The 1,144,465-nt window shown below is 45.2% G+C and overlaps 3 protein-coding genes across 5 annotated transcripts; 2 read left to right on the forward strand and 1 right to left on the reverse strand.

Annotated features, from left to right (window-relative positions):
- Positions 1–111,241: 111,241 nt before the first annotated feature.
- Positions 111,242–136,727, reverse strand: TM4SF4 (transmembrane 4 L six family member 4). Its single transcript, XM_086944089.1, has 5 exons — positions 136,346–136,727; positions 130,168–130,257; positions 123,158–123,291; positions 113,892–114,081; positions 111,242–111,628 (listed from the first exon to the last, which is right to left on the reverse strand). Exons 1-5 carry the CDS (start codon positions 136,517–136,519, stop codon positions 111,611–111,613), a joined length of 606 nt encoding a protein of 201 aa, XP_086800215.1. The 5' UTR covers positions 136,520–136,727; the 3' UTR covers positions 111,242–111,610.
- Positions 136,728–183,513: 46,786 nt separating this feature from the next.
- On the forward strand, positions 183,514–849,254 carry LOC147683718 (uncharacterized). Of its 3 annotated transcripts, none has more exons than XM_086944090.1 (12): positions 183,514–183,624; positions 380,760–380,906; positions 466,565–466,718; positions 469,098–469,251; positions 481,083–481,289; positions 592,410–592,562; positions 628,065–628,152; positions 649,021–649,192; positions 797,410–797,572; positions 808,220–808,390; positions 815,816–815,900; positions 847,982–849,254. In XM_086944090.1, the coding sequence occupies exons 2-12, from the start codon at positions 380,807–380,809 to the stop codon at positions 848,230–848,232; spliced, it is 1,698 nt and encodes a 565-aa protein (XP_086800216.1). In that variant the 5' UTR covers positions 183,514–183,624; positions 380,760–380,806; the 3' UTR covers positions 848,233–849,254. The 3 variants fall into 3 exon arrangements, with proteins under 3 accessions (XP_086800216.1, XP_086800218.1, XP_086800217.1); XM_086944091.1 differs by lacking the exon at positions 183,514–183,624 and adding an exon at positions 376,438–376,490; XM_086944092.1 differs by lacking the exon at positions 808,220–808,390.
- Positions 849,255–976,883: 127,629 nt separating this feature from the next.
- On the forward strand, positions 976,884–990,356 carry TM4SF1 (transmembrane 4 L six family member 1). The gene is made up of 5 exons (XM_086944093.1): positions 976,884–977,195; positions 982,767–982,856; positions 982,948–983,093; positions 985,824–986,010; positions 989,236–990,356. The coding sequence occupies exons 1-5, from the start codon at positions 977,019–977,021 to the stop codon at positions 989,248–989,250; spliced, it is 615 nt and encodes a 204-aa protein (XP_086800219.1). The 5' UTR covers positions 976,884–977,018; the 3' UTR covers positions 989,251–990,356.
- Positions 990,357–1,144,465: the final 154,109 nt, after the last annotated feature.

Consider the following 1,144,465-nt stretch of genomic DNA (forward strand, 5'->3'; position numbering starts at 1 on the left):
AGATGCCATAGCTTCTGAAAAAGAAATAATACGAAATTGCTGGAATAATTGATGCACCCATATGACACCACGACTTCTCCAAGACTTAAAAAAAATGGTTTATTATTAATTAAAATCGATGAGTTATGCCAAATAGGTTGTTCAAAAAAGGAAGAAATTAACAGAGATGGCAGGATTTTATAAGTGTATTTGAGAATCGGAGTGGAAATAGACTGCGGTGGACGAGAGAAAAGAAAGTAAAAAGAAAAGGGAGAGATATATGCCAATTCTAGCGTTGTCCACAAGGGAGAGAATGTGGAAGAATCTTCAATCCATCTAGAAGCCTGATGTAATTGAAAGGACTTGTGATACAAAGAATAATTCGGGAAGTTCACCCCACCCTCTGCTTTTGGGCGCGTTAATTTAGATACGGACATGCGGGCCTTTTTGCGTCCCCACAAGAATGAAGAGAAGATGGAATTAATTTTCTTGAAATAAGATAAAGGAATAGAGAATGGAATGTTGGAAATTGTGAATAAAACCAAGGGGGAAAGCATCATTTTGATAGTATCCAATCTGCCCCACCAAGATAAATATAAAGGGTGCCATTTTGTGGTAAGGTCCGTCAATTTTTTTAAGCAATCTTCCATGCAACGCGAAACCGTACCTGAGAGAGTGGTGGTAAAGTGGAGACCTAAATATTTGATACAGTTAGGGTTCCATGTGAAGCCCGAAGAAATTAAATCTGATTTATAAGTGAATTCAGTCAAGGGTAAAATCTCGCACTTATCTTTATTAAATTTATAGCCAGAGACAGAGGCAAATGAAATAACTTCAGTTAGAAAAGCAGGTAACGAAGTCGTGGGTTCAGATAAGAATAGTAGAACATCATCTGCATACGCCGCCAATTTAATTGTGGACTGCTGAAACGTAAAGCCCTTTATAGCAATATTTTGGCGAATACGCAAAAGGAATGGTTCCAAGGCAAGATTGAATAAGAAAGGCGAAAGGGGACACCCCTGGTGAACCCGTCTACCAAGAGAAAAATAGGAAGAAATACCACCATTCGCCGCAATAGCGGCTCTAGGAAGTGAATATAGAAGAGAAATGAGGTTAAAAATTTTTGGGCCAAAGCCAAACCACTTCAACGTCTGAAAAAGATACGACCACTCAACTCTGTCGAAAGCCTTTTCCGCGTCCAAGGCAATTGCAGCAATAGAATGAGAAGAATGTGAAGTCTTAGAGAGAATATCGAAAAACAGTCTAGTGTTATCGGATAGCAGCCTGCCCTTGACGAAACCAGACTGCTCTTTCCCCAATAAATCTGGTAAAAAGGATTCTAAACGGAGAGCCAAGGTTTTGGAAAAAATGTTGTAATCAATATTCACTAGAGAAATGGGTCGATAATTTTTACAGTACTGTGGGTCTTTACCTGGTTTGGGAAGAATGCAAATGAGAGCATCAGAAAAGGAACCTGAGGAAGAACCGGAATCTAGAAAATTGGAAATTAATGTACACAATTTTGGGAGAAGTAATGCCAAAAAATGGAGAAAAAATTCCACTGTGAAACCATCTGGTCCCGGGGCCTTATCTTTTTTAAGAGATGACAAAGCACGAAGAAGTTCTTTCTGAGTAATATCTAATTCTAATGGGGAAAGGTCAGGAGGATTAACGAAAGGCGATTCAATATCGGAAAAGTATTGGCAGATATCCTAGGTCGTAGAAGTTGATTCAGAAGAATATAATGTTTTGTAAAATTGAAGAAATTCCTTTAAGATGTCTTCATCCTTGTGTCTCAAAACAGAGTCTTAACTATAAATATTATCTATAATAGACTTATTCTTTTAACTTTCAAATAATTTGCCAGTAATTTGCCGGCCTTATTTTGACCCCCGTAAAATTTGGCACTAGAACGCAATAAATAATTGGAAGCATTATTTGTGGTGTCCTTATTAAATTGCAGTTTAGTAGCAATGAGCTCATTTAAACATTCTTTAGATTTGGAAGTAAGAATGTTCCAAACTCTTAATCTTGGAGAAAAGGTCACTAGTGATTTGTTCTGCCTTCTTTCGTTTGCGGGAGACATAGCCAATAATAGAATCTCTAGTAGATGCCTTGAAGGCATCCCACACTACAGGAAAGGGTACCCCGTTGGATTCATTACGTAAGAAAAAGTCATGAAAAAAGGCAGTGAAGAATGAAACAAAATTAGAATCAAAAAGCAGAGAATTATTAAAGCGCCATTTCCTACTGAGGGGCGATTTCTGCAAAATGTCAAGGTGAATGGAAACTGGAGCGTGATCACAGATCAAAATAGAACCAATATCAGAGGCGAACAGAGACTGAGAAAGATGATGTCAGATGAATAATCTAAACGAGATTGAGTCTGGTGAGGCGGAGATAAAAAAGAGTATTCTCTTAAAGTGGGATTACATAACCTCCAAGCGTCAATAAATTTAACCTGATGAATGAGTTGTTTGAAAACTTTATATGACTTATGGGGAATGTATGTGCTGGTAGAGTGGCTATCTAAAAAAGGGTCAAAAACTTCATTACAGTCTCCTGCCAGGATGAAATTGTCCTCATAATGTTGGGTAATGTGAGGAGATAAAGAAGACCAAAAAGAGGCATCCCCTGCAGTTGGAGCGTATATGTTTAGAAGTGAAACTGGAGTGTTATCCACGACAAATTTAACAAATGCCCATCTACCAAGCTGATCTGCTGAGTCATCAACTATCTTGACTGAGAGGGATTTATGGAATAATATAAGAACCCCATTACGCTTTCCGTCACCTGGGAAAAAGAAGACCTCCCCAAACCAACCTCTTTTGAGTTTGACAGATTCTTCAGGTGAAATGTGTGACTCTTGTAAACATGCAATGTCTGTTTTAAGCTTGGATAAGTGCGTTAGGACTCTCTGCCTCTTTATGGGGGAGTGCAAACCTCTAACGTTCCATGAAACAATTTTTAAAGGCATTCAACAAGGCAAAAGAAAATATATATTAAGCTGATTAAGGCAAGGCAGTAATATAAGGAGATCAAAAATGAATGCATAACAATCAACGCAAGTAATAAGAATAAATGGCGAAAAACTCTTAAAGTGAGAATACATGAAAAATTCAAAGTACTACAATTTTGTATGCAAAAAAGAATAAGATTAAATGGACAATAGCATTCAATATAGTAACCTATGGAAAAAAACTGTAAGCAATAACAATTAAAACAAATGAAAGAGCAAGTGATGAAGGATACAAGAATATAAGGAAAACAGGAGAAAAAAGAAGAGAACAGGAAATCGTCCCGGAAGAAAGAAGAGAAGGGAAAAAAGCCGAAAATAGACTAGGTTCCAAGGGACGTGAAGAAGAAAGAAGGAAATAAAGAAAGAGATAAAGAAAAAAGATATGAAGGTAGAAGAATGACTTACAGAACATCCAGGACATGTACGGGTAGGGAGGATGGAGACCACATAGGACAATGACGGGTTCGTAACTCGTAAGGGAAGGCGGGAAGGAGAGACGACTCAGCAGACTCCAGGAATAAATGAGGAAAGAAGGAACGCACGGGGTAATGATCTATAAAAATGGAGACAAAAGAACATATGAAAAACATTAACAACTAGAGAATGGAAATATAAACCAAGATAAACAGTATGTAAGAGCTAACAATCAAAAGCAGTAAATGCATGTGGAAAAATCCTTAAATCAACAATAATAAACATCAAGTAAAATGAGATGCAGATGTGACCTCCATCGCAGTAGAGCTATGGGAATAGAGAAAACTCTTCAGCTTCAATGGGTCCTCATAGGTGGTGGTTTTGTTGTTGAGCGTTACCCTAAAGAGACAAGGATGAAACAAACCAAAACGCGCTCCAAGCGAGCGCAGTTGCGGACGTAGGGACAAGAACTCCTTGCGCCTGTCAGCGGTAGCCTTGGCATAGTCCTGGGAGAAAAACAGAGGATTGCCCAACCATACAACACGTTTCATGGCTCTTGCAGCTGAGATAATTTTGAGAAAATAAGTATATTCAAGGAAGTAGATAATAACTCCCCTTGGTTTCCTGGCAACCGGAGTTGACATCGTGTTAGGAGGAGGGCCTAAACGGTGTGCCCTCTGTATATTGAGATTAGTGCTATCGGGTAATGAAAGAACCTTTGGTAGGAAAGTTTTGAAAAACACCAGGGGGTCCGACCCCTCTGACCCCTCCGGAAGACCATAAATTCGTAGGTTGTTCCTTCTATTTTGATTTTCCAAATTTTCAATTTGTTTTATGCATGACAGAAACCTGTGCGCATAGCGGGTCCACCTTACAGACGGACGAAGTCAGGGAAGTGACATCTTGTTCCAATTGGGTAACACAACCATCTACAGTTAGCAATTTATCTGTGATCGTTTGGAGTGTAGCTCCAGTCTCATCGATGAAAGGACACAACGCCCTTATTTCCTGCAATAGGATATCCATGGTGGCTGAGTTGGGCTGCTTTTTTGGGGAGAAGGAGGATCTTTTTTTAACCTTTTCATAGGGCCTTTAGTGGCTAAGGACATGGATGGATTTGATGATGGCGATGAATGCTTAGAAGATGACTCCAGCGAATCCTCCATTGCAAGGCACTGAAATCTGGAACTCGTATGGATTAGAAATTTACGTGAGGAAGATGATGGTTTACGCAAATCCTTAGATAGCCTTCCCATTAAGGAAAGAACGATTTAAAAAAAAAAAAAAAGCACAAGTTGGAAGCAAAAGAAAGCAGAGTGAAACCAATACTGCTGCAAGATACTAAAGACTTAGGGCCCGATGTAGGTGGCAAATACCGGTCGGAAACGGCCGAATTCGTCCGTTTCCGACCGGTATTTGGCATCTTGAGATATAGGGGGCCAGGTTTTACAGATTCTGTAAAATACCGAATCGGTAAATCCCAGATGTAGGTGGGACTCTTCTGAGTCCCAAAGGCCCTAAAAAATTCGGTATTTTACCACCCAATCCAATTGGGTGTTAAAATACCGAATTCAGGTGTGCATGCACAGGTGTGCATGCACACCTAGCCATGTGACAGAGAGACATGCCCTTAGGGCATGTCTGTGTGCCACATGGCGCACATGCCTATTTTTGGGGTGCCAGAGGGTGTTAAAGTGACACCCCCTGCACCCTTGCAAAATTTGGTATTTACCAATTCTGTAATTACAGAATCGGTATTGCCCATTGATTCCTATGGGCTTTAAGGCCCATAGGAATCAATGGGCAATACCGATTCAGTATTTACAGATTCGGTAAATACCGAATCTTAACGATTCGGTATTTACAGAATCTGTAATACCTACATCTCCCCCCTTCATATTTACAGACTCTTAAATACTGAATCGGTAAAATTCGGTATTTAAGATTCGGTAAATATGAATTACCTACATCTGGCCCAAAGAGATGTAACACCAGTAAATTTGTTTAAAGAGATATGCGAAGCATGTAATGAGAAAACAATAAATTAGAATAAATATAAAAGTGCCACTAATGCAGAAATAGTAAATTCAATATCCTAATATGCAGTTAGTACTGACATATCGAAACATAGGATAAAGTGATACTGAGGCAAATTTCAAACAATTACTACAGAATCAGCGGTTGCGTAATATAAAAGGAGGCCAGGAAAAACATGCACATAGAAAACATTTTATAAGAAATCTCAGTGAAAAAAATAATGCATATAGAACCTGTAAGGAAAAGTATGAAGGTTCGCTAATCTCAAAGTCAATGTAGCATGTAAAAATATGCAAGCGCCATCTTGAGTGAATATAAGATATAAGGTACCAAAATCCAGGTAGAAAGGTGAGGCTTAGAATGCAGGCTGCATGCACAATTTTTTTTTTTTTTAATTTTTAAAACCTTTATTTGAAAAAAGTGCACACAGCTATTTAGCATGACATCCCGGCGGCAAGGCAGCATAAAGAAACAGGAGAACAATAGTGCAAGAATCAGTGTCACAGTGCAATGAAGGTTGATTTTATTGTTTTTGTTTCATAAGGAACATAAAGAAAGAGAAAGAAAAAGGGGCGCCAGAAAGGCGCAAAGAGAGTGGCAATGGAGTATAAGAAATCAGCGAGGCGTCGATAGAGGGGCAGGGGGGGAGCATAGGGAACACAAGCATGGAAACAGGAGAATAGACCAGGAGAGAGGAGGGGGGACAGGAAAAAACAGGATAATATTTACAACGTGGTACAGTTGGCGTCACAGGCTATGGCGACAAATGTTCCTCCAATGAGACAGGTTCCGGGGGCACACAAATGTCTCCCCTGTACGCGTTCCAGGCCCCCCACACCTTCAGCCACTTTTTGGGCTTACCCCAGGCAACATAGACCGTCTTCTCCCTGAACATGCACCAATCCATGTTGGCTTTCCATTGCACCACCATGGGAGCTACTGAAGACCCCACTTCTGAGCGATATCGCGTTTAGCCACCATGTTGCCAAGGGTCACCCACTGCGTCTGAGCCACATTGTGGTCCGTCGGTCCCCATATGTTCAGGAGGCATCTCCTAGCTTCCGCATTCACCACCACCCCAGTCACCTCATCCATAATCAGGTGCACTCGTCTCCAGTAGGAGGCTATGGCGGGGCATTCCCAAAGAATGTGCATAAAAGTGGCAAGGGCACCGCAGCCGCTGCGACAAAGTCCATCGACCGAATAGCCCATATGCACAAGCCGGGGGCCAGTTACGTACACCCTATGCAGGATCTTGAGCTGCACCAGTCTGAGACGGGAAGAGATGGCAACCTCCTTAGGGGAAGAGACCGCACTCTGCCAGTCCTCATCATCGATTTCCAACCCGTCACGCACCCACTGATCCCGCACACCCAGAAGGAGGTCAGTGCGAACATTAATAAGTTTCTTGTAGGACAGTGAAATGGCGCTGTCTGGCATATGGCCGTCCAGCACCCTGTCCTCCAGCGGGGAGCTTTCCGGGATCGCACCCTCCTCTGGTTTAGCAGAAAGCAATGCGTGTCGCAACTGGGCATATCGGAAGAATTCCGAGGTACCTAGCTGATATTCAGCCTGCAGCTGGGAGAAGGTCTTAATCTCACCTCTCGACAACATGTCATCTACCCTGGAGATACCTATGAGGTCCCACTTATCGAAACCTTTGGTGTGCCATAACTTGCCCAGGATGTCTGAATCGTATAGTGGGGTGAATCTAGTCAGCCTGCCTTGCCAGCCCTGCGCCTTGGTGATAGCCCTCCAAATGTGGACCGTCGTTTTCGTTGGGCCCGACATCCGCCTGTCTAGAGACCTCGAGTAAAGCGCCCTATAGTAATTGCCACCACTCAAGAGCCACTTATCCATTGCGTATCCAGGGTTATTTTCCGGTCCATAGAAACCGTGATTGATGGCCGCCAATTGGGAGGCCCAGTAGTATCTACGCACGTCCGGTAGCGCTATACCCCCATCGTACCACGGGAGCGTAAGCTTTGTGATAGCGATGCGGGGCCGGCCATCCCAAAGCAGGGCAGTTTAAGGCCTTCGATCTCCCGGAAGTATCGGGCAGGAACCGGATCTTGGGTATTCTGCAGGGCATACAAGAACCTGGGCAAGGACATCATCTTAAATAATGCCGCGCGCCCGAGTAAGGAAAGCGGAAGTTTGCGCCAACCCTCCACATCTCGCCGGAGGCGGAGAAGAGGGGGAAGCAGGTTGTGTCCATAGCGCGCCTTTGCATTGCAAGAAATACAAGAACAAGAGAGGCGACAAGGGGCAGCCCTGCCTGGTGCCCCTATGGAGAGCAAACGTCGCTGAGACACGGCCATTGACGGCAACGTTAGCCAGCGGGTCAGCGTACAAGAGCTTCACCCAACCCACAAACACCGGGCCAAAACCGAGCTTCGCCAACACCGCCCAAAGGTAACTCCATTCGAGAGAGTCAAAAGCCATCGTGGCGTCTAAGGACGCGAGGACAGCCGGCTCCTCAAGGGTATGGGCCCTGGCCAGGGCGCCGTGAAGTCTACGCAAGTTAAGGGCGGTGTTGCGGTGTGGAATAAAGCCCGACTGGTCCGGATGCACTAAGTCGCCGATAACACCAACCAGGCGATTGGCGAATATCTTGGCGAGAATCTTAGGCACAGCATTCAGGAGGGAGATGGGACGGTATGACCGGCACAAATCTCTCGGCTTCCCTTCCTTATGGATGACCACGATGGTGGCCAGCCTCTGGTCAAGGGGAAGTAGGCCATTCTCCTGCGCCTCCAGGAACATATTGCGCAGGTGTGGGGAAACCACATCCGGCCTGATCTTATACAACTCAACCGGGATACCATTGGGACCAGGTGCCTTGCCCGATCGCAGGGAGCAGATCGCAAGTGCGACCTCATCCACAGAGATGTCCCTGTCCAGGTCATCGCGCTCTTCGTCCGACAGGCACGGAAGATCGACAGCTGAAAGGAATACTGTCGAATCGGTCTCAGACCGGTCCGAGACAGAAGTGTAGACGCCTCGAAAGTAGTCAGTGAAGGACTCAGCAATGGCACTTGGATCAGTGACAACAACTCCGTCTTCCCCCAGTATCTCGGGTACAACACGGCTAGCCACCTCTCTTCTGTCCAGCCAGGCCAGCAACTTCCCGGCCTTGTCGCCAACGTCGTATATCCGACCCTGCTGTTCTTTAGCTAGGGCAAGGGCAGCGTTAGTAGCGAGATCACGGTACTCCGACTGCTTGAGTGAGAGATCATGTAGGAGAGCGGGATCCGGCTCAGCCTCCAACTGAGAATCAATCGCCATGATCTCCGCTTCAATGCGTACCAAATCAGCATCTCTAACTCTGCGGGCTTCCGCTATAAGAGCAAAAGCCTCGCCCCTCAAGACTGTCTTAAATGCCTCCCATAAAGTCGCGGCCGACGCAACCGATCCCTCGTTTTCAGTGAAATAGAGATCGATGGCCTTGGCTAGGAGATTACGAGTCTTGGGATTACGGAAGTACCACGGGTTAACAACCGCCGGCCGTTCCGACATGATAATATCAAAGTCAAAGGAGACCCACAGCGGGGAATGATCAGAAATACCCCGTGCCAGAAAACGAGCCTCAGAAACAGCAGGCGCGTGAGCCGCCAGCGTAAGAACGTAGTCGATTCTAGAAAGACTACCATGGGCGCCAGAGTGGAAGGAATAGTGGGGCATATTATCAAGCCTGTGCGCTAAAATTATCGCCGCTTTATCGCCCGAAAACGGCCGATAAAGCGGCGATAATGGGCTTGATAATATGCTCTATGGAATTCCAATCGAAGCACATGTTAGATGTGAAGACATCTAACATGGGCTTCGATTGGAATTCCACAGAGCATATTATCAAGCCCATTATCGCCGCTTTATCGGCCGTTTTCGGGCGATAAAGCGGTGATAATTTTAGCGCACAGGCTTGATAATATGCCCCAGTGACATTGTGTGGGATGCAAGAACCGCCAACTATCCACCAACCCCAGCGTCTCGAGGAAAGTTGGTAGCCAGATTTGGGAGCTACGGAGGTCTCTAGGCGGATGGCGGTCCAAGGAGCCGGAGCAAACCGAATTGAAATCACCCCCCACAATCAACAACCCGGCAGGCAAATTTAAAATGGCGCCACCAAGGTCCCAGAAAGTGCTAGACTGCAGGCCCGGGGGAACGTAAACTGAAAGTAATGTCAGGGCACGCCCTTCCCATCGTCCCGCCACGGCGGCGTACTGCCCCCTCTCATCGAGCACAGTTGTGTCAATCTCAAGCGGAAGGGACGTACGAACAAGGACACCCGCCCCCCGAGATCCCGAAGAGAACCCTGAATGAGCCACCATTTTGTACCCTTTACGATTAAGCGCTTTACATGTATTCCCAACCAGGTGTGTCTCCTGCAGGAGAACAACATCTGGCATATGTCGTTTAATCAATTGAAGCACAACCCCTCTCTTGATGCGGTCACCCAACCCGTTAACATTCCAACTGATAACTCGTAGTTTCCTACCCCCCGTCATCGTGACCCAGGCCCCGCCCGACCCCAGTAAGCCTCAACAACAAGTGAAACAGATCAGTACACTCAACCCATTGCCTAAGAGATAGAAAGAAAGAAGAAAGAAAGAACAAACAAACTTCCCCACCACCACCCCCCACCCTGCACCCCTGCAGCAGACTAAAAAGCCCCCCCAACCAGCAGTGTGCCCCTATCGCCCCATAAACTAATTTACAAAAAGACCCTAGAGGAGTAAGGAATCCCCGCAATCCCCTCCCGCCACCCTCCATGTAAAAACAGAAGAAACATCAAGAGCGTAAAAGCATTGGTATTAACAGTCACAGACATCAGGGACACCAACTGCCATAATCGGCACAGCAGAACCTAGTACTAGAGATCAGGGCCACCAGCTGTGCCACCGGAGTGCTCGTCGTGCTCTTCTCGACGTTGCGGCAAAGTGTCCAGCCAATCGCTCGCATTCTCTGGCACATCGAAGAACAGGGCTCGGCCCTCGTACTCAATCCGTAGTTTAGCAGGGAATAGCATAGAGTACTTAAAACCCATGTCCCTAAGGTGCCGTTTCACCCCTGCAAAGCTCTGACGTTGCCTCTGAACGGCCCTAGTGAAGTCCGGGTAGAAGTGCACCTCAGAGTTCTGAAATTTAAGTGGTCCATGTCTCCTAGAAGCTTGAAGGATCACATCCCGATCTCTAAAGTTGAAGAGCCGGGCAATGATGGGTCTAGGTGCGACACCCGACTTCGGAGGGCCGCCAGGTATCCTATGGGCCCGTTCCACAGAAAAGAAGTTGCTCAGTCCAGATGGTGCGAGATGTGTCTGTATCAAATCTTCCACAAAAAGGTCCACCGCCGCCTCCTCCGCACCCTCCGGTATACCAATGATGCGAACGTTCTGTCGCCTCGCACGCCCTTCGAAATCCTCCAGCCGTTTGGAAAATTGGTCATTGACCGATCGTAGGGTCCGGACCTCCGCTTGCAAGTCCGAGACATCGGTAGTCAAACTGGAGGTCTTGATATCAAGGGATTTCACCCGATCATTGGTCTTTCCCAGGTCGGCCCTAATCAAGTTGAGATCTATGGCCAGGGTGACCACCTTATGAGTCAGGACCTCATGTTGCTTTTGCATATCAGTCCTAATGCCAGCAATGGCCCCCATAATATCGCTCAAAGTGGGCTCAGAGCCATCAGGCGAGCCCGCGCGTTGCGAGTCTTTAGAAGAGGCCACCGCAGAGGGCGAGGTCCGCTGCTGGGCATAACGGTCGATCTTGTTCAACTGCGTCTGAGTCGTCCTTCGAACGCCTCTGTTCGTCGTCTTGTCGGGGTCTCCTCTGCCGGCCATGATGGACCCAAGGAGAACAAAGGGCTGCACCGCCCGGACAAGGAAAGCAGATGTGCAGAACAGAGGCGAAGTCAGCAAAGAAACCAGGCCGACAACAGGCGACTTCGCAGCTACACTCACTCCGCCAGCAGGGATCGGAGATTTCCACTTCCCATTCCAATCATGCGGAGCGTCGGTACGATCATCAGCCACCCATGAGACAATGGTGCATCCCTGGCACGAAGTTCAGCTCGACATAGCTTCGCCGAGGAGCAACGGATTTGAAAGCGGAAAGCAGTTCCTGCGTCTGCGACCTCTCACCAATCGAAATCCACTGACGTGGAGCAGGATAGTCAGCAGGATATTTGCGGAGGGTCGGAGGGTCCGCGGAGCTCCGAGCTTACGCGGCCATCTTGTTCGCCCGCGAAGCTCCTCCCCCTGCTGCATGCACAATTAAACATCAAGGCTGTAGCAGCAGTAATGAACATTAGTATAAAACCAGCTGAGGCCTGAAGCAGCTCCGAGGAAATTAAAAGTCATGAATAAAAGGATTCCTCATGCATAATACAGAAACTGTGCTATGAAACAGGTTGTGTTGCTGGGGAGATAAGGAATGACGTCATCTGATTAGTTAGGCGATGCACAGTGAAGGAGAATAAACGTGTGGCAGCCAAAAACAACATAAGGGACCATGTTTCTGAAAAGCAGCAGCAGAATTGAGGCGGAATTGACAAAGTGCGCTGCCTTCCACAAGGAAACCGATCTACCGCTAGGAGCCGAGCTCCGTCAGCGAGGCTCGTGAAAATGGCGGCTGCGTCACCTCAGAGGCACACTAAATGCGTATCAGGGCAATTGTAACGCTACGCACACAGAGCTAGTCAATTTGACCAGAGAAAGAAGGACCCCAGAGCACTTGGGTAGGAGGTAGGCAAACCAGAAGAAGCTGCTCTCGACAAGCGTATACAAACCGGAGTGCCGCTCGGAGCAAGGCTCTGTCAGCGGGTTCCGGATAATGGCCTCAACCTCACCAGGCTCCGTCGGACATTTGGAGTGAGAAAGCAGTCCTTCCTGGCCCCGCAAATTCCATCCAAAGTGTTGCTCCGATGCCTCAGTCCTTCCCTCGGCTAGACCGGCATTCTTGACACCGCAGCCACAAGTAGGAGTCACGCCATGCCCTCCTTCACCGCCGCTGCCCGGGAGAGTCACAGAAACGCCGCCATCTCCTGCGGGCGCTAGCCACGCCCCCCCAGCTGACACCTTTCTAATTTCACCCTTTTCCAATGCTTCTTATTTGAAGGTTGTCCCTTTAGGACAGTGCAGAGAGAGATATAAAGATTATAAGAGAAGGAGCACCAAATGGTTAGCTAGTTTATCATAGAAAGATCTTTTGATTAAATCACATTGCCTCAATGCCTATACATAGATAAACATTCAAATGATTAAAAATAACAGAGCATTATCCCAAAGAAGAGCATCAGATTGTCATATATGTTCTTTACAGCTTTTCTTTTATTGCTTTTTTTCATATATATATAATGCATGAAGAGACAGCCAACGTGTTTCATTCCACAAAATAGGGACTTCTTCAGGGCTACTAAAAAAATACAAGACACAACCTTAAAAAAACATATAGACAACATAGTTGTAGTAAGATTTCTACATTCCTTAATAGAAAAAAACATCCTACAAAACACTTTTTAACAATACATATTCTCAATAACAATTAAGACACAATTAAAAACAACATCTAATACTACAAAAAGTTAACAGTCGGTCTACACGGACTGAAAGAGAAGGAGGAAAACATAAAAAACACTTAATACAAATGCTATGCCCAGGAACTATAGACTTAAATCTAGGTTTTAAATTGAATCTCTTTTTCCAAATTTAGCCAAAACATTTTTAACTATTTAAATCTGAGTTGATGCTCAAATAGGGGATAATCTAATTCCAAATCTCATTATTCACCTCGAATGTAACATAAGCACTTATATTTCGAAGTAAGTCTGGCTTACACTCCCATCTTGGCAATCTTATGTGGTTTAAAAAAAACACAATAAATTCTTCACAATAAGGTATAAGTGTAATTTACCCCCCCCCCCCCCCCCAAAAAAAATACTTTTTCACGCAGAGCATTAGTTGCTAGGTAGTAAAATACAGGGAGTCTTCAGTATTCAATATTGCAAGTGCTTTCTAAAAGAGAAAGAGCAACAGTCTACTGAGTGGCTTCCTAAACAGTAAAGTGTTGGAGTATACCTCTACATCTTCACTTGATCGCATCGTACCTTTTTACTTACCAGGATTAGATTTGTGCATCTGCGGTCTATGCGTCTGCTTATGCGATTTTATGCTACGTGACCTATGGGTGGAGTGCCTTCAACTGAAGACTCCGAAAGCTGACACCTTTCTAATTTCACCCTTTTCCAGTGCTTCTTAGTTGAAGGCTGTCCATTTAAGGGAGTGTAGGGAGAGATAGCTTGCCCATGCCTACCATTGAGAATCATTTGATGCATTTTAAAGCTCAATTCTTTTTCTTGATTATGTGCCTTGTCATCATAGAGTTAGTGGTCTGTTTTGTGTTATATAGGGTGAATCTCCTTAGGAGATTCAGACTCTTTTTGTTTGTTCTGTATTTCTATATAATGTTGAGGTTGGTCTATGTCGATTTGTTTTTAAATTGATATTTAAATCTTTCTAATCTCAGATTTAGTCGAGTGAGTTATTGTGAGACCAAATTGGTTACACTGTTTTAAAATTCAAATGATTCTCCCTCTTAACTCTCAAGCTGCTATCAAGACCATTGGATTGGAGATAAATGTTTAAGTGGGCCCAAGCTCTACACAGGACTGAGTGTCATAAATTGTAATTTTGCAATCTAAATTAGGGGAGATGAGTCTGAGAAGTCCACCCTTAGCTCTACTAATCAGGACTAGGGTTGGTGAGAAATAAGGAATAAAACACATGAGAAAATTAGATTTGTACACTGCCCAAATTATATGATAACAAATAATTGTAAATTAATAAACTCAAGCCATAAAATGTCATTACTTTTAATGCCCAGTCCTGATTTTTTTTACAGGAAAACACATTCGACAAATTGGTATCCTTGGTAGAAACTACCCCGATGTACTCCACCTGCATGGGACAAATTCTGACACAGGAAATGTGATCCTACAAGGTATGCTGACAATCATTTGTATCAAATCTATTTGGGGTTGGGCTATTAAAGGACAATTAGTCTTGACTAGGGGCAAGAAAGTTGGGCAACTTATTGGTTTGGTGCAGGGCACATGATCCTGACTGGAGGCAATGAAATGTGGGTGCCTAGTATTCCGTGAATTTAATGGTGCAATAAAAGAAACTGAGGGCAGTCGAAGTTGGATCATAGAGGGTTATCTCCTCAGACAGCTAGACATTGTAAGCAACTTCACTGCAACCCTTGACTGATTAGAATTAATGACCACACAATCGCAATCAATGGGTTTGGAGCACATTACTACGCAGTCAACACGCCTGACCATAATTATATGGTCAAATAAGGAAGGTTCACTTCCAATGCGTTCACTACGTCAGGGAGCAACCTTATTTTTTAACTGCTCAGCACTTTCTTTGCACCCCTCCTTAAGAGGGGGACCTTTACCATAACGGGAACATAGGGGGTCGCCAATAACTTGGGATGTGAGTTCCCTCTTGGGTAATTTAAGTGTGTCCGTTCTCCTCTTTTAGAATGGGCCCTATTCCTGCTTCCCAAATGGCTTTGGGCACCTAAGAGAATGAGAATCAGGGCTGTTCAGAAAGGTCATTAGTAACAAAGTTTACCTCTACCCTACAGGATTAGGAAATTGGGATGAAGTGCCTCCCACTGTCACATGGAATCCTTCCACTCCTTTCACCACAAGTATCTGGTCAGAGTCTGAACTTAACACCATGGGTAAGCATGGGCGAATTTTGCGAATCTCGCGTTCGCGAATTTTGCGGATTTGCGAACTCGCAATCCGCAAAATCCGCGAATTCCCACGAATTTGCGTTTTTTTTTTTTTTGTGTTCGCGCGTGTTTCTGCCAGTTCGCGAGGGTTTTTACAATTTCGCAATTTGCGAACTTACCTGTCGGGTCGCAAGTTTTGCGAACTTGTTGTTTCTACGTGTCCAGCCTGTTTGGGGCACTCTTCTTCATCACTGCCACTCTCTGTCACCACTGCCACTCTCTGACTACTCATGCCACCCTCTGGCCCACCCATGCCACCCTCTGTTTCATCACCACACCCTCTGGTTGTCCAGTGTACATTATTTTCGGCAAAGCAAAGCACACCTTCCCTGCCTCAAGTGACCTGAATTAATTTGGGGCTGATTAATGTGTCACAGAATATGTTTTTAGCTGGCACCTGCTTCCTTAGTGCTTCCTGATTAGTGATCTTTTGCACTTGCTAAGTGCTTTCATTGTTGCAAAATTAGTTACAACACCTGCCCTGCCCCAACTGACAATAATGAATTAGGGGCTGATTAATGGATTTTAACTTCCAGCCTGGCTCCTGCTTGTCTCCCTTAGCTGTAATTCAGGACCTTTGTGGCATATCTGTAACTATTCTGAGGTTCAGAGCAGGGTCACATAATAGTTGCAACTGGCAACTGAACTCTGGAGGGGCCCCTCAGGAAGCACTACAGGAAATGGCTACTAATGATGAGCCTGAACTTTTGAACCTGGTAAGTAGTTTCAGTTTTGCTAAAATCGTATTTCTGCAATTTAGCACTTACTCGCGGGGTGCGAAGTTGTACTGGCAAGCCGCGAACTCACGCGAACAGTGCGAGCAAGCCATAAAATCCGCTGCTCGCGGATTTGCGGATTTTGCGGGAGATTCGCGGATCTCGCGGATTGCGAATTTACCGAAAATCCGCAAAATCCGCGAGCGAAACGGATTTTCCGCCCATGCTTAACCATGGGCAGAATTGTGCCATGGGCACGATTAGAGCAGCAAACTGAACCAGTTTTGTGTAAGTCAGCAATGGTGTTTTCTATCTACAGCAATCCACTAGCAACAGCATTAAAAAAGTTCTTCAAAAGCAGTTCGATACTGTTGTTTTGCAGATTCACAAACGATTCCAACAAATTACGGTCTAGACTAGTAAGGTTCTCAAAACCCCCGGTGCTAGCTACCGGTCTTTGTGGTCCCCTTCTGTCCTCAAGCAAGTGGCGGACTGCAATCGACTGGATACTTTCTTCAAATTGGTTTCTTTTTTTTCCTGTTGCGAGCTGGCGCTTTATAACCAACTTCCCCGCTTGGTGCACATGAACTCTAAGGGTCATGAGCCAGAACCACCAGAGGTACTTCCAGGACCAGCCCTTTCCAGGCAAGAGGGTGCCTCTAGGCCCTGTAGAGTCTTCAAACTGTGGGGCGTGCCCCCCTGGAGGGGCACAGATGGGTTCCCAGGGGGGCGCAAATCACTCTGCAAATACATGTAAATGAAGATGGGGTGTGTATTTGCTGCATTTCCAGGCTGTCTTCATTTATTCCGAGCCCTCGTAGTGAAAGTGAGAACTGAGGAGGGGGCAAGGGTCAGTCCGCTGTGCTCTCTACCATTCCTATGTGACTCTTAGAGTATATCCATGTGTATCCCCTCCCTATGTAGATAGAGATATCACCAGTATATGCCTAGAGTATATCCATTTGTATCTCCTCTTTATGTGACTTTACCTCTTGTACATTTGCAATTTTTTTCTGTTTGTATCCTTTATGTAACGCATGTATTCCTAAGTCCTTATGTTTTCAACTGGTTCTTATGTAAAGCGCTCTGACACTTTCGGATAAAGTTCGGGCTATATAAAATTGCACAAATAAATAGCAAATCGGAAAAGTTTAATTGCTCGAGGTGATGTGAATCTAGCAAATTAACTGAGGAGAAAATACATATCATAGAAATGTTCTGTTCAATGTAGTTACATACTCTGGGAAAGCTGTATGTTTCTTTGAAATAGAGGCGAGCCAGAGCGAGGGTCTGGCGCGCATCCTAGAGCCTGTGCAGGTGCCAAGCACTGAAAATATTTCCTAAGTAAATCATACAACAAACATCAAATAAAATATGATAGGGCCTCCTCAAAATTCCGAAAAGTGTATTTCTTTAACCTGTCGAAGCTCTGACATTAATAAGGCACACTAGATTCCGCAGTGAAAAGTACTTATTAAAAGTGATAGTTTTGTAAAACTAGTCAACTGAACTCACATTTAAAAGTGCTTTCCTACGCGATAACGAAGAAAACAGTTTTAGTGAAATAACATATTTGCCTAAGATCACACAATTTGATAAGCGAGGAGCCCCCGATTTATCCAGGTTTTCTGGTTAAATTTTTTACAAATCAGCAGAAAATGCTTATCTATTTGCCTTGCCTTATGTTAAGGGTTTGTTTTTACCTCTTACTTCATTTTTCTGCAGTTTTTAAATATAGCGTGAACTCAACCAGGGATGGCCGAGCGCTTTACATGAGCACCAGTTACATTACACAAGGTTACATTATTGGTTTTAGGCACGAGGATATTAAGTGATTTGCCCAGAATCACAGGGTGTTGAGCCAACGCCGAGACTCGGACCTGGATCCCCACCTCGGCATTATGCGGCTCTGTCCCTAATGCCAGATCCTGGGTAAAGGGAGGGAGGCAGGTAGAAGCCACATGTAAAGCTCTGCTCCATATGGGCTTGAGCTTCCAATAGGATCTCGAGCTGAGCCAGAGCACAGATTCAGACTTGCGCCTTCAGTGGCTCGCCCAACTATACTTTCAACTCAACAAACTTGTGGGATTTGTGATGCCATATTAGATCACACTGTTCAAGTCGATTAAATATTCTTCTGCTTTTTTGTGCACATATTTTGCACGATTCACAACTCTTTTATGCATCTATGCCCAACCTCGCTGCAAAAAAACAAAAATAAATATCTGTTGTTTAAGTCCAAGTCTTTGTTTCGTATATTGAGAATGTGCTGACAACAGGGCGGCCATAAGAGATGTTTCTAATTTCAGACTTTTTGGTTCTGAAATGACCTAGTGCTTTGTGGCCCTCTGCAAATAACACTAAACATCTTTTCTATGTACGGCATACTTTTTAATTGGACATGAGCTGCATGTTTCAACATACTGTTAATTCAAACCTCTATGTCCACTTTCATGTGTGTAATCCATCACCTCCCCAGGATTATTTTTCAGTAATCTCCCAAATTGTTCCTTTTATCACACCCCCCTTTACCTCTTGTCATCATGTTATCCTTCTAAGACCTATACCTTTTAAATCTGTCACACAAAGAACTCGTTGGAAACTGAGTCATAAACATATTGAGGGGAATTAAGGAACTAGGGGGCATATTTACAATAAAGTGGAGTGGCGGAGTGTGTCGTTAAGCCAAGAAGGCTAACAACACGCTCCTTCACTTTAGAAATGCAGGGCTGCGCCATATTTACAAGAATATGGTGCAACCCTGCGTTTCCCCCTGCTCTGGTGCAAATGTAACTGTCTAGCGCCTACACAGGCACCATAGTGCTAGGTTATCTGCGTTGAGGGTAAGATTGTTTATATCAGAGAACTTCAAACTGTGGGGCGTGGTCTCTCCGGGGGCGTGGATGGGTTCCCAGGGGGGGGAGCAAATGCCTCTGCAAATACATGTAAAAGAAGATGGCCTGGAAGTACAGTGTATTTGCTGCATTTCCAGGCTTCATAATGGGCCATTCATCAGTGCAGCAGGTACTGCTGCCAGGTGTGTAAGTGGCCACTGTTATTTATTATTAATGAAGCATATGCAGCAGGGCTGGGACCCTGGGGTTTGAGGGGCCCACTGCTTCACAATTATGACAGTCTACCTTTAAAAAAGGGGCATGGGACCTTATTTTTCTTTCCAGCATAATGACCAAGGGCACCTTTGCAGAAAAAAAGGGATACAACATGTTGGAGCTCTTTTTTTTTAACAGGACAGAGAGCCTGTTTCAAGATTGGAGTGATGGTCAGGCATGATGGGGAAGAGTTAAAATATGCAGAGGAGATAGCCTGCAACTCAGGGCTGCAGTTATCATTAGTGCAGTAGGTGTAGTTGCATTGGGGCCCAAGAGTGTGAGGGGCTCACAAACACCCCAATTATGGGAGCGGTATTTTTGGGGCAATACATGTTTTTGTTTGATTAATTTGCTGTTTTATAAGTCTCATATGTAGTGTGATTCATGAACTATAGAAAAAGTACTCCTGAAATCATCTCATAAGCCCCGCTCTCCCAATCCTTGCCATAAAGTTTTGGAGGGGGGCCCGACCTCAAACACATTTTGCTTAGGGGGCTCAGAGCAAAAAAGTTTGAAGACCTCTGCTCTAGGGTCTTAGGAGGGTCCACAAGTTTAACCCCTTCAGCGTGGCGCGAATTCTCGCGCTGTGCTGAAGGTTCTATTGAGCCAACGAACTCATGACGGAACGGTTCCGTCATGAGCACAGGCCAACCGACGCTCATGGCGGAACCGTTCCGTCATGAGCACCGAAGGAGTTAATAGGCTTAGGTCCAGGGCACGCTCGTCGCTCCTTGCCACCAAACCTAGCTCTTGCTCTACTAACCATATGTCCTCTGAGAGCACACCAACTGCAGAAGCTAAGTAAGAAATAATGGGGGACTTGACTGTGCTCCCTTTGGATTAGAACTGATGTTACATGTGGACTTTTTCTGCTTAGCCATAGTGAGACAGCGGGCTAGATTTATCATTGTGTTGCTTCGCTTTTGTGCCAAGCGACACAACACTAAAGTCAGATTTATCAAGCCACACAAGGCCATCTTGTGTGGCCCTGCATGGCATGATAAAGGAGAGGTGTAACGAGAAGTAATATCTTTATAATCATTCTGCAGCACACATAGAAAGAAGAAAATGCCTCTGAGGATTAGTTTTGTTTAGGAAGTTGTCCCTTACTGCACAAAAACAATCCTGCTTGCAATGCTGGCACCCTTGCACCATGATGCAAGGGTGCCTGTGGTGATACTAGGAAGCCAAAAGTGCACTCCTGCAAGTAAAGAACTGGAATGCACCATATAATGTTAACTACTGTGCATTCCGGACCTTTACCTCTCACACAGCGCAGTATTGTGGCTTGCTGCGCTACGTGAAAGTTTGATAAATATTACTTTTAATGTGTAAATGAGATAAAAGGGGCGTGAACCAGCTTTGCCTTGTTCAGACGCTGATAGGCCCATCTTGGCCCGGTCTTCATCCAGGCATGCATCTGGGCACGTCCCACAATGCGGGATTCCAAAAGCACATCAGAGCATAATGTTGACCTCTCATGCCCACTCCCCCACCTGGCAGCTCAGAGGATTGTTGGTTACGAAGTCCTGCACAATGTCCTTCAGCTCCAAACAGCTATCTCAATGCAGTGATGTAATCTGGTGTTTTAAGATAAAAAGCTTCCTCTTGTTAAAGAAATATGCTTTTTGGTATTTTTATGACACCTATGGGCTCTTCCTGCTAATTTGTTGGCTTACCAACCTCTATATACTATAAATTTCACCTCTTCTCACCCCCACTTAGCAACCATTGTAGGACGAAGCACGTAATCGCTCTGGACTCAATAGCTGGCAGGGCGTGCTTGCCATACTGCAATAGTTGACATACAATCTGTCGAGATTCAGATAGCTGACAAAATATACTTTCTTCACTGACAGTAAGTGGCAGGCAGATCAATCTGTTGGGACTTCAGCTGCTGGCTTGTTGCCTTTGTTCCATTATAAATTCATTGTCGGGAGAACAATCAATTACGGACTGAACAGCTAACAAACTGCACTTTTCTGGCTTCCAGTTGTAGGCTTGTGTTACCATGTATGGAGCTCCAAACAGCCTCGGTTCAAACAGCTGACAGACTGCACTTCTGTTACTAGCAGTAGTTTACCAAGAATACGATCTGTCAGGACTTGTTATGAATAGAGGGGTCCCAGTGAGGGAGAGCAAGTTATTTAAGAATCATTAGAATGAATCTCATCAACAAAAATTACCTCTATAATGTTTTATTCACACTATAGGAAAACGAGCAATATTAAGCATTCATAAAGCATACACAATTGTAATGGTACAGGTGCCCCTGGGGATGGAGGGGAAGTGATATAGTGAAGGTAAGGTGGGGGAGTACTTTGTGACAATAAAAAACACGATATTGATCCAGTGATATTAGGATACCAATGTTAAATAATAAGCAAAGCAAATGGTTAATCAATGTCAAAGTTACAAAAAACATGCCCCAATGTCCATCATGAACACGAATGGTGGGTTGAACGGGGCTGTTGAGGGGACGTATGTCGACGTTTCGACCCTAAGAAAGCAGGATGGGTAAGATTCCTTGCAAGTGGGTCTTCTTCAGGACGGGCGGTATGGTAGGGGCAGCCAACCTGTTGTTAAAAAGGGATTGGTAAATTAATTATATGGTGGACAAGTCTTGATCTGATCTAGGCGGGTAGGGTAGACAAAGGACGTACCTGAGTACATCGGTTAGGGGATGAAGTTAATCCAGGAAAGGGTCCATGACATTGGTTCAAAACCTTTGGAGAGAATCATATTTGTAACCATTAGAATTATAATTAGACGATCAAATCTACCAAATTAATAAAGGAAAAGGCCAGGGACTTACTAATGAAGTAAAGTCCGGATTTCCCGGGGTGGATCCAGTTGCTGGACGGGGAGCCACTCGAACAATCTATCCAGAAGGGGAACAACATTTAGATACAGGCCGTATAGAGCCGAGACTCGATTACAGAATTATACGCGGGCGGAGCTTACCGAGTAGGTTAGAAGTCCGCTGGAGTATTCTACTATTGAGGAGAGTCGCTGATTAAATCAGGCGTGGTTTCTGCGGGGTAAATAAAATGGAAGGGCGTCATTGTCGTTAGTGGACGCGGGATGATGGTTAAATCTCATTTAGTAATTTGTAAAACAAGTGGGTAGACGGGCTTACCGGTCGGCAAGCAGCTCGGCGTCTAACTCGGGTTCCTCGAGGCAACCAAGGGACTTCCTGGTGTTATAGTCGTTATGGTAACCGAGGTCACGTGAGATAGACCTGGAAGACAGACTACCCGGAGTAATCCGTTACCAGGGTAACCAGATAGGTATCGTAGAAAAGCAAAACTAATTCTACGATGTGGATAATTCAAAAGCATTCAATTAAGGGACTGGAAGTTTAGAAGGGTTAACCAGGTGGATTGGATACGTTGAGGTAACCGCAGTGAGGGTTACGAACATATCATTTAGTAAGTCAGTTAATAATTCAATAGTCGAGGCCGTAACAATATCAATGATATATCAATGATATAATACTGCGTACCTATCAGAAAGTAAGTATCATTAGTTACGTGATAGTTGTAAAGACAAGGCATACAGAACAATAACGGTGACTCCCTGGCCTGATCGTTGAGGGCCGATTGATTCATATGTCAGAATTAACATTTAGGGGGCAGTAAGTCAATTGATAAATCAATGGTGAAGCAGTAATAATATCAATGATACAATACTGCGTACCTATCACAAGATGGTAAAGGCAGTTTGTATCATTAATTTGGTGATAGGCAGTTTGTATCATTAATTTGGTGATAATTATACAGACATGCCGTGCACATCAACAAGAGTGACGTCCCAACCTGTTCGTTGGGGGCCGATCGATTCATCAACATTATACCGCGTACCTGTCACATGACGGTATAGGCAGTTACATTCTGTATATATATCTACATTTAGTCTCAAGTTGGAAAGAGAAAAATAACACAGTAGATGATTACACTAGAGGGTCAATAAATAGTAATATCACCGTTGATGATTATCCTAGAGGGTCAATAAACATCATATGGAAATTAGTGGTTCACTTTAAACTAAGGTGGCAAGCTGTGAGAAGGAACTGTCATGTTCATTCAAGCCTGAATGAATGGAGTCGAAATAGAACATCCACTTCAGTTCCCTGATGTTCAGTATATTGGAGATGTTTCCCCCCCTGGGACCTAGATTGATTTTCTCAATCACGGCCCATTTGAGACTCTCAGGTAGGTGTTGGGCTGATCTGAAGTGGTCGACTAATGGTGCACCTACCACTTCACATCTAATACGGCTCATATGTTGTAGGACCCGTTGTTTGATTTTTTGTTGAGTTTGCCCAATATAGATAAGATTGCAGGGGCAAACAATCGCATAAATCACAGTGGATGTATTGCAGTTGGTTAAAGATTTCAATTGGATTTTGTTCAGGTTATGCAAAAACTCTTTTGTCTGTATGCAACTATCACAGGCTTTGCATTAACCGCATTTGAAGTGGCCAGTAACTGGCTCAAGATTCCAGAGTGATCTGATGGTCGGCTCCTCCCTGGTTGTAAGGAGCGAACGTACCACATAGTCCTTTACACTTTTAGATTTCTTGAAGGCATGTAGTGGGGTGCCTGGATGTTTGATGTCATCTGCCACCAATTGCCAGTGGTGATTAATAATCTTTTTAATTAAGTTGCTTTTGGTTGAGAAGGTCGTCACACATACAATACGATCTTCCTGGGTGTTGGTGGGATCTTTGGTCTTTAAAAGTTCCTCTCGTGGGTAGAACCATGCTCTTTTTCGTGCTTTGGTCACGAGTCTTTTAGGGTAGCCACGGGCTTTCAAGCGGTCAGATAGGTCTTCAGACTGTTGAAAGTAATGTTCCTTGGTGGAGCAGTTTCTACGGACACGCAAAAACTGGCCAAATGGGAGGTTGTCTCGTAGGGCCCGAGGGTGGTGACTGTTGTATTGAAGTAGGGAGTTCCTCTCAGATGGTTTCCTGTACAGTGTAGTCAAAAGTTGCCCCTGATGTTGGTAAATGGTGATGTCCAGGAAGTTTATACTCTGGTTGTCAGATTGGATGGTAAATTGTAGGTGCGGTGATTGTTGGTTCAGCCAGTGGTGAAATTCATTAAGTGTGGCAGAGTCACCCTTCCAGATTATTAGAATGTCATCTATATAACGAACCCAGATGCGGAGATGGTTGTGGAAGGGATTGTTGGTGTTCAGTATGTTATTATCCTCGAAGGCTGTCATATATAGAATGGCTACGTCTGGGGCAAAAGGAGCCCCCATTGCCACACCCTGAGTTTGTAAAAAGAAATCATTCTTGAAGGTGAAGAAATTCTTTGTCATTGCGATCCGGAGTAGGGATATAATGAATTCAGATGGTACTCGCATGGGTGCTGGTCTGGATTCCAAGTATCTCATAATGACTGTTAAGGCTTCCTCTTGTGGGATGCTTGTATATAAAGATACTACGTCACAGGTAACCAATAGTTGTTCCACAGGGTCAAAGGGTAAGGTTTCAACTAGGTTTATTGTTTGTAGAGTATCCCTTAGGTACGTTCTGGTGGCTTCTGCCAAAGGTTTTAGGAAAAAATCAATATATCTTCCAAGTGGTTCTAATATGGAACCACAACCCGAAACTTTGACATTGATTAACCATTTGCTTTGCTTATTATTTAACATTGGTATCCTAATATCACTGGATCAATATCGTGTTTTTTATTGTCACAAAGTACTCCCCCACCTTACCTTCACTATATCACTTCCCCTCCATCCCCAGGGGCACCTGTACCATTACAATTGTGTATGCTTTATGAATGCTTAATATTGCTCGTTTTCCTATAGTGTGAATAAAACATTATAGAGGTAATTTTTGTTGATGAGATTCATTCTAATGATTCTTAAATAACTTGCTCTCCCTCACTGGGACCCCTCTATTCATAACAATAGCTACCCAGGTCCCAGCGACTTTTTTGGGTTAACCCTTGTCTTATATAACTGTCAGGACTTGATCAGCTGACAGACTGTGCTTCTCTTGCTAGTAATACTTGACTAATAACCTAATCTGTCAGAGCTGAACGCCTGGGAGGTTTGTGACCAGTATTTTTAAACCAGTGTGGAATTTACCAATAGGTCAGTTCTCAAAATATAGATTCCTACCGATCACAATTGACCTACCTGATGAATATTAATGAGGCAGGTTGCAATTTGCGACCCACTAGGAATTGCAGCCACCACAGGGCTGGTGGCCTGCCTGGGCCAGCAGACCACCATGTCTACGATTGCCTTTCAATAAACCATTTTTACCAAATACCACCAGTAGAGGCTGGCATGTAAGGAGGGTGGGGGGATAAAGATAAAAGTAAAGAAAATAAAAATAATCCCACTTACATTCTTAGCGCAATGTCCTCCCCCTTGCTCGGGTCTTTTCCAGGCAGGCTCCAGGAAACTGCAGTAGCCAACACTGGTGCTGCTCTCATGCAAAGAGAGCAGTGCCAGGATTGGAGGTGGCCTGGCAATTTGGGCTGGACTTTTCCCATTGGGAGCCGGGTCAAACTGATTTGCATATGGCTAGGTCCAAACTGGGTGGCATGGTGTGGAAACCCACATCTGAGACTGCGGGTGAATGGTTGATAATGTTCAGCATTCTGTCTGTCATCTTTTTGTCTTGCTATGGTCGCCTTAAGTGGGAAGGGTATGCCAAGACGTGGATCCAGTGCTCACTGTGCCACTGGATTCAAGCTGGCTTGGGTGATCCCTGAAACCAATCTCAGGATGCTTGTTTCTGGTCCAGGGAGGACCTCGCCTGGCAATTCGGGCTGGACTGTTCCCATGAGGCACAGGGTCAAGACTGATTTGCATATGGCTGGGTCAAAACTGGGGTGGCATGGTGCACAAACAATACTATAGATTTAACCCACATTTGTGGCTTGGGTTGAATGCTTGACAATGTTCAGCAGTCTGTCTGTCATCTTTCTGTGTTGCTATAGTGCATAACACAATGGCAGCAAACTTTTAACGTCTTCAGACTATCAGTGGACACGTCTTTGGGTCATCAGACATTACTGCACATAAGGTGGAACCATGCTCAGCCCTTCCTCCCGGAGGTAGCAGTAGTCAGAGCTTACCAATCTCCCTATTCCCATTTCTTGTGCAAGCACCAGCACCTGCAGTGAAAACATCATTAAACATCATTAAACCCCAGGAATGGCAGGCTAAGCAGCTGCAACTAATCTAGGATACTTCCTGTGTCCACCAATGGTTTACAGAGCCCACTCCCTACAGAACAAGGATACATTAACTCTGCAATTTACCCGACACCACATTTGCTCACCACTCATTCTCTCCTTTCTCTTTTCTTTAATTTCTCTCATCTCCAAACCCTTTGCAACTCTCCCCAGCTCACTGGTTCTGCCCTACCCTGCTACTTCTCAAATTTGTCTCTTACCCTCATCTCTTTCCTTTTCCTCTGTTCTTTAAATACTTTTGTTCTCCCTGGCTCTGTCCTTTTTCATGTTTTCAACCATCTCCCCCTTTCCTTTCGACTATCCTCTTCTCCCTTCCTCTTTCCTCAACTCTACCCTTCTCCATTCCTCTCTTTTTTCTTTCACCCTCCCCTCTCTATACTCTTGCTTCCCTGTCACATCTCCTCCCTTCTTATTTTTTCATTTCCTCTGTCCTCACTTCTTCTATTCTTTTTTGGCCTCTTTTATCGTTTCCCCAATCTCTCTCTCTTCTTCATCCTTCTACCTCTTTCTACTCTCCTCTTTGCATTCTTCCTACCTCTCCACTCCCTTCTCAACTCGTCAGTCCTCTTTACTCTTGTTTCTACCTCTTGATTATTCCTTCGTATCTCTATGACCTCGCTCCCGATCTCTCTACTCTCCTTTCTTCTCTACCTTCCTGCATGTATGGTTCCTTACTGCCTCTCTACTCCTCTTTTCTGCCTCTCTACTTTTCCTTCCACTGCACCCTTCATTCCTCTGTTAATCTCCACTGTATATCCTACTTTTCTTCTTTCTCCCTAGCCTCTCTTCTCTCCTCTTCACCCTGCAGAGAGCAGCAGGTTCAAAATGTAGGTGCAAAGTATAGGGGGGGGACCTTGCATGCCACACTCACTGCCCTTGTGGTGGCCAATGGATGACCCGAGTATCAGCAGAGAAACATCTAGCCTGGAACAGGTAAGTCAAAGTCAGACAGCAGCAGTGTGAGCTTTCCTCACACATCCACACATGGTCCCCATGTGCAGCGCAGCATTCGCAGTCCAAAAGTCTCTTAAGAAATAAGACTTCCACAGCACAGGAAATCACCCCTCTGGTATAGGGGACTGATGGTTTGAGCCTTCTCATCAACAATCACTAGAGACCTGTCAAGCAGGGAAACACAACCACACCAAGAGTTGGTACAAGAAGTGGCTGGCATTGACCAAAGGTAGGAATTATGGGACATTTCCTCACAAGTAGAGCAGTATAGGGTCACAGCAAAACCATCTTTCTTTGGCAGTGAAGGGGGCAGCCATTCCTGGCCCACAAAAAGTGCTAGGTGTAGTGCCTGGGCCCTGGGCAGGGGATAGTCTTGCATGTCACACTTCCTACCTTTGCAGATGCCTGAGGTGGAGCAAGGATCACTAAAAAACAGCCTGGCCAGAGCCCTATGCACACTGATGGAGAGGGTTTGGGGGCCACCATGAGCCGCAATGTTTCAGGATTGCCAGTGATGATGCGGACTTTTAAGATAAATTCAGTTTCAGTCCGCTGATTAAAATTCCAATAATTTTTAATTCCCTAACGAGTGTTGCATGTTTTTGTACTGACTCAACTTAGAATAATGTGCACCTATATGAACTCATGGGTTTAATCATATGTGCTCTTGTCATGTTTGTCGTTTCGTTTCAAATAATATATTTACCTTGTCTTTTGTTTTGTCAAACATTAATCGCGGCTGTTTCAAATAAATGCATGTGCATTCTTTTAAATGTGCTTTTGTTTTTGTCGTGTCTTTTTATGTGACTATGCTATGTTTATCTTTTGTATGCAAAGCTAGGTGACATAGACTAATGGGTTAACATTAGTCAGGGGGGTGGGTAACAGAATAATTATCATTTCTTGAATTAATTATTGTCTTGTGTTTCCTTGCATACTAGACTCATGCTAAAAGAGGCCTGTGGCCTATTTCTAAAATGGATGTCTGAAGTCCTGTCAAAGTTGGGCCTTGCACAGCAGCGATTGAAAAAGAAAATATTTTCTTCATTAATTCTTTGAAAGTCGCTTGTAAAAGCAGAGCTGTGTGGAGCATTGAAATCGTTTCTGATTAAACTTTCATGGCCAAGGACAGGATGTTTAGCGGCAGAAAAGCTTGGACGAAGGAAGCAAAGGACATTTTGCTCAATGTTGCGACTCTCGGAAGAGCCTCTGTCATTCATAATAAATGAACAATGCCGCTCTTGAGGAAACGTGATCTTTGCTAGGCGAAAGGCAAATGACTTCATCGAACGATTTTATTGACCAATCGTGCTTCGTGTCTCACAGATATTTGTATTCTTTTAGTTAGTTTTAGATAGGAAAAAGGTATAAAAATTACCCCCTTAGAAAGAGCACTGTCGACTCGTTCCTGTGCTCGGGAGATGCTGCCGGATTTTTGACCCACGTAAGATCTTTTCTAACTTGTGTTTTTCCCTTTAGGTTTCTTAGTTAAGTGAGGGAATTAGGGATATAGGGAATTAGTTCTATTACGTTTTAAACATTTCTCATGCTGTTTTGATTTAAACTGACAGTCTAATGTGCATTTCCTAATAAAGAAAGCTGCTAAATAAAATGCTAATAAAGATTTAAGTTCTTTAAATGTTCTTTGCTCGAAAAATAAAGTTAATAAAATAGTTTTTGAAATGACAAGCTGGTCTTGTTTGTTTCTTTAAGTTACCATCAGTTAATCCATTGCCGATGATTTTGACTTAATTAAATTGCTTATTATGGTTTTTGATTAATTAGGTCATATGATTCAGTTGGTCAATTCACGTCTCAGACATCTATGGGCCTAATGATAGTTTTTGAATAATGGTGAATATTGTGGTGTAGAGTTGTACATATGAGACTGAATTTCCTTTGGCCCGCTGGATCACGAGAAATTACACAACTTAGGCAGATCTACTTATAGAATAAACTCTCCTCCCAAAAAAATCCACACAAGAACAGTGGAGGAGAGGAACTGGATAGCCTTAATAAGTGAACTGTTCAACTACCCTTAAGGAAAGAGTGGAGATGCTCATTCCACAAATCAATGTGTAAGCAATTAAAAGTGCATAACAGAGTTTCTCTTTATAGTTTGCTTTGGTCTCCTTGCCTCTGCTGCTCTCCACATCGCACTCGCCCTGACTCTTTCATTCACTGTCTCTGATTTCATCCTCTCACATCATCTTTCTCTCTGTTCCTTTGTGTTTTCCTGTCTTTTCTTATCTCTCCTTGTATCTCTTCAAATCTCCGTGTTTTACCTGTCTCTCACTGTCTTACTCTTTCTCCGGTTGTTGCTCTCCCCACCCCTTTCTCGCCATTCACTTTCTGTTTTTCCAGCTCTCTCTTTCCCCGTCTTTCGATTTTTATTCCTTGCCTATAATGCCTCTGTCCCTTCCTTCCTCCGATTTGCTTCATGTATCTTCTTCTGTTTGTTTCTCTTTTCTCTTGCTGTCCCACTCCTTCTTTCTCACCCTGTATTTCTCCTTGTAGTTATCTGGCTCTGTCTCCCTGCCTCTCTCTCAATCTGTCTTCCTGAATTTGTATGTTTCTATTGCACTTCCTCTCTCACTCTCTGTGGTCCTGTCTGCCTATCACTCTGTCTCTCAGTGTCTATTTCTTTACCTGCCATTGTTTCTCCCTAATTTACTGTGTGTCTCCTTGGCTTTCATTCTTTCTCCCCTTGCTTTCTTTCTTGGTTTCTCCATGACTGTCTCTCCATGTATTCTCTTTGCTACCTGCTGTTCCTGATTTCCAATCGCTTCTTTTTGCCCTCTCTCACTCTGTCTTTCCCTCTCTCCCTTGCGCTGTCTTTCGCAGTCTCTCTGCTACGTTCTCTTTCTGACTTCCTCTTTCCCTGTCCATCTTTCTCTTTGTCTAAATGCCACAATCTGGGAGAGAGGATGTGGTCTGACGGCTTTATTGCCGACTTTGAAGCTGGGACACCAATGTTCGAGCCTCGGGGGCACTTCGACATCCTGTGATTCTGGGCAAATCACTTAATCTCCCCATGCCTACCCAAAAAATTAATACATCCTTGTGTAGCGTAACCGGTGCTCATGTAAAGCACTCCAATACCTTCGGGCCAAGTTTGAGCCATGTAAATCTACAAAACATTTTTTTTTAAAAATCTGCTCCACCATCTGCAGGTCACAGACGTGTTTAGGTTGAGAGGCAGCGCAAATACCCTGCTCTGCATGGCATGCTGTAATCTCTGTGGAGTTTGAACACCCATCACACGCCCACAGCTTTTCACTGGTTGCTTGGTCCGCCTTTATAAATTACAAGCTTACCCATCGCGCGTTGCTACGATCTCAGAGGAAATGAAATTCAAGGAAACTCGTTATGATAAAATTAAATTTACATTGTGTCATTGTTATTGAAACTTATTCATTTTATTTTTCAAAACATTTCTAAGTGTGGCTTGAGCGGCTAACCTACACGAAGGAATAGTAACTAACCTACACGAAGGAATGAAAGAAGTTGCCGAATGGATGAAACAAAGCCGTCTTAAACTGAACTCTGACAAAACAGAAGTCCTCATCTTAGGTACATCCCCCTCTGCATGGGACGACTCCTGGTGTCCGGAAGCCCTCGGAAAAGCACCCATCCCGACAGACCACGCACGGAACCTAGGCGTCATCCTGGATTCTTCACTTTCGATGAACAGACAAGTCAGCGCCGTATCCTCTTCCTGCTTCAACATTCTTCGCATGCTCAGAAAAACATTTCGCTGGATCCCCACCGAAACAAGGAAAACAGTCACCCATGCTCTGGTCACGAGCCGACTGGACTACGGAAACACTCTCTACGCAGGCACTACCGCTAAACTCCAGAAGAAACTCCAACGTATCCAAAACGCCTCAGCCAGGATCATATTAGACATCCCACGCAACGAACACATCTCTGGTCACCTTAAAGACCTCCACTGGCTACCCGTCAATAAGAGGATCACTTTCCGACTGCTAACCCACGCACACAAATCACTCTACGACATCGGACCAGAATGCCTCAACTCACGACTGTCCTTCTACACCCCCTCCCGCCAACTACGTTCCTCCAGCCAAGCCCTCGCCACTGTACCTCGCATCAACAAGACCACCATGGGAGGCAGATCCTTCTCATACCTGGCTGCTAAAACATGGAATTCACTCCCCGCTTACCTTCGCCTTACCCAGAACCACCTAGCATTCAGAAAGCAACTTAAAACATGGATATTTGACAAGTAATACTCCTCCCCTTTCTAAGCGCCTTGAGACCCTCTGGGTATGTAGTGCGCTATATAAATTCTCTGACTTGACTTGACTTGACTTGACGATGCTCGGAGCCGGCAGTGGTTCCATTAGGCATCTATCTTTTTCAAGCAGCGAGGTGGAGGTATGGGCCCATCCATTCGTGGAACCTGCACCTTTTAGTTGGTCATGGTGCACTGGAGACAGCTAGGGGTTTACTGCGTGGGAGGGATGGAGGGGGTCGGGCGACGGGTTCCTGTCAGAGTTTGTAGGTGGCGCTGTGCAGGGTATACGGGACAAGGGTGAGGGACTGCCAGCACGGCACGAGGCCCGGTGGTGCTTGGGCTCACCTGGTTGTGGCGACCCGGTGGGGGCGAACCAAGGCCGGTGGTCGAGCCCGGCAGTAGGTGTGCTGCCAGCGGGGCGCACAACAGCGTCCGAGCCCTGGCCAGAAGCAGTAGGGGGTACGCAGTGGCCTGCTCTCTGTCGGGGGATCGCGCAGCGACCAATACAGCTTTCTTAGTCGGACAATGTTACGAATATAATGCGTGAGAGATGGCATGGATGTTGAGGGAAAAGTGGGGGTCGGCTGGCGTAGTTGTGAAGGGCGAAGTGGGCTCTGGGTTGGTGTATGATGGGGATGTCGTGGGGAATGGAAGTTGTAGTGAGAAGGGCTGGGGCTGAGTGGGTTGCTGCGGGGTAGGGGGGGTGCATGGTAACTAGACTTTTTCCTTATTGTTGCTGGGGTCAAGTGCGGCCATGAAATGACCTGCGGGTACGGCCACTGTGGGCACGGCAGCTATAAACAAACGGAAGATGTACTGGTTTAACCCTCAGGTACGCGATTACGGCTGAGGCCTGGGGAAGCAGAAAGCTTTTGCGGGGACACCGGCAGTTCAGCTGTGGTGCGCTATGAGTGTGGGGGATTGTTGTGGGGATACAAGTGCTGCTGCCGCAAGAGACATGGTGGGAACACAATGTTGGGTGGTATAAGTCAGAGAGGATAATATGGCAACGGGTAGCAAGGGTGGCCGGTCGGCTCACAAGCAGTCATTTGGTGGCGAGGCATTGGCATTCATATGATGGTGGGGCTCAGGGGTTGGACACTTACTCTGGTGGCGGGGAGGTGTTTACGCAAGATGCGGACACTACCCACAGCATGGCATGCTGGCGAGCTTGGCAGCATTACGTGGGCTCAATGCAGTAGCGGAGAAGGGGACAGGGCAGATTGGGGGAGGGGGGTAGGTTTCCGCAGAAGGTAATATGCCGGACAGGTGCCTCGGGGTCAAAGGGGATAGATTCAAAGGACGTGACGCAGGCGAGGGGGGAGGCTGGGGGCCTGAGGGGTCCTTCCTGGCTAACTGGGGGTCAGGGGGTCGTGGCGCTCGATGTCTCCTGGGAGGAAGCCAGGTTTTTGGTGTACGATGTGGGGGGCGATGTGCTTCACATCATGGCTCATTGAATGCGCGGGGTAGGGGCTTGTCATATGGGCTATCCACACCAGGGTGGGGACCAGTTTGTGACGGGCTATAACGGATGGTAAAAGGTTTTAGTATCCAGGATTTGTTGCATTGCAGTTTTCTGGGGGCGGGGGGGGGGGTGGTCATGTGAGCCGAGTGCAAGATGGAAGGCACAGTCTGCGACAGCGAACACAGGTATGATGGTGCTACGCGAGGGTTTCGTGGGGTGAAAGTATTAAAGTGACTGCCGATTGACACGTCGGCATGGGCAGGGTATTTTGGCGGGATTGTAGGGGGAGGTGTGGAGATTCTGAAGGCGAGGCATGTGTGCAGAGGTGCAGGTGGCGGCTCGGGTGGCCATTGTTTGGATAAGTGCGCAGGATCTGACAAGGGCGCATACCGTGGGGTTTTGTGCGGGGTTGGCCGAGGTCGGGCAGGAAGATGGAACGCTGTGGTAGAGGTATAGAGCCGCTGTGTTATATTGTCTATGAGTTTTTTTGTTGAACTGGGTGCATAGTACTGCACACCCTGGAGTCGGGAGTTTATGGTTCAGAGGGAGCTGCGGATAAAAGGGGGTTGTAGGGGGGAGAGGTTGGGTTGCGCTGGGCGGTTGGTGGTGCCAAAATGGGGCACAGGCATTTCGAGCAGAGCAGCGGCAGTGCAGTACAGATGTGACAGTGGTGTGCCCGGACATTGGGGCAGTTGGGGCAGTGGGGGCCAGGTGTAGCGGCATTATTGGTGTCGGTTTGTTCGGGGGCAAGGGGGTGTGTGTCAAAATAACAAATATTGAGAGTGGAGGACGTTGGGATCGGTGGGGACTTTATTTTTTCTAAAGGGGAGTGGCATTTCTCCTGGTCTTTATTGGCCTTGTGCGTAGGCTGTTTTGTGGTGGGGTTATCTTACGGAGGCGTATGGGTCTTGGGTGCTCGTGGCGGCAACAGCTGTGGTGTCTTAGGGAGGGTCCTGGGGGGGCTCCTGACTTGGGGCGACAGGAGTAAAGTTCGCTGTCTGTGTCGGCGTAGGCACTGGGGGCATGGGTTTTTTGCAGAGGTGTTTAGGACGACGGCTGTAAGAGGGCTGGGGATCACAATGCATTTCTTGAAGGACTAATTTTTATTTTTCTACCATAGGATCTGGAAGTAGAACCGGAGCCAGGGCAGTCGCCTGGATGGGGGTGGCCTTTCTCTCGACATTTGGACAGCACAGGAGGCACACTAGCGGGTGTGCAGACATCACTGGGGCAGGGACCACAATCATCAGGCTGTGAGGTGATGGGGGAAACAGTCAAATGAAATTTGTGGGGGATCTTTGTTGCCAGTACGGTTGACATTGGGTCGTAGGGAATATGAGGTTGCCCCGATCTGAGGATACATGCAGGGGAGAAGTTTACTGAGATATGTCAGGGCTGGCGTTATCCTGGGATGCTTGGCCAGGGATGTGTTTCAAGTGAACGGAGCATGGGGCTCCTGGTCACACGCATGGATTGTGCTCGGTAGAGGACGGGTTGGGGGGTTATGGATTTGGAGGTCCAGGCCATGGCGCACTGGTGATGAGACTGTTTGAAGTGAAATTGAGGGGGGGGGGGCTTTTTTCAAGGGGGGGCACCTGTCATGGTACAAGAATAGTCGGGGACTGTTACTCACTTACATTACAACACAGGGCAGGTGGTGGATGGTCGTCCATGGGGGGCGCCTCTCATGGACGAAGTTTGGCCCGACAATGTTCTGTGTACGGGATGCAGGCACAGGTGGTGAATAGTCGTTCACTGCGTGTGGTGGGATCCAAGGGTAAATATCCAAAGCACAAAGATATAAGAGACAAATTAAAGATTAACATGCAGAAGTTTGATTCTTAACAAAGACCAAAGTTTGTTCACATTGCAATCCTATGATTATCTGAAGATCACAGCATGCTCTAGAATACTTCTGTGTCATCAGGAACTTCTAAGGTTCAACATTCCTTAAAGATGCGATGAGATTATATATTGAAGGGAAACAAACTTACATGCTACACAGCGTTGGGGGAGCACCTTTTCATGGACAAGGAGCGGTCTAAAATCTTATTGTTTATCAAGGGACGCAAAGGACGGATGTACAAGGGGTGGATGGTCGTTCACCTCGAAAGGGGGGGGGGCACCTTGGCTGACCAATAGATTGGTCCGGAAAGGTTGCTTGTTTTGCTGGGCACAGGTACGAGTGGTGAACGGACGTTCGCCGCGAGGGGGGCAATTGTCTCTGGGTCGAGGATTGGGCCCGACAAAGGTTGCATGTACATGGGACATAGGTCCAGGTGGTGACTGGTTGTTCACGGCGTGGGAGGTGTCTGTTTGCGGACAAGGATTGGCCCTGCAAGGTTACTAGTTCCACGGGATGCAGGCCAGGTGGTGGATGGCCGTTCACCATGAGAGGGGGCACCTTTTTTCGGTCAAATGATTGGCCCCGGACATGTTGCTGGTTTATACGGGCATTGGTCCAGGTGGTGAATGGTCGTTCACCATGTTGGGGGGCACCGTTTACGGCAGGGAGTGGCCCCATAGGATGTTATTTGCTGACCCGGCATGCAGGGACAGCTGGAGTGATGGACTATCACCTCGTTGAGAGCATCTTTCTTGTCGGGGTTTGTCCTGGAAACGTTCCTGACTTGCAGGGGACTCATGTTTAGGTGGATGGTTGTTCACCAGGTGCTGCGGAGTGGGTCACACAGGACTGAAGGGCACGTGGGGCCCCTTTGGATGGGCACCTTTCGCGATTCACGTTTGTACCAAGAATGGTACTTTGCTGCAGGACACTGGGTGAGGTGGTGGATGGTCGTCCACTAGGAGGCCGCAGGGTTGGCTGGCAGGAGGAAAAAGGTGCACAGGACAGTGGGTGGGGGGGTCGGGCAGGTAACCGCCCTACGGGGGTTCCCTGGTTGGTGGTACGTTGGAGGGGTGGGGAGTCACATACGGGTGGATCCACCCCTCAGGTGGGGGGAGAACGGTACACAGGTGACTGATAGCGGGGGCACAGGAGGCAATGAACAATGAAGGCAAAGTCAACAGAGGATGCTTGGAGGGCAAGTGAAGGTGAGAATGGGGAAAGGAAGAAGGTTATCGAGTGAATGGGGAAGGGTCAAACAGGTGACATGGTTTTGAGAAGGCAGAATGGAGAATGCGTGGGTATGGGATGGGAACGTATATTTCTTGCATTGATGTACTGTTAATAAGTCTAAATGATTGCAACCTTGTCCTAATAAAATGGCCTTTTACGCTTCAAGTAACAGGGTGGAGTTTAGTTATTGCACGAAGGCCATATGTTGAGTCTGCCATATGGACATATTTAGCGAGCTGTAACAACTTACTTCTTGTGATGTGCACAAGAAGCCTTTGGGGCAAGGACGGCAGGCACTATAATCCAGTTGGCCAGAAGAGACAGTGCTGCATGTTGAGACTGCTGGGCGGGCATAATCAATCATCTGTAACAGCCCACTGAACAGGGCAAGTGCCTAGGTGAAAACTGGCCCAAGGCCGGGCCCATCTTCGTCCATAAGAGAGCGGGCGTGGGCATCCCTCATTGTAGCTCAATCTGCTGGCCATCTGCTTTATTAAGGTAAATCCCTTTTGTATTTTAACTGTTATATGGACCACCTGTGTCCTGATTATTGTGCCTTGTCAATTAAGTGCTTGTGGTAGTAGGGATGATACCTTGGCTTGTTTTGTAACTTTCCTATTTGTGTTTCACTTTGCACCCGCCCCCCTCCTGTTGTCTGAGGTAACTTTGTTCCCACCCCCTCATGTTGCCCGTGTTCACTTTAATACCAACCCCTTCCACCGTAGTTTGCGTTTCTTTCTTCCTGTCCCCCTCTCGTGTTGTCTCTCTTACTACCCCCTCCTGCCGTACTTTGTGTTGACAAGCAATATCACTGCATTTTGTGGCATACATATTGCTTGTATTCATGTTCGTTATCAGTATTGAAAATTTACCACTTTTCAGATGGAATGGTGTGTCTCACGGTACATAAGGTATACAAAGTATATACCTTTCAGTGACCTGCACGCAGTGTAAATAACAATGCCTTTTTATGTGTTTTGAAAACCTGCAAGAAGCTTAAATAAACACACACTTTGTACTTATAGTCCTTGCTCACGAGAAGCAAGGCTGACAGTAAAAGAGGCGACCTTGCTTCTCGTAGGCAATGACTATAAGTTTAAATTGTGTGTTAACGCAGGGCTTGCAGGTTTTCAAAACACATAAATAAAAGGCATTGTAATTTACAATGGTAATAGCTCATACTCTTGTAAATGCGAGACCTATTGCATTGCAAATGCTTGTTTTTAACATAATCTTGTTCAGCATCTGCTGAGATGATGTTGGGTTCATAATCTTTTCCAGCATCTGCAGTGACAGTGTATGTTGTGGGCAGAGGTGTAGCTTAGTCAGTGAGATTCAGCGGAGGTGTGAATAGTAAATTTGTGTGCTAAAAAACAGTATGGCAAGAGGTGGAGGGATGATCAAGGTTTGTGATGCACTGTTCCTATGAGGTTCAATACTGATTTGCAGTAAATGGGCCCCTGTCTATGTTCCCAATAAAAAATAATAATAACAATAACTGGTTAAAACCTTTTAGTCAAAAAAGGACCAACAAAAGCTTGGTAGACCCGACTGAGGGGCCCCAGACCCAACTATCAAGCCAAGCCATTTATTTGGGTTGGAGGGGGGTCACACCGCAGACACCCCCTCTAGGCTTCGCCACTGGTTGTGGGCCCATTCTGACCCAGCATTTTTAAGGTAAGCAGTGCTTTTTAACCACAATCAGTCCCAGCATGTGTGCGAACAGAAGTGTACCAATTCACGTGGGCCAATTTACTTCGGCATCTGTGGACAAAAGTGCTTTTTAGGGGTAATCTGTCTGGGCGATTGTGGCAACAGAAGGGCCCCAGCACCTTGGAAGATTTAAGTGTATTGCAGACCCAACACTTCAGCATTTGATAAAACAGATGTATGTTGACGTCCAGTTTTTCCTGGAACACCTGAAATGTCTTTTTAATTGCAATCAGTCCTAATATCTGGGACAGAAGAACAGTGTGGTCATAATCTGTCGCTGCTTCAAGGGAAACAGAAGTGCATTGCCGGCCCAACCTGCCCCAGCACCTACGAGGTCAGGAGTGCTCTGTGGACCAAATTTGCTCCTACATCTGTTGGGTAAGAAGTGCATTGTAGTCACAATCTGTTCCAGCATATTAGGGGACAGAAGTACATTGTGACCGCAACTTGTTCCACCATCTGCAGAGACAGAAGTGCATTGTGAGTCCATTCTATCCTATAATTCTCTGTCCCAGCAGCTGCAGAGACACAAAAGTGGTGTGGGCCCAATCTATGCCAGCAACTGCTGTGTGTGCTCATTCTGTTCTAGAATCTGTGAGGACGGAAGTTTGTTGTGTGCCCATTCTGTCCCAGAATTTGCAGAGATAGTTGTTTCATCCTTTTTACTTAGCAGTGTACATGTAACACCGGACAAAATGAAGTATTCAATCGGCTTTTGTTGAGTGGGGTGTGAGTCCTTCAAAAGCAACAGCCACAGTCTTTCTCAGAGTGTACCACAAAAAGTCACTAAAATAATCTGTGCTTAGCCCTTTTGCAGCAATGTGTAAAGTATGTATGCAGCACACAAACAGTAATAAAGTGAAAAATTCACACCAGTGCCAACTATGGTAATCTGGTCGCACCGGACCAGTTCAAAGTCATAAGTTCAGGTCAACATCAATGTGACACAGGTCGGATACAGCAACAGGTTAGGCCCGCTGAGAAATTTTACCTTAAGTCCTTGATGCAAAGCGTTGCACCACACAATAGTGGTTCTAAGGAGCGATGAGGGGTCCTGCATCAAGATGCGTAACTCAGAGTCGGTTCCAATCAGCGATGCAAAGTCCTGTGTCAAGCTGTGTCTGGTTGCATTGGTTCCAAAGAGGAATTACGAGGGCCGCGTCGGGTTGCGTCACACTGTGTCAGTTGTGATAGGGACCACAGTTAGGCTGGCAGAGCACCTTTACACCCACTTCCAAGGGTCCAGCACTGGGGAGGTACCACGGGTCGGTTTAGACTCACAGCAGGCAGAGCCCAGGTAAAGGTCCGCAGGTGTTGGAGCTTGTTAGGCCCCTATCGCTCAGAACAGGAGGCCAGCCAGCCAACTAACCCTTGGGTTTATCCTGGTGTTCTTGGGGTGAAGGTGCTGGTCCTGTCCTTCTTTCTTGGGTAAAAGGACAGAAGAGAATCTCTCTTGCAAGATGAGCAATAGAGCAGCAGAGATGCAGAGCAGTGGAGCCGCAGGGGGCTCGTTCTTGCAGCTGAGCAGTCCTTCTTTTGAGCCTTCCACTGGTCCAGAAGTGATCTGAAGAGTGGGTCTGTGGGTCCCTTGTTATACCTGGTGCCCACTTTAAAAGGGAAAAGCCTTTGGAGTTTCTCCCCTACAGAGGTGTCTGGAATTTCATGCCTGCCTGCCTCTGTCTAAGTCTGTCTGGGTGCACAATAGGCAAGTGTGAAGTCCTTTGTGTGTGAGATGGGCCAGTGCCTTTGACATGCAAGTGCGGTAGGTAACAGCTCTGCCCAATCCTACCAGAGAAGGTCCATCATGCCAACAACCAGACCCTCTATTGTGATACTGTCTCGGAGGAATCCAAAAATGACAACTGCCAACTACACCTGGTCATGTGTCCTAGGAACAGGCTTCAGGCACCAAATGCTTAGGACGAGAAAATGCCAACTTTCTAAAACTGGTATTTTCAGAATTGGGACTTAAATCCAACTTTACCATTAAAGATGGTTTTGAATTACAATTCCTCAGATATCAAACATGTATTTCCTACATACTCCCAATCAAAAGTTATCACTTACTAAATATAATAAAGTAACCCAATGTTATGCTATGGGAGAGGTAGGCCTCACAGTAGTATGAATTTGTGAGCTTTTCACTACCAGGACATGTAAAACTTAAACGTACATGGCCTCATTTTTTATTATCATGCACCCTACCCTATGGGCTGTTTAGGGCCTACAGTAGGAGTAACATATGTAGTGGTAGTAGATAAGCTTTATTCGATAAAAGGTTTATCATAAAAGCAATACATGTGTAAAAACAAAAAATAATCACAGGATTAAAATTCCCACATTTAGAAGGAACACATATATCATAATATCCATATAAATTAAAAACCATTAAAAAAAACCACAGTATATACAAATTAAAATTAATTATTAATTTCATAAATCCATTATCGCGAATGCATAAAAAGAAGGGAATAAGAGCCCAATGTTTTCCAACATTAAGGTGCTACAGCAAATCAGTCGCCCCATGTCTTCCAAATTTAAGGTCCCACTACGTTCTTTCCTACAGCTTTTATTCGTATTAACCAAGCACACCCCAGGTATTTGGCTACTCCACAAACTAATGTCAGAGAGGAGGTGTCAGTTTTCAAGATGCGCAGGACAGCGACGTGGCTCATAAAGCCCAATGACGTACAAACTGGCTTAAGCCACTTTTCTCTAGCATTTTTGTAAGCCGGACCTGCCAGAAAAAAGTGAGCAATAGACTCCTCAGGGTATGCACAGCTTGGGCAAGGTGAAGGAACTGAGTTTGACCCTTTCCATAATGATGTCAGAGTATTGACTTGCAGGGTTCCAAATCTCATCATCATATATAGGGACCTGTCCCTAGGGACCTGGATGAAGTTGAGATAGGGTTCCATTCTACAGGTGTTTTTGTGTTCAAAGAACCCCTCAGTGAGTTTCCCTGTCTGTTGGATGGATAGGTCACATTTCGACACCCAGTCCCAGTAGGCACGCTTTAAGTCCTGTTTAGATGGAGTAATCTGGCTAGCCCAAGCCTCACTTAATCCAATAAGGCCAGTAAGATGCCTAAGGCCAGCCAGCCTTTTTATCCTGCGTCCAGTGTCAATTGACAACTCATCAAAAGCCGCAGCATAAGTAGACAGCTCAGTAGACCTCTTCAGGCAGGCCCAGAAAAGCAAGGGGTGAAGCCTAGCAATATCCTGAATATGCCTCCTTCCCGTATCGTAAAACAAAGGCTTCAAGGGGGTAGAGGTAGGAAGCGAAGTTAGGTCTCTTAAAAAAAAAATTCGGACCTGGATAGTTCTCCAAGATTCTCCATACCCCAGAGTTTAGCCCCGTAGAGGGCCGAGCGTAATGCTTTCCCTTCATAAATAGCAAGCGCCGGGGCGACCGGCCTGCTCACCGAGAGATCCTGCTCTCTAAGAATAGCCCCGGACACTCGCTTATGGTTTAAAAGCATCTTATCTAAATGGGAGGACCACTTCATACTTTTCGAGATTCTGATCCCCAGATAATCAAAGGACTCAACCACATCTAGTGGGACATTGTTTAGGGTGATATTATTCCTAAAGCGTTTGGAGGGGTTGATGGTCATCAACTTGGTTTTACTGGTGTTGATAGTTAACCCCTGCTCCTTACAAAATGAATCAAATCTATTCAGCAGTTTCTGTAGACCACCCGGTGACTTGGAAATTAAGAGAGTATTGTCTGCAAACAAGAGGGTAGGTGTCTTCTCGCCTGCCAAAACTGGAGCGTCTGTTGGTTCCTCATTGAGGTAGCCCACCACCCCATTGATGAACAGTGAAAATAGGGTGGGGACCAGCACGCATCCTTGGCGTACTCCTCTGTTCACCACGATCCTCTCTGTCACTTCCCCTTGGGTTCCCCATCTAATTCTTGCATAGTTACCTGTATGCAATCTTTTCAAGAAGTCAAGAATATAAGATGGCATACCCAGGTGCTGAACCACCTTCCAGAGCTCGTCCCGAGGGACCAGGTCAAAAGCGGTCTTCAGATCTATGAAAGCCAGGTATAAACTCCCTTTCCCCAAAAGGACTGACTCAATAGATCATGAAGAATCTGAGGACCTGGTCCATTGTTCCCACCTTCTGCCTGAAACCTGCTTGGAAATGTGACAGGATGTTTCCATCCTCTATCCAGGTTCTAATCCTCGAGAGAAGAACCCTGCCAACCACCTTCTGTATCACGTCAATTAGACTGATTGTCCGGTAGTTGGCATAGTCCCCCCTATTGCCCTTTTTAAATATTGGGACCACCTCGGCTCCTTTCCTGGAGTCCGGGACGGCAAATCCTCTTGCTATCAAATTCATAACCAGGAGGATAAGTTGGCCCCTTGGCATGGGATCATACAGGAGCAGGTCCCCGGGGAGACCATCCGGGCCTGCTGCCTTCCCTGGGGCAATGCTATGTATTGCTTGCTCTACCTCATGGAGATCAAACCTGTCCATTATTTCATAGTCTTCTCGAATGAATGGAGCGGTTTCCATGGATAGGAGCTCTGAACAATCTTCCCCTGAGTAGAGATTCGAGAAGTGCTCCTGCCATTATAGGCATGTAATGTGATTGGGTATTGGGTCCACTATTTTCCTATCCCTACGGTTAATTATGTTCCAGAATAGAGTGGGATCCCTCTGCATCTATGCCTCCTTTAATTCCTGCCAATAAGCCTCCTCCCAGATTTGTTTGGCCTCCACCAAGGCCCTCGCATATGGGTGACATATGTAATAAAAGGGAGTATTAGGCTTGGCAAAGAGGTTATTTTGCAAGTCGAATTGGCAGTTTAAAACTGCCATCAGGCTGTAGTGGCATACCTGGGACATATTTTAAGGGGCTCGTTAAGTGGGGAGCACAATAAGTGCTGCAGGCCCACTAGTAGCATTAAATGTACCAGCCCTGGGTATATGGGTTACCACTTTACTAGAGACGTATTATTGAATTAAATATGGCAATCTGGTTTAAACCAATTTTACCATATTGAAGGGAGTGAGCACATGCACGTTAGCACTGGTGAGCCGTGCTATAGCGCACAGAGTTCTAATCCCAAAACTGATGGAGGCAGGTAATAAGTGATTGGTACAATTTCTCTGTAGTCAGCATGGGCAGGATGACATGCCCTGCAAAAAGGTCAATGTTGAATGTTATGTTAGTTCTATGAGTACATCATAGAAGTTCAAAATATGATACATCATTTTTTTGGTTACATATAATACAATCGTATACAAAACATGATATAGAACCAATATCAGTCCTAAAATATTCAACTTCCTTTGCCCTGGCAGAGTGGCAGCAGGTCTAGGACAAGTAGGAGTAAGCATACGGCAGCAGTACAGGCTGCACCCTCAGCACTCTGCTCTCCAGGATGCTCTCTGCAGGCCCTGTTGTATATCATATTTTGAATGTGTGCTACTAAATTATGCCCAGACCAAGCGCCATGATTGTGTAATGTATTATATGGAAATCCTCCCAACTGGACTGAACTCTCATTCATTCTCATCTAACAGTACATCTGTTTTTGATCTTAACATTTTAATGAAAATTAACAAATCAGAAGAAGTTTTTCATAAGTATTGGAATCTTATCCAAAAACATCAGTCATATATAGGAAAGCTCCTGCCCTCAAAGACACAGCGGTACAAAGCCATTTTGAGAATTTATAGAACTATGCTAATTAGTTACATAAAAAGCAAAAGGGATTCATCAAATGTAATGCATGCAAAACAGGCAAAAATGTAATCAACACAAATTTTGTTACAGAGAAGGCAGAATCATCCTTATCAAGGAAAAGATTACCTGAGGTTAATAACAGTGCCACATGTGCAAAGGTATATATTCGCTTGAAAATGTATAAGTTGCACTAACTGCCAGTTGTGTAAAAACAAATGTGGAGCATGTTTGGACCATAATTAACAAACACCAGTATTATGTACTCTTAATTAAGGTTTTGTAGATGCCTTTTACCATTACAGCTATTATCTCACGATCATGTCTTATCCAACACTAAGCAGTGTTTGGGGGCATAAATACATAGTGCAGGAGGTAAACAGCCTTTACAACGCGGGCATTACTCTGCACTGCTATTACAATGCTGCTTTTACAACGCAGGTCCTTACAACGACTTGCGCTGGAGGGCGGTGTTGGATAGGGAATAATTAATTTTCTATTCCAGCACCTTCCCTACTGTAACGTGGGCTGGAGTTGGAATAGAAAATTAAACTATTCCACTATCCAGCTCTTACAGCGCAAGTCGTTGTAACGACTTGCGTTGTAAAAACAGCGTTGTAATGGCACGCGGGGTAAAAGCCCGTGTTGTAATGCCATACAACCGTGCAGGATGAAGCAAAAGGCACATCTCTGCACTCTGAACCCTCTTTGCATTACTGAAGGCCTTGCCCTTGGAGCTGTTGATTTATGGAGCATGAGAACATCTAATCCTCACTGGAGTAGCATAATTAAAGGTTCCACCCTATCACTAACTATATGTTAATCAATAATCTAATATGTAAATCTATGTGTGAACGTCCGACAGCATAATGGTATAATTAGGCCACAATCAGGTGTTCCATCTATTTCAATGCAGAGGCATAGCTAGCTTTTGTGCCGCCCGTGGCATTCACTGCTTTTGCCGAATGGGGCAGCCACGTGAAAGAACCTGGGGGGGGGGTTGCTCGTGGTTCTATGTCGCCGCCTGTGGCGGCCGCATTAAAAAGTGGGGAGTGGATTCTGCCGCACCCAAAACCGTGTTGTGACAGCCCAGGCAGGGCCGAACCGGCCCTGGCAAACTGCTTGGCTGGCACCCTCTGGGGTGAGGGGGGTACATCCGAGCAGTTTGCGAGGGCGGTTTCGGACGATTTTGTTACAGGTGGCCGATATTTCCGTCCCCCAGTAACAAAAGCGCACCCCAGGGGCCCAAAACCGGCCCCCACCCTAGCGGTCCACCAGGGAAACGCTCCGTGCCCGCTATGGCCAGTCCGGCCCTGCACTCAGGAAGGACCCCCCCAAACCACCCCTTGCTACGTCACTGTTTCATTAGTTAGAATACCTTTTTGCTCATACTGTAGAACTGTTAGATAGGGAACATTAATTGAACCTTGTCTGTTGGCATGCAGTGCGTAGGGATGGCAGAGAGCCTCTTGTACAAAGCAAACCGAACCATCAATACTTTCCAAGGTTGAGCAGCTGTTTGCTTCTTTGTTTGGTGATAGGAACATGGATAGCTTATCTGCTTCCAGGAGACGGTGTATCCTGATTGGTCCATCCAGAAAGAATTGCTGGGTGAAGTAACCAGAACCTTCCATTTCCCATTAATTGTGTGTTTCTTAGATTAGTTTATAGATACTGACCTTACTTCAGTGAGGAAAGACCTTTTAGTAACTCTATTGATTTCCCCTACCTGTGGTGTTGCTCAACATGCTGGAACACATGGACCTATTTTCCCCTCAACCTTAACTTGGTTTGACAGATGCTGACACCTTCCTCTTATAATTTCCCCTTGCCACTTTCAATGCCTTACTTAGGGTAGGGAAGTTCCTTTAAGGATCCCATCTGTTTCCTGTTTTGTACTCTTTATGTAGTTATATGTTGCATGATTTATAATATACAAATTTAAATTGCATGCCTGAATGGACATAAATGCTTAGTTGATAACATTATTTACTAATCGATCCGAATTGGTTTCACTATAATGCAAATTTTGTGCTGATGCTAACTCTTTTAATTTGCTTCCAGTCGATAATCAACGGTACATACGACCAGTGGCACAACTTGATAGATGACTACACTAACTCTTTTGGTCGGCTGTGACAGAAATGCATAGAATAAACTTAACTGTGAGTCCAACTAGCTGTCATATTCCCAGTGAGTCTTGGGAGGCCATGTTCTCTGAAATGTGTGCACCATCGCCTACCGATATTGAGTCCTCTCTGGTTGTTAACAATTGCTCAGGCATTCAGGTAAGTCTGAGAGAAGTAGAGGATGGCATTAGCCAGAGTTTGTGCGGTAAGGTCCCTGGTCCAGATGGGGTACCTATTGATCTCATATCAGGTTTGGGAAGGCAGCAATCGGACTACATTTATCCCCCTCCAGTGGGGGGTGCCACAGGGCTCCTCCCTTAGCCCTACATTGTTTAATGTATATATGGCCCCCCTGGAGGATGTAGTGGCCCCTTATAACATCAAGATCATCAGCTATGCTGATGATACTCAGTTAGTGGTCGCCCTTTCACAACTGGTAGAGAATCCCGATTTGCTGCACTCATGCCTGTCGAAAGTCCTCACCTGGATGGACTAATCAGCTCTCAAGCTGAATGGCTCTAAGACAGAGATAATGCTGCTAGGGAATAAAGCCCCCTCACTCCCATTGACCAGCTGGCCTAGTTGTATGGGCGATCTCCCCAGTATGAAAGAGGAGATTAAGAGCTTGGGGGTCTGGTTGGAACAAGATCTTTCGTTCAGGACCCAAGCTAAAAAAACGGCAGGAGTTTGTTTCGCCCTGTTACGTTCAGCCCCCAAAATCTTCCCTCTTCTTCCTTTCCCATCTAGGAAGTTGTTGATTCAGAGGCTGATAACATCGCGACTCGATTATAGCAATGCCCTCTTTCTGGGTGCCCCTGAATCCACCTTTAACAAACTGCAGTAGGTCCAAAATGCGGCGGCCAGACTGCTCATGGGCACTCCCAGAACCGAGTCAGCTAGACCTGCCCTAAAGGCATTGCACTGGCTCCCAGTGCGGGAAAGAGTAAAATTTAAGGCACTCTGTACAGCCCACAAAATTCTCCAGGGGACAGGCCCCCCTATTTTGAGAAATCTAGCAGTGCCATACAAAGCGAACAGAATGTTGCGTTCTGACCAGAAACATCTCCTCCTAGTCCCCAGAGTAAAGAGATTTACAAAAGGGGGTGGTGATGAACAGAGTGTCTGAATTGAGCAGACCACTCTTACCCAGTCCAAAGATCAGGGCTTGATCCATCACCGTTATTTATCTCACTGCCCCATCCCAGCTCAGAACCTGGCTATATGCAAATCAGTCTGTCCCTGGCCCAGTGCATCATGGGAACAGGGCAGACTAAACTACCAAGCCAATTCTTTACCAGAAAGGAGACAAGCTACCGGGGACCGGTTTCTGGCATTTCAGCCTCTTCGGCCCGGCTTGCTTGAATCCTGATGGAGCAGTGAGAAAGGGACTCATGTCTGAGTATACCCTGCCACACCTATAGTGGCCAAAATCGATTTACAAAAGGGGGTGGTGATGAACAGAGTGTCTGAATTGAGCAGACCACTCTTACCCAGTCCAAAGATCAGGGCTTGATCCATCACCGTTATTTATCTCACTGCCCCATCCCAGCTCAGAACCTGGCTATATGCAAATCAGTCTGTCCCTGGCCCAGTGCATCATGGGAACAGGGCAGACTAAACTACCAAGCCAATTCTTTACCAGAAAGGAGACAAGCTACCGGGGACCGGTTTCTGGCATTTCAGCCTCTTCGGCCCGGCTTGCTTGAATCCTGATGGAGCAGTGAGAAAGGGACTCATGTCTGAGTATACCCTGCCACACCTATAGTGGCCAAAATCGATTTACAAAAGGGGGTGGTGATGAACAGAGTGTCTGAATTGAGCAGACCACTCTTACCCAGTCCAAAGATCAGGGCTTGATCCATCACCGTTATTTATCTCACTGCCCCATCCCAGCTCAGAACCTGGCTATATGCAAATCAGTCTGTCCCTGGCCCAGTGCATCATGGGAACAGGGCAGACTAAACTACCAAACCAATTCTTTACCAGAAAGGAGACAAGCTACCGGGGACCGGTTTCTGGCATTTCAGCCTCTTCGGCCCGGCTTGCTTGAATCCTGATGGAGCAGTGAGAAAGGGACTCATGTCTGAGTATACCCTGCCACACCTATAGTGGCCAAAATCGATTTACAAAAGGGGGTGTTGATGAACAGAGTGTCTGAATTGAGCAGACCACTCTTACCCAGTCCAAAGATCAGGGCTTGATCCATCACCGTTATTTATCTCACTGCCCCATCCCAGCTCAGAACCTGGCTATATGCAAATCAGTCTGTCCCTGGCCCAGTGCATCATGGGAACAGGGCAGACTAAACTACCAAGCCAATTCTTTACCAGAAAGGAGACCCTTGCTCATTGCACCATCAGGATTCAAGCAAACCGGGCCGAAGACGGCTGTAATGCCAGAAACCGGTCCCCGGGAGCTTGTTTCCTTCCCAGTGTAAGAATTGGCTTTTGTAGTTTGGTTTGCCCTGTTCCCATCATGCACTGGGACAGGAACAGACTAATTTGCATACAGCCAGGTTCTGAAACTGGGATGGTGCAGTGAGCTAAAAAACGGTGTTGGATCTAGCCCTGATCTCTTGACTGGGTGAGAGCTTTCTGCTTAATTCAGAGACTCTGTCCCTCACCACCCCTTGTTGTAAATATTTTTGTCCACCCTAAGCGTGGAAGGGTATTCTCAGATGTGAGACCCTTGCTCATTGCACCATCAGGATTCAAGCAAACCGGGCCGAAGACGGCTGTAATGCCAGAAACCGGTCCCCGGGAGCTTGTTTCCTTCCCAGTGTAAGAATTGGCTTTTGTAGTTTGGTTTGCCCTGTTCCCATCATGCACTGGGACAGGAACAGACTAATTTGCATACAGCCAGGTTCTGAAACTGGGATGGTGCAGTGAGCTAAAAAACGGTGTTGGATCTAGCCCTGATCTCTTGACTGGGTGAGAGCTTTCTGCTTAATTCAGAGACTCTGTCCCTCACCACCCCTTGTTGTAAATATTGCAGAGTAAAGAGGGCACGCACGGGCGGGAGAAGATTCTCGGTGAACACAGCGAGGCTTTGGAATTCCCTACCTTTAAAACTGCGCGCTGAGACCTGCACTTTGCGCTTTCGCAAATGTCTGAAAACACATCTGTTCCCTGTTTGATTGCACCTGACTGACTGTTTTTATCTGTTGGTGTCCTGTTAAGCGCTGGGATGCCCTAGGGTAACTGCGCGCTATATAACATTTTAAATAATAATAATAATAATAATCTTATAAAATGCTACCCAGAACTTTGAGCACCACTATTAATGAATGTTTTTAACAACTTTGTCTACTCCCCACTACCGGAGTCCAGGAAAACCTTTATTATTGTACCCATCTTTGAGAAGGAAGATTACTTTCAACCGGGATGCTACAGGCCCATTTCCGTAATAGACACATCTGTTAAAAGTTTAGGGAGGGTGTTGTAAAACAGGATTAACAAATAGATAGAGGAAATCAGGCAGGGACTGTTGAGCAATGTCTTAATTTGTCACTGATTATTGGAAAATATACAGTTGCAAGTCTTTCCTCTTTATTCTTGGCATTTATGGACCTGTCTCAATCGTTTGACTGTGCCAGTTGCTCCAAGTTATGAGAAACTCTTCTCTCTTATTGGATGGACGAAGCACTCACGTCTTTATGGCATATTTGCACAGAGATATGAAGGCTAGAGCAGTGGTGTAGTAAGGGGGATGCGGTGGGTGCAGGCCACCTCGGATGTCATCACTGAGGGGGGGTGACAAAATGGCAAAAATATGTGTTTTAAACACATATTCTTGCCATTTTATCAAGCCGCGGGTGACAAATGTCATCACTGAGGGGGGTGACAAAACGGCAAAAATATGTGTTTTAAACACATATTTTTGCCATTTTGTCAAGCCGGGGGTGACAAATGTCATCACTGAGGGGGGTGACAAAATGGCAAAAATATGTGTTCTAAACACATATTTTTGCCATTTTGTCAAGCCGGGGAGACAAGGAATTTTCTGCACCGGGTTCCACCTGACCTTGCTACGCCACTGGGCTAGAGTTAGAATAAGTATGGATGGAAAGGTGCCCAGTGATATAAGTATGTTACGGGGTGTGAGACAGCAGAACAAGAATTATGTGGGCTCTCTCCTTTGGGAGCTGTTCTCAGGAAAGCGTAGGGACAGGCTCCTGACACTGAATGAGGATATTAGTAGGGGGGTTGTACCCAGATAAAGTTACGGGGACCTGGGTTATCAATTGAAGTATTGGAAGGGGTCCCAGTAAAGTGAGAACAATAACCAAAAATATATAAACAATCAAACAGACATAGCTTCAAAACACATTGTTTTATTCACAATGTGGTGATATGTTGCATATATTATGCTAATTCACATTCATTAGTCTGTGACTATTTACAGTGCCCCAAGGGTGGGAGAAGGGGGAGGAGGTGTGGTTGTGTTGGGAGTTAAGTGAAGGAGAAGGGTTCTTAGGTGACAGTAAAATCAACGAATAAGACTTATTTCACAAAGTTACATATTAATGTACAAAAAACCGGACCAACAGGTTCATATGAATTATTTTACACACAAATCATACTCCAGATGTACAGTAAATGAGAACAATGGGGTATGGAGTTGACAGCGAAGAACAATCTGTTGTCGACGTTTCGACCCTCGTGCTCGCAGATATAAGTATTAATCTTGCTGTGGGGTCTTCCTCAGGACGGGGGAGTAGGGGACACGTGACCTATTTGGTGTACAAATGTATATGTATTACCACAATGGGAAAGAAATTCACCCTAAATTACTCGAAAATGGCAGTGCACACCATCCTTATACTGGGAATGGCTGCAGATAAAAATGTTTCCCGCCAAGTGGGATGCGACTGAGTCGTAATAATCAACTTATGCACGTATTTGATTACCTAAAGCGCAATTAATGCGTCCAATTAATGTTTTAGCATTTCTTACTGGATCACTACACAGTGGAGAGAAGGAGCGGTCAGAAGATAGGTCAAAACACACAGGGGTGGACCATCAGTGATAGAATGAGAGCTACTGATAAATTCAACACAAATACTAACAGTCCCGGACTAGGTATACAGGTCGGGGGTGGTGGGAAACTCGCATAGCAGATTCATGCTTATTAGTACTGTTGATAAATTATGTCAAGAAAAGGGAAAATTAAGACTTACCACATCTGTGGTGTACACCGGACCCGAGTGGATGGGGGTTCAGGGTAGGTATCGAGAATGAATCTGTAATTAAATTATACAGTTCTTGTTGTTCAGAGAGTGCTAAGGAGTTTGATGAAAGACTAGCCACATAGTGAACAACTCACCGAGATATCACTTGAAAGCGTGGTATATTTTGATTCTACTGGGTCCGATATGTCGTCATTGGTATGGTTGCTCTAAACAAATGAAGAGCACGGGCAAGCATTAGAGACTCATTTAAACGCTAAGAAAGTTGAAACCATGCGCGGGATAGCAGGGGGTGGACTTACCCGTCAGCCGTGATCAAATAACGTCCGGCGTGGGGTAGCATTCAATAGCGTTATGGCAGTGTGTTGATTGAAGGGCTGTGTCGGGGGACAAGAGATTGCATCGGCGTTAAAAACCCGGTAGTCAGAGGTGCTAGGAACGTACAATCGGGTTCAGACATGTTATCGTGCTTACCGATCGTGGATTGAATCCTGTGCCGATCTCTGCTCGCAGACGCAATGGCGAAGCAGAGTTCCGCTTACTCAGATATCGCCTAGACAACAAGTCACATGGTTGAGTGACATAGTAGAAAGACTAACTTGGTTGCTAAGTAACATGAGGCCAGGCATCAAGTCAGAATACGAGACGCATTGAATAAAAAGCCTTCGACAATTTCGAATGATTACAAATGCCAGTGTGAAAAGTCGGCACACCTCGTGTGAGTGCACATTTTGTTAAAGCTGAGCCAATAGGGGTGCCAGAGATGACATGTATGTACAAATACAAAACAATGACGATACAATGGCTGAGCCAATTAAGGTACCTATTTGAACGCCTGGATGTCAGTTAATAGGTCCCCACAATGCCTACTGTCACACTTTTGATTGAAATTAAAATGAATTGAGATTGACTGTTGGTGCCCGTAGGAGGCAGCATTTACAGGTCCGCATTGGCTGTTATGTACGTATACACAGCGGATAATATGGACAAAAAAAAACCAGTAAGGATATCATAGTTTAGAAGACAGCCATCAAGTTGAAACAGTACTACAATCGATGGCGTACCTCACACATGTGGGTAAAAGCCAATGGTACTCATAATGTGACAGACTTACAAACCGGAGTATACATCTATCTTAATGTGACATGAAGTGAAGAATGTTAAGGGAGTTAACTGCACAGGGTCACAGGGTGGGTGATTAGAGTGATTACTCCTTATAGACTGTCAGGGATATCCACTCTGTAACTGAATTTACTGCAACATTATAATAATGGCGTACCTCACACATGCGGGTAAAGGCCATATGCATTCGGAATGAACCAAACTTCAGGGCAGGGTGGCCAATTGGGAGAATGAACTATCATGCTCATTAAGCCCAGATTCAATCGAGTTAAAGGTGAATATCCACTTTAGCTCCCGGGTGTTCAGGATGCTGGAGATGTTTCCCCCCCGGGGGCCCAGTGTGGCTTTCTCAATGATTACCCATTTTAAGCTCTCTGGTGCATGGCCTGCTGTGGAGAAGTGATCAACCAGAGGTGCGCCCTGTGTCTTGCATCGGATTCTACTCATATGCTGGAGTATCCTTACTTTTGCTTTTTGTTGAGTCTGGCCAATATAAATCAATTGACAGGGGCACAAGATGGCGTAGATGATGTTTACACAGTTGCAGTTGGTGTGTGACTTGATTAGGATTTTGTGATGTCGGTATGCAAATTCCTTTGTTTGAATTGTGCTGGCACAAGCTTTGCAACAACCACATCTGAAGTGGCCCACGATTGGAGATAAGTTCCACAGAGTAGTAATGGTTGGATCATCCGGTGTTTTTAGAAAAGAGCGTACCACGTGATCTTTGATACTTCTCGCTTTTTTGAACGCATGTAGTGGCAGGTCAATTTGTTGGATGTCGTCCGAGATAAGTTGCCAATGATGGTTAATTATCCTTTTTATTTTATTGCTTGCCGTGTTGAATGTGGTGACACAGACGATTTTTTGTTCTGATTGATCTTTATCAGTTTTGGGGACCAATAGTTCTTCTCTGGGATAAAACCAGGCTCTTTTCCGTGCGCGCTTAATCAGTTGCTTGGGATAACCTCTAGTTAAAAGTCTCTGTTTGAGTTCTTCAGATTCGGTATAATAGTGGTCTTTGTTGGAGCAATTCCGACGGATGCGTAGGAATTGCCCGAAGGGCAGGTTGTCTCGGAGGGCACATGGATGGTGACTTTCGTAGTGCAGAAGTGAATTTCTTTCAGCCGGTTTTCGATACAGTGTGGTAAGTAATTGACCTGAGTTCTCATAAATGGTGAGATCCAAGAAATTGATCTGATGGTTGTCTGATTGGATCGTGAACTTTAGGAATTGGGACTGTTCGTTAAGCCAACCGAAGAATGCCGTTAATTCTTGCAAATCGCCATGCCATATCAAGAGGATGTCGTCTATATAGCGCATCCAGAGACTGAGATGGTCTCTGAATGGGTTGATCTGATTAAGTACGGTGTCTTGCTCAAAGGCTGCCATATACAGGATGGCTACATCAGGAGCAAAGGGAGCCCCCATGGCTACTCCTGACGTTTGAATGTAAAATTTGTCCTTGAAAATGAAGAAATTCTGGGTCATAGCTATACGAAGTAGTGCCACAATAAATTCGGTGGGTACTTGGACAGGGGCAGGTCGCTTTTGCAGACAACGTGTAACAACCATTAGGGCTTCCTGCTGGGGGATGCACGTATACAACGATACAACGTCGCAGGTAGCTAACCGTTGTCGATCCGCATCAAAGTTGAGGCCTTCCACAACATTTATGGTGTGCATGGTGTCACGCAGGTAGGCTGGAGTGGCCTCTGCAATAGGTTTTAAGAAGAAATCAATGTATTTGCCCAGGGGCTCAAGGATAGAGCCACATCCAGATACTATGGGGCGGCCAGGGGGATTAGTCATCGATGTATGAATCTTTGGTATCGTGTAAATGGTTGCTAAACGTGGGTGTGGTTTATTCAGGAAATTAAACTCCAATTCCGATAAAAACCCTTGATCAAGACCCATTTGAGTTATTTCTAGAATGTCCCGTGCAATGGCTTGTGTGGGATCCGATCGTAATAGTTGATAGCTCGTAGCATCATTCAATTGACGGAGAATTTCTGATTCATAAGAGGTGACATCCTGCACCACGATGGCACCACCCTTATCTGCCGGTTTGATAACGAGTTGGTCATTTTGAGCCAAAGTTTGGAGGGCCAATTTCTCTTTTTTGCTAGTGTTGAATCTGGTATAGCTTCTTGTTCCCAGAAGTTGTAATATGTCTCTTAATACAACCCATTCATAAGCCAAGATCTTGTGTGACATGGCGTTGTTGAAAGGGACAAACGTAGATGGAAGTCTCAGTCCAGTAATCGATGATTGGATACTTGGTTCGCTGTTTCGGAAAAAATATTTTAGCCTTATTTTGCGAAAAAATTTACACAGTTCAGTGCGGATGATGAAGGGGTCGGGTTGACTGGTGGGGACATATGATAATCCTTTTCCCAAGACCTGAATTTCCTCCTTGTTCAAGGTGTGTTTCGAAATGTTCACAACCGGGCTATCAGACCCAGGGGGGGCTCCTCCCAGGAGTCTCAACCCAGGGTGGGTTCCAGAATTTGTTCCAGTCTGTGAGTTTGTAGGGTGTGTTACCATCTGTAGGTTTTGTTGCGGGTGACACGTTCCCCGTGTTGTGGTTCGGGCTGGAAATGTACCTGCTTCTGAGGTTGGCCACGTCCTCCATTCCAATTGCCGGTGTTTTGTTGAGATCCACGTTGTTGGCCGCGTGGCCAAGTGTTGCCTCTGCCTCGGGGTGGACGCCATGTGCCCTGGCGTTGCCCTAAAAAAGGGTTGTATTGGAATTGTTGGTTATAACCAAAGTCAGGATAATTCTGCTGGTAGTTGGGACCCGATTGGTCTTGCTCACCCTCTGAGCTATAGGAAGAATCAGAGAAAGTATAGTAGTTATTGCGTCTGCCTCTCGATGTTCCTCGACCACGGTTGGTAAATCTGCCCTGGTTGTCTTGACGATAATAATCTTCTTGTAGATAAGGGTACGTTTTCTTCTTATCGTACAGTCTGATGTCGGGTGCCAGTTTTTCGAGTTTGCGATTTTGAGTGGTCAAGTCAAAATCCTTGAGTGTGGCCTCTAGGTTGGTGATAGTTTCTTTAGCACTGGCGAAGTTGGCGTCCGCCGAGATTTCTGCCTTTAAAGTTTTAATTTCTGCAGTAATGACTTGGATTTGTTCAGCAGCTGTTTCCACGCCAAGGACCATCCAGTGACGGCTGCAATTATTTGCAACGTGGCTGAAGCCTTCCCTGAATTTTGGTACCTCCACAAAGATGGCTGGTTCGATTTTTATTTGTAATCCAATAGGGATGATGTTTTCTTTGAGGTACTTAGTGAGAAGATGGCCGTGCCACCGTGTGCGGATCAACTTTTTCTCCAGACGCTCCAGACGAGAGATCTTGTCCTTCAGCGAGAAATCAATGGTGGGAATGTCAGATGAGATAAACACATTGTTAGGATCCTCTAATAATTTATCGATATAATCCTCGGAGTAGGATAAGAGTTCAGCCATGGTGTGCTCGGTTCAAATGAATTGAACATAGAGAGAGACCTCGCAGACTAGTGTCTGCTCGAAGTAGGATATTAGTAGGGGGGTTGTACCCAGATAAAGTTACGGGGACCTGGGTTATCAATTGAAGTATTGGAAGGGGTCCCAGTAAAGTGAGAACAATAACCAAAAATATATAAACAATCAAACAGACATAGCTTCAAAACACATTGTTTTATTCACAATGTGGTGATATGTTGCATATATTATGCTAATTCACATTCATTAGTCTGTGACTATTTACAGTGCCCCAAGGGTGGGAGAAGGGGGAGGAGGTGTGGTTGTGTTGGGAGTTAAGTGAAGGAGAAGGGTTCTTAGGTGACAGTAAAATCAACGAATAAGACTTATTTCACAAAGTTACATATTAATGTACAAAAAACCGGACCAACAGGTTCATATGAATTATTTTACACACAAATCATACTCCAGATGTACAGTAAATGAGAACAATGGGGTATGGAGTTGACAGCGAAGAACAATCTGTTGTCGACGTTTCGACCCTCGTGCTCGCAGATATAAGTATTAATCTTGCTGTGGGGTCTTCCTCAGGACGGGGGAGTAGGGGACACGTGACCTATTTGGTGTACAAATGTATATGTATTACCACAATGGGAAAGAAATTCACCCTAAATTACTCGAAAATGGCAGTGCACACCATCCTTATACTGGGAATGGCTGAAGATAAAAATGTTTCCGGCCAAGTGGGATGCGACTGAGTCGTAATAATCAACTTATGCACGTATTTGATTACCTAAAGCGCAATTAATGCGTCCAATTAATGTTTTAGCATTTCTTACTGCAGAAATTAAAACTTTAAAGGCAGAAATCTCGGCGGACGCCAACTTCGCCAGTGCTAAAGAAACTATCACCAACCTAGAGGCCACACTCAAGGATTTTGACTTGACCACTCAAAATCGCAAACTCGAAAAACTGGCACGCGACATCAGACTGTACGATAAGAAGAAAACGTACCCTTATCTACAAGAAGATTATTATCGTCAAGACAACCAGGGCAGATTTACCAACCGTGGTCGAGGAACATCGAGAGGCAGACGCAATAACTACTATACTTTCTCTGATTCTTCCTATAGCTCAGAGGGTGAGCAAGACCAATCGGGTCCCAACTACCAGCAGAATTATCCTGACTTTGGTTATAACCAACAATTCCAATACAACCCTTTTTTAGGGCAACGCCAGGGCACATGGCGTCCACCCCGAGGCAGAGGCAACACTTGGCCACGCGGCCAACAACGTGGATCTCAACAAAACACCGGCAATTGGAATGGAGGACGTGGCCAACCTCAGAAGCAGGTACATTTCCAGCCCGAACCACAACACGGGGAACGTGTCACCCGCAACAAAACCTACAGATGGTAACACACCCTACAAACTCACAGACTGGAACAAATTCTGGAACCCACCCTGGGTTGAGACTCCTGGGAGGAGCCCCCCCTGGGTCTGATAGCCCGGTTGTGAACATTTCGAAACACACCTTGAACAAGGAGGAAATTCAGGTCTTGGGAAAAGGATTATTATATGTCCCCACCAGTCAACCCGACCCCTTCATCATCCGCACTGAACTGTGTAAATTTTTTCGCAAAATAAGGCTAAAATATTTTTTCCGAAACAGCGAACCAAGTATCCAATCATCGATTACTGGACTGAGACTTCCATCTACGTTTGTCCCTTTCAACAACGCCATGTCACACAAGATCTTGGCTTATGAATGGGTTGTATTAAGAGACATATTACAACTTCTGGGAACAAGAAGCTATACCAGATTCAACACTAGCAAAAAAGAGAAATTGGCCCTCCAAACTTTGGCTCAAAATGACCAACTCGTTATCAAACCGGCAGATAAGGGTGGTGCCATCGTGGTGCAGGATGTCACCTCTTATGAATCAGAAATTCTCCGTCAATTGAATGATGCTACGAGCTATCAACTATTACGATCGGATCCCACACAAGCCATTGCACGGGACATTCTAGAAATAACTCAAATGGGTCTTGATCAAGGGTTTTTATCGGAATTGGAGTTTAATTTCCTGAATAAACCACACCCACGTTTAGCAACCATTTACACGATACCAAAGATTCATAAATCGATGACTAATCCCCCTGGCCGCCCCATAGTATCTGGATGTGGCTCTATCCTTGAGCCCCTGGGCAAATACATTGATTTCTTCTTAAAACCTATTGCAGAGGCCACTCCAGCCTACCTGCGTGACACCATGCACACCATAAATGTTGTGGAAGGCCTCAACTTTGATGCGGATCGACAACGGTTAGCTACCTGCGACGTTGTATCGTTGTATACGTGCATCCCCCAGCAGGAAGCCCTAATGGTTGTTACACGTTGTCTGCAAAAGCGACCTGCCCCTGTCCAAGTACCCACCGAATTTATTGTGGCACTACTTCGTATAGCTATGACCCAGAATTTCTTCATTTTCAAGGACAAATTTTACATTCAAACGTCAGGAGTAGCCATGGGGGCTCCCTTTGCTCCTGATGTAGCCATCCTGTATATGGCAGCCTTTGAGCAAGACACCGTACTTAATCAGATCAACCCATTCAGAGACCATCTCAGTCTCTGGATGCGCTATATAGACGACATCCTCTTGATATGGCATGGCGATTTGCAAGAATTAACGGCATTCTTCGGTTGGCTTAACGAACAGTCCCAATTCCTAAAGTTCACGATCCAATCAGACAACCATCAGATCAATTTCTTGGATCTCACCATTTATGAGAACTCAGGTCAATTACTTACCACACTGTATCGAAATTTATGAAAGAAATTCACTTCTGCACTACGAAAGTCACCATCCACGTGCCCTCCGAGACAACCTGCCCTTCGGGCAATTCCTACGCATCCGTCGGAATTGCTCCAACAAAGACCACTATTATACCGAATCTGAAGAACTCAAACAGAGACTTTTAACTAGAGGTTATCCCAAGCAACTGATTAAGCGCGCACGGAAAAGAGCCTGGTTTTATCCCAGAGAAGAACTATTGGTCCCCAAAACTGATAAAGATCAATCAGAACAAAAAATCGTCTGTGTCACCACATTCAACACGGCAAGCAATAAAATAAAAAGCATAATTAACCATCATTGGCAACTTATCTTGGACGACATCCAACAAATTGACCTGCCACTACATGCGTTCAAAAAAGCGAGAAGTATCAAAGATCACGTGGTACGCTCTTTTCTAAAAACACCGGATGATCCAACCATTACTACTCTGTGGAACTTATCTCCAATCGTGGGCCACTTCAGATGTGGTTGTTGCAAAGCTTGTGCCAGCACAATTCAAACAAAGGAATTTGCATACCGACATCACAAAATCTTAATCAAGTCACACACCAACTGCAACTCTGTAAACATCATCTACGCCATCTTGTGCCCCTGTCAATTGATTTATATTGGCCAGACTCAACAAAAAGCAAAAGTAAGGATACTCCAGCATATGAGTAGAATCCGATGCAAGACACAGGGCGCACCTCTGGTTGATCACTTCTCCACAGCAGGCCATGCACCAGAGAGCTTAAAATGGGTAATCATTGAGAAAGCCACACTGGGCCCCCGGGGGGGAAACATCTCCAGCATCCTGAACACCCGGGAGCTAAAGTGGATATTCACCTTTAACTCGATTGAATCTGGGCTTAATGAGCATGATAGTTCATTCTCCCAATTGGCCACCCTGCCCTGAAGTTTGGTTCATTCCGAATGCATATGGCCTTTACCCGCATGTGTGAGGTACGCCATTATTATAATGTTGCAGTAAATTCAGTTACAGAGTGGATATCCCTGACAGTCTATAAGGAGTAATCACTCTAATCACCCACCCTGTGACCCTGTGCAGTTAACTCCCTTAACATTCTTCACTTCATGTCACATTAAGATAGATGTATACTCCGGTTTGTAAGTCTGTCACATTATGAGTACCATTGGCTTTTACCCACATGTGTGAGGTACGCCATCGATTGTAGTACTGTTTCAACTTGATGGCTGTCTTCTAAACTATGATATCCTTACTGGTTTTTTTTGTCCATATTATCCGCTGTGTATACGTACATAACAGCCAATGCGGACCTGTAGATGCTGCCTCCTACGGGCACCAACAGTCAATCTCAATTCATTTTAATTTCAATCAAAAGTGTGACAGTAGGCATTGTGGGGACCTATTAACTGACATCCAGGCGTTCAAATAGGTACCTTAATTGGCTCAGCCATTGTATCGTCATTGTTTTGTATTTGTACATACATGTCATCTCTGGCACCCCTATTGGCTCAGCTTTAACAAAATGTGCACTCACACGAGGTGTGCCGACTTTTCAAACTGGCATTTGTAATCATTCGAAATTGTCGAAGGCTTTTTATTCAATGCGTCTCGTATTCTGACTTGATGCCTGGCCTCATGTTACTTAGCAACCAAGTTAGTCTTTCTACTATGTCACTCAACCATGTGACTTGTTGTCTAGGCGATATCTGAGTAAGCGGAACTCTGCTTCGCCATTGCGTCTGCGAGCAGAGATCGGCACAGGATTCAATCCACGATCGGTAAGCACGATAACACGTCTGAACCCGATTGTACGCTCCTAGCACCTCTGACTACCGGGTTTTTAACGCCGATGCAATCTCTTGTCCCCCGACACAGCCCTTCAATCAACACACTGCCATAACGCTATTGAATGCTACCCCACGCCGGACGTTATTTGATCACGGCTGACGGGTAAGTCCACCCCCTGCTATCCCGCGCATGGTTTCAACTTTCTTAGCGTTTAAATGAGTCTCTAATGCTTGCCCGTGCTCTTCATTTGTTTAGAGCAACCATACCAATGACGACATATCGGACCCAGTAGAATCAAAATATACCACGCTTTCAAGTGATATCTCGGTGAGTTGTTCACTATGTGGCTAGTCTTTCATCAAACTCCTTAGCACTCTTTGAACAACAAGAACTGTATAATTTAATTACAGATTCATTCTCGATACCTACCCTGAACCCCCATCCACTCGGGTCCGGTGTACACCACAGATGTGGTAAGTCTTAATTTTCCCTTTTCTTGACATAATTTATCAACAGTACTAATAAGCACGAATCTGCTATGCGAGTTTCCCACCACCCCCGACCTGTATACCTAGTCCGGGACTGTTAGTATTTGTGTTGAATTTATCAGTAGCTCTCATTCTATCACTGATGGTCCACCCCTGTGTGTTTTGACCTATCTTCTGACCGCTCCTTCTCTCCACTGTGTAGTGATCCAGTAAGAAATGCTAAAACATTAATTGGACGCATTAATTGCGCTTTAGGTAATCAAATACGTGCATAAGTTGATTATTACGACTCAGTCGCATCCCACTTGGCGGGAAACATTTTTATCTTCAGCCATTCCCAGTATAAGGATGGTGTGCACTGCCATTTTCGAGTAATTTAGGGTGAATTTCTTTCCCATTGTGGTAATACATATACATTTGTACACCAAATAGGTCACGTGTCCCCTACTCCCCCGTCCTGAGGAAGACCCCACAGCAAGATTAATACTTATATCTGCGAGCACGAGGGTCGAAACGTCGACAACAGATTGTTCTTCGCTGTCAACTCCATACCCCATTGTTCTCATTTACTGTACATCTGGAGTATGATTTGTGTGTAAAATAATTCATATGAACCTGTTGGTCCGGTTTTTTGTACAGTAATATGTAGCTTTGTGAAATAAGTCTTATTCGTTGATTTTACTGTCACCTAAGAACCCTTCTCCTTCACTTAACTCCCAACACAACCACACCTCCTCCCCCTTCTCCCACCCTTGGGGCACTGTAAATAGTCACAGACTAATGAATGTGAATTAGCATAATATATGCAACATATCACCACATTGTGAATAAAACAATGTGTTTTGAAGCTATGTCTGTTTGATTGTTTATATATTTTTGGTTATTGTTCTCACTTTACTCTGACACTGAATGAGGCAGATGCTGAGTCCTATGACCTCATGAATGACACCCCGATTGAAGGCTATGGACTCATCACTGAGGAGTACAGGATGAGGTTCAGGGACACTCAGAAAACACTGAGTCAGTCCTGGATTGATGTTGTAGACTTTCCAGTAAAAACACTAGGTGGTGGGTTAAAAAATAGCAATGTGCATGATTATGATGTGCTTTATAATTTAATTAATTAAACATAGCATCTGCATCAATACCTGGTGGACACGGGGCTAGTCCCTCTCCAAGAGCTGGGGAAGAAAGCTGATCATTGACTAGAAGAGTGTCCTTAACTAGGCCTGGTGGAGGTGACCAAAAGAAAGAGATCAAAAAGTCCCCCCCACAAGAGAAGAAGGTGGACTCTTTTCAAAATATATCTGGTTCTTGATATAGCACATAAAGAGCCAGGTTCCTACACTAGGACTACGTAATACATGTCTGCATTCTAAAGTCTGAATGTTAGTTTTGATAAGAGATTACATTATTACTGTGTACTCGATGAATGCTAACAAGCGTTTCTGAAGGATTTCTGAAAAAAGGTTTCTGAAAAAAAGACTGCCTTAGAGTTTTGTGATTAGGAAAGTTTCAGTTTTGTGGAGGAAGTGTTAAACCACCTTCTAAACCCAATTGGAATTAATTTCACTAGGAGATTTAGCTCTAAATTAGCACCTCTCCAGATATTGCAGATTTTTTTATTACCAACGGTCGCTAGTAGGTAGTTATAGTTAGGACCAAAGCTTCCATAGTAAAAGCGTTTTTGTTTTGTGAATAACTTTGGCACCGCTTGATGAATCTTCACGAAATTATCAAATAACCTTCCCCTTTTTGTGTTGAACGTTTTGGGGGTGATCCATCAAGCAGGGGGCAAGAAAAAAGTGTGGTCCCAAAACACGTTTTCCCCATGTTATGTCTATGGGGATTTTTCATTTTTTTATCACAACTACAGCCCGAACTGCTGAAAAGAATTACACCAAATTAGGCAAAAAGCTAGACGTTGGTCCAGCAAGCGTTCTTTTCATGTTTTTGTGTAAATCCATTCAGTAGTTTCAAAGATATTTAAGTATACAAAATATAGATATCTGGGAGCCCAACAGCTTACTGAGGACCTACTGAAATTTGATTGGCTGCCAACACTTCCACCAGGAAATGTTGGCAGCCATCTTGGGACTCGGTTGAACACAGTCCCACAAATAAAGTTAAAAAAAGAAAAGGGGCAGGGTAGGCATACCCACTGAATGTGAGAGTAGCTGAATGGAGGAGTGTGTGCTTGTATCAGTGATGGTATAGGTGAGTGAGTACGTGTTAGTATCTGTATGAGTACGTTTGTGGGTGTGTGCAAATCTGTATGAATGAGTAAGTGGCTGTGTGATTGACTGTATGGACGAGTGGCTAGGTGTGTGAGTAGCTCTATGGGTGACTTTCTCAGTGTGTGAGTGGCTATATGGGTGTAGGAGTGGATATGTCAGTGGCTGTATTAGTGACTGAGTGGGTGTATGAGTATCTGTATGCATGAGTGAGTGGGCCAGTATGCCCTCTGAGAGTTTTGGAGAGAGCCAGGTCCAATGGGGAGTCCTATCACGAGGACTCCCTGAGTGAGGTGTGAAGAGAACGGCTGTGCACCTCTCAGGTAGCTGGCCATATGTAGGAATGGTTCGGTGACCCTTGTATGCCAGGAGAGGGCAGCTGTGATCTGAGCCATGAAAGTGGAAGCACCAGGCCCGCACTGCCTCGCCTCTGTGACGCTGTATGCCAGAGGGGACCGTGATTGCACTTTTTTGGGACAAGGACGTCAGACTTGTGCCTGCTCAAATCTGCAAGCCAATATGCCAGGAGGGGCTACCATAGTGAGGGCAATTGCACCAGAAGAGTCTGGTCACTGATCGTGTGTAATGCGGCAACCCCAAATGCCAAGATGGACTGCCAGTAGCACTGTTGCCAAGGGTTCAGGTGGATGTATGACATTACAACGCAGGCTATTACAACGCCTGCCTTTACAACGCGGTTTTTACATCGCATACCTTTACAACGCATAGCGCTTAGAGGTGCTGGATAGTGAAAAGTTAAATTTTCTATTCCAACTCCAGTCCCCGTGGACACTAGGGAAGGTGTTGGATAGAAAATGAAACTTATTCCCTATCCTAGAGCACCCCCCAGCGCAATGAGTTGTAATGGTTTGCGTTGTAATGACCGCTTTGTAACGGTAGTGCGTTGTAAAAGTTTCGTTGTAAAGGGTGTTTACTGTTCAGGTCATTGCTTGACGGGAGGATTACAGCTGTGACCGGCGGATCAAGCCTGCACACTGTTATCTACAACTGACTTAATCCCTGAGGATGCTGATGAAGATGTTGTCCACTCACTGGGGCTCCAGTCAGGAGTCAGAGAATCCCCCCCACCCAGTTATGTGAAGAGTGACTTACCTTGTGCTTGCCGAGCAGGAGCTAACTGGCAGCGCTGCTCGGAGGAGACAGCTTTCACCTGCCGGGTGTTGCCACATGAATTGTGTACAGCTACAGTGCACCAACCAGGATTTGTACTCAGGAGTGTGTTCAGATCACTTCCATACTGCTGAAGCTGTAAAACTGGAACTGGGCCTGTGGGGTCTCAGTTGGAATTGCTGCTGACTGTGCTGCGGCACCATAGACACTTTTGATTAATAACTAAGAATTCAAAGAGGAACTATTGAGTACCGCCTACAAGTAAGCATTCCTGGATGTGAGCACCAGTGAATGGGGAATAACCCCAACCATGTTATGAGAAAGAGGGTGCCACCAGAATTTGCCTGCAATCTACTAGAGTCCTGACCTCAAGGAGATTGTGTTATTGCTAATGAAGGCTATTCTTCCTTTTGAATGGGTAGAGTTAGAAAAAAAAGACTTAATTTTCTTATAAAAGTTAGTTTTGGACTGGACACTGATGTATTGTTTGTACTGTGTGCAGTTTAAATTATAAGTCGTGCTCATTTACCTGTATCTACACTGCTCATCCACAGCTAAGACTGATAGTCAAGTACAGTAGGGGTACTTGGCCCGGTTGCTCATGCATGATCCATTGTCGGTTAGACCCCAGCACATCAGGAGTAAAAAGCCTCAACCACCATGATTGAACCCAGTATCCCCTGCGTGCCACATGGCCCTCTGAAAGGGATTCGGACATATGGTATAGGAAATTGTGAACTTTAAATATAGTAACTTAATTATGTTAGTCAATCAAGTCTATATTTTGTCATTATTCCAACAAACGCAAAAGATTTGTATTATTTCTCCTCGGATTTAGCGCAGATAATTTTTTAACAAATATATTTTTGTTTTTGTGATTTTCTGCTTGTTATGTTTGAATTGTGACTCCTTTTTATCTTTAATTGAAAATAAAAAAAGCTTTTCAAAGAGGAGACAAGAGATGAAGGAAATAGACTTAGCAGTATATCTCTTCCTCAGTTATTCATTAATTTAAGTATTGATTCTCTAACTGCTAATTCTGTCCTAATATCTTCAAACAGGTTTTTCTGATATCTAAGGAGATAATGTGCACTGTGCAGCATTGCTGCACGCATGTGTAACTTCAAAGAACTATGTGCCAATGACCTTCATGTCATTGACCTTTTCTTCAATGTTCTTCTAAAATATTGATGAAAACAATCCTGAAAAGAGGAGCTAGCCTTTTTAAAAAGAACTCTCCGTAGATGGTGGTCGATTCTTTTTAATTCACCTATCTGTTAAGAAATACATTTAGATTTTAGCTTGTGGTATGGAGTTTAACAATTAACTAAAGTATTTAGTAAATCTCTCAAGCTATTCAAAGTGGATTTGTGTGGCTTGGTAAATGCCAAAAATTATTTTTCATCTGGGATTACTGGCCAAGGAAATAAATGGATGAAGGCTTTTAAAAACATCAGAACAGTACGGGACTGATTCACAAAGGTTAACTTAGCCCTGAAGTCTAAATTTGGACCTGAAGTCTAACTTTATAAGTGAAGTCTATGTTTAGACCTGACATCTAAATATAGATCTGAAGTCTAACTTTAGACTTAAAGTCTAAGGGGGTCATTAGGATGGCGGGTGGACTTTGCCGGCTCGCCATCCTCGTGGTAATAGGGACTGCCCGCCATAAGGGCGGGGGTCCTGTGGGTAGTATTAGGATGTACCCGCCACAGTGGCAGGCACATCCTGTATTTTTAGCATGGCGGCATCGCCGCCGCGAAAGGCACCTAAAGACACACATCATAATATGGCTGGCGGTGTCTGGTAGACACCGCCACCATATTATTCCTTTTCCGCCCCGGCCGCAAGGCGACCGGGGCGGAAAAGCGGCGGACGGTCTCTCTGTCCGCCGAGGTCCCCCCGCCATACTAATATGGTGGGGGGAATACTAGTGTGGATGTCGGGCGGATTGTCTCTGCCAGGCCGGCGGTGGCTACCGCCAGCCTGGCGGAGGCAATCCGCCCGACATCGTAATGACCCCCTAAATTTATTCCTGAAGTCTAACTTTATACGTGAAGTCTAAGTTTAGACATGACGTCTAAATATAGATCTGGAGTCTAACTGTAGACCTAAAGTCTAAGTTTAAAACTGAATTCTGACTTTAGACCTGCAGTCTAAACTTAGACTTCGGGTCTATAGTTGGACTTCAGGTCTTAACTTAGACTTCAGGTCTAAGTTTACCTTCGTGAATTGGGGCCCTGAAGTTTTCTAATGCACCAAAAATGGCCACTAGGCGTTTCCTACATTTTTGTTAGGTTTCAGTATTATTTGCATCATGTCAACAACTCCACAAGTTTCGGAATTGGTTCTCTTTTGTACTCCAAATACTAACCTTCATGTTTTTTTATACTCCCTTAATTGGAGACCTGGGGCCATATAATCAAGCCCCAGCGATAATTATCGCTAAGCGTACTTAGCGCTAGGATAATTATCGCCGGGTAGCGTGAATTTTTATCACTGAGATAGCGTGCTATTGGCAACGCTTATCTCAGAAGTGATAAAAATCATCACGCTAACTGCCAAATGAGAGATTATCGCTGGAAAACCAACAATAATCTCTCGAAGTTTGGCGTTAGCTTGAGGGTAGGAGCTTACAAACTTAGCCATGATATCCACCTTCCATAGGATATCATGGCTAAGTCAGGAAAATACCAAGTGTAAAAAAAGCAGCGCTAACCGCGGTTAGCGCTGCTTTTTTCATCACTAACAGGGTTAGCGATATCCTTGATAATAGGAGAAATGTCGCTTAACAACATTTCTCCTCTTATTTTTCTCCGGAACACCCCCTTTGCATCTCATTAGAGATGCAAGGGGAAGCGTAGAGAAAAAGGGTGCTAACATGCAAATTTGCGTGTTAGCACCCTGTTGCCGATAGGGAGATAATTCTATCTCTGCTTTCTTGGCTTTTAAAGCCAAAAAAGCAGAGATAAATCCCTTGATAATATGCCCCCTGGTACTTAGTTTCAAGAAACCAATCGATTGCATTTATCCATATACAGAACTCTCTGGCATCCCAGGTTTCTGCATAAGTATGTCAGCCAATCTTCATCCTCCTTGCTATTGTGATAATTGTAGTCCTATTTTTGTAATTGAATTTGCAAAATAAACTGGACTTGAAGAGTTATTCAACCTTGAAAACGTAAAGGATCTGCCAGAAAGTTCAAAGTGCCTATTAAAAAGATGGATTACTGGAAACTTTGAAAAAGCAGCTCTGAAAAAGAGGACTTCTTGACCGGCCTTTTGTTATATTACATAACCTCTGGGAGTAAAAAAAAGGTACCACAAAGTCACCTTTTTGTCAAAATAATGCTCGTTTTAATCCATGAACACAGTTTGCTACTACAGAGTGATTTCCTACCTGAATTTTCTCCGAACACCACGTCTCTTGGAGACAGATCACGCTGGCTTCTAAAGATAAGAGGAATTGAATTTTTTCGGGACTATTCTTCAACCCAGCAGCATTCCAAGATAATATCGATATATTGCCGCTAAAGTTGAGAATGAGGCGCGTAATTATTTGTCAATTTCCTCGAGAGAACACCAGGTAACCAGTTCCATCGGAGACTTTCATCCACAACATTGTCCTGGGGAGGGGGCATAATAGGGTTAGTGTATGACACTAAGCGAAGATCATTAGATATACAGATTTTTAAATCAACAAAACCACCAGACTGTATTGTATTACCAGAGGCTGCCTGCAAAAGTGAAAAAGAAGAGCCTAAGGATTTTGAGGACTTAAAAGGTCTACCAGAGAGGATATTCCCCCAAAAGGGGATTTCAATTAATTTCAAATTTGCGGATTCCTGAAAATATTTAAGGAGTAATGATCTACAAATACAGTCAGCGTCAAATAGGGGGAAGAGATCGAGAGTAAGGGTGTCAATACTTTCCTCTTTGGGCATTTCAGGCAGTTTCTTACAGACCACTGATCCTTTGCTCTTGTCAGAATAAGGTTTGGCCAGAGGATTGAGAACTGTTAAAGCAGGGCCAGTAAATTTAATCTCATTCCCCTGTGGTGCTAAGCTAGAAAAAAACCCTTTGTCAATATTGTGCTCTCCAAATGAGCAAGGAGGGTTAGTAAGGGATATGACGGGACTAGATGGTAAGGGGACCGGCCTTTGTACTAAGGAGATTGAGGTGTCTACATCTCCTTTTACATCCCCGCTTTCATCTTTTAATACCAACAGGGAAACCTGATATGGCTCTTTTTTAGAGGGCGTATCCAAATGTTCTCCAAAAAAGGATTTTTCTCCGCCTATTTTTTTCAGTTCTTCTAATTAATTTAATCTTTTTCCTCCCATTCTTTTTAACTTTCCCTGATTTGCCCTTTTTCTATTGTCTTCTGGTTCTAAAACCTCCTTATCTCCCTCACCCCGCTGCTTATTAAAAATCGGGAAGAGTTCCTTGCCTACCTTTGAAACAGTTTCGTGAAGGACCTCTATTGCTGGGTCAAAGTCAACTATACAGTTTGAGGTCGGAGCTCTCAATGGGGGATCTGGTTTTTCCCTATCATAAAATGGTTGGGAAATATTAGGAGCCCCATTCTCTGTCTTGGGGTCTTTCTGCAATGAAAGAACATTCTGCACTACAGGATCTTGCCCATTTGCCTCTAAAATAGGACTAATTTCTTTCTCATGTCGGTTGCTCAATAAGACCTTCAGTATTTGAGTTACTGTTTCCAGTACACAATCAGAGCCCCCAACAAATTTTTCTAATACTAACAAAATGGAGGAAAGTAAATGTTCAAGACAGGAGAGGGAGTCAGAGACAGGTTTATCTAATCTAGACGGGTGGATGGCATCTATGCCTGTTATATTAAGGTTAGGGCTCATCGAAGTATTTGACTGAGAGATATTTGAGGGGGTACTGCTATAAAGATGGAGGCCAGGGGGAACAGATACTGCTGGAGTTTTTATAAGATCCCGAGCCTTACCAGTATCGTCCCCAATATAACTCCTGCAAAGCTCCATATCTAAATCAGAAGAGATTAAATCATTATTTTGCACTCCTCTAGAAAGAGAAGAGCTAAATGAATGATGTTTAGGTGGAAACTCGCTTGGATTAGAGAATGGAACATGTTCTATCGCCCCCACTACTTTTGGAATGGCTTCAGGCGGGGTTTGAAAAGGAAGGAAGGTTTGTACATTTTTATCCCTAGAAGTAAACAAGGGGGAAGACACACAATTGGCTAAAGAGGCCGAACCTTCCGTTACTGCAACTAATGTAGTAACTCCCTTTTTCTTGTTGTTCTGATCCACCAAACCCTCAGTACTCAATCCCAGAGTAATGTGGTCTTTTACCACAAGGCCTTTTACATCCATGTCGTCAGGAGTGGGCTCTACAATTGAAGCTCTATTCTTTCCCCTTTCCCAAAGGTTGAATAACTGGCAGGTGCCCTTGAGTTGTACAATATGGCTATCCTTATTTCGAAGGAGATTCGATTTAGTTTTGGAGCACGACCTTCCCACTAATGATCTCCCAGACCTTAATTTTTTGGCCGTCATTTCGAAGAACCAGAGGGGAGCACAAAAGATCACTAATAACTATAACAAGTCACTATAATACGCACAATTACGACTACAAACCAACTAAAAATAGTAATTAGGAAAAAAAAGAAAACATTTTTTTTAAAAGGGATTGGCGCAGAACAGCCTGCTTCAGCCTCTGAGGGCCTGCCGCACTCCCGCGCGCTCCCGCGCTGCGGGATAAATGAGCGTCTAAAGTAAGGAGGAGGATGGGCGTCTAAAGTAAGGAGGAGGATGGGCGGTGGCGTGTCCTGCAGGGAGAGCGGCCCAGGTGGAGGAGATTGGGCACACAGGGACTCCTGGGAGATGGAGTCCCTACTACAGTACTCGCAGCCCTGCTCCGCCGCAGCACTGGTTTCACAATGTGACTTACAGCGCAAACATAATTGGATTTTGATTGGTGCTAAATCATTAAACAGAATATACCTTTCAGTGATAAGGTTTTTAGCTTTGATGATTTCAGTTGTAACTTAATTTGAATATATTGCAGTGTCTTTTATCGTGAGTTAGGCCAGCAAGAACTGTCAGGCCATAACTGATTTTAATTCATTCAATGTGTATGCTGTGTGTTCAACAATGTACACAGTGTTTGTTGTTTGAAGTGTATGTGACACTATCATGCTACACATATTTGTGGCAACAAATGGTGATGGTTAACAGTTTTTTTTTTTAAATGGCGTGTCTTTGTGCTGCCGTTTGTTTTGTCATCTTTGTTTTATGTGTGTCAAGTTTTGTATTTTGATTGTCATATATTTTTCAATTTGTTTTCAGCCCTGAGGAAGCTCTCTGTATGGGAGCGAAACGAGTTGGCTGATAAATGAATATGGAATGTTCTTAAAGTTAAACAATTACTAAATAAAGAAGTGACTTTTTCATCTACTCTGACTTACTGGACTGTGTGAGCTGCTAACCCCCATTTGATCTAAGAGTAAATATATACTTCACATCGTGAAAATAAACACAATGAGGCCGATTCACAGAGCTAATCTGAGATAAAATCCTAAACTTACTACTTTTGATATTCACAGGAGGCATTTAGTAGTAGTAAAGTTAGGACTCCTAACTGGGCAAAATGGTGCACCTACCCAACAGAGGCGTAACAAGGAAAAAGAACTTTATTTTTCGGCATTAGTTCTGCTTTCAATGCACGCATAGATAGAGAAATACTCCTCTGTGGATTGTTTTTGTGCCAGAAGTTGGTCCTTCACGCACAAAAATATTCTTGTCTGTAACACAGGCTCTCTTGTACTGTGGTATGCAGCACACTGCATGGTGCAGAGAGAGAGAGAAGAAATTCTCCATAACTATGTAACTATAGAGCCTTTCTGCGCGCTCGCAACACAACGCAACACAACGCAACACAACAAGTTCCCATGCTGCAACACAGCGCAACGCAACACAACAAGTTCCCTTGCTGCAACACTTTGCGTGAATTAATATAAATGTGCCCCCTGAAATTTTGGTACTGCACCCAGTGGTGACCGACACAATGAAAAGGTGGTTGGGAAGCTGGAGGGAGCACGGGGGAACGTGGGGGGGATCTGGATTAATAATTAAAAAAAGCACTTACCTGAAGCTGCTGGCCACATGGCTCCTTGTGCCCCGGTGTTCTGCTGCTTCCAGCAGAGACTCCCTGTGTAGTCCCCGCAAGATCAACGAGGGGATAGGCCTGAGGGTCTGGTTTGAAGCTCTGTCCAGTACAGGAAGTTTGTGCTGTTTCTCCAAACCGTCTGTTCAATACAGCCCGGTGTAGAAACCTAAGTGCGCATGTGTGTTTGGCCAGCCTGAGACAGCCGGCCAAACAAACATGTGCACTAATAAGTTCACCAACCAGTCCTCCCCCCCTCTCATGGCCCTGGCCCGCCCCTCTCTGCACACAGCTGGCAAATGAAGAATAAAACTATTATAGTACATCATTTTATTTTTCACCTGCCGGCTCTTAGCCAATGGGGTGACGCTAGTCCACCATAGCGGAGGAGCTGCCCCTGAGTGCACCTTTGCAGGAGAGTACGGACAGACACTGACTGATGGGGATATCACCACCTCTGTATACCGTAAATGTAATGATCATGATACAGTTTTGTTTCATATGTACGTAATGTGCCATTGCTTTATATATTTTACATGAATAAATGCATATTTACCCTTGGTACACAGAAACAAAATTAAAGTTATCCTCTTCATTATGTTGAGACGCGTGCTGCCGTAAACTGCACCGCCTCCACTCTTTTTATGTTGTAAATAGGGCACGAAGGGAAACCCTACACTGTAAATCAGACTATAAATTTAGTTTGAGAAAACTAACTGCTAAAACAGAGTCTGATGACCAGTGTTTGGGGGTTTATTTATGGATGCTGAAAAGGATTAATCACACATTCATGAAATATGATACATCATTAAAACATTTATGCGGTTGAAACTACTGTTTACGTGCATTTTTTTTGCTACATGTTTGCAAATGCAGAAAAAGGACGAATCAATACAAAAAATGACACCAAAGCCACATCATAGGTTAACATGAACATATCCACAGAGCGAGTGATATAGAATGAAACGTTGAAGCTACAAATTGGATTTTATTAATCAATATGAATATTGAAGTAATATTTGATGAGTTGTGAGTTGTGACCATCCATCAGCTGGCCATAGACAGGGCTGGAGCAACCCAGTACTACTATGTATGCTCATCTTTAAATATGACAATCCTTTAGTATCAATGTTCCTAAATCTTATTACAGGAATTCATTTTTTGGTCTGGCCAGGGAGACAGCTTTATCTTTCTGGACAAAAATATTTTTCTCAAAAAGAATCTTTAATAACATTCATGCACATGAGGGCTTTTGAATAGAGGGCCTTGCCCATTGGTCTTTAAAGAGCCAGGCCCATATGTTCTAGGTCTATTCTAGAGTCACTATCTGATAGTTCTTTTTCGCAGCATGAAAGTGTAAAGGGGAGAAAATTCATTACATCACAGCCAATTAGTCAATATTTTGCTGGATACATAATAACTCACGAACAACTACATTGGGTTAGTCAATTTATTACATAGCAACAAATAACTGGACATAGCAATACCTCAAAATTAGTGTGTAAAAATACAAAGGAATTAGCATGAGGCCAAATCTGAATATCCAATTCAAACGGTACAACATAAACAACACTATTAATTCAAGAAGTTAAATACAGAGAATCAGGAAACATGAGTCCAAATTTCCCTGCATCCTGGGTCGGTGAGTAGAAGGTGTTGAATCTATCCCTACTCTACCACTAATGTGATACACCTACATAGCATTCCCAGTAGAAAGAATAAAAGGTGTCAATGAGTGGAGTCTTCCTAAGAAGTCTCTCGACCATCAAATGGGTCAAGCAGCATAAAGCCACTATCGCAGAAGAAGAGCTTGTTCTGTGAGACTCTCTCTCTCAAGGCAAAGAAGAAGTGGGCTACTTTCTCTAACTTCAATATCCAATTATTAGCAGGTAACCCTCCCATAATGTACAGTGCATATCTTGTTTCACAATAGACACAGCCGTAATAAGCCTTCCATAGTGCTCTTCTCCTTCGGTCTTTACAACATTTGTCCTTGGTTCTTAGTCTTAGAGGCCATGTGAAACCGTCTCCACCTCTATCACCTTCGAGGTGTATAACTGTAACTTCTTTCCCACCTTCTAAGACATAGACATTACTTTTCCCTGACAAAATAACTTTTCCACAATGAAGCTAAACAGGAGAAAGAACAGATTTCACAGCGTACATGAAATTCACAGTGCTAATTCTAATGGGAGAGTTTTCAGGGACTTGCACTTCAGGCCTACAATTTAAGATAACATATGAAAAACATCATACAAGCTGGGCAAATCAGATAACATTAATGCAAACCTCAGCTAATACATGGGCCTACGTATGAAATAATGAAAGCAATAAGCACAGGTAATACGTAAAAAAGTGTGAATGGCACAATATGAGTTCTTCATGTCATTAAGACTGTGCTAGTTACATTCATTTTCTACGTCTATTCTTCATGGTGTTTGCAAATGGCCTAAAGCACCCCACGTTTTACGTTAACACATTTAAAATTCAAACACTTCACACTAATATGGTTTCAGAATGATATGCAGGGCAATCAATCATATCACTTGTAAAGCGCACTACTTACCCGTGAGGGTCTCAAGGCGCTGGGGGTGGGAAAGGCTTCTACTGTTCAAAGTACCAAGTCTTGAGGAGTCTTCTGAAGGTCAACAGGTCTTGGGTCTGACGTAGGTGGGTGGGGAGGGTGTTCCAGTTCTTGGCGGCGAGGTGGGAGAAAGATCTACAGCCGGAGGTCGCTGTTCGGATGTGAGGGACTGTGGCGAGGGAGAGGCCGGCTGAGTGGAGCTGGCGGTGTAGAAGCTGAGTCGTCTGTTGAGTTATGCTGATCCGGTGTTGTGGAGTGCCTTGTGTGCGTGGGTGAGGAGCTTGAAGGTTATCCTCTTGATGACTGGGAGCCAGTGCGGGTCTCTCAGGTGGGGTGTGCTGTGGCTGTGGCGAGGGATGTCGAGGATCAGGCGAGCCAAGGCGTTCTGGATGCGTTGCAGCCGTCTCAGGAGTTTGGCCAAGGCTCCTGTGTAGAGGGCGTTTCCATAGTCCAGCCTGCTGCTGACGAGGGCCTGGGTGACCATTTTTCTCGTTTTGGTGGGGATCCACTTGTAGATCCTGCGGAGCATGTGGAGGATGTTGAAGCAGGAGGATGAGACTGCGTTGACCTACTTAGTCATGGAGAGGGTGGAGTCGAGGATGACCCCTAGGTTGCGTGCTTGGTCGGTGGGTGTTGGAGCTGTTCCCAGTGTGGTCGGCCACCAGGAGTCATCCCAGGCTGAAGGGGTAGAATCGAGGATGAGGACCTCCGTCTTGCCTGAGTTCAGCTTCAGTCGGCTGTTCCTCATCCATTCGGCGAAGCCTTCATTCCTTCGTGGAGGTTGGTTTTTGCTGTGTGGGGGTCTTTGGTGAGGGAGAGGATCAGCTGGGTGTCATCGGCATAGCTGATAATGTTGAGGTCGCGCAGTCGGGCGACATGGGCTAGAGGAGCGATGTAGATTTTAAACAGCGTAGGGCTGAGCAATGAGCCCTGAGGTACGCCGCAGATGATCTCGGTGGCTTCGGGGTGGAAGGGGGGGGAGGTGGACGCTCTGTGTTCTGCCGGAAAGGAAGGAGGTGGCCCAGTCCAGGGGCTTTTCTTGGATCCCGGCGTCGTGGAGGCGTGATCTTAGTATGCGGTGGCAGACCTTGTCGAAGGCGTCTGACAGGTCCAGGAGGATGAGGGACGCTGTTTCTCCATTGTCTAGTAGGGTCCTGATGTCATCGGTGGCGGCGATGAGGGCAGTTTCGGTGCAGTGGTTGCTGCGGAACACGGACTGGGATGGGTCCAGGATGCTGTTCTCCTTGAGGTAGCGGGTCAGTTGTTTGTTGACGGTCTTCTTGATGACCTTCGCCGGGAACGGGAGCAGGGAGATGGGCCGGAAGTTCTTGAGGTCCTTGGGGTCCACCTTGGGTTTCCTGAGTAAGGCGTTGTGCTTCCAGCTCTCTGGGAAGGTTGCTGTCTCGAAGGAGATGTTGATGATTTTCCGGAGATGGGGTGCGATGTTTGTGCTGGCTTTGTTGAAGATGTGGTGTGGGCGTGGGTCTGAAGGCGATCCGGAGTGGATGGTGTTCATGATCTTGAGGTTGTCGTCATCGTTGATGTTGGTCCAGGAGAGCAGGCGGTCGGTGCAGATGGTGGTCTTGGGGGCGGGGTCTCAGTGGTTGTCGGGGCAGTCGTGGCGTTGAAACTGTCGTAGATGTCTGCGATCTTGCGGTGGAAGAAGGTGGCCAGCGAGTCGCACAGGTCTTGCGAAGGTGGGATGTCGTTGGTGTTGGAGCTGGAGTTGGAGAGTTTCTTCATGATGTTGAAGAGCTCTTTGCTGTTGTGTGCGTTGTTGTCTAGGCGGTCTTTGAAGGAGGCCCTTTTGGCGAATCTGATGAGGTGATGGTGTCTGCGGGTGGCGTTCTTGTGGGCTGCGTAGCTGTCCGGTGTTCGTTCACGGAGCCAGTTCTTCTCCAGTTTTCGGCAGGTTTGCTTAGAGGCCTGGAGGTCTTCAGTGAACCAGCTGGCTTACTTGCTGGTTTGAGTGTTGGAGGGTTTCTTGAGTGGGGCGAGGGTGTTGGCGCAGTCGTCGATCCATTGTCTGAGGGTGTCGGGGTTTGTGGGGTTGGCGGGTGGGCTCTGGGCGAGGGTGGTGGTTAGCTGGTCTTCGGCGACTTTGCTCCAGCAGCGGCGAGGCGTCTGTTAGGTGCGGTGGTGCGTGATGGGCTTTTTGAAGGTGAAGTGGATGCTGCGATGGTCGGTCCAGTGGAGTTCAGTGGTGTGGTTGAAGGAGACGTGGGGGCTTGCGGAGAAGATGGGGTCAAGCGTGTGGCTGGCGGCATGGGTGGGTGTTGTGACGAGTTGTCGAAGTCCGAGGTTGGCTAGGTTGTCGATCAGGGTAGTGGAGTTGCATTCTACACATGATGATAATGTATACCTACAATTTAAATGATATTTCCGCTACATCAGGTCCTCCCTCTGATGATGTTCAGTCATCACAAACACTTCAAATCTTCCCTGCAGAACAGATCAATCTAAACAGATGACCTAGCTAGTGTTCTCTGTCTGAACTCCTCCATTCGCTTTAAATTCTCATAATGACTGTCCTGCAGTCTTTTCATCCTTCTTGCTCTCTTTCTTAAGGAGTTCTTCAACTGTTTTGCTGTATGCCACTTATAGCCTCTTTCCATCCCTAGCAAGACAATGATACAGATCACTACTACACTATTGGTTTAAGGATATCTCCAAAGAGTCCGCTTCCCAAATTTGCGAACCATTCTCCAACCTTACCAAATCGTCTCGCAACCTTGTCCCATATTCCCTCAGCCGATAAGCCCTTTATTTCCTGATGTATGTCAGTGATGTTGCTGATATATCCCCTCAGATCTTTACTTTTATCTGGGATATAAGAAAAACACTGTTAGACCTTCAGCATCCGACAGACTCTACCCTCTTTTACAAGAAGTACATCTAATGCAAGCCGATTCTGCATCACCATTGCCCTTATCGAACCCATCTCTCCATATCTGTTACTGTGCAGGTTAAATTGTGTCTATGCGCATAAGTGGTATCTAGAGTTACTTTTGGTGCAACATAGCTTTCCATGGTTTTATAATAATCGTAGTTTTTCAGGTGTTTATATACAGGAATTTCTGAGAGTACCACATCATAATTTGAGAAGTAGTACTCGTAATGACCCTTTCCATGGAACGTGCTAAGCATTAAACTACAACTAATACCATAAGTCAAGGGCAGGTGGTGGTATCTGATACCCTCTTCTACTAAAGCTGGCAATTGCATACACACATAGCAATCTCTAACTTCCATAGTGTCTGCATACTCATAAAGCAATTTAGGGCCATATGTATCATAGTTCCGTTTTGCGATTCCTAAATAGCGATTTTTAAGGAATAGCTATTTAGGAATCGCAAAATGGTATGTATGAAGAAAATCGCTTTTAATTAGTGATTCCTTAATCTTCCTTAATTGCGAATTCGCATTTTGTGAATTCGCAATTAAGGAATAATTTCCAATGCATTCCTATGGGGCCGGCCCATAGGAATGATTTCCAATAATTCTCAAATTGCGAAAATTTGCTAATCGCAATTTGAGAATAATTTCAAGGGTGCAGGGGTGTCTCAAGGACACCCTGCTGCACCCCTGTAAATTACATGTGTGCGCATATGGTGCACATACATGCCCAATGGGCATGTATGTGCGTCATATGCCACCCTCACAAATGCACAATTGTGCATATTAACAAGAAATCGCAAATTACCACCAACTACAAGTTGATGGTAATTTGCGATTTCTAAACTTGAAATCGCAATTTGGAAAAGCTTCATACATAGCATTTAAGGAATCGCAAATTTGCTATTCCTTAAATGCTTAAGCAAAATAAGGAATCGCAATTTTTTGCGATTCCTTATTTTGCTATTTTTTTCATACATTAGAAAATCGGTAAAAAGGCAGTTTGCGATTCGCTAACGAATCGCAAAAGGCTTGATACATATGGCCCCTAGCATGAGCATTCAATGTATATTCTCCTTTGGACAAATCTACATGCAAAAAGTGACTAATTCTTTTGAGGCAGCAGTGGTCGGTGTAGATTTCCCATGTACCATAACTCCATGTACCTAATCTGATTTCCAGGTGGGTTTTCATGCCAATATTAGTTCCCTGGACCAGGTCTTTCAATTTCTCTGCATTTTCTGGAAAGAAGTTCTTGTTAAAGGGGGGAAGTTGTATGTAGCCTTTGACCTGGTCCCATGAAGCAAACTCTGGAAGTGTTGGGAGGGATGGGCATCCCACCCAATCTATTTGACATTTTGATGCAGCTACATTCAGCAAATATGGCCCAAGTCATGTGGGGAGAGTAGGGACAACTAACTGAGGGGCATATTATCAAGGGGGTTTATCTCCGCTTTTTTGGCTTTAAAAGCCAAGAAAGCGGAGATAAAATTATCTCCCTATTACCAAGCTGTCGCTAACACCAGTTAGTGACAGCTAATAGGAGATAGCGACCATCTTGGGCCCCGCTTTGCATGTCAGTGATATTTATCACTAATGACATGCAAAGTGGGCGTGTCAAGATGTTAGCTACTGGAAACAGTCCCTAACATCGCTATCTCCTATTACCAACTTTTGGAGATATTCGCGCTAAGCGCGAATATCTCCAAAAGCTAACACCTGCCCTGAGCAGTTCTTAGCCATGTTATCCAATGGGAGGTGGATAACATGTCTAAGAGCATTTGCTCGATAATGCATCAATATCGCTGACTTTTCAGCGATATTCATGCATTGCGGCCGTTTTTTATCGCATTTGCGATAAACCTTGCTAATAGCAAGGTTTATCTGCGATAAAAATCGCCGATGTGCTGCGATAATTTTTGTCTCTAAACAAGTTAGAGACAAAAATTATCGCTAGTTGTTGGTAATATGCCCCTGAGTCCTTTACGATTAAACCTGTTTAGCTATTTATTAAAGGGGTTGTAGGGTTTCTCGACAGGAAATCGCGCTAAAATTGTGTAATATTTGCATCAGATCAGTCAGGGATAAATCCACATCCCACAGATAAATCAGGGCATCATCAGTATATAATGAGATGACGTGGTGCATATCAAGCTCTCGTATGCCCCATTAGACAGCACGCTGGTGGAGCTGGCAGGCCAGAGGCTCCATGACGAGGGCAAAGGAGGAACGGGGGCAACCCTGTCGGATGCCCCTGCAGGGAATTTGTCTGAGATCACCTGTCCGGTTTTAACATGTGCCTCAGGCTTGGCTTAAAGAGTGTGCACAAGGCTGAGAAACACCGGGCTGAACCCCATGTTGGTAAGGGCTGAGAACAAATATTCCCAGCTCAGGGTATCAAAAGCTTTTTCTATGTCTAACAACACCGCAACCCAGTCAGGTGCGCCTTCCATTGTACTGTGCAAGAGGGGTAAGAGGCGACGTTCATTTAGGAAAGTGCTGCGACCTGGGATAAACCCAGATTCATCTGGGAGTACCAGCATCTGGACCAGAGGAAGGAGGTGATTCGCCAGGACCTTGACAGGAATCTTACAGTCTAAGTTGAGCAAGGATAAGGGGCAATATGAGCAAACATCCAAAGGATCCCTGCTGGGCTTAGGCAGGACTACTGTAAGTGATTTGTGGAGTGTGTCCGGCATGCAACCCCGTTCCCTGGCTTCATTACAGACGTCCAAAAGACGTTGTGTGGTCAGAGTGGGGAGGATGGCATAGTATTCAACAGGCAAACCATCCGTGCCCGGGGTCTTCGTGTGAGCAATCTGGGATATAGCAGTGACCACCTCTTCCAATTGCAAAGATACGTCCAGTTCCACCCGCTGCAGGGAATATCAAATGCGTCCAATGTAAGTTCTCTAAGTAGTCCTGTGTGATGTGATTTGGCTCGATGAGGGGAGCAGAGAGGAGGAGAGTAGAGCTCACAATAGTAGCCTTGAAAGGCTCCATTAATATTGAGTTGCATGGTCAGCAGAGCACTATCAGGCAAGTGTATCGCACCTATGGAAGTGCACTCCTGATCATTGAGCGTCAGTCACACCAACAATTTCCCCACTCGATCCCCTTAGGAATGTTGCAGGGCTGAGCATCGCCTAAAGTTGTGCTTTCTCAGGATGTGCTACACCTCTGAGTGCTGCCTGCGCAGCCGTTGGAGTTGCTCAGTAGTGGCTGTCTGAGTGACAGCCCGAGTCTCTAGAGCATTAAGGTCATGTTCAATGATCAAGAGGTCGTTTGTAAGCCTCCGATGCACCCCCCAGGATGTTGATAACTAGTGGCCGTGCACCACCACCTTGTGAGCATGCCATTCGATGGCTCGAGAGGAAATAGTACCTGCATTAAGCATAAAATAATTGTCAGTGCATTGGGCAAGTTCCGTCCGAAAGGAGAGGTCAATGAATGTCTCCGTTTGGAGGCGTCATGTGGGTCTAAGCATTCGTGAGCACTCCCACCCAATAATCAACAATACTGGGGAATGGTCAGATAGGGTGCACACTAAGTATTCTACCCGGACAACTGTGGGCTAAGGTGCAGTGTGCAGAGTAGAAGATAAATTCTGGTGTGAAAATCATGCATGAGAGAATAAAAGGAGTATTCGTGGGGGCGTGGCCAAGATGGCAGAGCGGTTGGACAGTTTTCCCGTCTCTCTGCTTCCGCTGGGCTGTTATAGGCATTTATTAGCGCTCCGAGGGGGCATTGCAGCCTAAGCCTCTCAGAAACACTGTAGAAGGGTGAGAACCCCTCCTGCATCGCTTTTCCTGGGTCCTGGGACCGCCGTGGGGTCTGCGAGGAGAAGAGCACCCTGGGGAGGGAGTGAGGCGCCGAGTACCCGATCCTGGCCACCTGCGGAGGAGGGCACTGAGCAGCGACGGCTCCGGGGACTCTGGAGTGAGGAGGCGACGCTCGGGGGTGGACCTCTCCCCCCTCGTCATCTGGAGGCGCCCCTGGAGAGCTCGCCCGAGGCAGAGCTATGCAGTGGGAGATGCCAGACCTGGGCCTAGGTAAGGGGCGATGGAGCCCTCACGTGATTGCGGCTCAGCTGTGGATGACCCGGGGACGGTCGTCCCTCGTCCAAGTGACTTCCAGCAGCACTTCCCACGTGGTGCTGAGGCCGGGCCAAGAACTGGGGTTCGCAGCAGTGGAGGTTGGTGCTGTTGTGACATCCCCTTCTCCCTCCCACCCTGGGGGTGCCATCGTAAGTTGGAGGACAGCAGCGGAGACCAGAGGGCTGGCTCATGGCTGTGATCCCTTGGTAGTCCGGAGCAGCAAGCACGGAAGCCCTAGGGGGCTGACACAGAGTGTGGGCCCCAGGTGCTGCGGCGACGGACCGGTTAGACCGGGTGAGGTTTGTAGCTTCCCGGGTGTGCCCCCGCTTGTCTGCCCGTGCATCTTCAGTGGCCCCCTCCTACAGAATTGTGTTCGACAGCTAATTGCGTGCCGCCTTCCCAGGGCCTAGCGGTGGACGGGTCCCATCTTCCACTCCTGGTCACCCTTCCGGCTGAGATCCGAGGAGGTCACCCTAAAGAGGCACCAACGTTGACGCTGCCCAGAACACGGAGAGCGGGCACTATCACGCATTGCGCCGCTGACTCAGCGACCAAGCAAGGTGGTGGGAGTGTGGCAACAGCCTAACATATAGTGGATTCTCCCCTCCTAATTCAAACCCCCCTTTGACGTATATTTCTTAGTGAAATATATTAAATCTAGTATGGGTTCATACAAAATACATAATCAAGACTTCATAGTTGTAAGATTCCAATTAAATAATTTATTTTTACTTTTGTTTTTTACTTATTATACATGATTACTTATTTTCCATGTAAATTGCTATGGGGCAACCCAGTATCCCTCAGAACCTGGGCAGTAAGGTTTAATATAAACAATGGTTCTGTTGGGTATGCAACCTGATTACTTCAAAGTGGGAATAAATCATTCCAAGTTTTGATTAGTCATAGGTTACTTCAAACATTACTCCACTTAAAACAAAATAAACTGCAAATCAAAACCAAGAGGACAGGGTGAAAGTAGATTTAATCTATGAATTATTTTCATTCATACGCACCCTTTTATAATACATGAGGACTAATCAAGAATCAGACTTATTATTTCAAATTTGTGTCTTATATACAAGTGAATAAAGTAGGGGAGGGGAAAGAAGGGGAACAGTCTTTCGGCCAGATTCGGTATTGAATTGTAATTAATTCAGTGTGCCACTTCAGTTGGCTTGTGTTAACTGAATGCTCTGTGCTGGTCCGGTGGCTTTAATATCATCGACGTTTCGACCCTATGGACGCCTTAATTATGGGTCTGATGCGGGTCTTCTTCAGGACAAGGGGAAGGATTGGGTAGTGAGATGGCGCCTGTGGATTAAATAGGTAGGCCATCAGGAAAGGATTTGCCTGTAGTTAATAAAAGATTTAAAAAATAACCACCTATAGTGAGCGCCAATGGTTATTTCTGCACTCACCTAGGGGTCCTATGTGGATTGGACCCAAGAAAGGTTATGCAGAACAATCACCAGTTCTTTTGAGCACTCAGGCTCTTAGGAGTTGAATCTGTTAAATAAAAAGCGTGAGCGTTTGGTAAGGTAACCTGAGGCTCATTTAAAGAAAACAATGGTACTGATGTTGGCCAGCCTTTTGAACAGCGGATAAGATTGCACGGGGGCCCACAAGTTTTATTATTAGGGTGAGTGGTATACTATGGCCTAGTGATTGGATTGGGTTAATTGAGAAAATCCAACTTCAATGAATTTATTGGTTTGCAATGATATAACATGCAAAGCGGTATTGAATATGGTTTACCTTACCATACGCTCACGTTTATTATTTAACAGATTCAACTCTTAAGAGCCTGAGTGCTCAAAAGAACTGTTGATTTTTCCGCATAACCTTTCTTGGGTCTAATCCACATAGGACCCCTAGGTGAGTGCAGAAATAACCATTGGCGCTCACTATGGGTGGTTATTTTTTAAATCTTTTATTAACTACATGCAAATCCTTTGCTGATGGCCTATCTATTTTATCCACAGGCGCCTTCTCACTACCCCATCCTTCCCCTTATCCTGAAGAAGACCCGCATGAGACCCATAATTAAGGCGTCCATAGGGTCGAAACGTTGACGATATTAAAGCCACCGGACCAGCACAGAGTATTCAGTTAACACAAGCCAACTGAAGTGGCACACTGAATTAACTACAATTCAATACTGAATCTGGCTGAAAGACTGTTCCCCTTCTTTCCCCTCCCCCTACTTTATTCACTTGTATATAAGTCACAAATTTCATGTCACTAGTGCACTATATGTCACAACACACTCACTTTGTTTAATGCGCCGTTTAATATAAAGTATATCTGATTCTTGATTATTCCTCATCCATACTAATATAATAAAGAGAGAGCCCAAACCTTTGAGGCGGGTAATCTCCGGAACCACAGCACCAATCACAACACCCAATACAGCGTTGGAAAGGGCAGTTGCAGCAGAAGGACATAGGCTATGCAGACGCCCACCATATACATTTAAAATGTAAAAGAACTGTGCCAGCAAAGTAGTCACTTGTGGGTGTGTCTGCGTTGTGCTGGGGGCGTGACAAACGCTGGGGGCGTGTGGTACGTTCCGCCCTTCATGCCATGTCTCATATCGTGTGCTAATCCCACCTTGCTCCCTTTAAATACCCCTGCACCCCATAATCATAAGCCACCCGTACTCCTTAAAATACCCCAACACCCTTAAATACTAACCCATCTTAACCCTATAAATATACCGTGTACCCCAAAACCCAAACCTATCCCTAAACCCTAAAAATACCCCTGTACCCCAAACCTAGCCCTGAACCCTATAAATACCCCTGTACCTCAAAACCCAAACCTACCCCAAAACCCTAAAAATACCCCTGTACCCCAAAACCCAAACCTAGCCCTGAACCCTAAAAATACTACTGTACCCCAAAACCCAAACCTACCCCTGAACCCTAAAATAACCCTGTACCCACAAACCCAAACCTAGCCCTAAACCCTTAAAATACCCCTGTATCCCAAAACCCAAACCTACCCCTGAACCCTAAAAATACCCCTGTACCCCAAAACCCAAACCTAGCCCTGAACCCTAAAAATAACCCTGTACCCCAAAACCCAAACCTACCCCTGAACCCTAAAATACCCCTATACCCCAAAACCCAAACCTAGCCCTGAACCCTAAAAATACCCCTGCACCCCAAAGCCCAAACCTAGCCCTGAACCCTTAAAATACCCATGTACCCCAAAACCCAAACCTACCCCTGAACCCTAAAATACCCCTATACCCCAAAACCCAAACCTAGCCCTGAACCCTAAAAATACCCCTGTACCCAAAACCCATACGTATCCCTAAACCCTAACACTACCCCTGTACCCCATAACCCAAAACTATATCTGAACACTTAAAATACCCAAACACCCCAAAACATATACCTCAGTACCCCAACACATATACCCCTATACCCATACTTACCTTATCCAAACATTAAAAAAATAACATGCTTTTACCATTCATGCATTCACAACGAATTTCGTTGTAAATGTATGCGTGGTAAAAGCATATAAAATGTAATGATATGCGTTATAATGGCATTGCGTAGTCATGATACTTTCGTAATGAAAGTATGCGGAGTGATGGTATGCGGAAAGAAAGTTGCGGAATAATGGGTGTTTACCCTCCCCCGGTAAGTACATTGGTGGCACGGCAGCCCACATCTCCAGCAACATACTCACATTTTTTCACCACCCATTTGAAAAATGCACAGGTCTCTCTCATTGATTGCAAGCACCGACATAAACTTTTAGGCACACCTCCCACCACAAGTTTTAGAATTGCGAAACTTTAGAGCTGGGGCGCTACGTTCGTATCTCGGCATCAGCTCAACATCCTGGGATTCCAGGCAAATCGCTTTGTCTCCCCGTGCCTACCACAAATGAATGTGTTCTTCTGTAATGTAAATTGTGCTCATGCCATGTTGTCGAGTTCGCGCTATATAATATTGCAAGGAAAAATAAAGTTGGGAAACTCGAGTTCACAAACTACTTAACACGCACTCTTAAGTGCATCAGCAGTGCACTGTGAATCGGAGCAATTCACAGGCCTGTCACAGATAAGAAATGTTATTAAAACGAAATCCTACAAAACAATATACTACTGGCCGGCAGCAATTCATACCCGGGCAACGTCTGGACGGGCTGCTAATGTATTATAAAAGGGTGCGTATGAATGAAAATAATTCATACATTAAATCTACTTTCACCCTGTCCTCTTGGTTTGGATTTGCAGTTTATTTTATTTTAAGTGGAGTAATGTTTGAAGTAACCTATGACTAATCAAAACTTGGAAGGATTTATTCCCACTTTGAAGTAATCAGGTTGCATACCCAACAGAACCATTGTTTATATTATCCTTTTTTTCCGTGACATATATCAGCGTAGCTTGATTATTTGTTGAAACAAAGCACAATTGTATTTTTGGGAATTGTTCTTTTTTCTACAAACATTGTTGTTTCTTTAAAAAGCAAAGATATGCAAGGCATATATTCTGTAATGACAGTACTTAAACTCTGGACCCGTACTGAAATCTGAATGTACACAAGACTTATGTCATAAGCAATCTCACTCAATCATGCTAAGCAGGCAAACACAGACAGTCCAAAACACTATACACATCTGGGTGTGAAGGAGAAACAAAGATATTAAAATTCTCCAAGAATAGGACAGATGACAGTATACTACAAGATCTAGAAAAATGAGGTTGACACGCGTTTCGGTGGCATGAAGCACGATAAGAACCACCTTCTTCAGGACCTTTCCCAAATAGGATGGATTTTCACACAGACAAGAAAGAAGAGGGTTACAGATAGTACTGTTCACAAACTTGTTTTACGATGGGTCAAGCCCAGATACAGGTAGGGCGGAGCATAAGACGGCAGTGCAAATTTCATGTGTTATACTAGTCCACTTGGTGTGCCTACACCCTTCTATGTATTTCTGTAGCTCATGTTTCTTTTCTATATTTAACAATGAGGTCACACAATTTGGGCACATTTTAAAAAATCTGTAAAGTTAGGAATATGCATCTATGTTGTAATCGGATAGCACAACGGTCAAGGTGCTCTTTTCAGAGTGAGGGAACTAGCTCCCGCCAAATTTCAGCAGAATTTGAATATAGCTTCATCAACTTGATTAATGTTCCTAAATTTACGGTGAAGACGTTCTGCAACTCACAGTAGCGTTTGGCCCTTGCCCATGACACCCAAGAGATCAAAGAAGGACAGAACGGTCAAGGACATGCTCCTGAAAATGCCCCATTCCGAGACTTTGTCTTCTCTGGGGTCCACGACAGAGGCGGAGAGAGTCGGTGATGTGGAGGGGCCGGTGAGTAGCTCCTTTCTGGAGGCCCTCTTCTCCTCCCTGAGAGAGGACCTGTCCACCATGAAAAGGGAGCTGTCTGCGAGAGGTACGGCGCAATATTGACTCCCTGTGAGAGAGGGTCGGTTTCCTGGAGGACCATGAGTCGAGGACTGCGGAGGACCTGGAGGGCCTCTAACAGAAAGTTTTCTGCCTAAGGGAGTGGAACCTGGACCTCCAAGCGCACATGGAGGACCTGGAAAACAGGTCCCGTCACTACAACATCAGAATACACGGTGTTGCATCCAGGATTGAGGCCACAGACATCGAAGTTATGGTGGCGGACATGTTCCACACACTCCTTGGAGAGCCCAAAGGGTTCCCTATCAGGTTGGACCGCACGCAAAGGGTGGGTCCTCATAGAAGCAACAAGGCCTTTCTGGTGGATATCTTAACCTGTGTCCACGACTTCCAGTTGAAGGATCAGATCCTGCATGCAGCCAAAGACGCCCCCACATGCCAATGCAAAGACCAGAGACCTATATTCTACCACGATCTGGCTGCCTCCACCCTCCTCAAAAGGAAGGTTTTTGGTCCCATCACCGTGCATCTGCGTTCTATCAGAGTGGCGTACTCGTGGGGTCTCCCATTCCGACTGATCTTCTCTCATAACAGCTGCGCTAGGTCGCAAAGACCAGCAAACTCCTGTGCATCGCAGATCCCGCCCAAGAGGAGACCCAACCCAGAAAGCCGACCAGGAACAAGAAAAGCGGCCATGGACGGACCCGGATCAAGTCCCCTTCTGGCTCACTAAAGCCAGACCCGGCCACCAATACCAAGCAGCGCCAGGCATTCTGAATAGCGGCAGGCGGCACATGGACTCTGCATGCCCACCTCTGTATGATCCACACACACTGACGCCTGATTCGTCTGGGGAGAGCCGAGAGGGTCTGGCCACTGACACCTCGCCCAACCCCCTTTCCCTACCAGGGGCCGCGACACAGGCCCCGAACTGTATAATTTCCATGATGTGAAACTTTTGTCTTCCATGACTTTGTTACAGGGGTTACTTTGATGGGGTTCTCTTTCTTTTCTTTCTTACCCCTGCTTTCTCTCCTGAGTCGGGGCTTTTTATGACCCTTCCTGAAGCATTTGGCACCAGGGGTGGTTCTGCACTGGACACTGTAGGTGGCATCAGATCGGTACACACGAGGGCTCACCCGCTCCTCCGAGGGACTTTTCAGGGCGCTATGGGCACGTTTGACAAGCTGAAAGTCCTTTCCCCGAATGTGAAGGGTTTAAGTGGCCTGATCAAAAGGAAGGCTGTTCTGTCTTACTTAGAACACTCAGCAGCGCAGATTTGCTTATTACAAGAAACACACCTCCTAGCTAAGGACACCCACAGACTTAGGCCACGGGCATTCCCCTATCAGTATTTTTCCTCACACATTTTACTCTCACGCTCTTTTAGGGGCAAAGTGGGGGCAAAACAGGCTGAAGTAAAGGGTAGGTTCCTAGCCTATACGATCTCTGTCAATGACTGCGATTACACACTTGGTACCATATACAGGCCCAACGACAGTCAAGAGGCATTCTTAAGACGGGCAGTGTCGGATCCTCCTGCCTCTCCTGACTGCCTGCTCCTACTCGGAGGGGATATCAATCTAGTGTTTGACAACCAGCTAGACCGGTCAGCGTAGCACAGCACCATGAGGCAACTGGGGTTCTTTCAGGACCGGGGCAGGAGTGGCCCCAGACCTTAGGCTTAGTTGACATGCGACGTTCCGTGCACCCTACCGACCGTGATTACACCTTCTACTCCCATGCACATAAAACGTACGCTAGGATTGACTACTTTCTTGGTTCACACTCTGCTTCCCACAACACTCTCCTTGTACATCGAGCCACAATCCCACTCCGACAGCGAAGCGCTGACCCTTGCATTTCAGATCCCCCCGGACAGACCATCATTCACCTGGCGCTTGCTCGACACCCTGCTACATCATCCGAAGGTGGTGCAGCGCCTGGACAAGGCCCTAAAGGAATTCCACACATTCAATGACACACCTGACATCTCAATCATCACATTAAGGGAAACGTTTAAGGTGTACAGTAGAGGGGAAATTATAGCCATCTCCGCAGCTGACAATAGAATTAGGAAGGAGAAGAGGAGGGACCTCACCAATTGGGTACTGGAGCTAGAACGCATCCATAAGCGGACTGGAGCCCCACAAGTGTGGCGGCAACTAGAGGTGGCCCACCGACAGCTAGCAGGCATCGACTTGGATGGAGCGGAATATGCTGCAGGGGGTAATCGGTGTGGGCGCCTATTGGCTAACAAGCTCCGTGTGCGACGCCAGTTGACAGCTGTCCACACGATTTGCGATGGGGGGGGAGGCGAGTGTACAGACGACAAAGCTATAGCCCGGGCGTTTAGAGACTACTATGCCAATTTGTACTCCGCACAACACCAGTTCGAACAGGATTCGCCCTTCAACTAACAGGGTGCTGACCTCGCGAGACTCACCCGAAATCAGGCAGCTAGTCTGGACGAACCCATCCGTTTAGAGAAGGTAATCTTGGCCATCTCCCGCCTCCAGTTGCACAAATCCCGTGGCCCAGATGGCTTCTCTAACATTTTCTACATAACCTTTTGCATATCACTGGCACCCATCCTCACCAGATTAGTCAACATAGTAGGGGACTCGAGGGTTCTCCCTCCCACCATGCTTGGGGCTTCTATTGTGGTAATCCCGAAACCGGGAAAGGACGCTAGGTCCTGTGCTTCGTATAGACCAATATCCCTCTTAAACGCCGACCTGAAGCTCCTCACAGGCTTATTGGCAGCACTTCTCGACCCGATGATGCCAGGGTTGATAGACCCAGACCAGTCCGAGATTGTAGCTACTAGACAGTGTAGCGACAATATGAGAAAGATACTTAATCTCTTAGATAAAGGGCAGTGCCAGACACAAAACAGGTTATGGTCTCGATTGAGGCTGAAAAGGATTTCTATTAGGTGGACTGGGGCTATCTGAGGATGGTCCTGACACGGTTCAGGGTGGGAGACTGCTTTCAGAGGTGTATATTCAGTGGCTACTGCCGGCCAACAGCCACGATGCGGGTCAACAGATGCTCTTCCGAGGCCTTCCAGATCTCCAATGGCACCAGACAAGGGTGCCCGCTTTCCCCGCTGCTCTTCACGTTCTATATTGAGCAGATGGCTCAGCGAGTGAGACAGAACCCACAGATATCTGTGGTGCATTTTGGGGAGACGCCCATGCCATTAGCCAGTACGCTGACAATGTGGTCACCAGGTTAGAGGGCCACCAGATTTCGATCCCCGCTATCTTCGCAGAGTTGGGGCGGTTCGCAGTCGCTTCTGGTTTTGCAATCAACTTGGTGAAGACCCAGGACATGGGGTTCTCACTCTGGCCATCCACCACAGAGACCCTGACACGTTCAGTCCCGATCTCGTGGGGCACAGGTCCTATCCCGTCCTTGGGGATTCAACTTGCTAGATTGACCCATACAGTAGCCATGAACTACAAACGGCTCCTGTCTCAGGTGCGTAGAGAGCTGTGCAGATGGGGCCTTTCGGTTTCTCCTGGCTGGTAAGAGTGGCAACGATCAAAATGAACATCTTGCCTAAAATCCTGTACATCTTTCAGGCTCTTCCAGTAGAGCCCACCATGCCCCCCCCTCCGGGTCCTAAACAACTGCAGAAGGAGATCTGCTCATTTGTTTGGGCTAATAAGATGCCCGGATGAGTAGGGAGCTGAGTTATAGACTGCCCCGGGAGTCGGGACTGGGGGTCCCTAATCTGACATGCTACTTTCGGGCCACTCAGCTGTTGGTCCTTCTGGAGTGGTCGTGTAGTGAGTCAGAGAAACACTGGCTCTTCATGAAACGGGCGCTGGTGGGCCGGGCATTGTGGGGGATCCCCTTCTTACCTAAAACAGAAAGCTTATACAACTCGCCCATCATAGCGATTATCTATCATGACCACTTTAAAAATCAGCTTAAAACGATTTCTACTCTTCCAGCGGACGCATAGGATTTCAGCATCAAATTAAACAACTTTCAGACCTTCCAGGGGATATTGATCTACCGTCTGCCAGGAACTAGAGCAGCTTTTTCTCAAGCTCTCTTGACGCTCCTGGAACTTTATACTGACCCGCTCCCTCTTACGATTCTTAGTGACTTTAACTACCACCTTGAAGTAAATAGCAATGTAGATACTGCTAGGCTGTTAGATAATCTTGAGGCTTTCAATCTTAGACAATTAATAAGTGGATTTACCCATCTGGCAGGTCATACGCTGGATGGGATTTTCACAAGTGACCCCGACATCACGGTTTCTGACCTACAAATCTTACCATGGACAGACCACAAGGCCATTCATTTTAAACCCAAACTCATCCAGACACAACCAGGAGTTCAAGCCAAAGTCTCAAAGGCATTGATTAGACTATGGGACAAAACCAAGGATCGGGACTTTGAGTCAGCGCTAAACTCCTCTCTGAATATCTTAGATTCTGACAACAACAAGGCAGTTCAGCAGTTTAATGACTGACTAACACTAGCGAAGAACCCTTGCACACTCACTTGTCACTGATTGTATATAGCACCTGCACCAAGTGTCACCGGGTTGTCACAAGATCCACTCTGTACAGTGCTGCTTTAACTGTATTGACCGTTGAAAGTTTTTTCCTATTATTTATGCAAATAAGACTACCCTCTCTGAAAATCCTTTGACTCCTTGGTTTTCCTTTTCTTGTAATGCATATTGCATACATTTTCAAAATTGTCTCCGCATAATACCAGTTGGGAACTGTTTTTACTTACATGATACACCCATCCCAACGTGGTTTATGGGTCCTCTCCTGTTGTTCTCATACACTGACTAACACTAGCAGCGGATAAAGTCGTGCCCAAGAAGTTAGAGACAATAAAAAGAGTCAAAATGTCATCAGCTTGGTATACCCCTGAACTTAAAAGTTTTAAAGTCAACTGTAGGAGAGCAGAGCGCCAATGGCGACAAAATTACAATAGTGACATGAAAGCCCTTTATGACCACACCATTCTAATATACAAAGAAGCAATCACCGCTACAAAAAACTGTTCTTTACAGTAAAATAAAAATAAAGGAGGTGGGCAATTCGACCAGGGAACTGTTCAAAACAGTTAACATGCTGGCTAAACCACAGAAAGATAAAGGGTTTAAACCAGATCAGCTTCTATGTAACAAAGTGGCAAACTACTTCCTAGAGAAGGTGAGAGAAATATACAACAATTTCACAAGTCCTGCCAGATCACTGGACCCGATAACGTCCGACTTTAGTTCACAATGTAAATTGACCTGTTTTCAGCCAATTAACAACGAAACGGTCGAAAAACTCTTACTCTCTATAAAGTCAGGTGCACCTCATGACCCGTGCCCCCCATCTATCATGCATCAAGCAGCTCTTAAGATCTGCAAAAATCTAACCCGTATTATGAGCCAAATACTAGCCACAGGCTGTTATCCTGCAACATGGAAAATGGCAGCGATCACGCCCCTTCTAAAAAAAAGAAATCTAGATCCTAGTGAACCTAAGCCGGTCTCCCTAATACCGGAAATGTAATAGAAAAACAACTTAACAGAGTGCTTACAGAATATCTCGATGAAAACAATCTGCTGGATCCATCACAGCATGGCATTCTTCCGCGCCACTCTACGGAATCGGCATTATTTGTCGCTGTTGAGGAGATCCGCAGAACTGTAGACGCAGGGGGAAGGGCGGTCCTCGTACTCCTTGATCCTTGACCTATCTGCCGCTTTTGATACCATTAACCATGCAGTTTTGGTACAGAGGCTGAGGGATATAGGAGTCAAAGGGACCACCCTGTCCCTACCATCCTCCTTTTTGGAGGCAAGGGAGCACCAGCTGTTCTGGGACGGCATGCAGTCTAAAAGTTTTCATCTTCCCTGTGGAGGTCCGCAGGGATATGCGTTATCTCCGACCCTATTTAATCTTTACGTCACCCCTTTGGCCAAAGTAGTAAGGAGACATGGCTTTGGATTGGTCTCGTATGCTGATGACTCTCAGCTCATCATTTCCATCACCAACCAACCAGAGACCACAGCAATGAGGTTCCATGCCTGCCTTACCGACATTATGGCCTGGACGTGTTAGAACTATCTAAAAATCAAAACAGAGAAGACAGAGGTGATTGAATTTGGACCAGGCACACCTCTGTGAAACCAGACCTGGTGGCCAGAGAATGTCCTCGTCCTGTGGAAAAGGTCAGAAATTTGGGGATCATGTTCGACAACAAGCTGAATTTTGGTGCGCAGGTGAATAATCTCATCTCTTCATGTTTCCTTCTTTTAAAGACTGAGAAAAATATTCCCATTTATACCCAAAGAGCTTCAAAAAACAGTGACTGTAGCTTTACTCCTGTCAAAACGGGACTACTCAAATTCACTGATATTAGGAATCGACAAATTCCAACTGCAAAAATTGCAGTCTTTGCAAAACGCGGCAGCCAGACTCCTCCTGGGGTTATAACAGAGAACAGCCAACCTCAGCAGGAATTAGATCACTTCACTGGCTGCCCATTAGACAGCGCATTGAATTTAAATCTTTAATCTTAGTGTATAAGGCAATAAACGGAGGGAGCGCCGTGGACCTTCAAAAACTGTTCACACCATAAGATCCCTCTCGGGCCCTCAGGTCGGCTAGCCAAGGCCTTATTGAAACTGTGAAGTACAAACAAGCTAGATGGGGTGGCCGAACTATTACGTACTGCACGGCCAAGCTTTGGAACAAACTACCTGTATCCCTGATCCCTGAGACATCAGCCAAATCTTCAGTGTTTTAGAAAGAACTTAAAAACCTGGCTTTTTACAACTACATAGGCTATGCTCCCACTATGTTCCCAGTTTCTCTTCTATCTACCCCCACACCTCAGCGCCAAGAGGCCTGGGCATTCAAGCGCTTTACAAACATCTAAACATAAACATAAACATCACTCGCACAACTTTGAGGGCATGGGATTCCACGGCGGTCGAGTACGGCCTAACCTCATTTCCGTCACCCCTTACTCCCTTAGTTGGGAATGGGGACTTCTCCGTAGTATCAGACTGGAGGGTGTTCTACCATTGGGAGTCCCGGGGTTGCCGGTCCATCGGACATATGTTCAATGTTGAGGGCCCCCTGACATTTTAAGACCTCAAATCTGCATTTGACTTGCCAGAGACTGAACTAAATGGCTTCTACCAAGTGAGACACTGGGTACTACAGCCTCAGGTATGCTCAGAGACGGCTCACCCCCTACGAGAGGTGGCTTCATACAAAGACATCTAACGCACACCTTATCACTGAGCTCTACCGCATGCTGTGACCCCCAGACCCCACACCAGGGCAGCGACGTTGGGAGGCCGAACTCAGCCGAACACTCCCGAAAGAAGAATGGGGCGTCATCTACTAATGCGAGCACCACACAGCACAGAATGTCTCCAGCATCGAAACCGCAACTAAAATAGTTACCTACCGGTGTCTTACCCCCTCAGACTGCATCGATGCAACCCCAATCACTCCGTGCATGTCTGGCGACAGTGTGGGGAGGAGGGCACCCTCACCCATTTACTATGGGGTTGCGCACTCCTCTCCGAGTATTGGGAGGCTGGCCATTCCGATATTGATAATCACTTTCATTCGCAAATTCCACGCTTCCCAGCATATATATTACTTGGCCTACACAATAAGCTCACTTTCCCTCTTAAATCTTGTAGGGGGGCAGATGGGTCTTGCACTAGGGGATGCACTCCAAAACATACTGACCCACTGGGGCTCACACGGGGCAACACCAAGGCTGGTTGGGTAGGTTATGGATCGTGCTGGGCATGGAGCGCAATACACTCATGCTACAGGGGGAGGGGGCCTCGTTTACAGGCTGCTGGCGGCCATTCTTATCTTTTCTTAGCATAGAGATGAGGGTGCTTACTTGCCCCAAGTACTTGCACCTGCTGCGACTGGCAGAGTCCGGTCAAGACCCTGCTCTGACTTCCGCCCCGGGCACTGGGGTAGAGAGGCTGCCAACTATCCTCTGAGCATCTACAACAGGCAGATGGATGTGTATCAGTGGGGGAGAGGTGATGACGATACGCATCAGACTAGAACCCGGGAGACCTTTCTTTTTCCTCTCCCCTTCTTCTCTCTCTTTCCCTCTCTTCTTCCTTTTCTTTCCCCTTGCCTTTTTCTCTCATTGTTAGCGGGGTGAGTGGGTGGGTGTTGGGTTTCTTGCTGCAAAATGTGCTTGGATACTTCGTGTCGTGCCATGCATTGTCCCATTGCTGCTACTGCTTTGTTTTCAATGTCACTATTTGTTTCTAATAACCTTAATAAAAACGATTCAAACTTAAGGAGTATTCACGACCCTTCGGATGTGAAAGCGCTAAGCATCTTGAAGACGCATGTGGGCCAACCATTGGCACAGGTGCCGAGCAGTATGTGCGGGTGGTGCTGTCTGAAGAGGGGGTATAGAGTGATCTAATACCACGTCAGGAAGGCAGTATAAGTTACCGCTTCAGAAAGCATGGACGGATGGGTACTGAATTAGCACTGCGGTGAGGATATAAAAAAACTCACATTTGCGGGTGTTGGAAGCTAGCAGCAGAGGTGAGCTGTTGAGTAGGCCCATCAGTACCACAATTCTGCCCCCACATCTATACCCTGAGAGGTCACCGCTATGGCACTCCCGGTGCAATCCATATAAGGACCCTTTGGGCAAAGGAGAAGACAACCATACCATGGACTTGACCACGCCACTTAGTGCGCAATTTACATAGTTCGGGAGCAGTGAGATTAGTTTCTTGGAGCATTTTAATGTTGACACCAGTCTTCTAAGGTATGTGTAGATGCGATAACGTTTCGGTGCAGTGGCTATACCTCGCATGTACCATGACATTACGCAATAATGAGGAACCTGTCTGTTGGTCTATGAGTTAGTCATTGTGGTCATGTCGTATCATGAGGGGAGAGAGTGCCCAGTACACATTCCCACCCTGTCCTTCCCAAGGGGAGACGAACAATGTTGGGTGGTCCAGTGGTTAAATAGTACACACCAAGCATCATCCTGGATTGTTACAGAGAAACACATAAAATCATAACAGGTAAAAAATACAGACCCCCCCCCCCCCCCCCCCCCCCCAGGACAGTTGCCCTCCCAGGCCCCGTCCAGAAAAAACTCCCCCCAACTTGTACCAGCATTGGCAAAATGGGAACGAAAAGGCAAACAATAAAGCAGGAGAGCTTAAAGTCCACTTAGGAGTTTGTGGGTGGCGTGGCATCTGATTTGGAGGCTAAGTACAGGATTTGAGTAAAAGTAGCAGAGTCCAGGGAGCCCTACACTAAACAACTTCCTCACAACCACATATCAATGCAGCCTTACCTTCAGGGCAGCAACACCCGCGTCTATATGTAATTTCTTGAGGATCACTATACGAAGGCTTGTGCCCCAGATAAGATCTGATAGTATGGTGTCGAGGGTGTTAAAAATAATTGGGGGCACTATAATTGGCAGATTAGTAAAATAATAAAGGAGCCGTGGTAACAACACCATCTTAGACACAGCCACCTGACCCATTGCAGATATGGGCAACATGGTCCAGAAAGCCACGTGCGAGCATATTCCGCTGATGGCCTTATTAAGATTTCCTTCCAACATGTCCGCATGGGAGCGATATATATTGATACCCAAATATTTAAATATATGTTGTGCAACGGGTAGAGAGAGCAAACTGAGATTGATTCTGTCGGGCATGCTTGATCTTGGAAAAATAAGACAGGCGATTTTGATTAATTTATGGCTAAGCCAGGGATCCGTCCAAAGTCGGTGAGTATTCCTGGTATTGGGCCTCGGCCTCCCAGAAGATCCCTCGCATAAATAATATCATCCACATACGCGGAGATCAAATGCGTGGTTTTGCCTATTGGTGTTCCACATTGTATAGCGTACTGTCGCAGTTGGAGAGCCAACGGCTCCAGGCCAGTAAGAACAAGAGTGGGGACAGGGGGCCGTCCTGTATCATGCCCCTGTGTATTTGATATTCCCAGGAGATGTGCTTGCCAGTCCTAACCCTCACCGTCGGGGTATCATAGAGTAAGCGTTGCCATCTAGTTAGTGGGTACCCACATTTTTCAATTGCCTTAAACATTGAATCCCAGGATAGCATGTCAAACGCCTGTCTCAGGTCCAGTGCAAAACAACCAGAATGGTGGAACCTCTCTGTATCTAATGCCATTATCTGATTTAACCTCCTTATATTTAATGATGTGCTGTGTGCACGTAGAAAATCACACTGGTCAGTATGTGTTAACCTGTTTAAGTAAGGTTACCAAAATTATACTCAATATTTTGTACTCGGTTGCCAACAACGATAATGGATGGTAACCCAACATATCGTTCATATCCCTCCCTAGTTTTGGCAGCGATGCTACTAATGCTTGGGCAGTGGTGCAGGGGAGGTAACCCAGGTCCAGTGACTTGTTGTAAAGTTCCTCCAGTTGGGGCAGTAGAATCTCCGAGTATGTGTCTAAGAATTCCACCGGCAGGCCATCTAGACCCGGTGCCTTATTACGCGGGAACCCATTATTAGCTGCCTTTATTTCAGCCCTGGTGATGGGGCCCACCAAGGCGCCCTCCATGTCTGCTGGGGCTTGTGAGTAAGGTCGATTTTCAAGGAATACATCTATTAGAGCTTCGTCTAGGTCCAGCGGTTTGCTATAGAGTGTTTCATAGTACGAGCTGAAGGCCTCATTAATATCATGTTGCGTGCACACCACGTTATCCCCAGGCGTGTTAATCTGGCTTATGACAGTGGGCCGGTGGATCATCTCTGATAATCTTAGCCAACAGTGCCCCCGATTTGTCTGCCTCAGAATGTGTTAACTGGGTGTAGGTCCTGTGATTGATTATTCTGAGGGTTTCTAACAGCTATGCATGTTGTATGCATGCCTCCTGCAATGCAGCCTGTTTAGTGGGGTCTTTTACGACTTCTTGTTCAAGCCCCCCATTGTATCCTCCACTGTTTTAGGTTCTTAGGTACCTCCTGCCTTGCTACTACTGTGGTGCTGATTTCCATCCCTCTAATTACTGTTTTAGTGCATCCCATTCAATCAGAATTGTGGATGCAGTGTTTCTATTTTCTGAGAAGTAACTGGTGATTGTAGTTGACAGTGTGCTACGGAACACTGTGTCCTCCAGTAGTTCGGGATAGAGCTTCCACATGGGCCTCAGGGTGGGGATTCTGCCCCAGCTAAGGGATATCCCCAGTGGGTTATGATCTGAGAATGTTTTTTTTAAATATGTGGTGTGGGTCACCTGATCAGCTATGGCGAGAGAGGATCTATGACAGAATTTCGACAGACAGAATTTCGACCTACACAAATATCGGCGTAATTATATCGATAGCAAAAATATCGACGCCCTATGTACAACATGGTAAGTACCAAAATATCGAAAAAATAATATCGATGTTAAAAATATCGTCGTTAAATATATCGATTTTTTTAAAATTTAAAATAACATAAAAAAACCTGCAAATAATACTTATTAATTACTTAAACATATTTAAATATATGTAATAATGGTTAAAAAAAATAATAATACATATTTAATAAAAAAATAAAATGATAAATCATATATAATATATAATTACTTAACAATAATTACTATTCCCACTCCAGTGGGTGCAACAGTAGGGAAAACTGACCCTGAACCCTAAAAATACCCCTTTACCCAAAAACCTAAAACTGACCCTGAACCCAAAAAATACCCCTTTACCCATAAACTGAAAACTGACCCTGAACCCTAAAAATACCCCTTTACCAAAGAACTCAAAACTGACCCTGAACCCAAAAAATACCCCTTTACCCAAAAACTGAAAACTGACCCTGAACCCTAAAAATACCCCTTTACCCAAAAACTGAAAACTGACCCTGAACCCTAAAAATACCCCTTTACCCAAAAACTGAAAACTGACCCTGAACCCTAAAAATACCCCTTTACCAAAGAACTGAAAACTGACCCTGAACCCTAAAAATACCCCTTTACCCAAAAACTGAAAACTGACCCTGAACCCTAAAAATACCCCTTTACCCAAAAACTGAAAACTGACCCTGAACCCTAAAAATACCCCTTTACCCAAAAACTGAAAACTGACCCTGAACCCTAAAAATACCCCTTTACCCAAAAACTGAAAACTGACCCTGAACCCTAAAAATACCCCTTTACCCAAAATTAATTAATATTACAATTAAATTACTTCCCACCCTATTCCCCTATAAACCCACAACCCGCTCCAGTAGTAAAACATATAATTTAGTTAAAAATATACATAAATTATCAATTAATTATTCTATTAATCAATTAAAATAAATCATTGCTAATTAATATTTCATGGCAAAATAAATTAATCATTAAAAATTATTTTTTTCATTACAAATAAATTACTTCCCACCCTATTCCCCTATAAACCCACAACCCGCTCCAGTAGTACAACATATAATTTAGTTAAAAATATACATAAATTATCAATTAATTAATCAATTAATCAATTAAAATAATTCATTGCCAATTAATATTTAATTGCAAAATAAATTAATCATTGAAAAATAATTATTTAATTACAAATAAATTACTTCCCACCCTATTCCCCTATAAACCCACAACCCGCTCTGGTAGTAAAACATATTATTTACTTTTATATATTTTTAAATTATAAAAACATATTAAACACATATTATAACAATTAATTTAAATACTTAACTAATATTTCTAACACATATTAGTAAATCGAAATTACTTACATCGATATATATGCTATCGATATAAGTAATTTCGATATTACTTACCTTAGGGTCGATATTCTGGCCATCGATATTCTGGACATCGATATTCTGTCCCATCGATATTAGCAACTCGATATAAGTGTAGGTCGAAATAAAAAACTCGATATTTTGACTGTTTACCGGCGAGAGATCATAGGATTCTGTCAATCCTGGTATTCAACTGGTGCACCGCGGAGTAAAAAGAATATTCTTTGTTCGATTGATTGTTTTGTCTCCACACATCGCATTGGGACCACCGCTCTACCCAACTGCATAGCGATGCCGCTTGTTAACTAGCCACCGTGCCATGGAGAGGCGGATGTGACCGGTCAAGCCCAATATCCATGAGCGCATTGCAATCTCCTCCCAAGATCCATGGGTATGTCTCCGAGCCTGCCAATATCATGTTAAGCCCCAATAAATATTTGTCCTGATCAAAATTTGGAGCGTATATAGACCCCAACACTATGGGTGCTCGGTCCAGTGTGCCACGTAAAAACATGTACCTAGCCTGCACATCTATCCTCTTATCCAGTACTATAAACGGGACACCATATCTAACCCATATTGTTATGCCCCTAGCAAATGCAGAGTAATTAGTAATAAAGATCTGACCCCTCCATTTCTTTCACATCTTTGCAGCTTCCGTGTCCATCAAATGGTACCCCTGTATGAAGACGATTTGTGCCTGCCGCCGCAGTAATTGCGCGTGCACCCTGTGTCGTTTCTGTACTGAGCCCAGGCCCCAGACATTCCAAGTGATTAGGTTATACTTGTCTAGCTTGTGCATTGCGTGTGAAGCGCGGTGTATGCGTCTGGGTCGGGGGGATACTGAACATAAACAAGACATATCAACTGCTTCCTGCCGGATCCCTTTAATTCCCATTGAAACCTTAATACAAGGCCCTGTTTGGGAACTAAACAAAGCCAAACCAAAAACAGAACACATTGAAATTTGATATTGTAAACTGTAGCATTCCCAAGTAGGGGATTAGCTTCCACGCCAACCATGTAAAAGCAATCACATGTAGTAGCTCCTCCGAGCCCGAGCTAAAACGTTGTCATTAGCGTATAAAATTTTCAAATAATGAAAGGATATAAGTATCCCTGAGTTTTCGTGCCAGCACCATTGCACACCATGCCTCAGGCATGAGCAGGATAATCGATTTTTCCGTTCACAGACCCAACAGATCGTCTGCAGTTTGTGGTGTTACTGTGGGAAATAACGTCAAGCTGTTTTCAGAGTCAGATCGCACTGTGCTGCTCTCCGATGATTCCGAGTCCCGTCGGATGTCTTGGTCTCTGAACGCAGTCGCAGCCGTCAGCTCCACATCCTTGCTTTTCTGTACCTGCTCTTGAGTGGGACCAGGGATTGGTGGGTTGCCAGGAGCCTTTGTTTTACGACGTGATCATCATCCTTGTGACGGTTTGGGGCTGCTGGGCGGTTTCCGTGTGACCTTATCAGACAGTGGATCCGGATCCATGACTTCGATCCACTCCTTTCCATCTTCCTGACTTTCAAAGAAGTATGTTTTTTGGCCATAAATTATTTTCAGGTAGGCAGGGAACAAGATTGCATATTTTACGTTCACGTCTCATAGTTTCTTTTTTAGCGCTTGATAAGAGGATCTACGGCGTTGGACCATCACTGTGTAGTCAGGATACAGTGAGATCTGGCTGTTTTTGAATTGGATATGGGACGGCTCACTTGCTTTTTGGAGGAGGACATCTCAATCCCTGTAATTTAGAATCTTGACGATGAGTGGTGTAGGCGGAGCTCCCACCTTCGGTAATCCAGTAGGGATTCTGTGGGCTTTCTCGATGCAGAGAAAATCAGATAGGCCATTAGGGGCTACATGTGTGCGGAACCATCCTTCCATGAAGGCAGTGGCGTCCAACCCCTCACTTTGTTCTGGTAGCCCAATCATGCGTATGTTATTCCTTCTAGCTCTGCCCTCCGCGTCTTCAACCCAATCCAGGAGGCCTGTGACTTGTCTCTGTAGCGTTTGGATTTGCCACGTATATTCTCTGTGTTGAGGTAGTATTTCTTCCAGCGCTAGGCCGTTATCTTTTGCTGTGGCTGCCAGCTTGGCATGGTCTGCTTTGAGCAGGATAAAGCCAGTCGTTAATGTACCAAGTTGCTGCTCTATCGCCTTTCTAGATTCCCGGACCTCGTACAATATCAAGTCCAGTTTGTCCTGGGCTTTCATTTCGTTCGTGAGCGGCACGCAGGTAAGTGATTGTAGGTTAGTATTGGGCTCTTGGTCATCTATGGTTTGCGAGCTAGTGGCCGTCGCTTCCTGTAGCTTGGTTCTTGGGGGCCCCATGTCCTTCCATGGATAGCCGCAGCAGTCTGCTATCCCACAGTGCATAGGGGACTGTGTGCCTTAAGTAAAGGGTGCACCGTAGCAGGCTTCGTACAAGGGGTGACAAAGCGATATGGCTGTATCCGCAGTAATTGCCCAGGTATGAAGCTCACAGTATCTCAAGGGTGCCGTACCATGAGTAAACGTCTATGCGGCGCATCAGGTGTACACCCCTGTGAGAAACTGAGCTCTGAGCGGGCGTCCAATGAGATTTGGTGTCCCCCAGACCTGTTGTCAGAACAGCAGTTGCTCACACAGTGCGTTTCACGCACTGTGAACGGTCGTTTTCGGAGACCGTACACTTGGCTTCACTGTTCAGTATGCGTATCTCCTCAGGTGTGCCGGGGGCAGAAAAGCTGGAGATATGTCTAACCACCAGCCCTTTTTGTGTCCTGGGTGGCTTGCGCAGATGGGCCCCACCTGGCAGAGAATTTGCTCTGTGTTTAGGGCCTGCAGCACATTGTACAGCAGCCCTGCACTGGATCCCGGGGTGGCAGCAGGGGTTCTCATAGAGGTTGAGACAGCTCTTCTTCTTGTGCCCCCAGTCCGCGTTCTGCATCACACCGGGCCTCCGCAGCGCTGAGTGTGCCCGGCCTCAATTAGTGTTACTTTTTACTTTATCCATCGCACAGGCTGTGCACCTTCCAGCACGGCCACCTCCACACACCCCCGGGGTCTCCGGTTCACTTGGTGAAAGGGGGGAGATGAAAGGAGAAAAGAGATGGGTCACCGATCACTCTGCATCCAGTGTGGGACACTTAAGTGTTCTCAGCCGCTCCCGTTCTGGAAGGGTACTGTCGGGACTTGAGGCCTATAGCGTGCCCCTCACCCCGTATGCAGCAGAGTTGGGAGTGGCAGGGCCTCCAGAGGGAGCAAGCTTCATGGCCACTCGAACCACGGGGGCCCGGCGCAGGACTCACCAGGGAAGCTCTGTGATGCGCAATTGCCGGTGTGGACGCTCTACTGTCGTTGGTTCTACACCTGGGTTACAACGCCACCGCCGACACTCACAGTGGTAGGATCGGCCATTCACGTGCGCCGCACCAGGACACTGCCGAGTAGTCTAGGAACAGCGGGGGCCCATGCGGTAGCTGCTATGAGCGTCCAACTGGCTCCACAGGGCACAGCGCAGTCAACACTGTACAGCCACGGTGCCGCACACGGCACAGCCTCCGCTCCTCCGTAACGGGCAGCCGGCGGGAGGGGCGCGTTAAGATTTTCACTGTGTAACGTTAGTGCCACAGCCTCCCAGTGTCAGAGCATGTTGTTTGCTGTTTGCCCTTTGCCCTGGTCACACGGCATGGCTCGATGGACCTGGCACGCAGTGATTTAGGAGGATTTCTGTGCCCGGGCTCCGGAGCTCTCCTAATCTGCAGCCGCCATGAACGGCGGTTAGCCACGCCCCCTACGAGAATGATTGTAAGTGTTGTTCTAATGGTCTACACCATTCTGCTCATTTCGAGAATATGAGTTAGGTATTTTTACAAACATGCCTTATGGGTTACTAAAACATAAATATGGGTTGACACAGAATTCTATGTCAGAGTGGACATATAACAGGTATATTTTATCAAGGTAAATAATGACCAATCACTCTTTTGAAGGCTATTTAATGTTTAATAAATTGCTGACTGCATTAATGTCTACAGTGACATTACATTTCTTAAACCCATGAACACCAGTAAACATCAAGAGCACAATCTCTGCTAATTGTGGCTACTTCCACAGATATGCTTTATGTCTTGCATGTTGCAAAAGGTTTTGACCATTAGCACTCTAGTGGTAGTAGAAAATTGGACCTAGGTTTAGCTCACTGGCACTTTTCAGTATGAAAGATTTACAGCAAACTGTCACATTCATTGGATGATGTCATGAGTGATGTCACCAATAATGTCATTTTACATGTCATGATTATTTTTTTATTAAAACTTTGAATTGTCCTCACTGTAAGAAAAGGAGGTTTCATAAAACCCCTACTGGGACTTTAGTTTGAAAATGTTCTTTTGTAGGCATGATTTTCTGGGCTCAAAATATTTGTCCCCTTGGAACTCCAGTGTGGCTCCATTTTCCATGGCCCCATGCCGTGGTAGAAAGAGGTGCACTCAATGACAGACTAATTAATAAACCGGTCCTAGTACCAGCACAGCAGAACAACAGGGTTGAGGTACTGTGCTGCTAATCCAAAGTACAGCGCCTCTTCTTGTCAAGAACTTACCAGCCTGAACAGCTTCTTTCCCCTCCTACAACACCTGCATTGGCTACTGATACGTAAGCGGATTAGATTCAAGATATGCTGTATTGTGCACAAAACGTTAAATGGCAAAGGACCTGGGCGCATATTATCAAGGACCGGTGTTAAAATTATCGCCGTTTTATCGGCAGGAAACTGCCGATAAAACGGCGATAATGGGCTTGATAATACGCCCCTGTTAATTCCCATAGAAGCCCATGTTCTGATGTTAACATGGGCTTCTACGGGAATTAACAAGGGCGTATTATCAAGCCCATTATCGCCGTTTTTTCACAGTTTACTGCCGATAAAACGGCGATAATTTTAACACCGGTCTTTGATAATATGCCCCCTGGGTATTTAGCTGAAAAGCTCATCCAATATCATCTAACTATGCCCCTCTAATCAGGAGAGAAATCTTTGCTCCTCATTCCCCGTTTTAAGAAATCCCGCATGGGTGGGAAAGCTTTTTTCTATTTTCGCTCCCTACTACTAGAATCTGCTCCCGATTCATCTCCGGAAATGCCCTAAATAATTTTCATTTAGAAAACTTCTTAAGACTGAGCTCTTCTAAATTATCTGCATCCGGTCTGCTCTGACTGCTGCACACCCCACTGCACGGTGATACCCCTTCGGGGGTGATTCGGACGCTTTACAAGTAAATAAATAGTAATAATGCCTGGCAATTTGCTTGTAGATTGTCAACCTGCCAGTACATCAGAGGATCAAAGATGGTGCCAGCAATCTATTGGCTCAGTCAAGGTGGGAGCTCTGCATAGATCTTTGAGATCCTCCTGCAAAGAACTTTAAGAGGGATATTGCTGACAGAGAGAGCCAGAAGGAGGTTGACTGGAGCCGCCTTTCTTCTCCCTGTTGGTGGATGTGACCATGGAGAAGATTGCATTGGAAGGAGGGCCTGAGTGGAGACCTGCCCGCTCCATAACTGGCAGGACAGACCATTTCTTAGGCTCAAGTAGAAGCCTGAGGCGGGCTCGGACTGTGGACTGCAAGTTTGGGTTTCTAATAGACAAGGAAAACAGCCTCCAAAAGAAGAAAAGTGTTAAACCAGATGGGGGAGATCCCACTTTTGTGGTCCATGGGTCTCCTCACAATTGAACTGGTAAGTACAGTCCCAGATGTTCACCAATGGCAGATGATCCGTTGCTCCAAGGCAACATGCAGTTTGTTTTTTAGATGCAGTGATTTTTCTCAGTTGACTCCCCCTCGCAGGCCACAGTCTGCAAAGCCTATAGGCTGCCAGTGAGAAGCCCATGGAAAGGTGAAGGAACCTTTGGAAACAGTGATTGTTTTTCTGGGTAGTGCATCTGAAAGAAAGGTGTTTCTGATTACACTATTGGGTAAAAGAGACAAAACTGGTGAACTGAAAAATCCTAATATTTATGATTACGGCAAATCCTCGCGGCAAAGAAGATCTGCAGTTGCAGCAGATTTAAGGAAAACCAAGTTTGTGACTACACTATTGCACCTGCCATACTGAAAGTTGTCCATCAAGGTAGACCACAAGCCTGTACTCTAGCTGAGCCAGTGGGTGCATTTCTAGATAAGGTTCATGTGGGCCTGTTTGGGGACTAAAGCAGAGTAATACAAGGGGTGGTTAATATTTTACCAGCACAAGTAGTTGTGGTTTCCTGTTACAAACTGTTATGTCCCAACTACAGGCCAAGCACAAGCTTAGGGGTTTTCTGATACTTTTCTTATATTGTTAGACTGTGTACTTTTAAGTCCTATAATTATTTCAGAGTATTTGTGTTTCCTTCACTGACATATTTGAAGCAGAGGCAATTTTAGGAATAAGACAACTAAAATAAATCAATCTTTGGCTTAAAAAACCAGGAGCATGTGCTGGGACAATAGAGGGCAGGGTAGGGGGGGAGGGGCAGGGACAGCAAGCCCACTTCTCTCTTGCCTGATTGTTTTGCTGGGGTGGTTTGATCACAATTTGTCTAATGGTGTAAATATCCGAGATGGTGATATCGAAAGGGTTTATTTTCAAGTTCTAACTGTTCTGACTTTGTTAATACATATTACTGAAGACGTTGTGAGCTATGCAAATTAGTCAAATACATTTGCTGTGCAAGTCAATTTGCTGGTATTGCAGTATGATGTCATATGATAGGGACATCTGAAGGATTTTGGGGCCTTGGGTCAAACGTATTTTGGGGCGCCTATTCAGAACCTATTTTGGGGCGCCTATTCAGAACAGCTTGAATTTAGGATCCTGTTTCAGCTTTGTTATGCCATCTTTTGGCCAGGTCACTAACAGTGCAGAGGCAAACTAGTTAAAATTCGAAATGTGTTTACATCTAATATTCAGGGATAGTGACGTGTTTTGAATATCTTAAAACATCAGGTCCTCCCTCATATTACTGCAAACAACCTCTGCGACACCCTCCCATTTCTCACATGTGAGGTCATGTTTTGATTTAAAAGAAACTTTTTTTGTGGAGGTTGCATGAAGCATAAACACAACCTTTCTCTGCCAAATGTCTGTAATAGACTGTCACATTAAACATAAACTAAAGGGAAACAGTATTTAAAATCTGCTTAAGAATTATTGCTGCAAGACTTTCTGCAGAACAGAGCTGGCTCTATAAGGGAGGCCCCTAAAGGTTGAGACCCCCAGGTCCGAGCCCACTTTGCAAATGCCTTAAAACGCATCTGCCTTCCAAAGCAGCAGCCAACCCTTGGACACTCTCCTTTTGATTAGCTGGTACTGCATTTCTTCATTGCATGACAAATAGTCCTACGGATCCCGCGGCCGGACGACAGGTGTTTCAGCGGTTCAGGAGACCATAGCAAAGTGCATAGAGTCCCGACCTACCGGCAGGAGATCCTTCCTGGGAGTTTGTCCCCTGTAGATAGGAGTACGAACTGAGAGGAAACACCTCTCCCCAGAGTGAAGGAGAATGGGGGGGGTGCACACGGGGGGGTACCTGTGGTACCCCCCCCACATTTACATAATCAAAGCAGCAGGCACCGAGCGGTGCCTGACGCTTTGGTTATGCAAATGCTGCATGTCATTTTCAGTATTGTGGCGGGCGGTGCAGAGAGCACCGCCCGCCACAATACTGAAAATACAGGATGTGCCCGCCACTGTGGCGGGCACATCCTAATTCCCCCTCTGGGACCCCCGCACTTATGGCGGGCGGTCCCGTTCTCCATTAGGGTGGCGGGCGGACAAAGTCCACCCGCCATCCTAATGAGCCCCATAGTACGCAAACATTACCCTAATAGTTAGTTCTTGTTGTTTACTCAAATAGTCCTAAACAACAGGCTTTATGGCCACCTAGCACTCTATTGTTTACATAATATGAGTAACTGTTTTGAATAAAGGACGTTTAGCTCTAGGTAGTGCTCTCTTTCTGTGCAAGTCAAGAGGGTATCACAAAATGAACACTCCACTGCATGTTCTAATCCATGCCACTGAACAAATGATGAGTGAGATTAATAAATGTGTTGATTTTGTTTTGAATTACAATATTAAAACAGTGAATAAAATGTTGATACCTCCACCAAGTGTACTGCGTTGGCGGGAAGATGTAATCTAATGAGGAAGGACAGAAAGTCAAACAACAAAAGAGAGGGACGGGTGGCTTGTTTCCCACTCAAGAGGGAGTGGGGAGGTCCAGCATAAAGGAGGCCTCAAAGAATGTACTTCAAAAGTGGGATTATGCCGTTCCTCTATCAGAGGTGCTGGTTGGAGTCACAAGTGACTTGGTCCCACTATAACCTGGAGAGGGCAAAGGTGGGGATCCATATGTTGGATCATAATGCCCTCACACACCCTTTCAGGTGTCATGCTTCATCATCTGGGCTGCTCCTCATTGGGTCGGCGGTGCAATACCCAACGGGCTCCCTAAAAAGGTGCTCTTTGTCGGAGATCTTCTATCCAACTGCCGTGTGATGACGTGCAGGTATGGGGCCTGGACTGTGTAGACGCAATGTAGTGATATAAAATAGGACTGGGAGTACCTAGAAGGGCAAATTTTAAACAGTGTGCAAGGCACTCGCCCGAGGGATTTCCTCGAGTGGTGGTGTCCTTGCTATTCTTCAGGACCTTAGGAAAAGCTGTCTACAATTTATGGTAAGCGGCATACAGAGTTGCGCACTCAGGTGATGTCTTAACCTAAAATTACCTTTAACCTGCCTGGATCTACCCAATAGTTATGGTCCCCAGGCTTCAACAGTGCCCGGTGGATTCACGCACAAGGCTTTACTCCTGTGAAGGACAGAAAGTGACACATTCCACAGGGAGGAGTACAGGGGATTGCAGAAGATGCAAATATCAATGGAATAGGACATACTACTGGAATCCTTTAAGGTTCAAGGTACACCAATAGCCTGAACGATATTCACCCAGCCCCTAACCCAATAATGCAGACTGCGAACACCAGGTCGGCACTTTTAGCTAACACTGCAGTTAGAAGATGGCGACTAAGCATTGCAACAATATTTTTGATATTTTTTCAAGAAACGGTACCCGGACTCTTCCTCATGATTACCCAAAATAAAGACACAGACGTTAGCGGATCCATTGGAAAACCATTAAACTTGCAATTGAAACTACCTACATCTTGTGTACAGTAAGCAACAGAGCACTAAGTAAGGGGGATTGGGAACTATTCATGAGTTCACATATAACACATAAGATGTCATGCTTGAATGACATTTGGTATAACTAATGCATGTAGAAGTGACACATTTTCATGGAAATACCTCTAGTTATGAGAAATGGAATATATGTTGCCAATGAATATATGACTAACAAAAACGTTATATGATACCACATGTACTGAGCATAATACAAAACCAATAAAGTTTGTGGAAAAAATAGAAATAAAATAAGGATACCATGATCCATGTCAAACAAAAAGCAGACAGCAGTGACTCATATTTCATTACATTTTTCACTGATAAATGAATGAAAAGACTTCAACAACTGTCACCTTTTCCGTCCCCTCTGTTTTAAATATGCTCCCCTCTACCAGCACTGAAAAGATATCTTTTTTAAAAGGTCCAACGGTAGACATTTGATACACCTTCATGCTAGCCCCAAAAATGTATACGACCAATGGTTTTAAAATGGTGATGAATTTTATATCCCTATTAACTTCAGCCATACAGGCGCCATTTGTGAGACTTTCTGGAGAGTATAGATGGACTTGTTCCAAAGGTTGGAGATGAAAAGGTTTTACATATGGTGATTATTTAATCATTCTACACGCTATCTGCAAGAATATTAAAATGGTGAATCACCTATAGATAAATTCATCTAAAACCAAGATTATGCCACTTGGTTCCTCACAACCACTTTTTAAAGGATGGTTGATGCTTTTCCTACTGAATACGTAGCTACCTATCCATATGTAAGGGTCATCATTGATCATAAACTTAACTGGAGAATTCATGCTGCCAAACTAGTTTCGAGAAGTATGAATATCTTCAATGCCATCAAATCTTTTTCCAACAGCTATGGAGGGCATGCCCTTTCTGGAATCAATTGTAAATTCATTTCAAAACTGTTATATGAACCAATAATTTAACTCTGTAAACCAATGCAGTGCATATGAATGTATTTTTTTTAACTTGAGATCCTCAACACCTTACTGTGAACTAGGGCTAGAATTGAGTCAACCCTTATTAACAGCTTTAGATGTTTATTACAGATATTCAGTACAATTACAAGTTATATTTAGAAATACACTGTAAAGAGTATTTTTTTTAACTAAAATACCTAAGATTGTCTTTTACATATAAAACCTTCATTCAGCGCGCCTGTAGTATAAAGAGACAGTCGTACCTAAATTTGAATCTTTCAGCAGCAACTAACAGGGCCTTTTTATGATTGAGATTACTTTATATTGGAGGCTTACAAATTAAGGGTGCAAGTTCAAGGTTAGCGACGGATAATAGAATTTGTCTCTGATGCTCTACAACAGTGAAATCGATAGAAAGCATTGTATAGGAACTGTTTACATCCACAGTTCAGGGACTCTGGTTGTAGAAAAATGCATGAGAGAACTGAGCATTTATGTTGAGAGTGATTCAAGCAAATCTATTGGTTGTACAGTAAAAAAAAAATTGCCAAACGATTTATTGATTTTGAAAGAGCTATGAATGGAGAACATGATGTTGGTACTGATTGACAGTCAATGTTGCACATTTTAAGATGTATACTGTTCTCGTATTGTAAATTATTTTCCTGTATGAAGTGGAATTGTGATTTTTATCTTTTTACTATATGGATAGAAGGCTAGCCAATATTCATTCATATATGCAGTCAAATTGAGTATTTGATTTCAAATGTATTTTATTTTTTCCCTTTACTCTACTTTATTTATTGTAATTATTTTTCAATCAGTCCAATAAACTTACATTTATATATATAGGTGATATAATAATGAGAAACTGTCCATTTGGCCTAATAATGTCATCAATGGGTTATGTTGACATGATAAACCTTATGTCTGAATGCAAGATCTTTTGTAAATGTTATCAGACACCAGAGATGCCTTGATGGAAAATAAAACACCAGTTGTCACTATATATTTATTATATTAGAGGTTTTATTTGGTTCAGTTTTCTGGAAAAGATACTCTTTCACACAAGAAAAGGTTGATTGATAAAAAAAACAGCTTAAGTTAAACTATATTTGTTGTCTGTAGAAAAAAGAGAACATTAATGGAAGGTGGCTAGTGAAACCATTTCGCAATGTTAAAATACATAGTTTGTCAATAAAAATAAGACCTTTTTGAAGGTTTGGCCTTTCAATATATTCAGGCAACAATGGCTACTAATTGGAATAGGTACACTCAGGCTTTGTTTACCTTTCATGAAGAGGATTCTGATTTAAAGCAGGTTCCTGGTGAAGTTCTACGGAGTGGTTTGGTGCTTTCATGACCTAAATTCAATGTTACTCTTATAGTCTCTTTTGCTGATGGGAAGGCATTCATAACGAGTCAATAATTCACAGCAATATTGTAATTTTTGTGAATTAGAGAAAATAATTCTGTGGTATGATATAATCCCAGTCAAAAAAATACAAGTTCCCTTTTCTTATGGTTTAGGAGAAAGAGACTTACGTCTCTGGGCGGTTGTAGAAAGGGGGGTTTAGGGTGAGCCAATCAGCGTAACAAAGCTGTCCTGAAGAAGGTGACGACATAAATATCACCGAAACGCCGCGTCGACAATCTCTTTGTGTGATAAATTTGTTGTTTTGAAAATAATATTTTAACTTGTTTAAGTGTTTCTTTGATACTGTGATATAAAAATGCTTTATCAATTGTTTTTAACATGTTTTTTATGAATAAATGTATGGAATGGTGCTACATGATGGTATGAACAGAAAATAATATAAAAATAAATAAAAAATCTTTTTTATTCAATTCACATTAGAGTGGTTACATCCTTATTAAATTCAGAGTCACAAAACGACGGGCATTGATGTATATTGGATTTGTTGTAAATTTGTTGATTCTTTCACAACTTTGTTACGCTGATTGGCTCACCCTAAACCCCCCTTTCTACAACCGCCCAGAGACGTAAGTCTCTTTCTCCTAAACCATAAGAAAAGGGAACTTGTATTTTTTTGACTACGTATAACCCCTTCCCTTTTCATATAAGGGTTTCTCCTTCTTAATTGGAAATTATATAATCCCTGACATCATCTCATTGACATCATCCCTGTGAAATATTTGTTTCAAAACTACTGCTTGTTGTTCACTTAAAGTAAGCAACGGTGTAATATACACACACAAACACACACATATATATATATATACACACACACACATCCAATATTATTTTCATGTATAGAAATTCACACACATGCATAATGAACAAATAGAAATATTTATGCATGTGTAAAAATATGCAAATAAAGTATACATTAGCTCTCATAGCTGATACTGACAATTCATTATCGAGGTTCTTTATAAATTGTACATTTCTTCTATTAATCATTCTTTGAAAAGAATTTGTTTTATTACAAAAATAAATATACATTTCACGTTCCACTCATGACCTTGCTGAAGTTGCTTAGTGAGGAAAAATGTCAGCCCTCTGTGGGGAGGCTTCATTCATAATCCCCATCATTCCGGAGGTCAGTCATCCATGGAGTAGCATCTTTCCGTCATTTTTCTGTCCTGAGTGCATATGAGGTGACTGGGCTTTGTCTTGGTCAAACTTGCCTTGAGTCATCTGAATTAGATAGGTCCATCCCCCTATTAAAATGAAAAAAAGTATGGAGCTGTTGAAAAAGGGATGCATGGTATACATACTGAAACCAATTCTGCTTAGACAAGGATAGTTCAGAAACAGTGATTATTAGAAACAATTCTTACTGTTCTCTGTGAACCTTTATTGGTTTTAACTTTTTACATGTATTTGAAAGATTCTCTGTTTTTCTCCCCATCACATATCCACATTACCTTATTTTATTTTCTAAAGCTATGCTATGGGCATAACATGTTTTGTCATTAGAGCTAGAAGAGGTAGAGGTGGAATAGTAAAAGCAAAGGAAGAAATCTGTATTTAAAAAAACAAAAAAACAGAAGTCCAATGAAACATAATCAGGAACTGATAATTGTTTGTCATTTATGGATGCTAATATTGGAGCACACACAAATGCCTTAAAAATGCTCTATAACTAAGGGAAGATCCCCTGAGAAATACTTGTTCCCAGGAATGTTTGTGACTCCTTAAATGATCGGAGTTTTAATAAATAGGTTCACATTATTTGAAGTCCCAAATGAAACAATGTAGAAATCACTGTCTTGGAAAGACATTTAACAACTATAAGACATATAACTGGAATTTAAGCTGTCCCACCTGTATACTACATTAACCAGAATATAGGAACTTAAACACACAGAGAAAGGGGTGTTCTTATTGGTGAGTTACTGCACTGTTCATCAGTGTAATTGCTAAGGATGAAATGTTGTTTGATCAAAGGTTCTAGGTATGTGACTATGCAGGATTATCCTAGGGCATGTTAGCAGATGGTGTAGCCGAAATAATACTCACTAATGTTGTCCCTTCCTAGAGTCTTTCTTCAGTTTTGTGCATCATAGGCAAGGTAATGAAGCTCTAGTAGAGCTGGTTGGCTCATATTGTGGCTTATTGTTGGCCACTGTAATCATATATGTCCTCCTATTGCAATAATTTAAAATTAGTCCTACACTTCTGGTCTAATGTTCATCCAGACTCTGGTTGTGCTGCCTGAAACTGATTATTAATATTAAGAAATATATTGGCAAAGTACTAGCACAGACCAAATTGTCCATAAGCTGGTGGAGAACCTACCATGTAGCACAATTATCTCTAGTTACACACCTAGACATAAATTTGCAGGTCAAAAGAGACCAATGTTATATGGGAATAATGACATAAAAGTTCTTAGTCTGTTGAACTTTATGTCAGATTATGTTTCCCATTGAAAGGTAGAAAGAAACAGCCAACGTGTTCTGGCTTGGGTAGTAATGAAATGGTGAAATCATATAGCGTGTTCAAAAAAAGTAATTCCAGACATCAAATTTCCTATGTAGAGCATGATTTGCATTAAGTAACTGGAGTGTAAATCAAAGCTGGAATGGTAACATATCCTTAGGCATCTAGAAGATGCTTTTAGTTAATGGTGTATGTTGAATAATATATATGTATATCCATATAAATTCATATATATGCTCTACAAAGATATCACGCTTACATATATCCCACTAACATCCCTCAAACCTTGCCTGGACAAGCTTCAACAGCTATTCTAAACCACCTTAGAGGTCACTTTGCTTGTCCTGACTTCATGATAGTTTCCTTACCTGGGTGCGCAAATTTGCTTACACAGGGCCAAGCCAGCATTTCTAGTCTGCCCATATCTAGATGTCTATAATCGCCATGGTGCAGATCTTGCTCATCCCTGTTAGCCGTATTGGGCTTGGTGCCTTATTCTAGTTCCGCTGATATGGCATTACTAAACGTATATGGCACCCAGAAACCAGCCACTCTGGTAAGAAGCAGTCTGAGAGCCCCTAAGGCAGGAGACCTGACTTCTTCCTTGCTAATTAGCAATGATGCATGCATTTGGTACCAATAAAATACATTCCGCTCTGTTTCTGAGCAAACCTGCTATGTCTGGTGAGTTTCATTCATTTGATCCTGGGAGGGTGCCGGTATTCCCCCATCAGATTATGTCAAAGTATCATGGTCGATAATATAAACCCGAAACTTACATTGACTACACAATAACAACTGGTGTTATGCCATCAAACTAAGCACGTATAATGATGTATAGAATTACTATTCCTAACTCCACAGCTACGCACCTTGACAATATGTTGGTGGGTGATATTGTGCATTCCACGTATGTTAATAACAAACTTGATATTTTTCTAAAACACCAAGTTAATATGTTCAGGTTGAGTGTGACAACTCTAAAACGAGTGTGGAGGCTTTATGCCAAAGTTATTAGGATCGGAATGGTAAACCTACCCCGCAACATCCACAGCACTTGCAATCGCCACAGATTGTCCCAATGAGTCCATTGATGGCTTGAATGCCGCACAGCACAGCTTGTACAGTACTCATTATCAAGAGGATGCTGAATAGAGTCAAATTCCAGGGGATCACATTTTCAGGGACTTTACATAGGTCCCACAGTGTATGGTTACCTAGATAGTTCCTGAAGGAAACAAAAATATATTACATAAATTAGTGGGTAATGTACTACACTGAAACAGGCATGTTTTTAACAATTTCGTATGAATGCAAACTCACAGCCCAACATCAGTCTAAGCTTTGGTGCAAGAAAGCAACTGCTATTAGGAATGTGAGGATTTGGGCCTTTTTCACTCGTCTGTATTTCAGGTGGAAAAATAAAAATCAGCAGATTGTACACCGTGCAGAAGTCTATTTCTCAGCCAGGTTAGCCCAGGTTGCCAACAATATGCACAAAAAATGATGCTCTTAATAAATTCCCTGCTATTTATAGTAGGAATCTCTCAAATAAAAATCAGTAACTGGGATTTTGTCCGCAGCATGGGCTTCAGCAAAACAAATGTTCACATTTTGTGGTCCAAGAAAGTCCAGCTTAATTACTAATATGTACAAACCCGCTCCCCCCTCTCAACAAAATTCCTGTGGATGCTTTTCTTTGCATGGCAACTATATGCCCATGGCTATTTATACAGGACTGGATTGTGAACGTATTGTCTGGAAGTTCCTCAGAAAAATCGACTTTTCTTGAACTATTGTGGTGGATAGAAGCGTGTTTTCCTGTTCAGAAAAACTGTAGTAGGGCCGATATCGGTGGAATCATAGAGCGTTTGTGAAAGGATGTAAATCTAATTTTTGGTCAGTCCAAGGGCACGTTACATAACATGCCTTATAGGCAACAAATCTTTGCAAAATAGCAACGAAATACAAACAGAAATCTGGCTCACACTAAGCATGCTGTATGATTATTAAGGCAGCTTGAAAATCATCAATAAGATATTCATTAAAATTATTTTATATATGTATAGCAGCCAGTGGTGGCTGGTGACATTTGAAAGTAGTGGGGCGTAAAAGTTCGGGATGAGTGCCCATTGGCGGGGGAGCGTAGCGAACGAGGCTAACAGTCGTAAGAGGCACATGGAGCATCAGCCTCAGGTAGCTCCTTCTCTGCCCCTCAAAGCTCCTGGTGATGGAAGACTATGCTAAAGGTAGTGGAGAGGGATAAATAACAGTAAGGTAAAAGGTAAATCATGCTAACGGCAGCTGTAACAGAAAAGACACAGTATGGTGGTGGAAGTCCATGCAAAAATGTAGTTTTATGCGATAAGGCACAGTATAGTGATGAAGACCATGCTTAAGGCAGCTGTGAGAGATACAGCACAGTATAGGCTCCCTCCCTCTCCTGTCCCTTCTCTGTCTGCAGCCCCCGGCTGCCTCAGGTCAATCAGAGGCACAGCGGGCGATGGATGTACCAATGCTTGCCAACCATAGATTACAGTCAGGCCTGTTTCCGTTCTCTCCCTGCCTTTCTTTCTCCATTCGGCAGTCTCTCCCCCTCGCTTCTTTGCCCCTCTATGTTGCTTGCCGTTTGCCTCTCTCTCTTCCAACCAGTCTCTGTCACCCCCTGGCTTTTGGAGCCCCCTCCGTGCCCCCCCTCCTCCCCCCAAGTAAGCAGTCTGTCCTGCCTGCTTATAATCCGTCAGGAGAGGCAGGCCTGCCTCCCCACCTACGCAGCTGCCTACACAGAGTCAGTATTATTAAAACACTCAAATGCTTAGTCTACTGAAACTGGGGCCTGCTTGGGCGAAGCAGAATGAGTGTCTGGTGCCACGGAAGTGATTCTTCGCTGAAATATGATGAATTCTCTAATTTTCCCCACGATTTATTTTCAAAAATGGGCTCATTATTTTTTAGAGTATATTTACATAATACATTCGTTGGATATATATGCAACAACATAAAGCTGTTTGCCCCTAAAGAGATTCCAGCTTCCACTGTTTGGTTCTAGAGCCTGCGTGAGCCAGCTGTTCTAGTGACCTGCAGGCCACTGCCCACCACCCCACCTCTAATTCCAAGGATTGAATCTGCCCGCCCTCGTCATGGAGTACTGCGCCCCTCCCCAGTGGCGCAGAAAGGGTGCCTTGGGCCTTGGTGCAGGCAAGGCAAGCGGGCCGTCTGTCTGCTGGGCGACTAGTAAACGACACCAAAACACAGGGTTCATTCTGTCCCTAAAGCCTCTGCACCCTCTGCAACCATAGATTACAGTCAGGCCTGTTTCCGTTCCGTTTTCAAGCTCCGTGCTCCAGAGTAATGCAGGCCCCCCTGCCTTCGTCACAGCTTACAGCAGATGTTGACCATTGCACCTGGCTTTGGTCATTACACATAGTTCCTGTGTTAGTCACTAGGAGGTAAGGTAGCATTGCTCCATGGCTTGGCACGGGGACACAGCACTCCATCTTTCCACCCGTCGGACTCGTCCTGAGAGGCACACACGTACAGACCCACCCTGAGCTAGAGCTCTGTGCAAACCCACATTTTTTTTACCCCAATAATGGGTTCGCCTGGCCCTGGTGAGCTGGAGACCCCGGCCTCTTCTGTAATACCCAGGACTCGACACAGTTGCGGCCAGCAATACGGGCGGGTGAGAGGGGGGGGGGGGGGGGGGCAGGTCCAGGAGTGTTGCACAGGGGACGAAGGGTAATAAAATAAAGAGAAAACTTACCTTCCTCCGGATTCGAGTCGGACCTCGTCCTCGGCTCCTTCTCCACACCAGGGGCCGAATCACGCGCCGTGCCGCCGCCTCAGAGACTCGAGCGTTTTTTTAAATGCACCCAGGCTGCGCAGTGGAGTCTCAGCCAATAATGGCGCTGCATTAGCAGCACCACTGCGCCAGGATTGGCTGAGAGGCAGGGTTAGTGTCTGCCCTTATGAGACCCCGGGGGCACGGGTCCCTAGCACGCTGATTCGCTGTTGGGGAGGGAGGGGAAGGTAAAGTGCCAAGAGCGCATGCGCGGGCAAGTCCAGAAAACGAGTATCCAGACATTGGCATGCGCAGACTGCAACTGCACTGTTTGTGCACACTGCTGTACTGTGCTGTCAATCACTGCCACAGGCAGCCCCGCCCCCACACCTTCCGCGATGTCAGCCAGCCTTGTCCCGGTAATTGAGGCTTGAGGGTTACCGGCTGCCGTTTCGTGCACGCAATATGAACATTTTTAATCCTGCCAGTGCCTCAGCGTGACGGTCGTCCATGGGGGCTAGTGGGGCAACGCCCCAACGCCCCCAATGGACGCACCGCCACTGATAGCAGCAGCAATTCCGATCCCATGAGGCACAACACCAAGGCATTACGGGACCTGTAGTTCCACAACGAGGAGCTACAAAGGAGTGCCGGTCGTCACCAAGGGGGCGGAGCAAGATTTTGCAAACAGCAGCGTGGCAGATTTACAAACACCGTAGCACTGGTAGCAGTTGGAGAGGGGCGCTGAAGAAGGCTGGTATTGCCGAAATGCATTCGCCTGGGACATTCAACCAATAAAGTGCTGCTTTGTTTCTCCCTTTGGGTCACAGCTTCTTTCTTTGGGAGGAGGAGTATCTACAGACATTTTTGCTACAAGCCAGTACGCAATTCTGTGCACCCCCGCCGCACAAGCGGTCTGGACTTCCTGGCAGGCTCCCTCGGGAGCAATTTTTCGTTGGATTGCGGTAGCAGTCAAGTCCAGCACCCACCCTGACACCTGGCTGATATTGCGGGCAGGGGATATTCATATCCCCTCTTTGGGAACTGGGATTCCTGTGCTAGCCACCGTAAAGTATTCCGGGTGTTGAGGTGACGGCGTGAAAAGAAGGGGGACTCGAGGTGGCGCCGAATTGACTATTTGCCCCACCTCCCAGTGTACTTCCAATGCTGTGCCTCCCACGGACATCTACTCTGAGAATATCACCCCGAGCAGCAATTCCGATCCCATGAGGCACAACATCAAGGCATTATGGGACCTGTAGTTCCACAACACGGAGCTACAAAGGAGTGCCGGTCGTCACCAAGGGGGCGGAGCAAGATTTTGCAAACAGCAGCGTGGCAGATTTACAAACACCGCAGCACTGGTAGCAGTTGGAGAGGGGCGCTGAAGAAGGCTGGTATTGCCGAAATGCATTCGCCTGGGACATTCAACCAATAAAGTGCTGCTTTGTTTCTCCCTTTGGGTCACAGCTTCTTTCTTTGGGAGGAGGAGTATCTACAGACATTTTTGCTACAAGCCAGTACGCAATTCTGTGCACCCCCGCCGCACAAGCGGTCTGGACTTCCTGGCAGGCTCCCTCGGGAGCAATTTTTCGTTGGATTGCGGTAGCAGTCAAGTCCAGCACCCACCCTGACACCTGGCTGATATTGCGGGCAGGGGATATTCATAACCCCTCTTTGGGCAACCGGGATTCCTGTGCTAGCCACCGTAAAGTATTCCGGGTGTTGAGGTGACGGCGTGAAAAGAAGGGGGACTCGAGGTGGCGCCGAATTGACTGTTTGCCCCACCTCCCAGTGTACTTCCAATGCTGTGCCTCCCACGGACATCTACTCTGAGATTATCACCCCGAGCAGCAATTCCGATCCCATGAGGCACAACACCAAGGCATTATGGGACCTGTAGTTCCACAACGCGGAGCTACAAAGGAGTGCCGGTCGTCACCAAGGGGGCGGAGCAAGATTTTGCAAATAGCAGCGTGGCAGATTTACAAACACCGCAGCACTGGTAGCAGTTGGAGAGGGGCGCTGAAGAAGGCTGGTATTGCCGAAATGCATTCGCCTGGGACATTCAACCAATAAAGTGCTGCTTTGTTTCTCCCTTTGGGTCACAGCTTCTTTCTTTGGGAGGAGGAGTATCTACAGACATTTTTGCTACAAGCCAGTATGCAATTCTGTGCACCCCCGCCGCACAAGCGGTCTGGACTTCCTGGCAGGCTCCCTCGGGAGCAATTTTTCGTTGGATTGCGGTAGCAGTCAAGTCCAGCACCCACCCTGACACCTGGCTGATATTGCGGGCAGGGGATATTCATATCCCCTCTTTGGGCAACCGGGATTCCTGTGCTAGCCATCGTAAAGTATTCCGGGTGTTGAGGTAACGGCGTGAAAAGAAGGGGGACTCGAGGTGGCGATGAATTGACTGTTTGCCCCACCTCCCAGTGTACTTCCAATGCTGTGCCTCCCACGGACATCTACTCTGAGAATATCACCCGGAGCAGCAATTCCGATCCCATGAGGCACAACACCAAGGCATTATGGGACCTGTAGTTCCACAACGCGGAGCTACAAAGGAGTGCCGGTCGTCACCAAGGGGGCGGAGCAAGATTTTGCAAACAGCAGCGTGGCAGATTTACAAACACCGCAGCACTGGTAGCAGTTGGAGAGGGGCGCTGAAGAAGGCTGGTATTGCCGAAATGCATTCGCCTGGGACATTCAACCAATAAAGTGCTGCTTTGTTTCTCCCTTTGGGTCACAGCTTCTTTCTTTGGGAGGAGGAGTATCTACAGACATTTTTGCCACAAGCCAGTACGCAATTCTGTGCACCCCCGCCGCACAAGCGGTCTGGACTTCCTGGCAGGCTCCCTCAGGAGCAATTTTTTGTTGGATTGCGGTAGCAGTCAAGTCCAGCACCCACCCTGACACCTGGCTGATATTGCGGGCAGGGGATATTCATATCCCCTCTTTGGGCAACCGGGATTCCTCTGCTAGCCACCGTAAAGTATTCCGGGTGTTGAGGTGACGGCGTGAAAAGAAGGGGGACTCGAGGTGGCGCCGAATTGACTGTTTGCCCCACCTCCCAGTGTACTTCCAATGCTGTGCCTCCCACGGACATCTACTCTGAGAATATCACCCCGAGCAGCAATTCCGATCCCATGAGGCACAACACCAAGGCATTATGGGACCTGTAGTTCCACAACGCGGAGCTACAAAGGAGTGCCGGTCGTCACCAAGGGGGCGGAGCAAGATTTTGCAAACAGCTGCCTGGCAGATTTACAAACACCGCAGCACTGGTAGCAGTTGGAGAGGGGCGCTGAAGAAGGCTGGTATTGCCGAAATGCATTCGCCTGGGACATTCAACCAATAAAGTGCTGCTTTGTTTCTCCCTTTGGGTCACAGCTTCTTTCTTTGGGAGGAGGAGTATCTACATATATATGTATATATATATAAGCCACACATGGAATCTTTCCTATCAAAGGCATAACTTACAAGGCTGTCGGCTGATCTGAAGTGATAATTTTGCCAAGGACTACATTGAAGGACTACACTGACAAAGAGTCACAGCAAGGGTGCATTCTGGATACTGTGGTTTAATCAACACAGAGTAAAACATTATTTGAGATAGCACAATGTCGGAACACAGGTATTATGGAAATACTTCATTTTCATGGAACTGTCCTGATGTAACTGCTGGTACTTACCGACATTGTGATGCATAACGAATTATGAAAACCTTGCTGTCCCCTTAAAATTCGAACTGTTGGACACTAGTCCCTCTTCAATGTTTAAAGCTACGTTTACTTTAAAAAACTAAATGAACCCATCCCCTGCAATGCTGCATATGATTAAGCCTCGTGGAGGCGAAACGCGTAATGCTCTGCTTTGCTGTCTCCATTAAAAGAAACTGAAACAGTACGTTTGAAGTGGCCCTTCGTGAGTTACTTACTGTAGCTTATGGTTGGTGAATATATATATATATATAGTGTTCAACCTTTAATATAATGACCATCCCTGCATAATAGATGACGAGTAAAACTGATTTAGCGATGACAAACTCATTACAGTTGAATAATTGGGAACACTATGGTTGCCTAATTCTTATACCATTGGCCACATTTGTGGGATCACCCCATGTAAGGTATTCAAGTTCGAGGTATTAGGGTAAACACATTTCATAGCAAGTACCAAGGGGTACGGTTTATATATGGAATTATATCTCGATCTATATCTTTTTGTCTGATTTAATTTATAGACAATTATTGCCAATAAATTTATTGTCTTAAGAATAAATGTAGACATATTTGGCTTTCGAGTTTCCAAACGTATTTGTACGGACATTGCCCTCTCGTCTTTAATTTTAATAACATGCAGTGGCATTCACACAGTGCATCGAGCAAATTGACTTAAACAGGACATGAGATTATCGCCTTGTCGTACAGTCATAGCATGAGGAGACAAAAAACAACAATGAATTGTTCAGTTGCAATTGGTATACTGTGAGGCACTCATAAAATTGCTGAACTAACGTGTATTTGAGCAAAAACTTCACATAGCATGTCCACACGCATTTGTGTAATGTGCCACAATGCCCTCCTCTTGTTTGTATATATGTCAAAAATCATTCATTCATTTTTATGACATGTTTTCATTTTATTATACTCGATGTAACCACAATAATGCAAATTATTTATGCATGTGATGGTCTGAGCACGCATTTATATTCCACCGAATACCATTACAAAATGGCGCCCATCATTTAGGGCTTGGTATATGACTTCACATGTGAGTCCACCAACTAGGTTTAGCTTTTTGGTTCAGGCGCGAAATGCAAATGTGTACTAACTCTGTATATATGGTTGACCTCCATTTCACTTGCTCATCAGTGAGCAAGGACGTAAGTCCGAAACGCGTCTGATGACTGGCGCCACCTTTACCATTTGATCGGTAATAAATTTCTTTGTAACAGAAGCCTGGTTTGCGGTAATTATTGAAGCAGTCTGTGTACGTGTGTGCTGGCTGACGGCTGCCGCCGGCAACAGGTTCGATTCCATATATATATATATATATATATATATATATATATATATATATATATATATATATATCGCAGCTTCTTGTCGCCTGTACAGTGCACTCACAGTAGGTGCTACAACTGTGGGGGTGCTACAACTACAACTGTGGGGGTGCATCCGCATCTGTACGCAAGCTCAGAACTTCCAAAAGGGTAATCATACCCAGAAATAAAGAAGCACTTGCGGGGGTGAGTTCCGTCATTTTAATCGGACTCGTACACAGACAGACGAGTATGATCGAGGAAGGCATTAGCCGAAACGCGTCATTTCTGGGTACAATTACCCTTTTGAAAGTTCTGACCTTGTGTATATATATATATATATACACGTGATCAAGGGCTTACGGGCTTGAAACGCGTTGTGTTGGGTCACTGAATAAAATATTGCCCACTTGAAAAAGCTCCGGAGGTCTGCGTCTCTTTCCTCGCCTGACTGCCGCTGGGAGAACTCAGGAAGTGGTTTGAGGGTTTCCAGATATATATATATATATATATCCTCGCTCCACCTGCACCAAACTCACGCACTCCCGAACAGGTGCTGTCGTGCGGGGGGTGCTCCCGCCAATTTACCACTGCTCGCCTCCTCTCTTCGTTTAGAAAAGACACAGCACTTGTGGGGGAGAGTCAGTAGATTTTATTTTGACCCCAAAATGCACCAGATGCGTTTCGGCAGTCGCCTTCCTCGATGGTACCATCGAGGAAGGCGACTGCCGAAACGCGTCTGGTGCGTATATATATATATATATAGGCTTTTCACAGTTGTTGTGTAATTTGGGTTTTCTTCCACCTACTACAGCATGCATCATGGTGCAATGGGTCAGACCATTTCTGCTATTTACTAACTCCTCAGCGTGAGTGACTGCATTCTGTCATTTCATAAAGAACACATCCGCAAACAAAGCAGTTCCCTTCAATGTCAAGACTACTGAGAGAGATAAAAAATATTTGTGCTAGAGATCAAAAGACATATTATTGCCTTTATCTATTGTTTGTTAACAATTGGCAAGGCTTCTCAGCTCTCACAGCAATTGGTTTTATAGAAAGCATGGCAAAACTAAGCAAGCATTGACAAAGCAAAATAAAGCTTGAATCCAACGCCACTGATTGGCCTCCACATAGAAGGTAGTTCCTTCAGCGACAGATACAGAAATGTGTGCTTTCATCAAAAAAAGTTTTGCTTTTGGCCAATGATATTGTATGTATTGCTGATGATCTGGCAGCTCCCTTGGCAATACATTCCTGCAAAAACCATGACAAACAAAACAAGCATTGGTAAAGGCGAAAACTGCCAGCCAAAGCCAGACCCATTTGCTTTGCCAATGCTTATTTATTGCTTTTCTCAATCATTCCACAAAAATGAAAATGCTCTTTTATGAAATAGGTTCCGTACATATACTATTTGCAATAAGTGACCAACTGTATTTATTGTTTCCTCTTAGATGCACAGCTGTTTCTTACCCATCAACGAAAGGATAGGTCCAGTTTCCATTAGTTTCACATTTTGGACCTTTGTGTATTGCCACAGCAGACACGATAAAGCAGTAAACAGCTCCTACAACCCCAATGGCAGCAAATATAATGGAGGAGAACATCTAATGGAAAGGGAAAAATAGGACATTGAGTTTTGGTTTTTGTTTAGGTAAAGACGGCTATTCTACATGCATACTCAAGTTCATACGTATTAGATTGTAAAGTAAATAGTGCATATGTACTAGAAGAATATGAGAGGAAACCAGGAAGGAGAACTGAAAAAACAACTTGAATATCTGAGAAATTTGGACAAAATATTATCCTCAAGATTGTTAATTATATGTCCACTTCAATTCCCCTTCCGAGTTACTGGATTCAACTGTTGATAGTCTTGCTGACTGGTATCTTTGATAAGGAATCAGAAAAAATGTAGAACACATAATGAGCTCAGTACTAATACTTGCATTTAATTAGGTGAGGTGTATTATGTAAGTCCTTTTCTCTAGGTTACGACATGTTTGTTGGTCAACTTAGATATTGTTAGCGACTGGCCCCATGGGTATCTAAATTGACCAATCAGTTTTTATCCGGGAGGTTGTAGGAGACTTAGAACTCGTATAAAGTTTGACACTATAATCTCAGATAATAAGCACGTTATGCATGCGATTTCTTTCTGATCCTAATTTTCTTATACATTCAGGACAGGTACAATTATTAACACAAACATACACATGGTATTGACAATAATCTAGCACTGAGTTGTGGCTCCAAGTCCATCTGTTGCAGAAATGTGCGTGCCAGTTGAGTCTATGGAACAGTATTACACCGTGTGCTAAAGATCGCAGTGTCCGCAGAAACTATTGAGACATTTGGGTATCATGCTCTTTTTTGTTTTGCTATGTACAGTGTCTCAATGACCAAAGGCACCGGACAAAACATTACCATTATATCAACTATCTCTAGTCTGTCTGCGGCATTTTGTTGCAACGGAGAACATCTCAATGGGGTTGATTCAGGGGCGTAACAAAGGCCTCTCCAGCCACCATGGCACAGGGGGTCTCCAGAATTCTTGTTTTGGATGGGCCCCCCTCACATTCTAAGCCATACCATTGCATATGTTGCACAATGCCTCCAAGGCATGCAATGGCATGGAATAAGAAACAGTAAAATGCTCTGGAAAGCCACTCTGCTTTACAGAGCAAGCCCCTTCAGAGTAGGAGGGCCCAACCATTCAGGGGGACCCAAGTGAACCCATTCTGCAGGGGGCATCATTTTGCATTTATGCCACTGGGTCGAGTCCTGGCAGCTAGGAATATACTACACTTCATCAAAAAAACACCACTTAAAAGTAAAGTGGTATTTCCAGTTCTCAAAAGGAGTGTTTTGATTGTCAAATCAAACTGGAGGGGATCTGATAGTGGGATAATAAGCTCCAAGGTCACAGATCATGTGTCCTGGTAACGGGGCACAAAGGGCAGCTGATGACTGGTGAGCTAGTTTGTGGGGGCCAATTACAGATCTCTCTGATCCCATATCAAGGTTCCAATCTTGGGACAACTGGACCAGAATTACTAGAAAGGCGCACTTTCCCTATTTGCACCACTGCGTACCTTTAAGCAGGTGCACCGGGTGCTAACAGGGAAAGTGCACCCTATTATGAAGAATGCACTACCCCCAGGGCAGCCGCAAACTGGTGCTTTCCCCAGGGCAGAGCATTCAAGTGAAATATGGAGCTGCTGTTTAAAAGCTGATCCATGTTTCTCTGTGCAGGGGTCACACTGCCTGCACTTTCAAAAGGAATTAGAGATCCCCATGCAGGCGGGTGTAATGAGTGACTGCATCCGCCTTCAGGAAGTTGTCTGGGGAGTCCATTGGACCTCTTTTTCACCCATGGGAAGGGCTACCCTCAGGGAGATCAAGAAAGGAGGTGTAATGCATGCAAATGGGTTTCCCCTACTTTGTGTGTGTTGATACAACATTTTCAAGTGCTTGGGCAAAGTGACAGATCCTAAAATATTTATATTTATGTGCCTGTAAGTATGATTTTGAGAACTGAGGGCCTCATTTATAAAAAGTGTTCCATCGCTAGTTGAAAACAGCGATGTAGCACTTTTCAGTGCACCCTCCTTCCGACACCATGGATGCGCTACATTCAGTATGGCACTCCATGTAGCAAGGATTAACCAGATATTTCAGAAATCCTGATGTATCTGGTGGAGCAGTAATGACACATTGCTGGAGTGTGCCGCAAAACAGACGCAACTCCAGCAATGTGTCCTTATACATGGGTGAGTCCCCTGTAAAAGGGCCTGTGTCAGTACTTATGCCTTCTGTGAAGAAGGTGTAAGGATTTGACGCAGTGAACTCGTAGAAGTGGCACTATAAAATCTCATAAATTTCACTGCGCCACTTCTACAAGCCTTTTTTCGGGGGTACGCCGACCCTACATACATTATAACCACGCAGGTATAATGTAGCGAAAGGGTTTACAAAGTGATGCATCTGCCTAGATGCGTCACTTTTTAAATATAGCGCAGTGTGGTGCATGGGAAAAATCCAAAATCATGGAAGGGGAGTATAGTGATTCCCATCTTTTAGAAGGGCACTCGCTTACGTCCCAGTAACTACTGACAGATTGCCTTATTGGATGCAACAGGGAAAATCTTTGCGGCTAGCGTATTGATTCATCTCAAAGACTGGGCCTTTTCCACTGGAGTAACCCCCTTTAATCAGGCTGGGCTTTGCCCAAAACATGCTGTTACTGACAACATCGCAGTATTACAGACAATCATGGATAAATATGTGGTTACAAAATCTCAAGTTGTTTATGCTGTCTTTGTCGATTTTACAACAGCATTCGACAGAGTGGACAGATCCACACTTTGGAATAAGCTCAGAAACCAGGGAATTCCGACAAATCTCCTTTAAATAATTATATCACTCCATACCAAAACTTGGTGTCAAGTTCAAATGGGATAAGAGAAGGTTCTTACACAACCAATAGACACATCTAATGGACTATGGCAAGGTTGCCTGTTGCCCCCCCCCTCTTTTCGTTATACCTTAGTGACCTACCGGCACGTTTTTCGCAGGTCACTAATTTTACTCCAAAGATAGCTTCTTGTAAAATTTATATCATGATGTATGCTGATGATGTTGTAATATTTGACCTTACCCCAATTGGACTTCAAAGGAATCTTGAAGCTCTCACCAAATATACAAAGGAAAATGTCTTGATTCCTAATACAACAAAAAGGAAAATGTTGCCGTTTCAAGGGAGAAAGCACTACACAAAGTTCAACTGGACATTGGGGGGAGAATCACTGGAAGTGGAAAAAGAGTACACATATCTGGGCCAAATATTTACTCAAGCATTACAAAACTCCCCCTTTCTGCAGCACATTAGCCGAAAAGCAGACGTCCACGTTGGGGCACTCCAACGCTTATATTCCTCTTCAGGAGAAAGGCATTTTCTCCCACTATTACAGGTCTATTGTTCTAAGATCCCGCCAATTTTATCATACGCTTTGGAATATATCCCAATACAACACTGGCATCAAGTGCAAATTAAGGAAGGGAAAATTCTTCGCAAAATGATTAAAGTCCATCAAGCCGTCCTGGTACAAGCCCTACGTCTAGAACTTTCCTTAGTTAGTTCTAATTACCGAGCCATCACTAACATGTTAAGATGGGCTTATAATCTCTTACACTCTGATACAGGTACCCTAAGAGCATTACTAAAATTTGAGACATTCGAACTGTACAATTGCACTTTTGAAATCATCGACTCCTGCACAACTAAAGCTTTATTTAAAACATCTAACGCCGAGGCTTAGTTTTGACTTGGACATTCACCATTATTCTAAACTCCACCATTACGGACTTTATGCTGCGTCTATTGAACACAAACAATTACAACATTATATTAATTTCACCCTAAGGCATGGAGTTCGGCATTGCATTATACTTTTACGTCTAGGGATACTCCCTCTTAAATCGTTGACATCTAAATGGAACTATAAAGAAAATTTTACCAGTAAATGTGATTTATGTAAAGGAGGAATCCAAGATCTAAAGCATGTTCTATCTATACGCAACGTCATCAATCTCTCCCTTGAGACCACGACCTTCCCAGAGAGCTGGAAACACGCTGAGATCAACGCCCTACTCAAAAAACCCAAGGCAGACCCAAAAGACCTCAAGAACTTCCGACCCATCTCTCTGCTCCCCTTCCCGGAAAAGGTCATCGAGAAAATCGTTATTAGACATCTAACCCGATAACTCAAAGAGAACAGAATCCTGGACCCTTCCCAGTCAGGGTTCCGCAGTAACCACAGCACCAAGACCGCCCTCATCGCTGCCACTGACGACATCAGGACCCTGCTAGACAAAGGGGAGACTGCAGCACTAATCCTCCTAGACCTCTCCGCCGCCTTGGACACCATCTGCCACCGCACACTACGCTCATGCCTCCATGCTGCAGGGATCCGAGGCAAGGCTCTGGAATGGACCGCCTCCTTCCTCTACGGCAGAACGCAGAGCGTCCGCCTCCCCCGTTCCATTCCGAAGCCCCCGAGATCATCTGCAGCGTACCCCAAGGATCCTCCCTCAGCCCGACACTGTTCCACATTTACATGGCCCCGCTCGCACACGTTGCCCAGCAGCACAACCTCAACATAATCTCCTACGCCGATGACACTCAACTGATCCTCTCCCTTACCAAGGACCTCATCACCGCCAAAGCCAACCTCCATGAAGGAATGAAGGCCGTCGCCGACTGGATGAAGATCAGCCGTCTGAAGCTGAACTCGGACAAGACGGAGGTCCTCATCCTCGGCTCCAGCCCGTCAGCCTGGGACGACTCCTGGTGGCCAACAGCACTGGGGACAGCCCCGACCCCCACCGACCACGCACGCAACCTGGGAATCATCCTCGACTCAACTCTCTCAATGACCAAGGAAGTGAACACCGTCTCCCCCTCCTGCTTCAACACCCTCCGCATGCTCCGCAAGATCTACAGATGGATTCAGACAGATACAGGAAAGACAGTCACCCAGGCCCTCGTCAGCAGCAGACTCGACTATGGAAACGCCCTATACGCGGGAGCCCCGACCAAGCTCATCAATCGACTACAACGCATCCAAAACGCCTCGGCATGAATGATCCTCGATGTACTACGACACGGCCACATCACCCCCCACCTGAGAAACCTGCATTGGCTCCCTGTCAACAAGAGGATATGCTTGAAGCTCCTCATCTACGCACACAAGGCACTCCACAAGACCGACACCGCCTACCTCAACAGACGGCTCTCCTTCTACACCCCCAACTGCCAGCTCCGCTCCGCTGACCTCTCCCTCGCCACCGTCCCGTGCATCCGAAGAACAACCACCGGCGGGGGATCCTTCTCCAACCTCACGGCCAAGACATGGAACACCCTCCCACTGAGCCTATGACAGACCCAAGACTTGCTGACCTTCAGGAGGATACTAAAGACCTGGCTGTTCGATCAGTAGCGGCCCCCACCTCGCCCGCCCCCCAGCACCTTGAGACCCTCACGGGTATGTAGTGCACTTAACAAATGACTGATTGATTGATTATATGTCCAAATCCTACAGTAGTTGAGGCCAGAAAGCGCTATTTAAGATTGATTCAATTTAGATACAATAGTTCATCAGTGGAAAGATTGAGTATGTTATGTAAATCTCCACCAAACGAATTTGTCACAATCTGTTTACATTTTTTAAATCATTTTTAAAATTATATTGAAAAATACATTTTATACTAAATATTTTAACTGTTTTATAAGAAAATTGGTTGTTCTCAGTAGAGAACTTAACCAAATAAACTTGAACTTGAACTTGTGTGGTGTATGGCTTCCACTGCCGCAGTGTCACAAAAAAATGACGCAAAGGGTGCGCAAGGCCTCATAAATAAGGCCCTAAGTATTGCTTGTGTAGAATTTTGCTTTGAGATATGAGGCACCCCATATGTAAAGAAAAGGGTAATCTCAAATGGAGGTTGGTGTGCTACTGTTCCAAAGAAAACGGTATAAATGTATGTCATTGAGTGGAAAACGCCTGACATGCAAGTAACTCACTTATCCCAAATTAAAAAACAGTTCAATTGCCTGGGAAAAGAAAGCTGCCTTTCGCCTACCAATGTGCCTAACGGTATGAAGGAATTGTGGGGAAGGTTCAGGAGGGCACGTCGGAGTGAACATCATGAGCAAACAGGAACACGAACAAAGGTCAGTATGATAACAGGCGCTCTGCCAAGGCAAGAGAAAGCATGGGCAGGCGGGAAAGTGGGCTTATGGAACTTTCGCAAATTCCAAAATATTTTACTTTGAGTATCCTAATGAAAAAAAGAATATTTACTGTAACTAATCAGCCATTTTTTGTTTTGCAACACAAATATTTCTGCCTTTTTCATTTCACACAAATCCGGCTACGTCATGTCACAAAAACAATGCTTACCTAGAATATTAAAAATGAAACAAGATGGCACAGGACACAAGTTAATTTATGCCAGCACTTAGCTGGTAAACTAAAAGGAACCTTTTGTTTTATGAATCCTAGAAGCAGAATGGTTGATTTAAAAAATACTACTTCAGGTAATCAAAACATGGAAGCTGTATCATTTTCCAAGGTCGATAATCGATCCCTCACAACAGTTCCGGCGCGCTCTACCTCTCGTAGGAGTGCGGTTAAAAATTACCCAGGCCCATTAAGAAATCTTCTCTAGCCTGGGCTGCTAAAAATTATGCTGCAATCGGTTGCCAAATTATGTGGCCGGGAAGACTTAATTAAGCAGCAAGAAAAGGCAAATTATGTGGCGCAATGTAACACATTTTGTGGCAGGATTATTGCACTATTTTGTCATTTTAATACGTTAATGGTTACTAGGCAAAGGTTTCACCTCATTAGACTGATTGTAACAGCGGAATAGAGTTTGGACGGTCTCTTTCAGCCAATTCCATTTTTTTTTTTACTTACTGCAAACCTCTTCCCACAGCTTTCATTGCCACAGCATCCACAGCAGTCATTGTTCTTAAGACCCAGGAAAACCAAGGCGGGAAAGATCATCTGCCAAAAATAAAGCCGATGTCAGTGAAAAAGTTGTTCAAAGACAAGCATCATCTGTTGCTTTACAAATTCTATTGCATTACAAAGTCATGTGTCATCTATTGTGTTACAAAGTCATGTATCATCTATTGCGTTACAAAGTCATGTGTCATCTATTGCGATAAAAAGTCATGTATCATCTATTGCGTTAAAAAGTCATGTTTTATCTATTGCGTTACAAATTCATCTGTCATCTATTACGTTACAAAGTCATGTGCCATCTATTGCGATAAAAAGTCATGTGTCATCTTTTGCGTTACAAAGTCATGTGTCATCTACTGCGTTACAAAGTCATGTGTAATCTATTGCGTTACAAAGTCATGTGTCATCTATTGCGTTACAAAGTCATGTGTCATCTACTGCGTTACAAAGCCATGTATCATCTACTGCGTTACAAAGTCATGTGTCATCTATTGCGTTACAAAGTCATGTATCATCTATTGCGTTACAAAGTCATGTATCATCTCTTGCGTTACAAAGTCATGTGTCATCTATTGCTTTACATATTCATGTGTCATCTATTACGTTACAAAGTCATGTGTGATCTATTGCGTTACAAAGTCATGTGTGATCTATTGCGTTACAAAGTCATGTGTGATCTATTGCGTTACAAAGTCATGTGTGAACTATTGCGTTACAAAGTCATGTGTCATCTATTGCGTTACAAAGCCATGTATCATCTACTGCGTTACAAAGTCATGTGTCATCTATTGCGTTACAAAGTCATGTATCATCTATTGCGTTACAAAGTCATGTATCATCTCTTGCGTTACAAAGTCATGTGTCATCTATAGCTTTACATATTCATGTGTCATCTATTACGTTACAAAGTCATGTGTCATCTATTGCATTACAAAGTCATGTATCATCTATTGCGTTACAAAGTCATGTATCATCTCTTGCATTACAAAGTCATGTGTCATCTATTGCGTTAAAAATTCATGTGTCATCTATTGCGTTACAAAGTCATGTGTCATCTATTGCATTACAAAGTCATGTATCAACTCTTCCATTACAAATTCATGTATCATCTACTGCATTACAAAGTCATGTGTCATCTATTGCGTTACAAATTCATGTGTCATCTATTGCGTTACAAAGTCATGTGTCATCTATTGCATTACAAAGTCATGTATCATCTCTTCCATTACAAATTCATGTATCATCTACTGCATTACAAAGTCATGTGTCATCTATTGCGTTACAAATTCATGTGTAATCTATTGCGTTACAAAGTCATGTGTCATCTATTGCATTACAAAGTCATGTGTCATCTACTGCGTTACAAAGTCATGTGTCATCTACTGCGTTACAAAGTCATGTATCATCTCTTGCGTTACAAAGTCATGTGTCATCTATTGCTTTACATATTCATGTGTCATCTATTGCATTACAATGTCATGTGTCATCTACTGCATTACAAAGTCATGTATCATCTCTTCCATTACAAATTCATGTATCATATACTGCATTACAAAGTCATGTGTCATCTATTGCGTTACAAAGTCATGTGTCATCTATTGCATTACAAAGTCATGTATCATCTCTTCCAATACAAATTCATGTGTCATCTATTGCGTTACAAAGTCATGTGTCATCTATTGCGTTACAAAGTCATGTGTCATCTATTGTGTTACAAAGTCATGTGTCATCTAGCATTGTATTGAGAAATTGCGTTTTATTGCTCAATGGAGGACAACCCCTGGGTATCCAATTTGTTGGATATAATGGCCTCACACACCCTTGCGAGTGTCATGCTTCATCATCGGCAATGCTCCTCGTTGGGCAGGCGGTGCAGTTGGATAAAAGATCTCCGATAAAGAGCCCCTCTTTGAGGTGAGCCCGTTGGGCATTGCACCGCCTGCCCAACGAGGAGCATTGCCGATGATGAAGCATGACACTCGCAAGGGTGTGTGAGGCCATTATATCCAACAAATTGGATACCCAGGGGTTGTCCTCCATTGAGCACTAACCCTTCTTCCCTAGTGACCCTTTCCTTCTTCCTTTCCTAAGGAACAGCCCAGTCATCTCTTTTGTTGTCTTCATATCTGGGGCTGCGACTGTGGCCGGACCTTCCATTCCCTTCTCTTGTGAATGGTAATCAAAGCCCTACTGGATCACAATTGATCCTTGTCTTCCCCTACCTATTGTTACAAAATTGCGATTTATTCCATGTCCGGGATGAGTAGTTCACCCAATCCTGTTTTTTTTCTTTATATTCTTGTACTTATACTTATGCCTTTTTGTACTGCAAAAGAGAAACTGCTAGTACCAGTATGAGAAAGGAAAAAAAGAAATAAACAAAATACTCATGCCCGGCATAGGACAACTTGAGAGTTATATGCAAGTTAGAGAAGAAGATGTTTAGGGCAATAAGTCAAGCTTGTTTTTCTGAATCGTTTCCCTCTTGTGAATCATAACTTCCACTATTCCATTTTTTCAGAATTTGTACTCTTTCGCTTAAATAAAATATATATCAACACTATGCAAGGTAGTTGTGGCAGGAGGCAAATTGAATTCAACTTAAATGTACATTTAACATTCGAAAGAAAACCCTTGTTACTACTCAATAGATCGGGGACTTCAATATAGGTCCAGGATGGCAGATCTATGCCAAATTATCAGGCTAATCACTGACTAGGAAAGGACTACCCACTTAGATGCAATATATAGAAATGGATCTGTTGTGGATACAGTGAAAATATGGCATGGATCTAGTCATACTGGATCTATGTTTGGTACTTCTACGGTAGAGAAATGCCTTGGGAGGGTTGAATCGAAGGACACCATGGAAACTATTCCACACCGCCCAATTCTGCTCCAGCTTTTACCTTAAATCCGGATTCCTTATAGAGTACATGCAACTGCAGACTCCTAATGCCAGGTCCGCCACTGGGGCCTTCAGCGTTCAATGGAAAATCATTGGGTGCAGGTGTGAATTCCAGTGGGTATCAAGCATTTGCTCTCATTGTCGGAACCGCTACACACCGGCACATGGACATCAATATACAAAATAGTCGGGAATAGTGCCAGCGTCATCATTCACCCATGACCTAGTACTAAGTAGGCCATTCTTCCCATCCCTAACATCCTCAACAGTGCACTATTTGCTGCTGATAGTCCAGGGATGAGTAAGTAGTAAAACATACAGTAAGTAAGCAGGATTTCTAGAACCCTGGTTACGCCATGCTCCTGCCTGCATGACCCCTGAGAAAAGGAGTGACTAGAACTTTGTCAGGTTGGCCAAAGTAGTGGCAGCAGCTCTTCCTGGCTACCCTTTATTGAAGTTCACACACTGATATCATATACCGCCCTTTCTCGAAAAAACTGCTATAATAACATAGAAAGGTTTTCAAAGTACTTTTCTCCTTAAAAGAGCTAGTCTCATTGTGCCTCACTTACAAGCCCATGGTGCCACCAGTGCATCACTTATTTTAACGCACGGGCGGCGCAATGTGCGTGCCCCTATTTACAAGGCCACCTAAAGTCACCCTGCCTGCCTTTTCATGGCTTTGTAAATATGGACCCCTTTCACGCATTATTCTGCGTGAATGGGGCATTCCATGGGTGTTCCCACGCAACATCCATGGAACCTGACACATTCTTAGATTTACAACGTTTTGTGAAGCTGCGAATGTGTCATAATCCTACACTTTCCCAAGGAAGGCGTAGAAGTGGCGTAATGAGGAAAAATACTTTTATTGTTTCTTGTTTTCCCTCTTTCTGTGCTTGCTGCATTCCGCAGCACGTATAGAAAGAGGAAAATGCCATCAATTATTGTTTTTGTGCAGGAAAGTGTTCCTTCCTGCACAAAAACAATCATCATGACAATGCAGGCACCCTTGCAATATAACACAAGGGTGCCTGTCTGGCTCATGGCAGGCAATTGTGCGCCATCGCAGGGGAAAGCACCAGAATGCGTCATATTGTTAATATAACGCATCCCTGCGCTTTTAAAAAGATGCAGCTCTGCGCAGCAAAATGTCTTGCAACACTGCGCTGAGTCATTTTGTAGTAAATGAGGCCCATTATTTTTATGTACAATTAGTATTTCTTGTAGGGCAAGGCTCAAAGGAATGTGGTAGGCAGCAGCAAAACGAGACCAAAAAACAGGGGGAACTGAGAGATTAAGAAATCAATTATTTAGAGTGTACACTATCATGTACAACCACGGTTTTATGAAAAACCCAAAGTTCGCTCATGGACTGCTGGAGCTTTAATTACACTTTTTTGTATGTGTGCTCTGAACTAGTTGACCCACACCATGTTCTGCCCTCACTTAACTGCACCCAAAAGAACTTCTTTTTTATCAGAGGTGGTAGTTTACCACTAGTAAACAACAGGGCTGGAGAGTAAATAGTTTAACAGATCTGCCAGATGTGCATTAACATTCAAAGTCTGCAATGTATAAGGTGCCTGACAGGTTAACATGCAAATTAAGCATGTACTGCTGTTTACCCGGATTCATTTACCTATTTACAATTTATTGTTTGAGGATCAGAGAACTATAGATGCTTCAAATGAGAAAGAGGGTTTTAAGTCTGACTTTTTTATTTTACAATTTGAAAGGTCGTTTCCAAGGAAATCTGAAACATTCCAGAGTCTTATTAGCACACACCAATCATAGTGATAGTTCTCAGAAACCTTATTTGAATAGGCTGTTGATTCAATAAATGACAAAGGCCTGATTTAGACTTGGGTGATAACAGAAAAACCACAGCTTTGTGGAGGACCTGGTAAATACTCTGTTGAGGGACTTTCCGCGGTTGCAGATTCCTCCACCAGAATAACCTCCCCTGTACTATTCCTTGTGGAGGTAATTTCACCAGTGGATTTTCCACCAGTGGAGATACCACCCATACAAGATTCACCTCAACCTTGACAAATCGGAGAAAGGACCAATACCACCCACCTCTGAAACAGGCGCAAAATCTCATTATTTTGGGTGTCAAGTTTATCACTCTCAATCAATACATGTGCTTTCTGTTACGTGCACGCCCCTTTTCTGGTGAACACACATTAGAGCAGGGGTCTCCAAACCGGTCCTGGAGGGCCGTATCCATGCCAGATTTTTTGGATATCCCCATTGAGATACATGTAGTAATTTAAAAAATATGGCATGGATCCGGCCCTCCAGGACCGGTTTGGAGACCCCTGCATTAGAGGCTGGTTATCATTCAGTTGTACTCCTGCACATAGGCTAGGAGGGCTTCTATTCATGGAGCAGCAGTTGTCGCTTTTTAATTCTAAACTGCGGTGTCCATATCTGTGTAAAATGGCGGATTAGTGCATCTGCTATAGACAGGATAATGTCTCCTAAAACACGTGCACCGGTTCCTTCCATACTTGACGATGTGGACACTGTGCAGGATCCCTTAGTTTGCACCTGTGCCAGTCCAATTTTCCACAACATTTCTGAGTTAAATTGATTGCACTGGGCCAATTTGGCACAGACATCTGCACCAACATTTGAACAGGCAATCAAAATGGTGCAAATGCTGGTTCAAAAATGTACCAACACTGGTGATATTCCTGTGATCTGACCACAGGTGACCCCTCTGTGGTCCTCACTATGAGTCGCATTGTGGGGGAGTATGTGGTTAATCAGGTTATTTAGATTAGATGGAGCAGTGTGACTCCTGAAGTTGGTCCTATACAAATTCACCTGGATAATCCTGATCAAATGTGCATCAATAAAATCGCCCAGTGATGAGGAAAAATATGCAGAAATTGGTGCAGAAAATTGAATTCCCCTGTTATTCCACTTTCTATACATTAAAACTCACAATCTAAAGCAGAAATCCTGCTTAGGTGAATTCCAACACAAATACAGGTCCATTGATAATGAGTGCCTTTGGATTAGTTAATATTAAAAAATGTGAATGCCTGACCCAACAGTGAGCAGTTGGCCATAGGTAGGGCTTCCTAAGGCATTGGATTGGTTATGTGAGCGTACGTCAATGGCTACCATACCATCACAATGCAAAATAACAAATCAGCCTATTTGAAGGAAATGATGAAATAAAATAGAAGTAAAAGGTATACTCACCAAGACGCCTGATCCTATTAGTCCTCCAAAAAACCACACCTCGTCTGTGATGTGGTCATTGCTGTTGACAGTTTTCCCTCCAGGGAAAAACAGCAAAATGTTTGCCAGGACACTCAGCACTGCCAAAGGAATGAGAGTGATCCCAAGGCATTTAGCACATCCCCCAGAGCACATGTTTGCAGGAGTCAAAGAATAAATAAATAAATTGAAAAAAACGAAATTTCAGATTATCTTCACCAAGCTCCCCGATGTTTTTGACCAAATCCTGTCCTGCCGGTGTAGTCGACACTGGCTACCTTGCATGCGTTTCAATAGGAGTGTGGTTCGCGAAGAGATCTGGGTATTTATATGTCCTTGTGGCTCGCTGCGTCAGTTTCGGACCACCCACACAGCTAAAATGTCATTCTGTGCAGATCAACTTCTCATTTTGCCATGACAACTAATGACCCCAGTTAATGTTCTACTAACTTGGACAAGATAGACAGCCCTGGAGCCACAGGTTCAATAACTCTGCACCAGTCCTAGATTATTTCTAGCTCAGCCTATCAGCCCTCTGCACCCTAGACCCTGACCCGTCACTAAGGGTGATAAGAACTCCCAACTGAAAGATCATTGTTTGCGGTGAGTAGGCGTCTTGCATCGAGGCTCCTCAACAAGCTCACCGTCTGTTAATGCCTTCACTGCTCTGCATCTCTAACATGCAACACAGAAAAAACTTACTACCAGAGGTGTGGAACTCCTTAGGTGGCACAAACCCTGCAATTGACTAAATGTGCATGCTTGTGACCGCTAAAACGTTTTTACCTATGCACAAAAAACATTTACCAAATCACAAAAGTATGTGCAATTGCTGAATTGCAAATATATTTGCAAATACTGAATCACAAAAGAATTTAGTACTCAGTAAATGAGTTTAGAAATGGGTTATGCATCACTATTTGGTAGGGCCCGCGTTGTGGGCATGCCTTCCAAATAGCAGTTCTGTACCATAGGTATCAATTGTTTGCAAACTTAAATCTGGACGCAAACCATAAAAAAATGACTGACTTCTTATAGGAGGTGGTAACCCATTTGCAAACAGGAAGGGCTCCACTTTGTAAGTACATACATCTGGCCCTAGTTTACAGTGCCGGATTAAACCCTGTGGAGGCCCCTGGGTAGTAAACGTTTCGGGGGGCCCCCCTCAGAAATGATCTACTAATACCCAATGCACTAGATTTGTTTACAAATTGACATCTGCCAGAAGATGAGCTTGTAAGAGACAAATTATGTGAATCTGATGTCTCTGGTTTATGTACTTTAAGTTGTTAATGGGTACGTTACATTAATTAAGTATTTTCTCTGTCGATTTTTTAATGTAAAGTTTCAGTTTCTTTTGAGTTGATTAATTTTACTCTGTCTTTTGGAAACAATATTTAATAAAATCTTGATTGTAATTTTTTTTCAAGATCAATTGACTATTATTTTGATCCGTTGTCACAAGACCCCTAAAAGGAGTGGGGCCCTTGGGCCAGTTCCTGCTTCACCTATTTAGTAATTCGGAACTGCTAGCCTATACCGTTTTGTATCACTAGATAAGCAATGCACCACCACAGAGAAGCAATGTTTCTTGGATTTACATGGTGAGAGTTTTGTGTTTGGAGAAGCGAGCTTCAGATGGGTTGAGGTTAAATGATTGTATTGAAGGTGCCATGGATTTGATATGCCAGTCAGTGGGAGAGCATGCCCACAAATAAATCATGTGTAACTTCAACAAATGATGAACGGAATGCTGAATGATTCAAACATCCTCCCACAGTCAAGAGATCTGGGTTAAATCCATTGTTCTTTTGCCCACTACGCCACCCCAGTTTGGACCCAGCCATAACTGGAAAGGCATGGTGAGCAAATAAACGATGGAATTCGGCCCAGATCTCTGTACTGGGGTGAATGTTTGACATTGTTCTGCATTCTGTCCATCAATAGTTCTTTTTGCACAAATAAATCATAGCATTGCGACTGACAAATTATTATAATAATGTTTAACAATATTGTTTTCTTGTTTGTAGCGACCTGTTGTTAGGAATGCACACACCAGTGGTAGCGTTGTGGCAGAGTTGGTGCTCAGTGTGTCGAATAGATTTATCATGCCATAACCCTAGTGAGACTCGGCCAAGCTCTTGCCTAGCACTGAAAACTGGTGCCAGGACCAGCTATAGCTGTGGTGGCGCCCGGTGCAACAATCATCTTTGGCACCCCCACACCACATGACCGCCTCCTCGGTTTCTCTCTCTACCACTTGGCAAAATTTGCCCCCATCTCTCCAACCACAGGAATAGCACAAGAGCTGGAATGAGGTTTAAAGAAAGGGACCAGCTCATATAATGCATCCTCCTACGTACACCAGCAATGACATGTATGGCAATCTGTAATCCTGCCAATGTACATTCCTTTAATCAAAGGTGGTTTGCCTCGGTACTCTAGTCAAAGATGTATACCTCACCAAATAGTTTGAATGTCAGTCAAATGTCGTTTTCAAACACTCCATATTTTAAGAACGTATAATCGTTACATGTGGATTCAAAATTTTTTTTTTGTTAAATTGAAGATTATCTAGTTTTTTTCTCACAGTCTAATTTTAAGGGAGTTTGCACTTTCCAAAATTAATTTGAATATTAGTTCATCTATTTGAACAACAAGCCATATTGCGAGTGCTCGGAATGTATATTACTTCTTTTAGGCCTATGCTCGTAATGAAGATCAACAAAAGACTATGCAGTTCTGTTTGAAGAGCTACTTATCCCCCAGAGAGACCTATTAAGACTTTTACAAAACCAACATTTGCGTTTATTAAAGTAATGCAGGGTAATAATTGAATGTGTTCATTGAGTCTATGTTTTAATTTATTAACTACTAACAGCCCGTCCCGACGTTGTCCGGGTATGAAATAGAATGTGTGTAATGTGTGTATTTGGCAAGGGCAATTTATTTTAAAATCTCGCGGTAGACAACATTTTTTGTTTCATTAGAACAGGGACAGAGAAGGGCCAGCTGCAGCCCTGGTTGATGTTAGCAGGCGCGTGTAATTGGTGGAGTGATCAGCCGCCTGAGCCCGGCTACAGCCCTGGTTGATGTTAGCAGGCGCGTGTAATGTCGTTGAATGAGAGAGTTATCAGCCGCGGGTAAATCCGTTTAATGAGAGAGTTCAGTGACAGTGAGTAGGAGAGGCTGCAGTAATTGTCCCCGCAGACACGCTCATTTGCGTGTTCCCCCACTTGAGGCCCAGATGCAGGCCTGTTTGATGTCAGCAGGCGTGTGTTCCCCCGCTTGAGGCCCAGCTGCAGCCCTTGTTGATGTTATTAGGTGCATGTAATTAGTGTACTGATCCGCCGCCTGAGCCCGGCTAGAGCCCTGGCTGATGGTAGCAGGCGCATCTAATTTCGTTGAATGAGAGAGTTCAGTAACAGCGCGCAGGAGAGGCTGCAGTAATGTTACTTACCAGGCCTCCAGCTGAATACATTTGTCATGCCCCCAGCATTTCTCACGCCCCACAATCTTCTGATTAATGTATGACCCACATGGCATGAAGGGCGGAACGTAGCACATGCCCCCAGCGTTTCTCACGCCCCCAGCGTGCACCTTGATGCGGCGCAATTGCGTTCACGTGGCATGAATCCCGGACACGCGCACCCAGTGTTTCTCACGCCCCCAGCGTGCCCCTTGATGCTGCGCAGCAACGTAATTGGCGCTTGTATGTACGACTCACATGGCATGAAGGGCAGACACATGTCCGCAGCATTTGTCATGCCCCCAGCATTTGTCACGCCCCCAGCACACGCCCACAGCCCACGATGTGATGGCCGTACCACACGCCCCCAGCGTTAGTCACGCCCCCAGCCCATGCACACAGCACAACGCAGACACGCCCACAAGGGACTACTTTGCTGGCACGGTTCTTTTACCTTTTAAATGTATACGGTGTCCTACGGTACAATTGAATGTCTTGCACTGTATGATTGTGATGAACACCACGGTTTCTTGAAAAGTTAATAAAAACAATTAAAAAAAATGTATATGGTGGGCGTCTGCATAGCCTATGTCCTTCTGCTGCAACTGCCCTTTCCAACGCTGGATTGGGTGTTGTGATTGGTGCTGTGGTTACTGAGATTACCCGCCTCAAAGGTTTGGGCTCTCTCTTTATAATACTAGTATGGATTTTCTATGTAGCCTAGTGAAGCTCTCAACTAGTATCTCCATATTAGTTTGGTGTAAAATCATTAAAACAATACCACAATAATCAATGGAAAGCTTTGAGTTATTTTCAAATGTAACCATGCAAGAAGCATTTCATTGTGCTTAGCTACTATGCGCCTCATGAAGATTAGCATGCATTATCTTAATGCGGGACAAGCATAAAGTAATACTATTGATAACACAGCGATAAGTCGAAGACTATGGGCCTGATTACAGTATAGGTGCTATTTATTGCACCTGGTAAATAACTATGCCACAGGTAAATAATGATGCCACAGGGATCGTTATTTATCGAGTGCGATAAATATCACCTATTATGAGTTTCTGGGGAATAACATTCGGAATTAGGTGTTTAACGCCCCACATTCCGCATGGTTACAATAATTACTCCTGTTAAATTTCAGCAGGTTTGACCTGCCCAATTGTAATGAAGTTTGACAAATGTAGCTCATTTATTAATTATCGGGTGCGTTAAATAACACTCAACTCATAAGTCCACCTCGTGCGCAAACAGGGGTTTACGCATGGGTCCGAAAAAAATGACCAACACGTAACCAGGCCTTACGTGATGACATAAAACACAAAATACAAACATGAGAACTCTACCTATGTGATTGGGCTATTCTATGCATCAATTGATATGTGTACCCACTCTAAATGTCCTTAAATAACCATGCTCCTTGAGTCAAAAATTTAATATCAACATAACATTTATTTTTGTAGTTTTCTGTATACAATTTTTTATATATATTTAATAGAAGAATGATTCATCACATTAGGACAGCATAAGAAAAACAATATCTACAAGAAACAATTCCAAGGAAAGACAGATTCCATGTATTCATTCATCACTCACAGCATACATAGAGTATCAGACTCAGACAAACACGCTCATACGTAAAACGTGAAGCAAAATAGAAATGTTAGAGATGTGCTAAAAAGCATTCACGTTCCAGTATACGGAGATAGAAATGAGTAAAGCAGTTTTTAACGGGAACTTTTATTCAAGTGCCGACGCGCATTTCGGTGAGAAACCCATACACTGGGTATCACCTTCCTCAGGGCACAAATGATGGGAAAGAAAAAGGATAGCCAATGTGGACCTGTCAAAATCGGAATATGATGGTAGATGAGCTGAATTACGCTGTTTAGAATGTATTGGAAAATCAGAATGGAGCTCACACATGGGAACCCAGATTCATCAAAGTCCTGTTTTGCGAGTCCTTAATAGCGATTGTTAAGGAATCGCTATTAAAGACTCGCAAAACGGGATGCATGTAGAAATCGCAATATTTTTAGCGATTTCTACAGCTTCCTTATTTGCGATTTGCTAATTGCTAATCGCAAATAAGGAATGGCTGTCCCATTCATTCCTTTGGACCTAAAGGCCCATAGGAATGAATGGGGAGTCATTCCTTATTTGCGATTAGCAAATAGCGATTTGCAAATAAGGAAGCGATTTCAAGGGTGCCAGGGTGTCCAAAGGACACCCTGTAGCACCCCTGAAATGGTAATGTACACTGGTGTTGCGCACACACATGTCCAAAGAACATGTGTGTGTGTAACATACAACTTAGAAAAATGCACTAAAGTGCATTTTTCTAAGTTTTTGCTATTTACCATGTAGTTAGACATCGCGGTAAATAGCGTCCCAAATTACGAATTCGCAATTTTAAAATTGTTCATGAATTGCATTTAAGGACTCTCAAATAGAGATTCCTTAAATGCAATTATTCGCATTTTAGCGATGTTTAGATTTTCAATTTTTGCATTTGGGATGATGAATCCCAAATGCAAAAATAGCGCTCACAAAGGGCCAGATTCTCAGAATCTGGCCCTTTGCGAACCGATTTCGGCTTCATGAATCTGGCTGTAAGTTGCCTATCTGCAGAGTAGTGATAATGCTCGATGTCCAAACATCAGAATCCTTTTGTTGTCCTAAGTAATGGTGTACAGATCATCGCAGGGGCTAGTCGGTAGACGGTTGGAAATTACCAAAAACCCGCTAGTATGGTAGCTTCTAAATGTAAGAAGTCGAATTACAAACAGCGTGACCAAAGCAGATGGCCTAGGTACGTCGTGCTCGTGATTGGGTCCAAAACACTTTGCGGAAATACATGCTTAGTTGATTTAAAATAAGTATTTCTTTATGCTCAATGTACCGCTACCTGAGCTTTGGAACTTTTTTGTTCATGTGCTTTTATGTTCACTGATTTGGACTTTTGCTTTCCTTTATTGTCTTTCCTATACGTGCTCTGCCACATGGATACCTGATCATATAGCTACAACATAACATATCATGAGTTATGAAATGGTTGAGTTTAATGTGTTCTCCATTTGTTGGGTGGTAGACGACAGGGCCCATGGTCAGATTCATGCAGTATATGCAATTTTGGTAAATTGTATTCTTTTGGTGGGCATATCTGATTTTATTTTCATGCCATAATGTTTTGATGTCTTCTATAAAGAGAAACACGTTTTTTCAGTTCCAGGTCAGATTCAATGGGAATCTAATGTTTTATATTATATTTGACACTTCCTTACTTTTTAGTTTTTTCATACATATATTGTTTTTTTTTAAATGTTATTACATGGCTTTAAGTAATATTAGTTACTACATAACCTTCTAGTTCATACTGATTCATTTGGTGAGCAGTCTGGTATTTTTCTGCATGATGCCCAGAGCTGACAAACACTTACTGTGACAGCCTGTACCTGTGACACACAAGGTGTTGCAAAGATGGAAGTGGTATTTGTACCTGGCTTTGCTTAGTTGCTCTGTAAATGCTGTAGGCCACTTCAACCAGAGACAAGATGTTCAAGTTCTGCATAAATCTCCACTACAAGGGTCTCTGAAATTGAGGGTCTCGTTTATGAAAAGTGTTGCTTCGCTGGGGGAAACCAGCAATGCAACACTTTTCATAGCGTCATCCTTGTGACACCATGGATGCGTTGTATCTGCTGTACGGCACTCCATGTCGCAAGGATTTACAGATATGCCAGTGGCATCCTAGAAGTGGCGTAGTGAAATCTGATAGATTTCACTGCGTTACTTCTATGACCCTTTGTTGCGGGGGAACGCCCACTCTGCATACATTATGCCTGACGCAGAAATAATGTAGTACAGGGGTTTGCAAAGTGACGCATCTGCTTGGATGCGTCACTTTGTAAATATGTTGCAGGGTGGCGCATATTTTATGCCGCCAGTGCGTCGCAAAAAGTGACACACCGGCAGCGCCAGGAGCTCATAAATACGCCCCTGAGTTCTTTGAAGTAAACTATGGATTATGAAAAGCCTAGGTGTTTCATTTTCATGGTGTATTAAAGCAACAAGAGAGAACTTCAAACGTAAAACCAACCTAGTGAAGTTTTACAAAGTATGGGATGGTAACTTGGACATGTAAGATAATACAAAATTATAACAGGATGAATGATATTAATATAATTAGGACCTCCAGCCCATTTTCCACCCTGCTTCAATATAGTTGTTTTATTTCTAAATACATAGTTTGTAAGCTGGTATCATGCTATATTGGACGTGTTAACATTCTTTTTCAAAGGTCCATTATATTGTACTTCTGACACTACATGCAGTGTAATTGGAAAAGGTACCTTAATATTATCTGTACATTTAAGCTAAATTGAACGTATTTAAAGATATACATTGTATTACTCTACACGTTTTTGATGTTACTCAATGTATGGAAATACTCTGTTTCGAGCACTGATGTTTATTACCATCAAAGTGTGTGCGGGGGCAAAGTAAAGTGAAGTAAAGTAAAACTTTATTTGATCCAGACCTCTACTGAGGTCAACAAATACAAAATTAAAATAATTCCAAATACTCATAAAAATGCTTAGCTTCACTACAAGATGGTACAGTGGTAATGTTCAACCACCAACTCAGACAACATTAGAGTGAATTTGTTAGGATAGAATAAAATCTTTGGATTATAATTCTTGTTTAAAACAGCTTCAAAAAGCTTTTTAAAAACTTAAACAGGTTATGACAAACATATTCATTGACCGGAGAGTTACATAATGGGGGCAAGCTTAAGCAACAAATGCCGTGGGTCTTGAATGCCCACTGGCCTGGGACCAGCAACACCCGCCAGCACTATAAGAAAAGCCCGCCTATTGCGCAGTACAGAACATGCATGCGTTGCTCTTGGGACAAACCCAGGCCAATGGTAGGTCTAGCTGCGGCCTATCAGAGGTCATCCTGGTGCCCCTTTACATTTTTCCTTGATTTTCTTGTATCAAACATGGGCAAAAAGAAGGATCCTGCTATCCACCCCTCTTATAGGGAGCGGCAATCCACTCCCTCTATCTTCTTCAGCTTTTTTGCATGAGCTACAGGTGCCATCAATGAGAGAACAAGCGAAGAAACCTATAAATTGTTCCTAAAATATGACTGTGGCTACTAAGTGCCATCGAGCCTTTAGCCCTACCAATACATATGCTAATAATACTAGTACTAACCACAGGCCAATAATAAGATACACTCCTTTAAAATGTGTACTCAGGTGAAAGTAAAATATTCTAGCGACATCAATGTATCCAGTCAGTGGCGTAACAAGGCCCCAGCAGCCCCGGCAGTGCAGGAGGGCCCCTGAACTCCAGGGGGTCCCCTCAGCACTGTACCCAAGCCTGTGAGCTCTTAAGTGAGTCTGGAGGGGCCCCTCCTTGTAGTTCACAGGGGGTCCCTCAAGTTTCGTTACGCCACTTCATCCAATTTGTAACCTTTCCAATTTCTGATAGACAATCTCCTTGCCAATATTCAATCTATGTTTATGCCTTTATTTAACAAAATTAATGATAGATTATCATCCCTGGCATAGCTGTTTCTGCTATTTCCACCAATCTTCAGGAACCAGGGTGGGTGATAATCTTCCAAGGAACCTGTCCAATGTCTTTATGTGATTTCCCACGCATCCGGCACCATCTTAAATTCCTGTTTCTGACCTTACCACCTGAGATGGCAAGTAACCAGTTTACATCTGTATAACTAGTCCTTGCACAACTAAAGTAGTCTTCAAGTTGTTTATATACAATATGAAAAGAACTGGTGTTAAGACACAGTCTGACGCACACCTCTAGGCAGGCTAACATATTAAGAGCATTCGCCACTAGGACGTACCTAATTTTAACTGAAAGTCCCAAATGAAGAAGGCGCGTGAATTGAAGAGTTTTTAATTGACTCTAAATTCTCACAAGTATAGGCCATGCTTTTTTCCTGTTGCGATGATCAAAGGCTGAAGTGAGGTTCACAGAGGATATGTGCAGTGACCCTTGAGTGAAAGTAGTTTATTTGCATAAAGTGTGCCACCCTGCTCAACTGTCCCCAGTCCAGCCCTAAAATCATACTGAATGTCGGTCATTATATTGTTTTCATTCTTCCAATTCAGTATCCTTTCAAGAAGCGCTCTATCGCCTCCTTGACAATTGAGTCAGGAAGCAAAGTGAGGCGGCAACAACAAGGATCACCCTTGTCACTCTTTTTGAAAACAGCGAAAATAATTGCCTGAAACAATGAAGCTTATAGCACCAAACTACTAGTCACATTAAGAACATTAGTAAGAACTGGAGCCCACAAGTCTATATTCCTTTTATGCAGATTCATGGGGACACTGTTGGGCCTGGGATTTTTCCAGATAGACTGTTGTTATTGGCGTCAATTACTTAATGTAAGGACCATTTCAAATATGATGTAAAATGTAAATTCATATTGTGTGAGAATACCTCCAAAGACTATTTCTCACAATAAATAGAAGCAAAATGAGAAACACATACATCTGGTTGAATATGAACGTCTGAAATAGATTTAAGAGCATGTCTGAAATAAGAAGCGTTCACAGCTTCTAAAAAGCCCTAGTGTCTTTCAGAGCCCTAGCAACTAAAAAATGTTTCAAAACCTCTGCCATAATAACAGCTTTCCCTTTTTTCCATTGTTTTCGCATACTGCTGTATAATGCAACAACTTATCCCTGTCATGAAGCAACCTTTTCAATGCTTGTTGTAAATTATGATTTGTCTAGACCAGCAAGAGTCAGACCATTTATGCAATTTGTTAGAGTTTTTGGATTGCATGGCAAAGAAAAACATCCTCAGAACAGGATAATATCACATTTCTGTAAATGAAATCAAGATCTATGGAGGCCCATTTATATCTTATGCCCTTATCCTTGAGTGTTTCATCTCTAGAGATAACGGTATGTGACTCTTCGCCTAACTTGCAAAAGCAAGGGTTAAAACAGAGGATTATGGTCACTGAAACCATTAACAATAAGCTACTTTGCAAGTATTAAATCAACCAGGTCACAGGAGACAAAAATGTAGTCAATGATGCAGGAATTACCTCTACCAGCATTGGTCAGGAACCTCAGAGAATCTGGCTAACTTAATTATGATCAGTTATCAAAACAGATAATGATATCCCTTCTCACACTTTAAAAGCAAGTCCTCAGTAACTGGCGAACTGATAATGATATGTGTAACAATACAACCTAGTGAATCTGCAACCCAAGCTAGCTAGCTCTCTAGCCTTCCCTGAGGAGGAATGAGTGGCAGGAACTGCAAATATTGAATATCTAAATAGATAAGGAGCTGAAATGGCCTAAGTTTCCTGAATGAGAATTATGTTCAACTATTTGACAATTCTGACCCAGTTATTATTATTTGAGGATACCTGCAATATTCCGTGAGAGAATTCTTCCTTCTTTGATGTGGGCTACTTCTAAACCGTTACACCGTCCTGATGAAGAAGCATGGCTAAAATCAATGAGGACGGCAAATACTCATTAGTTCTGGAAACAGAGTTTGAACAAGGAAGTCAGTCATTGGTATCCAGCAACTCCATTGCAGCAAACCTGTTAACAGTAGGATTTAGGGACACATAGCTGACTCATTTTGGTCCTACTATATGTTGACAATAATGTTCATATTGCTCATATCGCTAAAGGCCGGAAAAACACATGTTAAATCTTTTGTGTCCTTTATGGATGACCATGACCTAAATACCAATTTTTCAGAAACATTTTTCATGACTAATGGCTGTAAGTCTACAAAATCTCATTCGTACCCCATTGATAATCCTACCATTTCGAAAGTTCTGACTTTTTCAATCTTATGTATCATTTATGATATCAATGATTGTTGGTCGCATTTATTGTCCTCTAAGAGGAAATCCTTTGTTCAGTCTTTAACCTCAGGCTTTGACTCCACCTCAAGATTGAGGGTTAAGTCATACACCTGCTATTTCATCGGCATCTGCGGATTTCAGAATTGCAACCCAGATCAATTGGAAGAGAACAGATTTTGTAGAGAGGCCCTCACGGCTCCAATTTCATCTTCTACTTACATTTGCCATAGAGAAACATACTTCGAGATTTCATAAAGTGCCGACCGTTGTTATTAAGGCTTTGAAAAAGCTTAACCAGGAACATCATTAAGAATTGCTCAGGTATGAGAAGGGTATTGAAATTCCATGGCTAGCTAGTGTAAGATCCATAAATATGCTCCGTCAATCTGGAACAGATTTTTGATGATCCACTTAACAACTTAAATATTAATAAAGAACAGTTACAGCAGGCACTACATGGCCAGGCAATTTCCAATAAACTGCGAAAGGAATCCGTGAAGGAGAGCATGTCAAAATACATGTTACTTGCCCCCTCATATAACATGGTAATGGACTTAACTAGTGTAAGAGTGTGGTGGGAACAAAGCCTTCTATATTGGTATAGGGCTGGTACAGCGAAAAAAAGTTAGGTTTTCCGCTGGGTTCTAATATTAATTTGGGCTTTACCCCATGTCCCATCTAATGTAGTTAAACATTTAATAGAGGCACTTGAATTCTTTCTTAAATTGAATGATGCAGCTGAGACAATTTGTTTGGGTGCCTTTTTGAAGGCTGCTGTAAGAGCACGTTGCTCCATGAATACTGTTTAGCTCTGATAAACGATTTTGCACATTATGTACTTTTGAGGGAACTTGAGCTCTAAAGTTTTTTATTCATTAAACCTCATAATTATGTATGTTTATGGTTTTTGTTGTAATGAATTGGATGTATTTGTATTTGTGCACTTTTTTGGATACATGTATTCGAATAAAGTTATATTGAATTGAAAATTGCTATTTCATATATTCAGTCCACTGGTTTGCTCTGCTGTTCGTTGTGGTTTTCATGCTGCTGTTCAATGTAGAGAAAAGCTAATTACTTAGGCAAGCTTTAATCTTAGCAACTGAGATCAATTTGTTATTATTGCTTTATGGTTATAACTAACTGAATAAAGATTGTATATGTTGGAGCTGCACAATTTAAGCTCCACCCTTACACGTCACAATTATGCAGTCATATACTCATATTTGACATTATTTTTACTTTGTGCCTTAACTTAATTAACATAGGTGAAGCATTTAAATGCATTAATGGCATTCAATCATTGTAGAGATTAGAGATTTATGCATGTATACACTAATGTTAATTTGAAACGTATAAGCATGTACTCGTTTCCTTATGTTTTACATTTATTCTTTCACTTACACGTGCACATGTATAACCATGGATTTGAAGTGCATAATAAATGCTCCGTTAAAATGTAGCCTGATTACAGGTCTTAGCTAAAATGCAGTTTGCTTTGCCTACATGTTTTCTCTTCCTTTACAGGTATATTATTATGATTTGTGTTAGTTAGACAAAGGCTTATTGTTTGAATTAGACTGCTATTAGTGAGGCCTCGAGGAATGAACTGAATAATCAAACAAAACAATTGCCAGTGCTGAGAACCTCAATTGTAGGCTGACAAGCTGTAAGAAATGGTTGTTATGATTGTAACATAAACACCTACTTTAAGAATTGCAACATATGAGTTTTTAATATTTCTTTTTGAATTCTTCCAATGTTTTTAACACAAACTTGTTTGGTGCATGGGAATACAAAAACATTTATATACATTATATATACAACATGATTACCACAATGAAAATTTACAATTAGAACAATTCAGACACTCTTGGCCAATTCATTCATACAAAAACCATTCAAACAAACAAACATACAAAGATTAGTCTCGGTGACAAAATAACTTTTAGACATATGTTAAGGGAAGGAATCCTGGTCGAATTCAAACAATGTCAAAGTTTTTTGCAAAATGCAAATCAGAGGAGAAAAAATTCTCTTGCTATTCACAAACATCCGTTTGTAAAGAAGATGTTTTAAATGACCCGAGACCGGGTTGGTCGACGCGTTTCAAACCCCGCCGAATACCGGGGTTCTCCTCAGGACCAATATTGAAACTGAAACAATAGAAAAACATGACTTTAGGACTAAGATCTGTACTCAGACACTCTCCCCTGTACTACACATTAGCAGACTCACCCTACCTTGTTTTTTTCGATCACAGGTCCATTTTAAGAAGGGTAGTATCCCAAATGAAAGTGCGCGCGGGGGCTGAGGAAAAGGAAAAGAACACATGCATGCTGCATTTAGTCATTACACTCAGCCACTCTGTGTGTTTCAGAAAACAGCAGTCTGTGCGGATAAGCTTACCCGCTTCGGGGAAGACACCTCAGTCCCCGTGAATCTTTTAAAGCCAGCGGCTGAATCTGTTGTCTCCGCTGCGGGAGAGAGACGGGGGAAATGTTACAAACTAAAATTGCGGTGGAAATTGACTTCCCTGTCTCCGCTGGTAGAAAAACGAACGGAACATACCGTGAAAATCAGTTTAGGCACTTCTGACTTGGAGGCTCAATGTATCTCCCTCAATCACTCGAACGTAGTGAATGACCCGGCAGTCACTTCCTGGATGGTTAAAGAGTCCCAAATGGGAGTTCTGGGAAATGTAGTTCGGCTCAGCAAATTAAGAGATGGTGCGTTTCTCATTACCCCTGAGGCTGTTGGCAAACTCTGGAGATGATTTTGAACAGATTTAGCAGTGGGGAGGGGTCCTCCTTAAGGGATAGAATGTTCTAGCTGCTGGGTTTATAAATCTCTGAGATTTCATTAAGACCTCTTAAAGCAGTGTTGAATTTCATTATTAACAGCGCTTCACGCTGACTTAACATTGCCTCCAAGTCCCCACCTCGTGGGTCTTTTTCGATTTTGGAAAGAACTGTCCATCTCAGGTCAGTCTGCTCGTGCTTTTTGCTCATCCAATGGTTGACTAATGGGGCATTCTCAATTCCTCTCCGAATCCTCGATTTGTGCTGCGTTATACGGTGTCTAACTTCTTGTGTTGTCTTCCCAATGTATACCATCGGGCAAGGACAGACAATTGCATAGACCACATTTCGGGTCTTACAATTGGTAAACACTTCGTGTTTCCAGTGGATGTTGTCAAATGTGAAAACCGAATCTTCCAATGTCGCCTCACAGCACATACAAGTTCCGCACTTATGATGTCCTTTGGTTGGAGGTAATCCGAATAGGCTTCTCAATGTGGGGGCTTTGTCAATAGGAAGGGCAGCCCTTACAATATGGTTGGCCACGCTTTTTTCTTTTTTGTAAGCAAATAATGGAGGTGCTAAGAAATCCTCATAAAGATCTTTCAGCAGGTGCCAGTTAGACATTATCAGTTTTTTGTGTTGATAAGCTGCTGGGCAAAAAGTGGTGACACATACCAATCTTTTCACATCTGGTTTGACCTTCTTCTCCAGCAGTGTCTCTCGTGGTGTCCACCATGCTCTTTTGAGAGAGTTTTTTAACAGTTTTTTTGGGTAACCTCTCTGGATGAGGCGATCTTTTAGTTGGCCGGAATGTTCAAAATAATCCTCTTTGCCTGAAAAATTTCTGCGGATCCTGAGAAATTGTCTGAACGGGAGGTTCTGTCTCAGACTACGGGGGTGGTTGCTGGTGAAGTGTAAAGCTTTATTTCTGTCTGTAGGTTTGCGAAATAAGGTGGTACTTAAGCCTCCTTCATGAGGCTCCAACTTGACATCCAAAAATGTAATAGATTTGTTAGAAGCCGTGCACGTGAACTTAATGTCATTAGTCCTTGAGTCAAGCCAATCAACAATTTTTTTGAGTTCTTCATGCCCTTCCGTCCAGATGAGGAACACATCATCTATATATCGCATATAACTAGACAGACCCCCCAGGATATAGCGGCATGGATTAGCAAATTTAGCGGCACAAAAATGGAAATTTAGCGGCACAAATATGGAAATTTAGCGGCAATTTTGCGGCATTTTATGTGGCCATTTTTCCTACAACAAACACAGATATCTTAGTTTTTTTAGTTACTTAACAACATGAAGCTATGTATATTTGGTTTCTTTACAATGTAGACACTTTGGGGCAGATTTACAAGCCCCTTGCGCTGCTTTTACGCCACCGTTGCGCCACTTTTGTGACGCAGCGGCGGCGCAAAAGATGCACCATGGTGCAGGGTATTTACTACGTGACGCATCTCCCAGATGCGTCACGTTGCAAAGCCTTGCGCCAGAAGAGGCGTACCATTGCAGGTCAGTTTGTGTCTTGCAATAGCCTTAGAGCTTAGTGCCACTGTACCTGCTGCACTAATGATGGCTATACCCATCGCCCCTTTTATTAGTAAGCACGTTAAATAGTACAGTGTATTTTGAACACGACCTGATATCCCACCGGATGCCCGTTCGACAGACCTAAACACTAGAGAAAGAGCAGTCAAAACCGCCAAGTGGTCACTTGTTAAACAGTAGCGAACTGCATGTTGGTACTTGTAGTTTTGTTGCAAAATGTCAGCCTGCAAATCGTCTCAGATTTAAAAGCGGGGACTGATTGAAGTTGACACCCATGACATGGGGCCACTTGACGCCCGTGTTAAATGTCTCCCCTCTAGGATTTTTCCCATGGCTCACTCCCAGGGGGAAATGGTCTGCAATAGGTGAGCTCAACCCTCTGACTTCATCCCTTGTCCAGCGCGCCTCTGCAGATACCCCGTCCCGTGTGCGCCTCAGCTCTCTCGGCTGAGTGGTTCTGTCTGTTTATCTTGAGGGACAGACATCTCTGCACGGCGCTCCGTCTCCAAGACAGCGAATAGGGTGACCAACTGGCATTGGTGCAAATTCAGGACGGTGAGTGTAAAAATTCAGGACAAAGGGTCAAAATTCAGCACACAAATTCAGGACAGGAGCTCAAAATTCAGGACAAAACTTCAGGACAATAAGTACGTTTTACCATCAGAGGTCGCGCAATAGTATATAAGTAAGCCCAGCCATTTCCAAACATATTCAACCGTTTGCAAACCTATCCATCATGTATCCTTCCATCTATCATTTCACTCATCCATCCCTTAATCCATCCCCTCATCCATCCTTTCACTCATCTCCATTATCCATCCACCCTTTCACCCTATCCATCTGTACACTTATCCATCCACTCTTCATCCCATCCATCCATTCACTCATCCATTCAGCCATTTACCCTTTCACCAATCCAGCCATCCTTTCACTTACTAATCCTTCCAATCATCCACTATTTTAGTCATCCATCCATCCTCCCTTTCTCTCTCCATCGACCCTTTCACTTAGCCATCCTTCCTTCCATCCATCCTTTCACCCACCCATCATCCATCCATCCATCCATCCATCTGTCCTTCCCCTCATCATCCATCCTTCCCCTCATCACCCATCAATCCTTCTCCTCATCCATCCATCCTTCCCCTCCATCCATCCATCCATCCTTCTCTTCATCCATCCATCCCCTCCATCCATCCATCCTTCTCCTCATCCATCCATCCTTCCCCTCCATCCATCCATCCATCCATCCTTCACCTCATCCATCATCCTTCCCCTCATCCATCTTTCCCCTCATCCATCATCCAGCTACCCTTCCATTTCTTTATTTTCTTAAATTATAGACTGCATGTTTGAAAAACCGAGGTTTGCTTACAATTTAGTGACATTAATTACGCTCTGTGAAGAGAACCACGTGCTGCCTCGGTGTTATCAGGGGTGTAATCTGGCCGAGTCTCGGATGTTTGGGGCTCTGGGTAGAAATGGAATGTGTGAACCCCCCTCTAAATAGCAGAGACATGACACATTGCCTCGTACAGGAATTCACAGACGCAGGGCGCTTGCCGCCCCAGAGCTCGAGAGACAACCCTCCAACCTCACCTCTCCCCAGCCCCTCTTCCACCTGCTGGCGCGTGCTGCCCTCCTGGGACCCTGTGACCTCTGCGGCTGGCCCCTCTCGGGCTCTCCGTGGCTGGATAGCTGAACCTGTCTGATAATTAGCATCAACTTGGAGACAAGTTGATTGTTGGCTCGGGGTAACAAGAGGGAAATGGCAGTCGCGGATTCCACCATCAGGCAGGGCTGTTTGCATGTGAATAGATGTCCCTGCTCCTGAACCTGCAGCCCCTCCCTCTCAGTCACCTTCGAAGCACCTCTTAACAGGTCATCAAGGGCTGGAGGTGTGAGGGTTGCAATCCCGCTGTGCCTCTCCAATGCTGCTGATAAAGCAGACCCCCCAGGATATAGCGAAAAATGCCGCGATTTCTACAAAAATGCCGATTTCGCGGGCATTTTTGTAAAAATCGCGGCATTTTTTAAAAAGTGCCGATTTCGCGGCAAATCGCGAAATCGCGAAATCGCGATATCCTGGAGGGTCTGACTAGATATGCAATTACTGTAAGGGTTGTTATTGTATAGGAATTTTTCTTCGAATAGTCCCATGAACATCACTGCCAATTCCGGTGCGAAAGGGCATCCCATCGCTACCCCCTTTATTTGATAAAAAAACTCAGAGTCGAAGGTGAAAAAGTTTTTTTGTAAAGCAAAGCTTGCCAATCCTAGGATGAAGTCCGTTGGTACTCTCATTGGTCTCTCCCTAGCCTCCAGGAAAACTGTCAGTGTCTCCAGAGCTTGCTCTTGCGGAATCTGGGTATAAAGTGAGACAACGTCTAGTGTGACTAGAAGTTGTTTGTTGCATTCAAACTGGGTTGTTGCTATTTTATTAAGAAAGGCTGTGGTGTCTTTGAGATGTGCTGGGATGGTTTCTATAAAAGGTTTCAAAAAGAAATCAATGTACTTCGCCACCGGCTCCATGAGCGACTGGCAGCCCGATACTATGGGGCGGCCTGGCGGGTTGGATTCATCTTTGTGCATTTTAGGCAGCACATAGAACACCGGAGTTCTAGGGTTTTTATTTTGTAAAAATGCCAGTTCCTTTGGCCCGACAAAGCCTTGATCGAAGCCTTTTTGGATCATGTCAAAAAGCGTATTCTTTAAATCCATGGTGGGGTCCTTTCCGATGCGTCTATAGCAATTGTTGTCATTTAATTGCCGGTGAACTTCAGTTTTATATTTATTGATGTCCCAAATCACGACTGCTCCTCCCTTGTCGGCCTGCTTGACTACCACTGTTTTGTCATTCTTAATAGTCAATAAGGCATCTTTTTCGGCTTTCGGTAGATTGTATTTAACATAACATTTCTTTTTCTCTATTGCAGAAATTCCTGATAGAACAGTGCGTTCAAACGTAAGTACTTCCTTAGGGATTTTGGATCCTGTCGGGCAGAACGTAGATTTTCTCTTGAGGCCAGTTGCCTCCGCTAGTTGTTCATCTTGTATATCTTGGAAAAATGTTTTTAACCGAATTTTACGACAAAACTCCAGTGTCTCCAGCTTCATTTTAACAAAATCTGTTGGCCTTGATGGAACAAAATTGAGACCTTTGGTCAGAATGGCTGTTTCTGCTGTTGTCAGGATCCTGTCAGATAAGTTAAAAATGGGTGATTTGTTTAGTTCTTGTAAAATTGCCGTCGGGTCCTCATCTCCCATGGTTGGGCAAAGCGAACCCTGCCCCTGCCTCTCTGTTGGCCTCGCCCTAAAAAAGGCGTTTGATTTTGTTGTTGTTGCTGCTGTTCTGGTTGATTGCCCTTTCTAGTCTGAAGGGCCCTGGCAGTGCTGTCAGATTCACTCCCCGACAATGAAGATGTATCCGAAAATGTCAAGAATTTCCAGCGGGAGCGGCCTTGGTTGTCTTGTAGGAATCTTCGTGACTCAGAGCGTATATAAAAATCCTTATTCAAGTAGGGATAGACGGACGCCAAAGAAAAGTTTTTTTGTCTGAATCAAACTTGTTATTTTTTTGTGTTACTGTGTAATCTTTGAATTCCAAGATTTCTTTTTCTATTTTCTCCAATAGTGTTTTCGAGTCAGTGATCAATTGATTGTTCTCAATTTCTCTTTGCAGAATTGCTATCTCCTCCAGTTCTTTTAAGGATATTCTATGTGCAGTATCAATGGTAAGGACCATCAGATCCCTACGGCATTTGGTCTCAATTCCGCTAAAACCTTTTTTGTAATCCGGATCATCAGTGAACACTACTGGGATGTTGCGAATTTGGAGTCCTGATGTAATGGTACCTGACCGTAAATGCTGTAGTAGAAAGTGACCGTGGAGGTCAGTCCTGATTTGTTTTTTACGTAACCGAATCAGTTTGTCCGACTCGTTTTGGGTGTTGGCTGTAAGACTGAGAGCTGCCGATGCAAACACAGGGGGGTCTCTTATCAGATTCTGAATGTGTTCCTCGCTATACGCAAGTGTGTCTTTTTCAGCCATCACACAATTGTGTGTCGAGGAATGAACTGGGCAGTTAACATGGAGAATTAATGGACGAAAGAGGCCTTCTATTCATCATCACCTAGAAAGGATAGATGTTCAAGGATGAGAACTGCAGATCCATTTCAATGTGATGGAAAGCTGAAGGGATGTTGCAGATGCACTCAAGTAATGATTTGGCTAGTTCCTGGTGGTGTGAAAGGAGATAAGTACATTTCTGAATCTCCTGTTACTTGCATAGTGGTGTTTATACAGTTGAAAGACATGAGGTTCCCTTTAGTCTTCAAGAGGTACAGACCTCTCTGCTCGCCCTATTCTTGGAAGTGTAAAGCATTTTGCTAACACTTATTTTCTTTTTCCAAGACCTCTATTGAAGTCTGATCATGCTGACACCTTCTATGTGCCTGAAATAGAGACCCTTATTAGATAACCCTATATCTGACCTAGGTTTAGAAAGAAGAAGGGAAGATTCTTTATGAAATACCTGTTTGCTCTCATTGTTTCTTTATGGTTGTGGCTATCACAATTCTGTATCTCATCTTATTGCGATTTAACCTACTGAGATACTTTAGCTAATCTGCTGTATTGCTGTACTTAATTTATTATTTGTTTGCATATATACTGGGTTGATTGAAAAACTAAAATAAAACCCTTTAGTCATATTAGTTGTTATTGTGGAGTTACACTGGCTTCACAAGTTAGAAATGTATTGTTGATGTCTTCTCCCTTTCAATGCTTCCCGTCAACCAGCAAGTGTGCATACAACCACTCTATAACAACTTGACTGAGAGATTGTGAGGCCCAGCACTCGTTCACTGTCTACTCGCTAGATGTACAGTGTCTTGTTTTGTACAAAATACGATTTTATTATTGTTTATCAGAAATAACCTGTTAACAAAGTAAAAAAAGATAAAAATGCCAGAAAATCCAGAAACTAGATTCTCTGTGCAGTGTCTTTTTAAAAGAGACTAATTAAAATATGTATACCTTGGTAGAGCCCACAATTCATGAAATGATTCAAGCACCTCTCATAATGGCTTCCTGAAACATAAAGAAACATGTTGCTACAGGCTCTAGTACCAGGCTGCCTGAATTTTTTTTGGGGTTAGGTGGGTCAAGGGTGAGCACATCACAACCTCTTGGTTGACTAGGGCACATCCAAAGGGTTGCGGTCTCAAATATCGAGTAAGCAAAACATGGAGGACAGAAATATGGAAAGGTAAGTGCATAGAGGGAAGTACAGGTTTATTATTCTGAACTCCACATCTACACACCTTGGAGTTGTACATATCAGCAATGGACATATACGAGGAGTTAGGTATAGAAAATCTAGACATACTTGTCAGTATTTTAGTCCTAGACGATTTCAGCTTTGATATTAGGGTATAACGATATTCCTTCTCGATATTCAGACCCATATCCATCCAAAGAAGTGGAAAATGCTTGCACGCTCATGAAAAATAGTCTATGTTATGATGCACAGTTCAAGAACAGGACCGGTTCAAGAACTGTGGGTCCTGTTAAAAAATCACCATGTAAATGTTAAGGGCAACATTCATTGGCAGACAAATTGATGGACTTACATTATTGCAAAATTGCCAAAAGGCACTGAAGAAATGTAATTTGAGGTAGCTATGGTTAACTTGCAAATCTGCTGTTCCTAATACAACGATCATATCATTTCGCCACCCAAATAATTCATGACATCAGTGAAGCAAGTAGTTTTCCGGGCATAGGGCAATTATACCATCTAAAATAACACCTTTTCTGTATGCCTGTTCTAGGATATTCTGTATTTTGAAAGAGGAACTGCACTAACAACTTCATAAAAGGGTATTATTTGTGAGTGCATCAGTGCCACCCTTTCTAACAAAGACTTCGTGAGCTTTGCATTGAGTGTGATATATGGGGATGTATGACGGTACAACGCGTACCGTTACAACGCGTCCCTTTACGACGCAGTTTTAACAACACAAGTCGTTACAACGACTTGCGTTGGGGGGACGCTGATAGTGAATAGTTTAATTTACTATTACAACACCAGTCCCCGTGGATAGTAGGGAAGGTGTTGGATAGTAAATTAAACTATCTCCTATCCTAGAGCGCCCTCCAGCGAAAGTCGTTGTAACGACTCTCGTTGTTAAAGCTGCGTCGTAACGGTACCGCGTTGTACCAGTTACATTGTAAAGGATGTTTCCCTATATGGTTGCCTTGGTTAACATTACTGGGAAAATTCAGTACTTTATTGTTTTGAACACTTTCACACTAAACCTACATGGAAGGACGCTTTGGTTGAAATCTTTTACCGGCTGTGGGTTGGACATCAATCTACAGTACCCCCAAACTAGGTTTCTTTCCGTTGAAGTGTGATTGTGGACATATGATAGTTTCTGTGGTGCCAATAGCTGTAACTGGTCAGTTTTACCTTTTTAAGGATTTTAAGTAGATTGCAGTCATAATCAGTGGTGGTTGGTGAACTTTGAAAGTGGCGTGGACAGGACTAAGAAAGAGAGCACTGCAAGTGAACCTGACTACTTTCTGGGGCTTTAACATAGGTCTTCCCTAAATAAAATTTTGAAAAAAGAGGATGTAATGGTACATTTTGTAGCACATTTTTTAAATAAATTTAATAAAAATCCAGAGGTTACGAATGAACTGTTACAATAAATTTTTGATGTGCCAGGTACAACAATTTTGAAAAAATGGATGCAAAATAATGGATATTTCTGCACAATTTTCCTTAGGTGAAAGTGCTCTATGGATTGTGAAGCACCTGGATGTTTTAATCCGCTGTCTCTCTTGGGCTATGTTATACGCAACCAGAAACATATTGCCACTGTACCTGTTTCTTCAGAGGGCAGATTACATTTTTTTCCACAGTATTTCTTTATTTAGTTTTATTTAATCATTTTACATCAATCAGATCACCTACTAAATCCTATGCGTATGAGTGAGAAAATGGCTTTTTGCAGGTTCACCCCAACTTTTTGACTATTAGGTGCTGGTGTAGTGACTATGTAGTGCACTGTGCCATGCTGTCCAGGCTTCAGTACATGTGCTCTAACCCAATAAAGGTGTAGGTTTCATTGGCACATCTCCAATTGGCATAAGTTAACTTATTTATAAGCCCAGAGTATATGGTATCCAGGGTACCCATGGCCTGGAAATTAAATTGTCCCTCATGGACTGCAGCACTTTTTTACACTGCTAACTCAACATTGGCATTTAAAATAATGGCAAAGTCCAACCCTTCATTTTTAATATTTATAAGTCACCCACAGGCAGGCCTGTTGAGCCTTAAAGGCAGGGTGCATTATATTAAAACGTTTGACATGTGGTTTAGTAACTTTACATGTCATGGCAGTAAAAACCTTGCATTGTCGTTCAACCTATGGAAAGGCTAGAAGCCCCATTGGCAAACACAGGGTTACACACTGAACATTCAGCAGCGCTAACTTTTGGATTGGATTACTAATGGTGATACATCAAGTTATCAAAGAATTTGTTGAATCAAACCTGAATTCTTACTCAATTTGAATGTAATATAATATTTTTACAAATGCAACTTTATAAGTTGCCACTTTGTTGCCCAAAGTCTCCAGTGACTGTATAAAGTTGCACACAAGCTGCTGACTTGAGACAGCCTTTTGCCCTTCTGGGGGGAGGTGTGAATGACTCTCAGGAAGGGACACAAAGGGCTTGCTGTTGGAAGAGGTATAACCTCATCCTGGGAGGATGGCCATACTGGGGCCGGAGCCTGAAAAGTGAGCTTCAAAGGGGAAGTGGCCTGTATAAGGCGATTGGTAGTCACACAAAACAGGGTCTGCTCTATTGTTAGCTGCTGTTTTTTAGCAGACAAGCTGGCACCTCAGACAGAGAGGGAGAAGCCGTTGCCAAACCAGTCTTTCTGTCTGTGTGTAGCCCACAGGTAGTCACACATCTGAGATGGGCTAAGAAGCTCTACACACCAAGAGAAGAGTTTCACTATGTTGGGAGTGGGCAGAATTATGCATTCTGGGCTAGTCTGATGCCAGGCTTCACAGAAAGTCATCACTAGGAGGGAGAGGACCTGGTAGCCTATTGGCAAGTAGTTGCCACAACCCCCTCGCTCTACGCTTTGGCCGGAGTGGTCGCTCCCAGTGCCCCTGGCGCCTCACTGGTATCGTTGGCAGCGCTTTTGTCGAATTTACATCCTGATTATAGCCTACAGCTGTGCCTGGCTGCCGCTTTGCTTTGTATGCGCTTTGGCCTTTGATTGTACTTTTATCTGCTGTATTAGCGCGTTCTCCCCAAGCGCTCTGTTGTGCTCCCCCCTCCTCCATTTTGTTTATTGTTGTCGTCTTGCGCAGCCCGCCCCGCCTCCCAGCTGAGCCGCCCTCCCACAGACTACAAACAGCGCTTCCCTACCTGGAAGCGCTGTGACTCGCTCTACGCTTTGGCCGGAGTGGTCGCTCCCAGTGCCCCTGGCGCCTCACTGGTATCGTTGGCAGCGCTTTTGTCGAATTTACATCCTGATTATAGCCTACAGCTGTGCCTGGCTGCCGCTTTGCTTTGTATGCGCTTTGGCCTTTGATTGTACTTTTATCTGCTGTATTAGCGCGTTCTCCCCAAGCGCTCTGTTGTGCTCCCCCCTCCTCCATTTTGTTTATTGTTGTCGTCTTGCGCAGCCCGCCCCGCCTCCCAGCTGAGCCGCCCTCCCACAGACTACAAACAGCGCTTCCCTACCTGGAAGCGCTGTGACTCGCTCTACGCTTTGGCCGGAGTGGTTGCTCCCAGTGCCCCTGGCGCCTCACTGGTATCGTTGGCAGCGCTTTTGTCGAATTTACATCCTGATTATAGCCTACAGCTGTGCCTGGCTGCCGCTTTGCTTTGTATGCGCTTTGGCCTTTGATTGTACTTTTATCTGCTGTATTAGCGCGTTCTCCCCAAGCGCTCTGTTGTGCTCCCCCCTCCTCCATTTTGTTTATTGTTGTCGTCTTGCGCAGCCCGCCCCGCCTCCCAGCTGAGCCGCCCTCGCCCCTCCCCCTTCACTATCCATATATGACAGGTGTTTTCGCGCGCAGCGTTCACGCGCAGCGACCGCGCCCAATCCGCGCCGAAGGTGCGCCAAAGGTAAGCCCGTCTACGCCCGTCCGCGCCTGGACCGCGCCCAGCGCCAGACCCCCTGCCCCTCGCGCTGCCCAGCCCTCCCGCATTACCTACGATGCCACCACCCTCCTAGCCCTTAACCCCGGTCGCGCCCCCAACTGCGTCCAAGCCGCTCCTGGACACACCCATGGACCTTTCTCTTGCTACTCCTGCAAATTCATCGGCACCGACAACATCCCCGCTACGACCACACCACAGACTCCCGACCCCAACCACCTACAATGCATCCTTCTCAACAGCACCCGATTGGTCCACAGACACGCCATTGACCTATGGAATCTACTAAACACCATCTCTCCAGACGTCGCCTTCCTAACAGAAACATGGATGAACGCTTCCTCCGCCCCAGACATCACCATTGCCATCCCTGAAGATTATAAGATCACACGCAAGGACCGTACCGGCCACACAGGAGGAGGAATCGCTATCGTCCATAAAAAATCAATCCACATCTCAACCAGCTCTGACGTCAACCTCGCCAACTCTGAACACCTTCACTTCCAGATCCACATCCACCCCAAGACCACACTCAGAGGCACCCTCCTCTATAGACCACCAGGACCTCGCGCAAAATTCAGTGAAGACATCACGGACTTCATCACTCCACACGCGCTCCCCTCCAAAGATTACATCCTTCTGGGAGACCTCAACTTTCACCTTGAAAAGAACAACGACCGCAACACCACCACCCTTTTGGACAACCTCGCCAACCTCGGAGTTAAACAACTGGTCACTTCCCCCACCCACATCGCAGGTCACACACTCGACCCCATCTTCACCTCCAGCAATCATGTCTCCTTCAGCCACACTACGGATCTCCTCTGGACTGATCACAGCTGCGTTCACTTCACCTACAACAAGCCGAAACCCACCAACCACCTCCAACCAACTCTGCAAAGAAACTGGAACAAAATCACCATCGACCAGATCTCCTCATCGCTCCTTTTAAACACACCAGCCCACTCTTCTAACCCAGACCAAGCCGCCGCCAACTTCACCCTATGGTTATCCAACACCGCCGACATCCTAGCACCACTGAAAAAACGTCAAAGCAAACCTGGCAGCAAGAAGGCCTCATGGTTCAACGATGATCTTAAGAAATCCAAGAAACTCTGCCGCTCCCTTGAGAAGGCCTGGAAAAAAGACCCAACAACCAGCACCAAGGACGCCTTCAAAAACGCCACCCGCATACACCACCAACTGATCCGAAATGCCAAGAAAACAGCATTCAAGGATCGACTAGACAACAACGCCCACAACAGCAAGGAACTTTTCAACATCGTCAAGGAATTCACCAACCCCTCGGCCAACTCCAACGACATCACCCCCTCTCAAGCCCTCTGCGACTCCCTGGCTCTATTCTTCCACAACAAAATCGCAGACATCCACAACAGCTTCGACAACCAACCCGGAGAACAACCCACCCAACCATATGCTGAACATTCTTCCCCCTCGAACACCCTTAACGACTGGAACCCAATCTCCACTGAGGACACCATCCGCCTGATGAACTCCATCCACTCAGGATCCCCCACAGACCCATGCCCTCACCACATCTTCAACAAAGCAGACTCCATCATAGCACCGCACCTCCGAGACGTTATCAACTGCTCCTTCAACTCCGCCACCTTCCCGGAAAGCTGGAAACACGCTGAACTTACCGCCCTTCTGAAAAAACCCACAGCGGACCCCACCGAACTCAAAAATTACCGCCCCATATCGCTCCTTCCTTTCCCGGCCAAAGTCATCGAGAAAGCTGTCAACAACCAGCTCGCCGCTTTCCTCGAAGCCAACAAATCCCTCGACTCCTCACAATCTGGCTTCCGAGCAAAACACAGCACTGAGACCGCCCTCATCGCAGCAACAGACGACATTCGAACTCTACTGGACAATGGAGACACAGTCGCCCTCATCCTCCTCGACCTCTCTGCAGCCTTCGACACAGTCTGCCACAGCACCCTTTTACAACACCTCAGAAACATCGGAATACAAGGAAAAGCACTTGAATGGATCACCTCGTTCCTCACCGGAAGAACCCAGAGAGTCCGCCTTCCACCATTCAAGTCCGAGGCCACTGAAGTCATCTGTGGCGGACCACAAGGATCCTCACTCAGTCCCACCCTCTTCAACGTCTACATGAGCCCCCTTGCGGCCATCGCTCGCCAACACAACCTCAACATCATCTCCTACGCGGATGACACTCAACTGATCCTTTCTCTCACCAATGACCCCAGCACCGCCAAAACTAACCTACACGAAGGAATGAAAGAAGTTGCCGAATGGATGAAACACAGCCGTCTGAAACTTAACTCAGATAAAACAGAAGTCCTCATCTTAGGTACATCCCCCTCTGCATGGGACGACTCTTGGTGGCCGGAAGCCCTTGGAAAAGCACCCATCCCGACAGACCACGCACGGAACCTAGGCGTTATCCTGGATTCTTCACTCTCAATGAACAGACAAGTCAGCGCCGTATCCTCATCCTGCTTCAACATTCTTTGCATGCTCAAAAAAACATTTCGCTGGATCCCCACCGAAACCAGAAAAACAGTCACCCATGCTCTGGTCACGAGCCGACTGGACTACGGTAACACCCTCTACGCAGGTACTACCGCTAAACTCCAGAAGAAACTCCAACGAATCCAAAACGCCTCAGCCAGGATCATATTAGACATCCCGCGTAACGAACACATCTCTGGCCACCTGAAAGACCTCCACTGGCTACCCGTCAATAAGAGGATCACTTTCCGACTGCTAACCCACGCACACAAATCACTCTACGACATCGGACCAGAATGCCTCAACTCACGACTGTCCTTTTACACCCCCCCCCGCCAACTACGTTCTTCCAACCAAGCCCTCGCCACTGTACCTCGCATCAACAAGACCACCATGAGAGGCAGATCCTTCTCATACCTGGCAGCTAAAACATGGAACTCACTCCCCACTTACCTTCGCCTTACCCAGAACCACCAAGCATTCAGAAAGCAACTTAAAACATGGATATTTGACAAGTAATCCTCCTCCCCTCCCTAAGCGCCTTGAGACCCTATGGGTATGTAGTGCGCTATACAAATTCTTTACTTGACTTGACTTGAAGAAATGGGCATAAAAGTGAGATCCCTGGCACCCAGACCATATATCATGCTGTTCCGGAGAAAAGACCAATAAAGGAACAGGGGCTGCTCCTCTTCTATGACAGAGGAGCGTCGCCCTACTGCTTTTAAGCAGTGAGAAACATAAAATTATAGTAACTTAGAATTTTGGTCATTTTATGTTTCATGTCCTGCTGCTTTAGGGCAGGCTGCTCTGCTCTCTGAGCAGGGCAGAGAAAGAGTGGTGTGCCCACTCCTGACTGTGCAATGACTGTTTGGCTGGCCCTCTCGGGCTGCCCAACCCAGTCATGTGCACGTTCCCCTTCTCCATGCAGGTTGCATTTCAGCTTGCATGGAGAACATACCCACCCCTCCAGCCTCTGGTTGAGCGCTGTGTCACCGTGCTCAGATCAATCACAGCACTGCTTTGCAGTGTTGTGATTGGTCAGGGGAGGGAGCCTGGCTGCCTGCTTCATGTTCCTGTCCGAGACAGGAGAGCAGGAGTGGAGAAGATGCGGGACCCGGCTCAAGGTAAGAAGGTTTTTTAAATTTAATTCCAACCCCCCCCCCCGTGCGATCCCCTGCGATTCCTCCTGCGGGTGCCCTCCCACCTGTGAGCCATGCCAGCCACGACTGTGAAGGAATGCCATGCTGTTCCCTGCACCCAGCAAAGAAAGGCTGCATCAAAGACGTGACTGCATCGGCTGCATCTTGGGCTAGCAAAGAAAGGACTGTGCCTGTGGTGTACCGCTGAAGGAAAAGTCGTCCCTGAGCCTCAGACAAAGAAGGTGACTCCAAGAGTCAATCAATCAATGTAAACTTTATTCAGCTTTTAGAACAAAAACCATAAAACTAAGACAGACAATGAAGTACACAGCAAGTAAAACCCTCCTCGAAACAATCACAATAAAAAACATACAGGGTATAAAAATACATTGATAGAACCACAAAACATATTAATAAAGGCACCATTAACCGCATCACTGCTGCGGTGATTTTTGAGCTGTGCGGCATTTTTTAAATTACCGCGATACATGACGAGCTCAGCTCGTCATCAGCACACGCCACCCGCGGGTGATGACGAGCTGAGCTCGTCATCAGCATCGAAGGGGTTAAAAATCTCAATGGCAATGCATCTTAGATGATAGCAACATTTTTTTAATCACAGCTATTTCACAACCTAACAGTAACTTATAAAAAGCTAAGGACATTAAGGATAATATCCACTGAAAGCATTTGAAGGTAAATGAGGGCAGAAGATATCCAAGAGTCAGATGACTGACTCCCTGTTACAGTCTTTGGGCCATAAAAGCTGAAGATGCCTGCCTTGGTGTGTTGGTAGCCAAGAATGCCTGACTGCTGCTAACCACTGAAGTGCAGCCTGGGAGACCAAGTCCCGACCCTCTAAATTTGCACCCACGCCTGTGGACCCTGGAGATTCGTCGGAGTGCAGTTTGGTCACCCAGCAAGAAGTTACTGCCAGCTAAAGGAAACTGCTGGTTCTGCTGTAGCAGGAGACCGTAGACCTGTTGGCAAATGGATTTTGGCTGGACTTTACTGGACATCGAGGGGTATTGATCCCTGAGGCCAAAGTTGCCATACTATGTTTGTGGACCGGTGGCCACAGGAAGACACTGGCTCAGCATCCTTGAGCATATTCAGCATCCTGCATCTCTTGCATCTGGACCAGTCCATTGATTCCTACAGCTGTTGCCCATAGTCCCTGGAACCAGGGCTGGACTAGCCATAGCGGGCATGGGCGTTTCCCCAGTAGGCCACTAGGGTGGGGGCCGATTTTTGGCCTCTGGGGGGCCGTTTCTGTTACTGGGGGTCGGCAATATCGGCCCCCTGTAACAAACTTGGCCGATACCGGCCCTGGCAATCTGCTCAGCTGCACTCCCCCTCACCCCAGGTGGGTCAGCTGAGCAGTTTGCCAGGGCCGGTTTCTGTTCCCAGTCCGGCCCTCCCTGGAACTGGACTGCAAACTGCTTCAACTGTGAGGTAACTGATCAAATGGATCTTATTGGTCCCTGTGACTAGCTCCCTGCGGAGTTGGTCGCCACAAGAGTGCCCTTACAGATGTTTTTCAGTAACATGTACACATTGCAGTAGATTACAATGATTTATTGCCATAAGTGAAAAGCTGTGATGTATTGCTTGTTTTGAAAATTCATATTTCCGGGACCCTCAGGTTGATTTTTGTCATTGAAATGTCTACTTAAAGATAAAAATAAAAAAAATTGAAAATGGTATTGGATTTTCATTGTGTGTGTTTTCTTCTTATTCAACAGTTTTGGTAGTTGATAAAGCTTTACACTCATTTCTTTGACAGAGTCTGACTGCTCTGAGCCACAGCTACTGTGACCTTATTACGTGGTGGGGTGGCACACCGCACCACATAATAAGCTACTTTCCTCTAAGTATGTGTTGCTTTGTCAGTGCTCATTAACATATCATATTGTAGCATGTACGCAAATCTACCAATGTCTTTTATTCAAGTCCATGTGTCTTCCCTATGGGAATTGAATTACATATGCACAACAATTACATGTGTGCACCAGTAGATTCCAGTATACCCACAGACAACAGAGTAGATAAAACTAATAACAAGAAAAACATCAATCACAAACATACCATAGAGTAAATGAATATCTGTTCTGTATATGTATAGAGCAATAGACCCACATCTTATTACCTTACATTAGTGAGAGTGACCCATGTAAGTGGCAAAAATCAGTGTTACTCGAGGGAGGAAGGCAATCGCATATCGCATTGCTAGTCGGGAATGCATCTCAAGTCTGTCTCCATGTCATTAAAAGTGGTTTATCATCCAACTTGGCTAAAAGTTTATCCAAGTAAATGTTGGAACTGGCCCTTTTGCAGGGTTATCCCCAAACGTTTTGCTTCTTCCTCCCTTATTTTTCCTGACCTGTGGCTGTTGGCAATAGGACTGCGCTCTTTACCACTGCTGATCAGTACTAAAGTGCATATGCTCTCTGTGTAAATTGTTATGGTAATTGGTTATCCATGATTGGCATATTTGTATCCCCCAGAAGTCCCTAGTAAAGTACACTGAGTGTGCCAGGGCTGGTGATACAAATGCTACTAGTGGGCTTGCAGCACTGGTGTGCCACCCACATGAGTAGCCCTAAAATGGTGACTTAGGCCTGTGTGCAGTCTGTGAACTGCCATGTCCTCTGGGTCAGTGTCCCCACTGACCAGGCCTAAACCTTCCCTTTCTGTGCACATTGGTCACCCCTATGGAAGGCCCAAGGTACCCCCTTGGGCAGGGTGCGGTGTATGTGAAAGGTAGAGCAGGTACTGGTGCAGGTGACATGCTCTGGTAGTGAATTACAGCCATTTTCATTTTTCACTATTGTAAGGCTATCTTGCCCTTAGGCTATCATGGGGAATGCTGGATATAGTGGCTACCAGCATATCTTCCCATAGGAGCAAGATAGGACATAAAAGCCTGGTATCCCTGAACTCAGAATTTAATAACACATCTTTTAGGAAAGGTGTTTTTTAAATCCTGTGTTTGAGAACAGCACTTTTAGAAAGTAGCTGTTCTCTTGTCTGACCTTTCTGTGTGCCTTGGCTGGTTTTGTGAATTGACTCTCTGGTTTGTGAGTGACAGGGCTGGGGGATTGCAGGAGACAGAATGAGTCCGCCCAGTGGTGAATAGAGAGATTTGCATCTAGATGGGAGGGAGGAGTTGCACCTGGGACCTGAATAGGACTGTGCCCGCCCCACACAGTGCTGGCTCCACCCCCTGTGGTGCGTCTCTGCCCTGCACTGTGAAAGGAGAGAAGGAATCATGTCAACAAAGTGCTCCAGGGCTGTGCTTTATCGCCACAATGCTGGCTCCACCTCCTGCTGGGCAGCTGACGACCCTGCCCCTCTCTGTGAAAGGAAGGGAGAGGCCAGGAAAACAAAGTGCTCAAGGAACACCCAGAACTGGTTCAGACCGGGCTCAGAGCCCTCCTGCACAAAGGGAACAAAGACTTTTAGGGGTATAAGTACAGGACTACAGAAAATTAGATCATCCTGGAATCAAGAAGGAACCTTTGCCAAGGAGAAAGCTGAAACTGAGGAAGGAAGACTGTCCTGCTGTGTGATGCTGGGTTGCCCTGCTGTTGCTTTGCTGCCAAGGAGAGGGGAAGGACTTTCCTTTGTGCTATGTCCCCTTGCTTGAAGGAATCTCCAAGGGCCTGAGAAGAGCTGGCTCCCTGTTTTTGAAGTCCCAGGAACAAAAGGACTTCACCCCCAGCTTCCCTGGGCTCTGCTGCGAGAGCTCTCTCCTTCCTGGATTGCTTGGCCCATGTGTGGTGCCTCTGGTAGTTGTACCTGTGTTGGGGAGCTGGAAACCAAGCTTTGAAAGACTTTGCTACAGAAAATGTATTGCAATCCCGGCCGAGCGAGAAAATTCCCGCCGCTACGAATACCGAGATCGTCGCAGCGCCTGTTGCCGCTTCCTGAAGATGTCACACCCTTCGTTAGTGGGAAGATTTCCGCCGCTGCGAACATCGTCACAGAGCCTGTCATCGCTGGGTTGAATCATCGCATCCCGTTGCTGCGACCATCGTCGCAGAGCCTGTCATCACTGGGTTAAATCATCGCATCACGTCGCTGCGAACATCGTCGCAAAGCCATCGCATCGAGGAGCTGCAAGAGAAAGATCGCCGCTGGACCGCGTGTCGTCGCCCCGGAGATCGTCGCAACACCCGAGAATCATCACATCGTGCCTTTGCGGGAGAAAAATCCCTACAGAACCTACGCAACAGAATCCATACAAGTGGCCTTCCTCCCCATACAGACCAGATTCGTCGCAACACGCCCGCTGCTGCAGTGGGAACGCCTCCCCAGGGTCTCAGGAGCAACTCATCGCTTGTTTTCCATCGCTACAGCTTCTGTGCTTGGAACTTTTTATCGCTAACAAAGGTACCGTGGCTAAAACGTGACGCAACTGTGGATAATTTTATCGCTAACCTTAAGAACATTAGGAACTCTTTTGCAACCATATTCTTGAACTGTGTATGTTGGATTTTTGTCATTTTGGTCTTGTGTAGTTTAGATTAAATACCTTTATTTTTCTAAACTGTTGTGGAGACTGATTGTGGTGTTTTCACTGTGTTACTGTGAGTGTTGGTACAAATACTTTACACATTGCTTTTGGATAAGCCTGACTGCTTGCACCAAACTACCAAGGGGGTGAGCAGAGGTTATCTAAAGAGTGTTTCCTCCTTACCCTGACTAGAAGCAAGGGTCCCTATTTGGACAGTGATACCTACCTCTGCCAACTAGAGACCCCCAGTTCTAACATTGTTGGTCAGCGGTGGGATTTGAACTTGTATTTGTACTAGACCCACAGTGATTGGTGTGCATCACTTGTGAGTGCAGACCACTGCGCCACCGCATACTAGTGTTTTTTATTTTTGGTTCTATTTTTGAGTAACTCTTCAAAGCATCATGTCTGTGAATGGAAAGGTACTCAGTGAGGAGGCAGAAGTAGAATTGGAGAATTGGAGTTTGTCATTGAGGATTTGTATTCCTACAATAAAGATCTTAATAGATTCTGCCAAGAGTTTGAGTGCCCCATAAAGAGCAACGCCAGGAAAGAGGAGTTGCAGAGATATTTGGTTTTCAAATCACAGATCTGCCAGTGAACAGAGTAGGCTCAAGGGCTGGCAGTCACCATTCCAGTAGGGGTTTCACTCAAGAAGAGTTAGAAGAAAACCAAAGAGCAAGGGACCATGACTTAGAGGTCCTGAAATTCAAAATGAAGCAATTGGAAATGGAAAAAGAAAGAGAAAGAGTGGAAAGAGGAAGGGCGGCGGAGGAGAGCAAAAATTCCCGTGCCCTGGAGGAATTGAAATTGACCTTGGCCCATGAATTAAGAATGAGGAAGCTTGAGTTGGAGCTCAAGAGGCGTGAGGCCATGATGGTCTCAGCTGAAGAAGAAACATGGGTAGCTCAAGAGGTGAACTTTGCTGAGTGGGAGGTGGAGTCCAGCTCAGATGGTGGCAGCAAGATTATAGTTTCCAGTGCTGAAGGAGAAAGGTACAAACACCCAGAGATGTGGTGCCTGACTTGAGGGAGGGGGTCGACATACACCAGGGGGTTCAGGTTTATGATGTAGTTCCAGTGGAGTGCAGTGTCCCTGAAGTAGATTGGGGGACTGGCACAGGGGACCATATTCCTAATGGTGGGAGGGACACTCTACTGGCTCTAGATGAGAGGTACAGGGAGAGGGGTTCCCCCATGGTAGAAACTTTGGAGTGTGTGTGTGAAGACCAGCCAGAAGAGTATGGGTTGTGTGACAGAGACAGTCAGATACTGTCTTGCCAGTCTCAGGAGAGTGGTGTGGGGTACTTGTGTGAGGCACTGGAGGGGGAGGCAAAGGGTTGCTTGGTTAACAACTGTGGTGGGCTGTGTGATTCATTTGTTGGAGAGCATATTTTAAGTCCCTGGTTCCCAGAGCTATGCCATCACCCGGTGGTGTGCGAGTCCTCTGATTCCAGGGGGCTTGCGTTGGAGACAGATCTCTTGGTGGATTCCAGAGAGGCTGAGGAGGCATTGGGGAGTGATCCCAAAAGGAGTGGCTCAGATATCATCCAGACCTGTGAGGTGGAAGAGGTTCAGTGTAGCCCGGTTGGGTCCCAGTATAGTGGGAGGGGTGTAGGGGCTCATGTCCAGTCTCAGTGGAGAAGGAGTGAGTATGGGACGGTGTGCGGAGATCGCCGCAACACCAGAGAATCATCGCATCGTGCCCTTGCTGGAGAAATCTTCCTACAGAACCTACGCACCTGAATCCATACAAGTGGCCTTAGTCCCCAAGCAGATCGGATTAATCGCAACACGCCTCCGCAGGCTGTTGATAACGCCTCCCCAGGGTCTCAGGAGCAATGCATCACTTGTTTTCCACCGCTACAGCTTCTGTGCTTGGAGCTTTTTATCTCTAGCAAAGGTACTGTGGCTAAAACGTGACGCAACTGTGGAAAATGTTATCGCTAACCTTAAGAACATTAAGAACTCTTTTGCAAACATATTCTTGAACTGTGTATGTTGGATTTTTGTCGTTTTGGTCTTGTATAGTTTAGATTAAATACCTTTATTTTTCTAAACCGTTGTTGAGTCAGTTTGTGGTGTTTTCACTGTGTTACTGTGAGTGTTGGTACAAATACTTTACACATTGCTTTTGGATAAGCCTGCTTGAGCCAAGCTACCAAGGGGGTGCGCAGAGGTTATCTAAAGAGTGTTTCCTCCTTACCCTGACTAGAAGCAAGGGTCCCTATTTGGACAGTGGTACCTACCTCTGCCAACTAGAGACCCCCAGTTCTAACAGTGAGCATCTCAGTTTTTAAACCTTGATTCCCCCATGCTATCAATCTGAGTTCTAGACAATATTGTAATTTTAACCTACACTTTGCCAGCCATGCCCCTCCAATGGTGGCACGAAGGGGGGATTTCCAGTGCATGACACCAAAGCGAGCAAACACCAAACACCAAAGCGAGATCTATGAACTTACAAACATGTTTTGTTTTTTTAGATTGTGTTATCCTTCCTAGTCCATGTTGCATAGGTCCCCAGGTACCACTACTAATGACACTTGTCATGCACGCAAGAACCTCATCTCGATAATTGTAAATCACTGGACAGTGCCATATCATGTGGTAAAAATCTGCCACCTCTATCTCTACCCTACACTTAGAGCAGGTTTTCACTGCACCGTTCACTGCACCAGGGTATATTTGTCCCAGGGGTCAGGTAAGTGTGATGTATATAATTGAATTGGGTGAACTTTAACCTTGTGTTTCTTGAGATTACCATCATACTACTAGCATACTTCACCCAATCCTACTCTGAGAGCTCCTGGCCTAACGAGTTTCCCACCATTTTTTGAGCATGGAGAGAAGCACTCCCTCATGGTTTTATATTGCACTTTATAGTCTAGCAATTGGCTCTCTGTTGTGTCCATGTGGAGCAGTGAAAAAAACGTTTAGGAGCTTTTCACTACCAGGACATGCAAAACTCAAAAACACATGTCCTATTATTTAAATACAATGCACCCTGTTTAGAGAGCTGTTTAGAGACTACCTTAGATGTGACTTATATTTCTTTTAAAGGAAGGTTTAGGCCTGGCAAAAGTTTATTTTTGCCATTCAATATGGGCAGTTTAAAACTGCACTACAGAATGCAATATCAGGCCTGAGTCATGTTTTAAAGTGCAACTGGAGTGGGTGGCACAATGACACTGCAGGCCCACTAGTAGCATTATATTTTTTAGGACCTGGTTACCATGCAGTACCATATACCAGGGACCTGCAGGTAAATTAAATGTGACAATCTGGGGTTGGCCATTATTACATGTTTTAAGAAGAAACCACAAGCACTTAATAACTAATTATCAGAGGTAAAGTGCACAGAGTCCTAAAGTCGACAGAAACGAAATTCAGAACACAGGAGTGATCAAGGCAAAAGGTTTGGGGAAAGACCACACCAAGGATGTCAGATCCAACATCCTGGTATTAAGTGGAATGGCATGATGAGCAAATAAACGATGGATTTAGGCCCAGATCTCTGTACTGGGGTGAATGTATGACATTGTTCTGCATTCTGTCCATCACCTGTTGTTTTTTGCATTTGTCACCCCGAGTGAGACGGTTATGCTCAGACGTGAGTCCCATGCTCTCCATGCCACTGGAATCAAGCTATCCAGGCTGATGAGGGCTGAAAGCCCGAAACCGGTCCTTGGATGCTTGTTTCCAGTCCAGGGAGGACCTGGCATGGCAGTTCGGGCTGGACTGTTCCCATGGGGCACAGGGTCAAGACTGATTTGCATATGGCTGGGTTCCAACTGGAATGGCATGGTGAGCAAAAAAACGATGGATTTAGGCCCAGATCTCTGTACTGAGGTGAATGTATGACATTGTTCTGCATTCTGTCCATCACCTGTTGTTTTTTGCATTAAGTGAAGATGCACACACTTTTTGTCGACACTTATATGGCTTTAATTTCAAAGTTGTGAAGGAACACAAACCCCTAACTCCATTGTTCAGAGGACTACCCGATTCGATTCGATTTGAAAGCTTTTATTCGGTTAAATAAATCAACCATATAAGCAATGAAGTCATAAACGATCTACAATAAAATCAGAAAGAGAAAAATATAAAACAGTGGGATTGAAGTGCAAATACAGCAAGTTTATCAACATAATAGTACAGATACAAAAGTGCAAGTGCATAATTCACATGGGGGCCCGGACATTTACTGGGGCATATATTGGCCTATCAAAAAGTGCAAATGCATACAATTTCATTATGCCCTAGAGGTGTCAATGATCATAGATTTCCTTATGCTAATAGATTTCAGGAGAAATGTAGCCAAATAGAAACACAATTGTGGGTCATCCAGTCTAAAGAGCAAATTCATAGCATCTGTAGTAGATCTAATATTATAATATAAAAAGAAAGGTTTTAAATTTCCTAAAATGGGAATAAAATGTGCAAAATAATAACATATGGCTGCAACTTTGTCGAGAGACTCCATCACATGGGTAGGCGTGGGCAAAACTCTGTTTTATAACAGGGAAATTAACAAGATGGTGTAAAATGCCCAATCTTAAACGTGTCAGCACAATTCGGTACGAAGGTCTTGTTACAACTGACAGGTAAGATTAGAAACCCTGTTTAAGGTCCAATTGTAAATAAAAGAGGAAAGTAGATTGATTCTTAATAACACTGGAACGGGCCTCTATTTTGTTGGCTAGCAAAGTTATTTTTATCTCAGCTCTAGCAATAGAGGCAATACACCCGGGATCCGATTGAATATCACAATTAAATAAGAGTTTAAACCAATAGGCAATGTAATTAAGCCAGGGTATTCTCAGACCGTGCTCCATTTTAAGGCAGTCCCTTATTATAGATTGAGTAAATAGTGTTTCCTCTTTTGACCATATAGAGTTCCATAAAAAGAAAGGTCGTATTGAGGCCAAATCTGAAATATAATTAATGCCCACCTCACAGTGTATCAATTCCGTGGAGGCAGATGAGGGGACACAGAGCAAATGTTTTAAAAAAGAATTTTCAGTTTGTTGTAATAAATTACTCTGAATGTGGCCCCAAACACCTGCCCCGTAAAGAGCGGCAGTGACGCATCGTATCTCATAGATTGTCAGCATGTCTTTGATACGTCCATTGCCCAATTTGGCCGAGAATCTAAAAATAACATTTATGTTTCTAAGCATCTTAGCACAGGCATTTTCCTGTTCCTGGGCCCATGACATGTTCCCTTCAAACGAAATGCCCAAGTAACAGAAGGTCTTAACTGTCTGGACCGTAGATCCTTCAATATAATATAATAAGAACTGGATGATATAGGGTTCCTACTGCACGCCATTACAAAGGTTATTGATTTATTAATTAAAAGTTTTCTTTTAGCGATAAAAGCAGTAAAATTATCAATAAGACGCTGTAACCCAATAGGGGTGCGAGAAAGTAAAACCGCATCATCAGCGTATAAAAGTATTGGGACAGACTTCCCATCCACCCTAGGGGCATCCGACTCGAACAGTTTTAGGGCTGCGTCGAATTCATTAATAAATAATGAAAAAAGTAGTGGAGCTAGGATGCAGCCCTGTCGGATGCGTCTTTTGACTTGGGCGGAGTATATTCGCCAAGATGACCATACCGCACCTTGCTTGACAATTCCTCATATAATCTAGCCAAAAAGTATATTATCTCTTTGGGGGCACCCATATCTAACAGTAAGGGCCATAAAATAGAATGGTCTACCAAGTCAAAAGCACTGTTAAGGTCAGCGAAACATAAATATATATTTCCCTCCTTAGCTAGTGTATACTTGCCAATCAAGAGGTGCAGATTGACACACTGTTCTAGTGTGCCAACTCCCTTTCTGAATCCATATTGCACTTGCATGAGGACTGACTTCTCTTGGACCCAGGGTTCTAATCTGGATAACATGACCCTACTCATGATCTTAATAGACGAGTCCATTAGGGAGATTGGACGATAGTTACAAACATCAGTCTTAACTTCCTTCTTATGAATCGGTATTATAATTGACTTTCCCCATGATAATGGAAATTGGGTCTCAACGGCGGTATTAAAACTCTGGTTAAAAATGGCGACCATAAAGCCATTTCATTTTTATAAAGGTTAACCGGACCCCGTCGGGGCCCGGTGCCTTACCCCACTTACTACTAGTTATGCCCGCAAATACTTCCTCTATACTAATCGACATAGGCATTATGGGCCATTCGTCGGCATTTTGATCGGTCAAGGAGGATGAGGCGTCTTTAGCAGTTGGATTAAAAATATTTGAAAAATTATCTACCCAAGTATTACAATTAATATAGTAATTAAGTTCCAGGATATGATCATCCTTCAAAAAGCTACAATTAATGGTGTCCCAGAAGAGTTTACTATTTTTAGTTTCGGCTGCCTGGCTTAAATCTTCCCAGGCTATTTTTTGAAGTTTGGATTTTTTAGTTTTTAGGGCTAAAACATATTCTGCACGTGAGGCCTTAATTATATTCTGGTTTCTTGGCTTACACCCCAGGGCTCGTTTAAGTCGACCCAGGGCCGCTACGCAGTTATCATCAAACCAGCCGCCTTAGGTTTATTATTTCTACGTACTGGTTTCAACAGAAGTTTCTCTACAATATTATTGATCTTCGCAAAATTATCAAGCAACAGTACTGGATCGACCTCTTCCCCTAAACAGACTTGGATTTCATTCTGGGATTGTGTAATGACATCATGCTGGATTTTCAATGGGTCCTGACCGGCCCATTTTATCAGAACGCCATTTGGTCTAATGGGGGCGATACATGGGCTGTGAGGGACACCACACCAGTAACATTTTGTGGACCCCAACATAATAAATACAGAGAAATACTGTTATGATCACTAGTTGGTTGATCCGTTATCCAGGGTGGTGAGAATAAGTGTACACTATTACTGGAAATAATAATATGATCGATATTAGACATTGCGTTCCTGCCCGTAAATGTAGGACATTTCATATTATACTGTGGTGGTGTGGTGTGGCTCACTGGTTAGAGGCGGCAGACCCGGAAGCAGAGGACGGCCCGAGACCAGGGTTCAATTCCCGATGCGGCAGGGTCATGAACCAGGGTCAGCGGACTCGATAATTCTCGCCTCGGTGCCTACTCTAACCAGGGATCACACTCGGCAACTCTGGGCATTAGCTTGCCTCATCTCCACAACGGCCCACCACCAACGCCGGGGATGCCTGATTTCACCTTGGAGATACCCAGGAGGGAACATCTCACAGGGAAAGCCAGGATGGGTTCCCCAGCGGTCTATAGCACCAGGACGCCTCCGGGTAGCAGTGCGCTTTACAAGACACACACATTTACATTGACATACTTATCAGTAGCACAATACAGTAATTCTAAATCCAGCTTAGCGATAGCGCCATTTAGGGCCCTACCATATTCACAATGGGGGAAATGCATATAACAATCATCTTCAGATTCCCCCTTCCTGGGCCCACAGACTTTAGTCGAAGATAATGGGCATATTTGAACATTTAAGTCTCCAACCCAGAGAATAATAATCGGTTTCCTAATGGTACTTGTCAACTTCTCAAGTTCCCTTTCCAAGATATGGACAATTGAACCACGTAGGGAATTAAACACATTGTTATAAAAGTTGATCAAGATGACATCTTTACCCTCAGTAGATCCCAGCCACATGATCTGTGCATGAGTGCCCACAGTAATACAACCCTTAATTTTGCATTTGTTCAGGTTGGTGGAAATTAAAATCAGAAGGCCACCCTTAGCTCTACCCGAATTGGAAGCCTGGGATGGCAGCCAATGTGAGGTAAAACCCTCTACATATATTCGATCAATACACCATGTCTCCTGTAAGCATATAATATCACGTTGGGCCAAGATAAATCAGACCATGATGGAGTGCCAATTTTGCTTTTAAACCCAGCAATGTTCCAGGTGGTGACTTGATACCCTTTGCCCATGTTCATTTCATGAAGTTCCTGAGGGGGTACATCATGTGGAAATTAATTCTACTGAAATACATTCTGGAATGCTACGGGTACTAGATGTCCATATGGCGTTGGTCAAAGACAGCCTGCCCTGCTCTATCAAACATAGATCAGCCTTACTAGTTATGGTCTTGACATTTGAATTTTTAGAGTTTTCCATTGTTGTACTTTTAGGTGAATAACTTTCCCATACAACCTCACTAGACTGTATTGCTCCGTCGCATCAATCATTGGTATCCAAATTACTCAGAGCCTGATACATGTTAGTTACTGGGATAGCAAAATTTGGCAGGGTAGAAGACCGAGTGGAAGCTGGCAAGAATCCATTTATAGGCCAGCTTACATTCCCATGCATCACCCGCGCATGTCGGTAAAAGTACCCTAGAGGGAGAAAAGTGGTATTAACTTTAGCACTAATTAGCAGAGGTAAAGTGCACAGAGTCCTAAAGTTAACAAAAACGAAATTCAGAACAAAGGAGGGATCAAAGCAAAAGGTTTGGGGTAAGACCACACCAAGGATGTCAAATCCAACATCCTGGCATTAAGTGAATATGCACACACTTTTTGTCGACACTTATATGGCTTTCATTTGAAAGTTGGGAAGGATCACAAACCCCTAACTCCCTTGTTCAGAGGACTACCCAACATCTGGTTCCCAGAACTGAGAGACAGCTTTTGCAACTTAAAAAATATAACTTCACACTCTCCAACAGGCTGGGTGGAGACAATTTAGAGGATTGCTTGTCTTGTCACAATGTGGCATGTGGAGATCAAGAAGAGATACAATTTAGAAACACAGAAGAATGCATACAACTGGTGACAGGACGTACTTTCCCCAAACCACCAACAATCCCTTAACAACTCCAACAGTCAGTCGATGATGAATGTTTACAACTAGCAATGGCGGCCATGAAGTTCAACAGATGGAAAACATTTCTCTATGGACTTCAAAATAAAGACTCATATACTATACAAACCCTCAGACAACTGTGGAGAGTGTGAAATGACCCAAGTTTCTCCAAAGAGAGCCTGCAGCTGGGAGGTGAGAGGATGGTCATAGTGAAGAGCCTTCAAGATCGCACAATGCAACTGGTAAACCAGGGCCATCAAGGCCCGCAATGAAGAAATGTACCTCAGGGACTAGTTATGGGGTCCAAAACTAGGATATTAAAATAGATGACGTGAGAGAATATCAACCCCTGTCAAGAGATGGAGATAGGAACCAAGGCGGTTTCCATAAGCACAGAAGAGACCTGCACCATACCTTCGCTGAAAATATGTGTAGACGTCTGCCTTCTACCTGGTGGACAACAAGTACTAGTATTCCTTGATGCATGCTCTTAATACACCTTGGTGGAGATAGCACCGTACACTGCATTTGGACACATCAAGCCCAAGCTTGAAAAAGTCATAGATGCATGCATACAGGCTGAGGAAAAACCTGAAAATAGACAATGGTAGCTGAGTTCCTAGAATATCTCAAAATGCTGCAAATAGACAACCATAATGTCACCCCGTGGTGGCCTTAAGCAAATAGAGAGGGTGGGCATTTTATGCCCAAACTGATTAAGACACTTTTGCATAAATGTGGTACAAGATGGAAAACAGCCACAACCTTTTAAGTCTACCTACATACACACACCACTGCACCAGAGAGTGCACACCAGCACCCATCCAGTTGGAAAGTGCCTTACAAGACAACACCCAACAGAATCACACTAGGCAGATGAAGGAACACTGAACAAGCAAGTTCGAAGGGAAGATCCAGACAATCTTATATCGCCAGGGATATAGTGCTTGTTGGAGAGAGCCCACCCTTTGAGTGCATTCCCTGGATGGGGAAAGAGGCACGTGACCACCAAGGAAAGAGGAAGTGAGAAAGAATCGCAGAATGCATCCATGTTAAAGAAAAGGAACCCATGTCAATTACCACTGGGAACCTCAGAGAGGAAACCAGATTCCCTGTGGTCACCTGAGATGAAAATGAGTGGGTTCAATGGAGCCCCGAATCAATAGACTCACGACCAAGGCTTGAAACTCGGGATTCATTGAAGGCAGGAGATTATTTATATGCTGGATCCCTCGTCAGCCCGGCTAGAAAATGTATCCAGAGCAAGGAGGACAGAGTACACATTGCCGGACATGCCTGTGCCCTCCCAAAGACTGAAGAAGGCCAACATTAGACTGATAGCTGACATATATGTGAAACAGTCAGGTCAGGCAGGTATAATATGTGATTGTTTATCTCCATTTTGGAAAGGCATGTAGTGTGCCACCTGGGACAAGGGTCTCCAGCGACACGCATCCATGGTGACGACAGGTGCCTTTTCACCCACGAAATACCTACAGGATCTGTTGAGCGTGAGCCCACTCTCCAAACCGAGTAGGAGTGACCTGGTGGGAGGCAGTCGCCCTATGTTCAGGGCCGCTTGAATTCTGGAATTCTGCAGCATTTTCCGCACAGTTCTGGATTCGCCGCATTTGCCACATAATCCATCATTTGCTGCATAATTTGCAGATTTTAACAACATACATATTTTTTTTTAGCTCAAGTGGAACGAAATTTACGAACAATGTGGTCACTTATGTTGCTGTGCAGCGCAAGGCACTGTGGAAATGTTGGCTGTTCACCCTTCTGTGGCACAGTGCTGTATTTAGGTGCTAAACTAGTTCTAAAAAGGTGAAACCAGATAGAGTTAACGTGCAAACATGGCAAAATAATGAACAGATACTAGCACAAAATGTACCGAATTATGCCGCATGATTAGTATTCTCTTGCTTCTTAATTCATTCAAACTTGCCGCATAATTTGTTACTCATTTGCCCAATTATTCCAGTGGCCCTCCTTAGGTGTGACATCTCAGTCAGCCTGCGTCGTCTGCCGTATTGCAGCCGGGGCTCTATGACTGTCGCATGAATGGGTGTCTGTAGACATGTCGATCTGTGTGCACGTGATCCGATGTGTCGTATCCCCCTATACCAGTGCTTTAAATGGGAAAAAATAAGTGCAGGTACTCATTAATATGAGCTAGAGGTGTGGAAAGTGGGCGGGGCTAGGGGCGGGGCCAAGAGCAACATATGATGATACATAATGAATTCTGTACCAGTTGCAGCCACTATAAAAACACATGAAAAATATGTGTACGTAAACGAAACAGGTTAACTCGTTACACAAAGTGAAATCCAAACAGGTTGATATGTGAACAGTTCCTCGTTTTGTAATATTTGCTGCTTTTTAATGCCATACTGCTTTTTTGTTGTTGTGTGGCACAATACTATCTACTCTCAGGCATACATACACACACACACACACGCACACACACACACACACACGCACATACACACGCACACTCACTCTCACTCACTCACACACACTCACACACACTCACTCCCTCTAAAATCTCCCGAGTATCCTGATTCTCTCCCTCTTTCCCTCACTTTTCTCTCACAGAAAAACAGGCACACACAAGTCGACAAGCACACAGACATAAGCAAACACTCACAAAAAGTCTCAGGTGGGATTAAAGCCATTTTAAACTCCTTACCTCCCATGACTTTCTAAATTGCTGCTGTCCATGTTCTGCCTCCATACCTGTGTTTGCCCAAATGCACACAATAGTGGGGATGTGATTAGCAGCACAGGGCCTGAATGGGCCCTCCACTGTCAATACTGTGTGATGGTGAACACAGCGACATCATGCAAATGATCCCAATCTGAATAGTTCAACAGCGGTTCTGCTCAGGACTATAGAAGCGCCGTGGCTGTCAAATAGGTTCCAACCATGGCAGCTTCGTGCTCACCAGCACTAGCAGCCAGTGAGCCTACCTTTCATGAGTATTGGTACTCTCCTCAGCAGTAGAGACGTGCTACTACACACATTTAAAACAATGCCACTGCCCTTTTCCCTACGACCAGGCTCTTCCTGGTTCCATGCCTTTACATAGGCATGTCCTCTCCATTCGCCTCTCATCTTTACCCAGCCTCTAAGCTTATCTCCCTAGTTCTGCTTCTCTTCTTCCCACCTTTTGCTTACTCTCTCCACAAGTCTTCAATTTCCTCACTGTTTATTTCCCTACTTGTCTCCTTTTCTCCCCTCCATTCTGTACTCATCCCCTAAGTTTGCCATCTGGCCAGTATTTTGTTCTGCAGTGTGTGTGTGTCTGTGTACATCTGTCTGTGTGCGTCTGGGTGTGTGTGTGGGTGTGCGTGTGTCTGGGTGTGCGTGTGTCTGTGTGTGTTGGTGTGTCTGTCCGTCTGTATCTATCTGTGTGTATGGGTGGATCACAGCACGACATGATGACGTCACTGAATTATACCAATTACTTTATAACCGGGATCACATTTAAAACTATTAGCCATGGGAGATGGGATGCGCAAACATGGAAGATGACAGCACGACATGATGACGTCACGGAATTATTCAAATTACTTTATTGACAAGACGTATCCACGGGACGGCCCAAACGGGATAAACATTTCAACTGTAGATAATTATCATGGGAGGGCACGAACACGGAAGAAGGCACTTGGATTATGCAAATAGAATGCAAATTTGAAAATATTAGCCATGGGAGATGGGATGCTAGAACACGGAAGATGACAGCACGACATGATGACGTCACGGAATCATGCCAATTACTTTATAACCGGGATCACATTTAAAACTATTAGCCATGGGAGATGGGATGCGCAAACATGGAAGATGACAGCACGACATGATGAGGTCACTGAATCATTCAAATGACATATTAACAAGATGTATCCACGGGATGGGGCCAAACGGGATAACAATTTCAACTGTAGATAATAATCATGGGGGGGCACGAACACGGAAGAAGGCACTTGGATTATGCTAATTACTTTATTAACAAGACGTATCCACGGGACGTGCCAGACATCATATGCATATGCAAACGGAATAAAAAAATGTAAACTATAGATGATTATCATGGGGGGGCACAGACACGGAAGAAGGCACTTGGATTATGCAAATTACTTTATTAACACGGTGATTAATGTTGGAGGGGCTCACAAAGAGAAGCAGCTCCTGTCCTGAACAAAAAAAATGCAAAGAAAACCGGCTTTGGCTGTCTTCTGAACCCATTTACACACCTGATTGAGAGGGGCGGGGGTGAGGCTAAAGCACTTTCAGCTGAACTGTCGTTGCGCATGTGATCAACAGGGAAGGGTCTGTCTAGATCCTGCACTGTTAATCACAGCGTGACGCAAGGCAGGCCCTATTAGATCCCTGCTGTCTCAGGCCATTCACATGGACCCTGCTGGAATCACTCTGTAAGAGGCTTGGTGCCTTTACAAGCTCCTGAGAGCGTCATCTATTCTGTCAACAGGAGAGACATAACTGGAGTCTGCAGTCCATTTTAACAGGGTACCGGTACTCTCTCTGACTAATGAAAAAGTGCCGGTACTGAGGGCCTGAAAATTCAGAAGTGCCGGTACTCAGTACCGGTGAGTACCGGCCCATTTAAAGCACTGCCCTATACATACACACCTTTTTTGTCAATGCTTGCTCTAAATTGAATACCCATCTGCAAGATAGCCATTTGTTTCAATAGGTTCCAACATTCATCCTTTATATCCAATATTTCATGCGCGTGAGCAGGGTTTAATATAACGTTTGCTGTTTGGCAAAGCAGAAGGAGTGTCACTTGGAAACAGTCTTCTCCAGAGAGCTGATGTGCACCAGAGTGGTGGATTGTGGGAATGTTTAGTTTAAATAAAAAACACGTTTTAAACGTCACATTAAAGCATAAATATTTATTTTAAACATTATAAGGAAAAGACGTCACATTTGGCCAACGTACGCAAGTAATTGGAAATAACGTCTTTGTTTCTTTCGTTTCTCCGTCATGCTTAGCTCCCTTGATTTCATGCGTGCCTTTCGACACACGTGATCGTTCAAATTTTAAAAGCGGAGTCCACCCGCGCACCCCCCGAAATCGGCGAGTTGCAATTCAGATTTGTCCTGCTAAGGAGATTTTGCTAAGGATTCAACTCAACCAACACACGGATTTGAATTTGTAATAATTAATTGCAGAAAAATAAAAAAGCTTCAGTAACGCTCTGGACTCTGAACTGCTTTCATCTTCCCCCCTTGTCTGAATCTAACCACTCAGTGAATAGCCGTGAGGAGGAGCACGTGCGGGATACCGGACACGCCAGCGCTGTTTTCGCATTTACTAGGTAAGTTGGACTACTTTTGTTACTTGGCCCCTCCCCCACAGCGCCCGCTATTAATAATGTGAATTGGAATTTAAATGTTCGGTGTTTGGAGTGTAAGGATTTCTGCATTGGGTTCTGACAATGCCATAAATTCTTTGTACATTGACATTAATAAAGCCAGGGTTTTAAATGGGATGAAAATACTGGTGGGGTCCTCTCAAAGGGGCGCGGCCAATGTAATTAAGGGCGTGGCTTAAAACACGTAAGCTTAAATCTGTGTTTAGCATAGTGTGCCGCCCGACTAGTATTTTGCTGTTTCTGTCATTGCATCACGATACAACAAGGAAGATCATACCTACAAGGCAGGGCTGTTGGCTTTGTCAATGGTTGTTAGTTGCATAAAATAAATAAGCTGCTACTATTGCTTGTATATAATCTTGAAAAAGCTTCCACTTAAAGCCCTGGTGACACCGCGACAATGTTGCGGCTCCTGAGTTTCAAAAAGAGAAGGGAAATCCGGAGAGAAAATGACTCTCTTTAAAGGATTTCCCTTCGTCTACAACGCTCACCTGGCATGACGTCATGCCTTAACTTCTCCACTTTGTGAGTAGCCTACATCGATGTGCCTGCTGTCACTGCAGTCCGGGAAAAAACGGACCGCCAGGGCACAAAACAGCCCGTTAGGGCCCGTTTCCAGACCCCCTTTAATAAACTGCCGGAGTCAGTACTGGTGAGACCCGGCCCACTTAAAGCCCTGAATAAAGTGCTTCTATAGAGGCTTCTTGGCACTAGGTTGTATGACGTGCAGAAGCCTAAAATATTGACATTTCCTTTTGGAAAATTGGGATGGAGAAGCCAGAGAATTCATTGGAAGGGTGAACCCAGGAGTGTAGCCTACTCTGAGAGCCGAAGCCGAGCCATGAAAGATGTTACATGAATGTTCCATTGTCTGTCTCATTTTTCTTTTCCACCCACTTTCCTTCGCTCCTCTTTCCCTCCCCTGACATTGTCTTAGTTTATCTCTCTTTCTTCTTTTACCTCTTACTTCCTCCTCTGTCTAAAAAGGTTGACATTCTCCCTTCGCTCTCTTTTTCTCCCTCCCCATCTCTCGTTTCACCTTTCTTCTCTTTTACTTTCACTCTTTAGCTCCATTACATCTCTATTATCCTATGCGTTCTCTCCCTCTTTTTCTTTGTTTCTCATATTTTTCTTGCTCTACTTTCTCTCTCCTTCCCACAAACTCGGTTAAAACTTTGCTGTGCTTAATGTGTAAACAAATAACTGTCAGACTTCAGTATTTTGCTCTGAAGCTCAAGAATGCAGGCTTGATTTCAACTTGTGCCTCTTTAATCAACCACCAGACAGTCCCTCTTCTTGATCTCACTCTTGCAGGTTCTTTCTCAGGTTCTTTCTGACCCTAGCTGTGTCCCTTTGTCACTGTTTTTAGTTCTTCCTCTTCCCACTCATTAACCCTTTCGCGTGATTTCTCTTTCTCACGCCCGCCAGGCACAGCTCGTTTACGATGTAATTGCAGATCTTGCAGCTATGTTATCAATGATGTTATAGAACATGTCATGGGGGATGTGTTTCACCTGTTGCTGTTTTCATTTTGTGGCTGAGATTTTGCCTGTCAACCAGGGTTGGATTGGGGATTAAAAATCGGCCCGGGCGCAGTAAAAAAAAGTGGCCCACATTTGCATATTGCCTTTCCGCAAAACACTGCTACGCCAAATTTTTATAAAAAAAGGGAGGGAGGGGGGATTTTAAAAAAATGCACGGATTAGTGTACACTGGTGAAACACACCTGAAAATAAGTGAGGCCACTTTTGCTCAGGCCCCCTGCCCTGCTCAATACGCACACATTAATGGGCCGGCACAGCGAGAGAAAGGGAGTGACACCTCTGCCATTAATAAAAGGGAGGTAATGGACGCCCATCTACCTCCTGAAAGGCCACTCAGGCACCCACTGGGCTGCTGGCGGCATCTAACAACCCAGAATCCGCCCACATTGGTCCCCCAGCAGCCCACAGCTGGAATTCGGAACCGACCCCTCGGGCATGGCCTGAGTGCCCGTATAACCAATCCGACGCTGCTGTCAACACTGTGGTGTTACGTGCTGCCCGCTGCTCCAAAGCGGCTCAGAGGTGAGCGGCTGCGTTCTATGTCATCGCCGCTGGGGACTCAGAATCCCACAACTCCCTCTGGCTCTCACCTGTGCCTCATCTCAACAACATAAAATGTGTGCTGCAGTCTCTTGCAGGGGGGCTCTGTTTCACCTGTTGCTGTTTTCATTTTGGGGCTGAGATTTTGCCTGCCAACACTGGGGATCCATGCTGCCCCGCTGGTTCAAAGCCGCTATGGACTATGCCGCCACCACTGGGGGTAACAAAGATTGTAGGTGGGACTTGCACCGCTCATTTGAAAGATGGTGATCCGTATAATGGTTTGTGGCGAGCTGATGAGGTATCGATGTCTGTGCCTTACAGCGTGTTATGTATCAAAGTCTATTACAATGCTGCCCCAACAAGGGGTAAGACTCCTCCTCGCACTGCAAGAAAGACTGGACCGGTCTTATTCATCTGTACATGCTTAATAACGATTTTTTTTAATGCTAAATGATTCACTTTTGTTTCTCAAGTTCATAGTTTCAATTATAACACTTTGTTTTCATAGTGGCAAGAATCTTTGACATAAATATCCAATGCATAAATCGTCAAGTTATATATCCCAATGCATTTCGGGCTTTACTTCAGCCCTTCGTCAGGGGATTGCTCTACAGGAAAAAGAAAGAGGTGGCTGTCAGCGAGTGTACTTAGGATGTTACGTGCTAAATAATCATCATGCAAGGTGTGTTGGTAACTGCTAATAGCGAACTGGCTGTGGTTTCTAGTAACTTACATGCGTGTTATAAGAAGTGAAGGAACAGTGGAAAAATCGTGACTAACTTCGGTATGCGAGTGTTTAAAAGTATTGTGATAGTGTTAAGAAACGTGTATCCCGGATATAAGAAACTTAGTGCTCGAATTTACAAACAAACGAGTGCAATGAACGCCATGCTTCCCAGTATTGTGCCAACGTGCTAGTTATTTGTTCGGTAACTCACTGTTACGATGACATTATCCGTTCGTGAACCTAAAAGGTTGCAAAAGTGTGCGCAAATGATTAGCGCTAATTCGTTCAAACTCGGTTGATTTACAAAAGAATGTCCTCATTTCGAGGTACTTACGAAGATATAATAAAAGGCCCCGCATCGATATCCGTGAGTGAACCCGTTTGGAGAAACTCCGTGTAACTACAGATATAGACATATAGGATGGACTGGACCCGTGATAACGGGCGCCATCTTAGAGTGGTGAAAGTGCTCATTAGTATGACTGCTACCTAGATGTTAACAGGAAGCGTAAATACAGAGCAGATGGGTGACCATAGACTTTTGTGGATTTTGTATGTTGTGTATAAGTGAGAAAAACATCAGAGTTACAAAAAATGTGGAAAATATTTGTAAATAATACCATTAAGTTAACAAAAATACATTAAAAAAATAAATGTATTGTTCATCTATTCCCTAAAGCATGTATAATCACAGGAAATATGAGAAATCACAAGTAACATAGGAATTCCATCCTATCATTCAATCCATGTGGTTGCATTGTCGCCATGTAGCGGATCCAGTAGTTTTCACGTTTCAACAATATGTTTTTGTTATGTCTGGTGGGTTGGATTTGTTCCAAAATCAAGTATTTCAATTGGGCCACCGTGTGATTTTTTTTCCATAAAATGCGTTGCCACTGTAGATTTCACATTTTTTGTCCGAATATTGCTTTTGTGCTCCAAAATACGTGTTCGGATCTTTCTCTCCGTGTGGCCTATGTAGCAGGAACCACAGGGACACTTGAGCATGCAAATTACATTAGAAGAGTTACATGTGGCATTGACTTTCAGTTTTACTTTGTGTCCTTTCATGGGGTGATTGGTATAGTTCCCTGGTATGATGTTGTTGCAGTTGCTGCAGTTATAACAAGGCAAAAGTCCCTTGTATGCTTGTTGCTCTGTGTGATCCCTTGGTCTTCTTAGTATTTCTTTGAGGTTGCGTCCTCTAGTGTAGGCAAATATGGGTGTTTGCGCAAAAATGTTTCGGAATTCCGGTTCTGTGCTCAAAAGTGGCCAATGTTTCAGGATCATTTCACGAAATTGATTGCTGGTGATAGTGTATTTAGACACAACTACCATGCGTGTGTTCTCAGTTTTAGGTTTAATACGTAGTAATTCGCTACGATTCGCCTTCTTGCATCGGGCGGCTGCCTTTTCTAGGATTTCCTGAGGGTACCCTCGTGCTTGAAATCTTTCCAATGTGAGTCGTTGCTGATTTTCACTCTCTGCTGTGGAAGACACGATGCGTTTAACTCTTAATAACTGAGAATTTGGCAGATTGAGTCTGAGACCAGATCGGTGAAAGCTTTTGAAATGCAATATTGAGTTGCGATCAGTGGGTTTTTGAAAAATCGTGGTTGAGATTTTGCCATCTTGTCTGTGTACTGCTACAACCAGGAAATGGATGGTTTTGTCATCATAATCCCAAGTGAATTGGATACGATCATTGATATGATTCCAGTTATTCAAAAAGTCCAGAAGACTATTGCTGGTGCCTGCCCAAAGTATAAAAATATCGTCAATGAACCTGAGATATAATTTGCCATGTCTCTTCAAGGGGTGACTGTCTAGAATGTGTCTCTTCAAATACTTTCAGAAACGTATTGGCATAAGATGGAGCCGCACAATTGCCCATGGAAGTACAGCATAGTTGGTGAAACCAGTTGCCATCAACGGTAAAATAACTGTGATAGAGTGTAAATACAAGTAATTCCATTAAGAACACTTGAAGATCTGCGTCCAATGAAGATTTTGTGAGGACTTTTTCCACTGCTTCTATACCCAAGTCTTGAGGTATGGATGTGTACAATGAACGTACATCTACTGTGCATAATAGCAATTCCTGTTCTTCCAACTGTTCAGTGCAGGTGTTCAATTTTACCAAAAAATCGGCGGTGTCACGTATGTATGATCCTGAGTCAAGAACAAAGGGCTGAAGATATTTGTCGATAAATTTACCGATGGTTTCGTGTATACTTCCTTTTGTCGACACTATAGGTCGAAATGGAGGCTTTGTTGGATGCTTATGTATTTTTGGCACCATGTACATGATTGGTGCTGTTGGATTATTTGGAGCCAGCTATCGTTTTACTTTCTCCTTGATGGTGCCATTGTCGAATGCTTATTGAATGATTTGGTTTAAAATATCAGTGTATTCACGGGTAGGATCCATTTGGAGAGGAGCATACGTATTGATGTCTGATGTGTGTTCCAAAATTTGTTCATGGTAGTATGTTGCATCCATGATAACTAAGGCTCCCCCTTTGTCGGCCGTTTGACACACTATGGATGTGTTGTTCGCCAATTTTTGTAGAATGTTTTTCTCTTTTTTAGAGAGATTGCTTCGTTTGATGGTAGATTGAAACGGAAGAGTCAATATTTCGTGTTTGATTAGGTTTTCAAAAGTATCTATGATTTTATGACTTTGTGAAGCCAAAAATGTACTTTTGGGGCGAAGACCTCTCAAGATATCTACTTCTGTTGTGGACGTAGACACAATGTTTTGAAAATAATGACGTAACCGTATGTTACGTATCAATTTGAAGGCACTGACCTCCAGTTCCAAACTGTTTGTGCGTGTGGTGGGAACAAATGATTGGCCTTTCTGAAGGGTGAGGGTCTCCTCTCGAGTTAACTGATATGATGAAACATGGATAACCAAATTATTTGGATCCATTACTTCTTGCGTGAGCCTTTCTTCTTCTCTGGTTCGACTGGTGTTTTTTCCACCTCCTGGTATTTTTTCCACCTCTGCGGGTTTTGCCCCGCCTGGGTCGGACTGTTGTCCTGGGCCTCGTTCCAATAAATGAACCGCGGAGCTGGATGGACCGACTTGTTGTTGCTGCTGGTCTGTACGGGTTGTTCCCTGTTTTGCCTGGGTCCTGGTGTCTCCTTCCGATGATGAGGTCTCATTTTCTGAGTATGGATTGTATGATCTATTGGGGCGTCGGCGGGCGTACACTTCAGCCCACGTGTACACCTCGCCGAGCTTATAGTCAATCGTATCACGTTTAAATATCCGTATTTTACGTTCTTGTGTTTCTCGGGTGTGTTTCTCCAGCTGCACATTGATATCTTCCAACATTTTAGTTAGTTCTGCGGCTTCCATGGCATTGGTCAATTCTGTATTGATATTCTTGATTTCTGTAGCCAATTCTTCCAGGGATTTGGAAAGTTCCTCTATAATGAGGAGAATTAAATCTAACGAGAATTTGTTGAGGATGGCATACCATCGCTCAACAAACCTCGTGTTGTTTTTACATAACAAGGGTTTCAATGGGACCCTCAGGCCTCTAGGGATCCGCTGGGCCCGATGATACCGCACAAGTGTGCTTGCATGAAGTTTTTGGTTAGACTCTTTCTTCAACAAGTAGAGTAGTTATTTTATATTGCTTTCTACGCTACGTGCATTAGCAGTTGGTGCGATGTCTTCTTGAATCATGCCATAGATCTTACTGGCGTCCTCAGTTGTAAAAGCGAAAGTGTCCGCTTTAAGATCTGTCATGTTAGATACAGTTTCGTAATTCATTTTTATTCTAGTGGCGTGCACAGTCCCGTGGACAGAAGAAGTGTACTAGCAAAGATTGTAGGTGGGACTTGCACCGCTCAGTTGAAAGATGGTGATCCGTATAATGGTTTGTGGCGTACTGATGAGGTATCGCTGTCTGTGCCTTACAGCGTGTTATGTATCAAAGTCTATTACAATGCTGCCCCAACAAGGGGGAAGACTCCTCCTCGCACTGCAAGAAAGACTGGACCGGTCTTATTCATCTGTACATGTTTAATAAAGTTTTTTTTTAATGCAAAATGATTCACTTTTGTTTCTCAAGTTCATAGTTTCAATTATAACACTTTGTTTTCATAGTTGCAAGAATCCTTGACATAAATATCCAATGCATATATCGTCAAGTTATATATCCCAATGCATTTCGGGCTTTACTTCAGCCCTTCGTCAGGGGATTGCTCTACAGGAAAAAGAAAGAGGTGGCTGTCAGCCAGTGTACTTAGGATGTTACGTGCTAAATAATCATCAGGCAAGGTGTGTTGGTAACTGCTAATAGCGAACTGGCTGTGGTTTCTAGTAACTTACATGCGTGTTATAAGAAGTGAAGGAACAGTGGAAAAATCGTGACTAACTTCGTTATTCGAGTGTTTAAAAGTATTGTGATAGTGTTAAGAAACGTGTATCCCGGATATAAGAAACTTAGTGCTTGAATTTACAAACAAAACAAGTGCAATGAACGCCATTCTTCCCAGTATTGTGCCAACGTGCTAGTTATTTGTTCGGTAACTCACTGTTACGATGACATTATCCGTTCGTGAACCTAAAAGGTTGCAAAAGTGTGCGCATATGATTATCGCTAATTCGTTCAAACTCGGTTGATTTACAAAAGAATGCCCTCATTTCGAGGTACTTACCAGACTCTCCAGGATTTCGCGATTTCGCGATTTGCCGCGAAATCGGCACTTTTATAAAAATGCCGCGATTTTTACACAAGTGCCCGCGAAATCGGCACTTTTGTAGAAATCGCGCGGCATTTTTACAAAAGCCGCTATATCCTGGGGTGTCTGATTGAATAGGATCTGTCAACACTTCTCTCCTTCTCTCACTGCCGCCCCCCCTCCCCCTCTTAAAACATCAGAGGGCCACAAACAGAATAAAAACACTATACGTCCTGCTGTTAGATTCCCTTCAAGAAGAAAAGAAACCCGTTATCAGCAGAAGCCGAGATAAGGGAGAGTTAATATCGAACATGCATCCCAGCGAGCCCCCACTAAAAGGCAAAGAGCTGGGGCGTGGCGCCCCTGACCCTTATCACTGCTCTTGTGCTTAGCAGTCAAACCGAGCGCTTCCTGGCACCCCCCAGGGAGCCCCTGCCAGAGGATATATTGCCTCTGAAGAGGGGCGCCGGGGGGGCATTTTCAGTGTGTGTTAAGCAGGCTTGACCGCTTAGGCTTGCAGTGGCTTCCACGGTCACGGAGTATGACGTTCAAACACACCTTTCTGATTGGGTCACCTACAACAGACAACGTTTGTGACAAGCCATGCAGAAGTCGCAGCAGGCCCGGTTCTAGCCAAACAGGAGCCTTGGCCCTCAGCAGTGTGGCCTGGAAGGCAGGCGCGCAACGCGCAGGTCGTGTATGTCAGCCCGGGCCGAGGCAGCTTTCCCGGGCGCACACACACACACACAGTTTTAGAGATTATCGCAGCCCCCCACCGGAGTACTTCACAGGTCTTTAAAGACCATTAACATTTAACGAGGCTTGGTTTACTTTTTTCACTCCTTCATCTCGGCATGGCGAAAGGTGACAAATCCTTTCTTTGACACTGGTAACCTTTGGTAACCTTTGCCTACTGTCCTGCTGCGTTGATATTTCTTTTTCTATGCAGCTCAGGCGAAAAGAAGTTTGTTTATTCTTAGTCACCTTTCCTAACCCTTGCAGTGGCTTATCACATCAGGCTGTGACACAATGCTTGACTAATAGAGTACGTAAGAGAATGTGTTACTACATTTTTTGCTTTTTAAAATCTGCACAGGCCCTGCAGGACACATACTTCGTGTTAGCTTCATTTAAACAGTTTTTATCTTTATCATGGCCGATGCAGGACAGCAATAAGATAATGCAAAATGCCCAGATAACGCTGGTGATTAATGATCCTTCTGGAGAGCAATCATTTGTTTGTTAGTAGTTTTTAAATGCAGATGAACTGTATTGTATCTGGATAGCTCAGTGGGTTACTGCCTTTGTCACAGAGATCCTTGTGTTACTTGGAGTTCAGAAGTTACAATCGTATCATAGGACAGTGACCTATGAACTGTCATCGATGAGCTGCCTACAAACATGAATGTATAGTTAGAACTTCGCTTTTTTTGTTTTGTGATATAGTTAGAACTCCCCCAGTCTTTCATTATTCTAATGTTGTTTTGACAAATATACATTTTCATCAGTAAACCTGACCCCCATAGAATAGTCTTTAAATCCTAAGGTTGTGTTTCCCTATGCCAAACCCTTTTAAAATATACTGCCCACCAGTATGGATGACATGTGATTCATACACCTTGTAATCCTCATTGGCTTATGTGACATTCCCTATAGGCTGATTTACATACTTGTATGATTCATCGTCTCTGTATAATGTGTGTGTGATGTAAAGTACTGACGCACACTACACTGATATGAGCAGCGCTATACAAAAAATGAAATGCATATGAGAGAGGGGCTACGTAAAGATGAGGGGCACTGTTGGACTGGGAAGGGTACAGGATGCTGTTCTCCTCGAGGTAGCAGGTCAGTTGTTTGTTGACGATCTTCTCGATGATCTTCACCGGGAACGGGAGCAGGGGGATGTGCCGGAAGTTCTTGAGGTCCTTGGGATCCGCCTTGGGTTTCTTGAGTAAGGCGCTGAGCTCAGCGTGCTTCCAGCTCTCCGGGAAGGTTGCTGTCTCGAAGGAGATGTTGATGACTTTCCGGAGATGGGGTGTGATGGTTGCGCTGGCTTTCTTGAAGATGTGGTGTGGGCATGGGTCTGACGGAGATCCGGAGTGGATGGTGTTCATGAACGTGATGGTGTCGTTGTCGTTGATGTTGGTCCAGGAGAGTGTGCGGTTGGTGCTGCTGGTGGTCGTGGGGGCAGAGGTCTCTGTGTTTGTTGGGGCGGTCGTGGCGTTGAAGCTGTTGTGGATGTTTGCTATCTTGCGGGCAGTCTTGCTTTTCGAGGGACAAAAACACATTGTTGAAACGTGAAAACTACTGGATCCGCTACATGGCGACGATGCAACCACATGGGTTGAATGATAGGATGGAATTCATATGTTACTTGTGATTTCTCATATTACCTGTGATTATACATGCTTGAGGGAATAGATGAACAATACATTTGGTTTTTTAATGTATTTTTGTTAACTTAATGGTATTATTTACAAATATTTTCCTCATTTTTTGTAACTCTGATGTTTTTCTCACTTATAAACAACATACAACAGCCACAAAAGTCTATGGTCACCCATCTGCTCTGTATTTACGCTTCCTGTTAACATCTAGGTAGCAGTCAAACTAATGAGCACTTTCACCACTCTAAGATGGCGCCCGTTATCACGGGTCCAGTCCATCCTTTATGTCTATATCTGTAGTTACACAGAGTTTCTCCAAACGGGTTCACTCACGGATGCAGCACGGATATCTATGTGGAGCCTTTCTTATATCTTCGTAAGTACCTCGAAATGAGGACATTCTTTTGTAAATCAACCGAGTTTGAACGAATTAGCGCTAATCATTTGCGCACACTTTTGCAACCTTTTAGGTTCACGAATGGATAATGTCATCGTAACAGTGAGTTACCGAACAAATAACTAGCATGTTGGCACAATACTGGGAAGCATGGCATTCATTGCACTCGTTTTGTTTGTAAATTCGAGCACTAAGTTTCTTATATCTGGGATACACGTTTCTTAACACTATCACAATACTTTTAAACACTCGAATACCGAAGTTAGTCACGATTTTTCCACTGTTCCTTCACTTCTTATAAAACGCATGTAAGTTACTAGAAACCACAGCCAGTTCGCTATTAGCAGTTACCAACACACCTTGCATGATGATTATTTAGCACGTAACATCCTAAGTACACTGGCTGACAGCCACCTCTTTCTTTTTCCTGTAGAGCAATCCCCTGACGAAGGGCTGAAGTAAAGCCCGAAATGCATTGGGATATATAACTTGATGAAATATGCATTGGATATTTATGTCAAAGATTCTTGCAACTATGAAAACAAAGTGTTATAATTGAAACTATGAACTTGAGAAACAAAAGTGAATAATTTTGCATTAAAAAAAACTTTATTAAACATGTACAGATGAATAAGACCGGTCCAGTCTTTCTTGCAGTACGAGGAGGAGTCTTCCCCCTTGTTGGGGCGGCATTGTAATAGACTTTGCCACCACTGGGGGCTCAGAATCCCACAACTACCTCTAGCTGTCACCTGTGCCTCATCTCAGCAGCGCAAGACCTGCCCGGGCGAAGCCCAGACAAAAGGTTGGCCCATCTGTGCCTGTCTGCAGCCAAAGGAGGCTGGGCTGGTCCCTAACTGGTTCTATTCAGAGTAAGACTATATAGACTCAGTGCACAAGTCCTAAAAAAAGAAGTGGTGGGACTTACCTAGTTAATCAGTATGCAAGTGACATCACGGCGCATGACATCACAGGAAGTGGCATCGTAAGAAGTGACATCAGATCTTAAGCCCTCCCATATATGTTTAACATGTCTATCATGAGTAAATTGGAGCACATTTCGGGTATACAGGGAAACCCTCCTGAATTAGACAGAAGATTCTCAATTTTGTAAGGTACTCATAAAACATTGTTGCCTTTTGATAGCGTAAACTTCCTCTACATATAGTGCTTTACAAGAAAAAATTGTGATATTTAAATTATTACAATGCCTCCTCAGGGGAAGTAAGCACTATATAAATGCTATTTTTTGTGTGTAAATACTCGGAAAGACCAACACATCTGACATTCTTACAGGGCATGCATATCTCCTAAACAGAGCCTGAACACAGTGAGAAGCTGCCTTTCTTAAGTATGTGTGAAGTGCTAACAAGGTGTGAGCATTTGTTTCCCCTCTGCTGCATTTGCATCTAGGTGTGAGGCGTTGACTGCTCCCGGCCAGGAGACTCGAACAAAAGGAGACCTGATGACTCCTCAGATTCGGCCTTTGTCATGGGCCCAGCAGGAGTCTTAAATAGGAAAGCCCCTGTAATATAGTTGACAGTCTAGTAGCTGGGGTGGGCGGAGCTAGGTGGGCTGAGGGGAAGAGGAGGAATCAGGACAGAATGAGGGCAGTTAGAGTAGGGACAGGGTTGAGACAAGTTGCATAGAAATAAAGCTCTGAGATATAAGAACCTCTGTCTGTGGTTCTTTGTAGCAGGATGCTACAACTGGCGACGAGGATGGGATGGGCATGTCCAATGCCCACAGAACCCTATTAAGAGCACCCTGTCCTGTGCAGTATTCAAAGAAGAAGAGCGCTGCTGTGTGGAGCCGTACTGCCGCCTAAAGAAGAAAGGCCAGCAGTGAGTGACCCTCTCCCCAGAGCCAGGGGATTGACAGGGGCCCGAAGGAACCGGAGAAACGAGCGCCAGAGCTTCGGGAAAAAGAAACGCTTAATCGCGCGAAAACGAGACTCACGCTTGATGCGTGTAATTTGGCATGCCCCAACGAAACAGAAGTCGGGAGCCCACTCCGACTCTGCCAATCCCCAAAGGTGGAAGGAAAGTGCCTCAGGGTGAAGGGCATCGCCCCCACGAAGGTCTACTGCCCCCACGAAGGTCTCCTGCCAAGCGCTGCTGAGCGCAGTGAAATTGGAGCCCGAGTGAGCTCCGACGTCGGAAAACCTCACGCCGGATGCGTGGGTTTTGGCACGCCTCCGCCGAAGGACCCTGCAAAGTAAGGCGGGAGCCCACCCCAACCTCACCTGACTGTAGCAGTGACCAGAGGGAGCCAAATCTGGAGTATGCTGACCCTGGAAGCAACTGGCGGTGAGTTCTGTGTGAAGAATCGGGTCGAGTGCAGAGAGAGAAAGTAGTGCCTGCAGACAACTACGGCGGCCATCTTTGAGTCAGGCAACTTTTGGGACATCCTCCCTGTGCAAACTGTAGGTGGCCATTTTGAGGTCAGGCGAGCTGAGTTTAGCAACAAGCATTGGCGAACATAATAGAAACAAGCATAGGCGAAGACCAAACAAGCATTGGCGAAGACCAATCAAGCATTGGCGAAGACCAAACAAGCATTGGCGAAGAACAAACAAGCACTGTCAAGAGCCAACAAACAAGCATTGGCGAGTAGAAACCAACCAGCAGTGGCGAGTAGAAACCAACAAGCAGTGGCGAAAAGAAACAAACAAGCATTGGAAAAGCGAATAAACAAACATTGGCGAGAAACAGCAAACCAGCACTAGCACCTACAAAGGTGATGCAACAAACATTGGCCAACGCAAGTGAGGAAAAGAAACGAGCACAGATGCATGCAAGAGCCAGGTAAAAACGACAAGTGGACATCAATAATCACGAGCAAATGCAAGGAGTATAATAAGAAAACAAGCACAAGCAAACGCAAACAACGGGTAAAGGTGATGGTGAACACACACCGAAGAGCGTAAAAGAGAGGAGCTGCTGGACAGAATCGCACGAAGTTCAGAAGAGGGCAAGACTGCGAAAGACAGTCCCAGAAACAAGCACAACACTCACTGAAGTGACTGGAGGACTTGCGCCAGTGCACAGGGAACGCCCGAACGAACAAAGATGTCAAACGTGCCCAGCATCACCGCAGAAAAGTTGATAACCACCTGCCACTAGCATGCGACTCGACAGAAAAGGAACCTTGTGTCTAGCACAGTGCAGCTGGGTGGTGGACACTTCGGAACGCACAAAATCTAAGTGATTCACTGGCACATACTGTGATGATTGCAAAGATTATCAACGTCCCAGCACATGACCAGACCGCAGGTTTCGACTAAAGAGGATCAGCTAAGAAGACGAGATGACGAGTGAACAGCCCGTGCCCTGCAAATATATTCCATCAAAATCCTCCTCTCATGGCGGGGGAAGAAGTAGCACAATGGTTCAATCCCTGCATTGAAGTACCACCCCCAGGGGTGCGATGGATACCTGGAGTCTGTGTCTCAAATGGGACCAATGGCTGGCAACATTGGGTGACTTCCTGGACGCCAATGGTGAACAAAGAGAGAGGAAATGTCTAATGCTGCTCCTCCATTTGGTGGGTCCTGAGGGCCGATGCCCAATCAAAACATTTTCCAAAGAAGACACAGAAATCTATGAAAGACTCCAAGAGAAGCTATGTGCCCGTCTCTCCGCACAAGCGGAAGTGGATCATGAGCGCATCGCTTTCAACACAGCTCGGCAGGAACCAGGCGAACCATTGCCAACTTTCATCATTCAGTTGCAAAACCTGGTACAAGGCTGCCACTATAACACCTTTACGAATGAGGACGCAGTTCGATTCTGGATAATTGAAGGCTGCGCAAACCCCGACACAAAGCTCAAGATCCTGCGAGGAAATTGGTCATTAGAAGAAATCATTAGGAAGGCTGAAATTGGAATACACGTCAAGGCAAGAGACAGATCAAAGGACCTGCCTCTGAAGGCAACATATCAAGATGCCTGGACGGATGAAACTCGGAAAATGCACAAAACAAAAAGGAGAGAGAGGGAAGGCAGACCAGTGAAAAGACAACGAGAGAGACAAAGTGATAAGGAGCACTCCGAGTCAATCAGTCAAAGGACAACCTCAAGGAGTTCTTCACCCTCAAGGTGTCATTCAAAGTCTGACGAGGAGGGAGCGTCAAGTGGGACAGATCGCACTCCTGGACAAGAAGGCAACCTGCACAACAAGAGAGTAAGGAAGACAAACTATAGAAGAAGAAATCAAAATGGTCAAAACTGGAAGTTGGCGCAGGAACATTCTTCGCCAAGTTGTGAAGATGAGTCTGAAGGAACATCCAGCCGGAGAACACATCACACCCATATCATGGGAGTCCGAGCACCAAATAAGTGGGAAGAAGAAATAGGTTGCATAAGACGAACTGACCCTCCCCAACAACGAACAGGAAAAGACCAACGCATCAATGGTACCTGGGACAAGGAAGAAACTGAGAAGAAGTCGTTGACATGTGAGAAAGGCAAAGATGGAAAACCTCAAGATCAAACACAAAGAACAAGCACGTGGTTGTTGAACAACTTCTCAAATGAAACAACGCCAAAGACAAGTCGACGAAGGCGCCCGGAGAAGCGTCTTAAAGACAACCCTGAGTCAAAGAACAACGTGTCACGGCCTACTCATTTCAGACATCCGTTACTCGATACACTCTCAAAGGAACGCTTTAAAAGGAGTATGGCCAGGAACTCCTCTGATTCAGAGAGCGCGTCCGTCCGATCCTGGAAGTCGACAAAAGACTTCTCTGACCCAGAAAGCACGTCTATGGCCAGGAACTCCTCTGGTTCAGAGAGCGCGTCTGTCCGATCCTGGAAGTCGACAAGAGACTTCTCTGACCTAGAGAGCACGTCTGTTCAATCCCGTGAGTCGACCGAGTCATGGTCCTGACAACAGCCATGGCGTCAACCACCCGAACGCACCATGGAACCAAAGGACATCCTTCCCGTCAAGAGCAACATGTCACACACTAAGGTCTCTGAATACTCAGTCACGCCACAAGACAACCTGTCATGTCAGTCACAAGTATATCCAGACATAGATCAGACACCGTCACCCCTGAAGGGGTCCGCGAGGCTGACTCAAAGGACCTACAAAAGGAAAACAGAGACAGTGGACCTTAGTCACCGGATGGGAAGGGACCAGCCAGTCACTCCGCAAAGAAAGCTGGACGTGTCAGTAGAGAGAGATCATCATCGGATGAGAGAGATACATGCCTATGCACAGATGGCCCACGAGTTCGCCAGACAACCCGAGGCCGCGAATGAGTTATCGAACCAAACCAAGACAGTCTCGTCAGATAGTACCGTACTGTCTGGTATACATGACCCTGAATTGGAGGACAGTGTTGCCCTCGACCGGACAAGACAAAAGGAAGTAAAAGTAGATGCGGGTGCTCAGAAGAGGACCAGAACATTATCCACTCATGAAAGAGACCGAGCATCTGAACCAACAGCAGTTACACCACAGGAAGGAAACATGATGACTGCGGAGTGTGAGAGTAAACAGTTCACACGCAACGTGGTCAATAATGCCCTGATTAAGACAACGGAAAGATTGACCAAAACCAAGCCCACCACTGATTCGACACTACTGAGGCTTGAAGAACAGGCTGTCCGCCGACCCGCGTGGTGGATTGAAGAATTGCGAACACTGAAGACGTTAAGCTCATTTTGTTAAGAAGGGGGGAGATGTGATATAGTTGACAGTCTAGTAGCTGGGGTGGGCGGAGCTAGGTGGGCTGAGGGGAAGAGGAGGAATCAGGACAGAATGAGGGCAGTTAGAGTAGGGACAGGGTTGAGACAAGTTGCATAGAAATAAAGCTCTGAGATATAAGAACCTGTGTCTGTGGTTCTTTGTAGCAGGATGCTACAGCCCCCTCAGTGCCAGCACGTTATTGCGGATTGAAAGCAGACTACAGCGTGCAGGCGCTGCTGAATGTGTCCCAGTGTTTGCAAATTACACCAGTACGAATTTACCCTATTTTTCAATGGGCCCAACTTCTTGGCAGGGTAGAGGTCCTCCACCCTGTGAAAATAGTGGGTGTACACCGTACACCGTACACCTACGTTTACCCCCGACTTGTGCCCTGTATAGACTGGTACCTTTGTGCTAGGGAAGGTTTTTGGTTTTCATGTAAATCGTGTATGTGATTTTTCATACTGGGGCTTTGTGTATATAAGCATTCCTAGCCTCTTGTAGCCTACGCAATAATTTGGGGCAAAGAAGGATAATGGGGGTTACACATGCTCAGTGCCCCGTGGTCAAAAATACTGCGATTGGTAGCATGTTAGAGAGGGAGACTGGGGAGGTAAATGCTGAGATAGATTTGACTAAAAGAAGGCTCTCACTAGGCCTTTCTTCTGCCCCTCTGGTTGCTCTTCTAGAGAAACAAAAATTCAACCTTATCTCCCATATTATGCCAAGAGATCCAGCCCCTAGTCATGAAACTTTGGAGGCCATGAGATCTCTGGAGCTTGATTCTGATGTAAGTCCACCTAAGAGTAAAAAAATCCAGGAGTACTACTAGAGCTAAAATTAAGGCTCAGCCTGCCATACCTCATAAATCCATCATAAAATCATCTACTCCCACCGTACGCCAATTCAATCCTGTTACTGAGAATATGGCCTCTTGTCCCTCTTCTTACGCGTCCATAGATGAGCTTTTAGAGGGTAGTAAAGAAATATTTAGGGACATAAATAGGCAGGAAATTGCCCAAATTCTGTTACGTTAGGACACCATGACTTCCAAAATAACAGCCACTAAAGGCATATTAAATGAAAGACCGGGTTTGTAAAATGCGAACCTCGTGGCCCCTCCCCCGAAAATTCTGACAACTGAGTCAAACATAGAACATGTGGGGGTTCGGCACACCCTGAGACATCAGAATAAAGAAGTAGCCCCAATACATAATCATTTAGTGCCACAGATTTTTGATCTCCCAACAGGTCTAGTAAATAATACAAATCATAGTAACATAGGTCCACAAGGAAAAACAAATGGGAAGTACCAATGCGATGTTATGGTATGTTATGTTAATAAAACATCTAAAGCCCACTGTTACCCTAGGGTGTCCTGGCGCTGAGCACTGCCTACATGGTTACAAGGAATTACAAAACTGTTCAGGAGAAGAGCCAGGTTTTTAGCCCCTTCCTGATGGTAAGGAGCTCGGTAGAGTTTCTGAAGTACAAGGGTAAGCTGTTCCAAGCCTGTGCCACACAATTGAAAAAACTCCCGCCACCCCAACTGACCTTTTTAACATGGGGAACAATCACTTGATTTGCCTCCTAGGAGCGCAATGCTCTTCCGGGAACGTACCATTGTAGGCGTTGTTTCAGATAAACAGGACTGATGCCCTTAAGGGCCTTAAAGATGGTGCAAAGGGTCTTGAATTGTGCACGTTGTTTCACAGGGAGTCAATGAAGATCTCGAAGTCCCTTCCTCACCGAGACAAACCTGGGTGTGCCCATTAGCAGCCTGGCTGCCGCATTTTGTACGATCTGGAGCCTGTTCAGGTGTCTCTTTTGGATGTTCAAATAGAGACTATTACAGTAATCCAATTGTGACAAAATAAACACTGTAACTACTGTCCTCAGGCTACCTTCTGGAAGGAGGAGTTTTATTTTCCTCAAGATCCTGAGGAGGTAGAAGCTAGTTGAGACAACCCTGTTTATCTGGTCGCCAACAGAGAGTCTAGAAACCACAATCACCCCCAGATTCTTTGCCTTCTCAGTGGGGGCCGGAGGCATGTGCATTACATTTGGCCACCAATCAGGCATCCAAAGATTACTGTTGTTACCAAATATGATAACCTCCGTTTTGCCTGCATTAAGTTTCAGGCAGTTTGAAGACATCCAGCCCGCAATGGCTTGCTTGCCATCATGGCCTATTTGTTGTGCCTCTAGCAGTCCAGGGTTTTCCTTGGGCTCATATTTATTCAGTTGATACCGATTAGGGAGCAGGGCACGCACCCTTATTACTAGAGAGCACGCTAAACTTCACAAAGGTGTAAAAATATTGAACAAACTTATCTGAACACAGGTGTGCAGATCCACCCTCTCCAATAATTGCTTGCCATCATGGCATCTTAATCCAGTCTCAGCTTTTTTACCACACTGAAAGGACAGCACAATTTGCGTGTCATCTGCATACAAAGTCAGTTTGTACCCCCGCAGCACCCCAAATGGAAGGCAAAAAGGCCTAGATCTGTCTTTGCCCAGGTCCACTGTTTGAGTCCTATCGACGAGAAAGGATTTCAAGAGATCCCAGGCCTTGCCTTGAAGACCACTTACGGATAAACGGTCCATCAGAACTTCATGATGGACCATGTCGAAGGCAGCCAAGAGATCCAGCATGATCCACATCGCAGAGCCTCCCTGGTCCAAGGCCTCTCTAATCTCCTCTGTGGATTTATTTAGGGCCAGCTCAGTGCTGTGTTCAACGCGGAAGCCAAATTGCATAGGGTCCAACAGACCATTAGTCTGAAGAAATTTACTAAATTGTTAATTTGTGGCTAAGGGATACCTCAGTCTTCCACCAGAATGTACCCCATACACAGTTATATTAAAGGGTGTGCCAAGGGTTCCTAAAGAGGATACCAAGGAGTATATGGATTTACAAAATAAGTTGGGGCACTGGCTGAAACTAAACTCTGGATGGATGGGGGATTTGTCTCGAGAAGTGGTACATGTAAAGAGAACGCCATGGGTGGAAATTCACCCTAAACGAAATTCACGTTACTGTATCATTATGAATTTTCCCAGACCATATATTATTGGAAAATGATTACAATTCCTGGTGCAAAGGACCATTTGCAGGAGTACATTTGAAGCCCTCCCTTTAGGCTACTTTTATAGACCTTTTAGATATAGTAGACCCACCTCATATGTTACAGAGCCCTGTAGATTTTCTGGTAGGATTAAACTCCTGGGAGAAAGACATCAGGGCAATTAACAGGTCTTAAATGGTATATCTCCTCTTCCTATTGCCACAGCAAATAGATATGCCCCTCTATCCCAGTTAGTCGATCAGGATCGACATGATCAGACCATGGACCTTTCTAGAGGGGTCAAAGGCATAGGCACACAGACATTAAAAGTTCAAGAGAAGAGTAGCCAGGGGAAAGGCCTCAATGTAGGTAATCTGAATGATTCATTGAAAATTAAGAGCTGGAATGTGGCGGGGGTAAAATAAAAAACTAAACAACCCAGATTGGCTAAGTATAATTAAATCTACCCATATTATATGTTTGCAGGAAACTTGGGCTAGGGAATATTTCCATATCAGCGGTTATTTTTCTATTCAAACTCCAGCTATACCCTGGGTAAATGGGTGAGCCAGAGGGGGTTTGACTATACTCATTTCAGATTTACTTCCCATTAATGTTAAAACAACATGACTAAATCCCCTTATTATCAAATGGTGTATTTCTTAATTGACCAAAGGTATGAGGTGATTTTAATTAATTTTTACAATTGTTTTAGAATTAGGAAAAGACATAGACGTGTTTCCAAACAGGATAGGTTCAAATCATATGTACATTTGGGCAGGATATTTAAACATAAACAAATATCAGAACAAAAGTAGTTGCGGTTATATAGATTGTTTTGGGTTTGACCAACCCCACTTTCCACATGACCCTTATGGACAATCATTAAATGAATGGTAAATAAACAACCGCAAAGGTGCACCACAAAGTTCTTCAAGTAGCAATATTATTAATGAGTCCCGGAAAGGTGATGTTTTTCTTGTTTTTCAAAAATCTTTATTTCAATCGTTAACACCATTCAACCGACGCGTTTCGTCCCAAGGGGACTTCTTCAGGGTTGTTAATACAAACATATTTACAGTGAGATTTATTTATAAAAAACGAGGATTACACACAATAATTTACATACCATACACATACTCAGTATTTGACCGAGACAGATATGCTGCACAGACATCGTTAAAAATAGGCCTGCATCTAAAAACCAACCTATACAAACATGGACAACAGCAGGCCCAAATTCACATTTAATAAAAACATTGCTGAAAAGACAGCCGAAAAATGACAACAGGTGAAGGGGTTTCTTAAACCACCTGAAATGCGTTTTTCTAATGTCTCCAACACTAAAGTCAACATATTAAGATTTTGGTATAAAACATTTCAGCTGGATGAATTGGGAAGAGAAGGGAGACAGCAAATGGAAAACAATTGAGGCTCATGTCGCACCTTACTAATTGTCAGGACATTCTGCAACGAATGAAGGTAAATGCTATAGTCGAGACAGAATTTGTATTAGGATACTGGGCCACAGGCTATCTTTTTTGACTTGCAACCCCTCATTGCGCTTGACCACTTTGGTCTATATGCCTCTTGCCTGTTTCAGCCAGCTTGTCTTTCTTTTTCTCCAGGCCTACTGGCTTCCAGTGCCCACATCCTCGCCCAAGTGGTTTACATAATTTTATATCCAGAGGACAATAGAAACCGATACAGGTAATAGTTCTGGAGAACGATAAGAATAGACCTTTCTTTGGGTCTTGTTTTTCTACCTTGATATGATCCTCGGCAACCTTTTCATGGACACAATGGTACTATGGCCCCCGTGCTACGCTTTTTTGGCTTTTTAACTTTTTACATTTTTACCCTCTGCCTTACACTTTTTTCATGGACTTATATTTTACAGATTACCTTGGTTGTTTATAAACTCATCTCCATTACGTGGCAGAGCTGATATAAAACTACACGAAATCCGTATCACCCACATAGAAAGTACGTTTCATTTATGAATTGTCTCTGGCTCGCCATCTGGGGTTTATAGTATCATTCTCATAAGACCTTTATGTCCCCCAGAAACAATTTAGGGATATCCAATCAGCCTCTCTCCTCATGTTTTCTTTTTCTGGTACTTTATTGTATATTTTCTTCTCTCTTCTCCTACTTATATTAGAATTCTATTGAATCGGAATAGAGGACTTAGTCCAGGCCTTCGTCAATTTTTTACAAAGACATTGACATTGGGAAAGGCGCTACACAGAATTTCTACTTTGAGGATCTACTTGGAAGCACTGTTTTCCATCTAACAAGGTACTTAGTCTCAAAAAATTTAAGACTTGTCTTTTAATGTTCCCTCAGCTCTAGCTTTTCTGCTTCTCTTTCCCCTCTTTCTCCTATATTATGTAACTAATACTCCTGAGATTGACTCAGAATTTAAATGTAGGCACTTCCACACGAGCCTCAATTGTTTTCCATTTGCTGTCCCCCTTCTCTTCCCAATTCATCCAGCTGAAATGTTTTATATCAAAATCTTAATTATTGTGTGTAATCCTCGTTTTTTTTTATAAATAAATCTCACTGTAAATATGTTTGTATTAACAACCCTGAAGAAGTCCCCTTGGGACGAAACGTGTCGGCTGTATGGTGTTAACGATTGAAAATAAAGATTTTTGAAAAACAAGAAAAACATCATTTCTCCGCGACTCATTAATAATATTGCTACTTGAAGAACTTTGTGGTGCACCTTTGCGGTTGTTTATTTGTATTTGATTCCCTAGGTAATAGGCACAGTAACAGTGGGTGCCAGACAGTGTGCACACAAACTCCATTTGTAATTTGAGGGGAAGATACATTTGTTTGGGGAGAAAGGAGGTCAGGTGCTGTTAGTAGGAAGGGTCCATCGTTATGCTTCAGTTTTCATTAAATGAATGGTTATATAAATACAACTTAGAAATAATTGATCAGGAACTAGGGGAAATGGGTTCTTTAATACCTACGTTTTTTGGTAATTGGTATTTTTCCATTATTGATCACATAATGATTTCAGTCAAAGATATAAAATTAATTAAAAGCTTTGAAATAGAAATGGCTTGCCCCTACATTACCTGTCCCCTAAAATAGAGTAGAGGCCCTGGAAATAGTAGCACCTATTAAAACTTCGGCAGAAAATGGAGTTAAAATTACATGGGCCGGCATATATGAACTCAAATCTATTATCCTGGAGCAATGGGACTCCTCTGTTACTTGTATGGGGGGGAGATCATTATAAATTGGTGGAATCTTTTTGTAACATAAAAACAAGTATTTCCAATAAACTTCATAGACCGGCCAAAATGCGGGGAAGAGATCAATTGATCCAGGGTGGTTTAACCCCTACTGTACAGGAGCAAACCAGCCATTAAGAAAGGCCCTCCAAGAAACTCCTAGAAATAAGGAAAAATATGAGTATTGAGAGCAAAATATAGGACAGCGTTAGATGCATGGAAGAAGAAACTCCAGGAACTGGCATGGATAGATCTGGATCAGGCAGCTGAAACTGTTGATAATATTCTATTCTGGAAAATTGTAAATTCACGTTTTCTAAAAAAGAGTTCCTCACCAACGCTTGAGGTCTCTGTCCTGCCAGATGCCTGGAATACTCATTTTAGCGCCATTTGTAACTCAGGCAATGTGGTAATTAATACACCACTGGATACTTTTAGTAAATTTTACTTTGAGCTCTTGAAGTTATTCACTATATTGGAAACTAATTCAGCTGTAAAAATTGTGTCCAAGGAAAAGTCTGGGGTATGAAGGAGTTCATGAGGATGCCTTTAAGCCATTTCCCTGATCTTAACACACATTTTCAACACAGCGGTAAATTGGCATTTCCCAAAAATTTCAGCTGAAAGTGTGATTGTTCCCATTTTCCAAAAAAGGGGACAGAGGCGATGTTAGGTGCTCTCAGCCTATATCGCTTTTAGACTCTTTGGTGAAAACTATGAGTAGAGTGATCCTTACAAGGTTGAAAAATTGGGCCCAGCAAAAGGATATCATGATGAAGTCACAATTCGGATTCAGGAAGGAAATTGGCCCAGTGAAAGAGGGAATTAATCTGTACCTAATAATAAGTAAATATACCCTGGCAAGGGAGGGGCATATACATCTGTGTGTTGAAGACCTGTTCAGTGCCTTCGATCTTGCGAACCATGCCACTGGCTGCCGGTGCGCAAACGGATAAAATTAAAAGTTTGCTGCATCGTCCATAAAGCGGTGTGGGGCAATGGTCCAACATACCTTGTGAAGAAATTCCATCAATACCCTCCACTTAGGGACCTACGATCCAGCTCTGAAACTCTCCTCAAAGTGCCCCGGATTAACAAGGCTAGGACAGGGGGTAAGCCTTTTCGCATCTAGACCCCGGCACTGGAACTCGCGTCTTATTACACTGAGACAGTGTCCGGACCATCTTAAGTTTAGAAAGTCACTAAAAACACACTTTTTTAAAGCATTTCCCAGAGTGTCAGTACTCCTACGCCAGCCCACAAGTGCAGAGATACCCCCTCGGGGGTGATTCAGGCACTATATAAGCCCGCAAATAATAATAAATAATAAAATATGGCAGATTCTAACAGACATGGGAGAACCAAACAATATTTTTATCACCTCTCCCAGCTGTATGCCTCTTTAACGTCATCTGTGCGTTTTGGTAAAAACGGGGAATGTACAAAGAACTATCGGTTGACCCGCAGTATTAGGCAGGAATGTGTGCTTGTACCACTATTGTTTTCATTATATATAAACGCGGTGGATCGATTTTTGCAGAATGTGAAAGCTGATGCCCCTAGGGTGGGTTTTCTCTTCTAACCTATCGTGCTCTATGCGGATGATGTGGTACTCATATCCAGGACGGCAAATGGCCTGCAATGTTTGATAGATTTTTGTACATTTTATGGAAAGGTGAGATATCAAATTGAATTTAACTAAGACATATATCATGGTATGCGGGAACATGCTGTGAACAGGGAAGAGACATTATGCTCAGGGCCAAAAATTAGAAGAATGAAAAGCAATAAGCTATTTATGCATTATCTTCTCATAGAAAGGTGATTGCTATCTCAACTGGAAATCGCCAAACTAAAATGTATAAGGGATATTGCTGCAGTGTCTAGGTTCGCTAAGAAAATAGGAAGCAAGACCATGAGAGAATTCACTTAACTGCACAGAAGTAAATGTCTCCCGGTAGCTTTGTATGGTTCCCCGGTATGGAGTAGGGAAAAGCGTAAACAATTTCAGGGGTAAGAAGATATTTTCCTACATAGGCTTTTGGCACAGCCAAATTCGACTCCTGCTTTTAAGTGACGCAAAGAACTTGGAATTGAGTACTTAGAGGATACTATCCATCTCAATATTCTGATAAGGTGGCATAGCATCTGGTCAAAGCGAGATACCAAGTTTACCAGGGAGATTATTGGGGACTGTCTGGGCATGGACCCTTTTGATAAAATTCCTTGATTCCAGTACGTAGATACCCTATTACATGAACTAAGGGGCTTACAGGCACATGCATCATCAATATTGCATTTTGCGATTCCTTAATTGCGAAAAATAAGGAATCGCAATTAAGGAATTGCAAACTGCAATACATCAAGAAATCGCTATAAAAATAGCGATTTCTTAAAATTCCTTAATTGCGATTCTCTAATTGAGAATCGCAATTAAAGAATACTTCTCCATCCATTCCTATGGGCCTAGAGGCCCATAGGAATGAATGGAAAGACATTCTTAATTTGCAATTCACCATTAAAAATTCGCAAATTAAGAATGCAATTTCAAGGGTGCAGGGGTGTCCAAAGGACACCCTGTTGCACCCCTGAAATCTGCTTAGGAGTAGATTTTGCACACTCACATGCCCCAAGGGCATGTGTGTGTGTAAAATGGAACTTTGAAAAATGCACTTTAGTGCATTTTTCAAAGTTTTCGCAAATTACCAGGAAGGTCAACTTCATGGTAATTTGCTCCCCTTACTTGGGAATTCGCACATTTTTAAAGTTTGATGCATTGCATTTAAGGAATCTCAATTTGAGATTCCTTAAATACAATCGCAATTTAAAAAATCGCAATTTTGCGATTTCTTAAATTGCGAAAATAACAAAAATGTTAATGCATCCCAAAAATGGGAATTGCATTCGCAACCGGCCGAATTTTGCGATTCGCACTGTTTGCGAATGCAATTTCCTTTGATACATGTGGCTGTTTATCCTTTAGTACTTCACAGTATCCTGCAGTTTTGTAAAAGGAAATTAAATTCATCCTTTTGGGAAAAAGAGACCAGTGTAGAGAACACCAGGAAATATTACAACCTACAATTAATAGGTACTGTATGGGCCTATCTGAACAGAGTATACAAGGCTACTTGGTCGATGTAAAAACCGCTTATGACAGATTTTGTTGACTAGATTACTCCTAGAGCAGATTCAACATCTAGTGGCCTTTCCAAAACAGATCTGTGGCCCTGAAATCTACAAAGATGCCTGTGTGATGGAAAGGCAGTACAGTCTCCACTCATTTTATTTTATTTTGTACATTTTATAGCGATTAGATGTTCTATTTCACGACCCCTTTTTCTGTCGTAATCCTTAATTCACTTAGGCAGTTTACACTATGAAGAAAACTGAAATGGCAGCAACGATGTGTTCATTTTTAGGAAGTTAAACATATGAATGGCTGTGGTATATTTTATTTTTGCTCCTTGTACAGTGCTAAAAAATACTTGGTGTTAAATAGGCAACACTCGTCCATTAATGTATATAAATAACCTTTTACAAGCACATTAAAACTTTTGTGATTGTAATTTGTACTAGTCCCTGATCAACTTTGAACTTTTTATTGTTAATATTTTACTTGTTAATAAATTGATTAGCATATTTAGTTTTATCTGAAAGTATGTGGATTTTATATATCAAATCTTTTATAACTGATCTTTGTCTTATTTATTAATTTGAATATAAATACGAATAAAGATTGATTTGAAGTGCCAGAGGTCAGAATTTTGCTCATAAGCCCTAGATTCTGGTGCTGATTATCAAGAATGCTCTGAATGGATGGGGATTTGTCTCGAGAGGTGGTACATGTAAAGAGAATGCCATGGGTGCCTCTTTAATCAAACACCAGACAGTCCCTGTCTCATCGTCTCACTCTTGCAGGTTCTTTCTCATCCCAGCTGTGTCCCTTTGGTGGTGTTTTAGGTCTCAGCTGGGTGTAGGCAGTGAAGCTGCCACGCCTCTCCGATAGATCTTGTAAAGACAAGATTTCTAAAAGGGTCTGAAAGCCCAGCCCCTCCTTTTCACTGGTTAGCGTAAGCGTTTAGGGTAAACGCTGGCTTCCCATTGAAAAGGAAGGTTTTTAGTTGCCGCCCTGTCCGCTTTTTAGAACGTCCCTCTGGACAAGGAGCTTGCTTTCCTTTTGACGTAAAACCTGTGTGGACAGATCACTCTGCGCCTCTGTTTATGAGGAGAGAGCCGCTGCGGTGAGATCACCGCCTGCCCCTCCTCCTCCCCCGACCACCCGAGCTCTGCTGCCTCCTGGGCTCGGTACACTGCTTCTTCTCCATTCCTTCAGCGGTGAACACTCTGCCCTTCGCATGCTCTTCCATGCACCCCCTTCCTCCCCCAGTGGAAGCTGGGGCTGTCTAAGTGCTGTTAGCCTGAAGCTGCGGCGCATACGTTCCAGCCCCTGCTGTAAACTTAAGAATGGGTCATTGCTAACGGAGCGCGCTGCTGGGGGAGTAGAGCAACACATTTCTGTGCTGAACATTTCATTGTGTTTTTTCCGTGCATTTCACTTCTGTAGCCACACTCATAGACAAGAACTTCGAACTGTCCCCTACTTGGGAGGTATTAATATAGCGCTTACTACCCTGGACGCTACTTGTACCATCCTTGTGTGCATTGCAACCATTGCAGAAGGGTTTTCACTTTCACTCAGGTGTGCTTGGCTGAATCAGAAGAAGCCTAAAGTGCAGAGCATTCTTCTCTTCTGTTGTGCAGAACTTTGGTCTGTTTCGAAATGTTCAGAGTTCTAATCCCTTTAGATGTGCAGAATTTTCATCTCATCTGGTGTGCAATTTTCATCTCTTTTGAATGTGCAGAGTTTTAATCTCACTTGATGTGAAGAATTTTTGTTTTCGGATGTGTCGGGTTTTTATCTCTTCCCATTTTAAGGGATTTCATCTTTTCTACAATGCAAAGTTTCATCTCTTCCAGTTTGCAGAAATTGGGTTGTAATCCTGAATATCGAGTAGGAAACGTTGATTTACTAGAATATCATAGGCAAAATATCGAGGAGCAACATTGAATGTATGTCTTTCATCCAGGTACATATATGTGGAATTAAGTGTAATACGGGGGTAACCACCTATATATCCTTATTTTTTTAAGCACTTATCCAGAGTACATGTTTTTAGGTCTCGGCCTAGCATACACTGCGCAGCAGTGTCGCGCAGCCAGAGTCCTTTTATCTGGGTTTTGAAAATGGACCTGGAAATGTGTTATTTCCCAGGTCCATTTTCATTGGCCTTTGTGTGCGTGTATTTTTAAAACAGAACACGCAATAGGCCATAGGCGGTCGCGTAGCTCCGCCCATGGCCTATTGGTGTCTGTTACGCGCACCAAAGGCCATATATCTTCAATTGTCGCGGCTAGACACGGCCACGATATTTGAAGACATATGCTTCGCAGTGGCGCGCGCACCACTCGTGGGCGTGTTTTTTTTTACAATAGGATCGCTTTCATGATCGCTTGAATTGCCGCTTTTTTTCCCAATATGATCGCTTTCGAGATCACTTGTTTTAATTGTTCATGGGCCTCCAGACCCCTTCATAGAAATTGTGAGAGAGGTTACGGCTTGTTTTTTAAAGGCGCGTGTTTTTCTTCTCCGAATTTTTGCATTAATACCTCAGCCTTCCTAGTTTGCTATCTGGGAAGATTAGCGTGCGCCTTCTGCTTGCCTTCTTCACAGTAGAATGACAGGCCTGCCTAAATGCTGTACTTAATTGCAAAAAAAATCTTTAAATTAAGGTATCTTCTGTTATGTTGCTTTATAGCTGGAGAGTGGTAAGGGCAATGATAGCAGGTTGTATGAAGATCATGCAGAGCCAAGAGCTCTACGCAGAGCACAGAAAACATCTTCTGAACGTGACCTACTGCTGAGCACTGGTATTCACAGAGGGGAGCAATGTTCCTGTATTGGTCCCGGCTCGACAAACACTGACTCTGGATCAGCCGCTCGTCAGGAAGGCAAGATCCTGTGTAGGGCCCGGCTGCTGCTGAGAGCCACCCTCATCAGGACAATGGCCTTGAACCTGTGGAAGGAAATAAAGGGAGCTTATAGCTTTTCAGGTGTGTTTTCCATAGGCGCCTTTGGCATGACTTCTTAGCATTGTAGTGTTGAAATTCCACCCGATTTTTGTGCTTGCCTCCATAGTCTACGCCCCGGGAACATTTCAACTACGCCGGCATCATTCATTTAATTTTGAGAAATGTGTGTTATGCGAGAGTCTCTAAACTGTGCCGCGTATCAGAATGGTGCGTTCCTGGCAAAACGAAAGCTTGGGAGCAACTTTAATGACCAGAACGTGGGCAGCTGCTGTTCGTGCCACATGTTAATTTATTTTTACATTGTTTGTTTAATCTTTAGCATGGAATGTGTCCACACGTCCAAAATAGACATGACTGCACATTTCATGCTATCATATAGTGCTAAATGTAAGATTTGCATTTAGCTTATTGCAGCTAATTTCACATACGTTTAACGTATTTACACAAATTTCACACATCCCCAAATCAATAGGTATTTTTTCACCACCACTCAACTGTTTTTGCTAGCTCACTGATGCATGATAAGGACCAGAAGAGTGCCAAACTGTTCGATGTGACGTTTAAAAAAACATGTTGAGACAAAGAATTATTGTGTGTTTGTCATGGACTTGGAAAGGGGGGACATTTTTAATCTAGAATTGGAATCAGAACTCTAGAATCCCGTCACAGGTCGATTGGACCTTTTTACCTGTCATAGAGTGTAGAAGGAAATCCTTCCCAACATATCAATTTGAACTACCTCCATTGCCTTCCCCAAAGAACCACTGACAAAAAGTCAAGTTTGAAAATGTATTATAAAGCCAAAAGCAGTTGTGTATATAAACACCTCAGTGAAGGTTCAGCAAATATACAGGTACTAATACAAACATAATCCTACGGAAAAGCCTCAATCGACTTAGAAACAATACCAAAATGATTTCCAAAACTACAAGACGTGCAAGGATTGCTATTATTTGGGTCTTGGTAGGCATTGAAGAAAAGAAGAAATACATCAGGATAAATCTGCCCCTATGCTATACTAAATGACATCCCTACACCGCAAGTTCTCTCCTAACAAAAGGTGTCAGCTGTGGTGACTTCCAAAGAAGTTCACTCACTTCGTTCGAACTTAGACTATGAACCCATCTTCGCATAGCATCGCTCTCTGCCTACCCAGCATCTCTCTTGGTCCTCGTGCGCTTCTACTCTGCTCTCCTCCCCAGGGTGCTGTCCCTAATACGAAACCCACAATGCAGATGACACGCCCTAAGGGACGCCCCTCTCAAGGTATTAATTTTCAAATGGCTTCATGGCGATATCTTCATCCTTGTTCGTTGAAAAACGGCCTTGGGTCCCACAGCCGTGTTCTCTTGAAGTTGCTTCCCTAAAATTCCACAGCCACTCCTCCAGGTCTGGAACTACCATCCTAACTCTCATACACAATGGGCCCTTCTCTACTATCTTTGGTTAACCTTGCACCTGCAAAGGAACGTACATAAATCGGTTCGCATTAACATGCTACTTGCAATTAATTCTCTAAGGCAACCTTCTAGGAAAAGGCAGTTTCGTGATTTAATGTTAAGAATAACATTCCTAGCTCGGCCTACACAATCCTCTCTCCCCACCTGGGCCTCTGCACATTTCGAGATGTCACCCCCTAACATTGGCAAACAGCTTTGTTCATTAGGCCTATATCATTATAGCAAAAGAAAGAATACATTGTCGTTACATGAATACAATAATGAATTTCTAAACATGCATTTAGATACATCAATGCCTATTCAAGCATCCTTTAACTAAATTAGTATTACTTCAAAAATACATTTCTAGGTTAACATGACATTAGTATTTTGAAAGCACTTTACGTTACAGCTATGTAAATTTTGATACATGAGTTCATAGCCTTGTGTCACAAGTTAAACATGATTATAAACCTCTATATATGCGGGTGCGGATTACTTGTGAATATGATGCATCCCTTCAATTTCTAACACAGTTTTGCGCTCTCTCAGTCCCCCCTTTGATGACCTGTGTCATCACCACCATCCCACATTCCTTAGGGTAGGGACCGAGCTACACAGCACTTGTTGCGACGTTCCCTCGCCGGAGCATTTCCAGCTCTCTTAAACTCCTGTATTGATTGTCCTGCAACTCTTCCATTCTTTGTGCCTGTACCCTCACTGATCTAGCCAATCTATTGGACCTATAGCATTTGTACAATCTCAACAAACCCCATATTCCAATCACACAGGCCACTATGATGAGGAGGGGCTCCAGTATGTATTCAAGAAAACTCCGTCCCAGGTTTGCAAACCAACCTCCAACACTGCTAAATCCCTTGCCAACCTTTTCCCCAAGTATTTTCCTGTGTTAAATCATTACTCTCATAGTGGATTGCAGTAATGTTACGTATATATTTCTTCAGATCTTTAGAATTATCTGGAATATACGTGCAACATTCCTGGACCTTCAAGAGTTTACAGACTCCGCCCTCTTTTGCTAACAGGACGTCTAAGGCAAGGCGGTTTTGTAAAACCATCGCCCGTATCGACAACATCTCACCATGGATCAACACCAGTGACTTTGCCGTACTCATCGATAGCTCATCCGCCACTGTTGCTAATCTTCGTATCTTTACATCATTTAAAATCACTCCCAACATTGGCATGGCAGCTCCAAACACATCTCCCACTATTGCGGCAGCACTTTCTCCTCTCTTCACTCTTGTCAACTTGCCACCTTCCACCTGAGCAAAAATCCTCCGTGTGATATAGCTTAGGAAAGATAATCGCCAGGTAACATGTCCCATACCACTTATCCGGCAACCTCACGTATGCATTTCTTCCACAAACAAAATACACCGTAGAGATCACTTGCACCACGCTCTTCAGAAAGTCCTTGGTATAATATTCTAATTTGAAAGTGTGTTCACACGTTGTCTCACCCACGTATACGTTTTCATAATATGTTTTTGGTCTATGCAAACACAACTTCCCCTTCTGTACTATGTCTAAGGTTATCGGGCCATAACTTACCTTTGACTTATGACCAAGCCCTTCATCCGTCCAATCTACCTTACCCTGGCCTGACGTCTGTAACTGCTTCTGTTTTTGGTATCTGTCCTCAACCTGTTCTACGAACTTCTTTTCTACCTTTGTCAATGAGCAGGTCAAGTTGTGTCGGTGTGCATATGAGGTATCTATGGTTTTCGTTGGAATGAAAAAGTATCTAAGTCTATCTTCTGATTTATAATAATCCCACTTGTTCAGGTGCTTATAATTTGGGTCTTCCGGTAACACAGCATCATAATTTGAAAATAAATATTCAAAATGAGATCTCCCATAAAATATGCTAAGCAGCAAACTACATGAAATTCCATACGTTAATGGCAGGTGATGGTATCTAATACCCTCGTCTACTGAAGCTGGCAATTGCATACACACATAACAATCTTTCGCATCCATCGCATCAATATACTCATACAACAATTTAGCATAAGCATTCTTCCCAAAGTTTCCTTTGGACAAATCAGCATGTAATCTACGGCTCTCTTCTACTAGCAAAGCTTTCTCGGCTCCTATGTTTACCTCTTTGTGGCTAGGAGGGGTAGGTGTAGGTGTTCCCTTAACCTCCGCTTCCTGCTCTTGTGGTGCTAAATAAGAAACTAAAACTACAACAAACATAAAGAAAATCACTAATCCTAATAGTGTACTTATAATACATTTTGTCCACGAGTCGGGTTCCCAGCCTCCATGGTCTCAGACAGTATGATTCGAATCTGGCAGCAACACAAAGTCTCAGCAGTACAAAATCTCTTGCTTGGCTTTATGAATTTCTCGAACCACCTCTAGAAGCAGGGATTCCCTTTCAACTCTTTATTTCCATTTTGCATTCAGGTTACCCTACCCTTCTCCGTCCTCTAAAGGATGTCCCTAAATTTCTTCTTCTTCCACTCGGCTCTAAGTGACCTCAGCAGTTATTTACAAAGTCTTTACTGCGCATCAATGATCAGATTCTCTCCAAGCGCACAAAGTGCGTAGTCCAAGAGTTCCAAATGAAGGACTATTGATTCATAGGCAGGTATTTCAGGGCCAAATGTAGGAAAAGTCAATCTGTTTAAGATCAAGTCATTTATCTTACTTAGGAGAGGGGGATTAGGAACAGTGATTGTCAGTAAACCTTCGATTTCCAGTCCAGGCACCAACAGTATCACTTCCAACTTATAATTAGGAGCCGTATCGGTCACCAGCACCGACCTCACCCTCCCGGATCTCAGTACACCTGGCATTTGTCAAAGGGTAGGTCCACTCTGGAGTGGCGTATCTTATGCAAGGTACTCTCACCCTCCTTGATCTCCTCGGACCCTTTTCCTCTGACTCTTGGCCTTCTATTTCCGGGTCTGATTCTTCAGGTACAGGTGCAAGATCTCTTTCAGAGGTCAGCCTCACATTCAGCCCCCTCCGCCTTTCAGGCCAGATGGCCTCAGTGCCCTTCACTCCTCTGCTCCTCATCAGCACAACCTGCTCATCCCGACCTTCAGCTTCTTCAGTGTTGGGATCACCCTCACAGCAGCTTTCCCATTCTGAGGCAGATTCAGTGTCATTGCAGTTGTGATCTCCCTCAGCTCGGTCGGATGAGTTACCAACTTCTTCAGACACCCCCACAGCTTGACTTGTCCCCTCTTGTGGATCTTCCTTCACAGCTGGATTTTCTTCTACGAGAGGAGCTGTTTCTTCCAGGGGCGCTGGAACTCTTCGGGTGTGAGAAGCGTGGATCCAGTTTGGCAGTCCACCACACTTCACAGCAGTGTTCGTCACCAGGATGACTTGGAATGGCCCTCTCCAGTGGACGTCCAGGCAGCTCTTCCTCACGTGCTTCCGCACTAGGACCCAGTCTCCGGGACACAGGTCGTGACAGAGGTCTCTAGAAGTTGGGATTTCTGCCGTCTGCACCTGAAGGGACACAGAATGGATGACGTCAGATAGTCCTTTGCAGTAATCAAGAATCAGATCATCTGTGATATTCAGCAAGGCCGCTGAGGGGACGGATGGCAACCTCATAGCTCTTCCCATCAGCACCTCATGAGGTGAAAGTCCCGTTCTCCTCTCTGGTGTACTACGCATGCTCATTAACACCAAGGGTAAAGCATCTGGCCATTTCAGGGATGTAGATGAACACACGTTCGCCATTCGTGCCTTGAGCGTTCTATTTATTTGCTCCACTATGCCAGAAGCCTCTGGTCGATAGCTACAATGCAGTCTCTGATCTATGTTTAATGCAGAGCAGAGCATCTTCAAAACTTCACTGTTAAAATGTGTTCCTCTGTCCGATTCCAAAGAGGTCGGGACCCCGAATCTAGGTACTAATTCCCTCAACAATAAATTGGCTACTGTGAGTGTATCGCACCTACGAGTAGGATATGCCTCGACCCATCTAGAGAACACACATACAATTACCAAGACATATCTGAGGCTGTTACACTTTGGCATCTCAATGAAATCCAATTGCATTCTGTTGAAAGGCCCACCAGACCTCCCCACATGACTTAACGTAACCGGTGTCCTCTTTCCAACATTCATCTGTTGACAGGTAACACACCTCTGACACACCGCTTCTGCAGCCGTTCTGAACTTTGGGTTATACCAAGTCTGCCTGAACACTCGTATCATTGCATCTCTTCCCAAGTGTACAGAACCATGTATCTGACGAGCCATCGGGCTCACCAGTTCATTCGGCAACACAGCTCTCCCATCTGCTGAGATCCATAAATCCAGATCCCCTTTAATACAGCCAGAAGTCACCCACACTCTTTTCTCGAAATCTGACGCCTGCTCCCGCATCTTTCTCAATTCATCCCAAGTGTCTGCCACTTCAAGTATCATGTTTAGCTCGGTCTCGGTCCCTCTATGCATCCCCTCAATAATCTGATCCGTGAATGAGTAAGCTTGATCAGCACAATAACGTGCCACCTCATCTGCATATCTGTTTCCTAGTGACACAAAATCAGCACCCTTACTATGTGCGGTGCATTTCACTACAGCGATTTCTGCTGGTCCCTGCAGAGCTTCCAGCAGTAGCCTGACAAATTCTCCATTCCTGATAGGGGAACCTGATGATGTCATGTAACCCCTTTGAGACCATAACTGACCGAAGTCATGAACCACACCGAACCCGTATCTGCTGTCGGTGTATATCATGACTCGAATCTTGTTGGCTGCCAAACAGGCACGCGTCAACGCAACTATCTCAGCCACCTGAGTGGAGTGTACCCCTTCTAAGCAGGCAGCTTCGATTATTCCATGAATCGTGCAAACAGCAAAAGCCGCCCTTAGCTGTCCAGCATTGTCTCTTATACATGAGCCATCTACAAAGAGAATTTCATCTGGGTCTTCTAAAGGCTCATCGACAATGTCTGGTCTCGGTTTGGTGCACAGTTCAGTCACTTCAAGGCAGTCATGGTCTTCACAATCGTCATCTAGAACATTTGGCAATGGCATCAGAGTAGCAGGGTTCAAAACTGAGCACCTTCTTAGGGTCACATTCTCTGCAGCAAGTATAACCTGCTCATAACGTGTGAGCCTGTTGTTAGTCAGGTTCTGCGTTTTGGTCCTTGCCGTTAACAATTCTACTGAATGTGGAACGTGTACCACCAATGGATGCCCCATCACAATGCTCTCACATCGCTCAATGCTGACACCTGTTGCAGCAACGGATTTGAGACATCCGGGCAACGCTGCGGCTACTGGGTCTAAAGTAGCTGAGAAATAAGCAACTGGTCTACGGACTCCTCCGTGATCTTGGGTCAAAACTGCAAACGCGCAACCTTCTCTCTCGCAGCAGAACAATGAAAACAATTTAGTGTAGTCAGGCATTCCCAGGGCCGGAGCACGACATAAGTCCTCTCGCAACGTAAGTAACGCCATCATACAGTCTGTGTCCCATGGTACCGGATCACTCACGTCCTTGAGCGTCAGTTTCTGTAAGGGCTTCGCCTCTAAAGAAAAATTTGCAATCCACTGGCGACAATAGCCAACCATTCCCAGGAACATTCTAACCTCTCTTTGTGTGGTAGGCACCATCATTTTCATTATTGCCTCTATTCTGTCTGGGGACACTTTTCTTATTCCTTTCTCTATTCTGTGCCCCAAATACTGTACTTCAGGAAGACAGTATTGTAGCTTGCTGGGAGATACCTTATGACCATTTTCTGCCAGATGGTTCAACAAAGCAATGGTGTCTATTCTACAGGCATCTTCGGTCTCTGACGCAACAAGGAGGTCGTCTATGTACTGTACAAGAACCGAGTTCTGGGGCAGTACTAGACTTTCAAGGTTCTTCTTCAATAATTGATTAAAGATCGATGGACTTTCTGTATACCCCTGTGGGATACAACACCATGTTAATACACGGGTTTCCAGCTTAAAAGCGAAAAGAAATTGGCACTCCCCATGTAACGGTATTGAGAAAAATGCCTGACATAGATCAATCACGGTGAACCATTCAGCCTGAGCTGGAATTTGAAACAATATTACTGATGGATTCGGTACCACTGGACAGCATGGAACAACAATGTCGTTCACTTTTCGTAAATCCTGCACAATCCTGAACTTCCCGCTAGGCTTCTGCAAACCCATAATCGGAGAGTTACACGGACTGCCCATTATCTCTTTTAGGATTCCCTGTTTAATCATGGATTCAATCACAGGTTTTATTCCCGCAATTGTTTCTGGGGTCAGTTTGTACTGGGGTGTTCTTGGAAATTCTGCATCACGTCTTACTTGTATTCTGACTGGCTCAACGGCTTTGATCAGTCCAATCTCTTCTCCTGTGAAATCCCAAATTTCCTGTCTGACTGTTTCCCTCAAGTCCCAGGGGAGTTCCTCCACTGTTAGTGCAGGATACAATTCTATGCACAGGCGTGTGTTTGCGACCTTAAAGGCAGCGTCATCATCATTTGTCTCCAACTCTACTCCCTTGGGTGTACAATAGATGGTACAGTTGAGTTTACACAACAAGTCCCTTCCTAGCAGACACATAGGACTAGAATCACATACCACAAATTGATGGTTGTCACTGAAGTTTCTTATTTTCACTGGAACTGGCTTAGTCAGTGGATTCGTCATTTTCCTATTTGCTACACCCACAACTTGAATGGTCTGTCCTGACAGAGGCAGGTTAGGGACCACTGCGGACCGTACAGTAGAACGAGTCGCACCCGTATCCACCAGAAAGGTAGTGGGGTGTCCGGCTACCTTTGCATCTACAAAGGGTCCTCTCTGATCTATCTCTAACGCTGCTCCCAAGGTGCACTCTTCCTCCCCGTCCAGACTCCTTCCTGTCACAGGATTAAAGGCATAGTACTCGTCTCCGTCTATCAGGAGAGGCATCTGCTGGTATACCTTATTCCCTGTTCCAATCTTCGGTGGCTGGGGAACGGGTGCTCTAGGAGCGGAAGTCCCCCCTTTTGCCACCTTGAGCTTGACTACTGTTGATCTCGGAGCTTGGGGAGCCTGAATCTCCTCTTCCTCCTCCTGTACTTGATTCTCTTGGTTGTGGGGACACTCGTGCCTCCAGTGTCCGATCTCGTGACACTGATGGCACCTTGTCATCTTTTTCAGAGTCGCTAGGTCTATTCTTGGCCTTGGACCATCCTCACTGTCCCTTTTCTGGCTGCTCGACCTTCTCCCCAATGTTCTATTTCCCGACTGACCCTGTCCTCCCGATTGCATTTGGACTAGCATCAGTTTATCCTTGAGCTTCTTATTCTTAGAATCTATCCCATCACTGCAGTACCTCGCGTACCTCAGGATCTCGTCTAGAGGTTTGTTCTGCCAACAGATCAGATGTTGTTGTATCATTAGACAGATCTCGGGTCTCAAGCCCAAAACAAATTTCGACACAAACTGTCCCATATCCTTTGGATCCATCACATCCAGACCACTGCACTGCTTGAATATATGTAACAGTCCCTCATAGTATTCATGAACGGTCTATTTCGGTTCCTGTCTAGTTCGGTCTATTTTTACCCAATCTATGTCTTGTGGTGGCACCTTGGTTTTCAACCACGTAATCACTTGCTCGTACTTTATCATGACTCGTGACGAGGGTCCATTTGTGAGTGCATCTCGTTCTGGCTCCTCCGTGGGCCATTCGACACTGATCTTACATGCTACCCACAAATCTCCCGGAACCACAATGTCAAACAGTGTGTTCAGATCAACCCACAGCACCTTTGAAATTTTAACAAATCTCTCTACTTGCTTGTACCATTCTACTGGGCTTTCTCTCAATTTTGGAAATGTGTTCGTAAAAGCAGCCAAATCTCCCCTACTCCAGGGTACGTGCACATATCCCCCATGGGCTACTTCTCTCAAGGGGTATGCTTCTGCATGCATTAGCCCCGCTCCTGGAGACTTCTCTATAGTGCTCCGTCTAACATTTTTTTTTGACCACTTTTCCTCCCATTTGTCCAGCTGAACCCATATCCGGATTCCCACTACTAGTTCTCTGAAGTGAGTTTTTAATCCGATCACTCTCTTCTCGTCAAGATCTTGGTCTGTATACTGCAACCTATGGCCACCCTGAAACGCCTTTGTCATGGTCAGATCCAATGAATATCTGTTCCCTAATTCCGTTAGTTTCTCGTGAGCTGCCCTAGCTCGGCGAGTAAAATCTTTCGCTACAAACAGCTGTTCATCTGGTTCGTATAGTTCTATTCTTTCTAGAGGTATTGTACCCTCCACGATTTCCTCCACCTCTGATTTTAGTCTCAGCACATCTATTCTCCTTGCCTTTATCACTGCTCTCAGTGTGCCATGACTAGAGGTTTCACTAGAGTCTTTCCCTTTACATTCCTGACTCACTCTTCTGTCTTCCTCAGGGGTGTTATGAGGAACACTTCCTCGCTCCCATCTTTCACAGTCCCAATCTTGCCTTCTCTCTGTAGTTCCATGTGTATATGTACCCCTACTTTCCTCGCTCCCTCGGTCCCCTTCCTGTCTGCTTTCATTAGACCTGCAATGGGACACCTCCCTATTCTCTGAACTCCAGTGCCTACAATCGTCTCTTGCCCTGTCGCTCTGGGTATCCGCGACTGTTTCCCAAGTTCGCAGATCTGGTCTTAGTTCTCTAATCGACCGGGGCCGTGGTCCTCTCAGATCCATCGGTCCTCTTAAGCCCCCCTGTTCCCTAGAGGAATCTGCTGATGCTGCCAAAGGGGTACTCCTCTCTACAGGTCGGGACCATTGGTTCCACTCCTCCGCCACATTACTCCTATTTTCGCTGACGTTCCTCTCTCTCTCTAATTGTGGCAAACTCCCAATCTGCATCTGTTCGGGGTTGTTTACTGATACTATCGGACCTATGGTAACAGGTACCGTAAGGGCATCTGGTAGCCTCTGAGCATTTGCCCCCTCTTCACAGTGTACTTGCTGTACGGTGAATCTTCCCACTACTCTTGCTTCCGGGGCCCGTTGAGGTACCCCCTCACCTTCTACCGTACCAGCCCTGTTCCCTACCGGGCACAAGTCACTCTCTCTTAAAACTCCACCATCCACTGTCGATGTCTCTCTCTCTGTTGGTGGTGGTGATCTCCCCTCTATTTCTGGATTATATGGGGGTGGTCTGTCTGACAACAGCCTCTCTATCAGACTGTCTTCTGTTTCACTGTCATCATCTTCTGTACTCTTCTTCTGTGTTTCCCTCTCACTGACCAACAGTGGGTACAACCTATCTCCTTCTATAGTCTGTACTCTCTATCTCTTGGCTAGTGCGTCCCACCTCGCGTCCTGTACCGCCCTAACTGATCTGTTCACTCTTTCCTGTCTCCTATCCCTGTTTTTTTCGTGAGCTGCCCTGATCCATGCATCCAATGCTTCGAACTGTGTTGGCCTAGGCAAAGGTCGCAACGAAGACATAATCGCTTTTAGCTGATACAACACTTCTAATCTGAATGTCCCGTACTTAGGAAACGTCAATTCCTCATTCCCCTCGGTCATCTTACACCAGTTCTCAAGCCACAATATAGTATGTAACCCAACATTCGTAGACATATAATGAGCTGGCGTATCTTCAGGTGGAGCCTCTTCCCTACCCCGAGGTTCTAATTTCTTTTCTCCCGAGAAACAACTTTGCAACCCTTTTAGACATTTCATAGTGAAATCCGCAACAATTCCTTGTTTACTACGTTTGTTCACTTCACAATAACAATCCACCAATCCCAGCGCGGCTTTACTCTAACCGCCCTATCCCAGTGAGGCGCTTCCTGACGTCACTCGCCTCCGCTTTGCAGCTGTTCCCCTCCTTTCTCCGCTCGCTTCTTGGTCATGCATGCGTCCCAATCATACAATTTGAAATGATCACTTCCGACCAAGTAACCACTTCTCTGACTGTACGTCCACAGTCTGACTGTAATTGTCACCGACTGGCAAATGTCTGTTCACTTAATGAGCAGACAATCGCCTTTCCAGCGTCCGTTACCCACACATTCGCACATTCATTCCCCCTATCTCGGTCCTGCGGGCGATCAATGGTACCTCATGATCCCCTTTCAATGGTCGACAATTACTGTAGGAGTTCGATACACCCGAACCACTTAAGCTCTCCTCTTGAGCTTAAGATTTTAACCGGTTGCGCGCGCTCACAACCTGTTCTCCTTTCACACTACAGGCACTCAACTCCACTAGACAATACAATTTCAACAACACAATACACACCGCAATCTAACACGCATGATCCTTTTCATACTCACTCTCCTACGACCTGCTGCTTTCTGCCGCACCGTCACTCTCCGTCATCTTCCGTGGATCGCCATCCTCCGTCCGCTGCTCTATGGACGCACATCTTCAGATCTCTATGGGCCTTGGGGAAATCTTAGCCTATCTGGATTACCTTCACTCCAGAAGATAAACCATCCTACTCTGCTACCAACTGGAAAGGCGGGAAATTTTTAATCTAGAATTGGAATCCGAACTCTAGAATCCCGTCACAGGTCGATTGGACCTTTTTACCTGTCATAGAGTGTAGAAGGAAATCCTTCCCAACATATCAATTTGAACTACCTCCATTGCCTTCCCCAAAGGACCACTGACAAAAAGTCAAGTTTGAAAATGTATTATAAAGCCAAAAGCAGTTGTGTATATAAACACCTCAGTAAAAGGTTCAGAAAATATACAGGTACTAATACAAACATAATCCTACGGAAAAGCCTCAATCGACTTAGAAAGAATACCAAAATGATTTCCAAAACTACAAGACTTGCAAGGATTGCTATAATTTGAGTCTTGGTAGGCATTGAAGAAAAGAAGAAATACATCAGGATAAATCTGCCCCTACGCTATACTAAATGACATCCCTACACCGCAAGTTCTCTCCTAACAAAAGGTGTCAGCTGTGGTGACTTCCAAAGAAGTTCACTCACTTCGTTCGAACTTAGACTATAAACCCATCTTCGCATAGCATCGCTCTCTGCCTACCCAGCATCTCTCTTGGTCCTCGTGCGCTTTTACTCTGCTTTCCTCCCCGGGGTGCTGTCCCTAATACGAAACCCACAATGCAGATGACACGCCCTAAGCGACGCCCCTCTCAAGGTATTAATTTTCAAATGGCTTCATGGCGATATCTTCATCCTTGTTCGTTGAAAAACGGCCTTGGGTCCCGCAGCCGTCCTCTCTTGAAGTTGCATCCCTAAAATTCCACAGCCACTCCTCCAGGTCTGGAACTACCATCCTAACTCTTATACACAATTGGCCCTTTTCTACTATCTTTGGTTAACCTTGCACCTGCAAAGGAACGCACATAAATCGGTTCGCATTAACATGCTACTTGCAATTAATTCTCTAAGGCAACCTTCTAGGAAAAGGCAGTTTCGTGATTTAATGTTAAGAATAACATTCCTAGCTCGGCCTACACAATCCTCTCTCCCCACCTGGGCCTCTGCACATTTCGAGATGTCACCCCCTAACATTGGCAAACAGCTTTGTTCATTAGGCCTACATCATTATAGGCAAAAGAAAGAATACATTTTCCAACTAAACACTTCTATGTCGTTACATGAATACAATAATGAATTTCTAAACATGCATTTAGATACATCAATGCCTATTCAAGCATCCTTTAACTAAATTAGTATTACTTCAAAAATACATTTCTAGGTTAACATGACATTAGTATTTTGAAAGCACTTTACGTTACAGCTATGTAAATTTTGATACATGAGTTCATAGCCTTGTGTCACACGTTAAACATGATTATAAATCTCTATATATGCGGGTGCGGATTACTTGTGAATATGATGCACCCCTACAATTTCTAACACAGTTTTGCGCTCTCTCAGACTGTAATTCGAGCAATACATGCAAGCCTACTGTATTTCATACACAGAAGAAACAACGCAATAGGATACAGGGTCATACATTGTAACTTTATTTGTTATATAGTAAAGATGTCTGATAAGGTTACAAGTGCAATAGTAAACAGTGTAATGTGAGGGCACGTTGCTCGTGAACAATGAGAACAAAGGGAATCACTGAGAACATTTTGGCTAAGGCAGTTGAAAGTCGACTGTACAATTCCTTATGGACAATAGAAGGAGTAACAATAAGGGACCTGCATCTAGTTTTACCCTAAAGTAAATCAGTTAAACAGAGATGAATGCCACACAGACTTCTAAAATTCCCAGTCCTATCCCTAGCCGAATGCCACACAGACTTCTAAAATTCCCAGTCCTATCCCTAGCCGAATGCCACACAGACTTCTAAAATTCCCAGTCCTATCCCTAGCCCAGAATCTGTGACAAACCTTGATTTTGTCAAAGGACTCACACACAGAATTATGTGGCATGCTTCACCATAAAGTCCTTGCTCGGCTTGCTAATCATAGTTGGGTGCCTCTACACCCCTTTTGGAAGGGCACTTTTTGGTGATAGATGTTCTTTGAAATTAAGAAAAGATAAAATGGCTTATGTTAACCTCCAGAGCTTTTACTACTGAGGTTCACTTAGTAATCTCGCTGATCACTTAAGGTAGAAAACAATCTCGCGAAGGTAAGTTCAGTAGTATAGGTTCTGAGTTCAGAAGGATGTCTACTTGTTTATTATCCAAGACCAAACCTAATACGACCAAGATTGTTGGTATGTTTTAAGATTTTCTGTTATGGTTTTTATTGCGCCATCTACAAAAAAATGCTTGAACTTGCATTGCATAGATCGATTGTTAGATGAAGTCCAGTGTTGTTGTTGGTAGTAAAATATGTGCAGAGGCTAATGTGACTCAAAAAATGTTTCAAGGCATAGTGGAATCTGTTTACTGCACTGTTGTGAGGTTTTGGATTCAGTTCATAACTCATAGGAGGCACCCTGCAAAATGTTTTCTCTTCGAAATGAAGGGTGTTATTGATGTTATGTGTGAGGGAAGCTTGCACTGGTTCCACCTATGCTATACCTGCAATGAGTGCAAATGGAGCGTGCACTGCTGCTGTCGCCGATGCTATGCTTGTTATGTTTGAGGGAAGCTTGCAATGCAACTGACACTGGTGATGCCTATGTACCCATATTATGTGTGTGGGAAGCTTGCACCTATGTTATACCTTTCTTAAGTATGAATGGCGCTTGCACTGCTCTTGTCACCTATAGTATACTTGTTTATAAATGCAAATGGGGATGCACATGGGTCATGCACTGCTGATGTCACCTATGCTATGCTTGTTATGTGTGAGGGAAGCTCGACTGTCCCCTCACAGTCCGGCTTCCGAGCCAACCACAGCACCGAGACCGCCCTCATCGCCGCCACCGACGACATCCGAGCCCTGATGGACAATGGAGAAACAGCGGCCCTCATCCTCCTAGACCTCTCCGCGGCATTCGACACGGTCTGCCACCGCACCCTAGTACGGCGCCTCAGCAACGTCGGAATCCAGGACAAGGCGCTGGAGTGGATCACCTCCTTCCTCGACGGGAGAACACAGAGAGTCCGCCTACCACCGTACAAGTCAGAGGCCACCGAAGTCATCTGCGGCGTCCCCCAAGGATCATCTCTGAGCCCCACCCTCTTCAACGTCTACATGAGCCCCCTCGCGGCCATCGTACGCAAACACAACCTCAGCATAATCTCCTACGCCGACGACACCCAGCTGATCCTCTCCCTGACCAACGACCCCGCCGCCGCCAGAGCCAACCTGCACGAAGGGATGAAAGAGGTAGCCGAGTGGATGACGACCAGCCGCCTGAAACTGAACTCGGACAAGACGGAGGTCCTCATCCTGGGCTCCTCTCCCTCCGCCTGGGACGACTCCTGGTGGCCTCCCGCCCTGGGCACCGCACCCAAACCGACAGACCATGCACGCAACCTGGGCTTCATCCTGGACTCCTCCCTCTCCATGACCAGGCAAGTCAACAACGTCTCCTCGGCATGCTTCAACATCCTACGCATGCTACGGAAGATCTTCTGGTGGATCCCCACCGAGACCAGGAAGACCGTCACCCAGGCCCTCGTCACCAGCCGACTGGACTACGGCAACGCCCTCTACGCCGGGACCACCGCCAAGCTCCAGAAGAGACTCCAGCGGATCCAGAACGCCTCAGCCAGACTCATCCTCGACATCCCACGAACCAGCCACATCTCCGGACATCTGCGAGACCTTCACTGGCTCCCCGTCAACAAAAGAATCACCTTCCGCCTCCTCACCCACGCACACAAAGCCCTACACGACCAAGGCCCGAGCTACCTCAACAGCCGAGTCAACTTCTACGCTCCCAAACGCCACCTCCGATCAGCCAACCACGCCCTCGCCGCCGTCCCCCGCATCCGAAGAGCGACTACAGGAGGAAGGTCCTTCTCCCACCTGGCCGCCAAGACCTGGAACTCCCTCCCGACCGACCTGCGCCTGACCCAAGACCACCTCTCCTTCAGGAAGAAGCTGAAGACCTGGCTGTTCGAGCAGTAGCGGCTCCCCCCCCCCAGCGCCTTGAGACCCCACGGGTATGTAGCGCGCTTTATAAGTGTCACTGATTGATTGATTGACTGCTGCTGTCACCTAACCCATCCACACACACACAGCCACACACACAGCCACACACACACAGCCACAAACACACAACCACACACACAACCACAACCACACACACACACAACCACACACACACACAACCACACACACACACCACACACAACTACACACACAACCACCACACACACAAACACACACACACAACCACCACCACACACACAATCACACACACAAACACAACCGCACACACACAACCACACACACACACACACAACCACACACACACACAACCACACACACACAACCACACAGCATCAGTGCACAATTTCTAAAGGCACACACACCACCAGCCACCAGTGCACACATCAATTTTTAACACATCCACAATTAACTAGTGTAGCAATCGCAGTATGGCGCACTTTACTTTTAAACATATTCATCTAAAGCGCAGCATGCCACCTTTGCTACAAAAATAAATAAACATTTTTTTGGCCTACAATTTATAGACTTTTGTTGCAGCTTCACAGCAGGTGACCGTCAATGTTCCCCCATGGATGACATAGTGATGGAGGGAGGAAGGTGTGTGACATCAGCAGGTGCTATGACCAGTCATATAAACAAGCAAAATATTAAAACTACTGAACCCCTTTTGGGGGTATCTCTGGGATCTCTCCATAGACATTTGAAGGAATGTGATATCTATTTCTAGTTATATATACAAGGAGTGGTGGTTGAAGTTGCATGATAAGGAGACCAAAAGTTTTCAAATGTTACAAGAATCTCACAAGCCTTTAGTGTGTAATTTGCTAAGCAGAGGGCTGCCATGTAGATACGATTTGATTTTTGCATGATACTATTTTGCTGCAGTCTTTAATTCTGGCTTTTGTGATTTTGCTAGTGGATTTATGCAGGCACCAGCCTTTCTGTGGCAGCCTTCTTGAAATAGCTTCTCTCTGGTAGGTGGGACCATCTGCCTCTTCCTTTAGTGCTAACTCTTGCAATACTTTCTCTCCTCTGGTTGGTGGCACCTTTTCCCTCCATCGCTACTCCAACCTGGCCATGAACGTGATGACAAGAAGCCCTATAAGGGCACCAGTTGTGTGTCCTGATATCTGTTTTTCTTTTTTTAACCTCAAAAGACACAGATTTGGAGATGAGCTCCTACCTAATGTTTTTTTGTCACCAAAAAGGCAAAGCTATCCACACAGCTCCATTGCTACACAATTCAACTCCACACATTTCCAATCCACTCCACATAATTTAACATCAATCCACATAATTCAACTCAACAACACAATAACACAACACACCACATACATCTAATCCACACTACAGAATTCCACATCATGCCACAAAATTCTACAGCACACCACATAATTAAACTCCACCATATACCATTCCACAACACAAAATACCATTACACATAATTACACTCAATAACACACAATCCCACTCCACACAATTCCAGTAAACTCAATACCACATAATTACTACCCACAACATTCTACCATGCCACATCATTTCACTACACAAATACACTCCACACCACACAATTTCACGCCACACAATTCCACAACTAACAATTCCAATCCAACCCACATAATTCCACTACACACCACATGCACACACTCCATAACACATGGCTAAAAGACATTGCCATTTACAATGCCATTCGCTCTAACTCAAATAAATCCGAGACCTATTGCATTTCCAATGCTTGTTTTGTAATTCCAGCAGACTCCTTTGTGTACTCCTTGCCCTGGGTGCGTGCTTCTATCCTTCCTCCTGCATGTTGCCCTCCCATCTGTGCGGTTCTCCCTCCTAGGCCCCCAGTTCAGGAGTGTCAACGCCCGCTCTTTATCACTTACAGCGTGGATGGCGTCCTCGATGGACCTCAGTAGACAAAAGCTCATAATTAATGTAAGGGGGTGTAAGGATGAAAGGTGTGAGTGAAAGGATGGATGAGTGAAAGGGAAGAGGAGTGGATGGAAGAGTGAAAGGGTGAATGGTTGGATGTGTGAAATGCTGGATGTGTGAAATGCTGGATGTGTGAAATTATGAATGGAAGAATGGAAGAGTGAAAGGGAGTGTAGATGGATGTATGGCTGGATGATGGGTAGACAGATGGGCGAGTGAAAGGGTGAATGGATGGATAGATGAGTGAAAGGGGTATGTATGGGCTAGAGAAAGGGGTATGGATGGGTGAGTGAAATGATGGCTGGGTGAGTGAAAGGGTAAATAGATGGATGTGTGAGTAAAATGGTTGATGGGTGACTGAAAGGTTGGATGGACAGATGCATGGTTTAATGAGTGACAGGATGGATGTAAGGATAAATGGGTGAAATGGAAGAATTGTAGATGGATGTGTAGTGAAAGGGTGAATGGATGAGTGGTAGGATGTTGAAGAGTGGATGGGTGTACAAGAGCTTCCCTTTGCAAGCCTGTCTGCGCTAACCTGTTTATTTACCTGGTGTACTTATTATCCCACTTGCTGCTTTCACAGAGAATCAGGCACCTCTTATGAGCAGAGCAAACACTCGTCCTGGCTGCTGCTCTTACTTAACACATACAGTTGTATTTTATTTCATGTTTAATTGTTCAGCAATGCTGGCACTGATTTATAATTGTCTATCAAGCTCTCCTTGTGCTTCCACCTATGGACAGTGCTGCAGTATTATTGATCGCTGCTTTCATTATTTCAAAGTGTTAGCACGTAACGCAGTAAGAAGTTTAAGTGCCCTCCATGAGTCCGTGTGTCGACAAAAAGTGGGTGTGTCAGCGTATGTGTAAGCATGAGTCAGTGTGTGTGAAGTTGTGGGTGCATGCATGAGTGTGTCGGTGTGTGTGTATGTGCAAGTGATGCAGCGCTCCTCAGGAAATAATTTCTAAAACTATATCACTTTTTCGCTGAAGTATATTTTCTAACATATTCTCAATCAGTGGGCCCATAACACTGTCAATCATCCAATATTTACTTACACTCTACTTCATGGATCAGTGAAATTCAAAGAAGAGCGGCTGTATCATAGTGGAGTATCTAAAACTAATTTGCATATTTTTATACTATTTACACCTGCAGTTTAGACGCGTTTACCATGGTTTTCATAAATACAACATTTATTTAGACACACCACCATTGAAGTCAATGGATCTGCTAGTAAAAAATTAGGCGTAGGAAAACTCAAGACCAGCTTGATTCTCTATTTATCTAATTTTTATTAATAGCAACTTCAGCATGTCTAAGAATATTCATCTTAATTTATTTATTTCAGAAAAAGCGACAATTAAACATAAGGATTTAAATTCAGGACAACGGACATCAGTTATTTACGAAAAACTCCAAGATAGATATTTCATTATTTTATATATCAAGTATTAGCAAAAGACAGATAGTTCCCGAACTAATCATCTATTTCCCATACATCCCTAACTAGACTCTCAGATAAAGTGCATTCCCTGTAAAAAGAAACAGAGTTAAGCAGGTTCTTATATATCAGGAAAATCAGCATTCCAGCAGCATCTCTGGATGAAATTGAAGAGAGGCGCGACCCTCAGTAAAAACAGCACTTTTTATACCTTTTTCACTAGCTCTATCTGTCTAAAAACTGTAACTCTTAACCTAAATGCGAGTTCTGATTGGACAATTTTGGGGTGGATGAGCATCATTTCGTCATCGAAAATTAAAATTTCCTTCCGTTCCGTTTTCTAATGGGTCCATTGTTCTAATATGAGTCCGGTCTAGTCCTGTTCCCTAGTTGTAACTTTAATTTTCTTTCTCACGTTCTGTACCTCTGTGCTCATCATTTTGGCAGCCATCTGTACTTCCATGTTAACATGTCCTTGAACTTTAGTCACTCCAGGCATAAGCAGTTCACATTCAGTTTGGCACATGCGTTTTTCTTTTGTGGCCACAATAATCGAGTGACTCCATTTTCTTTTAGTTAAAGAATGGGGGAGTCAGGTCCTGGGACGTGTGGCTGGCTGGACCATTGGTTATACTTAGAAAAAACAGAATGCCAACTACACAATTACTCTAAGTCCTCTATTTTTGAGGAGAAAAACCAAGTGAAACTTCTTGATTAATCCGGGTATATTGCTATTACCCTTTTATTATTTGATATTTTCAATTTTTTACTGTTTCATGTATGAAAAGGACACCTTTTCGTATTTTTTATGGTTCATACTTACTGACAGTTATTTACAACACAAAACATCTTCAAACCATACAAACAACAAGTCGTATATACAAAAATTACTTGCTTTGATATATACACAATAAAACATTCATTTTCTTACAAAGACAAGAGTCACGATATGGACTCAAAGTTAGAATAGACAGTTAATTGCAGTCGAGAATTAATAAGCTACAACTTAATGTGATTAACTATGCACAAAATAGACTCTAAATGAATTCCTTTAGTCTATTGACAAACTAATGTCTCTCTTTTACACCAGATGTCTTTCAATATTACTTCATTAAATCTATGTGCATTCAAAGCAAAATACCTTGCCTTTTTTCAGCATAACGGTTGCCGACTGTAACATATTCGGTACTTTACCAATTGTAGGGACTTCAGAAGGTTCCTCATACACTCTCCATTTCTAATGGGGGTACCAGAGGATGTCATGAAAGCACGCTGTGTCCGTAATTGCCCGGAGCCATGTATGACTCCAAAGCCATACTGAATATCGGTATAAATTGTAACTCAGAGCTGTTCTGAAATGGTCTATGATTGTGTCAGAGATATAAGCTCTGCAACTTGTGCAGAAAACACCCCTTCCAACCATGAAACTTCCACAACACCTCCAACTGTACACATCGCATAAGCAGCGTTCATATTTCCTTCATTGTCTCGCAAACATGAACCATCAACAAACAACACATGATCGGATTCAGTTAATTGCTTGTCACAAATATCAGGCCTCTGCTTTATACACAATTCAGTCACATCCAAACAATCATGTTCGATTTCATGAACCACGTTTTCATTTCGAGGCAATGGCATCAGAGTAACCGATTTCAATACTGTACATCTCTTAAGTTACGTTCTCTGCACCCCAACAAAATTTGCTCATACTTAGTCAAACAATTTTTGGTCAGATACTATGTTTGCATACAAGTCAACAGTATCTCTACTGAATGGGGCACAAATACTGTCAGTGGATGACCCATGGCAATAGTTTCATAGCGCTCAAGACTCACACAAGTAGATACAACAGATTTCACGCAGCCCCGCAATGCAGCTACAACAGGGTCATGTGTTGCCGAAAAGTAAGCAATAGGCCTGCGATTGGTTCTATGCAATTGTGTAAAAACTAAAAGAGCGCAGCCTTCTCGTTCACTGGAAAATAACACAAACCACATGTTGTAATCAGGCATTCCCAAAGGTGGTGTCTTGCAAAGGCATTCTCGCAGCTCTGTGAAGGCTGTCATGCAACTGTCATCCCAGGCTACCAAGTCAGACATGTCTTTGTGTGTCAACCTCTGGAGAGGTTTTGCTGTTAAGGAAAGATTTGGAATCCACTGTCAGCTATAACCCACCTTTCCTAAGAACATGCAGACTTCTTTTTGGGTAGCTGGAGAATTCATGTTAAGAATCTCTGAGATTTTTCCTATGACACATTTTAGCACTTTTCTCAATGTGATGACCTTTTCAGGACTTCAGTTTTGCAAAACATTAACTTAGTGGAGGATACTTTATGTCCATTCTCTGCCAGATGGTTCAACAAAAAAATAGTGTGAATTTTGCAAGCCTCTTTCGTAGTTGATGCCACCAATAGGTTGTCAAAGTACTGGACTAACACTGAATGATTTGGCATTTTCAGGGTCTTGAGATTCTTTTTGATTATTTTATAAAAAATCAAGGGGCTTTCTGTATACCCCTGTGGGACTCGGCAGCATGCCTAAACAAGACTACCGAAATGGAAAGCAAATGAAAACTGGCTATCCTCATGCAATGGAATTCAGAAGAAGGCTTGGCATAAGTCAATGACTGAAAACCATTCAGCCTCACATGGAATCTGAAATAAAATCACAGCTGGATTCGGACCACAGGACAACATGGAACAACGATGGCATTCACCTTGCACATATCCTGCACACTGCCATACTTTCCTTTTGACTTCTGTAAGCCCATAATAGGAGAGTTACATGCACTTCCCCACATCTCCTTCTGGATTTCTTGCTCAATCATTGAGTCAATCACAGGAGAAATTCCAGCAATAGTATCAGGAGACAAATTGTAATTCAGGATTCTTCGGAACTCTACATTTGGTTTAAATGCAATTAGACAGAGTCAACCCTTTTGATTAGTCCGATATCTTTACCTGTAAACTCCCAGACTTCAGGTAGCACTGTCTCTCTCAGTTCTTCAGGCAAGTCGTCACCCATCAGGAGAGGAAAAATCCCCATATCCGATTTCTGTTGTGTTAGTTTAAAAAAAAATCCTCATCATTTGTATGGAATTCTCTAGGTGTTCAATAAATTGAACAATTTAGTTTGCATAGTAAATCACATCCAGGCAGATTCCCTAGACTTGTGTCACACACCACAAATCGATTTTGATCCTCAAAGATCCCTATTTTAATAGTAACTGGTTCTGAAATTGGGTTAGGGAACTTTTTATTAGTAACTCCTACAACTTGAATACTTTCTCCAAAGAGGGGTAGCTTAGGAACCTTTGCTGTTATTACGGTGGAGTGGGTAGCAACAGTGTCTACATGGAATGAGACATGATTCCCATACATTTCTGCATCCACATAGGGAACACTGTTGTCTACATCTAAGGCTGCGCCAAGAAAGCAGTCTTCCTCCGCCCTCAGGCACCATCATGCTCACAGGTTCTGGTCACTGTCATCCAATTAGATCAAACACTGCTGAGCTGCATTCAGATTCTGCAAAGAATTTCTATTAATCTGCTGATTTTGATTTGCATTGTAACTTTGAATCTGAAAATTCTGCTGTGGTATGGGAGCTTGAGGCATTTGCATTTGCTGGGATGCATTAGAATTCTGCATTCTCTGTCTTTGCAGCTGTTCAGTCTGTCCCATGTTATTCCCATGAGACTGTGCATAATCCACGTTCTGTATCTGATTCCCTGTATTATTCATAATAGACCTATTCTTACGTCTCCAATATAAAAAAAATTCCTCAAGCTTGACATGGATTTCTCTTTTTCAAAAGAGACACATCAACACCAGTTTGAGGATCTACAGGATTACCACGACCTCTACCTTGAGATGGAAAATTCTGTTGCTGAAAACTGTGAACACCTTGCATCATCAAAGCTCCCTGTACTGAGTTATCATTATCCATCTGATTTTTACCTTTCTGCATCGCTTTTATCTGGGCAATCATTAATTTCTCATTATGCTTCTTGTGCCTCATCTGAATCTTTTTGCCATAATATTCAGTATGATGCAAAATTTTGTACTCGGATTTACTCTGCCAACACAGTAATTGCGGTCAAATAATGTTGGAAATCTCAGGTCTCAGGCCAAACACAAACCTGTAAATGAAATGTCTCACATCCTTGTCTGCAATAGTATCTGATCCACTGTACTGTTTGAAAACATATACTAATCTCTCATAAAAGACATGTGCTGATTCATTCAATTTCAATTCAATCTGCAACCAATCAATCCCCTCTGGGGAAATTGTAGTCTATTATATGCTGGTATTTCCTTATTACCACTGGAGATAGTGCTCCAGTACTAAGATCCCTTTCTAGTCTGACTCAGGTCATTCCACAGTAACATTACATTTGTCCCACAAATCTCCTGGAACCACCATTTCAAATAAAGTATTCAATCTTCACAAATTGTTCAACTTGTCTGTACCATTCCTCAGGATTTTCTGTCAATTTTGGGAAATTGTAAACAACAAAATGTCCTGTCTTGTCCATGGTATATGAACATAACCTCCTCCAGGCACTTCTCTCATAGGGAGCATTTGAACCTCTCCTACACTGCCACCAAAAATGCAGGTGGTGACTGCACTCTAACTCGCTTTGTTTCCTTTTTTTCCGACCATTTGCCTTGCCACTTTTTTCTTTCCTCCCACTTTCTAATTAGTATCATTGTCTTCTTTATCTGTAATTTCTTTCCTGGTGCTCTCATGTTCTCAATGTCTTTGGCAGTAAAGTCTACCCTGTACAAATTTCGAATATACATACCATACATACATGCATTCCGGTTTGCATCACAGCATTAGATTTTGGAAAAACCCATCAAGTGAACAAGATAATCTCCAGAAACGTACTGTTTGTTCTTACATTATGTAATAAAAAATGAAATCATTGGCCTAGGCAACTAGCCATGACTTACTGTGAGCGATCAAGGTTCAGAATCGGTTCAACAGCAGCTTGGTGTTACCTTGCTGTTGCATCGTTCCTCCAGCTTTTATTTTGTTTTTCTTACTTCCATTTCATTTATTTATATGCAGCACAATACTAAATTCCTTGACGAACGAGGCAAACCCTGCTCACTGTATTGCAATATTGAAAGGAGTTAACTATGGATGGAGAGATGATGATAAATTGAGGTTTAAGACTGTGCTTTGAGAATGCGTAGGGTGTGAACAAAGGAGGGGGAGGAATTTTGGCTGCAATTTCCACGAGCCACATCCTGCGCTGCGGCGCGGTGCACCTGGCTTTCCATCACGGTACACCAGGGTTCCATGGCGCACACTTTGGGGACCACTGAAATGGAATACAAAGAAAACAAGCATTGATAAGTGCAAAAGGTTTCGCTTATGTGATTAATAAGAAGCTGATTTGTGTTGCATGTTGTAGCATGGTGAGTAATTGTGCAATGTAAGTTACTGAAACTCCATCAAGGTGTTATGACTTGCATATTGAGAAAGGCAATATATTGTGCTGCTACTGGTGATATTATACAGCACGAGATTAGGCAAATGGGAAACGACAAAGAAATGAAAAACATGTACCCAATAAGTACAGTGTGGATGCACATGAGGCTGGGGATCGAGATTAGATGAGACTGCGCCTGTGTCACTGACTGCGTCTTGCTCTGACTGGAAAGACATCTTACAGCGATAAATGCTGAGTCATGCTACAGAGATCCCTTGTGTGCCTCTGGACAGAGGTCTTAATGGTCATCCCTGTAGTCTAAAGGGCAACAATTTAATACTGCCCAGAGATTCGTTTATTGGATAAGTAGTGTCGGTTGGTGACATTTGAAAGCGGTAAGGCGTAAAATTATTGTCTTCCTGCACTGCGGCAAGCGAGCATAGCGAGCGAGCCAGAACAATATTTTGAAAAAAGAGTTGGCAAATGGTGCATTTTCTAGCAAATTTGAGAAAGCAGGAAGGTTAATAAAGCAATATGATTGAATTATTTATCATTTAAGAAATTGCCAATTTTTATGAGCTATAAAGGACAATGTTTGCAAATGCTGATGTTATCATTTGCCCATATTAACTTTTGAACACACTGATACGCTTGTAATGGTTTTAACTATACAATAAATGCATTTGTTGACTGTGCAGTGCTGTCCATCAATTTGATGACCTTATTTCCTTAAATTAATTTTCTGTTTTCAAGCAAGAAACACCAAAAATAGGAATATATTTCAGGTAGGACTCTGTGTAAAAAATGCCTGCATGTAACAGCAAAGGATTCCTATGCTATTGTTCCTACTGGTGGAGTTAGCACACACGGAAACAACACACGTCCTAATGCAGTCCCTGCACCCTTATAAACTTTACATCTACTGACCTCCCACTAAACTCTGGCATTGCTGCTGCATTCACAAGTTAGCACACGCTGACCACTCACACACCAGCCACTCCTCTGGCCACACACCCACCGCCTACATAGTGCCCTGAAGACGCTGCTGGTTAGGGAGAACATTTCAGTGCACCCAGTGACGTGTTCTGCAAGAAAGCACTGCTAAGCTCGTATATTCATGTTTATTTAAGGGAGTTTTGGCCTGGGGTGCAATCGGTGATGCACACAAACTGCATGTTCCTGCCAAGGTATATAAATACACTCGCTTAGGTCCCTCCCATGTAACAAGCAATGCTTATATGCGGGCACATACAGTTCATATACCGAGGGCCCTCAAAGGGAACTGGGTAATTGGTGATAAATGTACGACCTCGCCATGTGAGTCAGGGCGCTTTCGTGTTAGGTCATGTGTAAAACGAAGGCCTTGTTAGCATGACACACACGTTCTACATCCCTCCTCACTTCAGGTTTCCAGATTCTACTCAGATGTTGTAGGCCCAGTTGGGGCTGGCATGACGAGCGGGTGGGGTGGTCACATGGGTTTGAAGCGGGACAGGTTAAATATACAATAAAAAAAACGTACCTTCCCCCGGGTCACTTGCCGTCCTAGCTCCTGGCTGGGTCTGCATTTTCCACAGGCAGCCTCCCTCCCCTAAGACAATCACAATGCTGCAATGGCAGCTTTATGAGTGGTGGGGACGACGCCCAGCCAGGCGCCTATGGGGAGGCCATTTTCTCTATTTACACTGCATGCAGCCTACATAGAGAAAAAGGAGAGTGCACATTGACTGGTTTGGTTGGCCTCAGAGTGCCGACCAAATAGTCAGGGCCCACAGCATTGGGCTAGCCATGCCTCCCCTGCTTTCCAGCAGACCCGCCTGCTCCCAACCAGGCACTTCTTCTTTCTTGCAGTGCGAGAAGCAGAAACATAAAATGGTAGTTTTAACATTTTATGTTTCTGCCTCCCGCACTGCGAGAAAGCAGTGGGGTGACGCCCCTCCGCCCTAATGGAGGAGCCGCCGCTGGCTTCAGGTTTCCAGATTCTCCTCGGATGTTGTAGGCACAGTCGCGGCCGGCATAATGGGTGCGGGGGGTCATGCGGTTTGCGTGAAGGAAAGGGGGACGGGTGTAATTACAATAAATAAACGTACCTTCCCCCGGATCACGCGCCTTCTCAGCTCCTGGTCGGGTCCTGCATTTCTCTGCTGCTCCTGGCCGGGTCTGCGTTTTCCACTGGCAGCCTCCCTCCCTAAAACCAATCACAACACTGCAATTGCAGTGTTGTGATTGGTGGGGACGACGCCCAGCCGGGCGCCTATGGGAAGGCCATTTTCTCTATGTAGGCTGCATGCAGCCTACATAGAGAAAAGGGAGAGTGTGCATTGACTGGTTTGGTTGGCCCCCAAGGGCATACCAAACAGTCAGGGCCCACAGCATTGGGCTAGCCATGCCTCTCCTGCTTTCCAGAAGACCCGCCCGCTCCAACCAGGCACTTCTTCTTTCTCACAGTGCAAGTAGCGGAAACATAAAATGGTAGTTTTACCATTTTATGTTTCTGCTTCTCGCACTGCGAGAAAGCAGTGGAGCGACACCCCTCCGCCCTAATGGATGAGCCACCGCTGTGGTTAGCGGCGAATGATGTCAAAAGAATGGGAGATGTATCTGTGGAAACAGAAATAAATAAAGGGAGAGTGGGAAGAAAAGAGGTGCGACCCCGGAGGAGGTTGCAAGAAACAGTTAGGAGGGAGACGGCCTGCAGATGCACTTGTAAGGAGTGCTTGTTAGGAAATTCAAAGAAGCAACACAAGCGAAGAGGCTAAGTGAGTTTCTGGAGGGAATTATGTGCTCTTGACTCTGTCCCAGACAACAGACTAAAGAGATAAGTGGGTGCGGTGTAGCAGTCAGAGCTGCTGACTTCGTAGCTGGCGACTACAGTTCAAGTCTCTGCATCGGCTCAGCATCCTATGATTCGGGGCAAGGCATTTAAGCTCCCTGCGACTAAAAAAATGAATGTGTAATGTAACTGTTGATTATTTAAAGTGCAAAGTACATTTTACTGAACTGAAAACATGAGAATTTAACTCATTATAAAAGCATAACAATTCCCCTCTCTCACATGACAAACCACAGAAAATGTGGTGAAATCAAACTACTTGCTGCAGGCTGTAAATTGTGTGTATTTTTTCTAAATAACTACATGCTTTTTGTGGAGTATTGCAGTGGTATATCTTGGGTATTAGTGCTGTTTACCAACTCGAGTGAACTGGGTAAACAGTTTGAAAGAGGTGGGATTTGCTTCAAAGGAGTCCTGCATAATACAGGTGGAAAGCAGCCTTCCTTGGCACTCGCAGCACGATCCTGCCGCTGCTGAAAGCAAATCTGTCTAAAGGGTTGAGTTCTGTCTTGGAAGGAGGGGGAGCAGAGGGCATTGAGAGGTGAGACTGAAAGGAGAGCTAGCACCAATGACGAGGAAGCAAGAAGACTACGCATTGGTAAATGCAATAGGTTTTGCCTATGTGATTAATAATACACTGTTTTTTTAATGTAAGTTGTAGCTTGGTGAGTAGTTGTACAATATAAGTTACTGAATCTCTGGTAAAGTGTTGTGACCTTTATATTGAGAAAGGCAATATATTGTGCTGTTACTGGTGGTAGTATAAAGCAGGGGGATTAGATAAATGGGGGAGGAAAAAGAAGAAAAAAAACCTGCTAAGTACAGTATGAATGCAGAGGAAGCTGGGGACCAAAATTAGGTGAGACTGTGAAGTGTGTCGCTGGCTGCGCTTTGCTCTGACTGGAAAGAAATCTTGTTACGATAAATGCTGAGTCATACCATAGAGTCCCTTGTGTGCCTCTGCACAGAAGACTTAGGGCTTCAGTACGATGTCGGTCGGAAACTAAACCGCCCAACTCCTTGTTGGATTTGGTTCCTACCAACTCATGGTTGGTGGTTCTGCTCAACCAATTATGATGCTTCCGAACCTCGTTTAGAAGGACTCTAATTAACTTCAATGTGAGTCTGTGTTCCAACCGACAACACATGCTCCTATGGGTAAAATAGGTGTCTGCGGAAAATCTTGCACTCTGGCACGGGCACACCATGGTGCAAGCTGTCCTGTGTCCAACCTCAAGACCCATATACTGCAGGAGCTGTGATAATCCCCACTCTTCCTCAATCGGGCTAGCCATCAACACAATCAAAAGATCACAATGCTGGTAGACCAGTACAACAGAAGATGGTGGGGGAATTGGAACCCAAAACAAGGTGTGGATATCACTGGACCTCACTCAAGGACAGGTAACCCCAGGATTCTAGAACAGATAAGAAAAAGAGAAAATGGAGAGATTAATATAATCATGTGTTCATACGTGCTTGATGGTGACAGGCTATCTCCATATAATTACGTTCTTACCCTTTTGAAAGGGATCGAGTATTCTTTGATGCTTTTAAACCATTGCTTCCTTGAACTCCATGTGAAGGAGGGTCTTGAATCTCATATTAATCCTCTGAGTTTTATCGCACATGTCCAATAATCCTTTCTCATTGTGTGATATCCTGAGATAATACTCTTTTGTTCCCCCTATCACAGGAGCAAAAACAAACTCATAACTAACCACAAAAAAGGGGGAAAAAAACACTAAAAATAGGTAAAAAATTCCCCACGGATTATAAGAGCAACGTAATGCTCTTTTCTGATATTAGTGCACTTATTTTACAGCCATCATAAATATATAATGTGGCAAAAATCAAACAAAATACCCAATAGGAAACCTTTTGTGTCCCTCAGGCACGCAGCGCGTAGCCTGAAAAACAAACTTCCAGTAGGAGCCCCTACTGAGGTATCCGATAGTAGTTAGCACACAAAAGAAAAAAGACGGGACTCGAAAAAAACTATACCTGTACTGTCCAACTAATGCTCCAAATAGCTTTCCAAACGACAGAGCAGGAGATTTTCAAAGGATTCCCAGCAAAGCTTGGTCCTGGTAATCGATGACACGTCGTCTTCATGGAGAAAAAACGCAAACTTTCAAAAAACCGGAAGTCAGGCACGGAGCAACAGGAAGAACTAAGACATCCGGAAGAAGGACAACAGGGATTGACCTTCCAGGTCACAGGACTGGGAAATAAACCAAGCGCTGGCTACGCTATACCAGCGCCTTATATTGACAGAGGACCCGCCCCCACCAAGCATGCAGTACTTTCATAGGAAAGAAAGGAGAAAGCAGAAACAATATGGTAAGGTGATCGCATTCCCCCTAACCCAGATGGGCAACGATTATGCAGATAGGGGGCTGATTCCCAACAGCACCTCCCCCCAAACGCCCTCCCACTGGTCTGGGATGACGCAGATGGAACAAACTAACCAACCTAGGTGCATGGACTTCCATTGCTGGTTCCCAAGTGTGATCCTCAGGGCCATAACCCTTCCGGTCAATGAGATAATGAAGTCTTCCCCTTCTCCTGCGAGAATCTAAAACAGCCTGAACCTCAAACTCCTCATGATCATCCACTACTATAGAAGGTGGAGGGGGCAGAGTTACAGATGTAGGGACATAAGGTTTTAACAAAGAATTATGAAACACAGGGTGTATGCGGTATTCATCCGGCAAAACCAGCCTCATAGCCACAGGATTAATTACTTTGGCTATTTCAAAAGGACCCACGTATCTAGACTGTAACTTTCTTGACCCACCCATCCTCATATTCTTTGTAGCCAACCATACCCGATCTCCTACCACATATAAAGGGGCCATTGTTCTATGCCTGTCTGCCTGTTGTTTCATGTTCTCTTTGGCTGACAATAGATATTCTTGTGCTTTTTCCCAAGTAACCACCAAAGACTGACTAAACGTATCTATAGCAGGAACCCACCCAGATGGTTGAATCGCCATTACTCTCGGGTGAAAATCTGAAGTACAGAAAAAAGGGGTCATGCCCAAAGCAGAGTGCAAACTGTTGTTATATGCAAACTCGGCCAAGGGCATGGCTAACCACCAATCACAAGATGAGGATGTTATCAAACAAGGAATATACTGTTCCATCGTTTGATTTGTGCGTTCTGTTTGTCCATCCGATTGAGGATGGTACGCAGAGGACAAACGCAATTCCATCTTCAAGGAGGAACATAACTCCACCCAAAAATGAGACACAAACTAGGGACCCCTATCCGACACTATAGCCGAAGGCAAACCATGTAACTTCACAATATGATAGATGAATACTTCTGCGAGGACACGGGCATCAGGTATCCTTAGTAATGGAATAAAATGTGCAATTTTCGTAAATAAATCTACTACCACTAGTAAGGCAGTGTAACCTCATACTTCTGGGAGATCTGTAACGAAATCCATACTTATAGTATGCCAGGGAAAAGGAGGCACTGGCAAGGGATTCAACAACCCCGCTGGTCGCGTATGTGATGCTTTACTGACAGCACATACAGTACACGGCCCTACAAACAACTGCACATCATGACTCAAAGATTCACACCAGAACCAACGCAAACAGATCTCTTTGGTCTTATGTATGCCAGGATGACCAACTAAAGCAGATGAATGACACCACAAAAGTACCTTCTTCCGCAATTCAGGAGAAATAAACAGGTTCTTATCATGGTACAACAACCCTGGCTGCAACTCGAACAAAGGATCTTTCAACCAGGAGGTGAGATCTATCTTTCCCAACTTCGTCTGCATTTGCTCAGTAAACTCCACCTCAGAGGTACCCCCTATAATGCTCTCTGCAGGAATTATTGTTCACTCCTCCAGTTCTAAACCATCTTCACTGGATATTCCATAAATGCGAGAGGGGGCATCTGATTTTGCCTGTTTTGCTGCGGTCTGTATGTTATAACGAAATCAAAGTCACTGAAAAACAATACCCACCGCATTTGTGTAGGGGTCAAAGCACGTGCAGAGCGAAAGAATTGTAATTTCTTACGGTCTGTATATATAGTAACTGGATGTCTATCTCCACACAGATGATGCCGCCATTCCTCAAAAGAAAACCTAATGGCCAAAAGCTCTCTTTCTGCAATCGTACAATTGTGTTCGGCTGGTAACAGTGGCTTAGACAAAAATGCTATAGGATGCATAAAACCAGTTTCAACATCCTCTGTGATAAGACGCCCCCTACCGCGTACATAGAGGCATCAGCTTCCACAAAATAAGGCAGCGCAGGATCCCGATGCACCAAAACAGGTGCAGTCGTGAAGCAGTTGGTCAGCATAGTCAAGGCAGCCTGAGCCTCAGATGACCACACAAAGGGAATACCCTTCCACAACAAAGCAGTCAAAGGAGATACAATGTCGTAAAAATACTTTAACAACGCATACCATTACAACACAATTTTTACAACGCAGCATCCTTTACAACGAATGCCTTTACAATGCATGACATTACATCGCAGATGCTATTACAACGCATGCCATTACAACGTAAGTATAGGTAAGTATATAATTTTATTTTTAAAAAGTAAATAATAAATATGTAATTAATTTTATTTATAATGTTTTTTTATGTATTTGTAAATATATAAATATATTTTTGTAAATAGTGTAGGTGTTTAAAAATAATATTCTAACTCAAGGGGGGAGTAATAGTAAGGTAAGTGCTGGATAATGTAGGTGTAAAAATTACTATTCTAACTCCAGGGGGGTGTAATAGTAGGGTAAGTGCTGGATAGAGTAGGGTTAAAAATTACTATTCTAACTCCAGGGGGGTGTAATAGTAGGGTAAGTGTTGGATAGAGTAGGGTTAAAAATTACTATTCTAACTCCAGGGCGGTGTAATAGTAGGGTAAGTGTTGGATAGTGTAGGGGTAAAAATTACTATTCTAACTCCAGTGGGGTGTAATAGTAGGGTAAGTGCTGGATAGTGTAGGGGTAAAAATTATTATTCTAACTCCAGGGGGGTGTAATAGTAGGGTAAGTGCTGGATAGTGTAGGGGTAAAAATTACTATTCTAACTCCAGGTGGGTGTAATAGTAGGGTAAGTGTTGGATAGTGTAGGGGTAAATTTATTATTTTATTTACTTTTTTAATAAATATTAAAATTACATAAATTAATATATTTAATTTAATTTATTTAAAGTACTTTTTTAAATTATTATTTGTATTTTTAATATTTATTAAATTATTAATATTAAATTAATTAAATTTTTTTTTTTAATTAAATAAAAGTTTTAATTAAATGATATACTTACCTATACTCACGTTGTAATGGCATGCGTTGTAATAGCATCTGCGATGTAATATCATGCGTTGTAAAGGCATTTGTTGTGAAGGATCCTGCGTTGTAGTGGTTGCGTTGTAAAAGTAGTCTGTTGTAATAGTTGCGTTGTAATGGTTGTTTACAGACCGCGAGCATCGTAATTGGTTGGTCGGTGTTGTTTCCGACCGACTGTCGGTCGGAGGCTTTCCGACCGACATCGTAATCAGGCCCTTAATGTTCATCCCTGTAGTCTGAAGGAAAATAATTAAAAAGAATGAGAAAGTAGTTTATTGGATGGAGGCAAATATTGTCAAAAAGATGGGAGTGGTATCTGTATAAAGACGAAAATAAAACCAGGGGGGAAGCAATGAGGTGTGACCCGAGAGGAGGCCACAAGACATGGGGAGGAAAGACATGGCCTGCAGGTGCACTCATTAGGAGTGCTTGTTAGGAAATACAAAACAGCAACAGCAACACAAGTGAAGAGGTTAAGCGAGCTTCTGGGGGGTATTCTGTGCTCTTGGCTCCGTCCCAGAAAACACCCTAAAGAGACAATAAAAGGATGTAATGTAGCAGTCAGAGCTGCCGACTTCGGAACTAGGGACCACAGTTCACGTCTCTGCATCGGCTCGCCATCCTATGACTCCGGGAAAATCATTTAATCTCCCTCTGGCTACAAAAAATGATTGTGTAATATAACTGTTGCTCATGTAAAGTGCAAAGTACATTTGACAAAACTGTAAGTATGAGAATTTAAGTCATTATAAATGCAAAACAATTACCCTTCCCTCACACGACAAACCACAGAAAACGTGGTGAAATCAAACCACTTGCTGCAGGCTGTTAATTCTGTTTTTTTAAAAGAATGAATGGCTGTTTATGGAGTTTGCAGTGGTATTTCGTGTTTTTTTTAGCGCTGTGCGACAGCTCCTGTGTACTGGGTAAACAGTAAACAGTTTGAAAGATGTGTGATTTGGTTTGAAGGAGCACTGCATATTAGAGGTGTGAAGCAGCCTTCCTCGGCACTCGCAGCAAGATCCTACTGTTGCTGAAAGTAAATCTGCCAAAAGGATTGGGTTCCGTCTTGGAAGAAAGGGTAGCAGAGGCCATGTTTTTCAAATGAGCCATTGCGCAATCTCTTCCATGCTTTGTCAACCACCCAAGAGTGGGGTCAGGCTTCTCTGCTGTTACAGCACATGCAGATTTAATGAAAAATGGGCCTTTTGTATCCAACAGATATGAATTCTAATATTTAGTAAATTCTCCTAGCGCACGCAGTAGATTTTAAACTTAGCCAGGATATCACCATACAACCTTACAGAGAACCCATTCACACCACTAAATTCTTTACAAATCATAATGTTAATGGCTGTCCCCGGAACACACTGAAGCCCCAGTCTGGTTGTACTGGTGCTACACAAAAACAATAAATACAATAGAAATGAAAGAAAATACTTAAAATCATAACCCTGGTTGTATTGCAAGCTCCGAAATGTTGTTTTATATGAGTCCCCTTGGCTTGTCTGACATTACACAGCATTTACCAGACCCCATGGTTCGCCATGTTTACAGAGTGCAGTGATTACCTGTTTCTTTGATCAATTGGCAGCTCATGTCAGCCCCTGGCTCCTTAGTGTGACTGTACATGAAGACGGGGACAGAGATTAGATGAGACTGCGCCGCGTGTCGCTGGCTAGGTCTTGCTCTGAATGGAAAGACATCTTTCAGTGATAAATGTTGAGTCGTGCCAAGGGGGCCACCTGTATGACCACCGTGATTTGCAACATCCAAATTGTGATTTAAAGCAACTTTCAAATTGCGAGTCGCGAAACCTGATGTACAACAGTGTCTCAGACACTGTTTTTGATTCTCAAATGGGTCTCAAGGTACCGGCCTCAATAATATTCGTGAAGCCGGTCGTAATTTGTGAACCGTTAGGAATGGCCGGCACTCATAGGGATGGTGGCCTGCTGGGATCTGGGACTACTTTTTTTTTAATAAAAGCAGCTTTTTTTAATGCAGCCTGTTTTTCTTAGATGGAAACAAGATGCATTTACAAAAAAAATGAAAAGTTTTCTTAATTTTTTTTACAGTGGACAGTGGTCCGTGGGGCCACTGCCTGCTCTGAAAAAATGTTGACACCCCCATTCACAAAGGGGACCCCCTGTTGTTTGTGAATCACTTACCACCAATTTGAAATTGGTGGTAAACTGAGAATTTTTTGCCACCGCATTCCTGGTCTCAAAACATTCATACATACCAGTGTGACTTGCTATTAGGAAGGGACACCCTTTACACGCCCCTTCCTAATAGTGACTCACAATCCCCGTTTTGTGAGTCGGTAATAGGTTACCGACTCCCAAAATAGAGGTGGTACATTGGAAAATGCATTTTACCAGTCGCAAATGGACCAATGGGCCGTTTGTGACCGGTAAAAGGCATTGTACATCTGGTTCTGTATGTTCATCCCTGTAGCTTGAAGGGAAACGATTTAAAAGACCCCAAGATTACTTTATTGGATGGGGGCGAATTATGTCAAAAAGATGGGAGCTGTGTCTGTGGAAACAGAAATAAATAAAATGAGGGGGAAGCAATGGGGTGTGACCCAGGAGGAGGCTGCAAGACACGGGTAGGAGAAAGGCCTGCAGATGCACTCGTGAGGAGTGCTTGTAAGGAAATGCAAGCAAGCTGTACAAGTGAAGCGGTTAAGTGCTCGGTGAGCTTCTGGAGGTAATTCTGTGCTCTTAGCTCTGTCCCAAAAATCACAAGAACAAGACGAAAAGAGGAAGTTGTGTAACAGTCAGAGCTGCTGACTTCAGATCTAGGGACCACGGTGCAAGTCGTGGCGTTGGCTCAACATTCTGTGATTCGGGGCAAGCCATTTAACCTCCCAGCGTCCATAAAAAAATGAATGTTTAATGCACCTGGTGTTTATGTAAAGTACAAAGTGCATTTTACTAAACTGCAAGCATGAGAATTGAACTCATTATAAGTGCATACGAATTACCTCTCCCTCACACTACAAAGCACAGAAAATGTGGTGACATCAAACTACTTGTTGCAGACTGTAAATTGTTATTTTAAAAAGAAATGCTTTTTGTGGAGTTTTGCAGTGGTATCTCTTGGTTTTTAGTGTTGGGTGAACTGGGTAAACATTAAACAGTTTGAAAGAGGTATGATTTTTGTTGTAATATCCTTCAGTTAATTCACTATGAGTTATGGTATGTCCCACTCACCCCTTCCCCAGCGTATTGTTAAACTGACCCATGGAATGTTGGTGGGGCGTTCGTGTTAGAACGTTGTGTGAGGCTGTCAGCGCAGAGACCAAGACGTGAATAAAACTGCTCTTATCCAAGCTCCAGTGTGGCAGTGATTATTCCAACAAATTGGCGACGGGGCTGCACGGGGGGCAGGTCCTGGTTTTCCCCCGTTTCTACACTGCTGCCGACAAGCTGAGACACCGTTTGTGAAGAAAAGCCGTGAGTCATTCTGAACTTGACAGCGCTTGATTTAACTGGCACCAGCGCTTACAGTGATAGACGAAGTGTGAGGACGCTGTGCGTATATTTAAACAGGTCTGCATTGCGCTTTTCGTCTCGTTTTGTGGAGTGTCAGCCTGTGAGACACTAACGAGTAGTGGCTGCGAAGGCGAGGTACCCAGCTGGGAAAGTCGGCGAACCTGAGTCCGACGTTAATCACTGCTTTTGGTTATATCAGTGACAAGCGGCATCTAAGTACTTTGGAAGCCGTTCAGTTTTTCCCATAAAGAGAGCCCGCTGTAGTTGAAATAAAGCTTAATGAGGGAAATTGCTTGAATGAAAATTCGTGTGAAGTCTGTCAGCGTTTGACAGCCAGGCGAGGCGCGCTCCTCGGTGTTTCCGTCAGCTGCTCATATCGAGGCGAAGGAGCGTGCGCGTGTGCATTCCAGCCAGGAGAGGGCATAACCAAGGATCTCGGCGCAAGGATAGTAATGCGCATGTAAAGAAGGAAGCATCCGATGAGGAGAGAGCAACGGCACATATTGAGGAGGAGGCCACGTGTAATCGTATATGGTTGGCATCACGCTGAGGGGCACAGCTGAGTTAAAACGGGAAGCCTGTTGGTGTTGTGAAAAAAAAAACACGCTGACAGGCACAGCTAATAAGACTCAGGAAGCCTGTCAGGATCTACATACCTGCTAGTTCACGCTGATAGGCACAGCTTGTTGGAGAACTAATAAGACAAAGTGTGTTTTGACATTGACATTGGATACAGAGGCGCTGACAGGCCCAGAAGTTATTTCAAAAGTATACATTTTCAGCATGTGTATTTGTAATCCTGTGAAGGGTTGGGTAAATGTATAAAAGAGCTAGGGGCGATTAGGCTTAATTTTACTTGTTCACTCACAGTTATGCGTATTGATTAAAGGTTATTATATGTAAGTATTGGAGTGGTAAAAGCTTAGGAAGCCGTACCACCACTGTCCCTACTCTAATACATATACTTCAGCGCTTACCACAAGCTTAATTTAATCCATGGCAACTGCGATGTCAATGTCCCAACCACCTCCTTTTCTAAATGAGGATGGGGAACCCCTCACTCCCTGGAAGAAGTGGGTAAGGATATTTGAGTCCTATTTAATAGCTATTGGTGGCAATAGGTTCTCATCTGTGAGAAAGCTACACATATTGCTACATAATTTAGGGAAGCATGCTAGAGAGATATATGACAATTTACCTGACGTTGCTAGCGATAGCAGTAGTGGAGGTGTGGATGGTGATGCTCCACCTGATGTATATCAAGTTGCTTTGAGAAAATTAGATGCACAGTTTGGGAAGAAAATTAATGTGGTGTTGGAGCGACACAAATTCTTCTCCAGGTCTCAAGGGAAGTATGAGAGAGTGGTGAATTATATAGCAGTACTTAGAGGCCTATCTTCCACTTGTGATTTTGGAAACCTTACCGATTCTCTGATCAGAGACCAATTGGTTAGATGTACATCACATATAAAGATACAAGAACAGTTGTTAGCAGATGCCCCAGATTTGAAACAGGCTGTGGATATAGCCAAGAGCATTGAGCACACAGCCTTCTGCATGAGTGAGATGCTGTTGAAGTAAAACAAGTGTGTGAAGAAGAAATACTGAAAGTATCAACAAGGCATGATAAAAGTAAAAGTGTACCAATGGGAAGTTCTGTTCAAAGGACTGAAACCCAAAAGTTAGAATGTTTTCGGTGTGGCAATCCTAACCATCTAGCAAATAATGTGAAGTGTCCAGCAAGGGGTGTTATATGTAGAAAGTGTAACAAACGGGGGCATTTTACCAAAGTGTGTCATGAAATGAAGAAGGATGTGGCCCATGTTATTTTGATGAGGAAGTACCTAGAGGTGACATCGTATTCCAGGTGAATGAACTTCTTGAGAGCTCTGATTGTAATTACCCTGAGTGCGAGATTTGGCTTGACAATGTACCTTATAATGTATATGCTGATTCTTGTTCACCTTATACACTCATAAATGAAACCATATTTAAGGCAAGGTCTGTTGACAAAGAATATGAGTTATTACCTCCAGACATCAACCCAGGAGGATACAACCGTGACACCATACCCCTTGTAGGAATGGTCATTATGCACATCAAATTCAAGGATAGAGTCACCGTGGGAAAAGTATATTTAACCAAGAAGGGATTGTGCTTACTGGGGTGGAAACATCAGAAAGACCTTGGCATCAAGTTAGATCCCAATGCCTCTGAGCCAGTGTACTTAGTGGAGCAACCAAGCATAGGTACAGAAGTGTGTGAGGAGTTCCCCGAGGTATTTTCTAATGAGTTAGGACTGCTGAAGGGTTTCCTCCATAAGATAAAATTGAAGAAGCATTGCAAGCCCACTGTACATAAAGCAAGATCTGTACCGTTAGTGGTGAGAGATTCTCTGAAAAATGAACTGGAGAAGTTGGAATCCATTGGGGTAATTGAAAAAATCGAGAACTCGGAGTGGCTCGCCCCCATTGTGGTAGCTTCAAAAGGAGGTGGCAAAGGGATTCGTTTGTGTGTGGATCTCAGGGACCTCAAGGCTAACATCTGGGTAGAGAGGCATCCTCTCCCAATAATAAATGAGATGCTCAGCGTGTTAAAAGGTGCAACATACTTCAGTGTTTTAGACCTCTCGGCGGCATACCACCAGGTTGCCCTTCATCCGGAGTCTAAAAGCCTGACTTCTTTTATTACGCCCTTTGGGGCATACCAATACAACCGGATGCCATTTGGGTTGGCATCTGCGGCTGCTGTATTCCAACTCATTATGCAGCATATTTTAGATGGTCTTGGAAAAGTCTTGTGCTTCCAGGACGATATACTAATTTATGGAGACTCAGAGAGTGAGCATAACATGAACCTGAGAGAGGTTTTGAGCAAGTTGAGTAAAGCAGGCTTTACTACCCAAAAGGACAAGTGCAAAATAGGGGTGAGGTCTGTGACTTACTTAGGGCACACCATTTCAGGAGAGGGAATTAAGCCGAAAACTAGCCTGGTGGATGCAGTGATATTAGCTCATGCCCCCTCTAATAAAGATGAGCTTAGATACTTCCTGGGTTTGGTGGAGTACATGACCAAATTCATTGAAATTTTTTCAAAACACACATGCTCAATGAGGGAACTCTTGAAGAAGGGTAGCACCTTTGTGTGGAGTTCTGAGTGCCAAGAGGAATTCAAATATGTCAAGTCAGCCATTGCCAAGGCACCCACCTTAGGCATGTTTGATCCTAATGAAAAAACCACACTGACTACAGACGCAAGCAGTAAAGGCCTGGGGGCATCCCTCACTCAAATGGTTGGTGGGTGTGAGAGAATAATTGCTTTTGCTTATAGGGCGTTGAAAGACCCAGAGTCAAATTACTCCACCATTGAAAGAGAAGCCTTAGCGTGCTATTGGGCAATAAATCATTTTAAATTCCTTCTGTGGGGAATCCCCTTTACCCTGAGGACCGACCACCAGCCACTAATTCCATTATTCCCTACAAAGAACATTGAGAGGGCCACTCCACGCATTTCTAAATGGGTTTTGGCGTTGCAAGGTTACAATTTCACCATGTGTTATGTGGCCGGTGAGAAAAACACTATAGCAGACTGCATATCAAGATTGCCGGTACATGGTGAGGACAACTTGTGCAGTCCACCAGAAGAGGTTATTCTCGCAGTAGAACACCCGGCCATTAGTAAGGAGGAGTGGGAGAAAGAATCTCAAGATGACCAGGTGTTAAGAGAGTTGAGGATATTAATTGAGAAAGGGTGGCCTGAGCATAACAATGAGCTGACAGAAAACCTCAAACCATATTGGGCAGTAAGAAATGAGTTATCCAACATGAATGGTCAGGTGTGCAGAGGAAATAAAGTCATTCCTCCCGGTAACATGAAGGACAGGATTATAGCATTAGCACATGAAGGTCATCCAGGAAGAAGCACGACCAAGAGTAAGATCAGACAGCATTATTGGTTCCCTAAGATGGATGGGTTGGTGGAGATCACTGTAAAGGACTGTGAGGCATGTGGAAGGTGTGACAAATCCAAGGTAATACACAAAGCACCACTCATTCCGGTGGGGGTACTGAGTAAACCATGGGACAAGCTGGGAATTGATATTATAGGCCCTTTGAACCTACTTAACACCAACCAAAGGTTTATGTTCATAATCATTGATTATCACTCTCATTGGATCAGTACCAAATTTGTACCTTCAATAACTACACAGGTTTTAATTGAGTTTTTGCAAGAGGTGTTCGCTATTGAAGGAATACCGAGCACCCCGGTGACAGATAACGGGGTTCAGTTTACGTCAGATGTAATGAAAGAATTCTTATCTGAGTTGGCCATTTCACAAATCAGAACTCCTTTTTACTGTCCAAAGCCAAATAGAATGTTGAAGAACTCTATTCAAATGGCTGTTACAATGCATGAACCAGTAGAGGAAGCAATAAGGAAGACACTATGGTCTTATCATTCTTCCCCTAATGCTGTGACAGGAGTATCTCCTTTCGTATCCCTTAAAGGGAGGAATCCAGGATCTAAGCTCAACCCAAACTGGTTAAATGGAGGTGTTCCGGTGTGGATGGATGGAGATTCTGTGAGAGAAAAGGTAGATCTACATCAAGCTGATTACAAAACCAAATATGACCAGAAGTGGGGCACCACTAGCAGGAAGTTCCATGTCGGACAGTGGGTAGTAATCAAAAGACCTGTTATAGGACGTGCAAAAGTGTCCATCTTCTCCAAACCAGCGAGAATACAGCGTGTGAACAATAACTCTGTGGTTCTGGAAGATGGAAGCACATGGAGCATAGACAATGTAAGTTGCTGCCCCGATGTGTGTGTTCCAACGGCTGGCTGTAAGGAGAACCAAGATGATGTTCTCCCGGATGTTCAAGCAGCCAGAGAAACCAGGGTGCGTCAGCCACCATGTTGGCAAAAGGACTACGTGAAATAGATCTATTTTTAGTATACTGTGCCTCCCTCGGAGGTCTTGTTCTGCATCTTTTGTTAAATTCCTTACAGAGGGAGATGTGTTGTAATATCCTTCAGTTAATTCACTATGAGTTATGGTATGTCCCACTCACCCCTTCCCCAGCGTATTGGTAAACTGACCCATGGAATGTTGGTGGGGCGTTCGTGTTAGAACGTTGTGTGAGGCTGGCAGCGCAGAGACCAAGACATGAATAAAACTGCTCTTATCCAAGCTCCACTGTGGCAGTGATTATTCCTACAATTTGGTTCAAAGGAGCGCTGCATAATGCACTGCATAAAGGAGCCCTTGCTGTTAAGTCCTGCTATTCATGTACGTGGCATGGTCAAAAAATCCCGGGTTGCGAAAGTGCAATGTTTAAGGTAGCTATTACACCTAATTTCACCCTGTCGGGGCTACTGATTTATCGGCCCCCAGGGAGTGAAGTGGCTTTTAGAGCGGCGCTACCTGACGCCATCAGTGAACTGGCTGCGGGGTGCTCCAATTTCTCCATCATTGGAGATTTAAACCTGCACTTTGACAACATAGCCAGCCCCACGGTGTCCAGTTTTATGGCCGATCTTGAGGCGCTCCAGCTGATTCAGCTGGTGGCACAGCCCACTCATTCAGGGGGTCACACCCTCGATCCGTTTTTCACCAATCTTACGGAAGCCTGCATTTCCAGCTACACACCTCTAGCATGGACTGATCATTATTTGATACAGATCCATTGCCCTACACCGGCTATACAACCTAAGCCAGTGGTGTGTTCTATTCCAAGACGACGTTGGAATAAACTTAAGCTGGACGAGTTTTTCCACCTCCTATCGGCCGACTCATTTGACATCACTGGGTCGGCTGATCAGGTCTATGACAGGTTTTGTAATTGGGTATCTAGGGCTTTAGACACACTTATTCCCATGGTATGCTGTAAAACTGGATCCGGCAAAGCCAGCCCTTGGTACGATGACTCGCTGAGGGCACTGAAGGTCTCTTGTAGGCGTGCAGAGCGGGCCTGGTGCAAATCTTATAACAGCATGAAGAAAGTTCTCTACCTGTCTACGGTGAAACTGTATCACCGGGCAGTGTGCAGAACTCGTGCCGCCTTCTATGCTGCTCAATTTAGGACTAGTTCGAAACCGTCTAAGGCTATTTTCAAGGTGCTGAAAGACCTCACTGCCAAAAAGGCAACTACGACGCACCAGAGCTCTGTGGAGCACTGTGAAAAATTGGCAGAGTTCTTTCTGGAAAAGGTTAATGCCATTTATCGGGCCTTTCCGTTGGCCACTCCCTCGGCTAATCCACCTTTTAAGCCGTTATCATCTGAGGGGTTGCATTCCTTTCCTATCTTAACACCTGATAGTCTCGACATACTGGCTCGTCAAGTGAAGTCTGGGTCCCCAGAGGATCCGCTTTGCCCAGCTGTGTTCAAAGACCTAGCGGCACATGATATCTCGCCGCTATGTTCTCTGATCAACTCGTCACTTACATCAGGCGATGTCCCACTGAAGTGGAAGCGAGCCATGGTTCGTCCTATCCTCAAGAAACCTAGCTTGGACGGTAGCAAGCCTGAGAGCTATCGGCCAATTTCACTCTTGCCGTGGCCGGCCAAGGTGACTGAGGCGCATGTCAACGCAGTCCTCTCGGAACATCTTTGCCATGCAGACATCCTTGATGCGACGCAGAATGGGTTTAGGGCCGGTCATACCACTGAGACGGCTCTGCTCTATATGGTGGAGCATCTTCGCTCCGTGCTTGACGCGGGACAAACGGCAGCGCTGGTGCTATTAGACCTGAGCGCTGCCTTTGACACCGTCTCGCACCCGATCCTTATGCGTCGCCTAGAGGAGGCTGGTGTCACCGGCATTGCTCTCCAGTGGTTCCGGTCGTTTTTAGCCAATCGGGCCTTTAGCGTGACCGTCCCACCTTACCAGTCCAGATTCCATCCGTTGAACCTGGGGGTCCCCCAAGGCTCCTCGCTGAGTCCTACATTGTTTAATCTTTACGTAAGGCCGCTGGCTGAGGTTGTCAGGCAATGGGGTATGACGATGGTGTCATACGCCGATGACACCCAGCTAGCGGTTACGATCAGCGGGGATGCCGAAGTCGATGCCCCCAGGTTTCAACAAGGACTGCGGGCGGTCGCCAGCTGGATGACGTCCAACTGTCTCCAGCTGAACGCTAGTAAGACCGAGGTCATGGTTTTTGGCAGACAACCGGAACTTTGGGGAGAGAGATGGTGGCCAGGGGACCTGGGTCCTGCTCCCATCCCGGTTGCCGAGCTTAAGAACCTCGGGGTCTGGCTGGACCCTACCCTTACGTTTGTGTGTCATACCAAACGTACGGCGGCCTGTTGCTTTGGTATCCTGCGCGGGCTTCGTCCAGTGCTTAAGTTCTTTGATGCCCCCACTAGGCAGCTCATGATCCAAGCCACTGTCATCTCTAGGCTGGATTATGCGAGTTCCCTACTGGTTGGCCTGAATCAGGCAGAGATTGGGCGTTTACAACGGATCCAGAACGCCACAGCAAGATCGGTGGTAGGCTTACCAAGATTCTGTCCTACCTCTAGCACTTTGCGTTCACTGCACTGCCTCCCGGTGGCCCAGCGGATCCAGTTTAAGGTCCTCTGTGTCGCCTACAGGATCCTGAAGGGGTCCCCAGCAACGATTCTTATGGCTCTTCTAGCCCATTACACCCCAGACCGAGCCTTAAGATCTGCGGACTTAGAACTGGCTGTTGTGCCACTCTTTAAGCGGAGTAGGGCAGGAGGGCGTTCGTTTCAAGTTCGCGCGGCGGTCCTGTGGAACTCCCTGCCCCCGGCGATTCGTGCTGAGAGGGATCTGCTCTCCTTTCGCCGTGCGGTGAAAACTTTTTTATTCCCTTAGTTTTTAACACTGTTTGATTATTGTTTCGTTGTGTTGTGCTGCTGCCTTGTCGGGCGCCAGGACGCTCCTTAGCTGGAGCATCTGTGCGCCAAATAAAAACGCATAACATAACATAACATAACATAATAGAGGTGTAATGCAGCCTTCCTTGGCACTCGCAGCAAGATCTGATGCTGCTGAAAGCAAATCTGCCAAAAGGGTTGAGTTCCGCCTTGGAAGGAGGGGGAAAGGAGGCCATGGATGGGTTAGGGTGAGAGGAGTGCACGCGCCAATGACGAGGAAGCAAAGACAATGGGGGAAGCAAGAAGAAAAAGGCCTTGCTAATGGATGTTGCTCACACAAAGTGCATTTCGAAAGGGGACAAAGCTGTAAATTCATTTTCTCAAATGCACATGAAGCCATGGTCTGAAAGCCGCCAGCTGTAGCAATTGTAGAAGCCATTGTAGAAGTCTTGTCTTGGGGATAGACATGATAAATGCCTTAAAGTCATTAAAAAAATATAATGTTTACTTTTTAGGCAATTGGTTTGGTAATTTGCAAATCCACTGAAAAAATGGGCATCCTATGATGCAGTCAAACGGTGTGTATTTAGGGCTTATGGCTTCCTTGCTACTGCTCTTCTTGATTTGCTGAAAGCACTCCATTCAAATAGTTGAAGAAGGCAGGGCTTAGTGAGAGGGGAGAGGATCTGGCGTTGCAGTCAGAGCTGCTGACTTTAGAGCTAGGCCAGAGCTGCTGACTTTAGAAATGTGGAACCAGGTTCGAGTCTTGGCATCATCTCAACATCCTGTAAGCAAATCGCTTAATCTTACCAAATATAAAAATATGCGAAAAACTCACACAAAATAAAATAAATGTTAAATATTAATTCTGTAAGCAGCACAGTCACCAAGAAGTAGATCGAAAAAAGCAGCATAATAAAGGTGTGAAGCAGCCTTCCTTGGCACTTGCAGCAAGATCCTGCATCTGCTGAAAGTAAATCTGCCAAAAGGATTGAGGTCGCTCGTAATTAAAATAACAGAGACGATCAAGTGGATAGAAAGGAGTACTTCATCCTAGGGACACTGATAAGAAGAAGACCTACAGAACAACAGGAAATGGTATGCTACAACCAATAGAAAAGGAGAAAAAGTAAGTGGAAAGCACACAAACTAATGAAAAGAAAAGGCGGGACGTAAGCCACTTTTAAGATTGATATTTAATACAATAGATTTCACAAGTACAGCACAAGCGCTGTGAAGGCGAAACCGAAATGGCATTTTCTATAGACTTTTAGACAGATGTAATTACACAATGACTGAATGGAGTTACTTGAAATTTGGCGGAAATATATATTATGGTGTGGAAAGGGTATTTTTTGTTTTATGATCTGAATTGGTTCAGTAGTTTTTAAGTTATAAGGGACAAAAATCTAGTGATATAGTGGCCCAAGGTATACTGTGGTACCTTCGCGGTACACCACGGTACATGACAATAATGAAACACAATATTATTGGTTAATGAAAGCCTTTACAAAATAAAAAGGAAGCCATGTTTTTTAGACCACACTTTGTCTTTGTTCTGGGTTTTAATGTTAAATATAGATTATTAATGTTCTTCAAATGTATAGGAAGACATGAGCCAGTTTATGCCAGTAGAGGTAGTGAAAATTATTTTATTGATTTATATATATATATATATATTTATAAAGTGTACGTAGTACCACAACACTTTCTTGAAAGTATTGAGAAAGTTCCACAATGCTTTTGAATTGTTACAAAAGATTAGAGCAACAAGTTGTAACAACACACTACATCACTGTACTCTACACAACTGCACTCTACACCACTCTGCTCTTCTCTGCACCACTCTACTCTGCCATTGTATTCTACACCACTCTTCTGTACTGTGGACCACTACACTGAATACCACAGCACTCTGTGCCACCCTACTCTGTACCACTTCATTCTCTTCCCCACTCTACTCTTTACCACTGCACTCTTTATGTCACTCTAATCTACTCTACACGGATTTATGTCATTACATCGCATACTAATACTACGTATGCCATTACAACGCCGGTATTACTCCACGATGTCAATGACAACGACATGCCATTACATTGCATACTTTTACCACAACTATGCCTTTATCACGCATGCCATTACATTGCAAAGGCATGCGTGGTAAAGCTATACTTGTGGTTAAAGTTTGCAAGGTAAGTGACTACCCTACCCTTACACAACCCTCCCCCGACCTCCAGTCCTCTACCTACAATAACACTAAACTACCCTGCATGACCCCCCTGACTCTACCGTAAAACACTACACTACACAAACACTACAACACTACCCTAAACCCTAATGCACTACACAACACAAACACTACAACAGTATCCTAAACCCTAAAACACTACACTAAACAAACACTACAACACTAACCTAAACCCAAAAACACTACACAAACACTACAACACTACCCTAAACCCTAAAACACTACACTAGTGGAAATGCCAAGACGAAAGTCTCATCAAACAAACGGAAGCGACCTGTGGGCATTCAGAAAACACCCATGGTCACGTGCTCCCGCGCCACTAATCCCACAGTTGATTCTGTAGTTACCTCTTTTAACGTTAACGTGAATACTATGGGTACTCAGACCGATATAATCTATGATCAACAAGAGAATACAACCGATACAAACATTACTCTGGAAACCATGCTTGTAAATGTTGTTGAAAACATTTTGGACTCTGCTCTTTCTCAACTTAAGGAGGCGATTGATAGAATTTTGACTCATTATGGGGAAGGTTACAAAGAATGGATTCTATTATGGACAATCTCAGTGGTATTAAAGAGAATTGTATCCCGATTATGCGGGGAGGGGTAGCTTGTTAGTATCGACCCTTATAAATCATGGGCCTAATATGCTATTGCCAAGCTCCACTGTGTATAATGATCCTATAGCACTTAACTTATCAGACCCTCCAGAGTTTCGCGATTTCGCGATTCACGAAAAAATCGCGAAATCGGCCGACCAGCGCGATAGCCGCGATAATTACAATTATCACCGCGATATTTGCTAGAAAGTGTCTGCAAAACAAACAAAGCCCGTTAATTGGCTGTGCGCGCAAACGTCACTGCGTGATCCCGGCCAGCCGTCCAATACCTGCTTCCTCATGACCAGTTTCTCCTGTTTGTTTAGGCTAATACACGTTTTCACAACCCCCCACTTTGGCAAAACCCACCGTTTCTATTTTGTCACGTCCTCTCTGCTCTAGAGTTCCAGCGCCTGTATCCCTGATCCTCTGCAGGCGGGCCTGTATGTCCATATGCGTGCTGAGGCCAGGATTCATTAATGAAATACCGGAAACATTCGGAAACACCGCTGCATGGCTGGCTTTGACACGCAGGCAGAAGGCACGAGCGCCCGGACCAGCTGGGTCCACGTGTCTCTTCTGCCATTGAACAGGCCTTCTCCAGCCTCCCAAGTTCTCTGTGGAAGCGCAGGATCATTAATCACCGGATATAGGCCCGGCGCTTGGCGGAGCTTCCATTCCACATTCGTAGGTGGGGGTCTGTAGAATGACGTGTCAGGGGAGATTGTAAAAGTTCAGCGTCCGCAGTGAGGTCAAATCCTTCATCTCACCTGCTTTTGGAAAGAGCGCTTTCCTACCGGTGGTCCCAGAGGAATGCAAGACACCTCATTCTATGAATGAATTAAGTTTTTGTAGGATTAAGTTTCCAGCCGTGGCTCCGGGCACTAAATCAGCAATCACATGGGAGCACTAAAACATGTACTTGGCAGTTTTATCTGTTGTAGTAAGAGTTGGTGTGCGGCAGTGTCTCTCCACTGCTATTAAAATACATTATGTTTTAACACGTACTCAGAGGTAGGCGAGAGAAGCAAAAAGTATTCAACCTCTTTGTCCTGGATCAAAATACAATATATTTAAAACATTTCAAGAATATACTTGTTTCCCCTTCAACCTAGGACGAGACACCTGCCACTGACTGTAGTTGTCAGTTATACTACATAAATATACCCTCAGTTATATGTTTTTCCAGATTTACCAGTCCAGTGCTGCATCAGTCATTCATATTTCTTTCCAAAGGACCTGGATAGGTAAACATCTCGCTTTGCCAAATCCTCTGTCTGTGTTCCACTGGCACCACACTCATTGAGCCAATCACATCATCCCACATCAGGAGGCAATTCTTTTTTTAGTTGCTGTTGGGGTTACCAATCGTACAGAACCATTGCATGCTAAGTGTCAGATGCTTTTTAACAAAGGACATTTTCATTTTGATACTAGCAAGCACACGTCATATGTGCTAACAACGCAGCCATGCTTCGTTGTAACTAACTTCGCCAGACTGTACAACAGACTTCAAGCTCAGTGATATGTAATACAATAGGGCCGAGGATTATTATGCCTGCTACAAAGTACGTGAATGTTATGTTATGTTATAACAATTTATTATGCGCACAGCGACTCCAGCGAAGGAGCATCCCGGCGCAGAGACACGGAGCAGTCATAACACAACAAGGCAAGATGCTACAAAAAAGTGCTGAAACAGGGGAGCTAAAATAGGAAAGTTTTTATGGCTCTACGAAACGACAGCAAGTCCTCTATCAGCCGAATTTCAACAGGGAGGGTGTTCCAGATTGACGCGGCTCTCACCCTGAAAGAACGGCCCCCCATCCTGCTGAGCCTAAATCTGGGGACAACAGCAAGGGCCTGACCTTGCGATCGAAGGTTGCGGGTAGGGACATAGAAAGAAATAGAGTTGGCCAAGATCTCAGGGCCTATGCCTCTAAGGATTTTGAAGGTCAGACACAGGACCTTGAAGAGAATACGCTTCCTAACCGGGAGCCAGTGCAGGGAGCGGATGACATGAGACACCGGGGAGAACTTAGGAAGTCCAACAATGGCTCTCGCCGCGGCGTTCTGCACCCGCTGCAGGCGTGTTAACTCAGCCTGGCTAGCCCCCGCCAGCAAAGAGCTGGCGTAGTCCAGACGAGAGATGATGGTTGCCTGGACCACAAGCTGTCTGGTCGGGGCGTCGAAGAACTTAAGCACCGGCCTTAACCCTCTTAGGAGACCGAAACAACAGGCTGCGATTTTTTTGGTGTGCCCTATAAATGTGAGACCAGCGTCTAGCCAGACCCCAAGGTTCTTCACCTCCGACACTGGGGTCGGAGTGGGGCCAAGCTCCGAAGGCCACCACTGATCGCCCCAGAGCTCCACTCCCTTCCCGACAACCATCACCTCTGTTTTTGTGGCATTAAGCTGGAGACAGTTACCTGTCAGCCAGCTGGCCACCGCCTTCAGTCCGGACTGAAACCTGGGGGCATCCTGTTCCGCATCCCCGCTGAGAGTAACCGCCAGCTGTGTGTCGTCGGCATATGAGACCATGGTTAGGCCCCACTGCCTTGCGACATCAGCCAGCGGTCTCACGTAGAGATTGAACAGCGTGGGACTCAGCGAGGATCCCTGCGGAACCCCCATGGCCAGAGGCTGGAACCCGGACTTGAAGGGAGAGATGGCAACACAGAAGGAGCGGTTGTCTAGGAAGGAGCGGAACCATTGCAGCGCCTGGCCGCCGATACCAGTCTCCTCGAGCCGCCCAAGGAGGTTGCTGTGCGATACAGTATCGAATGCGGCGCTGAGATCTAACAAGATCAGCGCCGACGTCTGTCCAGCATCCAGCCTTGCGCGGAGATGTTCCACCATCACCAGAAGGGCAGTCTCCGTGCTGTGGCCAGCACGGAATCCATTCTGAGTGGGATCGAGGGCATTGGACCGGGCTAAGTGTTCAGACAGGGCCAGATTGACATGGGCCTCTGTCAACTTAGCTGGCCAGGGCAGCAGCGAGATGGGACGGTAGCTTTCCGGCTTAGACGGGTCAAGAGATGGCTTTTTAATAATCGGAGACACCACCGCCTGTTTCCAGCTGATGGGAACAACCCCAGTCTCTAGGGAGAGATTGACAAGAGAGCGTATAGCCACACGCCCCACAAAGGTCTGATCTCGAAAGAGGGCAGGCCTCACTGGATCGGATGGAGACCCAGATTTAACTTGCATAGCAAGTTTGTCAAACCCTTCCAGGGTGAGAGGGGGAAGAGTAAGCAGAGCGGGCTGGTAGGGTGTCCCCTTAGGGCTACCCAGCGCTATACCCGTACTCGGGAAAGTCCGATAAATAGACTGGACTTTACCCAAGAAGTAGGAAGCGAGGGACTCACAATGTGTGACAGAACTCTCAGCCGTAGAAATAGGCCGCTTAGACATAAGATCTTTCACCGCCTTGAAGATAGCCTTCGACGGGTTAGTGCTGTTCCGGAATTCCTCGGCATAAAATGCCGCTCGAGCCCAACAAATGGCCCGGTGATAGAGCTTGACGGACGCGACATAAGTAGCTTTTAGCTCAGCCCCATATGTCTTCCGCCAGGCCCTCTCCGCCCGCCTACAGGCTCCCTTCAGAGCGCGCAAAGCGTCGTCATACCAGGGGCTTGACACTCGAGGGTTGATCTTCGTTGTTGCAACAGGTATCAAAACATCCAGAGCCCTAGTGAGCCAAGAGCAGAAGAGATCATACCCCTCCTCTACGTTGTTAAATGGGCCCAAAGGTTCCACTGACAGAAGATGGTAAAAGTCATCCAGCCTGAGTTTACTCCAGGGTCTCCTGGGTACCTGCTTGGCTGAAGAGGTGGAAAAGTTGGAAGTCATAGGGCAGTAGATGGATACCAAAGAATGGTCAGACCACTCTACAGGAGCCACCGACGTGACTTTAGCCTCGGTCAAGTTGGTAAAAAAAGGATCAAGAATATGTCCCCCGGAATGAGTAGGCTGGGAGACCAGCTGTAAGAGTTGAAAGGCCTCTAAGTCCGTAAGAATACTACGCGCTGTCAGACAGGATGGGGCATCAAAATGCAGATTTAGATCGCCCAGAATGGAAAAATTGGCACAGTCAGTGACCAAGGTGGCAACAGTGTCCGGGAAAGCATTCCTGAACGCTACATCACTGCCCGGCGGACGATACACCACCATCCCAGAGAATGTAAATTCTGGGCTGACAGAGACTTTAAAAGAGGCGCTTTCACAGCCAGCGATCTTAAGAATAGTCCACACACAGGAAAAACTAGATCTCACTATCAGGGCTATACCCCCGCCTCTAGATAGCCTATTCGCAATATACATAGAGTAGCCGGGAGGGCAGACAAGATTGGGAATGGCAGTGTCGGCTTCCTGAAGCCATGTTTCGGTTAAGGCTAAAATATCCGGGGCTTCATTTTCAATCAGGTCGTACACATTCTGTTGATGTTTAAGGATCGACCTGACGTTAAGATTCAGAATCCGCAAAGAGGGCGGTAGCCCCCTATTGTGCCGAACGGCAGAGGGACGAAGCCGAGAAAGACGCAGCGGTGGGTCAAGCGCTAAACCATTACAGGGACAGCGGTAAGGGCCGCATAAAGGATGAACGGGCTGTAGAGTGCAATGACCGCTCACCTTGCCGATGGAATACAAGCGCTCCCTGGAATAAGTAAGCATGGCAACAATGCTGGATAGACGAGAGCAGGCCAGGGCCGCCACGTCCCGCGCGTCCTTAGCGCGGACGGGCGCAGACGGGCAGGACTCTGGCACGACTCCGGCCACGCGAGGACACGCCCGCTGCGCGATCCCGCTGCGCTAGGGGAGGAGCATTAAATACGCGTTCCCCCGCTGGCGCATGCGCAATGCAGCGCTGTCCGATGTGATGGGCCACTCACCCCAGAGCAAGATGTCCGCCACCCCAGGAACCAACCCGCCAAGCGGCGGTGCGGGACACAATTATTGTGCAGGTAAGGGGCTGGAGTAGAGCGAGGGTCAAGCGACCTTAAAACAATTCAAAATAACAGGTTCAAACAATTTAAAAGTAGCAGAGCAGCAAGCGCCGTCACGCTCCTGTCTGCAATGAGCTCCGTGTCAGGGGAGAGAGAACGGGGACTCGCGTTAAATACGCGTTCCCCCGCTGGCGCATGCGCAATGCAGCGCTGTCCGATGTGATGGGCCACTCACCCCAGAGCAAGATGTCCGCCACCCCAGGAACCAACCCGCCAAGCGGCGGTGCGGGACACAATTATTGTGCAGGTAAGGGGCTGGAGTAGAGCGAGGGTCAAGCGACCTTAAAACAATTCAAAATAACAGGTTCAAACAATTTAAAAGTAGCAGAGCAGCAAGCGCCGTCACGCTCCTGTCTGCAATGAGCTCCGTGTCAGGGGAGAGAGAACGGGGACTCGCGTTAAATACGCGTTCCCCCGCTGGCGCATGCGCAATGCAGCGCTGTCCGATGTGATGGGCCACTCACCCCAGAGCAAGATGTCCGCCACCCCAGGAACCAACCCGCCAAGCGGCGGTGCGGGACACAATTATTGTGCAGGTAAGGGGCTGGAGTAGAGCGAGGGTCAAGCGACCTTAAAACAATTCAGGTTACAAAGGCACTACGCTAGTGTCCTTCCATTTCTGGTACATTGCTGCAGTTTCAAGATATTCTTAGAGTTTCGAATTGCTCAAATTGGGGTAATTTCTGATATTTATCTGTTTCCCTAACTTCATTGCTTGATTTTGTTCCGGAGAAAGTGTCACTCATAGTCATTGAAAGTCACTCATTTTTACAGTGAATTTAAGGAAATGGCACACATAAGCAATCTGAAACCCTGGCAGTTATGTACCCTGCCGCAGCGCTTCCGAACTGCTGGGGATATTTTAAGGCCCCTTTTAGATGATTGGGTTTCAGAAAAGAGGATAGTTTTTTTAAATGCATTGCCTTGTCTTTGTCCACTCACAGAGTGGCACTTAAATTGCCACCCTTAATTCGCTGCATTACTTTTTAGTAAAGCGCTCTAGCAGCAAAGCAAGACTTCCTCTATGGGTCATATTTGTATTCACAATATATTTTCAATGTAAAAAAGGGTGATAGAAATTACCGTTGTTTAAAATGGGCGGGTCTAGGAAGCAGTGGTGCCCCGGCAGGGGTGCATACATGAGTGCTAGAACAACCCAAGGAGAAATGGGGCCCCCTCTCACGAGGTGCAGATTGGAGCTGTGCTTCCGTAGAGCCGCAGACACTTTAAACATGCCAGTTTTACAGTGGAATACCCTGTTAAATCAGTTTACATTGATTTAAGGCTGAAAAGGAATGATTACGAAAAAAATAAGGTGCCGCAATAATGCCGCTAAATTTCCACTTTAGTGCCGCTAAATTTCAAATATTGTGCCGCTAAATTTGCAAAGCTATGCCGCTATATCCTGGGGGGTCTGACTTATGTACTACATGTGGAGACCGAATCAACCCTTCTGTTCCACAGCTTAATTATGATCAAAGGATTACACAAGATATATCCAGAGCTCCTGATGTTAACACCACAATTTCAGGCAATAGATGTGAGAAGTTGGCCCGATATGCAGTGCTCACTATTCTAGTGATCACTATGTATCAGTCCAAATGACCCTTATGGTGATTGGTTGTAAGTCAACCTTAGACCAGCTATCCTAGTAGCGTGGATACGAGCAGTCTTCGGGCTAAACTCTAGAGGGCGTGTTAAGCCAGCTGTTATACCACTACATACCCCTTGAACACCAAGTGAAAGGACACCACACAAGTGTTATGAAAATAAACAGTGTATTTATTTAAAGTCACAACAGCCCGGTACTCTTTATGAGGACAGGGTACTAAGCACACAACAAAACTCTTAGGAAAATATTTCAAGTGCACAATCTACACAAATGCCCGAGGGCACGGAAAGTTTAGTGTTCTCGGGCGAACCCGATAAGGTAAGTCGGAAGCGACAGTGACTCTGGACCCTTAGATAAGGAGGCTATGCGGGCACCGAAATGCCAAAGTTACCTAGCCCAGGGGCTGCGGCTGCATAAGTCTTGTACAGACGTCGGGAGTCCTCGCTGACGAACCAGGAGCCGGAAGGAAGGAGTTGCTGGCCGGCGACCAGTGGAGATAGTTCGTAGAGATCCAAGCCTGGATCAGAGATGGATGACACCTGAAAGCAGAGGGGACCAAGTTCGTAACTACTAGCTAGTAGTCAGAGGGTACCAGGAGGGCACCGGATGATCGTCACCTCGGCCAGGTGAGTGGGCGACGCTAGGCTCTGCAGTCTCACGGACCAGGAGGCGTTGTCGGCGACCAGGATGGAGGTGCGAGCTGTCCCACGAAGGTTGATGCTGTCGGCGTCGCTGGGCCCAGGATTGGGGCAACAAGCCTTGGCAAATTCAGGGCCACGTGGTGGACCTAAAATGGCGTCTTGAGTGGACCAGGAGGGTCCGGGGTGCTCCTCTCTCAGAAGGGAGCAAAGGCCAGTCTGGAGCAACCAGACTAGCAGTGTTGTTGTCGGGTGTCGTCGAGAAGGCCACAAGCCAGCGGGCTAGTAGCCAGACAACGTGATGAGCAGCAAAAAGCAGAAGGGCCCCACGCAGATCGTGGAGATGCTGGGAGGCTGCACTTCGGTGCTGGAGCTGCTCAGGGTCGGGGCTTCTCGGACCCCAGAGCACTAACCAGAGGATCCCTCGGTGGTCGTGCTGGTGTAGAAATCGTGCAGGTTCTGATGATGGCCGGTCCCTCGAGGTCTCGTCGCACCCACGGTTCTCAGCTGAGCTGACGATGTGGGTAGAGGTCAGAGGTGCCAGGGAAGCCGGTTCTCGTCGAGCTGGGCAGTCGGATTCTTGAGGAAGGACGTGCAGCAAACCGCAGAGTTCTTAGATGGTGCCTGCGGATGCAGGGTGACTACTCCTTAGTCACAAGGGAGAAATCTTGAGAAGAAGTCTTGATTTCCTTTCGTAGAAAGTAGTTTCAGGATTCAAAGATGATCTAATTTGGAACGGTCCCCGCTCCTGCCTTTATCCTAAAGAAAGGGGCGGGTACGCGACTAGGTCCTGCCCTAGGGGTGGGACAAGGAAGGGGGGTGGTTAAACCCCACTCCCATGCCGGACTTTCCCCAGGTCAGGGGCTGGGGTGCCCCTGGAACTGGTTCTATCCAGCAGATGCGTAGTGAGCACCGGGGTGCCACTCCGCAGTCACCTTCCTGTAAAGCCCTGCCTACCCAGGATACGCAAAACCCTGTCTGGGATGGTGCGAGCCCCGCCCCGGACAGGAAACCCTTTGTCCAAGCTCTCCTCGCTGGAAGGACTCCCAGCAGCAGGAGGTCAGACTCGTGTCTGTGGTGGCAGCATCCATTTTGTGGAGCTGAGGCTTCAGTTAACTTTAACCGGGGTTCACAGTTACGTACATGTCGTGTCCCTCTAGAAGGGTGGAATGCTAACCCTGTCGCCAGCATTGGTGAGGGGTCAGTATCCCGATTCGTATGACACCTTACTCGACATGTCTTGATAACGAGATACCGAAGTTATCAATATGGTACGCGTTATCATGGAACAGCCATTGGGTCTTGGTTCCGCAAGCTGCAACCGGGCTCGGCTCGTGCCAGAGCCCAATTCACACGATTCCACGCACTCTGTCTTCAGGATTGTCAAGGCCTGCCATAGGAGTGGCTGATAGGAATTCGGGTGTCCATTTGAGGGTTAGATATAGGTATACTATATCTAAAGCAAAGGGCGAGTACGCCACGTTGCCCCAGCTGTCACGCAGCCAGTTGTGTCAGATTTAGATGGCCATCCAGGGGTGGCATAATACATGCTTCAGCCCCTGGTAGACCCTGGGTACACCGATGCCCTGAGTTACAGGGTCTGACAAGGTGGCCCAGTTCCAATTGGGTAATGCACCTAAGGTACACATATCAATTTAGCGAGAGAACAGCTAGGCTGTGATTCTGATTGGCAGGCCCACAGCCAGAGAAAGTCGTAAACCAGTGAAACAAAAGCAAAAAATCTGGGTGATCATAGGATTGCAGACCCTACTCTCCTACATGACCCCCCCCAAACGTTGGGACAATAAACTAACCTTGACCAGGTGAGTCTTCTTGTTCTAAGTGGAAATACCTGGAGAGCCCATCTGCATTGCCATGATCAGTGCCAGGTCTATGTCCCACTGTGAAGTCCATCCACTGTAGGGAAATGGACCACCTAAGCAGTTTGGGGTTTTCACCCTTCATCTGATTTAGCCATAAGAGGGGCTTATGGTCGGTCTGAATCTTGAAATGAGTGCCAAACAAGTATGGCCTCAGTTTCTTCAGGGCCCAAACCACAGCAAAGGCCTCCCTCTCAATAGCTGACCAATTTTTCTCTCTGGGGGTCAGCCGTCTGCTTATAAAAACAATGGGCTGGTCATTACCATCAAAATTCAGTTGAGATAGAACAGCTCCCACACCCAACTCAGAACCATCTGTTTGGACAATGAATGGTTTGGAGTAGTCTGGACTCTTGAGGATAGGTGCCGTGCACATGGCCTGTTTAGGTCATCGAATGCTTTTTGACAGCTCGCTGTCCACTGAACCTTTTTTGGCATTTTCTTACTTGTCAGTTCATTAAGTGGAGTCACAATCGACCCATAATTTCTGACAAACTTTCGGTAGTAACCAGTCAGGCCCAAGAAAGCTCGAACCTGAGTCTGGGTGGTTGGAGTAGCCCAGTCCCTGATTGACTGTATTTTGCTCTCCAGTGGTTGAACTTGGCCTCCACCTATAAGGTGGCCCAAGTATACAACCTGTGTCTGCCCTATATGGCACTTGGTGGCCTTGATCGTGAGACCTGCTGCTTGCAGAGCCTCTAACACTTTCCTCAGGTGGACCAGGTGATCCTCCCAGGTGGAGCTAAAGACAGCAATATCATCAAGATACGCCGCACAGAAGTCATCCAGCCCAGTGAGAACGTGATTCACCAGCCTTTGGAAGGTGGCAGGTGCATTTTTCAAACCAAAGGGCATTACCACAAATTGATAATGCCCACCAGGGGTAGAAAATGCTGTCTTGGGCTTGGCATCCTCAGCTAACCTGATTTGCCAATACCCAGCTGTCAGGTCAAATGTACTTAAGTAGTTGGCAGAAGCCAATCTATCTATAAGTTCATCTGCCCTTGGTATTGGATAGGCATCAGTCTTAGTGACTGCATTGAGACCTCTGTAGTCTACGCAAAACCTCATCTCTTTCTTACCACCCTGGGTGTGAGGCTTTGGCACCAGAACTACTGGACTAGCCCAAGGGCTATCCGAGGGTTCAATGACTCCCAACTCCAACATTTTCTGCACTTCAGTTTTGATGCAGTCTCTAACATGATCAGGCTGCCTGTAGATTTTACTCTTGACTGGCAAGCTGTCACCAGTGTCAACCTCATGGGTACACCAATTGGTCTGACTGGGTGTTAGAGAGAACATATGTCTGAAGGATTGAAGAACTTGTTTACAATCCTTCTGTTGATGTTCGGAGAGGCTGCCACAAAAGACAACACCATCTACTGACCCATCATCAGGATTCTGAGTGAGCAGGTCTGGGAGAGGGTCGCTCTCTTCCTCCTGTCCCTCATCTATGGCCATGAGCAAGCTCATGTCCTTCCTGTCGACATATGCTTTGAGCCTGTTGACATGGAGCACCCTGTGGGGGCTCCTGGGAGTTCCAAGGTCCACCAGGTAGGTGACCTTTCCCTTTTTCTCAAGAATGGTGTAGGGCCCAGACCATTTGTCTTTGAGTGCTGCTGGGGCCACTGGCTCCAACACCCACACCTTCTGTCCAGGCTGATAAACAGTCAGGACAGCCTTTTGGTCATGCCAAGCTTTTTGGAGTTCTTGGCTGGCCTTAAGGTTTTCGGATGCCTTTTCCATGTACTCAGCCATCCGGGAGCGGAGGCCAAGCACATAGTCCACTATGCTGGTTGCAGGCTTTTTGAGAGGTCTCTCCCATCCTTCCTTCACCAAACACAGGGGTCCTCTTACAGGATGTCCGTACAAAAGTTCAAAAGGGCTGTAGCCAACCCCCTTCTGTGGGACTTCTCTATAAGCGAATAAAAGGCAGGGAATCAGGACGTCCCATCTACGCCGGAGCTTTTCAGGTAGTCCATGAATCATCCCTTTTAGGGTCCTGTTGAACCTTTCAACAAGCCCATTGCATTGTGGGTGATAGGGTGTAGTGAACTTGTAGTTGACACCACATTCCTTCCACATAGCAGTCAAGTAGCTCGACATGAAGTTTGCACCTCTGTCAGAGACAACCTCCTTAGGGAAGCCCACTCTGGAGAACACTCCAACTAGGGCTCTTGCCACAACAGGTGCTGTCGTGGTCCTAAGGGGAATAGCTTCAGGATACCTGGTGGCATGATCCACTACCACCAGTATAAACTTGTGCCCTGATGCTGTTTGGGGTTCCATTGGACCGACAATGTCAATCCCCACGCTTTCAAAGGGCACCCCCACCACAGGCATTGGTATAAGGGGGGCCTTTGTTGTGCCACCTGACTTACCACTGGCTTGGCAAGTGACACAGGAGCGACAAAACTCCTTGGTATCCTCGTTCATGTGAGGCCAGTGAAAGTGTGAGACAAGCCTGTCCCAAGTCTTCATCTGGCCTCAGTGTCCTGCTAAGGGAATCTCGTGGGCCAAGGTAAGAAGGAAACCACGCTGAGACAAGGGGATAACCAGCCTCCTGGTCATGCCAGGCTTGGGGTTTCTTGCCTCAGTGTACAGGAGTCCATCCTCCCAGTATACCTTGTGGGTACCTGTGGCGTTCCCAGCAGCCTCAGCAGCAGCCTGCTGTCTGAGGGGTTCAAGGGAAGGGCAGTCTAACTGGTCCTTCCCCAGGTCTTCTCGTGAGGGTCCCCCTGAGCCCAGAAACTCAACTTGATCAAGTTCGAGTTCTTTAGGTTCAGTTTCCCGCAATTCCTGGAGGTCAGCCTCCTCTGAGACTTGATCCTCGACCTGGGGCAAGGGGGAAGGCGCTGCCTTAACCCTACTGCTCTTCTTCTTGGGAGGTGTCTGGTCCATTGTTCCAGGATCCAGCACCTGTTCAGTGGGGCATCGTCTGACCTGTGACCTAGTCACAGCAAGCACATGTGCTGGGAAGCCTAACATTTCCATGTGAGTCCTCTGCTCCACTTCTGACCATTGTGATGACTCCAAATCATTGCCCAACAAACAATACACTGGGAGGTCTGAACTAACAACAACCTTTTTCTGGCCATTTACCCCTCCCCAGCAGAAAGCAACAATCGCCATACTATGACTGGTAGTGACGTTGCTGGCATTGGTCACCAGGAAATCTGTACCTGGCATGATCTGTCCATGGTCCACAAAGTTAGGTGTCACCATGGTGACACTGGCACAAGTGTCCCTGTAGGCCTGAGCCATTCTTCCATTTATTAAAGGCGTCTGTCGGTATTTGCCCAAAGTATCGGGACTGACATCAGGGGACATATCCACATCCCCCGTACAGACAAGGACAGCCTGAGTGAGTGTGCCAACTAAGTTGTCACATCCCTCAGAACCCAAGGCTAACCCAACTAATCCCTTGGGAGGTGCACTACTACTGCTGGCTGTACTAGGGGGCACAGGTCCTTAGGGGCTGCAGTAGCAGGAGTCTGCCCTCCTTTCTTGGTGCACTCACTAAACTAGTGAGTTTTACTTTTACAGTATTGGCACCACCTTTTTGATTGGCCTTCTTGATTCTTTTTTTTCTGGGAAGCCTGACCCCCACCCTCTTTGGGTTGTTGGGGACCTGTCGAAGACTTCTGGTCATTTTGTTCACCCTTAGAATCTTTACCCTTCTGGTCTGCTTTCTTTTGACCACCCTGGTTCTGGCCCTGGTTTTGCTTAACCCTTGTTCTGACCCATCTGTCTGCCTTCTTTCCCAATTCTTGGGGAGAGGTCAGATCCGAGTCGACAAGGTGCTGATGCAACAACTGGTTCTGACAATTGTTTAAAATCTGTTCTCGCATGATCAAATTATACAATCCTGTGTAATCAGTAACCTTACTGCCCAGCAACCAGCCCTCCAAAGCCTTAGTGGCACAATTGACAAAATCAGACCAGTCCTGAGACTGAGTTTTCTGGGTATCCCTGAACAGCAACCTGTACTGCTCAGTGGTTAGGCCGAACCCATCAATCAGTGTGTTCTTCAGGACCTGGTAATTGTTAGCATCCTCCACTCTAGTAGTGAGGAGCTTATCTCTACCTTTACCTTCAAAGGAGAGCCACAAGATAGCTGCCCACTGACTCTGGGGGACACACTGTACAGTGCAGGCCCTCTCCAAAGCAGTAATCCATTTGTGGATATCGTCCCCTTGCTTAAAGGGGGGCACTATCTTACTCAGGTGCCTACTGTCTAAACTCCTGTTTTCCCTTGGGGGAATGCTGCCACCAGTGGGGTTTGTCCCACTCAATTCTTGCTCTCTAGCAAAGGCGAGTCTTTCTTTGGCCAGGGCAAGTTCTTCCCTTTCAATCCTCAGATTGACTTCCCTCACTTTAGCTTCGTATACTCTCCTCTGAGGGGATGTCATCCCTCTTTGAGAAGAGCCTCGAGAGCCATTGCTTCGAACGGATCTATTAGAGCCTCTATACATAGACTTAACTCGTCCATTCCCAATGTTAAGCTGGCCCGAGAGGGGCCCCAGGGGTCTCCTAGTACCATTCTCGTGCCGGCTTAAGTTGTCCCTAGTTAGCTGGCTAACTACTACTGGATCTTTGTCTGCCTCGTCCTCAGATGGCTCTAGATCCTCATCCTCCTCTTCACTTTCTGCGGAGAGATGGATAAGGTCAGGGTCGCCTAAGGTTCCCTCGAGGGGGGGCATATTCCCTTCTGGATGAGAAGGGTCTGTGTTACCAGCCCTCCTAGCATCATAAGTCTCTAAGAGACCAATCAGAAATGGAATGGTAGGGTTTGCACCCTGTTTTAGCTTCCGAGATGTACAGATCTGTTGCATCTCTTGGAAGCTAAGTGCAGCATATCTGGACATGACCTGTGGAGGGTCGACTGACACAAGGGGAGACTCAGAGTTTCCTCCTTTGTCTGACATGCTGCTTCTAGTGTGGTGTAAGTGATGCCCCTACCTACACTATATGTTTACCTACTGATCCCTTGCTAAGAGTTGTAGCCAAGGTGTGCTAAGCCTTGAGGAGCTACAACAGCTGGTTCAGTAGAACTCAGAGTATTCTAAGCTAAGTTATATGTACCTGGAGTACTTATGCGATCTTTCACAAGATATTCCTAGGATACGCGTGGTAAAACAACAGCAAGCTCAAATCCCAACCGCTGCTCACCAATGTGAGAAGTTGGCCCGATATGCAGTGCTCACTATTCTAGTGATCACTATGTATCAGTCCAAACGACCCTTATGGTGATTGGTTGTAAGTCAACCTTAGACCAGCTATCCTAGTAGCGTGGATACGAGCAGTCTTCAGGCTAAACTCTAGAGGGCGTGTTAAGCCAGCTGTTATACCACCACATACCCCTTGAACACCAAGTGAAAGGACACCACACAAGTGTTATGAAAATAAACAGTGTATTTATTTAAAGTCACAACAGCCCGGTACTCTTTATGAGGACAGGGTACTAAGCACACAACAAAACTCTTAGGAAAATACTTCAAGTGCACAATCTACACAAATGCCCGAGGGCACGGAAAGTTTAGTGTTCTCGGGCGAACCCGATAAGGTAAGTCGGAAGCGACAGTGACTCTGGACCCTTAGATAAGGAGGCTATGCGGGCACCGAAATGCCGAAGTTACCTAGTCCAGGGGCTGCGGCTGCATAAGTCTTGTACAGACGTCGGGAGTCCTCGCTGACGAACCAGGAGCCGGAAGGAAGGAGTTGCTGGCCGGCGACCAGTGGAGATAGTTCGTAGAGATCCAAGCCTGGATCAGAGATGGATGACACCTGAAAGCAAAGGGGACCAAGTTCGTAACTACTAGCCAGTAGTCAGAGGGTACCAGGAGGGCACCGGATGATCGTCACCTCGGCCAGGTGAGTGGGCGACGCTAGGCTCTGCAGTCTCACAGACCAGGAGGCGTTGTCGGCGACCAGGATGGAGGTGCGAGCTGTCCCACGAAGGTTGATGCTGTCGGCGTCGCTGGGCCCAGGATTGGGGCAACAAGCCTTGGCAAATTCAGGGCCACGTGGTGGACCTAAAATGGCGTCTTGAGTGGACCAGGAGGGTCCGGGGTGCTCCTCTCTCAGAAGGGAGCAAAGGCCAGTCTGGAGCAACCAGACTAGCAGCGTTGTTGTTGGGTGTCGTCGAGAAGGCCACAAGCCAGCGGGCTAGTAGCCAGACAACGTGATGAGTAGCAAAAAGCAGAAGGGCCCCACGCAGATCGTGGGGATGCTGGGAGGCTGCACTTCGGTGCTGGAGCTGCTCAGGGTCGGGGCTTCTCGGACCCCAGAGCACTCACCAGAGGATCCCTCGGTGGTCGTGCTGGTGTAGAAATCGTGCAGGCTCTGATGATGTCCGGTCCCTCGAGGTCTCGTCGCACCCACAGTTCTCAGCTGAGCTGACGATGTGAGTAGAGGTCAGAGGTGCCAGGGAAGCCGGTTCTCGTCGAGCTGGGCAGTCGGATTCTTGAGGAAGGATGTGCAGCAAACCGCAGAGTTCTTAGATGGTGCCTGCGGATGCAGGGTGACTACTCCTTAGTCACAAGGGAGAAATCTTGAGAAGAAGTCTTGATTTCCTTTCGTAGAAAGTAGTTTCAGGATTCAAAGATGATCTAATTTGGAAGGGTCCCCGCTCCTGCCTTTATCCTAAAGAAAGGGGCGGGTACGCGACTAGGTCCTGCCCTAGGGGTGGGACCAGGAAGGGGGGTGGTTACACCCCTCTCCCATGCCGGACTTTCCCCAGGTCAGGGGCTGGGGTACCCCTGGAACTGGTTCTAGCCGGCAGATGCGTAGTGAGCACCGGGTGCCACTCCGCAGTCAGCTTCCTGTAAAGCCCTGCCTACCCAGGATACACAAAACCCTGTCTGGGATGGTGCGAGCACCGCCCCGGACAGGAAACCCTTTGTCCAAGCTCTCCTCGCTGGAAGGACTCCCAGCAGCAGGAGGTCAGACTCGTGTCTGTGGTGGCAGCATCCATTTTGTGGAGCTGAGGCTTCAGTTAACTTTAACCGGGGTTCACAGTTACGTACATGTCGTGTCCCTCTAGAAGGGTGGAATGCTAACCCCGTCGCCAGCATTGGTGAGGGGTCAGTATCCCGATTCGTATGACACCTTACTCGACATGTCTTGATAACGCGATACCGAAGTTATCAATATGGTACGCGTTATCATGGAACAGCCATTGGGTCTTGGTTCCGCAAGCTGCAACCGGGCTCGGCTCGTGCCAGAGCCCAATTCACACGATTCCACGCACTCTGCCTTCAGGATTGTCAAGGCCTGCCATAAGAGTGGCTGATAGGAATTCAGGTGTCCATTTGAGGGTTAGATATAGGTATACTATATCTAAAGCAAAGGGCGAGTATGCCACGTTGCCCCAGCTGTCGCGCAGCCAGTTGTGTCAGATTTAGATGGCCATCCAGGGGTGGCATAATACATGCTTCAGCCCCTGGTAGACCCTGGGTACACCGATGCCCTGAGTTACAGGGTCTGACAAGGTGGCCCAGTTCCAATTGGGTAATGCACCTAAGGTACACATATCAATTTAGCGAGAGAACAGCTAGGCTGTGGGTCTGATTGGCAGGCCCACAGCCAGAGAAAGTTGTAAACCAGTGAAACAAAAGCAAAAAATCTGGGTGATCATAGGATTGCAGACCCTACTCTCCTACAATAGTCATTCTAGGCACCCACCCCCTGGTATTAATCCTGGTTCTGACGCAAGCAACGTTTAAGTCTAAAGAAAGTTCCCTTTGGGGTATTCTAATAGCATTCAACTTTCACACTAAACACCTCAAAGTACATTCACATATTAGTAATGTTCAACATACACTGGGTCAAAGTATTCAGTTGCCAGAAAGTCAGAGGATAAGTATGATTTTAACAATATTTTCCATAAAAAGTTTTATTAGACTAGTTCATATAAAAACATTTAAGTCAGTTAAAAACAAGATTATACACATTAAAAATAGTGAGAAAACAAAGTCACAAACTGAGTGAATCGATGGTTGTAGCAAGAATCACACATTGACATAATTATTTGCATGAATACAGCACATAAAATATTATAGGAACATATTTTCTAAAGGAACATATTTTCTAAAAAGGCGACGCGTTTTGGAGGGCTAACACTGGTCCAACCTCCTTCTTCAGGCTTGCTATAAATGTTCCAACACTCTTTATCATGAAATATACAGGTCAAGCGACTATACTTGAAGATTCTCTTGATGTCTCTTCTCAATATTCAATGGGATAAAAACAAACAAACAAACAACTATTGCATTAGAGGTTTGTTGCGAAGACACTTCTCAGATTTCTAAGTGTCCAAAACCAATTGTGATTCTGGCGGTTTCAAAGGAATTTTCAAGTTCCACCAGTTGCAGACAATAAGTCCTGAATATATTTGGTGCCGCACAAACCGTCTTGCTTTCTATTTCTCGTAATTATTTATAAATGGCACAGCCGGGATTAAAGAATCTCCTGCCAAAACCGCCACAGTCATCTCCATATATGCAGAGCTCCTGATGTTAACACCATAATTTCAGGCAATAGTCTTTCTAGGCCCCCACCCCCTGTTATTAATCCTGGTTCTGAGGCAAGCAACACAAGTATGGGCCTAACGGCCACAGACCGCATTAAGACCAACTGTATGAGATCCAATGATGATGTTTTGAGCCTACCCCCAGATGCTTGTCCCTATGTGTTGGACCTAGCTGGCGTTCCTAATCTCACTGGCGATCGGAGGGAGTCTTGGGTAGATCTACGTAACAAGTCAGTAGATTGGTTGGTAAAACATAAAAGATTCCATGCCTCAGATATGAATGAAATTCTTATGGTTAGACGAGCAGGGTAGGTTTGCCACTCGTCCAAAAATATTAGCGGCGATGGCATTGTTATTAATTTCCGCAAACCCCAAATGGTCCGACGATTATTAAGTGTTCAAGAGCAATCACTAACACTAAATACTAGCATCAGCGTACTCCCGTTGGGTTATTTTTACAGGCCCCAAAATACATTTGCTAGGAGTGTTCATGTCTTTCCGTTGGGAACTAATAGGTTTCAGGCCCTCTCCAATTTAGACGCCCAAGATTGACAACCACCTTGCCTGGTTGGTCATTCTGATTTTGTTGAAAATACATCAGGCCCTATATCAGTCACCCACACGAATAAGCCGGTCGATCGGCAAACAAAGAATATCCAAACAACTGTATTGACTGATCATCTACAGGTAGAAAATCCTATAGGTCCTATATTCGTAGTTCCCTCTGATATGCTTGACATCTTGCAAATTCCAACCAAGATTAAAGCTGATACTGACTTGAATGTCCTGAGTTGGAACGTAGCGGATTTACAGTCAAGGCTAGGTGATGAGGACTGGCTGCGTGTAGTATCTGACCAAGATGTAGTAATGTTTCAAGAAACATGGGCAACCCATGAATTACATATTAAAGGGTTTCATTGTTTCAGTATAGTTGTACCCAAGCCCAAATTTGGCCGTGCATCGGGGGGCTTGTTCATTGGATTAGCGTTGCTGCTGGAGGGAGCGCTATGGTCATACCAACTAATAGTCGTAATCTCCAAATATTGAGATATAAAAGGAGAGTTCCTTTCTATTTGATGAATTTTTATAGTAATGATTTTTATTTTACTCCAAATAGGAATTTTATTGAGCTTTTTAATCATATCTCTAATTTAGACAGTCAGCAAGGTTCTGATGGGGCTATTGGGATCCTTTTGGGTGGAGATTTTAATGCAAATTTTTCATTTAAGTCATATGGTATGGATACACCCCCCCCTAGACCCTGTTTTGAGCAGGGGTGCAGTGCTGGACACTTTCCTGAGCCAACATAATCTTATCAACGTCATGGACGTTGTGGGTGTCTCATCTGTTACTAACCACCAAGTACCTACTTTTAGAGGAAGGAATTGTTCCTCAATTATTGATTTTATTTTTATCTCCCCTTGCCTCGTGGATCGTTTAATGGCTGCTGAGGTCACCGCTATGGATTATGGGGACAGTATTTCACTAAACTTGGTTAGGCAAATAAAACTCTTTTGTAAAAATCAATCTCCCGGGAAGAAAATGATCCGAGGTGGTTCAGCCATGAGTGTTCGGAGGCTAACAGGATTCTACGTAAGGTTTTAACATCCAACCCAAGGTGCATAGCAGATGTATGAATAGCTAGGCTGAGGTATAATATAGCGATTAGTGAGCTGAAGGGCGCCCTCCTTAATAGCCGTTGGGAAGCCGTATCTAAGGCTGCCAGCATAAAAAAGGGCAACATATTCTGGTCTGCTGTTAGGGACTTGCATTCTCTGGGTCATCTATTAACACCTCTTAGCTGCACCATTTCGAGCGAGTCGTGGGAGAGCCATTTCTCTAATATTATGCTACGCCCTTACAAGGATCAGATCAGTATGAACCCGGCCAACTGTCTAGCTTACAAATTACTCTGTCAGAGTTGGACAATGCTATTTATCAGAGCCTTGGGAATAAGGCTCCTGGCCCGCATGGGTTGCCCATAGATTTAATCAAATGGAAACCAGAGTTCTGGGCCCCACTTCTGAATGTTTTTAACAATTTACTGTATGCCCCGATGCCGAACACTTGGGCCATGAGTACTATTGTTTCAATCTTTTAAAAAGGGGAAAGATCTGAACCCATTAACTACAAGACTATTTCCTTGCTCGATAATACTTTAAAGATATTGGGAAGAGTCTTATATAATAAGATTCTAAAGTGGACAGAGTAAAGTAACATTTTAGAGCCATGCCAACTGGGTTTTCGTAATAAGGTTGGGACCAATGAACAGTGTTTAAATCTTAACCTGGTCATTGGGAAATATACTATTGCTCAATCCTCTCCAGTCTATTTGACCTTTATGGACCCATCGTCCTCTTTTGATTTAGTTAATAGGTCAAAGCTTTGTACTATCTTATTGGCCTATGGACTGGATGAGCCACTGGTACACTTTTTGGCCCATCTCCATAAAGATCTTAAAGCCCAGGTCAGGATCGGCAGAGGGGGTGAGGTCTCTTGAGCTATTGGGGTGGGCAGGGGAGTCAGACAGGGAAGTGTTTTGGCACCCCTGCTTTTTATTATTTATATTAATGGACTGAATAATTCCCTGAAACCCACGACCCCAGACGTTCCAAGAATTAATGGAAAACCACTACCGGTACTATTATATGCAGATAATTCGGTCCTCATCGGCAGCACTCCAAATTCTCTGCGTATTTTAGTAAAGACCTTTGTAAATTACATGGGCAGCCTAGATCTATGTATTAACTTTAAAAAATCTTTTATTATGTCCTGCGGGCCCGGAAAGTGCCAGCTTAATTCTATCACTGTAGGTAATCAAAAATTGACGTCCACTGGTACCTTTCCCTATCTTGGGATGGTCTTTGCTGCGAAAGGCTCATGCACTGAGCATTTGGCTCACTCCAGGAGCAAGCTCTCAAAGGCCATCAATTCTATCCTTAGTCTCCCCCAGCCAAAGAAAACAGGTGCTATTTCAGCTATTTAAAACATTTTTTAATTGCAATGTGTTCCAGTAGCAACATATGGGGCTGAGATCTGGATTATTGCGAACAGTCACTGCATCCAGCAGGAAGAAATTAGGTTTTGTAGAAAGCTGCTGGGTCTCCCAATTTCTAATTCTCAATACCTCTGCCATAGGAAACTTAACTTAAATTACATCAATGATTTTATTAATGCTCACCCTGCTCCTTTCTGGTTATCAGTCTGGAGTAACCAATCTGCGTCCCTAGCTAGAGAAGTTATCAGTGACTGTGTTAAATGTGAGAGAGGAATGGATATCCCTTGGCGTCAGGAGTCTATCAGAGTCTTTGCAGTATTCACAAAGGTAGCCTTTTTTTACACCCGAGCACAGCTGAAATATTCCATAAAAATGAGTTAAAAAGCGCACTCTACGGGGCGTGGCTTGGCGGGCGAAGATGGCGGTCGCAGCCTTGTAGAGCTCCCGCCGGCCCGGACTAACTTCGATCATTTATCCTGACCCCCGAGCCCACTGTTGGTGCCCAGTGCCTGTACTCGATCTAGTGAAGTCTCCAGTCTGCATTGGTGTGTAGATCCTGTGATTCCTCCCTTCCTGTGATCGAGGGGAGTCGGCGGCAGAGTGCGGCCTGGTGGCCGGCCGGAGACCGGGGTCCTCGAGTTTCGCGACGCCTGGTGGCGGCTGTGACCTGGCGGGTGCGGGTGGCATCCGCTACGCCGTCCTGGGCTCATCTCTCCGCCCGCGATCGCCTGGAGTTTGAGGCGGAACCAGCGACTCCTACCTATCGGCTCTTCCCCTGCACGACTGGCGAGTGGTGGCGGCGTGGCCGGGCCCTGCGACAGTCTGGTGGCGGGACTCCTTGTGCCCGGAGGCGACCGGGGCTGGACTGGTGGTCGGCTGGCCCCCCTGATCCGCCTCCCCTGGCTAAGCCCGCTGGATACGGCGACCCATAGACCGCGGACCCGCTGATTCTTCCTGATATATCCTGGACGGCTGCCTGTGGGGACGAGTGTGCGGCCTGTCCTGCTGGGGTGACGCCGGGGCCTCGATTTTCGCGACATCCGATCGCAGCGTCCCTCCCTGGGGCCTCCTCTGGGCCGCCCCGTTCCAGTTCTTGCGACAGTGCCCGAGAGTGGTGTTGGCCCTGCCCGGCGTTTGCCATGACCAGGGACAGAGGAGGTGGCCCGCCCAAGCATGGACCCATAGATAAATTCACAGGGCCGAGTGGTGGCGCTGGGGCGACCGGTGGCAGCGGCGGCCCCGGGCCAGACAATGCAGCTATCCTAGCGGCCATAACCCAGTCTCGGGACATGCTCGATGCCAAGATAGGAGCGGTCGGGGCGGATGTCACGCTCTTACGCCAGGACCTTCGCAATGCAGTGGAGCGGATTGCTGGGGTCGAAACCCGTATCACGGAGACTGAGGCGGACATTAGTGGCCTAAAGAAGCGCCTTGCGGAGGTGGAAAGCGTCCAGAAGACACTGGCGGCCCGCGTGGAGGATGCAGAGGGGCGCGCGCGGCGCAACAACCTCCGCTTCATTGGTTTTCCGGAGCGGTGCGAGAAGGACAGCATGGAGAGGTTCCTGACCGGGTGGCTGGAGAGCTGGCTCCCTGAAGGGGCGTTATCTAAGTGTTTCGTGATCGAGAGGGCCCACAGGGCCCTGACCCAGCGGCCGCCGGAGGGTGAGCGCCCGCGGCCGGTTATAGCCCGCCTGCTGAACTATCATGACCGTGATGTTATCCTGCGGGAGGCGAGGAACAAGGGCTCCCTCGCCTTTGAGAATCATACCATTATGATTTTCCCGGACTACACAAAAATGGTGCAACAACAGCGGCACTCCTTCATGGACGCTAAGGCCAAGCTCCGGGGCCTCAAGCTCCAGTACTCGCTCCTGTATCCGGCTCGCCTGCGGGTCATATACCAGTCTCGTACCCACTTCTTTGACTCGCCAGAGGAGGTGTTTCGCTGGACGGATGAGGCGGTGCGGCTACGTCCCCACGCCCAACCGGGACTGGACCCGGGCAGGTCTCCAGGTTCGTCGCCGGAGCGGACACAACGCCAGCCCAAGAAGGGCCGACATCGGAGGTCTCGCTCCAAGAAAAGATCAGCTTCTGCCTGTGCGTCGCAATCGGGTGGCACCAGGGACTCTGAACACTCCGATGCGGGCAGCTGAACACTGTTGGGCCTCCGCACATTCTGTCTGCTGCATATGGACTTGCTCTGCCCTGGCTGGTGAGACTGTTTTATTTTGTCCTTGATATACCAGCCGGCTCCCATGTGGAGACTTCAGCTATAGACACGGGGACACTGTGTGGCTCGGAGGGTACCGTATACGGGCCTCAGACCCTCACGGATGTGAGTGTTGTTGGGGGGGTGGTGAGTGTGCGTCTTGGTGGGGTATTGGGGATCCATTGGTATGGCGGGCCCTGAGTCCTCTGTTTTGGGCTCGGGCCTCTCCATGCCGCGACAGGTACTTCACTGTTTTCTGAGGTATTGGGGTGGTGGGGGTGGGGTCTGGGGGGGTGTTTTGGTGTTGCGCTTGTTGTTGGGGGGGCTCTGGGTTGGAACGGGGGAGTTGTGTTTGCGGGCTGGGGGGGTGGGTCCACACATGTCGGGGGCTGTGCTTTTTGTCGTTCTGCGGGTAGCACCTGGGTGGGAGGGTGGGCCAGATCTTGGACTGTATGTCGATAATGGCTAATGCTGCGAGTGTGACTCCTTCGAAGACCCTGCGGGTGGTGACGTGGAATGTGCGGGGTGTCCTGGATAAGATTAAGCGGGGGGCTGTGCTGCGGTGGGGGAAAAGGGAGATGGTGGATGTTCTTTTGCTTCAAGAAACGCACATGCTGGGATCCAAAGCCCTTAGCCTCCAGAGGTTCGGCTACCACCAGGTCTATCATGCTGGCTTTACGAGGGGCTCGCGGGGAGTGGCCATACTGATTCATCGTAGGGTGGCCTATGTCCACGAGAAGCAATGGATTGACCCCCAGGGCAGATTTGTTTTTGTTAAAGGCCTACTGGGTTCCGAGCCGGTGGTTTTTGGAAGTGTCTACGCCCCTCCCCCCCTGCAATGGGCACTGTCTGAACGGCTGTTTGCGTTGTGGGACGAGATCCCCGAGGTCCTGACTGTGGTGGGGGGTGATTGGAATGAAGTCATGGATGTGGGCCTGGACCGCCAGCGGCGTGCGTGTGTGGTGTCTGACCCCCCCCCCGCGGCTGCCCCCACCCGGTTGAGTGCAACGGCGCGCAGTATGGGCTGGGTTGATGTGTGGCGGCATTTCCACCCCGCAGTACGGGCCTTCACGTATGTATCGGCGGTGCATGGGTCATTCTCGAGGCTCGATTACTTGTTTGTACCCGGGGCCTGCCTGAGCCGTGTTAGGGACGCCTCGATACTCCCCAGGGGCCTTTCAGATCATTCCCCTGTCCTGGCCACTCTGACCCTCCCCGTTAAAAGGCAACCTTTTCGCTGGCGTATGTCCGCCTGGCAGTTGCAGCGGCCGGACTATGTGGCGCACCTACGGGAGGCAATCGACCACTTCTGGCGCGAGAACTTGGTGGGGGGAGCCGATGCCGTTGTGGTGTGGGAGGCGCTGAAGCCCACGATCCGGGGCATCGACATAACTTGGTGTGCGGCCGCTCGGCGGAAGCACCGGGAGGCCATTGTGGCTGCCGCGGCCCGCGTGGAGGAGTTGGAGCAGCGTGGTCGACTTGGGGGTGAGGAGGGCGTGGTGCGCCAGCTCCTGCAGGCCCAGCAGACTTACTCCTCGGTCCTACATGAGGAGGCCCGGCAGGCGTGGCTCGCCACGCGCAGTAGGGTATATCAGTGGGGCGATAAGTCCTGCACCATGTTACATAGACTTTGCCAGGCGACCTTCCAGCCCCTGGAGCTACCCGGTCTCACGGCGGGGGATGGCTCGGTCATAACCGACCCGGACCGATTGGCGGCCAGCTTTGCCCGCTACTACGAAGCACAATACGCCCCTCGCGATCCGCTGAGGGAGGGCGGGATTGCCCCGTACTTGGATGCTCTACTCCCACAGGCAGTCCCGGAGGAGACTAGAACGGCCCTGGAGGTCCCACTTACGTCCGAGGAGCTTGGGGAGGCCCTTGGCCAACTGAACACTGGGAAGGCGCCCGGCCCTAGTGGCTACCCTGCCGAATTTTATAAAAAATTCCACGTCCAGCTGGGACCCCACTTTCGCAATGCGCTAGAGGCAGCGCGGTCTAGGGGCGAGCTGCCACCTGACTGGCGTCATGCTGAGATTGTGGTCTTTTTGAAGCCTGGTAGGGCGCCTGACCGCCATGATTCCTACAGGCCTATCTCCCTCCTCAATATCGAGGCCAAGATCCTGGCGAAGGCCCTGGCGAACCGCCTTCTGCCCCTCATAGCCGACCTGGTCCACCCCGACCAGGCCGGGTTCATGCCGCGCAGGGCCACCCGACACAATATCCGGCGGGCGCAGGCAGCGATCGACGCCATGAGTGCTAGGGATGAACAGGCCGCACTTCTCCTTGCGGACATGGACCGGGCCTTTGACTCCGTGAGCTGGGCTTATCTCTTCACCTTATTGGCCCGCCTAAACCTCGGGCCGGTCTTTTTGTCCTATGTCCGCCTCCTGTATACCAATGTTACGGCGTCGGTCCGGGTGGCAGGCGCGGTCTCAGGACGCTTCCCTATCGGCCGCGGTACGCGCCAGGGTTGCCCGTTGTCCCCATACCTATTTGCCCTGGCCATGGAGCCCCTCGCGGCGCGGGTGCGGCTAGATGCCCAGCTGCGTGGCTTTGTCTGGAACGATACTCTTACAGATAGAATCGCACTCTACGCGGACGATGTCCTCCTGTTCCTTACGGATCTGCGGCGCTCTGGCCCTCGAATTCTAGAGATCATGCGGGGGTTTGGCGAAGTCTCCGGGCTTACCCTTAACCTATCTAAGTCGACCCTATGGGTTTTGCATGGCGGAGTGGTTGCCGACGATTGGGCTGCGGATTTGCGGGTGGCGACGGACGGCCTGAAATACTTGGGTGTTTTCCTCTCGACTTCGCGGACCGTGGCCTGGACGCGTAGTGTCCTGCCGGTGTGGGAACGGGTCCAGACGGATGTTAAAACGTGGTCCAGGATGCCGCTCACGATCTTTGGGAGGTCGGCCATCTTTAAGATGGTGGCGCTGCCGAGACTACTGTACCAACTCCAACATTTCCCGCACCCCATCGGCATGGAGTGGTTTCGCCAGGTGAACTCTGTGCTGGGCCGCTTCCTGTGGGAGGGCGGAGCAGCCAGGGTGGCCCTAAAGACGTGTTTTCTATCCACCTACTGTGGTGGCTTGGCCACGTCCGATCTCCTCTCCTACTACCAAGCATCGCATCTACTTGTTCTTAACGATTGGTGGTACGGGGATAGGAGTGATCCGGCATATGCCCTGGAAAGGCATCTTATGGGTGACCATACGCTCCATACCGTTCTATACTCGGCGCGTATACGCCGTGGGTTGCCATCGGTGACAAGGGTGGTCTTTGCAGTGTGGCGGCAGTCCTTGCGCCGCATGGGATGGTGGGGCAAGTTGACGGCGGAAACGCCGCTGTGGCACAACGGTCTGCTTCCAGAGCTAGCGACTCTGGCTGGGTTCGAGGGTTGGGAGACTATTGGGATTACTCAACTGGGCCACGTCGTGTCCGGCGCCACCCTCAAGTCCTTTGCAGACCTCCGAGTGGAATTCCAAATGCCTCAGTCCCAGTTCTTCCGTTACTTACAGCTGCGACATGCCCTCGCCCCAAGCATTGCCGGCCTCGACTCCCTTCCGGAGTTTAGCCCAATTGAGGCGAAAGTCTTTATGGGCGACTTGGGAGACAAGAAGGTTTCCAGGATCTACCAGACTCTGGTTATTCACTGCTCGTCTACTCTCAGCTCCCTCCGGGAGGCCTGGGAGGCGGACGTGGGCACCCTGGACGAGGACGACTGGAGAGAGGCCCTGGAGTCCCCACGTGGCACCGCTATCGCGGTTCGGCTCCGTCTCATACAATTCAAGTATCTGCATCGTGCCTATTACACGCGTGAACGACTGTGGAGGGCTGGTTTGATTGAGTCATCGGAGTGCCTGCGATGTGGGGAAGTGCCTGGCACCTTGTTGCACACGGTATGGTCGTGTGGTCGCCTGGCTGGCTTCTGGAGGGGTGTCTGGAATTGCCTGGCTGAGGTCCTGGGCTGGGATCTTCCCCGTACCCACCGGCTGGGCCTGCTGCACGTCATGGAAGGGGTTGGGGGCAACATCTATAAACGCCATCTATTGCTTCTGGGCCTGGTGGTGGCTAAGCGCGACTTGGCTCGGGCCTGGAAATCTGTGAGGGCCCCCCCCCTGTCGGCGTGGAAGGCGGGACTGGACTATTTTATGGGTCTTGAGAAACCGATTTTTGAGGCACGGGGCTGCCCACGCAAGCACTTCAAGATCTGGAAGCGGTGGGCTGACTACCGTGGCCTATCCTTGGAACCCCCGGCGGAACCGGAGGAGGACGTTTGATCGCGGCGCTGTCTCTGGCCCTAAAGGCACTTCCCAGGTTGCTTCATACCTGCTTCTCTTATGTGAACCATCTTTATATTGCCTCTGTACATGTGTGGAAGGGGGGGGGAGTAGTGGGTACGGGTGGGGGTGTAGTTGGGGTTGGGATGGGTAGTTGGGATTTTACAGCTGAGCTTCATTGATACTTGCTTAGTATTTCTTATGTATGTAATCAATGCATTGATCTTGATGTGGTGACCTTGGTGTGGGAAGGTGCCTCATGCTTGTCATTCTTTTGCTCAATAAACTTGGTTGTGAAAAAAAAAGCGCACTCTACACATTATATAAGACAGGGAGGATTAGTATGGAATCAAAGAAACCCCCTGTATTAAGCTATATGAGCATACAATTGTACAGGCATCTTTTACCAATTTATCTTACTTTACCAATGACCCATTGGGAAAGGAGCCTTTTATTCCGTTTGAGAGCGGGCACTGTAAGATTTTTGCTATGTTTCCCTTTTGGCTATCAGTCTAACCTTGATCATACCCCATGCCGTTGCGACGGAGTGAGTGCACAAACTGATCTGCATTTCTTGTTCTTTTGCAAATATTATTTAAAATACGTGAAGTGGATTTTAACTCAATTTTTTAAATAAGCAAAGACATGTTTGCTTTTTAAAGCCTACCAGTGGTTACTTACTTTGAATAATGAAGAATTGATCTTTCGCACCAGCACTTTTTTGAAAATTGCCACCCGAGCACGTAAGAGGATGTCCAACCTCTGAACATTTTTATCTCTGTATGAATACCCTGCAAAATTAATTGATGAATTGTTATTGTTGCATCACCATAAACTGTCTAATTTGATATGGATTTTATTACTATTGTTATATAATTGCTGTGTTACTGTGCTTTTATGGATTTTTTGGAATCCGAATAAAGTTGTACTTGAACTTGAACTACTACACAAACTCTACCCTAAACCCTAAAACACCCCACTACATGAACACTACAACACTACCCTAAAACACTACACTACACAAACATTACAACACTACCCTAAACCCTAAAACACTCCACTACACTAACACTACAAAACTACCATTAACCCTAAAACACTACACAAACACTATAACACTACCCTAAACCCTAAAACACTACACTACACAAACACTACAACACTACCCTAAACCCTAAAACACTACATTATACAAACACTACAACACTACCTTAAACCCTAAAACACTATACAAACACTACAACACAACCCTAATACACTACACAAACACTACAACACTACACTAAACCCTAAAACACTGACACTACCCTAAGACACTACACTACACTGGCACTACAACACTAGAATAAATCCTACAATACTGACACTACCCTAAAACACTACGCTACACAGACAATACAACACTATACTAAGCCCTAAAACACTGACACTACCCTAAGACACTACACTACACTGGCACTACAACACTACACTAAATCCTACAATACCGACACTACCCTAAAACACTACACTACACAGACACTACAACACTACACTAAGCCCTAAAACACTGACACTACCCTAAAACACTACACTACACAAACACTACAACACTACACTAAACCCTAAATCACTGCCACTACCCTAAAACACTACACTACACAAACATTCAGCACTACTCTAAACCCTAAAACACTGACACTACCTTAAAACACTACACTACACTAAATCCTAAAACACTGACATAACCCTAAAACACTACACTACGCTACACTACACAAGCACCCTAAAAATACCTTAAAACGTAAAACACAACCCCACACAACACAAACATTACAACACTACTTTGACACTACCCTAAACCCTACAAAAGTAACACCCACCCCAGGCGCAAACCCCTTTACCTCTTTTTCCTCGTTGTTTCTCTCCAGCGTCACCGTCTCTGCTCCTGGTTCCTGCTTCGTGCTTCGGGGGCGGTGCACGTCATTATGAGGAAACAGCCTCAGTTTCCTCACAACGACTTGAATAGCCATTACATTGCATGCGTTATAAAAGCACATGCGATGTAATGGTATGCGTAGTAAACGCTATGCAATGTTACATTGAATGCGTTGTAACACATGTGATGCAATAGCTACGCGTATTAAAAGTTGCGTTGTAATGGCTGTTTCCCACTCTACACCACTCTACTCTATGCCACTGCAGTCTACACTACTCAGCACCACTTTATTTTACGCCACTGTCCTCTACTATGCACCACTCCATGCCATTGCACTCTATATCACTGCCCTCTAGTCTGCACCATATACTCAACACCACTGCACTTTACTGTGGATGGCTCAACACCACTGCACTCTGTGCCACTGTTCTCTACTATACAACAGTCTACTGTATGCTACTGCATGGTACGCCACTCTACTAGTCTATGCACCACTGAACTTCATGGCACTTCACTCTATGCCACCGCACAATGCACCACTGCACTGTTCACCACTCTACTCTATGCCACTCTACTCTGCACCACTCCACACCATTGCACTCTACTCTGCAGCACTCTACTCTATGCCCCTGCACTCTACTTTGCACAACTGCACCCTGCACCAGTCTACTCTACTCTGCACCACTGCACTGCTTGCCACTGCACTCTGCACCATTCTTCTCTACACCACTGCACTCTATGCCACTGCACTCAACACCATTGCACTCTCATCTACGCCACTGCCCTCTTTGCCACTCTACTTTGCACCACTTCTCTATATGCCACTGCACTCAATACCACTCTTTGCCACTCTACTCTGCAGCACTGCAGTCTAAGCCACTGCACTCTTAGCCCTCTAGTCTACCCTGCACCACTCTACTCTATTCCACTCCTCAATGCACCACGCTGCTGTATGCAACTGAACTCTGTGTCTCTGCACTCTACGCCACTGAACTACACTCTGCACCACTTCACTCTATGCCACTGCACTCTACTCTGCACCACTTTACTCTACCCCACTGCACTCTGTCACTTGACTCTGTGCCACTCTACTCTGCACCACTTTACTCTACACCACTCTGTTCTATGTCATTGAAATGTACGCCACTGCACTCTACACCACAGTACTCTACTCTGCAGCACTGTATGCCACTGCACTCCATGCCACTTTCCCCCACTCTACACCACTCTACTCTATGCCATTGTATTCCATGCCACTCTACCCTGCACCACTGCTCTATGTGCCATTCTACTCTGCAACATTCTGTTCTATGTAACTGGACTCTACGCCACTACACTCTATGCCAATGCACTCTACTCTGCACCACTGTACTCTTCACCACTGCACTCTATGTCACTCTACCCTGTGCCACTGTTCTCTGACCCACTCTATTCTGCACCATTCTTTTCTAAGCCACTAGAAGCTCCGCCGTTGTACTCATTGCCACTGCACTCTACCCTGCACCACTGTATGCTACTGCACTCTATGCCACTCTACTCTACTCTGCATCTCTCTACTCTAAGCCACTGTATTCTACTCTACATCACTCTGCTCTATGCCGGTGCACTCTATGCCGCTTGACTCTGCACCACTACACTCTGACAATGTACTCTACTCTTCATCATTGCACTCTATGCCACTGCACTCCATGCTACTTTACTCTACTCCACACTACTCTATGCATCTGTACTCTATGCCACTGCACTCTTCACCACTCTACTCTGCACCACTCTACTCTATGCCACTGAATTTCATGCCACTGCACTCTATGCTACTGCACTGTACACCACTCTCTGCACCACTGTGCTCACCTGCCCTCTACCACAGTGCACAAAATGCCATTCCACTTTGAACCACTCTATGTCCTTGCACAGTGCACCACTGCACTCTACACCACTCTATGCCACTGCACTCTGTACCGTTGCGCTCTATGACACTGGACACTCCGCCAGTTTACTCTACCCTTTGCCACTCCACTCTACTGTATACCACTCCACGCTACTCTATAGCACTCCACTCTATGCCACTCCACTCTAATGTACGCCACTCCACACAGTACCACTCCACATCATTCTACCCTCTCCACTCCACATAATACTGCTCATGCCACTCTACTCCACTCCACTGTACTCTACGGCACTGTACTCTACCCCACTTCACTTTATCCAACCCCACTCTGTGTCATGTCACTCTACTCTATGCCACTCCACGAGAAATTATCGAGAAAGTACCACAATACTATTGTAATATACAAAAATATATATAAAAGAATACCAGAATAAAGATCATTATGTGTTTAGAAACCGATTTTATTTAAAAAAAAAACCAGAAATTCAAAGAAAAAAAACAAAAGTTGAGGATAAGTTATAGTTAGAAAAACTTAATTACTTATCTATACTACTATTATAAAGAGAGAACTGTGTCCCTTTGAGCCAGGTAAACTCGAAAAGTACACCACCAATCCAAACACCTATGACATGTCTGAAAACCTCAGGGCAAGCAGAAGGACATAAGCTATATAAAAATTAAAAATATACGTTCTTTAAAAAATTTAGGAAAAAAAAAAGTAGTCCCTTGCAAATAGCGCCGGCCGCGACGTGCGTAATGACATCGGGAGCGTGGGGAGGAGCGGCGTTCAGGAGCACGAGGAAGAGCGGCGGACATGAGCGCGGGGAGGAGCGGCGGACAAGTGGTGAGGAGCGGCGAGAAGCGCAGGAGCAGTGGAGCAGTAAACTCAGCAGTGCGGGGAGGAGCGGCGGCTGAGGTAAGTGAAGCAGCCGCAGGTGCGCACCGAGGGACGGGCTCCTGCTGCGATCTCATGCTGCGATGCTGCCCCCAGCCCCCTTCCGCCCCGGGCAACGCCGGGGCGGGCTGCTAGTTTAGATATAAAAGCAACTCAAACTCCCAAAACCTTGATAATTCTAAAGTTATAATTACACCCAAAACAAAATATATAACTCGCACATCTCCATACACAGTGTTTTGAACTTGATAGGCAGATTAAATTAATTATAACTCACACCTTCCCCATGCACTACGTATACCCAGGGCCAGACTGGGAACCACAACCGGACCTGGCAAAGTGCTCGGCCGGCCACCCCTCTTTGCCGGGCCGGTTTTCGGCCAATTTTGGTACAGGGCCGATTTTGCAGCTATGCTGCAAAAACGGCCCTGTAACAAAAATGGCCCCTCGGGCCCAAAACCGGCCCCCACCCGTGCGGTGCACCGGGGGATTGCCCGGTGCCCGCTAAGGCCAGTCCGGCCCTGCGTATACCCTTTCATATTTCAACACTTATAGTATGTTAAATCAATACTTTCATAGCAACACTCATGACATCTCAAATTACATAATCCATGAGAATACTGTGCACGAGGGCAAAGCTATAGTTCATTTACTCTGCCTACCGAGTTCACAACATTGTAAATAGAGGTGCGAAAGTTATATTAAGTTTTAGGTGGTACACAACTTTAAGTTATAACTATAACCTTAGAGTTTCCAATGTTTGGTAGTTTAAGTTGGTTTTGTATACAAATAAGTGATTACGATTTCCTAACCGGAACGTGTCCAAAACCTTCGTTTTTTTTTCATTGAATATATACATATATTCACAGAAAAAATACAAAGGTTAAATGGAAGTTAGAGTTAGCTAAAACTAGCAGTCATTTTGCAATTTTTTAAACTAACAAAAACTGAAATTCAGACTAGTGAGCTAACTATAACTCACGCCCCGCCACACATTCCTTATGGCGTCATATATTACATAATTTATGACATATGCAATGACAACATTGATGACATCCTCACTTTCTCACACTCAAATTTTTTCATAATGAAAAATAAAATACAAGGGTTCTTTTTAAAACTGCCTTTACTGATTTGTTAAAGGTCTGCATGCTCTTGTGACTGAGGTACATGTCTACTTGTACATGTATTCTCATATGTGTTATGAATCTGAAGATGGTAGCTTAAATAGCAGGTAGGTTCTCTTATATTTATTTATTTATTTATTTATTTAAGGATTTATAAAGCGCATGGCGGCCCCAGCAACGGGGTGTCCCAGCGCTACCCAGGTACACACAACTAAAGGCAGCAGAAAACCGGTGGATTAAGCTGGGAATAGCCAGGCCTTTAAGGCTTTACGAAATGCCAGGTGATTCTGGATGCCACTGATGTAGACCGGAAGAGAGTTCCAGGGTCTAACTGCTAAGACCTTAAAAGAGCATCCTCCAGCTCTGGCTCTTAGAATGTGGGGGTACATGCTAACATCCGGTTGGCTGAACGTAAGGAGCGGCTCGGAACGTACAGTGATAGCATGTGTGCCAGGACAGGAGGCACTTGTTGGGTCAGGATTTTGTGAGCAACACACAGCACCTTAAACTGATTTTTTTTTCCAGAGGCAGCCAGTGTCGTTTTGCCAGAAAGTTGGACACAGAGCAAGATTTAGGGAGCACGAAAAGAATATGAGCAGCCGCATTTTGTGTTCTTTGAAGGCGCTGAATACTGTATTTATTTGCACCTAGGTAAAGGGAATTACCGTAGTCCAGCCTCGATAAGATCGTGGCCTGACCAATCATTTGACACATTTTTGAGTCAAAGAAACTGAGCAGAGATTTTAATCCAAGCAACAGCCCAAAACAGGTCCCTGCAACTGATTTGGATTGAGTTTCAAAAGAAAGTTCAATAATCAATCCATATTCCAAGATTTTTTACTGCGTCTTTAGGCATGAGTGCAGGTTTCAGCTTGTCTGGCCACCATTGATTGCTCTGACCACAGATTACTGTCTTTTCCAAACAGCAGTATTTTGGTCTTATTGGCGTTTAACTGCAAGCAGTTTGTAGTCATCCATTCTGCGATAACTAGCATATCCTCCTTGAATTTAACAAGATTATTTGTACATTTCTAGACGGTCAAATCTTCTTAGTTCTGCTCTGTCATTTGGCTGCACAGGAAGACATGTCTTATGTATATTGGTGTTACAGAGCCCCTCAGGATTGAATACCCATGTGCCCTGTATTATGAGTAGCAAAGAAATTCATACACCTTTTTGTATACACATTTACAGAGTATGCTATTTGAAACACAGGTATTCAAGTATTTCTATGCTTATTTTTATGTAACATATCATAAGGTAAAAGCACAGACACACCCATGCATACCTTCACAAACTTGGTCAGACTTACGACAGTGATATCGTTAGGATTCCTGTTTTAAATTTGGTAGACCTAACATTTTGAGCAGTCGATGAATAGTGAATCTTCAATAGAATAGTGAGGTTTAATACATCTTGGGAAAAGGATTAGTGATTAGGCTACTTTGTATGAGTCTGTGGTAAGGTACAGTCGAAGTAGGCCTCTTTCTGCACTTCTGTTGTTGCTTCTTTCTGCACTTCTCTTGCTTTTTTCTCGACCTTTCTTCCTCTTTCAGGACTTCTATTGCCTATTTATACATTTTTCTTGCTTATTTCTGTGCCTTTTTTCCTCTTTCTGTACAATGTTGTACCTATTTAGGCATAGCTAGAAATTAGCTTTTAGAAAATGTTAGAAATTCACTGAAAAACCACAGGTTTCAGGGATGTTATACATAGAATTTAGCATTTAAAAAACCTTAGAAATTCACTGAAAAAAACACAGGTTTCAAGGAGGTTATAGTTAGGAATTAGCATTTGAAAAACCTTAGAAATTCACCACAGGGACGTTATAGTTAGGCTGACATTGCACTCGTAAAAAACCAGAGAAAGTCAGCTGTTATAGTTAGCTAAGCTAACTATAACTTGTGCCCCCGCAATGCACTTCTGATGATGTCACATATTACATCACTCATGACATGGTCATTGACATCACTGATGACATCTCAAATGACATCACTGATGACATCACCGATGACATCATCCAGTGACTGAGTGTTTCTAAAAAGTTTAAGAATGATATATATATATATATATATATATATATATATATATATATATATATATATATATATATATATATATATATATATATATATATATATATATTACCTACTGGCTATCGCCAGTAGGTATATATAGTTAGGATTTTTTCTCTATGGGACTTTTGAAAATTCTATGTCTAATAACTTTGGAGTTTGTGGACGGAATCGGCTGAAATTTTTAGGAAAATGGCACATTTTGTTTCTGAGCAGCCCCTGAAAATTTGGGGGGGTTTCATTAAGGGGGGGCCGAGAAAAAAGGGGGGTCCCAAAATACGTTTTTCCCATGTTAATTTCCATTGGGCGTTTGGCCTCACTTTTAGCTCGAACGGCTGAATGGATTTGCACGAAATTTGGCAAAATTGTAGGGACTGTTAGCCCGATGTGCCTTTGCTGGGTCTCAATATATGTGCTCCAGTGGATTTTGAGAAATTAACGTTTAAAAAAATTTATATATCTGTGACAGCGTCCCAGATAGCGCTCCAGATCGCGTACTTTTCGCGTCACGGAGCTTTGCGAAGCGAAGCTGATTGGCTCTCCGGTGTCTGTCAACATTCTAAACAGTCCGGTGCGGCCGCCATCTTGTCTCTCGGTAGGATCGAGAGACAAGAAGAGGTGAAAAACGAAGGGGGAATTTAATGAAAGGGGGCAAGGTAGACCCCTCTTGACCCCCTAGGAATGATGTTGGGGTTATTAAAGGGTCCCGTGGGCAAAATAAAAAAAAATTGATTTTTCACGGTAGAAGCGCTTCCCGGATCGCGAACCGGGCCGCAAACTGGTAGCGAAATGGGAATTCGCCATTTTGTGTTTCGATTTAATTAAATTACTAGGTATAAGGGGGCACGGGAGACGTATCCTGATCCCTTATGTTTTCTGAGGGTGGCTGAGGAGGCTCATATATGTTGATACATGTCTTCCAGCGGCTGTGCGTGAGCGTTTTATTTTTTTTGCTGCGTGACGTCTGTTAACGTTCGATTCGATGGAAATCAGGAAGTGTTGACCGCCATTTTGTCACTGCGATAAAATATTTTGTTATAAATTAATCCTTATTGATAAACATTGTCTGCGCCATCTTGCCTTTTTTCCAATGCCACAATTTTGTCGTGCACGGCAGCCATTTTAGATGCCTTGGCCAGACCCACTCTCTGCACGCCGTCGATTCTCAGCACGGCTCCCCACCCTCGCAAGCATCTCCCCCACGCACTGGTCACCCCCGCTCTCTCTCTCATGCATGGGCCATAAACCTCCCCCCATCTGCGCTGCTCTTCCCTGAGAATCACACCCCGTGCCCGCCCGACACCTCCCTTTCACCCTATTCACTACCGCACCCTCTGACACTCCTCTTCCTCTGTGTCCGATTGTCCAGGCCGGTCCCAGGCTATCACCTAGCCCTGCGGATGTAGTTTATGGCCCCAGCTGTAGAGAATCCAGACATGCCAACCCTCCCGATTCAGGCGTGAGACTACCGATTTCAGTGCTAGTCTCCCGCCTCCCGATTCCTGCAAGCAAAAACCCGATTCCTCAGGGGTTTCAGCTGACAGGGCTTGGTATTGTGTTACGTGCTAATTCTTCCAGGAAACGTCAGAGGGCCGATGGAGGGGCTCTAGAAGGGGTGATAAACCATTTAAGCCTCATTAACAAGCGCATGGTCTTTTAAAGATGTGTGAAGTACTCGGGCGGCGGTGTGTGTGCCCTGTTTCAGGAGCGGGCGGGGGGGCACTGCCAGCAACTTGCCAGGCCAGGCAGTGTTCAACACTTGCATCACCCTTTCTCTGCCTGCTATTGCGCTCCATGCTTCGGAAAGGTAAGAAAAAGAACGTGCATTTGAGTTTGAAATGTCCGATCCTGCAGCAGCACACTTCCAAAGCCCACACATGACAATAACCCGATTCAAGGCCCCATTCTCCCGATTTAAAAAAAAAAAATCTCCCACTTTGCTCTTCTGAAATGTTGGCATGTATGGGAATCATCCCTCTTCAAAGGAGTTACAGTAGATGAAGGCCCCCACCCCATGAGATCCGTCACACCATACGGGTTCCTACTATCTGATAACCATCCTGTATTGTGCTTGGGGAGGGGATTCTCACTGTGAGGGTGTGTGGGACCGAGCCTGAAGCGGAAGATTCCAGGGATGCCTCTTTGTACATCAAAGTTTTTACAATTATGTCACATTAAAAATATACTCCAACAAAGTAGTAGGATTATAACACTTTAATAACTTATAAATACATAGAACGCAACAAAAACAGTAAATACATTTAAACATTTTTTTGAAAAAAGAAGCAACATTGGTCAGTAGCTGTGTTTTGTGCGAATAGTCCCAAGGCAGCACAACGTGCTGAGTTCTGGACGGCACCCAGGTGATGTTACCTGGGTGCCGCACTGGTTTTTGGTATCCTACAATGCAGCTCCGAAAAACGGCGTGGGGCGTCCCGGGGGGTGCGCGGGGAGGCCTCGTCAGTAGCGGTCTGTTGTGCGAATAGTCCCAAGGCAGCAGATCGCGCTGAGATGTGGATGGCACCCAGGTGATGTCCAGTAAGTTGTCGCACTGGTTTTGGCATCCTACAATGCTGCTCCAAAAAACTGCGTGGGGCGCCCGGGGAGGGGGGGGGGGGGTGTGAACGGGCCTCCCCAGGTGGCGGCTCGTGTGCCGTAGTGGGGCGCCCCTTTACCGTTTCAGTTGCCATTCCGCCCGCTTTTGGTACACTCTGCCAAAATCCGCCATTCAGCTGAGTTGCGCCTACTCTTGCGGTTCAGTGATAGGCGGCTGCCACAGGACTCTCAAAATGGTGGCAGGCTCTTTCCTTTTTGGGCCTGGTCCACTAAAATGGCCCTGGGACACCTTGGAACTCGGACGCTTGTCTGCTAGGTCTTGGATCCCATTCTTGAAAGCGTCCCCTCAGCCGTGAAGATTCTACTAAAGTCTTGGGGGCCCTCGACTCCTGCAGGCTTCCGGTGGGGAGCGGCTGCCATGATTGCTCGCGGAATGACCACGACGGAGCCACGAGATGGTGGTGCTTTAATGCTGACGCCAGCTTCAGTCTGAAACATCCAGAAACAAGGTGGGGCTTTCATCGTTTGGGAAAAAAAATGTTCTAAACCAATGAAAAGTGTTATTTTTAGGTCATATGACCAAGCCTTCCATCATTAGGAAACCAAAAGTAAAATGAACCAATGAAAAGTTTTATAAACAAGTCACATGACCTGTTATGCGGCATAGGGCTATAAAAAGCGTAGAAAATCCGTTGGCACGTGAGGCGGCGTCAGTAGCGGACCGATGTGCGAATAGGCCGAAGGCAGCACAACGCGCCGAGATCCGGATGGCACCGAGGTGGTGTCCAGCAAGTTGCTGCACTGGTATGGCTATCCTACAATGCTGCGCCGAAAGTCGGCGTGGGGCGCCCCGTTGGCCTGTGAGGTCGCGTCAGTCAGTGGGGGCTGTGCGTCTCCCCCAAGATGGAGGCTCCTCGGCTGCAGTGGGGCGCCCCTTAGCGTTTCACTCGCCGTCCAACTGAGTTGCGTCCGCACTTGCGGCTACAGTAGGCCGAAGGCAGCACAGCGCGCCGAGATCTGGATGGCACCGAGGTGGTGTCCAGCAAGTTGCCGCACTGGTGTGGCCATCCTACAATGCTGCGCCGAAAGACGGCGTGTCCAGCTGAGTTGCGGTCACTCTTGCGGTACAGTGACTCGAACGCGCCGAGATCCGGATGGCACCGAGGTGGTGTCCAGTAAGTTGCCGCACTGGTGTGGCCATCCTACAATGCTGCGCCGAAAGTCGGCGTGGGGCGCTCCGTTGGCCTGTGAGGTCGCGTCAGTCAGTGGGGGCTGTTTGAGGATCTGACTGCATTGGTGATGCTGTGCGTCGCCCCCAAGATGGAGGCTCCTCGGCTGCAGTGGGGCGCCCCTTGGTGTTTCACTCGCTATCCAGTTGAGTTGCGTCCGCACTTGCGGCTACAGTAGGCCGAAGACAGCACAACGCGCCGAGATCTGGATGGCACCGAGGTGGTGTTTAGCAAGTTGCTGCTCTGGTGTGGCCATCCTACAATGCTGCGCCGAAAGTCGGCGTGGGGTGCCCCGTTGGCCTGTGAGGTGGTGTCAGTAGCGGACCGATGTGTGAATAGGCCGGAACCAGCACAAGGCGCCAAGATCCGGATGGCACCGAGGTGGTGTCATAGTTGAGAGTTCTGAGCAGTGCTTGTAACACTGTCTGAAGCTTATTTGCACCTGCTGCAGCTTCACTATCGCCCTGGTGTGGCCAAAGATCGCCCATGACATAGGCGGCCGGCTCCCGGGGTCCGGCGGAACTTTTTTCCTTTTCCTTTCTGCATCTTGTCCCACAATCCGTTTGACCTGAAGACACGACCAGGTCCCTGAATGTGTGCAGGGGGACGTTATTGATTGAATCAAAATGGCGGCTTCACACAAAGCTGAGTCAAGCGTTGCTGTTGATACTATACAGCAAAAAATTGGTTTTCAGTTTGTACATTCTTCAGGATTTTTTTTTCCATCCAAGGCTGGTTGAGAGTTTGTAGAACGATGGCTTCAGATTTTCAACATACTACTCTTCAACATTCTTCCTAAATGTAACAATGTGAGACTCACTAGGAGAACGGCTGTTTATCTTTCCTTTCAAAATGCTGCCAACAATATTTTCTGAATGGAAGACACCATCTTGTAGCATAAAGGGCCGAAAGGGGTTCTGGTCCGGCCGCTGGTTGGTGGAGACATTTTGACTATATCCTGGACCTGCCCGGCCTCGCCCAAAATGGCGCCGGTATAAATGGGACTCGTAACTCCTTGTTGTGTACTGGTTGAACAACCTTGATATCACGAGATATGAATGCAGTTTTGATGCTCATGGCGGGCGGGGACGAGAATTGATTGAATATTTCGACATCCCTATTGATATTAAGTTCTGATGTGTTATTGATTACTGTACTATTGAAAGTTCGAATTAACGTCACCCTTGGTACTTGCCCGCAAATGTATATCTAGATAATTTTATTGAAAGTGGCCCTGTCGTATTTAATTACAAAATGTACGTCCACCGATTCCGCAACTGTTAGACACCTTAGTTCTTGCAACCTAATGGCCCGCTCGTTACGTTCCTCTACAATGTAAATGTCTCCTCATCATATACGATTTCAGTTTGCTCCGTGGCCGGCCCACGTGGTTATAGGCCCGTATTTGTATACTGACATTTTCACAATAAAGGTTTTTAAAACAAAACATGGTAGTAGTATTTACATTGGTAAAGTTTTTAATTTTAGTCACTGTTTTCGAATCAGTAAAAGGCAAGTGAAATAAAGCAGTCCAATTACATGACGGATAAAAGGTATAATACGCAGGAACGCAGTAAAGATAAATGGTCAAGGGCAGTTGTGTTTTCAACTCCTGCAACATAAAGTGATCGATAAGAATCTGATAATCAGGCGTATCGGCGACTAAGACAGCAGGCCGAGCCTCTTTTACTCAACGGCTCCGTCATGGGACGAAGAAACGCCCTTTTTCTCGAAAAAGGAATATATTTTACTTGCAGGACAGTTGTAAATTTTCCGGGAAAGTACATTAGCCTGGAACATTATAACATATATGTTTAAGAAAAAATATTGTTCGAAACCAATAAAAAGCGTAATTTTTAGGTCATATGACCAAGCTTTTCATCATTAAAATAACAAAAGTAAAATGAACCAATGAAAAGTTTTATAAACAAGTCACATGACCTGTTATGCTTACGTTACGCGCTGCGCGCCGCGCCCCGGATCGCTTCCGGGAAGCTGCGCTTCGTGCACCGGAGCACTTCCGGGTGCGCTAACACGGCGTGTCATATAACGCATTACGCGACAACGTAGGTCCAGAATATAGTCAAAATGTCTCCACCAACCAGCGTTCAGAACACAACCCCTTTCAGCAGTCTAAAAAGTTCTGTTAAATGACAACAGAAGGGACAGGCAACAAGAACCATCAGTCAAAGAGGGGAGGGCAAGTTCTTCTCTACCGGGTCATGTTGGGGCGCTACTGGAACTGATCGAATTGGTAGTCTACAGTGTTTCTGGATGTTTCAGACTGAAGCTGGCGTCAGCATGAGAGCACCACCATCTCGTAGCTCAGTCGTGGCCATTCCACGAGCAATCATGGCAGCCGCTCCCTACCAGAAGCCTGCGGGAGTCGGGGGCCCCCAAGACTTTTGTAGAATCTTCAAGGCTAAGGGGACGCTTTCGAGAATGGGACCCAAGCCCTATCAGGCAAGCGTCCGAGTTCCAAGGTGTCCCAGGGCCATTTTAGTGGACCACGCCCAAATCTGAAGAGCCGGCCGCCATTTTGAGAGTCCTGTGGCAGCCGCCTATCGTTGCATCGCAAGAGCAGGAGCAACTCAACTACATGGTGAGCGAGACGCTCTAGTCGCAAGAGCGGGCGGTAAACAGCTGAATGGCGGAAGAGGCACAGTGTAGCAAAAGCGGGCGGAATGGCAACTGAAACGGTAAAGGGGCGCCCCACTATCGGGGCCGATCTCAGGCTACACCAGGGCAACACGACTTGGGGAGGGGGCAGGAGCTAAGTGCCATCTCACCGCCCCTTGGGGGCCTCCGTCAAGCGGTTCAGGGAGGCACCGCATCACATTGTTTAACAATGCAGTCAGGTCCACAAACGGCCCTCACTTACTTTGAGAATAGTGAAGCTGCAGTAGGTGCAAATAAGCTTCAGACAGTGTTACAAGCGCTGCTCAGAACTTTGAACTATGGCACCCAACATCCAGGACTTATGCCATTTGAGCATGGCAGTGACATCGAAGCAACTCAGGGACCAAAACCATGAACGTACACTCACGTATGAAAATCTTACTTGGGGAGGGGGCAGGAGCCAAGCGCCCCCTCCCAGTCCGCGCCACCACACCGTATGTTGAAAATCTGAAGCCATCGTTCTACAAACTCAACCAGCCTTGGATGGAAAAATCTAGAAGAATGTACAAACTGAAAACCAGTTTTGGTCTGCATAGCATCAGCAGCAACGCTTGCTATCAGAGTGCATGAGTTTCATGCTCGATCGATTGAGCTAGCCGGATCGGGCAACAAAAAGTATAAAATAGTTATGTAAATAGTTATTTAATAAAATGTTTTACCCTGTTACTTTGCTGGTGTGTTGTATATATTTATAATATTTGCATAGGGTTTGTCGTTATTTTGGGTGGGGTGGGGTGGGCGGCAGAGTCGAGCTGTCTTGCAGCCATCATGGTGTGGAGCTAAGTTCATCTTACTAGTTTCGTATTTCTCATGAGGGGTTGTTCTTAATGTTTCTATTTTAGCGAGGTCAAAAACAGATCCCATTAGTGGCCTACTGATTTTGCTCGATTCCTTTTGTTTTTTTAAACTATTTTTCACTATCTGCAAAGACTAAACAGAGTATTGCGACTCTGTGCTTGTTTGTAAATACAGAATGAACCAAAGAGAACAAATTCTAAAACAGTAAATGCTTGGATAGCAATCAATCAAATAGAGAGAGAAGCAGGCACGACGGATTACAACGGGGGCAAAGGTCTGCGTTAACTACCCTTCACTATCTGCAAAGAGAGAGTACTGCTAAGAGAAAAGAGGGGGGGGGAAGGGGGGCAGCGTTCAAAGCCCATCAGCGTGCATAAACACGAAAATGTTTTTACCTATCATGTACTTGACATTTGACAGCATTTGATATTTGCTATTAAAAAACCATTGAAATTCACTGAAAAAACCATAGGTTATAGACCATATATAGTTAGGAATTAGCATTTACAAAACCTTGAAAATTCACTGAAAAAACCATAGGTTATAAATCATATATAGTTAGGGATTAGCATTTACAAAACCTTATTTTACTCGCATAAAACCATTGAAATTCGCATATATAGTTAGTTGCGCTAACTATATATCGCGCACCCGCAATCCACTGCTGATGATGTCACATATTACATCATTCATGACATGGTCAGTGACATCACTGATGACATCACTGATGACATCTCTAATGACATCACTGATGACATCTCAAATGACATCACTGATGACATCACGGATGACATCTCAAATGATATCACTGATAACATCACTGATGACATCTCATTTGACATTACTGATCACATCAATGATGACATCATTCATGTGATAATACGATTAACCTCTTCAGACTCTAATATAACTTTAGATACACTCCGAGTAAACAGACACTCACAGACTGTCACTCATCCATGGAATTACTCACACACCTAGTCAGTCATGCAAAGAATCAATCACACCTCCATTTGCTCAACTATACAGTTATACACACCTTACTTATTCAAACATATTCTAACACATATTTACTCTCTTATACAATCACTGATACAAGTTTTCAATGATCCATGCAGCCACTCACACATTCACTGGCTCTTATGCACAGTAATTTATATATGTCAACTCTCACATGTACTGTGTTTTACATATGTACTTACTTTGACATGTAGCACTGAGATATCCATTCACTCACCAATACACTCATGCACACAGTCAACCGCCCATACAGCTGTTTCCACATGCACTTTTGAACCCATAGATCTAGTGAATCAACTGCTTACACATGTATGCACAGACTCGCACACCTTCCAGCCACCCCCACACACACACACACTCACTCTCCCATACAAATACTTGGACAACCAATCAATAACCCATATAGTTACTCATATAGCTACTGATCAACACATGCAGCAGTTTACAGAACAACAGACATAATGATGCACACATTAAGACAGTTTAGTCACTAACCCATGCACTCAGTGAGACACATTTAATCACTCTCTCATACAGTCAGTCATGCACCTACTAAATCCTTCATCCAGACCCTTATACATCCACTCATTCTTCAATATGTAAGATATATTTTAACTTTACAGAAACAGACAGCCACTGGATGATGTCATCAGTGATGTCATCAGTGATGTCACTGACCATGTCATGAATGATGTAATATGTGACATCATCAGCAGTGGATTGCGGGTGCGCGATATATAGTTAGCGCAACTAACTATATATGCGAATTTCAATGGTTTTATGCGAATAAAATAAGGTTTTGTAAATGCTAATCCCTAACTATATATGATCTATAACCTATGGTTTTTTCAGTGAATTTTCAAGGTTTTGTAAATGCTAATTCCTAACTATATATGGGCTATAACCTATGGTTTTTTCAGTGAATATATATATATATATATATATATATATATATATATATATATATATATATATATATATATATATATATATATATATATATATATATATATATATATATATATATATACCGTCCAGGCTGAAACTCGTTGGCTGAGTGGAGCTGTGGAATAATAAAAACCACTAAGTAACCTATTTGGAGTGCTGCGCCATTTGTTTATGTTGGAATCCAGTCTGAGGGTCAGGATCCTACCTTAGCGATGAGCACCCGCTGTTGAGCGCTGAGAGACCTATCTGTATCACATTGTCAATATTATATATATCTATATATCTATATCTATATATCTATATATATATATATCTATATATATATATATTTCCCATTGCTGGTTCCTTTTGCCACTCAGACAGCGCTCAAGACGGGTGCGGCGCCCTGCAGCTGAACCACGCTGCTAATCCATTCTCCACAGCTCCCTCACGAAGGAAACAAATGGGTCGCACTCCACGGGTTATCTTTTGCAGTTTTTTTTATTTTCTCATTACATTCCACAGGCAGATGTTACGATCTACGCGTTTCGGTATTTCAAATACCTTGCTCACGTGAGCAAGGTATTTGAAATACCGAAACGCGTAGATCGTAACATCTGCCTGTGGAATGTAATGAGAAAATAAAAAAAACTGCAAAAGATAACCCGTGGAGTGCGACCCATTTGTTTCCTTCGTGAGGGAGCTGTGGAGAATATATATATATATATATATATATATATATATATATATATATATATATATATATATATATATATATATATATTGGGTGTATGAGTGTCTGATATATATATACTTAATGACCTTACTTGCTATAGTAGGATCGATATTAGAACTGTGAAAACTATAGAAGATGTATATGCAAAGAAATTACAACAATGGAAGAGGGATGGTTTCATTTCCAAAGATGAACTGAAATTTTTGCACAAATTACATCCAGTGATTCCCAACATTTATTTCATTCCGAAAGTGCACAAACAGACCACTCCAGTTCCAGGAAGGCCGATAGTGTCCGCTATAAATGGTATATTTGAGAATACATCAAAGTACATCGATTTCTATCTACAAGACTTTGTTCTAAAACTACCTGCATATCTTAAAGACTCCACGGATTTCTTACATAAACTTAATCAATGCACTTGGTCTGCTGATCATCTTCTTATTACCATGGACATCGCCTCGCTTTATACAAGCATTGATCATAAGGATGGCATCAGAGCGGTAAAGCATTTTCTTGATCAGAGACCTATAGAATAGGTGCTGCTATCCATGATAGAAATATGCTTGAATAATAATGTATTTCTATTCAATAATGAGGTGTTTAAACAGCAAAGAGGGGTGGCAATGGGGGCATGTTTTTCCCCCACTTATGCGGGTCTCCACGTGGGGTGGTGGGAGGAACATGTCCTCAAAGTAACCCACAAACCATGGTGGAAAAGGAATGTCATGGCACGGAAACTGCCCTCCTAAAGGCTGCGGATGACATCAGAGCCATATGAGACCAGGGGGGGACAGCACTCCTGGTACTGCTGGATCTTTCGGCGGCCTTCGACACGGTCGACCACAAGATCTTAGTCGACCGAGTCGAACGACTGGGGGTCCAGAAAACTGCTCTGGACCTGCTTGTATCGTTCCTGGCCAATAGATCACAGGCAGTATCTCTAGGACCCTACCAATCATCTAAGGTGTCTCTGCCGTGTGGGGTCCCTCAAGGCTCATCCCTGAGTCCGACACTATTTAATATCTACGTGTCGGACCTTGCTAGTGTCATCAAAGCATTTGGGATGAGCCTGACCTCCTACGCCGATGACACCCAATTGGTACTGGCTATCAAAGGGGACGGTGAGGAAGTGGCCAATCGATTCACGAGAGGAATGATGGCAATAGGTGACTGGATGGCCACGAATTGTCTGAAACTCAATTCAGAAAAAACTGAAGTGGTCATCTTCGGTCACCTCTCCCCGGGCTGGTCACCTGTCTGGTGGCCACCATCTTTCGGTCCCCCGCCTAGTCCAGCCAGCAAAGTGAGAAATCTAGGCATCATTTTTGATGTTGGCCTCAACTTTATGGCACATGCGAACAAAACTGCGTCCACAGCTCATATGAAATTGAGAATCATTAGGAAAATACTACCTTTCCTACCGAACACGGCCGGGAAAACACTGGTCAGCTCACTAGTCCTGTCCTTCTTGGACTATTGTAACGCTCTATTCTTAAATGCTCAAGTCCGAGTGACAAATAAGATGCAGTCAATCCAAAATGCAGCCGCACGAATGCTGGCTGGGATCCCCAAGTTCACATCAGTCACAAACATCATTAGGGATCTCCATTGACTCCCGATACGCAGCCGTATCAAATTCAAATTGCTGTGAATTGTTTACAAGTCACTCAATAATCAAGGTCCCCACTTTCTCAAACAGAATCTTCTCCATCATGTTCCAACCCGATCTCTTCGTTCCTCTCATTAGAACTTCTTGGCTGTGCCTCGCACTAGAACAGTCACATGGGGTGACAGGCGTTTCCTGGTTGCCGCCCCTAAACTCTGGAACACCCTTCCTGCACATATCCGAGCAAGTCCCTCCCTGTTCATATTCTGCAAACAGCTAAAGACGTGGTTATTTGACCAATAACCTTGTATATCTTCTTTACCCCAGTTGCTGATCTATGCCCTTAATTAGCGCCGAGACGCCCACGGGTATTCGCCGCGCTCTATAAATGTCAATAAATAAATAAATAAATAAATATCATCGAATACTGGAGGTATATAGATGATATTTTCATCATATGGCATGGTAGCGTTCTTGAAGCTGAAACATTTGTTAATACCATTAACGATAACTGTTTGAATCTCCAATTCTCAGCAGAAATCAGTAGGGATGTGGCTACATTCCTTGATGTGCATGTAAAAATCATCGATGGTAAAATCACCACAGGTTCATTCAGGAAAACTACCTCAGGGAACGCTATCCTTCATGCCCACAGCTTCCATCCAAAACACACCATAGCTGCCATCCCATATGGTGAATTTTTAAGAATTCATCGATCATGCAGTACCATAGAAATAAGAGACCATCATCAAGAGGAATGTAGACAGCGACTCCTAGTTAGGGGTTATGATGATAAAAAACTACTGTCTAGTATGAAAAAAGCCAACAGAATGGACAGACAGATACTTTTGGATCCCCTTAGATCCAGTACCAATGTCTCTCTTTCAGAGGTTCAGGATTGTAACACTATACGTTTAATAACGGGGTATAGCCGCCAGGCCAAAGCAATAAATAAACTAATTAAGCGCGAATGGCCAATCATCCTGACTGACAATATTCTTAGAGTATTATGCCACAATCCCCTACTGACACCTTTAGAAGGGCATATTCCATGCGTAACAACTTGGTTAGGAATAGCCCAGAAACACCTGCTGACAATTGGCTATCTCCACGTAAAGGTTTCTTTCGCTGCATTAGCTGTAGAACATGTAAATTTGGTGTAAACACAAGTTCTTGCCCGACACCGTTTGATACTCAACCCATCATGCTCAAATCCCATTATACTTGCTGCACCGAGTTAGCGGTTTACGTATTACAATGCAGCTGTAACCTTATGTACGTGGGAAGCACAAAAGGGGCGGTATATTTACGAATTCTCCAGCATTTACGGGCCATAGTTAATGCGGATTCCGCCTATCCAGTTGCTAGGCATTTTCAATCTGTTCACAACCAGAATTTAAACCACCTAAAATATTTTGTGACGATGCCATAATCCCCAATAAGAAAGGTGGGGACAATGAAAAACGTCTACGTCAACTGGAATCAAAGTATATTGTCATGCTCAACAGTAAGCATCCCGGGGGTTTGAACATAGGGGAAGACTGTAGTTGCCACTATGTGTATAACTTACCTGTTGGTATCCATTAGATCCATGGCTTCTGTGTAAGCAGTAAATGCTAATTAATATGGTAAATTGGAATTCTGCACGTCAGGCCGACACCTATTGGCATGTATGACTAGATTGTATGGTTTTCAAATGGATTTGTCTACATGATTCCCCTTTTCTTTTGTCAGTTGTAACAGCATTGTTTAGCTTAGCTCAATTACAATAAGATTCAGAATGTAAGAAGTTGAATGAAGTAACTTGGGCACACAGATCTCTTTAAAGTGCATACATCACATATTCACACTTTAGCACTTTATTATTTTTACACATTATAGTTTTACGGCTCTCATGGTATTTGTATGAAAGTTCTGTTTTTAAGCCTTCACTTTTCATTTGGAGTGTCCAATTATTAATACTCAACCATCCACTTTTCTCATCATGTTGAGTTGGGCTTTTCTCTTGGCAAACACATGATCAGTAGATCATAGTGGGGTGAGATGGTTGGCAAATTTACATACCCTTGGCCATACCACCACAACTACCCCACATGATACGATCAGGTTCGAGTTATCTTTTATAACATTCCATACTAGGTACCATGGGGTGCAGTATAACTATGGAATCAACCCGAACGAAGATTATTTACATATTTTGTTCTGATATTCCCCACATAGTCCACCCAATTGGTTTTCAATAGGGGAATTTAAAGAAATTTTGCTTTGTGTTGCCATACGTATTTGGACGGATATTTGCCCACTCACCGTAAAAAGACATGTAATAACATCTCGCTTTATATACAGATTGCATCAAGTCGATTAATGACAGGAAAATGAATTTATTTCCATTTTTCCGTGTTCACATCACCATGCAACATAAACCACTAGTGTGCTTTGCATTTATGCATTGAATCGGTATATCGTGCAAACACTTCTAAAAATTGTCCCGATCATATTTGTATGCATATGTACAATGTTTCAAACGTTATATTTATGTTTGATTATTTGGTGTACAATAACGTTTATTTTAAAAACGTGGCATTATGATTTACTTTGTGATGCGTTTCAATTTGATTTAACTTGATAAAATAGAGTTGATTTATATGTGAGATGGTTACGGTACACATTTGTATTCCACCTTACACCACTACAAAATGGCGCCCGTATATTGGGTTTGGTATGTGACTTTCTATGTGAGTCCACCATTGATGTTTAGTTTTTGGTTTAGGCGCGAAATTCAAATGTGCACTTACTCTGTATATATATGTGACCTTCACTTCACTCGCTCATCAGTGAGCAAGGACGTAAGTCCGAAACGCGTCTGATGACTGGCACCACCATCACCATTTGTTGGAAATAAATCTTTCGCAATGAAGCCTGGCTTGCGGTGATTATTTAAGAAGTCTGTGAACTTGTATGCTGGCTGACGGCTGCCGCCGGCAACGTGTTGGATTTCATATATGTATATATATATATATATATATATATATATATATATATATATATATATATATATATATATATAAGATCCAACTTGTCTCCAAAGTGCCTCGAGCACAGACAGGTACGCAGACAGCAAAAATACGCCAGAGTCGGACTTATTCTTCGTGAATGCTTTATTTAGTGCATAAAAAGGTGCATGTCGTCAGACGCATTTCGGGCACGTCCGTGTCCTTGCACACTGATACCTAACGGTAAAACAGCACTGTAATTTAAAAGAGGGATCACCTGTGTGTTACGTGCCAACCAGTAAAAGAAAAAAAAAAATATATATATATATATATATATATACACGCCAATGTGTATTGAAGAATGAGTGGGTGTATGAGTGTCTGAAAGGATGATTTAGTACGTGCGTGACTGACTGTATAAGTGATTGATTAAACGTATCTTAGTGAATGCATGGGAGAATTACTAATCTGTTTGAATGTCTGTATCAGTCTCAGTTGGTGTGTAAGTGGCTGCATGGGTTGGTGAGTAGCTACATGAGTATCTATATGAGTTAATGGTTGCTGTCTGAGTACTACCTGTATGGGTGCCTGAGTGTCTGTGTCGTTGGGTGGGTGTGTTTGTGATCACCTGCATGGATGTGTGAGTGGGTGATTCACTGGGTGTACAGGTTCATGACTGCATCTGCGAGGTGCTGTATGGGTGAGTGAGTATGTCTATGGCTGTGTTGGTAAGTGAATATATGCCCCAGTGGTGTATGTGTGAGTAACTACATATGTGAAAGGCAGTATATGTGTTTGTTGGAGTATATAAGTAACTATATGTGAGAGTGAGTGATTGTGAGAGTGGCTGTATGGATGAGTGTGTGCTTGTGTCAGTGATTGTAGAAGAGAGTAAGTATGTGTTAATATCTGTGGGGCCGATTCACAGAATTTACAACAAAATCCTAAACTTACTACTTTTGGTATTCACAGAAGCCATTTAGTAGTCTTAAGTTAGGATTTTGTCTTAAGTTAGGATATTGAGTAAATTAGGATTTTGTCCTAAGTTAGGATTTTGTCCTAAATTTGGATTTTGTCTTAAGTTAGGATTTTGTCTTAAGTTAAGTTTAAGACAAACTTAAGCTAAACTTAAGTTTAAATTAAGACAAAATCCTAACAGAAGACAAAATCCTAACTTAAAACAAACTCCTAATTTAGTACAAAATCCTAATTTATGACAAAATCCTATTTTATGACAAAGTCCTAACTTAAGACAAAATCCTAATTGAAGACAAAATCCTAATTTAAGACTACTAAATGCAATCTGTGAATACCAAAAGTAGTAAGTTTAGGATTTTGTTGTAAGTTAGTCCTGTGAATCGGGCCCAGTATGAATAAGTGAGGTGGTGTGGGTATAACTGTATAGGTGAGTAAATGGCAGTGTGATTGATTCTTTTTTTTAATTGCTTTTATTATGACTTTAACGTTATGGGTGAGTGGCAGTGTGTGTGTATGGGTGTATAAGTGCATATATCAGTGGCTGTATTGATGAGTGACTGTGTGTATGAGGGGCGTTATGCGTGAGTGAGAAGATGTGTGTGTAGACCTATGAAGAGGTGCAGAAAGAGGCAAGAGAAGTGCAGGAAGAAGCAACATAGGTGCAGAAGGAGGCAAGAGAACTGTAGAAAGAGGCAAGACAGTTACCGAAACAGGCAAACGAGGTGCAGGAAGATGGAACAGGGGTACAGACAGAGGCAAGAGAGGTGCAGAAAGAGGCAAGAGGGATGCAGAAAGAAGAAAGAGATGTGAGGAAAAAGCAAAAGAATGGCAGAAAGAACCAACAGCGGTGCAGAGATGGCAAGAGGGTACAGAATGAGGCAACAGATGTACAGAAGAAGCAACAGAGGTGCAGAAAGAGGCAAGAGAACCACAGGAAGAGGCAAGAGAGGTGTGGCGAGAGAGAGAAAGAAAGAGGGAAGAGAGGTGCAGAAAGAGGCACGATGTGTGCAGACAGAGGCAAGAGGGATGCCAAAAGAAGCAAAAAAGGTACAGAAAGATGCAAGATAAGTCCAGAAAGAAGCAACGGGGTGCAGAAAGAGGCAAGAGAATATAGAAAGAGGCAAGAGGTACAGAAAGAGGCAAGAGGGGTACAGAAGTAAGGAAGAGGGTGCAGAAAGAGGCAAGAGAAGTGCAGAAAGAAGCAAGAGAGGTGCAGAAAGAAGCAAGAGAGGTGCAGAAAGAAGGAAGGTGCAGAAAGTGGAAGAGATGTGCAGAAAGAGGCGAGAGAAGTGCAGAAAAAAGAAGAAAGGTGCAGAAAGAAGCAAGAGAGGCGCAGAAAGAAGGGAGGTGCAGAAAGGGGAAGAGAAATGCAGAAAGAGGCAAGAGATATGCAGAAAGAAGCAAGAGTGGGTTCACATCATAAGTACCAATTCAGCACCCACATTTAGCAATAAGTAAACAGTTGACCATTCCAGCTTTGCAAGGGGCCTTCCCCCACACTGTAATACGTGCCACTGCATTTTTGGTAACGTTTGAGACAGAAACAAGGTTTTTTTCTTTCAAATCCACAAATTATGCAGCAGGTAATGGATTACGAGACAAATGCAGAAAATGTATAATTATGTTAAAATTGGTGCAGCCGAACAGTCGTATAATTCCAGTCTCCCTGATCATACCTCTGGCTAAGTCCAGAAGTGCTCCTCAGTGGTTCCTTCTGTTTTTAGTCCCATTGAATTTATAGTTTATACTTCTATGGAAACAAGGACGACTAAACTTGAGGTTAACACTCCACAACACAGACTACCATACCACATAATTACTCTCCATAACACATAATCCATCTCTACATAATTCCTATACACTAAATACCACATACTTCCTATCCACATAATTTCACTGCACAACATATCACATAATTCCACTACACACAACGTACATCCACTCCACTCCAAAAAACACTAGTAAAAAACTTTTACATTTACAATGCCAATAGCTCTCTCTCAAATGTGTGACCTATTACATTGCAAATGCTTCTTTAACTAGTAGTCGTGTTTGGAGAGTGGTGGAGAAAGGGGTCGGGGCCTCCGACCAGCGCTCAGGAATCCTTCTATGTAGGACTTACCGTGAGGGCTTCTTGGCCCACAAAGTCCCTCAGGAGTAAAGTGGACATCATCCCTCAACCAGTAGTGTGCTAGGTGGTGGCGCATTTGCAGAGTGGTGGAGAAAGGGGGCGTGGACACCAAAGATCTCTTACCAATCCTACTGTGTTGGACTTTCTGGATGTAACAGGAGGGTAGTTGGCCCCCAAGGACATCCTTGGAGGCCATCTACCCCTTGTATTACCTCCAGTAAGTCCCACACCAGGATTGCTAAGTTCTCATAGCAGGCCACACCCCCTTTGCCCACCACTCTGCAAATGCACTCCCTGGCACGCCCTTGGATGGGGATTGAAGTCCCCTTCGCTGCTGGGGGTCCTTAGGGGCCAACAAACCTACCTGTTACCTTCAGTAAACCCCACAACGTGGGATTGCTGCAAGGTGGACACAGGCCATGCCCCCTTTATCCACCACTCTGCAGCAGTGCCTCCTGGCACACTCTTGGATGGTGGATGACGTCCCCTTCCCTCCTGTGGTCCCTGGGGGCCAACTAGCCCTCCTGTTACACCTAGTAAGCCCCAAACAGTTGGATTGCTGAGAGGGGTCAGAGGTCCCAGCCCCATTTTACACCACTCTGCAAACACGCCTCCTGGTGCACTGCTGCTTGGAGAATGAAGTTCACTTAAGTCCAGAAGTCCTCAGGACATAAGGGGACCTCATCGCCCGACCACCAGTGCACCAAGAGGCGTGTTTGCAGAGTGTTGTAAAAAGGGGCATGGTCTCGGACCACCTCTGAGCAATCCTACTGTGTGGAGCTAACTAAAGGTCCCTAGAGGGCTAGTTGGCCCCTAAGGACCCTCAACAGTGAAGAGGACTTCATGCCCCAACCCAGAGCACGCCTGGGGGTGGGTTTGCAGAGTGGTGCAGGGAGTGGGCAGGGCCTCCAGCGAATTGTCAGTTTCTTTTTTTTAAAATTTATTTTAGGAAGGGGGGCTCTGTGGCCTCCCTTCCCTTGAGCCTTTTGGGCCCCATGGATCCCATCCACCAGGGTCTGAGTCATTTAAAAAAAAAATATTTAAAAGGGAGTGGGGCGAGAGCCCCTCATTCCTGAAGCTGATTACTGCCCCGGGGACCCCATTCCCCTGGGGTATGCCTTTGTTTTTTTAAAGGGGAGTGGGGCTTTGCGCCCCCCAGGCCCAATTCGGCTCTGGGGACCACATCCCCTGGGGAATGGCCAATTCTATTTTAAAAAAAATATATATATGTATATATATATATATATATATATATATATATATATATATATATATATATATATATATATATATATATATATATATATGTTTAAAGGGGGCGCAGCGCAGCCCCCCCTCCTGAAGCAATTTTTGGCCCGAGGACCCCATCTCCTGGGGCTTGACCATTTTTAATTATATTTTTTCTAAAGGATCCCATCCCCCGGGCCTGACCATTTCGGTTTTTTTTAAATAAAGGGAGGGGGGGCTCCTCTCCCGGGCCATTTTTGGCCCCGGGGACCCCATCCCCTGGGGCATGGCCATGTGGTTGGGGACCGCGGGGTAGCCGGCATTGCAGGAGGCGGCATTGCTTTTGGGCAATGGGAGCTGCTGACATGCAGTTCCCTTTGCCCAAAAGCAATTCTGCTTCGCTTCATGAAGCGGAGCAGAAGTTTGCTATGGCATGGCGGGAACAGTGTTCCTGCCATGCCATAGCAAACTGCAATGTTCCGAGGGTGGGGACCCCGGGACATTGCTGGAGCAGGCCCTGTGGAGTGGCAGTCTCCAGGGCCATGGAGGGGTCCTGGAGGGGGGTCGCGCGGCCCTCCCATCAGACTTGAAGGAAGATGGTGGTCTCAGGGGTTCCGCAACAGACCTCCGCATTCTCATTAATGTATGTCCCAGGAGGTGGTGGTCCCTGTGGCACCCCCCCACACTTTAATTGTTACTTCAACCACAGGGAGGTGGCATGCCCGGGGCTGTGTAGGGGGACAGTAGCCACTACACGCTACGACATTCCACTTTAAGATAGTCTACAACAAGCCACTCTGGTACCTCACTTCCCTTTACTCTATGAAACGCCACCACACTGTATGGAAATCCACTCTACTGTATGATACACCATTCTAAGACGTGCTACTACACTGTATGATATGCCACTCCTCTTTTTCAAGTGTCCAAACGGATTTAATAAAATTTGACAGTGTGACGAACTGCAGCCCTCTTCCCCCCTATCCTCGGATAATGCCACAGAGAACTTCCTCCTTTACTTGTCTCCTTATCCTCTCCTCGGTTTTCAAAATGAGGCACTGAAGAACAGGGACTATCCCTTTAACCCATTTGATGTGGGGGGCGTCCGACATCACGGTGGGCGTGTCCGAACCATGCCCACCTTTTATTTCACCCGCACCGTGGCGGAATTTCCGCCGGGGTTAAAGAGTTAGGTGCCTGGTGATTCTTTACCGGATCACGTGACTTAGTCGGAAGACGAAGCTCTAAGCTGGCATTCGTATGGAGGAGCCTGATCTTGGAAGGAGCTGTGGGGACAACAGGAGAGCGTCCAGACCTTCTTTGTGAGCCCCGGACTTCAGGACCCTGGTATGCTGGAGGTTGGAAGCCATCTGGGGAAGGGGACCTAGAGCCAATAAAGACCGTGCGGGTGGAGGGAGCTGAGTTTCCTACCCCGCTCGCCTTGTGCCTTCATACTTATGCGCGGTGTCTCGAACCTCATGTGCTGTACCTACAGTCCTTAGCGCTGTGTTTAGGCTCTTAGAGCACACTGGTGGTAGTATTAGGCGGCATCTCCCTTCACTTACTGTTCTTTAGCACACTACTGTATAGCACAAATCCATTCCTTATGGGGCATATTTCTTTGTTTTTATTTATGGGTAACGGACTGACCTCCTATTGAGTCTTTGCCTGACAAGCCCAAGAAGAAGACAAAGGTCTAAACCACCGCAAGAACCCCCCCCCCTCTGCCGTAATAGAGGATGAATTTGGTGCCTGCCCCTATATGACCCTGGGAGAACCATTTCTTTTGTCATTTTTGTTGTTTTTAATGGACAGAGCATCCTGACATCCTTTGTTAATTTAATAAATCCCGCATCAAATTACTCTAGAGCCTTTCTTTGTTTCTCCATCTTGCCACAGACAGGAATATAGCTTATGGTGTCGAAAGATTCCTTTTTGTTATCTGATTTAAATTAGTTCACTCATTTTCAGGTAATAAGTGACAAAAACATTGTGATACATTGGTTCGCAGTATACCGCAGTAACGTTGAGGTATATCGCGGAACCTGGCAATGAAGAAACGTAGTATGATTAGTTAATGAAACCCCTTGCGAAGTAAAATGGCACTCGTATTGTTTAGACCACACTTTAGATTTGTTCTGGTTTTTTATGTAAAATATAGCTTAGCGCTGTTTGTGTAATGCGTAGGAAGAAATTAGGCAGTTAAGGAAAGTCTGTTGAGGTAGGGAAAGGTATTTTTACTGGTTTATACAATATAATTTTTTTTAAGTTTACAGAGTTCTACAGTATTTTCGCAAGTATCTATAAGTATAGCAGTACAGATGTAAATCAAAAAAGAAAATGTAAATATGACAAACAACACTCTACAACACACCACTGCACTCCATGTCACTCCACTCTACGACATGACACGCCACTCCACTCGTATGACATGCCACTCTCCTCTACATCTTGCGATCCTACTGTACACAACTCCACTCCATGTCCCTCCACTCTAAGATACTCTAGGGCTAGCCATTCTATGACATGCCACTGCACTCTACTCTACGACACACCGCTCCACTTCACTTCAGTCTATGCGAGTCCACTCTACAAGACTCTAATCCACTCAGTGCCCTTCTTGTCTATGCCACTCTACTCCACTCTACCACACACCACTCCATTACACTCTGTGACACTCGACTCCACTCTACAACAGGCGACTCTACCCTATGACATGCCACTCTACTGTACACCACACCACTCCAATCTACGCCACTCCACTCTATGGCACATCACTCTCCTCTACATCTAGTAACTCTTCTGTACTCCACTCTATGCCTCTCCACTCAAAGACACTCTACATCTTACTATTCTATGACTTGCCAAGGCACTCTACTCTACGACACACCACTCCACTCTATGCCAGTCCACTCTACAAGACTCTAATCCACTCTGTAACCCTCCTGTCTACCACACTATATGATACGCCACTCCACAACACTCTGTGACTCATGACTATACTTTACAGCAATGATTCAGAAAAGGGGGTGGTGATGAACAGAGTGTCTGAATTAGGCAGACCACTCTTACCCAGTCCAAAGATCAGGGCTTGATCCATCACCGTTTTTAGCTCACTGCACCATCCCAGCTCAGAATTTGGCAATATGCAAATTAGTCTGACCCTGGCCCAGTGCATCATGGGAACAGGGCAGACCAAACTACCAAGCCAATTCTTGTACTGGGAAGGAAACAAGCTACCGGGGACCGGTTTCTGGCATTTCAGCCGTCTTCGGCCCGGCTTGCTTGAATCCTGATGGTGCAATGAGCTAGGGACTCACATCTGAGTATACCCTTCCACGCTTATGGTGGACAAAAATGATTCAGAAAAGGGGGTGGTGATGAACAGAGTGTCTGAATTAAGCAGACCACTCTTACCCAGTCCAAAGATCAGGGCTTGATCCATCACCGTTTTTTAGCTCACTGCACCATCCCAGCTCAGAACTTGGCTATATGCAAATTAGTCTGACCCTGGCCCAGTGCATCATGGGAACAGGGCAGACCAAACTACCAAGCCAATTCTTGTACTGGGAAGGAAACAAGATACCGGGGACCGGTTTCTGGCATTTCAGCCGTCTTCGGCCCGGCTTGTTTGAATCCTGATGGTGCAATGAGCTAGGGACTCACATCTGAGTATACCCTTCCACGCTTATGGTGGACAAAAATGATTCAGAAAAGGGGGTGGTGATGAACAGAGTGTCTGAATTAAGCAGACCACTCTTACCCAGTCCAAAGATCAGGGCTTGATCCATCACCGTTTTTTAGCTCACTGCACCATCCCAGCTCAGAACTTGGCTATATGCAAATTAGTCTGACCCTGGCCCAGTGCATCATGGGAACAGGGCAGACCAAACTACCAAGCCAATTCTTGTACTGGGAAGGAAACAAGCTACCGGGGACTGGTTTCTGGCATTTCAGCCGTCTTCGGCCCGGCTTGCTTGAATCCTGATGGTGCAATGAGCTAGGGACTCACATCTGAGTATACCCTTCCACGCTTATGGTGGACAAAAATGATTCAGAAAAGGGGGTGGTGATGAACAGAGTGTCTGAATTAAGCAGACCACTCTTACCCAGTCCAAAGATCAGGGCTTGATCCATCACCGTTTTTTAGCTCACTGCACCATCCCAGCTCAGAACTTGGCTATATGCAAATTAGTCTGACCCTGGCCCAGTGCATCATGGGAACAGGGCAGACCAAACTACCAAGCCAATTCTTGTACTGGGAAGGAAACAAGCTACCGGGGACCGGTTTTTGGCATTTCAGCCGTCTACGGCCCGGCTTGCTTGAATCCTGATGGTGCAATGAGCTAGGGACTCACATCTGAGTATACCCTTCCACGCTTATGGTGGACAAAAATGATTCAGAAAAGGGGGTGGTGATGAACAGAGTGTCTGAATTAAGCAGACCACTCTTACCCAGTCCAAAGATCAGGGCTTGATCCATCACCGTTTTTTAGCTCACTGCACCATCCCAGCTCAGAACTTGGCTATATGCAAATTAGTCTGGCCCTGGCCCAGTGCATCATGGGAACAGGGCAGACCAAACTACCAAGCCAATTCTTGTACTGGGAAGGAAACAAGCTACCGGGGACCGGTTTCTGGCATTTCAGCCGTCTTCGGCCCAGCTTGCTTGAATCCTGATGGTGCAATGAGCTAGGGACTGACATCTGAGTATACCCTTCCACGCTTATGGTGGACAAAAATGATTCAGAAAAGGGGGTGGTGATGAACAGAGTGTCTGAATTAAGCAGACCACTCTTACCCAGTCCAAAGATCAGGGCTTGATCCATCACCGTTTTTTAGCTCACTGCACCATCCCAGCTCAGAACTTGGCTATATGCAAATTAGTCTGACCCTGGCCTAGTGCATCATGGGAACAGGGCAGACCAAACTACCAAGCCAATTCTTGTACTGGGAAGGAAACAAGCTACCGGGGACCGGTTTCTGGCATTTCAGCCGTCTTCGGCCCGGCTTGCTTGAATCCTGATGGTGCAATGAGCTAGGGACTCACATCTGAGTATACCCTTCCACGCTTATGGTGGACAAAAATGATTCAGAAAAGGGGGTGGTGATGAACAGAGTGTCTGAATTAAGCAGACCACTCTTACCCAGTCCAAAGATTAGGGCTTGATCCATCACCGTTTTTTAGCTCACTGCACCATCCCAGCTCAGAACTTGGCTATATGCAAATTAGTCTGACCCTGGCCCAGTGCATCATGGGAACAGGGCAGACCAAACTACCAAGCCAATTCTTGTACTGGGAAGGAAACAAGCTACCGGGGACCGGTTTCTGGCATTTCAGCCGTCTTCGGCCCGGCTTGCTTGAATCCTGATGGTGCAATGAGCTAGGGACTCACATCTGAGTATACCCTTCCACGCTTATGGTGGACAAAAATGATTCAGAAAAGGGGGTGGTGATGAACAGAGTGTCTGAATTAAGCAGACCACTCTTACCCAGTCCAAAGATCAGGGCTTGATCCATCACCGTTTTTTAGCTCACTGCACCATCCCAGCTCAGAACTTGGCTATATGCAAATTAGTCTGACCCTGGCCCAGTGCATCATGGGAACAGGGCAGACCAAACTACCAAGCCAATTCTTGTACTGGGAAGGAAACAAGCTACCGGGGACCGGTTTATGGCATTTCAGCCGTCTTCGGCCCGGCTTGCTTGAATCCTGATGGTGCAATGAGCTAGGGACTCACATCTGAATATACCCTTCCACGCTTATGGTGGACAAAAATGATTCAGAAAAGGGGGTGGTGATGAACAGAGTGTCTGAATTAAGCAGACCACTCTTACCCAGTCCAAAGATCAGGGCTTGATCCATCACCGTTTTTTAGCTCACTGCACCATCCCAGCTCAGAACTTGGCTATATGCAAATTAGTCTGACCCTGGCCCAGTGCATCATGGGAACAGGGCAGACCAAACTACCAAGCCAATTCTTGTACTGGGAAGGAAACAAGCTACCGGGGACCGGTTTCTGGCATTTCAACCGTCTTCGGCCCGGCTTGCTTGAATCCTGATGGTGCAATGAGCTAGGGACTCACATCTGAGTATACCCTTCCACGCTTATGGTGGACAAAAATGATTCAGAAAAGGGGGTGGTGATGAACAGAGTGTCTGAATTAAGCAGACCACTCTTACCCAGTCCAAAGATCAGGGCTTGATCCATCACCGTTTTTTAGCTCACTGCACCATCCCAGCTCAGAACTTGGCTATATGCAAATTAGTCTGACCCTGGCCCAGTGCATCATGGGAACAGGGCAGACCAGACTACCAAGCCAATTCTTGTACTGGGAAGGAAACAAGCTACCGGGGACCGGTTTCTGGCATTTCAGCCGTCTTCGGCCCGGCTTGCTTGAATCCTGATGGTGCAATGAGCTAGGGACTCACATCTGAGTATACCCTTCCACGCTTATGGTGGACAAAAATGATTCAGAAAAGGGGGTGGTGATGAACAGAGTGTCTGAATTAAGCAGACCACTCTTACCCAGTCCAAAGATCAGGGCTTGATCCATCACCGTTTTTTAGCTCACTGCACCATCCCAGCTCAGAACTTGGCTATATGCAAATTAGTCTGACCCTGGCCCAGTGCATCATGGGAATTCAGACACTCTGTTCATCACCACCCCCTTTTCTGAATCGTTTTTGGCCACTATATGTGTGGCAGGGTATACTCAGACATGAGTCCCTTTCTCACTGCACCATCAGGATTCAAGCAAGCCAGGCCGAAGAAGGCTGAAATGCCAGAAACCGGTCCCCGGTAGCTTGTCTCCTTTCTGGTGAAGAATTGGCTTGGTAGTTTAGTCTGCCCTGTTCCCATGATGCACTGGGCCAGAGACAGACTGATTTGCATATAGCCAGGTTCTGAGCTGGGATGGTGCAGTGAGATAAATAACGGTGATGGATCAAACCCAGATCTGTGGACTGGGTAAGAGTGGTCTGCTTAATTCAAACACTCTGTTCATCACCACCCCCTTTTCTGAATCGTTTTTGGCCACTATAGGTGTGGCAGGGTATACTCAGACATGAGTCCCTTTCTCACTGCACCATCAGGATTCAAGCAAGCCAGGCCGAAGAAGGCTGAAATGCCAGAAACCGGTCCCCGGTAGCTTGTCTCCTTTCTGGTGAATAATTGGCTTGGTAGTTTAGTCTGCCCTGTTCCCATGATGCACTGGGCCAGAGACAGACTGATTTGCATATAGCCAGGTTCTGAGGTGGGATGGTGCAGTGAGATAAATAACGGTGATGGATCAAACCCAGATCTGTGGACTGGGTAAGAGTGGTCTGCTTAATTCAGACACTCTGTTCATCACCACCCCCTTTTCTGAATCGTTTTTGGCCACTATAGGTGTGGCAGGGTATACTCAGACATGAGTCCCTTTCTCACTGCACCATCAGGATTCAAGCAAGCCAGGCCGAAGAAGGCTGAAATGCCAGAAACCGGTCCCCGGTAGCTTGTCTCCATTCTGGTGAAGAATTGGCTTGGTAGTTTAGTCTGCCCTGTTCCCATGATGCACTGGGCCAGAGACAGACTGATTTGCATATAGCCAGGTTCTGAGCTGGGATGGTGCAGTGAGATAAATAACGGTGATGGATCAAACCCAGATCTGTGGACTGGGTAAGAGTGGTCTGCTTAATTCAGACACTCTGTTCATCACCACCCCCTTTTCTGAATCGTTTTTGGCCACTATAGGTGAGGCAGGGTATACTCAGACATGAGTCCCTTTCTCACTGCACCATCAGGATTCAAGCAAGCCAGGCCGAAGAAGGCTGAAATGCCAGAAACCGGTCCCCGGTAGCTTGTCTCCTTTCTGGTGAAGAATTGGCTTGGTAGTTTAGTCTGCCCTGTTCCCATGATGCACTGGGCCAGAGACAGACTGATTTGCATATAGCCAGGTTCTGAGCTGGGATGGTGCAGTGAGATAAATAACGGTGATGGATCAAACCCAGATCTGTGGACTGGGTAAGAGTGGTCTGCTTAATTCAGACACTCTGTTCATCACCACCCCCTTTTCTGAATCATTTTTGGCCACTATAGGTGTGGCAGGGTATACTCAGACATGAGTCCCTTTCTCACTGCACCATCAGGATTCAAGCAAGCCAGGCCGAAGAAGGCTGAAATGCCAGAAACCGGTCCCCGGTAGCTTGTCTCCTTTCTGGTGAAGAATTGGCTTGGTAGTTTAGTCTGCCCTGTTCCCATGATGCACTGGGCCAGAGACAGACTGATTTGCATATAGCCAGGTTCTGAGCTGGGATGGTGCAGTGAGATAAATAACGGTGATGGATCAAACCCAGATCTGTGGACTGGGTAAGAGTGGTCTGCTTAATTCAGACACTCTGTTCATCACCACCCCTTTCTGAATCGTTTTTGGCCACTATAGGTGTGGCAGGGTATACTCAGACATGAGTCCCTTTCTCACTGCACCATCAGGATTCAAGCAAGCCAGGCCGAAGAAGGCTGAAATGCCAGAAACCGGTCCCCGGTAGCTTGTCTCCTTTCTGGTGAAGAATTGGCTTGGTAGTTTAGTCTGCCCTGTTCCCATGATGCACTGGGCCAGAGACAGACTGATTTGCATATAGCCAGGTTCTGAGCTGGGATGGTGCAGTGAGATAAATAACGGTGATGGATCAAACCCAGATCTGTGGACTGGGTAAGAGTGGTCTGCTTAATTCAGACACTCTGTTCATCACCACCCCCTTTTCTGAATCGTTTTTGGCCACTATAGGTGTGGCAGGGTATACTCAGACATGAGTCCCTTTCTCACTGCACCATCAGGATTCAAGCAAGCCAGGCCGAAGAAGGCTGAAATGCCAGAAACCGGTCCCCGATATCTTGTCTCCTTTCTGGTGAAGAATTGGCTTGGTAGTTTAGTCTGCCCTGTTCCCATGATGCACTGGGCCAGAGACAGACTGATTTGCATATAGCCAGGTTCTGAGCTGGGATGGTGCAGTGAGATAAATAACGGTGATGGATCAAACCCAGATCTGTAGACTGGGTAAGAGTGGTCTGCTTAATTCAGACACTCTGTTCATCACCACCCCCTTTTCTGAATCGTTTTTGGCCACTATAGGTGTGGCAGGGTATACTCAGACATGAGTCCCTTTCTCACTGCACCATCAGGATTCAAGCAAGCCAGGCCGAAGAAGGCTGAAATGCCAGAAACCGGTCCCCGGTAGCTTGTCTCCTTTCTGGTGAAGAATTGGCTTGGTAGTTTAGTCTGCCCTGTTCCCATGATGCACTGGGCCAGAGACAGACTGATTTGCATACAGCCATGTTCTGAGCTGGGATGGTGCACTGAGATAAATAATGGTGATGGATCAAACCCAGATCTGTGGACTGGGTAAGAGTGGTCTGCTTAATTCAGACACTCTGTTCATCACCACCCCCTTTTCTGAATCGTTTTTGGCCACTATAGGTGAGGCAGGGTATACTCAGACATGAGTCCCTTTCTCACTGCACCATCAGGATTCAAGCAAGCCAGGCCGAAGAAGGCTGAAATGCCAGAAACCGGTCCCCGGTAGCTTGTCTCCTTTCTGGTGAAGAATTGGCTTGGTAGTTTAGTCTGCCCTGTTCCCATGATGCACTGGGCCAGAGACAGACTGATTTGCATATAGCCAGGTTCTGAGCTGGGATGGTGCAGTGAGATAAATAACGGTGATGGATCAAACCCAGATCTGTGGACTGGGTAAGAGTGGTCTGCTTAATTCAGACACTCTGTTCATCACCACCCCCTTTTCTGAATCATTTTTGGCCACTATAGGTGTGGCAGGGTATACTCAGACATGAGTCCCTTTCTCACTGCACCATCAGGATTCAAGCAAGCCAGGCCGAAGAAGGCTGAAATGCCAGAAACCGGTCCCCGGTAGCTTGTCTCCTTTCTGGTGAAGAATTGGCTTGGTAGTTTAGTCTGCCCTGTTCCCATGATGCACTGGGCCAGAGACAGACTGATTTGCATATAGCCAGGTTCTGAGCTGGGATGGTGCAGTGAGATAAATAACGGTCATGGATCAAACCCAGATCTGTGGACTGGGTAAGAGTGGTCTGCTTAATTCAGACACTCTGTTCATCACCACCCCTCTCTGAATCATTTTTGGCCACTATAGGTGTGGCAGGGTATGCTCTGACATGAGTCCCTTTCTCACTGCACCATCAGGATTCAAGCAAGCCAGGCCGAAGAAGGCTGAAATGCCAGAAACCGGTCCCCGGTAGCTTGTCTCCTTTCTGGTGAAGAATTGGCTTGGTAGTTTAGTCTGCCCTGTTCCCATGATGCACTGGGCCAGAGACAGACTGATTTGCATATAGCCAGGTTCTGAGCTGGGATGGTGCAGTGAGATAAATAACGGTGATGGATCAAACCCAGATCTGTGGACTGGGTAAGAGTGGTCTGCTTAATTCAGACACTCTGTTCATCACCACCCCCTTTTCTGAATCGTTTTTGGCCACTATAGGTGTGGCAGGGTATACTCAGACATGAGTCCCTTTCTCACTGCACCATCAGGATTCAAGCAAGCCAGGCCGAAGAAGGCTGAAATGCCAGAAACCGGTCCCCGATAGCTTGTCTCCTTTCTGGTGAAGAATTGGCTTGGTAGTTTAGTCTGCCCTGTTCCCATGATGCACTGGGCCAGAGACAGACTGATTTGCATATAGCCAGGTTCTGAGCTGGGATGGTGCAGTGAGATAAATAACGGTGATGGATCAAACCCAGATCTGTGGACTGGGTAAGAGTGGTCTGCTTAATTCAGACACTCTGTTCATCACCACCCCCTTTTCTGAATCGTTTTTGGCCACTATAGGTGTGGCAGGGTATACTCAGACATGAGTCCCTTTCTCACTGCACCATCAGGATTCAAGCAAGCCAGGCCGAAGAAGGCTGAAATGCCAGAAACCGGTCCCCGATATCTTGTCTCCTTTCTGGTGAAGAATTGGCTTGGTAGTTTAGTCTGCCCTGTTCCCATGATGCACTGGGCCAGAGACAGACTGATTTGCATATAGCCAGGTTCTGAGCTGGGATGGTGCAGTGAGATAAATAACGGTGATGGATCAAACCCAGATCTGTGGACTGGGTAAGAGTGGTCTGCTTAATTCAGACACTCTGTTCATCACCACCCCCTTTTCTGAATCGTTTTTGGCCACTATAGGTGAGGCAGGGTATACTCAGACATGAGTCCCTTTCTCACTGCACCATCAGGATTCAAGCAAGCCAGGCCGAAAAAGGCTGAAATGCCAGAAACCGGTCCCCGGTAGCTTGTCTCCTTTCTGGTGAAGAATTGGCTTGGTAGTTTAGTCTGCCCTGTTCCCATGATGCACTGGGCCAGAGACAGACTGATTTGCATATAGCCAGGTTCTGAGCTGGGATGGTGCAGTGAGATAAATAACGGTGATGGATCAAACCCAGATCTGTGGACTGGGTAAGAGTGGTCTGCTTAATTCAGACACTCTGTTCATCACCACCCCCTTTTCTGAATCATTTTTGGCCACTATAGGTGTGGCAGGGTATACTCAGACATGAGTCCCTTTCTCACTGCACCATCAGGATTCAAGCAAGCCAGGCCGAAGAAGGCTGAAATGCCAGAAACCGGTCCCCGGTAGCTTGTCTCCTTTCTGGTGAAGAATTGGCTTGGTAGTTTAGTCTGCCCTGTTCCCATGATGCACTGGGCCAGAGACAGACTGATTTGCATATAGCCAGGTTCTGAGCTGGGATGGTGCAGTGAGATAAATAACGGTGATGGATCAAACCCAGATCTGTGGACTGGGTAAGAGTGGTCTGCTTAATTCAGACACTCTGTTCATCACCACCCCTTTCTGAATCATTTTTGGCCACTATAGGTGTGGCAGGGTATGCTCTGACATGAGTCCCTTTCTCACTGCACCATCAGGATTCAAGCAAGCCAGGCCGAAGAAGGCTGAAATGCCAGAAACCGGTCCCCGGTAGCTTGTCTCCTTTCTGGTGAAGAATTGGCTTGGTAGTTTAGTCTGCCCTGTTCCCATGATGCACTGGGCCAGAGACAGACTGATTTGCATATAGCCAGGTTCTGAGCTGGGATGGTGCAGTGAGATAAATAACGGTGATGGATCAAACCCAGATCTGTGGACTGGGTAAGAGTGGTCTGCTTAATTCAGACACTCTGTTCATCACCACCCCCTTTTCTGAATCGTTTTTGGCCACTATAGGTGTGGCAGGGTATACTCAGACATGAGTCCCTTTCTCACTGCACCATCAGGATTCAAGCAAGCCAGGCCGAAGAAGGCTGAAATGCCAGAAACCGGTCCCCGATAGCTTGTCTCCTTTCTGGTGAAGAATTGGCTTGGTAGTTTAGTCTGCCCTGTTCCCATGATGCACTGGGCCAGAGACAGACTGATTTGCATACAGCCATGTTCTGAGCTGGGATGGTGCACTGAGATAAATAATGGTGATGGATCAAACCCAGATCTGTGGACTGGGTAAGAGTGGTCTGCTTAATTCAGACACTCTGTTCATCACCACCCCCTTTTCTGAATCGTTTTTGGCCACTATAGGTGTGGCAGGGTATACTCAGACATGAGTCCCTTTCTCACTGCACCATCAGGATTCAAGCAAGCCAGGCCGAAGAAGGCTGAAATGCCAGAAACCGGTCCCCGGTAGCTTGTCTCCTTTCTGGTGAAGAATTGGCTTGGTAGTTTAGTCTGCCCTGTTCCCATGATGCACTGGGCCAGAGACAGACTGATTTGCATATAGCCAGGTTCTGAGCTGGGATGGTGCAGTGAGATAAATAACGGTGATGGATCAAACCCAGATCTGTGGACTGGGTAAGAGTGGTCTGCTTAATTCAGACACTCTGTTCATCACCACCCCCTTTTCTGAATCATTTTTGGCCACTATAGGTGTGGCAGGGTATACTCAGACATGAGTCCCTTTCTCACTGCACCATCAGGATTCAAGCAAGCCAGGCCGAAGAAGGCTGAAATGCCAGAAACCGGTCCCCGGTAGCTTGTCTCCTTTCTGGTGAAGAATTGGCTTGGTAGTTTAGTCTGCCCTGTTCCCATGATGCACTGGGCCAGAGACAGACTGATTTGCATATAGCCAGGTTCTGAGCTGGGATGGTGCAGTGAGATAAATAACGGTGATGGATCAAACCCAGATCTGTGGACTGGGTAAGAGTGGTCTGCTTAATTCAGACACTCTGTTCATCACCACCCCTTTCTGAATCATTTTTGGCCACTATAGGTGTGGCAGGGTATACTCAGACATGAGTCCCTTTCTCACTGCACCATCAGGATTCAAGCAAGCCAGGCCGAAGAAGGCTGAAATGCCAGAAACCGGTCCCCGGTAGCTTGTCTCCTTTCTGGTGAAGAATTGGCTTGGTAGTTTAGTCTGCCCTGTTCCCATGATGCACTGGACCAGAGACAGACTGATTTGCATATAGCCAGGTTCTGAACTGGGATGGTGCAGTGAGATAAATAACGGTGATGGATCAAACCCAGATCTGTGGACTGGGTAAGAGTGGTCTGCTTAATTCAGACACTCTGTTCATCACCACCCCCTTTTCTGAATCATTTTTGGCCACTATAGGTGTGGCAGGGTATACTCAGACATGAGTCCCTTTCTCACTGCACCATCAGGATTCAAGCAAGCCAGGCCGAAGAAGGCTGAAATGCCAGAAACCGGTCCCCGATAGCTTGTCTCCTTTCTGGTGAAGAATTGGCTTGGTAGTTTAGTCTGCCCTGTTCCCATGATGCACTGGGCCAGAGACAGACTGATTTGCATATAGCCAGGTTCTGAGCTGGGATGGTGCAGTGAGATAAATAACGGTGATGGATCAAACCCAGATCTGTGGACTGGGTAAGAGTGGTCTGCTTAATTCAGACACTCTGTTCATCACCACCCCCTTTTCTGAATCGTTTTTGGCCACTATAGGTGTGGCAGGGTATACTCAGACATGAGTCCCTTTCTCACTGCACCATCAGGATTCAAGCAAGCCAGGCCGAAGAAGGCTGAAATGCCAGAAACCGGTCCCCGGTAGCTTGTCTCCTTTCTGGTGAAGAATTGGCCTGGTAGTTTAGTCTGCCCTGTTCCCATGATGCACTGGGCCAGAGACAGACTGATTTGCATACAGCCAAGTTCTGAGCTGGGATGGTGCACTGAGATAAATAATGGTGATGGATCAAACCCAGATCTGTGGACTGGGTAAGAGTGGTCTGCTTAATTCAGACACTCTGTTCATCACCACCCCCTTTTTTGAATCGTTTTTGGCCACTATAGGTGTGGCAGGGTATACTCAGACATGAGTCCCTTTCTCACTGCACCATCAGGATTCAAGCAAGCCAGGCCGAAGAAGGCTGAAATGCCAGAAACCGGTCCCCGGTAGCTTGTCTCCTTTCTGGTGAAGCATTGGCTTGGTAGTTTAGTCTGCCCTGTTCCCATGATGCACTGGGCCAGAGACAGACTGATTTGCATATAGCCAGGTTCTGAGCTGGGATGGTGCAGTGAGATAAATAACGGTGATGGATCAAACCCAGATCTGTGGACTGGGTAAGAGTGGTCTGCTTAATTCAGACACTCTGTTCATCACCACCCCCTTTTCTGAATCGTTTTTGGCCACTATAGGTGTGGCAGGGTATACTCAGACATGAGTCCCTTTCTCACTGCACCATCAGGATTCAAGCAAGCCAGGCCGAAGAAGGCTGAAATGCCAGAAACCGGTCCCCGATAGCTTGTCTCCTTTCTGGTGAAGAATTGGCTTGGTAGTTTAGTCTGCCCTGTTCCCATGATGCACTGGGCCAGAGACAGACTGATTTGCATATAGCCAGGTTCTGAGCTGGGATGGTGCAGTGAGATAAATAACGGTGATGGATCAAACCCAGATCTGTGGACTGGGTAAGAGTGGTCTGCTTAATTCAGACACTCTGTTCATCACCACCCCCTTTTCTGAATCGTTTTAGGCCACTATAGGTGTGGCAGGGTATACTCAGACATGAGTCCCTTTCTCACTGCACCATCAGGATTCAAGCAAGCCAGGCCGAAGAAGGCTGAAATGCCAGAAACCGGTCCCCGGTAGCTTGTCTCCTTTCTGGTGAAGAATTGGCTTGGTAGTTTAGTCTGCCCTGTTCCCATGATGCACTGGGCCAGAGACAGACTGATTTGCATACAGCCATGTTCTGAGCTGGGATGGTGCACTGAGATAAATAATGGTGATGGATCAAACCCAGATCTGTGGACTGGGTAAGAGTGGTCTGCTTAATTCAGACACTCTGTTCATCACCACCCCCTTTTCTGAATCGTTTTTGGCCACTATAGGTGTGGCAGGGTATACTCAGACATGAGTCCCTTTCTCACTGCACCATCAGGATTCAAGCAAGCCAGGCCGAAGAAGGCTGAAATGCCAGAAACCGGTCCCCGGTAGCTTGTCTCCTTTCTGGTGAAGAATTGGCTTGGTAGTTTAGTCTGCCCTGTTCCCATGATGCACTGGGCCAGAGACAGACTGATTTGCATACAGCCATGTTCTGAGCTGGGATGGTGCACTGAGATAAATAATGGTGATGGATCAAACCCAGATCTGTGGACTGGGTAAGAGTGGTCTGCTTAATTCAGACACTCTGTTCATCACCACCCCCTTTTCTGAATCGTTTTTGGCCACTATAGGTGTGGCAGGGTATACTCAGACATGAGTCCCTTTCTCACTGCACCATCAGGATTCAAGCAAGCCAGGCCGAAGAAGGCTGAAATGCCAGAAACCGGTCCCCGGTAGCTTGTCTCCTTTCTGGTGAAGCATTGGCTTGGTAGTTTAGTCTGCCCTGTTCCCATGATGCACTGGGCCAGAGACAGACTGATTTGCATATAGCCAGGTTCTGAGCTGGGATGGTGCAGTGAGATAAATAACGGTGATGGATCAAACCCAGATCTGTGGACTGGGTAAGAGTGGTCTGCTTAATTCAGACACTCTGTTCATCACCACCCCCTTTTCTGAATCGTTTTTGGCCACTATAGGTGTGGCAGGGTATACTCAGACATGAGTCCCTTCCTCACTGCACCATCAGGATTCAAGCAAGCCAGGCCGAAGAAGGCTGAAATGCCAGAAACCGGTCCCCGATAGCTTGTCTCCTTTCTGGTGAAGAATTGGCTTGGTAGTTTAGTCTGCCCTGTTCCCATGATGCACTGGGCCAGAGACAGACTGATTTGCATATAGCCAGGTTCTGAGCTGGGATGGTGCAGTGAGATAAATAACGGTGATGGATCAAACCCAGATCTGTGGACTGGGTAAGAGTGGTCTGCTTAATTCAGACACTCTGTTCATCACCACCCCCTTTTCTGAATCGTTTTAGGCCACTATAGGTGTGGCAGGGTATACTCAGACATGAGTCCCTTTCTCACTGCACCATCAGGATTCAAGCAAGCCAGGCCGAAGAAGGCTGAAATGCCAGAAACCGGTCCCCGGTAGCTTGTCTCCTTTCTGGTGAAGAATTGGCTTGGTAGTTTAGTCTGCCCTGTTCCCATGATGCACTGGGCCAGAGACAGACTAATTTGCATACAGCCATGTTCTGAGCTGGGATGGTGCACTGAGATAAATAATGGTGATGGATCAAACCCAGATCTGTGGACTGGGTAAGAGTGGTCTGCTTAATTCAGACACTCTGTTCATCACCACCCCCTTTTCTGAATCGTTTTTGGCCACTATAGGTGTGGCAGGGTATACTCAGACATGAGTCCCTTTCTCACTGCACCATCAGGATTCAAGCAAGCCAGGCCGAAGAAGGCTGAAATGCCAGAAACCGGTCCCCGGTAGCTTGTCTCCTTTCTGGTGAAGAATTGGCTTGGTAGTTTAGTCTGCCCTGTTCCCATGATGCACTGGGCCAGAGACAGACTGATTTGCATATAGCCAGGTTCTGAGCTGGGATGGTGCAGTGAGATAAATAACGGTGATGGGTCAAACCCAGATCTGTGGACTGGGTAAGAGTGGTCTCCTTAATTCAGACACTCTGTTCATCACCACCCCCTTTTCTGAATCGTTTTTGGCCACTATAGGTGTGGCAGGGTATACTCAGACATGAGTCCCTTTCTCACTGCACCATCAGGATTCAAGCAAGCCAGGCCGAAGAAGGCTGAAATGCCAGAAACCGGTCCCCGGTAGCTTGTCTCCTTTCTGGTGAATAATTGGCTTGGTAGTTTAGTCTGCCCTGTTCCCATGATGCACTGGGCCAGAGACAGACTGATTTGCATATAGCCAGGTTCTTAGCTGGGATGGTGCAGTGAGATAAATAACGGTGATGGATCAAACCCAGATCTGTGGACTGGGTAAGAGTGGTCTGCTTAATTCAGACACTCTGTTCATCACCACCCCCTTTTCTGAATCGTTTTAGGCCACTATAGGTGTGGCAGGGTATACTCAGACATGAGTCCCTTTCTCACTGCACCATCAGGATTCAAGCAAGCCAGGCCGAAGAAGGCTGAAATGCCAGAAACCGGTCCCCGGTAGCTTGTCTCCTTTCTGGTGAAGAATTGGCTTGGTAGTTTAGTCTGCCCTGTTCCCATGATGCACTGGGCCAGAGACAGACTGATTTGCATACAGCCATGTTCTGAGCTGGGATGGTGCACTGAGATAAATAATGGTGATGGATCAAACCCAGATCTGTGGACTGGGTAAGAGTGGTCTGCTTAATTCAGACACTCTGTTCATCACCACCCCCTTTTCTGAATCGTTTTTGGCCACTATAGGTGTGGCAGGGTATACTCAGACATGAGTCCCTTTCTCACTGCACCATCAGGATTCAAGCAAGCCAGGCCGAAGAAGGCTGAAATGCCAGAAACCGGTCCCCGGTAGCTTGTCTCCTTTCTGGTGAAGAATTGGCTTGGTAGTTTAGTCTGCCCTGTTCCCATGATGCACTGGGCCAGAGACAGACTGATTTGCATACAGCCATGTTCTGAGCTGGGATGGTGCACTGAGATAAATAATGGTGATGGATCAAACCCAGATCTGTGGACTGGGTAAGAGTGGTCTGCTTAATTCAGACACTCTGTTCATCACCACCCCCTTTTCTGAATCGTTTTTGGCCACTATAGGTGTGGCAGGGTATACTCAGACATGAGTCCCTTTCTCACTGCACCATCAGGATTCAAGCAAGCCAGGCCGAAGAAGGCTGAAATGCCAGAAACCGGTCCCCGGTAGCTTGTCTCCTTTCTGGTGAAGCATTGGCTTGGTAGTTTAGTCTGCCCTGTTCCCATGATGCACTGGGCCAGAGACAGACTGATTTGCATATAGCCAGGTTCTGAGCTGGGATGGTGCAGTGAGATAAATAACGGTGATGGATCAAACCCAGATCTGTGGACTGGGTAAGAGTGGTCTGCTTAATTCAGACACTCTGTTCATCACCACCCCCTTTTCTGAATCGTTTTTGGCCACTATAGGTGTGGCAGGGTATACTCAGACATGAGTCCCTTCCTCACTGCACCATCAGGATTCAAGCAAGCCAGGCCGAAGAAGGCTGAAATGCCAGAAACCGGTCCCCGATAGCTTGTCTCCTTTCTGGTGAAGAATTGGCTTGGTAGTTTAGTCTGCCCTGTTCCCATGATGCACTGGGCCAGAGACAGACTGATTTGCATATAGCCAGGTTCTGAGCTGGGATGGTGCAGTGAGATAAATAACGGTGATGGATCAAACCCAGATCTGTGGACTGGGTAAGAGTGGTCTGCTTAATTCAGACACTCTGTTCATCACCACCCCCTTTTCTGAATCGTTTTAGGCCACTATAGGTGTGGCAGGGTATACTCAGACATGAGTCCCTTTCTCACTGCACCATCAGGATTCAAGCAAGCCAGGCCGAAGAAGGCTGAAATGCCAGAAACCGGTCCCCGGTAGCTTGTCTCCTTTCTGGTGAAGAATTGGCTTGGTAGTTTAGTCTGCCCTGTTCCCATGATGCACTGGGCCAGAGACAGACTGATTTGCATACAGCCATGTTCTGAGCTGGGATGGTGCACTGAGATAAATAATGGTGATGGATCAAACCCAGATCTGTGGACTGGGTAAGAGTGGTCTGCTTAATTCAGACACTCTGTTCATCACCACCCCCTTTTCTGAATCGTTTTTGGCCACTATAGGTGTGGCAGGGTATACTCAGACATGAGTCCCTTTCTCACTGCACCATCAGGATTCAAGCAAGCCAGGCCGAAGAAGGCTGAAATGCCAGAAACCGGTCCCCGGTAGCTTGTCTCCTTTCTGGTGAAGAATTGGCTTGGTAGTTTAGTCTGCCCTGTTCCCATGATGCACTGGGCCAGAGACAGACTGATTTGCATATAGCCAGGTTCTGAGCTGGGATGGTGCAGTGAGATAAATAACGGTGATGGGTCAAACCCAGATCTGTGGACTGGGTAAGAGTGGTCTCCTTAATTCAGACACTCTGTTCATCACCACCCCCTTTTCTGAATCGTTTTTGGCCACTATAGGTGTGGCAGGGTATACTCAGACATGAGTCCCTTTCTCACTGCACCATCAGGATTCAAGCAAGCCAGGCCGAAGAAGGCTGAAATGCCAGAAACCGGTCCCCGGTAGCTTGTCTCCTTTCTGGTGAATAATTGGCTTGGTAGTTTAGTCTGCCCTGTTCCCATGATGCACTGGGCCAGAGACAGACTGATTTGCATATAGCCAGGTTCTGAGCTGGGATGGTGCAGTGAGATAAATAACGGTGATGGATCAAACCCAGATCTGTGGACTGGGTAAGAGTGGTCTGCTTAATTCAGACACTCTGTTCATCACCACCCCCTTTTCTGAATCGTTTTTGGCCACTATTGGTGTGGCAGGGTATACTCAGACATAAGTCCCTTTCTCACTGCACCATCAGGATTCAAGCAAGCCAGGCCGAAGAAGGCTGAAATGCCAGAAACCGGTCCCCGGTAGCTTGTCTCCTTTCTGGTGAAGAATTGGCTTGGTAGTTTAGTCTGCCCTGTTCCCATGATGCACTGGGCCAGAGACAGACTGATTTGCATATAGCCAGGTTCTGAGCTGGGATGGTGCAGTGAGATAAATAACGGTGATGGATCAAACCCAGATCTGTGGACTGGGTAAGAGTGGTCTGCTTAATTCAGACACTCTGTTCATCACCACCCCCTTTTCTGAATCGTTTTTGGCCACTATAGGTGTGGCAGGGTATACTCAGACATGAGTCCCTTTCTCACTGCACCATCAGGATTCAAGCAAGCCAGGCCGAAGAAGGCTGAAATGCCAGAAACCGGTCCCCGGTAGCTTGTCTCCTTTCTGGTGAATAATTGGCTTGGTAGTTTAGTCTGCCCTGTTCCCATGATGCACTGGGCCAGAGACAGACTGATTTGCATATAGCCAGGTTCTGAGCTGGGATGGTGCAGTGAGATAAATAACGGTGATGGATCAAATTCAGATCTGTGGACTGGGTAAGAGTGGTCTCCTTAATTCAGACACTCTGTTCATCACCACCCCCTTTTCTGAATCGTTTTTGGCCACTATAGGTGTGGCAGGGTATACTCAGACATGAGTCCCTTTCTCACTGCACCATCAGGATTCAAGCAAGCCAGGCCGAAGAAGGCTGAAATGCCAGAAACCGGTCCCCGGTAGCTTGTCTCCTTTCTGGTGAAGAATTGGCTTGGTAGTTTAGTCTGCCCTGTTCCCATGATGCACTGGGCCAGAGACAGACTGATTTGCATATAGCCAGGTTCTGAGCTGGGATGGTGCTGTGAGATAAATAACGGTGATGGATCAAACCCAGATCTGTGGACTGGGTAAGAGTGGTCTGCTTAATTCAGACACTCTGTTCATCACCACCCCCTTTTCTGAATCGTTTTTGGCCACTATAGGTGTGGCAGGGTATACTCAGACATGAGTCCCTTTCTCACTGCACCATCAGGATTCAAGCAAGCCAGGCCGAAGAAGGCTGAAATGCCAGAAACCGGTCCCCGGTAGCTTGTCTCCTTTCTGGTGAAGAATTGGCTTGGTAGTTTAGTCTGCCCTGTTCCCATGATGCACTGGGCCAGAGACAGACTGATTTGCATATAGCCAGGTTCTGAGCTGGGATGGTGCAGTGAGATAAATAACGGTGATGGATCAAACCCAGATCTGTGGACTGGGTAAGAGTGGTCTGCTTAATTCAGACACTCTGTTCATCACCACCCCCTTTTCTGAATCGTATACTTTACAGCAGGCCACTTCATTCTATGACATGGCACACCACTGTAAGACACTCTATGACACAAGATTCTATGACTCACCACTCCACTCTGCAACACGCCACTTTACTTTATGCCACTCTACTCTACTCTCCGATTTGCCACTCTACTTACAATACACCACTCCTCTATGACAAGCGCTCCACACTATGACATTTCACTTTACCCCCTCCACTGTAAGTCAATGTACAACACACCACTCTATGCCACTCTACTGTATCATACTCTACTCCACTCTACATCGCTCCACTCTACAACACTCTACTGTATGCCACTCCACTTTATGACACTCAACTCTATGACTCTCCACTTTGCACCCCTCCACTCTAGGACACTCTATGACATGCCACTCAATGACACGCCACTCCACTCCTCTCTAAGACACGCCACTCCACTCTACGCATCTCCTCTCTACAACACACCATTGTACTATATGCCCTTTCACTCTACACTATTCTGTGGGACTCCACTCCAATGTATGAGGCACCACGCCACTCCTGTCTGCGAAGAGCCACTCCTCTCTACAACAAGCGAATCTACTGTACAATATGTCACTGCACTCTGTCATGCCACTCTAAGACGGTCTACGACACACCACTCTGATGCATCACTCTACTTTACTCTATGAAATGCCACTAGATTGTATGCCACTCCACTCTACTGAACAACACACCATTCTACGACATGCCACTTGACTGTACAATCACCACTCCTCTCTACGACATGGCACTCCGCTCTGCACCAATCTACTCCATGACACTGTGTCACATGCCACTCAGATACATAACTCCACTCTACACTATGACACGCCCCTCTATTCTATGCTACTCCACTGTACTCTACGACAAGCCACTCTATGCCACTCCAGTCTACACCAATTCACGACACACAACTCCACTCTATAACATGCCACTCCACTATACGCCCCTCCACTGTAGGACACTCTATGATAAGCCACTCTATGACACACCACTGCACACCACTCTACCCCCTCCGCTGTAAAACACACTACTCCACTGTTCTGTATGACACGCCACTCCACTCTACGCTACTCCATTCTACAACACTCTACTCCACTTTATGCTCTTCCACCTTATACCACTCCACTCTAAGATGTGACTCCCCACTCCACCACACTCCACTGTATGACACTCCACACCACCGCACTCTGTTACATGCCACTCCACTCTACAACTTGCCACTCCACTCTGACTTGCCACTATATGTGCCTCCACTCTAAGAGACCCTATGACACACCACTCAATGACACGCTACTCCACTCTATGCCACTCCACTCTACATTACTTCAGTCTATGCCATGACACTCTGCGCAAGAACACTATATGCCGCAGCACTCCACACACTTTACGCCACTCCACGCCACTTCACTCTGCAGCACTTTGCGCCACTCCACTCTGTTCCACTATACTCTACACCTCTCTACTCAATTCCACTGCACTGTTTGCCACTGTACACCACTTTACTCTATGCCACTGCACTGTACGCCACTCAACACTACTCTACTCTGCACCACTCTTTTCCACTCCATTCTATCCCAGGGCACTATACACCACTCTACTCCACCCCACTTTACTCCACTGCACTCAACATCACTGCACTATACACTACTCAACTCTACTCTGCACCACTCTATTCAATGCCACTGTACTTCATGCCAGTGCACTGTACCCTACACCACTTTACTCTATGCCACTGCACTCTATGCCAGTGTACTCTACACTATTGTACAACACTACAATCTACTTTATGCCACTCTACACCACTATATGCCACTTCATTGTACATCACTCTACTGTACTCCAGCCCACTCCACTTTACACAGTGTCACTGCGCGCCAATCTACCCCACTCTACTCCACACAATTCCACTGTTCTTAATGCCACACTACTCTTTGGAACTCTACTCTACCTCACTTTGTTCTACCCCACTTCCCTCAATGCCACTGTACTGTATGCCACTGTATTCTACACCACTGTAGTGTACACCACTCCAAGCAGTTCTACTTCATTCCACTAAACTCTATGCCACTCATATCACTGTATGCCATGCCATTCCACTCTGCGCCACTCCATGAGACATTGTCCAGAAATGACTGCGGTATTGCGGAAATGTAAAGAAGAAATCTATATATGAACGAATTAATAACCAAATAAAGAACATTATATGATTAGGAAACAGTTCATTTATTGAAAAAAACATAGAAATTAAATGAATAAAACAGAGGTTGAAAATAAGTTATAGTTAGGAAAACAGATTTTTTTTATTTCTATACAAAAACAATGTAAACTACACAAACATTAGAATTTCAAGTTATAGTTATAATTTTAAATTTATATTTTGCGCCTTGCTAAAAACTTTCTTTAACTCGCAGATCTCAGTATACAGTGTGGTGAACTCACTAGTCAGACTACATTAACTATATATAACTTACGCCTCTCATGTGCACAGCCAGTACCTTTTGATATAACATCACTTAATTTTGCTAAATGATTGCATTCATAACAACACTCATGCCATCTGCAATGATATCATTTATGAGAAGAGTATGATTGGTATTGGGTCGAGTTATAGTTAATGTAGTCTGGCTCTCAATAGTGCACTCTTAACATATAATGCCTATCAGTAAGGATGATATGTGACTACTACTCCCAGGAAGCCTCATTGTTTTATGAAAGTAACATTCCTTGTACATTAATTTACACACTTGTATAATTTATTGCCTCTGTATAATTTGTGTGATGTACAGGCCTCTGTGTTTTGGACGAGTAGCACTATAACAGAATAAAAAATAATTGAATAAGTTGTAATTAAATGTGTGTAATTACTTGTACAAACAGATACATCTGACATTCTTACAGTGCATGAACATCAAGGGTGGGTGGCAAACTCTGCTTCGCTCATGGAGTTCTCGTGTTTTGCCTAATCCACGATCCAGCAAAGCATTGAGTTTTGCTAAAAACTCCACTGACTGCAGTGTGGTGGAGTTCACTGCCCAACCGTTAATATTTCATGGACCATATTTATTGTTCTCTGAATGGGCGCCATTTCCCCCTTCTAGGCTACCGTAGCCCACGCCAATTGCGCTCCAAAAAGTCCTGCAAAGCCGCAGGCAACGGTTTGTCTTATCCCGTTGCTTTGTGAGTTAGACTCGTTTGTGTTTGTTTTTAAGACAACGCAGCTTGACTTTTGGAGGCACAGTGCAGTGCTTGCTTACGTCAGTCCTGGATACGCTCTTCTCTTCCTCACTCTAGATTTTGTCCTGCCCTCTTTGCCCCTCTGTGTATAATCACAGCCTCGGAGCCTATGGCCACAGCTGCTGCCTCCATGATTTCTCCCTTCAATGCATGCCTCTCAAGGTCCACGCTTTAAGAATGTTGTAAGTAATGGCATCACGTATCAGTCTAAGTGTCGCTGGAAGCACCAATCTTTTTTGGCAGAGAGAATGCAGGCAGGGCCGTTTCTAGGATTTGCGAGGCCCTGGGCCAAAAGGGTCCGTGCGAGGCCCCCTCTAATTTAGATAAGTGGCCCCTTGCAAGGAGACCATTCACAGACACTGTGGGGGCCCCATTGTCCAGCATTTTGGCGCCTCCACAGTTTTAACTTTAAAAAAAAAAGCCAAGTCAAGCGCACACAACTAATATATTGATTTGAGTAATCAAGGTAACGTCTTTCAAGGATAAGATCACACACGAACGTTCTTTCTATTTCTTTTTTAATTGAATGTGATTGGTTCTCCTATTCAAGGGGATCCATAAAGAAAGAAACCAGCCAACACGTGTTTCGTCAGTAAGGGCGTCAACCCAATGACTCCTCAGGGCTGCAGAATAACGGGATATCGTGTTATAGGGGGACCGGTGATAATTCCAACCCGGTCCAAATCGGGTGTTAGAGCCTCAATGTGCAAGGGTTCGCAACCGATATTCAATAATTAACGGAACAGTAAGGCGTAAATGGACATAGGCGGGTAATGCCTAGTGTCAAAGCAACGACGGCGTGGTGCCGTATGGTAACGAGGAGGGTATTCCCGTATCCGGCAATACCCTCCTCGTTACCATACGGCACCACGCCGTCGTTGCTTTGACACTAGGCATTACCCGCCTATGTCCATTTACGCCTTACTGTTCCGTTAATTATTGAATATCGTGTGCGAACCCTTGCACATTGAGGCTCTAACACCCGATTTGGGATGGGTTGGAATTATCACCGATCCCCCGATAACACGATATCCCGTTATTCTGCAGCCCTAAGGAGTCATTGGGTTGACGCCCTTACTGACGAAACACGTGTCGGCTGGTTTCTTTCTTTATGGATCCCCTTGAATAGGAGAACCAATCACATTCAATTAAAAAAGAAATAGAAAGAACATTTGTGTGTGATCTTATCCTTGAAACACTTTACCTTGATTACTCAAATCAATATATTAGTTGTGTGCGCTTGACTTGGCTTTTCATTTAACATAAGGGTTAGCCCTCTCACCCTTTGGTTTCAGAGTTCTCAGGGTTTTCTCTGAACAAGCAGCACCAAACAGCAGTACATTCTTGTTACTACTCAACCACTACATGTTGTGCGCCATTCATTTCTGAACACTAATAACCCTTCGCTGGACAGTATAGTTTTAACTTTTACTCCACAAGCATTTCTCACACCTTCAGGCCGATAGGTGTGAGAATTGATTGTGGTCTAAAAGTTAAAATTGTGGGGGCGCCAAAATGCTGGACGATGGGCCCCCCACAGTGTCTTTGAATGATCTCCTTGCAATTGAGGGAGCGTCTCCGTCTCCCTTTCCTATGCCTCCTGACACCATCCATGAGAGGCCCAGGGAGGGGGCCCCCTCCAATGGACCTTAATTGCAGGCGACACCTTTCTTTGTAATAGATCGCCAGGGAAACAACAGGACACATCACCAGCGCGTGGCCCCATGCTGGTGGGCTCAGTGCGAGGTCCTGTGCAGCCGCCCAAGCTGCCCATGCCTAGCGCCGGCCCTGAATGCAGGTGCAGGGCACTGCAGGCTTGATGGCTGTGCGCTGCTTGGTACTTACTGTCGGATTTGAGACGTAGCTGGTGCTGCAGCAGATATCTTAACTGGCAGTGCATGATCCATTCCTGCCCTTGCTGTGTGAGGCGATGGCGTTGGAGACGGCTTCTTAGTTGTTACCCGATGGAATGTGCATGCGCTTGTGCGGCAGAACTCCATGGAACTCCCAGAGTTTTAGCTAACTATGCGAAATTCCACTGAGTTGAACTCCATGAGCTCTGCCCACCCCTAATGAATATCTCCTGCAGACAGGAGTTGGACAAAGTCAAAAACCTGCCTCTACATCATAGTTTCTCTTAGGTACTTTTGAAGTGATAACATGTTGTATGTGTTTATTTCGCTGCATTGCATTGGCATCCAGAGGTGGCAGGCATGGCTAGTGGGTGACGGGGTAGTTGCCGGCACGGGAGGAGGGGGAGGGGGGGGGGGTCGTGGCAAGGGAGAGGTCTGTGCGAGGATGCAAAAGACATAAATAAAAAAATGTAAGTACCTTCCCACCGGGTCCTGCGTCTCTGTCCCACGCTCTCCTCAAAATTCAGGAAGCACAGCCAGTGACCCATCCCAATGCTGCAATGCAACATTGTGATTGGTAGGCACCCAGGCTCCCCTGACCAATCACAAGGCTGCAATGTGGCGCTGACATTGGTTAGGTGTCCTGGTTTGACGCTCAACCAGGGAATGCAGGCCTAGTCATGTTCTCCATGCAGGCTGTAATGCAGCCTGCATGGAGAATGGGAAAAGTGCTCAGGACTGGTTTGGGCAGACGACCAAACAGTCATTGTGCACTTAGGAGTGTGCAAACCACTCCTCCCCTGCCCTGCTCCGAGAGCAGAGCAGCCCGCCGACCCGCAAAGCACCACAAACATAAAATGATAATAACTGAAAGTCTTGATGGTGCAGGCAGCAAAATGTCATTGGCTTCTGATCCGTCAATAGGCTTGCTAGTCCCTCCTTAGTACCGTCTCCTCTTCATTTGTCACCTCCCATTGCGACTGGCCCCTTTACTTCGGTTGTTACACAGAGTGTGCTATTTAGACTGTGAGCACTATTTTCTTTAATGAGGTTCTCCTACTGCAGGCACAACATGCTTTGGTGCCTTCTTTACTCCCCCCTTCCTCCTATTGTCGTGCCTTCTTTTCCCCTCCCCTCCCCACCCTCCCTCCCGTTGTCCATGCCTTCTTTCCCCCTACTTCTTATCAGCCCTCCTTCTGTACTGTAAGCTGATCTACTATTCTGCACAAAGTGATTTGCTGTCTGCATTAGCCCCTGACTTGTACCCCAGGGAACATTAAGTATGAAAAGGGCAATGGTAGGTGAACTACAAGGAAAACATTTGATTAGCCCCTGAGTCCTGAGTAACAATATTGCTAATATTTGGTCAATAAACATCACTGAATTGCAACCATGGAGAAGGAGTGCAGATAATTAAAATCTAAGGTTTCCTTTTGGTTTATCTTAATTTATGCTCTTGCTAAAAATGTGAAGCTTGCAGTATTTTATTAGTATTGCGTTTGTAAGCTGACTTTTAAACTTACTGCAAAGGCAGTATTTCATACTTGCTTCCATTTTGTAACTTTTCTCAACTGTGCATAACTTTTATGCACAGATGCAGTTGCATTGCCAAAGTGGCAATTTTAAAATCAAAAACGTATTTCATTTTAGAACACAGCATACATAGCTGAGGTCGAGTCATATGGTCCCAGCTCTACCAGAGGTCAAAGAGGACATTTCTATATTATTAAAATAAAATGGGGGAATTATATAAAAAAAAGATTGTATTTCTAACACAAGAGTATCTAGGGCCCAAAAATGCAATTATGTTGTTTGCTTCCTGAACATATACAACTTAGTAGCTAAATTCCCCACAGACAATTTTGCAACATGGCGACTCTTGAGTTAGTCCTCCTTGCTCCCTATTTCGCGAATAAATCCACAAGGGGACTTGTGATTGGTACACAGCATGGGTTCATGCCCTAGAAGTATGCGCTGAACTGTTAAATGCCCTACTAACATGCCAGGTTTCCACCAAATAAATGGACCCTTCTTCAAGCTGAGCGAAAGAAAGTCACCCTTCCCTCCGTCTATCCTTTTTAGGTCGAGCCTCGAGTCAGTGCGCATGCACTGTGAGACTTGTTGTAAAGGAGTAGGGAATAGAAGCCCTGCCTTCTCTGCGCCCATATTTGCCATTGGCTTGTGTCATTGTCCTTCCTAAATGCTGGCTTCTGATTCGTAAATAGGCTTGTTAGTCCCTCCTTAGTACCGCCTGGTCTTCATTTGTCACCTGCCATGGCGACAGGCCCTTTTACTTTGGTTGTTACACAATACCTGTTATTTAGGACCGATTCACAAAAGTAATCTGAGACAATATCCTAACTTTACGTGTTTCGGTGTTCACAAAGTGCATTTAGGAGTAGTAAAGTTAGGAGTCCTAACTTTACTACTCCTAAAGGCCTTTTGTGAATACCGAAAGTCAAAAAGTTAAGATTTTGTCTCAGATTATTTTTGTGAATCGGCCCTTCGTCTTTAAGCACTATTTTCTTTTTTGAGTTTCTCTTACTGCAGGCACAATGTGCTTTCTTTTCCTGCAGGCACGACATGCTTTGGTGCTTTCTTTACAGTCCCACCGTCCCTCCCATTGTCTGAGCCTTCTTTACCCCCTGCCGTCTTTTCCCCCCTCCCTGCCATCTTTTCCCCCTCCCTCCCATTGTCAGTACCTTATTTATCCACCGTCCTCCCTCTAATTGTGGTGCCTTCTTAACCCCCCTCCCTCCAGTTGTCCGTGCATTCTCCCCCTGCCCGCCTTCCCTCCCTCCTGTTGTCTGTGATGCCTACCATTTGCAATGCAATAGGAATCTCATTTATGCAAGTTATGAGTTATTGGTATTGTAAATTACAATACCTTTTATTTATATTGTGGTTTTTGAAAACATAAATAAAGCGCATTGACATTTACAATGCCAATAACTTAAACTCGCGTACATGTGAGACCTATTGCATTGCAATGCTTGTTTCTTTAACCGCATCGCTGCGGCGGTTATTTTTCTGCTGTGCGGCTTTTTTCTAAAAGCCGCCTTACATGAAGAGCTCAGCTCGTCATCCGCACACGACCACCGTGGCTGATGACGAGCTGAGCTCGTCATCAGCTGCGAAGTGGGTTAAAACACAGCTTTTGTGAACCCTATATCCTTGCATCAGGGTTCTATTATGAGCAAACAATACCTTATATCCCGCAAGACACAAACCTGACCTTAGGTGATCCATGCTATAGGGTCCAAGGCGTTCCTTCATCACTCTCTCTAAGTACTCATTCAGACCGGTGTCCTCCTTCCAGGGGTACTTCCCTCAAAAGCCTACATCAGGAACATCAGTATAAAAGCACTTGTCCCTTTTTATGATCAACCTTTTCATTTCGTGTATTTCTAGTATCTACTACAAAACCCAAACATCCTGGTTTCCAATAGTTCTGTTAACAAGCATTTGCAATGCAACAGGTCTCGCATTTGCGAGTCTTGGAGCTACTGGTATTGTAAATGACAAACTTTTTATTTATGTGTTGGTTTTGAAAACAGATACATAAAAGGCATTGTCATTTACATGCCAATAGCTTAAAATTTCGCAAATGAGAGACCTGTTGCATTGACAGTTATAAAAGCAATTAGGGGAATAGAATACTGGCAAACAAATATTTATTGTACTCGTGTTGGCATGAGCATCTGTGCACAATCAAAACACGTGTGTTTTCTAAATTTCCTAGACATTTTTTTTAAATAAAATGTAGTCAGACACAGCAGAACAATCCATTTGTATCATTATTGGATTGCAACATTGAAATTACGCTCATTTCTCAGGTCTCTGTTGCTTATTGCAAAAAATAAGGCGCATACCATAACACGATGATTTTACAAATGCCATTAAATAATGAAACAATATTATATATGATATATCTAGTACCTCTGGAGTGAATCTAAAATGCAGTAATGAGCAACCAATGTGTCTTACGCTGATGACAAGAATCAAGTGATTCAGTCTGTGAAAATCAATCATATTGTTGCATAGCGCTTTCTGTCTGTCACAGGTGTGCAGCATTGTAGCAATAGAAATAAAAATACCAGATGTTACCAAGGCATGGTATTGTAGCGATTTCTAGCTCATCTTGTTCACCGTTGTGGGGCGCAAATTGTAGCAGGGCAGGTGCAGGAGCGTTAGGGGTCTGATGATTGAATGTTGAGAACCCTTCCTTAGACAGATGAGGTGTGTGAGGGAGACTGGGAGCAGCAGGTGCAGAGGTGCGAGGGGCAGGAGACGTATCAGAAGCACTGTGTGAGAAAATGCTTTTGTTTGCAAACAGTTTTTATTGAAACATTGCTCAGCATACAGTAGGTACAGGAATGACCTTAAAGCGAGCATTTAGGATACGTTTCGATTAAAGCAGCACATTCCAAAAGTAAAACATGATCATACATTTGAAGTGGAGCCTTTATAGCCAATGAGATCACTGAGAAAAAAATGGACTCCACAGGAGCAAGGGACAGAGGAGACAGCAAGAACAGGACAAAGGGGAGGGGGGGGGGGGTGGGCAGGAGGAGTAGAGCGGGTGGGACCTGCCACACAGGAGCAGCAGACTGAGAAAGCATTTGGCAAACAGCAGGAACTGCTGGTAGCAGACAGCAGCAGTCTAAAATGAGAGACAGTAGAATTAGAGTGAAAGGGAGCTATGTGAGACAAGGTAAGAGTGGGCCAGAGGAGCAGCTGGTAGAGCAGCGAAAGAGGGGCAGGGTAAGAACATGAGCAGTGTGAAGGGATAGCGACAGTAGTGTGACTTGTAAATACTACTGGGTTATATACACCTGGCACACAGGAGAGAAAAAAGTGAGAGGAACGGGGAGACAGGAGCGAGCGTGGCAGTGGAGTGAGGGAGGGAGAGAAACCAGACAGGAGCTGTCCGGCCCGGGGAAGCTGAGATGTGATGGCGTGCCCTTACAATGCTGCCAGCATCCCGAGCCGCTGGTCACGGGATTCAGACACGACTTTTGAAACCACCCGGGCAGTCTGGTAATAGGTAGCTGTCGGATGCTGACAACCCTTCCTTAGTAAGATAATGGAGTTTGGTCCTGGGACGGGGGGCAGCTGGACCCAATTATAACAGTATGCAGAACAATTTGCTAGCCCTCCCACTTGTTTCGTCTCGCTTGCAGCTTATGAGACAACAAACAAAAGTCCACGTCACTTTGTTTGTATGGGTAATTTTATTTAACCCTTTTACTTATAATTTTTGTTGAAATTTATCAATTTCATGGGCAAGAAGAACACTTTATGTACACTTACACAAAATACAAAAACATTTATACATATTTACACCTACTAAACAAATATCACATATACATTGTATCAACCAATAATCAACAAACTTCTCATGCGAATAGTGTATATCAACTCTGTGTAGGAAAATAATTGATTTTTGAGAGATAATCAAACCGCTGTTAAACCCAGAAGGTTTTCAAGAAATGTCCACGGCAATAATCAGAAGACAATTCACAATTAATTCCAACAAAAAATGACTGAACCCAAAGAGGGCAGTTAATCGGGATATCTATCTGCCGTTTTGCCGACGCGTTTCGAATCTGTAATTGATTACAGATTCTCCTCAGGGCTCTCTCAATGTTTTGAATCTGCACAAAAATAAAATGAAACGAAGTTTGTTTTAAAAGTTTGCGACTTGTTTGGAAAAAGACCCCCTACTCTTGCTACACTAAACCGAGTTAATTACCTTTATGTAGGATGCGGAGGGCTCTCGTGGTTCAGTTGGACACGAGGGGCTGTGCGCCACAGACAGTCAATGGGATAGAAGTTTAATTCTGTAAAACAGTAATTCACAGACTTACAAAGCCATCTAAAACGGAACCGAGTGATTGCTACAGACCAAAAGCTAGACGCTCATACCTCAATCGAGTCTGGCGTTGATCGCTACATCAAGTCATCAATCTGCTCGTTCTACCTATTTCATGCGACCTGTGAAGAATAAGGGTCGCGCTCAGTTTTGATCTTGATTATGGCACTAGGACATTTCTGAGCGCGACCCTTATTCTTCACAGGTCGCATGAAATAGGTAGAACGAGCAGATTGATGACTTGATGTAGCGATCAACGCCAGACTCGATTGAGGTATGAGCGTCTAGCTTTTGGTCTGTAGCAATCACTCGGTTCCGTTTTAGATGGCTTTGTAAGTCTGTGAATTACTGTTTTACAGAATTAAACTTCTATCCCATTGACTGTCTGTGGCGCACAGCCCCTTGTGTCCAACTGAACCACGAGAGCCCTCCGCATCCTACATAAAGGTAATTAACTCGGTTTAGTGTAGCAAGAGTAGGGGGTCTTTTTCCAAACAAGTCGCAAACTTTTAAAACAAACTTCGTTTCATTTTATTTTTGTGCAGATTCAAAACATTGAGAGAGCCCTGAGGAGAATCTGTAATCAATTACAGATTCGAAACGCGTCGGCAAAACGGCAGATAGATATCCCGATTAACTGCCCTCTTTGGGTTCAGTCATTTTTTGTTGGAATTAATTGTGAATTGTCTTCTGATCATTGCCGTGGACATTTCTTGAAAACCTTCTGGGTTTAACAGCGGTTTGATTATCTCTCAAAAATCAATTATTTTCCTACACAGAGTTGATATACACTATTCGCATGAGAAGTTTGTTGATTATTGGTTGATACATTTATTTATTTATTTGTTTACATTTGTAATGCGCACAGCTACCCAACAAAGGGTTTCCCGGCGCGGCAGATCCCAATAGCAATGCGGTTACAGAAACTAGATGTTAAAGAGCCATGTTTTTAAGGCTTTTCTGAATGTGATGTAATTCGACTCAGACCGCAATGTATGTGGCATTGAATTCCAGAGCGAAGGTCCTAGGAATGAGAAGGACTTGTATATGTGATATTTGTTTAGTAGGTGTAAATATGTATAAATGTTTTTGTATTTTGTGTAAGTGTACATAAAGTGTTCTTCTTGCCCATGAAATTGATAAATTTCAACAAAAATTATGAGTAAAAGGGTTAAATAAAATTACCCATACAAACAAAGTGACGTGGACTTTTGTTTGTTGTCTCATAAGCTGCAAGCGAGACGAAACAAGTGGGAGGGCTAGCAAATTGTTCTGCATACTGTGACAACCCTTCCTTAGCAGTGTTAAATTAATGGCTGTAGGGGTACTGGCAGCAAGTCCTCGGAACCTGGCCCGAGCCCAGGCATTCCTGCGCAGGGGGTCTTAGGATGCTGGCAAATGCATACACGTGTTAATAGAAAATGCGAGATGATCCGGATTTTTACGCCAAAATGTATTATTTTGCCTGTCTAACGCCTAAAATCGCCTCAGTGAAGACGTAGCAGCGTAGAGCAGCAGCATTAAGGAGTGTGGCAGGGGCTTGAATGCGCGCATTCCGGGTGCCCTGAAGTAGACAGGCAAGGTCAATCCCTTTGAGTTGCTCCTGCTCTTGCGCCGACTTTCAGAAAGCATCGGCTGTGGTCGCTACTGATCATGCAAAGATATTACTGCCAAATACCTGAACTCGGCACCCCACGCAGCCTTCAGCAAACATCGCACTGCTCCTGTCCGCACCACAACAAAGGACGTCATTATATTCCAAGTGACGCTATCACCTCAAACCCACCCACTGCTGTCAGACTTGGGTGGATGCAAGAACCTCTGAAAGGCGGGTGCCAGGTCACTCGTAACCTTAGTGTGTGTGTGTGTGGTTGAGTGTGTGGTTGTGTCTGGTTGTGTGTGGTTGTGTGTGTGGTTGTGTGTGTGGTTGTGTGTTGTGTGTGTGTGTGTGGTTTTGTATGTGTGTGTGTGATTGTGTGTGTGTGTGTGGTTGCATGTGTGTGGTTGTTTGTGTGGTTGTGTGTGTGTGGTTGTGTGTGTGTGTGTGGTTGAGAGTGTGGTTGTGTGTGTGATTGTGTGTGGTTGTGGTTGTGTGTGGTTATGGCTGTGTGTGTGTTTGTGTGTGTGTGGTTGTGTGTGTGGTTGTGGGTGTGGTTGTGTGTGGTTATCTGTGGTTGTGTGTGGTTGTGTTAGTGTGTGTGGTTGTGTGTGTGGTTGTGGTTGTGTGTCTGGTTGTGTGTGTGGTTGTGTTTGGGTGTGTGGTTGTGTGTGTATTGTTGTGTGTAGTTGTGTGTGTGGTTGTGTGTATGTGTGGTTGTGTGTGTGTGGTTGTGTGTGTGTGGTTGTGTGTCTGTGTGTGTGTGGTTGTGTGTGTGTTGTGTGGTTGTATGTGGTTGCGAGTTTGGGTGTGGTTGTGTGTGGTTGTGGGTGTGGTTGTGTGTGTGTGGTTGTGTGTGTGTAAATGTATGTGTGGTTTTGTGTGTGGTTGTGTGTGTGATTGTGTGTGTGTGTGGTTGTGTGTGTGGTTGTGTGTGGTTGTGGTTGTGTGTGTGGTTGGGCAGGGTTGTGTGTGTGGTTGTGTGTGTGGTTGTCTGTAGTTGTGTGTGGTTGGGCATGGTTGTGTGTGTGGTTGTGGTTGCGTGTGTGTGTGGTTGTGGGTGTGTGGTTGTGTGTGGTTTAGGTTGTGTCTGGTTCTGTGGTTGTGTGTGGCTGTGTGTGATTGTGTGTGGTTGTGTGTGTGTGGTTGTGTGTGTGGTTGTGTGTGTGTGCGGTTGTGTGAGTGGTTGTGTGTGTGGTTGTGTGTGTGGTTGTGTGTGTGGTTTTGTGTGTCTGTGTGTGGTTGTGTGTGTGGTTGTGTGGTTGGGTGTGGTTGTGTGGTTGTGTGTGTGATTGTGTGTGTGTGGTTGTGTGTGGTGTGTGTGGTTGTGTATGTGTGCTTGTGTGTGGTTATGTGTGTGGTTGGGCGTGGTTGTGTGTGTGGTTGTGTTTGTGTGCAGGTTGTGGTTGTGTGTGTGTGGTTGGGTGTGATTGTGTTTGTGTGTCTGGTTGTGTGTGTGGTTGTGTGTGTGGTTGTGTGTGTGGTGTGTATGGTTGTGTGTGTGGCGTTGTGTGTGGTGTGGGTGTGTGGTTGTGTGTGTGGTTGTGTGTGTGTTTGTGTGTGTGTGTGTGTGTGTGGTTGTGTGTGTGTGGTTGTGTGTGTGTGGTTGTGTGTTTGTGGTTGCGTGTGGTTGTGTGTGTGGTTGTGTGTGTGGTTGTGTGTGTGGTTGAGTGTGTGGTTGTGTGTGTGTGTGGTTGTTTGTGTGTGGTTGTGTGTGTTCTTTTGTGTGGTTATGTCTGGTTGTGGGGGTTGTTTGTATGTGTGGTTTTGTGTGGTTGTGGTTGTCTGTGGTTGTGTGTGTGGTTGTGTATGTGTGGTTGTGTGTGTGTGGTTGTGTGTGCGGTTGTGTGTGCATGGTTGTGTGTGTGGTGTGTATGGTTGTGTGTGTGGTGTTGTGTGTGGTGTGTGTGTTGTTATGTATGTGTGGTTGTGTGTGTGTTTGTGTGTGTGTGGTTGTGTGTGTGTGGTTGTGTGTTTGTGATTGTGTGTGGTTGTGTGTGTGGTTGTGTGTGTGTGTGTGTGGTTGAGTGTGTGGTTGTGTGTGTGGTTGTTTGTGTGTGGTTGTGTGTGTTGTTTTGTGTGGTTATGTGTGGTTGTGGATGTAGTTGTGTGTGGTTGTAGGTGTGGTTGTTTGTGTGGTTTTGTGTGGTTGTGTGTGGTTGTGGTTGTGTGTGTGGTTGTGTGTGGTTGTGTATGTCTGGTTGTGTGTGTGTGTGCGGTTGCGTGGGTGTGTGTTTGTGTGTGTGTGTGTGTGTGTGTGTGTGCGCATGGGCATCCGCAGAATTTTTTCCAGGGGGGCTAACCTGGCAAACGAAGGGGAATGGCTAATGTTAATCAATGGGGGCGGGGCTACAATGGCAGACAATCAGGATCGGGTAATGCTCAGGCCAAGCTGAGGAAAAAAAAGTGGTGAATTCTGCATTTGAAACTGGACAACAATTAGAGCACACTTATGAACCCTAATATTGCCCCTGGTCCCTTAAAAAACTCATACATTCCCTGATCCCTAAAATTAGCCCCCTGGCACCCCAAAACTCATAACCCTTACCCGCCCTGACCCCTAAAATTTTCCCCCTGGCACCCCAAAACCCATACCTACCCTGAACCCTAAAATGTCCCCCCTTGGAACCCAAAACCCATGCCCACCCTGAACCCTAAAATTACCCCTGGCACCCCAAAAGCCATATCCACCCTGAACCCTAACATTTCCCCTGGCACCCCAAAACCCATATCCACCCTGAACCCTAACATTTCCCCTGGCACCCCAAAACCCAAACCCGCCCTTAACCCTAAAATTACCCCTGGCACCCCAAAACTCATACCCACCTTGAACCCTAAAATTATCACTGCCACCCCAAAACCCATACCCACCCTGAACCCTAAAATTACCCCACTGCCATCCCAAATGCTGAACTCTACGGGCAGATTTACAAGCCAACTGGCATGGGTGCAAATTCAGGAAAGTGAGTGTAAAAATTCAGGACAAAGGGTCAAAATTAAGCGTGGGCGTAAAATCCGTTTCGCGGGCGAATTTGCGGATTATTGACGATTTCGTGATTCGCGAATCGCACAAATTTACTCAATAATCCGCAAATTCGCAAGCTGCGAAATATTTTGCTTGGTCGCGCTTGAAAAATACAATATCTCGCGCGCGGCGTTGACTCTGAACCTGCCATGTTGTTTTTCTCCTGCTTTCGCGTGTGCTGCGCCATTTTCGATCTTGCTGCGTAATCGCGCAAGAGTTTTTCGAACGCAATTACGTCATCGCGGCTTGCCATCTTGCACGGCGAGAGTTTGACAACGCGAGTACGTCATAAAGACACGCGACGGCGCGCAGCTGACTTCCGGCGGGAGGTTTGAACAGATTGCGTTCCCGAAATTGCAAAAATTGCAATTCTGCACAAGAAATCCACTGCAGGAAGCATAAACCTTGTGAAAATGATGATTTTGATCAGAATAACTCCTGAGATTGACATTTGGCTGCACTTTTTGGTGCAGGAGTAACATTTTTTGGGGGCGGGGGTGGGAGGAAGGAAGTGCCCCAGAGTCTCCAACTTCCTGTTCCTGTCCAGCAGGCTCCTCCCAGTGCTTTGTCCATGTCCTGGTCACTTTTCATTTAGATCTGGAGCTGGAAGGATTACTCTTTGTGGCTGCTGCTGGATATTTGTATTAGAGGACTTTTTGGACTTTGGAGTTCGGATCACTTTTGGACTTGAGATTTTGCAAGTAAGTTGCTGTTGTTAGTTTGGGGCATTGCATTTGAGGCAACTCCAGTTCTAAAACTTTTTCACAACTTTTAGACAATATATATTGTGGTGGGTAGCTAGCCACAGTATCCAGTAGGCCCAGGGTTCGTCATGGGTGCATGATACAACTTAATTCTTATTTATGTCATGGAATTTTAGCTCACTGTTATATGTTGTTTGTTTTTTGTTTTAATTTTGGGGTGCCTGTAAAGCCTCACTAGCCAGTCGGCCCAGGGGTACTCAGTGGTGCATGGGCCTAGTCTTTCTGTGGGGTGTCTTGAATTTAAACATCATTGAGGGCATTGATGGCATGGGATTGTGGGGATTTTTGAGGGTTTTTCGATTTTTGGGGGTGTTGTTGGGGCCTGGCCATGTGGGTGGGGGCCATCTTGAGGCCTGGTACAGGCAGGGCCTGGCCATGTGGTGGGGGTCAAGGGGCCATTTTGAAGGCAGGCAGTGTGCCCAGGCCAGCAACCACTTTGCCTTGCTTTCAACCATTAAGCCCAAGGGCTACTCAGCGGTGCATGGGCCTAGTCTTTCTCTGGGGTGTCTTGAATTTAAACATCATTGAGGGCATGGATGGCATGGGATTGTGGTGATTTTTGAGTGTTTTTCGATTTTTGGAGGGGTTGTTGGGGCCTCGCCATGTGGGTGGGGGCCATCTTGAGGCCTGGTACAGGCAGGGCCTGGCCATGTGGTGGGGGTCAAGGGGCCATTTTGAAGGCAGGCAGTGTGCTCAGGCCTGCACCCATTTTGCCTTGCTTTCAACCACTATGCACAAGGGCTACTCAGTGGTGCATGGGCCTAGTCTTTCTCTGGGGTGTCTTGAATTTAAACATCATTGAGGGCATGGATGGCATGGGATTGTGATGATTTTTGAGTGTTTTTCGATTTTTGGGGGGTTGTTGGGGCCTGGGCATATGGGTGGGGGCCATCTTGAGGCCTGGTACAGGCAGGGCCTGGCCATGTGGTGGGTGTCAAGGGTCCATTTTGAAGGCAGGCAGTGTGCTCAGGCCTGCACCCACTTTGCCTTGCTTTCAACCATTATGCCCAAGGGCTACTCAGTGGTGCATGGGCCTAGTCTTTCTCTGGGGTGTCTTGAATTTAAACATCATTGAGGGCATGGATGGCATGGGATTGTGGTGATTTTTGAATGTTTTTCGATTTTTGGGGGGTTGTTGGGGCCTGGCTATGTGATTGGGGGCCATCTTGAGGCCTGGTACAGGCAGTGCCTGGCCATGTGGTGGGGGTCAAGGGACCATTTTGAAGGCAGGCAGTGTGCTCAGGCCTGCACCCACTTTGCCTTGCTTTCAACCATTATGCCCAAGGGCTACTCAGTGGTGCATGGGCCTAGTCTTTCTCTGGGGTGTCTTGAATTTAAAACATCATTGAGGGCTTGCATGGCATGGGATTGTGGTGATTTTTGAGTGTTTTTCGACATTTTGGGGTGTATAACTGATGCTCCTCTGGCTTCCATTGCTTTTAGGTGCACAAGAGAACCACCAGTGCCAGGAGGAAGTCCTGCAGCGGTGTGTGCAGCACAACGTCACATGTGGCCACAACTAAGACAACTTTGCAACTCGTACAACTGTGGCCTGCTGTTCTGACATCTTAAGAAGATGGCTCCAAAGAAAGTTAGCCGTAGCGCCTCAGCAAAAAAAGTCGCCACTGCCAGTAAGAAGGATCAGAAGAAGCAAGTGGCACCACCTACCAAGGATACTGGTGTGCCCACCGACACCTTTTTTGGGAGAAAAAAAACTACGCCTGCAGCAGCAGCGGTGTCTGCCGGGGACCAAGCTGGAAGCAGCACCTCTGCTTCATTGGGCTCAGTGCCACTACGCCAAGTTAGGTCCAAGACCACCATGAGTGCTGCTGCGGCAGCCACTTTGGTTGTTGAATCACCATCCACCAGTGATCTTGGCTCATTACAAGAAAGTACCATCCAATCAACGTCGGGTGTAACTCAGCTGAAGAGTGTTCAACAACCACAGCCACAAACACAGGTGCAAGTAGTACAAGCGCAAGTACATGGGCAAGGAGAGGCGCAAGTACAGATGCAAGGATAGATGCAAGTACAGCCGCAAGGAGAGGTGCATGGACAGGTGCATGGGGAGGTACGACTAGAGGTTCATGGAGCGGCACAACTGCCTACAACAATTGTTCCTCCAGAAGTAGGGGCACATCAGGAAATTGCTATTCAAGAGGAGGTATCCGACGAAGCCACTCCTCCTGATGATGATTATCCATTGTCTTCCAGATCTCCAGCAAAAAAAAGGGCAAGGAGGGATACTAGAAGTTCTTCTTCAAGCCCCCTTCCTTCTGATGATGCTGATGTTGATTGGAACCTCACCAATGCGGTCTGAGAGTGAGTCACCCCATGATGAGCCGACAAAGGTAGCTAAGCCTAAAAGGAAGGCTCCCGCAAAGCTTCCACTTATGGGTGATGACGACGAAGAAGAAGTGGTATGTTCTGCTGCTGATGAACAGTCTGACAATGACCCAGTCATCACAGTCGTCACTCCAGCCCCAGCAGGCATGCAGCAGACAGACATTTTAACCCTAGCCCGGATGGCTGCTGAGCGGGATATGGGCGGCATGGCACTGGTACCACCAGCGTTAACTACAACACCAACACGACCTACCGCTTCCATCTTTTTTAGTCAGAAGGGCCGGCATGGACCTCCATCCAGCTCGACCTCAAGTAGTGGTGCGGTAAGTGAACAACAGAAACAAATTCAGCCACGCCCATCCTCCACTTCATCTGGCATTGAAAGTCAAAGTAGCACCTCCACCTTCAGCAGACATCACCAGTCCCCAGTTTGGGACTTCTTTACTGTTAGCACAAAGGCGGAAAACATGGTCGTTTGTTCGATTTGTAAAGAATCCGTTAGTCGGGGTAAGCTTGGTACCAACTATGGTACCGGAGGCCAGAGAGGTCCTCTCAAGCAACACCACACTATCATTTGGGAAACACACATAAGGAAGATCGAGGAAGCCAAAAGAAAAAAAAATCCAAATGTATCCCTTGATATTGAATCTGATGATGACGAGAATCTGATTGTGCAGGGGGGAAGTGAAGAAGCAACAGACATTTTATCTGGTACACCCAGTACCCCTGGCAGCAACACTGCAGTGGTATCGCCCACACCCTCTACCCCTGCAACATCTATGAGGCACACTAAGAGTGTTGGAGAGACACCAATGCGAAAAACTACATCAATGGGCCTAACTGGTTTGAAGAGGTTATCATCATCATCATCACGAAAAATGATCCAGCCCACCATTAGAAGCATGCTTTGGTCGGAGGCGCCATTTGAACGCAACCACCCAACGGTACGTCTGTATAACGAGAAGCTGGCTAACATGCTAGCGCTGGACCTTCTCCCTTTTCCTTTTGTGGAAGGGGTGGGGTTTCTAGAATTAGTGGCAACAGTCTGCCCTAAATGGAAGGTTCCTAGCCGGTCCTATTTTGCCAGAGTTGCGGTTCCAGCACTACATCAAGATGTGCTGGAGGTGATTGGGGCAGCTTTGCAGAAGAGTGCTGTTCACACTATCCACTTGACAACAGACATGTGGACCAGTTGCCAAGCCCTTGATTACATGTGCATCACTGCACACTGGGTCTCTTTTGCAGGGTCTTTTGCAGGGGTTAGAGACAAGTCAAGTGCAGTTGCTGACCTGGACACAGTTTTTCAAGCTTCTCGGAAACATACAACATTAGCCATGTTTGCCATGGCGAAAAGGCATACTGAAAAAAACATTTTGGATGAGTTTGAAAAGTAAGGTCTCTGAATGGCTGGAACCAAGAAATCGCATAGTTGGTTATGTTTCCACGGATAATGGCAGTAATATAGTTAGGGCCATGCAGGACAGTGACTATTTCAGAGTGCCGTGTTTGGCGCACTGTATGAACCTGGTTGTTCAAGATTTCTTGAAAAATGAAAACCAGGTCAAGAAGTTACTGACCAACTGCCGAAGAATCTGCACACATTTCAGCCATTCTTTTAAGGACCGGAAGGAGCTAATGGAGAATTCAACATGTACGTAAAATGCCAGTCAAAGGACTCATCCAGGAGGTGGCAACACGTTGGAACTCAACCTTTTACATTCTTGAGCGTCTGTTTGAGCAGTGCATGGTAATCAATGACTATATCTTTACAGTAGGTTCTACTATTAATGACTTGAGGCTAGAGTCGGAGGAATGGCAGCTAGTTAAAAGCCTGACAGACATGCTTCGTCCTTTTGAGATCTTCACGCGTGAAGTCAGCAGGGAGGACTGTTCTTTGAGCAAAGCTATCCCATTGTTGCGCATGCTAGAGCACCAACTGAAGGCGGTGTCTTCAACGTTGAGAGATGATGGTGGAAAGTAAGCTGCATATGTGTTGGCGGAGAACTTATTAAGCCGCCTAATTGCCAATGAAAGGCTTCAAAAGATACATACAGAACAACATTATATTTGTGCCACTATTCTGGATCCACGGTACAAAAAGGCAGTGGCCAGCAAAGCATTAATTCCTTTTGATGAGGCAGATGTTTCAAAGTACAAACATTGGATAGCTGTGTCAGCCAGATGGTTCGAAAAAGATCGGCAGAGAATTCAAGGAGCCGTCAGAAGTCCAACTGAATCAGCAGGCGATCCAGCATCAAGTTCCACTTCTGAATCTGTGGCCGAAGGGAGTCACTTTCCCTCACAGCTGTTAATGACACCAGCAGCAACCCTATCATCATCCTCACCTGCACCAGGCCCAGCCATAATATTGTCGGAAGCGGATTGGCTAACTCATCAAGGGTTTGTTCGTTCCAGTGCTGAGAAGGCCGCAGATGGTACGCAAAGTGGAGCAACCGTGGAGAACCTTTAGTTGATGGTGCAGGCCTATCTGGATGAGCCAACACAGGTCTTTGTTCATACAAACCCATTGCTGTATTGGTACAGGAAAAAGGCTCTATGGCCACTGATCGCCAACCTGGCTCTAAATTATTTGTCTTGCCCACTCGCAAGTGTGTCTTCTGAACGTGTTTTCAGTGCTGCTGGTGCCATTGTAACTTCAAAAAGGTCCCGGCTCTCGGTCAAAAATGTGGAGAGGTTAACACTGATCAAGATGAATCAGCACTTGATACCACCAGATTACAAAGTACGTGAATGCACGCAGGAAGAAGAGGACACCGACTTAGGTGACAGAAGTTCTTCTCTGTTACCTGACCTACTCACGTCTCAAATCATGGAGTTGGAGGACGAGCTCTACTTCCCTGATACCGAGCCCTAAAAATGACTTCCTTTTTTTCGTCCTTATTGACTTTTATTCCTGTGTGTCTTTCTTTGTTTTGCAACTTTTACCAGAACAAAACTATAATCACCTAATCACAACAAGTCCATCAGTAGCACTGTCTTAATCTTATATTCCTTATTGATTTGAAGGTGCCTCAGTCTGCATTCCTGAGGTTCACAACTCAATCATGCTCCTTTATACTCCTCCTCCAGACTCCCCCTATCCATTTCCCTCAGCGTTTAGGCCCTGTTCTGTCCCTGTCCTCAGCTTCCCAGCAAGTAGTGGGCAGCTGCTACATTTAGGTTTTGTTGCAGTGGCGCAACCTGGACTTTGATGTCAGTGTAATTTCTGTGAATTCTCATGTGCTGCACCTCTAAATGTGTTTTGATGCATGATGTGCCTTGTTCTTACACCTCTGAATGTGTTGTTTATGCATCATGTGTTCTACTGTGCTGCACCTCTGAATGTGTTTTATGCATCATGTGCCTTGTTCTTACACCTCTGAATGTGTTGTTTATGCATCATGTGTTCTCCTGTGCTGCACCTCTGAATGTGTTTTATGCATCATGTGCCTTGTTCTTACACCGCTGAATGTATGTTTATGCATCATGTGTTTTGTTCCCAGGCCTATACCCTTAAATGTACGGTGATATTTAGTTGGTTGTTTTCTCCTAGTACAGGTGTTCCCTGTGAGGTCCTGGTTCCCTGAGTAATATTCTCCTAAGGTGGTTAGGGTTGCGTAGGTGGTACTTACCGGTTACCAGTAGTTACTGGTTGTGTGCTAAAGTGATTTATACTCTATTTTCGAAGTGCTAATTCTAACAGTATTTCTAGTTATAAAAGTGCTGATTCCTGACAGTGGTACAGGTGGCCCTGTCTTGTACATATCCCCTGTAAATTCTGCCCCTGCCTGTTGGCAAATTGTGAAGTGTGTGTTTTTTATCTAATGTGTTTTGGTGTAATAAAAAGGCTATTTTTTTATACATAACCTTGTGTGGAGTTTCCTTTGTGGTGGGCCTTGGGTGTTGTTGCTGGGGGTGCATGCGCAAACACTTAACTCACATTGCCTCCGAGTTTAGCCTTACTGCTCGTGCTACGTTACCAAGGGGGTGAGCAGGGGTTATCTTGGCGCGTAACTCCCTTGTCCTGACGTGGAAGTGGTGGTCTCTGACTGACTTTGGCTCAAGCCCTGGCCGGCCAGGGATCCCATTTCTAACATTGGCTCGTTCATAATGATGTTGGCAATGTTTTAGGGGGGTTTGGTGTTCTTTGGTCCAGAATTAGCAGAATTTGGGCCTTTTTGGGTGTTTTGCGGGCGCGTGTGTTTGGGTGAAAACTAAGTGAAAACTAGTCGTAGACCTTCCAAGGCATGGCTTGGCAGTTCGGGCTGGACTGTTCCCATGAGGCACAGGGTCAGACTGAATTGCATATGGCAATGTCTGAACTGGGGTGGTGTGGTGTGCAAAAAAAACGATGGATTTAGGCCCAGATCTCTGCACTGGGGTGAATGTATGACATTGTTCTGCATTCTGTCCATCACCTGTGGTTTTTGCATTTGTCACCCGAGTGGGATGGGTATGCTCAGACGTGAATCCCATGCACTCCACACCACTGGATTCAAGCAAGCCGGGCCGAAGACAGCTGGAATGCCAGAAACCGGTCTTCGGAAGCTTGTTTCCGGTCCAGGGAAGGCATGGCTTGGCAGTTCGGGCTGGACTGTTCCCATGAGGCACAGGGTCAGACTGATTTGATATGGCCATGTCTGAACTGGGGTGGCGTGGAGTGCAAAAAAAAACGATGGATTTAGGCCCAGATCCCTGTACTGGGGTGAATGTATGACATTGTTCTGCATTCTGTCCATCACCTGATGTTTTTGCATTTGTCACCCCGAGTTGGATGAGTATGCTCAGACGTGAGTCCCATGCACTCCACACCACTCGATTCAAGCAAGTGGGGCTGAAGACGGCTGGAATGCCAGAAACCGGTCCTCGGAAGCTTGTTTCCGGTCCAGGGAAGGCATGGCTTGGCAGTTCGGGCTGGACTGTTCCCATGAGGCACAGGGTCAGACTGATTTGCATATGGCCATGCCTGAACTGGGGTGGTGTGGAGTACAAAAATAAACAATGGATTTAGGCCCAGATCTCTGTACTGGGGTAAATGTATGACATTGTTCTGCATTCTGTCCATCACCTGTGGTTTTTGCATTTGTCACCCCGAGTGGGATGGGTATGCTCAGACGTGAGTCCCATGCACTCCACACCACTGGATTCAATCAAGCTGAAGACGGCTGGAATGCCAGAAACCGGTCCTCGGAAGCTTGTTTCCGGTCCAGGGAAGACATGGCTTGGCAGTTCGGGCTGGACTGTTCCCATGAGGCACAGGGTCAGACTGATTTGCATATGGCCATGTCTGAACTGGGGTGGTGTGGAGTGCAAAAAAACAATGGATTTAGGCCCAGATCTCTTTACTGGGGTGAATGTATGACATTGTTCTGCATTCTGTCCATCACCTGTGGTTTTTGCATTACTCACACATTAGGTGGCATGGGTTTCTACTGATGGGAACCATTGGTAGATGGTAACAATGCACCCTGGTATTTAGATAAATTACAGAAACCCTAATGCTCACTTGCAAAATATCCAACTCCTCTCACTTAATGCCAACAGACTCACACACCATATAAGATGAAAGAAAGTTCTTGAGAAGTTCATGTTTAGCCATATGAATATTGCTCTAATACAGAATTCACCCTTAGCTCCTACTGAGTCTGAAAAGTTGAGAAGAGATTGGGTGTTCAAGGTTATTTTTTTATTGCAATGCATGGGACTCATGACCGATGCTGTAAGTATGCACTGTACAAGAGAGGGGTGGCGATTCTTTAATTTGTACGTTTTTCTCCCTGGGCATTCGGAAACTTGTACCTACTTAGCAGAGTGATATGTCTTTACAAAAGTCAGAATTGAGGGGTAGGTATTAGTATTCGATTTAGCGCATGCACCAGCAGGGACCAAGTCGTACTTGTTTTCTGACCTCAAGAGTGATATCAGAATTTAGCGACAATAAACAGGATTTGGGCAGAGGTCTGAATATAACATTAGACCGATCTAGCAGGATGAAGCTGTGGCATATTCTCCGGCATGATCAAAGACCTGCTCCATGACTATGCCTTAGTGGAGGTGTGGAGGCTCCTCAACCCTCTCAATAAAGATCGTACTTTTGTCTCTTGTATTCACTGCATGACTACTCGCAAAGAATTTCAGTGTTGGTCCCATAAACCCGAGCAGGGCCTGTGCAGTCAAGTGCGAGCTGGCCACCGCACACAGCAGTAATTACACGTGCACCAGAGGTGGTGAAGCAGCTCAAATCCATTTACAATGTCGCACGAGAGCGGGGGACGAAGGAGAGCTGCGGGCGGAGGGAAGGGGGTTACTGAGTATGCTTAGCAGGGCTCACCCGGCCTTTCCTTCTTCTCTGGAACAGAAGAGGAAGTGCTGGGAAGACGGGCAACGAAATAAAAGGGAAAAAGCAAGGGGCAAACCAGGAGAAACAAGCCGCGAAAACATACCTACAGCAAAAAAACAGACGCCGAAGAAAGTGAAAGGAAGGGGGGCTGCAAGAGGTGAAGAAAATGATTGAAATATAAAAGAGGGTGACAGAGGTGGGAACCTGCTAGAGGAAGGGGAGAAATCAATGGAAAAGGAAGAACGAAAGGGGCGCGGTGGTGGGTTGCGTGAGAAACCAGCTGAGAACGAGAGAAAATAAAAGGTGATGAGAAAGAAAAGGGGTTGAAACCGGCAAAGAAAAGAATTGAAGGAGAGAGAGAGCAAGGGGAGAGAACGACGGGCCAATGGGGAGGGAGGAAGGGGGGTAGGGAGGGAGGAAGGGGAGGGGGAATTGAGAGAGAATGAATGAGCTAAAGAAACCCGAAGGGAATTAAATAATATTAGAAGTGCATCATGGTAGATAGTGAGCTCTGGTGACCAGACAGCCACCCCCTTCCCGTCCACGTTTTATCCGCACCCTATACCATTTGTAGGGCACATGGATGGGCGGCAGCCTGGCGTGTCTCCCTAAGTCCCTGCCCCTCGTGTACCTGCCCCCCCCCTGTCCGGACCACGTACCTGTCCTCTGCCCTCCGCGGTACTAGGGTGCTCAAGGCAGTCTCCAGGCGCACATTCTATGCCGGCTCGGCAGGAACTCGGGGTGTCTACTATCTTGTGGTGTTCTTTTTCTGGCGTGCACTCTTGTTCCGGGGTGTTCTAATGTCCAACGGGTACCCCCTTGTTACCAAAGGCGCACTTTTGCTGCTGGCCGGCACCCTGCTCTGGAGGAGCCCGCTTACAGTCGTCGGTGCCTCTTGTTACCGAAAGTGCACTTTGTTTCTTGCACTCTTAGGCTGCTGGCAGGCACCCTGCTCTGGAGGAGCACTCTTACAGCTGTCGGTGCCTCTTGTTATGGAAGGCACATTTTGTCTCTCGCTCCCTTTTGCGGGGTTCCTTTTGCCCTCCAAGTGTCTACGGTGCTGAGAAGAGGCAGATGCGGCCAGGCATGGTGGAACCAGGGGGAGCAGGGAGAATAAACAGGGGGAGGGAGGGCCGTGCAACGGAGAAAGGAGAGCGCATGGAGAGGGAGAGATACGCGAGGGGGAAAGAGGAGAGAAACTATGGGGGAAGGAAGGGCATGGGCAAGGCGAAAGGCAGACGAGAAGAGGCAGATGCGGCCGGCAAACCTGTAAGATAGTTACCTCATGTCCTCCACGCACAAGAGCAAGACGATCCTCACGGGCAGACGAGACAAAAAAAATGGCGGACGCAAGCTTCCGAAAATTTTCGGATTCGGGGCATATTTGGCCGTCCCCAAAAGGGGCGTGGCTAAAAAGTGGAAAGAACGGCACGAACAGGCCCCCGAATCCGAAAGAGACGGTGCTTCTTTCGAGGGACGCCTCTCTCCTCCAATGGCTGGCCTCCGTTTAGGAATCCAGCCAATGGAGGAGAGACAAGGAGAGAGGCGGGTTTAAAGCACACACTGAAAGTCATAAAATCTCTGACTTCCGGCTGGCAAGCCAGCCGTTGGTCCGAGACCTAAAAAAGTAGTTATTAAATAGCTACTTACCAAGGCCAGTGATCTCCACACCGAGCAGGTCGAGCATGTCATGCTCCCGGTCCAAGATGTCACTCCACCGGTGCGTCACTTGCTGGTAGGTGCGCCGGACCCCAGACTCCTTATACATGCGCCGGCACACCTTTTCCCACAGCTGGCGACGCTCCTGGAGACCGTAACCGGAAGCAATCCGCCCACCTGCTGCCACGGTCTTAGGGAGGTGGACTTGTACAAAAACCATAAAGTCAGCCACCTCCACCGCAGATAAGATCTCCCTGGCCTGGACTTCCTCCCTCCTCAAACGCCCGTAAGGGAGCCAGGTACGGGGTGCTGGGCCCTTCCCCTTGCCCTTGTTGCCTCCCTTAGCCATGGTCCTGTGCACAAGAAGAAGGAAAGAAGAATAGGTGTAAAAAAATAAGAGAGAGAGCGAAAGAAATAAAGTAGGTAATAAAGTAACACAAAGTTTAAAAAAACACAAAATATAGATGTAGGAAATTGAAGAGAGAGATAATAAGCAAAAAAAACAAAAAAAGTTCAGAAAAACATAGGATTACAAAGATGTACGATGGATAGAAAGGTAGCATGCCCAAAACCATAGCAGTGAATGAAAAACAAGATGGCCGCGTCCATAGAGGACCGCGTGGGTAAGTTGGCGCGATATTTCCCCCTCAAGCACGCAAAAACGCCCACGAACACGTAATTGCGTGCCGCATACGACGCAAGCATACAACTAGCGCCCGGAAACGGAAACACATCACGCAAACAAGATGGCTGCGCCCATACACGACCGCATGGGCAACCTCGGGGTCGGTGAGCTGCAAACGGTCCGCGAATAAGCAAAAAAACTGTGCGAACTCGTAAAAAAAAAGAAATCCGCAAATTCGCACGAATTTGCAGATTGCAAGTTCGATTTCTCACGAATTTGCGCCCCGCAAATGGCAGAAAAATGAATTTTGGAAAACTGAAAGCACTTAGCAGGTGCAAAAGTTCAAGCTAATTTGTAACCATTCCCTGTAGTGCTTCCTGAGGGGCCCCTCCAGAGTTCAGTTGCCTACTTGCAACTATTCTCTGACCCTGCTCTGACCCTCAAAGCAGGGTCAGAGAATAGTTACAAGTATGGCACAATGCTCCTGTAAAAAAAATAACTGCAACAGGAAGGTCTTACAGTTAAGGAAGCAGGTGCCAGACTTGAAGCACAAATTCAGTGACACATTAACCAGCCCCACATTAATTCATCTCAGTTGAGGCTGGGCAGTTGTGTTTTCCCCCCATAACCTACAGTGGTGAACAAGAGGGTGGTAGTGGTGAACCAGAGGGTGATAGTGGTGAACCAGAGGGTGGCAGTGGTGAACCAGAGGATGGCAGTGGTGAACCAGAGGGGGACAGTGATGATCCAGAGGGTGGCACTGGTGAACCAGAGGGTGCTGTGATGAACCAGAGGATGACAGTGATGAAACAGAGGGTGACGTGGTGAACCAGAGAGGGACAGTAATGATCCAGAGGGTGGCAGTGGCGAACCAGAGGGTGGCAGTGATGAACCAGAAGGTGGCAGGGATGAACCAGAGGATGGCAGTGATCAACCAGAGGGTGGCAGTGATGAACCAGAGGGTGCTGTGATAAACCAGAGGGGGCAGTGATGATCCAGAGGGTGGCAGTGGCAAACCAGAGGGTGGCAGTGATGACCCAGAGGGTGGCAGGGATGAACCAGAGGATGGCAGTGATCAACCAGAGGGTGGCAGTGATGATCCAGAGGGTGGCAGTGGCGAACCAGAGGGTGGTAGTAATGAACCAGAGGGTGGCAGTGGCAAACCAGAGGGTGGCAGTGATGAACCAGAGGGTGGCAGGGATGAACCAGAGGATGGCAGTGATCAACCAGAGGGTGGCAGTGATGAACCAGATGGTGCTATGATAAACCAGAGGGGGACAGTGATGACCCAGAGGGTGGCAGTGGCAAACCAGAGGATGGCAGTGATGAACCAGAGGGTGGCAGGGATGAACCAGAGGATGGCAGTGATCAACCAGAGGGTGGCAGTGATGAACCAGAGGGTGGCAGTGGCAAACCAAAGGGTGGCAGGGATGAACCAGAGGACGGCAGTAATCAACCAGAGGGTGGCAGTGATGAACCAGAGGGTGCTGTGATAAACCAGAGGGGGACAGTGATGATCCAGAGGGTGGCAGTGGCAAACCAGAGGGTGGCAGTGATGATCCAGAGGGTGGCAGTGGCGAACCAGAGGGTGGCAGTAATCAACCAGAGGGTGGCAGTGGCAAACCAGAGGGTGGCAGTGATGAACCAGAGGGTGGCAGGGATGAGCCAGAGGATGGCAGTAATCAACCAGAGGGTGGCAGTGATGATCCAGAGGGTGTCAGTGATCAACCAGAGGGTGGCAGTGATGAACCAGAGGGTGCTGTGATAAACCAGAGGGGGGCAGTGATGATCCAGAGGGTGGCAGTGACAAACCAGATGGTGGCAGTGATGAACCAGAGGGTGGCAGGGATGAACCAGGGGATGGCAGTGATCAACCAGAGGGTAGCAGTGATGATCCAGATGGTGGCAGTGGCGAACCAGTGGGTGGCAGTAATGAACCAGAGGGTGGCAGTGGCAAACCAGAGGGTGACAGTGATGAACCAGAGGGGGGCAGGGATGACCCAGAGGATGGCAGTGATCAACCAGAGGGTGGCAGTGATGATCCAGAGGGTGGCAGTGGCGAACCAGAGGGTGGCAGTAATGAACCAGTGGGTGGCAGTGGCAAACCAAAGGGTGGCAGTGATGAACCAGAGGGTGGCAGGGATGAACCAGAGGATGGAAGTAATCAACCAGGGGGTGGCAGTGATGAACCAGAGGGTGCTGTGATAAACCAGAGGGGGACAGTGATGATCAGGAGGGAGGCAGTGGCAAACTAGAGGGTGGCTGTGATGATCCAGAGGGTGGCAGTGGCGAACCAGAGGGTGGCAGTAATGAACCAGAGGGAGGCAGTGGCTAACCAGAGGGTGGCAGTGATAAACCGGAGGGTGGCAGGGATGAGCCAGAGGATGGCAGTAATCAACCAGAGGGTGGCAGTGATGAACCAGAGGGTGCTGTGATAAACCAGAGGGGGACAGTGATGATCCAGAGGGTGGCAGTGGCAAACCAGAGGGTGGCAGTGATGAACCAGAGGCTGGCAGGGATGAACCAGAGGGTGGTAGTGATCAACCAGAGGGTGGCAGTGATGATCCAGAGGGTGGTAGTAGCAAACCAGAGGGTGGCAGTAATGAACCAGAGGGTGGGAGTGGCAAAACAGAGGGTGGCAGTGATGAACCAGAGGGTGGCAGGGATGATCCAGAGGATGGCAGTGATCAACCAGAGGGTGGCAGTGATGAACCAGAGGGTGCTGTGATAAACCAGAGGGGGACAGTGATGATCCAGAGGGTGCCATTGTTGAACAAGAGGGTGGCAGTGATGAACCGGATGGTGACCGTCATGAACCACAGGGTCGTAAACAGGCTGGACACGTAGAAACAACATGGTCGCGACCGTTGCGACCACACAAGTAAGTTCGCGTTCCCAAACTTGTACAAAACCCTCGCAAACTGGCAAAAACAGCAAATTCGCAAATTCGCATGAATTCGCGAATTTTGCAAATTGCGAGTTTGCTTTCGCACCAATTCACGGATCGTGAATTCGCAAATTTCGCCCATACTTAGTCAAAATTCGTGACAAAAATTCAGGACAGCGGGTCAAAATTCAGGACAAAAGGTAAGGTTTACAGACATATACTATTGTGCAACCTTCTCTGATGTAAGTAAGTAAATATGTTTAAGAAAGACAAGGGAACCCAGAAGGTATGCCATAGAGACGTTGGGCAGTATCATGTTTCAAAAGACAGTGGTCCCTACTCGTGGACACAATGGTATACTAAACTGATAATCACACACCTGATAAGTGTTATGTCTTTTGTCCAGCCGGACAAGGAATTTATTTAACAATTCTCTTAATAAAACAGAATGAGTACATTAATAACAAGTGGGCACAGCCGCGACCCACAACATTCAGACAAAACAACGAACAGAGTGGTAAAAGGAGCAAAGCAAAAATATGTCTGTGTACTTGTAGTCAGTGTTACAGACAAAGATTGTTACAACCACACCATTGCATTTCACAATATTTTAAATGTCATATTGCATAAGGGGGTTTTTTGGTCGACGACGTTTCGATGCCTTAAGTTAAATGAGGGGCATCATCATCAGGACAAGATTATAGTCATTGTTGTCTTTAAATATTACACTGCCTTTTAACGCAATTGCGTATTATACCAGGCAAAGCATCGGATCAGCAGATACCGCGAACAATGGAGGAATCGGTACTGCCTTTTCCAGCGAGGAGAGTCGTCTGGATCGGGAGCGTAATAGCTCGATATGCAGAAGTCAACGGCGCTGTGGCAGATATCCTCTTCATTTGTATGTGGCCCCCCTAAAAGTGACAATCCGCCTGTTTTTGAATTAGAGTAACAGGGCCAGACTGTCGCTTTCCAAATCGGGAGATTTTATTGTCGAAGAGCGCTGCACAGATCGATGCTGCTTTCACTTTCAGCTCCTTTCACCTTCTCCAAAGGGTTATACAAACAAGCAATTAACATGTTGCAGTGAGGCTCTGTGTTTTATCATAACAGGCCGCTGCAGAATTTTACTTTCAGATTCATAGTGGCTATTACTGCGCATGCGCACAGTGAACAGCCCATTTCAGAGTGTGCAGCATACCTTGCTGGTGTGGGACTCGGTCGGAGAATGGTGAGGAGAAGAGAGCTCATGGAGGGCTGCTTTATCTTTGTCTGGAGAGATGAGGTACACACACTATAATGTTTGACTGAACCTTTTGTGTTCTTCTCTTTGCCATGTGCTTGCCCTTCCAAGCACTGGTGGCCCCGCCCTCGTCTGTTTGGCAGAGGATAATATTGGTGAGATGTCTTCTACTGTACCAGCCATTTCTTGGTGATTGCATTTTAGACAACAGGCGAGAATATGAGTTAGTTCTTCTGCGCCAGGATGGGTGGGCAGTGCTTTCAGTGGGCTGGGGTGAAAAGTTTCCAAAGTTGGGAAAATATCTGTGTTCATTCTGCAAATAAATTATATCACTCCCACACCTAAGTTGACTTAGTGGTCATTGCATTTAACTATTGGGTGCTATAAAAACACAAGAATGAAAATATTTGTCTTGGAAGAGACAAATATGAAAGCAACATTTTTGCCGCAGTAGTGCAAGGTTTGTCTCAAAGTAAAGAACTCACCACTAGTTAGCAGATTTCTGTCTTGCCACAATGTCCACATTAAATGAAGCGGTGTTCCTGATGCATTTAGAAAGAGGTATACTGTTATTAAGCAGGTTGCCAGTTTTGTATTTCACATTAGAAATACGTGAACTTTCTGTAAAAGAAGACTTGTCCCAATTCTTTATGAAACATAAGAATGGTGAAAGTAACAAAAAGTCCACAGTCATAGCAAACTATACAATATTGCTGACGTGCATCAGAAATAGAGTTATATTAAAAATGTGGCAATGCTGTAAAGGTAGCTTAGTGAATTAAATGCTCACTCTGACATCTGTGAAAGTACTCATAGTCATAAGTTGCAATCTCAGGCTGTCGACAATGTCATCTATCCTTCTGAGGTCAGTAAAATAGCTAGCTATCAATGAAGTACCTATACCACCTGATGTGGGCAGTGCTTAGAGGTGGCAGAATTGTAGTACTCAGCACTGTACAAAAGCATTTTATTGTCAGAAGAGGAACCTATCTATGCATGTGTGGAAGGTGATGTGCTCACTGCCAAACTGTGATATAATGTTGGCCTTGGAGTAATGTTTGTAATTTCAGGCATATTTTGTTTGCCATAGCATACAGTAGGGGTACATGTGCTGCACACAGAATCATTCCATGTGCAGCAGCAGTACGTGAGATTTGAGGAAAATGGCAAATTGATATGTAGACACGATACAAGCATTTATTAAAATCTAAAAGCTGTTATTTCCTCACAAATTTCAAAAACCTGCTCATCTATCAGGCTAATAAATTGTACTGTTCTAAAATTAAAAGCTTGTGTTAAATAGCAGAATTCATGTATTCTTTCAGATTGAAAAGCTGATGTCTGGGCAGAAACCTAATACGTATACACAAATATATATGAAACGAATAATTGTGTAATAATGACTACTTATGCCTGTAGTTCTTCCCTCTGGCCTTAGAATGAGAGATTTGTGTATTTTTTGTTTTTTGCTCTCTGTACTTTCATACCAGTTTTTCAGTCAAATGAAGTGACTAAGAGTCTCTCTGAAAAGGGCAGGTTGGCAGAATTTCAAGTAATACAAATGGGGAAGCAATGAGAGATGCTAAGACAATGATGGGCTATGTGAATTTCAACTTCCAGGCTGCTTTGGTACATATAGCACCTTAGAATTTATTAGAGAGCTGCTCCTTGAAGAATTTTACCACTTTGCCATCATTTTGTGTAAATGCTTTGAGGCTAGTGAACACTGACCACCATTAGGTGAGTCAGCCTTGGTTATCACTTGTCACACCATATAAGTGTTGGAATATTTAAGTAATCCACTTTAAGAACCAATTGCATTTTGGAAAGTTTATGTTAGATTAGGGCTATAAAAAACCTATTTGGCCTAATATTTTCAAAACGTTCTAAAAGGGAGAACATCATTTTATCCTTTAGGGGAAGCCAGGCTTACTCGCTTTGTCAAATTTCCGGACATTATATACCTCCAAGTACTTTCAAAGATCACAAGCCCCCACTGTTTGTGGGTGACCTCTCAGATACTCTGGAAACAATGGGATTCACTTGCTCAACTGAATGTCATGAGAGGATGTTATGTGTAAGGAACAAAGGACCCCCTGAAAGAGTGGATACTGCAAGTCCTAGGTCAGGGATTAATAGCGTGTGAATGTTATATGTTTTGTAATTAATCTTTTTTAATTAGGTCAATACTAAACTTTAAGTACAGACCTACTACTTCTTCTTTTTTAAATGTATTTAGCCTATTATTAAGATTTTCTAGCTCAAGTGCTGTGGTTGTTTTTTCACACGCCATGAGAGGATGTTATTACATTCATGTCCGCCAAGGGCACCCTTTAAAGGGCACCCTTTAACCAGGAAAAGAAATGGCAAGACATAGGGTGGAGGCTAAATGGTAAGGCAAGTGGCTGTCCAGGCATGGCCCTATTTGTCTCTGCAACTGTGGACTATTTGATCATTCATGACCAGAAGAGCCACTCTCGCTCTCGCTGGCACAGCAATGTGGGGTGCATACATATATCGTTTACTGCTGTTGCCACCTAGACATATGTTATGCTGAGGCATCATCAGCTTAAGACCTGCCTTTGTTGCCTCCTGCAGAGTGTTCTACAGTGCAGGATAGAGGTGTAGCACCTAATGGTATAAGCTGTCAGCTGCACAGTTATAGCTAGTACCATTGCCTCCTGACCTGATCTAGAAGCTGTTTTGCGCTTGTGTCTTCCACACATGGAGCCACTGGTGTCACCAGCACTTGGGACCTGGAGCTGCCAGCGACCAGCATCCTTGACCAGTATCTCTGCACTCTGCAACACTACTGCGGCAGGTCTAGTCTACTAGTCACAGGCCTACTTGACCTGCCTGTCAACTGTCCCGTCAAACAGCATGAAAGGAAATACCGAAGGGCCTGCAGTCAGGCTGCTCATAGATCCTGCCCACCACCTCCCTAGCAGTGGGCTGCTCACTCCCAAGGCTTGCCATCCCAGTTTTCAGCAGAATGCGTGCATCTCAGACTGAAGCTGAAACCACCAATACAACTGGACTGAAGTGTGGACCACCGCGCAGTACATGATCCAGTAACTGCTGCCCACAGCCAGGCCAGTTGAAGCTGGAATTAAATGCCCATGAAGTAATGCCTGACTGTTTACTACCACTTTTGATATATTTGTGATTCTCTGAGTCTGACTATGGTTGGTTTTATCTCTTACCCCATACCTCTCCTGAAGCGACATTTGTTTAACGGTAGTAGTATGCATTACAGATGAACCCGTTAACATGTTTCGCCAAAATGATATATGTATATTTATAGTCTGGTTTGACAGTGCAGCTGTCTCCAGATAATAATCAGATAATCACGAGGAGAGGGGCTTTGGCAAGTTGGGAGGGAGGAGTACATGTTTTCATTAAGCAGCCGTTGTGTCCTTCCACAAAAAAATACTTCCCCTCCACACAACTATGATCATTTTGTTTATTTATCTAGCCAAATGAGCTTGAACTTTAAGGGTTCACACCAGTAGTGGCCGGCATGGCTTGAGGGCGGGAGGGCGGGGACGGGGGCGAAGGAGGGTCGCGCTGGGAGGAGGGGTCATAATAAAAAAAACTGTTAACCTACCTTTCGCTGGGTCCCGTATCTTCACTGCTCCTGCTCTCCTGCCCCCAACAGAGACAGGAAGCAGGCAGCCAGGCTCCCTCCACTAAGCCAATCACAACCCTGCATGCAGCATTGTGATTGGTCTGGAGCAGTGTGACATGACTCTCAGCCAGGGTCTAGAGGGGTGTGCATATTCTCCATGCAGGCTGCAATGCAGCCAGCATGAGGAGGGCCAAGTGCGCATGACTGGTTTGGGAGGCCCGAAATGGCCAACAAAATAGTCTTTTCGCATTCAGGAGTGGGAAAACCACTCCTCCCCTGGCCTGCTCAGAGAGCAGAGCAGCCCGCCTGCAGAGATTCTAGTACTGTGAGCAAGCAGTGGGGCGACGCTCCTCCGCCATAGCGAAGGAGCCACCCGTGGTTCACACATGACATCGTAATGCTATCAAAATGTCTTAGACAAGTAGATAATTTGTAGTGTTTTTCTCAGGCAGCAGTACAGATGGAAGCTGAACAGTTCTTAACCTACTTAGATTTTTATGTCTATCCATTTGAATGCCTCTGGTTTTCATTGGTACAAGATGGAGAAGACCGCTGTCTCTACGAAACATGCTTCCTCCCATTTCTATTGTTATACACATGGACGTGTCATACTGGGTCAGTTTTTATCTTAATATTGTTTCCAATTTTTTCAGATTTGCTTGGCGTTTTTTATTGCAAAGGGCAGATTCATTGTTATATTTGGCTACTGCCTGATAGCACTTCATGTTTTCCCGTTCACCTCTTTGCCTTTCTCTACCATGTCAGAATGGCGGCACAAATGATGGCTCAGCTGGGGAGCTTGGTACCGTTCCAGTTGTGGTCCTACTTTTGTTTTTCAGAATCATGCTCTTTTAGAATCTCTACTCGCACGCACCAAAGATGCTTTACACTAATTTGGATTTCTTACATTGCTGGGCAGTCTACATTGGATTTTACCTTTCTTCTGACAACATATTCAGTCTTTTATATATTTGCCGCTTTTTCCATTAATCCAGTTTTTGTTTGCCTTTTTTAGCCTATCAAGGCTACAAACATTCAGCTTGCCTAATTGTGGGCTTGTTCGATTGGATTCTTTGTAAATTAAAGAACAGCACTTGATTTGTTTTTACACTGCACAGTCTCTTGTATACTGATTATACTTTAGGGGGAGTTTTCATCACTATTTTTAATTTCTCCATTTTGGAGATGGATTTATATTGCTTATTTGAATTTTTGTTGACTTCGTTTCTTTTGTCCATTTTACTAGGGACAGGGAAGCACTATGATTGATAGGACTATATATCGTATTTCACTGTGACTGTGTGTCTTCAGTATTACTTTAGATATCTTGTTTTTTCTGATACAACTCACCATAAAATTATACTAAGATTTACGTCTCTTTTCATTGTCCAGGATTTGGCCCTTTGGTACTAGTAGCTCTGTCCAAGTCAATGCGCTCAAATGGCAAACAGACAAATGCTCGTAACAGAGGTCAGGTACTTATTTTCTGTCAAAAAGGGGGTGGGGTGGCACACCACTCACTCACCAGCGGGATCGCCCCTAAGGACTGTGGTCAGTGTAGTTAAGTATTCTGCGATGTATCCATCTTCGCCATCCCTGGACACGTGTTTCGGGGTATTTACCCCTCATCAGCAGGGAATAGGCCATCTTCTTATCTTCTGGGGTTGCCGGTGGCTGCCAAATATTGCCAGGTCTAGTACCACACGGGCGCGCGGGTGCGGGGTCCCAGGCTTGTCAGCCCGCTTAAATATTTCAAAAAGGGGGTGGGGTCGCACACCACTCACTCACCAGCGGGATCGCCCCTAAGGACTGTGGTCAGTGTAGTTAAGTATTCTGCGATGTATCCATCTTCGCCATCCCTGGACACGTGTTTCGGGGTATTTACCCCTCATCAGCAGGGAATAGGCCATCTTCTTATCTTCTGGGGTTGCCGGTGGCTGCCAAATATTGCCAGGTCTAGTACCACACGGGCACGCGGGTGCGGGGTCCCAGGCTCGTCAGCCCGCTTAAATATTTCAAAAAGGGGGTGGGGTCGCACACCACTCACTCACCAGCGGGATCGCCCCTAAGGACTGTGGTCAGTGTAGTTAAGTATTCTGCGATGTATCCATCTTCGCCATCCCTGGACACGTGTTTCGGGGTATTTACCCCTCATCAGCAGGGAATAGGCCATCTTCTTATCTTCTGGGGTTGCCGGTGGCTGCCAAATATTGCCAGGTCTAGTACCACACTGGCGCGCGGGTGCGGGGTCCCAGGCTCGTCAGCCCGCTTAAATATTTCAAAAAGGGGGTGGGGTCGCACACCACTCACTCACCAGCGGGATCGCCCCTAAGGACTGTGGTCAGTGTAGTTAAGTATTCTGCGATGTATCCATCTTCGCCATCCCTGGACACGTGTTTCGGGGTATTTACCCCTCATCAGCAGGGAATAGGCCATCTTCTTATCTTCTGGGGTTGCCGGTGGCTGCCAAATATTGTCCGGTCTAGTACCACACGGGCGCGCGGGTGCGGGGTCCCAGGCTCGTCAGCCCGCTTAAATATTTCAAAAAGGGGGTGGGGTCGCACACCACTCACTCACCAGCGGGATCGCCCCTAAGGACTGTGGTCAGTGTAGTTAAGTATTCTGCGATGTATCCATCTTCGCCATCCCTGGACACGTGTTTCGAGGTATTTACCCCTCATCAGCAGGGAATAGGCCATCTTCTTATCTTCTGGGGTTGCCGGTGGCTGCCAAATATTGCCAGGTCTAGTACCACACGGGCGCGCGGGTGCGGGGTCCCAGGCTCGTCAGCCCGCTTAAATATTTCAAAAAGGGGGTGGGGTCGCACACCACTCACTCACCAGCGGGATCGCCCCTAAGGACTGTGGTCAGTGTAGTTAAGTATTCTGCGATGTATCCATCTTCGCCATCCCTGGACACGTGTTTCGGGGTATTTACCCCTCATCAGCAGGGAATAGGCCATCTTCTTATCTTCTGGGGTTGCCGGTGGCTGCCAAATATTGCCAGGTCTAGTACCACACGGGCGCGCGGGTGCGGGGTCCCAGGCTCGTCAGCCCGCTTAAATATTTCAAAAAGGGGGTGGGGTCGCACACCACTCACTCACCAGCGGGATCGCCCCTAAGGACTGTGGTCAGTGTAGTTAAGTATTCTGCGATGTATCCATCTTCGCCATCCCTGGACACGTGTTTCGGGGTATTTACCCCTCATCAGCAGGGAATAGGCCATCTTCTTATCTTCTGGGGTTGCCGGTGGCTGCCAAATATTGCCAGGTCTAGTACCACACGGGCGCGCGGGTGCGGGGTCCCAGGCTCGTCAGCCCGCTTAAATATTTCAAAAAGGGGGTGGGGTCGCACACCACTCACTCACCAGCGGGATCGCCCCTAAGGACTGTGGTCAGTGTAGTTAAGTATTCTGCGATGTATCCATCTTCGCCATCCCTGGACACGTGTTTCGGGGTATTTACCCCTCATCAGCAGGGAATAGGCCATCTTCTTATCTTCTGGGGTTGCCGGTGGCTGCCAAATATTGCCCGGTCTAGTACCACACGGGCGCGCGGGTGCGGGGTCCCAGGCTCGTCAGCCCGCTTAAATATTTCAAAAAGGGGGTGGGGTCGCACACCACTCACTCACCAGCGGGATCGCCCCTAAGGACTGTGGTCAGTGTAGTTAAGTATTCTGCGATGTATCCATCTTCGCCATCCCTGGACACGTGTTTCGAGGTATTTACCCCTCATCAGCAGGGAATAGGCCATCTTCTTATCTTCTGGGGTTGCCGGTGGCTGCCAAATATTGCCAGGTCTAGTACCACACGGGCGCGCGGGTGCGGGGTCCCAGGCTCGTCAGCCCGCTTAAATATTTCAAAAAGGGGGTGGGGTCGCACACCACTCACTCACCAGCGGGATCGCCCCTAAGGACTGTGGTCAGTGTAGTTAAGTATTCTGCGATGTATCCATCTTCGCCATCCCTGGACACGTGTTTCGGGGTATTTACCCCTCATCAGCAAGGAATAGGCCATCTTCTTATCTTCTGGGGTTGCAGGTGGCTGCCAAATATTGCCAGGTCTAGTACCACACGGGCGCGCGGGTGCGGGGTCCCAGGCTCTTCAGCCCGCTTAAATATTTCAAAAAGGGGGTGGGGTCGCACACCACTCACTCACCAGCGGGATCGCCCCTAAGGACTGTGGTCAGTGTAGTTAAGTAAGATGGCCTATTCCCTGCTGATGAGGGGTAAATACCCCGAAACACGTGTCCAGGGATGGCGAAGAAAGATACATCGCGGAATACTAAACTACACTGACCATAGTCCTTAGGGGCGATCCCGCTGGTGAGTGAGTGGTGTGCGACCCCACCCCCTTTTGAAATGTTTAAAGCTCCCTCGAGCTGTCGGGCTGACGAGCCTGGGACCCCGCACCTGCGCGCCTGTGTGGTACTAGACCTGGCAATATTTGGCAGCCACCGGCAACCCCAGAAGATAAGAAGATGGCCTATTCCCTGCTGATGAGGGGTAAATACCCCGAAACACGTGTCCAGGGATGGCGAAGAAAGATACATCGCGGAATACTAAACTACACTGACCATAGTCCTTAGGGGCGATCCCGCTGGTGAGTGAGTGGTGTGCGACCCCACCCCCTTTTGAAATACTTATTTTCTGTAGTGTGTTTACGGAGGTCCCTTTGATGTTTCAAGTTTCATACACACATATACTTTCCTTTTCTTTCCCAATTCTTATTATTATTTTTGATCTTGAATCAAAGTCTTATCTATTTTTGAGTTTACTTTGATTTTGGGGCATTGAGAGGAGTAGAATATATTGTGTTGCGCAAAAGGTATCCCTTGGTGAATTCCTTAATACATAACTGAACAAACTCAAACTAATCATAAAATCAATCGAATAGGCAATAGGAATGGACTGGATACCTATTTCTCCCATTTGGACCACTATTCTTCGTTCTTTAAATCATTAAGATATTACTGGTGTTTGTATTACAACAACCACAGAAGAAACTTAATGTGCCTGTAGACTTTAGGCATCAATATCTGATTTTTGAATTCCTTGGTTACAGATGTAAACCTAAAATACTGTATCACAATGTATGTGTTATTATCTAAAATATATATTTACAACTTATATTAGATTGATAATCATAACTTCTTTTTGAGACCGTAGCTTGTATGATTGGTGTAATATGTGTACTGGCCTCACATGTAAGTGTCTGTAACCTAGGCAGTAGCTCTGTTGTATGGTTGTTTGGGTCTATGAATTATATAGGTCTGCAAAATATACAGCTCTACTTTGCAAGCTTGTAAGACGTATAACTCTGCTTTCTACAGCTTGAGATTGTGAGCTTTGTGTAGTAGATTCAGAAGGGGGCAGATGGAAAAATGAAAGTAAGTGGAAAACAGAAGCAAAGAAAAATGCTATTACAATTAACCCCTTCTATGCTCATGACGGAGCCGCTCCGTCATGAGCCTCGGTTGAGCTGTGCTCATGACGGAGCGGTTCCGTCATGGCCCGCTCGGCGCGCCTGCACGGCGCAAATTTCGCGCCTGCGCTGGACGTTCCATTGAGCGGGCAGGGCCATGATGGAACCACTCCGTCATGAGCACAGCTCAACCGCGGCTCGTGACGGAGCGGCTCCGTCACGAGCATGCGAGCGCTGCTCGGCCCCCCCCGCTCCCTTAGCGCTGCAGCGGAATTCCCGTCGCAGCGAAGGGGTTAATATGCCCTTCGAATTTGCGGTTTCTAAAATGCATCTACCCCTTACAGCGCTCTGGACATTTGATATGTAAACTGAATGCGGAAATGCATTCTTTTCCCTCCATTTTCTCCTTGTTTTTTGGTGGAGGTAAACTAGAAACACTGAGGCGGTAGGCCAGACTTGCTAGGGACACCATGAACTCGCATATTTCATGAGTGCTCCATCGGAACATATAACTTTGAAATCAATATGCTTGTAAAACATTTATTAACTGTACTATTTGGTCATATCAAATATATTTACCCTCTGATCCCTTAAAGTACAAACTACAAACCTGACCCAGGAAGGTTTTATTATTGCTATCCAGTTTTCATTGCGGTTGAAACTCCAAACCTCCTTACATTTAAATCTTATCAGGTTTTAGCCAGGTTTACTGGCTCAATGTGCTATTATGTGCAACACTTGACACTAATTTTCTATTTACAATTGTTCCATGAGGGTCATTTCTATCTCTTCTGTATGGATGTTTTTGAACTATGTTCAGTTGTGACTTTAAAATGACCCATTTGTCACCCTTTTTCACTTCTGAGAAGGAACAACATCATGAATTTTTTGGGGGTGATTTAAAATGTCACTGTCAATACAGCACCAGTTCAAATTGCTCCCCATACACTTCTTTATCTTAGCTGGGGGCCGTGCCCACCAAAATAAATATTGCTGGCCACGGCCTTGATAGTACTCAGGCTTGATAGCTCCGGATTAAACCTGGTGTTGGGGGGGGGGGGGGGGGCTCTGTGTACCTTGCAGGGGGCCCCTTCAACTTTCGTTATGCCACTGAGTCTCCACCCCTGATGACGTGGACATCAGTCAGGGCAGAGTGGAGAACATGATCCCGACCCCCAAACCCTCCCAGCTTTTGCAGCTCGTCGCGGGGGAGCGGGTCTCCCGGCTAATCACAGTGGGGCAGGGTAAGCCCTACCGTGTGACGAGTTGAGAAAGGGCGGGTTACAGGCTGCGGGCAGCCGGGAAACCAAGAAACTGAGTGCCCGCACTTTGTGTCATGAGGACTATTGAAGAAGCACTGCGCTGACTCAAGGCGTCTGCTTCCTTCCCGTGCTGATGAAGTCTAAGTACGAAGCAGTAATTCGAGCTCCGGTGTGATTTTTTTTACTGACAGCTTGGAACGCACACATGGTGGCGTGCAGCGAAGGTGGTGCGCCCTGCAGGCTCGTCTGTCTGTCGGCGTCCGTCGTTTAGCTTGAAGCTTCCCTCCGGCCCACACGTTACCCCGCAACCCTCAATCCTGTGAGTGGACCACGAGGTGAGGTAAATTAAAATACGCAACCGGGCCCGGTCAATTTCGTTGAATTCTTCAGCCTAAAATGTTTTGCAAGACAGACAGTTGCAATTTTACAGGACTATCTGGAAGTTTAGTGCACATCTGGCATTGCGTGAGCAGCTGACTGAATGCTTCCGGTAATGTATGTTTCGACCTCGGAGGGATGGTGGCTAAGTGTGCGCTGCCGTGATTATAACTCTTGGGTTCCGGGAGACCAGGCCAGCTACAGTTTCCAGCGAATCACTCGCTAAGCACCTTACCTGCCACACAAAGCAAACGTTGCGGCATGCAGACCTACCCGAGAGCAATGCAATAAACACAATACTGGTTTATGGGGGGATACCCGGTGCACAGCCGAAAGTACCACTTACGTGACCCAAAAAAAACACGTGATATCAAGTTTCAAGGGAGATTGGTTGAGGATACTATGCATTACAACAACCATGCCCAATCTCAGAAAGTGAAAGAAGCCACATTTACAGCAACATTCTAAGAACCAGGAGGCAACTATCTATACATATATTTGTACATGGAGTCGGCTATAAAGCCCTACCTTCTGCCCTATGATGAAGCCGCGCCACTGGTCTAGACACCTTGTGCAATGCACTTTGAAGGTATGCGGAATATGCATTTAGAGTCGTAAACTCTTCTACATCTTCTCACTACACCAATAGTTCATGAATGTTAGGAAATCAGTGATGGTCCATCCATACATTGGCGTAGAAGTCAAGGCGAGTTAACATCTTCCATCTTTCTGACTAAAATAGGTACGGTGAGTCACTCGTAACTCTTATTTCTTCAGTCAGCACATCCTCACATAACCTTTTCTGCTTGTTCCTTTGTAATTCCCCTATCGGTACTGCATACTGTAGGAACCATAGATTTGGCCTCTTCAAAACAGTCCTGTGTCATAGGGCCATATGTATCAACATTCCGTTTTGCGATTCCTAAATAGCGATTTTTAAGGAATCGCTATTTAGAAATCGAAAAATGGTATGTATGTAGAAAATCGCTTCTTTTTAGCGATTCCTTAAAATTCCATAATTGCGATTAGCAAATTGCTAATCGCAATCAAGGAATAATTTCCCATTCATTTCTATGGGCCAGGAGGCCCATAGGAATGAAGGGGAAATTGCGAATCGCAATTTGCTAATCGCAAATTGTGAATATTTTCAAGGGTGCAGGGGTGTCTCAAGAACACCCTGCTGCACCCCTGAAAGTTACATGTGTGCGCATATGGCACACATACATGCCCTAAGGGCATGTATGAGCGTCACATGGCACCTTTTGATTTTTAAAATAATGCTTTTTTGAAAGAATTCGCAACATACCACCAAGTAGAAGTTGGTGGTAATTTGCGATTCCTTAATGGCATTTTGGAATGTTTTTTTCCTTGATACATTGCATTTAAGGAATCGCAAAATTTGCAATTCCTTAAATGCAATCGCAAAATAAGGAATGGCAAATTTAGCGATTCCTTATTTTGCAACAAAAATGTTTCATACATACCATTTAGCGAAAATGGGTTCGCAAACGTCGGAATTCTGCTAATTTCGGCGTTTGCGAACCCATTTTGCCTTGATACATATGGCCCATAATCCCTTCTGTTCTTCTAGGAATTTTACACCAGGGAAAGCTACTTCTCCCACTCCTTTCCACACTACGCTTTATGCAGAAAACCCATTTCACCACACAAGCTAAGTACTTGATTTGGGTGATTAAGATCCAGCTTGATCCACAAGTCATGGTACTCCCTACAACACAAAAACATGAACCATCCTTACCCATATATAAACTAGTTTGCACCTTCCACCCTTCAAAGTCTGATTCTGCTCTGCAATATCTCAACATTTCTATAAGCTGCTTTCAATATTTCATAGTCTTCCTCTTGGCCTTTTATGGGATCACCCCTGGAAACGTGCCTAACATATATTAATGTGTGGGCCTATAACAAGACTCTCATTCCTTCGCCGTGGACACAAGCAGCCACACAGTTTAAGTATGGAACATCACCTCCCTTACTTCTTACTCAAGATGAACTCATCACATTCCTTCCTTCCCCCTTTCAGTACATCCTAACACATTTACACTCCCTGGTACCAGACTTTCCGACCTTGACACCCTGGCATAATGCCCTCTCTTCTGGCACTTGTTACATACTTGTTACATGGATGGGCAATTGATGGCATCTTCCAATATGGAATGTAGGACTACAGTGGAAAACTTGTAGCAACCTTGTTGAATGGAAAAAGAATAAGTGATGGATGGGATGCTGAATAATGTCAAACATTCACCCCCAGTACAGAGATCTGTGCCTAAATTCATCGTTTTTATTCACACCATGTCATTCCAGTTTAGACGCAGCCATATGCAAATTGGTCTTGACCCTGCTCCCCATGGGAACAGTCCAGCCCGAACTGCCGGGCCAGATCCTCCCTGGACCGGAACCAAGCGTCCTGGGACCGGTTTCGGGTACCACTCATCCAAGCTAGTTTGGCTCTAGTGGCATGGTGAGCACCGGACACATCTGGGCATACCCTTCCCACTTAGTGCAACAAATGCAAAAAAAACAAGTGATGGATGGAATGCTGAACAATGTCAAACATTAACCCGCATTTTGGGCTGGACTGTTCCCATGAGGAGCAGGGTGAAGACTGATTTGCACATGACGGGGGCCAAACTGGAGAGGCCTAGTGAGCAATAGAACAATGGATTAAAAAGTTTCAACACTCCATCCATCATCTTGTTGTATTTGCTATGTTTGCCCTAAGTGGCCAAGGGTATGCCCAGACATGGGTTTGTTTCTCTCTGTGCCACTGGAATAAAGCTAGCCTGGCTGATGAGGGGTAATACCTTGAAACCAGTCCCAGGATGCTTGTTTCTGGTCCAGGAAGGACCTGGCCCGGCAGTTGGAGCTGGACCGTTCCCATGAGGAGCAGGGTCAAAACTGATTTGCATATGGCTGCGTCCAAAACTGGGGTGACATAGTGAGCAAAAGAACGATGGGTTAAACCGAGATCTCCTGACTGAGGTAAATGGTTGAACATTTTCAACACTCCATCCATCATCTTGTTGTGTTTGCGAGCCAAAAATGTATACTTTTAAGGGCAGTGCCGTCTGCCAGTAGTCAGAAAAAAGGCGCTCAAGAACATTGACTCTCCCAATTGCACACAAGCTTTTCCTCTCTTGGGATGTGTGGGCCTTGGCTTTGGTAAGTGCGTTCTGTATAGCTTGCATTTTAAACAAATAATGTCTGATGTGTAATATCATTGATGTTCAGGGTAGAGAGCTGCCAGATAACTACCTATATTGCAAAGTAGTACCCAGGCAGTAACAGTGTTCTAGATGATGTTAATAATCTCATTAAGCCCCTTGACATTAGGAACCAAATAAGGCTGGCTGCCCTGTCTCCTTTGTCTCTCATAGTTGTTTCTTGAACTGGCTTACCTAAACTTGGTTGTCTCCAGGACCAAGCCTTCAACTTGTCCTAATCACCAAGTCAGTCACTCTAATGGGCAACTGGGTTCTGTTTTCTATGGGCGGCTACTGTAGATACACCAGAGCACAAGAGGTCGCGCGTTAGAAGGAGAGGTTAACCTCCAGAATTCTACTTGACCTTGCCGGTAACAGGGATGATTTGATAGAGCCATCCTCCCTGTGGTTCCTGGCTTGACTACAGCCAGTGGCAAACTGCAAGACATACGCTGGGATCACTGAATTCTTGTTTGCAGAGTGGGTGCTGGACGGGCAGATGAAATAGGCAGTGGTGCCTGATGCTCTCCCTTCGCAGGCAAGGCAACCTCATAGAACCTCAATGGATCACTTACGGGCACATAGTCCTACACATACTTTACTCACCACTCTCACTCAGCTCACGAATGGACTTTATTCTATTGAGAAACAATTTTAATAGATGGGCTGTCTTCTCTTCTCCACTCATTGCTCTGCTTTTCAGATCCTTGTTCAAAGCCAGACGTGTCATGTCTCTCTTTCGTGTCTACTGTCATGTGGTTTCGTTGTCCAACCAACCCAGTCCTTCAGGTCACGTGTGTGAAATCTGGCAGGTTATCAATTATTGGTGCAGCAGTGAGTCCTGTTGCTGGACAAATGGAGTCATGACGACGTATCACATAGCATTCCTATGGCAGTTGACTACAGAATACGAATGGCAGAGAGAAAACAGAATGCAGACTTGTTATTGTTCCCTTAATGATGAACACATATTAATGTATTATTTCCTACTTTTTGTATTTCAGTTTGTGAAGTTAACCTCTGCGGTGACGATTGCCCGTCTCAGACTAAAATGTCTTCGGAACTCGAGTTCATTTCTAGAAGATCACCAGTTGTTTGCACTGCTGGTTGTGTAGCATCAAGTCAGCCTCTGGCAACTAATATTGGCCTTGGTAAGTATGCCCAACTACTGTCTATAAACGTGTAGCCTCAGAAAACCCCCTGCCTTGTGAATATTAATGAGTCAGAAGGCATTTTGTTACCTCAGGCGCGTGTCTGCAAAGGCAGGGATGGAGGCCTGAAAAGGACAGCTGACCACCATCTATCTCTGCATTCACATTCCTTCCTTGGGATTTCTGTTTTTTAACACCCTCTGCTTCTTAAAGGGACAAAGGCTGCTTAAAAAAATAATCACATTGATAGAAAACATGGAGGAGAGCTTCCACTTTGTGAACCAGTGACCATTACATCTACAATGTTGATACACGATTAATGGTTTGCAACTGTAATTTCGATTTTGTAGTCGTCACACCCCAACACAATTTCACAACCTGAGCAACGCTAGTAGATATAAGTGTCCATATCAATAACACCCTTTTCCAGAATGTGTAGTTTCCGTGTCCTCTTTATTGTTCCAAATTCATATATTTTCCATAATGTATCTTTTCATAGTTCAGTCCAACCACAGGGTACAAATCAAAAGGAATTCTTCAGCATTAAAAAAGCCAACAGATTTTGCCAACACGTGTTTCGTCTGGCTCATATGCCAAATGACTTTGTCAGGGCTGAAAACAGAAAATATATAACCTTAATTTTATATAAATACAGACCATTAAAGATTCACATGGATGGTTTACTAAGAAACTCAAAGAAGAGAACTTACAGGGAAAAAAAGTGCTCAATAAAAATCACATCCCAAGAAGAGAACCAAAGATACTATTAAGAGAATTAATTTCAAAGAAGTGTATTTACAAAGGAAAGAGATAGAAAAAGAACTAACAAGGCTGCACTGCAAGCTATTTGCGGCCTTATCGCAACAGTCTCAATGGGAGAGGTATACCAGAGACAGAAAAACTCAACCAAGTTGGTATCATTCTAAATTTAGACCCGTAGCATATTTAAAACAGGAGGTCAGTTGTCACTAAAAAGGAGCCGTAACTTATTTGCAACAGAAACATGACATGTACGAATAATACATGAGTGTATATGTATCAAAAATAGTATATGTTGAATATAATGGCATAGAACTAAATTTCAACAAAACTCAAACCTTAATGAACTATCAAATTAATCAACCAGTCACTGGCTTATGTAATTCAGCTGTATTCTTAGGGGTGAAAATCTCTCCTAAAACTAGTGAAATAAATAAATTAAACTATGACCCTTTACTTAAACACACTTCAACGGTCCTTAAAAAATGGCACAAAATTCCACTTAATATCTTAGGCCAAATTAATTTGATTAAAATGAATATTCTACCAAAATTTTTATATCTCTTCCGTTCTATTCCCCTTCGAGTTAATAATATATTTTTTAAGAAACTGGAGGGCATCTGCAGCAGCTTTGTTTGGAGCTACAAAACCCCTAGGAGATCAATGACAATACTTAAATTATCTCTAGAAAAAGGTGGATTGGAATTTCCGGACTTTAAGTCTTACTTTTATGCATCCTTTTTAGGACGGCTTAGGAGTTTACTAAATAAAAACGAAACCCATTTATTTTTTATCAATTCATGTTAGGCACTAATTCATCTCAATTTCTAGTAAGAGTACAAGATCCTAATTTTTTTAAAAGGGTCAAATTTAAGATAGCAAGAGACTCGGTAGCGATTTATAATCAGATCATGAAACTTTGTGATACTTCTTTTTTTCATACAGATTTACCACTATGGGACAATCCAGGATTACCAGGCATTTTTAATGGTACAGTTGGTAGAGATTGGGCCATTTATGGGATCAAGATACTGGGAGACCTTTATGGTTCTGATGGTTTTCTGCAGTTTTCAACCTTACAACTACTTTATAAGTTGCCAGGGGAAATGCTATACAAATATACACAAGTCATGGACTACTTAATACGAAAAATGAAGCTAACTAAAATTACAAGCTCAGATTTGTGGGACTTCTTGTACAGTACAAAAAATAAATCTTTAATTAGCTCTGGATACAAACTCCTAAGCCAACATAACGGGGATGATTGCCCGAGATTGGCACAAAAATGGACTACAGAATTGGGAACAAATGTGACACCACAGAATATATCTAGCACGTTGGTTAATATTAATAAAATAGTCCACTCTTTGAGCTTAAAGCTTCAACTATACAGGACGGTCAGCCAACTCTATTATACCCCGCAGAAAATCTCCAAATGGTCACAAAATAGTGATCGTAGTAAATGCCCTAAATGCGATCTGGTGGCAGCAGATCTCATTCATATGATCTATTTGTGCCCTATGCTGGCTTCATTTTGGCAAGAAATAGAAAATTTTCTAATTCAAAAACAACTAATTTACTTTCCACTTACTGCACCTATGGTCTTACTTGCTTTAAATACGAGAAGTAACAACCATACAGGCTGGCTAAACATAGCACTATCTTGTGCTAGACTGGTGGTTGCTAGAGCATGGATTTCACCGAATCCACCATGTAGGACAGAATGGTTAACCTTAATCCATGAAATATACTCTATGGAAAAGGCTCTTGCTAAGAATAGTAGCCAAAAGGCAGCAGAAAGAACGGAAAGGATATGGACTCATTTTGTATAACTTTCATAGGATATAAGATGAATGGTAAGGGTCTCTGTACTTTGAAGATTGAATGCTCTTTGCATACTATTGATTTCTTATATATTGTATATATTTTTTATATTTTAGTATTTTTGTCAGGCTGATGCGCTATCATGTGTAAGAATACGATGTTTTACTTTGCATATTTTATATACTGGATTTCTCCCTAAAATCACTCAAAAATTTGTTTTGATATAATGTTTTTTTCTTGGTATGACATGCTTGCCAAAATAAAAAGCAATAAAAAAAAAGAACTTTTTTTTTTTATAGATGCAATATTATTGCCTCAATTAAGAATATTTATGATGATTATCGACTGGTGAATACTTTTTTGTAAAACTCCTCTTCCTTCAGGTGTTTGAATTGATTTGGTTAGTTGCCCTTTGGAATTCTCGCTTTATCTGTGATACCATTGCTGAAATATATTTAATTGGTAAGTTGATCTGGTGCTTACATGTGAGGCGCAGTTTAATTGAAGAATTTAGTATAACTCATCAGGGGCACACTTCTTCTTTTTCTGATACTCACTTTTTTATATTGGCTGGTTTATGCGTATTGGCACTTTTGACACAAGAGGTGTTGGTTCTTTTTCTATCTCTATCCTTTGTAAATACACTTCTTTGAAATTGATTCTCTTAATAGTGTCTTTGGTTCTCCTCTTGGGATGTGTTTTTTTACTAAGCACTTTTTTTCCCTGTAAGTTCTCTTCTTTGATTTTCTTAGTAAACCATCCATGTGAATCTTTAATGGTCTGTATTTATATGAATTTAAGGTTATATATTTTCTGTTTTCAGCCCTGACAAAGTAATTTGGCATATGAGCCAGAGGAAACACGTGTTGGCAAAATCTGTTGCCTTTTTGAATGCTGAAGAATTCCTTATGATTTGTACCCTGTGGCTGGACTGAACTATGAAAAGATACATTATGGAAAATATATGCATTTGGAACAATAAAGAGGACATGGAAACTACACATTCTGGAAAAGGGTGTTATTGATATGGACACTTATATCTACTAGCGTTGCTCAGGTTGGGAAAATGTGTTTGTGTTTTAGGGTGGACTTTTGTCTATCTGTTGTTACAACCTTTGGTAGTGGTTGTAATCTTACCTTAGAGCATACGCTAGTTTGAAATATAAAGAGAAAGATATTCATTATATACTATTTTGCGCAATTTTCTCTACTGCCAATTTGTTGTGAAGTGTTATGTAGTCACACCCCACTTGTAATTCTTTTTGTGTTTGAAAAGCTTTATTAGCAATTTGTTAATTCCATAACTATTTAAAATCGATCTTTCAATATAGGTGAATATGTACATATCACTGTGGCTTTCTCCATTCATAATTAATTTAATCCATTATTGTTATAAATGAAAAAAATCTAATAGAGGAGTTCACATAAAGTCTGTCTTTGATTGAAAAATAAAACATTTTCCCCATCAAAGCAAACATGTTAACACTTCATTGGAAATCATACCACTATTTTTAATACTGCACACCTTTCTAATTCCTTTCTACACAGGTGCCTGTGATACATTGCAGGACACTGACTATTGCTCTGTATGACCTAGGTAGGAGTACTGAATGTTTTTAATTTCTGACATCTCCCTCTAAAACATCAGGCTCCAACTAGGTCTTGAGCTTAATTTCTTTAGTACCTGAATCTTGTAACACATGAACTGATTTCTACACATATATAATTTCGACCTTTTAACACAGGAAGGCATTTCCCATAAGAATTATTAGAACATTGGAATGCTGGTAGCTCCATTGAAAACAATGGAGTGCTCCGGGCTTATAATGGCTGGTATAAGCCTGGAGCTCCAACATTCCAATGTTTCTTTGTTTACAGCTCTGGCTGTGGACAAAGGCTTTAGGGAGCCTGAGGGGATTCCAATTCCCTCATGCTCCCATAAGGCTTTGTTTTTTTTTTGTTAGAACATTCCGCCCTCTAGTGGCAGAATGTTCTAATAGCCTTATAACCCTTTGTAGCTGGGCTATACCGGCTATTAAAGTCCCTCTCCTGCTGGAGAGGGCCTTTAATAGCCGGTATAGCCCTCTACGGCGGGCTATAAGGCAATGGTAATCTACTGTCGGAAATTTGCCCTTCTTCAAGGTCATGCCAGATTTTTGCCTTCTTTTACTGAACCTGTTTTGTTGCTGATATAACTCTGCTGCTCATTTTACCCCAGCTAACAGTGCTAAAGTGCTTGTGCTCTCCTTTTTTTTTAAATCTGTTTTTATTATATCATAATCAAACCATCATTACATCAACAACATTTGACAGTAAAAGCAATAAGATGCTATGAGGTGGGATGCAACTGTGCTGGTCCCTTGCAGAGCTCCAGGAATGCTATGAAATAGCCAGCAAATTTGTATGTCGCGTATTAAATAAAAAATGGGGGGCGGGGGGGGGGGGGGGGTACAGAGCAAAATTGGCCTTTACAGTGAGCAACTGTTGTAGATTACAAATCAACCATCTCCAATCATGAATAACTATTCTGTCAGTTTATAGAAACGGAAGAGAAAGCGAAAAAGGTAGAAAGAGGGAGAGAAGAAGATAAGAAAGAAGAAGGGGGTGAGAGGTGTCACATATGGTGGGGGGAGCGGGGTGGAGGGGGTCTCGCACATGATGCATGTGGTGTGTGTGTCCCTGTCATGCCAGTCCCGCTGATGGCCTTTGAAAGGGGGGGGGGCTCTGGCCTGTCTCACCAAATCCTAATAAGTCCGAATAGCTGGAGAGCTCTCAAGCAGGGGGAAACAAATTGCGCATGTTCCAGTTTAGAGAGGTGCAACACTAATGGTTGCCAGACCCTCGTGAATTTAGTGTTAGTGTGTGCTAGACGGCTGGAGAGAAGCTCCATTGCCATTACATGCCAGAGAGGGGTGAACCACACTCCAGATGGGGGAGTCAGGGCCTTTTTCCAGTGCAATGCAATGACCTGTTTTGCTGCACCTAGCATATAAAGAGTCAAGCGCCAAGCTGAGTATGTAAGTGCTTTAAGAGATCGGGGTCGAAGTCCAAGAACCGCTGTCCGTAGAGTATTTGGAATAGGGAATCCCAGGACCTCCCTGATGTGGCTCAGCACTTCTTTCAAGAAAATTGTCAGGAGCGGGCATGACCACCAGATATGAATGAACAAGCCTATGTCTGCCTTCCAGCACCAACATGTAGCCGTGGAGGTGGGAAACCTCTTCTGGAGTCTAAGGGGCGTATAGTACCATCTGGTCATAACCTTGTAGGCCATCTCCTGTTGTGTAATACGTTTGAAAATGCTGGGGATGCATTTCCATAATTGTTCCCAGTGTTCAGGTGGGGTTTCGTCTGTGATGTCTGCGTGTCATTTATTTGGTATGTGTGCAGGGGTAGCCCTTTCGAGTGTTGGAGGACCTTGTAGGGTTGGAAGGGCTTGAAAAAGGTATAATAGTTTAGGGAGGATGGACATCTTAACCGCATTGAGGTGGCCTAGCCATGATATAGGAAGTGACCTCTATTTCCTCCCTAACTGAATTTCTGCAGTCAGGCTAATTTGCCTGCGTCCAGGAGTCTAATGGGACCGTGATGTTGAGGCCCAAGTAGCAAATCGTCCCATTGAAAGCAGATGCACTCACTGAGTTCAGTGATCATCTGAAAGGGGGAGCGTGAGGTTCAACACCTGAGATTTGGTGACATTAATTTTAAGCCCAGAGATCTGCTTAAATTGAGACAGTAGGTTAAGCAGTGCTGGGAGGGAGCTCTCGGCATTGATAAGAGTCAGAAGTAGATCATCTGCAAAAAGAGCGATCTTGCGCTCGTCCCTCCTGAAAGGTATGCCCTTGATTGCTACTGATTGGCGCACTGCTATCGCTAAGGGCTCTATTGCCGGAGCGAAAAGTAGAGGTGAGAGGGGCCATCCCTGGCACATTCCCCTGCGAATCAAGAATGGGGGGGTGGGTGGGTTAGCAGGACATTGACTTTGATCTGCGCAGAGGAGGTTGCATCGGGAGCCATGATGCGAGCTATTATGATCTGGCCTAAACCGATCTTCTGCAATACCGCTTTGAGAAAGGTCCAATCAACCCAGGCAAAAGCCTTCTCAGCATCTAATGAGAGTAAAAATGCAGGGATGGTGCGACGCTGGGCTTTTTCCACCAAGTGGGCCACTTGCCTAATGTTCCTCCTGCCGTTGAGGTATAAAGCCAGGCCGGTCCAGTTCAATCAGGCCAGGCAGAAACGGCGCTAACCGCTGAACTAGTATTCTGGTGTAAAGTTTAACATCAACATTTAGCAAAGAAATGGGGCGGTAAGAAGCGCACAAAATCGGGTCCTTACCGGGCTTGGGGATAAGAACAATTTCCGCCTGCCATGGTAGAGGTCACACTAAACGTGTCAGCAAAAGAGTTGAGCAGCCGAAGTAACGGGCCTGAAGTTCAGAGAGAAAGAGACTGTAGAAAGGAATCGTGAGACCATCAGAGCCAGGAGACTTGCCTAAGGGAGGCTTTTCAATGCTTTTTGGAGTTCCTCTGGCGCGATGAGGTCTTCCAGTTGCCAGACATGAGAGGGATCTAGTGGCGTCCAGTACAGGAGGCTAGAAACGGGTCAACTTCATTTTGGTGAATTGTGCCCTGATAATAGAGAGCAGAGAAAAAAGTGTGAAACAAATGCTGCTTGCCCACCTCTGAGGTTGCCCATTCCCACCCCTCAGTCCCTATCCTCGAGACATGGTTATGAGGAACCAGCGTACAGAGTCGACGTGCCAATAAGGAGCCCACCTTGATGCCCCCTTCATAGAATTTCTGCTTAAGGGTGAGAAGAGAGTGCTCGGCCTTATTTACCTGAACCACCCGTGGCTGACCCCGGAGTAAAGCTAGCCTTCTATGGCCCTGCCTAGAGAGCGTTACATGTTCCTGTTTCTCGAGCGCCTTGATATCTCAGGTAAGGCTCATCTCAACCAGGCGGGATTCTCGCTTTCGGGCAATAGATATCGAGGTGATAACACCCTGGATACTGGCCTTGAACGCGTCCCATAGAGTGGCCATTGGTGTCTGGGAGGTCATTTGCATGAAAATAAGCCTGGATTGCCTTGCGTATTTCTGCCACATCGACCTGATCGTGCAGGACACTAAAGAGGGTCTCCAGCGAGGGGCAGAGTGGGAAGCCCCACCCATACCTGCAAAGGTAATTTGCAGATGGGCATGGTCCGAGACAGATATATTGGAAATAGTGTCCAATTCCAACAATCGTATGAGGGAGTGAAATAGGAAGAAATAATCTATCCGAGAATAAGATTGATGGACATGAGAGTAAAATGTGAAGTCTTTCATCCCCGTTCTTTATATCGCAATGCATCGACGAGGCCCAGGCTTCCATATCTGGCTTGAGCACCGCGACATAGCCCCAGTACCCTGGAAAGAGGGTGTAGTGCGATCCAGGCCAGGATCCCAGACTAAGTAAAGATCTCCCCCAAGAAGTATTGGATATACCTTCTGGGAGACCACATTCCTAAGTAAGCCCCTTATATATGCCTCTTGGGGCTGGTTAGGGTCATAAATATTGAGCAGTGTAAGAGCCCTATTGTGTATGTGTACCTTAAGCTTCAAGTACCGTCCCTCCTTGTCGCGCAGTGCCCAGGTAGCTTGCACATGGCTGCCAGCTTTAAGGAGGATGGCCACCCCTGCAGTTTTAGTCGACGCAGTCGCCCAGAATTGGTTAGGGTATGTAGGATGTGCCATGTGCTGTACGTCTGGTCACAAAAGATGGGTTTCCTGTAGGAAAATGATATCTGGGTATTGAGCCAGGAGTTAGCACCATATCTGCTTCCGCTTGTTGTGGGCATTGAGTCCTTTTACATTAAGGCTAAGGTATTTAAGCTGCACCATTGTTTGTGATGTATAGAGAGGCGTGCAATATGAGTGTAGTTTAATCTCCCACTCCCAGAGCCCCCCAAGCTCAGTAAGCGAAGCGGTATTGCAGATGGGGCGATAGGGAAGGCGTTGTGTTCTGCCAGACCAACTGGTGGATTGTGCCCACTCCAGGGCATGATGTTGTCTGTGCGGGGGGAATGGGAATGAAGAGAGTGCTGCGTACCTCCCCCCCGGAGGATCAAGAGAATGAACAAGAAAGAAAGGGGGAAAAGAGAAAGAAAAACAGCAAACCAAACAAGAAAATGGCCAACTGGGCCCATTTAGTCCATTCTAGTCCTTGAGTGGCACAGTGGTAAATACCAGAGCGACACCGAGGAAGTCACTCCTCATGGGGACTTGGTGAATGGTGGGGGGTGCCAGCTAGGTTATGAAGGAAGTCGCCGCTCCTCCCCTCGGGGTCTGACCTACATTACTGGTGTGGGGCGCAAACCAGGATCCCAACTGGTACAAGGTCTCCCGACCCCGAGTCGAGACAAGGTACAGGGGCGTCAGGCCATAGTGGAGCTCCCTCTGTTCAATTGCTGTTAGAATCTTGGATCAGAGCAAATTGCCAATGGTGTGGGCAGTGGGGTTAGGGCGAGTAGCTCCCGCATCCATTGAACATAGCAGAGTCAAGATGCAGTGGGGGAGGGAGGGTGGAGGTCTGCCAAGAGTGATCCGGAGATTGTGAGTTGTCCATAGATTTCAGGTGCTGGATAATGTCCTTCTTGGCCTGTTGAGATGCTTTTTTTTTTTTTTTTTTTTTTTTAAATTATTTTTATTATTTTCACCTGGTATAAGGTTACAAAAACAATCAAATATTATTACAAAATAAAACGAGTTCATTACTGTACATAGATCAGAACTTAGTGTCATCTCAATTCAATTCCAATTTCCCCCATATTTTCTCATATTTCTGCAACGATTTTACACCTCTTAGTTCTGCCAACGTACATTCCATGGTGTTAATTTCATTAACCAAATACCACCATTCCAAAGCGTTAGGTGGGTTAGGGCTGACCCAAGCTCTGGCTAGAGTTAGTTTAGCACAGGATAAAAGGATGGATAATAATACGGGATGTGGTTGATTTGTTGTGTATAAACCTAATATTACCATGGAGGCTGTTATTGGTGTACTGGTTACTTTTTTTATAACTAAGATTTTTCCCACTTCTTCCCAGAACTTCCCAAGTTTTGAGCATGTGAACAGCATGTGTATTAGATCTGCTGCATATTCGTCACATTTTGGACACTTGGTTTTTTCTCCAAAATTATTGTTTGAGGTCCATTTAGAGATCTTTTCTGGTGTATAATATAGCATATAAATGGTTCTATATTGCTGTAAATGCAAACTAGAAGATCTTACATGTTGATGAATGTTAGTGTACGCATTAGCTATTTGTTGTCCTGTTATATTGATTCCTAGTTTAACGTTCCATTTATTAGCTATAGCATCGTTATCATTCGTTCTTAGATCTGTCAATATCTTATATGCCAGACTGATTATTGATTTCTCCTTTTTTGAATTTAAGATGTCCCAAATACCCCCACTCGATAAGTCTTTAATTCTGTTCTTCCGCACTAAAAAATCATAGATTTGCCTATATTTAAACTCATATGTGTCGAGTAATCCATATATTTGTTTTAAGGTGTGGAAATCCATTATGCCTTGAGAGGTGTATAGGTCCCCTAATACCTCAATTCCTTTCGATTGCCATCTTCGGGATTCCCCGTCGCTAAATATGTTAGGTAGTCCAGGGTTATCCCATAAAGTTAGTTGGGTGTGAAAAATATTGCTTTTACAGTAGGTTAGCATATCTTTCCATATCTTTACTAAATCCCGTGCAGTCTTAAATTTAACCCTTTTGTAAAAGTTCGGGTCTGTAATACGAAGTAGGAACTGTTTAGAATCTTCTTTTAAAAGTAAATGGTGATAGAAAAGCAGGTTCTCTGAATCTAATAAGGATCTTATACGCCTTATAAATGAGGCCCAAAAGTAAAGTTTTAAATCGGAAAAATTGAGACCGCCTGTTCCGATTTGATTTTTTAGCATCTTTAGCGATCTCCTAGCTCTCTTATAACCCCAGATAAAGTTGCAGAAAACGCTGTCTGGGGTTGTGGTCGGATGTGATACGTGGGTATATGGTCATTGTTGTGATAGAGCTCATCAAAGAGTCTGATATTAGAGCCAAATCTATACGTGAACATAGCTTGTGAGGAGCGGAGTAATATGTGTATCCTGGAGCATTAGAATGTAATGAGCTCCAAACATCTCTAACATTATGTAGCTTACACAAGTTTAAGATGGATGTTCTGGCTCTGGGCATTCGAATATGGTTACCAGGGCGTGTTGTGTCCGTCTGGCAATTCATAATACAATTAAAATCACCCATTATTATGATTTCTCCATCCCAGTCTAGTAAAGCTATATTTAACTCTTCATATATTCTAGGATCTTCTCTGTTTGGTCCGTATACTACACAAACCACAAATTTCCTGTTATTATGACTTAGTTGAGTAATTGCCCACCTCCCCCGCTTGTCGGTTTGCGTCCTAGTTATCTCTACCTTAAATCTTTTATCTTTTAAGATGGCCACCCCTCTGACATGTGAAGCGGCTGCTGAATATGTTATCATCTCGAAGCCCAATTGATTCAGCAGCTTCTTATCGCTTTCTACAATATGAGTTTCTGACAAAAATACTAACTGGGGGTTATATAAATGTAATTCTTCAGCAACTAAATGTCTTTTGCGCTTGTTGTTTAGCCCTGAGACGTTCCATGCTAAACATCTAATACTTTGCATCTTTAAAATAATAAGAATAAGCAATAATACCTTTTAACAACATAGTTTGACATTTTCTCACATATGAAAAAAAGCACTTTACAAAATTAAATCTCTTCTTAAGTCTTTCTACCAGGTTGAAAATATTTTTTTCTGCCCCCCTTTTTCCCCAGCCCTTTCTCCACCCGCCCACCCCAAACACAACCCCCCCGAACTGCGAAGAACTACCCTCCCCCTCCCCCCCCCTTACCTACTGCTGCCGTTGATAAGGCAGCGCTTGCGGCGTGGAACCTAGGACCGCCCCCCCTCCTTCCTTAGTGATTTTACGATTGCTAATAGTGTTGAATCATCACCCCTCACTTTTTTTTTTTTTTTTTCCCTTTTTTTCCCCCTTCCCCCCTTTTTTTTATTATACGCTATCTCCTTTCATTTCAACTTTATAGTTGTTTACTCTTATTAACGCTTAGCATTAGTTAAGAATGTCTGTGCTTCCTGTACTTCATAAAGAAGTTTGTGTGTCCTTTCAGGGTCACTTTGAGTCGAGCAGGTTCCTGCAAATAAGCTGAACCACCCAGTTTATTGATAGGATCAATTAATTTGCGCATTTCCCATCTCTTGTCCATCGTGGCTTTACTTAGATCTGAGCGTGCGAAAATAGTAAAGTTATCAATAGTTATTGGGGTGTTGGGTTTAGCTTTTTGCCACACCGCTTGTCGTAGCAGGAAATTTCCGAAGTAGATCAAAAACGGGCGCGGAAATTTACTGTTGAGGCGTTTTTGGCCCAGGGGGAGCCGATGTGCTCGTTGAATTTGGGAATCCCAGTCCCAATCAGAAAGTTCAGGGAATGCTCGGGGCATCAGTTTCACCAAGAAGGCCCTAGGATCGGACCCCTCTGCCCCTTCCGGAATACCGTACAGTTTGAGATTTGATCTTCTTAAGCGATTTTCCAGGTCATCCACTTTGCCCTGTAGCTGGGTTAGTACAGCATCATGTCGTTCCACAGTAGCATCAACCCTTTGCGTTCTTTCTTCAACCAGTACTGTGCGCTGCTGCAGCTCTGTTATCTCCTGTGTGACTCCTTTTAGTATGGAGGCTATGTCAGTTATTGATGTTTGCAGTCTTATGTTATCACTTTTTAGCTGCTGATAATGTGCCTCTGACTCTGCCCTCTGATTCACCAGAAGATTTAAGATAGCATCTAGCTGAGGGTGGTCGGTATTACCTAGCTTTGGCTCTTCCCTTAAGTTATCCTGCTTGTTTTCATCATTAGATTGCTCTGGTTCAGGGTCCAAGCTCGGGTCCGCTGTATCTGCTGAATCCAGTGAGGGTGCACCTGCCAGGACTTCATTCCCCCCTTTGATTTGTTCGTTAACCAGTTCGTTAATAATGAGATTCGGAGTTTGCGTCATTAAGTTGGACCCATTCTCCTGACACTGCTGTGTCCCATTGTCAAAGTCTATAGGGCTGCCCCCTGAGAGCCTTAAGGTCATATTTTTGACTAGTCCTTTAGCCTCCATCCACTTTCTCAGAGGACTTTTGTCGATAATAGCCTTTCTTGTACTCAAAGGTATTACTCCAGCTACCATGTTGGTCAGATTTCTTCCTTTTTTTTTATAGATCGTCTTGGCCTTGCCTCTGCGTTTCCGCGAAGGTGGTTTATTTGAACTTTTGTTCATAGGTTCGTCTAATTCCTCCTCTGTGTCATAGTCGCAATCCTCAGAAGAGGGGTGGTCATCGTTAAGTCCCGAAATTTGCTCTGACACATGATTACTCTTGAGTTCGGTATCAAGTTTATTAAGCTCTTCCATTGTATTTTTGACATTATCTGCAGTAATTTCCATCCTTTCCAGTAATAATGGCTCAGCAGTATTTAGTACCTCGGTTACCTTCTCTAGCTCAATGGTTATCTCGGGACTTTTCAGCTCTATTATGTCACAAGTCTTATTACCTTTGGGCACGGTTGCAGTGTTATCATCGTTGTCATTTTTATTGAGTGAGCCTCCTTCCCCCCTTACATTAGTCCCGACTTTAGCACTTTCATTAGTGTCTATATTATTATTTTTTTTTAGCATTGTATTATTTTTTTTTGGAATTGTTCCACAGTTGAATAAAGGAGGGTGCAGGACCGTCTTACCTGCCATCTTCTTGTCGCTCCCCTTGGCAGTAACAGTTTTTTCAGTTTTTTCAGGGTTGCCTTTTGTTCCACAAGCTGATGGTACTTTCATTGCCATTTCTGCCTCTTTCTCGTTCAGCTTCATACTCGCTGTTGTTTTCTCCAGGCCCCCCTGCGTTTTAGTTGCTGAAACCTCTGCAGTCTGTTGGGCTGTGGTTGAAGCAGGAACAGTGGCTGGAATCAAGGCTGCCGTTGAGTCTCCTGTCGAGGGCGTAGATACAGGTACATTTGCAGTGGTCGCCGCTGCCACCGCAGCTGTTGCTGAATTTTTTGTATTTCGTGTTGTGCGCGAAGGATGTTTCGGAGACATATCTTCAGTAGTTGTGAATATATCTGTGGTCTGAAACCTTGTCTTAGCCAGACCTAACACAATGATCCCGGAGCGAGTGAGCCAGACCTTCACTGCACTCCAAATCTTCGTTGTTCGCCACAGCATTCGTCGACCTTCAGTTGTGAAGAAAGATAATTGTAGCGATTGTAGCAGTTGAGACAAAGTTGCAGCGGTAGCTGTATCAGTTGAAACAATGTTGCAGCGATGTCTTTCCTTCGTTTCCCAGACGTGGCGCTGAAATGACTGTTGTGCTGAAGCCGCTGAAAGAGTGCCCCCCCTTACACCGTCGAAGCCGTCAAAGCCGCTGCAGAAGGCGTCAGGGTTGATTAGAGGTCTCCAAATCCAATGCTTAACTCCGGACAGCTAGCGCAGGTGAGTCGGTCTAAACGCTGTAGTTTAGTGCTGCCGCTCTGCCGCTCCACTTGTCTCGCCCATTTCCCGGTTGCTACTATGCTCCGTGTATTTGTTCAGATTTTTCCCATCTCATCACCACCCAGGTGATTGCATTTCACCGGTTCCAGTTTTTACAGCCGGGAGGGTTTAAGAGAAATCGTAAGCAGAGCCGATATTAAGGAGGGGAGAGAGCACCTAGTTCGCCGCAAAGCAGAGTCCTCACTCCGCCATCTTGGACCGGTAAGTTGACCAGAGTCAAGATGCAGTGGGGGAGGGAGGGTGGAGGTCTGCCCAGAGTGATCCGGAGATTGTGAGTTGTCCATAGATTTCAGGTGCTGGATAATGTCCTTCTTGGCCTGTTGAGATGCTTCACTCATCTTACAGGTACGATTGTGAGGAGGAAGCACCGTCCACCACTTCGGAGGGATGGGGGCCCTAGGCCCTGCATCCACAGAGTTCGGGCAAGGGGAACAAGAGTCTAATTTAAGCTGGAGCAACTGTTGAGATTCTTTGAGCGACCTCAGAGATCTGTGCTTGCCCTCCCATGGGAAGATCAGGGCAAAGGGATGGCCCCATTGATATTTGATGTCCATGTCTCTTAACTTATCCTTCACCGGTTTAAATTCTCTGCTACGTCGTAAGGTGACGGGGCCGAGGTCCTGGGTGCTCTCCTTTTTTAACATTTAAACATCGCTTACACCTAATTGGCACATTTAATTTACTTATAAGTCCCTGCTATAAGGTACTATATGTACCTACGGTAAAAGCTACAAGTGGGCTGCAGCACTCATTGTGCTATCCACTAAAGTAGCACTGTAAAACAAACCTAAATGCCTGCCACTATGGCCTGTACCAGCAGTTTTAAACTGCCACTACAACTGGCAAAATAGAACCTTTGAGAGGCCCAAGCCTTCCTTTTTAATACTTATAAATTATCCCTAAGGTAGGCCCTAACCTCTTATGATGCATAACGTCAGTGTGGGACTAAAGATGCTACTTTACGAAAATTGACATTTTCTTTCCCAAGCTAAGTATGCCTTTCTGTTAGTGTCCAGGGTCACCTGACTTGTTTTCTGTGATGTGATGTGTATTGCTTCTAGACAGTAGACAGTGGACCTGGGTGTGAGGGGGTGTGGCTCTTCCTGACAGGGTGGTGTAGAGAAGCGATGAGTCAGGAAGCATAGGTGAAAGTATCAAGAAATACTTTATTTAAGTATAACACAGCAGATTACAGGAGCGCAGCCTGTCCAAGTGAAGTCCAAAGAACAACTGACATAAACCACCAAACATTAACTGTATATAGTATTGACTCGAGGGACGCACTTTTGAAGAGAAACATTCTCTTCAAAAGTGCGTGCATCATGATGGAACAAAGAGCGGATGCTAGAACATGAGCGCGCCGTAGCGTGCTATGTTGGCATTCAAACAAAGGAAACTTACATGTACTTTACATCTTCTCCCTATTTACATAAATAAAAGAAAACAAAATGAAAATAAAAAGTCAGGATTTAAGAGAGAAAATAATCTTTAAAACGAGCTGGGAGGGAACAATTCCTGTGAGACCTGTCAGAGGAAACAAGAGAAGAAGAGGTTGCAACAACATGAGGGTCAACAGCAGCATCACATGTTGTTTCTTCAATCTGAGAATCTGCAATAAAGTTTGAATTAGAAAGTGAAATACGAGACGAAGAAGAAGAAGAATTAGCAAGTGTGTCTTCGTCAGAGGTGGTACCTAAAGGGAAAAAGGAACAAGAGGACGATTCATTTACAAATTTGGTAGTGGAAATTTTTCTTGCCTGTTCAGGAGTGAGTCTGACAATGACACGCTTACTCCACCACCCCCTTCCATCAAGAAAAAGAGATCCCTTAGATACTTTAAGGACCTGTGTAGGTAAGGAGAAGGTCGAAAGACCTTTCTTGACCTTGTTATTAAATTTAATCATGACCCAGTCCCCAACATGGAAGGGTTGAATGGGAGAAAGAAACTTTGAATTAAAATTTCTTTCTTGGGTCAATTGCTTAGAAGCAACATTTGCTTGGACAATTTCTTTGTCAAGGCAAGCTAAACAAGAGTTGTCCTTAGTTTTCAAGTCTTTTATCCAAGACGAGCAAATGTTCCCATTAGGATTTCTCTTCCTCAGGAGTCTGAAAGGGGAAACACCAGTTGTACTATGAGGGGTAACTAAATAAGACCATAATTTGCCCCTAAGGAATTTTTCTACATCCAAACTAGAAGACACAGCGGTCTGTATTCCCTCCTTGAAAAACCTATTCATCCTCTCAACTAGTCCATTGGAAGAAGGAGAGTATAGTGCCACTTTAAGATGTTTGATATCATATGACTTAAGGAATGACTCAAAAGAGGATGAACAAAAATGAGAGCCATTGTCACTGACCAACTCTCTAGGGGGACCCTCAGAGAGAAAGACTTTACTGAGAAAATCAATGGCCACAACAGAAGTGGAAGAATCTGAGAACTCAAAAGCGCACCACTTAGAATGATAGTCAACTAGTGAAACAATAAAACGTTTATTACTAGGTAAGACCTCCCAAGGACCAGAGAAATCAATAGCTAGCTTTTGCCAAGCTTCAGCAGGAAAAGGAACTGTATGCAAAGGTAAAAGGGGTGTCTTCCAGTGCTTATCCTAAACCAGACAAGTAGAACAAGACTCAATCCATTTAGAACCATCCCCATCTAAACCAGGCCACCAAAAGTGTTCCTTCAATTTCCTTGAGGTGCTGCCAACGCCAAGGTGTCCCTGATGAGCAAAGTCAAAAAGTTTTTTCCTAATACCCAAAGGAGGAACACATAAATCACCCCTAAAAATGACATCATTAGCAATGGAGAGTTCACCAGATACTTGAGCAAAGACTTTCAAGGACGCAGGAAGAGAGCGAATTCTTGGCCACCCAGAAACAATTAAATTTTTAACATTAAGAAGAACTGAATCTTCAGAGCAACTATGCTTCCATTCAGTCTCTGATATACAAAAAGGTGAAAGGACCAACTCTTCTATGGATGCTACAACACACTCAACGTCATCAACGGCATCATCCTCAACATCATTTTCAAGTAAAGTAAGTCTTGAAAGGGCATCAGCTCGCAAATTATTGCCACCTGAAATGTGTCTAATGGTAAAGTTGTACTCATGTAGCTTAGACAAAATGCAAACCAATCTAGAAGAAGCCTTGCCTGTACCATTACCATTGAGAAGATGAAGTAATGGCTTGTGATCACTGAGGAGAATAAAGTGAGAGCCCCAAATAAATGTTTTAAATTTCTCAATTGCCCAGGAACAGGCAAGGGCTTCTCTTTCAATAGTGCTATAGTGAGACTCAGCTACATTTAAGGCTCTTGACGCAAAACCTATAGTATTCTCCCTACAAGAGTCTCTTTGAGTTAACACTGCACCTAAACCCCTTTGACTAGCGTCAACAGCAATGGTACATTCCAGACTTGGATTGAATGATGATAGGGCAGGTGCTTCAACAATAACCTTTTTAACAGTGTCAAAAGCCTTGTTAGCTTCTTCAGACCAAATGAATTTAATATCTTTCTTGAGTAAGGTGCGAAGAGGTTGGACAAACTGAGAATAATTTTGGATGAAGCGTGAATAGTACTCAGCAAGTCCAAGAAATGACCTTAGGGCATCCTTATCTTTAGGGGCAGCAACATTGGAAATTGCTTTGGTTAAACAAATCTTTGGTTTAATACCATATGCAGAAATACTATGGCCTAAATAGTCAAGCTCTTTTGCCATAAATATACATTTCTTGACACCCAGAGTTATGCCAACTTCTTGAAAGCGAGACAAAACTTTTCTTAACACTTTAATATGCTCTGATCTATTTTTTGAATGAATCAGAACATCATCCTGGTAGGCTTGTACATTTGGGATGTCATGCAAAATTGTGTCCATGAATTTTTGGAAGACACTGGCGGCAGAAGCCAAACCAAAAGGGAGTCTGAGATATTTGAATGCCCCAAAGGGAGTGATGAAGGTTGTTAACTCAGAGGAGGACCTCGAGAGAGGAATCTGATGGTACGCACTCTTGAGGTCCAAAAGTGAGAAAATTTTGGATTCCGAAATGCCTGTTAACAATTCTTGAATTTTAGGTAGGGGATGGCAATCCACAATGATGTTTTGATTAAGGGAGCGCAAACCTGCACATAAACGAATAGAAGAATCCTTTTTCTTAACGACAACAATGGGACTAACCCATAAAGAAGAATTGGTAGGGACAATAATACCTTCTGAAACTAAGTTGTTTAGGACTTTTTTAAGCTCATCTCTTACATTCAAAGGAACATTCCTAAGTTTATGGCAGACAGGAATGGCATTGGGTTTCAGTCTGATCAGATGCTCAAAATCTTTGATGTAGCCCACGGAATCTTTGAAAACCTCTGGAAATTGAGATATTAAATTCTGAATTTCCAAGTCTTCCTCATGAATTACATGAAAAATTGAGGTCTCATTGATTTGAACTGGTGTATCAGAACCAGGAACCAATTTTAAACCCATTCTAGCCAAATCTTGCCATCCAACAATAAGTTTTCCATCAATAGCAATATATACTTTCGTAGTGGTAAACCTACCTAAACATTCAATTCTTGAAATAAAATATCCTAACATGTCAATGCGTTTCCTATTATAGGTTTTGGGAATGATGTCAAGAGGAGATAAAGTTACACTCTTGCTCCAGATTTCATCAAATAAGGTATTAGAGATGATGGTAACAGGTGCCCCCGAGTCTGCCATCATATCTAATTTTACACCATCAACAATTACACAGCAAGTGGGGTCTTTGACAAGTGTGGTGTCCAGATCAAGTTCAACTAAATCAATGGAGAGAATTTTCCTTTCAGGAATAGACAGGTTAGAATCAACATTTTGAATTGAGTTAATGTGAAGATCATCAAATGGAGATTGCAAGAAAGACATGTCAACGTTGGAAACATTTACATTAGGATCTTCAACAGAAGAAAGATTATTGATTCTAACACCTTTCCTGTTTCTGCAAACAATATTAAAGTGGCCAATTTTGCTACAAAAAGTAAATTTTTTACCCAACGCAGGACATGTGGGGCTGTTACTAAGGTGACTTTTTGATCCACATCTAAAGCAATAAGAATTAAATTTCTTTTGAAAAGGTTTAAATGATGAGTTTTTTTGAAGAACAGCATTAATTTGTACATCCTTTTCATGTTGGAGAGAATTTCCATCGGTGATACATCTGGAAGAAACAATCGACCTTTCTACACTTTTGGCCATATCCAACACTTCATTTAAGGTGGGATCACGACAACTTAAAATCCTTTCCTGAATTTTTTTGTGATAGCAGTTGTAGACAAACTGGTCTCTTAAAACAGTATCTAGATATGCTCCAAAATTGCATTCCGCAGCCAAATTTCTTAAAACAGAGATGAAGTCTTCCACAGACTCATCTTGATGTTGTTTCCTTTTCATGAAGTTGAAACGCTCCATCATAACACTTGGCTGATCAATAAATTCTTTATTCAATCTTAAAATTGCATCTGTGAAAACATTCCATCCTTCTCCATCTCCTGATGGAGGTACAGACAATGGAAGATTGTTAAAAATTTCTTTTCCTGCAGTACCCAAATGGCTATATAAAATGGCCAGCTTCCTTTTTGCAGAGTATTCATCTGCTCCAATGGCCACTAAGTAATTTTCAAAACTTATGAATCACAACTTCCATGACTCTTTAGGTTTACCCGGATTGGGTAAAAAATGGTTCAAATAAACAATTTGTTGACTAGTGGCCATGATAAAATAATTAAAACAGGAAGCTTTGTAAAATTCTTGTAAAATTGTAATAACAGTATATATAAGGTATTTGAAACAAAATGCAGAAAGTCTTTTCTCTTGTAAATATAAAGTAAATACCTTTTGAAATAGGTGTGCGCGCTGTTTTAAAACAACTTGAAAATCACTCGTTGAAGAAAATCAAGTCGGAAATCACTCGTTGTAAGCGTTGTCATAGAGACGAGTGAATAACATGGCCGTCTGGGCGTGAGCGTGATGACGTGGTGAAAGTGATGTCATACGCGTCACTGGCCCCTAGACGAATCAAGCGCTGATATCCCAAAATTGTGAAAACGGAAGAAATACCTCAAGGTTCAGCGCAGTGCCACAGGATGACGAGGTTTCCAGGAATGTTAGCGTAGATCAAGATCGAGGTAAGGGAAATGCACACACAAATGAAGATATTTGAAAAAGAAAGCGCAAAAATTGTAAAATGCTGGTAAAATCGCTGGAGTCGCCGAGATGCTTGTCGCCAATATGTAGAGAAGCGATGAGTCAGGAAGCATAGGTGAAAGTATCAAGAAATACTTTATTTAAGTATAACACAGCAGATTACAGGAGCGCAGCCTGTCCAAGTGAAGTCCAAAGAACAACTGACATAAACCACCAAACATTAACTGTATATAGTATTGACTCGAGGGACGCACTTTTGAAGAGAAACATTCTCTTCAAAAGTGCGTGCATCATGATGGAACAAAGAGCGGATGCTAGAACATGACCGCGCCGTAGCGTGCTATGTTGGCATTCAAACAAAGGAAACTTACATGTACTTTACAGGTGGCCGGGGATGAGCTGTGTCTCTGCCCTGATTGCACTCAGAAGAACCTGATACCAGTCCTGCCCACGACTTTTGGTTCACTAGCCAGGCTGGAGCCAAACCCTGAGGAAAGGAAGGAACTGACCAGATCTAGTTTTAGGGTTAAACAGTGTGTGCCCCACGCAGAGGCTGATGCTGGGCATAAAGGTGGCATCGCAAAAACCTGACACGAGAACACAACCAGCAGTGATTGAAAGGAGGACTGCCCTGTTGTCTGAAAGCTGAAGTAAGACTGGACAAGCTTGCTTTGAACCCAGGACTCCAGACCTGACTCTAAGGGTCAGCTGGCTGGCCTCCTGCTTGAGCTACTGGGACACATCAAGCTTCCAGAGGCCTTACACTGTAATTTCACTGGACTGGACCTGGTTCGGTCTGCTGGTCTCTGTGAGAGGAGTCTTGATAACCAAGTGATGTCCTCATGGGCCTAGTTCCTTGGCTGAAATCAAAGTGCACTTCTTCCTCCATAACTAAAGGTTTCACTCGATCAGAGTCCCCCAGAGCCACAAAACTCCTCCCGTCAGAGAGTCTCACTGGATCCAACACATAGCGGTGCCATGCAGCGCAAATCTACACTACGCAGTTCCTGACCGTATCTGACACAGTACAATGCAGGACCCTACAGTGTTGCGCCATTCCTCACTGAAGGCTTCACCCGCTTCGACACAGAGCTACACAGACCGCCTTGCACAGCCCTTGCAATTCAGAAGCTAAAACTTCCAGCAGGAGAATCTGGTCTTGAATCCGGCCCTTGCTCCATCGCAGTTGGCCTGAACATATAACTTTGTCCCGGGCGGCGCAAACAGAAACCTGCAGTTGGCACTTTGTGTCTTTTGGTGCTATTTTGAGCCCTAAATGATAACAATTCATAGCTCACGGTCTATTGGTAGCATTTTAGTTGTTTTGGTGTATTTTTATTTATTTAAATATTCTATGATTTTTCCTAAATTGGTTTGGAATTTTTCTTGTGTTGTGTTTCACTTTGTTACCGTTTTAGTGCTGCATAAATAGTTTACACATTGCCTCTAAGTTAAGCCTGACAGCTTTGTGCCAAGCTACCAGAGGGTTAGGCACAGGTTTATTTAGTGACTTTTGTGGTTCACTCTGATAAGGATTGTGGATATTATTTGAAGTGGACTCTCCCACCCCTCAACTAATACTCCAATTTCTTACACTTCAAAGTACTTGTCATTCATTTAAAATATTTAATCTTTTGTCTGTAGAGATATTGGACAATCAGAATGCTCATTCACCACTAGAACATCATGGTATTTGGAGATGCTGCTTATTAAGTTCAAGAACACGTTGAGAGTATTATCATTACATGTCTTAAACAACATAACTGAGTACTCCTACAGCTCGTACTGTTTCAGGAACATGATATATTATTTCTTTTTTTATTGTTGCCATGCACGTATATATACAATGAGTGTACGTTCCCAATACACATAAATATGCCTTAATGAATCCCAGCAGCGTCCGTATAAACTGAAATACTCAGTGGGTACCATGTTTCTCCAAATGTATTTGTGGGATGGGCTTGGCAGACCTGTACCATACAATAGTGTTCAACAAGTGTCTGGCACCTATGAATGGAGGAATGAGTGGGGTGTAAGTTCCATTGGACCATGCTGTATGTTTTGGGGAGGACGGGAGAAAAATGTGAAAGATATAACTGTTGACCAATGGATGAAGAGGGAAGCATCTAAAGTAAGTTTATTATATTTATAAAACTACTAAAATCAGAAGGTCTTGGCTAACCCCAGACCAAAATGGCACACTTGTCCTTCCCATAGTTCCTCTGGGGTATTTTGTATTTAACATTCACATGCTCCCACCAAGCATCAGGACATCCAAGCCAGACACTACCTGAACCAGATGCCACCTGAGTCCCACAATAGTGTTCCTGCACTGGACCATTGTCTGCTGGGTTTCACTATCCATGACTGCACTGGTGCAAGCTGTCACAGTTGTAAATAGAAAGGAAAGGAGGAAAAGCCCCAGAAAGACGTCCTCCTGCTTCAGTGGTTAGATCTTCCATCCTCCCGACATTACTTATGACCCCTGACTCCTCTATACACGGGACTGGAGTAGTCTGTTTAATATTAGGCAGCGGTGGCTGGCATGGATGGGAGGTAGGTGGGTGGGGGTGGGAGAGCGGCAGGGTGCGGGGGAAGCAGGTATTAAAAAAGAAAAGAAAAAAACGTACCTTTTCTCCGCTTCCTCGCCCTATCTCTCCTTCTTAGTCCCTCCCTCGGCCTGTACGGGAAGCACACCTAGGTTCCTAGTAAGCCTTAGCATCGTTGTGATTGGTCTGAGTGCCGTGATTCAGTGCTCAGATGCTGACTGGGAGCCTGGGCATGTTCTTCTCCACACAGGCTGTAATGCAGCCTGCATGGAGAACATGTGAAGTGCGCATGACCGTGTGGCCGGCCCGAGGGTGCTACCACTCCTCCCCTGCCCTGCTCTGTGAGCAGAGCAGCCCCGCAAAGCTGCCAGAAGTTGGACAAAATAAAATGATAATAGCACAAGTTATTATCACTTCATTTCCCCTTTATTTCACTGCTGAAAAGCAGTGGGGCGACGTTCCTCCATCTTAGCGGAGGAGCCGCCACTGATGTGAGGCACTCTGTCAACAGAGCTTCAAGGAGCTCACCCAGTACTCAGCTAATACCAAGACACCACCCCTATTACCTTGCACGGGGGAACTGCAAGAGGTTTCCAGAGCACAGGCTCAGCAGGTACTATGGAAACTCAAAATCCATGCCGAAATCTATGCCTGTCTACTTAGGGTGAGTAGCCATCAACTAAAGTAGACAAAGAAATAGGTTTTTGGGGTTCCCGCAAATGGGGATGTCTAACTCAAAGTTTAGAATTACCAGATACATAAAGATTGGAGCAAGGAAGAAGAGGATTGAAATAAGGAAAGGGGGGGGGGTAAGGATTTTGCAGCCGAATGACTGGTATCTAGTCAACATAATATATGTATATCAGTTCCAGAAGTGTATACTAATTATACTTGCTTCGGTGACGTTTTTCAAAGGTGAAAGCCTTGTGCTGCTTCCCCAAGTTTCAAAATATGGCCTTTTGGTTGCTAATTCCTGTAACAGAAAGTTATTTATGTGAGGATTTTCCACAACAAAGGTTTTGGTGGAGGGCAACTGTCAAAAAGCAGTTTTTGCAGTTTCTTTCCTTATCTAAAACGACATTTGAAAGCATTTTCACATACAGTTGTCTATAAAGAAAATCTGCCAATAGGGCGAACTTTAAGAAAAAACTGCTCAAACTTCGCAACCTCACTAGCTTAGCATGTGAAGTCCCGTTTAAGGGCACAACCTTTTTCTGTACAGCAGCTTTTTGTGGCAAGCATATTTATAAATTATAAAGCGGTTTCTCTGTCAGACATGCAGCCATTACTGATTTGAGAACAGTGTATTGTAAACAATATAATATTTTTAACGTCCCTCACCCTGAGTAAGGTATTTTCGGCCTAGTTGCTTGGGGAAATGCAACTTGAAAGCACACACAACGATTACATTCAGGGCCTCTCATCAAAGGCTACTGATAAAGGAAACAAAAGTTTCTTTGTCTTTGATTTTTTGAAAGAATTTGTGCGCATGTTTCCCTACAGTGAGGACAAACCGGAAGGTCAAAAATACCTTTTATGTTTTTCTAAGATTTAAAACGTCTGACACAGCCTCAGAGATCTGCTATCTGAGTGGAAAGGGGGTACGGGAAAATGTGGTATTATCAGTGGGAACCTCAGATGGCGACCGAGTTGGCATCAATTTATTTTTACAGTAGGACTATTTTCTTCATTTGAGTAATGGTTAACAATTACGGTGGGAAATTAGCGGCCTTATTAATAATACTTCATTTGAGGCAATGTATTACCTCACTTCCCAAGAGAAGGCCACACTCTTGGGCCGAACCACAAAAAGTGTGGAGAAGTGTGGCTCAATGATTAGAGCGGCAGACCCTGATGCAGAGGTCTAGCCTGGGACCAGGGTTCAATTCCCGCCTTGGCGGGTCTTGGGCTAAAAAATTCCACGGACCTGATAATTCTCGCCTCGGTGCCTAGTCTAATCACGGCTCCCACTCTGGGCTATAATAGCTTGCTTAATATCCACAACGGCCCCCACAACGCTAAGGATCTATGGCCTCCACCTTGGGGGTGCCCAGGAGTGGACACCTCACAGGGAAAGCCAGGATGGGTTCCACAGCGGTATTCGTACAAGCGCCTTGAGACCCTTGCGGGTGAGTAGTGCCCTATACAAGTATCAATTTACAAAAAATGGCCATACCTAGGCTCCTGCAGAGTTATGCCTCCGCTTGGGTGAAGACTTACACATTTTCTAGGTTTTCAGATGTACTCCAGGAAACCTTTTCTGCGTTCCTGTTTCGACCTGTTTGTTGGCATAACTGCCGAGGTAATTATACACGGTGTACAATTACAGCTGTTGAACTGACAGCACCTTTGTGAAGTTGAAATACCACTTTCTTTCTTTTCTCTCCGATGTAAAATATTTCTCCCCTTTAGATTTTCCCAGTGGCGACCTGCATAACTTGCGGGTGGCAGGGTGGGGGCGGGCGTGGGATGGGAGTTTGGAGGGGGCATAGGGTTGTGCAATGCTAAAAAAACAAAAAAACACTTACCTTGTTGCCGGGTCCCACATCTCTTCTCCTGCTGTCCTCGTGGGACTCTAGGAACAGGAAGCCAGGAAGAACAGCCAGGTTCCCCGGACCCATCTTAACACAGAGCTGGAACGCAGTGTTGTGATTGGTAAGCACCCTTGCTCCGCTGACCAATCACAAAGCTACTATGCAGTGTTGTGATTGGTTTTGAGCGTCCTGCTTCGACGACGCCCAACTAGGGAATGGTGGCCTGGGCATGTTCTACATGCATGCTGTGATTCAGCCTGCGTGGAGAACGGGGAAAGTGCGCATTACTGGTGTGGGTGGACCGCGAGGCCCTATCAAAAAGCTATTACGCACCACGGAGTGGGCAAACCACTAATCCCCTGCCCTGCTCAGAGAGCAGAGCAGCCCCACCCACCCCCCGCAAAGAAAACATAAAATGATAACAAAGTTATTATCACAGGCGAGACCGGACCGGGCCACCCCCCTTGGTTTCTTGTTCACATCTTTTCCCATCATCCCAACCCCGTTTAAACGATTATGGCTGCCAGAGAAACGAGGAGCAAAACGCTGCTGTCTGGAGGACACCCAACAGGTACTTTGGACAACTATTTTGTTAAAGTGGGCTCTCTCCTGATTGATGAAATAACTATATTGGAGAGGCGTGTATCTCAGGAAATTGAATGGGTAAAAAGATATTCTATGGGCAACATAGCGCATGCCAGATCTCCAGAGAAAGGATTTGATTCTACGGGGCTGGATACATGGGATAATGGGGGGACGGACTTGCCCAATGTATCCAGTTTGATCTCACAACCTAGGGCTAATGAATCCTTAGGCTTAGAAGAGATACGGCCCCTGACTTTACCCCCTGTTCAAGTACAGCCTAGCTCTCCTTTTCCTATACCATCTACCCTAAATAACAAAACTCCTAATGCCAAAGATAGCTGTCAGAAACGTGGAATTAGGGAAGGAGCAGTACCCAAAAGGAAAAGAGGGGCCCAAATTCCTAGGGGGCGCAAAGCAAAAATTGCAAAGCACAACACTTCTGCCGAGGTTAATATCTCGGAAAACACTGAAACCGCATTCACACCCCCTGCTGAATCCATAACAACATCTATAGAAACTCTATCTATACGAGGCATTGAGCAAGCTAACTCCTTCCCCATTCCAACGGAAGGAGGTGCCAATATTATCAGCAACATTGGTGCCCATTTAAGGTCACTGCTTAGGCCCCTAGAAGCCCGTCTAACTAAGGTTGAAGCTAGACTTACAATCATTGAAAAAACATCAGCGCTAATAGTGGACGGGCTTAAAGCAAATAATAAGACCAACGGGGATGGGGCTCCACCTAAGAACAAGAAGGGTGTATTAGTAGGCACCACTAGTGATGTCGGAACAGCTGCAAACACTCCAACACTGTGCCGACTGCAACCAAACCTTCAATTCCACAACCAAACCAAAGTGTAGCCGTAGCTAATCACTCTAATTCTAACATTAAACAAAACCTGAGGGTGGGTGACAAAACAAATAAGATCTTGTCAATGGATCTTCCCCCCGAGGCCAGTCCATACGTAGTCATCTTAACGGGTATACCAGAGCTAAACCCTGAGATCAAAGAATCTGCCGCCTCATTAAAAAATAAGGTGGTCAATTGGCTTACCCTAAATAGGCCCCTCCCCCTAGGGACTGCGAGTGAGATACTTATGGTACGAAGAGTTCCCTGACTAGGCAGCACAAGGAAATCCACCAATGGCGACTGTGTTGTGATTAACTTTAGGGATCCCAGGACTGTCTCCCATATATGTGGTTGGCCTTACCGTGATCAAGGGACATCTATTCAGTCCCTACCCCTGTCCTTTTTTTATCCACCATGGGGAAATGTATCGGAGGAGGAGGGTTGGGACACAGTCCCCACGAGAGGGAGAGGCTGGGGCACTAGGGGGCGAGGGAAATACCACCGACCCATAGTCCATCAGCATGCATATCCAACAACATATAACAGATTTAGCTGTTTGGATATGATTGATTGACATCATCCATTGTTGTGGGAGGTGGCATACCATCGACCTTGGGGCGAGCCGGTGGAAGGCACCACTCTCCCCGGCCGAGAAATTGCCGGCATACAAGGGACTAACTCAAGCACAGATCAATATCGTGACAAGGCACCCCAACAGCCCATAGCTGGGTTGCCACTTAAAATTATACAATCTACAGCTAAACATGGGGAAGGGAAGAAAAAATTAATTTTGCTGGATGATTCAATAGACCCGGGGGCAGCCCTAGTAACCATCTCCAATTCCAAACCAGCCACATTAAAGATACTGTCCTGGAACTTGGCAGGCCTAGGAAATAAGCTTGATTGCCCAGATTGGAACACATTCATAGATTCCAAAGATGTTTGTATGTTCCAAGAAACCTGGGCGAGAGATGCATATACCTGTTCAGGCTATGCTGTATTCTCCATTCCCACTCGATGGGGGGGTAAGGGGCGGCCATCTGGTGGCCTTGCCATCTGGGTGCTACCCAGCTGGGCTGCAAGGCTACACCCCTTCTTACAGCATCCAAGGATGTTCAATGCGTCCTGATGGAATGGCCAAATTCCACCAAATTGGCAGTGGGAAATGTTTACTGTAGACCAGTTAATATAACTCGGGAATCCGGAACCATTGAGTAACTTTCCACCTTCCTCAATGATTTTGACATGGGTATACCTTTTGTGGTCGGAGGTGATCTGAACTGCCACTTTGAGCCACTATCAGGGTTACTGATGGAACATCATTAGAGGAGGATGCGATCTGGTCAGTACCTCCTACGGGGGCTCCCCCTCCTAGAGCCTGGACTCCTCTAGCAATACAGATCACCACTCTAACCTTTGCACATGCAATAAGGGCTTGTAATGGGCAATTGAATTCTGATATCCCACCCAAATGTACGTTTAATAAACTGGGGAGGGAGTCAAGATTGGACTATATAACTGTCTTCCTGGTCAAAAATCAAGGACTTCAGGGTAATAGACATGTTGGGACGTCGAGATGGACGAAGCACTTAGCCGGTGGCTTAACCGGTCCTGGCCTGGCTCACCTGCACCCCCCGCCAACCGAGTGCAATTATAGCATTTCGGAGTTAAAGTGCCAGTTGGCAAATGATTTGTTTGAGGCATCTTATACATCTTATCTTAGTAAAACTAACCAACCCGCCCTACTAATGAACGCTGTATTTCCACCCTGGAGCACTCTAAATTGTCCAGCACTAAAGTACTTGAGTTCATCAATATTTTTCATCGAGGTTTCTTTTGTAGTTATTTCGATTAGTCAATTACAATGTATCTTTTTGCTCCTGTGAATCTGATAACTTGAAAAGAGCTAAATTGTTCTGAGCCATACTTTGCACTTAAAGGATCCATTAAGTAAGATGTAAAACAAACATGCTCACAGTTCCATTAAAAGGCTGGATTATTGCTTGTCTGTGATGTGCATGGCCATTACTCATCAGTTAAATCAAACATGTTGTCAGCAAGAGCTGGAGGGGATTGTAGCAACTGTAGACTTGAACACATCATTGTACAGATGTTAGGAGGGAGGAGTGGGCAAAACGAATTCGTCCTGTAGCTTGAGAGGAAGTTTAATTTTGCTGGAAGTCTGCCTTAAACTGCAGTAGCTTATTTATAAAACAAGAGCCATCCTTAAACCCATGGGAACTTCGGTAACTAGCAATTATTCATGAACAGTGCTTCTCATTGTTATCATCTAAACACAATTCTCAAAAACAGCGAAATCACTGTTTGCAGTTGATGTCTTTCAGCAGGTTGAATTATATGGCCGGCACTCTCTTTATTTTTCTAAGAAAGTTTTTAGAAAGATTATGCTTACAAAATAGGGAGTGTGTTGATTTTATGTTTCAGTATGAAAGACATTACCTCCTCTTCCATTCCTTGTCCCAGTCATTACTGTATGCACTCTCGGTGAGGCGAGGCATCACACAGTCCATATAGTAACGAATGGGACACGGAATTAAGAATCAGAGTAATGAAGAATGCCGGTAAGTAATCTGAGCATTCATTTCACACAGTGATTTCGCTGTTCATTGGGAATTGTGTTTAAACTGTACTAGGGGCAAGCTGGTTGTGGTGGAAGGGAATGTACGCAGGATGTGCTTGTAGGGCACCTGGAAATTGACAACTTTTATTGAGGTAAGGTGGCATGTATTAGAAACAATTGCAGCCACTTCGTTGGAAATAGAAAGGGTGCAACATGATCAAATCCAGTGTTGGCTGTACCCTTTCTATTTCCAACGAAGTGGCGGCAATTGTTTCTAATACATACCACCTTACCCGAACCCGTGCCACTCCTCCAAAAGACAGGTGAATAGTTCATCATACTTTTCTCTTTTTTCATCCTCTCCAGTCCAGTTAATGATAGAATGTCCACATATCCATTTCCTTCTACTCTGCTTCCCTTCCAAACTATTCCCTAAGTTTCACAATCCTATACCACCTGTTGGAATACTCCTATTTGGCTATAGACAACCCATGATGTCTGTTACAAAGCCTTTTTAGGTCTTGACTACTCTATCCCGCAGGGATGGATAGGCGAGATTATAGTAGGCAGTTAAAAAACTCTACCAAACTTGCGGATCACGTACAGTTCATGTGATGTATGCGCGTGCACGCCATCGCCAGTCACACCACCATTTGTCTGTGCCTCGGCATCAGACTTCAAAGGCTGCCGTTCCCTCGCCCCCCCATGTGCACATCGCGCACCACCATTTGTCTGTGCCTCGGCATCAGACTTCAAAGGCTGCCGCTCCCCCGCCCCCCCTCCCCCGCCACAGCCATGCCGAGAGCTTGTTTTGTCCGTGTCACCCATCTAAAGACACACGTTTGCTTTTTTTTTTTAAGCATTAGTGTCACAGATCCATGGCGCACAAATCATTTCTTGTTTTCCTGGTGCTTAGCTCGTCCCTGTTTCTCTCCTCTTATATTCTTGTTTCTCTAACAATCCCGAGGCTCACTCATGTTTTAGTTCCTTTCTCCTATCTCTCTGTCGCTCTCACATATCTCATGTTGGTCGTCCCCTCCATCTACTTTGGTTTACATTTCTCTTCTCTTGTTTCCCTTTGCTCCCCCTCCCACAGAACCCGCTGGTATTCTCTTCTCCTGCCGCTCCACTCTCTCCTTTTGGTTCATCTCATAAGCCCTTCTATCTTCAAGTTACGCCTCTCGTTAGGTTTTTGTCCTTACTCCTCCCGCCCAGACTCAGGCACTTTATTCACCTTTAGCCGCCCACCCATAGATCACTCTTTTCTCTCTCACAACTCCCATGCTCACTCTTGCCCAGTCCTCTGCACCGCTTCCTTCGCATCTGCATGCTCCCTCTGCTTTTCAGCCTTGACGTCTCCTCCTGATCTGCCTCCGTTACTCCCCTAACCCCCCCCCCATCCCAGCTCTCCTCGGTGTCACCCGTGCAGGGGCTCTCCTGGCGAACACTCTTTCTTTGTTGTTCAGGCACAGAGACCCGAGGTACTACCTTCCACCTCATTAAGAAAGACAATTAATATAAAGAAATGGTCTGCGTAGAAAAGACCCTCAGATTTCACGAGGGCCTTCGGCCACAGTAACATGTTGACATGTAAAGGTACCCTCATCGGTTAAAGTGCTAAAGTTGAATACAATGTAACGCACACGCCTTAAATAAAAAACATGAGTGAAAGCTAAATTAATCGATAAGAAATGCACTCTTGTGCTATGAAAGATCCTTTAGGTAATGCGATCTCTGCAGATGTCTAAGTGTGTAACTAGACAGTCGGAGAGCTGTCGTGATTGGTGCAGTTGGGCACTGTGACATGCATTCATAGTGCTATGAGGACCCACCTGAGACTGAAATGCAACTCATTACTCAACAATTGTACGCACATAGGCTGCCACAAAATGTGCAAAAATATTTAGTGGCATATTTACAGAGTAGTGAAGTAATGTAGTGCAGCAACCACAATCAAAAGGAGACCGCAGAACAGCACCATATCTATTAAGATATCCTGCTATTTCTCCTTCCTACTGTACTTGTACACTTTTGGCTGCCTTGCGCCACCCACACACCCATAGTGCCAGGGTGTGTGTATCATTTAAAAAACTTTTTTTTTAACATACTTTATTAATGACGGTAATATCAAAGTCAATGCTAGAAATATCATAAAGAGACAGTCGTTTTGTACTTACAGTAATTACAATGAATGTATGTGGGTGCTGCACACTGTAATCTTAGTTTAATTCGTTTATACGGTATGTGTGCTACCTTTGATTGGTGCCTGCTAACACCTTCAACATATGTATAAGGCCTGGCCCCTATTGGCTGCCAGGACTCAAAAGTGCACTACTCAAAAATGAACAATTATTCCATTTTAAGCATTTCAATTTGTATTTCAACCATTGGTATTCAGTTCTTTACATATTCAACTAGCATGTACATCATAACATAATCATCAATCAAACAAATTCAATGATGTGGTGACATAAATCAAAACATATTAAATACATTAAATACATCAACCCAATGCATTTCGGGGCTAGGTGGCCCCTTCGTCAGGGGTCTCTTAAAGAGAAAGAAAAAGGAAATCTTATTACTCTTGGTCCTTATGAGTTTCACAGCTGCTATCCATAATCAGTATCATTTAATTAAATTTAGTTATTTTAATCATACCTCACATTCTGAGATAGAATTTTTTGTTACTTTGCAAATTATAGAATAACATACTTATTTATTTAAGGTTGTTTTTTTTATAGATGTTCATATTATTTATAGCATGAGTTATAACATTTACCTGTTCATTGGTTCAAAATCTGAAATAAACAAAGTAGTTTCTCTGCTTTATTATTTCTTGGATTGTTTATGCGAATCATTATTGTTAACCTTTTGCTGGTTAGAGGCTCACCTGTTAGTATCCTAAGGTTATTCTTTTGTATGGATATTCTCCCTATTTATGAAAAAAATATATTGCAATAAAAGAATGTGTTTACCAGACAGTTATCAAATTTCTGGCTTTTGTATGTTTTATCGATAAGTTCAAATGCGTTACCTGCGAGCCTGAGCATGTAGCGTCGGTCTCGCTTCTGAAACCAGATTGAATTATGCTGAAAAAAAGTAAGGAAGAGAACCACATTTTGCCAAGGTTCTTACAGTTGTTTATTTTCAAAGTGGGTATTGCCGATAACGACCAATGTTTACCTTATAAAAAGCGCTTCGGAGCCTTTTTACTCGTCAGCCTCGTGCTACCTACAGTGCCCTGTGCAAAAGTTTGAGAAGTGCAGTTTTAGTGAACGAGAACTTTTACTAACATTGACATACATATTTTGGCTGCGAGTTGGATAATCACCTGCGGTCCTATGCTGTGAAGCTTCGGTTCAGCAGTGCTTGTGTTTAGCAGCTGACTGAAAAAATAATAACGAGGAAATTTTAGTTTCACGTTTGGAATGATATTACGAGACTATTATTTACTTATCTAACGCGCTGCATAGAGCTTTTTCATCTTACCGAGTGTTCTGGTTTCAGCCTGTCAAACAGAGTTCCTTTACGGTGTTTGGTTTCGCGTCTATATTTTTAGTCCCTTATCTATGTTTTGTCGATTCTCTCCACCGATATAGTTAAAGGACTGCGGGTAAGGCTATAAAGGTTAGCTCATGTTTAAAGCACGGCGGCCATTATTAAATAAACTAAGAGTATTATCGATAGTTCTAGTTCTGATGAAATATTAACTACAGGGCTAAACGTTGGTCTAAGATAATTTGATAATATTGAAGTGTTGAAAAATACCTATTATAAAATATTATGAAGAACTTCTCTAGAAAAATGAACCAGGAGGTACCATAATGCATTGCTTTCATTGTGAAAACCATACGATAATTATAATGAATTCTAAAGTGCTCTATTAAAGTTATATAGCATCAATTATGCATTTTTCACAATCCATATTTCATTTGTACCAAATATATGTATATTTACAAATTGCTTGACTACCTGCCTATTTACAATCTCATTTGGATATGTGCAACCTAAATTTACTATAGATATCTTGTTTCTTAGTAGTGAGTATGTATTTTGCGGATTCTGTTATTAAGTTTGGCTTAGTGTATCGCGGGTCTGAAGTCCGGGTGCTTTAGGACTAACCACCTTGCTTTCTGTTTATAAAAAACAGATCATCTCCATTTTGTCATTAAGTCCAAAAAGGACTAGTGTCTGTAATCTCCGTATCCAGTAGGCTTCTCTTTGGAGAAGGGTCTTGGCATTGTCAGAACCTAGTTTCTGTGGGACTTGCTCCACTATCTGAAATCTCAACTGCGCTATTGAATGTCTAAGTTCTGTACAATGCTGAGCCAATGGCGATGTCGCGCTTTTGTTTCTTATATGACTCTTGTGCTCCGATAGTCGTATTTTTACTTTCCTGTCTGTTTTTCCTACGTATAGGAGTCCGCATGGACACTTGATGGTGTATACCACATGTTCTGAATTACAGGTTGTATTGTGTTTAAGTGGAATTTTTTCACCAGTTCTTGGATGTAGAATTATGTTCCCAAGTATTAAATTATTGCAGTTTTTACAATTGTGACATTTTGTTGTTCCTCTGAAAGTTTCTGACACTTCAATGCCGCCTATGGGTTTACTAGGTTTGTTCAATAATTCTTTCAAGTTTTGGGCCCTTTTGTAGGCAAACAAAGGTTGTTCAAGGAATAATGAGCCAAAATCTTTTTCTACCTGTAAGATTTCCCATCGTTTTTTAATTATTTTCTTTATCTCCCAGGATGCTGTGGAATATTTAGATACGAATACCATTCTCTTATTCGTTCTCTTGAGTTGTTTCTGAAGCAGTTCATTCCTAGGAATAGTCTTGATTTTCTCAATTTGTGCCTCGAGAAGTTTCTTTGGGTATCCTCTATCCAAATATTTTTGTTTTTGCTCTTCTAGAGTTCTTTCGCAAGTCTCTGGATCAGATGAGATTCTCTTTATCCGCATGAATTGGGACACTGGCAGGTTGTTAATCAAGCTTGCAGGATGGAAACTTCCGAAAAGTAATGCAGTGTTCTTATCTGTTGGTTTTTTATATACACTTGTGTGTATAGAATTGTCTTTGATTTCTACCATGACATCTAAAAATGACAAAGCGTTTGTGTGCATGCTATATGTGAATTGAATCCGAGGGTTTGCCCTATTCAAACTTTGAATGTTTTCTGCTAGTTTTGCTGGTGATTCTTTCCAGATTATAAAGATATCGTCTATATATCTTTTATAGTAGACAATGCCTTCTTGCCACATGGGATTTTGCAGGATATAATCTTGTTCAAATTTAGCCATAAAAATATTGGCGCAGATACAAGCTCCAGGAAAGCCCATCGCTGTGCCATTTAGTTGAATGTAGAATTCATTCTGCCATGTGAAATAACTGTTTTCTAAACAGAATTCCAATAGTTGAATTATCATGCATTTAACTTCTTCTGGTTTGTCTCCGTTCATCAATGCCCATTCTATTGCTTCAAGTCCCTGTTTGTGCGGTATAGATGTGTACAATGATGTAACATCAATTGTACAGATAGTCCATTCAGTTATCGATTCCACGTCAATAGTTGTGAGGCTTCTTAAAAAATCTGAAGTATCCTCCGAGTATGTCGGCCATTGGTGTATAAATGATTGCATGTGGCTGTCAATGAATATGCCAAGATTTTCAAAAATTGAAGAACAACCAGACACTATCGGTCTAAACGGTGGATTTTTAAGGTCTTTGTGGATCTTTGGCAAAAAATATATCCTCGGTCTTCTCGGATATAATTGTCTCAAGTATCGTTTAGTTGTCGTGTTGATCCAGTTCAGTTCTTCCGCTCTATCCAATATTTTATCTAGAGTATGAGCAATTTCCGTTGTCGGGTCTCTGTCCAATTTTGCATAAGTATTTATATCATTGACATGTTCTGTGCCTTTTTGTGAATAAAAAGTGGAATCCATTATAACCAGACCCCCTCCTTTGTCTGCCTTCTGGATTACGATTGTTGGGTTTTTTGCTAGTGATTGTAGTGCACTATGCTCAGCTTTTGTTAAATTGCTCAACTTTCTTTTGAAATGTATTTTGCTTAAATCAGCCTTGACTAGTATTTCAAAAGTGTCCAATGTCTTGTGTGAAATTGGAGCTAAGAATGTACTCTTAGGTTTGAATTTGACATCCTCATTTTCTTCTGTTTGGACTGGATCCACAATTGTAAAAAAATGTTTAAGCCTTAATAGTCGCATAAATTTAAAGAATGCGACTTCTGTTTCAAGTTCGTTAGTTTGATAAGTGCTTACAAATGTTGTTCCTTTATTGAGCAAATCTGCCTCGAATTTTGTTAGGGAGTATTTAGAGATGTTTATCACGAGGTTTTGGTCTGACTCCGTAGGCCTGTTTTCCTTTCCCTTTCTTTTTCCTTTTCCTCTTCTCGTCTTTTGTCTACTTGTGGTAATGTTTGTTGATCTGGTGGTTTGTTGGGCGGTTGGCCCTTCTCTAAAAAAGGATCAGGAATTGGTGCTGTATTTGCTTCACCTTCTGCTGAAGTTGAAGGAGCAGTTTGTTTTTTGCTCAAAGGTTGCCTCGAGGTGTTGGTATCGCTGTCAGAAACTCCACTCTCGTCCGATGTTGTAGGTTGTTGTTTTTTACTTGTATACCTCCTTTTGGCATAAACTTCAGCCCAAGTATAAGCTTCGTTGAGCTTGTAATTAATCGTGTCGCGCTTGAATTTACGCAATTTGGTTTCTTGTAGCTCCTTCCCATACTTGTCAAGTTTTATATCCAAGTCCTCTAAGAATTTATTCCATGGCTCAACTTCCATTCTAGATGATAAATCCTTTTTAACACTATATATTTCCTCTTCAAGTTCTTTTATGATTTTTGAAAGTTCTTCTACTAGTAGTACAACAGAGCCAACATAAAAAACTATACTTCAGAGGAAGCTGATCAAATACCTTTAGGTAATGCGATCTCTGCAGATGTCTAAGTGTGTAACTAGACAGTCGGAGAGCTGTCGTGATTGGTGCAGTTGGGCACTGTGACATGCATTCATAGTGCTATGAGGACCCACCTGAGACTGAAATGCAACTCATTACTCAACAATTGTACGCACATAGGCTGCCACAAAATGTGCAAAAATATTTAGTGGCATATTTACAGAGTAGTGAAGTAATGTAGTGCAGCAACCACAATCAAAAGGAGACAGCAGAACAGCACCATATCTATTAAGATATCCTGCTATTTCTCCTTCCTACTGTACTTGTACACTTTTGGCTGCCTTGCGCCACCCACACACCCATAGTGCCAGGGTGTGTGTATCATTTAAAAAACTTTTTTTTTAACATACTTTATTAATGACGGTAATATCAAAGTCAATGCTAGGAATATCATAAAGAGACAGTCGTTTTGTACCTACAGTAATTACAATGAATGTATGTGGGTGCTGCACACTGTAATCTTAGTTTAATTCGTTTATACGGTATGTGTGCTACCTTTGATTGGTGCCTGCTAACACCTTCAACATATGTATAAGGCCTGGCCCCTATTGGCTGCCAGGACTCAAAAGTGCACTACTCAAAAATGAACAATTATTCCATTTTAAGCATTTCAATTTGTATTTCAACCATTGGTATTCAGTTCTTTACATATTCAACTAGCATGTACATCATAACATAATCATCAATCAAACAAATTCAATGATGTGGTGACATAAATCAAAACATATTAAATACATTAAATACATCAACCCAATGCATTTCGGGGCTAGGTGGCCCCTTCGTCAGGGGTCTCTTAAAGAGAAAGAAAAAGGAAATCTTATTACTCTTGGTCCTTATGAGTTTCACAGCTGCTATCCATAATCAGTATCATTTAATTAAATTTAGTTATTTTAATCATACCTCACATTCTGAGGTAGAATTTTTTGTTACTTTGCAAATTATAGAATAACATACTTATTTATTTAAGGTTGTTTTTTTATAGATGTTCATATTATTTATAGCGTGAGTTATAACATTTACCTGTTCATTGGTTCAAAATCTGAAATAAACAAAGTAGTTTCTCTGCTTTATTATTTCTTGGATTGTTTATGCGAATCATTATTGTTAACCTTTTGCTGGTTAGAGGCTCACCTGTTAGTATCCTAAGGTTATTCTTATGTATGGATATTCTCCCTATTTATGAAAAAAATATATTGAAATAAAAGAATGTGTTTACCAGACAGTTATCAAATTTCTGGCTTTTGTATTTTTTATCGATAAGTTCAAATGCGTTACCTGCGAGCCTGAGCATGTAGCGTCGGTCTCGCTTCTGAAACCAGATCGAATTATGCTGAAAAAAAGTAAGGAAGAGAACCACATTTTGCCAAGGTTCTTACAGGTGTTTATTTTCAAAGTGGGTATTGCCGATAATGACCAATGTTTACCTTATAAAAAGCGCTTCGGAGCCTTTTTACTCGTCAGCCTCGTGCTGCCTACAGTGCCCTGTGCAAAAGTTTGAGAAGTGCAGTTTTAGTGAACGAGAACTTTTACTAACATTGACATACATATTTTGGCTGCGAGTTGGATAATCACCTGCGGTCCTATGCTGTGAAGCTTCGGTTCCGCAGTGCTTGTGTTTAGCAGCTGACTGAAAAAATAATAACGAGGAAATTTTAGTTTCACGTTTGGAATGATATTACGAGACTATTATTTACTTATCTAACGCGCTGCATAGAGCTTTTTCATCTTACCGAGTGTTCTGGTTTCAGCCTGTCAAACAGAGTTCCTTTACGGTGTTTGGTTTCGCGTCGATATTTTTAGTCCCTTATCTATGTTTTGTCGATTCTCTCCACCGATATAGTTAAAGGACTGCGGGTAGGCTATAAAGGTTAGCTCATGTTTAAAGCACGGCGGCCATTATTAAATAAACTAAGAGTATTATCGATAGTTCTAGTTCTGATGAAATATTAACTACAGGGCTAAACGTTGGTCTAAGATAATTTGATACTATTGAAGTGTTGAAAAATACCTATTATAAAATATTATGAAGAACTTCTCTAGAAAAATTAACCAGGAGGTACCATAATGCATTGCTTTCATTGTGAAAACCATACGATAATTATAATGAATTCTAAAGTGCTCTATTAAAGTTATATAGCATCAATTATGCATGTTTCACAATCCATATTTCATTTGTACCAAATATATGTATATTTACAAATTGCTTGACTACCTGCCTATTTACAATCTCATTTGGATATGTGCAACCTAAATTTACTATAGATATCTTGTTTCTTAGTAGTGAGTATGTATTTTGCGGATTCTGTTATTAAGTTTTGCTTAGTGTATCGCGGGTCTGAATTCCGGGTGCTTTAGGACTAACCACCTTGCTTTCTGTTTATAAAAAACAGATCATCTCCATTTTGTCATTAAGTCCAAAAGGGACTAGTGTCTGTAATCTCCGTATCCAGTAGGCTTCTCTTTGGAGAAGGGTCTTGGCATTGTCAGAACCTAGTTTCTGTGGGACTTGCTCCACTATCTGAAATCTCAACTGCGCTATTGAATGTCTTAGTTCTGTCCAATGCTGAGCCAATGGCGATGTCGCGCTTTTGTTTCTTATACGACTCTTGTGCTCCGATAGTCGTATTTTTACTTTCCTGTCTGTTTTTCCTACGTATAGGAGTCCGCATGGACACTTGATGGTGTATCCCACATGTTCTGAATTACAGGTTGTATTGTGTTTAAGTGGAATTTTTTCACCAGTTCTTGGATGTAGAATTATGTTCCCAAGTATTAAATTATTGCAGTTTTTACAATTGTGACATTTTGTTGTTCCTCTGAAAGTTTCTGACACTTCAATGCCGCCTATGGGTTTACTAGGTTTGTTCAATAATTCTTTCAAGTTTTGGGCCCTTTTGTAGGCAAACAAAGGTTGTTCAAGGAATAATGAGCCAAAATCTTTTTCCACCTGTAAGATTTCCCATCGTTTTTTAATTATTTTCTTTATCTCCCAGGATGCTGTGGAATATTTAGATACGAATACCATTCTCTTATTCATTCTCTTGAGTTGTTTCTGAAGCAGTTCATTCCTAGGAATAGTCTTGATTTTCTCAATTTGTGCCTCGAGAAGTTTCTTTGGTTATCCTCTATCCAAATATTTTTGTTTTTGCTCTTCTAGAGTTCTTTCGCAAGTCTCTGGATCAGATGAGATTCTCTTTATCCGCATGAATTGGGACACTGGCAGGTTGTTAATCAAGCTTGCAGGATGGAAACTTCCGAAAAGTAATGCAGTGTTCTTATCTGTTGGTTTTTTATATACACTTGTGTGTATAGAATTGTCTTTGATTTCTACCATGACATCTAAAAATGACAAAGCGTTTGTGTGCATGCTATATGTGAATTGAATCCGAGGGTTTGCCCTATTCAAACTTTGAATGTTTTCTGCTAGTTTTGCTGGTGATTCTTTCCAGATTATAAAGATATCGTCTATATATCTTTTATAGTAGACAATGCCTTCTTGCCACATGGGATTTTGCAGGATATAATCTTGTTCAAATTTAGCCATAAAAATATTGGCGTAGATACAAGCTCCAGGAAAGCCCATCGCTGTGCCATTTAGTTGAATGTAGAATTCATTCTGCCATGTGAAATAACTGTTTTCTAAACAGAATTCCAATAGTTGAATTATCATGCATTTAACTTCTTCTGGTTTGTCTCCGTTCATCAATGCCCATTCCATTGCTTCAAGTCCCTGTTTGTGCGGTATAGATGTGTACAATGATGTAACATCAATTGTACAGATAGTCCATTCAGTTATCGATTCCACGTCAATAGTTGTGAGGCTTCTTAAAAAATCTGAAGTATCCTCCGAGTATGTCGGCCATTGGTGTATAAATGATTGCATGTGGCTGTCAATGAATATGCCAAGATTTTCAAAAATTGAAGAACAACCAGACACTATCGGTCTAAACGGTGGATTTTTAAGGTCTTTGTGGATCTTTGGCAAAAAATATATCCTCGGTCTTCTCGGATATAATTGTCTCAAGTATCGTTTAGTTGTCGTGTTGATCCAGTTCAGTTCTTCCGCTCTATCCAATATTTTATCTAGAGTATGAGCAATTTCCGTTGTCGGGTCTCTGTCCAATTTTGCATAAGTATTTATATCATTGACATGTTCTGTGCCTTTTTGTGAATAAAAAGTGGAATCCATTATAACCAGACCCCCTCCTTTGTCTGCCTTCTGGATTACGATTGTTGGGTTTTTTGCTAGTGATTGTAGTGCACTATGCTCAGCTTTTGTTAAATTGCTCAACTTTCTTTTGAAATGTATTTTGCTTAAATCAGCCTTGACTAGTATTTCAAAAGTGTCCAATGTCTTGTGTGAAATTGGAGCTAAGAATGTACTCTTAGGTTTGAATTTGACATCCTCATTTTCTTCTGTTTGGACTGGATCCACAATTGTAAAAAAATGTTTAAGCCTTAATAGTCGCATAAATTTAAAGAATGCGACTTCTGTTTCAAGTTCGTTAGTTTGATAAGTGCTTACAAATGTTGTTCCTTTATTGAGCAAATCTGCCTCGAATTTTGTTAGGGAGTATTCAGAGATGTTTATCACGAGGTTTTGGTCTGACTCCGTAGGCCTGTTTTCCTTTCCCTTTCTTTTTCCTTTTCCTCTTCTCGTCTTTTGTCTACTTGTGGTAATGTTGGTTGATCTGGTGGTTTGTTGGGCGGTTGGCCCTTATCTAAAAAAGGATCAGGAATCGGTGCTGTATTTGCTTCACCTTCTGCTGAAGTTGAAGGAGCAGTTTGTTTTTTGCTCAAAGGTTGCCTCGAGGTGTTGGTATCGCTGTCAGAAACTCCACTCTCGTCCGATGTTGTAGGTTGTTGTTTTTTACTTGTATACCTCCTTTGGCATAAACTTCAGCCCAAGTATAAGCTTCGTTGAGCTTGTAATCAATCGTGTCGCACTTGAATTAACGCGATTTTGGTTTCTTGTAGCTCCTTCCCATACTTGTCAAGTTTTATATCCAAGTCCTCTAAGAATTTATTCCATGGCTCAACTTCCATTCTAGATGATAAATCCTTTTTAACACTATATATTTCCTCTTCAAGTTCTTTTATGATTTTTGAAAGTTCTTCTACTAGTAGTAATATCAAATCAAGTGAGCATTTATTTAGAATGCAAAACCATTTGTCCATGAATTGTGGATTATTGTTCAATCTGTATAGCATGGGTCTGATGGCTAGTCTGAGGCCTCTCGGAATTCGTCTAACGCGATGGTATTGTATTAGCGTTGAGGCGTGTAGTCGTTGATTTAATTCTCGTTTGGTTAAATATTCAAGTTGCTTAAGCTGTTGTGCAACTGATCCGCCTCTAGTATCAAAAGGTTTGGTTTCCTTTATGAGGTTGTATATTTGATCAGCTTCCTCTGAAGTATAGTTTTTTATGTTGGCTCTGTTGTCCGTAATTCCGGATATTGAGTCAAAAGACATTTTTCTTTGGTGCTAGTTCCCACCGTTTGCAGTAAGTAGAAATCAATGAATGTATGTGGGTGCTGCACACTGTAATCTTAGTTTAATTTGTTTATACGGTATGTGTGCTACCTTTGATTGGTGCCTGCTAACACCTTCAACATATGTATAAGGCCTGGCCCCTATTGGCTGCCAGGACTCAAAAGTGCAAAAGAGCCTCTAACCAGCAAAAGGTTAACAATAATGATCCGCATAAACAATCCAAGAAATAATAAAGCAGAGAAACTACATTGTTATTTCAGATTTTGAACCAATGAACAGGTAAATGTTATAACTCACGCTATAAATAATATGAACATCTATTAAAAAACAACCTTAAATAAATAAGTATGTTATTCTATAATTTGCAAAGTAACAAAACATTCTATCTCAGAATGTGAGGTATGATTAAAATAACTAAATTTAATTAAATGATACTGATTATGGATAGCAGCTGTGAAACTCATAAGCACCAAGAGTAATAAGATTTCCTTTTTCTTTCTCTTTAACAGACCCCTGACGAAGGGGCCACCTAGCCCCGAAATGCATTGGGTTGATGTATTTAATGTATTTAATATGTTTTGATTTATGTCACCACATCATTGAATTTGTTTGATTGATGATTACGTTATGATGAACATGCTAGATGAATATGTAAAGAACTGAATACCAATCGTTGAAATACAAATTGAAATGCTTAAAATGGAATAATTGTTCATTTTTGAGTAGTGCACTTTTGAGTCCTGGCAGCCAATAGGGGCCAGGCCTTATACATATGTTGAAGGTGTTAGCAGGCACCAATCAAAGGTAGCACACATACCGTATAAACAAATTAAACTAAGATTACAGTGTGCAGCACCCACATACATTCATTGATTTCTACTTACTGCAAACGGTGGGAACTAGCACCAAAGAAAAATGTCTTTTGACTCAATATCCGGAATTACGGACAACAGAGCCAACATAAAAAACTATACTTCAGAGGAAGCTTATCAAATATACAACCTCATAAAGGAAACCAAAACTTTTGATGCTAGAGGCGGATCAGTTGCACAACAGCTTAAGCAACTTGAATATTTAACCAAACGAGAATTAAATCAGCGACTACACGCCTCAACGCTAATACAATACCATCGCGTTAGACGAATTCCGAGAGGCCTCAGACTAGCCATCAGACCCATGCTATACAGATTGAACAATATTCCACAATTCATGGACAAATGGTTTTGCATTCTAAATAAATGCTCACTTGATTTGATATTACTACTAGTAGAAGAACTTTCAAAAATCATAATAGAACTTGAAGACGAAATATATAATGTTAAAAAGGATTTATCATCTAGAATGGAAGTTGAGCCATGGAATAAATTCTTAGAGGACTTGGATATAAAACTTGACAAGTATGGGAAGGAGCTACAAGAAACCAAATTGCGTAAATTCAAGCGCGACACGATTGATTACAAGCTCAACGAAGCTTATACTTGGGCTGAAGTTTATGCCAAAAGGAGGTATACAAGTAAAAAACAACAACCTACAACATCGGATGAGAGTGGAGTTTCTGACAGCGATACCAACACCTCGAGGCAACCTTTGAGCAAAAAACAAACTGCTCCTTCAATTTCAGCAGAAGGTGAAGCAAATACAGCACCAATTCCTGATCCTTTTTTAGAGAAGGGCCAACCACCCAACAAACCACCATATCAACCAACATTACCACAAGTAGACAAAAGACGAGAAGAGGAAAAGGAAAAAGAAAAAGAAAGGGAAAGGAAAACAGGCCTACGGAGTGAGACCAAAACCTCGTGATAAACATCTCTAAATACCCCCTAACAAAATTCGAGGCAGATTTGCTTAATAAAGGAACAACATTTGTAAGCACTTATCAAATTAACGAACTTGAAACAGAAGTCGCATTCTTTAAATTTATGCGACTATTAAGGCGTAAACATTTTTTTACAATTGTGAATCCGGTCCAAACAGAAGAAAATGAGGATGTCAAATTCAAACCTAAGAGTACATTCTTAGCTCTAATTTCACACAAGACATTGGACACTTTTGAAATACTAGTCAAGGCTGATTTAAGCAAAATACATTTCAAAAGAAAGTTGAGCAATTTAACAAAAGCTGAGCATAGTGCACTACAGTCACTAGCAAAAAACCCAACAATCGTAATCCAGAAGGCAGACAAAGGAGGGGGTCTGGTTATAATGGATTCCACTTTTTATTCACAAAAAGGCACAGAACATGTCAATGATATAAATACTAATGCAAAATTGGACAGAGACCCGACAACGGAAATTGCTCATACTCTAGATAAAATATTGGATAGAGCGGAAGAACTGAACTGGATCAACACGACAACTAAACGATACTTGAGACAATTATATCCGAGAAGACCGAGGATATATTTTTTGCCAAAGATCCACAAAGACCTTAAAAATCCACCGTTTAGACCGATAGTGTCTGGATGTTCTTCAATTTTTGAAAATCTTGGCATATTCATTGACAGCCACATGCAATCATTTATACACCAATGGCCGGCATACTTGGAGGATACTTCAGATTTTTTAAGAAGCCTCACAACTATTGACGTGGAATCGATAACTGAATGGACTATCTGTACAATTGATGTTACATCATTGTACACATCTATACCGCACAAACAGGGACTTGAAGCAATGGAATGGGCATTAATGAACGGAGACAAACCAGAAGAAGTTAAATGCATGATAATTCAACTATTGGAATTCTGTTTAGAAAACAGTTATTTCACATGGCAGAATGAATTCTACATTCAACTAAATGGCACAGCGATGGGCTTTCCTGGAGCTTGTATCTACGCCAAAATTTTTATGGCTAAATTTAAACAAGATTATATTCTGCAAAATCCCATGTGGCAAGAAGGCATTGTCTACTATAAAAGATATATAGACGATATCTTTATAATCTGGAAAGAATCACCAGCAAAACTAGCAGAAAACATTCAAAGTTTGAATAGGGCAAACCCTCGGATTCAATTCACATATAGCATGCACATAAACGCTTTGTCATTTTTAGATGTCATGGTAGAAATCAAAGACAATTCTATACACACAAGTGTATATAAAAAACCAACAGATAAGAACACTGCATTACTTTTCGGAAGTTTCCATCCTGCAAGCTTGATTAACAACCTGCCAGTGTCCCAATTCATGTGGATAAAGAGAATCTCATCTGATCCAGAGACTTGCGAAAGAACTCTAGAAGAGCAAAACCAAAAATATTTGGATAGAGGATACCCAAAGAAACTTCTCGAGGCACAAATTGAGAAAATCAAGACTATTACTAGGAATGAACTGCTTCAGAAAAAACTCAAGAGAACGAATAAGAGAATGGTATTCGTATCTAAATATTCCACAGCATCCTGGGAGATAAAGAAAATAATTAAAAAACGATGGGAAATCTTACAGGTGGAAAAAGATTTTGGCTCATTATTCCTTGAACAACCTTTGTTTGCCTACAAAAGGGCCCAAAACTTGAAAGAATTATTGAACAAACCTAGTAAACCCATAGGCGGCATTGAAGTGTCAGAAACTTTCAGAGGAACAACAAAATGTCACAATTGTAAAAACTGCAATAATTTAATACTTGGGAACATAATTCTACATCCAAGAACTGGTGAAAAAATTCCACTTAAACACAATACAACCTGTAATTCAGAACATGTGGTATACACCATCAAGTGTCCATGCGGACTCCTATACGTAGGAAAAACAGACAGGAAAGTAAAAATACGACTATCGGAGCACAAGAGTCGTATAAGAAACAAAAGCGCGACATCGCCATTGGCTCAGCATTGGACAGAACTAAGACATTCAATAGCGCAGTTGAGATTTCAGATAGTGGAGCAAGTCCCACAGAAACTAGGTTCTGACAATGCCAAGACCCTTCTCCAAAGAGAAGCCTACTGGATACGGAGATTACAGACACTAGTCCCTTTTGGACTTAATGACAAAATGGAGATGATCTGTTTTTTATAAACAGAAAGAAAGGTGGTTAGTCCTAAAGCACCCGGACTTCAGACCCGCGATACACTAAGCAAAACTTAGTAACAGAATCCGCAAAATACATACTCACTACTAAGAAACAAGATATCTATAGTAAATTTAGGTTGCACATATCCAAATGAGATTGTAAATAGGCAGGTAGTCAAGCAATTTGTAAATATACACATATTTGGTACAAATGAAATATGGATTGTGAAAAATGCATAATTGATGCTATATAACTTTAATAGAGCACTGTAGAATTCATTATAATTATCGTATGGTTTTCACAATGAAAGCAATGCATTATGGTACCTCCTGGTTAATTTTTCTAGAGAAGTTCTTCATAATATTTTATAATAGGTATTTTTCAACACTTCAATATTATCAAATTATCTTAGACCAACGTTTAGCCCTGTAGTTAATATTTCATCAGAACTAGAACTATCGATAATACTCTTAGTTTATTTAATAATGGCCGCCGTGCTTTAAACATGAGCTAACCTTTATAGCCTACCCGCAGTCCTTTAACTATATCGGTGGAGAGAATCGACAAAACATAGATAAGGGACTAAAAATATAGACGCGAAACCAATTACCGTAAAGGAACTCTGTTTGACAGGCTGAAACCAGAACACTCGGTAAGATGAAAAAGCTCTATGCAGCGCGTTAGATAAGTAAATAATAGTCTCGTAATATCATTCCAAACGTGAAACTAAAATTTCCTGGTTATTATTTTTTCAGTCAGCTGCTAAACACAAGCACTGCGGAACCGAAGCTTCACAGCATAGGGCCGCAGGTGATTATCCAACTCGCAGCCAAAATATGTATGTCAATGTTAATAAAAGTTCTCGTTCACTAAAACTGCACTTCTCAAACTTTTGCACAGGGCACTGTAGGCAGCACGAGGCTGACGAGTAAAAAGGCTCCGAAGCGCTTTTTATAAGGTAAACATTGGTCGTTATCGGCAATACCCACTTTGAAAACAAACAACTGTAAGAACCTTGGCAAAATGTGGTTCTCTTCCTTCCTTTTTTTCAGCATAATTGGATCTGGTTTCAGAAGCGAGACCAACGCTACATGCTCAGGCTCGCAGGTAACGCATTTGAACTTACCGATAAAACATACAAAAGCCAGAAATTTGATAACTGTCTGGTAAACACATTCTTTTATTTCAATATATTTTTTTCATAAATAGGGAGAATATCCATACATAAGAATAACCTTAGGATACTAACAGGTGAGCCTCTAACCAGCAAAAGGTTAACAATAATGATTCGCATAAACAATCCAAGAAATAATAAAGCAGAGAAACTACTTAGTTTATTTCAGATTTTGAACCAATGAACAGGTAAATGTTATAACTCACGCTATAAATAATATGAACATCTATAAAAAAACAACCTTAAATAAATAAGTATGTTATTCTATAATTTGCAAAGTAACAAAAAATCCTATCTCAGAATGTGAGGTATGATTAAAATAACTACATTTAATTAAATGATACTGATTATGGATAGCAGCTGTGAAACTCATAAGCACCAAGAGTAATAAGATTTCCTTTTTCTTTCTCTTTAACAGACCCCTGACGAAGGGGCCACCTAGCCCCGAAATGCATTGGGTTGATGTATTTAATGTATTTAATATGTTTTGATTGATGTCACCACATCATTGAATTTGTTTGATTGATGATTATGTTATGATGAACATGCTAGTTGAATATGTAAAGAACTGAATACCAATGGTTGAAATACAAATTGAAATGCTTAAAATTGAATAATTGTTCACTTTTGAGTAGTGCACTTTTGAGTCCTGGCAGCCAATAGGTGCCAGGCCTTATACTTACAGTAATTACGGCATATACGTTTCATGAATCTGCCCAATTTCTTCCGTCAGGGTGTGTGTCTCATACATGGAATATCTAATGGCAACCTTCCAGTACAAATTAAATGATTAGAAAGTTTGACACTTTTCCATGTTTGTATGTGTGCTGTACCGCTGAGCACACATGTAAATTTGACAAAACTCATGAGTGTTTGTATTTGATCCCCCAGGTACCAGCCATGGCACACCTCCTTGACACAACGTATCACAATGTGCCAGTCTGTTACTTTAGGTCTACTTTCCAGCACAAATTAGCATTTGCATTGAAAAATAAATCATAAGTCAAACGTTTGCACTAGTTTGCATCACTTGTGTGACACTGCACTGGTGCCAAGGCTTGATACATCTCACCCTGCTTTTTTAAAAGATAAAATACGTGCTCTAGAAATACATTTTCTTAGTCAGACTGTATTTAGTGCACTTTTGTAAATACGTTTAGAAGGACACACTCCAGTGCTCAGCTGTTAACACCCTTGTATTTTGCTGATTTAAAATTGCACACATTTATATTTGTTTCTAGTAGCAGGCACCCTGGCACAAGCTAATAGCCAGAGAAATAAAATACCCCCCACCTCCAAAACCATATCATGAATGGCGGTAAGTGAGGAAGTCTCAACCTACGTAGGAGACTATATGGGTCAATCCAAATCGTGATGCACTTCATAGCACTTTGTATGCCTTACATAATTCCTTCCACTAATCTTTCCATCTTCTGTAGCATCCTTCTATCTTTCCTTCAGTGCTTAAATATTTCCTTCCCTTCCATCTTTCTTTCCATTGTGGCATTCTTCCTTTTATCCTTCCATTGTTCCATACATTCTCCCATCTTTTCTTCTATAATTTTATCTATCCTTCCATTATTCCAGCTTTACTTCTATCTTGAATTTCTTCTTCTTTCAATCTTTATTTGCATTTACTTCCTTCTTTACTTTTCTCCTTTCTATCCCTTCATGCTTCTTTTCATCATCTTTTCTCTTATCCTTAAAACTTTCATGCCACCCTTCTTTTAGTCTCTAGTTTTATTTCCTTCCATCTTACTCTCGTGGAATCACTCCATGTGCTTCTCACATTTTATTTTCTGCCAGTGTTATAATTTCTCATTCACTGAGCCCACTTTTATGACGCCAATCCGACCCACCACACAGCTCTGCCATTATATCTTCATGGATTCATCAGCTACTCAGCCATGATATGGAAGTCAAAGATTAAAGCTGGTAGAGGCCATAAATAATATAACTTGGACCTGCATTAAACCCTGCTGCAGCTGTGGAAGGAGCTGCTTCATAGCATCCTTACCCTCACTCTACCACTCTACCGTCCTCACGCCCTCACTCTACCGCCCTCACTCTACCACTCTACCGCCCTGTCGTAAATATTTAATTTACCGTCTTAATTTCTATGTAGGTAAGTACTTAATCAATAATAACTCAATCGGAAAGAAAAAAACAGAGTCCGTGGTGTTAGAGTTCTTAGGGGTTTTATTCCTTAAAAAGGAATCGTTCCGGAACTGGATATCATGTTCCTGCAACCACAAGGGGTTCAGGAAGGGATAGAGCAATATTTTATTGACAATACATAGCTTATATACTTAATTCACATCATAGAAAGCAATATAGTAGGCGTAACAGCTGAGAGAAGACAAGATAACAGCATCCACGTGTTACTAGTACGTAATCAGAAGGCGTGGACCAGGCGTGAACTAGAGGTGTGCGCTAGAAACGTCACAGGTAGGTGTCATAAGTGGGTGGCACAAAACAGAAATGTTGCAATGTCAGCAGAAATCGGAGGCTTGGATGCGCGCGCAGCTGCATGACGTGTGATTGACGTGAAACTGGAGGGTGCAGGGGACTTGACATTTACACTAGCGGAAAGAGACAGAAGTCTGGCATGTCAGATCAACTCGTACTTCTATCATATCTGATATCTGATGTTTGGGAACCATATTATCTGAACGGAAAAGGTCTCTGGGGCAGAAGCTATTCTATACTGACTGTGAGTGCGTGTATAAGCGCCTAAGTGTCTGCATGAGAAGCGTGGGGGCATGGGCCTTCCATGGGAGCATGGTAACAGAGGCTATGAATTACTTGCACGGAGACAGGCCGGCCCTTCTGCTCTGCAGCTGGGGGGATGTTTACTTAAACTAGTAGGCAGGAATGTATTTTCGAGGAGCGGAACAGATAATTCGAAGGTTGTAGTCAGTCTTGGCAGGCAGCAGGCTGAGCTAAGCGCGGTGGGCCGCGCTGGAAGTAAGTCAGAGTTCACGGGTACAGAGACAGCCTGGGCTGAGGCTTTCAGAGTCAGAAGCCAGAAAAAGGCTCGATGGCAGAAATTCAGGGCCTACTTTGCCAGAGCTGAAAAACGTGTAAAGTACACTACAAAAAGACGTTGGCATAGCACACTTAGGAACGGACTATTCAACCCAATCAGGGTGGGTCTGAAAGAGGACAGGTTAACGTTGGACGCAAATGTATTTGCGTCTTCATAGCTGGCACAGGAGGGAAGTTACATGCACTTTAAGCTGGTACATGGAGACGGTGGGGTACACGATAGGGAACACAACTTGACCATAAAATTTATATTTCCTCATTCCCTCCTTGTTCCCTACGGACCCTTCATGATATATCGATCCTCATGAATCGATCAGTTTGTTCTTGTAACATCATTTGCTCTTCTTTCTTTCTTTCACGTCTTGAAAGAAAACTGGAATGTTCAATGCATGATGTGGCACACAGTCCACAAATCGCTGGCCCACACTGTAGGCACAGGCAGCAACTGAATACTAGGACTAGGCCAATGCCTAGGAAGGATAGGATCTTCCATCCCCAAGCGGTTAACGTTGTCCAGAACCAACCGGACCAAGTCCAGGTGCCTGGATTCTGATATATCAGATTGGCAATTTTATGAAGACGTGTAATAGCTTTGTATACAGATGGCGCGTTTTCTGGAATGAAAACACAGCAACTTGACCCGATGACCTTACAGGCTCCACCTCTATCTGCCAAGATGACGTCAATAACAAGACGATTCTGAAGGACAACAACCCGCATGGCGGACTGCTCTTCGGTTAAGTTACCTAGGGCGGAGGCAGTTTCATTCACTACTGCTTCAAGTGTTCTAGTTAATCTGCGTATTAGTTTACTATTTTGGACAGGGCCTAAAAAGAAAAAGAATCCTTTATTAAAATCGGTGTATTGTTCCCATGCCGTTTCTGTGTAGTCGACAAGCGGGAGATCTCTTCGGAGTCTATTCTTTACTAGATTTGTATTTCTGTGATAATCAGGAGGGGCTAGAAAAACAGGTGGCAGAAGGAATGCAATATAACAGGTACCATCCCAATCTGGAGGTAAGCGTATGTATGCGGTATGACCACAAACAAAATAAGAATGACGGGTAGCTTTAAAGGACGATTTACCTTGATCACGGAATTCGACCACAGTAGTACATTTACTATGACCCAAGTGTACTGAACCTTTCTTCCTGACACATAATTCACCAGTGACTGGTAATACTGACATAGCGGGCAGAACTGGTGCAGCTTCGGATTCAACAGTAAGAATCATAAGGTTAATTGTGTAATTACCTAATCCATATACTTCATTTTCTAGATCAGTTCCTATTCTAGTGGGGAGTCCCTTCTTATCAGGGTAACAGACATCGAGCAGAACTAAGTTCAAGTTTCCCCAAACCCAGCTCCCTTTGAAAACAGCAATATCAGGATCTAAGGAATTAATTATTTTAAACCATGCACCACAGGAGCCATTGTGAGTGAACGGGTACGGAAAGAGGGGCAGAGCTCCCTTGTATTTCTGGTAGGGAGGGAGTCGGCCACATATCCAGCAGTTTGTAGCATTATTAGTCTGATGGGAGTGATGTAACATACTAATGAATGTGTTGTTGCGCAGCGCGAGTCTGTAAGAAAGTTCATGTGGAGGTAACTCACTAAAAGAATGTTCAGCAGACACATTGTAAGCAGATTGTTCACGCTTGAAAATAGGGTAATAGATAGGAAGCAGTATACTTGCAACAATAATCAGAAGACTTAGAAAAAACATAATTAATAATGTCACTATACAGTGACTACGCAGTGATTTGCAATATGTACGTTTCTTGAGTTGTCTCTCTCTCTCTCTATCTCGATCTAGGGGATACATGTCAGAAACTATTTAACCGATTCACCTAGGGGAGGACTTAAACAATTAAACTGTCTGACTTGCTAGATCGGAGTTTTAGTTTATACTCCTCTTGGGGAGTTTTCTCTCGTTCGGAAACTTTAAAGTCACTAGGCTCAATACAGTCTTTGGAAGGGGTGGACGAGTCTGGGTCTGGTTACAGTTCGTTGCATTGTTTAATATGGCTCGTGTGGATCCACCCCTTTCTGCCTTCCACTTTTACTGCGGTCCTTGTAGTAAGAAGGACGGTCTTCGGCGCTTTCCAGCGGGGCTCCAGCGGACTTTTCCTGTCGAAGTTCCTAATTAAGACCAGGTCCCCAGGACGGACATCATGTGGCTTTACATCAGTGTTGTCAGGGAAGGCTGCAGCAACCTGTGAACGACATGATTGGAGTGCAGACATCAAGGAGGCAAGGTAATCTGTCAACATGTTACAATCAACATCAGTAATTTTCTTAGGAATGGGCGTCCCCCACATATTCGGTGGTCTACCAAAGACCACTTCGTACGGGGATAGTCCTGATCTCGAGTGGGCAACCATTCTCATGTAGAACAGTGCAACTGGCAGGGCGACTATCCAGTCGACCCCTTTCTCTTGACATATTTTACCAAGGCGGGTCTTTAATGTCTGGTTATGCCTCTCTACAAGGCCTGCGGCTTCGGGATGTCGGACACAATGGAATTTCCACTGATATCCTAGCAGCAAGGAAACTTGTTTCATTAATTCGGATGAGAATGGCTGTCCGTTATCTGAGTACACGACACGAGGCAAGCCGTACCGTGGGAAGAATTCTCGAACCAGCTGCTTGGCAGTGGTCGGAGCAATGTAATCTGGGACTGGATATGCTTCGGTCCAACGGGAAAGTGCACAAACAATTACGAGGACGTATTTGAATCCCCGACAACGGTCCATCTGGATATAATCCATCTGGAGGACTTCAAAAGGGTGATCGGGAGGATGAAATCCACCTTGCTCTACAGGGACGCTTTTACCTGGATTGAACTGACAACAGATCATGCAAGTACGCACTTTCTGTTTTGCTGCTGCTCGTAAGTGTTTATTGCTCCAAAGATTTTGTAAACTGTCTAACATCGCTTTCTCTCCTAGATGTGCTGGACTATGTGCTGTATTGATTATGACTTGAACCATAGAGTCAGGGAGAAACCATGTAGATTTTCCCTTCGTCATCCAACCTTGATCTGTCTGGATCCCTCCTAGTTCAGTCCATTTCTTTATTTCATCTGGGGTAGCATGTGTCTGAATATCGATTACATCTAGTGTGGGATCCCTGACTGTCATACAATTTGTCGGTCCTATTGTCTTTGTCACGTCAGTTGTCTGAGTGTGCGTCAATGCTGTATGTTTTGCTGTCTGGTCTGCCAGGTCGTTACCCTGGGAAACAGAATCTGTAACTGTAGTATGTGCTTTACACTTCATGACGGATATGCCTGAAGGCAGATGTATTGCTTCTAACAGTGCTTGAAAGAGGGGACCGTGTTGAATCTTGGCACCATGAGAGGTCAAAAAACCTCGTTCTTGCCATAACATTCCGAAGTCGTGTACAACTCCGAACGCATAACGGGAATCAGTGTATATGTTGACATTTCTGTTCTTGGCTAGTATACAGGCTCGGGTCAGAGCAATAAGCTCTGCCGCTTGAGCGGACAGTGTGTCAATACGATGTGTTTCTTTAACTTCGGTTTCAGTGGTCACTGCATACGCGGCCACTAATTCTCCTGTACTTGTTCTCATACATGAACCATCCACATAAAGTGTCAGGTCTGGATTTGTCAATGGAACATCTGTTAAGTCTCGTCGAGGCTTCGTTACTGCATTAATGATCTCTATACAATCATGCGGGGCTGGATCTGTCATAATTGAAGGTAACAGTGTAGCGGGGTTCAGAATGCTGCAGCGTCTGATTTCTATGTGCGGCTGGAATAGTGTTAATTCGTAACCTGTCAGTCGTGCTATAGTCAAGTGCTGAGTCTGGGTTCTGTTTAAAAGAACCTCTACAGAATGTGGAACTTGTACTGTTAATTGATGGCCTAAAACAATTGAATCGCTCTGTCTGATTGCTAATGCTGTTGCTGCTACTGACTTTAAGCACGCAGGGAGTGCCTGGGCTACTGAATCCAATGTACTTGAAAAATAAGCACAAGGCTTATGTGAACCTGCTTGGTCTTGAGTGAGGACAGACAATGCTGTGCCATCACGTTCTGTAACAAAAAGTGTAAACAGTTTACTGTAACATGGTGTCGCTAAAACTGGTGCTTGGCATAATGCTTTCTTTAATTCCTCAAAGGCTTGTGTGTGTTCCTGAGTCCAAGGGAGGACAGTCGAAGTCGCTGCCTCCTGTGTTGTTAACTGAATGAGTGGTTTAGCTAGAAATGCATACTGAGGGATCCATTGTCTGCAGTATGAGGTGAGGCCTATGAAGGCCCGCACTTCCTTTTGTGTCTGAGGTTGTGGCATATTTACAATTAACTGAATGCGATCGGGAGTGAGCTGTCTCCCCACTTTGGACAGCAAGTGACCCAAGTACACAACTTGCTGAACACAGAATTGTAGCTTCGAAGGAGACACCTTGTGTCCCTTGTCGGCCAGAAAATGTAATACTGTCAGTGATGCTTGTTCACATTCGGGCTCACTTCGTGCGGTGATCAGCAGATCATCGACGTATTGCAGTAAAGCGGTGTTAACTGGCATTTGAATACAATCTAGTTGTCTTTTCAGTGCTTGACTATAGATGCTGGGGCTTTCTGTGAATCCTTGAGGTGCGCGGGAAAATTTGAAACTTCGTCCATTTAAACTGAATCCGAAGAGGTATTGGCTCTCTGGATCAATGGGTACACTAAAGAAAGCGTTCTTGAGATCAATTACAGTAAAGAACGTTGCTTCAGAATCAATAGCAGTCAATAGGGAAGAGATATCGGGGACCACAGGGTACTGTGGTACAATGCATTTATTCAGTTCTCGCAGATCAATCACCAGCCGATATACTGGCGGTGCATTGGGATCAGTACGTTTAAGAATTGGAATGATGGGTGAATTACAGATATTGGAGTCGGTCTCTACGACCACTCCTTGGGCAATGAGCTCTTCAATGATTTCCAGTAAAGCCACTACAGCATCAGGTGGTAACTTGTATTGTCTGATTCGGGGTAAGACAACTCCTGTCTTGAGTGTAACACGGTATGGTGTGATATGCATACAACCTACATCAGTTGGGCCTTTTGCCCACAAGTGATCTGGTACATTTTTCAATCTGACATCAAACTCTCGTAATACATAATGACCCTTGAAATCCCGCAGAAAGAGTCTAACTCCCTCCGGGGAACAGCATATTATGGCTCCTAGAGCCTTCAATGTCTTTATTCCTAACAGATTTTCTGGACATGATTTCGTAAGTAACAAGTCTGTAACACGTGATAACGGACCCACAGCCAGGGGGACGGGTTCTGATACCTCATTTACAATGGGCTGTCCTGAAAAACCAAGGGAAACATTCTGTGAGCCTGAGAGGGGTGCCCCTGGGACTTCGTCATGGCTTATTGTGGTGCGGCTTGCCCCTGTGCCAATTAAAAACTTTCTGTCTTTTCCCAATACTTGACTGTGTACATAAGGACCTTCTTGATCTACAGGAATTTCAATAAGAGGCAAACCCAACTCCCTCTCTAGGCTGTTTCATGCGTATCATTGGTAATCGGGGTAAGCAGCTTGGGCATACTGGTGCATCTGTTGGGAAACTTGTTGAGTCGCGGCAATGGGCTGTGGCTGTGATACCGCTACTGTCTGTGCTGTATGAGATGAAGCATGCATAGGCTGCGCATTCTGCATGGGCTGTACGTTCTGTTGCTGGGCCTGATCTTGTCTCGGTGGATGCGGTCTCTCTTTAGTTTTACCTGTTGATATGTTATGTTTCAGAACTGGACATTCATGTACGTAGTGACCTGGCTGCTTGCAATAGTTGCATGTCCCTTTAACGGGAGCTGCGGTGTGACCTGTCTGGGTCGTACCCTTTCTTTGGCCGTCGGCTGGAACTGATTGGGCTACTAACATTTTCATTTTCGTGTCTTTCATACGTTTCTGTTCATGATCTTGTTCTTCTCTAATTCTGTTCTGATGGTATTGTAACATTTGTAACATCTGTGATGGCGTATTTGCTTGCCATGTACTCTCAACCTTGTATACACGGTTTTTAACTGCTAACAGGGAATTTTCGACTAATTTTGATACAAAAAGATGCGGGTACGACTCGCTACTTGGTTTAAGGCCACTATTAATAATAAAACATTTCTCGAATCTTGAATAGAAGTCACTAGTATCTTCGTCGGGTTTCTGTTTACATGCTGAGATAGCGTCCCAGTCTTCCTTTCTAGTGGTCAGTAATCTTGGCAGAACCTGTACTATCAAACCTGGTAATGCTTTAGTTTTCTCCCCAAGGCCTACCCCTGGGACACGTTTGTTCTCTTCGTCTTCTATTTCTGCCCATACAATCTTTTTATTTCCCACCTCCCATTCTTTTTCCTTGAGTTTCTCGTAGATGCCCGTGGGCAGCAGTACCTTTAACATTTTCATGATATCTTCATATGTGTAATCCCCCATCAGTAACATGTCTTTAAGTTCTCTGTGAAAACCTGCAGGGTCTTTATCATGACAGGGTACTAGTTTCTTCATTTCTAACAGTTCTAACTTAGTCAGAGGCGTGTGTACATACACACGTTTCAAGGTATGATCGGTACCCATAACTGGATGTACTTCTCGTAAGGGGTTCTGACTTTCAATGCCATGCAGACGTTCCATATGATACATTTTTCTTTCTGGGGGCGGAGCGGGAACATATTCGGAGCTTACAAAAGTGTTATATCTATGTCGTTGTTCTAGAATTATTTGTATCAACTTGGTACTTAGACCTCTCCATCTATCCATGAGTAGTGCTTCTAATGTATCGTGTAAGGGACCTGGATCAGAATGTTGGTTTCTGTATAACGTGAGGAGGCGCTGAATCATGTATACACCTGCTAATTTCTGCTCGTCTGGGGAGAGGTTCAGGAATGTCTGCGCTACGGTGTCATCATTGTATATATCCGGATTGTCAGTCCATAATACTGCTGACCGGGCTAGTTCTTGTTCATCCATAGAATTGAGTACATGGTACCCTATTCGGTCTCGAAGCCTTTTATCAGTCTCCTGGAACTGATGTTCAGGAGAATTCGGGTTGGTTAAGCCGGAGAGAAAAACTCTCTTGCTTTCTGGACGAATGCCTTTCCTAAGGTAAGTTCCCTTACCTACATACGCTATAGTATCTGTAGTCTTTTCTGGTTCTTCAAGTTCTTCTTCCCCCTCGGAGGAAGCCTTTTCTTTCTCTTTTTCGTGTATTTCTATCACTGCTTTTCTTATTTTCTTGTACATACTGGCTATGCAAGTCCCCTTATCATGTTTTCCTTCAGATATATTTTGGCCCCACTTGTTGAGTCCATCTAATTCATCCTGTTCTGTTTCAGGCCTGTCTCGTTCTCTTATTAGGCAATTTATGAAAAAACGTAGTATATATGCTTGAGTGTCAACTTTCTGATGCTCCATGGCATCCTTAATACTGTCAGGGTCTTTCCCAGTCTGAACAAAGTGATATATTCTATCTAGGCGCTCCTTCATTCCTGCGAATAACAGCAGGTAATCAGTAGCAGATCGTAACCGTAGTGATGCCATCATCATTCTATCGTCTTTGCCGGGTACTGGATCATATCTGCAAACTGCAAGTGGTTCTTTGAGTAGGTCAAGACGGGGTGATTTGAACGTGAAAGGACTCTGTATATCCCTAAGGTGTAATCTGTGTGTTAATGGCGGGGTCCGAAGACCCCCCTTCGCCCCTCCTGAGGCGGAAGCTTGGACATTATCTCTCTGTGGAGTCTGTATCTGAACTTGAATTTGTCTTTTAGTAGGGTCCGGTAGAAGCGGTTTCGGTAGATCAACTTTAGGTGCGGGAAGTGGTGGAGGTGGAGGAATGGTCGGTCGAACGGGGAAACCTGGTTGCAGTTGTGGCGGAATTTGGTCTGGAGGCGGGTTGACACCCCCGTCACCGTCAGTAGGCGGGACGCGAACAGGCAGATTGGTGTAAGCGGGTGCTACATCCTCTAGATAGGAATTCAGGAATATGTCTTTAGTGGTCCTGTGAGTTACTTTAGTTGGAACCAATGGTGGCGGCAGATTTTTCGGTATTTCTGAAATGGCCTCAGGCGAACCCTCGGCCGCGAGATACATACCGTTTACGAGATTATTTCGTGCGCGGTCTATTTGCTCTGATTTTACTCGGATCCCTTCAGTAACTAATTCATTTTCTTGGGCTTGATCTGATTCTTTAAGTCTGTCTTCTCTACGTAGTGCTTTTTCAGCACGCTTATGTGATTCCTTACGCCAAAACTCTATGGTGTCTTTCTGAGATTGTCTGGCTTTCTTTTTCCATAGTGCTTCCTCTACCTTCATGATGCACTCGGCATCCCATGTTCCGGTAACAGGCCATCTGTGTCTCTCGTCTAGATGCTTAGTATAATCGGCCCATAAATCTAGATATAATATGGCATCTAAGCCATGCTTATGGTACATAAAATTTCCAGGAGTGTCCCTAGGGGGGATAGGAATTTCTTCCTCTAGTATCCCTTTCCTAGTTCCTATCTGCTTTAACTTGTTGAAAAACGGCATCTTGTTTACTTAGTACTGAATGCTCAATCCTTGCTACTTAATACTGAATACAGCTAGTTATACAAGAACACAATAATGCACATTAAAAACAGTCACACTCATACCACGACATTAATCACATGAAAAGACATTTGAGACATATATGACTACCCCCTATACCGGATGTACTGCTAAACAGCACAGATACACTGCTAAGAACAGTGCAAGAACTTGAAATAACTGATGTACTGCTAAACAGTACAGATACACTGTCTAAAACAGTGCAGACCAGACTTGTGTACCCAAACCCGTCTAGATACGTCCCAGCAATGGTACTCACCGGGAAGCACGGAAAACAGAAGGCCTCGGAAAACTCGACTGGACTGGACCGGACTCGACTCGACTCGACACGTGGATACTTCGGAAAACTGGTGGGCCTCTTGACACCTCGGACCTTGCTTCTTTCGGCTAGGCTCTGGTCGGGATCCTCCGCACTCCTCACCGCCTCGTCTGGGTGCTGATCGCAGTCTTCGTCACCTCCGTGGGCCAGAGGGAGATACAGGAAATCCTGCCGGTACGCGTAGTTTCCGTCTAACTGATGGCAGGGGACAGAGCTTGCAACGCACCAACCGGCGCGTGGGGTGGGGGAGGGGTCCCTGTTCGGGCGCCAAAATGTCGTAAATATTTAATTTACCGTCTTAATTTCTATGTAGGTAAGTACTTAATCAATAATAACTCAATCGGAAAGAAAAAAACAGAGTCCGTGGTGTTAGAGTTCTTAGGGGTTTTATTCCTTAAAAAGGAATCGTTCCGGAACTGGATATCATGTTCCTGCAACCACAAGGGGTTCAGGAAGGGATAGAGCAATATTTTATTGACAATACATAGCTTATATACTTAATTCACATCATAAAAAGCAATATAGTAGGCGTAACAGCTGAGAGAAGACAAGATAACAGCATCCACGTGTTACTAGTACGTAATCAGAAGGCGTGGACCAGGCGTGAACTAGAGGTGTGCGCTAGAAACGTCACAGGTAGGTGTCATAAGTGGGTGGCACAAAACAGAAATGTTGCAATGTCAGCAGAAATCGGAGGCTTGGATGCGCGCGCAGCTGCATGACGTGTGATTGACGTGAAACTGGAGGGTGCAGGGGACTTTACATTTACACTAGCGGAAAGAGACAGAAGTCTGGCATGTCAGATCAACTCGTACTTCTATCATATCTGATATCTGATGTTTGGGAACCATATTATCTGAACGGAAAAGGTCTCTGGGGCAGAAGCTATTCTATACTGACTGTGAGTGCGTGTATAAGCGCCTAAGTGTCTGCATGAGAAGCGTGGGGGCATGGGCCTTCCATGGGAGCATGGTAACAGAGGCTATGAATTACTTGCACGGAGACAGGCCGGCCCTTCTGCTCTGCAGCTGGGGGGATGTTTACTTAAACTAGTAGGCAGGAATGTATTTTCGAGGAGCGGAACAGATAATTCGAAGGTTGTAGTCAGTCTTGGCAGGCAGCAGGCTGAGCTAAGCGTGGTGGGCCGCGCTGGAAGTAAGTCAGAGTTCACGGGTACAGAGACAGCCTGGGCTGAGGCTTTCAGAGTCAGAAGCCAGAAAAAGGCTCGATGGCAGAAATTCAGGGCCTACTTTGCCAGAGCTGAAAAACGTGTAAAGTACACTACAAAAAGACGTTGGCATAGCATACTTAGGAACGGACTATTCAACCCAATCAGGGTGGGTCTGAAAGAGGACAGGTTAACGTTGGACGCAAATGTATTTGCGTCTTCATAGCTGGCACAGGAGGGAAGTTACATGCACTTTAGGCTGGTACATGGAGATGGTGGGGTACACGATAGGGAACACAACTTGACCATAAAATTTATATTTCCTCAGCCCTCACACCCTCACTCGACCGCCCTCACTCTACCACTCTACCGCCGTCACGCCCTCACTCTACCGCACTCACTCTACCGCCCTCACGCCCTCACTCCACAGCCCTCACTCTACCGCCCTCACTCTACCACTAAACTGCCCTCACTCTACTGCCCGTACTCTACCACTCTACCGCCCTCACTCTACCACTCTACCGCTCTCACGCCCTCACTCTACCACTCTACCGCCCTCACTCTACCACTCTACCGCCCTCACTCTACAACTCTACCGCCCTCACTCTACCACTCTACCACCCTCCTTCTTTTTTTTTTTAAGGGTGAAAAAAATAAAAAACTTTCTTTTTTCAGCAGAATAAACAATACTTCCCCCCCCCCCCCAAAATTGGCATCAAGGTATAGAAAATACATGTGTACGCAGTTCACACCCCCAGTACAGCTTCAACAGTTGCAGATAGAACAGGAGATGCAAGAATCAGATCCACGGGATACAGCGCAAGTACAGAAAAACTGACATAAGGAACATGTGCGTAGTCATCAGGGTAGTACCCCAGCCCCTACTCACCCTCCCCATCCCCCGCCACCCCTTCCTCAGGTTCCGATTCCTCGGACGAGAACAATGCAGCACTAGTAGCATCAGAGTCGCTGGCAGTCGACCCCACCGCACACATCATACGCCATGCAAGCAAGTCCTCCTGTAGCCGCTCATCCCTACGCGTATGTTGCATGTGCGTTTCTTCAGCCAATGTCCATTCCCCCGCATCCCGAAGCCATAATGTCATATCTGGCGCCCTTTGTCCGATCCAGGTTATAGCCACCCGCCGTCTAGCCAGCACTAAGAGCAGCTGCAGCATTTTATATGACAGATTCCTCTTCTTAGGTTTGGGGACCAGGGCTAACAAGCAATGGATCGGGGACAGGTCAAGACGCAGTCCCGTGACTCTCCGGATGTAGGCTACCACAACCCTCCAGAAGTCCCCGACTAGTGGGCACTCCCAAGCTAAATGGAGAAATCCGGCTCCTACTGAACCACACCGAGGACAGGCATCCGATTTATCCGCCGCAATGCGGCGCAGAGCAACTGGGGTTACGTAAGTGCGGTGCATGAAATTAAAATGGATTAATTTGAAACGTGCGTTACACGATACCTTCTTGGTGAGCGTCCCTATCCGTCCCCGGTCCAAGGCAACCCCTAAATCTGCCTCCCATGCCCCCCAGAACGGAGACACCGGAGGCGCCGAGTCACATCTCATCGCTGTATATAAAAGCGTTATCAATCGCCGTCCCGCGCCGCACGATAGCAAGATATTCAAAGTATGGGACACCTGGGGCGCCTCAGGGAACTGTGGCCACGTCGCTCTCGCCATGTCCCGCAGGCCTCCATAGTGAAGGTATTGGCCCCCAGTAAGACTGAAGGCCTCGATAGCTCTCTCCAGGGTCACAAAGGACTCGTCCGGGTATAAGTCTGTCAATGTGTCGCAGCCGCCCTCACGCCATTCCCGAAACGACATGTGCTCTTCCATTAGAGTGACCAGTGTCAATATCCATATCGGCAGCTCCCTATGAAAAGGGGCCCGTCTCAGCACTCTCTCCACCACTCGCTGCCAGATCCCCGCAGTATGCCGAACAATATACGGCAGGTTGCCATTCACTCCTCTGCCACGCATCAGAGCCAATTGCAACGCCCTCTCATCTGCGCTACCAGCCAAGAGTCGCAATTCCCAATTGTCCGCGCCCGCGAACCAGCGCGCAGCCGGTATAAGTTGGGCCGCGTAATAGTAGAGATCAAAGCGTGGGGCCTCCAAGCCCCCCTCCTCCCAGCGTCTGACCATCGTATGCAGCGCAACTCTGCTGCGTCTGCCTGCCCAGAGCAGGGAGGTAAGCATCGTATTAAGCTTGTTGAAAATTCGAGGAGGAAGAGGACAGAGGGTATTCTGTTGGATATACAATATTCTAGGCAGCATCACCATCTTTGAGACGGCCAATCGTCCCATGAGTGAGAGTGGCAGCGTATTCCAAAAGGATACAGATTGTTGTAGGGAACTGAGCACATGGTCGGCGTTGCGGGCCAGCAATTGTTCATCAGAGACAGCCACCTGAATGCCCAAATAGCGGAAGGCTTCCATCTCCCACCACAGCCCCAGGGGCGGGAAACCCACACGAGGGTCTTCACCGCATCCTGCAAGGGGAAAGATCAGGGATTTCTCAGGATTAAGACGCAGCCCAGAAGCTGCACCAAAGCGTTCCAAGTGGTGTAACAGGATCGCAGCGACTCCCTCGGGGAGGTCAGGTAGAACAACGCATCGTCCGCATAAAGCGAAACCAGGTGTACCACATCCCCCACTCGTATTCCCCAGGGTGCCATCTCCGCGCGTAGTGTCACTGCAAGGGGCTCAATCGCCAGATCGAACAGGAGCGGTGACAGGGGGCACCCCTGGCGGGTGCTCCTGCCCAACCGCCACTCCTCCGAGCGGGCCGCTCCGAGCCTAACCCTGGCCGTAGGCGCACTGTAAAGGATACAAATCCAATTGCAGAAAAGGGGCCCCATCCCCGCTAACCGAAGCACCTCCAATAGGTACCCCCAGCTAACTGTATCGAAGGCTTTAGCCAGGTCTATCGAGACCAGGACCTGAGGACCCTCCCTACCGCGCACCTCATGTAGAACGTGGTTCAGACGCCGAAGATTCATGGCGGTGTTGCGGCCCGGAATGAACCCGCACTGATCATGATGAACCAGGTGCGTCATATGTGGGGCCAGCCGGGTGGCCAAGATCTTAGTAAGAATTTTGGCGTTGGTATTGATTAAAGTGATCGGCCGGTAGGCCGCAGGATCACAGTCATCCCCACCCGGTTTCAGGAGCATGCAGACCTCACCCTGCTGCATGTTGGGCGGGAGCGCGGCTCGCACCATCGCTTCATGGTAAACCTGCAAGAGATGGGGCGCGAGGGTATCAACAAACGCCTGGTAAAACTCTGGGGGAAAACCGTCTCCACCCGGCGACTTAGCCTTCGGCAGGGCGGCCACCGCCACCTTGACCTCATGGAGCGTCACTGGAGTATCCATGTCCTCAGCATCCTCTTTAGAGAGGGTCTAAAGGGGCAAATCCTGGAGGTATGACTGATAGGACGCCTCTGTCACCAGGGGGTCAGCAGTATAGACCTTCTGCAGATGTGTGCGGAGCACCGCAAAAAGGTCCCGTTCCGAGTGTACTAGGACCCCAGCGGGATTTCTCAATGCAACAATCCGCGCATGGGCCGATTCCCTTCGGAGAATCCAGGCCAGCAATCGGCCCGACTTGTCCCCCTCACGGTGAAGGCGTTGGCGATATCGACCGAGAATGAATCTATCTAGCCGGTCTAGGATATCATGGACGCCTTCTCGAGCTGTCCGCTCAGAGTCCATGTTCGACCCATCCGGGTCCGGTAAGGACTGGTAGTAGCTGAGGCGCTCCTCAGCACTCGTGAGGTCACGGAGCAGCTGTTTGCGAACTCCATATGTCAGCCCCATACAAGCGCCCCGCACGACTGCCTTAAGGGCATCCCATTTGGTCGCAAAAGGGATATCACCCACTTCCCAGTTCAGGTCCAGATAAGGATGCAGGGACTTCTCCACATGTCCCCGTCCCACCGGATCCTGCAGAAGATCCCCTGGCATCCGCCAGGTCCTTGGGCGGGAGGAGCGGTCCACCCACTGTACCGTGCACGTCATGGGCGAATGGTCGGATAAGAACCGGGCCTGATGTGTGACCGATAAAACAAGGGATGCGCCAATGTTGGCCGCAAGGACCCTGTCGAGCCTGCTATGTGTGTTATGTGTGGGGGTATAGCAAGTGTAAAGCTTCAGTCCCGGATTGCCGAGTCGCCAGACATCCACAGCACCCAGATTCTCCATTACCTCCCGGAGTCGTGCCGTCATCCGAGGTTTTGTACCCGCCCGGGGGGGATGCCTGTCCAGCAGTGGATCCAGTACACAATTAAAATCTCCAAACCAGAGGAGGGGGGCATCCAGGTCCGTCGCTATAAGCTCCTGCAGGCCGGTAAAGAAACTCTGGTCATCTATGTTAGGTGCATAAGAGTTCACCAGCAGGAAGTCCCTCCCATCCAGCTTCACACGTATAAGAACATATCTGCCCTCAACATCAGCCTCAACATACTGGACTGCTAGGGGTACCCCCGGAGCCACCCAGATCAGGACCCTCCGGGCATAGGTAGAGAAGGAGGAATGGAACACCTGAGCCCTCCATTTCCTAGCCAATTTAAGAGCACCCTCCTCATTCAAATGCGTTTCCTGTAGGCACGCCACTGATACTCCATGCCGACGAAGGAAGGATAGCACCCTATGCCGCTTGGAGCAAGTACCCAGGCCACGCACGTTCCAAGTTAAAAATTTGAATCCCATAAGCGTTGGTCTTGCCCATCCGGGCACCCAAGGTTAACTTCTGCAAACAGCCTCCTAGGGGCACGAACAGTAGTACACACTATGCCAAAAACAAATACCCCCCACAACTCCCCCATCCCCACAGTACCCGCAACCACCCAACCCCGGAAACACTTCCCCCCCATCCCCCACCCATAAGGAGGAATGACTCAACCGGAAAACACACCATCCCGGTCATCCCACGCCAGTGCCATCCAAAAACAATGGGACCCAACACCCCATCAGAACCAGTCCCCCCCCCCCCCCCCTCCACCCGCGAGCAAAAGGACAGCAACAACCAAGAACGCTACCCTGCCCTTCCCCTGCCAGTGTCAAATACGTGAAGGGATGCACACCCAATTTTATTTGCTTTGTGTTCTTCAAGTTATTCATGCCTTTGTTTAGTTTGCGTGCAGAATGGTTATTCTGGCCTGCCCCTTTGCCGTTAGGAAAATGAACATGTTTGAGATGGAGCTGCATTCAGCCCCATGAAGCCATTTGCACAGCATCATGCCGCCCCTGGCGTGCATGTTTTTTTCGAAGGTTGTTTAACCATTTATCAGTAATATTCCAAATGTTTCTTCTAGTTTTATCACTTCTCTTAAATCATTTTCATTTTCATCTTACTTTTTCCAAATCCACAAAACCGATTATCATGCCAATTTTCAGTTTTCTTCTATTCTAACTGTGCCGATCCTGGCCTCTTGTAAGAATATGAGTAATGCAATGTTCATCACAGGCAGTTTTTATTTCAACATAAAACCCAATGCATTTCGGGCCTTTTGGGGCCCTTCTTCGGGGGTCACTACAATTAATAATAGAAAGATCAACATTAGCACAAATATTCTTGAGTACATGTATAATTGCAACAAAATTTCATCAGTATTGCGCTTTTTCTAAGTCATTTGTTGTTCACTCATTGCATCTTACTTTTCACCTCCCCCCTTGAGAGGGCGGTAGCAGGCAATGGATTACAGCTCGAGGAAGAAAGGCGTGGACTGCAGCTTTTAACTTTGATCACAGCAGGTACGGTAGAAAGCTGGGTGGAAGACAAGTTGTTTGACTTAATAAGTAGAAGTAGGAAACGAGTTACTGTGCCGTTTAAACATCATGAGAGCATTGGAAAAACGATATAGAATATGCCTATTTCCTAAGCTTTCACAAACCTTCACAATAGCGGTAACTTTGCAGTCAGCACGGGTTGAGAGAGGGATGTCTCACAGTGAACAAGAGGGTTGGGGGAAGGGTATAGCGAGGGGAGAAAAAGTGAATGGGACCACCTGGGAGGTGTTAGAAGTGATGTAGGAATGGAGAGTCACAGTGGGTGAAAGATACAATCGAAAGATGGGTATACTTTGGATATATCACAAGGGGGGAGGTGAAAAGTAAGATGCAATGAGTGAACAACAAATGACTTAGAAAAAGCGCAATACTGATGAAATTTTGTTGCAATTATACATGTACTCAAGAATATTTGTGCTAATGTTGATCTTTCTATTATTAATTGTAGTGACCCCCGAAGAAGGGCCCCAAAAGGCCCGAAATGCATTGGGTTTTATGTTGAAATAAAAACTGCCTGTGATGAACATTGCATTACTCATATTCTTACAAGAGGCCAGGATCGGCACAGTTAGAATAGAAGAAAACTGAAAATTGGCATGATAATCGGTTTTGTGGATTTGGAAAAAGTAAGATGAAAATGAAAATGATTTAAGAGAAGTGATAAAACTAGAAGAAACATTTGGATTATTACTGATAAATGGTTAAACAACCTTCGAAAAAAACATGCACGCCAGGGGCGGCATGATGCTGTGCAAATGGCTTCATGGGGCTGAATGCAGCTCCATCTCAAACATCTTCCCCTGCCAGTGCCAGGACGTGCACAGCCACCCAATACACCACACGCACCCCACACTCACACACAACCAACCAAAACCACCCACCCTCCCCCCCAACTCCCCGAGGACCCAATGTTCCAGGACAGTATCCGAGAATGTTCATGAAAGTCAATTCCAATGCTGGGCGACGGTACACCATAAACTTCTGGACCTCGCACCACAACGCCTCGGCCAACATGGTGTCCATCCTCTGCTCAGCCCACCAACCAGGGTTCCCAGCGCCAGGCAGAGACAGCACTGGGCAGGCAAAAACCAGGAGGGGCGACCCACCCAACCTCCCAGGGGAACAACATTTTAACAAGACAGTACCTCATATCAGAGTTCACTCAGGCCGTGTTTCGGAGAGGGCGGTTTCCGGTATCACCGGGGAGCAGAGTGTACCTCCAGCAAGGTTTCCTGCAAGGTATCTAGGACCAGGATCTCACCAGGTGCAGGGGCCTCAGGTGACTCCGGAGCGGCCCCCGCCGTTGATGGTCTCACGTGGAGCGCCCCATCCTCGCCTACGGTAATCCGGGGCTCGGGTGAACCCCAGGATCCAGGCCTGCGTCTCCCTCTGCCTCGCCGGCGCCTCGGGGGCCGGGTCCCCCAGGTCTCGCGGGGGCCACCCCGCTCACCAGGAGGTAGGTCGTCTCCCCGTATCTCGAGCCACTCCCACACTTCCGCCGGGGACTCAAAGAAGTGAGCGCGTCCTTGGGAGAGCACCTTGAGTTTGGCCGGGTACAGGAGCATGTATTGTAGCTTCATGTCCCGAAGTTTCTGCTTGACTCCCAGGTAGGACTTCCGTTGCTCCTGCACCTGTTGAGTATAGTCGGGGTAGACCACCATCCTTCTTTAACTCCCTGTTCTCTTCTGCTGTGCTGATCTGCTCCTCTCTTCCACCCACCTCCTTCTCTAACTCCCTGCTCTCTTCTCTTCTCCCGTGCTGATCTGCTGCTCTCTTCCACTCTGCCTCCTTCTCTAACTCCCTGTTCTCTTCTCTTCTCCTGTGCTGATCTGCTGCTGTCTTACACCCGCCTCCTTCTTTAACTCTGTTCTTTTCTCCTGTGCTGATCTGCTGTTCTCTTCCACCTCCCTCCTTCTTTAACTCCCTGTTCTCTTCTCTTCTCCTGTGCTGATCTGCTACTCTCTTCCACCAGCCTCCTTCTCTAACTCCCTGTTCTGTTCTCCTGTGCTGATCTGCTGCTCTCTTCCACGCGCCCCCTTTTCTAACTCTCTGTTCTCTTCTCTTGTGCTGATCTGCTTTTCTCTTCCACCCGCCTCATTCTCTAACTCCTTGTTGCCTTCTCCTGTGATGATCTTTTTGCTCTCTTCTATCTCGCTCCTTCTCTAACTCCCTTTTCTCTTCTCCGGTGCTGATCTGCTGTTCTCTTTCACCCCACCTTCTTCTCTAACTCCCTGTTCTCTTCTCCTGTACTGATCTGCTGTTCTTTTCCACCGCCTCCTTCTGTAACTCCTGGTTCTCTTCTCCTGTGCCGATCTGCTGTTCTCTTCCACCCGCCTCCTTCTTTAACTCCCTGTTCTCTTCTCTTGTGCTAAAATGCTGTTCTCTCACACACACACATAACCACACACGCACAGCCACACACAATCACACACAACCACACACACAACCACACACACAACCACACACACAACCACACACACACACCACACACATCTATCTATCGCCCTCACTCACTCTATCTATCGCCCTCACTCTATCTATCTATCTGTCGCCCTCACTCTATCTATCTATCTATCTATCTATCTATCTATCTATCTATCTATCTATCTATCTATCTATCTATCTATCTATCTATCTATCTATCTATCTATCTATCTATCTATCTATCTATCTATCTATCTATCTATCTATCTATCTATCTATCTATCTATCTATCTATCTATCCATCTATCTATCTATCTATCTATCTATCTATCTATCTATTGCCCTCACTCTATCTATCTATCGACCTCACTCTCTATCTATCTATCAATCTGTCTATCGATCTATCTGCCTCACTCTATCTATCTATCTATCTATCTATCTATCTATCTATCTATCTATCTATCTATCTATCTATCTATCTATCTATCTATCTATCTATCTATCTATCTATCTAGCTATCTATCTATCCATCCATCCATCCATCCATCCATCCATCCATCCATCTATCTATCTATCTATCTATCTATCTATCTATCTATCTATCTATCTATCTATCTATCTATCTATCTATCTATCTATCTATCTATCTATCGTCCTCACTCTATTTATCTATCTATCGCCCTCACTCTATTTATCTATCTATCGCCCTCACTCTATCTAACTTTTGCCCTTCCTCTAGCTATCTATCGCCCTCACTCTATCTATCTATCACATCACCACGGCATCACTCAGGGGCACCACAGCATCACTCAGGGGCACCACAACATCACTATGTGCTACCACAGCATCACTGAACGCCACAGCATCACTTGTCGCCACCACAACATCACTCCGCGTCACCACAGCATCAATCTGTGCAACCATTCAACAACAACTGGTTCAAATATGTTCTCTCAATGTTTCAAGCTTTATTACAAATGTCACAAAAAGATGTTAATATTTCACTTCTGTTCTTGGATTTTCGTCACAATAAAATACACTGAACATAATCTTCACAAAAGTTATTTACAAAAGTTTAAGCATTTGCCATTATAAATTACAATACCTTTTATTTAAGTATTCGTTATTTAAAAAAATTAAAAGCCATTGTTATTTGTTTTATCGATACATTTAAGTCACGTAAATACAAAACATGTTGCATTACAAATGCTATAGGTGTCACATTTGCAAAAGTTAAAAGTATTGGCATTGTAAATGACAGAGCTATTCATTTAGCTATTTTCAAAACCAACACATAAATAAAAAAAATTGTCATTTACAAGACCAATAGCTCAAACCTTCCTAATGCGAGACCTATTGCATTGCAAATGCTTGTTTATCAAGCCATCCCCCCAGTTAGTAAGTGCCTGCCACCTCACTACTTTCTTCATGACGATGCAGACTGCTCTCATGTTTAGCAGCACCTAGTGTGTCAGACCGCAGGGCAGATAATGGCTACTGGGCCACAGCCATGGGTGTTGAGGCCTCTTACCACCAATCTCCTGGGCCTTTCCTACAAAGACTCTGCAAACTTGGCCAAGTACAACCCTTTTCACACTTGACTCTCAGTGATTAGAGCATGAGGAGTCGCTCTCAGAGAGGTTAGTGTGGGGATAATGAACACCATTCTCCCCAACAGAGCAATAAGATTAATGTCCAGCACCGTGCTTGTCTTTGTATAAAAGCCAAGCACTTTATTACACAGAAGAGAGAGAATTCTACTACACAAACACTAATGTAAGGGTACCACATTTACTGGTGTGAGTGTGTATGCGTCTAGGTACCTTTTCTGGCTTCTCAGCTAACCCTCCACATGTCCTTCATGGGTCCCCACCTTTTTGTGGGTTCCCCACCCCCAAATCCAGGTTCGAGTACTATCTAAAGGTGGAGCTCATGCTCTCCCACCAGTTTTGTATTAACACTTTCTCTCTGGCCTAGGTCTTTGAGTCTCCCACCCAGTTCATAGGAGCAGCAGTGGGCTGTGTTCCACCCTCCTGTGGCAGCGGGACCTCACCAGTCAGGGAGCTTACTAGGTGGCACACAACAGCCTCGAAAAAGAGCTGTGCAACAGCTGACTATCCAGAGCATCGCTCAGAGGGTCACAACAGCTGCAGAGGCTTCTGTTAGTGGCCCTCCTTCAGATGGCTGATGGTAAATCCCTGTTCATGGTGTGTGTTGGAAATAGGGTCTGTCCATGTAGGGACCATCCCTCTAGTCAGGGTAAGTGTGGTACACACTAAACGTTTACCTGTGGTCACCCCCTGGTAGCTTGGCACAGAGCAGTCAGGCTAAACTAAAGAGGCAAGGTGTAAAGTATTTGTGTACAGTACCTTGGATGCGTCAAAAATCGTAGATGGTGAGACGTGCAAAGGAGGTAAGGTGTCTTAGATGCAGGTGATGCGTCGCTTCCTGGAGGCGGTGCAAGGACATTGAGGCTTCGGCGCTTGGTGATAATGCGGTGCGCAAAGGAGCTGATGCGTCAGTTGCTGGTGCGAGGCCTCGGTTCCTGAAAGTGGCACGGCATTGAGGATGCGTCCATGTCAAAAGCGCGGTTTGTTGGGTTCCACAGTGTTAATATCAAACTGCTGAAGGCAATGCATCGGTTGGAAGCTGGAGTCGGGACGGTGCACCATGGAAGTCGGTGATGCACTGTCCAAGACTCACACAGCAAAGGTTCTTTGGAGGAGCTGTGGAAAATTGAGGCTGACTTGTAAATTGAGATAGTTGCATCGTGCATTCGTGAGTGGTGATCACGGCTTCGGCGCAGGCAGCAGCGATGCATCAGCAAAGTTGGGGCTGCATTGTAAATCAAGGTTGATGCATCACACACTCATGAATGATAACCACAGCTTTGGTGCAGGCAGCGGCAATGAGCGATTTGAAGGGGATGCGCTGGTTCTGAAATGACACTTTAGAGTCAATGCGTTGATTTCTTGTGTTGCAGCACAAACACTCACTTCCAGGGGCCCAGGAGTGTATTTGTCATCACTTAGCAGAGCAAGGCTCACAGCATAAAAGCCCAGATGCTGATAGCAAGATGCAGGTGTAGTCTTTTCTGTCCCTGAGACTTCAATAACAAGAGGCAAGCCAAAACAAGCCCTTGGAGAACCTCTAGATGCAGGATAGAAAGATAAAAGTCCAGTCTTCTCACTCCCAGCCAAGAAGTAGCAGGCAGTTGTCCATCACAGCAAAGTAAGTAGCAAAGTGGCTGTCCTGCCTGGAAGCACAACATCTCTTCTTCCTGGCAGAATGTTCTCAGGCCAGAAGTGTTCTGAGTATATTATGTCAGAGGCCCAGTACTTATACCCATTTTGGCAATTGTAGCAGGGAGACTTCAAAAGAAAGGTATTTTTAGTGCCCAATACCCTGACCTTATTGCCCCTGGCTCCAGGCACACTATGGGGGGGGGGGGGGGGTATGCAGCTCTGTGTGGGGACAGGCACAACCCTATTCAGGTGTCAGCTCCTCCCTGGGCCATCAGGATGTGCAGGGCATACCTCAGCTCCCTTAGTGTGACTGTCTAGAGGGAATGCCCAAAGCCCAGCAGTCACCCTGAGCCAGACTTGAATTCTAGGGACAGGCAGAGGCACAGAATGGTTAAAGTAAGAAAATGGCAACTTTCTAAAAGTGGCATTTTCAAGCCTGCAATTTAAACTCCAATTTCCATCCAGCTTCCAATAAAGTGTTACAAGGCAGCTCCAATGCTAACCTGTGGGAGAAAGAGGCCTTGCTGTAGTGAAAAACGAATTTAGCAGTTCACTACCAGAGCATATAAAGCTCAAAGGTACATGTCTTACCTTTTAACTACATTGCAACCTGCCCCCTGGGGCTACCTAGGGCCTATCCTGGAGATGCCTTACATGTAATAAAAGGGAAGGTTTGGGCCTGGCGGGTAGGCAAACTTGCCAGGTCCACATGGCAGTTTAAAACGGTACACACAGACTCTGCAGTGGCAGGCCTGAGACAGGTTTGAAGGCTACTCATGTGGGTGGCACAATCAGTGCTGAATGCCCACTAGTAGCATTTGATTTACAGGCCCTGGGCACATGTAGTGCACTGTACTAGGGACTTATCAGTAAATCAAATACACCAATCATGGATAAACGAATTGCCATTACATTTTAGACCTAGAGCATATGCACTTTAGCATTGATTAGCAGTTGCAAAGAGCCCAGAGTCCTAAAAACAGCAAAAAGGAAGTCAATAACAAGGGAGTAGAAGGCAAAAGATTTGGGGAAAAAAGGGCTAAGTCCAACATTACGGCTCAATCTGGAACTCTTTCCTTTTTTGAAATATTGGCATGTATAATGCTCTTATTTCATTCACTATCCCAGCAGTCCCTGCTCTTTCTTCCTGACCATCACCTGGAAGCCCCTAGCCCGCCACAAGCACATTTGTTTCATGTGGCCCAGTGAACTCCTCTTTTAAAGTAAAGTGTTCCGCTGCTCTTATTTAGAGATGGCAGGAAAGTTGGATTTGAAGAAAATGGCCCAGAATGCTGCTCATTGGCTAAGGCATGCTTGGTGACAACTATATTTTGGGCCCCGTTTACAGAGCTCCTACTTTTCTCAATTCCATGGTCATCCACATACTTTTCTTTGCTTATTTCATTACAAGTTGATGACCTCAAATGCCAGACTGGAAATATACAAAGCTGGTCAGAGGAGCTACTTATGCATGCAATTCAAAACTTTGGAGTCTTGGAACGGAACAGTGCTCTTTTTTTGGCTAGCAACTTAAAATTATAAATTGTTAGCATGCGAGTATCTTGTTAGAACAGGCCATTGTGTTGCTCCTTAATATCGAGTCCAGGATATTGTTGGACACTAACATTGTGGAAAAACTATGGAAAGGTAGGTATGCATGTGTTTTCTATACCTAACTCCACACATATGTACCCTGATGATATATATATCATCAAGGTACATAGATGTGTAGCTAAGCATAGTAAAGCTGTACTTCCCTTGGTGCACTTACCATGGATGTTGATTCACCAAAATGCCTGGGGTAGCGGCAGTGACATCATATACCCTTTGACCTTAATGATGTCACAGGAAGTGACATCACATGGCCTTTGGCTCAGCATAATTCCAAGAAGTGATGTCACATAACCTTAATCCTGATGACATCACAATAGTTAAGATTGCTGAAGTTACATAATTGCATAATTAATATTATATATTCTTCTAGGGGAGAACAAAGGGTGGGTGTTTCTCTTCCCTGATAAAAGTTTGGAAAAAATGGCTTTACTAGTGCATTTTAATGCACAATTTTCAAATACATTTGCTAAAAAGCCATAGGCGCTAAAGATCCTTCTAGGGGAGAACAAAGGGTGGGTGGTTCTCTTCCCTGAGAAAGTTTGAAAAAAATGGCTTTACTAGTGCATTTTAATGCACAATGTTCACATAACTTTGCTAAAAAGTCATAGGCGCTAAATAAACAATCACTAAAAATTCAAGTCCTTTCATGTTGTGCCAAGCTAATGAAATTTGACAGTCCCCATGAGTTCACCCAATTATGTTTCTTAAATGTCCTAAGGATGCCCAATTATGTCAAGATTACCTCCATTGCTAGGAACAGCATTTTGCCATGGTGGCCCCTTTTACACAAACATTACATACAATAAATGTGCCAGTGCTAGAACTTTCCTAATACTGCATATCTTGAACTATGGAGGTCCCTTATGTCAAAGGTTATGTCTTTTATGTCATGGATCACACATTTCGACATGTATGGTCCCATGACCTTGCCACAGTTGCCTTCCCATATGCCAAGAATGTTATCCAATGTACCATCATAGGCAATTTGACACAGGTGCCAACTATGCCAAGAAGTTCCCCCAGGAGGCCAGGGTTGGCATTTTTTCATGGCTGCTTCATGCCAAAATGTACCTACAGAGTGACAGCAGTAGCACTTTGATGAGGGTATCCCATGTGCAAGTATTGCTTCCAATATTCCACTGCCAACATTTTGTCAAGGGTGCTTTAGTAAGCCAAGAAGCATGACAGGTCCAACAGGGGATCTGCAAGCATACCAACACATGCTCACTTACATTCACTTATTTACACTTGTTCTATTATTAGCACTGACTTGCGCTACAAGAGGCAAGATGGCGGACACGTCCGTGTCCGAGTGAGGCAGGCTGCGTGTGCTCTCCATCACTAAACCCCCCTACACCCCCCGGCGGCTCTTTGAAGCGAAGCACACTGCTGGATTGTGGCTCAAAGCACTTGGAATGTTCCTGTTTCTGATACATTTGTATCAGCAAGGACGTCGGCGTGTTTGGAGTTCTGTGAATTACTGTGGATATCAAAAGAGCAGGTTCATGGCTGGCTCCCGGCGTCGAGCAGAGAGGACCGCGGCTGTAGCGGATCAAACTGAAAGCCCACTGGAAGACCTGAGCTGGACTTTGAAGGCAGCGATAACAGCCAAGAACGCCAGCGCCAACGTGAAGGGCCCAAAGACTCGGGCAGCGGCTGCTGCTACGGTGACTGCCCCTGGATATACCGGGGGTCTAAATGCTACAGTGATCAACAAAGATATTTGCGTCCCTGGCTCTTCTCAGGAGAATGCAACTTCCTTCCCAGGGGTCACCCGGACTAACGAGGCTGCTGGGGCCAAGTTAAAGATTCCTGGGAGCTTTTAAAAAGAAGCCACAAGTTAAAGATAAGACCCCGACCAAACGATGGGCTTAGCGACCACCCTGCAAATCGGCAAGTCTTACGATAGAGCTGGTGGTACACCTGAATTAGCAATAGACACACCGGGTCCTTTACAAGCCGTAATTTACCTCTTTTTTCGAAAGATCAGGAGACTGTGGAAGAAATGGTGGAAGCTGAGGCTGACAATATGTGTGTGGAAGAGATGTTAGAAACTGCTGCAGAAATTGGGGCTTCCCCCCAGTTGACATCAGGGGCTGTAATCGATCTTCAGAGGGCCCTATCTCCCACACGGCCAGTGTGAATCTCAGCGAAACCCTTCAAGGGTCTGTGACCAGTAGGGAAATATCCAGTAGAGATGGGACTCCGGGTACTCAGGCGGAAAATTGTATTCTATGTCGGATTTGTCTAATACCTCGGAGATTGAGAGTTAACTTCTGGTGGAAGAAGTACTGTACGGAAGGCAAAAGAAGTAAAGGGACGCAAAAGAAGCCTAGGGACGGTCTTGGCAATGATGGGGCCCCCATACTGGATCATACTTTTTTACCACAACTTGGGGGGGGGCTGAATGATAGTAGGGGCGGCTCTGTAGATGGTTCTGTAGCCGCACATGGAGGAATTATTTGCCCTGGTGAACCGATAGAGAATGAGGTTACTTTAGCCACTATCTACCAAGCTATAAGGTCACATCGTGAGGAGATAAAGGAAGAAGGCCTGCGGATGCAAGATGCAGCTCGTAAGCTTGAAAACACGGTCCGCCGCGTCGTCAAGACCTGTACTGAGATGTCTGCTAGGATCGGGGAAGCGGAGGGCAGAATTTCCCTAATTGAGGACGAAATTGTACAGCAGAAAGCGGATGTGTCTTCCTTACATTCTCTCCGGGACGATATAAAATTGAAGTTAATTGATTTAGAGAAATGATCCAGGAGGAAAGATTTGCGAGTACTAGGTGTTCCGGAAGGAAGGCAGGCAAAGATATTCATCAATTTGTTATTGATCTGTTCTCAGAAGCCTTCCCTGGATTTACTTAATGGAAGTGGAAACTTGAACTGCAGAGAGTACACCGTTTCCCTTTTCATATGCGGGGCAGTACTAGGGGGGGGGCGGATGGTAAACCTAGAGCTATATTAATCTGCATAAATAATTTTCTAGTCCATGAATCTTTGTATGATTTAACAAGGCCAGACCGTAAGAGAAGGGGGAAGGGTTGTGAATTTTTTGTATGCCCAGATTATTTTCAAGCTACAGTTCAGCAGAGGTGGCATTTGTGTCAATTGATCCCGTTTCAAGCTAAAGGGGCACAGGCCTATTTACTAAATCCTTTAACGCTCAAAATTATTCATAAGGATAAAATGTTATTTTTAATTTCTGAGATTGCTGCAAAGGATTTTCTGGGTACAATTTAGTGGGATAGCTGTAGTATAGGCAATTTAAAAGGCTTTTTTTTCTACCCCAGGGGGATAGGAGGGTCAGTGGAGGGCACTCAACCCTTTCTCTCCATCACAAATAGGGACTATTCAGTCCCTCTGCCTCATTTGGGTAGGTGTATGGGTGGGGGGGGGGCGGTCTTTGGGGTGGTAAGGGTGGGGAGGGTGGTTGGGGTGGTGGGCCAAGGAACAGTATAGATGGGTTTTGGTACTTGAGCAGCACCAAGGAGTGGGTGAATAAAGTTTTCATAATTGCATTTCTTGCATTAATATTGCTATGTAGTCTTGTGGTTAGGCATAATGATTCAGCTATGTTAAAATAGTTTTTGTTTGAGAATGGGTACATTTTCTGTTTGTTCATGGAACATTTGCGGCCTGAATCATGAGAAGAAAAGAGGGATTATGGCCCAGATTCTTAATTCAATGTGGGTGGATTTGCTGTGTGTAGAGGAGACCCATATTGCATGGAAAAATAGGAGGCGGCTAAAGGATCTGGGCATGGAGCTTGTGGGCTGTACACATCAAGGGTCAACAACAAGAGGGGTGGCAATCTTGAAAAGATTTGGGTGGGGGGAGTGCAAGCGCGTAAAAGATCTTTGTGGCCGATGAGATGATTATTGAGTTATGGAAAGAGGGTCTTTCAATGATCATTTGCTCAATTTATGGTCCTAATTTAGATGACCCGGAAATGATGAATGATCTGAGTATTGAGCATGCTGTTTGGCCATCTCCATTGATTTTATACGGGGATTTTAATCTCCATTTGGCAGGGAATGTTGCTATAACAAGCAACTATCTCTATGATGGGAAGAAAAGTAAAGTCTTTAAAGCCACTAGAGGACTTGTTAAGGAATTTGGGCTGGTAGATGTATGGCGGGTGAAAGGAATGGGAGCCCCAGGGAGTACTTTTTACTCTGCCCCTCACCAAAAGCACGTACGTCTAGATTATTTTTTTGTAACTGCAGAGTACGCTACTAAAGCTAGGTTTGATATTCAGCCTATATTAATATCTGATCATAATCCTATTATATTAGAACTAGATATTAGGTACAGATCTCCCATAAGGGCTTGGACTTTCGAACATAAACTATTGGTTGATTCAGCCTGTTGCCAACAAATGTGTAAATGGATAGTAGAATTCTTTAAAAATAACCGTGGGTCTGCCTCTGCGCATATGGTGTGAGATGCATTTAAGTCAGGTGTTCGTGGAGAAACTTTAAGCTACTCCATTAATAAACAGCGCAAACTACGGGAAGAATTATCAGATAAGATGAATAAACTTCGGCTGCTAGAAAATGAGCTTATGGTGGCAGTTAGTAATGGTCAGGATACCGACCAAATTGTGAGCGATCTAGCCGTCCAAAAGAAGAGGCTATATCAGAATTTTGCCGTAAAGCTGGCAGCGCAAATCGCAGTATATAGGTCAGAGATATACGAGGTGGGGGAAAACTCTGGTCGAATATTGGCCAAAAGACTACATCAAAAAGAGGTTGCCAAAAGGATCAATAACATTTAGGATGAGTTGGGGCAAATCTGTGACAAGCCAGCCGAAGTACTAGAGGTTTTTGGCAAATTTTATAGTCAATTGTATACGGATGAGGATATCTCTGGAGTTGAAGGCAAAGTAGCGGAGTTCTGCATCAAAACTTCCAAATTGATATTTGATCAAATGGAAGAGTTAGACGTCAATATCACCTGGGAGGAAGTGGAGGCAGCACTAACATCATTGGCTGCTGGCAAGGAGGTGGGGCTGGATGGCATCCCGCTTGAATTTTATAGAACCTTTCGGCATGTGTTGAAAGAGGAACTCATGACTGTATTTTTGACTGCACAAAAGGGGAACGCACCATTGTCCTGTCAGAAATCCATCATTACTGTTTTAAAAAAAAAAGACAAACCCGCCTTACTGCCGTAGCAAAATCTATTCTAAAATAATAGCAACACGCTTATCTGGAATCATTTCAGCTTTGGTTTCACAATTCCAACACAGGTTCATTCCCGGGCGTGATACTGCAGATCATGTTCGGCATCTGATATCATTTGTGGATTGGGCACAAGGAACCAATTCCACAATGGGGATAACCCTGTTGTATGCCGAGAAGGCATTCAACAGGATTTCCTGGCCATACATGTGGGAGGTTTTAAGACTGAAGGGATTTGGCCCTAGGATTCGGCAGGCGCTGAAGTCATTATATTCGTCCCTAGTTGCTTGTATTCGATTAGCCGGCCAAAAGTCGGGCTTGTTCACAATTGGTTGTGGTACATGGCAAGGATGCCCGTGCTCACCTTTATTATTTGCTTTATACTTAGATTTTTATTGAATAAGCTAAATCAGGCTAATGACATCAAACTTGTCCAATTGCGGCATATAGATTATAGAGCTCTGGCCTATGCGGACGACATTGTTGTTGTTACTAGCGATATTGTCACCGCATTACCGGCAATTGTTGAATTGGCATCTCAATTTGGGTCCTTCTCTGGGTATAAGTTAAATATCTCCAAAACACAGATCCTTTTTATTGGTGGGAACCTCCTGACAATGTCACAACTGCTCAGAAGTTACTTATTTGGGAATTAAAATCTCTTTACCAGTCAGTAATATCCCAGAGCTAAATATGAATCCTGTGCTCACCAAAGTAAACTCAATGTTGGAGCGATTGGATCACTTACACTTCTGAGGTCAGAGTTCACAAAGCAGTGCCAGAGGGGCAAGCTAGTGACTGAAACTGCGACCTCTGGAGACCCCTAATTGACGTTCATGGCACTTACCTTTTGATATTTAGTCCAGGATGTTAGTGTACTACATTCTTGCACTAAGTATTCAAAAGTACAGTCCAGGGCTTGAAGGCTCATATTGGTGGGTTTGTATTTTTTAACTAACGGGCTGCAAGCAGAGTGAGCGGTGCGATTTTTGGGAAGTGTTCTGCAAAATAGCAAAACCTGACATGTATTTTGTGCATGTACCAACGAAATGGGGCTCTCGCGTGGGTCGGTTTTTGCGGGAAAATAAGAGTTCAAACTCCTGATCAGAGTTGTAAACATGCATGTCATCGCACTGACTTCTGCAGCACAAAGGCTCCCAAGGTCAAAATGAGGCATAAACATGAAAGGGCGCCATGTTGGCTTTCAGAAATAGTGACGGTCAAGACAGAGGTACAGTACATTGACTCGTTTTGGAGTCTCACTTAGCAAAATATTTGTTTTTTTAAGAATCCCGTGAAATAGGATTGCCTTTGTCACAATTGATTGCCCTTAACGTTTTGCAGCTGCTTCTGTGAGTGTAACTGAGTGTCCTCCACAGCCAGAACTCAGTTTGACCCGGCCCAACAACATCAACACAAGTGAGCAGGTGCATATGTTTGTGGTAAATACCCCATTTCATGGTTGATCACTTCAGGCAGTCATTTTTATCCAGAAACATCTCCAATTGTTAATTTTTGCATTCGATGCTGTAAGTATAGGTTTAAAGATTCCAGGACTAATCAACGGGGTCAGTCATGACATGGGGCCAATTGGCAGCTATGGATTTTTAAAACCTCCACACCCTTTATGAAACAGGCCAGTTCCAGCAGGAGATGGCCTATGATGTCTAAGTCAGTGTTCATCACTGATTGCCTTGATTCTGAGGGGAACTGTGAAGAGTCTGTGACATAAGGCGTGAGTAGGACAAGATACCTACAGGTACTGATGGAGATAACTGTGACAGTGCCCAAAGTGATCTTTATTTACCCGCGTTGCAGCCTAATTATTATTCCTGCCTCCGTTTTTGCCAGCTGCGGTCTGAGCCTCCCTGGTGGGACGAGGGTCCCAGGGACACACGCCCCTTGCCCTTGTGAAGACGCGATCACCCTATGAGAGGACTGCAACTCCCAGGGTGCAACTTGGTGCACACAGCTGCCGTGTGTGAGGGGGAGGCCTGACCATTGCGCATAAAGCGCAGCCTCTTCCCACGCAGCACGGGACGCGCGCGGGACGAAGCTGGACAAAGCCCGGACCAAGGGCGGGCCGTTCTGAGCCAGAAAGAGACTGGGCTGGGCCACCTCCTTTAATCATTTGGGAAAGAGGACGATATTTGTTCCAACTGTATTTGTGAATACCTGGCTGATTTGACCGTACAAAATAATTTGCATATGTTTAGAGGCTAAAATGAGTAAACGGAGGTTAAAGGTCAGAGGGTAGTGGGCACTTTAGACGCCTTTTTGACAAGGGCAGAATCTGCGCTAATAAACGAAATAAAACTTACAGATCGGAGGTTGTCTCTGGAGCCATTTTCTGCACAAAGTAGACTTTCCCTGGCACCTGAACTCATTGAATCACAAGTGTTGATTAGTAATGAGATATCCCTCGCAAAGTCTGGTGAAAACTCGTGTGGAACAGCTGAACGATCAATGGATATTGCCTCCCCATTATCTCTTGAGCAAGCGTCCAGTACTGGAAGACCCACAATCACTACTAGGGGGCAAAATGCGAAGTCTAAGACTGTTCAGGCTGTAGAACAACCATTAAGAAAACGGAATGGTAGGAATACGCAGAAACTGACCAAAATGGGGACGAATGTGATAGATAAACCCATCGATATAGTATTAGATGGGAATTTTTGGGGAAGAATTGAAACAATGATGTCTACACTGTTGGAACCCATTATGTTAAAAATCACTAATGTAGAAAAAAAGTTAGCCGAGGTGGAGGAACTTGTTAGAAATAAATATCTAGTTGTCGCTTTAGAAAGCTCTAAGCGAGGCTCCCGTGTCCTGAATAACATGGAGGCAAACAGGGGGGTAGGCAACCCGAGCCGTCTTGCAAATGACCAAATATAGGGTGGAAGTAATACCGCAGCTAAAAATGTAGTTACAATAATTACGCCAGCTAGTAATAGGCACCCTCCTCCTAGAGAAGGTCCCTCTGTGGCTCCTCTTAACCATCCTGTTGGTACTGAGAGAGGAGCTGCGATTGTCAGGTCTCCTGGTTTACGTAAGGATAGAGAGAGAGGATTGTACATGCACCATCTTTCTAAAAACTTCCAAAGTCCCCTGCGTAACCTAAACCGTCCCTCCGAAGCCACCCCCTACACCAGGTCTCCAAACCGGTCCTGGAGGGCCGGATCCATGCCAGATTTTTGGGATATCCCCATTGAGAGACATGTAGTTATTTTAAAAATCTGGCATGGATCCGGCCCTCCAGGACCGGTTTGGAGACCCCTGATTATTCTTGGCTAATGTCCGGCCATTATCTCACAATGCTTTTAAACACGGGGTGGCGCTAAGGAACAAGTCTCTCCATTTTTTGAGGGAAAGGACTGGCGTAGAGAACTTTCTCTTCTCTGAATTCAAAATGGCACGAGGAATAGGGTGGGTAGGCTCCTCAGCCAAGTTATTTAGCGGTGATTGTGTTGTGTTAACTTTTAGCTCCCCCCTCTTAGTTCAAGGGATTCTGGGGAGAGGAAATAATGGGCCTTGTAACCCCAACGATATTCATGTCCTCCCCTTGGGTTATTTTTATAAACCATCGAATTATCATACTTCACGAGGGCCGTTCCACATTGGAGATAATCTCAGGGGCATGGGGGAGTCTAGACTCTTGGTCCCGGTGAACAACCGCTTTAATGCTTTGCGCTCGCTGGAGGACATCGATTGACTGGACTTAGCGAATTTAGCACCCTGTAACCCCATAGTGAATGCCTATGATATAAAAAACTTTTGTAGCGCGCTCTATTACTAAAAATAGTATCCTGGCGCGGATATGGTCTAGGGGGAACTTTTGATCGGCTCAAAGTGGAAAAAGTTGTCTATGCTCCCCAATCTTTATAACCTAGGTGATAGTTATGAGGCATATAGATCGATAACTGAGGAAGCTAGTTCCTTGGCTGAACCTTTGGACACCCTAAATGCTCCTTTCCATATAGTAATATAAGAGAGGCTTTAAGTGGAAGAGCCACTGACAACTGTTCTGCGAGATGTAAAATTACCCTTTGTAATATTCTGTCTTGGAACATTGCTGGTATCTCTTCAAAGTTAACCAATCATTTGTGTAGGGAATTTATCAGTCATTGTGAGATCCTGTGTTTCCAGGAAACCTGGGCTAAATAGCCGGTCTATCTGAATGGATATAAGACATACCACTTCTCAGCAGTTGATAGCTTTAGTGGCAGGGCAAAAGGCGGGCTTTGTATATATTTATCGATCAGAATTAACATCAGAAGGACAACTATGCTTGCTAACGATATCTACTATCAACTAGTCAAATTGGACCTAGATTCCTCCCACGCTATAGTCATTACTAATTTCTACAACAATATTCCCCTTGACAAAATAGGAACTGTTATCGTAAATATGTTGAAATCGATGGAAAGTGAGGTAAGGAGTAAGGTGAAAGATACAATGGTGATTTTTGTTGGGGATTTTAATTGCACATTACATTTGAACGCAGGGGACAAAGTATGTGAAGTTTTGAACGATGATGGGGCATGCTTATTTCACTTCAGGCACTCAGTCTTGGGGGAACTCTTCAATGAACTTATCTTCTCCCTGGGTTTAGGATTTGTAAATGAAATGTGCCTAGTTCCCGCCCCTATGCCTGGGAGTCAAGCCTGCTATTTAACAGGCTGTTTGTGAGATTCATTAGTTATTTCATGTCTAAGGAGGCCTACCTCCGCAGTGATGTTTTGCCTTTCAAGGAGGGGCAGTAACTTGTGCAGCAATGTGTACAAATGTTCAAGATACCCTTTGGTTTAATTGTTCAACAGGTAACAGAGTGCTAAACAAGTAGTGTAAAAATACTCCACAAGTACAGTAAATATACAGTAACTCTTAAATCTACAACGCTCGATTTTGTGTAAGGACAATTTACTACAGAAGAACAGTGTATAATAATATTAGGGCAAAGCATACATATGGTTGGAACGGCACAAATTTTTGGACACAGAGAAGCAGACATTTAACATACTGGCGAGGCAAGCTATCGTTGTACAGTTATTGTGAGGAGGTCTGAAGTCCGGGGCGGGAGAAGCATACATCAATGTTATAACATCAGTTTCCAGAACACCTTTAGCAAAAATCGGTTTTCAAAAAAGATCTTTTACAATAACAACATTTTTCCAGGCAGTATATTATTTTCACCAAAACATCTCTTATATGCATGTGTTTATGTTATATTATGTTTCAGGTTATTTTAATTTGGTGACTGAAAGTTTATATAATAGTTTGTCCTTTTTTGTTTTTTTGGGGGGTATACCCAATAAATACCCCAAAACTCCCTTTTCTTATTTTTTTAAATATTTGCCTTCTAAATGATAATAATGGACAATCGAAATAAAAACATTAAGATATGCAGATAATGTGTGTATTTATATGTATATAGTATATACTTGCTCCTGTTTGTGTACCCTTGCCAAAGTTATTTTATCCTTTGATCTATACATTTAAATTTACCATTTCAAAATATTTACACAATATATTAAATTAATGTTGACATGTTATTCAGTGAACGTTTATCAATTTTGTATTCGAAACTGTGTTGCCAAATTACAAAAACGTATTTTTAGGCTAATTAAAAATTTTGGGACCATAGAATCCAATGATTCATATGGTCTAAGGTGTTACGAGATTCCTATGTAATTGTAAACTATATTTTTGTAAAGTAGTTTTTACAAAAGATATCTTGGAGATAAACGAAAATAATAATCTTTGTTTAAAGCATCTTTTGAAAATATTACTTTACATGGTACCAACGTAAGCGCATAAGTGTTCTTTGAAGCTGAGTGTGTCTCTCTGTGTGGGTATGTTTAGGTGTTAGTTATTGTGGGTTTGTATACGCATGTCTGGTTTCCTAAAAAAACATTGAAATATTTTTTGTAGTGGAATACATTTATATTTTTCCATTGAAATCATAGTCTGAGGTGCTGATTTGCAGAGTGGGTTATAAGAGGGCTGTGAAACATAGGAAAACAGCTCTGAGATACAAAGCTTGGCAATCACTGTATGAAGTAAGCCTTAACTCCTTAAGAGCGTCGAACGTTCAGCGCCCAGTGCTGAACGTTCTTATAACGGGTGCTGGCCCGTCGGCCAACGGTCGTGCGCAGCACTGGCAAGGTAGTGCTCGCGACGACCGTTGGCCGACGGCAGCACTTAAAGGGTTAATAACGATAATACTGTGTTTTGGAGTGTGGTCAACTCTCCTTCATTAATGGAGGAGGAGTGTCCTAGGCCTGAGATAGTAATCGTAGAAGAAGAATGAATTGATAATTTTTCTGGATTCTATTCGATTCGGTAAAGTGGGGAAGGGTCCTAGCCCGATAGTATCCCAGTGGATTTGTTCAAAGCTAATATTTCATTGTGCAGAACCATATTAACGCTGGTATTAGGCACATGTTGCAGTATAGGCTTCCTACCTACCTGGTCAGAGTCCATTATAGTTCCTATTTATAAAAAAGGCAACCGCCTTAATCCTCCATGCTACTTGATTCACCAGTAAAGATAGTCAATCGTATCATCATGAATGGACTCCAGTATAGGGCTGAATCAAACGAAATCCTTTCGGATTTACAGTATGTTTTTCATATGGTATAATCTTTATCTGCATGTTTTTAAAATGATTTATGCATGTAAGTTGTGATTTTATATTTATATAATGTACTTCATGAGTTGACATGATGCTTCTGACTTGGTTAAGCATGTATAATTGTTTTATGCTTTCAAGTATATCCCTGGTTGTATAGTATTCTGCTTTTATGATTTTAAATGAAATCGAATAAAGCATATATGAACTGAACTGATAATCGCTGTCCAAAGTATCTTTGGACAACACGTTAAGTGTGCTTTAAAGCTGAGTGTGCCTCTGTGTGGGTCTCTTTTGGTGTTAGTAAATGGGTGCTTGTCTACGCATGTCTGGTTTTCTAAAAACAAATCGAAATATTGTTTGTAGAGGAATACATTTACATGTTCCATTGAACTCATTAGGCCACTGTCGGGCATGTCCACCGTGATGAACACTCATCCTCTAATTGATTTTGTGTTGCAGATATTTTAAAGAAAGGTGGTAACGCTGCTGATGCTGCTGTGGCTGTTGCTGCTGCCTTGAACCTCACTGAGCCTGCCAGTACTGGTGTTGGTGGAGACTGCTTCTGCCTCTTTTACGAGGCCAAAACAAAACAAGTCTATGGGATCAATGGAAGGTAACATACAACTGTTCCAAATATTTTTATTTGTTTTAAGACATTCAGAATAAAAGTGAACAACTGTATCAAACGAGGGGAAATGGAAGAGGAGGAAAAATCAGGTCAAGTCTTGAACATAACATGAGAACTATAGTTTGATGGCATAGGAGCATTTCAAAAAGAACTTCAAAATTAAATCAACGATTTTACTTCAGTATTTAATCTTATCCACAACTATTTGCTCTATAACATTAAAGGTTATCGCATCCATTTCTTTAGTAGTATGAATGTTTGTTATCTTTTTCCTGTTCTTTTAATACTTGTTCACAATCAGCAGCGCCGTATTGATTCACAAAATCTATTAAAGATGACTTTTTGAGTGATCTCCTGTTAAAGCATTTCATAGACAATTATATCCTGGAATTTATTTTCATCTATAACATGCATTTTACAAACTAATATCTCCTCAAACAAGATATTGACCCAGATGAGTCAATCATGCGTATTTACTTTTGTGTCCCTTCATGCTGTGAGTGCAGTACCAGGGATTGGTGTCCCTCACTCAGCAGCAGAGGGACTTGGTGACGGGGATTATTTTGGGTGGAGGTTCTTTGAAGCCCCAACTAACCAGGTTCTTAAAAATGCCAGTCTGAGCTCTGCCTCCTACTATAGCTCTACTCTCTTCCAACAACTTCCTCCTCCATAGACTGCTTTCCAGGGTTTCCTTTGTGAGGTAGCCTGAGATCAGGGGAAGGGCAAATTACCATAACAAATAATGCAGGTTTTGGGTATTTCTTGCACCATAGGTGGGCTGGTATATGTGCCGTTGTGGGGCACCTACATATTCTTTCATATGCGTATGTATGGTGTTAAGATGAGATTGACACTCGTGAGTGAATATATGCATTACGAGTGCCTGGTGTTTCAATGAACATCTGATACACCTTTAGTTTGTGGTTCGCATTGGAGTCCTTGCGGACTCATGTCTGAGCCTATGGTCCGTCTCCTAGCACAGTTCTTTCCTCTTCCTCCATGTACCCTTTTCTGCATTGCCTGTATGCAGTATACATAGACCACCTCAAGAGGTGCAAGGGAGTTTATGGTCCTCTTTCTGGAGTCTACAACTGGTGGCAACAAAGCTTTTTCTTTATATGCCTCTTGTCCAAATTGCATCCACTCAAGAAACACCTCTGAGATGTGCCCTGGCCCCTTGCCAGTCTATGGGTACTCACTTGCTTCTTGTATTCTGCAGGATTCCTACCACACCCGTATTATCACTACAAATTTTGAAATATGATGGTATGGAAGAAACTTGCCCCACATAACCTGCTCATAGGCCACTTGTTTGATTAGAGACAGAAAGGGATCCGTCTCAGGCAGGCATTCAAAACATGCTAAAAAGGAATACAATTCAGAGAGTCTTCTCAAGTTCATTGGGGGCAAAATGGCTTGAGGCGCAAAGCTGGCCAAGCAAGGGTTCTGTGTCAGTGTGCACACATGTTTACTACAGAGTTTCAGAGTGGTCCATCAAGTGAAAGCGATTCCACAAATACGATTGAACAGAATTAAACCAAATGTGTCAGAAAGTTAGATCTTAGTCCAAAAATCGACCTTTTTGTGATTTGTTGTAAATCCATTATGAAGTTTATGGAAAATAAAAGTTCAAATAGTTTGTATATTTCATGCAACGGAGGATCTGTGGAGACAACAGATCTCAAGTTAAGATCTGATTGGCTACCACCACATTGACAAAGATTTGGCGGCAGCCATTAAAGGACTCAGGGACTCTGTCTCCTGTCAGAGACATGAGGTATAGTTACTTTAGGACATGAGTTATAGTTACTTGAGAGTATAACTTGTGGATTTCTGTGGTTTTGTTTAACTATAACCTCCCATTAACCTTTGTTTTTCTAGTGAATTTCTAAGGTTTTTTTTAATACCTTCTTCTAACTGTCAGTTTAACCTTTGTTGTATTTTCAGTGAAAAATCTAACAAATATATGTATATATAAATATTTATATATTTAGTACATTTATCAGCGCATATATATATAGTGCATATATCATGTACATATATAGTGTATTTAAAGTGCATTTATATAGCCAACAATCACTGTGGGGCAATAAAACATTTTGTGAACTTGAGTTTTCAGGTTCTTTACATGTTTGGAAGCAAGAGAAACAGTTGTGTTTTGGGTTGTGTTCTGTAGTCAAGTGGGTTGGAGTGTTTTCCTGAACCTCCGATATCTATTTCCCAGATAGTCAGGGTGGGATACATTGTAGTTGTTTGCTGGGTGACAGGCATGTTTGCTATAGCATCGCATTTATCACTAGACCTGTCTGCAGTGTGTTAATGTGTCATCTGTCTTATACTGATTGCATTCTGTTATCTGTGCAGTGGCAGGTCTCCCATGGAACTGAACATTGATCTGTTGAAACAGCAAGGCTTTGATGAAGAAAACCCACTTCCTCTGCACCATGCTCATACAGTGACCGTGCCAGGGGCGGCAGCTGCTTGGTGTGACACAGTTTCCTTGTTTGGAAGCAAAAAGGTGACATTTTCTAGTTATTTTGTTTTTTATGCAGTGTGAAAGCTGGCAAAAGGTCCATGCAACGCTATGCATAGGTGTACTCTGTTGGACCCTATTATTTGAAGAGAGGCAAATATTTTAGCTTAAATGGGATATTTTATTACGATTTTTTTCGAAGTGTGAAATTTCTGTATGTGATTTTATTGTGCCTTAATTGACAATATCGACTGAATAAAGATGATGATGATGAGGTGTACAATAACCCTGAAATACAAAAATACAAATTTATCAGACACAACTATGAATAAGATGTAAAGCTTATAATTGAAAAGAACAACCTGTAAATCAAAATCGATACAAATACAACTTAATAACCAAGTCTTCAGTCACGTGCATCCTTCTGGCAGCCAGACGTTCTTCCTGTTTTCAGAACGGAGATCCAGTCTGACCTGCAGCAGGGTCCTCTGTTTCCTTTTCCGCATTTGGTTACTCGGTGGACTAACGCATCTAAGCGAGGGGAAGAAAAAACTTAGGGGCATATTAGAAAGAACCCCGTTAAAATTATCGCTGTTTTAGCGGCAGGAAACTGCCGCAAAAATGGCGATAATGGGCTTGCTAATATGCGTTATAGAATTCCAATTGAAGCCCAGGTTAGATGTGCAGGACATAATTTTATCGAGGTTCTTGCTCATGCCCCTTAGAAAGAGAAATAATGGGAAACTACTCAGGGGCGGATTCACAGAACTAATCTGAGAGAAAATCCGCAACATACTACTTTTGGTATTCACAGAAGGCATTTAGTAGTAGTAAAGTTAGGACTCATAAATGTACTACTACTAAACTGAGATAAACTCCTTAGCTTACTACTTTTGGTATTCACAGAAGGCATTTAGTAATAGTAAAGTTAGGACTCCTAACTTTACTACTACTAAATGCCTTAGTTTAGTGGTAGTAAAGTTAGGTAGTAATTAGGTAGTTAGGTAGTAGTTAGGTAGTAAAATCCTAAACTTACTACCAAAAGTAGTAAGTTTAGGATTTTACCTCAGATTAGTTCTGTGAATCGGCCCCTCAGAGAGGGACAAATAGAAAAACAACGCGTGTGAAAGAGAAACATATTTAGAAAAAATAAGTATGCGCAAAAAAAGATGGAAAGGGGGAAAAAAGCAGAGGAAGGGAAGGGTACAGAAGGGAAGGAATTGCAAAACAAAAGACATGTCAAAGGTAGAATGGGATTTTGATAGGATGGATAGAAGGGTGAAAGGAAGTATAGGAAGCTTGAATGGAAAAGCAACAGGATCGAAAGGTGAAAGGGTGAATACATGGAAAGATGGAATAATAAATAGACGGAGAAGAGTGAATGGATGGATGGTTGAAAGGACAGAGAAGGAATATATATATGTTGATGGGGCAATGGGTGAAAGTATATTTAAAAATGAATAGGTGAAAAGAAATATGGTTGGATGGGGCAATGGGTAGATTTGAAAGGTAAAAGGATGTAAGAATGGATGCATAGATGGAACAGTGAATGGATGAATGCATAGATGTATGGTTGTAGGATGGAAGAATAAAAGAACCGTCCTAAGGAGGGTTTGGTTTGCTTGCTTTGTGTGTCCGGCATGATTATAGGTATGTTTCAAGTGAGGGGTAATTTAATTTTCTAGCTACTCTCTTGCTCCCTGGCCTGTAATATTCTATGCAATACACAAATATCATTCTCATTTTACTTCTAGGGCTGCAAGATCAGACTTGAAAGAGTGCTGGGCCCCAAAGTTTTGTTTAGAAGGTCGCTAACAGTACTATCAAAGATTTGGGGGTAGCAGATGCTGACTGTTGTCCTGGTTCCACCTGATGCCTCTTTAATCATCCACCAGACATTCCCTGCTCCTTTATCTCACAAGAGCAGGCTCTTTTGTTTTATCGCTGCACTTTCCTCCTTTTAAATATTTCTTTTTATTTAAGCTTTTACACAGGTAAAGTAAGCATTTGTCTCCAAAACAATAAGAGTAGTGCGGTGTAATTCACCAGTCAGTCATTACCTCATAACATTGGCAGGGAACCAAAAATAACAACGCAAACCATAGGCAAATTCCAAATCCCCTGAATTTGGGTCTGCCAAAGTGCTTAATTTGTGCCGTTCGTTTTGGGTACTCACCGCCGGCACTTAATTGCCAGCACCGGCTCTAGTGACAGTCCAACACATGGTGGCTCTCTCTGTCTAATTCTGAAATTAACACAAAAACTGCAGGCAGTTTCGTGCCGTGAGGGAAACGGCCACACGGAACAGAGGAAAATCGCCGCCGTGAGGGAAACGGCCAGGGGAAACTACATCCCCCAGAAGCCCCGGGAGGTCGCCGAGGGTGACGCGCTACAAGCGCCAGCCGCCGCCTACTTCTGCCGCGGGGCCCCACGCACCGCGGGACGCCCTTGCAGAGCGGAGCAGCGTTGTTGCTAAAGGGAGCACTCCTGCCACGGGGTGCATTGCTGCAGGCAGTTTCGTGCCGTGAGGGAAACGGCCACACGGAACAGAGGAAAATCGCCGCCGTGAGGGAAACGGCCAGGGGAAACTACATCCCCCAGAAGCCCCGGGAGGTCGCCGAGGGTGACGCGCTACAAGCGCCAGCCGCCGCCTACTTCTGCCGCGGGGCCCCACGCACCGCGGGACGCGCGCGGTCGGCGCCGGGAGAAGCCCGGGACAAGGGCGGGACAGTCTACGGCAGTCCACGGCAAGACCAGGCAGGGCTGGGCCACCCACCGTACATCTCCTGCAAACATGGGTAAGCGGAAAAGCGGAGCTACCACAGACGATGGCGGGAAAAAGGCTAAAGTGGCTAAACAATCTGACTCCATCCTGTCCTACCTTACTTCTGCGGTGGGGGCTTTAACTAAAGAAATTGCCACAGCACAGCAAGAACTGGGTCTAATAGCTAAGTCCCCTTCCTCAGCTATATTACCCGAAGCACAGGACATTCCTTTAGAGCCTGATGTCATCATAACAAAACCCATTACTGCTACTGTTTCCACTTTACCTCAAGCTTGTGCATCCCAAACTTTGCTCCCCACTGTGAGTCTGGACCCTTTGGGAATTTCAAAATCTTCCTCGAAAAAACGTAAGAAGAGGGAGGCCCCTCCTCGAGTCACCCATGGGACGGAGGAGTCCCTGAAGGACCTTATTGAGGCTCTTTTCGAGGAACGGATTGAACCCCTTTTAGTGGGAATTGCAAAGGACATAGTAGACACTATGAACACATGTCTCGAAGGCTTGCTAAAAAAATGTGTCTTGATAGATGATATAGCAAAAAAACTTGATAGCTGGCATCTTGGCGATAAAAAGGTCGTAGATTGTCACAGAGCACAGCAGTTACCATTACCACTTCTTGAGGTCACTTCCGAGCCCATGGAATCAGACATAGTAGGTTTACAGGTTCCCCAACCACCCATACCTATTACCCGACAGGAGGTCCCCTCAATATCAGGGGGAACTAATTACTTGGGAAGCAAGATTCATCTAAATCTGCCCCCTGCGGTAGTACCCTATGTAGCTGTTTTTCTAGGGGTGACCCCGCTAAGGCAAGGCGAGGAGGAGTCAACTCCCGCACTTATAAGAAAAGCAAAAAAATGGTGCGATGATCTAAGTAGCGGTGACTCAAACACATCCTCTAGCATCATAGCCGCAAGAAGGGTAGGATGGGTGGGAAAACGGGCTAAAAATGTGAAAGGTGACTGTGTGGTGATAAACTTCAATAACGACCATTGCCTGAGTACTCTGTTCTGGGATGGATCAGATATTAAGGAAAGCGACAGTCTCAGGGCAGTTCCATTAGGCTTCTTTTACCCCCCACAGCCCCACTTTAATTCACACAGGATGCCCCCCCCAAATATGGTCCCAGCAGCTAATGGGTGGCAAACTGTAACTAGGAAAGCGAGTCGAAATTCACCAACGTACCATAACACAGGCCCTATTATGGATCTGGTTAATCGTTTTAATCCTTTAAGTGATTTGAACACTAACGATTGACTACCCATACCCCTAACACCACCTATAATAGCCATGCCTGAGAGGGTAACTTCCCTACCATGTACATTTATGACCTGGAACGTTGCAGGAATAAGAGCTAAAAGATCGGACCCTACTTGGATACAATACATTTCTAAACATAAGGTCATAGCTCTGCAAGAAACGTGGGACACTTCACTTTCCTTTTCCCTAGATGGCTTCCTAAGTTTCATAATACCCGCTAGTACCAGTAACGCGGGGAGAGCAAAAGGGGGCCTTATTACATTTTTTTCTTTAGACCTAGCAGGAACTTTTAATCTACTGAATTCAGGTTCCCCAAACATTCTAGCAATAGAATGGACAGTCTCCCCAAGCTGTATCATACTAGTAATTAATTTTTACAACGCCTGGGGTGGACCAAATGAATTTGAACACGTGCATTGTTTGGAGAACTTGATAAATAAATACAGTCAAAATTCACACACTCCTTTCGATATTTTTTTAATGGGTGATTTTAATAGCCACAAATGTCAACTGCCCTGTCAATCACTAGATGCAGATTCTCCTGCCGGAGTCTGCATTCCTCACTTTGAACACACCAAAATGGGGGAGTCACTTGACCTATTGTGTGCCAATTTTAACATATACGAATCATACAAAACTGCTTCTAATGAGAAGGTCCCCACCTTTAAAGCTACAACTAAGGGGACGATAATTGATTACATATTTATGTCCGTAGGCTTAATCTCAAAGACAAGTGACTATAAAGTTACTGTCTCACCCCATAGTGATCATAACCCTCTGTCAACTGCAATACACTGGAGTGACTTATGGCACAGACAGGTGGATCAGCCCCGGGTTTGCGCCTTGGCGGTGCCCAGTGATCAGGGCAGACGGCTCAGATGGGGTATGGCCATGGAGGAACGGTTTATGGAAACCTTACTTCCCAAAATTGAGGGACCGATAGAAACTTGTCTAGACCAAACTGCCTCGAACCTTCAGGTTGTCGCAGCTTTTAATTGTATCTGTGCACAAACCGTCAGGGATCTTACAAAACCCAAATCTAAGTACCCCACAAAGCCCCACAAATGGTTTGATAGCAAATGCTCAAGGGCACATAGAGAATTGAAACTGGCCCTTAAGGCCAAGGAAAGGGATAAAGAATTAATCTCTCATCTGAGACGGGCCTATAAAGCCAATGTGAGGGCAAGGAAAAATGAGATCAAGAACAATGCATGGATTGATCTACTCAATGTAGATGTTCTAAAAAATAGTAAACAGTTCTGGGAAATCATTAACCACTCCTTTTTTACAGGGGAGAACAATCTGAACACAGATTGTGTAATTCCCGACGAGAGATGGGTACAGCATTTTAGCAATATTTATGGGGGTGAACCATTAGTCTGCCCAAGTACTACTGAGGTGGCTCACTGTGCAGCCACAGTGGTTTTTACGGAAGAGCAGGTCCTTAAAGCCATTATGGATACCACAAAAAATAAGGCACCAGGCCCTGACGGTGTCCCGGCAGACTTTTTTAAATATTGCCCAGTACTCTGGAGTAAAGTACTGACCAGAGTGTTCAGAGCAGCAGCCGAAGGATCCCTACCCCAAACTTGGGCAACATCCATAATAGTTCCCATCTTTAAGAAGGGAAATCGGGAGGACCCCGGGTGTTATCGCCCAATTTCCCTTATTGACTCTACTTTTAAAATCTTAGGTAGAGTCCTTTTGGTCCAACTAAGGGAAAATTTAGAACTGAATGGGGGACTCTCGAACATTCAATACGGCTTTCGTGAGAATAGGGGGACATTGGAACAATGTTCCAATCTCCACCTTCTAGTCTCCAGGTACACGGTGGCCGGGGAGGGGTCAGTTTACTTGGCCTTTATGGACCTCTCCTCGGCCTTCGACCTGGTGAATAGGAGTAAGTTATGGACTATTCTACTAGAGCTAGGCATAGAGGAGCCCTTGGTGGCATTTATGGCAAGGTTACACCAAGATCTCAAGGCAAAAATAAGAGTCACCAGGGACGGAAGGTGCACGGAAAGTTTTAAATCTGAAAAAGGGGTGCGCCAGGGTTGCATCCTGGCCCCCCTTCTTTTTACTATTTATATAAATGGTCTGGGGAAACACCTAGAAACAGGATTGGCTGATGTTCCCCGTGTAGGAGGAGCTCAGATCCCAGCCCTCCTATACGGGACGACGCCGTCCTGATAGCACGAACAGGGATTAGCCTACAGATTCTTCTGGACCGCTTTGGTTCCTTTATGGAGAATCTAGACTTGAAAATCAACGTCTCCAAGTCTCACACTATGATTATTGGTCGTAAAGTAAATATGTTGCAGAAAAAATCTTTTATTTGCAAAGGGGAGATTCTTTCTTGGGTTCCAGTCTTTCCTTACCTGGGAGTCCTTTTTGATCAAAGAGGGTCCTGGGCCCCCCAGATCAAAGCAAAAAGTCTTAGCTTAGCACGATCCTCATCAGCCCTGCTGGCCTTTACAAAAAGATTGGGAGCCAAACCAATGGAGGCGGTGATTAAAATATACAACAGTAAGTGCGTTCCAATCGCTATGTATGGATCTGCGATTTGGGGTTATGCAGAGACGGCAAAAATACAGAGGGTAGAAAATGGTATCATTAGGAACATTTTATCTGTCCCTGATTCCACACCCACCTTCTCTATCCATGAGGAAATAGGTTTACCATATATCTCTGATAAACTAAAATTAGCCCCCCTCCTTTTCTGGGCCAAAACATGGTTGAACCCCGAGCTGACGCTAAACCATGCCATCCTTAAGGACGTCATTGCAAGGGATAACGCCATGAGAATTCCCTGGCTAAAATATATTAAATCTACATTACTAATGCTGGGGAGACCGGAACTTTTTAACGACCCATCCAACATCAGGAGGGAGGATGTCAGATTGATTAAGCAGATGTTTCTGGAGAGGGTTCGTATGGATAGAGAAGATTTGGAATTGAGGAAACCCATGGTGAGGGCACATATTGTTTTAACGACTTCGCCCACCATGGAACCCTATCTAAAAATCGTGACTAATCCTCTTCATAGACTCCTACTAACTAAATTCAGGATGAACTTAATCCATTACTCTCTAGGAAATTTTCCGGTGTGGTCAAAACCTGATGATGGTCCGCCATGCGGATGTGATCAATTTTCAGTTCAAGACACTCTTCATTTTATATTTTTTTGTGATTTTTATAGCAGTGAAAGGAAAAAATATCTATTCCCTGTCTTGAAAGCGGCGGGCTTTACTCAAATAAGGCCAGCCTTAATCTTCCTCCAAATGTTAGCAGATACTTACACCATGTTTAGTGTTGCTTGCTATCTAACCGCTGCATTTAGATCTAGGAAGAAAAGACTACCCCAGACAGACCTGTTTTAACTCAAATTTGTTTTTAAAGGAAAATTTTTTAATATTTGTAAATAGATTTGTACTTTTGTGTAACAATCTGATGAAATGTAATCATTAAGCAGAAAACTTTTTTGTAATGAGATCGAGTGATGTTTTAAAAAAAAAAAAATTGTTTTTGTGTTTGCTTTATGTCTTTTATGATTTTAACAAAAATCGAATAAAGAGTATTTTTTTAACACAAAAACAGTGTTTAATAAGTCAATATACATTAAAAAAGAACAATACCTGGCACTCATGCCATTATTATAGCTTTGGGTGATCTAAAATAGTCTGAATTGTCACACTTGAATGAGTGTGATGGTTAGTAGTTGTGTTGATAATGTCACTGGCACAGCTACAAATTAAGCATTTGCTATTCATCCACACAGCGTAATTCACTTTTACATTCCATATGCATGACATAAGTGATAGCCCGGTCCTGGCATCCTGTAACTTTATATCACTTTTGTGGCACTGTTTTACCATACTTATTTGCCCCTTTTACGTTTTTATCTCTCTTGCACTGTATCAAAGTTGGTTGAGAAAGGTAGAAACCCTTGTCTCCAAAAATGTGTTGTTTTTTCAAAATCTAGAATGAACCTTTAGTTGTGTTTATTTTTACTGTATTTATGTATTCTGTGCCTTTACGTCTTTGTAAATTAAGCCGAATAAAGCTTATTGACTGACTGACTGAGTGCTGGTGGGCCCCACCTGCAACCAAGCATACTTGTAGACCATTGTAAATCAGTGCTTAATTTGTGCTGGTGGCTGTAGGTGTTCAGAACCAGCACTTTTTTATGGGGACCCAGACTTATTTTTCATTATCAGTCTTTGACCCAAAACAAGAAAATAAAAGGTGAAAAAGGGATAGAGGAAGGTGGAGGGAAAGATAGGAAAAAGTGGCAAGAGAGCAGGGGTTAACAAGAACCTGAAAGAGTGAGATGAAGAGACAAGAAGTACAGGGTGTCGGAAGAAAGGGGCAAGAGCGAGAATCACAACTAGACAACCTTGGTATCTGAAAACCTCAGCTTTCGCAAGTGTCATTGAGGGCTCTTAAGTAAAGATTTGTGCGCTTGGACCTATTTTCTGTTTTTACAAACTAAGCATTTTGTTTGCAATTAGTGTCTAGTGTTATTCTTAAACTATTTTGGTCATCTCATGGTTCGGCTCCTTCCTACTTGCAGTGTTTGCTCAGCAAGGCTGTCCTGTTTAATCTCAATTGTTTTAAAAGCCAAGATTTGGATCAAAAATCTCTCACCAACCTGTTTATGGATGTCGGGCCTCTCAAGATATTCTGGAGTTTTCTTTTTCCAACATTTTGTCCCACCTTGAAGAACAATTAATAGACTAGCTTAATTAAACTAGTGCAGTTCAACTGTGCCAGGCTCTGTGGGTATTTACACAATCCAAAGCCAGTTGCAGCCCAGATTACTCTTCTCTTGTTTCACCCTCTGGTCAGTAAATCTCTTTGTATCTTTCCTCTTCTATTTTTTTCTTAACTGCCCATAATCCTTGCAGATATGTTTTACAGAATCTCAACATGTTCCTTATCTACCTTTTCTTTGGCAGTTCCTAAATATTTTCAAATTGTTTCGACCTTGTGGGAAACTGCTTCTTTCCAGGACCTATCATAACACTACCACAGATATTATCAGGATGCGTGTGTGCATCACTCAAATCTACAGCATAGAAGTAAAAGGTACTAACTAGAAATGTGTTAATGTGTGGTTTAGGCTACTTCTTCATGGTGGAACTACTAGCAAATTCAAAGTTGCTACAGTTGTTTCATAAACATTATCATTATCACCACCCCACTGATATTAGGTTATGCAGATTTGTAAATGGTACTATCACCCTGGAGGTTGTTCTGCCCCTGAGTACATGTGAGTCTAGCCTAACCTAGGACATAGTGGCATTACTCGAAAAGCCAGGTCTTCAGCCTCTTACGGAATTCAAGAAGTGATGTGGAGGGGATCAGGTTAGGAAATGTGTCCATGAATCCTGTAAACGTATGGGCGTGTTTTCTGTATAGTTAAAGGTCTTTGTCAATGCTGAGGTTTTCTGAATAGCATCCAGGGCTGCTAAGAAGTCATTAAAGAGTTATTTTCATTCACACTATGCAGCGACCGGCTCATCAAGAATGGCAAAACACAGTGTGGGTAATGTAGACGTTTCTTGTGTAAGCATGTGACGTAATATTAGTTTACAATGATCAAGCGGTGTCTCACTGAAGTTCAGTTTTGCCGTTGCTGATGAGGTTGTCTCAATCCCTCAACACATTATATCACCTTCCATAATGACCAAAGACGTGCAATTCTAGCATTCCAACCTTGCGTTTACTGGTGAAAGCGAGGGTTGAAGTGGAGTTAAGTTTGCAAGAGCCATATCCAGGAGGTTCTACCAGTCTTATCTTTAGTGTGCACAATTAACTGATACCATAATCTTCAGGTTATCTAGTCAATCACAATTCTTATATGAATGGAATTTCAGCATTCTGCTTGAAGGAGTGCAGTAAAAACTGATATCAATATTAACTGTGTAAGAAGTCTAACAGGATCATGATACAGATGATGCAACAGGGATCACATCAGTCAGGGGCGGACAAAGAGCAACTATGCACAGTGTCCATTACTTCTCACCAGTGGAAGCTGATGGATTGATAATGTCTTAACATGATCCCTTCCTGAAAGGCAGTGTTCCAGTGTGCAATCCCCCAAAGCAAATACTCGTATTAGCTCCAAATCATTTCTTATGTTCCATGTAAAGCCATGATGTGTAGGTAGCTAAAGCTCAACATCAGTTCATCAGCAGACCCACAACACTTAGGTTCTGAAATATATATTACAAGTATGTGTTTTGCAGAAAAATCCCTTAGGACTTTGCAATGAGGAAATCTCATTTCATCCCTCCCTCCGCATCTACTGTGCTAGGGATTTTTGATCTTTACTGGGAATCCACTCCTGAGTCTGTCATTCTTGAGGCACTGTGGTGGGGGATTTCTGCTTCCTTGTATTTGAGAGTATGTGCTGGATAAACTCCTTACAACACACCTACCATCCAATAACACCCCTCATGGGAAATATCTTTCCTTTTTCCTGCTGCTGATCATTGTGGAGGAGAAATCACTTTCCCTCTTGAGCTATTGCCAATATACCGTATCACCTATGTAATGCATTCCCAAGACTTGAGCTATTTCCACATTAACATAAGCCAATATTACCTATTTATTATAACTTCTAAAAGCAGATCAGCAAACCTGTGAAATACATTTATATTTAGCATTTTCCAATTCACTCCTTTATTTAAAACTAAGTTACAAATATATTATTGTTTGCAAACTAGACAATTTATCAGAGTTTAAGCCATGTTTTTTCATATTATACACATTTTTTCATGTTTGCATGTTGTTCTCGATTTCTGTTGAGCGAATTTAGAAATCTTAGAAACATGTAAATACATATAGATAGGTTATAAGCAGTTAATGTTTTGGCACCGCCTGTGGTCAGTAAACAAGCTTACCCCATATAGAGCAGAGACAATAGACCACCTAAAGCAATCCCAGGTGAATTCTATCCCCTGGTTTATCTGCTTGAAGAATTTATTGAAGAGCATTGTGATGGAGGGATACTGGTCCATCCCAGAAAACTCGGCCCTTATTCCAAAATATAGTCTTAAAAAGATATACTGGGATACGATTATGGAGAAAGAGGCGGCCAAACAGGTGGGCACCCTGACCCAAGATTTTACTAATTTTAAATTTGCCCTTTTTTACGAGAAATCCATTGATGAAATTGTACCTCTGCTGGCACCGAAAATATTAATTCAATACCGTTTTAAAACTTTACCAAACAAAGTGTGATTTTTTTTGTAAAAAGTGGTGTAGTAATGCCTCCTCAGACGATGAGTGTCCTGCATGCAAAGCTTGCCCAGAGTCAATTGTCCACCTGCTATTCTTCTGCCCGTATTATAAAAATCTGCGGTCAAAGTGGATTGTGTCAATATGTAGATTGGTAGGACCTGGGCATTATTAGGAGGTCATGAGAATCTTAGCTACTGACACGAGTAGGGTGGTGGTATTTGGCCTGGCCAGATTCTAGCAAGTATAATGGATCAAACGTTCCAAATGTATTACATAGTTTCCAAAATCCATGTATAGGGCTATTGTTATAGATTTTAACTCTGCATTGCTTTTATCTATGCTGTATTCTGTATTTTGTATACTGTTTTTATTCTTCATATTATTTTTACATTGTATGGCACTTTGCACTTTCTAAGATACTTGTGATCGAAATATTTTGATGACGATGTAAATACATATATACCATACGGCATGTGTCATCTGTGTAACAACATTTTTGTGCTATATATGAGAAGAAGTGCATTACTTAAAGCAAGCTAATTTCAAAGAAATGTTATAGTTACTATTTTGTAAAATTACTTCACAGGTGTCCCTAGCAGAGATCTTAAAACCTTCTATTGATCTAGCTGAAAATGGATTCCCTGTATCTGAGATTTCTGCCAAGCTCTGGAAGGATGCAGTTACAAATCTCAAGGCTCCAAATAACAAGCACGGTCTGGAACTTTTGATTAATGGCGACACACCTAGACATGGACAAATTTTCAGAAACCCTTTTTTGGCAGATACCTTTAAGGTAAGAAAGCTGTTGAGAGGGAGGTAGATGTGGTCCTATCACCATTTGTGACCAGTAAATATGAAATTCTGGCTAACAAGGGGTAGACGTCTCCCTATCTGCCTTTCCAGCAGATTAACTTTCTCTCTGTGGTGAAGAATCAATTTAATAAACCAGGCAAACGATTGCCAGTTAATCCCTCAGGTGCTTATTTCTAACATTATGAAAATAGCAACATCTATTTTTTAGTTGCTGTGATCCAAGTACTGTGGTTTCACTGTGAGTAAGAGGAAACCAGTGCAATGAGAATGCTCCTATTATCGCTGTCTTATAAAGTCTACTGCTACAATGGGTACGTTGCAGTTAGTCAGTCAGCTTGCTTCCCTTTAATGTTACTTAAACGAACAACATACAAGGATTGAGTGCCATGTCATCTCAATTCATTACTTATCCCAAGCGCCAATCAATTAATACATTTTTAAGTGTCTAGACTTTTTAAGGTTTTCCCCGTCCGCTTGTATAGTCCGAAGGGGCAAGTACTAATCCCCTAAGTAAACGGTACCCCTGGACACCTTTGTAATGGCAAATGGCTTATTCCTACCAGGTTAAGGTTATTATCCTTGCTAATGCCTATCTAGGATGGAGGAAAATACATTAAAACAATCCACAGATTCCTGCACTAGGGAAAACACATGGATCCACAGCTCCCTACTTTACAAGATGTGCACTATCTCAAAGAAGAAAAACCCCTTAAGTAGGCTGAAGGAAGGTGAAATTGAAAGCTTCCTTCTTACAGAGATAACTTATAAAGTTGAGCATGACCTAAGCTGTCAGTTGGTCAAAACACAGGAATCAAATATATTGGTTTGCAGTTACACTTATGCAGCACTTTGAACCCCTGATGAGTTTTCAATGCTCCCTAACAGATGGGTAGCATGCTACATTTACGGTGTGCTTGGTTGGAAGGATGTAGGGCTTTAATGTGGTCTATTTAGAAAGCCTTTTGGTGTTGTGAATGATTACCACAGCAGCAGTCTTATCCTGTCATCTGCTGTTGCATTTAAGCATATAGTGGAGCAAAAATGAGAGAGAATCAGATTGGTTCACCTTTATATGATTGCTGTCTGGTTGGAAGGGTTTATGTTTTGGGTGCTGCCTATCTATGAAGTACTTTGGGTTTGTACATGATGAGAAGGGAATTGAACATTTCCTGTTACTTGGATGGCATAGCTGCACTTGTGCCTGAGTAGGAATAAAGTAAAATGAGAGATTTTTTTAATGTGGTTGTGTCTACCATTCTTGTGAGAGTAACAGGTTACGGTTGGGGGTCAGTATCGTCTGCAGTTAACTGACATCCATTTTTTTCCTTGAGTGGGATTAGATTGATTAATTGGCGGGTGCGATCATGCATCCTATTTTAGGGAGACCAAAGTCTTTACCTACCTTAATTCCAAGCGCTCTTAGATTTGTATAACTCTAAGGAGAATGAGGACCCACCATCTAATTTCTTCTAGTGGGGAGAGGTCAGCCTAGATTCTAGTCTTCAGACATGTGTCCTGTTCTGTAATTATTTTTAGAGCTTTACTTTGAAGAAGCACCAGCCCTTACCATGGATAGTCCCATGGGCCATGTGTCTTGAAGGTGGAACATCTCTCAATAGGGAAAGACCTTTAGGCACTGATGTGATACTTCCCTAGAGATGATGGTGTAGGAGTTGCTATTGCTTTTGGGATCCTTTGAAGTCTTTCGAGTAGGAAAAGCAGGGACCCTATGTTTAAACCATTGACTTAGCCTATGTAAGATATAATAAGGGTGATAACTCCTGTACCTTCTGATGAAAATTTAGGAGAGGGAAAAATGTTTTAAATAGTTTGGAATGCTTTCTTCAACTTTGTTCCCTTTAGGGGTGAGGGAAAGTCAGAGGTCCATGACCATTCCAAGATATCTTTCTTCCATTGATGTTGCTGCAGAAAGACTGAGTTTTGGAGTTGGGGGAGGCCTGCTGGTGGTAGGTTGGTAGTTGTTCCACTCTTCAAAGGTCAATAGCTCTATGTTGGAAGAGTTAAGTTTGAAGTGGTTACTCAGCATCTATTGGTTGCTAGCTCAGAGGTAACCATCATGGCATGTGCTGTCTAGATCCTTCAACGATTTAGAAAAGGGGGTGGTGATGAACAGAGTGTCTGAGTTAAACAGACCACTCTTACCCAGTCCAAAGATCAGGGCTTGATCCATCACCGTTATTTATCTCACTGCCCCATCCCAGCTCAGAACCTGGCTATATGCAAATCAGTCTGTCCCTGGCCCAGTGCATCATGGGAACAGGGCAGACTAAACTACCAAGCCAATTCTTCACCAGAAAGGAGACAAGCTACCGGGGACCGGTTTCTGGCATTTCAGCCTTCTTCGGCCCGGCTTGCTTGAATCCTGATGGAGCAGTGAGAAAGGGACTCATGTCTGAGTTCCTTCAGGCAATCCACTTTTGGGATGGTCTGTGTGTATGCGTTGTTAGTGTAGCAGAGTGAAAGATTTGATGAGACCCAGCATCCTTCCTTATCAGTTGTGGGGAAGGGTTCCCCAATGGCCATTGATTAATGGTGCCTGTTTAACAGGAATGTGGCTACATATCCAAAGAATAGATAATTCGACTTTTTTTTGTACGCCTTTTTAAGACGAAAATGAAAGCAAGTGCACTGTTGTTCACCACGTATTAGTATATACCAATCATTATTGCTCATAGTGGGGATCATTATTGCTCATATTTATTTTATTTATTTATTTACGCAACTTTTATAGCGCAACAAATACCCGAAGGTGTCTCGGCGCTGTGGAGCAACAAAGTTCATCATCCTACCGTCTTCTCACTGGTTAAACAACCATGTTTTCAGAAGCCTACGGAAGCTAATCAGATTCGGAGCGGCTTTTATGGCAGTTGGCAGAAGGTTCCAAAGTTTTGGAGTGGCCACAAGAAAGCGCCTATCACCCCAGGTGACTGATCTTGTACGTGGCACCGACAGAAGACTGGTATTGGCCGATCTAAGGTGCCTTCTGGGGATATAGAGCTGAAAAGCTTCGATCAAGAATCTGGGTCCTGTGCCATGTATGGCCTTGTAGGCAATACAGAGGGCCTTAAATTTGACACGGCTCTCAACTCTCAGCCAGTGAAGCTGGCGAATACCAGAGGTGGTAGATTTGCGGCGAGGGATGGTAAGAAGAATCCTAGCAGCCGCATTCTGAATAGATTGCAGCTTCATGATGACACGCTTCTGAGTGTGGAGAAAGAGAGCATTCCCGTAATCTATTTTTGAGAAGACTAAGGTAGAGACCAGAGTCTTCCCGGCTGACGGAGGGAGATAAGGTAGCAGCTACTTGATCTTTTTCAAGATGTAAAAAGAAGATGACACAACCTTATTAACATGGAGGTCAAAGACCAGCTTGTTGTCGAAAATCACTCCCAGGTTTCTGGCTTTTTCCACTGGGACAGGTGGATGGCCGAGCTTATCTGGCCACCAACCGAGAGACCATTCAGGGGAGAGTTTTCCGAAGGTCATGATCTCGGTCTTGTCCGAGTTAAGCCTGAGACAGTTCAAGGCCATCCAGGTACTGACCTCGAGCATAGCTTTCTGGAAGTTGGCTGCTACAGTAAGGCCATCCTTATGGATACCCAGCACCAGCTGGGTATCATCTGCATACGATGTTAACTGTATCCCATAGGCCTTTATTATCCTCGCTAAGTCCGCTACATAGATGTTAAAGAGCATGGGGCTTAGCGAGGAGCCTTGTGGGACTCCACAAGGGAGTGCAGAGATGGGAGAATAAAAGTCTCCGAGCCTTACTGTCTGGGTACGGTTTGCCAGGAAGGATGAAATAAGATCCTTAGCCCGACCATTTATACCCAGGGTTGTGACACGGTCGACAAGAGTGACATGGTCGACCGTGTCAAAGGCTGCCGACAAATCTAGAAGGATCAGGACAGCCGCCCCTCCCTGATCCATGATCGTCCTGATCTCATCAGAGGCCTTTATCAAGGCAGTCTCTGTTCCATGCCCTCTCCTGAATCCAAACTGCGTTTCGTCGAGAAGTTGGTGAGTCTCGACGAACTCTGAGAGCTGCTGGTTCATCAGATATTCGCATACTTTGGCAGGAAAGGGCAGGCACGCAATTGGTCTATAACTTGCGACAGCAGTAGGATCTAAGGACGTTTTTTTTAGGAGGGGTTTAATAACAGCCTTCTTCCATATACTAGGGAATTGGCCTGTTAGGAATATGTTATTACAGATTTCCATCAATGGGAGTGAGATCACTTCTGTGAGTTTCTGCATCACGGACGGGGGACAGGGGTCCAAAGGAGAGCCTGATTTAGTGGTGGAAATGATTTTGATCACATCCTGATGTGAAACAGGTGAGAAACAAGAGAAGGAGTCGGGATTAGGGTGTGGCAATATTTCTTTCCTTCTGTCACCTCTATGTTCAGTTCTAATATCATTTCCAAATGAAGCGTAGATATCTGCAACCTTAGTAGTGAAAAAGATGGCCAGTTCATTGCAGAAAGTCTGTGAGGGCTCCACTCCAGGTCCAGTGGAGGGGGTAGACAGGGTGGTGACAACGGCGAATAGTTCTCTGGCAGAGTTAGCAGCAGTCTCAATTTGTGCTGAGTAAAAGACTGTTTTCCGAGCCAGGATCGCCTTTTTATAGATCATAAGAGCATCTTTATAAGTTTGTCTAGCTGTGTCACAGTAAGCTTTCCTCCAGCGCCTTTCTAAATTCCTACAATGTTGGCGATGTAGACGAAGATCTTCATTATACCAGGGGGCTGAAGGAGATACTCTATTTGGTTGCATAAATTTCTCTGGGGCCACTAGATCAGCGGCACTTCTGATCCAGTCCTGGAACTCTGAAGCTGATGGTGATAAGCTATTTCCTCCCTGGGGACAGGAGGAGGCCAAGGAATGCAGCATCTGAGGGAGATCTGCAGTTTTCCAGGCCCGGGCACCTATCTTGGTGCGAGGTCTGGGGTGCGGAAAGGTAGAGAGTCGTGTATCTAATTGAAAGATAATAGCCCTATGGTCTGACCATGAAATTGGAATAGTATCTGATACAGTAATGTCAGGATCATTAGTAAATAGCCCGTCCAAGGAGTGTCCGGCTAGATGTGTAGGACCCTTGACTAATTGGTGCAGTCCAAGGTTGGCAAAATCAGTCGTGAGTTGGGCAGTGTCTGGGTTGTCCTGATCTTCCAAATAAAAGTTAAAATCTCCCAATATGGTGAATTTATCAGAGCAGATGACATTGTCACTCAGGTCAGAGAGGGTAGAGAGAAAAGAATGACGGGGGCCAGGGGGTCGATAAAGTATTATACCCTTTAGTGCCCGTTTGGGGTTAATACTGATGGCAAAAACCGCTGATTCACAGTTAACCGAGTTTATAGGATCGAGTGTGGTGCGATATTTGTCCTTGTAGATAATAGCAAGGCCCCCACCTCGTCCTACAGGCCTGTCATGTCTAGCAACACTATATCCAGCCGGAGTAGCGTTGCAGAAATCTCATAGACTCTACCTGCAAGGAACGTCTGCCAGGAGTGAACTTCCGTTTCGCTTCTGCCACCGGACCTGTACCTTGCCGCACCCGCTCCGCGGGTGCAGCATCGCCTCGGTGTAACAGGGGCTGCATACCGGAAGGGAGAAGAGGAAAGGCGGACCCGGGCAAGAGGCATCCAGCGGGGCTGCGAGCGTAGCAACGACTCCATCAACCAGGAGTCCCTGCGTGACCGACTGCCAGCTTTCGGTCCGCTCTCCCTGCTGGCCCGCCCACCGCCCACCTGAGGATTACAAAAACTTCGCCCACCCCGCTATCGTGGGATCATTATTGCTCATAGACTCTACCTGCAAGGAACGCCTGCCAGGAGTGAACTTCCGTTTCGCTTCTGCCACCGGACCTGTACCTCGACGCACCCGCTCCGCGGGTGCTGCATCGCCTCGGTGTAACATGGGCTGCATACCGGAAGGGAGAAGAGGAAAGGCGGACCCGGGCAAGAGGCAACCAGCGGGGCTGCGAGTGTAGCAAGGACTCCATCAACCAGGAGTCCCTGCGTGACCGACTGCCAGCTTCCGGTCCGCTCTCCCTGCTGGCCCGCCCACCGCCCAATACGCACCCTACATCTTAGCACTAATCTCCCGCAGCGCGGGACGCAGCACGGGGTGAAGACCGGGCAATGAGCGGGCCGTTTCAGACCGAATAAGACCGGACCGGGCCTCCCCTCTTGGCTGCTTGGTATAGGCACTGTAACAAGCTTCATTGTGCTCTCTTTAGTCCCCAGGTAATCGCAAAATGACGTCCTTGCGTGAAACTCGGAGCAGGTCCGCAAAGCCCACGAAAAAGGCCACAGGGACCTTGAACGATTTAATCACAAGGACTAATATAATCATTGACAATGAGATTACAAAATTGCAGCATAGAGTGTCCTTGGAGTTGGAGGCAGCTAGAAGACAGTCCATAGATATAGCATTAAGAAAAAAATCATCTTTAGGTAGCATTGCCTCATCGAAAACCCCTGAGTGCACTACCGGCCCTGTACCTATCATTACTTTGGCCGAGGTGCATCCTGTTCCCGAGGAAACAGCTACCTCTGTTGACTCTAATTTAGACCCCACACACAAATTATCTATCAGTAGTGTACCTGAAAACATAACTATTTCAGACTCACTATTGGAGGATGTTAAGGGAAAAGAAGAGCCTAAGAATAACCAGGGCGACACCAAGGCAAAACCCAAACAAAAGAGAAAACGGAAAAATATGTCCGTCTATGCCAGGAAAAAGGCAAAAGTAGCCACAAGTCAGTGCTTCACAGGGGGGACCTCACAATCAGCTATTGCTGTTAGCAAGCCCAACCAGACGCTTCCAATTGCGCAAACACCTAATAATAATGGCAAAATGAAAGCGTTAGACCTAGATTTAAGAATCGACCACCTTGCTGTCGAGGATGAGAAAATTACCACATCCATGGTCGAGTCAGAGGGGGGTAAAGAAGAGTTTTTGAAACTTGTATGGGAGACACTGAAAAAACTTCTAAGGCCGCTAGAAGTTAAGTTAACTTGCATTGAAAATCAGCTACTTGAGGTGGAAAAAAGTATTATCACCCTATCCAGCCTAAGCCTTAATGGAAGTGATGTACCTGCAATTCCCAAATTGGTACCTATCATGGTCCCTTTGGTATCTTTAAAAACAAATCCATCCAATACACATCATATGAAAAAAAGTGCAGTAAAAAACACAAGTGCTAACCAGATAACGAGTGTCGCAGTAAATCCTAATGTAACGCCCTTGAACCCGCCAATTGTTAATCTTGTTAGCAAACCACCTTTGAAGGGTCCTGTACAAAGTAAGAAATCACAGATAGCGAATGTTGTCGATACTCATTCCCCTGCCCACACAGCCCCTGGCCCAAAAAAGTCTTCAGCTGACACACTTCCTCTTGCACACACTACTCTGGGTCCAAATAAGTCCCTGTCTGATAGATCCTCTGCAAACAGAACGTATAACCATAACCTTCAAACACCTTATGCTTCTGACAACTTTAAGGGAGGATATATAGATCTGCCCCCTGATGCAAGTCCTTATGTAGTCGTACTTACTGGGGTCCCAGAATTAGACAATCAACCTGAAGAAAATTTGTTGTCACTAAAAAACAAGGTGATTTATTGGCTAAACTCAAACAAACCTGTTCCGAACCATATGAAAAGTAGAATTCTCATGGTTCGCAGGGTACCTTGGGTCGGTCCTATAGCCAAATCAATCCCGGGTGACTGTATCGTTATTTCATTTGAGGAACGCCATAGCGCCCAACAGATATGCACATGGAAAACATATGCAGGCACTTCATCTATTGAAGCTAGGCCCCTATCTTTCTTCTACCCCCCACCGAGGCGCCCCAATTACGGGGTCAATTGGAATATGGTCAATCATCATTCCGGATATGGCCCCGATTTGGGTAGACAGGGTATTCGAAATGTGTGGAATGGAGTTCCTACTTCCAACAGGTTTAGTAGCCTAGATGGAGTTGACTGACTTGAGACCTCGCTAATTTGCACTTCTAATTCACATAGTACCTACCACTCATCCGGTGATGGGAACATCTTCCCCAGACATGGAAATAGTGAGAAACCAAAGGATGGGGGAGAGGGAGACAAAAACTATTGTAAAACAGGGGTTTCCCAGAATAAGGAATGTATTATAGTAGCGAACCTACCGTGCTCCAGAGCAGAAGAGGGTTGTCTTGGTGAAGAAACCAACAATGTAGCTGGGGATCTGGTCTCTCAACCTGAGAGCCAATCTGTAGGCGATTTGCTGCTAGATGGTGTGAAACTACCTGTGGAACCACTATTGTCCACTGATGATTTCACCTGTCCTGGTAGTGGGGCTACTCTACCGTTACTCGTTTTGTCATGGAACATTGCAGGAGTCAACAAAAATCTGAGGGACCCAGATTGGGCTGACTATATTGACTCCAGCGATCTTTGCCTATTGCAAGAAACCTGGGCGATGGACATTCCCCACAGGATAGGGTATAAAACCTTTGGTACGGAGGCAGTTCAGTCTAATAGGGGGAGGCCCTCGGGGGGACTGATTATATGGGTCAAAATTACACTGAAAATTAAGGTCGAATCAATAGATACAGGAACCCCTGACATTTTGGCACTAAAACTTGTAAATCTGAATGGGGTTGAATGCTACATTATCAATGTTTATAATAGACCCCTTGGTCATTTTAAAGTCTCTCCTACTCTTGAAATCTTGGATAGCTTTTTGAAAAGGGTGGTTGGTGATGCCCCATTGATTTTGGGTGGTGACTTAAACTGCAATTTTGAGGGCTTGCTGATGTTTTTGAGGACGAAGATCAAGCATATAACATTCCTCAGCTTGAGACTTCAAACTGTGTTAAATGTTCGGCTCTGGTTGTTCAACTAATGAGGTTAACTGCAGACCATGGTCTCAGAGCATGCAACGGCCGTCTCCCCTCAGACTTAACAAAGCAGCCTACTTTCGCGAAGTCCGAAAGCAATCTGGATTTCATACTTGTTTCATTGAGCATTTGGCATTTTATGGTTGATTTCAAGGTGGCAAACAGGGACGAGAGTGACCATTATCCCCTTGAACTTAGTATTGATGCACTTATGTTTGGAGCCCCCTCTGTTTCATCTTCCACTGAGGCTCCCAACTCTAACCTGTGTGATCAGGTACATGTTAATAATAACAGACGTGCATTAAAATGGTCGCACATTTTAGCTCAAGGTAAGGCCTTAGCAATGGTATACTCACTCTTTGACTCAATGTTTGGGCCTATAGTTGGTCAACCCTTCTCACCTGACCATTATGATCATTTTATTGCACTACATAAGATATTCTTTGGCGAGTTAAAAACCTGCTTGTCCAAAATGCCAAAGAAAAAGCAGCAAAATGTAAGAGTCGGATGTCATGGCAAACTATGGTATGACCATTCATGTAGGTTGGCTAAGAGGGAGCTCCTGTTTGCTATCAAAAATAAATCAAAGGATGATGTCAGACTCGCAAGGGAAGCATATAAACACACCCAAAGGACTTCGAAAAAGCTATGGGAAGAGTCGATTTGGGCGGATATGTTGGTTGCTGCCAAATCTAAGGACAATGTTGGTTTTTGGAGGCTGGTTGCAAATGAGGGCCACGCAGGTAGAGCTGTGAAGGATACTTTTTTAGACGAACTGACTTAGGTGACACACTTCACATCTCTTTATAAGCAATATGACAGTGGTTCTGATGAGACTCCATGGTTGCCACCACCGATTGAATGTCTTGACTTCACATTAGATGAAACGAAAAGGGCAATCAGTGAACTAAAAAGCAGCAAAGCTCCTGGCCCTGACAAAATACCGGGTGACCTGTACAAACACGAAACTGAAGTCTGGGCTCCATATATAAACCGTTTGTTCAACGCTTTATCTAACAATTGTCAATTCCCCGATAGCTGGCGCGCAGCAGAAGTTGTTTTAATTTTTAAAAAGGGAAATAGATCCGTGCCATCGAACTATAGACCAATCAGTCTAATGGACACCCTGCAAAAACTCTATGCCAAGCATTTATTATTTCGGATAGATGACTGGTTGGAGGAAAACACAATACTGACAAAGTTCCAAGCCGGGTTTAGGGGCAAGACCAGCACCATAGACCAGGTCTTCAGATTCTGTTGTATATATGCATATTAGGAAAGGTCATTTGTACGTTGCTTTCGTAGATCTGAGAGCGGCATTTGACCTTGTCCCCCGCAACTTACTCTGGAGATCCCTAAGTGAAGCTGGTCTGCCAGGATGTCTCCTGGTCCAAATAGTCGAGTTGCATGCTAGTAATCATGCCAACATTAGGTGGGGAGCAAATGGTGAACTAACGCGTAATATCCCAATTGAGCGTGGTGTCCGCCAAGGATGCGTTTTGGCCCCCACCCTATTTTCATTATTTGTTAACGATATCCCTGATCATTTGAACGGCTGTGCTAATGACTCACCCCAACTAAATGGAGAAAGGGTGCCTGCGTTGCTTTTCGCGGATGACACCATCCTAATATCCCAAGCTAAGAAAGGCCTCCAGGCACTCCTGAACTCCTTTAGTATTTAATGTGTGAAGAAAGGATTAGAGATAAACGTTGACAAAACCAAGTGTATGGCATTGAATCCTTGTAAACCGGACAGAGGAACTCTGAATCTGAATGGTCAAATTTTAGAAACTGTTGATAACTTTTCCTACTTGGGGGTTGTACTTGACTCAAACCTGACATGGAAGGCTCAAATTGAGAAAAGTAAGGTGTCCTATGCCCATAATGTCAAGCCAGTTATCAGCAAACTTAATGCTAGTACAAGTAAGAGTGTGACTCCTGTGCTTGAACTTTTTAAATTTAAAATACAATCTGCTGCCCTTTACGGGGCTGAGATATGGGGACCTTGGGCAAGGGATAGTTCCATGGTCTGGATAACAAATTTATGAGAACGATTGTAAGGGTACCCACTAGTACACCGTTGATCCCTCTTCAACTTGACCTGAATCTTAAAAGAACTGACAATCTTATAACCATTAGACCATTAATGTTCTGGATAAGGATATGGTCTACCCCAGAACTAATCGATTATAGGAAGGGCCTTCAAGAGATATTGGGTTTAGATTCCTTCCATTCCATTTTATGGTTCAGACACATTAAAAAATGGCTCTCAATTCTGGGCTTGTCCCAGCTGTGGGAGAATCCAGATAATTTACCACCATTCGCCAAGTCTATGGTGAAACAAGCCTTCTGGTCCTATATAACTGACAGGTTAGTGAACGAAAACAGAACTGGGTCCCTAACCCAAGAATTTTTAACCTTCAAAGATGAGCCTTCCTTTGAAGTTTTCCTAGACGACATAGAGCCTCCCCTTGCGAAATCTCTATTTCTGAAATTCAGGTACGGGAATCTCATGCTGAATTCTAACATAGAACGTTGGTCTAAGAGAAAACTGGAATGTTCAAATGTTATACTTGGGAAGTGTTCTATGTGTTTAGATTCCTGTAAGGAGGATGAGGTCCATATGCTGTTTATCTGTAAAGCATACTCAAAAGCGCGAAAAAGATGGATCAAACCCATGTGCACCTTCTAGGAACAAGATCTTGTACTACGGCATATAGGATCATTAAAACCAATACTTTCCAGCCTATTGTATTTAGTATTAGTAGGTTTCTTTATTCTGTGTACATTGTTCGCAGGAAGTTTGGTCAGGTACTCTGAGCAGTAGCCTTGTATATGCTTAGTTATCAGTTGCAAAATGAAATGAAGCACTTGGTGTTTTTTAATGAGGATGTTTGAAATTAATTTTGTATTTTAAGAGATAATCTCCTTTTAAAAACTCCTTTCTTAAAAATCTGTATGCGTATATTGTTATGATCCTATGTTTTATGCATGTATATATGTGTCTTTTATGGCCAAAGTGGCCGAAATAAATAAATAAATAAATAAATAAATAAATATAACAGTCTCTCTGTTGCACAAAATTCAGAAGCAAAGAAGGTATAATTTGTCATCAGTATTCAAATGCATAGATATTTAATAATTGATACAGCACCAAAAACATTCAATATTAAGTGGCTATCACTGCGCACAAGTGTAAAAAATGAGAATGAGACTAATTTTCCTGTATTTTAAGTGTGATTTCATACAGACCTCATAAAAGCTAACAAAAGTATTGGACTGTTGGACCCAAAAAAAAGTATTTTATAAAGACATCTAATACATTGTGTTTCACAGGAAATTTTTGAGGATTATTATGGGCTCATGATATCTCAAAAGTCCTTCATGAACCATAGACTATTAGAGAGTTTCCCTTGGGGGACCTTAATGATTTGCTTTTCTCATTTCATTACTCATTTGAGCTTCCACTGCACATTTGTAGGAAGAACTCTCATACACCCATTAGCTGAAGAAAATCAGTTGACTTGCTTGCAGTGATCATTGAACTGGAAGTCGGAGAGTTGGTTGAAGACTGTCTGACATTGTCTTTTCTCTTATGCTAGTCAGTAAACTAGTTGCCGAGATTCCAACTGCTGATTCAATAGCTGGTTCTTTGTTTTTGAGATAAGCATATTTGTGATGACATTGCAGTATGCTTTAAAGTGCAGGAGTTTGGTGGAGGAGCACTCTGGATTGTGACATTATGAGACAGTTCTATGTAGTTCATTTTGATTCAGTCATTTCTTTGACTTTTTTTTAATGGATTGAATTCTGCCTTCATTTTTCTTATCTTTTTTTTTAAGCATTGGATCTTTGTTATATGGGCAATGCATGTCGTGTGTCTTCAGGGGTATCAGTTTGTTGAAACCATTGTCGCTTTTGTTGAGCAGGTTGTAGAGCACTTCTGTTTCTCTTACTTGCTTCTGGGAGAGATGGTAGTGAGATGGAGGTCAAGTGCTAAGAGGTTTGGATTGGTCCGCAGGCCGTAGCCTTCTTGTTAACTGCTCCTGTAGTACTTTACACATTGGAAAATGAGGCACAATCACTACAGCTTATGTTAAGGTTTCCTGGTATTGTGGTAAGTCTTGGTGGAGCAACAATTGTGTCCCAGGCATATACAATTGATGGTGGTGATCATCAGACAAGTTGGGATAGGCTGAGGGCCACCTGGTTCATGATGTGGGTCTTGGTTGGGTGTCTTTGTGGCATTAGAACCAGTTGTGCAGGTCTGTCGAAGATGCAGAGGTTTTTGTGGAATGATGTTTTGCATGAGATAGCATGAAAAAAACATTTGTGAATGCTCTGTTGTTTGGTGGCGGTCATTATCTAGAGAAATGAACAGGAGAATGTGGGTGAGTGAGACCAATGGATGAGAAGTGATAGTATGTTATATCATACTGAAGTTTATGGTCGCCAAGATGTCTTTGAAAATTCTGCAATGCCTTAGTTACTCAAATGTTCATTTCATATTAATAGCAAATACATTGTCTCTGTTGCCATTTTGCAGTAAAACCTTGACTGTAAGATTTAAATCTGGGCAGTGAAATTAAACATCACCTCAAAAATGTGCATTTAGATATTTTAAAATATGTCCTGCATCATTGACTTGCAGTGATGATTCACATGCCACATAGCAATTTCTTAGGAAATGTCTGTCCGGCCTTGGGGAGCAAAATGCTACCAAAGTGGCAGAAATAGACAAGAACAGAACGAAGACATGAAATCTGTTTAAAAAAGAAAAGAGTAGAAAAAAGACATTCTTGTGAGTTGCTTCAGGGCTGGAATAACAAAAGAACATTGGCAAAGCCAGTAGTACTGGGGTAACCTTTATATTTTTTCTGAAATTAAAAGGAAAGAAAAAATACCCGCTAATAAGAAGCCACTGGGAGGGTGGGGTGGTGTGGCATGCACTAATCTGAATTTCAGATGCAGGTAGAGGGATTTACTGTTCTGCACTTTTAAGTATCCACAGCCAACCATACACAATAGCAATATGTTGGTTTAGCAGTACACCTGGGTTAAGGATAATTGGATACAAGAGAAAACATAATAATTGGATATCGCCAATCGGAATCTGCACTCTGCTGGGCACAGGCACCTACTGGGTCGTAGTGGATATCTAGTAATAAGATTGATATCTTTAATTATTTATCCGTGTATAGATGCCTCTAACAACTTCTGTGGCAAATAATATACTGTAAAAATATCTCAACTTCTCAGACTCTGGGTATTGGAGGAACTCTGATATTCATTGACCTGAAACATAAATAAGTTCTATGTGTAAAAAATTGGGTTACTTGTTAAGGGAGTAAAAACCTCCTAAAGCATCACCCACAATTCTTGTCAAGGTGAAACAAAAACAAACCTCAAATTATCCTGTGCTTAACACTCAGGTAGCTTGGCACACAAGCAAATCAGGATTAAAGTATTTATGGAACAGACAAACTGTAATAAAGTGAAAACACAACACAAGGAAAACATTCCACTCCAATTTAAAAAAATAGAATAAAATGTTATGTATTATGTCAGTAAAATGACGGAAATCCAATTAGTAGAACTGGAGATATGCAATTTTAAATGTTAAGGTAAAAAATATTGCCTAAAAGAACAAAGCGCCGACTGTGGTTAACTCGTCGTGCCGGACAGGGACAAAGTCACAAGTTCAGGCTGACCGCAATGGAGCACAGCCATATACAGGGACTAAGCTAGGCCCACTAAACAAAGTACCATAAATCCTGGTTGTGGGGTGTTGCTTAGTCTCGCATTGAGGATGGGTTGAGCAGCTGTGGTTCCGAGGAGCTGCAGGTCTGCGAACAAGGAAACTAATATTCAATATCTTTAAAACAGACACCAACATTTCTAAAAATTGTGAGAGTTCTATGGCTTCTTGGGAAATACTCTGCGTTTAGCAGCCTATGTATAGTTTGCCCTTTAAAGACTCAATGCCTTTTGTCATGTGATGGAGTCAATGTTCTGAGTGTTTCTCTGAAACAATATATGTTCTAATGTGTTTGGAGTAAAGTGCCCGGGTGGCGCACAAACACGGAAAGGGAAGTCTGTGATCAGGGCAGTAGAGAAATTACTTAATTAATTAATTATTATCGAGACACATGGGAGGGGTGTGAAGGAGCCGGCAGGAATGGGAAGAGCGTTTGTAAAGTATAGCCCTCATGCACTTCAGTGCAAGCATTGCATTGGAAGCAAAAAGACACACAATAACAACAATATCATCAAAATACTTACCATGGCTGAGTAAAGCTCTAATTGAAAAAAATCCCAAGCCAATGGCGGAAAACATACACAGACACACACAGCCTCCTCCCCACCCGAGAAGACTCTCTCACAAAAAAACCACAAACTAGAGATTGAATGCACTTTATGAAATCATGCATGATTTCTCTCCTTGACCCATTGACCATTCAAGGAAAAGTCAATCCTTAGAAAGACAAAAAGATGAAAAAGGGGATAGTGCCCTCAGAATTGGGCTTTAATCATCAGAAAAAAGAAAGTGTAAGGAAATGTGGATTTGATAGTGAGTTTAGTTGGATGAGACTTTTGGAGTATAGAAAGGGGATTGAGATGCCACTTGCTGCTTGACTGAGTGGGCAGGCAACTTACTCTTAGTGCCAGCTTACTCCTAGAATTCAGGAGTAAGCTAGGGGTACTACAAGAGTTCTTGACAGTACCATCTTTGTGAATTAGGCCCCTATTATGTGTTTAGTTTGAAGTTTGGGGATTTAGGGCCTGATGTTCTTATAGACAGGTTGAAAAAATTGGTCGCAAATTGTGCAAAGCCGTTTTGTAACCTGTCTACGATTTTGCGATGTGACCTATGTGCTAATAGTCACGGGCCACAGTATGCCCTGTCTAATAAATATTAATGGGGCAGGTTGCTATTTTCAACCCCCTATGATTGATTATAGAGGCAGGGATTGCAGCGTGCAAGAAATAGCCGACGTACATCCCAGTGCTGGCATTCACTATTTGGCACCTTTTTTTTAAAAGCAGCTTGTGCTCCTTAAAGGGATGAAAGGCACTGATTATTAAAACATGTTTTCTATTTGGGAATACATCAGGAGGAGCTTGCAGAGTCCACTACACCACTGCCTCTTCCCATCCGGGTTACCCTCCACAATTCCCAAAGGGACACCTTCCCTTGTGAATCAGTAAGCATTTCTTTTGAGGTGTCAGAAAGTGATCAGTGCTTTGTGAGTGACCACTGATAAATATTATTGCAACTTACAGTTTGGAAAGGGTGTTCCTTTTACTCCCCCTTCCAAAAGCAATTCAAAACCGATCACAAAACAGGTTTTGTGATCAAGTAGGAAAGCTTTTTTTGGCTGGCAAGCACCCATCACCAGCAAGCTAGACTGCGGAAACACGCTCTACACCAGGAATTCTGGCCAACTTACCAAGAACTCCAGATCATTAAAAATACAGCAGCCAGACTCACACTCAACCTCCCTCCATGTACCCACATCTCCCCTTAACTCAGAGACTCCACTGACTCTCCATACACAAGTGTGCACAGTTCAAATTACTCACACGTATACAAAGCACTTCCCTCCTATCTGAGCAACCGCATTAGCTTCCACACCCCACCAGACACCACTGCTCAGCTAATCTCCTGCTCACCACTGCCCCCTGCATCCAAATATCCAGAGTTGGCAGCCACGACTGCTTGTACCTGGCCCTCAAAGCCTGAAACGTGCTCCCTACTCAGCCCTAGAATTCAGGAAAAACTGAAAATGAGGCTCTTCACATGAGACCAGACAGAGCAGCAACCACTCTTCTCATGCACACCAAGATACCCTTCAAGTACGATGTGTGCTTTACAGCTACTCTTAATATAACATAATTTGCATTCACAACCCCTGTGATTTATTTGGAATTACTGGGTTTATGGATGCAAAAGTGTTCAGTACAGCATGTCTTCCTATGTGTGAGCCTCAGTAAAACAGTTGTCAACTTTTAGAGATGTTCCTGCTGGCCCTTCACCTTGTTCCCCTGAGTTTTAAGTAATAGGTTGGTTCACAAAGGTGGCATAAATAGAACAGCTTGCTGCTGTCAATGTTTAGAAATGTCACTGTGGTGTTTTCCAATTATAAATAAATAACCAATCTTCAACTGACCACTGGAACTTCCATGTATTCCAGAATCTCACATGAGATCAGAATATAAGGATAGGAAGTTCCTGCATATTAAAGGTACATACATAGAAATAGATAAACAACATCACACATCTCCCTCCCAAGGAAAAGTATGAAACAACAAGTTATAGCAAAGATAAGCTCTCAAATAAACAGGAGATAAAGGGAGGAATCTATAGTGAATAATCCCTTAAATAAACAGGAGGTCTACGTACTCTTTGACTCCTAAGAGAAGATGAGGATGAATTCGAACCATTGACAAAATTGAAAGTTGGAAGATGTAAACCTTGTCTTCCACACGACAAATCTCGTACAGGAATTCTTGACCTAACCACAACCACTCTGCTCCTATTCCAAATTCTTCCATCCTCTGTTTTGATAGCATTCCTAAAGACTTTCACCACAGCTCTTACATCAGTATATTTTGACCAGGATCTGCAACCAACAGGAGCTTTTATCCGAACAAGATCACCCACTAAAACCTTCTGTACATTCACACAATTTCTTTTATCGTAATATGCCTTCCTTTCATCCAGTTTCTTTTCTTCCTTCTTACGCCACTCACCAATCCCATTATCAATCAAACCCTTGTTGAGATCCATCCAGCCAGGACACAACCATGTGTTAGGAGCCCTCCCTTTAAACAATTCAAATGGAGATCTTCCAGTTGTTGAATGAGGTGCAAAACGGTATGCACTTATTCTTTCTTGACGTCGCCAAATAATGTGGTGTTTTCCAATTATAAATAAATAACCAGGAGCAGATATAGCTAAGGAGTATGCTTTAATTAAAACCTCAGCCACAGGAGCAATCTTCAACTGACCACTGGAACTTCCATGTATTCCAGAATCTCACATGAGATCAGAATACAAGGATAGGAAGTTCCAGCATATTAAAGGTACATACATAGAAATAGACAAACAATATCACAGTCACCTCCCCTTCTTTCGCAAAGGTAATATCTGCAATTGCACATGATTTTATGACAAAGTATATTTTCCACTCAAAGATACCAGTGGGGAGTAAATTTATCAGCAATCTGGAGTTGCTTTGTTTACCAGAGTTAAAAATTAACAACCAGGTAACGAAACATCGTTTGGCAAGTTTTAACATTTGCTGTTGGCAACGTTTCAGTTTTGATCCTTTAATTAGAGCAAAACCACTGTACGACATACGACACCCAGGACTTCTGCCCCAGCGGTCACCAACCGTTAGCCTTTAATGCACCACACCCTAGGGTTCCTGACCTAGGGAAAACCTTGAGTGTTCTCTGCGTTTTTTGGAAAATGCTTCCAGGTTGAGTGTATGGAATATTCACTCTTCCAATTTTTCCTAATGTGTAACGCCAAATGTCTCTGGAGTGACGAGCATGGTGTCTGCAACTTGTGACCTCCTGTTAAGCCTGCAATGCTTTCTACTGGAAAAAAATCATCTGGTGCCAGATAATTTGGCAGTTGGCTCACTATAAGATGTGAGCCTCCCCTGAGGCCCCAACGGTGTTGAGGAGGAACAGGCTGCCCCCTCTGGCATTCTAAGAGTCAAAAGAGGTGAGAGTCCGGAGTAAACTTTCATCTGAGGCCTATGAAGAGGAGCAAGAGTTTGCCATGAGACAGGTGTCAGCCCATATCCCTGGCCCAAAGACCAGGTTGACTCCCGCGCCGCAGCCACCACAAGGTCACTCTCCCCAAAATGCTCATGTGGCCACCAGGTTTTGAGTCCCGAATTGAGCTAGGAAATGCATAAAGCATCGGATTTGACTCCTCCTGCAGGCACCCTCTGGGTTCGAGAGACTGGGTCAACACCTACCAAAGCCCCTTCAAAAGGCTTAGATCTGCATTCTTTCTCAATGCCACCTCCAGGCCTAAAAAAAATCACCCAGAGCCAATATGGTCATTGAGAGCCGCACCTCCACCAACATAAAATTTGGCATTGAATCCCCCCACAATGAGATCAGACACCCCTGAGGAGGTCACTCTTCAAAAAACTGTCCAAGGTCCTCAATGAAAAACAGAAAAAAAACTGTTTATTCATCTGGACACTGGCACCATCATCCAAGTGTTGAGCTCTTCTCAATGCCAGCCTATTTTTTCCACCTTCACCTACAAAGCAACCTCCACCACCCCTACGTCCACATTCCCCTCCTCCTGACTCACAGGACACCAACTCGGACCTTGGCAGTCTTCATTACCAGTGGGAGGATTATGTGGCAACACCCCGCCAGCAGATCTTGGTGTCAAATCTTACCCCAACAAAGCCTTGCAACCCAATGATACTGCCACCTACTATGTAGTGATTTAGCTGGCTGCCCATCACCATCAGGTTAAAATGCACACTGTGCAAGATGACAATTAACTCATGGAAAGCTCATTGTGGACAGTCCACTACCTTCCCAGGCTAAATGGAATATTGAGGTCGTCCACCAACAACTTCAAGGAAATGATAAAGGTCTAAGTTGTGACACAGAGGGTCAAAAACAAGTTGAAACCTGCTCCTGACAACCCAGGTTGCCCATGACTCATGGTTCAGGCAACAGAGGCCAAACCTCCCCCTGGCACGGAGTTGATGCTTATAGACACCACAGGCATGCGTGTGACACTTAGAGCCAGCACCCACTGCCACATTGCCAAATCTTCAGGCCTCCTCACCCTCTACAATCATTCTCTCTGGGCCGAGATGGAGGAGCTGAACAAGTACCTTCCAGATGCCCACAGGAAGTTGGTCTGGGAGCTTAATGCTGAAGGGAACATTGCCAGCAATGCCAATATTAGATCTTACCTCAATGCAGCAGATACTGCTGCTAGGGGGATTAACATCAGCATCCTTCTTTGGAGGCATACCTGGTCCAGGATCTACGGATTTCAGCCTGAGGTGCAACAGCTCATCCTTAATTTCCTTTTTGATGATGAGCATCTATTTAGCCGCAAGTTCATTTATTTATTTATTTTATTTTATAGTTGGACCCGATGCTCGAGGAAATCAAAAGGGGCACAGAATGTGCCAAATCCATGGGTGCCCTGCAGTCTCCCAGGCCCTAGATCTGTGTTTCTCACACAGAAAAGCAGGGGAGGTGCTAAAGCTGTGACCTGGAGTCAGAGACAACCCTAGCAACAGCAACAACAAAGATTTCAAAACCCCCAGCATATTTCAGATTAGCCCCTATCGGGCTAATGAATGTGACAGAGGTAGCTCCAGTCGATACACCTCCGCCAGTAAGCAGTGTCTCCTGATTCAACCCCCTTCCTGGGAATTTACTTCTTCATTCAGTGGAAAGACATAACCTTAGATCATTGGGTGCTCTTCATTGTGCGCAAAGGATACTGTCTCACATTCCCCATCATGCCAACCCAGCATCCTACCCCACCTTCCCTTTCTCAGCTTAGATCACTGATAGCTTCAGAGGGCAATCCTAGACGTCCGACCATTGAAGAGGCCCATCCTCTCCAAACACTTTCACACAGTGTTCCTGCATATTTCAACTGCTGCTCTGCCAAGTGACTTCATGTCAGTGCTCGATGTAAAAGATAAGTACTTCCACATCCACATCCAACTAGCGCACCACTGAGACCTACGATTTGTAGCAAGTGGACAACACTACCCATTCAAGATGTTACCCCTCGGGGTCACTACGGCTCCAAGAGTGTTAATGCATAGCAATAGTGGCAGCATTTCAGCATAGAAATGCATACGCATCTTCCCATACCTGAAGAGCAGCAGCAAGCGACAATGTTGAGTACACACTTAAACAGCAGTGTCTCTACTCAACAAGCTAGAGTTCAACATCAACATCAAGAAGCAACATCTTCAACATCAGCAGATCATCAACAGATCAGGCCCTTGTTGGCTCTATTCCAAATGCTGCAACAAGGAAAGCACTAGCGAATGAACATAGGGTGATAGCATTCCAACAGCTGCTGCCTCTGTTTCAGACACAACATCATCTGACTGTAAAAACTGTGATGACACTGTTGGGGATGATGGCCTCCTGCATAGTGATAGTGCCACATGCCAGATTACACATGAGACAATTCTAGGAGTGCCTCTCGAGGCAAGGAGCAAAGGCGGAACGGCACTGGGAAGACCTAGTATTCAGAATGAACTGGGCTCACCATTCCTAAGGAATAGCAACAACTTAGTGCTCCTCAAGCCCTTCCAAGACCTACTTCCACAACCATTACCGTCTCTCATGTGGTCACCTTCACAACATGACTATATAAGGCATCTGGACCTCTGAGGAACAGAGGCATCAGATTAACTACATTGAATTGCTATCCACCTGTCTAGACCTCAAAGCCTTTTTCAAACTCATCTTTGGCAAAACAGTATACATAAAGATGGACAATGTTACAGACATATATTACAAATTCACTCTCTTTAAGTCTCTGCACTAGCTAAGGAGATCTAGCATTAGATGACCTTCAGCAGCATTCATCTGTAGGCAGACCAAGTGCCAGACAGTAGAGAGCAAATTTGTGAACCTTCTCAGCCGGACGATTCAACTAGTCCACGTGGGGGAACTCTTTTCCCACATACTTCATAAGTACTTTTATCAGTGGAGAACTCTGTCTATCAACCTTTTTGCCAATGCCAAAAATGTCCAAACTTTGCTTTCAAGTACCCATATTTATAGTCCATAGGCAATGCACTATAGTTGAACTGGTCAAGTACAATTGCCTGCGTTTTTCCCCCTCTCCCACTCATCCTGTATGCAGTTAAGAAGATAAGGCCGGTGTCCAAGACCGTCATTCTAGTAGCATCTACGCAATTCAACTGCCCATTTTCTTCCTGCAACCAGAGTCTTCAGCTGAAAGGGCACTTTACACCATAGATGTTTAGAGGGTGGTAAAGCACTATACTGATAGAACCAAGGGCTAGATGTATGAAGCATGTTTGCAGTCTCAAATGGCCTGATTTGCAGAATTTGCAGAATGTGACCATTTGCGGTTTCAAAAATGCTTTTGGCAATGTGCAATCTCCAAATTGCATTTTGGTAACTTATTACAGAATCACAGATTGGGTTTGTGAACATAAATAGAATCACTGTTTGGAAGGGGCATGTTCAGGACATCTGTTCCAAATAGGAAATCTGAATAGTATTTAACAATATTTCATGACTGAAATAAGGTCGTAAAACCTTCGTACTTAACCACCGTCTGAAAGTTGGTGTTAACCCATTTGAAATTAGGAATGGGTCCCTTTTCTCTTTGAGAATCCTTTAATGAAAGTGGGCTGCATTTAAAAATAAAATGATTGCTTTATATAAAAGTAACCACAGACATGGTGTTCCGCTGACCCCAGTAGGCCACCTTCCCTGTGAAGGCAGCAACAGTAGAGGGCAGAAGTATTAATAACATGTGAATCTACATTGCTACATTCTACAAAAAGATGGTTACCAGCTTTCTTAGTCATTTATAATCAAAAGGGACTGAATCACATGTCGTTGATAAGCCAGGGTCTATATGTGTTGTATGAAGGCCCCCCTACACTCTAACCCTTGGGTAGCTGTATATCTTGGTTCTCCGCTTGAAATGGTTAGGTGGTTGGTTTTATCATTGGGTCCTTTTCCGCCTAAGTTTCCCGTTCTCCAGGCAGTCAACTTTCCTCCACCTGGAAGGAGACCATCTGAATCTATGACGGTCATGATTTCGGTAGTGATAGCGGAAAAAAGTGAAAAGTTAAAAATACCTCCTTTCCTGTACTCTTTGTTTCATTCTTGAGGAATGGGGTAAGATTAAAAACAGCATGTGGTACTCTGGTGGATATGTAAATGATCCACTGCACCTATATAATGGATATTGCAGTGGTCAACATGTTTTAGTCCATGGGTGCCTCTATAGATTGGTGAACTTTCATCAGGACCGTAGTCGTAGCGATAACGAGGTGGTTTGCTTTAACAAATCGGATAAGTTAATGTCACTTACCCATCGTCGTCATTATTTCATATAATTGACGAGTGTATAGGTTATAGTTCTACCTATAGCTTGGGGAGAGAAAAAAGAAGAAAACGAAAATCATGCATATGTTGCTTCATATAGATTAAATATAGAGTTGCTCAATTAGGTGCTGGGATTTGTAATGCTATTTGCATATGTAACCCAATTTGTGTACTGTACTAATGTAATTTCTCATTACATATGTAAAACGTTAGTAGTCAAACAGGGATCGGTCTCAAGAAGGAATGCAGTTATGTTTGTTGGCATGGTGAGCTTACATATGAACTTAGTAATGCAATAATTTATGCTCTGGTGGTAAGTAAAAAAGTCTATGGCTGTTAAGTTGCCGTTAATTGGACGAAAAGCATGTCAATTATCATAATCTTTCTCTACAAAAGCCCACATTTACAATTTGGTTAAGATACTGTGCTTAACGCATGCTAAAGAACGTGTCTAAAAAGAAGTGTTGAGATAATTGTTAAAATCTTAAAACCCTTCTTATTATAAAGAGAGAAAAGCATGCTTTATGAAAATTGTTACTTAGCCCCCCACCCTAAGCAAGGAAGACCCTCAGGTGGTCTATCGATATGGGTCAGTATCACATCGGACGGCCGTGTAAAACCAATCCCAACCAAGAATGCCAACTTTTAAGCTTTGACATACATACGGAGGATTTCGATTTGCTTTATTAATTTTTATAATAATGATGTTTTAACCATGCCTAATGAGAATTTTGTTAACCTTTTTAACTTTATCTCGGATATGTATAATTTTTGGGGAAAACAAAGACTGGTAGGGATAGGTTTGGGGGTGATTTTAACGCAAAGATTGCAGGGGGAAATATTCTGGCCCCCACCCAATACATTTCAGGCAACCCGTGCAAAAGGGGGTATGAATTAATAGATCATCTATCAAACAGCAGTCTTTTAAACGTTATGGACATTGCAGCTATAAAGAACGAGGATAGTCTAATACCCACTTATAGAGGTCTTGGCCGCGCCTCAACTATAGACTACGTTTTTATATCAGCAATATCAGAAGAACATTTAGTTGCAGCGGATGTTAAAGCATCCACCTTTGGGGACCACAATCCAATCTTAGTCTCATTCAGGGCTGCCCTTAAACCAGACCCTAGAAAGGAGCCAGGGGCCGACAACCTAGAATCTTCCACAGATAACTTAGGAGTTAAAAGGAAAGGCATGGATTGCCTCAGGGTGTTCCAAAAGGTGGTAAAAACCTATCCATCACTTTGTGAGACTTGTCTCACATTGGACAATCCTAACCCAGAGGCAGTTTCTGCTTTTATACTACTATGTGCAGGCATTAAAAAACTGATTTCGAGACCTGTAGTTGCATTTAATGCCAACCCTAGGTGGTTTAATAGCACTTGCTCTAGGGCAGAGAATTCAGAGCTGCCCTATCAGCTTCCCCCAGGAACTCCAACCTTATTAGATCACTAAGGCACACTTATAAAAGAGCAGTGAAGCAGAGACAAGATGCGATTTTAAAAGAGCACTGGAGTAATTTGGCCTGTGCTGCAAAGATTAATAACACAAATGGTTTTTGGACAGCAGCCAAGTCACTGAGATCGCTGGGCAATACACTCACCCTGTTAAGTTGCAATATAACGAGTGAAGCGTGGGTAGCCCACTTTTCAAAAATATATGCTGTTACACCTCAGTGTGAAGATACCCTTGATAACTTCGCTGCTGCTTGAATCCAAATATCTTTATCGGAAGTTGAGGATGCAATTAATCAAAGTCTAGGCAATAAAGCCACGGGCCCGGAAGGGCTTCCAATCGACCTTATAAAATCTAGGCCAGAGTTTTGGGCCCCTTTGCTATTCAATGTTTTTAATAACTTGACAACAACTAAAATCCCCAATACATGGTCTACATCTGTAATTGTTCCCATCTTCAAAAAGGTAGATAGATCCAACCCGAGTTGTTATAGACCAATCTCTCTGGGGAATTAGTAACGTGAAGGCCATTCAGGTGGTTGAAGATAAGTTCTTTAGGAACATCTTATCTGCCCCGCAATCAACAGCTGGTTATATCATTCATCAGGAATGCAGAGCTGGTTTTGTTGAAGACTCAATTGCCATGGCACCTCTTTTAAAATGGATTGTGACCTGGTTAAATCCTGAATTAAGGCTAAATCACGAAAATTTGAAAGACTGTTTGGCTCTTGACTATGAGCATCGCATTCCCTGGCTCAAATATGTTCACAACCTGTCAGCAAAACTGGGCAGACCTGAAATATATAATTCACCTGAAAAGCTGCTGAAGGGGGATGTAAAGTGGGTTAAAGAATCATATTTGCAAATAGTTACAATGGCTAGAGAAGAAAGGGAGTTGGTAAAGCCGACAGTAAGGGCTCATCAATTGCGGAAGACTACCCTGGCCATGGTACCTGGATATCGTCACAAACCCCAACCATCGGTTCCTACTGGTCAGATTCAGACTAAATCAATTTCATTTTCTTTTTGGTGAGTCACCGGGTTGGAAGAGGGTGGAGGATTTAGGGGTTTGCTCATGTGACGATTTTTCTGTGCAGGATACTATGCATTTTATCTTTTTCTGCAAGCACCTTACTGGTATTAGGAAGCGCTTCATTCTTCCAATTTTAGCAAACAAAGGCTTTGTGCAAGTTAGGCCAGCTCTTCTTTACCTGCAGTTATCGTCGAATGTGTGGGAAATTTTTAACGTTGCTAGCTTCCTTTCTGCGGCTGTAAGAATTATGGGGAAAATAAGTCAAGCTTAAACTGCCCAAACATATTACCCTGAATTAATTGAAATTATTGTTGTGGTTTTAAGTAATTCACCCAAATTGTTTTTCCATTTGTTTTGTGTATTTAAATATTTGTATATTTTTAATACTCTTTTTTTTTTTTTTGAAAACCTTTATTGACATTTCAACCAAATACAAGTATGGGCCTACAACCCCCGGGGCCGGCCGCTAAACAGATAGATGAACAGATAGCAATTTTAATCACATGCAGCACCTCGGGGAGCAGAATCTCCATGCTAGCATACTCTCGGTCACTGAACAGCCCAATTAGGAAAACAGGATTTAAAAGGTTTTCATTTTATAGTATAGGATGGAAGGATCAGGCGCCAAACAATTTCCCAGCAGCGAAAAATGGCAGGCAGAATAGTAAACGTGGCAACAGTAAACAGAAATCGATCAAATCAATGGCGCTGAAACAGGAGGTTCAGGATGTGAGGGACATTACGGTCAATTCCCGCCTGCAGTCACCTGCCCTAAGACCCAGAGAACACCACGAAAATTGAGGCACAGATGAAAAAGCAGTGATTGATACCAAAAGAAACCCACTGCACTGACCCAGAAAAAGAGAAAGACAAAGAAAGATAAGAGAAGAGAAAAAAGGCCATAGAAACAAAATAAAAGCAAAAAATCCCCCCCCCCCAACCCCCCACCCTGCACCCCTGCAGATGACTACGGCCCCCCCAGCAGTGTGCCTGTCGCCCGAGAACCAAACCCGAAATATAGAAGAAACAGAGAAAAAGGAGAAAGAAAGGAAACCTCACCCAACGGGGAAACGGAGGAGGGCGATAGTCCATGCGCTCCCGGTCTCTCCCCCCCGCCCTAACAAAGGGGGCCCCCTAAGTCAACACAAACAAAGTTGTCCACCATACAAAAATACCCCAGGGGGAACCACAAACCCCTCGCCCCGGAATCCGTCTGTTAATGAAGCAGTCCCGTTACCAATAGATCCATCGCAAACAATCCAACCCGCAATCTCAGCCTTGGCCCCGTCTAACAAAGTCGCCGAGTCCCTCGGATAGGAAAAGCCCCATCCCCGGAAAGTCAAGAGTCACACAGAAGCAGCCGAAGCTTGAGTCAGCAAATGGGAGAGGAATAGCAGGTCCCAACGCACACGGCTTGCACCAACGATGTCCCTCCCCGTCTCCGAAGCCAAGCATCGTTCCATCCGCCATGTTGGGAGACCGATTGGGGAGGAGGTGCGACTCGCTCGATACAGATCAAAGTGTGGGCCAACAGTGTCCAGGATGGGGGAAGCAGTGAAATGCTCCGATAACTGTAGGACCAATGTTTCCGAGAACGTAAGAGAGTCATCAATCTCAGCACACACGATGAGTTCCATTTCTTCGGGGGCAGGCACAGCTTCCAGCACCAGGTCCAAACGCGCCAGTGGGGCTTCCAACAGGGGGCAAGTCGGCTGATGGGTCCCAAAAATCAAGTCAGGGCTTGCTCCCGGCCCCATGATCCCCTCTGCTGCCGACAGCCAATGATTGACCTGGGCCCTCACCATCTCGCGAAGCGCCGCAAGTTCCGCCATTACCATCTGCAAGTAAGGGCCACATTGAGTCGGTTCCGCCAGGTTCCATACGGCCGCAGGCATACCGATCCCCACGGAGAGGCCCCTTCTCCGGGGCAGGATAAGCCGGAGCAGAAACAAGCCGTGAGGGACGGGCCAGCAGCACGCAGCCACGCGCGGCGGGACCCCTACCCCGGGGCACCAGCGGTGCTAGTGCCGGGCCTCCGGGCCGGGGCCCCCCGCGGTGCAGTACCGCGCGCCACCCGTCGCCTCACCTCGGGTACAGCACCAGGCAGCAGATGGTTGCAAAGTAGTCCAGAGAAATTTTCAAAAGTTCCAAGGACCGGACCCAACCACCCTCAGCAGTCCGTTGTTGTTCACTTTGGACCCGGGTAGACCAGCAATCGAGACCCCGGCTTCCAGTCTGGGCTAGGCCTCAAAACATTTTCGATGTTACTTCACCCCAGAACATCAGAAAAATTCCGTGATCACACCATCGGAGTGCCGACTAGTTCACCCACACAAATCCGGGGCAGGAGGTCAGGATATTCAACAGGGTGTGAAGGACGGGGGTCAGCGGAGCCGGGAGACTATGCGGCCATCTTGGGTGGTGACGTAGCTCCTCTCATTTTTAATACTCTTATATGTAAATCATGGTTTTATATTTTTTTTGACAGTATGTGTCTTTTAGCATGCTTTTCTGGTTTGTACATAAACCGAATAAAGTAAATTTGACTGACTGACTGACCAATCTCTCTAACTGACAACACACTCAAGATACTGGGGATGGTCTTATTTAACAAAATCAGAACCTGGGCCGAGGAGGAAAACTTCTTAAATAGATGTCAGCTTGGCTTCCAAAGTCATCTTGGAATGGTGGAACAGTGTCTCAATCTTAATTTAATCATAGAAAAATATACCATCGCACAACACTGTCCCCTTTACCTAGCATTTATGGATCTCATCTCCGCATTCGATTTTGTTAATAGATCTCGGCTCTGGCAATGCCTTTTAGAATACGAGTTGGACAAGGACATTGTGGATTTTTTAGCGTATCTACACAGAGATGTAAGGGCTCGGTGAGAATAAGCACGGACGGGGCCGTTTCAGGAGATATAGTGGTCGGAAGAGGCATCAGACAAGGGTACGTTCTAGCCCCACTTTTGTTTATTTTATATGTTAATGAGTTACATAATGTGTTGTCTGACTTAACCACAGATATCCCAATAATCAATGGTAACAAACTGCCTGCCCTATTATACGCAGATGATTCTGTTTTAATGGGACGCACACCAAATGCTCTGCGTACAATAGTTAGGGGTTTTGTTGATTTTATGAACGGCCTGAATCTTTGCACGAATTTTAAGGAATCTTTTTTAATGTGCTGTGGCGCTAGAAAATGCCCTATTAATGTCATTACCTCGGGCTCAGATACCATGTTGCGCACTTGCACTTTCCCGTACTTGGGTTTACAATTTTCAGATAATGGAACCTGGGTACCCCATTTGGCATATGGTTGGACCACATTTTTAAAAACCGGTAATTCGATTTTAACTCTCCCTCAACCGAAAAGAATTGAGGTAGTACTGTCCCTACTTAAAATTTATAGGACACAATGTGTACCAATCATGATTTATGGGGCTGAAATTTGGGGTTTTATAAACTTGAAAAGCGCCCAGGTTGAAGAAAATAGATTTTGCAGGAGAATTTTAGTGTTACCAATCTCATCATCTACTTTTGCCTGCCATAACGAGTGAAAATTATCTTACTTAGAGGATTATATTAGGTCCCGCCCTGCCATGTTTTGGCTGAGGATTTGGCAAAACTCGGCAGCCTCGTTAACAAGGGAGATTATGGTTGATTGTTTAAAATGCGGCAAAGTAGGAGACATACCGTGGCTCGCAGAAGTACAGGCAAATCTAACGAGAGTTAATCTTGGTCATATCTTCCATAAACCAGACCAATTAGATGGAATTGATAAAAAGACTGTCCATGAATCTTTATATAAATATTATGGGGAAATAAGATATGCACAGGAGCAGACTAAAGCATCTGTGACACATTACATATCAATGACAGACGAAGGTGGACCCTAGTGAAAACTTCTGGTAAAGAGTATATATGTTAGTTTAACATATTTCTTAGGGGTGACTACTCCATCCATCTATCCGTCCTGTTGTTTTTTTTTTTTTGTTTTTTTTTCTTTTTTCTTTCGACCACTACTAGATAGGGAGTTCACAACAGAGTGCTATCTTCTGGGTTTTTTTTCCAGATAGATAAAACAAGGGTTTCCCAGGGGGTGGGGGGGGGGGAGTCAGGGGCACTGGGGGGGGGGTTGCAGAGGAGAAAATCAAAAAAGAGTCCTTTTTTTCGTGGAAATTTGGTTTTTTGTTTAATATGGTCACGGACAAGAGCTGTCCTAGTTATAACTGTTTCTAGCAGGGGTATATGCACGACAGAGCTTGCTTTTTGGAGGGGAGCGGTAGGAAGAAATGGATTTACTATCTTAAGGAGTAATTATGAGTAAATTATCTATTCTCTCCTGGAATACTAATGGTCTGCGGACTTGCCCCAGGAAAAATGACATCATGCAATACCTTCGGGACTCGTCCGCACAGATCATGGTAATTCAGGAGACACATTTGACCGACTCAGAAATACAGATATTGGTTAAGAGAAATAGATGGATTGATGCCTGCATAAATACGACACAAACAACTCATACTAGAGGTGTAGCAATCCTATTTAGAAAGTCTATTAAAGCAAGACTGATTTCAAAAATAGTAGACCCAGGGGGACGATGGGCAATAGTGTCAGCCATAATATTTGGTGCTCCAATAACTATTACAGGATACTATGGTCCTAACCAGGATGATCCATCGGCATTGAGAGGTCTATTTTCACATCTATATTCATACCCTGATCCAATTATCCTAGCAGGAGACTTTAATATAGTTCTAGATCCTGTATTGGATAAATCTCCATCCAACAGAGCCAAAGTCTTGTCCAAAACAAGGGCATACTTGCAGGACAATATGAAGCAGTTAGGTTATAACGATATCTGGAGAACAATGCATGGTCAACAAAGAGGAGTCACTTTTCGGAACTACAGGCACCATCACCAATCTCGTATCGATTTTATCCTGATTAGCCAATCATTAGTACACCAGGTTAAATCAGTATCCCACTTACCCTTTCATCTCTCAGATCATGCAGCAATTCTTTTAGATCTGGAAGGATTTCCAATGAAACGAGCAGGCAATTGGTCGTTTGACCGTTCATTACTCTCATCATCTAACATTATTGATGCCCTTAAGATTGAGGTCCAGCTTTTTCTGGACGATAATATAGGGTCAGCATCTCCAGACGTTACATGGGATGCACTTAAGGCGTTCTTAAGGGGCCAGATAAAAAATAAAGTATCCTATAAGAACAAAATCTATAGGGAAGCAGTAAATTCACTGGAATCAGAGTTAGCTAATGTTCAAGCAGATCTAATGAGTCACTCCGATCACAGCTCGCCTACGGCCCAGGAAAAGCAGAACAAAATGACCGTTTGAAAGGAGAATTAAGCTCGATATTAAATACCAGGGTTCAAGAGAGATGGGAAGCCAGCAAACTGGCACACTTCGAATATGGCGAAGGTGCCAGTAAATTGCTTGCATGGAAAACAAAGACTGAGCTAGTCCGTAATAACATTAACTCTATCATGACTGATGGCATCATAGTTTCCACTGATGTGGATATTAGGAGAACGCTCCGCGACTTTTTTAGTAACATTTATTGTGAGGATATTCAGGTGGAGCCAAAGCAGGTCAAAGATTGGCTAGCGGAAGTGTCTCTCCCCGTCCTGACATGAGAACAAAGTAATAAATTAGATGACCCGATCTCACAAGAGGAAGTTAAGCGAGTTATGGCCAGTAGTAAAAAGGGTAAAGCATCAGGCCCTGATGGTTTGCCATCTGAAATTTATAAAGCCCTATCTTCAGTCATTATTCCTTTTTTGACTGAGCTCTTCAATAAAATCCTCCTTGAAGGGATGCCCTCCCCTAAATCATGGGATAGTGCATCAATTACATTGATATTAAAACCAGGCAAATCAGCGTTGAACTGTGGGTCTTATAGACCAATTTCCATTCTAAATACAGATTATAAAATATTTACCTCTGTACTTGCGAACAGGTTGGGTGCAGCTGCAACAAACATCTTGCGCACAGATCAAAAATGATTTGTAAAGGGGCGTCAGTTATATGAACTGACATATGACCTTATAGGTGCTATCGATATGGCGACAGTGACATCACTACCTCTAGCTGTAATGACCTTAGATGCCACTAAGGCATTTGATAGAGTAAATTGGGTGTATCTATCAGAAGTACTGGAAAAATTCAATTTAGGTAGCAAATTTAGACGCACAATCAAACTCTTGTATAAGAACCCATCAGCATCCTTACTTGTCAATGGTGAACTATCGGACCCTTTTAATATCACTCGGGGAACCCGACAGGGATGTCCCCTTTCCCCACTCCTATTTGATCTCTATATAGAACCTTTTGCACAAAAAATTCGAGATAATAGTAATATTAAGTCCTTTGTGTTTGAAGGGTGGGAGAGGAAGGTCGCTTTATATGCAGATGACCTTCTCATTTTTACATCTGAGTTAAGATCAGCTTTTCCAACACTAATTACCTTGGCTGAAGAGTTTGGAGCAGTATCAGGGTATGAGGTTAATGCAGCCAAGACAGACATTATGGTCTGGAATGACCCTGTACCTGTGGTAGGGGTCCAGACAAGTTCAGTTCTTCGATACTTAGGATTGAATATTTACCAAAACATAGACGAGATTGTTCCAGCAAATTTTTCGCTTATATCTAAAGAATGTCGTAGGCAAATGAAATCATGGTCCAACCTACCGTTATCTTTATTGGGTAGATCCAATTTAGTGAAAATGACGATTTTACCTAAGATCACATTTTTATTTAATACCATCCCCTTTTTTTTTTGATCCCAAAATGATATCTAAATTACAAAGCGATATACGTTCTTTTATCTGGAATAACCATAACCCAAGAATCTCATGGAAAAAGATCAGGCGCCGTAGAGAGAAGGGAGGTTTAGCTGCACCCGATTTACAACTTTATGGGTGGGCTTTTCAAATGTCCCATCTTAGGATGCTATTAAAATCCCCTATAAACTTGGCCTGTGGACACATGTTCGCAGCACTACTTAGAGGAGAAAAAGTGGCTGACCATGAATTTTTGTTTAAATTTGGGGATCCAAAGTTTTTTAAGAAAATAAAATTAAAGGTGCTTAGGGATGCATGCAGAACATGGGTTAAACTTAGATGTACCCTTAAAATTGACTATTATTCTGCTAAAGCCCCACTTTGGAACTCTCCTGGCTCTCCGAGCTGGCTACTGGATAGTCTTGCAATACCATTACGTGAGGCGGGCTTGATAACTTGGGGGGACAACTTTATTGAAGGAAGTTTACTACCATGGGAGATTCTATGTTCAAAAGTGGGGCCTAGGCTCTCTAGGTTCAAATATCTTCAAATCCAAGGTTGGGCAAATGCAAGGTCCCGTGTTAAAGGTAGATTTGCAATAGGAAATGATAGTACATTAGTGTCACTACTAACGGATAAACCCCCATTTCAGAAAGAAGTCTCATCATGGTATAATATGTTACTAGATGAAGTAGAGGGTGAGTTCCTATTACCAGATCAGTTATGGTCCACACATATGACTGGCATTAGTGTTGAGAATATGTGGCATGAGTCATTTAAAATCTTGTGGAACATAGTAAAACCATCGTGGTTACGCCGAAATCATCTGTTCACACTGCATAGGGCCTACTATTCGCCCCAACGCCTGTCAAAGTTTATAGACAACACGCAGGTTTTATGCCCTAAATGCGGTTTGGCAGAGGCCTCGGACTTACACATGTTCTTGGAATGCCCATTGCTAACATCATTTTGGGACTCCGTTTCGAGTTCAATATCTACCTCGTTGAGATCTCCACTAATTTTGAAACCTGGTCTTGTTATTTTTGGAATTTCACCAGAGTTTACTGGTCCAGCAAAAAATTTACTTTTTTTTTGTATTTTGTTGGCAAGAAGGGAAATATGTAAAAAATGGAAGGATCCCTCACCTCCAACATTGCTGGATTGGAAAAGGTCAGTTCTACAAACATCAAAGATGGACATCTTAAGATCAGGAAATCAAAACAAGAGAAAATTAATTTTGGAGTTTGCTAAATTGGTAAAGAGCTATGGTTGGTAAAAAGCTATGGTTGATCTTGGGTTTTTTTTTTTTTTTTTTTTTTCCCCCCAAGGTCCAATGATTACGCTGCTTGGCATCCTCTTCTTTCTCCATTTGACTATACCCGATATATCCCAGCACGATGGGTATATGAACGCAGCATGGGTCCCATATGGTTATTCAATGTGGCTATGTTGGATTATGATTCTACTTGCTGTGGAGCAATTAGAGCGGCATACCCCGGAGCTCCTTCCAGTATATCTGAGACAGTAAGATCGTTTCCACATGCTACTAGTTGATTACCAAGGGCGAAAATGAGGACAAAAAAAAAGAAAAAAAAAAGAAGGTGGACCCTCCTCTTGTTTGCCAGCTAGTTATCTTTTAAGAGATATCACTTGTTGGGTCAAAGCCTCCTTTTTCGCTTTAGATCTGGCTCAATAAAATACTTGTTGTGCTTTCCCTTAGGTTATCAACCTAACAGAGGGAATTGGTCTGCCCTTGTGGCAACCTAGGAAAGCAGTCTACGTTGCATTTTATGTTCTTCTGCACTTTTTTATCAAAAGTACAGTATGCAGCTATTGATCCCATTTTTTAGGGCTAATGAAATAACGGATTTTAAGGTTGCATATAAAACTATTCTTCAGCTCAATGGTGAGGATTTAACATTTCAAGTTTGCACTTTTCTGAAAATGGCTATACGCTCATGTTCTTCTATGAATCCTTGAATGTTGGGCTAGGATGCACTATGTGCACTTCTTGATTTTATATTTAAATTGGGAAATATGTGTTATGAGTGATATCCGGATGCATAGAGTATTATGTAAGGGTGGGCGTAGTGGGGCTACGCGAAGCTACGTGAAGTGGGCGAGAAACTACGCCCACCTACGCACTTCGCGTAGCCCCACTACGCGCCACCCGCCTCTCTCCCGCCCTCCCTAAATGCTTCAATTAGCTTAAAAATTAATTATAAACCACTTACCTTGTCCGCCGCTGCGTCCCCGGGGCTCCCTCTCGTCATTGCGCCGCCGGTGCCGCCGTCTTGGATACTAATGCGCATGCGCGGCCGCCCGCGCATGAGCACTTCTCGCGAGAAATGCGCATGCGCGGGCAGCCACGCATGCGCATTAGTATCCGTGATGGCGGCGGATGACGAGAGGGAGCCCTGGGGACGCAGCGGACAAGGTAAGTGGTTTTCTAATTAATTTTTAAGGTAATTGAAGCATTTAGGGAGGGCGGGAGGGAGGCGGGTAGCGGGCAACTTCGCTACGCCCACGGAGTGGGCATAGTGTTGCCTGCTACGCCTACTTCGCACAGGGTGAAGTAGGCAACACTACGCCCACTCTGTGGGCGTAGCGAAGTACTTCGCCCAAGGTTAGTATTATGCATGGAACTTAATAAGTTTGTCCTCTCTTGCTGCTATTTTCTCAGTCCTATTTGCAATTTGCACATTGGCACTTTCTCACACGATGCTGCTATTTGTAATACTAGTTATAATCTTGTGATGATTTATTAAATCGTTTTATGCGGTTTAACTTTTATGTATGTTTTTAATAGAAGCTGAGGGTTTTTAATGTGACCTAATAACCTGTCCATTCCTGCTGCTATTTTTCCTGAAACATTTGCACCTTGCACTTTGGGACTTTAACATATGAAGCTGCTATCGAACATATGTGTGATAATTTTGCGATGTTTTACTGAATTGTTTTATAGTTGAGTTTTGTTTTTAAAGTTTTTAAATTTAGATGATGGATCAATGCAAATGCTCTTATGATTAATTATGTGAGAAATGTGTGTGCTTTTATGAATAGTGCATATCAGAATAAAGATCAATGAAATAATAAGATGATTGTTAAAATCTTCACAACCTTCTTATTATAAATAGAGAAAAGCATGCTTTATGAAAATTATTACTTTAGCCTTTATATTCGTATTGTGTTCTTTTATGGGCTTTGTGATTTGAATGTAAAAGCATTGGAATGTTGATAAACTAAATTGTACTTTTGTAGGAGTTTAATTAAACTCCATCGGGTGCTGCAGGAGCTCTACGATAAAAAATGGACAAGGCATGGCGGTGATAGCTTATTGCGTACATTACCTTTGATTGTAGCTGTTGTTTCTTTTCCAGTTAACTCAAGAGTGCTACTTCTACTTGCACGTCCTTGTTGAAGCTTCCTACCGTGACCCAGAAGTTATCATCTGCGGTCCGGGAGGAAGTGCATCTTTATAGGGATGATTCAGTGTGGAAACTGAAAACAAAGTGCTCAAATGCCAATTAGGAGAGAAAGACAGACTTGAAAGTTCTATGATGGACGTGGAGGTGTTATTGTACATATGTGGTTTAATGAGCCCTCAATGTTGAGCATTGCTTTAAGTTGTTCAGAGGGAGGTGTTGGAAATGCCACATGGTTAAGGAGAACATCGGGTCTCGATGTTGCGCTTCAATATAATCCTATGAGAAGGCTTTTGACAGGTTTCCTCTAATAATGTGCAATATTATGTAGATACTAAGGCTATATCTGGTTTATCCATTGTAATGGAAGTGTCATAGTTTTAGTATAATTCATTTTACCATAATGTATGGATTAAAAACGAGTCTTCGGGTAATGTTCTGTTCTGAGTACGCAGGGGTCACTGTGCTATTTTGGTCTGTGCTGCTCAGTATTTCAATGACAGCCAAGAGTCGTTTATTCCTTTGTTGTATGTCCGTAGATGGTATACCCAATGTTGTTCTTTCTCGAAGAGGATTCTTTCTGCGTTAGGGTCTCCTTTATTATCTAGAGTTTCAATGACAACCCATTCCATGTCCTTCATGGTGTGGTTCATGTTTTAAAAATGGGTGCTCATGCGTGTGGTTGATTTTTTACATTTTATGTTGCTGCAGTGCTTGCAAATTTATTGTTTTACTTTTTGACATGTCATGCCTATATATTTCAATTGGCAAGGGCATGTGATCATGTATATCACATGCGTCGTGTTGCAATTTGTGTGTCGTCTGAGTGACCAGACAATATCATTAGCAACTGTAAACTGTTTTTTTTTTTTTAGTCAGGTGACGCACAGAGCAGTGGTCACATGGGTGGTGTGCTTTTATAGGCTGAGTTGTCCACAGTATCAGGTTAGACTCCCTTTGATTAAGTTTTGTTCTGTGTGGACAGGGATGTCACAAATGTTCTTGGTTCTCTTGTTTGCAAATCTAGGTTTGAGCCATTGTAGGTTTCCTGATGTGAGGATGTTCCAGTTTTTGTTGATTAGCTTCTTTACCTGGTTTGAAGCTATGTTGTATGTAGTTATACAGAGGAGGTTATCTGTGTCCGGTGTTTTGGGCGTCACCTCAAGAAGGTTCTCTTAGTTTTCGTTTCTCTAATTTTTTGGCATTTGTTAATGATGGTCTTGGGATATTGTCTGAACTTGAGTTTTTTGCTTAACTCCCCTGCCTGTTGTTTATATACCTGGATGTTGCCGCAGTTCCTCCTGATCCTCGGGAATTGACTGTATGGTAGGTTTTCTCTCAATGTTCCTGGATGGCAGCTATTGAAGGAGAGGAGGCTGTTTTTGGCAGTGGGTTTATAATAGGCCTTGGTGGATCATTTGTTGTTTTCCGTGTAGATGGTAGATGGTAATGTCTAGGAAATCCAGTGTATTCTCGTCTGCGGTGTAAGTGAAATTGAGAAAGTCATCTCTGGTTTTGATCCATGAATGAAATTCCAGTAAGGTTTCTGGTTTGTCTCTCCACAGCATAAGTACATCGTCTCTATACCTTTTCTTGAAAATGATCTTGGTCTTGAAGGGATTGTTTTCACTCATAATGTATTATTCTTCAAAAGTGCTCACATAGAGGCCCACCAGACTGGGGGCGAATGTGCTGCCCATAGAGGTCCTGTGTGTTTGGATGTATAGGGTTCCCTCATATTCAAAATAGTCCTCCTTTAGGGCTAGGCGGCAGCAATCCAGGATGAAAAGTCTTGGTGTCTTGTGTGGACAGTTTTCTCTAAATAATATCTTATAGATAGTTTGTAACATGGCTTTTTGGAAGATGCTTGTATATAAGCTCTCTAAGTCTAGGCCAACTAGACAGGAACTGCTTTGTTGGTCTAACAAGTCTTTCAGGAGGTTAATAGATCTCATGTATCTTTTAGGTAGGTGAGTTGTCGTTGTACCAGAGGTCTCAAGTAGTCATCTGCAAATTGGGAGAGGGGTTTTAATAGGGAGCCTGTCTATCCCTGATACTATCGGCCTCCCTGGAGGTGGGTTCCTGTTCTTCTGTGTCTTCGGTAGGGAATAGAAATAGGGTATCTGTCGCTTGGTGGATCTTAGAAAATCTGCATATTTTTTTGTGATCCATATGTTGGCTTCCGCCTCTTCTGTAATGATGTTGATAGTTCTTTTAAGTCTTTCTGTTTGGGAGGAGCCAAGATGGCGGACGGACAGGACGTCTGAGTTCCCGGCTCCGCAGCCCGTCTGCTGTTTACACGACATCCTGATCTCTATTCTCGCCTACGACGCGAGCAAATGTAGCCACGAACGCGTTGATGCTTACCGCGTTCCTCCGATGTCCCCGCCGGCTGTTTTGGTCGAGGATTCGTAGAGTTTGCCGACTTCCGACTCTGCCCACGGACTCTGGCCCGATCACCGCCGCCGGACACCGCTGGTTACGTACGGTGAGGCGACCTGGGGCAGGGCCGGCATCTGGGGGAACGTTGCCGGCTGTGGAGGTGGGCAGATTGGCGAAGCCCCCTTAGCGACGGAGAGGATACTTGTGTGGTTGGGGCCGGGCTGGCGACACTTCCTTTGTTGTGTGGCCAGCGGTCGGAGCGGCATCCATCTTAGAGCGCCTACCACCCGCATTGTCATACAGCTGGGGGCTCTCACACCGTGCGAGCCCCGTATTACGAGCCGTATCTCCCTTGGTGGCTCTGACTGCTGTTCCTCCGTACTATGGAGTCGCCCCCCCCCCTCCGATGTGGGCTAACTGCAGAGATGGTGACGGCGCCGGTCTACCTCGCCGAAAAGGCGGAAGCTCCCATACCCCCGACCCTTGCTGCCCTGCCTGCTGTTGAGATGGAGGGTGCTCCGGTGGCGCCACTGCACACTGCTGCCAGGCTGATGCGGGGAACAGACCTGACCTATGGTGACATCCTTCTAGCCCTTATAGACCTAAAGGCGACATAGCGGCGAAACGTTCGAGAGCTGGAGCGGAAGATTGAAGAGGCTGTGCCTTCCAGGGGACTACTGCTGCTGTCTGGCCCCCCACTGCCTCTCATTCCCTTCGAGGCGGATACAATGTGGCGACAGGAGGATACTGTGGAACGTCCTGTCCCTGGCTACAGTGTTGAGTGTTCTCTTAATGACGAAGCTGCAGTTACAAAGTTTCCTTCCACTCTGAACGCTGAGACTCTGCCTCTGCAAGTGTTGCCACGGCTTTTTCAACAGTGCTGGAGTGTGTGCTGTTCTGTGGGGGACAATATGTTCCTCATTTTGGACATGGTGATGGTCGGTGATCGGGAACTCTCGCTTCCTCCTCCTCTGCTTCTTCTGTGCCGGGAGCGGCCATCTTGCTCCTTTGTTCTGCCTGCAGTGCACTCCCAGCGGTGGCCATCCTTGGAAGGGTTTCAGCGTTCAGGCCAGGGCTGATGTTGTCCCCCTCGATGATCTTGCCTGATCGCCTGGCCATGACCCGGACTAGAATACTTGTCGATGTATTTGGTGTGTTGCATACGTGTAATTCACTATTGTAGATTGCAATTGCTAATACTTGCCATGGTCTTCCTTGTTTTGGGTCACATATGATGTATCTGATTTTTGTCCCTCCCTAACGTGGTGGGTGTACGTGCGGACTGGGGGCCTGGGGGTCACTATTGTTGTTGGTGGTCACGAACTTTGTTTTTGCTCGGCTGGGGGGGAATCGGGTTGGAACCTTCTTTCGATTTAAGTTGGGGCGATATGTGGGATATCCCTCCTCATTAGCGGCAATGACTTCTGTATTCGCTCTGTTTTGGCCGACGGGTTGTAGGTCCTGGGCGGGTAGTGGAAACCGGGACTCGGAAATTATGGCCCTCCTCCGGGGTTAGGTGTTTCGCAGGAGTTTTAGATTAGATTTCTCTTTTCTTGCTCCCTATATCTAAGGTGATGCTATATTTTTCTTTCTTCCTTTTCTTATTCTTATTCTATATTTCGGGTTTATGGGGCGACAGATGCGCTGCAGGGGGGGGGGTAGGCCGTAGCCTTCGCATGCGTGTAGGGTGGGGGTTGGGGGATGGGTTTTTGTTTCCTTTCTGTTTCTATGGTGCCTTGTTTTTTCTCTTTAATTTATCCCTTCTTTCTTCTCTCTTGGGTCCGTGTCGATGTTGTGGCGGGCGGGTGGCGGTGGATAACTGTTAGGACCTCGGGTCTCAGATCCTTGCTGCATACTTTCTTGCTGCCAGGCCGCCTGGGTGTTTCGCCATTTAAATTGTTGGGCCGTGTGTGCCCATGTTCACTATTACTGTATTAAGTCCACATGGACCCTGTTCTTCCTTTTGGCTTATTTTTCACTTTTATATTGAAACGAAATAGTTGGACTTTACTAGCTGCTATGAAACTTTAAAAATTAACCTTCATTGATCCTGAGGCGCGTAAGCACACGATCTACAGTGTACCTGCTGACTGCTTGCTAATTGTTATTGTTGTGCTGCGGCGCCACGGTCTTGCATGCACCTGTGCTTAACAGTATTTGTGGCCGGCCTGAGGCTTGTGGGCCACTATTTGTACTTTTCTGGATGCACTAATAAAGGTTTTCAAAAATTTTTTAAAAAAAAAAGTCTTTCTGTTGGGTCCTGAATGATGATTCTGTAGTGTCTTACTTCTCCTAGAAGATCTGTACATTATTTATGGTAAACTGATGTTGACAGGAGTACAATGCCCCCTCCTTTATCTGCCGGTTTGATTATCAGATCTTTCTTTTCTTGTAATTCACTCAATGCTTGTTGTTCTTTCTTTGTAATGTTCATGAATGGTTACTTTGTCTTTGTGTTTAATGTTATAACTTCTTTGAACACCGCTTGTTCAAAAGCTAGTACTTCGACTGGTAATGCATGCATTGGTGGGAAGAATGTGGACTTTATTATTAGGTCAGTGTCTCTTTCTTTGCGGGGTTCTTTTTTGTCTTAAAAGTAGGCTTTCAATTTTATTTTCCGACAAAACTCAGTGATCTCGAAATGTAGTTTAAATTGGTTGGGTCTTGGGGTAGGCACAAAAACCTAATCCTTTATTCAGTAATTTTAGATGGTCATCCGTGAGTACATGTTCGATAAAGTTGACAACTAGTGATTGGTTGTTTTCGGCCCTGTTCTGTCTTGATCCTTGGACATGCTCCAGGCTTGTACTCATTCTGTTTCCTGACAGTGTACTCCTTTCTTCTGCCTCTTCGTTGATTCTGGCCTCTCCCTAAAAAAGGTGGTTGTATTATAGGGAATGGTTGTGGTGGCTTTGTATGTAAGGATTGATCTACCCTTGGAACTGGGGATGATATGGTTTAATTGCCATCATTTGATGGTCTTCAAAATTGGGTGTTCTCCAAGGCATATTGCATCTTTGCATTGGGTATCTGTCTCTTGTTCTACCTCGTTGTTGTTGTTTACTTTCTTCACTGCTATTCCAGTCTGAGCTGTCTGAGGAGTTGCCCGCAGACGCGTCGTTATCATTCATGGATTCTGACGGGGTGTAGTCATTTGTGGTGTAGGGGTACATCTTTTCTTGGGAGAACCGTTTGAGATTTTTGCCTAGTTTTTGTATTTTGTTTTTAGTAACATAGTCTTGCCTCCCAGTCATCTCTGTGTTGATCTCTTCTAGACATTTTTTATAAACCGAGATCTTCATTGTTGTTTGAGTTTATCTTCCATTAGCTGAATTTTGATAGTCAATTCTTCCAATAGTCTTGTAGCTGTTTTTATGATTAATACTAGATAATCTCTCATGCATTTCCATGAAATTGCTGCCCACTCCTTTGTAAAGATTATTTCATGTAGAAAGAATCTAGGGGTTTAACGAACCCAAAGGCTTTTGGGTGCCACATTTGTGCTAAGATATTTGGACAGCTTTCTTATTCACTCAGTTTTTTCTTTGTCCTCTTGAGGTGTGCTTTAGAGATTCCCAATATACACATATAGTGCTCTACATGGCAACACTTGCCACAGGTGAAATATAAAACTAACCTCTCTAGCTCTAATCACTTACCCTATGCGTTGTCTGGTGTCATCATATGTTTAGTTTTGAGATGTAGTATTTGAACTCAAGGGTGATGCCTACCACCAACATGGGTACATTCAGTTCAGCAACCTTTGGAAAAATACACTGGTAAAATACACCCTTTATGGTAATTTTGTACTTCATGGTAATATTCTCAATCATTAGTATGCTTGCTATTGTAATCATTGGTATGATTGATATCCTAATACTCATCAAGAGTATTGAAACACATACAAGTGTAATGTGATCATAATTTACTCCCGGATCACTTTCATTAGAGTTTCCCTTGGATGATACCTGGTAATGTTTGGTTAGATGCTGAATTCATTGATCAGCCCATCCGAACTTCCTCACAGCAAGTGTCTGAACACAATAAACAATGTTTTTTTCCAGAGCTCCTCCTGGGGGTAGCTGTTTTGTGGCGGCATGTAGGCACTAGTGCCTACAGTTCATAGGTGGGTCAGACAAGCCTTCCTTCTCATAAACATATTCCCCTCTCCTGAAGCTGGAAAACCTGGAGTGTGTACAATTCATTCACTTTGATTTGCAGTGAGCTACTGTCCTGCTATCCAATTTCTGTGAACTCTAAATAGAAGCTAGAGCCCAGTCCAGGATTTCCTAAAACTTCTTTTAAAGAAGACCTCTGTTGACGCTTCCCTTTGGTGCCTTCTTGAACCTTGGTTTGAGTGGTATCCTTTTGTCTAGGCTGAGAGGAAGCCTAATACCTTGCTGGACCTCTTCCTTCCTGCTATCCTGTCACTCTTTCTTGCACAGAAGCACCTAACCGGCCCAAGCAGTCTAGAGAATCTGTCTCAAAGCATGGTCTCCAAACCCCTTCACCAAAGATGGAAGGGCTGCCAACAACCAGCCGTGCAAGTGGACGATATGTGTGTGGTGACTGCCTGGCAATCACAATCTTTCTCTCCCAATATCTTTTTTTATCTTCATGGGATCTCCTCCACTTATCTACTTTCCTTGTACCCAGCTTCAGTAGTGTGTATTAATTGTTTCTGCTTTGAGTTTACTCAATTGCACAATTTAATTCTCTTTTTACTGACATCATTTTCCAAGGTGCTAATGAAACAGTGTTCTTTTAACTGAATAGCAATTCTGGTTGGATAATCAATTTGTTAGTGATTATCATAGCTTGTTCTTAAACTTCACACCACTTCGACTGATCAACACAGAGATTGGTCGAATGAACTACCTTGGCTTTAAAGGTCCAGTATACTGGTGGGTAGGGAACTCATGCCAGTCTCAACATTATTACATAAGGGGGCTCTCTTTAACTCGTGGATCTAAGAAATGGCCTATTAGTGTCCTTATATAATGGAAAACACCTGAGCAGAATCAGGAAACAGGGCTAGAATCTCCAAGTAATTATTATGGTTGTAAAAATCGTCAATAAGTGTAGGACTGATTAAAATAAAGCAATACGTTTACCTTGTTTACCACCCATTTACCACTCACTTATTACCTTGGGACTTCCATGACCTGCCAAGGATGCAGATTTGAATTATCAGCCATGCCTATCATGTGCACAGTACAGCCGTCATAAAACTATGTGCAAGCATCATATGGGGGCGTGCAAGCTATATGACCAGTTAGTGCCTCAAAGCCCAAATGTAGTCTTGAGTACAAAAGAAATGCCAACATATACCTATGCAGAGCTATCAAAAAGCCGACAGTGTTCTTCATACACATGGGCACAGCCTGGGAAACGCGAACTCAACCTTCATATGCCCACATATCGCTTCAAATTAACAGGCATAGCCTTGGATGAAGAACTGTAGCCTCAAATGCTTACCTGCAGCCTCCTCTTCCCCGTACAGACTTATCTGCCCAGTCACTGCTTCACGGCATCATATGCCTCTCTTACACGCAGCCTGATATGCCTCTTCTGCACACTCCTTCTAAAAGGACCTGTTCTTCCTGGATGTTCAGGAGGTGCTTGGTGGGTGGGGTTCTGAGGTTGAAATTCCCCAGCAGCATTGGCACGCCAGAGTTCTCTGCCTCAGGCTAGGATAGAGTGAGCAAAAGAAGGGGGCAGTTTAGATCCTGCAAAGCCTTGGGTAGTGCTGGGTTTGACATGTGTGTCTGGATCAAGCCCCTCTGATCACCTAATGTCTGTCTCACATTCTTGCTCAGTCTCCTATGTAGTAGATGAGGTCTAGTGATGGGAAATTCAGACATGAGAAGAAGGGAATTTGGGTTGCATTCCTCGCTTGCCGATGTAATAGACCTTTGCAAACCTGGGCTATTCATATCTCTTTGGGCCACAGTTCCTTATTGGAAGCCCCATTCTCTGAAACAATAACAGTGTTGGGCTAGTGAAAAGGCATCATGTACCATAAAATGCATGCACAAGTTTTCTGCACCACTTTGCACTGAAGTACTACACATGAAGGTGCAGAGGCTTGTGCACAGCTTCAGGGGGCATGCCCTCATTAGTATGGGTGTGTGATCCATGCTAATGAGGAAACACTTTGCTTCCTCTCCCGCAGACACCTGCGAACAGGCAAAGAGGCCATCAGCAGGCGCCCTGAGTGTGTGCGACAAAAGGTGGCCCGCAGTAAGTGCAGCCACTGAGTACATCCGCTGCAAAGGTGGGAATGGGGGTTCCTTGACCCCCCCAAAGACATCACGTGCCAGGTGGGTGCAGGCACTCACTTCACCTCCCTGCAGGGGGATCTTTGTCCCCTCGTCAAAGTGTAGGTGGATGCTGCCGGCACAGAGAAATACAAAGTGCATGATTCAAGCTGCCCCTCCATATTTTACGAATGCACTTCCCCCGGGCAGTGCAAGCTTACGGCTGCTCTGGTGTAGGTCAGTAGTTGTCATAAGATGCACCGTCCCTGTTTGCATCGATTGCACCCTTTAAAGGTCTGCTGTAGTATAAACTCGGACAGTGCGCCCATTAGGTTATATGCCTAAAAGTTGCTGCTTTCTTGAGAGCCAGTGGTTGACTGGAGAACAGAAGAAAGGTACTGGTGTTGCAATGAGCTAAATAAAAGGCGGTAGCTCATTTTAAAAAAACGCAAGGCCCAGCTTCTTCGAATCTAGTGTCAGGATGTGCTGACCACTTTGAGCAAGGACTGGAATGTTGATGCTTCCAGGCCGGACCATTCTGCAACAACACTGAGATTGCCTTTCTCCACCTATCTCAACATCTCCAAGTGAGAGTTTCCCACTTATTCTGTGATTTGCAGCAAGGTAGCATCTGCTGAGAGAAGATCTTAAGGAACCTTTGGGCCCATCTGTTGCCTTATTTGGAGATGGCATAGAGTGCTCTCCTTCACTGTGGTTCAGGTAGCTGTTTTTCACCTCTCATGCTAATCCTTCGGTTTCCCTGTTGCCACCCCAAGCTGTTCAGCTATGAAGGGCTATTCTCAACCCTTGAGGTTGAACCCCTGTTGTTAGAAATGGGATTTCTGGTTGGCTAAGGCTCGCGCCAAAGCCAGGCAGAAACCACCATACCTACATCAGGGCAAGGCAGTCACCCGCCAAGACAACCCCTGCTAACCCTCTTGGTAACGTGACACGAGCAGTAAGGCTAAAGTTGGAGGCTGTGTAGGTTAAGTGTTTGCGCGTGCACCCAGCAACAACATCCAAGGCCCACCACAAAGGAAACTCCACACAAGGTTATATATAAAAATAGCCTTTGTATTATACCAAAAAACCTTAGATAAAAACACACACTTTACAATGTGCCAACAGGCACGGGCAGAATTTACAGGGGATATGTACAAGACAGGGCCACCTGGACCACCGTCAGGAATAGGCACTTTTAGAACTTAGCAATTAGAACATGGAATATAAATCACTGGAGCACAAAAATAGAAAATAGAGCACACAACCAGTAACTACTGGTAACAGGTAAGTACCACCTACGCAACCCTAACCACCGTAGGAAAAGGTCACGCAGGGAACCAGGACCTCACTAGCAACATCTGTACCAGGAGAAAAACAACCACCTCAGTATCACCATACATTTAGGGGTATAGGCACATTACACATGATGCATCACAACCCATTCAGAGGTGTAGGGAAGGAAAACACATGATGTATAACATACATTAAGCGGTGTAAGAACAAGGCACATGACGCATCAAAACACATTCAGGGGTGCCGGGGAACACAATTGCGCAGAACTCACATAAGCCACCACCTGTGGCAGTCCTTAGGCCAACTGGCCTTGCTGGGGCTAGGACGCCCTGTGTCCCAATGTCAGGGCAGGCTGCGCAGGCAGCCAAAGAAAGATGCAGGGGCCTAAACGAAGCAGCTGCCCACTAAGTGCTGGGCAGCTGTGGAGATAATGGGGCCAACACGTTGGAGCCTCGCAGGCTTTGAACAAATGACTGCCCCATAGCCTCTCTGGGCTCGAAACAAAAGTGATGGCCCTAGAGCCTTTCGTGGCTCGAAGAACAAATGCGCCGTCCTTGGAGTCCCTCTCGGGGGACTCGATTGCTGGAAATGCCCCTGAGCCCTCGTGGGCTCTCCACAAGATGGCCCTGAGCTGTTCGTGGGCTCTTTGTAACAAAATGCCCCTGAGCCTCGCAGGCTCTATTCCAGCACCGGCAAAGGGCAGGAGGGGCAAGTACCAGCAGGAGGGGAGGTACGGGCACCTGCAATGTGCCCTGAGGCCCTCCTCTTTGACAATAAGACCCGTGGCCCCACACACCGGTCTTCTTGGGTGGACACAGCGCTCCTTTCCCACGCCGGCACCTCTCTCACCCGGTCCCTCTCCTGGGGGCCGGGTTTCCAGCGGGCGGGGCTCTTCCTCATGAGAGCCTCGCCGAGGATGGGACGGCTGTGGCAGGCTGTGGGGCTCACTGGTGATTTCTAGCTGGGTTGCAGGAGCGCGGGGTAGGCTCCCGCCGCTTCCTGCTTCTTCCTTCTCCTTCCAGGTCCCAGGCGGCGCAGCCTCACCTCGGGGAAGCTCCCTCTGACTTGAGGTGCCGGCTGCCTGGGCGGCCAATCCCTGCGCGGCCCATATGACGAGCCTCCAGGCTCCGGGGCCTTAAAACCAATCACAGCACGGGGGGCGCGTTAGCCAATGGCGGCGCAGCCGTCTCGAGGAGGCCCCGGGCGGCGGTGGTGACACGAAGGGGGCACAGATGAGGTGTAGGCTCCCTCGAATTAGATAATAAAAGTAAATATGAGGCGTGGGCAGCCGCAAAAGGGGAACTAAAGCGCTCCAAGCGCTAGGGCTTTCAGAAAAGTAAAAGGACAGAGCTCCTCATGCGCTATAGCAATATAAAGCGCTTCCAGGCGCTTAGAATACAAATACATCGCTCCCAAGCGCTAAAGACAAAATAAAGCATTTCCAGGTGCTAGAGGAACAACAAGTCCAGCAAAAGGGTCCTCTTAGGAATGCAGCAAGATGGGGGGGGGGGGCAAGACAGGGCCCAGGGCCAGCTCACAGGGCCCTCCAGGCGGGAAGGCAGCCAAGTGGCGGTTCCTCCAGGCACCCAGCTGCAGCAGCAGCACCCCTCAGTAGGATCAGGAACAGAACAGTTTGTGTGGGGACACAGCCCCTTTTTATATACAGCATTCCTTTGTCTTTGCTCAGGGTGAGGGGAAAAACCAGTCGCAGCTGGTTTGTGAGCACTCTTGTTGTGCTCAGCCCCTCACTCTATTCGCTGGCAGGGATAGGGTCATTAGACGCACCACAGGGGGCGGAGCCAGCATTGTGTGGGGAAAGCCCAGCCCTATTCAGGTCCCAGGTGCACTCCTCCCCAGCCATCAGCATGCTAATCTCCACACTCACCACTGGGGCAGACCCATCCAGACTCCTGGAACCAGCCAGCTCTAGCCAATCACGTGCAAGGGGTGAACCTGCCAGAAGGGCCAAGTCCAACACCCGTCATGTAGCTGCATCTCCCAACACTCACGTATATGAACTCACAGAAAATAACCTTGCCCACTTCTGTTACAGACACAAATCTGAGCAAGAAAGAATAAAGCAAGAAAATCTTCACTGTAGTCAGACCTGCTCAAGCTCTACCCTGAAATTCTTTTAAAAGTCTCTAGAGTAGAACAGACAAGATGTTGTGTTCCTCGCACTTTAAAATTCAGACAGTGCTAAATGCACTTCTAAGAGCCTAGCTCAACCTTACTAGGTCCCTCATTACAAGGGTTGGGAAACATCTGGCCCAATACGTGTTGGACCCTGAGGGTATTTAGAAAACTGAGGAATTACCAATGGAATCTGTAACTCCAGACCCGAATCTCCACAAAATTTTCATTTTTTCCTGGACTTTCACACCTGGACTTTGGTGACTTTCTGTAGTTTGAAATCTTCTTGTGAAGTTAGAGAGAGCCATAGTGTTCATACAGACCTCATAACTCTGATGGGGCAGGTAACTGCTGTTACTGGCCCCATCTAAATTAGGAGGTCACTTGTGATGAGGGTCTAGGTGAAAACACATTTGCTTTGTAATCTACTATATTGTACAATACTGTGCTACATTTGCATAGTAGCACTGATACATTTTATATATCCTGTTTTATATAAATGTTAATTGTGTCTAAATGTTAAACTTACAACACACTCCAAGTCTAAAGCCTTGGCAATGTGTCTCTGTTGGACCCTGATAGTCAATAACAACAAAGTAAGTACTTGATATTTCTGTGACTAAAGGCTTCCTGGTACCCAGTGTACCCAGGGAACTTGATAAAACAACCAACATTCTGCCATCTATGATATGTGGATCCTGAGCACTCCACCGATCTCTCTGTACAGTGAAGAAGAATTGGCTAACTCACTTTTTCTGAGGCTTGTCTCCTTTTAACAGTGACTGCGGTATCTCCCAAGAGTTCCAAACTGAATGATGATAACATAATTTAACCATTGCACCTTTTCTGTCTCAGAACACACCACATTATACATGTTTTCTTCAGGTTCTTGTTCTCTTGTAACTGTCTGGATTTTTACCTCTCTTACTATGTGATTATGTGTTGAACTCATCATATAGCGGGGAAAGACAATGATTTTACAGCATTATGCCCTATTTGCGTATTGGCCCAGGCGCATCTTCTCCATGCTGATCCAATGTAACATGGGGTAGGTTGGAAATGTATCAACCAGGAGCCATGATACGACCTCCCAAAAACGAATACTTGAACCCAGAGTAGCTTGATCCCCCATCTTTGCTGATTCTGTTAAAAATGATAATGGTTGCTTTGCTATGAGATAACTCTTTCAGTGGGAGTATTCTCTGCCATTATGGACAAAAGATACTTTTTTAAGGATGCTGGGCTCTCACATACGTTTTGTAAGCTTTTGGTTTTCTAGGGATACATAGAATGGTAAAGATTGTGCTTCACCAATCAGGATGAAATTGTGTAGTAGAAGATTTAATCTATGCAGTATGCATTTTTCTATGTTTGTATCACAAGGCTGTCTTCTGATAGCCACAATTCTAGATCACTCAAGGGGAACCTTACTTTTGGTCAATTTTAAGGGTCAGGTAAATCTGCTTAACACTGACACTTTAACCCCTCCCCTGCTGGTGACGGAACCGCTCCGTCATCAGCTACAGTTGAGCTGTGCTGATGACGGAGCGGTTCCGTCATGGCCCGGCCGCCGCGCCTGCGCGGCGCTGATTTCGCGCCTGCGCGGCTGTTTTAATGAGCGGGGCGGGTCGTGACGGAACCGCTCCGTCACCAGCACAGCTCAACTGTAGCTGGTGACGGAGCGGTTCTGTCACCAGCATGCGGTTTAGCCGCAGCGAAAGGGTTAAAAAACCAATGCAGAACACCTTAGCATAAAAGCAAAACAGAGAACATATTCTGTGCACTTTATTTGCAGAGTAAGGAAATTATCATTAAACAATTAAAAGTAGAGCTATTTATTGGAAACAATTCAAGAAAACAGAAGGATATACTGACCTGCATAACCACATGTTCAACTCTGTCTAACACACTTAAAAACAATAATATACAGAAATTGGAGAATATTTCAGAAAGGATGCATCCCTTTTGAGAATCCCTTATTTGTCTATAAAAGAGAATCCACAATTCTGTCATCCATATCAGACCTAGACTCTCTGTTACTTCCAATACACATAGCTCTCTCGGCTCTACCACCAACAAGAGGGCATTTTCCAGGCAGATTACTATATTAGTAATCAGACAAGATCTGCCACAATGGATCTCGGATTATCAACTTTGTGGGAACAATGTAAACCTACCACATGTAACAATGCTAATGTCATTTACACACTGATTTGCCCACGTAACAAATTTACATAGGAAAAACAACCATAAAACTAAAGTTGATGATTCAAGAGCATAAAAGCAGCCTGTGCTAAGCATGTTTGACTACAAAACCTGTCACACACTTCACACAAATGAACCATAAGTCAGGGGAACTGCAGTGGACCATCATTGACAATACGCGCTCTTGGTGTGATTGAACACCAAAGCACACATTTTTTTAAGGGAAGAACAAAGTTGTATTTTCAGGTTACAAATGGAGGGGTAAGACACGCACCGCTTATGTAGACCGCAAGTTGAATTGATGAGAAATTGTTGCGTGCAGGCTAGGGCTTCGCTGTCTGAACAAATCAGTGTTGAAGTAAACACTATGAAGCAACTCCCAATGGGAGTTGTCCCCCAGTGCACCGCTTTATGAAGCACCCATAGGTATAAGTAAGTTCAAGCAAACACAAAGTTCATTCAAAATAAATTTGTAATGGTAATTGTCACTTTTTCATTAAAATATCGTAACTTTAATCCATGTGGTAAAAGTACTCTTCAAACGTCAGTAAATACATCCACAATGCTTCTTTTTTTTTTTGCTTTAAATCTCTTTATTAATATTGCAAGAGGTAAAGAGAAACAAAATATGTACAAACAGAAGTAGGTAACACCAGTTAACAAATCATTTACCACATAAAAAATAATGATCTTTCAGTTTGCAAAAATGTCTCTGATAGCCAACCAACATCTTCCCCAATTCTTATCCAAATAAATGAATCCAGATTTTCTCTTTTTTCTTCAAAGAGTTAGGACCCCTTAGTCTCGCCAGAGCAATCTCCATTGTGTAAATTTCCTTTACATCCACAATGTTTCTTTCTACATCCCCATGCATTTCAGGCTTATCCAGCCCTTCATCAGGGAAATTGTCTGTGAAAAAATGAAAAACTGACTGTTTTCAGGGGGGATATCTCCTGTTCATATATCAAATGAAACAAAATGCTTCCATTTAAAAAGGTTATTACTAGATAGGTCAAATAATCCCCGTGTTCGTAAGAGACGTAATGCGAAGCAAATGTAAATCGTGAATCTCAATGCATGCATGTAGCTCGATAACCATAACGGTGAAGTGTTGTTGTGCACTACAGATTTTTTTAAAAAGGAAAGAAACTATCGCCCGGACAGGACTAAAAAAGTAAAAAAAAGTGCTGTTAACTCATATGTATCGTGATAAAGATAAACTTCATGGTGACCGATGATTATAAAGATGCGGAAGGTTAATACTCACTAGAAACGTGGTATTGAAACGCTGTAAAACACAGGTTCCCACTAGCGTGTAAAGCTCGGAGTTACCGGTGTTCTTACTTAATGAGGCACACCGAGTGCATTATGGTGAACATCAACGAAGGACTGTCAAGCAGTCCGAAGTGTAGGGGCCATTTTGAAACGGTGATAATATTATTCAAAGAGTGGTGAACAGTAGAAAGTGTAGGGGCCATACTAGAGCAGTATGTGAAGTTAAACTGTCAAACTATGTTATACAAAACGGGTTCCCCGACCCTAAAAAATAAAAGAATGTCTAATGGGTGAAAAAAAACAAAGATTCACAAATAAAGTCATGTGTGCAAACATAAATCTGAAGACAAGAATAAACGTGTTCATGCATGCAAAATTTGAAAGTCATATGTTAACAAGCATTAACAATGCAATAGGTCTCGCATTAGGAAAGTTTGAGCTATTGGTCTTGTAAATTACAATTTTTTTATTTATGTGTTGTTTTTGAAAATAGCTAAATTAATAGCTTTGTCAATTACAATGCCAATAGTTCTAACTTTCGCAAATGTGACACCTATAGCATTTGTAATGCAACATGTTTTGTATTTACGTGACTTAGATGTATTGATATTACAAATAACAATGGCTTTAAATTTTTTAAAATAATTAATACTTAACTAAAAGTGATTGTAATTTATAACGGCAATAGCTCAAACTTTTGTATATAACTTTTGTGAAGATTATATTCAGTGTATTTTATTGTGATGAAAATCCAAGAACAGAAGTGAAATATTAACATCTTTTTGTGACATTTGTAATGAAGCTTGAAACATTGAGAGAACATATTTGAACCAGTGATGCTGTGGTGGTCCTGGCAGATTTAAGCAAATTCATGTTCCGGTTTTTGGATAGGGTGGACTAAAAACAGTAGGAAGCAAGTTTTTATTTGTTACAATGCAGGGCTAGTTAGCAGCGGTATAAGAAAGCAATTTAATTGAAATGTACCTCACTGTTTTTTTTTTAAGTGGCATTGTATTTATTTTTTTAGTGACTCTTCTGTGATTCTAGGTACTGTGAATCTGTGCCACTCAGTTGATGAAAAATTGTTGTCCTTTTATTTTTGTGAAATGACACCGTTTTTGGTATTCAAAACCTGATCACTCGCAGTAGAGGGCTGCAAGTATTTCATTTCAGAAAAAAAGACACTAAGTTCTACCTGATAATAGCAAAATAGTGGTGTAGCAGCTCAATTAAAAAGATCTGGATGTCTTGGGGAGATTAATTCACCAAAGGTGTGCTGAAATAATGTGTTGCTGACAGAGAAACGTAGCTTCAAAGTGCATTGTGATGTTTTTAAGTACCACAAAGGCGTCTTTGATCCACTGTCAGCTGAGCGAAACTGGTGGTGTCATGGAAACCGCAGCGAGACGACAAGCTCTGCTGGAGCGGGGCATGGCAGAAAAAGCGGTAGTGGTGCCTGCCTGGAGACACAACGTTATTCAGAATGTATTTAGAGCCTCGCACATGAGACTGTTCCAAAACAAAGGAACTACAACTTGGTGGGATAAAAACTAGAGCCACAGAGTCGTGTCTTTAATAAAAACGCCTTGATTTCTGTGTGAGGTGTGGTGCATACATCAAATCCTCTTTTCACAAAACATGGGTACTACATAATCGCAGCTTTAATGTAAGACTGTGCTAAAATAGTTATACTTAAGATACCCAAGTGCTCCTTCCCCATTAGAAGCCCAAGCATGACGGGTGGAATTAACTACAAAATACAAAACTAGCATAAAGTCCCCAGCTTAACAGGGGGGTCAGCTTGCTGTGCTGCGCGGTGCCCACCTCCCCAGCCCGTGGTGCTGACCTCGCTCAGCAGCTGCACCTTTCCGTGCTGAATTTCGTAGATCTGTAGTACGCCGGTGCCCCGCGGGTAGTTGCCCAAACACACAAAACGGGCGCTGCGCGGCAGCCACTTGCAATCTAAAACAGTGTAGTTAAGCGACTTCTGGATGTGACAGATGATCTGCGGTTTCTCCAGTGGGCTGCACTTGGTGGCATTTATGGCAGTCAGAACCTCTCTGCCTCGGCTCTTGACAACAATACAAAAGCAACGCTCCGCCCTCAGCTTTGGACACAGAGGAACGACTAGCTGAACTGGTGCGCTATCCCTACCAGCAAGAACTGGAGCACTCTTCAGTGTCTATGGTCACTCTAACGACAACTCTAAATGACGAAGAATGCTTTAGTCGCAGTAATGCTATAAACACTAGACCGCAGTAAACTATGATTGCCAGAAATCGAGCATACCCGCTTTGGCGGCCATCTTGAATAGTTACAAAGTAGCAGGGAAAGAGAAACTGTCTAGGAAACAATGAAGACATATGCACCATAACTCCTATGAAGATGTAGCTGAACGACTGCATTACAATGGCCGCCATCAGGGGTTTTTAAAAAGCTGTAATTTGGATATTTCGCTACAAAACCTATTTTTTCTGGGAAAATTAAGATTCATAAATAACTTCTTTCTGGGTTCGAACATACTTTATAGAAAATACATTTTTAAAACAATCTAAGTTACGTGTTTCATTGAGCAACTGCACGTTCTTCAAAGTCGTTGGTGACAGCCAAAACGCTCGAATGAATGTGTCCTAACATGGACTGTGGGTTTCACCGGATTTCCTTCCTCTATGTTCATGCCGGCCCCTAATAGGAGTACACGCTGGGCTACTTCGGTCTCTTGAGTTAGGCAGGGCTCGTGGTTGTACGCCGGTTCAAGAGGCGGAGGATGGAGGCCGTAGGTTCCATGGAGATGCACGACGGGGAAGGAAGCACCGGCGAGGAATTCACCAGCGTATCTCGCAAGAAGAGCAGCGGCAATCGTAAAAGACAAGCAAACTCACCGCTGCAGCCCGGCTTCAACAGGAAGCCAGGCAACCTTTGTTGGGACGGGGGCAGGGCCAGACAAATACAGGAAGCAGACAGGAGTCTACCCCGCGCTCCTGTGCCCGCCGGAAGATTTGCGTCTCAGCGCGGCACCCGCCTGTTGCCCAGAATGACCGGATGGCTGCCGAGGGACACGAACGAAGAACCTGGTGAGTGGGGTGTGAGGGGGATGTGTGCGCGCTGCCATGCTGTCTGAGTCAAAAGCGCACACGCCCCACGTTATCAATCCTTAGTTGTAGGGGGGGCGCGGCGGAGGGTCTTGGTGCGCTTGTGTGTGTGCTGTGTGTGTGCGCGCGTGTGTGTTTGCGATGGCGGGGGTGGGTTCTCTGTATGTATGGGTGCGTGCATGAATGGGTGCTCGTGTGTGTGTCTCTGTGTATGCGTGTGTGGTGTTGGAGCTTCCGAGGGGGGGAGAGCGTGTGTGTATGCAGTGTGTGTGTATGCGATGGCGGGGATAGGTTCTCTGCATGTATGGGTGCGTGCGTGCATGGGCGCTTGTGTGTGTGTCTCTGTGTATGCGCATGCGTGTGTGGTGTTGGAGCTTCCGAGGCAGGAGATGGGCACGGCGCGGTGAGCGCCCATGAGGTCAAATCTGCGCTAATCTGCGCTCGTGCCACTCTTGTGTCTTCATTCCCAAAAACGGCTGACAATAGTTGTCGAGCAGACAGCAATCAATGCTTCGCATTGAATGCAGGTCGAGCTCGACCTAAAAAGCATCTTGAGTCTATTCAAAGATAACAAAGAAATTCCATACGATAATTTAGCCCTGTAGGCTGCATCGTGCTCAAATAGCGTATCCAAAAGTTTTCCCTTTGAAGCAACTTGTTCTTGGGGTTCGTGCCCTCCGTATTGACAACGTTCTCAAGAATCATGAATTGTAGCTAGGCTACATTGTGTCTGTGTTCCAGAAAGTGCATAGCCACAGATGATTTCATATTAGCAGTTCTTATATTGCTCTTGTGCTCCAAGATCCTGGTTCTTATCTTCTTTTCCGTGTATCCAACATAGCACAGGCCACATGGGCACTTCCGTAAGTAGATCACATTCGACGTATTACACGTCGCGTTAACCTTTAATTTAATTTTGTACCTTTCATGGGATGGTGCCCTTAATAACATTATTGCAATTGCGGCAGTTGTAGCATGGTTGGAGTCCTTTATACCTTGGAGTTAAACTTTCAATCTTAGGATGAGTCAATAGTTCTTTGATGTTGGGACCTCGAGTATAGGCAAAAATCGCTTTGCGTTCAAACAATCCTCTAAAGTCGGGTTCCTTACTCAATAGTGACCAATGTCTTAAGATTATGCTTCGATATTTGTTACTCAAGGTGGAATATTTAGAAACCACTGTCATACGTTTTTGTTCAATCTTGGGTTTACGCGACGTGTAATACGTCGAATGTGATCTACTTACTGAAGTGCCCATGTGGCCTGTGGTATGTTGGACACACGGAAAGGAAGATAAGAACCAGAATCTTGGAGCACAAGAGCAATATAAGAACTACTAATATGAAATAATATGTGGCTATGCACTTTCTGGAACACAGACACAATGTAGCCCAGCTACAATTCATGATTCTTGAGAACGTTGTCAATACGGAGGGCACGAACCCCAAGAACAAGTTGCTTCAAAGGGAAAACTTTTGGATACGCTATTTGAGCACGATGCAGCCTACAGGGCTAAATGATCATATGGAATTTCTTTGTTATCTTTGAATAGACTCATGATGCTTTTTAACATATGACTTTCAAATTTTGCATGCATGAACACGTTTATTCTTGTTCAGATTTATGTTTGCCCACATGACTTTATTTGTGAATCTTTGTTCCTTTTCACCCATTAGACATTCTTTTATTTTTTAGGGTCGGGGAACCCGTTTTGTATAACATAGTCTGACAGTTTGACTTCACTTACTGCTCTAGTATAGCCCCTACACTTTCATCTGTTCACCACTCTTTGAATAATATTATCACCGTTTCAAAATGGCCCCCACACTTCGGACTGCTTGACAGTCCTTCGTTGATGTTCACCATAATGCACTCGGCGTACCTCATTAAGTAAGAACACCGGTAACTCCGAGCTTTACACGTTAGTGGGAACCTGTGGTTTACGGCGTTTCAACACCGCGTTTCTACGAGTATTAACTTTCCGCATCTTGATAATCATTCCGGCACTTTAAGACTAATACCATCGGTCACCATGAAGTTTATCTTTATCACAATACATATGATTTAACAGCACTTTTTTACTTTTTTAGTCCTGGTCGGGCGATGGTTTCTTTCCTTTTTAAAAAAATCCGTAGTTCACAACAACACTTCACCGTTATGGTTATCGAGCTACATGCATGCATTGAGATTCACGATTTACATTTGCTTCACATTACGTCTCTTACGAACACAGGGATTATTTGACCTATCTAGTAATAACCTTTTTAAATGGAAGCATTTTGCTTAATTTGATATATGAACAGGAGATATCCCCCCTGAAAACAGTCAGTTTTTCCTTTTTTCACAGACAATTCCACTGATGAAGGGCTGGATAAGCCAGGAATGCATAGGGATGTAGAAAGAAACATTGTGGATGTATTTACTGACGTTTGAAGAGTACTTTTACCACACGGATGAAAGTTACGATATTGTAATGAAAAAGTGACAATTACCATTACAAATTTATTTTGAATGAACTTTGTGTTTGCTTGAACTTACTTATACCTACGTGTACTTCATAAAGCGGTGCACTGGGGGACAACTCCCATTGGCAGTTGCTTCATAGTATTTTCAGGTTATCCATACAATTGAGTGTTACCGTTTTTATCATGTAAACTATCACTGTCAGCTGCAAAATTGTTCAATTCAGAAACTACTACACACAATGTAAATGTAAATGTAAATGTACAGGAATTTATATAGCGCAAATCACCGAGCGGTTTCTAAGCGCTTGCTTAGGGAACCCGACCTGGTATTCCCCTGTGAGATAACCCCGGCAGGGTATCCGCAAGGTGAAAGCCAGGCATCCCGCCACGAGGGGCCGTTGTGGAGATTAAGCAAGCTATTGCCCTGAGTCGCAGAGTGTGAACCCGTGAATCAAGTAGGCACCGGAGCGAGAATTGTCGAGTCCATGGACATTTTAGGACTCAGGACCCCGCCGAGCCGGGAATTGAACCCTGGTCCCGGGCTGACCTCTGCTTCCAGGTCTGCCTCCTCTAACCAGTGAGCCACACTTCTCCAATCAAGTCTGGAATCAGTTAACATGTTTTTTGTTAAAGCCTAGACACATCTAAAAAAAATGGAGAAAAGAAAACAATTATTTGAAACTTGCTAAGTAAAGATACTGATTCCTTTATTATTCAGTATCAGGAAGATGCATTTTAAACACCTAGGTCTAACTTCATGTTTTGAAAACTGCCCAGTTAACGTACTAGAATTAGGGACTTTCCAAGTGTTTTTTACCACTATTCACCAAAGCTTGACTCAGCTTCCTTAAGATCAATATATTTTTCAGTGCCATGAATGCAGCAAAACTGCAGGTAAATCTATGTGTAATTTGTATACTGCTCGGATAAGATGTCATGCCTTCCCACAGCACCTCCCCTGGGATCCTCATGCAAACATAAACAGCTCTAGTAGTAGCATTGATCTCTGAATCATTTCATAACAAATGGGCTCAGAGTGGGGTTAACATACCAAATGTTTAAAGTCCTGAACACAAGACTACACACTACTCTTATTCTTGTAACTCTGACATTAAATGGTACATTGGTCTACAAAGTGATTGAGGATGTCCAACACTAATGTGGTTCTAAAAATATCAGGAATGTTGTCCATTACGTTAGACATCACGTGGTGATCACCAATGACCTAATGGGTAGATGTCATATCAGTGATTGTGAAAATGCTTACTAATGTGAGAATTTATAGTTATTTGTCATTAATTTGCCAACTAGAGGGTGATGTGGCAGCGGATATGAGCAGAGTGGAGTTCCAGTGTACGCCTACACTGGGGCACTCCTTTTGAAAGGATTTCAGGTGCATTGAACTATTCACTTGTGTTTCCTATCTAATCTCTTGTTAATAATTAAGAGCGTAGTGCCAGTGGACGGACTGTTACGGGGCCAGCCCTTGGTGCGTCTGCACCGTCAGTGGGTGCGAAAATTAAACAACATTGTCCAAGTTAACAGATATTCAGAGAGTTCCTCTTTTTCATCTTTCATACTATGAGGTTATTTCCAAACAGAATAATTAAATAATCCCTTCTGTATTTGGGTTTCCACTCAAAAACTCAGGAACCGATCACATCTAAGACATGAGACCATAAATAAGATTTTGGTTTTGGCACATTTGGTGCAGACCGTCAACTTTGAGCATAAGCAGTTCCCCATGAAATCATGGAAAGTGTTAGAAATGGGATCCCTGGCTTGCCAGGGCTTGCGCCAAAGTCAATCAGAGACCACCACTCCTAAGTCAGGGCAAGGGAGTTACACGCCAAGATAACCCCTGCTCACCCTCTAGGTGACGTGGCGCGAGCAGCAAGGCTAAACTTGGAGGCTATGTGAGTTAAGTATTTGCGCACGCACCCCAGCAACAACACCCAAGCCCCACCACAAAGGAAACTCCACACAAGGTTATCTATAAAAATAGTCTTTGTATTATACCAAAACCCATTAGATAAAAACTCACACTTTACAATGTGCCAACAGGCACGGGCAGAATTTACAGGGGATATGTACAAGACAGGGCCACCAGGACCACTGTCAGGAATCAGCACTTTTAGAACTTAGCACTAGGTAGATTTAGCACTTAGAACATGGAATATAAATCACTGTAGCACAAAATAGAACATAAAGCACACAACCAGTAATCACTGGTAAAGGTTAGGTACCACCTACGCAATCCTAACCACAGGTCACGCAGGGAACTAGGACCTCACTAGCACCACCTGTACTAGCAAGAACAACCACCTAAGTATCACAATACCTGTAGGGGTATAAGCACATAACACATGATGCATAATATACATTCCGAGGTGTAAGGAACAAGGTACATGATGCATAAACAACACATTCAGAGGTTCAGGGAAGGAACACATGATGCCTAAACACATTCAGAGGTGTAAGGAAAAGAACACAATTGCGCAGAAATTCACATTAGTCACCAACTGTGACTGTCCCTAGGCCAACTGGCCTCGTTGGGGCTAGGACGCCCTGTGTCCCAGTGTCAGGGGCCTAAATGTGGCAGCTGCCCATTAAGTGCTGGGCAGCCCTGCTGTATGAGCTTTGCAGGCTCTGACCAATGCAATGCCCCTTAGAGCTTCCGTGGCTCTGACAACAAATCTAGCGCCTTGAGCCTCTCGTGGGCAAGAAACAAAGTGCCCTCACGAGCCTCTCTGGGCTCTCAACATACTGTGGGCAATGTGGGAGCGGCCCCAGTACTGTAGGAGTCTCTCCGGGGGGACTCGCAACTGCAACAAATGCCCCCTGAGCCCCTCGTGGGCTTAATATGCCCAATATGCTCCTTGGAGCCTCTCCGGGCTCTCTGCCAGAATGCTGTCGTCGCTGGGGTGAAGGCACAGCGCTCCCAAGTGCTATAAGACAAATACAGCGCTCCCAGGCGCTATAAGCCCAACAAGGTTCCTGCAAAGTTCCTAGGTAGGCAGGGGGACAAGGCTGTTAACATTTTGTTAGGGGACACAGCCCCTTCTTATACTGTAAATTCATTTGTCTGTAGGTGCAGGGTGGGGGAGAAACCAGTCGCAGCTGGTTTTGGAGCACCCTTGATGTGCTCAACCACTCTTTTCATTCACTGGCAGGTATAGGGTCATTAGACGTACCACAGGGGGCGGAGCCAGCATTGTGTGGGGAACCCCAGCCCCATTCAGGACACAGGTGCACTCCTCCCCAGCCATCAGCATGCTAATCTCCACACTCACCACCGGGCAGACCCATCATGACTCTGGAAGCCTGGCATCCCAGCCAGCTCCAGCCAATCACACGCCAGCACCTTCACAGCACACACACAGCCATGTCTAGAAGTGGCACTTCCCCACTAGACATACACACGCCACATACATCATTTTGAAGCATTCAATCACACGAGTCCGCACATACCAGACTCAAGCCTGTACACCCCACGCATCAGGAACTATCAGGGACACATACATTCCCTATGCATTCCTATGGGAGGGCAGGCCTATCTCATCACATGCACTCAGAGTGCGCACGCACTTTCCACTGGGACACAGTGAAAGTGCGCAGAACCCAAAAATCACCATCACCAATTCACCATTTAAAGCAAAAAGTTTTAGGGGTGAACCTGCCAGAAGGGCCAAGTCCAACAGAAAGGTTTATTGAACTCCATTTCTCAAGAGCACTGTAAAAATTGGTATGCTCAACATGTCCTCAGGAAGACTCCACTCGTTAAGTTCCATTTCCCATGGGTACCAGATAGGGGCAGCGTATGTATGCATCATGGGGCGGGTGCGGTCTCTGCAACCTTGCTGTTCCAAATCCTGGGGTTCCTTTTTAGGTCGAGACTGGCGTAGGCTGCGCACATGCGCAGTCTCGCCAGCGAGACTTAATGACTCTGAGTAGCGAGGGTAAACCCTGCCCCTCTTCTCCATTGGTTGACCTCCCAAATGGCGGCCAGCCATTGGAGAAGAGGTCTCAGTGCCCCATCTTTTTCGGAAAGGGGGGGGCGTGTTTTTTAGGTTTCTTCTACTGTTCGACCTGGCCCTTTTGGCAGGTTCACCCCAAAACTTTTTGCTTTTTCCTAGCCTGTTTCTGGAACCTGGTGTTGGTGATTTTAGGTCTCTGTGCACTTTTTCACTGTGGTCCAGTGTAAAGTGCGTGCGCTCTCTGTGTGTGTTGTGAGTGACCTGCCCTCCCATAGGAATGCATGGGGAATATGTGTGACCATGGTAGTTCCTGATGTGTGGGGAGTGCAGGGTCGAGTTTGGTATGTGCGAACTCGTGAGATTGAATGCTGTGTAATGATCTATGCGGCATGAATGTGTCTAGTGTGGAAGTGCCACTTCTAGACATGGGTGTGCGTGTGTAGTGAGGGTGCTGACACGTAATTGGCTGGAGCCTGGCTCCAGGATGTCTGGATGGATCTGCCCAGTGGTGAGAGTTGAGATTAGCATGCTGATGTGAGGAGAGGATGGAACCTGGGTCCTGAATGGGGCTGGGTTTTCCCCACACAATGCTGGCTCCGCCCCGTGTGGTGCGACTGATGACCCTAGCCTGCCAAGTGAATGAAAGGGGTGGCTGAGCTCATCAAGGGGGCTCCAAAACCAGCTTCGCCTGGTTTTTCCCTCACCCTGCACCTTTAGACAAAGGAATTCACTGTATAAAATGGGGCTGTTTCCCCTTCCAAAATGTTCTTGATTCTGACTTGAATCCTGCCAGGGGCGTGCTGCTGCTTGGGCCCCGGGGAAGGCTTGCCTCCCTGGGCCCTGCCCAGCCCATGGATACCTGATGGACTTTCCTTTTCTGGGAGCTGATGTGCTCCACCTTATGTCTTTGACTGCTGAGGTCCTGGACTTCTGAAGGATTTGTTGCTGGGCTCTGGGGCATCCTTGCGCTGGGGAGCGCTTTGCCCTTGTTCCTAAATCCCTAAGCACTTGGTAGCGCTTTATTTGTATTCTAAACGCCTGGGAGCGCTTTATATCGCTCTAGCGCCTGAGAGCGCTTTATTTTTGCCTTATGCCCGTATTTATGTTTGATTTTTACTCAGTACGGGAGCCCACCCCGCTTATCCTGCCTGTTGGTGGCTTTGATTTAAATTTATAATAAGTGGCGCTTTTCACCGCCGCTGCCCAGGGCAGCCGAAGGAGAAACCGAAGGAGCTGAGCCCTGATTGGCTCAGAGCGACGAGCTCCCTCAGTAAACACCGCGCTGGGATTGGTTCCCAGGCCGCAACTTCATCCTTAGGCCCGCACTCTGATTGGGCAGCACGTTGAATCTGCCCGGGAGGAAGGAGAAGCATGGCGGCTCAGCAGGGCTCGGAGGGAGCCCTGCAGCGTGGAGGAGTTGCTCCGGGTGAAGCACGGTCACAGGGTACCTGCAAGGCCCTCTCAGGAGCGAGAGAGCCCCGCCCGCTCCTGCACCGCCGAGAGAAGCGCCACTGCCTCTGGAGGAGGTGCTTCCGCGCTGAGGGCAGGTGGAAGGAGAGGGATCATCAGACCCGGTGAGTGTCGTGGGGGGAGCTTTGTTTTGTGTATTGGACGGCCCCACCTGACAGAGGGCCACCGCAGCGAAGGAGGACAGAGGGCCAGTGAGGGCCCGGTGGCAGTCAGAGAGGCCCCATCTAGCAGCGGGCCGCTCCAACGTGTGTGGGCAGAAGTTCTCGAGCCCCGATGGCTCCCTCGAGGGGCATTACGATTTTTAAGAGCCTGTGTGGCTCTGACTGGGCCACATGTGTTTGAAGGGCCCAGGGGGCGCCAGAGGGGCCCGTGTTCTTGCCCTCGAGGGCCCCAGTTCTAGGGGGCATGATTGGTTTGGGAGCCAGAGTGCTCTAAGGACCTAATTGATTTCAGGGCCAACGTTTTGGCACCGTCTTTTGCTCCAGGGCTAGTGAGAGCCCATGCCACAGTTTTTCTGATGTCTCAGCTGCCCAGCAAATAGTGGGCAGCTGCACCGTTTAGACGCAAGAGAGAGAGAGTCCCTAGGAGGGACAGAGATGGCACAGAGGTGCCAGGCCTTTTACAGCTGTGCAGCACTTAGTGCCAGCTGCAACGTTTAGGCCCTGGTACTGTTCCCATCTGCCCAGCAAGTAGTGGGCAGCTGCAACGTTTAGGTTTGTGCCTGTGGCGCACCCCTGACTGGCGCTGCATTGGCAGCGCGCCCTGACATTCTGGACACAGGGCTTTTTGAGTCCCCTTGTTGGATGGCCAGTTGGCCAGGGGGCTGGTATGTGGGTAGGGCGTAAGGCCCTAATGTGATTTTTGCGCCACGTGATTTTGCTATGTTTATAATGGTAATTGCCTAAGGTGATGTTTGCGCATTGTGATGATAAGGTTATTTTACCTATGTAGGTTTATGCTAGTGAGAGTTTACTTCACTGCGAGTTACGCCCCTAAATGTGATTTATGCTTAGGGGGAGAGTCTAATGTGTTTAGACTAGTGAGAGATTGCCTACTGTAGTTTTACTGGTTAGGCCCAAATGTGAGTTATGCGTAATGTGCTATGCATTATGCCTTTGACACCTCTGAATGTGTTTTATGCGTTATGTGTCTTACCTACACCTCTGAATGTTCTTATGCATCATGTGTTTTCCTGTGCTACACCTCTGAATGTGTTTTGATGCATCATGTGCCTTGTTCTTACACCGCTGAATGTATGTTGATGCATCATGTGTTTTCTTTCCCTTCACCTCTGAATGTTGTGATGCATCATGTGGAATGTGTTCTTGCTGATACCCCTAATTGTATTGTGATACTTAGGTGGTTGTTCTTTCTAGTACAGGTGGTCCTAGTGAGGTCCTGGTTCCCTGCGTGACATTTTCCTAAGGTGGTTAGGGTTGCGTAGGTTGTACTTACCTGTTACCAGTTGTTACTGGTTGTGTGCTATATTTGCTAATTTATGCTACAGTGATTTTATATCCTATATTCTATGTTCTAGAAGTGCTATTTTCTACTAAGTGCTGATTCTGACAGTGCCCCACATGGACCTGTCCTGTGTAAATCCCTTGTGAATATTGCCTGTGCCAGGTGGCACCATGTATATTGTGTGATTACTATCTGATGTGTTTTGCAATACAGAAGTTATTTTTATATAACCTTGTGTGGAGTTCCTTTTGTGGTGTGCCTAGGATGTTGTTGCTTTTGTGTGCATGCGCAAATGCTTTACACATTGCCTCCGGGATAAGCCTGTCTGCTCGTGCCAAGCTACCAAGGGGGTGAGCAGGGGTTATCTTGGCGTGTGACTCCCTTGCTCTGACTAGAATGTTGGTTTCTGCCTGACTTTGGTGTCAGCCTCAGCCAACCAGAAATTGCCAGTTCTAACATTGTTGGACAGCGGTGAGGATTAGGACTTGTGTTTGCGCAGTGCCACAGTGACAGCTAGCTACATTACAAAACTCTGCATTTTTTAGATAGCCACATATTTGGGATTATTGTTTGTGATTTTATTTTTCCTCAAGAGGGTCATTTTCAAATGGTGTTCCTGCGCTTTTATGTTCAGCGGCAGAATAGAGAAAATGACAGGGTGGGACGCCGGTAGAGGGGGAGGTTCCCATAGATGAGGATTCCCTTGCTGGGTCCAGTGCCCAATCCCTGTTCCTGTCCCTGTGTGGGTAGATGGAAGAGAGGGAGTGTGGAGGAAAAATGGCTTGCTCAAGAGGGTGGTTATCCCCTGAGTGTAGTGTGTGTGTCTGGATTCCCCAGTATGGTAGGATCCAGTGGTGGCAGCTAAAATGTGTCCAGTGCGTGAAGTTCCATTCCCAGTTCCCAGAGTATGGTGCCTGGTGCTCAGTAAGAGGGGTACAGGTTGAGAGTCAGGGGCAGTGAGGAACGGGAAACATCACTTACAACGCATTCATTACAACGCACTACCATTACAACGCAACCATTACAACGCAAACCGTTACAACGCATTGCGCTGGGGGGCGCTCTAGGATAGGGAATATATTTAATTTGCTATCCAACACCTTCCCTACTATCCACGGGGACTGGAGTTGGAATAGTAAATTAAATAATTCACTATCCAGCGCTTAAAAGCACTATGCGTTGTAATGGTATGCGATGTAAAAACCGCGTTGTAACAGCAGGCGTTGTAATAGCCTGCGTTGTAACGTCACCAATCCGTGAGGAACTGTCTCACCAGTCTGGAGGGGGAGTGTGTGGATGAGTGGTGTGTTGAACTAGAGGAGTTGGTGTGACTCTTTTTTTGTGATAAAAGGAGCTTGCACGGGAAGTGTACCTCTGGTGGTGTGCAGGAGGTCCTGCAGAGGCACTGGACAAGAAGGTGGACGTCTGGTGGTGGACTAGATGTCTTGCAGAGGCATTAGGGAGTGATTCTAAAAGGAGTGGCTTGTGTATTTGATGATCCTGTGTAGGGGAAGAGGTTCATGTATAGCCAAGCTAGGTCCCAGTAGAATGGTAGGGGTGTAGGGGCTCACGTCCTGTCTCAGTGGAGGCGGAGTGAGTGTGGGACAGTGTATCCCACGTTGGCCCGAAACCCTGTCTCAGGGCCTGGAGGGTTCCCTAAGGGAGCGCCAGGTCAGGGGCCTAAGCTGTACTTACAGGTCATTTGAGGAGGATCTTCCTGTGTCTAGAGGATGGGGAGTTTCTGTAACCAGAACTCCGGCGGTCCTAGTATTGGGCAGTACCACTCCTAGTGGAGGGTGCAGAAGTCCTGGTTCGCTGGGTATTTGAACGTCTATAGTGCTTGACCATTTGTGGGGCCTCTGGAGGTCGTTCCCCGAGGAGGGGGGAGGCCAGGTTCAGGTTCAGCCTGACCTGGAGGGAAGGGCATCTGTAATCAGTGTCCTGACCAGTTTTTGCTTCCAGGGGTACCGCTCCAAGGTGGGAGGGTGCAGAACTCTGGAAGGGGGTGCAGAGGGATAGTGTCCTTACCTCTGACACCGGTGCAACCTGAGGGTTTAGATCCTAGGTTGGGAGATTAGGAAACTTACAGGTCAAGAAGGAATCTCTGCCAAAGTAGATCCGCTGAAGAGACTGAGGGGGCAGCCCTTGCTGTGTGTTCTGGGGCTCACCTGCAGTCTGTTGTTTCCACTAAGGTAGAGGAAAGGGAACTTTGCTGTGTGCTGTGGCCCCCCACCTGCTTGAAGAGGGACTGTGCTGTGTGCTTTGTACCTCCGAAGTGAAATAGTTTCCAGATCCCAGGTGGTAGACCAGTGATGGAGAGAGGGGATGTATGACGGTACCACGCGTACTTTTACAACGCGCACCGTTACCACGCTACTTTTACCACGCAAGTCGTTACAACGACTTGCGTGGAGGGGCGCTGGATAGTAAATTATTTAATTTACTATTCCAACTCCAGTCCCCGTGGACTCTAGGGAAAGGAGTTGGATAGTAAATTAAAGTATTTACTATCCTGGAGCGCCCCCAGCGCATTTCGTTGTAACGACCTGCGTGCTAAAAGTAGCGTGGTAACGGTACCGCGTTGTAAAATATGCGTGGTAACCGTTGTATACCGAGAGAGGTCCTGATCTGGTGGGAGAGATGTGTTCTGGTGGGTGCTTCCCTGGGAGGGTGCGGAACCCCAGAAGTAGAGGTACGGTGGGGCATTCTTGCCCGTGACCTCTGGTCAGCCTGAGGGTATGGTCCCTAGGTTGACGGATCAGTGGTAGTTGTAGCTACACTGAGAGGGAGATGAGAGAATGGCTATTGTGTGCCAGGGGCTACTGCCCCCCACTCTGTGGATTGGTCAGGACCTGTGACATTTGGATGGCCTAGGGCCTGGTCCTGGCCGTGGATGACTAGAGAGTACCAGTGGGGTATCCTAGTTGGGTCAGAGAGTTCTCGTTTGGAGGTGACCATGTGGGTTCAGAATGGCGTAGAACCAGATGGTGTCCCTGCCGTGCGGGCCTGTGTCCGTGCTTTGTCGCCCAAAGCAGGGAAGCCCATCAGTGGAGTGATTGGTCTACCCTGCGTTTTGTCTGGAAGGGGGTTGTGTTGGACCTGGCCCTTTTGGCAGGTTCACCCCGAAACTTTTTGCTTTTTCCTAGCCTGTTTCTGGAACCTGGTGTTGGTGATTTTAGGCCTCTGCCCACTTTTTGACTGTGGTACAGTGTAAATTGCGTGAGCTCTCTGTGTATGTGTGGTGAGTGACCTGCCCTTCATAGGAATGCATGGGGAATATGTGTGACCATGGTAGTTCCTGATGTGTGGAAAGTGCAGGGTCGAGTTTGGTATGTGCAAACTCGTGAGATTGAATGCTGCGTAATGATGTATGCAGCATGAATGTGTCTAGTGTGGAAGTGCCACTTCTAGACATGGGTGTGCGTGTGTAGTGATGGTGCTGACACGTGATTGGCTGGAACCTGGCTCCAGGATGTCTGGATGGGTCTGCCCAGTGGTGAGTGTTGAGATTAGCATGCTGATGTGAGGGGAGGAGTGCATCTGGGTCCTGAATGGGGCTGGGTTTTTCCCACACAATGCTGGCTCCGCCCCCTGTGGTGCGACTGATGATTCTAGCCTGACAAGTGAATGGGAGGGGTGGCTGAGCTCATCAAGGGGGCACCCAAACCAGCTGCGCCTGGTTTTTCCCTCACCCTGCACCTTTAGACAAAGGAATTCACTGTATAAAAAGGGGCTGTGTCCCCTTCCAAAATGTTGTTGTTTCTGACTTGAATCCTGCCAGGGGCGTGCTGCTGCTTGGGCCCAGGGGAAGGCTTGCCTCCCTGGGCCCTGCCCAGCCCCTGGATACCTGATGGACTTTCCTTTTCTGGGAGCTGCTGTGCTCCACCTTATGTCCTGGACTGCTGAGGTCCTGGACTCCTGAAGGACTTGTTGCTGGACTCTGGGGCATCCTTACGCTGGGGAGCGCTTTGCCCTTGTTCCTAAATGCTTAAGCGCTTAGTAGCTCTTTATTTTGTATTCTAAACGCCTGGGAGCGCTTTGTATCGCTCTAGCCCCTGAGAGCGCTTTATTTTTGCCTTATGCCCGTATTTATGTTTGATTTTTACTCAGTACGGGAGCCCACACCGCTTATCCTGCCTGTCGGTGGCTTTGATTTAAATTTATAATAAGTGGCGCTTTTCACCTCCGCTGCCCGGGGCAGCCGAAGGAGAAATCGAAGGAGCGGAGCCCTGATTGGCTCAGAGCGACGAGCCCCCTCAGTAAACGCCGCGCTGGGATTGGTTCCCAGGCCGCAGCATCATCCTTAGGCCCGCGCTCTGATTGGGCAGCACGTTGAATCTGCCCGGGAGGAAGGAGAAGCATGGCGGCTCGGCAGGGCTCGGAGGGAGCCCTGCAGCGTGGAGGAGTTGCTCCGGGTGAAGCACGGTACAGCTGGTCCCTGAGAGGCCCTCTCAGGAGAGAGAGATCCCCGCCCGCTCCCGCACCGCCGAGAGAAGCGTCCCTGCCTCTGGAGGAGGTGCTTCCGCGCTGAGGGCCGGTGGAAGGAGAGGGATCGCCAGACCCGGTGAGTGTCGTGGGGGGGGGCTCTGTTTTGTGTATTGGGCGGCCCCACCTGACAGAGGGCCACCGCAGCGAAGGAGGACAGAGGGCCAGTGAGGGCCCAGTGGCAGTCAGAGTGGCCCCATCTAGCAGCGGGCCACTCCAACGTGTGCGGGCAGAAGTTCTCGAGCCCCGGTGGCTCCCCCGAGGGGCATTACGATTTTTAAGAGCCTGTTTGGCTCTGACTGGGCCACATGTGTTTGAAGGGCCCAGGGGGGTCGTGAGGGCCAGAGGGTCCTGTGTTCTTGCCCCTGAGGGCCCCAGTTCTAGGGTGCATGATTGGTTTGGGAGCCAGAGTGCTCCGAGGGCATAATTGATTTCAGAGCCAACGTTTTGGCGCAGTCTTTTGCTCCAGGGCTAGTGAGAGCCCATGCCACAGTTTTTCTGATGTCTCAGCTGCCCAGCAATTAGTGGGCAGCTGCACCGTTTAGGCGCAAGAGAGAGAGAGTCCCTAGGAGGGACAGAGATGGCACAGAGGTGCCTGGCCTTTTACAGTTGCGCAGCACTTAGTGCCAGCTGCAACGTTTAGGCCCTGTTACTGTTCCCAGCTGCCCAGCAAGTAGTGGGCAGCTGCAACGTTTAGGTTTGTGCCTGTGGCACACCCACGACTGGCGCTGCATTGGCAGCGCGTCCTGACATTCTGGACACAGGGCTTTTTGAGTCCCCTTGTTGGATTGCCAGTTGGCCAGGGGGCTGGTATGTGGGTAGGGCATAAGGCCCTAATGTGATTTTTGCACAATGTGATTTTGCTATGTTTATAATGGTAATTGCCTAAGGTGATGTTTGCGCAATGTGATGATGAGGTTATTTTAGCTATGTAGGTTTATGCTAGTGAGAGTTTACTTCACTGCGAGTTACGCCCCTAAATGTGATTTCTGCTTAGGGGGAGAGTCTAATGTGTTTAGACTAGTGAGAGATTGCCTACTGTAGTTTTACTGGTTAGGCCCAAATGTGAGTTATGCGTAATATGCTATGCCATTATGCCTTTGACACCTCTGAATGTGTTTTATGCTTTATATGTCTTACCTACACCTCTGAATGTTCTTATGCATCATGTGTTTTCCTGTGCTGCAGCTCTGAATGTGTTTTGATGCATCATGTGCCTTGTTCTTACACCGCTGAATGTATGTTGATGCATCATGTGTTTTCCTTCCCTACACCTCTGAATGTTGTGATGAATCATGTGTAATGCGTTCTTGCTGATACCCCTAATTGTATTGTGATACTTAGGTGGTTGTTCTTTCTAGTACAGGTGGTCCTAGTGAGGTCCTGGTTCCCTGCGTGACATTCTCCTAAGGTGGTTAGGGTTGCGTAGGTGGTACTTACCTGTTACCTGTGGTTACTGGTTGTGTCCTATATTTGCTAATTTGTGCTACAGTGATTTTATATCCTAACCCCCACATGCATCATTGTTTCATTTTGCACTTCCTAATTTGCGATTTTTAGGGAATCGCAAATTAGGAAATGCAAAATGGGATGCATGTACATTTGTGCAAAATATTTGAGAATCGGTAAAAATCGCAAAGGACCCCCCCCTGCACCCCTGAAATGTATTTTTCGCATCATGTTACACACACACATGTCCTAAGGACATGTGTGTCCGTAACATGACTGCTTAAAAAAAGCATTTTTATGCATTTTTACACCTTTTTCCAAATTTACCGAGTGGTTCAACCACTCGGTAAATTTAACCCCCTAATTGCGAATTCGCAATTTGAAAAGTATTCATGCATTTGCTTTTAAGAAATCGCATATTTGCGATTTCTTAAAAGCAAATGCAATTTTAGAAATCGCAAAAATGATGCGAATTCTAAAATTGAATGATGCATTCCAAAAAGCTATTTTGGAGTCGCAAACGGCCGATTTTAAGGAATCGCACCGTTTGCGATTCTAAAATACTTTGATGCATGTGGGGGTATATTCTATGTTCTAGAAGTGCTATTTTCTACTAAGTGCTGATTCTGACAGTGGCCCACGTGGCCCTGACCTGTGTAAATAATCCCTTGTGAATATTGCCTGTGCCAGGTGGCACCATGTATATTGTGTGATTACTATCTGATGTGTTTTGCAATACAGAAGTTATTTTTATATAACCCTGTGTGGAGTTCCTTTTGTGGTGTGCCTAGGATGTTGTTGCTGTTGTGTGCATGCGCAAATGCGTACACATTGCCTCTGGGATAAGCCTGTCTGCTCGTGCCAAGCTACCAAGGGGGTGAGCAGGGATTATCTTGGCGTGTGACTCCCTTGCCCTGACTAGAATGGTGGTTTCTGCCTGACTTTGGCGTCAGCCTTAGCCAACCAAAAATAGCCAGTTCTAACATCTACCCTCTTCTCCATTGGCTGGAATGGGAAACAACAAGTCAGAAACACTCCCGTTGTTTACATTCCAGCCAATGGATAAGAGGGGAGAAAGAAAAACACGCCCCCCAGTCTGCAAAAGTCAGGGCTTAGTGAGAAATGGCGAGCGCGTGGAGCGTTTTTTTTTTTTGTCGGCATGAAAATACGCAAAAGCGAGCTTTTTATGGTTTCTCTTTTACAGCATTATGCCCTATTTGCGTATTGGCCCAGGCACTTCTTCTCCATGCTGATCCATTGTAACATGGGGTTGGTTGGAAATGTATCAACCAGGAGCCATGATAAGACCTCCCAGAGTACCTTGATCCCCCATCTTCGCTGATTCTGTTAAAACTTATAATGGTTGCTTTGCTATGAGATAACTCTTTCAGTGGGAGTATTCTCTGCCATTATGGACAAAAGACTTTTTTTAAGGATGCTGGGCTCTCACATACGTTTTGTAAGCTTTTGTTATTCTAGGGATACATAGAATGGTAAAGATTGTGCTTCACCAATCAGGATGAAATTGTGTAGTTGAAAATTTAATCTATGCAGTATGCATTTTTTTATGTTTGTATCACAAGGCTGTCTTCTGATAGCCACAATTCTAGATCACTCAAGGGGAACCTTACTTTTGGTCACTTTTAAGGGTCAGGTAAATCTGCTTAACACTGACACTTTAAAAAAACAATGCAGAACACCTTAGCATAAAAGCAAAACAGAGAAAATATTCTGTGCACTTTATTTGCAGAGTAAGGAAATTATCATTAAACAACTAAAAGTAGAGATATTTATTGGAAACAATTCAAGAAAACAGAAGGATATACTGACCTGCATAACCACATGTTCAACTCTGTCCAACACACTTAAAAACAATAATATACAGAAATTGGAGAATATTTCAGAAAGGACGCATCCGTTTTGAGAATCCCTTATTTGTCTATAAAAGAGAATCCACAATTCTGTCATCCATATCAGACCTAGACTCTCTGTTACTTCCAATACACATAGCTCTCTCGGCTCTACCACCAACAGGAGGGCATTTTCCCGGTAGACAATACTATATTAGTAATCTGTCACAATAGATCTTGGATTATCAACCTTGTGGGAACAATGTAAACCTACCTCATGTAACAATGCTAATGTCATTTGCATACTGATTTGCCCACATAACAAATTTACATAGGAATGACAACCATAAAACTAAAGTTGATGATTCAAGAGCATAAAAGCCGCTTGTGCTAAGCATGTTTGACTACAAAAACTGTCACACACTTCACACAAATGAGCCATAAGTCAGGGGAACTGCAGTGGACCATCATTGACAATACGCGCTCTTGGTGTGATTGAACACCAAAGCACACATTTTTGAACAATGTTGTATTTTCAGGTTATTCATTGAGTGTTACCGTTTTTATCATGTAAACTATCACTATCAGCGGCAAAATTGTTCAATTCAGAAACTACTACACACAATGTGTAATGTCTGGAATCAAGTAACATGTTTTTGTCAAAGCCTAGACACATCTAAAAAAAAAAAATGGAGAAAAGAAAATAATTATTTGAAACTTGCTAAGTAAAGATACTGATTCCTTTATAATTCAGTATCAGGAAGATGCATTATAAACACCTAGGTCTAACTTCATGTTTTGGAAACTGCCCAGTTAAAATACTAGAATTAGGGACTTTCCAAGTGGCTTTGGCCACTATTCACCAAAGCTTGACTCAGCTCCCTTAAGATCAATATATTTTTCAATGCCATGAATGCAGCAAAACTGCAGGTAAATCTATGTGTAATTTGTATACTGCTCGGATAAGATGTCAGGCCTTCCCACGGCACCTCCCCTGGGATCCTCATGCAAACATAAACAGCTCTAGTAGTAGCATTGATCTCTGAAGCATTTCATAACAAATAAGCTCAGGGTGGGGTTAAGATACCAAATGTTTAAAGTCCTGAACACAAGACTACACACTACTCTTATTCTTGTAACTCCGACATTAAATGGCACATTGGTCTACAAATTGATTGAGGATGTCCAACACTAATATGGTTCTAAAAATATCAGGAATGTTGTCCATTACGTTAGACATCACGTGGTGATCACCAATGACCTAATGGGTAGATGTCATATCAGTGATTGTGAAAATGCTTACTAATGTGAGAATTTATAGTTATTTGTCATTAATTTGCCAACTAGAGGGTGATGTGGCAGCGGATATGAGCAGAGTGGAGTTCCAGTGTACGCCTACACTGGGGCACTCCTTTTGAAAGGATTTCAGGTGCATTGAACTATTCACTTGTGTTTCCTATCTAATCTCTTGTTAATAATTAAGAGCGTAGTGCCAGTGGACGGCCTGTTACGGGGCCAGCCCTTGGTGCGTCTGCACCGTCAGTGTGTGCGAAAATTAAACAACATTGCCCAAGTTCACAGATATTCAGAGGGTTCCTCTTTTTCATCTTTCATACTATGAGGTTATTTCGAAACAGAATAATTAAATTAACTCTTCTGTATTTGGATTTCCACTCAAAAACACAGGAACCGATCACATCTAAGGCATGAGACTATAAATAAGATTTTGGTTTTGGCACATTTGGTGCAGACCGTCAACTTTGAGCATAAGCAGTTCCCCTTGAAATCATGGAAAGGTTTATTGAACTCCATTTTTCAAGAGCACTGTAAAAATTGGTATGCGCAACATGTCCTCAGGAAGACTCGGTCTCCACTTGTTAAGTTCCATTTTCCATGGGTACCAGATAGGGGCAGCGTATGTATGCATCATGGGGTGGGTGCGGTCTCTGCAACCTTGCTGTTCCAAATCCTGGGGTTCCTTTTTAGGTCGAGACTGGCGTAGGCTGCGCACATGCGCAGTCTCGCCAGCGAGACTTAATGACTCTGAGTAGCGAGGGTAAACCCCGCCCCTCTTCTCTATTGGTTGACCTCCCAAATGGCGGCCAGCCATTGGAGAAGAGGTCTCAGTGTTGTCATTGTCTTGCTCTAAGCCCCATCTTTTTCGGATTGGGGCGTGTTTTTAGGTTTGTTCTACCCTCTTCTCCATTGGCTGGAATGGTAAACAACAAGTCAGAAACACTCCCGTTGTTTACATTCCAGCCAATGGAGAAGAGGGGAGAAAGAAAAACACGCCCCCAGTCTGCAAAGGACGGGGCCTAGAGAGAAATGGCGAGCGCGTGGAGCGGTTGTTTTTTTTTTTTTGTCGTCATAAAAATACGCAGAAGTGAGCTCTTTATGGTTTCTCTTTATGGAGTTCCTCGGCTCCTGGTGCCCCATTAGCTGGGCGTGGTCCGGCCCTTTATTTTTTTTTTTATTAAATTTATACTTTATTGCACTTCCAAGTTACATACACAGCCGACATCGCCTACAACCCGGGGGCCGGCGGCAACAAAGAAAAAAACCATTCTCCAATCCCCGGGTGCGGGTAAGTTACACAGCCATAAAGACCAACAGCCTAAGGGCCTGGCGGCGAAACTGCAGGTGTTGAACAGGTGTACAGAAGCAATCGATCGTAGCATCTACTATTGGATGACCGCAACTCATAAGCAGGATGCACACCCCACCGCACCAACAATATCAGACCCCAGGGGAGCAGGACGCGCCAGATTGGCAGGATCAAAATAGCCACCTGTGAAGAACTGCGTAGAAACCCAGAATCTAGGGGAACAGCAACAAGTATTCAGGGAATGGTGAATAAAGGGAAGGGGACCCCCCAAACAATAGCAAACCCACCCACCCCAAGAAAGAACAAGCCAGACTACCGAAACCCGTGCCCACTACCCACCACCCGCCCCGTACCTCAACCATGTGTCCCTCAGACAGACCAAGGGAGATCAGCAAGCGCCCGCTAGGGCGGGATTACGCCCTGGGAAGGGGACAGAGGTCGCCATAAACCAGAACAGCTGTCACAAGCAACTCTTAACGCAGAAACATCTCAAACAGTCAGGCACGAATCACCACACTGTCACAACTGTAAGATCTTCAGCCGGCACACTCCTCAACCACCGCTGACTCAGCCCCCTCCTCCTGCAACAAATCTGCCTCCACACTCTCAGGATCCGACTCACCATCCTCTTTCGCACTTTGAAACGCTCGAAACAAACCCCAAAAGTTTTTGGGCCTACTCTTTGGAGGTAGGAGTTCGCTATACACCTCTGATTGCGTGCAGCAGTAAAGCAAGTCTGTTTCCCACCGTTTTCTAGTCGGGACTGGTCCCCGCATCCAGCATAACGCCACCAGTCGCTTTGCCGTCAATAACGCCATGTCCGCTAGTCGCCGCATAGCCACAGGAAGTGGTTTTGAAAAACTAAGTAAGGCGAGCGCCGGGTTAGGCAAGATCGTGTCACCGAGGATAGCACTGAGGCCCGCAAAGACCTCAACCCAGTACTTATGTATGGCAGGACAGGTCCAGGCCATATGGAGAAAGTCTGCTGTGTGAAAGTGGCAACGCTCACACTCCGCTGACTCTCTAAGGCCATACCTATGCAGCCTCTCGGGCGTATAGTAGACACGCTGTAGGAATTTAAAATGCACCAGACGGTGCCTACCATTGAGCGAGATTTTCTTGGTATTAGTCGCACAATAACGCCACATGTCGTCTGAGATGGGAGATTGGAGGTCAGCCTGCCAGGCCAAACGGGCCTTGGAGGGGGGATATTTCCGTTGCCTGTCACCCAGTGAGCGAAGGGCCGTGATCAGTTTGCGAGCGGAGGGGGTCTTGATGACATAGGTGAGTTCCGGGACCTCCGGCGGCTCAGCCAGGTCCGGGCCTAAAACGGCAAGGGCCGCTCTACGAACCCTGTGATATTGAAAACTATGAAGCAGCGTTGACCCGGGGCAGGAGTGAAGGACCTGCTGCAGCGTTTTCAGAGTGCCGTTTAAGAAGAGATCACCCATGGTAAGAATGCCTAGGTCACGGAGCGCCTTCAGGACGCCCTTCTCAGTCAGCGGAGCCAGCCAGGCCGCCCATTCTACCCGGAGCAAAGGTGAATACAGCAGCTTGCAATCCCGGGAGCCAATCAGTGCATGCCAAGCATGATTCGTGGTGGCTATAGAGTCCAGATTGCCGACCCTTCTATCAGGTGGATAACACACTGTCGCCGGAAGCGGGACAGGGTCTGCAAAGAGTCTCTCCAGTTTCACATGAGGGATACCCGGGTCCCCATGAATCCAAGTATGCAGGTGTGCGCCCTGAGCAAGTCTGTAGTATCGCTCCAGATCCGGTGCCCCAAGGCCTCCCTGGTCGTACGGAAGGGTGAGTGTTTGCCACTGCACCCGCGGCTGTTTGCCCCCCCACGCCAGGCGGACGAGTGTTTGGGTGAGTTGCCGGAAGAAAGCCTTGGAGAGGACTACTGGAATATTCACAAAGAGGAAGAGGAACCTGGGGAGTACCACCATTTTCATGAGCGCAATCCTGCCCATGAGCGAAAGCGGGAGCCTAGACCACACTTCGACGTCGTCTACCAGTTTGGAGTAGGCCACACCATAGTTCTCGCGTATCAGGACTTCCGGGTCCGTATGTATGCGTATCCCCAAATAGCGGATAGCATCCGTGGTCCATTGCAAGGGGTACTCCGAGTCGAAAGGGAGCGTCACCGGCGTCAGGGGCAACGCTACTGACTTATTCCAGTTGACGCGAAGACCAGAAAGAGCCCCGAACCTAACCACCTCCCGTAGCACCGCAGAGAGATTAGTCTCCGGGTCCCGAACATATAGCAGAGTGTCGTCCGCATAAGTGGAGATACCGATCTGGTACGTCGGGAAGTTGATCCCTTCAAACCGGTGGTACTCTCGTATAGCGCAGGCGAGCGGCTCCGCTACCAAGGCATACAGCAGGGGAGAGAGGGGGCAGCCTTGACGTGTGCCCCTCCCAATATCGATGGGAGCAGTGACCAGGCTACCTATCTTTAGCCTCGCAGTAGGTTTGTAGTATAGGGCGCTCAACATTTGCAAAAACGGCTCTCCTAGGCCAAATTTACGGAGGACTCTCAGCATAAACGGCCACTCAACGGAGTCAAAGGCCTTCTCCATATCCAAGAAGATGGCCACCGCTTTGTGTTCGTGTTTGACATGCTGGATTGTGCCCAGGACCGTGCGAATATTATAAGTGAGATTGCGTGAGGGGACAAATCCCGCCTGCTCCGGGGCAACCAGATCCGGAACCAGCAACGCCAAACGAGTCGCAAGAACTTTAGCATACAGCTTCGCGTCCACATTTATCAGCGATAGCGGCCGGTAGGAGCCACACTGATTCGGGGGCTTGCCAGGTTTCGGGATGGTAATAAGCAACGCCTCTCTCATGGATTTCGACATGCTGCCCTGCTGGCAGATGTCATCGAACAAGAGCATCAAGTACGGGACCAGTTGCTCCTGGAAGGCCTTATAGAAGGACACCGTGAGACCGTCCGCACCAGGAGCGCTACCAGATTTCATGCCCTCCAGCGCTTCCGTTATCTCCTCTTTCTGAATGGGGGCCATTAGAAACTCCCTCTGCCAGTCAGCTAGGAAGGGCATTCGGATGTAGCTCAAGTAGTCGTCTATTTCGTCCTCAAGGCGTGCGTCCCTCGAGGAGTAGAGGGCAGTGTAGTAGGCATGAAATTCCGCCAAGATGTCCTGCTCCTCCGTAACCACCGCCCCAGTAGCCGTCTCCAACTCCTCGATAACCAATGGGGGCCTACTGTTGCGCATAAGTTTGGCTAGGAGTGCACCAGGCCGCTCCCGTTCCCCATACACACGCGCCGTCGCGTATTTGCCCATATGCTTAATTTCCCTGTCCGCCTCCTCCTGAAATTCATCTAGCAGGGACTTAAGCGTGACCATATTGGCTGCGTCCCCCGTGTCTACCGCCTGATTATCCAGGCTAGAGAGCTGAGTCTCGAGCACTTGCAGGCGTCGCCTGATAGCCTTGAGCACCCCAGAGTGTTTCGCCATAGTCATCCCTCTGATGAAAACTTTAAAAGCGTCCCAGAGAACTTGGACGCTGTCCACTGAGCCCACATTGGTCGCGAAATAGGTCTCTATGTCTTCGGCGAGTTCCCCTCTGAAAACCTCATCTAAGAGGGAGTACGGGGGGAACCTCCACGTGAAGGGGGGGATCCTCCTGGGAGGAGCCACCAGTTGCAAGAGCAAGGGCGAGTGATCAGACAGCGTGCGCGGGAAAACCGTGCAGGCTTTCACCATATCTAGCAAAGAGCGGGAAACAAACCAATAATCTATACGTGTGTGAATGTTGTGATAGGCCGAGTAGTGAGTGAACCCACCCCGCCCCGAGTGTCTATGTCGCCACACATCAAGCAAATCAAGTTTCACACATTCCGACAAAAGGAGGGACGCAGAAGCAGCAGGGGACCTAGGGGGGCCCGCAGATCTGTCAAGGTCCGGGTTCAGCACTAAGTTAAAGTCCCCCCCCCACAGCATTCTAGCGCCCACAAACTGCCTGCAACTGTCAGCAAGCGAAGCATAGAACTCCGGGGAGTCGTAATTTGGGCCATACACATTCACCAGCAGAAGATCATGATCCTTTCCAACACAGCGCGCAACCACAAACCTCCCTTCAGGGTCTACCGCCAGTCGGGTCAGTGACAAACGGGATTTGGGATTAGCCCATATGAGCACCCCCCTAGCGTGTGTCGTGAACCCCGCAGCGACACAAGCGGGGCCAAGGCCCCTCACCTGTAACATAGGGCTGGATAGTGGCAAATGTGTTTCCTGCAGTAACGCAAGGTCAATGTGATGTCGATGCAAATAGGCTAAGACCTTCCTGAGCTTGCGGAAATCGTTGAGCCCCCTTACATTCCAGGACAGTAATCGCAGGGAGCTCGGGGAGCACTCCGCATTCAATGATTCAACAGTCGACATGGTAGATTAGAAGGAAAATGTTGCAGAGCAGACAGCGTGGCAGACACAGTGCAGTAGTCGGCAAAAACATACCCCCCACCCGGCAAACCCTGAACCCCAAACAGCATGGCAGCAAGAATACACAAGCACAACCAACAGCCACCCACCCACAGCCGACCAACCCCAACCCGGTCAGACAGAGCTTAGCACTACCCACCCTGAACCCACCCGAAACACCCCACTACAAACCCAGGACCCCCTAGAGGGTCGAAAAGCCGAAAGCGCAGGGGCAGAGGTACTGGCCAGACAACAATATACTCCAACAAAGGCCAGAAACAGTCGGTGCTCCCAGCCCTACCCCCATAGCGTTCGGCACCCCACCCACGCCCCAGCAATAGAACAAGCAGAGTGGCGAATAATCAGTCCCTACATACCATCGGGGGCACCCTTCCGACAACCAAGGAAGAACAGCAAAAGTTCGAGCCCCATTATGTGGCACCACCCCGAACCAGGCAGATTAAGGGGCACAAACCAACATGTCGTGAAGGCAAAGGAGAGTCATATCAAAAACTGGAATCCAATACATACAGTGACAGTAAAATAGCCAAGCCAAGCCACGCAGCGTGAGACAGTTCAGCCTTGGCCCTCCGAAGATCTAGCCTCCTCATCCTCCGTACGCTGACCCCTCGGGTTGTTGCGCTGTTCTTTGGCCCATTCCTTAAGCGACTTTTTCAGATCAGCCGGGTCGGTGAAAAAATGCGAATGTCCTTGTTTATTTATCCGAAGTCTCGCCGGGTATAGCATGGCGTAGTCGAGCCCCATGTCTCGCATCTGTTTCTTGTAGGGAGCGAACCGCTTTCGCTCCTCCTGCACCCTAGCAGTGAAGTCAGGATAGAGGGAGATGTTCATTCCTTCAAACTGCAATTCCCCCTTCTCTCGCGCCAGACGGAGGGCCAGGTCGCGGTCCCTGTAATTCAAAAGTTTTGCGATGATTGGTCTCGGCGGGAGGCCAGGCTGCGGCTGGGGTCCGAGAGTGCGATGTGCCCGTTCAACAATAAACATGGGGGAGAAGACGTCCTCCCCCAGGAGCTTGTGAAGCAGCTTCTCGACAAACAGTTCCATCTTACCGGTGTTGGTGGATTCCGCAACCCCCGTGATGCGGATGTTGGAGCGCCGCGAGCGCGCTTCCAAATCCTCCGTTTTGTCTTGTATGACCTGGAGAAGACGGCCGAAGTGCTTACGGTCCCTATCCCACTCCGTTTGGGCCTCCTCTGCCTCCGTCAGCCTACGCTCCGCCATGTCCAAACGTTCCGCATGTTTGTCCACCCTTTCGGACATCCGGTCCATACGGAATGATAAGGCGTCGATTTTCGAGCCGATCGCCGACATACTGTCCTGCAGGCCTTTCTCCATGGCGCCTAGCATCTCACGAATGTCCGCACAGAGCGAGCCCTCCGCCGCCTGCGCTGATGTTTCCGGAGGAGCATTCTCCGCGCCCTTCGGCCTCCGCTGGTCGAACGTGAGCTTCGGTTGATTTCTGTCTCCTTTCACCATGGTAGAGGTCCCAGAAGATATGGCAAGCAAAGAGCAAGAGGTGGCTCGACGTAGGAGAAGAGCCAGGGGAGCAAACTCCGCGAAGCAGTCCGGAGCAAAGCAGGGGACGACGGCCAAAGATGGCGGCCGCGAGCCTCGTGGCACAGACTAGTCCAAGGGGAGAAGCCCAAACTCCAGTGTCACACTACGGTGCAGGGCACACCGCGGGGTGTCGAGAAGCGCCAGTACACACAGAAGCACACGGCCCAATACCAGTGTCTTTCCAGTCCTCGGGGCAATCCGAGTTGCGGTGGAGCCCGTCAACCGGCAGCAGTAGGGCGCTACTTCCCGCGGTCCAGCCAGTAGGTCACTTCAGGGAGCCCCAGGTCTCCACCAAGGGGTCGCAGCAAACACACACGAGGCAGAGGGGCCACAGTGAACTGGCACTGGTGATGACCGGTCCAGAAACCGCACAGGGTAGTGGGTCGTCCGGCAGGACGGGGCCACGCAGGAACCTCACGCCGCACGTCGCGTTACGCAGGGCAGGCAGCCCCCAAGGATAGTCCGCGGATTGCGGCCTGGTCCGCAACTCCAAACACCGCCGGTCCGGTGATCGATGCCACCACCGATTTCGATCAGGAAAGGTGCCCCCAGCAGCTCCAGGGGTCGTAGAAGCAAATTCCGCTCTCGCTGGAGACCGCGAGGTGCCAAAAAGGATCAGTTTGATGGATATTAAAGGGGCTCAGGCGAGGAGCTCAGCACTCACACGTCTTGCATGGACGCCAGCAAGCTCCGCCCCCCGTGGTCCGGCCCTTTATTACTGTCATAAAAACATGTCTCATCATCTTAAAGCGCCCGCAGCGGCCGAGCCTCCTCGAAACGCCTGACCTCAGAGCGGAGACATGGCGCAGGCAGGTCGAGTCTGTGAGACTGCCGCAGGGAGGGCGTTGGCCTGCTCACAAGCCCTACGCCTGCCCCTGTGCTCACTTCAAAGCTGAAGCGCATTGTGTACGAACGAGCGGAGTTTCAGTGTCTGCGAACCTTGTAGCACGACCAGCAATGACCCGTGAGTACATAGAATGGGGGTCTTGCTGAGACTGGAGTTCGGTGTCTGGTATACGTGCACGGCTAGATTGATTAGCTATTGTACAGAGGGCTTTGGGTTCTTCATACTGTGGACCTTCGCCAGCCGGTACTCGCCGCTCCCCTGCCTCATTTAACAGGGTTGAGAGTGGATTTTGAAATAAACTTCCGTGCCATGTCTCTTTATGAAGGCACTTCACATGTTGACAGGGCCTGCATCAGGCCCACAGTGTTGGTAGTGAAAGCCTGGGCACACTGCTGTCAGCGTAACAAGGAAGAGATGTAACAATTTACAGAAGAGAAGCTAGTGAAAACTATTTTGTTTTTTAGAAGATGACTGGCAAAAAAAAATGTCTATACCATGCCCTTAAATAACACCGATAAAAGAGGCCGTTGTTCTGTGTGTTTTTTCTTTTGATGTTTTGCCTTTTATGGCATTGTTTGAATTGTCGGCTTGATAGCACTTAGCACTTAATATTTTATGCCATTTTAAAAGGGTTTTGGTTTTTCAATTTCCAGGAATTGCTCGCCAGCCCGCGTCCCGCAGGGTTGTGCATAATTTATATTGTCTGTGTTCCTGGTATATCTGAGGTAGTGGTGGGTGTCCAATTGGAAGTTGGGATGCGCACTCCTTCGGTTTGATATGTTTGTAAGTTCATTGAGGGTAGGTGGTGCCTCTGAGGTTGGACCCACTGTACTTGGGTTAGGTACAACTCAGTGATGCACTGTTCTATCGAGAATAGTGTCTCCCCAGGGCACTCGAAATTAAATGTTCAGTAGTTTGTTCAATAAAGTTCAAAAAAAGTTCAATTGACAAGTCGTTTTATTTCAAAGCTTTTCTTTGCAGATTATTACTTTCATGATTCATCTCATGGTATACGATTATTCAAATCATTGGCCCAATGCATTTCGGGCATTGCCCTTCATCGGGGGCCCTGTGCAATTCTGAAAAAATGACAAGTAAAGTACAGTTTCAACAAATGATATCTCTACATTAGATCATGTAGGAGCAAACTCGGTCAAACAAACGTCATACTTATGTTCTATACATGCAAGGGAGGAAGGAAATGGGTGTTGCGGGTATGAAAGGATGGGAAGACACTGGGGTGTGAAAGGGTGAGAGCTCAGTATGCAATGATGGTCGTGAAATAAGGGGTGCCTGGAGAATATACATAACGGTCTATGAGTGCCCAAAAGGTTCACGAAATCTAACCTGGTCTGCCGGGTTGTAATGCCTCCCTGGCGTCAGATATATCTGCTACCAAAAAAACGAAAAAGAAAGGTGCAATCGTAAGCTGTAGTCTATCTGCGCGCTGATCTTAAAATGAAACGAAAGTCGGAAAACGGTGCTCGTCTCCGTTTCGTAAGTAAGCTTACCGGGTGAAAGGTTCTCGTTGGATCCTGGAAGGGATTCCGGTAATGCGCGTTCAGTGCTGCTTCCGCGTTCAGATTGAAAGCGGGCGGAAAGTTACTTTATTGTCAGTTTAAGGCTGATTGGCCGGATGTGTGCGTTGTGCCGAAGGTTGCCATTGGCTACTCAAAGGTCACGTGTTAGAAAACAGTCCGTGACGGTGTGTTTGCGGGTCGCGTGTGTGTTCGAAAGTATCTATGTGTGATACGTGGTAATCGCTCACCGGGGTACAATATTTAGAGGGAAAAAATGAGAAACAAATGGAAAGGAAATGAAAAGAAAAGTATAAATGCATACTGTTTCAATACTAATCGGTATCGTGAGACTCATAAACTTTCACCCCTTTTGGAGAATTCATTTTAACAAATCATAATGAGACATTTCTCTACAGATAGCAACTAAATTCCAAACGTTCATTAAGACCTCTTGGGGTTGTGGATGACAGTCTATTGATCCAATATAGTTCACGTCTTAACAAGTGTTGGTCATTGTCTCTTCCTGGAAGTAATGGTGCTATTTCTAAAATACAAAACTTCAGTTGACTGGGATTGTGGTAATGTTCATTGAAATGTACTGCCACAGTGGATTTACTTGATTTGAGGCGAATGTTACTGCGATGTTCTGTCAGTCTGATTTTTATTTTTCTGGATGTCTTGCCCACGTATGGGAGTCCACATGGACATTTGAGCATGTACACTAGGTTGGCACTATCACAAGTGCCATTAACTTTCAATTTGATTTTACTTCCGCTGGAAGGATGGTTGATTTCATTCCATCTGATGATGGAATTACAATTTCCACAATTATGGCAGGGCAGCGTGCCTTTGTATGTAGTGAGAGTTTGCTTGATTTTTGGTTTCAATAATTCTTTGAGGTTTCTCGTCCGTTCATATGCGAATCTGGGATTTGAAGAAAAAATTCCCTTAAAATCATCTTCCAAGGCCAGTAACGGCCAATGTTTTAGTATAATTTTTTTGATGTTGTAACTCCTGGTGGAGTATTTTGAAATGAACACGGATCTCCGTTCCTCCCTTGGAGTGGATGGTAACAAGAGTTGTTGTCTGTTCATATATTTGATTCTTTCCACAGCTGGTTCCAGTATGGTTGCAGGGTATCCCCGGTCACTGAATTTCTTCATCATACTTTCTTTCTGCTCTTCATACAATTGTGTTGAGGATGTGATACGTTTTACTCGTAGCAGTTGAGAGTATGGGAGATGCTTTTTTAATGAGGGTTGGTGGAAACTTTGGAAATGCAACAAGTTGTTTCTGTCTGTCGATTTCTGAAATACTGTAGTGTGTAATTTGTCTTGTTCTTTGATTATTAGTACGTCCAAAAATGATAGTTGTTTTTGGTTGATGTTGTAGGTAAATTGGATCCGGTCATTGACATTATTAAGATTTTGAATTGCTGAGGTTAGTTCGATGGTTGATCCTTTCCACAGTAGAAAAATGTCGTCTATGTATCTTTTGTACAATATGAGATTGTCTTTCCATGAAGGGTTATTAAGGATGTGCTCTGTTTCATAAAAGTGCATGAAAATGTTTGCATATGCCGGGGCGGCACAATTTCCCATGGAAGTCCCGTTACATTGTCCAAAAAATTCATTGTTGTACTGAACATAACTGTGGAATAATGTAAAATGCATTAACTCCATGATTAGCAGTTTCAAATTTGTTTCAACCGTTTCACTGTTGATTAATGTGTTCTCAAGTGCTGTTAGTCCTAGGTCGTGAGGAATTGAAGTCGGAATTCAATCCATGAACCAGTAGGAAAATTCATTGATAAACATTTACAACCACTAGTACAACAGATTCCGACATATATCAAGGACACCACCCACTTTTTGAACATTTTAGAAGAACATAAGTCTGCATTCACCTCAGAGATGATCCTGACCAGCATTGATGTGAAGGCATTATACACTTCAATTCCTCACGACCTAGGACTAACAGCACTTGAGAACACATTAATCAACAGTGAAACGGTTGAAACAAATTTGAAACTGCTAATCATGGAGTTAATGCATTTTACATTATTCCACAGTTATTTTCAGTACAACAATGAATTTTTTGGACAATGTAACGGGACTTCCATGGGAAATTGTGCCGCCCCGGCATATGCAAACATTTTCATGCACTTTTATGAAACAGAGCACATCCTTAATAACCCTTCATGGAAAGACAATCTCATATTGTACAAAAGATACATAGACGACATTTTTCTACTGTGGAAAGGATCAACCATCGAACTAACCTCAGCAATTCAAAATCTTAATAATGTCAATGACCGGATCCAATTTACCTACAACATCAACCAAAAACAACTATCATTTTTGGACGTACTAATAATCAAAGAACAAGACAAATTACACACTACAGTATTTCAGAAATCGACAGACAGAAACAACTTGTTGCATTTCCAAAGTTTCCACCAACCCTCATTAAAAAAGCATCTCCCATACTCTCAACTGCTACGAGTAAAACGTATCACATCCTCAACACAATTGTATGAAGAGCAGAAAGAAAGTATGATGAAGAAATTCAGTGACCGGGGATACCCTGCAACCATACTGGAACCAGCTGTGGAAAGAATCAAATATATGAACAGACAACAACTCTTGTTACCATCCACTCCAAGGGAGGAACGGAGATCCGTGTTCATTTCAAAATACTCCACCAGGAGTTAGAACATCAAAAAAATTATACTAAAACATTGGCCGTTACTGGCCTTGGAAGATGATTTTAAGGGAATTTTTTCTTCAAATCCCAGATTCGCATATGAACGGACGAGAAACCTCAAAGAATTATTGAAACCAAAAATCAAGCAAACTCTCACTACATACAAAGGCACGCTGCCCTGCCATAATTGTGGAAATTGTAATTCCATCATCAGAGGGAATGAAATCAACCATCCTTCCAGCGGAAGTAAAATCAAATTGAAAGTTAATGGCACTTGTGATAGTGCCAACCTAGTGTACATGCTCAAATGTCCATGTGGACTCCCATACGTGGGCAAGACATCCAGAAAAATAAAAATCAGACTGACAGAACATCGCAGTAACATTCGCCTCAAATCAAGTAAATCCACTGTGGCAGTACATTTCAATGAACATTACCACAATCCCAGTCAACTGAAGTTTTGTATTTTAGAAATAGCACCATTACTTCCAGGAAGAGACAATGACCAACACTTGTTAAGACGTGAACTATATTGGATCAATAGACTGTCATCCACAACCCCAAGAGGTCTTAATGAACGTTTGGAATTTAGTTGCTATCTGTAGAGAAATGTCTCATTATGATTTGTTAAAATGAATTCTCCAAAAGGGGTGAAAGTTTATGAGTCTCACGATACCGATTAGTATTGAAACAGTATGCATTTATACTTTTCTTTTCATTTCCTTTCCATTTGTTTCTCATTTTTTCCCTCTAAATATTGTACCCCGGTGAGCGATTACCACGTATCACACATAGATACTTTCGAACACACACGCGACCCGCAAACACACCGTCACGGACTGTTTTCTAACACGTGACCTTTGAGTAGCCAATGGCAACCTTCGGCACAACGCACACATCCGGCCAATCAGCCTTACACTGACAATAAAGTAACTTTCCGCCCGCTTTCAATTTGAACGCGGAAGCAGCACTGAACGCGCATTACCGGAATCCCTTCCAGGATCCAACGAGAACCTTTCACCCGGTAAGCTTACTTACGAAACGGAGACGAGCACCGTTTTCCGACTTTCGTTTCATTTTAAGATCAGCGCGCAGATAGACTACAGCTTACGATTGCACCTTTCTTTTTCGTTTTTTTGGTAACAGATATATCTGACGCCAGGGAGGCATTACAACCCGGCAGACCAGGTTAGATTTCGTGAACCTTTTGGGCACTCATAGACCGTTATGTATATTCTCCAGGCACCCCTTATTTCACGACCATCATTGCATACTGAGCTCTCACCCTTTCACACCCCAGTGTCTTCCCATCCTTTCATACCCGCAACACCCATTTCCTTCCTCCCTTGCATGTATAGAACATAAGTATGACGTTTGTTTGACCGAGTTTGCTCCTACATGATCTAATGTAGAGATATCATTTGTTGAAACTGTACTTTACTTGTCATTTTTTCAGAATTGCACAGGGCCCCCGATGAAGGGCAATGCCCGAAATGCATTGGGCCAATGATTTGAATAATCATATACCATGAGATGAATCATGAAAGTAATAATCTGCAAAGAAAAGCTTTGAAATAAAACGACTTGTCAATTGAACTTTTTTTGAACTTTATTGAACAAACTACTGAACATTTAATTTCGAGTGCCCTGGGGAGACACTATTCTCGATAGAACAGTGCATCACTGAGTAGTGGTGGGTGTTACACAGCTAGAATAAGACATCTCCATGGCCATAAAGCCCTCAAAGGGAGGAGGAGAGAGGAGGTTCTAAAGCGGCCTAATTTGTGGAAAGGGCCCGCTTGTTTCCATCCCCCCTTTTGTGTGGGTTTTCGTGCAGTGTAGCAGAAATATCCTCTCCACCCTGCTCCTCCAAGCCCTGATCAGATCTTCTCTGCCAGCCCTAATGCTAGAGCGGTGCGATCAGGGAGCGGAAACAATACAAGGGCGTGGCTGCAGTGGCAGAAAATGCAGGCAGTTAGAAATTGCATGTATAGCTGGGTGTCGACCTGATTCAGGCTATGTGCTGCTGTCGTCATCTGGCGTTTCCATTAAGTCTTTATTATTATTATTATTATTGCATTTGTAACGAGCGACAGCTACCCACAAAGGGTTTCCCGGCGCGAATTTGTAAAGATACCTGAAGTCAGATGATAAATGATGGAAAGGGTCTAGATGTTACAGATGAGAGCAACAAGGACCCCCTGGGTAGTGTTAATATATAGACTCTAGTCTATATAGCCAGAGCCACGTTTTTAGGCTTTTGCGGATTCTACAATAGTTGTCTTCCATGCGTACTGAAACAGGCATTGACTTCCACAGCATGGGTCCTTGGTAGCGAAAAGACTTGCCTCCCATACGGGACAGCTTAATTTTAGGAATAGCAAACTTCCTTTGTGTGGAGGAGCGCAGGGAGCGAGATGGATAATAAGGGAGTACAAGTGACAAAAGATATTTCGGGGCTTTTGCAGCATTAATTTTATGCATTAAGCATAATGCCTTGAATCTAATTCGGTTTTCAACCTTCAACCAGTGAAGGTCCAGAAGATATTGAGTGGTGGGGGTGTACCTCGGGATGCTGCATATTAGCCTGGCCGCTGAATTTTTAACTACCTGAAGTTTGCGGATTGTTGCTTTATTTGTGCCTAGATACAGGACATTCCCGTAGTATATACGTGACATGATCAAGGCGTTGACCAGGGTCCTCTTTGTTTGCTCAGGGAGCATCCAGCAAATCTTTTTCAACCATTTTAAAATGGTGAAGCACGTGATTGCTGTTTTTTCAGCCTGTTTGTGCATCTTGAGCGAGTCATCTATGATTACCCCTAAATTCCGTGCTTGAGGTACTGGAACTGGAAGCCTACCCATCTCAGTTGGCCAATGGTGCGGGCCCCACAGGTTTTTGTTTTTACCTAAAATGACAACTTCCGTTTTATCCCCATTAAGTTGGAGAAAATTGTCCTGCATCCAGCCCACTATTTTCTTCAATCCGCTTTTAAGGGTGGACTGGGCGTCCATATTCTCAGATGTAAGAGCGAAAATGATTTGGGAATCATCCGCGTATGAATACATTACTAGACCCGCTTCTTCTACAACCTTAGCCAAAGGGCTCATGTACAAATTAAATAGTAGAGGGCTTAAGATAGAACCCTGTGGTACACCATGTTCAAAAACATGAGTGTCGGAACATGCTGTTTGGGAGAAGACCTGAAATGTCCTTTCCGTTAGGAAGGAGGTGAGCCACTCCAAATCTGACCCACGAATACCAAGAGAGCGAAGTGTGGTGATTAGAACAGTGTGAGATACAGAATCAAAGGCAGCGCTTAGATCCAATAATACAAGGGCCACCGTCTCTCCTTTGTCCAAAAAGCCCCGGATATTTTCCGTGACTCCAAGTAGCGTGGTTTCCGTCGAGAAACCCGCCCTGAACCCGGATTTGCAAGGTGGTAATAAATCTTGGGTGGTGACAAATTTTGTTAGATTGTGATTCACATGTTTTTCTAGAATCTTGGCAAAAATGGGTAACAGGGAGATGGGTCGAAAATTAGAGGGCTGGTTTGGATCCGTTCCTACCTTCTGCAGTAAAGGATGGATCATAGCGTGTTTACACCAGGGGGTACAGTGTTTTCTTGTAAGGAGGTATTAAGTAAATTAGTGACAATATCAAGTGAATGAGAAGTGAGCTTTTTAAGTATTTTGCAAGGTAAAGGATCTTTTGGTGACCCCGATTTGATGGAACTGAGTAGTTTAATTAGAGTCTCCGTGTCCAGTAAAGGCCATCTATCTAAGTTGTTTTCCTGGTTTTGAGGCGCATCCATGTCAGACCTACCCGCGTGAGCAGAAGGACATGGAAGCGTGCTATCCGGAGGGACCGCACTATTCTGGCCTGCCACAATTCCTTGATGTATTTTGTCCACCTTCTGTATGAAGAAGGATGCTAAGGCTTCGCATTGTGCTTTATTTCGTTCGGGAGACGTAGCTATGGTTTTAGACCCAGCAAGTTCTTTCACCAGCTTAAATAAAATTGGTGAACGATTAAGGGCCTCCGTTATAGTGTAGCATACATAATCTGCTTGTGCTTTATCGCAATGGGTCCGATATCTTTTTAACTTATTTTTGTATTCTTTTTTCGCATCTAGGAAATAATTTTTCCTCCATCTGCGCTCTAGGGTTTTACAGTCCGATTTTTCCTTTTTTAGTGTCTCGTTAAACCAAAGGGCAGGCGATCGTGTACCCTTGCATTTCGCCCTGGTAAACGGGAGGCACGTATCTATTACCGTCAGGAGCCAATTCTGAACTGCTGCTGTTAATGACTGTACTGACTGTTTTGAACAGGGGCGATGGGAATCTACAAAGATGTTCAGGATTTCCAAATCCAAGTTTTTCCAATTTCTAATCTGCCTAGAATGATCCAAGGGGGCGTTGTGTTCCTGTAAGGCGACCTGTACTGAAAATCTAACCAAGTAATGGTCTGACCAGCTGAGTGGTAGTGCCGGGAGAACATTAACTGCCTTGAGATTGGAAATGATGGGGTCAAGTAAATGCCCAGCTGTGTGGGTTGCTCCTGAATTTAACAATGTCAAGTTCAGGGCAGCTAGATCGGATATAAATTCCGATATAGTAGTGCAGGCTAAGTTTTCCAGATGTATGTTAAAATCTCCAATAAGAGAAAAATTAGCAGCTGTCAGAACTAGGGGGCTTATGATTTCCGGTAAAGCCGTCATCCATGCCGTGGCTGATCCCGGTGGGCGATAGATCAACAAACCAGAGAACATGAAGTTAGGGGTAATAGCCAGTTTAAAAACTGCTGCTTCCCCATTAGTGTTAGGACGTCTCGTAAGGTTACAGTTATATTCTATTTTAAAAAGAACAGCAATGCCACCTCCAGTTTTATTAGGGCGATCAAGTCTTTCAATTGCATAGTTATCCGGCCCCGCCACTGCGACGTCCGGTCCTGAACTCTCATGGAGCCATGATTTGGTTAGGAAAAGGGCATAAGGTTTTTCATCTAGTAACACGTTGAAGATTTCATACTTGTGTTTAGGTAATGACCTACAATTAAGGCTCAGGAAAGAAAATGTTTTATAACTAGGTTGCGAATAATCTGTTTCATGCTTTTTCCTGTCCTTATTCTTATGCCTGATGGTAATTGATAAGCCACAATTCAAACATGTAGTAGTTCCGTCCTCCAAATGCAGTCCTGCTGTATTGGTGTTCTTAAGGCCATTAACTGCTTGGAATTATACTTAAGATAAAGAAAATTACTTTTGCTAAAAATGTTTGTGTCCTGGCTCTTGTCTTCTGGCAGATATTTAAGTACCTCCGTTTGTGTAGAAATATGACCAGGATTTCGGGCCCAGGGCTCCGTCCTGGCGCGGACGGGCGCAGACGGGCTTGCCTTTGGCACGCCTTCGGCGCGCCTGCTGCGCCTGTCCGCTGCGCCTCCGTGTATATGATGTCATTTATACTTGCGAGGTCGGGAGGGCCGGGCAGCTAGACCACTAACCTTAAGCCTCCAGTAAGATGGCGTCCAAGGAGAAGATCGGCAGTTCGAGCCCACTATCAGCACCTATTCGGCTCTAAGTGGGGGCGAATGCGCTAAATCGTGCAGCCTACATAAAGTGCAACAAATAAAATTTCAGTGAACCAGGTTAAAATATTAAAATAGATAGCACCAAAAACCTTCCCGGCTTTCGCCTCAGGAGGTATCAGTATTTACAAATCACCGCGCATGAGCATGAGCGCTAGTTTTATACTTGCGAGGGCGGGAGGGCCGGGCAGCTAGACCGCTAACCTTAAGCCTCCAGTAAGATGGCGGCCAAGGAGAAGATCGGCAGTTCGAGCCCACTATCAGCACCTATTCGGCTCTAAGTGGGGGCGAACACGCTAAATCGTGCAGCCTACATAAAGTGCAACAAACAAAATTTCAGTGAACCAGGTTAAAATATTAAAATAGATAGCACCAAAAACCTTCCTGGCTTCCGCCTCAGGAGGTATCAGTTTTACAAAAATCGGGTCTTTAGTTAAGGGGGGGTGTTGGGAGGTGATGGGTATCGGCGAGGGTTAGATTGCTCCTATTCTTACTATAAGAAAAGCTATGTCTGTTTCTGGGCCTTTTCTTTTTTTTGTGTGCACAGGAAATCGTGAAATGAGAAAGCGGAGGCCAGTGGGCCAGTGACAGCTGACTCTTGAGCTGGGTGGGGGCGAGGAGAAATCCCATTACAAGCGCAAACACCGTCGCACCCTCAATCCAGATGGAAACATATCATTTATATTACCACCTCCCAGGCGGAGGATTAATGACCTCGCATGTCATTTCTCCCATATCCATCAGCTCTTAGCTTAACTAGCCTTTGCCAAGAGAAATAAATGCTTGCTTGTAATAGATACCGCTGTCTCCCCCTCACCGCTTTCTCCTGCTGCAGGGTACTGACTGGTCTGCAGAGGGAGCACCAGGATGATGATCGGGGGCTTGCAACATGCCCTCCTTCTACGGACGGCTCTGTATGTGTGTGTGGCTGTGTTTGTGGCTCTGTGTGTGTGTGTGGCTCTGTGTGTGTGTGTGTGACTCGCTCTGTGTGTGTGACTCTGTGTGTGTGTGTGGCTTTGTGTGTGGCTGTGTGTGTGTGTGGCTGTGTATGTGTGTGTGTGTGGCTGTGTGGCTCTGTGTGTGTGTGTGTGTGGCTCTGTGTATGTGTGTCTCTGTGTGTGTGTGTGGCTCTGTGTATGTGTGGCTGTGTGTGTGTGTCTGTTTGTGTGTGTGTGGCTGTGGGTGTGTGTGTGTGGGTCTGTGTGTGTGTGTGTGGGTCTGTGTGTGTGTGGGTTCTGTGTGTGTGTGTGTGTGTGTGTATGGGTCTGTGTGCGTGGGTCTGTGTGTGTGGCTCTGTGTGTGTGGGTGTGTGTGTGTGTGTGTTTGGGTCTGTGTGTGTGGCTCTGTGTGTGTGTGTGGCTTCGTGTGTGTATGTGTGTGGCTCTGTATGTGTGTATGTGGCTCTGTGTGTGTGTGTGGCTCTGTTTGTGTGTGTGTGGCTCTGTGTGTGCTTGTGTGGTTCTGTGTGTGTGTGTGGCTCTATATGTGTGTGTGTGTGGCTCTGTGTGTGTGTGTGTGTGGCTCTGTGTGTGTGTGTGGCTCTGTGTGTGTGTGGCTGTGTGTGTGTGTGGCTCTGTGCTTGTGTGGCTCTGTGTGTGTATGTGTGGCTCTGTGTGTGTCTAGCTCTGTGTGTGTGTCTGGCTCTGTGTGTGTGTGTGGCTGTGTGTGTGTGTGTGGCTCTGTGTGTGTGTGTGTGGCTCTGTGTGTATGTGTGGCTCTGTGTGTGTGTGTTGCTCTGTGTGTGTGTGTGGCTCTGTGTGTGTCTGGCTTTGTGTGTGTGTGTGTGTGTGGCTTTGTGTGTGTGTGTGGCTTTGTGTGTGTGTGTGTGTGTGTGTGGCTCTCTGTGTGTGTGTGTGGCTCTGTGTGTGTGTGTGTGTGTGGGGCTCTCTGGGTGTGGGTGCAAATGCAATAGGTCTCGTATTTGCGAGAGATTAAGCTATTGGGATTGTAAATGACAATGGGCCCGATGTAGGTAAAAATGATTTACCGATTTTTAATTACCGAATTTTACCGATTCGGTAATTGAAAATCGGTAAATCGGTAAATGCCTAAGGGCATGTCTGTCTGTCACATGGCTAGGTGTGCATGCACACCTGAAATCGGTATTTTACCACACAATAGGATTGTGTGGTAAAATACCGATTTTGTAGGGCCTTTGGGACTCAGAAGAGTCCCACCTACATCTGAGATTTACCGAATCGGTAAAAATACCGATTCGGTATTTTACAGAATCGGTAACTTTACCGAATCGGTAAAGTTACAGATTCTGTAAAATTGTGCCCCTACATGCCAAATCATGTATACCGGTCGGTAACGGCCAAAAATACCGATTTTCGGCCGTTACCGACCGACCTACATCTGGCCCAATGTCATTTATTTATCTGTTTTCAAAACCAACACATAAATAAAAAGTTTGTCATTTACAATGCCAATAGCTCTAACTTTTTCGAAGGCGAGACCGTTGCATTGTAAATGCTTGTTACCATGTGTGCTGGGCACAGAAAGCTCTATGATCACAACAGCGGGATAGCTCTGGGTGCACTGGTATACGGCTAATGCGGCAAGGGCAGTTGGTGCACTGTTTACAAGAGATGTATGAGCATGATTCTATGAACATAACAATGTACAGCTTGCTAGACTGACCATTTTCTAGAACTGATCATATTCACTCTTTCACCTGTAGATACAAGCAGTATCAAGAATACACTTTCAATGTACCCAAGAGGTGCTTAGGTATTTAGCCACGTGCAGTGTTTTAAATAGAATAATTATTTTGACTTGCAGTGTGTGAATATTGTTACTCGTGTGGAGGGGTTGAGTGTGTGTGTGATGGCTAATATCAAAACAAGGGGTACTTTACGCGACCTTGGTTGAAGGTCCATTTTTTGACATAATATCTATTATGGACTGTAATTGTTGCAGCGTTGAGGTCTTGATAGCCCTAGCTGTTTTTCGGAAGAAACATGTTGCCTTCTAATAACATGATAAGGTACTAAAACACCTGTTATGTCTCAAATCTTAATAATGCATGCAGTATAAATCTTCCACTACAAAGTTTTGACCTAATTGCCACTTCTACGTGACGCACAACCTTCATCATTCTCAGTAGCTCTAGAACCATGAGCAACCTAAAAAAATTGGTCTGGTCCTGCATTCAGAGGCTCACTGTGGATGGGCGTCCACAGTTATGAATAAACTTGGTGATGAAGCATGCCACAAGAAAAGCGTGAGGTTCAGAATCCTTAGAAAATGTAGTCTAGCATGGCAGAGAACATGCCCACCACTAGATATTTCGTAATATAGCAACCATTACCAATTTTAAAGGAATCAGTGAAAGTAGAGGCACACATGCTGTAGATGCAAGCATCATCTCTCCTGTATCACATTAACCAGATGGCAGTTCCAGGTATAGCAAAGATTTTACACGAGTCAGGAGTTGCTACCCTTAGTTAGCCTTAAATCACATCACAAATTATAGCCGATTTTCAAACAATTTGGCCTCCCTTTTCAGCGAAGATTCTATTGAAAAATAAATGAGTAGGATTGTCACCTGACCAGTATTTTACCAACATGAATTTTATGTCAAACGCAGTAAAATAATTGAGAAAATCAGCAAAATTTGTACTTTTGTAGTTTTGAACAATAACTTAAAACAGCAATATACAAGTGAAAATCACTTAAAAAGTACTCTAGAACTGTCTTCGCTACTCATGAATGTGTTACATAAAACAGAGGCAGAATTAGAATGTAATATACAAAAAGTAAAGCCAATTTATTATTAAAAAGAAACCCAGAATTTCAAAATGTACTATAGTTTATCTAGGTGAAAAGTTCAGGGTTGGGGAATTGGGGTCTTGAAGGCTGTTGGAAAATATTTCTTTGATCCCAGATTCTGTGAAAAAATTCAGCAGTATTGATATTCACTTAATCCAGATTGGCTGAAGCCTTTCCAGAAATGCAAAATATTCACTGCTGACATTATTGATTCTTGTTTACTTTAATTGTATGTAAATTCATCTCATGAGACCATCCCAATAATTTGAAATGGCTCTGGCTACTATTCACCAAAGCTTGACTCAGCTACCTTAAGATCAATATATTCTTCAGTGCCATAAATGCAGCAAAACTCCAGGTAAATCAATGTGTAATTTGCATTCTAGCCGGATAAGATGTCATGCCTTCCCACCACACCTCCCCTGGGTTCCTCATGCTAAAATAATCATCTCTGGTAGTAGCTTTGATCTCTGAAGCATTTCATAACAAATGAGCTTAGGGTGGGGTTAAGATGAAAAATATTTAAAGTCCTGGACATAAGACTACATGCCACTCTTATTCTTGTAACTCCACACATGAAATGGTACATTGGTCGACAAATTGATTGAGGATGTCCGACGCTGATAAGGTTCTAAAAATATCAGGAATGTTGTCCATTACATTATACATCACGTGGTGATCACCAGTGACCTAATGGGTAGAAGTCATGTCAGTGATTGCGAAAATGCTTACTAATGTGGAAATTTATAGTTACTCATCATGAATTTGCCAACTAGAGAGTGATGTGGCAGCGGCTATGAGAAGAGTGGAGTTCCAGTGTACGCCAACACTGGGGCACTCCTTTAGAAAGGATTTCAAGTGCATTGAACTATTCAGTTGTGTTTCCTATCTAATCTCTTGTTAATAATTAAGAGCTTAGTGCCAGTGTACGGTGTGTTACGGGGCCAGCCCTTGGTGCGTATACACCGTCAGTATGTGCGTAAATTAAACAAAAGGAACAAGCGAGATCTCTGTTAGTGCATGCAAGTATGCTATAGTGCATTTCACAGTTCTAGAAAAATCATTTGAATTCCTATCCATAATAATGTATGTGCTATACAGCCAGTTCACTTGAGAGCCACTGATATTGATAGCCCTTACTGACCCTTTACAAGTAAATGTCATTTTAACAGGACACTATTAAAGGGAAATAATAGGATCACATTTAGTAAATCTAATTTTAACCAAGTTGCATTTTTTACCACTGTATTCCTGTAATTAAGACTTTTAAAGGAATGTGATTTTCCTTAAGTTTAAATCCCTATCTTCCCACCCCCAACTTTTGTAGTATGGAGAAAGCACTGCTTTCATTACCTGTATTCCAGTTTCAGTCTTTGAGTGGGGTTTCTTTCTAGACGTAGGCCCTTGCCATCAGGAAGCCACTTATGTTGAACATCAAGATCTTACCCTGACTCAATCCTTAGGGAAAAATACGAAGACCAGTATGCTTGATGGGGGAGTATTTTAAGACAAGTGCCCAGAGGCCCAAGTGGGTGAAGAGCGCTAAAGACGCGTTTTCCATCAGTCATTCAAACCTGTGTATCTCTTATGTATTAATTTATACCTAATAATCCACTCACTAACTTTTAACACCATCAAGCAGTTTTTGTATTCACAATCATCTGCAAAAAGCAATCATGGTTTTTCTGACTAAAACGTCTAATTTATATTAGCTCTAGTGCTGGAGCCCTGTACAAACTGTCTGTTAAAGAAATAAAAACCAAGACCGACCGTGCGAGAACTCGTTGAAGGATTGCGAAGAAATCAACAGAAAATCCTGCGTTTGGGACTTGCGACAGACACCTACTAGCTATGAAGATGAGGTAGCTTCCCTGAAAAGTGGATTCATAGAGAATTGACAGAGGCGAGACACTGAAGGACTGAATTTGCCAGTTTATATAGAAAATAGGAATTCTCCAATTAACCTAACAGAAAGGTCCAAGCTTGAAGTTTAATTTTCATGTGGTCTGTATTTTAAAATAATTGCCCATGAGCATTGACTGCTCAAATCTGGCAATTCATAGTGTTTGCCATACTCCTGCACATATTCATACCCTAGATTGCAAGATGCTTGCTGATGTACAGGATGTGAAAAAGGTATTTTACAAGCCAGCAGTATCAGAGAAAACTTTAACAAATACACACAATTCCTGAAGTCCACCATTATGACTTTTGGCATGGCTGATAAATGATTTTCATGGAATTGGTACCTTACTTTTTTTTCTGCTGACATGAAACGCATTTATGAATGAATTGTATGTATTTTATGATCCATTAAAGAATATTTTGGAATCTGGTGTCTAACAGAAATCCGCTACTTGAATATGAAATTTACTTCCACCTCGGTTTGTCAGAATGCAAACTCCCAGGTATTTAATTTACTACCACTTCTCTGAAGTCCTAGTAGCAGCTGGAAACAACCCTATGATTCAATTACCCCTCACCCAAAATGCACGACAAGATAACCTTCAACACCCTTTTCTTCATCCCAAAGTATCTGAGCATAAAATGTTACTATTTTCAATGAGCCTCACTTTACTGTGCGCATTTGCACTACACATTTGCAGAAACTGATATAGGTGAAAAGGTTGAGAATCTACTGCGTAGACAAGGGATCCACCCTTTGAAGTATACTCCTCATTCACACCCTCACACAGACAATTAAACTAGTCTTCAAAAGGAAACAGAAAATGGATCGCTTTTAATGGTTGATTCCCACTCATCAAGAATTCCTCCTACCAACCTGACTCCCCAGAAGGCCAGCATACGTGACATCATCAATCATTTCAATTACATATCTAGAGATACTCAGTAACATCACAATCAAATTGATTAATAACATAACCAGTGGCATCTCTGATCTCTGCATAACCTCCCTAATGTAGTATACCGCAGCTGAACAGCTGGTATGTATGTGTGTCTCTTTTTTTCTGTGAAATATCTTGCCAAGAAATTTGTGGCTCTTAGCAAATCATTAAAACCATGTAGTAGGTCTGGTCCTGTTCCAGGAAATAATAGGGTCTGCTTTTAGCACTGTGATCCCCTTCATCGCTGCCACCACCGCCCAATATCATAAGGTGCATGCTCCATTTCAGTGCTTGGGAGGCATCTGCAACTTAAAGGCTAAGCTGTAGATTCTGTGGTAAAAGTCAAAAGGGGTTTGGGTTTCCATGAGATCTGAACTGTACTGCAACACTTCATGGTAGGACACTGACAGCTTTGATGTATGCAATTTCTTATTGTGACGTGGTTGGGATGTATGAGATGGGATTGCGGATGTGAAGAAATGCTAAAATGTAGTTTGAAATAAGGTGTCTTTTCAGATTCTAGCATGCAGGTAGATAGCCTTAGCTGGTTCAGGGTTCACAGAGCAGATGCTTTTATAAATGTGAGGCACCTCCCTGAGAAAGAATAGTTCAAGGCACTACGTATTTGGTAATCGGGTATTTCTAAGTAAAATGTTTGGGTCCTCGGACCTTCTGCAGATATAAAGTGGATTTCAGAAATCCAATAAGGTTGCCTTAAGTGGAGAGCTTTGCAGAATAGGTAACCTGTTTAACAGTGATGATCTGGTTATGAAGGGAAGTCAGTGACATGAGATCAGAAAGGGTCCTATGTTAGGAAATCTCCTTGGACTGGTCATTTGGCTTTTTATTATCATTAGGGAAAGTTAAAATTAGTTAGAATATGCACAGAGTTTAATAGGCTTATAGGCTTGAAAGTATTCTAGAAATGGTCGGACTGGAGACTGAAACCAGGCCTGGCAATCATCCCAACCAGCCCAAGCGGGGATGGGCCTGTGAGTGGGAAACACCATTCCTGCTGCCGCTTTTGTTACAGGCGGCCGATATTGCAGCCCTGCTGCATAACTGGCCCACTGTAACAAAACCGCCCCCAGGGGTCCAAAACTGGCCCCCACTCTTCCGACCCACATATGGCCAGTCTGGCCCTGATTCTAGATTGAAGCCATGAGAAGGGTAGCTTGTACAGTGGTTCCGAAGGCAATTGCAGGAACTGCTGTCTAGGACTGATATTGGAATCCCTGATGACATGCTAATTGAGTGATAGGTTGATATCATGCCTCCCAAAAGACTATGAATTTCAGATGAAGGTGCTGTTTTATGAGCTAGAATTATATGCAGTACTTGTGGACAGTGAGGGTGACTTTGGGGGGCTGAGTTATAAGTAGTGCAGTGGCACCCAGCCTCCAATGGTGATTAGTCAGGTTGAATTAGTTGACATCTTGTAAGGTGGTACCTACTTGGTATAGCTATGGATCCTACGTGTATTCATGCGTGGTTCATAACCATTTCTCCAGCAGGACCTTCGACAGATTAAATAGCAAGATGGGGCGGTATGCTTGAGGAGATGCTGCATGTGGCAAGAGACAAGGGAGTCATGGAGGATTCCATCCATGCCATTTGGTTTTGGATTTCATGTGAGGATGAAACCTGCGTTGAATACCACTGAGAGCTCAAAGGCCCTGAGAAGGCAGGGGCCACTGTAATTTAGTATGGTGTTGGTCTCCAGTTTGTGTTTTATTTATTTACAAGGGTTACCACAGCACACACAAGGCCAACTGCACACCTGAACGCTGCACAAAAAGAGGCATTTGTGTTGCAAACACAGATCACAAAAACAGTGGTTTGTTTCTGTGTGACACAAGCAGGTTTGAAGAGCATCTTGATTCAAGAGAGAGCCATAGAAAGTTATTGTTTAGCATGGGGATGATGTGATCTATACACAACTGGTGCCAGTAAAAGATGAGGAGCTGCCTGTATAGCTACTCAGAGGGGTGTTAAACTGCTTTTAGGCAGAGAACTAGCAGGTTGTTGCTATAATCAGTTCTGTTGAGAACCAATGATTGTACTTTTTGCTTAAGCCTTGCATGTTTATTAAAGATGTTGTTATTCATAACATTCTTAACTGTAGTTGTGCACCATTGGCTTTAGAACTTCGATGTGTTAAGAAGGAAAACAACAAGGCAAATGTGTAGGGTATAGGAATGTACACAAGGATGGAGTCAGCAGTAACAAGAATGAAAAAAGGCAGGTTAATGTAAAACAATTTGTAGGCAGATAGTATAGGTGTGGTATGATGGGTCACATGGCTAACAATAAAAAGTGGCCCAAGTGGAAGTCTATATGCAAAGTATGTAAACATAAAAGTCATGTTAGTAATTGTTGCAGAAGTAGAGATAACAAAGAGAGAATAAATGAAAGTAGATGATGTAAATAAGGAAATAGTCTTATAAATAAGACAAGAGAAAGGGGATGGTCCGCACGATGAAATGCTAGCCGTGGGGAAGAAAGTCAAGATGTTGCTTCAGTCTGGCGCAAAATGACTCTTATTCCTGAAGACATGATTACTAATAAAATGTGTGGCATGGTTATACTATTTAAACGTATCATAAGCCCAATCGGATATGGTGGTGAACCTAAAAAACTAGTGGGTTACTTTGAAGGTGAACTGGAATACATAAATAGATATTCAAAATTTGCATTGCAGTAAAGTGAGATGCCGTTACTCCAGTTCTTGTACATCTTCACCAATATTCTTTAACAACTTGCATGTGAATTGTTCCTAGAACTAGCCATGTTAGTGAAGGAACTGGTGTGGGGAACATAGTGCAGGAGAGTAGCTCTGGGCACCTAATATCTCATGCTTGATGGTGGCACCTTGGGAGTGTTGGCTGCCCACCTCCAGGGGAGGGGGGGGGGCGGGGGGATGGCCAGCCTGGCTTCCTTCTTCGAGCTTGCTTACCTGAAAGACAGGATCTGCCTTAAAGACGCAGGAGAATATCTATTGGGCAAGTGATGCGCCTCCCAGGCTGGATTAATTCCAGTTATAACTGGTTTCGCTACCTACATTGCAGGTCAACACAACCTCATATGTTTAAAAGGTTTCATTATGGTGCATCTCTAATTTGCTCAGCTCGACAACAGAGCAATCAGATGTCTCTTGGCTCAAACAAAAATTGCAATATTCAGTGCCTTATATGTCTCTTCCTTTCTTATGCCCTTGGAGGAATTCCGACAGACGCATTATCTCCCCCTAAGGCAGTTCTTGACAGATGCAGCAGTTTGTTACTGGGTGGGAGCATTCAGCTTGGGGGGATGGGGGGAGAAGAGTCACCAGAGGATGCATTCACCCGAACATTGTGGATCATGGGTAATGGCAGGCATTTCATTACACTGGCCTATTGGGCCACTAGGTTTAAGACTTTGATTTCACTGATAGCCAAATGGGATAAAGACCTATGTGTCTGGCTCTCTGACACTGAATGGAACTGAGCCTTACAACATGTATGCTGTGTCTCAAGAAACACCCGCTTAAGCTTATTCAGTTCTGTTTGATACATAGGCTATACTTGACACATATATGCCCGCAGGACTATGTATCTTCATATGCCTTTGGTATTTTCCTGGTGTAATCAAGCAGGGACCACATTTGGTAACATGGCCTGGTACTGCACAATGATAGAGCACTGGTGGGAAGATCTCACCATCCAACTGGGGACATAGACAGGGAACAATGTTCTGGGCCAACTCAAGATTTGTCTTCTGGGCCTCATGACAAGTAGTAAGGCTAGCAGATCTACCAGACGCTTTTTTTTCCTCAACAAAAGTTTTGCTGCGCTAAAATGACCATCTTCCCATCTTTCAGGAACATGCGGAGCTGTACCAGAAATCAACTCTTTTACAACAGTTTTCGCATATTTCTAACAGATAGCCCATTTTCCCAATGTTTGTGCTTTCATCCTACTTCTAGTTTGTGGCGCAAACAGGTGGGAAACCGAGGGTGATGCGGGAAATCCATCTCTGAAACCTAAAAAATACTAGCATCCCCTGCAAGAACTCCCATTGTCACTGGCACTAGTCCAGCCCCAGAAGCGGGTTAGGGTTTTTATTGGAACAAGTGGGGGAAAGCTGGGTGGTAGAAATAGTGTGTGTCCTTGCAGATTCTGGAAGTTTATGTCACAGAAATGCAAATAAAATGTTTTTTTAGTAAAGACTGAAGTTTGCAGGGCATTGTGGGTAATAAAACCTTCATGGGGCCCAAGTGAGGCACACCACCCTGAACTCTCCTGGCTGACTAGTTCTCAGAAATGTCTTGATTTGATAGTTTTCCCTGGTTAGCCATCCAGCTCATGCCCAAATGCAGCTGCTGCCCCTATAACTGATTTCTTCATGCTTTGTTTTGGGGCCTTTTGTGTTGTGGGAGTTAGGGTCAGCCACACACGTCAGATACCGTTTTTATTGGATACATAAAGATGAATGCTGGGTGGTAAGACATTTGTGATTCCTCATAAATGCTGGAACTTTGCTTCACAGAAATGGAGAGAAATGCATGATTTCAGGCTAAGGTTGAGGTTTGCAGGGCATTATGGGTAAGAAAACATTGTGAGATTCATGCTAGGCACATCACCCTGAAGTTCCCTGGCCTGGGTGTCTAGTTCTCAAAATGTATGGATTTAGTTGGTTTCCATGGGATGCAGAGCACATTCCTACATAGTGTGAGCATTCACCATGGCACAGTAGAAGGGCATTTTGATTTAGAGCTACTCTGCCACTCCATATACCAAATCTATGGCCTAAAGAATTAACATTTCATTTTGCTTGTCATGGGAATGGGTCTCTGTGCCCCACATGGAGGGAAGAAAGACTGTTGGGGTTTTCGGGCTGAGGGTGGGGCAGATTGGGGGTGAACTCTCCCTACTACTCCCAGGTAGGCAGAAAGACTAATGTGGCCTGAGGAGGGAAAACACCAGCCCATTCCCAGGGGGGCTGCTCCCCCCCAAAAAAATACTGATATGTAATCCCTGGTATCTAGTGGTCTTTCTTCCTCCCCCATCCACCACCCCGAGAGAGCAGATTGGGAGTGAACATTCCCATCCACTGCTCATGGGGGACAGAAACACTAATGTGGCCCATGATGGAGGGGATCAGATGCCCAAGCTAAAACCCTGGTGTCAGTGGGGTTTCTGGCCCCTTGGGGCTGAAAGGCTTATGGGGCTTGGGGCGGTTGGTGCACAAGCCCATGCCCGGAGGACACCTCCCCACAAAAGATACTGCAATCCCTTATGCCTAGTGAGTTTTTTGCTCCTCCCAGAGATCAGATTGGTAGTGAATACTCCCAACCACTCAATCCATCCTCAAAGGGGGCAGAGAGTCTAAAGGGCCCCAGGACAGGGGGGAGCACAGGCCCATGCCCAGGGTGACTGCTGTCACCCTAGAAAATATTGTGCAAATACAGTACCTGGTCTCTAGTGGGCTTTCTGCCCACAGGGAGCAGTTTATGGATGAATACCCCCATTCAGGCACCAGTGGACAGAAAGTCTAATGGTCCCCTGAGTTTGAGAGGTCACAGAATTTTGCCCATGGTGGCCACTCCCCTGCCACAATTCTATTTCTGGTGTCTAGTGGCTGGATCCCTGCTTGGCGATTGCCCTCATATGGCAACCCCCCAAGCAGGTATCCACTAGAGAGGGATATCATTAGAAAGGGGAGATTTTCCTTTTTCTAATGATACCTCCTACATGCAAATCAGTGCTCACATGCTGGTTATGTCAGCCAGCACTGATCCAGTGAAAGTGAACTACTGAGCCACTCTGCTCATTTTATTTCACTTTTAGTGATATGCCGTCAGCGCACTATCCACGCTGATTGTCATTTCAAAAGCAAAATCGACTTGGTCTGCTGGAGAAGCTCTTTTCGAGCAGCCCTATCTCAAAAGTTTTAAATGTGATCCTCCTGGTGCTAGCAGCCCTTTCCAGCATCGCTCAATGGCCGACAGTCACACTGTGTACACAGGCACCTGCGTGTAAAAGATCAAAGACCCATTTTAAAAAAGTACTGACTTAGCTTCCCTGTATCAGAAAGGTTGATTTGTTTTTATCCAGAATAGCTCTTTGCTTAGGTTGAGAAGAGGAATTAAGGCATTCTTATTTGATTGAGAATTCTTTCAGTCAAACTAATCAACATTAATGGCCTTTTTGACCAGATCAGATTCTTTGTCAGCTAAGAGGTTTAGTATGTACACATATAATACAAGTAAGTTATTAAATGCAAGCATGGAAGTTTTTCACAAAGTCAACATCAAAGTATTAACATTACATAAGGTTCCATATAAAAAACATTTTACCGTGCACAAAAGTGTACAATTTGGATCAGTAGCTACCAACATACAGAGAGAGTTAAATTAGTTAATTTTTTTTTTTTTTGAAATATATTTTTATTGCAGGAATCAGTAAATTTTTACAAAGCGGCCAGCATTATAAGTTCAATCAAAATTAGTAGAATACATCCCTCCGTCCCCCAGCAGGATGAACCATTACACAGCCATTTAGCCCACAACCCAAGGGTCGGGCGGCGATACCCAATGGGGACGCAACAGGAAGTCGAAGCTGGTCCGGATGATCCACTATCCGTCATCTGCTTTTCTAAACCATCCTACAAAGAAAGCCATAGGAAACCCCCCCCCTCAAAACACTATGAACCAAACCAAAACCCCCCCCAACCCCGCCATCAGTGCACGGTAACAGCCGTAATAGGATCTGTGAGAGGACCCATGAGGAAAGCAACAGACATGTAAAGTGCAATCGTCTATCGGGACTCAGGGCGAGCTGCATCTTCGCTTTCGGAATCGCTGGGAGCGCAATAATCCCTGAGGGCCTGCACTAATGTCTCCCATTCTAGCGCCGCCTCCTGCGCCTTCTCGTTGTGTTGTCTCCTAGCTAACTGGTACCGCAGCGTGCTTTCCCCCGCCGCCCATTTCAAGAGTTCGCTGTGCCATCGGGCCCCCGTTGGACCAACCCGTGCCTTCCAATTCCTGGTCACCTCCCGTTTAGCAAGGAGAAGCCCCAGATCAATGAATTTACTAGTGATTTTATTTTTGGGGGTATGTGGGAACCAGTGCAGGAGCCCCACTGCCGCATCAACCGATAAGGATCTCCCCGTTACCTCCTCCAGGGTATCCCCCACTTCCAGCCAGTAGGAGGACAGCCCCGGGCAGGACCACAACATATGAAGAAGGTCTGCATCAGGCGCCTGGCACCTGGGGCAGTCCGCGGAGTCCGTGGCAAAATATTGTTGGATCTTCGCCGGGGTCAAATATGCCCTATGGAGTACGTAGTAGTGGATCAATTGAAAGCGGGCGTGGCGCGTGCCCTTCCAGGCCCGCCTCATGAGTTGGGACCAGGTCGTCTCCGGGATCTCCTTCCCTATGTCTTCCTCCCAACGGGTTCTTAAAGTAGTGAGAGGGGCCAACCCCTCATTGAGCAGTCTGCCGTATAGGCAAGTGACCGCCTTAACAGTTCCCGCAGACATCATAACGTACTGGCACACCGGAGAAGTAGGAGGTTCCTCCTGCCCGTGCTTCCAGTGCGCCTGAATCGCTCGGACCAGGGCCGAGTGCAGAAGAAAATCACCGCGAGGAACCTCGAAGCGATCAATGAGCTCCTGAAAGGGCAAAAGCGCCCCGTCCTCGTAAAGGTCACCCACCAACTGTAGGCCCGCGTCCTCCCAATCCGCTAATCGTGACCAATCACCGCCATGAGGCAGGGCCGTCAGCATGCCCAAGGGTATTTCGGGTGCATACGGTATCCGCAACTGGCCCCGGGTGTGGGCTCGGTTCCAACACAAGCGAATGGTCTTCTCTTCAAGTGTCAAGTCCTGCAAGGCCAAACGCTGTCGCAGCGCTATGAAGGAGAGAACATGCCTAGCTATCCCTGTGCCCCTCCTGTCCTCTGGGCCTCGAAATTCCCTGGCGACCTCCTGGGTGAAAGTCTGCAGCTGCGCTGCCAAGTAATATTTTTCAAAGTCCGGCACCGCCAGCCCACCCTCAGCTTTCGGCCTCGTCAGGGTCTTGAGGGCCACTCTTCGGCGGCCCGAACCCCAGAGGAATCCGACCACCATTGACCGTAACAGTCGAAATGTGGCTGGCGGGATCCAAATCGGCAGCGCCCGGAAATAATATAGCAACCTGGGAAGCGCCACCATTTTAAGCAAAGCGATCCGTCCAGCTACCGAGAGCGGTAGAGTAGCCCAGAAGTCCATGCTACCACGCAGCGCGCGAGTGCTGCGAGCTATGTTTCCATCCAGGAGGTCTGACGGTTCATGGTAGACGTATACCCCCAGGTACTTAAAGCAGTCAGGTTCCCACCTAATCTCTCTACTGATATCAGGGCTAGGTGTACCCTTACGAACCGGGAATAGACAGGTCTTAGCCCAATTCACCCGAAGGCCCGAGACCTCCCCAAACGCCGTGAGCGCCGTCGCAGCTCCATTCAGGGCAGCAACCGGGTCCTCAAGGAAGAGCAACAGGTCATCTGCGTACAGCGAGACATAATGTGGGCCCGAAGGCGTCCATAAGCCATTATAGTGGGCTCCCGACCGGAGTAGCAGCGCCAGAGGCTCCACCGCTAACGCGAAGAGAAGCGGGGACAATGAACAACCCTGTCTTGTGCCTCTCTCCACCGGATATTGCGAGGAGATCAGCGGGCCTGCCCGTACCCTGGCCGACGCCGAGGTATATAGTACCGTGGTCCATCTGACGAAACCCTCACCGAGGCCGAATCGTAGTAATACTGTGCGCAGGTAGTCCCATTCCAGGCTGTCAAAAGCCTTCTCCAAATCTACCGAGAGGACTACCGGGCATGGGGCGTCCACGAGCGGTTCTCCCAGCAAGCGGAACAGCCTACGGATGTTCATGGTCCTGTTTCGCTTGGGGATGAATCCAGCCTGGTCCTCATGCACCAGAGAGCTCATGTGACCTAGCAATCTCGATGCCAAGATGCTGCTCAGTATTTTATAATCGACCGTCAACATTGATAAAGGACGGTAGGACGCCGGATCGGACGAGTCCCTTCCCGGCTTGAGGAGGGGAACCACTAAGGCCTCGCACATCGAGCCGGGGAGCCGACCAAGCCGCTTCGCCTCTCTGTAAACGATCAGCAACCTCGGTGCCAGGAGATCAGCATAAGCGGCATAAAATTCAACCGGAAGGCCGTCCAGACCCGGGGTCTTATTCCTTGCCATCTTTTTAATGGTGCTGCGAATCTCCCCCAGTTCAATGTCGGAACCCAGGGCTGTCGCTACGTCAGGTTCCACCATTGGGAGCTCTAGGGGTCGCAGGTAGTCATCAAGCCGGTCGGGGTCTCTGGCAGAGCGACTGCGGTACAAGCGTTCATAGTAGTGCAGGTAATAGCTCAGAATCTCAGGCTGAGTGTGCACTTCGGTCCCATCCGCCGTACGCATGGACGTCGTCAGAGAGGTCTGGCGCGTAGGATTAGCTAGCCACGCCAGCAATGCGCTCGATCTATCCCCCTCTGCGAGGGACCTAACAGTATAGGCCTTATAGTCGAAACAGCGCAGCCGTTAGACCTCCGCCGCTACCGCCTCCTTCGCCGCTGCCGTGCGTTCCTGGAGTTCCGGGCGCCCGGGGCGGCGGAGTTCCAACTCACGGAGTTTCCGATCTGCCATTTCTAAATCGTCATGGATGATTCGCCTCATGCCCACCTTCTTGGAAATGCAGAAGCCCCTGACCACCACCTTAAAAGCATCCCATTCTAGCGCCCTCGAACCCGCAGGGCCCCCGTTGGACGAGAAGTATTCCGAGATCTTGTCTTCTAGGTCCGCTTTGAATACAATGTCCTCTAAGATTTCGGGACGCAACTTCCAGGTGGGCACAGCAGGCACCCCCGGAAACCAGCGAAGGTCCAGCAGGAGAGGGTTATGATCCGAGATGGTCCTGGTCAAATATTCAGACCGGACCGCCGCTGAAACCAAGTCTGCCGAGCCCAGAAACCCGTCCAGTCGGACGTGTAACTCGTGCAAGCCTGAGAAGTAGGAATAGTCCCTAGTGTCGGGGTGCTGTGCCCTCCAGATATCCGTCAGACCCCAGTGCGTCTGCCAGTCCCTCCTACCTTTAGCCACATGGCGAACCGGAGAGTCAGGGAGGGGGGATGTGAGCGGTCATTCTCCACATCTACTACTGAATTGAAATCCCCGCCGAGCAGGAGGGGCCCGGAAAGGAAGTGGGCCAACGAGCCCGATAACCTGGAAAGGAAGGCAAGCTGGTCCACATTGGGTGCATAAACACAGCAAACGTTTAGGTCCCTCCCCCCCAGAGTGCCCGAAATGGCCACATATCGACCCTCCGGATCCACCACTGATTTCTTAACCTGAAAAGGAACCCCAGCTCTGATCCAAATTAGCGCCCCCCTGGCATACGCGGAGTACGAAGTGTAAAAGACCTGCCCTCTCCACCTACGCTGTAGCGCCGCCCCTTCCGCCTTGGTAAGATGGGTTTCCTGCAGCAGCGCCATTTGCACCCCTCTACGCACTAAATAAGCGTGGACTTTGTGACGTCTAGACATAGTGTGAAGCCCCCGTACATTCCAAGTAATGCATTTCACATTAGCAACATCAGCCATTGTCCCATATTGTTTGTGCAAAGTCTCCATCCGGGCCCCAACAAAGAAAGAGCAACAATCAACCCGGCACTGATGGCGGCCATTTTCCCCAACAAAAACACAACAACCCCGGTCCGACCCAAACCCTTGCCCACCCTCCCCAGAACAGGACCCAAATGGTACCATCTAGTCCCCATCCAAACCATACCCCCAGCAAACCCTCTGTCACCGACTAATCCTGCAGTCGCCACCGCAGGAAGGCCTTAAGGGCCAGGTGCGGGCTGGGCGTTGGCAATGGGCCCTCGATGCTCGTGCTACCGAGACTAAAGTGCGCCCAAAACAATAAGAGGAAACCCTCAAGGCACGAGCAGGGCACCCCACCTCCACTTCCCCGGGGATTATGAGCAATCGCCTACCCCCGCCACCCCCGCTGCGGGCCCCCACCCAAATGGACGCAGCTCACCCCATCAACCCTGTCCATCCAGAAGGTCCTCAACCGAGTTCGGAGTGATCACCGGGGTGTGGACACTGTCGGTCACCGATTCCTCCGAGTCCGTTGGTACCCCCTCGTCACCAAGGTCCGCTTCCTCTTCTATGGTACCATCCCGTGAGCCAGACAGCGCAGACAACACCTCCAACACTCCCTTCCGCTCCGTCGACGTCTCCGCAGTCGAGGGTCCGCCTGACCGGCCACGGCGACTCCGAATTCTTTTGGACCGCCGTCGCTGTCCAGGCTCCACTGCTAGTTGAGATGAGGAGCCAAAGCCATCCTTTCCGGCTCTATAAAGTTCGAGCCAGTTACAGACATCCTCCGGGGAATCAAAGAACTGAGTCTTGTCATCGACAATTATGCGGAGCCTTGCAGGAAACAGGAGCGAGTATTGGATGCCCTCGCTCCGGAGCTCGCGCTTGACCGCCAGGAATGAGAACCGCCTGCGCTGGGTCTCATAAGTGTAGTCCGGGAAGATATTCACCTGGCTGTTCGCCACCTTGAAGGGGCCATTATGTCTGGCGGCACTAAGGATGAGATCTCTGTCCCGAAAGTGCAATAACCGTGCCACCACCGGTCGCGGGGCACGGCCCTGTTGCGGCGGCCTCGCTGGGACACTGTGTGCTCGCTCCAGGGTGTAGAAGGGGGATAGACCCTCCGGAGCCACCGTGTCCCGTAGCCAGGCTTCCAAGTAGGCCACCATGTCGCCATCTTCGATCTTCTCCGGCAGGCCCACCACTCGAATGTTATTTCGCCTGTTGCGACCTTCCGCGTCTTCCGCTCGCCGCTCCAGGGCATCAATCCGGGATAGGGCATCCTTCATCGTCGCGGCTAGGGTTCTCTGTGCCGGCTCCAAGGTTTTTATCGAGCCCTCCACTTCCTTGACCCTATCCGAGAGCTTGCCGTGGTCCGCTCTAAGGAGGCCCAGACTCGTCGCCACCTGGGCAATGTCCTGCTAGAGGGCCGAGCGTGTGGTCGCGATCGCCTCCAGGACCCGGTCAAATTGTTGCTGCAATGGCGCTCCACCAGAACTCTCCGGGTCCCCACGTTCTTCTTTGTCCGGGGCCTCCGAGTCTGAGGCGGCTGGGGTGGTCCCCTTGGCTCCCCTCGGTTTCCCCATGGCGCAGGAGTCACACGGTGGAGAGCCAGTCAGAGGCGCCACCAAGTGCGGGTGTTGGCTATGTCTCTCTCGGCTAGTGACCTTCGGGCCGAGGGCGGGCGATCTCCATCTCCAGGGCCTGTTGGACCTCCACAACTTCGGGCCGCGCCACCACCGCGTCGTCGGAGGGCACTGAGTAGGAGGCGGGGACAATCGGCGCCAGGTCAGGCAGGCCCGTTTGGCCGATGAGGATCTGGAATGAGGGTCTCCAACACCACCGGAGACTTTGTGGCGCCAAGGCGCCGTGCTGCCCATGGAAGTCAGTCACTCGGGGGGATGCAGCCAGGCGCGGCTCAGGGGATCGGCACCGCAGCCAGGGCCGCCAGGCATCCGTGAGTCGAGGTCCACTGTAGTGTGGGCATCCGATCGTCCAGGAGCGATCACCGTGTTCAAAGTCCGATCAGAACGACACCCAGACCATCACATCACAGGGAGATGAAAAGGTGGAGGGTGCGCTGTAGATAACGACGCTCCTCCAGACTAAAGGTCCCGACCAAGGGGACAAAGAGGTCCGGGCGCCATGTTGGGCCGCACTCCGCGGGACCACAAACTTCGACTTTCCGTCGGATCAACTCATGTTCGAGTTGCACCAGGTGCCTCGGCAGGTCCCAATCAGTCTGATCGACGGTTTGCGGGGACTAGGGTGCCCCACGGCCTCCGATCTGCAGGATAATCACGGGCTCAGTCCCGGAGCCGAGCGCTCAGGCGACCATCGCCATCGGCGTCCAAGCCATGCCCCAAGAGTTAAATTAGTTAATACTAATACAGTAACAAAAGTTGGCCCAAATCAGTTTGAAAATTGCCATTTGACCCTGTCTTCTATATGCTCATAAGGTGCCCAATAATCTCAGATTAGTAGACAAAAATCAATATTAGATCTAATATTGTCCTTAACAGTGTCAATGCTTTCTCATTTAAAGGGATCCTCTTCTGCAGTAATGAAGAATGACAATCAGAGATATCTTACGTTGGCAATAAATATTATCCTAAAAATTGGATATCCACAAAAACCCTTTAAAATAGTATAAGTCTAACTGATACAGCAACACTCTCTGAAATAGGGAAGATATCATTTAAGCTATGACTGTTTGTTGCTTCCTGCATATCTTACACACAGCAAAAGTGGTATATAATACCTCATCCAACCTGGGGGAAAGATGGGGGTGGGGTTGCCTCCATCTTTCTTTCCTTCCCACCAAGGCGCCTAACATGTACATCCTCTGTTACATTGAATTCAATAACTCGTGCTGAGAATGAGCTAACTTGGTTTTCTGTTTAGGACAGAGGGTCAATGTTGTGGTTTTGCAATAAATGACTCTGTATAGTACTTTAGTGTTCACCATGTATTACCTTTGCTTTCCAGGAGCTGTCAAATTTTGGGAAGAAAGGATTCTATGAAGGTAGAATTGCATCAGCCATAGTGGACGTCCTGCACCACAATGGTTCAGTATTGGCCTTGGAAGACCTTAAACGTCACAAGACTGAACAAGTGGAGCCCATCTCCACAACATATAAGGCTGAGTATTACCGTTCATTTGCAATTACATGAAGGGAGGCAGTATTGCTGTTGAAATGAGTTTTCTCTGACTGGATCTGTTCCTTTTTGTGGCTAGCATGATATCCCTTCAGAAATGTTTATACCTGGTTATTATAGTGCTGTACGTATAGAATATGTAATTATAAAAATAGGCCAGCACACTCATATTGTACCAGGAAAATGACTAACGTCACTCCCAATTGTGATAAGGTTGCAACATATACCTATCATTGAGTGATCGAATCACACATAGAATTTTAATGCAAATTAGAGTGGGAACATTGATCCCTGCATTTCCTGTCTTGTTGGTTTCTCTCAGTCCTCTCCAGGAATTATAATGTAGCTTCAATCAGATAGGACATTGGTTAAGGCACTGATACACCACAATGCAAAAGACAAGCAAGAGGAGTCAAAGAAACAGCTGCACACTTTTGCTTTAATCTTTTATTTGGAGTATGGTAATTGCATTCTAGACCACCGGGGACCTACTTTGGCCCCACTGGCCACAGTCACTGTCGAGTACATAAACCTTGTTCTTAGTTGCCCAGAAAGTAGCAATGGCTGTAAGTCTCCACCTCCTACTCATTAACACTTCTAATGGACATGGATGAATACCACAAATCTGGTACAAACTGAAGAATTGTAAAGATCTCACGGTAACAATTATTTTGATCTTTTAGCTATCACATCTAGATTTCTCTGTGTTACTTATCCGTCTTTAGCTCTGTCGGAGTATCAGTTTGCATCATCCCATATCTTCTGCGCCATGCTCTTATGGTCCTCAGAGTAACACTCTCTGTGTCTCTTTATTAAATCTCTCTGTGCACTCAGTCTCCTTTCTGTAACCCTGAAATACCATAATAACCAACTCTGTCCATCCAATGAGTACTTTAGTTCTCCTGGGTAAAGCTGCCACTGTCCATTTCTTCTGCAGAAATCTCAGATGAGAACTGTTTTCAAAACACTGTCCTTTGCTAGACACATTGTATTTTTGTTTTTTACTGTTACCTTTGGTTAGACAAATGCCCATATTCTTTCTGCAAATCCCAGAAGAGAACAAATAGACTGACAAAACATTTAAGCAAGTATGTGTATTGAGGTTCTTTTAAGCCATTTCACACCCTATTCAGGCCTGATCCTGTGAAAAAGTGTGAAAATATTCTCTTAAAGCAATTTCTCGACTTAGTAAACTTTAAATATGGCAAAGCCTACCACTGCTTTCTTCATTCAGCGTTCCGATGAAGTCCACTCATCTAACAGGATGCACTGGCACAACGTGTATAATCCACATCACATTATTAAGCGAAGCAGGCTGAGTCATTTTTTGGTGCTGCTTTGCCAACAATAAATTGCTCACAGTATCTAAGGATCTAATCTATAAACTCGTGGCATAATTAGTCCTAGTCACCGTATCATGGAAGAATGCAAGCATGGTGCCTTTCTGACTGTAGAAAGAGATCTTGGACGTTGTAGGTTTCGAAGAGAAAATTTATTTAAGATAGAGAACAGCTTAACAACCACAGGAGGAAGACCGGGCAGGCATGACCGATCTCCACTCGACTCTCCAACCAACTCCCCAGAATCCCATAACATTCTCAATGACATATAACAATTCTACAAATGACCTAAGAGAGAATAACACACACCTCCTCCCTTTAAAAAAAATAATATTTTTTAAAACAATGGAACATAACTAAAAACGAACAACATCTTTTAACTTAATAGGAGAATGCTTAACACGTGAACTTCTGCTAGTGACATCAATTTCTTGTCCAATATCCGATGAATGATCAGATACAACTTCACCAACATTTTCATGAACTACATTCTCAGTAACATTTCTTCCAGGCAAAATCTCCTTTTCAATATTTTTTTGAAGATCTAAATAATCAAAAGCTTCATGAGAACCTGGAAGTCCATCCATACTTTCAAAAGAATCATCAGCTGAAAGTGTTCCAGAATCATTGACTTTGACCAACAGAGACCTAGAACAAATGGATGTTGAACAACTTGGTGTAGTTTCATAAACATGTGATTTACACCCAGAAATGTGTCTAAAAGTCCAAATTTTAGCTTCCGAAGCCACTTGCACCTTCGGAGGGCTTGGTGCTTTAAGGAGATCTTTAACAGTTTTAAATGTCTCTCTAGATGAATTAGAGGAGGTTCTGATTTTCTCCTCATAGTAAGTGGCTTGAGCCAATTTCCGGGATAATTTGTAGGTCCTCATGGCTGCTCTATACTCTAATTTATTGTGGGAGGCCCAGTCTTTTATCCAAGTGTGTTCGGCTTTCTTGCATATTTTCCTTAATTCTCCGAGTTCAGGGGTGTACCAAGAAGTTTTAAAAACCCTGCCCTTCCTTTCCAATGTTTTTTTAGGAAGGACGGAGTCAAGGGAGCTATTGAGCCAGTTTGAGAGGTTTTTATCCGCCTCTACGGGATCAGGATCCGAAAGGGGAATTGTCTGCTCCAGTCTATGAATCCAGCTTTCCAAAGGGAGTTTGGACCACACTCTCTCCAAAGTGCGTGGCGCCTGTATCTGTGGAAGGTCAATATTAATTTGCCACTCAAATGGGACCAAAAAATGGTCAGACCAAGGTAGAGGGAGGGGGGCCCTTGATACCAAATGTGAAGCATTCGTAAATATGGGGTTGAGAAGATGCCCTTTAATGTGTGTGGCATCTTCATTTTTTTGCTTTAGCTCCATGGATTTTAACTCGAGTTTAAGATCCATAGCCCCCTTATCACATGGGTCATCAAAATGAAAATTTAAATCCCCTAATAGGATAAAATTGGGTACAACCGAGGCTAAGGCAATGGTGTTCTCTAAGAGTGATCCTGTAAATTGACCTGGACTGCCCGGAGGGCGATATATTAGTAGGCCTGATAAAGATTTATTCGGCGTAATTTGTAAATCAAAATGAGTGCTTTCGCAGTCATTAACACCACCCTCTGATACTCTGTAGACAAATCTGTCTCTATGTATTATCGCTAGTCCACCCCCTTTCCCGTGAGGTCTATGTTGACATTGCATACTGAAGCCGCCTGGAAGTGCCATGACAATATCTGTTCCTGAATTCGGTGACAACCATGTCTCCGTTAGAAACAATAGATCCAGTTTCAAATCTTGAATCAATAGGTTGTTTTCGACAGCATGTTTTGAAAGGGACCTACAGTTTAAAAGTGCCATGTGGAGGAGAGCCGTGGTTTTTCTGGGCTGGGGAAGGAGTGGCTGCCTGGTGTGATCAGGGATTTCCCTGCGAGAGGCTGTTGCCGCCCTCTGTTAGTTTTGGCGTGCTATGAGCCCTTTCACGCTACAACCAAAGAAGCAGGTATAGGCTGGAGGCGGTGGTTGTGTGTAGGGGTCAAACATGCAAAAGGATAGCAGGCTGGCGGAGAGCTGTGGGTGATTGGGAGGCGGTTGGTGCCTGCCCCTAGAACGGGAGTGTGACTACATGACCCTACTGGTCCCCCAATGAGAGAGGCTTTCCCAAGTGCTGAGAGGGAGTGTGGAGACTGCAGCCCTAACTAAGATATGGCTCACTGACCCGGGACTCATTGGCTCCACTGGATAGGGCACACTGGCTTAGGGAACAGTGGAGCAAATGCCAGTGGGGAACTGATTCTCCCATTGACCTGGAAAGGCCAACATCCAACATCAAGGCTTTTCTCCCTACCTGTGATACACAGATGGAGGATCATAACCCTATGAACGGCCCCCAGAGCCTGGGAGTACTGGCGCGACAGGCTGTCCAAATGAAGTGTCTGAGCACCCTAGGAGACTGTGATTCTTTTAGCCAAGAATGTCTAACATTAAGGGCATTCTTCACATTGTAAAAAAAAGACAAAGGGGGGAACCTCTGGCCTCCTCCCTGTAGGTCTCCAATAGGATGATGACCCAGTACTGCAAGTCCTGGCCACAAAAGTCAACTACCTTTCCCTGTTCAAGAGTTCCACAAGGAATTTTCATCTTGGAAATAAGATGTCAGCAAGCCCATACTGGAGAGTGATTCGTAAATGCTGAGGACTGAAGTAAGACTGCAGCAAGGAGAGACGGACATGGCTACCACATCCCAGGAACAGGATACTATGTCCTGCACAGTGGCCTTGCTGGAGTCAAAACAAAAAGAAATGTCGGACAAGCTGAATGATTTGGAAAACTGTTCGAGGAGGAATAATGTCCGTATATGAGGGATCCCAGTGAAAATCATAAAAAGGACTTGGATGACCATGCTCTGAATCTTTTCAAGCATCTATTATGGGACACGGTCCAGGACAACTTACAACTGCATCATAAACACAGGCTCTACTCAACTTTTCAGCAAAAACTGAATCTGACTCCGGATGTCCTCAGCAGAGTGCATTTTTTCAAAGAAAAGGAGGCTATAATGGCGGCAGCTCATCGGCAGGAACCTGTGATCTTACGTGGCAGCTTCCTTTCTCTTTCCCGAAATCTCTCCGCACTGATGTTGGCGTGATGGAGGGAGTTAAAATACATTACAACCTTCTTCAAAAGATAGGGAACACCATATTTCTGGTGCTACCCTTTCCGTTTAAGCTTCACCTATAAAAGAACTTTGCACGTGGTAAGAGAGATCCAGGACATCAGAGAAATACTGGGCCTACAGACCTAAGTCGACCAACTTTTCCCAACTGGCTCACAAGCTACAGTTGGCATTCATAGGGTATGACTCACCGCATAAGCCAATAGCTCCCGACTGGAAAAAAAGAAACAACTGTGCCAAAAGGAAAGAGAGGAGCATTCACCCTCACCTCCAGAAGACTGGCGAATGATGATCTACCATGGACGTCATTTGGGAGTAGTTATGGGAAGCAGCTGTGACCTGGAGCTTGCTCCCTGCTACTTCTGGCACATCCTTTGTGACCCCCATGCCTCAGAGGGGGCAAAACCTTTGCCTCCTCTGAAGCCAGGGGTTGCAAATGAAGTTCCAGGAGTAGTAGGGAGCAAGCAAGAATTCACAGCTGTGACCCCTGACTACTCCCTAATGACATCCATGTGATCTACTACATAGACACGGAGGGTCCCCTAGCCACGGTATTGAGCCCACTTCAGGGAGCGCCCAGAGTGTGACCACCTCTGGGTGGCTTGGTGAGCAAAATAACGATGGATTAAACCCAAATCTGTGACTGGGGGTGAATGTGTTGCCATTGTGCAACATTCCGTCCATCATCTTGTGTGTTTTGCTGTTCACCCTATGTGGGAAGGGTATGCCCAGACATAGGTCCCGTGCTCACTAAGCCACTGGAGTCAAGCTATCATGACTGATGAAGGCTGATAGCCAGAAATCGGTCCTAGGATGCTTGATTCCGGTCCAGGGAAGACATGGCTTCGCAGTTCGGTCTGGACTGTTCCCATGAGGCACAGGGTCAAGACTGATTTGCATATGGCCATGTCTGAACTGGGGTGGCTTGGTGAGCAAAATAACGATGAATGAAACCCAGATGACTGGGGGTGAATGTTTTGCCATTGTGCAACATTCCGTCCATCATCTTGTGTGTTTTGCTGTTCACCCTATGTGGGAATGGTATGCCCAGACGTGGGTCCCGTGCTCACTAAGCCACTGGAGTCAAGCTATCCTGGCTGATGAAGGCTGATAGGCAGAAACCGGTCCTAGGATGCTTGATTCCGGTCCAGGAAAGACATGGCTTGGCAGTTCGGTCTGGACTGTTCCCATGAGGCACTTGGTCAAGACTGATTTGCATATGGCCATGTCTGAACTGGGGTGGCTTATTGAGCTAAATAACAATGGATTAAACACCGATCTGTGACTGGGGGTGAATATTTTGCCATTGTGCAACATTCCGTCCATCATCTTGTGTGTTTTGCTGTTCACCCTATGTGGGAAGGGTATGTCCAGACATGGGTCCCGTGCTCACTAAGCCACTGGAGTCAAGCTATCCTGGCTGATGAAGGCTGATAGCCAGAAACCAGTCTTAGGATGCTTGATTCCGGTCCAGGGAAGACATGGCTTGGCAGTCCGGTCTGGACAGTTCCCATGAGGCACAGGGTCAAGACTGATTTGCATATGGCCATGTCTGAACTGGGGTGGCCTGGTGAGCAAAATAACGATGGATTACACCCAGATCTGTGACTGGCGGTGAATGTTTTGCCATTGTGCAACATTCCGTCCATCATCTTGTGTGTTTTGCTGTTCCCACCTCTGACCATATTTGTAGAGAACATATTGCACAGATAGGACACCTTGGGTGTGAACTTTACCTCCTTGTAGATGTATAGAAAGACCAGCAGTATCAGTGGGGGCTTGGTAACATTCAACAGAGTTAGCCCTTACGGCAGCCATCCCAGATGCAGTATGGTGACTTTCTTTGCTCTTCTTCCATCTTCAGTCTATTATTTGTATTTGCATCTTGACTGTTAGTTAGCACATGATGACCGCTAGTCAGTAATGTTAACAGTTTTGTTTGTTAGACATTCGCACGATTCAAAGACCATATTCTCGCTTTCTTTGCGTCAAGTTAGGATGAATGGGCCTAAGGTCCTTATTTATTACCCGTCTTTATTAGACTGTACCACACCCCTGATAACTTTACATTAGTCAGAGGTGAGTCTATGCAATACTACCCGCTTCATTGATAGGCACACTCTAAACATGCAGGGCCTTAACCCCCAGATCGAAACAAGGGCTCTGTTTCAGCGGTGAAAGGGCAAAGACATAAATATAGTGATGCTGCAGGAAATGCATATTATGCAAAAGGACACACAGTGATGCAGATTCTACTGTTTTCCATCCCAATTCCACGCCACATATAAGACAAAGATGAGGGGAGTGGCCATCCTTCTTCATAACAGGTTGAATTGGAAGCAAAATACCAAGATAGAGAGGATAGACACCTTGAGCTTTTCCTCTGTCTCGGCACCCTGAGACTTATGCTTATCACTCTCTATGCCCCAAACAAGGGAAAGGGCCAATTCTACAAGGCGCTACTGCCCACAATAGCACAATTTCCTTAGGAACACCTCATCAGAGTTCCTTTATGTCCTTGATCCTTCAGAAGACACCGCTGCGTCTGAACAGGACCAAGTGGATCATGGCTAAATATAAATCCCTCGAGACTAATATATGGGTCAATGGGGCTTAATCAGTGACATTACAGTTGACCAGAGGCACACAACAAGAGGCCCCTTATCGGCTTCAATGTTTGCCCTTTCAATGGAACCTCTCACAGAGAAGATACAAAACAATCCGGCGATCAGAGGTATAACCATATGAGCTCTAACATTTAAACTGGCCCTTTCCGCAGATGACATTCTCTGCTTCTGTCACACACCTCAAACTCCTTACCAGTCCTTAAAGAGTAGCTGGAGGCGTTTTAGGTAGTATCAAGATTTAAGATAAATTTAATGAAACCCATGTGCATGAGCATTGTGGGACATCACCAGGAGGACCTGGGCAGCACTGGGCCAGAATGGCTTCACTTATAGCCCCACTGTTTTGCGAACATTATTTAAGGACTTGTATAGATGGGGGAAACGGGAAATCTCATAGCTCTGGTGCATTGCGAGTATCAAAATAGATTTATTCCCCTACTCCTTTACTTCTTCCAGTGCCTTCTGTTCAGAGTGCATGACTCTATACTGATTTATACATAAAAAGCTGTTTCATGTTTGTTTGGAAGAACCATTCTCTTCGAGTCCCTACAGCTACACATCTGACCCTGTCATGAAGGGAGGATTAAGCTTTTCAAATATGTAAATATATGTGCAAGTGGCTCAGATACGGCCCTCATTAGAGTGGAATCATGGTAACATTCACAAAGGATGGATGCAGGTGGAGCAGAGCTTCTCAGATATTCCTCTTCAACATATTACCACTCCCAATGCAAGCAAGAGGGTAGGCTTCTGCTCCCCTCTCCTCAACGCTGGTTGTTCGGGGGAAGGGATCAACGTTCTTCCCCTCCCCAATGACCCCTTTTATGCATAACCTGGATTTTACTCCAGGCCTTCAAGAATCGACCTTCATGGGATGGGAATAGAAAGCCCAAATGCAGTAGGAGAATTGCATATGGGGGAGATTTGTATTTGTATTTGTATTGGATATTTGTAGAGCGCAACTATCGCTCCGTAAGGAGCATCCTGGCGCTAATAGAACAGAGTGCAAACAATTGCGGGTTAGAGTTAAATGGCTGTCAATACGTACTCGTCTGGAAGATTGAAGATCCAGGTTTTCAGATGTTTCCTGAACTGTTTTTCCTGAGTGAGTCGTCTAAGATGTTTGGGCATTGCATTCCAGGCCTTGGAGGATAAGAAGGTTAGGGTTTTACCCCCCTTGGTTTTGAGGTTGAATTTGGTCAATTTAATGAGGTTTTCTCCTGCTGATCGTAATGTCCTGGTTGGAATTTAATGGGGGAAACGCTTAATAAGATACTTCGGGCCAGTACCGTGAAAAGCTCGAAAGGCAACAATCAGGATTTTAAATAAAATCCTCTTTTGGAGGGGTAGCCAATGTAAAGTTTTTAGGGCAGCTGACGCTGAGGATTTTCTTGGCAATTTAAGGACCAGTCTGGCTGCCGCGTGTTGTACACTTTGGAGTTTTTTTAGGGTTGTTTTCTTAACGCCAGCCATCAGGCCATTGCAGTAGTCCAAGCGTGCGAGAATTAGGGCTACAGTGACGGCTTTTCGTGAGTCGATGGGCAGGAAGTCAAAGAATTTCTTTAATGATTTGATGATGCTAAAGCAGCTTCCTGCGACATTCCTCACGTGTTGGTCAAATGAAAGTTCGGTGTCAAATAAGACCCCCAAGTTTCTTGCTGATCTCACAGTTTGTGGGGGAGCAGGAGAGTCTTCAGGCCACCATTTACTGGGACAGAAATGTTGTGATTTTCCCAAAGGAAGAATCTCTGTTTTACTGACATTGCATTTAAGATGGTTTTTGTCCATCCAGAGAAACACATCCTTCAAACAATTCTTAAGGTTTTGCTCAGCAGTGGTAGAGTTCTTCTCCAGGGGAACAATGAGCTGAGTATCATCGGCATACGATGTTACAAGTATGCCGTATGATTCAATGAGGGCGATGAGAGGGATCATGTAAATATTGAACAGGAGCGGGCTCAAAATAGAGCCCTGAGGAACTTCTGACGAGATCTTTTTTTCCTTGGATAGGAAGGGGCCTAAGGTGATAGTTTGTGATCTCTCCGTCAGAAAAGAAAGTCACCCTATCAGTATTGTATGGGAGATGGTGTCGAACGCCGCTGTGAGGTCTAATAGGATTAGAACGGCATTCTTTCCTTGGTCCTGCAAGATTTTCATGGAGTCGGAGAGCTCAATCAAGGCTGTTTCTGTGGAATGGCTAGATCTAAAACCCGATTGTTGAGGGTGCAAGATATTGTTGGTCTCCACGTACCTTTTTAGTTCTTTATGCACCATCTGTTCTGTAATCTTGCCCAGAACTGGGAGAAGTGATATTGGGCGTAAGTTGGCCAGTTCTGTGGGGGGTTTGTTGGGTTTCTTCATCAGTGGTTTTACGACTGCCTGTTTCCATTGACGAGGGACTATGCCTGTATTAAGAGAGGTATTAACAATCTTGTTTATCAAAGGATTGACCATTTCGATAGCCTGGTGGAGAATTTTTGGGGGGCATGAATCAGAGGGGGCACCTGATTTGCAGGCAAGAATTACTTCCCTGGTGAGGTCAAGCGATACTGGTGTGAAGGTGTTAAGATTGTTAGTTGCATTTGCTCCTTGGAGAAGGGGGGTTGAGGGCTGGTCGACTTTAGGAATTGGGAAGTCTTTTTGTATAAGGTCAATCTTTTCCACAAAGAAGTCTGCAATTTGGTTGCAAAGCTCTAATGAGGGTGGAATTTCCGGCTGTAAGGATTTTGGTTTCGTGAAGGTCTTTAAGATGGAAAATAATGTTTTTTGTTTTTGTTTTGCTTCCCTTATAGCTTTGGTGTAGTAATCCTTCTTAGCGATTTTGATAGAGGTTAGGTATATTTTCCTCTGTTGTATATAAAGGATTCTGTGGGCAGGATCATAGGTTTTACGCCAGTTGCGTTCACCTTTCTTACATAATAAGTGGAGCTCTGCTAGTTCTGGTGTAAACCAGGGATCGTTCGTCTTTCCTCTTTTTTTCATTTTATGAGGAGGTTTAGGTGGAACACGTTGTGTGATCTCTTGCTGCATCCAATTATGGAAATGTATTGAATCTAGTTCTACATTGCTGGTCAAGTTGGGAGTCTGAGTCTGTATTGCGGGTCGGAGTTTAAAACTATCTTCAACCTTAGTCCAATTTATACTATTTGCTGTCTGTTGACTTAATTTTGATGAATTCGGGGGACGTGTTATTTGGATGTTAAAGGGTATCAGGCTATGATCTGTCCAAATTTGCGGAATGGGAGTGTGGACGTTCAGAAGGGGAAAGTTCGAACATATCCCATCCAGGATATGGCCTGCTTGATGTGTTTGTTTAGTTATCTTTTGCTGTAGATTGAAGATCTCCAGAATTTGGTGGAAAGTAAGCACCTGGGTGTCTATTTTGGATTCCAGATGTAAATTGAAATCTCCCAGTAGTGTGAAGTGAGGGTAACGGAGGAGGAGCTGCCCTAAGGAGTCGCTCAGTGATTCTAAAAACTTTGTTGAGGATCCTGGTGGGCGGTAAATTAGCCCTCCTGAAAAGGAGGTGGTGTCGTTTAATTTGATGGAGAACCCAATCCCCTCGGAACCCTGCAAGGGATCTAAGTTAAAGGTGTGACATTTTATATGGCTTCTCAATACCAGAGCAAGACCTCCTCCTCTTCCCTTCGTTCTGTCTTGCCTAACGATAGTATAGCCGTCAGGTAAGGCCATTGCTAAGTCTGGGTTACTGCTGTCCGTAAGCCATATCTCCGTTATGAGAAGGCAGTCTAGATCATGTTCCAGGACGAGGTCATCGAGATCTAACAAAAAAAGTTGGAACTTCATGGACGGTACTGTTATCACATAAGACAACTCCTGCACTGGGCATGCTCTCGAGAGGTGGAAGCATTGGCGGGAAGGAAAAAACACCTCTAGAGGGCATATTCATGAACAAAATAGTCCATATGTGCACCACATGGCTCCAACGAGCCTTATTAGGTTTATACACGAAACCTAAACACAAATCTATCACACTAGGGTAGCGAGAACAGAGGAAAGAGTTTGGATAGGAGACATGGGCTAATATCTGGCATAGAGTGTCAAAAGCATCAGTCAGCATAACACATAAGGAAAAGGCCTTTAAATTTCTCACTTTCTGGTATTTCTCCTCTACTCGCGTACATGCTATCACTAGGAGTTCAGAACTTTGCTGAAAGGAATGTGTAGAGAGAGGTACTTTATACATTTATGGTGGTCCTGCACTCATATTCAAGGATATTGGTGGGACATTTTAACACATGTTTGCCAAATTACTGCAACCAGTTGCCTCTTGATCCCCTAGTGGTTCTGTTGGGAGACTCAGGTGACAACTCTATATTTCCATTAACAACACCAGCAGGCACTCTGGTTTCTCAGCTCCTAATAGCAGCGAAAGAATGGCTTTAGCACAGGTCTGAAAACAACAATTAACTCCGCAGCTTCATCTGTGGTGAGATAAGATTTGGTAGGTTTATGCCAAGGAGAAACTCTCATCCATCATACATGACACACAGACAAAAGTTGACAAAGTATGGAAAGCCCTTAAAACATATATGGTATGTGATTGAGCGTCAGGCTCCAGGACGCGGCCTCTGGCACTGACCCACAACCAGTCACATAGGCAGCATAGGGAACACAGGGAGGGTGAATAGAAGGTAAAGGGACTGGATTCCCCTTTGGGGAAGGATGGCTTTTTATACAATGGAAATGTATGTAACAAACGTAAATGTCCTTTGAGGCGATATATTTTTTACTTGTGCAGAACAAAAATGAATACATTTTTTAAAAATAGTTACCCACACTTTATAGGTTGTTCTTCACCCTTGAAATATTTAGAAATTTACTGCTGTAAAAAGGTCGAGTATGAGTGTTTACAGGGTGCGAATGGAAAGTGTATATTCCAATATAACAAGCTTTGTTATGGAAGGGAATTTAAATGTGATGGATGCTGGGGGCTGTGAGCTTGTGAAGATTGTGAAAATGATGTGATCCTATTTGTGAGGAAGGTGGCTTTTAATGGGTGAGTGGGATATCAGGCTGCCCTTGATCAGTACAATGATTGTGTAGGTTTGGGAGAGGCTGAGAAGCTTGTAGGCCTGTAGAATGTGGCATCTGGGAGCAATTACTTTAGTTTGAGATCGAGGTCCCATGCCACCTAGGCATTCTTGTCGCTGTGGCCCTTGAAGGAGAGGCAGGGGTAGATTCAGAAGGTGAGGGTTTAAGGCACAGGAGATGACGAAGAGGGAGATGAAATTGAAGTTGCATTTCGTTCAGCCACTCTGACTCAATTTATTGATATGAATTCCTTTTTTTATGATCCACTTTAAGGTACGTGGTGGACATCCATGATGGAAGCGTGTTCATAGAATATCTTAACCCATAACTGGACAAGGATAAAAATAAATGCAAACAGATATCTTTGATTTTGACTGTAAAATGGCATACAAGTTGGAAAGATAGGTCGCATTTCCATATTCATAGAAAGACCCCCATTTTACATTTAAAACTTTAAAATATGTATATTTCGATATCATATGTGATATTTTGGTCAAAAAAGGAAATCAGTTGTTATTTAAACCGTTATTTTAGTTGATCAGAAGGTACTTTTAACCTTAATCACAACCACCATGAAAGTATCACCTCAAACATGGCACAGATATACGTTACTCCACCCTTTGCTGAAAAATACGCCTGTCTTTCAAAGACTAATTGCAGTATTTTTCTTTGGTCTAATTTCATTCTCATTGTTCTTCTCTTTCATTAATTAGTTTTCTCCAACGCTATTCTCCATGCCTTTTCTACACCTGTTTTTCAAGATGCAAAAGTCGTAAATCTGCACCCACAGGTTTACTGGCTTTACAGGTTTAAAGGTGTACTTCTGAAAATGTTTTGTCACTTTTCTCATTTCTGCATGCATAACCGCACGCATTATGCAGTGTAATGCCATCCCACAACTCTTTTTTTTTTTTAAGGGAGCAGTTTGTTTTTTGAAGGTGCTCCTTTTCGGCTCAACTCTGGACATACATTTACTCCTGCCCCTGGCAGGAGTAACATTTACAACAATTTGAAGGATGGGAGGGATCAGAGAGGAGCTTGCAAATACTCAACTCTCAAATTTTTGAGTGTTTCTAAACGAAGCCCCGCCCTGGTATGCCACCTCCCCACCCCTAGTGGGATTTACTTCCACACAGTATTGCACCAACTCAAGATAATATTGTGTATGAGTCAGAAGGCTTTATGAGCATTCCATGAAACCAATTATGATTTGTGAATGCAGAGTCACGTTTAGTGACTACCTCTTTCACTCAAATAGAACCGTTCACACGTGTATGTCAGACTCACATATGATAATGGCTCTGTCAACCAGGCACAATGTGTGTTGCTCAATATCTACCAACCTACGGTACCGGCCTGGGTCACTATGAGCTAAACCAGTACTCCCTTAGCCCCCCTTCAATTGTACTTTGCTAAAGACTATCAAGACCATCTCAAGTGCATCAAACAAACAATGCAAAAATAAACACTCTTACGCCTAGGCTCAACTTGCTGTTAGTCTCGGGTTCAGATCTTCTAAAAGGGATGCAAATTCATAAACCACCATTGACAACAGTTCCCATATAAAGTTTTTGGCCATTCCTGATCACCCTGTTTTCCCTGGTGCTAGTTCCTCCCCATTCCATATCTTCAAATATCTTCTATAAGAACTATAAAAAAGATAAGTTACCTATCACGGCCAGCACAAACATCTTGCGTCTTGGTTTGTCCAATGTCTTTAATCCAGAAAGAGTCTTTCTGGTCAGATAAGCGATTGATATTTGGGTAGAGAAACATGCAATATGACAATTTCCACTCTTGGCTTTCCCCTAAACTAGGGTTCTCCAAAATCAGTCCTGGAGGGCCGGATGCATGCCAGATTTTAAGATAACTACATTTATCTAAATGGGGATATGCTAAAAATCTGGCATGGAACTGGCTCTCCAGGACCGACTTTGGAGAACCCTGCCCTAACCCATCAGTAGCTAATAGGAGGGTGAGACAGTATTCAAAATCATGAGAAGTGATTGAAGGTGGGAGGGTGCATGTTGTCTCTTCTGCTACCTTTAACACTTAGGTGAATCAACTTCCAAGCAGTTAATGTTTGTTGCAAAGTCACCCTGTGCCCTGGGCACCCCCAACATTTTTCTGACTGATACTCTGCCTAACCAGGCCTAGGGCCAGTGCTATGCTGAAACAGATACATTAGAATACAGTTAAAACACCTACATACACTAGGGTACACAATCGTATGATGGGGTACGGTAAACAGTCAAAATATCGAGTCCAAAATATCGATTGGACATAATATCGAGTTTTAAATATAGATTGGACAAAATATCGAATGGACAGAATATAGACATCAAAAATATCGTTTTTAAGGTAAGTAATGTAATATCGAATGTTAAAAATATAGAAAGTTAAAATATCGAAGTATATAATATAGGTAATTAAAATTATCAAATTTTTAATAATATCGAATTTTTTATAGTGTTTTTTATGTTATTATATGTGTGAAAAGTGTGTATTTATGTTATAATTAATTTTAAAATAATTAATTTTGTGTTTTTTAATTTTTGCGTAATTTAATTCTGTAGCGGGTTGTGGGTTTATAGGGGAATAGGGTGGGAAGTAATTTAATTATAATTAATTAAATATGTAAATTTATTTATTGGTATTATTTTTTAATTAATTGTTATTTAATTTATATTTGGTAATTCAATTTGAATTGGCAATTAATTTTAATTAATTGATTAATTGCTAATTATGTTAATTTTACTAATTTATTTTCTGTAGCAGGTTGTGGGTTTATAGGGAAATTGGGTGGGAAGTAATGTAATTATAATTAATTAAATATGTAAAATTTATTATTGGTATTTATTTAGAATTAATTGTTAATTACGTTTTTATGTGTAATTAATACAATTTTAATTGCCAATTATTTTAATTGAATAATTGCTAATTATGTTAATTTTACTAATTATTTTCTGTAGCGGGTTGTGGGTTTATAGGGGAATAGGGTGGGAAGTAATTCATTTATAATTAGTTAAATAATTAAATGTATTTAATTTGAATTAATTGTTAATTAATTTTTAATTGTTAAATAATTATTTGTTATTTTGTAATTAATTTGTATTAATAGGTAACTAATTGTAATAATTAATTTTAATTAGTAAATTTAATAGGTTAATTATTATATTATATTAAATTGGTAATTACTTTTAATTAATTTTTTATAGATATTAATTTATATTTTTTTTAAATAATATATGAAGTATTTACTTTCCCTACTGTTGCACTCTCGGGAGTGGGAATAGTAATTTTAACCCCTACGCTATCCAATGCTTTCCCTACTGTTGCACTCTTTGGAGTGGGAGTAGTAATTTTTACCCCTACGCTATCCAATGCTTTCCCTACTATTGCACTCTTTCGAGTGGGAATAGTAATTTTTACCCCTACGCTATCCAACGCTTTCCCTACTGTTGCACTCACTGGAGTGGGAATAGTAATTTTTACCCCTACGCTATCCAACGCTTTCCCTACTGTTGCACTCACTGGAGTGGGAATAGTAATTTTTACCCCTACGCTATCCAACGCTTTCCCTACTGTTGCACCCACTGGAGTGGGAATAGTAATTTTTACCTCTACGCTATCCAACCCTTTCCCTACTGTTGCACTCACTGGAGTTGGAATAGTAATTTTTACACCTAGGCTATCCAACGCTTTCCCTACTGTTGCACCCACTGGAGTGGGAATAGTAATTTTTACCCCTATGCTATCCAACGCTTTCCCTACTGTTGCACTCTTTGGAGTGGGAATAGTAATTTTAACCCCTACGCTATCCAACGCTTTCCCTACTGTTGCACTATTTGGAGTGGGAATAGTAATTTTTACCCCTACGCTATCCAACGCTTTCCCTACTGTTGCACTCTTTGGAGTTGGAATAGTAATTCTTACCCCTACGCTATCCAACGCTTTCCCTACTGTTGCACCCACTGGAGTGGGAATAGTAATTTTTACCCCTACGCTATCCAACGCTTTTCCTACTGTTGCACCCACTGAAGTGGAAATAGTAATTTTAACCCCTACGCTATCCAACGCTTTCCCTACTGTTGTACTCTTTGGATTGGGAATAGTAAATTTTATCCCTACGCTATACAACGCTTTCCCTACTGTTGCACTCTCTGGAGTGGGAATAGTAATTTTTACACTTACGCTATTGTACGGTAATAATATTGGATATTATTTATTTATATTATGTTACTATATATATATGTTTTAACAAATATGATGTACACATTTTTTTTTAAACTTTCATTAATTATTTAATTATTATAAGTTAATTTAAGTATTTTTAAGTATATTTTAGTAATTTATTTTTAATATTAATTTAATTTAACATTGTTTTTAATAAAGTCGATATTTTTATAACCTCATCGCTGCTAAGGAGATTTTCCTGGTGTGCTGGATCCTTAGAAATGGGTGTGGTCATGACGGAACGGTTCCGTCATGAGCACAGCTCAACCGATGCTCATGACGGAACCGTTCCGTCATGAGCATCGAAGGGGATAAACTATATTTTAGTAAACAATATATATATATTTTTTAATATCTTTATTCGAGAGTTTCCCCCCCCCCCCCATTTTTCTTTTACATCCAGTGTGCTTATAACGTTACACAGTCTTTTACAACAAATACAGATTTGTATTAAAAAAAGTAGACAAAAAAGAGAAAGTGCAGATTTAAAACAACAATGAAGCGAAGCAACAAAAAACAACTAAACTTAAGAATAATACATCCTACGTCCTCTCCATTAAATTTATGAAGCTAACGAATTTCTCAATTACTACCAGAGACAGTTTTCCTACATTTCCATTGCTCAATGGGTAGCCATATCTTCCCCCCCCGAGCTTTTGCCTTCCTTCCTTTTCTGTCGTATATGGCCTTCTCTAGGTTGTATGTAGATAGTAGTCTTGCTACCCAAGTCTGAAACAGCGGTGCTGATTTCTCCTTCCATGCTTTAGCTACAATTATCCTGTATACTGCCGTAACCATGAATAAGAATTCTGGATAAGTTATATTTTCCTCTAAGCTTACCCCCAGAATTATCAGCTCCTCTGTTAATTTAATTTTTATTCCTAGAGGTTTCTCCAGAAACTCTTCTATTGCCAATTTTAAAGTATACAATTGCGGGCAGTTTGCAAACATATGTGTTATATTAGCCTGTGTAGAATTGCACCTTGGGCACGTTATTCCAGTGGAGCCTCCCCAACTGGCTATTCTGGCCGGTGTGAAATATAATGAGTAAACTGTTTTATAATGTTGAGTTTGGAGTGTAGCTGAGCATAAGATAGTGCGACCGAAATCTAAGGAAGTTTGTAGGTCTTCCGGTCGTGCCTTTACCTGTTCTCTCCATTTATTACTGTATTTCTCTCTGTCATCTATTTTATAAACTTGAAGCTCTGAATACAACTGTCTTATGGAGCATAAGAGACTACTTCCCAGATAATCCATTATCCTACAGCTCTCCATCCCTCCTGCACCCCCTGTTTTTGTGTGGAAGTAGCTCCTCACTTGAAGATATTTGAAGAATGTGTTCCCGGCTATATTATACCTCTGCTGTATATTTTGGAATGTTAAGATTGCTCCCCCTGCGTCCATTAAATCCCCCAATTTCTTGATCCCTTTTTCATCCCATTCCTTCATACTTGTGTCACAGAAAATTTCCATGGGGAGATCATTATTCATATAGAGCCTTAAGTACCTATTGTACCTTCCCAGTCCCAATTTTTTCTTTATTGTTTTCCATACTTTATAAATCGCACTCAGAGTCTTAAACCTTGTATGTTTAAAGTATGCGAAGTTCACTGTTGTTACTAAAGCGTTTTCAGCCGCTTTACCTATGAGGGCTTCATATACATTCGCCGGACCCTTTCTCCCCTCCTCCTCCTGAGCACTTCCACCTAAAAGTCCTTTGGAGTATTGTAGAGCTGTTGCCCAGTAATAGAATCTAAAATCAGGTGCTCCCCAACCCCCCCTCTCTCGTGATAGAGTTAAAAACCGGTATGCCCTGCGTGTCTTCCCCTGTGCCCAAATTAGTTTATTTATTACTGACTCTATTTTATTAAACCATATACCTTCGAAGAAGAGTGGAATTGCCCTAAACAAATAAAGAAATTTCGGAAAAGTAACCATTTTAATAAAATTAATTCTACCCATGAGAGTCAAGTGTAAATTATTGATCCTCTCCAAGTTACTTTTGACCTTGGCTAGTAATGGTTCCATATTTATCTCTACTAGCTTTTCCAGATCTGCCGTCACCTTCACACCCAAGTATTTTGTATCTGAAACAACTCTTGCATCAACGAATGTAATATGCCTATTCTGGACTACTTGTGTTTTCCCCCTATTTATTGAATAACCAGACACCTCTCCAAATTTTCTTGCCTCCTGTTCTATTTCGGCCAGTGACTCCTCTGGTGTAGGTGTTATAACAGCCACATCGTCTGCGTAGGCAAATATTTTATACTCCTTTCCATGTAATATGACTGGCTTAATCCACCTATTTTTTATAAGCCTTCTTAGATAGGGATCTAGATAGATTGCGAATAATAAGGGTGAAGCTGGACATCCCTGCCTAGTCCCCCGTCTGATCTGTACTGCATTGGAATATGATCTGTTAATACGAATCCTAGCACTAGGATGTTTATATAGTGCCTGGACTGCGGTTATATACCCTCGGCCAATACCAGCCCACTCCATGGCCTTCCAAAGATACACCCAAGAGACCCTGTCAAAAGCCTTCTCGGCATCCAAAAAGATAGCCGCGACAGGGTCCCCTAAGGCCGCTTCAGCATCCAATATCGTAATCAACTGTCTAGTATGTTCAGTGGTTCCTTTACCAGGTATAAATCCATGTTGTGTAGGGGACACCACCCTCTCTATCACCTTACTCAGTCTATTGGCCAATGCCTTGGAGAATATCTTTGCATCAGCATTAAGCAGTGTGATGGGTCTGTAGGAGCCCGGCTCAGTGGGGGGTTTATCTTTTTTCAGGATGACAATTATATCAGCACCCGCCCAAGATTGAGGAACTATTCTGCCTCCCTGTGCCAAGCAGCAGATTGACCAGATATCCTTAGCTAGTACCTCCCAGAAAGTTTTGTAAAATTCCACCGGGATTTGATCCTGTCCCGTTGCTTTGCCAGAAGGTAAGCTGAATATTGCATCCCTTATCTCCTGTACCGTTAGCTGCATATCTAATTTGTCCCTTTCTTCTATACTCAACCCCTCTTGTAAGCCTTGCCTTAAGTATTCCAGGCTTTTCGTCTCTATCTCTCCATCATTTTTATCTTGCTCATATAGCCTCTCATAAAATCCTCTGAACACCTCCTGTACCTCTTCAACTTTGTTAACGATTCTCCCATTGCAGTCTTTAATTTCTTTAATCTCACCTGCAGCTAGCGTTTGTCTAGTTCTAATTGCAAGCAAATGCCCCACCCTCTTGTTGTATTCATAGCATTTTTCTTTATTTACTAGGTATCTTCTTGCTGTTTTTTGTGCCAGGGTGGTCCCTGTTTCCGCCTTCTGTGCCTCTATCGCCACTAAGATCTGTTCGATGGGCTCTTGTCTTTCTATCGCATCCAATAGTATTTTTTCCAGCGCAATCAAATTTCTAATCTCCTCTTCCACCTTTTCCTTTTCTTTTTTACTTCTTTGTAGCGTATAACTTAGTGTCTCTCCCCTTATTCCTGCTTTAAAGCTATCCCACACCGTATCTGCCGGGGCTGAGTACCTATTTATATCCCAAAATTGGATCATCCATTCTTGCATCCTTATAATATAGTCCTCTTCCTTCAGCAATCCTCTCTCAAACGTCCATGTCGAATTTGTTTTTTCTGCTTTTTGTGCCATTGCTAGACTTAATACCAACGGATTATGGTCCGACATTATTCTTGGGAGACATTCTATTTTAGCCCTGCTGACTAATGAGCTGGAGATAAAGAAATAGTCCAATCGAGCTACTGTTTGATGTGGCGCTGAATAAAAAGTACTGCCAACGCCTAAGGGATTAAATTCCAGCCATATATCCACCAACGCGTTATGTCTAGCAAGGTTTTGTACAGCTTTATGCACCTTTTTTTTCCTCCCCTGATACATGCCTCCACTTGCATCTATTACTCCATTCAATCCATTGATATTAAAATCCCCACAACAGATCACAGGCTCTGGCCACAAGGCTAGCTCCCTATCAATGAAATCTATCAATTCCGGATCATCTTCGTTTGGACCATATAGTGAGGCCAAAGTATATCTACCCGCAGCTGTTTCTATGTCTAGCACCACCCATCTCCCTTCAGAATCCTCTTTTTTCTTTTTAATTTTAACAGCGCCTTTTCTGGCCAGAACTGCCACCCCCTTACTTCTTCCCTCTTGACCTGTACTAGCAAGAACCTCAAATCCCATCTGGCCAAGCAGGAACTTGTCTTCAACAGCTATGTGCGTCTCCTGTAGACAAGTTATATCGATTTTCCAGAATCGGAGCAGTGAGGAGAGCTTCTGCCTTTTCTCCATATTATTTAGCCCACAAATATTGATCGTCATTATCCTAACTGCCATAATTCTAGTTTAGCATTTGCCAGCCCCACAACTACTTTTTTGTCTTTTTCTATGCATTCTTTATCTGCTGCACTCCATACTTTACAAATCTGTATTATTTTACACCACCACCTTTCACCCGTGACTACTTCCCTTCCCTCTCCCCCCCCTCTGAGACCCCCCACCCCGATTGCTCCCCCCCTGTGACAGGCAAATAGGTCATCCCTGACCTATGTGTGTCCGCTTAGCACTGTAGAGTCGCTCCCCCTCTCCTCCCCTCTTATCATCTACTACATTATCCTATCAGGCTTAGTCAGATATCCTTAATTATTTATTTAGAGTCCCCCCTTGTTCTTTTAGTTCTGTCAGAAATTCTCCCGCTTTTATTTCAGAAAAAAACATTCTGGTGCGACCTGCTACTATGACCTTCAATTTCGCTGGAAACATCAGATATGCCTCTGCTCCTTGGGACTGAAACGCACTAATCAACTGTCTTAGCCTCCAACGCCTCTCCACTGTTATGTGACAGAAGTCAGGTCTCGCAAAAAAGGTTACCCCTTCCACCGATTTTTTGGCATCAGGTCTGGCTCTCTCCATTAGTTCTTGTCTTGCCAGGAAGTTTCCGAAAAAAACTAGCATAGCCCTGGGTAGTGTTCCTGAGCCTTCCTTGTGATTTTTTCTTACAAAGAGTGGGTATCTGTGGGCTCTCTGCACTTCTTGTTCCCAGTTCCATGGAACCTCTGGGAATGCTCCCTTTAACAACTTGACGACAAAGCCTCTGGGATCTTGGCCTTCAATCCCTTCCTCTATTCCCAGGAGTCTAGCGTTGTTGCGCCTCTGGCGATTCTCCAAGTCCTCCACCTTCCACTGTAAATCTTCCATGGTCTTAGTCTGTCCCTCTCTAGATGCTTGCCACTCCGTTACTTCGTCTTCTAAGCGGCCAGTTCTTTCTTCAACTTCAATGATTCTTTCCTCCACCTCCTCAAATTTTTTATTTATTTTCCTAATTGAGGCTTGGATTTTTTTTGTGTCATGCCTGGCCCTGCGACTTTCAACCCTTGCCTCCATTTGTATCTGTTTCAATGTGGCAAACATCATATCCAGCTTCCCTCCATCATTTTGTATCTCTTTTTCATCTTCTTTGTATATATTAGAGGTAGCGGAATAGTCCCATACTAGCCTTTTAGTTGTTCCCTTGTGCATATTCTGGGGAGAGCCTGTTCTTCTCGCTGCTGTTTTGCGCTTCTTTTGCGTGCCTCTCCCTCTAGAGCTGTCGCTATCTTCAGAACTCGAGAATGAACCTGATAAGTCTCTCTCTTCCTCGCTACTTGCCAGTGTAGATTCAGATTCTGTTTCCTCTGGGATAGAGAAGAAACAATCTCCATCAGCCCCTTCAGCCCCTTCTGCACCATCCATCCCTGCCATATTCTCATTGTATGTCCCCTGTGCAGCATTCTCCATGTCTTTAGCCTGTAACTGTTCTTCCCGAATTTCATTTTCTACCTCTTTAAGGGCCTCGAGCATTTGCCCTGTATTTGATATCGCACCCCCACCGTTCGTCTCTCTCACCTCTTTTGCCGGTTCTTGAATTCCATCCTGTAATTCCAGCATCTGTTCTTGTTCCAGAACGCCGCCGTCTGCCTGTGTCAGAGCCGCTGTCTGACGCTCCGCTGTAGGCTCCGCGGGAAGCGTGAGCTCCGTAGACACTGGTTGCTTGGCAATGCTTCGGCTTGCGTCCTCGAGGACGTTCTGAGCTGTACCTGCCGGCGGCCTGCTTGCCGTGTTTTGCAGAGTTCCTGATGATCCTAGGTTCCCTGACGCCTCCGCTTGGGTTCTGGCGCTGAAAACCTCGGATACTGAGGGTTGCCGATATATGGTATCGTTTCTCTTTCTTTCCGCTGCATCCCGGATCGATGGCGCAGTGCTAGCGCTTCTCGTGTCTTTGTTGTGGTTCAGCGCTTTCTCCTTTTCTCCGGCTTTCTCCAATTTTCGTAGCTGTGTCTTTGTTAAGGTGGAGACGGTGGGGGTTGTCTTTTTGTTAATAGTTGGCACTTTTGTTTTAGGGCCTGGATTTTTTACTCATCGGCAGGAGAGGGGTCTGAGTGCGACTTACTCCCACAGCGCCTCGGCGGCCATCTTGCCCCCAGTAAACAATATTTTTAACTTGATATTTTTGTACTTACCTGTTTGTAGATACAAACTCAATATTCTGTCTGTAGATATTTTGTCAACAATATTTTTGATAGTCGATATTCTGTCCCTCGGTATTATGTCAGTGATCCGTGGGGTACCACTGTGATTGGCATGACCTACCCTATAGGCCCCTAGTATATAATAGGGCGGGGGATTGAAACTACCTTGAAGCCTTGAAGTTCCTAGTACCCAGGGGCATGGCGGTTTAGAGGCCAGCAGCTGTTTTTGCACGTGCATGTGTGCACTACTGAAGCCTGGGGTCAGTTTAAAAGCAGCACTGGGTGCCAGGAATACTTTTAAAAAGTAAATGGTGCCCAAACTCGACTTTGGGGTTTGAGGCACTTAGAAGTGGATAATCTACAATGGTGTGGCATATTAGGAACCCCCCGGGTCTCCTCTAGGGGGTCAGATATGCATAAGGTACCCCCTTATAAAATGAGTTTTATATGCCCTGGGTTAAGTGACGTTTCACATTTCACATTTCACTTCCCACATTGTGGTAAAGTGCTGCTCAAATTCGACTTTAATGCTAGGAGCGCTGTGGAGCTAGGATCTGCAATATTTCTACAGATTCAGAACCCCTACATTCTCCCCTAGTTGCACATGGGGTGGGGTTCCTGTATATATAAGGCAGGTACTTATAAAATATTTTTTTGTAAGTTGTGGTTCTGGAAAAATGGCCTAAGTCATTTTCCCATTGAAAATCCCCTGTTACATAGGCTAACATGGTAGGAAGTTATTGATTAATAAATAACTCTTGATAGGAGAGGGCTAGAAATACCATTCAAAGATTTCCCAGAATTGTATTAATAAATCCAGCAATATCAAATTGTTCAATTTCTCCTAAAGTATAACTACAAGAAGTTATAAGACTTTCTTGTTTGTAAGTCCAAATTCAGCATTCCAGTGGTCTGCCCTGATTGGTCAGAGTTAAGTGGATTAGCCAGGCTGCCTTGTGGAGGTGATAAAGAGCCCCTGGGGTTAACCAGCTCTGCTGGCAGGGCAGTGTGCTGTTCCATAGGAATGTCAGGCCAGGGGGAGGAGTCGTAAACTATGTTCTTCAAAGAAGAGAGCAGAGAACAGTGTCATTTACAACTCTGAACTTCCCACCTTAGGCAGATGTTAGGATTAAGGAAGGTATGAGCAGACAGAGGGGGAGTGTCTAAATAAATTAAGCAGCCTAGGCGTGTGTTTAGCCAGCTCTTACCTCCTTGCTGGAAAATCAGCCATTATGGATTTGGAAGATTTTATGCTCTCTGGGACAAAATAATGCCACACTCTACAGGATGTGGTCATATCTTGAAGGAGTTACCCTGCTCCCATTAGTCAGAAGTGACCTCCTGCTTGAACCAGAGAACTTGGAATAAGTATCTGAGAGGGGCAGAGCCCTCCAGATCTGCTTCTTGAAACTTACTGAAGCAAGACATTGCCAAGCGGAAAAGTTTTGCTGTGCAAAGAGTTCTACGGTCTGACCTCTGAAAACTGCACCATCTGAAACTACAGCCCTGTCGATTATCTTGCTGACCAAGAACTAAAGAGTGGACTCCCTGAAAGCTACAGGTTAAAAGAGCACATCTGGAACAATCCCAACTAAATCCGCACCTTGGAGAATCACCAGTGGATTTGTAAGCGTTTTGTACCAGTGGATTGTGGGAACTGAAGTCCTCAACTTTCAAGAACCATCTTGGAGCTTCCAGACCCTTGGAGAGAGTTTGAGACACTTTGGGACCCCTTGAGGAACTGTAGGAAGAAGTTCAAGAAGTTTGGCGAACTTTGGAGCAACTTTAAAAAAAAGCTCCATAGAGAGACCAACTCAACCTGGCCAGCCAGGCCGCCTGCCTTCAACCGCGAACCGGCCAAGCCATCCAGGTCCGTCCCGATACAAGCTCCATCGCTCCTAATTCCAGAGATTGACCAGGACTAGAAAAAAAATTGATGCCGTCGAACCCTCACCGGATTCGGCTACACGAGGACATGAGGAGCATCGAGAGACCCCGTGAGAAAAAGCTCCAGAAAAGTTTCTAAGTTCGCTTGCAGAAAAGGTGACCGGGAGCAACCGCTGACATGGCTTTTGTAGTTCGGACTGGACTGTTCCCATGGGGCAACAGGGTCAGAGCTGATTTGCATATCGCCATTGTCTAACCCAGGGTGGTGTGGAGTGCAAAAAAACGATGGATTTGGGCCCAGATCTTTTGACTGGGGGAGTGTGTGACATTGATCCACATTCAGTCCATCACTTGTTGTTTTTGCAATTGCCGCCCTAAGTGCGCTGGGGATGCCCAGACGTGGGTCCCAGGCACTCCACACCACTTGGAGTCAAGCTAGCCGGGCTGATGAGAGGTGTTACCTCGAAACCGGTCCGGTCCTCGGATGCTTGATTCTGTTCTGGGAAGGACATGGCTTTTGTAGTTCGGACTGGACTGTTCCCATGGGGCAACAGGGTCAGAGCTGATTTGCATATCGCCATTGTCTAACCCAGGGTGGTGTGGAGTGCAAAAAAACGATGGATTTGGGCCCAGATCTTTTGACTGGGGGAGTGTGTGACATTGATCCACATTCAGTCCATCACTTGTTGTTTTTGCAATTGCCGCCCTAAGTGCGCTGGGGAGGCCCAGACGTGGGTCCCAGGCACTCCACACCACTTGGAGTCAAGCTAGCCGGGCTGATGAGAGGTGTTACCTCGAAACCGGTCCGGTCCTCGGATGCTTGATTCCGTTCTGGGAAGGACATGGCTTTTGTAGTTCGGACTGGACTGTTCCCATGGGGCAACAGGGTCAGAGCTGATGTGCATATCGCCATTGTCTAACCCAGGGTGGTGTGGAGTGCAAAAAAACGATGGATTTGGGCCCAGATCTTTTGACTGGGGGAGTGTGTGACATTGATCCACATTCAGTCCATCACTTGTTGTTTTTGCAATTGCCGCCCTAAGTGCGCTGGGGATGCCCAGACGTGGGTCCCAGGCACTCCACACCACTTGGAGTCAAGCTAGCCGGGCTGATGAGAGGTGTTACCTCGAAACCGGTCCGGTCCTCGGATGCTTGATTCCGTTCTGGGAAGGACATGGCTTTTGTAGTTCGGACTGGACTGTTCCCATGGGGCAACAGGGTCAGAGCTGATTTGCATATCGCCATTGTCTAACCCAGGGTGGTGTGGAGTGCAAAAAAACGATGCATTTGGGCCCAGATCTTTTGACTGGGGGAGTGTGTGACATTGATCCACATTCAGTCCATCACTTGTTGTTTTTCCATCGTTTGCTGGCCTGGATTCCTGAGTTGCCCCGCTGAAGCGTTCTTGAAAAATGTTCTAAGTCCGCTCCAGGGAAGTTGACCAGGACCTCGTCACAAGTCAATCCGGCAAACCCTCACCGAATCTGGACTGGCTGGGAGCTTCGAGGGGCCTCGTGAAGAAAAGTTTCTAAGTGTGAAGGTAGAAACTGAGACCGGGACCTGCCGCGAGCTATAGCCGCTCAGGGCTCCATCGCGCCCAACCTGAAACTTTGACTTTGGCCCGGTCTATCGCGAGCGGGTATCACAATATGGTGCTATAATCTTCTAAGTGCTTTATTTTATTAAATCTTTGAAAATTCATATCTCCAATTCCCTACATTGGATTTATGTTGTTTCTGTGTTATTTTAAAGATAAAAATATTTCCTATTTTCCAAAATTGGTGTAGGATTTTAATTATGTGTTGTGTCTTAATTATTTACTGAATTGGTGTTTTTAAATGATTTACATACCTGTCTTTGTAGTTACGCCTGCCTGCTCACAGCCAAGCTACTAAGGGTTGAGCATAGGAATAATTTTCTGAGACCTATGCTGAGTCCTACCATGTGCGGGTGGCCTTATTGCCAGTGGTAGACCGACATTTGCCCCACCAACAACCCACTTTCCAACAATGTTGTTTAAGACTATTTTTACATTTTGAAGTAGGGCTGAACAAACATGTTTATCAATGTTCCTCCTGGTTGAGGCTCATTCTAATCTGCTGCTTCTATTTGACTACATCACCTTTTTAAACTTACATTGAGAACGTAATTGAAAGGAAAAGGAGCAAACTGAAGCATAAATTCAAGAAATGAGAATTAAGTTAAACTTGTTTAACCATTTGGTGTTTGACTTGTGAATTTGCGCTTTTATAGTTTTAACCAGAGCCCCTGGAATTAAGTGATTATGCAGTGTGGCATTTTCCAGATACTTATGGATTTTTTGCACTTGCTACATAACTTAGCCCATCGGAAATTCAGGCTGTCATTAAGGTTCTCTAGCTGAAGGAGGAACTGCACAGGCCCAGACCCTCTAATGCAAAGGGTTTACAGGAAAAGTACAATTAGGGCAACTCTCATCTCACAGATGTGCAGTGTGACCTTTTTGGGGTGCAGATGCACCAAGGGCCAGGTTTGAAAGATGAGGCTTGAAATCATGGCCATCATCTCTCTATCAGGGCTTTTTTAAGCCTCTACCTGAAAGACCAGACTGTTTTTTTGGGGGGGAGACCCCCCCAATCCACCCCTTTTTTTTCCTTTTTCACACATGCCTTTACTACGTATCACGTAGTAAAGGTATGCGTGGTAAAGGCTACTCGTAACCACACATGCGTTGTAATGCATGCGTGGTTATGGTTATGCATGGAAACGGCTGCGTTGTAGTGGCCGTTTCCCCTCCAATGCCCTATGCAACTTCCCTATGTAAACGTTTAGCTTCTAATGCCTCCTACAGATTTCTTGCATACAGATATGGCCAAGTGCACCTTTTACATGCACAATAATATCTGATGTGGTCCATGTCATATTCCCTTGAGCAGGTTTAGCCCCAGAGTAAAAGAGCATTCTCTCTTAGGCCCATGCATCGCCTCATCTGCCTTGCATAGCTTCCCTATTATTTTTATTTGTAAACAGATTTTATTAGGTTTGTACACACTGTAGTACGTCATCACAGTAGAGTCATATAGGTTGACTCCTCAGTCATTTCACTATACATACCTAAGTTCTAGACATGGCAATGGCAAACTCAAAATCGAACTGAGACTTGTTTCCTTTCCTCCCTCCCCCCATGAGTCAGTACAGTGTAGCATGAGTGGGCTGAACTTGTGGTGTTACCAACTCTCATATTTGAAAATGATTGAGCAGTCATAGACAAACGTATCTGCAGCGGGGTCCGTAAAACAGTTACGTATCAGGCCTAGCAAGTGAGGGTGTATGCTCTCTATGGGGCGTTCACGGAGATTCCGTATGCAAGCCCTCAGGCATGTCTTGTTATGGCGTCAGCCAGGCCCTCCAACAGAGGCTCTCAGGCTCTGGCCACCTCTATGTTCCCCAATCCCCTCTTGCCCTCGTGCAGCAATATTCGCCCTTCACAGTCTGCCCACTTCAACATTTCTCTTTTCCATACATGTAGGTTGGGCCCCCCAGTGGCTTCCAATTCCTCGCTATCTCCCATTTAGCAAGGACAAATGCCAGGTCTTGGAATCTGCTCGTAACAATAGTCTTCGATCTGTGGGAAAAGCATCCCAGTAAACAGTGGCCCGGGATATGTGGGATCTCCCTCTTGATAGAACCCTCGACTGCATGACCTTCCCAAAACTCATGAAGTCTCAGGTAAGCCCAAAACAAATGGAGCTTGTGCACCCTTATCTCTCCGCAGCATGGGGGAGGCCGCATCAGCTATCAGAAAATATCTGCGTATGTGCTCTGGGGTTTGATAGGACCTATGCAAGGTGTAATAGTTACTGAGTCTGAAGCACCCATTTCTGGAAAACTCTAGCTAGTATGCTGTCCCAGTCCTTTATTGTGATGGGGTGTCCAGATCCACCTCCCACTGACAGTGTAGCTTCTCCACTGGTCGTTGCTGGTCTGCATTCAGTGCCTTATATAGGCAAGAGACTGCTTTCGCTGTGCCCGCAGAGAGAGCCATGTAATAGCAGCTCTGTTGTGATGGGGGATCAGTAACTCCCATATGCCAGTATTTACGTATTTCTGTACCGAGTGCTCTCTGTAGTAAGAAGTGACATTGAGGTGGATCAAAATCCTTGTGAAATTCCTCGAAGGGGAGTAGTTTAGTACCCCTGTAAAGATCCCCCATCTTCGTCACCCCAACCTCAACCCAAACATCTCGATCTATCCAAGAACCCCGATGCGGAAGTGCTCTCAACATGTCCATCGGCAAGTAAGGGGAACAATGAGTTCCAATTCACACTTTCTGCAACCCTCGTCGCCAGCACCTAGCCTGTACTTTAAAGTCACTTGAATCCCCTGCGTACCCAAAGGAAAACCCCCAAGAGATCCACCCATCTCTCCGATGCAATATTTGGAACAATAGCGTTAAGCCCTTCCTTGCTACCTGAACGGACTATAGACCAAAATTCTCTCATATCCCTACAGCCAAGTGCCTTTTTTATGGCAGCCCATTTGGTGTTTTCCCAGGTCTGTTTGGCCTCAGACTGCACTATCTTATACTCGAGCCTTTTGGATTTAATTGCAGATCTATTCGAGGCTTTAATTTCAGCCAACAGTGCCCCTTGGCTATCCTACAACCCGAATCATACCATGTATTGGTCTTCCTGTTATTCCTAGGTTTGCCCATAAGTGGATTAAGTATTAGAGTAAGAACGGTCACTAGACCCTTATGAATATTAAAAAATTGGATCATAGACAATTTCTGCCCTAGGTCTAGTAGACCACTTAGATCATCGAGTGCCCGAAGGACAATTTGGTAAAGGGAACTCCTTAGTTCAGGGGATCTTTTTACCACTGGCCATTTTAACCTTCTTCTATCATTCGATAATACTGGTATATCCCGATTGTCCTCTCTTACGCCCCTATTTAGACTCATCTCAGGGAGGCCTAGTTCAAGAGCCAGGGCATTATGGTCACTGTCGGGGCGCGGTAAATCCACAAAATCAATGACCTTAAACCATGTACTAACCTCAACCAAAATATAATCAATGCAAGAGGACTGACCTGGGCGATTAAAGGTATTATTACCCTCCAGATCAGATTTAGCACGGCCATTACAAGCTCTCAGGGAATGGGCCGATGTAATTGAATTCATTTGAAGAGCTATTGGTGACCAAGCCCTAATCGGAGATGTTTGCAGGTCTCGAATGGACCATGGAGAGTCCTCAATGCTGGAAATAGATTCAGTCAGACCCGGAAGTGGTTCATATTTACAATTAAAATCTCCTGCAACCACCAGAGTACTCGCCCCTTTAACCATAGAAATAAGGTTATCTAGGGAATCCAAAGTTGAAGATTCTTTTCCCTGGCTGCTAGGTCGCGAATAAACGTTGATAAGGGTCACACTGAATTTTGACCTGAAAGAAAGTCTAATGCATTGGAGTTCTGGAGAAGGGGAATTTAGTTGGGTCACTGTACATCCCAAATGGGAGGCAATAAGGATGGTCAGGCCCCCAAACGGTCTTCCTCTCGCACCAATAGATGCCAAATTACTGACTGTCAAAAATCCTGGCTTATAAAAAATTTCCCTGGACCACGTCTCCTGAAAAAGACAGATATCGAATTTATCTATAAATAGTCCCCAATCTGGACTAGCCACTTTATTGGAGAGCCCTGCCACGTTCCAGGACAAAATAGAATTTTTAACGCCACAAAACTTCAACCTGCCACAATTTTCAATTGGAGTCCTAGTACCCGGGACTGACACATCAAAGGATCTAACACTATTTTCACTTTCACAAATGATGGTTTCCGTTTCTGTGAGTCGCCAAGAAGAGGAAACAAGGGTTATCTGATGGTGGCCTTCAGTTAAACCAGTCTCTGGTTCTTCCAAATTTATTTGGGTGTCCCCATTGTGAAAGTTGGTATCTGTCCCTAGATTCATTGGGCTCGGACACTGGGTGGAGGGTTTATCAATGGGCCCAGGTGGAAATTGATCAGTATTTAAAACATCCCGCCCTGCCAGTCAATCAACATCCTCCAAAAGGGCAAACCGATTAGAAACAGGAATGTTGTAGAACGGGGGGTTTAGGTATGGAGTGGGGGGTGTGTTATAAAAGGTCTTGGCCCGTCTAACAAATTCAATTAGGGGCTGAGGAAAACCAGCCCTCCAAGGTCTTGGATAGAAAAAATCTAAGGTAAGGACTCTGATAGGTGTGATGTAATTAGTAGGAAGTGATGGTTGTGCCACTAGTCTGTGGGTGGTTTCTGGATGCCTAAAGTTGATGATCACACAATCCCCGGCAATAGTCTTCTGAGTGGGGCTCACCCAAGCAACCCTCCTCACCAACAAGATTTCACCTGCCTTATCATACAGAAACTGGTTATTTTTCCCAAGCCAAAACAGAATCTTATTACGAAGTTCTAGCTGGGATTCCCTAAGTTCTGGAATTCTTGCCAGAATAGTTACGTAAGGAACAGCCTCAGGGGAGAGGTTGATTGTTGGAAGAGAAGATTGCTGAATCACACCACTTCCACCCCCTGTGTTCTCCTCAGCATAAGTTAAAACACTTGGATTACCAGCAGTTGGATTTTTACCAGATTGGGTATGTCGGGCAGTTGGCGGCTGCTGCAAATTGGAAATATTCCCCTCCCTACCTTGGGTTAATAATAAACATGCAGGTCCTAGGTTGGAGGTTAAAGACCCTACCCCACCAATTGATTTTCTAACTTTGGGAATATGAGGGACCTGGATTTGGGGCACTTTGACAGCTATGGGTGGTTTAGATGTGGAGAAGTGTGGCTCAATGGTTAGAGCAGGCAGACCTTGATGCAGAGCTCTGGCTAGGGACCAGGGTTCGATTCCTGCCCTGGCTTGTCTCGCGCTCATTAATTCCCCTGACCGGATAGTCTCGCCTCAGTGCCTATTCTGATCATGGGTCCCACGCTGTAACTCTGGGCAATAGCTTGCTTAGTCCCCACAACGGCCCCCACAACGCGAGGGATGCCTGGTCTGCACCATGGGGGTGCCCAGGAGTGGACACTTCACAGGGAAAGCCAGGAAGGGTTCCCTTGCGGTATTCGTACAAGCGCCGGGAAACCCACTGCGGGTAGCTGTGCGCGATACAAGTACAAAAACATTTACATTTACATTTACATTTAGATGTCTGACTCAAGAGTAGTTCCTGTGGACTAAAAGGCGCAGCATTAGCAATCGAATTAATAGTGGCTTTGTTATTGGGATGTATTTCCATTGAATTTTTTGAGGGTGCAAGTTTCTATAGATGTTGGAGAATGGGGGTAATCTCTTCCCTTACCATCATTCTGAACGGGGTCAACAGATCTACCATTAGGGCTTTAGCCCAGGGGGAGGGGGGTAAGTCTGCTCTATTGGGGACTTAGTAACGGAAACTTGAGGAGTACCACTTTTAGTTGACTTCTCATGACCTCTACTGGGCCCTCACCTAGGCTTTTTCCCCTTAGGACCACAGTTGCTACCCAAAGTCCTTTTCCTTGGTATACGGGCAATGGGTGAAGAACCCTCAGGCCTAGGCTCGGTACTTGGAATAATCATATGTTCATTAGTGGCTAAGACCATATTTGGAGACACATTTTGTTCAGGAAAGTTCGTTAAATCAGTTGATGTTCTAGCTCGTGATGAGGCCAGTGAAAGATAGTCAGGCGTAATAGAAAGGCGTGTTTTTGTCAGTTCAATTTCGGAAGTAACAGCGCCTATCACTTTTTGAAGTATTAAATCAATTGCTGTGGGGACTGAAGGTGACGGAGGATTAGCCTTTGAAGCAGAGCGCTTCACTGCACAAGCGCGTTTCCCTTGCGCACGTAGAGGAGGAATTGGAGGGGCCATCATAAAAATAACAATACTTACAGCAACAGTCACGCCTATAAGGGATTTTATTAGGACTCACAGTACCTTTGTTCCACAGGAAGGGTCAGAACCCCAAGATTCTAAGAGTTAGAGGTGTGGCCCAGCCTAGAATCTTCCGGTCGCTGACGGACAAGGACGGGCCCACCCTTGGCCCGGGCTTTGCCCGGGCGCCGACCATGCGTGTCCCGCATTGCATGGGGCGTGAGCGCTTCAGTGAGGCGAGAGGCGTCGTTGCTGTGGCGTCACCAGACCACGCCAAACAGGGAACTCTGGGCATTGTTGTTGGTCGGAATAGCCATTCCCCTCACCGTGGTGTCAAGATGTGGAGTTGCCGGTGGTGCGGACTGCTCCCTTCGCGGCGCACCCAAAAGTGAGGAAAAGCGGTTCCCCTCACGGCTGGAAAAAGGTAAAAATGCAGAACAAGTGGAGCGTGTCCCGCGTTGCGTGGGGCGGGAGCGCTTTAGTGAGGCGAGAGGCGTCGCTGCTGTGGCGTCACCAGACTGCGCCGAACAGGGAACTCTGGGCGTTGTAGTTGGTTGGAATAGCTGTTCCCCTCACTGCGGTGTCAAGATGTGGAGTTGCCGGTGGTGCGGACCGCTCCCTTCGCGGCACACCCAAAAGTGAGGAAAAGCCATTCCCCTCACAATTGGAAGAGGGTAAAAATGCAGAACAAGTGGAGTGCGTCCCGCGTTGCGTGGGGCGGGAGCGCTTTAGTGAGGAGAGAGGCAACGTTGCTGTGGCGTCACCAGACCGCGCCAATCAGGGAACTCTGGGCATTGTAGTTGGTCGGAATAGCCGTTCCCCTCACGGCGGTGTCAAGATGTGGAGTTGCCGGTGCTGCGGATCGCTCCCTACGCGGCGCACCCAAAGGTGAGGAAAAGCTGTTCCCCTCACGGCTGGAAGAAGGTAAAAATGCAGAACAAGTGGAGCGCGTCCATATGCAGAACAAGGGGAGCGCGTCATGCATTTCTAAAGGTAGCCCTGTCTCCATCCTCCTCATTTTAGCATCTGGATCCCACAGGAAAGCAGGCAATACATTTCCAATGTATGGGAAAGCTGTACTTATTCTTCAACTTGTACTATGCAAACCTGGGGTATCAAAAATGGTTCCCACTTGATTCCACTGGCATCATATACTCACAGTGTCCTCCTGCTACACATGCATAATACACTCACTGTACATACACACACACATACACATGCACATGCACTGTCACCGCAAGATCCTGCATCTTACTTGGGTCAGAAGACCACACTTGTCACTAAGACAGAGAAAAAGGTCTGGTTATGTTACAAATCATTAAACATGGTACACTGCCGCTGCCACTTTATGTGTTACACAAAGGAAAAGGCCAGTAGTCCACTGTATAGCATGAGGGCATGTTTGGTACACCACTCCAGGCCATAGGATAAGTTCTGCACTTCCCTTTATCGATGACAGGACTTGGTCTCTGCTGGGAGAGTAGACTAGTGTGACATCAGGACAAAAACTAAAACCAGCATACTAGTTTCACGTGCAGTTAGGCACTCAGGACAGAGGCACATGCCTGTATACCAGGCTGAAACATTTCAGTCCCAATAAGGTATATCCTGAAATGGTCAGTGTAGCCTCTGCATGTGTGGGTGTGGCCTTAAATTCCTTCACCCATTGTTTGATAGCCTTTGTCTGACATCAAATGCACAGTTCAGCTGCCTTGCACACAGTTAGATAAACACCTATGCCCAGTGATTTTCCATGTGCCCAAGAATTTTCTCAAGTGCCCTTTGGAACCTTAACATCACAGATTTAGCCTCAGATGTCTAACTTGACCACACATGGTGAAAGCATGGCTTTAAAAGCCAAGTGCAACTCAAGATGAGTTCATTGATGCCCAAGGTTTGTATGATGGTGCCTCCTATTATCTGACTCAAGTAATCCCTATTCATTGCTCAGTGCCCTCTTTTGACCGACTGTTTCGTGAAACGAATGTCGCTCCCCAGGACTAAGGAACTATCTCCTACTACAGCTATGATAATGTGAGGCCTTGATGGTTCTTGCTGTCTTTGCTAAGGCCCCCTTTTGCGCCTAGATAGCTACAGATATAGAAAATGCGGGAGGTTTACTTAATCTATTCCCAAGATGTCATACTCAGGTGAAGTGGTGGCACTTAGTAATGTATTCAGAGTATCAGAGGAGGGATATCAGGGTGAGACAAATGTGTAGGTAAGGACACTTATGCCCTATGAGCCCCAGGAACCAGTTACCCTGGCACCCATGAGCTGCATATCTTTAGAAAGTTTGGTGTTGCTGATCCCCACCACTGTGGGAAAGTGAGACCTCACCTCTACTGTTTACTGATTCAGTGCCCATCCTGATGTTATAGAGAGAAATGGGACAGTTAGTTAGTTTGATAGTTTAAGATGTGGATAAGCGGTGGCATCTGTGCACTCTTGAGTAACAAATAAATTAACTGGACAAAATCTAATCTACTTTAAAATGTTCTCATTTAAATTAATAAAATAGGAGTAGCTTATTTAAACACACCTTACACTAGTAGTCTAAATGTCTCAGCAAAACCTGGACAGTTTTCATACTTTTTTATGTCTTTATGGCCTTACTGCATTGCCTATGCTTGTAAACGCATAGGTAATGCCAACAAAGCAGTATTAGGTTATATTGCATTGTTTTACTTTGCTGTGATTTATTGCCCCTAGACATGGACAGAAAATAGGATGCTAATAATGTCGATTATTTTGTCTCAATACTGTAGGGTGTGAAGGTTTGGGAATTGCCTCCAAGCGGACAAGGACTTACTGCCCTGATAGCTTTGAACATACTGGAAAACTTTGATGTGAAAGGTAACTCGTATTCACAACTACAATATGTGAATGTTAGTTTTAGCAAACAATTAGAATGTTACCCTCTTTTTTGGGCCCTCCTCATTGTGAATCACAATTGTCTTCTTCGGTAGCTTACTTTTTCAAACTACCAGAATTTCGAACTTAGATGCAACCCTCATCCATCGATGATCTGGATTGGTCCATTGCCAGTGGGTGGGCAATCGGTCTAGTTCTCCCTCTCCTCCGAAGTGCTGATAAAGTCAACAAGTAAAGTAGAAAGTGTTGTGATGTAAGAGGGAGTGTGATATATCATGCAATGATGTAGATCTGATCACTTCCTGGGGTTCTGGCTAGGGCCTTTTTAGGTCTCGCCTGTCGATGCGCATGCGCATCGAGCTTGCAAGACTATGGGGGCTTATCCACTCTTTAACCAACTTGCAAGGAATCGTGGCGATTCCTTGCAGTGCACGAGAAATTTAAGCTCAATGCGCATGCGCATTGATCTTAAAAGCGCGTGCACATGCCCCCAGCCGCCTGCCTTGCCTACTCTCTCTCTCACAGCCTCCCCCAGCTCCGCCCCCTCACTTCTTGATTGCACGGCCGCTAGGCCGTGCCTCCCCTACTCTCCTCCCCCCTCTCCCTCCTACTCTCCTCCCCCCTCCTACTCCTACTCTCCTCCCCTGCCTGCCGTGTCGCACCTCTCCCCGCTCCGCCCCCTCCCCTGCCCGCCGTGTCAGCTTTCGGGAAAACAGCTTTCGCCCACAACACGGCACTTTGACCTTTCTGTAATCTCACCACTTCTCTTACCTGGCCTCTCACTCACAAACATGCAGCCCCACACTGCCCTTCATGTTAACACACAAGCACACACTTCCCCAGTCACTGTCCTACAATTCTTTTCTCATGGAAAAAAGGAAAAAGAGGACTTCAGCAGGAGCAGCAGACTCGCTCTGAGCCTAGCACTGGCCATTGTCCGGAATCCCTTTGGGTGGTTTGTAAATTCATGAGCTTGCCACTGTTTACGCCATGGCCTACCATCTCTATCCATTAACGCTTACACAACTTAGTTACAATTCGAATTAGAAGATCCTTCGCTGTATTGCTTTAAAAATACATCGTAACACAAAGCGGAGACATTGCATTAATTATTAAAGAAGAGGAAGTATCACAAACCACAGCACGAAATTTAAATACACATCAAAATAAAACATTTACTCGCTGCACTGGGGATGAGATTGCTGTGCCTCCGCTACTCTCCTCCCCCCTCCTCCTTCTATTCTCCTCCCCCCTCCTCCTCCTACTCTCCTCCCCTGCCTGCCGTGTCGCACCTCTCCCCGCTCCGCCCCCTCCCCTGCCCGCCGTGTCAGCTTTCGGGAAAACAGCTTTCGCCCACAACACAGCACTTTGACCTTTCTGTAATCTCACCACTTCTCTTACCTGGCCTCTCACTCACAAACATGCAGCCCCACACTGCCCTTCATGTTAACACACAAGCACACACTTCCCCAGTCACTGTCCTACAATTCTTTTCTCATGGAAAAAAGGAAAAAGAGGACTTCAGCAGGAGCAGCAGACTCGCTCTGAGCCTAGCACTGGCCATTGTCCGGAATCCCTTTGGGTTGTTTGTAAATTCATGAGCTTGCCACTGTTTACGCCATGGCCTACCATCTCTATCCATTAACGCTTACACAACTTAGTTACAATTCGAATTAGAAGATCCTTCGCTGTATTGCTTTAAAAATACATCGTAACACAAAGCGGAGACATTGCATTAATTATTAAAGAAGAGGAAGTATCACAAACCACAGCACGAAATTTAAATACACATCAAAATAAAACATTTACTCGCTGCACTGGGGATGAGATTGCCGTGCCTCCCCTACTCTCCTCCCCCCTCCTCCTCCTACTCTCCTCCCCTGCCTGCCGTGTCGCACCTCTCCCCGCTCAGCCCCCTCCCCTGCCCGCCGTGTCAGCTTTCGGGAAAACAGCTTTCGCCCACAACACGGCAATAATGTGCAATGAGCAAATACTTTGTTTTACCATAACTGAAAAAGCTAAAAAAAAATTTAAAAAAATTTGACCTTACAAAATTCTCATTAAATTACAATTTTTTCAAAATAAATTACGGATACATATAAAAGGCAGCTCATGTTTTCCTCGTTCTACCACCTAGTGCACCATGAATTTAATGTAATCATCCCTTCTCCGATCAAAGAAAACGCTGTACATTCAGCTTATACATGTACGGAGTATGATGTTTTTCAACTGCAACCTTCTCCAGCAGCAATAGTCGACAAGCATGCAAGTATACACCCAACGCTAGTTTAACACAAGGACCCCCTCAATCCCCCAATGCAGAATGTGGTGGGGTAGCCATTTACCCAGCCTCCTTTTTTGGGATCCTCCCGCCCAACTACTTAAAAAAAAAACTACAACTTTATGGTGGCATTACCAGAAATAACTAGGGTTTTTACTTTTGTGTGTGGAGATGTGGAGATTAAATGTACTTTGGACCTGTACAGTTGTTTAAAATTGCCATCGGTTTTATAGGGGGCTTGGGTGTACTCCCCAAATAACATTTGCATTATTCCACTAAGACCAATCACATTTAGACAGAATCTGAATATAATTGAACCTGGAAGATGTAGTTCTCCCAACAGTTTTTTTTAAAGTTGCTTGAAAAATTTATTTTTAAGCACTTTGGACTATGAATATAAATCAAAATACAATAGCATTCACAGATCACCTTATTGGAGAAATTAGGATTCTTACTTAAGTAAATATGAATCATTACCACTAGCTAATTGCGACATTACTAATACTTCCTAGGAACAGACACATTAGATTTTGCCAGGTACACATGCAAAATGATGCATATTACCACCATCCACATGCTCAGCTTTGGCCCACTCATAAGGCCAAGTAACACGAGTCGCCACTTTGACCTTTCTGTAATCTCACCACTTCTCTTACCTGGCCTCTCACTCACAAACATGCAGCCCCACACTGCCCTTCATGTTAACACACAAGCACACACTTCCCCAGTCACTGTCCTACAATTCTTTTCTCATGGAAAAAAGGAAAAAGAGGACTTCAGCAGGAGCAGCAGACTCGCTCTGAGCCTAGCACTGGCCATTGTCCGGAATCCCTTTGGGTGGTTTGTAAATTTATGAGCTTGCCACTGTTTACGCCATGGCCTACCATCTCTATCCATTAACGCTTACACAACTTAGTTACAATTCGAATTAGAAGATCCTTCGCTGTATTGCTTTAAAAATACATCGTAACACAAAGCGGAGACATTGCATTAATTATTAAAGAAGAGGAAGTATCACAAACCACAGCACGAAATTTAAATACACATCAAAATAAAAAGCTATACAAACATACATTTAATAATAACTGAAATAACAGAACGTAGAGATGAAACAATATAAATTATTCACGCAGATATACAACATACTACACAATTACACACAAAAAAAAACTGCTAACACGGCAATATGAATTGAAGCATTTACTCGCTGCACTGGGGATGAGATTGCCGTGCCTCCCCTACTCTCCTCCCCCCTCCTCCTCCTACTCTCCTCCCCCCTCCTCCTCCTACTCTCCTCCCCTGCCTGCCGTGTCGCACCTCTCCCCGCTCAGCCCCCTCCCCTGCCCGCCGTGTCAGCTTTCGGGAAAACAGCTTTCGCCCACAACACGGCAATAATGTGCAATGAGCAAATACTTTGTTTTACCATAACTGAAAAAGCTAAAAAAAATAAGAAATAAATTTCACCTTAGAAAATTCTCATTAAATTACAATTTTTTAAAAATAAATTACGGATACATATAAAAGGCAGCTCATGTTTTTCTCGTTCTACCACCTAGTGCACCATGAATTTAATGTAATCATCCCTTCTCCGATCAAAGAAAACGCTGTACATTCACCTTATACATGTACGGAGTATGATGTTTTTCAACTGCAACCTTCTCCAGCAGCAATAGTCGACAAGCATGCAAGTATACACCCAACGCTAGTTTAACACAAGGACCCCCTCAATCCCCCAATGCAGAATGTGGTGGGGTAGCCATTTACCCAGCCTCCTTTTTTGGGATCCTCCCGCCCAACTACTTAAAAAAAACTACAACTTTATGGTGGCATTACCAGAAATAACTAGGGTTTTTACTTTTGTGTGTGGAGATGTGGAGATTAAATGTACTTTGGACCTGTACAGTTGTTTAAAATTGCCATCGGTTTTATAGGGGGCTTGGGTGTACTCCCCAAATAACATTTGCATTATTCCACTAAGACCAATCAAATGTAGACAGAATCTGAATATAATTGAACCTGGAAGATGTAGTTCTCCCAACAGTTTTTTTTAAAGTTGCTTGAAAAAGTTATTTTTAAGCACTTTGGACTATGAATATAAATCAAAATACAATAGCATTCACAGATCACCTTATTGGAGAAATTAGGATTCTTACTTAAGTAAATATGAATCATTACCACTAGGTAATTGCGGCATTACTAATACTTCCTAGGAACAGACACATTAGATTTTGCCAGGTACACATGCAAAATGATGCATATTACCACCATCCACATGCTCAGCTTTGGCCCACTCATAAGGCCAAGTAACACGAGTCGCCACTTTGACCTTTCTGTAATCTCACCACTTCTCTTACCTGGCCTCTCACTCACAAACATGCAGCCCCACACTGCCCTTCATGTTAACACACAAGCACACACTTCCCCAGTCACTGTCCTACAATTCTTTTCTCATGGAATAAAGGAAAAAGAGGACTTCAGCAGGAGCAGCAGACTCGCTCTGAGCCTAGCACTGGCCATTGTCCGGAATCCCTTTGGGTGGTTTGTAAATTCATGAGCTTGCCACTGTTTACGCCATGGCCTACCATCTCTATCCATTAACGCTTACACAACTTAGTTACAATTCGAATTAGAAGATCCTTCGCTGTATTGCTTTAAAAATACATCGTAACACAAAGCGGAGACATTGCATTAATTATTAAAGAAGAGGAAGTATCACAAACCACAGCACGAAATTTAAATACACATCAAAATAAAAAGCTATACAAACATACATTTAATAATAACTGAAATAACAGAACGTAGAGATGAAACAATATAAATTATTCACGCAGATATACAACATACTACACAATTACACACAAAAAAAATGCTCTAATTATTAACACAACTACTGACCAAAAGCAACCATTTTAAACATTAGATCTGAACAATAGGATACAATGCATTACATACATAAAGAGCCGACAATTCGAAATAAACATCCTTCGTTGCAAAACAAAGACACTACTATGCCAATAAAACTAATAGGAAACAACAAATCGAATAATTCATAACACTATACACACACAAAACAAACAACAAATAACAACTTACCTGTCGAACGATGCACGGAACAGACGACGAAGCCAACACTCCTTACACGGGACCCGCTTTCAACAATATGGGGATTTCCAATTAGACGCGAGTAAATTGTTACGCAACGTGAGAGGATTTTGAAATCTCATTGGCTGACACGGACGTCAATAAAAATAGTACGGGATTCAAAATAACAACTAGAACGCAATAACTTAAATACTTTAATATAATTATGGGACAGTCACACAAGCACACACACCACAATCACACAAAAACACAACACACAAACACCCTCACACACCCTCACACTCACACACCCTCACTCACACCCACCCTCACCCCCCCACCCTTACAACACACTCACCCTCACTAACCCTCACACACACACACCCTCACACACCCTCACACTCACACACCCTCACCCACCACCACCCTCACTCACACACCTTCACACCCTCAACCTCACACATCCTCACTCACCCTCACACCCTCACACACCCTCACTCACCCTCATGACCTCAACCACACACCCTCACATGCACCCACCCTCACACACCCCCACCCTCACACACACCCGCCCTCACACACTCTCACACATCCTCACACACCCACACACATTCTCAATAAGCCTCACACCCTCACCCTCGCCCACCCTCACTCACCCTCACTCACCCTCAACCTCTCACCCTCACTCACCCTCAACCCCTCACCCTCACACCCTCAACCCTTCACCCTCAACCCCTCACTCACCCTCACTCACCCTCACTCACCCTCAACACCTCAGCCTCACCCTCACTCACCCTCACCCTCACCCTCACTCACCCTCAACCCCTCACACCCACTCACCCTCACCCTCACTCACCCTCAACCCCTCACCCTCACTCACCCACACTCACCCTCACTCACCCTCACTCACCCTCACTCACCCTCACTCACCCTCAACCCCTCACCCTCCCTCACCCTCACTCACCCTCACTCACCCTCAACCCCTCACCCTCACTCACCCTCAACCCCTCACCCTCACCCTCACTCACCCTCAACCCTTCACCCTCAACCCCTCACTCACCCTCACTCTCACTCACCCTCACTCACCCTCAACGCCTCACCCTCACCCTCACTCACCCTCAACACCTCACTCTCACTCACCCTCACCCTCACTCACCCTCAACACCTCACCCTCACTAACCCTCAACCCCTCACCCTCACCCTCACACCCTCAACCCTTCACCCTCAACCCCTCACTCACCCTCACTCTCACTCACCCTCAACACCTCAGCCTCACCCTCACTCACCCTCACCCTCACTCACCCTCAACCCCTCACACTCACTCACCCTCACCCTCAACCCCTCACCCTCACTCACCCTCACTCACCCTCACTCACCCTCACTCTCCCTCAACCCCTCACCCTCACTCACCCTCAACGCCTCATCCTCACTCACCCTCAACACCTCACCCTCACTCACCCTCACCCTCACTCACCCTCAACACCTCACCCTCACTCACCCTCAACCCCTCACCCTCACCCTCACTCACCCTCAACCCCTCACCCCTCACCCTCACTCAACCTCAACCCCTCACCCCCTCACCCACCCTCACTCACCCTCAACGCCTCACCCTCAACCCCTCACCCTCAACACCTCACCCTCACTCACCCTCACAACACATATTGTGTTACAATAGGTGTCACATTTGCGAAAGATAAAACGATTGGCATTGTAAATAACAAAGCTATTATTTCGCTATTTTAAAAACAAGAACATAAATAAACAATGTGTCCTTTACAATACCAATAGCTCAAACTTTCCTAATGCAAGACCTATTGCATTGCTGTGCTTCTCTCCCCTGCTGCACTCTCCTGCTCTCTAGAGATGTGACCTAACGACAAGAGCTGCCATCTAAGTCACGTAAATACAAAACATGTTGCATTCCAAATGCTATAGGTGTCACATTCGCAAAAGTTATAACTATTGGCATTGTAAATGACAAAGCCATCAATTTAGCAATTTTAAAAACCAACAAATAAATAACATATGTCATTTACAATACCAATAACTCCAACTTTTCTAATGCGAGACCTATTGCATTTCCAATGCTTGTTTATCTTGAGCTATTGCCACTTGGGGTATGGTGATATGAAAGAATACTAACTCTAAATTCTGTAATTTTCCTGTTTGAGCGCTCCCAAACATGTGAAAATGTCCATATTTCTGCTCAGTGATAATTAGTTACCTTCTTGTAATGAGGGGCCAACCACCTCATATAAAAACAGGAACCCTTTCAAGCCTTCCTAAGTGAATAGAACTTTCCCTGTTTGAATCTTCCCCTTCTAGCATAAAAACGTTTTTGAGGGCGTTCTCCTGGAGCAAGGAGGCCAGCACCAATAACATGAGCTTGAATATTTTCAAATACTTCTAGAATAATATAATTTCCTTATGCCAATGCTTCCCAAACATCATAAACATTAGATGTGGGTTTTTGGTTGAGGAGGATGCGAACCCTTCTCAAGCATCAACCACAATCCCTGTTAGGGTGAACCACAAAAAGTAATTAATTAACCTGTGCTTAACGCTCTCGTAGCTTGCCACAGAAGCAGTCAGGCTTAACTTTGAGGTAACGTGTAAAGTATTTATGCAGCACTTAAACAGTAATAAAGTGAAAACCCAGCACAAGAAAATTCCCACACCAATTTAGAAAAATAGTAAATTGTAAATTATGCGACACCAAAATAACAAGCATCCAATCAGTAGAACCATATTTATGTATTTTTTGATCTTAGAAGATCAAAGTGCCAACCACAAGCATCTAATTGCCGCGAGACCAGGGAAAAATTGAAAATTATGGTTGATCGCAGTGGAGCATGGTACGGATACATGAAGTGGAATTGGGTCTGGTCTCAGCTTGCCTTTCGGCTTAAAAGAAATTTTGAAGAAAAATGTCTGAGAATGTAAAGTTCAGTGGGGTAATGCAGCCGGCGGTGTGCGCGGAGGAGGTGTCATCATCGGGAAGCCACTGGATGAAGTTGAGATGAAGATTTCTAAGATCGAACTTAGTCACTTCTCTGGAAGTCGAAGTCAAAAAGCTGCAGGCTGTTGCTGCTGGGGGCTGCACTGCGCCGGATAGTCCTTCTGCAAGGAGCGTCTGAACAAGATTTGATGCTCTGGAGAAGAGCGTAGTGAAAGCTATCGCAAAGTTATGCCCACCAGCAATTCAACTTTGATGGATCGGCAAGTAGGTATGTCCCGGGCTCCTATTCGCTCTCAGAGCACTTTTTGGCTAAATATTTTCTGAGTCCCAAGGTTTGTTTATTGGCTATTTGAGCACCTTTAGCCCCACTTTTCCGATGGTTCAGTGCAGGGTGGAGACCACTAGGAGGGTAGGACTCAAGCAGGATCCAGGTTCAGGGTTCTAGTTGATTGAGCTTTTTGTGTCCCTGTAGCTCAAAACAGGAGGCCAACCAACTAGCCCATGGATACACCTTTGTAGTCCTGGGTTCAAGCAGCATTTCAGCCCTCTGAGGGTTAAAGGCAGGCTTCAAGTAGCATGGCAGTCCTCTGGGGACAGGAGGACGATCTTCTGAAGTACAAATCAAGCCTCAAGCTGCAGGGTAGTCCTCCGAAGAACAGAGCAGGGCTTCTGAATGCCATCCACGGGTCCAGGAGTGAACTGACTAGTAGGTCTGAGTGTCCTATTTAGGGCTCGATGCGAAAAGCGCGCGAAAGCGCGCTCTCGCTGAGAGTACTATAGCTGTCGGCTCAGCTGACAAGACCCGACAAGGAGTGTAGACAACAGCTGGCCACACGCGCAGCATTGTCAATGGCAGAGGCAGATTCAGACGCGCGCCTTCGGATTGGGTCGCGCGCGTCAGAATCAGACTCTGCCATGCGCCCGCAGAAACACCCACGCTTCTGCCTCTCCCTCAGCCGTTCTCCGATTGGTGGTCAGGATAGCACATGCTCCTCCCCCCCGGCGCGTCACGAGAGTTCTATGGCCACCCATCCGCTCCTCTGGGTCTCTCCTGATACCGGCTGCACGTTGCACCGGTCGCCTCCCTCCTGCCCATCAACAACAAGTCCGACATCCCCCTCATCGCCATATACCTTGTCATGGTCCTAGCTGTGACACTATGGGCTGGTGGTCTTCCGCGCAACTGCATGTCTAGACCACAGGCAGGCTGGTTTACGAAGAGGGACACATGAGCGAAATAAAGCATATACCTACCCCCCTCGCGACCTCCGTGCGAGCTATTAACATTAACAATCAGAGCTGATGTTTGCCTCTGGTCGGCTAGGGGAGAGGTGACCGATCCCTTAACCATAGGAACCGCAACCATACATACGGAGCAAAATGCAACCCCTGGCGTCACCCGCGTGGTCCGCCTCTTTTTTTTTTTTTTAAATGTCGTCCTTTAAAGGTCTGACAGGTGGCACCCATGCTCCCCGTGGGGTCTCCAGCATTGTGTCCCACCCCCTGTCACCTCCCCCCACCATGACCACCCCCACGTCCTGCCTGGAAGGCACTCTTATCCAAGTACCCTCCACCCATTGCACAAACTGCATACCCGCATATGAGGGGAGGGGGATTGTCGAGATGAAAGAAGACCCGACCACAGCATAGTGCGCTGGAGTGCGGCCCGCGTCCTGCCAAGCTGCCACACGCCCGCGTGGTCCCTGTGACCCCCCACCCGCAACATGCTCCCACTCCGCACCAAAAGCATACCCACGCCCCTAACCAAAGAGTCAGTCTGCACCTCCGTGCCAAGTGGTGCTTACACGCGACCATCGCCCGCGAGCTCAGATCCTATTCCTGCAGTGAGGATGAAGCCAGGCCGCCACACCCGTGGGTCTCACAGGCAGCAAAGGCCAGATAAAGAGTGACAAGCAGGGTGACCAGCCCCCCCACCCTCCCCCCTTACACTGTGCGTCCACAGTCACTGCCACGGAGGCGAGAGGAGCGCCAGCCCTCGGGTCACCACGCCATGTCTGCCGGGGACCCCTGCTTCTGGTCGGCCTATTGGCGAGCTGAGCTACTAGACCTACGAACGTGTGCTGTGCCAGATATCGCAGGGCTTCATTTGTGCCGGGGGTGGGCACAAGCAGGGTTAAAAAAGAAGCTGCTAAAGTGACATAAAGAGGAAAGGAGTGGAGTGTAGGGCGCTGGAAGAGAGATGCTTGTCTTTTAAGAAAAGCTTTGGGCGGACCTCCGGAATACATTACAAATTAAGCACTCCATCCATAGTATGAGGGAAGCTTGCATTGCGGCAGCCGGCGGGGTTACTTAAGTAAGAGATGCCCCCACCGCAACATGTGCAAATGGTGCTTGCTGACAGCAGCGTTTTGCATCCTTTGCTCGCTGTGCTGTGGAAGCTTCGTGCGTGGGGGACGCTTGCCTACCTGCTGCTGCCTGTGGGGTTTCTGTAAGGCAGCCTCAGCCACCCCTACTGTGATTCACCCCTTTGCTGTCTGCATCCTGTGCACAGCAGGATCCCACTGCAGAGGCGGCAGCGCTCACCCCTGTGACATTCACAACATGGATGTGAATTTTATGATTTGATATCTGTGCTATTCACATCCTGCTTTCCTTCTCTGCTGACTCAGAGCGGCCAAGTCTTATCCACAGGGTGGGACTCTTTCTGTGCAGGGGCAGCATCACACAGGGCAGGCGGCCTCTGTGATGGGAGAAAGGGCACTGGGGAAATGCAGGGCCACTTTACAAGCATTTTTCTGCGCTAATGGCACCGCTAATCCCGCAAGGGAAAGGGGAAATGATTGTGGTTCCTCGTCCCCCCTCCAAAATCTAGGGTGGGGGGACATATCCCCTGCGTCCCCACACTTCCCACGCCCAGGGAGTACACAATGTTTTTCACCTCTGCCACATCAAAAGCCCCCCTTTGGATATGTGTTTCTCTGCTCATACAGTATTAAACTCACATTTCAATATTCACTCGAGCTGCAGACTGCATCATACCATCGCCGCTCAGGATCTCACTTGGAGGACCAATCGCAGAGTCGTCCCCGCCTGCAGGCCTTCCTCTTGCTTCAACCCCCTCTCTCCATCCCCCCGACATACATGGTGCACACAGTTTGCTGGCGCCACTGGTTTTACTTCCCTTAGCTTCCAGATCGGTTTATATTCTAGCTAATATACTCCATTTTATAGAACACTAACAGTGAACAATATTATTCACTATTCGCATAATTAAACAAGCATTTTTAATGCAATAGGTCTCCCATTTGCAATACTTTAAGCTATTGGCATTGTAAATGAGAATGTATTTTATTTAGGTTTTAAAAACAAAAACATAAATAAAAGTCATTGTCATTTACAATGCCAATAGCTCAAACTTGTTATATCTGGTGCTAGTTTTAAAGTGGAAGAAATGTCTTGAGTTTTCTCTAGATGGTTCTGGAATTCCTTTCCTCTCTGCCCAGGCTCCAGGGAGCTGGGGTGACAAAAAATGTGTGTGAAATTCTTTGTGAGTGTGCTGAGGCAGCTCCTTTGTAATGCTAGTGGGGCAGGGAAAGCTCCATCCCTTCTATCCTACCAACATCTAGTTCCCCCTTTGTCTCACTGTCTGGGAGGCATACTAAAAAAGTCAACGGCCACTCTAATCACAGTCATGTGACCCAGGACACTGGCTGAAGACATCAAATGGTCAGGACAAAAAACTGCCAGTTTTCTAAAAGTGTCATTTTCAGAATTGTGAACTTAATATCCAAACTTTACCATTTAAGAAGATTCTAAATTAAAATTCTTTAGAGACCAAACATGACATTTTTACCAGTTCTCAAACAAATGTTATCACTTATTAAATGTAATAAGATAACCCAATGTTATCCTATGTGAGAAGTAGGCATCACTGTAGTGAAACCCAAATTTAAGAGTTTTTCCCTTCCAGGAGATGCAAAACTAAAAGCACATGCCCAACATTTTAAACACACTGCCCTCTACCCTATGTGCTGCTTAGGGTCTCCCTAAAGGGTGTTTATATGTATTAAAAGGGAGGTCTAGGTTGAATTGCCAGTTTACAACTGTACACAGGCTGCAATGGCAGGTCTGGCACATGTTTAAAAGGGCTACTTAAGTGGGTGGCACAATAAGTGATGCAGGCCGCTTATTATACAGGTCCTGAGTACATATAGTGCCACTCTACGAGGGATGTATAAGTAAATTAAATGTGCCAATTGAGTGTAAGCCAATGTTATCATGTTTACTGGAGAAAGCACAAGCCCTTTAGCATTAGTTAACCGTGGTAGAGTGCCCAGAGTCCTAATGCCAACAAAAACAATTTAGGAAAACAGGAGGAGTGAAGGGAAAAAGTATGGGGGTGACCCTGCAGGGAGGGACACGTTCAACAATAAATAAGCCCATATTATAGTTTTGTGAAATTGGGTCCATGAGTTAGGAGGCTGAGTACAATATACAAAGAGCAGACATACTTTCTACAAATAGCCGTTTTCCTGTTAGAGCCCTCCCCGTGCAACACAAAAAAAAAAGAAGTTTCACCTTAATTAGCTTTTTTATCATTCCCCTTATTGAAGCACAGTTGCACCATGAGCTGGAACAACAATGTGCAGCAGACCCTTTATGCAACTTCTTCTGTGGCAACCCATGGGCCAAATGCACCATTTCTCAAGGCATCTTCGTTTGCAGCGAAGGCTGGCTGGTGTGCTTCCACATTAAATAAATGCTGGTTAAACCTCTCCATCTTTTACTCCTGAGTTCTCTCTCTTTTCCAAAAGATAGCCAAACACTGACAAAACTGTGAGGTGATCTTGACAAATATTATTTCAACCTGTGTTCATGATTTTGAGGAGACCATACTCCTCTTGTAGTGTTGCAAATGCTTGATGTAATTGTGCATTTTTATGTGCTCTGACACCTAGTTAATGCCATAACCTTCGGGTGGCACCCGTTCAAAGCAGAGTTACTTTTCTTCCAACCCATCATACAAAGGGAGTCCCCACACACACTTAGCACAGTTTGGCAGATGATGGAGTGCCAGTCAGTAGCCACCCCCATAGAGGAAATGTAGCAGCTTGTGTCCATCTATTGCCATAAGTTCACTGCTACAGTCAGAGACTGTTTCTGTGCCGAAATTCAGTCAATAATTACTCCTCAGTGGGATGTAGGGTAGTAGGTAAGTATGTCTGCCATGCTGAGAACACCATCATGTTTATGTGCAGCATGTAGCCATGATCACTCTGGAAGTCTGTTAATTGCATAGGAATGATCTGACTATGGAGGTCAGGTACTTAAAGTGCAGTGATGGTATATAGTATTGGCTACTGTGCACTATGTATAAAACCTTTGAAAGTTTAACCATTTTAACCAGCCCCACACAGCCCACCATGGATATTGGTAGTGGTGCCCAGTTTAAAAGCCCTTCTTACTGTTTCCAGCAGTGGGATTAGATTGGCTGCCCACAACTGTGAATCTGTATCAGAGAGGAATATCCCATGATGTTGTATCCCTTCTGTCACAACTTTAAAACTGTGGACAGGCGGGCCAGTTTCCAACCCTTTCTTTACCTTCTACAGTGTATAATCTGGATGTGGCCCAGGTCACACCTCTCCTGGTACAAGCCTGAAGGAATTCACTGCTTGCATTGTTCACAGTCCTGACCATTCTGGTTGGCTAGGAACCACAAGGAGGTTGTCAGCGTACAGTGTGACTCTGGCCCGTACCCCTGAAGCCTACTTAAATCCCATGATGCCATCTCCTGTCTTGCAAATATATGCCAGAGGTTGCATCACGACTGCTAATAGAAGCAGTGACAGGGGGCATCAGTGATGTGTGCCTCGTTGTTTGGGAAATAGTTCCAAGACTGTGTTATTTATACATACACATGCCCAGGGTTCCAAATATAGAGGTGTTGGACCTGGCCCGTTGGGCAGGTTCACCCCTAGACTTTTTGCTTTTTCCTAGCCTGTTTATGGAACCTGGTGTTGGTGATTTTAGGCCTCTGCGCACTTTTTCACTGTGGTACAGTGTAAAGTGCTGGAGCTCTCTGTGTACGTATGGTGAGTGACCTGCCCTCCCATAGGAATGAATGGGGAATATGTATGCCCATGGTAGTTCCGGATGTGTGGGGAGTGCAGGGGCGAGTTTGGTATGTATGAACTCGTGAGAATGAATGCTGCAAAATGATATATGCGGCATGACTGTGTCTAGTCTAAAAGTACTACTTTTGGAAGTTGGCATATTTGTGTAAGTTGGTGCTGGCGTGTGATTGGCTGGTGAGCCTGGCCCAGAGTGCCTGGGCCTGCTTGTGGATTGACTGTCTGGTTTGAGGATGACAGGGGCTGGAGAGCCCAGGAGGTTGTCTGAAGTCAGCCCATGGATGAAAGGCAGCATCTGCTGCCAGGGAAGTGGGAGGCGATGGCACCTGATAGTGAAGGGCTGTGCCTGCCTAACTACAAAGCTGGCTCCACCTCCCGCTGGGCGACTGTCACCTCTGTCCCTGATACTGAAGGGACTTCTCTATAACCAGTTTTAGCTGGTTCTCACACTGCCTGCTTCAAAGGACTTCAAAGGACTTCTAAGACTTTATTCTGTATAAGAAGGGGCTGTGTCCCCTTCCAAAAGGTTCTTGTTTCTAACTTGAATCTGCCAGGGGCATGCTGCTGCTGGGGCTCAGTGGAATCCCTGGGCCCTGCCCATCCCCTGGACCTCTGATGGACTTTCCTGGACTCCTGGGGGACCCCTCTGCCTTGGCTGGGCTGATGGGGGGACTTTGCTTTGCCTCCTGGGAATCTCTGGGACCTTTTCAGCATGGAGAAGCTGCATTTTCCTGCAGAGAGCGCTTTTTGTGGACCCTTCTTGCTGTAGGGGTCTGCTCTGGGGACCTTTGGCGCCTGGGAGCGCTGTGCTGTGATCCTAGCGCTTGAGAGCGCTCCTGGCTGCATTTCGAGCATTTCGTTGCACGCATTTTGCTTGAGGATTGGCGGGTGCCACCCCGCTTATTTGATTATTTACTTTGCGAGTGCCCACCTCGCTTATTTTTAATTTTATTTAACTTCGGCTGCCCACGCCGATATTTTTAATGCCTGCCCGCCTGCCTGCCTGAATCGGGCCGCCGCGCTGCCCGCGGCGACCCGGAAGTGCTCGGCCGGCCGGCCAATTGCAGAGCGACCGGCCGGAAGTCCCGCCCGCAGCCTGTGAGGTGGAGAGAAGAGGAAGGATGGCGGCCGAGAGACGACGCGGGACGTCCCGGTCCCGGGATGGGGGACCGGGTGAAGCGTGAGGAGAGAGCGGAGGGGGCGCGGGGCACATTGTCGGTTGCCGCCCCCACCGCCAGTGAAGCTCTCCGAGTGAGGAGAGGAGCGGCAGGCAGAGACTTGCGGAGGGGGCGCGAGGCACATTGTCGGTGCCGGCCCCCACCGCGAGCGAAGGAGAGCCGCCGCCCCGAGGAGCCCCCCCCTGAGAGCCCGGTGAGTCGGCAGGGCTGGGGGGGCTCCGTGTGGCTGCGGTTGGTGCCGGTCGAGGCACTGAGGAAGGGCGGCCCCGAATGGCAGTGGGTCGCCCCACCGTGGTTGCAGAGCCCGCGAGAGGCTCTAGGCTGAGTCAGGGCGGCCCCAGCTGGCAGTGGGTCGCCCCAACATGTATGAGCCCGGAAAGGCTCAGAGGGACCCTAATTTGTTTGAGAGCCTGTTTGGCTCCAGAGAGGGCCACATTAGATAGAGGGGGCGTCGGGCACATTGCCGGTGCCCGCCCCCTCCTACCTCCGAGTGTGAGGGTTAGAGTCCGGTGAGGCTCAGGGCACCATTGTTTTTAGAGCCTGAGAGCTCCACCGTCTGGGGCATGTGCGATATGCCCAGAGCCTGTGTGGCTCCAGCAGTGGCGCAGTTGGCGCCTAAGGGCCAGTGAGGGCCCTGGCGCAGTTTTGTTGTTCCCCAGCTGCCCAGCACTTTGTGGGCAGCTGCCACGTTTAGGATTTTGGTACTTTTGGACTGGCGCTGCATGGCAGCGCGCCCTGACATTGGACACAGGGCCTCCTTGCCCCATCAAGGCCAGTTGGCCTAGGGACTGCCACAGGTGGTGGCATATGTAAGTTATGCGCAATGTGATTCCTATGTTTTTAATAGTGATTGCCTACTGTGTGTTTTTGCGCTATTGTGTTGTTCTGGCACCTCTGAATGTTTTTAGGCATCATGTGTCTTTCTTTCCATGCGCTGCACCTCTGAATGTTTAGGCATCATGTGTCTTCTTGCGCTGCACCCCTGAATGTATTTTATTGCATCATGTGCTTTATTCTTAACACCTCTGAATGTTTTAGGCATCATGTGTTTCTCTTTATTACTCCTCTGAATGTGTTTCCTGCATCATGGGTAATGTGTTCTGGTATACCCCTAAATGTATTTTATGCTTAGGTGGTTGTTCTTTTTAGTACAGGTGGTCCTAGTGGGGTCCTGGTCCCCTGCGTGACATGCTCCTAAGGTGTTTAGGGTTGCGTAGGTGGTACTTACCTGTTGGTAGTAGATACTGGCTGTGATTTCTAACTGTTACTTTGTGCTACAGTGATTTTATATTCCTTTATTCTAATTTCTGACAGTATTTCATTTCTACTAAGTGCTGATTATGACAGTGGCCCATGTGGCCCTGTCCTGTACATAATCCCATGTGAATATTGCCCATGCCAGTTGGCACAATGTATATGTGTGATTTTATCTGATGTGTTTTTACAATACAAAAGTTATTTTTATAATAACCTTGTGTGGAGTCTCTTTTGTGGTGTGCCTAGTATGTTGTTGCTGTTGTGCGCTGGCGCAAATGCTTTACACATTGCCTCCGAGTTTAGCCTTACTGCTTGTGCCAAGCTACCAAGGGGGTGAGCAGGGGTTATCTTGGCGTGTGACTTCCTTGCCCTGACTAGAATGGTGGTTTCTGCCTGGCTTTTGCGTCAGCCTTAGCCTACCAGAAATAGCCAGTTCTAACAAGAGGCCTATGTATATGATAGGGAGTTGGGTCCCAGCTCAATCATTCCAGGAGAGCAAATAGGAACTTCCAGGTCAGGTTATCGACTGAAAGCTGTGGGTGCCGTCGCCCATCTGGTGCCAGTGCTTTGATTAGACATCGAATGTTCGGTCACGTTGACGTGTTTGGCAAGTGAGCAAATTACAACTAATTGCAGCTATCAAGTGATTCACTAGGGTTTTGGCAAGTACTTGGACTCCACATTGATAAGAGATAGTAGTCTGTACAAGTTGGAGCAGCCAGCAGGTCTGCCCAGTTTTGGTGTGGTGGCAATGATCCCACTGCTTTAGAGTTAGAGTGCATTACTAATAAGTGGGGTTCAACAGATTGGAATATCCCTAAAACAATGCAAAGAGGAGTCTATTCGGCCTGGTGTGTTATCCCGACGGCATCTGGTTAATCGTCTTTGAAAACTCCTCAACTGCGAACAGTGAACATAACCCCTTTCCACATCTGAAAAGCTCCCAATAAGGAGGTCAAGGAGGAATTCATCTAGAGCTTCTCCTTGATTGTCAAGGCTCGGGCCATATACTGTACAAGAGAACCTAGCATATTCCTTAGCAATTACCATGGGGTCTGTAATAAAAAGCCCTTCTGCATTTGTAATTCCTGCCACAAAGTGGTTTGGGCATTCTCTTTTACTGAGCCGATATAACAATTTGCTGGCCTTATCAACATGGTAATAGAACCCACTCTGGGAGGCAAAGCCAGACCTTTGTGGCCTTGTACATTACAGACATGTTGATGTGGCTCTGTTTTCTTTACTGTCTATGGAGGTTCAGGGTCATGACTCTACTTTAAGCATATTTGCCTGCCCCTCTTTTTTGAGTTCTGCAATGTTTCCTGGGGCTCTGCTTCTCACTATAGGTTTATGGCTTCCCAAACCACCACTGATGAATTCAATATCCCTAAATTTTGCTTGATATATTGTTTGGTCTCCTCTCTCAGACTGTTCCAAATTTAAGTATTCAGCAGCCAGCAATCACTAAGCCACCACATGTCAAGGTGTTGGACTTCTCGTCCCCAATTAGTATGCAAACTGGTGCAAAATTTGAGGGCCACTTTGCATGTATATATGCCATATATGCCCCAGTAACTTTACTCACATTGGTCATTTGTGACAGGTAATAGACAGTTTGGAAAAGGGATCGTTGGACCCCAGAGAAGAACTTATACGCCCAGTCATATGGGTGACACTGACGCCATGTATCCTGCACATTATCTGCCATTGTGAAGGCTCCAAGAGGAATTACCAGGCGAGGCCCGTGCAGGTAAGAACGGTTGAAGAGGGGGTGGGGGGAGGGATTTGACAGATGACGATGAGGGAAAATTAATTATTTATTTAATTTCCCCTCAGCATCGTCTGTCGAGTCCCCCCCACCCCGCCCAACCGCTCTTACCTGCCCAGGCCGCTCCTGGGAGTAGAGTAACAGCCTTGACACTCATACCTTGCAGACTGTGTCTATCTAATCACATGTTCAACACCCCATTGAGGACCCCTGAAAGAACAGGGAGTCCTAGTGGGGCTTCTATGGGCAGTACACCAAACATTTGCAGAAAAGATTTCAACTACATCAGGGGGTGTGTATATGTTTAGGCATGTTACAGTAGTATCTCCCTCTGACCCACACATCATTATACTCCTATAATGCCAAACTTTAATCAAGTGGAATAGGAATGGTCTTTGAAAGGGTATTGCTACCCCTCTTGAGCCTCTGGAAAAAGCACACTTGTAACACCTGTCCAAAACCATATCTGGCCAAGAAGTTGTGTTTTGATCCAATCAGGTGTCTTTCTTAAAGCATGCGACTATCTGGGCCACATTATTTTGCTGGCCTAATTGTTTCTGCAATATTGCCCCTCCTTTTACTTTGTTTAGGAGCCCATCAACATTCCATGTTTTCTATTCGATACCCACCCTGCTGTCATCATGGTTTGTCTATGCGATTTTCCCATTTGTCTACAGTTTTAATCTGAATTAAAGGGTATCACTTGCTGTGTATGAAGAATTTGTAACCTATAAAATGCCAGTCACTGCCACCGCTTATCCCTCTCCCTATACTTCATACAGTTAAATCTGTCATAGAAACTGGGTGGATGAGCCTCCCCCAACCATGGGACAGGCGATGAACCTTCCTAAAACTGTGATCTCCAACAAACTCCTCTCAAACGCAGCTCTGTAAACCTCAATCAATGAGGTTAGTTCTCAGCGCCCTTTGTGCCTTCCTCCTTTTTGTACCAGCTCCATGACATGTGATCTTGATGCTGTGACGCTGAACTAGGGGGAATCCCCGCACATATACTAATCCCCTTCATAGCTCTCGTTTGATGCTATCCTTTTTTCTTCCTTAAGGTGGGTATTATTCTAATCTGAGGGTCATAAAGTAGTAGCCATTTGAGTCCGAAGTCTAGCCTGTAGCATAGTTCTCTTGTTCATAAACTGGAGGCAATTGGTCTAGCATTGTGAGGTGATGATGAAGGATCAGTCGATCTAATTTGTGAACATTTTCGGACTCGCCCTTAAGCATTGTCTGGTTAAAAGCCATTTTTCTAGATCGTCGTCTTCTTTTAGGCCTTTACTACTGCTCCTTGAGCCATAGACCTTGCTTGTTCTCCTGCCATTTTCCCTTGTTATTGTTTTTTTGCAGATTAGTTAGGACTTTTTTTCTTCCCAAGTATTGCTTTCTGAAAGATGTCTGAGTTTTGCTGTGTAATCTGGGATTATCTTTATATTATTTGGCTCAGAGGACTCCTGCCATTTCTATTATGCCTTCATAATTTTATAATTTGTGATAGGAGCTATGAGCGGCCATGACCAGGAGCCAGTGTGATTCCTATGGGGCGATTCACAGAACTAATCTGAGATCAAATCCTAAATTTAGTACTTTTGGTATTCACAGAAGGCATTTAGTAGTAGTAGTAAAGTTAGGACTTTACTACTACTAAACTTAGATAAAATAATAAACGTACTTACTAATTTTGCTATTCACTGAAGGCATTTAGTAGTAGTAAAGTTAGGACTCCTAACTTTACTACTACTAAATGCCTTCTGTGAATACCAAAAGTAGTACGTTTAGGATTTTATCTCAGTTTAGTAGTAGTAAAGTTAGGAGTCCTAACTTTACTACTACTAAATGCCTTCTGTGAATACCAAAAGTAGTACGTTTAGGATTTTATCTCAGTTTAGTAGTAGTAAAGTTAGGAGTCCTAACTTTACTACTACTAAATGCCTTCTGTGAATACCAAAATTAGTAAATTTAAGATTTTATCTCAGATTAGTTCTGTATATCGGCCCCTATGTGATTATTTATCTAGAAATGTTGGTATGTTTTTCCAAGCGGTTACAACATTTTCAGCCAATCTCTGAAAAAACAGCATATAGCTAAATGATGCGGACCATCCCTGACATTAATATAAAGATCGTTTAATATATTTTAAGAAATGAAACATTCAAAATTGTCTAAATAAACGTGCTCTCAGTTTTATAATTTGACCCCTGCCTTCTTGCTATTTTTTTTAGCAATGCTTCATAACTCAACGGATTACATCCATGTTTTGGTGGAAGCTCTAAAGCTCAGCATTTCAGATACAATGTGGTATGTTGCAGATCCTGCCCACGTTTCCGTGCCCACCCAAGAACTCCTTTCCAAACAATATGCGAAAAGACGCTCAGCCCTCATGTCTCTGCAGAGGTAAGATGCATTTCTGGCTCTTAACCGTTGTACTTATTTATTGTAAACAACAATGTTGTTCAGCCTTTAGACACTGGGAGAGGATGTGGCCTAACGACCAGAGCTGCCGACTTTGGAGCTGGGAAATCAGGTTCGAGCCTCGGCGTCGGCTCAGCATCCGGTGATTCTGGGCAAATCACTTAGGGCCAGATGTAGGAGCCCTAATACCAGTCGGTAACGGCCGAATTCGGCTGTTACCGACCGGTATTAGGGTTTTCAGATGTAGGGGGCCTATATTTTACAGATTCTGTAAATTTACCGAATCGGTAAATATACAGAATCGGTAAAATACCAAATCAGTATATTTACCGATTCGGTAAATCCATATGTAGGTGACACTCCTAAGAGTGCCACAGGCCCTTAAATGTCAGTATTTTACCACCCAATCCTATTGGGTGGTAAAATACTGAATTCAGGTGTGCATGCACATCTGTGCATGCACACCTGTGCCATGTGACACACAGACATGCCCTTAGGGCATGTATGTGTGCCACATGGCACACAAGCCTGTGCTTGGGGTGCTAGAGGGTGTCAAAGTGACACCCCCTGCACCCTTGCAGGATTCGGTATTTACCGATTCGGAAAATACCGAATCAGTATTGCCCATTGATTCCTATGGGCTTCAAGGCCCATAGGAATCAATGGGCAATACCGATTCGGTATTTACCGAATCGGTAAATACCGAATGTTAACGATTCGGTAATTCACCTTTAAAAATTAGCTACATCTCCCTCCTTCTAATTTACCGATTCATAAATACCGAATCAGTAAAATTCGGTATTTATGAGTCTGTAAATTAGAATTACCTACATCTAGCCCTTAGGGCCTTATGTATGAACACATTTTCCCATTGACACAGAATGGGTAAACCCTTTGATACATCAGGCCCTTAATCTCCCCGTGCCTACCAAAAATGAACGTATCCTTGTGTAACCTAACTGGTGCTCGTGTAAGGCGTTCCGATACGTTCGGGTCGAGTTCCTGCTATATAAATCTGCAATAAAAAACTCCTGTACATTGATTGGGGAATAATGTTTTCTCTGAATCTAGCAATTCACAGAGATTTGGTATGATTATGTGTGACCTGCTTTTATAAAACCCCTATATTCCAGTAGTAAGCCAGGAGTACTCCTGGTGTATTGCCCGGATTTCAAAAGTAAGCCAAAAGCAATACAAGAGGAGGTAACACCTAGAATAATCATACCCACTCACCGCAAAATCTTTGTAAATGAGGCCCATTGATGTCTTAAAAGCGGACTCCAACACTTTTCTGCTCCCAAGTGTCAGGCATAAAACATGGATTTCTGCATCAGAAAGAGAAACTATGATTTTACAGAATCAGCCTCAGGGGCAGGCATTTTAGTCCTCTAGGCATTTCCCTGGTAACCTGGAGCCATCAGAGTGCCACCTAGAGTGCCCAGGGCCGGGGCTGTCACTTTCTCCAGCTTCCAGAGGCTAATTGGTGTAGGCACAGGGCGGCTTCAAGAAATAGCGAGAAAGAGAGGGAAGGAGGAAGGGAAAGTGAAGATAAAGAAAAAGTAATCAGAAAGGGAAAAGAGAGAGAAGGTGAGAGCAAGAATGAATGGATAGAAAGAGAGAGCCTAAGCAAGAAGATGAAGAGCATGTTACTGGCTTGAGCATTTTTGCCAAGGGTGCATTTGGTCCCCTAATCTGCCCTGATCAGCATTTATGTACATAAATCCATTTTTTCGTTGGGAATACCGGTCTATTTAGAAGGCCTTTTGTGCAGAGGTTAAGAGCGAGATTGGAAGAGGATAGTTCTAGTTCAGGAAGGATGGGCAAGCAAAATCTTGTGAACACGCACAGAAGCACAACTCTATGAGTAATGAAAAATGCACATTATTTTATGCCCTGGCTACTTATGGAAAAGGACAGGTAGCCTTTGGTGTGATTCTCACCCTGGCTACTCATGGAAAAGGATTGGTAGCCTTCGGTGTGATTCCCACCATAGCTACTCATGGAATAGGACTGGTAGCCTTCGGTGTGATTCCCACCCTAGCTACTCATGGAATAGGACTGGTAGCCTTCGGTGTGATTCCCACCCTAGCTACTCATGGAATAGGACTGTAGCCTTCGGTGTGATTCCCACCCTAGCTACTCATGGAATAGGACTGGTAGCCTTCGGTGTGATTCCCACCCTAGCTACTCATGGAAAAGGACTGGTAGACTTCGGTGGGAGTCCCACCCTGGCTACTCATGGAAAAGGACTGGTAGACTTCGGTGGGAGTCCCACCCTGGCTACTCATGGAAAAGGATTGGTAGCCTTCAGTGTGATTCCCACCCTGGCTACGCATGGAAAAGGATTGGTAGCCTTCAGTGTGATTCCCACCCTGGCTACTCATGGAAAAGGATTGGTAGCCTTCAGTGTGATTCCCACCCTGGCTACTCATGGAAAAGGATTGGTAGCCTTCAGTGTGATTCCCACCCTGGCTACGCATGGAAAAGGATTGGTAGCGTTCGGTTTGATTTCCACCCTGGCTACTCATAGAAAAGGACTGGTCAGTACCACCCTGGCTACTCACGGAAAAGGATTGGTAGCCTTCGATGTGATTCCCACCCTAGCTACTCATGGAAAAGGAATGGTAGGCTTCGGTGGGAGTCAAGTGTGGGGACAAGAAGGGAGCACCTACATGTTTCATGATGGTCTCAGAAAAGCGGTCTGTCAAAGGGAAAAATAATTCTGCTCTGGATGAAAGAAAGGTTAAAAGAAAAGTGTAATACTGTACATCCAATTCCAAATCAGTGGCTTGGCTGCTGGCAGCTGGCTGTGTGGTGTCACAGTCCTTCTGGCAATCGGCAGGTAAGGTGTGCCTGAAAAGCGAAAAAACAAAAAAAAAGGTCAGATGTTTCCAAGAGTTAAATCCTCAAATATGAGTAGTAAACATGCGCACGCATGCACACACACACAACAACCTAACACACACATGTCCAGTATCCTGATTCAGAGACATTTATTCCTCTCTGCATTACTTGGAAAATTGCCACAGGTCTGAAGATACTAACCACAATGAGGCATCCTTGCAAAGATAAGACTCGCTTCACACATCTAGGACTTGTGGAGAACAATATACAACTCAACCGACTGCTGAGATCAATCAACATAAACATCCAGCCCCTCTTTTCCCCCCTCTGTAAGGGATTTAATGGACTATCTACACTTCACATGTTAAATCTTGCAAGCTCTGTGACTGGGTAGAATCCCTAATATATGGAATAAAGTACTCCGCAAAGGTACATTGGAAAGATACTGCAAGTCAACCCCGAAATCCAAGATCTTACAAAGGCACTTGGTCTGGTACTTCATGGGCAAGGAATTCCGTGTTGACTTCCAAATACCCGGGTGGTGGTACATTATCCCGAATATGGTTTGTACTTCAGTGCCGAATTAAACAGTGTGGACGCCCTCAGGCAGTCGAAATTTCCAGGCCCCCCTCGCAAATGATCTCCTAATATGTTTTTAATTTATCCAACAATTTTAATACGACAATTTTATTACACAAAACGAAACATTAACAATTATTAAACAAAAATTAATTGGAAACAATTTAAGAAAGCTTGATTGCAATTTTCTTTCAAGATCAAATCAATATTATTTTGATCTGTTGTTGCGGGGCCCTAAAAGGAACGGCTACTTTGCCTATTTGGTGATCTGGAACTGTTTGTACCTGTCGCAAAACAAGCCAGATCTTGCCTAAAATATACCCCGCACCTATTAGGCATTGTAACTTTTTCAATACTATATGGTGTACTTTTTAACTTCATCAACAATTTAATTCTAGAAAAGTAAATAGTATGTCCGTTCTCTGTGCCGCAGGCTATTCTGCTGGGCTTCACACTTTTAGAATACATTTCGTTAACACTGTTAATTAAAATTCCAGATCTTGCTTGTGTTCTGCCTTCAAAATGATTTAACTCAAACTAGTTTGTAAAAAGTAAAACCTTTTCTTTATAACATGCAGTAAAAATGCCAAGTGAAACATTTTTTGCTCAGTCGTTCTATAAACGTGGTTGTTTTTCCCAAAACAACAAGATAGATAGATAGATTGATAGATAGACAGACAGACAGACAGACAGATAGATGTGTATAGATTGATAGATAGATAGACAGACAGACAGACAGACAGACAGACAGACAGACAGACAGACAGACAGACAGATAGATTAGGGTGACCAACCGTCCGTAAATTTCACGGACAGTCCGTAAATTGGACCTCACGTCAGTTGTCCGTGAGGATCCTTTTTTCAGATGCCTTTTGTCCGTAATTTTGGCCATCACAGGGAGCAGCGCACCTCCCCTGTGAGAAGCCTTAGCCCCTTTATGGGGCCGCCTTACACTCCTCCTCGGAGCACAATAGCAGCCCCACCCGCCCTTTGTCATTCTGTATGCCGCTGATTGCCACATACAGAAAGACAATGGGTCAGTCTGGGCTTGGGTTGGAAAGCAAGCAAATGTCTCTTTTCAACAAAGGGATATAGTGAAACCTGCTTTTAAGCAACAATTTTACATTTGGTGTAATCCTTCAGAGGTTTCCTTTCGTAGAAACACAGAAAGCAAACAAAGTCCTTTGAATTTAACAATGATGTCTCCAACAGGATAGTCATACTATTCAGACCGGCCATCCTATTTTGTTTCCAGCTGCTACCAATACATGTAGCTGAAAATGTATTCAGTGAAAAAAGGCTACTGAGAGAGTAATGGCAGCCGTCCCGGATGTGGAGGTTCAATAATGTGGCAGTAGTTCGCCCAATCTGGAAGAGGTGCCCAGTTCCAGCCTCTCTTGTACATTACTTTGAAAAAAGTGGGAGAGCAGGAGACTACTGGAGTGCCCAGACGCTTTATTATTTATTTTGCAGTTATATACAGCGCAAACTTGATCCAAAGGCAGTGCAGCGCTTTACATGAGCATCTGCTATATAAGTTCCCAGGAGGTTAAGTGATTTGCCCAGAATCACAGGCTGTTGAGACAAGGCTGGCACTCGAAGCCGGTTCACCACTAGGCCTGGGCAGAACTAGTAGCATTTCACTCTGTGTAATTCCACAGGGTTAAATAAAAATTCCATGAAATTTCGCAGGGTTCTGTAAATGGCAAAAAAATGCTCATCGCACTGTCACTTTGCACCGGTGGCACATTTTGTGCTTAAAAATCCGTGCGAACAGCAGCATGCGGTGCACACGTGCGTGTCAATTTTGTTTTGCATGCTCCTGCCTAGCTTTTTCTCCCTGCTGCTTTTGTTTCCCAACTTTCCAACCCACCCAATCTGGTCATCCACTTCCCAGTTACTATAGTATTTTAATAACTGCATGAACATTAGATTTGGGTCTATACATGGCAAGAATGAGGTGGACTGGGTGTTTTTAGATTTAGTGTACTATGCAGCACAATCTGGCTGGATGCAAAAGACCTATTGTGGGCTCTCTAGGAACTTACAGGGACTTACACCCCACATGTAGCTCACCAGTGGGTGGCTTTAATATTTCTCTCATTACTTTTTTAGGTCTCGTAGAGAGACCTTTTGCCATCCATCCACAAAGCTGACTTTTTACAATGAGGATTTTCAACAGTTCACGTGAAATCACGTGACCACAAGCTCCTCATGCAGGAGCTTGCATTCGATCATCAAAGGCACACAAGCTTCTCCCAGCAGGCAGCCCACCCCCCTCCCTCTCCATATGGTCACTCGAGTTGCAGGCAGCCCACCCCCTCCCTCTAATCTGACATCTGCACCGAGCCTTTTGCCTATCAGCCTCCCTCCCACCTCCCCCCTAATTGCTTTCCTTCAAAGAGATCCGCTCCGCAGCTGATCAGCCTGCCCACCCCCTCCCTGACACACTCACATTTCTCCTCCCACCAGCCCATCGCAGCCTGCCAAGCCGTCTCTCCCTACCCCTTAACCCCCATCACCTCTCGATATTGCTGCTTGTTTTCTCTTTCTTTTAAATACAAACACCCACTTAGGTGTCTCATTTCCACAAAGTTCTTTCTAGCCTGCCCGGCTGTCTCTCCCTACCCCTTAACCCCCCACCACCTCTCGATATTGCTGCTTGTTTTCTCTTTCTTTTAAACACAAACACCCACTTAGGTGTCTCATTTCCACAAAGTGCTTTTACCTCAGAGACTGCCATCACCTGCGGCTCGCGGCCTTTGTCTCCTTTCAGCCTGAGCTCCCCTCACCAGCTCCAGGGGGTTCTTGGAGAAGGAAAACACCCAGCTGCAGCTTTCAGCGTTCAAAAAATAACAGCTGCGCGGCGCGAGGCGGCCGTCACGGCAGGGCTTGAGGGAAGTGCTATGCCTTAACCTGGGCGATAAGTGCTTAATGCAACCCAATGTCAGGGCTGGGAGTTCATGCCCGCATATATTTCCGCAAACATCCATTTAGTCAATTCAATTTCAAAGCTTTTATTCGATTTGCAAACAAATCATACAAGCAAAACATGAAATCAATCCATAGCATTAAAAAGAAGTTGTTACAAAATTTATACAGGGGAATCCAAGATAATTCATGTGGGGATAAGATACAAGCGTTTAAATATTGGATCTCAATTATAAGAGTTAAAATCGTACAGACAGGAATAAATAAATTGGCACAAAATGCTTATCCTGGCAACTGTACGTTAATCGGAAAGTACAGACAGGAGTATAGAAATCATGGCAATACAATACTTTTCCTGGCAGCTGTACATTTCAAAATAAAAGTGGCAACAAAAAAACATATGTCCGCATTTTCTAATGCTGAAAGTAACGCAAGGGCTTTCTTAAAAGTCTGTATGTTATATTTAATAAATATGGGTTTTAAATACCTTAATCTTAAAAAGTGATAGAATTTACAAAAAAGTAAGAAATGGCAGCAACTCTGACGTGAAACATTGTCGCAAGGGCAGGGAGTTTCCGATTTCTGTTTCTGTATTGGAAACGCAACTAAATGGTGTACGATACCCAACCTGACGCGGGTTAAAACATATTGATGAGATGGGCGACAAACATGTAGGAGATAAACTTGGAACCCCGATGGTAAGTTAAGTTCTCTATAGAACTTCACAGTAGTTAGCTTACCATATACCTCATCTCGCCCTTTCTTTTTGTACATCAAAAAAGTTTGTTTGATCTCTTTTTTGGGTATTGCTACCACAAGTTCTGGGTCAGCAAGAACATCAATATCAAACAAAATCTTAAACCAATAACTAATATATTTCAGCCAAGGAATACGTAAAGAAAAGTCCAGGCCTATACAGTCAAGAATAATTTCTTGAGTGAATCGAGTTTCTGGCTTAGCCCAAATAGAACGCCACAATAAGAGTGGGCGAACGGCTGCTAAGTCCGAGATAAACTCAACCCCAACCTCGTCATGGATTAATTGAATGGAAGCGGAGTGGGGAACACAAAGCACTTTTCTTAGGAACTTGTTCTCCTCTTTTTGGAGAGAGGTGCCGTCTGTGTGGCCCCACACCCCTGCCCCATACAATGCCGAGGGAACACAGCGAATATTATAAATGTTAATCATATCACGGATGCTTCTCGAACCGAGCTTAGAAGAAAAACGAAAAACGCTGCTAGTACAGCGAGTCATTTTCAACCTGGCATTTTCAAGCTCTGATTTCCAAGACCCATCGTTAGCATAGGTGATTCCTAAATAACAAAATGTTTTAATTTGTAACATTTTATCGCTGTCTAGATAGAAGTTGGACTTTTGTTTATTGGCTGACTCACCACACAACATAACATAGGTCTTAGATTTATTTACACAGAGTCTCCTGTTTTGTATGAACAACATAAAACCATCAATGAGACGCTGTAAGCCTATCTGAGTGCGTGATAAAAGTACCGCGTCGTCCGCATAAAGTAAGATTGAGACAGAATTGCCTCCAATCTGCGGGGCGTCTGCGGGTATGGTAGCCAAGGTACGGTCAACACAGTTAATAAAAAGAGAAAATAAAAGTGGAGCTAGTACGCATCCTTGGCGGATGCCCCTGGATACCTTAAAGAATGGTGTACATTCACCCTGGGAACCATATCGGACTTTACAGGAAAGTTTCTGGTAAAGCCTAGCCAAACAATGTACTATTTCTTTTGGTGCTCCTAGCTCCAATAAAACCTGCCAAAGAATGCCGTGATCAACTAAATCAAAGGCGCTGCTCAGATCTGCAAAGCATAAAAATAAATTGCCCTTTTTAGCCACTGTGTATTTATTAATTAAAAGATCCAAATTCACGCATTGCTCCAGGGTACCCATCCCCTTCCTGAAGCCGTATTGCACTTTAGTTAAAATATTCATATCTTCTGCCCAAGTATCGAGTCTTTTGAGCAGAATTCTACTCATAACCTTTACTGAGGCATCCAATAAAGAGATTGGCCGATAGTTGGAGGCCTCGGATTTGCTGCCTTTTTTATGTAAAGGGATGATAACCGATTGACCCCAGGAGGGGGGGAAATTGCCTTCCGCTGCACAGTTAAAAGTCCTAACCAGAATGGGGGCCCACAGGTTAGGTTCTGTTTTTAATAAATCTATGGGCACCCCATCAGGTCCCGGGGCTTTCCCCCCCTTGCTGTTAGCAAGGCCTTCTAGTCCCTCTTGCAGCGTAATCTCTAACGGTATAGGTAACCACATTGGCGAATCAGCAAGGGGTAGGGTTAATGATACCCTATCTGGATTAAAGATTTTAGTGAAGTGGGAGACCCAGTCCTCGCAGGCAACATAAGAAGTGATTTCTGGGACACCTTCTGTGTTTAAAAATGGACTGTTGACTATTTCCCAGTAAAGTTTACTATTTTTTGTCTCAACTGCTTCATTCAGTTTATCCCAGGCTTCTCTCTGTAGTACCTTTTTCCTGTTCGAGATAGCCAATTTGTAATTAACCCTTGCTTCTTTGATGCTGATACCATCACGAGGTTTGAGCCCTAAAGCGCGTTTTAATTCCCGTAGGGCTACGGTACAGGGCTTATCAAACCATCCCATTATAATCGGTTTATTAACTGAGGGTTTCTTGGTAAAGATACCCTCAATGATGGTATTAATATTAGTAAATTGGGATATCAGAAGATCGTGATTAAAAACATCTTTAAGGCAATAGCTAATCTCAGTTTTACAACTGGTTATTACCTCCCTCTGTTTGGCCGCTGAATTGACCCCCGTCCATTTGATTCTCAGACCATTTGGACGTTGGGACACTATATCGGTGGTGCAGGTTTCCCCAGTTCTATGTGTGACGCCCCTTAAAGGAAGGGTGACACAAATACTATTGTGGTCGCTAAGACTTTCCTCTCTCACATACAAGCTTAAATAGTCCCCATTACTTGAGAACAAAATGTGATCAATGAAAGTCCCAGCTTCCCTCCCTGTAAAGGTGGGACATGTGGCATTCTGCTTATTTTTATTACAAGTTAATAGGGATAAATCTAGTTTAGATAGCAGTTTATTTAAGGTAGAGCCATAATGGCAATGTGGGAAGTGGGGAAAATCCTCACTCCTTCCCGCACCCCCGTTAGGATTATCCGGCTCCACCCCAAAGCCGCATGGATTGCCCTTGGATAGCTGACATGGCTGCAAATTAAAGTCCCCAGCCCATAGAATGTCTAACTGCTTCTTTGAAATGCCTATAGCCTTAGCTATTTCTTTTTCCAGGGGGTACAGGATATTCCCTCTGGAGGCATCAAAAATATTATTATAAAAGTTGACAAGAACTAGGTCCTTACCCTTAGCACATGCAATCCTTAATACCTGACTGTAAGCTCCCACATTTGAGCTACTTCTGACTTTGTAGGTTTCCAGTCTGTTGGAAAGGAGAATCAAAAGACCCCCCTTTGCCCTTCCAGAGTTAGATTTGGTGGCATTCAGGCAATAAGAAGAATAACCTTCTACATTAATATCATCCAGACTCCAGGTCTCTTGGAGGAGGACTATATCGAACCCTTCTCCTATGAATCTGGACCAAAAAGGGGTATTTAACTTCCCTGCGATACCAGCGATATTCCAGGATATCAATATAAGGTCACCCGGCTTAGTTACCTGAGCTGGTATCTTTGAGGGTCCGATTACTGACCTGCAGGTAATGGATTGGGTGTTAAAAGGATGATGACAAAATGAAGGGGGTTGGGTAAAAGAAATTTCGGGTGCGGGAGACTTATGTAGAACCATATGACCACTAGAAGACACAGGTACCAGTGTAAGAGCAGAGTTAGGACTAGGGCTGGCAGGGTTAGGTCGCACAACCACCCCAGATACCGACCGCCTATTGACAGTTGGGATCGATGGTAAAGGGACATAAAGTCAATCGACCATCTCCAGGCTGTCGAATCTGTTGGAGGTTTGGATGCCCTGCCATCCGCCATCTGCAAAACGGTTGTTATTGGGATACCAGGGACGGGGTACCCAATCCCTACCTCTGAACTGTTGTATTTGCCAAGGGTCGCCATAGTCCCATTGGTGTTCTTGGTTCATAGCCCAGTTTGGTGGTGGAATTGGGTAATGGTAATTAGAAGTAGGTGGATAGAAAAAAGAGAGTCGATGGGTATCAATTCCACCTTTCTTCTCTAGATCGGGCCAAGAACAGATGTGGTTTACAGTGGAGGCATCCTCACATGTAACAATGACACAATCCCCTTGAATACTCTTCGGGATCTTACCCACCCAAGATACCCTGCGTACCGAAGAAATTCTACAGGTGAATGGGGGCTTCAGGGGCCTGTGAATACTAAGCCACTGCAGAATTTTGTTCCGGAGGGACCAGTGAGGTTCATCAGTTCCCTCTGGAAGTTCCGGTACTCCTGTTAGAATTGCCGTAAATGGGGATACCTCTGGGGCCAATTGGAATGGACGTTTAGGTCTGGGCCTCTTTTTGTCTGTGTAGGAATTAGCTTTGGGGACCTTATTTTTGCTAGTGGATTGCTGTAGAGGCTCATTGGTCAGGGTACGATTGGCGTCATTGGAGGTAACTTGTGAGGTCTGGACAACAGGAATTTGCTGGGTAGATGATGGTGTCTGGGGTAATGGTTTGTCTTTCAGCTTAGATTTAGAGCAATTGGTACACGTGTTAGCAGTAGACGGTGTTGAAATGGCGGGATCCTTTGTTTTGGATTTGGTATTTGACATAACTGTGTTGACAGGTGGTTTGTCTATGTTAGTCTTAGTCTTAGCTAGAGGGACCCCCGGACAGGACACTGCAAGTGAAACCACAGGTAAACCCCCCCCAGGATTAACTATACCTTCCCTTGGATGGTTGGGAGATTTAGCAATAAGTATGGCAAGCTGTTTCTCAATGGCCATAATGCTCCGTTCCAGGGGCTGGAGTTGCTGTTTAAAGAAATCCCTGAGTCTTTCAAACAACTCGGTATTATTGAAGTCAGACGGACAAGGTACCCCCCCCTGAACAATACCCTTGGTAGTACAATGTGGGTTAGGCGAAGCAGATATAACAGAGTTAGTACAGGTTGGTATATTCGTGACTAGTGCTGTAATAGTCCCTTTCTTTTTCTTATTTTTGGGATGTTGATTTGCCTTGTTCCCTTTATTAGTGGATATCGACTGCTTAGGAATGGCGCCTTCTCTTACCCCCATGGGACGGGTACCTTGAGTTTGGTCATCAACTACGATCCGCTCCAAATCCGGGGTAATCTCAAGGTTCTCGGTAGAGTCCAACTCCAATGACAGGTTTGTGGCCGATAGGTCTACTGCGTTGGGAATGGAATGGACATGAGTTATAACATTTCCAGGTTGAGAGAGGCTGGGAATAGATATAGCTGCTGGGACTGGAGTTACAGCTGTAGCAATGAGACCCAAGGAGGATCTCTTAGCAAACGCAAGGTCCTGGGATACCCTGCGCTCTAAAAGGGAAATGTTTAAATTAATAGCCTCAGTAGTAGTAGAGATAAATTTATCTAATGGACCTATAAACTGCGCCGTTCTAAGTGCGGTCTTACTCCTAGATCCCCTAGTTACTGACATTGTAAGGGTGTGTAGGCACAGATGCGGAAGTCCATAAGAATTGAAACACAGAACTAAAGAATACCTTTAACTGAAAAGAGGGTCATCAAGCGATTACAACAAACCAAGGGGAGGGGGCCCAGCCCAGCCTGGTTCAGTCTGGAACGGGCTGAAACGGGCCCGCCCTTGGCCCGGGCTTCGCCCCGGGCTCCGACCCGCGCGCGTCCCGCGATGCGCGTTTGTGGTCCTGGTTATGAAGACTATAGGTTGAAAGGGGGCGGGGCACTGGGAGGGGGCGCGGCTCCACGGGAAGAGGCAACAGCTGATGTGACTAACGCTGAGCCTCGCAGTCCCGGAGCCGCGCCTCACGCCTCCTCTGCGGCCACGCAGATGGTGTGAATCCTCTTCACCAGGGGCTGGAGCAAGATTAGGCGGTAAGCTACTCCTGTAGCGTCAGGAAACAAATGCGAGCAGGAATCCTCACTGCGAGCGGCACCCGCGCAGCGGGGCCGCGAGAGGTTAAGAGTAGTCCTGATGGGGGCGGGGCACTGGAAGGGGGCGCGGCTCCACGGGAAGAGGCAACAGCTGATGTGACTAACGCTGAGCCTCGCAGTCCCGGAGCCGCGCCTCACGCCTCCTCTGCGGCCGCGCAGATGGTGTGAATCCTCTTCACCAGGGGCTGGAGCAAGATTAGGCGGTAAGCTACTCCTGTAGCGTCAGGAAACAAATGCGAGCAGGAATCCTCACTGCGAGCGGCACCCGCGCAGCGGGGCCGCGAGAGGTTAAGAGCAGTCCTGATGGGGGCGGGGCACTGGGAGGGGGCGCGGCTCCACGGGAAGAGGCAACAGCTGATGTGACTAACGCTGAGCCTCGCAGTCCCGGAGCCGCGCCTCACGCCTCCTCTGCGGCCGCGCAGATGGTGTGAATCCTCTTCACCAGGGGCTGGAGCAAGATTAGGCGGTAAGCTACTCCTGTAGCGTCAGGAAACAAATGCGAGCAGGAATCCTCACTGCGAGCGGCACCCGCGCAGCGGGGCCGCGAGAGGTTAAGAGCAGTCCTGATGGGGGCGGGGCACTGGGAGGGGGCGCGGCTCCACGGGAAGAGGCAACAGCTGATGTGACTAACGCTGAGCCTCGCAGTCCCGGAGCCGCGCCTCACGCCTCCTCTGCGGCCACGCAGATGGTGTGAATCCTCTTCACCAGGGGCTGGAGCAAGATTAGGCGGTAAGCTACTCCTGTAGCGTCAGGAAACAAATGCGAGCAGGAATCCTCACTGCGAGCGGCACCCGCGCAGCGGGGCCGCGAGAGGTTAAGAGTAGTCCTGATGGGGGCGGGGCACTGGGAGGGGGCGCGGCTCCACGGGAAGAGGCAACAGCTGATGTGACTAACGCTGAGCCTCGCAGTCCCGGAGCCGCGCCTCACGCCTCCTCTGCGGCCGCGCAGATGGTGTGAATCCTCTTCACCAGGGGCTGGAGCAAGATTAGGCGGTAAGCTACTCCTGTAGCGTCAGGAAACAAATGCAAGCAGGAATCCTCACTGCGAGCGGCACCCGCGCAGCGGGGCCGCGAGAGGTTAAGAGCAGTCCTGATGGGGGCGGGGCACTGGGAGGGGGCGCGGCTCCACGGGAAGAGGCAACAGCTGATGTGACTAACGCTGAGCCTCGCAGTCCCGGAGCCGCGCCTCACGCCTCCTCTGCGGCCGCGCAGATGGTGTGAATCCTCTTCACCAGGGGCTGGAGCAAGATTAGGCGGTAAGCTACTCCTGTAGCGTCAGGAAACAAATGCGAGCAGGAATCCTCACTGCGAGTGGCACCCGCGCAGCGGGGCCGCGAGAGGTTAAGAGCAGTCCTGATGGGGGCGGGGCACTGGGAGGGGGCGCGGCTCCACGGGAAGAGGCAACAGCTGATGTGACTAACGCTGAGCCTCGCAGTCCCGGAGCCGCGCCTCACGCCTCCTCTGCGGCCACGCAGATGGTGTGAATCCTCTTCACCGGGGGCTGGAGCAAGATTAGGCGGTAAGCTACTCCTGTAGCGTCAGGAAACAAATGCGAGCAGGAATCCTCACTGCGAGCGGCACCCGCGCAGCGGGGCCGCGAGAGGTTAAGAGTAGTCCTGATGGGGGCGGGGCACTGGGAGGGGGCGCGGCTCCACGGGAAGAGGCAACAGCTGATGTGACTAACGCTGAGCCTCGCAGTCCCGGAGCCGCGCCTCACGCCTCCTCTGCGGCCGCGCAGATGGTGTGAATCCTCTTCACCAGGGGCTGGAGCAAGATTAGGCGGTAAGCTACTCCTGTAGCGTCAGGAAACAAATGCGAGCAGGAATCCTCACTGCGAGCGGCCATTTAGCCATTTAGTCATTTGATATGGACAACCGGTACTTCATTCCAAAGCATGTTTAATTCCACTACACAGCAGGTTAGCCTTAGGTTTTAATTAAATTCAGTACTGAAGGGGAGCTCTTACATAGCTACGAAGTGGCCCCATGCCAGTTGTGATACGAAATTCACTCCTGTATTTTTAGCCAAGAGAAAGTTGCATTATGGGCCAAATATTCCTAGTATTGTACATGTTGTTGGCTACAATGCAGGATATGTCTGAAAGTGCCACACATAAAATGGGGCAAAATGGCAGCTTTGCTCATGTAATAACGGGGCAAAGTGGCAGATATGCTCATGAAACAACGGGGGAAAGTGGTAGATATGCTCATGATATAACGGGGCAAAGAGGCAGCAATGCTCGTGAAATAACGGGGCATATATGATCACGAAATAAACCAATGCTTACAGTGCAGGGAGGTATTTTTGCCCTGAAATTTACAAATACCCTTCTGTACCTAGTCCACCAGTGAAAGTGAGGGACCGGCACACACATTTCCAGTTCCGCAGGCAAATGTTTGTCTCAAAAGAGAAACCATGCCAATCTGAGACACTGCAAGGACAAAGAAAACAAGGTCAGGAAGTAAAGTGAGCATGCATGTTGCCACATGAGCGACAAAGACATGAATTCCTATGGCTAGATATTAACATTTCATCACAACCTCAACAACTAAGTGCTAGGAAGCCATCACATTGAAGGATGCCGCAGATGCACACTCCTGCCAGCTGTTAAAAGTGTTTCAGGGTGGTACAAATCATGTCAGGGTTCCGTTCAATGCAGCATAGGGAGGTCAGTGAGGTCAGTGAAGGTGGTGTGTCAAAAATAGCATCTCTCATAATCTCACAATAATAGAGGTCGACTTAAGTCATACACGGTATGCTCAAGCTTGACTTCGTCATTAAATGCACTGAGATACTACATGGCAATGGGTTGCAAACATTCCTCCTTCAACATGGCATATGCATACTGAGGTTCAAAGCCGAACACAGTCAGTGAGTGAATGTTTATTTGTTATCTTAGTCTTGAAAACATCATACAACCATATCAAAATAAATCACCTCTTTCATATAAATACACATGAAATCACTTTGTGCAATCTATACATATAATTTATCGATTACTAAAAAGGAAAACTGCTTTAAAAAGTCCCACTAAAAAATCAAATAAAGTGCCTTTGTTGGCGACTGCAAATCTTCCTAAGGCACATGTCACATCCAAATATCGCATATCAGTTAAAAGTGCTATTGCTTGCCTCCGTTCATGGATACCCTATTTAAGAAAGAGAGGTTTTGAAATTATTTCCCGTGGTGTCTGAAACTTTAAGCAATCTAAAAGAATGTGCAAGTTGTCACAATTTACATTTATTCCACTAGTGCATTTTCTGTGTTCATCCATCATAGCCACTTTTGTCTTAGTATTTCTGTTGCACAGGTTTAGACCTATTCAAAATGTTAGTGTCTCTGATATAAATGTGGGGTTTGGTATTGCGTCAACATAAGGAGCCTTACACAGCAAAAAAAGACACCAAGTGATGTGAATGTAGCAGAGTTAAGGGTTGCCTATATCTACATGGGAACCACAAAATGTAAATATGCTATTGCTTTCTGCATCTCGCTGTGTCCAGGGCCGTTTCTAGGTGCTTTGCCGCCCTAGGCGAGAATTGAAAAATGCCGCCCATTCCTTTTTCTACCATCACTCTCTCCCCGTCATCCAGGATAGAGAGGCACACCCTCTACTGCCGAACACTTCTATGTTACTCTCATTTATTATCAGGAAACACAACAGTAACTTGCATTGCTCACTCACCCAGTACCTGTCCTCAATACCCATCAGTGAACACAGACATCGGGGCTCACTCGGCCAGTACCTGTCCTCAATACCCATCAGTGAAACCAGTTTTCAATGCTCACTGGGCCATCCCCTGACCTCAATACCGCTCAGTGAACATACTTGTCAATGCTCAGTTGGTCAGTACCTGCTCTCAGTACCCCACAGTGAATACAGCTGTCAATGCTCCCTCGATAGGTACCTGTCTTCAGTTCCCATCAGTGAACACAGCCTTCAGGGCTCACTCAGTCAGTACCTGCTCTCTGTACCCCTCACTCAACACAGTCTTCAATGTTCAATTGGTCCGTATCAGTCCTGAGAGACCCTCGGTGAGTACTAATTGTCAGTGCCGGTCCTTAATACCCATCCCTATTGTGCCAGTCCTCAGTGCTCCTCGCTCAATATCAGTCTCAGTTCCCCTCAGTGCCAGTCCTCAATGGCCATCACAAATACTAGTCCTTGGACCTATTACCCCCTTCCCTCATTAATAGTTGTCTTCGGTACTTCTTGCTCAGGGTCAGTCCTCAATAATCACCAGTCCTCAATATTGCTCGCTCAGTAACAGCCCTCAGTGGCCCTGTGTGAGCACCAATCCTAATGCCCTTCGTTCAGTGCTAGTCCTCTTAATCCCTCTCCAGTGACAGTCCTCAGCGCCCCTCTGTTAGTAGCAGTCCTCAGGACAAGTCTTCGGTACACCTCGCTCAGTACCAGTCCTCAGTGCCCCTCTGTTAGTAGCAGTCCTCAGCACAAGTCTTTGGTACACCTCACTCAGTACCAGTCCTCAGTGCCCCTCTATGAGTACCAATCCTCAAGACAGTCTGTGAGTACCAATCCTCGGTGCCAGTCCTCAGTGCCCTTCACTATCATTCAACCAGTGCCAGTGCTCAGTGCCTCTCCATGGGAAGTACCCCTCAGCACCACTCGCTCAGTGACAGTCTTCAGTAGTGTCCTTGCTCTCACATCACCGCTGCCCCTTCCCTCTTGCATGGATCATTGAACCCTGTCCTCGTGCCCTTCTCATCGCACATGCCGATACCGGTACTCCCACCTTCACCCGTCTGCTCTCGCTTCTCCCAGAATGCCTTCTGCTAACCCTGGAGCATTCCCTGCTTTCTCCTTCTAGCTTTCACTTTTTCTCCTGTGCTCCATTCTTATCCCTGCAACCTCGGTGTTCGACGCCTCTCTTCCAGGAGGCCTCCCTCTGCACCTGTCACTGCCCCTTGTACATGGCTCCCTCCCTCTGACCCTCACATGTCACCCTGTGCGCCTCTCCTCCCGTGGGTCTTTCTCTTCATCCCTCGCATCTCCTTCTGCAGGTTTCCCTCAGCTCTTCTCACATCTCAGTTTGCTGTTGTTCCTTTGCACCTCTCCCCCTCTTTCCCTTTGGTCCTCCTCTGCACCTCTCCTCTCTGAACGCCCCAGTCTTATCACCTCCTCTCCGGGTCCTCTCTCCTCATTATACTCAGCAGTGAATTTTTGCAGGACAGGGACGAGCAGTCTGGTAGAGATCAAAAACATGCAGCACTGATCTACGGGACAGAAAAATCATGCAGAGCACACAGGGCAAGACATAGGAAGCTGTTGTGCGGAAAAATCTACAGGCCAGGCTAAAACGCATAACGGTGATTGACAGCACCATAGCCTGTCCCTAGGGATATGAACGGTGAAAATAAGACCTGTTCACTGCAGCTCACCCACTTTTTGCATGGAAAAATTACAGACAAGACATTTCCAGGAAAACTATCCACACGTTGAGCGCACCTGGTGGCTGGTCTCTCAACCCCTTATTTGTGTTCCTTCTTACAGAGCGTCCTGGCGATGCACCAGGTTCCTCTTCTTTTTAATCTAGGAAGAGGAGGTGTTATTTTTGTTCAAAAGTTGGCGTATTTGAGTATGTCTCCACTTTGCAGTTGGTTTATTGAAATACATTTTGTTTAGATGCAAAATGTGCGTATTTGAGAGATGTCTTGTATCACCAGTACGTTTTTCGAGTTTATTAACTGAGCATGTTAAAACACTCTTCCTCTTCTGACGCATTAGGTAGTATTAGTCAGCAGCGTGCATGCAGGGCCGTTTCTCCAATTAGGCAAGACTAGGCGGCCACCTAGCTTTACTTTCGTAGGTTAAAATTAAAACAGAATTCCCCCTTTTGCCGCCCTAGCCATTTTGCCACCCCTGGCGGCCGCCTAGTCTTGCCTAATGGTAGAAACGGATCTGGCTGTGTCTCAGGCGAACTGAAAAAGCACTGCCAGGGATTGGCCCGTTATTAATAAGTGGTGGATTTGGCCCTAAATGCTATTGATCGGTTATGCCCATGACAAGGGAGAGGTCTAGAAGCTTTCCACGAGGACACAAATATTACATGTGACCAAACCTGGGAAGATCGAGCATAGCATAACAAAGCATAGCATAACAAAACATAGCATAACAAAACATAGCAAAACACAACAAACCATAGCATACATAACAAAACATAGCATAGAATAGCATAACAAAACACAACAAAGCATAGCATAGCATAACAAAACACAACATTGCATAGCATAACAAAACAAAGCTTAGCATAGCATAACAAAACATAGCATAACACAACATAGCATAACAAAGCATAGCATAACAAAACATAGCATTCCAAAACAAAGCATAGCATAACAAAGCATAGCATAACAAAACATCTCATAACAAAGCATAGCCTAGCAAAACACAACAAAACATAGCATAGCATAACAAAACACAACAAAACATAGCATGGCTTAACAAAACATTACAAAACATATAATAGCATAGCAAAACACAGCATAGCATACCAAACACAGCAAAACATAGCATAGCATAACAAAACATAGCATAGCAAAACAAAGCATAGCATAATAAAACACAACAACGCATAGCATAGCATAACAAAACAGCATAGGATAGCAAAACTAAACATAGCATAGCATAACAAAACAAAGCTTCAGATAGCAAAACAAAACATAGCATAGCATAACAAAACATAGCATAACATGACAAAAAATAGCATAACAAAACACAACAAAACAGCATAGCTTAACAAAACAAAACATAGCATGGCGGAACAAAACAAAACAAAACATAATAGCATAGCAAAACACAGCATAGCATACCAACACAACAAAACATAGCATAGCATAACAAAGCATAGCATAGCAAAACAAAGCATAGCATAATAAAACACAACAAAACATAGCATAGCATAACAAAGCATAGCAGAGCAAAACATAGCATAGCATAACAAAGCATAGCATAGCATAACAAAACATAGCATAGCATAACATAGCATAGCATAGCAAAACATAGCATAGCATAGCATAACAAAACATAGGATAGCATAACAAAACAGCATAGCATAGCATAACAAAACAAAACATAGGATAGCAAAACAAAACATAGCATAGCATACAGCATCACTCAGCACCACCACAGCATCACTCTGTGGCACCACAACATCACTGAGCTCCACCACAGCATCAATCTGTGCAACCATTCAACAACAACTGGTTCAAATATGTTATCTCAATGTTTCAAGCTTCATTACAAATGTAACAAAAAGATGTAAATTTTTGACATATGTTCTTGGATTTTCGTCACAATAAAATACACTGAACATAATCTTCACAAATGTTATTTACAAAAGTTTAAGCTATTGCCATTATAAATTACAATAACTTGTATTTAAGTATTAATTATTAAAAAAAAACATTGTTATTTGTAATATCAATACATGTAAGTCACGTAAACACAACACATATTGCATTACAAATGCTATAGGTGTCACATTTGCGAAAGTTATAACTATTGGCATGGTAAATGACAAAGCTATTAATTTTGCTATTTTCAAAAACAAAACCTAAATAAAAAATTTGTCATTTACAATACCAATAGCTCAAACTTTCCTAATACGAGACCTATTGCATTGCACATGCATGTCTTATTTAATGTCTTTACCTGTCCCATCCTGTCCATCTTCTCTTTGTCCTCTGTGTGATTGGATGTCTTCTAGCCTTCCACTGCTCACTTTTAGTGAAGTGCCTTTTTTTAGATGCTTTATGAGAATGCATTTTTTTCATCCCTCTACCTTTTGTGCTTCTCCCCCTGCCAAATACTCACCCGCTCCGCTACAGCACTCCCTGTTGCTGTCTCCCTCGTGTTGCAAGCTCTCTTCATGATTCTTCATCTGCCAAGCTCCCTAGCCCCACCTTGATTGCTGCCTTTTTTTAATGCAACTAACAACGTTTGACAAAGCCAATAGTTCGGGCTTGTTGCAGGACTTGTTGTGTTATATATCTGGATACAATGACAAGAGGCAAAATACCAGTCTGGGGGTACACTATACTAAGCACAGATTTTTAGCTTAGGTGTTTTAAGCCACACCCTTAATTACATCACACACCCACTTTGGAGCGACCCCACCGTTTTTTCATCCCACTTAAAGCCCTGGAAAACACACCATGTCAGAGTCACCTCATGGCCTGGCACTGTGCATCATGCATGACTCAGATTGCCTATATGCAAGGGCATGGTGAACCCTTTCCTGCCCCAAGCCTTGCTTTAGGAAGTAGAGCAGGGGTGACGTTCTCGATGGGCCTCTTCTGTCTGCAACTCTGCAGACAAAGACTTAGCTCATAAATAATATGAAACGGTGGGTGAATGAGTAAGTGAAGGGAAGGGTGGATGGCTGGATAGATTAGTTAATGGATGGATAATTAAAGAAAGGATGGATCTATGTGAGTGGAAGGATGGATGAGAGAAAAGGTTAAAAGAGGGATGTATGGGTGGAAGGGTAGATGGATGGGTAGAAGGGTGGATGGATGAGTGATAGGATGGATGGATGAGTGAAAGGGTGGATGATGGGCGAGTGAAAGGGATTGGGTGGATGGATGAGTGAAATGATGGATGGATTGATGAATTGATAAGTGAAAGGGTGAATGGATCGACGGATGAGTGAAAGGGTGGATGTAAGGATGGATGAGTGAGTGAAAGGGAGGGTAGATGGACAAAAGGATGGATAGATGAGTGAAGGAGTGAAAGGGTGGATGGATGACTGATAGGGTCAATGGATGGATTCATGAGTGGATGAGTAACTGGATGGGTGGAAGGAAGGAAGGATGGCTAAATGAAATGGTCGATGGTGAGAAAGGGAGGATGGATGGATGACTGAATGGGTGGAGGGATGAGTGACTGGCTGGATGGATGAGTAAGTGAAAGGATGGCTTGATGGGTGAAAGGTTAAAAGGCTGGATGGTTGAATGAATGGATGGATGGACTGATGGGTGGAAGAGCGGATGGATGAGTGTACCAATGGATAGAGTGAAAGGGTGGATGGATGGATGAGTGAAAGGGTGGATAGAGGGATTGACGTGTGAAATGATGGATGGAAGAATACATGATGGATAGGTTTGCAAATGGTTGAATATGTTTGGATATGGATGTGCCTAATTATATACTATTGCGCGACCTCCTTTGATGTGTTTGTAAAACTTACCTTTTATCCCGAAGTTTTGTCCAGAATTTTGACCTCCTGTCCTAAAGTCTGGTCCTGAATTTTGGCCCTTTGTCCTGAATTTTTACACTCACCGTCCTGAATTTGCACCCATGCCAGTTGGTCACCCTAAGATAGATAGATAGATAGATAGATAGATAGATAGATAGATAGATAGATAGATAGATAGATAGATAGATAGATAGATATTCATTCAGTGGTATTGTTTTAGTAAGTGAAATTCTTAAAGGTCTTTATCAATTTGCTAAGTATTTTGTCGAGAACCAGGTCGTCAGCTTGACCCGCCTCGTGCCAGACCAGCATCATGGTTTCCATTGAACTGATTCATATGACTCACCTCAGCTCGCCCAGGCGCGTGAACTCTATTTGAGAAGGAGCGGCCTCGAGGGAGTGTTTCGTTTGTTTCTTTTACCACCAAGATGGCTGCCGTCCAATTCTTTTGTTGTCATAAATTAAAGGGCGCGGTTTCGACATGTCAAAACTTGTTGAGAGTCTCACGGCTTCGAAGCTGGTTACATATGCCCAGAGTATTTGGATAAAAAGCTTTCAAAAGAAATTTTAAACGTGTGCAATTACTTATGGGAAATGTGCTTTATTTTTAACAGCCCTCGATAGTCTGGTGTATTTCAAACATCATTTCGCACCAGGTCTTCCAGTCCATGCAAAATTAGGCAGCCTCTGCTTGATGAAATACGCACCATATTGCCACTGCAGTGAAGATGTCTGTTTTTGTGACTCATGGAACCTTCCCCACCCACCTCCTCCTTCCTTCCTGGAGCTACTTGTTACATCTACCTGGTCACCATGAGTAACACTGCTTCATAAATGGTGACTCCATTTATAAAACTTCATTTTCAGGTTATGCCAGTCATCTCTTGATGTTAGACACCTATTGTGTATACAGTGTAACTTCGATGTGCAAACAATTCAGGCATTTGGAATTCTAAATGTTACATCCTGAGCTACAGAATTGCGTTATTTTAGAATTAGGTGCACATTTCTGGATACTGTGCCATCAGGGTGAATTCCCAACAATGTATGTTGATAGTTGGAGGTGGAAAAGAGGACAGTTCAGGGAGTTGCCAGGTGAAATGCACGGGGCACTCACAAGCACTTAAGTTTATGGTTATTCACAAACATTTTGCATATACACTATCACAGAACTGGCAAGTTTCCTGATTCCCTGCATGAGTAGATCGCCTAGTCCAGGTTTGCTGGCACTTAAGAACACTTAATTGTGTTTATTCCATTATAAATTCAGGACTACAATTAACATAATTAAAAATATCCCAGAATGGGTGGATGAGCTGTTCAAGCAAGGAACCAAGAAACTAGAGAACTGTTACCACAATGGAAATATTTGTAAAGTTTCCCTTAAGAATGGATTGGTTAATAATCTTCCATAGCGAACGTGTACCATAATCAGTTTCCTGGTACTAGATTCCAATAAGTCTAGATGGAGGCTAGTGGGTGAAAAAAATATGTTTAAATCAATTTTCGGAATAACACATGACAAAATGAAGTTTCAGAGGCAGATTTGCTCAAGATTTAGAAGCAAGATAGAAGGATCTGACACCAAGCTTAGCTTGAATATAATCTTAAGAAAATGAGCGAAGGGTGTGCGAAACAAGATGAGGCTAGAATTTTTCTGTGAATGTAAATGACCTTTTTCGATGTAGAGTCTATCCCTTAGATTCATCAAACATCCATTTTGCGATTCTTTATTAGCGAAAAATAAGGATTCGCTATTAAGGAATAGCAAAATGCAATGCATGAAGAACTCGCTTAAAAAATAGCGTTTTCTTAAAATTCCTTAATTGTGACTCGCAACTTGCGAGTCGCAATTAAGGAATACCTCCCCATTCATTCCCATGGGCTAGAGGCCTATGGGAATGAATGGGAAGACAATCTCAATTTGCGATTCTCAATTAGAGAATCGCAAATTGAGATTGCAATTTCAAGGGTGCCAGGGTGTCAAAAGGACACCCTGTTGCACCCCTGAAATCTGCATATGGGTACATCTTGCACACACACATGCCCTAAGGGCATGTTTGTGTGTAAAATGGAACTTTGAAAAATGCACTTTAGTGCATTTTTCAAAGTTTGTGCAAATTACCATGAAGTTCAACTTCATGGTTTATTTGCTCCCCCTATTAGCGAAATCGCTATTTTTTTAACTTTAATGCATTGCATTTAAGGAATCTCAATTTGAGATTCCTTAAATGCAATAGCAATTTAAGTAATCGCAATTTTGCGATTTCTTAAATTGCGATTTTTGCATTTGGGATGATGCATACCAAATGCTAAATTACCGGTCGCAAAAGGGAAAATTCTGAGAATCTGCCCCTTTGCGAGCGGTTTTTAGCTTGATGCATTTGGCCTAAGAGCCCAGTATTGGATTTAAAAGATGACATCCTCGCTAATGGGACCAACACAGTTAGTAAGTTACTGAGATGTGTGTTGTGACTTGCACTGCTCCAACAATAGGTGAGCCATATTATTCTGAACCATCTAAACCATATGGCGCAGGTACTTTAACTAAAGGGGACCCCAAAGCAATGGCTATAGCAACTATGTTTCAAACTCCCCAAATTCCACAGGGCTGTAGAGGAAGGGGGTTATCCATGGGAGCTTATAAATCTGACATGGGTAGAATCCACACACCCTGAGACCTAGGACAGCATGATGTTGTGGCAGTATTTTACTCCACTCCTGCAGCACTGCTGGCACAATTGGCATCTACCAGATTCCACCCCAAAAAAGAAAATTGTATTGGGCTAACAAATATAATATTCCACGGTATTCGGAAGAGCGATAAACATTCAATGCATACAAGTAATACCACATTGTTGAACTGTAATACACAGAGTGAATAGAGAAAGAGAGAGAAGGAAGAAATCGAGTACAAGAAAGACGATTTAGAAGATTATTGGTACGCAACAGAGACGTGTTGCTGATGTGACTAACTATGGACTATTTTCTGAGTAGATGTGGTTACACAACAAGCTCCAAATTCAATGGGCTACTGGAAATTCTAGTTACAGGTGGCGCCCACCAGGTACCTATTCTGTGATTCTACAGAAACAACAAACAAATGATCGAAAGTACAGATTATTCCAGAGGTAGCAGGAGAGAGAGATGTTCATTGGCTGTAGGTATGGACAGACCAATCCCAGAACTCCCAATGTATATTAGAGTTGACTGTTTAACTTATATGATATGCTGTGAACGGATGTATGACGTTACAATGCATGCTTTTACCACGCTTGCCGTTACAACGCAGTTTTTACAACGCATACCATTACAACGCATAGCGCTTTGGGGTGCTGGATAGTGAATAGTTTAATTTACTATTCCAACTCCAGCCCCCGTGGATAGTAGGGAAGGTGTTGGATAGTAAATTAAATCTATTCCCTATCCTAGAGCGCCCCCCAGCGCAATGCGTTGTAATGGTTTGCGTTGTAATGGTTGCGTTGTAATGGTAGTGCGTTGTAAAAGTTTCGTTGTAAAGGCTGTTTACCGCTGTGAACATGATATCCCCCCAAGAGGTTACCTTCCCCCATGGATGGTATATATTTTATTTTATTCTTTATTTATTAATCACAGGGTGATTAATACAGGGCCCTTAGACCACTGTGTGATAACACATGCCTGTCTATTTAGCTCATAGGTTGGGAAAGGCTCTGGGCTTGTGTGGCAGCAATTAAAGTTGGAAGTCACACTTTTAATGAAAGGGTGATACCCATGTACAGGTTAATTGACCTGACTAGAGTAAACTCCCACATAAAATTGTGTGTTTGCACATTTGGGGAAGTCAGTGTCTGCCACAGAATCACATAGGGACTAGGGAAAGGATGCTTGCATCCTCAGAGACCCAGAGTGCAGTAAAAACTAAACATCTGGGTGTTCACACTCGTGGCAGCGAGGATCCTTGTGGAGACTATATTCTCATCAGTGGTTGTCTGGCTGATGAAAGAATTCCACTTCGCAACCCTGCCAAGAAATCCTGGTGGTTCAACAATTGCTACTATAATGTCCTAAGTACCGGAACTACACACACCCGCGTATTCAACAAGAGATGCTTAGCCATTTCCCTTTTTTGAACACATCGCAATGGAGGAGGTAGCTATAGACATAGCAAGAACCAAATCCTCAACCTTTGCTCTACATACAGGACACACCCAGCTCTGAAGAACTACACAATGTATCTAGCTCGTTCCATCCTCTAAGTGACTGCTCACAGAAAGCTACTTGCATTCTTTATTGAAACACACCATTACCACCTACATGCGGAAAGCCATGAACCTGGCTTCCACTCAATTCACCATCTCTGCCATTCTTTTCGTTCTCCACATCATTGAATGCCTGGACCCTGCTGCCCCTCATGCCCATTCATTTAAACTTCATCTCTTGGACTGTACCTAGATAGCAATGTATTACCTCCACTGGAGGGTGAACCATGAACTTGTTACCCATCTTCGTGTCTTGGCAGCATTCTCCACCCTGTACTAGAAGATCTTTCTTTATAGACTTCAGAGTGTGGCTGAGGTTAGTGACCCTTTTCTGACATATATGAAGTCTTCACCCAAGTACCAACAGCAAGGATTAGTATGCATACCATAAACTGATGACAAATGGTATGAACATTTTTAGGATGCCAGTGGACTGGAAACTTCACCAAACACTGAGCTGGTTTCTCCACCTGGCCCTGCCACGGAAGACAGTGTTTCTTTTAGCAATGGTGATGCAAAGGGTGGCTGATGTTCTTGACATGGTTACTGACCATGGATTTGAAAATAGACATCCTCACTGAGGTACATCAGCAGGGGCAAACTAGTACCAAAACCCTTCTGTCATTTAACATAGCCCTCACAGACACTTTTCTGGGGGCTTCGGCAAGGTCTTGTTCTGAACCACCAGGTAGCAGGCAGATAGCACAATGCCATCACCCGGCCCCAGAAGAACCTGTCTTTCTAAAACAGCACCCAATGCCAGAAAGACGTGTCATAAAGGTATCCAAAAGCTGAATAAACCCTAATGCCTTCCCTACTACTCCATTGGATAAACAATCTAAACGCACTGAAACGTTTGGAAAGTGCATGCTCTCTTCCACCTGCTTGGCATTACGTTCACTCAATTCTAGCTGCCTGTGTATTATACCCATGGCTTTGGAACTCTTTTGCTCAGGTTCTACCTGCGGTGCCGGATCATCTATGTTCCACCCTTGTGCAAGCTATTCAAGATGACCACGATGGAGCAAAGTTTATAATTCGTAAAGGGTTGGATACCCCAGACTGCCTTGGGCGGGCAATAAGCATCAGTGTGGCTCTCCAGAGAAACGATTGGATGAGATCCACTGCCTTCTCTGGGAATGTCCAATCTACCATGATGGATATGTCTGTTGATGTCTCTTCTCTTTTTATGAAAAGGCGAATTTGGCCCTAAGCCCTTCAAGGATAGTGGAACACAGCACACTCTTAGGAGCTTTTTACTCACCACACTAGCAGTTTTGTCTCCACTGTGCCTATGGTAGGGGCTTTCCATACCACAGTGCAGTCGCTGAGCAGATCCGCAGCCTTTTTGCTGCCAAGGCCACATTACCCATAGACAACTCAACCAGCGATACAATCAACTGCCTCTCCAGCTCCAATAACTGCAGAACCTCTTGGGCTATTTAACCCCTTTGGTGCGGCTGTGCGGCCGTTTTATTGAGTGGGCGGGTTCATGATGGCTCCCGTCATCAGCACACGAGCACCGTAATGCATGACGGCTGCACCGAAAAAGAACAGATGAAAGGCGGAATGCTGAACAAATCAAACATTCACTCCATTCACAGATCTGTGTTAAATCCATTGTTTGTTTGCTCACCATGCCGCCCCCCAGTTTGGACCCATTCATTTGAAAATCAGTATTGACCCTGCACCCCATGAGTAAACAATCCAGCCCGAACTGCCAGGCCAGGTCCTCCCTGGATCAGAAACAAGCATTCTGGGACGGGTTTCCGGGTATCACCCCTCATCAGCCAGGCTAGCTTGAATCTAGTGGCACTATGAGCATAGGACCCACATCTGGGCATGCCTCTCCCACTTAGGGTCAAAAATGCAAAAAGAATAGATAAGGGATGGAATGCTGAACAAATCAAACATTCACCCCCAATCACAAACCCATGTTAAGTCTATTGTTTCTTTGCTCACCATGACACCCCAGTTTGGATCCCCCATATACAAAACAGACTTGCCCCTGCTCCCCTTGGGAACAGTCCAGTCCTAACTGCCAAGCCAGATCCCAGGATGCTTGTTTCCAGTCCAGGGAACATCTGGCCTGGCAGTTCGGGCTGGACTGTTCACATGGGGAGCAGGGTCAAGACTGATTTGCATACGGCTGGGTCCAAACTGGGATGGCAGGGTGAGCAAAAAAACTATGGATTTAACCCATATCTATGACTGTGGGTGAATGTTTGATTGGCTCAGCATTCCGTCCATCATCTATTCTTTTTGCTTCAAGGCAAACAGCCACCCTTTCAGAGGCAGGATATGACATTGTGTGTCCAGGTGGAAGGCAATTACTTGAGACAAGTTGGTCCTGCAAATTGTTTAGCGATGTTACACCCTGCCATTTGTTCCCACCCTGCAGCACTTTTCACTATCCAGGACAATCTGTCCCTCTTGCAGCAGGAATCCAGGCTCTTTTGGCCAAAGGAGTCGTATAGAGTGTGTGGGCATCAGAATTGGGCAAAAGTTGGTACTGCCACTACATTCAGGTGGAGAAGAAGGACAGGGGTCTCAGTCCTGTCTTAGACCTTTGCCATGTCTAGGTAAAGGACAAATTCAGGATGTTCACAATTGCCAGGTCTTGTCTGCCCTCGACCCTGGAGACTGGATGGTAGTGTTGGACCTGCAGGACACTTATTTTCACATCTCTGTCTTTAAGGTCCAGAGGCGCTATCTGTGGTTCACAGTGGGGCAGGACCACTTTCAGTTCACTGTGGTCCCCTTTGGCCTCATCAGTTTCTCTCAGCTGTTCACGAAAGTGATGATGGTTGCAGCACATCTTCGAAAGCTGGGTCACAGTCTTCCCCTAACTTGACCACTGGCTGCTGAAGGCGGGCTTGCTTTAGGCAGTCTTCACCCTCCTTCAGATTACGGCAAATTTTTAAACATTGTTGGGGTTCATTATCAATGTGCTGAAGTCACACCTAACTCCTCTGCAGACACTCCCCGTCATCAGATCTGTTCTGGGCATGGCACAGATAGTCCAAGACATTTGGGTTATAATCCCGATGTTTCAGTCTCGGTTTGGATGACATGGAGGCTGCTGGGAATTATGGCCTCATGCATCCTGCAGGTCAATCACACCAGGTGGTATATGCGGGCTCTGCCATGGGATCTGAAGTCCCAGTGGGCACAGTGTCAGGGGGACAACCGGCGATCACGTTAAGATATTGTATAATTCTAACCCTAAACCAATTAATAACATGTAAAAGTGGTAGTATGTCTCTTCTGTCTTATTTCTCCACAGACTGCATGTTAAGATCGCTCAGTACCTGCTGCATATATCAACGCTGCAGAGTATTATACTAATTAGATACCTGAGGTGGTTAAGGCACTTTCTGTAAAGATCTGCACAAAATCTTAGGCCATAGTTTTGGAACATAAAATAGTTCAGAGGGTTGCTGTGCCTGTTGCAGAGATTTACTTCTAGCGTTATGTAAAATAGGTTGGTGGATTAATGCTTCAAGTTGTAGAGACCATTAGTTTGTCTGCAGGACATAAGTCAAATTGAGGTCAAACACAAAATGATTTATGTACACCAGCACAGACCTGCATGTAATCTGCAGGGCATTGTTATGAAATCAGAGTTTTTAGCATACTCTTTAATTATTTAAGGTTGATCGAATGGGTGTAGCAGGGTAGAGATAAATATTTTTGTGTTAAAAACATTCACATTGAAGTGAGGCTGTATTAATGTGTATTAGAGTAATTACACACTCAGACATGCCGGACATTCCTACAAAGCACACATTCTTACATATAAACAGAGTTCAAGTCAAAAGACCGTTTTCAATCTCGCCTTATCTCTTGGAAACCTGTAATGCCAGAGTGTGCCTTTGTTGTTGAATCTGGAAGCAAGATTCCAACTACGTTCACTTTGACCTCCATATGCTCCCAGCAGTGGCGCCGACACGGATCGGGGGTGGTGGAGGTGGAACCGAATGTAAAAAAATAATTTTCTCCTCCACATCGGATTTGGGCTACTGAAAACACACAGGCGCCCCTGACCAATCAGCGCTGTGATTGGTTTGAGTGCCGTGGTTCGGACGGGGACTGGGGGCCTGGGCATGTTCTCCACCCAGCCTGTAATGCTGCCTGAGTGGAGAAGATGCAAAGTGCGCAAGATTGTTATCGATATATTCATGCGCTCTTGGAGTGGGCAAACTTCTCCTCCCCTGCCCTGCTCTGAGAGCAGAGCAGCCCTGCCAACCCCAGCCCCAAAGTAGCAGGAATAAATAAAATGATAATAACATTGATTTATTATCATTTTATTTTTCCTTTAGTTACACTGCTTTAACCCCTTCACTGCTGCGGCTATCCCGCCGCAGTGCTAAGGGGGTGGGGGGGCCGCACGGCGGTCCCGTGCTTGTGACGGAACCGCTCCGTCACGGCACGTGGGTGAGCTGTGCTTGAGACGGAACGGTTCCGTCACGGCCCCGCCCGCGCTTGAGAAAGTTAGCGCTGGCGCGGAATTCGCGGCGCGCAGGCGCGGCGAGAGGGCCGTGACGGAACCGTTCCGTCACCAGCACAGCCTACCCGAGGCTCGTTACGGAACCGTTCCGTCACGAGCATGGGAGGGGTTAAAGTAGTGGCGCAACGCATCCACCTTAGCAGAGAAGCTGCCACCAGCTCCCTGTACTCAAACAAAACAGGTGATGGACCGAATGTGGATCAATGTCACACACTCACCCCAGTCCGAAGATCTGGGCCCAAATCCATCGTTTTTTTGCACTCCACACCACCCTGGGTTAGACAATGGCGATATGCAAATCAGCTCTGACCCTGTGCCTCATGGGAACAGTCCAGTCCGAACTACAAAAGCCATGTCCTTCCCAGAACGGAATCAAGCATCCGAGGACCGGACCGGTTTCGAGGTAACACCTCTCATCAGCCCGGCTAGCTTGACTCCAACAAAACAGGTGATGGACCGAATGTGGATCAATGTCACACACTCACCCCAGTCCGAAGAATGTGTGACATTGATCCACATTCTGTCCATCACCTGTTTTGTTTGCAAATTCCGCCCTAAGTGCGCTGGGGATGCTCAGACGTGGGTCCCAGGCACTCCACACCACTGGAGTCAAGCTAGCCGGGCTGATGAGATGTGTTACCTCGAAACCGGTCCGGTCCTCGGATGCTTGATTCCGTTCTGGGAAGGACATGGCTTTTGTAGTTCGGACTGGACTGTTCCCATGGGGCACAGGGTCAGAGCTGATTTGCATATCGCCATTGTCTAACCCAGGGTGGTGTGGAGTGCAAAAAAACGATGGATTTGGGCCCAGATCTTCGGACTGGGGTGAATGTGTGACATTGATCCACATTCTGTCCATCACCTGTTTTGTTTGCAAATTCCGCCCTAAGTGCGCTGGGGATGCTCAGACGTGGGTCCCAGGCACTCCACACCACTGGAGTCAAGCTAGCCGGGCTGATGAGAGATGTTACCTCGAAACCGGTCCGGTCCTCGGATGCTTGATTCCGTTCTGGGAAGGACATGGCTTTTGTAGTTCGGACTGGACTGTTCCCATGGGGCACAGGGTCAGAGATAATTTGCATATCACCATTGTCTAACCCAGGGTGGTGTGGAGTGCAAAAAAACGATGGATTTGGGCCCAGATCTTCGGACTGGGGTGAATGTGTGACATTGATCCACATTCTGTCCATCACCTGTTTTGTTTACTAGCTCCCTGTAGGACACACAACATGCCCTAAAGAAATCAATGATCAACCTTGAATTGACCCATTAAAAGGAGGGCTACACTCGTAGGAGAACAATGACCACTGCCATCATCGCAGGGTAAATGGAACTGAAGTTGCGGTGGATCCCTGATTCACTGGGGAGAGCCTGAATCCCGATTCAAGAGCAAGAATAGCTGATGGATCCATAATTCGTCTAGATGCCTCTATTCCAAACAGGTTTCCCTCACCATGTTTCTCGTTAGAATGATAAATTATAAGCATACAGATAGCCATTATAGGGAAATGGTGAACAAAAAATTGTAATAATAACAAGAGTCTTTAGAAGAACCATCTTATACAGGAGTGCTAAGCATTTAGCACTGCCAAGGTTAGGAAGGAGAAAAAAGTCATACCTTCTTATACCACCTCAAGAGAATTATGGAATTTACATGGTATTGGAGAAGTGTAATCTTGATCCCATCTGAAATATTTTTGGATCGCATCATATTAATGCTTAGTCAGCACTTGAATATATTCTGTGTAATTAATGTTACTAAAGGGAGTGGAGCATTGCATATTTAAATTATACCACATGACATACTTGTGTATAGAACATGATTACTTAAAGGTTTGTGTGAAACTTACATATTAATGTTACAGGATAAGTAAACATAGATGTGTCCCATTCCATTGTGAGGGTATTCAGTTTGAATATGTGTTAAACAAATGTTTAAACATTTATACGAGTAACAAGAATTTATTTGATGCAGGTGCATTTAAAACGACATCATTGTAATTCTTAATAATTTATATATTATAAATTATATATGTATTAAGGAGCTGTATTTATTGTGTGTGTAGAAGTGTGCATATATTCTGTAATCATGTGATCAAGTCCCCAGGAGGGATGAAACGCGTAATGGCTGCCATCTACCTGTTTGTTGATCTGTGATCCTGCAATAAACAAATTGGTATTGAGGAAAGAACCCTGGGTCTGTGCTCTTTGCATTTTCGAAAAGCGTTCGAGGAGAGAAGAGTCTTTTGTATTCTGTAACCATGTGCACTTCTAAAATTGTCTAGAGTGCGCCTTGAGAAACAGTTCAGTCCATGCTCACGTTTAGAATGTAATTCGTATTTAACCTTCAATGTAGAATGTGTGTACTTGTATTTTGTTTCCACTGCAGGTATGGAGAGAGAAAGGCTCATTAGTTAGCATAGAAGGGTTTTGTTTTCCCTAGATAGCAAAGTATGAGAAGATGAAATTGGCGGTAGCAAGCAAGGAGGCAAATTCTCATGGGAGAGGAGAGGATTGACATAACCATGGACGAGCGATGTTGCAACTTATCCATGTGGGAAAGGTGGTGAAAGTATCCAGTTTTACTCAAACTATTGAAATTCACTGGCCAAGATCATGTGGGATTGTCTACTCTGACTGCAATTGATATTTTATTTGGAATGAAGTGAGGGACAGGACAGTCATCTCAGGTTTTTACAGGGAGCAAGTCTATGCTTCTTCTTGAGTGGCTATATGCTACTTGGCTCATGGTTTGAGTGCCTTCTACTGAAGACTACAATGGCTGACACCTTTTTGATTTAATACTTACTGAATGCTTCTTAACTTAAGGTTTCCCCCCTTTTTTTTTTAAAACAGACTTTATTGACAGACTGCATACATTTCGCAGGGATCTGCACACCAGAGGCATCTGCAGGTTAGAAATATGACAGCCACTGAAATGTAATCGACTTTTCTTTTTACAAGCAAGAACCAGATAATATAAACAGAGCATCACTTAACAAACTACCCCCTTCCCAGCCCCCCCCTCTCCCCAACTCCCCCACCCCTGTTCCCGCCCCCCTGAGTTGCACCAGTTCCGCCGCGTGTCGCCTACACACAACACCACCTAGATATCTGCACACGCACACCCGCCATCTAGACCCCCCTATCACACCACCGGGAGGTCTTCCAGCTTCACAGGCCCCTTTAATCAGCCCAGCGTTTCCAAATTCTATAGTGCTTTCGCGGGCATCCTCGGGCCACAAAAATCGGCTGTTCCAGCCCCATACAAAAATCTAACCCCTTTTTCTGTACAGCCACAGACGGGGCCCGTGGATCTTTCCATGCTCTGGCCACGTCTCTCTTGGCCAACGTGAGGCCTAGCTGCATCAAATGCCTCTTATAAACGTTGCCACCCACCCCTTCCATCACATGCAGTAAAACAAATTGGGGCGTACGTGGGAGCTCCCAGCCCAATACTTCAGACAAACAGGCCAATATCCCCCTCCAGAACTGATCATGGGATCCACAACTCCAAACTGTATGCAGAAACGTCCCCTCCTCACCGCCACAGCGAAGGCATTCCGGTGAGGCAATCATTCCCGCCCACCACAGCCGAACCCTGGTGAAGTAAATTCTTTGCAAGTATTTAAATTGGATGAGACGTAGGCGCATTGCTATGGCTGCACCCCTAGGGGAGGCCAACGCCTCTCTCCAATCCTCCTCCTCAAATTCTCCCACATCCTCCTCCCAGGTCTCCCGGAGCTTCTGCAGTGTGGGGGAACAATGCGTGACTAGTGACTGGTATATGCGTGATATCTTCTTCGTCTCCAAATCCCCCATGAACACCTTCGCTTCTAGGGGGCTGAACTCAGGGAGGGACTCCAGACCCTCTAAGCTGGGGGACAGTGCATGATGGAATTGGAGGTATTTAAAAAACTGAGAGCGGGCATACTAAATTCCTTGCATAGCTTCTGAAAGGACTTAAGTGTCGTACCTGACAATACATCCCCTAGGGTTGAGATGCCAATGCTGTCCCATCCCCGGAAGCCCTGTAGCGTTGCGACACCAGGTAACTGCCCATTATTCCACAGGGGTGCTTCACCAGTTAAGGTATTCCACCATCCCATACAGCGCAGAGCCTGTCTCCAAATTCGAAACACCACCTGCGTGGCCGATGGCAGTACATTCCGTAACGGTGCTGTATAAAGAATAGTGTGCAGCGTAGGAGACCCCATAAGGTAACGCTTCAGAGCGTACGCCGGGTCCCCCCTGTCACCATGCCACCGCTCATTTAAAGCCAGGAGGTGAGAGGCCTGATAGTAGGAGAGGATGTCTGAGGTCGCCAACCCTCCACAATAAGTGGAAAGAAAGCAGGTTTCGCAGCGCCACACATACAGTGCCCCCTTCCCAGAGAAACTGCCCTAGTACCGAGTTTACCTGCCGGAACCATTTGGGTGGGAGGGGGTATGAGTGATTTTGCAGTTGATATAGCAGACGGGGAAGGCCCACCATTTTAAAAATGGTCAACCCTTCATAAATCGTCAGTGGCATACGAGACCCGGTCCTGAGATCCGCCTGAACTCGTTCCCATACAGGCGCTAGATTCCGCTCCCAGGAGATTGTAGGCCCTTCAGAGAGAAACACCCCCAGATATTTAATGCCCCCCACTGCCACTTGAAGTGTAGACGCCCAATCCCCCACTCCTGATCGTTCCCCCAATACCCATAGGGTAGACTTGCGAGGGTTCATGTAGAGCCCCGACGTTTCTCCGAATATCTGCATGATCCGCAGGAGGCGCGGCCCCGACCTATTGAGATCTGTGAGGAAGAACAGGACATCGTCCGCAAACAGTGCGATCCTGTCGGACAGCCCCTGTTCCCTCTCAAACCCACTCAATTGCGCATCCATGCGCATGCACGCCGCCAACGTCTCCATAGCCAGGGCGAATAGGTATGGCGAGAGGGGGCAGCCCTGCCGGGTTTCACGCCTGATGGGGAATCTTGAAGAGATTGTTCCCTCCACTCAAACCAAAGCCATCAGGTCAGTGTAGAGAAGTTGCAGAAAGGACAGGAAACGGGGCCCCAGGTTAAGACGGGTCAGGAGCTCGAACAAATAGACCCAGCTCAGCGAGTCGAACGCCCTGTCCATATCTGCCAGGAGGAGTGCGGCCTGCTCCCCCGGATATTGTGCCTGGTCGCCCTCTGGGGCATAAAGCCGGCCTGATCTGGGTATACTAGCGCTGAGATATGAGGTCGAAGACGATTTGCTAACGCTTTGGCCAAAACTTTGGCCTCCACGTTCAAAAGAGAAATTGGGCGGTAAGAAGCATGGTGTTCTGGGGGTCGGCCAGGCTTGTGAAACACCACCACCTCCGCGTGTCTCCAATCCAGGGGGAGGCTACCCTGTTCCCTGGCCTCTTCCAACGCTGCCCTATAGTGCGGGCCTAGCTGTAAGGGACTATTCCACTTACCAAGCCAGAACGCCAGTAACTCCGCTCACCGCGCCTGCATTCTACCGCTCTCCCCCACCGCCGCAGTTGCCATCGCGGTTGCAGAGAGGGGGGAGCGAAGGGGGAAAACTACAATTCCCAGCATCCCTTGCTGGGAGGACAGATGGGACGCCCACACCAGCGCCACTTTCCCGCGCCCGGAGGCGCATATAGACGCGGTGCTCCTGCTGAGGAGCGGGGGACTATTCCACTTACCAAGCCAGAACGCCAGTAACTCCGCTCACCGCGCCTGCATTCTACCGCTCTCCCCCGCCACCGCAGTTGCCATCGCGGTTTCAGAGAGGGGGGAGCGAAGGGGGAAAACTACAATTCCCAGCATCCCTTGCTGGGAGGACAGACGGGACGCCCACACCAGCGCCACTTTCCCGCGCCCGGAGGCGCATATAGACGCGGTGCTCCTGCTGAGGAGCGGGGGACTATTCCACTTACCAAGCCAAAACGCCAATAACTCCGCTCACCGCGCCTGCATTCTACCGCTCTCCCCCGCCGCCGCAGTTGCCATCGCGGTTGCAGAGAGGGGGGAGCGAAGGGGGAAAACTACAATTCCCAGCATCCCTTGCTGGGAGGACAGACGGGACGCCCACACCATCGCCACTTTTCCGCGCCCGGAGGCGCATATAGACGCGGTGCTCCTGCTGAGGAGCGGGGGACTATTCCACTTACCAAGCCAGAACGCCAGTAACTCCGCTCACCGCGCCTGCATTCTACCGCTCTCCCCCGCCGCCGCAGTTGCCATCGCGGTTGCAGAGAGGGGGGAGCGAAGGGGGAAAACTACAATTCCCAGCATCCCTTGCTGGGAGGACAGACGGGACGCCCACACCAGCGCCACTTTCCCGCGCCCGGAGGCGCATATAGACGCGGTGCTCCTGCTGAGGAGCTGGGGACTATTCCACTTACCAAGCCAGAACGCCAGTAACTTCGCTCACCGCGCCTGCATTCTACCGCTCTCCCCCGCCGCCGCATTTGCCATCGCGGTTGCAGAGAGGGGGGAGCGAAGGGGGAAAACTACAATTCCCAGCATCCCTTGCTGGGAGGACAGACGGGACGCCCACACCAGCGCCACTTTCCCGCGCCCGGAGGCGCATATAGACGCGGTGCTCCTGCTGAGGAGCGGGGGACTATTCCACTTACCAAGCCAGAACGCCAGTAACTCCGCTCACCGCGCCTGCATTCTACCGCTCTCCCCCGCCGCCGCAGTTGCCATCGCGGTTGCAGAGAGGGGGGAGCGAAGGGGGAAACCTACAATTCCCAGCATCCCTTGCTGGGAGGACAGACGGGACGCCCACACCAGCGCCACTTTCCCGCGCCCGGAGGCGCATATAGACGCGGTGCTTCTCCCGCGTCGCGGGAGGCGCGCGGCGGCGCCGGGCTGAGCCCGGGCAGAGGGCGGGCCGTCTGTGGCCGTCTGGGGACAGAGGAGCCCGGGACGGGCCACCCCCCTTGGCCTTCAAAGAGGAGGTAAAGCCACTGATTGACCATTCCACTGACTATTACACCTGGCTAGATACTGTTACCCATACCTATAAGGGAGTAGTTACATAATATATCCCGCTGGTTGAACTTATGCCCTAAGATACAAGACGTGCATGCTATCGTCAATGTGGTTCGAATGAACGTATAGTACAGTTGTTATTTTTCATACAGCTCAGCTTAAACATACCCCTACTAGCATGGAACCCCCTTCCAAAACATCTAGTACAGCGCTCAATCTCCCCTGGCTAGATGACTTAAACAGTATGTGTAATATTAGGTATACCCTTGTTACATCACCCCATCCGGTAACCAACACCAGCCCGCTAGCCCGCAGCGTTAGTACACAGGGGCCTCTACCGACACCCATAAGAGTAAATGCAAAAAGTACAACTCCCGTTAAGGTCACATCTGGTAAAAGGAAACATGACGGGGTGGGAGAAAGTGGGTCCCAAACCAAAACATCAAAACTGCAGAGTGCGTCTTCAGATAGAAACCCGCCTGTTATCACGGCTCTGTTAACTCCAGAGATGGGCAAAAAACTAGATGATCCAGCATCCTCTTCCCAATTAGTTTTACTGACCATGATTGAACAATTGATTAAAACTATTATCCATCCCCTGATCGAAAAAATTAACACCTTGGGGGATAGACTTACGGGGATCGAGGAAATTGTTAAACTCAATCTGGCACAATCTTCCCACACTGTAACATCTAAGTGTTCACCCCATGCCGGTCTTCTTAATTTGCCCAAACAAACTATGCAAAACACAGTTCCCCCAACACAAGTAACAGTCTCCACTACTGTGTGCCCACATGTCCCTAAAGCACCATCCATACCTGCCACAGATCGCAATGTCGAGCCTAGATTAAAATTTATTAAGTCTTCTCGTATTAATCTCCCCCCGGAGGCCGCTCCATTTGTGTCCATTCTTTCGGGGGTTCCTCCTCTGAAACATGGAAAATCTGAGAGAACCACCGATCTGCTAAATAAAGTCAAGTTTTGGCTATCGAAAAACAGACCCTTACCCCACAATCTTGATGGCAGGATAGTCAGCGTGAGGAGAGTGGGATGGTTGGGTCCCCATCGGAAAGATATCTGTGGCGACCTGGTTCTAATCAGATTTAGGAGCAGACAAGTTGTCCCCTATCTCCAGTCTTGGCAGCCGCAAGAAGGCGATGGTCCTATAACAACTTGGGACCTACATGACTTTTACCCAAGTGAATCATATACCCCCTTCCGGAATCAAACTGCCGAACACTAAGTTGGGTTATAGATCCTGCCCATCAAATGAGCGCAGTTTCCCTTCCTTTAATCGATTCTTTTTTCCGCAAAGCAGTTTTAAGTATAGCAACCTACCTCAACTTAACCCTTTCACGCCATATTACAACAGTCAATATTAGGCTGGTGTATACCGTGCAAATTATTCAGACAATAATAACTATTGGGTTATCTAATTCTATTTAACCTATTGAGATTATGTTGCTTTTTAAAATGTATGTGTTTGTTAAATTATGATTGTTTTTTTTTTTTAAACTGTATGCTTTTATGGTTTGAAACAAAATCGAATAAAGCTAATTTTGATATTTCTTGAAGAATTCACTGGGGAACCCATTTGGTCCGGGAGCCTTCCTCAAGTTGAGTTCACCCAGGGCCGTGCCCAGCTCCTCGTCTGTCAGCGGGAGCTTCAACCGCTCTCGCACCTCATCCGACACCGCTTGAGGCGGCAAATCGGCTATAAACGTGTCCAAAATGTATTCAGGTAGGCACTCTTTTGGGGCATACAGGTCCACATAATATGCGGCGAAGCTCTCAGCCAGCTCCCTCGGGTCCGTAATTGAGGCACCCGCTCCGTCTGGTATCCCCGGTATGGTCTGCGGTTGGAAGACACCCTGACATAGCCGGTGTAGCATTTGACCAGATTTGTCCCCACACTGACATATCCTGCTGCGCATCGCAAGCCATATCTGCCGCGCCTCATCCATCAGAAGAGACGCGTAAGAGTGCTGCGCCAGGAGCAGCTTCCCCACCGCCTGGCCCTCACCCGCGGCACGGCCCTGGCATTCCAGCGCTTCTATCTCAGCCTCGGCCCGCACCAAGTCTGCCCTGCGCCTCTTCCGGGCTGCTGCACACCAAGCTATATCCACCCCAGTAACGTGGGCTTTAGTGCTTCCCAAAGCATCCCGGCACTGGTGACGGACCCCACATTCTCAACCAGGTAATCAGCGATTGCCTCACCCATGTGCCTTCCATAGTCTTTGTTACACCTGACATCATTGGCTTGAGTCTCTCCTCCATTTTTTCTATTTGCCTCCATTGTTTTTCGATGTTTTGCTGGATAATGCTTTGGGCGCCGTGCCACTGCTGATCAGTGCCACAGCGCAAGTGCTCCCGATGTTAAATTGATGTATCGATTGTATTCCATGTTTGGCTTATTTGGTTTACTTTCAGTCCCTAGTCTAGTGCACCAGGAGTGCCGGGGCTTGTAACTCCAAATGCCGCTCGTGGGCTTGCAGCACGTGTTGTGCCACCCACAAGAGCGGCCTCGTAAAAGAATGTCTACGGGTCGGTCATTGCGAGACCCACGTGCAGTCTAGTACTGTCACGCGGGCTCCGCAAGTATACCTACTTGTCAGTCCCTCAAACCTTCCCTTAACTTCATGTTAGTCACCCCTATGGTAGGCCCACGGGCAGGGTGCGTTGTAAGTATAAGGTAGGACACGCCTGATCAAGTTGGCATGTCCTGATAGTGAACAACAGCCATCTTCGTTCTTCACTATTGCGAGGTAGCCTGCTCTCCATTAGTTAGAATGGGCCGCCGGGATTATTAATGCTATGATCCTAGTTGGCTCGGGGAGCATGGTGCAATGTCGAGTTTAGTATCCCTGAACTCGGGGTTTAATTACGCATCCGTTGGTGTGGATGGTTTTTGGACTCTGGGTTTGAAAATAGCACTTTTAGAAAGTGCCTATTTTCTTGTCTAACCATTTCTGGTTTCCGCTGGTCTTGCGTGTGTGTGACAGGAGCTGGGTGGCTCCAGAGGTCTGGATGAGTCAGTGTGGGATGAGTGGGACATTTGCGTTGAGAGTAGGGGGAGAGTAGCTGCTGATAGCCTGCCCTGCCTGATACAATGCTGGCTCCACCTCCTGCCAAGCGACGGATGGCTCTGTGCCTGCCATGGACGATCCTAGCCCCACCTCCTGCCAGGAGGCCAATAGCTCTGCTCCTGCCAGTGACAATGCTGGCTCCACCTCCTGCTGGGCGTCTGAGGACCCAGCCCTGCTCAGTGAATAGGCCAGGTGCTTCTGCCTGGCTCCACCCACAACGGACCCAGGATGTTGGGAAATTCCCCTGCATGGACAAAGGGATCAAAGCCGAAAAGGGGTATAAGAGAAGGACCCCTGAACTAAGAAATCAGATCACTTCTGACAAGGAACCCTGTAACCAAGGACAAGAGGCCTGCTGATCTAAGGACTTGCCTACCCCTTCTGCCAGTGTGCTGTTTGCTGGGGGGAATCCTGCAGTGCTTCTTTATTTTTGCCAAGGAACCAGGAGAGAGGAACTGTGTGTGTACTCTCAAGCTTGCTGAGAAAATCTCCAAGGACTGGAAGAGTGCCAGTCTCCTGCTGAAGTCACAGGGCTAAAGGACTTCATCTGCTTAAAGTGCTATTTGCTGGAACCTGTGAATCCAGCACCTCTGAAAGAACCAGCAATCTCGACGCCGACGGACGTCGCCGAATCCAGCTCGACATAGTGAGTAACGGCTCCAGTGTCCCGCTTCCTCGACGCCGGCCGCCGGGCCCGATCGACGCCAGCAGCAACGCCAGTGAGTAGTGAGTTCGGCTCCAGCTCCAAGGGACCTCGTGTCTGCACCGCTGCTGATCGTATCGCCCTCGTACCCTCTCGACGCCGTGAGCCCTGCTCACACTTGCAACAGAATCATCAACATCGACGACTGCTGAGGCCTGATCAACACCGAAGACGCGACGCCGGATTGCTCGACGCCGCTGATCATCGTGTGCTTCATTTTCCAAGGTACTGTGTTGTTGGGGGTCCGTGTGACTCCAGGCTCGACGTACCGCTCCTCGCGGTCGACGCCGAACCTGTGGATTAACTTTGCCTCGACGTCGTGTAGCTCCCGTGTGGGTTACCTTGTTGCTAAGGACTGTGTTTCCAAGAAGAAGAATTGCTTTGATACGAAAAGACTTTGTCCTAAAGAAGCTTCCGCATTTGAACTTTTATTTTCCCTTCCATTTTTTTTTTTTTAAAATATATTTTTATTGAAAAACAAAAAAGTATTTTTTTGGCACACATAATACAGAACACACAGTACGAAAAACAACGAATACATATAATAAATCAAATAAGACAGGATTTCTAGCGAAGGAGACAGCATAATACTAAGCATACACTTCAAATCATAAAGAAGAAGAAAAAAAAAAAAAAAGGTGGAGATAAGACCAGTAAACACATTAATAATACATCAAGGAACATTGACATTTAACCTTTCCTTCCATCTGTGTACCGGTTCCCAGATTTTCCTTCCCCATCTTTTAATCCTTTTACCTTTTTTTCTGAATATACCTTTTTCAAGGTTATAAGTCCCTAATAGTAAAGCAATCCACTGCTGTAATCCCGGAGGAAGGGGGTCCAACCAGACTCTAGCGATCAGCAACCTGAAAACTGCCATTGCTACAAATATGAATTCACTGTGTTCACCTTCACAGTCCCGAACTCCCAACATAATTACTGTTGGCGTTAAATTCACATTTAAGGCAAGTGTACGGGCCAAAAAAACCTCAATGTCCTTTAATAGGGGGCTTAATTTAGGACAAGTCGCAAAGATATGTACACTATCTGCAGCAGTAGCGTTACAACGCCAGCAATTAATCCCTGTAGTTGCGCCCCACTGCGCTATGCGATCTGGAGTATGGTAAAGTTGATACAGCGTTTTGTAGTGCTGCGATTGTAATGGGGCAGAATAAAATACTGAACCTCCTAACTCCAAAGACTTCATGAAGAACTCGCTCGAAATCCCTAGTTTCCCCTCCCATTTATTACCAAATCTAACAGTATCGTCCTTCTTCGTCTCAGCCAACTGAGCATAGAAATACCTAATGGAGCAGACCCCACTTTGTGCTATAGCTTCCATGATGTTATTTTTATTAAATCCACCTGCCCCGCCTTTTTTCTTTGAGAGGAAGCTCCTAGTCTGTAAAAACTTGAAGAAGCTATGTCTTCCTATGTTAAATTTGGCCATCAGATCTGAAAATTGAAGTATGTTACCGTCTGAATTTAACATATCTCCTATATTTTTAATACCTTTGCTGTTCCAATCTGCCATAATGGTATCCGCAAAAATTAAAGGTGGTAAAGACTTATTCATATATAAATTAGTATATCTATTAAATCTCCCTAGTCCGAGATTTTTTGCTACTGCAGACCATACATTATAGGCTGCGGCCACAGTCTTAAATCGTGTACGTTTGTAATACGATGAATCTGTACAATTTAGGAAGGCATTTGCGGAGTCTTTACCCAGAACAATTGAATAGATCATAGTTGAGGCAGCTCGGACTTTCGGATCCCCTTCGTTTGCTCCGATTAAACCTTGAATATATTGTAATACCGATGCCCAGTAATAGAACCTAAAATCAGGAACCCCCCAACCTCCCCTGTCCCTTGGCAGAGTCATGTACTTATATGCCCGTCTTGTCTTCCCGTATGACCAAATAAATCTATTAAGAATCGACTCTAACTTGTTAAACCAAATAGAATCAAAAAGAAGAGGGATTGTACGAAAAAAATAAAGAAATTTAGGAAGAATGAGCATTTTAATAATATTAGTACGACCCACTAACGTAAGCCTAAGATTATTTATCCTCAGCAAATCTGAATTAACTTTTTTTAATAGAGGCGAGATGTTCTGTTCAACTATTGTTCCTAAGTTAGAGGAGATTTCAACCCCAAGATAAACTGCTGCAGGGACCACTCGTGGGTCAACACATTGGGTTGCTGTATTTTTAATAATCTGTGTTTTGGCGCTATTAAGCTTGTAACCGGAGATATTGCCAAATTTTAAAGCTTCTTGTTCTATTTCGCCTATTGCCAATTCTGGATCAGGGGTAATTATCGCGACATCGTCAGCGTATGCCAATACTTTAAGCACTAACTCGTTTACGCATATAGGAGGAATACGTGGATTAAAATCAAGATTACGTAGATAGGGATCCATATACAGTGCAAACAAGAGAGGAGAGCTGGGGCAACCTTGCCTTGTTCCTCTCTTGATCTGCACTGCTGATGTTAATTCCCGATTGATTTTAATTCTAGCTATTGGGTCCCTATAGAGCACCTGGATTGCCTTTATAAAATTGTCACCAAACCCCATAATTCTCATTAACACCCACAGATATCCCCAGTCAACCCTATCAAAGGCCTTCTCGGCATCTAAAAATAAAGCCGAGACCGGGCCGCCAGAGACCTCCATAGCGTCAAAACAGGTGATCACCGTTCTGACGTGTTCAGTAGTCCCTTTCCCCGGGATAAAACCATGTTGGACTGGTGCGACTAATTTTTCAACAACAGCCGACAGCCTTGTAGCCAGGATTTTCGAATAAAGCTTTACGTCAGTATTCATTAAAGCTATAGGTCTATATGACCCCGGATTTGAGGCGGGTTTACCCTTTTTCAAGATGACTATAATTTCAGTCTCGCCCCATGATTTAGGAATTGAGATATCTCTCTGGGCTTGAATAAGTGTATCCAGTAGTTCCACTCTAAAAACTGATATAAAGGTTTTATAAAATTCGATCGGTATCAGATCAGGACCCGCAGCCTTAGAGGATGGGAGGTCTGATAAAGCAAGAGACATTTCTTCAAGCGTTATAGGGGCATCAAGTATCCTTTTTTCCACCGTGTCTAATTTCCCAAGTTGAATGTCTCCTAAGTATTCCCTGATTTTATCTATATCAACCTCGATCTCACTGTCATATAAACCAGTATAAAATTTCCAAAATTCATTCCTTATACCGACAGAGTCAAAGATCAAATTACCTGAATCGTCAGCTATACTTTTAATGTCCCCTGCGTTCGCTTTTTGTCTAGATCTAACAGCAAGAATGTGCCCAACCCGCTCGCTAAGCTCACAGGCCTGCTCCTTCTTTGCTAAATAACTGGCTACTGTCCTATTAGTGATTCTTTCCGCTATCTCTGCTTTTAAGACCGTAATTTCCAGCAATTGTTGATCCAGTGGGACCCCCCTCATAATTAACCTGCTTAGCTCAGCCTCCGCATCCAGAAGGGAGTTAACCTGCTGATCAAACATGTCTCTTTCTTTTTTCCGCCTATGTGCTGAAAAACTAATTGTCTCTCCCCTGACGCCTGCTTTAAAAGCATCCCAAATGTAAGCACTACTAGTGCTCCCCAGATTATTGAGCCAAAACTCGCTAATCCATTTTTCCATATGAGTACAATATCCCTCATCGAGTAACAAAGCACGCTCAAATGTCCAACTATGAGGTTTCCTGCCCAGCCCAATTATACTTAATGTTAATAACAGTGGGTTATGGTCCGAAACCAACCGGGGTAACTTCTTAATCTGCGTGTTAGATATCAGCGTATTGGAGATTAAAAAATAATCCAGCCTTACTGTTATGTTGTGAGGGGCAGAAAAGAATGTATCACCATCCGTCTCTGGGTGTAAATTAGCCCAAACATCCGAGAGAGCATTATGGCGTGCCATATCTACTATCGCCCTGTGCACCTTTTTCTTCCTCCCCATATAGGAGTTGCTCGATTGTAACTCCATATTTGCAGGCCGGCTAATATTAAAATCTCCGCAGCAAACAATTGGCTCCGCCCAGGTTGAGAGCTCGTGATCCAAAAATTGAAATATATCTGGGTCATCACATGTTGAACCATAAACTGAGACTAGTGTGAACCTAGCACCTCTAAAACCTATTTCTATAATTACCCATCTTCCCCAGATATCCTCTTTGCTCCTAAGTACTGTGCAATCTGCTCCTCTCCCAAGAATCGCCACCCCACGGGTTTTGGAGGCTTGTCTGGTATAAGCTAAGACTTTATAGCCAGCCTGTTCTAGCAAAAATCCTTTCCCACCCTCCACATGGGTTTCCTGTAGACAAATAAGGTCAGGAGACATTGATTTACAAAAAGCAGAAACTCGCAGCCTTTTTTGAAGATCATTAAGGCCGCAGACATTAAACGACAAAATACGACAAGTCATCAAAAAACATCAAATATTAGTGCCACCTTCGAATTCCAACTTTTACGAAACCCTGCCTCAACTTTTTCCCTCCATTCCCTCCATTCCCTCCATTTGAACAAATGCAGCAGCTGCCTCAAACTGTAATTCACTGTGTATGCTGTGTATGCTGTGTGCCATTTTCCCCCCCCCCGCTCCCCCCTCAACCCACCCGCCTCCCTCACCCCCCCCAGACATCCCCTCCCCCCTCCCCCCCTACAGGCAAATAGGTCACGAATGACCTATATGTGGGCGCCAAGGAAGCAGCGGCCGCTACTCCTCCCCACCGCCAGCTACCAGGTCAGGCATATACAAAATTTAAATCCACTATTTGTTTTCCTTATATCCCAAAACTTCCACCATGTATGCCTTCACCTTAATCTCTGAGTAAAAGAATTTGAAATGGCCCTTAGTCACAATTTTCAATTTTGCCGGGTATAACAGATAAGCTTCAGAACCCAGAGCCTGGATAAGTGGTATCATTTGCCTCAGCCTCCACCTGCGTTCGACTGTGGCGTGACAAAAGTCTGGTCTAGCAAAAAACGAGACATTATTATAGGTACGCCTTGACTCTGGCTTTGCCTTGTCCAAGATCAACTGCCTGAGAAGGAAGTTCCCGACAAATATTAGCAAAGCCCTTGGTCGACTAGCCTGAGCGCCAGTGTGAGGCTGCCCCCTTTTGAGAAAAAATGGAAAACGATGGGCCCTTTGAATTTCAGTTTCCCACTGCCAACTAGCTAACTCCGGAAAAGCCCCTTTTAGCAAATTCACCACGAACATTCTGGGGTCCTCCCCTTCAAGACCTTCCTCCACGCCTAGCAGTCTAATGTTATTGCGGCGTTGCCTGTTCTCAAAATCTTCCAGCTTCCAATTAACGTCCTCAGCCACCTTTTGATGCTCTTCCTTATATGATTTCAAGTCTCTCAGATCGTCTTCCACTTTACTGGTCCTTTCCTCAACATGTACAACTCTCTCAGCCATCTCATCCTGCCTCTTACTTATAGATCTGAGTTTATTCTGTATCTTCCTTGATTCGTGTCTTGCCCTCCTACTCTCCCCTCTAGCCTCAGATTGCATTAATTTCAGGGTGTTGAAGAGAAGATCGAGTGTAACGGGGGGCTGCGAGGCTTGAGTGGGTCCAAATTCTCCAATCAGCGTGGCGGGACTGTCTTGCTCCACAAATGAAAAAGTAGTGGTAGAGTAATCCCACGCTAGTTTTTTGGTAGGGTCAGTAGTGCTACTTGCAGTGGAAGGTTTCCTTTTAGAGAGGCGTTTTTTCTGTGAGGTTTTCCTAGCGGGGAAGCTGCTGGCTGAGTCGGCCCCAGTGGATGCATCAGAACTAAGGCCCTCAGATGATTGTGACTGTGATTGTGTGTCTTCATCGACAGAGTAAAATCTTTCCCCGGAAGCTGAACCAGTAGTGATGCCGATCTCGGCAGAAGTAGATGATTCACCTGCTGATCTGACCCCACCATTCTCCATGCCTAAGTCCATAGTTTCTGCCCAAGTTAAAGGTTTAGACAGTGAAATACCTCCATAGGCTCCATCAATTGTAACAGCCTCCAATCCGCCCTTTAAATTTGGATTAAATGTCTCAGCCTCAGTCTCCAGCTCTGCTGCTGGCATCTGCACAGAGGGCCTTCGGGTTTCGAGTAATAGCTCATCTGGAAGCTGCGTGTGCAGAGCTCGGTCATCAATCATGGCTGGCAGCTCCCTGCCCGCTCTTTCCTTTTCGCTCGTTTTTCCCAAGTGATCGGATTCTTTCATTACCCCCGGCCTTAACCCAGTCCCAGCGCTGCTTCCCGACTCACCCCTGACATCCACCAAACCTGCTTCGCCTGCTTCGCCTGCATCGCTGCTCAGTCCCGGTGTGACTGCAGGCACTACAGCGGGCGCCTTCCCTGCTGTTGCTGCTGTGTTTGCTGGTTGCTTGGCAACCCCAGCGCCGACCACGAGCCCTGCACCGAGAACGCCAGCTCCGCTGTCTCCAACGCCGACAGTCCTCTCTGAAGCTGCTCCCACGGTGAGATCAGGTTTGGCTACGGGGGGGCCGCTACTGGCAGGGGAATTGGCGAAGCTTTCAGTCACTGTGGGTTGCCGTAGCGCATTTTCCTTGGCTTTCGGTTTTGTAGCGGGTGCTGTGTTATCTGCCCCGCTTCCGTTCCTTCTTGCTGCCGGTTTCTTCATAGTCGAGGCATTCTTCTGGGCAGATATGGCGGGACCAGGGCCAGCAGTTTTTAAGTCTAGTTTATTGACTTTCTCTTTTTCTTTAGTTGTCATCGTGTGACTTTTGGAAATATCCGTGTCCGTGTGCTTCCCTCCTTTGCCGTCCTTAACCTCGAGTCCGCGCTGTGGGCGGGGAGGCATCCTGAGCCAGGTTTTCAAGACAAGTCTAGCAACCTCTGCAATTCCCCTCTTAAGATGCAGAGTAAATCGTGCAAAAGTCTTTCCACGTTGTTCCCAAGAGAGGAATAACGCAGTACTACTCAAAGAAGGCATACAGTGGCATACAATGTTCTTAAGCCAGACACCTTGAACGCTCTATCTCGCCATTTGAAAGAGCCTGGCAGTGGAGAAGAGAAGAGTGCAGCTTACTCACTGCTCCCAACGGCGGCCATCTTGCCTCCCTTTTATTTTCCCTTCCAAAAGTATTTATTAAGATTGTGTATATTTTTGTCGTTATTTGGTCTTGTGCTAAGCCTTATATAAAAATCCTTATTTTTATAATACTACTGTGTCGTGTCCATTTGTAGTGTATTCACTTTATTACTGTATGTGGTCATAAATGCTTAACGCACAGCCTCTGAGATAAGCCTGTTCTGCTCTGCCAAGCTACCAAGGGGGTGAGCAGGGGCTATCAAAGGGTGTGATCCCCTTGCCCTGACTAGAAAAGGTGTGTCCCTATTTGTCAGAAGTGTATACCTCTGCCAACTAGAGACAGCCGGTTCTAACATTGGTGGGTCAGCGGTGAGGATTTGAACTTTGCATTTATGACCCATGTGCCGTGATTAGTGTGCGCTACATAGTGAAAGCAGACCATAGCGCAGCCACAATCTACTTGGAAGGATTCCATTTTTGGTTCTCCACTTTTCTGAAGCTTGATTTTTTGAACACTGCCAGTTTTGACCATGAGTGACACCGGAGTCACTACCCCTGTTGTTGTTGTGGAGGAATTCGACAGAGCGAAGATAAACGACTACGGCTTGAAGGAGCTGAAATCCTTTTGCAAGCAGTTGAAAGTGCCTACCAAGGGCTGCAAAAACAAAACGGAATATCACAAAGCTTTGGAGGCCTGGTTGGAGTCTAGAGATCCCTCTGATGTGCTGGTGGTACCGCCAGGGGAAGGGGATGAGGAGGCGCCAGTGAATGGGCCTGTGTCCTCTCCCGGTATCAGTGTTTCCTCCAAAGGTCTTTCCCCTGAAGAAAGAGAAGAAAGGGCGAAGGAGGGTGCATACAACATGGAAATGGCAAGGCTAAAGATAAATGGGCAGTTGGAGTTAGAAAATGCAAGAGGCAGAAGAGAAGCTGATTTGGAGACCAAAAGGTTGGATTTCGAAAGAGAGAAGTTAGCTTTGGAGCGTGATACCAAGTTGAGGGAGTTGGACATCCAAGCTAAGAAGTTAGAATTGAATCCCTCTGGTGGCAGCATCCCATCTGTGCCTGCAGAAAGTAGGTTTTACTTTCCCAAAGATGTGATAAAAGATTATCATAGGAACAAAGATATTGGCCAGTGGTTTAAAGCGTATGAGTTAGCATTGTTGGCCCACCGGGTCCCTGAGAAGGATTGGGGAGCGGGGTTGTGGGGTCGCTTTGTGAATGAGGGGAGAGATACCCTGTTAGACATGCCTGTTTAGGATAGGATGTCGTATGCTCATATGAAGGATGCTTTAATGTAGCGGTATGGCCTAACCCCCGAGAAGTACAGACAAGCTTTTAGAGAATGTAAGAAGTTGCCTGGTACGACGTGGGTAGAGTATGTGTCTTATTTTTGCAGAGCCATGGATGGTTGGGTGAAGGGCAGCAAAGTGGAAAGTTATGAAGCTCTTTATGATTTGTTTGCTTGGGAGCATTTGTCTAATAACTGTTTTCCAGAGCTGCGCCAGCACCTTATTGATAGCAAGATATCTAACCCTAGAAAACTTGCTGAGGAGGCGGACCGCTGGGTCAGTACCAGGGTCCACAAGGGTCCAGTGGGAGACTCAGCCAAAGGTGGGCAGGGTCCCCAGCAGAAGAGTGGGGGGGACAAGGGTAAACAGGAGTCTCAGAAAGGGCCCCAAAGTAATCCCCAAGGGAACCAAGGGAAAGGGTCCCAGCCTCCCCCTGAGAAGAAGCCAGGGGCCCCGACAGGTAAACCTGTTCATAGGGGCCCCCTAACCTGCTACGTTTGTGGGCAGGTGGGACACCGGTATTATGACCCCCAGTGTCCCATGAAGAATTCGAATGCACCCCCGCGTGCACCCCCCCGTCAGTTGGCGAGTGTAGCCCTGGGAGGGGAGGAGATGGTTGTCCCTGGTGGGAGGGGTCCCGCAGAAATGTCGCTGGTCTCGCTAGGAGACATGCAAATGGTCCCTCCACCCCCTCTGCCTAGTAACACTAGTAAATATAGGCAGTGGGTGACCATTAATGGCCATAGAGTGGAAGCTCTCAGAGACACCGGAGCGAGTGTGACAGCTGTCAAGTGTCACTTAGTGTCCAGAGAGCAGGTGGTTCCCCACGCATTCTACCCTGTGATAGCTGCTGACAACTCCCAGAAAGAGTGTGAGGTAGCTCAGGTTTCCTTAGAATGGGGGGAGTTTCAGGTACTCTTCAGGTTGCTGTGAGGCCCGCCATGCCTGTCGATTGTCTCCTGGGCAATGATTTAGAAAACTCCCCTTGGGCTAAGGTGGAGAGGGAGACGCACTTGAAAATGTTGGGTGTGCCAGAGTGGGTGTGTGCAACCACTCGATCGATGACAGCGAGTAAGGGTATCGATGGGGTCCCGGAGCCTGAAAGTACGGCCCAGGACCCAGCTGTGAAGAGAAGAGGCAGGAGGCGCGGGAAACCGGCCCCCGTAGTTCCCGTGGTCCAGGAGGAGGTAGACCCTGAGGGGGATGCCCTGGAGCCCACAGGGGAACAAATTGCCGAACTGGGAGATCTGCCCGAGCTGACCCATTGGCAGCAGGATGGTGGTCCCTCCAGGGAGGAATTCTGTGCCGAACAGAAGGTGTGCCCTTCTCTTGTGGGTGTGAGGCAGCAGGCCTCAGCCCAATCCTCAGGTGATCAGTCAGGGTCACATTTTGTGCACTGGGAGAACGACCTCCTGTATAGAGAGCCTAAGGCTGCTGAGCCTGGGCCAGCCCGTGTGCTGGTGGTACCCCAGCGCTTTCGAGCCTTCCTACTGGGTTTGGCTCATGACGTTCCGTTAGCTGGACATCTGGGGCAGGACAAGACCTATGACAGGCTTGTCACCCATTTTTATTGGCCTCAGATGCGAAGGGATGTAGACATCCATTGTAAGACTTGTCACACTTGCCAGGCAAGTGGGAAAAGCGGAAGGAAGCAGAAGGCTCCCCTCCAACCTTTTCCAGTGGTCAGTACCCCCTTTGACCGGGTGGGGATTGACATTGTTGGGCCCCTGGACCCCAAGACAGCCCTGGGCAACAGGTTTATCCTGGTCTTGGTGGACCATGCCACACGGTACCCGGAAGCCATCCCTCTCCGAACAGTGACGGCCCCCGTGGTGGGACGGGCACTGATGGGTGTTTTCTCCCGAATGGGGTTCCCCAGAGAGGTGGTGTCAGACCGGGGCACCAACTTCATTTCTAACTATATGAAGTCTCTGTGGAAGGAGTGTGGGGTAACCTACAAGTTCACCACTCATTACCACCCTCAAGGAAACGGGCTGGTTGAGAGATTCAACCGGACCCTTAAAGGCATGATCATGGGTCTTGAAGAACCAATGAGGCGGAAATGGGACGTCCTCTTGCCATGCCTGTTGTTTGCTTACCGAGAGGTGCCGCAAAAGTCTCTAGGGTTCAGCCCCTTTGAGCTTTTGTATGGTCACCCGGTAAGAGGGCCTTTGAGTCTGGTCAAGGAAGGCTGGGAGCAATCTCCAAGGAAACCTCCCCAGGATGTATACAGTTACATGCTGGCCTTTCGGAACCAGACTCGGCGCTTCAGAGACCTTGCTCAGGTAAATCTGGAGGCCAGCCAGGACGAGATGAAGCGTTGGTACGACCGGAATGCCACTCTGGTAGAGCTTCAGCCTGGTCAAGAAGTGTGGGTCATGTCCCCTGTGGAACCTTGTGCGCTCAAGGACAGGTGGACTGGACCGTTTAAGGTTGTGGAGAAGAAGAGCGATGTCACCTACCTGGTGGACTTGAAATCTCCCAGGAACCCCTTGCGGGTCCTGCATGTCAACCGTTTGAAGCCCCAGTTAGAAAGGTCTGAAGTGGGCATGCTCCTAGCTACAGATGCTGGAATGGAGGAGGAGAGTGAGCCTCTTCCTGACCTCCTGTGTGCTAAAGAGCAAGACGGGTCAGTGGATGGTGTTGTCCTCTCTGACACACTGACCCTTGAGCAGAAACAGGTTTGTCGCCACCTGTTGGGACAATTCCCAGATCTGTTTTCCTTGGTTCCGGGTGTCACTCATTGGTGTGTCCATGACGTTGACACCGGAGACAGCCCTCCAGTGAAGCACAAGGCTTACAGGGTGACTGACAAGGTCCGAGCTTACATTAAGGAGTAGGTCTCCAAAATGTTTGCGTTAGGGGTGGTTGAGTCCTCAAACAGTCCTTGGGCCAGCCCAGTGGTCTTGGTCCCGAAGGCTGCCGCGCCTGGTGCTTCACCAGAACTTCGGTTCTGCGTGGATTACCGAGGACTCAATTCAGTCACGAAGACTGACGCGCACCCCATCCCCAGAGCTGATGAGCTCATCGATCGGTTGGGGGCTGCCCGGTACCTTAGCACGTTTGATTTGACGTCTGGGTACTGGCAGATCGCCTTGACCGATGGGGCAAAAGAGAAGTCAGCATTCTCCACACCAGATGGGCTCTACCAGTTCCGGGTGATGCCCTTTGGGATGAAGAATGCCCCTGCCGCCTTCCAGAGGTTGGTCAACCAGGTCTTGGCTGGACTGGAGGATTTCAGTTCCGCCTACCTGGACGACATCGCAGTGTTCAGCGCCAGCTGGGAGGAACACTTGCGCCACCTCCAGGATGTGTTGTTGGCCCTGCGAAGAGCAGGCCTCACAATCAAAGCCAGTAAGTGCCAGATTGGGCAGGGTTCTGTGGTGTACTTGGGGCACCAAGTAGGGAGCGGCAAGGTTGCCCCCCTGCAACCCAAGATTGATACCATCCTGGCTTGGGCGCCGCCCAAAACCCAAACTCAGGTGAGAGCCTTCTTAGGACTCACGGGTTATTACAGGAGGTTTGTCAAGGATTACGGTAACATTGTGCACCCCTTGACTTCGCTGACTTCCAGGAAGCAGCCACGAAACGTGATCTGGACTGATGCCTGTCAAACGGCCTTCGACACCCTGAAAACTGCAATGTGCACAGCACCTATACTCCAGGCACCCGACTTTTCGAACGAATTTATTGTCCAGACGGACGCTTCAGAGCATGGCGTGGGGGCTGTTCTAGCTCAGGTGAATGAAGAGGGCAGAGACTTGCCTGTAGCCTTCATCAGTCGGAGGTTACTCCCCAGGGAAACGAGGTGGAGTGCGATAGAGAGAGAAGCATTTGCTGTGGTCTGGGCGCTGAAGAAGCTAAGACCCTACCTGTTTGGGACTCACTTCCGGGTTCAGACAGACCACAGACCCCTCAGATGGTTGATGCAGATGAGGGGTGAGAATCCAAAACTGTTGAGGTGGTCCATTTCCCTACAGGGGATGGACTTTACGGTGGAACACCGCCCTGGTACAGATCACGCCAATGCTGATGGTCTGTCCAGATTTTTCCGCCTTAGTGATGAGGACTCCTTCGGTCAAGGGTAGTTCTCCCCACATTGCAGCTGGAGGGGACACGTGTTAGACCTGACTTCATTGGCTTGAGTCTCTCCTCCATTTTTTCTGTTGTCTCCATTGTTTTTCGATGTTTTGCTGGATAATGCTTTGGGCGCCGTGCCACTGCTGATCAGTGCCACAGCGCAAGTGCTCCCGATGTTAAATTGATGTATCGATTGTATTCCATGTTTGGCTTATTTGGTTTACTGTCAGTCCCTAGTCTAGTGCACCAGGAGTGCCGGGGCTTGTAACTCCAAATGCCGCTCGTGGGCTTGCAGCACGTGTTGTGCCACCCACAAGAGCGGCCTCGTAAAAGAATGTCTACGGGTCGGTCATTGCGAGACCCACGTGCAGTCTAGTACTGTCACGCGGGCTGCGCAAGTATACCTACTTGCCAGTCCCTCAAACCTTCCCTTAACTTCATGTTAGTCACCCCTATGGTAGGCCCACGGGCAGGGTGCGTTGTAAGTATAAGGTAGGACACGCCTGACCAAGTTGGCATGTCCTGATAGTGAACAACAGCCATCTTCGTTCTTCACTATTGCGAGGTAGCCTGCTCTCCATTAGTTAGAATGGGCCGCCAGGATTATTAATGCTATGATCCTAGTTGGCTCGGGGAGCATGGTGCAATGTCGAGTTTGGTATCCCTGAACTCGGGGTTTAATTACGCATCCGTTGGTGTGGATGGTTTTTGGACTCTGGGTTTGAAAATAGCACTTTTAGAAAGTGCCTATTTTCTTGTCTAACCATTTCTGGTTTCCGCTGGTCTTGCGTGTGTGTGACAGGAGTTGGGTGGCTCCAGAGGTCTGGATGAGTCAGTGTGGGATGAGTGGGACATTTGCATTGAGAGTAGGGGGAGAGTAGCTGCTGATAGCCTGCCCTGCCTAATACAATGCTGGCTCCACCTCCTGCCAAGCGACGGATGGCTCTGTGCCTGCCATGGACGATCCTAGCCCCACCTCCTGCCAGGAGGCCGATAGCTCTGCTCCTGCCAGTGACAATGCTGGCTCCACCTCCTGCTGGGCGTCTGAGGACCCAGCCCCGCTCAGTGAATAGGCCAGGTGCATCTGCCTGGCTCCACCCACAACGGACCCAGGATGTTGGGAAATTCCCCTGCATGGACAAAGGGATCAAAGCCGAAAAGGGGTATAAGAGAAGGACCCCTGAACTAAGAAATCAGATCACTTCTGACAAGGAACCCTGTAACCAAGGACAAGAGGCCTGCTGATCTAAGGACTTGCCTACCCCTTCTGCCAGTGTGCTGTTTGCTGGGGGGAATCCTGCAGTGCTTCCTTATTTTTGCCAAGGAACCAGGAGAGAGGAACTGTGTGTGTACTCTCAAGCTTGCTAAGAAAATCTCCAAGGACTGGAAGAGTGCCAGTCTCCTGCTGAAGTCACAGGGCTAAAGGACTTCCTCTGCTTAAAGTGCTATTTGCTGGAACCTGTGAATCCAGCACCTCTGAGAGAACCAGCAATCTCGACGCTGGCGGACGTCGCCGAATCCAGCTCGACATAGTGAGTAACGGCTCCAGTGTCCCGCTTCCTCGACGCCGGCCGCCGGGCCCGATCGACGCCAGCAGCAATGCCAGTGAGTAGTGAGTTCGGCTCCAGCTCCAAGGGAACTCGTGTCTGCACCGCTGCTGATCGCATCGCCCTCGTGCCCTCTCGACGCCGTGAGCGCTGCTCACACTTGCAACAGAACTCTCAAGCTTGCTAAGAAAATCTCCAAGGACTGGAAGATTGCCAGTCTCCTGCTGAAGTCACAGGGCTAAAGGACTTCATCTGCTTAAAGTGCTATTTGCTGGAACCTGTGAATCCAGCACCTCTGAGAGAACCAGCAATCTCGACGCTGGCGGACGTCGCCGAATCCAGCTCGACATAGTGAGTAACGGCTCCAGTGTCCCGCTTCCTCGACGCCGGCCGCCGGGCCCGATCGATGCCAGCAGCAATGCCAGTGAGTAGTGAGTTCGGCTCCAGCTCCAAGGGAACTCGTGTCTGCACCGCTGCTGATCGCATCGCCCTCGTGCCCTCTCGACGCCGTGAGCGCTGCTCACACTTGCAACAGAATCATCGACATCGACAACTGCTGAGGCCTGATCAACACCGAAGACGCGACGCTGGATTGCTCGACGCCGCTGATCATCGTGTGCTTCATTTTCCAAGGTACTGTGTTGTTGGGGGTCCGTGTGACTCCAGGCTCGACGTACCGCTCCTCGCGGTCGACGCCGAACCTGTGGATTAACTTTGCCTCGACGTCGTGTAGCTCCCGTGTGGGTTACCTTGTTGCTAAGGACTGGGTTTCCAAGAAGAAGAATTGCTTTGATACGAAAAGACTTTGTCCTAAAGAAGCATCCGCATTTGAACTTTTATTTTCCCTTCCAAAAGTATTTATTAAGATTGTGTATATTTTTGTCGTTATTTGGTCTTGTGCTAAGCCTTATATAAAAATCCTTATTTTTATAATACTACTGTGTCGTGTCCATTTGTAGTGTATTCACTTTATTACTGTATGTGGTCATAAATGCTTAACGCACAGCCTCTGAGATAAGCCTGTTCTGCTCTGCCAAGCTACCAAGGGGGTGAGCAGGGGTTATCAAAGGGTGTGATCCCCTTGCCCTGACTAGAAAAGGTGTGTCCCTATTTGTCAGAAGTGTATACCTCTGCCAACTAGAGACAGCCGGTTCTAACAGTCTTCCTGTTGTAGGTGCCACCCCGAGAGATGCCAATGAAACGGCTGCCGCCCCCTGCCCACCCGGAGATCAACCAAAATAGGGGAGTGATCTGAGAGCCCACGCGGAAGTATGGCCGCCGACTGTACCCTACCAACCATCTCTCTAGGGACAAAAATATAGTACAGTCTAGACAAGGATTTGTGGACAGCTGAGAGATATGTGTATTCCCGCCTGTTGCCGTGTAAGGTTTCCCCTTTTAAGGTGTTGTAGGGAGAGATAGGTTGCTCATGCTTACTTCGGAGAATCATCAGAGGACATTTAATTCTCAATTCTTTTTCCTGATTGTCTGTATCATCATCATAGAGCTAATCGTCTGCTTTGTATTATATACTGTAAATCTCTTCAGGAGAGTTGGTCTTATCTTTGTCTTTCTGTACTTTTATATGATTATGTTGAGATTGGTCTACATTGATTTGCTTCTAAATTTATAATTATACCCTACTAAACTCAGATTAGGTTGTCAAGTGGGTTATTGTGTGGCCACATTGGTTGCACTGCAATGAGATGTTAACAAGTGATGGTTTCTCCCTTTACCCATTGTGCTGCTAGAAAGGTCACCCCTCTGGGGGTAAATGTTTGACTGGCCCAAACTCCAACAGTATCCATGTAGCTGATCAGCAACTGATCTTTGTATGGTTCACAAGGGAAGGTTGAATTTGTGGTCATTTACAAGATGTGGATTATTACTTTTGTTAGTTTAAGGACCCAGAGTGGAGGAGATTCATTTCTCACTGTGACAAAGGGCAGGGATAAGTTCTTTTTTGGTGGTGGACGCAATGTATCTTGAAGACCTGAATGTTTAGTTCCTGAAATAAAAAAAAGAAGCAGACCATACATGATCTGTGGTGGAATGCCGGTCCCTTGCATTTGGTGTCACGTGAGAAGGCTTATTTTGCTTTATAGACTGCAAGGATCTCCAGATATAGTGAGTTTTTAAGCCAGATTTGGTATTATCCTGAATGCAATGCACTCCTGCTTCAGTCTCACATCAGATGAAAACTCCTCAAAATGCATAGGGTGGCAAAATATTTGTTTGATGAAATTCCATTCATAAGGGAAGCCATAATTCCAAATTTACCACCCAAATGATCTCACTCACATTAAGGCTCCCCTTAAGTCCTTCCTGTTTACCTTCATCCCAGTTTCTTACAAGATCATACCACGTCTTCCCACATTTAACCTGGTACACAGACAAAATATCGATTTTTAAATATCGATATGCAAAAATATCGAAGTTTAAATATCGAAATACAAAAATATCGAAGGTAAGTAATATCGATAGTCTAAATATCGATATTGGTATGATATCAGTAATATCGAAGTTGTAAATATCGATGTTAATAATATCGAAATTAATAACTTTGATGTTACTAATATCAATTTTTAATTAAATTTAGTGTATATTATATTGTATTTATTATGTTTTATTATTTATTTTTAATGTTATTTCATTAAATATTGTCTTTTACTACTGTAGCGGGTTGTGGGTTTATAGGGGAATAGGGTGGGAAGTAATTTAATTATGTTAAATTAATATTAATTAGTAGGAATTATTAATTAATTAATTGAGAATTAATTTTTTAATTATTTTTAATTAATTTATTAATTGATAAATATGTTCTGTAGTGGGTTATGGGTTTATAGGGGAATAGGGTGGGAAGTAATTTAATAATAATTAATTAATTGATATATGTTTGTACATATTTTAATTATTAATTAATTGGTAATTAATTTCTATTAATTAGTTAATTATTTATTATAATTTTTAACATATTTATAATTATTAATTAGTTTGTAATTAATTATTTTTAATTATTTAATTACATTAATTATAGTAATTTTTCATATATAATTTATTGTTATTCTTAATTAATTAATTGTGCAAAATAATATTAATTATTAAATTAAATTAATTACAGCAAATGTGCTAATATATTTACTTTATTGTTATTGTTAATTAATAACTAATTGGTAATTAAATAATATTAATTTTTTTTGGGTACAGGGGTATTTTTAAGGTTCAGGGTCAGTTTTCAGTTCATGGGTAAAGGGGTATTTTTAGTGTTCAGGGTCAGTTTTCAGTTTTTGGGTAAAGGGGTATTTTTAGGGTTCAGGGTCAGTTTTCAGTTCATGGGTAAAGGGGTATTTGTAGGGTTCAGGGTCAGTTTTCAGTTCATGGGTACAGGGGTATTTTTAGGGTTCAGGGTCAGTTTTCAGTTCATGGGTAAAGGGGTATTTTTAGGGTTCAGGGTCAGTTTTCAGGTTATGGGTAAAGGGGTATTTTTAGGGTTCAGGGTCAGTTTTCAGTTCATGGGTAAAGGGGTATTTTTAGGGTTCAGGGTCAGTTTTCAGTTTTTGGGTAAAGGGGTATTTTTAGGGGTCAGGGTCAGTTTTCAGTTTTTGGGTAAAGGGGTATTTTTAGGGTTTAGGGTCAGTTTTGGGTTTTTGGGGTACAGGGATATTTTTTTGGTTTCAGGGTCAGTTTTGGGTTTTTGGGTAAAGGGGTATTTTTAGGGTTCAGGGTCAGTTTTGTGTTTTTGGGGTACAGTCGTACAGGGTAAAAATCAAATAAATTTAAATTAAATCAATTAAATGAAATAAAAAAATATAAAATTACATTTAATTATTAAGATTTTAATTTATTTTAAATGTATATGTATTAGTTTTAATTTTTTAATTATGTTTTAATATTTTTATTTAATATTTGTAACATTATATGTATTTTATAATTATTTTTACATTATTATTAATACATTTAAAAAAACGATATTTTAATTACGATATTTTTGTACTACGATATTATTTTTTCGATATTTTTGTACTTACCTTGTTAGGGATAGGATTCCGATATTTTTGACTTCGATATTTTTGTCCCGATATTTTTGTATTTCGATATTTTTGATTTCGATATTTAGTCAGACATTCATTTAACCTAGGATAATGTCTTCGAAAAAGCTGAGAGCTTTCTCTTCTATTATCTAGGCAGCCTTAAAGAGGTATCCCAAAAGTGCAATCCCTTTGTTGATATTACATTTGGTTACTGTTGGATTTAGATGTTGCATATTACCTTTTGGACATTGGATTTGCTTTAATGTGACTTACTCCTGTAAATTCATGAGTAAATTGGGATTAGATCACTCTTATTAGTTGGGATTTGTCCAGTGTATGCTCAATAGAATAGAAGGGAAATTTGAATGGCTAACCAGAATGCCAATAAAAAAACATTTATAATCTTAGATACCAAGAACAAGTACCCAGGTTGAACAAAAATCAAATAAAAGTTACTCCATACTGTTTTACTAGATGTCCAGAATCCCATATGCTGAAACACAATTTAGTGTATTAGAAATAAAAAGTGATTGGTCTTCCTGGAAATGTCATCATTGGGCACAGAATACCCGGCTTCACCTGGCAATGTTTATCATCTACTCCAATGACACATTCTTACATATAAACAGAGTTCAAGTCAAACACCCTTTTAAATCTCTCTTTACCTCTAGGAAACCTGTAATGCCTGACTGTACCTTTGTTGTTGAATCTAGAAACAAGACTCCAGCTACGTTCACTTTGATGATGATGATGATGAAACAGATTAATGAAGCGCACAGATGCTCCTAGGAGTGTCCCGGTGCTAATCCAGCAGTAAGCCAAGGTACAAAGTAAATGCCCACGTTTTTAATCCCTTCCTGAAGGCACGTTCCAAAGTTTCCTGCTTCAGGTGGACCTCCAAAGTCTCCCAGCAGGACACACAGCATGCCCTAAAGGAATCAGTGATTGTTAGACCTGGCATCCTTGGCGTGGTTTCCCCTGACTTTCCAACCTCTACCTCCTATGTTGTTGATTCAATGCTGGATAATGTTTTGCTGGTTTAGATGCTTTGGGCGCTCTGCCACTGCTGATCAGTGCCAAAGTGCAAGTGCTCCTAGTAGGGCCTGTACAGATGTAAGGGACATGCTGCAGTAGTGGGTTACTGCCAAATTAGTTTTCCACTGTAGCAAGGCTACCTTGCCCAGAGGACAGGATGGAGGGGGGGTGGGGGCCCATGGGGACCTGCCTATCTTCCTCCAGGAACAAGATAGAGAATCCAAACTTGGTTTCTTAGGACTCAGAAATTCATAATACATCTTTTAGCATGGGTGGTTTTTGAATGTGGTGTCTGAAAATAGCACTTTCAAAAAGCAACTATTTTCCTGTCCAGTCTGCCTGTGGGCCTGCCTGGGTGTGCGAGTTCGAGGGAGTGTGACAGGATCTGGGAAAACTCCAGCGGGGGGGTGATAGCTGGCTGCCCTGAAGGTTAGGGGGAGGAGTGGGGCTGGGCTGTACCCTGCCTCTTGAGTTACCGGCTCCCCTGTCTGCTGGATGACGGATTGCCCTGCCTCCCTGCTTCAAAGGGAAAGATTCCCCAGGACCGAGAGACTCCCACCGCCAGAGCCTGGACAAGGGCGACCCTTGCTTAAATCACAAAACCACAAAGGCATCAAAGACAATTTTCTGTATAAAGGAAAGACCCGTGTACTTTAGAATCAGACTACTTCTGACTGAAGAGGAGACGCCCTGCTGAAGAGGACACCGTAAGGAGACCCCAGGAACAGTGCTGCCATTGCTGTGTGTCTGGAAGCTGACCTGCTGTCTTGTCTTGTGGTAAATAAAATAATTACCCTGTCGGAATTTCTATACATCAACAAGGATCATGCATATAATGAGAGGCAGAGTCCGTGGTGTCCGATTCAAAAGGGCTTTAATTCAGTAACTCGAGTTAAGGGAGAATCGGGTTCCATCACCACTAAGGATCAGGAAGGATCGTCATCTGAACTTTATTCACAGAGTACATTATTTATACTTTAAACATACATTAACTTGCATGGAGAAGGCGGAGCGCTCCAGGCGGAGCAAGCGAAGGAGAGAGATAAGAGCACATGGGCGTGAAAAGGGCGTGAAAGAAGGCGTACACGTGGGTGTTCCCTTGAGGTGTCATACTCGAGTTATAGGTGGGTGGATACATGGAGGGGGTCTGCATGGTCAGCAGGAACCTTTACCCTACTTGTGTGCGCAACTTGGTCATGACGTGGAATTGACGTGTATCTGGGGGGAGCTGACTTTCGTGCTAGTAGAGAAACCTTGGATGTCAGGACGACCTGCACTTCTGGTATTATCTGATATCTTGAGTTTGGAGGATGTATTATCTGAATTAAAGGTCGCTCGAGCAAAGGCTGCTCATCATTAAATGCTAGTATATGCATATATTTCTTCGCGTATTGCGTGGGGGCCATGGGCCTTCTATGGATGCGAATTCAGTAAATCACTTGAATGGAGACAGGAAGGCTAGGCCCTATCTGCTGCAGGCGGAATATGTTTACCTTCTTCATTAAACAGGAATGTGTTTCTGTGGAGCAGGGCAGATAACTGTAAGCAAAATACTGTCTTGGCAGGCCGGGCTGGGTACCTCTCGGCTGAGCAGGAAGTATGTGAGAGGTCAGGGATACATAGCTAAACTGCAGCTTTCAGAGTGTCAGGAGGCTTGGAGCCTGAAATCGGGTCATGGCTCGGCTGAGCCACAAAACGGGTTCATCTCGACTTTTAAACGTGCACCATGCAAATACATTGGCAACATAGGCCTCAGTGCAGAATTAACGTTTCTTTCATGGAGGGTTTGGTAACTGGCATTCTAACATTGGACGGAAATGCAGGGGCATTATTATTACAGGCATGAGAGGGGAAGTGCATGGTGCCATGGACATACATAGGTACATGTAGGGGACACATTGGCCATATAAAATTTCTATTTCCTCATTCCCTCCTTGTCCCCTACTGTGCCCTTCAGGACACATCTATATTCATGATACCGTATATCTGATCATACAGCATCATTTGTTCGTCTTTCTTCTTTTGTATACGTGGATGGGGAATACAGGCAGTGGCACACAAGCCGCAAATCGCTGGGCCACATTGCAGACAGAGACAGCAACTAAATATAACAAGCAGTATCATTCCTAAGAACGACAATACTTTCCATCCCCATGCTGATATTACACTCCAGAGCCAACCGGACCAAGTCCATGTGCCTGGGTTTTGGTGCATCTCGTGAGCTATCTTGTGGAGTCTTGTTATAGCTGCATACACGGATGGCGCGTTATTAGGAATAAACACGCAACAACTGAAGCCGATCACTCTACAAGCCCCGCCCCTATCTGCCAGGATGACGTCAAGAACAAGGCGGTTCTGAAGAACAACAAGTCGCATGGCAGACTGCTCCTCCGTCAAGTTCGCCAGAGCAGATGCAGTCTCATTTACTACTGCTTCTAGAGTTCTTGTTAACCTGCGTATTAATTTACTGTTTTGGACGGGACCTATGAAGAAAAAGAATCCTTTATTGAAATCTGTATATTGCTCCAAAGCGGTCTCAGTCTGATCAATCACTGGGGAATCGGTCTCCCTCTTGTTTCTAACATGCACTAGTCGGGAATCTCGATGATAATGGGATGGGGCTAGAAAGACGGGTGGCAGCAGGAACGCTATATAACACGTCCCACCCCAGTCTAAGGGCAGACGTACATAGGCTGTCTGACCGCAAATGAAATAGGAATGGCGGGAAGCTTTGAAAGTAGACTTTCCTTTATCATTGAATTCGACTACAGTATTACAATCACTGTGTCCCAAATGCACTGACCCTTTCTTTCTAACGCACAATTCACCTTTTACTGGTAAGACTGATATGAATGGTGGACCTGTATTTTTCTCGGGCTGGACATTCAGAATCATAAAATTAAGGGAAGCATTTCCTTGTTCGTACACTTCATTTTCTAGATCGGTCCCTTTCCTCTGGGGAAGACCGTCTTCGTCTGGAAAACATGCCTTATTCATTACTTTATTCAAATCTCCCCAAATCCAATCGCCCTGGGAAACTGTGAACTTTCTGTCTTGTGATGACATTAAAGCAAACCATGCTCCGCACGAACCATTGTGCGAGAACGGAAAAGGAAAAATGGGCAGAACTCCCTTCATTTTCTGATAAGGTGGGAGTCGGCCACATACCCAGCAATTCGTTACATTGCTGGTCTGATGAGAATGGTGCAACATTCGAATAAAAGTGTTGTTGCGCAGTGCTAGTCGATACGACAGTTCATGGGGTGGCAGATCACTGAATGTGTGCTCTACAGTGTCTTTAAAGAAGGAATGTATATGTGAGGCAATAGGAGGAAAGAAAACATGTAGTGTCAAGCTGATACATATAATCGTTATACTTAGAAGAAACATAATAATCAGAGTTACTATACATCTACTGCGTAAAATCTTGCAGTATTTCTCTCTCATCTTGCTCTTTTTGCTATTCTGGTCTACGATCTTATACATGTCAGGAACCTGTCTAACCGATTCACCACCGAGTGGACTTAAACAATTAAACGCTGTCTGACTTACTAGACCGTAACTTAGACTTATACTCCTGTTGCGGAGTCTTTTCTAGCAAAGGGGGCTTTGAGTCATTATTGTCGGGGCAGTCTTTAGGCTTGATCAGAGTTCCGGAATTTCCGAGGAATTTTTTAATATGCTGGGCGTGGATCCAGCCTTTCCTTCCTTCGACCTTGACGGCAGTCCTTGTGGTAAGCAGTACTAGCTTCGGTGTTCTCCAGCGGGGCTCAAGAGGGCTTGAACGATCAAAATTCCGGACCAGGACCATATCCCCCGGGACGATGGTGTGTTCTTTGACTTGGGTGTTGTCGGGGAAGGCGGTGGCAACCTGTGAACGACAAGATAGTAGTGCAGACATCAAGGAAGCCAGGTAATCTGTCAGCATGTTACTGTCAACATCAGTAATTTTCTTTGGCATAGGCGTACCCCACATATTCGGTGGTCTACCAAAAACCACTTCGTAAGGGGACAGGCCGGTTCTGGAATGAGCTACCATACGCATGTAAAAGAGGGCAACCGGCAAGGCTACCATCCAATCCACGCCTTTTTCTGCACAGACTTTCGCTAACTTTGTCTTAAGTGTCTGATTATGACGCTCTACAAGTCCGGCTGCCTCTGGGTGTCGTACACAATGAAATTTCCACTGGTATCCTAACAGAAGGGACACTTGTTTCATTAATTCAGAAAAGAATGGCTGACCGTTATCTGGGGACACGACACGGGGCAATCCGTACCGTGGGGAAAACTCTCGTACCAATTGCCTGGCAGTTGTCACAGCAGTATAATCTGGGACTGGATATGCTTCTGTCCATCTGGATAGTGCACATACAACTACTAGGACATATTTGTATCCTCTACATCTGTCCATCTGGATATAATCCATCTGGAGGACTTCAAAAGGATGGTCAGGGGGATGAAATCCACCTTGTTCCACCGGAATGCCTTTGCCTGGATTGAACTGGCAACAGATCATACAGGTGCGTACTTTCTGTTTCGCTGCTGCACGCAGCTGCTTGTTAAACCAAATATTCTGTAAACTGTCTAGCATTGCCTTTTCTCCTAAGTGTGCTGGACTATGTGCTGTGTTTATGATGACTTGTACCATAGAGTCTGGGAGAAACCATGTTGCTTTGCCTTTTGTCATCCAACCCTGGTCAGTCTGGACCCCTCCTTGTTCAGTCCATTTCTTTATTTCGTCTGGAGTGGCATGTGTCTGTATGTCGAGTACATCTTGTGTGGGATCCCTGACTGTCATGCTGTTTGTCAGTGATTGTACTTTTGTCTTTGTCGTGTCTGTTGGTGTCTGGGCTGTAAGTTTAGCTGTTCGGTCTGCCAGGTCGTTACCCTGGGATATGGTGTCTGTAACTTTCGTGTGTGCTTTGCATTTAAGGATGGCTATGGCTGTAGGCAAATGTATTGCTTCTAACAGGGCCTGAATAAGGGGACCATGCTGAATTTTGGCCCCATGAGAGGTCAGGAAACCTCTCTCCTTCCATAACACTCCGAAGTCATGAAAGCATCAAGGAAAGCATTGCAGATTGTGAATGTGCCCGCTTTAAAATCTCCACGAGCCCCCACTTCACTCTCTCGGGCCTGTTCATATATAGACCCCCGGGGCCTTCTGCTAAGTTCACGGAAGAGGTCATCGATGCTACTCATGCCTGGATCACGGGCTCGACTAATTTCACGATCTTAGGAGATCTCAATCTCCACTTAGACAATGGAACAGATGCTAAAATTAGCAACTTTATCGCGGACTTAGCCGCCTTGCAACTAACCCAGCTGGTCAAATCTCCCACACATGTAGCAGGACACCTACTTGACCCTGTATTTACTAACATCCCTGAGGCCAAAACGGATGACCCTAAACCTATGGCATGGACGGATCACTCATTAATAACCCTCTCCATTCCGAACAACTCCCCTCCCAAGAAAAAATTACCCACCTCCTGTTTAAAAAGACCCTGGCATAAGCTCCGACAAGGTGACCTGGCGGCCAGTCTGGGGCTACCTACCCTGGAGACTACAGACGACATAGATAAATCTTACGCGTCTTTCCAGGATTGGATCACCAAAGGGCTGGATACTATCATACCAGCCAAGTGGACTAAAGGACGTAGTACTCCTCCCAACCCTTGGTTTGACGATAGCCTGAAAAAAATGAGGAAAGCATGTAAGAAAATAGAACGGCAATGGAGGAAGGAATATAAGCAGGATGACAAAATCTTATACCTAACTTCGCTGAAATCATACCACAAGGCAATTCGGACAGCCCGTGCTGCCTACTACGCCTCTGAAATAGAATCCAGCTCAAACCCTACAAAAACTATCTTTCAAATAGTGCAAAAAATACAGAACGGAGCCAAACCGGCCAATCATATCACCTCCACGCAACAATGTGAAGATCTAGCTACCTTCTTCACAGACAAGGTGAAGAAAATTTACAACACCTTCACCCAAGACATCCCAGGAGACGTTGACTCTCCTAACGCCACCTTGGGAGAGGCAAGACTCACTTGCCTACCCGCCATCTCCAGCGATGAACTTGGCAAACTCTGTAGGAAGGTGAAGTCGGGTGCACCCACAGACCCAATGAGACCTAGTCACTTTCTAGGAGCCTTGGAACTCTTCCTCCCACCCCTTACCGCAATTTTGAATCTATCATTTGCTATGGCCACGGTACCCATCTGCTGGAAACAGGCCTGGGTTACCCCGATTATAAAAAAACCCTCCCTAGACCCCGCCAAACCAGAGAACTACCGGCCTGTCTCACTGCTACCCTGGGTCGCTAAATTAGCAGAAGCCCACGCGAATAAAATACTCAGTGAGTATATGGCGGAAAATAACATCCTGGACCCCTCCCAACATGGCTTCAGGCCGGGCCATAGTACGGAATCCGCGCTCCTCACCTCCACTGAGAGTCTGCGGGAAATCATGGACACTGGTAAAAGTGCCGCGCTGATACTGCTTGACCTTAGCGCGGCCTTTGACACGGTGTCCCATGCCATCCTACTAAAACGCCTGGAAGATATAGGAATCGTGGACTCAGCGCTCCAATGGTTTCGGTCCTTCCTTACCAGCAGATCATTCAGGGTATCTGCCCCTCCGTTTATCTCCAAACCCCAAGACATAGGACAAGGGGTCCCACAGGGCTCAGCTCTCAGTCCCTCCCTATTTAATCTATATATGCAACCTTTGGCGGAGGTTGCTAAGAGATGGGGCCTCACAATGGTGTCGTATGCTGACGACACTCAGCTAGTCATCAGCCTTAGTGAGGCCCCCTCCCCGGAGGCCACCAACTTCAGGGACGGACTGTCTGCCGTCGCCAAATGGATGACAGCAAATTGCCTCCAACTGAACGGTGGCAAAACCGAGGTTTTAATAATGGGGAAAAACAGCAACTACTGGAACGATTCATGGTGGCCGCAGTCCCTGGGCCCAGCACCCCCTCCAAAAAACTTAGTAAAAAATCTGGGGGTGTGGCTGGACTCGACCCTGAGCTTCCAATCGCACACTAAAAAAGTCGCCGCAACCTGCATTGGACTACTGAGAAGCCTATACCCCATCCTAGGCTATTTCGATTCCAAGACACGACAACTCATAGTACAGTCTACTATCCTGTCAAGACTGGACTATGCGAGCGTCCTGTTGCTTGGAGCCAATAAAGCGGAGATAAAAAGATTCCAACGAATCCAGAACTCGGCAGCTAGAGCGATAGTAGGCCTTCCAAGAAGATGCTCAGTAAGAGCGACTATGTACAGACTTCACTGGCTGCCCATAGAAGCCCGTATACAGTTCAAGGCCCTCTTATTTGCCTTTAAGATCCTGAAGAATGAAGGCCCAGAGCTGCTCCGTCCTCTGATGACCCCCTACAAACCCATAAGGAACCTCCGGTCTTTGGGGCAACATCTAGCTCTGATACCCCAGACGAAATTTTGTCGCATCGGAGGTCGCTCCTTCAAGCTCTTGGGGGCCAAGTTGTGGAACTCCCTCCCTCTCCACATCCGCTGCATGGATGATTTGCTAGCCTTCCGAAGAGCGATTAAAACCCATCTATTTCCCGCTCCGTAGACCCCTCTTTTCGCATCCAGTAGATTGTGTTACGGTTCTAGCGCCGGGACGCCCCGTTGCTGGGGCAGCTGTTGCGCTCTACAAAACAAGTAACATAACATAACATAACATGAACAACCCCGAAGGCATACTGTGAATCTGTATATATATTCACTTTCAAGTTCTTGGCTCGTATGCAGGCTTGTGTCAGAGCGATGAGCTCTGCTGCTTGTGCTGACAGTGTGTCTATTCTTTGTGTCTCTATGACTTCAGTATCAGTGGTCACGGCATATGCGGCCACTAACTCTCCTGTGCTTGTTCTCATGCATGAACCATCTACATAAAGTGTCAGGTCAGGGTCTGGCAATGCAATGTCTGTCAAGTCTTGTCTTGGTTTCGTCACTGTATTAATTACTTCCACACAGTCATGTGGTGCAGTGTCTACTGTGCTTGAGGGCAAGAGTGTAGCAGGGTTGAGAATGTTGCATCATCTGATCTCTATATGTGGCTGGAATAACGTTAGTTCATATCCTGTCAGTCTTGCTACAGTCAGATGTTGTGTCTGTGTCCTGTTCAAGAGAACATCCACTGCATGTGGAACCTGTACTGTCAGGGGGTGTCCTAACACTATGGAATCACTCTGTCTTATTGCTAGGGCTGTTGCTGCAACTGATTTCAGGCACGCAGGCAGAGCCTGGGCCACTGGATCCAATGTACTAGAAAAATAAGCACAAGGCTTGTGTTTTCCTGCTTGATCTTGTGTAGGACAGATAATGCTGTTCCATCTCGTTCAGTGACAAAAAGCGTAAAAGGCTTGCTGTAACAAGGAGTCGCTAAAACTGGTGCTTGACATAAGGCTTTTTTCAATTCTTCAAATGCCAGAGTATGTTCTTGTGTCCAAGGGAGGACAGTCGAAGACACTGCCTCCTGTGTTGTCAGCTGTATAAGTGGTTTGGCTAGATAGGCATACTGGGGAATCCATTGTCTGCAGTAAGAAGTGAGGCCAATGAAGGCCCGTACTTCCTTTTGTGTCTTGGGCTGTGCAAGGTTAGCAATTAACTGAATACGGTCTTGTGTCAGCTGTCTACCCCTCTTGGACAGCAAGTGTCCAAGGTACACCACTTGCTGTGCACAGAATTGCAACTTCGAAGGGGACACTTTGTTGCCCTTGTCTGCCAGAAAGTATAAAACTGTCAGTGATGCATGTTCACAGTCTGTTTCTGATCGTGCTGTAATTAGGATGTCGTCTATGTACTGGAGCAGTGCAGTGTTTGCAGGCATGTGAATACTGTCCAGTTGTCTCTTTAATGCTTGGCTGTAAATACTAGGACTTTCTGTAAAACCTTGAGGAGCTCTCGTAAATTTAAAGCTGCATCCATTTAAACTGAATCCGAAGAGGTATTGGCTCTCTGGACACTGAAGAAGGCGTTCTTTAGGTCAATTACAGTAAAGAACGTCGCCTCGGAATCAATTGCAGTCAGTAATGAAGAAATGTCTGGGACCACTGGGTATTGAGGAATTATACATTTGTTCAGTTCTCGAAGGTCAATCACTAGTCTGTAGACTGGTGGTGCATTTGGGTCTGTTCGTTTAAGAATAGGGATGACAGGTGAATTACATACTTTTGAGTCAGTTTCTACTACCACTCCTTGTGCAATGAGTTCGTCAACAATTTTCAGTAAGGCTACTACGGCATCAGGTGGTAACTTGTATTGTCGGATGCGTGGCAGTACCACTCCTGGTTTGAGAGTGACACGGTGTGGCGTAATGTGCATGTAACCTACGTCAGTCGGACCTTGTGCCCATAAATGCTGTGGTACATTCTGGAGTCTGTGATCAAAATCTTTCAACACATAATGTCCTTTAAAATCACGTAAGAACAATCGTACTCCTTCCGGAGAACAACATATAACTGCTCCTAGTTCTTTCAATGTCTTTATACCAAGCAAATTTTCTGGACATGACTTAGTAAGTAACAAGTCTGTGGTACGGGACAATGGACCGACTCCTAGGGAAACTGGCTTTGACACTTCATTAACAATAGGCTTTCCTGAAAATCCCAGGGAAACATTCTGTGAGCCTGAGAGGGGTGCCCCTGGAACCTCGTCATGACTGATGGTAGTTCTGCTCGCCCCTGTGCCAATCAGAAATTTTCTGTCTTTTCCCAATACACGACTATATACAAGACTCTTGATCTACAGGAACCTCAATAAGGGGCAAGCCAACCTCCCTCTCTAGGCTGTTTCATGAGAACTGTTGGTATTCTGGATAGTCCGACTGTGTGTACTGGTACATTTGTTGTGTGGCCTGTTGTGTGGCAGCTGCTGGTGGGGGTGGAAAATTTGCTACCGTCTGTTGCGTGTTCTGAGTGGTGCTATTCTGTCTAGGAGGATGCGGTCGTTCTTTTGTCTTGCCTGTAGCTATATTGTGTTTCAGGACAGCACATTCATTTACATAGTGACCTGGTTGTTTGCAATAATTACAGTTCCCTTTAACAGGTGTCGTGCCCTTTTTATTCGCGTTAGCTGGTACTGATTGTGCAACCAACACTTTCATTTTCGTATCTTTCATGCGTCTCTTTTCATGTTCCTGTTCCTCTCTAATTCTGTTCTGGTGATATTGTAACATTTGCAACATTTGGGAAGGGCTATTTGCTTGCCAGGTACTCTCAACCTTCAGTACTCTATTCTTGATCGGGAGTAAGGAATTCTCTACTAATTTGCTCACAAAAAGATGTGGATATGATTCACTACTTGGCTTAAGGCCACTATTAATAGAAAAACATTTCTCGAATCTAGAATAAAAATCACTGGTGTCCTCGTCTTGTTTCTGTTTACAGGCTGAAAAAGCATCCCAATCTTCCTTTTTAGTAATCAATAATCTCGGCAGAACCTGTATCAGGAGTTCAGGTAGTGCTTTAGCTTTGTCCCCAAGACCAACACCAGGGTGCCGGCCTTTATCCTCTGCTTCCAATTCTGCCCAACTTAACTTTTTCTCTCCCACCTCCCAGTCTTTCTCTTTAAGCTTTTCGTAAATACCAGCAGGCAACAGTACTTTCAATAACTTTATAATGTCGGCGTACGTGTAATCCCCTATCCGGTGAATGTCTTTTAATTCACGGTGGACCCCCCCCCCCCGGGTCTTTAGCATGGCAGAACAGCATCTTTTTCATTTCCAGTATTTCTAGTTTGGTCAAGGGTGTGTAAAGGTATACTCGCTGAAGGTTACCCGCTGCATTTTTGACGGGATGTACCTCTCGTAGGGGGTTCTGTCTGTCTATGTGTAAGCTCTTTCTGTCGTGGTGTGGGACAGGAATCATGCACGTGGTCAGGGAAGTCAAGTACTTATGTCGTTGGTCCAGAATGACATTAATTAATTCAGTACCTAGGTCTATCCATCTATCTAGAAGTATATCGTCCAGTAATTTATACAAGGGACCGGGATCAGAATATTGACTCTCGTACAACGTTATCAAATGTTGAACCATGTAAATACCAGCCAAACGCTGTTCGTTCGGTGGAAGGCTCAAAAAGGTCTGAGCCACTACATCACTGTTATATATGTTAGAATTTGACACCCATTGAACGGCTGACCGGGCTAATTCCTGTTCGTGTGGGGTGTGGGGTCTATCGCACTCTACTCGTCTTTTCAGTGCGTTCTCAGTAGCTTGGAATAGATTTTCAAGGGAATATCTTTCTTTTATAGGAGGTCCCTGTTTGCGGTAGTCGAGGCACTTGGGCCTGTCAAACTGTCGTGCTTTGCCTACGTAATTTATTTTACTCATTTCCTCTGTTTCGGGCTCTCCATCTTCTGATGGTGACTCATCTTTCCCGTCAGACTCTTTCCTGTGTAATTCTAAGATCTCTTTTCGTATTTTCCTGTACATACATTCTGTCTGTCCCTGTTTGTCATGCCGACCAGTAGCTATGTTGTCACTCCAATCAGTCAGACCTCTGTTTACTCCTTTGTCTGGTTGGTCTTGTTCCCTGATCAGACAGTTAATCAAAAAACGTAAAATCATGCTTTTAACCTCTACCTTTCTTTGTTCCATGGCCTCTTCTATACTCTCGGGTCCCTTCCCCGTTCTAATGAAATGGTATATTTTATCTAAATTTTCCTTCATGCCTGGTAATGTGATCAGATAGTCTACAGCGTGTCTTAATCGTAGTGAGTACACGAGCATTGCACCCTCACCTGGTACTGGATCGTATATACAACGTGAAATAGTTACATTATGCTTAAAGGGTGATGCTGTCATTTGTGGCGTTCGTTGTAGCCCTAACCCCAGCGGTGTTCGTGTTGCTGGCGGTGTTCGTGGCGTGGCTGGTGGTCCCCCTCCCGCTGCCCCTTGGCCTTCGTCGTCTTTCACGGCCTGCGGAAGCCGCATTTGTAGAAGCAGATCTTGTGATGGGGCGGAGGGAAGGGAGAATTGTTGACAGGAGGGAATTCTGCGTTTACATAATCCGGAGCGGGCTCTTCTAGATAGGAGGAAATAAAAGCCTCAGCTTCTGTCTGCTTCTGTCTTCGTACTCTAAAGGGTACTAGTGGTGGTGGCAACTTACTGGGTACTTCTGAGGGAGTCGCTTTAGCTAGTTCTTCTGTGAGGACGGGATAAATACCTGTAATGAGGGCATTTCTTTCTCTATCTGCTTGTTCTGCCTTGACCCGTTCCCCCTCTTCCTGTAGTTCTTTTTCTCTGGCTTTTTCCGCTGCTTGCTTACTTCTCTCTGCTTTGTGGAATTCCTTCACTGCTCTCCTATGCGCTTCTTTACTGCCATAACTCAATGGCATCTTTCTGGGACGGTCTTACTTTCCTTTTCCATAGCGCTTCCTCTACTTTCATAATGCATTCAGCATCCCATGTTCCTGAGGCAGGCCATCTATACTTCTCTTCTAGATCCTTCGTGTAATCTACCCATAAGTCTAAAAACAGTATGGCATCTAGCCCGTGCTTCTGATACATAAAATGACCAGGTGTGTTTCTAGGCGGGACGGGAACTGACTCTTCGAGTATCCCTTTCCTGGTCCCTATCTGACGTAATTTTGAAAACAGTGGCATGTTGAAACTAACGAAAACACAATATACACAATAGACTGAAAACAACCATTCACACTACAATACTAGAACATTAAAAACAGATACATTCTAACTAGTACAAGGAGAAAAACATGAACTTGAAAAACTGTTAACTTTATGTACTGCAATACAGTACAACCATACCGGTCTCATAAAGAGACACGTCTTTACCGTGCCCACTGAAAGGGACACGTCTTTACCGTACCTGTGTACCCAGACACGTCTTTACTGGGCTCAAATAAATGAACCCGTCTCTATGCATTCCCAATAACGGTACTCACCGGGAAGCAGAACTTGAAGGCCTCGGAAACTTGATACTGCGTGACTGTGGTGCTGCTACTGCTGCTGCGCATGCGCCTCGGAACAGGTGGGCCTCGGGATACCTCGGACCTTGCTCTCTCACGGCTTTGGGCTCTGGTTGGGATTGTCCGCAATCCTCACCGCCTCGTGTGGATGCCTGGTCGCAGTCTCCGTCTCCTCCGTGGGCCTGAGGGAGTAGGCAGGAAGTCCTGCTGTCGTGTACACTTGAAGTCCGTCACGGCTGCAGAAAGGGGGCAGGGGCTGGACCTACATCACCGGCGCGTGGGGAAGGGGACTTGTCCCTATTCAGGCGCCAGATTATGTGGTAAATAAAATAATTACCCTGTCGGAATTTCTATACATCAACAAGGATCATGCATATAATGAGAGGCAGAGTCCGTGGTGTCCGATTCAAAAGGGCTTTAATTCAGTAACTCGAGTTAAGGGAGAATCGGGTTCCATCACCACTAAGGATCAGGAAGGATCGTCATCTGAACTTTATTCACAGAGTACATTATTTATACTTTAAACATACATTAACTTGCATGGAGAAGGCGGAGCGCTCCAGGCGGAGCAAGCGAAGGAGAGAGATAAGAGCACATGGGCGTGAAAAGGGCGTGAAAGAAGGCGTACACGTGGGTGTTCCCTTGAGGTGTCATACTCGAGTTATAGGTGGGTGGATACATGGAGGGGGTCTGCATAGTCAGGAGGAACCTTTACCCTACTTGTGTGTGCAACTTGGTCATGACGTGGAATTGGCGTGTATCTGGGGGAAGCTGGGGGGAGCTGACTTTCGTGCTAGTAGAGAAACCTTGGATGTCAGGACGACCTGCACTTCTGGTATTATCTGATATCTTGAGTTTGGAGGATGTATTATCTGAATTAAAGGTCGCTCGAGCAAAGGCTGCTCATCATTAAATGCTAGTATATGCATATATTTCTTCGCGTATTGCGTGGGGGCCATGGGCCTTCTATGGATGCGAGTTCAGTAAATCACTTGAATGGAGACAGGAAGGCTAGGCCCTATCTGCTGCAGGCGGAATATGTTTACCTTCTTCATTAAACCGGAATGTGTTTCTGTGGAGCAGGGCAGAAAACTGTAAGCAAAATACTGTCTTGGCAGGCCGGGCTGGGTACCTCTCGGCTGAGCAGGAAGTATGTGAGAGGTCAGGGATACATAGCTAAACTGCAGCTTTCAGAGTCTCAGGAGGCTTGGAGCCTGAAATCGGGTTCTGGCTCGGCTGAGCAACAAAACGGGTTCATCTCGATTTTTAAACATGCACCATGCAAATACATTGGCAACATAGGCCTCAGTGCAGAATTAACGTTTCTTTCATGGAGGGCTTGGTAACTGGCATTCTAACATTGGACGGAAATGCAGAGGCATTATTATTACAGGCATGAGAGGGGAAGTGCATGGTGCCATGGACATACATAGGTACATGTAGGGGACACATTGGCCATATAAAATTTCTATTTCCTCAGTCTTGTCCTGCCTAAGAGGGACCGTTGGGACTGTGCTGTGTGCTTTGTCCCCCTCCTGCCAAGAAGAACTCTCCAAGGGCTAGAAGAAGAGCTAGCCTCCTGGCCCCAGAGTCCAGGGACAAAGAAACTCTGCCGTGGTCACCACCTTCCCCCCTTCTTGCTGTGTGCGGGGGAATGACTTGTTGGTGACTGGAAGTGCTGAGGGAGAGAGGGTGCTGCGGGAGCTCGTGGGCTCGTATCCCCTCTCCCCAAGCTCGAACTACAGACAGCCTCGCCAGAGCTCAGGAGGCCTCCTTCCTGCCTATCACTACATAGGAGCACCGTGAGCCCCTGACTCTGCTCGTGAAAACCCGGTGCCCCCAACATCGAGATCTGCCAGGCACCGGGAGCCGCGAAGTGAAGGGGAGGCTCGCCCAGATCGCCGCGCTGGGATTGGACAGCGGGCTCTGACATCACCGCCGGGATTTCTGGGAGCCGCGAGGGGATTGGCTGGCGGCCCGCCGCGTCATCAGCGAGCCGCGCAGGGATTGGCTGGCAGCCTGCCTCACCCCGAGAAGGAGGGTGGATTGCCCCAGCGAGCGAGAAGGAATACCGGCCCCCCGGGAGCCGAGCAGCCTGCAGCTTTCACCCCCCCCAGGTAACGCTCGAGTGTGAGATAAGTGCGAGCGCGTCCACCTGGGGGGAGAGGGAGGCCCAGCGTGTGTGCCTCGCCCGCGTCAGCCGGCGAGGGAATCCTTGATTGCTAAGCCGCACCCTCGTACTGGCACCAGAGTGTCCCCATAGAGAGAGGAGCAGTACCTTTTGACCGCAGACTGCTCGGGGTGCATTCAGAGGTGCCCAAATCTTTTGCAACAGACTCGTTTTTACTGTGTGAGAACACTTTCCACAAGGAGAACACTTTTGTTTTAAGAAGACTATTTTTATGTTGGTTTATGTCCGTTTTAAGTCTGCCTAAGAACATATAAAAAGTATGATTTTTATATTATACCAGTGTGGTGTCCGTTTGTGGTGTCCCCTCGAATTATTGTGAGTGTTGGTGCAAATACTTTACACATTGCCCTGGAGATAAGCCTGTCTGCTCTGCCAAGCTACCAAGGGGGTGAGCAGGGATTATTTTTTGACGTACATCCACCTTGCCTTGACTAGAGGAGAGGGTCCATAGTTGGTCAGAGGCCATGGCCCTACCAAGTATGGACCCCCAATTCTAACATTGGTGGTGTAGCGGTGGGAGGAGGACGTGTGTTTGCGCCTGACCTACAGTGATTGGTGAGCACCACTAGTTTAGTGCAGACCTACATAACCACATACCGAATCATTGGCTCCTGGTTCTATTTTTGAATTTCCGTGAAGCACCATGTCACCGCCCAGTGAAAAGGCGCCAAGTGAGAAGGAAACCAGTACAAAGGGAGAAGTTGATTTTGACATTGGGGATCTGTATTCCTATCACAAGGATGCTCTCAGGAAGTACTGCAGAGACTTTGGGTGCTCCATTAAAAGCGGCTCTAGAAAGGACGAGCTGCAGGAAGCCTTAAAGGTCTGGTGGGAGGCCAAGGAGGCCGCAGGGACAGGTGGTGCAGAGACGGAGAATCCACCAGGGAATGGCTTTGGAGCGAATGATCTGCCAATAGGCGGACCAGCCGCAAGGGCTGGCAGCACCCATTCCAGCAGGGGTCTCTCCCCGGAGGAAATTCAAGAGAACCAGAGAGCGCGGGAACATGAGCTAGAAGTCCTGAGGCTCAAGGCCCAGATGGAAGAAAAGAAGTTACTTCTAGCCCATGAGGTGAGCATGAGAGAACTGGAACTAAAAGCTAAGCAGTGGGGGTCCGGTTAAAATGGTGGCAGCGTACAGCCAGTGCATGGGCCTAGGGTATACCTCCCCAAGGACATAGTTCAGAATTTTCAGAGGGGGAGGATATCTATGCGTGGTTCACAGCCTATGAGATTGCTCTTAAGATGGGTAAGGTGCCTATGGAGGATTGGGGGGCGGGCCTGTGGAAGCATTTTGAGGCTTCTGGGAGGGATGTCCTCTCACCCTTAGAATTGGCAGGCAAGATGACCTATCCCCATATGAAGGAGGCCCTATGCCTCAGGTATGGGCTTACCCCAGAGCAGTATAGACAGAAGTTTAGGAACTTTAAAAAGTTAGAGTCCAGTACATGGGTGGAGTGTGTGAATCTGTATACGCGTGCATTGGAAGGTTGGATAAAGGGCAGCAAGGTAACTGATTATGAGGGGTTGTTCCATTTAATTAGTTGTGAGCACTTGAGCAGTCTATGTTTTCCAGAGCTGCGCCAGCATCTTTTGGATAGTAAGTTAACTGATCCCAGGGAGCTTGCTAAGGAGGCGGACCGCTGGACCAGCACCAGGTTCCACAAGGGGATCGTGGGTACCACAGTCAAGGTTGGGCAGGGTCCCCAGCAGAAGAGTGGGGGGGGACACAGGTAACTAGAAGGAGTTCCCTAAAGGACCCCAAAACAGTTCAGCTGCAAAGGAGTCCCCAGCCCCCCAGTCCCGGGTACCCCCACCCCCTAAGGGTGGGCGTACCTTTCAGGGCCCCATTAGGTGTTACAACTGTAATGGGAATGTTCACACTGCCCTGAGTTGCCCCCAGAAAGCCCCCACACCCCCGGTCACTCCCAAACCTAGTTTGGTGGGTGTAAACTTGGGGGAGGAGTTAATACCTAGTGGGAAGGAGGAGCTGGCAGTGATGACCCTGGTCTCTTTAGGAGACTGAGAGATGGACCAGGAAACGGACCTGCCGGACAACACTAAAAAGTACCAGCAGTGGGTGACCGTCAATGGTAGGGAGGTGGAGGCCCTCAGGGACACAGGAGCTAGTGTGACATCTGTCAGGTGTCAGTGGGTCCCTGAGGAGCAGGTTATCCCAGATGTGCTTCACCCGGTGGTGGCCGCTGACAACTCGGTGCGCCTTTGCAAAATGGCGCAGGTTCCCTTTGAGTGGGGGGGGGGGTCTCTGGCCCCTTGCGAGTTGTGGTGAGGCCCGCCATGCCGGTGGACTGTCTGTTAGGCAACGACCTGGAGAGTTCCCCCTGGAAGGAGGTGGAACGCAAGAGACATCTGGAGATGGTAGGGTGTCCTGAGTGGGCCTGTGTGACCACTCGGGACATGACCGCCGGTGGGGGTGGTCATGCAGACCTGCAGCCTGAAACAGTGGCCCAGGTACCTGCCCAGAGGAAGGAGGGCAGGGGGCGTGGGAAACCAGCCCCGGCCGTTCCCATGGTCCAGGAGGAAGCAGACCCGGAGGGGGATGCTCTGGTACCTACGGGGGAACAGGTAGCCGAACTGGGAGACTTACCGGAGCTGACCCATTGGCAGCAGGAAGGGGGTCCCTCCAGGGAGGAGTTCTGCAAGGCGCAGAAAGAGTGCCCTTCTCTTATTGGTATGCGGCAACAGGCTGCAGACCAGGCAGCAGGTGGAGAGTCCAAACACCATCTCATTTACTGGGAAGATGGGTTGTTGTATAGTGAGACTAAGGTCACTGAGCCCGGTGCAGCCCGTGTGCTGGTGGTACCAGAGCGCTTCAGGACCTTCCTACTGGGTCTGGCCCATGACGTACCTCTCGCAGGACATCTGGGACAGGACAAGACCTTTCAGCGGCTTGTCACCCATTTCTACTGGCCTCAGATGAAGAAGGACGTGGGAACTTTTTGTAGGACTTGTCAGACTTGCCAGGCCAGTGGCAAAAGTGGAGGAAAGTGCAAGGCACCCCTCCAACCCTTCCCTGTGGTCAGCACCCCTTTTGAACGGGTGGGCATAGACATTGTGGGGCCGCTGGAAACCAAGACAGCCCTCGGCAACAGGTTCATCCTGGTCTTGGTGGACCATGCGACCCGGTACCCGGAAGCTGTCCCTCTCCGGACAATCACAGCCCCTGTGGTGGGCCGTGCATTGATGGGGATCTTCTCCCGTGTGGGATTTCCCAGGGAGGTGGTATCCGACAGGGGGACCAACTTCATCTCTAAGTACATGAAGTCTTTGTGGAAAGAGTGTGGGGTAACTTATAAGTTCACCACTCCTTACCACCCTCAAGGGAATGGTCTGGTGGAGAGATTCAACCGGACCCTCAAAGGCATGATAATGGGCCTCACCGAGCCCATGAGGCGGAAGTGGGACGTCTTCCTATCCTGCATGTTGTTTGCCTACAGAGAGGTGCCCCAGAAGTCTTTAGGGTTCAGTCCCTTTGAGCTTCTGTACGGTCACCCGGTGAGGGGACCTCTGAGTCTGGTGAAGGAGGGTTGGGAGAAATCCCACGGTAAGACCCCTCAGGACGTGTTCAGCTATGTGCTGGCCATCCGCAATCAGACCCAACGCTTCAGGAAACTTGCTCAAGCAAACCTAGAAGCCAGCCAGGACGAAATGAAAAGATGGTACGACCAGAATGCCACTCTGGTCGAATTTCAACCTGGACAGAAGGTGTGGGTGAAAGCGCCGGTGGAGCTTGTGCGCTTCAGGATAAGTGGACTGGGCCGTATGAGGTGGTGGAGCGCAAGAGCGATGTAACATACCTGGTTAACTTTCAGTCTCCCAGGAACCCTTTGAGGGTTCTGCATGTGAACCGCCTCAAACCTCACTTCAAGAAGTCGGATGTCACCATGCTCCTGGCTACGGATGAGGGGATGGAAAAAGAGAGTGATCCTCTTCCTGACCTCCTGGCAGCCAAGGAGCAAGACGGGTCAGTGGACGGAGTGGTTCTCTCGCCCACCCTGACGCCCGAGCAGCAGGGAGAGTGTCGCCAGGTGTTGGGACAGTTTGCATCCCTGTTTTCCCTGACCCCAGGAGTCACCAATTGGTGCGTCCATGATGTGGACACTGGAGATAGTCCCCCGGTGAAACAAACGTTTTACAGGGTGGCTGCACCGCACCCGTGCTCAGAGCCCCTGATTTCTCCAAGGAATTTGTGGTGCAGACAGACGCATCAGAGCATGGGGTGGGAGCAGTGCTCTCCCAGCTGAATGATGAGGGTTGGGACCAACCGGTGGTCTTCATCAGTAGGAGACTACTCCCCCGGGAGCAAAAGTGGAGCGCAATTGAAAGGGAAGCTTTTGCTGTGGTCTGGGCACTGAAGAAGCTAAGGCCCTATCTATTTGGGACTCACTTCCGAGTTCAGACAGACCACAGGCCCCTCAGATGGTTGATGCAGAAGAGGGGGGAGAACCCGAAACTGTTGAGGTGGTCGATCTCCCTACAGGGGATGGACTTTACGGTGAAACACCGCCCTGGCACAGAACACGCCAATGCTGACGGTCTGTCCAGATTTTTCCGCCTTCGCGATGAGAACTCCCAAGGGGTTGGGTAGTTCCCCTCACTTTGAGCTGGAGGGGACACATGTTAGACCTGGCATCCTTGGTGAGGTTTCCCCTGACTTTCTAACCTCTACCTCCTATGTTGTTGATTCAATGCTGGATAATGTTTTGCTGGTTTAGATGCTTTGGGCGCTTTGCCACTGCTGATCAGTGCCAAAGTGCAAGTGCTCCTAGTAGGGCCTGTACAGATGTTAGGGACATGCTGCAGTAGTGGGTTACTGCCAAATTAGTTTTCCACTGTAGCAAGGCTACCTTGCCCATAGGACAGAATGGAGGGGGGTGGGGGCCCATGGGGACCTGCCTATCTTCCTCCAGGAACAAGATAGAGATTTCAAACTTGGTTTCTTAGGACTCAGAAATTCATAATACATCTTTTAGCATGGGTGGTTTTTGAATGTGGTGTCTGAAAATAGCACTTTCAAAAAGCGACTATTTTCCTGTCCAGTCTGCCTGTGGGCCTGCCTGGGTGTGCGAGTTCGAGGGAGTGTGACAGGATCTGGGAAAACTCCAGCGGGGGGGTGATAGCTGGCTGCCCTGAAGGTTAGGGGGAGGAGTGGTGCTGGGCTGTACCCTGCCTCTTGAGTTACCGGCTCCCCTGTCTGCTGGATGACGGATGGCCCTGCCTCCCTGCTTCAAAGGGAAAGATTCCCCAGGACCGAGAGACTCCCACCGCCAGAGCCTGGACAAGGGCGACCCGTGCTTAAATCACAAAACCTCAAAGGCATCAAAGACAATTTTCTGTATAAAGGAAAGACCCGTGTACTTTAGAATCAGACTACTTCTGACTGAAGAGGAGACGCCCTGCTGAAGAGGACACCGTAAGGAGACCCCAGGAACAGTGCTGCCATTGCTGTGTGTCTGGAAGCTGACCTGCTGTCTTGTCTTGTCCTGCCTAAGAGGGACCGTTGGGACTGTGCTGTGTGCTTTGTCCCCCTCCTGCCAAGAAGAACTCTCCAAGGGCTAGAAGAAGAGCTAGCCTCCTGGCCCCAGAGTCCAGGGACAAAGAAACTCTGCCGTGGTCACCACCTTCCCCCCCTTCTTGCATTGTGCGGGGAATGACTTGTTGGTGACTGGAAGTGCTGAGGGAGAGAGGGTGCTGCGGGAGCTCGTGGGCTCGTTTCCCCTCTCCCCAAGCTCGAACTACAGACAGCCTCGCCGGAGCTCAGGAGGCCTCCTGCCTGTCACTACATAGGAGCACCGTGGGCCCCTGACTCTGCTCGTGAAAACCCGGCGTCCCCCGGTGCCCCCAACATCGAGATCTGCCAGGCACAGGGAGCCGTGAAGTGAAGGGGAGGCTCGCCCAGATCGCCGCGCTGGGATTGGACATCGGGCTCTGAAATCACCGCCGGGATTTGCGGGAGCCGCAAGGGGATTGGCTGGCGGCCCGCCGTGTCATCAGCGAGCCGCGCAGGGATTGGCTGGCAGCCTGCCTCACCCCGAGAAGGAGGGTTGATTGCCCCAGCGAGTGAGAAGGAATACCGGCTCCCCGGGAGCCGAGCAGCCTGCAGCTTCCCCCCCCCCCCCAGGTAACGCTCGAGTGTGAGACAAGTGCGAGCGGGTCCACCTGGGGGGAGAGGGAGGCCCAGCGTGTGTGCCTCGCCCGCGTCAGCGGCGAGGGAATCCTTGATTGCTAAGCCGCACCCTCGTACTGGCACCAGAGTGTCCCCATAGAGAGAGGAGCAGTCCCTTTTGACCACAGACTGCTCGGGGTGCATTCAGAGGTGCCCAAATCCTTTGCAACAGACTCGTTTTTACTGTGTGAGAACACTTTCCTCAAGGGGAACACTTTTGTTTTAAGAAGACTATTTTTATGTTGGTTTATGTCCGTTTTAAGTCTGCCTAAGAACATATAAAAATATGATTTTTATATTCTACCAGTGTGGTGTCCGTTTGTGGTGTCCCCTCAAATTACTGTGCGTGTTGGTGCAAATACTTTACACATTGCCCTGGAGATAAGCCTGTCTGCTCTGCCAAGCTACCAAGGGGGTGAGCAGGGATTATCTTTTGACGTACATCCACCTTGCCTTGACTAGAGGAGAGGGTCCCTAGTTGGTCAGAGGCCGTGGCCCTACCAAGTATGGACCCCCAATTCTAACAGTGATCATCCTCGAATTGACTTATTAACTGCAGGGCTTCACTCAAAGGAGAATAATGACTTCTGCTGTCATCGCACGGTGAATGTAACTGAAGGTGCGGCAAGACCCTCAATTAGCTGGGTAGAGGCCGGATCCCGATTCCAGCTCCAGAATAGTTGATAGAACCAAGATTCGTTTGGATCCCTATATTCCAAGCAACCTTTGATAAATGGGTTAATGAGTCCCTACTGGAGATCCCTCCCTCAGCTATCAAATGTTTGCCTAGCCTTGCTATTTTAAAGAAGAGCTTCTATGCATCGTTTTCAGATTGATCAATCAATCAATCAATCTAGTCGGATTTGTACAGCGCTGCCAATCAACCCGGGGAGTATCCAGGTGCTGTTCTGAGGGTATCATTCGAAGAGCTAGGTCTTGAGTCCCTTCTCAAAGTGAGTCAGCGATGCTGCAGTGTGGAGGGGGAGTGTGTTCCAGTGTGGTATTGGGTTCTCCAGGCCTACATATTCCGCAAAACCTGCTACACCATAAAACAGACGTTGGCACGGAAACTGGAAAATGCAAAAGACAAGTTTATTAAGACCCCATGGGGTGGTGGTACATTCCTACAGCACCCTTCGGTAATGCAAGAAGTATCACACCGAACATCGATGTGAGACCTCTTTTATACAGTTTTACAGTAATAAAAAGAGTAGGCGGAACACATTTGCTCAGTTTAGGTACATATAAGGTCATTTTTGGAACACAGCCTACTCATGGGAGGAGTTACAACACCACTGGTCAGTTTGAAAGAACATTCCTAAGTGATGACTGTCCACTAGTACAGAGGGTTTGACTACGCATGTGCAAGCTTGACCAGTACTAAAAATAGCCTGTTGCTGGGCAAGTTGGGTGGTCAGTGGTACAGAGAAAGGACAAAAGGGCATGCGGACCACGAGACAGCACGTTCATCTAAAATGGACGCCAGTGTTCTCAAAATGGCCTCAGAATACCATGGTCAAGATAAGGGAAAATTTGTGTAGCAAAGCTTAACGCTAACCCGATCACTGTCAAATTATGACACCAGGCTTTGGTGACGAGGTGGGAGAATGAGAGTCCTCTGGAGTAGCTGCAGCGGATACATGGTGTCTGAGTGAGAGAGAGGTGTGCGGAGCAGAGGTTTCTGTTAGGTCAGCGGAAGAAGTGGTTCATGTAGACTGGTCCTTGGTTATGGAGGGCTTTTTAGGCATTGGTCAGGAGTTTGAAATGGTATCTGATCTGGACCGTGAGCCAGTGGAGATTTTTAGGTGCTTGGTGATGTGTTTCCTTTTGGGCAGTTTAAGGATCAGTCTGGCTACTGCATTCTGGACTGTCTGAAGTCTTTGCATGAGTTTGGTGGTGTTGCTGGCATAGACTGCATTGGCGTAGTTGAGTTGGCTGGTGATGAGGGCCTGCATCTCAGTTTTGCTTGTGCTGTGCAGAGCATGTGGATCATATGGAATAAGGCTGAGGAGATGACATTTACCTGATGTTTCATAGAGTTAGCTGTCCAGGCTGATCCTGAGGTTGCAGGCGTGGTATTTTGGTGTGAGTCTGAGTTCCGCTGGCCACCAGGAGTCGTTCCAGAGGGCAGTGTGTCTGCCAAAGATCAGAATTTCTGTTTTGTCCGAGTTGAGTTTTAAGCAGTTTCCTTCATCCATGTCGCAAAGTTGTTCATGCTGTTGTGGAAGTTCGACTTCCTCGAGGTGGGGTCTGCTGAGAGTGAGAGGATGAGCTGTGTGTCATAAGAGTAGGAGATGATGTTGATTGATGTTGTGTGATCTGACGATATCTGCGAGAGGTGTCCTGTAGATGTTGAAGAGGGTTGGGCTGAGGAATGAGCCTTGGGGTACCCCGCTGATTGTGTGCTTTGGCTGCAAGGTGAAGGGAGGGAGACAAACTCTCTGGATTGGTCCCATGAGGCAGGATGCCACCCATCTGAGCACCTAGTCTGTGATTCCAGTCTGGTGTAGTTGATTGATGAGTGTGTGGTGGGAGATGGTGTGAAGGCTGTGGAGTGGTCTCGGAGGATGAGGGCGGCTGAATCTCCTCTGTTGTGTAGAGCTCGGATGACATCTGTTGCTGCGATTAGGGCTGTCTCTGTGCTGTTGTTGGCTCTGTACCCTGATTAGAGCGTATCCAGTAGTTTCTTTCTTTCCAGATGATTAGTGAGTTGGAGGGTGATGGCCTTCTCCAGGACTTTGGAAGGAAACAGAAGTGAGATGGGATGGTAGTTCTGGAGCTCGCTTGGGTCTGCGGAATGTTTCATGAAGAGGGGTCTGACCTCCGCGTATTTCCATGCGTTGGGAACAGTGGCTGTAGTTATGGAGGCAATGTTGCTGAGCTGGTTGCTGATCTTGTTGCAACAGAGGTTGAAGAGTTGATGTGGGCCCCGGTTGGTGGGTGTTCCTGAGTGGATGGAGTTCATCAGGGTGGTTGTTGTCGGTGTGAAAAATTGTTCCCATGTGGTGAGGGAGTGGTTGGGGGTTGTGGCTGATGAGTAGCTGAAGAGGTCAGAGGGTTGGGGGTCGAAGTTTCGGTAGATGGTTGCTATTGTATTGTGCTGAAAAAGGGGGATGGGCGAGTGCTACCAGAGTAAAAGGTAATAGTTTTAGAATGGTGACAGGTTTATGCCTTAAGAAAGTGTCCAGGGTCCTAGAAAAAATCTGAATACACTAGTCCAGATTTATGTTTCTAATATAGTGTTTCTGTATGTATTCATTGTCATAAAAACAGGTGAAACAAAGATTAGCCGACACGTGTTTCGCCTGTGTGGCCCGCAAGCCTAGGGCTGTCTCAAGTCTGATTCATGTGAAAATGTGCATATTTATACAACATAAGAATAGATAAAATAGTCCAATGTGGTCCAACGAAAATATCATGTTGAATAAAAATCAAGATAAGAATAGTGGAATAAGGTAAGGATAGAGTAGGAAGATGACAAGTAAGATAAGAATAGTGGAATAAGATATGGGAAGAGTAAGAAGATGGTAAGTAACATATTCTGTGGCTGACGGGCAGGTGAACTCTCTGACGATGTGAAAAGTTTCTTGGTTTAGTTGCCGGATCAAGACATTCTTAGTTGCGGCTTTGAGCTGGCAGTGGTAGTCGTTGAGGGATGATTTGTATGCAGCTCGGCCTGTGTGGTTCCTATTGGTTCGCCATCTTCTTTCTAGCTGTTAACACCTGTGTTTTTTTGCGCTGAGTTCTAGCATTTACCAGCTGGCTTGTTTGGTGGGTCTGTGCATTTTGGCTGGTTTGGTGGGGGTGACTTGGTTGGCTGCCCTGGTGATCCAGGCGTTGAAGTTTTCTACTATCAGGTCCATGATGGTGGTGATGTTGAGCTACGCTGTGCTGATGGCATTGGTCCATTGTTGCTGAGTTATTTTGGTCCAGCTGCGGTAGGGAATGCTGTGTCGGGTGGGGGTGGGTGCGCGGCGGACAAGTGAGGGTGAAGAATAAGATGGAGTGTCCGTCCAGGTGAGTTCAGTGGTGTGACTGTATCTGATTCTGTTGCTGGACGTGATGATGGGGTCTAGTGTGTGTCCTGCTTTGTGTGTGGTCAGTGACTATCTGCTTGAGGCCAATTTTTATCGTCTTTCCAGGAGGTCAGTGGAGTTGGTGTCAGTGGGGTTGTCAAGGTGGAATATGTGCCACATGTCATTGTCATACAGCTTTCTGATCTTACCATACCTTCACAAAAGTCTTAACAACATTTTTAATTTGGTGTATAAACAGTTTGCTCACAATTTTAGAAAAAAACTGAGATGTGGTGTTTATTCAGGTGATTGCAATAGGAAGAAGGGGAATCTTACCTTCTGTATTTGGTGTGTTGTACTGAAGGCCTTCTTTGATGGGTGCTTGTTTTCTGTATGAGATAAGAATTAATGTTGAGTAGTGTCATCGGCATTTGTAGAAAGGGTAATTAACTTTCAGCTGCATGCTATAACAAGGTGCACATTTCTCATTTGCTGTCACATCAATATCCCCATGTTTGTTAATTAATGTTGCATCAGAACACTGCCTAACATGATCAACAAAAATATTGTGTTTTCCCTCACCCTATACAACTGTTTGAAAATAATTTGTAGCATCAATTAAAGACGGTCTCCAGTTCCGAAGAGCGTGAATCTTTCCCTCCTTGGTCCTATTGTATGTTGGGTCATGCTTTTCCCTTTTTTAGTGGCAAGTGATCATTCTTTGACAAATGTGAGTGCTACAAAACCCAACCGCATAGGTGCGTAATGGCTAAGCTGAACCACTCATAAAGGGATCCTTTGATTCCAGAACAATACTGTGAAACTTATCAAACAAGCATTGACACAGCACAACACATATGGCTTCAGTGTGGTAATTTGCAAATGCCTATATTTGTTAGCACCTTAAACCCAGATAGGTTGGAGTTTCCAATGCTTGTTTGTTTCTCTTAAAGCGGAGCGGAGTAGGTTCATGGGGCCACTGCAGATGTCAGAGTATTTAACCTGATAGCCACAGAGTTGAATCCTGGTTGGTGCACTGAGGAATAGTGAATTGTGTATAGCTAGTGCTACGAGGTCTCTTCCTGTGAAATAATACACCATGAATGTCAGTTATTATTTTTAAAATATGACATAGACTTTAATATAGGCTGCATGATTCAGTGTTTATAATAAATTACAATTTAAAAATATGTAATTTAGTAATACCAACTAGACCATAACTATACCATTTTTTTAATCCGTTTCCTCTAAAAGGACACTCTAAAACTGTACTGGTAACAATACCCTTGCAGTACCTCTCAAAAAGAATAACCTTCAAATGACTCCATAAGTTAAAGTCTTTATCGGCTCTCAAGAAGGTTTTACGTTTCCTGTTGACCAATTGCAAACATTTACATTTCTTTCAGGTTCAGGTAGCAAGCTGGTGCCTTGGAGATGCGGCTTGTTTCTGTTTCCGATATATGTCTCTCCTCTCTGCTTCACAGTACAGCAGATTTCCTTCTTCCCTTTCGGCCTGAAACAACTCAATATCTACTTTAATGTTCAGGAAAGTTTGCCTTTTATCAAAAATATAGGAGCTGTTTTTGCAAAAGGAATGTTTCGCCCACAGAGATCTTCTCTGCCTTCAGCAGTTTAAGTCTGCCAGTGGAACAACATTCCATATGGTACTCCACTGGGACTGGTAACTTCTGTTACCGGTTCCACCGGCATTACCAGGAGCTTCATAAAGGAAACACAACGGGTTTTCTGAAATTTACAGGACGAGTCGTCAACATTTTCAGCCCGAATCACAAATGATAGCTTAGAAAGTCGATCTCACGTTCCTGTTGGGGCATATCATCAAAGCATTTATTAATAAGATATTTTTAGGGGATTTTTTTAATGACTTGGTTTATATTTAAAGTGGAACATGAAAAGCTGCGGTGAAAAAATCTTAATTTTCTTTAAAAGTCGAAATCTTGCTCTTGTATTTCACAGGAATTATTACCTGGGCTTGCCAGCCCGCTCCATTTTTCAGAGTACGTCACAGCGGTGTAACGTCACGTTTCTGTGCCGTCCGAGGGGAAGGGCGGAGAGTTCCTCATTGCTTTTTTATCCACGGGCTTTTATTACCCGTTAGCGCATATGGAGGATGTAAAATCCTAACGATAGTGTGTGGGGCGGGCTAATCTGGGGCCTGCTTTTATGGCTTGTACCAGCGAGTGCTAGCCTCCTCCGTGTACTTTAGATAAGGAAGTTTACTTAGCTCTGCCAGCAGGATTGCACACGGCCCTAACATAACACCAGCCATGTCATGGAAATGACTTGTTGGTTTAACTTCCCGGGTTATAAATGGACTCTCTGCCTCCGCAAAGTGTATTATGCCCTCGCGCTCATTTTACGCGCTACTTTTGTGAAATATGTCATTAACCCTTCAGGAAACGAGCACGCCTGTTGAATATTTCTAGGCCGTTTATAGCGCTTGATAAAGGCATGTAAACTCTCTTGAAGCACACATCTGGTACTTAATTGTATTTCGGTAAGATTTCCACACATTGCATTTGAAAACAAGAGGGGTTTCCATCTCTGTTATGCAGTACTGGCTTCTTTTATCTTTTTTTGTCAGGCAGGAGGTAATGATTTGCTAGTGTATGGGTTGTCAAAACACTCCTTTGTCCTCTGTGTGTGTGTTTTTAAGAGTCTGGGCTTGCACAAAATAGCGGTTATATGTAATCAGTTAGGTCACTTTGCTTTTGAAACACTGTAAAAACAAACCATAAATACGTTTGCTTGTTATAGATGTAATAGGAAAGTAAATAATGATCATGGGGGTGTTGCGCAACTAATCTGCTGGGATGTGAGTGACGTAACTCGCATTCTGCGCCTTTTTGGCTAGGTTTACACTATATAAATACCACACACCTTCATATAACATAATGTTAATGAGGGACGTAGTGCAGTCTGGCCAAATGCTCATTGAGTGAGGTGAGAATTTTTGCTGCAACAGGACAGGTCTGTCCTTACAACACATATGCACCTGGCTGTGTCACTGTAGAGACTAATCTGAAATCTAGCCAATAAGTCCATCATTACACCACCCTACTGTAAGATCCCACCCACTTGGGCCTACAGCCACCCTTTTAAATCCAATGGTTCGCTTCTGTTAACTCACCTGCCTCTCCGAAGACTTCTCAGTCGTCTGTTCCTTCCAAAAATCTATTCTTCCTCTTAGAGCATATCGATATCACCAATTCCACCTAATGTTTCCAGACCTGTTCCTTTGACACATATTGACTTTTCATGCCTTTCACCACCTCATGGGCTTCCCTGTACACATAGGAACACTGCCAAACCTACCGCACCATGTTAATGCAGAAAACCTTAACAAACACTGAGTCGTGTAAACTTGCAACATTTGTGTAGAAATAATGAGAAAACCTTCCCCTCTGTTGCCAGTCAACAAGAACTCAGCATTGGCTTTCAGCCAATGAACAAAAAAAAGTCAGCATTGGCCTGCAGCCAATCAACAAGGACTTCTCAATGGCCTCCTCGGGAATCCCGATCAATCTGGTCACAGTTGTCCTGATCTCCACCAATCTGGCAGGTGATAGACCAGGGCTGGCCTTGCACCCCTAGCCTCTGCCAAATTTGGAGCATCCATTATGTCTTGTTGATTATTTGAATTTCTCTCTATGATACCAGAGGGCACCTCAAAGGGGTGAGTGGGGAATGAGAGATGGAACAGGGGTCAGAAGGGGGGGGAGAAGAGGAAAAGCTATTTTCTTCTTCTACAGCAGGACAAAGGAAATAAGAAGAAAAGCTTGTTTTATTGTTACCACATTTAAGTGAAATGCTTTGCATTATTTCATCCGTCCCTGCTGGTAAATATGAAAATGATGGCTGTACTTAGCTCTTTTGTATTGTATATATAGAACTTGTCTTAGAATCTAATGCCTTTACGAATAGGCAGATGGCAAATAGTGGATGAAAATTATGCACTGACGTTTTGTGAGGTGACGTTTTGTGAGGTGACATTTTGCGATGTTTATTTAATTTAATTTTTCGACTTTTGTATAGCGCAAACTTGATCCAAAGGTATCAGTGCACTTTACAGAGTTAGCACAGTAGCAATTACACAAGTTATATAAGGAGTAAATAAAATAAAAATACATATTAACATTATAAGAAAGAAAAATATGATAGACAATAGGATATGTGGACAATATCGTTTGGAGGTAGTTATGGTAGGGTGTAATGGAGGTGGGGAGAGAAGAGGCACAGTTTTTTCCATAGGTAGAGATGCTCAGATTTCTTTGAGGGTGTGAGGGAGGAGCATCAGGCAAATCAGTTGATCTAGGGGTGAGGGTTAAGGTATTTATTGAGAAGAAGTTCAAGTTTTATTCTGAAGTGAGGGAATGATTGGCTTTCACGTAGGTCCTGTGGCAGTGAGTTCCATATTCTAGGAGTGTTCCCAGAGAAGGAGCTGGTGAAAGATTTGTCTTTCATATATTTGGGCAGAATCAGGAATAGAGTGTTAGGGCTTTGACGAGGTCTCTTTTGGCCGGCCTTTGATAGCAAGGTAGATTTTATTTTTCAGTGTAGATAGCTTTGTTGGTTATGCCGGCAGTTTTGAGTGTACATCTTGCATCGATAGGTAGGCAGGTGAGTTTCTTGCGAGTGGGGGTGATGCGGTCAAAGCAGCTGCCCCTGAGAGTAGCCTGCCGAGTTTAGCTTTCAGAGGGATGAGGTGTGTTTTTTTCGGGAGCCCGTGATCATGGTGTTACTGTAGTCCAGCTTGGAGAGCACTAAGGATTGCACCACAATCTTTAGGTCTTTAATGGGGATGAAGAGTTCGAGTTTTTTTAAGATGCTTCAGCATGTAGAAGGCACTTATACCTGATGCATTAATATGCTCTTTCATGTTCAAGTTTCTGTCTAGTTTAATTCCTAGAGATTTGACAGAGTTGGAGATGGATAGTTTGCAGTTTAATGCTGTTAGGTTGTCGACCCAGATATCTATGGGAAAGCATTTTTCTTTTGGTTGGAAGAAGAGGAGTTGAGTTTTGTTAAGATTGATCTTAAGGTGGTTTATTGGCCAGCCAGGTTTGTACCATGGAGAGAGTCCTGTTTAGGTGCTGGATATCTTTAGCTGACAAAATATTTGTGTAGAGTTTGGTGTCATCTGCACAGAGATGGTAGGCAATTTTGGCTTTTTTCAGGATCATTGCAAGGGGTTGCATATAGAGGTTGAGTAAGGCAGAAGACAAGATTGATCCTTGTCGAACTCCTTGTGAGACTGGTGTTGCTTTTGAGGTCGAGTTGTTTAGTTTGGTTAGCTGTGAGCGTTGGTTCAGGAATGAAGCAAACCACTGCAGGACAATTTCCTTGATGCGTGCACACTGTGAGAGGGTATTCAGGAGAATGTCATGGTTGACGGTATCAAAGGCAGCCGAGAGGTCCAGGAAGACTGGAAGGCTGGCCTGGCCATCATCCGGAGATCTGTATATGTCGTCAATGTTGTTCAGTATTGCAGTCTCTGTACTGTAGCCTTTCCTGAACCCAGATTGGAAGGTATTGTGTAGGTTGTATTTTTCAATGTAGTTGTTGAGATGTGTAAGTACAAATTGTTCGATAGTTTTGGCGAGGAGAGGATGTTAGTTATAGGTCTTTAATTGTTAAGGTCATTCTGGTCGGCGTCTGGCTTTTTCATGAAGGGGTAACTTGGCCCAGTTTGAGGGAGGCCGGCATGGAGTCGCTCGATAAGGAGGGGTAAATGATTTTGGTCCATGTAGGAGACATGATGTGACTGAGATTTTTCACTGGCGCAGCAGGAAAGGGGGTCAGAGAAGTGAGATGTCAGCTTCATGCGATGATGTGACGTACGTGCTAATAAGTCAAGTCCCAAAATGTTCAGTCGAGGAACAACCTGCCTAATAAATATTCATTAATTAAACAGGTAACTTTTAGTGATCCTTTAGTGATCCTTTGGGAATAGTTAAAATCACAAAGATGGTGCTCGGCATTGAACAGCAGACCTTCTCCCCTGAATTAACATTCACAAAGGGGAAATGGATTTTGTAAAGCAACCCTAGCATGAACTGCTATAAAAAATGATTAATATTTGGGAAGATATTGGGGTGAGTAGGCAATGCTTTACTGCTTGCTCAGAGGGTGCCCAACACGATTTTCAATGGGGAAGCCATCTCACTGAGACAGATTCCACATTTTCTGGAGGGATGGGAGAGGGGTTTTTCATTGAAAATACAAAAACAGAGCCATACAGTCAAGAAAAGGAAGGCATCACAGTTTCCACCAGCTGGCTTGTTTGGCGGAGGCCTCTTTCATGCCCCTTCCTCTGTGATTCAAAATGTATCTCATTTTAAAATCTGGAAAAACCTTTCAGATGCAAGAAGTACCTTTAGTACATTGTGACTCATCATTTTGAGGTTACAAAGCCTGTGATTTTGCGAATAGCAGGCTTTGTGACCTCAGTAGCATTTTACATCAGGCCCCTACGAGAAAACTGCAGAGCAGTTGGGGGCATTTCAGAGAACATTTTATGCTGCAACTAAGGCATCTCAAACACAAGCTACTGTACATAGAACTAAATCAAATCAAATCAAATAAACTTTATTCGGTTACACAAAGGCAACCATAAAAGTAAAAAATGTACAATACCTAGAAAGATTCAGACATATTAAAAACACCATAAAAAACAAGCCCACTCAAAAGTACTAGTCTATATAAAGTGCGAGGTGCCAGAGTATCAAGATGTACAAAGCTACTAATTCATAAGGACCAAAATACAATGGGGACCCCAAATTACCAAGAACAGGGGGCCTTGACTAGGGCTAATGCGGCAATTTTTAATTTCGCCACAAAGATAGGGAGGAAACCAATAGGTGCTGTGCTAAAGGTATATCAGGCTAAAAACCTGGCTATAGCCAGTTACGGGAGTGAAATCTGGGGTCACACGATGGTGAGCCCCTTACAGGTGTCAGAGAACACATTTTTAAAGCGCCTTATGTGCGCCCCACAAAGCTTTTTTTTTTTAAAGTTATCTTTTTATTAAGCATCAAACATGACTAAATACAAAAGACATCCTTCTCAATGGTACAAAAGGCGGGCAATTGCCCGGGTAGCAACATAGGTAGCTATGATGAGTTTAGCTTCGCACAGTCCCCAGGCGGGTCCATGCCCTGTACAGTTGAATGATGCCCATTTCAAGAACAAAGAACCCCCCCCGAACCAACCACCTCCCCCCTCCCTCCCACCCAGCCCCATCCGGTGGTGACAAAATAAAAATAAGAGTAATAAAGCAGTACACATCAGAGACAAAAGTAGGTAACAAGTTAAGTACTAGCGGAGGCATATAGACTTGACCATAAGACACTCAGGGTGTCTACCAAGGCCCATCAGTTCAACATAAAGCTGCTATAGCTGAAATAGATGCATAGCCCGAACAGTTAGAGGACAAACCGCAGAGGGCAGGCCCCGGGATAAATAGAACACCAGAGGACCCCAGCGTAGTGTAAAGTTTTCATAATCAGTCTGAAAAATGTCAGCCAGGCATTCCAATGATATGAGCCTCCATGGACGAGCATGCCACAAAGAAATAGCTGGAGCCTCGTTTTTTTCCATGCAGCTGCCAAAGTGAGTTTGGCAGCACCTAAACAAGTCCACATGATAACTTTGTCTGCCTTAGTTTCTCTGAGCAAGAAGGGGTCCCGAAGACCAAGAAGGGCGAAGTCAATTTAAGTCGCAATCGGATAGCCCAATATATCTTTGATGTGGGAGAGTATCTCATCCCACAAAGGACGAATCTTAGGACAGTCCCACCAAATATGTCTAAAGTCCCCCTGCAGGCCACATCCCCGCCAACACAAATCTGAAGTGTCTGGAAAGATGCGTCGAAGCTTAGTGGGGTATAGGTACCAATCATAGAGAGGTTTATAATGGGCTTCTCGGAGAGACAATGATCGATTATGCTTGCAGATATCTCTCCAGACATGTGACCATTCCCCATCGTCAATATCCCTCCCCAAAACCCGCTCCCAAAACTGCATGAACCTCGCCCGTGGGGGAAATGTAGTGGAAAGTAGCGTCTCGTAGATGGCCGAAATGGCCTCCTTCATGGACCCCGCCCGCAGGGCCACAAATTTCTCCATTACCGTACGTTCCCTCACAGCCGCCTCTTGAAAGGGAGGCGTCAAAACTCAATATTTAAGCTGTAAGTACTGGTACTGTTCACTCTGCAGCAATGCAAATTCCTTCCTGCATTCAGCAAACGTCAAAACCTCCCCGTCTTGAAACAGGTCAGCTATTTTTAGACAGTCCCCCTTCCTCCAGCAGTCTAAAGACACGGAAAAACCCACTTACTGGGTCTCGGCGATGGGGGAACCGCCCAAGTCTTCCATACCCTCCATACATAGTAAGAGGAGACACAGGAGCCTTCGTCTGCAGGAGGAACCCAGATTTATTCAAATAGCCCGGGCTATGGAACAGAGTCCCAAGCTTGTCAGAAACAAGACAGAGAAGGCTGCTGCTTTACTCCGCAGCTTACAAGCCTTTTATACTTTTTCATTCTGGTCTTTTGGCTGTTAGTTCATTGTTCAATCAGGGCAGTGTTTGCAGTTTATAACCAGATCCAGACGACGTTTGTAGATGGTGACCTGGTCACGGCTTAGTACTCAAATAATTTTTCCCTCGACTTGATCAAGGCTCAGTCTTTCAGGTCATTGTTCACTCAGCTTGATCAAAGGCCGGTCTTTCAGGTCATTGTTTAATCACCCTGTTCAAGGCCCAACAGTCAGACCATTGTCCAGATAACCTGATCACGGTGTCAAGGATGTTTACCAGGCTGGGAGCAGGAGATGGAAAACAAATCATTTACACAGGGTGTGAGTGTCTCGTGGCTTTCTGGTGAACTGCAAAGAACAGGGGGGGTTGGGTGTGTGACAGTTCCTGGGCAGAAATACAGGCTGCAAGATGTTTTTTGTCGTATCCGTTAGAATTTCCTCAGGCATCAGCAAAAACTACCAGGTGGGTCGTGTGGAGGTGTTTGACACGAGATGGCAATGAAAAAGCAATGGAGTCCCGGTACAAATGATGCCGATCAGAAGAACACTTTTTCTCAAGTCAAAGGGCCCCTGACGCAGCGCCGGGGGGAAATCTGGGTTAAAATGTATAGGCGTGTATGGGAAAGGGAAAGACGTCCAGCCCCCTCTCTTGGTAACCTTATCCCAGGTGGTGAGAGTTGTACGGTGAGAGTACTGATATAAGCGTTGGCAGGACGATATTGTTTGGGCTTCCATAACACATCCCATATATACATCCCCACCACGGCGCGATCCATGTGAAGCCAATGCTTTTCGGAATCCCTGACCGACCACTCAGTCGCCACTCAAAGCTGAGCAGCCTGGTAGTATAAGGTAAAATCAGGTAATACCAAGCCCCCCTGGGCACGCGGGTGGCGTAGGACATGAAGAGGGAGGCGGGCCCTGCCCTCTGCCAAATGAACTTAGTGAGCAACGAACGGAGGGTCCGCAGCAGAGGCCCGTTTAGTTCAATGGGGAGTGCCTGAAATAAGTATAAAAATGTGGGTAATACCGTCATTTTAACAGCGTTAATCTGCCCCCGCCAGGAAATGTAGAGGGGTGACCAACGCTTGCAGTCTTGTTGGAACTGGGCTAGAAGAGGCGGATAGTTCACCTTATATAAATCGCTCAGTTTAGCCGTGGGACGTGCTCCCAAGTAGAGTAAGGAATGCTTCGCCCGTTGAAAAGGTGTCGTAATTTTTAGGCGAGAGACCTCAGCAGGGGAGAGGGTAAGATTAAGTATGAATGATTTCGAATAGTTTACCTTGAAGCCGGCCACTTGCTCAAAGCTATGCAGTTCTCCATGCACCGCTCGCAGCAACTGTATCGGATCGATAAGGGAGAGGAGGATGTCATCTGCGAATAATGAAGCTTTATGCTCCACCTCGCCAAACGGAATGCCCCAGATCTTATCGTTGGCTCGGAGTTTAAGCGCCAGGGGTTCTATGCTTAGGGTAAATATTAGTGGCGAAAGGGGACACCCCTGTCGCGGCCTCTGCTCAGCGCAAAGGATGAGGAGGAGCAACCATTAACCATAACTCGTGAGGCAGGCTGATAGTTGGCCTTCGCCATGTTAATAAAAGGGTCCCCGAACCTCCGCATGGTTAAAAAAAGAAAGGCCCAATCGACCAGGTCAAAGGCCTTTTCCGCTTCAAGACCCACCAGCACCGCGGGGATCCGGAACCTCGTGGCTTTCTCAATCAGATGAACTGTGCGTCTGATGTTATCATGGGTCTGTCTGCCTTTGATAAACCCCGACTGGTCGTGGTGTATGAGGATGGGCATCACCACTTCCAATCGCGCCCCTAGAATCGCAGAGTAAAGCTTGGCGTCCAGATTGAGAAGCACAATTGGCCTGTAAGAGCCACATAATTGGAGATTACGGAAATCACAGCTTCCGCCATTTAACTAGAAACCTGTTCATCAGAAGCAACCGCCTGAAACAGTACTGTAAGGTGGGAAAGGAGCTCTGCGGAGAAACACCTATAAAAGTGGGCCGTAAGGCCATCAGGACCGGGGCTTTGTACAGTTTGAGCCACGAGATGGCCGCACCGACCTCCTCTTGGGTGATGGGGGCATCCAACGTCATTGCCGCCGCCCCCGGCAATTGCGGGAGGGCCAGGCTGTCTAAATAGCGGTGCTGCCGAGACATGTCCGGTGAACTGCCCTGATACAGCTCTCTGTAAAATTCCCCAAATACATTGGCCTTAGCAGTGTCTGAGTGGGTGATCAATCAATCAATCAATCAGTGACACTTATAGAGCGCGCTACATACCCGTAGGGTCTCAAGGCGCTGGGGGGGGGGAGCCGCTACTGCTCGAACAGCCAGGTCTTCAGCTTCTTCCTGAAGGAGAGGTGGTCTTGGGTCAGGCGCAGGTCGGGAGGGAGGGAGTTCCAGGTCTTGGCGGCCAGGTAGGAGAAGGACCTTCCTCCTGTAGTCGCTCTTCGGATGCGGGGGACGGCGGCGAGGGCGTGGTTGGCTGATCGGAGGTGGCGTTTGGGAGCGTAGAAGTTGACTCGGCTGTTGAGGTAGCTCGGGCCTTGGTCGTGTAGGGCTTTGTGTGCGTGGGTGAGGAGGCGGAAGGTGATTCTTTTGTTGACGGGGAGCCAGTGAAGGTCTCTCAGATGTCCGGAGATGTGGCTGGTTCGTGGGATGTCGAGGATGAGTCTGGCTGAGGCGTTCTGGATCTGCTGGAGTCTCTTCTGGAGCTTGGCGGTGGTACCGGCGTAGAGGGCGTTGCCGTAGTCCAGTCGGCTGGTGACGAGGGCCTGGGTGACGGTCTTCCTGGTCTCGGTGGGGATCCACCAGAAGATCTTCCGTAGCATGCGAAGGATGTTGAAGCATGCCGAGGAGACGTTGTTGACTTGCCTGGTCATGGAGAGGGAGGAGTCCAGGGTGAAGCCCAGGTTTCGTGCATGGTCTGTCGGTTTGGGTGCGGTGCCCAGGGCGGGAGGCCACCAGGAGTCGTCCCAGGCGGAGGGAGAGGAGCCCAGGATGAGGACCTCCGTCTTGTCCGAGTTCAGTTTCAGGCGGCTGGTCGTCATCCACTCGGCTACCTCTTTCATCCCTTCGTGTAGGTTGGCTCTGGCGGCGGCGGGGTGATATGACCCTGGTAATCTAGAATCCCCCAATGAAGTTATTTCCCCTTTGAACACGGAGCTGGCGGGCTAAGTGGGAGCCCATCTTATTGCCCTGCAGAAAAGAGGACTGACGGATCTTCAGTAGGGTGAATTCCGCCCAGTTAGAGTATATAGATCGTAGTTTGCCCCTGAGAGCAGTAAGCTGCCTCTGCAGAGTTTGCGTTGGGTTGGCCTTGTGCGCACGCTCAGCTGCCCCCAATTCTTCCTCTAAGGCCTCCCTTTCCCTCGCCCTTTGCTTGTTTAAATTTGAATGTAGTTGGATATATTTCCCTTGAAGTACTGCTTTAAAGGCATCCCAGTTATTCTGGGGGGTTGTATCCTGCGGGTCATTGTGCGAAAAAAAAATCTGCAATGGCTGCCCGCAACTCTTCCTTGGCAACCGGGTCTCGGGTCAAAGCTAGGGGAAAATACCATCTAGGAGTTCTGTGGGAGGGCTCTGCCCAATGAAGACCCAGGGTAACCAAACTATGGTCCGACACTGATATCTGCAAAATCCGAGCAGCCTGGAGAGCCCCCAATAAAGCTTGACTAACAAATATATAATCAATCCTCGAGCATGTCCTATGTACGCGGGAAAAGTGTGCATAGTCCCTGGTGGTGGGGTAGAGTGAGCGCCAGGAATCAAGGAGCCCCAAGTCAGTGAATTTTTGTTGCACCTTACGTGGGAATGTACTGGTGGCCGTTCTGTTGAAGCTGGAACTATCCATGGACCCCTGCCAGGTAAGATTAAAGTCCCTCAACAATACAATGACACCTTTCGCAAATCCGCCTATTGAGTCAAGCGCTTGTGAAATAAAGGCAGATTGGCCTGAATTAGGCGCGTATAGTGAGACAAAAGTACAGGGCGTGCCTCTCAAGTGGCCCCTAACTAATAGCAGCCTACCCTCCTTATTGGATATAAGAGACTCGAATTGGAAATTCGCTGAAGCATGGAACATCGACGCCACCCCATTGTGTTTCGAGGCGGCAGAGGAGGTATAGATCGTTGGGTAACTCCTATGGTGTAGCCTAGAGACTTCAGCCCTCTTAAGATGGGTTTCCTGTAAGTCTACCACGTCGAATTTACGATCATTCAAATATTTCCGAATCTTTTGGCGCTTCTGTGGGGAGTTTAGCCCCTTAACATTCCACGAAGCAATGGTAACCATCAGACTAATATTCCCCCCCCCCCCCCGCCCCTGGATCGCTCCATCTATCCCCACCTCTTAGCACAAGCCCCTTTATCCTGGAAATAGGACCCCACCTCTGTCCTGCCCCTACTCGTCTCATCACTGGAAAAGTAGATACCTGTCTCACAAAAAAGAACCAACAAAATGCAAAGAACCAAACCCCATAGTCACCACTGGAAACCCCCCCCTCCCTGAGCCACTCCCCAACATCCCCAAATCCCTAAAGCCAGAGGATCCGAAGAACCTCGGCAAAGATTCCCCCCAACTCTAAAGGAGGAATACTGTGAATCACAGACAAGGCCCGCACCCCCGACCGTAAAACTAGGATAAACTGGGGAACAGTGTAATAACAAATATGCTGAAAAAATAAAAACCTCAGTGTCCTTGGGATGACAGAGCAGATAAACAACCACTCTCCTGTGAGCAACCCTCTCCATCCGGATGAGTCAAGGTGCCATTCAGAACTTCAGTGTCTCAGATAGACCACGAAGTGGTGTGGCGAGCATACAGAGCCCAATTAAATGGACCCAAAGGCTGTATATGCACCAGACGAGCTTCCGGACGTGTGCTGAGAGCCGAAGACGCTCTGGAGCCCCACTGATCACCACACGTGTAATGGTTCAAGGGGACTTGACAGGTTAAAGTGTAGCAAAAAGGGAACATCGGGGCCGTGAACAACAGTGTCAGCAGGGTGTTGTCATATCGGGCCCCAGCCCAATACCCCGTTAGCCGAGGAATCATCAACCCCGAGAACATGTGGGAGGCACAGTCTTCATGTAGCCGACATTTCCAAAGACAAAAACAGGGCAAGAACTTTCAACGGCGTCTGGTGACAGTGTGCCATTCATTCGAGCCGCTCCGCTGCAACCCCGTCGCCTCTGTGCAACCCGAACTGGCTGCATCCTCATGAAGCAGGAGCCCCAAAACCTTCAGACCTTCCATCAGGTCAGAGACGTGGTGAGTTTTGTTGCCATACTCGAAAATGAGACCAAAGGGAAAAGACTATCTATAGCGAATCTTATCTTCCTGTAGTTTACCGGTGATAGGACGCAGCATCTGTCGCCGGGCCAGGGTCGCAGCCGCCAAATCCTGGTAGAGAGAGCACCCATGCCCCTGCAAGGACACCTCCTCCAGCTTTCTGGACGCAGAAAGAATATCCTCTTTAACCTTAAAAGAGTGCAGCTTAACCAGGACATCACGGGGACGCTTGTGGTTCCCCGTCTGCAGTGCTCCCACCCGGTGCACTCTGTCAATCTTTATCTTAAGCTGCTGGGGGGCGAGGATCTCAGCAAAGAACCGGACACAAAGGCCTCCAAGTGCGGCCCCTCCACCCCTTCTTCCAAGTGCCGGAACCGAATGTTCTCTCTCCGTGACCTGTTCTCCAGGTCTTCCACTTTAAGCTGGGCCTGCTGCATCTGGGACTGGAGGGACTGTTGTGCATACTGCATCGTGGCCTGGGTCGACATCAGACTCTGTGCCTGCCCCTCAACCTCGAGTAGTCGGGAACCAACCGTGTCCACATTGTTTTCAAAAATATAACATTGACATCCTGTGTCAAACATTTACTACATAGAACCTTACAAGTCACTGCATTACAACACTCCTATTCCATCGGTGCATGTACATGTACAAGTATATATATACATTTCCTGCTATTATTGGTTTATATTACAGTTCATCACTTGTTTCACTTAGATAGGCTATTAGGAAACTCCAGTAGTCTCTTGGGCGCGATCTCACTGGCAGTTCTTCTTCATAGGTCTACAGAGTGTCTTTGCAGTAGACCAAGTCCTATATCCATTGTTTGATCTTTTGTACTTTTTTACTTCCCCATTCTATCGATACCCTGCGTTTAGCCATTAGTAAAGCTATTGCACAAAATTTACGTTTCAATGCGCGGATTTCCGGTATCAATCCCAGCAGACATGTTTCGAATAGTACATTCTATATGTGAGTTCACCATTATGCTCAACATTTGCGTTACTTTTAACCAATAGTTTGCAACCCCCGTACAATACCAGGCAAGATGTAGGAATTCCGCCTCCTCATTCCCACACCGTTGGCACCTCGAATCAGTATGTAAACCAAATCTGTGTAATCTCATCGGCGTATGATAAGTTTGATGTAAATATTTAATATGTATTATACGTAAGTTGCCATTAGGTGTCAGTGTTCCTGTCGTGGCCCATTCCTTCTCAGTTAGTGGAGTGTCTAAGCATGCATTCCATTTCTGTATGGCCTTTTGTGCGGTGGCCCCTATATCTGTCTGTATTGCTACATAGAGTTTCGCCACCAAGTGTTTAGCATCGGGGGTGTCAAGCAGCAGTTGTAATGTCGGTAATTCTTGTGGCTCTACTGGGTATGTCGGATAAAGTTCCTTTATCGCACGCTGCAACCTGTAGTATGTAAATTTAATTAGCATTGTTTGGTTATGCACAGATGACATATCCTCTAATGTTTTAAATACCCCTTCGTGATACAGGTCTCCCTTTGAATCTAATCCCACTTGTCTAAGTAGTTCCATTCCCACCTTCTCTTGTGTTAATGAAATGGCCGGGTGATGATGGAGCGGTAGTTTAGGGGCATATAGCGGCAGTTTGTTTGCCTTTCGTCCCATCAGCCGCCAGGCCTCGTTAGTTGCGTCTATTGTGTTTATGTCTTGCTTATGTAGTGGGTGCCTTTGGTGCATAAGTATTGCATCTAGTGGTATTGGTTGCGCGTCTCCCTCTTCGATTGCTACATGCGTAAGGAAAGGGATTTTGTGGTACCAAAAGTGTGCATATTGGGCCTGCGCGCACAAGTAATTCAAGAAGAAATCAGGTACTTTGAACCCTCCCCGCGAGTATGGTAATGTCAACGTGTTTAACTCAATGCGGGCCATTTTACCTGCCCAAATTAATTTCAGCGTCACAGTAGATATTCTACGGAACACCGCCATAGGAGGTTTGATAGGAATGTTATTGAACAGATATAACAGTTTTGGTAGAATCACCATCTTCACAATTGCCAGCCTATCAGCTATTGAGAGGGGCAGTTGGATCCATCTCTCTATTTTCTCTTCTAGAGTTGTGATTAATCTTCCATAATTTGTGCGGACAACCACTTCAGGGTCCCTATGAAACCACATTCCCAAATATCTCACGGGTTCTGACTGCCATTCTAGCGGGTAGTCTGTTTTTAGTGGTTGTGTGCTATCTGTTAGAGGTATTATTAATGATTTAGCCCAGTTTATTTTGAGACCTGACTGTCGCCCAAATTCAACATATTCCCGCAGCAAGAAGTTCAAGTTCTCAGTTGGATCTCGCACGTATAGCAACATGTCATCAGCGCACAATGATATGTGCAGGGCCTCTGTGGAAACTGCAGCACTGAGTAGTGATGGCCCTGTCGTATCTTACAGGCCAGCGGCTCTAGTGCTATGGCGAATAGCAGGGGAGTTAGAGGGCATCCCTGCCTAGTGCCTCTTTCTATGGGTATTGCCTCTGAGATATAGGGCCAGATGTAGGTGGCCATTTACCGCCCGGTAACGGCCGATTTCGGCCGTTACCGACCGGTAAATGGGTGTTTGGGATGTAGGGGGCTAATTTTACAGATTCAGTAAATTTACCGAATCAGTAAATTTACCGAATCGGTAAAATACCGAATCGGTATTTTTACCGATTCAGTAACTTCTAGATGCAGGTGGGACTCTTCTGAGTCCCAAAGGCCTTTCAGATTCGGTATTTTACCACCCAATCCAATTGGGTGGTAAAATACCGAATCCAGGTGTGCATGCACATGTGTGCATGCACACCTATGCCATGTGACAGACAGACATGCCCTTAGGGCATGTCTGTGTGCCCCATGGCACACATGCCTGTATTTGGGGTGCTAGAGGGTGTCAAAGTGACACCCCCTGCACCCTTGCTGGAATCGGTATTTACCGAATCGGTAAATACTGATTCCGTAATGCCCATTGATTCCTATGGGCTTCAATGCCCATAGGAATCAATGGGCATTACCGAATCTGTATTTATAGAATCGGTAAATACCGAATCTTAATGATTCGGTATTTACGGATTCTGTAATACCTACATCCCACCCCTCTATTTTACCACTTCTTAAATACCGAATCGGTAAAATTCGGTATTTAAGAAGTGGTAAAATAAAATTACCTACATCTAGGCCCTAGTTATTAATCTTTATACGTGCTGTGGGTGCAGTGTATAGTAATTTTATCCATTGCAGGAACAGTGGGGGGAACCCCATGCGTTGCAATATTGTATGCAGATAAGTCAATGCTATAGTGTCAAACGCCTTAGCGGCATCTAATAATATTGCAGCTGCCTTAGTATTAGGGGTGAGATAGTGCGAGACCGCGAATAGCGTTCGGGTATTGTGAGACGTGGACCGTGTTAAAATGAAACCCGATTGGTCAGACAACACTAATTTAGTCATGAGGGGTTGAAGCCTGTTAGCCAGTAGTTTAGATAATATCTTGGCATCCAAGTTAATTAGTGAAAATGGCCTATATGATTCGCAGCATTCCGGGTCTTTATCTGGTTTAAGCAGTGCTAATATCATAGCTTCCCTTAAAGTTTGTGGCAATATCATTTTTTCATGTGCATCACCTAGCATTGCCACAATATGTGGGGCTAATTGGTCCACATACGCTTTATAGAACTCCCCAGTATATCCATCGGGACCAGGCGCCTTTCTATTGGGTAGTGATTGGATAACTTCCGTGACCTCCTCCACAGTTACCGGCAATGAAAGATATGTTCTCTGCGCATCCGACAGCCAGGAAAACGCTATATCGTCGCAATATCGCGCGATTTCCTCAGCCGACGCTGTAGCTTCTTTTGTATATAGCTTCCCGTACGTGGACACACATTCTTTCAAAATTCCCTGAATGTCGTGCCTCAGTGTCTCCCCAGAGTCTCTAATTGCTTGTACCATTGGAGGTGGCCTCTTTGCACATATTTTTGCTGCTAATACTGCGCCCGGTCTTCCCCCCTCACTGTATCGTCTAGCTATCTGGCGTTTAGAGACATATCTGAGTTCCTCTTCGGCGCTTTCTTGATATTCTGATATTGCTGTTCTGATGTTACCTAACAGTGTGGCATTCTGTGTTTCATTATACTGAAGTTCCAGGTCCCGTATCATGGTCTCTCGTTCAGTTAGTTGTTGTCGCAAATCTTTTAAAATACCTGCATTCGTGCTTATGCAAATCCCCCTGATGGTAGCTTTGAAAGCTTCCCATAGTAGCCCGGGGTCTTCTGTGGTGGGTGCATTTCGTTCAAAATATTCGATGATTGCTTTCCTAATCGTTTCAGAGTATAGCGGGTCTAGTAACGCCTTCCCATTGAATCTCCAACTATATGGAGGGGGTACATAATGCAGTAGTTTAATCTTAAATACCACTGGATTATGATCCGACAGTGTTCGGGGTAAATGGTTTACAGAGTCAACCCATAATGATACCTCCGGGGAGCCCAACCAGTAATCTATTCTAGACCAACTACTGTGTTCCGCTGTTGTGTGTGTTGCCTCTAATTGCGTCGGATGCCTCATTCTCCATAGATCATTTAGTTGCTTATCTAGCATAATGTCTTGCAGTTTGTTTAAAGCGCGTTTGTGTGTTTCTATCGATGTAGTTGATATATCTGCTTCTTCATTTATTGCAATATTGAAATCTCCTCACCATACTAATGGTACATCCGGAAGGTCGTTTATTTTCTGCCATATTGTATGATAGAAATCAGGATCGTCCGTGTTTGGTGCATAAATATTGAGCAAATTAAGTCTGTCCTCTTAGTGTCCCCGTTATTGCTACGTATCGTCCCTCTCGGTGTGCACTTGTTCTACCTGGAAATTTAGACCTTTTTGGATTAATATGATAACCCCTCTCGAGTACGATGAGTATGCAGCCCCATATACAGATTCGGCCCACCTATGCCCTACTCGATTCGTGGTGTTTGGGTCAATGTGTGTCTCTTGGAGAAATGCTATGTCTATGTGTAGTCTTGTGAAGTAAGCCAGTATTTGACGTTTTTTCTTTGGGTTTTTGAGACCCCTAACGTTCCAGGTTATAAAATGTAATCTTTCAACCTTAGTTTCTCATCCATTCCCTAACCTTTCCACATGTTTGTTCACCCGCTCGTATAGTGTATAACGTTGTGACATTTTGTATAGTCTCCGGTTATCATCATCAATTTGTGTTTTTGCACCTTGGATTATGGCAGTGTTTCTCAAATGCAGCAGCTCATATCTACATCCCCAATACCCCCCATCCCACCCCCCACCCACTTTATCATCCCAATAATGCCAAAGACACTCCCTTTTGATAACATTCAACTTGTCATAACTGAGGTAGGGGAACACCCTGTTGGGGGGTCCACCCAGGTCACACAACTGCATCCAACATGGTGGATGTGGCCAGGTTAACTATAGCATTACAAGTACCATCAACATTGCTCATATAATTGAGATGACCTACACAGCGTTTTATTCTCCCATATCCAATCGTTTGGCATAGTAGAATATCCTATGCTCCACATTTTACTTTATGAATAGTGTGCATAGTGACAGTCTGCTTTCACAGTACAAGCTGTTTTAGTAGGCTAATCCCTTGTCAAAGGACTTCACGCCGTTAAATCATGACAGCGACCAGTTCTGTTTCATTGCTAGTTCGCCCTGACTTACATACTTTTACAGTGGAAACCACAATTTCTCCGGGCCTCGATTATTTCGACATACACTCCGCACCCCTGCATTGACTGTCTTTGCGGGATCAAAGGTGGGCGCCTGAATACACCCTAAGGCACTTCAGGCGTATTATCCACGCAATCGTTTCTATAGCCAGCGTGCACTTTTCCCCAGCTTAATTCACCACATGTACTCCCTCTGAATGTCGAGTCATATAACCATAAAGAAACTACCAAGATCCAGTTTTTGCATCTGGCTTAGTCATCGATTTACTACTCCTTACCGCTGAATGCTCAGTCCGAGTCTTGCCCTTCGTTGTTCACGTCGCCGTTGGCCAAGTTTCTTAATGTACTCCTGAGCGTCTTTCGGCGTTTGAAATATCACGTTTTTGCCGTCTCGTGTTATCTTCAGCCGAGCAGGGTATAGCATCGCATATTCTATTCCCAATTCGCAGAGTTTTTGTTTTGCAGTTGTAAATTCCTTGCGGGCTAATTGAACAGTCATCGTGAAATCCGGATAGAACTCCAGTTTGTTGCTTTGATTTTCAATGCTTTTCTTCTCCCTCGCCATTTTCAGGATGATATCTCTGTCTCTATAATTTAAGAGGCGGGCGACAATAGGTCTTGGTGTCGCCCCTGGTTTCGGTCTCGGCGCAAGAGATCTGGGGGCACGTTCGACTATGGATACTGTGGACAATTGCTCTGCTCCAAAAATGTTTCGGATCAAATCTTCAACGTAGCTCTCCATTTTCCCAGTATTTGTCGACTCCGGTATTCCCGCTATTCGAACGTTATTTCTTCGGGACCTTGCTTCGAAATCTTCTGCCTTATTTATTATGACCTCCAGTAGTTTATCCATTTCCGAGCATTTCTGCGTGGTACCGTGCGATTCATCCTCCACTGCAGATAGTCATGCCTCAGCTTCCACAAGTCGTTCGCCATGTTTGTCTAACTTCGCCGTCATGTTGTCTACGCGTTGGGTAACGGTATCTAACTTTCCATGTACATCCTGCAGACTTTTTTGGATGGCTTTGAGGACTTGTTCCATTCCATTTGCCGGCACTGCCTCGTTGTCCATTTCGGAGTCCGATTGCTCCGTTGCCCCCTTCGCGTTCTTTTTGGCTTCAAACGTCAGTTTGGCTCTGTTGCTGGTTTCCCATTCAAGCTTTCGTGTGGTTTTTGCTGATGTTTCTGTGCTCCACTTATGCTACCACAGGTGTTTTTTAATCCGTCACACAGGATAGTCCTGTCGCTACTTCTGCCAGTCTGTATCCGTTTATGGCTGCCGAGGGGTATGATGTGTACTTCCGTCCCAGAGTAGCACCTTTATTGCAGGCCAATGTTGTCAGTTAAGGAGAGGCCTTCTACTGTTGGGTGTACTGTTGCCCTTTCACGTTGATGTTGCTGTACGTGAAATGCCTGGCACGGTATTTGATATGGCCGGAGGCGTCCATACACACGATCCCCTCTATATCTAAGTTCCATCACATCATCCCCATACTCAAGTCCCTTCATTGGCTCCCATCTTGCAGAGAACTCTCTTCAAGATGGGTTGCGTGGTCTTCATGGCCCGAGCCCGTACGGCCCCAGTTTACATAAACTCCATGATTACCCCCTATCTCCCTTGCTGCAACCTCCATTCTTCAACCCAGGCGCTCCTCAGTGTTCCCCGCTTTCGAAAGTCCAGAGTGGGTGGCACTAGGTTCTCCACTCTTGCCCCCCGCTTCTGGAACAGTCTCCCTTTGACCATCAGGTCTATTACCGTATACCTGCACTTTCGTAAAGCACTCAAAACCCATCTGTTTGCCCAAGCTTTTTCCCCACAGTAATTTCCTGGTGCTTCCCCCTTCCCCGCCTGTCAATCCCTCAGCGCCAGGAAACCGCTTGGTAGCAGAGCGCTTTACAAATCCTTTCAACTTTCAACTTTCATCTACATCTTCAGCAGCTACATTCGTCACAGGCAGCGAAGTGGTACGCCTGGCAATCGAGGTCTTCGCCCTATTGTTGTGTTAGTCGCTGCTGGATTCGAGTGTACTCAGTTTGGAGCCACACATGTGCCTCCCTGCAAAGTCATCGTCATTGTAACATAAAACAGGTTCCAGGTATTCGCACTCGTCACGCTATACTCGTCCACTCCTTTAACCTTTAAGGTGTACGTATTTGATCTTCAACGCCTATCACCTTCTTGCTGTATTGCGCCCTCCTGATCTCAGCCGTGCACTTCTCTGCCTCAAGCGCACATTTCTCTACTAGGGCGCCACCATTTCGCGCTCCGACTTCGCGCCGTTTCTCCTTGCCTTGCTCATTTCGTAATTCAGCGCACAATTTTGCAAGTAGTTATTTCGGGCTGCTTCCTGTTGCTAGTTAAGCGTATTGAAAGATTAGCGCTATTTACCATTGTAGTTTTCAGCGCCCTCCGTCACTGCCGTTCGTCTGATCTATTGTCCCTCTGGACGCCGCCATCTAGAGGGGCCCGAATCTCCAGACCTGTTTCTTTACTGCCGCGATTTTTGCCCACAGTGTAACAATTGCAGTGTCCGGGATCCATTCACTGCGTCCGCGGCATATTCTGACATCCACTTCTAACTTTAGATGTCGGTTTGGTACTCGTTAGCCGTTCTTTTATGCCGCTTCTGTTCCCTGGCCGGCGGAGCTGTCTCAAGAGGCAGCCATTCCGCTGTGCGCCCTCTAGCGCCCCCTCACTGCGTCCACATCTTGCCGCAACGTTGTGAGCTTCTAGGTGAGGTCAGCCTTCAGCTGATCTACTGAGGTTCGCAGGTCTTGTTTAAATTCTCGGCAGAGCTCCACCTTAAACTCCCGTAGAGTAGCCACTAAGTCCTCGCGAGTAAGCGCCATGTCTTGTGAGGGAGCAGGATCGTCCCGTGAAGGCACCCGTCCAGAGGCCCTGAAATATGTGAAAACTTTGTTGGTCTGCTTCTTGGGAGGCATATGGGCCCTCCCCCTGGTGCTGGCGTGCGAGGGCCCCATAGCAGCCGTCCCTCAAAGCCCAAGGGTGCAGCTGTGTATGGCAAGTGCTGATCTGGATCCCAGCCAAAGAATAGAACCCCCTTCAGGTCAAATTGCGTCACCGCTGCTCAGATCGATGTCTGGTCTCACCACAGCAACACTCATGTGACGTCAACGACTCCACACATCTCAGCCCGCTGCCGCCATTATCGGGACCTCCAGCGCCGCCATGTTGGGGTCAGGCCTACCGGCGTGGTGTCCCTGAAACGCCGACAAAGAATGAGCCCCCTGAGGTCAAGGTGAGTCTCCGCTGCTCAGTCCACCATCCAATCCCACCACATCGGCACTCGTGTAGGGTCAGTGATTCCAAATGACTCGCCCTGCTGCTAGCACAGTCAGGACCTCCGGCCCGCCATATTAAGGTCAGGCTTACCAACGCAGCATCCCGGAGGTGCGGGAAGAAGCCACCAGGATATGCCACCCGGGACGCGGCGAAGCAGCGCAGGACCACCACTTCTGTCAAGCGGGGGACCCCGCGTCGCTCCCCCCACCGCCGCTCCTCACTAAGTTCACTGCTGGTCCCTCCGGTTGGCGGACTGCTAGAGCCGGGAAAACCCCGCCGACTCCCTCGCCTCGCCCCGGCAGCTGCTAAGCCGGTGCCAGCCGCTCCTCCCCAGGTCGTCCTCAAAGGGGGTCCCCCCCCCAGCAGACGTCCGGGGCCTCTCGGGTTCGTCCGGTGCACCGGTCACGGTGCGGGCCCGCTAGCTCAGTTCCCCACAAAATGGCGCTGGGTGTCCGCAAGGGCCTCCGGGGCTCCCCTCCGGTCGACGCCTCATCCGACAGCTGGCCTCTCAAGTGTCATCCATCACACTAACGGCCCCTAGAGACCTTCGGACATCAGAGGAGCTATGTTGTCCGTCCCCAGAGCGCAGGTAAATCCTATACACGATCGGGCGGGCGCGGAGCTGAGGGATTTCACGACCACTCCGCCATCTTACTTGGCCACGCCCCATCTTCCCACAAAGCCTTTCTAATTTGTCGGTCCAGGAAGAACTAGGGGTTCCGTTTCAGTGTGATACTCTAGCCTAGCGCCCTATTGTATTTTGGTTAAAATGCTGGCTGAATCCCGAGTTAAATCTAACTCACACTATAATGAGGGAGTGTTTGACTCTGGATAAAGCACTTCAAATTCCATGGCTTAATTATATCAAAAGAAGCTGGAAGAGATAGGACGTGTAGCGCTATTTCATAAGCCTGAAACAATCGCCAAGAAGGATGTGGAGTCAGTAAAGTTAGCCTATCTGTATTTAAAGAAACTGGATAGGGATGAGCAGGAACTCAAGAAAGTAAGTGTCCGCAGGTTCATAATGCTCAAAACAATCCCACTTATGGAGCCCTACCTCCTGGGGTCCCTTTCCACACATGGGAAGTCCCTCCTAACCAGGTTCAGGATGAATCTCTTCCACCGAAGGGCTGTCACAGAGGTCAAGTGTTAGCGTCCTGTGGCTGCGACGGCTTGTCTCCACAGGAATTGCTGCACTTTATGTTCTTCTGCAAATTTTACTCTGTTCCACAGAAACATTTCCTGGTCCCTATCTTGAAAAAGTAGAATTTTAGACAAGCTCACCTAACCCTCTTGTACATACAATTATTGAATGATGACTATTTGTTCTTTGTTGTGGGGTATTTAAAATCTATAATGAAATCAAGGGCTTGTATGGATGTATAATGTGGGGGCTGTTGGTCTACGGGCAATTCATAGGATGTTGACCTAGCTTTCTTTAAGGTGTAAATGGAAAGCTGGCCCATTTTTAACTTTTTTAACGTTTATGATGTTTTATGGGGCTTTTGGCCCTTATGAATTAGTAGCTTTGTACATCTTGATACTCTGGCACCTCGCACTTTATATTGAGTAGTACTTTTGAGTGGGCTTGTTTTTTATGGTGTTTTTAACATGTCTGAATCTTTCTAGGTATTGTACATTTTTTACTTTTATGGTTGCTTTTGTGTAACCGAATAATGTTTATTTGATTTGATTTGATTTGATTTGTATATAGAACTATATTGTGAAGATATTTTGAGGCGCCTCTCAGATTCCAAGTCTCTCAGATATACAATGCTATCTGGAGACCCCTGAAGGCAGAGTGATCTACATTGATGTTTCACGCTAAAGTATAGTAGATGGTTGAGATAATGTTTCTGTCCTGGAATTGTAAAGATGAATGCCCCTACGGGTCCTACCCAGCACTTTCTAACATTGAATTTATATATTGAGCTTACTTGCAAATCTCACTGATTCTAGGCTTATCTCAAAGTCACCCCTTCATCTAAATGCCTATGCCATTATAATAACACTTTGCCACTTGGTGAAGATCATTGATTCAGATGGTGCACTAGGAGATCCAGGCAGTGATCTGAACTTTCCCTCACCATGGTTGTAATGTGACTTAATGTTAGCGACAACTCAACTATTTCCTTGTTTCCACATTTCACTTTGATCTGAAGGTAACCCCTACTTCCAAATGCATGTTCCATTTCTATTCATTACATTCCATTTGCAACAGTTACTCACAGGTTCTAGCTTGATGTAGAATATCATTTCATAAATTACACTACAAAGGTCCAAGCACTGATTTAGAGTGATCCCCACCATTTTCTTGCTGATTTTCTATCCGCTACAATCCAGGCTTTTTTCCTAGAAAAATATTGTTTTTCTCCACCCTGCTCATCACCTTGGGAGCTGCCATATTTAAGACCCTCTGCTCTTTTTATGAAACTGGCCTGATAGTCAGAGTTTTCAGTTAGAGGATGATTGGTAACAGTTCTGAGACAAAGCAAAGCAAAGGTTCACTGTTGCGATCGCTCTGAGCTACTCCCAGTTAGAGACTGTAGGAATGGACGAAGATTTTGAATTAAAATACTTTGGAGCTTTGTCATTGGGTTATCTTCAAGAATGTTTGCTTGTCAGCAAAATAATAAGCTTGGTTATGCTGTGAAATAATATCATTATGAAACTCAGATTTCTCATTTGGTTGTAACAACAAGTGCAAGGGTTTCTCTACCTCTCAGTGGGTTAGAACTCATATTGTGCGCAAGAAACCTTGAAATAGGCTCTTTAGAGGTAAACCGAAAAATGTCCACGTTTTTGTGTTTATCATCCGAGTTTCAAATCTACCGGGAATTGACCGACTTTGATGGAGACTCAACTTAAATTGCTACTTGTTGATTACATCGCCTTTTGTTGGCGGCAGTTGTCCAGAAGGACCATCTTAGATCCTAGGTGAAAGACATTACAATATGGCTTCCCAGGTTGGTAGTAACTCAATTAACTATCTTAGACTGTTGCTGCGATGGACTCCTAAATGGTGTTTTAACCACTAAAAGTCCTGATAAATAAGAATACATGCCACAACTAAGAGAGGTAAACCAGAGTTCCAAATTGTGCTCCGGTGATCTAAAGCTACAACTGGGAAATAAAAGCACTGTGCCATTGTTACCATGTGCCTCATTTTGACAGAAAAGTATGGAAATGTGAGTTATTTGCTATGTATTTTTTGCTTCACTTTTTTTTACTATTGCCAAAGTGATTTATATGATGAGTATTAAAAAAGAGCGCGTATAAATGAGAGTTAACGAACTTGAACAATTATCAAAAAACGATTTAGCAGTGAATAAACATGGGAAGCAAACGCTGCCAAATAGAAGCAGATGGAGGATGGGAAGAAGAGAGAAAATAGTCAAGATACCAGCAGAAAGGCGTAAGAGGCTCTCGGCCAATGGGCTGCCAGGAATATGATAAGGTGTAGCTTGGCAAAGGAAGTGAAGTGTAATCAACAGTATTGATAGAGGAGATGTACTACTAGTAAGATTTCAAGATGGATAGAATTTGATTTCTCGACAGAACCAGTAGGTCGTAGAGAATAAGAGGTTGACGATCATGAGGAGAAAATGCAGCCTTGGTTCAATGACAGTCCAGGTTTCTCAGGCACACTCTTAAAGGTCATGCAAAGGGTAAACGCCATCTCACATACTTAAAGGTCAAGAAGGAAGGATGTCTTATACAAAAGTAGCCAAGCATTCCGCTAGATGACAAAGATGTAGTGCGTATGGGGCAGGCAGAGAAGAGTTTATAGCAAATAGGGTGACCTCCTTGTCCAGATCAATATGGACACTGCCTCCAGTCCTCATCATTTCACCTTCAAATCATTGATTTCGTGGCTGTTTATTTAAGTAGTTCAATAGATGCAAAACAAAACTATAACACCTAGAAGCATTAGGCTATCACACAAGTCAAGGACTTTAAACACTTTCCTTAATGAACTGAAGCGTAATAGTCCCACCAACAGCAAAGCAAACCTTTAGGTCAGTGGTCGTGAGAGCGTCTAATTTTATAACGAACAGGGTAGACACAGTGGCAAGAATGGGATAATGCAAGCCGAAGAACAGCAAACTAGAAGATGCAAAAAGATGGAAGAGGATTGATTGAAAAATCAGGGCAAGGAAAATTGTCCGCCATGTCCATATATCAGCGCTTCATTTGAACTGGTTGCAGGTGGGGCCCACTGGTACTCATTTATATGCACCAGCACTTATTTTTCCTCATCAGACTTTGACCCAAAGCAAGAGAGAGGAAAAAACAAAACTATTAAAGAAGGAGGAAGAGAACAACAGGAAGACAGTAACAAAGGAAAAAGCAAGGAAGAAAGGGAAAGTAGAAAAGTGGGATAATTGTATTTATCGGGCAGGGTCTCTCTGTATTTTGTGGCCCATAGGTTGGCCTAGTGGTACACCTAGAGCCGTTTAACTCAGTGGTAGGATACGTTGGGATGTGCCGATCACGGTGCACAGCAGTAAATGGAATGCCAGACCCTTTTTGCACACATTGCAACGGTGAGCAACATTTGCCCGCACTGGAAAGCACAAGCATAGATTGCCCATTGATGACTGTTCTAGTTAGCTAATGCCCAGCTGTTGAATGTTCAGTGCCCAAAAAGTTCAAACGGTTTGACTTTGCCTCAAAAGAACAAATAGATAGAAGTGTGTTATGCACAAAACACTTACTGACGGAAAAGTTGTGCACCATCATTTTTGGACCCTAAAAGAGGTCAGACATCAACCACTATCAATTTCGGCCAGAGTGGACCAAGGAACGTTGTGGTCAGATACTTCGTGAGCCTACCCAATTTAGCCATCCAACCCAGACTGCACAATTTTCTGGGACAGTTTAGCTTTTCTTTGAAGCAAATTGTTTAATCGCTTCACCCAATCATCACTTGGTCAGAAGTGGCCTGTCACAGAGCCAGAAAGTGCTGATTGGGTCAGCAACATTAGGAATCACTGGCAGAATATCGACTTCAAAAATATCGGAGTCAAAAAATCGATGTCCTATCCACATTAAAGAAAATGCAAAAATATAGGAAAAAATATTGTTGTCAAAAACATAGTTGTCAAAATATCTTTTTTTTGTTAAAAAATAATGTAAAATAAAGTAAATAATACATATATTTAAAATAAACAGTTACAAATATGTTTAAAATTATAAGTAATACTTATAATGTAAAAAAATAAACATACATATAAAATATAATATATACTTACTGAATAATATTTACAATTAATTATTGTAATAACTTATACATTGTTAAAAACATTGTGTACATTATAAATACATACATACACATACAACAATGATATAAATAAAACTATAAAAATATATATATAACAAATTATAAAAAATGTTTTAAATAAATTATACACTACAGTAAAGAAAACAGTAAATATTGGATAGCCTAGAGGAAAAAATTACTATTCCCACTCCAAAGAATGCAAAAATAGGGAAAGTGTTGAATAGCGTAGGGGTAGAAATTACTATTCCAACTCCAGAGAGTGCAACAGTAGGGAAAGTGTTGGATAGCATAGGTGTAAATATTAATATTCCAACTCCAGATAGTGCAACAGTAAGGAAAGTGTTGGATACCCTATGGGTAAAAATTACTATTCCAACTCCAGAGAGTGCAACATTAGGGAAAGTGTTGGATAGCGGAGGGGGAAACATTTCTATTCCAACTCCACAGAGTACAACAGTAGGGAAAGTGTTGGATAGCGTATAGGTTAAAATTACCATTCCAACTCCAAAGAGTGCAACAGTAGGGAAAGCGTAGGGGTTAAAATTACTATTCCAACTCCAGAGAGTGCAACAGTAGGGAAAGTGTTGGATAGCGTAGAGGTTAAAATTACTATTCCAACTCCATAGACTGCAACAGTAGGGAAAGTGTTGGATAGCGTAGGGGTAAAAATAACTTACTAAAAATTAACATAATTTTTTTTAACATAAATAATAATTTAATTATTAAATAACAATAAAATTACTAACAATACCAATAAATAATTACTTAAAAAGAATGAGCAATTAATAATTAATTACAATTTCATTGATGATACATGCAATTAAATAATAATTATTAACAATGAATTACCAAATAATGAAATAAAAAATAATTAATTTTCAATACCCCAAAACAATAATTATTGTTCGAGCTAGATTAACTATGCATGATTGGTGAACCTGTATGTAATTTCTGTGAATTCACGATGCTTCACTTTTAACCGTTTTGTGAATCTCTTATGTTTCTTTTATGTACTTGTACTTTTATGGATATCTTGTGAACCGAATAAAGTTTTATTGACTTGACTTGAATTATGAAAACACATTTAGCAATTCATAATTAATTAACAATACATTATTGATAAATACAATACATAATATTTAATCACAATTAATTACCAATTATTAATTAATGAACAATACATTAATTTCCAAAACATAACATATTAATTATTAAAAAGTTATTCCCAATCAATAATGAATTAACAATAAATGAATGATCAATTATAGTAAATGCTAAAATATACTGTAGAGTAAAGGGAACTGAATTATATTGTATCGTAGCATATAAGGATCTCTTCCCACCCTATGTGGGGTGTTCAAGCAGTTATCCACAGGCATAGGTGCTGGTTGTAAGGGAGGGGGTGCAAAACGAACTACGCTGGAACTCAGAAGGTGAATGAGCAATAAAGAAGCCTTTAAATGTTGTGTTTATCCAGTCAAATTTGCTGCACATTCAAGACAAAGGACAAATGTCAGTCAATATCTTCAGATAATTGTATCCTATTCAGAAACTGGTGTTATTTAATTCTCTGCATGCAAAGTGAGAGGAGAGGTGACAATCTTGCCGGAGTACAGGACTTTTGAAAGGCAAGGCTGTGAGGTGTCAGCTTTTTTCTAACACACATCATTTAAATACCTGTAAATGAAATATACACATTTTAAAAAATATATCAGCAATAAAGAAAGCATCAGAACAAATCAAGCCACTTTACTTTAATGATACACATTCTATGAAACCTGATTTCCATGTATTTTTGTTTGCGCTCCATAGAGTTCACTACGCTCAGACCAATCACAGTGCTGCATTGTAGCATTATGATTGGCTCAGGGGAGCTTGGCTGCTTCCTGTTTGGTGGAGTAGAGATGACGTGGGACAGAGTGGCGAGGAGATAGGTGAATTTTTCTTTTTTTTAGATTATACCTCCTTACCCCCTCGCCCCCTGCCCCACCACGCCAGATCTGCAGATCTGTGCAGGCCGCAGTCGCCAGTAGGTAGTTGTAGTTAGCACCTACAACATTCTATTTGGAATAACTTTGGCGCCAGTGGACGAATCTTCGCAAATTTCTCCAAGAAAATGGCCTGCTCGGTTCCGCTCCTTCCCTGAAAGTTTGGGTGGCCGAGAAAAAAGGGGGATTCCAATTTTTCATAGGGACCTTTAGCCAGGGCTCCAGCCCGAACAGCTGAACGGAATTACACAAAATTTGGCAGAGAGGTAGAGTTTGGTTCGCAGATTGTCCTTTTTGTTAAATGGTGTAAATCCATTCAGTAGTTTCTCAGAAATTACAATTAAAATCATAGCGATATCTAGAGACGGAGTGTAGCACGCGTACGGAAATCCGTTCAATTACGAGTGCGAGCTGCATGCTGATTGGCTGTGAACTGTCTGCCAACACTCGAAACCAGGAAGTGTTGGCGGCCATCTTGTGCGTCGGTAGAACCGAGTCACAAGAAAACAGTAAAACAAAGTTGAGAAATATGGGAAGGGGGCAGGCTAGAAACATTCTGAACCTCTAGGCTTGCTCAGGGGGTTGTACAACGATGTTTAGGCTCAATTTTGTTTTTTTTTTAAATAAAAAATGGTGGGGTACTCGTGCAGTACTTGTACGCAGTGGAGAAGGTGAAAAAAAACTAGAAGTCCGTTTTATTCATTAGGTCCTGGGGGGGCAAATTACGAGGGTAATTTGTTTTGCATAATGGGGTTTTCTAAGGTGCCCGAGCACTGGGGAGTCAAGTCAAGTCAAGTCAAGTCAAGTCATAAAATTTGTATAGCGCACTACATACCCAGAGGGTTTCAAGGCGCTTAGGAAGGGGAGGAGGATTATTTGTCAAATATCCACGTTTTAAGCTGCTTTCTGAACGCTAGGTGGTTCTGGGTGAGGCGAAGGTAAGCGGGGAGTGAGTTCCATGTTTTAGCAGCCAGGTATGAAAAAGATCTGCCTCCCATGGTGGTCTTGTTGATGCGAGGTACAGTGGCGAAGGCTTTGCTGGAAGAACGTAGTTGGCGGGAGGGGGTGTAGAAGGACAGTCGAGAGTTGAGGCAATCTGGTCCGATGTCGTAGAGTGATTTGTGTGCGTGGGTAAGCAGTCGGAAAGTGATCCTCTTATTGACGGGTAGCCAGTGGAGGTCTTTAAGGTGACCTGAGATGTGTTCGTTGCGTGGGATGTCTAATATGAGCCTGGCTGAGGCGTTTTGGATTCGTTGGAGTTTCTTCTGGAGTTTAGCGGTGGTACCTGCGTAGAGGGTGTTTCCGTAGTCCAGTCGGCTCGTGACCAGAGCGTGGGTGACTGTTTTCCTTGTTTCGGAGGGGATCCAGCGAAATGTTTTTCTGAGCATGCGAAGAATGTTGAAGCAGGAAGAGGATACGGCGTTGACTTGTCTGTTCATTGAGAGTGAAGAATCCAGGATGACGCCAAGGTTCCGTGCGTGGTCTGTCGGGATGGGTGCTTTTCCGAGGGCTTCCGGCCACCAGGAGTCGTCCCAAGCAGAGGGGGATGTGCCTAAGATGAGGACTTCTGTTTTATCTGAGTTCAGTTTTAGGCGGCTTTGTTTCATCCATTCGGCGACTTCTTTCATTCCTTCGTGTAGGTTAGTTTTGGCGGTGCTGGGGTCCTTGGTGAGAGAAAGGATCAGTTGAGTGTCGTCCGCGTAAGAGATGATGTTGAGGTTGTGTTGGCGGGCGATGGCCGCAAGGGGGCTCATGTATACGTTGAAGAGGGTGGGGCTGAGTGATGATCCTTGAGGCACGCCGCAGATGACTTCAGAGGCCTCGGATTTAAATGGAGGAAGGCGGACTCTCTGGGTTCTTCCGGTGAGGAACGAGGTGATCCATTCAAGTGCTTTTCCTTGGATTCCGATGTTATTGAGGCGTTGTAGAAGGGTGCTGTGGCAGACTGTGTCGAATGCTGCAGAGAGGTCGAGAAGGATGAGGGCGACTGTGTCTCCATTGTCCAGTAGAGTTCGAATGTCGTCTGTTGCTGCGATGAGGGCGGTCTCAGTGCTGTGTTTTGCTCGGAAGCCAGATTGTGAGGGGTCGAGTGATTTGTTGGCTTCGAGGAAGGCGGCGAGCTGGTTGTTGACGGCTTTCTCGATGACTTTGGCCGGGAATGGAAGAAGCGAGATGGGGCGGTAATTTTTGAGTTCGGTGGGGTCCGCTGTTGGTTTTTTCAGAAGGGCGGTGAGTTCAGCGTGTTTCCAGTCTTCTGGGAAGGTCGCGGATATCAAGGAGCAGTTGATGACGTCTCGGAGGTGCGGTGCTATGACGGAGTCTGCTTTGTTGAAGATGTGGTGAGGGCATGGGTCTGTGGGGGATCCAGAGTGGATGGAATTCATCAGGCGGATGGTTTCCTCAGTGGAGATTGGGTTCCAGGCGTTAAGGGTGTTTACGGGGGGAAGATGGTCAACAGATGGTGGGGTGGGTTGGTTTCCGGGTTGGTTGTCAAAGCTGTTGTGGATGTCTGCAATCTTGTTGTGGAAAAAGGAGGCTAGGGAGTCGCAGAGGGTTTGAGAGGGGGTGATGTAGTTGGAGTTGGCCGAGGGGTTGGAAAATTCCTTGACGATGTTGAAAAGTTCCTTGCTGTTGTGGGCGTTGTTGTCAAGTCGATCCTTGAATGCTGTTTTCTTGGCTTTTCGGATCAGCTGGTGGTGAGTGCGGGTGGCGCTTTTGAAGGCGTCTTTGGTGCTGGTGGATGGGTCTTTTTTCCAGGCCTTTTCAAGGGAGCGACAGAGTTTCTTGCATTTCTTAAGATCATCGTTGAACCATGAGGCCTTCTTGCTGCCAGGTTTGCTTTGACGTTTTTTCAGTGGTGCTAAGGTGTCAGCGGTGTTGGATAGCCATAGGGTGAGGTTGGCTGTGGCTTCGTTGGCGTTAGAAGAGAGGGCTGGGGGGTTTCGAAGGAGCGAAGCGGAGATTTGGCCCGTGGTGATTTTCTTCCAGTTTCTTTGCAGGGTAGGTTGGGTGTGGTTGATGGGTTTCGGCTTGTTGTAGGTGAAGTGAACGCAGCTGTGGGGAACGGCACTCCTCTGGTTTTATTTTGAAGTATGCGGGCGGGGGTTACAGTCCTACTCCCCGCAGTCTCGGGGAGTGGCACCCCTCAGTCTTTTCTAAAAAAAAAAATGTTTTGAGCTCTCTCTCTCTCTCCCCGTACACGTCGCAGGGAACGCCACCTTTCTAGGGCAGTAATATTTAAAATGACCTTCCAGCTCCGGGTACCTGCATTGTCTGGAGTTTTTTATTAATGTTGCAAGGGTGGGCTTGATAATATGTCCTTGTTAATTCCAATAGAAGAGCATGTTCTGGTGTTAACATGGGCTTCTATGGGAAATAACAAGGCCGTATTAGCAAGCTCATTATCGCCGTTTTATCGGCAGTCTCCTGCCAATAAAACAGCGATAATTTTAACACTGGTCCTTGATAATATGCACCTAAGTTTACTGGTCAAAAAAAAGAGCAATGGGCCATATTATCAACAAAAGGCGATACATTATCGACGCTTTTGTCGGCAGGAAACTGCTGATAAAGCGGCGATAATGGGCTCGATAATATGCCCTTGTGAATAACCATAGCAGCCCAGGTTAACATCAGAACATGGGCTGCTATGGGAATTTACAAGGGCCTATTATCAAGCCCTGTACCGCCGCTTTATCGGCAGTTTCCTGCCGATAAAAGCGGCTATAATGTATCGCCTTTTGTTGATAATATGCCCCTTCATTTCTATTATAGCATGTAAAACTTTCCATTTTTTTGTGTAGCAGTTGTACTCTCTACGCATGCGCAGCCTCGTTTCGAAGTCCACGTTTTTTTCTTTTTCTTGAAGTTCAACAAGCAAACCTTTCTTTATTTCAGGTAGTAAATTTGTCGCTTTCTTTTTCCTGGTCGTGTGTGTCATCCGCTGCTGTACTTTTGTAATATATTAATAATCATATTTTTTCTATATTTATTTGAAAGGTAGTGTTGAGGCGCCAAACGTTGTTTACGTACTTCGTCCACTGCCATTTTAGTTGTTCTTCACCGTTATTTTTATTATATCTGTTACTTAGAACTTAGTAGTTCTCTCTCTCTCTCCCCGTACACGTCACGGAGAACGCCACCTTTCTAGGGCAGTAATATGTAAAATGACCTTCCAGCTCCGGGTACTTGCATTGTCTGGAGTTTTTTATTAATGTTGGGAGGGTGGGCTTGATAATACGTCCTTGGTAATTCCCATAGAAGCGCATGTTCTAGTGTGAACATTGGCTTCTATGGGAAATAACAAGGCCGTATTTTCAAGCTCATTATCGCCGTTTTATCAGCAGTTTCCTGCCAATAAAATGGCGATAATTTTAACACCGGTCCTTGATAATATGCATCTAAGTTTACTGCTCAAAAAAAAGAGCAATGGGCCATATTATCAAAAAAAGGCGATACATTATTGCCGCTTTTATCAGCAGGAAACTGCCGATAAAGCGGCGATAATGGGATTGTAAATATGCCCTTGTGAATAACCATAGCAGCCCAGGTTAACATCAGAACCTAAGCTGCTATGGGAATTTACAAGGGCCTATTATCAAGCCCATTACCGCCGCTTCTAATGTATCGCCTTTTGTTGAAAATATGCCCCTTCATTTCTAATATAGTATGTAAAACTTTCCTTTTTTGTGTGTAGCAATTGTGCTCTCTACGCATGTGCAGCCTCGTTTCGAAGTCCACGTTTTTTTCTTTTTCTTGAAGTTCAACAAGCAAACCTTTCTTTATTTGAGGTAGTAAATGTGTTGCTTTCTTTTTCCGGGTCATGTGTGTCATCCGCTGCTGTACTTTCGTAATATATTAATAATCATATTTTTTCTAAATTTATTTGAAAGGTAGTGTCTAGGCGCCAAACTTTGATTACGTGCTCCGTCCACAGCCATTTTAGTAGTTCTTCACCGTTATTTTCAATATATCTGTTACTTAACTCAGTAGTTTTCAATCATAGTCTTGCATATCTTACTATATATACTATAGACGTCATACCTCTCCCCCTCAAAATAAAAAGAAGTATGTGGTTTTTTAAAATTAACTTTTATTAAATCAATAAATGTAAACGAAACTGAATTATAACTATAATAGAAGGAACTAGAAAAATAACTTTAACAACAAACATTATAAACAAATTGTTAATTGGACTCCAAAAGATGTCCGGTTGGTAATCTGCAAAACAAAAAAGAAAATTAGAGTTTAGAATTATGTAGATGTGAGTAAATGAGCTTAATAAGCATTACAAGTTTTGGTTACTCTACAGTTTTATGTGTGCAGTGTGCCTCGTACATTTCAGTTCTGTTATACTACCGCGTTCAAGTGGTGTCTATATGGAAGTGGCTACTGCGTTACTGACGCCCGTTATGCCGACTTATTTCTAATGTATTGCTATGAAGGCTTTGTAGATCTAGGCCTCTGTGCTTACCGTTGTATAAACCTTGCGGCCAAACATTTCAGACAGTTGATTCCACAACTTCACTTGGGCTATTCTTCTACACGTCGAAGCGGACAGCAGTGTCTATAAGTTTAAGAGAGAAAGAGAAATTATGTCACAGAGAGTGAGAGAGAGAAAGAGAGAGAAAAGAATATTAAAACTGTGTCGCAGATTCTGGAGTTGAGATTTTTTCTTGAAAAGTCAGACGTAGATTTACAAACTCCTTGCGTCACTTTACCCATGTTAAAAGTGATTCAAAAGTGGCGTAATAAGGTATGGATATGTTTGTCAGACTGTTGTAACCTATCTGTTGTCACTGCTCGGAGGTAATTATAGATTTTACAGAGAAGCTGCTGTACACTAAGCACTCTGGGCCATAATATCAAGCCTGGGCGACAACATTATCGCCACTTTATCGGCAGGAAAGTGCCGCTAAAGTGGCGATATTAGGTTTGATAATATGCTCTATGGAATTCCAATCGAAGCTCATGTTAGATGTCCTTCACATCTAACATGAGCTTCGATTGGAATTCCATAGAGCATATTATCAAACCCATTATCGCCAAATTAGCGGCACTTTCCTGCCGATAAAGTGGCGATAATTTTGTCGCCCAGGCTTGATAATATGGCCCTCTCTCCTTTCACAAATAAAGGTAACACTACAGTTTTACGAGTGCAGTGTATCTGGTACAATTCACTTGTTATAGTGCCGCGTTCAAGCAGTGTCTATATGGAAGTGCCTACTCCGTTACTGACATCAGTTATGCCGACTTATTTCTAATGCATTGCTATAAAGGCTTTGTAGATCCAGTCCTCTGTTCTTACCGTTGTTTAAAGACTGCGGTCATACTCTTTGGCCAGTTGATTCCACAACATGACTTGGGCTGTTCTTCTACACGTCCAAGCAGACAGCAGTGTCTATAAGTTTAAGAGAGAAAGAGAAATGATGTCACAGAGAGTGAGAGAGGGAAAACAACATTAAAACTGTGTCGCAGAGTCTGGAGTTGAGATTTGTTCTTGAAAAGTCAGACGCAGATTTACAAACTTCTTGCGCCACTTTACCCATGTTAAAAGTGACTCAAAAGTGGCGTAATAAGGTTGTGTATATGTTTGTCAGACTATTGTAACCTATCTGTTGTCACTGCTTGGAGGTAATTATAGATTTTACAGAGAAGCTGCTGTACACTACGCACTCTGGGCCATAATATCAAGCCTGGGCGACAAAATTATCGCCACTTTATCGGCAGGAAAGTGCCACTAAAGTGGCGATAATGGGTTTGATAATATGCTCTATGGAATTCCAATCGAAGCTCATGTTAGATGTCCTTCACATCTAACATGAGCTTCGATTGGAATTCCATAGAGCATATTATCAAACCAATTATCGCCAATTTAGCGGCATTTTCCTGCTGATAAAGTGGCGATAATTTTGTCGCCCAGGCTTGATAATATGGCCCTCTCTCCTTTCACAAATAAAGGTAACACTACAGTTTTATGAGTGCAGTGTACCTGGTACATTTCACTTGTTATAGTCCCGCGTTCAAGTGGTTTCTACATGGAAGTGCCTACTGCGTTACTGACACCTGTTTTGCCGACTTATTTCTAATGCATTGCTATGATGGCATTGTATATGTAGGCTGCTGTGCTTACCTTGTATAAACAGTGCGGCCACCGGAGTTCACCACTCGACTTGAACTCTGCTTCTATACGTCAAAGTATATTCAATACGTTGCAGACAATTCAATTGCTGTTGCTCGATAGGCCGTGGTTGCTTCTGAAGGATGTTTGCTGAAGGAAACAAAAGGACATTTTGATTAGTCATTGTAAACTGAGTTGCGTGAATATTTTGCGGACATTTCAGCTATTCTAAAAACTTTACTGCTATTGGGAAAAAAATTAAATATGTAAATTAATACATTATATAGGAGTGCATTCGTCTAAAAGTTTAAGTTGCATTTTTGTATGTAGTCAGCTACAGCCCTTTGACTCCTTCTGATGCGTACTCAAGTGTCACTGCTCACCTTTTGTGGAAACGAGTTTCTTCATGATGTAGTCGCGATCTTCAACAACTAAGTCTCATACGTGTTGCTGAGTCTTGATACGTCTATGGCTCACGACATACTAGTGCTCCCATCATCATCATCATCGCAGGTTCTTCACCCGCTCGGTGCTTCGGGCACTACTAACTCAGTGACGAAAGAGGCCACGTATGTAGTTGTGGGCCCTTTGCTCGGTGCTTTGGGAGCAACTCTAAAATGGCGTACAACATGTGCGCTCCGTCTTTTTTATAGAGAGGATCACGTGTGTAGTGACGGATGCGCTGAATGGGTGTGGTGTGGGTGTATATCAGCCATGAGGGAGTGTGTGTGTCGATCTGACAACTAGACCTGCAACTAAAAAATCACTACAATAGAAGTTTGGGCATTTTACTTTTGTTGTGTTTTCCTGGTAGCGTAAGAATGGCCTTCTTTTTTCTATGTGATGTTATAGAGTCACCATGTATGTGACCTACTTTGTGACGCATTTTATTGTACAATGCGTTTGAAAAACTAGTTGTGGTAGGGTGTTTTTTAAATTAAACTGTGTACTCTGGTTACGAGTTTGTTGAGTGTAGAAGTATATATTTATTTTTTTCTATTATGTATTGTATCATAATTGTGCTGACTTTTCTGCTTTAGCGTGCAGTAGTATATTATTTTATAAAATGTATAACTACTTGTTGAAATCATGTTTGAAATTAGAATGGAAGCATGTAAGCTGCTCTCTGTGAGGAATAGCAATGCCGGCTCCCGTAGGAAGTGGGGAGCCGGCTGGGATCGTGGAGGCCTTGCAGCTGTTCCCACGGTCCGCAACGTTAGATTTGAGCCCCGGGGGATGGGGTCCTCGGGAATCCACACTGTAAGCATCTTGAAGAGACGTCTGGATGAACTATGAAGGTCTCTGTAAATGAAGTGGCAGTTTGAAAAGTGAGATTTTTTCTAAAATGGTGGATAACATGCAGTTTTGAAAAAAGAAAAGGATTGATTAGTTGTTCGAGAACATTCTGCACTAAGCTACGATGAATGTTTCTGTGTTTTAAAAGGCTGATTTTTATTGGTTAAGAATAAGTATTAGCAAAGAACGTTACATAAAATAAGCTGGTATATTCTCAAGTGAAGCATACTTGCTGTTTCAATTTGCAACAATGTATGATGAACTTTTCACCTGTGTGCTGAGTTAGGTGTTCCCTGAAGTGTTTCTATGGTAACTGGCAAATTGTGGAATGGAGGAAAGGTTGAAAGTTTTGTCATTTGGAAAGGGTGCAAAAGTTTAAGCAATATAAATGTGTTTCGTTTTGAATTTAATGTGGGAATATATGTGATTTTTTATTTATTTGTATATGTGTGTAGATTGAGTGTGTAGTTTGATCGGAAAAGTTTGCTATTTGCTATAGGACTTCCTGATCCCGTAGGACTACTTAGGGGGATTTACAATGATGTCCAAGTTCAAAATCTTTGATGGCCTTTGTTGAGCCTTTGGTGGCCCTGGGAGCACCGTCTCCGAGGGTCGGCTCTTGTAGTGTTATAGGGTGCATATTCGTGGGAGTCCGCTGTTTCCTATGGTTGGGCGAGAGTTCTCTTTGAAGTAGGAAAGCAGATTGTTTTTCGTCTGAGATAGCAGCAGGCCCGGCTCCAGGAATTTTTATTTGGGTGGGTCAAGGGCGCATTCGGGTGGGCCACTGTGGGCCCAATTTGTCGCTTCTGGAGGTAGCCTACAAGCCCTAGATTACAACATATGTACTTGCAAACAGGCAGCATGAGACAACGGATTGCTTCTGTGTGTACCCAGAGCATGTGGAGAGTTATTTGAAAGTAAGACCAATGTGTGGACCTAACTGCAAACCCTCGAATTCCAGCTTGCCAGGCAGTAAGAGCAATGTCTAGACCTAACTGCAAACCCTCGAATTCCAGCTCCCTGGCTTCGACACAAGTACTTGAATGCTAAGCATATTATGAATCATTCAAGATTAAGGAAGTCCCTATTGCTACACGAAAGCCCTGACACAATTGCACTAGAAAGGCTGGCAATTTACTTGTTGCAATTTGCCCAACACTTATTTCTCTGCACAAATGTAACTTTATACATTTTATTTTCTTGTCATTTTTTTGCAAAGGACTTTCATAGATAAAAATTCTTGAAAAACAGTAACACATTTGAAAAAAGAGAAAGGAGCATTTTTGAAAACTGCCAGCAGTATTCACACCGACCATTTCAAAACTGCCAGTTCCAGTCAGAGGTAATCTTCTATTGTTCTTTGAAAACTCCCTTACAAACTCATGCATACTTAATGATCACATGGCGAAAAACAACATCCTGGACCCCTCCCAACATGGGTTCAGGCCGGGCCACAGCACGGAATCCGCTCTCCTTACCTTCACGGAAAACTTACGGGAAATTATGGACACCGGTAAAAGTGCCGCGCTGATACTGCTCGATCTCAGCACGGCCTTTGATACGGTCTCCCATGCCATCCTACTAAAACGCCTGGAAAACATCGGGATCGTAGACTCGGCACTACAATGGTTCCGGTCGTTTCTGACTAAAAGATCCTTCCGGGTATCTGCCCCCCGTTCATTTCCCAACCCCAAGACATAGGACAAGGAGTCCCACAGGGCTCTGCCCTCAGTCCATCCCTGTTTAATCTATATATGCAACCCCTGGCGGAGGTTGCCAAAAAATGGGACCTCACAATTGTGTCGTACGCCGACGACACACAGTTGGTTATCAGCCTCGATGAGGCTCCCTCTCCCGATGCCACTAGATTCAGGGATGGACTGACCGCCGTCGCTAACTGGATGACAGCAAACTGCCTCCAACTCAACGGTGACAAAACCGAGGTGCTGATCTTGGGGAAAAACCCTAACAGCTGGAGTGACCTCTGGTGGCCCCACTCACTGGGCCCAGCCCCCCCCCCGAAAACTCTGGCAAAAAACCTAGGAGTTTGGCTAGACTCTGCACTCAACTTCCAGTCTCATACTACAAAAGTTGCCGCGAATTGTATTGGATTATTGAGAAGCCTCAACCCCATCTTAGGCTACTTTGATTCCAAAACGAGGCAACTTATTGTTCAATCGACCATCATGGCCAGACTGGACTATGCGAGTGTTCTGCTGTTAGGAGCTAACAAAACTGAAATTAAGAGATTCCAACGGATTCAGAATTCTGCTGCCAGGGCAATAGTAGGCCTACCTAGAAGGTGCTCCGCGAGAGCTACCATTCACAGGTTACATTGGCTGCCCGTGGAAGCCCGTATCCAATTCAAGGCCCTCATCTTTGCCTTCAAAATTCTGAACACCGAGGGGCCAGAGCTCCTCCGCCCGCTGCTAACGCCCTAGAATCCCCAACGCAACCTCCGGTCCAAGGGGCAACATCTAGTCATGGTACCCCACACAAAGTTCTGTCGCATCGGAGGACGCTCTTTCAGACTTCTGGGGGCTAAGTTATGGAACTCCCTTCCCCTCCATATCCGTTGCATCGACAACCTTCTAGCATTCCGCAGAGCCATCAAAACTCATCTCTTTCCCCCCCTGTAGGTCTCCTTTTTTCTCTACTCAGCTGGTTGTGTTATGGTTCTAGCGCCGAGACGCCCCGTTGCTGGGGCAGCTGTTGCGCTTTACAAAATGCTTAACATAACATAACATAACATAGGTTTGCCGTGAGCTCTTTCTCATGTGGTAAAATAGTCAAATTCTGTTTCCAATCACGATTCATTGTGCGTCGGAAAGGTGTGAGGACGCGGGATAGGTTTGAAAAGGAGCTCTCACAGGCTGCGGTTGAAAGCCGTATAACCAGCGCAGATACATACATTTCATGAAGTGCCGGGAAAGCTTCAGCATAATCACATACCAGGTCACAAATGGTGGCAACATCTGCACCATCTGGGACTTTCTTTTGTAACAATGGTTTTGAAACAGTTAGTTCTGCTGCAAGAGTCACTTAAGGTTTGAGCCAGATGCGTGGTTCAGCTCAAGGTCCTCTTTGTTCCAAAACAAGCCTAGCTTTCATTTGGCTTCTGCCTGCTGCCCAGGCTGTGATGTCATATGCCAAGTATGAAAGGTAAAGCATTAATCTGTAATGCAAAACAGGAGAGTGAGACACCTATCTATTGAGTGAATTGCACAATGTGAAACTACAAAACCTGGGACCAATCCTGGCTTCCATGCTTGACCCAATTGTGTGATCCGAGCCAAATCTTTATTTTCAACAGCCTCCTTTATTCATCATCACATAAGAGTGCACCTTCAAATACATGTGTTGTAGCTGTGCACCATAGAAAACACATTTTCTGTTTAATTTAGTATAGTATAATAATGCTTCTTCTGCACTAAGAATCTAAGCCACAAGTAGGTCACACATGACAGCTGGCCTTTTAGTTCAGATTTGATTAATAGAGAAATGGCACTTGAAGCAAGAATCCTAGTTGATGTGCACCGAGTGAACTGTGAGTGATGTTTAATATGTGAGTATTTAAAAGTTCAAAAACAGTAGGGCAATAATCAGCTTGGGGGCAGTTTTCAAGACGGCAAAGCAGCAGTACTCTAAGTCACCATTTAAATGTAATGTAAAGGACTTAGCAGAAATAGCAGGGCTGCAAATCAGGACTAAGATGCATTGTAAGAGCTCAAGAATCCAGAAGTGCAAGAGCTCTATTTTCTGAGTACTTATTTTCCCCAGAGAAGTGTAGTACTCTCTATTCAGAGTAACTATCTTCCCGGAGAACCTATTTGCTCCTTAGAAGTGCTGGTACTCTCTATGCAGAGAACCTATTTCCTTCAGAGAAGTGATGTTACCCCTCTGGAAAATCTCTTCAACATTTAAGAAAGGACTTTTTTAATATTGAAGAGATTTCACAGGCGGTATGCTGTACAATTTACAGTGCAAACTTTCAGTTCTCTGCTTGTTGCTAAGGTCTTTGAACCAAGCCAAACAGATAGTTCAACTGCCTCGGCTCTTCCTGTTAATTTGTTGTCCCACCCACCCCTAGAGATGGGCCCATATATCTAGCAAGGCCTACTTCAATGCCCTTCTTAATCTCTCCTTAGTCTTACAAGGCCAAGTTTCATGGGAAGAGGTGGTTTCTGAGGTCGGAATATCAGGCAAGTAACACTACTCAGCCTCCCTCGTTGCCAGCCTTCAGAGAGAATCTCTCTTCATTAATACATCCACCTGACCCACACTCTGCAGCACACTTCCTTCAAGGCCTGATTATCAATTTTCTACCATCCTTCTACCGTGCACCTTATCTCACAGCTAACCTTGGTCCCAAGCCCCATATCAGCCACCACCCGGCTTCATTTTCCTTATTAAAAATAAATCTTTTACAGATATCTATCAAGTTTATGTGTGTATATCTTTGTTGCTTGTAATGAGACGTTTTTGCTATATTGGTACATATAAGTAAGTGCTTATCCATAGTCTAAATTTGTTGAGGAGCAGTGTTTTATACAGTGCTGAACTTTTGACCTCTGTTGACAGTCGACTTTTGCATGATCAATGTGGGGTAGGGTGGAAAGTTATGTCAGTTGGAAAGGTTTGGAATGTCAAATCAATAGAAATGTGTGTTTTGTTTTGAGTTAATGTGTGCAGGATTTTAATTGGTTATTTATATGTATGTATGTGTAAAATGAGAAGGGAAAATGTTCCATTTGACGGTTCTGCTGCAAACACGGAACTAGAGAGATTCTGTACAAGAACATCCACTGTGTGAGTGGTATTCTTCTTAATCTACAAATCAATTTGAAAGGTGAGTTGATAAGTTGTATGGGAGTGTGTGCGGTGCATCTTTGTACATTAAGGAATTATGGGTATATCAAGACAGGCGATAATATTATTGCCGCTATATGACTAGAAAACTGCAGATAAAGCGGCAATAACGTTATCGCCTGTCTTGATAATATGCCCCTATATTCGTCCGTTGTTAAACATTTTATAGTAGTAAATGTGTTTTTCTATAATGCATGCTGTTATGTTTTTTGTTTAATATCAGTTTGTGCGTCTCTGTACATTAAGGGATTATGGGCCATATTATGGGCCATATTATCAATAAAGGGCGATACATTATCGCCGCTTTTATCGGCAGGAAACTGCCGGTAAAGCGGTGATAATGCTCTTGATAATATGTGCTTGTGAATTGCCATAGAAGCCCAGGTTAACACTAGAACCCGGGCTGCTATGGGAATTTACAAGGGCCTATTATCAAGCCCATTATCCCCACTTTAGCGGCAGTTTCCTGCTGATAAAAGCGGCGATAATGTATTGCCCTTTACTGATAATATGGCACTGATGGGCATATTTTCAAGGACCGGTGTTAAAATTATCGACGTTTTATGGGCAGGAAACTGCTGATAAAACGGGCGAAAATGGTCTTGATAATACGCCCTTTTTAATTCCCATAGAAGCCCATGTTCTGGTGTTGGCATGGACTTCTATGGGAATTAACAAGAGCATATTATCAAGGCCAGACGCGGCCCTTGGAGGGAGTTGCGGTGGGACAGGCGGGGCGGGGGAGGGGCAGGGTGGGGGGTGATAAACAAGGCAAGCTGGATGATTGTAGGTAAATAAACAATTAAATTAATAAAACGAATTTCGGGCCATATTATTAACAACATAAGGCGATACATTATCGCCGGTTTTATCTGCAAGAAACTGCTGATAAAGCGGCTATAATGGCCTTGTTAATATGCCCTTGTGAATTCCCATAGGAGCCTAGGTTAACACCAGAACCTGGGCTGCTATGGGACTTTATAAGGGTCTATTATCAAGCCAATTATCGCCGGTTTATCGTCAGTTTCCTGCCGATAAAACCGGCGATAATGTATCGCCTTATGTTGTTGATAATATGCCTCTTGGTTCCGTGCCCTGCATCGCATTTTGCGATGCAAGGCGCGCTACAAAATTCGGGGCATATTATCAAGGATCAGTGTTAAAATTTTCGCCGTTTTATCGTATTCGTAGCGTATGCTGAGAATGATTAGCAGTAGAAACTATGGTGCGATCACTCTCTCTTTGTCAAATCAGAGCACAGGGCTCGCTATGAGAATAATTAGAAGTGGTCATTTATTCGAGATCCGATTCAGCTGTGTGGCTTATTGTGCGATGTTAGCAGGCATTTCTTAAATGATTACGGTAACTGTGCTTGTGGTTTGCTATAAAAAAGTTGTGTTTAGTCCTCTGTATGGGAAGCTGGATGTTTCCATCTGGCCGTCGATTCCGACCTTGAAGAAGAGTCAACCAAATGAGCCGTATAAGATCGCTACTGTCTCAAAAAGAGGTCGCTCTTACATCTGCTAGAGAAACATTTGTCCTTCATGTAGTAAACACCCACACAGAAGTGTATGCTTTATTAAATACAGATGTGCCCTGGAATTTTAGGGAGTTAATTTAGACTATCTTTAATGTATCCTCGAGTAGGGGGTTAGCTTACTTTTTTAAAGTTATAAGCATTGGCCTTGTGACTTCTATAGAAACTATATTTGGTGTCTTGCCGGTGTTTTTTCATTCGATTTTTTCCAGCATCTTTGATGAATTGTGCTTAATGCTCACATTAGTTGCTGGTGTGCTTGTATTAATTTGTTTACTTAAATATGGATGCACATTTTGTAGCAGACAACAGTATTTCTCGGCTGTTGCTGGTCCACAACCGAATGCTTAGTTACTATGGAGCGCTGCCTCTTGCAAGGTTGAGTGCAGTTTATGGATTATCGTTTCGATTCTCCTTTTTCACATGCGTTCAACCTGTCTTCCATTGCCTGAGCTGTGATTTCGACTGGGTCCTGGATTTGTGTCTCTGCAGTATGGTGTCTCCCAACACAGATTATGATCAGCTGATGAGCCCCTTAGTTGCTCATGAATTGCTCTGTTCTGGCGGCGGGATTATGGCTTTAGCAGCGACACATGGAATAATGGGACGTTGGAATGTTTTTGCAGCAGCGCATGACTTCTTGGCACGCAGTTACATTGAAGATGACCCGAGTTTTCCTCCGATGATGATAGAGGCTCCGGTGGTTGAGGAACATGTATGTTCATTCCCACTATTGAATTGGATGGCTGAAATGTTTTCAGATGAGAACAATGACTTCCTGTTGGAGGCTGTTGCTACATACTGTGCTTATTAGCTGGTGGAATAAGACTGTTTGATTTTTCTGCCTATTATTTATTATTTAGTTACTGCTTTTTTATCAAACATCGAATAATTTTTTGTGTAAAATTGAACTTGCCTCTGCTTTTTAGGCTTGGAGTCTGCGTTCGTAATTTGCCCATATTTACATTATGTGCTTTGGTCAAGGAAATGTGGCGTGGGCTGAGCCTTGCACTCACACTGTGTTAAGTTACCATGGGTTTATCAGAAGCTTAAACGCCATTTTTGTTTTCCTGCTCTGGTTTGTACACAACACACACTTGCAATATTGTTTAGAGAAGGCTGAGTATTTTGCTTCATATGGGAATAATTTGATATACTACATTTGTAGACTGTGTCGCTACTTAGTGTGTATAGTGAGAGCATGAAACATCAAGGTTATGTTGGATACTGTGTGTGTTATTTGGAATGATGTTCGCACGTTTGAGGCATAAGAGATATGCAGCTGTGGCGTCTCTTATACTTGCGCGTTTAGTAATGAAGTGTGCAGGCATGACTACATACAGTTTGAGAACATTTGCATCTTGACAGTTTGTGTAGAACTCAATGTGATCCTCTACTGCTGAGTAACAGAGGTATAGGTCTGCCTATGTAGTCGTTTGTGATCTTCTGTAGTTATAAACTAACCTGCTAAGTAGGGAGGGTGAAATTTAGGTATATTATAAATCTGTTTCCCTTTTGCATTATAGGATGCTTTCTCCCTTTGTATTTTATAGAATAGTAACAATGCTGACAACTTTGTTCCTGATAACATGCTTGCTTGTATTATGTAAGGTACTGGGCATGAGATTACGGTGTTAGAAATAAACATTTCAAAGTTGCAGGTGTGTTTATTAAGTACTTGTTTTGGACTTGTGTAAGAATGTAACAAAAGAGTGCTCTTGTATCTACCTTACCTGAGGTAACCTAAGTCGCATGTTGTGGGTTGACTAATAATTGGTGTTTTTGCTACAGGAGGAAGAACCAATGAGTCACTGATTGCTAGTCTGTTAGGGGGTTTGGTTACTAAGGTGGGGTTTGGAACACTGTAATTCACTGAGGTCGTAAGTCTTTATGCACAGTTGTGTGTAGGAGCAGAATTACTGCAACAGTAGTTACAAGAAAAAGGCTCGATAAAGGGCCTTGAGTTTGAATAAAAATATGAAATTGAAGAATAATTGATGAGTGCAGCCAAGAAAGGGAGCAAGTGTGCAAATTTCATAGTGCCTTCGGCCGGGGTAGTTGTTATAATAAAAAGCGTCGATAAAGGGCCTGTAATTTGAATTAAAGAAGAATGATTGATAACCCCAGCCAAGAAAGGGAGCAAGTAGGTGTGTGTATGTGTGGATGATGTGTTGATTGAGCAGAAGATGAAGAAGGTGAAAAATAAGAAAGGCTGCAGACTTGCAACCTTTGTACTTCTTTGTAGGGGAAGTGCCTGTTTAGTTTTCCTGTGCATGTATATATATATAAATATATATATATATATATATATATATATATATATATATATATATATATATATATATATATATATATATATATATATATATATATATATATATATATATATATTCATTCACTGAAAAAACCATAGGTTTCAGGCACGTTATAGTTAGAAATTAGCATTTAAATAATCTTAGAAATTCACTGAAAAAACCATAGGTTTCAGGCACGTTATAGTTAGGAATTAGCATTTAAAAAAACCTTAGAAATTCACTGACAAAACCATAGGTTTCAGCCATGTTATAGTTAGGAATTAACATTTAAAAAACCTTAGAAATTCACTGAAAAAACCATAGGTTTCACCCATGTTATAGTTAGCTGGACATTTCTCTCATACAAAACCATTGAAATTCCTCTGTTATAGTTAGTTCAGCTAACTATAACTCGCGCGCCTGCAATGCACTGCTGATGACGTCACATATTACATCACTTATGACATGGTCAGTGACATCACTCATGACATCACTGATGACATCTCAAATGACATCACTGATGACATCACTGATGACATTATCCTTGTGAAAGAGTGGGGGGCTAGTGTTGCGAGCAGGACTTGAGCCGTGAGGGCAAAGGTATTCCTTACTCAGCCTTCTTTACTCCTGTGACGCCGTGAGGGGAACGGCATTCTCCATCGCCGCCACGCCGTGAGGGCAACAGCTGTAGTGTGTCCGATGATAAAACTACACTTCCCAGCTGCCTTTGGGGCGGCGCACATCACCCACGCCACCAACGCACCTGGAGGCGCTTAAAGAAGGCGGAGCGCCTAGAGCTCTTGGGGGCTAGTGTTGCGAGCAGGACGTGAGCCGTGAGGGCAAAGGTATTCCTTACTCGGCCTTCTTTACTCCTGTGACGCCGTGAGGGGAACGGCATTCTCCATCGCCGCCACGCCGTGAGGGCAACAGCTGTAGTGTGCCCGATAAAACTACACTTCCCAGCTGCCTTGGGGGCGGCGCACATCACCCACGCCACCAACGCGCCCGGAGGCGCTTAAAGAAGGTGGAACGCCTCTCGCCCCATGAGTCGCACGCGGGAGCATCGCGGGACAAGGGCGGGGTAGTCTGTGGCAGTCCGGGGCAGGACGAGGCTGGCCTGGCCCAGGCCCCCTGGTCGTTGCTACATAGACCAACCACATGTGCCAAGTGAGATCTCAGATTCTTTTTAACTTTGCTTTTATTGTATTCTTTCTCTTAATTAACTGATTAGCACCACCGTTGGGCTCTCCGAGGTGACACAAACTATACCTGTACTGTACTCAGCGCCTCTAGCCCTTTATAACTAAAAACATTGAGATCTTTTGCTAGTGCCACCATATCCAAGCAAAAGGCCACACTGGATAACTGCTTAGTGAAAGTAGTGAATAAAATCAATAATGAGCGGCGAAAATCGCTAGGTAGGGGGAGCCCCCCTGCTTTACCTTTTACACCCACCTCACCAACGACAGAATTATCACTGGAAGATGGATGTGACCCTGCTGATTTAACAACGGAAGTGCCAGTTATACTTGCACCCATTCAGGACATACTTGATACATCTAATGACATTCCAGTACAGCGCTCTCCAGCCCCTAGAGCACTGAGGACTTGTAGGAAAGTGCAACTCAAACGGGGGGGGGACCATAACAAGAGAAAAGTTGAAATAGCCCCCAAAAGTACCATTCCTGATGTGGATTCAATAGATAAAAAGGACACAGTTAATTTGAATAAAGAGCAATTTGATCTTTTAACCAGCATTATAGAGGAAAAGCTAGATAAGATCATTAAACCCTTAATAGTTAAGCTTGACCAGATGTCAGCAGAGGTGTTAAGATTGGGTGAACTTCTGGATGCCCACAATGACATGGGCGAAAGATGTAGGGGTGATGGTAAGGGCCCCGAAGTTAGTAAAGATGCATTAAAGACACACAATGGGAGGTTAAACATAACTAAAGAAACTACGTCTGATCCCCTGCCAATATCACGCCAGAAAGAACACGTAATACCAGAATGTAAGACGGGGGCAACAGTAGTAAAGAAAAGTCGTTCTATTAATCTCCTACCTGACTGTGCACCCTATGTAGTTGTTTTAACTAACGTACCACCTTCTGATCCAAATCCGAGTCAGACTCAGCAAGAATCACATGAATCCCTTAAAAATAAAACAGTTTCTTGGTTGCATAAGCAATGTGGGTTCCCAATTGCCTATTCTGACCAAATACTTACTACCAGAAGGGTAAATTGGATTGGCAATTCAAGTAAGACTTGCTGGGGTGATTACGTTATTGTCAACTTTAAACATCCCCAACATGTCGCAACTGTTTTGTTAAGAGCGGCCTCTCTGATATATGACGAGACCAGTGTATGTGTGCGCCCACTTGGCTACTTCTACAGTCATCTTATTAAAGCACCACATGCTAACAGTAGAGGTAGACCTTTTACTCCTACTTTCATACCCACTCAGCTCCCAATTTTCGAGGTTCCGGTACAGAATATGTATCAAGCCCTGAGTTCCTTGGATATAAACGATTGACATACACAGGATTGTGAGTCCCCCGGGTATGTGATTCCTAATAACCAGGCAAATGAATCAAGCGATAAATGCATAGAGCCGGAGCGAATTTTGATGGCTGATCTAAGTATGATTGATATAGGGGACAAAACTGTTTTTATTACAGAGAGGGTGGCAATTGATCAAGGTCCCACAGGTGTGGAAAATATAAGTGCTGGTTTAGACGAGGTAGAGTATAGAGGAGATGGTATCATTTGTTTTAATGCCCAAGACCAGTCCAACTGTTGCAACTTGAGGGGGACATCAATCATTAGTTGGAATATAGCTGGCTGGGCTTCTAAGGAAAAAATGCTGGGGTAGCCCGATTTGATTAGGTCATATGACATCCTGTGTTTTCAAGAAACCTGGTGCTCTACAAAACCGAGCCTTGACGGGTTTGTAAGTTACCATCTAGAAGCAACCAAGTTGCGGTATGGTAGAGCCAAAGGTGGTTTGCTTATCCTACTGTCTCTGAATCTAATGCTGACTGTTGTTAAACATCTAACTGTAGGGGCACATTCGCAAATCCTATGGATATGAGAGAAGAAAGGCAAAGAGGTGCTTATAATCAACTTTTATAATAATACTTTTGATAACACACGGCACAAAGCAATAGAAGAATTAGAAAGTGCCTTATTGAAGCTTGCACCACAGGCAAAAACTACTTTTGATTTTATTTGGCTAGGTGATTTTAATTCTTCGATCTGCCCAATGTCGCTTTTCAGGGTGAGCGGGATACAAAATAACAGGGGTGATAATACACCACATTTCCCGCATAATAGGTACGGGGAGGCAATCAAAATAACAGGGGTGATAATACACCACATTTCCCGCATAATAGGTACGGGGAGGCAATAAACAATTTGTTGTCAATCTATGATTTAGAGCTCTTACAGCCTGCCAAAGATGCTAAGGGCCAAATAATTCCGACCTATACAGGCAGGAACAGTAATTCTCATACTGACCATGTTATGGTTTCATCAAGTATTGTGCCATATTGTCTGACCCCGGTTATCGATGAATCCCCCTTAAGTGACCATAACTGTATCACAATGCGAACGGAGATCTGGAAACATAGCACACAACGGATCTCTAGAACTGTAGTCAACATTGAACCGCATAGATTAAACGCGACAAGGTTAAGGTGGAACGGGGAAAAATCTGAGAAGGTAATGAGCCTAATTGTATCCAAATCCATAGTAGATATTAATGGTATCCTGACACCAAGGAATGCTCCATTTCTTATAGTAGATAATTTTATTAATATTAACAAGACTGTAGATACCATATTTACCAGGACCAGTAAAGAGAAAACCGCCCAAAAAAATGGATGGTTTGATCATGCTTGTACAGCCCTCCATTCCCAATTCAAACAGGCTCTAGCCCTTAGACCCAGGGACAAGGATAGGGTAATACTTCTGAGACACAAGAATAAAACAGTCCTCTCCAAAAGGAAGAGGTAGTTGCAGCTAGAAGCCTGGGACAATTTAGCACAGGCAGCGGATACTTCCGATTGCTGCCTGTTTTGGGCTACGGTCAACTCCCCCTTTCTTAGGGATGATAAAGCCCCTCATCTTGCGTCCAATGTCAGCAGTGAGGCTTGGGTAACTCACTTTTCAACTATATTTCAGGCTGTTGGCCAAAACAGCGTAAATCTAAGATCTTGGCCTATAGTTCCTTTGGACAATACTTTAGCTGAGATGGAATGCAGTATTAGGGCCAGCAAGGGAGGTAAGGCCCAGGGACCGGACGGGGTTCCTATTGATGTTTATAGGACTCTCCCGTTGTTAGGGGGCCCTATACTTACTTTGGTTCTTAATGCCGCAGTAACAACCATGATTCCGCCAACATGGGGAGGCTCTATTATTGTCCCTATCTATAAGAAGGGGGACAAGTCTGCAGCATGTAATTACTACCCAATCAGCTTACTCGACTCATCAGTGAAAATTATGAGTAGAGTGCTGCTGACCAGGTTGGAAGAGTGGGGTGACGAGAAGGGGATTCTGGCGACCTCACAGTATGGTTTTAGAAAGGGCCGTGGTACATTGGATCAATGCTTAAATCTAGATTTACTAATTGGCAAATACACTAAGGCCAAGCGCAGCACCCTATATCTTTGCTTCGCTGATTTAAGCAGTGCATTCGATTGGGTCAACCATTCTATTCTATGGCCTGTCCTTCTAGACCTTGGTGCACCAGAAGGAATTATTTTCTTTTTAGCTCGCTTATATGGAAAGATGCAAGCCTGTGTGCGCTATGGGGTAAGTGGGGAGTGTACCCCTAATTTTAAGGTTCAGCGAGGAATAAGACAAGGTTGTGTTCTCGCCCCCCTGCTATTCACCCTCTTTATAAATGCTGTTGACAAGAGTTTAAAAACAGTTAAAGCTGACACACTCAGGTAAATGGGTCTGGAGTGCCAGTACTGCGTTATGCAGATGATGCTGTGCTTTTATCACGGACCCCCATAGGACTCCAGCGCCTGATGGATCGTTTTTCAGCTTTTATAAAAGAAAGGAAATTATTAATTAATAAGAGCAAAACCCATACGATGATTTGTGGTGCTAGGACCAACAAAAAACATACATTTTTTATAGAAGGGGTGATAGTGCAGCAAGTTGAAAAGTTTTGTTACCTGGGTGTGACCTTCTCGAGTGATGGTAGCTGGTCCAAAGAGCTTGTTAGTGTAAGGTCTAAAGAATCAAAAAATGCATATGGAATATTTAAATTCGCGTAAAAAATTGGCGATAGACGAATTAATGATATGATGCAGATTTATAAGACAAGGAGTGTCTCGATTGCATTATACGGGGCAGGGTTGTGGGGTTATTCCAACGTTGGCAGTTTACAAATGGAAGAAAATATCTTCCTTAAAAAACTCCTCTCTCTACCTGCTTCGGCCGCAACTGATTTGATCCACAGGGAATTGGGGGCTGCCTATCTGTGTGACCTTGTTTCATTAAGGCCCTTAATGATCTGGCGTGCCATTTGGCACAAGGAAGAGACACTTCTTAACCAACATGTCATTAAGGACTGTCTTAACCTAGCTAATTATACCAAGATCCCTTGGCTAAAATATACTGTAGATATTTTTCGGGCTATTTATGGTCTGGACATAATAGAGGATCCGTGTGCTGCAGGAGATATCCCTAAGCAGGAATTGAAAAATACATTTATGTCGTATCAAGCCATTAGGCGCCTTGTTAATAATGGCCACCTGACTACTGTCAACCTCTACAACAAATACATTGACTGCGAAGGCCCTCAGTTGTACTTAAGCCAGGTAACTAGACCGGCTCACAGGTTTGTTCTTACAAGACTCAGATTTGGACTGGCTCACGTTCTGGTGGCCTTTCCTCATCCTAAGAAACATCCTGTTGGCCCCTGTCCATGTGACGGGTATTCAAAACAAAGCACACTGCCCTTTATGTTAATTTGTACCTTATTCTTGAATCTCAGGTTGGTCTATCTCAAACCAATGTTTATAAAATATGGAATCAACAGCGTTGATGAGGCCATGAAATTGATTTATAATGCGAACTCGTCGGATATATGTAGTTTTTACTGCTACTTTTATATGTAAATCTATTTATTATCGGAAAAGTATGATGTTTTAACTTTTTTCCTTTTTATCTGTATACTATCATGTAATTGTTTTTTGCTGTATGCATTTATGGTCATTTGTATAATATGAACCGAATAAAGCTTCATGAAATGAAATGAGTGGGAGATCTCCTTTCAGCGTAATATAACCTTTGATACACACATTGAAAAATAGAAACTAAAAATTTCATAACAATGGAGATACCAATAAGAGTTACCACAGCCTGTTCAGTAATTCTAACATCTACATACACATCCACTCATTCACCAACAGTTCTATATAGTCAGACATACATGTACTCAAATCAAATCAAAAAGTCTTTTATTCGATTAAACATTTTGTTAATCATAAAAAGTACATCATAATTTTTAAAACATAACCTCATAAAAAACACATTATTATTATTACAATGTTACAGTACGATTAAGAAGCATAAAAAAGGGGAAATACACTTGAAATCATCTACATAGTTAATACAGATTTTTCAAAAATTTAGGTCTTCATTTCTTATTGCTTTACGAATTGTTAAACATGATTTCAAAAACATGGCTAAATTCTTTGCCACGTATTGTGATTCAAGCTGTTGCAATGCTAGAAACGCCGGTCGACAGGTCCTCAGCCCCATCTGACGCAGCACTGGAAGGACCCAGCGTTTGCGTGTTATGGCATAGAAATGGCAGAAAAAGACTACATGCATGGTTGTTCGGGACGAGACCTTATCACATGGGCATTTCTCCAAGTCATGAGACCAATTTAATGGGTTTGGAAAAGTCACCAATCGAAAAAACAAATTAAAACAGAACCTGGTTAGTAGGTATTTTTCGTGGTTGGATAAATGGTATGTGAGAAAAGGCTGTATACCTGGTGACACTTGGACCATCAAGATGTGAGCGTTAGTTTGCTTGGGTACTTCGCCGCACAAACGAAGTTCCCTAAGATGATTAAGACAGTGACACTTGAGGGTTTTTCTGCTTAACTCACTGATTAGTGATGGCTCTATGACACATACATGTACTCACTCATTATGTGTACTCATACACCTATACATCCTGTTACACACAATACTCATCCATAGAGTTACTCACACACATACTCACACATGCAAATAAACTATCAAACATCCATTTACTTGCATATATAGCGATACACACACAACTACACTTACTTCTACAGAAACATACACATACTCATTCTCTTAAACAATCACTTATAGAAACACATACTTATTTATATAGGAACTCTTCCAATCTGTCACACTCTCACATATACTCACTTATATACATCAATACTCACATATACTAGTTTAAAACATATGTAGTTACTCATAAAGATACTATTGAGACAGTTGTTCACTCACTAACACACCCATACACACACTCACCCATTGATACAGTCCTGCACACATACTGTGTTCAAAATACATACAGTGAGTCAGTCATTCATGCATCTATGCGCTAAGTAATACCCCCACTAAACCATATAGATACTCATACTGATACACAAAAATCAACTAATAGCCCATATAGACACTTATATAGCTACTCACCAACCCATGCAGCCACTTATACACAAAGTGAGACACTGATACAGATATTTATATATTTAAACAATACTCGCTAATACATGTATCCAGTAAGATACACTTAATAAGTCAGTTATACAATCAATTTTACAAAAAAAAGTCATTTAGACACTTATTTACCCATTTAATTTTCCATCGACCTTTATATATACATATATAAAAAATATATATTTTTCAGAAAGACACACATTCCCTGGATGATGTCATGAGTGATGTCATTTGAGATGTCATCAGTGATGTCATGAGTGATGCCACTGACCATGTCATGAGTGAAGTAATATGTGACGTCATCAGCAGTGCATTGCGGGCGCGCGAGTTATAGTTAGCTGAACTAGCTATAACGGAGGAATTTCAATGGTTTTGTATGAGAGAAATGTCCAGCTAACTATAACATGGGTGAAACCTATGGTTTTTTCTGTGAATTTCTAAGGTTTTTTAAATGCTAATTCCTAACTATAACGTGCCTGAAACCTATGGTTTTTTCAGTGAATATATATATATCCACCAAAATCCTTCACAAAAATGAAAGGGCTGAGGCCCAGCAGGTACAGGAAGGAGGCTTTAATGTGTCAATGTCTCATTACGGGCGAATGCATTTCGGCATAATAGCCTTCATCAGCGCCATGAGAAAACAAGGGGAAGGGAAAAAGAGCACACCTTTGAATGTCCTGCCGCTGCTGGATTGGCCGCGGCTGCTCCACCCCCAAAGGGCTCCGCCTGTTGTAGTCCTTACTGTGGGTACTAGGACTACTGGATCCAGAATACAGCAATCCGATTCTTGGTCCAGTGGCGATGATAAATAACTGGATGAGCCACATCACAGGACGATGTGCCCCGTAGTCCCACATTGTCCTCCTGTTGTACTCAATCAGAGCCGCCTTCCGTCCATGACCGCACAACCACTGTGTCCAGGCGTCTTTTCAGCGGGAGTATATATATATATATATATATATATATATATATATATATATATATATATATATATATATATATATATATATATATATATATATATATATATTACAGCAATACTGTAGATAACATTTTACAAAATAACATCTGATAAAACTCATGAAAGTCAAAAGCTTATCACAGTCACAAGCAAATCATATCGCAGCTCTATTTAAATCCCATTTTTATCACTGACATCACAACAGATATGTTTTATCATAAACCAGGTGAAGAGCAAAAACATCCTACGTTTATTGGTTTTTATCAAAGTACAGAGATTGCAATGGTGGTTATAAAATGATCTGTGAAGTAATAACTTTGAGGACAGGGTTGAGGGGCGTGGATTTTCAAGGTTGGCCAGTGTGTTCATCAATAGACTCTCTTTTAACAATTCTCTTAACAAAATTTGCAGTAATAAAGAACAAGTCATTTTTGGTAACATTCTTTCTCAAATCCTAGTTTCCTTATAACTTTTGAATATTCCCCAGGTGTCAAACTGAATCCAGAAATTACTTTGTGTGCTACCATGATGCACACATGAGAACTGAAGAATGCAATAAGATGGAACCAATTAGATAAAGTGTGGCCAAATAACCTAGTAGTCCACTGAGATTTGGAAGTATGTGGAGTTGGGGTAGGCAAATAAGCCCCACCTCTGTGTGGGTCACCTGGAGGTAATGAACATGGTGTGCAAGATTACACTACCTTACTGTGAGTCTGTGATTCCCAGTGTCTGCTGGGCTCTGACTGTGGGGGTGGTGATTGGAACCTATGGTAGAATGCTCTTGGATTTCCGGATTTCCCCATGCCTTTGACCCGGTCAGAGGTCCACCTTGAAGAGGTGCAGATCATGCCTGAACTCTCCACAGCTCGTTTTTCTTAATATAGAAGTTAGTAATATCGATAGCAAAAATATTGATGTTACTAATATCGATATTTATATGAGTTTTTATGTATTTTATTATGTATATGTTTATATTTTTTGTTAATTATTGTACTAGTTTTAGAATATATGTATAAAAATTTTAGAAGTTAGTAATATTTTTTTAATTAAATTATGCATTTTAGTACCGTAGCAGGTTGTGGGTTTATAGGGTAATAGGGTGGGAAGTAAATTAATATTATTATATAGTAATTAAAACATTTTAGGAATTGGTACATTTTGCATTTTAGTTCTGTAGCAGGTTGTGGGTTTATAGGGGAATAGGGAGGGAAGTAGTTTAATTGTAATTAAGTAATTATTTATTTTAATTTATTGGTACTGATAATTAAATTTTATGTTAAATAATTATTAATTGGTGAATAATTTTTATTATTGGTAATTAATTTGTATTAATTGGGTATTTGGTAATTATATTAATTGTTTTAATTTATTATTGAAGTGTGTTGTGAGTTTATAGGGCAATAGGGTGGGAAGTAATTTAATCTTAATCAAGTAATTATTTATTTTATCAGAAGTTTTTGCAACCCTCCGTTACAACCAGCACCTATGCCGTGTGGATAAGTGCTTGAACACCCCACATAGGGTGGGAAGAGATCCTTATATACTACAATACAACATCATTCAGTTCCCTTTACTCTACAGAGCTTCAGCCTGCGGGGAAGTGGGGGCTATTAGTAGATAACTCACCTTCAGGACAATCACTAATTTATTTCCTTGAGTGTTCTCCTGGGAGTGGTTGGAGGTTAAAAGGGAGCACAGCTGGAACCGCTTTTAGATCAATCAACAAACAAAGGTGCATGTGACTGCCTAATCCCAAGTTTCCAAAGAGGTAAAGTGAGATTTAACAGTGGGACTCAGACTGTTTGTATATTTAAGAATGTGTGCTTTGTAGGAATGTCAGGTTCATCTGCTTCTTCTTTAAGTAATTCCACTAAGAAACATTTAAAGAGCACACACAACAAGGTGAGTTTTTTTAACACTAAATAGTGAGGGTAGTTTATTACCATCTGACAGAAACCATTTTATCAGCCTTAAAAAATAAAGCAATGGGGTTGATTCACAAAGGCATTTATGGGTACGGGAAGATGCACTAATGGAGTCCCTTTTGCGTACTGTTACATGCCTTTGTGAATCAGCCCAAAAATGTTCCACTCTCTGGGTTAGATGTACGGCCTTCCATTTTGCGAGTCACAAATTGCGATGTTTTGTGACTCACAACGTGCGACCCGCAAAATGGAATGTACAAGAGTGTCTGAGACACTATGTGCGATTCTCAAATGGGTCGCAAGGGACCTGCCTCGTTAATATTCATGAGGCAGGTTGCAATTTGAGACCCATTGGGAATAGCCAGCACTCACAGGGATGGTGGCTTGCTAGCAGAACAGCATGTCTGTGACTGCTTTTTATATAAAGCATTTTTTTTAAATGCAGCCCGTTTTAACATAAACGTTTAAGTTTAATATTTTAAGTGCAGGCAGTAGTCCGTGGGACCACTGCCTGCTCTTAAAAAAAATTTGCACCCACATTCGCAAAGTGAAAGGGGTCCCTTGGATACCCCTTCCTTTTTGCGACTGGTCGACCAGCAACTTACCATTGGCAGTAACGTGCAAATGTTTTGTGACCGCATTTTGGTTACAAAACATTCGAACATGGCACTGCAAGTCACTATTCGGAAGGGGCACCCTTTCACACCCCTTCCAATAGCGAGTCGCAAACCCTATATTGCGAGTCGGTAATAGGTCACCGACTCACAAAATAGGGTATGTACATGCCATAAACCTATTTAGCGGTTGCAAATGGGCCGATTTCCCATTTGCGACTGCTAAAAAGGGTCGTGCACCTGGCCCTCTGTTAAAAGTGCAAATAGTGGGCACCCCTTTCTATTTGTTTTAACAGTTCATGAATATTCCAATTGTATTCCCATTTCAGATGTTTTGGAGCCAATTCACTAAGGCTTGTAAGAATACTTAAGATATACTTTATGAGTACTATTTAAGTACTTGTACACACCTTTTAAAATCAGCCTCTATTTTACAACATTCAGGGCCCTATTCTGATCTTGCTGGGAAAGCCCTAAGGCCGACTTGTGCCCCGTAGAACTTTCCGAGCGATTGGGTCTGCTGGGCTCCAAGCGACCGAGTACGATGCAATTCAGCGCTGACGGACTCAGGTCGCTCGGACCCCCATTGAAGTGAATGGGAGCCTGTTGTACAGAGCGTACATAGGATTCCATTGACGAAAAAGGTACGTCTTGGAAAAGGGAACCCCTGTTCCGGGGTCGCCTCGGTGCACCCATCACCGTGCATCCATGTGAAGGAGGGACCCCTCGGTCCCTCCACTGGCTGAGTCGTAGGGTCCCGGGTGAAGGGGGATCCTTCACGGACCCCTGAAGTATGCTTTCCAGAGCTCCGACTCGCTCCGGCTGCTCAAAATGCGCATCGCAATCGCTCGGTCGGAAATTGTACGCATTGCACTGTACGCGTCAGCCATTTCAGAGTCTCTCAAAAGGCATCGCTGACGGGTACGAGTCAGTCATAGCTCGAGGCTAAGAATGCATCCTACTTGCTCGCTCTTACAGTGGTACAGGTCGGTCTGAAATCAGGGCTAATAATTAGACTCGCGCTTCACGGATGTGATTCGTAGCCCTTCCAAGCAAGATCGGAATCGGACCCTCAGAGTAAACTAAAATTGTTCTCACTTTTTTTATTGAAAGGCGTAAGTGTTTTACCCCAGCTGAAGGTGCTATATATTTTTTTTCACATAAATTTGGACAAAAGCCAGTTAAATCTATCATAAAAATCTATGTCACCAAATGCATTCTAACTGCCATATATGATGCTTGAATATGGGTATATTCTAATCCTGTCCCCATACAAACCAAAGAGAATAGGTGACTCGGAAGGCTTCTAGTTCTCCCTCTACCAACCTCCACTTATTCTCTTCAAGAAGATTTATACCTAAGATGCATGATAAAACGAGATAAAGCGTGTCCTTTTATTACTGTGGGTGTCAGTGTGGCACAACCCAGAAGCCTAATATAAAGATATCCTACAATTGGACAATGCTCTGACATTAAGTTTACTTCTGAATGCTCTCAATAGTGATGTCATCAATGCTGCAATTGAACATGTCAAGGTTAATGGTATATGTTAGGTCATAAGCACTGCATGGCTGGGATGAAAGTTTTGGCTAGTTTACCTACATTATAATTTTGATTTCAGTGGTTTTTCGGTTTTGTTTTGTAACCATAACTGCACTTTCAAAGTGTGTTCGTTCCGTCAATTTTAGAGTTTCTTCTTTAAATGGGCACCAAGAGATTATAACAAAAGCTAATCTTAACTTCACTTTTACCTTGTTTTTTTCAGTTAATTTCTAGGTTTTCTGACCACATTCAACTGCTCCTTGTGTCAAACCTTCAATTTTACAGCCAACTACCACAGTGCATGTACTTCATCCTGTGAAGTGGGTTGACTCCACGGCGTGGCCAGGCACTGTGCCTAACCCGGAGCCGGTGGCAATCTCTGCAGCCCACAGCCCTCTGTTGTGTGCAATAGGTGCTGGCCACAGGGCCTGGCCAACTTCCAGGCACTGCACAGAACCCCTCAGTTGTTAACCCTCACAGGTTGTTTTTTCCATTCTTTTTGGATTTATGAGACCTTTCACATGATTTCTGAACCTGCTCCACAACCTATGATGCACACCTTGAGGGGTCCGCAAACTTGGCTTCAGATGTGCAGAATCCACAAATGAGCAAACATAGGTTCATGAAATTTTCCTTTGGTTCACAGTCCCTCGCTTATGAGTATTGTACTGGGTTTGCAGCTACCTGCCAGGATTCTTGGATCTTGGAGGCCATGGTGAGAACCCAGAACCCAGTTGCAGGGTCCCCAAACTTCACACCAAAATAAGTCGTTTTTTTCACAGCTGGTGAATTTTGGACCCCCCTCTGCCTGAGCCTGTGGGTCAGGTTGTACTCACCTTCCTTCCTTATACACCCTTTCTTTTTTTAGGATGCAGAGATCAAGTCCTTGTGTCCTTTAATGGGATCCATAACATTTTCCCCACATGTTTTGTTGCCAGCCAATTAGTTGGCTTAGGTTCCTTAGACCAGATCTTCGGTTCATGGGCCAAGAGAGACAATGAGAGAAAAAGCTCCCTCATCCAATCAGTTTTTTCAGTATTTTGTTTTTTAATATGTGGGTTTGGAGATCCCAAGGTACTGGTTTTGTGAAGCTCTGTGAAGTTATTTGTAAATGGCACCAGAACCCCAAGATGGTGATGTAAGACCATATTGCTAAAATAGTGTACAATGGTTAGTGCCAGTAGAATTATGTGATTCTCTGGCTGCAACGTTTAATGTATAATTATGGGCTTACTGCATTTGCCTCATAATTTCGTAAATAATTTGCAAATTTTAGCACAAAATAGTCTTTCTCAAGTATATCACAATTATACTGCCAGAGAATTTGCCACATAATGCCAGATAATGTGCTTCTTCATGCTGTGTAATTTGAATAACCCAGATGCATAATTTTAGGCTCCATTGCTGCATAATACCACTAGTGGCCTTGACGATGGTAAACCTCTGCAGAATGTGATGAAATCCATATTATACTGGGAATGGTGGGATATTTTCCTTATTTCACAGTTCACTGTGAATTGTGGGTCTTTATACCACTGCATTTTGTGCAATAAAAATGCCCATTGCTGGCACTGCTACTGCCCTCCCGCCTCTCTAATCGCTCATTCTCTGTGTTCTGTTTCTCTGCACTTTCATTTTCAACCTCATTTGATAAGTATTTCACTCCAGGCTTTATGCATGTTTTTTCTCACCTTCAACTGCCTCACATCTATCAGTAGCTGAGGTTTCCGACATCTTTCATCTTGAATTCATCCAGCAAACACCTCCCCCTTTATACCACACCCCAAATTGTTTGCTACCTGACTTTCCCTCATTTCGTCTATGTTAGCGCTCTATCCATTCCATGTATATTCATTCATTCAGAGAACTTTATTTCGATCACTGTGGATCATAAAAGTACAGACACGCAAGACAGCCAACATCACACATATACTTAAAAGTACAAATATAAATAACAATAAATGGGGCTATACGGATTCCTTATGCACTCCATGGGCCCGATTCACAGAATGAACTTAAGACTAAATCCTAAACCTACTACTATTTTGGTATTCACAGAATGCACTTACTACTTTTGGCATTCACAGAATGAACTTAAGACTCAGTCCTAAACTTACTACTGTTTTGATATTCACAGAAGTTAGGATTTTGTCCTAAATTTGTCTTAAGACAAACTTAAGACAGACTTAAGTTAGGATTTTGCCTTAAGTCTGTCTTAAGTCTGTCTTAAGTCTGTCTTAAGTTTGTCTTAAGTCTGTCCTAAGTCTGTCTTAAGTTTGTCTTAAGACAAACTTAAGACAAAATCCTAACTTCTGAGGATACCAAAAGTAGTAAGTTCATTCTGTGAATGCCAAGAGTAGTAAGTGCATTCTGTGAATACCAAAATAGTGGTAAGTTTAGGATTGAGTCTTAAGTTCGTTCTGTGAATCGGGCCCCATGATCCTATGTATAATACTCCTGGGCTAACCTCAAGAAATAACATAAATGTTAAAACAATCAAGTACGATCCTGTTAAAAGCAATATCAACTGTTATGTTAAAACCTTTTTTAATATTCATATTTTAGAGCAGATGAGAAGAGTCTTCACGGAAACCCATTCTCAACTGGGGATGACACTGTTTACTTTACTGTTGTGGATTCAGAGGGCAATGCCTGTTCCTTCATAAACAGCATCTATAGGAATTTTGGCACCGGTCTAGTTCCTGCTGGCTGTGGGTTTGCATTGCATGTAAGTTCAAAGATTTGAAGGTAGGTTTACATTGCGTGTGAATACAGCTGTGGTTCAGGTACGTTTGCGGCTGCATATATACAAACGCCTGTTTTTACGTTACAATGCTCCTTGCTTTAAAGAAATGCATTTGTATTGAATTGTAACTTCTTTGTAAGGTCATGCATTTTTCGATTTATTGTAGTGAATCAGTTCTTCACTCAGCACTTCCAATGTCCAATTTAAGTATCACTTAAAATGATCTTCAACACAAGAGAATTTCTGTCTTCTCGACACTCAGAGGATCCAACATATACATTGCCATAAACCAATACCTTTTTTTCTCATTTTTTGAAATGAAGTTCTTTTCAGTGGACAGCATATTGCAGTTGCCTGCCCAATCATTCCACTTTCATATGTATATGCACAGTCAATGCAACCCTTAAGTGGAAAAACAAAGCATTATATGCCGCCCAATTACTGCACATCGACCTGATCTATCAAAGGGTCTCACGGATACTTCTAACAGCAGATTTCTCACCTTCAGACTATCCCCAGCTGTCAGGTAGGACCCAGACACTTTTACAGCAATTGTCCCAAATGCAGATAGCTACCGCCATGTGGCTCCACGGTGACCCCATTCCGACCCAGAAGTGACAGAGCAGTACCGTATATAAGCTCTACCCCAGTGCACTGCCGCCCCTCTCCGCAACTTCCAGACAGATGCTGAGCTTTGCTCCCAACTTTGTCTTTTAACGACTTTAGACTTTACTTCAGACAGAGTGCCTGGTATAATGTCGCTCCCCAAAAAATCGCAGGATCCAAGCAGTGCTGTGACTGCAGAAGCAGATGTCAGTCACTGACCTGCACAATGAGTGTCTTCTGTGTTTGGGCTCACATCACAATTTGAAGTTGTGTGATAAAGGTGCTCTCATGCACCCAAAGGTTCACCCCGGAATCAGGAGGTGGAACTCTACATCATCGATTATTCTCAGAGGATAGTGGTCAACACATAAGTCTCACTACAATTTTCTGTGTCGCAGGAAATCCTGTTCAAGAAGCTGGTCCTTCATGAAGTCTTGTTCCTGCTTAAAGTCATCTGGTAACACAAAGTCAAAGATGCATCATACGCACTAACAATCCATGTGGGACTTGACCCTATTCCCCATGCGAAATTAGGTGAGAATCTTCGAGGATGTGAATCGAAAGATCATACCTGGCAAGCATTTTCTGATTAGGATCTGGACCAGCTACTGGCCCTGGCATGCATCAAGTTTCCTGGCCTGTCTTCAAGCCCGCAGCAAATAGCAGCCTTTAAGGAGGCCATGCTGTAGCTTAGCCATTTCTGATGCTTCTGACATCCTCTGGCATGCCTTTTGACTCTCTGAGTAATATGGGGCCCAAGTTGGACTGCTACCTCAGGCCCTTTCTCTGCATCAACTGACCTGGTGGGACCTATTCCTGGGGCCATTCTGACATTGGTTCATACTTCCGCCCAGGACCCATTGTCCAAGCCAGTCCCTTCTGTGCCACTGCTGGTGCCGATTCCACAGGAGCAGGCTCACAATGAGACTCTTGAGGCCAATGTCATCCTACAAAATTATAAAACGCAACTAGTCAATGTGCAACCAGATTCGAAATCTTGGCCCTCGACCCCATAGCTGTACTATCCGATTTTAGAGACCTTAATAGGATCTGACTCTGACGCTGTTAAGGGTAAGCACATTTTCTCTATGACACTGGTGATGATGAGGAGGAGAAGGAGGGGGAGGAAGAGGAGAAGGAGGAGGAGGTAGACAACTTTCTTCAGCCTTATTATACTGATGATGGACTATACCTGGATTAGCAAAATGTCAGTGGACTGGATACATCCCCATGCACTGAAATGGGCTCAATATGTCCTGGCTAGGGCACCACAGACCATGTTGGCACCAATGTAGTGTTTTGAAGGCATGCCTGGATGAGATCAAGCAGGTTTAAGATAATGTCCCAGTACACTTAATGGACATGTCCTCTGACGACTCAAGATTGTTTGGAGGAAAGGCTGATTCTATGCTCGGACAATTTAAGGACAGTTGGGCCACAGTATGATCCAGGGGTCTCTTGTTGTCAGGTCCAGGTGTCCTCAGGATCGTACGATGCTAAATGGGTTCCACCGCTCGACAGCCCCTGGGTCTGAATGATCACAGACACACAGAAGTGGTCAAGCGAGGGATATCAGGAAGGGTAGGAAGGGAACTGCGGGAAGAGGAAGCTGAAACGAGAACAAGGCACTATGAGTCAAGCACACACTTTAGAGACATTATACCCAGATACAGTGCACAATGTACTTCCCCACTAACTAGAGATATTCGTATGCTTATTACCTGTAGGGAGGGAAAAGGTTGGCTTTGCCTTGCAATCAGATTGTAGAACATATATCACAGATCTAGAATACAAGAATCTATATGTTATCTTTCGGATCAACTGTACATGACCTAATAACACTCTATTGTAACATACACGTACCAACTGTAATAACATCAATGGCTTCAACAGAGGGCAAATGGGAAATAGCCTGCCAGGCGAAGCTCATTAAGCCCCTGTTGTAGGAAAATCCACAAAATAGAAAATAATCGTTAGTCTCAGATACCACAATCAAATAAACCTCCGGGTTAACCTCACCTGGAGGGTTTTACTGTGAGCGGTTTAAGCTGGATACTCCACATAGGAATACTTGACCATACATATACTTGTGCCCAAAGAAAAAGAACGCTGAATACTTCTTCAGATTAACTAGTATGGCCCACCTGTCCAGAATGAGCACTTCCCATGTACTCAAAGAACCTCCGTAAAATATAAACAAAGTATCTTCTACTTCATGTAGCAATACTTAAGTCAATACCCCACTGGTCCAGAGGGCTGTGGAAATTAGCGTCACAGATTCGGAGGTAATGCTTAAGAAACACAGAAATACAGTCTGAGGTTCGGATCCGGGCAGTAGTACCACCCAAATCAATATCGCTCTCCAGACGGGAAAGTCCAGCTAGAATACCGCTTGCTAGTAGTCACAGAACAGAACCTCCTCGGAAACTCTAGACCAGAGCCTCAGCCGAGGGCTCCACTTAACACACTCCAAAAGCTCCGTTACAGCGAGCAGAATGCTCAAACGGAGCGCTCAAGGAACTAGATACCTGAACGTCAAAGTCTCACACAAAGGATACGCTGGAAATCGAGGAACGATATCCTACCGTGTCTTCGATCAGCTTACAGAATCAACGGCAAGGCGCTGTCGTCCCCCGCTCCGTAATGAAGCTTCCGCGTGTGACGTCATCGGACTGAGGCGTCGCGCGCAGTACCAAGGATCATGGGAACTGTAGTTTCCACCTGTAAGAAAATGTCTCAAGACGGTGTTCGAGACTGCCCACCTCCGTGGGACATGACACTTGTCTCCCACAAAGCAGTTCCACCAACAGTACAGGAAATGTAGGTGTCATTTCAGGCCACCAGATTACAGACAACCCTAGCCCTCCCAACCTGTGCAGCTACAGCAGGCCCAATCCTTTTGGAGCAGGAATCGTGTTAGTGGCGGAGGCCAACTACTAGTAGAGACAGCTCCCCTCTAACTCTTCCTTCTGTGCTGCATTGACTATCAGACTGTTTAAATTTGTCCTTACTAGTCAAGCCAAAATATTCAGTTTATTGTGGGATAAATCTCCTAAATCTATACACATTTTAAAACACATCCATATATACACAAGTAAAACATGATATTAATGCATATATCAAAGTCTAAAAAGATATAGCTCAAACTGAAATATACATGGTATTACAATTTTTATTTTCATAATTGAACTTCGTGTATGTCACATTGAGGTTAAAAACCTTGTTACACTATATACAATGGTCCCACAGGTATCAGTTCTCAAAATTCTCAGAACAATTTTGAATTGGCTAATCCCTAGATTTCTGCAAACTGGAGCAATCATTTTTGTAACCCCTTCCCTGCAGGGCATATTCCCCTGCTGTGCTGGGGGAGGGGGGGGGGAGCGCGAAGCGCCCCGGTGCTCATGACGAGCTCAGCCTGTCATGAGCCAAGTGGTCGAGTGCTCATGACGAGCTGAGCTCGTCATGACCACACCCGTTTCTTTAGAACACTCGCACAGCAGGGGAATTTGCCCAGCGTGCGAGCGTTCTAACGGTCATGGCGAGCTCAGCTCGTCATGAGCACACACGCACTGTGGCTCATGACGAGCTGAGCTCGTCATGAGCATGGAAGGTGTTAAGCAACAGAGTAAGCATTACAGAAGAATAATAAATGTGCGACTGTCTCAGGATCAGATTTGCAAGCTGGGAAAATAAATGCTCTGGTTTTAGAAACATTAGACTAATGTTCCCTTTTGGAATCCAACATCACCAGAGAATTACAATCAAAATTTCAAGTAACACACAATCTCAGACTTGTCCACAACTCATACATACAACCCCAAAAATCAAGTATAGTGCCACAAGTTTACTAACTGTCTCAGATATTTAATATAAAAATATCATTACAAAAATCAGTACACATATAATATGATCTGATCCTTCATATATACAGTATATTTCATAAGAAAGCTAAAAGATTAAAAAATATTCTTCTGTTTCATTTAAAACACATGACAAATCACAAATAGAAAAAAGAGAACACACAAGACGATACACTCTGCCTTTAATTCATCTGCTAATTTGAACATATAATCAATATGGGCGCATAATCGTTATAGGGTTCTCATCTAGTGTGCCAGCATGTTCCACAAATTTAGCCTCATAAATACGTCTTACCTCCTATTTACAAAAATTAGACCATTTGCCACCAAAAATTATTTATTGCTAGAGAAATTGAGATACAGTGATTTGGCCAAAGGTGGAAGAATAAGATCTAAAAATAAGCTGAATTTAATTTAATAATTTATGAGCTAAAAATGCAGTGGTCAGTGCCCCATGTCTCAGGCTTAGCAGGTCTTGTTCTCATTTTTATGCCCAGTACTTTTCTTTAATCTGATCTTTAGGGATTTGATGAACCTGTGTTGCTGTCTTCTACAATTCACTAAGCCAAGCATCTGCAATTTCTGTCCGTACAAATTTCAACCAAGGTTCATCAAGGCTGACCACCTTCTCAAGAGCCTTTCTAAACTTGACAATCTCCTCTCAATACCATAGTCATCTCCAGTATAATCAAGATCTCTGTGAGATTGATTATATTCAATGTCCATGTATAATGATATTGATGGAGTGCTCTGGTGTAGCTTAATGAGATATCTCAAAAATGTCCTCTCCGTTGTAGGCAAACTCTGGCCATACATATGACCTCACAATTCCATGCCTTAGAAAGCAGCTCCACAGACAGTGTATTGTATATCTGCAAAGCTGGTGTTACAGATTCTAATCAGGATGGATCCATGGGTCTTCAGTATGCTGGAATTATACTGCGACAGCTTTACAGCGCTTTTCTTCGATATGCATATTGTATGATATATTATGAGACAGTTGAATGTCAAAATAATCAAATGTCTTCACCCTCTCTAGTTTTACCCTATCCAAAGTAGGTACACCTCAATAGCCCCTGTGAGGGTTAAAGGTCATAAATTATGCTTTGACCGCATTAACGTCCTACCGCCTCTGTTCTCAGAGGACTCAAAGTGATCTAATGGAGTCTGTAGGCCCCTGGGTGTCTCGGAGATCAGCAACATGTCATCCATGAACACATGGGCCGAAACCAGAGATTTACATAGTTTTGGTGAATCATTGCCGCAGCCACTTAGAAAGTCCACTACTCTATTTACATGTAGTGTCCATAATGTTGGGACTTGTAGAGAACCTTGGTGTATTTCCTGCAGAATTGGATACCCCCTGTTAGCTCACCACGAGGTCCCATCTCACTTGTGTGTATGTTCTTTCATGCAGCATCATCAAAATATACACCAACTATTCCTAAACATGGATAGTCCTCTTCATCAAAATCCTATATGAGCTGACCAAGAAGCAACTCCTGTGAAGCCTATGGGCTCACTCCACCAAACCAAGGCTGCTACAATGGTATTGGCGAGTGGGGTGCCAGTTTTGGACATCTGCCAGGCTGCGATGTTGGCGGTAGCGCACTCATGAAACACTACTTCTTCCTTTAAAGTCCAGTCTGACAGGAGGGAACCTTCTCCACTGATACTGCAAGGCTCCCTAATCTGAGTGCACTCCAGAGGTAACCCACAGGTGGGAAGTGCTACTGTGGTATTTGCTCCTCATCGTCCCCTTCCCCCACCTCCCTGTTCTGTAGAGTGGGCTCCTGAACATCATAAAAAGGCTCCCAGCTAGATTTTGCCATTTGTTTATTATACTCTGTATCTAAGGGCATGGAAGGAGAAATATTAAGAAACTGACATCCATGCACATGGGTGACACTTATATGTGTTTCCTCTCCTTAAATTCCGTTTGGGTATGGAGTCATCGTGGAGCCACTTGGATCCGGCTATCGACACGGGGGAGTATTGCTGTAAAACTTTCCAAATCCAGTCTAGTGCCTGGGAATATTTTAAAGGTGAAGAATCTCTAGTTAGATAGAGTATCAGCCACAACGATCATTACTGAAGGCAAGTAACTTGTTCATTTTCTGCATTCTGCGTCTAAGAGGAAATGTGTTGATACTTAGGGTAGAAGATGTCGTCTAACGGCTCAAATCTGGGGAACCGGGTTCAAGTCTTGGCAATGAAGCTCAACATACCGTGATTCTGGGCAAATCACTTAATCTCCCCGGGCATAGGCAAAAAAATGAATGTGTCCTTGTGTAACGCAACTGGTGCTCATGTAAAGTGCTCTGATTCCTTCGGATCAGGTTCGCACTATATAAAACTCTCCGGAAAAAATACCACCATTAGGGACCTTATTTATTGCTCATTTACATTGTAAGATTCAGGTGGTTTGTCTGTATTCCTTGCATACTTGGTATTAGTGTAGATACTATACATATGTCCCATAATGCAATGTTAGCTAGCATGCTCACTTTTCAAGTTGGAGAACCACTGCAGTATAATGTGGCTAAATGCTCACTGTCACTTGATGAAGTAGTACATTGAACAATCTAAAATGACCTATTGGGCCTATGAACAAAGGCATTATGGAGCATGTGAATATGTACCAGTTGGATGTTTCAAAGTAAATTCACAAAGGCATGCACTCTATTCTGCTTCTGCACCACATCACTCGATGCCACTGCTCTCTATGCTCTCTATGCCAAACTGCACTCTTTTGTCAATCTATGCCTCAGCACTCTATACCTCTGCAGTCTGCCACTGCACTCTCCTCTGCACCACTGTAGTCTACAACACTGCTCTCTGTGCCACTCTACTCTGCTGCACTCTATGACACTGCACTCTATGCCATTCTACACCACTGCACTCTACTCTGCAACACTGCACTCTCCACCACTGAACTTTGCAGCACTCCACTCTAGACCACTGCATTCTATGCCACTCCACATTACACCACTATACTATACTCTACACCCCTCTATGCTTCTGCACTCTCTCTACGCCACTCTACTTTGCTTCACTGCTTTCTAAGCCACTGTACTCTGCACCACTTCACTGCACCACTTCACTCTACACCACTTCACTGTACTGTGCACCATTCTAGTCTATGCCACTGCTTTCTACAATGCTGCATTGTACGCTGTGGAATTCCATGCCGCTGCACTCTACACCACTCTACACCAATGCACTCTACACTAGTCCACTCTACTCTACGTCACTCCCAGTAACCCACTCTATGGCATTGCACTCTACTCTAAGCCATTCTGCTGTACACCACTGCACGCTATGCCGCTGTACACACTTTGCACTATACACCAATGCATTTTACGCCACTCTTCGCCACTGCACTCTATGACACTCTACTCTGTAACACTGCACTCTAGGCCACTAAACTCTATACTAGTTACCTTGCACTACTGCATTCTTTGCCACTACATTCTTTGACTCTGCACTCTATGGCATTGCACTTTTCCCCACTCTACTTTGCATCATTCCACTTTACACCACTGCACTGGATGCTACTGCAGTCTGCTGCGCTATATTCTATTCTGCACCACTCAATGCCACTCTACTCCACTGCACTCTGTGCCATTCTCTTCTGTACAACTGTACTCTACACCACTCTACTCTACTCTGCACCACTGCAATCTACTATGCAACATTCTAATCTATGCCACTACATTCTACAGTGCTGCATGGTACACCACAGAATTCTATGCTGCTGCACTTTACGCCACTGCACTCTTTGCCCCTCTACGCCATTTTACTTGACATCAGTCCACGCTACTTCACTTCACTGTACACCACACTTGTGACTCCACTCTATGCCTCTCTATGCCATGCCATGCCACTCTTTGACACTCCACTCTTCACCATTCCACTCTACACCACTCCACGCCTCTAACTTTTAGCCATGCTAAACAGCAGCCATGCTGGTGAACAACATGGCTAAAACAGATTGGTAAGGCCAACAGCTCTTGCATTGGCGAGGTCTATTGGCTTTGCTAATGCTTGTTATTTGCGGCCAGTATTATGTGCCATTACATAGCCATCCATCAATTTTCGTCATGTCTAGGTTTTGCCTTTCACAGGCCCATGCTGGCCTGCGCATGTTCTTCAGCTTGTGGCCAACAACACCCTTCAGAGCTAAGGAAAATTGACCACACCTGAGTTGCTGCCCTAAAAGCATCTCATATTTATCATGTAACTCACTCTGCAGGCCCCCCATTACTCCGGCTCCCTCCTACTTTCAATATACTGTTACCTAAGATGGCACCGCACGCTTTTCCGCACGTCCCACCATGACTTATTTATTTCACTTGTTCTTTTTGACTTGTAGGTCATTGAACCCTAAGGTGGCTTCTCCATTATAGCATTATGTGTCACCAAAATACTTCAGAAGATGTAACAGGATGACTTCCAGATCCAACGACTTCTTCAACTTTACAGTTGTATTTTTTAATTGCTGCTCACTTACCTTCTTTTATGATTGAAAAACCGAATAAGGATTGTATTGATTGGTTAATTTCCAGATCCAACGACCCCCATACCCCCCCCCACACACTTTATAGCGTTGCTTTGTATATGCAGCCCAAATCTCTTTGCTACTGCATAAGTGCAGAGGTCACATGTTAAGCTCATCTTCTCTACCTCTGTTTGAACTCGTGGCTTATGTATCAGTTTTTTTTTTACCCTTCTTGTATATCATTTCCCCATGCAGATTCTTTCCAAAACGTGGGGGGATTTGTGTAGGCAAAAACCCTGTGTCAAGGCGCTTTTTGCTATTAACTGGGTCGATGAATGAAATCTAATGCAAAACATTTTCTGGAATGCACATGGCATTAGTAGCCATTTGTTGAAATCTGAGTGTATTTGTTACATGTTTGAAACATCCGCGTAGAGGAAATTACAATTATGATCTGTATATATGTGTATATATATATATATATATATATATATATATATATATATATATATATATATATATATATATATATATATATATATATATGTATATATATATATATATATATATGTATATATATATATATATAATCAGTGACAATGCTAATAGATATTGACTATGAAAGATCATTTTGATCATAGGGACTAGATCATTAATTGCATTTTGACTGGTGTAAGGAATTGCCCCATCAGACATTAACTGTTAAAGTGATTAATAAAGGAGTCACTTTCAACGAATGCTATAAATATATAATGTAACGATTGGTGGAAAAAGATGTAGTAATTAAGAAAAGCTCTTACTTATTTTTAATTACTAGAGCTAAGCATATAATCTTGTCACGTGATCCTGACAAAGCAATTGGAGATAGTTGAAATAGTAGCTTTCAAATTTTCCACTGGCTTACTTCTCAACACAGCTCAAAATTGTTGATAATTTTTGAGAAGCAGATGCAAATATGCTGCAGACCTCCTTTCCTTTAGAAAAGGACTGAAGACTTGGTTGTTCACCCATTGAGCATCTCTCCGCTAACTTACAGGCAGTACATAGCGCCAGGACACCTTAGGGTAGCCGCTGCGCTCTACAAATTCAATTAACATAACGTAACATATCTGAGTACATTTTGTAATTTTCTGCAGTTATGTGGAGCCTATTAAAAGCACCCTGGGAAGGTGATAATGATTGATGGATTACATCATTTAATACAGTTTGTGTGATCCCAACACAGTAAGCGTCAATGTGCAATTTACCCAAACTCAAAAAGTTAGATCCCTTCAAAATCTGTTTGGGCCCAATTTCACATTTACTGTGAATAAAGTTTCTTAATAATCAGTCAGTCTGACCACTAAGTAACACAGTTAAGATCAGGGCCGGACTGGGAACCAAAACCGGCCCTGGCAAAGTGTTTGGCCGCCCCACTCGGGTGGGGGGGAGGGTGGGGCGTGGAGGTGCCGCCGAGCGCTTTGCTAGGGCCGGTTTTCGGCCGATTTTGTTGCAGGGCCGATTTTGCACCACTGGAAGTCTTTTGAATCCAAGATCATGATAGTACCACCTATCAGTTGAGGGAGATACTATTTGGAAGCACTATATAAAACCTTTCAAATAAAATAAATAAACAAATAGTTATTAAACATTGACACTATTTTTTTTCCTATTTTTCAGAACCGAGGCTCTGGTTTCTCTCTGTCACCTAGCCACCCCAACTGTCTGTTACCAGGGAAACGTCCATTCCACACCATCATTCCTGCCCTGGCAACCGATGCAGACACTGATCAGCTTTTGTGCGCCTTTGGAGTCATGGGGGGCTTCATGCAGCCTCAAGGACACGTGCAGGTAAGAAAACACATTTCAAGGTGTATACTATTAGCAATGGCATGAAAGACAGACTGCGTGTTTTTGCACTTAATTTGCAGTAGTTCGATAAAGGTGCGAGATGATATTGTAACCTGACATGATTCACTCAGCTTTTCATCCCTCTCAAGGTGATAACATGGCGGCCAGAAAGTTGGTACAAAACAACCATTTGGGTTGGTAAATACTTACATTTCTTATATACAAAAGGGCAAAGGGCTAGATGTATCAAGCTAAATTGCGATTGCAAACGCTGAAATTGCAGAATTTCAGCGTTTGCGATGGCAATTTAGCTGTGTTCAATGTAGGAAAGAAAAACCTGCTCGCAAAATAAGGAATCACAAAATTTGAGATTCCCTATTTTGCGCATGCATTTAGAGAATCAGAATTTGGGATTCCCTAAATGCTATTCTAGAAGCCATCATAAATTGCGATATTGCTGTAAGGAATCGCAAATTACCACCAACTTCAAGTTGGTGGTTATTTGCAATTTCCTCGAAAAAAACACTTTTTAGCGTTTTACAAAGTGCCATGGGCATGTATGTGCGCCACATGTGCACACATGCACATTTCAGGGATGCAACAGGGTGTTCATTAGGCATCCTTGCACCCTTGAAATTGCATGCACAATTTGCGACTACTCCTAGCCCATAGGAATGAATGAGAAGGGATTCCTTAATTGCAGATTGCAATTTGCAATGCGCAATTAAGGAATATTTAGGAATCACAAAAATTATTGTGATTATTACCTACACAGCATTTTGCGAGTCCCTAATAGCGATTCTCTAAAAATCGCTATTAAGGACTCTCAAACTGCTACAATGATACATCTGCACCAAAATCTGTAAATGCAACTAGCAAGAAAATGTTTAATACCCAAATGTATGTACCATTGTGGAAATAGTTTATCAGATAAGCCGAACTCCAACTTGTCTAACAACACGCCCTCTCAGAGGCACCAGCCTTTGCTTACAAAATGTATTTAGTACCAGTTGTAGAACCAACTGTCAAACAACATGTTATTTTCTACGGATCTATGACAGAATTTCGACAGACAGAATTTCGACCTACACAAATATCGGCGTAATTATATCGATAGCAAAAATATCGACGCCCTATGTACAACATGGTAAGTACCAAAATATCGAAAATTTAATATCGATGTAAAAAATATCGTTGTTAAATATATCGATTTTTTAAAAATTTAAAATAACATAAAAAAAACTGTAAATAATACATAATAATTACTTAAACATATTAAAATATATATAATAATTGTTAAAAAAAAATAATAATACATATTTAATAAAAAAAAATGAATCATATATAATATATAATTACTTAACAATAATTACTATTCCCACTCCAGTGGGTGCAACAGTAGGGAAAACTGACCCTGAACACTAAAAATACCCCTTTACCCAAAAACCTAAAACTGACCCTGAACCCTAAAAATACCCCTTTACCCAAAAACCTAAAACTGACCCTGAACCCTAAAAATACCCCTTTACCCAAAAACTGAAAACTGACCCTGAACCCTAAAAATACCCCTTTACCCAAAAACTGAAAACTGACCCTGAACCCTAAAAATACCCCTTTACCCAAAAACTGAAAACTGACCCTGAACCCTAAAAATACCCCTTTACCCAAAAACTGAAAACTGACCCTGAACCCTAAAAATACCCCTTTACCAAAGAACTGAAAACTGACCCTGAACCCAAAAAATACCCCTTTACCCAAAAACTGAAAACTGACCCTGAACCCTAAAAATACCCCTTTACCCAAAAACTGAAAACTGACCCTGAACCCTAAAAATACCCCTTTACCCAAAAACTGAAAACTGACCCTGAACCCTAAAAATACCCCTTTACCCAAAAACTGAAAACTGACCCTGAACCCTAAAAATACCCCTTTACCCATAAACTGAAAACTGACCCTGAACCCTAAAAATACCCCTTTACCAAAGAACTGAAAACTGACCCTGAACCCTAAAAATACCCCTTTACCAAAGAACTGAAAACTGACCCTGAACCCAAAAAATACCCCTTTACCCAAAAACTGAAAACTGACCCTGAACCCTAAAAATACCCCTTTACCCAAAAACTGAAAACTGACCCTGAACCCTAAAAATACCCCTTTACCCAAAAACTGAAAACTGACCCTGAACCCTAAAAATACCCCTTTACCCAAAATTAATTAATATTACAAATAAATTACTTCCCACCCTATTCCCCTATAAACCCACAACCCGCTCCAGTAGTAAAACATATAATTTAGTTAAAAATATACATAAATTATCAATTAATTAATCAATTAATCAATTAAAATAAATCATTGCCAATTAATATTTAATTGCAAAATAAATTAATAATTGAAAAATAATTATTTAATTACAAATAAATTACTTCCCACCCTATTCCCCTATAAACCCACAACCCGCTGTGGTAGTAAAACATAATTTAGTTAAAAATATACATAAATTATCAATTAATTAATCAATTAATCAATTTAAATAAATAATTGCCAATTAATATTTAATTGCAAAATAAATTAATCATTGAAAAATTAATTATTTAATTACAAATAAATTACTTCCCACCCTATTCCCCTATAAACCCACAACCCGCTGTGGTAGTAAAACATATTATTTACTCTTATATATTTTTAAATTATAAAAACATATTAAACACATATTATAACAATTAATTTAAATACTTAACTTATATTTCTAACACATATTAGTAAATCGAAATTACTTACATCGATATATATGCTATCGATATTAGTAATTTCGATATTACTTACCTTAGGGTCGATATTCTGGCCATCGATATTCTGGACATCGATATTCTGTCCCATCGATATTAGCAACTCGATATTAGTGTAGGTCGAAATTAAAAACTCGATATTTTGACTGTTTACCATTTTCTACAGTTTAAAGTGTTCTTTGCACCTAGAAGGTCAAACTGTTATTAAGGGTAGTCAGCCATGGCCGTTTTTTGCAAATACCACTTCATCCCTCTTGTCACGGTCCTTACTACTTGAGGACAGGATCATGTTTGGGAATCGGACAAACCAACTTGACCATCACTTTGATATATTTTCTAGCGCCTCCTTTCCCTGGATATACCTAAAGTGGCTCTTCACCCGAGACTTCTTATTTGTAGGACATTCTAAGGGTCAGACGCTTCGCTAAAGCCACATGTATCTTTTGTTCTTGATATCTGCCTAAGTTTCCCTTCTGTTTTAGTTTTTCATTCAGTTTTGACTGAGGAGATGTCTATTATTATGAACAGTTCAAGCAAGGGAACCCAATCTTTTAAGTTAAAGCCTAAATGGGAGTACTTGCTATCACACAGTGTTGACAGCCACTACTTCAAACCATGAGCATCTGGTAAGGCTCAATCGTATTGGATGGGCAGTGAGCGGAAGAGGAGGAGCAGGTGCAGAAAGGGGTCTTTACTTTCCTTCCTCCTGAATAATAATGATGGTTGATTTCTGGAATCCTTGTGACCATATTATTTTCCTGTGCCAGATTTATCTGTCCAACAATGGTTCATTACGTAAGGTGATTTTGGTTGAAATATTAGTGATTAAGTGCAATTAGAGTAGAGTAACAGAATCCCTACTCACTATGATATTAATATATATATATATATATATAATATACCCATGTGCAAATGCAAGCATGTGGCATACAGAAGTGACATATTGCAGTGTAAGTAAATTACCCACTTTACTGTGGTAGCGACTGCACATAGCATTATAGGCCATAAGGAGTTGAAGTTTCGGTCAAAATTCAATGGATGATGTGCCCCATCATCAGGGCAAACACTAGCAAAGTGCACCAACAACTCTGAAAAGAATATTGACAACAGAAAAACATAGTTATATGTATATTCCTGGACTGCAATACATATAACTATGTTTTTCTGTTGTCAATATTCTTTTCAGAGTTGTTGGTGCACTTTGCTAGTGTTTGCCCTGATGACGGTCCAGGAATATAAATGAATAGCCAAAATGGGAACCTAGACAGAGATGACTTTCTCCAAATGGAGCCTACCACACCCCATCCCACCTCTATTGTATCCATTTTACACAACGTTAATGTGGCTGGTTTCTTTATTTGGATCCTCTGCAAAGTTACAAAAACATTTTGTGTTTCCTCCTTACCTGGATTAATCCAGTTACATCAGATCAGTCTGTAGCCGGACAGATGAGAATCAAGCATGTAAGCATTGCTCATAATCAAACATTTTTAAAACTATTTTATTCAGATTAAAAAATTTACAAATACAAATAAACTACTATGTCTAAATCAAAGTGTTCGCACAATCTGTAAATCAATGCATCAGAAACTTTTATACAAGAATGATGATCAGAATGAATTTGATTACATAGTATTGTAGTGTCGGCAAAGTATAAGACATGCTCAAAATCGCTATTTGTATTAATATGCTCCCACATGCATAAAAATCTTCCACGTAAAATAGCACAATTTTTAGGTTTTCCCTGCACAGTGCTTGTTCTTTGCTTGTGAAATCTATTATTTTTAATATAGATCTTAAAAGGAACTCATTTTCCTGGCTTTTCATTGGTTCCTGTGCTTCCCACTTACTTTTCCTCCATTTCTGTTAGCCGTAGCATATTTTCCTGCATTTACCGATGCTTGTTTCTCAAATTTTCAATTTTCTGTAGCCGAAATACTGTTAACATCTGCTTTGGTGGAACTACATTTTCATAAGATTTTGATTCTTGCTGCTTTTTCATCTTGCAGCAGATTTATATAGCATAACTTATCACCCAGAGAGATTAAGTGATTTGCCCAGAATCACAGGATGTTGCACCGCGAGACTCGACCCGGGATCCCCAGTTCTCAAATCAGCAGCTCTGGCCACTCCGCCACATCCTCTCTATTCCCATGATACTTGTCAGGAAGCTCTTTCCTTCGTCTCGGACAGTGATTTATAAAAACAACGTATTTTCCATCACAGAGGCGAACCCAATGCATTACCAATGCTTGTTTATTGAGACTTTCACCAAAGAGGCCATAGAAGGGAGTACTCAACTCAGTCATACAAACATTATTTCAGATTGTTTGAGGTAGGCAGGGCACCAAATTTGCCAGACTAAACAGCGCTGTCTTTAAGTAGCCAAAGGATCTGGCTACCAAAGTTACTCCTGCCTCATTCTCACTGTATTTTGATAATGGTGGCTGTGCAATTCGTTTATTTTAGAGTCAATCTAACTTTAAAGATCAGAAAAGAATGTTGATCCTGAAAGAAAGAGAGGCAATGTATAGCGCCTTTATAAATGTGGAGCACCTTTTTAAAAAAAAGAAACAAAGAAGAAAACAATGCATACAAGGTTTGACATTATACAGTATATTTGTCCATAAGTCGCACAGTTGTGTTAATATTGTGGCAAAAGGATTCCTTATTTTTGTTCTGGTGTTAACACATCACTTTTTGCTTTTATTTTCTGTTTTTATAGTTTTGGAAGTTGCCCAGGAATCCTTGAACTTTGAAGCTTGCAGTACTGCATAGTACCGCTATGATCAATATAACTTTCCTAGTTAAACTTTCCAAGTTAAATCTTAAAACAGAATGAAATACATTAGAGCATGTTTGATCTTAGTAAAATGTATTTAATTTCATTTACCTACAGCAGGGCGCACCAGTAATGGCTGAAATATTAATATTAAAATCTACAGTACTAGCATGAATTTTTTTTTTTTTTTTAGAGCTTTCAGAGCCCGGTTTGTAAAAGAAGGTTCCAAAAGAGAAATTAATTTGGGCAGTGTATCAAGAACACCCAAATCCAGGGAGAACCTTGGGCCTAATGTACACACCTATTTTGCAGTAGCAAACACTGCAAATTGCAAAACAGTCGTGTTTTTGTCTGCAAATAGGTTTTTACTATGTACTAATCCAACCTTAGTAGTATGTAAACTTTTACCGACTCCTAAAATGGGACTACAAATGGATACCGATTCGCAATTTGAAAGGGGCATGTTGTAGCCATCCCTTCTAAATAATAAATCGGTCTGAGATATTTCAATGTTTAGTGAAAGATTGAAAATTTCCAGACTCGAGTTGGGATGGTAATGAATGTGGAAAAATGGAAGGGCCTCTTCCTCTTTGTGAATTGAAAAGAAGTTTGTGGGGAAATTAACCAGCAGTAACAGGTATGACTATCAAACAAACCTTTTAGGAAAAGTAAACTTTTTTTAACGCCAGCCCTATTTCCTTTATGGAAAAATAGAATGCATTTAAAAAAGTTTACTTTATTTAAATGCCACGACAGGCATGGTGGTCTGCTGACCCTTGCATGCCACTGTCCCTCTGATGGAGTCCTACAGGAGTAAATTCCAATTTGCGTCCTACCTTGTTAATATTCATGAGATGGGTTAGATTACGATGAACTCTGAATAGGAATTTAGTGAACCAACCTGTTCGCTAACAGGCACATGCATCAATGTTGGCTTTTGCGATTTCTTAATTACGATTTTTAAGGACTCGCAATTAAGGAATCGCAAACGCCTATGCATGTAGAAATCGCTTAAAAAATAGCGATTTCTAAACATTCCTTAATTGCGACTCGCAAATTGCGACTCGCAATTAAGGAATACCTCCCCATTCATTCCTATGGGTTTAGAGGCCCATAGGAATGAATGGGAAGAAATTCTCAATTTGCGATTCTCAGTTAGAGAATCGCAAATGGAGAATGCAATTTCAAGGGTGTCAAAAGGATACCCTGTTGCACCCCTGAAATCTGCATATGAGTAAATCTTGCACGCACACATGCACGTAGGGCATGAGTGTGTGTAAAATGGAACTTTGAAAAATGCACTTTAGTGCATTTTTCAAAGTTTTTTCAAATTACCATGTAGTTCAACTTCATGGTAATTTGCGTCCCCTAGTAGCAAAATCGCTACTTCAAAGTGGTTCTTGTATTGCCTTTAAAGAATCGCAAAATGCGATTCCTTAAATGCAATCAAAATCTGAAAACTTGCAATTAATTGTGAATTCTCAAATTGCGAGGGCCTTGACCCTTGATGCATCGCAAAAGCTAATTTTGCAATCGCAAACTGCCGATTTTTGGGAATTGCACCGTTTGGAGATGCAAAAGGCTTTGATGCATGTGCCTGTAAATTCCACACTAGTCGCAAAAAAACTGGCCTCAATTTGCTAGCAGTATTTTGTGACCAGTTTCTGGAACATCAGGACACTTATTTCCTAGAATAAGATGCACTGCAAACTGTACCCAATCCCTGTGCTGACGACTAAAGTCGGCAATGTAAGAAAGAGGTATTTTGTAGGTTATATATAGGCTATATATGTACTCACTTCTCGGTGCTATTGGGTCGTTGGCTGTTTTGCTCATGTATTTTCTTCTCTTTTGAAGGTTCTTCTTAACATGCTGGAGTTTGGAATGAATCCACAGCGAGCTGTTGATGCATCACGTTTTTATGTGGAGTACTCCAAAAAAGGTAAATCCCTTGTAATAAGAATTGGAGAATAAAAGAAACAAGCTTAATACTTCAAATAGGACCTTATTTTCGGAGCTGTGCACTCTTTATTAAATATGCACTGCACCCCCTTTGCATCATGATCCTTTTAAGAATACATACAATTTTACATAACACAAGCAAACAGACTAGAAAATGTAAACCTCACATTGTTGATACAATTCTGTAACATAACCCTTTGAAAAGACAGTCTCTCAAAGCACTTTCTAGTTTTTTCAACTTCTCTGATGAAATCTTGACCCTTTTGAGGACCCCTTAATGTTTAGTTAAAAGTTACACTTTGCGGCTATATAGCTATTCAGAGTAAGGCTTTGGTGAATTATTCGAGGTTGGTAAACTGAGTACTATTTAATTTGCACCATTTAAATTTGCACCCTTTATTAATGATAGAATTTTGTATTATAAAACAGTACATAAAATCAAGTGTTGCTATTATTATTAATATTTATTTATAATCATGTAAGATTTATTTTCCCTGAAACTTGAGTTAAACCCCAGTGGCTGAGCTCCCAAAGCCCCTGAAAGAAGGTTTCAGTTACTACTGTGCCCTGTTACTAGGCATAGTAGGGGGTGTTGTTATGGTCACTGGAAGTGAGAAGGGCTTCCTGAGGGTTTAAGGAGGATTGCACCTATATTAGGTAATGCTGACAGAGATATATCACTGAACAGAGATCTATTAAGTATAATCACTGTCCAGTTAGTGCAGTTTTAAGAATGTAAATAAAGACATCCTCCATTGTGCATTCATTTAGAAAAATATGGTCCCAGCGAACACCTCACTGAAAAGTACCACAGTTAGAACAAATAAGTTGTTCCAAAAACAATAATCTGAAATGTCTTCCTCGAGAAAAATTATATTTTGCATTTTGTCTTCATTTCAAAAAGGCCAACATGCATCTGAACATTCTACAATAAAAAAGTAAAAGAAACATCATGCTCAAAAAAATTATGAAACATTCCAAGATGACTTCCTTTTTTCAGGCATTTGTTATGGTGCAAATGTGGCTTCAAGGGGCAAGCTACAGCGGACACATTTATTGTAGCTGGTGCAACTTTAAAACTAGGAGCTATAAGTAGGGGTTGAGTGGGATCCAGAGTGGATTACAGAACCCAGGATCCAATGCAGAAGGATGGTAGGTTTTTTATTTAAGGCAATAAATACACTTTACATTCAGTTTTTTACATATTCAGATAACACAACTTTATGCACACAAAGATAGTGAAATGTAACTAGAATCACATGATTTTTTGCTGAATGACGGCACCAAAAAATTAGAACCCACATCTTACAATCTACCACCCAATGTATCTTCACACATTACATTTGAGCAGGATAAATAAGTCTTGAAGCGTTGTTCAAAAGTCTAAGTGTATAAGGCGTGGTGAGACATTTTCAGAGGCAGAGTTCGCCAAGATGAGTATGTCAGCTCCAAACAAGAGTTGTGTCCCTGGATGGTAAGTTGAAAACCCATACCAGTACCCTTGCTTTTGGGATATCTGAAAAGTGTAAGCTGTTTTAAGATGAGGGTGCTCGGTGTAAAGCCATGTTTGGCTTATCAGTGTCTCAAAGCAGGAGGCATGACTGTTTCTAAGGCAAAACAATTCGTCATTTGTAAACTTTATAAAATATTTAATTTGGAAGTCTAGTGGAGTTATCTGCTCAGGAGGAAGCTAAGGGATTTAATGGGGTTAGATTTGTTTTTTAGCAGCCAAAGTGAGAATCACAGCACTTATCTAATGACATTATATAAAGCCATGTTTTTGGTTGACGTTGGTTTCTCTTACCGACATGCTATAGAAACTTTTTAAAATATCTGATTGTCCACAATTCAACTTCTTCAAGGCAGACTTTAAAGTGCGTATGTGCTTTTTCAAAACACATACTCTATTTGGGTACCTTTTTCATACTGTGGTGAGAAAGCACTCTTGATAACTTCAAAGCATCTCAATGTTTAATCCAAACCTACCCAGGAAGCTTTAAATCATCCCTAATATTAAAAACATGATTATATTGTATCTTATAACTGGTAGTACCTTTATAAATATGTAAAATTGGAGAGATTGTTTACTGTAGTTTTTGAACTGGAATAAGCACCCATCATTAAACAACTAGGCAACCAAATAGATCCTTGTAGAGCAAATTCTCATCAAAGGGAACTATGCTTCACTAACCTCATGGCTGTGAATCTAGTTCACATAAAGGATTTAAACTAAGGTAGTGCTAACCTTTAAGCAGCCTGTCATAGCATAGATTTGATGTGAGGGAATTCGGTTACAGGATCCTTGCATTAGCTCTTAGATGATGCAAGTTACTCACAGGGAGCCACTCTATATGACTTGCTTACAAAGGTGGCTCCCTGAAACCTGTAGCCATCTCCCGCTCTCCAGTCTTATGAACTTGTCTTCTGTATTTTGTGGTAAATAAAATTACCCTGGCATAATTTCTATACATTAACAAGGAATAAGGATAGCTCATATAAATGAGAGGCAGAGTCCGTGGTATCTGAGTCAAAAGGGCTTTAATTCAAATGACTCGAGTCACTGAGAATCGGGTTCCATCACCACTAAGGTTCAGGAAGGGATATCTAACGTTTTATTCACATAACACATTATATATAGTAAAACCATACAATTGAAATGAATAGAGAAGGCGGAACGCTCCAGGCGGAGCAAGTGAAAGAAGGCGTGAAAAAGGCGTACACGTGGGTGTTCACTTGATGAGTCATAGGTGTGTCACAGGTGGGTGGATGCATAGAGGAGGTCTGCAGGGTCAGCAGAAACCTTTACCCTACATGTGCGCGCAACTGGTCATGACGTGGAATTGACGTGTAACTGGGGAGAGCTGGGGGGCTGACTTTAGCACTAGTAGAGGAGTCTGGAGTCTGGGATGTCAGAACGACCTGTATCTTTGGCATATCTGATATCTTGTGTTTGGAGGATGTATTGTCTGAAGTAAAGGTCTCTCGAGCAAAAGCTGTTCATCACTAAATGCTAGTGTGTGCATATATTTCTTCGTGCATTGCGTGGGGGCCATGGGCCTACTATGGCAACGGGATCAGTAAATCACTTGCATGGAGACAGGAAGGCTAGGCCCTATGCTCTGCAGGCTGAATATGTTTACCTCTTTAACTAGACTGGAATGTGTTTTCACGGAGCTGAGCAGATAACTGTAGGCAAAATACCGTCTTGGCAGGCAGGCAGGCCAGGCCGGGCACCTCTCGGCTGAGCAGGGAGTAAGGGAGAGGTCAGGGATGCATACCTAAACTGCAGCTTTCAGAGTCAGAAGAGGCTCGGAGCCTGAATTCAGGGCCTGGCTCGGCTGGGCCACAAAAACGTGTGCTTCTCGATATTTAAACGTGTACCATGTAAATGCATTGGCTACGTAGGCCTTAGTGCAGAATTAACGTTTCATTCATGGAGGGCCTAATAACTGACATGCTAACATTAAACGAAAATGCAGAGGCATTATTATTACAGGCACGGGAAAGGAATTACATGATAACATGGTCATACATGGAGCATAGGTACAAGGATAGGGTGCGAGTGGGGGACACACTGGCTACATAACACTTTCTGTTTCCTCATTCCCTCCTTGTCCCCTACTGTGCCCTTCAGGATACATCTATTTTCATGAGACCATCTATTTGTTCATATAGCATCATTTGCTCGTCTTTTGTCATTTGTGTACGGGAACGTGAACGTGGACGGGGAATACAAGCAGTGGCACACAAGCCGCAAATCGCTGGGCCACATTGCAGACAGAGACAGCAACTGAATATTATGAGCAGTACTATTCCTAGGAATGACAATACTTTCCATCCCCAGGCTGATATCACACTCCAGAGCCAACCGGACCAAGTCCAGGTGCCTGGATTCTGGTGCATCTCGTGAGCTATCTTATGGAGCCTTGTTATTGCTGCATACACTGATGGTGCGTTATTAGGAATAAACACACAACAACTGGAGCCTATCACTCTACAAGCTCCGCCCCTATCGGCCAGGAGGACATCAAGAACAAGGCGGTTCTGAAGAACAACAAGTCTCATAGCAGACTGCTCTTCGGTTAAGTTTCCCATGGCAGAAGTAGTCTCATTCACTACTGCTTCCAGTGTTCTTGTCAACCTACGTATTATTTTACTATTTTGGACGGGACCTACGAACCAGAAATATCCTTTAATGTAATCCTTGTACTGGTCCCACGCTGACTCAGTGTAATCGATAACTGGGGAAAGGTCCCTCTTATGTCTCACATGCACAAGTCGGGAGTCTCGATGATAATTGGACGGGGCTAGAAAAACAGGTGGCAGTAGGAACGCAATATAACACGTTCCACCCCAGTCTAAGGGCAGACGTACATAGGCTGTCTGTCCGCAAATGAAATAGGAATGGCGGGAAGCTTTGAAAGTAGACTTTCCTTTATCATTGAATTCGACCACAGTATTACAATCACTGTGTCCTAGGTGCACTGAACCATTTTTTCGAACGCATAATTCACCTTTTACTGGCAGGACTGTTATAAACTGTGAACCTGTATTGGTTTTGGACTGGACATTCAGAACTATGAGGTTGAGGGAAACATTTCCTAATTCGTACACTTCATTTTCTAGATCTGTTCCTTTCCTTTGGGGAAGACCATCTTCGTCTGGAAAACATGCCTTATTCATAACTGTATTCAGGTCTCCCCATATCCAATCACCCTGGGAAACTGTGGACTTACTGTCTAGTGATGACATTAAAGCAAACCATGCTCCGCACGAACCATTGTGCGAAAACGGATGAGGAAAAAGGGGCAGAACTCCCGTCATTTTCTGATAAGGTGGGAGTCGGCCACATACCCAGCAATTCGTTACATTGCTGGTCTGGAAAGAATAGTGTAACATACGAATAAAAGTGTTGTTGCGCAGTGCTAGTCGATAGGATAGTTCATGAGGTGGCAGGTCACTGAATGTGTGCTCTACAGTGTCATTGAAGGAAGAATGTATATGGGAACCAAGAGGAGGAAAGAAAACATGTAGCGTCAAGCTTATACATATAATTGATATACTTAGAAAAAACATAATGATCAGAGTTACTATGCATCTACTGCGTAAGTTTTTGCAATACTTTTCTTTCATTTGTTTCCACCTATCTCTCTGACTATTTGGGTCTACGATCTTATACATGTCAGGAACCTGTCTAACCGCTTCACCCGAGGGGGACTTAAACAATTAAACGCTGTCTGACTTACTAGACCGTAACTTCTGTCTATATTCTTGTTGCGGAGTCTTTTCTAGCAAAGGGAGTTTAGAGTCAATGTTCTCTGAACAATTCTCAGAGTCTTTTACTGAACCAAGTCCATGGAAACGCTTCACGTGGTGGGCGTGGAGCCAGCCTTTTCTTCCTTCGACCTTGACGGCAGTCCTCGTTGTTAACAAGACCAATCTAGGTGCACGCCAGCGGGGCTCCAGAGGGCTTGAACGGTCGAAGTTTCGGACAAACACCAGGTCTCCCGGAACAATTTCATGATTCTTCACCTGGGTGTTGTCGGGGAAGGCAGCGGCAACCTGGGAACGACAAGAAAGGAGTGCAGACATCAAGGAAGCCAGGTAATCTGTCAGCATAGTACTGTCGACATCAGTAATTTTTCTTGGCATAGGCGTACCCCACATATTCGGCGGTCTACCAAAAACCACCTCGTACGGGGATAGTCCGGTTCTGGAATGAGCTACCATACGCATGTAAAAGAGGGCAACCGGCAAGGCTACCATCCAATCCACGCCTTTTTCTGCACAGACCTTCGCTAACTTGGTTTTGAGTGTCTGATTGTGTCTCTCGACGAGACCTGCTGCCTCGGGGTGTCGTACGCAATGGAATTTCCACTGGTACCCTAACAGAAGAGATACTTGTTTCATCAATTCAGAAGAGAATGGCTGTCCATTATCTGAGTACACGACACGGGGCAAGCCGTATCGCGGGAAGAATTCTTGAACCAACTGCTTGGCAGTGGTCACAGCAGTGTAATCTGGGACATAGGTACGCTTCTGTCCATCTAGATAGGGCACATACAACTACGAGGACATACTTGAATCCTCGACATCTGTCCATCTGAATATAATCCATCTGGAGGACTTCAAAAGGGTGGTCAGGAGGATGAAATACACCTTGTTCCACGGGAATGCCTTTGCCTGGATTGAACTGACAACAGATCATGCAGGTACGCACTTTCTGTTTCACTGCTGCACGTAAATGCTTGTTGAACCAGATGTTCTGTATACTGTCTAACATGGCTTTTTCTCCTAAGTGTGCTGGACTATGTGCTGTATTAATGATAGCTTGAACCATGGAGTCAGGGAGGAACCACGTGGCTTTGCCTTTCGTCATCCATCCCTGATCTGTCTGGACCCCTCCTTGTTCAGTCCATTTCTTGATTTCGTCTGGAGTGGCATGTGTCTGTATGTCGAGTACATCTTGTGAGGGATCCCTGACTGTCATGCAATTTGTCAGTGATGGTACTTCAGTCTTTGTCGTGTCAGCTGGAATGTCTGTTTGAGTCTGAGCTGTAAGTTTAGCTGTTCGATCTGCCAGGTCGTTACCCTGGGAAATAGTGTCAGTGACTTTAGTATGTGCTTTGCACTTCATGATGGCTATGGCTGTAGGTAAGTGTATTGCATCTAACAGAGCTTGAATGAGGGGACCATGCTGAATCTTGGCCCCATGAGAGGTCAGAAAACCTCTTTCTTGCCAAAGGACTCCAAAGTCGTGTACGACTCCGAATGCATACTGTGAATCTGTGTATATGTTTACTTTCAAGTTCTTGGCTCGTATACAGGCTTGGGTCAGAGCGATGAGCTCTGCTGCTTGGGCTGACAGGGTGTCAATACGATGTGTCTCTATGACTTCAGTATCGGTAGTCACTGCATATGCGGCCACTAACTCTCCTGTGCTTGTTCTCATGCATGAACCATCCACATAAAGTGTCAGGTCTGGGTCGGGTAATGCAATGTCTGTCAAGTCTTGTCTTGGCTTCGTCACTGTGTTAATTACTTCCACACAGTCATGTGGTTTAGGGTCTGTTGTGCTCGAGGGTAAAAGTGTAGCAGGGTTTAGAGTATTGCAACGTCTGATCTCTATGTGTGGCTGGAACAATGTCAGTTCATATCCTGTCAGTCTTGCTATAGTCAGGTGCTGTGTCTGTGTCCTGTTCAAGAGAACTTCCACTGAGTGTGGAACCTGTACTGTCAGGTGATGTCCTAACACTATAGAATCGCTTTGTCTGATTGCTAGAGCCGTTGCGGCAACTGATTTTAGGTACGCAGGCAGAGCCTGGGCCACTGGATCCAATGTACTAGAAAAGTAAGCACAAGGCTTGTGCTTTCCTGCCTGATCTTGTGTGAGAACAGATAATGCTGAGCCATTGCGTTCAGTGACAAAAAGTGTAAAAGGTTTGCTGTAACATGGTGTCGCTAAAACTGGTGCTTGACATAGAGCTTTCTTCAATTCATCAAATGCAAGTGTATGTTCTTGAGTCCAAGGGAGGACAGTCGAAGTCGCTGCCTCCTGTGTTGTCAACTGTATGAGTGGCTTGGCTAGATATGCGTACTGAGGAATCCATTGTCTGCAGTAAGAAGTGAGACTAATGAAGACCCGTACTTCCTTTTGTGTCTTGGGCTGTGGAAGGTGTGCAATTAACTGGATGCGGTCAGGTGTCAACTGTCTACCCCTCTTGGACAGCAAGTGTCCAAGGTATACCACTTGCTGGGCACAGAATTGTAGCTTTGAAGGGGACACTTTGTGCCCCTTTTCTGCCAGGAAGTATAAGACTGTCAGTGATGCACGTTCACAGTCTCGTTCTGTTCGGACTGTAATCAAAAGATCGTCAACGTATTGGAGCAGGGCAGTGTCAGTAGGCATGTGAATACTATCTAGTTGTCTTTTCAATGCTTGACTGTAAATACTAGGACTCTCTGTGAACCCTTGAGGAGCCCTCGTAAATTTTAAGCTTCCGCCATTTAAACAGAATCCGAAGAGGTATTGGCTCTCGGGATGAATCGGGACGCTAAAGAAGGCGTTCTTGAGATCAATCACAGTGAAGAACGTCGCTTCGGAGTCAATTGCAGTCAATAGTGAAGAAATGTCTGGGACCACTGGGTACTGGGGTATTATGCATTTGTTCAGTTCTCGGAGGTCAATCACTAATCTGTAGACCGGTGGTGCATTTGGGTCAGTTAGTTTAAGAATCGGAATGATAGGAGAATTACATACATTGGAGTCAGTTTCTACAACCACTCCTTGTGCAATCAGTTTGTCAACAATTTTCAGTAATGCAACTACAGCATCAGGTGGCAACTTGTATTGTCGGATTCGTGGTAATACAACTCCTTGCTTGAGTGTGACACGGTATGGTGTAATGTGCATATAACCTACATCAGTCGGACCTTGTGCCCATAAATGCTGTGGTACATTCTGGAGTCTAGGATCAAAATCTCTCAACACATAATGTCCTTTAAAATCACGTAAAAACAATCTCACTCCTTCCGGAGAACAACAAATCACTGCTCCTAATTCTTTCAATGTCTTTATACCAAGCAAGTTTTCTGGACACGATTTAGTAAGCAACAAATCTGTAGTACGGGACAACGGACCAACACCTAGGGAAACTGGCTTTGACACTTCGTTAACAATAGGCTTTCCTGAAAATCCCAGGGAAATATTCTGTGAGCCTGAGAGGGGTGCCCCTGGAACCTCGTCATGACTGATGGTAGTTCTGCTCGCCCCTGTGTCAATCAGATATTTTCTGTCTTTCCCCAATACATGACTATGTACATAGGGACCCTCTTGATCTACAGGAACCTCAATAAGGGGCAAGCCAACCTCCCTCTCTAGGCTGTTTCATGAGTACTGTTGATAGTCTGGGTAGTCTGACTGTGCATACTGGTACATTTGTTGCGTGACATGTTGTGTGGCAGCAATGGGTTGGGGTACAGCTACTGTCTGTTGCGGGTTCTGTGGCGTTTGCGTGTTCTGCGGGATGTGATCCTGTCTAGGAGGACGCGGTCTTTCTTTCGTCTTGCCTGTAGCTATATTGTGTTTCAGGACAGCACATTCATTAATATAGTGACCTGGCTGTTTACAGTAGTTACAGTTCCCTTTGACAGGTGCCGCGCCCTTTTTCTGGCCATCAGCTGGAACTGATTGAGCAACTAGTACTTTCCTTTTCGTATCTTTCATGCGTCTCTTTTCGTGTTCTTGTTCTTCTCTAATTCGGTTCTGGTGATACTGTAACATTTGTAATATTTGGGAAGGACTATTTGCTTGCCAGGTACTCTCAACCTTCAGTACTCTATTTTTGATCTGGGGTAAGGAATTCTCTACTAATTTGCTCACAAAAAGATGTGGGTACGATTCACTACTTGTCTTCAGGCCACTATTAATAAGAAAACATTTTTCGAATCTAGAATAAAAATCACTAGTGTCTTCATCTTGTTTCTGTTTGCAGGCTGAAATAGCATCCCAATCTTCCTTTTTAGTAGTCAATAATCTCGGCAAAACCTGTATTAATAGCTCGGGTAGTTCTTTAGCTTTGTCCCCAAGACCAGTACCAGGGGTTCGTGTATTATCTTCATCTTCTAATTCTGTCCAGTTAATCTTTTTCTCTCCCACCTCCCACTCTTTCTCTTTAAGTTTTTCGTAAATGCCTGCTGGTAACAGTACTTTCAACATTTTAATCATGTCAGCGTAGGTGTACTCCCCCATGCGGAGCATGTCCTTTAATTCACAGTGGAACCCCCCTGGGTCTTTATCATGACAGGGCAGTAATTTTTTCATTTCCAATAATTCCATTTTCGTCAAGGGTGTGTAAACGTATACTCGTTGAAGTGCACCCCCTGTAGTTCTAACGGGATGAACCTCTCGTAGGGGATTCTGTCTGTCTATATGGAAGGTCTTTCTTTCTCGATGTGGGGCAGGAATCAAGTGCGGGGTCAGAAAAGTCAAGTACTTATGTCGTTGATCTAGAATGACATTAATTAATTCGGTGCCTAGGCCTCTCCATCTTGCTAGGAGTAGATCGTCCAGTATTTTATACAAGGGGCCTGGATCAGAATGCTGACTCTCATACGATGTGATGAGATGTTGAATCATGTAAATACCAGCTAAACGCTGTTCTTCCGGAGGAAGACTCCGAAATGTTTGCGCTACTATGTCATCCTTATATATGTTAGAATTACAGGCCCATTGTACTGCTGACCGGGCTAGTTCCTGTTCATGCATAGTACTAAGTTCACTACTCCCCACTCGTTTTCTCAAAGCATGTTCAGTAGCTTGGAATAGGGGTTCGAGGGAATATCGTTCTGGTATTGGAGAGAGGGAACGTTTATTGTAATCTAGGCCTATGGGTCTGTCAAACGGTCTGGCTTTACCTACATAATTCATTTTATTTATTTCCTCTGTTACTGTGTCATCCTCATCCGAGACTTCGTCGTCCTCTTTCTCGGCTTGTTTCTCGGCCTGTTCTTTCTTGTGTATATCAAGAATTTCTTTACGAACTTTCCTGTACATGCTTTCTACTCTATTCTGTGTGTCATGTTTACCAATAGCTATATTGTTACTCCAGTTCGTCATACCTTTAGTTACTTCTTTATCTGGCTTGTCTCGTTCCCTGATCAAACAATTAACCAAAAACTGTAAGAGCATGCGTTGAAGCTCCACTTTTCTATTTGCCATGGCCTCGTGTATACTTTCAGGTCTCTCCCCCGTTCTAATGAAGTGGTATATTCTGTCTAAATGGTCCTTCATACCTGGTAGAGTAATCAAATAGTCTGCAACGCGTCTTAATCGTATTGAGTATATGAGCATTGTGCCCTCACCCGGTACTGGATCATATATACAAACGGTGAGGGACTGTCTAAGGGTTGCTAATGTCATGGGTTTTGGCGTGTGCTGTAGTGCTAAATCTCGTAGTGTTCGTTTTATTGGTGGTGGGGTGTGCGGTATATCTCTAGAGGGCCCCCCTCCCGATGCTCCTTGACTTGAGTCGCCTAGGCTTGAGTCGGCTTTCACTGCCAGCGCTGCCGCTGGTAATACGGGTTGATGAGTGAAAAGGATTGGTAGGGAGGGTGGCAGGCGGATTAGTAGGGTTGGGAGGAGGTAAATCTTCATTTACATATTCTGGAGCAGCGTCGTCTAAATAGGAGGAAAGAAAAATGTCAGCTGCGGTCTGTTTATGATTACGGAATTTAGTCGGGATCAGTGGTGGCGGCAAGTTACTGGGTACTTCCGGGATCACTTTAGGTAGGCCCTCGGCGAGGAGGGGATACATGCCTCTAATGAGGGCATTTCTTTGTCTATCTAATTGTTCTGCTTTAACCCGTTCACCTTCTTCTTGTAGCTCTTTTTCCTTGGCTTTTTCTGATGCTTCTCTACTTCTCTCTGCTTTCTGAATTTCTTTCTCTGTTCTTCTATGCGCTTCTTTACGCCACAACTCTATGGCATCTTTCTGGGATTGTCTAGCCTTCTTTTTCCACAGTGCTTCCTCTACTCTCATAATGCAATCAGCATCCCATGTCCCCGCGACAGGCCATCTATACTTCGCTTCCAGATCCTTCGTGTAATCTACCCATAAATCAAAATACAGTATGGCATCTAGGCCATGCTTGTGATACATAAAATGTCTAGGAGTGTCCCTAGGCGGGACGGGAACTGCCTCTTCGAGTATCCCTTTCCTGGTTCCTATCTGACGTAATTTCGAAAACAGTGGCATGTTTGAACTAGCTTGAACGAAAACACAATAAGCACAATAATAGACTGTAAACAATCATTCATACCACAGCATTAAAACATGAGAAACAGATACCAACTTGTACATAGAGAAAACACAATCGTAAAAATCCTAACATAAAGTACTGGATGCACTGCTAGAACAGTACAGTCATACCGGTCTCATAAAGAGACACGTCTTTACCGCATCCACCTAAATGGACACGTCTTTACCGGATCGGTGTACCCAGACCCGTCTTGACCGGGCTCAAATAAATGAACCCGTCTATATGTTTCCCAACAACGGTACTCACCGGGAAGCAAAACTGAAGGCCTCGGAAACTCGATACTGGACTGGACTGCTACGGTTTCTTGCTGCGCATGCGCCTCGGAACAGGTGGGCCTCGGGATACCTCGGACCTTGCTCTCTCGGCTTGGGCTCTGGTCGGGATGGTCCACAATCCTCACCGCCTCGTGTGGATGCCTGGTCGCAGTCTCCGTCTCCTCCGTGGGCCTGAGGGAGTTGGCAGGAAAACCAGCGGATGTGCACATAAAGAGTCCGTCACGGCTATAGAAGGGGTCGGGGAGCTGCGCTTACATCGCCGGCGCGTGGGCAAGGGGACTAGTCCCTATTCGGGCACCAAATTAATGTGGTAAATAAAATTACCCGGGCATAATTTCTATACATTAACAAGGAATAAGGATAGCTCATATAAATGAGAGGCAGAGTCCGTGGTATCTGAGTCAAAAGGGCTTTAATTCAAATGACTCGAGTCACTGAGAATCGGGTTCCATCACCACTAAGGTTCAGGAAGGGATATTTAACGTTTTATTCACATAACACATTATATATAGTAAAACCATACAATTGAAATGAATAGAGAAGGCGGAACGCTCCAGGCGGAGCAAGTGAAAGAAGGCGTGAAAAAGGCGTACACGTGGGTGTTCACTTGATGAGTCATAGGTGTGTCATAGGTGGGTGGATGCATAGAGGAGGTATGCAGGGTCAGCAGAAACCTTTACCCTACATGTGCGCGCAACTGGTCATGACGTGGAATTGACGTGTAACTGGGGAGAGCTGGGGGGCTGACTTTAGCACTAGTAGAGGAGTCTGGAGTCTGGGATGTCAGAACGACCTGTATCTTTGGCATATCTGATATCTTGTGTGTTGGAGGATGTATTGTCTGAAGTAAAGGTCTCTCGAGCAAAAGCTGTTCATCACTAAATGCTAGTGTGTGCATATATTTCTTCGTGCATTGCGTGGGGCCATGGGCCTACTATGGCAACGGGATCAGTAAATCACTTGCATGGAGACAGGAAGGCTAAGCCCTATGCTCTGCAGGCTGAATATGTTTACCTCTTTCACTAGACTGGAATGTGTTTTCACGGAGCTGAGCAGATAACTGTAGGCAAAATACCGTCTTGGCAGGCAGGCAGGCCAGGCCGGGCACCTCTCGGCTGAGCAGGGAGTAAGGGAGAGGTCAGGGATGCATACCTAAACTGCATCTTTCAGAGTCAGAAGAGGCTCGGAGCCTGAATTCAGGGCCTGGCTCGGCTGGGCCACAAAAACGTGTGCTTCTCGATATTTAAACGTGTACCATGTAAATGCATTGGCAACGTAGGCCTTAGTGCAGAATTAACGTTTCATTCATGGAGGGCCTAATAACTGACATGCTAACATTAAACGAAAATGCAGAGGCATTATTATTACAGGCACGGAAAAGGAATTACATGATAACATGGTCATACATGGAGCATAGGTACAAGGATAGGGTGCGAGTGGGGGACACACTGGCTACATAAAATTTTCTGTTTCCTCAATTTAGCTAAGGCATGAGGCTACCGGCAGCCTGCTCATTCCATGTCTGATGTGTCTGAAGCCAGTCAAAGCTTGTGCCTTACACTCTCCATGGAGGGAGCACAATGTTAGTGAGCACCATGCCCTCTTGAGCTTAGGTACTCTGTTGAAGAGTGCTGGGGTTTATGCAGAAGAGTCCCTCTGTGGAGTGCTGTTTAAAGAGCTGTGAAAGTAACCTGCACTCATGCCCGTCTTAGAAGTCTGAACATTTTTATTAACAAAAAGAAAAATAATATGTTAATCACGGCGGTCAATAGGCGGATGCCCATGGTCTCTGTGAGCATAAGTACACATGTACCAAACTCAAATCTAAGTGTTCATACGCAGGACGCAAATGGAGATCATGTGAGGAAACTGAAACAAATACATTTTGCAGGGGCAGAAACTGAAATTAAAGAAGAGTGCACACTCGACCTTCAAACTGATACAAAAATGTCAATTTTGAAGAGTAAGCTAACCGAAAATTCTCTTCTGTGATGCCAGGCATGAGAGTGAGGCTTTGCACATCAGGTGGGCACAGCTTGGTAGCAATGGTTTAGTTCTGAGCAAGAACACGGCTGCCAATACTATAGTTACTCTTAAGGCAATATTTATGAATTCCGCAGAGGGATCTAATTGCTGGTCTTTCTCACGCTATGTTTTCTCGACTTCGGCATATTAACACTCTTGCCAGTAACCAATGAAATCTTACTTGGCCCTCAACCCAGTCTTTATGCAAACTCATCAGCTTGATGTCGCCCTCCAAAGTTGTGATCTTTTAAAACCATTTTCAGGTGAGTTTCACTTCAGGGAATTAGATTAGAGTCACATTTATCCTCCTAACTGTGCAATATCAAATACAGTGCTGACATTTTCAGGGGCTCTTAGAGGGAGTGCCTTCCTTAGGCTCAGAGATGTCTAGCTCCTGATGAGAATTTCTGGATGCAGCAAGGTGGTGTAATGAAGGTTCTCCAGATGCTTAGCTCCAAAGCCCTATTCTCCCCAAAGGTTGAACTGCTGCCTTTGCTCCAATTCCTATTGTATACTACATGCCTTTTTACCAGTGTTTTAAAGTTATCCGATAGGTCATAATTCACCAACACAAACTGCAACTCTGAGCATAAACACACAATGGGATTCATTAAAAATAACAAAGTCCACCACCTCCTTTTTAAATTACCACAAAGCATTTCCCCTCCTTCAACATTTTTTGGTTTTTCCACAAGTATAATGTAAATATTTCTTTAGTCTTTCATAATAGCAAAACACTATTTTCCGTTACAGGGCACACTTGGAGGCGTGCTTACAGGGCTTCGAAGAATGGTATCTGGTTAGCGTAAATGTAGCAATACATTGCTAAAAAGAAGGCCTCCGCTAGCTCAATAAGTGGAGTGATGCTGTATTTTAATGCTTCTACCAATGTGGGTGTGGGCATAAACGGGGTTTCCAAATCTTTGTTTTGGATCTTTCAACACATTTATCTTATTGTGGACTGTTATAACTAGAGGCCTCTAGTTGGCAAGGGTAAGTGCCTTTGTTCAAGTAGTGATCGTTACTTCCAGTCAGGGTAAGGAGGATACAATCTTTAGATAACCCCTGCTCAACCCCTTGATAGCTTGGCACGAGCAGACACGCTTATCCCAAAGGCAATGTGTAAAGTATTTGTAAGCACAATACACAGTAATACAGTGATAAGACCACAAATGGACACCACGCCAGTTTATAAAAATAAAGTATCTTTATCTAAACTCAACAAGACCAAAACTACAAACATCGAACATGTAGCATAATGGCACTTCAAAACTGTTATTTCCAAAATGCAGATTGTAGAAACAAATAGTTCCACCTGGTGCGATTACGACGTTGTGGCAGCAATAAATCCAAAGTATGGTGCTGACCGTGAGGTGCTCTGCATCAGGCACGGAGTCACTTGAACCCCCAAACAAACAGTACCTTTGAAAACGAAGTCTATGACGATGCATGGCGTCGCGGAGGTGAGGGGTCATTGCTGAAGTGTCATTGCCGAGGTCGTGACTGGCTCCCTGGCTGCCACGGGGAGTCGAGGCATCGTGTCTGGTAGGAGGCGATGTGTATAATCCAGGACAGGGTAAGTCAGTTGCGTCGGCGGTGAGGCATCGGTTCCGGTGAGGCAGTGCGTAGTCGGCGAGTTCATGGAGTCACCCCGCGGTTATTGGCGCCACAATAACAGGATGCGGGCTCAGGCGATGACGGAGTCAGTGTGAGCTCTGGTGTTGGGAATGCTGATATTGTTAAACAAGGATTGGTTCTGTTGGGTAGAGCGTGGGTAATTTAACAAAGCTATTAATGCTGTCTACAAAGAAAGCCCTTTAGCACACACAATTCTAGGACCTAGCATTGAATGAAAATAGGGCCTGAGAACAAATGGTTGTACTATGTATTTATCTGAATTGAGTTCATTCAAAAATTACATACATTGCGTACATGGACTATCAAAGTCAATTTATAGCGCAGATGAGTGACAATAGTGAATAGGGATCAAGTAGTGAAGAAATATATACAGTGAAGAATAAATTCCATATATACATATATATACAAGTGTATTTCTGGTGGCCAGGTACTAGTTAGTACCTAGAGATACTTGCTTTTTCTTTTTCCTTCAGAATCCTAAAATCTTGGGCCTTTGACAAGCGCCTTGATCACTATTCACTATTGTCACTCATTTGCACGATAAATTGACTTTGACAGGCATTAATAGCTTTTGTTAAATTACCCACGCTCTACCCGACAGAACCAATCCTTGTTTAACCATTAACTACCCAGGTTCTGAGGGACACAGGGGTTTTCTTTAATAAGGGAATGCTGATATCAACAGGTATCGACAGGTGTTGAAGAGTGTCAGAGCTCCGGTGCAGACTGGGCGGTGCATCGTGTACTTCATGAGCGGTGGCCCAGGCTTCGGTGCATGTCGCAGCGTCACTGATGGCGTCAGAGATTGCTTTTCTTGCTACTCTTAAGTTTCTCCCAGCTCTCAACAGCAGGAACAACCTCCAGAGTCCCAAAACTTGAACAGGCACCTCTTGGCAGGTCAGAACTCCCAGCTGTGGGGTTCAGGAGAGCTGAGGGTGAAGTCTTTGTGTGCCCGAGACTTCAGAACAGGAGGCCAGCACATACAGGCCCTTAGAGATTTTTCTTCAAGCATGTTTCTCAACAAAGTTCCAGTCTTTGACCTTTCCTTGGCAGAAGCAACAACTGCAGGCCAACCCTGCACAGCACAGAGCAAAGGGGTAGTAATCCTCCTCACAGCTCTCCAGCTCTTCCCCTTGGCAAAGGTTCCTCTTGAGTCCAGAAGTGATCTAAATTTCTGGGGTTTAAGGCTCACTACTTATACCCATTTTGCCTTTGTTCTTCTTTATGCAAGTGTCTCTGAGCCCAACATTGCAAACCTGTTCTGTCCTCACTGGTGCAGTATGACCACAGGGGGTGGAGACAGCACTGTGCAGGGTAGACAGGCCCTATTCAGGAGCAATTAAAACTCATCCCTCGACTCTGTATGCAGCCAAGTTCTATTCAACTCAGCTCTGAGTCATCCAAGAAGGGCCAGGCACACCTCAACCCCCCAGTGGCTGTCTACAGTAAATGCACATCCCCAGTCCGTGTCACTCCAAAAACAGAGAGTCAATCCACAAACAGGCACAGGCACACAGAATGGTTAAACAAGAAAATACCTACTTTCTAAAAGTGGTATTTTCAAACAGATAATTTAAAAACCATCTTCACTAAAATATTTGTTATTAAATTCTGAGAACCTAAACTTCACTTCTCAATCTTGTCCCATTGAGAAGTTATACTTGTAAGATGTTACAAATCATATTCCATGCTATCCTATGGGACAGATAGCCTTCCAATAGTGAAAAACGAAATTGGCAGCCTTTCACTTTCAGGACATGTCACACACACAAGTACATGTCCTACCTTTCACATACACTCCACCCTGCATATGGCGGTACCTTGGGACTACCTGAGGGGTGTCTTACATGTAAGAAATGGGAAGGTTAGGGCCTGGCAAGTGGGTGCAATTGCCAGGTCGACATGGCAGTTTAAAACTGTGCACAGACACTGAGCAGGCAGGTCTGAGATACCTTGTCAGGGCTATTCATGTGGATGGCACAATCAGTGCTGCAGGCCCACTAGCAGCATTTGTTTTACAGACCCTGGCACACTCAGTGCACTTTATTAGGGACTTACCAGTAAATCAAATGCGCCAATCAGGGTGAACCAATTGCAAAAGCAATTTTCACAGGGAGCACTTGCACTTTGACACTGATCAGCAGGGCAAGTTCCCAAAGCATCTAACCCAGCAAAAAAAAAATCCAGCACAGCATCGCAAATACAGGAGGTAGAGGCAAAAAGTTCAGGGGAAATCATGCCAAAGATGGCAAGTCTAACATGGACCAATTTTTCTGATATATTTTGTGACACATTCATGGAAAGTCATCTGTAGGACCCAGGATCAATATCTACTTGGATACTGAAGAATTAATGTAAGCTTTTTCCGTTTTTTTTTGAGGTGCACAATATTTTGTTGTGATTCTCAAGCAAAGAAACCTATATTCTGGAAAATTAACCAGGGAAATGTTACCCTAAATATCCAGTTTCTCAATTTCATTAGAGCTGGGGTGTGATCTGCACAAACATTGTGTGACATCAGAAAATTATGGGAGACACACTGGTTTTGTTTCACCGTAGCTTCACTGACATATGTCAACTCCAGGACCATATAGATGCTCAAAAAACGACACATTTCCTACTCCCAAGCAACCTCAGAGATTTGATATTCGGAGGCACACTACTCTTGTCCTGATGGGTTGACCAGCAGAGTCTTTTTATGTTACAAAAAAAATACAGTTCCCCTTCTAATCCGTGTGGGGTAGGTGGAAAACTGTATTTAATCCCGCTCTTTCTCTTGATGAGAGTAGGGATTCCAGACGTGTATAGGGGTTCAGGTTTGGTGGCAGATATCACATCCTGGTTCTTTAGGGAAACATATCAAAGCAATATCGAATCAATACAGATGTGAGAATTTAGTGATGCCTGCCTTCATTTCCTGACCAGGAGATAAGGCCCTTCTGATGCACCTAGCTGCATCTCCCCCCTGCCAGTAACCACACATCAGTAGCAGTTAGTATACTTAATTAACAGTTTCAAAGTTAGCACAGTTATAATGACTAATGCCCTGATAGCAAACTCTTAACTTCTGGTGCCCTTAATCCCTGGTGTCTAGCAGACTGAAGGGGACTTGTGTCAATATGGAAACCATGCCACTTTCTGACCAAGCTCAGAATAGTTTCCAAAGATCCAACTAAAGCATGCATGGCTGACATCACTGGTGATATGAGCCTAATAGGTGATTACTCTATAGTACATGCACAGTACCCTTTATCCTACTGGTTCTTCTGCTGTGGGTTGAGGAGGAATTTGAGATGGAGATGTGCAAGCAGTGATACATACTCGTTGCTCATCCCCTTGCCCATGGTCTCTTCCCTTTGATGCACTAATCTTGACCAATGGCCCATCCCTCCGACCTCAAGTCCCATAGCTGCAAGAAAAGAGAGGACTATGAGGTGACGAATGAAGTGAAGAAAATGGGAACATTACAATTTATTTTGCTTCGGGTCTCACATTCCAGGCCTAAGGCTTGTAGTTGGGGTGATTGGAGAGGAATGACAAGAAGGACATGGGTTTCCCCATTCACCCTCTCTACTACTCTGCTCCCACTCCAGCTACAAGTGTTAGGATTGGCCGGTGGGGTGGTCTGTGGAAGAGCTATACACATTGACCATACTCACTCACATATCTTCAGTAGCGGGCTGAAGAATTCTGATCTGGAGCTCCTAATTTCCCTCCTACCATAGTTTATTCTCAGTAAGTAGACACTAGTGTGGAAGAAGAAACTGCTTACATACCTACTTGAAATCTGGACACGTTTATTAAGCAAAAAAAACCAAGGTACAATATCATGGTGCAAAGTGTTAAAGAGTTACCAAGAGTTACCACATTGAACATCTAATACTACCCATCCTCCCTCCCTTGGAGTTTTATATATTTCTTTATACCCACATAAAAGGGAACACATGTGGCAGAAATGGAAACTCTGCAGGTACACAGACGTCATGGGTGAGGATCGCAAAAGACACAAAAGACATTGAGAGAAGATACAAAAAAGACAGTGCACCATCTAATTGAGAAACTTCACTTTGTGTTGCCAAGCATGACAGTGAGGCTAAATATGTCAGAGGTAAGGCGGCCTGCACAAACAAATGGCCGTTGCTAAGAAAAACATGACATTGACTATTATTTTTTTTAAACAAATGAGTATGCTTTCTCACCAGGTCCTGGTAACCCCATATGTTTTTCCATAATAAACATTCTTTATTAACTTCCTTAAAAGCACACAACAGTCCAGCTTCTTCACAAGTTAATTGACCAACATCGTCATCCCATTACACTCCCCATATGTCACTGACCCATCATTAGTCGTGTTATCTCTGGATGTGAAGAGTCCCACCAAGAACTCCAAATCTTAGCAGCCACCAACACAATAAATCTCCCTCTCATTAACAGCACAGTAGTCCATTGCTTTCCTCTATGATGAGTGGCTGGGGGATTGGTCCGCCCTGCAGTTCTTTGCAATGTCTCTCTTTCCTACAAGATATCCCAGACCCACTAAAATCTCTACATACCAGAAGCCATTCCAGTCTTTACTTATACCCAGTAGACTCAATTTTGGGGATATCCCTACATGTCTCTTTAAAACCCTGGATCATGTAACTCCCCGCCCCCAACTTTCTGCCAGAATTGTGTTATCTCTGGGCAAGACCAAATAACCTAAGGCCAGACTGTACAACCCTTCCCACAGTGTATACAGGAAGGATGCCATAATAATGCCAATTTTCCAGAGTCTACTAGTGAGATTGTAAAATCTGTGTAGCAATTTGAGTTGTATAAGACATAGACTACAGATGTTGCATGCTCACAGAAAGCTCTCTCAGATGCAATCCATTCTTCATCTTCAAGAAGCCATATATCAGTCTCCCAGGCTTTATTCAAGGAAATAAATCTGTCTGGTACATTGGGGATGGCAAATCCGAGATATACCATGTCTACTCATAGCCTCTAAAGTAAGTAATCTTTGTCATCAGCAGGTTAAACTCTTGGTCACTGACCAGTTTCACCCTATACTGGTGTAAAGTGTGCCTCAATAGTCAATACTTGAAAAACTGTGATCAGTATCATTTGAATTCTTCTGCTAGCCATTCCACCTCAGAGCCGTACGCCAACAATACAGAACTGCCATGGTGGGATCTGGCAATACATCGGGAGGCATTACACCGTAAGCTTAATTCAACAGGTCCGAACCCTCAAATAATTGGAGCTCCCCTCCAATCGATGGATGATCCTCTCACCAAACAACCACTAATTAATGGGAAGCTGCAAAGCCAAATAATACAAGTTAATGCCCGCCATACTGAATCCTTCCTCAAACCTGGATTGAATTCACTTTTCCCTCAAGATCCTGGGAGACATCCCACATTAGCTGGGAATCTGAGGACCAGGAGTTCAGCTTGAAAGTCAAATAATTTGAAGAAGTCCCTGCCAACTCACTTTCGTGCCCACCTTCCCTCCTTTTGAGTGTTCAAATTGTGAAGAGGGTTTATCAGAGAAGGGTGGCAGAGGATTGGGTTCCTCTAATCTGGATTAGGTGGGAGGAGGAGCACAACCCCAAAGCAACTAGTCACACAGTCAGTACTTCGTTAACCCTCGTACATTTTTTGAGCATGTCTCTTTCATGAGCTCCACTCACCAAAATGCCAGTGGTACCGGAAGTTACATCACACACACACTTTTTCCTCTGTTGACATCAGAAGAAGAGAGATATGCTCTTTAACTCTGGCGTCACAGGAAGTGATCTGAAATGACATTTGACCCTGATGCCATCACAGGATGCATCATTAAATTAAGCGACTTTTAAACAATTAACTAGAGTGCCTTTTACATTAAAAGTAGATTTCTTGAAGATTACCAAAGAGGCACACCGAGAGGGCATATTTAAGTGATGAGAATGCATTTTCTCTGCGTTTTTGTCCCTGGTGAAGATCTCATCGTGCCCCTTGCAAAACACTGCTTAAGAAGTGGAAATAGAAATAAAACACAGTGTGTATGAATACATTCTTAAGGATGATCAAAAACTATATCAGAATTAGGTGCATATATGCAGTAGAACAACAGCATTGGGTTATGGCAAAAAAAGTACTTGATTTATTACAGACATCACGTTGCTAATCAGTGCGAATAATGGCCCATTCAGATATCACCCCTCTTAATCGGCAGCGCAAAAATCATTATATTGCATAAAACTGAATTTCTCTATATCCACGTAAGCATGATGGTGTTTTGTAAAATCATTCATAACCTCCTGGAGAAAATATAAAAGAGTGCACCCATGTTTGGAGCTCATGTTTACAGTTTTTGGTGGACCTAACGTCACATTTGCACTGCCACATAAGCAAAGCTGCAAGGTGAAACACTAAAATAAATTGAATGTATCTACACATGCAGGGCCGAGCTTGCTGGGGGGTACAAATGGGCATCTCTGGAGTTGAAGCAGCTCCATCTGGCGACACCTAATGGTCATCCAAGGTATTAGCACAGGAACAGTGAATGTTACACAACTAAAAGCAGAAAAAAATTGTAAACCCTTGACTGACAGATTGAGGGAGATCCAAAACAACACATGTGCTTAATTGCCAGTAGAGTGAAAAACAGCAGATATATCCAGCAACAGCAAGAGACGACATAATTTACATCAACAGGTGACCTATACCATTAGGAACCTGTAAGATGGTGGTTTGAGCCATTTACCCAGCCTAGAAAACTCATCAGTCACCTGGCTAGTAGGCCGCTAACCGTAGAAAACTTTATTTCTGTCATATGACCATAAAAGTACAAGTGCGATACAGCTCATATAAATAGAATAAAGTCTAAAAATAAACATAGGTAGCGTAATAAAAACATCAGTCGAGCAATACTCTACATTACAGTAAATATATGGATTAGTCACTTAGTGCACAATGGAAGATCTAGACAACAAAAACCTCTGCATATTCCAAAGAGAATCCATTAGGAAGTGGGAAGGAGGTGTCCCTACGGTGGGTGGGAACACACTAGGTGTTTTTGGGTACCCCTCACACACCAACAGGCCCCTTGGTGTCATGCTTCATCATTGGGGTCCTCGCACCCCTCTACGGGATGCGGTGTGCTGCGACCGACGGTTACGTGGGAGCACTTATATTGGCTATATGTGGTGTGGGTGAAGGAATTGTAAGTGAGTGCTGTGGTGGGGTTTGATAGTGAGTGGAGTTTAAAAAGTGCCCGGCTCAAGGGGTAGCATAAAAACTTTAATTGGCCCCCGGGCTGGTACTAGTAAAAGGTGAGAGAGGAGGTAATGGCGTAACCTATGTGCGCCTCCTCCGTTGGTTGAGCCGGCGTAAGGGGCAGCGAAGAGGGTTTCTCCTCATAGACTCGTAGCAAGGAAGCACGAGTAACCCCTACGTTAGTACGGCCTCATGGAGTAGTAAACTCCTAACAAAACAGTCAGCTAAATAGCGGTTGTTCAGTAGGTACATTACTATACCTGCACTTATAAATTCCACTTTTTTAGAATATAACAAATCTAAAAAATAGAAAAACGTGAGTAAGGTGGGGATTTGTGTACCCCAGTCCTGAAGAAGGTGTTTTTACACCGAAACATGTTGACACACACATAGGAGGTGGCGCACATAGGTTACGGCATTACCTTCTCTCTCACCTTTTACTAGTACCAGCCCGGGGGCCAATTAAAGTTTTTTTACTACCCCACGAGCCAGGCACTTTTTAAACTCCACTCACTATCAAACCCCACCATAGCACTCACTTACAATTCCCTCACCTACACCACACATAGCCAATATAAGTGCTCCCACGTAACCGTCGGTTGCAGCACGCCGCATCCCGTAGAGGGGTGCGAGGAACCCAATGATAAAGCATGACACCAATGGGCCTGTTGGTGTGTGAGGGGTACCCAAAATCACCTAGTGTGTTCCCCCAACCGTAGGGACACCTCCTTTTCACTTCCTAATAGATTCCTTTTGTTTATAAAACCAACTCTGGGAGAACGAATCCATTTCAAGGTAATTCTCTCTCTCCCCCTTTTTGTTAACATTTGTATTCCAAAGAGAACAACATGGTCCGCTATCCAGCCTGCGTTCTAAGCGTGCACTACAATCAAGACCTTTAGGTGCTATCAATAAAGTTTGAGCAAACAATAAAATTAAAACAGGTTAAAACTAGTAAAATAGGTAGTAGGATAAGGAGCTACCTCACTTTTTCAGCAATTTCCTCCTAGTTGCCCAATATAACCCCACAATTTTGCTACTGAGCAAGCAATCACTGGTCTAGGGTCCGATCTAAGGATACGGAGAGCTTCACCATAAATGCGTGTTCCCAGCTGCTTGCAAATTGCTTTAAGCCTTTTGGCTCTAGGGAGAGAGTACACAGGGTAAACGAAAAATACATGGGCAGTTGTCTCAACTGTAGAGATGCAGCTGGGAGACAACTGAGAAATGATGGAAGAGTGGTGCCAGGAACCTCTGAGGGAGTTCAAGCGAAGCGAGTCAAACCTAAACTGTATAGAAAGTTTCCTACCTGAGGGTGACTCGATAATATCTAGATATTGTTCTATCCAACCGATCAATTTAAAATCCATCAACACCACAGTTAAACGTCCCCGCGATGGATTAATAAGTGAAGCCTGTGCCACCCAGTCCCAGTACTGATTTTTAACAGAATCTTTCTAGGAAGCAGTGTCGGGTCCTTAACATCCCCATGCCCCTCAACTCTAATTGTGGCTATTAAGGATGTCATATTCCGTATCCAGCCGATCTTATTAAAATAATCAAGTGCATTAAATTCCACAAGGCTATTGGCTTATGGGAGCAGCTCAGGAGCGGACCTTTTGCGCAACCAAAACAGGCGAGGGAGTAGCTTAACCGTAACAATAATAGGACCTCTACCAAAATTCAGCCTTACCGGGTGGAGTGGCGTGTTCTGGGCTAGCGAGACCAGGCACCTCAGGAACTTATTCTCTGACTTAGAGAGGTCATCCACCCCTTTAAAGCCCCACAGTTTGGCTCCATAGAGAGCTGAGCTAACTGCTTTGGAATTGTAGCTCTGGAGGAGGTCTGCCACTGTTTTACTGGATGAGGTGCTGTGTTCTTTGAACAGGGCCCCTACTATTTGCTTGTGCTTCAAGGATAACTTGGTCATGTGAGGCTTCCAAGACATATGTTCCGAAAAAGTGATACCTAGATAGTCAAAAGTGCAAAACCTATCCAAAGGAACACCTCCCAAGGATAATTCTCCTCAATAGGATTTATGAGGGTTAAGCAATAAGAGCTTTGTCTTTGATGTATTGACCTCTAATCAGCGGGAGTCGCAGATGTCCTTAAAAGGATTTAAGAGCACCTGGAGCCCTCCTGGTGTTTTGGATACTAACAGCATCAGCACGCAATAGCGTCACAACCCGCCCCGCCCAGTGTAGGGGTATCTGCTGGAGTTTGAGACAGATACTAGACAACACTGTTCAGAACACCTGACGTACTCCTACTAACATTAATTGGGTCAGTAGCTGGTCTTGGCCACCCCAGCCTACCCTAGCAAAGCTTGCCTCATGAAGGTGGATGACAAGAGATCAAATCTCATGGGAAAGCCCCTTGTCTTTTAAGACTTGCCATAGTGTATTCCTTGGGAATAGATTAAAAGCCATCTTTAAGTCAATAAAGACTACGTAGAGGCTCACCTGGCCAATAAGCAGGGTCCTCAAAAATAGAAGAAAGAAACAAAACACCTGATCAATGGTGCTTGTTGTTTGTCTGAAGCCGGCTTGTAAGGGGAGATCAAGATGTTATTTTCACCAATCCAGTCTTGAATCTTCGCAAGGAGTTCTCAGATGAAACACCTTTTGGACACAGTCTATAAGTCTGTAGTTGCAGGGTGAATATCTCTCACCTTTCCTATATATAGGAATCACCTCTGCTCCCTTCCAAGAATTAGGTATTCCAGTTTCCTCCGCAATCGAATTGGCTAAAGACAGCTGTAACTTGTCCAGTTCGCACATGCAGGTCCTGATTTCGCTTTTAGAGAAGAAATCCTTAACGGTAACATAAGCAGGATCTGATTGATGCACATGACCCTGAATATAAAAGGTCAAATGTTCATATCATGTGAAAATAGAAATATTATTGGCCGGTGTTTGTGGCCTATTAACGTCCCCCCTGGTGACTAAGAGTCAGAACGTCTGCAATGCTTTGCTGGCGCAGGCCTCCCCATTAGTCTCCACCTATTGTCATCCCACTCCCTTTTGTCTCTCGTCTGAGCTGATTTATAAGACCTTCTTAGTTCTCTCACTAGGACCAAGTTCTTAGTTCTAAGCGTCAAGGTTAGTTGCCGTTTAAGGCACCTACACTCCTGATTATGCCATGCAAACTGAGAGCTTAGCTGTGTGATCCAGATTTAGAGGGGCGCGAGGGGTCAATAAAGTATGCAGCCAACTGCTCGAAAAAAATGAGTGTGTCAAGCTGAGATCTCTTCCAGCCCACCCGGATTAATGTGGCAACTCAGTTCAGTGTCATTATTGGCTTTTGGGCCAAAGGTTTCTAGTAGGCAGTGCAAATCTTTCCTGCATGCCAAATTGTCTCTCGTCCTCAGCAGCAGTTAAGCCTTGCGGTTGCCTGTTGATGATTGGCAACCATTCGGGCATTGCGGCAGATACAGGTGGCACAACACCCTCACAGGTTTGACTCCCTTGTTGCAGGTTAGTGCAGTATCTCTTGCGCTCAGGACAATCTTCATGGGCAGGTTTGAGGAGGAGGCTTCGCTAGCCTACACCAGTCCTCCGAAACAGTGGCCCTCATGGGATCAGCTACCGACTACCACTCTGCTTCAGCCTCCAATATGTCTGTGGCATCAGCGGGATAGTTGAGGCCTCTGGGCCGTTTAGTTGCTTCCAGCCAGTAGTGACTCAGTCTCCTTCTCCTTGTCGGCGGCAGCAACATCAACCGCTTGACCAAGAGCAGGCTGCTGTGTGACATAGACTTCACCCTTTGAGACAGTCTTACTTCTATTTCTTTAGGACTGCACAGAGAGACCCGGGTGGCACCTTCACAGCACAGGTCACTACTGGAACACTCTCATGGGGGCTGTCAGTTTTCTACGGGTGCCTGGCATTTCCAGACCATGCTGGGCCTCTATTCATGTGCGGTCTATCTTCCTGCAAGCTAGACACACCCCTCTCTCTCTGACGTCACATGGGCTTCTAGTTTCCTCGGGCAGATCCCCACTCTTTCAGTAGAAAGAGCTCACTTCAGGTGATGTTCCTTCACCTCTGGAAGACTGGTTGTCTGAAAGATACCAGCTCTGGTTACACAGTGACTCTTTGAGATTCTCTACGGAGCTCTCTCTTCCTTGGTCAAGGAGAACCTGTTTAGATTGGTTCACTCTTCAATGTCATTCACCGTCTGCTCTTCAGGCACATCATTTGTATAAAGTGACGCGTGTCATAGCAGGTAGCAGTGAGACTGGCACCAAGCGTGAATACCCACAGCGGGGGTAAAATGATGTGCGAGTTCCTAGCTAATGGCTGTCATCAGAAGCTGCAGCCCCACCATTCACCCCTACCTTCAACATTTTGGCACTGCTCAGGAAGCACTAATCAAGCCCTTTGCTAAGAACGTGTTCATGAAATTTCTTAAGGTAGCCATGTCTTCATCCTCCTCACTTTAGTGTCTGGATTTCCTCCATTCACTTTTACTGTACACATACATGCACTCGTCATGCCCACAGAATGTCAGCGCAGGGTTCCGGGTCTCACAGAACAGTGGAGCTTTACATGAGAGGGATCTGTAGGCCATTCCCTATCTGAAACAGAGAAAAGGATTTGGTCACAATACAGATTCACAAAACACTGTTATGCTGCCACGTGATACACCCATGCTGGAAATAGTAGTCCACGTTCTGTCATGAGACATGCTAGGTAGACCCCTCATTGCCACAGTACGGGTCCCAGAACTCACATTGTTAAGGACAAGAGCTGGCCTCTGTGGATTAGCGTGACCACAGGGCAAAACAAAAGTCAGGATATCGCCTTCACTTGTTGTCGGGCACTCTGAGGATGGGAACATGCCCGTATACCATGCATGTGCCATTCCCGTCCCAACATCGTCCATCCTCTGGTTCAGTCACCATCGACCTCCATGCTTTATAAATACAGAACTATGTCTTGGGGAACAAAAGTGCAAAGTTGGACAAGACCTAAGAGGTATATTTGACATGACTTGTAGAGGCTGCTAAAATCAGTACTTAATCTATCCACGTGGTTGCGGGTGGCGGGCACTGGTCCTTATTTTTCATCTCTAGACTTTGACCCAGAGCAAGCATGGGAAAGGGAGAAAGAAGGAAGGAGACACAAAAGCAGTAGCAAAGAGTGACACTAGGTATGACAAATAACTTGCAACATCAGATTTGGCATTGGCAGGCTCATAAAAAAACATTTGGGCCTTTTAATTGATTAATGAATTCCTTTATTTATTTACAAGTTTGCTGTTGACTAAAATGATAGTCTTTTAATATCCAATTTAGGTGTATTACAGCGTAGAAAAGACTTTTATTGTTTTCAGGACTATTTCTGCTTCACTTGTGCTAGTCAGCTTTTTTGGTTCTACTGAGAGCCAGCCTTTTGCACTTTATATCATGATATATTGTGTTTTATTTTTGTAGACTTGCTAGTTTTTAATTCACTTTCCTTGTTCTAAAAATTATGGTATTCAAAATATTTTACCTGAAATATGGAACTCGCCATAAAGGTGAATTTAATTAACAGTAGCCCCACTTGCATGTACGTCATAATTCCACTTAAAACAGAAATCTGTAGGTTGTTTCTAGGTGAACTAATGTGGACTTTAATTCATATGCACTTACCTAAATGTGTTACAATGAAAAAGTGACTTTGTAGGGGGTTCCTGATTATAATACTGCATCTTGCTATTGTGGTACACGTCCTTTGATTTTAACTCTTACATTCAGGAGATGTGTAATTACCAAGTTATGCATAGTTTTCTTGCTTATCAAGTCTAGAAACCACAGGCAAGTCTTTTTCTCCGGTTTCTGTGGCAAGCAGTGGTTACGGGGCACTATCTGTGGTAAGTACTGTCATTAGTAATCTTAGGAACATAGGTACTATTGTGTAACCAAGTATTTACTAAGTAAGTGCAAGAAACTGCCTTTTGCAGGTGCCCCCCCCCCTTTTTGTCCCCATTTGGACTATTAGCTGCTGGTGCAGGACTCTGAAAGTGCACTGGAGCCTGCTAACCAGTGCCAGTGCTCTCTCCTTAAATATGATGTGAATTTGTAACCCCAATTTGCAATGACTTTAACCCACTTATAAGTCCCTAGTAAGTGGTACCAAGCTTTGTCAGAGCATAGGAGTTAAAGGGGTCACCAGGGCTTGAAGCAATGCATGTGCCACCCTTAGTGACCCAAGTAAACAGGTGACCGCAGGCCAGCCCTTGCAGACCACAGGAGCAGTGCCAACTGTCCAATCTACACTTTGCCCTCACCCTGAATGGCAGGGTAACAGCACTTTTTTTATATATGTCAGTCACTCCTAAGGTAGGCCTCCTGAGCCCAGGAGGCAAGGTGCATTCTATTGAAGGTGTGGATATAAAAGTGTAAGCGTATATGCCCCTATAGTAGCCTCTTTCCATCAAGGGCTACTATAAGTGGTCAGAGGGCCATAGGCTAACATGGGGCAGCACTTGGTCACCCCTAGGTTGCCAGCTCCATTATGTTCCCTCGTAATATGCCATGTTTGATATGAACCAACTTGTCTCATCACCCCTGCTATGATTCTCATGCCGGAGTTAATGTAACATGCACCCAGGTGGCTACCTTAGAGGTTGCCCAGAGGGTTGGCCCAGCCTTTCCCGAAAGCCTGCATTTGCTGCCATCAAGGCAGGGTTCTGACCCATGCTAGGAGGTGTGAACTCTCTCAGTAGCCAGAAACAAAGGCCTGTCTGGGAAGGAGGTGTACCTCCCTCCCTGGCAGGATGGCTAGCGAAGTAGCACATCTAGATGATGAATTTCAAAGCTTACACCACTTCTGATATACACCCAGGCTGCCTTCCAAAGGAGGAAACAGTCCACCACAGGCACATTTGCACCCAGACAGGAGGAACAATTATGTAGTCAGGAGGTGTACACCCCAAGAAGGTTAGCCACACCCCTAGGGCGAGTTACCTGATCTGTACATCCAAGTAAGGTTTCTGCCATTTTAAAAGTGGTAGAATAGAGTATTCTGGGACAAAAGGGTGGTCACCTCAGGGACAGATTAGCCGCTGGGGCCAGTAGCCCATTGGCTACTTGCCCCCACAGGACCTGCCCAAAACAAATGCGCGATACTCTGCATTTGTGGCAACCTTCCTGGAATGGGTTGACTGCGACTCTACCCGAACCAAATATCAAATCCCCTGGACAGAGGTACCCTTTTGAGAGCCAAATGCAACTCTAGACTCCCTTGGAATAGTAGCACTGGTCACATACAGTCCACAGGTAAAACAAAGTACTGAACCCAAATCCATCGAGCCCCCGAGGGATCGCCCAAAAGTAAATGGTCCATTGCATTGTGGTAAACCTATTCTTGACCTCCAGCAAGTTTCAGGTGCCTACTGCTTTCCCTCAGAGTATCTAATGGCTGACCTTACCACTGCCAAGGCACATTGGTGGCCAGTCTGGCAACTGCTATCTTTACTCAGCGCTGCACCATGAGAGAACTCCACAGCACCTTCAACCAACCACCCCAGTGGCAACATTGTCGACTTTTTGCATCTGACTCCTCACTAGCACCATCTGCATGGTAAAACTGGCTCCCCTGCATCTCCCGCTTCACCACCAGGGACAACCAGAGCAACTCTGCACTTGGACTCTACGAGCCAGGTACAATTCAACTGACTGTGGTGGCCTGGTCCTAGGACCTGCAACACTTTACCCTCCCCCGCCATGGGTTCCATGCAACTTGACCTGCAAGTGACCCCAGTGCTAAAGTTCTGCAGTACTGAATTGCTTTGATTTATTTTTCCTTTTAAAATCCAGAACTCCGGTTTTATATATTTGATTGTGGTTGTTTTGGTGTCTATATTAGTGTAGAAGTCTGCTTTATATTATTTAATTGGTGTGAGATTTCTACTGAGTCGTGTAACTTATGTAGTGTTCATGTTGGTAGTTTACTCTGAAATGCTTAGCAGATGTTCCTCTAGTAAAGACTGACTGCTCTTGGCTGGGGAACATCCATTACGACGCGGTGTTTACACAGCGCTACCATTACAACGCAGGAATCACAACGCAAGTCGTTACAACGACTTGCGCTGGATGGCGCTAGAGACTAAGGAATAGTAGATTTACTATTCCAACACCTTCCCTACTGTTGCATAGGCTGGAGTTGGAATAGTAAATCGTACTATTCCTAAGTCCAGCACCTACAGCGCAAGTCGTTGTAACGACTTGCGTTGTGATACCAGCGTTGTAATGGTAGTGCGGTGTAAACACCACGTAGTAATGACATACATCCCTCTTGGCCACACTGCCAGGACTGTGCTATGGATTTAGTATTGTGAATCCAAGGGCCATCCTTGGGGTATTGTGAGAGTATTGCATAGTGCAGCCTAACCAGCCACACTACACAATACTCCACTTTCCTAGAGTAAGACTGTCAAAACTGAGAATAAAACCAATGTGTATCATCACAGCAGACACCATTCATGCAGCACAGTCTCCATGTCTTGAAAATGTAATCCTGATGACAGCACAATTGCATGTCTGCCGGGGGAAGTGAAGCACACTAGATAATGGAACTGTATCAATTTTCCATAATGGAGTTGGATGACCCTCTTCCAGGTGTACTGCCAACAAATCCCTGTCTTCGCACAGCTTTTTGAGGGTTCAGTACCCATCATCAACAATGAATAGTGGTACGCTTTGTATACAACCCCCGGTCAAGCAGGGTACCAATAGCGTGAAAAATGTGCAGTTCAGTTGGGGGAAAAAGACAAGATTCAACAGAATTGTGGAACTGTGGCAGAGTTTGCACAGCGTGAAGGCTTTCATCTTTTTACCAACTGACTGCCAGTGATACTGTTGTTGGGGGGAATATTTATATGAAGGCTGTAAAAGAAAAGAAAACTATACCGGTTTTGTGACTATTCGATTGTGGTCACATTCAAAGAGACCATAGACTCCGTTCATTTTAATTTCTCCTACTTCCAATCTGCATGTTCTTTTGCCACATATTCACATTTTGGGCTTATTGTAACATCTGCTAACCGCATGACTTATTCCTCTCACTCAGATACATCATGGAAGTTATTTGTTGAAGATGGCATTTCCCGGGCTGTGGCAGAAGAGCTGAGGGCTAGAGGTCATAAAGTTGAGTGGCCAGTGGTGGGTCACCAGAGAGCTCTATTTGGACGTGGTCAGATCATCACAATGGGAAACTGGTGGAAGTCAAGCGGTGTCCCTTCATCTGAAAGTAACAGCACAGTACGGTGGGCGGGTTCGGATCCCCGCGGAGATGGTTGTGCAATGGGTTATTGCGGATGATTCCACCTGTAATTTGAATCATGGAAGCTGGGCTATCTACAAGTGGGAATACATTGCCTGGCAAAAGACCATCATAAATAAAGCTAAGGGAAGGTTGCCTTACTACAATGAGTAGGATATCATTATTAGGAGTGGTTGAAGTAGTAGATGCACAAAACAGGCAGAATCCGCCCATTTTTAAATTGACCTCTAGAGCAACAATGAGATACAAAAAGCGCCCAACCTGGCTCCGAAGGCGACCCTGAGAAGTGAACCGATATTTTCGTTCCTACATGGTTTTCAGCGGCAAAAGGCGGTCCAGAGAGAATCATACAAACTGATCACGAACTGGGCAGCTTGCGTGGGTCATGTGGTTCTAGGTAGACCTCACTGTGCTTGAGAGAATCTGATGAAGAGCATGAAAAAAATTGTTTTCCTCCTTGGGAATCGGAAGTGATTATGTTATCAGTTTGTGGCAAATCGCCTCCACAAACCACACAATAGAAAATTATACTTCCCCCAGCCCCATCATAGACAACTATGAATACAGTAACAAGCAGATTTACAAACTGAAGAATCTCTTGATGAACTTCCCTCATAGTGACCAGAATGCAATCTATCCTTACAGTCTAATTATCATTTCCATGTGGATCTTGTTGCTGATTTGCACTTTCATGACCAAAGAGGCCCAACTCCTGGAAAGCAGATGGATTGATCTTATTTCTTTAAGTTAGTGTTTCAGGCGAGTTAGCTTTTTTTGTAGTGATTTCCAGGCAAACTGTGAATAATGTCATAACAACAGTTACATCTTTTTCAGTTTTGTACCATTGCATACATGTCAATTTCACTGTGAATGGTTTTATATAGAATGTATCAGGATGCAAACATGATTTCATGTTGTTTTAGTGCTTCTCACAATTAATTCTGAAAATGATGAAGAAACCTAATTTGTATGAGCTTACAGAGCGGTTGTGGTCCACCCTTGTGATAAAAGAGCAAAAGTGTCTGTCAATCAATTCAACAGAATAAATAAGGTTCTGAAACTCTGCGTTTGCTGAATTAAAATGAACCCAGAAATTGGCAAACATATGTTGTTATGAATTCTTTTTAGTTTCACCTACATCCTATTTCCATGTTTTTATTGCACGTTGGAGACTGTTTTATCACTTCTTTTTATTTCAAAGTATTTTATTAAATGTTTATACATACAGTTATCATCGCTTTACTACTACAGGGTATCAGCCCAAACTGACTGTTCTTGTCAAGGCTAGAGAATCCTGGCTCAAGCACTAAACTGAAAATCGTGGGATTCAATGCAAATGACATAATCTGTTGGTTGCCAACATTGTGTGAAATTTGATGAATTGTGAACACGTGCAATGTAAAGCTAATGAAAGGAATGAGTCCGCAATTGGTTCCCTTGATCTAGTAGCATCTTCAAGACCTGCTCAGCTAGGTTTATAATAAAATAATACCAACATGTAGAGGTGCATTAATATAGGTAACAGTCCTGAAATTGCTTTTGCCTCGCCTGGGACCCTGGACTGCTGTTTTTACCTTTGCCTTCACCCAAACTGCTCGCGGAACCCGCTCCGTGGGTCCCGCTTTGTGTGGGGCTCCTTGTGGGAGGCTGACTCTGCAGGGCTGCGAGCGTGTTGCGGCGCAGGACTACAAGTCCCAGGAGCGCCAGCAACCCCCAACCGCCACCACCTGGGACGCTCTCCCTGCAGCTCCTCCCTGCAAACAACAAAGTTAAAAGGCGTCTCCGGTAGCTGCAAGTTGGATCACTTTGAAATGGCTTTTGCCTCGCCTGGGACCCTGGACTGCTATTTTTACTTTTGCCTTCACTCAAACTGCTCGCGTAACCCGCTCCGCGGGTCCCGCTTCGTGTGGGGCTCCTTGTGTGAGGCTGACTCTGCAGGGCAGCGAGCGTGTTGCGGCGCAGGACTACAAGTCCCAGGAGCGCCAGCAACCCCCAACCACCACCACCTGGGACGCTCTCCCTGCAGCTCCTCCCTGCAAACAACAAAGTTAAAAGGCGTCTCCGCTAGCTGCAAGTTGGATCACTTTGAAATTTCTTTTGCCTCGCCTGGGACCCTGGACTGCTGTTTTTACCTTTGCCTTCACCCAAACTGCTTGCGGAACCCGCTCCGCGGGTCCCGCTTCGTGTGGGGCTCCTTGTGGGAGGCTGACTCTGCAGGGCTGCGAGCGTGTTGCGGCGCAGGACTACAAGTCCCAGGAGCGCCAACAACCCCCAACCGCCACCACCTGGGACGCTCTCCCTGCAGGCTCCTCCCCTTCTCTTAGGATTGTACATCAGTAGCAGCCGTGTCCTGCTGCGCGGAAGTGCGCGGGAGAGCGCCCGGGAGAAGCCCGGGACAAGGGCGGGACCGTCTGTGGCCGTCCGGGGCCGAAGGAGGCCGGGCTGGGCCAGGTCTCTAACTCCTATCCAGTAACTGTGTGCTATCCTTTCCCCTGTTCATAGCTCTTGTGCATGCTGTCAGAGGGTCTAGTCTCTTGTGGTTATCTTTTGTCCTATTGCAAATATGACTAGCTCCCTTCCACCAAGTGCGGGTGTCTCTTTTCAGGGGCCCCTTGATAAATATTTCGACAAGGTCACTAAGGAGATTGATAAAGAACTTCTTCTAGCTGAAAAGCGGGCTGATCGTCGCCGTTCTATTGAACTCCTGAAACAAACATTGTTGACCACTCAACCTGCACCTAACAATTCCCAAGATTTGACAGTACAAGGGAAAACGATTATTGATTTGGACCTAACAAGCACTGACCAAATACCGAGTATTTTTCGTGTACCCAAATGTTCTCCTGTTTGCTCTCTTATGAATAGCGAGGGTCGACATAATAGTCCAAATCCTGTCCAGAGTAGCCTTATTGATTTTACTGATCATGTTGAGCAGATTGCTGCCCCAGAGTTACATTCAACCCTTACTAATCATTCATGTTTAAGTGAAGCTCAGGGAAGGAATTCGCTGACCCATTCAAATATTGTCTCTGAATCTAAAACCTCTAGAAAAGTACGAGCTGTCTGCCCCCCACCCAGGAAGAAAAGGAAAAAGGGTGGTGTTAAAAGGAAAGGTATAGATCAACAAACCTGTCCTTCCTCCCCAATCACGCAGTTAACCGATTTTTTGGTACTTCCTGTAATTGAGGTTCCCGTTGGGTCTCCCCATCTACCAACGCCCTCGGTGGATACCACAACTGGGTTTAACAAGGAGTGTTATGACATCTTTGAGAAACTCCTGAAATCTTACATGTTACCCATCCTGGAACGTGTAAGGCTATTAGGTGAACAGATGGACCAACTTTTACTCACTGAGGTCCCACCTTTACCCACGAGCATGGTTGGCCAGCTTGCCCCTCAACCAAAGCCTAGTGTTACTACTGCTCCCTCGAATACTCAACCTGGAGCCACCAGTACCAGTAACAGTATAACACATAATAAACCTAAAACACAGCAAGTGCCAATCACTCCAAAAAGTGCTTCAAATACTGTTAAAGATAAGCTGAGCGTACCAAGTACCAAGCCATCGGCTGTGGGAAGTAAGGCAACCCACAACACAGGTGTAGCCAAGCCGGTCAATTCCACTTCTAGACCCAATTTAAATCGCAGGAATATGGTAGATCTTCCACCTGAGTCTGCTAATTATGTTATTATTATGACGGGTGTGCCTCCACTCCTAAATGGTAATAGGGAAAGTAATGTTAATCTAAAGAACAAGGTCATCTTTTGGTTGAAGACCAACAGACCTCTTCCGGCCCATCTTAATGGTGATATTATTTCAGTTCGTAGATGTCAGTGGGTGGGTCCTCGCCCAAAAGATATTGAGGGAGATATAGTGATTATTAACTTCAGGGATCACAGGGTAGTTTCCCACCTCACTGACTGGTTTGTGGGAAACTACAATGGTGGTATTTCCACGAGGAATCTAAGTTATTTCTACCCTGAGTCCCTGGTTAAACCACAAGGTCAATTACAAGGACAATCACGTCCGATAAGTAACCCCTACCCCCTCAAATGGACCAATTTTACCCACAGATTCAATGGGCCCCAGATCAACCCAGAAGCCATGTACCATGCCTATTCACAATCAGCATACAACAGTTCTACTTATACACCGTCCTGGACTAACCATAATGCAAACCCCCAGTTCTCGGGTTATCCCGCACCACATGTTTACCCTAATCCTCGGCAACAGTATAGCCACCCTCCCAATTTCAGCAACCCTGGCAAATTCATCCAGCAGAACGAGTTTTGGAACATCCCGCTGAGGAACTTGTATGAGCCCCTATCAGACTTGAATCATATTGATTGACAAACTACCCTTACAAGGGCTGGTGTGGACAGTCTGGAAATCCCATGGGTTGCAGTTTCTAAACGGAATGATTTCTGTAAAGAATTAGACCTCAGGGGTCATCCTGTTCACAATGTAACTGTTGCTTCTGTCGAATTGTATGGGTCCAGGGACTCATTAGTGGTGCTAGAACCCGTAGAACCATTAATTGCATCTATAGAGTCTGGAACCCTAGCAGTAAGTACTCTGGGTGAGCTCTCTGGCTCTGGTATAGTTGATGAAATGGGTGACAGTGTTGCTAAAATGGGAGTTGCTAGTTTGCAGGCAGCTGTTATCTCTATTGAAAATGCTGAGTGTTCTCTCGATAAGGGGATATCTAGTGCTTTATCAGGAGGACATGGTACTATTCTGGGTAGCTGGAATATAGCAGGTCTGGAGTCTAGATTGTCTATACCGGATTGGGTTCGTTTTATACGCAGAGGGGATGTTTGGTCCTTCCAAGAGACCTGGTCACTCCAACCACTGTTCCTTACTGGCTATTTGTCCTTTAGCAAATTGGCTTTTAAGGGATAAAAAGGTCATGCCATGGGGGGCTTGACAGTGTGGGTTAGGCAGAAAGCGGGCATCATAGCTGAAGAAGTCTTTATTGATAGTCCGGATATACTACTTGTTAGCATAAAATCCACAAGTGGCTTGGATATTTTGGTGATTACCATTTATGCCAGGGGTATTCAGGGAGGTAAGATCTCTCCATCCCTTATTACCCTGGACGACTATTTAAGTACAGCTTCAAATTCAGGGTTGAAGGTGGTAATGGGTGATTTAAACTCTTGTTTTGAACCCCTGAGCCAGGATGACGGCTCTTTTGCTGAGCCTGAAGACCAAGCCTGGGGGATCCTTCAATTGGATCTAGCCCTGATTAAAAGGTGGTCTCAGGTGGCTATTTTTATTAAAGGTATGTGCTTGGACCAAGGCTTGCGTGCCCTCAATGGTAGAACAACCTCTGATAGGTTAGGAAAGGATACTTTTAGTAATGGTAGACATAGTAGTAGAATCGACTATGTTTTACTGGATGTTAAATTGTGGCACTTGTTGGTGGACATGGAGGTAACATCACGCCCTGAAAGTGATCATGATCCCCTAGTGGTAGAATTAAGGGACACAAGTTTCTCAGGCCAAGATAATCATGCTCTTAATGTCATACAGGATAATGTCACTCTCACTAATGACACAAGAAGAGTACGCTGGCCAAAAATTAGTGCAGATCCTGAAGCCTGTAAAACTATCAGAGCTGTGGTATCCGATTCCCTGGATAACATTTCCAAATGTGAAACTCAGGAGGCAATTAACTCTATGATCACTGATACTCACACTCTTATGTTTGGGTCTCTAAAGAAACTTTTCATTAAATCCCTCACTAAAAGGGGGGTTAGGGGGTGTACAAAAAGGTTACATTGGTTCGATGATGAGTGTCGTCGAACCCATGCCGAATTGTTCAAGGCCCTTAAACTGAAGGATCTGTGCCTCATAAGGGATTGTAGGAAGGCTTTTAACGCAGCGAAACATAGAGCCAGGGTGAAATGGGATGAAGAAAGGTGGTCCACACTGGCTGATGCATGTAGCTCAAAGAATCTCCAGCAGTTCTGGCATTTACTTAGATGGGGCCTGTCTCAGGATGATTGGCCGAGCCCTTCATCGATGAGTGAACAACAGTGGATTAGCTATTTTGGGAACCAATTTAAGGGTCCAGATTGTTCTCTAAATAACATTTGTTGGCCTTTATCAGCAGACCCCCTAGTGTTTACCTCTATAGAAGTGAAATCTGTCTTGAATTCTATCCCGAGAGGGAAGGCTCCTGGACCAGATTGCATCCCAGCCGACCTATTCCTCCAGGATCAAGATCTATGGGTTCCATATCTGGTACACTTGGTTAACGCTCTGGCCTCTGGTGCCAGAGTTCCTAATTCCTGGGCTGGGGCTGAAATATTGCCTATATATAAGAAAGGTGATAGGTCGATTCCTTCCAACTATCGGCCTATCAGCCTAATAGATGCAGTACAAAAAATTATAGCCCGTCTTGTCCTTGTTAGGATTCATGATTGGATAGATTCAGAAAATATTCTGACTCCACTACAGGCTGGATTCAGGTCCCATGTAAGCACTTTAGACCAGGCCTATCGTTTTATGTTACTTTTCTGGAAGACGGTCTTTTTAGGCAAGGGCAACCTATATGCAGCATTTGTAGATCTCAGGTCTGCTTTTGACCTTGTACCGAGGGCTGGTTTATGGAAGAGCCTTTTAGATATGGGCATGCCAGCCCCTATTGTCAATTTGTTAATTAGCTTACATAGGAATACCTATGCCCAGGTGCGTTGGGGCAAACCTGGGGAGGTGACTGAAAGGTTTTCCGTGGCTAAAGGTGTTAGGCAAGGCTGTGTTTTAGCCCCTACCCTTTTTTCCTTATATATTATTAGGGTTGTCAACTACTTTGCTAATCACCCCACAGATGCCCCTTCATTAGCAGGAATGAAAATACCTCTACTCATGTTCGCTGACGATACCCTTTTAATATCTAAAACCAGACAGGGTCTCCAGCAGGCCCTCTCTAGGTTTGAGCTATTCTGTCACGAACATGAGTTGGAGGTAAACGTTTCTAAGACCAAATTTATGGTCTTAAGATGCCATAATCAGATTTCCGCAAGGGTCACAATGGGGGGTTTTCCCTTAGAACAATTGAAGTTGTTTACATATTTAGGAGTTACATTTAGCGACTCCCTAAGCTGGACCCCCCAGATTGAGTTTATGGCCTTGAAACATCTGCAGATTGGAGGTGCGCTGATTAAAGAGCACAAACGCTCCTTTACTAGGCCTATCTCGCCCCTTATTAAGAACTATGGATCCAAGGTTCTTCCCTCTGTTCTTTATGGGGCAGAACTTTGGGGGTTTAGCAACTTGGACCCGCTGAGATTAGCCCAAAACAAATTTCTCAGGGTGGCCTCAGGTCTGCCGCAATCAACCCCAAGGATCCCACTTATGTATGATCTAGGGTGTCTTCCGGTTGAGGAGCAGGCTAGATTTTGCCCATTGGCGTTCTGGAGGCGCCTATGGACGACGCCGGAACTTAACCTGTATGCCAGGGCCTGTCTAGATGTTAGAAATACCTCTGGTTCATCGAACATAAGTTGGTTTAGAGATCTTAAATCGTCACTTTATGCCTTGGGGTTAAGTAATCTTTGGGTGGCCCCTGATTCGGCAGTCTTACCCACAAAGAAAATATTAAAAGCACTGTATTGGGACTGGGTGACCTCAAACCGTCATCAGAGATTGCCTGCCAATAACCTTTCTAGTAAGTTCATTGATCTCAAAGATGCCCCCAAGCTTGAAAAATATTGGGACCTAATCACCAAACCAATGGATCGCAAATTGTTCCATCAGCTTAGATGTGGTACGTTGCCTTTAAGGGTATTTACCAACAAATGGTGTTCAAGTGGGTCTGAATGTTGTCCTCATTGTCAAGTTTTGAGCGGAAGTGTTGATCACTTTTTGTTTGTTTGCCCACTGTATGCTGCTCCAAGGTCCAAATGGCTTGGCCCAGTTTGCAGATCCCTGGGTACTCGCTCAGCTATTGAGGCTGATTCAGCAAAGGGGGTGGTTTTTGGCCACTATAGGTGTGGCAGGGTATACTCAGACATGAGTCCCTTTCTCACTGCATCATCAGGATTCAAGCAAGCCGGGCCGAAGAAGGCTGAAATGCCAGAAACCGGTCCCCGGTAGCTTGTCTCCTTTCTGGTGAAGAATTGGCTTGGTAGTTTGGTCTGCGTGGGTCCCATGATGCACTGGGCCAGGGACAGACTGATTTGCATATAGCCAGGTTCTGAGCTGGGATGGTGCAGTGAGATAAATAACGGTGATGCATCAAGCCCTGATCTTTGGACTGGGTAAGAGTGGTCTGCTTAATTCAGACACTCTGTTCATCACCACCCCCTTTTCTAAATCGTTTTTGGCCACTATAGGTGTGGCAGGGTATACTCAGACATGAGTCCCTTTCTCACTGCATCATCAGGATTCAAGCAAGCTGGGCCGAAGAAGGCTGAAATGCCAGAAACCGGTCCCCGGTAGCTTGTCTCCTTTCTGGTGAAGAATTGGCTTGGTAGTTTGGTCTGCCCTGTTCCCATGATGCACTGGGCCAGGGATAGACTGATTTGCATATAGCCAGGTTCTGAGCTGGGATGGTGCAGTGAGATAAATAACGGTGATGGATCAAGCCCTGATCTTTGGACTGGCTAAGAGTGGTCTGCTTAATTCAGACACTCTGTTCATCACCACCCCCTTTTCTAAATCAGCTATTGAGGCTAGCAGACTCTTAAGAACTGACCTAACCCCTCTTATTGTCACTGGTGTGGCTAAATTCCTTGGATGGGCGTGGGTGATTAGAACTAGGTATTTAAAAAACAGTCAGTGCTAGGCTTGCCTTTGAACATTTTAATGTGACTTTTAATTGTAGATCTAGGTCTTCCAGGTTTTTATATTCTATTACTAATTATTGCTATGTACCCATTATAAGAATGTCTGTTATATTTGATTTAATACTTTTTTAATGCCACAATGAATTAATGTTTTGTACCCATTATAAGAATGTCGGTTACAACTGATTTTATGTGAATTTGTTATTTTATCATGTATAATTTGTATGTACGTCTTTTAAGATGAAATAATCGAATAAAGACTTCTTAAATGTAAATGTAAATGTAAATGTAGGTAACAGTCCTGGGTAAATAGTCTGAAAAAAGACTATAAACTGCTGGCAATATTCTGTGCCGGCTGGTCCTAAACCTATTCCAAAATATGTGTTAGCAGTCTTCTCCACTAAAATCCTGTCTTTAGTTTCAACTGACATATAGGACTGATGGACAGGCTGTCAAATAGGAAGCAAAGGGTTAGTAACTTGTTTTTACAAGTATGTTTGACGACTTCACCTGATGTGGCCACTGGAATACTTGTTTTTCTTGTTTCTGCACAAGAGAGCGAAACTAGTAGACGCCCTCCATGGATACACAATGATGGAGAACTCTTACTAATGACTATGTAGGACCAGCCACACTTCTTCACTGGCTTAAGTATATTTTCCTGGTTTGCCATCTTTTCTATCTTTAACTGCACCTTTGCCTGCTGTCCTGTATGGCCTCCATTCGAGGTAAGGCAGAGATTTTGTATGGGTATTCCCGTTCCCAAAATTAAAGGAATGCTTGTGGTTTCCAAGTTTATACCGAGGCTCTCCTCAGAATTACTAAATTTTCATAGGAATCGAATACCATACACATTCCTGTGGTCATTCCTTATTTTCAGCCCATTCCTACTGGGAGATTACAATAACTTTGAGCAGGTAAAATGCCCAGGGATGGTGGTGGTTTTCCTACTTCCTTGTGATGCCAGACTCAACCTGACACAGTTCTCAGCCAAATCCAGAATTACACACCCAACACACAGAAGGGTTATTTATAAAATGAATTGGAGAACTGGGTGATATGGCAACTGAAAAGCATGCAGCATGGATTGTGACTGCTCGGGTGACTTAGCCTGTGTAGGGCTGTGCTTTGTGTTGCTGTGGCTTTCTAACCTATCCACCCTTCACACTATTCATCAGCTTTGGGAATATTTGACTGTCCACCAGAAATGACTGGGACGCCCTTCTAGCCTGAATTGCCTGAATTGCTGCTTTCATTTGGAGCCTCTTTGCCCGGATTTTAATCCTATCGCTGGTCTCACCTGGGGACCCTGCCTTCATATGCTGCTGTTACCGGACCTGTGGGGGTGATTGTGCTGCAACTCGAACGCGGGCAGCGAACTGCTTGGGACTACACTTCCCAGAGGGCAGTGCGGTCCCGCGAGAGGTGCAGCCCCTGCCGGTTTTCCTGCCATTTAAATATCGCGGAGGGCTCCCGCGGCGCGGGACGCCCTTCTAGCCTGAATTGCTGCTTTCCTTTGGAGCCACTTTGCCTGGATTTTAATCCTATCGCTGGTCTCACCTGGGGGACCTTTTCTTCATCTGCTGCTGTTAACGGAGCTGTGGGGGTGATTGTGCTGCAACTCGAACGCGGGCCATGATCTGCTTGGGACTACACGTCCCAGAGGGCAGTGCGGTCCCGCGAGAAGTGCAGCCCCTGCCGGTTCTCCTGCCATTTAAATATCGCGGAGGGCTCCCGCGGCGCGGGACGCGCGGGGGCTCGCCCAGGCAAAGCCCGGGCCAAGGGCAGGCCCATCCTGCGCCCTTCATCGTCTGGAGGAGGCTGGGCTGGGACACATCTCTTTCCAGTGTCAATCAGTTAAGTTGCTCATTGGTGAATATTTAGGCAATTGACAAGGTAATGCACGAACTGCACATAAATACAAGAAAACGTGACTGATCTGGAGAGTCGTGAGGCTGGAAGAATACTTGGTTCTGTATCATCTGGCCACTAGCTCCTCATAATAAATGATAAAGGCGCTATATTGCATTTGAATTGCATCGTAATTTTGTGCATTCTATGTTGCCCGGATATTGGTCTAACACTTAGGACTCTGGGCTGTAGAATGACCGGTCTCTTCATCATTGTTTGTATTATATATGCCCTTCTTCCCTGACCTTCATTATAAGTATAAATTTGAGATAAAGGGGTAGGTCTAAGTGAAGGGAAATATGGGCAAAAGAAAGGCAGAATCGACCAGTAAAATGGGTACAAGTGCTGGTATGGGTGGGCAGCAGTCGCTGAAAACCTACCTCACTAGAGCTATGGGTGAGATTGAGGAACAAATAAGTTCATTGGAGGAAAGCATTACACATGGTCGGTTGAGCACGCTTGCAGTTAATATTGAAGAACCTAATAAACTTACAAAAACAGTGACTTCAAAAAATGATGAGGATAACATAGTTCATGCAAACGGGCATGTACAATCTGATCCAAATGAAATTGAGGTGTGTAATCTAGACCCTGATAATCAGCCACCGCCTAAGCGACAGAAAAACATCGTAGACAGTCCACTGACCAATGGCACAGCCCCTATTAGAAGGAGGAAGGACAGAGGTAGGGGAGTGAAAAAAATGGATGGCAATGTGGTCCTAGGTACAGGAAAAAAGCTATTAATGAATACCACAGGAGACCAGAAAAATGAATTAGCAATACTAAGGAAAGAGATGGGCGCATTTAAAGATACTGTAATGTGCATCCTTGAGAAACTATTAGCAACAATTGAAAAAATGGAAAGCGACATGGGGGATAAGGAATTATTAAACAGTGGTGCCGTCAGGGTGGTTGAACCTAGACCTACTATTGTAGGCAGGGAGGTTAGCAGGGTGAAACAAATAAATAGCTCTGTAGGCACTATAGAACGAACATCAATGACCAATGATACAGAACATAATGTGGGACATAAAGCTGATGCAGATAAACAATCTATGAGCATGGGGAATGATAAGGGAGCAACCCGAAATAAAGAGGAGTACAAAACAGGCTCACCTACTCCACGATTTAACACTAAAAGTACGGATTTGGATTTGCCACCTGCTGCCTCTCCCTATGTGGTGGTAATTGCTAATGTACCACAGGTAGTGAATGAGGCAAATTAAAGTTGGCAATCTCTTCGTAATAAGACAATACATTAGGTGGGGGAGAAAACAGGTTTGACAGGAGCCCTATTTGAAACATTTTAAAAGGTTAGGCGGGGTGCCTGGGTGGGAAGGGGCCATAAAGTTATAAATGGTGATTGTATTGTATAGACCCTTAGTGACCCAAGACTGGTACTTGCCATCCTTGATAGAGCTGGAGCAAATTATCTGGGAACTAACGAACTCAGCATACTCCCATTAGGCTTTTTTTATCGGGGCCAAAACGGTCGAGAACAAGGAGCTATGAGGAGAGGGGCATGTAATGCCAGGCAAAATAGAAATTTGATATCTTTGTCAAATAGGTTTGAACTCCTGACAGACTTGGAGGGCATTGATTGACTCAACAGGGATGAAGAGTTGAGAAAGGGGTATGCTAACCAACTACTTAGGGTTACTGGACCAACTAGTAAACCCCCTTGTAGCACTAATTTAAATACTACAGGAAGCCAGGAAATACGCCTAGAGTCTGCGGCAAATGAAGCTGCAGCAGAGGATTTAAATACTGCAATTATGGAGAATATAACGCCCATGAACGAACTTAGTCAGCCCATACAAGAATGTCCAAAGCTAGGAATAATGTTCTGGAACATTGCAGGATTATCCAATAAAATGGCAGATCAACATTGGCTACAGTTTATAACAGAATATCCCATAGTTTGTCTCCAGGAAACCTGGACGCTTGATGAAGTGCACATGCTAGGTTACCGGACCCTCCATATTCCAGCAGTCTCTAGTGAACATGGGCGTAACAAGGGGGGACTATGCACTTACATTTCAAATGTCTTGGGCCTAAGAAAAATAAAATCCGAGTGTTAAGCAGAACACTACCAGCTTATAGAACTTCATCTAAGTACCAGCTGTTGCCTGGTGCTGATTAATTTCTATAATAACATCCCGCGGAAGAAGATGTTGTGTGTTCTTGTGAGATTACAACGGGAATTAAGTAATAGAATGGAAATGTTAAAAGGGGAAGTGTATTTTTTCTGGTGCAGGGATTTTAATTGTACCCTATGTCAGTTCCGCCAAAGCAGCATCTGTGGCATGGGCAGATCAAAGGGGAAATGATACCACACTTCATTCATACACAACTAGGGGAGAAACTAAATGAAATCATATTACAATTTGACTTAGGGTGTTTTAATGATATGTGTACCCCCAGGATCGAATTTGAGCCCACCTATAACGGGAGAGGCTGTAACTCAACTATTGATTTTGCCCTGATGTCTAGAAAATTAAGTGGTAAGATATCTATGTTTAAGACACATAGTTTACTATATAGTGATCATTACCCTATAAGTATTCACCTTAAATCTGTACTTGAGGTACTTGAGAAATGTAAAGTAGGAGAAAAATATGGCCCGGATCTAATACTTGCTAGCTCGAGCGGATATTCGCTAAAATGTAGTAAGGTTGAACCCCAGCCTTTCCTGGCCCAACTTATTAAAGACCAGGAAGCAGATTTTAACATCTGTTTAGCTCAGGATAAGGAGAGCGAAGACATAATAGATGCCTTCACGAATATATCAAGTAAAATCAGACAGTTGTTATTTGTGGCCCTCAAATGGAAAGATTATATCAGGAAAGAGAAAATATGGTTTGATAAGGAATGCAGTAAATCCCATAAAAATCTCAAAAGAGTTTTGAAAATCAAGCCAAAAGTTATGGCAGACATTAAACAGGCCAGACTTATATATAAACGGGCTCAAAAGAAGAAAAAAATGGAATTAAGAGAAGAAGCATGGCAGAATTTGCGCAAGGCCAGTGAAAGTAAAAACAACATAGGGTTTTGGAATATAGTTAACGCACCTTTTCTATCTACGCGTGATACTGACATAATCGATGTGGCAATAGAAGAAGATAGGTGGGTCCAGTATTTTAGTGGTCTCTATAATGATATTCTAGGCAATGAAGATAGGGTAAATATGGAGGAGATAGAAGGCGAGGCAAGGGGACAATTAGGGGTTGTGGTATCTGAAGGGAGAATGCAAGACAATATTTTTCCACTGAAAAGTTCTATGACTAAGGACGAAGTGACAAAAGCAATTGAAGATAGTGCGGCAGGTAAGGCCCCTGGCCCAGATGGCATATCTGTGGATATTTATAAGTATAACATTGAGCTATGGGCCCCGCTTTTAACATATGTCCTTATGAATTGTATGCTAAAGGGGTTTATTGCTACTTGGACGGATTCTATAATCATTCCAATTTTTAAAAAAGGTGATCGTAATGACCTGTTATGTTACCGACCCATCTCTCTGCTAGATTCCCTCCTGAAAGTGGCTGGGAGGGTAATCCTGAATAAGTTACAAACTTGGGCTGATGAGAAGGGAGTGTTAACAAAGTTACAATATGGTTTCCGAGCAGGCCTTGGGACAGTTGAACAGGGCCTGAACCTGAGTTTGATTGTTGATAAGTGTACAGTGGCAAAAAGTGGTAATATATTTTTTACGTTTGTGGACCTCAGTTCAGCTTTCGACTGTGTAGTACATGAAAAACTGTGGACCATTTTAATGGATATTGGTGTCGATGCAAGCATATTGCTGTTTTTAAAAGAGCTATACAGGGATGCTGGTGCAAGAGTTAGGTATGGGAAACAGGGGGGGTGCTCTAGAAGATCTAAAATAAGTAAAGGATTGAAACAAGGGTGCGTTCTCGCCCCATTCCTCTTCACCCTTTACATAAATCGTGTGGGAAAATATCTGGCAGAGCACCCAAATGATTATCCAGTAATTGACGGCTGTCCCATACCTATTAAATGCGGATGACCCAGTTTTAATGTCTAGGACATAAAACGGCCTACAAAGAACTCTTACACAGTTCGTTGAATATATGCAGGATAGGGGTCTTAAGTGAATATTAAAAAAAACTTTTAGCATGACATGTGAGAAGGCGTCTTTGAAAAAGAAATGCAGGGTTCTTATTAATAAACATAAAATCAAGTGTATTAATAGCTTCTTGTGTTTGGGTATAGTTTTTGCGAGCACAGATAAATGGGGGACTGCAATACAGTCCAGAAAGCAAATGATGCTGAGAGCAACTGGGGGGGTAACTAGTTTTACTAGTAAAATGGGCAATAAGCCAATTCCAGAGCTGCTATCCATTTATAAAGCTAAATGCATCTCCACAGCAGTATATGGGGCCGGCATTTGGGGCGTAGCCAATGCTAAGAGCTTACAGCAATGCGAGAATGCCTTTTTAAAATATCTATTGGCAATACCTAGCTCTACAGGCAACTATATATGCCATCTTAAGCTGGGTCTGTCCCATATAGAGGATATTATAAGGACTTATCCTCTTTTACTGTGGCATAAGCTCTGGGTAACAGATGAGGCGATATTTAATCGCACTGTCATCATGGATTGCATGAAAATGGAGAGGGCCGGGGGCATCCCATGGTCGAGCCATATCTGGGCTGTGACCAGTGAGATTGGACATCCTGAATATTTTGAAGACCCTAAAAGCCTGAATTCAATCTCCAGGAAACAATTAAAAAAGGAATATATGATATACCTGGAAGATAAAAGATGGTCCATAGAAAGAGGGAAACAATCTGTTATGGCACATTACTTGATGCAAACAGGCCCGGGTATCCAGCCCTACCTATTCCATTTTAGGGGAAGCTTTGACCGTATGCTGGTAACTCGGTTTCGATTGGGTATAGTATTTAGACTACTTACCTTCCCTGAAACTAATGACTGGTCGTGAGATCTAACCCCCTTTCCCTGTGATGATGTTTCAAAACAATCAACCATCCATGTCACCTTTTTCTGCAAATTCTACACTAATCCGAGGAGAAGATTTTTAATTCTATTTTCAGAAAATATTGGATTGAGACATTGTAACAATGCCCTTATGTACTTGCAACGTATGGACAGTGAGCTATGTATCAGTGTGATAGTGTCTTACCTGAAAAATGTAATAAGATCTAGAAGCTCAATGCAGGGAACTCATTATTTGAATCAATTAGGGTGACATAACAAAAATTGTGGACACTGTTAATAGTAATGAGACTGTACAAATTATAGGAGATGATTTGTATAGGCCCAGATTAACTAATAATACTATATATTGTGACTAATAATGATTTTATTGCTAATATTAATTTATGTTTTAATGTTATCCTATGGATTCTGAGCAAATAGATGTAGCTGTGTTTGCCCTGTAAATGTTTAATCATGTTTTAATTGTGCTTTTATGGTTTTTCTACTACAAAAATCGAATACAGCTATATTTGATTTGATTTGACTGCATTGCAGTCAAATCTTTTACAACAAACATTGTAGCAGCATCAGCTGGGATGGGAATTGGGTTGGGCAAGGTGGGGGTATCACATGAGCAAGACATGAAGGGGCAGATTTAGGAGCCCCATGCGCCGCCATTGCGTCACTTTTGTGACGCAGCGGCGGAGTAAACCATGTGCCACGTTGTGTCCTATTTACAACGTGACGCACGTAGTAAAGCCCTGCGCCACATGAAACCTGCGTCAGGTTTCATGTGGGCGTTCCGGCGAAGGGTGAGCATTCTGTCGCAGGAACGCCTCGGAAAAGTGCCTGAGTGAAATCTACAAGATTTCACTCAGTCACTTTTCCGATGCCGCTGCATCAGGTGTAAGGCGTGACGCACCATGTTGAGGATAGGCCAGGTTGGAACAGTGCTGGAGTTGCGTCACACCAGCGACACAACTTCAGCACTGCTCCACCCTTTCCCCGCAGATGCGACACGCATCTGTTTATCCTTGCACCATTATGCAATGCATTGTAAATGTGGCACATCTGTGGTGGTGCAAGGGTAAACTTGCGTCACACATCTTTCCTGGCTCATCCCTGCTGATTTGCAAGGTTGAGCCAGGAAACGTAAATCTGCCCCAAGTTGGCACGAGATATGTATACCCTTACCGCTCATGGTTCCCAGCAAGACATTATTGCTGCATCTGATAAATACAATAAGTGCATGGAAAACCTGATAAATGAATTTGTTCCACTGAAAAGCAAGAGGAAAAGACCTAGACCGTTGCCCCTGATAGAGCGCTTTCATCACCCTAAATTGTATGGGTGCATTATATTCATAGTTGAAACGCACTTGCATATATATTTTTATGGTTTGTAGTGTATTATGTTTATCAAATGCATGTATTTAGCATCCACTGCATTTAAAAGTAATGTGCATCTTTAATTAGAATTTATATGTATTAGAGACACTATCATTCCTGTATGCATAATGTGCAGGACGACATTATATTCATATCAATGTCACTGTGTGTGTGTTTAAGTTGACTGCATTGTAGGCCAGAGCTGCGAGTTGTTGACAGTTTCGAAAGCCTTAATTGCTAAAAGAAATAATTAAATGAATCTTTTGAGTGTGCTAGCACAGTATGCTCTCCCCCACTGCAGGTAGAGGAATTCAACCTCGTTATTCTTAGTTTAAGGTGATAACTGGAATGTCTTTGAAAAGTCTGAGAAGCGAAGGGGAGGAAACCTTCTGTGCCTGGCCTATCTGAACCTCAGAGCCACTGGAAGACAAGAAGAACTTAATTAAAGAAGTACCAGAAAACTACTGGGGAACCTTGCAAGTGAAATAATTTGTCATGTGATCCATTTAGGAGGGTCTGAGTTTTATCTTTTTGTATTTTGCGCAGACTTCTAGATTTTCGTCGGAGAAGGAGCATCTTAAGAGCCAGTTCTATAGCCTTAAGCTATCTTGACCCATTTGACGTGAGTACTTCTTAGGAAAGCTACACATGCTGACACCTTTGAGAATTATTATAAGGGAAACAGGCATAATCCTCAGAGAGTGCAGTGTAGGGTAAGATAATTCATGCTTTCTTTTCTAATGCATAAGGAGTGGACCCACCTCAATAATGTGTTGTATTTTAATTCTGGAAATTGTCACATTATGCCTTTTATGCCGAATTAATTATATGCGTAGATTCGGCTCTGGAGTGATCTTTATGTACCTATATTCGCTGATTCTCAGATGTGTCTACATTCAATTATTTTTGGCCTTATAATAAAATCCATCAACTGGAATTCGGAGTCTGTGGTCTTTTAAGCATGACTAAATTGTGAGTATAATCTTGAAGTGTTTATTCCCCTTAACTACTTTCAGCAGGCAAATAAAAGACCAACAGTGATAAATTTGGAAGGGAAGGGAAGGCCTAAATTCAGCATAATCACTCCCCTGATTCTCAAAATATCTTTATGCAAAATAAAAGGCTCTTGCGACATCTTGGATAAAAAAAATGCATACAAGCACCCTCTTTATCTAATCTTGCTAGCCTCAAGACTGCCAGATGAAACCACAAATTGAACATCTTCAGAGCTAAATCTGACCACATCAAATCTTTGTGTGAAGTCTCCAAACAATTGTCCATAACTTCTTTTGGGCTCCTCCAAACAATCCAACATCCAGTCTTCAGCTAGGATAGATTACACATCACTTTCAAATGTGATTTTTTTTGTATTTATTTAGATAAAATCTTTATTGTCATATCAACATTCCACAATTGTAGAAACCAGGCATGATAACAACAATGCGTATAATTCCCCCCTGCGCCCTCCCCCCACCCCTCGGTCTACCTCTGTGTACTGCATATGGTCGGTGGAATGATACCATGTCACAGGGAAGCACTCAAAGGTTCAAGATCATAACTTCATATAGATGGACGTGCCTTTGGTAATCATCCCAGTGTCCTGGGCTCCAGACCTACCATGAAATCCAGATATTATAATACCTGTACTCTAGCACATTACAACAGCACAGTATCAGCTCCCAAATAGCAATAATGTAATCATCTGGTGGGTCAAGAAAGTCTGTCTTCATAGAAGCCCATGCCCGTGGATCATCCTCCAATTTCGTATCCCTCCTAAGTTCGTGCCTAAGCCCCTACTCGGCCACAGCCCTCTCAGCCATGTCTCTTACCCATGCTCATACCATGGGGGGAGATAAGGACAGCCAATAATTAGCGATTCTTTGTTTTGTCAGCACTAACCCGAATACCAAGAGTTTCCTCCTCAATGCCTATTTTGTACAGACAGGAAGTAGACCCAAAAGACAATGCTTAGGATCCCTCAGAACCACCCAGCCATTGGCAGCATTCAGTTGGTTTAATAAAGTCTGCCAGTACATATCTAAAGGCCAGAATCCCCATAACATATGAAGAAAGCCCGCCTGCTCCACGGAGCAGCCGAAACAAGAAGAGGTCCTTTCCGGGTATATTACATGCAATATAGCTGGAGTCAGATTTACCTGTTGAATGATACATTACTGGATCAATTTAAACCTAGCATTAGCTGTGGTTATTTGCACACCTGCATGCACTGAATACCATTCCTTTTCTGTTAACTGTTCTCCTAACACGTCCTGCCATTTAACCTGTACCGGCAACCATCCAGAGGGAATGTCCTCACTGAGCACCCTGTATAAGAAGGAGATTAGGCGCCTGCCTCCTGCCATATTCAACAATGTGACAAGTGTTGTAGACTCTTAACAAGTTTTCAATGATTTTACTACATGCATGTTTATCTATGGGGATGCGAGGCAGTTTTATTATATGATCTATGTATGTTCTTTTTATCACCCATGATTTTGTATATTTAATTCCATTTGTTTTATTGTACATCGCTTTTATGACTGCAAATGTCGAATAAAGCTGTTGAAATGGAAATGGTAGGCTCTGTAAGAGCCTCAGGAAACATCTTAGCGCACTGCAAGAATTGCCCGTAACCCAGTTGAAATCTCTCCATTGAATCTTGCCGTGTTATAAAGCCATTCATTTAGATACAGGTTATGGTGTGTAGTACAGGCCCCGCCCTCAGTGTATCCATCACCATTGTCCTCATTATTTGGAGAGAGGGCTGAAGGGACCATATGGGCATATAAGAGGCGCGCCGAATCACTCTTTTCACAGCGCACTCACACACCCTACAGATCTGGTCAATCGGGTAAGGAGAGTTTTTCGGGACTTTCACCCTCAGCATTGAGAATTCCCGAAGCGTACAGTCCCCAAAAGTACCCGGAAGCAAACACTTATCCCAGTTGTACCCCTCGTGAAAAAAATGCACAGCATTTTGTAGCAGGGCCGCAAAGTAGTAGAGTTTCAGACGGGGTAGTTCCTGTCCCCCTCAGTTAAAAGGCAATCTAAGGGTAGACAAACACACTCTTTTCCTCCCAGAGGCCAACAGTAACTCAACCCCCCGCTCTCCTCAGCCGTGCATCACCGAATGCAAGAGACGTGCCAGTGGTTCAATAGCCAGCACAAACAATAATGGGAACAATGGGCACCCTTGTCTTGTCCCCCATCAAAGGTGAAATTGCAGGGATACCGTTTTACCGACTCGAACTCTGGCCACCAGTTCCCTATAAAGCAGTTACTTCCATTTAAGGAACACATCCCCACCCCAAAGTTCTGTAAAACTTGCCATAGATATTCCCAGGATAGGGAGTCAAAGGCTTGCTCTACATTAAGTAGGGCCAAAGTGCAAGGTTCCTTCCATACTGCAGGTGTGTGTAGCACCATTGCTAGTCGTCTTAAGTTACACAAGGTGTTTCTGCGAGGGATAAAGCTGCACTGGGATTCAAGCACCAATGCGTGCATGTGGCCAAGTAACCATGTGGCCAGTAGTTTACTGAGTATCTTCACATCCATGTTAAGCATGGATAAGGGGCAATAGGAGGAAACCTCTTTAGTGTCTCTATCTAGTTTAGGGATCATAACTATGATCACCTCCCTCATGGAGTCCAGCAGTCTCCCTCTTTGCAGTGCTTCCTGATACACTACCAATAATCCTTCTGCCAGGAAGTTAGCTTTTTTTCTGGTAGAATTTAGCTAGTAGGCCATTTCCCCCTGGGACTTTGGAGGTTTGGAATGCGCAAATTTCCAATACAATTTCTTCTTTAGTAATTGGTGTATGTAGATGGGTTTTGTCTTCCATCGCCAACCTAGCCATCAATAGACCTGTGAAGTATTTTGAAATGCTAGCCATAGAGTCAATGCATGGTTGCATATACACCTTCTGTAAGTGTTCAGCAAATACATCTGTTATGCCCTGCTGGGATGTCACCTCATGACCTGCAGGGTCCCTTACTACCACCACGATGACTTCTGAATTTTAGTGCAGAGCAACATTGCCAACATTCCACTAGCCCTGTCTCCTTCCGCATAGAGACGCTATCTATACAGAACAGAGTACGCACACATTTATGAAGCCTCTCCCATGTTTCCAGTAATTCCCTCTTGGTGTCCTTCCATTCCACCACCTTTTGAGGGGCACTATCAACTCTTCTTACAACAGCTTCAGATTATTTGACTGGACGTCTAACATACATGTAAGCTGTATCCTCATCCCATATGACACCTTCATACATTCTCCTCTGAGTACCCCTTTCATAGCATCCCACTCTGTAACTCAAGCACCAGCCCTTTCCCAATTTTCAATAAAATAGTGATCTAAGATCTCAGACACAAACTAGGCAAATACAGAGTCAGTAAGAGCTTCAGCCCTCATCCTCCAAAGTGGGACACTCTGGACCCTCCTACTGGTCCTATAAGAGAACAACAGTGGGAAGTGATCCAATACATAGCTTGACAAATAGGCGATGTCAACAATATCATGCAATAGTGGTTAGTAGTTAAACAATAGTCAAGCCTTTAGTATTTTCCAGTTGCTGGAGTGTAACAGGAGTAAGAGTGTTACAGCGGATGATGCTCCTTCCATACATTCCGGAGGCGAAGCCCCTGCATTACTTTACATAAGGTACCAGCCATTCCAGAGTTTGAGTCCACCCATGGGGGGCCACAGTCAATCTCACCATTGAGCGCACAATCACTTCAGGTCCTAAATAATCGGCTGCCGTCCTCATTACTGCACCATATAAATCTGAATCATCTGTGTTTGGGGCATACAAATTAATAATACAAAGTGCCCTGGAGTCAGACACTGTAACATAATGACCTTTTGGATCTATAACTAGTCCTGAGGCTGCACTGGGAAGAAGAGGACCCGGTGGGCAGCTACACTCGAAGCAAGACACAGGCAGGGAAAAGCAACAGCAGAGCCTAGTAACAAACCTGGCAACCAGACCTCTGTCAAGCATAGAAGAGAAAGTTTTAAACAAAGGCCAGGGTTTTGTCCCCACAGCATGCCTGGATAAATTCCAACTCCACTGTGAGTTAGCAAGCTTCTTTAGGAAGCTTAGACTGAAAGCATTTTTTGAAAAGCAAGGGGAACCCCAATCTACTGAAGATCCAAACGAAACTGGATTACGGACAAAATTGACTTTCAATCCTCCTCCACACAGCATCCCAGTGGAGATAGCGACTTTTGAGCAGGCTCTCTTCAATGACATTGAGAACCTGACTCCCAGGACCCCATTCCAGAATATGAGCAGAGATGGAAAACTGGCTCTGGAAAATCCAAAATCCTGTGACTCCATTATCATAAAACCAGCGGATAAAGGGGGAGGAGTCGTGGTCCTACACAAATTTGCCTACCGTGCAGAATGCCAAAGACTCCTATCAGACAACAGGAACTAGAGACTGTTACTTACTGACCCTACTGAGGAACTCAAACTAGAGATCAGAACCCTTGTTGACCACGCGGAGACCATGGGAAAAATCTCAAAAGAAGAAGCGGACTTACTACTTTTACACTCTGCCAAAAACGCACAAAGGCAAAATCCCCCCTCCGGGCAGACAAATAGTGTCGGGCATTGACTCCCTTCTTGAGCCCCTTGCAGGCTTTTACGACTTCTTTTTCAAGACACTTGTACAAAATACCACTACCTATCTACAAGACACTAAATGTCTTCTGAAACTTCTCAAGGACATTACAGTGGACAACAACACCATCCTGGTTAGCTTTGATATTGAAAGCTTGTATACCAGCATACCACAAGATGACACCTTGGAAGTACTCAAAAAAGCCCTACATAAAACTACCTGGACATACAGAACACCAAACTGTTTCATCCTTGAGTGGGCAAGCCTTGCATTAAAAAAGAGCTTTTTCGAATTTGAGGGAGAACTGTACCTTCAAACTGGGGGTACATCTATGGGAAGTACCTTTGCCCCAAGTGTGGCAGGGTTGTACGTTTTCGAATTTGAAAAGAAATTCATACTAAGTGACCAAAACACTTTTTCTGCCAACATTGTGTTCTGGAAAAGGTAAATCGATGATGTCCTTGCCATCTGGCAAGGACCAATGGAGACATTGACAGACTTTACTGTGTGGATCAATCCTGCGACCCAAACCTGAGGTTTACTAACACCATTGCCCAAAACGAAATGATATTCCTGGATGTCACAGTAACCAAGGAAGACGGCCACCTAGAAACAAAAATTTACCACAAACCGAGTGCCAAGAACAACTTACTCAGATTTGAGAGTTTCCACATGAGAGCCCTAAGGGAAAATTTACCATATGGCCAATATCTGAGGCTGTGCAGTAATTGCAGCAAAGTCAGTGATTATCGAAGTCAGGCAATGGACCTCACTAACAAACTTTCCAACAGAGGCTACCCCAAGAAGATTATTAATACATGCCAGAAAAAAGCTTGCAATCAGCCGAGGGATGCACTCTTGAAAGACAAAATTCAGACAGAAACGGAGATACCACTGGCTTGTGTTACAACTTATAACACGGCCTCCAACCTGATGACCAGGTCTATTAATAAACATTGGTCCATTATCAACACAGGCAACTTACACTGGGAAAACCCTGTTCTCTTTCAAAAAGTCACATAGCCTGAGAGACTCCCTGGTTAATACACGTCCCAAAGAGCAGAAAAGAGAAGCAACACAATCAGTCACCATGGCGTGGGGCCTTCCGAATATCGTGGGACATTTTCCATGTGGAAACTGCAGTGTCTGCCACTTAACATGCAATACGAAGACACTATCACTAGAGCCAGGAAAAGTGTGGAGCCAACATGTCCACACTAATTGCAACCGTTCTAACGTTGTCTACCTGATAAAATGCCCATGTGATCTGGCCTATGTAGGTATGACCTGTAGAAAGATCAAACAGAGGATTTGTGAACACAGGAGCACAATCAGGTGTAAAAAGGCAACAACCAAACTCAAGGAACACTTCCTTATCCAGAATCATACCACCAACGACATTAGATGGACCATAATTGAACAGATCAAAACAGGAACAAAAATACACCAACGCCTGTTTGAAAAGGAACAAAGATGGATTTACAGATTATCAACACATAAAGTGGTATTAAATGATAATATCCCTCAGTCCTTCTGAAATAATACCCATTAACCAACAAGGTGCTTTACTTTTTCACTGCACCTATACCATGAACTCACTGACACTTCCTCTTTACTAAATGCTCCATGAGAACTTTGGAGCTGAGCGCACAGAGTGAGCCACCTATTGTACAGAAGTACTGAAATAAGCCCAATCACACCTGCAAACTGTTCTTTACATTTTCTTAAGGTCCATGCACCTAACTTCTATAACATTCACACTGATGCTTTAAGTGGCCTCAACTCCTGGACCCTTTGGATTTAATCTTATTATTATTATTATTATTATTATTATTATTATTATTATTATGTTTCTTATATAGCGCCAGAATCGACCCCCGAAGGGGTATCTCCGCGCTTGCCTTGGGAACCCGTCCTGGCTTTTCCCTGTGAGATAGCCCCTACAGGGCATCCCCAAGGTGAAAGCCAGGCATCCAGCCGCGAGGGCCGTTGTGGAGATTAAGCAAGCTTAATGCCCAGAGTTGCAGAGTGTGAACCCATGATTAGGTCAGGCACCGAAGCGAGAATTATCGAGTCCATGGACATTTGAGCTCAAGACCCTGCCGCGTCGGGAATTGAACCCTGGTCCCGGGTCTGACCTCTGCTTCAGGGTCTGCCTGCTCTAACCAGTGAGCCACACTTCTCCACCTCTTAGCCTCACTAGCTTCACCCCGTACCCTGATTTGAGACTCGAGGGCTTGGAGCATTTAATCTACGCATTTACAACCACACGCGTATATTTTAATAACCCCCCACTCTCTTTACAAGGATCATTCAGGGGCACGTTCAAAATATAAAGCGCTCTATTAATGTGCGCCTTGCTTCTGAACAATGTCCTCATACTAACATTCGAGAAAGCATTTACTTAACGAGTGAATAAGCACAAACGTTAAGCTAAGAGGTCGCCCCACAACTGGCTTCTAGTTTACCCCATTGCCGTGACATCCGCCGTAGTGTCACACTAGATGTGTACCACGTGACCACGTGGCCACAGCCACCCGGAAGCGATCCGTACTACATTTCTGCAGCAGTATCACTCCGGTAATGGTGACCACGTGGAGCGGAGGTCGCTCACTAGATGCAACAACGGACTTCTAACTGGGGCACAGTGAGTACTATTAAAACATGCGGGCATCGCTCGCACTACGAATGCGAGTGGGCGCCGCACGGAGTACTTTTGAAACATGCGGGCATTGCTCACACTCAGAACGTGGGTGGGCTCCGCACTGACCATAACGATCTCGCCTCACTCCAGGGCGATATGGCGAGTGATTGGGCTCCACACTATACATCTATGCGAGTGGGCTCCGCTGTGACTACTAACACCTTGCCTCAGTCCAGGGCTAATTAGGCAAGCGTAGAGTTATGCTCCACACTCTACTTTCATGCGAGTGGGCTCTGCCCGAAGTCTTGATATGGATGGGCACCACTTGCACTGTGGACTCAACACTAACTTTCCATCATCCTACGTTCTCCTTTGTTGTGATACTTACCACATTCTTTAATGTTTAGATCGTGTCAATAGGTTTAATTTCTCCCCCTGTTTCTTTGTTTGTCTTTGTTACGTTCTGTTGACTGGCATGCTAGCATGACTCATGATGCCCTCACCTATGCCTTGAGAGCGTAGTAACCCACTTCATAATGTATGAAAGAGGTGTAATATATTAAAACACACAGTTAAGAATTGATGCCGTGTCTGTAATTGGATATAATTGCAATCCATTGCCGGTTATGCACAATTCTCCACCTCCAACTACCTATGAGTGGATGCTTTTCCCTGAGTGACTAAGTCTGTCATGTAATAATATGCACATAATCTTCACAACTGTCACTGCCTCTCATCTAAGGAGCCAGACACTTAGTATTTTGCTTCTTTGAGGCATTATACCGCACTGGGAAAGGAAGGAGTACTTGATCATCCTGACACTACGTTACAAACATGTAATTTGTTTGCTTGTCATTGCATTTTTATCATTACAGTTTTTTTCTTTTTCTCACACTGGATGAAAGGGCGTCAACTGTGAGTATACAGTTGGTATTTCGTGATCGAGGGTAGCGTGTGTACACCGCCCAGGTCACGCACATTCTGGTCCTGACGTAACCTGGTAATTTCCTGTTACAGGTTGAAACATGTTGACCGGCACTTTGCACTTTTTTCACTATTTATAGATAACAATGGATCAATAATACCCATACATGTATCTGATATACCTTTTTAACCCATTCCTTGCTGCTGTCGGCCGTTGGCCGACAGCATCCCTACCTCCCGACCGGCTGACGCAGCCCCGCCCACCCTTTAGAATGCCCGCACTGCGTTGATATTGTCCAGTAGCTCTAGAATAACATCTTTTTCCACTGAGTTATACCAGGACAATTTTTTATCCATTTTTTTCACTCACAATCTCACACACAAAAAAAACCACTCCAATGTAGTCTGGTGTCGCAGCACACCCGGACGGCATTCGGCTGTTTGGGTGGGACCCCAAAGATGAAGCATGTCACCAACTAGGTTGGTGAGTGAGGGGTCTTCTTAGAAAAGGACAATTTCCTTTTCTTGTGCTTCTTTTCTCTTCTTCCACTTTGCTGAGACCTCAATAGGTCTTTTGGTGGTACTCCTCCATTTGTTTTGTTTATTTACCCATTAAGGGGATTAGGAGTATTCCCCTCCACATAGTGGAAATCCCTTTTTCTCTCCTGTTGTTCTACGCTGCAAATAGAGTGCCAGAAGCCACCCACACCAGCACCTCCCTAGCATAAGTAGAATAGGTTGCAAATACCTCTCTCCTCCAACGCTTACGCCGTAGTCTTATGCAATCCACCCAGGTGTGCGTTTCCTGGAGGACGGAAACTGCTGTCCTGTATATCTTCAAATAAGTATGCACTTTCCTCCTCTTAACTGTCCGCCCAACACCCCTCGCGTTCCATGCCACAAATTTCCAGCTCCGATCAATCTATTATTTGGTATAGATACGGACATCTTTGACCTCCACAGTATCTCTCTTTGTACCACACAACAACTTCGTATATCCACTTATTCTTGTATCCAGTCAAGGCAGAGCTCCTCTCTTTTCCCCTCAGAAACCATAGAACCAAGAACCAAAAACATGCCCCCCCTCCCCCAGGCAGTGTGTTCAAACTACATAAGAGTAGCATAACCAAGTTATACCTCAGAGCCCACCGACCCAAACCAACCCATGGTGGCTAAGGCCTCAACCTCTTCATTGGGTTCTTCTGAGAGTTCGGCCTTATGTTGGTGTGGCAAGGCTAAACGCACTTGAGCCTTGCCCACAGGAACATAACTCTCTATCCCTCCTGTTCGAGTCTCAGAGAATCTGCCCGCTGCCATCTCAAGCATTCAAAAAGAAGTTTAATCATCTTTAAATCATAATCACAGTATTGTCCTAGTCCAGAATGGTATAGTACATAAGTGAATTATTAGACAGTCAAGACAAGCCCCCCCTGAAGCAGAGAGTGCGGACCCCACCTAACATTAACCCGCGCCTTTCAGGAAAAAGGAATCATATAATACAGTCCCCTCGCCACTGACCACAGCAGTTCAGATAATCACTCAGGCCTGCAGTCTCATAAGCTTCGATCAGATTAGTAACCAGCAGCCTATGTAGCACCCAGGACAGGCCATACCCTGGATCAAGAGTGCACTAAAAGAAGCAGTGTTTCTAAGTTCCCGTATCCATACTGTCATTTAGACTGTCTCTTAACACTTGATGCTGGTGGAAGGATTCACTAGTGCCGGGCACACAATTGGATTCCGCAAGGGTGCCATCAGGACAGACCACTATCTATCTGTCCTGTCCGCTTGGACCCCGAAGGCCTTCTAACTCAGCCCAGTTCCGCTGTCAATGTGCCCTCTGCCTAGGAGTCACTGGGGCATTGCGCCTCCTACCAGGGGAATCTTAACGCCTTGCCCCACCCAGCATGTCCAGCCAGTACTTACCCACCTCTGGTGATTCATAAAACGAAAAACCTTTCCATTGTATTGCACTCTGAATCGTGCCAGTAAAAAATATCCATATCAAAGATCAAGGTCCCGGATGCACTTTTTAGTGTACATAAAACGTTTGCAGTATTCATGCACCTTTCGGGTATAATATAAATTATTATAATGTTCTTCCCCTCATATCTAGGTTGGCCATGTACCCATAAATGTTGTAGTATGGAATCACAATCTCTGTAATTGAAGAGTCTGGCCATGAGGGCCCATGGTGGCGCCCCTGATGTGGGCTCAAGCCCTAACATGCACAGTGAGCTCTTTCCATGGTAAAGAAGTCGGACAATTCGCAGGGTTTCAGAACTGTTGTTGTCCACTCTTCCAAAAAATTCTGCCGATTGTCCCTCCGCTATCTCCGGAAAACCTACAAATTTCAAATTATTTCTCCTAGACCGCCTTTCAGAAACCTCAATGCTGTCTTCCATGCAGGCAGTGGTGGTCCGGAAGTCTGCAACAGTTTTCTGTAGCTACTCAACCTCTCGTTGGAGTGTGGCAACATGGCCTTCGACCACCGTCACTTGTTCGGACACATTTCTAAAGTCGGCATGGAGCAGGCCTCCCTGTACTGCTACTGTAACATTTTAACACACATTTCCTCCTCAGAGATTGTAATGGCAGCTGTACTGTCTGTCATTGTTAGGGCACTCTGTTCTCTCTCTATCTCGCAGCGTTGTGATAGGCTGTCACCCCCGGGGGCACCAGGTGTGTATAATTATCCATTTTATTATACTGTACCCCTTTTCCAAGTTCATCTTTCACCATGTTGGACCCTGGAAGAGCACCAGGCCTCCATAGTCGATTCACAAGGAGCAGGACTCTGCCCCCGCCCACTCATTATGCCAACCCTAGGCACCAGGCGAAATGTCCCAATGAATGGCCCAGCTACTGCAACAATGCTAGTGCCTAGGCAAGTGGTGTCAGAAATCCTTTGTTACAGTGCACCTCCAGCCATGCAAGAAATGTGGTTATAGTCCAGATCCTGGCCAGATACAAGGCCCCCCAAGCTATCTCCTCTGTGTTCCCGTTAATGGCAACCCCAGACTTGTGGGGATGTTGAAGCGGAGTGCTTTGTGTAGTTGACTATGTAACGGAAGAGTCTTTTTTCTTTCATTTTTCTGCCACGCAGCTTTTAAACTATCGGACCCGCCTTCATGAAGTGACTTTACGATATATGTTGTATATACTTACATGTTGGCGTAATTGTTTATCACTCGTTTACCATCACATTAAATCAAGTAGTTCTCGCTGCCATGCACTAAACAGTTTGACTTGTATTCACAAGGTCACATTTATTATTACCTACAAGTGAGATGCTAGAAGGATTCATTTGATGGCATCACAAAGGTGTTTGGTGGAATATTCTTATAACTATCTGCCTCTACACCATTAAGTTGCCAGAATTTTGGCTACCTGACTCCACAACTTTGGAACTCACTCCCATTGGAGATCCGTTCCTGTCCCCATCTGCTCCAATTCAGAAAGCAGCTTAAGACATGGCTGTTTACACAGGCACATGAGTAATTCTCTCCCACTGCTACCATTTCAGATCAGGCTACTCAGCACAGTCTCAACAGCGCCATGAAACCTTGGTCAAAGTGCGCTTTATAAATTGGTTAAACATAAACATAAACAATTGATGCTAAAACATACGCACATTAGCATATTGGATGGCTTTTACATGTTTGGTATATGTATATATATTTTCTCAAGGGATTTTCAGTGCAAAGTTAGCTGGTATTTGAATGTGTTTTTTATTCTTTTTACCTCACATGCAGAGCAGTGCCTCACATCCTGAGCTGATGCCAGGAGAGGTGAGGAGTGCACCCACATAACGATGGGTAAGCAATTTAAGATCTTTACAACATAATCAAATATACACTTATTGGTATATGATACATGTGAAAGTATCTGGTGATATAATAATGATATCACACTTTGAGCACTTATAACAGCATTAGTCGAGTACTGTATGGACCACTTGTTTGTTAGGAGCACAGTTAAGATTTTTTTTCTTTTTTATAGGATTACGTCCAATATTCCTGCGACAGTTGACCAAATATTGGAACCACAGGTGAATGTAGGTTGTGTCGTACCACAACCTACATAATTGAGACTGTACTTAAACTGTTTGTACTTTTACACGTTATTTGCAGTTGCGATACTACATCTAGGTCCTGATGAAAGCATTGATCAGATTGGATTAGTAGGCTGAAACATGTAGACCTTTATCCTTCTGGACTAAAGCAGCTATTTGGTTAAAACTGCAGACACACTGGTTTTATAGTTGACACTAGGACAGCGCTTATTGAACTTGTTTGTGTCCTGGTAGCCAATTTTAAATCAGGTTTACTTTTGTTTACTCACACACACTGCAACCATCACCATTAAACAGCTCATGCTCCACTTCTAAGGGATCATAGTCGAGTCCACCTTAGATTATTTAAAATATCCCTGAGCTCCCTTCTCCCTTAGAGAAGGTTGTAGCCCATGGCTGCACTAGGTGATGCAACCAGGATGAGATCCCAGATGATGAAGCATGCCACCTTGGTGTGTGATGGGATTCCGTCCTCTTTAATAGGACTCCCCTAACAAGTAAGGGCCACCTCTTTACTATTCCTGTTAGTGCTCGTTTTGTCAGACCTACGTTTTTTCTTGTGTTTGTAATAGTTTAGAGTGAGGATAATATTTTGTAGTGGTCTTTACATTTTCCCTGAGACCCTTTTTCTAAAGTTTGTTGTATATCATCCCCAGACTTAGTCAACAGGAGGCCGACCACTTATGCCTTTCTTCACTGGGCCCCTCCAGGGATCGTGGATGCAGAAGAGGTCCCCCCACCAATTCATTTGTCCTCAGAATGCAGATCTGGGGCACCAACAATGCTCACTATTCCCACTGTTCCGCACTCAAGGTTCAGGATCAGATCATCCTTATACGCCTCTCTGATGGTGCTCACCCCAACAGCAGTCTCTCCGCCAGCCGCTAGAGGTCATGGCAGGCCAATCATAAGATAGGTGTGTTGGAGGGGGGGTGGATTCATTCCAACCACTTTTCTGATGCACTGCCAACGACCCTGAGCAAGGAAATGGCAATGCTGTTGTTTCCATACTGGACATCTATCATGTATTTGTCACTGGAGCAGGGTTCTTTCTATGATTGTTTGAAAATTGACTACTCTCCCCGATCCTACAGTAGCCCACAGCAGACTCCAATACCTAAATAACGTCTGCTTGATATCAACCCTTCCCTTATTAGAATAAGTGTTAGAAAGCTGTGTATCTTCACAATTGTCTCTTCATATCAAAACAACATTTGCAATGTAATCAAACCTGGTTTCAGACATCACTGCAACACTGAAACAGTGTTTCTGCAAATTGTAAACGATTCTCTCCACTTACGGGATTCAAGTACGTCCTGCCTACTTGTGCATTTGAACTTCTCAGCTGCCTTTGATACATTCAACCACTGTGCTCTGATTAACACCCTGAAGGAACGAATGGGAATCAATGGTGCAGTCCTAAATCCATTAAATCCTATTTGTCTAATCATTCGCAAGTATTTAAAATACAAAGCTCTGTTTCCAGGAAAACTGACAAAAAGCAGGTGGTTCCCCAGGGCTAGATCCTATTCCCAGCCTTGTTTAATCTATATCATAAACCAGTTGGACAAATTATCTATAACTCTGGAATTTTCTACGAGCCAGATTTAAGTAAATATTTTATGCCTGAATAACATGATCCTACTCTCCAACACCATTATAATGTTTCAGTAGTGGATGGCCAACCACCATCTAAAACTCAATCCAACAAAAATAGACATTTCTTCTAATATCACCAAAAAGTCCAACCTCCTTGCCGAGGAGGGGCTCGGTTCCTTATCTCCAATGAATTTCTAAATAACCATCAAGGAGAATGTTGAATCATTGTGATTGAACTTTATCATTCACTAAACTTCAGAAGCAAATTATAAGCTTCATGATATACTCAGGGCGAGAAAGCACAAGACACACATTTGATGGATGAGTGTGTGCTTGTGTCAGTGATAGTATAAGAGAGTAAGCATGTGTTAGTATCTGTATGAATAAGTGAGGTGGTTTGTGTATAACTGTATAGTTGAGTAAATGGCAGAATAAGCGTTAGAAAGCTGTGTATCTTCACAACTGTCTCTTCATATCCAAACAACCTTTGCAATGTAATCCAACCTGGTTTCAGGCATCAACGCAACACTGAAACAGTGTTTCTGCAAATTGTAAACGATTCTCTCCACTTACGGGATTCAAGTACGTCCTGCCTACTTGTGCATTTGAACTTCTCAGCTGCCTTTGATACATTCAACCACTGTGCTCTGATTAACACCCTGAAGGAACGAATGGGAATCAATGGTGCAGTCCTAAATCCATTAAATCCTATTTGTCTAATCATTTGCAAGTAGTTAAAATACAAAGTTCTGTTTCCAGGAAATCTGACAAAAAGCAGGTGGTTCCCCAGGGCTAGATCCTATTCCCAGCCTTGTTTAATCTATATCTTAAACTAGTTGGACAAATTCTCTATAACTCTGAAATTTTCTATGAGCCAGATTTAAGTGAATATTGTATGCCTGAATAACATGATCCTACTCTCCAACACCATTATAATGTTTCAGTAGTGGATGGCCAACCACCATCTAAAACTCAATCCAACAAAAACAGACATTTCTTCTAATATCACCAAAAATTCCAACCTCCTTGCCGAGGAGGGGCTTGGTTCCTTATCTCCAATGAATTTCCAAACAAACCATCAAGGAGAATGTTGAATCATGTTGATTGAACTTTATCATTCACTAAACTTCAGAAGCAAATTCCACCGATGAGAAAGAGTGTCCCTGATCAACTTAGACTGCTTTGGAAAATAAGGCAGTTCATTCCACAGCACAGCCTGAAAACTGTAGTCAAAGTGCTGGTACTCTCCAGATTGGACTGTGAGAACTCTCTCCTCCCAGGGTTCCCCAAATCAAGTCTGTCACCCCTGAGAGCACTGCTTCAAGCATTTTCTGTTTTGAGACAGGTCACAAAAAACTGATTATACTTCTCTCATTCTTCGGAATGTACAATGGCTTCCCATTGACGCAAGAACCTAATTTAAGAATGCATGCATCATGCACAAAGTCCTTCCTACTTGGTTGGCAAACTGAAAATTTCTGGCGCTCAACAGTGATCGAGAAATGCGAAAGCCCTCCTGCAGGAACTGACAGTCAGGCAAGTCTGATTTATAAAATAGCCTTTCGAGAGACACTTTGGGTGAACATTTCCATGCATATCACTTTTGAGTTATCCTATCTATCCATATAAAATCTGTCAGGCCTTTCTCCCCTGATTTACTCCTCTGGGTTTGTGTGTTTTCTTTGCTGCTTATCTGGAATTTTTATGCTGCTTGTCATACATTTTTTTCTTCTCATTCTCTTATAAAGTGATCTTGGAACAAGTTCCCGATATATAAAACTGGAAAAATAAATAAGTAAAAAATTGGGCAAACAATATCTGGAAATTTGTAGCAAGTAAGGACCAGACGGCAGTTCACTATATCCTGAGTGAAGGGGTTCTTACAAGGGTTCTGTCACCAGTACTGGTATGGAATGTCCATGCTCGACATAATATACTACAATTCTATACCTGTACCTCTTGAAAGTGGAGATCTCTTAGCTTTTGGTTTTAGGAATTTGTTAAATTTGGTTCTAGAACGCCTAATGTATAAGCAGAATGGATTTGAAAGCTGCGTACGGAACTAGCTTTCATCACATTAGTCCTAGGTCTGCTTTGAATACAATAGAAAGTTATGTTTAGCAAATATTTCACTCCATTGTTGATAAAGAAATGGGTTGATAATAGAAATGGGGTTTGGTGGTTTCAAGATTATGTTTGCAATGTGGCAAACATTTCTGACTCTTAATCATGTGTTTTTAGTGAGCAAGATTATTTATTTTGGAACCGTGTGCATGGGAATCTAAAGATAATCACTGACCACGAGCCTCACTTATCGGCTGTTTTCACTCCTTCATTACAATACCTAATCTGCAGTGAGTGTTATAGGCTTCATGATACACTCAGGGCGAGAAAATACAAGACACACAATTGATGGATGGAATGCAGAACAAATCAAAACATTCACCCCCAGTCAAGAGATCTGGGTTGAATCCATCATTCTTTTGCTCACCATGACACCCGAGCTCAGACCTAGCCATATGAAAATCAAACCTGACCCTGTGCCTCATGGGAACAGACCAGAACGAACAGCCAAGCCAGGTCCTTCCTGGACCAGAAACAAGCATCATAGGACCGGTTTCACCCCTCATCAGCCAGGATAGCTTGAATCCAGTGGCACAGTGAGCCTGGGACCCATGTCTGGGTATACCCGGCGCACTTAGGTCAAGGTAGCAAAGGACAGACGAATAATGGACGCAATACAGAACAAATTAAAGCATTTACCCCCAATCAAGAGATCTGGGTTAAAGCCATCATCCTTTTGCTCACCATGCTACCCCAGTTTAGACCTGGCCGTATGCAAATCACTCTTTACTGGGAGTGAATCTTTTGATTTGTTCTGCATTCTGTCCATCAAGTGTGTGTATGAATGATACACTCACCAGAGATTAACAGTGGCCAAGAAATGCGTTCTCTCCTTCACTGGAACTGACCAAAAATGAACCAGATTAGCATATTTGGTTTGAAGGGATTTCATGGCTTCATCCCTTAAAAAAAGTGACGTAATGCATAAAGCTGATTTTATCATATTCATGTATCAGGATGGACTCCTTTCCTTCTCTACTCATTCATCTGTTTCTTTATTTCTCTCCGTTTTCTTCTCTATTTTTATTGTCAATCGCAGCTAGACCCAGAGTATGAGACCCCTGAGGAATTGAATATACTGGCCCAGTTGTATGGCAGAACAACAATGGCAAAACATTGCATGCCTTTACAACACATTTTTTACCCTGCTTTTTTTAGCACCCATTTGTTCTTACCTCGCATGCCATTTCCCCGCAATATGAGTCTAACCAAGGTAAGTTTTAATATGGCACGCTTAAATTTCTACATGTATATATATTTATTTTTTATCTTTTTGGGTGGAGACCACCCAAACCCCCAAACTAACCTTAAATGAGTGGTAAAGGCTTGCGTGTTAAAGGCATATATGTGGTAAAAACCTGTGTGGTAAAGGCGCTGCAATGTAAAAATCACGTTGTAAAGACCCATTGGCCAAAGTGGTAGACTAACCTTCATTCAACAGTTTTTGATGCTATAGAACTTGCTTTTCTAGTTGCATGCTACAATGATGAGGGACAAATTCAGATACAGTTCACACTATTTTCATTCACATTTACAAAAGAAGGAGCTGTGGACTTCATAAGTTTGCCCTAACTGAACCTCAGCGGTTGCTTCCAACTCAGCCCTGGGAGATCTTTTCCAAAATAGGTACTAGAAACCAAGTTGACAAATAACTCAACAAGATCCCACAGTAAGCAGGAACTAGAAGGCTAAAAGGACATTGGAATGTCAAGGAGACATGCACCAGCCCTATGGTAGGATATGATATGGTTATGTATATAGCACTTACTACTCTGATGAGGTGCTGAAGCACTTTACAGATAGGTACATTTGCTACACAGTCGAAGACCAGTGTTAGCCATTTAGTTAAGTAAAATACCTATGATGATACAACACTCCTCACACTTTTCAAGAGAAAAATCATAACAGACACTTCTTAGATAACAGGAATATCAGGAATGACCATGAACCTACACTCAAGCCCAACAGCACGTCATACTTTATGTACACACAACAGCAAAAGCATGAACATCAACAAACGCTAACAGAATAACACTATAAAACATGTTCCAGTAGTCTGAACAGCACATCCTTGATCCCATTACACAATAGCATTCTATAAAGCTCTGTAGAGAAATCCACCGGATCATGGCCCGAATTGAATAAACAATCAACCAAACAGCACGCGTGCCACCCACAAGATCTTGCCCTCAGCAGAAAAGTTGTCTCTCAACCAAATACTATCTTGCAAAAAGTAAATAAACTTTCTCAAAGTTCTCACCCAAGAAGTATAATGTGAACAGAACTGACATGCTCAGTCATCAGTGGGGTCATCATAAAAACAAGGGAGACATGTTGGATGCTCAGCCCAGAGAAATGCCACACACTAAGGGAAAAGGTACATTTTTGAAACGGAGATCTCTTGTATATCAAATAAAATAGAACAACATTCAATCTCGAAATCTTTTCTGTAACCAGAACCCAAGAATGGAAAGTCTAAAACCTAAGACGCAATCGGGCAATCCTCAAACCAGGTAATGATGCAGCCACTGAAAGTCCTTTTCAACTCCTCCACGTGGTCTTCTGAATCCCAAAAATGATGAAACTCACTGATCCCAGCTAAATGTACTTGAGGTACACGTGAGATCCAGAACATCCAAAGAAACTACATAAACTACCTGGGGGCATTCTTGCAGTAGAAGGAATACATGCATGTCATAATCGAAACAAACTATATGCAACTTCAAAATCATTATGCAAGCTACTGCCTAAAAGACTTTGACATTTCGATACTTTAAAATATGTTTTAATTAGCAAAGAATCTGAAAAAGCATACCAAAAAAGTATGTACCTTCACCTGGAGCATTAGCTATTTGCACCAGTTAATATGAATAGAAAGTTATCACCACAGCTTATCTCTTCCAAACAATACCACGGTAACAGGAACAAGGCAACTGGCATGGTGCCCAATACACTTACCATCAGTTCTCTGTTGATGAAATATGTTTGACTTCTAATGCAGTACGCGCTATCTGCTTTTTGCTACCCAAACAAAGGCCTCCACGCTCACCATGGCTGCATGAAGGACAAAACAGCCAGAAGAGCTACCAGGCTACATGAGGCAACACAGAGCAGGTTGCATGTTAGAGTGGGGATCGCAGAGACAAAACGCCAAGCACATCGTCGTAAGAAAGATAGTTGGATGGAAGAGACAAGCAACCTCTTCAAGGGAGTATGGGGATGGCAATGACTGCTTTGCTTGGTGCCATGAGAGCTTTGGTTCAAAGAGGGGGGGGTGTTTTAACGTTCTGGCTACTCCCTTGGCCAGGCAGCTCAATAGAGCACACGTGTACGACTGTTGCCCATAGCATGTTTTTTACCATCAGTAATGTCCAGGAAAATTGGATTACTACTGCTTTTAATGTTAATATTGACATTACTGCCAACAGACCCGGCAATAGAATTGAATCCTGCTCTGTGAAATGATGGAATTATGATGGAATCTCCTGCCTGCTCTGAGATGATATTAAAATGGGCAACATAACCTCTTCTACAGTGTGGAGATTTGGTTGGGCAGTAAGCACCCAAAAATTATGCCTTGCAGCAAAATGTGGAGGATGTGCATCCTGCTAACCTACAGGAGCTGCGGAAGCGCCCCCTCCGGCAGACCAGTGGAGAACTTTGACCATATTTAGACATCTGCCCAGGCTTGGTGGGTATTTTTTGGAAGAAAGTGCTTCTGCCTGCACTTTAGGCAAAAATGTAACACCAACCTGCAGCCATGACATGTACAAACTCCCAGCGCAGGTTGTTGGCAAAAGAGAAAATGAATTACTAAAATGTTCTCCCCTTGTGCCGGGGTCATTCGTGTTTGGTATCTTGGTTGCTAATGACATAATTTACCGGGTGGTTGGGAACAGAAAAAAAGAGGAAAAAGAACATCAGAAGGCTGTATGTTTTCTTGATCTAACAATTCCATCAATTCCTGCCACTGGATGATGCCTGTGACAGATCCGCACCTCGTCTGTCTATGTTGTTTGCAGCGCGACCATGACGTGTGAAGTCGTGCTCCAAGTGCCGGGCCATGAACCTGGAGGCTTTGCTGGAGAAGTCCCGAAAGCTGCTGGAGGCCCAGCACTTGGATCCGCTTCACTCCCATTGTCATTCTAGGGGAACGTCTCGAGAACAGTTGTGGAGCCCACACTCCTCGCACTCTAAGTCGTTGGGGGATCTTTGGGTAAGTTGGAGAAACACAAGAAGAAGTTGAAGAAGCACAGGCATTCTTCAACTTCTCCTCTTTGGTAGGCCGTCGCGATGCGGCATCCCCAGGGTCATTGCCCGAAGGCTCTGTCTCCAGAGCCTGCTACTGAGATGGCTGCACACCTCTCTCCCTTTCCGGGGGCCTGAGCATCTCCTGTCCAAATTCAGAAGTTCTATGAGGCCTTGTACCTCATATTTGGACAGCCTTGATCTGCCGGCGTGTCTTCTGGTGCCACAGAGTCAGTTGGGGCCCTGGGACTTCAACACCAGCGACTCCTTAGGGTACCTGTGGATCTAAGACTGCATCTCACGTCGATCCTGACAACAACACTCCCAGTGTCGACCGTGCCCCCGGTCGGCACCTACCCTATCTTCATCCCCAAAGTTGACACAGAGCCAGACCGACATTTATTAATGTTGACTGTGACACCAGAATGGACTTTTCTCCCCGTGTTCATTCCTTGTGTTACTTCTGGGCCAGAAGGTGAGGAAGAGGACTGAGAGGGACCGCTGGACCCTTTAACGGACCAGCTTTAGGAACTGGACTGGAGAATGGACCTTGGTGATGCCAGTGTTCTGGACACTTTCCCTGATGCTGGCCTGCTTTCTTCCGCTACCGTAGCTATGGAGGAGGGAGCCTCCTATGCTGTGGTGGTGAGGAGGGCAGCCAAGGTACTTGGCCTTGAGCTCCCTACAGCGGCAGTCAGGATTAACCTCCTGACTGAGGTACTTCAGCCTGCGGCTTCCTCTTCTGAATCCTTTCTGCCATTTAATGAAGCCCTTACGGGCGTCCTTCTGGGCACTTGATCCAAGCCCAGCAAAGTGGCTCCTGTGGATAGGACGATTGCCCACTGCCACCACCCGGTCTGGGCGAGGCTGCATGCCTCTTTTGCTGCTAATATGGGAAACGTTGCACAGGTGCTGCCTCAGTTTCCGGAGGAGGCCCGGACGTTCTCTTTCAAGCAGTGGCAAATGGGAGAGACGCAGTCAAATTCACTGTACGCTGTGGACAGGATGCCACCGACTCACTGGGTAGAAGGAATACCACATTGGTTGCCTGGTAGAGGACTTTTGGTTTCTCACTCTTCTTTGATGGACAAGCCCTTTGATGGCATTTGCCTTTTCGGCGATAAGGCAGACTCAGCGCTTCAAGGATTCTCAAGCTACGGCTAGATCCTTGGGCCTCGTGGCTACCTCACATCCATCTCAGTCTGCCTTTTGTCCCTTTCATGGCTACGGAAGGGGCGCCCAGCAACGTTCTGTCCAGTCCAGCCACAGAGTAATGCAAACTGTTCAGCCTCTACGTGGCTGCGGACATGGGGCCCAGGGTCCACACGGGCCAGTGAGCCAGCGGGCAGGCCAGTCCACCCTTCCCCTGCCACAGCCTCCAAACCTTCCTAGTCCGATGTTTCAGGTCCATCAACGGCCATTTGGAGGCAGGATCCGCCATCATCCTCACTGGCAATCCATCACATTGACAGGTGGGTTCTGCAAATAGTCAGAAGGGGCTCCTCTCCCCCTTTGAGACTAGCCCTCCCTCCATGCCACCTTCTTATGATTGCATGATGGAGGATCATTTGGCACTTGTCCGCCAGGAAGTATTGGCTCTCTTGGCCAAGGGAGCTATAGAGAGGGTCCCTGTGCCCGAAGTAGATCATGGCTGTTATTCACCCTACTTCCTGGTACCCAAGAAGTACAAAAACCTGTGTCCTATCTAAGACCCCTGCGCCCTAAAATTCTCCCTCCGGGAGAAGTTCAAAATGCTCACCCTAGCTCAAATTCTGTCTGCACTCGACCCAGGAGACTGGCTGGTGGCGTTGGACTTGCAGGGCGCTTATTTCCTGCCGGCCCACAGATGTTACCTTCAGTTCCTGGTGGACCATGAGCACTTTCAGTTCACTGTACTCCCCTTTGGCCTTAACAGTGCCCCTTGGGTATTCACAAAGGTGATGGGAGTGGTCGCAGCTCATCTGTGCAGATCAGGGGTTCCAGTCTTCCTCTATCTTGATGACTGGTTGTTAAAGGCGGGCTCACCCCAGGCTGCAGTCTCCCATCGCCAGACCTCCTGCATTCACTTGGGTTTACTATCAACGTGCCAAAGTCACACCTGACTCGCTCTCAAATGCTCCCTTTCATCAGGGTAATTCTGGACACAGTGCAGTTTTGGGCCTATCCTCCCGAGCAGCAAGACCAAGGGGCATATTACCAACAACTAGCAATAATTTTTGTCTCTAACTTGTTAGAGACAAAAATTATCGCCGCACATCGGCGATTTTTATCGCAGATAAACCTTGCTATTAACAAGGTTTATCGCAAATGCGATAAAAAACGGCCGAAATGCATGAATATCGCTGAAAAGTCAGCGATATTCATGCATTATCGAGCAAATGCTCTTAGCCATGTTATCCACCTCCCATTGGATAACATGGCTAAGAACTGCTCAGGGCAGGTGTTAGCTTTTGGAGATATTCCCGCTTAGCGCGAATATCTCCAAAAGTTGGTAATAGGAGATAGCGATGTTAGCGACTGTTTTCAGTCTCTAACATCTTGGCACGCCCACTTTGCATCTCATTAGTGATAAATATCACTGACATGCAAAGTGGGGCCCAAGATGGTCGCTATCTCCTACTAGCTGTCGCTAACTGGTGTTAGCGACAGCTTGGTAATAGGGAGATAATTTTATCTCCGCTTTCTTGGCTTTTAAAGCAAAAAAGCGGAGATAAACCCCCTTGATAATATGCCCCCAAGTTATTCGGGCTATGACACCTATGTTTCAGCCTCTATCCTGCATTTCAGTGAAAATGACTCGGAGGCTACTGGGCCTCATGGACCCCTGCATCTTGCTGGTGGATCATGCCAGATGACATATGCGGGCTCTGCAGTAGGACATGAAGCTCCAGTGGACGCAGCATCAGGGAAATCTTTCTGACTACGTCTAGATCTCGGAGGGAACTGCACACCAACTGCAGTGGTGGCTCACAAACCAAGATTAGGTCAGAGGCCTCTCCCTTCCCCAACCAGATCTAACAGTGGTGATGGATGAGGCAGCCATTTGGGAGAGGTGGAGATCAGAGGCGTCTGGTCTCAGGCGGAGTCCGGCCTCCATATCAACCTTTTGGAGCTCTGGGCAATAAGACTGGCACTGAAAGCATTCCTTCCTGAATTTAGACATTGGCGCCTAGTTGATCACGAATGGCGTCTCCATCCAAAGGTGGCCAAGGTCTCTTTCAGCTGTGGGGAGAGCCTTGGTTAGATCTGTTCGCCTTCGAAGAGAATGCATAATGTCAGCCGTTTTGCACGTAGGAGTTTCCAAGGCGGTGACGCTTTTCATCGTGAGTGGAGCTTCAGCCTCCTGTACACCTTTCTATCTGTACCACTTCTGCTTAGAGTGCTCAAGAAGATCAAGTGCGACAGGGCTTAAGTCATTCTTGTAGAAACAGACTGGGAATGAAGAGTCTGGTACTCCGACCTTTTGAGCATGGCCATCAATCCTCCGATCAGACTGACCCTCTGGGAGGCTCTTCTGTCGCAGCAGCAGAGGAGGGTTCTTCACCTAAACCTGTCCAGTATCCACCGTCTTGCGTGGAGATTGAGCAGTGGCAGTTGGCAGAATTCAACCTTCTGCACGAAGTCTGTGATGTTAACATGGCAGCAAGATGTACCTCCACTAAAACAATATACATCTCTAGATGGAACAAATTTGTGGCATGGTGCACAGCAAAGGCTGTTGATTCCCTTTAAGCTCCTCCATCCGGATAAAGTTGTGCTTCAAACCAAGCCTTAATTTCTTCCTAAGGTCATCACGTCTTTTCATGTGGGCCAATGTATCACTCTGCCCACCTTTTATCCACTCCTAATCCCACTAAGGAGGTGGAGAGAAGCCACCATCTGGACCCAAAGGTGCAGTGTCCTTTTATCTTTTATCGCACAAGACTTCAGGGTGGATGATCAACTCTTCCTTGAAAAATGAAATGAAATGAAAAATTATATTTATATAGCGCACACATACCCTAAAGCCTCGCGGCGCTCTTGGCTATGTGGGTGCCAGAAAAGGTCTGGCTAACAAAGAACAGACCATTTCCCAAGGGGTTTTCCTGTGCATCTAAGTATGCTATGCTTTGGCAAAGAAGGACCTCTTGTGGGGTTGTGTGCTCATTCCACCAGAGTAAAGGCGACAACCACTGCATTAGCACGTGGAGTTCCAGTACTTGGCATCTGTCAGGCAGCAACGTGGGCAAACCTGCACATGTTTACCAGATACTACTACCTGGATTGCCAAGTCCAGAGGGATGAGTACTCTGCCTGTTCAGTCCTCCATGACTTTCTGGTTTGATCTTGGTTGGCAGACACTCCACCAGGGATGGGATTGCTAGGGTATTATTCCAAGGTGTGGAATCTACAACTAACAGTCTCTATCAGATGAACAAGTTACTTACCTTTGGTAACAATGTATCTGGTAGAGACATACGTTAGTTGTAGATTCCTTACCACCCCACCCATCCTCCCTGCTCTGTGAACTGATTTCTAGAGATAGGAACTCCCCTAAAGGGCCCTAGTGTTGATGCACCAGTGGTCAGTGTCTTTCATAGCTCTGCGCTTCTGGTGTGGAAAGTCGTGTTAAAAACTGATGTCAGTGCGCATGGGTAGTGTCTATGTAGGTCCTGCGATGACAATTTCGTACAAAATGGCTAAAGCCTTTTTTAGAAGGGCAAACTTTCCTACCGCCTTCTAATGGCAAAAGCTCTCTTAATAAAATGTAAAACTAAGTAGCAGATCTCTTTAGAGGCAATTTTTTCACGTACTCCACGGCTAAACGGCTCTCATATTTGCCCTATGGAGCACAAGTGCAAGACAAGCTGGTCTTTGGTTAGAATATAATGTGCAAAAAAGTATAAAGGTGCATGTGCTCTGTTTCATTACATTATTGCTGCGGCAGTACAGTAATTCTGCCTGCAATTATTAGCCATTTGTGGGCCTGCTTTAGAAAACATCACAAGCTACACAAAGTTCTGTTGCAGCTTGTTGATCTAATTTGACATATACAAGAGGATGCTTTCTCAGTACATCAGATTATTTCTTTTTGAGTGTAACTGGTAAATGATTTTATATATGAGGACGGAAAATAAATGGAAGGCGACCACTGCCCCCTAATCCTCTGCTTTTCATCCTGAGCATGCATGTCTGCAGTAAAATGTTCTTGTATTTATTTCTTAACTAGCTTACCCGTAGCCCGTTGCTGCGATCTCCGAAGAAAGGAAATTCAAGGCAACTCGTCATGATAACATTCAATATACATTGTGTCATTTTTATTAAAACTTACTCATTTTAATATGGAAACCATTTCAAAGTGTCATTTTAATTCTATTTATTTATTGGAGTGCTTGTGGATACACGATTTGTTGTTTTTCTGTCTGGTGCGTACATCAGTATTCGAAAGAATATGAGGGCCCTAGGGGGCCGATATTTAAAAAAAAATTATGGCAGAAACCTTCGCAGGAGTGTACTCAACAACTTCCCAAAGTTTCATGGCGATCAAGTGAATGGCATTTTAATTCTATTTATTTATTTGAGTGCTTGTGGATACACGATTTGTTGTTTTTCTGTCTGGTGCGCACATCAGTATTCGAAAGATTATGAGGGCCCTGGGGGGGCGATATTTAATACATTTTATGCCAGAAACCTTCGCGGGAGTGTACTCAACAACTTCCCAAAGTTTCATGGCGATCAGATGAATGGTGTAGTAATGCATATGCCAGAAACCTTCGCGGGAGTGGACTCAACAACTTCCCAAAGTTTCATGGCGATCGGATGAATTGTGTAGTAATGCATATGCCAGAAACCTTCGCGGGAGTGTACTCAACAACTTCCTAAAGTTTCATGGCGATCGGATGAATGGTGTAGTAATTCATGAAGGACAAACTGATGACAGACATACATTTGTTTTTATATATATATGTAGATTATATTAATATTTTAAACTTTATTATTTAAATAAATTACTTATAGTGCTATTTCTCTCTATCTCTCTCTCTCTATCTCTCTCTCTCTCTCTCTCTCTCTCTCTCTCTTTCTCTCTCTCTATATATATATATATATTACCTACTGGCGGTCGCCAGTAGGTAGTTATAGCTAGGATTTTTTTCAATGCAAAATCTCAAAATTCTATTGTGAATAACTTTGGCACCGGTTGACGAATCCGCCTGAAAAGTTCCTCAAATTTGCCTCGAGGAGCTTCGGTCCTTCCTTGAAAGTTTGGGGGGGATTCGTGAAGTGGGGGCCGAGATAAAAGGGGGGTCCCAAAACGTGTTTTCCCCATGTTAATTTCCATAGATCGGTCGAACTCACTTTTAGCCCGAACGGCTGAATGGATTTCCACCAAACTTGGCAAAATTGTAGGGACTGGTAGCCCGATGTGCCTTTGCTTTGTCTCAAGATATGTGCTCTAGTGGTTTTTGAGTAATTTAGGTTAAAAAAAATATATATATCTATGGCAGTGCCCCGGTACGCGCACCGGGGAGCGCACCGGGCGCGCTACGCGACTTGCGTGCGGAAAGCTGATTGGCTCTCGGGTGTCTGTAAACATTCTAAACAGTCCGGAGCAGCCGCTATCTTGTGTCTCGGTAGGATCGAGACACAAGAGGTGGAAAAAACAAAGGGGGAATTGACCATAAGGGGGCAGAGTAGACCCCCCCCTGACCCCCTAGGTTTGATGTGGGGGCCATAAAAGGGCCCCACGGGGCAAACATTTTTTTTTTATTTTTTTTAATTTTCACGGGGGGAGCGCCCGGTACGCGCACCGGGGAGCGCACCGGGGAGCGTACCATGGGGAAAAAAGAATGACAGACTTTTCCAAAAGTGAAGGTTTATTAATAAAATTGTTCTTTTTGTTGTTTTTTTATGTTTTTATTTAAGTACCAACATGTAGGTACCAATGCAGAGTCTAAAATTTAATGTACACCGTCTCCTCTGTAGATATCTTGCATGTTGTTACAGAAGTTATTGTTGTATATGGAATTCATACCATCGTCTGTCAGGAAAGCAGAAACAACATGGAGGCAGGAGATGATAAAGAGATGTTAAATACACATTGGAGATAATATAGTGGGAGAAAGGAAGTAACTATGAGCAAAATTACTATGTAACACAAAAAAGTTGCACAGTATACTATAAGTCTCATTTTATATTATATCTATTTTGGAACTGTTTCATAATTTACATATAAAAAAGAATAATGTCTCGAACAACTTTTAATTTTTAAATAAAAATGTATTGCTGTGATTTTTCAAAATCTAAAAGAATTTCCAACATTATTTCGCCAGGTATGTCCTCATTTGTATTCCATGATTCCATTTCTTCAACGCAATTAAGTAAGTCTTGGTCCAGAGACTGATCCAAAAAGTCTAATTCATCAATCTCTTCTTTAGGATTGTTCTCCAGATCAATTTCGAATGAAATATTAATTTTATTTTGTTCTCCTTCCATTTTCTTGCTGTAAATTGCATAAAAAATAAATATATCAGTAGAGATAGGGCACTGTTGGGTTTAAGTTCAGACAGGTACTTGTGATTTTTTAACAGCGAAGTTATCTTTGGGCAGTGTATGGTATGAGGTAGGAAGTAGAAATATAAAAAAGTGTATGTGAAGAATCCTAATAAAATTCATAATTATACCAGAGAAGCCTAATTCAATCTATAACTATAACAGAGAAGCCTATCTCAATCTGTAATTATAACAGAGGGACAGTAAATAACTGTCAGAAAACGTTTTTACAAATGAACTTAAAGTGTTCCTACACAAATTTATAACTTACCTTATAGAAAGGTGATGAAGATAAATGAGAAAATCCTTTAAAGATGTATCTCAGGTAGTTGTAGTCAAAATGGCTGTGTTTCCCTCTCATTTTTCAATTATATTCATGTACATAACCAATCAAATGTCAGGAAAAAAAGTAGGAAATGAAAGTAACATTTTAATTGGTTGTAAATTGTAACACTTCATTTGTGTTTTTGTCATGTAATTTACCTCAGGATATTTAGACAGGGCTACAGCCCAAATGGCTCAATGGAATACCATCAAATGTGGGATAATGGTAGGGACTGGTATGTAGTAGGGTCTATTCTATATTTGGTGAAAGTCTGTCCAGTGGTTTTTATGTAATTTTGTATCCCACATTTTTTTGGGGAGCGCTCACCGGTGCGCGCCCCGGTACGCGTACCGGGAGCGCTAGGGGAGTCCGCCATTTTGTGTTTTGGTCGAATTGAGACACAAGATGGAGGACAAACAACGTTGGGAATGGGTAAAAAGGGGCACAGCAGACACCCCCTGACCCTCTAGGTTTTCTGAGGGGAGTTTCGGAGGGGCTATATGCCAAAAAAAAAAGCGGGGGGAGCGCCCAGTACACGCACCGGTACGCGCACCGGGAGCGCACCAAGACAAAAAAAAAAGAACAATATACATATAAAAAATAGTATCACATAAATATACAATATAGGATTCATTCAAAAAAATATTACATTACATAGCTATAGAAATTTGCTATTAAAAAAACTTTGAAATTCACTGAAAAAACCATAGGTTTCACACCAGTTATAGTTAGGAATTAGCATTTAAAAAACCTATGAAATTCACTGAAAAAACCATAGGTTTCACACCAGTTATAGTTAGGAATTAACATTTAAAAAACCTATTAAATTCACTGAAAAAACCCGAGGTTTCACACCAGTTATAGTTAGCTGGAAATTTTACTGACATAAAACCATTGAAATTCCCACGTTATAGTTAGTAGGACTAACTATAACTTGCGCGCCTGCAATGCACTGCTGATGACGTCACATATTGCATCACTCATGACATGGTCAGTGACATCACTCATGACATCACTGATGACACCATCCTTGTGACAGAGTGACAGACCTACTTTCAGTGTAATGTAACCCTTGAAACACATATTCAAAAATAGAAACTAACATTTTCAAAAAAATTGAGATACCCATACCAGTTACAACAACCACTTCAGTAATTCCACCATCTATTTACACATACACTCATTCACCAACAGTTCTATATAGTCACTCATACATATATTCACTCATCATATGTAGTGATACACCTATACATCCTGTTACACACCGACAGTCATCCAAAAAGTTACTCACACACATACTCACACATGCAAATAAACTATTGAACATCCATTTATTTGCATATACAGCTATACACACACTATCACCTTACTTCTAAGGAAACTTACACATACTTACTCTCTTAAACAATCAATTATAGAAACACATACGTATTTAAACTGGAACTCTTACAATCTCTCACTCTCACATATACTCACTTATATACATCAATACTCACATATACTAGATTAAAATATATGTAGTTACTGATAAAGACACTAGTGAGACAGTCATTCACTCACTAACACACACATATATGCACTCATCCACCCATACAGTCCTGCACATATGCCGTCTTCAAAACACATACAAACAGTGAGTCAGTCATTGAGGCATCTATGTGCTAAGTAATACCCCCACCAAACCATACAGACACTCATACTGATACTAAAAAAAAATCAAATAACCCATATACACACACATGTAGCTACTCACCAACCCATGCAGCCACTTATACACAAAGTGAAACACTGATACATATATTTAAATATTTAAACATTACTCGCTAATATATGTATTCACTAAGATACACTTAATAAGCCAGTTAACCAATCAATTTTTTTAAAAAACCCATCAATTTAGACACTTATTTAAATATTTATTCTTCCATCGACCTTTACATATACATATATAAAACATATTTATTTTTCAGAAAGACACACATTCACTGGATGGTGTCATCAGTGATGTTATGAGTGATGTCACTGACCATGTCATGAGTGATGTAATATGTGACGTCATCAGCAGTGCATTGCAGGCGCGCAAGTTATAGTGAGTCCTACTAACTATAACGTGGGAATTTCAATGGTTTTATGTCAGTAAAATTTCCAGCTAACTATAACTGGTGTGAAACCTCTGTTTTTTTCAGTGAATATATATGTATATATCCACAACACCCTCCAGCAAGCAGAAGGAAGGGACCACACGAGGAAGTCAGGAAAAAGTCTTTATTGGAAAGCAGAATTGTCACAATGCATTTCGGCTTAATTGCCTTCCTCAGATGCTGCTGCCACACTAAGACACTCCAACGGCTCCGCTTTTTAATCGTCCTGCATTCCGCCCCCAATTAGGAGATTGCACCTCTCCAAACATGTGATCATCCACCATGTCACAGTACTGTAGGTAATACAACACACAGAATGTTTCATACCTAGGCGGATGGTACGTGGGGAAATTCAAATTAGGTCCATGTGGATGTGGTGCGATGTAGGGTAAAGCACGTAATGTCCAGTCCAAATAGCATCCTCAGACCCCTCCTGAATCCCTGCATACGTTCTAACCCCTGGCGCACAGGTTTGCCAGGTCTTGAGCTGGTAATAATATCCCAGTACTCCTTGTGAAGTATCAAGCTGCCGGCTGGCAGATTCCTTTGCTCAACCCGCACATGAGAGGTGGGCTGACACAATCCAATACCTTGGGTGGAAGAAAGCTGCGTAGGCAGAAGCCAGTAATGCAGTCAGCCAGCTTGATGGATCAGGGCCCCTAACGCGTCTCTGGCTGACGCGACAATATCCACAACACCCTCCAGCAAGCAGAAGGAAGGGGCCACGTGAGGAAATCAGGAAAAGGTCTTTATTGGCAAGCAGAACTGGCGCGGTGCATTTCAGCTTAATTGCCTTCCTCAGATGCCACTGCCAAACTAAGACACTGCCACGCTCTACTTTTTAATCGTCCTGCACTCCGCCCCCAATTGGGAGCTGACACCTCCCCAAACATGTGATCATATATATAGGTTAAAGTGATAATCTAGCTGGGAGAAAATGTTGGTTCCGTCTGTTGCTCTCTAATCTCTACAAGTATGTATAGAAATCCTATTTCTTTGATATGTATGTGGCTTGTGACTTTCAGGTTTAGAAAATGTTCCTCTTGTTCTGTAAATCAATACAAGGTTTCACTTTGTGTAGCCCACAGATTACAAACAGGTAATCAAAGGTCCTGGTCAACAGTAATATGTGTTGTGTGAATCGTTCGTATTTAGGGGACCAGACTACTTGCTCCTCCCAACAACCAATGAACAAGTTTGCATAGCAGGGAGTGAAAAGGGTACCCATTGCTGTGCCAAATTTCAACCTGCAGTATTTTTGTTCAAACCTAATAATGTCATTTTCCAAGCAAACCAATTATTTCAATCCGCATGTTTGTGTGGTTACAAGGATATAGCAGCCTACTCAGGAAAAAGTATTTGCAGGCTTTCTGATCTTTTTCATGCTTACAGAGATGACACATCTAATTTTATGAGGATAAAATTGGATTCCCCATTAATTCCCCCATATCTTATTCAGAAAATCTGAGCTATGCTTACAGCGGGATGCGAGGTTCAGGACAAAAGGTAGCATGATATGGTTAATATTAACTGTTGTATTGTCCAGCAGACCTGCTGTGAAGGAAAACATAGGTTTGCCTTGTGGTCCGGTTGCATGTTTATGAACTTTTGGCAATAACTGAAGTATTGGAATTACAGGTTACTCAGCATTTAAGATTCATCAAAGTTAATTATTGCCACTTAACCAATATAGGCAGCTAATTCATCCTCAGAGTTAAGTCCATACAGATGATTTGTACACAATGTGTATAATGTAACATGATTTCAATTTCCTTTGGGTTTTCATTCTGTCCCCATCTCTTTGACGTGGTAGTATTCTGTGAATGCCACAAATGTTGGATCATTGTTTCTTACAGCTCTCAAATGCTCTAACTCAATTGTTTACATGGAAGATAGTGCTTCCAACCTATCTCAATCCGCATGGATATGTTAACATGTATATATAGAAATATGAGTTATGTGTGATTAATTTCTCAATCCTTCGGTTTTCTGTTAGTGTGTCATACTCTTTTGCCCTTTCACTGTGTCTGCAAGCTTTATACCACAAATATTGAATTCCACTCCTGGTTTCAACTAGTTGGTTATATTCTTCTCTGTTGTATCATGTGGACTAACATCCTTCCGGACCTGGGTTTCTATATAATATTGACACATTTCAGGCTTTACTATGTCTCAGTGTCTCTGTAGAAATACTCTATTTGCTATGCCATTTTGTTAAATGGAGTTATGAATCTTATATTATTTTTTTCAGATTCTTTCTGTGCTTTAGGAGCAAAAAGAAGCATGTGTCTATCTTCCACCTCACTTTTTCAGGTGCCTGCTATTGAATTTTCCATTTATAGACCCTCTGTTAAAATTATCTGTTGTTTGATGTAGTTGCTATCTGTACTGCAGTTCTTATAGGCTCTAATTAGCTCCACCTAAGAAATGCTCCATTTCAGCATTGCCGTGTGGCAACTTTTGGCATGTAAGAAAGTGTTCCCAGCAGTTTCCCTACAATGTAAACTAGTTTCCACCTGTTGCTCTTTAATCTCTACAAGTATGACTAGAAAGCCTATTTCTTTGTTATGTATGTGGCTTGTGAGTTTCAGGTTTAGATAATTATCCACTTGTTCTGTAAATCATTACAAGGCTTCAGCTTTGTACCGCCCACAGATTACAAACAGGTCATCAAAGTACCTGGTCAACAGTAATATGTGTGGTGTGAATCTTTCATAATTAGGGGTCCAGACTACTTGCTTCTCCAACCAACTAATAAACAAATTTGCATAGCAGGGGGTAAAGAAGGTACTCATCTCTGTGGCAAATTTCTGCCTGAAGTATTCTTGTTCAAACCTAAAAATATCCTTTTCCAGGCAAAACAATTATTTTCAATTAGCATGTCTGTGTGGTCACAAGGATATAGCCGCCTACTCCTGTAAAAGTATTTGCAGGATTTCAGATTTTTTCATGCTTATAGATGTGACACATCTCCTTTTTTAGGAGAAAATTGGATTCCCCATTGATTCCTCCATATCTTATTCAGAAGGTCTGAGCTATCCCTACAGTGGGATGTGAGATTCAGGACAAAAGGAAGCATGACATGGTTAATATTAATTGTATTTTCCAGCAGACCCGCTTTGAGGTTCTGACCCAAAATTAGCTGGTTTACTGAATAAAATATTCAAAGACATCACTTCCATAAGTGTCCCTCACAGAGGTGCCTCATTGCAAACCCTACTTCTACTCTTTATCTCTCTGAACAAACACCTTAATTAACATACTAATGAGCTGGTGAACTTACAATGAGTTCTATACAGCAAATCACCAGTTGTTAGAAAGGCCCTATTCCACCAATTTCCTCATAATATTTGAATACAATGTACTCCACCTATAGGCCAGAATCCATATTGGCAGACTTGGATACTTGACACAGATTCCAGAGTGAGATTTGGGGCCAATTACCTGAGTTTATATCCAAGTAATTCTTTACTCTCTTCTCTCACCTACCTACCTGCAAGAATGACATCTGCGACTCACTACAACTGAACTCAAACATTGAAGCAACAAATAAAACTATTTACATTTGGAGAAGTGAGTTAAATTATTGCTGGAAATAAGTAAATGAAATACCTAATTTAATGAATGTGTATTATCTGCCTACTTGACTATTACGAGATAAGCAACTACAGTAACTTACCTTTTTTCTCGTATCCTCACATGATGAGCTGTGTTTAATGTATCATAAACTTTGTTAGACCTGGCATCCTTGGCGTGGTTTCCCCAGACTTTTTGCCTTCTGACCTCCTGTTTTGCTGATTTTATTTTTGCTGGCTGTAGGATTCTGGCCACTTTACCGCTGCTAACCAGTGCAAAAGTGCATATGCTTTTCACTTAAAACATGGTCCCTAGTATGGTGCACTATATGTACCCATGGCCTGGAAATTAAATGCTACCTCTGGGCCTGCAGCACTGCTTGTGTGACCCATTTTAAGAGCCCTTTAACACCTTGGCTGCTAGGTGTTTTCCCCTCCTATGCTGAATTATCGTCATTCCTACTAATCATGACGAGCTCAGCTCGTCATCAGCACAGCTCAACCGTGCATCATGACGAGCTGAGCTCGTCATGAGCATGGAAAGGGTTAAACATGGCTCAGCCCTGCCACTGCAGAGCATAGGTCTGCAGCTCAAACAGTCATTTCGACCTGGCAAGTTAACCTACTTGCCAGACCCAAACCTTCCCTTTAATTACACATAACCCACCCCGACGGTAGGCCCTAGACAGCACTACGGGAAGGGTACAGTGAATTTTAAGGGTACGGTCTGCACTTTAGAGTTTTATATGTCCTGGTATGGAAAAATGGCTAATTTCGTTTTTCACTACTGCAAGGCCTATCTCCCCCATAGGTTAACATTTGGATTGCCTTAAAACCCCGTTTAAGTATAATTTCCAATTGGGAAAAGATAGAGTTTGATGTCTCTGGACAATTTAAAATCACAACATATGGTGAAGTCGGATTTTAAATTGTAAATCTGAAAATGCCACTTTTAGAAAGTTGGCAGTTTCTTACTTTAAACATTTAGTGCCAACCAACAACAGAAAGACTCACTAAGGCCCTCATCACCAGCTGCCTTGACTACAGCAAAGCCCTTCTAAGTCGCTTTACAGTTTTGTGCCCGAGCAGCAAAAGCCCTTCTAAGTTGTAAACACTCGGTGAGTGGGCACTCATGCCCTCTTGGGTCAGGGGAGACATTCCCTGATGCTGCGCCCCCTGCTCGGCCCTTCATTAACAGCACATTTTTAGGGAGATAGCTGAGGGAAGCCCGGCTCCGATTTCAAGGGTGGGGGCTATGAAAAGACACACACCCTGCCCCCCTCCCACCATGGCCTCTAGTCTGGGGCGTGGGTGGGTTGGGCCAAGTTTAGCACTTTAGCTGCTCCTTAAATGTTTTTCTGGGGATGAGGGATGCGGTGTGATGGTAATTTGTCTCTTCGGGGTTTAAATGCACTGCTGGCCCAGTCGTAGAGGGCGTCCTGCTTGCTTCCTGCCAAAGGATATCAGAAAGCAGGGGGGCTATAGTAATCAGCCAGTGACCTCACAGGACCAGGACATATTATCATGCAATGTGACCTTGGGCTCCTGGAAGCAAACGGAGGGTGACACATATGCAGGATTATTCAGAGACCCGACTCTGGGAATATTCTTGCAAATTGCAACAGGAATACTTTTTTTAATTCCAAATCATCTGATGAAGGAATTATGTATAAACGCGACAAATAATAGCAAACGGCCAAAGAGGTCTTTCAGCCAGGTGCGAGAGTGTAAATGAAGCATTCCGCTCACCACAGATGATCCAATTAACAGTTAATTACAGCAGCAGGAGAGGCAGGGACACCGCTGTGAGGCATGCCAGGCTTCAGCCTGCTGACCCCTTGGGAGGGGGAGGGAGAGCAGAGCAAATGCACAAGAATGAAAGGGAAACCAGCGTGCTCGTGGAACTGCTCGGGAGTAGAGCTGAATGTCCACAATTATTAAAATAAAACAAACAATTCAGCAGGTGCCAAGGTGGCTGCCTCAGCACAGGCTTCTGCTACTGTTGTGTGCAGGCCCTCTGTTGGGACACGGTTGCCTCGCATACACATGCACTGCCTCAGGGAATGAATTAAAAACAAGCAAAAACAAGCATTTTAAAGAAAAGCAGGGTGGTAATCAATTAGTAACGGGATACTAGGGCAAGGGCGGCAGAGTTCTGAAAGGCCATAAATTGCTTTAGCAGACAGCAAGCAAAAGCAAAGGGAAAGCACGTGACCAAGGAGGAATGCGTGACCAAGGAGGAATGCATCTGCCAGCATGCTCGCTCCCGTGAGCCAAAGGCCATGGGAGTGAACATTTTATTAAGAGGTGGGAAATGCACCCAACTTTGGCCAATAGCAGGCTTCCATTTTTTGAAAGCCACACACAAATGCCAATTGATGTGATAACCACAGGCACAAGTTTACAGAAAGCTTTCAGAATGTCTGGAGTGATGCCAAGTGACCTCTCCTATTGCAGCGCATGCGTGCTGCACTAGGCGAGACCTAAAAATTAATGCGTCCTTGTGTAATGTAAACAGTGCTCATGTAAAGTGCTCCAACACCTTCGTGCTATATAAATCTGCAACAAAAAAAAATCATAGTGATGTGGCCTCAAAGCAGGTGGTCTGAGTCAGGTAGATTTGTCTCAACAAGGATCTCCTGATGACATCGAGAGCGGTGCAACCAGGATTCTTGCTTAAAACTGCATAGCCTGCATGCCCATTCGTTTCCTGGTTGAGCCCACGAGGGGGTTGAAATCACCCAATGGCAATTCTGGCCGGCGCATATACAGAATATCTCTGCACGTCTTTCTATTGATTGCTTCTGAAAGATATGGTTGTGGCTTCCCTGCCAAGTAGGAATTGTTGAAGGGGAGAAAAATGTTAGAACATCTTAGGGAGGCGATGTCCAGTTGGTGCGTGGTTAATTACAGCTGCCTATTAATTACCTTTTTTCAGGCCATGTAAGGAACAGCGTCAGATTTCAGCGCTGATGCCTCAATTTGAAAAGAGGAAATAGCTCATTGTATTTGCCGATGGCACAGGTTACTCGAGGTCTCAAATTAATCTTTTAGGTGGGCTTTAAGGGAGTTGCCTGGTGCTTTCATGACCCAAGTGTAATATTTCAAAGTGTAAGATTTGCAGGTCAACGTTTGTATCTACAGATCGAATTCCAAGCGGACTCTAGTCCTGCGGATGTAGCTTGGCAGATGGAATACTTTCCTTAAGTCTGCGCACTGTGCTTGCTCGAGGTGCGGGCTCCGGGAAAGGCCTGGTGGCATATAACAGGGTAGAGAAAAGGGTTGCCTTCATGAATTGAGTATGGGTACAGCTAAAGCACTTTTTAAGTTCGTGTTGAGGCACTTGGGACTGTACGTGATGGCTGTGCCTTTATTTTCAGGGAGGCTATATGGGCCCTAGGTTTGGAGGACTCTGCGAACCAAACAGCCAGGTAGTTGTATTATATTACTGGTGTTAAGGTCTTGCTCCCCATTCGCCATATGAGATGCTTCTTGTCCCTGTAGCACCCAAAGATCAAGACCTTGGTGTTATCATGATTTATCATGAGGTTGTTTTTACTATTGTATGTGTTAAGGCTGTTCAGGGCTTCCTGGATGCGGAAATTGATGAGGCCCATTACAACTATTTTGTCAGCGTATTGCAGAATGTGCAGCTCTGACTGGCGTAATCTTGGGGAGCCTGGCACCCACCCTCCAGGGATTTGCTCAGGTCTGCTGTGTAAACAGGGCACAAGTCGTAAAAAAAGAAGTGGGGGGACGCTGTCACCGGAAGTGACGTCACAACAGGAAGTGACATCACGAAAGGTGCAGTGCTCCTCGTCCCAGAGAGGCCAAAGAGTGAAGTCCAGCTGTTTGGCAGGGTGGATGGCATCCCCCCGGTAAAATAAGTGGGGAGACGCTGTTCACCCGCGTGGTACCCCGACTCGAGCCCTGTGTGTATAGGTTAAAAAGGAGGGGAGAAAGTACACACCACTGCTTCATACCACCAGGAATGGTAATTTTTGAGCTAACGGATTGTGGGTCCGTTCTCACTCTGACCCAAGTCCCAGAGTACAAGGAGATGATTGCACCTAATAGGTTAGGGATAATGCCCTACGTGTTTAGTTTTTTTCCAGAGTGTTGGGCGGTCTACCTTGTTAAAGGCAGCACTGTAATCGATAAAGCGGCGTAAGAGTGTGGCTGATGATTCTGGAATGCTTTATGGCTCAGAACAACGAGTGCAGTAATTTTGTCAATTGTTGATGCACCTGCTCACAACCCTGTCTGAAAAAAAGGCAAGGCATCATTGTCTGCGGGCCAGACCCCTAGCTGCTTGAGGAAGGTTCGAGGGTAAGGTTTGGCCTCTGGGTCTAGAAGAGCCATCAAGTGGGAGTTAGATGAGTTTGTCAGGTCCCCTTTTTTTGAGAATTGGGCACAAGATGGAACCTCTCTGTGCGTCTGGGACTTGGGCAGAAAGAAAGGCTTAATTAAAGAGGGGTCTTAACAACTTTGCCCAAACCTCTGAGGCACATTTAAATTTACCAGCTGGGAGTTTGTTGGGGCCAGATGTCCCATCATTTTTCATTGTATTTATAATAATGCAGATCTGGGTCGGCGAGGTCAGTCTTGACATCTTGTCTGTAGACTCATCTGCAATCCCCCCATGTGTCAGCTTGATCCAATACTGTTGACTAATACGAGTATAACGCTTTTACATGCCTCACCCAGGCTACATTCGAGACATCATGTTCCCTGGTTATATTGGGGGATTTCAATTTATTAATGTAGCTCCAAAAGCACACTAGGCTTGTCTCCTGAAGCATTTGGAATATGTGTATCCATTCTTTTTCCTCTGAGGATTTCTTTCCATCCTATATTAATTGTTTGTTCTTTTTACGCAGAATGTTGATGCTCGCTGCAGTTTTTACAGTGGGTTTCAGCATGTGGTCCACCTTAGTACTCTTCGACATGTGACTATGGCCTTTTTATACTGCTGTTGAAACTGCTTCCTTCTGTTGGACCTTGGGTTTTGCGGGTGATCCTTGGACAGTAGCAGAAAGTACCTCAGCTCACTTGTGAGTTTACTCCACTCAGGGTGTGCGTCCCACGAGAGGGTGGTGTTAGATTCAGCAGTCACCTTTTCTAGCTCTTTACCATACTGAGGATTCTGTCTCCCTCCATTTGATCCTTCTTATGAGCTTTGTTACTTCGACACCCATGGATGAGCCCACTCCCTGGCTTTTGGGGGCCATTGGAGCTCTTAATTCAAGAGTTAAAGTCATGATCTCTTTCAAGCCTGTTGGGAATTTCAAAGTTAATGAGACAACTCGCTGGTTTCTGACAGAAAATATAGTCAATAGTTGATATACCTTTAAAGTTGAAGGGAACATGACAGTGATGGTCTTGAGCCTCGTACAATTGTTGGTCGAGGTTAGTTTGTAAGTTATCAAAAGTTTGTTTATTTTTGCCCATTCTTTGACTTTTGGAGGGCGGAATTGCTCAAGCTCCCTAGGGCCCCTGATGTTGAAATCCCCTACCAGAAGGATTTTTTGTGCGGCAAACTCCAAGCTGTCACAAAGATCTTCGGTTGTGGGCAGTTTTGAAGGCTTGGTTGGATTGTGATCATGGTTTATCAATAGCAGTGATGTTTTTGTGCGCATAGCTGTCCCTGAGATTAATCCTACTTGCAATGCCGAAGAATTTGAGTTGAGTGGCATGATCTCTATCTTAAATAAGTGCATGATAAAAATTGAAAGACCTCCATATGGGCTTCTAAAGAGATTAGCATGCTTTACTGGCTTGAACAGTTCAGAGTATCCTTGTAGCACTGATGGAGTTAGTACCCAAGTCTCTTGCAGGCAAAGTACATTGCTTCTGTCAAAGTAGGCCAGCACAGCTTACTTGTCGAAGTTGTTTTGAGGTGCACCAAATTCCAAGATGTAATTGTAAAATTTGGCTCTGGCTTAGGCTTCTGAGATTGAGACTGGCCCAAGAAGAACTGGCTAGGAACAATTTTGAAGGATCCCACTGTAGTGGCTACCCGGCTGTTCCCACCCTGGTAATCGTTTCTTCCTCTTGTACACCTTACCCTTCTTTGGTTTTGGGCATAAGATACTTTTAAAGAATTTGAGGCTTTTGTTTTGATGCACTTGGACGCCAGTCATGTGTTGCGCCCCACGAAACCCTCAAAACACTCCTGTGTGGGCTTGCGTGTTCCTGCTCCAGTAGCTCATAGGAGAATTTCAAAGGATGTAACTTTAATAGACCCTTTCCCCATTCCTCGAAGATCCTCACTTCAGCCAGAATGATGTCTCTGTGGACCTCTCTCCACCATGTGGTTGTGGTGGGTTCCAGGGAACCTCTTTCTGGGATTCGGGCAAACTTTACAGATGTTAGGTCAGTTGAGGTCACCATTTTCAGTGGTGGAATAAATGTAAAAGGTTACCCCTATTGAGTATGTCGAGGGAGCCCTTGGGGTATAATGTGGTTTAAATGCCAGGTCCAACTGTTCTGGGGCGCTTGCATGGGCAGCGCCCTCCGGCTGGGAGGTAAGAACTCCACAGCACCTGAAAATTGAAGAAGTTAAGGCCTGAATTTAACTGGAAGGTGGCTCATATAGTCTGGTGAGGACTTAGTTATTGGGCCAAACAGCCCCAGGTCATGGGATAAAAACCTCACCAAGAGAGTGTCAGGACAAACTTAGGCGAGTTGTGGTTTAGTACGGAACAAATTACAATAGGCAATTGTTCATTTTTTTGCAATATTGTTTTATGCAGTTTCTATGAGACTGAGACTTTCTCTCAGGTAAACAACAAAAAGTAACAACCAACATGTGTTTCGCCCCTTTACATGGCTATCCGGCCTGGGGCTTCCTCAGGGCGTATTACAGTCAATAAAGACAGGGATATGACCCATTTTGTCCGGTTCTCTCTAGCGTCAATCTTGTAAATAAAGGGTGCATTGCCCAAGAATGATCTATCAAGGCAGTCGGCTTGGGATAAAAAGCAGTTGGACCAAGGGGCATTGTGACCGCTGCTGGCATAACCGAGGGGCCCTTTTACAGATGGATTTACAATAGTTACATTAGGACCCTGATTGAATGGTGGCCTACTGATTGAGTCTGTATTAAAAAAGGAGTGTTGGTGCTTGTCTCTGCTGTTTGTTACTCTGAGACAGTTGTCGCTATTAAAGTCCCAAATTCCTGCACATTGTCTTTTGATGGCAGAGTGCCATTGATCCCTTGGGCGGCCGCAGTTGGTTTATTTGGAGCGGCAAGTAAAGAGGTTGTGACTGGGTGTTCAATGAGCAATCCTATCGGAGATGTGTCCAGAAGGGCTTGGTTTCTCATTGTTTTTTGCGAACAACTCAATGGACCTATGCCGTTCGGGTTATCCATAATTGACTTAGATAGCTCAGAGACAGAGACGAGTGTACGTGTTGGAACGACCCCAATACCAAAGTGTTGACCTTTGGTGACTGGGCGTTGTTGGTCCCTTGCGCGAGCGCTGTTGATTTGTTTGGAGCGTTTGTTAAAGAGCTTGTGGCTATGTTCTCAGAGCGCAGACTCACCGGCGATATGGCCGTAGGGGCATGGGTACTTGTTATTTCTTGCAAAGAGCTTGGTGTACAAATACCCTCTTTGTTTGACTTAGATGACAGCTTGAATATGGGAAAGAGCTCTGCGGGCCCATGCCTTTGATGCACCTGAGGGGTGTTAGCGGCCCCTGAGGTCTCCTTTTTGCTAGGTACTGTTTATTTTACTGTTTTGTTCAGTTTCTTTTTTGCCCTTCTCGAGACAGTGTCATTTTTTGAGGGGAGTGATGGTGTTAGAATTACCAATGTTCTAGATACTTCACCCTCTTCAGTCAGGCTTGTGATGAATGTGCCTGGAGCAATGCAAGGGGGTGGCTGGTCACTGTGGTGGACTAATGGGACCCACTTATATTTTTTCTGGGGAACCGTTGGTACTGTAACCAAATAAGGACAGCAGCAATTGTCATTTGATTTACCTGAGACTGTTCTATTTGAGGGCAGTTTTTTGTGTCTATTCCGGGACAGCAAATTGTGCTTTTGATTTTATCCATAAAGGACCATGGTATTTCAGGCAACGTGCTTAGTTTGTCTATCATAGGGGAACAAATGCAGTATTTTTCTGCCCCCGTGCCACTGAGAAAAACTTCCAATGAGCTTACACTAAGCCCCAGGTCCACTAAAGTCCAGGTGATGGATTGGATTAGATATTTCTAGAGATCCATCTTTTGTGTTTGCCAAAAGAGGGCCCTTGTGATCATGCCTGGCATGATGCAAGTGGAGGCAAAGGTAGGGTAGGAAAAGCCAGCAGGAGGAAATGTGTGTGCCCGTATCTGTGTGGGGCTGATGAACCCACGCGAGTGCTCTCTAGTGATTTTTTTATTTGAGCTTCCTGTGTGGTGAGGAAGTGGCCTGATAGGTTACCCATCTACTGGTCTGTTTTACATTCCCTCCTGGGTTTCTTTGGGGGCAACAAAATGGGATGGACCACTGGGATGTTTAATTTCACCTCATTGGTGTGACCTGAGGTGGGAAGGCGGTCGGCTTTGCGTGTACTTGTGCGAACCCTGATACCTTCCATGAGCACTGATTGCTAAGCAGATCTTCAGTTTCCCAGATGTGGGCTAGAGCCATGATTGTGTTCCCCCTTTGCAGATCCATCAGGGATGATTCCCAGGGTCTCCAACTCCTTTTCCTTGGGGAGAATAAGATTGAAGTGTCTACCTAATGGACGGATCCTCAATGCGCAGATCGTTCTAGCTTAACCATGGACAGGAATACAACCTACTGATTTTTAGCCACCAGCAGGCGGTGTCTATTGGTCTTCGCTGTGTGGGATTAAAGAGAGCTTATCAGTCTTCCTCGAGCCTAGTGGGGCAGGTGGTTGGGATCTTTTGGGAGGGATCTTATGAAAATATTCACAGTTCATCCCCTCACACTCACTCGGGTCAGATGCTAAGGATGTAGGTGACCCTCCTTTTTTTTTTTTTTTTTTAATTATATTTTTATTGCAGAGTTATAAACCACAGGATAAAATTAAACAGCCAGTGCACTTGTGGGCTCCCCCCGTCCAATGATAGTTCACAGATGTACACAGCCATTCAGCCCGCATCCCGGAGGCCGGGCGGCATATCACATCGCTCGAAAGGAACTCATCACAGTGTACGTCCCATTGGGACCCTGGCGGAAGGTCGTTTTGCGTATCTGCTTTTACCCCCCCACCCGCAACAACATTCCCGCCAGCCATCTCCGTGGAAATCAATGTAATCGCCCCTGCCGGGCCTGCTCTAGGCTATACGGGCCTTCGTACCAGGCCGTTCCACCCAATCAGTCTACCCACCACTCAATACCCCCCGTCCCAGTAGGTCCAAGGCCTCAACAAGCAACCCTCCAATGGCTTCCGGCCCTCCCCAAACCCCCCTACAACCAAGCCCCCCGCCCCTGGCAACTGCTATGGTGTGTGCTTCGCTCTATTGAACTGGATGGGTCCACTACAGTGCGTAGTTCCATACTTCTGTGTTCGCCCCGCGGTGTCCAGCGGCTTAGTTCTCGCCTTCCTCATCCTCAACCAAAGCATCACGCAAAGCCTGTACCACTAACTCCCATGCACGCACCGCATCCAGTGCCTTCTCATTCCCCAACTTTACTGCTTGCTTCATCCGGAGCACGCTCTCGCAGTCAGACCACCGCAGCAACTCATTCTTCCATCTACGCAGTGAGGGGCCTCCCCTGGACTTCCAGTGCCACGATATTTCCCTCTGTGCCAATATCAGACCCAGGTCAATGAATTTACTTGTCACCTTGGTGTGCTTAGTATGCGGGAACCAGAGCAATAGGCACGCCGCCATGTCGAATTCTACCTCCCTGTCAGTCACTTCATTCAGGAGTTCCCCTACCTCCGCCCAATAGGTTCCCAGTTGTGGACACCCCCAAAACAAGTGGTCCATGTCCGCCCCTAGGGACGAACACCGGGGGCAAGAGGCATCCGGCACCCGAAAGTACCGCTGTAGTTTCTCTGGAGTTAAATAGGCCCTATGGAGCACATAGAAATGGACCTGCTGAAAGCGCGCGTTCCTAGTGCCCTTCCACGTGCGTCGCAGGATATGGCCCCATGCCGTATCCGGTATGGGCCGGCCAACGCTCACCTCCCATTTAGCTTTGAGCCCGTGGAGTGGTTCCAGCCCTTCGTTCAGCATCCTATTATGGAGGCACGTCACAGCTTTGAATGTACCAGCCGCCATTACCACATATTGGCACGCCATAGTCGTCGCGGGTTCCAGGAGCCCCTCTTTCCAGTGCTTTTGTACGGCAGCCACAACTGCCGCATGTAGGAGGAAGCCCCCCTCAGGCAGTCCGAACTGGTCCCGGAGCACTTCGAACGGCGCCAACGCCCCATCTATGTACAAGTCTCCCACCACCTGCAACCCCGCCTCCTCCCAATCCAACAACGGGGACCAATCTCCTCCGTGCGGCAATGCCGTCAACATCCCGATCGGGATCTCCGGGGCATAAGGCCGCGATGCCCTCGCTCTCCGAAGGCTCCTCTGCCAGCACAGCCGGAGCGTCCGCTCCTCCATGGTGAGGGCCCGTAACTCGAGCCGTTGCTGCATGATGATGTATGACAGCACGTGGCGCTGTATCCCCCGATCCCGGTCTTCCTCCGGTCCCCGGAACACCCTGGCTACGTTCTGCGTAAGGACCTGCAACTGCGCCGCTAGATAATACAGCTCAAGGTCGGGCACGGCCATGCCCCCTTCCAGCTTGGGGCGAAGTAGCATGCTCAGGGCTATTCTGCGGCGGCCATGCCCCCATAGAAAGCCAGTAATCATTGACCGCAGTTCCCTAAACACCCCCTGGGGAATCCAGACAGGCAGCGTTCGGAAATAATAGAGGAAGCGGGGGAGCGCCACCATTTTCAACAGTGCTATCCTGCCCAGGACTGTCAGCGGGAGGGTCGACCAGAAAGACAAGCTGCCCCGCAGTGCCCGGACACAACGGCCAATGTTACCCTCCAAAAGGTCAGCAGCCGAGTGGTAAATGCGGACACCCAAGTAGGTGATGCAAGAGGGTTCCCATACCACACCCAAGTCGCTGCTAGATGCTGGCGATCCCGCTCTCAGCGGAAACACGCAAGTCTTCGCCCAATTGACCTTAAGGCCCGACAGCCGGCCGAACTCAGACAACAGATCCATCGCTCCAACCAGTGCCCCCGAGGTGTCAGCTAGGTACAGGAGCAAGTCATCCGCATAGAGCGATATGTAATGCCATTGCCCATCACTCACTATCCCCGCGTATCGGTCGCCTGACCTCGCATGGACCGCCAAGGGTTCCATCGCCAGGGCAAACCACAGAGGGGAGAGAGAGCATCCCTGTCGTGTTCCCCTGCCCACCGGATACGCTGCAGATACCAGGCCGCCCAATCGAACTCTCGCCGTCGCCGAGGTATACAAGACCCTCGTCCACCTTCGAAACCCGTCGCCCATGCCAAACCTCTCCAGCACTCCATCCAAGAAAGGCCATTCCAAGCTATCGAAGGCCTTCTCGATGTCCACGGATAGAACCGCCGGCACTCCCTCCCCATCCAAGATGGCGTCCATTATTCCCACCAGGCGGCGGATATTCATCGCCGTGCTCCTCGTGGGTATAAACCCGGCCTGATCCCTGTGCACCAGGCCCGTCATGTGCGGGGCCAGTCTAGTGGCTAGGATGCGACTCAGGATCTTATAGTCCACCGTCAGCATGGACAGCGGGCGATAAGACCTCACGTCCGCGGCATCCCGACCAGGCTTGAGGAGCGGTACTATCAAGGCCTCCCGCATGGAGCCAGGCAATGCCCCCTTCTCGAAGGCTTCCGTATACACCACCAGCAGCCTGGGCGCCAGAATGTCCACATAGTGTTGATAGAACTCGATTGGCAGTCCGTCCACCCCGGGCGTCTTGTTACGGGCCATATGTTTGATAGCCACCCGAATTTCCGTAAGCGTGATCGGGCTACCCAATTCCTTCGCGTCTTCCTCGTCCAGGACCGGAAGCGGCCTCTCCCCCAGGTACTCCGCAATGTCCTGAACCCCCACTCCCAACTGACTCCGGTACAGGTCCTCATAATATCCCCTGAAACGGTCCAATACAGCTGCCTGGGAGTATACCATCTCTCCCTGCGCATTATTAATGCTGAGGATCGGGCAGCCCCTAAGTTCCGGGCTAGCTAGTCTGGCCAAGAGGGTACCCACCTTGTCCCTTTCTGCGTGTGCCCTGATAATGTACTGCCTATAGTCATAACATCTCAAACGTTCCGTCTCCGCGGCTACCACTTCCTTCGCCTCCAACAACTGGGCCTGTAGACCTGGCCTAGTTGGCCTGCGGCGCTCCAAGTCCCTCAAAGTTTCCTCCGCTTTCATTAGGTCATTCAGCACAGTCGTACGAGCATTCGAGAACCTGCCCAAGCACACCCCTCTCACCACCACTTTCATTGCATCCCATTCAGTAGACCTACTCGCAGCCGTGCCTTCATTCACACCGAAATAACTATCAATGCCTTGCCGGACCGCATCGTCGAACACAGAATCCTCTAGCGTCTCCGGCCGAAGCCGCCATGTTGGTATTACTGAGCGCTCCCTCTGCCACTGAATATGCACCAATAGGGGGTTATGATCGGATATAGTCCTAGCCAGGTACTCCGCATGGGTAATCAATGGGGCTAGGGAGCCCCCGCAAAGCACCGAATCGATCCTGACATGTAGATCATGGAGAGCGGAATAAAAGGAATAATCCCTGGTTCCCCTGTGCCTCTCCCTCCAGACATCCAACAACCCCCATCGTTCTTGCCAGTCCTTCCTGTGCGCGGCCAGCCTGCGCACAGGAGAGTCTACTAGGGGGGGATGGGACCTATCCAGAGCCACATCCGTAATCGAGTTGAAGTCCCCCCCTAGCACTATCGGACCCGCCAGGAAAGAGGTCAAGGACCCCGAGAGGCTATCAAAGTATCGGCCTTGGTCAGTGTTCGGTGCATAAACACAACAGAAAACCACATCCCGTCCATATAACCTCCCCTCCACCGCTACAAACCTGCCATCCGGATCGACTGCCTGATTCAGCACTTGAAAGGGTATCCCCGCCCTCACCCAGATCAAGACCCCCCTGGCATACGCTGAGTAAGTGGTGCCAAAAACCTGGCCCCGCCATCTTTTCTGCAAGGCAGCGCACTCTTTTTTGGTGAGATGAGTCTCCTGGAGCATAGCTATCTGAACCCCCCTGCGTACCAGGTATGCATGTACTTTGTGACGTTTCACCATAGTCCGCAGCCCCCGGACATTCCACGTTAGGCATTTCAAATTAGGTAATGTCCCCATTCCAATTCCGTACAGTCCGAATCAAATAACAACGATCCATGGCCCCCCCAATGCAGTTGCCCCCCCCCAAACAATCCCAAAACTGAAACATTCCCCAAACCCCACTCCCCAGGACAGAGCACACGAACCCAATGGCCGCCCCCATCCAAACCTTGATCCAACTTCTCACACACTTACCCTGTGGTCTCCACCACAGTCGACCTTAAGGGCCTAGGGGGGGTGAGTCGCCGCCGACCCCAGCTAGCGGAGCCCGCGTCCCGCACTTCATCCCCTCCGAAACACACAGCTCCCCCACCCGGCAACCCGCCCCCCAGCAACAGGATATCACCCTACCATGAAGTCCCGATCTAGTCCCAGTTCTATCTCAGCCGCAGAAAATATCATCCGAAGTCTGTGGGGTTACTATCGGCCCCTTCTGGCTCTCCGCCTCCGAAAGTTCCTCTCCCGTTCTGCTGCCTTCCCCTCCCGAGTCCGTACCGGCCCGTTCACTGTTCTGTTGCGACCCTGTAATGGTCGCCGTCGCTGCGAGTGCATCCCTCTTCTCCGCCGCCATTTGAGCCTCCCGTTTCTCCCGCTGGCGCCTGTTGCGGGACCTGATGCGTTGTGACTGCCGCACCCGGGGCTGCTTGGGTTGGTCTCGCCGACTTTGGTGTGTTCTGTCTGTCCCCGCTCTGTACGACTCAAGCCATTGCCAAACTTCGTCCGGAGTCTGGAAAAAGTGTGTGGTGCCATCCATGATAATCCGCAGCTTGGCCGGGTAGAGCAAGGAGTACTGGATGCCTTCCTCCCTGAGCTCCTTCTTCACAGCAAGGAACGATGCCCTGTCCTTCTGGACCGCCTGCGTATAATCCGGAAAGATCGTTACCTTGCTGTTCTCCACCTCATAAGGGCCCGACATCCTGGCCCGCTGGATGAGGAGATCTCGGTCCTTGTAGTGGAGGAGCCGCACCACCATCGGTCGGGGGGGCGGCCAAGCCCCGGCGGGCGAGCGGGCACCCGGTGAGCTCGCTCCAGAGTGAAAAATGGAGTAAGCCCCTCCGGCGCCACCACAGTGCGGAACCAGTTCTCCATGTAGGCCACCGCATCCTCCCCCTCAATCCGTTCCGGCAGGCCTACGACCCGCACGTTGTTCCGCCTATTGCGGCCTTCGGCATCCTCCGCCCTCCGCTCCAGAGTGTCCAGTCGGGCCAGAATGTCCGAGATCCTGTGCTCTGCGGTCACCACCGATGGCTTTAGGTCCAGCAACAGTTGGTCATGATCCTTGACCCGATCCGCCAGCTTCGCGTGATCCGCGCGTAGCAGCCCCAGGCCCGTGGCCACTTGGGCAATGTCGTTGTGCAATGCCTCCTTAGTGGAGGTGATCGCCTCAAGGATGGCATCCAAGCGCCGGTTCAGCCGCTGTTCCTGGTCAAGCTCCGGGGAGGGACTCTCACTCAGCCGAGTCGATGTCGCCGAGTCCCCCTCGCGGCTCCCGGGCATCGGCCCTCCGATCGCCGCCATGTCAGGGCACTGCGTCACAAGTCCGGTCACCCGTTCTGCGGGTACGCCCGTGGGTCCGTGCCGGCCACCGGGCACCGGGCAGTGCTATGTCCCCGCCGACGTTCTCAGGAACAATGGCCAGGCGGACGAGCTCCGTTCCGTCACCCCCCTTGGGCCTGTGGGGGGAAGGATGAGTCTTAGGGCGGTGGCCGACGGGAGCCCCTGATCTTCTGGGTGAATCGGGCAGCGTCCCCTGGTCTCAGGGCATCGCGCCGCCAATCCTAGTGCGTCGGGCAGCCGGGTGCAGGGTCCCTTGCTGCTTGGCGACAGCCGGACTCAGGGCTGAAGTTCGGGACCGTCCGACCTCCTCGCCGCCATTTTCTTCACACCCCGGGCTACACCTCGGCCGCCTCCTTCCTCGATCTCCTCGGGGCCAGCAGTCCCCCAGCGACTCTCCGATTACGGCCAGCTGTCCCCTTACACTTCAGAGGGCAGGAACGTCGTCTCCGGGTCGCCTAGGGTCCCAAAAAACAGGAGAATTAGCGGGATTCCGCGCGGAGCTGCGAGCTCACGCCGCCATCCCGATCGGCGTCCAAGCCACGCCCCCGTAGGTGACCCTCCTTATCAGATCTCCTTTTCTCCTTGGCCTCTCAGCTGGTTAGGAGGAGAGGAAGAAAACACAGGCTTCAGGGAGGCGGATATAGGTGTAAAAGAAGCACCTAGAAAGAACTGGCTTTCCTTTTAGACACTTTCCCAAGTCTTTGTTTGGAACTTAGGTTGAGTTAGAATGTGTCCAGGTACCCGGGATGAATCACACTGTCTCCTTTTCACTCAGGAGTGTCTCTCCTGCCGTGTGCTTTGGGCTTTAAGGCTGTCTCTCCTGCTATGAGCCCTGATGGTGGTAATACATGCTGTGGAATGACCTACGGCTCAGGTGTGGAATAGGGAGGGCCAAGTGTATCGTCTTTAGCGCCTCCTGAGTGTGCAGTCAGTGTGAAAGGTCGGCTGAGGCTAGAGAATACAGCTGGTCTGCAAGCCGCACCCAAGCATGGTTGGGCCGTTACCGCAGACCATAGCTCTACCCATACAACGGGGGGGGGGTCTAAAGCTGATACTGCTGAAAATCCAATAGCTCCATAGACCAATCACAGGAAAAGAGAAATGTAACCTATTAATGAGGATTGAGACTCATTTTACAAGCAATGCATGAGTACATTTCCCTTACCTCCAACATCGCCATGATTTCACCATCAAGCCTCAAACACAACTGCAACCTCCCTTCAGTTTATGTTACGATTATTTTAAATTTAAAAAAATCTAGTTGTGTATTAAAGAAACACGAGGTCAAATTCCTAAATATAATGTGAAATTTGACCAATAGTGACTTCTCATAAAATGTGTAGTCACTCTACGGGGTGATTTAGCCATCCGTGAATACATATAATTTTGATGCAAATCATATGATCGTAAGCAATGTTCTTACATACCTAAGACGTTCCAATGATTCACAACGCTTTCGCAAGGGTTCCACATGCTGCCAACTTTCTCAGAGTTTAAAAAGATGACTGATTTTTTGGGCAAGTCCCTCACACATCTATTGCCAAAATCAGCACATTACAGTTACACAACACAATAATGTAACTGTATAAACATGCTCAAACCACTACATGGTTGATGTTGGCACTCCCATGGGACAGGGCATAAGTGATGTAATGACAATAGTAAAAAAACAGAACACTATCAGAAGCCAGCCAATAAAAGACTGAAAAACCACAGCAGCCTAGCCTGATGTTTACTGGGACTAACTTTTGGAAATGTAACTTTAAGGTTCAGCAATCTACATATGATGGGTATGTATGATAGCCCCACAATGGGTATTTACTTAGCTCTAAATAACCAACAGATTTCCAACAATAACTAACAACCACTGGGTTAACCACTAACTTTGGTTTACAAAGTAGCGTGAGACCTGCCGTGAAGCTCTTCAATGCCTCGTCAGCTGTAGTGAGCACTATATAAATTTGATTACAATACAATATAAATATGGTGGAAACAGGAGTTGCTGCCTGAATAGCAATTGAGGGGCATATTATCAACGGCCAGTGATAATTATCGCTGGCCGTGCTTAGCGATAATTTTATTATCGCAGGCTATCTCTGGCATTTATCGCCCTGGTAGCGTGTTATTAACAACGCGTTACTCCAGGCGATAAATATTCCAGGGATAGCGAGGTTATCGATGTTTTATAGGTAAGTCTGCATTTTAGCAGACGTTAGTTTTTGGAGAAAACAGCAGTTTTCTCCAAAAACTAACGTGTGCTAAAATGCTGAGGCAGCTTTGTAAATATTGCGATGTGAACATCAGCGATATTTGCAAGGTTGTTGTTGTACATAAATTAAGTAGGCACAAAGAAAGGACTAACGAAACCAAGAAGCCATATAAATCTAAGTATGAATTTACAACAGTTGTCCATCCTGGGTATGCCCAGTGACGCCCACTTTGCATCTCATTAGAGATGCAAAGGGAGGCGTTGGGAAAAAGGGTCCTAACATGCGACTATGCATGTTAGCACCCTCTTGTAAATAGGGTGATAGTTTTATCTCTGCTTTAGATACAGACCTTGTAAATATGCCCCAGAGTACTCAGGGAAAAGCGGGGTTTTTCACTGTATTCATTTTATCAGTAAAAGCCTGAAAAAATGACCACACGCAAAATGACATGGTATGGAGGATTTACCGCAGGAATTATGGGCTCAAAGTAGCCTTTTCTGTGGGAATGCCCAATTCAGGAGTCGAAATCTGCTTTGAATATGCAGCGGTTTCGGAAATTCTGTGTGCAAATTCCCTTGCCGTTTAATGCACAGTGATCAGATTATCTTTGTTCCACAGCATTACTATGTACAACTAATCTTTCAAGTTAAGCTGAGTTCAATGATCGAGCACTGCCATCAGGGCAACTGGACATGACCTAGAGATTTGGGTAGATAGAGAAGAAGTGCTTAATTTGTGTAGCTAGTGGGCACCGGCATCACTTTTCGGGCACTGGGAGAAATTTTGCATCATCATAGGTTGACTCAGAGCTATAGGAAGTCACAATGTCGAATGTTATTATTTACCTGCAACAGTATTGATTCTACACTAGTGACTATAGTGCCAAGTCAAGTAAATGTGGAATTAGAACAGTACATCTACAATTACTAATACTACCTTGAGGATATAGTGGAAGTGGATATTATAGAGATTTTGAGGCAATAACGAATAAATAGTGCAACCCAGTGCAGTGGCCAAAGTTGTTGCACTTTGTTGTATAAAAGAGAGCAGGACAGTGCAATATCTATAATTGGGCATAGCTTCTCTCTTTTCAATCGCAAAAGCACTTTTAGGCCTTCTAGTACCAGGGACACACCTTTGTATGATAATGCAAAGGCATCTGCATAAGTCTAGCATAGGCCTTGCACTGGAAGGGTACACTTCCAGTACGATACAATGTGGTTAGATTACATTTTGAACTCTCCCCACTTTGTTTGTGTGCTGTACAGCACATAACACTTGTGTTTGAAACAAAAGCGTTTTTCCTTCTTGCACCATACTTAAGGAGGAGTATCTTTGTTACCGCAAAGCCCTGCTTACAAATGGCAGTAGATGGGGCTTTGAATACAAAACCATGGTTGGTTGTATCGGAACACTCATGTGCCAACCATGGGATACCCCCTTGACGCAAAGTAGTGAAAAATTATGCAAAATGCCTGTTGGCTTTACTTTAGGCAACTTTCCAATACAAAAGGCTTGTGCACTGGAAAGAAACATTACATTAAGACTGCAGCAAATTCATCAAAGGAAGTGGTTGAGAAATTTCATTTTGTCTCCGGATAGGACTAAAAAGGCTATCACTCATCGGCTGATCTTTCTGAGAAAAAATATCAGTCTTCTTTAGTGGGAAGATCAAAAATCTTTACTCTTCATTTCCTAAAGCTCAGTCGGAGACCATAGCCATCAGCTTTGGTGTTGTGGAGAATATGGAAGGTTGCAAGTTGATCTTCCACATATTTGCCACGGTTGTATGATGTTAAAACTCATACTTTTACAAGACATGCCTTTAAAACGCATTTTTCACATCGCAACATCCTTCACAATGCATTCCATTACATCGCATGACACAACATCACATTTTAAGAAACTACCTGTACAACGCATTCCATTACATCGCATACTACCTTTACAATGCATACCATTACAACGCATACCATTACATTGCATTTATGGTACTTATTGGATAGTATAGGGGTAAAAATTACTATTCTAACTCCAGGGCGTGCAACAGTAGGGTAAGTGTTGGATAGTGTAGGGGTAAAATTTACTATTCTAACTCCAGGGGGATGCAACCGTAGGGTAAGTGTTTGATAGTGTAAGGGTACTGTGCGTTGCAATGGTATGCATTGTAATGACTGCGTTGTAATGACATGCGTTGTAATGGTATGCGTTGCAGTGTCATGCAATGTAATGGTTGCGTTGTAATGGCATGCAATGTAAGGGATGTTGCGATGTAATGACTGCGTTGTAATGGTAGTGCGATGTAAAAGTTGCGTAGTAAAGGTTGTTTCCAATTTGCCACTATCTCGATAGACCATTCTCTGAATGAGTTACTAAACTCTAAGTCCGGCTCTCTGGAGGATGTCTAACCCAATCATATTTTAAGACTCATGGCTCATCACTTCAGTGCCCCACTCAATGAAATAGGGAATGCCTCCCCAATGTTGGGAATGTATCCCACACGTTGGAAACAGGCATCTCTCCTGCCGTTGCTTGCCTAATGTCTAAATCAGCGTTATGAGTAATTATAGGCATGTATCGCTCCTTCCAGCCCCAGCAAAAGTTCTGGAGAAAGTAGCCAATCAATAATTGTTCACTTTTGCGGAGGCTAATGCGATTCTCCATTACTCGCAATGTGACTTTCGGAAAGGTTTAAGAATGGAGACAGCCCTATTGGAAGTTTGTGAATCTGTCTTGGAGAATCTGGACAACAGCACTACAGTTATAGCACTGCTCCTTGATTTTTTGACAGCATTCGACACTGTGTTGCATGCTATTTTGTTGAGTAGACTTAGCAATCTTGCCATTCAAGGCAAGGCCATTCAATGGGCCAAATCCTTCCTAGAGGGCAGATACCAATGGGCGTATCTACACCTGGACTTTTCATCCCCTAAATATTTGGTATGTGGTGTGCCACCAGTCTCTGCACTGAGTCCACTTCTGTTCAAACCATACCTTTCCCCCTTGGCAAACCATATTTTATCTTGGGGCATCAAGGTAGTGTCCCACACTGATGACACCCAATTGCTTTTCCCCTTCCAGGATAACACCGAACCATCCTTTTCCAATTTTAAAGAATGTCTTAGAGGAGTTGCAAGTTGGATGGTGCAGAATTTAATTAAACTTAACGCCGATAAAACTGAGATTCTGATTTTCAGCCAAAATGGCCACACAAAGCCTTCCCTTTTAGTGGACTGCCAAACTGAATGCTCCTCCCATCCCCACTTCATCTGCTAGAAATGTGGGCATCATCTTTGATTCCACCCTCTCCCTTGCGGCACACATCGGACATATTTTATCAGTCTTGATCTGGTTCCTGACGAGACTAGCAAAGCAGTAGGTCACTCTTCGATCACACTCTGTCTGGACTACTCAAATAGCCTCTATCTTGGCCTCCCTGCATATTTGATACTTAGGGCCCAATTCACAGAACTAACTTAAGACAAAATCCTAAACTTACTACTTATGGTATTCACAGAAGTTAGGATTTTGTCTTAAGTTTGTCTTAAGACAAACTTAAGACAGACTTAAGACAGATTTAAGACAGACTTAAGACAAGTCTGTCTTATATTTGTCTTAAGTCTGTCTTAAGTTTGTCTTAAGGCAAACTTAAGACAAAATCCTAACTTCTGTGAATACCATTAGTAGTAAGTTTAGGATTTTGTCTTAAGTTAGTTCTGTGAATCTGGCCCAAAGACTCCACTTAACTCAAAATGCAGCTGCAAGACTAATTAGACGAGCCCCAGGGTGCCATCCCATCTCTCCTCATTTGAGAATATTGCATTGGCTGTCGGTGGAACAGTGCATCAAATTCAAAGCTCTGACATTGATTTTCAGAGCTTATTACGGTAAGGCCCCACGTTATTTGATGAATAGACTGTCGCCATACACTCATAAGCGAGCACTTAGATCCAACAATAGTTGCCTTCTGCATAATCCTAAATTCTTGAAGTCTTGTCGTGGGGGCAGCTCTTTTACTGTATGCACATCAAAACTATGGAACAGTATTTTGCTTAAGCTATGGCCGACTGAGTCTTTGTCAGCCTATAAGAGGCAACTCAAAACCTCTGTCTAGTCACCCCTCCTTTTGGCTCGCCTATACTGTCTGCTAGAGAGCCAGGAAGCTTCTGTTAAAGCAGGTCAGAGCTTTATCAAGTGTGATTTGATTGATTAAATCCACAAATCGACTCTTTGTGCCACTTGGCGTCATGCTTGGTGACTTTGCACCGGAACAAAGTGTTGATAAATCTGGCTTGACATTTGTGCAGGTCAATGTTTTTGTAGTCAATACTGTAACATACCAAACAGAACGAGGGAGGAAGAGAACGTGCCCTAACGACTAGGGCGGTCGACCTCGGAACTGGGGAACCGAGTTAGAGTCTCGGCAGAGGTGCTCAACCTTCTGTGATTCTGGGCAAATCACTTAATCTCCAAGAAAAAAGATTGTGTCTTATTTATTTATGGCTGGACCCAGAGGTATCAGAGCGCTTTACAAAGTGTTTGAAGTACAGGTAAAACACAGTAGTACAAAACGTGGATATCGCACAGGTTGAGTTACAAGGTACAGTTAATATAATACAATTAACAAGAGTCAAGTCGGTGAGAAATAGTAACAAAAAATACAATGAGTACAAGTAGTCAGGATTATATATAGTAACATGTAGATGGACGGGGGATAAGTGGTAAGGGGTGGTGGGCGGGAGGCTTGGATAGGGTGGGTGAAAGTAGGCAGAGGGAGGGAGTTAAAGACTGAGGGGAGGGAATATGGAAGGGGGGGTGGGAAAGGCGGAGGAGGTGAGAAAGGCGAAGTTAGGGAGAGGAAAGTATTAAGGACCCCAGTATATGTTGAGCAGATGCAGTTTGAGGACTTTTTTTAAGCTGATGCATGATGGGTTGCAGCGCAGGTCTTTAGTGAGGGCGTTCCAGATGGTAGAGGCATTTCCGGAGAAGGAACGGGATTGCGTGTTTTTTTTTTTTGGTCAGGGTTGGGATAAGGAGGAGAGAGTTTGTGCTTCACAATGATCGAGAGGAGCCCACTTTGTTGAGTTTACAAGTGAGATACTGCGGGGTCTCTTGATGAAGGGCTTTGTGCGTAATGCATGCAATCTTGTAGGTGGATTGGCCTTCTATGGGTAGCCATTTAATGGTCTTAAGGGCAGGGGAGATGTGATCGAAGCGTTTGCAGTTCGTGATTAGTCTGGCTGCTAGGTTGAGCACTGATTTGATTGGTGCTAGGTGAACTTTTGGGGTTCCATAGAGGAAAGCTTTACCATAGTCAATTCTTGAGAAGAGTAGAGATTGGACAACCGATTTGAAGTCGTCGGATGGAATGAAGGGTTTAATTTTCGTGAGGTGATGGAGCGTGAAGAGGGCTCCTTTCACTGAGTTTTTTATGTGGGTCTGAAGGGTTAGGTTGTTGTTAATGGAGATACCAAGGGATTTTACTGAATTAGTTAAGGAGAGCGGACAGTTGAGGGCATTTAGGTGGGAGATCCAAGTTTGTATAGGCAGAGGGTTGTTTTTAGGAGAGAATGGAATGATTTCAGTTTTTTTGGGGTTGAGTTTGAGATGATTGGTGTGGAACCAGGATTGGATTTTGGTCAGGGTGTTGTTGAGGTGCAGAATATCAGAGTGGGATTTAATCTTATAGTAGAGTTGGGTGTCATCGGCATAGAGGTGGTAGTTGATATCAGCTTGTTTTAGGATGAAGGTAAGGGTTTCCATAAAGAAGTTAAAAAGGGCGAGGGAGAGAATAGATCCCTGAGGGACACCCAGGGAGACAGGTGTAGGGTTTGAGAGGGAGTTAAGGATTTTGATGTGTTGTGTTCTGTGTTGGAGGTAGGAGGAGAACCATTTGAGAACAGAACCATTAATTCCAAAATGAACTTTGAGCGTGTTGAGTAAGGCAGGGTGGTTAACGGTATCAAACGCGGCAGAGAGGTTGAAGAGAATAAGTAGGCAAGTCTCATAATTGTCAAGGGAGTGGTGGATGTCATCCACAATTTTAAGCATGCCCGTTTCAGTACTGCAGCCTTTTCGGAAGCCAGATTGTAAGAGATCTCGTAGGTTAAAAGTGTCAATGTGTTTATGTAGTTGGAGCGGGGCACACTTTTCCAGGGCCTTAGAGAGTAGGTTGAGGTTGGAGATTGGGCGGAGATTGTTAGTGTTGTTAGTGTTGGCATTGGGTTTTTTGAACATAGGAGTGATTTGTCCAAGTTGGAGAGAGGCAGGGACACAACCTGTGGAAAGGGAAGAGTTGATGATAGAAGCCAAAAAAGGCGCGATGATGTGCTTAAGTTCGAGGACAAGGTTGGAAGGAAAAGGGTCATTAGTGTGTGAGGACGGTTTGAGATTAGAAATGATGTTAGAGACATCAAGCTCCGTTACGGGGTATAAGTTGTGCCAGGAGGCATTGTTTTTAAGTTGTAGATTGGATAGGCAGTAATCAGGGGGTAAAGGGGCATGAAGGTGGGAGGGGGATTCAGGGGTGGAGTCGACAAGGAGGGAGAGTAGGCAGTGCAGTCAGCGTTAAGGAGGGGGTTGGGAGGTATCTAAAATGCTGGGAAGGATTGATCTAATTTGGCGCTTTTTTCAGAGAAAAAGATTACAATTTCTTCACATCTGTCAGTAGTGGCTGTCAGCATGGGAGGGGCAGAGGATGTTTGGGTTCGAACAATGTTGAATAGCTCTCTGGGTCTATTTTTGGCCCGATCAAGTTGATTACGGAAGAAGGTGGCCTTTTCAGTGAAAATGTATTTCTTGTATGTTGATCTAGCAGATCTGAGGAGGGCAAGATGGACGGGAGTTGGGAGTTGTCTCCATGTTCTTTCTGCAAGTCTAAGTGGACGTCTTTCATTATTGAGATTGGAATTGTACCAAGATTTGGATGGTATGTTTCTTATGGTTTTTAGTTTGGATGGGGCAATTTTGTCTAAGAAATCAGTGACGGATGTGTTATAATATTCGGTAAGTTTATTGCCATTTTGTGAGAGAGGGAAGAGAAGAAGTTTTGCTTGGAGTTTAGACTCCAGTTCACCAGGAAGGATACAGTTGAGATTTCTAGTCCATTTCATAGTTTTGGTGATTTTGGTGAGGGAGGGAGGAGCTGAGGTGGTGATTGAGATTAGAATAAGGTGGTGATCGGACCAGTCGATGGGGATGATGTTAGAAAGGGAGGCCAAGTCACTGTTAGCAATAATGACATCAAGAGTGGCTCCCTCAGTGTGGGTTGGAGAATAGCAAAGTTGTTCGAGGTCACTGATCTCAAGGAGATTGGTGAGGTGGTTGAATGTGGGGTCATTGGCCTCTTTCCAGTGAAGGTTAAAATCACAGAGGAAGAGATTCTTTGAGGTAGAAAGTGAGGAGTGGGTAAGAAGTTCAGATAGTTCCTCAGTGAAGGGAAGGGGATCGCCAGGAGGATGGTAGATAATATGAAGTTGAATTAAGGGGGACCCCTGAAGCTTAAGTTCGACTTCAAGGTATTCAAAGGTAGCACGGTCAGAGAGTGTCTGTCTGCAATGTAACTGATGCTTGTGTAAAGAGCTTTGATACTGTTGGGTCTAATTCATGCTATATATAACTCCACACAAAAAAAGGTGGGAAAGTGAACATTTGCGTCCCTACAATTATCTATTCTTTTAAAAATTAAGCAAAGTAGAGAAGGAGTACCTGCTGAATAATCTCCTTGTGTGCAAATAGGTATCATGACATTTAATTCTTTCATCTTACACTTTTTCAGAATCACATGCTCACTATACTGGGTCAACCTGGCTCTTACACCGTCATTAAAAGAGACTACCTCCTTCCTTACTCAATGCGTGTCAGCACATGCCCTGGGAAAATCCAGGAGTATCCGAGGACTTGCACCTTGTCATCAAACCGGTTAATGATGAAATGTTCCTCGCAGCATTTGCATGCTAGATCTTGGTTACACATGGATAACAAAACACAGTGCCTTTTACAGATTTACAAGACTGCCTTTTATTTATTCACTCAATACAATCTGTTGGTGAAGAGGTCAATTTGACATGGTGTTTTTTCTCAGGCTTGTGTACTTATGTATAACGCTAATGTTTTGAAACAATGTTGGCTCCACACTCTAAAGTTGTAAAGCAGACGGTTGGTTGGTTGTTAGAATATTCAGCTTTTTAGATAGACCTGCAACAATATTGAATCTAGAATATCGCTAACCACTTTATCATCAAGGTTAATTATAGATGTATTCTTCTTAAGCTACATAGAAGATATATATGTTGTGAAGGTATGCAGATGTGAAGTTAAGAAGAGTAATTCTAAACATACCAATGTATGGTTACCTTGGTGATACAGGGGCAGTCAGTATTCCCAAATCAGGATTTTTTTAGGCCAATATAAAAAAACTCAATAATGTGGTAGAACACCCTACACAGACCTAACAGTGCACAACACAATTTATCAAGATGTGCTATGTTATATATATCCCCTCATAAAATGTGTCACAGTAAGTACTTATTAACATCAAAATCTGTGCTGAGGCAATAGGAATCAAGTGAGCCAGATAAATGTAGATGCAAGATTCTTTCGAAAAACAGAAGGAACTGTGGCTAAGCAATGGTAGGTGCAGCTGCGCTTCGTGCAGGTAACAGCGGAGGGGCCGCGTTGGGGGGGGGGGGGTATTTTGAAGGACGATGCCGAGGGAAAATTAATTATTTAATTTTTCCTCTGCATCGTCCCTCAAAATCCCCCCCCCCCCAAGTGGCCCCACAACCCCACCGCTGTTACCTGCATGGACCGCGACTGAGTAGGCGCCATTTTATGCGCAGATGGATTATCTCACTTTGCTCACTTTGTTGTTCTGTCAGGCTTGGGTACGTGTACTCGTTGGTGATTGTGCATAGAGCCAGTGGTGAGCTATGTAGTGGTGGGGGTGTGCAACACCTGAGGAAGAACAAACTATAGAAGCTTGAACTATGCATTTCTATGCCAGGGATTCAGTCCAGGTACTCCTAGCAATGGGCCAGAACTCACCTTACCATACTGTTTTTTCTTGGGCTTCATAGGACCTCTACAGAGCCCTACAGGTTGGAAATTACTTCAATAATATAGTGCATATTGCTGTATTTGTGCCACAGTATTTATATGTCTTTGCAAGACGATGCACAATGTCCTCAAACTTTCATTCACAAACTGCTGAAAAATCAGATTTTCCTATGCATATTTTACTTGCTGCTCTCAAAATCTAAAAACATTGAGTTAACACACTCAGCACCTAATGATTCATCCTAAAACAACAATTGCCCCTGCTCTAGGAAAATATCACAATGCTCGGTGAGTCCTGGTTATGGTTTAGAAGTGAGTTGCGCACATCAATAATGTTTCAGAATCAACAGAAAGAAAGTTCAATGAGATAGAATCCTTGTTATAGAAAACAGATTTATTGTTCCTCTTGTTCTGGCCAACACGTGTTTCATCGCAGGGAAACAGACTGCGAATCTTCAGGGCCTTTAGGAAAGAAAGCCGGAAGTAGTGATATGGCCACAAGTATTATTGTTGCGCTAGAAAGCGTAGTCGGGTAATACCTTGAAAGGTTCATAGGAAAAACATCCCCGGGAGGAGAAAGGATTAGAGCTGTTGCGCTAGAAATCCGGTATTTAGGCGGGTACACCTGAAAATATTCATTCTCCCTCCTGTAGTTCCCGGTGCCGTTGTCCGAAAGCGGTTTTCTATAACAAGGATTCTATCTCATTGAACTTTCTTTCTGTTGATTCTGAAACATTATTGATGTGCGCAACTCACTTCTAAACCATAACCAGGACTCACCGAGCATTGTGATATTTTCCTAGAGCAGGGGCAATTGTTGTTTTTGTACAAATTAGTGTGGATTTGTAATCCACCATTGAGCGGTTACGAGGGATTACCGCCCGCCCTTTTGCCTGGAGTCTGACACTCAGTGACACGATACTGTGCGGCCACTAGGGAGTGCGCCTGTCCTAGTCTGGAATACCTCAAACCCTCCCAGTGTATCAATAATGATTCATCCTAGTTTGTGGTCCTATTAACTTTCAGTTCTCAAAGATTCACTGCTGTATTCAGTGACTAAGAATCTCATTTATAGATCAGCCAGCCTTTGTCCACTCTTGACCCTCCCCATAGAGATTCAAGTTGCTCTGGATTCAGGCTGCACGCATGTTGGGGTTCCAACGGTGGAATACCAGCAGTGAACAACATTTCCCACTGGGCCACAGATTCTTGCTCCTCTAGATAGACTTCAGCCATCTTGGATCGTCCGGTATAACTTTCCTTGTGGTGCTTGGTGTCCTTGCTGGGTAATTATGCTACAGTGTTGCTGCAGCTGGACCTCACTACATGGATGTAAATTTTCCATTGTCAAGATCTCTAGTTTCTTAGGCATTGGATTATGGGCATTTTAATTTGAGAGAGGTACCCATAAGGTGTATGCAATGTAAAAACAAACTTTGAGCTATTCCTTGTACATGACACAGTGGCGGTGTCCACAGGATCTGCACATAGCTTTTTAGGCCCACCTCCAAGCAGCTCCAACTCAGTATGCTTTAATAGCGGTGAGGATTAGAGTGGCCAGGTGGGGGGAAGGGTGTGGGAAGGGAACAGCGGGGAAGGAGACCTGTAATAAAAATGGTTAGTGTGCAATAATAAATATTAAACTGGCATGACCTGTACCTTGCGTTTGATATCTCCAGTTTGGTAGCTTTTGGTACTTAGGAGTATGTGCAGCACGATGTTAGGGCAGAAAATGATAGGAGCTCAGGGTCAGGTTCTAGGCACACGCACAGTCAATCAGAATAAGCATAAGCTTACTAAGTATTTTGCTCCCATCACAAAGAGAAACACAGCAGGAGTCGATATGGGTTACGGGAGCTCCCAAGGAACGAGAGTGGGCCTCAGGGCGCAAATTCTCACCAGGTCGCCAGAGTAATGCTTGAGGTTGATGGGAAGACCAGAACTCCTGCACCGGCAAGAGAGTCCTGAATAGTGAGCGGCTTCCGTTGGGTGGAGCCACTCTTTTAGAGCTACTGCCACACCCAAGTTGGCCGCCTGCCAGGGTTGCTGGAACGTGTAGTTCTCAAACAAGCACACTGTAAAGAAAGGAAAAAAAGGCAACATACATCATAAGGTACACCATACTGGCAAGACACCTGGCTTAAACTCCGTGTCTGTGGGTGTGGCAGTGCAGCCACCACCATGCAGAGCGTACTACATGCCTCTTGCCACAAGGAGTATCTCCAGCATTTTGGCAGCAGGAGGCAAACCAGAAGAGAGAGTGCAGGCACCACTGCCTGGTTGGCGCGGGCCCTAGCACTCACACCCCGGTGGCACTGACAGTGCATTTGTTTGAACTTTAAAGACTGGGGCTGTATATTCTGCTAAGAGTTCCTAGGAAAGAACAGGACAGATTCTTAAAAGAACATTTAACATCTATATAAATGTTAATTAATATAGTGTTGAAGATATTGTATTCCCGGTATGTGTAAATTTTGGCAAGTGTATGGAAATAGGGGATTTTAACGCAATTCCTTATTTTCTAGTTCTAAAGATTTCATGTAGAATCAATACTCATCTTCTACAGAAGAGCGTACAGTGACACATCTTCAGGTAGTTATTCTAAACATATGGAGATGTGTAAGTCTACATGTATTTGGCAAGATATTTGTTTTGTTTGGCTTAGCTTCCAGGAATTTCCAGTTAACTGTCAAAGCATAGAAAGTTGTTTATATAGAAACATGCAAATAGGATATTTTCAGTCCTTCAATAGCAAGTTACTTAAGGCATCTCCTTATCTTGCAGAGATTCACTGTAACTTACAGTTCTCCTTGACACCACAAGTCATGAATGTGGAATGATGTGTTTCTGTGTTCTTTCTTACCCCATCCATCTTTTTCCCCTTCTACCACTGGTCTTAATGTCTTCGGATGTGTTGGCATTCTTGCATATAGTGAAAGAAGGAAAATAACATGGCTTCAGTTAGATTCTGTGCACACGGTTAGGGCAAAGGTGACAAGAGTCTCCTCTCAGCAAGACCCTATAAATCCTAGAATGGCCGTGGTGCAATGCCAGTGACATCAGACGCACCACAGGAGGTGGTGCCAGCATTGTGGAGGGAAGGCACAGCCCTATTCAGCACCCTTATACATGAGGCAGTGTATGGACTACCTCGTGTGGACTCATCATCGCTATAGAATCAGGAGAGTTGACAGAGAACTCCATGACGCAGGGATCCAAGACAAGGCCCTGGAATGGACCACCTCCTTCCTCTCCCGCACAACCCAGAGAGTCCGCCTCCCCCCATTCCGATCCAAAGCCTCCGAGATCATCTGGGGCGTACCCCAGGGCTCTTCCCTCAGCCCGATACTGTTCAACATTTACATGGCCCCGCTCGCACACATAGCCGGACAGCACGACCTCAACATAATCTCCTACACCGATGACACTCAACTGATCCTCTCCCTCACCAAGGACCCCCTCAACACCAAATCCAACCTCCACGAAGGAATGAAGGTCGTCGCCAACTGAATGAGGAGCAGCTGACTAAAGCTGAACACAGACAAGACGGAGGTCCTCATCCTCGGTCCAACCCATCAGCCTGGGACGACTCCTGGTGGCCAACGGCAATGGGGGCAGCCCTGACACCCACCGACCATACACGCAACCTGGGAGTCATCCTCGACTCAACGCTCTCCATGACCAAACAATTCAACGGCATCTTCGCCTCCTACTTCAACACCCTCCGCATGCTCCCCAGGATCTACAGGTGGATCACAACAAATACAAGAAGAACAGTCACCCAGGCCCTCGTCAGCAGCAGACTCGACTATGGAAATGCCCTCTATGCTGGAGCCCCGGCCAAGCGCATCAAACAACTGTAACGCATTCAAAACGCCTCTGCACGCCTCATCCTAGGCGTACCACGCCACAGCCACATCACCCCCCACCTGAGAAGCCATTCAGATGACTCCTCTTCTACGTCCCTAGCCACCAGCCCCGCTCCGCTGACCTCTCCCTCGCCAGCGTTCCCTCACATTTGAAGAACAACCACTGGCGGCAGATGCTTCTTCCACCTCGCGGCCAAGACCTGGAATACCCTCCCTCTCAGCCTACGACAGACCCAAGACCTGCTAACCTTCAGGAGGCTACTCAAGACCTGACTGTTCAACCAGTAGCGGCACCCCCCCTTTTTTCCCCCCAAGCACCCTGAGACTCTCCCGGGTAAGTGGTGCGCTCTACAAATTCCATGATTGATTGATTGATGTGAGAGTGGTGTAAATTATATGAATACAAATTTCATATGTGAATAACACCCATGTATGGTTGTATGTAAAGTACAAAAATGTACATGTGAGCTCATGCTTTTTGTAAAGTGTTTTCCCAACCTAAAATGCAATGCCATCATAACAATGCAACATAGTAGTTGAAGTCATAAATATCTCCATGTTAGCACTCTGTATCAACTTACATTTTATTGTACATCACCATGGGCCATATGTATCATCACCATTTGTGATTTCTAAATACCGAATTTTAAGGAATCACTATTTAGAAATCGCTAAATTGTATGTATGTACAAAATCTGTATTTTTTTAGCGATTTCCAATTATTCCTTATTTGCGAATTCGCAATTTACGAATTCGCAAATAAAGAATAATTTCCCATTCATTTCTATGGGCCAGGAGGCCCATAGTAATGACTGTGAAATAATTCTCAATTTGCGAATTCGCAATTTGCTAATCGCAATTTGAGAATTATTTCAAGGGTGCAGGGGTGTCTCAAGGACACCCTGCTGCACCCCTGTAAATTACATGTGTGTGCATATGGCGCACATACATGCCCAATGGGCATGTATGTGCGTCATATGCCACCCTCATAAATGCACAATTGTGCATATTTACAAGAAATCGCAAATTACCACCAACTACAAGTTGGTCGTAATTTGCGATTTCTAAACCTGAAATCGCAATTCTAAAAAGCTTCATACATAGCATTTAAGTAATCGCAAAATTGTGATTCCTTAAATGCTTAAGCAAAATAAGGAATCACAATTTTTTGCGATTCCTTATTTTGCTAATTTTTAATACATTCCAAAATCGGTAAAAAGGTCGTTTGCGATTCGCTAAGGCCGAAATTCTGCGAATTTTGGTCTTAACGAATCGCAAAAGGCTTGATACATATGGCCCCATGTCACAAAACTTGGATTCTGCACACACATGCAGTGTGTAGTGCAGGGTACCATGTGGAATGTAAACAACACTTCAATTTATGCCTCTTATGAGACTTTAATAATTGAATGGTTGGTGGTATTGCACTCTAATAATCGAATTAGGTAATCACTTTTTTCGATATGTGTGCTGCACTAAATTGGTGCCTGCCTACACCCAAGAACACTGTATACAGCCTAGGATCATCAGATCACAAGGACTCTAGTGCGCATCAACTGAAGTATGAGTATTTCAAATTTTTCATTTGTCTTGTGTTTTAATTCAACCATATATTTTAACTTGTTTCATTTTAAATTCAAATGAACATAGTGCAATTCATTACAATATACACATATAAACGACATACAGTTAATGCCATTGACAGTACATTTTTTGCTCAATATTTTAAACACAACACAGTTTTAGTCCACAACCCAATGCATTTCGGGGTTTGAACCCCTTCGTCAGGGGCCTATAAAAGAAAAGAAGAAAAAGGGAAAAGAAGCCTAATTAGTTTCGATGCTAAAGAAAGTGTTACTAGTTGTTCAACTGGTAGGGATTTTGTTCTTACCGAACTGACTGGTTGGTCTATGGGTCATTGGAGGTTAAAAAATTTTCTTTGTCGATTCTGAAAAACATTTTTAATTCTACCATGAAATTTCTAGGCTTAACAGCTTGTAGGAAGCAATATGTGATAACATGTGTCACCGTGTTACCTTTATGTCTGGATAACAAGAGCTACCGCCTGCGAAAAATTATATATGAAAAAATTAGGACACTGTCCATTAATAATTGTCAACAACAAACCAATAATGTTTGGCATGAGTTGAAATAACGCTCACCTGTTGGCCATGAGCGTTAAAGTTGTGACGCTGAAATAATCTAGCAAGAGAAAATAATGCAAAATTGAATCACGAGGCCATATGAGCCCTCTATCTCCAAACGTGTAAATAAATAGTTGCAGTATGCAAGTTAACGCAAGGATCAAAATTTACCTGCGAGCCTTGTGTTGTTTTCAACAGGATCTCGCTAAAAGTCCGCGTTTTTCAACTCTACATAAAACAAGTGAGGAAAACCAATATCCGTTTTAGTACTTGGTGATAGTAACGCAACTATCTTCATGAAGCAATCTCCTTAGTGAATGAGCTTACCGGGAACATGGAACGAAGTCGCATTGTACTGGCGTCAGCCTCCGCGTTGCTCGTCAACAAACTTAAGTGCGTTATTTATGTCGGTGTACCAAACCCGATACTACCACAAAGGGCGGACTGCAGTAAAAAACCAAAAATCAAAATAGAAGTCGGACTATATCACCTAATTGTAAGATCTGAAGGACGGACTTGAATCTGCATATAGAAACCGATTACGGGAAAGCAAATATCGGCCGAATGGAAATACATGCGCATTGTCGCCATGTTGAAAAGGCGTATTTACGCGTTATTGAACTATTATGTTAGTGTGACTGCAAGCCATGCTACGATATCAAATTGCGATAGAGTCCATGTTTTCTATTTTCCACATAACTAAATAATAGGAAAAGGAAAAAGAAGAGAATAGGTGCATGAAAGATATTAAAAGTGAGTGATATACATTGCATATTTTTTACCAAAATAATAAGAGTATAAACTGAATACAATGAATACAATACTTTACATGAATTCTCAACAATAGAATAACAGAACTTTTGAAATCAGTTCATTCTGCAGAAACATAATATTCATGATTGGTTATACTATGTGTACGTAAATGTGCGAATGTGTCACATAAAACTCTCCAGTGCCTGATATCACTATGCGAATGAAAAACCCATGGGTAATCAAATACTGACTATACCCTATGCTCAGAGGAAGCATATCATATCAAGTTTGTCATTGAGCCCATCTGGGACTATTGTCTGTAATCTACGAATCCAGTATATTTCTCGTCTAAGTAGGATTTTGGCATTGTCCAACCCTAGGCGCTGTGGGATTTGTTCTATAATTTGAAAGCGGACTTGTGCTATAGTGTGGTTTTTCTCAATCCAATGCCTGGCTAGTGGTGAAGTCATGTTTTTGTTGCGAATTCTACTTTTGTGTTCGGCCAAGCGTGTTTTCATTTTCCTATCAGTTTTGCCGACGTATAATAGTCGACAAGGACATTTTATAGAGTACACTATATGTTCTGCATTGCAGTTTGCTGAATGCCTAAGCCCTATCTGTTCACCTGTTTTCGGGTGCGATATTTTACTGCCAGTGATTACATTATTGCAGTTCTTGCAGTTATAGCATTTAGTTGTCCCTTTAGGACTGGATGTTTCTAAAATCATATCATCTGGCCTATTCAGTAGTTCTTTGATATTTCTTGATCTTGAATATGCGAACAGTGGTTTTTGCTCATAAAGATGGTTAAAGTCGCTCTCCATTTGTAGGATATCCCATCTTTTAAGGATCGTCTTTTTGATTTCTCTTGTTGATGTTGAGTATTTAGAAACAAATACCATTCTCTGCTTTGAAGCTTTTGTCTTCTTTTGTAGTAATTCCGACCTTGGAATTAGTTTTACCTTGTCCATTTGCATGTCAATTAGTTTTTCTGGGTACCCTCTTTTCAGGTAACATTGTTTCTGTCTTTCTAGACTTATGGCACATTGCGTCTCATCCGATGATATTCGTTTTATTCTCATAAACTGAGAACTCTATAAAAAACCTACTGATAAAAATACAGCACTTCAATATGGAAGTTTCCATCCAATCACTCTGAAGAATAATCTTCCAGTATCTCAGTTTATGAGAATAAAACGAATATCATCGGATGAGACGCAATGTGCCATAAGTCTAGAAAGACAGAAACAATGTTACCTGAAAAGAGGGTACCCAGAAAAACTAATTGACATGCAAATGGACAAGGTAAAACTAATTCCAAGGTCGGAATTACTACAAAAGAAGACAAAAGCTTCAAAGCAGAGAATGGTATTTGTTTCTAAATACTCAACATCAACAAGAGAAATCAAAAAGACGATCCTTAAAAGATGGGATATCCTACAAATGGAGAGCGACTTTAACCATCTTTATGAGCAAAAACCACTGTTCGCATATTCAAGATCAAGAAATATCAAAGAACTACTGAATAGGCCAGATGATATGATTTTAGAAACATCCAGTCCTAAAGGGACAACTAAATGCTATAACTGCAAGAACTGCAATAATGTAATCACTGGCAGTAAAATATCGCACCCGAAAACAGGTGAACAGATAGGGCTTAGGCATTCAGCAAACTGCAATGCAGAACATATAGTGTACTCTATAAAATGTCCTTGTGGACTATTATACGTCGGCAAAACTGATAGGAAAATGAAAACACGCTTGGCCGAACACAAAAGTAGAATTCGCAACAAAAACATGACTTCACCACTAGCCAGGCATTGGATTGAGAAAAACCACACTATAGCACAAGTCCGCTTTCAAATTATAGAACAAATCCCACAGCGCCTAGGGTTGGACAATGCCAAAATCCTACTTAGACGAGAAATATACTGGATTCGTAGATTACAGACAATAGTCCCAGATGGGCTCAATGACAAACTTGATATGATATGCTTCCTCTGAGCATAGGGTATAGTCAGTATTTGATTACCCATGGGTTTTTCATTCGCATAGTGATATCAGGCACTGGAGAGTTTTATGTGACACATTCGCACATTTACGTACACATAGTATAACCAATCATGAATATTATGTTTCTGCAGAATGAACTGATTTCAAAAGTTCTGTTATTCTATTGTTGAGAATTCATGTAAAGTATTGTATTCATTGTATTCAGTTTATACTCTTATTATTTTGGTAAAAAATATGCAATGTATATCACTCACTTTTAATATCTTTCATGCACCTATTCTCTTCTTTTTCCTTTTCCTATTATTTAGTTATGTGGAAAATAGAAAACATGGACTCTATCGCAATTTGATATCGTAGCATGGCTTGCAGTCACACTAACATAATAGTTCAATAACGCGTAAATACGCCGTTTCAACATGGCGACAATGCGCATGTATTTCCATTCGGCTGATATTTGCTTTCCCGTAATCGGTTTCTATATGCAGATTCAAGTCCGTCCTTCAGATCTTACAATTAGATGATATAGTCCGACTTCTATTTTGATTTTTGGTTTTTTACTGCAGTCCGCCCTTTGTGGTAGTATCGGGTTTGGTACACCGACATAAATAACGCACTTAAGTTTGTTGACGAGCAACGCGGAGGCTGACGCCAGTACAATGCGACTTCGTTCCATGTTCCCGGTAAGCTCATTCACTAAGGAGATTGCTTCACGAAGATAGTTGCGTTACTATCACCAAGTACTAAAACGGATATTGGTTTTCCTCACTTGTTTTATGTAGAGTTGAAAAACGCGGACTTTTAGCGAGATCCTGTTGAAAACAACACAAGGCTCGCAGGTAAATTTTGATCCTTGCGTTAACTTGCATACTGCAACTATTTATTTACACGTTTGGAGATAGAGGGCTCATATGGCCTCGTGATTCAATTTTGCATTATTTTCTCTTGCTAGATTATTTCAGCGTCACAACTTTAACGCTCATGGCCAACAGGTGAGCGTTATTTCAACTCATGCCAAACATTATTGGTTTGTTGTTGACAATTATTAATGGACAGTGTCCTAATTTTTTCATATATAATTTTTCGCAGGCGGTAGCTCTTGTTATCCAGACATAAAGGTAACACGGTGACACATGTTATCACATATTGCTTCCTACAAGCTGTTAAGCCTAGAAATTTCATGGTTGAATTAAAAATGTTTTTCAGAATCGACAAAGAAAATTTTTTAACCTCCAATGACCCATAGACCAACCAGTCAGTTCGGTAAGAACAAAATCCCTACCAGTTGAACAACTAGTAACACTTTCTTTAGCATCGAAACTAATTAGGCTTCTTTTCCCTTTTTCTTCTTTTCTTTTATAGGCCCCTGACGAAGGGGTTCAAACCCCGAAATGCATTGGGTTGTGGACTAAAACTGTGTTGTGTTTAAAATATTGAGCAAAAAATGTACTGTCAATGGCATTAACTGTATGTCGTTTATATGTGTATATTGTAATGAATTGCACTATGTTCATTTGAATTTAAAATGAAACAAGTTAAAATATATGGTTGAATTAAAACACAAGACAAATGAAAAATTTGAAATACTCATACTTCAGTTGATGCGCACTAGAGTCCTTGTGATCTGATGATCCTAGGCTGTATACAGTCTTATGAGACTTTGTCACATGTATGTGCTGCAGATAATGGATGAGGTGACCCTGCATTTGATCACATTGCTCCACTAGCAACAGTAACATGTCCAACACTGAAAGCCATGAGTCGAAAGCAGGTTACACAACTACTATCTTCACACGATTTAACACATCCAAGCAATGAGCAGTATGCATGCTTTACACCTTGGCTGCTAGGTGTTTTCCCCTCCCATGCTGAGTTTTTTAGATGATCATTTTGCATGACGAGCTCAGCTCGTCATCAGCACACGACACCCGTGGGTGATGACGAGCTGAGCTCGTCATCAGCATCGAAAGGGTTAAGGCCACAGGAACAGAACATTGGGGCAAAATGGCAGCTTGCACAAAATTCTGCATGTTTGAAAAAAAACATGTTCGTGTACAGAAGCAGGTGATATGAACCCTGAACTGCATTGTTTATTGAGCAACTGAAAATATATATGTGATTAAGTACCCCTTGCCATACATTCTAAGCATACTGCAAGACACAGATGAGTTCAATGACCATGTAGAGGAACAAGGCCAAAGGCTGAGTTCCTTTACAAGGTAATGGAACTCCAAGGTGGCATGCAATATCCTTGCACTATCCTTGTAACATATGGCTGAGGGGATGTTATTACCCTTCCTACAAACCACTAATATTGCTGTTGTGGTGCTCTTCCATATATTTCTAAACATAAAGAATAAAGTTATAATCTCCAGTGCAAAATTAAACACACCATTAATCAGTTAGATATTTATTGCACAAAGATATAACGATCAGTTTAATACAAGTTAGGTTTATAAAAACTCTGCAGCTCAGAAAGTATAGAAACATGCAGAGAGAGTCTTTTTCCTTTAATGAACTTAAGCATGGAAAAAAATTAACATGATGCCTTAAATATCTTCTTCCTGCTTATCACTGTTCATCTAGAAAAAACAGGGTTTTCTAGCTGAAGAAGAAATAAACAGGTTTGGTTTTCACTGCTTAAGCTGCAGCTTCAATTAAACTCTGTGACCTGCCTTTTCCCTGCTGGCTGCTGGCTCTGGAAGCGGCATTGTGACGTCAGAACAGTTGAGCGGCTATGTCATTTCTGATAGGCGATTATTTGCCTCACAAGTCAGTCGCCTGTAATAACGAAATTAAAGACAAGCATTTATATGGGAATTTTAGCTTTCTATGCATTATAAGTAACCTTACAAAGGTTTGTTGTGATTTAAGGGTGCAGGTGCATTGTTTATGGGAAGAAACGTAGGGCATAGAGATGAGAGTAACCAGATGACATACAGTCCCTTCCCAGAGCTGAGCCATCAAGGTCAAGTGACACCAATCTTTCCACCTTAATCGCGTGGAGCACAGCATCAAAAGCCGCACTAAGATCTAATAGAATAAGCACTGCTGTTGTGCCTTCATCAAGACTCTGCCTCAAGTGCTCAGCTACACCCGCCCTCTGGCAAATGTTACTGACATCCTCAGCAGATGCAGTCAGGCTACAAGAAGATTTTGTTTGGGACAAAACACATAGCAAAAAGTTTATGGCAGGTTGCAACTGTCACAGCATTTACAACCAGCACACATGATCCTCCTACTGCTGGTATCCACAGTGAGTCATTGGGCAATGACGTATTGGTGCCTCCTCATCAAGTTCCACACCCAGGGACCGACCAGAGGAGAGTGAACATGGAAAACATTGGGAGTGATGTGGGCCTAACAGAACGCCCACATAAGAGGCACTGATGATATTTTTTCCAATATGAATGGTAATAGTGGAAATCTTGATTTTTACAAATTGCATTAGGGTATTGTTGAGGTTCATGCATTTATTGTAAACATTTGTTCCAGGCGTGTCCAGTTGGAGTGGTTATATTTTTACTCTCTGCATTTGTTGATGTCATTTGAAAAACCTTACGGCATATCTCAAAAGATTGTCTTTGTTGTTCACATGTGATGCTGCTCCAGCTGCCGATTTGGATAGAGGAGCACAAGATACTCACCCCCCTGCAGGCAGGATTCAGGGAAAATATGTCCACGCTGGATCAAATCCTCAGGCTACAAATATTATACTGGAAGATCGTGTGTTTGGAAGGTGGCAGCCTCTACCTAATATTTGTAGACCTGAGGTCCGCGTTTGACCTGGTCCCAAGAGAGAAGCTGTGGGCAGTTCTCCATGAGTTGGGGGTTCCACCCTACCTATGCCAAGCCATAAAGCGACTGCACAAGGGAAATTATGTCCAAATTAGATATGGCAAGGAGGGAAACCTTACGGCCCCCATTCCTGTAAATAGAGGCATTAGCCAGGGATGCATACTCGTCCGACCTTTTTTAGCCTCTATATAAATGGGTTAGTAGACTTTCTGCTTAGCGAGAAAGAGTTGGACATCCCTAAGTTGGTATCACGCAAAATTCCAGCTATGATGTTCGCCGATGATACTTTACTAGTATCTAAATCACCCATGGGGATACAGAGGGTATTAAATAGGTTCGATGCGTTCTGCAGGAAAAGAGGCCTTGAAATCAACCTCCAAAAAAACAAATTCATGGCGTTCAACTCCCCCAAAAGTACTCGAAGAAACCCATCCTTGCATGGCAAACCCCTTGAAAGAGTATCCTCATTCGACTACCTAGACATCCCCATCACAGATTCTATGGATTGGGGGGATCAAATTAAAAAATCATCCCTTAAACAATCATAATCATCTGGAGGATTGATGAAGGTTTTCCGAAAATCAAGCCACAAACTTTTGAGTCCTGCCATAGAAATCTACAACGTCCAAGCTAGGGGAGGGGCGTTGTATGGGGCAGAACTATGGGGACACCGCAGTTCAGAGAGTCTTACATAGACAGAAAACATTTTTCTCAGGCAACCGTTTAGTTTCCCACGGAGTACCCCACTCACGCCGCTACGACTGGACCTGGGGTAAGGCCCATTGCGGACAAATCTAACCTTAGACCCCTTCTTTTCTGGTGGCATCTGTGGGTTACCCCTGAACTTGCAGCATATAGGGATGAATTAAGAGAGGTGATGAGCCTACCAGGGGCAGGCAAATTACCCTGGCTCTCCTATGTTCGACATATGTTAGTGAGCTTGGGACGGGCAGCCTTTGGGATGACCCGGAGGTTGCTTGAGCCTCAATCTATGGGAAAATGCTAAGGGATTGCTACGGAGAATTAAAATTGGTCAAATCAGTCTGACCCTGTACCTCATGGGAACAGTCCAGCCCGAACTGCCAAGCCATGCCTTCCCTGGACCGGAAACAAGCTTCCGAGGACAGGTTTCTGGCATTCCAGCCGTCTTCAGCCCGGCTTGCTTGTATCCCGTGGTGTGGAGAGCATGGGACTCACGTCTGAGCATACCCATCCAACTCGGGGTGACAATTGCAAAAACCACAAGTCTGTCTTTTTTACGGGCTCTCTTAATATGCAAGCAACATTGTTGTCACTCTTTTTCTGAAACTAGATTATGTTTAACACTGTTTGAAATACCTTAAGCTTTATATTTCAATTTGTTCCCACCACTCACCTGAGCCCCTTTCCTTAAATGGCATGTATCTAACTTTTTCATTGGTTCTACTAGGAATATAGATCATGAATTCCTTGTTTTTGTAGCTGCCAGTTTGGTAAAAAACTCACCCTATTCATGTCCTGACAAAGTCAGAGACCTCCATCAATTTAATATTCTTACATATATATTTTTTATCTGAGTGGCTGACTACGTGCTCTGCCGCTTTACTACCCTAATGAGGCAATTGAAGGATATATTATACCACAATGGAATTCAGACAAAACAACTAGTTTTATTCCAACCACCTTTTGTGCCATTCAGCCAGTGCTTAATTTGTGCCGGTGGTTGTTGATGGTCAGCACCATCACTTATTTCTGAAGAAAAGGACCTATTTTGTGTCTGATGTAGCATACATGCCAACATCTCAATAGATAACTAAAATGTACACCCTACCATGTCCACGTTTTCAACAGCGAACATTTAGATTTGGTATTTTTCCTTCTAATCCTGATCTGACATTTTGTAGAAAAAAACTAGGCCCATTTTAGGAAGTTTGAGTACAGACAGTATCTCTAGAGCACCACAATTATGTAATCCCATTCAATATAGTCGAAGGCCAAATGGACATTTAAAGTCGATACAGCATAACTTCAAGAATGGCTTATGCAGAATCATTGAGGTATCATGTCCAAGATTGAAGCAAACTTAATCTTGTGGCTCAGTGTCAAATCACTGAAGCCAGATGACAAGCCAACAATTTGATAAGAATGTTATCATTTGTGGTAATCATACACAGTAGACTGTATGAAACATATTCCTTATCATCTTTATCAGGTTGACGCAGAAGTCTTCTTCATTCAGGGGAAGGCAATGTTTTAAAGGCTTCCACAAACGACTTTAATAATTGGTACATACATGGGTGCAAATCATATTAACAGAATGTTATTCACATGCCATCTTCTTGGGTGTGTTACCTAAATTCAGATGCTAAATTCACAATACTCAAGCCTTGTCTGTGATAGGTGCGTCCAGCATTTTCCTAGATTCCCCAGAGACCTTCTTTAAGGAAACTTCAGACATATGTTCTGAGATCTACACTGCACTCATCCTCAATTGTCCAGCATACACATTTTTATAATAGTTCTAAAAATTTACCTTTAAATCCTTTGTGATACTTCAGCCGGGAGCACTGGCTTTTTAAATAAACATAGGTCAACCTACATTCCTAAAGATTCTTTGAGTACTAACAGAAATCTACTCCCCCATTCAAACTTTATCTGCCTTAACTCCACCTTTGGCATTATGTTGACACCTACAGACAGCTTTTTTATAACAAAACTAACTAGTTCAGGTTGCCAGTGGTGTAGTAGGAAACTACTCTTCTTCCATGTATTGGTTGTAAAGGGGCTCTGTAACTTTGTCAACTCTTTCCCTGTTACTAGCACCACCGAAAAGCTCAGTCGACCATTGGTTGACCTTAGTACAATGCAATCATGCTGTTGTCTTTGGCTTAGCTCCTGTTTGGATTGTATACTTCTTAACCACTCCAAACGATTGCCTTCCCATGGATCAGTCTTCCGAAAAATGCTGGCTTGTGGGATTCCTCAGGCTACGGGTCTGTACCAAACCTTTTTTTTAAATATCCATCTCTCTCATGTGGCCCATCTTGAGCAGCTTATGATTTTATCTTATCAATGAAACTACAATTAGGTTCCTGTTACAATGTATGAAGATCTGAGTGCCACAATTACAATCTTCCAGGATTGCACACTCAACATGGACTCCTGTGTGCACTTCAAGGTGCTAAAACTCATTGACAACAAGACTGACATGCTCTTCCCATCCCAGAAGACTTTCTTCTGAATTCTAAAGACCCCCTGAGCTGAGACAATCACCTAATTAGAAACAAAAGTGTTCCCAATTGACTTTACTGCCACAGTCAAGACAGTGCCATCAGCCAATTTCTTTTAGATTATTTATTTAGGCGAAATAACAGTTTGATCAAATAGTTTAACATAGTAGCAATGGCAGTACATTGATAGTGAACACAGAGTAAATAACATAGTTTCAATAACTGTTTAATTTTAGATCTTGCCAATGTATGACTCTGATTGACAGATACAACCCTGCATCTGGGGAAGTGTCCTATCACTAACTGCAGGAATATAAACTCATGCAAAGTACATCATCTCAAAGTAGGCCAGTTACCGTTCCTGTCTTTCAAGTTGTAGTAGATCTCGTTTCAGTGCTATTTTCAACTCTTGAAGAGAATGGCCGGCCCAGATGACCTACAGTAGAGTTCCAGTGTAGGGGCCTGCAAGATAGAAGTCCCAGAACCTGGAGGCAGCCCTTGGTGGCTTAAGTATTAGTAGGAGTTAGTGATTGGTGTGTTTTAGCTTGAGTGGCTGAGTAGCAGGGTACAGTGTTAGGTGTAAGTTGGGGGCCAGACCATTCACTGTTCTAAACACAAGTATTGGTAGATTGGATGTGCCCTCGTCTTCACTGGTGACAGACAAGTTTGGGTTTGCTTAGGTAGGTTATATAGGATGTGGGAAGCAGGGTTTAAAGGATTCTTCATACTTCTGTGCAGAAGTATTTAGGGAGGCCTACCAGAAGACTATCATAGGCAAATGTTGAACATCTCCAACTTCTTTACCAAGAGCCCATCGTAGATGCATATGTGTCCTTTCACCTGGACTTCAGTAAAGTATTAGATCTAGCCTGTCAAAAGCAGAGGAGCAGAGACCACAGTAATTCCAGATTGTCGCACCTATAGTGCTCATGAAGAGACAGGTTTCCAATGCCAGTACTTCAACTGGCTCAGCTGTCATAACCCTTTTGACCAGCAGCAAATCCACCACAGGACACAGTCAATGGACGCCCTATTTAGGCTATTTCTTTAGATGTACATGTTTCCCCATATGCTTTTCCAGGCGGTCCGGAGAAGAGGAAACCACAAATGCCCCCCAAAACTTGATATACAACTCCCAGCACATTGGAGCCATTTGTTGTTTGTTTCTCACAAAGAGACACCAATACTTCAGGGCTTTGTTTCTGTTTGCTGAATGGGTCCAAAAGAAAGTGGCACCTGCTCAACACACTTATTTCGCCTTCTGTGAAACTGCCACACGATCAGACAGACGCACAGAAACATAGAAAGCAATAAGATATGTCCAAGTTGTAAGGGAACCTAATAACATGGTAGTCATCCTTTGGCAGGGGGGTGGCAGCATGGCTTCCACTGACTGGTGTGCTGTCAGACTACTGCTGATTGTCTAAATGGCCCTGCTGGTGTGTTGTACACCAGGACCTGCACCACATTTGTGGACAGTATTTCTTTCTGTCTGTTTAAACCATAAGATCAGCTATATTGCTTGATGGCACTTTAACTAAAGATCTCCACAGTGAAGTGTTGTAAGTAAACTTGTAGGAATGACCGAGGTAGCCAGGAGGTATATTTTCATGTAGAGGGTTTATTCATAAGAAGTTACAGGTTTCAAGAAGATCTCATAAAGGTCTTAAGTAGGTCCCACCAGGAGCAGCATCTTGGCTACTCAGCCCACTCTCTCCAACTGTCATTCACCACACAAGCAGGCACACCAACATTCCAATCTCTCTCTCTCATCAGGCACTCCATTATTCCACGCAGACACCACATTCATCCTGGCTGAGTAGCTAAGGAGAGAATGCATTTAAGGTAATAAAATTACAACACATCCCCTTCCCTTGGTGGACAATAAACAACAACAATATACAACCCTGCAGCAAGAAAAAAGAAATGAAAGTACTGTGACAGGGAAGGAAGAAATGAATAAGTAATAGAAGGTGACTGAAGAGAAGGGAGGGTGAAACAGTGCAAAAAGCTACAGTGTAGAAAGCTTCAAGATAGCACATCCCCTTCCCTTGGAGAAAAAAACCCCCACAATAAATAGAAATAATTACAGCATGGCATGTAAAACGTTGCATGTAAAACATTGCAAGAAAGGTCTTCGAGTAAAGCAAAATGAAAATACAGAGGAAAGAGTAACTAGAATAAAAAGGAGGAAAATATGATGAAGAGAAAGAAGCAAGACAGTAATGTAAACATTACAGTTACTTGAATACATGGGGTTAACTAACCAGACAGGTGTAGTATACAGACCCCATCGCGCATGAACAAATAAAGTTGCTCATTGCACATTACATTTCTAAAATAAAGTAAGAATTAGAAACCATAGCGCATAACACTTGAAGATGGGTACATTGCCCATAGCGCAACAAAACTAAAGATGGATACACTGTCCACAACACGACAAATCCAAACAAGGCCAACTTTCCTTAGAAACCAACGTCAAAAAACGTAGCGGCCATTTTGTCATGTTGGCATTTTGATGGTAACTCCAGACTCTTTCTTTACTTTCATGAGGAATGAGGAGAATCTTCAAATAAACAGGTATTACTCGAAGGATTTTGTTTATTTTTGCAATTGACTCATATTCGCTCCAGCGTTTCATTCAAGGAAACTAATAGCTTTATTCTCTTCGTGTTGGTGGAGTTTTTTTTTTTTTTAAACTTGAGACTTTGGATTGTTTCATAAATACACACGATTACTTACATTTATCTTCCTTTTATAGTTTATCTTCCTGGGGTGCTCATTTAATGTATTGACTACATTTTTGCATTCAGTTACTTACCTGCATATTTTCTATTATGGAAAGTCAAAGTTCCACAGTTGCTCCTCCTATTCAATACATTATGGAGAGTCAAAGTTCAATAATTACTCCTCCAATTTTTCTAGCTTGACCTGGACCTTTGTTAATAGAGTGGGAAGATTGGCTACCTATGTTTGAAAATTACTTAGATGCTTTAGATGGTTCAAAGTTCAGTGCTTTACTTCTAAATAACATAGGCAAAGAGGGTCAACGCATCTTTAAGTATTTACCGGTAGCGACTTTACCAACTGGCAATGTAATTGAAGATGTTTATGTTGAAGCTATGAAACGTTTAGAAGTTAGGTTTGCAAAGGAGATAAACATTGTCATGAACCGATACCAATTTTACACCCATAGGCAGGAAGAGAATCAATCCATAGATGAATTTGTATCCAAACTTAGAGAGTTATCGCTGAAATGCAAATTTGGAGCAATGACAGATGAGTTAGTAAGAGACCAACTCATAGTACAATGCAGATGTAAGAAGACTCAGGAACGACTTTGGGCGGCGAAGAACCCTTCCTTGAAGGATGCTATGAACATAGCCAAAGTTCTAAAACACTCTCAATATTGTATGCGTGAGTTGAATAAAAAAGAAGGAGGTAACGGAACCGTCTCTTCAGTTTCCAGTGCAGATTCAGACGTAGCAGCTGTTTCCAGATCAGGAAGATTTTCCCAAAGAGGAAGGCAACAAGTTAGATCTTGCTTTAGGTGTGGGAACTCGTCCCACAATGCTGACTTTAGTAAATGCCCTGCCTTAGAAAGGAACTGCTTGAAATGTGGACGTAAAGGTCTCTTTTCTAATATGTGTAGGAAATCTTTTAAACAACGAGTAGCGGTCATAGATGATGATAATGACAACTTAACTCAAAATGTTTATTTATCTGGTGCTACTAATGATATTCCTTTACAGGTTGACCGGATTTTACTTGTTGATGATTCCAGTGATCAGAGTGGTAGGAAAAATAGACCTAAAGCAAGCTTTAAAATTAATGATGTCTCTGTAGACTTGATGGTTGATTGTTGTTCAATGTACACCATCATACCAAAACATATTTATGACAACTTGTGGCCTAATAGTGCATTATTACCTAAATATATAAATTCAGGAGGATATCAAGGTGAAACGATAAATATTATTGGTTATATGAAGTCTGCCATTGAGTTCAAAGGCAGATCTGTTGTAGGCAAGGTTTATGTGGCAAGTGATGGTCCACCTATCTTAGGTGGGTGAACCAATTTGATCTATCGATCATTATTGATCCTAGAGCTCCAACTCAGGTTCTGGTGGTGGATGATTTGCCCTTAGAGAAGATTTTGGAAGAGAACAAAGAGGTGTTTAAAGATGAATTAGGTTGTTTCAAAGGGTATGTACACAAGATAGTGTTGAAACCCAATGTTGTTCCAATACAGCATAAAGTGAGAAGGACACCTTTAGTAGCTAGAGAAGCAGTTAAAGAGATGCTTCAAGAGATGCTTACCTCTGGAGTGATTGAGCCGGTTGGAAGCTCATCATGGGTTTCTCCAGTGGTGATTACAGAGAAATCTGATGGCAAATTTAGATTTTGCATTGACCTCAGGTCCATCAATCAGAATGTGGTTGTTGACACTTTTCCACTCCCAAATATTAACGAACTAATCTTAGCGTTGAGTGGTGGTAAATTCTTTTCAAAGTTAGACTTGAAGAATGCTTACCACCAGATCAAACTACATGCAGACTCTAAACCCCTTACAGCCTTCATCACCACGGAAGGTATATACCAATGCACCAGGATGCCTTTTGGACTTTGCTCTGCGGCAAGCATTTTTCAAAGGATGATAAATGTACTTTTTAAGGGAGTGAGAAATATCGTTTTCTTTCAAGATTACATTTTAATATTTGGTAACACAGTTGTCCAACACAACTACACACTCCTTGAGGCTTTGTCAAAGATTAAAGATTCAGGGTTAACACTTAGGCGTGACAAATGTAAGTTTCTAGTTGACAAAGTAGACTATTTGGGGTACGAGATTTCTGATTTGGGAGTAAAACCTAAAAAAAATGTAATAGATGCCATTAGGTTAGCTCCTGTTCCTTCAGATAAAGACAAACTTAGGACTTTCTTAGGTTTAGTAGAATACTATTCCAAGTTTGTCCAAGATTTCTCGTCTAAGACAGCTGATTTAAGGTGTTTGATGAAGAAGGGTGTTAGCTTCTCGTGGGGTGCTTCACAACAAACTTGTTTTGAAAACATAAAAAAAGACATTTGTGAGGCAGGGATTCTCACACCATTTGACGCTAAATGTCAGACCGTACTCACTGTTGATGCGAGTGCCACAGGTCTAGGTGCTGTCTTAGCACAAATTCATAACGGTCAAGAGAAGACTGTGGCATTTGCATCAAGAAGCTTAACTTGTTCAGAGAAAAATTATTCCGTTATAGAACGTGAGACCTTAGCTGCTGCTTGGGCTTGTGAATACTTTAGGACTTATTTATGGGGATCAAAGTTTACATTGAAATCTGATCATAAACCTCTTGTTAAAGTATTGTTACCAGGTGGCGATGCCAAATGACAGCTAGGTTGGCTAGATTAGCTTCTCACCTTCAAGAGTGCTGTTACAACATAGAGTACATTCAAGGGTGGAAAAACACACAAGCAGATTGTTTATCAAGACTGCCACTGGATTGGAAGACAGTTGATGAAGTAGCTGTTTTAAAGAAACAGAATGAGGGTGCAGTTGCTTTTGTACAGGATGTTTTGAGTATATGCGAACCTCAGGCCTTGACCAAGAGTGAGTGGATTAATGCTATGTCTACAGACAGTTCTATGACTGAGCTTAAGAAACTAATACAAACAGGATGCAAGAGAGAGAGCACTGTTTCAATTACCAATAGGCCGTTTGTTAAAATGTTGGATGAGCTGTCTGTCTATGGTGATACTGTGATCATGCGGGGTGATTTGTTTGTTCCTCCGATTTCCTTGAGGAATAGTTTGATTATGCTAGCCCATGAAGGACATTTGGGTCAAACGAGAACTAAACAAAGATTGAGAACGAATTGGTGGTGGCCAGGTATGGATTCGGAGGTGAATGTTTAGATTACCAAGTGTGAAGCTTGCAGAGAGAGTGATAAACGTCTGAAGGTTGGTGTTCAAGCTTCCTCTGGACATATCTCTGATCCAGGTCAGCCTTGGCACACCATATGTTTGGACTTCATTGGGCCAATGAATAGCTTGAAAGAGAGTTTACGCTTTGGCATTGTAGTTGTTGATGTGCACACGAGATGGTTGATTGTTAAATTCACTAAAGACATCACAACTTCCACTACTATTCGTGCCATGAAGTGCATTTGGAGAGAAGAGGGCATACCCTTGGTCCTCCTAACGGACAATGGTAAACAATTGACATCTGATGAAATGCAGAAATTCCTTTCCACTTGTGGAATTAGACACAGCCGTACCTCGTTATATAACCCACAGGGTAATGGCATTGTTGAGAGGGCTAACCGACTAGTTAAAGGTGCCATACAGATGGCAATCTCCACTGGGCAAGATGTAGAATCAATGGTATCAGAGATGCTGTGGGCTCATCGCTCAAGTGTGCATGGTGTCACGGGTAAGTCACCATTTGAGATGATGCGTGGGAGACAACCAAATACCAAGGACCTATTTAAGACCTTTATGAGATCTTCTTGAAACCTGTAACTTCTTAAGAATAAACCCTCTACATGAAAATATACCTCCTGGCTACCTCGGTCATTCCTGCAAGTTTACTTACAACATGAAGCAAGAGTACCTGGGGAGGCGACCTGCCTTGTTCCATCCAGGCTGTTTTGCTACACAGCTATGAGGGAGGGTTAGAAGGGGATCAGTGTGCATCATGCTGCCCCCCCCCATATATTAAAATGTTGCCAGTCAGAGCAAGCAGAGTGTGGGTCTTTACAGGGGATGAAGGTTCTCTGCCGATGGCTTAATTTCCTTGCTCGCAGAGTTCCTACTACATTAATGTATCGGCAATTGGCAGTTCATTAGCTGTCCCTCGCAGCAGAGTGCTATTTCCATGCCTACTTCCGGGGCACTTATCTAGATGCCCATTTTTATGGTTGAGTGGTATAGGAGTAGGTCTGGGTACTATAGGATAGTTGAGGGAGCAGCACAAACCCAGGAAGACAGAGGGAAAAGGAATTTGGCGGGAAATGAATGCGTGCGCGGGGGTAAGGTATTTAGGGAGGGGATACGTTTGGGGGAATGGTAGGCAGGGAAGGGGCCTGAAGGACTGGGTTCTGCTATGACCCAGCGGTGCCAGGGGACAACACCTGAAACCTTCGTGGGTTACCTGTTCCGGCGTACAAATGACAGAGACACGGGACACTTCCTTCGGCGTCAAAGATCGAGGATTATTTACTGCAGGGAACACAGAAGTCACAAGAAGTACAACATGTGTAGGTTCTAGGAGACTGCTTCAAATTGCATCTGTGGATCGCTCCTTTTATACAGTTTTTCGTCATAGAACAACATGGCAGACAGAAGGTTACAACCCAGTTCCCACAGTAAATTTCATAGGGGGTCGCTTTCATGTACTCAGAATCCCGGAACATAATTACAGTAGCATCGCCGGTTCCCAACTGTAAAAGTACGTCTTCCCACCATTAGTGCATTCCATTCCGGCTGTAAACGAGTTAAAGGAAGAGTCTAAAACAGGTGCAGAGGAAGACAAAGATAGTCAACAGATTGAAAAAGAGTGTAGGGGGGGGATATCGGAAACACGATTGCAGGATCAAAGGAGACATGCCTAATGAATGCACGGCTGAAACAATAGACCGGCACGGCAAGATGAGCCTCGAGCGGGGCCATCTGCCTTTGCAGTGTCATCCCCCTCATCATAAAGACACCCTCAAAGGAACACGTGTCTTCCACAAGAGTTTGGGAACCCCAGGGTCACGAAGCGGACAGTGTCCGTTCGCTGGCTACTTGAGGGCAAGAGACAAAATGGATGCCGTATCTAAAATGGAACCCGTGGGTTCAAACGAAGAAACCCACGAAACGGACGAACGGTTTAGGTCAGCATAGCGAAAACGCGTACACCCACTAAACTCGTCATTTGCGGTTCATAGATACCAAACTCGTCCATATCCGAACGAATCGAAAACACCACTTACAATTGTCACGGAACCTCAGACGCTCCTTTTGCCCTCATGTAGGCAAGCACTAGTCGATATCAGAATCGATCTCAATATTCATCAGACCATCCAGATGTTGCTGCAACATCATTCTATCCATCAGTGCTTCCTTGGTAATAGGTGGCCGTCTTATACACGTCGTAGCACAGAGGCCACATAAGGCTGGACCACACTGTACACAAAGACAACACGTGAACAGAAATGCTACAACAACCCCAATAATCATCAGAATCTTCCAACCCCACGTCGACATCAGGCCCCAAAACCATCCTAGTAGCGTCCAATCACCTACGTCCACGTGTATGGATTCGGAGATCTTATGCAACTTCGAGATGGCTTGATAGACAGTTGGAGCGTTATCAGGGATGAAAATGCAGCAACTCGAATGGATCACCTTACATACTCCACCTCTATCTGCAAGAACAACGTCTAAAACCATACGGTTTTGTAACGTCATAAGCCTGTCCGCCTGGAGCTCTGCTGTAAGATTACCAAGGGCACTTGCAGTTATATTAGCAGTCGATTCCACCACTCGAGTCAACTGTCTCAGGTTCCTACTATTGATCATAGGTCCCCAAAACGGCAAGAAACCCTTAAAGAAGTCTCCTGCTTCTTGACCGGCAGTGTCTTCTTCGCTAATCACGCCTCTCTCAACTCTGGTCTTGTGATAATCCGACCCAACAGTGAAGGTCGGCGGCAACAGATTCACAATATAACAGGTGCCTGAGAAGTCACGAGGCAACCATGTATATGCGCGGTCATAACATACAAAATATGTACCCTTGGCAGTCAAAAGAACAGGGGAAGAGGCCGTCGGTAAAACATACGTTTCAGTACAGGCACTCCTCCCAAGCTGAGCTTGCGGGCTTCGGCCAAGACTTTTCAGACAGAAGTTACCAAGATGGGGTACAATCCAGATCGGAGACGAGCTTTTAAGCTGCCGATCACCCACTGACATACTATACTCAGCCTCACTCAGATCTCTGTATGCCCGCACCTCTTCCTCTGGGATAAGCGATACGTCAAAGATATCCTTATCTAAATCGGCAATCGCTCTTGCCAAAGGCTTGTGGTACGGGCCAGGACCATGATCTGCAGTGCGTGGCTCTCGATGGGGGTAAGAATCTAGTGCGCTATGAAACATAGTTTGGAATGCTCGAGCTGATCCCTGGGAACTGTAAGGAAGGACCAAATACGGAATTCCCCTATCCATGGTATGTGGCATTAAACCACACACCCAACAGTTGGTAGTATTCATCACCAACTGATGTTGATGAAGAAGCTGGACAAAGGAGTTATTCATGAATTCCGCACGTCTAATCTGTTCGTGTTGAGGTAGAGGGTGAAAGGAATGTGGAGAAATAGTGGGAGCAGATTTAGGTTCAGAAGAAGGAGTAGGTAAAGCAGAAGGCAATAATGATTGTATTGCAAAATATACTCCACCCACCAATAACATGGAAACAGTCAAAAACAGCAGGAAGACCTGAAACAGAAAGCATTTAGTTCGTATGACCCTGTGCAGTACTGATCTGTGCGCTAAAGTCTTCTCTATTTCTGACAACTTTGAGAATTCCATCCTCTAAAAACCGTCTGCAACGTTCTTGACGCACTTCGTTCTGAGTAGCGATTATCAATTCCCAGGAGTTCCTAGGAATCGACAAAAGTACCGACCTAGTGTCAGGAACCTGCTAAACAGAAGGAAGTACCCGCACGGCCCTACGGTCAACCCGGATGTAAGGTTCTTTAATCAAACAATATAATACAAAATCTCCTAGCTGTGGAAAAACACACGTGGAAAAGAACTCAAAATTAATGAATGTTGCAATTGTTCATATTATCCAAAATGACAATAGGGGGGTAATGTGAATTTTCAAAAAGGGGAAAAAAGCAAAAAGATTTTTATTAGTCTTTGGTATGGGAACGAAGAAAATATCTGCTTCTTCCAGGACGAGTCTGTTCTTCAAATAATTGTTCAGGTTGCGAAACAAAGTCCTGTCGATCAGATGATAGGTCAGATCTTGAGTTTTCCAATGGCAAAGGTTCAACAAAGTTATCTGAGTGCACTGAAGTGTCTCCTACAGGCTGAGCGTCACTGAACGGCACAAAGTTCACCGGAGTTTCTGTTTCTGATGCGGCGATGCCGGTCCTCACCCACGAATCCGCTGGTAATGGTATAGGCACCTTCTTTGTATGGGTGGCATGCACCCAATGCTTGCGGCCCTCCAGACGAACTGCAGTTCTCGTGGCGAGTAGAACCTGGTAAGGTCCCACAAATCTAGGTTCCAGGTTCCGCTTCCGGCCAAAGTTTCTGGTGAGGACCCAATCACCCGGTTGTAGCCGATGTCCAGGACCCTCTGTCTGTGCCGGCAGTGCTTCAAAGACCTGTTGATGAATTAACCTCAGTTTAGCAGTCAGATCATGAAGATAATCAATTAACATTGGATACTCAAGACTGTCGAAAGACCTGGGTCTAGGAACCCCCCAAATGTTTGCAGGACGGCCGAACACAATCTCATATGGGCTAAGCCCTATTCGAGAGTGTACAGTCGCCCTGGTTGACAAAAGAGCCAGAGGCAAGGCATCAGGCCATGACAGACCAGTCGTAGCCTGAATCTTTGCAAGTTTCAATTTTAGAGTACCATTGTACCCTTCAACCAAACCTGCTGACTGGGGATGATTGGCGCTATGGAATTTTTGTGTAATTCCAAGGCCCTTACACACACTCTTCATCACACTCCCTACAAACTCACTTCCGTTATCAGACCATACAATCCATGGCATTCCATACCGAGGAAAGTATTCCTTCAGTAGGACTTTCGCTGTGGACAGGGCAGTATTGTCTTTGAGAGGGTAGGCTTCCATCCATCGGGAGAATGCGCAAACCACAACTAAAACGTACTTCAGGTTATTACATCTCTCCATATGGATGAAGTCCAGCTGGATAACTTTAAAGGGACATGTAGGAGGAGCAAAATGGCCAGGTGGTGTAGGGGTGCCCTTGCCAGGATTGTACATCATACATACCATACAATTCTTAACCAGTCTCTCAGCACACTTAGCGTTACCATCATTCTTCCATACAGAGGACAACAACTTGCAGATACCTTTTGCGCTAATATGTGACAAGCCGTGCGCCATAGTCACAACAGCTAGCACATATGCATTCGGCAACATCCACCTCTGATTTTCCGACAAATCAATCCAACATCCATTCGCATCCAACTTTCCTGTGCTCTCCTTCCACTTAGTCTTTTCAGTTTCGGTGGCCTCATTCTGAATCATTTTCACGCTCTGAACAGTGTCCTCACACATACCAGTCTCTGCAGGCCACCTTACCGAACTCGTCACATACATTCGAGTTGCAAGGTTTCTAGCTGTCCCTTTAGCAGTCTCATCCGCAAACGCATTACCACGACCAACATCATCCGTCACCTTACGGTGCGCACTGCATTTAATAATCGCTACCTGCTTGGGCAATGTAAGTGCGTCTAAAAGATCGTTCACGAGCTGTCCGTGTTGGATCTTTGTGCCATGCGATGTCATAAAGCCTCTCTCTCGCCACAATCGACCAAAAATATGTGCAACGCCAAAAGCATATTGGCTATCAGTAAAAACATTCACTCGCTTTCCCTCTGACAAAACACACGCTCTCGTCAACGCAATCAACTCTGCCGCCTGCGCAGAATTCTGATTCAATCTCGCAGTTTCCACAACCGTACTCAACGTTACCACAGCATATGCAGTCGTCACATCACCATTCGGCAACTTAAAACACGAACCATCCACATATAAAGTACCATCGGGGTCTGTCAATGGAGTGTTTTTTAGGTCAACACGACCTTTCGTTTCTTCCTCAGTTCGCAAGTAACAATCATGTGGTGGTACGTCATCTGATTCCATATTAGTTGGCAACAACGTCGCCGGGTTTAGGACATTGAAGCGCTTTATTTGAATGTGACTTGCCAAAAGCGTCAACTCGTAACCAGACAACCTCGCACTCGTCAAGTGTTGAGTTTTCGTACGGTTTAAGAGAGTGTCAACTGCATGCGGAACCATGACCGTAAGCATATTATCCATGACCAATCCTGCAGATTGTCGAATGGACACCGCAGCCGCCGCTGTCGCTCTTAGACAACTCGGCAAAGCTCTAGCACCTGGGTCCAAAGCCGAGGAAAAATATGCACATGGACGCTGCTTACCGCCAAATTGCTGCTTCAAAACACTCAACGCACAACCCTCTCTCTCGTGAACGTATAGTGTAAACGGCTTGCTGTAGTCAGGAGTACCTAACACAGGAGCCGAACACAACGCATCACGCAGTTCAGAAAAACTTTTCTGACACTCTTCCGTCCATGGCAAAGGAGTTGGAACATCCTTGCACGTGAGGGCTACCAATGGCTTCACTAGCAATGAAAAATGTGGAATCCATTGCCTGCAGTATGACGTGATACCTAGAAAGGCACGCACATCTCTCTGAGTCGTTGGCACAGTCATTCGAGCAATTGCTGCAATTCTCTCTGGGGTCAACCTTCTTCCCTCCTTTGACAATAAGTGACCTAGATAGGTTACTTCTTGGCAACAATATTGCAGTTTAGAAGGTGACACCTTGTTATGTATGTCACAGAGATGCTGTAACAGCGACACCGTAGCAGTCTTGCAGGTCTCTTTTGTATCAGCAGCCACCAACAAGTCATCAACATATTGGATCAAGGCCGCACCAGCCGGTAACACAAACGCATCAAGTTGACTCTTCAGGGCTTGGCTGTATATCGATGGACTCTCACAGTAGCCCTGAGGAGCGCGTTTAAACCTAAAGCTGCGACCTCCTAATGAGAAACCGAATAGATCTCTGCTTTCCTCAGCAATCGGAATGCTAAAGAAAGCATTCTTCAGATCGATCACTGAGAACCAAGAAGCAGAGGCTGGAATCAGAGTCAGTAAAGCCGTAATGTCAGGCACCACAGGAAATTGTGGAATCATAATTTTGTTCACCTCCCGTAAATCAATAACAAAACGGTAAACAGGAGGCTTGGATGGATCAGTGCGTTTCAAGATAGGTAACACAGGACTATTGCACACATTTCCCCGAGTCTCCTCGATAACATCTTTATCGATCAAATCATAGATAATCGCTAACAATGCTCGTTCACCATCAAGGGAGATACGATACTGGGGAATACGTGGCAATCGCACATTCGACTTCAGTTGAACAACATAAGGGGAGATGTCAAGCAGGCCCACGTCATTGGGACCTGTTGCCCACAAAGATGCAGGAAGAGAACTCAATTCCAGTGGGAGCTTATCAGATGACAAGTACACAGGAGAGATCACTCTCTGTCCCAAAGTAAGCTCCACCCCCGCAGGAGAACAGTACAAAGTCGCATATAACCGTTTCAGCAAATCCAGGCCCAAAAGATTTTCACCACAGCCAGTAGTCAAAATCAAGGGAGCTTTCAGCTCACGGGGCCTGATTGTAATGGGCAAAGGTTTAGAAACCGGATTGCTAACAGGGGCGCCAGAGAATCCAACGGAAACATTCGTTAAGCCAGACAAAGGTGCGCCAGGGAGTTTCGAATGCATGATGGAACTTTTCGCTGCACCAGTGTCCAACAGAAAAGGCTCAACTACGCCCGATGTGGCAACTGCGACGTAAGGCCCTCTCTGATCAACCGGAACTGATACTACTCCCTCTCTTTGTCTGTGGCTGTCCTAGTAGTTACCATCATCAATATCATGCTCGATGTAATAATCGTCCACATGATACTGCGCAGATCTACCGATGTTGAACCACGCTGATCAAAGCAATTATTGGAATCAGACAAATTATTAGTACGCTCATTTTGATTTTGGGTAACACCACGACCTCTACCTCGCGAAGCTTGTTGAGGACCACTACGACCTCCTCTAGCTGAACCACCATTATTTCGGTCGCGCAAAACCGGACAATCAAACTTCAAATGGCCCTCACCTCTACAATATGCGCATTGATTGTATCCGAGCATAAATCTCTGTGTGGAGGAGTCATTTCGCGACTGTGACCTGGTAGATTGCGACTGCGATCTATTCCGCTGCTGAGAGTCATTTTGATTTGAGCGCGGAGGATACGCTTGCTGTAACAGCACTTTCGTTTTGAGCTCCTTTGTTTTCTTATCCGCACGATCATTTTCCTCCTTCTCCCTATTTTCATAATATTGAGCCGTGGCTAATATCTGAGCAGAGGTAGAAACAGCCCACAAACTCTCTGAATTCTTTAATTTGTTACTAAGGTCAGGTAACAAATTCGATACAAATTTATCTACGAACAACCTCTGACCTTCCTCAGTGCTCATATCTTGACCACTGTGATCGATGAATGCCTCCTCAAATCTCGTAAAGAAATCGGAGACACTCTCGTCTTTCTTTTGCTTACACGCAGACAGTTTATCCCAATTGACTTTCATTGCTGGCATAAGTGTCTTCATTAGTGTAATGATTCTTTGAGGTAAAGCCGTAATTAACTGCTCAGGCTTAGCCTCACCAACCTGCAATGCGTCAGCCGCTACAAGTGCCGGCCAATCACCACCTAACTCAGCTGCGTGATTTTCTTGACGAATTTTCGCCCAAACCGGTTGAGGTACTACGTTGCCGAACAACATGTCGATGTCGGCAAGATTCATAATCGTAACATCCACTAATTGCGACAACTCTTTATAGTATCCTGCAGAATTTTTACGGGGATCAGGCAAAGATTGTTTTACCTGCAAAACTTCCGATCGCTTCCATGGGAGGTGTATCCAAACTCTCTGGAAGTGTGGCGGAATGATAGGATTAGCCTGCGCATCACCTGGCATCCACACTGGTGGAACTTCACGCATGAGATACTGACCAGGCGTTGCCATCTACTCCTCAGTTTCATCTTTAAACAATGCTCGAGGTATTACAGTGGGACGAAAAGATAGAAGATGTTCTACAGCACGTCGAACATTACTACCCACAATCATACCACTCGAAAACTGATGCTGAAGTTCAGTCAAGTCGGACGATACATTGTTTACCTCGTCATTTTCTATCACCTCACGTAAACATTTACACATTTCCTCAAACACAAATCTCTGTGTGGGCTCATTGAATTGAGAGAAAGTGTCAAAAATTATCCGCGGGGGATTTTTAACAGGATACCTAATCTAATTTCGTGCCATTTTTATCAGCGTATCGCTCTCCCTACCACCAGGAAGTTGACTTCGTCGCTGAGGAACATCAGAAACATCGGACCCAAGAATCGGTCCAAGAGGAGAGTAGAAATTAGCAACAATATTAGGAATACGTCGCCGAACAGACGGGAAAGAGGAAAGAAGTAAAGGGGTAACAACAGGAGGACCAAACACAGGGGCAGCAAGAGCAGCAGGAGTAGTCAAAAGAGCAGAAGTAGCGGGAACAGCAGACTGAGAAGGTATAGGCAGTGGAGCAGTAGGAACAGTAGCAGGTAGTGGAATAGGGACAAGAGGATTCGCAAGGACAGGACCAGCGACATGCTGAGGAGCAGCTGCCGGAACAAGAGGTGGAGGAACAGGGGGAACCGCTGGAGCTGTAGTATCCTGTGCATATGGAGGTGGCGACTTCAGTAGATAGGACAACAAAGGGTCATCTACTGCTTCCTCTCCCTTTGTATCAGTACTCGACGGTAAAACGGGATAACACTTATCCACCGCAATACGTTTTAGTTTGTCAAAAACTTCCTTTTCCTTCTCTTCTTTGTCTCGCTGAAACTGCTCTGCATTTTTCATTGTTGTAACAATACCTTCCCTCTTATTACGTTTAAGCTGTTTGATTTCCTTCTGTTTGGCTTCTTTACGCCATAACCGAAAAGAATCAAACATGGCCGGCCTAGCTTTCCTTTTAAACAATGCAGCTTCAAGATTATCCAAAATTGGGGTTTCGAAACTACCATGAGGTGACCAACTAAGAACACCATCATTTTTAGTGTAGAGGACCCAGCAATCATTATATGCAATAGGACCCACTCCATGTCGACTATATAACTCATAGACAGGAGTTCCAACTGGAGGTATCGGGCATGAGTCCTCCAATCGGGAATCCGCACCGCAACCTTTAAAGCAACTAAACAAAGTACTACGGCCAGGCATCGTACACACTAACCGAGTTTCACAAACGTCAAGGGTTATCGGATTACGATGTCCTCGCAAAAGTGCAAAAACCCTTGGTTTTTGGCGACTGCAATCGTCAAATAAAACTACTAAGAACCAAATACTAAGAACCACAAATGCAATGGAACCATGCAACAACTAAGCACCAACAACAACTAAGGACTCTGGCAGTGACCCACAAATACTTAACTGAAAGAACAATGGCGTCACCAGGAAGGCCCGTCTATCGTCTCGCTGTACCAAGGACTACGCCAGGCGCCAAAACAGGTCGACAGTCAGGGCATCAGTCCGTCGCAGCCATCAGGAGGCGGGGATCCTCGCGGGAAAAGTCTTCGGGCCACTTATTTCGACAACAGGATCGATGAAGCGGGGTGCATCTTCCCTCGGAGATTTCACACGAAGTTCCTCACGATCGTCGGTCTTTGGACCGGTACCGCTGATGTCGCCCCACGTTGGGCGCCAACTGAAGGACTGCGTTCTGCTAAGACCCAGCGGTGCCAGGGGACAACACCTGAAACCTTTGTGGGTTACCTGTTCCGGCGTACAAATGACAGAGACACGGGACACTTCCTTCGGCGTCAAAGATCGAGGTTTATTTACTGCAGGGAACACAGAAGTCACAAGAAGTACAACGTGTGTAGGTTCTAGGAGACTGCTTCAAATTTCATCTGTGGATCGCTCCTTTTATACAGTTTTTCGTCATAGAACAACATGGCAGACAGAAGGTTACAACCCAGTTCCCACAGTAAATTTCATAGGGGGTCGCTTTCATGTACTCAGAATCCCGGAACATAATTACAGTAGCATCGCCGGTTCCCAACTGTAAAAGTACGTCTTCCCACCATTAGTGCATTCCATTCCGGCTGTAAACGAGTTAAAAGAAGAGTCTAAAACAGGTGCAGAGGAAGACAAAGATAGTCAACAGATTGAAAAAGAGTGTAGGGGGGTGATATCGGAAACACGATTGCAGGATCAAAGGAGACATGCCTAATGAATGCACGGCTGAAACAATAGACCGGCACGGCAAGATGAGCCTCGAGCGGGGCCATCTGCCTTTGCAGTGTCATCCCCCTCATCATAAAGACACCCTCAAAGGAACACGTGTCTTCCGCAAGAGTTTGGGAACCCCAGGGTCACGAAGCGGACAGTGTCCGTTTGCTGGCTACTTGAGGGCAAGAGACAAAATGGATGCCGTATCTAAAATGGAACCCGTGGGTTCAAACGAAGAAACCCACGAAACGGACGAACGGTTTAGGTCAGCATAGCGAAAACGCGTACACCCACTAAACTCGTCATTTGCGGTTCATAGATACCAAACTCGTCCATATTCGAACGAGTCGAAAACACCACTTACAATTGTCACGGAACCTCAGGCCATGTCAGGATGCAGGCAGTGACCAGCACACCGGACCATATATTTTGTGGCTGGATCACTTCAGCAGCGCTCCACACACGGGAGAGCACTGTGCGGCTACATTACCCCAGGGTGAAGAGAAGGCCGGGCCCAGTACGGCCGGGCTGGAAAGTGACAGGGGACCACAGGATCACCACCCGCGAATGCCCCGGATGGCTTCGGCTGTGCACCAAGCCAAGGGGGACAGTACTGCCCCTGGCGGAAATCGACTCGGAGAGCAGCTTTTTGCATCAGTTGAAGAGTTGGGAGGGTATAGTACTGTTCTCCAATGTAGGCATGAGGGTATAGGGATAAGGGTGAAGAGATTAGGAGGGAACTATGGCTCAATGGTAAATTGTGTGCCTTTTGGGGGCACAGGTTCTCAAAGGACAAGGGTTCAGCTCCTGTCAATGCTGTCAGAGTGTCTTGAGGCGGTGAATTTAAGCATGAGGGTAGGCAGAAAATGCTGCCGCACATGAGCGGGTGACATATGGATGCCAGGACCTGGACTACGAGAAAGTGTTTAGATGAAGATGATCAGCAGGAGTTACTAAATGGGGGGGGGGGGGGCGGGCGGGCGGTCATGGGGAGTAATCCCACCAATTTGTTCATGACATTTTCCAGGGTAATACAGCAGGCAATCTGCGACAGGAAGGACAGTGGCATCAGGATAGCCGTGGAGCGCCCGACAGGAGGAGAACAAAGGGGGACAAATGGCAGGCTCCAGAATGGACATCAGTTATGTAAATGTATTTGAGCTTGTAAAGCGCACTGCTACCCGTAGGTTTCCTGGCGCTGTATAACGCTGGGGAACCCGTCCTGGCTTTCCCTGTGAGATGGTCCCTACTGGGCACCCCCAAGGTGAAGCCAGGCATCCCCGGCGTTGATGGGGCTATTTGTGGAGATTAAGCAAGCTATTGCCCAGAGTTGCTGAGTTGGACCCATGGTTAGAGTGGCACCGAGGCGAGAATTATCAAGTCCGCTGACATTGGCCCAAAACCCCTGCCGCGTCGGGAATTGAACCCTGGTCCCAAGCCGACCTCTGCTTCTGGGTCTGCCGCCTCTAACCAGTGAGCCACACTACTCCACTAGCATCAGATAAAAGTACAGCTGCATAATCTAGGTGGTGGACGAGGCGGGAGTAATTGAGGAAGGAGCCTCTGCACTAGAGTTCAAGATGGGGCAGGATATGAGGAAAGGAGAATGCTGAGCTCAAGACCAAAGAAATACATTACAGGGAGGATCTGAAGCTGCGTAGGCTGGCAATTAAAAAGAAATGCAGGAAGGGGTTGAGGGTGATACCATTGGTGCATTCGGGATCCTTAATACCGGAAAGCACCCAGGGATTTCTGTAGGTAGGCATACAGGCTTAAAGGCCCCAGTAGCACAACACCCTAACCCATTCTTATGGCGGAAGCCACCAACCTAGTCTTTCAGCTGGGTAGCGGCAACAGCAGCAGCTGTCCGCAGGGACACAGCAAACACAATCTGACGTATGGGCTAGAGTGGGTAGGTGGAAGGGTGACGACTGGGAGCAACAGCTTACATGCCTAGTAACTTTGAGCTTTAAATATTTCAGAGTGTGGATGTGTAATAACAAAGATGACGTCAACGACCATTTGGTTTAGAGAAACTGCTCACGGATAGACGTGGGATTCCCAAAAATGAAAAGATCAGCACTGGTTTTCCCTCCATTGGTATGAAGCAAGGGGTAGCTTGCTTAACAGCGTCATACCGGAGGAAGAGGCCTTTGTTGCTTATTCTTCAAGTGTAAATGCCAAGGAGGACAGGGCAATTGGAAGTGACACATTAATTATGGGAATTTTTTTTTGTGGGGTGGCCAGTTTCTGCGGGGAGGCTGGATATTTTAGAGCACTCATGGGGAATTTGGGGGGTGATTTGGGCATCAGAGCAGACAGCTAGTTCTGCCGAATGCCAGAGGAGGCTAGATAGTTTAGGGCACTGAAGGGGGTTTTCGGTGTACCTTTGGTATCAGAGCAGACAGCTGGACCGGTTATTGAGGCTGTCATTATAGGACATTAAGATTGATTTGGTGGCCTGTGAGGCCTGTTTAACATTGTGATAAAGCCGACACGAATGGGGATCATGAGTGATTTCGTGTACAAGGGGGCCCCAGAGCAGACAGCTAGACCTGTTATGGGGGCTGTCATTCAAGGACATTGAGATTGATCCTGTGGCCATTAAGGCCTGGTTATGGTAGTTATATAGCAAACACGAATAGGGATCATGGGTGATTTGGTGTACATTGGGCACCAGAGCAGACAGCTGGACCCAGGTCGGGGGATCTCAATACATGGCAGTGAGAAGGAACCTGAGGCTATGGTGGCCTGGTTACTAATGGTGATAGTGCAAACACGTTTAGTTCTGAGGGCTGCCAGAGGACACTGTGCATGATCAAGGAGTTCAGAGTTGGTCTTTGGGGTACCAGTGGCAACATAGAAGACACGTGCCCCAGAACGAAACTGGCACAGGTTCCGAGGTCTATCAGAGGATGCTGGGCATGCTCGAGAAGCTCAGAGTTTACCTTTTGGGTACCATTGGCAACATAGAAGACACGTGGCCCAGAACAACACTGGCACCCAGGTGCTTCAATATTAACACTGTGGCCATGGAGGTACGGTTTACTGATGGTAATTAGAGCTGACAAGCTGGTTAAGCGGACTGCCAGAGGAGTCTGGACAGTTCTGGGAGGGAATGGATGAACCTGGGGTACAGTGACAGCCTAGAACACAGCCTGATCAGCATGGCACGGTCATTCCTGGGGACTGAATTTGAGTCTGTGACCACGGAAGTCCAGTTTACAGATAGGGATTAGAGCTGACAAGCCCGGGTCCACGGACAGCCAGAAGAGGCTGGACAGTTCTGGGAGCATAGGGGCGAACTGAGGGTACCTTTGGCAACAAGGAAAGCAGCTGGACCCAGTACGGTGCTGCCACTCATGGGCATTGTGATTGATTCTGTGTCCAAGGAGGCAAACTTAACAATTGGATAAATCTAACAAATATGTTGTATCTACCTATGCTTGATTAAGTCTGTGCATTCTTTTAATATGTTCTTTTTAGAATATTGCCATCTCCTAGCAACTAGACTGTGTTCAGTTGCAGAGGGAGAGTTGTTGATGGGAGTTGTTGCTTACTTGTAGCCTTAATAAACTAATCTACATCTACTACGTCCAGCATAATTACTACAAAATAGATGCCGACGAGGATGGGATACGAACCCACGCGTGCAAGGCACAATGGATAATCTCTGGCATACAACTCTAACCATTTTCGGATCACAAACAGAAGTGTGTGCTACTTCCTTGCTGTGCGCACAACGTTATCGTGAATGGCATCATTGCAGTACTCATTTCTGGACATCGATGCTGTATGAGTACTGCGAGTTTGGCGATACTCTCGATTTTTTTTAATGATTTTGAGAAGTTTGAAGATATTTGACTGTACACATGATATTGACTTTTTATTGTCCTATTTGAGTACAGTTTTGTCGTTTTTTTTTAATCATTGAAGGAATTGGCTGTGCGCATCTTTCAAAAGAAAATAACTGTCATACCTTCAGTGCATTTCAGAACATTCAGAAGCGTTCTAGTAATTCTTCAGCTGTACTTGACAAGCCTTCTTTGCGTGCACTTCAGAACGTCTGATCCGTGTTCGCGATTGTCTTTGTCAATAAAAACACAGCCTCACTTTGATTACATCGTCACAACGTCGACGCCATCTTAGATTGGGAAGTGCACGGAAGAAATCGTAAGTTATTCGTTTCGAGTGCATTTGTTTTTCAATGCGTTTTGCTTCAGTGACACGCACACATTTGAACCTAATTTCAAATTGATGGGTGCCATTTCAGTGACACGCACACTTGAACATTTTGACTTTTATTAACTTGTACTGTGTCAGTGACACACACATTTCCACAAATTGTCTCAATAATACACACTACTTGAGATTTTGTTGTTTATTAATGTTTCTTTTTTTTCAATGAAACTCATATTTCTGTGTCACTTCTGCATATATTCAAATCTACTTATAGACAACATTTTCTGCAATGATATCCATACTAATAATATAAAGAGAGAGCCCAAACCTTTGAGTCGGGTAATCTCAGGAACCACAGCACCAATCACAACACCCAATACAGCGTTGGAAAGGGCAATTGCAGCAGAAGGACATAGGCTATACAGACGCCCACCATATACATTTAAAAGGTAAAAGAACCGTGCCAGCAAAGTAGTCCCTTGTGGGCGTGTCTGCGTTGTGCTGTGGGCGTGTGCTGGGGGCGTGTGCTGGGGGAGTGACAAATACTGGGGGCGTGTGGTACATTCCACCCTTCATGCCGTGTCTCATATTGTGTGCTAATCCCACCCTGCTCCCTTTAAACATCCCTGCACCCCATGATCATAACCCACCCTTACTCCGTAAAATACCCCAACGCCCTTAAACACTAACCCATCTTAACCCTATAAATATACCCTGTACCCCAAAACCCAAACCTATCCCTAAACCCTAAAAATACCCCTATATCCCAAAACCCAAACCTACCCCTGAACCCTAAAAATACCCCTGTACCCCAAAACCCAAACCTAGCCCTGAACCCTAAAAATACCACCGTACCCTAAAATACCCCTGTACCCTAAAAAACAAACCTAGCCCAGAACTCTTAAAATACCCCTGTACCCCTTAACCCAAACCTACCCCTGAACCCTTAAAATACCCCTGTACCCCAAACCCCAAACTTAGCCCTGAACCCTAAAAATACCCCTGAACCCCAAAATCCAAACCTACCCCATAACCCTAAAATACCTCTGTACCCCAAAACCCAAACCGAGCCCTGAACCCTAAAAATACCCCTGTACCCCAAAACCCAAACCTAGCCCTGAACCCTTAAAATACCCCTGTACCCCAAAACCCAAACCTACCCCTGAACCCTAAAAATACCCCTATACCCCAAAACCCAAAACTATGTCTGAACCCTTAAAATACCCCTGTACCCCAAAACCCAAACCTAGCCCTGAACCCTAAAAATACCCCTGTACCCCAAAACCTAGCCCTGAACCCTAAAAATAGCCCTGAACCCCAAAACCCAAACCTAGCCCTGTACCCTAAAAATACCCCTGTACCCCAAAACCCAAAGCTAGCCCTGAACCCTAAAAATACCCCTGTACCCCAAAACCTAGCCCTGAACCCTTAAAATACCCCTGTACCCCAAAACCCAAACCTACCCCTGAACCCTAAAAATACCCCTATACCCCAAAACACAAAACTATATCTGAACCCTTAAAATACCCCTGTACCCCAAAACCCAAACCTAGCCCTGAACCCTAAAAATACCCCTGTACCCCAAAACCCAAACCTAGCCCTAAACCCTAAAAATACCCCTGTACCCCAAAACCCATACCTATCCCTAAACCCTAAAACTACTCCTGTACCCCATAACCCAAAACTATATCTGAACCCTTAAAATACCCAAACACCCCAAAACATAAACCTCAATACCCCAAAACATATACCCCTATACCCATACTTACCTTATCCAAACATTAAAAAAACATGCTTTTACCATTCATGCATTTACAACGAATTTCGTTGTAAATGTATGCGTAGTAAAAGCATATAAAATGTAATGCCATACGTTATAATGACATTGCGGAGTCATGGTACTTTCGTAATGAAAGTATGCGGAGTGATGGTATGCGGAAAGAAAGTTGCAGAATAATCGGTGTTTACCCCGGTAAGTACATTGGTGGCACGGCGGCCCACATCTCCAGCAACATACTCATATTTTTTCACAACCCATTTGAAAAATGCATAGGTCTCTCTCATTGATGGCCAGAACCAACATACACTTTTAGACACACCTCCCGCCACAAGTTCTAGAATTGCGAACTTTAGAGCTGGGGAGCTACGTTCGAATCTTGGCATCAGCTCAACATCCTGTGATTCCAGGCAAATCGCTTTGTCTCCCCGTGCCTACCACAAATGAATGTGTTCTTCTGTAATGTAAATTGTGCTTATGCCATGTTGTCGAGCTTGCGCTATATAATATTGCAAGGAAAAATAAAGTAGGGAAACTCAAGTTCACACACTACTGAACGCGCACTCTTAAGTGCATCAGCAGTGCACTGTGAATCGGAGCGTTTCACAGGCCTGTCACAGATAAGAAATGCTATCAAAACGAAATCCTGCAAAACAATATACTACTAGCCGGCAGCAATTCATACCCGGACAACGTTGGCAGGGGCTGCTATCAACAATGAAATCATAAACCAAGGATTTATAGAAATTGAAGACTCACCGTATCTATTAAGCGAGAAATCCTTACAAGATTTCAGCCTGCCGCCAGCGGCCCGAACTAACCTAACTGGATACCACAATATCGCTACCGTGCCAGCAAAGTAGTCCCTTGTGGGCGTGTCTGCGTTGTGCTGTGGGCGTGTGCTGGGGGCGTGTGCTGGGGGAGTGACAAATACTGGGGGCGTGTGGTACATTCCACCCTTCATGCCGTGTCTCATATTGTGTGCTAATCCCACCCTGCTCCCTTTAAACATCCCTGCACCCCATGATCATAACCCACCCTTACTCCGTAAAATACCCCAACGCCCTTAAACACTAACCCATCTTAACCCTATAAATATACCCTGTACCCCAAAACCCAAACCTATCCCTAAACCCTAAAAATACCCCTATATCCCAAAACCCAAACCTACCCCTGAACCCTAAAAATACCCCTGTACCCCAAAACCCAAACCTAGCCCTGAACCCTAAAAATACCACCGTACCCTAAAATACCCCTGTACCCTAAAAAACAAACCTAGCCCAGAACTCTTAAAATACCCCTGTACCCCTTAACCCAAACCTACCCCTGAACCCTAAAAATACCCCTGTACCCCAAACCCCAAACTTAGCCCTGAACCCTAAAAATACCCCTGAACCCCAAAATCCAAACCTACCCCATAACCCTAAAATACCTCTGTACCCCAAAACCCAAACCGAGCCCTGAACCCTAAAAATACCCCTGTACCCCAAAACCCAAACCTAGCCCTGAACCCTTAAAATACCCCTGTACCCCAAAACCCAAACCTACCCCTGAACCCTAAAAATACCCCTATACCCCAAAACCCAAAACTATGTCTGAACCCTTAAAATACCCCTGTACCCCAAAACCCAAACCTAGCCCTGAACCCTAAAAATACCCCTGTACCCCAAAACCTAGCCCTGAACCCTAAAAATAGCCCTGAACCCCAAAACCCAAACCTAGCCCTGAACCCTAAAAATACCCCTGTACCCCAAAACCCAAAGCTAGCCCTGAACCCTAAAAATACCCCTGTACCCCAAAACCTAGCCCTGAACCCTTAAAATACCCCTGTACCCCAAAACCCAAACCTACCCCTGAACCCTAAAAATACCCCTATACCCCAAAACACAAAACTATATCTGAACCCTTAAAATACCCCTGTACCCCAAAACCCAAACCTAGCCCTGAACCCTAAAAATACCCCTGTACCCCAAAACCCAAACCTAGCCCTAAACCCTAAAAATACCCCTGTACCCCAAAACCCATACCTATCCCTAAACCCTAAAACTACTCCTGTACCCCATAACCCAAAACTATATCTGAACCCTTAAAATACCCAAACACCCCAAAACATAAACCTCAATACCCCAAAACATATACCCCTATACCCATACTTACCTTATCCAAACATTAAAAAAACATGCTTTTACCATTCATGCATTTACAACGAATTTCGTTGTAAATGTATGCGTAGTAAAAGCATATAAAATGTAATGCCATACGTTATAATGACATTGCGGAGTCATGGTACTTTCGTAATGAAAGTATGCGGAGTGATGGTATGCGGAAAGAAAGTTGCAGAATAATCGGTGTTTACCCCGGTAAGTACATTGGTGGCACGGCGGCCCACATCTCCAGCAACATACTCATATTTTTTCACAACCCATTTGAAAAATGCATAGGTCTCTCTCATTGATGGCCAGAACCAACATACACTTTTAGACACACCTCCCGCCACAAGTTCTAGAATTGCGAACTTTAGAGCTGGGGAGCTACGTTCGAATCTTGGCATCAGCTCAACATCCTGTGATTCCAGGCAAATCGCTTTGTCTCCCCGTGCCTACCACAAATGAATGTGTTCTTCTGTAATGTAAATTGTGCTTATGCCATGTTGTCGAGCTTGCGCTATATAATATTGCAAGGAAAAATAAAGTAGGGAAACTCAAGTTCACACACTACTGAACGCGCACTCTTAAGTGCATCAGCAGTGCACTGTGAATCGGAGCGTTTCACAGGCCTGTCACAGATAAGAAATGCTATCAAAACGAAATCCTGCAAAACAATATACTACTAGCCGGCAGCAATTCATACCCGGACAACGTTGGCAGGGGCTGCTATCAACAATGAAATCATAAACCAAGGATTTATAGAAATTGAAGACTCACCGTATCTATTAAGCGAGAAGTCCTTACAAGATTTCAGCCTGCCGCCAGCGGTCCGAACTAACCTAACTGGATACCACAATATCGCTACCGCACACAATATTCCAGAGCTAAATAACTACCTTGCTCAACACTTGCCTAACTTAGTTCCCGATCAACAACTCGCCTACAACACCATAGTTGATAGTGTTGAAAAGAAGCAAGGCAAACTATTGTTCATAGACGCCCCCGTTGGCACAGGAAAGACTTACCTAATCAACCTCATACTTGCCAAAGTTCGATCTTCTGGGAATTTGGCTCTAGCTGTTGCTTCATCTGGAAAAGCTGACACTTTGCTAACAGCTGGGAAAACAGCACATTCTACCTTTGAACTGCCTCTAACAGTTTCCCTTGAAAAGGATTCAATATGCTCTATTCGGAAAAACGGACCTTTGGGGACACTGCTTCAAAATGTGTCTCTTATCATGTGGGACGAATGTACAATGACACAACGCTCACATATTGAGGCAGTTGACAGAACTCTCAAAGACATTAGAAATTCATTCAACATAATTGGAGGTGTTACTTTTGTGTTTGCTTGTGACTTCCGACAAACTCTTCCTGTGGTGCCTACAGGAACGCGGGCTGATATACTAAAAGCATGCTTAAAAGCATCACACCTATGGAACTCTGTATAATCTATTACCTTGCACACTAACATGAGGACACATTTAGGAGGTGGAGATACACAATTTGCAGATCTTCTAATAGAAGTGGCCAACGGAGACATACCTGACACAAATGGCTTTATCAACATACAAAACTTAGGTAAGCGTCTCTGTACCCTACATGAACTCATACAACATGTTTACCCAGACATCAAGCATCTTCTCAGCAAAGATTACACATGGATTTGCGAAAGGTCTATAGTTGCCGCCCGAAACTCTGCAGTGCATCATATTAATGAACACATACTCCAACTATTCCCAGGTGAAACTACAATATATAATTCCATTGATACAGTATTAGATACACAAGACGCTGTGCATTATCCCCAAGAATTCCTCCACTCACTTAACCCTTCAGGGCTTCCCCCTCATACACTCCAAATGAAAGTAGGTGTTCCTATCATGTTATTACAAAACCTACATCCACCAAATCATGCAATGGGACGCGCCTACAAGTTAAATCTCTTTTACCTTATGTAATAGAGACTACTATTCTCACTGCCCCTGCTGCAGGACAGTTAGCCCATATTCCCTGGGTGTACAACTGTTACCACAGATTTTTTACAACGGATTCCATGACCACGGATTTTTTACAACGCAGGTCATGTTACAACGGATCCTTTTACAACGCTATTCACTACAACGCAGGTACTATTACAACGCAATACCATTACATCGTAAGTATAATTATAGGTAAGTTTATCTTTTTGGGGGTTTTGGGGTACAGGGGTATTTTTAGGTGTTAGGGCTGGGTTTGGGTTTTGGGGTACAGGGGTATTTTTAGGTTTTAGGGCTGGGTTTGGGTTTTGGGGTACAGGGGTATTTTTAGGTTTTAGGGCTGGGTTTGGGTTTTGGGGTACAGGGGTATTTTTAGGTTTTAGGGCTGGGTTTGGGTTTTGGGGTACAGGGGTATATTTAGGTTTTAGGGCTGGGTTTGGGTTTTGGGGTACAGGGGTATTTTTAGGTTTAAGGGCTGGGTTTGGGTTTTGGGGTACAGGGGTATTTTTAGGTTTTAGGGCTGGGTTTGGGTTTTGGGGTACAGAGGTATTTTTAGGTTTAAGGGCTGGGTTTGGGTTTTGGGGTACAGGGGTATTTTTAGGTTTTAGGGCTGGGTTTGGGTTTTGGGGTACAGGGGTATTTTTAGGTTTTAGGGCTGGGTTTGGGTTTTGGGGTACAGGGGTATTTTTAGGTTTTAGGGCTGGGTTTGGGTTTTGGGGTACAGGGTATTTTTAGGTTTAAGGGCTGGGTTTGGGTTTTGGGGTACAGGGGTATTTTTAGGTTTAAGGGCTAGGTTTGGGTTTTGGGGTACAAGGGTATTTTTAGGTTTTAGGGCTGGGTTTGGGTTTTGGGGTACAGGGGTATTTTTAGGATTTAGGGCTGGGTTTGGGTTTTGGGGTACAGGGGTATTTTTAGGTTTTAGGGCTGGGTTTGGGTTTTGGGGTACAGGGGTATTTTTAGGTTTAAGGGCTGGGTTTGGGTTTTGGGGTACAGGGGTATTTTTAGGTTTAAGGGCTGGGTTTGGGTTTTGGGGTACAGGGGTATTTTTAGGTTTTAGGGCTGGGTTTGGGTTTTGGGGTACAGGGGTATTTTTAGGTGTTAGGGCTGGGTTTGGGTTTTGGGGTACAGGGGTATTTTTAGGTTTTAGGGCTGGGTTTGGGTTTTGGGGTACAGGGGTATTTTAGGTTTAAGGGCTGGGATTGGGTTTTGGGGTACAGGTGTATTTTTAGGTTTAAGGACTGGGTTTGGGTTTTGGGGTACAGGGGTAGTTTTAGGTTTTAGGGCTGGGTTTGGGTTTTGAGGTACAGGGGTATTTTTAGGTTTTAGGGCTGGGGTTGGGTTTTGGGGTACAGGGTTATTTTTAATATATATTTACAATTTAAAAAATTTAAATTAATTGTAATATTATATGTTTTATTTTTTTAATAATAAATAATTTAAATTAATAATACATTAATAATTATTTACATTAAATATTAATTTTATTTACTTACCTGTAATTATACTTATGATGTAATGGTATTGCGTTGTAATAGTACCTGCGTTGTAGTGAATAGCGTTTGAGGTCTGTGCTACCAAGCACTGGAATAAGCTTCCGTTAGCTCTTCGCACATGCCAGACAGAACCAGTATTTCGTAAATCCCTTAAAACCCTTCTTTTTTCCTCCTAGTTTGGTACCTCCGACCTGTCCCTCTAGTTTTCAGAGTCTTCCAGCGCCGGGATGCCCCGTTGGGGCCGCTGCGCGCTTTACAAAACACACTAAAAATAATAATAATAAAGGGATCCGTTGTAACATGACCTGCGTTGTAATAGATCCGTGGTCATGGTATGCGTTGTAAAAGGACGCGTTGTAACGTCATATATCCATTCGCTGGATACCCATGATCCCTACTGATCTACCATTTCAATTTAAACGCTTACAATTCCCTATTAACATTGCTTTTGCATCCACCATTAACAAATCACAAGGTCAGACATACAAAGTCATTGGGATAGACTTACGAGAGGACTGCTTCACTCATGGACAGTTATATGTCGCGTTATCGAGGTCGGGGAATTCCGACAACCAATTTATTCTACTTCCTGATTCTCATGAAACACGAAATGTGGTGTACCATGAAGTCTTGAAGTAAATGTTATTTTCAATACTAAAACCCTTGCTGCCTAGCCTTTTTTTACCCGGACAACGTCGGGACGGGCCGCTAGTTCTTTTTATACAATGATATAACATATTGTTAAATGTATACTTTACTTTTTACTCTGTGACAGTATGGTATTCTAAGTGGCATTCTTGTGCACTTTGCTTTCTTCTGGTCAAAATTTTATACACAACGTGCTGAATTTTTTTAAATTTAATTTTCATACTTTTTCTTTTTTCTCACAATTTCATAATGACCACTTCACAATCCGTCAACCCTCCTCCTTCTTTTCTGGATTCTCCTGGTGATCCTCCTACCCGATGGGAAGTTTGGCATGACGCAATTGAAATCTATCTAGGTGCTATTGGTGCATCTCGTTTTGCTGGCGAGAGAAAAAAATGAGGTTTGTTCTCATGTTATTGAAGGATGGCCTAGAGAGAAGGCAGTTTATTCCCTCGTCCAACCTTTTTGGAAGGTTCAAGACAAGCTCAATTTGGAAGATGGATTACTTCTTAGGGGTGATAAGTTTGTTACTCCCCATACTTTCCGAGTTGAGTTTATACGCAGATCCCATGAAGGTCATATTGGATGTACTTTCACGAAACGTTGCGTAAGAGATACTTATTGGTGGCCAAGGATAGATTCGGAGGTTGAGGATGCTGTCTCTAGTTGTCAGGTTTGTGGTGCTTCTGACAAGAGCCTAAAGGTATGTGTTCCTCCCCTTTTACCTGTCGAATGCCCGCATGGACCTTTGTTGAAGCTGGGCATAGATGTCATGGGACCTTAAGACAATCTTCAAGGAGGTTTGCGTTTTGTGTTAGTTCTCATGGACTACGCGTCTAAATGGCCTGAAGTCAAATTAGTAAAGGAGGCTAAAACTAAAACTATTATCTCTTTTGTTAAATAAGTTTGGTTGAGAGAAGGCTGTCCAGAAACTCTCATCTCAGACAATGGCAAGCAGTTTTCGAGTCATGAATTACCTAAATTTCTTATTAGAGTCAGGTGTCAAACACTGCAAAACTTCGTTATATCATCCACAATCAAATGGACTCATGGAAATAATGAATAGGGTGATTGGAGAATATATTAGGTGGGTTGGAATGGGTAATCATGATGTCCAAAATGCACTTGGCAGTCTAATTTGGTCATATAGGACCACACCTCACTCGTCCACTAAAGTTAGTGCTTTTGAATTACTTAGGGGAAGAAAAGCCAATAGTAGCTTTAGACCGGATTGGATGAACAAGTGGATAAAGTTTGATACTGATGTTTCCAAACTAATGTCTACAGTGATAGAAAATGTAGCGGATTCTCAAATTAAACAAAAGGAATGGTTTGATGTAAAAAAAGCAACTAAAGTTGTTCCTCTTGAAGTAGGAGACATGGTTAAAATAAAGTCTCCTGTGTTTACAAAAAAAGGTGTTTCTAAATTCAGTGAACCTACTGAGGTTCTCAAGATTGTAGGGAATGCTGTAAAAGTCTCAGGTAGACAATGGTGGAACCTCAATAGAATTGTAAAAGTTTGCACTAAAGTCCCATCCACTCCTGATCTAGCTTCTGAAACTTCTAGACCTTCCTGCTCAGATCATATTTTGGTCAAACGAAGTTTAAGACAGATTGTAAGACCTGCTAGATATAGAGACTGATTTCCTTTTTCTGTAATAGTATTTTCTGTATAATTTTAGAATTGTTATCTTTTTATTTTTTATGTCTATTCTTTTATTGTTATAGATACTCTTTAATCTCATTTTCTCTACATACATTGTATATTTATTGTTTGATTACTTTTTTGTCACTGTTATGTAGTTATCCCTCATTTCTGTTTCGTTTTAGGAAAAGAGAAGATATGTTGTATCTACCTATGCTTGATTAAGTCTGTGTATTCTTTTAATATTTTCTATTTAGAATAATGCCATCTCCTAGCAACTAGACTGTGTTCAGTTGCAGAGGGAGAGTTGTTGATGGAGAGGTGGTGCCTACTTGTAGCCTTAATAAACTAATCTACATCTACTACATCCAGCGTAATTACTACAAAATCCATTTCCACGTACTGCCAGAGGGTGCTGGACAGTTTGGGGCATCTTGGGTCCGGCCTATGTGCCCCATTGCAAAAAAGGGAAGACAGCTGGCCCCTGTACGGTGCTGTCATTCCCATGCATTGAGTTTGATTATGTAGCATGGAGACCCACTTTTCCTGTTGGAAAAAAAACTAACAAGGACACAGCAGAGAGGCGGGTCACCATGCTGGTTACCCACAAGGCCTTTCAAGAGGGGCGCAGTTTAGGGGACGGATACATTTCACAAGAAAGTTGTTATTTCACATTAATAACATAACAGGGGGCAGTCGGGACCCAACAGTATATAACGTATGTGATGGGGCTGAAATTGTTGAGGGTTTGGTGTGAGCATGTTGAAATTTGAGGGCTTGCTAAGAGCATGTCATGCGCCAGGGGAGGGCAAGGACGTCGCAGACACTTTCTCTGGTTCACAGTGGGGGCGACTTTCTATAAGACACTACAAAGGCTTAAGAGGAGGTCCTTCTTAGTAGGGAGCAAAGGAGACAAAAGGCCAGAGGGAGGATTGAAGATGTGGTACAATTTAGTTGGCAGCTATTTGAACAGGGACAGTCTCGAGTATGACGTGCTGGACAGTAAAAACATCCGGCAGCCAAGGGTAGGTTTTGGCAGGGATATTCCCTAATAGCAGACAAGTGGGGTCCAGGTTTTGGGGTATTGGTGAGGGAATCGAGGATTTGGATCCCCTCTTTGACGCTGAAAACTCGGGGCCTAATTGCAGAGGTTATTCAATAATTTATCTGTGATTTGCTCTAGAGAACAATAAAGGAGTTTTTCTTGTCCCTCACAACTGGGATGTTTTGGGGGCAATTCTTAGGATATGAATTAGTAGGGGTAAAGGGGTAATTTAGGGGGAACCCGCCCAAGGGCAGCAGACATACAGATTTGGTTGTGCAAGTCTAAGAAATAGAGAGGTCTTGGGAGTGCTGTAGTATGTAGGTATCCAGTTTAATTTTGCCCTGGGACGTGAGCCACTTCCCTGTGAGAAGAGTGGCATTGGGCAGGGGTTGTTATGCCACAATGATGGGCAAAGGGACAGCTTTTCCACTGCTGTCCCTACTGCTGGGGAGCTACAGACACACAAGGTCTTGGTAGGCATTCCTTTTGTATAGACAGGGCTCCGGAGGCAGGTAAATGGGCTCGGAGCATGGAGGACATGAGGAGCTTGGGGAGAGGGACATCAAAATGCTGTTAGTGATGTGCACAGGTCAGGGAGAAATTTGCTAAGATATGTCGTTTTCTAAAATGTTATTGTCATTTTTCAGGTTCGGCTCTAAGTTGAAGGTCTCTGATGTGTCTCCTTTGATAATTGAGGTTTCATTAAAACAATGTGATGAACAGCAGACAAAGAGGTGCAGACTCTGGATCACTTTGGGATCTGATCTGTATCGCTTTTACATAGGATCATATAGTGAAAAGGGACCTAGGCAGCTGATACCCTCTTAGAATAGGTAATTAGTTGGGGGGGGGGCGGTAGATGTCAAGAATTTACTATTACACCAGAGTGTCAATGATATGGCGGGAGAAAAGGACGTATTTTGCTCTAAGTAGTGTAGGAGGACTGGCAGGCGGGTTCCGCCAATGGTCAAGCCGATTGATAGGTGTATCAAGTTTTGGCCCTGCAGGGAGTGGTGTGGGGCTGTACAGATGGAGGCATTAGGAAAGCAAGGAAAGGGTCTATGGAGAGAGGACGTCCTTTCAAGAGTTGATGCGACTGGCTTCAACATATGACACAGAGGTATTTATAGGGGGTTGACGTTTTTCTTTGTTCACATGGAGTTGATTTGTTTCAGGTTGCAGGTTCCCCTTGCAAAGGCTCTGAAGGTACCTTAGGTTTTTGGGAGGGCAGAACAAGGGTTAATCTCCCCCTCCTTTTTCTGGGTAGCGGTTGGCAGTCAAGTTGGCTTGTTTTAGCCAAATGTATTTGTTATTGACAGAGGCAATCCAGGCTGAAAGGGAACGGGTAGACAAGTTCACGAGGTAGGATCTTTAAGTTGAAATAGGAAGTTAGGTTAGATACTGGTTAATAATCATAAAGGTTAAAGTTGAAAGGTCAAAGAGTAAAGGTGAAAGGTTAAAAGGTCACAGTAGGGGGTACTGAATTGCAGGTTTAAAATGTTGTGTGATGGAACTTTAGGGGTGGGGTAGTTTAACATAGGTAACATTTTGTATAGTGAGGTTGTAGTTTAGTAAGGCATCAGGCCAAGGGCTTTTAATTGTGATGTGCACCTGTTTCAATAAAAGCAGCCTTTTTTCACACTATTTCGGTGTCAGGATACAACACAGTGGTCTGTGCTGCTTTCCATATTCCCCAAGGGCGTCTTGGGGGGCAGCTGAGTGTAGGGAGGTCTGCCTCCCGGGTTGTTTGGGGAATGGAGGCGGGTCAGGGGACTGCTTCATCCCCGTTGGGCTTATTGGGCTGGTTGGGCTACATTATAGCCCAAAGGATATTTATTCTCCCATTTTGTTTGACCAGCCACCATTTTGTGGTATTCACGGAGGCTGGTCATATGCATAACAGAGGTCCCCCCCCCCTCCCCCAATTTCGCTTTTGGGCGTAATGAATTTTTCCGGCTCGCAAATTGTTTTTTGGTTGGCTTTGCGTTGGAACAGGTGTACAGGGTGACTAAATGATAGTTTTGGGGCTGTCACCTTAAAGCACGTGCAGGGGCAGTTGGCAGTCAAGTTGGCATGTTTTAGCCAAGTTTATTCGCTATTGACAGAGGCAATCCAGGCTGAAAGGGAACGGGTAGACAAGTTCACGAGGTAGGATCTTTACAGTGCATTAGGAAGTTAGGTTAGTTACAGGTTAATAGTCGTAAAGGTTATAGTTGAAAGGTGAAAGGGTAAAGTTCAAAAGGTGAAAGGTTAAAGTTCAAAGGTGAAAGGTTAAAAGGTCACAGTAGGGGGTACTCAATTGCAGGTTTAAAATGTTGTCTGAGGGAACCTTAGGGGTGGGGTAGTTTAACACAGGTAACATTTTGTATAGTGAGGTTGTAGTTTTGTAAGGCATCAGGCCAAGGGCTTTTATTTGTGATGTGCTACTGTTTCAATAAAAGCGGCCCTTTTCACACAATTTCGGTGTCAGAGGTCTGTACAGCTCTCAATATTCCCCAAAATTGCACATTCAGAAATTCTCAATCCTGTCCCCAGGGCCCACTTCTAAACTCACGCCCAGCCACAATACGTTATTCTAGCAACAGCTTCAACGAAACCCATTCCGAAATTAGAGAGGCCAATTGTTTCACTCTGACAGGCTCGTCACGCTTCTGGTGACGTAGCAGAGGCCATTGCAAATAGAAACTGCCCAACGAGCTATTTTAGCCCTTTCCCCAATCATGTGCTTTGATTTGTAAGGCTGTGACTTACTCACCTGGCATGTTTCCACCTCAGTCCGACCCACTGCATTAAGCTTTGCCTGTTGTGATTAATGCACGGTAAACATGCCTGCGCCCAGTGACTCAGTGCCCTCTATTTAAGAAGCTGAAGTGAAGAGAGAGACAGATTAAACACGGCTGGGGCTGGTCTGCAGGTACTTCAAGGTCGAGGGCTGAAGTTTTAGAACATCACGAAAATGTGTTTCGGAAAATGCGCTCGCTGCATCGGCTACCACCTGCTCTTACTAGCGCTACTCTGCATCGTAGCGAATATTTTGCTTTATTTTCCAAATGGGGAGACAAAGTTTGCCAGCGAAAACCACCTCACGACTTACGTCTGGTATTTCCACGGGATTGTCGGGGCAGGACTGCTGGTAAGTAAACCCGTCATGTTTTTAAGAGATGTATTTTTCTTGTTACCTTTCATGTAAAAAAACTCCGGTTCGATTCTAATGTTTAGATTTGCGTCTTTTTTCCTGACCCTCGCAGGTCAGTTCTGTTCTGCCCCTTTTCGTCTGTAATCCCATGCAGGGGCACATGTTTTATTTATTTAATAATTGTAAAATATACGCCGGGCACTTCACATGTAATAGTCTGTAGTCAATGGTAGTTATACATTTGAGTAACATAATATGGGAAAGGTAGGGTTGGACAAAACAAAAGTGGATGTAGTTACTTCATTAGGAACGGACCGAGATATTATGAATTAATTTCTTGCCATACTTCCAGAAAGGGCGCACATGCCAATATTTTATAACATGAAAGTGTGAGATTTTGAAACAAATACGGGAAATGTATTTTCACTATTGTCTTTTATAAAAAAAAACAGGTGTAATTTTAGAGGAATATCGCTAAAATATTATTTTTGGCATAAAAATAGGGATTCTCCAGCTTGAATCGTGCCTCTTGGCATGTGTGATAGAACCTTACAGAGTAAAGGGTTGAAGACGCTGTTGGCTTCGCGATAGAAGTGCCACTGGTTGCATGATTTGGTGTAAAGAGTGCAATTAATATTTATTTTTGAGAACTGATATAGTTTGCACATTAGTTAGCTAATAACTGCATTTTGGCCTGAGACCTCTGATTAGAAAATTTAATTCTTGTACAAACTCCTGAGTTGGGAAAAACACATTGGCTTAAAATGTTATAGTTCCAAAAGAATGTTCTGGGAATTGTGCTTGGTGGGGCTTGGACCCGGAGTCTATTGTGTTCAAAGTTTGTCCCTGGAGTCGAAAGGTTTGGTTTGTATTATTTGTATGTGTTTTTCATATAGCACCTTTAACAATAACCATGCCAGTGGCTTCTTGAGTCTAAAACAGACCACCTTCTTCTCTGGACCACATTGACTCTAAAAGGGATAAACTATTGGAGTTCTTTCTACAGGTAGAGGCCTCATTAGCCTCATCCATGCTGGTGACGAGCTCAGCTCATAATAGAGTACAGTTGAGCTCCCCTCATGACGAGCTGAGCTCGTCACGGCCGTTGGAACGTTCTCACGCGAGGCTGATTACCCCGCTGTGCTGAACGTTCTAAAAACGGGTGCGGCCACAGCGTGGGGAAAACACCCCGCAGCGAACGGGTTAAGAGTGCCCCGACTGTGGGGGTGTTTTTTCTGCCGCCGAGGAGTTAGCAATAACAAGGACGCCTTTAACTTCTGAGGTGTGGAATTAATTGGGATTCTGAACTGAATCCCTTGACCAATGAAGGATCGACTGGTTGTAATTCTGGGTTTGATTCCGCCTGTTGTTCCGTATTTTCCTAGTGTTTCACCAAGAGATCTTGGCTGCCTTTAGCAGGAGAAATCTTGGGGTGAAACACCACAGTTCAGTAGTGGTCGTGTGTATATCATAATTTGGTTGAGGTTGGCAACTGCTGTTGCAAGCCCCTTCTGAATTAAAGGGAACCTCGTAATGAAGATTTAAATTTGGATGGCCGAAGGAAAATTAAGTTATATTATCTTATGTTAGGATGATTTTCAGAGAGCATTGTCAGCTGGGAGCGTATTCTGGCACTGAGCAGGTGTGAGTCAACCATATGAACTCTAGAGCCTATTTGGACTACTTGAAAAGGCAGGTCTTTTGCGGAATTCAAAAAGTGAGTAGGAGGCTCTTATGTGCAGGGACAGAACATTCCACACTTTAGGAGAAGGCACGACTGCCGAGTCTGGTTTTCCGTATAATTGCGATATGTGCAAGTAGGAGTCCGGACCAACTGAGGTGTCTGGAAGGTTTGTGAAAGCAGATGAGAATGTTGAGATATGAAGGCCTCCATTATGTAGTGCCTTGAAAGTGTGGGTGAGGAGTTTGAATTGTACTTGTCTATATATGGGAAGCCAGTGGAGTTCTTCCAGGTGTGGTGTGATGGGAGTGCAGCGTGGGAGTTTGAGATTGATTCTGACTGCGGGGGAAACAACCTTTACAACGCAACTTTTACAACGCACTACCATTACAACGAAACTGTTAAAACGCAACATCCATTACATCGCATGCCATTACAACACAACCATTACAACGCATGACACTACAACGCATACCACTACAACACATGTCATTACAACACAGTCATTACAACGCATACCATTACAACGCATACCAACACAACGCATAGTATCCTTATACTATCCAACACTTACCCTACTGTTGCACCCCCTGGAGTTAGAATAGTAATTTTTACCCCTACACTATCCAACACTTACCCTACTGTTGCACCACCTGGAGTTAGAATAGTAATTTTAACCCCTACACTATCCAACACTTACCCTACTGTTGCACCCCCTGGAGTTAGAATAGTAATTTTTACCCCTACACTATCCAACACTTACCCTACTGTTGCACCCCACTGGAGTTAGAATAGTTATTTTTACCCCTACACTATCCAATACTTACCATACATGCAATGTAATGGTATGCGTTGTAATGGTAGGCGTTGTAAAGGTAGTATGCATTGTAATGGAATGCGTTGTAAAGGTAGTTTTTAAAAATTCGTTGTGAAGGCATGCGTTGTAATGGATGTAGCATTGTAAAAAATGCGTCGTAAAGGTATGCATTGTAAAAGTATTCGGTGTAATGTCATACATCCGACTGCGGCCTTCTGGATGGTCTGCAGCCATCTGGTGAGCTTTTTTTTTATCCTGGCATTGAATTTGTTTCATTAGTCTAGCCTGCCTGTGACCAGGGTGTGCATGACTGTTTTCCTGGTGCTAATTGGGAGTCGTTTGAAAACCTTCAGGAACTGAGTAGTAATTTACCCGACAGAACTCGAGAGGCCTCATAATTATCCCAAGCAGATTGGTTATGCTAATTTAGCCTACCCAATGGGAGACTATAAAAAATATCTCAATCATAAAGGCAGGCCAGTCTGAGATACATTTTAAATGCAATTAAAAATAAGACCTTAAATTTATGAACGTTATGAAAGCTTTATTAACGATCCCATTTTGACAAACCTATTATTTTAAATGGCCTCTTTTTTATCTAGAACATTTTATTGGGTTTCCGAGGTACACAAATACCAACATTGTCACAGCTGAGTAAACTGTTAGGAAGAAACAATACAACATCTGGTAGAATACCAAGACTTCATCTCACGAGGGGCAAAATCCAGGATGTAGGATAAAGTGTCCTAACCCGAAATGCCCCTTAGGAAAAGTAAGCTACCCCATTTAAATGGCAAGATGGACTTTGTACTTTTAACTGTAACAGTCCTAACTGTTGCGACTCTCTACAGGGCGTTCAGGATTACTGTTTCCTCAAAATTTCTAGGAAAACTCGACTTAACTGTAGAAAATAAGAATTAGGAAGATTTTAGAACACTACAAAATAAAGGTTGAATTAAGAAGATTTTTGAACACTACAAAATTATTCCGTAGGCGTTAATCTTTCTGTGTGGGACCACACCTGGGAATACTTGGAAACCTTTTGCATAAACTGAATGTTGCAATGAGCATCTGGGTGTATCGAAAGGGCAAATTATGGTTTCGCTGCTCTACGAAAATTCTGTTTCTTCTTTCATCTAAAATGACGTGCTGGGAAAGGGTGTGGTTTTAAGAGGCAAACGTCATACACATTAATTATACTGTGTACTTGCCAACCATAATTAGAGTGGTTTTGAAATAAACAATGCTTGTATGTTGGGTAAGTTTGCCAATTTGCAGGACAAGTTAATGGACGGGACTGCCAAGGCTATAGTTTTGAGAGAAAACAAAATGGCCGAAGAGGGGTACATGATACAAGTGCATGGCAGGTGTCAACGTCACACCGACTATAGCGAGTTTGATGTGCCTGGTAAAAAAGATACTTCATCATGAAATGCACACAGCATGCCATTTTGGAATTTGTAATGCTTCTATACCGTAATAATTCTTGTTCCCAACACCATCAGTCCAGAACTTGGCATGTAAAAACTTTATCCATATGTATGAATGATGTATTTATTAGCAGTTTTATGGATAGTTTTTAATACCGCTGATCATACGTGAAGTACAACAGGAGGAAGGGAAGCATCTGATGATACATCAATTTTTCTTCAAAATATTAGTTGTGTATTTTGAAAGCTTTTGGGTTTGGTTAGGCTCAAATTGTAAAGCCGTGAAAGAAAACTAAAATCGGTGGTTGTAGTTTCCATCTCCATTCTCACATATCAGGGTGTTGTCTTGGCTAAAACGCATGACTCTGTGATTATATTTGGCAAGGACAATGGGACATAATTCATTTGCTTACCCTCAAAATAATTGTATAAATTCAGGGGGTTTGTCCTACGTTACCAGGCAGGACACAGTAAATTTAAATAATACAAGGGCGCCTGGTCTCGAGTTTAGTGCTGTTTTTTAATTACCAGCAAACTTAGAGCTTCAAATTAATTAGACAGCTCATGTGTCATTTCACTTATTTTCAACCAATTTCATATTTACATTCTTTGATTCCATGTGCGAGGTTCTAACACATCCTGACATAAATTAAAAACACTTTGTGCAAAACAAAACATAATTTGATACAATTTCATACATATAAACAAATCGATACAATTCTATCTTTGTGAAACTTATATGTGATGGTACGCCAGAAACAGTTGTATTTCAGTCCTGCCTACTTATTTCTTTATATGTTTTAGGACTGAATTTCACCATGGGCTTGTTTTAATCTAATTTGTCCAGCAAACTGGGACACCCTTTTATTTCCTGCCCTTGGCGAAATGAAGAGCGAGTCACATTGGAAATGCCGACGCGTTTCCAAACCCGGTCCAATTGTTCGGGGTTTTCCTCAGGGCAACCTGGGTACCTTACTGTTCCAGAGCCGCATTGTCGTATACAATCTGGATGAGAAGACTTTTGTGCTTGTGATAGTTGGAGCAGCAACTCATGCTGCAGACCAGTCCTGCGTTAAAGGACGGTCTGAAATTGCCACCCCTTTTGTGTGTGCCGAAGTTCTGTCACTCCTCTGTATTTTGGCGCGTCTCCATTAGTGAGTTTGCAGCCGCGGTCGATATTTCACGCTTCGGACTTTTGGCTTAGTTCGACAATGCTCGCTCCTGCTGTTCAAAAATATGGCTACTCAAAATAATGGCATTCAAAAATCAGTTTTCTACAAAACCTGCTGGGACTTCCCATAAAAATGCCAAACCCACAGAATTGGTAACGAGTAAAACATGCTACTTACCTCTGCCTACAACAGTGAAATATACACATGAATGGGCTGCAGTGCATAACTAGAGCACATCATGGGGCTGCAGAACTCCCCTGTATCTGTACTGTAGATAATAAAAAGGATAATGAAGTGATGACAGAGGCCTATAGTTAGCCCTCTCTTGATGCCCCCTTGGTAAAAAGATGGACCCACATTTGTTTAGCTGGTTTGATAATAATATTTATGCTTGTGGAATGGCCAGCTCTTTACGCAAATAAAAACATATTGTTTTTAGAAACTTAACCTCGCCATCTTTTATTACAGATGCTCTTACCAGCCTCAGTATTTATTGGACTGGAACATGAAAATTGCTGTGGATGCGGTGGTCATGAGAACTGTGGAAAAGGCTGTGCGGTATGTTACGTGTAAAGAATTTCTGGGTTTGACAAATTTTGGTACAATTTTATGGCAATGGAATGACCCCTTCCTCGTTTTTCGTTGGCAGATGTTTTCATCAATTCTGGCAGCTGTGATTGGACTGGCTGGCTCTGCGTACTGCGTCATTATTTCTGCAGTAGGCCTAGCTAAGGGCCCGTATTGCCAGAATGCTCAAGGGGAGTGGACATATCAATTCATTAATACCAACGGAGGGTACGTATTTCTATCTTTAAATACAGTTTGTAGGTATCCAGGTTGGATACGCTAAGCTTCAAACTGACAATATTTAAGTAACTTTTTCCAGAAATGAACGGAGATGTGTTCCCGCATTCAAAGGACACAGGTTAAAGAACTGTGCCATCATCTTTTAAAATTTTTTTTATTATTCATTCTTTTGTTTTTCATTTTTTCCAACCAACCTTACAAAACCGAGAAACCAAACTTATTGGGTCAATTCATAACACGTCAAACAACCAACAAAGTTCTAAGAATACATTGTTCCTTCAGGTACCACCACAGGGCTTCATGAGCTCTTTCGTGGATAGTGGAATTCAGTTAGTTAATATGTAAAGTAAAGCTAAATCTAACTAGGTAGAGATAGAATATATAGAAAGGCAAGAGAAGTTCTAGAGATTGCCTTCCACCTTACCTAAGTTAAAGAAAACTCTTGTAGTACCACTTATCATGAATAGACTCTTCCACTGCTTCTCTTTGCGGCTCCTCGAAATATAGCAGAGTTGTCTTTTTTCATCCATCCTTTCATTGAAAGACTTCTTCAACTTTCTCCCATCCTCTCATTTTCGCCAACACGTAGCTATTTCAGCGTTCATCTTAGCCTGTATTGGGAATCCCTGTTTGCTTTGATGTTTACCTTGATTTTTTCTATTTGCCTTCATCTTGCATTTACTCCAAGTCCTTTGAAAGCCAAACCATTGCCTACTGAACCATTGGCATGCAAGGTGGCGTAATATGGCGGCCTGATTACACTATTTCTGTTTACATCAACCACAGAGTAGCACAAAGCAATAAGAGCCCCTTGCTCTACACCACCTAACTACCTACCCTACAAGTGTCTTTGAGGTATATGAGCCGTAGTCCATGTCTCAATGCGTGTACCCATGCAAACACTCAGGCGAGTATTGGCAGAAGAAATATCAATTCAATTCTTCGTCTTCTTATAGTTTGACCATGATTAATACCCCCAAAGCAAGTAGAGCAAGCACTGTTGATGGAAAAGAAACATGGAGGTAGTGCATAAAAACATTGTAGCAGCCAGAGGTTCCTACCTAACACCCAACATAAATGTGTCCTAGGAGTACTGCATTATTTTTTTATTCAAAATCATATGCCATTTTTATACAATATAAGTTTCACAATAGCTCCGGAAATGTGTATTTAGTTGAAATTTTACCCTATATAAATTCCTGAAGAGATTTTAATCACAAGTATCATCTTATAAAAAAATACACACAAAATTCTAGACAACAATTAACTTATGTGCTTTAAATTTATTAAATGCAGTCTCTAATCAGTTTCTGTGAAAACTTTTTATTGAACTATGTATGAATGCAATCAACCATATTTTCCATTAGCAGATGCAATATTATCCACAAAGTAACTTATCACAGTTGTGTCCATCTGGGAGAATTGTACTTGCCTGTTAGTTCCCTTCATAGATGTGTTGCATCTCTAGTCTACTGTTTTATCAGTGGATGATTGTGGTTCATATATTCCCCCATCACACTTCATTCCACCATCATACTTGTTCCTATCTATCAATAGAATCATTTTTCCTTTTTCCACCCAAGATATCATTGTGCCACAAAACTGTACTGCAAAACACACAAGAAGATGGACGGAATGTTGCACATTGGCAAAATATTCACCCCCAGTCACAGATCTGGGTTAAATCCATTGTTATTTTGCTAACCCTGCCATCCCAGTTCAGACAAGGCCATATGCAAATCTGTCTTAACCCTGTGCCTCATGGGAACAGTCCGTCCCGAACTGCCAAGCTATGTCTTCCCTGGACTGGAATCAAGCATCCTAGGACCGATTTCTGAGTATCAGCCGTCATCAGCCAGGATAGCTTGCCTCCAGTGGCGTAGTGGGCACGGGACCCATGTCTGGGAATACCCTTCCCACATAGGGCGAACAGCAAAACACACAAGAAGATGGACGTAATGTTGCACATTGGCAAAACATTCACCCACAGTCACAGGTCTGGGTTTAATCCATCATTATTTTGCTCACCACGCCACCCCAGTTCAGACATGGCCATATGCAAATCAGTCTTGACCATGTGCCTCATGGGAACAGTCCAGCCCAAACTGCCAAGCCATGTCTTCCCTGGACCGGAATCAGGCATCTAGGACCGGTTTCTGGCTATCAGCCGTCATCAGCCAAGATAGCTTGACTCCAGTGGCGTAGTGAGCATGGGACCCACGTCTGAGCATACCCTTCCCACATAGGGCGAACAGCAACACACACAAGATGATGGACAGAATGTTGCTGGGGTGAATGTATGACATTGTTCTGCATTCTGTCTATCAACTGTTGTTTTTGCATTTGTCATCTCCATGCCACTTAAATCAAGCAATCCTGACTGATGAGGGCTGAAAGCCCAAAACCGGTCCTACAATGCTTGCTTCCAGTCCAGGGAGGACCTGGCTTGGCAGTTCGGGCTAGATTCTTCCCATGGGGCACAGGGTCAAGACTGATTTACATATGGCTGGGTTCAAACTGGAAGGGCATGGTGAGCAAAAAACGATGGATTTAGGCCCAGATCTCTGTACTGGGGTGAATGTATGACATTGTTCTGCATTCTGTTCATCAACTGTTGTTTTTGCACAAAACTGTACCGACAGCATTTCAACTTAATGAAGTGTTTATCAATACTGCATGAATTAATTTGCTCCATACTTTATTTTTATTTTTGAACAGGTACCTGACTGACCACGACTCCTGGTCTCAATGTGTTGAACCAAAGAATGTGGTTACATGGAACGTGACCTTGTTTTCCATTCTACTGGGACTTGCTGCAATTGAGTTCATTTTGTGCCTGGTCCAAATAATCAATGCCTTCATCGGAGGACTGTGCAGTTGCTGCGGATGTCAGGATTCACAACAGGTAAGCAGACTTTGGTTTTAGCATTATATAAAATTTCTGTTTTAAAGTATTGCAGATTGACTGTAGACCTTGCTATACCATGTAAAGAGCCTACAAGAACACAACTTAAGGGCGATAGACAATCTTGAGTTCATATTATCTCATAAACCCGAATGTATGTGTGTGATTTAAGAACTGAACGATATATGCTCTTATCTGACCACAAAATCATAGATGACATTTAGGGGTCACCAGGGGTTGCACATGCAAACCCTGGCTTGCCCCTTTCGACCCTTGGCACTGCATTTACAACCTCTGGCCTTAGAGGTAGCAAAATCAGTGTCAGAAAAATATAGGCAGCTCGTCTTTATGGACATCAGTCGGGACTCCCATTTCCTTGTTTTTGATCAATTTTCTTTGATTAAACAGTGAATAATAATATATTATTCACTATTAGTGCAATACAAAATGGAGTACAATTAACTGCAATATAACCGTCCCTGTCAGCAGAGGTAAGGGGAAATGCTTTTAAATGTGTGTTGTGTGCCTGTGTGCAGGTGAGAATGTGTTTATGTGATAGTGTGCATAAGTGTGAATGTGTGAGTATGTGTGAGTGAAGGTAAAGGTCATCTGTTGTGTACTGCACATCTGCTACCCCAGGCCTTTTAGTGAATTGCACAAAATCTGTCCTCATGAACTGTGAAACAAAGAGTGAGAGAGGACATACGTATATAGAAAAAACAAAAACTAGATTACCTCTTTAACATATAGTGCCTGATTCTGATGCAGTTAGGAAATCTTCCCAATCGAATTGGTTTGGAAATGGTTTCCGACCGACTCGGATAGGGAGAGTTCGACCGACCGAGTATGATGCATCCGGATGCTTCCAGATACGAATTGGTTGGACTCAAGTTGACTTCTATGGGAGCCTATGTTTCTAACTGCATCTTAATCGATCCCTAGGTGGGAATGCCTTCCTAACCCCATCAGAATTGGGCCCTTAGTGCTTAATGCTTGATGCTACTTAACACTGCAGCAGGTTTCTGATCACTCTGAGTTTTGAAAAGTAAGAGAACTGAGGCACAGAATGATTACAGAATTTATACAAGATCACCCGGTTGTCCTCAATGGGCGAAGCCAGCATTAGTACTCAGGTATTCTGGTATGAAAGGTCTTACCCTACCATATCTCTTCTCTTGATGGTTAAAAGAGAATAACATTGGTTAGATAAGTTAGACACAAAATTTCTGTTTAACTTCCATCTTGAACGCAACTCTACACCTGTATATGAAAGAGAAAGTGCAGTAGGCTTTTCTGTTGCTAAATTCATTTAGCTAAATCTCTGAGTGAAGCTCAGGGACGTTTAAAACATTCTATTCTTTACATAAGAAATGCTATCCAACAGACAGAACTTTCTTGATGTGTCTCAACTCACCCTCAATTATGTCAATCAAGTCTTGTTTGCTTCAGAAGGGTTGCAGATATGAATCCCCCCAAGGTTCCGGGAGGTAGGGCAGCCAGGGACCCCACTCCAGAGGCTACTGAAGACCCCCCCCCCCCGGTAAAAGAAAGGCTCATGGGTGGTCAACATAGTCCCAGGCAACTGGACCTGGATTTTGCAGCCCAGCAAAGGCTGGGCTGCTCCACACACATCAAAATATCCAATTGCAATTCTTAGAATATCATGCATTATTATTTTACCACATGCCGATTATGAACAACAGTTGCCAGAGAGAATTTAAAATCTATTTATAAATTTGACGAACATAGAAAATGTTAATGTTTTGTGTTACGTACATGTGACATCTATAGCAAACTCTGGAGCCCTCTGCCATTCTTTTTGACATTGTCGTTAATGATCCAGGTTTGCTCCAGTCATAGACGTCTTGTCTGCTAACTTTACGAAGGAGGCGGTAGATACAGTTGGGTGTTGGCACCTATGAGGTTGGGGGTGAAGCAAGACACCTGGATGTTTTAGCATCTCTACATATTTACAAAGTTCTATTTGCAATGAAACCCTATCAGCCTTACACATAAATTACATGTTCAGTATATAGGGGGCTATACGTCCCATTTTAGATTGGGCTTGTCTAATTGTGTTCTAGCTGTTGTAACCTGTGACTAAAATATTCATGGCATTGACTTTGCATCCACCCCTTTGCATTCGAACAGTCCTCCTTCCCCCATCCATCCATCCACTCTGTTCAGCCATCCATCTACTCACCCAAACATCTATCCATGCATCCATCCATCCGTCCATCCATCCATCCAGCCATCCATTCAACTATACTTCCATCCATCCATCCACTCATCCAACCCATTCACTCACCCTAACATCCATCCTTCCACCCATCCATCCGCACTTCTGTCTTTGTCTACCCATGTATCTAAGCACCTCCATCCATCCACCCATCCATCCATCCTCTCACTTCTGCCTTTGCCAACCCATGTATCTAAGTACCTCCATTCATCCATCCACTCACTCACCTCTGCCTTTGTCTACCCATCTATCTAAGTACATCCATCCATGCATTCATCTATCCATTGATCCTTCCACCCATCATCCATCCATTTTGTATATCTAATGTTGTTTTGTAAAAGGTGCGTCTAAAAAGCTTCTCTTATTGCATCTTCTTGTTACAAGATCATTTCACGATAGTTTCTGCAATTCTTCCACACATAGGGACAGATTTACAAGGAACTGACGCATCTGCATGGATGCATCAGTTTCCTTGCGCCTGTGCTAAATGTCCTTGCCCCTACCATGGATGCGCTGTATTTACAATAAAGTGCTCCATGGCGCAAGGATTAACGGATGCACCAGATACTGATGCATCTGTTGGCACAAAAGTGACGCATTGCCTGAGTTGCTCAAGAAAGTGCCGCAACTCCAGCAATGTGCGACAACAGGTAGGTGAACCACAAAAAGCCCTGCGTCATTCCTTTTGCCTGGTCTGAGCAGGCGTAGGGATTTTGAAGCAGTGAAGGCGTAGAGTGACATAGTGAAATGTTGTAAATTTGACTGCATCAGATCTACATGGCTTTTTTGCGTGGGAATGCAGGTATAATGCGTCACATTGTAAATTGACTGCATTGTTTGCGTCGCCGTTGCGTCAAAAAAAGTGACGCAATGGCGGCGCAAGGAGGCGCAAGGGGCTTTTAAATCTGCCACAAACTTTTTATAAATGTAAAGGTCTTTTAATTGCGAACAGTTTACTCAAAGAAAAGTTTTGTTTTTCTCAACAGAGCTACGCCTGCTGAAACATTGACTGACGAACTGGAGCTGTGTTACCCGACCCTTAGCGTGTTTTAACCGTAGAGGACGCACGTTCGAGCACTGTGTAAATTTAATTGTACAGCCTTTTATATCACTGTTTAAATTATATATGTATACTGTGTTACACCATTTTGTACTGAGCCTTCTGCGGGGCAGACGTGGCTTTGAAGTACTAGTACGAGATATTTATATATATACAGTTACTTAGCTGTGGTAGCGCACAGACTGCAGAGCACTTCCCGCCAATTCTGAGGAGAATCATCTCTGCGGAGGTCGATGAAGAAACGCGAAGATTGTTTTGCGAAGCGATGTATAGCCACAACAAGCGTGTCTTTTACACCATTAGAAGTGTTAGTAATGGCGCCCAGTCTTTGAGATTTCCTCCGTGGCGTTTCCCAAAGTGTCAAAAGTGACCAAAAGGTGTACTTTCAATAATTCCAATATATAGCTGTAAAAAATATCAATTGGATGCCTTATTATCATATATTTTCTAAAACAGATGGACTATTTGAAAAGCCTTCGTTGATTATTACTTGCGTAAAAAGAAGTAAATTCCTATTTTTAAAAAGATATGCCTTTCCTGCATTATTATATTTCAGACAGATATGTTTTGAGAATATTGAAATGTTTATATTAAAAGGTAATACATACTTATATATGTGATTTAAATTGTTCCTTTTCGGCTTGACTAACAGTAGCGTGGCAGTAGCCCATTAAACATATTAAAAAAGTAATACAATGATTTTAGTATCTGCAAAATTCTATTCATAAAATGTTTTATATAATTGTATACAACTGGTGTACACCTCAGTTGCCCTAATTACTTATGTGTGCACAACAGAAGGTTCTGAGATTGTGAAGTTACAGAAGAAATCTTCTTGTAGACTATCTCCTCTTTTCTCTCTTTTTTTCCCCTTTAATCCACTCTTATTCTTCTAGCAAGACAGTGGAAAGGGGGACAGCCAAACATATATACCCCTTACCTGTACCCTTGACAAGGGCAGCCAGTTTGGGCTGTTACCCTGTAATGGTAAAGCGATGATAACTGTATGTATAAAATGTAATAAAATACTTTGAAATGAAAAAGAAAGTACCCTGCAAAGATTTTCGTGGTGTAAACTGTGCCTTGCTCCCATCCCAGGTAACGTATTCAGTCTAAAGCGCATTAATTAGTAAAACTGACATTTCCAGACTTCACTTTGCTAGATATGAGGCTCACCCTAGAAATGTTAACAAATACTAAATATACCTATAATAATAATTTTTGCTGATTGATGACACAAAGATTTGATTGACTGACAATTGTTTTGTCGTTTCTTTGGCCCAGCGTCTGAATAGTCCTCAAAGGGCCATATGTATCAAGCCTTTTGTGAATCGCAAAGGCCGAAATTCGCAAAAGGCTATTTTGCATGATTTGATATGTATGAAACAATCGCATCTTAAGGTATCGCAAATACTAGCGATTCCTTAATTTGCCATAGCATTTAAGGACTCGCAATTTTGCGATTCCTTAAATGCTATGTATGAAGCTTTTAAGAATTGCGATTTCAGGTTTAGAAATCGCAAATTACCACCAACTTGTAGTTGGTGGTAATTTGCGATTTCTTGTAAATATGCACAATTGTGCATTTGTGAGGGTGACATATGACGCACATACATGCCCATTGGGCATGTATGTGCACCATATGCACACACATGTAATTTACAGGGGTGCAGCAGGGTGTCCCTGAGACACCCCTGCACCCTTGCAATAATTCTCAAATTGCGATTAGCAAATTGCGAATTCGCAATTTGAGAATTATTTGGAAATCATTCCTATGGGCCTCCTGGCACATAGGAATGCATTGGAAATGATTCCTTAATTGCGAATTCGCAAAATGCGAATTCGCAATTAAGGAAGCTGAAGGAATCGCAAAAAAAAGCGATTTTCTTCATACATACCATTTTGCGATTCCTAAATAGCGATTCCTTAAAAATCGCTATTTAGGAATCGCAAAGCGGAACTATGATACATATGGCCCTTAGGGTTTGGATCATAAAAATCAGCAAATACTTTTGAAATCCCAGCAAAACACCTAGCCATACAATCTAGTTTTTTGAGCGACCTCTCGCAATATTTGTTATTTTTCTTTAAATATAGACATCAAGAGAGTGACAATTGGCTCGACTCAGTTGAACTTGATGTCATTCCATCTTTTGTTTCTGATTCAGTATTCTTTTTGCACTGGCGCCAGTACAGTTCTAAATTAAATGAGGGGTTTTAGTAGTGTGGTGCAAACAGAAGCATATACCAACTTGCTGGCACTAGGGTTTTTAAGCAGCGGCTGCTCCTCCGCTATGGCGGAGGAGCATCTCCCCCCAAAAAAAAGTCAGGAAAAGAGGAAAAAAAGACACTCTTTTTTTTTCCTTTCCTGCCGAGTCTTGGGGACCGGAGCCTGGGGGGTGATCGGTGATGACACTGCGGAAATGGTAGTGCACTCACTTCACTGCGCATGATGGTTTGGCCGGCCGTCTAACGTCTCTCAAGCCCAGCTGCATTGCAAGGGTTGGTAAGAGCAAGCAGAGACTCCCAGTCTGTACTGGATCGCTAATCGAGGGCGCTCTGACCAATTCTGAAGCTGCTTTCATGCGAGAGCTGCTGCAGGATTGGCTGCAGGGCAGGCTGCGGCCTGTGCCTGAAGAAGAGGAGCGTGACGTGGGACGCAGCCGGCAGAAGATACTTTTTTTATTATTATTTTGGATTCCTCCCCCTGCCTTCGCTACCCAAATACCCCCCTCACAACCCCGCCACTCATAGTAAACACCAGCCGCTACTGTTTTTAAAGCAGAACATTACAGAGACTGTGGAACCAAAAGTGCTTTGCATCTAGGCATGGCAACTGCCTGTTTATCTATGTAAAAGAATAATAACTGGAGAGCAACAGTGTCAACACATAAACTGGCCCTACTAACCTAGTGTGGCTTAGTGTCAAATGAAGTCTGTTCAGACAAGGGTCAAGCAGAATATTGTATAAAAGATCCGTGCATAAGATGTAATTTCCGTGAAATTACACATTTTAAGCAACTGACCATTTGGCTCTTGCCTTTGTGTTGAAATTTGCAAAATTCTCACACCACTCAACACACTGCTGCATATTTTTGACACAGTGCTGTGTTGCGTAAATGTTAGTAATTCTCAGCATTAATATCTTCTGGGCATTCATATCTCCAGTGACGTACTATAACGCAAATCAAGTAACTTCTTCAACATTGATCCTTCCAAAGTGTCTATTGGTTGGCTAGCATCACGTGATACTGTGTGATACTTCTGCACATGTGAGGAAAGGAAATGCGAGTTCACATTTACGTGGATAGATCAGAAATAATATTTGTTTCTAGACACATTTATAAATATAAACGATTAATAAATTAAACATTTAGAATACAATGTACAGATTTGTAACATCTGATTACGAAGAAAACCAAGTATAATGGTTCATTTTCTTACATTTAATTAAGATTGGTGCTGGCGATGAATGGGGATAGGGGCCTTTTGAGCACTGGCTAAGTCTCAAAACGAATGTGCAGTTTCAGAGAATGTGCTGAATCTTTGTAAAATGGGCTGCTTGCAGGCATCTGACCGGGTGCAGTGCTTAATTTGTGCCTGTGGTTTCCGGTGCTCAGCCCCAGCACTTAATTGTCAGCACCAGCTCTAATGACAATCCACCACATGGTGGCGCTGTCTTTTTAATTTCGAGATGAGCACAATAATCATGTTTGTTAAATCAATATGTATCGAAAATGAGTAATGACAGACTCTCATGACATTATTATAACTTTGTGTGGCCTGAAATAGTCTGAATTCTCATACTTATAGAAGTGTCATGTTTTGGTGTCATGTTGGTATTGTCATTGGGTGCGCTAGCAGGGTATTGGTGGTGCAGCCGGCTGTGGCCTTCCGAAAAGGACCGTGGCACTAAATGTTTTACAAATTAAGCACTGCATGGGTGCACATTCGCACATAGTACATGCAGGGATCTCGGTGGATCCCTCATTTATAGGACAAGTGCTTGAAACCTGTGCCTGACGAACCTTCTCTCCTCCAACCCCCTTTCCTCCTCCAGTCTCCCCCATCTTCCTGGCCCCACTACAGAAAAATATGACTGACAGAACAACTATACAGAAATAAACAGCTTCCACATAGTATACATTACCCGTGTACTACTATGCAGAAATACAAGTTTCAGATACTGATACATAGGTCACAAATGCAACATATTGCTGCCCTATAATCATTATGTATACTGATATGAACGAAGGAGGCACACATACCACTGTTCACTGATAAAGTACCACAGCGTGGAGTCTCACAAACTACTGCTACCACTAAACACACATGCAAAGAACACTCACACAGCACCTCACAGAAATTGATTGTCCAAATGCCCACAGTAAAAGACAACTTCCAGACTACATGGCTAGTTCTTGCAACAAAACAATACAACATCAAAGTCTGTAAAGGCAGACAATTTCCAGATACTCTGCTACAAATATTTCTTATTCCATATCCCATATCACAGAGCAGGAATGGCCAAGTCAAGCTACTGCTGGACACAAAACAGTGTCAGAATTCCCTTCTGTAGATTCAAAGGAGCAGTGCATGAATGGACAACAGAGTCTGTATTGCAGATGGTGCCCTGGTGGCACAACGGGCATTTGCGCCGGCTCTGAATGCCCCGGGGCACTTTGGTATTATAGAAGGAGACGCAGACGCTTGTGCATCCTCTTTTATAATACCCACAGGACTGGCTCACTTAACCCCTTGCATGCTTGTGACGGAACCGTTCCATCACAAGCCTCGAGTGAGATGTGCTTGTGACGGAACGGTTCCGTCACGGCCCGCTCGCCGCGCCTGCGTGGCGCGAATTGCGCGCCTGCACTGACGAAATAATGGGCGGGCGGGTTCGTGATGGAACCGTTCCGTCACAAGCACAGCACACCCGCGAACCGTGACGGAGCGGTTCCGTCACAAGCACGGAACCGCCGCGCGGCCGCCCCACCCCCTTAGCGCTGCGGCGGAATAGCCGCCGCAGCGAAGGGGTTAATGCGCCAGCGCCATCAACAGAGTGTGTTCTCTCATTTGCATAGGGGAGTGCCCTATGCAAATGAGGGAATTCCTTCGACTCTGCGCCCGCGCCATATTACAGGAGGGCACAGAGTCAACGAAGCCCTCAGGAGGTGCGCAAACAGTGATAATGAGTAATATGGACAGAAGTGCAAGTACCCTATTCCAGAGTGGGTACTTGCTTCTGAGAAGTGCCAGTACTCCTCAGTTAAAAGTACTGCAACTCTGCTGAGAAGTGCTGCTTCTCTGCCTTTTAAGGTAAAGAAGTGCCTATTTAAAGGACTGTAAAAGAGATGAGACAAGGCCCAACCCTCACAGCTGTTTTGCTCCTAAGCCCGTATTACAGATGGTGCCCCGGTGGCACAACGGGCACTTGCGCCGGCTCTGAACGCCCCAGGGCACTTTGGTATTATAGAAGGAGATGCAGACGCTTGTTCAGCCTCTTCTATAATACCAACAGCGCTGGCTAACTTAAAGCGCCAGCGCCATCAACAGAGTGTGTTCTCTCATTTGCAAAGGGGAGTGCCCTATGCAAATTAGGGACTCCTTTGACTCTGCGCCCGCGCCATATTACAGAAGGGCACAGAGTCAACGAAGGCCCCAGGAGGTGCACCAACAGTGTACCATTTAAAAGGTGGTCGCCTCCTGACAGAAGCCCTCTGCGGGGGTAAACCGGGTCCCATGGACCCCCCAGTCATCCCCTTGCAGGCGGGTGCAGTCACTGACTGCACCCCCTGCAAGTGATCTCTAATCCCCTTTGAAAGTACAGGCGGGTGCAGCCAGCACTGTGAAAACACGGAGCGGCTTCTCCATATTTCCACATTAATGCGCTGCCCCCAGGGTAGCGCGAGTTTGCGGCTGACCTGGAGGCAGCGCATACAGCATAATGCGGCGCATTATCACTGTTTGCACCCGGCGCACCTTTTGAAAGGTGCACCAGACGCAGTGATAATGAGTAATATCGACAGAAGTTCAAGTACCCTACTACACCAGAGTGGCTACTTGCTTCTGAGAAGTGCCAGTACTCCTCAGTTAAAAGTACTGCACCTCTGCTGAGAAGTGCTGCTTCTCTGCCTTTGAAGGTAAAGAAGTGCCTATTGAAAGGACTGCAAAGGAGAATAGACAAGGCCCAACTCTCACAGCTGTTTTGCTCCTGTGCCCATATTAATGAGGCACACAGCTACAATTGTCGACTGTGGGCATGGTTCAATGATGTGGCGCATGCGCACAGGCAAAGGGGATATCTTGCATGCACGTGGCAATGCCCTCTACCAAATGAGGTCTTTGTGCCAATGTGATTGATGTTACTGAACAACTGCAGGCTGCCTTGTAATCTCAAAGTGCACTGAAAGTGCTAAAATGGGCCCGAATGCTAGTTATGTAATCAGAGTACAATAGTTCTGGTTTACTTTGACCGAAATATCGCACCACAAAAATGTTGTGACCCAAATTTCAACTACAAAAATATTGTGAAGTGAAGTACATATAGGTAGGTATAGCTTTATCTCCACAAATATCTCCCTTGATGGCATATATATTCAAGGTTCCTGGATGTGGAGTTAAGAAAAGTAAACCTATACGTACCGGTAAATGGGGCATATTACCAAGCAATAGCGATAATTATCGCTATTGCTTGGTTAGAGACAAAAATGTACCGCTGAGCTGCGGCGATTTTTACCGCAAATAAACCTTGGTATTACCAAGGTTTATCGCAAATGCGATACAAATCGCCGCAAATGAATAAATATCGCTGAAAAGTCAGCAATATTTATGCATTACTGAGCTAATGCTCTTAGCCATGTTATCCACCTCCCATTGGATAACATGGCTAAGAACTGCTCAGGGCAGGTGTTAGCTTTTGGAGATATTCGCGCTCAGTCGCTAACATCTTGGCACGCCCACTTTGCATGTCATTAGTGATAAATATCACTGACATGCAAAGTGGGGCCCAAGATGGTCGCTATCTCCTACTAGCTGTCGCTAACTGGTGTTAGCGACAGCTAGGTAATAGGGAGATAATTTTATCTCCGCTTTCTTGGCTTTTAAAGCCAAAAAAGCGGAGATAAACCCCCTTGATAATATGCCCCAATATTTTTACTTTCACAAACTTTTGTCGATATTTTTCTCACAATATTTTTGTAGGACGATATATTTCCCCTCATATCCTTCCAGGCTCCTTGTGTGCGAAGCCAGCGCCAGGCATGGGCAGGGGTGCCACTGAGGGCCCCAGGGTGGAGGTCCAATGCCATGGCTTCCGCCTGGCAGACTGTGGAGCGCGTTTTGAGCTCTGTGTGTGGGAGGAGAAGCATGGGCAGTATCATTACTTTGGAATTTGTTTATGTAAACCAGGCCAGTACAAGGTCAGAGAGGGTGGAGGGAGGAGGGAGGGGGCAGAGTGCCAGGCTCCAGTGGTTGTCAATAGAGATGCCCTTGAACACAGTGCTGACTCCTTCAAGTGAAAGTTTTCAGACGTCTTTGTTTTGAAGATTTTAAGGTAAATGATGCAGGGGTTGGCAGGGTGAGGACATTTGTAATGTGCATGGCACTACGATCAGTCTTGTGCCACCCTGTGAGGTGGCACTCTGGGCACGCAGCTCCCACCAGGGTGCTTGGACGGGCTTCAGGTTGTCCCTCAGCACTGTGGTCACCTTTTGCCGGCATGGGCACGGATCTCCTTGGGGCGTGGCTAACTACGCAATGGCGACGGACGCTCTTGGGTAGAGCTCCGCTACCGGCTCCCCTTCCCTGAGCCAATTATCCGGCAATTTTCACCGTGGCCGCCCGGAACCTCGAGCGGAACCCCCCGGAACCCGCCACGGCACATCAGACAACTTTTTGCCTCCGAGCTCCGACGGGGCCGACCCCGACCTCTCCCACAGCCCTCTTGCGGGACTGGGCGCCCCCAGGCCGGCGACACATCCAGGAGAGACCGCGGCTTGGGCCCAGAGGACAGGCCCGACGGCCCGCCCTCACCGAGCTGCCCGGGCCTCACGAGCTGCCCACTGCCTTGCCGGGTGGACCCCCCGGTGGTCTGGAAGACACCCCGAACAGCTGCGGAACGCCGAGAACGAGCCCGGACGACGGGGAGAGCAGGCGCCCCCCGTTTACGTCACGGCCCCTACGCACTCACTGCCCCGGACTGAGGTGAGGCACAGCGAGGCAGAGATCGACCCGGGGGGGACGCGGGGGACAGCGGATGCCCCAACGGCAGACAGCCCCCCCCCCCCCGAGGGACCACACAGCAACGGGCGCCACCCGGGGAGCCCACGGCGCCGAAACAAACACCGAGGGGCCGACAGGAGGCAGCAGCCCCCGTGCCAGACGCTGAGGGCCTGGAACCCTGACCAGGGAGCTGCGTAACCACCGGGGTTGGAACGGCCATCCCCCCCCACACTGAAGACGCACAGAGGGGCACACCTGTGGACCCCCCCCCATGGAGGTGGAGGCTGCCTGAGAGACAGTGGGGCACGAGTAAAGAGAGGACCTGGCCCAGACTGACCTGCCCAGACCACACGGGCACACGCAACACATACGCCTCCTCGGCCACTGCAACGTCCGGACCGGTGAGGCGCAGTCATGGGGCGATGAGGCGAGGTGCCCCCTGGCGGACCCCCTCCCTCCCCCCCCCCCCCGGGGGCAACAACGACGGCCTTAACTGAGGGGATAGCTGGCACCCGCTGAGTTCCCCACCCAGGAGTGCAACGCATCCGGGGACACCATCACTGGAGCAATACCGGAGACGACCCTGCCGGACAGACGCCACGCACATGTCCGGGGGAGTGCGGACCCGCACCGGGACTGGTGGGGCCCCGCCGAAGGGGAAGACAGGCAAACCACTAGACAAAATGGCCGCCGAACAACTGGCCAGGAGGCTTGACAGCGTGCTAGCAGCGATGGAACGAATGGAACAGTCCCTTCAGCAAACTAGAACCTCCCTGGAGTCCAAAATAGACGGGGTCGCTGTAGACCTGACCCTCCTGCGCGACGACCACAGGAAACTATCCGACCGGACCAAGACTCTGGAAGGCGCAGTGAAGGAGATCGAGCCCAAGGTCACCCAGACGGATAGGCAAGTGCAGGACCTCCTGAACAGAGTGGAGTTCCTGGAAGACAGGGCTGAGGACGCGGAAGGGAGGGCGAGACGCAACAACATCAGACTTGTGGGGGTTCCTGAAAAATGGGAGGGGAACCGCCCAGCCCAACACGTGGAAGACTGGCTACGGACACTGTTGCCCGAAGGCTCGCTGTCACCTCACTTCGTTGTGGCGCGCGCGCACCGGGTGCCGACGAGGCCCTATACCACCGGCGCCAACCCGAGACCACTGCTTTTCAGAATACTGAACTATAGGGACAGAGACACGGTGCTGCGGGAGGCACGGCGACTGGGCGAGATACGCATAGACAACGCGTCGATCATGTTCTTCCCTGATTATACCATCCAGGTACAACGCCAGAGGCACGACTTCATGGAAGTGAAGAGGAGACTACGCACCGCGGGCCTCAAGTACTCCCTACTATTCCCTGCCAAGCTGAGAGTGGTGGCGGGAGACAACACCTACTTCTTCAGCACACCTGTGGAGGCCAGTGAGTGGCTAGACGGGGGCACGGACACGGCACCCAAGCACTCTCGCGGGGGCGAGACGAGGACCAGGCCACGAGGACCGCGACGCCACCGCAGACACAGAACCCAGCAGTCCCAACACGCGGAGGAGGGGGCGCGCCACTCTCCCCCACTAGACCAGATGCTCCAAGAACAACGCGACGCACTACGGAAGGTCTCACAAATGAGTAACTCGCCCTCCCAGGGGACAGCCCCGGAGGACGGCCAACAACCAGTACCAAGCGACCACGACGAGGCCATATACGGGATCCCGAACTCACAGATCTCGGTGGAACTACCTATAGTCACGCCACAAACCTCTGACTTGATCCACTGATTCTATAGGTGATGCTTGCATTGGCCTTGCCGCAACGAGGGGGGCTAGCAGTGGCCGACTGGACGATGGTGCGTGACTGGCGCCCGCCACTACTGGGGACACCTCCCTCCCCCCCCACCCCCCCTGCCAGCTGATTGAACAGTGGACACCTGGAACAGTGAGTAATGCCCTTGTGGCACTGGTGGTAAGCAGGGTGGGCAATGACGGGGTTGTCTTTCAACATACACCCAAACCTGGACGTCTCCACGTGCGAGCCAGGGCGAGAGGGGGCTCCTCCTGATGGGAGCACACAGCCCACACCATGTGGCACTCTGCCCCTCACCTGCAGACACTCACGCAAGCGAGGCCACACACAAGATGGGTTACTCGGAGCACTGGACCGTAGCCGGTGGCCACTAGCACCCTATATCAAGTGGCTCAGGGAAGCGACCTGCTTCCCCTAACTGACTATATATCCTTCTTGCCGAAATTGTGCTTAACACACACTGCCCCTTAGACAAGTAAGAATGTTCCTCTCACTTGAGAGTATGGACGGTGGCCCGTTCCGCCTCTGCCCTTTTGGTATTTTAGTGGGGATAGCCCGCTGTTGGTTGTTGTTATTCATTGTTTTTCCCTGCCCTAATGTCTTCCCGAACTTTGCTGAGTGTACTACGGGGGGTGGAGACAGGAGAGCTGGGAGAACTACTGCAAGAGCTCTTGGTGGAGCCGCTGCTGTTGGGAATGTGGGGGGGAATGTGTATTGCCAAAATGTCTGCCATAAAACTATGTACATGGAACATTAGAGGTATGCACACACCCGCGCGCAGGTATCAAATATACTCCTACTTGAAAAGACAAAATGTGCAGGTCGCACTACTGCAGGAAACACATCTGTGTGGGGCGGAGGTGACAGCGCTGAGGCGAAGATGGAGGGGACAACTATATGCCACTGACTTCTCCTCATATGCCCGCGGGGCGCTGTTGTGGGTAAAGCCGGGAACTCCTTTCGTAATGTCAGAAGTTCACACAGACACGGAGGGGAGGTATGTCCTGGTAAAAGGTCGCATGGACGGGCAACCAGTGGTCCTGGCGTCCATTTACGCTCCAAACACGGACCAGGGCACCTTCCTGGTGCGCATATCAGAGAAATTGGCGCCCTGGCATGGCGTCCCATGGATATTGGGAGGGGACTACAACACGGTACTAGACCCAGTGATGGACCGCTCGGTCCCGCCAAGGCCAGAGGCAACATCCCAGGGGGCCACAAGGGCACTCACACAGTGGGCGACACAGTGGGACCTGAAAGATGCATGGCGCGCGCACAATCCCGACGCTAGGGTGTACTCTTATTTCTCAGGGGCACATACGTTGCACGTCCGCCTTGACAGGTACATGGTGTCAACGGAAATGCTGCCACACATCACTGACTCCCAATACCTGGGCCGGACACACTCGGACCACAACCCCCACACCCTACACATGGCTTGGGAACGCCCGCACCCACCAATCCCCACATGGCGACTGCAACCTGCTCTGCTGCTAGACGCCCCCTTTAGGGACTCCCTGCAGGCCTGCGTAGCACAATACTTTACTGATAACTCAGACACAGCGTCCTCCCCGAGAGTAGAGTGGGACGCATTCAAGGTAGTGGTAAGGGGACACTGCATGAGCACTCAGGGAAGCATACAGAGGAAGTTGGAGGCGGACTTGCGCAGGGTGGAAGCGGACTTACTCTGCAGGGAACAGGAGGCGGTGGGAGACGCGGGAGACCGGCTGCAGGCGGCCCGTGCGGAGCATGAAACATTACTGGAACGGCTGCGACACGTCAACTTCGCGGCCTACTCGGCGCGGGTACACCAGTACAGTGCCAAGCCCGGTAGGCTATTGGCCTGGTTAGTCAGGCAGGAGAACCGCACGGAGCCAGTATCCGTCATCCGCACGGCTGAGGGAGAGCTAGTGTATACCCAAAGCAAGATACATCAAGCGTTTGTGGGGCACTATCAGGCCCTATACAAATCACAACTGAGAGTCTCCACGGCCTACACAGCAGAGTACCTGGCAGACATCCCGTTGCCCTCCCTCACAGGCTCGCAGCAGGACACCCTAGGGGCACCATTCTCCCCGGAAGAAATACGCGACGCCATTTTCGCACTGTCCAACGGCAAATCACCTGGCCCAGAAAGACTACCCGCCGAATTCTTTAAGGCATGTTCGGACACACTGGTCCCGGAGCTGCTCAAGTTGTACCATACTGCAATGGAGGAATCGGCGCTCCCAGACTCGCTCAATGAGGCAAACCTAGTCTCACTGTTGAAGCCGGGTAGGGATGGTGCACACATGGGATCCTATAGGCCGTTAGCCATGCTGAATACCGACTATAAAATCTTCACCTCCCTCCTGGCCCGCCGCCTGGCCCTAGAGGTCCCAACTCTGGTGCATGCGGATCAAAACTGCTTCATGCCGGCGCGGAGCACATCTCGTAACCTGCGCCGCCTCTTCCGGATTCAGGAAGCGGCCTTGACTCATTGGCCTAGATCGGGATGTCTGGTCTTGGACCTGGAGAAGGCCTTCGATTCTGTAGAATGGCCGTACCTGGGGGCAGTTATAGACAAATTCGAGGTGGGAGATGCCTTTGCTGACATGGTCGGACTACTCTACCAGAGACCCAGTGTCCGAGTGAGGACAGGCGGGCTGCTGTCAGAGAGGGTCAGGGTACGTAGAGGCACCAGACAAGGCTGCCCCCTGTCGCCCCTCCTCTTCTCTTTAGCCATTGAACCCCTGGCGGCACTACTGCGGGATAGAGGAGCGGAATGGGGGATCCCGTTGGCCGATCGAACACACACAGTCTCACTCTATGCAGATGACCTGCTGCTTTATGTGCGGGACCTCACCGCGGTACCGGCCGAGCTGTCGGACATCTTCCAGACCTTCGCGGAGGTCTCGGGCCTCAAGGTCAACTGGGCCAAGTCCGGAATATACTCATTCAGCCGAGACCAGGAGGAGTGCAGTGTGCACCTTGGAGGGGCCCGGCTCGCTTGGTACCCAACCACGTTTAAATACCTTGGGCTGCACATCTACAGAGACCCACAGGACATACTGGAGGGCAACCTGGTGCGTGCCATTTCCTCCTTGCGAGCCCAGATGTCCTTCTGGAAAACTCTGCCGCTGAACGTGCCCAGCCGCATAGCTCTTTCCAAAATGATAGCGCTCCCCAGGCTACTTTATCACTTCGCGAATATCCCTACGTATGTCCCCACACGGATATTCCGCGACCTGGAATCAATGCTTCGCGGCTTGATCTGGAACGCGGGACGACCGCGAGTAGCGCTGGCTAAGCTGTACTCCCCGACTGCGGAGGGAGGATTGGCTGTCCCCAACATGGAGCTGTATTACCTAGCTGCACAGCTCCAATGGGTGACGTACTGGCTCACCGATACGCATCTAGACGATACGGCCACTGCAGACTACCAATGGACCCACCCCCAGGTTTGCGCCCTGTTTCACCCGTTGACCAAGGGACCCCGTCCTCTACCCTTGCATATGGCCGTGGCCCGCAAATGCTTTATCCGTAGCCTGAAACTGACACAAAATGTCAGACCGTATGCTCCTGCCCTCCCCCTGTTGGGCACCCCCAGGAGGAGCGGGATGGTAACGCCGCGCAACATGGAACACTGGACCACAGCCGGAGTAGAGACCATGGGCGACCTGTATGCTGACGGGGCCCTGCTCCCGTTTGCGGAACTATCGGAAAACACGGGACTGCCGGCTGGGCAATTCCTATTCCACGCGTCGGTACTGCGGGCATACACTGGTTCCTGGGGAGACATCCAGGATAAACCACTGATGCACCACCTGATCCAATATCTACATGTAATGGGCAGAGGCTCACACATCACGCATTGGTTAGCGCAGGCGCTTCTCATCCACACACAACAACCCACGCAGCAGATCAGGGCTAAATGGGCAGCGCACCGAGGGAGGGATTGGACAGATAAGGAGTGGAACCTAGTCCTAGCCAGCCCTGTGAACGTCCCCCACAACTCCCGCTTCCGTATCATCCAGCTGTACATATTACACCAGGCATATCTAACACCGGATAGAATAAATAGATACTTCGCGATCGACACTGCCGTTTGTCCCAGATGTGACCTGCTGGGTGCGGACATCCTGCACATGCTTTGGCACTGCCCAACCCTGGCCACGTATTGGGGGGAGGTGACATCACTCCTGATTCACAGCACGGGCCCGGGTCTGCCTGACACGTGGGAGGCGTGCATTCTCGGATTATATAAAAGAACCAAACTGAACAAAACGCAGGCACAGTTCTGGGATCTGGGCCTCATCACGGCCAAACGGCTGCTCACTAGGCATTGGAAGCGGCGGGAACCGCCCACCCCGACACACTGGTTCACATCCTTCACAAACTGGGCCAGGGCAGAAGGCACGGCACTTCACCGGGAAGAAATAGCGGGCCTGAGGCAGTTCCCGATCGCACAGCTCTGGGATGGCATACTGGAGTCCCTGCAGGGGGAGGGCGCTGTCAGGGGGCTCACATAGAGTAAGCGCCACCGGGAGTGGGCCACAGAGGCCACAGCTCTATTGATGGAACCACCGCACACCGTGCCGCCCCCCCCAACCCAGACATGGATCACCCAGCGCGCAGACCACAGACACGGCTAGCCACCCACACGGGCGCTCACCGGCGGTCATCGCCCAGCAACACGCCCCCAGCACAGAGTCGTTGACACCGCCCCCGCAAGTGCACTCCACCCCCCCCCCCCACCCCCTTCCCCACATATGTTCACATGTTTGTAGTATCGGACCCCTGCTCACCGGCGGTGGCCTCTCCAACCCCCCACGACACGGTGGATAGACGCCCCAGGCAGCGAACACAGGCGTAGACGCCGCCAGATACACCAACAGCTAGGCTACTCCACCTGACTGCTACACGCGCCACTAACCAGGCCGGCAGCCGGCGAAGCACCGCGGCCCACAGGAGCTGTCCCACTATAAGTCCGAGAACACTTGCGCATGCACACCACTGACCCTCTGATGTACTGAAGCATCATCGGCATACACCACACTGGCCAGAGGTGTCTCCTACCAACACTGTGCAAATGGGACAGATTTGATGTAGCGAAGCCACGAAAGGAACGTTGGGACATACCGATACGAACTGTTCTGTTTAGTTTGCTGAATTCATGGCTCAGTTCTAGAAAAACTAAAAAATAAGGCGTCATTTATGGAACTATTCTTTTACTGATTAAAGGTAATGTGACCATACTGCCTGTGATCTAACATGCCAGAGACACAGGGGGCGCAACGACACGCCCTCCTGTGCAGACTTGCACCCTCACGATTTACCGTTCCTTTGCAGCCGGCCCGCAGGGTTGTAGGCTTCGCTATATGTACTGCACTCTTGAACATTAATAAACGTCTTAAAAAAAAAAAAAAATGGGCACGGATCTCCTTGGAAGAGCCCCACGGGGAGATTCTCAGTCTCACTCTAAAGGATCTCTTCTTCCCCCGGTGACTGAGAGAAAGAGGTAATCTGGGGAATATATGACGTTACAACGCAAACAATTACAACACATATTTTTACAACGCAGATTTTAAATCAAAACTACCATTACTTTGCATGATTTTACAATGCATGCCATTACAAGCATTTTTTAAAACCACCATTACAACGCATTCCATTACAACGCATACCATTACAACGCATACCATTACAACGCATAATACTTTTATGGCAAAAGCAGGGTAAGTGTTTGATAATGTAGGGGTAAAAATAACTATTCCCACTCCAGTGAGTGCAACAGTAGGAAAAGTGTTGGATAGTGTAAGGGTAAACATTACTATTCCCATCCACCCCAAAACCCATACACACCTTAAAACAAAAAAATCTCCATTACTTCCCTTATAATGTGTTGTAATGGCATGCGTTGTAATGATATGCAGTGTAATGGCATGCGTTGTAGTGACATGTGTTGTAATGGCATGCAACTTCTCAGCATAATAAACCCACCCTGATGCCAGTGTGTGATTTATTATACCATGCACTCAGAGGGCATCTTTGTGGCGTCCCCTGAAAAACAACCAGCCTCTGGTGGGTTCCCTGACTGGTAAACACCAGACCGCCACCACGAGGCAGGTTTCTGGAGCTCAGAAACCAATCCTTTCCTGGGCGGAGGTGTTCACACCTCCCCAGGTCAGGAAGAGCCATCTGTGGTGGGTGAGCTTCAAAGGCCTTGCTGCCTTTGTAACGAGACCCCTAGCCTCTCCTGCTATCAGGAGTAGGCTCCCTTCCTGTCTCCCCTCGTTTTCGTCAAGAAAAAGTAGAACAGCCCAGAAGATGTGCCCACCTTCTGTGCCCACCATCTGGCAGATGACAGACACTCTCCAATCAAGGTTAGGGATTGTGCCCACTCCCACATGTGGGGTGAGCACACCAAGGATGTAGTCACCCTAAGGTCAGTAGTCAATGGACTAGTACATGCTGTACGTTTTCACCATCAAAAATATTAAAAGATGCTAACATAATCAGACTTCCCTCAGTAACTGGCCAGTTACCATCCAATAATGGATTATTCTTAGTAGAGTCCTTGATCGTTCTGATTTCGTCTAAAAGGGACAATAAGGACAATAATCACCAGTCACTTCCCCCAGACAAGACAGGTCAGCTACACAACTTTAAAAAGAGCTTTCAAGGCACTCCAGCACCTCAAGAACAGCCCGAAGGTTATTGGTCAATGTAAGAATCCTTCCCACCCATCTGTCAGAACCAACACCTGTTCAAAACTTTATTTCAGAGAACATTGGTCCCTCTGAACATTTTGATGCACTGTTTCTTTGTGCTGTACAGGTGCCAAAAGTTAACCACACTATTACTCCTCATGTAATTTTATCGTGTTTTCATTCTTGACCATGTACGTAATTATGTGTGTACTTTTATGGATAATGGAATATCCGAATAAAGATTATTGACTGAATGACTGACTACTCCTCATGCTCAGTGAATAGCACATTTAAAAGGGAAACAGCCGGAACACAGTGGTCTAAAACAAGAGTGTTCTGACTGCGCAAGAGAAACCACGCTTGCCTTAACCCTACAAATGCCCTAACAACGCATATGCGTGGTTAAGGCAAGGCTTGGTCTAGCTGTCTGTCTGCTGCGGACGGAAGCAGGATGACCTTGCAGGAAGCGGAAAGGTAAGTGGGGCTGGGTATTGTTCTGGGCTGCGGAGTGGGTTGGGACTTGTTTTGTGGTAGTTTAGTGGGCTGGGGGGTCGGGTTAGTTTTATGGGCTGGGTTGGGTCGGGTGTTGTTTTGTGGGCTGAGGGGTGGGGTGAGGGTTGTTTTGTGGGGTGGGGTTGGGCTGGGGGTTGTTTTGTGGTAGTTTAGTAGGCTGGGGAGGGTTTGAGGTAGTTATATGGGCTAAGGGTGCGTCTGGGTTTGTTTTGTGGGCTGGGGTAGGTCCGGGTTGTTTTATGGACTGGGGATGGGTCGGGTAGTTTTGTGGGCTGGCGGTGAGTCGGGGATAGTTTTGTGGGCCAGGGATAGTTTTCTTGTAGTTTACTGGGCTTGGGAGTGGGTTGGGGATTGCTTTGTGGGCTGGGGTGAGTCAGGGGTTGTTTTGTGGGCTGGGTGTGGTTTGGGGTTGTTTTGAGGGCTCATGGTGGGTTGGGGTAGTTTTGTGGGCTGGGGTGGGTGGGGTCATTTTTTGGAGTGGGAGTTGGGGGTAGTGTACAGGGCTGGGGTATTTCAGGGCTAGTTTTCAGGGCTGGGGGGTCGGGGTAGTTTTCAGGGCTGTGCGGTCGGGGATGTTTTCAGGGCTGACGGTTTGGAGGTAGTTTTCAGGGGTGAGGGGTCAGGGGTAGTTTTCAGGGCTGGAGGGTTGGAGGTAGTTTTCAGGGCTGGGGGATTGGAGGTAGTGTTTGCGATGGGAGAGTTCGGGCTAGGTTTCAGGGCTGGGGGGTCGGGGTAGTTTTCAAGGCTGGGGGGGTTGGAGGGAGTTTTCAGGGCTGAGGGGGTTGGAGGGAGTTTACAGGGCTAGGGGTCGGGGTAGCTTTCAGGGCTGGGGGTAGTTTTCAGAACTGGGGGGTCGTGGAAGTTTTCAGGACAGTGGGTTGGAGGTAGTTGTCAGGGCTGGGGGGGGTTGGGGATAGTTCTCATGGCTGGGAAGCTCAGGGGTAGTTTTCGGGTGTGAGAAGTTGGCCTGATATATGATGTTTCCAATTCTGGAACCACCTTGTATCAGTCCAAACAATCCCTTATGGTGTCTGGCTGTAAGTCAACCTTATAGACAAGCTATCGGACTAAGCAGCCTTAAAGGCTTAACTCTAGAGGTCGTGTTAAGCGAGCTGTTTTACCAATCACAATCCTGTAGTATCAAATGAAAGGACACCACACAAGTATATATTATAAAAATATATGTATTTATTACTAGAATACTCCTCTATACTCTTTATGAGTCTAGAAGCACAAGCGTTTAAACAAAAGCACAGTTAAACATACAAAGTTGCACAATTATGGATGAGGGCAGATGGCCACTCAAACCATATATTATGAAAGTGGTATAAGAGATACCAATCGAACAGTGGTTAGGCCTAGTGCCTAGGGAATTGCTGGGAGCAGTCGGGACTAGCAATGCTGAAGTCGGGAAAAGCCAGCGGGATTCGGGTGCAGCGCTTAAAGCACAGGCATGCACCAATGCAAAGTCAATGGTGCGTAAAAGTTATAAAGTTACTGTTTAAGAATACTTCCGCTCAACCTAAAAGGACGAAACTTAAGACACATACACTAGAGGTGTGCACCAGTGTGGGAACACCGGCGTTGCTGAGTTACCTCACCCACAGGAAGTGGGTGCACAGACGCGAAGTAGTGTCGGGTTTTGTCACGCAGGTTGCTGGTGCTTGGAGCTGAAGATGCTGCAGGCGTCGAGACGAGAAGTGTCCGGTGTGATCCAAGGGTGGATCGAAGTTAAAGACGATCTGAAAGCAGAGGGGACAGAGTCTGGGTCGCTTAGCAGTGACCAGGGTGGAACCAAAAGGAACCAGGCAATGTTGGGCGCTTTCAGGTCGTTGATGGGTCGCTTCTCTCTGCTGCCACGTGGACTCTGGGGCACCGAGGATGTCCAGGAGTGGATCACGAGCTGTTCCACAAAGGCTCTTGCTGTCGGCGGTGTCGGCTTCCGGATTGGAGCACAAAACCCTTGGCAAGGGCAACCAACGCAGGATTCAAAGATGGCGTTGCGTTTGGACCAGGAGGGTCAGAGCGGGTGCTCCTTTTCAGAGGAGCGGGTGCAAGTCTGGAGCAACCAGAATCACAAGTTAGATTTCAAGGTTCATTGGCAGAGAGGCCACAAGCCAACTGACAAGTGACCGGGCCAACGCGTTGAGCCAAAAGAAGCAGAAGGGCCCCACGCAGCACTCGGTGAGTGTAGAGGGGTGAGCTTCAGTGCAAAAGAGGCTCAGGGCGGGGGCTTCTCAAACCCTGATGTACTGCTTCGAGGGTCACTCGTCGTGGGCTGCACGGTCAGCGTCTCGTGGTCTTTCCAAGATGGCGGGCCCCACGCTTCCGGTCGCCTCCACGGGTCTCAGCTCTACAGGGACTGTGGATCAGGCTGTTGGAAGGCAGGCACGCTTAGTCTTGTTGAACTCTGTTGCTAGAGTTCCAGCGGGAACTGCAAACAAAGCAAACGTCGAGGTGCTGGATGGTGCCTGTTTGCACAGGGTAGTCACTCCTTGACCACAAGGGAGATTCTTCAGTCTTCTACGTCGAGTAGGATGTCGAAGGGTCCAGAGTTTCGTTTCATAAGTTTCAGTCAGGATAATCTGAGTGCTTTGGCACTTCTCCCATTCTTATACCAATCTAGGGGGCTGAATTACCTGCTAGGTCCCTCCTATGGGTGGGACCCAGGAAGGGGGTGGTTACACCCCTTTCCCTTTGTCCAGGGTCGCGCTGGGACTGGGGCTGGTGTGCCCCAGAACCGGCTTGACCGGATTATGCAAGGGGAAGCCTTGTGCTCCCCAGGCAGTGTCTGGGTTCGTTCAAACCTCCCTGCTACAATCCACTATGTCCTGTCTGGGGTGGTGTGACACCTCCCTGTGACAGGAAACCCTTTGTCCAGGCCTCCTTGGCTGAGTTTCGGTCAGCAGCAGGAGGTCAGACCCGTGCCTGGGGCAGAAGCATCCATTTTGTGGTGCTGAGGCTCCTTTTAAAATCAACCGCGTTTTAGCAAAGTAACATGTCGTCTCCCTCTAGAGGGGTGGAATGCTATCCCCGTCGACAGGACTGTCGAGGGGATAGTATTCCAAATCATATGACACCTTACACGACATGTTTTGATAAAGCCAAACCAAAGTTAACATATAGCCGCGAGGATTATAATGCACTTAATAGTATATGGTATGGCATTATCCCGGAACAGCTTAGGCAATTGGTCCCGACAGCGGCAGACAGGCTCAGCTCATGCTAGAGCACCATCTCACATAAAACCAAGGACTCTGCCTCCAGGATTGTTAAGGCCTGCCATAGGAGTGACTTATAGGTATATATGTGTCCAGATAGGTTTAGATATAGGCATACTATATCTAAGCAAGGGGTGATTACACCACCTTGCCCCAGCTGAGTGATCAGACAGTTGTGTCAATTTTGGATAGCCAGCCAGGGATGGCAAAATATATGCTGCAGCCCCTGGTAGGCCTTGGATGCACCTATGCCCTGGGCACCTATAGTGCACTGTACAGGGGCTGATAAGGTGACCCAAGCCAATTTAGTTATGCACCTAGGGTACATGGAATCCATTTTACAGAGAGAGCAGATAGCCTGGGGCCCTGATTAGCAGGGAACCAGGCCAACTAAGCCGAAAACCAGCTAAACACAAGGCAAAAAATCTGGGGTAACCATAGTCAGGTAGCCACCTTCCTACACAACCCCCCCCCCAAACAAAAGGAGATAAGGCTATCCTTGACCAGGTAAGCCTATATTGCCTGAGGGGCCAAATAAGGAAGTACCTGCACTAGCATGGGTACCCCCTGTCTCATGGTCCACTAAGCAGTCCTTTACCCTTGGGGTATTAGAGGGTCTCCACCATAGGGAATCACTACCTTGGGGGTGTTTATGCAAAGTAAAAGGCTAGTTTTGATATGGAGTATTGAAGTTAGGCTACACTAATTTAGGGCTCAGCTTCCACCATGTGTGCCTTTCTTTCTTCAACTGAGTTGCACTGTGCTCTCAGGGTCAACCTCTGGCTACCTAAAGCTGGAGGCTGGGTCCCTTGTTTTGGCTTACTGGAGGGACAGTTCAGGTGTGGGCCCTTTGGGTCCCAGGTTTGGCTGTGTCCAACAGAATCCATCTGTGGGAGGTCCCTAACTGCTTTTAAGGGGGCTCCCTCAGGAGTTTTTAAAGTTTTCACCTTACTAGGGCTACTAGTTTCGGTGCCCCTAATCTGTGGATGGGGGTGCTTTATTTGACAGGGGGCCCTTTGGGGCTCACTGTCCTTCTTGTCCTCTGCAGCCCTGGGCTGACTAAGGCAAGGCAGAGAGGGGCAGGTTACCTGCTCCAGACTGGGTCCCACCTGAGAACGGTCCACTGCCATCAGAGGCTCTGTCAGGCCAGGCCTAACAACCTCTGGGACAGTTCCTTCATCAGGAGTAAGATCAGTTCCCTGAGTAGGCTGATCCTGTCCTAATGTCTGGTGAAGGGGAGATTTCTCTTCCTCCTCAATGCTCTCTGTTTGTGTGGAGTGATCCATCATTTCAGGCTTCACAACACAGGTATCAGTTTGAGTTTGGGATGTGGCCATCACAGCCCCACCAACCTTTTCAGGAGGAGACTCAGTTTGGGTATGGGCTGTTATCATAACAGCTCTGCTATTCTTTTCAGGAAGGGAGTTAGCCAAAGATGGGGCTGAGAGTTGTTCAGCCCTACCAACCTTTTCAGGAAGGACATCTTGGATTGGGGCTGTAGCCATTACAGCCCCACTAACCTTTCCAGTGACATTTACCATTTTAGAATGGATTTCCTGTTCAACCTCAGCCCAGGCCGAGATGTCCAAATCATTTCCTAGTAGACAGTCTACAGGCAAGTTTGGTGACACTGCCACTCTCTTTGGGCCAGTGACACCTCCCCAGCTGAGACTTATTACTGCCATGGGATGATTGGTTTGTATTCCATCAATGTTTGTCACCTGGTATGTGGCACCAGGTAATAGTTGCTTAGAGGGGACTATACAGTCAGCCACCATGGTGATGCTAGCCCCTGTGTCTCTAAAGGCCTCAACTTTCAAACCATTGATGAGGGGCTCCTGTCTGTACTTGCTCAAAGTATTTGGGCAATCAGTGAAGTTGGCAAACCCCATGCCATTTTCACAGACAGAAGTGGTTGGGGACCTGGGTAAGCCAGGGTCCACCGGTGCTCCAAAAGTAAACCCACCCAGATCCCTGGGGGTGCCCCCACTTCCTGTGGGATTACTGCTGACAGTAACAGGAGGTGTTGGAGCTGTTTTTGGAGGTATATTTTCTTTATTGCCATTCTTTGGACAACAGCTGTCTGATTTCCAATGGCCAGTCTGTAGTATGGCTTTTTCTGAACAGATGAAGTGTCCTGGGACCCACCCCCATCCTTGGAGTTTTGGGGCCCTGGGGAAGTCTTTTCTTTACTTTTATCCCCACCCTTATCTTGAGGCTTGCTTGGTAGACTCCTTCTTCTGGTTATTGTCCTGATTCTTAGGCCTAATCCTGGTTCTGACCCATGTATCTGCCCTCTTTCCCAATTCTTGGGGAGAGGTCAAATCTGAGTCCACCAGGTGCTGGTGTAAGAGCTGGTTCTGACAACTACTTAGGATCTGCTCCCTCATAATCAAATTATACAATCCTGTAAAGTCATGTACTTTGCTGCCATGTAGCTAACCCTCCAGAGCCTTAGTAGCACAATCTACAAAATCAGTCCAGTCCTGTGTCTGTGTCTTCTGGGTATCTCTGAACCTTAACCTGTATTGTTCAGTGGTTAAGCCAAACCCATCTATTAGAGCACTCTTCAGGACTTTGTATTTTGTAGCATCCTCATGTCTGACAGTGAGGAGCTTATCTCTCCCTTTCTCAGAAAATGAGTACCATAAGATTGCTGCCCACTGTTCTTCAGGAACCTGCTGTACCATGCAAGCTCTCTGAAGAGCAGTTATCCACTTGTGGATGTCATCCCCTTCCTTGTAGGGGGGCACAATCTTTGTCAGGCTTCTATTATCATAGGCCCTGTCTTTCTCTCTAGGAATATTGCTGCCACCAGTTGAATCTAATCCACACAACTTTTGTTCTCTTGCTAAAGCAAGTTTAGCTTGAGCCAGGGCTACCGCTTCCCTCTCTATCTGGAGTTGGACAGCCCTCATTCTGGCCCTATGCTCATTTCTCTGGGGGGAAGTCATTCCCATTTGAGATTCCCTTGAGGCACTAGAAATGTGAGAGCCCCTTGAGGGAGATCTCAACCTTCTATTACCTGAGGGAACTAGGTTAGAGGGTCTGGGGAGGTGCTGGCCCTCTCCATCCCTATGTAGGTCCAAGTTGGCTCGGCTAAGCCTCCCCACTGGTACCTGGGTATCCCCTTGATCATGATCTGACACATTACCATCTGATTCTGGGTCCACCTCACTCTCTGGGGTGTTCTCATTCTCTGGGGGATCTACTCCATCTCCTGCATCTAAGGGAACTGCACTCGCCTTAGCTAAGTCATCCTTGTCCAGGATGGCTATCAGGGAAGGAATGGTGGGGTTGTGACCCCTTTTTAGCCCTCTTGCAATGCATAAGGCACTCAAGTCTTTATGGCTAAGTTTGTCATAGCTGGAAGTTGCCTTGGTAAGGTCAACTGTCACAGGTGAAGAGCCTGAAGCTCCCTCTGTGCCAGACATGACTGCTAGTGAGGTGCAAGTGGTGCACTTACCTACACTAAGTGTTTTCCTACGGTACCTTGCTAGTGAGTTGTAGGCAGGGTGTGCTAATCCCTTTAATCTACAACTACTAAGTTCAGTAGAACTTAAATATGCTAAGCTTTGGTTTATATGTACCTAAGGTACTTGATGTGATCTTTCAATTTGATAAAAAGATTGCACTTGTAAAACAACAGCAAGCTCAAATCCGCACCGCTGCACACCAATGTGAGAAGTTGGCCTGATATATGATGTTTCAAATTCTGGAACCACCTTGTATCAGTCCAAACAATCCCTTATGATGTCTGGTTGTAAGTCAACCTTATAGACAAGCTATCCTAATGGTAGCATGGACTAAGCAGCCTTCAAGGCTTAACTCTAGAGGTCGTGTTAAGCGAGCTGTTTTACCAATCACAATCCTGTAGTATCAAATGAAAGGACACCACACAAGTATATATTATAAAAATATATGTATTTATTACTAGAATACTCCTCTATACTCTTTATGAGTCTAGAAGCACAAACGTTTAAACAAAAGCACAGTTAAACATACAAAGTTGCACAATTATGGATGAGGGCGGGTGGCCACTCAAACCATATATTATGAAAGTGGTATAAGAGATACCAATTGAACAGTGGTTAGGCCTAGGGCCTAGGGAATCGCTGGGAGCAGTCGGGACTAGCAATGCGTGATGACAAAATAGTTTGCGCTAACAAGGCAATTACCACAGACTCGGCGCTCCATCAGGTGGATACGGAACTGAAGCAGGATACATACTCTTTAGATACCTTCCCTCCTATTTCCTTACAAGAAACTTCCTCATTAATACTACAGATTAAAAGTGGTAGTCCAGATGATACCATCCCTGCTAGGATAATGCCTGCCCTAACAGAACAACTCTGCCCCACGATTGAAAAACTGGTGAATCTCTCACTCAGCTCAGGTATCGTCCCCAGAGAATGGAAACGAGCTCTTGTCAGACCCATAAGGAAAAATACTGCCATCCCATGGACTGACCTAGCCAACCTTAGACCCATATCCTTACTACCATTCTTAGGGAAACTGATTGAAAAGCATGTAAACCATCACCTGTCCAGATACATCGAACTTGCTGGCGCCCTGGACTACTCTCAGTCAGGGTTCAGGCCAAAACACAGCACGGAATCCACCCTCCTGTCTGTCACTGATGATCTACATATGTTCTAGGAAAAGGGCCTCTCAGTGATCCTGGTTCTATTAGATCTGTCGGCAGCGTTCAACACTGTGTCTCACACCATCTTGACCGATCGGTTGTCGAACGTTGGCATCAAAAACTAAGCCCTTGACTGGTTGAAGAGCTTTCTATCCGATCACACCCAGAGAATCACCATGGGTGCGTATCGTTCAGCGGAAGTAGAGATCTCTAAAGGGGTGCCACAGGGCTCCTGTCTAAGCCCAACCCTTTTTAACATCTATGTGGCACCCCTGGCAAGAGTGATGCGCAGATATGGTTTCATCCCAGTATCATACGCGGATGATACGCAGCTTCTCTTCCCCTTTAAGACTCTCTCCGCTAATGTAAGAAACTCTTTTTCATCAGGTATGAAAGCAGTGGCAAACTGGATGTTCTTCAATTGCCTTCAGTGTAACGTCAGCAAAACTGAGGTAATGCTGTTTGGGGAAGCTAAAATTCTATGGACTCCAGATTGGTGGCCGCAAGACATAGGAGCAGTTCCAGAACCCAAACAGGTCGTGAAGAATCTTGAGATTCGATTTGACCAAGATCTGTCACTCAAACAACATACTAACTATATCTCAGGAATATGTTTCCATACCATTAGCCTGTTACGCAAAGTTTTCCCTCTGCTACCTGACTCCGTTAGGAAAACTCTTGTTCAGGCATTGGTTTTAAGTCGGATTGACTATTAGTAGTAGAAACAAGCTTTATTTCGATATATTGTACATATCTTAAAAAGCATTACAATACAATAAAAAGATATTAAAAACTCATTACATTGATAAAAGCATTTTGTTTCTTGTTTAAAAACATACAAATTAAACATTGGCACAAGTACGGATGGTATTTATGGCAAACTCAGTAGCCTAGAGGATCTAACCCGCCACGCCCAACCAAGGAATTTGGCCAGGCAACAGGCAAACAGAGGGCGGGGGTCTGATCTTAGGATTCATAGGGCCTCCAGATGAGATCTAGTACCGAGGCTCCTGCAGAGTGGCTGCAGCCAAACACGGCGCGGGACTGCATAGGCTGGACATTCAAACAGTAAAGAGAGACTGACTCGGGCCTGTTTACACAGAAAGGGCAATATGATGTTGTTTGCGCCGGTATCTTCCACCTAGCAGTCAGTTTCCCCACTGGCAATACGCCCACCCTGAACTTAAAATATAGTGCCCTATCCCACGATTTGGAAATCATATCCAAATATGGTTCACAAAAGGGGACCTCCTTGACCATCAGAAATTCTACAGTGGTTTTACACAATTTGGAGTTGCAGTTTCTGCCATCCGTCACCCATGACCAGTATAACTTCTTTAGGATCAGTTAAGGCGGGGCAGTTCTATTAGCCCAGGCATCCTCAAGGCCCAGGTCATGAAGAAGGCACTTAACTTCTTTTAGCCAACGGACCTTGTGCCAACCAGATGTTGAGAGGAGTTCCCTTAAGCCTTCGGCATAACTAGACAGTTCTGGTACCCTCCAAATTCGTGCCCATAGGAGGAGGGGGCGCAACCTCGCCTGATCACTTATTGGGCGAGTACCCGCATCTAAGAGAAGTGGAAGAGATGGTGTACTATGCGGTAAGCCCATAAGGTCTTTGTGGAATTTATTTTCCGAACGGGTCAAAAAGTCTACTTTCTGAACGCCCCATAGTTCAGACCCATACAAAGCTGCACTCACCCCCCTTGCCCTATAGATGTCCAGTACAGGACCGATGGGTTTAAGTGAAGAAGCACGTTGTTCCTTCAGAAGTGCCCTACCACCCTCTTGTGAGTTAACAATATCTTTTGATGATGGGATTTCCAACTCATGGAATCACATAGGCGGATGCCTAAGTAATGGAACTCTTTTACCCTCTCGAGTGGGACAGAGTCCAAGGAAGGCGGGATAACAGTTTTCCTCGGAGCGTTTAAGACCAGGAACTTAGTTTTACCTACATTAATAGCAAGACCCCTAGAATCATAAAAGTTCTTGAACCTGGTGAGTAGACATTGCAGGCCTACTGGGGTTTTTGAGATCAGCAGGGTGTCATCTGCAAATAGGAGGGTGGGGATTTTCCTACCGGCCAGGGAAGGTACGTCTGCTGATTGTTTGAGTAGATGCTCCACCACTCCGTTAACATATAAAGAATACAGAGTGGGGGCTAGCACACAGCCCTGGCGGACACCCCTATTTACAGGAATACGTGATGTTTTTTGACCCTGGTCACCCCACCTGATCTGTGCAAAGTTATTCTCGTGCAACTTTGAAAGCATATTAAGTAGGTATGGGGGAATTCCCAATGCATCAAGGACACTCCACAGTTGGACATGTGGGACCAGGTCAAAGGCAGTCCGTAAGTCTATGAATGCAAGGTACAGACTGCCCTAGCCCAGTACAACCACTTTCCAGTAGATCATTAGTAACCGGAATGTCTGTTCAATAGTCCCGTTCCGGATCTGAAACCAGCCTGGTAGTCCGGGAGTATTTGTTTTTCCTCGACCCACTGCAAAACCCTTCCTAGGACTACCTTGCCAGCTACCTTCTGTGTGGAGTCTAACAAGCTGATTGGGCGGTAGTTAGCGGGGTCGTCCCGGCACCCCTTTTTGAAAATTGGGACGACCTCCGCGCCCTTCCATGAGTCCGGTAGGCACCCACCCATCAAGGCAACATTCAGAAGTAAGGCGAAGAGTCTGCTCCACTCTTCTGGGTTAGCCCGAAGTAGGTCACCTGGGATACCGTCAGGTCCCGCAGCCTTGTTCGGAACCAGGCACTTAATCGCCCCCTCTACATCCTTGGCGGAAAATAGATTAGCCTCATTTTGATGATCAGGACATTCAATGTGCGGCAGAACCGACGGGCTGTCTGGAGGACCCCCAGATAAGGAGTAGAGCTGGGAAAAATGGGTAAACCACGCCTCCCCGGTTATATTGCATGTTAGTAGGGAATCTGCGGGTTTATCCCTTACTCTCATCAATTCCCAGAAGCCCTTCGAGTCTTTCTTGGAGCTAGCCGCCATTAGATTATTCCAAAATTGAGTTTCGTGCTCGACCCTAGCCGTGACTAGTGCCTTTTTGTAGCCTTTCCTAGCAAGACTGATGTGTCCAGCAGCCTTAGATTTCACTGCTCTGATGAGTTCACGTTTTGCAGAGCGACAGGCAGGGGAAAACCAGCTCGCGCCTCCCTTAGGTACACCTCTTTTCTTGTCCCTTACGCCTGCTGGTTGGGCAGTGAACAATTCACCTAGTGCTTTGGTTGTTTCTGTAAAAAGTTTCGGGACATCAAATTTGCTGAAACCCGGGGAGTCTAACCGCAGCTTCACAATAGACATTATAGATTTGGCTAGTGTCATCCTTCCTTCATCCGCAGCAACTTTTTTCCATTTTAGCCGCCTACCACAGTTCAAGGGGCATACTTCGTGCGTTGATTTCCATGTGTGTGAGGGTGGAATTGGGTTCATACCTGTAGGAGAGTAGGGTCTGCAATCCTATGATCACCCAGATTTTTTGCTTTTGTTTCACTGGTTTACGACTTTCTCTGGCTGCGGGCCTGCTAATCAGACCCACAGCCTGGCTGTTCTCTTTCTAAATTACGATATGTACCCTAGGTGCATTTACCAATTGGTACTGGGCCACCTTATCAGACCCTGTAACTCAGGGCATAGGTGTACCCAGGGCCGCCAGGGGCTGCAGCATGTATTATGCCACCCCTGGCTGGCCTCCTAAATTTGACACAACTGGCTGCATGACAGCTGGGGCGAAGTCGTGTAATCACACTTTGCTTTAGATATAGTAGCCCTATATCTAACCATACAATGGACACCCGAGTTCCTATCAGTCACTCCTATGGCAGGCCTTGACAACCCTGAAGGCAGAGTGCGTGGGCTCGTGTGAACGGTGTTCTGGCCCGAGCCGAGCCCGGTTGCAGCTTGCGGGATCAAGACCCAATGGCTGTTCCATGATAACGTGTACCACATCGGTAACTTCGGTGTCGCGTTATCAAGACATGTCGAGTAAGGTGTCATACGAATCGGGACGCTGCCCTCTCACCAACGCTGGCGACGAGGTTAGCATTCCGCCCTTCTAGAGGGACACGACATGTACGTAACTGTGAACCCCGGTTAAAGTTAACTAAAGCCTCAGCTCCACAAAATGGATGCTGCCACCACAGACACGAGTCTGACCTCCTGCTGCTGGGAGTCCTTCCAGCGAGGAGAGCTGGGACAAAGGGTTTCCTGTCGAGGGCGGTGTTCGCACCGTCCCAGACAGGGTTTGTGTATTCTGGGTAGGTAGGGCTTTTGCGAGAAGGTGACTGCGGAGTGGCACCCCGGTGCTCACTACGCATCTGCCGGTCAGAACCAGTTCCAGGGGCGCCAGCCCTGGCCTGGGGAAAGTCCGGCAGGGGAGAGGGGTGTAACTACCCCCCTTCCTGGTCCCACCCTTAGGGCAGGACCTAGTCATGTACCCACCCCTTTCTTTAGGATAAAGACCGGAGCGGGGACCCTTCCAAATTAGATCATCTTTGAATCAAGAATACTTTCTACGAAAGGACTTCGAGACTCTTCTCAAGATTTCTCCCTTGTGACTAAGGAGTAGTCACCCTGCATCAGCGGGCACCACCTAAGAACTCTGCGGTTTGCTGCAAGTCCTTCCTCAAGGAATCCGACGGCCCAGCTCGACGAGAACCGGCTTCCCTGGCACCTCTGACCTCTACCCACGTCATCAGCCCAGCTGTGATCTGTGGGTGCGACGAGACCTCGAGGGACCGGCCATCATCAAAACCTGCACGCTTTCTTAACCAGCACGACCATCGAAGCAATTCTCTGGTGAGTGCTTTGGGGTCCGAGAAGCCCCGACCCTGAGCCGCTCCAGCACCGAAGTGCAGTCTCCCAGCATCTCCACGATCTGCGTGGGGCCCTTCTGCTCGCTGCTCAGCACGTTGTCTGGTCACTAGCCGCCGGCTTGTGCCCTTCTGTGACGACACCCGACAATCAACACTGCTGGTCTGGTTGCTCCAGACTGGCCCTTGCTTCCATCTTTGAGAGAAGCACCCCGGACCCTCCTGGTCCACTCAAGACGCCATCTTAGGCCCACCACGTGACCCCGAGATCTGCCAAGGCTTGTTGCCCCATCCTGGGCCCAGCGACGCCGACAGCATCATCCTTCGTGGGACAGCTCGCACCTCCACCGTGGTCGCCGACAACGCCTCCTGGTCCGTGAGACTGCCGAGCCTAGCGTCGCCCACTCACCTGGTCGAGGTGACGGCCAACCGGTGCCTTCCTGGTACCCTCTGACTACTGGCTAGTAGTACGAACTTGGTCCCCTCTGCTTTCAGGTATCATCAATCTCTGATCCAGGCTTGGATCTCTTCGAACTATTCATCACTGGTCGCCGGCCAGCAACTCCTTTTCTTCCGGCTCCTGGCTCGTCAGCGAAGACCCCGACGCCTGTAAGACTTGTGCAGCCGCAGCCCTCGTGGCTAGGTAACTCGGCATTTCGGTGCCTGCATAGCCTCTTTACTCTAGGGTCCCGAGTCCCTCGCTTCCGACTTGCCTTATCGGGTCCGCCCGAGACCTTAAACTTTCCGTGTCCTCGGACACTTGTTTTAATTGTGCACTTGAAGTATTTTCCTAAGAGATTTGGTTTGTGCTTAGTACCCTGTCCTCATAAAGAGTACAGGGCTGTTGTGATTCTTAATAAATATACTGTTTATTTTCATAACACTTGTGTGGTGTCCTTTCACTTGGTGTTCAAGGGGTACATGTGTGGTAAACAGCTGGCTTAACACGCCCTCTCGAGTCTTTAGCCTTAGACTGCTCGTATCCACGCTACTAGGATAGCTGGTCTATAGGTTGACTTACAACCAATCACCATAAGGGTCGTTTGGAACGATACATAGCGGTCGCTAGAATAGCGAACGCTGCATATCGGGCCAACTTCTCACATTGGTGAGCAGCGGTTGGGATTTGAGCTTGCTGTTGTTTTTACCACACGTATCCTAAGAATATCTTGTTGAAAGATCACATAAGTACTGTTAGTACATATAACTAAAGCTTAGAATACTCTGAGTTCTACTGAACCAGCTGTTGCAGCTCCTCAAGGCTTAGCACACCTTGGCTGCAACTCCTAGCAAGGGAACAGTAGGTAAACACATAGTGTAGGTAGGTGCATCACTTACACCACACTAGAAACAGTATGTCGGACAAAGGAGGAAACTCTGAGTCTCCCCTTGTGTCAGTTGACCCTCCACAGGTCATCCCTTCGAGATATACTGTGCTGAGCTTCAAGGAGTTAAGACAAGTGTGTCACTCCAGGAAGATCAAGCAGGGGTCTAACCCCACAACGTCCTTTCTGATTGGTCTCTTGGAGACTTATGATGCCAGAAAAGCTGAGACCCTTCCCAGCTCTTCTAATCCAGAAAGTGACATGCCTCCCCTCGAGGGAACCAGAGACGATCCTGACCTCATCCACCTCGCAACTGAGAACGAAGATGTGGAGGATGATGAGGATGAGGATCCCTCTGGGGATGAGGCAGATAAGGGACAGGTAGAAGTCGTTCGACTCAGCAGGTCCAACTTAAGCAAACATGATAGTGGTACCGGGGGACCCCCAGCGCTACTGTCAGGTCGGCTTAACATTGGGAATGGACGAGCCCGATCTCTGGCGAGAGACTCTGGCAGATCCCTTCAAACCAATGGCTCTCACAACTCTTCTCAAAGAGGGATGACGTCCCCTCAGAGGAGAGTGTACGAAGCTAAAGAAAGGGCAGCTAATCTGAGGATCGAAAGGGAAGAACTTGCCCTGGCCAAAGAAAGGCTTGCCTTTGCTAGAGAGCAACAGTTAAGTGGGGTAGTCCCCACTGGTGGCAGCAATGTACCTAGCAATAGGGAAAGGAGTTTTGATACGAAACACCTTGGGAAGATAGTACCCCCCTTTAAACAAGGGGACGACATCCACAAATGGATTACTGCTTTGGAGAGGGCCTGCACTGTGCAAGGTGTTCCCCAGAGTCAGTGGGCAGCTATCTTGTGGCTCTCCTTTGAAGGAAAAGGAAGAGACAAGCTCCTCACCACAAGGGTGGAGGATGCTAACGATTACCAAGTCTTGAAAAACACACTCGTTGAAGGGTTCGGCCTAACCACTGAGCAGTACAGGGTGCTGTTCAGGGATACCCAGAAAACGCAGTCTCAAGACTGGTCTGACTTTGTCGATTGTGCCACTAAGGCTTTTGAGGGCTGGTTGCTGGGCAGTAAGGTTACTGATTACGAAGGATTGTATAATTTGATGATGAGAGAACAAATTTTAAACAATTGTCAGAACCAGTTGTTGCATCAGCATCTTGTCGACTCGGATCTGACCTCTCCCCAAGAATTGGGAAAGAAGGCAGACAGATGGGTTCGTACGAGAGTTAAACAGAACCAGGGCCAGAATCAAGGTGGTCAGAAGAAAGCAGACCAAAAGGGTAAAGATTCTAAGGGGGAACAAAATGACCAGAAGTCTTCGACAGGTCCCCAACAACCCAAAGAGGGTGGGGGTCAGGCTCCCCAAAAGAAGAAAGAAGGCCAATCCAAAAGATGGTGCCAGTACTGCAAAAGTAAATCTCACTGGTTTAGTGAGTGCACCAAGAAAGGAGGAGGGCAGACTCCTGCCACTGCAGCCCCTAAGGCACCTGTGCCCCCTAGTACAGTCAGCAGTGGTAGTGCGCCTCCCAAGGGTTTAGTAGGGTTAACCCTGGGTTCTGAGGGGCGTGACAACTTAGTTGGCACACTCACTCAGGCTGTCCTTGTCAGTACAGGGGACGTGGACGTGTCCCCCGACATAAGTCCCAATACTTTGGGCAAATACAGACAGACGCCTTTCATAAATGGAAAGATGGCTCAGGCCTATAGGGACACTTGTGCCAGCGTCACCATGGTGACGCCTAACTTTGTGGACCCTGGACAGATCATGCCAGGTACAGAATTCCTGGTGACCAATGCAAGCAATGTCACTACCAATCACAGTATGGCAATTGTAGCTTTCTCCTGGGGAGGGGTAACTGGCCAGAAGAAGGTTGTAGTTAGTTCAGACCTCCCAGTGGATTGTTTGTTGGGCAATGATTTGGAGTCATCACAATGGTCGGAAGTGGAGCACCGGACTCACATGGAAATGTTAGGTTTGCCAGCACATGTGTTCGCTGTGACCAGGTCACAGGTCAGGAAATGCCCCACTGAACAGGTGCTGGATCCTGGAACAACGGACCAGACACCTCCCAAGAAAAAGAGCAGTAGGGTTAAGGCTGCGCCTTCCCCCTTGCCCCAGGTCGTGGATCAAGTCTCAGAGGAGGCTGACCTACAGGAATTGAGGGAAACTGAGCCTAGGGAATTCGAACTTGATCAAGTTGAATTCTTGGGTTCAGGGGGACCCTCAAGGGAAGACCTGGGGAAGGACCAGTTAGACTGCCCTTCTCTTGAACCCCTCAGACAGCAGGCTGCTGCTGAGGCTGCTGGGAACGCCACAGGTACCCACAAGGTATACTGGGAAGACGGACTCCTGTACACTGAGTCAAGAGACCCCAAGCCTGGCATGACCAGGAGGCTGGTTGTACCCTTGTCTCAGCGAGGTTTCCTACTTACCTTGGCCCACGAGATTCCCTTAGCAGGTCACTTAGGCCAGACGAAGACGTGGGACAGGCTTGTCTCGCACTTTCACTGGCCTCACATGAACGAAGATACCAAGGAGTTTTGCCGCTCCTGTGTCACCTGCCAAGCCAGTGGTAAGTCAGGTGGCACGACAAAGGCCCCCCTTATACCAATGCCTGTGGTGGGGGTGCCCTTTGAACGGGTGGGGATCGACATCGTCGGTCCCATGGAACCACCAACAGCATCAGGGCACAAGTTTATACTGGTGGTAGTGGATCATGCCACCAGGTATCCTGAAGCTATTCCCCTTAGGACCACTACAGCACCTGTTGTGGCAAGAGCCCTAGTTGGAGTATTCTCCAGAGTGGGCTTCCCTAAGGAGGTCGTCTCCGACAGAGGTGCAAACTTTATGTCGAGCTACTTAACTGCTATGTGGAAGGAATGTGGTGTCAACTACAAGTTCACTACACCCTATCATCCACAATGCAATGGGCTGGTTGAGAGATTCAACCGGACCCTGAAAGGGATGATTCATGGACTACCGGAAAAGCTTCGGCGTAGATGGGACGTCCTGATCCCCTGCCTCTTGTTCGCCTACAGAGAAGTCCCGCAGAAGGGGGTTGGCTACAGCCCTTTTGAACTTTTGTACGGACATCCTGTAAGGGGACCCCTGTGTTTGGTGAAGGAAGGATGGGAGAGACCTCTCAAAAAGCCTGCAGCCAACATAGTGGACTATGTGCTTGGCCTCCGCTCGCGGATGGCTGAATACATGGAGAAGGCATCTGAAAACCTTAAGGCCAGCCAAGAACTCCAAAAAGCTTGGCATGACCAAAAGGCTGTCTTGACTGTTTATCAGCCCGGACAGAAGGTGTGGGTGTTGGAGCCAGTGGCCCCAGCAGCACTCAAGGACAAATGGTCCGGGCCCTACACCATCCTGGAGAAAAAGGGAGAGGTCACCTACCTGGTCGACCTGGGAACTCCCCGGAGCCCCCACAGGGTGCTTCATGTCAACAGGCTCAAGGCATATGTCGACAGGAAGGACATGAGTTTGCTCATGGCCCTAGATGAGGGACAGGAAGAGGAGAGTGACCCTCTCCCCGACCTGCTCACTCAGAATCCTGACGATGGATCGGTAGATGGTGTTGTCTTTTGTGGCAGCCTCTCCGAACATCAACAGAGCGACTGTAAACAGGTTCTTCAGTCGTTCAGACATATGTTCTCTCTAACCCCCAGTCAGACCAATTGGTGCACCCATGAGGTTGACACTGGTGACAGCTTGCCCGTTAAGAGTAAAATCTACCGGCAGCCTGATCACGTTAGAGACTGCATCAAGAGTGAAGTGCAGAAAATGTTGGAGCTGGGAGTCATTGAACCCTCGGATAGCCCTTGGGCTAGTCCCGTAGTTCTAGTGCCGAAACCTCACACCCCGGGCGGTAAGAAAGAGATGAGGTTCTGCGTAGACTACAGGGGTCTCAATGCAGTCACTAAGACTGACGCCCACCCAATACCTAGGGCAGACGAGCTTATCGATAGGTTGGCTTCGGCCAACTACTTAAGTACGTTTGACCTGACAGCTGGGTATTGGCAAATCAGGTTAGCTGAGGACGCCAAGCCTAAGACCGCATTTTCAACCCCTGGTGGGCATTATCAGTTCGTGGTGATGCCCTTTGGTCTGAAAAATGCACCTGCCACCTTCCAAAGGTTGGTGAATCAAGTCCTTACTGGGCTGGATGACTTCTGTGCGGCGTATCTTGACGATATTGCTGTCTTTAGCTCCACCTGGGAGGATCACCTGGTCCACCTGCGGAAAGTGTTAGAGGCCCTGCAAGCCGCAGGCCTCACTATCAAGGCCACCAAGTGCCAGATAGGGCAGACACAGGTTGTATACCTGGGCCACCTTGTAGGTGGAGGCCAGGTTCAGCCACTGGAGAGCAAGATACAGTCAATCAGGGACTGGGCTCCTCCAACCACCCAGACTCAGGTTCGAGCTTTCTTGGGCCTGACTGGATACTACCGGAAGTTTGTCAGGAACTATGGTTCCATCGTGACACCATTAAACGAACTGACAAGCAAGAAAATGCCAAAAAAGGTTCAGTGGACAGCGAGCTGTCAAAAAGCATTCGATGACCTAAAGCAGGCCATGTGCACGGCGCCTATCCTCAAGAGTCCGGACTACTCCAAACCATTCATTGTCCAAACAGATGCTTCTGAGTTGGGTGTGGGAGCTGTTCTTTCTCAACTGAATTTTGATGGTCAAGACCAGCCCATTGCTTTTATAAGCAGAAGGCTGACCCCTAGAGAGAAGAATTGGTCAGCTATTGAGAGGGAGGCCTTTGCTGTGGTTTGGGCCCTGAAGAAGCTGAGGCCATACTTGTTTGGCACTCACTTCAAGATTCAGACCGACCATAAGCCCCTCTTGTGGCTAAATCAGATGAAGGGTGAAAACCCCAAACTGCTTAGGTGGTCCATTTCCCTACAGGGGATGGACTTTACAGTGGAACATAGACCTGGTACTGATCATGGCAATGCCGATGGGCTCTCCAGATATTTCCACTTAGAGCAAGAAGACTCACCTGGTCAAGGTTAGCTTATTGTTCCGACGTTTGGGGGGGGTCATGTAGGAGAGTAGGGTCTGCAATCCTATGATCACCCAGATTTTTTGCTTTTGTTTCACTGGTTTACGACTTTCTCTGGCTGCGGGCCTGCTAATCAGACCCACAGCCTGGCTGTTCTCTTTCTAAATTACGATATGTACCCTAGGTGCATTTACCAATTGGTACTGGGCCACCTTATCAGACCCTGTAACTCAGGGCATAGGTGTACCCAGGGCCGCCAGGGGCTGCAGCATGTATTATGCCACCCCTGGCTGGCCTCCTAAATTTGACACAACTGGCTGCATGACAGCTGGGGCGAAGTCGTGTAATCACACTTTGCTTTAGATATAGTAGCCCTATATCTAACCATACAATGGACACCCGAGTTCCTATCAGTCACTCCTATGGCAGGCCTTGACAACCCTGAAGGCAGAGTGCGTGGGCTCGTGTGAACTGTGTTCTGGCCCGAGCCGAGCCCGGTTGCAGCTTGCGGGATCAAGACCCAATGGCTGTTCCATGATAACGCGTACCACATCGGTAACTTCGGTGTCGCGTTATCAAGACATGTCGAGTAAGGTGTCATACGAATCGGGACGCTGCCCTCTCACCAACGCTGGCGACGAGGTTAGCATTCCGCCCTTCTAGAGGGACACGACATGTACGTAACTGTGAACCCCGGTTAAAGTTAACTAAAGCCTCAGCTCCACAAAATGGATGCTGCCACCACAGACACGAGTCTGACCTCCTGCTGCTGGGAGTCCTTCCAGCGAGGAGAGCTTGGACAAAGGGTTTCCTGTCGAGGGCGGTGTTCGCACCGTCCCAGACAGGGTTTGTGTATTCTGGGTAGGTAGGGCTTTTGCGAGAAGGTGACTGCGGAGTGGCACCCCGGTGCTCACTACGCATCTGCCGGTCAGAACCAGTTCCAGGGGCGCCAGCCCTGGCCTGGGGAAAGTCCGGCAGGGGAGAGGGGTGTAACTACCCCCCTTCCTGGTCCCACCCTTAGGGCAGGACCTAGTCATGTACCCACCCCTTTCTTTAGGATAAAGACCGGAGCGGGGACCCTTCCAAATTAGATCATCTTTGAATCAAGAATACTTTCTACGAAAGGACTTCGAGACTCTTCTCAAGATTTCTCCCTTGTGACTAAGGAGTAGTCACCCTGCATCAGCGGGCACCACCTAAGAACTCTGCGGTTTGCTGCAAGTCCTTCCTCAAGGAATCCGACGGCCCAGCTCGACGAGAACCGGCTTCCCTGGCACCTCTGACCTCTACCCACGTCATCAGCCCAGCTGTGATCTGTGGGTGCGACGAGACCTCGAGGGACCGGCCATCATCAAAACCTGCACGCTTTCTTAACCAGCACGACCATCGAAGCAATTCTCTGGTGAGTGCTTTGGGGTCCGAGAAGCCCCGACCCTGAGCCGCTCCAGCACCGAAGTGCAGTCTCCCAGCATCTCCACGATCTGCGTGGGGCCCTTCTGCTCGCTGCTCAGCACGTTGTCTGGTCACTAGCCGCCGGCTTGTGCCCTTCTGTGACGACACCCGACAATCAACACTGCTGGTCTGGTTGCTCCAGACTGGCCCTTGCTTCCATCTTTGAGAGAAGCACCCCGGACCCTCCTGGTCCACTCAAGACGCCATCTTAGGCCCACCACGTGGCCCTGAGATCTGCCAAGGCTTGTTGCCCCATCCTGGGCCCAGCGAAGCCGACAGCATCATCCTTCGTGGGACAGCTCGCACCTCCACCGTGGTCGCCGACAACGCCTCCTGGTCCGTGAGACTGCCGAGCCTAGCGTCGCCCACTCACCTGGTCGAGGTGACGGCCAACCGGTGCCTTCCTGGTACCCTCTGACTACTGGCTAGTAGTACGAACTTGGTCCCCTCTGCTTTCAGGTATCATCAATCTCTGATCCAGGCTTGGATCTCTTCGAACTATTCATCACTGGTCGCCGGCCAGCAACTCCTTTTCTTCCGGCTCCTGGCTCGTCAGCGAAGACCCCGACGCCTGTAAGACTTGTGCAGCCGCAGCCCTCGTGGCTAGGTAACTCGGCATTTCGGTGCCTGCATAGCCTCTTTACTCTAGGGTCCCGAGTCCCTCGCTTCCGACTTGCCTTATCGGGTCCGCCCGAGACCTTTAACTTTCCGTGTCCTCGGACACTTGTTTTAATTGTGCACTTGAAGTATTTTCCTAAGAGATTTGGTTTGTGCTTAGTACCCTGTCCTCATAAAGAGTACAGGGCTGTTGTGATTCTTAATAAATATACTGTTTATTTTCATAACACTTGTGTGGTGTCCTTTCACTTGGTGTTCAAGGGGTACATGTGTGGTAAACAGCTGGCTTAACACGCCCTCTCGAGTCTTTAGCCTTAGACTGCTCGTATCCACGCTACTAGGATAGCTGGTCTATAGGTTGACTTACAACCAATCACCATAAGGGTCGTTTGGAACGATACATAGCGGTCGCTAGAATAGCGAACGCTGCATATCGGGCCAACTTCTCACATTGGTGAGCAGCGGTTGGGATTTGAGCTTGCTGTTGTTTTTACCACACGTATCCTAAGAATATCTTGTTGAAAGATCACATAAGTACTGTTAGTACATATAACTAAAGCTTAGAATACTCTGAGTTCTACTGAACCAGCTGTTGCAGCTCCTCAAGGCTTAGCACACCTTGGCTGCAACTCCTAGCAAGGGAACAGTAGGTAAACACATAGTGTAGGTAGGTGCATCACTTACACCACACTAGAAACAGTATGTCGGACAAAGGAGGAAACTCTGAGTCTCCCCTTGTGTCAGTTGACCCTCCACAGGTCATCCCTTCGAGATATACTGTGCTGAGCTTCAAGGAGTTAAGACAAGTGTGTCACTCCAGGAAGATCAAGCAGGGGTCTAACCCCACAACGTCCTTTCTGATTGGTCTCTTGGAGACTTATGATGCCAGAAAAGCTGAGACCCTTCCCAGCTCTTCTAATCCAGAAAGTGACATGCCTCCCCTCGAGGGAACCAGAGACGATCCTGACCTCATCCACCTCGCAACTGAGAACGAAGATGTGGAGGATGATGAGGATGAGGATCCCTCTGGGGATGAGGCAGATAAGGGACAGGTAGAAGTCGTTCGACTCAGCAGGTCCAACTTAAGCAAACATGATAGTGGTACCGGGGGACCCCAAGCGCTACTGTCAGGTCGGCTAAACATTGGGAATGGACGAGCCCGATCTCTGGCGAGAGACTCTGGCAGATCCCTTCAAACCAATGGCTCTCACAACTCTTCTCAAAGAGGGATGACGTCCCCTCAGAGGAGAGTGTACGAAGCTAAAGAAAGGGCAGCTAATCTGAGGATCGAAAGGGAAGAACTTGCCCTGGCCAAAGAAAGGCTTGCCTTTGCTAGAGAGCAACAGTTAAGTGGGGTAGTCCCCACTCGTGGCAGCAATGTACCTAGCAATAGGGAAAGGAGTTTTGATACGAAACACCTTGGGAAGATAGTACCCCCCTTTAAACAAGGGGACGACATCCACAAATGGATTACTGCTTTGGAGAGGGCCTGCACTGTGCAAGGTGTTCCCCAGAGTCAGTGGGCAGCTATCTTGTGGCTCTCCTTTGAAGGAAAAGGAAGAGACAAGCTCCTCACCACAAGGGTGGAGGATGCTAACGATTACCAAGTCTTGAAAAACACACTCGTTGAAGGGTTCGGCCTAACCACTGAGCAGTACAGGGTGCTGTTCAGGGATACCCAGAAAACGCAGTCTCAAGACTGGTCTGACTTTGTCGATTGTGCCACTAAGGCTTTTGAGGGCTGGTTGCTGGGCAGTAAGGTTACTGATTACGAAGGATTGTATAATTTGATGATGAGAGAACAAATTTTAAACAATTGTCAGAACCAGTTGTTGCATCAGCATCTTGTCGACTCGGATCTGACCTCTCCCCAAGAATTGGGAAAGAAGGCAGACAGATGGGTTCGTACGAGAGTTAAACAGAACCAGGGCCAGAATCAAGGTGGTCAGAAGAAAGCAGACCAAAAGGGTAAAGATTCTAAGGGGGAACAAAATGACCAGAAGTCTTCGACAGGTCCCCAACAACCCAAAGAGGGTGGGGGTCAGGCTCCCCAAAAGAAGAAAGAAGGCCAATCCAAAAGATGGTGCCAGTACTGCAAAAGTAAATCTCACTGGTTTAGTGAGTGCACCAAGAAAGGAGGAGGGCAGACTCCTGCCACTGCAGCCCCTAAGGCACCTGTGCCCCCTAGTACAGTCAGCAGTGGTAGTGCGCCTCCCAAGGGTTTAGTAGGGTTAACCCTGGGTTCTGAGGGGCGTGACAACTTAGTTGGCACACTCACTCAGGCTGTCCTTGTCAGTACAGGGGACGTGGACGTGTCCCCCGACATAAGTCCCAATACTTTGGGCAAATACAGACAGACGCCTTTCATAAATGGAAAGATGGCTCAGGCCTATAGGGACACTTGTGCCAGCGTCACCATGGTGACGCCTAACTTTGTGGACCCTGGACAGATCATGCCAGGTACAGAATTCCTGGTGACCAATGCAAGCAATGTCACTACCAATCACAGTATGGCAATTGTAGCTTTCTCCTGGGGAGGGGTAACTGGCCAGAAGAAGGTTGTAGTTAGTTCAGACCTCCCAGTGGATTGTTTGTTGGGCAATGATTTGGAGTCATCACAATGGTCGGAAGTGGAGCACCGGACTCACATGGAAATGTTAGGTTTGCCAGCACATGTGTTCGCTGTGACCAGGTCACAGGTCAGGAAATGCCCCACTGAACAGATGCTGGATCCTGGAACAACGGACCAGACACCTCCCAAGAAAAAGAGCAGTAGGGTTAAGGCTGCGCCTTCCCCCTTGCCCCAGGTCGTGGATCAAGTCTCAGAGGAGGCTGACCTACAGGAATTGAGGGAAACTGAGCCTAGGGAATTCGAACTTGATCAAGTTGAATTCTTGGGTTCAGGGGGACCCTCAAGGGAAGACCTGGGGAAGGACCAGTTAGACTGCCCTTCTCTTGAACCCCTCAGACAGCAGGCTGCTGCTGAGGCTGCTGGGAACGCCACAGGTACCCACAAGGTATACTGGGAAGACGGACTCCTGTACACTGAGTCAAGAGACCCCAAGCCTGGCATGACCAGGAGGCTGGTTGTACCCTTGTCTCAGCGAGGTTTCCTACTTACCTTGGCCCACGAGATTCCCTTAGCAGGTCACTTAGGCCAGACGAAGACGTGGGACAGGCTTGTCTCGCACTTTCACTGGCCTCACATGAACGAAGATACCAAGGAGTTTTGCCGCTCCTGTGTCACCTGCCAAGCCAGTGGTAAGTCAGGTGGCACGACAAAGGCCCCCCTTATACCAATGCCTGTGGTGGGGGTGCCCTTTGAACGGGTGGGGATCGACATCGTCGGTCCCATGGAACCACCAACAGCATCAGGGCACAAGTTTATACTGGTGGTAGTGGATCATGCCACCAGGTATCCTGAAGCTATTCCCCTTAGGACCACTACAGCACCTGTTGTGGCAAGAGCCCTAGTTGGAGTATTCTCCAGAGTGGGCTTCCCTAAGGAGGTCGTCTCCGACAGAGGTGCAAACTTTATGTCGAGCTACTTAACTGCTATGTGGAAGGAATGTGGTGTCAACTACAAGTTCACTACACCCTATCATCCACAATGCAATGGGCTGGTTGAGAGATTCAACCGGACCCTGAAAGGGATGATTCATGGACTACCGGAAAAGCTTCGGCGTAGATGGGACGTCCTGATCCCCTGCCTCTTGTTCGCCTACAGAGAAGTCCCGCAGAAGGGGGTTGGCTACAGCCCTTTTGAACTTTTGTACGGACATCCTGTAAGGGGACCCCTGTGTTTGGTGAAGGAAGGATGGGAGAGACCTCTCAAAAAGCCTGCAGCCAACATAGTGGACTATGTGCTTGGCCTCCGCTCGCGGATGGCTGAATACATGGAGAAGGCATCTGAAAACCTTAAGGCCAGCCAAGAACTCCAAAAAGCTTGGCATGACCAAAAGGCTGTCTTGACTGTTTATCAGCCCGGACAGAAGGTGTGGGTGTTGGAGCCAGTGGCCCCAGCAGCACTCAAGGACAAATGGTCCGGGCCCTACACCATCCTGGAGAAAAAGGGAGAGGTCACCTACCTGGTCGACCTGGGAACTCCCCGGAGCCCCCACAGGGTGCTTCATGTCAACAGGCTCAAGGCATATGTCGACAGGAAGGACATGAGTTTGCTCATGGCCCTAGATGAGGGACAGGAAGAGGAGAGTGACCCTCTCCCCGACCTGCTCACTCAGAATCCTGACGATGGATCGGTAGATGGTGTTGTCTTTTGTGGCAGCCTCTCCGAACATCAACAGAGCGACTGTAAACAGGTTCTTCAGTCGTTCAGACATATGTTCTCTCTAACCCCCAGTCAGACCAATTGGTGCACCCATGAGGTTGACACTGGTGACAGCTTGCCCGTTAAGAGTAAAATCTACCGGCAGCCTGATCACGTTAGAGACTGCATCAAGAGTGAAGTGCAGAAAATGTTGGAGCTGGGAGTCATTGAACCCTCGGATAGCCCTTGGGCTAGTCCCGTAGTTCTAGTGCCGAAACCTCACACCCCGGGCGGTAAGAAAGAGATGAGGTTCTGCGTAGACTACAGGGGTCTCAATGCAGTCACTAAGACTGACGCCCACCCAATACCTAGGGCAGACGAGCTTATCGATAGGTTGGCTTCGGCCAACTACTTAAGTACGTTTGACCTGACAGCTGGGTATTGGCAAATCAGGTTAGCTGAGGACGCCAAGCCTAAGACCGCATTTTCAACCCCTGGTGGGCATTATCAGTTCGTGGTGATGCCCTTTGGTCTGAAAAATGCACCTGCCACCTTCCAAAGGTTGGTGAATCAAGTCCTTACTGGGCTGGATGACTTCTGTGCGGCGTATCTTGACGATATTGCTGTCTTTAGCTCCCCCTGGGAGGATCACCTGGTCCACCTGCGGAAAGTGTTAGAGGCCCTGCAAGCCGCAGGCCTCACTATCAAGGCCACCAAGTGCCAGATAGGGCAGACACAGGTTGTATACCTGGGCCACCTTGTAGGTGGAGGCCAGGTTCAGCCAATGGAGAGCAAGATACAGTCAATCAGGGACTGGGCTCCTCCAACCACCCAGACTCAGGTTCGAGCTTTCTTGGGCCTGACTGGATACTACCGGAAGTTTGTCAGGAACTATGGTTCCATCGTGACACCATTAAACGAACTGACAAGCAAGAAAATGCCAAAAAAGGTTCAGTGGACAGCGAGCTGTCAAAAAGCATTCGATGACCTAAAGCAGGCCATGTGCACGGCGCCTATCCTCAAGAGTCCGGACTACTCCAAACCATTCATTGTCCAAACAGATGCTTCTGAGTTGGGTGTGGGAGCTGTTCTTTCTCAACTGAATTTTGATGGTCAAGACCAGCCCATTGCTTTTATAAGCAGAAGGCTGACCCCTAGAGAGAAGAATTGGTCAGCTATTGAGAGGGAGGCCTTTGCTGTGGTTTGGGCCCTGAAGAAGCTGAGGCCATACTTGTTTGGCACTCACTTCAAGATTCAGACCGACCATAAGCCCCTCTTGTGGCTAAATCAGATGATGGGTGAAAACCCCAAACTGCTTAGGTGGTCCATTTCCCTACAGGGGATGGACTTTACAGTGGAACATAGACCTGGTACTGATCATGGCAATGCCGATGGGCTCTCCAGATATTTCCACTTAGAGCAAGAAGACTCACCTGGTCAAGGTTAGCTTATTGTTCCGACGTTTGGGGGGGGTCATGTAGGAGAGTAGGGTCTGCAATCCTATGATCACCCAGATTTTTTGCTTTTGTTTCACTGGTTTACGACTTTCTCTGGCTGCGGGCCTGCTAATCAGACCCACAGCCTGGCTGTTCTCTTTCTAAATTACGATATGTACCCTAGGTGCATTTACCAATTGGTACTGGGCCACCTTATCAGACCCTGTAACTCAGGGCATAGGTGTACCCAGGGCCGCCAGGGGCTGCAGCATGTATTATGCCACCCCTGGCTGGCCTCCTAAATTTGACACAACTGGCTGCATGACAGCTGGGGCGAAGTCGTGTAATCACACTTTGCTTTAGATATAGTAGCCCTATATCTAACCATACAATGGACACCCGAGTTCCTATCAGTCACTCCTATGGCAGGCCTTGACAACCCTGAAGGCAGAGTGCGTGGGCTCGTGTGAACTGTGTTCTGGCCCGAGCCGAGCCCGGTTGCAGCTTGCGGGATCAAGACCCAATGGCTGTTCCATGATAACGCGTACCACATCGGTAACTTCGGTGTCGCGTTATCAAGACATGTCGAGTAAGGTGTCATACGAATCGGGACGCTGCCCTCTCACCAACGCTGGCGACGAGGTTAGCATTCCGCCCTTCTAGAGGGACACGACATGTACGTAACTGTGAACCCCGGTTAAAGTTAACTAAAGCCTCAGCTCCACAAAATGGATGCTGCCACCACAGACACGAGTCTGACCTCCTGCTGCTGGGAGTCCTTCCAGCGAGGAGAGCTTGGACAAAGGGTTTCCTGTCGAGGGCGGTGTTCGCACCGTCCCAGACAGGGTTTGTGTATTCTGGGTAGGTAGGGCTTTTGCGAGAAGGTGACTGCGGAGTGGCACCCCGGTGCTCACTACGCATCTGCCGGTCAGAACCAGTTCCAGGGGCGCCAGCCCTGGCCTGGGGAAAGTCCGGCAGGGGAGAGGGGTGTAACTACCCCCCTTCCTGGTCCCACCCTTAGGGCAGGACCTAGTCATGTACCCACCCCTTTCTTTAGGATAAAGACCGGAGCGGGGACCCTTCCAAATTAGATCATCTTTGAATCAAGAATACACTCTACGAAAGGACTTCGAGACTCTTCTCAAGATTTCTCCCTTGTGACTAAGGAGTAGTCACCCTGCATCAGCGGGCACCACCTAAGAACTCTGCGGTTTGCTGCAAGTCCTTCCTCAAGGAATCCGACGGCCCAGCTCGACGAGAACCGGCTTCCCTGGCACCTCTGACCTCTACCCACGTCATCAGCCCAGCTGTGATCTGTGGGTGCGACGAGACCTCGAGGGACCGGCCATCATCAAAACCTGCACGCTTTCTTAACCAGCACGACCATCGAAGCAATTCTCTGGTGAGTGCTTTGGGGTCCGAGAAGCCCCGACCCTGAGCCGCTCCAGCACCGAAGTGCAGTCTCCCAGCATCTCCACGATCTGCGTGGGGCCCTTCTGCTCGCTGCTCAGCACGTTGTCTGGTCACTAGCCGCCGGCTTGTGCCCTTCTGTGACGACACCCGACAATCAACACTGCTGGTCTGGTTGCTCCAGACTGGCCCTTGCTTCCATCTTTGAGAGAAGCACCCCGGACCCTCCTGGTCCACTCAAGACGCCATCTTAGGCCCACCACGTGGCCCTGAGATCTGCCAAGGCTTGTTGCCCCATCCTGGGCCCAGCGAAGCCGACAGCATCATCCTTCGTGGGACAGCTCGCACCTCCACCGTGGTCGCCGACAACGCCTCCTGGTCCGTGAGACTGCCGAGCCTAGCGTCGCCCACTCACCTGGTCGAGGTGACGGCCAACCGGTGCCTTCCTGGTACCCTCTGACTACTGGCTAGTAGTACGAACTTGGTCCCCTCTGCTTTCAGGTATCATCAATCTCTGATCCAGGCTTGGATCTCTTCGAACTATTCATCACTGATCGCCGGCCAGCAACTCCTTTTCTTCCGGCTCCTGGCTCGTCAGCGAAGACCCCGACGCCTGTAAGACTTGTGCAGCCGCAGCCCTCGTGGCTAGGTAACTCGGCATTTCGGTGCCTGCATAGCCTCTTTACTCTAGGGTCCCGAGTCCCTCGCTTCCGACTTGCCTTATCGGGTCCGCCCGAGACCTTAAACTTTCCGTGTCCTCGGACACTTGTTTTAATTGTGCACTTGAAGTATTTTCCTAAGAGATTTGGTTTGTGCTTAGTACCCTGTCCTCATAAAGAGTACAGGGCTGTTGTGATTCTTAATAAATATACTGTTTATTTTCATAACACTTGTGTGGTGTCCTTTCACTTGGTGTTCAAGGGGTACATGTGTGGTAAACAGCTGGCTTAACACGCCCTCTCGAGTCTTTAGCCTTAGACTGCTCGTATCCACGCTACTAGGATAGCTGGTCTATAGGTTGACTTACAACCAATCACCATAAGGGTCGTTTGGAACGATACATAGCGGTCGCTAGAATAGCGAACGCTGCATATCGGGCCAACTTCTCACAATACCCTTCCAGGGGGGTCAAGGTCAAGGCTAATGGATTATGGTCACTATCAGTAGTTGACAGGACCTCCATATCTTGAAAATGTGCCCAAAGCCTATGATTCAGCAATATATAATCGATCCGTGAGGTATGGCCCACCCTGTTGTATGTGTGTGCCCCTTGGGAGTCAGACTTGGATCTACCATTGCTTGCCCTAAGGCCAAATTCCATGCAGAGGGCGTTAAGATCTATAGCGCTCTGGGTCCATTTTTTGATGGGTGGGAGAGAGAGAGAGCGGGGATACCTCTCCTAGCATCTTCTTCCCAGATATCTAGGATATCCTCACTTGCAAGTGGTTCAAGGGAACAGTAAAGGTCCCCAGCCAGTAGAACAAGGAAGTCAGCATTACAGGATCCGAGCTCCTCCTCAATACCTGTGAGTGGCAGCATGGAAACACCACCCCTTGCCCCCCCTTAGGTAGATGTTAAAAACTTCTAGCTGTTTCCCCCCATGGCCTTTGATTGATACTCTCTGCAAGCCAAGTGATTTTGTGGGTATGTGCCTAATAGTTAGACCCAGTGAAACGCTAGCCCAGATTAAGAGGCCACCGGATGGGAGGCCTTTGCTGCCAGATGGTTGAGACGCAGGTACAAAGTAGGTAGTATTACCCACCCTGTGACGTGGTTCCAAGCACCAGGTTTCCTGCAGAAGACAAATCCCGAAGGATTCAACAAAGGAGTTCCAGTCAGGAATGTCGATGTTTCGTGCAAGTCCTGCTACATTCCAGCTGAGAACCTTCAACGCTGGGCTACCAACGACCTTCGGCCCTAATATGGAGGCAGACACAAGGGGATCGGAAGCAGAGCTAGGCCTCCTAGCCACGGGGAGCGTCAATGGATCCTCATCATCTTCCCCCAAGAGGATTTGTATGTCTTCCACCCTTACAGATTTAGTTTCCAGGGGATCGTAATCAGTGGCAGCATTATTTCTGTGGCTGATTAGAGGGACCGGTGACTGTATTATTAGAGAGGTCTGTGTCAAAATGCCATAAGCATGGGCCGATTTGTGCATAAGGTTACTCAACACCCCCTGCTCGGCAGGAGGTTCCGAGATTAATTGGCCAAAAGAATGTGGTGCGACTGGGATAAGATCTGGATTACTAGTCGTTGGCCTGTCTAGATCTGTTTCTATCCCTATAAATGGACTACTCCCGCTTAAGTTACTCTCGGGAGGCATAGAGTCAATGATCGGTGAGGGCAGATTATCCTTAGCATCAGATGGTGATCCCAGAGACATTGGGAGTCAGTCTACCTCTTCTAGACAGCCAAACCTATTGGGGGTTGGTGCCCCAAACCACCTTCTATTTGGGCCCTGCCATCCATCTCTCACCCCTCCAAGGCCGGGTATCGCACCAATGTCCAGTCCCCCCCATAATTTAAGTTAGGACGAGGAGGATAAAAGAATGTTAGTGGTCTAACTACAATGGATGAATTATCGCCACATGTGTTCCACGAGCATATGTGTTGGGCCATATATGGGTCCTCAAATGACACTAAGATACAATCACCTGGGGTAGTTTTGCGAGATGGACCTATCCAGGGAACTCTACGCACCATTAGAATTTTGCTTCTCAGATGGTTAGGAATCGGTCTGTTTACATTCAGCCAATGAATAACCTTGTTTTTGAGGGACCAATAATTTTCTTGATGGTTACTCTCATTTTCTGGTACACCGGCTAGTACCACCACATATGGCCTTACATCTGGGGGGAGATCTATATAACCCCCACGAAAGTTACCTATAGTTTGTGGCCCCTGTGAGATGGTTCGATGAGCCTTGATGTCATTCAACCTTGGAGCAACGCCTTCTTTACGTGGTATAGTTGGTTGTTGAAGGGGGTGCTTTGGTGACTTAAGTGGGAATTTGGGGGCTTTATGTTCGTGACCCTTCGTGCGTGGTTTAGGTATTGGCCTACTTGGGGGCGGTGCTAGTGGGGTAGTGGTAGGTGATAGTGCGATCAGATCAGCTTCTGGAGGGCTAGTAGTTTTGTTATCCTGGAAGCTAAGGCTTGCTAGGGTTAGGATGCTCTTTTCTACCTCTAAGAGGTGGTTTTCTATGCGTGAGAGTCTTAGTTCCAGGGGAGATAGGAGCTTTTTTAGGGTCTCCCAAACTATTTTTAAGAAATCCTCATCTTTTCCCTCTGGCTCGCATAATTGTACCCCGTTCTCCTCTTACATTATCTGTCTTGGTAGTGTCCATAATTGAACAATTCTCATCTACACTAGGGAGCTCCTGCACAGGGGAAACTGTCCTTCTTTCTTCTATTTGTACGGGCAGATTTCTGTCAATAGGATAGTGTGCCCTGGCAACTTTAGCCTTCTTACGTGAGTAGGCAGATCTTATATTGCGTTTTCTTTTGTGTACTGTACCCTTGATATTGGTGTGCAGGGAGTTCTCATGCACCTCATTAATCGGTGGAGTATTGTCAGCGAGTGGGCCCAAATCTGATTCAGTAACAATGAAGGGAGGATTCTGAATGGAATGTTGATGGATAGGGCCTGTCGTCGGGATTGTCACAGGTGATGTAGCTGGGGTGTGATGAACATCAACCTGCATTGTGATGAGTCGTGAGTTGGAAGGTCGCTCGGGAGTTATTGCAGTCGCTATATGACCTAAGGATGATTTTTTAGACATAGCAATATCTTGTGACAATCTTCTAGCTGCATCTAAATCTAAGGAAACTCTTTTTTGTATTTTGGTGATTTCATTGTCTATGGCAGTGTTTGTTCTGGTTATAAAATCATCAAGAGTCCCATTCAACATCTTACCACCCTTTGCAGCCCTACTGCGGCTTACCTGTGAACACATGGTTCCTGTAGGACTTTACTAAACAGAAGTTACAATGAGAATAGCAAAAAATGGTACTAATGGAGCAGGGCAGGCGAAAAGAGTAGGGCCCAGTTCAGTCTCTCCAGTCCTTGAATGGCCTCAAACGGCCCGCCCTTTGCCCGGGCTTAGCCCGGCGCCCGCCCGCGCGCGTCCCGCGTGCGCGGGCAGCGATCTGCTTTTGTGCTAGTGTTGTGTGGGCGGCGCTTCCGGGGAGAGCGGGTCAGGTAATGGCTGTTGACCACGCCGGGGCTCCTGGACACTGGAGTCCCTGCTCTGCGCTCGCAGCCCCGTTTGTGCCTCCACAGCCCCAGACAGTCACTGGTGAAGCGGGAACCGCGGAGTTGGTCCGGCGAACAGTTGCTGCAGAAAAATGCTCCGGTGCTGGTAGGTGGCAAGGGTCCTTTCCCTTCTCAGTCTCCTCGCTGAAGTAAGTTTCCCACCTATTGGAGGGAGGAGGGCTGATTTATCGCAGTCCCGCACTGTGTGGGTGGCGCTTCCGGGGAGAGCGGGTCAGGTGATGGCTGTTGACCACGCAGGGGCTCCTGGACACTGGAGTCCCTGCTCTACGCTCGCAGCCCCGTTTGTGCCTCCACAGCCCCTGACAGTCACTGGTGAAGTGGGACCCGCGGAGCGGGTCCGGCAAACAGTTGCTGCAGAAAAATGCTCCGGTGCTGGTAGGTGGCAAGGGTCCTTTCCCTTCTCGGTCTCCTCGCTGAAGTAAGTTTCCCACCTATTGGAGGGAGGAGGTCTGATTTATCGCAGTCCTGCACTGTGTGGGCGGCGCTTCCGGGGAGAGCGGGTCAGGTGATTGCTGTTGACCACGCTGGGGCTCCTGGACACTGGAGTCCCTGCTCTGCGCTCGCAGCCCCGTTTGTGCCTCCACAGCCCCAGACAGTCACTGGTGAAGCGGGACCCGCGGAGCGGGTCCGGCGAACAGTAGCTGCAGAAAAATGCTCCGGTGCTGGTAGGTGGCAAGGGTCCTTTCCCTTCTCGGTCTCCTCGCTGAAGTAAGTTTCCGACCTATTGAAGGGAGGAGGGCTGATTTATCGCAGTCCCGCACTGTGTGGGCGGCGCCTCCGGGGAGAGCGGGTCAGGTGATGGCTGTTGACCATGCAGGGGCTCCTGGACACTGGAGTCCCTGCTCTGCGCTCGCAGCCCCGTTTGTGCCTCCACAGCCCCAGACAGTCACTGGTGAAGCGGGACCCGTGGAGCGGGTCCGGCGAACAGTTGCTGCAGAAAAATGCTCCGGTGCTGGTAGGTGGCAAGGGTCCTTTCCCTTCTCGGTCTCCTCGCTGAAGTAACTTTCCCACCTATTGGAGGGAGGAGGGCTGATTTATTGCAGTCCCGCAACTGTGTGGGCGGCGCTTCCGGGGAGAGCGGGTCAGGTGATGGCTGTTGACCACGCAGGGGCTCCTGGACACTGGAGTCCCTGCTCTGCGCTCGCAGCCCCGTTTGTGCCTCCACAGCCCCAGACAGTCACTGGTGAAGCGGGACCCGCGGAGCGGGTCCGGCGAACAGTTGCTGCAGAAAAATGCTCCGGTGCTGGTAGGTGGCAAGAGTCCTTTCCCTTCTCGGTCTCCTCGCTGAAGTAAGTTTGACTATTGTAATGGCCTGTTGCTCTCTGCCAACGAAGGCGTGTTGGCCAAGCTTCAGGTCAGTCAGAACACTGCAGCTCCCCTTGTTCTCAATGTCCCCCCGAGAACAGCATCCAAGCCCCTCCTTGTGCAGCTGCATTGGCTCTCAATCCGGCAGAGAACTAAATTTAAAATATGTTGTCTGATTCATAAATGTCTAAATGGACAAGGGCCCGCCTACCTTGAAAAGAAATTTGTTCCCTACATTCCAACTCGATCTCTTAGGTCCAGCAACAATCTTCTTTTAGTGGTCCCCCGCCCAAAAAAGCCAGACACGAGAGTAAAGCTCTATCTATCACATGACCCACCCTATGAAACAAACTCCCTTTGTCTCTGAGACAATGTAAAGAACATCTCACATTCAGAAAACTCCTGAAAACTGTTTTGTTCAGAAATGAGATCGAGCTCCCACTCAATCAGAACCTCCGTTACCACCGGCTCCATAAGCGCAGAGATACTCCAACAGGAGTCGATTCAAGCGCTATACAAACCAGCGAATAAATGCTGAAGTCGGGAAAAGCCAGCGGGATTCGGGTGCAGCGCTTAAAGCACAGGCATGCACCAATGCAAAGTCAATGGTGCGTAAAAGTTATAAAGTTACTGTTTAAGAATACTTCCGCAAAACCTAGAAGGACGAAACTTAAGACACATACACAAGAGGTGTGTACCAGCGTGGGAACACCGGCGTTGTTGAGTTACCTCACCCACAGGAAGCGGGTACACAGGTGCGAATAGTGTCGGGTTTTGTCACGCAGGTTGCTGGTGCTTGGAGCTGAAGATGCTGCAGGCGTCGAGACGAGAAGTGTCCGATGTGATCCAAGAGTGGATCGAAGTTAAAGACGATCTGAAAGCAGAGGGGACAGAGTCTGGGTCACTTAGCAGTGACCAGGGTGGAACCAGAAGGAACCAGGGAATGTCGGGCGCTTTCAGGTTGCTAACGGGTCACTTCTATCCACTGCCACATGGACTCTGGGGCACCGGGGATGTCCAGGAGTGGATCACGAGCTGTCCCACGCAGGCTTTTGCTGTTGGCAGTGTCGGCTTCCGGATTGGAGTAAACAACCCTTGGCAAGGGCAACTAACACAGGATTCAAAGATGGCGTTGCACTCGGACCAGGAGGGTCAGAGCGGGTGCTGCTTTTCAGAGGAGCGGGTGCAAGTCTGGAGCAACCAGAATCACAAGTTAGATTTCAAGGTTCATCGGCACAGGGGCCACAAGCCAGCGGGTAAGTGACCGGGCCAATGCGTTGAGCCAAAAGAAGCAGAAGGGCCCCACGCAGCACTCGGTGAGTGTAGAGGGGTGAGCTTCGGTGCAAAAAAGGCTCAGGGTGGGGGCTTCTCAAACCCCGATGTACAGCTTTGAGGGTCACTCGTGGGCTGCACGGTCAGCGTCTTGGGGTCTTTCCAAGATGGCGGGCCCCACGCTTCCGGTCGCCTCCACGGGTCTCAGCTCTGCAGGGACTGTGGATCGGGCTGTTAGAAGGCAGGCACGCTTGATCTTTTTGAACTCTGATGCTCCAGTTCCAGCGGGAACTGCAACAAAGCAAACGTCGAGGTGCTGGATGGTGCCTGTTTGCACAGGGTGGTCACTCCTTGACCACAAGGGAGATTCTTCAGTCTTCTACGTCGAGTAGGATGTCGAAGGGTCCAGACTTTTGTTTCATAAGTTTCAGTCAGGATAATCTGAGTGCTTTGGCACTGCTCCCATTCTTATACCAATCTAGGGGGCTGGATTACCTGCTAGGTCCCTCCTACGGGTGGGACCCAGGAAGGGGGTGGTTACACCCCTTTCCCTTTGTCCAGGGTCGCGCTGGGATTGGGGCTGGTGTGCCCCAGAACCGGTTTGACCGGATTATGCAAGGGGAAGCCTTGTGCTCCTCAAGCAGTGTCTGGTTTCTTTCAAACCTCCCTGCTACAATACACTATCTCCTGTCTGGGGTGGTGTGACACCTCCCTGTGACAGGAAACCCTTTGTCCAGGCCTCCTTGGCTGAGTTTCAGTCAGCAGCAGGAGGTCAGACCCGTGCCTGTGGCAGAAGCATCCATTATGTGGTGCTGAGGCTCCTTTTAAAATCAACCGTGTTTTAGCAAAGTAACATGTCGTCTCCCTCTAGAAGGGTGGAATGCCTTCCCCGTCGACAGGACTGTCGAGGGGATAGTATTCCAAATTGTATGACACCTTACACAATATGTTTTGATGAAGCCAAACCAAAGTTAACATATAACCGCTAGGATTATAATGCACTTAATAGTATATGGTATGGCATTATCCCGGAACAGCTTAGGGAGTTGGTCCCGACAGCAGCAGACAGGCTCAGCTCATGCTAGAGCACCATCTCACATAAAACCAAGCACTCTGCCTCCAGGATTGTTAAGGCCTGCCATAGGAGTGACTTATAGGTATATATGTGTCCAGATAGGTTTAGATATAGGCATACTATATCTAAGCAAGGGGTGATTACACCACCTTGCCCCTGCTGAGTGATCAGCCAGTTGTGTCTATTTTGGATAGCCAGCCAGGGGTGGCAAAAGATATGCTGCAGCCCCTGGTAGGCCTTGGATGCACCTATGCCCTGGGCACCTATAGTGCACTGTACAGGGGCTGATACGGTGACCCAAGCCAATTTAGCTATGCACCTAGGTTACATGGAATCCATTTTACAGAGAGAGCAGATAGCCTGGGGCCCTGATTAGCAGGGAACCATGCCAACTAAGTCGAAAACGAGCTAAACACAAGGAAAAAAATCTGGGGTAACCATAGTCAGGTAGCCACCTTCCTACACCGGGGCTGGTGGTCAGGGTCGATTTTTAGGGTTGGTGGTCTGAGTAGTTTTTTATTACGGGTTAGGGTATTAGGCCTCAGAGCAGGGGGAGGGGATGGGTAGTCAGGGTCATTTTTAGGTCATGGGGAGGGTGGGGTAGTTTGTAGGGCTGGGCTGGGTCAGGTTAAGGGACATGGATTTAGGGCTCAGTGCAGGGGGAGCGGAATGGGTAGTCTGGGTAGTTTTAGGGCTGAGGGGGTCAGGGTAGTTTCTTAAAATAGGGTTTTGCCTAAGGGCAGTGGTTAGGGTAGTTGCAGGGACAGGGCAAGGGAGTGGGAGGGGTTGAGGTAGTGTTTAAGGGTTATGGACAGCGTGGGGATTGGGAGGGGTAGGGGTATTTGGACCTCAGGGTGGGGAGTTTGTAGCTTAGGACGGGGTAGCGACCTTAACCGCGCATACCCCTTTACCATTCATGCCTTATGTGGTAAAGGTATAAGTGGTTAAGACGCATACGTTGTTTAGTTTGCGTGGTAGAGGCATGTGTGATTTATCCACTAGTGGTTCTATCATTCTACCACTAAAGCCCTTGGGAAGAGCTATTCTTCGTTAATGGACAGCAACACCGTCATGTGCAAAAGCTCTTCTTTAGATCAATGGCCAGGGGTTCAAGTGGTATTCAGGCGTTTCCAAAAGCCAACCATGGCATCCAAAGATGGTGTACCAGTTGCTGGAGAAGACTTAGCTGACTTATCGCTAAACAGTTCTATCCATTCTTCTGAAAACCTGCACAGGGGAACTTACACCCCAAGCAATTAACCCACAGAGCCTGTCCTTTGTGTCAGGTGACAGGTCGAGCCTCAGTCACCTAGCAGCTCCAGCGGTGGCTGGCACAAGTAAGGGTGGCGGACGCGGTAAGGGGGAGTCTACAGATGACGGAGTAGGTATTATTTATTTAATAAGACCTATTCCGTCATCTGTCAACTTACCCCCTCCCATCCAGCCCGCACCACCCCATTGCTCTTACCTTTGCCGGCTGCCACTGAGTGGCTCCTTTTATCATTCAAGGTCCAATTAATTGCTGGTAAGAGCTGAAAAAATCACTTCAACTAATCATTGATGCATTTTCACCAACCCCCCACATAATAGAAGTCCAAATGGATCAGCTACAGGCAATTGTCTCAGCAATTACCAAGATTGATAAGGAAGTTAGGGGCATCCTCATCTTAAAATCATGCTAGACAGGGCAGCCACCAAAGCTGCTGTGCTAGGTTGTGTGAATGGGAGAAAGATGAAAAGGGCCATATCTACTAAGAGACGGCACTATTCAGCTCTCTATGTCATTAAGTGAAGGTTTCACTAAGCTCGATAGCCGGACACAACAGGAGCGATGCTAGGATACCAATCCTCCTACTCTGGCCACACCTGTGAGTCTTTTGAAGTAACTCCACAGATCATACCATAGCCGGGGAAAGGGTAAAAAGGGACAAAGGAAACAATAAAGTTGTTCCAGTAAATCAATGAATCGGCGTGTATGGGAAGTAGTAGTCTTCACTTCTCTACGTGCCCCTGAGTTCCTGCATATAACACAAATAAACAAATAGTGAGTGTGACCCCACCCTGCCCGTGCACAGGATATACTAAAGACACAAAGAACATTCACCTATGCACTTACAATGATATACTGCCCCAAAGGCTCCAAGCAAAAACAGCACAAAAGAGAAAAAATAAAGAAAAGAAATCAACATAGTCTGTAGGCTTTTTAAATGTCAAAGATCAGTCGAAGGTTCAGTAGTTTGACCTTTTCACTAGGAGCCAAAACTGGAATTGAATACAAAAATGTACTTAGCTGCCCATAAGAACGTTGACACAGTTGTTTGGAAGAACATACGATCCTGTGTACCAAAAATAAAGACGAGCGCTGCTTCTTGCTTCAGAAAACAGCGATCCGAATAACGTTGTTTACAATCTCTGAAATTTCCGCAAAACTACCAACGACCAGCCCAACCAGACTAGGCTTCGTAAATGCGGGAAGAGGCAAATCCTTCGTTACTCCACAATGATCCTGGGAAGGAATAAAGAATACAACAAGGAGCGGCGGTTGCCGCAATTGCGCTCCGGCGCTGGCACTCTTGTCGGAAAGCAAAGAGAGAAAACAAATGCGTGTGCGCTCCAGCGCAGCGTTCGAAATTAGTCTCGCTCAAAACCACAGCAAACCTGGGCAAGGATAAACAAGACAGCTCGTCTCAGTGAAAATCCAGGAAGTACTCAGGTGACAAGCCCAGAGGAAGGGGAGGAGTGGGTTTAGATAGGCAGAAAGAAGGAAAGGGAAGTAGGACCAACCTTCAGGCATTCTGGGAGATGTAGTTGAACAGAGTTCTCGCTATTCTATGGCTTGACCGTGACACTCTCCCGGTGCTGGCACACTTGAGGCTGCCTAGCGGCAAAGCAAGCACATTTGTACGAGCAGGATTATTTTTTGTGCAGGAAGGGATACCTTCCTTTACCAAACAATCCGAAGACGCATATTCCTTTTTCTGTGTGTGATGCAGAATGCTCCAATTACTTACCAGTAATCTTCATTGCTCCGAGTATTGTCTTCACCGCCACATGAGTTACAGAGTGAGCTACTCTGTACCTCAGGTGGCAAGGCAGATTTACGAGGAGGTAATGCCCCGGTTACTTGCTGGTAATCTTCATTACTCTGGGGAAGTACCAAGGAGATCTAAGCATATTTCTCCTTGTTACACCAACGACACGGTGGCGTACCATTTTGGTGCAATCCCAGGTTTACTGATTTCAGTAAATCTGGGATTGTGTAAAATTTCATAGTGGATACACGGTAACATCCATACTCCATGGAACGCCTACTACTATGAAATGTAACACAATGAAGTGCAAGCCATCTGCATTGCATTACGCAAGGAGGCGCAAATCGCCCCTTGCGAGGCTTTGTAAATCTTACTTAAGACTTTGTGTTGCCGTTCGTGATGCAAGTGCACTACTAAGGCGTAGTATATCTGGGTCTTGGTGTATAGATCCAGAACCCATTAGTGGATCTACCTAGCCCGTACTCCAGCAGTGAGAAACGAGATCACCCAAGTAGCTATCAACTTATATTTCAACCACACTTAGAGGTAGATTTACTATGATTTAGCATCGGGATTGCATCATTTGTGTGGCACAAAATGCAAACTCATTTTCGGTATTTACTAAGCCTTGCAAAGCCACTTTGCATGGCTTTGTGCAGTTTAGTAAATACAAAGTTGTGCAAAGCAGCACATAGTACTGCCTTTCATTACCTTGCTTTGGGAAGGCGTTTCAAGGTAGGAGCATGGACTTTCCCACACATCCACCCATGGATTTTGGTGCATTTTCCAGATTTACTAAACCTAGTACACCTAGGAATGTATCAAAAAGCTACACCTCCCTAAAACAGGCATAATGAGGTGGAATATCTTTATTTCTCCTCGTTACTTCCAAAGAGGAATATGCCTCTTAGCATTGTTTTGTGCAGAAAGGAATCCCTTCCTGCACAAAAACAATCTGCCTGTAAAGTAGACACTCTTGCACAATGGTACAAGGGTGCCTGCACTGGAGCTAGGCAGCAAACTGCGCCAGTGCTAGGAGATAGCAGATATGTACCATATCTTAGTAGATTTGGTGCATTTCTGCAGTCTCCCTTTCTGACAACGCAGCACAGCAACTTTGCTTTCTGCCCTGCATTGCTGGAAATGTAAGTAAATATGCCCCTGTACATCATTAACCAACGCCCAAGTAATGTCCCTTTTGGTCAAAATACAATGGACAAAATGCAGGAACCTTGCACCATTTCAGGTCAGATTATAATATTAAACATATATATTAATCCATCAACAAGTCAGCTTTCACAAATGGATAAGAAATTATTGGAAGCACATTAACGTCAAATGCTGGTGCAAACATTTTAATGGCTGTCACTTTTAATTTGAATATATTTCATAGAAACTCTATCAATGACATTTGCAACATCTTTAGTCCGTGTGGGGCATTCCTGAAGTACCATGACAGTCACAAAAAGGTTCAACCCAGGGTGATGATTTAAGCAGTACATTGCACCTTTTTGTCCCCAGCAGCCTTAACTCGAGATTTCCTTCAGATAAACCTGCAAGATATGCCAGAGTTACCAAACACAGAGCAGCAGATCTGGGCTATACATTTGTCAGATTTCAGATATATGAAGGATTGCAAATTTCTTGCACATTATGAAATCAACCATTTTGTTCAATCAGTAATCCTGTCTTTGAACATGGGAAAGGCCAACAGGGCATTGTTCCTAGGTGATCCCTCTGGCATCCAAAAATTGATTAGGTTAAAATGGGGAACAACCTATTCTCATAAATTAAGAGGCTGGAAAAAAGACGCACGTGACCTTATGGCAAGATTCCCTTAACTTAATAACAAACCACAAATGTGTGTGGGCTAAGGTCACAGCCTCTTTACTTCAGCACCCTTAGGGGAGTCAGCAAACGATGGAAGCCCACCTTAAGTAAGCCCCAAAAACTATGATTCAGAATGGAATTTAGATAGAAAAGGATCTTCATGAGACCGACAAGAAACCAGTGGATACAGACTGAAAGTAGAATCCCAGGCGGAGGAGAACCTTGAATTTAATGTTAACTTTATTCTTGTATGGGAAGCAAAACATACATCAAAACAGAGGGATTGAATGATTCTTTGTTCATCTGTGAATCTAAGGATTCACAGAAAATCTGGGTTTATGGAAATTTGTTAAACAACGTACGAAACAATCTTACAAGTCACATTTAAATCGCTGTTGTACTTGAAAAGAGAAAAAGAAAAAAATATAAGAATAAGTATATAAGGTCTAACTGGTATTGCCATCTTAGAGAGAGGGATCAAGTAGAAGGCCAGAAAAAACAAAGAAAAGCATTTAAAAATCACTGCTACTGGTATGACTGCCCTGAAGATGACCCTCTGGGTCGACACGTGTTGGCTACGGTCGTTTCTAAAAAGATTTTTCAATAACGAAACCAAGACAAAAGAACCTGCCGAAGTCATGTGTCTCTGTTTACGTTGCTTATGCCTGCAAATTACACTAATGTCTTAACTTATTGGAGTGCTGAATCACTGTTTTGGTTATAATAATGTATATCAAAATCAGTAGCATTATGTATTACGAAATCCAAATCTGAGGGTGCTCCAGGTCCATATGTGCTCCTAGCCACAATGTACAACACAGACATCAACTATTGGGTGCATTGGATGCACCCCCTCAGTACTAGACACAGAAGCCAAATTCTATGCAACCTTATTTGCTAATGATATAATATTTGCAGAAGAACAAGATCTTATCCTCTGGTATCAGACTGGTTTTTGCAATGAAAAAACATTGGTAATTATGACGTTGATTGACCTGATTTGATTTAGCTTCCATTAAAAAATGATGACAAAGATCTGTCTTCTAAGAAGAAGCAGAGTTAGCGTGGAGTTGGAGCCCATTATTTTAAGTCAATGGTTCAACTGGTAGCAGTGGCGGCTCCTCCACTAAGGCGGAGGAGCGTTGCTCCACTGGGCAACATGGAAAAATAAAATTACAATAACGTATGGTTATGATTGGCTCAGAGGATTGGCTCTGGGTGCTTCCAGCTACTGGCCGGACTACAGAGGAAGAAGCAAAAGGACCAGAGGAGGCTGCAGCCGGTCATCTGGCCGTTCTAAGGTAAGAGTATATTTATTTATTAATGAACCTCCCCAAGCCCCCCACAACCCCAGTCTCACCACCCCCGTCCGGTAGCAGCCACTACTGACTGGTACTTGAAAGTAAATAACATGCTTTATAGACTTCAAAACTGTCATTGACAGTAGTCACCAAAATAAACTCTGGCATAAAATTGTATCCTGGGGCATTGATCAAATAGTGTTAACAGTTATAAAATCAAAATACACAGATACTTGGATCCAGGTAAAGCTTTGTGATAACACCTCACTATCAAACAAATCTACACCAACAGGGGTCTTAAGCATGGATGTGTTTTAGCCCTGATTTGATTTAATCTCTATCATTCAGACATCACTAAAGCGCTGGGCAACTCAAGAGCTTGCCTACCATAAACCAGTGAGGTTCAATTCAAATGTTCATGTTCATAGATGATACAATGTTGTTCGACTACACCAGCATAGGACTGCAACAATCCTTTAGAGGGTTAGAATGTTGTTTCCCTGACAACCATCAAAAAATGAATCCCAGAATATCCAAAGTGCTCCTTTTTAAAAAACAGAAACTAGGGAAAACTAGCTGGTTATTAAATAATGAACAGAGTGCAAAGGCTATTTTTTAAATATGTAACAGTCTCATTCCAAAGTACAGGAAGGTTTACAAAACAGCATAGGGACATTAAACCCAAAGCAAACAACTTAATGTATGCTTTGCTGAAAATATCTAATATTACGACTGACCCATCAGTCAAATAATGAAAGCCAAGGACATACCTTCACTAACTTACAGCCGTGAGGTATTCCCTGGCAGCCGCGGTCCGTGCAGGTAAGAGCGGTGGGGGAAAATTTCGAAAGACGATGAGGTTAATTAATTATTTATTTAATTTTCCCTCATGGTGGTCTGTTAAATTCCACCCTATCCTCCCAACCCCACCCCACCGCTCTTACCTGCAGGGACCTCTGCTGTTCCCTAGATCTATAGATACATTCTAAACTTTTGGCAAAGATGCAAGACTTCAAAGCACGGCTCTTTAAAATCTTATTTGTGGGCAGAAATGGTGAGCATCTCAATGGATAATCAACGACATTGAATCACCCTATTCAACTTGTTAGAACTCATTGATTATGCATGACGTTTGAGAACTCCCTTTATCTTTACTACCATTTAAAGTTATTTTAAAGACTCAATTGTGATTTCAATCTTTTAAACAGGGCAACAAAAGTTTTAGCACATTTTCACTCCAATATTTAATTAGCTCCTTACACTCAAGGCACATAACAACTTTTTTCAATTGGAGCATTACCGCTAAGTCGAACAAAGGATATTGCTAGGCTTAGGGTTGCCCGGTTTGATACTGGTGAGAGCAAACAATAAGCACGCTTCGTAGCCATACGAAGAGGGTATACAAAAGCAGTATCTAACCTGTGATTATGACATACGGTATACCACCAAACCCTATATGAAATTTTCTAAAAGTCTTTCCAATTAACAGTGATTTGTAGAAATGCAACCCCCAATAATAAGTCAATGATTTTGATATTGAGATGAACATCATCCCAAATAGGGGAGAAACTACACAAGAAGATGTGAGTGAAAGAAAAAAAGAATTTAGTATCATAAATTTAATTGATTTGAGACCATACTTGTTCCCAGAAGGTTCGTACAAGTGGGCAATTAAATAACACGTGGAATAGGTCAGCATTGGGAAAAGAGCATGTCCAGCATGTGTCAGGGGTAGATGAAAAGTGTTTAGAAAGTGTAGCTGGTGTGAATAATAGCCTATTATATACAACAATAGTTTTTGGGTAATGTTTGCTGCTCTAGAAGCTTTGCACAATTTTCTCCATATTCCATTCCAAGTAATAAAGACCAACATGTATTAAAGATGTGTTCCCATGCTTCCTCAATTTTTGTCTTCTGTCTATTGGTGTCACTGCCTTGTAAGTATCTGTATACAGTTGAAGCCCTGGGTGAGGTAATTAATAAGGTCTGAAGGCCGAAGGGTAGATCTGGATTATTAGAAGTGTTTAGTGTGATGGGAAGATGGGAAAGAGATTCCAGCACAGTTTGTTTAAGTAAGTTATATTTGTTGATAAAGGAGGATGGCAAGTTGAATAGCTGCTTAAGTGTAGAAAAAGGTATACATTCTGATTATGAGAACAACTGATAAATCCATATTAGGCCTCTTTGTCTCCAAGTCTTCCAATAAAAGGGTTTATTTTAAATTAACAACTTTGTATTATGCCAAATCGTTGATTTTAAAAGGGAGTCTCTAGAGTCATGGATGGAGTGTGAAGATAAGTCGAGTAGTTTGGAAGTATATTTTATTATGGGAGTTTAAATGGATTGTGGTTTACGAGAGAAGGAGAGATATTCACAGAAAGAGTGGGGAGCTAAAAAAGAACGTTCCGTTGAAGTCCAGAGAGGGCAATCATCTGTAGAGTCAAGCAACCATAGAGAAGCCTGACATAGTAGGAAAGGTGCGAGTGGCGCATCCAAAAATTACAACACCTTAGAGGAGAGCATAGCCAAGATAGCACTGGCGGGGGCTGCATATGAGTCCGACATGGAGGGAGAGTTTTCTCCACCATCCAATCCAGACATCAAGAGCTTGATTTTGGAGGGTAATAAGACAGTCACTGAAAAGATAGATGGTGTGACAGTAACAGTGACAGTATTGCGTCAGGACATGGATAAGCTACACAAGCGAGTTAAAGATCTGGGTATGCGGATGGACACTGCAGAAGGCACATTGGGTACACGTACTAGTCAGTTGAGAGATCAGGAAAGGCACATACATCAACAAGAAATGAAAACTGCAGGCTTAGAGGATCACTCACAGAGAAATAATGTGCGCATTTTTGGATTATCAGAGGGAATGGAGACGACACCTGTGGAACTGTTATTGGAGGACTCGCTTCCAAAGGTGCTACTAGGACTAAATGTGGAGGGAGCATGACATGTCGATCGTGCCACAGAACTCCTGGTGTCAGGCTCAGGTTTTTGCAGAGGCGCGCACACATGGAAAAATAGAGTATAAGGGTGCCACGTTTTCTTTTTAAGTGTAACTGTAACAAATGATGGACGGAATGCTGAATGATTCAAACATTCTCCCCCAGTCAAGAGATCTAGGGTAAATCCATCATTCTTTTTCCCACTACGCACCCCAGTTTTGACCCAGCTATATGCAAATCAAAGTTGACCCTCTGCCTCGTGGGAACAGTCCAGGCTGAACTGCCAAACCGGGTCCTCCCTGGACCGGAAACAAGCATCCTGGGACCAGTTTCGGGATATGTCACCCTTAATCAGCCAGGCTTGCTTGAATTAAGTGGAACAGCGAGCAAGGGAACCACGTCTGGGCATACCCGTCCCACTTAGGACAAAAAGTGTAACTGCAACAAATGATGGACGGAATGCTGAATGATTCAAACATTCTCCCCCAGTCAAGAGATCTGGCTTAAATCCATCGTTCTGTTGCCCACTACGCCACCCCAGTTTGAACCCAGCCATATGCAAATCAGTCTTGACCCTCTGCCTCTTGGGAAATGTCTAGACCGAACTGCCAAGCACGGTACTCCCTGAACTGGAAACAAGCATCCTATGACCGGTTTCGGGCTTTCAGCCCTCATCAGCCAGGATAGCTTGATTCCAGTGGCATGGAGAGCACAGGACTCACGTCTGAACATACCTGTCCCACTCGGGTGACAAATGCAAAAATAACAGTTGATGGAAAGAATGCAGAACAATGTCATCCCGGGACTGGTTTCAGGGTATGTCACCCTTCATCAGCCAGGATAGCTTAAATCCAGTGGTACAGTGAGCAAGGGACCCACGTCTGGGCATACCCGTCTCACTTAGGGCAAAAAGTGTAACTGCAACAAATGATGGACGGAATGCTGAATAATTCAAACATTTCCCAGAGTCAAGAGATCTGGGTTAAATCCATCATTCTTTTGCCCACTACGCCACCTCAGTTTGGACCCAGCCATATGCAAATCAGTCTTGACCCTGTGCCTCTTGGGAACAGTCCAGACCGAACTACAAAGCCAGGTTCTCCCTGGACCAGAAACAAGCATCCTTGGACCGGTTTCGTGGTATGTCACCCATCATTAGCCAGGCTCGCTTCAATCCAGTGGCACAGTGAGCAAGGGACCCACATCTGGCCATACCCGTCACACTTAGGGCGAAAAGTGTAACTGCAACAAATGATGGACGGAATGCTGAATGATTCAAACATTCTCCCCCAGTCAAGAGATCTGGGTTAAATCAATCATTATTTTGCCCACTACGCCACCCCAGTTTGGATCCAGCCATATGCAAATTAGTCTTGACCCTGGGCCTCTTGAGAAAGTCCAGACCGAACCGCCCAGCCAGGTCCTCCCTGGACTGGAAACAAGGATCCTGGGACCGGGTGCTGGGTATGTCACCCTTCATCAGCCAGGCTAGCTTGAATCCAGTGAGAAAATTACAAAAAACAAATTGATGGACAGAATGTAGATCAATGTCTTACATTCACCCCAGTACAATGATCTGGGCTTAAATCCATCGTTTTATGCACTCCACACCACCCTGGGTCAGATAATGGCTTTATGAAAATCAGCTCTGACCCTGTGCCCCATGGGAACAGTCCAGTCCGAACTACACAGCCATATCTTTCCCAGACCGGAATCAAGCATCCGAGGACCGGACCGGTTTCGAGGTAACACCTCTCATCAGCCCGGCTAGCTTGACTCCAGTGGTGTGGAGGCTCTGGGACCCACGTCTGAGCTACCCCAGTACACTCAGGGAGAAAATTACAAAAAACAAATTGATGGACAGAATGTAGATCAATGTCTTACATTCACCCCAGTACAATGATCTGGGCCTAAATCCATCGTTTTATGCACTCCACACCACCCTGGGTCAGATAATGGCTTTATGCAAATCAGCTCTGACCCTGTGCCCCATGGGAACAGTCCAGTCCGAACTACACAGCCATATCTTTCCCAGACCGGAATCAAGCATCCGAGGACCGGACCGGTTTCGAGGTAACACCTCTCATCAGCCCGGCTAGCTTGACTCCAGTGGTGTGGAGGCTCTGGGACCCACGTCTGAGCTACCCCAGTACACTCAGGGAGAAAATTACAAAAAACAAATTGATGGACAGAATGTAGATCAATGTCTTACATTCACCCCAGTACAATGATCTGGGCCTAAATACATCGTTTTATGCACTCCACACCACCCTGGGTCAGATAATGGCTTTATGCAAATCAGCTCTGACCCTGTGCCCCATGGGAACAGTCCAGTCCGAACTACACAGCCATATCTTTCCCAGACCGGAATCAAGCATCCGAGGCCCGGACCGGTTTCGAGGTAACACCTCTCATCAGCCCGGCTAGCTTGACTCCAGTGGTGTGGAGGCTCTGGGACCCACGTCTGAGCTACCCCAGTACACTCAGGGAGAAAATTACAAAAAACAAATTGATGGACAGAATGTAGATCAATGTCTTACATTCACCCCAGTACAATGATCTGGGCCTAAATCCATCGTTTTATGCACTCCACACCACCCTGGGTCAGATAATGGCTTTATGCAAATCAGCTCTGACCCTGTGCCCCATGGGAACAGTCCAGTCCGAACTACACAGCCATATCTTTCCCAGACCGGAATCAAGCATCCGAGGACCGGACCGGTTTCGAGGTAACACCTCTCATCAGCCCGGCTAGCTTGACTCCAGTGGTGTGGAGGCTCTGGGACCCACGTCTGAGCTACCCCAGTACACTCAGGGAGAAAATTACAAAAAACAAATTGATGGACAGAATGTAGATCAATGTCTTACATTCACCCCAGTACAATGATCTGGGCCTAAATCCATCGTTTTATGCACTCCACACCACCCTGGGTCAGATAATGGCTTTATGCAAATCAGCTCTGACCCTGTGCCCCATGGGAACAGTCCAGTCCGAACTACACAGCCATATCTTTCCCAGACCGGAATCAAGCATCCGAGGACCGGACCGGTTTCGAGGTAACACCTCTCATCAGCCCGGCTAGCTTGACTCCAGTGGTGTGGAGGCTCTGGGACACACGTCTGAGCTACCCCAGTACACTCAGGGAGAAAATTACAAAAAACAAATTGATGGACAGAATGTAGATCAATGTCTTACATTCACCCCAGTACAATGATCTGGGCCTAAATCCATCGTTTTATGCACTCCACACCACCCTGGGTCAGATAATGGCTTTATGCAAATCAGCTCTGACCCTGTGCCCCATGGGAACAGTCCAGTCCGAACTACACAGCCATATCTTTCCCAGACCGGAATCAAGCATCCGAGGACCGGACCGGTTTCGAGGTAACACCTCTCATCAGCCCGGCTAGCTTGACTCCAGTGGTGTGGAGGCTCTGGGACCCACGTCTGAGCTACCCCAGTACACTCAGGGAGAAAATTACAAAAAACAAATTGATGGACAGAATGTAGATCAATGTCTTACATTCACCCCAGTACAATGATCTGGGCCTAAATCCATCGTTTTATGCACTCCACACCACCCTGGGTCAGATAATGGCTTTATGCAAATCAGCTCTGACCCTGTGCCCCATGGGAACAGTCCAGTCCGAACTACACAGCCATATCTTTCCCAGACCGGAATCAAGCATCCGAGGACCAGACCGGTTTCGAGGTAACACCTCTCATCAGCCCGGCTAGCTTGACTCCAGTGGTGTGGAGGCTCTGGGACCCACGTCTGAGCTACCCCAGTACACTCAGGGAGAAAATTACAAAAAACAAATTGATGGACAGAATGTAGATCAATGTCTTACATTCACCCCAGTACAATGATCTGGGCCTAAATCCATCGTTTTATGCACTCCACACCACCCTGGGTCAGATAATGGCTTTATGCAAATCAGCTCTGACCCTGTGCCCCATGGGAACAGTCCAGTCCGAACTACACAGCCATATCTTTCCCAGACCAGAATCAAGCATCCGAGGACCGGACCGGTTTCGAGGTAACACCTCTCATCAGCCCGGCTAGCTTGACTCCAGTGGTGTGGAGGCTCTGGGACCCACGTCTGAGCTACCCCAGTACACTCAGGGAGAAAATTACAAAAAACAAATTGATGGACAGAATGTAGATCAATGTCTTACATTCACCCCAGTACAATGATCTGGGCCTAAATCCATCGTTTTATGCACTCCACACCACCCTGGGTCAGATAATGGCTTTATGCAAATCAGCTCTGACCCTGTGCCCCATGGGAACAGTCCAGTCCGAACTACACAGCCATATCTTTCCCAGACCGGAATCAAGCATCCGAGGACCGGACCGGTTTCGAGGTAACACCTCTCATCAGCCCGGCTAGCTTGACTCCAGTGGTGTGGAGGCTCTGGGACCCACGTCTGAGCTACCCCAGTACACTCAGGGAGAAAATTACAAAAAACAAATTGATGGACAGAATGTAGATCAATGTCTTACATTCACCCCAGTACAATGATCTGGGCCTAAATCCATCGTTTTATGCACTCCACACCACCCTGGGTCAGATAATGGCTTTATGCAAATCAGCTCTGACCCTGTGCCCCATGGGAACAGTCCAGTCCGAACTACACAGCCATATCTTTCCCAGACCGGAATCAAGCATCCGAGGACCGGACCGGTTTCGAGGTAACACCTCTCATCAGCCCGGCTAGCTTGACTCCAGTGGTGTGGAGGCTCTGGGACCCACGTCTGAGCTACCCCAGTACACTCAGGGAGAAAATTACAAAAAACAAATTGATGGACAGAATGTAGATCAATGTCTTACATTCACCCCAGTACAATGATCTGGGCCTAAATCCATCGTTTTATGCACTCCACACCACCCTGGGTCAGATAATGGCTTTATGCAAATCAGCTCTGACCCTGTGCCCCATGGGAACAGTCCAGTCCGAACTACACAGCCATATCTTTCCCAGACCGGAATCAAGCATCCGAGGACTGGACCGGTTTCGAGGTAACACCTCTCATCAGCCCGGCTAGCTTGACTCCAGTGGTGTGGAGGCTCTGGGACCCACGTCTGAGCTACCCCAGTACACTCAGGGAGAAAATTACAAAAAACAAATTGATGGACAGAATGTAGATCAATGTCTTACATTTACCCCAGTACAATGATCTGGGCCTAAATCCATCGTTTTATGCACTCCACACCACCCTGGGTCAGATAATGGCTTTATGCAAATCAGCTCTGACCCTGTGCCCCATGGGAACAGTCCAGTCCGAACTACACAGCCATATCTTTCCCAGACCGGAATCAAGCATCCGAAGACCAGACCGGTTTCGAGGTAACACCTCTCATCAGCCCGGCTAGCTTGACTCCAGTGGTGTGGAGGCTCTGGGACCCACGTCTGAGCTACCCCAGTACACTCAGGGAGAAAATTACAAAAAACAAATTGATGGACAGAATGTAGATCAATGTCTTACATTCACCCCAGTACAATGATCTGGGCCTAAATCCATCGTTTTATGCACTCCACACCACCCTGGGTCAGATAATGGCTTTATGCAAATCAGCTCTGACCCTGTGCCCCATGGGAACAGTCCAGTCCGAACTACACAGCCATATCTTTCCCAGACCGGAATCAAGCATCCGAGGACCGGACCGGTTTCGAGGTAACACCTCTCATCAGCCCGGCTAGCTTGACTCCAGTGGTGTGGAGGCTCTGGGACCCACGTCTGAGCTACCCCAGTACACTCAGGAAGAAAATTACAAAAAACAAATTGATGGACAGAATGTAGATCAATGTCTTACATTCACCCCAGTACAATGATCTGGGCCTAAATCCATCGTTTTATGCACTCCACACCACCCTGGGTCAGATAATGGCTTTATGCAAATCAGCTCTGACCCTGTGCCCCATGGGAACAGTCCAGTCCGAACTACACAGCCATATCTTTCCCAGACCGGAATCAAGCATCCGAGGACCGGACCGGTTTCGAGGTAACACCTCTCATCAGCCCGGCTAGCTTGACTCCAGTGGTGTGGAGGCTCTGGGACCCACGTCTGAGCTACCCCAGTACACTCAGGGAGAAAATTACAAAAAACAAATTGATGGACAGAATGTAGATCAATGTCTTACATTCACCCCAGTACAATGATCTGGGCCTAAATCCATCGTTTTATGCACTCCACACCACCCTGGGTCAGATAATGGCTTTATGCAAATCAGCTCTGACCCTGTGCCACATGGGAACAGTCCAGTCCGAACTACACAGCCATATCTTTCCCAGACCAGAATCAAGCATCCAAGGACCGGACCGGTTTCGAGGTAACACCTCTCATCAGCCCGGCTAGCTTGACTCCAGTGGTGTGGAGGCTCTGGGACCCACGTCTGAGCTACCCCAGTACACTCAGGGAGAAAATTACAAAAAACAAATTGATGGACAGAATGTAGATCAATGTCTTACAATCACCCCAGTACAATGATCTGGGCCTAAATCCATCGTTTTATGCACTCCACACCACCCTGGGTCAGATAATGGCTTTATGCAAATCAGCTCTGACCCTGTGCCCCAGAGCTGATTTGCATATCGCCATTGTCTAACCCAGGGTGGTGTGGAGTGCAAAAAAACGATGGATTTGGGCCCAGATCTTTTGACTGGGGGAATGTGTGACATTGATCCACATTCGGTCCATCACTTGTTGTTTTTGCAATTGCTGCCCTAAGTGCGCTGGGGATGCCCAGACGTGGGTCCCAGGCACTCCACACCACTTGGAGTCAAGCTAGCCGGGCTGATGAGAGGTGTTACCTCGAAACTGGTCCGGTCCTCGGATGCTTGATTCCGTTCTGGGAAGGACATGGCTTTTGTAGTTCGGACTGGACTGTTCCCATGGGGCAACAGGGTCAGAGCTGATTTGCATATCGCCATTGTCTAACCCAGGGTGGTGTGGAGTGCAAAAAAACGATGGATTTGGGCCCAGATCTTTTGACTGGGGGAATGTGTGACATTGATCCACATTCGATCCATCACTTGTTGTTTTTGCAATTGCTGCCCTAAGTGCGCTGGGGATGCCCAGACGTGGGTCCCAGGCACTCCACACCACTTGGAGTCAAGCTAGCCGGGCTGATGAGAGGTGTTACCTCGAAACCGGTCCGGTCCTCGGATGCTTGATTCCGTTCTGGGAAGGACATGGCTTTTGTAGTTCGGACTGGACTGTTCCCATGGGGCAACAGGGTCAGAGCTGATTTGCATATCGCCATTGTCTAACCCAGGGTGGTGTGGAGTGCAAAAAAACGATGGATTTGGGCCCAGATCTTTTGACTGGGGAATGTGTGACATTGATCCACATTCGGTCCATCACTTGTTGTTTTTGCAATTGCAGCTTGAATCCAGTGGCACAGTGAGCAAGGGACCCACGTCTGGCCATACCCATCCAACTTAGGGCTAAAAATGTAACTGTAACAAATGATGGACGGAATGCTGAATGATTCAAACATTCTCTCCCAGCCAAGTGATCTGGGATAACTCCATTGTTCTTTTATCCCACTATGCCACCCCAGTTTGGACCCAGCCATATGCAAATCAGTCTTGACCCTGTGCCTCTTGGGAACAGTCCAGACCGAACTGCCAAGCCAGATCCTCCCTGGACTGGAAACAAGCATTCTGGGAATGATTTTGGGGTATGACACCCTTCATCATCAAGACTAGCTTGAATTCAGTGGTGCAGTGAGCAAGGGACCCTCGTCTGGGCATACCCGTCCCACTTAGTGTGAAAAGTGTAACTGCAACAAATTATGGACGGAATGCTGAATGATTCAAACATTTACCCACAGTCGAGAGATCTAGGTTAAATCCATTGTTCTTTGTCCCCTGCACACCCCAGTTTGGACCTAGCCATATGCAAATCAGTCTTGACCCTGTGCCTCTTGGGAACAGTCCAGACCGAACTGCCAAGCCAGGTCTTCCCTGGACCAGAAACAAGCCTCCTGGGACCGGTTTCAGGGTATGTCACCTTTCATCAGCCAGGCTAGGTAGAATCCAGTGGAACAGTGAGCCAGCGACCCACTTCTGGGCATACCTGTCCCACTTATGTTGAAAAGTGTAACTGCAACAAATGATGGACGGAATTCTGAATGATTCCCCTGCACACCCCAGTTTGGACCTAGCCATATGCAAATCAGTCTTGACCCTGTGCCTCTTGGGAACAGTCCAGACCGAACTGCCAAGCCAGGTCTTCCCTGGACCAGAAACAAGCATCCTGGGACCGGTTTCAGGGTATGTCACCTTTCATCAGCCAGGCTAGCTAGAATCCAGTGGAACAGTGAGCCAGCGACCCGCTTCTGGGCATACCTGTCCCACTTATGTTGAAAAGTATAACTGCAACAAATGATGGACGGAATTCTGAATGATTCAAACTTTCTCCCCCAGTCAAGAGATCTGGTTTAAATCCATTGTTCTTTTGCGCACTCCGCCACCCCAGTTTTGTCCCAGCCATTTGCAAATCAGTCTTCACCTAGTCCCTCTTGTTTCTTTTTATGCAAATTATGACATGGTCACGCCAAAAAAATGGAATCCTTGAAGTTAAAAGAAAGTTGAGAGATAAGGGGCTGGACTATGCTTTGCTCCCTCCATTGCACTTGAGAATTGATTGGAAGGGCAAGAGATATTTTCTCAAACAACCAGAGGAAGCTATGAAGTTTATTGGAAACCATTAATCAGTTATGGTTGACACTTGATCACTAACTAGGAAGAGATTACTAGGTTGTATAAAGAGGAAGAGATTAGCGCTATGTTAATTCACTATTGGATGGAGAATATGACATACCATTGAGATCGCTGAGGGTTGACCGGAGCAGAGAAGGGTAAGTAGAGGGGTCTGCTTCTAGAATGTCTGCTGTAAACAGCGTTGTTTTCTCTATGAGAACACGAACTTGGAATCCCGGGGAATGGTGCGCTGTTCATGGGGAGATCGATTGCATACAAATTAGAGGGGGAGAGTTTTGCATATTATGATTTTGTGTGGGGGCCAAGTTGGGGTAGGCCACCCGGGTAGGCGGAGGGAAGATTTACTGACCACTGTCCATGCAGAGGGAGAACATCCGCTTTTTCTCTGTAGACATTATTTGATGTATCGGATGAGGCGGAAGGATGCCTTGACCACAAATTATGACGGTAATATCGATTATGTCTTGGAATGTGAAGGGCATCCAAAACCCTGTTAAGCAAAAGAAAATATGGTCTTACACAGGTAGGCAGCAAGTAGAAATACTTATGTTACAGGAGACACATCTGCTGTCCCCAGAAGTAGACAAGCTGCCGGCTAAATGGGGTGGTTGAGTTGAGACTATGGTACTCATGATTTACTTCCTTTGCACGTGGAGTGTTGATTTGGGTGGACAACAGTATACTATTGCTGGTCCAGGCAGAACTGAAAGCTTCAGACGGGTGGTACATTGGTGCGTTTGGGGAGATGGGGGGCGGGGGGGGTAGGTCCATGGTGCTTTTTACCTCGTAGCTCCCAATCTGGACACTCCTGTTTTCTTTGGGGGATTGACAAGGGTTCTGGCCCACTATGCTCACTACAATAATACATGGATGGGAGGCCATAATTGTATACTGGATGGGGAGATAGACAGTTCCAAGCAGCCGCAGCACCCACTAGGTAGAGCGTCTAAGGCAATGTTGGAAACCATGAATCCGTTACATTTGGGGGAGTTGTGGAGGGTGGCGCATGGCCGAAACAGGGAGTATTCCTTTTAATCTCTGCCTCATGGCACATTCTCGAGAATCAACTACCTGTTTGATAGGGTACAGTACCTTGACTGTATGCTGTTGGACAATTTCCCCATAATGCCCATGTTGCGCTCCCAGGCCCTGGCTGGCTCGCCTCCCATATGGAGGTTTCCTGCTCGTTCGTTACATGACAATTCTTTGAGATTAATACAGGCTCAATTGTCTCAGTAGGGATACTATGGGAGGCTTTTAAAGCTACTATTAGGGGTAAGTGCATGGAGACCACATATGGGGTCACGTGATCATTGGTGCAAACAGTGAAGTCTCTGGAATGCCGGATTGTGGACATTGACCGACAGGCACCACATACAGATGAGGTATGGACAGACCATTGCAAATTGCAGGGGGATTAAGATGAGGCACGGAAAACTTTGGCTTGCCATGACTATAAAACATATGTGGAAATACAGCATGAGCAGGGTGATGTTCCGGGGGGCTACTAGCGTGGGTGGTGCATAGAGGGCAAGCTGGGAGCGCAATAGCTTCAATAAAGGATGCACAGGGAACCGTCCTTACAGCTCATGATGAGATGTTACATTTTGCAGAATTTTACTCAGATTTATACACTCAGAAGGGAAAGTATGATGAGGATGAAGTGGTGGCATTACTAGATGCAGCTTGATTGCCAGAAGTAGATGCCGAGATGCTGGAAGTATTAAATGCTCCAGTAGATAAAGCAGATATATGCTGGGCAATTGCGCAAATGATCGCTGGGAGGACACCCAGGATTTATGGATTGGGAGTTGAATTTTACAGGGAATATTCAGAGTTGGTATGTAAGCCATTATTGAATATGTATAAGGAGCAATTTGATAAAGGGGTTTTCACTGACACAATGAGGGAGGCATACATTGTTCTACCAAAGCCTAGTCGAGATGTAACTGGTTGTGAATCATATAATCCCTTATCAATGATTAATGTGGGCACTAAGCTGCTGGGGAACATTTTAGCGAATCGCCTGGCTAGGTTGGCTGGGACGCTGGTCCACTCTGATCAGGCAGGGTTCATGAGGGGACGTGCTACCACTACTAATATAAGGAAAGCATTCTTACTTTTGGACAGGGGCAGAACCTGGATGAACCTTGCACATTTGCTAGCTTGGATGCACATAACGCGTTCGATACAGTAGCCTGGAAATGAAATGAAATGAATGAAAAGGCGACTTATAAAGCGCAAAACATTCACCCGAAGGTGTCAAGGCGCTTACTCATTGAGGCTGAGGTTTGACAGACCTTAACGTCTAAACAGTCAAATCTTTAGCCCCTTCCTAAACGCTAACAGATTGTTCTCATGTTTCAGATTTGATGGGAGAGAATTCCACAGCCTTATAGCACCCAACAAAAAAACTTCTCCCTCCACAGGAGCATTTTTTCACCCTGATAACAACAAGATCATTGGACGAGGATGAACGAAGGTTACGTGCTGGAATGTAGGATAACAGATTCTGTTTTAAAAAACCTGGTCCTATGTCCTGAGTGGTCCTAAAAACAATACATAGAACTTTGAACTCTATACGTTTTTTTATTGGCAGCCAATAAAGATCCTTCAGTGCCAAAGAAACTGATTTATATCTCGGGATATTCAGTAGGAGCCTGGCCGCAGAATTTTGGACAACCTGCAGTTTGGCTTGGCATTTTCTGCGAAGGGTAATGAAGAGCCCATTGCAATAATCGGCTCTCGAAAGGACAAGTGCTGAGACCACCAGCTTACGAAGCTCTGCTTGAATAAATGGGAGGATTTTTAGAAGGATTTTTAATGTATAAAAAGAGAGGGAGGTAACCTGATTGACATGCTGTTCAAATGAAAGCTTAGAGTCAAAAGTGACTTCCAAGTTCTTAACCTTGGTCACTGGTGTAGGTAGTGGTCCCAATTCCAGGGGCCAGAGATCTGGTGACCAGAAATTGGTGTGAGCCTCAAAATGAAGCACCTCTGTCTTACTGGAGTGCAAATTTAGACAGTTGATAACATAACCATCTATTCCACCATCTGGCGAAGGCAGGAGTAAGACTGCTTCACAGTGTCAGTGGGAGATCCTGACAGTGAGACAATATTCTGCATATGATCCACATAGGAGACAGCAGAGAACCCCAGGGATCTAATCTGTTTTGCCAATGGTGCAACATAAACATTAAAAAGAGTGGGGCTCAGGGATGATCCCTGCGGTACCTCACAGGGTAATGTAAAATTTGATGACCTAAAGTTATCTAAAGCCACAAACTGTTCTCTACCAGACAGGAATGACTTTAATAGGGTAAGAGCCTTCCCTTTGACACTGATTCCCAGCAGAACTCCCAAAGTTTCCTGAAGGTTCTTGGTGTCAAATGCCGCCGAGAGGTCAAGCAGCACAAGTGCTGCACTGCCCCCCAAGTCAACAGTTTGCCTAATCATTTCAGAGGCTGTGATTTGTGCCAATTCGGTACTGTGATGTTTACGAAACCCAAATTGAGTATCATTAAATGGCTGTGCTGAAGCGTACAACCTGGGAAATACTTATCTCAAATGGGTACAATTACTTTACACTGACTGCCGAGCCAGAGTGAAAGTGGCCGACAGGTTTTCTTATGGTTTGACGGTGGGATGGGGCACTAGATACTAGGCTTGCCCTGTTTCTCCATTGATATTCGCTCTACTTACTGAGCCGCTCGCACGCCTAATACAGGCTTAGCACAAGGAGGAGGGAATAATGGTTGGAATGCAGAGGGAAATTATAGCTTTGTATGCAGATGACATTTTGTTGACTTTGAGGGATCCTGAAAGGTCATGGCCTGCTGTATGACTATTATGCAGTTTTATCATTTATTATTATGTAGTTTTATTATGTAGTTTTTTATTATGTAGGACTATTAAGGAAGGGGGCGCCAACTCAGGATTTAGGCTAAACACAGACAAATCGGTCATGTACCCGATATAGGCACCGAGGTTAGGTGATGGGAACATTTGTGATTTTAGGCTACAGAGCACACCTATTAAATATCTGGGAGTGTCCTTGAGCTCCAGCGCCGGGAAGGTATACAAGGCCAATGTGGGGAACTTATTGAAAAATGTTCGCGATGGTTAAAGTTCCCATAGTCTTGAATGGGAACAGTTAGTAAAATATCCTACTCCATCGGGTATTGTTTGTATTGCAGCATATGCCAATGCTAATACCGGAAGCATGTTTCAAACGATTGGATGAGTTGCTTCACTTATTATATTGGTGTACTGGATGAGCATTTATTGGCTTAAAAGTGCTGCAACTACCATGGGATAGTGGAGGATTGCAGGCCCCACATTTTTAGGCATTCTTCTTATGGTATGCCACTGAGTGGTTTATTGAGCCATACACTCAGGGCTTTAAGTGGGCCGGGTCTCACTGGTGCTGAGCACCAGCAGTTTTTTTAAGTGTGCCTCGAAACGGGTCTCTACCGGGCTCGGTATTGTGCCTTGACACAGGCAGTTCGTTTTTTTCCAGACTTCAGTGACAGCAGGCACATTGATGTGCGCGTGCTCACACTGCTCACTTCTCACTATTGGAGAAGTTACGGCATGACACGCGTTGTAGGGGAAGCAAAATCCTTTTAAAGAGTCATTTTCGCTCGGGATTTCCCTTCTCTTTTTGAAACGCAGGAGCAGCAACATTGTAGCGGTGTCACCAGGGATTTAAGTAGAAGCTTTTTTAATATTATATACAAGCCATAGTTGCTGCTTATTTATCTTATACAACTAACAACCATTGACAAAGCCAATAGGCCTGGCTTGTTGTAGGTATGATGTTACTTGTTGTATCATATATCTGGATGCAATGACAGAAATAGCAAGATACAAGTCGGGCGGCACACTAAGCTAAGCACCGATTTTTAGCTTACCAGTTTTTAACCCACACCCTTAATTGCATTGGCCACGCCCCTTTAATAGGACCCCCCCCCCTGTTTTTTCATCCCTCTTCAATCCCTGCATACACTGATCCTGGGACGAAATGCAGGCCAGATTAGTTTGACCGTGTGAGCTGTTAGCCCTGCCACTGCTTCGTTTGAGAATCAATAAGTCACTCCTCTCACAGCGCTGCACATTGTTACAAATATGGGAACAAGTAACCAAGAATGCAACAGATACTTGCACAGAATGAAGCAGGTCCAGAAAGACAATAAGCCAGAAGACGAAGTCAGGCTTGAACGGCAACGATCACAGATCTGCAAGCCCCAAAACGCTTGAGATAACAGGGATAAAACATGAGACAAACTTTACCATAGAATCTAAGACACCACCAGACTTCATAGGACAGGAGCATCACTGACTCAAGACACAGAAGAAGATGAGAGTGGGAGGGAGGGGAGTTTTGTTGGTAATATTGGCATATATAGTAATAGACAGAGAAATGAGAAAGCGAGTATATTGATCGAATTGTATGAAAATGAATACTGTGGTTCATATGGGGGACACCATAAAACAATGTAGGGGACGGAATTGCAACATTATCATTTATCTTACAGAAGTGATTAAAACAAGTGTTATATGTTTTTTTAAAATGCCAATAAAGTTTTTGGATTAAAAAAAAGCAGATACTTACAACTAGGCCTGGGCGTAGGACTATGCTACGCACGCGAAGTTTGCGCAACTATGCGCTACACGAATTGCACGTAGCACAGTGCAAAAATGCATAGCGGGCATTTTTTGCTTGCTTGTGGTCCTCAACGTCAAGTTGGCGACCTCGAGCGAGCAAAATAACATCCCGGCGCGACTTTTTCCTAGTTCGCAATCAGCAGCATCAAATTGCCGATCGTGAGCGTGGAAAATAAACCTCCCGGCGAGATTCTCAACACTGGGAGGTCAGGTTTCTCATTGCGAGTGGTCGCGTATGCTTGTGACCGCTCGCGATGAAAAATTATCAGTCCGCGTTGAGAAAGCTGCCGCTCGAGTATAAATCTACCCGAGCGGCAGAAAACGACCGGTTGCACTGCGCAAGATACGGTTTGCACTGATTGCACAGTTGCGGACAAGCATCCAGCACTGTGCAATCAGTGCGAACTGCATTTTGCACAGTGCACTACGCAGTTTGCATAGCTACGCATAGCTCATGTTGTGCACTTTGCGTAGGTACGTGTAGCGCTACTACCCAAACTACGCCCAGGGTTACTTACAACATCTGGTACCATTGCTGATGGATATTAGTCCTGTGATGCCGGGATTTTTTCGACATGGAAGGGTAGATAATACTCCGCATACTATAGGGGATCTGTATGAGGATAGTCCCTTGATGAGGTACCCTACTTCGTGCACTAAATGGGGTTTGATGGGCGGCAATTTCCTAACTTATGCAGGGCTGGCCACTGCTATATGCGTGGCCTGGGAAGGGTTCCCACAGGAACCAGATACTCGTTATTAATCAGGCTTTTCCAGATATTGTTTGGAGGGTAAGCTTATTAGTAGATTATATTTATTGCATTTACCTAAGGAAACACCTCAGAGAAACAGGTTGCAGTTGCAATGGGAAGTTGGTCTTGGTGAACCATTGTGGGACATTGAATGGAAGACTATATTGAGAAATTGTAGACGAGTGTCCCGTAATGCGAGGCATAAATTGATTCACTACAAATGCCTGCACAGGGATCATGTTACCCCCAACAGGTTACATAGGTTGGATTTCACTAAATTGGACATATGCCCGAAGGGTAAACCTATGGTTGGAACAGGGCTGGTGTTAGCCATGGGCAGTGCAGGCAGTTGCCAGGGCCCGTAGTCAGCCTTCCAACTTGGGACCCACACCAATGCGACAGAGTCCGACCATGGCATGGAAGGTGCCATTTTGCAAGTGCGTCACCTTAGGAGGCCCCTCTTCCCTGGCCTCGCTGCTATTGTGTAGTAAAGGGGACGCAAGGTGAGGGGCCCCCCATTTCCAGTTGCAAGAAGACACCGTCCTCAGGTTTGTCCAGCAGTTAGGCCTCAACCCCCGCCCACGCAGATGCACAGGGGAAGGCCATTGACTTGCTGTTTAGCTCCCTGACAATATGGAAATAAGCAAACCTCACGCCTTCAGCCCTTGGTGAGCTGTTAAGAGGTGCTAGTAGGTGAATGAGAGGGAGGGGCTGCAGGTTTAGGAGCAGGGGCATCTATTCAGATGCAAATAGCCCTGAATGTGCCACGTCAATGCAATTTAGAGGGGTCTCGCACATTCCTTTTCTCCCCAGGGCCCCAAAAATCCTAGAACCGGCCCTGGGTTGAAACATATACACATATGTGGTGGAAATTCCAGGGGATACAAGAGTCTTGGGAGGGCGTTGTTAGTACCTTGAAGGATTTGACAGAAATGCTTTACAATGCTCCATTCAGGCATGCTTGCTGGGATTGCTGTTGTGCTCTCAAACGACTAAACATGCTGTGAAAATTGCTGTTTTGGGAATACTAACTGCAAAAAAATGTATAGCAAAACATTGGATCACATCTAAGATTTCTAAACATAAGCACTGGTTACAAGAATATTTACGGTGGTCACAAGCAGGGATGTGGTGTACGATGCAAAATAGCTCAAACTGCACCAGGGCAGGATGATTTGGAATTTGGCGTCCACCAGAGGTGCAACTAGAGACAAATTTCGGCGGGGGCTAATAAAAATTTCATGGGGGGATAATTCTTCCAGCAATAGGCAGAGTGGAGATGCAGGGGCTCTAAGAATGGGTGAAAAAACAACAAAGCCTTGCTAACAAGTAAATGGTCTTTTAAAGACCTGTGAAGTATTCCGGTGCGCCTGCACTTAGACGAACGCCAGACCAGCCAGCCCACAGCAGCTCGAAAACTGTCTGTGTGTGCCCGGGAAGCTGTCTCAGCCTGGTTGACACACACGACGGGTGAGGGGGCTGAAGCGCTTTGAGCCCTTTGGGCAGGGCTTTAAGAGGACCCGGTCTCACCAGTGCTGAGCACCGGCAGTTTTTTAAAGGGGGCCTCGAAACGGGCTCTGTTGTGTGCCCTGGCACAGGCAGTCCTTTTTTTTCTGGACTGCAGGGACAGCAGGTACATCGATGTCCACGTGCTCACACTGCTCACTTCTCACTAGTGGAGAAGTTATGGCATGACGTCATGCCAGGTGAGCGTTGTAGGGGAAGAGAAATCCTTTAACGAGAGTCATTTTCTCTCTTGATTTCCCTTCTCTTTTTTTTTTTTAAGTTTGATTTATTGAGGAAGAAAAAAGGGGAAATGAAGGGAAAGGGAAGGAAAGAGAAAAGTTACAATAAGCAAATGGCAGAAATAAACATTAAAATAAAAACATCATAAAAATAAGCATTACAAGCATGAAAAAACATGAACATATCATGAAAATAGGAATATGTAAGTAAAAATACAATATATATGAATATAATAATAATAATAATCAAATACAAGTGTGAATAAATAAGCAATGAGGAAGTCATGGGGGTTTACAGACTTGAACTGTATCCGGAGCAGGAGAGTGAGGAACAGGAGCAGAAGGAGAGAGATATGTTACCAAAGGGAGCCAAAGTAGGTCACGTTTAATAGCCAAGGAAATGGGAGACACGTAATTGGTGTCTAAACGGTGATTAAAACATATTGCATTCCACCAGGATTGATAAGTAACATTCGCAGCTTGTTTCCAATTAGAGGTAATAATATGAAAAGTTATAGCAAGGAAGAGGTCAAGTAAAGAGTAATGGCTGGAGGGGTGGGGAAGTTCTGACGAGAGGGAACCCAGAAAAACTAGAAAAGGCGAAAAGGGGATCTGGAATTGAAAAATCTTTTGAATTTGCTTCCAGACCAACTGCCAGAACTGGGAAATAGGGGGGCATTCGAACAACATATGTTTGAGATCAGCAGAGGGGAATGGACAGGACCAACAGGAGGAGGGAGAGTCTGGTGCAAAACGGGAAAGGGCGAGTGGGGTAAATAAAATTCTATGGTAAATAAAAAATAAAGTCTGGGTAGTGTTAGCAGCTCTGGAGGTCCTATGGAGTTTAGTCCAAATTTTGTCCCAAAGAGGAACCGGCCATGTCTGAGAAAAGTCCAGCTCCCAAGCGAGTTCAGTACGAGATTTTAATCTATCATTGGTAAGACGAAAAGAATTATATAAGGCGGAAGCAGAAGGAGACACGTCCAACAGAAGGGAAGTGGGTCTACAAGTTGCCGGAATTTCGTTAGAGGAAGGAAGAGCTTGAAGGTATGAAAGTAAGGCTGGGTAAAGGGTGTCGTATTGAGTGCGGGCAGAAATGGGCAGAGAAAAAAGAGATTGAAGATGTTGAAATGAAAGAGGTTTACCTTGAGACACTAATTGAGATATCCAGGAAAGACCTCGAGAATGCCAAGTTTTCCAATAAATGGTACGGTTTTTTATTTTAAGAAGAGCATTATTCCAAATCGGTTGTTCATGAAGAGAAAGGAGAGATGAATAAGAGGACGAGACGTAAGGGGAAAGGAGACTACGAGAATATGAAAGAATAGGGGACCGAAGACGAGTTAAGGAGGATGTAAAAGATAAGAATTCTTGAAAGGTGAAAGGGGAGATGAAAGAGGATTCCATGCTTAACCAGACAGGGGGATGATGCGGTAAATCAGATGATAACCAGCGAGTTGTTTGTTTCAGAGAAAAAGCGCAATGATAAAGTTTGAAATCAGGGAAGCGGACTCCAGAGTTAGCTTTGTCTTTACGTAATGAAGCAAGGGCTATTCGGGATCTTTTACCGTTCCAGAGGAATTTCAGTAGTAGGGAATCAATTTTCTTAAAGAAAGAGAGAGGGATGTGTAAAGGGAGCATGGAAATAGTATAAAGAAGGAGGGGAGATAGCATCATTTTTATAGAATCGAGGCGACCCCACCAGGACAAAAAGAGTGGATGCCAACGAGTGATAGCTGCATCCATTTTCTTATATACATAATCAAAGTTTAGCTTGAGAGTATCAGATAACAAAGGAGCAAACCAAACTCCTAGGTATTTAATTTTGGAAGGTTGACCTGAAAAAACCTGTAGAAGAGAAAAAGTGCTTCTGACAAAGAGGATTTAAAGGCAGAATCTCACATTTATCAGCGTTCAAACGATATCCGGAGACCGCAGAAAATGAAGAGACTTGTTGAAGAAAAGAGGGAATGGAAGTAGCAGGGTCATAGCAGTAGAAAAGAATATCGTCGGCATAAACCGAGAGCTTGACTTGCTGGGAACCAAAAAGAAAACCAGAAATAGTGTCATCTAAACGAATTTTCGTAAGGGAGATAGTGGGCATCCTTGTCTAACTCCTCTATGGAGGGAGAAATAATCCGAAGACATGCCATTAACAAAAATAGAAGCTTGAGGATTAGAGTAAAGCAAAGAGATAACAGAAATGAATTTAGGAGGAATACCAATCCAACGTAAAGCCTGAAACATGAAATCCCAACCAATGCGATCAAAAGCCTTCTCCGCATCAAGGGAGATAGCTGCAAAAGGAAGAGTGAGTGAAGAAGATTTACCAAGTATGTTAAGAAAAACTCTGGAGTTATCTGAGGAGAGAAGTCCTTTGACAAAACCAGATTATTCTGGTCCAATGATGTCCGGTAAGAGAGAATCCATACGTAGGGCTAATATTTTTGCTAGAATTTTATAATCAGTATTGACCAAAGATTTGGTCTATAGTTTTTGCATAGGGAATGGTCCTTATCATCTTTTGGAATTAAGCAAATTAAGGCTTGTTGGAAGGAACCGCTAGAAGAGCCGGAATCGGAAAAGGATTGAAATAAAAGTAGGAGTTTGGGGAGGAGAAGAGAAGCAAAGTGACTGTAAAATTCAATTGTAAAACCATCAGGGCCCGGGGATTTACCATGATGAAGCTTAGAAACAGCATGGGAAATTTCAGAAAGAGAAATATCACGTTCTAAAGTGTGAAAATCAACATGTGAGGTTGAGGGAGAAGGTAGGGAAATGAAAATAAGCAAGAAGATCATCAGGAGTAGGAGTTTGCTCAGGAGTATAAAGCGTATCATAGAATTTAGCGAATTCTGCAAGAATTTCTTTATCTTTAAATGTGGATTCACCAGAAGAGGTTTTAATAGACTGAATTTTTGTGCGTTCCTTACGAATCTTTAGATAGTTGGCCAGGAGCTTCCCCATTTTATTTTTACCACCGTAATACCTAGAGTTACATTTGAGAAGAATATTAGAAGCGGCTTCAGTTGTAAATTTGTTAAAAGAGATTTTGGCATCAATAAGAGCTTTAAGGGAGGAGTCAGATTTAGAAGTGAAATAGGCCTGTTCTAAAGTCCTAATGTCAGCTAAAATTTTCTCCGATTTGGCCGCTTGTAGTTTTTTCCGTTGTGACACAAAATTAATAATAAAACCCCTAAAGGCTGCTTTAAATGAGTCCCAAACCATAACAAAGGGAGAATCAGGGGTTTGGTTTAAAAGAAAAAATTCATTAGCAAAAGCAGTAAATCAGCGTTAAAAGTGGGGTCTGTAAGTAAAGCATTGTTAAAACGCCATCTGCCACAGTGAGGGGAGAATGGAAGTAAGTCTAGGTCTACAAAACAGGGGCATGGTCGGAGAGCAGAATGGAGCCAATCTCTGAGCGGATAGCGTGTTGGGATAAGGGTTTACTGAGAAATATATGATCAATAGGAGATTGGGATTGGTGAGGAGGGGAAAAGAAACTATATTCACGAAGGTCGGGGTTACAAAGTCTCCAAATATCTACAAGGGCATTATTATTAAATGAGTTGAGAAATTGCGTGTGCATTCTAGAGGGAGTAAATTTAACTTTTGAGTGTCTATCAAGGAAAGGATCCACAATCTGATTGCAATCTCCAGCGAGGAGTATATACTCTCCAGTAAGGGAAGAAACTTTGGTAGAAATAGTAGGCCAGAAAGATTTATCAATTGCAGTGGGAGCGTACACATTAAAAAGGGTGAGAGGAATGTTATCAATAAGTAAATTAACAATAAGCCAACGGCCATCAACATCACATTCATGAGTAATCGAAGAAACATTTAACTTTTTATGCAACAAGAGTACAACTCCATTCTTCCTAGAAGTAGTAGGTGAACAAAAAACATGACCCACCCAGCAACGTTTAAGTTTCAAAGCCTCCGGTTCCGAAAGATGAGTTTCTTGAAGGAGGGCAACATCAGTTTTAAGTCTTGCTAAATGCGAGAGAACCCTCTGCCTTTTAATGGGATTATTTAAACCCTTAACGTTCCATGTCGTTACACGGAATGAAACCAATTAGAGAACAGCTATAAACAACATGCTTAATAATGCATAAAAATACAATTGAGAAGAAATGAGAAAAGTAGAAAAGAAAAATGAGGAGAGAAAAGGAGTCAAGGATGTGAGCAATGATGAGGATAGGAAGTAAGAAACAAAGAAGAAAAATATGTAACTGAGGAAATGGTAGAAGTAGAAAGAAGAGTTGAGTGGAGAGGAGGTCGTGGAATTGGAAGCAGGAAGGAGGACAGAGTCAGTAGAGAGAAAAGAGACATTACATGTCCGAGACGAACAACTGAAAGACATACTTACAGAAATAAGAAAACCGAACAGGAATGGGGGGTGGTGATGGCAGGAGACGACGACGAGAACATCCAGAGCAAACATCAAACCTCAAATATGATGACATCCAAGAAAGGTCCACTGGGTATCAATAACAGAGACAATTCAAACTATTGCATACAGTACATATTGCAGAAAGGAACACCAGGGAGTCTCAGTACATTGTGTGAGAAGGTTATTAATCACCAATTACATTGGACAAGGGAAGCACAACAACAAGGGTACGTGTATTGCTGCACTACTGCGCTTCATTTCTTTGACCTGATAGCGGGGGGCACGATCTATGTGCTAGCACCGCGCTGCTTAATTACTCTGTGGGGGCACGATTTAGGTGCTCTGACCACGCTATTTTTAATTTCATTGTTATCTGTCATTTTGGTGCATTATGGTTCCGGGGTGTGAGACGATGCTGTGAGAGAGCAAAGGGTCACTTTTTCGGCTGCCTGCACTCGTGTATTTTTTAAAAGTGCTTACTTTTTAAAAACGTGTGTGTCGATTACTGACAGTCACCTATCTGTGCTCTAACACTCCCCGGTCCTCCCCGAGCCCAGCTCGTGGTGTCGAGGGAGGTCTTCCTATCCCTAATCACTTCCGGCGGAAGCAGGGGTGTGCGGTCTAGTCATCCGACCGCCGCCTTCCTACTTAACCGATGTGCTGGACGACGTGCAGCGGACGTGCGCAGCGGGCGCGACGGTGGCGCGCCGGAGTCGTGCCAGAGTCCTGCCCGTCTGCGCCCGTCCGCGCCTGTTCACGGCCCAGGGCCAGTCCTTATGCTTCAACAAACACTGACTCTAGGCGAACCTACTCAAAACATACTCTCCTGTCCCTTAGGACTCCACATTGCACTAATGATACCTCCTTCTCCCCTCAGCACACGCCCCTGATCTGTCCAGAGTGTTTGTTATCTCTTACTGCTCTTCCATCAACACTAGACATTTCGGCGTCCAATTTCTTATGCAATTCAAATCCAAAACTCTCCTCACAAATTTTTAACTTTATTAGTCTGAATTGCAGGTCGCTCCCTAAGCATAGTAGAGATGTTTTTGACCTTCTCTGTTCCTCCCAACCTGATGCCCTGTTCCTCACGGAGACCTGGCTAACGGACCACTCTGGCCCCGATATTGCAATCGCTCTCCCAGATAATTACACCCTCTTGGCCAGTAACAGAAAGGGCAAGGAGGGAGGGAGAATAGCCATTATCTTTAAAAGAACTCTCTCCTGTAAATGGGAGGATATCGCGATCTCTAATTGTGAGGCTGGGTTGTTTAAGTTGCTGCTATCCCCCAATCTCACACTTACAGGCGTTCTGATTTACCGCCCCCCCCGGCCATGCCTCTTCATGGGCTACATCTCTACCAGAATGTTTAGCTCCTTTACTACTGATGTCAACCAATTTCCTCATTGTTGGTGATCTAAACATTCATTTTAACGATACAACATGCCCAATTAGCACCAATTACTGTCTGACTTAGCGGCCATGAATAATACCCTACACAACTCAGACCCTACCCATAAGGCGGGCAATCTGCTCGACCCTATTCTATCTAATTTGGATGCAGTATCCTGTAAGCTCCCCTTACCTGTCCCGTGGACTGACCACTTTGTGCTAGAATTTTCCATTTCATTTGCGCACTCCTTTAATGACCTAGCTATCGCCCCTAAACCTAGAATGACCCGCAACTGGAAGAAATTAGATTCCAGTACATTCAACTCTGCTTTGTCTGATTCTATACCACTCACTGAGATCAGTAGCATTGATCAAGTGGACGTCATTCATCGCTGGCTTACATCTGCTGTAGACATCTGTCTCCCACTTCGTAAGCAGACATTTAATATACATCACCCTCCGGCCCCTTGGTATAATGATCAACTAAAAAAAGAAAAAACCAGCTGCAAACATCTTGAGCGGAAATGGCGCTCAGATTACGACCCTCAAGCTAAACTACACTATAAAGCTGCTCTAACGAAATACCATTCTCTCTGCAAAACTGCCAGAACTGAATATGTTAATTCATCCATCCTGAACGCTCAAAATCGTCCTAAAGCCTTGTTCAAGGTAGTGCAGGAAATCTCGGGTGCCACCAGTCAACCCAAGGCCCCTTGTTTAGATAAATCACAATGTGATTCCTTAGCAGACTTCTTTGTCTCCAAAATCGAGAGTATATATGCCGATTTTGGTCCATCTAATGTTCATCCAGTTTCTGAACCTACTGCTTCTATTTCCGCAGACTTCTCTCAGCTGGAAGGGGCGGAGATTAAGGTCTGGGATCCACTTACTCCTTCCATACTACTTAACTTAGTGAAAAGCATTAAATCTGGTTCCCCTCTTGATCCCTTCCCTCCTCAAATCTTGCTTACCCTTGACCCACCCTCCCTAAAACTCATAGTGGATCTATTAAATACTTCTCTTAGGGAGGCTAAGGTCCCCAAATCCTGGAAACATGCGATGGTTGTACCATTGCTTAAAAAGGCCAATGCTGATCCTAGTATTTCCGCTAACTTCCGACCAATTTCCCTGCTTCCAGTCTATTCTAAGATCCTGGAAAAACATATAAATAAGCAACTTACCAGCCATATTGAATCTCACAACATTCTACATCCCTCACAATCTGGTTTTCGTTCTGGTTTTTCCACAGAATCCACTTTGCTGGGAGTCTCTGAAACCATTCGTCACCTGGTAGACAGAGGGGAGACCGTGGCACTTATTCTATTAGATTTAAGTGCCGCATTTGATACGGTCTCCCATCCCATTCTGATTAACACTTTAAAAACATCTGGCATCTCTCACTCTGCCCTTGAATGGCTCATTAGTTTTTTGTCCAATCGGACATTTCAAGTCTTTTCGGCTACCTCGATGTCAAAAATTCATACATCTGCATATGGTGTCCCACAAGGCTCCATCCTAAGCCCCCTTCTCTTTAATTTATATGTTCGACCCTTAGCGGATATTGCAGAGCAGGCAGGGCTCTCTATATTCTCATATGCAGATGACACACAGATTATTTTTTCCCTTTCCACCAGTCATCTTTCCACTACATCGTCCCTCTGTCACGGACTTAATAATATTGCCTCTTGGATGTACAATAATAAGTTAAAACTGAATGGAGGGAAAACGGAACTCCTCCTATTTGGCAACAATCCTGCCTTATGGGGACCCTCCCACTGGCCTGTTCAAATGGGCACTCCTCCCAACCCTTCGAAAACTGCTCGTAACCTGGGAATAATATTCGATGATCAGCTGTCCATGAGACAACATGCCATGAGAGTCTCCTCCATTTGTACAACCATCCTCAAATGGTTGAGGAAAATCACCTGGATGCTTCCTCTTGAAACCCAGAAAACCGTAGTCCAGGCGCTAATAACATCTCGCCTCGACTATGGCAATGTTCTCTTTCTGGGTGCGGGCAAAGAGGTCATTCAGAAACTACAAACGGTTCAGAACATGGCAGTCCGTCTCCTATGTAAACTACCCTACAAATCTTCCACTTCCTTGCACCGTCGTAGTCTTCACTGGCTAAACATTGACAATCGATGCAAATTCAAGGCTCTTTGTTTTGTACACAAAATTAACACTGGCAAAGCCCCCCAGTATTTGAAATCTCTTATTCATCCGTACTTTCCTTCCCGCACTCTTTGTTCATCTAGCCAACATAAACTCCTGATCCCCAGGACGAAGAGAGCCAGAATGGGAGGTCGATCTTTTGCTTTTCTGGCCCCATCTTTGTGGAATTCTCTTCCTTTATCCATTCGGATGGAATCCAACTATCTAAAATTCAGAGGGGATGTCAAAACGTGGCTTTTTGATCTTTAGTTCTGCTACTGTACATTCTCCTTATTGGTTTAGCGCCGGGAAACCTCAGGGTAGCTGTGCGCTCTATAAAATTAAATATAAATAAATAAAAAAGCAGCACTGTACATGAAAAGCAATCATGGAGCAACCCAAATGACACTTGGTGACAATGTGATGACGCAGTGATAGTGACGATGCAAGTGAAGGTGAAATACAGCGTGGTCGGCGCAAGGTGATAGAAACAATCAGCTACAGGCTTTCACATTGAATATATAAAGAATAAACAAGTTCAATTTAGCATGGTGATAAGCCTATTGGTAGTGCACCGTGAAATCGCGCTGTAGTTGTCGATGGCGTTTCGATCCTCTATGATTTGGGATCCTCTTCAGGACAGGGTTGACGTTGAATTGGGGTGCTGGAGTTTAGGAGCGCTGACTAAATGTAGGGGTCAGTCGTCCACAAGGTAGTAGGTCCAGGTACTCGTGAGCAATTAGGGGGTACAGGTCCAGGTTTCCTCTCGTAGTGCCGGTGGGGCGCCTGAATCGTCACCGGAGGCGAGTCAAAGGAGCCCTGCTAGGGGGTTAAGTCTCCTCTATTCGTGCCGGATGGGCGCCTGGATTAGTCTGGCGGAGGGGCCAATTGAATCCTTGGCGGTAGCGTCCCGCGCAGAGTGGCACTACGAGAGGAAACCTGGACCTGTACCCCCTAATTGCTCACGAGTACCTGGCAAGGTCTGTCAGGAAGTTTTCCGCCGGCCGCTATGCAGAAAACGCGGCCGGCGCACAAAATGGCGGCCGCGATCCTGACCTCCGCTCCTCCGCGTAGAAGGGAGCCGAAACAGATGCGAAGTCGGGAAATGGAGACAGCGGGAGACGCGCCTCACATTCCGACTCGCAATCGCGGCTCACGGCTTGCGGAAATGCCCCTCAGTGCTGCAGCAGAGAAGAAAGTGCCGAGGCTCGATGTGGAGCTCCGGGACTACGGCGCCATCTTGCCCGGCGCTCAAGCCACGCCCCTTCCCTTCTCTTTTTGAAACTCAGGAGAGGCAACATTGTCGTGGTGTCACCAGGGCTTTAATTGGAAGCTTTTTCAATATTATATACAAGCCATAGTTGCTGCTTATTTATCTTATGCAACTAACAACCAGTGACAAAGCTAATAGTCCTGACTTATTGTAGGTATGATGTTATATCATACAGATATATGTACCATATATCTGGATGCAATGACCGAAACAGTGAGTCGGGCAGCACACTATGTAAGCACAGATTTTTAGCTTACGTCTTTTTAAGCCGCACCCTTAACTACATTGGCCTTGCCCCTTTAAGAGATCCCCAGTTTTTTCATCCCGCTTAAAGCCCTGCCTATGGGTGTTGGGCACCTGGCGGCAATCCAACTTTAGCAAACACTGGGGGCCTTATTTATGAAGGCCTTGCGCCGCCGATGCGTCACTTTTTCCCATGTTAAAAGTGACGCACCAGCGGCGCAAGGCCTTCATAAATAAGGCCCTGGATGATTTAACATTGACATCTGTAATTGCGCCAAGCAACATTTGAGCACGGGTTATTCTTAACCCGCGACAGGTAGCAGCGTATGCTGTAACTGCACTTTGGTATTTGCGCCTGTAATGCCTTCAATGAACTTTACTGTATAATTGAAACTGCATGTATAACTCGCTCTTATTTCATTTATTTTTGTCAAGTGAATTTTATTGAGAAAAAAAAATGTTTTTATATACAAAGATACAGTATACAGGAGTCCAGTATGGGTCGCCTGAGGGGAAGAAAAAGCTTGATAACATTATATGCCGGTTGGGTTACATACGGCATTTTGTAAGGGCATGTGTGCGACATTCGTATACTCGGTGTGATAGCGCCTGATAGAGGTCACAACGGGGCCACCTAAATCCGATCCGATCAAGCCTTAGGAGCACTGAGCCTAACTACACTACGCCGAAGGAGGAGGAGACCAGACCAGAACATTAAGAGCGGAGACCGGGCGAGCGGGGGAAAATTGGAAGACGGCAGCCACGGTGCATCACCAGACACAAGAAAGTGCACAACAAATGAGGCGCTGGCAGGGGCAAAAGCAAAGACGAGGAGTATCAGAGAACCCAGCAGGTATAGAACCCATCACACAACCTCAACACCAAGAAGTGAACCAAACAAGGCCCTAACCTCGCTCCAAAAGGAGGGCAGACTAGGCAGCTTCCAACCTAGACACAATGGCGGGACAAGAGGGGAAACCCCTCAATAACTCACTCTTATGTTACTGCGGACAGGGGTTAGGGAGGGGTGGGGATTGGTTACTGTTTTAACTGTTTAGCTTCAAACTTAATAACAAATATATGTTTAAAAAAAAATAGAATCTATTGAAATCTTACGGCCATTATAGCAAGAATTTAACCCACCATTTGGGTTACAACTTTTTATTTCAGCTCCTGAGTTCAATGCTACTTACTTAATGTGTATTTATTTTGTTCTGCAATTAGTTGTATTAGTTAAGCAATACAGGTTTATAAATTAGTACACGGTTTGTAATCGCCAGGTCAAAACATGCAGATTTTGGTTAAGCAACAAAATGTGCATATTTGTAGACAAAATCTTGAAATATGCATTAATTCATCGAGTCCGATAACTTTTGTACACCTTGGAGTCAGATTTGTGTCAGATGTAAATTATCCAATACTGTCAACCGTAATCAGGCACGATTTCACCTACCGGGCTGAATACGATATATACGGTAATGGATTGTTTTGCAAGGGTGGACTATTCACAAAACATCTTGCTTATGGCACCATCTACTGTCAATTTTTGGGTACTTCTTGATAAAATATGTAAAACATTTGCAATTACGTTTCAACTGAATACGTCCGAAAAACGTGGAAATCCCTTCCTGCATCCTGATTTGAAAGCTCAATTTGAATTATTTTGGTCATACGAAATAGCCTTCTTAATAACCATGGCAAAATCCTTCCATGCTTGTCATCTCCACTGACATGGCAAACTTTACAGCATAAATAGAGCGGATTTGTTGTTTTTGCCTAAATTAGAGCCAGAGGCCCTCATTATGATTGACCTGGATATTTCCATAATGTGCGGTATCTACTTTTACCACAAACACCGGAATTATGAGTTTAACGGCTAACGTAGTGTACCCCACATGCATTGTGGTAGGCAAAAACTGCCAAAACCTAGCAGTGTAAAAAAGGTCAGTGATTGCTAGGACTTAGGTGCAGGAGGCAACAAAAATATGCTTGTTATTCCTCAGTATGAAAGACAAACTCATAAATTGGTGCTATTGATCACAACTCTGACATATCGGTGATAGATTTCATTGGGTAAGAAAGTCATTCCTCTTTTTTAGAAGGCAATCTAAAATCTAAATTTCCGCTCTTCTGTATTCTAAGTCATACCTATTCAATTGAGCTCTGAACTATAATTAACATTTTTCACACCTACAAATAGTTCTCATAACCCTTTCTGATCAGGTTAAATCAGGATGATGCAGTCACATTTTTAACAGCCTTTCAAACCGTTCACACAAGCAAGCTTCTCTCTGCATCCTTCAAACTACACTATCTGTAGAAGGATAAGATACAGAACTGGGCTACACTGCAGGTGTCTTCTTGAATGTGCTATTCATTAAAACATTCCCTGTTTATCACCAAGAGAAGAAAAAAAAATTCTGATGGGAAAGAATAAAACAAGCATTAGGAATGCATTAGGGCTCGGGTTGATTTGAGTTAGAGATAATGGCATTGTAAATGGCAATGTGTTTTAGGCATGTTTTTTGGAGTGGAAACATGTGGTGTGTGTTGGAGATATGTGTGTTGGATTGGAATGTTATCAATGGTGGCATGCTGCACTTTAATCTGAATCTGCACTCTGAATTATCAATCTGCACTCTGCACTCTCAATCTGCACTCTGCATTCTCAATATGCACTCTGCACTCTCAATCTGCACTCTGCACTCACAATCTGCACTCTGCGCTCTGAATCTGCACTCTGCACTCTGAAACTGCTCTCTGAATTCTGCACTCTGAATCTGCACTCTGAATCTGCACTCTGACTCTGCACTCTGAATCTGCACTCTCAATCTGCACTCTCAATCTGCACTCTGCACTCTCAATCTGCACTCTGCACTCTCAATCTGCACTCTGCACTCTCAAACTGCACTCTGCACTCTCAATCTGCACTCTGCACTCTCAATCTCCACTCTGCACTCTGAATCTGCACTCTGCACTCACAATTTGCAGTCTGCACTCTGAATCTGCACTCTGCACTCTGAATCTGCACTCTGAATCTGCACTCTGCACTCTGAATCTGCACTCTGAATCTGCACTCTGCACTCTGAATCTGCACTCTGAATCTGCACTCTGAATCTGCACTCTGAATCTGCACTCTGAAACTGCACTCTGAATCTGCACTCTGAATCTGCACTCTGAATCTGCACTCTCAATCTGCACTCTCAATCTGCACTCTGCACTCTCAATCTGCACTCTCAATCTGCACTCTGCACTCACAATCTGCACTCACAATCTGCACTCCGCACTCTGAACTCTGCACTCTGCACTCTGAACTCTGCACTCACATTCTCCGGATGATGCCATCATTGATATCATCAAGAATGTCACTTGATTTGTCATTAGTCATGTCATTAAGGATGTCATTGACGGGGGGGGGGTTGGGGGCATCGTGTCACTAGGTGCAAGATGGCCACCACCTAGTGAGGCTCTTCTGGCTGGACCGGTCTATTAAGTACGCCTCTTCACAATAATGGTCATTGATGTGTGAGCATATCTATGTATATCAAAGCATGCTTTTAATATGAATTCCAGTGGTGGGGGCTGAAAAGACGAGCAGGCTGGGAGAGGCGATGTCAGAGGCTTCTGTGAGCTCCCAGCCTGTCGTTTCCAGTAGTGGGGGCTGCAGTGAGGAGCAGGCTGGGAGAGGCGATGTCAGAGGCTTCTGTGAGCTCCCAGCCTGTCATTTCCAGCGGTGAGGGCTGAAAGGACGAGCAGGTGGGGAGAGGCGATGTCAGAGGCTTCTGTGAGCTCCCAGCCTGTCGTTTCCAGTGGTGGGGGCTGCAGTGGGGAGCAGGCTGGGAGAGGCGATTTCAGAGGCCTCTGCGAGCCGGCATCTGCCTTCAATTACCAGGGGCCCACAAGCTTTGGCAGGGAGCCAGCATGCACGCATCAGGCCAAACTCACTGCAGAATGGTGAACGCGCCCGACCATCTGATTTCCATTACTGCGGCACCCTGACAGCTCCTGATTGAAATTTATGGACTGCCGTGCGCATAACCGCACAGAAAATGCAGGAAGTGCCGAACGTGAGATATATATGGCCTATTGCGTTAAGGCTACTACAAACACGGCACCACGAGGACCAATTACCATGCAGGTGGCAAAAATATTCAATGACAATCTCGCGCTCTGAGGAATTTTTGCTACACTATTCTGAGCCCCTTAACAATACGGCTCGGAGCTCCGCCCCACTGCTGACGCAGTGGTGACGTAGGCCGAGCCCTAAAAAGAACATTGTGTTTGAGAACTAGAACTCTGCTCGCCTAGAAATACGTTGTTCGTGTGACGCAAAGCAACGATAGCAACCACCATTAGCCATTATAAAAAAATGTAGGCTTATATTAAGTATAATCAATCTAAACATGATTTTAACATAATTTCTCTCTACAAACAGCATCAACATGTCCATTTTGGGCCAATCCCAGGTTTATTTGCTTAAGTAAATCTGGGATCGCATCAATTTCCATCAGTGGACCCAAGGGGACCCCTACCACAACAAAACTTAATACAATGCAGCGCAAGCTGCTGCATTGCGCCACATTTCCTTACAAATTAACGCAAGGTGGCATTACTAAAGGTGCGAATCATAACGCCTCTTCCTGTGTGTGTATCACCGTGGAGATGTCTGGCCATTGGGGAAAGCATAGCATCTGAGAAAACAGGTCTCCCATTCCTGTAAACCCAAATTGGGTTCGGATTCTATACACATCTGGACTTTATCTGTTTTTCCTTCTCTGCTTCTGACACTTCATTCGTCAATTCTCACAATTAGGTTTTGACAGTATTCATTGGCATGTTTAATACAGGGTCATTTTCAAGTTCACATGGTTCATATTGATTAAATGTGCAGGACTGATGCACGCAAAATTATGTCCCCTCTTTTGTGCTGCACATTTTATAATTGATATCTCTCTAGGCAGCTGCAACAACTCTAACAAATCCATGGCATATTTTACATTTCTGATTGAATAATCAAAGGAGGATAGAAAACACCTCTGTGACCACAACTGTCCAAAGTCATGGACCATGCCAAAACCATATTCACTCTCAGTGAAAATGGTGACCCAAATTATGAGAAATGACGCATGCTCTAGTCAGAGCTGTCACTTCAGTGATCTGTGCAGAAGTTATATTGCACATGTAGAAGGCTTCTACAAAACCATCTATGGAGCAAACAGTATGCACCGCTCTCAGAGTTCCTCATCTATCTCTTAAACAAGAGCCCCCCCCCACAAACAATGCATGTTGAGCCAATGGAAGCCCTGGTAAGATCTTTTGGTTTTGAGGTTCTGTCATACAATTCAATTCAAAACAGCTTTATTCAGAGTAAAATATACATCCATAAAAGCATTCTAAAACAAAACATTTTTATATTCATCCGAAATGCAATATATACATTTTTTTAAAATTCTGTCATACATCGACGATACTCAAAACATTGTGTCCTGGGGGGCGTGGCTTGGATGGCAACGAAGGCAGACGCCTAAGTCCAGGAGCTCCGCAACCCTGCAACTGAAAAGCGAGCAAAAACAGCGAAACTGCCCGGAACTCCCACGACAAAGAGAGTGGGACGTGTAGGAATACCCCGGGAACAACCATAGCAGGAGCAGGGGTGGAAACAACGAAACAGGAGAGCCCTGGAGCTAGTACTGCGAGACGCACGGCACGGACAAGATGGCGGTGTGAGAAGGAAACGGGCACAAACAACTGTCCGGACGCGGGGAGTAGCCCTGCAAGGCTAAGCGATACAGAGATTCAAAAGGGAAAGAAACAAACTAAACAGAAAGCGAGTGGAACAATAGGCGACAGGGTGCACCGCAGACCTTAACGCAGCGATCCCATATCCACGGCAGCAGATGCACTTTGAAAGCGAGAGCAAAACACCCAAAAAAAGGCGGCCATCTTAAGTCGGGCAGAATCAGCCAGAGAGTGTGGCAGACAGTGAGAGGAAGCAGCGAAGCGCGAGCAGGTGCCGGCGGCGGCGACAGAGGTGCCACAAGAGTTGCCGTAGAGATGCCGAGCCCTAAAGTAAACAAAGCCAAGCTTTAGAGCCAAGCGACACAGCCTAGCAGACACTGACGCCAGGGGCGGGCATCTTGAGTTAGCGCAACCGGCAAGAGAGCGGGCGCGTAGCCAAGGCGTGCAGAAGGAGTAGGAGGCTTAGAGACGCCCGAGGGTACCGGCGGCGTCGACAGGGGGACCACGGTGTGATGCAACAAGGCCAAACAACACAGCGGCAGTCCTTTCCCAAACCGGAAGTGTGGCCATCTCGGTAAAGGCAAGCGACCCCCCAGAGGCCATCAAAACGGGCGGGACCGAAGCCAGCAAGCAAAGTGCCCAAGGGAGCGCAGGCATTACCGCAACCAGAAGGAGACACCGGCATTGCGACCAGGGAGACAACATACACGCAACAAAATCGCGCACAGAAACGCACTGCGGCTGGCACAAGAGGCACAGGCACAAGCGCAACAAAGAGAAAACAAACCGAAAGCGTAACTGAACTCAACTTTTTACAGGCCATCTTGGTTAAGTGCTAAAATCAACCCTGCAGCAAAGCGCCCCGCTACTGCAACCGCTACAAACCAAAGTCAAACAAAGAAGGAGAGGGCCAAGAACAAGCCAAGGGGGCAACAACACCACAGTAGGTGGGGAACGCTCGAGCAAAGAACTAACAAAATCCCACCCGAAGCAGGATCAAGAGAACAACTGTCAGGAATCAGCCAACACAAGAGCACCAACGGAAGGCAGTCCTGGCGTCCAGTAAGACCAGGACAAGGACAATAAGGTGGCCTAGCAGATTCACCTTTAGCGACACAACCAAAGACAAGATAAGACAACAAGTGAGGCACATCGCTCCAAACCAGGAAGGCCAATTAACAGACCAGCAGAAAAAAGACAGATTGTCTACGTACCTAGCGAGAAGAGGCTGCGGTAGTATGGCGGGCAAAGACGACAAGATAACCAATGACAACAAAAAACTAAGGAAAGAACTAACAGAATCTCCAATCAAGCTGAAAAATCACCCAACACACGACGCTGCGATGGACATACTCCTCAAAAAGATCACGGAAGCCAACGACCTGGCGAAAGCAACAAAAAACTCCATTGATAACGTACAGCTTGAACTCACAGCCATACGAGCGGACCAAAACAAAATCTCAAGCAGAGTGGAGGTAGCGGAAAAAAGAATAAGCGATATGGAAGACAACACAGCGAGGACCGATAGAGACATGCATTACGTAGCCAAGGTGACCAATGATCTCCGAAGAATGCTTGCTGAACAGGAAGACAGGAACAGAAAGGGGAACATCAGGTTGTTGGGAATACCGGAAGACAAAGAAGCAGCAGCAGGCTCCTGCGCGGCAATGCTAGAAACACTTTTGCCCAAACTGACAGGCCTCAAGTTCGACAGAGCCTTCGAAATAGACAAGGCATACAGAATACCAGCAACAAAACAACCGCAGATGAAAGGCCCAAGAGTAATCATATGCAAGCCAATGAGATCTTACCACACCGACGCAATCTTCGCCTTCGCAAGGAAAGGAGAAACAGTGAGATGGAATGGCCACAAAATAATAATAACCCAGGACTATTTAAAAGCAATGGTGGAGACCAGGAAAGGTTTCCTAGCGCTCAGGGAAAGACTAAAAGAAGCCAACATCACCTTCAGTTTCGCTGGCCCAGCAAGGATGCGAATAACCAACAGGAGAGGCACAAGAACTTTCGACAACCCAACAGACCTAAGGAAATACCTTCAAGGGCCAGAGCCGGAGGAAATGGAGTCACAAAGCTCAGGCACATCCAAGAGAAGAGCATCATCAGAGGGCTCAGAGGCAGAAGCGGCGAGCGGCCTTTAAAAGGTCATGTACAGCTAACGAACTTGAAACCAGACAACCGTATAACCACCACAGACAACGTCTCTCCCTTGGAAGGAGATTAGGAACATTATGGTAAGCAACACACAAAGAATGAAATGCCAAAGACGACCGGAACTACCTCAAACAACCTCGGACAACAATGCTACCTCGAAAGGCCACCCAGGTGGGGTGGACAAGACTAGAACAAGACTATACACTCCTCTCAGTATTACGGAGCCCACAATTCTCAGGATGGGGACACCACCACGAGCGATATATCCTTTACCACATTTGCCTACATGGGACTGCGACAGACAATGGGCAGGGGGGCAGCATATGCGGGGGGCGGGGCCGGGAGGACCGTTGCTGTCGCACGTTTACAGTACGTTTACAGGGGGAGGGGGAGGAGAGGGCGGGGGGGAGGGGACAGGGACGGACAATGAAGCAACGTGGACAACCACAACTGTGCAGAGACACTTTATAATCTTTCTCTCTTCTCTCTCTACAATCTATAATCCCATAACCTATAAACCTTCACATACCCACATCCCAGAGCCATCCCCAGGGGGGGAAACAAACATAGGGGGAATGACAGCAAACAAGGGGGTAACACCAAAAATGAGGCCAAACCCCATCACCCGTGAGCCAACATGCAAAAAACACAAACCACCATGACCACACCACCCCAAGCACAAACAGCCTCTGACATCAAGATTGTATCCCTAAATGTAAAAGGTCTTAACCACCCCATAAAACGACGCAAAACGCTAGACTACCTAAACAAGCTCAAAGGTGAAATATATGTCCTCCAAGAAACAAGGATATCAGTGGAAGACGCGAACCGCCTTAAAGCGAGATGGATAGGCGAGATAGTGTGCTCACCAGCGGTGAACAAAAAAGGGGGGGTAATAACCATCATAAGAAAGAGAGCCAAACTCACAGTACACAGTCACCGAGCCGACACAGAAGGAAGAAGGCTAATCACATGCCTCAAAAGAGCAGGGGAGACCATACATGTAGCCAACCTATACGGCCCAAAACTCAACAGACAGGGAATTCTGGTCAGAGGTAGAAAGCGAACTCAGTAACATCCCCCAAGGAGAGCTGCTGATTGTAGCAGGAGACATGAATCAGACCATCGAAAACGCCATAGACAGACACCCGCATAGAGCGAGCCACACGTCCCCAGAGCAGTTCACACTCAAGAACTTCTGCGCCAAACTAGAGCTGACAGACCCATGGAGATTACAACACCCCAGCGCCAGAGAATATACATTCTACTCACACCCGCACAACTCATACAGCAGAATTGACTACATACTCATGTCAAACACACACACACACCTCATAGAGACAACAGAGATAGGACCCATAACGATCTCGGACCACGCTCACATAACCCTCCTAATTAGGGGGAAACATAATGAGAAGCCGGGACGCAGCTGGCGCCTCAACTGCAACATACTAGAGAACCCCAAAAACATAACGGAAATAGAGAATGCAATCAAAGAATACCTAACATTTAATGACACAACAGACACAGATACCATGACCCTATGGGAGGCGCTTAAAGCCACGATCAGGGGAAATTTCTGTGCATCAAAGCTAGAATGACTAGGAATAGAAACAAAAAGATAACGGAACTAGAGAGCCAGATAAAGGAGCTAAAGAAGAACCACAGTACAAACACTTCAGACAAGAACACTCTCACCTCGCTCACCAAAAGGAAATATGAACTCAACAGGATATTGAGCAAGAGGGCAGGCACCTGGATTAACAAGTATAAAGCCATAAACTTATGCTCAGCGAACAAGGCCGGCAGAGCCTTAGCAGGCTATCTGAAGGCCAAACAGAGGCAACACGTAGTAGCAGCAATAACTGATAAAAGAAACAAGACACACACGGCCAATAAAGAAATCCTGGAAACCTTTAAGGACTTTTACAAAGAGCTATACACAGCGGACAATACACTCGCGTCAGACGGAGGTGCCAAAATGCTAGAGAAACTCACATTGCCCAAACTAACCACCGAACAGAGAGACTCACTAGAGCAGGACATCACGGGAACTGAGGTAGGAATGGCAATAGACTCCCTAAAACAAAACAAAGCGCCAGGCCCAGATGGGTTCACTGCTGCCTTCTACAAACAGTTCCAGCACCTACTCAGGGAGACCTTAGTCAGAGTTTTCAAAACATGTGCAAACAGAGGTTGCATGACTGACACGATGGCGGAAGCAAACATCATCGTCATCCCCAAAGAAGGGAAAGACCCACAGTTTCCACAAAACTACCGCCCAATATCATTAATAAACGTGGACTTCAAAATATACGCCAAAGTAATGGCGGCAAGGCTAAACACATACTGCCCCATCTCATACACAAATCCCAAGTCGGCTACCTAAAAAACAGACTCTCACAAGACAACACTAGACTACTATGTCATCTCATAAACAGCACGACAAACAGTATGGAGAAGGCAGTAATGATTGCGCTAGACGCAGAGAAGGCCTTCGATAGAGTCTCATGGCCCTTCCTTGATCAATGCATTCGCAAATTTGGCTTAGGAGACAAATACCGCTGCATGGTGATGTCACTCTACAACAACCCCCGTGCTCGGGTAGTAGTCAACGCGACAACGTCGGAAGTTTTCACCCTAGAAAGAGGCACAAGGCAAGGCTGCCGCTGTCACCAGGGCTATTCCTACTAGCGCTAGAACCACTCCTCCACATGATCAGATCCAACCCGCTAATAACAGGAATACGCATAGGAGGAAACTCATTTAAACTGGCAGCATATGCCGACGACAGCCTGATCACCACAAATGACCAAGCAACCTCCATTGAGGCTTTGATGCAAACAATTGAGGAATATGCGCAAGTGGCAGGGTACAAACTAAACCGTGACAAATCCGAATGCAAGCCACTGAACTGCCACACAACAAAAACAGTGCTAGGCAAGTCCGGACTAGCATGGCAAACAAAGCCCCTGAAATACCTAGGTCTCCTCTTTGGGAGAGATCTAAAATCTACTCTAGAGCACAACGAGGAGGCTATGCTGAAGAAAATCAGGGGTAAACTCGAAACCTGGAGCCCCAAATACATCAGCTGGTTGGGTCGAGTTGAAACGATAAAGATGATGATCACACCAATGCTCAACTACCTGCTGAGTATGCTTCCACTGACGCTCACCATAGACTTCCACAAAAAACTAGATAAGGCAATTAACTCATTCCACTGGAGTTGCAAGAAAGCTAGAATATCCCTCGCGAAACTCAGACTAAAGAAAGAGCTAGGGGGTCTAAACCTGACAAATTACAAGGCTTTCCAAACGGCGTGCCTAGCGAAACAGGGTCTACACTGGATAACCCACACACCAGAATACACGCCAGTCTGATTAGATCTGGAAAAGGACATCATGGATGGAGCTGACCCGCTAATGGTACTAACGGCAAACAAATACCCAGAGGCACACAATGCTATCATCAAAAACACCAGAGCGGCGCTACTCAAGGTTGACAGAGGAATGGAACACACTATTAAGGGGTCCAAATGGGAGTCAATATGGTATAACTCCAAATTAACGTACAAGGGGAAAATATTAATGAACAAGGAGTGGTATATGAAGAATATCACCATACCAGTCCAACTGGAGGCAGGAAACAACCCGCTCACATTCAAAGCAATACAGCACATGCACGACCTACCAGAACAGGAGTTCTATGAATTCCTCAAGATAAAAGCAGCCATAACCAAAGCCAACCTCTCCAAACACAAGCCCTCCATCATACAGTACGCCCACAATCTAAACAAAATCGGTCATCAAACAGCACACATATACAAACTCATTACCCCGCGCACTACAACACTACACTACAAAACGCTGTCATTCTGGGAAGGGATGCTGCATAGACCCCTAAGCGAAGAGGAAAGGTCCAGATTATGGGTGTCTACCTCCAAAAACAAGGTTACCCCGCAGCTAGCGCAAACAAAATACTGGATACTACACAAGCTACACTGGACACCAGCCAAACTAGAAGCGGTAGGTGCCAGTGATGTGGACACATGTTGGAATTGTCTAAAGGCCAAAGGTGACCTATCCCACGTACTTTACGAATGTCCCAAGGTCAAAACGTTCTGGAGTAAAGTATATGACTTCATAGACACACTCTTTGGGCGCAACATAACGCGGGGCCTCCGGGCCTAGCAGCGGCATTCATGGCCACAGAGCTCGACTCCAAAGAGGATCGGGACCTAGTTGACCTATTGCTCACGGCAGCGGGCCAAAACTATGTTAGCCAACTGGAAAAGCACAGGCAAAGCCAAAATTAAGCGATGGTTCAACTGGGTAACCTTTCTGAGAGGAGCCGACAACATCACCGCAAACCACGGGCCAGCAAACCACACAGCCAGAGGGGGAATTGTGACAGCCCTAGATGCCCACCTGGAACGATATTCCCCCCCCCCTCTTCTCCTTCTCTCCTTTCTCCTCTTTTTCTCTCCGCAGGCAACAGTCAAGCAGAGTTTGTAATAATGCCAAATTGCCAATTTGTCTTGACTCTGCGTTGTATTATACTGTAAAAAAAATTTTTTTTCAATATATACTTTGAAATAAAAAATAAAAAAAACAAATTAAAACATTGTGTCCTTCACAGATAATCTTTCTGAAACATATGAAAGTTGAAAATGATGTATGATGGGGTGAGTCTCTGGATGATAGAGAACTTCCTTTAGCTAAATGCTGAGAAGACCAAAGTAATGGTCTTTGGAGCCCAGTATTCTGTCTGGCCAGAGCGTTGGTGGCTAGAGTCCTGTGGGCCCCTCCCCTGTGGATTCTGTCAAAAACCTTGGTGCACTACCGGATACTTCTCTTAATTTCAATCTACAGTTAATTCGCACCACCAGCAGCTCCTTTCTTATTTATGTTCTCAAGAAGATCTTTCCTTTTAATTCCTGACAAACTCTGCAAAGCAGTGGTTATTGCATTGATCATCTCAGACCTAAACTACACCATGTATCTGAATATCAATAGCTACTCGTTGAACAAACTTCAGACAGTGCAAAATGTGGCTGCATGGTCCATCCTCGACATCCCAAAACATCTTTCAGTGAAAGAAGGTTTTTGGAATCTTCACTGGTTGGAAATTAGAAAGTGTGTGATCTTCAAGGGATCTTGAGCTTCATGATAAAGGAGCATTGGCAATTGGGGCCACCTTTCATTGGTACAGGCTACCCAGGCATTTGGGATCAGCCTCTGGCAAGAAAGTTGTAGTTGTTAAATTTGGAAAGGCAAGATGGAGTGTTCACTCCTCTCTGTGGCAGCTACGAAATTAACATCTTGCTTTAATACATCTCTGAGACCGACTCCTTTGTCACCTTTTGAAAACATTTAAAAACCTGGCTTTTCACATCTCAGGCTTATACTTTTGGATTTATTAGAATAGTTATTCCTTCCTTTTCTTCTTTTTCGTCTTTGTAGACTAGGGCTACTTGAATCTTTTCCCTTTCTAAGGGAACCTGGATAGGGCTTTGGAATTCCTTGGGTGCAGTGCCTTGATACCTGCAAGTTAAGAGCTCTTTATAAATACTTTTTTTTTTAGAAAGATTTCAAGTATTTATATCAGAATTACTTCATTCAATGATACATGTAATACATAGGTGCAATCAGAATTACTTCATTCAATGATACATATATTACATAGGTAGACTGTCAAGATCAGTATTCAAGTGCAATTAGGTGACATGAAAATATATACTGTGAAAACTTTTCCATATATACATATATATACAAGTGTTCAAGATAGGCCAGATGTTGATTTTTATCCAAGGAGTCCTTTCTTTCCTATTATGGAATCCTGGTGGTATTGGACCTAGGACGAGCATTGACGTTTCGACCCTGTGGTGCCCCAATGGGTGGTCACAGCGGGTCTTCCTCGAGACAGGTGCGTAGGGGAGGGGAGGGGGGTGACGAGACAGTCCTATTCGGAGGCCGGAAATCTCAGCCTGAAGAAGATGGGCACACAGACCAATTGTTGGTACACAGGATCAGTCGGGATACCAAAAGAAAAGGAGGTCCGTAGTCCCATCCGTCTACTGCATAAAGTCAGGTATATCTAAATTACGACTTTAAATTATGTTACACAATGTTACAGAAAATGATAACAATCACACATAACATAAAGAATAAGAAACACATTGAGAGAGGAAAGGAAGGTGAGACAAATAGAGCGGAGGGGGGAAGTGTGAATGGGGAGGATGAGGGAAAAGACGGCGCTGGTGTCTCACGGTCCCCAAAGGTTTTTCTAAGCCAGTGGCCCTAAAGCACTGCTCTTGTGATGATTTCTCAGACCAAGATCTTTTACACTTTGTTTTTCTGCGGATTTTATAATTACATTTGATAAAATATATCCTACCACTCTTGAAACATAGTAATTTTGCAGAAATGTGGCCAGCTCTTATACATCTGCAAATGTTGTCTTCACCTTTTTTTAAATTTCTGTTTATTGATTTATCAGCAAAGAAATCACAGTACAGCAATTTAAAAATTCTCAGATGTACAGTATCAAGCTTCATTAGACATTCGAATAACGGGCGGCGGCGTGTTATAGGAGGCAAGATGGCGGCGGCGTGTTAGACCGCTGTGAGGCAGCTCCCAAGCCAGCGCTTTGAAAACGGCAAAGAAACAGTAAAGAAACGAAGATGTTTCGGCTAACTAACCAAACCAAATAATGGATGTAGAAGGTCTTACCCCTTTCCTCATTGCTGCTTTTTTATCCCAGATGGCGATTTTGGAGTGATGTCTGGGAATAGAGCGGAGTGCCGACCTTTGATGGCTGCACCTGACCCGAGTGCTCTACAGCTCCGCTTTTCATTTTTTACGTCATTGATCGGGGTACTGGTGCTGAGATTAATTGCCCGTATCCAGACTGGAGAGGCAACTACGCAAAAGAAGCAAGATAAACTCTTAGGGCTAACTCAGCTCACTGATGCAGCTCCGCCTTCACGGAGTGACCCCTGTGACATGGCGCCGAAAAACGCCGCTACGATAGCTGCTGCCGCAGCCAAGACCAGAGCAGCGAAGCAGGCTCTCCGCGATAGAGAGCTGGTGGCAAAGCGAGGCGGCGCACGACTGGAAGGGAGCGGCGATTTTGCTGAGTCCGACGCTATAGCTGGCAAACCGACAAAGGGCTCCAGACAACAACCTAATACGCCGGTAGCAGGTCCTTCGGTAATTGAGTTGCTCCGGAAGACTCCCGCTCCTGCTTCTGTGTCTGCTCCGGCCCTGGCCTCGATTCCTTCAAAACAGTTACTGGCAGATCTACCATCAACTTTGAATATCCAGAGTGCTATTCCCGGGTCTACAGCGACATCAAGTGGACAAATCCAGAATGGCAAAACCGGGGATATGGAAATAATGGACACTAGTGCAATTACTTCTACAAATGTGGAGAAAACCTCTACGATATCCAAGGAATCTGTGGCTGCTGTGGCAGGAATACTAGACTCCAACACTGGGGCAGACCCTAACGCTGGAATACAAGGTATGGAGAACCTTTCCTCGTGCAATACCCCTGTTTTCTCTACTATTTCGATAGCCTTATCAACATCACTGACACAGACCACACCGGTAGCCTTACCAGCGCTAGCACCAGTAACATTACTTGAAGCTGTACCAACGGTCTGTAATACCCCGGTGATTGTGGCTGAGCAGGATGGTCAAACGCCGCAATATGAGCTCAATCAGGCCATATGCAACGCTCCAGAGAGCGATTTGGGGACATTAGAGGCGAGAGATATCTCAAAAAATCTGGTGGACTTGCTGGGGGTCCCTGATGGTAGTAAAAAACCCGATGGAGATGAGATAACCCCCGACCCCACTGATACTGACAGGGATGCCTCAGATTTTTATTCGATATCAGAAGGGATAGAAGATGCAAGATGGTCAGATGATTCTGAGCTTGATATTGAAACTAACACTGGTTCTGAGACTGAGAGTGACCACGAGGTGAGAACTGCAGAATCCAGGGAAAATAAAAGAACTACCATACGGAAGAAAAGGGCCCTGGGATTAACATGGGACTACTCCCCCTCTATAGCACTAGGTCCTCAAGAACATACCACCGGCTCGCGTCCGATACAACGGCGCTCTTCACATCAACAGGATGCTACGCTCTCCACGGTAATGGATACAGTTCTCCAGACTATCGCTTCTCATCGAGAGGAAAGATCAAGGGATGGACGTAAAGCGCAATTAGCTCTACATAAGGTACAGGGTGTAGTGCGTAAATTATCAAGATCAGTCAATACCTTCAACACCAGAATGACAGAAATGGAAGACCGTATAGTCATCAACGAGGCAGAAGCTACAGCCACACAGGAACAAGTTGAATTACATGAAGCAGAGCTAAGTGATGTCAGATGGAAGCTCGAGGACATGGAAAACCGCCTCCGACGTAATAACCTACGCGTCCTTGGGATACCTGAAAATATTGAAGGTACTGATATCCGAGCCTACATCATCCAACTCTTTAAAGATACACTTCCTGAGCTCTCTTCATGGAATTGGGAACTTGAGGTGCAACGGGTGCACAGAACCCCACTTACCTTAAAACCCACCAAGAATCAGGGAAATTACCCACGAGCAGTCCTGGTATTTTTTGGAAACTTTCTTCTCCGACAAGCCATTTCAGATAGAGTCAGGCCAGAAGCTCGATGGACTAGGGATTCCATCTCCTATTTTGTGAGACCGGATTTTTGCCACACTACGGTGGAAAGGAGGTGGCGTCTGCGACAACTTATCAAACCCTGTATGGAGAAGAAAGCACAAGTCTATCTTACTAATCCAGCCAAATTGAAAGTTATATACAACGGTCAGACCAAATTTTTCACTTCTGAAATAAAAGCCAAAGAATTTCTAGACAGTCTCACCTAATGGCTTACTAGTGATAAAAACCAGCATAGATGATTCTTGAGTGGCTACTGGCTGAGAAATGGGAAGACAAGGAACTCGGATACTGGAGTAGAGAGTAGTGAGAGGAGAAAAGAGAGCGTATTAGATATTATTCAGACTCTATATGGACATGCTAGGCCAATTCGCCTCTTTCTCCCTGTGGAGAAGTGTGGCTCAGTGGTTAGAGGCGGCAGACCCGGATGCTGGGATCGACCGTGGACCAGGGTTCGATTCCCCGCCTCAGCGGGTCTCGGGCTCAAAAATTCCACGGCCTCGACAATTCTCGCTCCGGTGCCTACTCGACTCACAGGGTCTCACTCTGCAACTGTGGGCAATAGCTTGCTTAATCTCCACAACGGCCCCTCGCGGCGGGATGCCTGGCTTTCACCCTGTGGACACCCTGCCGGGGCCTCTCACAGGGGAATACCAGGACAGGTTCCCTAAGCAAGCGCCAGGATGCCCTTTGGGTGACAGGTTGCGCTATATAAGTACACCTACATCTACATTTACATTTATATTTTCCATATTTTTTCCTTTTTTGGTTGTTTTTCACTATGTATATTTTCAGCTTAGGTCTGGTTTGGGAGTGTCTCTCCATCACTAAAAGACTCTCATAGAGTCTATTTCCCTCACTTTGCGGGTGGAGGAGGGTGGGGGGTGTGTTGCAGGGGGTTGGAGGGAGGGGGAGGGGGAGGGTGAAACGGGGGAAAAAATGGAAAAAATGAGCTTGATCTATAGTACAAGAAACTTTGAAGGTTTATTGGTTTCTTCAAATTTTTTAAGTAACTGGAGCTACATATCATTTATTTTGATTAACCAGAACTGGGAGTGGAATATTAATGTAAATATCGAATTTAAAGTTGGTTGGTGTTGGTGCAAACTATATTGCTTAGACGGTACCGGCTTAATGGGGAATAGACTTGAATGGGGAGAGTAAAATTGCGATGTTGGAATGTTGCTGGTCTTAATGATGGGAGAAAAAGGGCCCAACTTTTTCAATTACTACTTCAGGATCCTGTCGACATTCTTTGTATTCAGGAGACCCAAATAGCTGAGAGTGATAAAAATGTATTAAAAATTCCTGGATATAATCTGATTGCATCAACATCCCAAACGTCTAAAGTACGGGGAGTCGCTATTTTGGCAAAACCCGGTTTGGGGAGTCCTAGACACCGACTTACCGATAAACATGGTAGGTGGGTTGTGGTTCAACTAGAGTCGGATATTACCATCTGTTCACTTTATGGATCTAATTTAGACGACCCACAACTCTTTATCGAACTTGAATTAGAACTGGCCTCTTGGTCTGGTCCACTCATATTGTGTGGGGATTTTAACCTAAATATAGGAAAGTTAGCAAACAATAGACTCCCACAGAATTATAGTGGCCGTAAACCTAAAGTTTACAGGGCAGTATCCCATCTGATGGACAGTCATGATTTATTGGATACTTGGGACATGTTGAAGCAGAATGAGGACGGCTTCACGTAATATTCTTATCCCCACAATAAGTATGCTCGACTAGACTACATCATGACATCATTACATAAGACGGCTATAATAGACATAATTAAATCCCCCAAAACCATCTCTGATCACAATGCGCTTACGTTAATTTTTGAATTGGATAGTTTTAAAAGACCTAATATGCAATGGTCATTTGACCGTAAGCTTCTCGTTAACCCAGATTATATAAATCATATCACATCATGGGCCCAATCTTTCTTTGATTGTAACCAATATAGCGCACCCGGATTCATAGTATGGGACTGTTTTAAGGCAGCAATGAGGGGGGAAACCATAGCGTTTGTAGCTAATCGTAAGAAAACTCAAGATAGTATTGACAAACAACTTAATGCAGAACTCATTAACCTGGAAATACTACATGCTAATCAAATACAGCAAGGAATATTAATTTCTGATACATTGCAAAAATTACTGATATTAAAAACAGAAATAAATAGCTCGTTAACTCAAAAAGCGGCGGAAACATATCAAGCCAATAGGAACAGAATTTACGAAGCAGCGGAAAATGTAGGGAGGCAATTAGCTCTTAAAACTAGACAAAAACAAACATACAATAAAATAAAGAATATTGAATATGAGGGTCAACAATACACTTCCACTCAAGATATTGTAGGTGTGTTTCAAAAATATTACCAAAAACTTTATCAAAACGAAAATGAACATCTACCTACCAGAGACACGAAAATCTTTCTCAATGAGTGGTTGCCTGAACAAGATCTACCTAGAATAATCGATCGAGTAGTTAGAGAAGATCTGGAGAAAGAAATTACAATTGCAGAGTTAGAGATTGCACTGTCGGACTTAGCTAATGGGAAGGCGGCTGGTCCCGACAAGATCCCTTTAGAGCTATATAAGTTGTTGGGCAAACAGATACTACCCTACTTATTAGACTTGTTTCTGGGGGTACAATATCACTCAACCTCACCAGAGTCTTGGAAACACACCAATATAGCGATATTTCCAAGAAAGGGGAAACCCCCCCAGCTTCCATCTTCATATAGACCTATTTCCCTCATAAACTCTGACTCAAAGTTATACGCCAAGATACTAGCAAATCGGCTGAGGGGGGGTCATCGAACATCTCGTATCCCTGTGGCAGCATGGCTTTATCCCTGGGAGGGGTACGACTGATCATACCCGCAGAGTCATCGCCCTATTTGACATCATGGGCGCCACGGGGGAGAGATGTCGATGATCTTACTTGATGCCGAAAAGGCATTTGATCGAGTATCTTGGCGGTTCCTATGGGACATTATGGAATTTAACAACTTTGGCCCAGGCTTTATTAAAGCCCTAAAAGCCCTGTATATCAGTCCTAGGGCGAAATTATCCATCGATGGCTTTGAGTAAGAGTTTGTTGAGGTACAAAGAGGCACTAGGCAGGGCTGTCCTTGCTCCCCAATATTATTTGCCCTAGTAATTAACCCCTTAATTTTAAAGCTTCTTAATTCCCCTCAAATACAACCTGTTAAGGTGGGTCCATATTCTACTAAAATTCTGGCATACGCTGACGATATTGCCGTGCTCACAACCAAACCGGCTGATCCAGTAGCAGAAATAGAACAAATAACCCAGGTTTTTGGATCTCACTCTGGCTACTCACTTAATAGGGATAAAATCATGGTTCTTTGCACAAATAATATCATATACGACAGCCCCTATAAAGTTAAAAACGCAACCTATCTCGGTGTAAATATATCTCCTGAGGTTAAAGAGATTAATCGGCTTAACTATGATCCTTTGATCAAGTTAGTAAAAACTGATCTTAAGAGGGTAGATAATCTACATCTTTCAATAATAGGGAGAGCGAATTATATTAAAATGAGTATATTCCCTAGAATACTCTATTTATTCCGGGCTATTCCATTGATGGCCGACGGTAGTACTATCAAAATCTTTGACTCTACAATATCTACATTTATATGGAACTATGGTAAAATAAGGAGAGCACTACCATCACTAACTCTCCCCCTACATAGAGGTGGCCTGGGCATCCCGAACTTGACATTTTATCTTTGGGCGACACTACTCCACCAAATGGGCCCGCTCTTTAAAATTAAACCTTCCAATCAATCCAACATAGATTCTTATATCCCTTCTATTTTTGAACTTGGATTAGGTGTTAGATGTCAAGGGTTATTTCTGAAACAACTCGAAGCGTCATATTATAAAAATACCAAATTTAAGGTGATTGGAGACTCGTGGAAAACATGGAAATTTGCCTCTAAACAACTAGGCATACCCAAAATAACTAGATACACCTCTCTATGGCATAGTAAGATCATATCATCATGTTTAAATGATAATGTCTCTAGGAGATGGGAGAATTTAGGCATATATACACTAGGCGATTTTTTGGGACAGAATGTTATTCCATCTTTCGAGGGGTTACAGCAGAGATTTGACATTCCATCCACAGACTATTTAAAATATTTTCAAGTCTTTACCAATATCCGTAATTCTAAACTTAATATTAACTTAGATAGCTTTTATTTTTTTTCTATTATTGAGAAACGAGCTACCAGGATAGGTACCTTATATGATATACTCTCTCAATCCTCTAATGATGATCTAGAACGTGTTGAGCGGTCTTGGGCACTAAAACTCGGGAACCCAGATGTGGATATTGACTATTCCCTAACCCTTTACACAACATTATTCCTAGCTCCTAACCTTAAAGCACAATATTATAAAACTATTTACAACCTTTATTTTACTCCGTCTAAACTCTTCACTTGGGGATTGCGGGGAGATGAATGCTGCCCAAGATGTAGACAGGGACAAGCAAATTTAATCCACATGTTTGCAGAATGTCCGAAACTAGATAATCTACAGACAATGATCAGAGGATTTTGGGCTCAAGTTTTTGGGCGGAATCTTAGATCCTCTGCAACTCTATATATTTTCGGCCATGACGAAACCTTAGGCTACAGTTTGGAGGAACAGAGGATTGTTTTCCTGTGTACTGCCGACTTTCGCATTATTCTAGCGGCCCGATGGAAAGATTCCAACGTACCCACTTTTCAGAAGTGGCTTAGTCGATTTCTTGCCACATACAAACAGGAGATAGCTATATATAGCACAAGAGGTAGAAAAGCTAGATCCCGGGGTACCCAGATTTGGGCCCCAATCTCCGACTGGTACTCCAATGTAAGATCTTCCCCCTGATAAGAGAGAGGGATTGATATGATTGATATGATATGATGAGGTAAATTGTATAAATTGTACAAATTTTTTCTTTATATTCCCTTCATGTCAGTGTACATATGTATTGGGTTGCAATGTTTTTTTGTCTTTTCTTTTTCTTTTGTGTATGCATTTTCTTCCTATTAACTTTCTTGATGTATTATCGTCTTCATTAAGAATTTATTCTTTTGTAAAGAAAATGTTTGATTGAATACTACAAATCATGCTCAATAAAAGAAAAAAAAAAGACATTCGAATAACATTGTTACAGGCAATTCATCAGCAAAGTACTTTCTCCCTCCATAGCCCATTCCTATCGCAGTTTCAACATTCCTGTCTTTGCTATTCCTCCTCCACACTCTCCCCATCACAATCACTTGGCGGTTCACAGATATCTCCCCTGAATTTGTTCCATGCCCCTAAGACTTTACTCCACTTCCGGGGACACCCCCGATTAGTGAATACCGTCCGCTCAGCAACCATGGCCGCATCCATGTCCCTGCACCACGCGGCCAATGTCGGTAGCTCCGCTGAGCACCATTTTTGTGCGATATAATAATAATAATAATAGGAAAGTTTATAAAGCGAATGGTTACGCACACCGGCGTGTCCCCGCGCTGTGGTAAGTGAGAGAAGTAGGTCCCCAATATACTCAGCTGTGCCCTATCCATTGCCCAAATAGATGCGTCTTGAGCTTTCCCCTGAACCTTGCCTCAGATGTCTCTAAGCGAAGCTCCAGCGGTAATTTAATTTATTCCAGCTCTTTGCTGCAAGAAACCGGAAGGATCTGCCCCCCATGCGGGTTTTTTTAATTTTTGGGATCTCTAACAGGCCAGTGCCTGTGGATCTCAGAGGTCGAGCAGGTCTATACTGTGTAATGAGGCTCTGTAGAGGCCCTGGTGCTTTGCCTCCCATAATTCGGTGGCACATGCCCAGGGCCTTAAACTCAATCCTTCTCCTGACCGGGAGCCAGTGCAGTGCCTCTAACGTGATCTTAGAGGCCGATTTTCTAGGGAGCCTCAAAACCAACCGGGCTGCGGCGTTCTGTAACACCTGTAGGCGGTCAAGGCTCCTAACCATGGCACCCAAATATAGGAGGTTGCCATAGTCCATACGTGAGGTGACTAGGGCGTGCACCAGCGTCCGTCTAGCCTCCGTTGGAAGAATGTCCAGTACCTTCCGCAGAACTTTCAGGATCCCGAAGCACACCCCCACCACCCGCCCAATCTGTGGCGCAAATGTTAAGTCAGAGTCGATCCAGACGCCCAGATTTTTAGCTTGTTGGCAGGGCATGGGGACTGATCACAGGCAGGGAGGCCACCATGCAGAGGGAAACAACACTTACAACGCAACTTTCACAACGCACTACCTTTACAATGAAACTTTTACAACGCCACATCCATTACAACGCATGCCATTACAACGCAACCATTACAACGCATGTCACTACAACGCATACCACTACAACGCATGTCATTACAACGCAGTCATTACAACGCATACCGTTACAACGCATACCTATACTATCCAACACTTACCCTACTGTTGCACCCCCTGGAGCTAGAATAGTAATTTTTACCCCTGCACTACCCAATACTTACCCTACTGTTGCACCCCCTGGAGTTAGAATAGTAATTTTTACCCCTACACTATCCAACACTTACCCTACCTACTGTTGCACCCCCTGGAGTTAGAATAGTAATTTTTACCCCTACACTATCCAATACTTACCATACATGCAATGTAATGGTATGCGTTGTAATGGTATGCGTTGTAAATGTAGTATGCGTTGTAGTAGAATGCGTTGTAAAGGTAGTTTCAAAGAATTTGTTGTAATGGCATGCGTTGTAATGGAATGCGTTGTAATGGATGTTGCGGTGTAAAAAATGTGTTGTAAAGGTATGCGTTGTAAAAGTATGCATTGTAACAACATAGATCCCCATGCAGAGGACCACACAGATGGGCACCCCCCCACCACGAGCACCTCCGTCTTGCTGCCATTCAGTCTCAGGCAGTTGGTAGACATCCACGAGGCAAGCTCCTGCATGCATGCTCTGAAACTGGCCGCAGCAAGACCAGGTGAGCGCGACAGGGAGATGACCAGCTGCGTGTCATCTGCATAGGACACAATACGCATGCCATAACCCTCCACTATGTCAGCCACAGGGGAGACATATAAATTAAAAAGGGTCGGGCTCAAGGCCGAACCCTGCAGGACACCTTGATCCAGGTTGATCACTCTAGAGTAGTGATCACCTTGCCTAACCTGGAATCCCCGATAAGTCAGGAAGGACTGAATCCATTTAAGCGCTGCCCCGGAGATCCCACCCTTGTTCAGACACTGTAGCAAGGTGAAATGTGCTGCAGTGTCAAAGGCTGCACTCAGGTCTAGGAGGATAAGGGCCATAGTCTGACCCTCATCCACCCCCTGTCTGATGGTCTCGACAGCCATTAGAAGTGCAGACTCCGTTGAGTGGCGGGGTCTGAACCCAAATTGCGTCGAATGGAGTAGGTTAGCTTCCTCCACATGGGTCATAAGTTGGGAGTTCACGACTTTCTCTGCCACTTTTCCCATGTAAGGTAGCAATGAGATAGGGCGGAGATTCTCCAGTATCTCAAGGATAATATTGTTTTTTTTCTGGAGGGGCAACACTACCGCCTGTTTCCATCCTTCAGGCACCGAATGCGTTCTGAAAGATACATCTAGTAGATGCCTAATAAAAGGCTCCAAGATCTCAAGGCAATTTCGGTGACGCAGGGTCTCTTGGGGACCCAGACTTTATCGAGCTGCAAATCTGTCGCAGTACCTCAGAGGGGGGGGGGGGGGTTGTGAAGTTCTCCAATTACTCTTGGCTACCATAATTCCCAGCGTGGCCCAGTCCTGTGCCTGGTGAGGTCGTTTGGCTCCAAAACATTCAACAAACAACGTCTGGGCTCTGGTACTAGCGAGGCCTCCTCCGTTTGGCAAATCGTTCTCATCACCTTTACCCAGTAATCCTTAATTTTGGGGTATTGCCATATGGTATGGAAAAAGGTGCCTTCGTCCCCACAGTGACATAAGCAATACGGGTGCGGTGTTTTACTTATCTTGTGTGAGGCATGTCTGGTGTAGTAATAGTGGTGCAAGATTTTCAGCTGCACCAGTCTAAGTCGCGACGGTATACCCACCACCCGTGGGGAAACCAGTGCCTCCTGCCATTCAGTCCCGTCAAGGTCTCCTACGTCTTGAGTCCATTTGTCAATAAGGGGTCCAGTGGCGTCCGGCAGGTTATTGACCAACTTCCGGTATGTAAATGATGTTACTTTCTTAAACATACAATCTGTCAGCAACCTATCCTCAAGAGGGGATGCCTCCGGGACATCGGTGCCGGGCGGTAGTGCCGCTGTCAGTGCGTGCTTTATCTGCATGTACCTAAGAATTTCGGAAGAAGCCAATTCATATTGTCGCTGGAGATGCGCAACCGTGATAACTTCCCCCTTGCTCCACATTTCCCCCACTGTAGATATACCTATGTCGTCCCACTTATCGAAGCCCTTACTATTCCTGAGCTTACCCAGTCGTTTTACATCCCAGAGAGGTGTCAGCTGAGTTATAACCCCCTGCCATCTGAGTTTAGCCTGAGCCCTGTGCCACATGGTACCCGTGTGTTTTGCAGGTCCCACCAATGTTTTGGGTAGCTTCCTGTCGTAGAGGGCAGGCAGCATGCCTTTGGTCCCCAGGGCGGACTTGTCCGCCTTAAATGCTGGGTCATCCTGCGGGGCATGGATCCACTGGTTAATAACTTTCAATTGTGCGCCCCAATAATATAGCTGTATGTTAGGGAGCGCTATCCCACCATCGTACCACCCCCCCGGACTATCTTGAACTGCACTATACGCACTGGTTTATTCACCCACAGTAAGCTGGAGACCTGGGCTGCTACCGCCTTAAAATAGCTCGGTGGGACTGGGAATGGTGTGTTCTCAAGCATACATAAAAATCGGGGGAGGGCCATCATTTTGAAGAGTGCTGCCTCACCCAACAGTGTTAACGGCAAGGTCCCCCAGTGTGCTGCATTCCTCTTAAGGCGATCTAACTGGGGCTGGAGATTTCGTTTGAGGAATTCATCAGGGCAGGTTGTTACTTGTACACCTAAATTCTTAAATACTTTTCAGAGACTTGAAGTGGACAGTACAAGGGGAGATGTGGTGGGGGCCACTTAGGACATAAAGGAGCAATTTGGATCATTTTATAGTGTATCCAGACGCTCTTACAAAGATGTCACAGATGTTTAGAATAACTAGTATGGAGCATTTAGGGGAGGTTAAATATAATAGGACATCATCCGCATATAAAGAAATGCGGTTCTCCCACCCTGCAGTCTATTTAAGTCCCCGTATCATTGGGTCCCATCTAATCCAGGCCGCCAGTGGTTCCAACACCAGGGCAAAAAGCAGTGGTGACAAAGGGCAACCCTGACGCATGCCATGCATCAGGGGGAAGACGTCAGAGATGTGTACATTGGCCACAACATGGGCCATCGGTTTGGTGTAGAGAAAACGGACCCAAGCACAAAAATTAGGTCCAAAGCCCAGGTGGTGGAGCTCGGCGAATAGGAAGGGCCATTCAACCATATCAAAGTCCATTCGGGAATCCAGAGACAATATGACCGCCGGATCCTGTATGTACGGAGCGCGAGCCATTACTCCATGCAGGCGCCGCAAATTGAGGGCTGTATTTCTGCCAGGCATAAAACCGGACTGATCTGGGTGTATCAGGGTCATCAAGTGTGGTGTGAGCCTAGTCACCAAGAGCTTAACAAGGATTTTGGCTCTGCGTTAATCAGCTTTATTGGGCGGTACGAGGTGGTGTCCTCAGCAGGTTTGCCCGGTTTCGGTATAGCCACTATAGTAGCCCTACGTTGGTCTGGTGGGAGCTCGCCCTGTTGTAGGCTGTCGGAGAGCATGCACAGTAAGTGTGAGGCAATAGTCCCTGCAGCCTTTTGTAAAGTGCTATAGGTATCCCCTTAGGCCCTATTGCGTTGCCAGATTGTAGCGAAAAAATTGCCCCTTGCACTTCTTCCACTGAGAGATCTGCTTCAAGCTCAAGTGTCGCCTCTGGGGTGAGTTTGGGCATATCAATATATTTTAAATAACTCATAGCCTCCTCTTGCATCATTGCAGAGGTGGACGTGTATACCGTTTGAAAGTGTTGCGTTAGTGTGTGCACTATCGCCCGTGGGTCCCTAGTAAGCCCACCCCCCGCTGTAGAAATCTGCGCTATCCACCTAGCACCCGGATCCCTTTTGTCAAGCCATGCAAGGAGCTTTCCTGCCTTGTCGCCTGTTTCATACACCTTATGTTTCACGGCTGTCAACCGTTGCATGGTCATAACCCGGAGATGTTCTCTGAGTTGCTGTTGTTTCAGACGTATGGCATGGGACGTGGCGGGTGTTAGATTAACAGTGGATTAACAGTGTGTTGTGTCTCTGCATTATATAAGTCAAATTCAAGATCCAGTAGCTCTTGCTGTTTCTTCCGTTTTCTCGGAAATAGCACTCTGTCGCCTTATTAATGGACTTTTTGATTTTAGGGACCTGTAGGTTGCTAGGGTATATTGGGTAAATTCGCCGTCGCACCTTGTGGTAGGACATGTATTGCAGGAGTATTGGGGAATGATCTGAGATACCCCTGGGTCTGATCGCAACACTTTCAATATTGTTGAGGCTGTCCATTGAGGTCAAAAAGTAATCTATTCTTGTCAGAATATTATGTACCCCGGAGTGAAATGTGTTTTGTTGTGTGGTCGGGTGGTGCCGTCTCCATACATCTGTTAGTCCGAGCGCCTCCAGAAACCCCCCCAAGGTGCGAGACTCCGGAGCCAAAGGTCCTCACAGGGTATCGGTCAATATTCCCATCTATAGTAGCGTTAAAGTCTCCTCCAATCAACAACTCCCCCGCCGGAAGATCAAGTAGAAACTGACTGAGAGCCGGGAGTGTAATTGTATGCAATGCCGGTAGGACGTAAACTGAGACTATGTTGATAGAGCAGTGCACCCCTCCCACTGCCCGACCAGGGCTGCAAACTGACCTAGATCATCTGTTTTTGTGTTATGGACTATCAGTGGGGATTGCTTTCGCACCAAAATACCTACTCCCCCAGATCCTGAGGAGAATTCTGAATGCACTATCATTTTGTACCCCCCATCTGTCCATTGCTTAAGAGGCGGTGCCAGTAAGGTATGTCTCCTGCAGCAATACCACCGCCGGCGAGCTCCGCTTGATACACTGTAGGACCAAACTCCTCTTAATTTTGTCCCCAAGACCATGCACATTCCATGTGAGCAGGGAAAGAGGAGCCACCTGAGTTAGCGAGCTCGACCCCTGCGAAGGGGCTAGGGAGGGCGTGTTGTGCTATGTCTAGTGAAGTGTGTGAGATGCCTTACCGGGTCAATGAAGCTACACCTATGCCCTGTACTATATCGGAACAACGCACATCTGAGTACTGCACTAGAAATCATAATAACAAATAAACATGAACAAGAAACAGTCCCATGCCCTCCCCCCTCACCCTGCCTCCCTGCCAGACAGACTCACAACTGCCCGCCACCCCAACATAGCAGAGTGCTTAAACCCAATCCCTGTGAACAGTACTTGCATGTAGGGGGTGAGAAGTCTGAAGGAAGTTATGTCTTTCTTCTCCTCAAAGGCAATTTTACTGAAAGGTCCAGTATCGTCTCTGGGCGACAGTGAGTTTGGCTATGCAACACTGCATAAGTCTGTAATCTGATGCCAAACTTTATGATGATCTCTCAATCTCCGTGCCCCGTCTCCGACGTCACTCCTCAGCTTCTGACCTGTGGGCATTTTTGTCTTTCTGCTCCTGTCTATGTTCCTCTGGGTCGTCTTCTGTCTGTCGCTGTTGTTGGCGTCTTCCTGCGCGTCTCGACCCTTCCACGTGCCGCCATCCTTCGAGTCAATCGTGAGCCTCCTCAGGTGTGTTGAAGAACCAGGTTTTCCCCTCTGCTACCACCCGCAACTTTGCCGGAAACAGCTTAGAGTAAGCAAATCCTCTGTGACGCAGTTCCTTCTTGACCTCAAAGAAGCTCCTCCGGCGTTTCGAAACCGCCGCCGTGTAGTCTGTAAAGAAGGATACCACTGTGTTGTGAACCCGAATCGGAGGGGCCACTCTTGAAGTCTGAAGTATCGCATCTCTATCGCGGAAATTAAAAGTACGGGCCAAGACAGGTCGGGTGGCGCAACAGGCTTGGGCTTGCCCCCAGGCACTCTATGCGCTTGCTCCACTGAGAAGAAGGTGGATAGTCCCCTGGGCTGGAGTCTGATTTTTATAAGGTCTTCAGCGTAGAGATCCATAGTCGAGCCCCCTTCAATTTCTGGAATGCCCGTAATTCGGACGTTATTGCAGCGGGGGCGCCCTTCTTGGTCATCGAGCTTCGCCGCCAGCATTTTTTTTCGGCCTCCAAGTGTCCGACTTTTTTAATCAATGTGGCCTTGTCACTGGACAAAGTTTTCATTACTTGCTCCATCTCGGTGACCCTTGCCGTCATTTTTGGGAAATCCGCCCTTAAGAAAGACACATCTGCAGAAATGGTGTCCACCGTTGACTGCACACTCGTGAGGGCCACCATAATATCATCAAGGGTCACTTTACTCGCCCCGTCCCCTTCCGGGGTCTTGTTCTGCATTTCTTTTCATTCCGGGAGTGCTGGAAAGTCCTGTGCGTACGCATACTTGTCCAGTGTGCCCTGCGTCGTTGTGCGGGAGCCTCTGCCTCCCATGATTGTTCGTGAAATATTTGCCGGCCGGTAATAGCCACCGCCTGCCAAGGGAGTACCTCCACGTGCGGCCTGTCAGTGTTTTTGCCGCACAAGTAGCTGGGTGGCACCGGGGCCAAGGGCCACTGGTCGCCCGCCAAGGAGATACCCCAACACCACAGGGGGCACCTCACAGGGTCAAGGTCTCGCCCACCGCAACTGTGTGGCGATTGTGCGGCAATACTCCTGTCCAGGATATGTCAGTGCAGGTGGTTAGGGCAGCCGCGGGCCCCGAGTGTGGTTGCAGGCGGAGTCTTCCTGGCCTGCCTCCCCACGCAGCGGAGAGTGCAGGCGCGCTGTATAGCAGGTCCCAGGGGCCAACTCCCGGATCAATATGCACAGTACTGTTGCGTCAAACAGGGCGGCAATTTTAATTGGGGCCTGTGGGGGTTGGAGGGCCAAGTTGCTGTTGGGCCGTTGGAAATATATTAATGTGGTGTGCACACCCAGTTCACGCAGTATAGCGCAACGTCTTCATGCATTGCTCTACGCAGCATGGAATGACAGGAAAGTGTGCCCCCTAATGAAGTAGGAACGAAGCTGATGGTTTTTCCCTTTATTTTTCTTTTTTGAGTTTGTCCTTTTCAATCGTTTTTGTTGATTGTAGGTGGTCCTGCTTCCTGCGCACCTCCTCCACCCTGCCTGTAGGTCGAATCTCACGCCGGTCCTTCTCACCTCCCACTGAGCACCGACGTCCCCGGAGCTCCCACAGCAGCTGGCGGCCTGACCGCTCCTCCTCCCAAGTACCTCGGAGCGGCCAAATCGATGATGTAGCACAGGACCGCTCCACAGGCGTCCTTCTGCAGCCTGGGGCCCGCCGCCAATTCACAGGTGGAAGGACGGGGGGGGGAGGCAGCCGCTACTCATCCCGGTCCGCGCCCGACTGCGCCGCTCCTCCTCAGTCGCACTCCATCAGCCCCGAGCCCAGCGCTGGAGCCAGCCACTTCCTGCCGGGGCCCGACTCCAGGACAGTCCCCGGCTCCGATTTCAAAAGAAGGCCGCACTGCTGCCCGCGATCTCTCCGGCGTCCAGAATGGCACACACGATCGCGGAGGAGCTCGCTGGAGTCACCTCAGGTTCCACATTTCGAAAATCGCCATTAAGGTATGTTTAATGCCCGGATTACTGCACGGATTGATTGGGGAATCTACTCTTCCTACGGAGCCCCTCTAGGCTGCGGCCATTTTTGTCGGCAGCAAGCCACGCCCCCCCATGAATACCTTCTTCATTTAATTTAATTTCAATGTAGAATCAGGTTGTTTCAGGGGAATATCTCAAAAGTCAGGTCTTGGCTTGGCGAACAACTTGATAACATCCAGGCAATCATGGTAAATACCATCATTGTCTGTATCACTGTCTAGGAGGGCCAAAAGGACTCACAGGCTTTAAAACATCGCACATCTGGTGAGAAACATTTCTGCTGACAAAATCACCTGTTCATATATAGTGAGACTGTTGTTTGCCATGTGTTGATTTTGAGTATGGGTCAGAGAAATCTCAACTGAATGTGGGGCCACCACAACAAGTGAATCGCACATTACTATGCCCTGGCACTGTTAGATGCTAACACCCACACTGGCTATGGCATTGAGGTATTTTGAGAGTGCTGTGACCACTGGATGAAGGAGGTCAGAAAAATAAGCCTCTGGCTGTTTTGCTTCCTCATGGGTCTATGTCAACATAGAAAGTGTGTACCCTTCTCTCTCATGGCAAGAAAGAAGAAACTCCTTGTCATAATCAAGCATTCCTAGGGATTGTGGGCTGCAGAGTTTCCCTCTGAACTCTAGGAAAGCCATCATACATTTGTTGTCCTAGGGTGGGGATCAGTCACATCATTTTGTGTATGTCTATAGAACCACTAGGGAAAAGTTGGGAATCCACTGATGACAGTAGTCCCACCATTCCCAAGAACATCCTGACTTCTCTCTATTGTAAGGGGGCTCATTCTCAAGGTTGTGGATTTCAATTTCTGGGACACTCTTCCAGCTCCTTTCTCAATGTGGTGTTCCAGATAAAGAATCTCTCTCTGACAGTGCTGAAATTTTGGAGGAGACACCTTGCATCTGTCCTCTGCAAGGTGATCCAGCAAGTCAATAGTATTTTGCATGCAATCCTCTCAAGTTATAAACGGCACCTGTAGGCTGTCTATATACTGCACTAGAACTGAACTGCAAGGCAACTGTAATGTCCCCACTTTTTTCTTCAATATCTTCCCACTTTTTACTGTGGGTGAGTTTCACTACTTGTGTCTCACACACGGTAATCACATGCTAAACTGAAGGTGCCTGTTTACTGCCAGTGTCCGCCTTTTAAGATAAAGCTGCTTCGATGTAGCAAGGGTAAATGACACTTAGCTGGTTGCATATGAACATGTGTGCACACGTGTTTGCACTTGTGGGAGCTGCACATATAAGACAACCATTAAGCGCAGCAAGGTAACTGTGCACAGGTAGCGTGGTGCAGATGGGTCTCTACAAGGTTAGATGTTGGCCTGGTATATTCCTTATAATATTAGTGGGCCCTCACAGAGTCAGTAGGAGGAAGGGGTGGGGAAGAACATTTGCGTCTGTTAATTAGCTGTCACACTGTTCCAGGGCTGGGACAGCCCAGGCTATCTGAACAAAGGAGGAAGCCCAGACAACTGGAGCAAACATAGGAAGAGGCTACTTTTTGAAGGTTTAGTGGGAAAGGCACTGCCAGTGATGTTAGCAAGGGCAGAGCTGAGGCCCCCAATGGAGATGTGACCATTGCATTCTCAATGGCACCATCTTGAACTGTCCCAGCATGTAGTGCAGGAGGGTTGGGACAGGGGCAGGGATGGAGAGGTGATGTGGCACCCTAGGATGGGCCAGTGGTGCCTGGCTTCTAGAACCTTCCAGGCCCAGTTAGAAACGCTTGCTCAAAGAGAGTGTGAGAGAGAGAGAGAGAGAGAGAGATTTTGTATGTTGGATATGGACTCTGGAACTGAATGGCGGCCCCCTGATGGCCTAAAGGACTAACAGCCTGATTCATCAAGGTGAGTATTTGCTATTCCTTAATAGTGATTATTAAGGAATCACTATTAAGGAATAGCAAAATGCTATTCACCAAACAATGGCTAAATAAATTGCGATTTCTAATTATTCCTTAATTGCGATTAGCAAATTGCTAATCGCAATTAAGGAATATCTCCCCATTCATTCCTATGGGCCCAAAGGCCCATAGGAATGAATGGGAAGACATTTCAATGTGCGAATCGCAATTAGTGATTCGCATATTGAAATTGCGATTTCAAGGGTGCAGGGGTGTCCAAAGGACACCCTGTAGCACCCCTGAAATGTATGCTACATTGGTGTTGCGCACACACATGTCCCAAGGACATGTGTGTGTAACATGAAACTTAGAAAAATGCATTTAAATGCATTTTTCTAAGTTTCCGCTATTTACCACGAGGTTTGACCTCGCGGTAAATAGCGGGAAATTTTTGCTAATTCGCAATTTAAAAATGTATCAAGAATAGCATTTAAGGAATCTCTAATAGAGATTCCTTAAATGCTATTCCTCGCAAATATGCGAATTCTTAAATAGCGATTTTTGCATTTGGGATGATGAATCCCAAATGCAAAAATACCGCTCGCAAAGGGCCAGATTTGAAGGACTGGGTTATTTAAGACCCAGCGGTGCCAGGGGACAACACCTGAAACCTTCGTGGGTAACCTGTTCCGGCGTACAAATGACAGAGACACGGGACACTTCCTTCGGCGTCAAAGATTCGAGGTTTATTTACTGCAGGGAACACAGAAGTCACGTGAAGTACACAGCATGTAAGTTCGCGGAGTCTGATTCAATTTGCTACTGTGGGTCGCTCCTTTTTATACAGTTTTCTCTCATAGGTTAACATGGTACACAAAGGTTTACAACTTGGTTCCCATTGTAAAAACCACAAGGGGTTACTTTCATGCATTCAGGGCCCGGAACATAAGTACAGAAACATTCGGTGGTTCCCAACTGTAAAAACCCATCTTCCCACCATTAGTACATTCCAATTGGCAGTAAACAGATCGAAGAAGGAACAGGAACAAGTGTAGAGGAAGACGGAAACAGTGGGGAGATCGAAAAGGGTGTAAAAGGGGTGGTATCGGGAAACACGAGTTGCGGGCATCAAAGGGACGTGCCTAATGAGATGCACGGCTAAGACAATAGACCGGCACGGCAAGATGTGCCTCAAGCGGAGCCAGCTGCCTTACAGTATCATCCCCCTCGTCATAAAGACACTTTCAAAGGAAACGTGTCTTCCGCAAGAGTCTTGGGAATCCCAGGGTCGCGAAGCGGATAGCGTCCGTTCGCTGGCTACTTGAGGGCAAGAAACAAAATGGATGCCGTATCTAAGATGGAACCCGTGGGCACAGACAGATAAACCCACGAAACAGACGAACGGTTTAGGCTAGTACAGCGAAACTGCGTACACCCACTAAACTCGTCATTTGCGGTTCGTAGATACCAGACTCGACCATATTCGTGCGAGTCGAAAACATCACTTACGATCATCACGGAACCTCAGACGCTCCTTTTGCCCTCATGTAGGCAAGCACTAGTCAGAATCATACTCGATATTCATCAGACCATCTAGATGTTGCTGCAACATAACTCTATCCATCTGAGCTCCTTTGGTAACAGGCGGCTGTCTTATACACGTCGTAGCACAGAGGCCACATAAGGCAGGACCACACTGCACACAAAGGCAACACGTGAACAGAAACGCTACAACAACCCCGATGATCATCAGAATCTTCCAACCCCAAGTCGACATCAGGCCCCAAAACCACCCAAGTAGCGTCCAATCCCCTACGTCCACGTGTATGGACTCAGAGATCTTATGCAACTTTGAGATGGCTTGATAGACAGTCGGAGCATTATCTGGAATGAAAATACAGCAGCTCGAATGGATCACCTTACATACTCCACCTCGATCTGCTAGAATAACGTCTAAAACCATACGGTTTTGTAACGTCATGAGCCTATCCGCCTGAAGTTCTGTGGTGATATTACCAAGGGCACTGGCAGTGATATTAGCTGTCGATTCCACCACTCGAGTCAACTGTCTCAGGTTCCTACTATTGACCATAGGTCCCCAAAACGGAAAGAAACCCTTGAAAAAGTCTCCTGCCTCTTGACCGGCAGTGTCCTCTTCGCTAATCACGCCCCTCACAGTTCTAGTCTTGTGATAATCTGCATCAACGGTAAACGTCGGAGGCAACAGATTTGCGATGTAACATGAGCCCACAAAGTCAGGGGGCAACCACGTATACGCACGATCATGACAGACGAAGTATGTACCCTTGACAGCCAGAAACACAGGGGAAGAGAGCATCGGTAGAATATAAGTCTCGGAGCAAGCGCTCTCTCCAAGACGAGCTCTCGATCTTCGGCCACGACCTAGTAGACAGAAATTACCAAGGTGGGGTACGATCCATATCGGAGGCGAGCTTCTAAGCTGTCTTTCACCCACAAGCGCACTGTACTCAACCTCACTTAGATCCCTATAGGCTCGTACCTCTTCGTCCGGGATGAGCGACGGTTCGTAGATATCCCTATCTAAGTCCGCTATCGCTATGGCCAAAGACTTATGGTACGGACCAGGACCAAAGTGGGGAGGACGTGGCTCTCGATTGGGGTAGGAATCTAGTGCACTTCGAAACATTGTTTGCAATGCTCGAGCTGAACCCTGGGAACTATAAGGCAGAACCAAATATGGAATTCCCTTGTCCGTGGTATGTGGCATTAACCCACACACCCAGCAATTGGTAGTGTTTACAACCAACTGATGCTGATGAAGGAGTTGGATGAAGGAATTATTTCTGAATTCCGCACGTCTAGCCTGCTCGTGTTGGGGTAGGATATGAAAGGAATGAGGGGACACAGTGGTGATAGATTTAGGTTCAGAAGTAGGAGTAGGTATGGCAGAAGGTAGGGAGTACTGTATCATAAAATACACCCCACCCACCAATAACGAGGAAACAATTAGAAACAGAAGCAACACCTGAAACATAAAGCATTTGGTACGAGTAATTTGTTGGAGTTTGAATCTTTGCGCCTGAGCTTCTTCCAAGTCCATCAGCTTTTAAAACGCCATCCCCTAAGACCGTCCGCAACGTTTCTTGACGCACTTCGTTCCGTGTAGCAGTAGTCAATCCCCAGGAGTTCCCAGGAATCGACGGCCTTTGACCTAGTGTCAAGACCTACTAACCAGAAGGAAGTACACGCGCGGCCCTACGGTACACCTGGATGCAAGGTATCTTATTCACAAATATATACAAAAGTCTCTCAGCTGTGGAAGCAAAAACACAGATGTGGAAAAAACTCAATATTTACAAAAGCACAGTTATCCAAGTGTTTAGACTGATCGTAGCAATGGAGTAACGTAATTGTCGAGGAACAAAAGCAAATCTTTTATTTGTCCTTGGTATTAGATCGCAAAAAGTATCGGGTTTTTCCAGGACGTGTCTGTTCGTCAAACAATGGATCCGATGAAGGAACAGAGTTCTGCTGATCAGTCAATTGTTCAGATCTTGAGTCTTGTGGTGACAAATGTTCAACAATGTCGTTCTGCTGCACTGAGGATTCTCCGACAGGCTGGGCATCGCTAAAGGGTACAAAGGTCTGCAATCTTTCGGTTTCAGATGAAGCAATGCCCTTCCTCACCCACGAGTCCGCTGGTAAAGGTAGGGTACCTTTTTAGTATGGGTGGCATGCACCCAATTCTTACGGCCTTCCAAACGGACAGCGGTTCTCGTGGCAAGGAGGACCTGGAAGGGTCCGGTGAAGCGGGGCTCAAGGTTTCTTTTGCGTGCGAAGTTCCGCGTCACCACCCAGTCTCCGGGCTGGAGCTGGTGGCCTGGACCCTCCGTCTGCGTCGGCAGTGCTTCAAAGACCTGTTGGTGAATTAACCTCAGTTTAGCAGTCAGATCATGAAGATAGTCAATCAGCATTGGGTACTCAAGATCTGAAAACACAATCGGTCTAGGAACCCCCCAAACATTCGCAGGACGACCGAACACAATTTCATAGGGACTGAGCCCTACTCGGGAGTGTACAGTCGCCCTTGTTGACAACAAAGCTAGAGGCAAAGCGTCAGGCCACGAGAGACCAGTTGTAGCCTGAATCTTCGCTAGTTTGAGTTTAAGGGTGCCATTATACCCTTCAACCAAACCTGCAGACTGGGGATGATTGGCGATATGGAATTTCTGAGTAATTCCAAGGCCCTTACACACACTCTTCATCACACTCCCCACAAACTCACTTCCGTTATCAGACCATACAATTCGTGGCATTCCATACCGAGGAAAGTATTCCTTCAGTAGGATTTTCGTAGTGGACAAAGCAGTGTTGTCCTTAAGAGGGTAGGCTTCAATCCATCGGGAGAATGCGCAAACCACAACTAAAACATATTTCAGGTTATTACATCGCTCCATATGGATGAAGTCTAATTGGATCACCTCGAAGGGACATGAAGGGGGAGCAAAACGGCCAGGAGGTGTAGGGGTTCCTTTTCCAGGGTTGTACATCATGCATATCATGCAATTCTTCACCAATCTCTCAGCACACTTCGTGATACCATCATTCTTCCACACAGGAGACAACAACTTACAGATACCTTTCGCACTGATATGTGCTAACCCGTGTGCCATCGTCACAACAGCTAGCACATACGCATCTGGCAACATCCATCTCTTATGCTCCGACAAATCAATCCAGCAACCATTCGCATCCAGCTTTCCCGTACTCTCTTTCCACTTCATCTTTTCAGTCTCGGTGGCCTCGTTCTGTATCGTTTTCACACTCTCGATGTTATCCTCGCACATACTAGTCTCTGTAGGCCACCTGACCGAACTCGTCACATACATTCTGGTGCCAAGGTTCCGGGAATCTTAGTGCCATGCGACGTCATAAAACCTCTCTCCCTCCACAAACGTCCACAGCTATGGGCGACGCCAAAAGCATATTGGCTGTCGGTAAACACATTCACACGTTTCCCTTTTGACAACACACACGCTCTAGTCAAAGCGATCAGTTCTGCAGCTTAGGCAGAGTTCTGATTCAATCTCGCAGCTTCCACAACAGTATTCAAAGTTACCCCAGCATATGCAGTCGTCACATCACCATTCGGCAATTTAAAACATGAACCATCCACATACAAGGTCCCATCGGGGTCTTCCAAAGGAGTGTTTTTAAGGTCCACACGACCTTTTGTTTCCTCTTCTGTCCGTAAGTAGCAGTCATGAGCTGCTACTTCATCTGATTCCATACTAATTGGCAATAAAGTCGCCGGGTTCAGGACATTACAACGTTTTATCTGAATGTGACTTGCCAACAGCGTCAACTCGTACCCAGACAACCTCGCACTCGTCAAGTGCTGAGCTTTCGTACGATTCAAAAGAGTGTCAACTGCGTGCGGAACCATCACCGTAAGCATATTATCCATGACCAGACCTGCGGACTGTCGAATGGACAACGCAGCTGCCGCTGTTGCCCTCAGACAACTCGGCAATGCTCTAGCTACTGGGTCCAAGGTCGAGGAAAAATATGCACATGGACGCTGCTTACCACCAAAAGGTTGCGTCAGGACACTCAACGCACAACCTTCTCTCTCGTGAACGTACAGTGTAAACGGCTTGCTGTAGTCAGGAGTCCCTAACACAGGAGCCGAACACAATGCGTCATGCAATTCAGAAAAACTTTTCTGACATTCTTCCGTCCATGGTAAAGGAGTTGGAACCTCCTTGCACGTAAGAGCCACCAATGGTTTCGCTAACAATGAAAAATTTGGAATCCATTGTCTGCAGTATGACGTGATACCTAGAAAGGCACGCACATCTCTCTGAGTAGTTGGCACAGTCATTCGCGCAATCGCTGCAATTCTCTCTGGGGTCAACCTTCTTCCCTCCTTTGACAATAAGTGACCTAGATAGGTTACTTCTTGACAACAATATTGAAGTTTAGAAGGCGACACCTTATGATGTAAGTCACAGAGATGTTGCAACAACGATACCGTGGCAATTTTGCAAATGTCCTGAGTATCTGCAGCCACCAATAAGTCGTCGACATATTGGATCAAAGCTGCACCAGCCGGCAACACAAATGCATCTAGTTGGCCCTTCAAAGCTTGACTGTATATAGATGGACTTTCACAGTAGCCCTGAGGAGCGCGCTTAAACCTAAAGCTGCGACCTCCGAGACAGAAACCGAAAAGGTCCCTGCTTTCTTCGGCAATCGGGATGCTAAAGAACGCATTCTTCAGATCAATCACCGAAAACCAAGATGCAGAGGCTGGAATCAGAGTTAGTAGCGCCGTGATGTCAGGCACAACAGGGAACTGAGGAATCACAATTTTATTGACCTCCCGCAAATCGATAACAAAACGATAAACAGGCGGTTTTGATGGATCTGTACGCTTCAGAACGGGCAGCACAGGGCTATTGCACACGTTTCCCCGTGTCTCCTCGATAACATCTTTCTCGATCAAATCATAGATGATCGCTAACAGTGCTCGCTCACCATCAAGGGAGATACGATACTGGGGAATACGTGGCAATCGCACATTTGATTTCACGTGAACAACATAAGGGGAGATGTCAAGCAGGCCCACGTCATTGGGACCTGTTGCCCACAAAGATGCAGGAAGAGAACTCAATTCCGGTGGAAGCTTATCGAGAGACAAATACATTGGAGAGACAACTCTCTCACCCAACGTAAGCTTTACTCCCGCAGGAGAACAATACAAAGTCGCATACAGACATTTTAGCAAATCCAAACCCAAAAGATTTTCACCACACCCAGTGGTCAAAATCAACGGAGCTTTCAGCTCACGTGGCCCAATGGTAAGAGGCAAAGGGCACGAAACTGGATTGCTAACTGGGGCGCCAGAGAATCCAACGGAAACATTTGTTAAGCCAGACAAAGGTGCGCCAGGGAGTTTCGAATGCATTATGGAACTTTTCGCTGCACCAGTGTCCAACAGAAAAGGCTCAACGACGCCCGAGGTGGCAACTGCGACGTAAGGCCCTCTCTGATCAACCAGAACTGATACTACTCCCTCTCCTTGTCTATGGCTGTCCTAGTAGTTACCGTCGTCAGCGTCCTGATCGACGTAATAATCATCCACATTGTACTGAGCAGATCGCCCTCACGACGATCCACGCTGATCAAAACAATTATTCGAGTCAGAAGTGTTAGTGGAACGATCGTTTTGAGCACCGCGTCCTCTACCACGTGATGTCTGTTGAGAACCACCACAACCTCCTCTAGACGAATTACCACTATTACGCTCGTTGAGAACTGGACAATCGAATTTTAAATGACCCTCATTCCTACAATAGGCACACTGATTGTACCCTAACGAAGATCTTTGCGAAGAGGAGTCATTTCGTGATTGCGACCTATTAGACTGCGGCTGCGATCGATTACGTTGTTGCGAATCATTCTGATTCGAACGCGGAGGATACGCCTGTTGTAACAACACTTTGGTTTTGAGTTCTTTCGTCTTTTTATCAGCACGATCATTCTCCTCTTTCTCCCTATTCTCATAATACTGTGCCGTAGCCAGTATTTGAGCAGACGTAGAAATAGCCCACGCACTCTCAGAATTTCTTAATTTGTTGCTCAAGTCAGGTAATAAGTTCGAAACAAATTTGTCCATGAACAACCTCTGACCACCCTCGGTACCCATATCCTGACCACTATGATCGATGAATGCCTCCTCAAATCTCGTAAAGAAATCAGAGACACTCTCGTCCTTCTTCTGTTTGCAAGCGGACAACTTGTCCCAATTTACCTTCATAGCTGGCATAAGCGTTTTCATTAGGGTAATAATTCTTTGAGGCAGAGCCGTAATGAGCTGTTCAGGTTTAGCCCCACCAATTTGTCGTGTATCTGCTGCTACAAGAGCAGCCCAATCACCGCCTAATTCTGCCGCATGATTTTCTTGACGAATTTTTGCCCATACCAGTTGCGGTACGACATTGCCAAACAGCATATCGATATCAGCAAGATTCATTATCGTAGCATCCACGAGCTGCGATAATTCCTTATAATACCCTGCAGGATTTTTGCGAGGGTCAGGCAAAGATTGCTTCACCTGCAGAACTTCCGATCGTTTCCATGGGAGGTGTATCCATACTCTCTGGAAATGTGGCAGAATCGGTGGTTGAGCTGCAGCATTACCTGGCATCCACACTGGTGGAACCTCACGCATAGGGTACTGACCAGGCGCGTCTAGCGGTCCCTCAATGTCTTCTACAAACAATGCTCGAGGCATTATAGAGGGACGAAGAGACAACAACTGCTCAACAGCGCGTCGAACATTAGAATCCACTATCATTCCGCTCGAAAACTGAAGCTGTAGATTAGTCAGAGCAGTCATTACGTCGTCAGATGCATCAGCCGATATTTGATCACGTAAGACCTTGCACATTTCTTCGAAAACATATCTTTGTGTCGGTATATTGAATTGACAGAACGTATCAAGCACAGCACGTGGAGGATTTCTAAGGGGGTGTCTCATCCAACCCATCGCCATATTATACAATGCAGCACGTTCCCGATTACCGGGAAGCTGACTACGTCTTTGAGGACCGTCCGAACCAGCGGACTCAAGAATAGGGCCAAGAGAATTAAAGAAATTAGCAGCAACAGAGGGGGTACGACGTCGGGTAGAAGGAGAAGTATAATATAAAGGATTAACAAGAGAAAAGTCGGAACCAGACGAAACAGCAGGAGTAAGTAGAACAGGAGCAGCAGCGGGAGCAGGGGTATGAGGAAGTACAAGCGGTGGAGCAGTAGGAACAGAAGTAGGCAAGGGAGCAGGAACAGTCGGAAGAACGGGTACAGGTTGAGGAGGAGGTTGAGGAGGAAGTATAGGAGGAAGTACAGGAGGAACCACAGGAGCTGTGGTACCCTGTGCGTACGGAGGTGGTGACTTCAAAAGATAGGACATTAAAGGATCCTCAACTAATTCCTCCTTCTTATCCGACTCCGTTGGCAAAGCGGGGTAACATTTATCTATAGACATACGCTGAAGTCTATCAAAAACTTCATTTTCCTTTTCCTCCTTATCTCGCTGGAACTGTTCTGCTTTCTTTACTATAGTAGCGACTCCATCTCTCTGATTACGTTTTGTCTGTCTGATTTCTTTCTGTTTGGCTTCTTTACGCCACAACCGAAAGGCATCAAACATGGCCGGCCTAGATTTCTTCTTAAATAATTTAGCCTCAAGGTTGTCTAAAATCGAGGTCTCGAAACTACCATGAGGTGGCCAACTAAGGACACCATCCTTTTTTGTATAGCGAATCCAATATTCGTTAAAGGTAATCGGACCTAACCCATGCTTGCTATATAATTCATAAGTTGGAGTTCCAACCGGAGGTATCGGACATGAGTCCTCCAGTCGGGAATCCGCACCACATTTTCTAAAGCAACCAAACAAAGTACTACGACCAGGCATCTTGCACACTAGCCGAGTTTCACAAACTTCAATGGTTACGGGATTTACCAAGTCCCGGCAACGAGCAAAAACCCTCGGTTTTTGGCAACTGCAGACGTCAAATATCACCACAAAGAACCAAGTACTAAGAACCACAAATGCAATGGAACCATGCAACAACTAAGCACCCACAACTAAGGACTCTGGGAGCGACCCACAAATACTTAACTCAAAGATCGATGGCGTCACCAGGAAGGCCCGTCAATCGTCTCGCTGTACCAAGGTCTACGCCAGGCGCCAAAACAGGTCTACAGTCAGGGCAGCAGTCCGTCGCAGCCGTCAGGAGGCGGGAATCTTCGCGGGAAAAGTCGTCGGGCCACTTATTTCGACAACAGGATCGATGAAGCGGGGTGCACCTTCCCTCAGAGATTTCACACGAAGTTCCTCAGGATCGTCGAGCTTGGACCGGTACCACTGATGCAGCCCCATGTTGGGCGCCAACTGAAGGACTGGGTTATTTAAGACCCAGCGGTGCCAGGGGACAACACCTGAAACCTTCGTGGGTAACCTGTTCCGGCGTACAAATGACAGAGACACGGGACACTTCCTTCGGCGTCAAAGATTCGAGGTTTATTTACTGCAGGGAACACAGAAGTCACGTGAAGTACACAGCATGTAAGTTCGCGGAGTCTGATTCAATTTGCTACTGTGGGTCGCTCCTTTTTATACAGTTTTCTCTCATAGGTTAACATGGTACACAAAGGTTTACAACTTGGTTCCCATTGTAAAAACCACAAGGGGTTACTTTCATGCATTCAGGGCCCGGAACATAAGTACAGAAACATTCGGTGGTTCCCAACTGTAAAAACCCATCTTCCCACCATTATTACATTCCAATCGGCAGTAAACAGATCGAAGAAGGAACAGGAACAAGTGTAGAGGAAGACGAAAACAGTGGGGAGATCGAAAAGGGTGTAAAAGGGGTGGTATCGGGAAACACGAGTTGCGGGCATCAAAGGGACGTGCCTAATGAGATGCACGGCTAAGACAATAGACCGGCATGGCAAGATGTGCCTCAAGCGGAGCCAGCTGCCTTACAGTATCATCCCCCTCGTCATAAAGACACTTTCAAAGGAAACGTGTCTTCCGCAAGAGTCTTGGGAATCCCAGGGTCGCGAAGCGGATAGCGTCCGTTCGCTGGCTACTTGAGGGCAAGAAACAAAATGGATGCCGTATCTAAGATGGAACCCGTGGGCACAGACAGATAAACCCACGAAACAGACGAACGGTTTAGGCTAGTACAGCGAAACTGCGTACACCCACTAAACTCGTCATTTGCGGTTCGTAGATACCAGACTCGACCATATTCGTGCGAGTCGAAAACATCACTTACGATCGTCACGGAACCTCAGATTCTCAGAATCTGGCCCTTTGCGACCGGATTTAACAATGATGAATCAGGCTGTAAGTACTCTGCCTAGAGGTGGCCCACTGACAAGTGGGTCTCTCCAAGGGCCAGTGATGCTATCCCTGTGATGCCTCCTGAGGACCAGTTGAGGGGAGGATCTGGACTTCTATGCCCCAGAAGGAGGAGAGGAGCCACAGGAACAAAGGAAATGAGAAAAGCTGGCACAGGGGGGACCAGTGAAACCAACTCCCTGCAGAATGTACCACCTTGGAGGGGAGGAGGTCTGCTGATAGTGCTCCTTGTGGAAGTCTAAGGTCGTCCAAACCAACCTAACAGGGTCCTGGGTTTTGTATTGCTTCCAGACAGTTTCACAAACGAAACCTAGATGTGAGGGCAGAAATGTTTCCTGGCAGGATGTCTGTAGAGGAGCCTTTGTCACCCTAGCTAGTTTGGAGCCGGAACCAAGGGAAGGGGGAAGAACTGACCGGAACCAGTTTTGGGGTAGGTTTGGAATTCCATAACACAAAGACTGTCACCAGGTATAAAACTGGGACCATCAGAACGACTCATCAGAACACTCCTGGACCTGTGCAAGATTCAAAAGAAGGACTGCCCTGCTGTCAGAGGGACTGCCGTGCTGCAGGGAAGGACTGCCTTGCTGTCCAAAAAAGGAAGATTGGACCTGCTTGAGTTGATCACTAGCTACTCAGAGTGTGAGTTGGCTGACCTTATGTGTGAGTACATGGACACAACAAGCTCCCAGAGGCCTCCATGCAATTAACCATCTGGCCAGCAGCAACTAGGCCTGCCTAAGCTCTATTGCTGGCCTTTGCTTAGCTGATCCCCAAGAGGTGACCCTCAGGTCCTGGACCCTTGACTGCTATTAGTGAGAACTCCCCAATAAATGGGGAAACTCCTGAAGTGTGGGCTCCTCGTAACTATGAAATGACCCTATCACGCCTAGAATCAACCCCCCAGGATGACGGCCAAAGCAAAGTTCCACCAGAACCTGCCCTTTGCACCGACAGTGACCATTTGCGACGATGGTAATGCAAGACTTGCACTTCAGGTCAACAGCAACTGTCCATGATGATCAACCAATGCAAAGCTATAGTAATGACAAGCTATTTGTGCTACGTGGAATGACTACCCACGATGCACGACCTGCTACTGGAGCTGACAGCCTCTTTCTTGTGGCCCCCTCCAAAGTGAGCAAAACACTTTGTGCCGGACATGAGAAGGTAACTCTTCAGTGGGACTAACTTGGTCCCTGTCTGACCCCTGCTCCATTGCAGGTGGCTTGAACTTGTAACTATAACCCAGTCTTTCATGACCTAATTACTGCAAGTGGCCGTTTCCACTTCTTGGCACTATTTGAACCTAAACATTTCAAAATCAATATTTCAAATTCTACTTATTGGAGTCTTGTTGTCCTTTATTTATTAAACTGTGCTCTATTTTTGTAAATTATTTTAGTATTTTTGTTTTAGTGTAGTATTTTTGTTTTAGTGTTGTGTTTTTACTTTATTACTTTTTCTGAACTGCATAAATACTTTATACATTGCCTCAAAGCTAAGCCTGACAGTTTTTGTGCCAGGCTACCAGAGCGTAAGCACAGATTAATTTGGTGAATTTGGTTGTTCACTGTGACAAGGGTTGTGGTTTTTGCCTGTGTGGGGCTTCTACCCTTCTTAACTAGTAACCCCATTCCTTACATTGGTGTTCAGTGGTGAGATCCAGTACTTGTGTTTGTGAAGTGCCACTTAGTGAATGGAGTAAAACGAAAAATCCCTTATAAATAATCTGACACCAGAATAGTTTTTTTTTTCGCTGATTGGCCATATTTTATCCTTTTTTTAAGCTCTTTCCTGCCTCATACATGCACACTTTTGACCCTCGTTTACAAAAATTAAGGACATTTTGAGCAACGTTGAGGATTACACTGTGGTGGAGCTGAAATAGCTGTACAGTGAAAGGGGGCATCCAGTAACAAAGAGCTCAAAGAAAAAGAAGCTCCAGGGAGCCCCCAGGGCCTGGGTGGAGGCCTGACTGGTGCAGTCTAAAGCACAAGAGGATAAAGAGGAGCAGGGAGTGGAGGAGGAGGAAGTGGCGGATGAAGATGATGACCTGGACACAGGTCCAGAGCTGCCCCAGGAGGAGGGGGATGCCTACAAGAGTGAGGTTCCCTCCCAGAGCAAGAAGGTGTGTGTCATTCTGCAACCTGTCTCATGAAGAGGTGAAGTACAGGGGGCTGAAAGGGAATTCAGGCTGCAGCTGGCTAAGCTGAAATTGGAGGCAGCTAAGGAGGAAGTGGCTGCACAAAAGGGCCTTGTATGAGAAAAAAGGCAGATGCAGCCAGTAAAGAGGCGGCTACAAAAAGGGCCCTGGAGGTAAAAAATGCTTGCTTAGGAAGATAAAAACGATAGCAGCTGACAGTGCCCTGGAAGAGAAAAAATGTGCTGGGTCATGAGATGAAAATTACAAAAAACAATTTGAAGGACAGAATGTAGATCAATGTCTTACATTCACCCCAGTACAAGGATCTGGGCCTAAATCCATCATTTTTTGCACTCCACACCACCCTGGGTCAGATAATGGCTTTATGCAAATCAGCTCTGACCCTGTGCCCCATGGGAACAGTCCAGTCCGAACTACAACAGCCATATCTTTCCCAGACCGGAATCAAGCATCCGAGGACCGGACCGGTTTCGATGTAACACCTCTCATCAGCCCGGCTAGCTTGACTCCAATGGTGTGGAGGCTCTGGGACCCACGTCTGAGCTACCCCAGTACACTCAGGGAGAAAATTACAAAAAACAATTTGATGGACAGAATGTAGATCAATGTCTTAGCTTCACCCCAGTACAAGGATCTGGGCCTAAATCCATCGTTTTTTGCACTCCACACCACCCTGGGTCAGATAATGGCTTTATGCAAATCAGCTCTGACCCTGTGCCCCATGGGAACAGTCCAGTCCGAACTACAACAGCCATATCTTTCCCAGACCGGAATCAAGCATCCGAGGACCGGACCGGTTTCGAGGTAACACCTCTCATCAGCCCGGCTAGCTTGACTCCAGTGGTGTGGAGGCTCTGGGACCCACGTCTGAGCTACCCCAGTACACTCAGGGAGAAAATTACAAAAAACAATTTAATGGACAGAATGTAGATCAATGTCTTACATTCACCCCAGTACAAGGATCTGGGCCTAAATCCATCGTTTTTTGCACTCCACACCACCCTGGGTCAGATAATGGCTGTATGCAAATCAGCTCTGTCCCTGTTCCCCATGGGAACAGTCCAGTCCGAACTACAACAGCCATATCTTTCCCAGACCGGAATCAAGCATCCGAGGACCGGACCGGTTTCGAGGTAACACCTCTCATCAGCCCGGCTAGCTTGACTCCAGTGGTGTGGAGGCTCTGGGACCCACGTCTGAGCTACCCCAGTACACTCAGGGAGAAAATTACAAAAAACAATTTGATGGACAGAATGTAGATCAATGTCTTACATTCACCCCAGTACAAGGATCTGGCCCAAAATCCATCGTTTTTTGCACTCCACACCACCCTGGGTCAGATAATGGCTTTATGCAAATCAGCTCTGACCCTGTGCCCCATGGGAACAGTCCAGTCCGAACTACAACAGCCATATCTTTCCCAGACCGGAATCAAGCATCCGAGGACCGGACCGGTTTCGAGGTAACACCTCTCATCAGCCCGGTTAGCTTGACTCCAGTGGTGTGGAGGCTCTGGGACCCACGTCTGGGCATCCCCAGCGCACTTAGGGCGGCAATTGCAAAAACAACAAGTGATGGACCGAATGTGGATCAATGTCACACATTCCCCCAGTCAAAAGATCTGGGCCCAAATCCATCTTTTTTTGCACTCCACACCACCCTGGGTTAGACAATGGCGATATGCAAATCAGCTCTGACCCTGTTGCCCCATGGGAACAGTCCAGTCCGAACTACAAAAGCCATGTCCTTCCCAGAACGGAATCAAGCATTCGAGGACCGGACCGGTTTCGAGGTAACACCTCTCATCAGCCCGGCTAGCTTGACTCCAAGTGGTGTGGAGTGCCTGGGACCCACGTCTGGGCATCCCCAGCGCACTTAGGGCGGCAATTGCAAAAACAACAAGTGATGGACCGAATGTGGATCAATGTCACACATTCCCCCAGTCAAAAGATCTGGGCCCAAATCCATCGTTTTTTTGCACTCCACACCACCCTGGGTTAGACAATGGTGATATGCAAATCAGCTCTGACCCTGTTGCCCCATGGGAACAGTCCAGTCCGAACTACAAAAGCCATGTCCTTCCCAGAACGGAATCAAGCATCCGAGGACCGGACCGGTTTCGAGGTAACACCTCTCATCAGCCCGGCTAGCTTGACTCCAAGTGGTGTGGAGTGCCTGGGACCCACGTCTGGGCATCCCCAGCGCACTTAGGGCGGCAATTGCAAAAACAACAAGTGATGGACCGAATGTGGATCAATGTCACACATTCCCCCAGTCAAAAGATCTGGGCCCAAATCCATCGTTTTTTTGCACTCCACACCACCCTGGGTTAGACAATGGCGATATGCAAATCAGCTCTGACCCTGTTGCCCCATGGGAACAGTCCAGTCCGAACTACAAAAGCCATGTCCTTCCCAGAACGGAATCAAGCATCCGAGGACCGGAACGGTTTCGAGGTAACACCTCTCATCAGCCCGGCTAGCTTGACTCCAAGTGGTGTGGACATTGATCCACATTCGGTCCATCACTTGTTGTTTTTGGGTCATGAGATGAGTCAGAAGCAGCTGTACTTGAAATCCTAAAATCTTGCAGAGTACAGCAGTACTGGTGGCAGCGACAATCCAGTGTCAATGAGAGACATAAGGGTCCTCATTTCCAATGATCTGGTGCCTAACCATGCAATAGGGGATGATATATACAAGTGGTGGTTTAAGGCCTATAAGGTAGGTCTGAAGATTCATAGGGTCCCTGTTGAGGATTGGGGAGCCAGCCTCTAGCGGCATATACAACCACTAAGGAGGAGGATATAACTGTTGAACCTAGGGAATGGTGACAAGGTGAAGTACCCACTCACAAAGGAAGCCCATGTCAGAAAGTATAGTCTCACCCTGAGGCATACAAGTTGAAGTTTAGGGAAAGCGAGACTCTGTCAAGCCAGTCCTGGGTGATTTTTGTAGATTGCTTTTGTAAGGCACTGGATGATTGAATGAAGGGCAGTGGGGTTAGTAACTTCAATGATCTGTACAATCTGATTCCAAATGTTCAATTATTGTTTTCAGGAGCTGCGCCAACACCAGATAGATTTCCAGCTCTATGACCTCAGGAAGCTTGCAAAGGAGGCAGACCGCTGGCTCAGCATTAGGGTTCAAAAGAAGGTACCTGGGAGTGACTCCAAGAAGGGTGGTTTTTGTTCCCCCATTCAGTAGCGTGATGGCAAATTCTAAGGTGACAAAAACAGGTCCCAAATTAAAGACGGGTGGAAGGATTCCCATGCCCCTTCTAAGAAACAGGGGGAATTTCTGTGGGCAGTGGCCCAGGGCACCCTATTTCCATGCCTGGTGCTTTGTTGTTCCCAATTGGGAAACAAGCAAGGAGGCTATCTGTACTAAGAAACCACTCACTGGTGGGACCACTACAGGGGTGCCCAATGACAATGGGGCCTTAGGAGGAAGTAGTCCCCAGTAGAAAAGGGTAAAACTACCCTAGTCTCCCTTAGTTGGGAGATAGACTCAGAGGGTAGACCTAAGAACCCTGAGAGTTGGAGTTGTCAATTCCACCAGATCACAGTAAATGTCACTGCCCTGAGAGATACCGATGCCACCAGACCATGGCGGTTTCTGCAGATCAGTACAATTGACATTTGTGTTCGGTGACCCAGGTGCCGGAGCGGACTTTGTCCACCCAATGGCCCTGTCATCCCTATTGTGGGATGGGGAAGTGACCCAGAGGAGGATCATAGCCATTCCCCAGATGCCCATTGGCTGCATCCTGACAAATGAGTTACCACCGGTGTTACAAGGCCTGGGAGGTGCGTCCACCAAGGGTGCCCTGAAAGCGCAGGTTTCTGGAGGTACTATTCCCCAACGAAGAGCATGAAGGCCCAGATCGAGGGGTGTGAGGTGGATAAAATCCATAGTGGGAGGAGCAGTGGTTCAGTATTTGCCAGCTCTGACAGAAGAGCACCCAAGACTGACCATGATGAAGCCACTTCTGTTTTGGAGATACTGCTTGTGCTGCCACAGACACAGAGGACAGGGGATCTGCACCAGGCAAATGCCTGCATGACGCAAGAGTGAGTCACCCTTGAGAGGAATGGCGGTTGCCACCTGGAAGTCCTGGCTTGCCAGGCACTAGTTCATTCTCAGGGTACAGACTGTGGGCTTAGCCGTCAGTCTCAGGTACCATCTCCGGACTGGTAGGTAGGAGAGTGGAAGAAGGGTTCCCAACACACGGAGCTGTTGATCTCCAATCTGAGAAACGTCAGAGGTCAGGGAGCAAGAAGGGAACTCCTTGCCAGCCCCAAGGCTAGAATTAAGGCTTGCCCAAGGTCTCCGCTTGAGCCTTCCCCTGGCAGCTGATGGCCCAGGGCCTGGCTCTTTACCTGGCAGCTGTCAGTGGCCTCTGCAATTTGATGACTTTATGGACAGAGTTTTCCTTTATTTAGGAACAGAACAGAAGTCTGATTCAAGGAACGGAAAGGGCCAAATTACCTTGTTGTCTTTGGTGGTACTGTCTGACTACAAGAGATGCATCTGTGAATAAATTAAGGTTACTAGTTCCTACAGATGAGGGTCTGTCCAGTGGCTGAGGTGAGTGTTGAGAGAAGGATCCAATAGGTACAGAAGGGCATAGGGCCAACATAAAGAGGGCTGCTGCCCATGTTCTATCACTTGAGCAACGAAGTTCACCCAGGTATTAATTAGTCCATCCAAGCTTTTAGGTGGACGGGGGTCCTGCGACTTTCTGCAGAATCACCCCAGATTTTTGCATTGGTGTGCTAAACCATTTATTTTGGCTTTTTTGACTCTGTGCACTTTGGAAACATGGTCAAATTGGCCTACAACTAATTGGCACGTTTAATTTACTTGTAAGCCCCTAGTAACATTTACTACCTGTACCCAGGTCATGTAAATTAAAGGCTACCAGTGGGCAGTAAAACTCACAGTGCCACCTACTAAAGGAGCCTTTTAAAACATGTCTCAGGCCTGCTATTGCAGCCTGGAATGCATTTTTAAACTGCCTTTTGACTGGGCAAAATAAACCTTTTGTCAGAAGGTTAACTTAGTGAATTCGTGGGCCGTCATGGCAAGAATTGTGGTTGTTGCCTGAGTGGGTCTTCCACCCCTCTCAACCAATAAACCACGTCCTTACAGAGATAAATCATCAAACTCTCAAACACTTCAAAAACTCACAATCAAAACGTCATAACCAAAGACATATTGCCTTATTTTACTTACTCTCCTTGGGTACTGACACCACTTTCAGGAATGCCAGAATGCCGTCAACATTCCAAATGAGGAATAGGGGGCAGTCAGCTACACAGTGATTGAAGACCTTTCACTGGCTTACAATTAATCAATGCATCCACTTTAAATCTCTCTGCATGGCAAATAAGGCTCTTCATCTCCCAAATCCAAAAAGATTAAAAACCATGTTTGGCTGGTATTCCCTAGGCAGACGTCTTCGTTCATCACTTCAACTACAGCTCAGGGTACCAAGAACCAAAAGCAAGAAATGGGGCAACAGAGCCTTTTCTACTGCCAGAAGCAAACTTTGGAATACCCTTCCACAAAACATAAGGGCCATCCTCCAGCTCTTACCCGTTAGCAAAAAAAAACAGCTGGTACATGTGTGGGGTTACTGCGTTCCACCAGAAAGGTCCTCCCATTACTTCCAGGTCCCTCACAGAAATTGTTAATTCAAGGTCTAGTCTTATCAAGACTAGACTATTGTAATGCTCTCTTTCTGGCGGACCCAGAATCTACGATCAACATTCTTCAAAGAACACAGAATGCTGCGGCTAGGATCCTCACAGGGACCTCCCGTAGAGCCTCAGCCAAACCTGCCCTTAAGGCACTACATTGGCTGCCGATCCGCGAAAGGGTCAAATTTAAGGCCCTGTGTACCACTCATAAAGCTATGCAACACCAAGGGCCTCCAATGCTAAAAGCGATGATCTTCCCATATAGACCCAACAGGCCCCTACGCTCAGCCCAAGATCATTTGGCCACAGTCCACAGATTCAAAAAAGCCCGAACTGGAGGACGTCGCTTCTCGGTTACAGCGGCTACCACCTGGAATGCTCTGCCATCTCATCTTTGTTCCGAAACCAATCATTTGAAATTTCGGAAGCTTCTTAAAACGCATCTCTTTCCGCAATAACTATCCTCCTTACCACCGGCCCCCACCCCCAGAGGTTCTGCAATCTCAGCGCTGGGACGCTCACGGGCAGCCATGCGCTATAGAAAACCCAAATTTCTTTTCTTCTTCTTTCTTAGGAAGGCTCTTAAGACGTGGCTATTCTCCCTGTAATTATTTTCTGAATCTGGAGAACTAGTGGACTTTTCCCGGATGGTGATCTATAGCGCCTTGATGCCTTTGGGTAATTGCTGTGCTCTAAACATTTTAAATCAAATCAAATCAGAAGAATCGAGTTCCACACCTGAGCCTGGCGAACAAATGAATGCATTCAATTCTACAATATATTGATCCAGATGCATTGTCCTATGTAGATGATATCTACCTGACGGATGATGAGTTAAACACACATTTGGCCAGAGTGGATCGCATAATATTGGGCTTTACTGACTATGGCTATAAGTTCAACTTTAAGAAACCTAATATAGCATTTCTAAGTGTTGTGTTTTTAGGTTGCAACTTACACATGAAGGCAAACATCTTGCACCACACATACTAGAGAAGTGTGTTCTGCTGCAGCCTCCAAACACTCTACGCAAATTGCAGTCCTTGTTTGGATTTCTTAAATTTGGCAGAAATTACATACCAGATTATGCACAATGCATGAAATCATTATTTGAATTGATTCACCCTGATTTTCAAGTTCTCATTGGTCATCAGAGCACACTGAGCAACTCACATCCTTGCAATCTGGTTTGCTTGCAACACTACACATACATACACGTGTCAACACAGCTAACCTTGTCATCCGTGTCAATGCGTTTGCCATTGGCTTTATCTATGTCACCTTTAAGAAAGGTGAGACAGTGCTGATCGCATAAAATCACATTTATATTCCAGTGCAGAAATGTGTCTTGCCTCCACTGAAAAAATACTGACTGTAGTAAAAAATGGCTATAATTAAAGAACGGCCACTTGCACAAGGAAAACTCATTATAATTGTTACTCTCCTTCCAGCCTTAGAAGCTGTCACAAAAGCAAAATGTCCTAACGCTAAAGCCCTTCATCCTAGATGGATACAATGGCAACATCCTTGACAGCTGTTGATGTAGACTTCGTATTTGACCCGTCTTTAAAGACACAAGAATTTCTTCAATATGAGCATGTTTATCCCATACCCAGCAATCTTTTCACTCTTGAACAGTATCAATACCTTGTTTATATTAATGGTTTAGCCCAATCTGCAATAGGTACCAAGCACCAATATTCAGCGGCATCCATCATTGTTCTTGGTGTGACGCTGGACTGAAAATTCCAACCACCAAAAACGTACACACAGTCCTTAGGGGACTGTACTGCGCAGTTAGCTGAACTGAGAGCCTTGTTACTTGCACTGGAAAATACAGATCCAGAATTCCCTACACTTATAGTCTGTGATTCGTATTACTGTGTCCAGTCTTTTTATTTCAATTTGCATTACTGGCATAAAAATGGATTTAAAGAGTCTAAAGACAACACAATAAAGCATAAGCTGCTTTGGGTTAAAGTGGAAGACCTTATAGCTAGGTTGCCACAGGCATATGTTATTCATACATTGAGTCACCAACATGTGGGACCACAAGTTGTAGAAAATTCTTTGGCTGATGAAGCAGCAAAATCTGTGGTTGCGACTGCAGCAGTTGCTGAGATTACTCATTCACAAACAAGGGTAGACAAGGATATACTAGATGCCCTTAACGCTACATGCAACGGCACTCCCTTACCTAAGGGGTTTCCAACTAAATATAGATACCATTTAAGTGGACAAAAAGTACCCTTTGCAACAATTCCATAGTTTGGTTATCAGTTGATTTCCAACCAAGATTGCGGGCTAGCCTCAGTGATAGCTGCACATGAAGGTGTTGCTTCTGCACATGCAGGTGTGGCAGCCACATTTTGTTACTACAGCAACATTATTGATGCCATGGGTTACACAAAGAGACCAAGAATAATGTCCTTTGTTGTGACATTTGTTAACAAATTAAATCATCCACCGTGGCTCATCCACCGTTGACACTCCTGTTTTTTTTCCAACAGGCTTTTTGGCTGCATTTATTTGGACCACTGTGGTCCTCTTAAATTGGATGGAGCATTTATTTTTATCCTACTTGCAGTCGATTCTTGTTCCAAGTTCCTCAGGGTGTGGCCACAACATTCGGTCGAGACTCACACTGTTATTAAAGATCTGCCAGTCTATATCGGAACACATGCATGTGCTGCATTCCACTCGGACCAGGGTCCTGCTTTTGCCCTCTAAGGTTTACAGGAATACTATAGTTACCCTGCATTTAGACATACATTATTCTTCTCCATATCGGCATGTGGGCAGTTCTGTTGTGGAGATTATGAACTGTGACTTAAAGCAGACCTTAACAGCTAGAGAATTAGGTACAGGGTGTTGCTGGATCCACCACCTATATGGGGTACAAGGAGCACTTAACAATCTCCCGTAAAGTTCTCTGGGTGGCAGTACTCCACACATGGTCCTTGACATAAAATGTATGTTCCAGACATTGTGGCAGCAGCCATACCCTTTGACGTACATGATCGTTGTTCTTTCTTACAGGACTTACAAAGCTTCTGCAACTGCAATAAAACAAACAATTGAAGATGACTGACTCTGCAGGAATCAAGGAGCAACCAGCACCTTCGGGGTGGATTCCTCAAGTTGGGGTCCTCGTTCATGGGAAAGGTTGCTATAGAGAAGCAGTTTGGCCCATCATCCCGAGCACCAGTGCCAGTTCTTGGCATTCAAGGTACAAAAACTGTAATTTTGACACCGCTTGCTGGTTCTGAAGTCAATCTTTTTGTCTCCATTGATCACACCAAGTTACATCATGTGACTGATTATAAACAGTTGGCCAAGAGGAGTCCTTGGTAGTTTCCTAACTCCTCTCACTACCATACAAGAAAATCCTCTGCAGCTTGTGATCACCTTCAAAGCTATATCTCCCCAGCTAGGGGGGGGGGGGGGGGGGGGGGCAGAGAATGAACTTCAGTTAATTCCCAGTACAGCTACAACTTACAGCCACAAGACTGAAGTGCTTACTGTACTTGCTACAGTGTCTACTGCAGCTGATGTGGTTTCTACTGATCCAACTCTCTTGGATTTTACTGGCTCTCTTAATGCATCTGTGGCTCTGGTTTTTCAACAAACTGTTTCTGGTTATTATGTTAGAACAGATGATTTTTCATCTGACTTTTTTGACACTTCCTTCATTTTAGACACTCTGCCTATACGGGCCTATGTTTTCTTTTCATGGCTGAAATGCACTTATTTAGTCCCTCCTTGGATATATGTTTGGATAACAATTACATTGGTTTTCTGTTCATTTGGATTGGATTTGTGACTGTTTTCTTCTTGCTGATAAATGGCCATTACCAGGGACAGATTCTCCATTAGGGTTCTGGGGCTCCGCCCAATTATCTCCTTCACATTCCTGTACAAATATTAAATTGATCAATTTATTTAGAGATAAGATCATTATCTCTGAACAAATTGATGTATTTAAGTCTGGGCTGTGTGTCCCAGGCTGCCTGCCTAACCTTGCTCTGAATGAGGAGACAAATGCCAGACAGTAAATCAACTTTTCTGAACTGGTACGCACAATGCAAGGCCTACTGTTTTAAAGCACTTCATAATGAATCATTGGCATTGTAGTTTATGGCAGTATTTTCTATAGGCCAGTGGCGTTGCCAGCATCATGGTTTTGGGCGTTGAAGTCTCCCTCCCTGCATGAGAGCAGCCGTCTGTCATTCACAGGCATGGATCCCATCCTTTCCCATTCATCACACGTAGGAGTGGATGCAAGCACCGGTGCACGTGTTTTGGTGCCTTGTCCTCTGTAATGATAAGTGTTTGAATGCTAATCTTCCATTATGTATTTTGTTCTGAGACCCCTTGCCACGCTACCCTCCCCCCACTATGACACCCCAGGCCCTGCTGCACGTCGCTTGCTCCGTTAGAAGTGGAGCTGCAGCATTTTTTCCTCAGTGAAATGGTTGCAAAAGAGGCCAGTGTTCTTGTTCCCTTGTGACGTTGATACAAATATCTGAGCCAAGGGCAAAAACGAGATATGGGCTTACAATAGACAGTTATCTGCTCTATGACATTACAACTGCCCAATTTTCATGCCCTTAACAACATTAATGCCAAAAACATAGATTGATTTATGAACAATAATTTCAAAAATGTTAAGGCAATGCATGTCAGTGATTTAGTTCCTCTCTTATTTCAAGTTTTACTTAATCTTGCCCACCTCGAGAGTTAGCTATTTAATCACGTTGCGTTTCTTTATGGTTTTTTTTTCCGCATACATTGAGCTGTGCAGGTGTTTATGAAGGGCTTTGATTGAGAGCTCTGACGCTGACACTGAAGCCAAAGTAAAGTGGGCTGGTCTCTCTGCAGAGCACAGAAAACAATGGTCATGTATTCCAGTTGTAATTGCAATTTTGTGAAAATGTGTGCGAAGGGGGTGCACAGGTGGCCAAACATTTACAGGTCAAAAGCAAAAGTGAAATACATTGCCGAACTGTGAGTGAGTGCAGTGATTGTTTGGATGTGGTGAAGTGAGGGAGATGTAAGGAAATGCATTCTGGGAAGAGTGAAAAGAGTGTCCTGAAGAGGAAAGAGAGGTGATTGAAGATGTGAGGATTTTTTCTTCTAGAGGAGGATTCAGCCTGAACCCCTCATTTGTCCATTAAGCTTGCCTGTGTCGCTCACTACATAAAAGCCATACCAAACTTTTACGCCCTACCACTCTCAAAGTCACCAGCGACCACTTTCCAGAATGTTCTGCCACAGGTGTTTAAGCCTCATTTTCTTCACCTAAGCTAAAAAGAGACTTGTCCCTTGTGAACATTTAATCTGTTCCAGTAATTGATTGAATTATTTGGGATAAAGTGCCGTACAATATTGTCAGACTGACAGAAATTCTGTAGATTCCTTATGTATTTAGGGTTTCAATGTGTGACTGTAAATTCCATACTCTCGTCAATGAAATTTTATCCCGTTTACGAGTCTGAGGTTTTTAACTTAAATTCTGCTAATTGGGAGGTGTGGCCAAGATGGCAGCCCTGGTGGAAGCAAACTAAGGAGCTCCACGCTGGCCCGGAATATCACCAGCAATTATCCTGCCTCTCCTGCCTATTCTAGAGGTGCGGATCATCTCTCGGACTCCTGGGAGGTGATGGAGTCCCTTCACCACCCATGCCTGAGGGGGGGGCTCTGTGTATACTGCTGCAGTGAACCTGACTGGCAGTAGCCTGGCGCGGCCAAGAATCCCTGGCATGGCATGCCTGCGTACCCGTTACCTGCGCTGTTGCAACCAGTGCTGTTGGAGTTTATGAGGAAGGAGCTGCCCACATGACTACAGAAACAAGGTAAGGCCTCCGTCCCTGTAGCTGACCTGGTGCACTACCGCTGGGGCAAGGCTTTGGCACTGGTTGTGGCAGAGTAGTCGCCCAGTGGTGGCCTGATGCAGTGAGAATCCTTGGGCTTGCTGCAGAACCTGGCGGACGGCACAGTGATTTGGCCCATTCCACTGTGGTAAGCTACCATGGCGATGTGACATACGACAAATATATTCAGCCACCATATCCTATCACAGATTTTAGAACAAGGTGGAGCGGGAATAAAAAACAGCACATGAAGAATGCAACTCCTTTTACAGCTGCACAGAAAGAGATATTAAAGAATCCTTAGTGGTAAAGTAGTTATCGGATGGAACCGCAACGCTGTCTGCTATGAGGGCATGGCGACAGCCTATGGTCAGCAGACTTTTTACCCTACTGGAGTGAAATACATGTCATAGGAAAACTGCATTCACAGAGCTTACATGGCTCAGCAGGCAATAATTTCCCTGAGTTGACCAACCGTCCTAATACAGCATAATAAAGTGCATTATTTTGAGCTGATAGTCATTATTAATTTAAAGTGCTGGTACGACTGTAAGGTGCTGTTACTTGCTTTTTGCAGCTACTTAATTTTTAGACCTGACGTCTGCATACAACAAATTTTTCAGTCTCCTGGTTACAGTCTCAAAAAATGTTGTTCGCCGGCAGTTTAGCTGTACCTCAACAGGATTGAAGCACAGCTTTACTGCCTGCCTACAGGTCCGGATGCCGGGATGCCTGAAAAAAGGACATAACAAGGTGCATTTTATGTCCTTTAGGTTATAGTAATTACGGGGATGATGTCCTCCTTCCCACCTCTGCATAGGTGACAGGGCTACGGTCCTCCTCTCCTTTCCCATGGAGGGAGATGGGGATTGATCGGAAAAACCCCAAGTCGTAGTTTTAAAAAGTTTTCCTTTGTCCTTATTTTGACTCCTGTACTTAAATAAAATTGCGGTTTGAGTCTTTCATAGACGCTGAGCACAATCCAGCCATGTGCCTTTTTCAGCAAGAGCTGCCTTGTCTTCTAAGACTGATATCATGTGTGTTTCCTTTTTCACAATTTATTTGAAGGTTAGATGATCTGTTGGTGTTCCCCAGAGTTCGGACAGTCCCAGTGGCTTGAGGGGGGTCAAACAAATATTCCCTGGCTGGGCATTTACCTTTGCGAGACTAGTCAGTCAGAGTCAAAATCACTTTATTCGATTATTTTAAAATCATAAAAGTATGCTATACAAATACATTGATAGATCAAAAACAGTAATTACTATAAAAAGCAGTGTTCAGGTTAAAAGATTTAAAAAACCTTGGCGAGACTACTTGATCCAGAGGTGGGAATTTAAGGATCCTGCCTCAGCACTGCGGATTTTATGCCAATTTTTTACGTACGCACCCTTTCTTTCCACCAATTGTTTTTTTAGCCCAAATTCCAGCCGTATTTGGGCGGGTGAAGCATAATTTGGAGTTGGATGATACATTGTGGTCTTCAATTCCAACTTTGAAAGCAGATTTTAACAAGGTAAGCCGACTCAAAGCCTTATTGTTTCAAAAGGATGTGGCAATAACATCTGCCTGAGAAACTTTTGAACTGCAGGTTGCATCCAGTGAAATACAGTCCTTGCTGAATAGAAATCTTCCATTACTCTAGCTCCAGGAACTGAATACTGACTAGTCATTGTCATGCTGACCCACCAGGTTCACCTGTGTGCAGCCTGTGTTTCATTGCCTGTGGTGCCCTTTGAATGGGTACTGGATATCTGCTTGGCTCTGCAATTGCCTGGTCCAGTGGACATAAACCTTTTGATGGGTCCAATATTGACCCATTTTCGGAGTTGTCCCACGAACTTGTGGTTGCTTCAAGATGCATTATACTCCTGGGGTTAATGGGTGCTTCAGCACACGGAATACCAAACTCTAGCTCTAACAGCATGGATGCAGATTACCAGGCTACTTCCTCAGCATTAGCTGATACTGAATGTCATGTCTGCTCTTTGGAGCTTTAAAACTGGGATATTGGGGAATCATCGTCTGCGGAGATGAAATCCGGTCAGGATTCACAAACCATTCTTGTGGAAGAAATCTTGGGTGCCTCAAGTTCACATTAATTTGGCCTCGTTTTCCAAATTCTCATGTTATATATTTTTTTTATTATGATTATAATTTTTTGTATACCAATTTGCATTTATTTTGGTTAGCTTGTGCTTGTATTTTTATTATTTTTGTTAGTTTCTATGTTACTTCCCCGACCAAGGACGGGGTGACGTATTTGCCCTTCTCTGCCTAATTTGGTTCTCCCTGGTCTACACATATTAGCAGCTTCAGGCTGCCTTTGCTTTTCACAGCTACACATAACATATTTATTTTTGTTAAATTATATCATTTTAGAAATATGCTGCACATATTATTTGGAATTCAGTGACTCTTCTTGCGATTCATTTTGTACAAGGTCGAATAACATGATGTACTGTTTTCCTGTGCCTGGTCAGCAACATCTCCTAACATTTTTAGAAATAACACGGTAGCACAGCTGTAGGTTTTCTAACACAATGCTTTTTATAATATAAACGGTGCCTTGGCTCTTTGGAGTTTAGTGAGGAGAATTCCAGTACAGGGGACAGTCTCGGAACGGAGGCAGCAGCCTTGCATAAATTGAGTGTGCAACTATGATGCGGCTCGTCGAACTACACACTCCAGGTATTGGGTCCAGTGCTATTCACTAATATATTCTGGTGCTCACATAGTGAGAGTAGGCGTAGATAGATATGTTAATTACTGTGGTTGGGCTGTTCATAGTTTTTGGCCTGTTAGTAATGTTGATTACTTTTCTTAGTAGTTTTTGTTACCTTATCACAGCAAACCTGCTTCAAAATTGACTATGATAGTTTCAATAAATATGTTGTAAACTTTCTTTGTGTCTTCCTTTTGTTTACTATGGACATGCATGAGTGAGAACGAAAGGTGATGATCTGTTTCCACGGTTCCCTTGAGGACTAGAGGTTCATATTTTAGGTTTGCTGAAACCACCTATTACTCTGGAAAGGCTTGGAGTGCAGGTGAGGCACTGGCAGGTATTTGGATCTGGGCCTACAGGTACTGATGTGGTAGAGACACTCAGCCCTTACATTCTGATGTCCTGTTCTCCCAATGCTTCCAAACAGAATCCCTTCAACAGTATATCCTCAAAATGTAAAGAAAAAATTAGGAAGCTGAGAAGTGATAATGTCTGGATTACTTGTTGCAATCCTCATTCTGCATTGTGACCCCTAATTTTTACATTTTCAGCTTCTTATCCCCTCTACTAACCTTCGTGGGATAGTTGTGGCATGTGTTTAATTGGGGTGTTATAGAAATTCCCTGCCACTCCCTAGATGTTATGTAATGCAATAGGGTGGAGCCACAATGGGTGGGGGAGGACCAAGGGGGCGAACGTGAAAGTAATAAGAAAAAAAGGCTTCTGTGTATAAGGCAAGAAATTTGGGAAGGTGTGCCTGGGAGACAGCATGCCACACATTGAAAGGAGTGGAAAGAGGAAGAGAGTAGGCATAAAATAAATTACTCCAAGTAATCCATACACTGACCTCATACATTTAACTAGTTTTTTAAAGGACCTGTGGCTGCTCTAGTAACAGGCTGGCTCAATGTAGAAGATCTATTCAGGGCAAAACCCAGGATGCTTTTAAATCCACAGCCCACACACAAAGGTGCTGCAGAGAATATGTTCATTTTAAAAGTAAAAGGCTAAAATCATACAAAAAGTCATACATTCATATCTAAACATGTACTCCTACAAACAGATGTAAGTGAACAATGTTATGAATTCCCAGTTATTCCCAGTAGTATATCTTGAAAGCTGTGCCAGTTACAGTGTTCCAGGCGCACTAAGCGGAATGTCATATGACCCTTGTTCAAGCTGCTGTGTTCTCAGTTAGGAATGTCATGTGCCTTAAAATTCCACATTGGGAAACAGCAGCACTGCTGTGTAATTGCACATTTTGGTTTATTTTTCTTTTTTCTCCCTCCACTAGTAAAACATTTCTTCCCCTTGACCAGACCCCTTCCTCTACACTCCAAGCAAGTGTGGAAGTGTTCCTGTCCTATGATGGGCGGGGTCACCTCAAGGCCTCTGCACTACAAAACTCTAACTACTTCCAGGGCATGAAAGAGAAGACTTCATGAATGTCCACAAACTCAAAAATGTGTTGGTCTTCTCAGACTCTCATGGCAATTCGCGCCCTCATCTGCCCTCTCCTCGCCTTGTACACAGCCAAGACATACAATTCTAAGTACGAAATTCATGTATGTTTCCTAGTTATCCTTTTTGCGATACATGACTGGTGTAAGTGCAGTTATTTCCTGCCATACCGGTTCACATATTAATCCACAAATGAAGTATTTTACAAGATACATGTGGTGTGCAGCATCTGCACGACATGCAGCGTTATGTCCCAATACAAAACATGCAAAGTGCCCTGCAGTTTATAGGCGGGTGAGTCACTGAAAGCTCATGCTTGGCTCTAGCTAGATGCCTGCTCTGGCACAGCTCGAAGTCCTCTTGGACCCGCGAGCAGTGCTTAATTTGACCTGGTGGTTGCGGGTGGTCCTCATCATGCATTTTCCGAGAGCAAGAGAGGGAAAAACAAAGAGGAAGAGAACAAAGGAAAACTGGCACAAAGGGAGACAGCAGCAACCTGTAGGAATGAGATAAAGGGGCGTGTGGTAGGGCCCGATTCACAGAACTAACTTAAGACAAAATCCTAAACTTACTACTTTTGGTATTCACAGAAGTTAGGATTTTGTCTTAAGACAGACTTAAGACAAACTTAAGACAAAATCCTAACTTAAGTCTGTCTTACGTCTGTCTTAAGTTTATCTTAAGACAAAACCCTAACTTCTGTGAATACCAAAAGTAGTACGTTTAGGATTTTGTTTTAAGTTAGTTCTGTGAATCGGGCCCGTAGTGATCAAAGTGGCATGAGGTGGATTCAAGGGTAGACAGTCCTGGTATTCGGCTCATGCAATAACACCGTCGCCTTGCTTCTGGACAGAGCTTCGGGCAGCAGCACTTATTATTTACAGATGAAGTCCTGCCTTCGAGCCCAAAATGAGCTGAGCTTTCATGTGTGGTCTGCTTACCTCCCACCCAATAACCTTATGCGACGAGAATTAAAGATAACGGGCCTCATTTATGAAAACTGTTGCATCGCTGTGATAAAATACTGATGCAACAGTTTTTACTGCTCCCACCTTGCGACACAAGGATGCGCCGTATTTAATGTATGGCACTCAGTGGTCGAAGTGGGGGAAAAAAAAAGTAAGGGAACTGTGGGTAGAGCATCAGGGGGCAGGAATAATCTGAGGATTTGGTCAGTGGGCGGAGTCAGAGGTGTGGCTAGAAAGAGCAAAACATCTAAATTTTTACTATGTTTGGCATTTCACTGATGAGTTATAGCTTATAACGTTATTCAATGCAACTAATAGATTCACGTTTATCCAAGTGCATTGGTGCCATTTTGTGCAGGAAGGGGTACCTTCCTGCACAAAAACCATCCAGAGAGGCTTTTTCCTCTTTCTATGTGTGCTGCACATAGAAATAAAGGAAAAACAGGGAGAAATTAAGATATTTCTCCTTGTTATGCCTCCCTTGGGGAGGCGTAAGATTTTGATGCAGTTTCAGGTTTACCTTTCATTGCGTAAAAAAACTGGTAGAGTTGAGTGGGAACACCCACTGCAATGCCTCCCTTGTGCAGAGTAACGCAAAGCAGCAATTTGCGCTGTGTTGCATTACTCCATATTTATAAAACCATTCAAAACCATGCAAAGTGGCTTGGCGTGGCTTCATAAATATGACTTGCAGATTTGTGTTGTGCATTTACCACTTTCCCTGGTGCAAGCATGACGCAAGGCCCTCATAAATACGTCAAGGATTCTGACTTTTTCCCAAGCACTCACAGTTTAGGCAGATTAAGGAAGCAGGGCATGGGAAGATGATACATAATATAACATTTGCTCAGGATTACAGAATGTGAACAAATGGAGAAACTGGGCTTTGGACTAGTTTACATATTTCGCATTTGGCAGTGTATCTGTCTCCACCACCCTCCACCCTCCACCCCCCCCCCCCCACCACCACACACCTGTGTGCAGATTCCTCCGGCTAGGAGAGGGCTATTGTTTGGGCAAGGGGTTCATTTTACCTTCAAGGCTTTTCTAAACCAAAGATCAGCTTTGCTGTATGCGTTCATTTGGTTTATGGTCAATGGTTAAAACCACCCGTGTGGTAGAAATATTTCAGTTTTGTTGCATCAAGTGAATGGTGAATAGGTCCATGGAGCAATAAAGACCTGATGTGGGGTGGGCAGGCTGCAGCACAACCCTCCTTGCCCCCCCTCCAGGATTCTTATTCTTTTAGGTGAAATGGAATATAACAAGTTTGCTCTAGCTGACAGTTTACATAATATCACCAAAAACGCATAATGCCAGAGGCGAGAGGAGACTTGATGTAAACTCAGAGCTTTAAGTAGAAGGGTGGGTAGGCCATCTCAGAATGTGGGCAAAAAGACTCGGCATTTATATACTGTCACAGCTAGCTGAAGTCTGCTTCGAGGCTCGTGTTATAAGGGCTGGTATAAAAATAAAGCTGCCCGGCAGAGAACCGGTTTTTGTTTCCCCAGGGGGCATCTGTGGTTGCTTTATTGTACGTTCATAAAAAACATTACAAAAAATACAAATCACTTAGTACGATCTGGAATACTATTCTTGGTATTTTCGATTATTAAAATAATAAGTATAGTTAAAACACTAAATAATTGATCAATTGCGCAAAAGCTTACTAAAACATTCCTTGACTCGCTGTCCTTTGAATGCTGATCAAAGATCTTCTTTTTCTAACAGGTGAAGTGTCGAATAAATAAGTGATCCAAACTGATGACCAATTCCATTTCTTCAATGCGTGGTTAATAGCCTAATGGCTGTGCAATTAAAGCAAGGCATAATGCAGTTTTCCTTTGTGCCATCAACACACAGCTTGTTTACGGTCCAGAGAAGGCATGGCTTGGCAGTTCGGGCTGGACTGTTCCCATGAGGCACAGGGTCAGACTGATTTGCATATGGCCATGTCTGAACTGGGGTGGTGTGGAGTTCAAAAAAAATGATGGATTTAGGCCCAGATCTCTGTACTGGGGTGAATGTATGACATTGTTCTGCATTCTGTCCATCAACTGTGGTTTTTGCAATCAACACACACCAGGCAGATTCCCTTTTGTGCTCAGACAACATTGGGTAGAATGGCACAGGCCCAGCATCTTTTAGGAAAACAACTGATAACACATTAAGCATTTTCCACAGTAAAAGCGCCAAGGTTTCGGCACAGTCTGCCAGGAATTACGAATTCTTTGTGGCAGCGTCCGTCTGGGTGAGCCCGAAAATATTGGGAAGATGGGGTCAAGGGCGGGGCTGCCAATGTGTCCTGATGTGCCCATTATATTGGTCACAGTGGGGACAGGTCTGTGGCCTCCTCACTAACTGAGGCGTAAATCACTGCAGCAGCCGGGCCATCAGAGACAGCTGTTTTTTCGTGCGGATTGATTGCTCCTCCAGTGCAACACAGATCCTACAGTGTTGCTGAGCAGGCCCCTGCCCAAAGATACAGAGGGGAAGGGGGAGGAAGTCCTGGCAACTGCAGAGGCCTTCCTCGTTGTGCACCACACAGGGCTGGGGGATCCTGTAATATCTTTTGTGTTCGGAGCATTCCTGCCGTCCTGGGACGTATTTTTGAAATGAAGAAGTAGGGGAACGGACTTAGTTAAATTAAAAAAGTAGGGGCACGCTGTGCCCTTCCGATCCCGCCCACTTCGACCACTGATGGCACTCCATGTCAGCGCAAAAGTCACGCATTACTGGAGTTGTGTCGTAAGCATGAGGCAACTCCAGCAATGCATTGGGTAGGCCTGTAGCACTGCATCACCCTTACACCTGCCCTGAGGCAGGAATTCAGATCTGACGCAGTGGCGTCCTAGAATTTTTGTAGTAAAATCTCATAGATTATACTGCAACACTTCTAGGACCCTTTATTAGAAGGAAACGTCCACACTGCATACATTATACCTGATACAGGTATAATATGGTGTAGGGTAAATACAAAAATGCAAAGGTGCACCACACAATTGTAAAAGCTACAATGTTATTAAACAACAGACGTAGATTTTCTTAGTTGTGATTTTTCTTTTATTCCAAAAAAAGTGAACAGGCAAAACACGGGTGTTCGCAGCCGACGCGTTTCGTCCTCAAGGGACTTCTTCAGGGCTGCCATAAAAACATATAAACATACAATTAAAATCTAAGTTAAAAGAGCTCATCTTCCAAATAGCCAGACTTAATTACAATTAATGGCCTAGAAGTTATATTATTACAAATGACAACTATGGTCAAAGCTCATTGTAAACCTGTGCAACCATTTTTTTCTTTTTCATCAGTAACTGATTTTCATTCAGGATGGAAAGACAACAGCATATAGTATATTAAGCATGATGGTTCTATTAATAAAGACCAAAACTTGTAGGCAAGGGGCTAGATCTAGAGAAAAGAATGAATAGGGCAAAGGGGAATAGGGGTATTAAGTTCCAGTGATAGAAAGATGTACTACGGGGGAGAGACATTAAGTAGTATCTCATCATCCAGATGTAAGGAAAACAGGGTACAACATACCAAGTTGTTTAGAATGTTTGCAATCGTCATACTGGGTAGGGAGTTCTTAGTAGAAGAATGTTTCAAGCGATCTCTTGGTTAGTGGTATTAGGAAGCCTAAGGGAAGGACGGAACAGATTCACATTAAGGGTTTACCAAGGGAGGACACAGACACCTTAGTATCCATCGTAGCATTGAAGTTACCAGACCAACCAGTTAAGATACTACATGTCTTCAATTATGTTTGTGTTCAGTATTCCCAATTGTACTTAAGCAATCTTGAGAGTCAACTGGACTACAGAAATGCTATATATCTCAATAATAATATTTCAGTGCTAAAAACACTGTATTTATGAATGGATACAACCTTTGTGTACAATGCCCTTATTGGGTTCTAGAAAATTCAAATATCCTTAAGTCTAAATCATATCTATGTGACTTAATCATGGTGCCTAGTTGATGAGGCACCGTGTTTACATAATAAGGCATCAAAGCGCTCCTTCCTGGTGCCCTAGTGTATAGAGACACAGTGTTATCGTGTCATTATTCCAAGAGAT

The sequence above is a fragment of the Lissotriton vulgaris genome, chromosome 11, assembly GCF_964263255.1.
Source record: "Lissotriton vulgaris chromosome 11, aLisVul1.2, whole genome shotgun sequence".
In the NCBI taxonomy this organism is placed as follows: domain Eukaryota; kingdom Metazoa; phylum Chordata; class Amphibia; order Caudata; family Salamandridae; genus Lissotriton; species Lissotriton vulgaris.

Excerpts from the sequence above, each read along its gene's own strand:
- TM4SF1 (XM_086944093.1), top strand. The coding sequence starts at position 977,019 with ATGTGTTTCGGAAAATGCGCTCGCTGCATCGGCTACCACCTGCTCTTA. Across the intron at positions 982,857-982,947 it reads ACTGTGGAAAAGGCTGTGCG|ATGTTTTCATCAATTCTGGC; the intron begins GTATGTTACGTG and ends TTTCGTTGGCAG. Across the intron at positions 983,094-985,823 it reads TTCATTAATACCAACGGAGG|GTACCTGACTGACCACGACT; the intron begins GTACGTATTTCT and ends ATTTTTGAACAG.
- TM4SF4 (XM_086944089.1), bottom strand. The coding sequence starts at position 136,519 with ATGTGCTCTGGGGGATGTGCTAAATGCCTTGGGATCACTCTCATTCCT. Across the intron at positions 130,258-136,345 it reads TAATAGGATCAGGCGTCTTG|ATGATCTTTCCCGCCTTGGT; the intron begins GTGAGTATACCT and ends TATTTTTGGCAG. Across the intron at positions 114,082-123,157 it reads ACCTATCCTTTCGTTGATGG|GAACTATCTAGGTAACCATA; the intron begins GTAAGAAACAGC and ends TGTTTCCTTCAG.
- LOC147683718 (XM_086944090.1), top strand. The coding sequence starts at position 380,807 with ATGTCTTCGGAACTCGAGTTCATTTCTAGAAGATCACCAGTTGTTTGC. Across the intron at positions 469,252-481,082 it reads CCTTGTTTGGAAGCAAAAAG|GTGTCCCTAGCAGAGATCTT; the intron begins GTGACATTTTCT and ends ATTACTTCACAG. Across the intron at positions 815,901-847,981 it reads TGTGGAGTACTCCAAAAAAG|ATACATCATGGAAGTTATTT; the intron begins GTAAATCCCTTG and ends CCTCTCACTCAG.